At 44.0% G+C, this 1,132,168-nt stretch overlaps 4 protein-coding genes and 1 long non-coding RNA gene across 7 annotated transcripts in view; 3 read left to right on the top strand and 2 right to left on the bottom strand.

Annotated features, from left to right (window-relative positions):
* The window catches only part of ANXA3 (annexin A3), a 111,688-nt gene extending 48,653 nt beyond the window's left edge, over positions 1-63,035 (top strand). For all 3 annotated transcript variants that reach the window (XM_077275488.1, XM_077275483.1, XM_077275496.1), the window contains exons 3-13: positions 6,946-7,033; positions 9,950-10,044; positions 11,598-11,711; positions 16,771-16,861; positions 19,271-19,350; positions 28,417-28,473; positions 46,319-46,412; positions 46,690-46,785; positions 58,205-58,263; positions 58,366-58,488; positions 62,661-63,035. In XM_077275488.1, coding sequence (XP_077131603.1) covers positions 6,946-7,033; positions 9,950-10,044; positions 11,598-11,711; positions 16,771-16,861; positions 19,271-19,350; positions 28,417-28,473; positions 46,319-46,412; positions 46,690-46,785; positions 58,205-58,263; positions 58,366-58,488; positions 62,661-62,720 — 957 coding nt within the window. In that variant the 3' untranslated portion in view covers positions 62,721-63,035. The remainder of the gene's footprint in view (positions 1-6,945; positions 7,034-9,949; positions 10,045-11,597; positions 11,712-16,770; positions 16,862-19,270; positions 19,351-28,416; positions 28,474-46,318; positions 46,413-46,689; positions 46,786-58,204; positions 58,264-58,365; positions 58,489-62,660) is intronic.
* Positions 63,036-86,809: 23,774 nt separating this feature from the next.
* Positions 86,810-151,680, bottom strand: LOC143786263 (tyrosine-protein phosphatase non-receptor type 9-like). Its single transcript, XM_077275541.1, has 13 exons — positions 151,403-151,680; positions 126,004-126,144; positions 123,073-123,162; positions 118,376-118,500; positions 117,403-117,508; positions 115,070-115,180; positions 113,123-113,775; positions 98,160-98,250; positions 93,240-93,309; positions 91,747-91,825; positions 90,970-91,120; positions 90,539-90,746; positions 86,810-88,307 (listed from the first exon to the last, which is right to left on the bottom strand). Exons 1-13 carry the CDS (start codon positions 151,436-151,438, stop codon positions 88,084-88,086), a joined length of 2,085 nt encoding a protein of 694 aa, XP_077131656.1. The 5' UTR covers positions 151,439-151,680; the 3' UTR covers positions 86,810-88,083.
* Positions 130,457-132,363, top strand: LOC143786181 (uncharacterized). Its single transcript, XM_077275473.1, has 3 exons — positions 130,457-130,937; positions 131,019-131,175; positions 131,297-132,363. The coding sequence occupies exons 1-3, from the start codon at positions 130,823-130,825 to the stop codon at positions 132,228-132,230; spliced, it is 1,206 nt and encodes a 401-aa protein (XP_077131588.1). The 5' UTR covers positions 130,457-130,822; the 3' UTR covers positions 132,231-132,363.
* A 40,528-nt stretch (positions 151,681-192,208) lies between the features above and the next one.
* LOC143770690 (uncharacterized) lies at positions 192,209-192,855 on the bottom strand. Its single transcript, XR_013214718.1, has 3 exons — positions 192,758-192,855; positions 192,486-192,614; positions 192,209-192,335 (listed from the first exon to the last, which is right to left on the bottom strand). It is a non-coding gene; the product is annotated as an uncharacterized LOC143770690 (long non-coding RNA).
* A 198,431-nt stretch (positions 192,856-391,286) lies between these two features.
* On the top strand, positions 391,287-1,109,228 carry DNAH6 (dynein axonemal heavy chain 6). Its single transcript, XM_077275462.1, has 77 exons — positions 391,287-391,373; positions 405,318-405,554; positions 427,880-428,056; positions 439,835-440,094; positions 450,465-450,732; positions 452,382-452,516; positions 452,601-452,724; positions 454,582-454,726; positions 472,787-472,955; positions 506,159-506,281; positions 508,444-508,644; positions 522,271-522,391; positions 530,449-530,600; positions 534,413-534,565; positions 535,850-536,101; positions 536,607-536,735; positions 543,959-544,072; positions 544,535-544,678; positions 546,163-546,375; positions 550,079-550,171; positions 555,607-555,726; positions 564,494-564,674; positions 570,407-570,503; positions 571,738-571,933; positions 573,787-573,951; positions 579,651-579,764; positions 583,734-583,859; positions 585,896-586,051; positions 586,945-587,106; positions 588,265-588,402; positions 607,024-607,191; positions 607,287-607,435; positions 607,519-607,626; positions 612,790-613,345; positions 642,337-642,459; positions 644,559-644,741; positions 658,748-658,891; positions 659,695-659,916; positions 671,527-671,674; positions 679,680-679,837; positions 708,462-708,593; positions 743,149-743,320; positions 745,640-745,786; positions 757,035-757,108; positions 763,684-763,838; positions 764,881-765,112; positions 767,058-767,210; positions 772,574-772,714; positions 802,414-802,656; positions 819,801-819,968; positions 832,466-832,701; positions 833,230-833,491; positions 834,188-834,311; positions 840,630-840,826; positions 853,080-853,283; positions 853,800-853,925; positions 856,765-856,929; positions 870,404-870,471; positions 871,211-871,391; positions 875,084-875,263; positions 877,785-878,018; positions 881,025-881,160; positions 896,055-896,197; positions 909,549-909,739; positions 910,264-910,424; positions 912,235-912,323; positions 966,248-966,394; positions 967,844-967,982; positions 971,551-971,670; positions 1,027,081-1,027,202; positions 1,030,674-1,030,803; positions 1,046,414-1,046,541; positions 1,071,481-1,071,666; positions 1,088,284-1,088,356; positions 1,104,333-1,104,484; positions 1,105,899-1,106,121; positions 1,109,038-1,109,228. Exons 2-77 carry the CDS (start codon positions 405,324-405,326, stop codon positions 1,109,139-1,109,141), a joined length of 12,456 nt encoding a protein of 4,151 aa, XP_077131577.1. The 5' UTR covers positions 391,287-391,373; positions 405,318-405,323; the 3' UTR covers positions 1,109,142-1,109,228.
* Positions 1,109,229-1,132,168: the final 22,940 nt, after the last annotated feature.

Genomic DNA, 1,132,168 nt, shown 5'->3' with positions numbered 1-1,132,168 from the left:
TATCTCTCTCTATCCACTCTATCTCTCTCTATCTCTCTCTATCTCTCTCTATCTCTCTCTATCTCTCTCTATCTCTCTCTATCTCTCTCTATCTCTCTCTATCTCTCTCTATCTCTCTCTATCTCTCTCTATCTCTCTCTATCTCTCTCTATCTCTCTCTATCTCTCTCTATCTCTCTCTATCTCTCTCTATCTCTCTCTATCTCTCTCTATCTCTCTCTATCTCTCTCTATCTCTCTCTATCTCTCTCTATCTCTCTCTATCTCTCTCTATCTCTCTCTATCTCTCTCTATCTCTCTCTATCTCTCTCTATCTCTCTCTATCTCTCTCTATCTCTCTCTATCTCTCTCTATCTCTCTCTATCTCTCTCTATCTCTCTCTCTATCTCTCTCTATCTCTCTCTATCTCTCTCTATCTTCTCTCTATCTCTCTCTCTCTCTCTCTATCTCTCTCTATCTCTCTCTATCTCTCTCTATCTCTCTCTATCTCTCTCTATCTCTCTCTATCTCTCTCTATCTCTCTCTATCTCTCTCTATCTCTCTCTATCTCTCTCTATCTCTCTCTATCTCTCTCTATCTCTCTCTATCTCTCTCTATCTCTCTCTATCTCTCTCTATCTCTCTCTATCTCTCTCTATCTCTCTCTATCTCTCTCTATCTCTCTCTATCTCTCTCTATCTCTCTCTATCTCTCTCTATCTCTCTCTATCTCTCTCTATCTCTCTCTATCTCTCTCTATCTCTCTCTATCTCTCTCTATCTCTCTCTATCTCTCTCTATCTCTCTCTATCTCTCTCTATCTCTCTCTATCTCTCTCTATCTCTCTCTATCTCTCTCTATCTCTCTCTATCTCTCTCTATCTCTCTCTATCTCTCTCTATCTCTCTCTATCTCTCTCTATCTCTCTCTATCTCTCTCTATCTCTCTCTATCTCTCTCTATCTCTCTCTATCTCTCTCTATCTCTCTCTATCTCTCTCTATCTCTCTCTATCTCTCTCTCTCTCTCTCTCTCTCTCTCTCTCTCTCTCTCTCTCTCTCTCTCTCTCTCTCTCTCTCTCTCTCTCTCTCTCTCTCTCTCTCTCTCTCTCTCTCTTCTCTCTCTCTATCTCTCTCTCTCTCTCTATCTCTCTCTCTCTCTATCTCTCTCTCTATCTCTCTCTATCTCTCTCCAACCACTAAAATATCACATTCTATATATCACTGAATTTAAATATTTCAGCTGCAAATCTTTATTCATTACATAGTGGAATGTGTTGAGAACAATAAAACATAAAAATGATCAATGTAAATCAAAATTAATAACCCATGGAGGTCTGGATTTGGAATGATTCTCGAAAACAAAGTGGAAAATCAAATTACAGGCTGATCCAACTTCAGTTGAAATGCTTCAAGACAAGGAAATGATGTTCAGTTTTTTGTGTGTGGCCTCCACATACCTGTATGACCTCCCTACAACACCGGGGCATGCTCCTGGTGAGGCGGTGGATGGTCTCCTGAGGGATCTCATCCCAGACAGACCTGGACTAAAGCATCCGCCAACTGCTGGACAGTCTGTGGTGCAACGTGACATTTGTGGATGGTGCGAGACATGATGTCCCAGATGTATTCAATCAGATTCAGGTCTGGGGAACGGGCGGGCCAGTCCATAGCTTCAATGCCTTCATCTTGCAGGAACTGCTGACATACTCCAGCCACATGAGGTCTGGCATTGTCCTGCATTATGAGGAACCCAAGGCCAACCGCACCAGTATATGGTCTCACAAGGGGTCTGAGGATCTTATCTCGGTACCTAATGGCAGTCAGGCTACCTCTGGCGAGCACATGGAGGGCTGTGCGGCCCTCCAAAGAAATGCCACCCCACACCATTACTGACCCACTGCCAAACCGGTCATGCTGAAAGGATGTTGCAGGTAGCAGATCGTTCTCCACGGTGTCTCCAGACTCTGTCACGTCTGTCACATGTATGATGTGCTCAGTGTGAACCTGCTTTCATCTGTGAAGAGCACAGGGTGCCTGTGGCGAATTTGCCAATCCTGGTGTTCTGTGGCAAATGCAAAGCATCCTGCATGGTATTGGGCTGTGAGCACAACCCCCATCTGTGGACGTCGGGCACTCAGACCATCCTCATGGAGTCGGTTTCTAACCGTTTGTGCAGACTCATGCACATTTGTGGCCTCCTGGAGGTCATTTTGCAGGGCTCTGGCAGTACTCCTCCTGTTCCTCCTTGCACAAAGGCTGAGGTAGCGGTCCTGCTGCTGGGTTGTTGCCCTCCCATGGCCCCCTCCACGTCTCCTGGTGTACTGGCCTGTCTCCTGGTAGCGCCTCCAGCCTCTGGACACTACGCTGACAGACACCGCAAACCTTCTTGCCACAGCTCGCATTGATGTGCCATTTTGGATGAGCTGCACTACCTGAGCCACTTGTGTGGGTTGTAGAGTCCGTCTCATGCTACCACGAGTGTGAAAGCACAACCAACATTCAAAAGTGACCAAAACATCAGCCAAAAAGCATTGGTATTGAGATGTGGTCTGTGGTCCCCACCTGCAGAACCACTCCTTTTATTGAGTGTGTCTTTATAATTGCCAATAATTTCCATCTGTTGTCTCATCCATTTGCACAACAGCATGTGAAATTGATTGTCAAACAGTGTTGCTTCCTAAGTGGACAGTTTGATTTCACAGAAGTTTGATTTACTGGGAGTTATATTCTTTTGTTTACTTGTTCCCTTTATTTTTTTGAGTAGTGTATGTATGTATGTATGTATGTATGTATGTATGTATGTATGTATGTATGTATGTATGTATGCATGTATGTGCAGTGCCCCAGAGTCCTGGTCGTTGCAGTAATGTCGCTCTTCCACCAGGGGGAGTGATATTACATCTGATGGTACTAAAGGAGTTCATCTTTCCAGGTATCACAAAACAGACACCATACTTCACACTCCAGTCCACCAGGGGGAGCCTTCTTTCTATCTATTAAGACACTCCTCACATTAGGGTAAAACTGGTGGGTTGGATAGAAAGTTAGAGAGAAGCAGACTGGGCTTTGCCCAGGTAACATCTAGTCAGAGAGAGGCTGCCTGGGTTTGACCCAGAGAGGACCTGTCAGGCAGACAGGGGGAAAGGAGGAACATCTGAGCTGCAGACAGAGGGCCCTTGCCAGGGGTGGGATCCTGACAGAGGCCTAGCACGAGACAGAAAGACACGGAGCTGCGCCTGCCCCACGTGCGGCAGCATCCTAAGAAAGGACAAGAAAGGAATTGTGTTGCAGGGAGTGAGAAATGAAGTCACAGCACAAGGAGACAACACCAGAAGGAGTTCTGTCCTGTAAGAGGCTGCCTCCTTCTGAGGCGCGTAGCCGGTGGCCGGAACACCGAGGAAGTAATTGACTCCACGCTTTACTTCAAAGACCGGCAGGACAGTCAATTCCAAGTTGGCTGCCCGACCTTAAAACCTAAGAAGACACAGTGGCAAATTGTGGGGGTCGGGGCGTCTCTAGGGTCCCTATAAACAAGCCTCAGGCCATCAGTCATACGGGTATGTCCTATCCATACCATCTGGGGGACAGAGAGGAAGAAATAACATCTAGAACATCTACAAAGGTTGTGAGGACTATCCCGTGGTGCTCAGCAGGGAGGTGCTACAACACACAGGCGCTAGTAGGAAGGCTACTGATTTCCACCTGGATAAGGGGACTCTGGATTTTGCCTTCGGACCGGCCGGACTCTGCCTGCCCTGTGATCTGTACTCTGGACTGTGGACTCTGAAGTCTTCAGTAAAAGGTAAAGAGACTGCAACCTTTGTGTCCTCGTTATTCACTGCGCTTTACTTCGTCCACCATCACCACCTACACTTCTGGGAAGCCCTGGGGGTACACTTCCCCTGTGGGAAGGTATACCATCTAGCTGCCATTCCATCACCCCAGCGGACCCCTAAGCAGCGTCGGTCTCCCTGACCGAGTACCACAGGTGGCGTCACGAACATTATACAGACTTCACCTTTAATTGGATGCCCCTCAAAAGGCCACGGACCGGGTGAGGCCACCGTGACATCCCCCGAACCGTAGGACCCGGTGCAGAGTACTCCATTGCCCTACTCTGGGGGCGATCCATATGTATGTATGTATGTATGTATATTTATTTCTGTACTCACTTGGCTGCAATTGATGTAGGCACAGGAATTGGTATTGTTGAAATGTCCAGGCAAGTTTATTTAAAACTGCATAAACTGCTTTGGATAGCCAAAACAAACGAACAGCCTTTTCCGGCACAAAGAGAAAAGCAAAGAGAAAAATAAACAGTCCATCTAGTACTGCAGGTCTGCCCGCTCAGGTCTTCCACACCTCCAGCCACAGGCACCGAATGAGACACTCCCGTTTCCATTTTATTAGCCAAACCACGCCCTCTGGAATTGGGATATGTGAGCAGTCATTCCCACCCATCTCTTATGACCGCTCGTAAAACCTGGCCCTATAATGGCCCAAATAACTCTCAGCACTATACGTTCTGGAGCATGTTTCCGAGCTCACATCACCATAGCCAGTAGCTGCGATGACATATCTCCCCTGGCCACCTTACAGTATAAACTTTGGGGTTTTTTTCTGTTTGCATCATGTGTATATAAAGGTGTGGCTTGCCTTTCTTTTAAAGGGAACACAGGGGTGTGAAAATAGCAGCGATGTCCGTTATTCCATTGGTGATCGGTCGGCGCGGCCATCTTGCTTTGGCCGCGCGTGCGCAGAAGCGGCGCTCTGCTGGCCGCGGCTTCAGGAAAATGGCCGCGGGCATCCGCGTGTGCGCAGATGGCTATCGCGGCAGCCATTTTCGTGAAGCAGAGTTCGCATCTCGGCTTCACGAAAATGGCCGCCGCGATAGCCATCTGCGCACGCGCGGATGCCCGCGGCCATTTTCCTGAAGCCGCGGCCAGCAGAGCGCCGCTTCTGCGCACGCGCGGCCAAAGCAAGATGGCCGCGCCCACCGATCACCAATGGAATAACGGACATCGCTGCTATTTTCACACCCCTGTGCAGGATTCGGGACCTTGGACATGCGCACACCACTACGCCACCAACGGAAAACTACGCAAGATCTGGGGGAAGACACCACGCCCATCCGACCTGACCAGCCTGATTGACAGGCGAAAACGACTACTTTGGTAACGTATTTCGGCAGCATAGGTGGGGAACGGGGGTCCACAAGATACACTATTGTAATGCACAGCTCAGGCCCTATTTAACAGTATTTTTATCTCATACCGAAAAAACGAGGTGACAGGTTCCCTTTAAGCGGGACATTATTGATGTGGTTTCCCATATCTGTGTGTCCACTAGTTGGGCTCAGTCCCTCTCAGCCCTTATCCACATGCATGTCACTTGACAAATGGTAAGGTTTTTAATATTAGATTTAGGACCGTCCCAACTATGGTTGCCATGACAAGGCGGGATTTCTTTCACATTTTTTTTATCAAACGTGTTAACGAAGTATCATATAGTTTCATGTACTATGCTACTTATTTATTTACTCCGGGGTATTTAATCATTGTTTGTCTGTTTTGTTTTTTTTTCTTTTCAGACTGTAAAGGGAGTTAGTGGACAAATTCCGCTCTGCCGACAGAATGGAGATGTATATCCCAGTATGGTAACCAAGTAAGGCGGTGGTTTATTTCAGCTTACCATACTGGGATATACGTCTCCATTTTGTCGACAGCACAGAATTTGTCCACTAAGTCCCTTTACAGTCTGATGCCTGATGGTCGCTTTCTGACCCGTGGATCTGCAGTGGCTGATTTTCTACATTATATGCATTTTTAACAGATTGAACAGGTGAGTTTAATCTGCAAAACTTACTGTATTTCTCGGATAAGACCCTATTTGTGCTGATCTCTCCTACAGTTTCTTGGTTCTTCTTTTTTTTTTTTTTTTTTGTCATCCACATGTATAGCATTACTGTAGAGGGAAACCTGCACTAATAAATTGCAGGGTGCGTTGCTCCAGAAGTAGAAGCGGAGTACAATACATTGGACAGTAAGCTGGTAAAATTGCAATTTATCAGTATCACATTTATGTCTGATGTGCTCAGGCAATTTGTAATCCTTGTGCAGTGAGATCAGTCATCACGTCTGGCATAGGAGCCTGTTCTGGGCACAGCAGACCTCTCTGGATGGGCAGTACCACAGACGTTGACAGTGTTATAAAGGAGAATAGCTGATTGAAGGGTTTGTAATATGGCGCAGCTACACTGTTTAACTGCGCACCTCTCCCCATGCTGACTCATGCAAGAGCACATCAGGGCTCTATTACATCTCACACACTGAGGAACCTGCTCTAAACTGTGGGGTTGTCACTTCCTTTTGATTGTTGCTTCCTGCTTATGTTTGGTCAACATTCATTCATTCATTCATTCATTCATTCATTCATTCATACATACATACATTGAGAAGAACATGCTCCCATTGAAAACTGTCTAACATTCACTTGGACTTGATGAATTAACTCATTATTAGGGGTAAAATGCTTTGATTGCTAATATCGGTCACTGAAACGAAATAAAGGTTTTTTTCATACGGTACATCCAGTTGATCATCAAACATTTGTGGTCCTCTTTAAGTTTGTGAAGTAGTATGACTGTTTTTGTGCATAGTTTTTACCAAATATGCAGCAATGTTCTACTTCAGCACACTGCAGATTATACAGTAATGCTCGGTCTGGCTGCCTTGATGGGGGAGGTAGTCTGGAATGTGACAGCACTGGAAATCTTTTGTGAAAGCAGTGAGTGTATTTCCTGGTACATGATTATGGTGGGGGAAGGATTTTGCATGCTATTGTTTTCATACAGTAAGCAATAAAACACTCAAAGATTACAAGTGGCTCACTTAAAATTGTGAAGATTATATTCCATTGCAAAGTTTCATCTGAAACTTGAAATAATGCAGTTTACATGATATGTTTTTACAGGTTGGCAACAGAGGAACTGTGAAGGACTTTCCAGGATTCAGTGCAGGCAGAGATGCTGATACAGTTAGGAAAGCAATTAAAGGCCTTGGTAAGTATATTTATGGTTTGTGTGTGTTGAAAGACAATGAGGCATGTTTATCAATATTGGCTGATTCTTAGCATTTTTTGCTGGTGACAGGTTCCCCTTTAGGCTACATTCACACTAGCTTCGTGCACTGCACGTCGCTATGCGTTGTTTTGTAGAAAAAACGCATCCTGCAAAAGTGCTTGCAGGATGCGTTTTTTCTCCATAGACTTGTATTAGCGACGCAGTGCGACGGTTGCGTTGTGTTGCGTCGGACCGTCGCCACCAAAAAACGTTACATGTAACGTTTTTTGGTGCGTCGTCTGCAGCATTTCCGACCGCGCATGCGCGGCTGGAACTCCGCCCCCGCCTCCCCGGAGCTCACAATGGGGCAGCGGATGCGTTGGAAAACTGCATCCGCTGCCCCCGTTGTGCGCCGCTTTCACAGCTAGCGTCGGTGCGCCGCAACGTCGCATAGCGACGTGCAGTGCACGACGCTAGTGTGAAAGTAGCCTAAGAGAGTGTAGTCTTTGTTTGCAACATCTATCCAATATCTGCTGATATTGGGTTATTCTGCACGTTAATAACTTTATTAATCTGCCTGGCTCCTGCACATAGCTGAGTGAAGCAGGGAGAAAATTAACTTTATTCTCCTCCGCAGCATTCTGTTTCAGTCATGGGGGCGCACCAGCACTGGTTCAGTCACCACTCGGAGACTACAGAATGGCGGCTGTAACCATGCCCCTCTCATTAACTGACAGCTTACCCCCTTTTAGAGCTAGTGTCAGTCAGGATCGGGGGCATGGTTGGAGCTGCACTCAGCGGTGACTGAACCGGCGCCGCTCCGTGCCTGATACTGAAGCTGTCGGGGAGAGTAAAGCTAATTTTCTCCCCACAGCCCAGCACTGACTGGTGCGATCAGACAATGACGTTGATTGCACAAGAGTGCAGAGATGCGTTCTGACTTCTCTGCACTTCCTTGTTCTAACTTGGGGACATTGCAGAGCCGTCATTGTGCTAATCTGCTGTGCTTTTCTGGGCCTTGTGGTGCCACAGACTTTTTGAAGCCTTTGCCATCACTGCTGGTGGTGTTGCTGCAACTAATGAAAGACAACATTCCTGATCCCTGATTTTTAGTTTTCCCCCTAATCCACCCCCCATTCTGCCGCCAAGCTATGATCAGTATTTGATCACACGTTTTTGGCAGTTTGTCTCTTGTTTGTGCCGCCTGCAGCCGCTAAGCGCTGATCAGTGACACAAATTTCTGATTGGCACCCATGCTCGCCTTTTTCCAGGTCCTTTTTTTTTCCTTTTCAATTTAATTTAATCACAGCAGGACCCTACCTCTCCACAGAGATATAGATTTCAGTCTAAGAGCGGATTCACAATAAGTTCCCATACAGATGAAGACTTTATTCTAAGATAGGATTGGCATTAGGTTAGGTCCTGGAAACAAGAATCACCTTAACATGGCTTCCAGGTACACATGAATTGGCCAGTTTATGCACTAAGCATTCTCAATTTTTCATATTTCTAGTGCAGTAATGCAATTCAATTTTCATATTTGCATGCTATGGCGCTACAGAGTGCTGCTTTATTTGTTTGATTGTATATGAGTTGGTGACTCTAGGTAAGCACCTGTTCAGACCTAGTTTATGTTTAGATGTGATGATCAGTTTTTTAAATTTACCAAACAAGACACTGTCCTGGGGTATAACAAGAACAAGAAAGTTGGTCTTTCTGATCGTCTTCCAGCCGTCCAGTGCCATGAGAAAAGCCACGATGTACAGGACAGAAAGGCACCTTCCTTCAGTTCCAGGAGTGATTAAGGCCCTAATATTTAGCAGTAAAAAAAATGGTTATGTAAATTTTGTTGAAAAAATTGGAAATTGCTGATCAACTTTTAATCCCTCTAACTTACAAAGTTTCAAAAATTGTTTTTTCTTTTGTGACGTAACTCCTGGTTTGAAGGCATAAAACTGAAAACTTTGTAAATGACTAAATTTTTGCCAAATTTCTGATTATTTTTACAAATAAACAAGGAGTTGTATTGAACAAATTTTACCAGTATCATGAAGTAATTATGTCATGAGAAAACATTCTCCGAATCACTAGGAGTCCATTGAAGCTTATCTCATAAAATGACACTGGTCAGAATTGTAAAATTTGGCCTGGTCGTAAAGGTGAAAACAGGCTCTGGAGTGAAGGGATTAAAATGCATACATGGTGATGACAGCACCCCCACCGCTGTATGAGGGTCCTCCTACACAGGTCACCAAACCAGACTGTGTCCTGGAATACAGGAACAAGAAAGTTGATCTTTGTGACCAAGTCTTCCAGCCATCCAGTGCCATAAGAAAAGCCAAGGTGTGGTACAAGGAGCTGGCTGTGCACATCGTACAGATGGCAATGTTGAACTCTTTCACGCCATCACGATGTACAGGCCAGACCGGCGCCTTCCTTCAGTTCCAGGAGTGATTAAGCCCTAATAATTAGCAGTAAGGAGGGCGCAGGCCCCAGTACTAAAATGTACCAGGTTCATCCTTGTGGTTTATACAGCTTCTGTTCACAGGCTTACTTCCTGCCCAAACTGTGGCACACATTTCTATCACAATTTTGACACATTGCTCCAAAGTAAAAGCTGTTTTTTTCCTTCAGACACAGAACACACCACAGAAAGTGCCTTAAAAAAAAAATGTTGCAAAGCATTAAAACCTGTTTGTTTTTTTGGAGGGTCGGCTTGTTAGGGTTGGAGTTGGGTGCAAAATGCTTCAGAATTCATCATGTCTATCTTAATAAATCTCACCCAATGTGTTTCAAAGCAAATGCCAATATTTTGGAGTGGATGGCTTTTGTTCAGAATACTAAGTGGCCATAAGCGGCTTCACTTTACTAGTAGATGACAGTAGTAGATAACTTGTACCTTTTTGTTTTTACTAGGGACTGATGAAGATTCCTTAATCAATATCCTTACACAGAGGTCTAGCTCACAAAGGCAGCTTATTGCAAAAGAATATTTGGCAGCATGTGGAAAGGTAATTTTTTTTTTTTTTTTTTTTTTAAATGTATCCAAGGATAATATACTTTCTTGAGACCGACGTAAATAATCCTGCTTTTATTTAGGGAGACTAGCTGACCATCTAATGTGTGTTCTAATGTGTCACTACTCTTCCCAAAAAGTCATAAGTTAGGTGAGACAAAGGATAAGGCTACTCGATTTCAACTTTTCAAATACGGGCAGTGTCTTATGTCCCTTTTCCTGTTAAGGATAAAAGCATGCATGTGTAGAGGTAATGGAGGGGGTGTGGATCAGGAGGAATAACTGTACATCATTTGTACGGCCGCCTTTAAACAAGCACTCCCATCAAAGTTTTTACCCTCCTAATATATTGCAGTCATCATATTATATAGCACTGTGTACTTACAATTGCTCATTTTGCCTTTCTATCAAGCTAATTATTCCTGTTTCTACATCCCTGTATTTATCATTCCCCTCTTCAACTCCTGACTCAGCTCCTCCCCCCACCATTGACTTTTTTGCAGTGACCTGAGTCATGCAGTGAAAATTGACCTCCTGTTTCTACATAGAGCTTAGAAGGATTTGGCTAGTCTGCTTTTAATCACTTGATGTCATAGACCTAATGGAAAAGAGAAGAATTAAATAGGTTGATGGGCAAAATGAACAATTGTAAGTACACAGTGCTATATAATTCAAGCTATTGAACCCGTTCTATGCCCGGGTGGCAAGCATTTTTATTGGTAAGTTTATACAGTATCTTCAATAAAACGGCAGCCAGATATCGCGGTATGCACCATTTTATTCAAGTAATGTACTACAACGTCAACATAGCAGTGTGCACACGCCAACTATAGGGATTCTGCAATTAAGTACAATTCTTCAGTAAAATTGTGCCGGAGTAGACGCTGGCGCATCCTGCGATATCCTGAGCCATTTTGTTGAAGGCAAAGTTCACACACAGTGTCTTCAATAAAATGGCGCTGTTATGCGCTGACTCCGGCGCCACTTCACAGGTTCCACCCATCCCGGCTTCAGAAAGGACACATCCACTGTTGTATATAAGATGATGATTGCGATATTTTAAGAGAATAAAAATTTTGATGGGAGGAGTGCTTCTTTAATTTAAGAAAAATTACAGTATTTTGTCAATTATGCTGCCCGCAGTGCAAGCAGGTTTTTTCCAACTTTAGTTATATTGTGAAAATCCAATCCTACTATAAAAATGCAGTGTATTGAGAGAAGACTTCACAATGTGCCATAAGAAGGAAGAAAGTCTAGGGCAATACTGAAAGCAGTCATAGCCGTTAAAAGTTTCCACATTTTTGAGGCTTTGACAGCGCAAGCAATGTATTGCAGGTGCAGGTTTTTCAGCTTAAAAAAAAAAAAAAGCGCAGCAAAAGAAATGTGGATTCACAGTGAGTTGCTGACCTTTTTACTGGCAAAACTTTAGCATGTCTGGCCTGTACAAAATATGCAACGGAAAATCCAGGTGGTTATCCAGCCATGTGTATAATTGTATAACTGATCTAAGCTGTGGTTAATAACTCATGGAATTTGTTTCACAATTAGGACCTGAAGGATGACTTGAAAGGTGATCTTTCGGGAAACTTTGAACATCTTATGGTGTCTCTCATATTGCCTCCTGCTGTGTTTGATGCAAAACAGTTAAAGAAGTCAATGAAGGTAGGTACTAGAAAGTTGTATTTTATTGGATAGGTGATTCTTTGTAACGTCATTAGTAAAGATTCCATGTGCTAGTTCCATATTGTAAGATGCAAATCAAGTATGCCATAGACTTAAAGGGAACCTGTTACCAGGAATAATTCTGTTAACCTGCAGATATGGGGTTAAACTGCAGGCTAACAGTGTTATGATGCTGTCCCGTACTTGCACATAACCAAATGCAGCGAGGAGAAAATGATCTTCATTCTCCCCACCAGCATTTGGTATTCGGTGACCGGGGCAGGGGTGATGCTGGTTGTCACCGCTGTCAGTCAGGGCCGGGGGCACTGTTACAGCGGCCGCTCTGTATACTCAGAGCTTTGTATACGCAGTGCGGTGACTGAACCAGCGTCGCCCCACCTCTATGACTGATTACCGAATGCTAGCGGGGAGAATAAATATAATTTTCTCCCCGCTGCATTTGGCTGCGTGCAGGAGCCAGACAGCATCATAATGCTGTTAACCTGCAGATTAACCCCATATCTGCAGGTTAAGAGCCTTCTCTCTGGTGACTGGTTCCCTTTCACATTTTGATAGCTATATGCTCAATCCATGTAAGATGTAAAGTTGTAACCAAATTGACACTACACTACATCTTCAAAATGACATGATGGCAGTGAGTCGTAAGCTCTGTCTATTAGGGCAGAGGTCCCCAACCGCCGGTCCACGGACCAGGACCGGGCCGTTGGGGTTTTTCAGCCGGTCCGCGGCGCCGCTGACAGCTAGCTAATTCATTTCTCTAATCAGCGGTGCCGGTGACTGCTGACAGAGGAAGAGGCTGCGGCACCGAAGACCAGCTGTCCGGGGGAAGGAGCGGGACGCCGGGAGCAGGTAAGTATCGCATATTTACCTGTCCTCGTTCCACCCGCCGGGCGCCGCTCAGTCTTCGCGTCCTCTTGTTCTGACTGTTCAGGTCAGAGGGCGCGATGACGCATATAGTGTGCGCGCCGCCCTTTGCCTGATCAGTCAGTGCGGAGAGACGCCGGGACGGGACGCTGAGGAGCTGCAAGCAAGACAGGTGAGTATGTGTTGTTTTTTTTTTTATTGCAGCAGCAGCAGCAATGGCACAGCTTTATGTGGAGTATCTATGGGGCAACGGTGCAGAGCACTATATATAAGGCACAGCATTATGTGGAGCATCTATGGGGCAACGGTGCAGAGCATTATATATAAGGCACAGCTTTATGTGGAGCATCTATGGGGCAACGGTGCAGAGCATTATATATAAGGCACAGCTTTATGTGGAGCATCTATGGGGCAACGGTGCAGAGCACTATATATAAGGCACAGCTTTATGTGGAGCATCTATGGGGCAACGGTGCAGAGCATTATATATAAGTATATATAAGTTTGAATCACATTGAATCAGTTTGAATCACATTCTCATTATAAATGTCATAGTTATATGATAAGTATGCACTAAGCTCCATCCCTCCATAACCCCACCCCCATATGACCAAAGCCCCGCCCCTGCCCCACCCCCACCGGTGGAAAACTGGTCTTGCTTAAAGCCGGTCCCTGGTGCAAAAAAGGTTGGGGAACTCTTTATTAGGGTATGTGCACAGGTTGCAGATTTTCTGCAGATCTGCAGCTTTTTTTTCCGTGCAGAAATGCTGCAGATCTGCAAGTGATTTATAGTGCAATGTACAGTCATGGCCAAAAGTATTGACACCCCTGCAATTCTGTCAGATAATACTCAGTTTCTTCCTGAAAATGATTGCAAACACAAATTCTTTGGTATTATCTTCATTTAATTTGTCTTAAATGAAAAAACACAAAAGAAAATGAAGCAAAAAGCAAAACATTGATCATTTCACACAAAACTCCAAAAATGGGCCAGACAAAAGTATTGGCACCCTCAGCCTAATACTTGGTTGCACAACCTTTAGCCAAAATAACTGCGACCATCCGCTTCCGGTAACCATCAATGAGTTTCTTACAATGCTCTGCTGGAATTTTAGACCATTCTTCTTTGGCAAACTGCTCCAGGTCCCTGATATTTGAAGGATGCCTTCTCCAAACTGCCATTTTTAGATCTCTCCACATGTGTTCTATGGGATTCAGGTCTGGACTCATTGCTTTCTCTTAAACCATTTTCTACTGCTTTTTGAAGTGTGTTTTGGGTCATTGTCCTGCTGGAAGACCCATGACCTCTGAGGGAGACCCAGCTTTCTCACACTGGGCCCTACATTATGCTGCAAAAGTTGTTGGTAGTCTTCAGACTTCATAATGCCATGCACACAGTCAAGCAGTCCAGTGCCAGAGGCAGCAAAGCAACCCCAAAACATCAGGGAACCTCCGCCATGTTTGACTGTAAGGGACAGTGTTCTTTTCTTTGAATGCCTCTTTTTTTTTTCTCCTGTAAACTCTATGTTGATGCCTTTGCCCAAAAAAACTCTACTTTTGTCTCATCTGACCAGAGAACATTCTTCGAAAACGTTTTAGGCTTTTCAGGTAAGTTTTGGCAAACTCCAGCCTGGCTTTTTTATGTCTCGGGGTAAAAAGTGGGGTCTTCCTGGGTCTCCTACCATACAGTCCCTTTTCATTCAGACGCCGACGGATAGTACGGGTTGACACTGTTGTACCCTCGGACTGCAGGGCAGCTTGAACTTGTTTGGATGTTAGTCGAGGTTCTTTATCCAACATCCGCACAATCTTGCGTTGAAATCTCTTGTCAATTTTTCTTTTCCGTCCACATCTAGGGAGGTTAGCCACAGTGCCATGGGCTTTAATCTTCTTGATGACTCTGTGCACGATAGACACAGGAACATTCAGGTCTTTGGAGATGGACTTGTAGCCTTGACATTGCTCATGCTTCCTCACAATTTGGTTTCTCAAGTCCTCAGACAGTTCTTTGGTCTTCTTTCTTTTCTCCATGCTCAATGTGGTACACACAAGGACACAGGACAGAAGTTGAGTCAACTTTAATCCATGTCAACTGGCTGCAAATGTGATTTAGTTATTGCCAACACCTGTTAGGTGCCACAGGTAAGTTACAGGTGCTGTTAATTACACAAATTAGAGAAGCATCACATGATTTTTCGAACAGTGCCAATACTTTTGTCCACCCCCTTTTTTATGTTTGGTGTGGAATTATATCCAATTTGGCTTTAGGACAATTATTTTTGTGTTTTTTCATTTAAGACAAATTAAATGAAGATAATAATATCAAAGATTATTTGTGTTTGCAATCATTTTCAGGAAGAAACTGAGTATTATCTGACAGAATTGCAGGGGTGTCAATACTTTTGGCCATGACTGTAAATCAATGGAAAAAAAAAATGCTGTGCTAATGGTTCAGAAATATCTGCACGGAAAACGCAACATATTCAAAAAAGGACCATGTCAATTCTTTGTGCAGAACTGCTGCGTTTCTGCACCCACTCCATAATAGAAATCTGCAGGGGTAAAAAAAGGGAAGAGATCAGCACAAAAATCTGCAACGTGTGCACATACCAAAAAAGGCGCAGATTCTGACCTGCGTTTTCTGCCAAGAAATGCAGAATCTGCACAGAAAATTCCACAGTCAAACCTGCAACGTGTGCACATAGCCTTAGAGTTTTGAATCTACTCTACTTGACACTTGAGTAATTGACATTGCTTGGTTTCTTTTTCCAAAGTCAAAATATTATTCCGTGTAAAATAAATTGAAAATGTTCTTTATCTACATTCATTTGTAAGTGCAATTACTTCTTAGAATATAGATGTATCTCTGATTATTTCTCCTACGCCTCATTGGGGGACACAGGACCATGGGGTTATGCTGCTGCCACTAGGAGGACACTAAGTAATACAGAAAGAATAGCTCCTCCCCTGCAATATACACCCTCCTGCTGGCTCTCAGTGAACCAGTTCTTGCTTAGTGTCTGTAGGAGGCACTTGGGTCTGTTTCAGACCCCACCGTTTTTATTTTAATTTTTACTTTTTATTCTATTTTGTCCTTAACGGAGCGAATGGGGGCGACGGTTCCTTTCTAGGTTCTGATCTCCCCCGAATCATCAACAGGCAAGTACGTGGAGCGTTCCTCCCGTATCCTTTCCTGCAACGTTGGATGCCAGTATCTATGATTATATTAGCAACACACTATGTGTTTGTCTAGAGTCCTCTCTCATTGCTTTTTAACTGTGCTCTCTTTAGAGCAGGGGTAGGGAACCTTCTTTCTGCTGGGGGCCATTTGGATATTTATACCATCATTTGTGGGCTGTCAAAAAATTATCAATTTGAAATGTATTCTGTTATATTTGGTCAAACAATTAACTCACCCCCTAATGTGGTGGCTGGAGCTGCTTCTCTTTGGTGTGCCATGTGAGGTTCTGTGTGACGTGATGATGTTGCTGCTCTCAACTGCTTTTCCAGGTTTGCGTTTATATGGAGTCAGCTCTTTGATGAATTTTACAAAGAACTCGCGGCAGTAAGTTCTGAATACAGGAGACACCGGGGGCATACAGACATCGCTGGAGACGCTGAGGGCATATAGACATCACTGGAGAAGCTGGGGGCATATAGACACCGCTGGGGCATATAGACATCACTGGAGAAGCTGGGGGCATATAGACACTGCTGGGGCATATAGCCATCACTGGACGTGCTTGGGCTGCTGCTGTTGTTGGTGGGACTGGAACGCAGACCATGCTGACTCAAATTACACCAGCGTCTTCCGCACACACTCAACATCACTCTGTGCTGAATGTTTTATGCTCACAGCTTCAGGACCAATTAAAGGTCCCACTGTCGGCAAAACGTGGCCACTGGTCAGAGCACTGCTGTCCCAAGAAATCTGCCCATGGCCGTAGAAAAGTACACAGCTGGCCGGATGTTCCCCATCCCTGCTTTAGAGGATGGGGGTATGTCTGTCAATAGACCTGTTTACTGTTTCCAGTGACATCCTGCAGAATGATGCATATAAATCTGAAATATGATCCCGGCTGTGATGCATGTAAACCATGCTTATTGGATTTGAGGGCATGCAGTCATGGTACCATAGTAACTGTTACTTCCTTTTTGTTCTTTTAATCTTAAGGGTATAGGAACATCTGAGAACATCTTAATAGAAATTCTGGCATCACGAACCAGCAAGCAGATGAAAGAAGTGGGGGATGCTTTCTACTCTGGTACGTGACCTATAAAACAGCACTTTCACAGAATGATGTAAATTATTTGGCATTGCACTATTACACAGGTCAACAAAATAAAAAAAATTTTCTGGTGTCCAAAATATTTTAATGAATTTGGGGTATTTTTGGGGTGCTGATTCTGAATATGCTATCAGTTTTGCCAGATTGGCTCAAGTTTTTGAGATTTTTGGTATCTTATTTATAGCACTTGTTGGTAAATGCGACGCATCATCTCATTAATTTCTTTGGATTAGTACTTGAACTGAGCAGTTCTCAATATAGTTTTGTGTTAATTAGTGTTCTAAAAGTTTGTTCATAGCTTGATTTTTGCACTGGGTTCGTAAAAAAAGTGTTTTGCCTATTTTGGGGTTATGCTTGGGGACCAAGACAAGTTTTGGGCACCACACATAGTGTGCAAAGCATGTATCGAATTATTACGAAAATGGAGCAAAGGACAAAGAAAAAGCTTCAAATTTGGTGTTCCAATGGTGTGGAGAGAGCCAAAAAATCATCATGATGACTGTTATTTCTGTGCAGTGCAAGTGCAAGGATTCAATAAGCATAAGAAACGAAAATGGGAGTAACATGGAATCTGCAAGAAGGCCTGTCCCTCATTGTGAAGATGTGCCTGTACTTGTGTTTACCATAAATAACAGTCATCGTGATGATTTTTTGGCTCTCTCCACACCATTGGAACACCAAATTTGAAGCTTTTTCTTTGTCCTTTGCTCCATTTTCGTAATAATTCGATACATGCTTTGCACACTATGTGTGGTGCCCAAAACTTGTCTTGGTCCCCAAGCATAACCCCAAAATAGGCAAAATACACTTTTTTTTACGAAGTCTGTTATGTTTCTTCTATGTTTTGGCAGTGTGTATTCACCACAAATGTACCAGAATGAGTCTGGATCGTTAAGACAACTTCTTCTTGATGAGTTCATGCTTTTCACTGGAAAACAGACAACAACATAAAGTTAGTGCAAAAATCAAGCTATGAACAAACTTTTAGAACACTAATTAACACAAAACTATATTGAGAACTGCTCAGTTCAAGTACTAATCCAAAGAAATTAATGAGATGATGCGTCGCATTTACCAACAAGTGCTATAAATAAGATACCAAAAATCTCAAAAACTTGAGCCAATCTGGCAAAACTGATGACATATTCAGAATCAGCACTCCAAAAATACCCTAAATTCGATGAAATATCTTTGGCACCAAAAATGCTGTTGACCAGTGTTATTCTTTATTATTTTTTTTGCTATAACGTATGTGTATGATTTAATCAAAGATGCAAAATTGTTAGTGCCGTGGTTAGATGTAAATGTCCCTTGATAAGCAGATTACAGGGAAGCTCTCTAAGGTCATGGGTATTGGTGTAGGAAGCAACAGTCTAACATTCTCTGTGGTAGTAACACCTGTAAATTTTAGACCCATTTCTGCATTTTCATGGAACCCAGTACAGCTATGACCATTCTGATTAACTGTATGAGCCCGATTTTGAGACTTGTGATCTGTTCTACCAGAATTAAATTCGGTTTTTGGATTAGGCTAATTTCATGGCAGGTTTTTACATTGGTTGTTCTCAAATGTTTTAAATATGTTAAATAAGGAAAAAAATTAGATAATTCATGAGATCTGTACACTATTTTCAAGCAATCCGGAGTACAGGCTTTCCATATGAATCTCTATGCTTCCCATTCTTGTAGTTTTGAAAGTCTCCTACTGAGTATAGTGTACAGATCTTGCTGAGCAGCAGCTGAAAAGAGGTTCTAAAGGAGCATGAAATGGACATTGAAACAGTACTGCAGCATAGTGTTTGAGAGGAAATAAAGCAAAATAAGGTTAAGTATCAAAAATGAATAATTTGTCAATGTCTGCACTGCAATGAACACTGTCAAGGCCAATGGACTTGGACGAGTGAATAAATTTGAACCAACTGTGATTGTTACCATCCTGATAGCTGTATACAAATCGCTGAAGGAGCACTGTGTATATACAGTTTAGATAGTGATGACGTTGCTTCCTCCTCGGGACCCAGTGTTCATATAAGGGTGCTACTGGGTGCGAACAGAACCACATCAGCTCTGCTATGCACTTAGGAAGCTGAATTAACCTTAGTTACAGAGCAAGTATGCCAGCCTCAGTTACTGAGGAAATCGGATATAAAAGAAATAAAATTATTTAAATATTCAGATGCCTCCCAGAGGTCTTTTATGAGACAAAAATTATATAAATATCTGACAAACACTTTACAGCTCTTAAAACTGTATGTATGAAAAAACTCAAAAATGTGCCTGGTCAGGAGCAGGGGAAAATGGCCTAGTCTCAAACTAGTTAATTATTTACTCTATTTTTACTATACATATACCTATATTTATATTCTCCTTTTGTTTTCTTTGCAGTATATAGTAAAAGTCTTGGAGATAACATTAGTTCGGAGACAACAGGTGACTTCAGGAAAGCATTGTTGTTCTTGGCCAATGTAAGATTGTTACTCAAGACTGTTTAACGTTAAAGGTTTTTCTTTTTTTTTTTGCTAAAAGTAGGTTGAAATTTAACCCTTTTCAAGAAGGAATTGAATATTATGACTTCATTTCTAAAAGGAAATATTAATATTAGGATTTCAGACTTCATCATTATCACTTGCCATGCTATTATCCGTGCGGTGACTCAAATGGTAAAGATGGGTAGAGATACACATAAGATTGTACAGTAAGTGTAGTGCGAAGTATGTCTAGCTTTTTTTTTTTTCATGCTTTAAAGTTGTATTCCAGCCAAAAGCATCTACCATATATACTAGTGTATAAGCTGAGCTTTTCAGCACCTTTCTTTTTGTGTGCTGAAAACGCCCCCTTCGGCTTATACACGAGTCATTTTCCCAGAGGGGGAGAGGCGGATCAGTGGGTCACAGAGGCAGGAGCTCGCTGTCCAGCAGCGGCCTGGCTAGTACGGGTGCCCGCTCATTAAGGTAATGAATATTCATCCCTCTCCAGTCTTATAGGCGTGGAGTGAATATTCATTTCCTTATTGAACGGGGACACATGATCGCTGGGCCGGAAGAGCTGCTGGCTCGGAACAAGATGCAGAGAGGGCGCGCAGGAAAGGTAAGTAGGATGTGTGTTGGTGTTGTGTTTTTTGTTTTATTTATATAGATAGATAGATATATCATCATTGTCTAAGGGGTACTTCCATCTGTCTGTCTTTCTGTCGGCAACTTCGTCATGGAAATCCCGCGTCGCTGACTGGTCTCGCCAGCTGCCTGTCATGGCTGCCGCGACCAATCAGCGACGGGTACAGTCCGATTAGTCCCTCCCTACTCCCCTGCAGTCAGTGCCCGGCGCCCGCTCGCTCCATAATCCTCTCCAGTCACCGCTCACACAGGGTTAATGCCAGCGGTGACGGACCGCGCTATGCCGCGGGTAACTCACTCCGTTACCGCTGCTATTAACCCTGTGTGTCCCCAACGTTTTACTATTGATGCTGCCTATGCCGCATCAATAGTAAAAAAATCTAATGTTAAATAATAATGAAAAAAAAAAAACCTGCTATACTCACCCTCCGTAGTCCGAGGATGCGCTCACGCCTTCCTCCAGTTTCCGGTCCCAGAGACGCATTGCGAAATTACCCAGAAGACTTGGCGTTCTCGCGAGACCACTAAGTCTTCTGGGTAATTTTGCAATGCATCCTGGGAACGGAAGATGGCGTCAGCCGCGCGCACATCGCTAGCGCGCCGTTGGATCCCAGGAGGTGAGTATATAACTATTTTTTATTTTAATAATTTTTTTTTTTTTTTTTAACAGGGATATGATGCCCACACTGCTGTATACTGCTTGGGCTGCGTTATATACTACATGGCTGCTATATACTATGTGGGCAGTACTATATACTACATGGCTGCTATACGTGGGCAGTACTATATACTACATGGCTGCTATATACTACGTGGACAGTACTATATACAGTACTACATGGCTGCTATATACTACGTGGGCAGTACTATATAGTACATGGCTGCTATATACTACGTGGGCAGTACTATATACTACGTGGGCAGTACTATATACTACGTGGGCAGTACTATATACTACGTGGGCAGTACTATATACTACGTGGGCAGTACTATATACTACGTGGGCAGTACTATATACTACGTGGGCAGTACTATATACTACGTGGGCAGTACTATATACTACGTGGGCAGTACTATATACTACGTGGGCAGTACTATATACTACGTGGGCAGTACTATATACTACGTGGGCAGTACTATATACTTCGTGGGCAGTACTATATACTTCGTGGGCAGTACTATATACTTCGTGGGCAGTACTATATACTACGTGGGCAGTACTATATACTACGTGGCTGCTATATACTATGTGGGCAGTACTATATACTATGTGGGCAGTACTATATACTATGTGGGCAGTACTATATACTATGTGGGCAGTACTATATACTATGTGGGCAGTACTATATACTATGTGGGCAGTACTATATACTATGTGGGCAGTACTATATACTATGTGGGCAGTACTATATACTATGTGGGCAGTACTATATACTATGTGGGCAGTACTATATACTATGTGGGCAGTACTATATACTATGTGGGCAGTACTATATACTATGTGGGCAGTACTATATACTATGTGGGCAGTACTATATACTATGTGGGCAGTACTATATACTATGTGGGCAGTACTATATACTATGTGGGCAGTACTATATACTATGTGGGCAGTACTATATACTACGTGGGCAGTACTATATACTATGTGGGCAGTACTATATACTACGTGGGCAGTACTATATACTACGTGGGCAGTACTATATACTACATGGCTGCTATATACTATGTGGGCAGTACTATATACTATGTGGGCAGTACTATATACTATGTGGGCAGTACTATATACTACGTGGGCAGTACTATATACTATGTGGGCAGTACTATATACTACGTGGGCAGTACTATATACTACGTGGGCAGTACTATATACTACATGGCTGCTATATACTATGTGGGCAGTACTATATACTATGTGGGCAGTACTATATACTATGTGGGCAGTACTATATACTACGTGGGCAGTACTATATACTATGTGGGCAGTACTATATACTACGTGGGCAGTACTATATACTACGTGGGCAGTACTATATACTACATGGCTGCTATATACTATGTGGGCAGTACTATATACTATGTGGGCAGTACTATATACTATGTGGGCAGTACTATATACTACGTGGGCAGTACTATATACTATGTGGGCAGTACTATATACTACGTGGGCAGTACTATATACTACGTGGGCAGTACTATATACTACATGGCTGCTATATACTATGTGGGCAGTACTATATACTATGTGGGCAGTACTATATACTATGTGGGCAGTACTATATACTACGTGGGCAGTACTATATACTATGTGGGCAGTACTATATACTACGTGGGCAGTACTATATACTACGTGGGCAGTACTATATACTACATGGCTGCTATATACTATGTGGGCAGTACTATATACTACATGGCTGCTATACGTGGGCAGTACTATATACTACATGGCTGCTATATACTACGTGGACAGTACTATATACAGTACTACATGGCTGCTATATACTACGTGGGCAGTACTATATAGTACATGGCTGCTATATACTACGTGGGCAGTACTATATACTACGTGGGCAGTACTATATACTACGTGGGCAGTACTATATACTACGTGGGCAGTACTATATACTACGTGGGCAGTACTATATACTACGTGGGCAGTACTATATACTACGTGGGCAGTACTATATACTACGTGGGCAGTACTATATACTACGTGGGCAGTACTATATACTACGTGGGCAGTACTATATACTACGTGGGCAGTACTATATACTTCGTGGGCAGTACTATATACTTCGTGGGCAGTACTATATACTTCGTGGGCAGTACTATATACTACGTGGGCAGTACTATATACTACGTGGCTGCTATATACTATGTGGGCAGTACTATATACTATGTGGGCAGTACTATATACTATGTGGGCAGTACTATATACTATGTGGGCAGTACTATATACTATGTGGGCAGTACTATATACTATGTGGGCAGTACTATATACTATGTGGGCAGTACTATATACTATGTGGGCAGTACTATATACTATGTGGGCAGTACTATATACTATGTGGGCAGTACTATATACTATGTGGGCAGTACTATATACTATGTGGGCAGTACTATATACTATGTGGGCAGTACTATATACTATGTGGGCAGTACTATATACTATGTGGGCAGTACTATATACTATGTGGGCAGTACTATATACTATGTGGGCAGTACTATATACTATGTGGGCAGTACTATATACTATGTGGGCAGTACTATATACTACGTGGGCAGTACTATATACTATGTGGGCAGTACTATATACTACGTGGGCAGTACTATATACTACGTGGGCAGTACTATATACTACATGGCTGCTATATACTATGTGGGCAGTACTATATACAACATGGCTGCTATATACTATGTGGGCAGTACTATATACTACATGGCTGCTATATACTATGTGGGCAGTACTATATACTACATGGCTGCTATATACTATGTGGGCAGTACTATATACTACATGGCTGCTATATACTTCGTGGGCAGTGTTAGATACTGCGTGGGCAGTGTTAGATACTGCGTGGGCAGTGTTAGATACTGCGTGGGCAGTGTTAGATACTGCGTGGGCAGTGTTAGATACTGCGTGGGCAGTGTTAGATACTGCGTGGGCAGTGTTAGATACTGCGTGGGCAGTGTTAGATACTGCGTGGGCAGTGTTAGATACTGCGTGGGCAGTGTTAGATACTGCGTGGGCAGTGTTAGATACTGCGTGGGCAGTGTTAGATACTGCGTGGGCAGTGTTAGATACTGCGTGGGCAGTGTTAGATACTGCGTGGGCAGTGTTAGATACTGCGTGGGCAGTGTTAGATACTGCGTGGGCAGTGTTAGATACTGCGTGGGCAGTGTTAGATACTGCGTGGGCAGTGTTAGATACTGCGTGGGCAGTGTTAGATACTGCGTGGGCAGTGTTAGATACTGCGTGGGCAGTGTTAGATACTGCGTGGGCAGTGTTAGATACTGCGTGGGCAGTGTTAGATACTGCGTGGGCAGTGTTAGATACTGCGTGGGCAGTGTTAGATACTGCGTGGGCAGTGTTAGATACTGCGTGGGCAGTGTTAGATACTGCGTGGGCAGTGTTAGATACTGCGTGGGCAGTGTTAGATACTGCGTGGGCAGTGTTAGATACTGCGTGGGCAGTGTTAGATACTGCGTGGGCAGTGTTAGATACTGCGTGGGCAGTGTTAGATACTGCGTGGGCAGTGTTAGATATTGTGTGGCCTGTATTAACGCATCGGGTTTTCTACAATATATATGTATATAGCAGCCACATACTATATAGCACAGGCCACGTACTATTTGTCTGCTATATACTACATGGCTCCTATATACTACGTGGCCTGTGCTATATTCTATGTGGCTGCTATATACATATATATTCTAGAATACCTGATGCATTAGAGTCGGGCCACCATCTAGTATGAGTGTATATGTATGTATGTCGTGACTCGGGAGAAAAAAGAAAAACAATCACCCGCACCACCGCAGAACTTAACCACTTATAGGTCACAGCTGGTCTTCAGATGTCGGGTGCAGAAAGCCTCAGAGACTTCCAATGTAGCATACGAATAAAAGAGAAAACGAGGCTGCACTCACCAATCTTCTTATGCAGGAAATTTATTAGGAGAATCTTCACGGCATCGGGGGTGAGTACATGCAGGGGAATGTGCAAGCGGAATGACGGCCGTTTCGCACCTGTCCGGCGCTTCAACGGGTTCCAGACGGGGACTGGGGAACAATGCATACCTGACTTATACTCGAGTCAATAAGTTTTCACAGTTTTTCGTGACAAAAATCGGTGCCTCTGCTTATACTCGGGTCGACTTATACACAAGTATATGTGGTATTTCCTTTTTTTTGTTTTTCTATAAGGCCAACATGTTATGCGGTGCTGCGGAGAGATTTTCATCGCTTTATAAGTCCCAGTCAAAAATTTGGACACACTGCTTTTTGTAATAGTTTTCTGTCTTCTTATTGGACAATGTACATATTATTAATGTAAACTGAAGGCAGCAAAACCACAAAGTAACACTTAAGGTGAATATTTGCAGCAGAAACTTCTGCACCAAAAACTCATCTCTTGGCAGGAGAAACATGGCTTAAAATACGTCGGTTTTTTCCTTATTCATTTGAAAGGGTGAAAAAAGCTGCAATATGCTGAAAGAATTAACATGCTATAAATCTGAAACTGCTTCAAATCTGTAAGGAAAAAATAAACAAATATGAATTAGATTTCAGAAATCTCATTTTGCTGGTACTCTAAATCGCAGCGTTTTAGTGCAGAAATTTCTGCTGCAAATAATTGTGTGCACATACCCTTATGGAAACAAGCAATAAAGAAACACATGAAAAAACCACACCCCAGAATGTCTCAAACCTCAGATTGGCACCTATAATGTAAGGGTTTAATGCTGAGGGTGTGTAATGCTGTTACTGGAGTCAAAGATGAGTACTTTGAAGAATCTAAGGTCCAAGGTACAAATTCTGGTTTGTTTTTTTTTAACACTTTTTCTTACTCTTGGTGTTCAGAACAAGGAAAACTGTTCCATGAACATATATGCAAACTTTGGACAGGTTAATTTGGAAATTTATAGTACCAATCATCTATGTTTTTTGAAGTGAGGGAGAAAACTTAAAGTAGCATGGGAAGCACATATAAACTCCATACAGATATTTCCATTTTCTGGATTCGAACCCAAGACAGTACTAGAGGGCAGCAGCACTAACCACTTAGAAGATGTCCAGCTACCTATAACTCATTCAAACTCCTAGATTAATATTAATCTCACAACTGCAAGCAGTGAGTGACTGGGGCTTTAGTTTGGGGCTGTAATTCTATTTTGCCATTATCACCAATCTAATGTATAGATAGGTAATGATTGCTTCTGGCTGGTATACCCTGTTTACCCCTTTTAAGACAGAAGAGTTGCAACACAATTTGTTGACAGTGTTGCAATTTTTTTTTTCTGGGAAACTTTTTTTTTTTTTTTAATCCAAAGCGGTTTGAGGTTGCCAGGATTGGAAGTGAATTGTGGAACCTCATACTGTCACTACTTAAGTCGTTAAAGCACATCTCCAGCGTCTTTTTATTGCACCGCAGGAGTGATGCTTTAAATGTAAATTCCCTGCCCTTTATATCGAATACTCGCCTTCTGGCGTTTTCATCCATTTCAGTCAGCGCTCCCATCTGTTTTCGGTGAAAAGTGACCTGCCGGCTGCTCCAGTGTTTCATGGAGCTGCGCGCAGGTCACTTTACAATACAAGTCTATTAGAGTCTCATTCTCGCTCTCTGACTTGCTCTTGTGACGTACTTTCTGACTTCTGGCCAGTCAGAAGCTGTGCTCACAAGATGGTACAGGGGGACCAGAGCGGCACCGAAAAATCTGTTAAGATGTCGGAGGGTGAGTATATGACTGGGGGATTTAAAACGCCAGTCCAGCTATGAAAAGAACAAAAAAACTCTAATGGTGCTTTAACCAACAACCTACCTAATTTCATATGCAAGGCATGTCTCTACAATGTTCAGTATATAGTAGTTCCTTTCCTCCTTAGACCTGTAGTTCTCAAAACATAAAGTTAGATTTCCATTTTATTAATTGAAGTCCCTGGTAGGGATGGGCGAACCCGAACTGTAAACTTCACACGGTCCCGAACAAGGGTTTCCATGGGAAACCTGTATTACAGTTCGGGCTGTAAAAAAAAAACAAAAAAAACAGGACATTAATAATAAACATTATAATTATACTTGCCTGTCCAGCGACGCATCCTCCCGTTCCGCTGTCTCCCGGCCGCATCTGCTGCCGGGCCCGCTCATTACCTTCAGCCGGTATTCAATATATTCGGCAGTCTTCGGCACTTTCCGGCAGTGTTCGTGCGGTGACGTCACCGCACGAACACTGCTGGAAAAAGCCGAAGACTGCCGAGTGTAGTGAACACTGCTGGCATTTAATGAGCGGCCCTGGAAGCAGATGTGGCCAGGAGACAGCGGAACGGGAGGATGCTTCGCTGGACAGGCAACTATAATTATAAGGTTTATTATTAATTTTCTGGGGGTTTTTTTGTTTTTTTTTCATCTCCCCATCCCATATATGTAAAGTCCGAGTTCGGACGCAAGTTTGTGTCATCTCCGGCCCTAAACTCGAACTTTACAAAAAAAAAACTTGGGCGAACCCGCCGATCCCGAACATCAGGGGGTTCGCCCATCACTAGTCCCTGGTATTTGTATGCATAGGAGTCCAGTGGGTGGTTCTATTCACTGAGCCTCTAGTAGGACTTGACTTGTATTATATTAATTAATTGAAATCCTCATGTTTGTAAGCATACCAGTTCTACTGAATCTTTTCCAGCAAACCTATATATTAGCTTCTCCTCTTGACCATGCTGTCTACAGATTGAACTACATGTACAATGTGATTGGTTCTTTTTTTAATATTTTCTTTTTTGAGTGTGGACTTCTGGAACTAGTTAAAGCCCAGCTGTTGCTTTATCCTTGCTTAAAAGGCCATTTTTAAACCAATCTTACAGAAAAAAATAACATGCAAAAAAAAGCAACTGGCAGATGACTTAATTGAGAAAATTATTCCGACCACTGTTTCTATTTTTTCTGTCTTTAGAGCCTCAGCTTGTTGTCAAGTGTAATTCATCTCTAGTATCACTGACCTCGATTGAAGGAAGTAGTGGTGGGCATAGTCTGTCTGTCAGACTCCACACAGAGAGAGGTGGTCTTTCAGTTCAGAATAGAGATGTCTTTGACCAGTGACCAGAGCAATGCTAAGGAAGGCCCAGTTAGTAAAGTAATGGTAGAATGCTGCTGATGATGCACTGCACAATGAAAAGTGAATGCCATGATAAATAGTATGAAATTCAGCATATTTCTTAGACACACTAGGTACTGGTATGTTACCCAAATCAGATGTATCTGACTGTTGCGCTTAGAGCCACAAGACAATGCTTTTGTGTCTGCTTTGTGTGAAAGAATAAGTACTCTTCAGGGATCTATTTATCTGTAAACTCTTATCAATATCAAATTAAATTCCACCATGTTAAAAAAATAAATAAAATAAATAAATTTGCAACCTAAATTCTGGCAACTTTTGCTACATGCAGTAGTTTCGTGTCTGCCTTTTAAATGTATGAATTAAAAAATAAAAAGTAGATATCAATTTAGGATTGTATGGAACGTGTTCTAAATACCTAATGAAGATAGTGATGGGCATTCCCAGTCCATAAAGCCCAAAGCAGATGCTGCTCTAAATTTACCATAGTAGATGAATTGAGGTCTTTAGCTTTGCTTACAAAAACACAATCAATCTCCATATACTTAATCCATCAAATTGATTCTCTTTTCTTTTTTTCCCTCTCCAGGCCAGACGTGATGAAGGTTCAAAAGTGGATGAACATCTTGCTAAAAAGGATGCGGAGGTAAATTAAGCTAGACATGCCTCCCCTGCAGCCCTGAGCTACTGCCATGTGATAGTGATGTATACTGCTTACCGACCTCACTTAGCATACTAATGGCTTGTCATTTCTACTTCTTAAACAGTCCTAGTTATCAAACAGACATATTTCAGTCCATGTCTGATAAGATGAAAGCATATTTTAGTGCTTGATACTAAGAATGGCAGATGGGTAAATGGTTGCTCCACTACTTTTATATTCATAACCTATCTTTGGGATAATTCATCAATATCAGACTGACACCTGGCATCCCCACCGGTGGCAATTGCATAGTTGACAGAGCTATGCTATTCAGCTTTGCGGCTGCGGTCACCAGCAGTGCATAACAGCTTTTAGCCCGTTACATCACACTGAGTGCATGTGTATAGGGCAGACTGGTCTATACAGGACATGTGCTAGCTGACTGTAAAAGCAGCAACTGGAGCTGGCTCCAATTGCTGCTGTGTAACAATAAAAATGCCGCTGATTTACAGCGACATTTAAATGGCACTACTATGGTGCTGATGGGGTGCCAAAACAGTCAGGGACATGTGCAGGTCTCGGTCACTGCCATCTTTTGTACTTTCATGAAGTCTAGCCACATGCTGGGTTTCACATAAGATTGTAATTTATTTTATATACTGCAGCATTTGTAGTATATATTACAAGTGAGCAAACGATTGCAGGTTCATATCCTCTAGAGAGACTAAGAAATAAAATGAATAACAAAGGGGGCATGGTTATGCTCTTTGACTGATAGGAGCTCTGCTCAAACACGTCCAAACCTCCTGAACAGTATCTTGCTGGTATTCCAGTATTTCCATTGCAAACACAAATTCGATTTAGTGAAATTTTGTTTTTAGTGTGTAATATTGTGAAAACTGCAACGTATCGTTCATTGCCTTGAGATCCATATGAAAGATTGTGTTTTTGCAGATCAAAATTGTGAAGCTTTTTTTCTCTGATCGCCCATGACGGCACCACGGAGAGAGGGGATCCGCCCACCAAGGACAGGAAACCTACAGATAAAAAGGCGGTACCACTCTCCTGCATCAGTTGGTTTCCTGTCCTTGATGGGAGACCTACGGACTTACCAGATCGACGTTGGAAATCCGGGGCCAACCAGTCCGACTCAGGCAGCTGGGGTCCCTCTGCCTCGGCTGAGGTGACCCGAAGCGCCACCGCTGGGGGCTAGTGGGCCTCTGGGGTGTGCGGGGGAGGTGACAAGGAGTTCGCGGTCACCTCCCCAGGTAAGATGCAGCAGCGGCAACATCCAGGGGGGTCCCTCTGTGGTTGCGGGAGGCGCGGCGCGGGCCTCCCCAAAACAAGCGTCAGTCTGCACACTGCACCGCCATCAGGCGTGCAGAGCTGCGCGGAAGGGACTGCATAGGACCAGGGGCGCCGGTCAGCAGCGCCATATCTGCACTCCGGGCGCCATCTTGGAAGTTCGGCGCATGCCCGGGATTATGCTGGTCTCGCGAGGCGCCGGCGGGGTTGCCGCTCGGGCGCTGAGATGATCTGCGCAGGCGCCGCAAAGCTCGACTGCGCAGGCGCCGGCGTTCGGCGCTCCTTGCCGTCGGCCGGGTGTTACTGCGCAGGCGCGGAGCACAGCAAGGCGGCGGGAAGCTTTAAATGGGAGAAGTCACTTCCTCCCAGTGGCTCTGCAATATCGGCAGGAGCCTCAAGAGCTACTAGTCACCGGAGCGCTATCAAGGCACGACCGCAGACCAGCAGCAGTATGAGCGACCCGGCATCTCTTGCCAGAATCACCTCCACCTATAGCATCGCCACAGCAGCAGCAGCAGCAGAAAAGGCGACAGCAGAAGGACCAGGATGCCAGCAAAGAACGCCAAAGGTCCCAACACAGTAAGGGGTCCAGTACGGCGTCGGGGAAAAAGCCAGAGACGGAGAATCCCCATCTGGTATTTATGAGTCCTGGAGGTGGTAAGTTGATCTTCGTGAAAGTCAGAGACCGTAAGATTATTATTCGTCTCTTTTAGGGGAGGAAAAGCGTAGGTAAAACAAAGCATAAAATCTGCGCCATCTGTAGAGAAGATCTTCCACCTGCCTGGGAGAAGAGGCTATGTAATACCTGCATACAGCAGACAGTATCTGAAAGCCTGCTTGGGTTCGCAACCGATCTAAAAAATCTGATTAAGGAGCAAGTGGAAGACCCCTTTAAAACCCTAAAAAGAGGAAAAAAAAGGAGAAGGACCAGAGACAGGTCTCCGTCTCCGGTCTCAAAATCTGACAGCAATAGTGCGAGTTCAGTATCCTCCGACTCCTCCTCCTCATCTGCATCATCCACTTCTTCTTCGGGGGGGGCACAACTGTTTCTCTCTAGAGGACACCGATGGCCTCATAAAGGCAGTAAGAAGTACTATGGGGTTAGTAGACTCCCACCCCAAAAAAACGGTACAAGACATCATGTTTGGGGGCTTAGAACAAAAAAAGAGAAGAGCTTTTCCGCTTAATGACGCAATCGCAGCTTTAATTAAAAAGGAATGGAAAAAACCCATGAAAAAATCTCTCTTAACTCCAAAAAGGAAATACCCCTTCGAGGATGAATCCTGCTCCTTTTGGGAGAAAGCCCCCAAATTAGATGTGGCAATTGCTAAAGCATCAAAAAAATTCGCTCTCCCGTTTGAAGACATGGGGGTCCTGAAAGACCCTATGGACAAGAAGGCGGACGCCTTCCTCAAAGGCTCTTGGGAGGCAGCGGGAGGAGGCCTAAAACCCGCAGTAGCGGCGGCATGTACATCTCGCTCCCTAATGATTTGGCTGAATCAGCTAGAGGGTCAATTAAAGGGCAAGACTTCCCGAGACTCGATACTGAATACCTTACCAGTGATGAGGGGGGCTGCGGCTTTCCTGGCTGATGCCTCAGCCGACTCAATCAGACTAGCCGCTAGGTCAGCTGTGCTTTCTAACGCGGCCAGGCGCGCCCTCTGGCTTAAAAACTGGCCAGGCGACCTCCAAACAAAAACAAAACTGTGTACTATCCCCTGCGAAGGAGAATTTTTGTTCGGTTCTACCTTAGACGACATTTTGGAAAAAGCAGGGGACAAGAAAAAGTCCTTTCCTTCTCTGGGTCTCCCCTCTTACCGGAAGCCCTTTCGGAACAAGAGGTTTTTCCGCAAAAACCCAGGGAGAGGCCAAGGGAAATGGGAGGATAAGAGGAACAAAAATAAGGGGTTTATCTTCAATAAAAACCGCAATGATAACAAGAAACCTCCACAATGAAGGTTCGCCCCAGGTGGGAGGGAGATTATCTCTCTTTCTCCCAGCCTGGGAAAGGATTACCTCCAGTCAATGGATACTGAACATCATAGAATCAGGACTGAGGTTAACATTCAAAAGATACCCTCGTCCCTCTTTTACGATGACATCTACAAGATCTTCGGCAGAACAGCAGCTGGCGCTAGAAAGGGAGGTCATCGGGTTAGTAGAAAAGAGAGTACTCCTGGAGGTTCCCCCTCAAGAAAGAGGACAAGGATACTATTCCCCTCTATTTCTGAGGAAAAAACCAGACGGTTCTTTCAGGACCATTATAAATCTGAAAAACCTAAACGATTACCTAGAGGTTCAGGCATTCAAGATGGAAACGATAAAATCATCTATCAAAATGCTGTTTCCTCAATGCTTCATGGTGGTCCTAGACCTAAAGGACGCATATTATCACGTCCCAATACACAAAGATCACCAAAGATTCCTCAGGATGGCGGTTCACATCAGAGGAGTCCTAAGTCACTTCCAGTTCTCAGCTCTGCCTTTTGGTCAAGCCATAGCCCCGAGGATTTTCACAAAACTGATCGCGGAGGTAATGGCTCACCTCAGGGAAGAAAATACCTTGATTGTACCATATCTGGACGATTTCTTGGTGATAGGCTCCTCCCCGCAGCATTGCGAGAATCAACTGGCTACAGTGATTCATTCCCTAAAGGAACTGGGTTGGCTAATAAACATAGAAAAATCCAGACTAATGCCTTCTCAGGTTCAGGAGTACCTAGGTCTCACTCTAGACTCCATAAAAATGGAATGTCGGCTCCCGGAGAACAAAATACAGAAACTAAAAAGTTTAGTATCAAGAGTTCAATCTCTCCCCTCCATAACACTCCGTCAGGGTATGTCCCTCCTAGGCTCCATGACCTCTTGCATCCCCGCGGTCTAGTGGGCCCAATTACATTCAAGAGATCTCCAATGGCAGATATTATCAGAACAAACCCATCTAGGAGGGCATTTAGACGGGCGGTTAACTCTATCTCCTCGTACCAATCACTCTCTGACATGGTGGAAATCGCAGGAAAATCTTTCCCAGGGGGTCCCATGGGGTCCCATGGGTAATTCAGATCTCAAAAGTCCTGACTACGGACGCAAGCCCCTCAGGGTGGGGGGCTCATCTGGGCGATCTGGTAGCCCAGGGCATCTGGTCTCCGTCTCTAGCAAACAAATCCTCCAACATGAAGGAACTTCTTGCGGTCAAATTTGCCCTTCAGGAATTCTTAGGGGTCCTCCACTCTCATCACGTAAGAGTGATGTCGGACAACGGGGTGGTAGTATCTTACCTAAATCACCAGGGGGGCACCCGTTTCAAAAATCTAATGGAAGTGACCAACTCAATCCTACAAATAGCCGAGAGCAACCTCCTATCCCTAACAAGCCTGCACATAAAAGGAGTAGACAATTACAAAGCGGACTTCCTCAGTCGGTCCAGCCTAAAACAGGGAGAATGGGAACTGAATCAGGCAATATTTACCCAGATCACGGAAAAATGGGGGGTTCCCAAAATAGATCTCTTTGCGAGCCATCTAAACAAAAAAGTAGCCTCCTTTTGCTCCCTATCTCCTCTGGGGAACCCAGTAGTTGTGGACGCTTTCCTGATGTCTTGGGGTCACCATCTGGTCTACGCCTTTCCTCCTCTTATTCTGATTCCAGCAGTGCTGAGGAAGATTCGGGAGGACGGGGCGCTGGTCATCTTAATTGCCCCGTTCTGGCCGAAGAGACCTTGGTTCTCATGGATGAGGAAGATGTCAATATCCGACCCTTGGGTATTACCAGACCTCCAGGATCTATTGTCACAGGGCCCAGTCTGTCATCCGCAGGTCAGGAACTTGCACTTGACAGCCTGGCTCTTGAAAGGAAACTATTAGAAAACAGGGGGTTCTCCCCGGGGCTAATTTCAACTTTATTACAAAGTAGGAAGCCGGTTACAACGAAACAGTACGGCAAGATATGGAAAAAGTTTCTGTCTTCATCAGGTGCAAAAATAGGGAAAGAAATTCCCCTTAATTCCATATTAGAGTTCCTACAAAACGGGTTGGAGATGGGGTTAGCCACTAGTACCCTGAAAGTTCACGTGGCGGCATTGGGAGCCCTATTCAATTTTGACTTAGCTTCAAATAGGTGGGTCTCTAGATTCATCAGAGCAGCAGGAAGATCAAGGCCTCTTCCGGTAAAAGTCGTTCCTCAATGGGACTTAAACTTGGTCCTTAAAGCCCTGACTAGTCCACCATTTGAACCATTACACGAAACTTCAATAAAAAACCTATCTCTCAAAACCGCTCTGTTAGTCGCCCTCACTTCTGCCCGTAGGGTCAGCGACTTACAGGCTCTCTCAGCTAACCCTCCTTACACACAATTTCTAGAGGATAGGGTCATTTTAAAAACAGACCCAGCATATCTCCCGAAAGTGGCTTCAAAATTTCACAGGTCTCAAGAGATATCTCTCCCCTCCTTCTGTCCTAACCCTATAAATAAGAAAGAACAAACATTACATACACTAGATGTAAGAAGATGTCTCTTACGTTACCTAGAAGTCACTAGAGAGAGTAGGGAGGATCCCTCTCTGTTTGTGTGTTTCCAGGGTCCCCGAAAGGGGAAAAAAGCATCGAAAGCCACCATAGCAAGATGGATTACGGACGCCATCAGTCTTTCATACTCGGCAAGTGGGATGTCCGTTCCCGGGGAGGTTAAGGCTCACTCGACAAGGGCAGTGGCATCTTCCTGGGCGGAGAAGGCCGGAGCTTCTATCGAACCAGATATGTAGAGCTGCTACCTGGTCCTCACCATCCACATTCTATAAGCACTATAGATTGGACCTAATCTCCTCTTCAGACCTTACCTTCGGTAAAAGGGTTCTGGAAGCGGTGGTCCCTCCCTGAATGTACTATCTATGCAATTCTCTCCGTGGTGCCGTCATGGGCGATCAGAGAAAAATATAGTTCTTACCGATAACGGTATTTCTCTGAGCCCATGACGGCACCCGTACTTTCCCTCCCTTCACTTGTGGGTGCTCACATCAAAATAGTGCCATAGTCTATTCATAGTTTTAAAATCACGCGGTATCTAGTTATGCTAAACAGCTAAAATTAACAAATGTTTTAGTAGTCTCCCATCATTTTCTATGTAAAACAACTGATGCAGGAGAGTGGTACCGCCTTTTTATCTGTAGGTTTCCTGTCCTTGGTGGGCGGATCCCCTCTCTCCGTGGTGCCGTCATGGGCTCAGAGAAATACCGTTATCGGTAAGAACTATATTTTTTATCGTGACTTTTTTATTCATTGGTTTTTAATTTTTTTTACTTTGTCAATATGATGAAAAAACTTGATGTTTAGTGTGTGTATATGCGTGTATGCATGTACATGTGTGTGTATATGTATGTATGTATGTATGTATATATATTATGTATATATTTGTCTATATGTGTGTATATGTATGTGTATATATATATGTATGTATGTATGTGTGTGTGTGTGTGTGTGTGTGTGTGTGTGTGTATATATATATATATATATATATATATATATATATATATATATATATATATATCTATCTTTCGGCAGCTCAAGAAATGTTATTAGTAGTGATGAGCGAGTATACTCGTTGCTCAGGTTATCCTGATTTAGTTTTTGTTGCCGCAGCTGCATGATTTACAGCTGCTAGACAGGCTGAATACATATGGGGGTTGCCTGGTTCTTAGGGAATTCCCACATGTATTCAGGCTGTCCAGCAGCTGTAAATCATGCAGCTGTGGCGACAAAACTAACTCTCCGAGCACTAACAAATACTCGGAGATCACTCGAGCAACGAGTATACTCACTCATCACTAGTTGTGTTTTTTTTTTTTTATGCTGTTCAATTTGCGTTATAAGTAGCAAGACAGCTTTATTCTCTGGGTCACTGCACATTATCATCAATATAAATACATATATTTATTTGTTTTAAGGCCGGACAGTTCCAAGTGTCTCCATCTGCCTCATTATAATAAATGGTTTTGTCTGAATTGCTTTTTGGGAGGGATTTAGGTGGAGAACCCAATGTAAGTGCTCAGCATAGAGCACATGATTACGTTGAACCTACTCATAAAAGCAAATAAAAAAATGTACCTGAAAATGCTACCAAAAAAGTCAGCTTTTATGCAAAAAAATCAAGCTGTGCAGACTCATCCATATGTCAACAGAAAACTAGGGGGTTTCCATGTTGCTGAAAAAATTGATATGGCTCAACCATCCCCTGCCTTCAATAAAATCCAGTGACCTCTGCATTTCAATTTCAAATGGTCCCCTCCTATCTGAACCCAACCATGTTCCTGAACTGCAGTTGGCAATCCTGTTTGGCACTGCTGTGTCTCCAGAGGCACAAGCTGAACAAACTACATGTAAAACATGCTATTAAAAAGAGACCTAGTACAAAAGATCAGTTGCACTTGCTAAATGTAAGCAATGTAATAGGTAACAAGAACCTAGACAACACAAAGAGAAACCTTTTGGTAAAGAAACTCTCCCATAAATTATTTCTTTGTTCTCATTAAATTTGTGTATGTATGCATGTAATGTTTTGGGAGTGTATTAATATACTCGCCACAGTCTTCTCCGGTATCGAGCACTGTTCTGCTCTGCTTCTCTTCTCATTGACGCCACTGCGCTGTGCATCACCTGGAAGTTGATTTTTTTTATTTTTTTTTCAGTGTAAGCCTATGGAATGTCTGAATTAGGCTTGCATTGTAAAAAAGACTTCCGGCCCACACATAGTGATGTCTCAGCTTTTCAGATTATCCGGATCACTGAGAAAAGGAGCAGAACAGCACTGGATATCAGAGAAGATACATACACTATGCTACATACACATATAGATGGATTTAATGGAAAAAAACAAAAACGATACCACTAACGTGCAACCTATATGATCGGAATGATAAACAATGGAGCCAACTATGGATATGTCTGAATTGGTATGAAAAGGTTAATTCAAGGATGGAAGATAAGAGGTATCCAGATATGCAGTTTAGTAGTCAATGCATTTCGAAGTTACAAAGAAACAATGCAGATATAAATGGACATGGCATAAAAAAAAAAAAAGTGCATAGGCCAATGGACCTCAGATGTCATATGATCAGTGTATTTACAGTAACACTATAAACACTATAATATATAAATATAATCACATTAGATATATTGTATATACTTGTGTATAAGCCAAGTTTTTCAGCACATTTTTTTTGTGCTGAAAACACGCCCCTCGGCTTATACACTTTGTCCCAGAAGACAGCAGTAGAGGGGAAGCGGTGGAGCAGGTGGCCGCAGGAGTCGGCGGTTGTAGCTAAAGCCTGTGCCCGCTGCTAAGGAGAAATGAATATTCACTGCACTAGCAATGAATATTAATTTCTCTTAGCACGCACAGTCACAGCCGCAGCTGCCAGCTTCCAGCAGCTGCTGGGCTATTACAGGTGCCCGCTCATTAAGGTAATGAATATTCACCCCTCTCCACATCCATAGGCGTGGAGAGGTGAATATTCATTACCTTAATAAGCGGGGACGTGATCGTTTGGCTACAGGAGCTGCTGGAACTGGAACGAGATGCTGCAAGGGTGTGCAGGGAAGGGAAGTGGGATTTTTTTTTATGCTTTTTTTTTTTTTATGCTTTTCTCATGAGGGCAACGCATGCAAGGATGGGGATAAGGATCCATACAGACAAGAATGGGGATGAGGAGCAATGCAGACAAGAATGGGGATGGAGGGGACATTGCATGCCCGCCTTACACTTGAATCAATAGGTTTTCCCAGTTTTTTGTGTCAAAATTTTAGGTGCCTCTGCGTTTACACAGGTCGGCTTATGCACAAGTATATAAGGTACTATTTATTGTAACCTAATTGTGTGTAATTGTTACACACTAATATTACACTTTTTTATATATATCTATATATTTTTACATTCTTTACCTTTTTATACACTATCGAACAATGATGATTATATTTAGACATTATAGCCTATGTTAATCACTTGACCCCTTTGTACAGCAGAAACATATAATTGTTTTTACATTGTTTCTTGTATGTTTTTCCTTGTTTCTTCTTTTTTTTTTTTCTTTCTTTTTCTACTACTCTACGAGTGGATCATGACATGTTAACAATGAACACTCAGATCCCAGTTCATATCAACTGGGATTTTATTTTTTTCATTTTTTACACATTGCAATTTTTTATTTCAAGAAAAATACATAAGCTTTTTAAATATGTATGTTAATGACTATGCATTCGGGGGGGGAAATGTTTCATACATTTTCTACTTTGCTCTTTCTTGCAAATCGTGTTTCTGATTCATGACATCTGAGGTCCATTGACCTAAGCTCCTTTTTTTTTTTTTTTTTTTTTTTTTTTTATAAATACCTGAATTGTTTCATTGTCTTGCACACTGTGGTTTGTCCTAATGAAGTTTTGAACTTCGAAATGTGTTGCCTAATAAACCGCATATCTGGATACTTCTTTTATCTTACATCCTTGATCTAGTGGCGGCACAGAATTAACACTGTCATTCCAATGCAGTTGTTTTAAGTTGTGGGTCTGCAGCAGCCTTGAGTCTCTTTTATGTATGTGGTCACACAACCACACCCGGCGAGTACCATTGCCTTTGGTCTCTCCACTGTAACTCTGATAAAACCTCATTGGGCTTATTGATCCAGCTTTTTTACCTCAAGTATGGATATGTGAAATGTTTATGAATAGACACTTTCTTTAACGTGATATCAAATAGTATTCAATAATCGAGACTCTACAGAAAGACACCAGCACCACCAAACAGAGTAAAGCAAATGTGAATAGGTGCAAGCTATGACTGCACAGTATATAAACAAAAGAATACAGCAGCAAGCACGAAGATGAATGCAAACCTAGAATACAGTGGCATGTAAAGATTGGGCACCCCTGGTAACAATTACTGTTATTGTGAACCGTTAAGCAAGTTGAAGATGAAATGATCTGTTAAAGGGCTAATGTTAAAGATGACAAATTTCCTTTTGAATTTTAGCCAAAAAAATATATACTCTTTTAGATTTTAAAAGTTAATAAAAGGAAAATGGTCTGATGCAAAAGTTTGGGCACCCTTGGAGATTTTTGTGATCAGATTTGACCAAGGTTTCAGACCTTAATTAGCATATTGAGGTTATGGCTTGTTCACCATCATCATTTGCAAAGGACAGGTGATGGAAAGTTCCCAGCTTTAAAAAACAAACAGCCTCCTCTAACTTTGTGCCAAAAAACAGCAGCCATGAGTTCTTCTAAGCAGCTGCCTAGCACTCTGAAAATGCTGGAGACCCACAAAGCAGGAGAACGCTAAATTAAGATGGCAAAGTGTTTTAAAGTTGCCATTTTCTCAGATCAAAATGTAATTAAGAAATGGCAGTTAAGAAAACAAACAATTTCTGTGAGAGCTACCTGTATGATTGCTAGAGAGGCATATCCCATGTACTTCTCTCCCTCTTTTCTAAGTGGTACGTCTGAACTATCTCCTACTCTGGAATAGCCACTGCACCCCTGAATCCCATGTACTTCTCTCCCTCTGTTCTATGTGGTACGTTGCTTCTTTTTCCCTGACTTTAATTCCTGTATCATTCTGAAAATGTTTCTGACTGCATATTGACATGTCTGTGCTCCTCACACCTAGCCCCATCTTTTGATCTTATCCTGCCTCTGTCTTCATCTTTGGTAGTCAAATGTTGTATTAACTGCAATCTGCTAATTGTCCCCTGCTGTGGACTGTCCTCCACCTCCTTCCTCCCCTCCCTCTCTTGCCTGGCTTCATTTTTTGGACATTTGAATGGTATAAGTTGCATGGAGTGGGTCAGATCTGACTTTAGCCAGATCTGACATAATTTCAAGTGACATATTTTAAGTGTATCATCTGAAATATACCAGAAATAGTCCAGAAATCGGCCAGACGGTAAGACTAATCACTGTTTTTCTAAATGTATTCGCCTTTCTTTTCTCCCCTGCTGTTTAACCATGCTCCCATTTCCCCCACCGTTTTTTGCTCCACTAACCCCATACCCTCGCACCCTCAAACCACATAACTATCTCCCTTCTCTCTTATCTCCCCCGCCTCATTCATCACTAATCCTCACCCTATCCTTCTCACACTATGAGAAACTATCGCAACCCCTCACACTTAAAATCTGTGCCACTGACCCCCCCCCCCCCTTGATTCCTCTCTCTGGGGCACTTTGGAATGCCCGCTCTATATGCAACAAACGATCTCTTTACTTCCCGCAACCTTTCCTTCCTGGCCCTCACTGAGACCTGGCTGGCGCCCTTTGACATGGCCTCGCCTGCAGCACTGAGTTACGGTGGCCTCCAGTTTACCCACACTCCTCGCTCTGGCAACAGACATGGTGGAGGAGTGGGTATCCTTACTAAAAACTGTTCCTTCAACCCTATCCAACCACCACCCTCCCTCATCCTCCCTTCTTTCGAGGGTCACTCTGTCCGTATCTACGCTCCCTCCAATCTCCAAATGGCTGTCATATACCGACCACCGGACTCAGCCACTGCCTTCATCGACCAATTCTCCACCTGGCTCCTTCACTTTCTCTCCGCTGACATCCCCACCATCATCATGGGTGACTTTAATATCCCTACTGACACCCGCCAGCCAGCCCTTCATCCTTTGGACTCACCCAGTGGTCCTCCACAGCCGCCCACACAGACGGACATACATTAGACCTCATCTTCACCCGCCTCTGTTCCTTATCTAATCTCACAACCTCTCCCTTCCCCCCCCCATCTGACCACCATCTACTCACCTTCTCATCCTTATCCTCCTCACCTGCCCCCCATGTCCAGCCATTACCACATCCTCGCAGAAACCTCGCACATCTAGAAATTCACAGACTCTCTCTTACCCCTGTCCTCCATATCTTCACTCCACAACACGGACAGTGCCGCCGCTTTCTATAACTCCACCCTCACATCAGCCATAGACTCAGTCGCCCCTCTCATGCATGGCACAGTGCGACGAACCAATAGGCAACCTTGGCATAACAATCTCACAAAAAAACTTTGACAAGCATCCAGGGTTGCGGAGCGGCGTTGGAAGAAAACACGCCTGCCAAATGACTTCACTGCTTTCAAACAAGCTACATTTGACTTTAAGCCCTCACCTCCGCTAAACAGACCTATTTCACTAACCTTGTATCTTCACTATCCTACAACCCAAAACAACTATTCAGCACATTTAACTCCCTCCTCTGCCCACCACTGCCACCTCCAACTCCCTTCATCTCCTCCGAGGACTTTGCCACCTACTTCAAAAACATAATCGAACAAACAAGGCAAACCCTAACTGTTCCACCACCCCAACCACTCCATATACCAGACCTCTGCCCTTCCCTAATAACCTCCCTCTCCATCATCACTGAAGGAGAGCTTACTCGCCTCTTTTCCAAATCACACCTCACCACCTGTGCACTTAACCCCATCCCCTCCCACTTGCTCCCCAACCTCACTAACATGCTCATTCCAGCCCTAACCCATCTCTTCAACCTATCGCTATCTTCTGGTACCTTCCCCTCTGCCTTCAATCATGCCACCATCACACCCATCCTCAAAAAAACTAACCTTGATCCAACTGCTATGCCCAGCTACCGCCCCATATCACTGCTCCCGTTTGCTTCAAAACTCCTTGAACAGCATGTCCATGCTCAAATTTCCTCCCACCTCTCATCTAACTCTCTCCTTGACAACCTCCAATCTGGCTTCCCCCCCACCACTCCACCGAAACTGCCCTGACAAAAATTACTAGTGACTTACTCACAGCCAAAGCTAACAGACAGTTCTCCATCCTCCTCCTTATTGACCTGTCCTCTGCTTTCGACAGTCGATCACTGCCTTCTGCTACAGATTCTTTCTTCCCTTGGCATCAAAGACCTTGCCCTGTCCTGGATTGCCTCATACATTTCTGACCGCACATTTAGCGTTTCCCACTCCCACACCACCTTCTCATCCCGCCCTCTCTGTTGGAGTCCCTCAAGGCTCTGTCCTAGGGCCCCTACTTTTTTCCATCTATACCCTTGGCCTAGGGCAACTCATAAAGTGCCATGGCTTCCAGTACCACCTGTATGCAGACAACACTCAGATCTACCTCTCTGGCTCAGATGTCGCCTCTCTTCTGTCCAGAAACCCGGAGTGTCTGTCAGCCATATCCTCCTTCTTCACCTCTCGCTTCCTAAAACTCAATGTAGACAAAACCGAACTCATCATCTTTCCCCCATCTCACGTATCCCCCCTACCTGATCTATCTATTATGGTAAACTGCATCACGCTCTCTCTCGCACCTGAAATCCGCTGCCTCGGGGTAACTCTCAACTCTGCCTTGTCCTTCAAACCGCACGTTCAAACTCTTGCCACCTCCTGTCGCCTCCAACTCACAAATATTGCCAGAATCCATCCCTTCCTTACCCCACAATCTACTGAGACTCTTGTGCATGCCCTCATCATTTCCCGCCTCGACTACTGCAACACCCTCCTCTGTGGCCTCCCCGCTAACTCTTGCACCACTCCAGTCTGTCCTCAACTCTGCTGCCCTGCTAATCCACCTCTCTCCTCGCTACTCCCCTGCTTCTCCCCTCTGCAAATCCCTCCACTGGCTCCCAATTCACCAACGAATCCAGTTCAAACTAATAACACTGATCTACAAAGCCATCCACAACCTGTCCCCTCCCTATATCTCTGAACTGATCTCCCAATACCTTCCCTCACGTAATATCCAATCCTCCCAAGACCTCCTACTATCTTCCACACTTATTCACACAACCGCCTCCAAGATTTCTCCCGAATATCCCCCATCCTCTGGAATTCCATGCCTCAACACGTCCGACTATCCACCACCCTCGGATCCTTCAGACGGAACCTGAAAACCCATCTCTTCAAGAAAGCCTACAGCCTGCAATAACCATTCTGCAGCGTCACCATCGCCAGAGCCGCTGCCTCGCCCACTACCTTTGGCCTTTTCCCCACTATCCCATAGAATGGAAGTCCACAAGGACAGGGTCCTCTACCCTCTGTACCAGTCTGTCACTGTAAACTTGTTTACTGTAAACGATATCTATAACTCTGTATGAAACCCCTTTCTCATGTACAGCACCATGGAATTAATGGTGCTATATAAATAATAATAATATCAAAACCCCTGCTTGACTGCAAAAGACTTTCAGAAACAGTTCTGTAAAAAAAAAAAGCTGAGGTTGAAAAGAGAATGGCTTCTGCAAATGGATAATTATAAACACATTTCAAAATCCACAATAGAGTATCTCAAAAGGTGCAAGCTGAAGGTTTTACAATGACCCTCACAGACCCCTTATCTGAACATCATTGAAAATCTGTCGCTAGTAGTGTTGAGCATTCCGATACTGCAAGTATCGGGTATCGGCCGATACTTGCTGTATCGGAATTCCGATACCGAGATCCGATATTTTTGTGGTATCGGGTATCGGTATCGAAACAACATTAATGTAAAAATGTGTAAAAGAAAGAATTAAAACAAAAAATATTGCTATACTCACCTCTCCGACGCAGCCTGCACCTTACCGAGGGAAGCGGCAGCGTTCTTTGTTTAAAATTCGCGCTTTTCTTTCCTTTACTGAAGTCCCGGCTTGTGATTGGTCGCGTGCCGACCATGTGGCCGGGACGCAACCAATCACAGCAAGCCGTGACGTAATTTCAGGTCCTTCAGGATTTTAAAATTACGTTCCGGCGTTGTGATTGGTTGCGTCGCAGTCACATGGGAAACGCAACCAATCACAGCAAGCCGTGACGTAATTTCAGGTCCTTAAGGATTGTAAAATTACGTCCCGGCTTTGTGATTGGTTGCGTCGCAGTCACATGGGAGACGCAACCAATCACAAGCCGTGACGTCACGGGAGGCTGGACACGCGCGCATTTTAAAATGGGCGCGTGTCCAGCCTCCCGTGACGTCCCGGCTTGTGATTGGTTGCGTCGCGGTCAACCAATCACAAGCCGGGAGGCTGGACACGCGCGCATTTTAAAATTTTAAAATACACATTAATATGGTTCCCAGGGCCTGAAGGAGAGTTTCCTCTCCTTCAGACCCTGGGAACCATCAGGAATACCGTCCGATACATGAGTCCCATTGACTTGTATTGGTATCGGGTATCGGTATCGGATTGGATCCGATACTTTGCCGGTATCGGCCGATACTTTCCGATACCGATACTTTCAAGTATCGGACGGTATCGCTCAACACTAGTCGCTAGACCTCAAAATATCAGTGCATGCAAGACATCCCAGGAATCTCACAGAACTGGAAGAATTTTCCAAGGAAAAAAGGCTGAAAATCCCTCAAACAAGAACTGAAAGACTCTTAGCTGGCTACAAAAAGTGTTTACAAGCTGTGATACTTTCAAAAGGGGGTACTAACCATGCAGGGTGCCCAAACTTTTGTATCGGCCCATTTCGTGATTTGTAATTTTTATTATGTAAAAGATAAGATTTTTTTTTTTGCTTTAAAATACAAAGGAAATGTGTCATCTTTAACTTAAGCAAATTGAAGATGAAATGATCTCTAAAAGGGCTAAACTGTTCACAGTTAATCAAAACAGTAATTTTGACCAGGGGTGCCCAAACTTTTACATGCCAGTCTATATGAAACTTGAACTGCATCACTACAATGTAGAATATACTTACAAAAATGAAGGTACTTGGCGCATAAGTTGGCCAAGTCATGTGAGTCCACCAGCCGCAACAAGGCGTGTACCATTCTTTGATGGGACCCTAATCTTATATATTTTTTTTATTTGATAAATATTCGGTTAGGATCCCATCAACATTAGTTTTTGATCACATATGGGGTCATTCTGCATTTGGGAGAAATTGCATAACTAATTATGGGATCCAATTGTGAAAACTACGCATGTTTAGCTAAACAACATTTTACTGGAAAAAAACACATTTTTAGTTTTCGAATGTTCTAAAGTTTTGTGAAGCACCTGAGTGTTAAAATGATCAACACACCCTTAAAGAAATTCCTTGGCATCCATAATTTATTCCAACCAAATTGTCACTCAAAATATGTAGCTATCCTTCCTTTCCAAGCCAGTAGTTTTGGACCATACATGGTAGATCACTGTGTTAAAGAGAAACTTCATAACAAATTATGGGTTTTACTTTCTCCTATTACCCTTTGTTAAAATTACACATTTGGGGCCAGTTCAACATGACACTGGAAAATACTTTATTGCTAAATTTTAACCCTACTATCATATTAACAAACCAAAAGGGCGGTTGAAAAATGACAGACATAGAATAGACATGAGAAATATTGGTTAGTTTGTGTGATATGACTACTTGGGTTAAATATTTATTTCAAGTTTTCTGTATAAAGCGTGTAGGATAATCCAAATCCACTTTATATACTTTAGATTTTAAACCGAACTTTCACCCCCAGAGTCGACCAAGTTACCTTTTGAGGGACTCCTTTACTTGTCTTTCCCTATGGGAGTTCCTTTCCTCAACCTTACCACTTTTCTTTTTATTCTTTTTAAATCTTGCCCAGTTCCCTTTCCCTGTCTAGTTTTGTGTTAAATTTAAAAATGTTAATAAAGTTTGTTTGTAAAAGGTTATATGCATTCCAAGTTTAATTAAAAATGTAGAAACCTTAGCAATTTTCAAGTTTCAAATATTTTAATAAAGGAAAAAAAAACTTTCAACCTGAAATTACTGCTAATATAAAATACAATGTGCCATGCAAAAAAATGTTATTGGGATATGTTGAAGCAAATTATTACCACAGTGATACTGGTAAAATTTGAAAAATAGGCATGGTTTTAAAAGCAAATCTGTCTCCAGGTTTTTGCCACCTAATCTGAGAACAGAATAATGTAGAGATGGAGACCCTGGTTCCAGTGATGTCATTTACTGGGCTCATTGGTATAGTTTTGATAAAATCACTGTTTTAAAAGATTATTACTAGAGGACTAGTAAACCTGCTGCAAGGTAGTCAGGCACATTCATGAGTTCGTATAATCCTGCCCCTGTTGACTGCTTTCTATGTACACTGTAGATGGGCGGAAAGCTGCCAATCAGTGGTGTGGGTGGGGTTATACAGAGCTCGGCATTCAACGATCTGGTAGATCTGCAGCAGATAAAACTATGATATTATCAAAACTACAACTAGCCCATGCATCATACTGCTCTCAAAGGGAATTTGTCACCAGTCATTTGTTACCCCATGTAAGGCCAAAATTGGCTTTGTCACTAATGGATTAAACAATGGGCCTTTTTTTTTTTTTCTCATGATACAATCCAATGGAAATACTGGCTGCAATAACAGCTGTAGAAATATGCGTGTAAGTTTATTTTTTACAATTTGTCATTCTATAGCTGTGTAAAATGAAGCAGAAGATATTGTAGATCATTATCAGAAAAAAATGCCTGTATTGTGAAATATTTTTTTGAACAAAAATAGTGTTTAATAGAAGGCGGTACGGCATGTTATTTCTTTGAAATACAATAGCAACCAAGTGATCTATTTTGTACTATTATAGATTCTGTATAATGCTGGAGAGAAAAAGTGGGGGACAGATGAAGATAAATTTATCGAAGTACTGTGCTTGAGAAGCTTTTCACAGCTTAGGCTAAGTATGTCATTTTACCTAGTCTGTTCTATATAAAGACACTATGCTCACTGTTCACATTTATGTTCAGTTTTCTGTAAATCACTTATGATTTAGCTGTGCAACCCCTTTTTTTTTGTACATGTAAATTTACAATAATTACATTGTGAATAATAAATATATGGCTATTCAAAATGATCTACTTTTACTGTGTGTGTTAGACATCCATCTGTGTGTATACAGTATATAGAGGGATAATAAATGGAAGGGACTAAACTGGACATCTGGTTATCTATCTGCAGCATTTGATGAATATAAGAACATCTGCAATAAAACCATTGAGGAGAGCATCAAGGGTGAGATGTCTGGTCACCTGGAAGATCTGCTGATTGCAATAGGTAGTACACCTAATATGCTGACTGTCCTTTAACTACAATGCATTTCTTCCACCCCCTTTTTCAAGAGCCATAATTTGTTTTTTTGTTTTCCTGCCAATGTATCAATACAAGGTTAATTCATTTTACTATGCGATGTACTGGAAAAAGGGGGAAAAATGTTTTGTGTTTTTTTACTGAAATTGTTTAAAGAAAAAACTCTCAAATCCACAATTGGTTTTTTTTAGAGTTATTGCGCTCATAGTGCAGTTAAAATGACCTGAAAACATGGTCTTTCAAGTCCATAGTGGTTGCTCGACCATGTGATCTTTTCAGTCCCTTCTTCTGGCCATGCCCTAATTCTGTTTGTGCTCATCCATGTCCCCAAACAACTTGTCCACTTTTAGCCAATACACTGAGCTCTATCAGTTTGCTCAATCAGTTAAAGCGCTTGTTCTGTCTAAAATGAAAACTCTGCAGCCAGTCTGTGTGCTGCAGGCTTGTGAATTCTCCGAGTGCATGGACAGTGGGCTGCGAGGATTTGCTTACCCCATGAACGGTGGTTAAGTATTCAATATGCATACTCCTGGAAAGAACCTGTCTAGTGGACGTGGCCTTGCTCAATAGACCAGTATTGAGCAAGGCTGCGACCACTAGACTGGTTCTGTCTGAGAATGTGCTTATCGTATACTTGACCGCCGTTACCGGGGCAGACCACCGTGAATCCTTGCAGTGCGCTGGGAGGAGTCACAAATCTGCAGTCTCAGATTTCTTTTTAGACTGGACAACCCCTTTTTAAAGTTTGCAGTCACTCCATGTGAGTGCAGACTACTGAATCCTTGTAGTGTGCGTATTGTGTACTGTTAGGATTCTCCAGTGTTGATGGTGACTGCGGACTTTAATCAGAAGACCGGACAACCCCTATAATCTGTAACAGCTGCCAGTAACAGTGGATTGCTGCAGTAGTAAACTGCTGAACTGCAGCACTTCAGGCAGTCACTTAAAGGGCCACTGTCACCCCCCCCCCCCCCCCAGGCGTTATAAACTAAAAGAGCCACCTTGTGCAGCAGTAATGCTGCAGTCTAACAAGGTGGCTCTTTTAGTTTTTGATTAAGTTATTACCGCAATAAAACGTTTTAAAAATTGGCCAAACGTACCAGCTATTGTACCGGGAGGCGGTCCGAATCGTTCTCTCTGTATCCCCCAACTGCCGTCACTCTTGTCTTCAGGGCCGATGGTACCCGCCCCCTGCGTGCTGTTTCTTCTTAAATCCGGCGCCTGCGCTGTGCGTGCCTGCCTGGGGCCTGCGCAGTCTTCATTGTGAGTCACAGCTCAGACGCAGGGTGCCTGACTGCGCCTGTGCGGGCAGTGCGGCCACCCTGTGACTGACGCCCCGCCCCGCACTGTGTTATTCATTATGCTCAGTGCGGGGCTGGCATTCCTGGGCATGCGCACTGCGCTGTCCAGGCCCTCTCCCATCTACCCCTGCTCCCCCGCCTTACGGCATTGTTATTTTCGGCTGCCGCATTCCAGACGCTGGTGAGAATTAGTGTCTATTGCGGCAAGCTGCTATGTGTTTGTATGTTTTAATCGGGCGGATTATATGAGGGTCAATCTGTGCGGTAGCCCAGGGCTACCGCACAGATTGACCCTCTGTGACTGTGAATGCCCGCCGACATGTGCCCCCGGACCCGGTGGCCAGAGAGAGGGGGCCCGATTGCTGGACAATGGGGCAATGCTGGAGAGACACTGGGGGCAATGCTGGAGAGACACTGGGGGCAATGCTGGACACACTGGGGGCAATGCTGACACACTGGGGGCAATGCTGACACACTGGGGGCAATGCTGGACACAATGGGGGCAATGCTGGACACAATGGGGGCAATGCTGGACACAATGGGGGCAATGCTGGACACAATGGGGGCAATGCTGGACACAATGGGGGCAATGCTGACACTGGGGGCAATGCTGACACACTGGGGGCAATGCTGACACACTGGGGGCAATGCTGACACACTGGGGGCAATGCTGACACACTGGGGGCAATGCTGACACACTGGGGGCAATGCTGGACACAATGGGGGCAATGCTGGACACAATGGGGGCAATGCTGGACACAATGGGGGCAATGCTGGACACAATGGGGGCAATGCTGGACACAATGGGGGCAATGCTGGACACAATGGGGGCAATGCTGGACACAATGGGGGCAATGCTGGACACAATGGGGGCAATGCTGGACACAATGGGGGCAATGCTGGACACAATGGGGGCAATGCTGGACACAATGGGGGCAATGCTGGACACAATGGGGGCAATGCTGGACACAATGGGGGCAATGCTGGACACAATGGGGGCAATGCTGGACACAATGGGGGCAATGCTGGACACAATGGGGGCAATGCTGGACACAATGGGGGCAATGCTGGACACAATGGGGGCAATGCTGTCACACTGGGGGCAATGCTGTCACACTGGGGGCAATGCTGTCACACTGGGGGCAATGCTGTCACACTGGGGGCAATGCTGTCACACTGGGGGCAATGCTGTCACACTGGGGGCAATGCTGTCACACTGGGGGCAATGCTGAGCACACTGGGGGCAATGCTGACACACTGGGGGCAATGCTGACACACTGGGGGCAATGCTGACACACTGGGGGCAATGCTGGACACACTGGGGTAATATGCTGGACACACTGGGGTAATATGCTGGACACACTGGGGTAATATGCTGGACACACTGGGGTAATATGCTGGACACACTGGGGGCAATGCTGACACACTGGGGGCAATGCTGACACACTGGGGGCAATGCTGACACACTGGGGGCAATGCTGACACACTGGGGGCAATGCTGGACACACTGGGGGCAATGCTGGACACACTGGGGGCAATGCTGGACACACTGGGGGCAATGCTGGACACACTGGGGGCAATGCTGGACACACTGGGGGCAATGCTGGACACACTGGGGGCAATGCTGGACACACTGGGGGCAATGCTGGACACACTGGGGGCAATGCTGGACACACTGGGGGCAATGCTGGACACACTGGGGGCAATGCTGGACACACTGGGGGCAATGCTGGACACACTGGGGGCAATGCTGGACACACTGGGGGCAATGCTGGACACACTGGGGGCAATGCTGGACACACTGGGGGCAATGCTGGTCACACTGGGGGCAATGCTGGTCACACTGGGGGCAATGCTGGACACACTGGGGGCAATGCTGGACACACTGGGGGCAATGCTGGACACACTGGGGGCAATGCTGACACACTGGGGTAATATGCTGGACACACTGGGGGCATTGCTGGACACACTGGGGCAGATTGCTGGACATGCTGGGGTGTGCATTATACTGCATCAAAGAACAATAAACGTTGAGGGGGTGAGCATTATTATACCGCACTATACTATACGTGGCACTTAAATACGTGGCACTGAAATGCGTGATACGTGGCACTGAAATACGTGGCACTGAAATACGTGGCACTGAAATGCGTGATGCGTGGCACTGAAATACTGGAAAAAATATTTCAATGAAATAAAAACACACAATTTTTGACACGTACATTATTTTACGCATTTGAAAACCCTCGACCTGCAAAATAAATAAAAAAACAAACCAAATTAATACTCCCTGGCCCTGTTCGCAGCAATCCAAAGAGGGTCCCACGTGGATCTGCCATGGAGAACAGACACATCCGGAGATGTCTGCTCTCCACGGCTGCAGCAACACACTGACAGGTGCTCCGGCACCTGTTGGAGTGTTACTGCGCATGCGCGAGAGTTTACCGGCGTTCATTTACCCCGGGACTCTCGCTTTACGGCACTACAGCGTGGGAAAGTTGACCCGCACCTGTAGTGCCGTAAATAGAGACGCTGGCGCCATTGAACTCCGGAACAGTACGCGATACACTGCTAGGAGCTTCGCTTCTGGCAGTGTATCGCCGGAGAGCAGGGGATCGGCGTGGGACACTCAATTTTGGATTCTGCGGACACGGAGTATGGATTTGTTTTTTTTGGGGGGGACTTTTTCCCTAGGGCGAGGGATTCGCGTACTTGTATGTGCTGTATGGTGAGTATATACTCTATGTTATATGTACTGTGTGTCATGTATGTTACGTTTCTTGTATATGTATTGTGTACGTTTAAGTTTTGTGTTATTTACAATTGTGCTAAGTTGCCGGACACAGGCACAACTCTCCCATCAAAATACGGTATGGGAGTAGTAGTCCCATACGGCGACTTAGCACAATTTGGCGGCACTATCGTCGCATGGGGACACACACACGAACACAAATGTACACAGACACATAGACAGACACACACACATACATACCAGATTGATCAAGCGCCCGACATCGATCCCCATGCGACGATATGCCTCCATGATGACAGCCACAACACTCCGCCCACGCACTTCCGCCCACGGAATTCCTCCAGTTTCCCCAAAATTCCTGCTGCAGCGGTTTCTCCACCCATAACCGCAATAAAACCCGCAGATATTATTTGATCTGCGGGTTTCACAGCGGGTTTGATCCTCACAACGGAGGTCTGTGGGTGAAGAACCGCTGCAGGTACGCACAAAGAAGTGATATGCTGTTGGTTTTAAACCGCTGCGTTTCTGCGCGGTTTTTCCCGCGGCATGTGCACAGCGGTTTGCGGTTTCCATAAGTTTACATGTTAATGTAAATGTAAACGCTATGGAAACCACAGCGGAAACGCAGCTGCAAAAACAGCAAAGTCTGAACATGGCCTTAGTATGCATTATTTACCTGTCCCGTTCCAACAATGCGCGATGTTCTGTTCACAACATACTCTGCCTGTGACGTTCAGTTCATAGGGCCCCCGCCCTGTGACTGAACAGTCACAGGCCGAGGACACGGAACACGTAGTGGCATGCATCGGTGGAACGTGGCACAGGTTAATATAGCAAGTCCCGGGGCAATTAACTATCAGATCCTACAGCTACTACAGCCCCTGACCCCAACAGTGCGCCGATGTCCCCGCCTGCTCAGGCCACCAGCACTCGGCGCCCATTACAGCCACGCACAGCCGGCCGCACTCATCACAGCCGACCGCACTCAGCAACGCCACCCTCACTCAGCACCGCCGCACTCGGTCAGTAGATCCTGAGAGAGAAATATTTTAACAACATATGGCAGAATGTAAACAGTAACAGTCAGAATGGGTGCATAACATTACCACGGAATGGTGGCGCAGAATGGGAGAAGCACATGGCATGATGGGGACGCAGGATGGAGCAGCATATGACAGGATGGGGCCACAGGATGGAGCAGCACATGACAGGATGGGGCCGCAGGATGGAGCAGCACATGACAGGATGGGGGCGCAGGATGGAGCAGCACATGACAGGATGGGAGAGCAAGATGGGAGCAGCACATACCAGGATGGGAGAGCATATACCAATATAAATGCTCGCCACCCGGTTGTAGAACGGGTTCAATAGCTAGTATGTATATATATATATATATATATATATATATATATATATATATATATATATATATATATATATATATATATATATATATATATATATATATACCCAATCAGCACTCCCAATGTGAACACGTGCACGCTGCAAACTGCAGCACATAGATAAAAAAATCACAGCAGCACATGTACATGAATCGGCCATGTGAAAACACAGACAAATATAAATTTCTCAAAAATATTTTTTCATAAAAAAAGTTTCAAAAAATTTTTTTTTCATAAAACTTACAGTTAAATGGAGATTCTTAGCGCATAAATTGGCCAATTCATGTATGCCCATCAACCACGGCAAGGTGATCTCCCCCTGATGGGTCCTACTCTACTGTAATTTAACTGTAAGTTTTATGAAAAAAAAATTTTTTGAAACATTTTTTATGAAAAAATATTTTTGAGAAATGTATATTTGTCTGTGTTTTCACATGGCCGATTCATGTACATGTGCTGCTGTGATTTTTTTTATATATATATATATATATATATATATATATATATATATATATATATATAGAGATATATATATATAGATATATAGATATATAGATATATATATATAGATATAGATATAGATATATATAGATATTTATATACATATTTTTAATTTTTTCATTTAAAAAAAAAAAATTAATGGAACCTTTATCATTAGCAATACGTCTACAGAGTGGTGTAATGTTCAACCGTCTGCGTATATTGCTCCACAGCGCAGCATAATGTTCCAACATAAACTTACCGTACTTTGTTACATAGTGCGGTATAATGTTCCCCCATCACCGTATGTAGTTGCATGGCACAGTGCGGTATAATTGTCCACCATCTGCGTAAATTGCTCCACAGTGCGGTTACATTTTTACACCTTCACCGTATATCGGTCCACAGTGCGGTATCATAATGCTCACTTCGCACTGTTTATTGATGTGCAGTAAGGTATCCTAATGCTTCCCGCTCGCCTTTTAGTGATCATCCGCGCGGTATAGTAATGCTGAACCCTCACCGTGTAATGTTTTGCAGTATGGTATAATAATGCTCCACCATGACCGTTTATTGATCTGCAGTGCGGTGTAATAATGATCCCCCCTCACCGTTTATTGATCTATAGTGCGGTATAATAATGCTCCAACATGACCGTTTATTGATCTAAGTGCCACGTATCACATATGTAAGTGCAACGTATTTCAGTGCCACGCATCACGCATTTCAGTGCCACGTATTTCAGTGCCACGCATTTCAGTGCCACGTATTTCAGTGCCACGTATCACGCATTTCAGTGCCACGTATTTAACTGCCACGTATAGTATAGTGCGGTATAATAATGCTCACCCCTCAACGTTTATTGTTCTTTGATGCAGTATAATGCACACCCCAGCATATTACCCCAGTGTGTCCAGCAATCTGCCCCAGTGTGTCCAGCAATCTGCCCCAGTGTGTCAGCATTGCCCCCAGTGTGTCAGCATTGCCCCCAGTGTGTCAGCATTGCCCCCAGTGTGTCAGCATTGCCCCCAGTGTGTCAGCATTGCCCCCAGTGTGTCAGCATTGCCCCCAGTGTGTCAGCATTGCCCCCAGTGTGTCAGCATTGCCCCCAGTGTGTCAGCATTGCCCCCAGTGTGTCAGCATTGCCCCCAGTGTGTCAGCATTGCCCCCAGTGTGTCAGCATTGCCCCCAGTGTGTCAGCATTGCCCCCAGTGTGACAGCATTGCCCCCTGTGTGACAGCATTGCCCCCTGTGTGACAGCATTGCCCCCTGTGTGACAGCATTGCCCCCAGTGTGTCAGCATTGCCCCCTGTGTGACAGCATTGCCCCCAGTGTGACAGCATTGCCCCCAGTGTGTCAGCATTGCCCCCAGTGTGTCAGCATTGCCCCCAGTGTGTCAGCATTGCCCCCAGTGTGTCAGCATTGCCCCCAGTGTGTCAGCATTGCCCCCAGTGTGTCAGCATTGCCCCCAGTGTGTCAGCATTGCCCCCAGTGTGTCAGCATTGCCCCCAGTGTGTCAGCATTGCCCCCAGTGTGTCAGCATTGCCCCCAGTGTGTCAGCATTGCCCCCAGTGTGTCAGCATTGCCCCCAGTGTGTCAGCATTGCCCCCAGTGTGTCAGCATTGCCCCCAGTGTGTCAGCATTGCCCCCAGTGTGTCAGCATTGCCCCCAGTGTGTCCAGCATTGCCCCCAGTGTGTCCAGCATTGCCCCCAGTGTGTCCAGCATTGCCCCCAGTGTGTCCAGCATTGCCCCCAGTGTGTCAGCATTGCCCCCAGTGTGTCAGCATTGCCCCCAGTGTGTCAGCATTGCCCCCAGTGTGTCAGCATTGCCCCCAGTGTGTCAGCATTGCCCCCAGTGTGTCAGCATTGCCCCCAGTGTGTCAGCATTGCCCCCAGTGTGTCAGCATTGCCCCCAGTGTGTCAGCATTGCCCCCAGTGTGTGACAGCATTGCCCCCAGTGTGACAGCATTGCCCCCAGTGTGACAGCATTGCCCCCAGTGTGTCAGCATTGCCCCCAGTGTGTCAGCATTGCCCCCAGTGTGTCAGCATTGCCCCCAGTGTGTCAGCATTGCCCCCAGTGTGTCAGCATTGCCCCCAGTGTGTCAGCATTGCCCCCAGTGTGTCAGCATTGCCCCCAGTGTGTCAGCATTGCCCCCAGTGTGTCAGCATTGCCCCCAGTGTGTCCAGCATTGCCCCCAGTGTGTCCAGCATTGCCCCCAGTGTGTCCAGCATTGCCCCCAGTGTGTCCAGCATTGCCCCCAGTGTGTCAGCATTGCCCCCAGTGTGTCAGCATTGCCCCCAGTGTGTCAGCATTGCCCCCAGTGTGTCAGCATTGCCCCCAGTGTGTCAGCATTGCCCCCAGTGTGTCAGCATTGCCCCCAGTGTGTCAGCATTGCCCCCAGTGTGTCAGCATTGCCCCCAGTGTGTCAGCATTGCCCCCAGTGTGTCAGCATTGCCCCCAGTGTGTCAGCATTGCCCCCAGTGTGTCAGCATTGCCCCCAGTGTGTCAGCATTGCCCCCAGTGTGTCAGCATTGCCCCCAGTGTGTCAGCATTGCCCCCAGTGTGTCAGCATTGCCCCCAGTGTGTCAGCATTGCCCCCAGTGTGTCAGCATTGCCCCCAGTGTGTCAGCATTGCCCCCAGTGTGTCAGCATTGCCCCCAGTGTGTCAGCATTGCCCCCAGTGTGTCAGCATTGCCCCCAGTGTGTCAGCATTGCCCCCAGTGTGTCAGCATTGCCCCCAGTGTGTCAGCATTGCCCCCAGTGTGTCAGCATTGCCCCCAGTGTGTCAGCATTGCCCCCAGTGTGTCAGCATTGCCCCCAGTGTGTCAGCATTGCCCCCAGTGTGTCAGCATTGCCCCCAGTGTGTCAGCATTGCCCCCAGTGTGTCAGCATTGCCCCCAGTGTGTCAGCATTGCCCCCAGTGTGTCAGCATTGCCCCCAGTGTGTCAGCATTGCCCCCAGTGTGTCAGCATTGCCCCCAGTGTGTCAGCATTGCCCCCAGTGTGTCAGCATTGCCCCCAGTGTGTCAGCATTGCCCCCAGTGTGTCAGCATTGCCCCCAGTGTGTCAGCATTGCCCCCAGTGTGTCAGCATTGCCCCCAGTGTGTCAGCATTGCCCCCAGTGTGTCAGCATTGCCCCCAGTGTGTCAGCATTGCCCCCAGTGTGTCAGCATTGCCCCCAGTGTGTCAGCATTGCCCCCAGTGTGTCAGCATTGCCCCCAGTGTGTCAGCATTGCCCCCAGTGTGTCAGCATTGCCCCCAGTGTGTCAGCATTGCCCCCAGTGTGTCAGCATTGCCCCCAGTGTGTCAGCATTGCCCCCAGTGTGTCAGCATTGCCCCCAGTGTGTCAGCATTGCCCCCAGTGTGTCAGCATTGCCCCCAGTGTGTCAGCATTGCCCCCAGTGTGTCAGCATTGCCCCCAGTGTGTCAGCATAGCCCCCAGTGTGTCAGCATAGCCCCCAGTGTGTCAGCATTGCCCCCAGTGTGTCAGCATTGCCCCCAGTGTGTCAGCATTGCCCCCAGTGTGTCAGCATTGCCCCCAGTGTGTCAGCATTGCCCCCAGTGTGTCAGCATTGCCCCCAGTGTGTCAGCATTGCCCCCAGTGTGTCAGCATTGCCCCCAGTGTGTCAGCATTGCCCCCAGTGTGTCAGCATTGCCCCCAGTGTCAGCATTGCCCCCAGTGTGTCAGCATTGCCCCCAGTGTGTCAGCATTGCCCCCAGTGTGTCAGCATTGCCCCCAGTGTGTCAGCATTGCCCCCAGTGTGTCAGCATTGCCCCCAGTGTGTCAGCATTGCCCCCAGTGTCAGCATTGCCCCCAGTGTGTCAGCATTGCCCCCAGTGTGTCAGCATTGCCCCCAGTGTGTCAGCATTGCCCCCAGTGTGTCAGCATTGCCCCCAGTGTGTCAGCATTGCCCCCAGTGTGTCAGCATTGCCCCCAGTGTGTCAGCATTGCCCCCAGTGTGTCAGCATTGCCCCCAGTGTGTCAGCATTGCCCCCAGTGTGTCAGCATTGCCCCCAGTGTGTCAGCATTGCCCCAGTGTGTCAGCATTGCCCCCAGTGTGTCAGCATTGCCCCCAGTGTGTCAGCATTGCCCCCAGTGTGTCAGCATTGCCCCCAGTGTGTCAGCATTGCCCCCAGTGTGTCAGCATTGCCCCCAGTGTGTCAGCATTGCCCCCAGTGTGTCAGCATTGCCCCCAGTGTGTCAGCATTGCCCCCAGTGTGTCAGCATTGCCCCCAGTGTGTCAGCATTGCCCCCAGTGTGTCAGCATTGCCCCCAGTGTCAGCATTGCCCCCAGTGTGTCAGCATTGCCCCCAGTGTGTCAGCATTGCCCCCAGTGTGTCAGCATTGCCCCCAGTGTGTCAGCATTGCCCCCAGTGTGTCAGCATTGCCCCCAGTGTGTCAGCATTGCCCCCAGTGTGTCTCCAGCATTGCCCCATTGTCCAGCAATCGGGCCCCCTCTCTCTGGCCACCGGGTCCGGGGGCACATGTCGGCGGGCATTCACAGTCACAGAGGGTCAATCTGTGCGGTAGCCCTGGGCTACCGCACAGATTGACCCTCATATAATCCGCCCCTGATTAAAACATACAAACACGTAGCAGCTTGCCGCAATAGACACTAATTCTCACCAGCGTCTGGAATGCGGCAGCCGAAAATAACAATGCCGTAAGGCGGGGGAGCAGGGGTAGATGGGAGAGGGCCTGGACAGCGCAGTGCGCATGCCCAGGAATGCCAGCCCCGCACTGAGCATAATGAATAACACAGTGCGGGGCGGGGCGTCAGTCACAGGGTGGCCGCACTGCCCGCACAGGCGCAGTCAGGCACCCTGCGTCTGAGCTGTGACTCACAATGAAGACTGCGCAGGCCCCAGGCAGGCACGCACAGCGCAGGCGCCGGATTTAAGAAGAAACAGCGCGCAGGGGGCGGGTACCATCGGCCCTGAAGACAAGAGTGACGGCAGTTGGGGGATACAGAGAGAACGATTCGGACCGCCTCCCGGTACAATAGCTGGTACGTTTGGCCAATTTTTAAAACGTTTTATTGCGGTAATAACTTAATCAAAAACTAAAAGAGCCACCTTGTTAGACTGCAGCATTACTGCTGCACAAGGTGGCTCTTTTAGTTTATAACGCCTGGGGGGGGGTGACAGTGGCCCTTTAAAAATTTGCTATGGGCCCTTGCCTTCTCTAATTCACAAACATCTTGGTTTCGAAAATTTGCAACAAAATTTTGCTCTGCTAACACTCATATTTTGCTTTGGGCTCACTGCGTAACTTACCCCCTTAAACAGAAAGTTTTGATATCAGTAGTGAAAGAGAAATAACCATGATGTGGCTTTTAAAACCTGCACTGCATGTCAATTTTGAGGAAGAAAAATAATGCAGCGTTTATTTATCTATTATCTTTTATCTTGACATCTTTAAACTTTGATTAATCATTTCTTTGTTACAGTGAAATGTGCGAGGAATACTGCTGCTTTCTTTGCAGAAAGGCTTCACAAAGCTATCAAGGTGAATATTTGAACTGAGTGTTCCAGGTTCTAGGAAAATGTTCTAATTTAGGTGTTCGACATTATAACGTATCATTATTTGTGGATATATTTTTTATTACAGGGTGCTGGGACAGATGAATTCACTTTGACAAGAATAATGGTCTCTAGATCAGATATTGATCTTGTAGATATCCGTGCGGAATACAAGAAGCTTACTGGGGAGTCATTATACTCTGCTATTAAGGTATTTGTCCACCAAGTTTGGATTCCTCATATGACCCCAATTCTTCAGGGACATCTGATGTCCAAAGCACCAGATTTCATTCATTCCATCAGATTAATAGAAAAGAATATTAGCAAAACGATATAGCAATATTTCGACCATATGTCTTGAAATAAGACAACAATTGAAAGCAATAGATCTATTTCTACTAATTATATTTTCATCTGCTGGATTGCATAAAATAAGAAGTTTTAATCTAGCTCTGATGCCTTGGACCCTGGGATATTGTTTATGGCAATATTAATAAATTTAGATGGACTTTAATCATTGAGTTCCAAGTAATAGTAAGGCATAACTGAGTGATCGGGTGAGCAGCAGTGAACATAATTGAATGCGTAAAAGGTTAGATTTATCCACCAAAGGATTTCAACATAGATGATAAGTTTGCCCCAAGTCTAAGCAATTTACCCAATACTGTCTAATTGTTAGAGAGTTTAAACGTAGACTAGACACTCTTAAAAAGCTCCAGATTTATCATAGTAGTTTATGCAGTTTGATATATCTAACGTATGGGCTTATACCAACTAGTAGTTGGCTTACGCCACTTCGCTTTTGAGAGAGGTCACACCCCTTGTTGGACAAAGCGCAAAGAGTCTTTCATGACCTGCACCATATTTATAATGGGTAAATCATGCAGCTGAGGCCAAGAAAACTAAATCTCCGAGCACAAACAAATACTCAGAGATCACCCGAGCAACGAGTATACTCGCTCATCACTAGTTTTAGGCCATTATTTTTTGGTCAAGTGACACCAGATTTGTCGCATTTAGCTTGATTTAATCCTACTCATTGTTAATTTATTTCCCAATTTGACAGGGCAAGGGTGAAGTATACTTGAACACTGTAATATAACATTGATTGCAACACAAAATAAAATGTTCTTTCAGATGTATAATGGCATTACATTTCTGCATCCTTAGACTCTGTATGCATACACACTAAGGCTATTATTTTATGTGCAAATATAAAAATCATATAAATTACAGGTATGATTGTTTAGAAACCTCTTGTTCTGCGTGCTCCTGCTAAATACTATGTAGGCCGTTTGAAACTGGTGACAGTTCCTCTTTAAAACATTATTGTAATTAAAGCAGCATCCTCAAGTCAATTATATACTTAAAAACCTGTTCCCAAAATTTAGTTTTCATGTTGGTTTACATGCTCGACATATAGCTAATACCTTCTGTGTCACTCTTGCAACTGCAGTGCGAGAAACTTGCGCGAGTATCTCTCCTCAATACCCTGCACTGCCGCCGGTGGTTTGGACCGGAGCGTTCAGCTGCATGGAAATACCTGCAGCCACACACTCTGGTCCCCCGAGCCGGCGGCAGTGTCGGGTATTGAGGTGAGATACTCGCGTGAGTTTCTCGCATTGTAGTTACAAGTGTGACACCGGCCTAACACAGCAGGCTCCAGCCCTTAATAGTGATCAGAGCCAACTGTTCATTGCTGGTGAACTTCTTAAATACTGCCAGTGATTGACTGCATCATCTAAATGATCTGGGTATGGGGGTGCATTATCTAACCCGCACACTGACTCTCACAATGAAGTTGTGGGGTGCCAATGGTAGTTCTATGGCAGCCAATAGCCTGTTGAAGACCGCTGTTCGCAGTTGGAGTCCTACTGTATATGCAGTGGTCAGTTTGACAATATACTGCAATACTAGAGTAATGCAGCATATTGTATAATATCCACGCTTCAATTTGTTATCTGATAATAGACTGTAATGCATCATATTGTAATAGTGATCAAATGATCGCAAGTTCAAGTCAAGAGGACGAAAAATAAAGTTTAAAAAAGTATGAATTAACTCCAGAATTGTGTATTTTTGGTTACCTTTGGTTTATTTAAAAAACTAATAAAGCTGTGAACCCCAAAATAGTACCAATGAAAACAACCCGAATACTTGCAGAAACTACTAGTTTGCTTTTATTGCATTCTTTGTGTGTGAAGCTGGACTCTGAATTTTACCCTCTTTCTACCATTGGACGTACTATTCTGTCCATTTGGGGTGGATCCTGCTTCCCATGGACTGAATCGGGTAAGGGTTGGGGCTAAGGTTAGGGTTGGGGTTAGGGTTAGGGTTGGGGGCTGGGGCTAGGGTTAGTGCTACAGTTAGGGTTAGGGTTTGGATTACATTTACGGTTGGGATTAGGGTTAGGGGTGTGGTTAGGGTTACCGTTGGGATTAGAGTTAGGGTTGTGTTTGGATTAGGGTTTCAGTTAGAATTGGGGGATTTCCACTGTTTAGGCACATCAGGGGCTCTCCAAACGCGACATGGCGTCCGATCTCAATTCCAGCCAGTTCTGCGTTGAAAAAGTAAAACAGTGCTCCTTCCCTTCCGAGCTCTCCCGTGCGCCCAAGCAGGGGTTTACCCCAACATATGGGGTATCAGCGTACTCAGGACCCATTGGACAACAACTTTTGGGGTCCAATTTCTCCTGCTACCCTTGCGAAAATGCAAAACTGGGGGCTAAAATATAATTTTTGTGGAAAAAAAAAAAAGATTTTTTATTTTCACGGTTCTGCGTTAACTGTAGTGAAACATTTGGGGGTTCAAAGTTCTCAGAACACATCTAGATAAGTTCCTTGGGGGGTCTAGTTTCCAATATGGGATCACTTGGGGAGGGTTTACTGTTTAGGTACATCAGGGGCTCAGCAAATGCAACGTGTCGCCTGCAGACCAATCCATCTAAGTCTGCATTCCAAACAGCGCTCCTTCCCTTCCAAGCTCTGCCATGCACCCAAACGGTGGTTCCCCCCCACATATGGGGTATCAGCGTACTCAGGACAAAATGGACAACAACTTTTGTGGTCCAATTTCTCCTGTTATCCTTGGGAAAATACAAAAGGGGGGGCTAAAATGTAGTTTTTGTGGGGAAAAAAATAATTTTTATTTTCACAGCTCTGCGTTATAAACTTCTGTGAAGCACTTGGTGGGTCAAAGTGCTCATCACACATATAAATAAGTTCCTTAGGGGGTCTACTTTCCAAAATGGTGTCACTTTGTGGGGGGTTTTAATGTTTAGGCACATCAAGGGCTCTCCAAATACGACTTGGCGTCCTATCTCAATTCCAGTCAATTTTGCATTGAAAAGTCAAATGGCGCTCCTTCCCTTCCGAGCTCTGCTGTGCGCCCAAACAGTGGTTTACCCCCGCATATGGGGTATCGGCGTACTCAGGACAAATTGCACAACTTTTGAGGTCCAATTTCTCCTGTTACCCTTGGTAAAATAAAACAAATTGGAGCTGAAGTAAATTTTTTGTGAAAAAAAAAATTAAATGTTCTTTTTTTTTTTTTAAACATTCGTGAAACACCTGAAGAATTAATAATCTTCTTTAATGTGGTTTTGAGCACCTTGAGGGGTACAGTTTTTAGAATGTTGTCACACTTGGGTATTTTCTATCATATAGACCCCTCAAAGTGACTTCAATTGTGATGTGGTCCCTTAAAAAAAAAAAAGTGGTGTTGTAAAAATGAGAAGTTGCTGGTCAACTTTTAACCCTTAACTCCCTAACAAAACAAAAAAAATTTGTTCCAAAATTGTGCTGATGTAAAGTAGACATGTTTTGAAATGTTACTTAAGTATTTTGTGTGACATATCTCTGTGATTTAAGGGCATAAAAATTCAAATTTTGAAAATTGCGACATTTTCAAAATTTTTGCCAAATTTCCGTTTTTTTCACAAATAAACGCAGGTAATATCAAAGAAATTTTACCATTGTCATGAAGTACAATATGTCACGAGAAAACAGTGTCAGAATCATCTGGATCCGTTGAAGCGTTCCAGAGTTATAACCTCATAAAGGGACAGTGGTCAGAATTGTAAAAATTTGGCCTGGTCATTAACGTGCAAACCACCCTTGGGGGTAAAGGGGTTAAGATCAAGAAGGAAACCTTTTTGTTTTGCATGTTTTTTTAAATGGGTTTTTAAATATTTTTTTTTTAAGTAATTATAGTAGTTTCGGCTGCTTTAAGAAAATGTATACAATTGGGATTTAATAGGTTTTTATACATTATTTCACTAAGGAACATATGTAGGGTGGAGAAAATCAACTGGGTGTGTGCTATATAAAACACAATGATGTCTTCTGAGTTCACATGTATGCTATTTTTCCATCTGTTTTGCAGTCTGACACCTCGGGGGATTATGGCGCAGCTCTGCTAAAGCTCTGTGGCGGCGATGACTGAAATGAGACAAAAATGATTACTGTGATGAAGAAATAAGAATTTTTCTACCTCTACCTTTCTACACTCTTAAGTATTGTGTGCCCTCTGCAAGTTGACACCTAACTGCCGAACAGCAGCTGAATAAACTGCAATATTACTATATAAAGCAACACTTTAGCCAGACACTATACTCCTGATTCTCTTCAGTACTCTTTTACTTGTTTGTTACTTTTGACCTTATTTTGCAAAGAAATGAGGAATACAACACAGGTAATAGTATTTGATAACCTGTTATAAATTATACTTCGCCCTATTAAAAGACACGCTTCTCATAAATTTGTACATGCTTGATTTATTTTATTCATTGCTTACAAGTCTTTGGCATTCACCATATTTAGTATAGCAACACTATTGATGCAGTATATTTATTGACCTACTGATCTCTGCCATTTGATGTTATAGTCATGAACCAGAAAGCACAGGTTGAACCTGATGTCTCATTTAGCCTGTGTATGTAAAGATGAGTAGCACAGAAAGATACTACCTACCTAAAATGTTATGAAAAGCAAAAATGCAAATAGAGGGAAAAAAATAGAAATAAAGGAGTTAGGATCAAAAACGCAATAAAAAGTTATGTACAGGAAAGAACAGTTAATTATAAGGCAGCAGTTTCACTAAGGGATGAGCACAAGCAGACAAGTAATTCTAGCAGTACAAAAGTTTTAGGTTAAAATAAGTGGGGGAGGTAAACTTCCTCAGCTAAGTTACCTTACTTGCTACATAAGCCACCTTTGGCATGGAAAAGTGATACGCAATTTGCAGCATGACACAGATTTGAGTTTTCTCTTGTAAGAGACTGTCTCCGTAATATAGGTTTCGTGTAAGGTCTGTGTGTAGCCAGTCGTTGAGGGCTACTTTAACTAAAATACTTTATCCACTTCTATCCTGTAAGTACCTCTTCATGGTTGTTTTTGCTCTCTGTGAGAAACGTTTCCCTACTATTCATACTATGGAAATGTAGAATAAAGTTCCTGTGATTTATTTGTAGCATTTTTTCAGATCACAGAATTAAATAAAAGACTTGCAGACAATGTGTAGCAGCAAAATGGCGGAAATTTTTAATGGCAATTATTTAGGAGGTTGCTTTAACTTTGCATTTAGAAAGCAAATTAGCAAAAAAAATGAAAATATTTTCTGCCAAATAGGAATTTTTAGTTTGGGGGAAGATAGTTTGGAGTACACGCTTCATAATCCGACATGTGCCTTGTAAGGGGAAGGGCTAAATGGTCCAATCTGGTCCTGAACGCATTATCCAAGCTCAATAAAGCTAACTTCCCGTGTAAACAAGAATTTCTCCTGGATTGGTGCAATTACTTAAAGGGATTGTCCTGGTTTTCTGTATAATCTTTGTACCTAGGCTGCAAAATGTTGACCATTTGTAATATACTCCCTGCCAGCATTCTGCATGGTGTCCTAGATAGCACACTTGCGTCTCGTGAGCAGCTGTCTCCTGATTCTGAAGGAGCTGCTCACTCACCGACTACAGTTTTCCTGTCTGGCAGAGACTGGTCATAAGCAGCTCCAGTCTCTGCCGGCCCCTCCTCTGCAGCATACAGTGTGAGGCAGCAGGGGAGTGACTTAGCTGATTGGACGAACCAGGAAGGAAAAGGCTTCTACGTAGGTGAGTATAATGTGCTGTGTGCATCCATGTGTAACTCGCCTGTAAATCCCTTCCCCATCAATTCATCCCTCCATCCATCCCTTCCTCTCTCATCCATCCATCCATCCATCCATAGAGTGATGACAGAGGCCAACGCAGGGGCAGATTACTGACAGCCAATGAGTGTGTGCAGGGCGGGGCTGGACACTGAGGACAGGCGGTGCCAGTTCTGACTGTGAGGTTAGATAGTAAAGCACAGGGAGCTCTCAAGTTTTGGTAGAGTCGCAGGTAAACTAAGTGGGTGCTGGGAATGAAGTGGAATTCAGGAGGAATGAAAGGCAGAAACAAAAAAACAATGTATAGGGGTGTTGTATATCTTAATACAGCACAGATTAGCTGGAAAAAAATTGTGATTTCTGGGTCAGACAACCTCTTTTTAAATTACAATTTCTGTCCTATGTATTGTAGAATATCTGACTGCTGGACTCTACCTGTATACATATACACAACTTGCTATCGACGCATATATTACAAGACCTAATCCAAGTTCTTCCTCTCTAGCAATAAATGATACTGGGCACCGTCACATCTGGTGGAGATGCCTCTTCTGGCATAATTTGTAGTCAACTGTTCTGTTATTCATGAAGTGGGAATACCAAATAAACCAACCCTGGTGCTGCTTTTTAAGTTCAGCATGATATGATACCAGATGAGTTACTCTTCTATGCCACCTTTTTACAAACTGCAATAATTGTCATATGGCAACATAGAAAGTGTGTCCACTCTAGAGAACTTGTCCAGGGATGTAAAGCTAATGCAACGAAAGGAAAAAAATATTGTTGACCCTGGAGAAGTTCATATTATGCCAACACTTGGTTTTGTGGACATCCTTCCAATCCTCCCTGTTAGGCCGGGATCACACACAGCGAGATACAGCCGAGTCTCGCAGGTTAAAACCAAGCTCTGGCACCGGTACTCCAGAGCGGAGCGTGCGGCTCCATGTATTTCTATGCGGCCGCACACTCCGCTCTGGAGTGCCGGTGCCAGAGCTTGGTTTTAACCTGCGAGACTCGGCTGTATCTCGCTGTATGTGATCCCTGCCTTACTGCTTCCATTTCTTTTTTGGATATCTGTACAATCCTCCCTTCTAGGTCTTCCACTCCTCTGGATGGAGGTTTCAGCACTGCCTTTTATTACTGCTGATCTCTAGTTACTTCCACAACTCACAGGATTCCTTGTTGCCTTCTGGATATTCTCCCTGAACTTTTTTCCACCTCTGTTTTCTCTTTATTTTTTTCTCTGATTTGTCATTGTTGCCTCTAATATTTGATTTGCTTTTTCTAAAAGACTCCTTGGATTTATACCACTGTACATAACATGCTCTTAGTTATTTCAGCTTTCCTCTATATGGCCAATTTGCGGTCATTGTATGGATCAGCATTATAAAAGTGGTTGGTCAATATATAACTTTTTTTCTTTTTGGAATTACTTTAAAATAAGTATACGGCCAGACAATACTCACCTGTATAATCCTACAACTCTTCTCTGTAGTTGCCTTGTAAGTGCTGAATAAGGTGAAAAGCATGCTCTGCCTTTAAAAGAATATTTTTATATCCTGGATTTTGCTGCAGCTCTCACAGCTCTGCTGTATTTCAACACTGGCTGCCTGTGAGATGGAAACTGAAGCACTGAGACGACACCTGCAGATGTGTCAGTTATAATAACACAGTTCTGCAGTAAAGTCAGAAGGGCAGAGAGCAGCCATTACATATCACTGTGGTAATTCCCCCTTTTATTTAAAATAAGCTCTGGAGACAGATTCTCATGCAGATCAGTGTCTGGCCCATAGATCTGAACAGCTCACTTACATAAAAGAAAAACCTGGATTTTTCAGGAATACGAGATCGGATCACTGATATCAAGGTATAATTTTATTCAATTTTTTTATTACCTACGGTACATGCCCATATAGACTGCTTAGGAGGGATGATCCTACTGACAGATTCCCTTTAGAATTCAGAAGATTAACAACACTTACAATATACTGTATTTAAACAAGAGTCTGTAATCATGATTGTTGCCCAGCCCTCTTGCTGCTAATTTATACTTTTCTCTTTCTTGTCTGTACTAGTCTTGCTACATATCCTAGAGGTTCTGCAAATGGCAGTTTACAATAAATCATCTAGCATGTTTTCCAATCAGTCCTGAAATTAGGCCCTATTGAGATGTAAAGGAAATTTAAGATCAATGTCGCCGCACGAACACTGCCTGAAAAAGCCGAAGACTGCCGAGTGCAGTGAATACCGCTGGAAGGTAATGAGCGGCCCCGGAAGCAGATGCGGCCGGAGACAGCGGGACAGGAGGATGTGTCGCTGGATAGGGAAGTATAATTATATAATTATGATTAATTTTATGCTTTCTTTTACAGGCCCCCCCGCCTCATCCTATATCTGTAAAGTCCAAGTTCGGGGTTCGGACGCAAGTTCGTGTCATCTCCGGCCCCAAACTCGAACTTTACAGAAAAACTCAGGCGATCCCGAACATCGGGGGGTTCACCCATCATTAAACATAAGCGTTATATAGTGCCATCTGTACGATGTGCATGTCCAGCTTGTTGTGCCACACATTTTTCGTGTGGTACTGTAGTGGTGGAAAATTTGATAAGCGAGATCAACTCCCCCTATGTTCTTATTGTACCCTAGGACACTCTGGTTTGTGCTTTTGTGCTACCTTGCACAGCAGTGGGGGTGCTGCCATTTCTATGTATTGTGGTCAAGATAAGAACATTTCCATAGCTGTCCAATTAGTGACCTAGTGAGGCCTCTTTGGTTTTTGCTCACAGTACCACATGCTGCTGTACCTCAGGCAAGAGAGGTACTTGAAGGGTGGGATACTGATGTAGAAATTATCTACATGGAGGTGATAATTCTGATCCACCAGTGGGTGCAACAATTCCTACCCACACAATTTTTCCACTCTCAGGACACAGGAGCTTTCAGGGGATTAAATTTGTCTGTCCCTCACTTCATAAACCCTAAATCCGTGGGTGTACTCTTGCATAGCTTGCACATTTTAATTCCTTACCTGGCCTTCTTAGCGTGCATGTATTGCTGGAATTTAAGCGTACCCTTGATGTCCCTTTGGGGAATGTAAACCTCAGCAAATTTGTTGTTGAGGTGATCAATGACCAGCCTAACTTTGAAAAGTCAGTCAAAGTTGAGGTAATCTTGGAATTGACGCACTGCATTATCGGTGTAATGCAAAAAATGTGATCATGGGGGGGGAGCTTGGCAAGCTGATGGCATAAGACACACACACACACACACACACACACACACACACACACACACACACACACACACACACACACACACACTGAGCTCTGTGACTGATTCACCTCTAGAATCACTAGAAATCTCTCCAAAACATGGCAAGACCAGAAGACTTACCACAGATGCTGAAGGTGGCCAAAACTGCATGGACCGTTCCCTGGCTTCACACTTCAATACAACTGTGGAACACAAGGACTTGCTGCCGCAGGAATGCCATATATCAAGCAACCCTGATTGCACACTGTCTGATAATTCTGTTGAGGATCCAGAGGATTTTAATCTTAATGACCTAAGCGAGCACTACCTACCAAAGAAGGACTTGTGAAAAGACACATACAAGCATGAACTCCACATGCTCAAATCTGAGTTCATTACCAGGGTGAAGGAGGTCGATGAAACACTGTATTCTGTTCTACAAGAACTCCAATCACACCGAGATGTCATTCTCTACCACGCTATCAAGTTGTAGGAGATCACCTCATGGATTGAAGATCTCGAGAATTGCAAGACCTGGAATAACATCTGTGTTCATGGATTACCTGAGACCATCAACCCATCTGAATTGAACATTACTGCACAGAATCTTTTCCTACAAATCCTGGGAGGCGGTGAGTCGAACCCTATAGAGCTAGATTGTATCCATAGATCCCAGGGTCCCAAACCTACCACTGCAATGCATCCTAGAGATGTAATCTTCAGAGTCCATTTTTTTTTTCTTAAGTTAAAGAATCTATCATGACTGTTGCAAAGCAGTTAGGGATTATTGACTTCCAAGGGTCTCAAGTATCTCTTTTGCCGGACCTCACCAGGCGCACTCTACAGCTGAGGAGAAACTGGGTGACCTCGCCAACGTCTTGCGGAGTTTCAAACTCCAGATAGTAGACTTGCCGAAATGGCTGACACCACGTCATCTCTCAATTGCACCTCCTAGGTGGCAAGATGTCTCGCGTCTGAAGAAACAAGCATGCCGTTATACCAGCTAAAGACACTTGAGGTGTCTTCATATTTGGCATGCTTTCGTTCTCTTTTCCTGGGGTTCTCATATTACATGATACCACTTTATGTAATTACACACTTTTCTGTATCTGCTCCAGAAATGTATTTTCCTTTTGTATCTGACCATGAGGGTAGAGCTACCTCCTCCCTTGATAAAGTGGGAGTTGCTTAAGAGTGTCCTGTGGGGTATCCTTATTTCACATGGTACATGCCTTAAGAAGGACAGTGCTGCAGAGAGAACATCTCTCTTCTCTGAAATCACTCTATTAGAGCACCCAATTTAGTGTCTTCCCTCCCTCTATTTATTTTACTCATTTACATAGAGTTATTAATTCCACAGCGCTTTTCAGACATCATCACTGTCCCCATTGGGGCTCACAATCTAAATTACCTATCAGTATGTCTTTGGAATGTGAGAGAAAACCTGAGTACCTCCATGCAAGCATGAGGAGAGCATACAAACTACTTACAGATGTTGTCCTTGGATGGATTTGAACACAGGACACGAGCGCTGAACGCATTAGAAGTCACTTTCACCATTTAGGTAACACAAGCGGCAAATTACTATCAAAAGCACTGCACCCACAGAATTTAACCACTTACATCTTCTTTAACCCCTTTCCCACCTGAAATGTATCCATATGTTCCTGTGACCTGGGTCTTATTGATCTGAGACATATCTAGCAACTTTGCTAGATCTTTTGTTTCAAAAATTGTGCTGATGTAAAGTAGACATGTGGGAAATATTATTTAACTATTTTGTGTGACCTCTTTCTCTGATTTAAGGGCCTAAGAATTCAAAGTTTGAAAATGGTATAATTTTCCAACTTTTCACCAAATTGCCATTTGTGTTCACAAATTTTACCACTATCATGAAGTACAATATGTCATGAAAAGACAGATGATGATGAGACATCAGACCCCACAATGCAGTTGAGCTGAATGCTGCCATCAAAGCAACCTGGGCTTCCATAACACCTGAGCAGTGCCACAGATTGATCGCCTCCATGCCACACCACATTGATGCAGTAATTGATGCCAAAGGAGCCCCGACCAAGTATTGAGTGCATTTACTGAATATACATTGCAGTAGGCCAACATTTCAGATTTTAAAATCATTTTTTCAAGCTGGTGTTATAAAGTAATCTAATTTACTGAGACAATGACTTTTGGGTTTTCATTGGCTGTAAGCCATAATAATCATGATTTCCTGTCATACGCCTGTACTAGACCCGTACTTTTTTTTCCTAATTCTAATATTCCAGCAGACTCGTGGATTTTATGAAATCTATGTCCACGCATTTTAAAAGGTCACTCATCCCCTTTGAAGGTTTCTCCCTATTGACGAATCTTCCAGACCACACCATCTTTCTACTGTATGGGATTTTTCAGGATGACCAGACTTCAAATGCAGACTTCTTTGCAAAATGGAAGGAAGAGCTTGGAAGACTTCTTTCATTAGAGGGACATTCCAAAATATTTCTCCTCACACATAAATCTTTACTCTATTCAATGTCACAGGGGAGGAACTACAAACTACAAAATCCTATCAAGGTGGTACAGATGCACCTTGGCTATCCACACATTATTTAATTCATCCACGTGTTGGCGATGTCTCAATGCGACCGGTTCTTGTTCCCGCATATGGTAGTCATGTCCCATTATAAGACACTAGCTATTGAACCCGTTCTACGCCCGGGTGGCGAGCATTTATATTGGTATATGGCCTCCATCCTGGTATGTGCTGCTCTCATCTTGCTCTCCCATCTTGTCATGTGCTGCTCCATCCTGCACCCCCATCCTGTCATGTGCTGCTCCATCCTGCATCCCCATCCTGTCGTGCTCCCATCCTGCGCCCCCATCCTGTCATGTGCTGTTCCATCCTGCGCCCCCATCCTATCATGTGCTGCTCCATCCTGAGTCCCCATCCTGTCATGTGCTCCCATCCTGCGCCCCCATCCTGTCATATGCTGCTCCATCCTACACCCCCATCCTGTCATGTGTGTGCCCCCATTCTGTCATGTGCTGCTCCCATCCTGTGCCCCCATTCTGTCATGTGCTGCTCCCATCCTGTGCCCCCATTCTGTCATGTGCTCCCATCCTGCACCCCCATCCTGTCATGTGCTGCTCCCATCGTGCGCAATCATTCTGTCATGTGCTGCTCGCATCCTGTGCCATTCTGTCATATGCTGCTCCCATCCTGTGCCCCCATTCTGTTGTAATGTGCTGCACCCATTCTGCCTGTTCCTGTTTCCATTCTGCCATATGTTGCGCCCATCTTTCTCTGTCCGGCTGTGCTGAGTGCGGGCGGCTGTGCTGAGTGCGGGCGGCGGTGGTGAGTGCGGGCGGCTGTGCGTGGCGGTGGTGAGTGCGGGCGGCTGTGTGTGGCGGTGGTGAGTGCGGGCGGCTGTGCGTGGCGGTGGTGAGTGCGGGCGGCTGTGCGTGGCGGTGGTGAGTGCGGGCGGCTGTGCGGGCAGCTGTGCTGAGTGCGGGCAGCTGTGCTGAGTGCGGGCGGCTGTGCTGAGTGCGGGCGGCTGTGCTGAGTGCGGGCGGCTGTGCTGAGTGCGGGCGGCTGTGCTGAGTGCGGGCGGCGGTGGTGGTGAGTGCGGGCGGCTGTGCGTGGCTGTGCTGAGTGCGGGCGGCTGTGCGTGGCTGTGCTGAGTGCGGGCGGCTGTGCGTGGCTGTGCTGAGTGCGGGCGGCTGTGCGTGGCGGTGGTGAGTGCGGGCGGCTGTGCGTGGCGGTGGTGAGTGCGGGCGGCTGTGCGTGGCGGTGGTGAGTGCGGGCGGCTGTGCGTGGCGGTGGTGAGTGCGGGCGGCTGTGCGTGCGGGTGGCTGTGCGTGGCGGTGGTGAGTGCGGGCGGCTGTGCGTGGCGGTGGTGAGTGCGGGCGGCTGTGCGTGGCGGTGGTGACTGCGGGCGGCTGTGCGTGGTGGTGGTGGGTGCGGGCGGCTGTGCGTGGTGGTGCTGAGAGTGCGGGCGGCTGTGCTGGGGGCCTGAGCAGGCGGGGACACCGGCGCGCTGTGGGGGTCAGGTGCCGGAGTCGCCGCTAGCTCAGGACCCCGGCACTTGCTATATTTACCTGTCCCCCGTTCCACTGCTCCGTATTCGGGTCCTCTGGCTGTGACTGTTCAGTCAGAGGGCGGCGCGCATTAAGCGCGTCATCGCGCCCTCTGAACTGAACGTCACAGGCGTCCGCGCTTTCTGGCGCCATTTTCTTGAAGACACGCAGTGTGTCTTCAAGAAAATGGCGCCGGAAAACGTGGACTGCGCAGGCGCCGATTCCGGGAGCAGGGGGACATTCATGGCCCGGAATCGCGTCGGTGGCAAGGGACAGGTAAGTATAGCATACTCACCCTCCTGGCTCGTCACTGCTTCTCCGTTGGAGATCGCGGTGTGCGTTCAGCTCTTACGCATACCGCGATCTCCTGGGAGCGTCACTCTGTGGGGTCCAGACTGCGCTTGCGCAGTCTATAAAGGCTTCGGACAGAGTGACGCTCCCAGCGTTATAGATTTTTAGGAAGCAGTTTAGCCCTCCTTTCAGTAATATACTGGCAACTGGCTTTAAAAAGGTACTATTTAAACACTTCCTGTCATCAGGAGACTGATCCCTAGACATTGGAAATAAAATTAACCCTCTACTCAGAAGATCTTCCTGGAGAATCTCCAGCATCACTACCGAGGGTGAACCCCAAATTGCCAGGAAAGAGAAAAACAGCTCACTTTGACTGGGAAGAAGTAATGCAAGCGGAGTTCACAGATGAAGAAGTTCATTCACACCATGCCGCTCTGAAGTTTGGGTTTCCAATGTGACTACATCATGACCAGGGAACAGAATTTGAGAACCAGCTCTTTGCCAAGTTAGGAAAATACTGTAGTATCCAGAGATCTCATACTACACCATATTATCCCAAAGACAATGGACACGTGGAACGTTTCAATAGTCTGTTACTGTTGGTGTTGAGAACTTTAACAGCGGACGAAAAGGATTGGAAGAGTTCTGTATCAAAAATGTTGCATGGCTACAATTGTACCAAGAGCGAAACCATGGGTTTTTCACCATTCTTCCTTTTGTTTGCTCAATCTCCAGTACTGCCAATTGATATAATGTTTGATACTCCAGTTTCAGACTTACAAGATGTACCCTGAATATGTTCTGAAATGGAAAGAACGTATGGCAGAAGCATACAGCATGGCATCAAAAGTGTTAATGGAAGGGCAAAACAAGAGCAAAGAATACTATGATCGGAAATGTAATGGAGCGGATCTGATACCTGGAAGTTGTGGGCCAGTCAAAAACGTATGTGAGAAAGTGGTCCAGGAAAACTTTGTTCATACTGGGAAGACAAGGTGTATGTGATCATCAAGAGGATGTCAGACGACATCCCAGTTTATGAATTCAGACTGGAAATGGAAGACAAACAAGTATAGTACATCAGAACTTGCTACTACCCTGTGATTACCTCTCGCCACAAGACATCCCACAAGTGGATCAACGTTGAACAAAACCAACTAAGGCTACTTTCACACTTGCGTCGGTACGGGCCCGTCGCAATGCATCGGGCCGACGTACTGACGGAACCTGTGAAATTACTGCAAGACGTGGGCAGCGGATGCAGTTTTACAACGCATCCGCTGCCCATTCTGCAGTCCGGGGAGGAGGGGGCAGAGTTTCGGCCACGCATGCGCGGTCGAAAATGGCGGACACGACGCACAAAAAAATTACAAGGAACTTTTTTTGTGCCGACAGTCCGCCAAAACACGACGCATCCGTCGCACGACAGATGCATTTGCGACGGATTGCCACACGTCGCAAGTGTATGGAGAAAAAAACGCATCCTGCGGGCAACTTTGCAGGATGCGGTTTTTTTCTCCAAAACGACGCATTGCGACGTGCGTCACACGACGCAAGTGTGAAAGTAGCCTAAGAGACTACCATAGACTGAAGCTTCTGAGGTGAAACAGGTATTGCTGCCTACAGACCAGGTAAGCCAACCTGAGTGGTATCTCCCAGTGATGTACTTTACATAAGACTTTACCTGAGTGAATAGACTTTGCCTGAACTTAAACTAAAAGACTTTGTAATAAAGAATGATAAAAGTACTTGAGACTAGTTAGCCATAGCTGGTTGAAGACAGGCGAAAAGCTCTAGCTGATCGTTTTGCTTGTAGGTCTCCTGCGAGGAGTAAAACAACTTAGATAAGTTTGTTGTTACTGTTTTAAATTGAATGCTAAATGAAGAATGTTTCAATTTTTAACATACTGTACACCGTTTCCCTGACTGCTCACAATCAGTAATTGCTGCGGGTTTGATGCTGTATATTTATGCAGTGTCAAACTTGCAGCGACCAGCTGTGACAGCATAGTGGATGGGATTTCAAGAAATACCATGTCCACTATGCGTGCACAGACGTCTGTAGATCACCCGGGGAGACTGACATGACCGCAGCATGTCGATATCTTTTGCGGAGAAATTTCACCAATAGAATGTCTTGAATGTGTATGGTTCAATAGACGGCAGCACTTTGGACGCTTAAAAATGCGCTGCATCCAAAGCGCTGCTACTTCCAGATCTTGGGCACCTGCCCTCAAGGGAGAATAAATCCTAGGGTTGGTTAGACCAACTAGAAAGAAGATTAATGTTGAGGACGATATTAAATTAGGAGGGAAAATAGTGAAAGATAGAAGTAGCACTGTTGAGTTAGAATGATCCAGCAACTATAGGGGTTAAAATGATTATAGCAGACAGGGAGTAGTTAGCTCAGCCTCAGGGGATTCTGGAAAAGTTATTATTGTGTCCTGTTAATGGGTTGATTGTGACTTGTAGGATCGCTACTTCCAACAGGTGGCGCTATAGAGTTTAAGTCCTCTTTTTCTCAGAAGAGGCAATTTGCATATTGTGTCCTGGACATCCAAGAGTAAGAGGTGAGTTAGAGAGTCTCCTGTCAGACTGAAGTCAGACAAGCTGAATAGGCCAGTTCTTCCTGGGAAGCGATTGCTATAATCATAGAAGCAGAGTCCGCTTCAGCATGAAGAGACTATCATACAGGTTGATAGAGCATTGAATGAAGATAATTGATTTTGCGTGATGAAAATAAGCTTGAATAAAACCCCAGTGATCTGCTTCAGCTCAGAAATATGTCATGTTTGTGTGCCTGTAAACAGTTACCTCCCCTCCACTGTGAAGAATTATAATTAATGGTCGCACTGAGTGAGATTTCCCCAGGATTCCAAAAAGAACTCAAGTTTCCTTTATATCACCTTCATATACTGAGTGGCGTGCATGCAACAGTTGGATTCTCCATAGTTAGGCTGAAAAAAAGAAATCGGTCCATGAAGTTCAACCTTCCTTCATCACTTATACATTTAGCTATCTCTAGAAAAGCAAATAGCTATTTTTTAAATGCTGATATACATTTTGTTGTTGATATCCTTTACGGCAGGGCATTCCAGTCTGACTCTTCTGATGTGAGGTTCCCACCAATGGATTTTTGGCCTGAGTGTTGTCCATAGAAAACCCCTGCAGGATGAAGTTCGCACTACCAAAATAACTGTCTTCAATGTAAGATTTTTGACAGCTAAAGAGACTTAAAGTTCAAACGTGGAGCTGTCTTCGGTACCAAATTCAGGTCCCAAGGTGGTACCTTTGGATGAGAAATGGGTCTTGATCTGCCACATGCTATAATGAACCTTGCATCCATCTGTCACTTGCCAGATCATAATTATATAATGCCCCTAATTGTACTTTAAGAGTGCTAGTGAATAACCAATAACCTAACCCCTTTTGGAGAAACTCTAAGATAGTTCCAATCAAACCTTAATCTCCTAGCCTTGACCCTGATCTGATTAGTAACTTCTCCCAGGGTCTACCATATAGTTTTGTTGTTACCTGTTCTCTACTCCACCTGAAGACATGGTTACCGTCGAAACGCATTATGGAATCATCTAATACACTTGTGTCCTTGAGTTCCTAGCGCTCCTCTGACCGTTTTATTCATTTAACTACTGCCATTTGAGAGTCAGATCTTGTTTCTCCAATTGATGTAAGCTACCGTGGTTTGGATGTCTAAGAGGATATGAACATGCTGGTCATATAAATACTAGAGAAACTTCTCCACCACATACTTAACTGCCAGTAGATCTTTTAGGTTGGAGGGACTTGGTCTAGAGCAAGGTGTTTGGATAAGAGAAGAAAGGCTGTCTCCCGAATATGCTGCCCATCCCTTCGGTCTTGCATCTGTATTTATGTTTAAAACCTGATTTCTCCACATGACTCCTCTTGATAGATTCTCTATGCTTAACCACCAAAAGGAGAAACTTAGCTGAAATAAGAATTAATCTTCCTTCTAAACGCCCTTTTAGCACACTTTCATTTGTCCAAATACCTTGCTGTAACTTCCTGGTATGCAACTGAGCATATAGCGATGCTGGGATACAAGATGTCAGCAACCATAGCAATGATCTGGCCTTCCTGAGAGTCATGATAGGGCTGTTTATCACTTGTGATACCTGACATGATATCTTTCCCTTCTTTTCCTCTGGAGGATAGCAGTTCTGGCATATTGAGTCTAAGAAGAAGCCCAGAAAGATCTGAGCTATCAAGGAAACCAGCCTTAACTTCCTTATTTTCAGAAGCTCGTCCTATTCAGTCAGGTTGGTTCTGGCACCTGATAACTGAGAATTTGTAATGTTTGATCGATCTGGCCACAATCAGAAAATCGTCTACGTATGGTTTAACTAGAGTATTTAGCTCCTGAAGGCGAGCTGTCATTCCGCTATAATTTTCATAAAGGTTCCCCAGGTCATCGACAGACCGAATTGAAAATGTCTCATCTTTTTGTTCATGGGTAGAGCCACTCTTAGGAACTTTTGGTCCTTCATATGAATTAGGACATGATAAATGATGCATACTAGGTCCAGAACGCTATATAATAACACAAAATCAGAAACTTAAAATCAACTATAATAGACTCAATATTGAAACGCCATTTTTTTTTTTAGGCACTTGATTAGCTTTGTCAGATTGAGGATGGTCCTGAAGGTGCATCCGACTTGCTTATCAAGAAAAGGGGATAATAGTAACCTCTTCTGTTTTTCATCTACAGAAACTTTATGAGAGCCTGTTTTTCAAAAAGTTCCAGGACTTCTGATCACATGGCTAACTGGCAACACCCCCCCCCCCTCCACCCCCCATGAAGAGTCGTTACCACAAGGGTCTGCAGAGGATCAGAAATTCTAGACTCAGGCTGAACTCCACCATATTGACAATCCAGCAATTTGGCAAGATTATTTCCCAGGCAGGGAAGAAGAGGGAAAAGTCTTTCCCCGACTTGGGGAACGGAGTCACTTGGATTTCTATTTGCCCTTCAAGGTGGGATCCCCAAACAAGAATCCTGTTTTCTCTTGGCCAGTCTTCCCATTTCTGTTGTTCTCTAAGAGGCCATATCTTCTCAGAAAGGACCTCCTGTACGTAGAGATATATAGAACCCCTTCTTGCCATGTCCGGCTTTGTCCAGGATGTCATCCAGCACAGGGCCAAATACATATTCCTCATCATATTGGATAAAAAAAACCTCAGTTTTTATGTTCAGCTATCACTCGCCAGCATTTACACCATAGGGGTCTGCGAGCTGCATTGGAAAGAATCACTGATCTGGCCATCAAGCTCAGAATCTGCAAATGCATTTTCTAGGAATGCTGCTGCACCCTGCATTAATAGGATGTTTTCACTTGTCACTTTATCCCTTATCTGACTATCCGTTGGTCTAGCCAGATCATCATGGCCCTGGATTTACAGGTGACTTTAGGGCCCCTGCTGAGGATTCCCAGGCATGTCTCAGGTAACCATCTGCCTTTCTATCTAAGGCCATGTGCACACGCGGATTCCATTGCGGAATTTTCCGCCGCGGTTTTGATAAATCCGCAGTGCAAAACCGCTGTGGTTTTTACTGTGGATTTATCGCGGTTTTTGCTGTGGGTTTTCACCTGCAGTTTCCTATTGGAGCAGGTGAAAACCGCTGCGGATTCCGCACAAAGACTTGACATGCTGCGGAAAATAAACCGCTGCGTTTCCGCACGTTTTTTTCCGCAGCATGTGCACTGTGGATTTCATTTCCCATAGCTTTACATGGTACTTTAAATGCATGGGAAACCGCTGCGGATACGCAGCGTAATCCGCAGCGTGTGCACATACCCTAAAAGGGTCCTTAAGAATTCTCATATCTTCAAATGGTAATGTAGATCTTTTCAAAGACTTGACCTCTGCCACATCAATATTGGGTGCTTTATCCAACAAGGCTGTGCATCTTCAAAGGGACACTTCATATTGGATGAGGGTGTGACGCCACATTTAATCTTAATTATCCAGACATCTATTTTCAGATGCCCAGGTGGCATAGGCTATTATCTGAACATTGACTATTGAATTTGTTTTCTTTGGTTGGTCAAAAAACATGGACTATTGTCATGAGTCTGAATGTTGACACTAGAATTGATGTTTGTGAAATTGCTGAATGGCTGCGGTTTACCTCTTCAGCACGCTCCTACAGGTTATGGTCTGCTATCTTTGCAATACAGGGATGCAGGGTCATTGAACTATACATATTTGCTAATATGTTGATTACACAGTGCAGCAGGCCATCTGCAAAACAGTGGAGGAAAAACTATGAAAATTGATTACTCAATGAGAGATGAACCTATGCCACCTTTCTCCAATCCTGTGGAAAAATGCCCGAATAGGAGCTGTGACCTATAAAATGGGAACTGCCCCTGTATCAAGAGTAACTTTACATAACCACAACCAGGACACCATAACTCTATGAAGAGGGACAGATTCAACATTGTACAGGATGCCAGCTTAAGGGACCTCAGCCCTAGCTGGAGGAATACAGATCTGCTCCATTGCCCATCACTGAATCCATGGAGATGTTTGGGGAAATCAGGATTGGGACCCACCTGTCACCTGGCTCCATGGAGATGTTCAGAACAGCCAGTCACCTGGCCACGTGCCTCAACGGACTGTCAGCTTTCTAAGCTTGTCTTTACCTCCTCTCTCTGGGTGCCCACCAAAATCGGGGCTCCATAGGTGGGGGTAGCTGGCTCCAGCAGCCCAAAAATCGCAGCTGTGCTAATCATGGCGAGTCAACACAAGGATGACACTCTAATTTGCACCATCGTGTGTATTTGCTGGGCCTAGTGATAAGCGAGTTTACTCGTTGCTTGGGTGACCTCCGAGTATTTGTTATGGAGATATAGTTTTCATCGCCTCAGTTGCATGATTTACAGCTTCCAGATAGGGAATTCCCACATGTATTCAGCGTATCTGGTAGCCGTAAATCATGCAACTGAGGCGATGAAAACTATATCTCCGAGCAATAACAAATACTCGGAGGTCACCCGAGCAATGAGTACACTCGATCATCACTAGCTGGGACAGTTCTATGTGTTATTGTCAGTTGGTGGTTCAATAAAGTATTGCTACACTTTTACCTTCAACCTGTGTTGTCCGAGAAGTAATCTGCGCCTTGGGAAAAGAGAGTGGGTGTTCAAGCCCAGGTCTACGTGGACTTTCTCAAGACAGCCGAGCCAGCGGCTGAGAGCACCCACTGACCCTCGTGTCTTCAGAGGGCTGTGAATCTTTCTTTTCAAGCATTCTCCACTCTTTCTGAAAGGGACACTGTCACCCCCTCCAGCCGTTATAAACTAAAAGAGCCACCTTGTGCAGCAGTAATGCTGCATTCTAACAAGGTGGCTCTTTTAGTTTTTGGTGCATGTATTCCCAAAATAAAGCGTTTTATAACTTCTCCAAAATACCTGTCTTTAGACCTGGAGGCAGGTCTTAACCCCCCTGCTTGAAACGCCACACTGCCGTCACTCAAATCTGCAGGGGTTCCGGGCGCCGCCCCCCTGCGGTTTTCGCATGAAATCCGGCGCCTGCGCTGTGTAGTAGTGTCTGGAGCAGGCGCAGTGAGCTCAGGCCGTCTGACGTCACTGCCAGGCTTGCAGACTAGCATTGGCATGAAATGATGAAAGTTGCACGCATACAGTGACATGTCTTGCAAATCATGTCATCACGCCCACAACGGCATGGTAACATGTTTGGCGGGACAAGTAGTTTCGGGGCACCAATACCCTGTTGACTAGCCAAACTAATTAGCATATTGGAAACTGATTTGTATCTTTATTTTGTGCCATACACTACAATCACTTATACTGTACAAGGTGGTGTGAAAAAGAATATACACATGGTGGTGGTTTGGTGGCAATGGGGGGGACCTGTCAGCTTACCTTCAAATAAAATTACAGCGTCCGTGAGCCGCGTCCGTGAGCCACTTCCGTTCATAAGTGGCTTTTTTTCTTCTTCCTCTTCTTTTAGGCGTTATTGATTCCATTGTATAGTTGCTTTACTTTATAGTCCATGTTCTAGCCACAATTTCTGGCCTAAACAAGCCGGTTCAAAAGCACAAATGAGACTTCATTCTGGTAAGGAAACCAGCAGTCGGGCCAAAAATTCTGGGCATATCACAGACCATTGTTTCCCAAACTCATTTTAAAAAAACGTTTTTTTAAAAAATGTGATTATGCACAGCTGAGGTATAACAGAGGTTGTCCAGAAGTTGGCAAATACCTTTAAGAAAGGTGTTTTAACCTAAAGATGTCAGCATTTTGTGACCTCAGACAAGGAAATCAGACAGAGAGCAATAAATCAAGCTAAAAAGAGGTGCTAAACAACCTCAGTAGGCAGAGGCTCAAAGTGCTGACACACTCAGTACTTAACACCTCATTTGCAAATTGATTAATCCATCAATTTCAATGCAGCAACATTAAAGAGATATAAAAAGCTGTCTAAAAAGCTGTCTACGGATTTTGTTTTTAAAGGGAACATGTCATGTCAATAATGATATTAACTTCCATATATGGGGTTAATCTGAAGGTTAACAGGATTATGGAAAATCCCAGTGGCTGTACTGAAAGTGCAATACCCCTAAGAAAATTGACTATTTGTCCTGGGAGCCACCGGCTTTCAGTCATGCAAGCATGCCAATGCAGCTTCATACAGTATATCAGTACAGAGCCGTCAGTCAGTGCAAGGGCATCCTGAATAATAACTCCAGGCACAACTGCATGACTGAAAGCTAGCAGCTTCCGGAAGAACTAAGGGTATGTGCCCACGACCATGGAACTGCAGCTGGTTTGACACTGCGTATTTATGCGGCATGTCTACTATGCGAGAATAGCTGTCTGCGGATCACCCGCGGACACTGGCATGCTGCACGTCTTTCAAGACCGCAGCATGTCAACTTCTCTTGCGAACATGCACTGCATCCAAAGCGCTGCTAGTTCCAAATAGTCGGCATCCGGCCTAATTTTCTCCCAGGTACCGCACTTTCAGTACAGTACCCAAACAACTTCCATAATGCTATTAAGATGCAGATTAAAGGGAACCTGTCATGTCCAATAACATTATTAAAGATCAGCATCTTTGGTTTAGGGCATCGGTTCAGGGGAGGGTGGTTTTTACTGATAGTTTCCCTTGTAATTTACTAAGTATAGAATTTTAAGGGGCGTGTCCTGACTGCCTATGTGAGCGGACGCACAGAAGAGCGCTCCCGCTGCTAACCTGCTAAAATCCTGTGAGGACGCTGCTGACCGGATCTTTCTGTCCCATACCGGCTGGCTGAGGGTCTGAGGAGTGCGGTGGTTCTGAACGGTGGTCCTGGTGTGGGAGGAAATGACCAGAAGACGGCAGAAGGACACGGGAGCTGGCTATGCAGGAGCCAGCTAAGATGGCGCCGAGGCCAGAGAGGACGCTGATAAGGTGAATGCCGTCTGTCAGAAGCGCATGGAGGTGGCGGCGAGGCTGCAGCAGTTTGCCAGAGTGGAAGGAGCGGAGGAGGCAGAGAAGGAAACCGGATCTGGAGCTGATATGGAGGAGGATGTGAGCCTGGTTGGACAGCAAGGAGACACAGCGCAGATAAGTGCAGCCCGTGCAGAGGATGGACAGACTGCATGGGGGTGGTGGAGGAGAGGGTGAGCACTGCAGAAGACCACATAATAAAGCTGCAAAAAGCGGAGCAAAAGTTTGCCCAAGCAATATCAGAGTTAACCGCCAAAAATTAGGATCTGGAAAACAGATCCAGAAGGAATAACATACGTATAGTGGGTCTACCGGAAAAAACTGAGGGGAGTAACCCCACTGTGTTTATTGAAAATTGGCTGGTGGAGAAAATTGGTGGCACAGTGCTGACGAAGGTATTTGCTGTGGAGAGAGCTCATAGGGTCCCACCACAGCCCCCTGCCCCAGGAGCAAACCCCCGTACCATGCTCGCCAAAATATTGAATTACAGAGACAGACATTATCCTTAGGAAGGCCAGAGAAACGGAGGATCTGACGGCTGGAGGTCAGAGGATTGCTATTCACCCGGATTATTCTGCTGCGGTCCAGAAACAACAGATGAAGTTCACTGGGGTTAAGAGACGACTGAGGGAGCTGGGGGTGCAATACTCCACGCTGTTCCCTGCAAAGTTAAGAGTGGTGACTTTTGACAAAACCCACTTTTTCCTGACACCTGAGGACGCTACCCAGTGGATTGATGCTAATGCTAAAAAACTTAAAGGGAAAGGCGATTGACTTTTAGGGGAGATCCGGATAGGAGATATCTCTCTGGCGCTGGGGGAGGGATCCGTGTTTAATAGCATAATTGCTGAAGGGATGGGCAGCTGCTGAGGGCCGAGCTGGGCCGTATTGAGGGAAGGGCTGGTGGGGGCAGTAATGGTTAAGAAATATGGGGGAGGAGGGTTATGCGGTACCGCAAGTTTGTAGTTTTTCCACATGTTAATATATGTTGAAATGTTTTGTTGTGTTTTAAAAAAAAAAAAAAAAACTGGGGGAAATTCTCATCTTTATGGCAGCGGGAGGCGAGCGGGGAGGGTAAAGCAAGGGAGAGTGTTCGCAATGGGCGGTGGAGCCCCACTCTTGAGAAGAGGCAGAATGTGTAGCATTGGGAGGGTTAGGGGGGTACGTTGGGTTTGGGTAGGGGGGTGGGAGGGACTAGACAGCTCATACCTGGGAGTGAAGATACTATGAAGGATGATGAGTCACATGATGGGGGGTCGCATTAAGATATTGAGTTGGAATGTGAGAGGCCTTGTGGATAAGAACAGGCGGGCAGCGAGTTTGCAGTATGTTCGAGATCAGAGCGCTTCAATGGATTTGCCTGCTGGAGACGCACTACGTGCGGGAGAGGGTGGATGTATTAACTAGGCGCTGGATACAGAGGGCATACCATTCTACCTTTTCCACGTATTCTAGGGGGGGTGTCTGTGTTGATACCAGTGGGAGTGCATTATGAAGAGGTGAAAGTGCAGGTGGATGTGGATGGTCAGTATGTAGTGGTAAAATGTAAAATAAATAGAGTGTTGATGTGTATAGCGGAAATGTATATTCCGCCCCTGTATTCAAGTAAGAAAATTAGGGAGGTGCTGGAACGTTGGGGCCCGACACCATTTCTGATCATTGGGGATCTCAACAATATTTGTGATGACTTTTGGGACAAAAATAAAAACTCCCAGAATAGGACAGTGGGACACATTACTACGTTTGGGATTTATATTCGTGAAATTGGTATGACTGACCTATGGAGAGTTAGACATGTTGGGGAAAGGGGATATTCATGTTATTCGCCGGCACATAGTACTCTGTCCAGAATTGATCTGGCTCTGGGCAATCGTTTGTTGGATACAATGGTGGGGGAAGTGCGGTACTTGCCTAGGGCCCTCAGACCATAGTCCAAATGAGGTGGAGTTCAGATTGCTGGGGGTGCAGGCTACAAACAGAAGAGAGTGGAAGATTCACCCTAACTGGTTGAATAGTATAGATTTAGAGAAGATAAAACAGGAGGTGAGAGAATTTTTTTTTGCTGAATGATAGGAGTACAGACGTTCTTACTGTGTGGGAGGCCATGAAGGCGTACTTAAGGGGGCTGCTGTTCAGAGATATCAGTAGATGTAAGCGGAAGACGAGAGAGGAGAAGGTAGCGATTGATGGGCTGAGGGAGGCGGAGGATGAGATGGTAACAGAGCACTCCTGAGGCTGAGAATGGATTGAAAAACGCTCAAAATCATCTAGAGGAAATTGTTAAGAAAGGCGCAAAGGAAGCGGGAGTTTCAGAGGCTGTTTTTTTTTCAGGAGGGTGAAACTGTTGGCCATGTGCTGTCACTGGTCGCTTCTGCCCAGAGGAGTGCTTCATTTGTCCATTTCCTGGCCTCCGGGAGTGACAATAGAGTCTCCGAAAATTCCGAGATTGCGAGGGTCTTTGCGGATTTTTACGCGGACCTATATTCCTCTCGGGTTGACGCGTCGGCGGGAGACAGTGGCTTTTTTGGAGGGGCTGGGACTCCCGAAGCTGAGCAATATAGACAGAGAAGGTTTAGAAGCTCCCATCACGGAGGAGGAGCTGAGTAGGGCATTACAATCTATGGCTAATGGGAAGGCGCCTGGAGTAGATGGGTTTCCCGCTGAAATTTATAAAAATATGGGGGAGGTGCTTATTCCCAGATTAAAGGTGGTTTTAGATGAGGCTAAGAGTAGAGGGTGTTTGCCAGCATCCATGAGTGAAGCCATAATAGTGGTAATTCCTAAGGAAGGTAAGGATTTGGGGCAACCTGACTCATACCGGCCAATTTCTCTGCTAACTGTGGATGTCAAGCTCCTGGCCAAGGTGTTGGCTACTCGTTTGACTAGTGCCATTTCCAGTTTGGTACACCCAGATCAGGCTGGTTTTATGCCTGATAGATCCACAGCGGTTAACCTACGAAGGCGGTTTATGAATTTACAGCTACGGTCCGACAACTGTGGCCAGAGAGTTATTGCATCCTTAGATGCCCACAAGGCATTTGATAGTGTGGAATGGGGATACCTCTGGCAAGTGCTGCAATATATGGGGTTTGGCTCACAATTTGTGTCCTGGATTCGGCTGTTGTAATCGCAGCCGGTGGCTAGAGTTAGAGTGAATGGGGAGTTATCTCAGACTATACATCTAGCTAGAGGAACGAGGCAGGGATGTCCGCTCTCCTTTTTTGTTCGCCCTGGCTGTGGAACCATTGGCTGCCAAGATTCGACAGTCTGATGAGGTGTCTGGGTTCAAATTTGGGATGTTTGAGGAAAAGGTAGCGCTCTACGCAGACGATATACTACTGTTTCTGGCTGACCCGGCCAATTCCTTGGGGGGCGCCGTTAGGCTTATTGAAAGATTTGGTTCTCTGTCGGGACTGACGATAAATTGGAGTAGGTCGATTCTGTTTAAGGTCGATGATATGGGGGAGGACGGGAGTGAGCTTCCTGCGGATGGGCGACTTAAGGTGGTTAGTCAATTTAAATACTTGGGGATATGGGTCTCTGTGCCTGTTACAGATTACGTACATAGAAATCTGACTCCGCTTTTGGGCGACCTCAAGGCAAAAGTAGACGCTTGGATAAAGTTGCACCTTATTAAAATGACTGATGCCAAAAATACTATATATTCTCCATAATGCGCCAGTGTGGATATCGCGTGGAAAATTTAGACAGATTAATTCCATATTCAGGAAAATGGTATGGGGGAGATATCCTCCACATATTAGGCTGGAGACGCTTCAGCGACCCAAGGAATATGGGGGTTTGGCTTTGCCCAACCCTGAAGTTTATTTTCTTGCAGCCCAGTGTCAGCACTTAAAGGGCTGGGCGCATGAGGGGTCGTCTGATGCGGTACAGCAATTGATGGAAAGGGTGATGAAACGAAGGCCAGTAGTACAGTGTCTAGAGGATGGATCCCTGGGGGCATTGGGGACATTGTATCCAACTATACTTTTGATAAGTAAGTTGTGGGGTAGATTGAAACAAAACCGTGGCATCACAGGTCTAACCAGGTTCTCCCCGCTATGGCATAATAACCTACCCGAGTTTGTGGCATTAGGGGTATTACCAGAGTGGCAGGCTAAGGGGATTCAATATGTGTATCAAATACTTGAGCAGCGGGAGCTGAAATCCTTTTCCCAACTGCAGGCGGATTTCGATCTTGGGTCTACGGGGGAATATCAGTATCTGCGGATGAGACACGCATTTGGAGCTCAGAATAAGGATGGATGCATTAGAGTCCAAAAAGATATAGTGTTGGAATATGTGTGTGGGGAAGGGACTACTAGGGGGGTTATCTCCACTTTTTATAAAGATTTACTGCATACATACCTTTTGGGATTTCCGATAAATGCGAAAGCTAAATGGGAGAGGGATCTGGGCCCATTGGAAAATGAAACTTGGGAGTCGGTGCTGGAGTGGGTTCCACGACTGTCATTGAGCGAGCCATATAGGCTGTCGCAGCTCTATATAGTGCACAGGGTCTACAAGTCTCCAGAAGTACTATATAAAGCAGGTCTGCGGGCTGACTGATTGTCCAAGGTGTGGGTCTACAGGTGCTGATATCTTTCATATGATGTGGACGTGTCCGAGATTGGCTGCTTTTTGGTTGGTGGTTTTGAGCCGTATGGAAGGAGCGTATAGATGCAAGATACCAAGGGATCCGTTGGTATGTTTGCTGGGATATGTGGATGAGATTGGAGTGGATAACACCATGAAGATAGCGATTGCCAGATTGTTGTATATGGCCCGAAAGGTAATAGCGCGAAACTGGATTGGGGTTGAACCACCTACAAGAAGAGAATTTCTCCAATATGTGAAGCAGGGTCTGACATTGGAAAAAGGGATCTATAAGAAAAGAGGGAAAATAGAAATGTTTGATAGACTGTGGTCTCCGTGGCTAGAAATGGGTTAGGTAGATATGTCGAGTGGGAGAGTTTAGGGCCTAACTTGGAAAGGATAGAATAAGAGGACTGTGGCCTTACATGGGATGCTTATTATTCAGTATTATTGACGATGGCGATATTGGAAGAGGTGGGCTGTCTTCTTGGGAGGGGGTGAGTAAAGTTGGGAATGTTGGGGATGGGTTAGGGGGGGAAAGCTTGTATTGAAAACAAGAATATAATGTGAAATTGTACTGATATTCTTAATAAGAATCTACTTGAGTAAAAAAAAAAAAAAGTATAGAATTTTAATCACAATAATCACATGAGAAAAAGAAAAAACAGAAAACATTGAAGGCTAAAGAAATATTTAATCTGACATACAAGTTCATCCGAGTAGCTTTCCATGTATTTGCCAGTCTAGTACCAACATGTCCTGCAATTTTAAATACGGCAAGGAAATAAATGCATTCTGTTTTTTTTTGCAATCCCAAAGCATATATAAACATTTACAATGATTATGTACTTTTATAAATACAGTAGCTGGGTTCATCTTTTTATGTAGCCACTGCCATGTAGTCGGTCGTACCAAACTGGAGAAATAAAGTAATACTGTTAAAGTATAAAATTATTAAATTAATTGGAGAAAGATATTATTGATATTAAAAATAATATAACTGTTATAGAATTATGTTCTCAAGTACATGGAAGGGACAGTGAGAAGAACAAAAAAAATAAAGAACAATTCCTTTCCCCTAATACACATGGAAATTAGAAAGAGGCCCCTGAGAATATAAATGCAGGCATTTGTCTTTTTAATTTGGATAAATTATGACTTTGTGCTACACATAATACATTAAAAAGGCACATCAATGCAGGCAGTGTAATATTGTACGCAAAACCCTACACTATATGTAGTGTCCGGCAAAAGAACAGAAAAAGAAACAGCCTTTCATAACCATCATTCTTCAGCATCCTAAAAAAAATGCAAACGAACCAAACATAGCTTAAGGCTTTTGTCTTAAATCTTCCACTTGTGAAAGAATTAAGGGAAACGAGTAAGAGTTTGCATAACACTTCTGACCAGTAACTGGTGATTCGTCTTGACAACCTTCAATCAATTGGGAAACTTGTATTTGGATAAGGTTAGCTATATACAACAGAGCCAAAGTGACCAGGTATGTGGACCTCTACTTGGTGACATTGGTTGAATGTTACAGAATTCAAAGAGATTTTTTAGGAGGACAATACAATTGACAAAAAAAAAAAAAATCATAAAAAAGGACAAAATATATCTACAAGATACTACACACTTTACAAAGGGATCCGTGACATTGTACATAACTCTTTCTCCGCAGAACAGAAAAAAAATAAAATGAAAAAAGTACAGTTTAGTTCAAGTCTAGAAAATGATGTGCAAGTTACTCCATTGCATTCATGCTACAATAAATTATGACACTTTCCAGTGCATTAATAGCTCAAACCTAAGGTTTACTGAAGGGACCTGCGCTTCACTGCATGGCAGCAATGGGCAGAGCCTTCCAGCACCACCCAGTTTAGGATGGACCAGCTATGGCCAAGGAAACGCCCAGAAAACATGTTTTAGTACCAAGGAGAGGGAATAATCACTCGCTATCGGTCTCAAATTCAGTGTCGGACCATTCCACAGGGGCAATGAGACCTTTTCTTTGTGCGTATTCAATAATTGCCATGTAACAAAAGTAATATTGATCCCATGTTTGAATACTGAAAGCACGTTGAGTTCTCATTCTCTTCACTGTCTGTAGAACATCCACTGTCCCAATGTTCTCCAGCCTGGATAAACAAATATCCAATGTACAAAAGGTACCTGTTGATAGAAGAAATCACCAGAATTAGCATAAAACAAATCTTCAGTTACTTTATTCTTCCAAATCTATATACCGTACATGTGTACATAGGGGACAACAGGCAGATTACCTATAATGTCATTTTTATATAAAGACTTAACCCTGCATACCTTCAGCACAAAATCTCAACTTCACCTAGTGGTAGAATATAGTGCATGCTTCAATAGCATGCACAGCATGACACCTCACTAGTAATGAGCGAGTGTGCTCGTTACTCGAGTTTTCCCAGCATGCTCGGGTGTTCTCTGAGTATCTTGGGCATGCTCGTAGATTCTGTTTGAGTCCCCGCAGCTGCATGATTTGCAGCTGCTAGACAGCCTGAACACATGTGTGGATTCCCTAACAGGCAATGATACTCCCTATCAAGCTACTCTGCACTATTTATTTTTTCTAAAAGAAAAATCAAGACGTCCCTTACACTGCATCGTCCGCTCCCCCAATGCACCATCTCCCTACCTATAAGGCTACACTGTACTATTTTATATATAAAAAAAAAAAACGTACGTTACTTACACTGCGATATCTGCTACTCTATCTAGATCTAAAAAAGATTAAAAAAGTCCTTTGCGCAGACGCTGATCAGCAGCAATACTGATCAGTGCGCTGCGGCCACTGGAAGAGCACCAGTGCTCAGCGCAGAACACCGCGCACACGGAAAAGGAACAAAACATGTGGACCAAAAATACAATTGGGAGTGGGTAGGTATTGAGGGTGGAGCTGAAACAGGGATCTGGGAACTGCTGCGATAGCAGATTGGTCACACGGCACAAGGGATCGCACCGGCCACCAATTAATTTATCTCAGGTAACACAGAGGGGGGCATACAACCTCTCTGCATGCCAACTGTGAGGAAAAGATGCCATGCAGAGAGGTGATCGCCATTTTAGATGAACCCTTTAGGCATTGACTGGTCAGACTATTGTTCAGCCAGTGCCTAAAGGGTTAAATCAGCCGAGGTGATGTTGTGATCACCCCAATTCATTGTGATTGTTGGTGTCTTTTTTTTTTTTTTTTACAACTTTGTGACATCGCTGTGATTGGCTATTAAGAATGATCAGCCAATCACAGCGATTTTCGACACTGGGGGCAGAGAGGGGGACGTGCAGGGATGGCCTGCTGTCAAGAGACAGCAGCAGTGTTAACTCGGTCACTGCGCGATGACTGGAAATATATATACTTCACTTTGTGGGAGCGCACTTCCCGAATGCCGTACATATATGGAACAGGTCTTGAAGCAGTAAAAAGGTCATCTTCATGTAGTTGGATGGCTATTTGATCAAAAAACACTAAGTACATTACGTTTAACGTTTACAGCAATGTTGGAGTTCATGTATTCATTAGTCGCAGTGTGCTGACGTATCATGTGTATATATTTCAGTATCATCGAGGCTGTGTGCGATTAACATGGAGACAAAGTTTAAATCCACAGAACATCTGTTAGTTTGTGAAGGAACTCCACAGAGGTTGTTCTAAACGTCTTGGAGAACTGTGTGCAAGTATACCTAGAAGAATCGATGCAGTTTTAAAAGCAAGGCGTGGTAACATCAAACCATGATTTGATTTAGATATTTCTGTTTTTCATTCACTTTTTGTTAATTGATAAAAATAAACTTAAAACCCATTTCTAGATCTTTTATTTCTATATACAAACATAAAATACAGAGACCTATACATGTCATCCCTTAGGAAAAACCTCCAGCTGTCAGGATAAGCTATCGGTATATTTTGTCCTAGCCAAAAACACACTGGACCCCTATATGCTTTATAAACGATATGAAAGGCTGTTAAAGTCACTTCCTATTCGTTCCTGGATGTAATCCTATGCATTAATTGCACTTCTAAAAGGAGTGAATTCTGACAATACAAGTATGCTAGATTAATGCTCCAAATCCACGTTTGCACATAAGCATTTTTTCTGGATTTTCCATCAGTATTTGTAAGCCAAAACCAGGAGTGGAACAGAGGAAAAGTATAATAGAAATATAGATACGGATGTGAAATATTTACCAATACTAAACGTGTGCACATAGCCTAAAAAAGCACTGTAAATACTAAATAATGCTGTATACTAAATTAACGCTGTAAAAAACCCATTAACGCCACACTTCAGAGCAGTTTATGCACAGCCACTTTCATACAGTATTTGGTGAGGCACCGCCACAATTATGGTGCACCAACTGCAGTGACTCACCTGTTCTTCCAATGCCTGCACTGCAGTGGATCACTATGGGTGGCCCAGCAGGATGTCCAGGCCACTCTGACCCCAATGCTTGCACAGCCATGGCTTGATGTTGCTTCACTTGAGCTCTAAAGTCCAACATGGCAGAAGCAGATTTAGGCACACCGAAATCAGGCCAACTCATGTATTGGTAATGGGCTACACTTCGACTTTCATTGGTCTGGAAAAAAACAACAACAAAAAAACAGACAGTAGATATTGGAAGGTGGCTGAGAGAAGGAAAGTATAACAAATCTGTAAGCTTTCACTTAATGGAAACCAATTTTTAATTACACTTCTAATTCCACTGGTTTACAATGGTGCTACAAACTATGAGAATGGTGCACAACATGCTCTTGATCAGGGCACCAAGGTCAGGCTAAACTGTTAAGTTCATTATGTACCTGTTTATTGTAGAGATCCAGATGGGTTAACTTGAAGTCTTGGAAGAGGTCTATATGAATGTTCCTGATAACAAAGTGCCCAGAATCCTCACTTCGTCCAGCTTCCAGAGGCCAGTATTGTCCACATTTTATTCGTCCTCTTTCTATTACTCTACAAGGTGAGAAAGACATAGAAAAAGAGCTAACATCCAAGTGAAAAGAAAAACAATGTGCTAGACCAGATTAGCAAAATGATCAATAGAAATGTAACAGTTATTAAGGTTGAAGGAAGACTAAGTCCATCTAGTTCAACCCATAGCCTAACCTAACATGCCCTAACATGTTGATCCAGAGGAAGGCAAAAAAAACCCATGTGGCAAATAAAACAAATGTAACTGACTAAAGGGGTTGCCAGGTAATGCTTCAAACTAACGCAATAAGCATTACATACCCATTGAAGCCCCTGCCATGTCTCCACTGTTGCAGCCCTGTAAATAACCAGTGGGCTCAGCAATAGTCTCATGCGGTGGTCCATGGAATCACTGCTGAGACCAGTGACTGGCTGCAATGGTCTCATGTTCCAGACAGAGTCACTGCTGTGGGGACAACAGAAGCAAGAAGTAATGCTTATTGTGTTATTTGATACTATTGCTTTCATGTTTCCAAACGTTTTCCTGACAATGGACAATCACTTTAAAAACAGTTGAAAATGTTCTCCATGGTGAAACTCACCATCTACTAGTAAAAGTACAAGCCACCCTACAGACATACTGAAATATCCTGTACAAGTATATTTACCTGGTTGTCATAACAATGATTAAAACTCTCTGTTCCCACACCATACGCCAGAAATCGTCAAAGGTTTTTGGCAAAGGACCTGGTTAGAGGGGGGAAAAAAGACTAATGGTGATCCATTAACCTGGTTCATAGCTGTTCCACACACAGGAATCAAAATAGTCTCATACAGTGAGCAACCGATGGAAGTCAACTGTAAAAATCTCCAAAAGGTATTGTAACAAATGACAATGAAGTTGGGTTAATATGTTGATTTTAAATTCTACATAAAAAGTAACTTATAAGCAAAATTACTTATACGGTATCAATATGGAGCTAGTCGTTTTAATCAAGAGCTGCATTTACAATTCTGCAGGTTTTAGAACCAATTTAAAAATCAAGCAAAACCAGGGGAGATGGAGACAAGACACACACAGCAGTGGTTGTTTAATGCAAGTCTAATTTCTTTTCTATGTACCTACCATGCATTTACAAGTTAAATGAAGTTATGGAAGGATTAAAATTATTAGATTAGACTACGGTACTCTAACCAACACCAGGAATTTCTGTGAACTGCTACCAACGTGTGTAAGTGTTTAAAGGTCTCTGCCTAAGGACAGCAGCCTCTGCTTTAATGTTTTTCTATCAAAGTGATTTTGATTAACGTTCGGTTTTAATATTATATATGTTTTTTTTTTTTAATGGGCTAAATAGTACTGCGGCCTATTACAACATCACCTTCTAAAACCATTAAACCTAGGACTCATGCACACTAAAGGATTTTTGGCTCCGTACAGCCTCCAAGTTAAATAGAGAAGCAATGCTGCACTCATAGAAGTCTATGGGACCTTACTGTACCTACCTACTTCATACAGAGATTTGTTCTACTGGATTCTGCAGGGATAGTTTTCTGGTACTACAAGCCATTCTCCCTCTTTTCTACTAAGACGTTGCCTTCCCACTTCCTCCAGGATACATGCATCATTACAGAGGATAAAGGCTTTTCCTAAATTCTCCAAGGTTAACATATCTATACACAGTTGATCATTCCCTGCTACAAACCTAGTTGGCCAGCTGCATCACCATGACCATTGGCAGAGCATGCAATGCTCAGGCCAATGTTTTGGTTGTTTGATGCAACTCTTGCTGCATTTGACCATCTTTCTTTTATATTGAAGAGGTTGTCCAAGATCTAAAAAAAAAAAAATGCTTCTCAAATAATTTACTTTGCTGCAGAGTTCACATGGCATGCGTCCATTTGTCAACAGTAGCCAATCACTAGCCTCAGGTGTCAGGTGCCACATGTACAGGAGTCACTACCGATACGACTGACTGCAGCGGTCGCAGATTTATAGTACAAGTCTACTCTAGCATAGTAAATAGAAAGAGGGAACTAACAAAGGGGCAAGAGAATTTAAAAGAAAGATGTGCTAAAAAACAAAAAAAAAACCCTAAGAGAAAAAAAAAAAAAAGTTATTCTGAACGACTCCTTTAAACGTAAAAAAAAAAATAAATACCTTGAGTAGCAATGTAGGCATATTTTCTTTTGTATCCATCCATAAAACTTGCATTGATGTAGTCAGTTGTCTATAAAAGATTACATAATAGTTTACTACTTGTATAATCTTTCAACCAGCAGTGAATTTAAGAATTTACTGAAACACAACATGAAGTTCCAGCAGTAAATGGAGAAGTTTCTACGAATATACAGACTCTTACATTGCTCTATAAGGCAGATTATATATATATATATATATATATATATATATATATATATATATATATATATATAGTCAGAGGCAGCACACCATTGCAAATGAGTTCAAAAAGTGTTCCAGTTTAATAGCCCATTATGGCAACTTGAACACTTTTTGAACTCATTTGCAATGGTGTGCTGCCTCTGACTTTTTGGACTCCCATTATAAGGTTTGGTTCATGCCTGAGGGGCTTTGCACCAAGAATTTGTTTTTTCTGTGCTGCTCTCACTTTTTGCTATAATATAAATATATTTGATCTTAATACATTACATATGTACAAAATCTAAGTCATTCTTTTACTTTCATCCAAGTAGTTCTCCTCTTGAATGGAGGGGTTCTCCAGGACTGAAACATCCTATGGTGTTTCCCACGCTGACACAGATGACATTGCGAGAAACCCCAATGCGGCGGTTCTGATCAGCGGTAATGTTACCACCGGTAGATTGTTACCCTGTGAGCGCTGCGGGGTCTACTGGAGACTACTACTCCCATCAGCTGGCGCCTGCTGTTACTGATTACAACGGAAGTGGCGACTGATGGGCATAGTCATCAGCTGATGTGACTGCTTTCCCCCGCAGCCATCGACACACTGGCAGGACCGTGTAATCACTCCTGCAGTGTGTGCTCTGATCAAGTCCACCGGAGTTCATCAGCTGATGAGCCCCGGTGACCTCATTTACTGTACCGCTGCGTGAGATAGGTCTCATGCAGCAGAGGTGATCTCCGGGGCTCATCAGCTGATGAATTCCAGTGAACTTTCTCAGCGCCCACACTGCAGGAATGATTACCTCCTGTGTCAGTGTGTAGCCGGCTATCCTTGAGAGCAGTCACCTCTGTGGCTGTTCTCAAAGTTATCAGGATCGTCATGGGACATTATGGATTATCTCTTCAGTTGGACAGGTGAGGAATATTGTTATTTACAGGAGATGTTTGCTTCAGTAGAATGGGCGTTGATGCGAGTATGGTTTAATTTAGATTCAATAAAGAAGTCTGTGTCATTACTTCAATAAAGGGACTTTATTCTGGGTGTGTGTTTTTTGTTATAATATCACTATGGGGGTTAAGTAATGGATGTGTCTTATGGATGTGTCTTATAGAGGCCTCTCCATTACTAACCTCTGGGCTTGATGTCACCTGACAATACAAAGGTGACATCAACCCCCCAGCTATCACCCCCACTTGCTACCACACCAGAACAAGTGGGAAAAGAGAGGTTAAGTGCCAAATTTTTCAAATTTTATGGATGAGCCTTTTCTGAGTCGCGTGGGTGCTGATGTTTCTAGTCTGGAACAGGGCCACTATCCATGACCTCTTCCCAGGCTATTAATATCAGCCTGCAACTGTCTGCCTGGGTGCTGATGTTTCTAGTCTGGGACAGGGCCACTATCCATGGCCTCTTCCCAGGCTATTAATATCAGCCTGCAACTGTCTGCCTAGCCTTTGCTGGTTATTAAATATAAGGGGACCTTATGTCATTTTTTTGAGGGAGTCCCCATTTTAATAACCAGGAAAGGCTAAGTATACAACTGTAAGCTGATATTAATAGCCTGGGAAGCTACAGGGGTATTAACCTCTTCCCAGGCTATAAACATCTCCTCACAGCTGTCCGCTTTCACTCTGCTGGTTAATAAAATGGCAGGGGATCCTAAGCCGTATTTTTGGAAAATAATTTATTGTGGAATAAAATACATGTACAATAAGCTACACACGCAAAGCACTGATTACATACCTCACTCACATATCTATAGCTATCTGTATATCTAATCAATCTCTCGCGCTTTCAATATATAAATTACGCAGGAGACCACACCTTTTTATTAAGAATGTATTAAATACATGTACAGTAAGCGGCACATGAACTGTACTAATTATATAGGTCACTGACATCTATATATCTGTTTTATGTGTACATATCTTCTATTTTGTCAGGTTTTGCTGTTTTTTTCTAAAGTATGTGGCAGATGAATTGTTGGGTTTTCAAGGTGTGTAAAAATCGGATGGCAATCGCACGGTCTGAGTGAAATGCAGATTTTTTTTTTCCCTCACACCCATTGACTTGCATTGGCGAGTCTCATCCGATAAACGAGGACAATAGCAGCATACTGTCTGGCTGATGCCTCTTCATTACTAAACCTAGGACTTTTCAGCGGCAGCTGCTGACACCAACACCTAATCTCAATACTCCAATGCGACTGCATCAGGGCATGGGGAAAAGCCTGCGCTAAATGCCAGAATTGGCGCTTCAAATATGAAGTGCCATTTCTGGGGCAGCTGATGGCTGGTATTTTTAGCCTGGGACCAGATAAGCATGAAAAAGAAGGGGTTGAAAAAGGAAATTCCAGTGCAAATTTTTTTTTCCTTTTTTAAAATAACTATGTAGCTCCAAAAGTATTCATTGCTGTATAAAAAAGGCATGCAAAAACCGCACTATTTTGACACCAAGAGATGCGGAAACCTTGCAGAAATTTCTGCAAGCAAATACCCAATGTGTGCACATACCTTTATGGTCTTTAGCAAAGAGGCGCATAGCTCACAGGATTCCTTAGGATTTTTTTTTTTTTTTTTTTTTTTTTAAATCTGCTATATGATTCCAGAAGAACGAGAATACATAGCAAAAACTGACCACTTTTGACAAAATGACAGGTTGTCTTAAAAAAAACCAAAAAAAACCACATATGCATATTTAAGGTGTGGTACATCAGTGTGCTCGTTACTATACTTCAGCTTTGCGACCTCTGGGCTCTTCGCCATGTTTCTATAGATGGTGATTTTGTGCTGTGCACAGTGATTACTTTTCAGGTACAATGCACACTGTAATTTTATTCACTTTCACAAAACCAGAGGCCGAGACACTAACTGTAAGGCGCTGGGTACCCCTGAAGATACAATATTAGCTCGCCATAGTTTACTGCATTTAGGCCACATTCATACGTTCAGAATTTTACCTCAGTATTTGTCAGCCAAAACCAGGAGTGGAAGAATCAGAGGAAAAGTAGAATAGTAACATATGCACCACTTCTGCATTTATCACCCACTCCTGGTTATGGCTTACAGATACTGAGGTAAAAAACTCACCAAATACTGAATGTGTGAATGTGGCCTACTAAAGCTTAGAACCACAGCTCTGATGTGGCGCCGCAGACAGCAATACATAACACTACCGCTAGCAATAGAGGAGTTGCACACATTTCCAGTCTGGTGGGTTCATCCATCTAGGACACAATAGTGATTATTTAGCTCCCCCTTGTGGTGAACTTGCTTAACACCGCAAATTTCTGAAATGTATCCCCTCTCCCCTCGTCACTGATTTTCAGTTCGGACATGTTTGTGCACTCCTATGTCATTCACCGCCTTATTGCTCTTCAACCAATAAGTGGGTGCAGAAAGCAATATATGATAAAGCGTCCCCTCCCTTCATCTGGTGCGAGTTGGCACCCTAGGTAGGTGTCATCCCTCACCTCGTCCCATCTCTGCTCATAGGCCCCTGTAGCCCTTACGAAGAGGCTTAGTAATCAGTGGGAGGTGCAGTGTGACCCTTGTGTAATGTCTGCCGCCTTCCTCTTCTGTATCATGAGCGCCATCTAGAATAGACACTTCTCTCTTCCTGTAACACGGTATAAAATGGCTTCTAAAGTTGGGCCACGTGGGACGCTCTGCAGTGCGCACGTAATCTATTATAGGTATGCATGTTACTTGGTATAGACACTGCCTTGTGGATAGGGTAGCGAGTGAGTGCTTTATCATATATTGCTTTCTGCACCCACTTATTGGTTGAAGAGCACGCAATAAGGCGGCGAATGTGACATAGGAGTGCACAAACACGTTTGGCATACATTTCAGAAATGTGCAGTGTTAAGCAAGTTCACCACAAGGGGGAGCTAAATTATCACTATTTTGTCATGGGTGGATGAACCCACCAGACTGGAAATGAGTGTGCAACTCCTCTATTGCCAGGGGTAGTGTCTGCGGCGCCACATCAGGGCTCTGCTTCTGAAACTGGTTCTAAGCTTTAGTAGGCCACATTCATACACACAAATGTAAACCATATATAAACATATATACATTTACACACACACATACTTTTATACTACATTTCTGTTTTTTTCAGTCAAGATGGGGTGCAGAGTGTACATTAATGAGAACAAAAATGAACTTTTTTTTGAATTAACCAAATGGCTGCAACGAAACAGAGTGAAAAATTTAAAGGGGTCTGAATACTTTCCGTACCCACTGTAAATCACCACATCGTGTGCACAGTGCCGGGAGCAGGCAGTCGGTCATGTGTGCGATGTGCATACTCGCCGCCACATTCCGACTAGACTATGCGGCCTTGCTCAATACACTTGCATTGATTGAGGTCAGACAATCTAGTCTGCACACATGCGTCACGTGCCATTTGCATACTTGTGGTTACACCTCCTCTCAGTGCACCATGTGAGGATTCACGGGTCTGCAATCAGTAACTTTTAGCGTTAGACAAGGCAACCCCTTTAAGAACGTTTTTCAGGTATGCGGGGTGCAGTTTACCTAGGGCTTCCCAATATGTGGCTCCTGCCCTGTCTATGAGGATGATCCTGCCCTACATTGCAAGTGTGTCTCTACAGGATACTGTGAGGAGGTTACATGCGATACTGCATATTTCTCCATACAATGGGAGGGACACATTCAAGAATAGATTACCTCATCTGTGCCAATAAGCCCCAGTTTAACCCTGGACTGGTCCAAGCACAGAACATCACTGTATCTATTCTTTGCTTGATTGTAAGGCTTCCTGTGAGAAGAAAAAAAGAAATAGATTAAAATGAAAACTAAAACCCCATTATTCACATTTAGGGTTCAGTAATAAGTCTATTTTGCAGAGGCTGGAATCACACACAGTTTTTGTTAAAAGTGTTAAGCCAAACCAAGAGTGTAAGACAATGGTGGGACCCTCAGTGCCCAAGGGACATTAACGGCCTTCAATGGCCTCTTCTCCGGCCCCCGGGAAGATTCCCAGGAATCGCAGTGTTTGGGTTGGCAGCTGCGTTTTGACGGCAGCCATCCCTTGAATTCCTCTTGCTCTAACACAACACTACTGAGCTCTACAGTACGTATAATTAAAGATTATGTCTTGGACAGTGTCAAAACGTACTATGTGGGTGGAGTTAGCGTGATGCGCTCCTGTCCCACGGAAGACCACGGCAGCAGCCTTCGTGTTGCCTCCTGTGATGTATAATCTGAAGCCCCGTCTCCTCCTGTGATGGTCATGCCCCAGCCCCATGTCTACTGTGTTCTATATACCGCAGCCCCTTGTCTCCTATGATCTATATACGGCAGCCCCATGGCTCGTGACGTATATGCCCCAGTCCCATGCCTCCTGTAATGTATATACTGCATCCCCCCCATGTCTCCTGTGATGTATATACTTGAGTCCTATGTGATGCATGTACTCCAGCCAAAGTATCCTACATGATGTATATGCTCCAGTCCCAGTGTGATGTATACTGCGGTCTCAGCGGGTTTTTTTATGTACACCAGTCTCAGTGTCTCCTATGGGATGTATGTACAGAGGTCTCGATGTCTCATGTGCTGTATACAGCAGTCTTGGTGTCTCCTATGTGATGTATACAGCTATCTATATCTCCTAAATGATGTGTATACAGTAATCTGAGTCTCCAATGTGATGTATATATAGCAGTTTGTGTGTCTTGTTTATGATCTATACTGCACATCTCCCATTGCTTGAGTTTTATAAAGATTACGCGAGTAGTGATAAATTTCCCACTGTGAGGAGACCCTGCAGTGTAATATACATTGGTGTTTGGCACAACTAGCTGCTGATTTCTTTAGAAAAAAAGTTGCCGGTGCTCCAGACAGACGCAAATCTGGAAAAACAGTTACGAGGCGCAACATCACCCATACCATCTATCATCACAGTCGAACCAAAGAGCAGCAGTTCAACCCATCACATTATGGAGACGTTAATTAACTTTGACCAAATACAGTAGGTTCATTTTCAAGTTCATCATTTTGTAAGCCACCCGAATGGATGGTATAAATATCCAAATGGCCCTTGGCAGAAAAATGGGTGAGAATGAACGACTGACTGCTTTTTCTATTGACGGTATGTGCGATTCCAGCCTTAGCACTGCTGACCTCCGCTGCAGGAGGGGTGTGGGGTTTCTCCAATGTAAGGCTACTTTCACATTTCCGTTTTTTTTTTTAATCCATCACAATGCGTCGTTTTGGGAAAAAAATGCATCCTGCAAATTTGCCTGCAGGATACGTTTTTATCCCATAGACTTGCATTGCCAACGGATCACGATGTATGGCCACAAGATGCGTCCGTCGTGCACTGGTTGCGTCAGGTTTTGGCGGCCCGTCGTGACAAAAAAACATTCAAGGTAACGTTTTTCTGTATGTCGCATCCAGTGTTTCAGACTGTGCATGCCCAGCAAGAAATATCGCTCTCACGATCTTTCCTCACCCCTGCAGTATGACGGAAATGTGAAAGCACACACTTCTGTTGGTACGTCGCGCCGACGCTTCGTGACGGCCCCGTACCGACGGAAATGTAAAAGTAGCCTTTACTGTTTCAGTCAGACAATGTACACAGAAGTCATCGGTCTCTGTACATTTAAAGTAGCCCTCCTGACAATAGTTTTTATTTATTTTTTTCTAGTGATATTTGGCTGAGTTCACTACCGGGTGCAAAAGAGGACCAAAACAGCATTGAAAAAGCAAATCCGTAAAGTATAATTCAAGCTCTTTGCACATGATAACTATGGGTAAGGGGCTTGAAATCACCAGAGTGCTATTTTAAAGGGATATTCCCATGTAATCAAAACAACATGTACACGACACCTGCGGATTGTGCTCGTGTCCCGTTAGGTAGTCTTCAGCGACCAGAATGGGTCTCAACAAGTCAGATCACAGCTACCCTTTATATTTCACCTGCCGAATATTCATTATGCTTAAAACGGTCAATTTTCTTCTACCTCACTAACTCTTGATGACCAATCAACTTGTTGAATTTACGTAATTTACATAAATTATGCATTTACATACGTAACTTCCAAGTAAAATTTTTTGCCGCATTTTGTGGCAATTTTATTAGTGGTGCTTTCATTCCAGGCTTCGATTGAACAGGTCAAAGATTGATTAGACAGCGGAAGAAAAGGAGGACCAGACAGCAGGTATCACTGCTCTCTGCCTGACATACGGTCCTCTTTCTGCCATCATGGCTCCTGCTTGTTCACTCTTGGTCGGAACCAGACCTCACAGCTCCCTGCTCATCATGTCACGCCCTGCGTTGCACAACAGTAGTGGAGCCTAGGTGGACTATTAATGGAGGTTATTTATAAGCGGGTGCAATGCCAGAGGCAAGCAAAATGGACAACACAGGAAAAAGTACCACTGTAGGGAATGCACACCAGAAATAAATAGCATTGTGGTATGCATTCCCTACAGTGGTACTTTTTCCTGTGTTTGACATGGGATGCACAGTGACCCGTGAGGCCTGGTTGCAGATGGAAGCCCCAGCTTTGAGTGTCACAGAATGTTAGAGTTTTAAGAGACGTCAAGGGTCATCGTGCCCAACCCCATGCTCAATGCAGGATTCACTAAACAAACTCACAGATGTCTGTACAGCCTCTGTTTGAAGACTTCCATTGAAGGAGAACTCGCCACCTCTCGTGGCAGCCTGTTCCACTCATTTATCACCCTGTGAAAAAGTTTTTCTAATATCTAATCTGTATCTTCTGTCTTTCATCTTCATTTAATTGCTTCTCGTGTTTCCATGTGCAAATGAGAAGGATGATCCCTCTACACTGACATCCCCTCAGATATTTGTAGACAGCTATTAAGTCTCCTCTTAGCCTTTTTTGCAAGCTAAACATTCCAAGATCTTTTAACCGTTCCTTATAGGACATACTTTGAAGTCTGCTCATAATCCTGGTAGCTCTTCTCTGAACTTGCTCCAGTTTTTTAATGTAATTTTTAAAATGTGGTGCCCAGAACTGGACACAGTATTCCAGATGAGGCCTGACCAAGGAGGAGTAGAGGGGGATAATTGCTTCAAGTGATTTAGACTCTATGCTTCGCTTAATACATCCTAGAACTAGTTTTGCCTTTTTTGCTGCTGCATCACACTCTTGACACATGTGCAGTCTGTGACCTATTAGTATACCCAAGTCTTTTTCACACATGCTGTTGCTTAGTTCTATTCCTCTCATTCTGTAGATGTAGTTTTCGTTTTTCTTGCCCAGATGTAAAATTTTGCATTTCTCCCTGCTAAATGCAATTTACCGTATTTTTCGGATTATAAGACGAACCATTTTCCCCAAAATTTTTGGGGAAAATGGGGGTGCGTCTTATAATGCGGATATACCTTACTGTTGGCAAGCTGGGGTCTCATTTCCCAGGTTCTTGGTGCTGAGATCTCCATCTGCGCCGGCTGGCAGCCATTTTCCCAGAGTCCAGTCCACCGCATAAGAAACCATGTCACCGTGGGGGCTTTGGGCTTTCACAAGATGTTGGCAGAGCCCCCGCAGCATCAGACACCCGCAGCGGCACGCCACACCACACATCCAAACACCCTCTCATCCCGGCCTGCAGCAACACTCCACTCTTGCCTCCTGCAGCGGCAACCCTGGGACCCCGCTTCACCGCAGCCACCACCCCCGGTAAGCAATAAGACGCATGGATTATAAGAAGCACCACCATTTTATTAAAAAAAAAGTTTTTCTTTCCTATTTTTCTAAATATTTGGGGTGAGTCTTATAATCCGCAAAATAAGGTATATTGGTTGCTGCCCGCTGTTCAAGCTTCTCTAGATCCTTTTGAATTCTGTCTTCTCTAGTGTTAGGGTACCGTCACACATTGAAATTTTCATCGTTGCGACGGCACGATTCGTGACGTCGCAGCGTCGTATAATCATCGCTCCAGCGTCGTAGACTGCGGTCACACGTTGCAATCACGGCGCTGGAGCGATGCCGAAGTCCCCGGGTAACCAGGATAAACATCGGGTAACTAAGCACAGGGCCGCGCTTAGTAACCCGATGTTTACCCTGGTTACCAGCGTAAACGTAAAAAAACAAACAGTACATACTCACCCGTCGGTGTCCTTCAGGTCCCTTGCCGTCTGCTTCCTGCTCTGAGTGCAGCCGTACAGTGAGAGCAGATCGCAGCACCGCTGCGCTCTGCTCTCACTTTCCGGCCGGCACTCAGAGCAGGAAGCAGACGGCAAGGGACCTGAAGGACACCGACGGGTGAGTATGCACGGTTTGTTTTTTTACGTTTACGCTTGTAACCAGGGTAAACATCGGGTTACTAAGAGCGGCCCTGCGCTTAGTTACCCGATGTTTACCCTGGTTACAAGCGAAGACATCGCTGGATCGCTGTCACACACAACGATCCAGCGATGTCAGCGGGTGATCAAGCGACGAAAGAAAGTTCCAAACGATCTGCTACGACGTACGATTCTCAGCAGGGTGTCTGATCGCAGTAGCGTGTCAGACACAGCGATATCGTAACGATATCGCTAGAACGTCACGAATCGTAACGTCGTAGCGATGGAAATTTCAATGTGTGACGGTACCCTTAGCCATCACTCCTAGCTTTGCATCATCTGCAAATTTGATTAGTTTACCTTCAGATTCCTTATCTAGATCATTTACATGATTAGATAATTTGATTATTTAAATGTTGAACAACACTGTGGCAAGGACAAAGCCTTGTGGTACCCCACTTGAAACACTCTCACAATTGGATGTGCAACCATATATCACCACTCTGTGTATGACCACTGAGCCAGTTATGAATCCACCTAACCGTAGCCTTGTCAATCCCATACTTGGTCAGTTTTTCAATAAGGATAGTATGAGATACTTATCAAATGCTTTGCTGAAGTTGAGATATACTGGATCTATCGCATTTCCTTGATCCACCCAGTCAGTGATTCCATCAAAGAAGGAAATTAGCTTAGTCTGGCATGACTTGTTTGCCAGACTAAGGGTACCGTCACACAGTGCAATTTTCATCGCTGCGACGGCACGATCCGTGACGTCGCAGCGTCGTATGATTATCGCTCCAGCGTCGTAGACTGCGGTCACACTTTGCAATCACGGCGCTGGAGCGATGCCGAAGTCCCCGGGTAACAAGGGTAAACATCGGGTTACTAAGCGCAGGGCCGCGCTTAGTAACCCGATGTTTACCCTGGTTACCAGCGTAAACGTAAAAAAAAAACCAAACAGTACATACTTACATTCCGGTGTCTGTCCCCCAGCGTTCTGCTTCTCTGCACTGTGTAAGCACCATAGCCGGAAAGCAGAGCGGTGACGTCAGACGTCACCGCTGTGTTCGCTTTCCGGCCGGCAGGCGCTCACAGTGCAGAGAAGCTGAGACGCCGGAGGACAGACACCGGAATGTGAGTATGTACTGTTTGGTTTTTTTACGTTTACGCTGGTAACCAGGGTAAACATCGGGTTACTAAGCGCGGCCCTGCGCTTAGTTACCAGATGTTTACCCTGGTTACAAGCGAACACATCGCTGTCACACACAACGATCCAGCGATGTCAGCGGGTGATCAAGCGACGAAAGAAAGTTCCAAACGATCTGCTACGACGTACGATTCTCAGCAGGATCCCTGATTGCTGCTGCGTGTCAGACACTGCGATATCGTAACGATATCGCTAGAACGTCACGAATCGTACCGTCGTAGCGATGAAAATGGCACTGTGTGACGGTACCTTAAAAAGGCTGGAACATGCAGCTCGCAACTGAGGAAAGAAGAGGTGGCTTTGAGGGCTTGATGCTGGGCAGCGTAGGGGCCAGGACAGTTGAGCACAGCAGAGTAGGGGCCAGGACAGTTGAGCAGTAAGGAGAGTACAATGGTTTTTTCTAGTTTTTTTTATTTTTTTTTTATAACATCTTACATGTATAGCCTAAGATAAGACCTACAATTTGTCTAAAATTACTTTGATGCAAAATGAATCTCTATCACTTGGATCAACCCTTCTAAGCAGTCTATATGGTCATAGGAAGCTGAAAAAAGTGATACCTTAATATCTGAGATCTAATGTCTTATTCCATAGAAATCCACATTTTTCTTATAAGTAAATTAGATCTTCAGATCTATGGGCTGAACACTGGAGGAAGATTCTCATGCAGATCAAAGATTATTTTAAGTGAAAGCTGAAGTTACCAGTGTGATGTATATAACTAACACGGAACACTAGAACTGAACATGGTTTCAGAACAAACATGTTAGCAGCTGCAGCCCTCAGAGAGCTGCTGCTGTATTGCAATAATATAAGAGGAACCTGCAGATGTGTCAGATATAATCACACACAGCTCTGCAGAGAGATCAGACAGTGGCCATTACACATCACACTGATAACTCTACCTTTAATTTAAAATAATCCCTGAAGGCAGATTCGTATGCAGATCAGTGTCAGCCCAATAGCCTGGAACAGCTCATTTATATAAAAAAATGTGGATTTCTCTGGAATAATTCAGCTTCCTCTGACCCCCATTCAATATAGACACGTTAGGAGGGCTGATCCTACTGACCGCTTCCCTTTAACTGAGAATCTGTTAGTCAGCCTATGACCAAGACCACATCAAAATTAAATGTCCAGAACACCAAAGAGCCTGTAAAAGCCAATCGGAGCAACATTTTTACTAAAACCAAATTTGTGAGATTGATTTTTACCCCTAAATACAATGTACAGGATGGGCCATTTATATGGATACACCTAAATAAAATGAGAATGGTTGGTGATATCTTCCCATTTGTGGCACATTAGTATATGGGAGGGAAAAACTTTTCAAGATGGGTGGTGACCATGGTGGCCATTTTGAAGTCGGCTATTTTGGATCCAACAATTTTTTATTTTTTTCAATGGGAAGAGGGTCATGTGACACGTCAAATTTATTGAGAATTTCACAAGAAAAACAATGGTGTGCTTTGTTTTAACGTAACTTTATTATTTCATGAGTTATTTACAAGTTTATGAAATGTGTTCAAAGTGCTGCCCATTGTGTTGGATTGTCAATGTAACCCTCTTCTCCCACTCTTGACACGCTGATAGCAACACCGCAGAAGAAATGCTAGCACAGGCTTCCAGTATCCGTTGTTTCAGATGCTGCACATCTCGTATCTTCACAGCATAGACAATTGCCTTCAGATGGCCCCGAAGATAAAAGTCTAAGGGGGTCAGATTGGGAGACCTTGGCAGCCATTCAACTGGCCCACGATGACCAATCCACTTTCCAGGAAACTGTTCATGTAGGAATGCTCGGACCTGACACCCGTAATGTGGCGGTGCACCATCTTGGGTGTCAGATCCGAGCATTCCTACATGAACAGCTACGTTAAAACCAAGCACACCATTGTTTTTCTTGTGAAATTCTCACTAAGTTTGATGTGTCACATGACCCTCTTCCTATTGAAAAAAATAAAGTTGGATCCAAAATGGCAGAATTCAAAATGGATGCCAAGGTCACCACCCATCTTGAAAAGTTTTCCCCCCTCCCATATACTAACATGCAGCAAACAGGAAGTTGATATCACCAACCATTCCCATTTTATTTAGGTGTATCCATATAAATTGCCCACCCTGTATATTGTATGGGTGGACAACCCATTTAATTCCAAATCATAGGAATAGTAAGACAATGCTTTTTATGAAAATCAGTAAATGATAGTTTTGTTTAGCCAGTACTGGTAAGAATACATGTGACATGTCATTACATGCATTAGCAGTAGTGTTGAGCATTCCGATGCTGCAAGTATCGGGTATCGGCCGATACTTGCTGTATCGGAATTCCGATACCGGGATTCCGATACTCTTGTGGTATCGGGTATCGGGTATCGCAACAACATTAATGTTAAAATGTGTAAAAGAGAGAATTAAAATAAAAAATATCGCTATACTCACCTCTCCGACGCAGCCGGGACTTCAGCGAGGGAACCGGCAGCGTTGTTTGTTTAAAATTCGCGCTATTACTTGGTTACGTGAATTCCCGGCTTGTGATTGGTCAGGTCGGCCACGTTGCCGGGACGCGGACCAATCACAGCAAGCCGTGACGAAATTACGTCACGGCTTGCTGTGATTGGTCCGCGTCCCGGCAATATGGCCGCCCTGACCAATCACAAGCCGTGACGTCACGGGAGGCTGGACACGCGCCCATTTTAAAATGAGCGCGTCCAGCCTCCCGGCTTGTGATTGGTTGACCGCGGCGCAACCAATCACAAGCCGTGACGTCACGGGAGGCTGGACACGCGCTCATTTTAAAATGGGCGCGTGTCCAGCCTCCCGTGACGTCACGGCTTGTGATTGGTCAGGGCGGCCATATTGCCGGGACGCGGACCAATCACAGCAAGCCGTGACGTAATTTCGTCACGGCTTGCTGTGATTGGTCCGCGTCCCGGCAACATGGCCGACCTGACCAATCACAAGCCGGGAATTCACGTAACCAAGTAATAGCGCGAATTTTAAACAAACAACGCTGCCGGTTCCCTCGCTGAGGTCCCGGCTGCGTCGGACAGGTGAGTATAGCGATATTTTTTATTTTAATTCTTTCTTTTACACATTTATATGGTTCCCAGGGCCTGAAGGAGAGTTTCCTCTCCTTCAGACCCTGGGAACCATCAGGGATACCGTCCGATACATGAGTCCCATTGACTTGTATTGGTATCGGGTATCGGTATCGGATTGGATCCGATATTTTTCCGGTATCGGCCGATACTTTCAAGTATCGGACGGTATCGCTCAACACTAATTAGCAGCTAGTCATCGGACTTAAAACAGTTACTCTATTTCATAAATCAACAGTGCATGTGAAAATAGGAAACTTTGTATTAGATCAAAGAAATCTGCTTTTCTCTCCCGGAGTGATCATTCATCCTCAATTCACAAGGAAAATCTGTATTTAATGAAGACAAATGTTTATATTACTGATACAGGAGATGGCAGTTGGCGTTGATAAGATTCTACATAGAAACTAATCAGCACCAACTGTTGGCTTAGTAATGTAAAAATCTACCTTTACTGAATTCTGATTGTGACTTGGAGGGCTAAACCAATCTCATGTGTGACTCGGCCCTCCTCAAAGCCAATGTCTCTCACATGTGGTTACTAAGGAAAATGTACTGACCCACTTCTGATCCATGTCATTATTGATAATCAGGTGCTGTCAGAAGAACTTTATGGCTAATGAAGGGATGAGTAGTTCATATTCTTATCATAAATCTTTAAATAGGCAGGTGAATCAGTTATACGTCAGCTAACAGCATGTGCGGTCTCTATGAAATGTGGACACATCAAAGAATGTAGGGTGAAGTTCAATTAAAGAGGGTGTCATAAAAACACCTTAGCAGACAGGCCACAATGAAATACAACCACGCCACAGCCTTGGGAGAGAATTTGGCTGCTGGCTAAAAATACACTACTGGGTGTAGAAGAGCTCATTGCCCCCGATTCATCAAGACCAGTGATTTTCTCGCTGGTCCTGAGGGAGTGTGGTGCAGTTTGGCACTTGATCATGAAGAGGTGCACACCTCGCAATGAGTTTGGAGTGTCTGAAGAGTGGCATGCGCATCCGATCGCCAGGACTGGAGTAAGATTTCTGGCGTAAGGTACCGAACAGCTCATGATAAGTTAGATGAGCTGTGGTGCCACACGCCGGTCCAACCCTAGCTCAGCCCATTTTGGCAAAAGCTTGCAGAACCTGGAGTGTGAATGCCAAAAGCTACAACATTTTAATATAACTGGAAGTTGTACAATTTGTTTTTTCAACTTTCCAAAACTATTTACACCAAAATTATGTCTAAATTGCTTTGATGAATTGGGTCTGTGTGTGTGAGAATAAAGCCTTAACCCTTTTACCCCCAAGGGTGGTTTGCACGTTAATGAGCGGGCCAATTATTACAATTCTGACCACTGTCCCTTTATGAGGTTATAACTCTGGAACGCTTCAACGGATCCTGGTGATTCTGACAACGTTTTATCGTGACATTGTACTTCATGATAGTGGTAACATTTCTTTAATATGACGTGCGTTTATTTGTGAAAAAAATGGAAATTTGGCGAAAATTTCACAATTTTCCAACTTTCAATTTTCATGCCCTGAAATCACAGATATATCACAAAATAGTTAATAGAAAACATTTCCCATATATTTACTTTACATCAGCACAAGATTAAAAGTTGACAATCAATTTTTCATTTTTCCAACAAAATCATTTTTTTTTTTTTATTTTTTTTTTTAGGGACCACATCACATTTCGAGTAACATTGAGGGGTCCATATGATAGAAGATACCCAAAAGTGACACCATTCTAAAAACTGCACCCCACCCCTCAAGGTGCTCAAAACCACATTCAAGAAATGTATTAACCCTTCAGGTGCTTCAGAAGAGTTTTTGGAATGTGGACAAAAAAAAATAAAAAATAAACTAAACTTTTTTCACAAAAAATTGACTTTAGTTCCAATTTTTATTTTTTTTTTTAATTTTGACAAGGGTAACGGGAAAAATGGACCCCAAAATTTATTGTGTAGTTTCTCCTGAGCATGCAGATACCCCATATGAGGCAGAAAATCACTGTTTGGGCAAACGGCAGATCTCCTTCGCCATTTGACTTATTGAACGCAAAATTTGCTGGAACAATTGGCAAACGCCATGTCGTGCTTGGAGAGCCTCTGATGTACCTAGACGGTGAAAATCCCCACAAGTGACCCCATTTTGGAAACTAGACCCCTCAAGCAATGTGTTTAGATGAATGGTAAGCACCTTGAACCCCCAAGGTGCTTCACAGAAGTTTATAATGTTGAGCCGTAAAAATAAAAAATCAAATTTTCCCCAAATATATTTTAGCCCAAAATATGGCATTTTAATAACGGTAACAGGAAAAATTACACCATACAATTTGTAGCGCAATTTCTCCCGAGTACGCCAATACCCCATACGAGGGAGAAAACCACTATTTGGGCACGGCAGGGAAGGAGAGTCATTTGACTTTTTGAATGGAAAATTTCCTAGAATCATTAGGGGACGTCATGTCCCATTTGGAGAGCCCTGATGTGCCTAAACAGTGGAAATCCCCCACAAATGACCCATTTTGGAAACTAGACCCCTCCCCTCAAGGAATGTATTTAGATGCACGGTAAGGTCCTTGTACCCCCAGGTGCTTCACAGAAGTTTATAATGTTGAGCCGGGAAAATAATAAAATCACGTTTTCCCCACTAAAATGTTGTTTTAGCCTTATGTTTTTTCATTTTTCTAAGGGCTAATAGGAATTTTTTTTTTTTTTTTACAACAAACTAAAGTCCATTTTTTCCTGAGTGCACCAATACCCTATTGTAATCGGGAAATATTTTTCAGGCACAGTGTAAAGCTCAGAAGACAAGGAGTGCCAAATTTCACCGTTATGGTTTGCAGGTGCCATAGCCATATGGAGATACTTGGTATGTACAGAAAGCCATTTGCCTCCTGCAGCACAGATTTTCCTAGAAGAGTTTGTGGACTCCATATACAGAGCCCCTAATTGCTAGAAGAGCAGAATCCCCCCTTAAGTGACCCCATTCTGCAAATTATACCCCTTTGGGAATTTATCTACAGCTGTAGTGTTCATTTTGACTATGGGTATTTTCCAGAAACAAGCAGCAATGACTGTTGCAGAGTGAAAATTGCTAACTGCCGTAGTGAGCAGTGCGCTGTAGTGACCGGTGCTTTTAGGTTTAGAATGAAGCAGAGTTGAGGAAGTTAACCCCGCCCCCACCAGGTTCTCCATGTACAAAGTCCTTAGATAGTGAGGTGCCTATCACGGGAGGGGGCGTGTCAGACCAGGGCTCAAAAGACCAGCTGGTCACAGCAATGATAACCTACTGGTGCTAAAACATTCACTGTAAACAAACAAAACCTCAGGGCTTGAAAAGAGAGGCATCACTGAAATCTGTGTTTCAACTCCTACAGCATGCGGTCTTCAGCTTACATAGCAAAAACTTGCTGACAGATTCACTTTAACCTCTTACCGACCGCCGATATGCCTTTTAACGACGGTACTTAAGGGTACTTATGCCTCAGCGCCGCTTTTTAACAGTGCTGAGAAATAAGTGGATAACGCCCCCAGAGTCGGAATTTCTCTAGGGCCTTGGCTACTGGGCGTAGTCGAGACTCCAGAGAACATGATTCGGGTCGGTTTTTACCGACCCCAGTGTTGCGATCGCCGTTAATAACGGAATAACGGTGACTGGAAAAAAAAATAAAAAATCCGATTTGTCATTAAATTTCTCTCTCCTCTGATGTGATTGCACATCAGGAGAGAAATGGGGTCCCCCGATCCCCCCGTTACCTCTGCTCCGGTGTCCCTGCTTCCCCCCGGGCCACCCGCATCTTCTTCCAGGAAAAAAAAATGGCCGGTGCATGCGCCCGCTGAGATCTGCCGGCCTGCACCTGGCGACAATAGGAAATTATTCCTATTGGTTCATTTTGATCACTGTGATAGAGTCTATCAAAGTGATAAAAAAAAAGTAAATAAAAACCCCTTTTAATCACCCCCTTAGGGAAAAATAAATAGTTTTTATTTAATTCCATTTTTCCATTAGGGTTAGGTTTGTGGCTATTGTTAGGATTAGGGTTGGAGTTAGAATTGGGGAGTTTCCGCTGTTTAGGTACATCAGGGGGTCTCCAAATGCAACATGGCTCCTGCCACTGATTACAGCCAATCTTGCATTCAAAAAGTGCTCCTTCCCATCTGAGCCCTGCCATGCGTCAGTGGCTTTTCCCCACATACGGAGTATTAGCATACACAGAAGAAATTGCACAACAAATTTTGTGGCCCATTTTCCCCTGATACCCTTGTGAAAATTAAAAAAAAAAGGTTCCAAATTAATTTTTGTGTGTAAAGAAAAATAAAATGTTCATTTTTTCCTTCCACATTACTTTAGTTCTCGTGGAGCACCTGAAGAGTTAATAAACTTCTTGAATGTGGCTTTGAGCACCTTGAGGGGTGGAGTTTTTAGAATGGTGTCACTTTAGGGTATTTTGTGTCATATTGACTCCCCAAACTCACTTAAAATGTGATGTGGCCCCTTAAAGAAAAAAAAAAAAAAATGTGAGAAATTGCTGGTCAACTTTTAACCCTTACAATGTCCTAACAAAAAAAACAAAAATAATGTTTCCAAAATTGTACTGATGTAAAGTAGACGTGTGAAATGTAATTCATTAGTTATTTTGTGTGACACCACTCTCTGATTTAAGGGTGCAAAAATTAAAGTACGAAAATTTAAAAATTTTTGCCAAATTTCTGTTTTTTTCATAAATATACAAAGTCATAAGAAACTTTACCACTAATATGAAGTACCATATGTCACGAAAATGTCTCAATCACCGGGATCCATTGAGGCGTTCCAGAGCTATAGCCTCAAAGCGGCAGTCATAATTGTAAAAATTAGCCTCGTCATTAAGCACCAAATTGGCTCTGTCACTAAGGGGTTAAGCGTGGGCTCCAATCCAACATGTGCAGAATGTTCAAATGGAGTTATTTGACCTCCACAACAAAAAACATTTTTTATGCCGTTTGTGAATGGAGCAGTTTTCGGCTGATAATTGGAGGTTTTTCTAGCAGAAACACACCAAGAATTGACATGTGGCTTTATCCATGTGGAAACAAACTTCAGCACCATGTGAACAATTGCCATATTTTCCCATACAAGACAAAGGAAGCTTTAGTAAGAGTATTTTAAGCTATTTTTCCCCAATGTACATTTTGGACCAGAATCTGCTCCTAAATCCACGTTAAAAATACAAAAAACCTTGTGTGATCATACCCTTAGAGTGCCTCCATATTGCGTTTTGTCACCCGTTTGTTGGTCCTGTCAGGTCCTGCCAAACGGGATTCGGACGTATGCGCGGACAGGGCCATAAACTACAACGTGCATCATTTTCGGGCGTATACGCCTACTGGGGGCGGCCACTCCGACGTAGTAGACTGCTCCTGGGTGTCCGTCTGCAGTGAGCGTATATGACCAAAAACAATGAATGTCAAAGCACACATGCACTCTGTCGGCACCATTTTAGTCTACGGCCCAGTCGGTGCAAACACCAAAATCCCATTTTACAGGGAAAGTGGGGGTGGGGTCTGGACGTAAGCCCTAAGGGGACCAACAACCGGGTGACAAAACACAACGTGAAAGCACCCTTAGGGCTCCTTCTCACTTGCGAGAAATACGTCAGAGTCTCGCAGGTTAAAACCCTGCTCTGGTGCCGGCACTCCAGAGCGGAGCGTGCGGCAGCACAGCAATACATGGAGCTACACGCTCCGCTCTGGAGTGCCGGCGCCACAGAAGGGTTTTAACCTGCGAGACTCGGACGCATTTCTCACAAGTGAGAAGGAGCCCTTACAGTAAATATCTTGAATTGACAAGGAATTTAATTTTATGGGGGGCATTTAACATTCCATTGACACCCCAAATGTTGCATTTTGTTACATTTGCTTTCTGTAAATGTGTGCTCCACAGTTATTAGTAGCTTTACATCATTTAATACACCTTTTTTTAGTACTAAAATGGAAAAAAAATCTGTTCTACAAATGTAAATGGGGTTGTTTCTGTTGCACGTGCATTCGTTTTATTATTCTTACCGGGAGGCTGACACTTACTTTGATACATCGAAAGCACCGACTGGTGGCTCTTTTCTAATTTCTTCATACTCCTGAAAAATGCCTCTCTTTTTCATCCTCTTGACGTGCTGAACCAGACCTAGTACCGTCATGCCTCCTTCTTCAGGCATGTGTAAGGATTGCTCCATGTCTGCAGGCAGTGGTCGAGCTTTCTGGGGCAAAGGCGGGATGGAAGGATTGTCAGTAGGCTGTTTATACAATGGCGTGTCCGGAGGGGTCTCCGATTGAGGAGGTGGTCTCCTACAGTTTGTATTTACGCTGGAGCTCTTATCACAACAATCGTAGTTTCCACCAACGGCAGAACCATTCCAGTGCACACAGCCACCCACTCTGTGCGTCTCGGTGTAATTCTTAGTCCTGTTTTCATGGTAATGATTGTGAATAAGTCTGGTATTGTCAGTCACATTCTGCTGGGTGCAATTAGAGTTCAGTCTATCACTCACAGGATTCTGCTCCGAGGAGTAGATCACAAAGAGATGGTCCATGCAGTCTCCATTTTCTTGGCCTTGTCTAGAATTAACACATGCCTGAATCCAAGCAACATGGCTTATTTTAGATGTTCCTCCCAAATGCTCTGGTAAAGATTCCTTCGGTATGTGGTTCACCAACTCGTGGGCTTTTACTGTTCGCACCTGTGGTGGAAACATTAGGATAGGGTCAGGGTCACTACCGAATGGCCTAGCCGTATGGAGGCCACAGGGAAAGTCGTAGAAAACACTGGACTGAATGGATGTCTCCTGAGTTCAATGGCCACTATGCTTAGTGCATTTGCAACAACTTGGCTTGAAAAACAAGCTTTAAAATAAATAACCGCAGTTCTAAATTTTTATTTTAGAAATTAATAGTATACATGAAAATAGGAAACTTTGTAATATATCTGATGAAAGAAGTCTTCTTATATCTATGGACTGATCATTTTCAATGCATGGGTAAAATCTGTATTCAGTGAAGACCAATTATCACATTAGAGATTGGAGGAGACAGTTGGTGCTTTTAATATTCTATGGAGGAGGAGGTAGTGACACATTAAGCTGCACGCTCTCCTCAGTCATTTACAGTTCTCCATAGAACATTATGAGCATCAACTTTTATCTACCATTTCAGTAATGGGAAAGTCTATATTCACTGAAGACAGATTTTATCCGTGAATTTAAAATTTGGAGAGCTATCAGTCCAGGAGGCGAAGGAAGCAGATTTCTCTAATAAGTTTAAGTAACCAAGTTTCTTATTTTCATGCAAACTATTGATTTACGAAAAAAAAAAAAACGGATACTTTCGGAGAAGCTCTCCCATCAAAGTTTTTATTCTCTTAGCATATTGCATCCATCATACAATATAGCACTGTGTACTTACAATTGCTCATTTTGCTATACTAAAGTACAGTAAATTATTCTTTCTTTGCTGCATGTAGAAACAAGAACTCTTTTCCTGGCAGAAATTATTCCCCTCTTCGCCTCCAGACCTAGCTGCCCCCTCCCTTCGTTAGGGACTTATGCAGTGACTTATGACTCATACAGAGAAAATTGACCTCCTGTTTCTACATCGAGCTTAAAACGATTCAGCTAGTCAGTTTTTAATCACATAATGTCATAGACCTCATGGAAAAGAGTAGAATTAGCTGGGTAGAAAGGCAAAATGAGCAATTCTAAGCACACACTGCTATTATGATAATTGCAATATATTAAGAGGACACAATTTAAAGAGACACTCCCATGAATGTCCAAAGTAACAAGATACATTCAAAGACAATGCTACTTCACAGATAATCCGGACCTGTGGTAGGAAAATATCAACTAATTGAGCTTACAATAATACGTTATTACAGCTTACAGAAAAAAAAAAACAAAATCATAAAATCAACAAGCAAAAGTAAAAAAACAAAACAAACAAAAAAGCAAAACATATACAAAATATATAATACGCTACCCGTTCTCTCAGCTTTTCTCGGACGAAAAGGCGTAAAACAGCAAATGGAGCTCGAAACCAAAGAGGAGAGGATACAATAAAAACACATTTTAACCGCGCAGGAAAAGCACCCTAGAGACAAAAGGAAGGAATTAAAAATTGAACACACAGAAAAAGAAAAAAAAAAAAAGAATCCTACAGAATATTTTCGTATGACTCCACAACAGGGTATAAAATACAGCTGATAAACATTGGCATGATAGCACTCCAGAATGATTTATATTGAACATATAGCTGTATGATTATTTTTCTTATCTCAACTGGATCAATACATTTTAAAAAACGTATTAATAGGCAGCTGATTCCCAGGCTGCAAAACAGTCCAGTACATGCTCTTATGTGTAGACAGGAAGTCAGTCTCTGGACTTCCTGTGTACTACAGGATGGACATCACACATCAATCACTCCGCTCCCCAATCAACTACACCAACTTTGTTCCATCACCACACAACTTTCATTTTATGCTCTGCTGCTGACCAATTAAAGGGAACCTGTCACCCCCCCCCCCCCCCCCAGGCGTTTTTAACTAGAAGAGCCACCTTGTGCAGCACTAATGCTGCATTCTGTCAGATGGCTCTTTTATTTGGGGTCCCTTCCAATGCTGCAATATTCGTTTTTATGATTTGCCCGCCATACCTGTAGTCTGTCTGGGGGGCACGTCTTTTCCCCCCGGACACAAACGCCTCTCAGCCACCACTCGGTCCCTTGGGACGCCGCCTCCTGTGCCTTCATTAACGTCACCGACACCTGTGCTGTAAGTTCCTTTTTTGGGCATGTGCAGTTTGCGCTGCCCTTCGACTCATCACATGATGGGAACTTACAGCACAGGCTCGGGGACGTTAATGAAGGTACAGGAGGCGGCGCCCCAAGGGACCGAGTGATGGCTGGGAGGAGTTTGTGTCTGGGGGGAAAAGACATGCACCCCGGACAGACTACAGGTATGGTGGGCAAATTAAAAAAACCGAATACTGCAGCGTTGGAAGGGACCCCAAATAAAAAAGCCACCTTGACAGAATGCAGCATTAGTGCTGCACAAGGTGGCTCTTTTAGTTCCAAACACCTGAGGGGGGGATGACAGGTTCCCTTTAAGCTGCACTGTCACTGGTTACGTTTTCTGTTGGATAATTTCATTAATCCGCCATTAGATAGGAGCAATGTGATAACACTCTGCCTTTCCCCTGGAAATCCAGAGGCATCATGGGACATGTTGACTGCATTAAGAGATCCAAATAACAGTAAAAGGAGGTATTCAAGATAGCAAACTATCCAGAAATTACACATTACAGGGGTTCTCAATGAATATCATAAAATGTTGACATGGGTGCAATTTTAACTGCAATCCATCCTAGTCACTTGCCAGTAAGGGCTGCTAATTGAAGACATGGCTCCTGAGACCGAAGAGTCGGATAAACACATGAAGAAAAAGCACCTTCTCACTGAGCACAGTTATCCTCAATGTTTATTTGTATTCCGTTGTTCAGCCAGTCTTTTTCTACTGCTATAAAGCTGCCAGACGTAATAAACTGGAGGCAGAAGCTGGAGATAAACTAAACTATGTGCTCAGTGAGAAGGTTATTTTTGATATATATCACAGCCCTGCTCCCGGCTGACTGAGGTATGTGTGATCTGGCTTTTCTGGGACACAGGTCTCAGGAGTTATATGTCTTCAGTCTGTCCTGACATGCAACTAGGATGTAGTTTTAATTAGTTCATTGCTGCCATTTCATTACATTCTTGGTGAACCCCTTTAACTAAAACAGATATAAAATAATGTGAATCATTTTGTGCATATCAATAGCCCATTCTGCACTATACAGGCCAAAAATATTGCTGGACTGCTTTTTTGAACTAAAAAATAAATACATTCAAAGCATCAAGTGTAGTCTCATTTTATTAACTTCCATATGAGCATTTCTGGCCATGTTGAAGGTTTGGAACCATGCCCTCCTCCTTATTGGTCTGTGTCTGGCTGTAGTACAACCTTAATTAAAACCCCCCTCAAAAAAACTAAGCCCTAAGCCCCACTTATTAGCTTCACAGGCCAACAGACAAGGGAGGAGCCGATCAGCAGCAGATTAGCCCATTTTTTTCAGTATTTCTACAAGACTGACATTTTTACCATCATGAAGGAAATGCTGCAGACATGGTGAGGACAATTATATTTCATGTTGAATTTAAACTTTAATTTCTAGGTCCGTTTTTACAAGTAAAATATGTGCCATGACAAAGTATACTGGCCTCGGTTAACTGCGATAACATAAGTAATAAAAACAAAGTAGCACTCAACAACATACCTTTAAAAGGTTCAATATCTTTACACAAAGCTCATAATCAAAATTTCCGTAAGTGGAATTAATCATGTCGTAAATGAAGATGAGCCCATTCCTCTGTGTCTCCACCCTATGATAGAAAAAACATGATTACAAAAAAAAAGAAAAAAAGACTAATGTACTAACCATTCACAAAATCTACACATTGCATTTTTTGTCTTCACTTTAGGGTATGTGCACTTCAGAGTATGCTCCAAACACTGATGTGTTGGCAGGAAGAAACTCCTAAAATTTATGTGGTTTTGTTGTGACTTTCTCCACTCATTAGTATGATGAAATCTGCAAAAACGCTAAAAGAATTGACATGCTGCAGATGTAAATCTGCAAGGAAAAAATAAGCAACGAGTGCGTGAGACTTCAGGAACCTCCTTCACTTTGCTGGGACTAAAATCCTTCAGTTTTGGGGATGAAATTGCATGGGGAAAAAGGTTACAAAAACACAATGTGAACACCCTTACATATTGTACCAGTAACAGCAAAAATCCAGACCAAAGGAAATATTTTAATACTTGTCAACAATGGCCACTTGTTTCAGATGACCAGCAATTTCATCCAATCTGTAATATATAATGGGCTCTGGGGAAATAGTTTGTATCCAAATAATATTTCATTTCCGTGCCTGCCAGCGTCTTATTCATTCATATGGTTATTAATGTACAGGCTTTCTTCCAGAAAGTAATACTGGCACAGAACAGGCAGTAAAGATAAAAATCAATAAGGTAATATAAGGAGATCTGTTTTCGCATGCTGGCAAGTAATGTCATTCACTGAAATACCAATACCATCCCAAATCATATTCTCCATACACCAATAAAGCATTTGCCCAAAACGGATGACTAATTTTTCACTAAAATAGATTATTGCAAAGCTTCCCCTGGTACATTGCTGTGCTCTGATGGGAAGGAAAGAATTAAGTGATCACTCTTCAATAAATTACCTCTCAATGGCTTTATCTAGCTGGTAGATAATTGCCTGGAGAACTGCCTTATGCGTGGTTACATCCGGCCGATGAAGTCTAGCAGTGAACAAGGCTAACGCTGCTCCATTTGCATCTCTTCCGGGCTGTAATTGAGAAGCACAAACACAGTCATTAGGATATGCTAAGGACAGAAATGTATAGCCCGACATCTTAAATCCAACTCACTGAGCAATTGGGGCTCATGTGTGTGAGAATACGTGAAGGAAAAAAAAATCTAATCATATACATACATTCAAATTTTATATACCGTATTTTCCGGCGTATAAGACGACTTTTTAACCCCCGAAAATCTTCTTAAAAGTCGGGGGTCGTCTTATACGCCGGGAATCGTCTTGTACGCCGGTGTATATGGTGGGTGGGGAGGGGGAGTGATCCTGATGACGAGGGGGCGTCTCACAGGAAAGTGAGTAATCCCCATTACCTTATCCTAGCGGTGCAGCGTGGGGGTGTCAGTGCTGGGAGCGGCTGTGTTCTGGTGCGGCGGCTCCTCTTCTGTGTGGGGCCGCTGTGCTGTGGGGTGGCGGCGGCAGCGGCGTATCTTTATCCAGTTGGGGCTCCTCCGGCATCTCCTTAGCCCTGGAGGCCCCGCCGCAACTCCATCGGTGCAATGTGGTGGCCTCCGGGAAAATGGCCGCTGCTCAGATTCAGATCTCGTGTCCCGAGATTTCGGGACGAGATCTGAATCTGAGCAGCGGCCATTTTCCCGGAGGCCACCGCATCGCACCTATTGAGCTGCCTCCGGGAAAATGGCCGCTGCATTGCACCGATGGAGTTGCGGCGGTGCCTCCAGGGCTAAGGAGATGCCGGAGGAGCCCCAACTGGATAAAGATATGCCGCCGCCACCGCCACCCCACAGCACAGAGGCCCCACACAGAAGAGGAGCCGCCGCACCAGAGCACAGCAGCCGCCGCCGCCACTCCCAGCACTGAGACCCCCACGCTGCACCGCTACGATAAGGTAATGGGGGATACTCACTTTCCTGTGAGACGCCCCCTCGTCATCAGGATCACTCCCTCCCCCCCCCAAAAGGCACATATTCACCGGCCCTATAAGACGACATAGGGTGTATAAGAAGACCCCCGACTTTTAAGAAGATTTTATATTTTAACTGGTAAAGTTGGGGGGTCGTCTTATACGCCCAGTCGTCTTATACGCCGGAAAATACGGTGTATGTATATATATATATATATATATATATATATATATATATATATATATATATATATATATATATATATATATATATACACACACACACATATACTGTACATATACAGTACAGACCAAAAGTTTGGACACACCTCATTTAAAGATTTTTCTGCATTTTCATGACTATGAAAATTGTTCGTTCACACTGAAGGCATCAAAACTATGAATTAACACATGTGGAATTATATACTTAGCAAAAAAGTGTGAATCAACTGAAATTCTGTCTTATGGTCTAGGTTCTTCAAAGTAGCCACCTTTTACTTTGATGACTGCTTTGCACACTCTTGGCATTCTCTTGATGAGCTTCAAGAGGGAGTGACCGGGAATGGTCTTCCAACAATCTTGAAGGAGTTCCCAGAGATGATTAGCACTTGTTGGCCCTTTTGCCTTCACTTTGTGGTCCAGCTCAGCCCAAAGCATGTCGATTGGGTTCAGGTCTGGTGACTGTGGAGGCGAGGTCATCTGGCGTAGCACCTCATCACTCTCCTTCGTGGTCAAATAGCCCTTACACAGCCTGGAGGTGTGTTTGGGGTCATTGTCCTGTTGATAAAAAAAATGATGGTCCAACTAAACGCAAACCGGATGGAATAGCATGCCGCTGCAAGATGCTGTGGTAGCCATGCTGGTTCAATATGCCTTCAATTTTGAATAAATCCCCAACAATGTCACCAGCAAAGCACCCTCACACCATCACACCTCCTCTTCCATGCTTCACCTTTTCTGCGTCGCACAAAGACGCGGTGGTTGGAACCAAAGATCTCAAATTTGGACTCATCAGACCAAAGCACAGATTTCCACTGGTCTAATGTCCATTCCTTGTGTTCTTTAGCCCAAACAAGTCTCTTCTGCTTGTTGCCTTGTTGTTGTAGAGATGTGTCTGCTGCTAGAACTCTGTGTGGCATTGACCTGGTCTCTAATCTGAGCTGCTGTTATCCTGCAATTTCTGAGGCTGGTGACTCGGATAAACTTATCCTCAGAAGCAGAGGTGACTCTTGGTCTTCCTTTCCTGGGGCGGTCCTCATGTGAGCCAGTTTCTTTGCAGCGCTTGATGGTTCTTGCCACTGCACTTGGGGACACTTTCAAAGTTTTCCCAATTTTTCGGACTGACTGACCTTCATTTCTTAAAGTAATGATGGCCACTCGGTATTCTTTACTTCGCTGCTTTTTTCTTGCCATAATATAAATTCTAACAGTCTATTCAGTAGGACTATCAGCTGTGTATCCACCAGACTTCTGCTCAACACAACTGATGTTTCCAACCCCATTTATAAGGCAAGAAATCCCACTTATTAAACCTGACAGGGAACACCTGTGAAGTGAAAACCATTCCCGGTGACTACCTCTTGAAGCTCATCAGGAGAATGCCAAGAGTGTGCAAAGCAGTCTTCAAAGCAAAAGGTGGCTACTTTGAAGAGCCTAGAATATAAGACATTTTCAGTTGTTTCACACTTTTTTGTTAAGTACATAATTCCACATGCGTTAATTCATAGTTTTGATGCCTTCAGTGTGAATTTACAATTTTCATAGTCATGAAAATAGAGAAAAATCTTTAAATGAGAAAGTGTGTCCACACTTTTGGTCTGTAATGTAATATATATATATATATATATATATATATATATATATATATATATATATATATATATATATATTCTCTTTTTGCACAATGCACTTTATTATATTTAAATATGGCTTGTTCTTTTGCTGCTATTGCTGTACCTAATTAATCTGCCAAATAAGTGCCTGCTGTGAACCTTCCTTTTGTGTAACCTCCATAATTCCGGCTAATTTCTGTTCCCGAACATTTCTTTAATTGTATTTAATTGACTAAAAACTAATACAGTTTTAAAATAAATCTTGTTGTCACTTCAAAGTTTTCTTTTGCACCTATACCACGAGACTATGGTGCATAAAGAATATGGTCTTCTAATACATATACATATGCACCTCTGTGTAACCTGCGTGGTCCACTGCACATGCCTGAAGCCGTGGTATTCACAAGGAGCAGCGGAATTCTTAAGCTCTGGGCGGATAATACAAGGACAACGGAGGGATCTCAGTAACGCCTCAGTGGGCATACCAAGGGCAGACAGGGCAAGCATGTAGTGCATGCCTTTCAGTATATACGGCGAGAAAATTTTCATAAAGCAAGTATGACACACTGTAAACTTGTCCCACACAATGGCGTTAATGAGAATTCCAAGGAAAGCTCCTTTCACAATAAGTGTGCAGCCTGAGCAGGCTGCTGATCACGTTAGGTGAAAGGATTTTCTTGTTTCCCAAAAAGCTCATTGTTTTAACAGGACCTGCGCTGACGAGAACAACGGCAGCCTATGAGCACTGAACGATCGATAGAGGATCCATGTTGCGGGGCTCAGCCTGTACACAAAAGCCCATTAAAGGACACCTGATCAGTAAATAAGTGGTCTTGCAGTGCTGCCAGTCAGGTAGTGCCGCCGGACCTTGAGGCTATGTGAACACGTTCGGAATTGCTGCGGAAATTTCCGCTGCAATTTCGGAACACCATGCCACGGGAAAAACACATGTGGAATTGGCATGCCTTTTCCCGCTAAACACTAGCGTTTTCCAAGCGATCTGTAGCATCGCTTGGAAAACTGATTGACAGGTTGGTCACACTTGTCATAGTGTGTGACAAGTGTGACCAACTTTTTAATATTGATGCTGCCTATGCAGCATCAATAGTAAAAAAATCTAATGTTAAAAATAAAATAAAAAATCGTGATATTCTCACCGTCCGACGGCCCCCGCAGCCTTCCTGATCCTTGCGATGCTTCCGTTCCCAATAATGCCTCGCGGCGATGACCCCACATGACGTAGCGGTCTCGCGAGACCGCTACGTCATCACAGGTCATTGCTGCAAAGCATCACTGGGAACGGGAGCATCATGAGAAGCAGGAAGACTGCCGGCGGCGCTGGAAGGTGAGAATATCACGTTTTTTTTATTTTAAATTCTTTGTTTGTTTTTTTTAAACAATGATATGGTTCCCAGGGCCTGGAGGAGAGACTCTCCTCTCCTCCACCCTGGGTACCAACCGCACATGATCCGCTTACTTCCTGCATGGTGGGCATAGCCACATGTGGAAAGTAAGCGGATCAATGCATTCCTATGTGTGCAGAATCCCCGCGATTCCGCACAAAGAATGAACATGCTGCATTTTTTTTCCAAAATGCCATTCCGCCGCAGAAAAAAAAATGCAGCATGTGTACAAAAAATGCGGAATGCATTCTAATAGGATGCTTAATGTATTCTTTTTTTCACCGGTTTATCGTATTTTTATAGCGAAAAAACACAAAAATTCCCGAACGTGTGCACACAGCCTTAGACGGTCATATTAATCATGGAGGATTCACTTTTACTAAACTCCTAGTATGGATATAATCTTCTGTAAAGTGACAGAACGTCTTAAACTAATAGGAATACTTACTAAAACCGTAAATTTACCACTCAGTAGCTCAGAGCGTAAAGGTTCTTCATCAGGATTTATGTTGTAGATCCCTTCTTTAAGTCTTGTGTTCTAGTAAGACAAACAATGCAGATGAGCGAGGGATGTGGCTTTTCCTTTATTGCTCAAGCCATCAGAGCTTCTTAGTGCGATAAAGAAAGGGTGCTCTCTCCTCTACACAGATCTATCTGCTTTTACAGTGGTCCACAGTAAAAAGCTGGCGGAGAGGTGTAATTATTAATTAGAAAGCAATGAGAGGCCTGAAATAGCGAGATGTTCCCAGCCAGCTCAGATTCATTGTTCACAGCATTAGTCACTAGATGCCTTTCACACCATAACCACCCAGGATGGCAGCATATCTGGGATGTGTGGAAAGATTAACCATTTACATAAGTGTGACATGCTTGTGCCTTGATGGACAACCCCTTTAAAATGAAATGTGTCACCAGGATTTTGCCACCTGATCTAAGGCTACGTTCACATTTGCGTTGTGCGCCGCAGCGTCGGCGCCGCAGCGCACAACGCAAACAAAAACGCGGCAAAACGCACGCTAAAACGCTGCGTTTTGCGCCGCATGCGTCGTTTTTGCCCGCAAGTTGGACGCAAAAAAAATGCAACTTGAAGCGTTTCTTGCGTCCAACGCTTGCGGCCATGCGGCGCAAAACGCAGCACAACGCATGTCCATGCGCCCCCATGTTAAGTATAGGGGCGCATGACGCATGCGGCGCCGCTGCGGCGCCCGACGCTGCGGCGCTGACCGCAAATGTGAACGTAGCCTAAGAGCAACATGATGTAGAGACCCTGACTTCAGCGATGTGTCACTTACTAGTTTGATTGCTGTAGCTTTGACAAAACAAAAAAAAATTATCAGCAGATCTCTAGAGCAGAGGTCCCCAACCTTTTTTGCACCAGGAACCGACTTTAAGCAAGACAGTTTTCCATGGCCCGGTGGGGGTGGGGCAGGGGCGGGGCTTTGGTCATATGGGGGTGGGGTTATGGAGGGATGGAGCTTAGTGCATACTTATCATATAATTATGACATTTATAATGAGAATGTGATTCAACTTACCATAGGTTCAGAATGAGTGGGAGCACCATGCTTGTTTCCCTGGTGCTCTGCACCATTATTGCCCCATAGCTGTGCCATACAGTGCTCTGCACCGTTTATTATTGCCCCATAGCTGTGCCATATAGTGCTCTGCACCGTCCATAATTGCCCCATAGCTGTGCCATATAGTGCTCTGCACCATTATAGCCCCATAGCTGTGCCATACAGTGCTCTGCACCATTATTGCCCCATAGCTGTGCCATACAGTGCTCTGCACCATTATTGCCCCATAGCTGTGCCATACAGTGCTCTGCACCATTATTGCCCCATTAGCTGTGCCATACAGTGCTCTGCACCATTATTGCCCCATTAGCTGTGCCATACAGTGCTCTGCACCATTATTGCCCCATAGCTGTGCCATACCGTGCTCTGCACCATTATTGCCCCATAGCTGTGCCATACCGTGCTCTGCACCATTATTGCCCCATAGCTGTGCCATATAGTGCTCTGCACCATTATTGCCCCATAGCTGTGCCATATAGTGCTCTGCACCATTATTGCCCCATAGCTGTGCCATATAGTGCTCTGCACCATTATTGCCCCATAGCTGTGCCATATAGTGCTCTGCACCATTATTGCCCCATAGCTGTGCCATATAGTGCTCTGCACCATTATTGCCCCATAGCTGTGCCATATAGTGCTCTGCACCGTCCATTATTGCCCCATAGCTGTGCTGCTGCTGCAATAAAAATAATAAATGACATACTCACCTGTCTTGCTTGCAGCTCCTCGGCGCCATCTTCCCGGCGTCTCTCCGCACTGACTGATCAGGCAGAGGGCGGCGCGCACACTATATGCGTCATCGCGCCCTCTGACCTGCACAGTCAGTGCGGAGAGACGCCGGGAAGATGGAGCGGCGCCCGGCGTGTGGAACGAGGACAGGTGAATATGCGATACTTACCTGCTCCCGGCGTCCCGCTCCTTCCCCCGGACAGCTGGTCTTCGGTGCCGCAGCCTCTTCCTCTCAGCGGTCACCGTTACCCCTGATTAGAGAAATGAATTATGCGGCTCCGCCCCTATGGGAGGTGGAGCAGCCTATTCATTTCTCTAATGAGCGGTCCCACGTGACCGCTGTACAGGGGAAGAGCTGCTGCACCCGGAGACCGTGGGACGGGCAGGGGGAGCGTCAGGATCGCCGGGACTAGGTAAGTATGCCTCAGCGCCCTCTCCCCCTCACCCGCCGACCCCACCGCCGACCGTGACTCGAGTATAAGCCGAGGGGGCACTTTCAGCCCAAAAATTTGGGCTGAAAATTTCGGCTTATACTCGAGTATATACGGTAGCTGTCAGTGGCACCAGGACCGGGCCGTTGGGGTTTTTCAGCCGTTCCGCGGACCGGCGGTTGGGGACCTCTGCTCTAGAGGATTAGTAAACCGGCTGCCATGTAGTCCTCCATATTCATGAGCTCTGTATAACCCCGCCCCCACCTGATTGGGAGCTATCTATACAGAGTGTACACAGAAAGCTGCCAATCAGTGGTGTGGGCGGGGTTAGACAGAGCTCAGCATTAAGAGATCTACTAGATCTGAAGCAGTTATGAAAACTGCAGCTAGCAGCCCAGTAAGTGACATTGCTGAAATCATGCTGCTGTCATATGGGGTTGCAACAATCTAGTGACAGATTCCCTTTAAGCAATTATCCAAATAACCCTCCCTCGGCCAGGTAACCAGAACTTGAAGACTAGCATTTTCAGTCAAGACAAGAATAATGTGAAATAGATATATACTAAATCTTTTCAAATACTATTAGCAGATCATAGACAAACCAAATACGGAAAAGCAAACCTAACTCGAGGCCTGGACTTACCCTGTAAGCTTGAAATAAATCGATTGCTCTCGAAACATCAAACTTCCGAGCCATTAAAAATTTCACAGCAGTGTTGGGAGGCACCGTAACCACTTGTGGCTGCTCGCGATTCTTTAGTTCCGAAATAAATTCCTCAATTGCCTGTAAATTGGGAAGAAATTATTAAAATGATGAACTGATCAAAACATTTTCTAAAAATGCAGCTACCGATCAGCAGTAACAACTTTGACATATAGAGATCAAAAAGAACATGGAAATAGAAACGACACAAATCGATCAGGAGAAAAAAAATAATGTACAGTGATATTTTTCAATAGAGGTACATCTGAGGTGTGAAGTAAATGTCACCGGGTTTTTGCCAGCATAATGCAGGAAAATAGACCCTGACTCCAGTGATGTATCACTTACCGGGCCACTTAGTGTAGCTGACAAAAACAGTTTTTTCATAAGAAGTATATCATTAGAGAACTAGTAAACCTACTGCTAGGAGGTCAAACATATTCATAAGTTTCAGTATAACACCACCCCCACCGCTGATTGGCTGCTTTCTGCCCACGCACAGTGTATACAGAAAGCTACCAATCAGTGGTGTGGGCAGGGCTATACAGAGCTCAGCATTTAGAGATTGTTAGATCTGCAGCAGATATAACAGGGATTTTATCAAAACTACAGCAAGCAGCCTGGTAAGTGATACATCGCTGAAATCAGGGTCTCTGCCCCCTATATTAGTATAATTGAATTGTAAATGTATACATACATCTATATACACATAGTAGAGACCATAAAAATGTCTAGCTCTCTGGAATCATATGGCAAGTTAAAGAATAAAAATACAAACAGAATAATCAGAGGAGCAGTGGGTATAAAATAGAAACTGGCCACTCTTGACTCCACAATAATAATTCCTTTGAAATAAAGAGGATCTCAGTGGAAGAACCTGGGTTGCCAAAAGTCCAGATATTCCAGGCTAGGCTGTATGTATGTATGTATGTATGTATGTATGTATGTATGTATGTATGTATGTATGTATGTATGTATGTATGTATGTATGTATGTATGTATGTATGTATGTATGTATGTATGTATGTATGTATGTATGTATGTATGTATGTATATATATATATATATATATATATATATATATATATATATATATATATATATATATATATATATATATATATATATATATATATATATATATATATCTCCTTAGCCATAAAGGAATTTTAATCTATTATAATGGACATGTATCACTTGTGTACAGTCAAGCTGGTAATCCTGGGCAGAACGCTGATACGACTATAGTAAGATACAGTATTCACATTTTGATAATCTCGGTATAGATTCTGAAGAATTGTCACAACTGTTACAAGGTATAGAAAGGACAATATCAGACGCGATGTCATCCCTAGCGTGCAGAAAACAGTTGCCTTATTCTTATCCTTTCATTGATACTGCCTGTGGAAAGAATCAATGAAAGACCATCAGGAAAAGAGAGGGAAGTCATCTCACAACGCACAGAATAAGAGCCTATTTATCAGGTCATTTAGTTCCCCAAGACAGCGGTCGGAAATATTCCTGTATGTAGACATTGAGAGAGACAGATGAGAGCTGTCAATAGAAAGGGGAAGCCAGTTACAAATGATAAAAGCCTGACTGTAGTTTAAGAAAAAAAATCAATATGGCCGGTCTGGCAGCTCTCATTATATGTGCTGCACAACAGCATGGCAATAAAGGAGCTCTCTGTGACAAACAAATCATCTCGGATGTTCCCTGAAGTCTGCTACATAAGGGGCGGCTGAAAGATTTTTACCCGACAGCCATTCCTTTCCGAAGAGCCCCCCTCCTAGCAAGCATGTGTTATAAATGGGGAGAAGAGAATAAGCCACTGGCAGACATCTTTGGCAGCGCTTTTCTCCAGTGAGCACAAACTATAGGGCATTCCCCCATGCTTTCCCAAAATCTGTTGTATGGGATGAGGCCAGACACTGCAAACAAATACACATCAGCTGAAATGTGTATGGGGTCTTAATCTTTGTGCCCAGATATATGCATTGCCATACAGCAAAACAACAGGTGTGTCCAGTCCGCAGTCAGCATGCAACACAGAATGGCTATTCATGCTGCCTAGGCATAGTGGGTCGTGGCTCCTTTAATTTTTATGGAGAACTCTGCGCACTCTGGCAGCATTCTGTACTGAATGCCACAACGTAAAGACGACTGCGGCGAGTCAGACATTGGCCAGTGCATGAGTCAGGACGTTCTTTGTGGGAAGAGTTAGCACACTCCATCCACCTATCCCACTCCCATCATCGCAGCTCTGGAGCTCCGAAGCTTTACATGTCCAGGGTATGGGTGACTATATATATCCAGCAGTCTCTGCATCTCCTGCGTCATGCCCATCCGGCAGTCTCTGCATCTCCTGCATCATGCCCATCCGGCAGTCTCTGCATCTCCTGCTTCATGCCCATCCGGCATAAAGAAGAAAATGTGTTAGGCCTCTTTCACACTTCAGTCTTTCGGCGTCAGTCAAAAACCGCCATTTTCGTAAAATGGCGGATCCGTTTTTTTTTTTGGGCGGATCCGCTATTTTTCCATTGACTTGCATTAGAGACGGATTGTGGCGGATGGTCGTCCGTTCCATCCGCCTTGCGACGGATCCGTCGATATTTGGCGGACGTTGTCTAGACATTGACGGACTTTGTAACGTTTTTTGTCGCCGGCAAAAAGGCGGAACGCGGCGGATCCGTCGCGTCCGCCTTTTTTTTGAATGGGTGCCTATGGGCGACGGATCCGTCGCGATCCGTTTTTTGGCGGATCCGTCGCCTCAATCCGCTTTTTTTGATTGAGCATGCTCCAAAAAGTTGCAACTTTGCCCAGACAACCCAAAAACTATATAAAGAGGACAGGTCATTCCCAAATGTACCAGCCAGCAAGAGAGACCCTTCCATGCCCGAGAGACCCAGCCAGACCCAGCCAGCAAGACCTCTGCCAGCAAGACTTTGCCAGCCAGGCACTGCCATCCAGCCAGAGAGGCCCTGCAAGCCAGAGACACTCTGCCAGCAAGACTTTGCCAGCCAGGCACTGCCATCCAGCCAGAGAGGCCTTGCAAGCCAGAGACACTCTGCCAGCAAGACTTTGCCAGCCAGGCACTGCCATCCAGCCAGAGAGGCCCTGCAAGCCAGACCCTGCCTGAGACAGCCATGTGAGTACTGCCATCCAGCATGCATGCATGCGTGCGTGCGTGCTTGTGTGCGTGCGTGTTTGTGTGCGTGCTTGTGTGCGTGCATGCTTGTGTGCGTGCGTGCTTGTGTGCGTGCGTGCTTGTGTGCGTGCATGCTTGTGTGCGTGCGTGCTTGTGTGCGTGCATGCTTGTGTGCGTGCGTGCGTGCTTGTGTGCGTGCTTGCATGCTTGTGTGCGTGCGTGCTTGTGTGCGTGCATGCTTGTGTGCGTGCTTGTGTGCGTGCGCCTGCCTGCCCTGTTTATATGTTTTTCATACTATTTAAGCTGTTATTTTTTATAGCTGTGGTGTAAAATGAGTTTTGTGTGTGTGTATAAATGATGTGTGATGTGTTCTGCATTTTTGTTGTTATCCCAAATGTTATAGTATTTCAAATAAAGAGCAGTGTAGCTCCTACTGTACCATTAAAAAAAAAAATTTTTTTTTAAAAAATAGTAATAAAAATTACACAAAACTGTCAGTAGTCTCATTTCAAGATAAATGTAATATTGGGTAAACATGCAGTAAAGGTTATATATATAAATGTGTAATGCAAATCTTGTGTATAGAATATGTTATCCGGTTTTAGAAAATACAAACTGTAGGGTAATCATAATTACCAATTTTTGGAATTGGTATTTTAAGTTCGAATGAGGAACATTTTTGATAAGGTTTGATAGGTGGCTTTTACCAACATGCGCATTGCGCATATCAATTTCAGTTTTGGTGTTGCTTTAAAGGGTTCTTGGGGGGTTTTTTTGGTGGGGAAACAGGGCTAGAGGGTTTGGCAGCTTGTGCATCAAGCATATCTACCATATAAAGTATGACGGTTAGAAAAAAAATTTCATTTTGTGTGGGATGAAATGTAAAAGTTTTTAAAAAAGATGTAACTGTTAAATCCTACAGCTGCATCTATCCTTGTGTATAGTAGCTTAGAACTGTCTGTATACTTACAGATACTTGGGACCAAGAGGTACGCAAAGACCATAATGTCTTCTTCTGAGAGCCCCCCAGCACATCAGCAGCAAACTGAGGTATTGTATTTTTTTTTTTTTGTTCTGTAAAATTTTTTGGTGATACAACTATGGTCATTGTTTTTTAACCCTTTATGTGTTCTGTATTCACAGGAATATGAAGCAGAGGGGCTTACAGAAGGAGACGGACAGGGTGGAGAAAGACAAGGAGCGGGAGCGCATAGTGTAAGTTTTGAACAGACCGATCCTCACATACAATGCACTACACCCAACACAAACATTCATGACAGCACACACAATACATATGCCTCAATCTAAGAACATTATTAATTTTTTTTTTTTTAATTTTTTTTATTAGTCCTCACAATCCGGGGCTCGACATAGAGTTCCTCAAAGCACCTCCCATAGTCGTCGGAATGATAATCGCGGCGGTCGCCGAAGAGTAAGTTCCTTTTTGTTTTGTTGTGTAGTAAAATGTAAAATTCATGTGTTGTAATCTTTCCCTTTTTATTGTTATATTTTTCGTAGGCTTCACAGCGTGCTCCCGAACAAGATGAAGAGGAGGGCATCGATGTGAACACCCTCATCGAAGCAGTACAAAGTAGGGAGCCGCTGTGGAACATGTCGGACCGCCGCCATGCTGACCAGTTAATCACCCGACGGCTATGGGAGGAAGTGTGCAGTGCTGTTATGGATAACTGGGAGGAACTCGATGCTGGGGCCCAGGATCTAGCGCGTAAGTATTCACACTTCATAACCTTATTTTAGCATGATTTAATGTGGTGTATAGTAACCAATTTTTGCTATCTCTTTCCAGGTAACAGGATTATCGTGCGGTGGCGGTCAATCAGGGATCGCTTCAAGAGGGAGTTTAATAAGGAGATGCAGGCCCCGAGTGGATCTAGAGGACGCAGGAGCAGATACAAACATGCCAGAGCCCTGTCGTTCCTACGGTCGACGCTGCTGAGCAGAAGGTAAATATTCAACACCACATATTTTCAGTCAAACTGAAAAAATGTGTAACCTTCAATTTTTTTGCAGTAAGGGCAATTGTAATATAAAGATACTAATATTTTTTTTCTTCTTCTTTAACAGCACTTTCTGCAGCACTCGGGAGCCTGCATCAGAGTTGCAGCCCTCTGGAGCGATCCCTCGAGAGTCCGCCACCGGGGACCACGTCGACCCCTCTGTTTCTGCACCTACCCTTTTGTTTGATCCCTCAGCCTCATCCACCAGCGCTGGAGCAGCAGGGCGGACTTCGTCACTTGAAGCTGCAGGTGATGAGTTAGAGTTCCCTTTACCCCACCCCTCTGCCACTGCCGCAACTTCTAGACCAACTTTGTGGTCAGGACGGCAGCGCCAGAGAGGTCAGGAAAGGAGCTATGCGCCTGACTTTTTGCATCTGAATGCATCCTTTCACAGTGCCATCAAGCTTTTGAGTGAGCAAACGTCTGCTGGGTACAATATGCTTAACAAAAGCATACTTGAACTCAGCAGTCGTCTTGATAGGATGCAATCAGATGCAAACCAGTCACCAAGGCACTGTTTTTTTCAGGCGGTCCTCAGGCACATGGAAAATCTAACTCCTGACCTGCAGATGCATGTGATGCAAGGCTGCCACACTGCTCTAGCGCAGGCGATATCCCATGCCCCTCCACCTACCCTTCATGTGTCAACACCTTTCCCCTCTCAATCCACCGTCTATCCTCCCATCCGTCCTCCTCCTGTACGTCCTCCTCCCGTCCATTCTACTCCTTCGTCATTTGTTCCTTCCCCCCTTAGTCTTTCCCAGTTTTTAACGTCCCCCTTCCATTCTTCCCCTTTAACTTCTCCGTTATCAATCCCAGCAACACCTTCATACCTCACACACACCACATCTGAACCTCAAGTCTCTACACAACCTCATGTTTTCACCACCCATTCCACTTCTGTTCCTCCCCGTGATGTCCTGTCCCCCACTCTCGACGTGGTCCGCCCGCCTGTCAGCCCCTCCGCTACTATCTCCACCCAAAACTATGAGAATCTGTAAAAGTCAATAAATAAACAGTTGTTTGGTTTAAAAAAAATTTTATTGTCTTTCTTTTTTTTTTTCTTTTAATTTTTTAAGTCACCAAGGTTATGGCAATAGTAACATTAACAGTGTTTAAAGGGTACCGTTGCAAAACATACAATGCTGCATTAAAGTAAAAAGATTTTGTATGCAAACAAAAATTGGTATTTTTACAAGTATAAAAATAAATAAATTTTTTACACCATTTCATACTGCCAGTCAACTGATCCTGCAGGAGACATGAAGTAGTCTGCAAAACTGTCCCGCATTCTGCAGACTGCAACTGGACTGCGAAAAGTGGGGTTTTGGTAATCCCGTAAGGTGCTTTCTGAAACATTATCCTCCAGGGAAACTTGTTCTTTTGATAGAACAAAATTATGCAGGACAACGCACGCTTTGACCACATCATCGACAGTTTCAGTCTGCAGTTTAATGGCAGTTAGTAGCACTCTCCATTTGGCAGTTAGGATGCCAAAGGCACATTCCACTACTCTGCGTGCTCTGGTTAAACGGTAATTGAAAATTTTCTTCCTCTGGGTCAGTCCACTACTTCCAAAGGGTTTAAGCAAATGTGGGGAAAGCTGGAAGGCATCATCTCCAACACAAACAAATGGTAACGGTGGACCGGTGGTTCCAGGGAGAGGTCTAGGGGGCGGAAAATCAAATGTCTCTCCATATAAACGGCGCCCCATTGGTGAATTTTTAAAGATTTGTGAATCATTTGCACGTCCATACGCACCTATATCCACAGCGATGAACTTGCATTGTGCGTCAGCTATGGCCATCAACACAATAGAGAAATACTTCTTATAGTTATAAAACTGTGACCCAGAGCCTGAAGGTTTGACGATCCTTATGTGCTTTCCATCAACTGCTCCAACACAATTTGGAAACTGGCAAATCTGATGAAAAATTTGGGCGATCTCCAGCCACCTCTCCTGTGATGGCTCTGGGATGTATTCCACTTGTAGGCACTCCCACAATGCCCGGCAGGTATCTCTGATGATCCCCGAGATGGTGGATATCCCAAGTCGAAATTGAAAATGGAGGGATGAGAAGGACTCTCCAGTTGCAAGGAATCTGTTAACAAAAAGAAAAGACAATACTTTATAAAAAAAATACAAAAAAAACCAACACAGTTATAAGTCTGATGAATGAGAATCATTTAATAAAAAAATGACTTACCGAATAGTCACCATGAGACGCTCTGCTGGTGATATTGAGAATCGCATCTGGGTGTCTCGTCTCCGTATACAGTCTTCCACATAGCCCAATAAAAATGCAAAATTTTCAGCTCTCATCCTCACATAATTGAAGAACTTTTGAGGGTTTTCCCTTAGTTCCATGTAAAGCGTGGAATAAACACCACGGGTCATACGTTGTGCTGTGATGGGATGGATCCACAGCCTTCTCTTACGCCGCTGCCGTAGGATTCGCAGTCTTCGTTCCTCCCTCTCTCGAACGCTGACTGCCAACTGATTTGCCTCAAAAGTAAAATCTGCATAGATCTTTGCAATGTTCGCCAGGACTCCTTCCATTTCTGCCACTTTCTCTACAACCTTTCAAAGATGTGGTGTAAATACACGCTATATATAGTTTTCCAGAAGTTTCCAGTAGCCAATCACATTGAAATCCTCCCCTTTTAAAAAACGGATCCGTCAAAAAACGGTTGCAACGGATGTAAAAACGTTCGCAACGGTTCTAACGGATCCGTTTTTTTAACGGATTAGGGCAGCTGATCCGTTAAAAAAACGGATCCGTTAGAACCGTTTTTGCATGAAATTTGACGGATCCGTCGATCCGCCACGATGTCGGACCCAACTGACGCCACACAACTGAAGTGTGAAAGAAGCCTTAACAGTTGCTAGCTGCTACAATATACAAACAAAAGAATACAGCAACACTAAGTGCCAAGATGTATGCAAGCATTGACTAGCCCACAAACTGGCCAATTCATGAGTCACCCAGCTGCGACAAGGTGTACTTTCTCAGTGTCTACTATGAGATGCATACAAGCCACTGTCTACTATGGGATGTGTGTACACCAGTTTCAGTGTTTCCTACCAATACAACCCCAGTATTGTGTTAATGATTTATATCTGCAAGCCGATGGGCAAATAATTATTCTTGACAACCTGTGGAAACCTGTTTAAAAGGGGTTCTCTGAAGTTTGGAAGTGATCATAGACAAGGGATAACTTCATGCTCACTGAAAGTCTAACCACTGGATTATGTGAGGATTTTTTTTTGCTTATCTGTAGTGGCAGGTATCGCAAAATTATGAACGGACACTTTTTTGCTCATCAGCTTTTGCTACTGTTTGTGTTCGTACTGTGCGGCCCAAGACAGCTCTTCTAATGTGGCCCGGAGACAGAAAACGGTTGGACACCGAAAATGGTTGGATACCCCTGGTTTATGCCGTGACTAGTGACCATAAGAACAGTAGATGGTAAATGGCAGATTAGGGCCCGTTAACATCACTTTTGGAGATCAGAGTATGAAAATCAGAGTAAAGGCCACGGCTATACGTTTCCATCAGTATTTGTAGTCAAAACCAGGAGAGAAACAGTCAGAGGAAAAGTATAAGGCTATGTGCACACGTTCAGGATTTCTTTAGAAATTTCCTGTGCAAAACCGGACATTTTCTGCAAGAAATCCGCATGCGTTTTTTACCGCATTTTGGTGCGTTTTTTTTGGCGGATTTCTCCGGAGGTTCCCAATGCAATAATATAGTGGGAAATCCGCAAAATTAATGAACATGCTGCATTTTTTACCGCGATGCATTTTTTTCGTGGAAAAAAATGCATCATGTGCACAAAAATTGTGGAATGCATAAATGATGGGATGCATAATGCATGCTTTTTTTAGCGTTTTTATAGCGGAAAAAAAAAAAACGCAAAAAATCTGCAACGTGTGCACACAGCCCAACACGTCACCACTTCTGTATTTATCACCCACTCCTGGTTTTGGCTTACACATACTGATGGAAAATACTGACCATGTCCTTAGGTGGAGCAGGATGACAAGGAGTACTATGCACAGGGACAGAAGCAATCACCCCAGAGAAGTTGACACCTGACTCAAACCCAAAAGACACCCACTGCCCCAGCCTCCTAACCTGAACTCCTCAGGGAGCTCCAGTAATTAGCCGTCCACATAAGGAAAGTTACATCACTGGAGCTTTTTAGGGCAGAGCAAAGCTGTGCCACTTCTGCCCCTGTAAATAGTGCTCCTCTTTATCCAGCTCAGATGTTCCTCTCTAAGGCTACGTTCACATTTGCGTTGTGCGCCGCAGCGTCGGCGACGCAACGCACAACGCAAACAAAAACGCAGCAAAACGCATGCACAACGCTGCGTTTTGCGACGCATGCGTCCTTTTTTTGGTTGATTTTGGACGCAGCAAAAATGCAACTTGCTGCGTCCTCTGCGCCCGGACGCGTGCGCCGCAGTGATGCATGCGTCGCAAAACGCAAGTGCAACGCATGTCAATGCGCCCCCATGTTAAATATAGGGGCGCATGACGCATGCGGCGACGACCGCAAATGTGAACGTAGACTTAGCAACTATACAAGACAACGTATGCCTACACCTGGAAGCACACGAATGCATACCTTAAAAAAAAAAAAAAAAACGCAGTAAAACACGCAATGTGTGAACATAGCCTAAGAGTCAGTATCAGTCTTGGCATATTTAAATTCCCAAAGGAGCATCAAATGGCTGATAAGTCTCCTAACACCAGTATGTCACATTGTAACTGAGGAAAGTAGTAAAGAAAGTTAAGAACAGAGTTTCCAAACTAGGGTGTTGCAACACTCCGTTCTAATATACCACTGCACTCGTATCCTTAAAGCACCACTCCAGCATTTTTATTTCTTTTTATCACTGAAGTGGTGTCACTTATCCAAGTTCCCTGCCCCTGGTAACATACATACCAGCCGCCGTCTTCATCTTCTCAGCGCTGCTCTGGTCGGTCTCCAGCAATCTGTGATCTGTCTGATTGCTCCAGTGCTTGCCGGACGAGCCGGAAGTCACAACTCAATGTAAATCTATGAGAGCCAGAACAGCGCTCTCATAGCCCTACACTGAAAGCTTGTGATCATTACACCTATCACTTACGGTCAGTCAGGAGAAGTTGTTACAAAGATGGCAGCACCAGTAACAGCGGAAGGCGACGTCCGTGGAGTCGGAATAAAATGGACCCACTCAGACTTCTAAAATATATAGTAAATTGGGTGTAGTAGTACAATGAAGGACGTGCTGTGTTTTCAGCATAATTTGGGAAAGTTATGAAAAAAAAAAAATATATATATATATATAACGCATCGGGAATTCTAGAATATGCATGTCCACGTAGCATACTGGGCAGCCACGTAGTATATCGCCCAGCCACGTAGCATATCGCCCAGCCACGTAGCATGTTGCCCAGCCACGTAGCATGTTGCCCAGCCACGTAGTACATTGCCCAACCACGTAGTATATTGCACAGCGACGGAGTATACAGCACAGAGCTACGTAGTACACAGACTTAAAATAAACAATTAACATACACTCACCTTCCGAAGGCCTGTTGAAGTCCTGGCCCTGTGTGCGGTGCACGCGGCAGTTTCCGGTCCCAGGGTTGGTATGAGCGCAGGACCTGTGATGACGTCGCGGTCACATGACCGAGACCTTCTCGCATACCATCCTTGGCACCGGAATATATATATATATATATATATATATATATATATATATATATATATATATATATATATATATATATATATATATATATATATATATATATATATATATGTATGTGTATGTGTATGTGTATGTGTATGTATGTATGTATGTATGTATGTATGTATGTATGTATATATATATATTCTAAGGGGTACTTCCGTCTGTCTGTCCTCAACTTCCGTAACGGATATCCCGTGTCGCTGGTTGGTCTCGACAGCTGCTTGTCATGGCTGCCGCGACCAATCAGCGACGGACACAGTCCGATTAGTCCCTCCTCTACCCCCTGCAGTCAGTGCCCGGCGCCCGCTCCATAATCCCCTCCAGTCACCGCTCACACAGGGTTAATGGCAGCGGTAACGGGCCGTTACCGCTGCTATTAACCCTGTGTGTCCCCAACTATTTACTATTGATGCTGCCTATGCAGCATCAATAGTAAAAATAGGTCATATTAAAAATAATAAAAAAAACAAACAAAAAACCTGCTATACTCACCATCCGCCACCTTTCCCGCTCCTCGCAACGCTCCGGTGACCGCTCCATGCAAGCGGCAGGTTCCCGATGGCAAGGATCGTATGCGAGAAGGACCTGCCATGACGTCACGGTCATGTGACCGCGACGTCATCACAGGTCCTGCGATCATACCAACCCTGGGACTGGAAGCTGTCGCGTGCACCGCATACAAGGCCAGGACTTCAAGGGGACTTCGGAAGGTGAGTATATGTTTATTTTTTATGTCTGTATACTCCGTGGCTGGCCAATATACTCCGTGGCTGGCCAATATACTCCGTGGCTGGCCAATATACTACATGGACATTCATATTCTAGAATACCCGATGAGTTAGAATCGGGCCACCATCTAGTGTCCTATAAATGTCTGTTCTGTTCCTGATCTAAGGTTCAGGGCTTTTAGCTGAGGGGAATCTGTGCTGCACTTTATGTACATGCTCAGTAGTGACCAGTGCTGGGGAGTCGGAGGTTTGGCTTACCGAATCCACAGCCCTGCTTACCATGAACCTTACATTAATGGCACCACTCCAATGTTGAAATTAAAAAAACACAAACACTGAAATGGCGCTTTAAAAACGTGGATACAATGTAATCTAGCAAGGATAAGGCAGGAGCCATGATTGGCTTATCTCCATGCCTTAACCCACATCTTCTCTAAGTTGACTCTGGCGGCAGAATAATGTCAATGTATTGCCACAGCATCATTCAGCAGAAAAAAGCATAACGCAACAGAATCAGATAGGAACTGGGTTTTGTTTTAATCCAACGGGCACAGTAGCTTATTGCTCTATTCATACGGGGGCACAACAGCTTCAGTGGCTTCATGCTCTATTCAGTAGGGGTGTGATGGGGCACAGTGGCCTCATGCTCAATTCAGTAGGGGTGTGATGGGGCACAGTGGCCTCATGCTATATTCAGTAGGGGGTGTGATGGGGCACAGTGGCCTCATGCTATATTCAGTAGGGGGGTGATGGGGCACAGTGGCCTCATGCTATATTCAGTAGGGGTGTGATGGGGCACAGTGGCCTCATGCTATATTCAGTAGGGGTGTGATGGGGCACAGTGGCCTGATGCTCTATCCAGTAGGGGGTGTGATGGGGCACACTGGCCTCATGCTCTATTCAGTAGGGTGTGTGATGGGGCACAGTGGCCTCATGCTCTATTCAGTAGGGTGTGTGATGGGGCACAGTGGCCTCATGCTCTATTCAGTAGAGATGTGATGGGGCACAGTGGCCTCATGCTCTATTCAGTAGGGGTGTGATGGGGCACAGTGGCCTCATGCTCTATTCAGTAGGGGTGTGATGGGGCACAGTGGCCTCATGCTCTATTCAGTAGGGATGTGATGGGGCACAGTGGCCTCATGCTCTATTCAGTAGGGGTGTGATGGGGCACAGTGGCCTCATGCTCTATTCAGTAGGGATGTGATGGGGCACAGTGGCCTCATACTATATTCAGTATGGGGTATGTTGGGGCACAGTGGCCTCATGCTATATTCAGTAGAGGGTATGATGGGGCACAGTGGCCTCATGCTATATTCAATAGGAGGGAGAACAGTGGCTTTGAGTTATATTTGGTGTAAAGGAGGTGGTCACAACGCCTTCAGGTTATATTCCGTTGGGTGGGTGGGTGGGCACAATAACTTCATGCTCTATTCAGTTGGTTGTGCTACACAGCGGCTTAATGCTATATTCCATTCAGAAGAAAATCGAGAGAGCTGGAGGGTAAGTAACAGCAACAAATTCACCCATTGGAGCCATAAGATTCAGATGCCAATAGCCTGACATGATTTATAGGTGGTGTATGCATACCATGTATTTAGGGTTTTTTTTGTTATTAGTATGAAATTTATTTGGTATGTGGAGTACCCAGAGGTATTTCCCCAGGGTTGGGAAACACGGATATGGACACATAGCTTTCAAGTATACAAGACTGAATTATCGATATTTATTCTGCACAGTTTGTAAGGTATTTTCAATTAGCCATGGACCTAAATTAAAAAAAATAAAGTTAAAACTGAAACATGAGAAATCCAGCAAAAACACTAGGAGTAGATGAACAAACAGACGTTTTGCTTGCAGCATGTTCCCATAGGGTCAAGTCTGCACCGGAGCTGTAGAAGGACTAGGAAATAACTGAATATTAGGAAAGGTTTTGTTTCTTTAAAGTATTTTAGAGAAGAAAAAAAAATGGTTGCAATCATTTCTGAATCACAAAATTAGGGAACCCCAGAGAGGAAATACTCAAGTGTAATACTAAGAAGACAAACGTCAATGAAGAATGAGGAAGAGCCTACATAAAAGGCAGATGTTAGCCGACCGTGACACATGGTATAGTCGTCTCGTGGAAGTGCAGGAAGTATAGCTTTCAGGTATGTTGTGCCAATGATTTACCTGCTGCTAATAAGCTGGAGAATGACACATTAATGTGCAATGTAAAAATCCTCTGAAGAATGGCATGTTAACTGATCACTGTAATAATATTAAAGTACTAATTAAAATACCGCAACCAAAATTTACAACATGACCATTCCTTTGCTTGTATTCGAGTGTCGCGAAAACAGGAAGGAGTGGATCTCATTCTATCCTACATGTGTTAAAGGGATTCGATCACAAAATTACTTGCTGTTTAAAAAAAACTATGTAGCACAAAAACCTGATTTAACCCCTTCATGACCTTGGGATTTTCCGTTTTTCCGTGTTCGTTTTTCGCTCCACTCTTTCCAGAGCCATAACTTTTTTATTTTTCAGTCAATATGGCCATGTGAGGGCTTATTTTTTGCGGGACAAGTTGTACTTTTGAACGACATCATTGGTTTTACCATGTTGTGTACTAGAAAACGGGAACAACATTCCAAGTGCAGTGAAATTGCAAAAAAAGTGCAATCCCATGCGTGTTTTTTGCTTGGCTTTTTTGCTAGGTTCACTAAATGCGAAAACTGGCCTGCCATTATGATTCTCCAGGTCATTACGAGTTCATAGACACCAAACATGTCATGTTCTTTTTTATTTAAGTGGTAAAAAAAATTCCAAAGTTTAAAAAAATAAAATAAATTGCGCCGTTTTCCGATACCCGTAGCAACTATTTTTCGTGATCTGGGGCCGCGTGAGGGCTTATTTTTTGAACAGCGAGCTGACATTTATTGATACCATTTTGGTGCAGATACGATCTTTCGATTGCCCATTATTGCATTTTAATGCAATGTTACAGCGACCAAAAAAAAGTAATTTGTTTTTTTTTTTCCCTCTCTCATTACGCTGTTTAGCAATCGGGTTAATTTTTTTTTTACATTGATAGATCGGGTGCTTCTGAACGTGGTGATACCAAATATTTGTATATTTGATTTTTTTAATTGTTCTATTTTGAATGGGACGAAAGGGGGGCGACTTGAACTTTTACATTTTTAACTTTTTTTTTTTGCATGCTTCAATAGTCTCCATGGAGTCGGGAAGGAATTTTTTTCCCCAATGTGGAGCTTACTCTTTGCCACATGGTTTTTTTTTGCCTTCCTCTGGATCAACATGTTAGGGCATGTTAGGTTAGGCTATGGGTTGAACTAGATGGACTTAAAGTCTTCCTTCAACCTTAATAACTATGTAACCACTTCGATCACTTCTGCTACAAACAGGCGATAACTTGCTATGAGCGCTCATAGCAATGACAACCATAGAGGTCTGCTTCAGACCTCTGGTTGTCATACCGACCCCTCGGGTGGCTCATGATCCTGTGACGGGGGTCACCAATGGGCATGATTTTATGACGCGCTTCGAGTAAGAGCGAGTTAAATGCTACTGTCAGAGATTGACAGCGGCATTTAACTAGATAACAGCCGTCGGTGGATTGCGATTCCACCCGCGGCTGTTGAGGGCAAATGTCAGCTGTATAGATCAGCTGATGTGCCCAGAAAGGTACGGGCTCAGCGACGGACCAAACAAGGGGAGTCCGACATGGGCGTACTATCTCACCCATCGTCGGAATAGGGTTAATCAATTTTCAAGAAAAGTTTTCAGCAGGTTCCTCAGAGGCAGGATTACAGTAACAGGTAACACCTCTATACACAACTGATAAGTCAGGATACACCATTTACATTAGACACTAATACAAAATATAGGGTTTGAGCATTGTGACTAAGTACACGTGTTGTTTCCTGAAACAAAAGGAAGTTTCTAAAAAAGTTCATGTGGTCAGTGTGAAAATTACAATTTTTTTATTTTTAATATACGGTATGTAATATGATAAAAAAAAAAAAAACTATTTAACACAAAATTATTTAAATCAATAGGATTTTCTGATGAAAGTTTCTCTAATGCTACTTTCACACATCAGGTTTTTTGTTTCAGGCACAATCTGGCAAGTTTTGAAAAAAATGGATCCTTTTTTTTTACGCCAGATCCGGTTTTTTTCTCATAGACTTGCATTAGCGCCGGATTGCGCCTGATGGGCAGACGTTTCATCCGTTTTTTTCTGGATCCGTCCAAATAGTCGTTTCTGGCGGACGGAGAAAACGTCCAGAGGAACATTTCTTTTGTCTGGCGAAAAAGCGCACAGTGACGGAACTGGCCAAAAACGTGTGAAACGGAGAAGTGAAACAATCAATCCGGCGTGCGGATCCGGTTTTCCAAGCATTTTCCATTGAAACCATGCATATTTTCCGTCTCGCTCTCCTTTTTTCCAGAAAGTCACTGCAAACTCCATGTTAAAAATAAAATCCGGATCCGGCAGAAAAACAGATCCGTTGCATCAGTTTTTTCACTATTTGCAACGGATCCTTTTTTTACAACATTAGCCGGATTGTGCCTGAAACAAAAAACCTGATGTGTGAAAGTGGCCTAGGAACGAAGAAACATTGACCTTAAGTTTCCGAAGGTCACCAGTAATTGTTCGCTAAAGAAGATAGCAAAGTGATAATCGCAAGGCTGCCAATCCACACCAAGTGTCAACTGCTTGGGTCCAAATGTTACACGACCGCACAACTTTTCATCCCACCACACTTGGACTCAGTAAGCGGCATTATAATGCAAATCGAGCCTACAAAATCAATTTAATCAGTCAGAAACTGGAAGAGCAAGCAGCAGCTACCATTAGTCATTCAACCCTCAATTACTTTACTTCTGCTCTTCTTGCCAAACACATGGCACATTTAAGATGTAATTACTCTTACTTGTGTTTAAGGCAGAGAAATTCTATCAAGTGAAAGAAAAAATTAAAGTCCATACAAACATCTGCTGCACAGTAAAAAGAAATATCACAGATGGCTATATTAAGCATTTGCCAGTAAGCTGGAATAAACAGTTACTGATCTGAACTCCAGTAGAATTTATCCTCTGATGGGTCATAGGTACATGTGGAGATCACAGATCCCTCAGTGATGTACGGATTTCTGCAAAGAGCCCTTGCTTGGATTGAAATTTGTTTAGCATTCAGAGTAAGATTTCCAGCATCAAATCTCTGAGCAGTGAGGAAAGGGTCTCAAGGTGGTCATCAACATAAGACAAGTGTTTGACAAACTTGCCAAAAATTGACAAGACTAACTGACTGTTTATGAACATGCCAGAGTCATCCTAGGGTAAGCTTTCTGGGAGTAGGAGGGATGGAACAGGGAATAAACCACAACCAGGGGCATCTGGCAAAGGCTAATTGCCCTACCCCTATAGAGAAAACATACATACGTGGCCTGAAAGGGCATGTGTGAAGAGGGGTAAGTAGAGAAAGACCATTAGGAGATTACACCTCTTGGGGGGGCAATAATACCACTAAAACTGCAGTTTCAACCAGAATAGACACACAATTGAAAAGCCAAAGATGAAACAAAAGGCACAGTGTTATTGTGATACGTACAAGTTGTATTATAAGAGATTCAAAAACGAGATAAAGGCAAAATAAAGGGGAAGTGTAATTCCCGGATCATGACAACTATCTGCCTCTACCACTGGATTGCAAAAAACAGTACTGTCTGCTCTACACCGTTATAGAGAAGACCAAGCATGACGGTACATACACACATTACAGAGCAGTGCCCCCAACAGATCATAGTTTCATGATTTCCTAAGGAAACATGGCCTGTTTCTGGCTCGAGGACTGGAATTAGGGAACACGGATATGGAGCACAAATCTGAGCGAGCACACACACACGTCTGAGCTTATATAAACACAATATACAGCACAAGTCTGAGCTTATATACACAAACACACTATACAGCACAAGTCTGAGCACACGCATCATTAAAAGGATCATCTTATAAATAGTGTGGTGCTCATTGTCACGCTCTCCTTATGAGTATAAAGTTGCATAGAAACATTTTTTTCTAGTAACAGCCCAGTTTTTCTTTGTAGCAATCCAATAAATTCCAATAAATCAATAGCATTCCACACTGAATGTAACCACCATGACACAGATCACGTATAATAGGTGATATAGGCAGAGTTTCAATGAGCAATTTTTTTTAGATCAATATTAAAAATCAGGCACTGTTGTCACAAATCAATTTTGCATAGTTGGAATGTGGAAGAGGCATATATGATAACCGAACGAGTTTCGAACACACTGCGTGTTTCACACTAGGTCCGACCAAGAACACACAGTGTGCTCAAAACGTGTTTGAGCATATGCGCCTCTTCCACATTCCAACTATGCAAAACTGATTTGTCACAACAGTGCCTAATTTTTAATATTGGGGTAAAAAAAATTCTCATTTTAGCTGCTGGATCTTTCCTCGAGATCCTGTGCCCCGCTTCATGGAACTCATGAATTCCTCCTTCTCAAGGGTGAGCCGAACAAACTTTGTTTCCAGAGTTTCAATGTACAGTACTAGGAATAAACATTCCCACTGGGAACAGGGGTTGTAATTACCAAAAGAATTCATACTGACAGTCCAAAGAGATGAGTGACATACAAAGCAGTATATGATCATGTGTATGCAGAGGTGCAGTATATAGTGAAGTCACACTGAGTATAAAATAGATTGCATTTTGTTATTCTTTTCAAACAATCACATAAATGCCCATAAGCAATTACCTGGACAGTCAGAATGGTAGAAGTTTCCCAGATTCCCAAGAGCTCTCTCAGTAAATGCAAAGACATGGATAGGACATAGATAAAAAGCAGACTTATACGACCTGTTGGTTTGAGGAAGGTTGCCCAACACACGTTTCGCATTAGCTTCTTCGGGGTAACTGCAAAACGCGCGGTGGGGTAACCTTTAACAAATTGGGGAGAACACCAAATAAACCCTCACTAGAAAGCCTAAAAATTAACTTGTATTTAAAATTTGGTTAGAGTATATAAAAGGTTTCCCTAATCTGCCTAAATTTATTTCCACCATTACTGTTATATTGCTCACTTCTAACTTTTTAAGCAAATTTGGCAGTGCCAACCTGTATTCGGCAGAATAGGACAAAGTTAGCAAACTAGTCCCCCCAACAAGTTTCACAGCGGCAGCATCAGGAGATGGGACAAAGGCTAGAATGATTCAAGATTGCTGTGGGACGGTTTTACCTGCGGATCCCTTTGGCATATTTGATTTGCTAAAAGGTAATAAATGGGTTAAAGAGGGTCAGTGAAGGCTTTGGTTTAAAAAAAAAAAAAAAGGGAAGAAAGGACTGCTCTGTGTATGGTGTTTTTTTTACTTTAAACGTATCGGTTAGTAATGGGGGTGTCTTACAAATGTCTCCATTATTAACCACTGTGCTTGATGTCAGCTGACATTATAAAGCTGACATCAACCCCAAAACCATCACCCCGCTTGACAATGCACCAGGGCAAGTGGTAAGAGCCAAGGCAAAGTGCATTAATTTAGCGCTGCAAATGTATGGGGTTATTAGTCTGGGAGGGGAAATATCCATGGCCCCTTCCAGGCTATTAAAATAAGCCCACAGCTGTCTGCTTAGCCTTTGCTAGTTATTAAAGACAGGGGGATCCATCATTTTAGGGGTCTCACCTTTTTAATAACCAATTAAAGCTAAGTAGACAGCTGTGAGCAGATAATAGCCTGGGAATCTTCCTTTTTATTGCCCCCTTCCCTGCCTATCAAGACCAGCTCTCAGCTTTCCCTCAGGTGGTTAATAAAAATAAGGTGGACCCCACACCATTTTTTAAAAGTTATTTATTAGCTAAATACATGTACAGAAAAACTACACACGTAAAGCACTGATTTAGATATCTCACTGTTTTCTCCTTCTATCATCTCTCTATTTAAAATTGTTTTATTATTTAGAAAACTAGCTTGAAATGACAGAATTCCAGTATGTAAAAGCAAATGTTAAAAAAACAAACAAACCTTGAATTCATGTAATATGGATAATTGTAAAAAAAAAAACATGATACTCGTCAAACTTTTCAGGAACAATTTTATTTACGCTGAGGAGTGTGAGCCCTTATACTGAAGCTCTTCCCAAAAAACTATGTATCAATCTGCTCAGCTCCTCCTGCTCTATAACATGGGGCCTGCAGATTGCACAGCATTTCTGAGCTGACAGTTTCCCTTTAACTAAAGTTTACTAATGGCAGTATTCTGCTAGCTGTCAGTGAAAGGGAACAATCATCTTGTGCATCAGTGCCAATAAAACCTAACAGTTTGGCTCACAGGGGATTGTCTGAGACCGCATTCACACTAGAAATGTATTTTCCAACGTACGCCTCCGACAAATGTCACCCGAAGGCCGATGAGTTAAAGAAACATATACAACGTGGTAACACATTTTTTTACTGGGTTGATGGAGGGATAGTCTTTTGGCCTTCATTGGGTGAATACATCATTACACACTTAAACTGGTAACCAGGATAACGCATTTCAGTAAGGGCACACAAACCTATAATTAAGGGGTTTTTATATCAGTCTGTACTCTGCTACAGTACTGTGAGCACCCGATAACTGACTGATATATATTGTATGATGTGCCAATGACACCTCACTTTATATCTCGGGGGCTCACAAACACTGGGCAAAGTATGGTAGTTACAGGGTCACAGTGGGAAAAAGTGGACACCAGCAATCAGACATATTGTACATAAGGCTACGTTCACATGATAGGATTTTGGTCCGATCGCTGTCCATGAAGGAAAAAAAACTGACCACTCAGACCACTGTTAATCAGGAGGCCCATTCAGATGATTGTTTTCTTCTTAATCACAGACCAAACGGCTGAGTGAAAGAAAAAAATAGAATAAAAATAGCAGCATGCACAAGTGTCCTCCATATTTCATACAAGACTTGTCTATTTAAAGGGAACCTGTCACCCCGTTTTTTCCGTATGAGAAAAATACCGTTAAATAGGGCCTGAGCTGTGCATTACAATAGTGTATTTTGTGGACCCTGATTCCCCACCTATGCTGCCGAAATACGTTACCAAAGTCGCCGTTTTCGCCTGTCAATCAGGCTGGTCTGGTCAAATGGGCGTGGTGACATCGCTGTTCCTTCCCCCAGATCTTGCTTATTTTTCCATTGGTGGCGTAGTGGTTTGCGCATGCCCAAGGCCCGAATCCACTGCATAGGTGTGGAAAAAGAGCGCGATCTGCGCTATTCCCCTGGTGATCGGTGGGGGCGGCCATCTTCCTGTGGCCGCGTGTGCGCAGATGGAGCGCTCTGCTGCCCGGGGCTTCAGGAAAATGGCAGCGGGATGCCGCGAGTGCGCAGATGGAGATCGCGGCGGCCATTTTCCTGAAGCAGAGTTCGCATCTCGGCTATGAAGTGGATTCGGGCCTTGGGCATGCGCAAACCACTACGCCACCAACGGAAAAATAAGCAAGATCTGGGGGAAGGAACAGCGATGTCACCACGCCCATCCGAACAGACCAGCCTGATTGAAAGGCGAAAACGTATTTCGGCAGCATAGGTGGGGAATCAGGGTCCACAAAATACACTATTGTAATGCACAGCTCAGGCCCTATTTAACGGTATTTTTATCTCATACGGAAAAAACGGGGTGACAGGTTCCCTTTAAGTCTATGGATGCGCAAAGAATCAAGAAAACCCGAAAGATCAACTGCAAAGCATCAGATTTCTGTACTTACTAACATAGGAAACTGGAATGGTCCTGTAACCGCTCATGTATAAATACGGATGGCAAACAGAAAGAGAGGCTTTTCTTGCCTGAATATTGAACGACTTCTTATATGCTTCCGGGAACCTATCCCAACCCTTAACGCTATGTGCACACGTTCTGGATTCGTCGCGGTTTTTTTTCGGCGGTTTTCCGCTGCAAAAACATTTACATTAATCATCCCATCAATTTTAATGCATTCCGCAATTTTTGTGCACATGTTGAGTTTTTTCCGCAAAAAAAACACATCGCGGAAAAAAAATGCAGCATGTTCATTAATTTTGCAGATTTTTTGCGGATTTGCCGCTATATTATTGGATTGGGAACCTCCGGAAAAATCGGCAAAAAAAAAAATAAAAAAAATCATGCAAAACCGCAAGCGGATATCTTGCAAAAATAGTCCGCATTTGCTCTGGAAAATTCTGCTAACTTTCCTGAACGTGGGCACGTAGCCTAAAGGGTATATCCGAGACTTTATGAAAAAACTAAAACTGTACCTAAGCACTAACAGGGAGGTAACTGGAACTTACCCGCCTGTTGTGCATGGCGCCGTTCTTCCCCGGCACAAACCACTCCTGCAGGGGATTCAGAAACCTCTGGTGACGCAATGGGGCGCAACTTCCGACGTCATTCTGATTGACAGCCGGCATCTGACATTGGAAGTCCTGCCCCATCAACAGACCGGAGGAAAAAAGAAGCCTCCAATCTGTAGACGTGACATCAGCAGAGGCTTCCGAATCCCCGGCAGGAGCGGCACCACGAACAACAGGCAGGTACTCTGCAATTATCCCGTTAGTGCTTAGGTACAGTTTTTATGAAGTCCCAGATGTCCCCTTTAAAGGGCACCTGTCACCTCGTTTTTTCGGTATGAGATAAAAATACTGTTAAATAGGGCCTGAGCTGTGCATTACAATAGTGTATTTTGTGGACCCCCGTTCCCCACCTATGCTGCCGAAATACGTTACCAAAGTAGTCGTTTTCGCCTGTCAATCAGGCTGGTCAGGTCGGATGGGCGTGGTGTCTTCCCCCAGATCTTGCGTAGTTTTCCGTTGGTGGCGTAGTGGTGTGCGCATGTCCAAGGTCCGAATCCTGCACAGGGGTGTGAAAATAGCAGCGATCTCCGTTATTCCATTGGTGATCGGTGGGCGCGGCCATCTTGCTTTGGCCGCGCGTGCGCAGAAGCAGCGCTCTGCTGGCCGCGGCTTCAGGAAAATGGCTGCGGGCATCCGCGCGTGCGCAGATGGCTATCGCGGCGGCCATTTTCGTGAAGCAGAGTTCGCATCTCGGCTTCACGAAAATGGCCGCCGCGATAGCCATCTGCGCACGCGCGGATGCCCGCGGCCATTTTCCTGAAGCCGCGGCCAGCAGAGCGCCGCTTCTGCGCACGCACGGCCAAAGCAAGATGGCCGCGCCCACCGATCACCAATGGAATAACGGACATCGCTGCTATTTTCACACCCCTGTGCAGGATTCGGGACCTTGGACATTCGCACACCACTACGCCACCAACGGAAAACTACGCAAGATCTGGGGGAAGACACCACGCCCATCCGACCTGACCAGCCTGATTGACAGGCGAAAACGACTACTTTGGTAACGTATTTCGGCAGCATAGGTGGGGAACGGGGGTCCATAAGATACACTATTGTAATGCACAGCTCAGGCCCTATTTAACAGTATTTTTATCTCATACCGAAAAAACGGGGTGACAGGTTCCCTTTAAGGAGGATCTATCACCTGTGGACAGTTTTTGCTCTTATTTTATTCCCAAGTAGTCACATCTTTTTGGAAAGAGCAGTGATAACTGCAAACATGCGTGCACGTTCATTTAGAGCTTATTATAGTCCGTTCAAGGGGGCGGTGCTCAGAGTGCAATAATGCTAAACACCCCAGAGGATCCTGAGAGTCAAGGCCCCTTGGTAAAGATTAGAAAATCAGAGGTAAATAAAAAGACCGGAAGCGTACGGCGGATTTTTTTTTTTTTTTAATGGAATACTCAGGGGAGCAACGGGAATAAAGTAAGGGCAAAAAGTGTCCAAATATGATCAGGTGACAGGGCCACAATACTGAAAGAGGTCAGGCTGAGCCCACCACCAGTAACAGCAGGGTCTGGCTGCACTTGGCCCCTGAAAGATAAAAGTGATTTGGTGTACTTACCAGACAAATATCCAGAGGCTGTCCGGTTCTCAGTCTCTGTAATCTGCCACCCGCCGAGTGGGCGGTTCCTCTCTGCTAGCATTCTACCAGGACTTTGGGTGCTGGAACAACCTCACTTCCCAGTGGCCGGCCCTGAACTGGACAGCACAGAAGCCGAGGCCAATCCTACTCCCTGCAATGTGCCCCTGCTCCCACCGGCGGATTACACCTGACAACAGGAAAGTGGCCGCTACTTTTTATAAACTGACAGTCATTTTGACGATGTGAAGGATTTGGCGGCTTTATAGTCATCCATCAGATCTGCCAGTGTGTTTGGGAAACGACAGTGACCATTCAACAACTGCAGACATTAACCATGTACTCACCACAAGGCTACGGACAACCTGATGGTGACAGTGGCCACGTCTGTAGGGTTAATGATACACGGGAGCCATTGTAATCAAAAGTCTATGAACAATCTGCCAGTGGCCATGTCTATAAGGTCAATCACACTCTTCTGTGAGTGTTTCCACAGTCACCAGGCTGTGGGGAGAAATCACAGACACATAAGCAGTGTGGCCATCACTGTGTGGGACCCCGCGTGAGGCCAGCCGGACCCTACGTGTGGCCGTGAGGCCAGCCGGACCCTACGTGGGGCCGTGAGGCCAGCCGGACCCTACGTGGGGCCGTGAGGCCAGCCGGACCCTACGTGGGGCCGTGAGGCCAGCCGGACCCTACGTGGGGCCGTGAGGCCAGCCGGACCCTACGTGGGGCCGTGAGGCCAGCCGGACCCTACGTGGGGCCGTGAGGCCAGCCGGACCCTACGTGGGGCCGTGAGGCCAGCCGGACCCTACGTGGGGCCGTGAGGCCAGCCGGACCCTACGTGGGGCCGTGAGGCCAGCCGGACCCTACGTGGGGCCGCGAGGCCAGCCGGACCCTACGTGGGGCCGCGAGGCCAGCCGGACCCTACGTGGGGCCGCGAGGCCAGCCGGACCCTACGTGGGGCCGCGAGGCCAGCCGGACCCTACGTGGGGCCGCGAGGCCAGCCGGACCCTACGTGGGGCCGCGAGGCCAGCCGGACCCTACGTGGGGCCGCGAGGCCAGCCGGACCCTACGTGTGGCCGCGAGGCCAGCCGGACCCTACGTGTGGCCGCGAGGCCAGCCGGACCCTACGTGTGGCCGCGAGGCCAGCCGGACCCTACGTGTGGCCGCGAGGCCAGCCGGACCCTACGTGTGGCCGCGAGGCCAGCCGGACCCTACGTGTGGCCGCGAGGCCAGCCGGACCCTACGTGTGGCCGCGAGGCCAGCCGGACCCTACGTGTGGCCGCGAGGCCAGCCGGACCCTACGTGTGGCCGCGAGGCCAGCCGGACCCTACGTGTGGCCGCGAGGCCAGCCGGACCCTACGTGTGGCCGCGAGGCCAGCCGGACCCTACGTGTGGCCGCGAGGCCAGCCGGACCCTACGTGTGGCCGCGAGGCCAGCCGGACCCTACGTGTGGCCGCGAGGCCAGCCGGACCCTACGTGTGGCTGTGAGGCCAGCCGGACCCTACGTGTGGCCGCGAGGCCAGCCGGACCCTACGTGTGGCTGTGAGGCCAGCAGCAGCCAGGGAGCGGTCGGCCAGATCAATCAGCAGCTGGAGGGAGGACGCCCCGCTGCCCGGCCACACACGGCCCCACGCGTGTACACCCGGAGCTAAGGATGGCGGCACACGCCCTGCCTCACACGGAGCTCCCTAGCCCACAGCTCACCCGTTCCTCTTGGGCCGTTAGCTGTTTCTCCGCCATGTTGCTTCGCGGCTCCGGTTCTCCGGCACATCCGGGCACCTCCCGTGGCTCCGAGCTCGGTACAGACACGCCGCGGGCAGAGGATGTGACTCTGCGTCTGTCTCTCCCTCCGGCCCTGTACAGTTACACACCGAGCTCCCAGCACCGACTTCAGAGTGGCCGCCGACAGTCCCGGCCTCTCCTCCTCCCTTTGGACCAGGAGAGAGGCGAGGCTGTGACGAAGCAGGGATGGAGCTGCCCGTGGAGCAAGGGAGGGGTCTCCGCGGCCATCTTTGATTTGGGAAGAGAATTGATTGAATGCAGCACGGCCACTTGTGGGGAGGTTTCTGTCAGAGAGACTGAGAAAACGTTATATGGCAGCGGCCCGGCCTGCTCACTGGTAGCCGAGTAATGGCTGCACTCATTCGTGACTTGTGAACGGAGAAATGGTTGTATATGGTGTAAGCAGCCAGGGGTGAGGTATGGCCTGTGTGCTGGTGCACGGCCCCTATAGCTCCATAGTATCATCCTAGACAGAAGTGGGACTCCCCTCATAAACCATATTACACCGTAAGGCCGGGGTCACACTTGCGAGTGCAATGCGAGAAACTCGCGCATCAATTCCCAGCACTGGACCATGTATTTCTATGCAGCCGCAGGCTCCGGTCCTGAGTGCTGGGTATTGATGCGCAAGTTTCTCGCATTGCACTCACGAGTGTGACCCCGGCCTAGGACTAAGGCTACGTTCACATTTGCGTTGTGCGCCGCAGCGTCGGAGACGCAACGCACAACGCAAACAAAAACGCAGCAAAACGCATGCACAACGCTGCGTTTTGCACCGCATGCTTTCAACGCATGCGGCGCAAAACGCAGCGTTTTTTGCAAACGCAGTTGCGTTTTCAACAAAAACCGCAGCGTTTTGCGCCGCATGCGTTTTTTGTGCAGTGAGTCATTCTTCATCCCACCCACAAAAAAAAGTGTCTACACAATAGATAAGGACCACCAATGGCTAGAAGAGGGTTGGTGTTTATGTAATTGTGTATATATACCATGGCAGACATGAATTCCTCCCATTTTGCTGGTATTCATGATGGAGCGTCCCATGGACAGTATCGTCATGGATATGGAGATGGAATTAGCCTTGGCTCATGCCTATGCTGTCGCCTGTGCTCATCAAAGAGAAAGAGAAAAACGGAGATGGATTCATCGCCGATTTTGGATACACCCTATCTTGGAAGTCCGGGAGAGCCGTGGAGCATACCATAGCTTGTTTGGCGAACTGAATGAGAACCTGGAGAAATATTTCGAGTACACCAGGATGTCTCAGGAGAGCTTCCGGTATCTTCTGCGTCGGGTGGAAGGATCCATTAGCAGGCAGGATACTCAGCTCCGGAGAGCTATATCCGCAGAGGAGCGGCTTCTGGTGACTCTACGGTACGTAGCTGTTTGAATGACTGAGATATGTTCTTTCCTTTTTTTTTTATTTTTTCTTAATTTTTTTTGGGGGTGGTATGGTCAATGTACTTTTATAAATTGCAATGTACTTTAATGTGTACTTTAATGTAATTTCTTTCTCATCTTGGCAGTTTCCTGGCTACTGGAGAGACCTTGAGATCCCTTCAGTTTCAATTCCGGATTGGAGTCTCCACTCTCTCCGGGATTATTGCTGAGACATGCCGCGCTTTGTGGGATAATCTCCGGGAGGAATTTTTACCCGTCCCTACAAGAGAAATCTGGGAGTACAACGCCCAGAAATTTGACCAACTGTGTTCTTTCCCAAACTGTATTGGCGCGGTGGATGGAAAGCATATTCGGATTACCAAGCCTGGGAAAAGTGGATCCATGTTCTACAACTACAAAAAATATTTTTCCACTGTGCTAATGGCAATTGCCGGTGCGGACTGCCGTTTTCTCGCAGTGGACATTGGTGCGTTTGGCCGTGCAAATGACTCGCGCACATTTAAAGAGTCGGATATGGGGCAAAAATTATATACCAACAATTTTAATTTCCCACAGCCACGACCTCTTCCACACACCGAAGACCCTGCGATGCCATTTGTTGTGGTTGGGGATGAGGCATTCCAAATGTCTGCCAACCTATTGAAACCCTACTCCAGTCGGGGCCTGGACCATACAAAAAGGGTTTTCAATTATAGACTGTCCAGGGCCAGAAGGACTGTGGAGTGCGCCTTTGGCATCCTTGTCTCCAAATGGCGGATATTAGGATCCGCCATTAATCTGAAAACTGAGACAGTGGATGAGGTGGTGAAGGCGTGTGTGGTTCTCCACAATTATATTCTGACCAAAGAGAGACTGAACATTGAACTGGATGAACCCATAGCCAACCCATTGCCTGATTACCAGGATCATCCTCTGAGGACAAGTGTGGAAATTGCACACATGAGGGATCGTTTTGCGGCCTATTTTGTGTCAGATGTTGGCCGGGTGTCATGGCAAGATACAATGGTGTAGTGTTTATGTTTTACTGTTGGACTTTATTCTGGATTTAACTACACCAATAAATCCCTATATTGTGATTGTGCTATAAATATAATATGGTAATAAATTAATTCTACATTATGTGCAATAAATCCACTTTGGTTGGTTTGGTTATGTTAAATTTTGCATCTACCTATAGTTCACAAATGTAATGTGCCTTATCTAAAAATTTCTAACCTTTCTTTTTAAAATGTTGTTTAATAAAAAAGTTTTCTACGTTTTATACCCTTTTTCAAAGACCAAATTTATGCCTTAGCATATAACATATGCATTTGTTTTGTCAGATCGCCGTTTATCGTTGTGTGTGCCAGCCAAAGCAACTATACCAGCGATGTTTTACAATGGTAACCAGGGTAAACATCGGGTTACCAAGCACAAGGCCGTGCTTAGTAACCCGATGTTTACCGTGGTTACCAGTGTTAAATGTAAACTAAAAAATAAAAATAAATATACTCATCTTCGCGTCCCCTGGCGTCCGCTTCCTTCACTGACTGAGCGCCGGCCGTAAAGTGAATGCACAGCACAGCGTTGATGTGACCGCTTTGCTGTGAGGGACGTCACTCAGTCAGTGCAGGGAAGCTGACGCCGGGGGATGCGATTGTGAATATGTTTTTTTTTCTTCATTTTACACTGGTAACCAGGGTAAACATCGGAAGTGCGCCCTGCGCTTAGCAACCCGATGTTTACCATGGTTACCCGGGGACCTCGGCATCGTTGGTCGCTGGAGAGCTGTCACACAGACAGCTCTCCAGCTCCCAAATAGCGATGCTGCAGTGAATTGCATCGTTGTCTGTTTTGCTGCAGCATTGTTAAGTGTGAAGGTACCTTTACAGTATGTGTCCACGTTCAGGATTGCATCCGGATTTGCTCAGGTTTTTTCAACAATATTTGTAAGCCAAAACCAGGAGTGGAACAATTAGGAAAAGTAGAATAGAAACATATGCACCACTGCTGTATTTATCACCCACGCCTGGTTTTGGCTACAAATATTGAATTAAAATCCTGACCAAATCCGGATGCAATCCTGAGCGTGGACACATACCCATTTTCTTTGAAAACAACTCATACACTTTAGTGTTTGGAAACACTTGGAAACACCTCATACAGCAATGAGAGACACCCAAAGAAACGGTAAAATTAAAAAATCCAAAAATACTGTCTGACATTGCATATATGAGGTGTTTGAAGCACAAATAAACGGCGCACGGAGTGAATTACCGAGCAGTGTACTTGAAAAGAAGACCAAATATTGTATTCAAAAAAATAACTTTTTATTGGGTGGAAACAGAAAAAAAAGGGAAAAGAAAATTAGGGGGTATCAACAGCCGGGGGGGGGAACAACATCCGCTACCAGCGGTGACCGGTAGCTTCGAGTTCTTGAACGTGGACGGGGAGTGGAATAGGAGGAGGAGGAGCCATAGTCGAGGAGGCTTGACGGCAGGTCCAAACCCCCCGCAGGGTACACTGGGGAGACCGCATCATCAGTAGGGGAGGGAGGAGGCAACACAAGCCGCCTGTATTTTTGGCTTGGTTGGCCCTGGCTGCTCCTGCTGTGGCTAGAGCCACGACGAGATGGTGTCTGTACTGGAGCAGCCAGAACCTGTGCCTCTGTGTGTCTCTCTGTGTGCCTCCTCTTATGTGTTTTTTTTTTTCCGGCCTTCTGTGGCATATCCCCCAGAAGCACTCCTACGGGAGGATGAGGCCCTGGCAGGAGCAGGAGTGGGCCGCACACTAGTATGGTGCCTGTGGTGGCGTCGCCCGGCACTTGGACCAGGGTGGGGTGGCTGGAGTGACTCTGCAGCAGGAGTCGGAGTCATGCTAGCCAGCGACGGCACTACGGGCAGTGTCGCTGACTGCACGACCCGAGCCTGCTGCAGAGCCCTCACGTAGGAATTGTTGCAGTCCTGCATCACCGAAATCTGGAGTTCCGGCGTAAGGTTTTCCACCATGCCCTTAGCAATTGTACTTAAAAAATGTTTTGCCGGATTTGAGAGCTCGGCTTCAATGGTTTCAAGGCGACGTTCGATACTGGACATTTTATCGGTCATCGCCTTGAAACCGTTCTGGAACACCGTGCTCAAGTGCAAAAATTCGGGCATGGCTGGCCTGTCCGAGGCACGCTGGCGCTGTCGGGAATTCCCGAACGAAGGTGCGCCAGAGGCCTCGGGCAGGGGAAAACCTGATGGCCCGGCTGCCGGTTCTCCAGATGATGGTGGTGCAAGCCTGCTGTCGCTGTGGGAGGGCTGTGACGGTCCAGATGGCGATTCATGAAGTTCCGCTTCACAGGGGGGAGCTCGCTGGAGGGTGCTGCTGTGTGTCCTGTGAAAAGAAAAGGAAAAAATTAGTCTTCAATTAGTAACCTATCACATACGCCAACTCCTGTAAAAAAATTTACATTACATGACACATCAAAACATTACAATCCCCTGTCTCTCAGTCTGTGTGGCCTATAATAAATTGCTGATTGTTATCGCCAGCTGACCATTAGGGATCACGATAACAATCATGGACATACCGACGGCAGAAAATGACTGTTCATTCCCGCTGCCAAAGGCAATGCATACCCCTGTCATATTTTTAAAAATTTTTGGGTCAAAAAATAATTTCAAAATGCCTTCTATGTCGCAAACATAATATAAAATTTACGGTCTAGAAAAAAATTTAAAAAAAAAAAAAACCCTGACTTTGCTGATCTGATCGCAGGAATGGCCATGACGTTAGGATCATGTGATCCAGACGTCATCATTATTCCTGCGATCAGAACTACACTGACGACTCAGAATGTAACCTGTAATGGACTACAACAACTCACGCTATAAATTATGGGCTATATACCATTCCACTAAGGAAAAAGGATGGCCAATATGCTACGCTGGCTACATGGATGGCCAATACACTATGTTCCTTGTAAATAAACTATGTGTATACGTGTCTAGAACGTGAAGTATGTGGCTGCAATATAGTAGCCTGGCAATATACTATGTGGATGCACAATGTACGTGGCTGGGCAATGTACTATGTGGCTGTGAAATATGCTATGTGGATTAAATACTTACTGTCGGCGGCCAAGGATGGGTCTCATGAATTGTAGTTGCCGGTTATACTTATATGGCACAGACTTGGCCGCAGCAGCACCGCTCCTCGATTGCTCCTCCTCTGCACGGAGCCCCTTATTGAAACGGTCCTTCATGGATCACCATCTGGTCCTCAACTTTTTAACTGTAAATTAAACAAAAAAATAAGGTTACATATTTAGCATTTTAAAAGGATAAAACAACCGTGTGCGATGCAAAGTTTAGGCGTTGAACGCATCACACACGTTTGTGTTTATCCTGGCAAGATGGGTCATAGCAGCGTCTCAGCAATACTCACTAAAGTTGCCTTTGTCCTTGGCGGAGGCACTGTCAAAGCCATCCCACAGCGACTTTGCCACCTCTACCCACAAACGCCTGATCACCACCTGGTCCATGTGCCGGGGGTCATGGCTGTCCCACAACGGGCCACGCTCCTGTATGCAGGTGATAAGGAGGTCCACATCAATGCCACAATCTCCTTGGTCCCGTTGTGAAACCTAGAAAAATTAAAAACAAAAAGGTTACAAATATGCAAATATTCAGACCCCATAGCGAGACCGCTATCGATATCGCTGCTGAGTCACAAGTTTTGTGACGCAACAGCAACCAAAGAAGCGATATCGCTGTGTGACACGTACCAGCGATCAGGCCCCTGCTGTGAGTTCGCTGCTTGTGTCGGAATGGCCTGGACCTTTTTTTGGACGTTGAGGTCCCGCTGACATCGTTGAATCGGTGTGTTTGACACCAATCCAGCGATGTCTTCACTGGTAAGCAGGGTAAACATCAGGTTACTAAGCGCAGGTTAGTAACCCGATGTTTACCCTGGTTACCAGCGTAAATGTAAAAAAAAAAACAGTACATACTCACCATCTGATGTCTGTCATGTCCCTTGCCGTCTGCTTCCTGCTCTGAGTGCCGCCGTACAGTGAGATCAGAGCGCAGCGGTGACGTCACTGCTGTGCTGTGCTCTCACTGTACGGCGGCACTGTCAGAGCAGGAAGCAGACGGCAATGGACATGACAGACATCAGATGGTGAGTATGTATTTATTTTTTTACATTTACGCTGATAACCAGGGTAAACATCGTGTTAGGCCCTGAGCTTAGTAACCAGATGTTTACCCTGGTTACCCGGGTGCTGCAGGGTGACTTCGGCATCGTTGAAGACAGTTTAAACGATGCCGAAGTCGTTCCCCTGATCGTTGGTCGCTGGAGAGAGTGGTCTGTGTGACAGCTCCCCAGCGACCACACAACGACTTACCAACGATCACGGCCAGGTCGTATCGCTGGTCGTGATCGTTGGTAAGTCGCTATGTGTCACGGGGGCTTTACCTTCCCCCAATACTTGCTGCCCTGAAAAGCTATAATGTAATAAACTTAGTAAACATCCCTAGTGAAAACAGGAAAAGATCCTTATACTCACTCGCCGGCCTGACGCAACATCTTGTCCCCGACCTCGCTGCTCCCGCTGACTGCCTTCCCCCTCCTCACTTGAAGAAGCCTGTAAAAATTGTATTCAAAAATTATTGTCAATGTTACAAATGGCAGCGAATAGTAAGCACCTGGACATAATTACTCACCGCACTCCCCCGCGCCGATTGCCTACACTCTGACTCGCTAGTCATTCTTGGAAATTGGTTCTGCAAAGAAAAAATTTGAAAAAAATCACATCCAAAGCTAACACGTATAATAAAATTGGCATAAAAAATTAAAAAAACATAATTGACTGTTGATTGATAGATAGGACAATGCAAACTGAAAAAGCGACACCACAACGCCATACATTGCAAGAGAATACAATAGAAGAAACAATACAAGAATAGACCAAAAAAAATTTTACCCAAAAAATTCACCAATGTCCAAATTTTTAAATATAAACCGTACAGGGAAAAAAAAGACAAAATGAAATAGCAAACTGCACGCCATACTTTACAATAGCAACAAGACATGATCTAAAACAACACCATCTGGTGACATCTACCACAGAAATACATCTGGAAAAGGCGAAAAATACCATTCTGGATAATAAGCAATAAAAATTACGGGAAAACCGCTGGTAAAAATACAGCAACCCAAAAGATAAACCATAAAATAGAAAAGAAAACACACGAAATTTTACATAGGAAAATGGCCACACTAAAAAAAAAAATATATATATATTCCAAACACTTTGCAATGCAAACAGTCAAGGAAGGAGATTATATATGCCATACGGAAAACGACGTAAAACCATCAGAGATTTAAAAAAAAAAAAGGGAAAATACAATTGAAAATAGCATGGCATATATCAGCACGGAACAATACATGAAACATCATACATGTAGCCCCCCTACCAGCAAGAAAAGACACTCGAGAAAAGTAAAAAAAAGCCTGCCAAGAAAAGAACGCCATACGGTTACCCCCAACAATAGAAACCAAAAGACATGCACAAGAAATTTTACAATAAAAATTCTGCCCCAAAAAATACATTGAACAACCGCATGACACCAGAACAACCAAAAATCCTTTAGAATCCAAAACCAAGCAAGGCCGAAGACAACAGCATATAACGACAGAAGTACATCAAAACCAGATCAAAAAACACAAATTTTTAAATTACAAACCACAGTGCCATAACCGTACAATATTACAGACAAAACATTGCACAAATTAAATCAAAATCCAAAAATAAAACACAAAATATAGAGAAATATATACTTACAGGTTTGGCAAGCAGATTCCTTGTCCTTTCTCCTCAGAGTCTGGTCAGCACTGAATAGCCTTGTGAAAGACAATGCCAACCCCCCTTTTTTATCTATATAGTGCTTTTTTTTGTGTCTAGACAAAAGTCTAGACAATGTTTTGCATTTTTGATTGGAAAACGCATGCGTCGTACAACGCACCACGACGCAAGTACTTGCGTCGTCTGCGTTGTCAATGCAAGTCAATGGGAAAAAAGCCGCATCGACGACGGAAACACGACGCAAACACGACGCAAACACGACGCATGCATTTTTTAAAAAGTCTGCGCCGCCCAAAAAATGCAACATGTTGCGTTTGCCGCGCCCTGACAGGTGCGCCCTAACGCCGCATGCGGCGCACAACGCACCAAAACGCATGACAACGCATGTACATGCGGCGTCATGCGTCCCCAATGTTAAAGATAGGTCCGCACGACGCATGCGTTTTGTTGCGGCGACGCCGCTGCGGCGCACACCGCAAATGTGAACGTAGCCTAAGTTCACACGACTGTAATCCAAAATAGAAAAATAAGGACGATTTTTCATTAGTAGTGTCATCCATATGCAATCCGCCATCGGCAGCTAATTATTATATATATATATATATATATATAAGAGGCATCGTGATTACTCGCTAATCCCGCCCCCTGCACATAACCACACACAATCCCACCACATTACCACACACAATCCAGCCCCCCACCACATTACTACAGATAATCCCGCCCCCTGCACAGCAGCTCCGCCCCCCACCCATCACCACACATAATCCCTCCCCCCACCACATTACCACAGATAATCCCGCCCCCTGCACAGTAGCTCCGCCCCCACCCATCACCACACATAATCCCGCCCCCCACCCCATCACCACACATAACCCCGCCCCCGCACATAATCCCGCCCCCCACCACATAATCCCACCACATTACCACACATAATCCCACCCCCCACCACATTACCACACATAATAATTTACCACACATAATCCCGCCCCCACCACATGACCACACACAATCCCGCCCCCACCACATGACCACACATAATCCCGCCCCCCTACCACATGACCACACACAATCCCGCCCCCCACCACATTACCACACACAATCCCGCCCCCCACATTACCACACGAGGCTCCGTCCTCACACATTACCACACGAGGCTCCGTCCTCACACATTACCACACGAGGCTCCGTCCTCACACATTACCACACGAGGCTCCGTCCTCACACATTACCACACGAGACTCCATCCCCACACATTACCACACGAGGCTCCGTCCCCACACATTACCACACGAAGCTCCGTCCTCACACATTACCACACGAGGCTCCATCCTCACACATTACCACATGAGGCTCCATCCTCACACATTACCACATGAGGCTACGTCCCCACACATTACCACAGGATGCTCTGTCCCCACACATTACCACACAAATCCAGTTTGCTTTTGATTTTACACTGTGAATAAAATGTATTAGTATTATTCTGATTTTTAATTATTATTGTTATTAACTTCATTTTAAGTTAATTTACCACCTGCGTAAGCGCTATTGAATGTTGTCATTATTTACTTTAGTTTAATCACTAGCAGCGTTAATTAGATAGCAATGAGCATGCCGAGCGTTAGCTGGCTGGAAACAGCTAGTTTATTTATATAGCACCATTAATTTCATGGTGCTGTACATGAGAAAGGGGTTACATACAGAGTTATAAATATCGTTTACAGTAAACAAGTTTACAGTGACAGACTGGTACAGAGGGGAGAGGACCCTGTCCTTGTGGACTTACATTCTACGCTAATACATTGTACAAGAGCAGGGGAGGGTATTTATTTTCATGAGGGGCCACATGAGAGACCGTGACTGTTGTGATGGGCCAAACCAATAGGTGGAAATTAATTCTGCATAATGTTTACATATTATAATTATTTATATTGTATCACTTAATATTTAATTACTTATGCTGACATCCCCTATACACTGTGTGCAGAATTATTAGGCAAGTTGTATTTTAGATAATTATTTTTATTATTGATCAACAACTATGTTCTCAATCAACCCAAAAGACTCATAAATATCAAAGCTTAATATTTTTGGAAGTTGGAGTGGGTTTTTTTTAGATTTGGCTATCTGAGGAGGATATCTGTTTGTGCAAACTATTACTGTGCAGAATTATTAGGCAAGTTAATAAAAAACAAATATATTCCCATCTCACTTGTTTATGTTCACCAGGTAAACCAATATAACTGCGCAAAATTTAGAAATAAACACTTCTCACATGCAAAAACAAACCCCCCCAAAATTAGTGACCAATATAGCCACCTTTCTTTATGATGATACTCACCAGCCTTCCATTCATAGATTCTGTCAGTTGCTTGATCTGTTTACGATCAACATTGCGTGCAGCAGCCACCACAGCCTCCCAGACATTGTTCCGATAGGTGTACTGTTTTCCCTCCCTGTAGATCTCACATTTTATGAGGGACCACAGGTTCTCTATGGGGTTCAGATCAGGTGAACAAAGGGGCCATGTCATTATTTTATCTTCTTTGAGACCTTTACTGGCCAGCCACGCTGTGGAGTAGTTGGAGGCATGTGATGGAGAATTGTCCTGCATGAAAATCATGTATTTCTTGAACGATACCGACTTCTTTCTGTACCACTGCTTGAAGAAGTTGTCTTCCAGAAACTGGCAGTAGGTTTGGGAGTTGAGCTTCACTCCATCCTCAACCCGAAAAGGTCCCACAAGTTCATCTTTGATGATATCAGCCCATACCAGTACCCCACCTCCACCTTGCTGGCGTCTGAGTCGGAGTGGAGCTCTCTACCCTTTACTGATCCAGCCTCTGGCCCATCAAGAGTCACTCTCATTTCATCAGTCCATAAAACCTTTGAAAAGTCAGTCTTAAAATATTTCTTGGCCGAGTCTGTTAGGTGTCGAGTTCCCACCTCTGCACAGGGGGAATCTCAAACCACCTCCGCTGTGGTCTCCCATTCTTCTCCAGCTGCAGTGGAGCCTGCTCAGCAGAGACGTCGGTCCCAGCGTCTGGCTCAGGGTAATACTGGGCGACTGGTTACTACTGTTCTTCCAGGCTCTGCCTTTGTAGCCAGTACTGGTCATCGGCGAGCAGACGTCTCTGGGACTAAGTCCTGCTTTTCCCCTTCTGAGCATGCCCAGGGTAAGACCTCTCATTGGAGGTCGGGGGTCACATGCTCAGATACTGCAGTGGTGGGGGGCGGGATTATGTGTGGTAATGTGGTGGGGGGGCGGGATTGTGTGTGGTAATGTGATGGGGGGCGGGATTGTGTGTGGTAATGTGGTGGGGGGGCGGAATTGTGTGTGGTAATGTGGTGGGGGGCGGGATTGTGTGTGGTAATGTGGTGGGGGGGCGGGATTGTGTGTGGTAATGTGGTGGGGGGGCGGGATTGTGTGTGGTAATGTGGTGGGGGGCGGGATTGTGTGTGGTAATGGGGTGGGGGGAGATTATGTGTGGTAATGTGGTGGGGGGTGGGATTATCTGTGGTGATGTGGTGGGGGCCAGGATTGTGTGTGGTAATGTGGTGGGGGGGCGGGATTATCTGTGATGATGTGGTGGGGGGGAGGATTGTATGTGGTAATGTGGTGGGGGGGGCGGGATAATGTGTGGTAATGTGATAGGGGGCGGGATTTTGTGTGGTAATGTGTTGGGGGGGCGAGATAATGTGTGGTAATCTGGTGGGGGGGCGGGATTGTGTGTGGTAATGTGGTGGAGGCGGGATTGTGTATGGTAATGTGATGGGGGCAGGATTGTGTGTAGTAATGTGATGGGGGGCAGGATTGTGTGTGGTAATGTGGTGGGGGGTGGGATTGTGTGTGGTAATGTGGTGGGGGGGCGGGATTGAGTGTGGTAATGGGGTGGGGGGAGATTGTGTGGTGATGTGGTGGGGGGCAGGATTATGTGTGGTAATGTGGTGGGGGGGCGGGATTCTGTGTGGTAATGTGGTGGGGGGCGGGATTGTGTGTGGTAATGTGGTGGGGGGGCAGGATTGTGTGTGGTAATGTGGTGGGGGCGGGATTGTGTGGTAATGGGGTGGGGGGCAGGATTATGTGTGGTGATATGGTGGGGGCAGAGCTACAGTGCAGAGGGCGGGATTAGCGAGTAATCACGATGCCTCTTATATATATATAGATATACTCGGTGCGTTCCGCCAACTCTAGCACAGTCTTGATGTTTTATCTTATGTTTCTTGTTCAAAGGTGGTCGCTTTTCAGCCTTCCTTACCTTGGCCATATCCCTGAGTACTGCACACCTTGTGCTTTTTGTTACTCCAGTAACGTTGCAGCTCTGAAATATGGCAAAACTGGTGGCAAATGGCATCTTGGCAGCTTCACGCTTGATTTTCCTTAATTCATGGGCAGTTATTTTGTGCCGTTTTTACCCAATGCTCTTCTTGCGACCTTGTTGGCTTTTTGCCATGAAACGCTTGATTGTTCGGTGATCACATTTCAAAGGTTTGGCAATTTCAAGACTGCTGCATCCCTCTGCAAGACATCTCACAATTTTGGACTTTTCAGAACCCGTCAAATCTCTCTTCTGACCCATTTTGCCAAAGGAAAGGAAGTTACCTAATAAATAAGCACACCTTATATAGGGTTTTGATGTCATTAGACAACACCCCTCCTCATTACAGAGATGCACATCACCTGATATACTTAATTGGTAGTTGGCTCTCAAGCCTGAACAGCTCGGAGTAGGACAACATGTATAAAAAGTATCATGTGATCAAAATACAACTTGCCTAATAATTCTGCACACAGTGTATACTATAGGTGCCCACACACAACCCCTATATACCTTATGTACCCACAGACAGCCACTATACACCATAAGTCCCCACATACACTGTGAGCCCCCACATAACCTCCTATATATAGTATAAGCCTCAACATAGCCCTAATAGACACAGTGAGCCCCCACATAGCCTCCTATATACAGTATAAGGCTCAACATAGCCCCTATATACACTGTGAGACGCCACATAGCCTCATATACATTATGAGCCCTCACATAGCCCCTCTATATACTGTATGAGCCCCCTGTATACAGAGAATCCCTAAAGTCTTTAACCCCTTCATGACCCAGCCTATTTTGGCCTTAATGACCTTGCCGTTTTTTGCAATTCTGACCAGTGTCCCTTTATGAGGTAATAACTCAGGAACGCTTCAACGGATCCTAGCGATTCTGAGACTGTTTTTTCGTGACATATTGGGCTTCATGATAGTGGTAAATTTAGGTCGATAATTTCTGAGTTTATTTGTGAAAAAAACGGAAATTTGGCGAAAATTTTGAAAATTTCGCAATTTTCACATTTTGAATTGTTATTCTGTTAAACCAGAGAGTTATGTGACACAAAATAGTTAATAAATAACGTTTCCCACATGTCTACTTTACATCAGCACAATTTTGGAAACAATTTTTTTTTTTGCTAGGAAGTTATAAGGGTTAAAATTTGACCAGTGATTTCTCATTTTTACAACAAAATTTACAAAACCATTTTTTTTAGGGACCACCTCACATTTGAAGTCATTTTGAGGGTTCTATATGGCTGAAAATACCCAAAAGTGACACCATTCTAAAAACTGCACCCCTCAAGGTGCTCAAAACCACATTCAAGAAGTTTATTAACCCTTCAGGTGTTTCACAGCAGCAGAAGCAACATGGTAGTAAAAAATGAACATTTAACTTTTTAGTCACAAAAATGATCTTTTAGCAACAATTTTTTTATTTTCCCAAGGGTAAAAGGAGAAACTGGACCACGGACATTGTTGTCCAATTTGTCCTGAGTACGCTGATACCTCATATGTGGGGGTAAACCACTGTTTGGGCGCACGGCAGGGCTCGGAAGGGAAGGAGTGCCATTTGACTTTTAGAATGAAAAATTGGCTCCAATCTTTAGCGGACACCATGTCGCGTTTGGAGAGCCCCCGTGTGCCTAAACATTGGAGCTCCCCCACAAGTGACCCCATTTTGGAAACTAGACCCCCCAAGGAACTTATCTAGAAGCATAGTGAGCACTTTAACCCCTTCATGACCTTGGGATTTTTCGTTTTTCCGTTTTCGTTTTTCACTCCCCTCCTTCACAGAGCCATAACTTTTTTATTTTTCCGTCAATTTGGCCATGTGAGGGCTTAGTTTTTGCGGGACGAGTTGTACTTTTGAACGACATCATTGATTTTACCATGTCGTGTACTAGAAAACGGGAAAAAAATTCCAAGTGCAGTGAAATTGCAAAAAAAGTGCAATCCCACACTTGTTTTTTGCTTGCCTATTTTGCTAGGTTCACTAAATGCTAAAACTGACCTGCCATTATGATTCTCCAGGTCAGTACGAGTTCATAGACACCTCACATGTCTAGGTTATGTTTTACCTAAGTGGTGAAAAAAAATTCCAAACTTTGCAAAAAAAAAAAAAAAAAATTGCGCCATTTTCCGATACTCGTAGCGTCTCCATTTTTCGTGATCTGGGGTCAGGTGAGGGCTTATTTTTTGCGTGCCGAGCTGGCGTTTTTAATTATAGCATTTTGGTGCAGATACGTTCTTTTGATCGCCCGTTATTGCATTTTAATGCAATGTCGCGGCGACCAAAAAAACGTATTTCTGGCGTTTCGATTTTTTTTCTCATTACGCCATTTAGCGATCAGGTTAATGCTTTTTTTTATTGATAGATCGGGCGATTCTGAACGCGGCGATACCAAATATGTGTAGGTTTGATTTTTTTTTTTTATTGATTTATTTTGATTGGGGCGAAAGGGGGGTGATTTAAACTTTTATGTTTTTTTTATTTTTTTCACATTTTTTAAAACTTTTTTTTTTCACTTTTGCCATGCTTCAATAGCCTCCATGGGAGGCTAGAAGCAGGCACAGCCCGATCGGCTCTGCTACATAACAGCGATCATCAGATCGCTGTTATGTAGGAGAATTGCAGGTGTGCTGTGAGCGCCGACCACAGGGTGGCGCTCACAGCCACCGGCGATCAGTAACCATAGAGGTCTCAAGGACCTCTATGGTTACCATTCAGAAGCATCGCCGACCCCCGATCATGTGACGGGGGTCGGCGATGACGTCATATCCGGCCGCCCGGCCGGATGCGGTAGTTAAATGCCGCTGTCTGCGTTTGACAGCGGCATTTAACTAGTTAATAGGCGCGGGCAGATCGTGATTCTGCCCGCGCCTATTGCGGGCACATGTCAGCTGTTCAAAACAGCTGACATGTCCCGGCTTTGATGCGGGCTCACCGCGGAGCCCTGCATCAAAGCAGGGGAGCTGACCTCGGACGGTATAGTACGTCCGAGGTCAGTAAGGGGTTAAACCCCCAGATGCTTCACAAATTGATCCGTAAAAATGAAAAAGTACTTTTTTTTCACAAAAAAATTATTTTAGCCTCAATTTTTTCATTTTCACATGGGCAACAGGATAAAATGGATCCTAAATTTTGTTGGGCAATTTCTCCTGAGTACACCGATACCTCACATGTGGGGGTAAACCACTGTTTGGGTGCACGGCAAGGCTCGGAAGGGGAGGCGTGCCATTTGACTTTTTGAATGGAAAATTAGCTCCAATCGTTAGCGGACACCATGTCGCGTTTGGAGAGCCCCTGTGTGCCTAAACATTGGAGATCCCCTACAAGTGACCCCATTTTGGAAACTAGACCCCCCAAGGAACTTATCTAGATGCATAGTGAGCACTTATAACCCCCAGGTGCTTCACAGAAGTTTATAACGCAGAGCCGTGAAAATAAAAAATAATTTTTCTTTCCTCAAAAATGATTTTTAGCCCAGAATTTTTTATTTTCCCAAGGGTAATAGGAGAAATTGGACCCCAAATGTTGTTGTCCAGTTTGTCCTGAGTACGATGATACCCCATATGTGGGGGTAAACCACTGTTTGGGCGCACGGCAGGGCTCGGAAGGGAAGGCACGCCATTTGGCTTTTTGAATGGAAAATTAGCTCCAATCATTAGCGGACACCATGTCGCGTTTGGAGAGCCCCTGTGTGCCTAAACATTGGAGCTCCTGCACAAGTGACCCCATTTTGGAAACTAGACCTCCCAAGGAACTAATCTAGATGTGTGGTGAGCACTTTGAACCCCCAAGTGCTTCACAGAAGTTTATAACGCAGAGCCATGAAAATAAAAAATAATTTTTCTTTTCTCAAAAATGATTTTTTAGCCCACAATTTTTTATTTTCCCAAGGGTAACAGGAGAAATTGGACCCCAAAAGTTGTTGTCCAGTTTCTTCTGAGTACGCTGATACCCCATATGTGGGGGTAAACCACTGTTTTGGCACACGTCGGGGTTCGGAAGGGAAGTAGTGACGTTTTGAAATGCAGACTTTGATGGAATGCTCTGCGGGCGTCAGGTTGCTTTTGCAGAGCCCCTGATGTGCCTAAACAGTAGGAACTCCCCACAAGTGACTCCATTTTGGAAACTAGACCCCCAAGGGAACTTATCTAGATGTGTGGTGAGCACTTTGAACCCCCAAGTGCTTCACAGAAGTTTATAACGCAGAGCCGTGAAAATAATAAATATGTTTCCTTTCCTCAAAAAAATTTTTTTAGCCCAGAATTTTTTATTTTTGCAAGAGTAACAAGAGAAATTGGACCCAAGTTGTTGTCCAGTTTCTCCTGAGTACGCTGATACCCCATATATGGGGGTAAACCACTGTTTGGGCACATGCCGGGGCTCGGAAGGGAAGTAGTGACGTTTTGGAATGCAGACTTTGATGGAATGGTCTGCGGGCATCATGTTACGTTTGCAGAGCCCCTGATATTCCTAAACAGTAGAAACCCCCCACAAGTGACCCCATTTTGGAAACTAGACCCCCCAAGGAACTTATCTAGATGTGTGGTGAGCACGTTCAACCCCCAAGTGCTTCACAGAAGTTTACAAGCAGAGCCGTGAAAATAAAAAATCATTTTTCTTTCCTCAAAAAAAGATGTTTTAGCAAGCAATTTTTTATTTTCACAAGGGTAACAGGAGAAATTGGACCCCAACAGTTGTTGCCCAGTTTGTCCTGAGAACGCTGGTACCCCAAATGTGGGGGTAAACCACTGTTTGGGCGCACGTCGGGGCTTGGAAGGGAGGGAGCACCATTTGACTTTTTGAACGCAAGATTGGCTGGAATCAATGGTGGCGCCATGTTGTGTTTGGAGACCCCTGATGTGCCTAAACAGTGGAAACCCCTCAATTCTAACTTCAACACTAACCCCAACACACCCCTAATCCTAATCCCAACTGTAGCCATAACCCTAATCACAACCCTAACCCCAACACACCCCTAACCACAACCCTAACCGCAACACACCCGTAACCCTAATTCCAACCCTAATCCTAACCCTAATCCCAACCCTAACCCTAATCCCAACCCTAACCACAACTGTAACCCCAACACACCCCTAACCCTATCCGTAACCCTAACCACAAGCCTAATCTTAACCCTATTTCCAACCCTAGCCCTAATTCCAACCCTAACTCTAATTCCAACCCTAACCCTAAGGCTATGTGCCCACGTTGCGGATTCGTGTGAGATTTTTCCGCACGATTTTTGAAAAATCTGCAGGTAAAAGGCACTGCGTTTTACCTGCGGATTTACAGCAGATTTCCAGTGTTTTTTTGTGCGGATTTCACCTGCGGATTCCTATTGAGGAACAGGTGTAAAACGCTGCGGAATCCGCACAAAGAATTGACATGCTGCGGAAAATACAACGCAGCGTTTCTGCACTGAATTTTCCGCACCATGGGCACAGCGGATTTGGTTTTCCATAGGTGTACATGGTACTGTAAACCTGATGGAAAACTGCTACGAATTCGCAGCGGCCAATCCGCTGCGGATCCGCGGCCAATCCGCTGCGGATCCGCGGCCAATCCGCTGCAGATCCGCGGCCAATCCGCTGCGGATCCGCAGCCAAATCCGCACTGTGTGCACATGCCATAACCCTAACCCTACCCGTAACCCTAACCCTACCCCTAACCCTAACCCTACCCCTAGTTCTAACCCTAGTTCTAACCCTGACCCTAGTGGAAAAAGACAAAAAAAATATTTTCTTTATTTTATTATTGTCCCTACCTATGGGGGTGATAAAGGGGGGGATTTATTTATTATTTTTTTTATTTTGATCGCTGTGATAGAACCTACCACAGCGATCAAAATGTACATTGTAATGAATCTGCCGGCCGGCAGATTTGGCGGGCGCACTGAGCATGCGCCCGCCATTTTGGAAGATGGCGGCGCCCATGGAGGAGGCGGACGGGCACCGGGAGCCTCGGTAAGTATAAGGGGGGGAGATCGGGGCACGGGGGGGCGTCGGAGCACGGGGGGTGACATAAGAGCACGGGGGGAGCGGACAGGAGGACGGGGAGTGGAGCACAGGACGGAGGGGACTACGGGACAGATCGGTGGCTTGGGGGGGCGATCGGTGGGGTGGGGGGGGTCACTTCAGTATTTCCAGCCATGGCCGATGATATTGCAGCATCGGCCATGGCTGGATTGTAATATTTCACCAGTTTTTTAGGTGAAATATTACAAATCGCTCTGATTGGCAGTTTCACTTTCAACAGCCAATCAGAGCGATCGTAGCCACAGGGGGGTGAAGCCACCCCCCCTGGGCTGAAGTACCACTCCCTCTCTCCCTGCAGATCGGGTGAAATCGGAGTTAACCCTTTCACCCGCTCTGCAGGGACGCGATCATTCCATGACGCCACATAGGCGTCATGGGTCGGATTGGCACGGGTTTTCATGACGCCTACGTGGCGTCATGGGTCGGGAAGGGGTTAAACATAGAAATTCTCATTAACTATCATTTTAATAATAATTTAATAATAGAATTTTGCCAAGCTCATCAACCTTTGCATTATAAATTAAAGAAATCATATTGAAGAAGTTATTTAACATTCCAATTGAATAAAATGTTGTTAATAAATTTCATTTCTTGAAAATATGTATTTTTGTCTGTGTCCTATGTGTCCAGACTTTCGGGACACCCTGTACAGTATGATAACCCACATAGCCTCTCTTAAAACAGTATGAGCCCCATATATCCTTCCATATACAGTTGTGCTCAAAATGTTACATATCCCGGCAGAATTTTTGCTTTTTTGGCCTTTTTTTCAGGGAATATGAATGATGACACCAGAACATTTTTCTCCACTCATGGTTAGTGGTTGGGTGAAGCCATTTATTGTCAAACTACTGTGTTTTCTCTTTTTAAATCGTAATGACAACCCAAAACCTCCAAATGACCCTTGTAAACTGTGGTGTCTGTTCACATGGGATGCATCTTATTAGCGCTGGGCAGCCCGCCTGAGCTAATAGAAGGGCGTCACTAATAGGCTGTTAACCTGGATACTGTGCATTCCCATTGTGTGAACAGCGCCACATACAAGTCTCTAATGTGCAGTCATATGCCAAGCAGCCACCCCCTCCATTAATTTGGTAGGCTGTGAGTGGCTGCCTTATTGGTATTTCTGCACCTGTGTAGCCGCCATCTTAACCACATGGGTCCACTGCATCCTGATAATGCACTTGTTCAGAGGCCTAGGCAGGTAAGCATCTCTGCCTTTTTTGTGTCCTATGTGTCCAGACTTTCGGGACACCCTGTACAGTATGATAACCCACATAGGCTCTCTTAAAACAGTATGAGCCCCCATATATCCTTCCATATACAGTTGTGCTCAAAATTTTACATATCCCGGCAGAATTTTTGCTTTTTTGGCCTTTTTTCAGGGAATATGAATGATAACACCAGAACATTGTCTCCACTCATGGTTAGTGGTTGGGTGAAGCCATTTATTGTCAAACTACAGTGTTTTCTCTTTTTAAATCATAATGACAACCCAAAACCTCCAAATGACCCTGATCAAAAGATCACATACCCTGGTGATTTTGACCTGATAACATACACAGAAGCTGACACAAATGGGTTTGAATGGCTACTAAAAGTAACATCCTCACCTGTGACCTGTTTGCTTGTAATCAGTGTGTGTGCATAAAAGCTGAGTGAGTTTCTGGGATCCGGACAGACTCTTGCATCTTTCAGCCAGCCACTGACGGTTCTGGATTGTGAGTCATGTAGAAAGCAAAAGAATTGGATCTACCGGAAAAGGTAGTTGAACTGTATAAAACAGGAATACAAAACAATATCCAAGAAATTGATAATCCCAGTCAGCAGCATTCAAACTGTGATTAAAAATGAAAAATCAGGGGCTCTTTAAAAACAAAACCACGGTCAGGTAGACCAGCAAAAATGTCGTCCACAACTGCCAGGAAAATTATTCGGGATGCTAAGACAAACCCACAAATAACATCAGCTGAAGTACAGGACTCTCTGAAAACTAGCGGTGTGGCAGTTTCAAGATGTACAATAATGCTACTTTCACACTAGCGTTTTTGGCTGCACGTCGCAATGCGTCGTTTATGTGAAAAACCGCATCCTGCAAAGTTGTCTGCAGGATGCGTTTTTTCCCCATAGACTAACATTACCGACGCATTGCGACATATAGCCACACATCGTAACCGTCTTGCGACGGATGTGTTGTTGGCGCATCGCCGCCGCAAAAAAGTTACATGTAACTTTTTTTGGGCATCGGGACCGCCATTTTCGACCGCGCATGCGCGGCCGAAACTTCGCCCCCTCCTCCCCGAACCTTACAATGAAGCAGCGGAAGCGTCTTAAGACTGCTTCCACTGCCAACATCAGGCATTTTCTTCACAGTATGCGTCGGGGCGACACAGCGCTACTGCCCCATACCGACGCTATGGTGAAAGCAGCCTAAGGGGGCACTTGAAGAAAAATGGGCTGCATGGTCGAGTCGCCAGAACAAAGACATTACTGCGCAAATGCCACAATGCCACAAAGTATCTTGCAATACACAAAACAGCACAGAGACAAGCCCCAACCATAAACGTTACATTTGGAGAGAGGTCACCAAGGCCTATGATGAAAGGAGCACCATTCCTACTGTAAAGCACAGAGGTGGATCGCTGATGTTTTGGGATGTGTGAGCTACAAAGGCACAGGAAACTTGGTCAAAGTTGAAGGAAAGATGAATGCAGCACGTTATCAGCAAATACTGAAGGCAACTTTGAACTCATCAGCCCGGAAGCTGCGCATGGGACGTACTTGGACGTTCCAACATGACAACGATCCAAGCCACAAGGCCAAGTCGACCTGTCATTGGCTAGAGCAGAACAAAGTGAAGGTTCTGGAGTGGCCATCTCAGTCTCCTGACCTCAATATCATTGAGGACATCTCAAGCGCGCAGATCATGCTAGATAGCCCAGGAATTTACAAGAACTGGGGGCTTTTTTACCAAGAAAAGTGGGCAGCTTTACCATCTGATAAAATAAAGAACCTCATCCACAACTACCACAAAAGACTTCAAGCTGTCATTGATGTTAGAGGGGGCAATACACGTTATTAAGAAATGGGGTATGTGAACTTTTGATCAGGGTAATTTTGATGTTTTGGGTTGTCATTATGATGTAAAAAGAGAAAACAGGAGTTTGACAATAAATGGCTTCACCCAACCACTAACCGTGAGTGGACTAAAAGTTTTGGTGTTATCATTCATATTCTCTGAAAAAAAGACCAAACTTTTGAGCACAACTGTACAGTGTGAGCCCCCACATATCCTCCTATATACAGTATGTAAACTAGGGGGAAGGTCACTGAGGGAACAGTGACTTGTCAGCAGTCTTCATTATGAATACCTAATCAAAGCACCACAAGAAAAACCCCTGAAGCACGAGTATATCATTAACTACTGACTACTGACAACAGTAGTTTAATATACAATAAAGGTAAAACCTTAATTTATTAGTAATGTTTCAAATGGAGCAATCTATATATATAAGAGGCATCGTGATTACTCGCTAATCCCGCCCCTTGCACAGTAGCTCCACCCCCACACATAATCCCGCCCCCACCACATTACCACACACAATCCCGCCCCCCCACCACATTACCACACACAATCCCGCCCCCCACCACATTACCACACAATCCCCCCACCACATTACCACACAGTCCCGCCCCGCCACCACATTACCACACACAATCCCACCCCCCACCACATTACCACACACAATCCCGCCCCCCAACCACATTACCATAGTCCCGCCCCACCACCACATTACCACACACAATCCCGCCCCCCAACCACATTACCACACACAATCCCGCCCCCCACCACAGTACGACACACAATCCCGCCCCCCCACCAAATTACCACACACAATCCCGCACCCCACCACATTACCACACATAATCCCGCCCCCCGCCACATTACCAAACATAATCCCGCCCCCCACCACATTACCACACATAATCCCGCCCCCCACCACATTACCACACATAATCCCCCACCACATTACCACACATAATCCCGCCCCCCACCACATTACCACACATAATCCCGCCCCTCCACCACATTACCACACATAATCCCACCCCCCACCACATTACCACACATAATCCCGTCCCCACCACATTACCACACATAATTCCACCCCCCACCACATTACCACACATAATCCCGCCCCCCACCACATTACCACACATAATCCCCCCCACCACATTACCACACAATCCCGCCCCCATCACATTACCACACATAATCCCGCCCCCACCACATTACCACACATAATTCCGCCCCCCCACCACATTACCACACATAATCCCGCCCCCCACCACATTACCACACATAATCCCGCCCCCCACCACATTACCACACATAATCCCACCCCCACCACATTACCACACATAATCCCGCCCCCACCACATTACCACACATAATTCCGCCCCCCCACATTACCACACATAACCCCGCCCCCTCCACATTACCACACATAATCCCGCCCCCCCACATTACCACACTTAATCCCGCCCCCCCACATTACCACACTTAATCCCGCCCCCCACCACATTACCACACATAATCCCGGCCCCACCACATTACCACACACAATCCCGCCCCCCACCACATTACCACACATAATCCCGCCCCCCACATTAACACACGAGGCTCCGTCCCCATACATTACCACACGAGGCTCCGTCCTCACACATTACCACACGAGGCTCCGTCCCCCCACATTACCACACGCGGTTCCGTCCTCACACATTACCGCACGAGGCTCCGTCCCCCCACATTACCACACGAGGCTCTGTCCCTCCACATTACCATACGAGGCTCCGTCCCCACGCATTACCACACGAGGCTCTGTCCCCACACATTACCACACGAATCCAGTTTGATTTTACACTGTGAATGAAATGTATTAGTATTAGTCTGATTTTTAATTATTATTATTGTTATTAACTTCATTTTATGTTAATTTACCACCTGCGTAAGCGCTATTGATTGTTTTCATTATTTACTTTAGTTTAATCACTAGCAGCGTTAATTAGATAGCAATGAGCATGCCGAGCGTTAGCTGGCTGGAAACAGCTAAGTTGTATAATAGAGTGAAAAGACACACGAAACATAAAAATGTGCCCAATATCTCTTGTGCAAGTATAAAATTTGTTTGTTCTCACGTGCATTGGGTATGGATAGTGTTCAGACCCCTTTACATTTTTCACTTTTTTTGTTTTGTTGTAGCCATTTGGTAAATTCAAAAAAGTTCATTTTCTCTCTCGCTTCATTGGGGGACACAGGAAACCAAGGCACCGAGAAACAGATTTTACGGTGAGTAAAATTAGGGTTTTTTTACATTAATGTACATTCTGCACCTCACCTTGACTGAAAAAAAAGAAATGTAGAAATTTTTGCACATTTAAAGGGAACCTATCACCCCGTTTTTTAAAGATTAGATAAAAATAGTGTGAAATAGGGGCAGAGCTGGGCTTTACATTAGTGCCTCTTTGGTGCCTTTACACCCCCGTTAGGCTGCCGAAATACCTTAGTGAAGTGTCCGTTTTGTCCTGTCACTCAAGCTGGTCAGGTCGGATGGGCGTGGTCACAGCGCTGTTTGTCCCCCAGGATCCTGCTCATCATTACGTTGGTGGCGTAGTGGTGTGCACATGTCCAGCAGATGAATCCACTGCCCAGGAGATGAATAACGGCGCGGTCTTCGCTATTCAGCCGTTTACCGGTGGGCGCGGCCATCTTTCCTGTGGCCGCGCCTGCGCAGATGGAGCGCTCTGCTGCCCGGGCTTCAGGAAAATGGCCGCGGGATTCCATGCGTGCGCAGATGGAGATCACGGCGGCCATTTTCCTGAAGCCCCGGGCAGCAGAGCGCTCCATCTGCACAGGCGCGGCCACAGGAAAGATGGCCGCGCCCACCGGTAAACGGCTGAATAGCGAAGACCGCGCCATTATTCATCTCCTGGGCAGTGGATTCATCTGCTGGACATGCGCACACCACTACGCCACCAACGTAATGATGAGCAGGATCCTGGGGGACAAACAGCGCTGTGACCACGCCCATCCGACCTGACCAGCTTGAGTGACAGGACAAAACGGACACTTCACTAAGGTATTTCGGCAGCCTAACGGGGGTGTAAAGGCACCGAAAAGGCACTAATGTAAAGCCCAGCTCTGCCCCTATTTCACACTATTTTTATCTAATCTTTAAAAAACGGGGTGATAGGTTCCCTTTAAGAAAAAAGAAATATCACATGAGAAAGAAATTAACTTTTTTGAATTTACCAAATGGCTGCAATGAAACAAAGAGTGAAAAATGTAAAGGGGTCTGAATACTTTCCGTACCCACTGTAAATGGTCAAAGAAGTGCTGTCCAAGGAATCAGGAAAAGGTGATAATAATCCCTTTACCCCTGGGCAAGTTTTCGTTTTTTTCACTCCCCTTCTTCCCAGAGCCATAACTTTTTTATTTTTCCATCAATATGGCCGTGTGATATCTTGTTTTTTGCAGAACAAGTTGTACTTTTAAACAACACCATTTATTTACCATATAATGTACTGGAAAATGTGGAAATTAATTAAAGTGCGGTGAAGTTGCAAAAAAAAGTGCAATTCCACATTTATTTTTTTTACCATGTTCACTAAATGCTAAAATTGATCTGCCATTATGATTTTCCAGGTCATTTACAAGTTTTCAGACAACAAACATGTATAGGTTCTTTTTTATTTAAGTGGTGAAAAAAAATCTAAAGTTTGTTAAAAAAAAAAATAGAAATGGGGCCATTTTCCGAGATGCTTAATGTCTCCATTTTTCAGGATCTGGGTCTGGGTTAGGGCTTATTTTTTGAGTGCCAAGCTGGCATTTTTAGTTTGAACAGTTTTTTATTTTAAAAAAATCATTAAACATTGAAAACATAGATTGCAAAATTCAAGAATCCCCTCGCAGGGGGAAATATATGACAGTTTAAGAAGCAAAAAGATGCAATATCATTGATGGATTGATGGTACTGTCGAAGTTGAATAAATCCAGTATACTACAATTTTAACTCGTTTATATTCAGATTAATAGAAGGGTAGAGGAGAAGGAAAAAAAGGGGGGGTCAAAGAACCTTGAGTGTTAGCAATGGAAGTTAAGTTGACGTGAGTTACTAGATTATATAAACCAAAAATTAAAGTTGTCGTTAAGTATAGATATAGTTGTTTGTTATGTAGCTAGAGACATTATTCTAGAAAGGTCGTTATCATTCTGCGCTTGGATCCAAGGATCCCATATGCTCCGAAAAGCTTCAATAGTGTCGAACTTAGTAGCCTTGATTTTTTCGTATAGCATTGTTAAGTTAATCCGTCTCTTCACCTGGATTATCGACAGCGTGTTAGTTTTCCATTGTCCAGCTACAGTACAGACCAAAAGTTTGGACACACCTTCTCATTCAAAGATTTTTCTGTATTTTCATGACTATGAAAATTGTACATTCACACTGAAGGCATCAAAACTATGATTTCTAAAAAACTATGACTACTGATTTCCACTGGTCTAATGTCCATTCCTTGTGTTCTTTAGCCCAAACAAGTCTCTTCTGCTTGTTGCCTGTCCTTAGCAGTGGTTTCCTAACAGCTATTTTACCATGAAGGCCCTTCTGCACAAAGTCTCCTCTTAACAGTTGTTGTACAGATGTGTCTGCTGCTAGAACTCTGTGTGGTATTGACCTGGTCTCTAATCTGAGCTGCTGTTAACCTGCGATTTCTGAGGCTGGTGACTCAGATAAACATCCTCAGAAGCAGAGGTGACTCTTGGTCTTCTTTTCCTGGGTCGGTCCTCATGTGAGCCAGTTTCTTTGTGGCGCTTGATAGCTTTTGCCACTGCACTTGGGGACACTTTCAAAGTTTTCCCAACTTTTTGGACTGACTGACCTTCATTTCTTAAAGCAATGATGGCCACTCGTTTTTCTTTACTTAGCTGCTTTTTTCTTGCCATAATTCAAATTCTAACAGCCTATTCAGTAGGACTATCAGCTGTGTATCCACCAGACTTCTGCACAACACAACTGATACTCCCAACCCCATTTATAAGGCAATAAATCCCACTTATTAAACCTGACAGGGCACACCTGTGAAGTGAAAACCATTCCCGGTGACTACCTCTTGAAGCTCATCAAGAGAATGCCAAGAGTGTGCAAAGCAGTCATCAAAGCAAAAGGTGGCTACTTTGAAAAACCTAGACTATAAGACATAATTTCAGTTGTTTCACACTTTTTTGTTAAGTATATAATTCCACATGTGTTAATTCATAGTTTTGATGCCTTCAGTGTGAATGTACAATTTTCATAGTCATGAAAATACATAAAATTCTTTAAATGAGGTGTGTCCAAACTTTTGGTCTGTACTGTATGTCTTCCATCCTGGTATATATGTCTCCCACCCTGGTATATATGTCTATCATCCCGGTATGTATGTCTCCCATCCTGGTGTATATGTCCCCCATCCTTGTATATATGTCCCCCATCCTGATATATATGTCCCCCATCCTGATATATATGCCCCCCATCCTGGTATATATGTCTACCATCCTGGTATATATCTACCATCCTTGTATATATGTGCCCCATCCTGGTATATATGTCCCCCATCCTTGTATATATGCCCCCCATCCTGGAATATATGTCTCCCATCCTGGTATATATGTCTCCCACACTGGTATATATGTCCCCCATCCTGGTATATATGTCCCCCATCCTCGTATATATATATATATATATATATATATATATATATATATATATATGTCTCCCATCCTGGTATATATGTCTCCCACCCTGGTATATATGTCTACCATCCTGGTATATATTTCTCCCATCCTGGTGTATATGTCTCCCATCCTGGTATATATGTCTCCCATCCTGGTATGTATATGTCCCCCATCCTGGTATATATGTCCACCATCCTGGTATGTATGTCCCGCATCCTGGTATATATGTCTCCCATCCTGGTATATATGATTCAAGATTCAAAGAAGCTTTATTGGCAGGACCAAATACACATCAGTTTTGCCAAAGCAAGTGTATAAAGGCAATAGGGATAGGGACTGTGGGGATGTTGGGTAGGGGAGGTGGATGGGGGCAGATCCAGGGTGGGGGCTATAGTCCATGGCATAGGGAAGGTGGATGGGGGCAGATCCATTGTGGGGGCTATAGTCCATGGCATCATGGCTGTCTTTCTCGCAGTCTATGACATTCGCTCACATACCGCGCTGCTATCTCCACTGCTCTCTCTTCTTCTCCCAGCAGGATATATGTCTTCTCTTCCTCCTTCATGGTTATGAAGTCCGGGAAGAGATGTGATAGTCTCCTGAAGTGAGTGTCCCTCACTGCTGAGTATTTGGAGCAGTGTAGCAGGAAGTGGGTTTCATCCTCTATGGCCTCCTGATCACAGTGTTGGCACAGTCTTTCCTCCCTGGGCTTGTAGTTCTGCCTGTGTCGGCCACATTCGATGGCCAGACTGTGGGCACTGAGTCTATATCGGCTCAGGATCTTGCGATCCTGAGCCGATCATATATGTCTCCCATCCTGGTATATATGTCTCCCATCCTGGTACATATGTTCCCATCCTGGTATATATGTTCCCATCCTGGTATATATGTCCTCCATCCTGGTATATATGTCCTCCATCCTGGTACACATGTTCCCCATCCTGGTATATATGTCCCCCATCCTGGTATATATGTCTCCCATCCTGGTATACATGTTCCCCATCCTGGTATATATGTCCTCCTTCCTGGTATACATGTTCCCCATCCTGGTATATATGTCCTCCATCCTGGTATACATGTTTCCCATCCTGGTATATATGTCCCCCATCCTGGTACATATGTCTTCCATCCTGGTATACATGTTCCCCATCCTGGTATATATGTCCTCCTTCCTGGTATACATGTTCCCCATTCTGGTATATATGTCCTCCTTCCTGGTATACATGTTCCCCATCCTGGTATATATGTCCTCCATCCTGGTATACATGTTTCCCATCCTGGTATATATGTCCCCCATCCTGGTACATATGTCTTCCATCCTGGTATACATGTTCCCCATCCTGGTATATATGTCTCCCATCCTGGTATACATGCTCCCCATCCTGGTATATATGTCCCCCATCCTGGTATATAGACCTCCCATACTGGGCCCATCCTGCTATATGTCCGCCATTCTGCTGCTGTTCTTTAACGCATAAAAAGAATAAATACTACTACTCGCATTCCTCTGCTCCCATGACATGCGTTGTCCTCTCCTGTAGCAAACGATGGGCAGCGTATGACGTCACTACTGTGTGCCACCAGTAACGTGCATGCTGATGTCAGCTCCCGACCTCTGATTGGCCAGCAGCGAGTATTGTCGCATGGGGCCCCAGGAAATCTCTGCGCCACAATGCATTTACCTGATTGTGGATCTTCGGATGCACATCCAGATGAAATAGCTGCTGGCATTGGTGGGTCCCCTTCATCTCCGGCCCTGGACGCGGTCACACTCTCTGTGACCATGATCATTACACCCCTTGCGGCCGGACAGCTTCCTAACGCTATTATCTTGTAAATTAACCCTGTAGCTGCAGGTTAATAGCGTTTATACCATACACTGGAAAACAAAGCTGCTCTTGAATACAGACCTGCTATAAAGTGGATGTCTATCCCCTGTTTTGGAGGCATTGTTAATAGAGAGAAGTCCTTTACGCATGACCCTGCAGAGAACATTCTCACTCACTCTGGAGGACCGGACACAGACAGCTACTGATTTCACCCATGTAATACCTCGTTTGTCCTGTAGTGGCACTATGGGACAGTTAAACACTTGCCGCCATATTTCTCTGCAGCTGACAGCTCGGGATCCCATAAGTGGAATCTGCTATGATCTGCTATGATCAGCTTATTATCCTGGTACCATTTTCCATAAAGAAATACAAAATAAAGTTAAGAATAAAGAAAAAGTTTTTAAAAATATATTTTTTTTTTAAATATATAAAACTTTGGATCACCCTCTTTTTCCATTTTGAAAATCAAGAAATAGAACTGTAGAAATATTTACTATTGTCACATCTGTAAAAGTCCAATCAAAATACAAAATGAACTACCCAGTATGGTAAATGCCTTTAAAGAGAAAAATAAAGCACAAAACAATAGAACACGTCCTCAAAAAGATGCAAAGAAAAAAAAGCAAAATGCCGCACGTAAACCACAAGCCCTCGCACAGCCCTATTACCGGTAATTGATCTACAGCACGTTATATTGACTACATATCTAAGATGTAGGATATGTGTACATAATTGAGGGGACGTCCCTTGCTTGTGACCCCATTATCCATCAGCGGGGGCTAAGAGCCTATAATGCTCTGGTGGACTTTGTGCAACTGCGTATTATTACATGGCTGCCTGGTCATTGAAAGGGGCACCTTGCAATACCACTTTCTCCCTGTAGTGGCCACTATAGGGAAAACAAGCAGCTGCGCAATGGCGATCAGGTAAGGTGATCATCTGATTTCCAATCTAAAATGATTGTTCAATTAAAAAAAAAAAACAGTAATTGTGTTTGGGAACTTACACAATATTGGAGTGACTTTTATTTTTTCTGCAGAGCACAATCGTGAAGATGAAGTTGCTCAGATCCAGGCGATGATGGATCCTCTTCACGGAGCACTGAGGAGACCTTTGTTGGTGTTAGCTTGTGTGACAAACCCTGGAGACAAGAAAATCCCTTGTGTCTACCTAGCCCATGAGCTGTGTCTCAACAAGCTAAATCGGACATGGATGGTGAGGGTTGTCTTCTGAACAGATAGAAATATTGCTTTGTATCAGGGAAATCCAATTGCAAAAAAAAGGGACGCTCACAATTAGGCCGGCGTCACACTGGCGAGTTTTCCGGACGTATGAGCGCAGAAAATACATTCGTAAAATACGCATAACACACGGCCCAATGATTCTCTATGGCCCAGCTCCTATCAGCCGTATTTTACCGATCCGTATTATACGGTTTTCTACGGCCGTACAAAATCGCAGCATGCTGCGTTTGTCACCGTAATGCGCAAAAAAATCGCCAATGAAAGTCTATGGGGGCGAGAAAAATACGGATTACAGACGGACCAGCAGTGTGACTTGCGAGAAATACGCACCAGTGTTAGAGAAAAGCCGGTAATTCAATTGCCGGCTTTTCATTTCTCCTTCACAAACCCGACAGGATATGAGACATGGTTTACATACAGTAAACCATCTCATATCCCTTTTTTTTTGCATATTCCACACTACTAATGTTAGTAGTGTGTATGTGCAATATTTGGGCGCTGTAGCTTGTAAAATAAAGGGTTAAATCGCGGAAAAAATTGGCGTGTGCTCCCGCGCAATTTTCTCCGCCAGAGTGGTAAAGCCAGTGACTGAGGGCAGATATTAATAGCCTAGAGAGGGTCCATGGTTATAGGACCCCCCCTGGCTAAAAACATCTGCCCCCAGCCACCCCAGAAAAGGCACATCTGGAAGATGCGCCTATTCTGGCACTTGGCCACTCTCTTCCCACTCCCGTGTAGCGGTGGGATATGGGGTAATGAAGGGTTAATGTCACCTTGCTGTTGTAAGGTGACATTAAGCCAGATTAATAATGGAGAGGCGTCAATTATGACACCTATCCATTATTAATCCAATAGTACGAAATGGTTAATAAAACACACACACATTATTTAAAAGTATTTTAATGAAATAAAGACACAGGTTGTTGTAATATTTTATTATACTGGTAATCCACCTGAAGACCCTCGTTCTGTAACAAAGGAAAAATAAAAAAACAACAATATCTCATACCTTCCGATGCTCAGGTCAAGTCCCACGAAGTAAATCCATCTGAAGGGGTTAAATCATTTTACAACCAGGAGCTGTGCTAAAGCAGTGCTCGTGGCTGTAAAACCCCCGGGAATGAATGGATTGCAGGGGAATGACCTGTAGTTACCTTGAGTTGCGGTGATGCGCCCTCTGCTGGATGTCCTCATATGAACTCGAGCGTGGGAACTTTTACCAGGCTCCAGTTCATGAGGACATCCAGCAGAGGGCGCCTCACTGCAAATTTAATAAAAAAGAGAAACTGAAAAAACACATGGTCATAAGTATTCAGACCATTTGCTCAGACATTCATATTTAAGTTACATGCTGTCCATTTCCTTGTGATCCTCCTTGAGATGGTTCTACTCCTTCAGCGGAGGCCAGCTGTGTTTAATTAAACTGATAGGACTTGATTTAGAAAGGCGCATACCTGTCTATATAAGACCTCACAGCTCACAGTGCATATCAGACCATATGAGAATCATGAGGTCAAAGGAACTTGCCAAGGAGCTCAGAGACAGAATTGTGGCAAGGCACAGATCTGGCCAAGGTTACAACAGAATTTCTGCAGTAATCAAGGTTCCTTAGAGCACAGTGGCCTCCATAATCTTTAAATGGAAGAAGTTTGGGACCACCAGAAGTCTTCCTTGACCTGGCCGTCCAGCCAAACTGAGCAATCGTGGGAGAAGAGCCTTGGTGAGAGAGGTAAAGAAGAACCCCAAGATCACTGTGGCTGAGCTCCAGAGGTGCAGTAGGGAGATGGGAGAAAGTTCCACAAAGTCAACTATCACTGCAGCCCTCCACCAGTCAGGCCTTTATGGCAGAGTGGCCCGACGGAAGCCTCTCCTCAGTGCAAGACATATGAAATCATGCATAGAGTTTGCTAAAAAACACATGGACTCCCAGACTATGAACTGGTCCGATGAAATGAAGATAGACCTTTTTGGTGATAATTCTAAGTGGCATGAGTGGAGAAAATCAGGCATTGCTCATCACCTGCCCAATACAATCCCAACAGTGAAACATGGTGGTGGCAGCATCATGCTATGGGGGTGTTTTTCAGCTGCAGGAACAGGACTGTTTGTCACAGAAGGAAACATGAATGTGGCCAAGCACAGAGATATCCTGGATGAAAACCTCTTCCAGAGTGCCCTGGACCTCAGACTTGGCCGAAGGTTGACCTTCCAACAAGACAATGACCCTAAGCACACAGCTAAAATAACAAAGGAGTGGATTCAGAACAACTCTGTGACCATTCTTGACTGGCCAAGCCAGAGTCCTGACCTAACCCCAATTGAGCATCTCTGGAGAGACCTGAAAATGGCTGTCCACCAACGTTCACCATCCAACCTGACGGAACTGGAGAGGATGTGCAAGGAAGAATGGCAGAGGATCCCCAAATCCAGGCGTGAAAAACTTGTTGCATCATTCCCAAGAAGAATCATGGCTGTACTAGCTCAAAAGGTGCTTCTACTCACTACTGAGCAAAGGGTCTGAATACTTATGACCATGTGATATTTCAGTTTTTTTTTTTTTTTATAAATTTGCAAAAATTACTACATTTCAGTTTGTTTTTTCCAGTCAAGATGAGGAGCAGAGTGTACATTAATGAGAAAAAAATAAACTTTTTTGAATTTACCAAATGGCAGCAATAAAACAAAGAGTGAAAAGTTTAAACGGGTCTGAATAGCTGGCTTCAGCGTCCAAGCCACGGAGGCGCATGACATCACTGCCATACGCCCAGTCACGTACACGCTGACGTCAGCTGCTGACCTCTGAGCATACATTGCGGCACACGGACCGGCACGTTCCTGAGCTGCAATACACTTCAGCTGCATGTGCGCCCGATTACACACATTCAGCTGAAGTAGGGTCTGGCGTCGGCGGCTTCAGGAAGTACCGGCCCCCATTATAGTTAAGCTATGATAGTTCCCATGACCATAATTGGGTCTGACGTAAAATATGAGATGTCAGGGCTTAATATCGCTATTTCTCCTCTGTGTATTGTGTAAATTATCCACAAACAATGAATGGTTCAACATAAAACTTTGAAAACCTCACCCCTTTGGTAAACCTCACCCCTAAAAGTACACCACATTTTTTTCACTGTTGCTGGTATTTTTGGTGAAAAAGGAAACAATTTTAGTAAAAGTGGTCGTCAAAGCTTGTTACCTGACTGTTTGGAGGGGGGAGGTGCTGTGTTAGGGGTCCTGTTACCATAGTTTCTGACTCATTCCTTTGCTTGGAGGCACACCATTGGCATCATCTGCCTAAGGCACCTTGTCCTGACCCTGATCATATTACGAAAATACCAAAAAGCAGGTCTGTATATGAGAATAATCTAACCAACAGCAAAATAGATGTTTTATATATATTTATGCATAAAAGTTGCTACTATTATGCAAATATGAAAAAGAAAGTGTGTAAATACAGTGACTTTGTGTAGAAAGGAGCAGATGATGATGATTCCGCTCCGCGGGCCTTTGTTTGCACTTGTGCCGTTTTTGGACATCCAAGTCTGGATCATACATGACAGAGAGGAGAAGAGCAGGAATGTGTGACATGTGATCAGTGTAGTTGGAGTTTTCCTGGATTCTTACAGCATCGCGATCAACCATGTGGCCTTCTGTCTGACCATGGGCAGGAAGGTGAAGGAGCAGCCGCTTCCTTCTCTCTGTCCATGGCCGAGTAGGTGAAGGAGCAGCCGCTTCCTTCTGTATGTACATGGCCACGTAGGAGAAGGAGCATCCGCTTCCTTCTTTCTGTCCAAATCCAGTAGGTGAAGGAGCATCCGCTTCCTTCTCTATGCACATGGCCACGTAGGAGGAGCAGCCGCTTCCTTCTGTATGTACATGGCCAAGTAGGAGAAGGAGCATCCGCTTCCTTCTTTCTGTAAATATCTGGTAGGTGAAGGAGCATCCGCTTCCTTCTTTCTGCCCATTTCCAGTAGGTGAAGGAGCATCCGGTAGGTGAAGGAGCATCCGCTGCCTTCTTTCTGTCCATATTCAGTAGGTCAAGGAGCATCCGCTTCCTTCTTTCTGTAAATATCCGGTAGGTGAAGGAGCATCCGCTGCCTTCTTTCTGTCCATATCCAGTAGGTGAAGGAGCATCCGCTTCCTTCTTTTTGTTTATATCCAGTGGATGAAGCCTTGTGGCCTTCTGTCTGACCATGGGCAGGAAGGTGAAGGAGCAGCCGCTTCCTTCTGTCTGTCCATGGCCGAGTAGGTGAAGGAGCAGCCGCTTCCTTCTTTCTGTTCATACCGGGTAGGTGAAGGAGCATCCGCTGCCTTCTTTCTTTCCATATCCGGTAGGTGAAGGAGCAGCCGCTACCTTCTGTCTGTCCGTATCCGGTAGTCTTTTACTTACCAGCACATTGTAGATGAGTCGTCCAGATGGTGACATAGCAAGTATTGCTGAAAGAAGTCCTTCAATTTCAGCCTTTAATTACTCGCTATTTTGAACCAGAGGAAGGCGAAAAATAACCCTGAGGACTCGTTGTTGGATTATCCTCCTATCAAGGGAAAAAAATTCCTTCCTGACCCCAAATATGGCGGTCGGAATAAATCCCTGGATGTTTGGTGCTCAAATCTACGTGCATGTTATGTGGTGGAAGCTCGGTAGGTTTGTCATAGTCCGGTAAATGAGAAAGTCCAGTTTAGAAGTCACGTCCGATTAATGTAAATCTTCATTCCTGGATGTTACTGGAATGGGGCTGATTGTTATCAGCCTAATAATCCTGCTGTAAGAAGAGAAATATACAGGTCTGAGAATCAGCTCCTCACATTCGGCATATACAGTGTACTGGGCGATATAACAATAAGGGGTATAGTGGGTAAGTGTGTTACTGGGTAGTGACAACATTCTGGATGTCTGTATGTGTTGTACTTACATAGTAATATGGGAATGGTGGCTTGGATCTGCCGCACTCCACATCGCTCCAGTCTATGGAGTGGAAGAACGGGTGGGACCTGATGGATGATTTTATGGCCAATCGGGCAGATGGAGTTTTGCAGAGAAGCTAAAAAATGAAGGAAACCATTAGTCATTAGATTATATATTATTACTGATAAGTTATTACACAATGTCTATGGACTGTCCACATCTTATCTTCTATCTCTTCTTGTAATCCCTCATCATCCTTATCTATCTGATCTTACTCACCCCTTTTATGATAGCCATGGTATTATTGCACATCCCTGGTGGAAAATAAGGTATGTCGTCATTCAGAGACTGGTGGTATTCGTCCAGTGAGCCTTTGCTGTAAAATGGCCAGGCCCCTACACTTATCAGATATAGGATGACTCCAAAGGAAAAGGATTCTGCCAGATGGTTGTATCCTTCATTAGCCATTATCTGTGGGAACATGAGATTGGAGAGAAGCTGAATATACCGGGAAGGGGAATTACACACAGAGACTGTGAAGACCGGTCTGTGATTGGATGTGAGCAAGATACATTGGGATCAGATTATCCCTCGATCTTACTATCGGAACCAATTACAGAGATGTTCCTTACCTCGGGCGCGGTGTAACCCAAAGTGCCAACAATGCACTTCACTAGATAATCCTCAGGCACATTCACGGCTGATAAGCCAAAGTCGGTGATTTTGATGTGTCCGGTGTCTTGGATGAGGATGTTCCCGGGCTTCAGGTCACTGCAGGGAGAAGGAGCAGACACTGATTGTGAGGATAATTCATGAAAAGACCTTTCTACAATAGATATGTAAGTAGACAACGGAGAGTCACAGGTCCGCATGGACATTAGGTAGGGGCACCCGGCAGCCATTCTCAGGACTTCTAGCTCTATATAGATGATGTCCTCACAAGAACTCTTGTCCATGAACTTAATGGCCAGCAGTCCTTCATTGACCGGATCTGATGCCAAGCTGACCTGGAGAAAAATCACAAGAGATCAGACCAAACTCCCATCTATTACTGTGTAATATCTCACTAGTTTATCCCAAGTATCATTACATATGAACATCCTGTAATTAATAAGTACATCCCTCCTGTGTATCTGTGCAGGATACATTGAGGGACACGGATAAATATGAATTGACACTTACTTTTCCATAGCTTCCTTTTCCAAGATCTTTCCAGAACTCGAGACTGTAAAGGTCCATAGGTTCGTCTGTGTGGACCAGTTCTCTTTGTGGAGAAATCTGTACACTGGCATCACCAAGGCCTTGTGCCGGCATGTCTGATGTCTCGTGGGGTGTCTTATCCATTCCATCTGCTGAGATGATGCAAAATTATTAATTCCTTAGTGAACACATAATGGAAATATTTGTCATGTTGTGCAGCAAATGTATGGAGTGGGCTCAGGAGCTGAGCATGCATCCTGTCAGGCATATGCCTGCTGTATTACATAGCTGCTTCCTGCCTATAACTGCAGCGACCGGAGCGTTCTCCGATTACTGCTGTTTAACCATTTCAACAATGGTATTTAAACTAAGTGACTTCCTATTTGTGTCCACACAATTGCTGGACATAACTGCAGGGGATCAATTGTTGGAAATGACTACCTGAGCCTGCTGAAAGCCCCTGTCTTTTATATTCCTCCTTCTGTTCAGACCAGTCTGGCTTCATTTCATATGAGAAAGTTAATTTAGCTATATACAGTTCTATCACAGTATATAGTACAGCGATCAGAAAATCACAGGTTCAAGTCCCCTAAGGAGACTAAAGAAAAAAAAGTAACGGAAAAAATTGTTACAGAAGAAAACAGAAAATAAATTTAAAAAAAATAACTTTCCCATTATTAATAATAATAATAATAATAATAATAATTTGCATATCTAGCATCACCACATCCATAATGGTCCGATACACAAAAATATAATTTTTTTTATTATTAACTCTAACAGTAAACACTGAAATGAGAAAAAAAATTGAAAATTGATTTTTTGAGAGCGCCGTATCCAACTAAACAATTGCAGTGAAAAGATATCAGAATGTCCAGTCTACCCAGGAAAGGTGATATCAGAATGTCCGGTCTACCCAGGAAAGCTATCAATAAAAGTTACAACTCGACATGCAAAGAAAAAAAAAACAAGTCCTCACACAGCTCCATCCAGCTATCAAAATCAAAAAGATCCAATGTCTCACAATACGGGGACACAAACCATTTTTTTTTAAATTCACAATTTTCTTTCACCAACAAGTAAATGGAAAACCCTTATACATATTCATTATTACCATAGTTGTAGCTGACATGGAGAGACATTTTGTGAAGTCGTTTTTACCACTCAATCAACACAGCAAAAAATAAAAATGGAAGAATCCTTTTTTTTCCCACATTTTTACCACACTTTGAATCTTTTTACCTATTTTCCAATATATTGAAAGGTAAAATAAATAGTGTTCAAAACTACAGCTCGGTCCACTAAATAGACAAGTCCACATACGGCTACATTGGCAGAAAAAATAAAAATAAATAGTTATGGGTTTTATAAGGAGTAAGGAAAAAAACGGACGGTTACCAGGTCAAGAAGGGGTTAACAAATATAGCTCCAGAGCATGTAATACAGTTTTAAACAGAATTATGTAAATGAGCAGGAAATGTCTAAGATTTTGACTCTCATTTATCAAAACTGTCCATTAGCAAAACGTCCCTGTTGCCCATAGCAACGAATCACAGCACAGATTCCATTTCTTAACATTCCATGGAACAATGAAAGCCGCATCGTGATCCCACTTATTAAACCTGACAGGGCACACCTGTGAAGTGAAAACCATTCCCGCTGACTACCTCTTGAAGCTCATCAAGAGAATGCCAAGAGTGTGCAAAGCAGTCATCAAAGCAAAAGGTGGCTACTTTGAAGAGCCTAGAATATAAGACATAATTTCAGTTGTTTCACACTTGTTTGTTAAGTATATAATTCCACATGTGTTAATTCATAGCTTTGATGCCTTCAGTGTGAATGTGCAATTTTCATAGTCATGAAAATACAGAAAAATCTTTAAATGAGAAGGTGTGTCCAAACTTTTGGTCTGTACTGTATGTCTCCCATCCTGGTATATATGTCCCCCACCCTGGTATATATGTCTATCATCCTGGTATATATGTCTCCCATCCTGGTGTATATGTCCCCCATCCTGGTATATATGTCCCCCATCCTGATATATATGTCTCCCATCCTGGTATATATGTCTCCAATCCTGGTATATATGTCCCCCATCCTGGTATATATGTCCCCCATCCTGGTATATATACAGTACATTAATGAGAAAAAAATAAAGTTTTTTGAATTTACCAAATGGCAGCAATGAAACAAAGAGTGAAAAGTTTAAACGGGTCTGAATAGCTGGCTTCAGCGTCCAAGCCACGGAGGTGCATGACATCACTGCCATACGCCCAGTCACGTACACGCTGACGTCAGCTGCTGACCTCTGAGCATACATTGCGGCACACGGACCGGCATGTTCCTGAGCTGCAATACACGTCAGCTGCATGTGCGCCCGATTACACACATTCAGCTGAAGTAGGGTCTGCCGTCGGCGGCTTCAGGAAGTACCGGCCCCCATTATAGTTAAGCTATGATAGTTCCCATGACCATAATTGTGTCTGACGTAAAATATGAGATGTCAGGGCTTAATATCGCTATTTCTCCTCTGTGTATTGTGTAAATTATCCACAAACAATGAATGGTTCAACATAAAACTTTGAAAACCTCACCCCTTTGGTAAACCTCACCCCTAAAAGTACACCACATTTTTTTCACTGTTGCTGGTATTTTTGGTGAAAAAGGAAACAATTTTAGTGGAAGTGGTCGTCAAAGCTTGTTACCTGACTGTTTGGAGGGGGAAGGTGCTGTGTTAGGGGTCCTGTTACCATAGTTTCTGACTCATTCCTTTGCTTGGAGGCACACCGTTGGCTTCATCTGCCTAAGGCACCTTGTCCTGACCCTGATCATATTACGAAAATACCAAAAAGCAGGTCTGTATATGAGAATAATCTAACCAACAGCAAAATAGATGTTTTATATATATTTATGCATAAAATTTGCTACTATTATGCAAATATGAAAAAGAAAGTGTGTAAATACAGTGACTTTGTGTAGAAAGGAGCAGATGATGATGATTCCGCTCCTCGGGCCTTGGTTTGCACTTGTGCCGTTTTTGGACATCCAAGTCTGGATCACACATGACAGAGAGGAGAAGAGCAGGAATGTGTGACATGTGATCAGTGTAGTTGGAGTTTTCCTGGATTCTTACAGCATCGCGATCAACCATGTGGCCTTCTGTCTGACCATGGGCAGGAAGGTGAAGGAGCAGCCGCTTCCTTCTCTCTGTCCATGGCCGAGTAGGTGAAGGAGCATCCGCTTCCTTCTGTATGTACATGGCCACGTAGGAGAAGGAGCATCCGCTTCCTTCTTTCTGTCCAAATCCAGTAGGTGAAGGAGCATCCGCTTCCTTCTCTATGCACATGGCCACGTAGGAGGAGCAGCCGCTTCCTTCTGTATGTACATGGCCAAGTAGGAGAAGGAGCATCCGCTTCCTTCTTTCTGTAAATATCTGGTAGGTGAAGGAGCATCCGCTTCCTTCTTTCTGCCCATTTCCAGTAGGTGAAGGAGCATCCGCTTCCTTCTTTCTGTCCATATCCGGTAGGTGAAGGAGCATCCGCTGCCTTCTTTCTCTCCATATTCAGTAGGTCAAGGAGCATCCGCTTCCTTCTTTCTGTAAATATCCGGTAGGTGAAGGAGCATCCGCTGCCTTCTTTCTGTCCATATCCAGTAGGTGAAGGAGCATCCGCTTCCTTCTTTTTGTTTATATCCAGTGGATGAAGCCATGTGCCTTCTGTCTGACCATGGGCAGGAAGGTGAAGGAGCAGCCGCTTCCTTCTGTCTGTCCATGGCCGAGTAGGTGAAGGAGCAGCCGCTTCCTTCTTTCTGTTCATACCGGGTAGGTGAAGGAGCATCCGCTGCCTTCTTTCTTTCCATATCCGGTAGGTGAAGGAGCAGCCGCTACCTTCTGTCTGTCCGTATCCGGTAGTCTTTTACTTACCAGCACATTGTAGATGAGTCGTCCAGATGGTGACATAGCAAGTATGGCTGAAAGAAGTCCTTCAATTTCAGCCTTTAATTACTTGCTATGTTGAACCAGAGGAAGGCGAAAAATAACCCTGAGGACTCGTTGTTGGATTATCCTCCTATCAAGGGAAAAAAATTCCTTCCTGACCCCAAATATGGTGATCGGAATAAATCCCTGGATGTTTGGTGCTCAAATCTATGTGCATGTTATGTGGTGGAAGCTCGGTAGGTTTGTCATAGTCCGGTAAATGAGAAAGTCCAGTTTAGAAGTCACGTCCGATTAATGTAAATCTTCATTCCTGGATGTTACTGGAATGGGGCTGATTGTTATCAGCCTAATAATCCTGCTGTAAGAAGAGAAATATACAGGTCTGAGAATCAGCTCCTCACATTCGGCATATACAGTGTACTGGGCGATATAACAATAAGGGGTATAGTGGGTAAGTGTGTTACTGGGTAGTGACAACATTCTGGATGTCTGTATGTGTTGTACTTACATAGTAATATGGGAATGGTGGCTCGGATCTGCCGCACTCCACATCGCTCCAGTCTATGGAGTGGAAGAACGGGTGGGACCTGATGGATGATTTTATGGCCAATCGGGCAGATGGAGTTTTGCAGAGAAGCTAAAAAATGAAGGAAACCATTAGTCATTAGATTATATATTATTACTGATAAGTTATTACACAATGTCTATGGACTGTCCACATCTTATCTTCCATCTCTTCTTGTAATCCCTCATCATCCTTATCCATCTGATCTTACTCACCCCTTTTATGATAGCCATGGTATTATTGCACATCCCTGGTGGAAAATAAGGTATGTCGTCATTCAGAGACTGGTGGTATTCGTCCAGTGAGCCTTTGCTGTAAAATGGCCAGGCCCCTACACTTATCAGATATAGGATGACTCCAAAGGAAAAGGATTCTGCCAGATGGTTGTATCCTTCATCGGCCATTATCTGTGGGAACATGAGATTGGAGAGAAGCTGAATATACCGGGAAGGGGAATTACACACAGAGACTGTGAAGACCGGTCTGTGATTGGATGTGAGCAAGATACATTGGGATCAGATTATCCCTCGATCTTACTATCGGAACCAATTACAGAGATGTTCCTTACCTCGGGCGCGGTGTAACCCAAAGTGCCAACAATGCACTTCACTAGATAATCCTCAGGCACATTCACGGCTGATAAGCCAAAGTCGGTGATTTTGATGTGTCCGGTGTCTTGGATGAGGATGTTCCCGGGCTTCAGGTCACTGCAGGGAGAAGGAGCAGACACTGATTGTGAGGATAATTCATGAAAAGACCTTTCTACAATAGATATGTAAGTAGACAACGGAGAGTCACAGGTCCGCATGGACATTAGGTAGGGGCACCCGGCAGCCATTCTCAGGACTTCTAGCTCTATATAGATGATGTCCTCACAAGAACTCTTGTCCATGAACTTAATGGCCAGCAGTCCTTCATTGACCGGATCTGATGCCAAGCTGACCTGGAGAAAAATCACAAGAGATCAGACCAAACTCCCATCTATTACTGTGTAATATCTCACTAGTTTATCCCAAGTATCATTACATATGAACATCCTGTAATTAATAAGTACATCCCTCCTGTGTATCTGTGCAGGATACATTGAGGGACACGGATAAATATGAATTGACACTTACTTTTCCATAGCTTCCTTTTCCAAGATCTTTCCAGAACTCGAGACTGTAAAGGTCCATAGGTTCGTCTGTGTGGACCAGTTCTCTTTGTGGAGAAATCTGTACACTGGCATCACCAAGGCCTTGTGCCGGCATGTCTGATGTCTCGTGGGGTGTCTTATCCATTCCATCTGCTGAGATGATGCAAAATTATTAATTCCTTAGTGAACACATAATGGAAATATTTGTCATGTTGTGCAGCAAATGTATGGAGTGGGCTCAGGAGCTGAGCATGCATCCTGTCAGGCATATGCCTGCTGTATTACATAGCTGCTTCCTGCCTATAACTGCAGCGACCGGAGCGTTCTCCGATTACTGCTGTTTAACCATTTCAACAATGGTATTTAAACTAAGTGACTTCCTATTTGTGTCCACACAATTGCTGGACATAACTGCAGGGGATCAATTGTTGGAAATGACTACCTGAGCCTGCTGAAAGCCCCTGTCTTTTATATTCCTCCTTCTGTTCAGACCAGTCTGGCTTCATTTCATATGAGAAAGTTAATTTAGCTATATACAGTTCTATCACAGTATATAGTACAGCGATCAGAAAATCACAGGTTCAAGTCCCCTAAGGAGACTAAAGAAAAAAAAGTAACGGAAAAAATTGTTACAGAAGAAAACAGAAAATAAATTTAAAAAAAATAACTTTCCCATTATTAATAATAATAATAATAATAATAATAATAATAATTTGCATATCTAGCATCACCACATCCATAATGGTCCGATACACAAAAATATAATTTTTTTTATTATTAACTCTAACAGTAAACACTGAAATGAGAAAAAAAATTGAAAATTGATTTTTTGAGAGCGCCGTATCCAACTAAACAATTGCAGTGAAAAGATATCAGAATGTCCAGTCTACCCAGGAAAGGTGATATCAGAATGTCCGGTCTACCCAGGAAAGCTATCAATAAAAGTTACAACTCGACATGCAAAGAAAAAAAAAACAAGTCCTCACACAGCTCCATCCAGCTATCAAAATCAAAAAGATCCAATGTCTCACAATACGGGGACACAAACCATTTTTTTTTAAATTCACAATTTTCTTTCACCAACAAGTAAATGGAAAACCCTTAGGGCTGTCCCACACGTCCAGATAATTCCGGTACCGGAATAAATCGGTACCGGAGTTATCCGTGTCCGTGTGCCTGGGAACTCACGGAGGCCATACGTGCGGCACACGTGTGCCGCCCGTATGGCGAGTGGGTACCACACGGAGCGTGTGGTACCCACTCTGCATGGTGCTGAAGCTGCGATTCATATCATCCCTGCAGCAACGTTTGCTGTAGAGAAAATATGAAGAATAGTGTTTAAAATAAAGATCCATGTGTCCGGCGCCCCCCCCCCCCCCTGTGCGCCCCCCCCCCGCTGGTCAGAAAATACTTACCCGCCTCCCTCGCTGCTTCCTGGTCTGGCCACGGCTTCTCCTGCATGCGGTCACGTGGGCCCGATCATTTACAGTCATGAATATGTGGCTCCACCTCCCATAGGGGCGGAGCCGACTATTCATGATTGTAAATGATCGGCCCCACGTGACCGCATACAGTAGGAGGCGCGGCCAGACCAGGAAGGAGCGAGGGAGCGGGTAAGTATTTTCTGACCAGCGGGGGGGCGCACAGGGGGTGGGGGGGCGGCGGACACCTAAATCTTTATTTTTAACACTATTCTTCATATTTTCTCTATAGCAAACGCTGCTACAGGGAAGATATGAATACCGGCTTCAGCACCATGTGGGGGGGACAGCGCTTACTGTAGCGCTGTCTCCTGCACGCACACGGACCCCAGACGGAGAATGTCCGTGTGAGGTCCGTGTTTTACGCGGACCCATTGACTCTATTGGGTCCGTGTAAAACGTGCGCTCCCACGAACACTGACATGTCTCCGTGTTTGGCACACGGAGACACGGTCCGCAAAAAATCAATGACATCTGCACAGATGCATTGATTTTTATGGGTCTACGTGTGTCAGTGTCTCCGGTACGTGAGGAAACTGTCACCTCACGTACCGGAATCACTGACGTGTGAAACCGGCCTTATACATATTCATTATTACCATAGTTGTAGCTGACATGGAGAGACATTTTGTGAAGTCGTTTTTACCACTCAATCAACACAGCAAAAAATAAAAATGGAAGAATCCTTTTTTTTCCCACATTTTTACCACACTTTGAATCTTTTTACCTATTTTCCAATATATTGAAAGGTAAAATAAATAGTGTTCAAAACTACAGCTCGGTCCACTAAATAGACAAGTCCACATACGGCTACATTGGCAGAAAAAATAAAAATAAATAGTTATGGGTTTTATAAGGAGTAAGGAAAAAAACGGACGGTTACCAGGTCAAGAAGGGGTTAACAAATATAGCTCCAGAGCATGTAATACAGTTTTAAACAGAATTATGTAAATGAGCAGGAAATGTCTAAGATTTTGACTCTCATTTATCAAAACTGTCCATTAGCAAAACGTCCCTGTTGCCCATAGCAACGAATCACAGCACAGATTCCATTTCTTAACATTCCATGGAACAATGAAAGCCGCATCGTGATCCCACTTATTAAACCTGACAGGGCACACCTGTGAAGTGAAAACCATTCCCGCTGACTACCTCTTGAAGCTCATCAAGAGAATGCCAAGAGTGTGCAAAGCAGTCATCAAAGCAAAAGGTGGCTACTTTGAAGAACCTAGAATATAAGACATAATTTCAGTTGTTTCACACTTGTTTGTTAAGTATATAATTCCACATGTGTTAATTCATAGCTTTGATGCCTTCAGTGTGAATTTACAATTTTCATAGTCATGAAAATACAGAAAAATCTTTAAATGAGAAGGTGTGTCCAAACTTTTGGTCTGTACTGTATGTCTCCCATCCTGGTATATATGTCCCCCACCCTGGTATATATGTCTATCATCCTGGTATATATGTCTCCCATCCTGGTGTATATGTCCCCCATCCTGGTATATATGTCCCCCATCCTGATATATATGTCCCCCATCCTGATATATATGTCTCCCATCCTGGTATATATACAGTACAGACCAAAAGTTTGGACACACCTTCTCATTTAAAGATTTTTCTGTATTTTCATGACTATGAAAATTGTACATTCACACTGAAGTCATCAAAACTAGGGTTGAGCGACTTTCATTTTTTTAAGATCGAGTCTGGTTTTGTGAAACCCGATTTAGTCCAGAGTCGAGTCGAGTGAAGTCGGCCGATTATCGCTAAAAGTCGGGGATCGACCGAAACACGAAACCCAATGCAAGTCAATGGGGAAGCATAGCCGGCAGTGAGTGGAGGCCAGGAAAACACCTACAGTGCACATTTTACTGCCAAAAACATCCATTCTTGTTTTCTGAAGCTTGTCAATCTTAATTAACTTTATAATAATAGTTGGGCACTGGAAATTGGGGGTCATTTGGCAAAAGTTGTGGGGGTAGGGCTGGTTCAAGGTTTTAGTGGGCCCAGGAAACATGGACTACGTCATGGCGGTGGAGCAGGGAGAGGTAAGTATTTCAACGTTGCAAGTGCTGTGATCCTGAGCAAGCAGGGGGGGCCCACTCGTTCGCATTGGCACTGGCACAGGGCCCCTCAAAGTACGGCGGTGTGTTTGCATGGCGGGGGCGCCTCCCACCAGCAGCGACACTTTTGCGTACTCTGAGTGGCCCTGTGCCAGTGACGTCGCCAACGAGTATGCCCCCCCACCTGATGAAGGAACCTGCACTTTCATCTGCACCTTCCTCTTTGTCCCTGTGTAAGGTGGTATAATATGCGGGAAGGGGAACCTTACTTTCAGCAGGGTCAGATTCTGGCTGTGTAGAGTACAAGGGGAATGTAGTGGTCTAGGTCAATGTACCAGCAGACTCATCTAGCAGTGTCTGGGCAATGGGCAGGATGATGAGGAAACAGATATAGGGCCAAATAATAAAGTAGGCTAAATGCAGATCAAAATTGGTAACAGGACTAAACAGGCGGCATTGCTTTGTTCAGTGGAGTAGCAAACCCAAGAGCAGCAGACACTGTTTCAAGGGCCTAACCACACTAGTAGGCCAAATGCAGTTTAATATCTGATAGTATAGGCCGAAAGCCAGAATGTGGAAGCTCAGCTTTGTTCAGTTGAGGACAACACCAGGGAGGGGCAGACACCGTTAGTAGGCCCTAACCACCATTTTGTTTTTTAAAAAACACTTAATGAGAGCCAGAAGGTTGAAGCTCAGCTTTATTCAGTTGAGGGCAACACCAGGGAGGGGCAGACACCGTTAGTAGGCCCTAAACACCATTTTGTTTTTTAAAAAACACTTAATGAGAGCCAGAAGGTTGAAGCTCAGCTTTATTCAGTTGAGGGCAACACCAGGCAGGGGCAGACACCGTTAGTAGGCCGGAACCACCATTTTGTTTTTTAAAAAACACTTAATGAGAGCCAGAAGGTTGAAGCTCAGCTTTATTCAGTTGAGGGCAACACCAGGCAGGGGCAGACACCGTTAGTAGGCCGGAACCAGCAATGTGTTTAAAAACAGCAGTTAATCAGAGCCGGAAGGTAGAAGCTCAGCTTTATTCAGTTGAGGGCAACACCAGGGAGGGGCAGAAGCCGTTAGTAGGCCCTAACCACCATTTTGTTTTTTAAAAAACACTTAATGAGAGCCAGAAGGTTGAAGCTCAGCTTTATTCAGTTGAGGGCAACACCAGGCAGGGGCAGACACCGTTAGTAGGCCGGAACCAGCAATGTGTTTAAAAACAGCAGTTAATCAGAGCCGGAAGGTAGAAGCTCAGCTTTATTCAGTTGAGGGCAACACCAGGGAGGGGCAGAAGCCGTTAGTAGGCCGGAACCAGCAATGTGTTTAAAAACAGCAGTTAATCAGAGCCGGAAGGTAGAAGCTCAGCTTTATTCAGTTGAGGGCAACACCAGGGAGGGGCAGAAGCCGTTAGTAGGCCCTAACCACCATTTTGTTTTTTAAAAAACACTTAATGAGAGCCAGAAGGTTGAAGCTCAGCTTTATTCAGTTGAGGGCAACACCAGGCAGGGGCAGACACCGTTAGTAGGCCGGAACCAGCAATGTGTTTAAAAACAGCAGTTAATCAGAGCCGGAAGGTAGAAGCTCAGCTTTATTCAGTTGAGGGCAACACCAGGGAGGGGCAGAAGCCGTTAGTAGGCCCTAACCACCATTTTGTTTTTTAAAAAACACTTAATGAGAGCCAGAAGGTTGAAGCTCAGCTTTATTCAGTTGAGGGCAACACCAGGCAGGGGCAGACACCGTTAGTAGGCCGGAACCAGCAATGTGTTTAAAAACAGCAGTTAATCAGAGCCGGAAGGTAGAAGCTCAGCTTTATTCAGTTGAGGGCAACACCAGGGAGGGGCAGAAGCCGTTAGTAGGCCCTAACCACCATTTTGTTTTTTAAAAAACACTTAATGAGAGCCAGAAGGTTGAAGCTCAGCTTTATTCAGTTGAGGGCAACACCAGGCAGGGGCAGACACCGTTAGTAGGCCGGAACCAGCAATGTGTTTAAAAACAGCAGTTAATCAGAGCCGGAAGGTAGAAGCTCAGCTTTATTCAGTTGAGGGCAACACCAGGGAGGGGCAGACACCGTTAGTAGGCCGGAACCAGCAATGTGTTTAAAAACAGCAGTTAATCAGAGCCGGAAGGTAGAAGCTCAGCTTTATTCAGTTGAGGGCAACACCAGGGAGGGGCAGAAGCCGTTAGTAGGCCCTAACCACCATTTTGTTTTTTAAAAAACACTTAATGAGAGCCAGAAGGTTGAAGCTCAGCTTTATTCAGTTGAGGGCAACACCAGGCAGGGGCAGACACCGTTAGTAGGCCGGAACCAGCAATGTGTTTAAAAACAGCAGTTAATCAGAGCCGGAAGGTAGAAGCTCAGCTTTATTCAGTTGAAGGCAACACCAGGGAGGGGCAGAAGCCGTTAGTAGGCCCTAACCACCATTTTGTTTTTTAAAAAACACTTAATGAGAGCCAGAAGGTTGAAGCTCAGCTTTATTCAGTTGAGGGCAACACCAGGCAGGGGCAGACACCGTTAGTAGGCCGGAACCAGCAATGTGTTTAAAAACAGCAGTTAATCAGAGCCGGAAGGTAGAAGCTCAGCTTTATTCAGTTGAGGGCAACACCAGGGAGGGGCAGAAGCCGTTAGTAGGCCCTAACCACCATTTTGTTTTTTAAAAAACACTTAATGAGAGCCAGAAGGTAGAAGCTCAGCTTTATTCAGTTGAGGACAACTTGAATTAGGGACTGCATACAGACTTAGCAGGCTGTCCCCTGTGTGGACCATGCATCCAATACATTAACCCATTGAGCCACAAAGGACACGTAACCTTCCGTGGCCATGCCTACAGGTCCATGTGTCTGTTGTCAGGTGTACCTTTGTCAGTGTAGGCCTATTGGAAGGAGGGACCGCAGACAGGCTTCGAAGGCCTAACACAATAAAATGGGCTGGCTGTAGGCACTTTAAAATTGGTTCCAGGGGTACACGGGCAGCAGTGGTCTGGTCAGTGGAGGCCTAGTGGAAGGAGGGACCGCAGACAGGCTTCGAAGGCCTAAAATAACAAACAATAGGCTCATGGCAGTTTTACAGCGGTTACATGGATACACGGGCAGGCAGCTTGGTGGTGAGTGGAGGAGTATTTAAAGTAGGGACCGCAGACAGGCTATCAAAGGCCTAAAATAACAAACAATAGGCTCATGGCAGTTTTACAGCGGTTACATGGATACACGGGCAGGCAGCTTGGTGGTGAGTGGAGGAGTATTTAAAGTAGGGACCGCAGACAGGCTATCAAAGGCCTAAAATAACAAACAATAGGCTCATGGCAGTTTTACAGCGGTTACATGGATACACGGGCAGGCAGCTGGTGATGAGTGGAGGAGTATTTAAAGTAGGGACCGCAGACAGGCTATCAAAGGCCTAAAATAACAAACAATAGGCTCATGGCAGTTTTACAGCGGTTACATGGATACACAGGCAGCTTGGTGGTGAGTGGAGGAGTATTTAAAGTAGGGACCGCAGACAGGCTATCAAAGGCCTAAAATAACAAACAATAGGCTCATGGCAGTTTTACAGCGGTTACATGGATACACGGGCAGGCAGCTTGGTGGTGAGTGGAGGAGTATTTAAAGTAGGGACCGCAGACAGGCTATCAAAGGCCTAAAATAACAAACAATAGGCTCATGGCAGTTTTACAGCGGTTACATGGATACACAGGCAGCTTGGTGGTGAGTGGAGGAGTATTTAAAGTAGGGACCGCAGACAGGCTATCAAAGGCCTAAAATAACAAACAATAGGCTCATGGCAGTTTTACAGCGGTTACATGGATACACGGGCAGGCAGCTGGTGATGAGTGGAGGAGTATTTAAAGTAGGGACCGCAGACAGGCTATCAAAGGCCTAAAATAACAAACAATAGGCTCATGGCAGTTTTACAGCGGTTACATGGATACACGGGCAGGCAGCTTGGTGGTGAGTGGAGGAGTATTTAAAGTAGGGACCGCAGACAGGCTATCAAAGGCCTAAAATAACAAACAATAGGCTCATGGCAGTTTTACAGCGGTTACATGGATACACGGGCAGGCAGCTTGGTGGTGAGTGGAGGAGTATTTAAAGTAGGGACCGCAGACAGGCTATCAAAGGCCTAAAATAACAAACAATAGGCTCATGGCAGTTTTACAGCGGTTACATGGATACACAGGCAGCTTGGTGGTGAGTGGAGGAGTATTTAAAGTAGGGACCGCAGACAGGCTATCAAAGGCCTAAAATAACAAACAATAGGCTCATGGCAGTTTTACAGCGGTTACATGGATACACGGGCAGGCAGCTGGTGATGAGTGGAGGAGTATTTAAAGTAGGGACCGCAGACAGGCTATCAAAGGCCTAAAATAACAAACAATAGGCTCATGGCAGTTTTACAGCGGTTACATGGATACACGGGCAGGCAGCTGGTGATGAGTGGAGGAGTATTTAAAGTAGGGACCGCAGACAGGCTATCAAAGGCCTAAAATAACAAACAATAGGCTCATGGCAGCTTTACAGCGGTTACATGGATACACAGGCAGCTTGGTGGTGAGTGGAGGAGTAGTGCAAGGAGTGTCTGTCCCAGTACTCCCAAAATATAAATAGATGTTAATGTCTCGCAAAACAACCAAAACAAAAAAAAAGGTGGCATACTTAGGTACAGGGGTGGGCTCATCTACTGAGTTTCTGACATAGTAATTTGGCAGTAACTATTTAATGGTGCCAATATAGGACACAGACACAGACTACTTTAAGTTGCATCATAGATGTCTACAAATTTGTATTGTCAGTGCCAGACATTGAATGATGTCAGCGAATAGACTAAAGATTGGTGGAGCTGTGCGACATAATTTTGCACGTGGTAGAGCACATTTTGAGCTGGGGTAGGGGGGAACTCTCTTGAGGCCGGCGGGACCGCCCCAGGGCCCCTCATGTTACAACGGTGTGTCTGACGTTGGGTGCGCACCACCACCGCCAGAGACACTACATTGTACCATGAGGGACCCAGTAGCAATGCCGTCAACCAAAAGCGAGCACACCCACCTCTTCAGACAAACAGCAGTCTCACGGGTGCTTGCGCCAAGTCGCGATACCACGGCCCCGTGTGGGGAGTTTTGCCATTTAGAGAGGTGTAAACATGTCGTATGCTGTACAATCAGCTGCAGCAAATTAGACATTAGAAAAGTAATTCACAGGCAAGAGCTTTTCATAGGAAAGCTAGGTGTCGGCCGGGCAAGGTGGGGCAAAAGATTTCGAAATCCAGTTGTGGTTCATTTTAATGAATGTTAGATCGTCAACATTTTGGGTAGCCAGACGAGTCCTTTTTTCGGTTAATATTGAACCTGCAGCACTGAATACTCTTTCTGATAGGACACTTGCTGCCGGGCAAGCAAGCTCCTGCAATGCATATTCTGCCAATTCTGGCCAGGTGTCTAATTTGGAGGCCCAGTAATCAAATGGGAATGACGGTTGAGGGAGAACATCGATAAGGGATGAAAAATAGTTAGTAACCATACTGGACAAATGTTGTCTCCTGTCACTTTCAATTGATGCAGCAGTACCTGTCCGGTCTGCGGTCATAGCAAAATCACTCCACAACCTGGTCAGAAAACCCCTCTGTCCAACGCCACTTCTGATGTGTGCACCCCTAACACTCCTAGTCTGCTGCCCCCTGGAGCTCGTGTGAGAACGATCACGTGCGCTGTGTGCTGGGAATGCCTGAAGCAAACGGTCAACAAGAGTTGATTGTTTGGTTGCTAATATTAGTTCCAAGTTCTCATGTGGCATAATATTTTGCAATTTGCCTTTATAGCGTGGATCAAGGAGGCAGGCCAACCAGTAATCGTCATCGTTCATCATTTTCGTAATGCGTGTGTCCCTTTTTAGGATACGTAAGGCATAATCCGCCATGTGGGCCAAAGTTCCAGTTGTCAAATCTCCGGTTGTGATTGGTTGAGGGGCAGTTGCAGGCAAATCTACGTCACTTGTGTCCCTCAAAAAAACAGAACCCGGCCGTGACACGCAACCAATTTCCTGTGCCCCCGGGAAAGGTTCGGCATTAAAAATATACTCATCCCCATCATCCTCCTCGTCCTCCACCTCCTCTTCGCCCGCTACCTCGTCCTGTACACTGCCCTGACCAGACAATGGCTGACTGTCATCAAGGCTTTCCTCTTCCTCTGGTGCAGACGCCTGCTCCTTTATGTGCGTCAAACTTTGCATCAGCAGACGCATTAGGGGGATGCTCATGCTTATTACGGCGTTGTCTGCACTAACCAGCCGTGTGCATTCCTCAAAACACTGAAGGACTTGACACATGTCTTGTATCTTAGACCACTGCACACCTGACAACTCCATGTCTGCCATCCTACTGCCTGCCCGTGTATCCTCCCACAAATAAATAACAGCACGCCTCTGTTCGCACAGTCTCTGAAGCATGTGCAGTGTTGAGTTCCACCTTGTTGCAACGTCTATGATTAGGCGATGCTGGGGAAGGTTCAAAGACCGCTGATAGGTCTGCATACGGCTGGCGTGTACAGGCGAACGTCGGATATGTGAGCAAAGTGCACGCACTTTGAGGAGCAGGTCGGAGAACCCAGGATAAGTTTTCAATAAGCACTGCACCACCAGGTTTAAGGTGTGAGCCAGGCAAGGAATGTGTTTCAGTTGGGAAAGGGAGATGGCAGCCATGAAATTCCTTCCGTTATCACTCACTACCTTGCCTGCCTCAAGATCTACTGTGCCCAGCCACGACTGCGTTTCTTGTTGCAAGAACTCGGACAGAACTTCCGCGGTGTGTCTGTTGTCGCCCAAACACTTCATAGCCAATACAGCCTGCTGACGCTTGGCAGTAGCTGGCCCATAATGGGACAACTGGTGTGCAACAGTGTCATCTGCCGATGGAGTGGTTGGCAGACTGCGTTCTGTGGAAGAGCTGTAGCTTCTGCAGGAGGACGAGGAGGAGGAGGAGGAGGGGGTGCGAACGCCTACAGCCAACTGTTTCCTAGACCGTGGGCTAGGCACAACTGTCCCTAAATTGATGTCGCCTGTGGACCCTGCATCCACCACATTCACCCAGTGTGCCGTGATGGACACATAACGTCCCTGGCCATGCCTACTGGTCCATGCATCTGTAGTCAGGTGCACCTTTGTACTCACAGATTGCCTGAGTGCATGGACGATGCGCTGTTTAACATGCTGGTGCAGGGCTGGGATGGCTTTTCTGGAAAAAAAGTGTCGACTGGGTAGCTCGTATCGTGGTTCAGCGTACTCCATCAGGGCTTTGAAAGCTTCGCTTTCAACTAACCGGTAGGGCATCATCTCTAACGAGATTAGTCTAGCTATGTGGGCGTTAAAACCCTGTGTACGCGGATGCGAGGATAAGTACTTCCTTTTTCTAACCAGAGTCTCATGTAGGGTGAGCTGGACTGGAGAGCTGGAGATCGTGGAACTTTCGGGTGTGCCGGTGTACATGGCAGACTGAGAGACGGTTGGAGACGGTATTGTTTCCGCCGGTGCCCTAGATGCAATATTTCCTCCTACAAAACTGGTGGTTCCCTGACCCTGACTGCTTTTGGCTCGCAAAGAAACCTGCACAGATACTGCCGGTGGTGCGGAAAATGGTGGCCTTACAGTGACGGAAGGGATGTTGCGTTGCTGACTAGCTTCATTGGCCGAGGGTGCTACAACCTTAAGGGACGTTTGGTAGTTAGTCCAGGCTTGAAAATGCATGGTGGTTAAGTGTCTATGCATGCAACTAGTATTTAGACTTTTCAGATTCTGACCTCTGCTTAAGCTAGTTGAACATTTTTGACAGATGACTTTGCGCTGATCAGTTGGATGTTGTTTAAAAAAATGCCAGACTGCACTCTTCCTAGACTCGGATCCCTTTTCAGGGATTGCAGACTGAGCTTTAACCGGATGGCCACGCTGTCCTCCAACAGGTTTTGGCTTTGACACGCGTTTTGGGCCAGATACGGGCCCGGCAGATGGAACCTGTTGCGATGTTGATGCCTGCTGCGGCCCCTCCTCCACCTCCGCTTCTGAACTACTGCCGCCTGCACCCTGTTCCCCCAATGGCTGCCAATCGGGGTCAATAACTGGGTCATCTATTACCTCCTCTTCGAGCTCGTGTGCAACTTCGTCTGTGTCACTGTGTCGGTCGGTGGTATAGCGTTCGTGGCGGGGCAACATAGTCTCATCAGGGTCTGATTGTGGATCTGTACCCTGAGAGGGCAATGTGGTGGTCTGAGTCAAAGGAGCAGCATAGTACTCTGGCTGTGGCTGTGCATCAGTGCACTCCATGTCAGAATCTACTTGTAATGGGCATGGCCTGTTAAATGTTTCACTTTCTAAGCCAGGGACGGTATGTGTAAAGAGCTCCATGGAGTGACCCGTTGTGTCGCCTGCTGCATCCTTCTCTCTTGTTGTAGTTTTTGCTGAGGAGGACAAGGAAGCGACTTGTCCCTGACCGTGAACATCCACAAGCGACGCGCTGCTTTTACATTTACCAGTTTCGGAAGAGGAGGCAAAAGAGCTAGAGGCTGAGTCTGCAATGTAAGCCAAAACTTGCTGTTGCTGCTCCGCCTTTAAAAGCGGTTTTCCTACTCCCAGAAAAGAGAGCGTTCGAGGCCTTGTGTAGCCTGACGACGAAACTGGCTCCACAGCTCCAGACTTAGGTGGAATATTTTTATCCCCACGACCACCTGATGCTCCACTACCACTACCATCATTACCAGCTGACAATGAACGCCCACGACGACCTCTTGCACCAGACTTCCTCATTGTTTTAAAATCTTAACCAAAGTAACTTTATTTGTTGCTGTCAAACAACTTACACGGTGAGCTATAACTTCAGTATGATTTCAATATCCCTTAACAGGTTGGTGAGACCACAAGGAAAATCAGGCACAATGTTACACACTCTGTTTTCTGTGGCACAAAATCACAGAGATGACACACACGCAGGACTGTCACTCAAGCACTAATGTCAATATTAATCTCCCACCTAATTTTTTTTTTTTTTTTTCTCAGGGAGACTTTAGAAACCAAATAATATTAAAAAACAAACAAACAAAAAAAGGCTTTCTATGGCCCACAATTAGAGAGAGAGAGGTGGCACACCCAGGAGTCAAGACTGGCGCACAAGCTGAAAGGGCAATATTACTCTCCCACTGTTTTTTTAAGTTTTTTTTTTTTTATTTTCAGGGAGACTTTAGAAACCAAATAATATTAAAAAAACCAAAAAAATAAATAGCCTTTCTATGGCCCACTGAATGAGAGAGAGAGGTGGCACACCCAGGAGTCAAGACTGGCACACAAGCTGAAAGGGCAATATTACTCTCCCACTGTTTTTTTATGTTTTTTTTTTTTTTTCAGGGAGACTTTAGAAACCAAATAATATTAAAAAAAACCAAAAAAATAAATAGCCTTTCTATGGCCCACTGAATGAGAGAGAGAGGTGGCACACCCAGGAGTCAAGACTGGCACACAAGCTGAAAGGGCAATATTACTCTCCCACTGTTTTTTTATGTATTTTTTGTTTTTTAAGGGAGACTTTAGAAACCAAATAATATTTAAAAAAAAAACAAAAAAAAAAAGGCTTTCTATGGCCCACAATTAGAGAGAGAGAGGTGGCACACCCAGGAGTCAAGACTGGCGCACAAGCTGAAAGGGCAATATTACTCTCCCACTGTTTTTTTAAGTTTTTTTTATTTTATTTTCAGGGAGACTTTAGAAACCAAATAATATTAAAAAAACCCAAAAAAATAAATAGCCTTTCTATGGCCCACTGAATGAGAGAGAGAGGTGGCACACCCAGGAGTCAAGACTGGCACACAAGCTGAAAGGGCAATATTACTCTCCCACTGTTTTTTTATGTATTTTTTGTTTTTTAAGGGAGACTTTAGAAACCAAATAATATTTAAAAAAAAACAAAATAAATAGGCTTTCTATGGCCCACAATTAGAGAGAGAGAGGTGGCACACCCAGGAGTCAAGACTGGCGCACAAGCTGAAAGGGCAATATTACTCTCCCACTGTTTTTTTAAGTTTTTTTTTTTTTATTTTCAGGGAGACTTTAGAAACCAAATAATATTAAAAAAAACAAAAAAATAAATAGCCTTTCTATGGCCCACTGAATGAGAGAGAGAGGTGGCACACCCAGGAGTCAAGACTGGCACACAAGCTGAAAGGGCAATATTACTCTCCCACTGTTTTTTTATGTTTTTTTTTTTTTTCAGGGAGACTTTAGAAACCAAATAATATTAAAAAAACCAAAAAAATAAATAGCCTTTCTATGGCCCACTGAATGAGAGAGAGAGGTGGCACACCCAGGAGTCAAGACTGGCACACAAGCTGAAAGGGCAATATTACTCTCCCACTGTTTTTTTATGTATTTTTTGTTTTTTAAGGGAGACTTTAGAAACCAAATAATATTAAAAAAAAAACAAACAAAAAAAGGCTTTCTATGGCCCACAATTAGAGAGAGAGAGGTGGCACACCCAGGAGTCAAGACTGGCGCACAAGCTGAAAGGGCAATATTACTCTCCCACTGTTTTTTTAAGTTTTTTTTTTTGTTATTTTCAGGGAGACTTTAGAAACCAAATAATATTAAAAAAACCAAAAAAATAAATAGCCTTTCTATGGCCCACTGAATGAGAGAGAGAGGTGGCACACCCAGGAGTCAAGACTGGCACACAAGCTGAAAGGGCAATATTACTCTCCCACTGTTTTTTTAAGTTGTTTTTTTTGTTATTTTCAGGGAGACTTTAGAAACCAAATAATATTAAAAAAACCAAAAAAATAAATAGCCTTTCTATGGCCCACTGAATGAGAGAGAGAGGTGGCACACCCAGGAGTCAAGACTGGCACACAAGCTGAAAGGGCAATATTACTCTCCCACTGTTTTTTTATGTATTTTTTGTTTTTTAAGGGAGACTTTAGAAACCAAATAATATTAAAAAAAACCAAAAAAATAAATAGCCTTTCTATGGCCCACTGAATGAGAGAGAGAGGTGGCACACCCAGGAGTCAAGACTGGCACACAAGCTGAAAGGGCAATATTACTCTCCCACTGTTTTTTTATGTTTTTTTTTTTTTTCAGGGAGACTTTAGAAACCAAATAATATTAAAAAAACCAAAAAAATAAATAGCCTTTCTATGGCCCACTGAATGAGAGAGAGAGGTGGCACACCCAGGAGTCAAGACTGGCACACAAGCTGAAAGGGCAATATTACTCTCCCACTGTTTTTTTATGTATTTTTTGTTTTTTTAAGGGAGACTTTAGAAACCAAATAATATTTAAAAAAAAACAAAAAAAAAAAGGCTTTCTATGGCCCACAATTAGAGAGAGAGAGGTGGCACACCCAGGAGTCAAGACTGGCGCACAAGCTGAAAGGGCAATATTACTCTCCCACTGTTTTTTTAAGTTTTTTTTTTTTATTTTCAGGGAGACTTTAGAAACCAAATAATATTAAAAAAACCAAAAAAATAAATAGCCTTTCTATGGCCCACTGAATGAGAGAGAGAGGTGGCACACCCAGGAGTCAAGACTGGCACACAAGCTGAAAGGGCAATATTACTCTCCCACTGTTTTTTTATGTTTTTTTTTTTTTCAGGGAGACTTTAGAAACCAAATAATATTAAAAAAACCAAAAAAATAAATAGCCTTTCTATGGCCCACTGAATGAGAGAGAGAGGTGGCACACCCAGGAGTCAAGACTGGCACACAAGCTGAAAGGGCAATATTACTCTCCCACTGTTTTTTTATGTATTTTTTGTTTTTTAAGGGAGACTTTAGAAACCAAATAATATTAAAAAAAAAAAAAAAAAAAAAGGCTTTCTATGGCCCACAATTAGAGAGAGAGAGGTGGCACACCCAGGAGTCAAGACTGGCGCACAAGCTGAAAGGGCAATATTACTCTCCCACTGTTTTTTTAAGTTTTTTTTTTTTTATTTTCAGGGAGACTTTAGAAACCAAATAATATTAAAAAAACCAAAAAAATAAATAGCCTTTCTATGGCCCACTGAATGAGAGAGAGAGGTGGCACACCCAGGAGTCAAGACTGGCACACAAGCTGAAAGGGCAATATTACTCTCCCACTGTTTTTTTATGTATTTTTTGTTTTTTAAGGGAGACTTTAGAAACCCAATAATATTTAAAAAAAAAAAAAAAAAAAAAGGCTTTCTATGGCCCACAATTAGAGAGAGAGGTGGCACACCCAGGAGTCAAGACTGGCACACAAGCTGAAAGGGCAATATTACTCTCCCACTGTTTTTTTATGTATTTTTTGTTTTTTAAGGGAGACTTTAGAAACCCAATAATATTAAAAAAAAAAAAAAAAAAAGGCTTTCTATGGCCCACAATTAGAGAGAGAGGTGGCACACCCAGGAGTCAAGACTGGCACACAAGCTGAAAGGGCAATATTACTCTCCCACTGTTTTTTTATGTATTTTTTGTTTTTTAAGGGAGACTTTAGAAACCCAATAATATTTAAAAAAAAAAAAAAAAAAAGGCTTTCTATGGCCCACAATTAGAGAGAGAGGTGGCACACCCAGGAGTCAAGACTGGCACACAAGCTGAAAGGGCAATATTACTCTCCCACTGTTTTTTTATTTATTTATTTTTTTTCAGGGAGACTTTAGAAACCAAATAATAAGAAAAAAAATAAATAAATAAATAGGCTTTCTATAGCCCACTGAATAAGAGATAGCACACACAGCAGTGGCACACAAGCCCTGACTGAGGCCAATATTTTTCTACCACTGATTGATGTAGTGTTTTTGTGTTGAGGTAGAATTTAGAACACAAATCACGGAAAAAATAAATAGGCTTTCTATGGCCCACTCAGTGAGAGATGGCACACACAGGGATGGCACTGTAGCAGAAATGCCAATCTTAATCTCCCACAAAAAAAAAAAAAAAAAAAACAGGGACTGTCCTACAATTACTATCTCCCTGCAGTAATCTAAGCCAGGTATGGCAGGCAGCAATAGGAGTGGACTGATGCACAAATTAAATAAAAAGTGTGGACAAACAAAAAAGATAGCTGTGCAGAAAGGAACAAGAGGATATGTGCTTTGAAAAAAGCAGTTGGTTTCCACAGTGGCGTACACACAGCAATACAGCTATCACGGAGCCTTCTAGGGCAGCCCAATGAGCTACAGCGCTGAGGAAAAAAAATAGCTTCCACTGTTCCTGCACACCGAAGGTGGTGTTGGACAGTGGAAATCGCTACAGCACAAGCGGTTTGGTGGTTAGTGGACCCTGCCTAACGCTCTCCCTGCTTCTGACGAAGCGGCAGCAACCTCTCCCTAAGCTCAGATCAGCAGCAGTAAGATGGCGGTCGGCGGGAACGCCCCTTTATAGCCCCTGTGACGCCGCAGACAGCAAGCCAATCACTGCAATGCCCTTCTCTAAGATGGTGGGGACCAGGATCTATGTCATCACGCTGCCCACACTCTGCGTTCACCTTCATTGGCTGAGAAATGGCGCTTTTCGCGTCATTGAAACGCGACTTTGGCGCGAAAGTCGCGTACCGCATGGCCGACAAGCACAGGGGTCGGATCGGGTTTCATGAGACGCCGACTTAGCCAAAAGTCGGCGACTTTTGAAAATGATCGACCCGTTTCGCTCGACCCTAATCAAAACTATGAATTAACATGCGTGGAATTATATACTTAACAAAAAAGTGTGAAAAAACTGAAATTATGTCTTATATTCTAGGTTCCTCAAAGTAGCCACCTTTTGCTGTGATGACTGCTTTGCACACTCTTGGTATTCTCTTGATGAGCTTCAAGAGGTAGTCACCGGGAATGGTTTTCACTTCACAGGTATGCCCTGTCAGGTTTAATAAGTGTGATTTATTGCCTTATAAATTGGGTTGGGACCATCAGTTGTTTTGTGCAGAAGTCTGGTGGATACACAGCTGGTAGTCCTACTGAATAGACTGTTAGAATTTGTATTATGGCAAGAAAAAAGCAGCTAAGTTAAGAAAAACGAGTGGCCATCATTACTTTAAGAAATGAAGGTCAGTCAGTCCAAAAAGTTGGGAAAACTTTGAAAGTGTCCCCAAGTGCAGTGGCAAAAGCCATCAAGCGCCACAAAGAAACTGGCTCACATGAGAACCGACCCAGGAAAGGAAGACCAAGAGTCACCTCTGCTTCTGAGGATAAGTTTATCTGAGTCACCAGCCTCAGAAATCGCAGGTTAACAGCAGCTCAGATAAGAGACCAGGTTAATGCCACACAGAGTTCTAGCAGCAGACACATCTCTACAAAAACTATTAAGAGGACACTTTGTGCAGCAGGCCTTCATGGTAAAATAGCTGCTAGGAAACCACTGCTAAGGACAGGCAACAAGCAGAAGAGACTTGTTTGGGCTAAAGAACACAAGGAATGGACATTAGACCAGTGGAAATCTGTGCTTTGGTCTGATGAGTCCAAATTTGAGATCTTTGGTTCCAACCACCGTGTCTTTGTGCAATGCAGAAAAGTTGAACGGATGGACCCTACATGCCTGGTTCCCACCATGAAGCATGGAGGAGGAGGTGTGATGGTGTGGGGGTGCTTTGCTGGTGACATTGTTGGGGATTTATTCAAAATTGATGGCATACTGAACCAGCATGGCTACCACAGCATCCTGCAGCGGCATGCTATTTCATCCGGTTTGCGTTTAGTTGGACCATCATTTATTTTTCAACTGGACAATGACCCCAAACACACCTCCAGGCTGTGTAAGGGCTATTTGACCAACAAGGAGAGTGATGGGGTGCTGCGCCAGATGACCTGGCCTCCACAGTCACCAGACCTGAACCCAATCGACATGGTTTGGGGTGAGCTGGACCGCAGAGTGAAGGCAAAAGGGCCAACAAGTGCTAAGCATCTCTGGGAACTCCTGCAAGATTGTTGGAAGACCATTCCCGGTGACTACCTCTTGAATCTCATCAAGAGAATGCCAAGAGTGTGCAAAGCAGTCATCAAAGCAAAAGGTGGCTACTTTGAAGACCCTATAATATAAGACATAATTTCAGTTGTTTCACACTTTTTTGTTAAGTATATAATTCCACATGTGTTAATTCATAGTTTTGATGCCTTCAGTGTGAATGTACAATTTTCATAGTCATGAAAATACAGAAAAATCTTTAAATGAGAGGGTGTATCCAAACTTTTGGTCTGTACTGTATATGGTTTCTAGTTGCCATAGTGATAAAATCAATAAGGCGGCAAATTTTATTATTAGCATTAATTGGTCTGTCACCCAAAAGTAATACTGTCAATGTTAGAAGCCGTTCCTTTTTTAAAACTGTATTAATTATTTTTATTACATCTTTCCAGAGAGACTTCACTATTTGACATGTCCACCAAATGTGAAGTGTATCTCCCACATCAATGCATCCTCTAAAACATTTGTTAGGAATGGTATGATAAATATTATGTTAAAAAACTGGGAACATAATGTATTCTGTGAAATAGTTTAAGAGATGTCTCAGTTAGTGAGATTTGGTTACTTCCCCTTAGGATATTTTCATAACATTTATACCATCTTTGAGGTGTAAGGGTACCGTCACACAGTGCAATTTTGATCGCTACGACGGCACGATCCGTGACGTCGCAGCGATCGTATGATTATCGCTCCAGCGTCGTAGACTGCGGTCACACGTTGCAATCACGGCGCTGGAGCGATGCCGAAGTCCCCGGGTAACCAGGGTAAACATCGGGTAACTAAGCGCAGGGCCGCGCTTAGTAACCCGATGTTTACCGTGGTTACCAGCGTAAAAGTAAAAAAAAAAAAAACCGTACATGCTCACCATCTGATGTCCGTCCGGTCCCTTGCCGTCTGCTTCCTGCTCTGACAGATCCGGCCGTACAGTGAGAGCAGAGTGCAGCGGTGACGTCACCGCTGTGATCTGCTCTCACTTTCCGGCCGGCAGACAGTCAGAGCGGGAAGCGGACGGCAAGGGACCGGACGGACATCAGATGGTGAGCATGTACGTTTTTTTTTTTTTACTTTTACGCTGGTAATCACGGTAAACATCGGGTTACTAAGCGCGGCCCTGCGCTTAGTTACCCGATGTTTACCCTGGTTACCAGCGAACGCATCGCTGGATCGCTGTCACACACAACGATCCAGCGATGTCAGCGGGTGATCAAGCGACGAAAGAAAGTTCCAAACGATCTGCTACGACGTACGATTCTCAGCAGGATCCCTGATCGCTGCTGCGTGTCAGACACTGCGATATCGTAACGATATCGCTAGAACGTCACGAATCGTACCTTCGTAGCGATCAAAATTGCACTGTGTGACGGTACCCTAAGAGAGATTCGTAGGTCTTCCTCCCATTGCTCCATAGCCTTCAATTTCGAATTATCTCTTGGCTGATTAAATAAAGAATATAGCTGTGATATGAGGCCATTTCCCAATGGGTCATATAAACATTTTAATTCAAAATTTGTAGGTTTTGGATTTGGTGCATTGGTGGTTAAAGTACGTAAGAAATGAAAGATTTGTGCTAATCTGAAATTTTCAGATGTTGGTACATGGTATTTTGTGACGAATTCTTGTTTCGACACTAATTGAAAGTGGGAGGTTAAACGCTGTAACCTAGCTAATTTGTTTTGCTTCCACCATGTGTGATTCTTGGAAGCTACCGCTGGAGGAAACATGGGATTGTCAAACAATTCCAGAAGTGGGGAGGGCTGGGATTGAAGTGTGAATTTAAATATATTTACTCTCCAGATACTAATGAATGGGATGTGTAGGGTGAGTGTGTAGCTAGGTCTTTTGGTAATGGACCAGTGGCCCAAATCAGACTTTCCAATGAGTGTGGCGCTATGTAGGAGCTTTTATCTGTGACCAAATAGGTGCGTGTTCAGCAGTCACTGCTGCTAGTTGAGCAATCTGAGCTGCTTTATAATATAAAGAAAAGTTCGGTAGAAAAACTCCTCCTTGTCGTTTGTGTCTAAATAGGGTTTGCTGGGAAATGCACAATTTTTTATTGTTCCAAATACAATGTAATATTTGTAAATTTATCTTTTTAAAAGTCAATTAGGGTATTGGGATTGGTAAAGAGCGGAACAAATATAAATATTGGGGTAAAGTTACCATTTTTATTGAATTAATTCTACCTAAAAACGAAAGAGATGAGGAAGACCATTTTGATAGAGTTTGTATACATTTTTATAGTAAAATGTTATAGTTATATTTAAATAAAGTAGTTTTAGTAGGTGTAAGATTAATTCCTAAGTAGGTGATGTATTGTTTGGCGTGTCGAAACTGAAAATTATTTAAAATTGAATTTTGGACTGTAGGGGGGTATTCAGAAACATTATCTCTGATTTTTTGACTTTGGCCTAGTCCAGAAATTTCCTCAAAATGTTTAAGGGTGTTTAGAAGATTTGGCAGGGATATATGGGTCTGTTAATGTTAGCAAGAGATCATCAGCAAACAAGCTGACCTTGTATTCATGTTTACCTATGGTTTGGCCCATAATGTCTGGATGCAGGCGTATTTTTTGGGCTAAAGGTTCCATAACCATAGCGAATAGGGCAGGAGATAGTGGGCATCCTTTTCTCGTTCCCCTGTTAATGGTTATTGCTTTTGGAGAGTTCGAGGATAGATTTAGATAAGCCACCGGCTTGTTATAAAGAAGTTTGAGAGAATTAATTAGTTGTTGTGAAATCCCCATTTTACGTAAAATGTTAAACATATATGGCCATCTTACGTAGTCGAAAGCCTTTTCTATATCCAAGGCTATCAAAATTAAAGGAGTTTTACGTTTATTAGCGGTATGGATTATATTAAGGTTTTTGCGAATATTGTCTGGTGCTTGTCTTGTCGGGATAGATCCTACTTGATCTTTATGGATAAGGCTAGGGAGACATTTATTAATTCTATCTGCTATAATAGCCGAGAAAATTTTAAGATCTAAGTTTAATAAAGATATGGGTCTATAATTTTTTGTAAGCAAAGGGTCCCTTTTTGGTTTCGGGATAATTGATATATGGTCTGTATAGAATTCCAGGGGCATTGTCTGACCCTTCAACATATCATTGCAGTATGTCTGAATGTGTTTGGATAAGATATTCAAAATTTTTTTATAATATAAAGCAGTTAAACCATCCGGGCCTGGTGCCTTCCCAATTTTTAGATGTTTGATAGTAGAAATAATTTCTTCATCAGAAATAGGAGAGTGCAGTGTTGCTGCAAAATTCGAGGTCAGGGTAGGTATCAGTATACAATTTTTGACAATGGTTTTGAAATGTTTTGTAGATTTTATTTGGGTTAAAAGTAGTTTGAGATTTTTCATCTTTTATAGAGAAAATGGAGTTCAATCATTTTTTATATTTTTATTTGCGTGCAAGCATTCGATCCATTTTGGTAGAAAACTGATAGAACGTGGCTTGGGTCCATCTATTTGCCCGTTCAGTGTGGGTGGTCAATAAAGTATTTAATTGTAACTTTAAATCATTGATTCGTTTAGTTAGATACATGAAGGAGCCAGATTGATTTGCTAATTCTAACTTATATATTTCATGTTCTAAAGCCGATTGTTCTTGTAATCGATCCCTTTTTTTTTAGAGGCAATCTTAATGAAGACACAATAATAATAATAATAACACCAGTTATATATTTTTTATGGGCCATCCATATATTACCTGATGAGATATCAGGAGTAATATTTGAGAGAAAGAAGGTTTTAAGTTGCTCAACTGATATTCTCACCTGGGGGCCGATATTAATGATTCATTTAGTCTCCACCTGTATAGGCGAGATGTTGCTATCGAGTGTCTTATCTAGGGTTAAATTGAAGTTGTCCCCCCCAAACGATAACATCGTACGAAACAGAATTCAAAGATCTCGCAATTGATTTAATAGTTTTCATTTGCAACGTCGGGGGTGCATACAACTAACGAGGCAAATTCATTTTTCTTGTACAGTTCCCCAGAGTATTATATATCTGCCCTCTTTATCTACAATTGTGTCCTCTTGTATAAATGGGAAAGAATTATGGAGAAAGATAGCAACTCCTCTCGTTTTTTTATCGTGGGTAGCTAAAAAAAATCTTGAGTATGACTTATGAAAGTACTTGGGGGATGAAGTATTAGAGAAGTCGGTTTCCTGCAAAAATATTACATCAGGAGAATTTTTTGAGTAATCAATAAAGGCGCGTTTCCTTTTTACAGAGGAATTAAATCTCCTTACGTTATGTGATAATATCTTATACATTTAACGCTTAAAGAGATCTGGTTAAGTCACCTGATACAACATTGCATGTGATGAATTGATCCACGTCAGCTTCTGATACATTTAAATGTTCTATGCTTGTCAACACTCTGGTAGGGGAGGGTGAGGTAAAAGGGGAAAAAAAAACAAAAGAACATAGACAACAGTTACAACAAACAACCGATATGTGGGCTAAGGTGTGTCGGTTCATTATCATTAGGACCAGTAACAGTAATAGTCCAAAGTGGAGTGGCATTATTACTTCAGGGGCACAGCACTCTCTATAATTGAGAGAAGTATTAATTAGCCCAATTTATAATACGTTATAAAGTATATCATTTAAAAGAACCATTATAACTGAATCTTAACATTTCAACTGCTCTCCAGGCCCAACTTAACATCTTAACATCAGCGGTGTCACGGGAAACCTAGGTGTCACAGGAAACTTAGGTAGGCAAGAGCTAATAACCCGGGCCCCTGCGATTTCCCTCAACTCTGGGAAACCCTGACTGACCCTCTCCCAGAGTTTACAAGGATGGTGTGCATGTCTGGGCCTCCATCCTCACCCTGTCTCCTGTTACAACCACTGGCTGAAACCACCACCCACCACCCAGTGAAGAGACCACTAACCAATACCCACAGTTAGCACAGGCAAGGATAACGGAAAATATACACCACGCCGCAGTCACTCAGGAATACACAATAAGTGCACAGGGCAAAACAAATACAAATATAGGAAGGAGGAAAATATGACAAAGGGAAATATACACCACCAGATACGATACTCCTTCTCCTAGACCACCACTCCAGACCGAGATAACCAAGCACAAGACAGAAGTTGTGTGTTGTTGTGTGTCCTCTATTTTGTTTTTAATTTTCTTATTTATTTCTTCTTATGTAGTATCCATGTATTGTTACCTTTTTTTTTTTCATGGCGCTCCTGATGTGGTTCTCCCATTGGAAAGGATATTGATTGGGCACGGAGTGTTCTGAGTGGCCCCCGCTCCAAGATACGGTCCGCTTGTGGCTTTCCATCTCTTCGAATTTCTGTGGACTATGAGAAAAAAGAAAAAAGCAAGAAAGTTTTTATTCAATATTTGTATATTCCTGCACGTTATATGTTGGCACTAGTTCTTAATAATTGGGGTATTTTTTCAACTATAGGTTTTAATAACCTTTTTACGACTGTATATATATTTTTTTGTATATGCTGTCCACCTGTATCACTAGGAATTTTGGAGCATATTTTGAGAATCTTATGCTCTTTTTATGTTCACTACCTGTAAAAAAAAATTTTTCACGCCTATATATATGTTGGCAATAGTTGCTAACACTGTAGCACTGATAATATTGTTAGTCACCAATTGTTGATTGTATATTTGATGTTTAGAGTATTATATGTACACATTTTTAATGGTGTTTTTGTTTTATTCTAATATATTGTTGTTACCTTCCCCTCTTAATTCTTAGACAACATATCTTGTTGTTAATAATAGTGGGGATTCTCCTTCTGGGAATGTTGCAACTTATTGATGCCCCCCTTTTTTTACCTTTCTTTTTGCTTTTTTGTTTTTTCTTTCACATCATGCGGTTTCCTTCGGGATTCTGTGCGATCGACAATAATGTCCTGTCATGGGAGTCTATCTCAGATGTATCCACTGTGCGCATGCTCGCTGTCACCTAGTCCCGGGGCATTGTGGGCGGCGCCTTATGATGACGCTTGCGGTGCAGTGACGTCATGGCGACGGAGCTGTGGACCACAGCGCCATCTTGGAGGCCGTTTGCCATGCAGTTCCTGGCGTGGTGGCATCAGAACATGCGCCGACACAGGTAGTTTAAGTTCTCCATATCGGGGTCCCTATAAATAATAGCGCCTGACACCCAACAGCACCGCCCCCTGACGAAGCTGACGCGAAATGCGCGTTGGGGCAACGGTGCTGTTCACTTCTGACGCCAGCATCTGGGTAAGAGGATAGGGATGGGTGGACTGGATGATTAATGAATATACGAGCCTGTGTACAGGGCTTACTGCACTTTCTTATACGGCCCCATTGATCTTAGACTCGGTGCCCGCTCCATTGTTTGCATTGCATATGATTTTTTGTATTCATGGCGTCATCTGGTGAACAGCACTGTTTTTTCGGTCTGTACTACCTACCTGTGTGTGAATTCTCATGTACTGTTTTATAAAAGTTTTGTGATACATGTTTTTTCTTATTCGTGTAATTTAATAAAATTTGATATTATTACTTTTTGGACATGCACTCCAATTTTTTCTGGTTTTCTCACAAAACAGAAGCTATAATCGGCGACGCCCAATGTTCAGAAGAACAATTTAAAGGCAGTGGGCATGACCCAGCTTTCAATCCGAGCACCAGCTAAATTAACCCCGGACCAGCTAGATAAAATCTAGCCGACGCCACTGAGCGCATAGTGGACAAAAGCGGAATTACCGCTGTCTGTCGAACGCCCTAGTATGAACAGCGTCCGACATGACAGTACCCCGCCTTCTACGAGGGGCCCCAGGGCCCTCACGACTTATAGGACCCGGCTTGTCCGGATGGCGGTGGTGAAACATACTGACCAGCCGATCCGCATGAATGTCCGAGGCTGGTACCCAAGACCTCTCCTCCGGTCCATAACCACGCCAGTGTACCAAATACTGTAAGGTGCGGCGCACTACACGAGAGTCAACCACCTTGGAGACTTCAAATTCCAAATTACCATCCACCAAGACGGGAAGGCATCGGTGTCACGTCCACAAGACCCACCATCTTTTTTAGCAACGATCTGTGGAACACGTTGTGTATCTTATACACCGTAGGAAGCTCCAATCGGTAAGCTACTGGGTTAATGACAGCGATGACCTTAAAAGGACCAATAAACCTAGGACCCAATTTAAGGGATGGTATTTTGAGTCTTATGTTTTTTGTGGATAACCACACCCAGTCTTCCACACTGAGGTCCGGACCTGGCACACACCTTCTGTCAGCCACATGTTTGTACCTAGCACCCACGCTCAACAAGCGCTGTTTAACTCTCCTCCAGACTGATGACAGTTGTGCTCCTAACTGGTCTTCCTCCGGGAAGCCGGAAGAGCCCCCCTGACTCAAAGTACAAAATTGAGGATGTAGCCCGTAAACACAAAAAAACGGAGACTCCCCAGACGACTCCTGGCGGTGATTATTGATGGCAAACTCAGCCAAAGGAAGGAACGTCGACCACTCCTCCTGGTTATCAGAAACAAAGCAGCGTAAGTACTGCTCCAAATTTTGGTTCATACGCTCGGTCTGACCATTCGACTGAGGATGAAACGCTGAAGAATGAGACAACTTGATCCCCAGCCGTGAGCAAAACGCTTTCCAAAATTTTGCCACAAACTGAGTACCTCTATCGGAAACGATGTCAGACGGAACCCCATGAAGTCTGACCACCTCCTGCACAAATACCTGAGCCAGAGTCTTAGCGTTAGGCAACGAAGGCAAAGACACAAAGTGCGACATTTTTGAGAACCGATCAACAATCACCAAAATGACTGTGTTCCCAGCTGAGGAGGGCAAGTCAGTGATAAAATCCATGGAGATCTCCATCCATGGCTTACTAGGTACCTCGAGAGGAAGTAGTGTGCCAACAGGACGGGACCTGGGCGTCTTAGCCCTAGCGCACGTGGTGCAAGCTGACACGTATGAGACCACGTCCTGTCGGATTTTGGGCCACCAAAACCGACGTGACACCAACTCCAATGTACCCCTGACCCCTGGGTGGCCAGCCAGGACAGCATCATGATGCTCCGCCAAAACCTTTAAGCAGAGATGAAGCGGTACAAACGATTTGTTTATGGGAAGCTCAGATGGTACCTGCTCCTGAGCCTCGGCAATCTCAGCCTCAACCTCGGTTGTGAGAGCCGAAACCACAACACCCTTTTGGAGGATGGGTACCGGATCTTCCCGAGGTTCCCCCCCCCCCCGGAAAACACCTGGACAGAGCATCCGCCTTAGTGTTTTTAGACCCAGGTCTGTAAGTAACAACAAAGTTGAACCACGTGAAAAACAATGCCCAGCGAGCCTGCCTGGGAGATAGACGCTTGGCAGACTCCAAATAAAGCAAATTCTTATGGTCGGTAATTACAGTAACCTGATGAACCGACCCCTCCAAGAAGTGTCGCCATTCCTCAAAGGCCAACTTGATTGCCAACAACTCCCTGTTGCCGATATCGTAGTTACGTTCGGCAGACGACAGTTTCTTGGAGAAATAGGCGCAAGGACGCAAATCGCTCAAGGATGAGCCTTGTGACAACACCGCCCCCACACCAACCTCAGACGCATCGACTTCCACAACAAAAGGTTTCGATACGTCTGGCTGAACAAGAATGGGGGCCGAAACAAAACTGTTCTTAAGAAACTCAAATGCGCGCACAGCGGCCTCAGGCCAAACGGAGAAATTGGTACCCTTTTTAGTCATGTCTGTTAGCGGTTTAGCAATGATAGAAAAATCCTTGATAAACTTCCTATAGTAGTTTGAAAACCCAAGGAACCGCTGAAGTGCTTTTAGGTTATCAGGCCGTTCCCAATGCAACACCGCTTGCACCTTAGCGGCGTCCATTTTAAACCCAGAAGCAGACACAATATAACCCAAGAAAGGCAACTCCTGAACCGAAAATACACATTTCTCAAGTTTTGCATAGAGCTTATTCTCTCTGAGAAGCTGTAACACCTGCCTGACATCATCTAAATGAGTATCACGGTCGCTAGAATATATGAGAATGTCATCCAGGTATACAATAACGAATTTCCCCAAAACATGTGAGAACACATCACTTATGAAATGTTGGAACACTGCTGGTGCGTTTGTCAACCCAAATGGCATCACCAAATTTTCAAAATGACCCTCAGGGGTATTAAAAGCCGTCTTCCACTCATCACCTTGACGGACTCTTATGAGGTTATACGCCCCCCTGAGGTCAAGCTTGGTAAACCACTTAGCACCTGCCACCTGGTTGAACAAATCTGGTATCAGTGGCATAGGGTATGGATCACGAACCGTAATCTGGTTCAACTCCCTGAAATCCAGACACGGGTGTAGTCCACCATCTTTCTTCTTAACGAAGAAGAACCCCGCTGCCACAGGCGAAGATGAAGGCCTGATGTGCCCTTTGCTCAAACTGTCAGCAATGTAATCCTTTAACGCTGGTCTCTCCGGACCGGAGATGTTAAACATCCTTGCTTTAGGCAATTTGGCCCCTGGTTTAAACCTGATAGTACAGTCATAGGAGCGATGTGGTGGCAACTCTGAACAACCCTTCTCAGGGAACACATCCGCAAAATCCAGAAGTGACTCAGGAACGCTTGAAGTCACAGCAGACACACATGTGGCCAGGCAATTCTGGCAGAATTCGCTCCACTGAATTATGTCCTGAGTTTTCCAATCAATAACCGGGTTGTGCATAGTCAACCATGGGAAACCCAAAACCACCTGTGCAGGAAGATTCCTGAGCACCTTACATGTAACCTGCTCGGAATGTAGAACCCCAATGTGGAGTTTTACCTCAGCCACAAACTCAGTAATCTCCCCCTGTGAGAGAGGAGCTGCATTGATGGTGACCACGCGGATAGGATGAGGCACTTTTTCGATCCTAAAACCTGCTGTGCGCGCAAACTCCTCATCAATGAGATTTGTGGCAGAACCGCTATCCACAAAAACAGTGATTGGCAGCTCTCTGCCAGCGATGATAACTTTGGCAGGGAGCATGCATTGAGAAACCACCATAGAGGATATGCATAAGCTCAGATTGGCCTCCTCCACACCCTCTGAGCTTAGAAGTTTTCCGCCGTTGCGTTTTTCTTAGACAGCAGAGGACAAATGTTAACAAAATGACCAGTTTTACCACAGTAAAAACAGGCTCCCTGCTTCTTGAGCACAGGGGCTCGACGCTTAACATGTGACACCCCTGCGATTTGCATAGGCTCCGTGGGCTCACCTGCAGCAACCTCACGTGAACCTACACCTTCTCCCATAGGCGGCGTCTCATGCTCCCCCTGACGCAAACGGCGATCAATGCGGACAACAAGACTCATAGCGGAATCTAGAGAAGCAGGAGTCTCGTACATCAGGAGGGCTTTTTTAACCCTTCCAGAAACCCCATGAATAAACTGACTCCGCAGCGCGAGATCAATCCACTGTGTGTCGACCGCCCAGCGGTGAAATTCAGAACAGTAATCCTCTGCAACACGCTCCCCCTGTCGAATAGCGCGTATCTTAGATTCTGCTAGAGCCATTCTGTCAGGATCATAGTAAATGTGTCCAAGATCAGAGAAAAAACTCTCCACTGAGTTAAATGCAGCAGAATCAGAAGGCAAAGAAAACACCCATGCTTGAGGATCCCCATTTAGTAAAGACAACACTAGGCCCACACGCTGAGCCTCATTACCTGAGATCGGGCGCATACGAAAATAAAGTTTGCAAGCTTCACGAAAAGTAACAAATTTACTGCGTTCCCCAGCAAACCATTCAGGCAAAGGAAACTTAGACTCAGCAACTCTACCTGCTGCTCCAGCTTGCACATTAGATACATCTAGTCCCTGTTGCTGCACTGTCCCCCTCAACTCAGTGACCTGTAGGGACAGCGCCTCCAACTGGCGGGTTATGGAAGTCATGGGATCCATGGAATTCAAATAATGTAGGCCGATTATAATGTCACGGGAAACCTAGGTGTCACGGGAAACTTAGGTAGGCAAGAGCTAATAACCCGGGCCCCTGTGATTTCCCTCAACATTGGGAAACCCTGACTGACCCTCTCCCAGAGTTTACACTGATGGTGTGCATGTCTGGGCCTCCATCCTCACCCTGTCTCCTGTTACAACCACTGGCTGAAACCACCACTCACCACCCAGTGAAGAGACCATTAACCAATACCCACAGTTAGCACAGACAAGGATAACGGAAAATATACACCACGCCGCAGTCACTCAGGAATACACAATAAGTGCACAGGGCAAAACAAATACAAATATAGGAAGGAGGAAAATATGACAAAGGGAAATATACACCACCAGATACGATACTCCTTCTCCTAGACCACCACTCCAGACCGAGATAACCAAGCACAAGACAGAAGCTATAATCGGCGACGCCCAATGTTCAGAAGAACAATTTAAAGGCAGTGGGCATGACCCAGCTTCCAATCCGAGCACCAGCTAAATTAATCCCGGACCAGCTAGATAAAATCTAGCCGACGCCACTGAGCGCATAGTGGACAAAAGCGGAATTACCGCTGTCTGTCGAACGCCCTAGTATGAACAGCGTCCGACATGACAGGCGGGTTCTTCCTCAGGGAACAGTTTGTCTGTAGGATTATGGTTTATTGGGCTTGGTACGTCGACCAAGCTGGCATTTTTATCTATACCATTTTTGGAGTAGCTACAATCTTTGGATCGCCTGTTATTTTATTTTATTGCAATGTTGTAGCAATCAAAAAACATAATTCTGGTGTTTTGAAATTTCTCACTATGCATTTTACCGATCGTATAAAATATTTTTATATTTTGATAAATCGGGCGTTTCTGAACACGGTGATACCAAATATATTTTTTGAGTGCCAAGCTGGCATTTTTATCTATACCATTTTTGGAGTAGCTACAATCTTTTGATCGTCTGTTATTTTATTTTATTGCAATGTTGTGACAATCAAAAAAACATAATTCTGGTGTTTTGAAATTTCTCATTATGCCTTTTACCGATCGGATAAATAATTTTTATATTTTGATAAACTGGGCGTTTCTGAACATGGTGATACCAAATATGTGTATTTTTAATTTTTTTATTGTTTAATTTTGAATGGGGCAAAAGGGGGGGTGATTTGAACTTTTATATATTTTTAATTTTTTTAATATTTTTAAAAAGTTTTTTTACCCTATTTACCTGCTTCAATACTCTCCTTAGGAGAGATTGCTTGTGCTACAACTGCTATGAACGCCGGCCACGGGGAGGCGCTCATAGCAGATCAGCAATGAGAACCACAGGGTTCTCCTGCAGACCCTGGGTTGTTATGCCAGGCCATTGGCTCCTCACGATAATGTGACAGGGGCGCTGATGTGCTGAGTTAGTGACGCGTTTCCGGAGCGATCATGTTAAATTACGGTCAGAGATTGCCAGCAGCATTTAACTTGTTAACAGCTGTGGGTGGATCGCTATTCCACCCTGGGCTGTTAGGGGTACATAACAGCTTATCAACATGCCGGAAAACATGGTGGCTCAGCGCCAGTGCCCGCATCTAAGGGGGAGACACGACATATGATGTATACATTCGTCATATGTTATGAAGGGGATAAGGACACGAGTATTGAGAAACTCCCTGTTATGCTCTATGTGTGGTCTCCCGTCCTGACAAGGACAGTACCAAAGTACAGTCCTGTCTCTCTACATGTGCCTCTAGGTAACCCTGCTGACATATTTCGTCTCAAGTACTGGGGGACTCTTCAGGGGAGTGAACTTATTTGGGGAGTAAAGGAGGAGAAGGGGGCTTGCAGTGACAGGACACCCCAAGACAAAGTGCTGCACGGCCAAAAATTGTGTCTGGGCCAAGCAAGAAAAAATCATGATGTACAGTATTTTATAAGCCGGAAGAGGGCCAAAGAATCACTTACCGTATTTTTCGCTTTAAAAGACGCTCCGGATTATAAGACGCTGTGATGGTGTGATATGCTATATGGGTATCATTTTTGTGTATATTTCTATTTTACTGATTATCATGGTGTTAAGCCCTCGTCACACATAGCGAGATCGCTAGCGAGATCGCTGCTGAGTCACAAGTTTTGTGACGCAACAGCGACCTCAGTAGCGATCTCGCTATGTGTGACACGTACCAGCGACCAGGCCCCTGCTGCGAGATCGCTGGTCGTGTCGGAATGGCCTGGGCCGTTTTTTGGTTGTTGAGGTCCCGCTGACATCGCTGAATCGGTGTGTGTGACACCGATCCAGCGATGTCTTCACTGGTAACCAGGGTAAACATCGGGTTACTAAGCGCAGGGCCGCGCTTAGTAACCCGATGTTTACCCTGGTTACCAGCGTAAATGTAAAAAAAAACAAACAGTACATACTCACCATCTGATGTCCGTCAGGTCCCTTGCCGTCTGCTTCCTGCTCTGACTGAGTGCCGCCGTACAGTGAGAGCACAGCACAGCAGTGACGTCACCGCTGTGCTGTACTTTCACTTTCACTTTGCGGCGCTCAGTCAGTGTGGGAAGCAGACGGCAAGGGACCTGACGGACATCAGATGGTGAGTATGTACTGTTTTTTTTTTTTACATTTACGCTGGTAACCAGGGTAAACATCGGGTTACTAAGCGCGGCCCTGCACTTAGTAACCCGATGTTTACCCTGGTTACCCGGGTGCTGCAGGGGGACTTCGGCATCGTTGAAGACAGTTTCAATGATGCCGAAGTCGTTCCCCTGATCGTTGGTCGCTGGAGAGAGCTGTCTGTGTGACAGCTCCCCAGCGACCATACAACGACTTAACAACGATCACGGCCAGGTCGTATCGCTGGTCGTGATCGTTGGTAAATCGCTATGTGAGACGGGGCCTTTACTGTATCCTGTAGTATGAGTTGTTATTTGCCATCTGATATTCTCCCCACAGTTCTGTATTGTTATCTCTCCACAGGGTCAGTGAATAATGTTGTTTGCTAATATGCTAATGACATGTTGACCTAGCTTGTTGAAACAATGAGCCCCTGAAACCTTCCCCCTCCTGGCCTGTGAATGAGGGGGGAGACTTGTCAATATCAGGGAGGTGAGACATAGAGATCAGTCTTGTGTGGAACCTTGGTGTGAAGAGCATATCATAGAGAAAGAAGGGAATATGGACTGTTATCCTCTGTGCTGGATTGTTGGAGTTTTATTCTGTAACTGAACTGCATTCATGTTCTGGAATATTTAATCCTTTGTGTGATGGATCGTATATATGGACCTTCCGTGTTTTGCCTAAATAAAGGTCTTGGAATTGTTCACTATTCTCTTGCTCTGTTGATCGTGTGATACCGGAGAAGGAACCCGTGACAACTGGTGGCAAGCAGCGGGATCAACAGAGCGTAACCTAATGGAGAACCACACACAGAGTGAGTACAGAAATTGGACTGTATCCAGTTTACAGGAGAGAGACAGAGACTTGGGCCTGAACTACCAGGGACTGACTAAAAAGGCCTTAATCGATCTACTGGTGGGTGCTAGCCAGACCACCTACTCCCATATGTCTGAAGGACGAGCACTGGAGACGAGGACCCCACCCCAAAAAGCCAGTGGGTGGTGTGGTACGAAGAAGAGATGGCGGTTCTGGGCCCAGGCGTCTCTCAGGAGTACAAGGAGGAGGCTGCCCACCGGGCACAGCGGAGAAAGGAAGAAATGGAGCTTGAAAGAGGGAGTAACGCAATGTGGAATGTAAACCCAATGATCCGGGAGCCTGTACGGATCACCCGGACAGAGTTTAAGCCATTTGATAAGGCTTCCGGAGATGTGGAGGGGTTCTTCAAGGACTTTGAGCAGCAGTGTGCTGTGATGGAGGTGCCCCACTCTGGCTGGATGGGTTTGTTTGTGGGACTCCTGAACGGTAGCCTGGCGGAGGCTTACCAAACCATTGACTCACAGCGGAATCGGGATTATAACATTGTAAAGCAGACTATCCTGGATTACCATGCTAACACACCAGACTCATATAGGGCCAAGTTCCGAGACCTCCCATGCACTACGGGGGGGGATCGTTTAGGATGTATGCACATAAGATGTCCCAGGCATGTCGGAGATGGCTGGAAGCAGAAAATGCCTTTACTGTGGAAGATGTTATACAGGCGTTCCTTATAGAAAAATTTCTTGCCAAGTGCCCCGCAGAGGTACCGGAATGGGTCTGGGAGCGCACGCCGTGCACCGTGGATAGAGCTGCTGCCCTGGCCGATGAATCCCTTACTATCCGACCGCAATGGAGGAGGCTTCTGGACAATGAACCACGGCCTTCGACCGCGCCCCGTCCCCCTCCGATTATATCTGCCCCTCCACCCAGCCGCAGGCCGATGACAATCACAGCTCACAATCGTGGGCCCCAACAGTTCCGACCATGACCTGGGGGCATCACAGAGAGGAGATGTTACGGGTGTGGGCAACCTGGACATTTGCAGTCTGGCTGTCCCTCAAGGATTCGGAGGGAGCCCCACGCAGCCCCACCTCGTCCAGTGCATTTTGTGCACTCCATCCCGCCTGAGGAAGAGGAACCACCACCCCCACCAGAGTGGACCACCGACCACGGCACCATAGATACCCCTCCTGGAGTGTACGGACTCCGGCCTTTGTCCATCAGAAATACACAGCAATGGCATTGCCACCTGCAGGATGTTTTAATTGATGGATACAAAGTGTTGGGATTTAGAGACACAGGGGCATTCCTGACTATCGCTGACCCTCGTGTGGTTCAACCCGAGGCAATTCACCAGGGCCCGGGAATTCCCATTGTCCTGGCGGGGGTGTCCGCAAATATATACAGAGAGCTTTGGTACGTTTGGATTTCGGTTTTGGAGAAAAACTGTGTTGGAGTGGCGTTATGGGAGGACTTCCAGCAGATATCCTCCTTGGAAATGACATTGGGGAGTTGCAAAGTCATTTTGTGGGAGCAGAAGGTCCGTGGGCCTCTCCTTCTTCTGAAAGAACAATTGGAGGGAGATATCGCAGATACCGTAATGCCCATCATTCCCTACATTCTAGAGTGCAGAGACTGTCTCGCCCAGCTAGCTACCTTGGCTAATGAACATCAGCGAACGGCCCAGTCCAGGCAAAAAGACTGGTATGACCATAAAGCCAGGACCCGGGAATTTATGGACAAGTGCTCATGATTATTGCAACCCCTGCCACTGTACAAGGATCTATAAACAGTGGAGCAAAGTGGACTAAAGTGAGCAGGCCAGAGGTCTGTGTAGACCTAATGGTGTGCTCACTTATTATGAGGGGGGAGAGGTTGTGATGGTGTGATATGCTATATGGGTATCATTTTTGTGTATATTTCTATTTTACTGATTATCATGGTGTTAGGCTATGTGCACACGTTCAGGTTTTTTCGCGTTTTTTCGCGTTTTTTCACGCTAAAAACGCTATAAAAGCTCATTAAAAACGCATGCATTATGCATTCTATCATTTAGAATGCATTCTGCATGTTTTGTGCACATGGATGCATTTTTTTCCGCGAAAAAAACGCATCGCGGTAAAAAATTAGCATGTTCATTAATTTTGCGGATTTTCTGCGTTTTTTCCCGCAATTCTATGCATCTTGGAAAAAACGCACAAAAAACACATCAAAAACGCATAAAAAACGCATGCGGATTTCTGGCAGAAATTTCCGATTTTTTGTCAGGAAAATTTCTGAAAGAAATCCTGACGTGTGCACATACCCTTCCTGTATCTTGTAGGATGAGTTGTTATTTGCCATCTGATATTCTCCCCACAGTTCTGTATTATCTCTCCACAGGGTCAGTGAATAATGTTGTTTGCTAATATGCTAATGACATGTTGACCTAACTTGTTGAAACAATGAGCCTCTGAAACCTTCCCCCTCCTGGCCTGTGAATGAGGGGGGAGACTTGTCAATATCAGGGAGGTGAGACACAGAGATCAGTCTTGTGTGGAACCTTGGTGTGAAGAGCATATCAGAGAGAAAGAAGGGAATATGGACTGTTATCCTCTGTGCTGGATTGTTGGACTTTTATTCTGTAACTGAACTGCATTCGTGTTCTGGAACATTTAATCCTTTTTGTGATGGATCGTATATATGGACCTTTCGTATTTTGCCTAAATAAAGGTCTTGGAATTGTTCACTATTCTCTTGCTCTGTTGATCGTGTGATACCGGAGAAGGAACCCGTGACAACGCACCCCAAATTTTGAGGAGAAAAATAGGAAAAAAACTTTTTTAATAAAATGTTGGTGCTTTTTATAATCCATGCATCGTATTGCTTACCGGTGGTGGTGGCTGCGGTGAAGGGGGGTCTCAGGGTTGCTGCTCGAGGAGGTGGGTGTTGCCATCGTACTCTGTCCCATGCTACCGGGTGCTGCCGCCATGCTGTGTCCCCGAAGCTTGCCATCGCACTCTGTCCCATGCTGCCGGGTGCTGCCACCATGCTGTGTCCCCGATGCTTGCTGCCACGCTCTTTTACTGGGTGCTGCTGCCGCACTGTATCCCTGATGCTTGCTGCCGCGCTTTTACCGGGTGATGCTGCCGTGCTGTGTCCCTGATGCTTGATGCCATGTTCTGTCCAATGCTGCCGCTGCTCCTATCAGCCTATGCCTTCTGTTAATAACGGCGAGAGCAGGTGGCGGCTGATGGGAGTATTTATCAGTCTGCAGTGCAGTTAGTGTTGAGCATTCTGATACCGCAAGTATCGGTTATCGGCCGATACTTGCGGTATTGGAATTCCGATACCGAGATCCGATACTTTTGTGGTATCGGGAATCGGTATCGGGATTAATATCAATGTGTAAAAGAAAGAATTAAAATAAAAAATAGGGATATACTCACCTCTCCGGCGGCCCCTGGACTTTACCGCCGTAACCGGGAGCCGTTGTACCTAAGAATGCGCGCTTGAAGGGCCTTAGATGACGTCACGGCGCTCTGATTGGTCCGTAGCGGTCGCGTGACCGCTACGTGACCAATCACAAAGCTGTGACGTCACCTAAGGTCTGTCAAGCGCTTGAAAGACCTTAGGTGACGTCACGGCTTTGTGATTGGTCGCGTAGCGGTCACGCGACCGCTACGCGACCAATCAGAAGCTGCGGACGTCTTCTAAGGTATTTCAAGCGCTTGAAAGACCTTAGGTGACGTCACGGCTTTGTGATTGGTCACGTAGCGGTCACGCGACCGCTACGGAACAATCAGAGCGCCGTGACGTCATCTAAGGTCCTTCAAGCGCGCATTCTTAGGTACAACGGCTCCCGGTTACGGCGGTAAAGTCCAGGGCGCGTCAGAGGGTGAGTATATCCCTATTTTTTATTTTAATTCTTTCTTTTACACATTGATATGGATCCCAGGGCCTGAAGGAGAGTTTCCTCTCCTTCAGACCCTGGGAACCATACAGGATACCGTCCGATACTTGGTGTCCCATTGACTTGTATTGGTATCGGGTATCGGTATCGGATTAGATCCGATACTTTGCCGGTATCGGCCGATACTTTCCGATACCGATACTTTCAAGTATCGGACGGTATCGCTCAACACTAGTCTGCACTCTAAATACATAATTTAAAAAAAAATGCATGGATTCCCCTGTATTTTTGATAACCTGCCAGGAAAAACTGACAGCTGGGTGCTGCAACCCTCAGCTGTCAGCATTTAGCAAGGCTGGTTATCAAAAATAGAGGGGTCCCCACGCTGTTTTTAAATAATTTTTAAAAATGGCATGGGGTCTCCCCATTTTTTGACAACCAGCCAAGCTAAAGCAGACAGCTGGGTGCTGCTATTCTCAGGCTGCTACAGGGGCCATGGATATTGCTCCAATCCAGCCTAAAAATAGCAGCTCACAGCCACCCAGAAATGGCACATCTATTAGATGCGCCAATTCTGGCACTTTGCCCAGCTCTTCCCACTTGCCCTGTGTCGGTGGCAAGTGGGGTTCATATTTGTGAGGTTGATGTCTAGTGACATCAAACCCTCGGTTTAGTAATGGAGAGGCGTCTTTATGACACCTATCCATTACCAATTCTATAATTGCATTGCAAATAAACACACAAGTATAAAGTCTTTTATTTGAAATAAAAACAAAACGTTTCCATTTTTATTTAAAAATAACAAACACAGTTATGCTCACCTAGCGCCCATACCACTGAATGTCAGGCGCAGTGTGGGAAAGACTAAGTGAAACACGAAGGGATGAGGGGAAGGAAGCCCTACACTAGGGAAGAGGGGAAACCCCTAGGGCAGATCTAAAGTTACCCTATCTGCCCTAAACGTCCCTATATAGGTTCTGTACCTATCGCCAAGCAGGAGCCTAATCCCTGCCTGACCCTGGCAATAAGCCATGCTTAGGGAAGGACAAGGCGCACAGTAGTCAATCCCCACTACAACTAAAGAAATATGGGATAAACAAACGAGGGGAAAACTTATCTTGAGTTGACTCAGAGAGTAAACACAGGCGTCCTCCAACAGCACCAAAGAGAAAGATAGCCGACTGCTATAGCTCCAAGCCTCAACAGGGGAAAATGGAAATATCACTGGCGATTCCCAGAAGCAGCCAGGAGGTCTATAAGCATCCAGGTCCAGGTGCATCAATTAGAACAGGGGGAAGGTTGCCACTGGGTCCAAGAGTCAGAAGGACTAGGAAGGCAACTGCAAAGCCAACTGCAGGGGTCTTCTGCAGCCAAATGCTGTGCGATTGTCTTCAGCCTCTGACACACCCGTGACATTGTCTCCTGTAATAAAACAAAAATAAAAAAACAGCCATATCCTTCACCTGTCTGTCATTCTGTCCCACGCTGTACTCCATGTCTGCAACCATCCAGGCTTAGAAACACTGGGAGAATGAGTTGCTGCAAATGCAGCATCAGTGACTAGCGATGAAATTACCACCGATCACTGAGGCTTAATGGGATGGATGGATGGATGGAGGGGTGGCTGGAAAAGGGATGGACGGATGGTTGAGGGAGGGATGGATGGAGAAGGGATGGATATAGGGATGTATGGATGGATGAGGGATGGCTGGATGAGGGATGGATGAGGGGTAGCTGGATCGAGGGATGGCTGGAATCCTTAGTGTCCCACGCCATAATGCATCTGTGCAACATGTGCTCTTCAGCATGAGTAGTGGCATCATGCGACCATTCATGCTGAAAAGCAAGGAAGAATGAGCTGCAACGAGCAGGCCCCTGAACTATGGTGATCACCAGTAGCACAATGAAAAAAAGTCTCACGTTGCAGTGGTGAGTTCACAGCAGTTGACCTTGAGAAATTTCTCCCGGTGAACTGCGTTGAACTCACCGTTGCATCATGACACTTTTTCTCACTGTGCTAGAGTTGATCTCACCGAGGTCAATGCAGATCATTGGCCCAGCTGGGAACACAGCCTCAGTGGCCTGTGGTAACCTTGATGACGTCACCGCTAGTCACTGAGGCTGAGCTCACAGTAGCTCATTACCCAGTGGTTCTCAGCCTGGATGGTTGCATCTTGGCATCGTTCAGGTTGAAAACTTTAATCTGGCATGGATTACGGCGTGGGACAGAAAGTCGGAGAGCTGAGGGATATGGTTGTTTTTTATTTTTGTTTTTTTTACAGGAGACATTGGCCAGTGGAATTGGTGAGTATTTTTGGTGTTTATTTTTTATGTTTTTTTACAAGAGATGATAGCTTCTATAGGATGGGTGTTAGATGAGTATACTTGTGTTTTTATTTATTTTTAAATAAAAAGTAAAAGTTTGTTTTTATTTTAATTGAAGAACTTTATACTTGCTGTGTGTTTATTTACAATATAACTATATGATTAATAATGGATAGGTCTCTTATAGATGCCTCTCCATTACTAAGGCTTGATTGCATTACTGGGCTTGATGTCACCAAACAATTCAGGTGACCTCAACCCCCCAAATATAAACCCCAATTGCCACCACCACAGGAAAAGCCTGTACAAGCACCAAAATTGGCGCGTCTGATAGATGCACCTTTTCTGCGTGGCTGGAGGCTGCTATTTATAGGCTGGGGGGGGGGGCAATATGCATGGCCCTTTACCAGCACCCAGCTGCTTGCTTTAGCTTAGCTGGTGTTCAAAAATGTTGGGACCTCATGCCTTTTTTTAACCCCTTCCCGACCTTTGACGCCACGTAGGCGTCATGAAAGTCGGTGCCAATCCGACCTGTGACGCCTATGTGCAGATCGGGTGAAAGGGTTAACTCGAATTTCACCCGATCTGCAGGGACAGGGGGAGTGGTACTTCAGCCCAGGGGGGTGGCTTCACCCCCCCGTGGCTACGATCGCTCTGATTGGCTGTTGAAAGTGAAACAGCCAATCAGAGCGATTTGTAATATTTCACCTATAAAAATGGTGAAATATTACAATCCAGCCATGGCCGATGCTGCAATAGCATCTGCCATGGCTGGAGACCCCGCCCCCCCCCCCCCACTGCCACCGATCGCCTCCCCAGTCGTCCTTTCTGCCCCGTCCTCCTGTCCGCTCCCCTCCATCCTCCTGTCCGCTCCCCCATCCTCCTGTCCGCTCCCCCCGTGCTCCGATCCCCCCGTGCTCCGATCCCCCCCGTGTTCCGATCCCACCCCCCCATACTTACCGAGCTCCGATATCCCTCCCGGTGTCCGTCCGTCTTCTCCATGGGCGCCGCCATCTTGGAAAACGGCGGGCGCATGCGTAATGCGCCCGCCGAATCTGCCGAATCTGTACATTTTGGTCGCTGTGATAGGTTCTATCACAGCGATCAAAATAAAAAAAATAGTAAATAAACCCCCCTTTATCACCCCCATAGGTAGGGACAATAATAAAATACAGAAAATATAATTATTTTTGTTTTTCCATTAGGGTTAGGGGTAGGGTTAGGGGTAGGGTTAGTGTTAGGGTTGCAGTTAGGGTTAGGGTTGCACTTAGGGTTAGGGTTGCACTTTGGGTTAGGGTTGCACTTTGGGTTAGGGTTGCACTTTGGGTTAGGGTTGCACTTAGGGATAGGGTTGCACTTAGGGTTGCACTTGGTGTTGCACTTAGGGTTGCACTTAGGGTTAGGGTTGCACTTAGGGTTAGGGTTGCACTTAGGGTTAGGGTTGCACTTAGGGTTGCACTTAGGGTTAGGGTTGCACTTAGGGTTAGGGTTCCACTTAGGGCTAGGGTTGCACTTAGGGCTAGGGTTAGAATTAGGGTTAGGGTTAGAATTAGGGTTAGAATTAGGGTTAGGGTTGCAATTAGGGTTAGGGTTACAATTAGGGTTAGAATTAGGGCTAGGGTTGGAATTAGGGTTAGAATTAGGCTATGTGCACATGGTGCGGATTTGGCTGCGGATCCGCAGCGGATTGGTCGCTGCGGATTTGTAGCAGTTTTCCATCACGTTTACAGTACCACGTAAACCTATGGAAAACCAAATTCACTGTGCCCATGGTGCAGAAAATACAGCACGCAAACGCTGCGTTGTATTTTCTGCAGCATGTCAATTCTTTGTGCGGATTCCGCAGCGTTTTACACCTGCTCCATAATAGGAATCCGCAGGTGAAATCCACACAAAAAACACTGGAAATCCGCGGTAAATCCGCAGGTAAAGCGCAGTGCATTTTACCTGAAGATTTTTCAAAAACGGTGCGGAAAAATCCACACACAAATCCGCAATGTGAGCACATAGCCTTAGGGTTAGGGTTGGAATTAGAGTTAGGGTTGGAATTAGGGTTAAGACTAGGGTTAGGGGTGTGTTGGGGTTAGGATTGTGGTTAGGGTTGGGATTAGGGTTTGGGGTGTGTTGGGGTTAGTGTTGGAGTTAGAATTGAGGGGTTTCCACTGTTTAGGCACATCAGGGGGTCTCCAAACACGACATGGTGCCACCTGTTATGATCCCAGTGGCTTAGGATCACAAATCTAACCAGCTAAGTCAGAGATAATAGGACAAGCTCTGGGGATGTGGTAACTGGACTGACCGCAAAACCTGATCCTAACCAAACACACTAAAGGTAGCCGTGGAACGTTTCCTGAAATCCTAGACGTCTCTTCACGGCCTGAGAAACTGACTACCCCTAGAGATAAAGTAAGACCTCACTTGCCTCAGAGAAATAACCCCAAAGATATAGAACAGCCCCCCACAAATAATAACGGTGAGTTAAGAGGAAAAGACAAACGCAGAGATGAAACAGGTTAAGCAAATGAGGCCCGCTAACACTAGATAGCAGAAAATAGCAAGGGATCTGTGCGGTCAGTAAAAAACCCTATACAAAAATATCCACGCAGAGAATGCGAGAACCCCCACACCAACTAACGATGTGGGGGGAGCAACTCAGCACCCCAGAGCTACCAGCAAGCAGAGAAATCACATATTAGCAAGCTGGACAAAACTCATAATATTCTAGGAAACATATTGAACATAGATGAGCAAGAATAAGCAAACAGAACTTAGCTTCTAATGGAGAGACTGATAACGGATGTAGACAGGAGCAATCAGAATAGCACTGAATACAACGACAGCAGGCATAGACTGAGAGTCCAAGTGAGCTTAAATAGAAAACCAGCCCACAGATAACGAGACAGCTGATGCCAGTCACAAACCTGCAGAAAGACAGCACTCACACAGTACCACTTGTGACCACAAGAGGGAGCCCAGAAATAGAGTTCACAACAGTACCCCCCCCTTGAGGAGGGGTCACCGAACCCTCATCAAGACCCCCAGGGCGATCAGGATGAGCCGCATGGAAGGCACGAACCAAATCGGACGCATGAACATCAGAGGCGACAACCCAGGAATTATCCTCCTGACCATAGCCCTTCCACTTAACTAAATACTGAAGCCTCCGTCTGGAAATACGAGAATCCAAGATCTTCTCCACCACGTACTCCAATTCGCCCTCAACCAGCACCAGAGCAGGAGGCTCAACAGAAGGAACCACAGGCACCACATACCTCCGCAACAAAGACCTATGGAACACATTATAAATGGCAAACTATGCTGGGAGGTCCAAACGAAAAGACACCAGGTTAAGGATTTCCAAAATCTTATAAGGACCGATGAAGCGAGGCTTGAATTTAGGAGAGGAAACCTTCATAGGAACATACCGAGAAGACAGCCATACCAAATCCTCAACACGAAGTCGGGGACCAACACCGCGACGGCGGTTGGCAAAGCGCTGAGCCTTCTCCTGTGACAACTTCAAATTGTCCACCACATGGTTCCAAATCTGCTGCAACCTATCCACCACAGAATCCACCCCCGGACAGTCAGAAGGCTCAACCTGACCCGTGTAAAAACGAGGATGAAAACCAGAATTGCAGAAAAAAGGCGAAACCAAAGTAGCAGAACTAGCCCGATTATTAAGGGCAAACTCGGCCAATGGCAAAAAAGTCACCCAATCATCCTGATCAGCAGAAACAAAACATCTCAAATAAGTTTCCAACGTCTGATTAGTTCGCTCGGTTTGGCCATTCGTCTGAGGATGGAAGGCCGACGAAAAAGACAAATCAATGCCCATCTTAGCACAAAAAATCCGCCAAAATCTGGACACAAACTGGGATCCTCTGTCAGACACAATATTTTCAGGGATGCCGTGCAAGCGAACCACATTCTGAAAAAATAAAGGAATCAAATCGGAGGAGGAAGGCAACTTAGGCAAGGGCACCAAATGGACCATTTTGGAAAAACGATCACACACCACCCAGATGACAGACATTCTCTGAGATACTGGAAGATCTGAAATAAAATCCATGGAAATGTGCGTCCAAGGCCTCTTCGGGACAGGCAAAGGCAAAAGCAAACCGCTAGCACGAGAACAGCAAGGCTTAGCCCGAGCACAAATCCCACAGGACTGCACAAAGGAACGCACATCCCGTGACAAGGAAGGCCACCAGAAGGACCTAGCCACCAAATCTCTGGTACCAAAAATCCCAGGATGACCTGCCAACACCGAAGAATGAACCTCGGAAATAACTCTGCTGGTCCATCTATCTGGGACAAACAGTCTCTCTGGTGGGCAACGGTCAGGTCTCTCAGCTTGAAATTTCTGCAGCACTCGTCGCAAATCTGGGGAAATGGCAGACAAAATCACTCCCTCTTTGAGGATACCAGCCGGCTCTGAAACTCCCGGAGAGTCAGGCACAAAACTCCTAGAAAGGGCATCAGCCTTCACGTTCTTCGAACCAGGCAGGTACGAGACCACGAAATCGAAACGGGAGAAAAACAACGACCAACGAGCCTGTCTAGGATTCATGCGCTTGGCAGACTCGAGATAAATCAGATTTTTGTGATCAGTCAAGACCACCACACGATGCCTAGCTCCCTCGAGCCAATGTCGCCACTCCTCAAATGCCCACTTCATAGCCAACAATTCCCGATTACCAACATCATAATTCCGCTCGGCAGGCGAAAACTTTCTTGAAAAGAAGGCACAAGGCTTCATCACAGAGCCATCAGAGCTTCTCTGCGACAAAACGGCCCCTGCTCCAATCTCAGAAGCATCCACCTCGACCTGGAAAGGAAGAGAGATATCAGGCTGACATAATACTGGAGCTGAAGAAAACCGGCGCTTCAGCTCCCGAAAGGCTTCCACTGCCACAGGAGACCAATTAGTCACATCAGAACCTTTCTTGGTCAAATCCGTCAAGGGCTTAACCACGCCAGAAAAATTAGCGATGAAGCGACGGTAAAAATTAGCAAAACCCAAGAACTTCTGAAGACTCTTAACAGATGTAGGCTGAGTCCAGTCATGAATAGCCTGGACCTTGACTGGGTCCATCTCAATAGTAGAAGGAGAAAAAATAAAACCCAAAAAGGAAACCTTCTGTACTCCGAAGAGACATTTTGAGCCCTTCACAAATAAGGCATTAGCACGCAGGACCTGAAATACCATCCTGACCTGCTTCACATGGGACTCCCAGTCCTCAGAAAAGACCAAAATGTCATTCAGATACACAATCATATATTTATCCAGATATTCTCGGAAGATGTCATGCATGAAGGACTGGAACACAGAAGGAGCATTAGAGAGTCCAAAAGGCATCACCAAGTACTCAAAATGGCCCTCGGGTGTATTAAATGCTGTTTTCCATTCATCCCCCTGCTTAATACGCACAAGGTTATACGCACCACGAAGATCTATCTTGGTGAACCAACTGGACCCCTTAATCCGAGCAAACAGATCAGATAATAATGGCAAAGGATACTGAAATTTGACCGTGATTTTATTTAGAAGATGATAATCTATACAAGGTCTCAGAGAACCATCCTTCTTTGCCACAAAAAAGAATCCTGCACCAAGAGGGGAGGAGGACGGGCAAATATGTCCCTTCTCTAAAGACTCCTTTATATAACTCCGCATTGCGGCATGTTCTGGTACAGACAAATTAAAAAGTCGTCCCTTAGGGAACTTACTACCAGGAATCAAATTTATAGCACAATCACAATCCCTGTGAGGAGGCAGGGCACCGGATCTGGGCTCATCAAATACATCCTGGTAGTCCGACAAAAACTCAGGGACCTCAGAAGGAGTGGAAGAAGCAATTGACACCAAAGGAGCATCGCCATGAATCCCCTGGCAACCCCAACTTGAAACAGACATAGCTTTCCAATCCAGAACTGGATTATGGGCCTGCAGCCATGGCTGTCATGATTCTCAATGGCGAGAGAACATAGCCCAGCATATATGAGAACTAGCTCTTGGAAGATGGAAACTATACTGACCATGAACTAAACCTGCCGCACAACTAGAAGTGGCCGGGTAGCATGCCTACGTTTTTTTATCCCTAGATGCCCAGCGCCAGCCGGAGAACTACCTAATCCTAGCAGAGGAAAAGACAGTCCTGGCTCACCTCTAGAGAAATTTTCCCAAAAGGCAGACAGAGGCCCCCACATATATTGGCGGTGATTTTAGATGAAATGACAAACGTAGTATGAAAATAGGTTTAGCAAAAATCGAGGTCCGCTTACTAGATAGCAGGAAGACAGAAAGGGCACTTTCATGGTCAGCAGAAAACCCTATCAAAACACCATCCAGAAATTACTTTAAGACTCTAGCATTAACTCATAACACCAGAGTGGCAATTTCCGCTCACAAGAGCTTTCCAGACACAGTAACGAAACAGCAGCTGTGAACAGGAACAAAATGCAAAAACACACAAGGACAAAAGTCCAACTTAGCTGGGAGTTGTCTAGTAGCAGGAACATGCACAGAAAGGCTTCTGATTACATTGTTGACCGGCATGAAACTGACAGAGGAGCAAGGTTATATAGCGACTCCCACATCCTGATAGGAGCAGGTGAACAGAGGGGATGATGCACACAAGTACAATTCCACAAGTGGCCACCGGGGGAGCCCAGAATCCAATTTCACAACAGTACCCCCCCCTCAAGGAGGGGGCACCGAACCCTCACCAGAACCACCAGGGCGATCAGGATGAGCCCTATGAAAGGCACGGACAAGATCGGAGGCATGAACATCAGAGGCAGTGACCCAAGAATTAACCTCCTGTCCGTATCCCTTCCATTTGACCAGATACTGGAGTTTCCGTCTGGAAACACGAGAGTCCAAGATCTTTTCCACAACGTACTCCAACTCACCCTCAACCAACACCGGAGCAGGAGGCTCAACGGAAGGCACAGCCGGTACCTCATACCTGCGCAACAATGACCGATGAAAAACATTATGAATCGAAAAGGATGCAGGGAGGTCCAAACGGAAGGACACAGGGTTAAGAATCTCCAATATCTTGTACGGGCCGATGAACCGAGGCTTAAACTTAGGAGAAGAAACCCTCATAGGGACAAAACGAGAAGACAACCACACCAAGTCCCCAACACAAAGCCGAGGACCAACACGACGACGGCGGTTGGCAAAAAGCTGAGTCTTCTCCTGGGACAACTTCAAATTGTCCACCACCTGCCCCCAAATCTGATGCAACCTCTCCACCACAGCATCCACTCCAGGACAATCCGAAGATTCCACTTGACCGGAGGAAAATCGAGGATGAAACCCCGAATTACAGAAAAACGGGGACACCAAGGTGGCAGAGCTGGCCCGATTATTGAGGGCGAACTCCGCCAAAGGCAAAAAAGCAACCCAATCATCCTGATCCGCAGACACAAAACACCTCAAATATGTCTCCAAGGTCTGATTAGTCCGCTCGGTCTGGCCATTAGTCTGAGGATGGAAAGCAGACGAAAAAGACAAATCTATGCCCATCCTAGCACAGAATGCCCGCCAAAATCTAGACACGAATTGGGTCCCTCTGTCAGAAACGATATTCTCCGGAATACCATGCAAACGAACAACATTTTGAAAAAACAGAGGAACCAACTCGGAAGAAGAAGGCAACTTAGGCAAGGGAACCAGATGGACCATCTTAGAGAAACGGTCACACACCACCCAGATGACAGACATCTTATGAGAAACAGGCAGATCCGAAATAAAATCCATCGAGATGTGCGTCCAAGGCCTCTTCGGGATAGGCAAGGGTAACAACAATCCACTAGCCCGAGAACAACAAGGCTTGGCCCGAGCACAAACGTCACAAGACTGCACAAAGCCTCGCACATCTCGTGACAGGGAAGGCCACCAGAAGGACCTTGCCACCAAATCCCTGGTACCAAAGATTCCAGGATGACCTGCCAACGCAGAAGAATGAACCTCAGAGATGACTCTACTGGTCCAATCATCAGGAACAAACAGTCTACCAGGTGGGCAACGATCAGGTCTATCCGCCTGAAACTCCTGCAAGGCCCGCCGCAGGTCTGGAGAAACGGCAGACAATATCACTCCATCTTTAAGGATACCTGTGGGCTCAGAATTACCAGGGGAGTCAGGCTCAAAACTCCTAGAAAGGGCATCCGCCTTAACATTCTTAGAACCCGGTAGGTAAGACACCACAAAATTAAACCGAGAGAAAAACAACGACCAGCGCGCCTGTCTAGGATTCAGGCGCCTGGCAGACTCAAGGTAAATTAAATTTTTGTGGTCAGTCAATACCACCACCTGATGTCTGGCCCCCTCAAGCCAGTGACGCCACTCCTCAAAAGCCCACTTCATGGCCAAAAGCTCCCGATTCCCAATATCATAATTCCGCTCGGCGGGCGAAAATTTACGGGAAAAAAAAGCACAAGGTCTCATCACGGAGCAGTCGGAACTTCTCTGCGACAACACCGCCCCAGCTCCGATTTCAGAAGCGTCGACCTCAACCTGAAAAGGAAGAGCAACATCAGGCTGACGCAACACTGGGGCGGAAGAAAAGAGGCGCTTGAGCTCCCGAAAGGCCTCCACAGCATCAGGGGACCAATCAGCAACATCAGCACCCTTCTTAGTCAAATCAGTCAATGGTTTTACAACATCAGAAAAACCAGCAATAAATCGACGATAAAAGTTAGCAAAGCCCAAAAATTTCTGAAGACTCTTAAGAGAAGAGGGTTGCGTCCAATCACCAATAGCCTGAACCTTGACAGGATCCATCTCGATGGAAGAGGGGGAAAAAATGTATCCCAAAAAGGAAATCTTTTGAACCCCAAAAACACACTTAGAACCCTTCACACACAAGGAATTAGACCGCAAAACCTGAAAAACCCTCCTGACCTGCTGGACATGAGAGTCCCAGTCATCCGAAAAAATCAGAATATCATCCAGATACACAATCATAAATTTATCCAAATAATCGCGGAAAATGTCATGCATAAAGGACTGGAAGACTGAAGGGGCATTTGAAAGACCAAAAGGCATCACCAAATACTCAAAATGGCCCTCGGGCGTATTAAATGCGGTTTTCCACTCATCCCCCTGCTTGATTCGCACCAAATTATACGCCCCACGGAGATCAATCTTAGAGAACCACTTGGCCCCCTTTATACGAGCAAACAAATCAGTAAGCAGTGGTAACGGATATTGATATTTAACCGTGATTTTATTCAAAAGTCGATAATCAATACACGGCCTCAAAGAGCCGTCTTTCTTAGACACAAAGAAAAAACCGGCTCCTAAGGGAGATGACGAAGGACGAATATGTCCCTTTTCCAAGGACTCCTTTATATATTCTCGCATAGCCGCGTGTTCAGGCACAGACAGATTAAATAAACGACCCTTAGGGTATTTACTACCCGGGATCAAGTCTATGGCACAATCGCACTCCCGGTGCGGAGGTAGTGAACCAACCTTGGGTTCTTCAAAAACGTCACGAAAGTCAGACAAGAATTCAGGAATCTCAGAGGGAATAGATGATGAAATGGAAACCAAAGGTACGTCCCCATGAGTTCCTTTACATCCCCAGCTTAACACAGACATAGCTCTCCAGTCGAGGACTGGGTTATGAGATTGCAGCCATGGCAATCCCAGCACCAAAACATCATGTAGATTATACAGCACCAGAAAGCGAATAACCTCCTGGTGATCCGGATTAACACGCATAGTCACTTGTGTCCAGTATTGTGGTTTATTACTAGCCAATGGGGTGGAGTCAATCCCTTTCAGAGGTATCGGAGCCTCCAATGGCTCCAAATCATACCCACAGCGTTTGGCAAAGGACCAATCCATAAGACTCAAAGCAGCGCCAGAGTCGACATAGGCGTCCGCGGTAATAGATGACAAAGAACAAATCAGGGTCACAGATAGAATAAACTTAGACTGTAAAGTGCTAATTGAAACAGACTTGTCAGGCTTCTTAGTACGCTTAAAGCATGCTGATATAACATGAGTTGAATCACCACAATAGAAGCACAACCCATTTTTTCGTCTAAAATTCTGCCGCTCGCTTCTGGACAGAATTCTATCACATTGCATATTTTCTGGCGTTTTCTCAGTAGACACCGCCAAATGGTGCACAGGTTTGCGCTCCCGCAGACGCCTATCGATCTGAATAGCCATCGTCATGGACTCATTCAGACTCGCAGGCACAGGGAACCCCACCATAACATCCTTAATGGCATCAGAGAGACCTTCTCTGAAAATCGCCGCCAGGGCGCACTCATTCCACTGAGTAAGCACAGACCATTTGCGGAATTTTTGGCAGTATATTTCAGCTTCATCTTGCCCCTGAGACAAGGACATCAAGGCCTTTTCCGCCTGAAGCTCTAAATGAGGTTCCTCATAAAGCAACCCCAAGGCCAGAAAAAACGCATCCACACTGAGCAACGCAGGATCCCCTGGTGCCAATGCAAAAGCCCAGTCTTGAGGGTCGCCCCGGAGCAAGGAAATTACAATCCTGACCTGCTGTGCAGGGTCTCCGGCAGAGCGAGACTTCAGGGACAAAAACAATTTGCAATTATTTTTAAAATTTTGAAAGTGAGATCTATTCCCCGAGAAGAATTCAGGCAAAGGAATTCTAGGCTCAGACATAGGTGCATGAACAACAAAATCTTGCAAATTTTGTACCTTAGTGGCGAGATTATTCAAACCTGTAGCTACACTCTGAAGATCCATTTGAAACAGGTGAACACAGAGCCATTCAAGGATTAGAAGGAGAGAAAGAGAGGAAGGCTGCAGTATAGGCAGACTAGCAAGTGATTCAATTAAGAGCACACTCAGAACTAGAGGAAAAAAAAAAAAAAATTGTAGCAGACTTCTTTTTTCTCTCCTTTCTCAGCCAGTAATTTAACCCTTTTTTTTGGCCGGGTAGCATGCCTATGTTTTTTTATCCCTAGATGCCCAGCGCCAGCCGGAGAACTACCTAATCCTAGCAGAGGAAAAGACAGTCCTGGCTCACCTCTAGAGAAATTTTCCCAAAAGGCAGACAGAGGCCCCCACATATATTGGCGGTGATTTTAGATGAAATGACAAACGTAGTATGAAAATAGGTTTAGCAAAAATCGAGGTCCACTTACTAGATAGCAAGAAGACAGAAAGGGCACTTTCATGGTCAGCAGAAAACCCTATCAAAACACCATCCAGAAATTACTTTAAGACTCTAGCATTAACTCATAACACCAGAGTGGCAATTTCCGCTCACAAGAGCTTTCCAGACACAGTAACGAAACAGCAGCTGTGAACAGGAACAAAATGCAAAAACACACAAGGACAAAAGTCCAACTTAGCTGGGAGTTGTCTAGTAGCAGGAACATGCACAGAAAGGCTTCTGATTACATTGTTGACCGGCATGAAACTGACAGAGGAGCAAGGTTATATAGCGACTCCCACATCCTGATAGGAGCAGGTGAACAGAGGGGATGATGCACACAAGTACAATTCCACAAGTGGCCACCGGGGGAGCCCAGAATCCAATTTCACAACAGTTACCAATGGTTTTCTTGGTAACTGTGGTCCCAGCTGCCTTGAGATCATTAAGTTCCCCCCGTATAGTTTTAGCCGGATCTCTCACCTTCATGATCAAGGATACCCCACGAGGTGAGGTTTTGCATGATGCCCCAGATCGATGTCGACTGACAGTCATTTTTAATTTCTTCCATTTTCTTAATATTGCACTATTGCAGTTGTCCCCTTCTCACCCAGCGTCTTACTTATGGTTTTGTAGCCCATTCCAGCTTTGTGCAGGTCTATGATCTTGTCCCTGACATCCTTATAAAGCTCTCTGCTCCTGCCCATGTTGTAGAGGTTAGAGTCTCACTGATTGAGTCTGTGGACAGAAGTCTTTAATAAAGGTGACTATGTAAGACAGCTGTCTCTAGTGCAGGTAACGAGTTGATTAGGAGCATCTAACTGATCTGTAGGAGCCAGAACTCTTAATGGTTGGTAGGAGATCAAATACTTTTTTTCTCACTGCAAAATGCAAATAAATTTATATAATTTATACAATGTGAATTTCTGGATTTCATTTTTTAAATTCCATGTCTCAATGTTAAAATTAACCTACCCTTAAAATTATAGACTGTCCATGTCTTTGTCAGTGGGCAAACTTACAAAATCAGCAAGGGATCAAATACTTATTTCCCCCACTGAACATCCTGTAATGAGTGTCAGAATATATTTATATGATTAGCAATGGACCTAAAACTTAACTTTTATTATCTCCAAATGAGAAACATACAAAAAAGTGCCAACTAAAAACACCTCAGTGAAAAAACGAACGCAACACTACAAGACACAAAAAAGGGGAAGGGGATAAAAAACATACGCCATTTACCAATTTGAGTCATCTATGTTGTTGTATATGCTGCTAATTCATATGCTGATGTACAATAGTGTGTCATATGTCACTGAGCATGACATTAAGATAGGGTGACCTGTGCTTTTTTGAACACAGCTGGATTAATAATAGACACAATGGGTATGTTTGTGTAATGCCCACTAACTATGCTGTTATATAAGTAAATTAGCACTATCTGTAAACCCTTCAAGCTTGTTTACCTTTGTAGGGCAGTTTTTTGGTGAAGAGCTCAGTGTGGTCTAAAAGCCCCGTCTCACATAGCGAGATCGCTAGCGAGATCGCTGCTGAGTCACAAGTTTTGTGACGCAACAGCGACCTCAGTAGCGATCTCGCTATGTGTGACACGTACCAGCGATCAGGCCCCTGCTGTGAGATCGCTGGTCGTGTCGGAATGGCCTAGACCTTTTTTTGGTCGTTGAGGTCCCGCTGACAGCGCTGAATCGGTGTGTGTGACACCGATCCAGCGATGTCTTCACTGGTAACCAGGGTAAATATCGGGTTACTAAGCGCAGGGCCGCGCTTAGTAACCCGATGTTTACCCTGGTTACCAGCGTAAATGTAAAAAAAAACAAACACTACATACTCAGGTCCCTTGGCGTCTGCTTCCTGCTCTGACTGCCGCCGTAAAGTGAGAGCACAGCAGTGACGTCACCGCTGCGCTCTGCTCTCACTGTACGGCGGCTCAGTCAGAGCAGGAAGCAGACGGCAAGGCACCTGACGGGCAACAGATGGTGAGTATGTAGTGTTTGTTTTTTTTGGTAACCAGGGTAAACATCGGGTTACTAAGCGCGGCCCTGCACTTAGTAACCCGATGTTTACCCTGGTTACCCGGGTGCTGCAGGGGGACTTCGGCATCGTTGAAGACAGTTTCAACGATGCCGAAGTCGTTCCCCTGATCGTTGGTCGCTGGAGAGAGCTGTCTGTGTGACAGCTCCCCAGCGACCACACAGCGACACAACAGCGACGCTGCAGCGATCAGCATCGTTGTCTGTATCGCTGCAGCGTCGCTGTGTGTGACGGGGCCTTTAACACTACGCTGGGACATAACCAAAACAGCACGCTCTGCAAGCTTTGTCTATTTTGCCTTTGGTGGCAGCTCTGTTGACAATAGGCGCAGTGTGGTGACTAATTGGTCTCTTATTGTAAGAAATCCCTGTTTGAGATCTTGTTTGGACAAATTGGTCCTGAGTCACCTTTTGGCACACATTTTGGTACGGGTTCCTATACAGGACCATACCATTTACTGTCATCAGTTTTTTATCCCCTTCCCCTTTTTTGTGTCTTGTAGTGTCGCGTTCGTTTTTTCACTTAGGTGGTTTTAGTTGGCACTTTTTTTGTATGTTTCTCATTTGGAGATAATAAAAGTTAAGTTTTAGGTCCATTGCTAATCATATATTTATTTTTTTGTGGATTATATCCTGCTTTATATATATCAGAATATATTTACAAAATGTTACTGTTGCTTCCTCTATATGACATTTTGGACCAGGTCACAGACGGCTCATCGGGAATCAAGTCGTGCAGTGACATGTGAAAGCAATACTGCAGTTAGGGTATGTGCACACGTCCGGATTTCTTGCAGAAATTTCCTGAAGAAAACCGGAAATTTTCTGCAAGAATTCCTTTTTTTTTTGCGTTTTTATTCTGTTTTTTTCGCGTTTTTTTTAGCATTCTGCAAGCGTAATTAGCTTGCAGAATGCTAAAGTTTACCAAGCGATCTGTAGCATCGCTTGGAAAACTGACTGACAGGTTGGTCACACTTGTCAAACATAACGTTTGACAAGTGTGACCAACTTTTTACTATAGATGCAGCTTTTGCAGCATCTATAGTAAAAGATAGAATGTTTAAAAATAATAAAAAAAATAAAAAAAATGCTTATACTCACCCGCAGACAGCTGATCTCCTCACCGGCGTCCGTTCCGTATAGATGGTGTGTGCGCGCAGGACCTTCCATGACGTCGCGGTCACGTGAGCGGTCACATGACCGGTCTCGACCAATCACAAGATGGCGACGTCATCGGCAGGTCCTTCACCGCACACCAGCTACAGGAACCGAACGGCAGCGTGCAGCACAGAGGTGGGAAGACATCGAAGGTGAGTATAGGACTATTTTTTATTTTAATTCTTTTTTTTTTTACCAATTATATGGTGCCCAGTCCGTGGAGGAGAGTCTCCTCTCCTCCACCCTGGGTACCAACCGCACATAATCTGCTTACTTCCCGCATGGTGTGCACAGCCACGTGCGGGAAGTAAGCAGATCAATGGACTCCTAGGTGTGCGGAATCCCCTGCAATTCCGCATTTTAATGAACATGTTGCTTTTTTTTCCGCGATGCGATTTTTTCACGGAAAAAAAGGCTACATTTGCACAAAAAATGCGGAATACACTGAAAATAATGGGAGGCATATGTAAGCGTTTTTTTCACGTTTTTATCACGTTTTTATAGCGAAAAAACGCGAAAAATACTGAACGTGTGCACATGGCCTCACTGTAGCAGATGCAAACAGCCTGAGACTTCCAGCTGTTTTGGAGCTGTTATCCCTGACTTGGACAAATGATTATTGTTACAGCTGGGAAATTGAAGGTTGTCTGAGACAGACAATCAGCATATGTGAAGGGAACAAACTGGATGTTTTCCTAGTAGTTATAATTCGGCTATTGTGTGAGAATTCACCTGGATCAGTTCGCATAAAGAAGGAAAGCAGAAGCTGGTAATTTAAAGAATAGCTACCGTAAACCTTTATAACTTTTTGTGTGCTATTTTAATGGTAAATGATCAGTGGGGGACTAGATCCTGAAACCTGCACTGATAGTTCGAAAAACTCTCTGAGAGGTGCACAGTAGTCATGAGCTAGCGTGCTCGGATAAGGTGTTATACGATTATACGAGTAAGCTTGAGTGCTAATAGAGTATATTTGGCATGCTTGAAAACTATGCTTGAGTCACCGTGGCTGCATGTCTCAGGGCTGTTCGACAGCCACAACATATGCAGGGATTGCCCAACAAACAGGCTGTGCATGATGACATATCAGTATCACTTTGCAGTCACCAACAAAATCACTCTGTGCTGTGATCCTAAACTTCATCCTTGCTTATTCTTTTGCAAATGTCCAAATGGGGAGTGGAGGAGTGACATCAGACTCGTGAGCAGGTCCCGCCCACATTTACTGCAGCTTTAATGCAAGCTAACAGTACACTAGGTTTTCATGGCAAATTTCAGCAGCTGCTCCTAGCAGCACTGTCTCGGTGAAGCGACAACAGGTTCTGCTGAAACTAATTTGTTTAGGTGACAAACAGCACACTGACAAAGAATTGTTGAAAGGTATAACAGATCAGACAGATCTGTGGCTCTCGCCGCAGAACCTACAAACACTGATGTCTGACACCTATGAGGTTCTACAAAACTTTGAGGAATCAACCCAGATGAGCAGTGAGGATGCTATAATAAGAGTAACCATTTCTCTTCTGCGTCTACTCAAACTTCCGCTGCTCACAATTTAAGAGGAAGCTTTGAATGTGTACTAGATGGAGATGGAGGAAGAAAGTACACAGGGTGATACCACCCAGCCAAGCCTTATCTCATCTCAGCTTAGATTGGGGGATAATGAGGAGGAGGAGATGGTTGCCTGTACTACAGAGGGTACTTCTCACACCAGCTACATCTCTTCTAATCAGCGTTGATGGGCTGAAGAGGAGGAGGAAATGGAAAGTTGTCCTCCTTGTGGGGACAGGGAAGTCCTGCACGTTGGGAATCTGATACACAAGGCTGACTTTATGTCCCGCTGTCTTTCCCCTGACCCTTGCATTATACACATTTTAGCCAACATTGATTACAGGTTGTTCACCATTCTTGACCCACCCACACTACAAAGAGAACTTTCTATCTCTCCTTCCTTCGGCGGTGAGGACTAGTGAAATGGTGCAATACCAGAAGGTCCTAGTAAAAAAATTAGTAAAAAAACTCCCATCTGACAACTCTGGCAGTGGAGGTCATAGATCCTTGTGCAACCAAGGAGGAAAAATTATGGAGACGCACACCAAATCCAACAGAGGCATGAGAACGCTATTAAAGGTCTTGTACAGTGTCACTACTCAGCTGTCGGGTTGACTCTGGACCAGGGGCTCCTTCCCTGTCCCTACCACTAGACTGCCATCGCCAGACTGAGCTGCTGCAGTTGCCTCATCAAAGCAGTAATAGGATCCATAATGGAACAGAAAAAATGGGTCAGAGCTAATGTAAGCTGTCGGGTGACCCAGGACCAGGGGCTCCTTCCCTGTCCTTACCACTAGGGGGTACCCTAGCTTGCCCTATTCCCTGGGATACTTCTGAAGGTGAAGATGCCGGGGCTGCCACCCTTGCCTTATCTCCTGAATCACCCCTCCATCTGTTCTCTTCCCCCACCTAGGGAAGAGGGGCACTACTGTGCACTGCAGTACACCAACCCAACAAACAAGGCAGAACAAGGGTAAACTGAAATACCAAGCATACAAATATTCACTCACAAATAACAGAGAAATGCATCAGGGAGTGGAGGACGGGGGAATAACCAAAGTAAGAATAAGGAAGGGAATTATCACACTTACAAACCACGCAACAGTCATGGATAACTCCTCCAAAACTCCTCATATAAACACCTCTCCACCCAGCCATGCAGCAAAAGCTAGCTCTGACATGGGTTTAAAGGGAACCTGTCACCCCAAAAATCGAAGATGAGCTAAGCCCACCAGCATCAGGGGCTTATCTACAGCATTCTGGAATGATGTAGATAAGCCCCCGATGTATCCAGAAAGATGAGAAAAAGATGTTAGATTATACTCACCTGGGTGGCCGGTCCGATCCAATGGGCGTCGCGGTCAGGTCAGGGACCGCCTATCTTCAGAGGATGACGTCTTCTTGTCTTCACGCTGCAGCTCTGGCGCAGGCATACTTTGTCTGCCTTGTTGAGGGCAGAGCAAAGTACTGCAGTGCACAGGTGCCGGGCCTCTCTAACATTTCCTGGCGCCTGTGCACTGCAGTACTTTGCTCTGCTCTCAACAGGGCAGACAAAGTAAGCCTGCGCCGGAGCCGCAGCATGAATGCAAGAAGAGGATGTCATCGTAAGAAGATGGGAGGCCCCGGACCGGACCGCGACGCCCATTGGACCGGACCGCAGCGGGACCACCCCTGGGTGAGTATAATCTAACCTTGTTCTCATCTTTCAGGATACATCGGGGGCTTATCTACAGCATTCCAGAATGCTGTAGATAAGCCCCTAATGCTGGTGGGCTTAGCTCATCTTCGATTTTGGGGATGACAGGTTCCCTTCAAATCAGGACCCAGATTATAAAGGGGATGGAATTGGCTAACCGAGCTCAGCTGAGAGCTCATACTCCCAGAGTTTCCAACACGGCCAATTAACCCCTGTTCTACCAAAAGAAATAAATACCATGTAAAAAGAAGGAGAAGTGCTTCTTTTCAGTGCAAGAGCAGGAGCAATCAGACGCTGCGGTCTTCTGGCTCCTCTCTGTTGCGGTAACCCTGTGACAGTATTCCCCCCTTCTATGAGGGACCTCCGGAACCTCAGGATAGGGTTTATCGAGGTGATGCATCCTCTTGAGAAAGCCGTGTCTGGAACACATGGAACGTACATTAGGGTCCTGCCATCCGGCTCAGGGTCACCTCTTCATTTCTGGTAAGCTCTGCCCCAATACTATTTACTTATACAAATAGGTTAATTTGCACTTCAGCTTTTACCTCCTCTGCCCATAGTTGGGGACTAACATTACCAGTGTATAGTACCTGATATACACGCACTTTCTATGCATTGTTATTTAGCACAGATATATTCTATTTCTTTTCTATATATGATGGGTGCCCTGTTATATCTGTTTGTCTTTGTATTGCACCACTTTTATCTTACTCGTTCTTATTAGTGCTTTTCTAAAGGTACCGTCACATTAAGCGACGCTGCAGCGATAGCGACAACGATGTCGATCGCTGCAGCGTCGCTGTTTGATCGCTGGAGAGCTGTCACACAGACCGCTCTCCAGCGACCAACGATGCCGAGGTCCCCGGGTAACCAGGGTAAACATCGGGTTGCTAAGCGCAGGGCCGCGCTTAGTAACCCGATGTTTACCCTGGTTACCAGCGTAAAAGTAAAAAAAACAAACAGTACATACTCACCCAGCGTCCCCCAGCTTCTGCTTCCTGACACTGACTGAGCTCCGGCCCTAACAGCACAGCGGCTTTCACTTTCACTTTAGGGCCGGCGCTCAGTCAGTGTCAGGAAGCAGACGCTGGGGGAGGTATGACGCTGGGTGAGTATGTACTGTTTGTTTTTTTAACTTTTACGCTGGTAACCAGGGTAAACATCGGGTTACTAAGCGCGGCCCTGCGCTTGGTAACCCGATGTTTACCCTGGTTACAAGTGTAAAACATCGCTGGTATCGTTGCTTTTGGTGTCAAACACAACGATACACGGCGATCGGACGACCAAATAAAGTTCTGGACTTTATTCAGCGACCAGCGACATCACAGCAGGATCCTGATCGCTGCTGCGTGTCAAACTAAACGATATCGCTAGCGAGGACGCTGCAACGTCACGGATCGCTAGCGATATCGTTTAGTGTGACGGTACCTTAATAAAAATGTATGCTTTTATTGTATTCACCCATTACTTCTTATTCTCCTATTAATCTCATAGTTTTTTGAGTTGGTGTTATCCTCTATAGGGTGGGCCACTATAAGTGTCACCACCCTTGCATTCACTATGCAACTGGGATTTTTGCTCTCATATTAGTGTAGATGTGATATTTGGGTCACCCATTATTGCATTTTATTGCAATGTAGTGGTGACCAAAAAAGCATAATTCTGATATTTTTGAATTTGTTTTCTCGTTACACCATTTACCGATTGGGTTAATAGGATCCATAATGGAACAGAAAAAATGGTTATGGTCAGAGCTAATATAAGCTGTCGGGTGACTCGGGACCAGGGGCTCCTTCCCTGTCCCTACCACTAGGGGTGCCCTAGCTCGCCCTATTCCCTGGGATACTTATGAAGGTGAAGATGCTGGGGCCGCCACCCTTGCCTTATCTCCTGAATCAGCCCTCCATCTCTTCTCTTCCCCCACCTAGGGAAGAGGGCACTACTGTGCACCGCAGTACACCAACCCAACGAACAAGGCAGCACAAGAGTAAACTGAAATACCAAGCATACAAATATTCACTCACATATAACAGAGGAATGCACCAGGGAGTGGAAGACTGGAGAATAGCAAAAGTAAGAGGAGGGAAGGGAATTATTGCACTGATAAACCACGCAACCAGTCATGGATAACTCCTCCAAAACTCCTCAAATAAACAACTCTCCACTCAGCCATGCAGCAACAGCTACTGTAGCTCTGACATGGGTTTGAATCAGGACCCAGATTATAAAGGGGATGACAGCGGCTAACCGCGCTCAGCTTAGAGCTCATACTCCCAGAGATTCTAACATGGCCGATGAACCCCTGTTCTGCCAAAAGAAATAAGCAACATTTAAAAAGAAGAAGTGCTTCTTTTCAGCGCAGGAGTAGGAGCAATCAGACTCTGCCGTCTTCTTGCTCCTCACTGTTGCGGTAACCCCGTGACAGACAGTTTCTCCCAATGCCCAGGTCCTGATGAATGGGGTAGTCTGACAAGGAAGGAAATGTTTTTGAAGATGGTGAAGGAGTACCTAGCCAACTGTCACACCTCCCTACCTGATTCCTCTGTGCCATAGAACTATTAGCCAAGCTGGACTCATGGCATGAATTGTCCCTCTATGGCTTAGAGGTGCTCGCCTTCCCTTCCCCTTGCATTTTGTCAGTGGGCTTTTAGTACTGCTGAGTGCATAATAGCTGATAGGCTCATCCGCCTTTCAAATGAAAATGCTGCAAGGTTGACTCTTATCAAAATGAACAAGGCCTGGATGGGCCCAGACTTTTCAACCCCACTGGATGACAGCAGTGGAACATAAAGCTAAGTCAAATATAGTGTGATCCGGTGGCCCTCACTCAAAATCTTTATAGGGTCATCAGGTGGCCCTCACTCAAAATCTTTAAAGGGTCATCAGGTGGCCCTTACTCAAAATATTGGGGCATCAGGCGGCCCTGACTCTTTATAGGGTCATAAGACGGCCCTCTCTCAATCTTCATAGGGACATCAGGCGGCCCTCACTCAAAATCTTTATAGGGTCATTAGGTAGCCCTCAGTCAAAATCTTTGGTCATCAGGCAGTCCTCTCTCAAAATCTCCACAAAGAGGGTAAGCCACAAAAGGTCATTGCTAAAGAAGCTGGCTGTTCACAGAGTGCTGTATCCAAGCATATTCAGGAAAAGTTGAGTGGAAGGAAAAAGTGTGGTAGAAAAAGGTGCACAAGCAACCGGATAACTACAGCCTTCAAACGATCGTTAAGAAAAGTTCATTCAAAAATTTGGGGGATATTCACAAGGAGTGGACTGCTGCTGGAGTCATTGCTTCAAAAGCCACTACACACAGATGTATCCAAGACATAGGCTACAAGTGTCGCATTCCTTGCGTCATGCCACTCATGACCAATAGACAACGCAGAAGCATCTTACCTAGGCCAAGGAGAAAAAGAACTGGTCTGTTGCTCAGTTGTCCAAGGCATTGTTTTCAGATGAAAGTAAATTTTGCTTTTCATTTGGAAATCAAGGTTCCAGAGTCTGGAGGAAGAGTGGAGAGGTCCACAATCCAAGCTGCTTGAGGTCTAGTGTGAAGTTTCCACAATCACTGATAGTTTGGAGAGCCATATCATCTGATGGTGTGGGTTCACTGTGTTTTAGCAAGACCAAAGTCGGCGCAGCTGTCTACCAGGAAGTTTTAGAGCACTTCATGCTTCCCTCTGCCGACAAGCTTTTTGGAGATGGAAATTTCATTCTCCAGCAGGACTTGGCACCTGTCCACACTACCAAATGTACCAATACCTGGTTTAAAAAGAACAGTATCACTGTGCTTGATTGGCCAGCAAACTCGCCTGACCTTAACCCCATAGAGAATCTGTGGGGTGTTGTCAAGAGGAAGGTGAGAGTCACCAGACCCAACAATGCAGTTGAGCTGCTATCAAAGCAAGCTGGGCTTCCATAACACCTCAGCAGTCAGTGCCACAGGCTGATCACCTCCATGCCACGCCGCATTGATGCAGTAATTGATGCAAAAGGAGCCCCGACCAAGTATTGAGTGCATTTACTGAACATACATTTCCGCAGGCCAACATTTCGGATTTTAAATAATTTTTCAAGTATTCTAATTTACTGAGATAATGACTTTTGGGTTTTCATTGGCTGTAAGCTACAGTCATCAACATTAACAGAAATAAACACTTGAAATAGATGTGAGGCAGTGACCAGTGTTATATGTGAGGTCGCTTTGTGTCCCCCAGGGAGGCACTCAGAAGTGTAATAGATCTGGAGTGCCTTGTGTTCACAGCAGGGTGCCTGTGGGTCACAAGGCAGAATAAAAGTAAGCTGGAACCTGGTCAAGCTATTTGACCAAGGAATTGTTCAAGAAAACCGGTTTGGGCTTTTATTTTTTCAATGAACTGCAGCAAGGTATTGGGGCCGGCCCGTTTCTTCCAGCCCCGATCTTACAAGTGGCCCATGGCCACAGAGTCTGGCAGAGAGTAAAAAAACCCTGCAGGATGGTTTGGGAGTGTCAGTGGTGGTCTTGGAAGCAGACCAAGCAGGAGACTTGTGCAGAGCTCTCTCTGTCTGAAGCAACACAAGGCCAGGCATAGTCTAAAGCCTGACACCCCAGCATACACGGTGGTGTAGTTCGTTGATGGTAACTGGTCACGGACTGTCTTCATTTATTCCCGGCTGCGTACCAGAGGACTCGTTTACTTTCTGTTTGTGAGTACGCTGTACAATAAACAAGATTTTATTTTGTACTTTTCCTGGGTCACTGCCTTTTCACTGCACAGCAAGGACACCAGTGCACTACATAGATCACTATGTTTGTTATGACTCTCTATAATATATGAGTTTCACTTTTTGTATTGAAGAACTGAAATAAATTAACTTTTTGATGATATTCTAATTTTGTGAGAAGCATCTTTATATAGAACGACATATTATCTTGTATATAGCATCCGATGTCTGTACACATAGTATAGGATATAGCAGGGATATAGCATACTATACGTACCGACATCAGATGTTATTATGGAGGTGGTGGGAGAGAACAGTGGTGGAGGTGGTGGTGGAGAACAATGATGGAGGTGGTGGAGAGGGCAATGGAGGTGGAGGAGAGGGCAATGAAGGAGGTGGTGGGGAAGAACAATGATGGAGGTGGTGGGGTAGAACAATAATGGAGGTGGTGTAGAGGGCAATGATGGAGGTGGTGGGGAGAAGAATGATGGAGGTGGTGGAGAGGGCAATGATGAAGGTGGTGGGTGATAATAATGATGGAGGTGGTGGAGAAGGTAATGATGAAGGTGGTGGAGAGGGCAATGATGGGGTAGTGGGGGAGAACTATGAACTGGTGGAGAGGGCAATTATGGAGGTGGTGGAGATGGCAATGATGGGGCAGTGGGGAATGACAATGGTTGGGGTGGTGGACAAGGCAATGTTGGAGATGGTGGAGAAGGCAATGATGGAGGAGGAGGAGAGGATAATGATGGGATGCGGGGGGAGGAGGACAGGTAGGGATGTGGGAATTGGGATGGGAAGAAGGGGGACTTATAATAGACTTATGAACAGGGGAAGGAGGATGTTAGATATGGATGTAAATTGAATTGGGTGGTGGAGGAGGGTGTTAAGCCCCTGATAGTGTCCTCCCATCTCACAATTCATTGTGATGCTATTGGGGACTTAAAATGTATTGGGGAGTAGGAGAGGAGGCGATAAGGTGTATAGGACACTTTGTAATGAACTGAAAGGTGGGAAGAATCTGTCAGGGATTTGTAATGAATTGGGAGGTGGTGGAGGATGCTCAGCACCTGATTACGTCTTCTCCCACCCCCAAAATCATTATGATGCTATCAAGTACTTATAGTGAATGATGGGGACACATGACAGAGACGAAGGTTATGTGCACATGTTCAGGATTTGCAAGAGAACATTCTGCTGCATATCCTAATGTGTTCGCAGAAAGAAAGTTGATCAAAATACATTTATTTTTTCCACATTTTTCCATGCTTTTGCTATGTCCTTTCCCCCATTAACACGGGTGAAATACCCTGCAAGAATTTACCTTATGCAGATTTTAATCTGCTGCAAATCTGCAAGGAAAAAATAAGCAGCATGTTCATGAGACTTCAGGAATCTCATTCACTTTGCTTGTACTGTAAAACCTTGCACATTTTCCATGCGCACATAGCCTTACAGTTAATTGGGGAGGGTCACAGACTGAATAGTTTATATTATTGGGAGTCATAGATTATAGTTAAAGAAGTTGTCCACTACTATAGCTTTTTTTTTTCATAAATCTTGCTATTATGTGCCACTGAAAGCATCCACTGTGTTTATTTTAGCAATATTACCTTTTATCATGCTGTAGCAGCACATCCTCAGTGCTGGATCCAGCTCTCATGGGGTTAATCGACGACTTCCTTTCTCCTGACTTATTGTGCTCCAATACTACAAGTTCCATGATGCATTGCACTGGCCTGTAAGCATGTACCTAGCACACCCACTCCAAAACACACCCAAACCCCTCCCTCCTCTCCCCCCTCTAGCTTCAAAAAGATTTGTGATGTAATTTCTGTCCAACCTCCTCTTTTACATTTGTCCAACCCACACTCCATTACACACAGATAGATATGGGATGGATAGATAGATACATACAGAGATATATCTATATATCTATCTATATGTATTTCCATAGATATGACCATATCCATGTTTCTAAACCCCTTCACCCCTGGAGCTTTTTTCATTTTTTAGTTTTCGTTTTTCGCACCCCTTCTTTCCAGAGCCATAATTTTTCCGTCAATATGGCCATGTGGGGGCTTGTCTTTTGCAGGACAAGTTCTACTTTGGAATGACATCATTGGTTTTACCATGTCGTGTAACAGAAAATGTGAAAAAAATTCAAAGTACAATGAAATTGCAAAAAAAGTGCAATCCTACACTTGTTTTTTTTTTTAATTCGTTTATTAATTCCACAATAAAACAAACAGTGCACACATTTGCATTTGTCATTATCAATTATACCACAGAATACAAATAATTGCAGAGTATCATCATATCCAAAGTTTACAGGGGTAATAAACTGTGCATGTTAAATCATTAGTACCTATAAAATACCTACTGTACAACTTTAACAACTTTAACCGTTAATAGTAATAGTAAGTCGCCAAAAGGAAAAACAGACTTAAATCCTGCTCCGCAATCGATGCCCCAAAACCACAAGCCCACCCTCCTGTGTATGTATCTAATCAGTGTAGACTATAGAGTATGATGAGAGGAATTCCATCTACCCCAAATCTTTTCGAATTTACCTGGGCATCCTCTATTTTGGTACAGTGTTCTTTCATATGGAATAATCGAATTCACCAAATCAATCCAAGCTCTGAGAGACGGGGAAGAACCACCCATCCACCTTAATGCCAGTACCTTCCGTGCCAAAAAGAGCGTCTCTCGAAGAAAGATCCCAGTATGGTGATCCCAGGTCTCTGTATCCCATACCCCGAATAAGCAGGTCAATGGCTCAAGTGGGACAGGGATCGACAATAAGGACGTTAGTAATGTGACCTCTTTCCAATAATGAAAAATTACCGGGCATCTCCATATCATATGGATAAAATCTGCATCATGTGCATGACATCGTAAGCAATCTGACGAGTGGAGGCGACCCATTTTAAAGAGTCGTCTCGGGGTCAAATAAGTCTGATAAATAATATATAGCTGGGTCATCCTGTTATTAACTGAAGGAGAAACTTTAGTTGGAGATTCTAGAATATCTTCCCATTCCTCTCCCAGTACATCGGGAAGAAGTCCCTCCCACTTCCCATTGATAAAGTTAGTAGTAGACCCATCTCCCACGGATAGTAAATAAAGAGGAAATGAGTCCTTGAGGACCCTGTGAGTTGAGAATGCCTATCAGAGGTAAAGATGAGATCGCTCGACCTGTACCCACATTTCGTATGTGCGATTGGAAAGCTGACCTTAGCTGTAAATAACGGAAGAATTGAGATCTTGGGATGTTGTAAGTATTCCGTCGTTGTTCGAAGGATACAAAAACCCCTTGAACATGTACATTGCCCACCGAAAGAACACCACATGAGATCCAGAACTCAGTAGATGGATGATTCAATAGCTCTGGGAAACAACTATTATTCCACAGTGGCATTTCGGCTATTACATCTACAAATTTAATAACTTTTTTAATTTGTCTCCATATTAATCTCGCCAGTCGAAGTAGAGGCAGCAAACGGGGAGCATTGACTTTCTCCATTTCCAAAAATCCCAATGGACAATCAATCCGGGCAGAATGGATTAAATGACTCTCTGAATTAGGTAGGGAGTTATTAGGCATCCACTTGTTTATTGCCTTAGCCTGCCCGGCGAGATAGTACAGATAAAAGTCTGGTAGGGCCGCCCCACCCCCCCTTTTCGGTCTCTCTAGAGTAGATAGCTTAAGTTTGGGTCTGGTCTTCCCTCATATAAAGGATGTGATTAGGGAGTTTAAATTCGCAAAGAAAGACTTGGGTATTGGCACAGCACTATGTTGGAAACAGTAATTAAGTTTGGGAAGCAATATCATTTTAATTAGATTACTACGGCCTGCAACAGAGAGAGGGAGTTTGCTCCAGGTTATAAATTTAGATTTGACCAAATCTAAAGGTACCTTCACATTAAGCGACGCTGCAGCGATAGCGACAAAGATGTAGATCGCTGCAGCGTCGCTGTTTGATCGCTGGAGAGCTGTCACACAGACCGCTCTCCAGCGACCAACGATGACGAGGTCCCCAGGTAACCAGGGTAAACATCGGGTTACTAAGCGCAGGGCCGCGCTTAGTAACCCGATGTTTACCCTGGTTACCAGTGTAAAATGTAAAAAAAACAAACACTACATAATCACCTTCGCGTCCCCCGGCGTCCGCTTCCTGCAATGACTGAGTGCCGGCCCTAACAGCAGAGCGGTGACGTCACCGCTGTGCTGTACTTTCACTTTCACTTTACGGCGCTCAGTCAGTGTGGGAAGCGGATGCCGGGGGACGCGAATGTAAGTATGTAGTGTTTGGTTTTTTTACATTTTACGCTGGTAACCAGGGTAAACATCGGGTTACTAAGCGCGGCCCTGCGCTTAGTAACCCGATGTTTACCCTGGTTACCAGTGTAAAACATCGCTGGTATCGTTGCTTTTGGTGTCAAACACGTCGATACACGCCGGTCTGACGACCAAATAAAGTTCTGAACTTTATTCAACGACCAGCGATATCACAGCAGGATCCTGATCGCTGCTGCGTGTCAAACTAAACGATATCGCTAGCCAGGACGCTTCAACGTCACGGATCGCTAGCGATATCGTTTAGTGTGAAGGTACCTTTATAGTGGATAAATGTTAAGTTGTAGGTCTAGCCGACTATATTGAGACATATGGATACCTAGATATTTGAAATTGGAGACTACAGGTAGTGACGAGAGATTCTCGAGACAGGGCATCGGAGCATGAGACAGAGGCATCAGGGCAGATTTTTCCCAATTTATATAAAGACCGGAGAATTTACAAAATTTATCTATGGTCGTTATTACTTGTGGTAGTGTTTCTTCTATTTTATCCATAAATATTATCATGTCATCGGCATAAAGACCGATGGCATCCACACGATCCGCAATATTTATTCCCTTAATATCCGTGGAGGACCTTATGCGTATTGCTAAAGCCTCTATCGCAAGGGTAAAGAAAGCCGGGGACAGAGGACATCCTTGACGGGTTCCCCTGTGCAAGGTAAAAGAATCAGAGATGGAGTTATTCACAATTACACGCGCCCTGGGATTCCTATATAGTGTGTCTATCCCTCTAATAAATTTATCCCCAAAACTGTATTTCTGTAGACATGCGGAGAGGAAAGGCCACTCGAGAGAGTCGAACGCCTTGGCTGTGTCTAGTGATGCCAGTGCCCAATTATTATCCGACTCTAGAGAACTATATTGAATCACCGATTGGACCCGCCTGATATTGATGGAGGTACTTTTCCCAGGCATAAAGCCGGTTTGATCTGGGTGTATAAGGTCTAGTATGATCGTATTTAATCTAGTAGCCAAGATTTTGGTGAAAATTTTATAATCTACGTTCACCAATGATATGGGGCGATACGATCCACATTCCGAAGGATCCTTCCCCTCCTTTTTAAGTACAATAATATTTGCATCGTAAAATGTTTCAGGCATAGATTATCCTTCCCATATACTCCGGAGTACCTTCAGTAAAAGTGGTGCCAGGTGACTCCGATATTTTTTATAGAACTCAGCGGGAAACCCGTCGGGTCCAGGGGCCTTTCCGGTGGCCATGTCCATTATAGCGTGCTCCACTTCCTCCAGAGTAAACGCGGCCTCCATAAAGGCTTGCTGGGTTGGACTCAGTGAGGGGAACACTATGTCCGATAAATAGTCTACACATTCAGAGATACCAAGACCACTACCAGATTTGTATAATGATTTATAGTAATCACAAAAACACCGAAGAATCTCCTCAGTAGAGGATACCAATGAACCATCAGGTGCCCGGATCTGTAGTACTGTATTAGAGGTATTATGTTGGCGTACTAAAAAAGCTAGAAGTGTACTGGCTTGATTCCCCAATTCAAAATAGGATTGACGGGTAAAGAATAATTTACGTTTCGATTTAGTGTCTATATGCTGAGTATATAACCTTTGGGAAGTGAGCCATTCCACCCTGTTGCCACTGGTTTGATTGGTTACATAGGCGGCCTCTGAATCCCTCAGCCGCAGCTCCGTCTCATCATCCTACCCTGCCGTCATCCTTTTGATATAAGAAATTGTGGATGACAGACATCCCCTTAAATATGCTTTTAGAGTATCCCAAAACAGACTAAGATTCGAGGGGTCTGGATGAGTAGAGATAAAGCAGTCCAGCTGATCAACCGTTCTATCGCTAGAATCTATCAATTTCAACCAGAAGGGATTCAATTTCCAGGGTATGTTATTATTTGACTGGCCGTATTTAAATTTAAGAATAACTGGACTGTGGTCTGATATCCCCCTATTGCCATGTTCAACACTATCCACCCATAATGCCAGGTCACTAGATCCAAATATGTAATCTATACGAGATAGAGACCGCCTAGTTGATGAATGGCAGGTATATTCCCTTGTCTCAGGGTGACGTGTTCTCCACAGATCCAACCATCCGCTACCGCTCATAAATAGTGCCAATTGAGAGGGGGATTGAGGAGGAGGCCCCCCGGATATCTCGCCGTCTAGTCTCAATCTATCCATAAAATTATCCATGACTAAGTTAAAATCTCCCATACAAATAACACTAGCATTAGGATAATTAAGGGAGAAACCCATTGCCATGCGGAGAACCGATATACTAGCCGGGGGTGGGTTATAAACACACAATATCACATATTCCCGCGCGTTAATAAAGGCGTGCACAAAAACAAAGCGACCCTCGGGATCACGTCATGCCTCCCTGGCCTCCCATCTAACACTCCTATGTATCAGCAGAGAGACCCCTCTTGAATAACTAGTATGGAATGCATGAAGGGACCACTGCACCCACGGTTTTGTGTACATTTAGCTGTGTCTCTGGTCAGATGTGTCTCTACAAGTGCTACAACATGGGGATGATACCGTTTAATCTGCGAAAATACCTTGATTTTCTTTCGGGGAGTCTTAATACCCCGTATATTCCATGTCATGCATATAATCTCAGACCCCATATCCACACTTAGGAAAAGGAATAATATACACCATAACTTGAGCAAGGATCAGGGACATCACGCAGAGCATAAAATTACCAATGGCGACTAACAAACTTATCAAACAATCAAAACTGATGTAAAAACCCAAACAAAACAGAGTTTGAACAGTGGAGGAGTATAATCCTATACTCCTACAGTCAGATAGAAAAGGGGATACCCTCACTGGAACCAGCGTCCGGTATTGTTGATAAGCTCAGCACCTATACGGAGAGCTCCAATTTGTGTTGCCATTAGATAAGGAGAATTACTTAGGAGTCCGGCACACTAGACACCTTGTATGACCGCAACCATTCGGCTACCTCCGCCGGATCTGTAAAGAACAAGGAGGAGCCTTCATGGACAATGCGGAGTCGAGCTGGGTAAAGCATGGAGTAAATGATGTTCTTATCCCTGAGCTGCTTTTTAACTTCCATAAATCGGACTCGCTGTTTTTGGAGCTCCATGGAGAAATCCGGGAAAATTTATATAGTAGCGCTATTGAATTTAATAGGGCCCTTCTGCCTCGCCAAGCGAAGAATCGCATCCCTGTCTCTGCAATTGAGGAGACGTGCCAAAAAAGGCCGGGGTGGAGTTCCGGGGGGAAGAGGTCTCGTTGGAACCCTAAGGGCCCTCTCCACAGAAAATGTTGAGGAGAATCCATCTCCCAGGGAGGTTTTAAGCCAGTCCTCCAAAAATTGCTCAGGCTGCTGACCCTCTGCGCGTTCTGGTAGGCCAATAATTCGAATGTTATTACGGCGCAGTCTGTTTTCCAGGTCATCTGCTTTTTGCTTCCAGGCATTCACAGAGCCGGCGGCCTTTGACAGCTTAGTTTTCATAGGGGTAATGGTGTGCTCTATCTGAGACACTCTTGTTTCAACCTCTGAGATACGCCCTCTCATAGCTTGCATATCATGTCGCAGACAACCCACTTCAGTATGTACGTCTTCTATTTTCTCAGTAAGAGAAGATCTAGTGAGGGATATGGCCTGCATCAATTGCTCAGACGCTTGTTTAAGAGTCAGTTCGTCTTGTTCTCCCTCCTCATTACTGTCAGAAAGACGATTTTTGCGTTGGTTCTGCGTGGGATTATTTCTGAGGGTACGTACATTGTCAGGGGCATCTTCTCTGGCATATTTCTTTAACTTGTCAGCAGCCCCCGCTCCTTTAGAATGATGCATGGCGATTAACAGAAGGTCCCCACAAAAGGACCACACTTATAGTTATTTCTAGTCTATTCTCCAACAGCAGACCGGGCAAGGTCAAACACTGGAATATATCCCAGGGAGGCTACCAGCCATGCAAACGGATTGTCAGATATTTATAGGAGCATCAACTGAGGATTTGCCCAGGCACGGTGCCCCAGAGCAGCCCACAGTCTCCACAGACAGAGCAGCAGGGAGGGGGGGTAATCCCTCCAGAGTTATGGCACCGACAGGAGTTTGTCTGATAAGGGGGTGCAGGGCCCAATCTTCCAGGGCACACACTGCACCACCCCTCTATTATTTCAGGCTGTTAGCTCACCTCCTGAGCTGCACCGCAATTGTGCTGTAAATCGCCGCTCTCCTTGCTGCTGGAGTGCACGCTGTGATGATGGCTGCCGTCTCCCCAGGCACCGCCCACCGCTCCAGACCCGGCACCTGTGTTTCCCGTGTTCCACAGCGTCCCCGCTGTAATGTAGGTGTCTGCCGCGTCCCAGGGGAAATACACCCGGCCTCGGCAGCCGCCGGCGCTGTGTTCCGCTTGTTGGAGCCACGCTCAAAGATGGCCGCCGCAGCTCAGGGAGTCTGCCGCCCGTCCAGGCCGCCTCAATTACCGACGTCCCAGGACTCCAAAACTGCTGCTGAAGGAGATCGCCGGTCTCCTGAGGTCCCAAGGGCACCATTCCAGCCGGTGTAGACTGTGAATCAGGGGGATTAATGGCAGGATTAGAACCAGGATGACCGGAGCTCCCACGAGGCGCATCCTCCTTCCTGGGTTACATAGCCACGCCCCCTACACTTGTTTTTTGCTTGGCTTTTTTGCTAGGTTCACTAAATGCTAAGGCTGTGTGCACACGTTGCGGATTTGATTGCAGATCTGCAGTGTTTTTTGCAGCACAGAATTGCATCAAATCCGCAGTGTTGTGCACAACCAATGTAAGTCTATGGGAGCCGCAGACTTGATGTGCACATCACTTCTTTTGTGCGGAACTGCAGCGTTTCTGCATCCTTCGACTTGCATTGAGTCGGGCACATCTGCAGCAAAACCGCAGATATAAAAAGATCTGCAGTTTTGCTGCGGATGTGAGTCTGAGAAATGCTGCAGTTCGGGAAGAGGGAAGTATGTGGGCGGTGACTGTGTGCGTGTATGTGTGTGCGGGCGGGGTCTGTGGGCTGTTCGGGTGTGTGTGGCGCTGTGCGGGACTGTTCGGGTGTGTGCGGGGCTGTTCGGGTGTGTGCGGGACTGTCCGGGGTTATCCGAGTGTGTGCGGGGTTGTCCGGATGTGTGCGGGGCTATCCGTGTGTGTGCGGGGCTCTGCAGGGGGTCTTTGGGTGTGTGCATGTGTGTGCAGGCATCATCCGATGGGACTGCAAGTCCCATCGGGCTATGCCTGCTACAGTGACAGTGATTGACACATTGGCCAATGATAGGACAGTAGTAGTCCCATCATCCGGCTAATGTGTTGAATGTTAAAAAAAAAACAACACATATCATGTACATTACATACAACGTACTAGATGCACCATACAACATGCACCATGCAACATACAACATACACCATGCAACATACAACATGCAATATGCACCATGCAACATACAACATACCACATACAGTACATACATACAATATACATATAGACATACAGTACATACTCACCATCACCTTGTCACCTTGATACCCGAAGCCATTGTCACCTGTAAAAAATATTAAAATAATAAACAAACACTATACTCCCTGATCTGCAGATATCTAATTAAAACGAGTGTCCCACGACGATCTCCCGTGAAGAGCAGCAGCATCAGCTGATGCGACCGCTCTCCAGCGGCTCCAGGAATACAATGACAGAAGGTATCCTTCTGCAATGCATTCCTCCACCCCTGTGAGAAATAGTCCCTAGTTTCACTTGTGGCACTGCTGTGTGGGAAAATTCCCATGCAGCATTTCCATAAAGTGAGACCCTGAACTCAGGTAACCTCTTCAGTGATGCACTGCAGGAGCCATTGTCTCCTGTCAGTGTGTCACTGGAGGCCCTATAGAGTGGTGACATCACCCGATGTCACTGTTCTATAGGGGAGATCGTCGTGGGACACTCATTAATTGGACTACGGCGGAAAGTGAGTATACGGTTTATTATTTTAAATTTTTTGCATGCAATCGAGTATGGTAAGTATGGTTAAATTAAGAATATTAAAATACTTTTTTCTGGCTGTGTCTATTTTTTTAACCCTTTCACTACTATAGGATTAGTAATGGATAGGCATCTTATTGACGCCTCTCAATTATTAACTGGGATTAATGTCACCTTACAAGAGCAAGGTGACATTAACCCCTTATTACCCCATATCCCACCACTACTCGGGAGTGGGAAGAGAGAGACTAAGTGCCGAAACTGGCACTTACAGATGCGCCATTTCTGGAGGGGCTGGTATTTGTAGCTGGGGGGGGGGGGCAATATCCATGGCCCCTCTCTAGGCTATCAATATCAGCCCGCAGCTGTCTACATAGCCTTTCTGGCTATAAAATATAGAGGGACCCCATGTCATTTTTTGGGGGCGGTCCCCCTATTTTAATAGCCAGTAAAGGCTACGCAGAGAGCTGCGGGCTGATATTCATAGCCTGGGAATTGCCATAGGTATTACCCCCTCCCCAGGCTACAAATATTGGCCGTCGGCTTTCCCCCTCTGGCGCAGAAAATTGCGCAGGAGCCCACACCATTTTTTTTCCCGTTTTTTTTTTAAGTTAAACATTCATTAATAAACATCGGCCTTGCTGTTATATATCTATGGATAATCTATCTATAGATATATTTATTGATATATCTATAGATATATCTATCCATATATCTATAGGGTATGTGTCCATGGGCCGGATTGCCGGCACTTTGGACGGAATGGAAAACTCGCTCCGCCCAAAGCGCCACCCCATTCTGTACACTCGGTGATTCCGGATGTGTTCATTGCACACATCCAGAATCTCCGCACCCCATACATAGGGCCCTGTGACTTACCTTGCGGCGACGGAGCATCGCCGCAAGGTAAACAAACATGCTGCATTCTAAAAAGACGCGCCGCATATCCGTAAACGCAGGGCTACCGTGTGCATGTTCGCACGCATAGTGGAGACGGAATTTCATAAAATCCCCTCTATGCGGTAACATCTGGAAGCTGCGGGTTGAACGCTGCGGTTGTACACACCATCCAATCTGCAGCTTATCCGGATGTAATCCAGACAGTGGACACGCACCCTGCACTATCCATACATCTATCAATAGATATATCTATCCATAGATATAGTTACAAAAAAAGGAACAGCACAACAGTTTTCCTTATCTTCGGGTGCAAGGCCCCCAGGCAATCCGTCCAGCGATTAACCAAGTTCATAAAGATTCAAAAAAGAGGCAGCACTCCATTCTTTCAGTGAAAACATGGAAGGTTTAATCAACCCACTTGTCTGGGCGACGTTTCGGCTCCATATGAGCCTTTCTCAGGCTTGAGAAAGGCTCATATAGAGCCGAAACGTCGCCCAGACAAGTGGGTTGATCAAACCTTCCACGTTTTCACTGAAGGAATGGAGTGCTGCCTCTTTTTTGAATCTTTATCCATAGATATATCTATCCAGATATATCTATAGATATATGAATAGATAGATGTATGCATCTATAGATCTATCTATGTGTAGATCTATCTATCCATCTCATCTATCATCTATCTGTCTATCTGTGTGTGTAATGGAGTGTGGGTTGGAAAAATGTAAAAGAGGAGGTTGGGCAATAATGATATTACAAATCTTTGTTTTTTTGTTCAATAATAAATCTTTATTTAGCTTTCAAAAACGCATACAAAAACACATTAAAAACGCACAAAAAACACATAAAACCGTGCAAAAAAACGCACCAAAATCTGCATTAAAAACGCATCAAAACCGTGCAAAAACGCATCAAAACTGCAGCTGCATTTTCTGCCAGCAGAAAATTCTGCACCCAAATCTGCAATGTGTGCGCACAGCCTAAAACATAGACACCAAACATGTCTAGGTTATTTTTTATCTAAGTGGTGAAAAAAAATTCAAAACTTTGCTACAAAAATAAATGAAATAATTGCGCCATTTTCCGATACTCGTAGCGTCTATATTTTCTGAGATCTCGGGTTGGGTGAGGGCTAATTTTTTGAGTGCCGAGCTGACGTTTTTAATGATACCACTTTTGTGCAGATATGTTCTTTTGATCGCCCTTTATTGCGTTTTAATGCAATGTCGCGGCGACCAAAAAAACATAATTTTGGCCTTTGATTTTTTTTCTCGCTACGCCGTTTAGCAATCAGTTTAATTCTTTTTTTTAACTGAAAACAGCTGACATGTTGCAGCTTTGAAGTGGGCTCACTGCCGGAGCCCACCTCAAAGCGGGGGATACTGCCAGCTGACGTACTATTCCATCAGCTGGCAGAAAGGAATTAATGAACAATATGTTTCAGTTAAAAAAAAAAAATTAATAAAAAAATGGCGTGGGCTCCCGTGCAATTTTCTGCACCAGAGGGGGAAAGACGACAGCCGTGGGCCAATATTTGTAGCCTGGAAAGGGGGTAATACCCATGGCCCCTCCCAGGCTATGAATATCAGCCCACAGCTGTCTGCGTAGCCTTTACTGGCTATTAAAATAGGGGGACCCCCCAAAACAATGACGTGGGGTCCTCCTATATTTTATAGCCAGAAAGGCTATGCAGACAGCTGCAGGCTGATATTCATAGCCTAGAGAGAAGCCATGGATATTGGCCCCCCGGCTACAAATACCAACCCGCAGCCGCCCCAGAAATGGCGCATCTGTAAGATGCCCCAATTCTGGCACTTAGCCCCTCTCTTCCCACTCCCGAGTAGCGGTGGGATATGGGGTAATAAGGGGTTAATGTCACCTGGCTAATGTAAGGTGACATTAAGCCCGGTTAATAATGGAGACGCGTCAATAAGACGCCTATCCATTATTAATCTTATAGTAGTGAAAGGGCTAAAAAAAAATAAAGACACAGACAGAAAAAAGTATTTTAATATTCTTAATTTAACCATACTTACGTCTTACTGTAACCATACTTACCATACTCAATCGCTTGCAAAAAAATTAAAATAATAAACCGTATACTCACTTTCCGCCGTAGTCCAATTAATAACAAATGTCCCATGATGATCTCCCCTATAGAACAGTGACATCAGGTGATGTCACTGCTCTATAGACCTTCAGTGACACACTGACAGGAGACAATGGCTCCTGCAGTGCATCACTGAAGAAGTTACCTTAGTTCAGACGCTCTCACTTTATGGCAAAGCTGTGTGAGAATTTTCCCACACAGCAGTGCCACAAGAGAGACTAGGGACTATTTCTCACAGGGGCGGAGGGATACAGTGCGGAAGGATACCTTCCGTCATTGTATTCCTGGAGCCCCTGGAGAGCGGTTGCATCAGCTGATGCTGCTGCTCTCCATGGGAGATCATTGCGGGACACTCGTTTTAATTGGATATCTGCGGATCAGGGCGTATAGTGTTTGTTTATTATTTTAATATTTTTTACAGGTGACAATGGCTTCGGGGATCAAGGTGACAAGGTGATGGTGAGTATGTACTTTGTCATATGTACTGTATGTCTATATGTATGTTGTATGTATGTACTGTATGTTGCATGTTGTATGTTGCATGGTGTATGTTGTATATTGCATGGTGCATGTTGTATGTTGCATGGTGAATGTTGCATGCTGTATGTTGCATGGTGCATGTTATATGTTGCATAGTGCATGTTGTATGTTGCATGGTGCATGGCGTTTGTTGAATGTTGCATGGTGCATGTTGTATGTTGCATGGTGTATGTTGTATGTTGCATGGTGCATGTTGTATGTTGCATGGTGCATGTTGTATGGTGCATGTTGTATGCTGCATGTTGTATGTCGCATGGTGCATATTGTATGCTGCATGGAGCATGTTGCATGGTGCATGTTGTATGTACTGTATGTGTGTAATGTATGTTGTATGTAAGTTGTATGTCTATATGTATGTTGTATGTACTGTATGTATGTTACATGTTGCATATTGCATGGTGCATGTTGCATGGTGCATGTTGTATGTACTGTATGTGTGTAATGTATGTTGTATGTCTATATGTATGTTGTATGTACTATATGTGTGTAATGTATGTTGTATGTATGTACTGTATACAGTACAGACCAAAAGTTTGGACACACCTTCTCATTTAAAGATTTTTCTGTATTTTCATGACTATGAAAATTGTACATTCACACTCAAGGCATCAAAACTATAAATTAACACATGTGGAATTATATACTTAACAAAAAAGTGTGAAACAACTGAAAATATGTCTTATATTCTAGGTTCTTTAAAGTAGCCACCTTTTCCTGTGATGACTACTTTGCACACTCTTGGCATTCTCTTGATGAGTTTCAAGAGGCAGTCACCGAGAATGGTTTTCACTTCACAGGTATGCCCTGTCAGGTTTAATAAGTGGGATTTCTTGCCGCATAAATGGGGTTTAGACCATCAGTTGTGTTGTGCAGAAGTCTGGTGGATACACAGCTGATAGTCCTACTGAATAGACTGTAAGAATTTGTATTAAAAAAGCAGCTAAGTAAAGAAAAACGAGTGGCCATCATTACTTTAAATGAAGGTCAGTCAGTCCAAAAAATTGGGAAAACTTTGAAAGTGTCTTCAAGTGCAGTGGCAAAAACCACCAAGCACTACAAAGAAACTGGCTCACATGAGGACCACCCCAGGAAAGGAAGACCAAGAGTCACCTCTGCTTCTGAGGATAAGTTTTTCCGAGTCACCAGCCTCAGAAATCGCAGGTTAACAGCAGCTCAGATTAGAGACCAGGTCAATGCCACACAGAGTTCTAGCAGCAGACACATCTCTACAACAACTGTTAAGAGGAGACTTTGTGCAGCAGGCCTTCATGGTAAAATAGCTGCAAGGAAACCACTGCTAAGGACACGCAACAAGCAGAAGAGACTTGTTTGGGTTAAAGAACACAAGGAATGGACATTAGACCAGTGGAAATCTGTGCTTTGGTCTGATGAGTCCAAATTTAAGATCTTTGGTTCCAACCACCGTGTCTTTGTGCGACGCAGAAAAAGTGAACGGATGGACTCTACATGTCTGATTCCCACTGTGAAGAATGGAGGAGGAGGTGTGATGGTGTGGGGGTGCTTTGCTGGTGACACTGTTGGGGATTTATTCAAAATTGAAGGCATACTGAACCAGCATGGCTACCACAACATCTTGCAGCGGCATGCTATTGCATCAGGTTTGCGTTTAGTTGGACCATAATTTATTTTTCAACTGGACAATGACCCCAAACACACCTCCAGGCTGTGTAAGGGCTATTTGACCAGGAAGGAGAGTGATAAGGTGCTACGCCAGATGACCTGGCCTCCACAGTCACCAGACCTGAACCCAATCGAGATGGTTTGGGGTGAGCTGGACCGCAGAGTGAAGGCAAAAGGGCCAACAAGTGCTAAGCATCTCTGGGAACTCCTTCAAGATTGTTGGAAGACCATTCCCAGTGACTACCTCTTGAAGCTCATCAAGAGAATGCCAAGAGTGTGCAAAGCAGTCATCAAAGTAAAAGGTGGCTACTTTGAAGAACCTAGAATATAAGACATTTTCAGTTGTTTCCCACTTTTTTGTTAAGTATATAATTCCACATGTGGTAATTCATAGTTTTGATGCCTTCAGTGTGAATTGTACAATTTTCATAGTCATGAAAATACAGAACAATCTTTAAATGAGAAGGTGTGTCCAAACTTTTGGTCTGTACTGTATGTGTTTTTTTTTACATTCAACACATTAGCCGGATGATGGGACTACTACTGTCCCATCATTGGCTAATCTGTCACTCACTGTCACTGTAGCAGGCATAGCCGATGGGACTTGTAGTCCTATCAGACGATGCCTGCACACAGAGAAACACACACCAATGACCCCCCCGCCTGGAGCAGACCCACCGCACAGCCCCGAAGACACCCCCGCCCTGCCCGCACACCCCAGCACCGTCAGCAGATCCCAGCACCACAGATCCCAGCATCACCCGCAGAGCCACCGCGCAGACCCCCACGCACCGCACGCGGATCCCAGCACCGGCCACAGACCCACCGCGCAGACCCCCCTTGCACCGCACGCAGATCCCAGCACCGGCCGCAGACCCACCGTGCAGACTCCCTGTACCGCACGCAAATCCCAGCACCGGCCGCAGACCCACCGCGCAGACCCCCCCACCCCCTGCTCTGCACCCAGATCCCAGCACCGGCCACACATCCCAGCACAGCCAGCAGACTACCCCGCTCCTGTCTCATATCCCAGCACAGCACCGCACGCAGACCCCAGCACCACCCACAGCCCAGTCACTCTTGATGAGTGACCTCTGTCTGTGGAGGCTGGGTCATGCCTGCTGATGACGTCTCGTCAATTTCCAGAGTCTGGAAATTAACGTAAGATTGGCGGACATTAGCGACGGCTGCAGCCTGGGGGTCACGTGACCCGGACTCAGCCGCCGGCATAGCGCCGCTCACAGGCTAAAACGCCAACATAAGGTATTTACAAAATTCATTAGGGAGCCCTGGGGGGATACATTGGGGGCTAATTGAAAGTAGTGGACAACCCCTTTAATGGGGTACACAGTGCTGCTTATCACTTTTTTTATTTTTAATGGTGCATGACTAATGGTATATTAATGGTGTGGTACATGTCTGTATTCGGGGGGAGACAAATCTATGTATACAATGTATGTGACCTTGTTATTTTCAGGGCTGTGAAGATCATCGTGACAAGATGAGTCGTGGCTGGGAGATGTCGATATGAGCCGACCTGAGTATAAGCCAAGACCTCTAATTTTGCCACAAAAAACTGGGAAAACTTATTGACTCGAGTATAAGGGTGGGAAATGCAGCAGCTACTGGCAAATTTAAAAAATAAAAATAGATACCAATAAAAGTGAAATTCACTGAGACATCAGTAGGTTAAAGGTTTTTGAATATCCATATTGATTCAGGAGTCCCATAAGTTGCTCCATACATAATAGGCCCCATATAATGGTCCATAAAGTTCATGATGGGCCCCATAAGATGCTCCATAAAGTTCATGATGGGCCCCATAAGATGCTCCATACAAAATACGCCCCATATATGGCTGAATATAGTTCATGATGGGCCCCATAAGATACTCCATACAAAAATATGCCCCATATAATGCTGTACAAAGGTTAATAATGGCCCCATAAGATGCTCCATATTAAAATATGCCCCATATAATGCTGCACAAAGGTTATTGATGGCCCCATAAGATGCTCCATAGAATAATATGCCTCATATGCTGCTCCATAAAGGTTGATGGCCCTATAAGATGTTGCATAGCATAATATGCCCCACATGCTGCTCCATAAAGGTTGATGTCCCCATAAGATGCTCCATAGCATAATATGCCCCATATGCTGCTCCATAAAGGTTGATGGCCCTATAAGATGCTCCATAGCATAATATGCCCCATATGCTGCTCCATAAAGGTTGATGGCCCCATAAGATGCTCCATAGAATATTATGCCCCACATGCTGCTCCATAAAGGTTGATGGCCCCATAAAATGCTCCATAGAATAATATGCCCCACATGCTGCTCCATAAAGGTTGATGACCCCTATAAGATGCTCCATAGCATAATATGCCCCATATGCTGCTCCATAAAGGTTGATGGCCCCCATAAGATGCTCCATAGCATAATATGCCCCATATGCTGCTCCATAAAGGTTGATGGCCCCATAAGACACTCCATAGCATAATATGCCCCGTTTGCTGCTCCATAAATGTTGAAGGCCCCATAAGACGCTCCATAGCTTATAATGCCCCATATGCTGCTCCATAAAGGTTGATGGCTCCATAAGATGCTCCATGGCATAATATGCCCCGTATGCTGCTCCATAAAGGTTGATGGCCCCATTAGAAGCTCCACAGCATAATATGCCCCATATAATGCTCCATAAAAGTTGATATCCCCATAAGATGCTCCATAGCATATTATGCCCCATATAATGCTCCATAAAAGTTGATGGCCCCATAAGATGCTCCATAGTGGTTGATGGCCCCCATAAGATGTTCCATAGCATAATATACCCTGTATGTGCTGCTACATAAAGGTTGATGGCCCCATAAGATGCTCCATAGCATAACATGCACCGTATGCCGCTGCTGCGATTAAAAAAAATTACATACTCACCTATCATCGCTGGGGGAGAGGTGTCGGGGGCCGAAGCAGGAGGGGACACCGGTGCGCTCTGGGGGTCAGGTGCCAGTGTCACCACTGGCTCTGGCAACGACACTTGCGATATTCACCTGTCCCCGTTCCACCACCGGGTGCCGCTGTGTCTTCCTGGTCCTCTCGCTGTGACTGTTAAGTCAGAGGGCGCGCATTAACCATGTCATCATGCCCTCTAACCTGAACATCACAGCCAGAGGACGCGGAAGACAATGCGGCGGTGGAACGGGGACAGGTGAATATAGCATGGCTCACCCCTGTCATACTCACCCCATCCTGGCACGTCCCTGCTTCTCAGTCTCGTCCCGAGCTGGCAGCACCTTCCAGTGCACATGGTACCGCTCATTAAAGTAATAAATATGCATCCATATTCACTATTTTAATGAGCAGTACCACGTGACCGCTTGTCACGTACCCACTTCTCAGCACGCGACTTGCGGTTGCGCCTGCAAGATATAATCTATTTCCCCTTAGTCCAGCATTCAACCTCTGTACTATGCTGTAATGGGAGCATAAATCACACCCCAACAAAGTCTACACACCCCTCATACACGCTGCCACCACTCACTGAACACACGGGCGATGAGTCCGGAAATATTACTACTACTGTCTGCCAATCATAAGGCTCACACACTTTAAGGCTATGGATTCTTTAGAACATGCAAGGTACAAACTATTAAAGTTTTATGCTTAAATAGAAAAGGTACAGTGCTTACAATAAAAATATGGTAATAAAAAGTGACATACAAATATGCAAAACAGTTATAAAAATAAACGACAGAAAACTTACAGAAATATCTAACTTTGTAGTCTGCTTTCTGCTTCCTGAGGGGAGAGCGAATATGGACTGGAACACATCAGCTTGGCTTCCGCTCAATCTGTGAACTACTTTGTATGCTTACAAGCCTAATTTCTAGAGTTACCATGGAGGTCTGATTTCTAGACCAGCCTCTCAGGTTGATATTGTAATTGCTTGTTTTTGAATGGGCCACGGCCACTCCACCAATGAATATATTATTTTCTCTGAAATTCTTAGTGTAAGTTTTCACAGACAGATAGTAAATAGAATTTGTCAGACTATACTAGGTCCTATTTGGTATCTGCCTTTGAGGCCTCAGAGGTGTTAAATGTTTCCAATTCTGTCTTTCCAAGAAGGCTCCCCTGTGGTCTGAGAACAGGAAAACTGCCTTTTTCTTCAGGATAGCACATATTATCACCTTGGTGAGATCTGCAGCCTTCAGGACATATGTTAAATTACTGCTAGTCACCCATATACTGTATACCTATACATATTTCAATACACCTCCCTCCTTATGAACGTGCATGGGGGTTGACTTACAGGTCAGCTCCCGAGCGCGTATCTGGTTCCGCCCAACCTTGGCGAGTTAAACCATCAGCATTGCCATGATCGATTCCTTTCTTATGCTGAATTGTAAAATCATATTGCTTTAATATCAGACTCCATCTAAGCAATTCCCGTTGTCCCCAACTACTCTGCTGAGCCACCTCAATGGGTTATGATCTGTTATCACAGTGAAGTTGCGCCCATAGAGGTATGGTTGCAGCTTCTGCAGAGCCCACACAATTGACAAACATTCCTTTTCAATGGTGGCATAATCTATTTCTCTGGGCAGGAGTTTCCTGCTTAGGTAGAGAATTGGGTGCTCCTCACCTTGCTGGTTTAGCATCTCCTCTACCTGTTCCCTCATGTGTGCCTTCACCTCTGCTGACACCCGGTATGCAGACTGCCGTACTGGGGGATTAGTCCCAGTGTCCACATGGTGAGATGCTAAGTGCGTCCTCCCAGGCTCCCCTGTGAAGACTTCGGTAAACTCGCTGAGCACCCACATCAGCTCAGACCTCTGACCGTGGGATAGCTCGGGGTTAAACTCTGCCTACTCCAGGTACTCCATGTACACATCTAGTAACAGATCAGCCTCCCCCTCTTCAGGCAGGCTACAGACAGGTAAGACACAGGTCTTCCTGCCATGATGAGCCTTCAACATATTTACATGAAATACTTTCTGATGCTTTGCATGCTCACCTAGGGTCACCACATAATTAATATAATTTAGCCGCTTGTGTACAGTGTATGGTCCCTCCCATGGGGCCTGTGATTTATTCTGTAACATAGGTGCAGCGCCCCAGAGTCCTGGTCATTGCAGTAATGTCGCTCTTCCACCAGGGGGAGTGATGTTACGTCTGATGGTACTAAAGGAGTTCACCTGACCAGGTATCACAGTCACACACTACACTTCACACTCCAGTCCACCAGGGGGAGCAAAGGTTCTATTTACTAGGCCACTCCTCACACACGGGTAAAACTGGTGGGTTGGATAGGAAGTTAGAGAGAAGCTACCTGGGTTTGACCCAGAGAGGACCTGTCAGGCAGACAGGGGGAGAAGGAGGAACATCTGAGCTGCAGACAGAGGGTTCCTGTCAGGGGTGGGATCCTGACAGAGACCAAGCACGAGATAGAACGTTACGGAGCTGCGCCTGCACTCCATTACGGCAGCATCCTAAGAAAGGACACGAAGCGAGGTATATTGTGGAGAGTGAGAAACGAAGTCACAGCACAAGGAGATAATACCGGGAGGAGACCTGCCCCAAGATCGGCAGCCTCCTTCTGAGGCGCGTAGCCGGTGGCTGGAACACCGAGGGAGTAATAGGCTCTACGCATTACTTCAGAAATCGGCAGGACAGTTAATTCCAAGTTGGCTGCCCAACCTTAAAACCTATGAAGACACGGAGGCAAAATTGTGGGAGAGGGGCGTCTCTAGGGTCCCTATAAAATAGCTCCAGGCCTACCCCGTCATACGGGTTGTCCTATCCATATCATCTGGGGGACAGAGAGAGAGAGAATATCAGAAACATCCACAAAAGTTGTGAGGACTATCCCGTTGTGCTCAGCAGGGAAGTACTACAACACACAGGCGCTAGTAGGAAGGCTATTGATTTCCACCTGAGTAAGGGAACTCTGGATGTGCCTTCGGACCGGCCAGATTCAGCCTGCCCTGTGAACAGTACTCTGGACTGTGGACGCCGAAGTCTTCAGTAAAAGGTAAAGAGACTGCAACCTTTGTATCCTTGTTATTCATTGCGCCTTACATCGTCCACCATCACCACCTACACATCTGGGAAGCCCTGGGGATACACTTCACCTGTGTGAAGGTATACTATCTAGCTGCCATTCCATCACCCCAGCGGACCCCTAGCAGCGTCGGTCACCCTGACCGAATACCACAGGTGGCGTCACGAACACCAGAAAAATTACTCCTTTAATTGGACGCCCCTCAAATGCCACGGACCGGGTCAGGCCACCGTGACATCCCCAGAACCGAGAGGGACCCGGCACCGAGTACCCCATTGCCCTTAACGTGGGGGCGCTCCATAGGGACCAACACCCAGACCTTCTGCCCCTCCTCATAGGCCCTCAGTCTGGCATTACGGTTGTACCAGACCTTCTGGTTGATTTGGGCCTGGGTCATGTTCTCATGGGCCAGGCTGCTGAGTTGTTGCATTCATTCGCTGAGCCGAAGTACATATTCAACCACTTTTTGGGGTTGTCCTGCCAACAGTCCTTAATCAAATTAAGTGGCCCCCTTACCCTCCTCTCATAAACCAGTTTAAAGGAGGAGAATCCTGTAGACGCCTGGGGTACCTCTCGGTACGCAAACAACAGATGGGAGAGGTACCGCTCCCAGTCTCTCCCTTAAGTCTCCACCAGCATTTTCAGCATTTGTTTTAAGGTTCTGTTAAAACACTCGTAGAGTTCGTTGGTTTGGAGATAATAGGCGCTGGCAGTGGCGTAACTACCGCGACTGCTGCGACCGGGCCCGGCGGGTCAGGGGCCCGGCAGGTCAGAGGCACCCAACACCATGTTGCAACGCAGGAGATTCCTCCCGCACGGCAACAGTCCAAGGCGTATCTAGGGGGAGAGGGCAGCCGGGGCATGAGAGATAGGAAGCAGCTCCAGTCAGCACGGTGAGACAGCTTCTCCTGCTCTGCCGCCCCGGGACAGAAGGTGAGAGCAGGGGGAGGTGCCGGACAGAGCTGCTGTAAGCAGAAGCTGACAAGCTGCACTTTATATCAGCCTCCCCAGTACCAGAGAGGAGAGTGTGAAATGTGTATATGAGCTGGTGTGTGTGTCTGATATCTGTAGTGTGTGTGTGTTATCTGTAGTATGTGTGTGATATCTGCAGTGTGTGTGTGTGATATCTGTAGTATGTGTGTGTGTGTGATATCTGTAGTGTGTGTGTCTGATATCTGTAGTGTATGTGTGATATCTGTAGTGTGTGTGTGTGTGATATCTGTAGTATGTGTGTGTGATATCTGTAGTGTGTGTGTGTGATATCTGTAGTATGTGTGTGTGATATCTGTAGTGTGTGTGTGATATCTGTAGTATGTGTGTGATATCTGTAGTGTGTGATATCTTTAGTATGTGTGTGTGTGTGTGATAGCTGTAGTGTGTGTGTGATATCTGTAGTGTGTGTGTGATATCTGTAGTGTGTGTGTGTGTGATATCTGTAGTGTGTGTGTGTGTGATTTCTGTAGTGTGTGTGTGTGATATCTGTAGTATGTGTGTGTGTGATATCTGTAGTGTGTGTGATATCTGTAGTGTGTGTGTGATATCTGTAGTATGTGTGTGTGATATCTGTAGTATGTGTGTGTGATATCTGTAGTATGTGTGTGATATCTGTAGTGTGTGTGTGATATCTGTAGTGTGTGTGTGTGTGTGATATCTGTAGTGTGTGTGATATCTGTAGTGTGTGTGATATCTGTAGTGTGTGTGTGATATATGTAGTATGTGTATGTGTGTGTGATATCTGTAGTATGTGTATGTGATATCTGTAGTATGTGTGTGATATCTGTAGTATGTGTGTGATATCTGTAGTGTGTGTGTGATATATGTAGTATGTGTGTGTGTGATATCTGTAGTGTGTGTGATATCTGTAGTACGTGTGTGTGATATCTGTAGTATGTGTGTGTGATATCTGTAGTGTGTGTGTGTGTGTGTGTATGTGATATCTGTAGTGTGTGTGATACCTGTAGTGTGTGTGTGATATCTGTAGTGTGTGTGATATCTGTAGTGTGTGTGTGTGATATCTGTGGTGTGTGTGATATTTGTAGTATGTGTGTGTGTGATACCTGTAGTGTGTGTGATATCTCTAGTATGTGTGTGTGTGTGTGATAGATAGGAAGCAGCTCCAGTCAGCACGGTGAGACAGCTTCTCCTGCTCTGCCGCCCCGGGACAGAAGGTGAGAGCAGGGGGAGGTGCCGGACAGAGCTGCTGTAAGCAGAAGCTGACAAGCTGCACTTTATATCAGCCTCCCCAGTACCAGAGAGGAGAGTGTGAGATGTGTATATGAGCTGGTGTGTGTGTCTGATATCTGTAGTGTGTGTGTGTGTTATCTGTAGTATGTGTGTGATATCTGCAGTGTGTGTGTGATATCTGTAGTATGTGTGTGTGTGTGATATCTGTAGTGTGTGTGTCTGATATCTGTAGTGTATGTGTGATATCTGTAGTGTGTGTGTGTGTGTGTGTGTGATATCTGTAGTATGTGTGTGTGATATCTGTAGTGTGTGTGTGTGATATCTGTAGTATGTGTGTGTGATATCTGTAGTGTGTGTGTGATATCTGTAGTATGTGTGTGATATCTGTAGTGTGTGATATCTTTAGTATGTGTGTGTGTGATAGCTGTAGTGTGTGTGTGATATCTGTAGTGTGTGTGTGATATCTGTAGTGTGTGTGTGTGATATCTGTAGTGTGTGTGTGTGTGTGATATCTGTAGTGTGTGTGTGATTTCTGTAGTGTGTGTGTGTGATATCTGTAGTATGTGTGTGTGTGATATCTGTAGTGTGTGTGATATCTGTAGTGTGTGTGTGATATCTGTAGTATGTGTGTGTGATATCTGTAGTATGTGTGTGTGATATCTGTAGTATGTGTGTGATATCTGTAGTGTGTGTGTGATATCTGTAGTGTGTGTGTGTGTGTGATATCTGTAGTGTGTGTGATATCTGTAGTGTGTGTGATATCTGTAGTACGTGTGTGTGATACCTGTAGGGTGTTTGTGTGATATCTGTAGTATGTGTGATATCTGTAGTGTGTGTGTGATATCTGTAGTGTGTGTGTGATATATGTAGTATGTGTATGTGTGTGTGATATCTGTAGTATGTGTGTGTGATATCTGTAGTATGTGTGTGATATCTGTAGTATGTGTGTGATATCTGTAGTGTGTGTGATATCTGTAGTACGTGTGTGTGATATCTGTAGTATGTGTGTGTGATATCTGTAGTGTGTGTGTGTGTGTGTGTGTGTGTGTATGTGATATCTGTAGTGTGTGTGATACCTGTAGTGTGTGTGTGATATCTGTAGTGTGTGTGATATCTGTAGTGTGTGTGTGTGATATCTGTGGTGTGTGTGTGATATCTGTAGTGTGTGTGATATTTGTAGTATGTGTGTGTGTGATACCTGTAGTGTGTGTGATATCTCTAGTATGTGTGTGTGTGATATCTGTAGTGTGTGTTTGTGTGTGTGATATCTGCAGTGTGTGATATCTGTAGTATGTGTGTGTGTGATACCTGTAGTGTGTGTGTTTGATATCTGTAGTATGTGTGTGTGTGATATCTGTAGTGTGTGTGTGTGTGTGTGTGTGTGATATCTGTAGTATGTGTGTGTGATATCTGTAGTGTGTGTGTCTGTGTGTGATATCTGTAGTATGTGTGTGTGTGATGTCTGTAGTGTGTGTGTGATATCTGTAGTGTGTGTGTGTGATATCTGTAGTGTGTGTGTGTGATATCTGTAGTGTGTGTGTGATATCTGTAGTATGTGTGTGTGTGTGATATCTGTAGTATGTGTGATATCTGTAGTGTGTGTGATATCTGCAGTATGTGTGTGATATCTGTAGTATGTGTGTGTGATATCTGTAGTGTGTGTGATATCTGTAGCATGTGTGTGTGTGATATCTGTAGTGTATGTGTGATATCTGTAGTATGTGTGTGTGTGATATCTGTAGTGTGTGTGTGTGTGTGAGGCAGGGGCGTAACTACCACGGTCGCAGCGGTCGCCGCTGCAACCAGCTCTGGCAGGTCAGGGGCCTGACAGGTCAGAGGCACACGACTCCCCCCGTCGCTGCCACCGCAGTGAACTATACCGGCATCTATGATGACAGTACAGTTCAAAGCAATGATGGAGGAGAAAGCGATAGCTGATGCTCCCTCTCCCATCATTCCCCTCTGCCTCTGACACTGCGGGTGCGTGATGACATCACTTCATCGCACACCCGCTGTGTGCAGGGCCAAGGCAGTGCAGCATCTGCACAGGTGATGGTGGCTGCCATATTGGCAAAGCCTGTGGCAGCTGCTAGGACCGGGAACAAGCGGCTCCGGAGCTGGTGGTGGGCACGTGGACGAGCCGCCCAGGAGGGGGATGCCGCAGTGGCTCAGCCATGTGGAGGATCCGGAGATGAAGATGGAGGTGTACGGGACCGGCGGAAGTGAGGTGTGTCTGCTGCCCGTGTGTCACCGTCCTTGGCCCCCAGTGTCCCCAGCCCCCTGTGACACCAGCCCCGTTTCCTCCCTGCTCTCCCGTGCCCCATGTCCTAGTAGGTCCCCAGGTTCAGGTTATTGTGTTCCTTCGGGCCCCCCGTACACGCCTTATTCCTCCTCCCCTGGTCCCCCAATGCTCCCCATCTCCCATGCCCGGAGTCCTCCTGCACCCCCCATGCATTCCCTGCCCCTTGTCCCCGTGTGACTCATCTGCCCTGCTCTCAAGTCTCCCCTGTCCCCTTTCTCACCGTGTGTTCCCCACCTACCCTGTCCTCGTAATCCCTGTGCCCCCTTCTTCCCTCCTCCCAAGTCTCCCCCCCGTCTTCCCCTGTCCCCTTGCAGCCCTGTCTCCCCGTGCATTCCTATCTACTCTGCCCTCAGATTCCCCTTGTGTCCTCTTGTGCCCTTCTCCCCTTCCTCCTAGTCCCCATGAGTCCCCTTGTGCTTGTGTCCCTTGATCCGTGTGTAGCCTTGTGTCAGCCTCCCTTGCCCACTAGTCCCTGTGTGTCCCCTTGAGCCTGTCTCCCTTGTCCCCTTATGCTTGTGTCCCTTGTCCCCATGTGTCAGTCTCCCTTGCCCATTAGTCCCTGTGTGTCCCCATGTGCCTGTCTCCTTTGTCCCCTTGTGCTTGTGTCAGTCTCCTTTGTCCCCTTGTGCTTGTGTCAGTCTCCTTTGCCCACTAGTCCCGATGTGTCAGTCTCCCTTTCCCACTAGTCCCTGTGTGTCCCCTTGTGCTTGTATCCCTTGTCCCCGTGTGTCCCCTTGTGTCAGTCTCTCTTGCCCACTAGTCCCTGTGTGTCCCCTTGTGTGTTGTGATCCTAATGGCAAAAGGATCTCAGGGTCTTAAAGGGAAGGTGCCATAAAAAAAAAATTTTTTACAGCAATTGTAAAAATGTAAAGAATTAATGTTTAAATTTTCTTAAAAAATATTTTCATTTGTTTATAATTTAGTAAAATATGAAAAATAATTTGAAAAGTTTTGGAATTTCCACTTTTAAACACTAGGGGGAGCAGCTGCTGAAATTTCAGAAAAACCTAGTGTACAACTAGCTCACATTACTGCACTGCAGTAATTATGGGTGGAGTCTGCTGACGTGTGTGATGTCTCCTCCCCTTCTGGGTGTTTGCTAAGGGATAAGAGAGGATGAGATTCAGGAACCCAGTGAGCAGCCATTTTGTTAGTGATTGCAAAGTTATACTGACAAGGAAACCGGCACCGAGGATGGCAGGCAGCAAGGATTCTGGGAGATATGTGGTGCAGGGAGCAGGGTGACAGCAGCACAGAGTATTTCAGGAGAGCAGTGTGCTGGTCTATGGAGGGGGCACCATGTTCAGTGCGCGGAGCAGCCAGGGATTGTACATAGAACGCTGTCTTTTATACACATGGATGGACCGTCTGCTCCACAGAAATCCAGGAAACATTTCTGCGGATTGATGGCCTGTTCTGATCCAGACTTTGCATGCAGACCCCATTCCCCTCCTCAGATCCTGTCTTCTCCATCCTGTCCTGGCGATGTGTGAAAGTGAGACGTCAGGCGAAGTACGGGGTGACGCTGGGAAGGAAATGTAGCCATATAGTAACGATAAAAATGAGACCCCTCTCTTCAGCTGCCTCACCAGCCCTGACTGCACCTAACTGAAGGTCATGCTGCCCCCTCTATTACCCCAGACCCACGTGCAGGTGCTCAGCCAGAACCACCATAGAACGGGTCCGCTTTCTGAAGATAATACTGCCATAGTGTTCTCACATAATGCCACCATATAGATCACACATAATACCGCCATATACATCACACACAATACTATCAAATAGATCACACAATACTGTCATACAGTTCTCACATACCACCATATAGATCACAAATAATACCGCCATATAATTCTCACCTAGTACTTCCACATAGATCACACATAATCCCACAATATAGTTCTCATATACCACCGTCATATAGTTTTTACATCATTCCACAACACTGAGCAAACATAATATTGCCATATAGATCACATATAATACCGTCACATAGATCACACAATACTTGGTGGCATAATGTGTGATATTATATATATATTATAATATCCTGGCATAATGTGTGGTCTTTATGGGAGTATTATGTGAATATATATATATATATATATACAGTATATATATATTTTAGTCATGTGTGATACCGACTGCTGAGCCGTGTATCTAATCCTGTCCTATGTGATACCGACTGCTGAGCCGTGTATCTAATCCTGTCCTGTGTGATACTGACTGCTGAGGACACAGTACACGGGACAGGATTAGCTACCCAGGACAGAGGTAGCAGTGGTAGGTGTATATAGAGGCAGGCAGATAGTGGTATACAGAGGCAGGCAGGCAGTGGTATACAGAGGCAGGCAGGCAGTGGTATACAGAGGCAGGCAGGCAGTGGTATACAGAGGCAGGCAGGCAGTGGTATACAGAGGCAGGCAGACAGTGGTATACAGAGGCAGGCAGGCAGTGGTATACAGAGGCAGGCAGAGAGTGGTATACAGAGGCAGGCAGAGAGTGGTATACAGAGGCAGGCAGAGAGTGGTATACAGAGGCAGGCAGAGAGTGGTATACAGAGGCAGGCAGTGGTATACAGAGGCAGGCAGGCAGTGGTATACAGAGGCAGGCAGGCAGTGGTATACAGAGGCAGGCAGGCAGTGGTATACAGAGGCAGGCAGACAGTGGTATACAGAGGCAGGCAGTGGTATACAGAGGCAGGCAGACAGTGGTATACAGAGGCAGGCAGGCAGTGGTATACAGAGGCAGGCAGAGAGTGGTATACAGAGGCAGGCAGAGAGTGGTATACAGAGGCAGGCAGAGAGTGGTATACAGAGGCAGGCAGAGAGTGGTATACAGAGGCAGGCAGTGGTATACAGAGGCAGGCAGGCAGTGGTATACAGAGGCAGGCAGGCAGTGGTATACAGAGGCAGGCAGACAGTGGTATACAGAGGCAGGCAGACAGTGGTATACAGAGGCAGGCAGACAGTGGTATACAGAGGCAGGCAGTCAGTGGTATACAGAGGCAGGCAGTGGTATACAGAGGCAGGCAGGTAGCAGTGGTATACAGAGGCAGGCAGGCAGTGGTATACAGAGGCAGGCAGACAGTGGTATACAGAGGCAGGCAGTGGTATACAGAGGCAGGCAGACAGTGGTATACAGAGGCAGGCAGGCAGGTAGCAGTGGTATACAGAGGCAGGCAGGCAGTGGTATACAGAGGCAGGCAGTGGTATACAGAGGCAGGCAGTGGTATACAGAGGCAGGCAGGCAGTGCTAGGTGGTATATAGGGGCTGGTAGCAGTGGTAGATGCATAAGAAAATAAAAACGCTGTACTTACCTTCTTTCCTCTACCAGGAAGTGCTGAGTCATGTTCAGGGCAGAGCAGTGTGACGATCTCCCTGCTCTGCTCTGAACAGGTGGGCAGTGATTGCAGCCTGTAATGTAATACTAAGTACAGGCTGCAATCACAGCTCCTCACTGCAGATATGTACCCTGGACCCTCGGCAGCAGCTTCTCCCAGCAGCAGCTTCTGCCATCGCACGCACTGAGCTGTGTGTGCGATGGCAGAGGGAAATAAACAAAATGGCCGCGATCTCCTCTCACAGCTGTGACGCGCCAGCTCAGTGGGCGTGGCCAAGTCACAGCTGAGAGGCAGGAGATGCGGTCGGAGCCCGACCGTTGGCTCCTATGTACATGGCTGCCGTAAGTGAGGTGTGCAAGTGTCGTGCCCAGACACTTACACCCACACTAATGAAAATGGCTGCCTCCAGTGGTGAATGTAAAAGTGAATAAATAAAAAAGTATGAAAGAGGTACATTTACTTTTGTATTAAAAATAATTGATTGTATAATCAATAATTATTAATACAAAAACTAAAATCACGGCACCCTCCCTTTAAGCAAAGTCTGCAAACATAAAAACTAGCTCTTAGGGAGGTGGTAACTGAGCTGACCACATACCTGATCCTAGCCCACAAATAATAGCAGCCGGGGAACGTGCCTACGTTGGTTCTAGACGTCTCGCGCCAGCCGGAGATCTAACTAACCCTTTCAGAGGAAATACAGACCTCGCTTGCCTCCAGAGAAATACCCCAAAGTAGATACAAGCCCCCAACAAATAATAACGGTGAGGTAAGAGGAAAGGACAAACGTAGGTATGAACTAGATTCAGCAAAGAGAGGCCCACTAAATAATAGCAGAAATATAGAAAAGCGGACTTATGTGGTCAGCGAAAAACCCTGCAAAAATATCCACGCTGAATACCCAAGAACCCCCGTACCGACTAACGGTATGGGGGGAGAATATCAGCACCCCAAGAGCTTCCAGCAAAGTCAGGAATCACATTATGAACAAGCTGGACAAAAAACAGAATAATACAAACAAACAAAAAAAAACAAGAAAGCAGGACTTAGCTTATGTTGCAAAATCAGGACCAGCAGACAAGAGCAACAGACTAGGACTGATTACATGGATGCCAGGCACTGGACTAAGATTCCAGGAAGTTTAAATAGAAACACCCAGACACTTAACGAACAGGTGACTACCAAACTGAGGAAAGAGAATCCAAGAGCCATACCGCCACTGACCACAAGAGGGAGCCCAAAAGTATAGTTCATAACACTTGTGCCTGTCTCCCTTGTGCTTGTCCCTTGTCCGCGTGTGTCCCCTTGTGTCAGTTTCCCTTGCCCACTAGTCCCTGTGTGTCCCCTTGTCCCCGTGTCAGTCTCCATTGCCCACTAGTCCCCTTGTAACCTTCTCCCCTGCCTCCTAGCCCCCATGTGTCCCCTTGTGCCTGTCTTCCTTGCTCCCTAGCCCCCCTATGTTACCCTTGTGCCTGTCTCCCCTAGCCCCCTTGTGCCCTCTCCCCTGCCCCCTCATCACCATTTGCTCATGTCTTTCTCACTGCCCCTGTATGGAGGGGCTGCATTATACTATGAGGGGGGCTGCATTATATTCTATGGGGGTTACATTGAATTGTATGGCAGGGCTGCAGTATACTCTGTGGGGTGGCCGCATTATACTCTGTGGGGTGGCTACATTATACTCTGGGCTGGCTGCATTATACTATATGTGGGTTGCATTATACTGAATCGAGGACTATGGGTAATATATTATACTATATGAAGAACTATGGGGTGCATTATACTGTGGGAAGTGAATTGTGCGACATGGATGACGATGGTGGTGCATTATACTACCTTTGCCTGACATTGCCATCTCCGTGTGTGGTTCCACCATTACTCCAAAGCAACATGCCCGCTGCCTTGGGGTTATCCTTGATTCCGAGCTTTCATTCACCCCCCACATTCGATCACTGGCTCGCTCTTCTTATTTGCATCTCAAAAACATTTCTAGAATTCGCCCTTTTCTTACTTTCGACTCTGCAAAAACTCTTACTGTTTCTCTTATTCATTCCCGTCTGGACTATTGTAACTCTCTACTAATCGGCCTCCCTCTTACCAAACTCTCCCCGCTCCAATCTGTCCTGAATGCTGCTGCCAGGATCATATTCCTCACCAACCGTTACACCGATGCCTCTACCTTGTGCCAGTCATTACACTGGCTACCCATCCACTCCAGAATCCAGTACAAAACTACTACCCTCATCCACAAAGCACTCCATGGCTCAGCACCACCCTACATCTCCTCTCTGGTCTCAGTCTACCACCCTACCCGTGCCCTCCGCTCCACTAATGACCTCCGGTTAGCATCCTCAACAATCAGAACCTCCCACTCCCGTCTCCAAGACTTTACACGTGCTGCGCCGATTCTTTGGAATGCACTACCTAGGTTAATACGATTAATCCCCAATCCCCACAGTTTTAAGCGTGCCCTAAAAACGCATTTGTTCAGACTGGCCTACCGCCTCAACGCATTAACCTAACTATCCCTGTGTGGCCTATTAAAAATAGAAAAAAAAAACCAAAACACATAATCAGGTTCCTTGCATCGTGTTCTCATACACTTTATGCAGTTAATAGCACTCTGTGTCTGTACTGCTACATACTTAGGCAGTTAACTGGTTCATGCAGCTTTACATGAACACCCGAGCCTTACACTATGGCTGGTCCAAATAACTAAAGCAATTGTTACCATCCACCTCTCGTGTCTCCCCTTTTCCTCATAGTTTGTAAGCTTGCGAGCAGGGCCCTCATTCCTCCTGGTATCTGTTTTGAACTGTGATTTCTGTTATGCTGTAATGTCTATTGTCTGTACAAGTCCCCTCTATAAGTTGTAAAGCGCTGCGGAATATGTTGGCGCTATATAAATAAAAATTATTATTATTATTATTATTATACTATATGGAGCACTATGAGGAGTGTATTATACTATATGGAGGACTGAGCAGTGTATTTTAATATATGGAGGACTATGTGGAGTGTATAAAACTAAATGGAGGACTGAGGAGTGTATTATACTATATGGAGGATTATGAGGGGTGCATTATACTATATGGAGCACTATGAACAGTGTATTGTACTATATGGAGGACTGAGGAGTGTATTATACTATATGGAGGACTGAGCAGTGTATTATACTATATGGAGGACTGAGCAGTGTATTATACTATATGGAGCACTATGAGGAGTGTATTATGCTATTTGGAGCACTATGAGGAGTGTATTTTAATATATGGAGGACTATGAGGAGTGTATTATACTATATAGAGGACTGAGGAGTGTACAATACTATATGGAGGACTCTGGGGAGTGTATTATACTATAAGGATGACTATGGGGAGTGTATTATACTATAAGCAGGACTATGGGGGTGCATTATACTTCTTATATGGATCCCCATGACTTCTATGTTAGCCCCTGATGAGTATAATGGTTTATTTTCTTTTATACATTACATAACAATGGTAGTACAGGGGACAAATATATCCCAGGATGGGGCACCGGATAGTTATGCAACTGAGGTCACACTATACAACTTTGCAATAAAGCTATAGTGTGTGAAATGAATAGGGAAAATGTGAATTTGGGAGGAAAATTTTTGGCATGGTGGGGGGGGCCCCATTTGAAAGTTCGCACCATGGTCCATAACTTTGTAGTTACGCCACTGGGCGCTGGCCACAAAATGGTGCACTTGTATTTTCTCGCAGAGGCTTTCCATCATACTGGACATGAATTGGGTCCCCTAATCAGTTAAAATTTCCCTGGGGAAACCCACACGAGAGAAAACAGTCAGTAAAGCACCCGCCACTTTGCTCAGATGGAGGACAGTGCCACAGCTTCCGGGTATCGTGTAGCATAGTCCACCACTGGAAGGATGAACTTTTTGCCAGTTCTGCTAGGGATTGCAAGTGGTCCCATGATATCCACAGCCACTCGCTGGAAAGGCTCATCTATCACTGGCAGTGATATCAATGGAGCTTTCTGTATGTTCCCAGACTTTTCAACTCTCTGACAAACTACACATGATCAATCGATAGTAATTAGCAATATCTGTCCCCATCTTGGGCCAAGAGAAGTTATCTGTCAGGCGAGCTTTAGTCTTTTGTATTCCAAGTTGTCTGGCCAGAGGAATTTCATGAGCAATTCTCAAAAATTGTTCCCTAAATAGATAAGGAACGACCAGCCGTTTTTCACAGTCCCAAGGTTCGGTATTATCTGTGGGGGGTGTCTCTTTATACAGTCTGCCCTGGTCCCAGTATACTCTTTCTTTGTCAGAAGCAGCAGGGGGTTGGTCTGAAAGACATCTGAGCTTCTCCAGATTGACATCTGTCTGCATGACCTCCTGGAGGCTTTGACTGTCAGGCTAAGTGCACACGTCGCAGAATTGCGGCGGAAATTTCTGCGGCAATTCTGCAACTCCTTCCGCGGGTATATCGTATGCGGAATTGGTATGCATATTCCTGCTAAAAACTAGCATTTTGCAAGCGTAATTAGCTTGCAGAATGCTAGCATTTTCCAAGCGATCTGTAGCATCGCTTGGAAAACTGATTGACAGGTTGGTCACACTTGTCAAACATAGTGTTTGACAAGTGTGACCGACTTTTTACTATTGATGCTGCCTATGCAGCATCAATAGTAAAAGATATAATGTTAAAAATAATTAAAAAAAAGGTTATTCTCACCTTCCAAAGGCAGCCGATTTCCTCAGCGGCTTCCGTTCCTATAGATGCTTTGTGTGCAGGACCTGCGATGACGTCACGGTCACGTGACCGCAACAGACGTCATCGTGGTCATGTGACCGCGATGTCATCGCAGGTCCTTCACACAAAGCATCCATGGGAACGGAAGCGGCTGCGTGCATCGCTGAGAGGCGGGAAGACTCCGGGGCCATCAGAAGGTGAGTATATCACTATTTTTTATTTTAATTCTTTTTTTTTAACAATTATATGGTGCCCAGTCCATGGAAGAGAGTCTCCTCTCCTCCACCCTGGGTACCAACCGCACATGATCCGCTTATTTCTCGCATGGTGGGCATAGCCCCATGCGGGAAGTAAGCAGATCAATGCATTCCTAGGTGTGCGGAATCCCCGCGATTCCGCAAATTTAATGAACATGCTGCGTTTTTTTCTGGAATGCGATTCCGCTCAGGAAAACAACGCAGCATGTGCACAAAAAATGCGGATTGCTGTCTATTAAGTAGGATGCTTAATGTGAGCGTTTTTTTCGCAGTTTTATGGCGTTTTTATAGCGAAAAACCGTGAAAAAAAGCGAAAAATCTGCTACGTGTGCACACAGCCTTAGTCTGCAGGCCCTGGCCTAATGTGACTGCCAGGCCCTGGTCTGAGTCTTCTGAGTCTTCTGTGTCGGTTATCAGGGACCTTGTTGGGTCTGCCATGTGAGGAGGCTCCGGGGCCACAGTATGGGCCTCCTGTTCTGGCAGATCTGTCTGAGACTCATCTTCTAATCTCTGGGGTTGAGTCTGAGCCGCAGCCTGACTCCGGGTCACAGCTGCCACATACACACATTCCTGTGCATTGGTACATTCTCCCTCCTCGCATGGGATCTCAGGTGGGTCACGTGCTTCCACCTTCTCTGTAGCATTTACTTGTAAGGGAGGGATATAGTGGGACACCATCCTCCCCAGGTCTGTGCCTAGCAACACATTGGTGGGAATAGCCTCTGACACTCCCACTTCTCTCAGTCCTTTCCCTGCTCTCCAGTCCAGGTACACACTGGCCATGGGAACAGAAGGGCTGACCCCTCCAATCCCGGTTAGGCCGGGGTCACACTAGCGTGTTTTACGGACGTATGAGAGGTGCAGAAAATACGCATTGCACGCGGTACAATGATTCTCTATGGGCCAGCTCCTATCTGGCGTATTTTATGCATCCGTATTTTACGGTCATGTACCGCCGTAGACAATCGCAGCATGCTGCGTTTGTCAGCGTATTGCGCAAATAAATCGCCAGTGAAAGTCTATGGGTGCGTATAAATAACGTTTTGCACACGGAACAGCAGTGTGACTTGCGCAAAATACGGCAGAGTTTGGCAGGTGACAGGAAATGTGCCAATCTCTCAATTAGGAAGCTCAGAAATGCTAATTAGCTGAAAAAGCTAGACACATGTAAGAGGGTGGTGCTGTTATGGACAGTAACACGCTGCCACTTTAAGAGACAGCACCCCCTTGTCTGGTGTGATGGAATGTTCTGCTTCCCCCTGCTATAGACTGTGAAGATGAGCTGCCCTAGAATTAGAGGAGGAGTTGAGCCTGAACTGTGTGTGTGAGCTGAAGCTGCTACAGAGAGAACTTTGTGCTGTTTGCTACAAGAAAGGTCCCACAGCCTGGGACGGAGTGTACTTGTGAAATTTGCAAGACTTTTCCGGGTACAGCAAAGGTGGCTGTTCTGTGCTAGTTTGTGAAGCCACGAAGATACTGAGAAAGGGATTTACAGTTTCCAGGAGCATCCCTAGGATCCAGAAGCAAGGAGAAGACCACGCTTCACAGAGCTGACAGAAAGCCATGCGCACCACCATATTAGACTGCTGGGGGCCCCCCTGGGACTGGACCTGAGTCCCCAACATCACCGTGAGTCTGTTCCTGTTTGGTGCACCTGTTAGGGCCTAGTGTAGGCTTCAGTAGTCAGTACACGGGAGCCGTGTAGCCTGCTTAGTAAAGGCCAGGGGGGTTATATGTAGAGTAACATCGTTATTTGTTTATTGTTTAAATTTGCTTGTGAGACATATTTTGAGTCTGTAATAGTTGGAGCACCGTGCTATTTTACGGACAAGATAAAGTTTATAACTCTTGTAAAGTGTCTCTTGCCATTGCATACCCCTGTTTGCATCTTCCTCACCTACTTCATTCCTTGCCTCCCAATAAATCTACCCTTTGTTGTTTGCACCTCATCTTGTGTACAGTAGTCTTCCTGCACCGTGGTGGTCCCCCGGCCATCGCTTCACAGAGATCCCGGAGGTCTGCCGCACGCCTCCACGGAGTCCCAAGCAGCATGGCATCCATTATAAATGTGGATATGCTCCTCATCCTGGTCCAAGAAAGGCATGAAATATGGGACCAGTGGGATCCCAACTATTCTAACAGGGCTAGGAAAGAGGCAGCTTGGAGGACCATCTGTGGGATCCTATTCCCAGATTTTGACCAACACGTGCGGTGCAAACACAACTTTGTAAGTACACTCATGTTTCGACATTAATTAACATAGAAAAATGCTTTACCTTCATGATTTAGATTGCAGATTATTTTTTTGTTTAGTCTGGTATTTTTTGGTTTTGTATTTTTTAAAAAAAAACATGATGGTGGACATGAGAAAGGGGTTATGTACAGAGATAGAGATGTTGCTTCCGGTAATATTTTTTGGAACACCAGATTGGTACAGAGGGGAGTGGACCCTGCCCGTGTGGGGTTCTTTTTTTTTTCTTTTTATATATTTTTGATTTACGAACTTCATTTAAAAAGGCATTTTATTGACCTTATAGAATATTTGATTCTATGTCATTGCAGTGGAAGATGTTATGAGACGATGGCGCAGCATCAGGGACCAGTATCGGAGGGAAAGGCAGCAGCGGGCCAGGAGTGGGTCAGCAGCTCCAAGCAAAAAAAGAAAATATATATACTATGATCGCCTCTACTTTTTGGATCCCAGTATGGATCTAAGACCGTAAGTAAAAACCTCACAACACAATACACATATGTTAGCAATTGTATAAACTATTAATTATGGGTATTAATTTTCATAATTTCATAACAGAACACAGTCCAACCTCACTGAGAGGGAGACCGGGTCAGATTCAGAGGTTGTCATTGATCCGTTTGGTGTACAAGAAGAGGTGGCAGGCCCATCTTTGGCCTCTTCTAGCTCCATCCTTCCTGGACCATCTCCTTCAGCTGTTGTGAATTCTGCTCTTGGACTCCCTCTGGTGGTTGTTGGTGGTAGTGCAGTTGTCTTGGGATTGTAATCTGGGCAGGTGTTTCTGCTGATTGCAGCTCTATTAGGTATTTAGGTGTGCAGGATCCATGAGTCTGTGCCAGTTGTCCATTGTACTTGGAGGGATTGCATCTCTCTCTGGCTCCTCATGCCCTGCTGCTAATTCATCTAAGATAAGTGTCTGTTTTTTTTGTCTCTGTGCACACATGCAGTGTGCTTTGCAATTCAGTGCAATTTATTGTGTTTTTGTCCAGCTTAGACTTTGTTTGGATTTTTCAGTCATGCTGGATTCTCAGGAGATGCAGATATACTTTCTATGTCTTTAGTTAGATGTGGAATATTTGTATTATCTGCTGTGGATATTTTTAGGATTTTAATACTGACAACTAAGAATTCTGTCCTATCCTTTTCTATTTAGCTAGAAGTGCCTCTTTTGCTAAATCCTGTTTTTCTGCCTGCGTGTGTCTTTCCTCTTATACTCACAGTCAATATTTGTGGGGGGCTGCCTATCCTTTGGGGTTCTGCTCTGAGGCAAGATAGAATTCCCAATTCCATCTATAGGGGTATTTAGTCCTCTGGCTTTGTCGAGATGTCTCGGACGTGTTAGGTACATCCCACGGCTACTTTTAGTTGCGGTGTTAGTTTAGGGTTTGCGGTCAGTACAGGTACCACCTACTCCTGAGAAAGTCTCTCGTGTGGCTCCAAGGTTACCAGATCACAACAGTACAACTGGCCAACAATGAGTTAAATGCATCTCAGAAGAAGGGAAGACAGAGCCATTTTTTTTTCTGTAGCCTGCTCTGTCTTTTCTTCCCTCTTTTCCTCTGGGTGACTGAGGAGTCTTGTGCTAGCATGGATGTTCAGGGATTAGTTTATCGTGTAGACCAGCTTGCTGCTAGGGTACAGGGTATTTCTGATTATATTGCTCAGACTCCGCTTTTAGAGCCTAGGATTCCTACTCCTGATTTGTTTTTTGGGGACAGGTCCAAATTTTTGAGTTTTAAAAACAACTGTAAACTGTTTTTTGCTCTGAAGCCTCGTTCCTCTGGTGATCCCATTCAGCAGATTAAAATTGTCATCTCCCTGCTGCGTGGCGACCCTCAGGATTGGGCATTTTCCCTGGAATCTGGGAATCCGGCCTTGCTTAATGTAGATGCCTTTTTTCAGGCTCTAGGATTATTATATGATGAACCAAATTCTGTGGATCAAGCGGAGAAGACCTTGTTGGCCCTGTCTCAGGGTCAAGAAGCGGCAGAATTGTATTGTCAGAAATTTAGAAAATGGTCTGTGCTGACTAAATGGAATGAGGATGCTTTGGCGGCAATTTTCAGAAAGGGTCTTTCTGAATCTGTTAAAGATGTTATGGTGGGGTTTCCCACGCCTGTTGGTCTGAGTGATTCTATGTCTCTGGCCATTCAGATCGATCGGCGCTTGCGGGAGCGCAGAACTGTGCGCGCTGTGGCATTGTCCTCAGAGCAGATGCCTGAGCCTATGCAGTGTGATAGGATTCTGTCTAGAACGGAACAACAAGGATTCAGACGTCAGAATAGGTTGTGTTTTTATTGTGGCGATGCTTCTCATGTCATTTCAGTCTGCCCAAAGCGTACAAAGAGAATCGCTAGTTCGGTTACCATCGGAACTGTACAACCTAAATTTCTGTTATCTGTGACCTTGATCTGCTCATTGTCGTCATTTTCTGTCATGGCGTTTGTGGATTCAGGCGCCGCTTTGAACTTAATGGACTTTGAATTTGCCAGGCGTTGTGGTTTCCCCTTGCAGTCTTTGCAGAACCCTATTCCTTTAAGGGGCATTGATGCTACACCTTTGGCTAAAAATAAACCCCAGTTTTGGACACAAATGACCATGTGCATGGCGCCAGCCCATCAGGAAGATTGTCGTTTTCTGGTGTTGCATAATTTGCATGATGCTATTGTGCTGGGTTTTCCATGGTTACAGATACATAATACTGTGCTGGATTGGAAGTCTATTTCTGTGACTAGTTGGGGTTGTCAGGGGGTTCATAATGACGTTCCTGTGATGTCAATCTCCTCTTCCTCCTCTTCTGAAGTTCCAGAGTTTTTGTCTGATTTTCAGGATGTATTCGATGAGCCCAAGTCCAGTTCCCTTCCACCGCATAGGGACTGTGATTGTGCTATTGACTTGATTCCAGGCTGTAAGTTTCCTAAGGGCCGACTTTTCAACCTGTCTGTGCCGGAACATACCGCCATGCGGAGTTATGTTAAGGAGTCTTTGGAGAAAGGGCATATTCGGCCATCTTCTTCAATGTTGGGAGCGGGATTTTTTTTTGTTGCTAAGAAGGATGGCTCCTTGAGACCCTATATTGATTATCGCCTCTTGAATAAGATCACGGTCAAGTTTCAATACCCTTTACCTTTGCTTTCCGATTTGTTTGCCAGGATTAAGGGGGCTAGTTGGTTTACTAAAATTGACCTTCGGGGGGCATATAATCTTGTTCGTATTAAGCAGGGTGACGAATGGAAAACTGCATTTAATACGCCCGAAGGCCATTTTGAATACCTTGTGATGCCATTCGGGCTCTCTAATGCTCCATCTGTTTTTCAGTCCTTCATGCATGATATCTTCTGGAATTATCTTGATAAATTCATGATTGTATATTTGGATGACATCTTAATTTTTTCCGATGATTGGGAGTCTCATGTGAAACAGGTCAGGATGGTATTCCAGATCCTTCGTGATAATGCTTTGTTTGTGAAGGGGTCTAAGTGTCTCTTTGGAGTGCAGAAGGTTTCTTTTTTGGGCTTCATTTTTTCTCCCTCATCTATAGAGATGGATCCGGTTAAGGTTCAGGCCATTCATGATTGGATTCAGCCCACATCCGTGAAGAGCCTTCAGAAATTTTTGGGCTTTGCTAATTTTTATCGCCGTTTCATTGCTAACTTCTCCAGTGTGGTTAAACCCCTGACCGATTTGACGAAGAAAGGCGCTGTTGTAACGAATTGGTCCTCTGTGGCTGTCTCTGCCTTTCAGGAGCTTAAACGCTGATTTACTTCTGCCCCGGTGTTGCGTCAGCCAGATGTTTCTCTTCCGTTTCAGGTTGAGGTTGACGCTTCTGAGATTGGGGCAGGGGCCGTTTTGTCTCAGAGGAATTCTGATGGTTCCTTGATGAAACCGTGTGCCTTCTTTTCCTGTAAGTTTTCGCCTGCTGAACGCAATTATGATGTCGGCAATCGGGAGTTGTTGGCTATGAAGTGGGCGTTTGAGGAATGGCAACATTGGCTTGAGGGAGCCAAGCACCGTATTGTGGTCTTGACCGATCATAAAAATCTGATTTACCTCAAATCTGCCAAACGGCTGAATCCTAGACAGGCCCGATGGTCCCTGTTTTTCTCCCGTTTTGATTTCGTGGTTTCGTATCTTCCGGGTTCTAAGAATATTAAGGCTGATGCCCTCTCTAGGAGTTTTTTGCCTGATTCTCCTGAGGTACTTGAGCCGGTCGGCATTCTGAAGGAAGGGGTGGTCCTTTCTGCCATTTCCCCTGATTTGCGACGGGTTCTGCAGGAATTTCAGGCTGACAAACCTGACCGCTGTCCAGTGGGGAAACAGTTTGTTCCTGATAGATGGACTAGTAGAGTGATTTCTGAGGTTCATTGTTCTGTATTGGCTGGCCATCCTGGTATTTTTGGTACCAGAGATTTGGTTGGTAGGTCCTTTTGGTGGCCTTCTTTGTCGCGTGATGTGCGTTCTTTTGTGCAGTCCTGTGGGACTTGTGCGCGGGCCAAGCCTTGTTGTTCCCGTGCTAGTGGGTTGCTTTTGCCTTTGCCGGTCCCTGAGAGGCCCTGGACGCATATTTCTATGGATTTTATTTCAGATCTTCCGGTTTCCCAGAGGATGTCGGTTATCTGGGTGGTTTGTGACCGGTTTTCTAAGATGGTTCATTTGGTGCCTTTGCCTAAATTGCCTTCCTCTTCTGATTTGGTTCCGCTGTTTTTTCAGCATGTGGTACGTTTGCATGGTATTCCGGAGAATATTGTGTCTGACAGAGGTTCCCAGTTTGTTTCTAGGTTTTGGCGGGCCTTTTGTGCTAGGCTGGGCATTGATTTGTCTTTTTCTTCCACATTTCATCCTCAGACAAATGGCCAGACCGAGCGAACTAATCAGACTTTGGAAACTTATTTGAGATGCTTTGTGTCTGCTGATCAGGATGATTGGGTGGCTTTCTTGCCATTGGCCGAGTTTGCCCTTAATAATCGGGCTAGTTCGGCTACCTTGGTTTCGCCTTTCTTTTGTAATTTTGGTTTTCATCCTCGTTTTTCTTCGGGGCAAGTTGAACCTTCTGATTGTCCTGGTGTGGATTCTGTGGTTGACAGGTTGCAGCAGATTTGGGCTCATGTGGTGGACAATTTGGTGTTGTCTCAGGAGGAGGCTCAGCGTTTTGCTAACCGTCGTCGGTGTGTTGGTTCCCGGCTTCGGGTTGGGGATTTGGTTTGGTTGTCTTCCCGTCATGTTCCTATGAAGGTTTCTTCCCCTAAGTTTAAGCCTCAGTTTATTGGTCCTTATAGGATTTCTGAGATTATCAATCCGGTGTCTTTTTGTTTGGCCCTTCCGGCCTCTTTTGCCATCCATAATGTTTTCCATAGATCTTTTTTGCGGAAATATGTGGTGCCCGTTGTTCCCTCTGTTGATCCTCCTGCTCCTGTGTTGGTTGATGGGGAGTTGGAGTATGTGGTTGAGAAGATTTTGGATTCTCGCTTTTCGAGGCAGAGGCTTCAGTACCTTGTCAAATGGAAGGGTTATGGCCAGGAGGATAATTCTTGGGTTTTTGCCTCTGATGTCCATGCTGCTGATTTGGTCCGTGCCTTTCATCTGGCTCGTCCTGATCGGCCTGGGGGCTCTGGTGAGGGTTCGGTGACCCCTCTTCAAGGGGGGGGGGTACTGTTGTGAATTCTGCTCTTGGGCTCCCTCCGGTGGTTGTTGGTGGTAGTGCAGTTGTCTTGGGGTTGTAATCTGGGCAGGTGTTTCTGCTGATTGCAGCTCTATTAGGTATTTAGGTGTGCAGGATCCATGAGTCTGTGCCAGTTGTCCATTGTACTTGGAGGGATTGCATCTCTCTCTGGCTCCTCATGCCCTGCTGCTAATTCATCTAAGATAAGTGTCTGGTTTTTTTCTCTGTGCACACATGCAGTGTGCTTTGCAATTCAGTGCAATTTATTGTGTTTTTGTCCAGCTTAGACTTTGTTTGGATTTTTCAGTCATGCTGGATTCTCAGTAGATGCAGATATACTTTCTATGTCTTTAGTTAGATGTGGAATATTTGTATTATCTGCTGTGGATATTTTTAGGATTTTAATACTGACCGCTTAGAATTCTGTCCTATTCTTTTCTATTTAGCTAGAAGTGCCTCTTTTGCTAAATCCTGTTTTTCTGCCTGCGTGTGTCTTTCCTCTTATACTCACAGTCAATATTTGTGGGGGGCTGCCTGTTGTGAATTCCGTTCTGGAGCTCCCTCCTGTGGTTGCTAATGGTATTTTTGTGAGTTCTGCCCTTGGGCTCCCTCTGGTGGTTTCGAGTGGAACTGCTGCTCCTTTAGGTAGCTATGGCAGCTGCCTTCACTAATCGCCTTGCCTGGATTTGTTATTTAAACCTGCTCTGGGCTTTAGTTCATGCCAGCTGTCAATGTTCTTGGTTGGATTTGGTTCTCTCCTTGGATTTCTCATATAACCTGTCCTTGTCTGCAAAAGATAAGTTTTTGCTAAGTTTTTGTTTGTCCATTTGCCTGGACTCTATTGCTCTGCAAATATGTCTCTTTTTGTCCAGCTTGTCACTATGTCATAATCAGGCTAGCTGGAAGCTCTGGGAAAGCAGATTTGTCCTTCCACACCGTGAGTCGGTGTGGAGTTCATTTTTGTAAACTCTGCGTGGATTTTGTAGTTTTTAATACTGACCGCACAGTATCCTTTTCTCTCTGTCTATCAAGTTTAGTATTGGCCTCCTTTGCTGAAATCTGATTTCATTTCTGTGTACGTCATTTCCCTCTTCACTCACAGTCAATATTTGTGGGGGGCTGTCTTTCCTTTTGGGGTTTTCTCTGAGGCAAGATAGCTTTCTATTTCCTTCTTTAGGGGTAGTTAGTTCTTAGGCTGTGAAGAAGTGTCTAGGGAGAGTCAGGAACATCCCACGGCTATTACTAGTGTTGTTGTTAGGATTAGGGACTGCGGTCAGTAGAGATACCACCTTCTCAGAGCTCGTTCCATGTTGCATTTTAGCCACCAGGTCATATCAGTGTGGCCTCTTAACCATCAGGTCATAACAGTACAGCTGGCCCACAATGTGTTAAATGCATCTCAAAAGAGGGAAAAGAAAGTTCTGAGTCATTTTTTTTTCCTTTGTAGCTTGTTTTGTCTTTTTTTTCCCCTTAATCTCTGGGTGGTTCAGGATTTTGGTGCTGATATGGAGGTTCAGGGTCTGTCCTTGCGTGTGGATCAACTCGCTGCAAGGGTACAGAGTATCCAAGATTATGTTGTCCAGACTCCGGTATTAGAGCCTAGAATTCCTATTCCTGATTTATTTTCTGGGGATAGATCTAAATTTTTGAACTTTAAAAATAATTGCAGATTGTTTTTTGCTCTGAGACCCCGTTCCTCTGGTGACCTCATTCAGCAGGTGAAGATTGTTATTTCTTTGCTGCGTGGCGACCCGCAGGACTGGGCATTCTCCCTTGAGCCAGGAAATCCTGCATTGCTCAATATTGATGCATTTTTTCAAGCGCTCGGATTGCTGTATGACGAGCCTAATTCTGTGGATCAGGCAGAAAAAACTTTGCTGGCTCTCTGTCAGGGTCAGGAAGCAGCAGAAGTATACTGCCAGAAATTTAGAAAGTGGTCTGTGCTCACAAAATGGAATGAGTATGCCCTGGTAGCTATTTTCAGAAAGGGTCTTTCTGAAGCCCTGAAAGATGTTATGGTGGGGTTTCCTGTCATGATTTCCCCAATGGCAGGGAAATCAAAATAACGAACGGACTAGCTCTCGGGTGATGGGAACTAAAGTGACCGTGACCTGAACCTGACACAACACTGGAAGTAGCCGGGGAGTGTTTCCTACGATGCCCTAGACACCACGCGCCAGCCGGAGATCTAACTACCCCTATCAGAGGAATATACAGGCCTGCCTTACCTCCAGAGATGAACCCCAAAAGGAGATAGCAGCCCCCCACAAATATTGACGGTGAGTCAAGAGGAAAAGACATACGTAGGATGAACAGCAGATTTAGCACAGTGAGGTCCGCTTTCTAGATAGCAGAAGTACAGGAAAGAGTTACTTATAGACCTGTCTCTAATCTTCCCTTCATCTCTAAACTCCTGGAACGCCTGGTCCACTCCCGTCTTACCCGCTATCTCTCAGATAATTCTCTTCTCGACCCTCTTCAATCTGGTTTCCGCTCTTTACACTCTACTGAAACTGCCCTCACTAAAGTCTCTAATGACCTACTAACAGCTAAATCTAATGGTCACTATTCCATGCTAATTCTCTTGGATCTCTCCGCAGCATTCGACACTGTGGATCATCAGCTCCTCCTCACTATGCTCCGCTCCATCGGCCTCAAGGACACCGTTCTCTCTTGGTTCTCCTCCTATCTCTCTGGCCGATCCTTCACTGTTTGTTTTGCTGGTTCCTCCTCCTCTCACCTTCCCCTTACTGTTGGGGTTCCTCAAGGATCAGTCCTAGGCCCCCTCCTCTTCTCTTTGTATACTGCCCCTATTGGACAAACAATCAGCAGATTTGGTTTCCAGTACCATCTCTATGCTGACGACACCCAATTATATACCTCTTCTCCTGTTATCACGCCGACCTTTTTAGAAAACACCAGTGATTGTCTTACCGCTGTCTCTAACATCATGTCCTCCCTCTATCTGAAACTGAACCTGTCAAAAACTGAACTCCTCGTGTTCTCTCCCTCTACAAACCTACCTTTGCCCGACATTGCCATCTCTGTGTGCGGTTCCACCATTACTCCAAAGCAACATGCCCGCTGCCTTGGAGTCATCCTTGATTCCGAGCTTTCATTCACCCCCCACATCCGATCACTGGCTCGCTCTTCTTATCTGCATCTCAAAAACATTTCCAGAATTCGCCCTTTTCTTACTTTCGACTCTGCAAAAACTCTTACTGTCTCACTTATTCATTCTCGTCTGGACTATTGTAACTCTCTACTAATTGGCCTACCTTTTACCAGACTCTCCCCGCTCCAATCTGTCCTGAATGCTGCTGCCAGGATCATATTCCTCGCCAACCGTTACACCGATGCCTCTACCTTGTGCCAGTCATTACACTGGCTACCCATCCAATCCAGAATCCAGTACAAAACTACTACCCTCATCCACAAAGCACTCCATGGCTCAGCACCACCCTACATCTCCTCTCTGGTCTCAGTCTACCAACCTACCCGTGCCCTCCGCTCTGCTAATGACCTCAGGTTAGCATCCTCAATAATCAGAACCTCCCACTCCCGTCTCCAAGACTTTACACGTGCGGCGCCGATTCTTTGGAATGCACTACCTAGGTTAATACAATTAATCCCCAATCCCCACAGTTTTAAGCGTGCACTAAAAACTCATTTGTTCAGATTGGCCTACCGCCTCAACGCATTAACCTAATTATCCCTGTGTGGCCTATTAATAAAAAACAACAACATAATCACGTTCCTCCATCATGTTCTCATACACTTTATGCAGTTAATAGCCTCTGTGTCTGTACTGCTACATACTTAGGCAGTTAACTGGTTCATGCAGCTTTACATGAACACCCGAGCCTTACACTATGGCTGGTCCAAATAACTAAAGCAATTGTTACCATCCACCTCTTGTGTCTCCCCTTTTCCTCATAGATTGTAAGCTTGCGAGCAGCAGGGCCCTCATTCCTCCTGGTATCTGTTTTGAACTGTGATTTCTGTTATGCTGTAATGTCTGTTGTCTGTATAAGTCCCCTCTATAAGTTGTAAAGCGCTGCGGAATATGTTGGCGCTATATAAATAAAATTATTATTATTATTATTATTACTTCACGGTCAACTTCAAAACACTACTCAAAAACACCATCCTGAAATTACTTTAAAACTCCAGTGACAACTCATGCCACTGGAGTGGCAATTTCAGTCCACGAGAGCTTCCAGCTACATAGAGTCACATTGCAGATAGCTGGACAAAAATAGCATAAACAAGAAACAAAATTCAACTTAGCTGAACAGGAGCTTGAGGCAGGAGAATGCAACAGAATGCTACTGATACATTGTTGGCCGGCATAGGACCAGCAGCCAAGCAGCCTTAAATAGGAAACTCCCCTAATGGGTGGCAACAGGTGATCAAGGATAGAAGAAGGCAAATAAGTGGCACTACCATAAAACAACACCGGGGGAGCCCACAAACAGAATTCACAACAGTACCCCCCCCTTAAGGAGGGGGCACCGAACCCTCACCAGAACCACCAGGGCGATCTGGATGAGCACTATGAAATGCACGAACCAAATCAGGAGCATGAACATCAGATGCTGTCACCCAAGAATTATCCTCCTGACCATAGCCTTTCCACTTAACCAGATACTGAAGTTTCCGTCTGGAAACACGGGAGTCCAAGATCTTTTCCACCACATACTCCAATTCACCCTCAACCAGCACAGGAGCAGGAGGATCAGCAGAAGGAACAACCGGCACCTCATACCTCCGCAATAACGACCGATGAAAAACATTATGAATAGTAAAAGATGCTGGGAGGTCCAAACGAAAGGACACAGGATTGAGAACCTCCAGAATCCTATAAGGGCCGATAAACCGAGGCTTAAACTTAGGAGACGAGACCTTCATAGGAACAAATCGAGAAGACAACCAAACCAGGTCCCCAACACAAAGACGAGGACCGACACGCCGATGACGATTAGTGAACTGTTGAGTCTTCTCCTGGGACAACTTCAGATTGTCCACAACCTGTCCCCAAATCTGATGTATTCTATCAACCACAGCATCTACTCCAGGACAATCCGAAGACTCCAATTGACCGGACGAAAAGCGAGGGTGAAACCCTGAATTACAAAAAAATGGAGAAACCAAAGTGGCAGAACTAGCCCGATTGTTAAGGGCAAACTCTGCCAATGGCAAAAAATCAAGCCAATCGTCCTGATCAGCGGACACAAAACACCTCAAGTAAGTCTCCAAGGTCTGATTAGTACGCTCAGTCTGGCCATTAGTCTGAGGATGGAATGCAGACGAAAAAGACAAGTCGATGCCCATCCTGGCACAGAACGCCCGCCAAAATCTAGACACAAACTGAGTGCCCCTGTCAGACACTATATTCTCAGGAATACCATGCAAACGCACCACATTCTGAAAAAATAGAGGGACCAGCTCAGAGGAGGAGGGCAATTTGGGCAAAGGTACCAAGTGAACCATCTTGGAAAAACGGTCACACACCACCCAGATGACGGACATCCTACGAGAAACAGGAAGGTCAGAAATAAAGTCCATAGAGATGTGCGTCCAAGGCCTCTTAGGAATAGGCAAGGGCAACAACAACCCGCTGGCCCGGGAACAGCAGGGCTTAGCCCGAGCACAAACATCACAAGACTGCACAAAAATACGCACATCTCGAGACAAGGAAGGCCACCAGAAGGACCTAGACACCAGATCCCTGGTGCCAAAAATTCCAGGATGACCTGCCAACGCGGAAGAGTGAACCTCCGAAATAACTCTACTGGTCCAGTCATCAGGGACAAACAGTCTACCAGGCGGACAGCGATCAGGCCTATCCACCTGAAACTCCTGCAAAGAGCGCCGCAGGTCTGGGGAGACAGCTGACAATATCACCCCATCCTTCAGGATGCCAGTAGGTTCGGAATCACCAGGCGAGTCAGGCTCAAAACTCCTAGAGAGGGCATCCGCCCTCACATTCTTAGACCCAGGCAGATATGAAACCACAAAGTTAAATCGAGAGAAAAACAACGACCAGCGCGCCTGTCTAGGATTCAGACGCCTGGCTGACTCAAGATAAATTAGATTCTTGTGGTCAGTCAAGACCACCACCTGGTGTCTAGCACCCTCAAGCCAATGACGCCACTCCTCAAATGCCCACTTCATGGCCAAGAGCTCCCGATTTCCAACATCATAATTTCGCTCAGCGGGCGAAAACTTTCGAGAGAAAAACGCACATGGTCTCATCACTGAGCAGTCAGGACCTTTCTGCGACAAAACTGCACCTGCTCCGATCTCGGAAGCATCTACTTCAACCTGGAACGGGAGCGACACATCAGGCTGGCGCAACACAGGAGCAGAAGAAAAGCGACGCTTAAGCTCCCGAAAGGCCTCCACAGCCGCAGAGGACCAATTAGCAACATCAGCACCCTTCTTGGTCAAATCAGTCAAAGGTTTAGCAATGGCAGAAAAACCCGCTATGAATCGGCGATAGAAATTAGCAAATCCCAAGAATTTCTGAAGACTTTTTAGAGAAGTAGGTTGTATCCAATCACAAATAGCCTGAACCTTAACAGGGTCCATCTCCATAGATGAAGGGGAAAAAATATATCCCAGAAAGGAAATTCTCTGAACCCCAAAAATACACTTTGAGCCCTTCACAAAAAGAGAATTAGCTCGTAAAACCTGAAAAACTCTCCTGACCTGTTGAACATGAGATTCCCAGTCCTCCGAAAAAATCAAAATATCGTCCAAATACACAATCATAAATTTATCCAGATATTCACGGAAAATATCGTGCATAAAGGACTGAAAAACGGAAGGGGCATTTGCGAGACCGAAAGGCATTACCAAATACTCAAAATGGCCTTCAGGCGTATTAAATGTGGTCTTCCACTCATCCCCCTGCTTAATCCGCACCAAATTATACGCACCACGTAGATCGATCTTAGTGAACCATTTCGCCCCCTTTATGCGAGCAAACAGATCAGTCAGTAAAGGTAACGGGTACTGGTATTTAACTGTAATCTTATTCAGAAGTCGATAGTCGATACAAGGTCTCAATGAACCATCCTTTTTGCCCACAAAGAAAAACCCTGCCCCCAATGGAGACAAAGAGGGGCGAATATGACCCTTTTCCAAAGATTCTCTGATATACTCCCGCATAGCAGTATGTTCAGGTACAGACAAATTAAACAAGCGACCCTTAGGAAATTTACTACCGGGAATCAACTCAATAGCGCAGTCACACTCTCTGTGAGGAGGGAGAGAATCAATTTTAGGCTCCTGAAAGACATCATAAAAATCTGACAGAAATGCTGGGATCTCAGAGGGAGTAGATGAAGAAATGGGAACCAAAGGTGCATCCCTGTTGTGAAATTGGATTCTGGGCTCCCCCGGTGGCCACTTGTGGAATTGTACTTGTGTGCATCATCCCCTCTGTTCACCTGCTCCTATCAGGATGTGGGAGTCGCTATATAACCTTGCTCCTCTGTCAGTTTCATGCCGGTCAACAATGTAATCAGAAGCCTTCTGTGCATGTTCCTGCTTCTCGACAACTCCTAGCTAAGTTGGACTTTTGTCCTTGTGTGTTTTTGCATTTTGTTCCTGTTCACAGCTGCTGTTTCGTTACTGTGTCTGGAAAGCTCTTGTGAGCGGAAATTGCCACTCTGGTGTTATGAGTTAATGCTAGAGTCTTAAAGTAATTTCTGGATGGTGTTTTGATAGGGTTTTCTGCTGACCATGAAAGTGCCCTTTCTGTCTTCATGCTATCTAGTAAGCGGACCTCGATTTTGCTAAACCTATTTTCATACTACGTTTGTCATTTCATCTAAAATCACCGCCAATATATGTGGGGGCCTCTGTCTGCCTTTTGGGAAAATTTCTCTAGAGGTGAGCCAGGACTGTCTTTTCCTCTGCTAGGATTAGGTAGTTCTCCGGCTGGCGCTGGGCATCTAGGGATAAAAAATGTAGGCATGCTACCCGGCCACTTCTAGTTGTGCGGCAGGTTTAGTTCATGGTCAGTATAGTTTCCATCTTCCAAGAGCTAGTTCTCATATATGCTGGGCTATGTTCTCTCGCCATTGAGAATCATGACAGTTTGACCGGCCCAAAAGAGGGTTAAATTACTGGCTGAGAAAGGAGAGAAAAAAGAAGTCTGCTACAATTTTTTTTTTTTTTTTCCCTCTAGTTCTGAGTGTGCTCTTAATTGAATCACTTGCTAGTCTGCCCATACTGCAGCCTTCCTCTCTTTCTCTCCTTCTAATCCTTGAATGGCTCTGTGTTCACCTGTTTCAAATGGATCTTCAGAGTGTAGCTACAGGTTTGAATAATCTCGCCACAAAGGTACAAAATTTGCAAGATTTTGTTGTTCATGCACCTATGTCTGAGCCTAGAATTCCTTTGCCTGAATTCTTCTCGGGGAATAGATCTCACTTTCAAAATTTTAAAAATAATTGCAAATTGTTTTTGTCCCTGAAGTCTCGCTCTGCCGGAGACCCTGCACAGCAGGTCAGGATTGTAATTTCCTTGCTCCGGGGCGACCCTCAGGACTGGGCTTTTGCATTGGCACCAGGGGATCCTGCGTTGCTCAATGTGGATGCGTTTTTTCTGGCCTTGGGGTTGCTTTATGAGGAACCTCATTTAGAGCTTCAGGCGGAAAAGGCCTTGATGTCCTTGTCTCAGGGGCAAGATGAAGCTGAAATATACTGCCAAAAATTCCGCAAATGGTCTGTGCTTACTCAGTGGAATGAGTGCGCCCTGGCGGTGATTTTCAGAGAAGGTCTCTCTGATGCCATTAAGGATGTTATGGTGGGGTTCCCTGTGCCTGCGAGTCTGAATGAGTCCATGACGATGGCTATTCAGATCGATAGGCGTCTGCGGGAGCGCAAACCTGTGCACCATTTGGCGGTGTCTACTGAGAAAACGCCAGAAAATATGCAATGTGATAGAATTCTGTCCAGAAGCGAGCGGCAGAATTTTAGACGAAAAAATGGGTTGTGCTTCTATTGTGGTGATTCAACTCATGTTATATCAGCATGCTTTAAGCGTACTAAGAAGCCTGACAAGTCTGTTTCAATTAGCACTTTACAGTCTAAGTTTATTCTATCTGTGACCCTGATTTGTTCTTTGTCATCTATTACCGCGGACGCCTATGTCGACTCTGGCGCTGCTTTGAGTCTTATGGATTGGTCCTTTGCCAAACGCTGTGGGTATGATTTGGAGCCATTGGAGGCTCCGATACCTCTGAAAGGGATTGACTCCACCCCATTGGCTAGTAATAAACCACAATACTGGACACAAGTGACTATGCGTGTTAATCCGGATCACCAGGAGGTTATTCGCTTTCTGGTGCTGTATAATCTACATGATGTTTTGGTGCTGGGATTGCCATGGCTGCAATCTCATAACCCAGTCCTCGACTGGAGAGCTATGTCTGTGTTAAGCTGGGGATGTAAAGGAACTCATGGGGACGTACCTTTGGTTTCCATTTCATCATCTATTCCCTCTGAGATTCCTGAATTCTTGTCTGACTTTCGTGACGTTTTTGAAGAAACCAAGGTTGGTTCACTACCTCCGCACCGGGAGTGCGATTGTGCCATAGACTTGATCCCGGGTAGTAAATTCCCTAAGGGTCGTTTATTTAATCTGTCTGTGCCTGAACACGCGGCTATGCGAGAATATATAAAGGAGTCCTTGGAAAAGGGACATATTCGTCCTTCGTCATCTCCCTTAGGAGCCGGTTTTTTCTTTGTGTCTAAGAAAGACGGCTCTTTGAGGCCGTGTATTGATTATCGACTTTTGAATAAAATCACGGTTAAATATCAATATCCGTTACCACTGCTTACTGATTTGTTTGCTCGTATAAAGGGGGCCAAGTGGTTCTCTAAGATTGATCTCCGTGGGGCGTATAATTTGGTGCGAATCAAGCAGGGGGATGAGTGGAAAACCGCATTTAATACGCCCGAGGGCCATTTTGAGTATTTGGTGATGCCTTTTGGTCTTTCAAATGCCCCTTCAGTCTTCCAGTCCTTTATGCATGACATTTTCCGCGATTATTTGGATAAATTTATGATTGTGTATCTGGATGATATTCTGATTTTTTCGGATGACTGGGACTCTCATGTCCAGCAGGTCAGGAGGGTTTTTCAGGTTTTGCGGTCTAATTCCTTGTGTGTGAAGGGTTCTAAGTGTGTTTTTGGGGTTCAAAAGATTTCCTTCTTGGGATACATTTTTTCCCCCTCTTCCATCGAGATGGATCCTGTCAAGGTTCAGGCTATTGGTGATTGGACGCAACCCTCTTCTCTTAAGAGTCTTCAGAAATTTTTGGGCTTTGCTAACTTTTATCGTCGATTTATTGCTGGTTTTTCTGATGTTGTAAAACCATTGACTGATTTGACTAAGAAGGGTGCTGATGTTGCTGATTGGTCCCCTGATGCTGTGGAGGCCTTTCGGGAGCTCAAGCGCCGCTTTTCTTCCGCCCCAGTGTTGCGTCAGCCTGATGTTGCTCTTCCTTTTCAGGTTGAGGTCGACGCTTCTGAAATCGGAGCTGGGGCGGTGTTGTCGCAGAGAAGTTCCGACTGCACCGTGATGAGACCTTGTGCCTTTTTTTCCCGTAAATTTTCGCCCGCCGAGCGGAATTATGATATTGGGAATCGGGAGCTTTTGGCCATGAAGTGGGCTTTTGAGGAGTGGCGTCACTGGCTTGAGGGGGCCAGACATCAGGTGGTGGTATTGACTGACCACAAAAATTTAATTTACCTTGAGTCTGCCAGGCGCCTGAATCCTAGACAGGCGCGCTGGTCGTTGTTTTTCTCTCGGTTTAATTTTGTGGTGTCTTACCTACCGGGTTCTAAGAATGTTAAGGCGGATGCCCTTTCTAGGAGTTTTGAGCCTGACTCCCCTGGTAATTCTGAGCCCACAGGTATCCTTAAAGATGGAGTGATATTGTCTGCCGTTTCTCCAGACCTGCGGCGGGCCTTGCAGGAGTTTCAGGCGGATAGACCTGATCGTTGCCCACCTGGTAGACTGTTTGTTCCTGATGATTGGACCAGTAGAGTCATCTCTGAGGTTCATTCTTCTGCGTTGGCAGGTCATCCTGGAATCTTTGGTACCAGGGATTTGGTGGCAAGGTCCTTCTGGTGGCCTTCCCTGTCACGAGATGTGCGAGGCTTTGTGCAGTCTTGTGACGTTTGTGCTCGGGCCAAGCCTTGTTGTTCTCGGGCTAGTGGATTGTTGTTACCCTTGCCTATCCCGAAGAGGCCTTGGACGCACATCTCGATGGATTTTATTTCGGATCTGCCTGTTTCTCAGAAGATGTCTGTCATCTGGGTGGTGTGTGACCGTTTCTCTAAGATGGTCCATCTGGTTCCCTTGCCTAAGTTGCCTTCTTCTTCCGAGTTGGTTCCTCTGTTTTTTCAAAATGTTGTTCGTTTGCATGGTATTCCGGAGAATATCGTTTCTGACAGAGGGACCCAATTCGTGTCTAGATTTTGGCGGGCATTCTGTGCTAGGATGGGCATAGATTTGTCTTTTTCGTCTGCTTTCCATCCTCAGACTAATGGCCAGACCGAGCGGACTAATCAGACCTTGGAGACATATTTGAGGTGTTTTGTGTCTGCGGATCAGGATGATTGGGTTGCTTTTTTGCCTTTGGCGGAGTTCGCCCTCAATAATCGGGCCAGCTCTGCCACCTTGATGTCCCCGTTTTTCTGTAATTCGGGGTTTCATCCTCGATTTTCCTCCGGTCAAGTGGAATCTTCGGATTGTCCTGGAGTGGATGCTGTGGTGGAGAGGTTGCATCAGATTTGGGGGCAGGTGGTGGACAATTTGAAGTTGTCCCAGGAGAAGACTCAGCTTTTTGCCAACCGCCGTCGTCGTGTTGGTCCTCGGCTTTGTGTTGGGGACTTGGTGTGGTTGTCTTCTCGTTTTGTCCCTATGAGGGTTTCTTCTCCTAAGTTTAAGCCTCGGTTCATCGGCCCGTACAAGATATTGGAGATTCTTAACCCTGTGTCCTTCCGTTTGGACCTCCCTGCATCCTTTTCGATTCATAATGTTTTTCATCGGTCATTGTTGCGCAGGTATGAGGTACCGGCTGTGCCTTCCGTTGAGCCTCCTGCTCCGGTGTTGGTTGAGGGTGAGTTGGAGTACGTTGTGGAAAAGATCTTAGACTCTCGTGTTTCCAGACGGAAACTCCAGTATCTGGTCAAATGGAAGGGATACGGTCAGGAGGATAATTCTTGGGTCACTGCCTCTGATGTTCATGCCTCCGATCTTGTCCGTGCCTTTCATAGGGCTCATCCTGATCGCCCTGGTGGTTCTGGTGAGGGTTCGGTGCCCCCTCCTTGAGGGGGGGGTACTGTTGTGAAATTGGATTCTGGGCTCCCCCGGTGGCCACTTGTGGAATTGTACTTGTGTGCATCATCCCCTCTGTTCACCTGCTCCTATCAGGATGTGGGAGTCGCTATATAACCTTGCTCCTCTGTCAGTTTCATGCCGGTCAACAATGTAATCAGAAGCCTTCTGTGCATGTTCCTGCTTCTCGACAACTCCTAGCTAAGTTGGACTTTTGTCCTTGTGTGTTTTTGCATTTTGTTCCTGTTCACAGCTGCTGTTTCGTTACTGTGTCTGGAAAGCTCTTGTGAGCGGAAATTGCCACTCTGGTGTTATGAGTTAATGCTAGAGTCTTAAAGTAATTTCTGGATGGTGTTTTGATAGGGTTTTCTGCTGACCATGAAAGTGCCCTTTCTGTCTTCATGCTATCTAGTAAGCGGACCTCGATTTTGCTAAACCTATTTTCATACTACGTTTGTCATTTCATCTAAAATCACCGCCAATATATGTGGGGGCCTCTGTCTGCCTTTTGGGAAAATTTCTCTAGAGGTGAGCCAGGACTGTCTTTTCCTCTGCTAGGATTAGGTAGTTCTCCGGCTGGCGCTGGGCATCTAGGGATAAAAAACGTAGGCATGCTACCCGGCCACTTCTAGTTGTGCGGCAGGTTTAGTTCATGGTCAGTATAGTTTCCATCTTCCAAGAGCTAGTTCTCATATATGCTGGGCTATGTTCTCTCGCCATTGAGAATCATGACACATCCCCATGAATCCCCCGACATCCCCAGCTCAGCACAGACATTGATCTCCAGTCCAAGACTGGATTATGAATTTGTAACCATGGTAATCCAAGTACTAACACGTCATGTAGATTATATAACACAAGGAAACGAATAATTTCCTGATGGTCTGGGGTAAGATGCATAGTCACTTGTGTCCAATATTGTGGTTTATTGCTAGCCAAAGGTGTAGAATCAATACCCTTTAAGGGAATAGAAACCTCCAGAGGCTCTAAATCAAACCCACAACGCTTGGCAAAGGACCAATCCATGAGACTCAGAGCGGCGCCAGAATCCACATAAGCATCCACAGTAACAGATGATAAAGTACAAATCAATGTCACGGACAAAAGAAATTTAGACTGCAAGGTACCCATAGAAAAAGATTTATCAACCTTTTTATCAACCTTCTTTATGCGTTTAGAGCATGCTGATATAACATGAGCTGGATCTCCACAATAGAAGCACAACCCATTTTTGCGCCTGTAATTCTGTCGTTCGCCTCTAGACAAAACACTATCGCATTGCATATGCTCTGGTGCCTTTTCAGAGGTCACCGCCAAATGGTGCACAGGTTTTTGCTCAGAAGATACCGCCATATGGTGCACAGGTTTTTGCTCAGAAGACACCGCCATATGGTGCACAGGCTTTTGCTCAGAAGATACCGCCATATGGTGCACAGATTTTTGCTCAGAAGATACCGCCATATGGTGCACAGCTTTGCGCTCCCGTAAACGCCGATCAATCTGGATAGCCAATTTCATGGCATCATTCAGACCTGTAGGCACAGGGAACCCCACCATGACATCCTTCACGGCATCAGAGAGACCTTCTCTGAAATTAGCTGCTAGTGCGCACTCATTCCATTTAGTAAGCACCGACCATTTACGAAATTTTTGGCAGTATATCTCAGCTTCATCTTGCCCTTGGGAAAGAGCTATCAAGGCTTTCTCAGCCAAAATCTCTAAATTAGGTTCTTCATAAAGCAACCCCAAAGCCAGAAAAAACGCATCTACATTTAATAACGCAGGATCCCCTGGCGACAATGCAAATGCCCAACTTTGTGGGTCACCCCGTAATAGAGAAATAACAATTTTAACCTGTTGTGCAGGATCACCAGCAGAGTGAGATCTCAGAGACAAAAACAATTTACAATTCTCTCTGAAATTCAAAAAACGGGATCTGTCTCCGGTAAAAAATTCAGGCATAGGGATCTTAGGTTCAGACATTGGAGCACATATAACAAAATCTTGTAAGTTCTGGACCTTTGTAGCCAGGTTATTCAAACCTGCAACCAAACTCTGTGGATCCATGATTCAAACAGGTGTAACCAAAGCCATTCAGAGATTAAGAGGAGAGGAAAAAAAAAAGGCTGAAGACTGCAGTTTAAGCAAGGAGTACAAATGAGCACATTCCAAACACAGAAGGAAAAAAAAAAAAACCTTTTCACATCCTTTCCTGCTTTAGTGCATAGTTTTAACACACTGGGCCGGCCAAACTGTCATGATTTCCCCAATGGCAGGGAAATCAAAATAACGAACGGACTAGCTCTCGGGTGATGGGAACTAAAGTGACCGTGACCTGAACCTGACACAACACTGGAAGTAGCCGGGGAGTGTTTCCTACGATGCCCTAGACACCACGCGCCAGCCGGAGATCTAACTACCCCTATCAGAGGAATATACAGGCCTGCCTTACCTCCAGAGATGAACCCCAAAAGGAGATAGCAGCCCCCCACAAATATTGACGGTGAGTCAAGAGGAAAAGACATACGTAGGATGAACAGCAGATTTAGCACAGTGAGGTCCGCTTTCTAGATAGCAGAAGTACAGGAAAGAGTTACTTCACGGTCAACTTCAAAACACTACTCAAAAACACCATCCTGAAATTACTTTAAAACTCCAGTGACAACTCATGCCACTGGAGTGGCAATTTCAGTCCACGAGAGCTTCCAGCTACATAGAGTCACATTGCAGATAGCTGGACAAAAATAGCATAAACAAGAAACAAAATTCAACTTAGCTGAACAGGAGCTTGAGGCAGGAGAATGCAACAGAATGCTACTGATACATTGTTGGCCGGCATAGGACCAGCAGCCAAGCAGCCTTAAATAGGAAACTCCCCTAATGGGTGGCAACAGGTGATCAAGGATAGAAGAAGGCAAATAAGTGGCACTACCATAAAACAACACCGGGGGAGCCCACAAACAGAATTCACAACAGTTTCCTATGCCTGCTGGTCTGAATGAGTCAATGTCTTTGGCCATTCAGATTGATCAGCGCTTGCGTGAGCGCAAGGTGGTGCACCATATGTTAGTGTCCTCTGAGCAGAGTCCTGAGCCTATGCAATGTGATAGGATTTTGACTAGAGCAGAAAGGCAGAAATTCAGACGTCAGAATGGCCTGTGTTTTTACTGTGGTGATTCTGCTCATGCTATTTCTGATTGCCCTAAGCGTACTGAGAGGGTCCCTAGGTCTGTTACCATTAGTACTGTACAGCCTAAATTTCTCTTGTCTGTTACCCTGATTTGCTCATTGTCGTCCTTTTCTGTTATGGCATTTGTGGATTCTGGCGCTGCCCTGAACTTAATGGACTTAGAATTTGCCAAGCGCTGTGGTTTTTCCTTGGAGCCTTTGCAAAGCCCTATTCCCTTAAGGGGGATTGATGCTACGCCATTGGCCAAGAATAAACCTCAGTACTGGACACAGTTAACCATGTACATGGCTCCAGCACATCAGGAAAATATTCGCTTTTTGGTGTTGCATAATTTGCATGATGTTGTTGTGCTGGGTTTTCCATGGTTACAGGTACATAATCCAGTGCTGGATTGGAGATCTATGTCTGTAACTGGTTGGGGTTGTCAGGGGATACATAGTGATATTCCTTTGATGTCTATTTCCTCGTCCCCTTCTTCTGAAGTTCCTGAGTTTTTGTCGGATTTCCAGGATATATTTGATGAGCCCAAGTTCAGTTCCCTGCCTCCTCATAGGAACTGTGATTGTGCCATTAATTTGATTCCTGGCTGTAAGTTCCCTAAGGGCCGACTTTTCAATCTGTCTGTGCCAGAGCATGCCGCTATGTGGAGTTATGTAAAGGAGTCTTTGGAGAAGGGGCATATTCGCCCGTCTTCATCACCGTTGGGAGCGGGATTCTTTTTTGTTGCCAAGAAAGATGGCTCCTTGAGACCCTGTATAGATTATCGCCTTCTCAATAAGATCACTGTCAAATTCCAGTACCTTTTACATTTACTTTCTGATTTGTTTGCTCGGATTAAGGGTGCCAGTTGGTTTACTAAAATCGACCTTCGAGGGGCGTATAATCTCGTGCGTATTAAACAAGGTGATGAATGGAAAACAGCATTTAATATGCCCGAAGGCCATTTTGAATATCTTGTGATGCCATTCGGGCTCTCTAATGCTCCATCGGTATTTCAGTCCTTTATGCATGATATCTTCCTGAATTATCTGGATAAATTCATGATTGTGTATTTGGATGATATTTTGGTTTTCTCCGATGATTGGGAGTCTCATGTGAAGCAGGTTAGGATGGTATTTCAGGTCCTTCGTGCTAATGCGTTGTTTGTGAAGGGGTCTAAGTGCCTCTTTGGAGTTCAGAAGGTTTCTTTTTTGGGTTTCATTTTTTCTCCCTCGGCTATTGAAATGGACTCTGTTAAAGTCCAGGCCATTCATGATTGGACTCAATCTACATCTGTAAAGAGCCTTCAGAAATTTTTGGGCTTTGCCAATTTTTATCGCCGCTTTATTGCTAATTTTTCTAGTGTGGTGAAGCCTCTGACCGATTTGACGAGGAAGGGTGCTGATGTGATGAATTGGTCCTCTGCGGCTGTTGAGGCCTTTCAGGAGCTTAAACGTCGTTTTACTTCTGCCCCTGTGTTGCGTCAGCCAGATGTTTCTCTCCCTTTTCAGGTTGAGGTTGATGCTTCTGAGATTGGGGCAGGGGCCGTTTTGTCTCAGAGAAATTCTGATGGCTCTTTGATGAAACCATGTGCTTTCTTCTCCAGAACGTTTTTGCCTGCTGAGCGTAATTATGATGTCGGCAATCGGGAGTTGTTGGCTATGAAGTGGGCATTTGAGGAGTGGCGACATTGGCTTGAGGGAGCCAAGCATCGCGTGGTGGTCTTGACTGATCATAAGAATCTGATTTACCTCGAGTCTGCTAAGCGGTTGAATCCTAGACAAGCTCGGTGGTCTCTGTTTTTCTCACGTTTTGATTTTGTGGTCTCGTATATTCCGGGATCTAAGAATGTGAAGGCTGATGCCCTTTCTAGGAGTTTTTTGCCTGATTCTCCGGGAGTTCTTGAGCTGGCTGGGATCCTCAAGGAGGGGGTGATTCTTTCTGCCATCTCCCCTGATTTGCGGCGGGTACTTCAGGAGTTTCAGGCTGATAAACCTGACCGCTGTCCTGTGGGGAAACTGTTTGTTCCTGATAGATGGACTAGCAGGGTAATTTCTGAGGTTCATTGTTCGGCGTTGGCTGGTCACCCTGGGATTTTCGGTACCAGAGATTTGGTGGCTAGGTCCTTTTGGTGGCCTTCCTTGTCGCGGGATGTGCGTTCGTTTGTGCAGTTCTGTGGGACCTGTGCTCGGGCTAAGCCTTGCTGTTCCCGTGCCAGTGGGTTGCTTTTGCCTTTGCCTATTCCTGAGAGGCCCTGGACGCATATTTCCATGGATTTTATTTCTGATCTTCCTGTTTCTCAGAAGATGTCTGTCATCTGGGTGGTTTGTGACCGATTTTCTAAGATGGTCCATTTGGTACCGTTGCCTAAGTTGCCTTCCTCCTCTGATTTGGTTCCATTATTTTTTCAGCATGTGGTTCGTTTGCATAGTATTCCGGAGAATATTGTGTCTGACAGAGGTTCCCAGTTCGTTTCTAGGTTTTGGCGGTCCTTTTGTGCTAGAATGGGCATTGATTTGTCTTTTTCTTCAGCATTCCATCCTCAGACAAATGGCCAAACGGAGCAAACCAATCAGACCTTGGAAACCTATTTGAGATGCTTCGTGTCTGCTGATCAGGATGATTGGGTGACCTTTTTGCCTTTGGCCGAGTTTGCCCTTAATAATCGGGCTAGTTCGGCTACCTTGGTTTCGCCTTTCTTTTGTAATTTTGGTTTTCATCCTCGTTTTTCTTCGGGGCAGCTTGAGCCTTCTGACTGTCCTGGTGTGGATTCTGTGGTGGACAGGTTGCAGCAAATTTGGACTCATGTGGTGGACAATTTGACGTTGTCTCAGGAAAAGGCTCAACGTTTTGCTAACCGTCGTCGGTGTGTTGGTCCCCGGCTTCGTGTTGGGGATTTGGTCTGGTTGTCTTCTCGTCATGTTCCTATGAAGGTTTCTTCCCCTAAGTTCAAGCCTCGCTTTATTGGGCCTTATAAGATTTCTGAAATTATCAATCCGATGTCTTTTCGTTTGGCCCTTCCAGCTTCCTTTTCCATTCATAATGTGTTCCATAGATCTTTGTTGCGGAGATATGTGGTACCTATGGTTCCCTCCGTTGATCCTCCTGCTCCGGTGTTGGTTGAGGGGGAATTGGAATATGTGGTGGAGAAGATTTTTGGATTCTCGTTTTTCGAGGCGGAAGCTTCAATATCTGGTCAAGTGGAAGGGTTATGGCCAGGAGGATAATTCTTGGGTTGTTGCCTCCGATGTTCATGCTGCCGATTTGGTTCGTGCTTTCCATTTGTCTCGTCCTGATCGGCCTGGGAGCTCTGGTGAGGGTTCGGTGACCCCTCCTCAAGGGGGGGGGGTACTGTTGTGAATTCCGTTCTGGAGCCCCCTCCTGTGGTTGCTAATGGTATTTTTGTGAGTTCTGCCCTTGGGCTCCCTCTGGTGGTTTCGAGTGGAACTGCTGCTCCTTTAGGTAGCTGTGGCAGCTGCCTTCACTAATCGCCTTGCCTGGGTTTGTTATTTAAACCTGCTCTGGGCTTTAGTTCATGCCAGCTGTCAATGTTCTTGGTTGGATTTGGTTCTTTCCTTGGATTTCTCATATGGCCTGTCCTTGTCTGCAAAAGATAAGTTTTTGCTAAGTTTTTGTTTGTCCATTTGCCTGGACTCTATTGCTCTGCAAATATGTCTCTTTTTGTCCAGCTTGTCACTATGTCATATTCAGGCTAGCTGGAAGCTCTGGGAAAGCAGATTTGCCCCTCCACACCGTGAGTCGGTGTGGAGTTCATTTTTGTAAACTCTGCGTGGATTTTGTAGTTTTTAATACTGACCGCACAGTATCCTTTTCTCTCTGTCTATCAAGTTTAGTATTGGCCTCCTTTGCTGAAATCTGATTTCATTTCTGTGTACGTCATTTCCCTCTTCACTCACAGTCAATATTTGTGGGGGGCTGTCTTTCCTTTTGGGGTTTTCTCTGAGGCAAGATAGCTTTCTATTTCCTTCTTTAGGGGTAGATAGTTCTTAGGCTGTGAAGAGGTGTCTAGGGAGAGTCAGGAACATCACACGGCTATTACTAGTGTTGTTGTTAGGATTAGGGACTGCGGTCAGTAGAGATACCACCTTCTCAGAGCTCGTTCCATGTTGCGTTTTAGCCACCAGGTCATATCAGTGTGGCCTCTTAACCACCAGGTCATAACAGCTGCCTATCCTTTGGGGTTCTGCTCTGAGGCAAGATAGAATTCCCAGTTCCATCTATAGGGGTATTTAGTCCTCCGGCTGTGTCGAGATGTCTAGGACGTGTTAGGTACATCCCACGGCTATTTCTAGTTGCGGTGTTAGTTTAGGGTTTGCGGTCAGTACAGGTACCACCTACTCCTGAGAAAGTCTCTCATGTGGCTCCAAGGTTACCAGATCATAACATTCAGCATCCCAAGATCCAGCAACAACAGGCCAAGATGCAGCACCACCACCCACAGCAGCACCAGATCCTGTAAGCCAGGAAGATCATGGACAGAGCAGCAGCCCTACTGTCCCACTGGTGTCCTCCCCACAGCCTGCTGGGGCTTCATGCAGAGGCCGCAGAAGGAGAGAGCTTCAAGAGAGTAGGAGGAATGTGGACGCTGGGGTCCTTAATTATTTGGCCAGGGCAGCCCAGGATCATGGTGAGGAGGCCTTTGCTCGCAGCCTGGCCCAGTACCTCCTTCCCCTTCCCTGTGAGGTGAGGCTACGTGTGAGAGGGTGTATTCAAATCCTGATTGATTTATGCACCTTCCCAAATGACCCCTATGAGGTGTTAGAATTTATTGCGACAAGGCAGCTGTCACCACATAGCCTCATGCGCCTTCCACGAACTCAACAGGTGCATGGTCAACCAGGATTTGAAGCACCTCCGTCACGTGTGCCTACACCTCAACCCCTTCCCACCCAAAACCCACCAAGGCCAGCACCGTACCATATGGCAGCCTACAACCAACCTTCGCAATATAGCCACTTGTCCAGACCCAGTGCTGGAGGCTGGTCCCAAACTGGGTTTGGACGACTTGGCCATATTGGGGGAGGGTATGAGTCACAGCCCTATTTTCACCATCATGAGGCCCAAACTCACTACCCATATGGGCAATCTGAGCAAGGCCACTATTTTGAGCAGCCCCACACATCAGCCACACAGGGCAAAGGACAATTGGCCCAACAAAGGCCACTTGACCAAGACACCCAGCTGCCGCCTTTACCTCCACCAACTTATCGAAATCTGTGATGGTTTGTTTGTTTTTATCAAATTTTCATTGTTTTTCTGAAAAATATTGTTCTTGTGCTGTGTTTGCACATGTTTGATTATTAGTTTTACCAAAAAAATGATGCCAAGTTTCATTGGCCCAAAAAAACATATGAAACAAATATGTTTTTTTGGATTAAAAAATGGTTTGGCTACTAGTAAAAATTATATTACAAAGCCAAATTTTTTTTGTTTGGACAATCATTATTAAATCAGAGTCAATTACTATGTTCCTAAACATCAGAAAATGAAAAAAACACACACTGTTAAGTTTGTACTGAAAATTTAACATTACGAAACATATATATCAAGAAAAACATTACAACATAGAAACAGCATTATCTTGCCAGGGAGTAGCTCCCTCAGGAGAAACAAAATAATTGGTAAAAATATCACGCACTTTTAATCCAGAAAGGGGACGTCGCTGAGGAGGGCCATGTGGTGTAGGCCTACGAACACTGCTCAACATGCCTTCAACACTATCAGCTGAGGAGCACTCATGAATTCTTGTGAAGTTGTGTAAAGCAACACAAGCTTTGATTACTTCATTAACATTAGCCTCACTCAGCTGAATGGCAGACTGTAGGACCCGCCATTTGGCACACAAAATTCCAAAGGCGCACTCCACCAGTCTCCGCGCCCGTGAAAGCCTCAAATTAAACACCCGGCGTCGGTGGTCCAGGTTGCGATGGGGATAAGGCCTCATGACATGCCTTGTCAACTGGAAGGCCTCATCTGCCACAAGGACATATGGCACTGCTTCAACATTGGAGCCTGGGAGTTGTTGTGGTGGTGGTAGGTCAAACTGGTTTTCACGCAGCCGCCGACCCATAATGGACGAATTGAAGACTCTAGAGTCTCCAGTTCGACCATAGGCCCCAATATCTACAATTATAAACCTGTAGTGACTGTCAACTACAGCTAACAGAACTACAGAGAAAAACTGCTTATAATTGTAGAATTGGGACCCAGAGTTCGGTGGCTTACGCACCCGGATATGTTCCCATCAAGGGCTCCAATACAGTGGGGAAAATCGTAATTGTCCATAAATCCACAGGATATTTTAAGCCAATCCTCCATTTTGGGCTCTGGCATCACAAGTTGTTGTAGTCTGGACAAAATTTCCATACACGTAGCCCGCACTATGCCGGAAATAGTGGACCTCTCAATAAGAAACTCAAGATGGAGTCCGGCATAAGACAAGCCAGTTGACAGGAACCTGAAAGAACAATGAAAATGTAAACAATTAGTAATATTTGTATTTTTATAAGGGTGCTTAACAGTGTACCATTAAAATATACACTGACTACATAAATTTGGATTACCAAATATTGTTTTAATGTTATTTTGCTAGTCTTTACCAATCTATTTTGTGTAACAACAACTAAAGTTGTATTAAACAGCCAAAAAAAGGGCTTTTTTAAAAACATCATCAACATACAGTATGTGAGGATGGTGAATACATACCGTAAAGTAAGAAGAAGACGCTCCTCTGCGGATATAGCTTTACGCATCCTCGTATCCTGGTAGGTAATGCCTGGTCATACTGTCTCCAACAAGATGTCAAAGGTGGGTATGGTCATGCGACAGTAATGGTAGAATTTGGAGGGATGTGTCCGCAGTGATGTATAGAGCCTGTGGAAATGGCCTTTAGTGAGGCGTTGCTGCAAAAGTGGATGCACCCACAATCTTCTCCTCCTTCGCAGATCTACTATCACGGGGTATGGCTGGCCAAACTGACGTGACAACTGTTGTGAATTCCGTTCTCGGACTCCCTCCTGTGGTCATGAATGGTACTTTGGTTAGTTCTGCTCTTGGACTCCCTCTGGTGGCTTTGAGCGGAACTGCTGGTCACTGATGTTGGCTTTGTCAGCTGCTCTCGTTTATTGCTTGCTGGCTTCTCTATTTAACTCCACTCAGATCGTTACTTGATGCCAGCTGTCAATGTTTCAGTATTGGTTCAGATCTCTCTTGGACTTCTCTGAGGACCTGTCTACTCCAGCAGAAGCTAAGTCTTTGCTAGTTCATTTGTTGTTACTGCTTCCTGAATATATTTCTTAGTACTGCTAATTTCTAGTCCAGCTTGCTATCATGATATTCCCTTGCTAGCTGGAAGCTCTGGGGTGCAGAGTGGCACCTCCACACCGTGAGTCGGTGTGGGGAGTCTTTTTGCTTACTCTGCGTGGTTTTTTGTAGTCTTTTGTGCTGACCGCATAGTTCCCTTTTCTATCCTCTGACTATTTTAGTGAAGTCTGGCCTCCTTTGCTAAAACCTGTTTCATTCCTGTGTTTGTGACTTTCCTCTTAACTCACAGTCAATATATGTGGGGGGCTGCCTTTACCTTTGGGGATTTTCCCTGAGGCAAGGTTAGGCTTTTATTTCTATCTTTAGGGGTAGTTAGCTCTTAGGCTGTGAAGAGGCGTCTAGGGAGAGTTAGGTACGCTCCACGGCTATTTCTAGTTTGTGTTATAGGAGTAGGGTTTGCGGTCAGCAGAGTTCCCACTTTCCCAGAGCTTGTTCCGATTACTAGTTTACTCATCAGGTCATTCCAGGTGCTCCTAACCACCAGGTCCATAACAGTACAGCTGGCCATACAAAGTGTTAATGCATCTCAAAAGAGGGATAAGAGAAGTTCTGAACCCATTTTTTTTTCTTTGCAGTGTATTTTGTCTCTCTTTTCCCCTTGATCTCTGGGTGGTTCAGGACTCAGGTGTAGATATGGATATTCAAGGTCTGTCCTCTTGTGTGGATCATCTCACTGCAAGAGTACAAAGCATTCAAGATTATGTAGTTCAGAATCCGATGTTAGAGCCTAGAATTCCAATTGCTGATTTATTTTCTGGGGATAGATCTAAGTTTCTGAATTTCAAAAATAATTGTAAACTGTTTTTTGCTTTGAGTCCCCGCTCCTCTGGTGACCCCATTCAGCAAGTAAAAATTATTATTTCTTTGTTGCGTGGCGACCCTCAAGACTGGGCATTCTCCCTTGTGCCAGGAGATCCTGCATTGCTTAATGTAGATGCGTTTTTTCTGGCGCTTGGATTGCTTTATGACGAACCGAATTCAGTGGATCAGGCAGAGAAAATCTTGCTAGCTTTGTGTCAGGGTCAGGATGAAGCGGAGATATATTGTCAGAAGTTTAGAAAATGGTCTGTGCTTACTCAATGGAATGAGTGTGCTCTGGCGGCAATTTTTAGAACGGGTCTTTCTGAAGCCCTTAAGGATGTTATGGTGGGCTTCCCCACGCCTGCTGGTCTGAATGAATCAATGTCCTTGACCATCCAAATTGATCGGCGTTTGCGTGAGCGCAAAATTGTGCACCATTTGGCGGTGTCCTCTGAGCAGAGGCCGGAGCTTATGCAATGTGATAGAACTTTGACCAGAACTGAACGGCAAGAACACAGACGTCAGAATAGGCTGTGTTTTTACTGTGGTGACCCCACTCATGCTATCTCTGATTGTCCTAAGCGCACTAAGCGGTTAGCTAGGTCTGTCACCATTGGTACTGTACAGCCTAAATTTCTTTTGTCTGTTACTCTGATTTGCTCTTTGTCATCCTACTCGGTTATGGCATTTGTGGATTCAGGCGCTGCCCTGAATTTGATGGACTTGGAGTTTGCCAGGCGCTGTGGTTTTTTCTTGGAGCCTTTGCAGTATCCTATTCCATTAAGGGGAATTGATGCCACGCCGTTGGCCAAGAATAAACCTCAGTACTGGACTCAGTTGACCATGTGCATGGCTCCTGCACATCAGGAAGATTTTCGCTTTTTGGTGTTGCATAATTTGCATGATGTGGTCGTGTTGGGTTTGCCATGGCTACAGGTTCATAATCGAGTATTGGATTGGAAATCAATGTCTGTGTCTAGTTGGGGTTGTCAAGGGGTACATGGCGATGTTCCATTGGTGTCAATTTCTGCTTCCACTCCTTCTGAAGTCCCTGAGTTTCTGTCGGATTACCAGGATGTATTTGATGAGCCCAAATCCAGTGTCCTACCCCCTCATAGGGATTGTGATTGTGCTATAAATTTGATTCCTGGTAGTAAGTTTCCTAAGGGCCGACTTTTCAATTTATCTGTGCCAGAGCACGCCGCTATGCGGAGTTATATAAAGGAGTCCTTGGAGAAAGGGCATATTCGCCCATCTTCATCAATGTTGGGAGCAGGGTTCTTTTTTGTGGCCAAGAATGGTTCTCTGAGACCCTGTATAGATTACCGCCTTCTCAATAAAATCACGGTCAAATTTCAGTACCCTTTGCCTCTGCTGTCTGATTTGTTTGCTCGGATTAAGGGGGCTAGTTGGTTCACCAAGATAGATCTTCGAGGGGCGTATAACCTTGTGCGTATTAAACAGGGCGATGAATGGAAAACAGCATTTAATACGCCCGAGGGCCATTTTGAGTACCTGGTAATGCCATTCGGGCTTTCAAATGCTCCATCTGTGTTTCAGTCCTTTATGCATGACATCTTCCGAAAGTATCTGGATAGATTCATGATTGTGTATTTGGATGATATTTTGGTCTTTTCGGATGATTGAGAGTCTCATGTGAAACAGGTCAGAATGGTATTCCAGGTCCTTCGTGCTAATTCCTTGTTTGTGAAGGGGTCTAAATGTCTCTTCGGAGTTCAGAAGGTTTCCTTTTTGGGCTTCATTTTTTCCCCTTCTACTATCGAGATGGACCCTGTTAAAGTTCAGGCCATTTATGATTGGACTCAACCTACATCTGTGAAGAGCCTCCAGAAATTCCTGGGCTTTGCTAATTTTTATCGTCGCTTCATCGCCAATTTTTCTAGTGTGGTTAAACCTTTAACTGATTTGACAAAGAAAGGTGCTGATGTGGTGAATTGGTCCTCTGCGGCCGTTGAGGCTTTTCAGGAGCTGAAACGCCGTTTTTCTTCGGCCCCTGTGTTGCGTCAGCCAGATATTTCGCTCCCTTTTCAGGTCGAGGTTGATGCTTCTGAGATTGGAGCAGGGGCTGTTTTGTCTCAAAGAAGTTCTGATGGCTCTGTGATGAAGCCATGTGCCTTCTTTTCTAGAAAGTTTTCGCCTGCTGAGCGTAATTATGATGTTGGCAATCGGGAGCTGCTGGCTATGAAGTGGGCATTCGAGGAGTGGCGACATTGGCTTGAGGGAGCCAAGCACCGCGTGGTGGTCTTGACGGATCACAAAAATCTGACTTATCTCGAGTCTGCCAAGCGGTTGAATCCTAGACAGGCTCGATGGTCGCTGTTTTTCTCCCGTTTCGATTTTGTGGTCTCATACCTTCCAGGTTCTAAGAATGTGAAGGCGGATGCCCTTTCTAGGAGTTTTGTGCCTGATTCTCCGGGAGTCCCTGAGCCGGCTGGTATCCTCAAAGAGGGGGTAATTCTGTCTGCCATCTCCCCTGATTTGCGGCGGGTGCTGCAGGAGTTTCAGGCTGATAGACCTGACCGTTGTCCAGCGGAGAAACTGTTTGTCCCTGATAGATGGACTAGCAGAGTTATTTCTGAGGTTCATTGCCCAGTGTTGGCTGGTCATCCTGGGATTTTTGGGACCAGAGATTTGGTGGCTAGGTCCTTTTGGTGGCCTTCCTTGTCACGGGATGTGCATTCTTTTGTGCAGTCGTGTGGGACTTGTGCTCGGGCTAAGCCCTGCTGTTCTCGTGCCAGTGGGTTGCTTTTGCCCTTGCCAGTCCCGAAGAGGCCTTGGACGCATGTTTCCATGGATTTTATTTCAGATCTTCCTGTCTCTCAAAGGATGTCTGTCATCTGGGTGGTTTGTGATCGCTTTTCTAAGATGGTCCATTTGGTACCCTTGCCTAAATTACCTTCCTCCTCTGATTTGGTGCCATTGTTTTTTCAACATGTGGTTCGTTTGCATGGCATTCCGGAGAACATTGTGTCGGACAGAGGTTCCCAGTTTGTCTCTAGGTTTTGGCGGTCCTTTTGTGCTAAGATGGGCATTGATTTGTCTTTTTCTTCGGCTTTCCATCCTCAAACAAATGGCCAAACCGAGCGAACCAACCAGACTTTGGAAACCTATCTGAGATGCTTTGTTTCTGCTGATCAGGATGATTGGGTGACCTTCTTGCCATTGGCTGAGTTCGCCCTTAATAATCGGGCTAGTTCGGCTACTTTGGTTTCGCCTTTTTTCTGCAATTCTGGTTTTCATCCTCGTTTTTCTTCGGGGCAGGTTGAGCCTTCTGACTGTCCTGGTGTGGATTCTGTGGTGGACAGGTTGCAGCAAATTTGGACTCACGTAGTGGACAATCTGACGTTGTCCCAGGAGAAGGCTCAACGTTTCGCTAACCGCCGTCGTTGTGTTGGTCCTCGACTTCGTGTTGGGGATTTGGTTTGGTTGTCTTCTCGTTATGTTCCTATGAAGGTTTCTTCTCCTAAGTTTAAGCCTCGTTTCATTGGTCCTTATAAGATTTCTGAAATTCTCAACCCTGTGTCATTTCGTTTGGTCCTTCCAGCTTCTTTTGCCATCCATAATGTGTTCCATAGGTCGTTGTTGCGGAGGTACGTGGCGCCTATGGTTCCCTCCGTTGATCCTCCTGCTCCGGTGTTGGTTGAGGGGGAGTTGGAGTATGTGGTGGAAAAAATTTTGGATTCTCGTATTTCGAGACGGAACCTTCAGTACCTGGTTAAGTGGAAGGGCTATGGTCAAGAGGATAATTCCTGGGTTGTTGCCTCCGATGTCCACGCTGCCGATTTAGTTCGTGCCTTTCATTTGGCTCGTCCTGATCGGCCTGGGGGCCCTGGTGAGGGCTCAGTGACCCCTCCTCAAGGGGGGGGGTACTGTTGTGAATTCCGTTCTCGGACTCCCTCCTGTGGTCATGAATGGTACTTTGGTTAGTTCTGCTCTTGGACTCCCTCTGGTGGCTTTGAGCGGAACTGCTGGTCACTGATGTTGGCTTTGTCAGCTGCTCTCGTTTATTGCTTGCTGGCTTCTCTATTTAACTCCACTCAGATCGTTACTTGATGCCAGCTGTCAATGTTTCAGTATTGGTTCAGATCTCTCTTGGACTTCTCTGAGGACCTGTCTACTCCAGCAGAAGCTAAGTCTTTGCTAGTTCATTTGTTGTTACTGCTTCCTGAATATATTTCTTAGTACTGCTAATTTCTAGTCCAGCTTGCTATCATGATATTCCCTTGCTAGCTGGAAGCTCTGGGGTGCAGAGTGGCACCTCCACACCGTGAGTCGGTGTGGGGAGTCTTTTTGCTTACGCTGCATGGTTTTTTGTAGTCTTTTGTGCTGACCGCATAGTTCCCTTTTCTATCCTCTGACTATTTTTTTGAAGTCTGGCCTCCTTTGCTAAAACCTGTTTCATTCCTGTGTTTGTGACTTTTCTCTTAACTCACAGTCAATATATGTGGGGGGCTGCCTTTACCTTTGGGGATTTTCCCTGAGGCAAGGTTAGGCTTCTATTTCTATCTTTAGGGGTAGTTAGCGCTTAGGCTGTGAAGAGGCGTCTAGGGAGAGTTAGGTACGCTCCACGGCTATTTCTAGTTTGTGTTATAGGAGTAGGGTTTGCGGTCAGCAGAGTTCCCACTTTCCCAGAGCTTGTTCCGATTACTAGTTTACTCATCAGGTCATTCCGGGTGCTCCTAACCACCAGGTCCATAACAGATAACACCCAGTTAAATAACACCCGTTCAGTTGGTGTGAAATGCAGGAGGTCACACATGTTGCCAAAGTACCACCAACACTACAATAGAAGCACAGCAGCAAAATGGCCAGATGGGGGTGTGCCACCTGTTGTAGAGGCCTTAAATAGGGTCGCTGATGATTATTTAAATGAATTGCAGGCCAGAAAACCGTTAAATGTCCATTTTGTAAGGTTGCGTGAAAAAAACGCATTACGGATGTCATATGGATTACATACGCTGGTTTAGTTGCGCAAAATACGCAGCCCCACCTTAGCAACGGATTGCATACGGAACACTGTTTTGGGAAGATTTCTGCGTATTGCGCATGTAAAAAATGGACCGTATTTTACTATGCTTTGTGTGACCCAGGCTATATAGACATAGTCTTTCCTGGAATGATATTGGTGACTTTATTGCCAACAGTGACAGATTGACAGTTCTCATTAGCCCTCGCATCAGAGCCAGCCACAAAGAGGACAGACGGTGGGGACACAGACGGCTTTGTGGTTGTGGTTGGGCATTTCTCCCTATCAGGGCAGACAGCGCTAACATGTCCCACTTTGTTGCAGGATAAGCACCAGCGTGCATCACCTAAAGAATGTCTAGTACCCGGGACCCCATAGGAGGTGGGCTTGGACAGCACTGGTGATCGGCCGGCAGAGGGAGAAGGGTCTCCGTTTGGCTTACATCCCTTTCCAGCTGAATCCCGATGGCTTCTGCACCTCAGGCATCCTGTTAGCCACATAGCAGTCAGCAATCTTTGCAGCCTGATCTGCAGGTTGTGGCTCCCGATAACACACAAATTGTCGTACATCCGTGGGGCACATGTGAAGAAATTGATCCTTGACCATAAGATCCGTTAAGTCCTCAAAACTGTTAATAGAAAGTCCCCTGATCCATTTAAAATTTTCACTCTTTGTTTCATTGCAGCCATTTGGTAAATTCAAAAAAGTTCATTTTTTAAATATTGACCCAAAAATGTTGCTTTAGCCCCAAATTTTTCATTTTCACAAGGGTAACAGACCATAAAATTTGTTGTGCCACTTCTCATGAGTACACCAATACCCCATATGTGGTGTAAAACTACTGGTTGGGAACACGGCAGGGCTCGGAAGGGAAGGAGCACCCACTGATTTCTGGAGTTCAAAGTTCGCTACAATAGATAGCAGACACCATGTTGTTTTTGCATTGATTCTGAATGTACTTAAACAGTGGAAAACCTTCACAAGTGATCCCATGTTGTGTAAAACTACTGGTTGGGCACACAGCAGGGCTTGGAAGGGAAGGAGCACCAACTGATTTCTGGAGTGCACAGTTTGCTGGAATAGATAGCGGACACCATGTCCAGTGGAACAACAGTGGAAACTCCTCACAAGTGATCCCATTTTGGAATCTACACCCTCAAAGAACTTATCTAGAGGTATGGTGAGCACCTTGAACCCACAGGTGCTTCACGGAATTTTATAACAAGTCGTGCAAATGAAAAAAAACAACAACACATTTTTCCATCAAAAATGTTGTTTTAGCACCACACTTTTCATTTTCACAAGAGTAACAGGAAAAAATGGACCATACAGTTTGTTGTGCAATTTCTCCTGAGTACATTGATATCCCACATCTGGGGCATATGTAGGGGAAAATTACTTTTTTGGGGTGCATGGCAGGACTCTGAAGGGAAGAAGCATAATTTGACTTTTGGAGGGCACAATTTGCTGCAATAGATAGCGAACACCATATCGCATTTGCAGTGCCCCTGATGTACCTAAACAGTGGAAACCCCCACAAGTTACCTCATTTTTTATACTACACCCCTCAAGGAATGTATCTAGAGATGTGGTATGCACCTTGAACCCACAGGTGTTTCACAGAATTTTAGAACATTGATCCATGAAAATGAAAAAAATCTATTTTTTCCGGCAAAAAAGTTGCCTTAGCCCAAAATGTTTCATTTTCACAAGGGTACCAGAGGGAAAAGGACTATTTGTTGTGCAATTTCTCCTGAGTACACTGATATCCCATATGTGGTGGAAAACTACTGTTTGGGCACACGGCAGGGCTTGGAAGGGAAGGATAACCAATTGAAATTTGTCTTGAATAGATTGCAGACACCGTGTCACATTTGAAGACTGCCAAACATGCCAAAATGAGAAACCCCGACAACTGACCCTATTTTGGAAACTACACCTCTCGAGGAATTCATATAGGGGTGTAGTAAACATTTTTAACCCTCAGGGAATCACAGAATTGTATAACATTGGAAAAGGATAATAGGAGAAAATGAATGGTACAATTTGTTAGAAAATTTTTCCTAAGTATGCCAGTGCACCATAAGTGGTTAAAAACTACTACTGAGGCACAGTGCAAAGCTCAGAAGGGAAGGAGCGCCATATTGGGGTTCAGATTTTGCTGGAATGGTATGAGGGTGCCATGTGACATTGGTAGAGCCCCTGAGGTGCCAGTACAGCGGACCTCCGCATAAATTACCCCATTTTGCAAACTACACCCCCAAATGAATTCATCTAGGGGTGCAGTGAGCATGTTGACACTACATGTGCCTCACAGTATTTTATTACCATTTTTACCACTAAAGTGATGTTTTAGGATTTTAGTTTTTATAAATGCTATATACATCTGCCTCAGCTGTAGGCTTTCCCTCTGCTGGTTACGAAAATTACGTGGGAGCCCACATTTTTTTCAGAAAAATAATCTTTTACTAATTAAATACATGTACAGTAAGCTGCACACACTGTACTAATTGTATTAGTCACAGACATCTGTATATCTACCTATTCTCTTTGTATTTACTGTATGTAATCCATCTCTTCTATCCTGTCGACTCCTGCTGTGATCTTACAGTACACGGCAGATAAATTGCCGACATTTCTTATATCTATGTATCCATGTAATAGATACAGTACACACACATATATATATATATATATACTGTATATATATATATATATATATATATATATATATATATATATATATATATACAGTGGGTGAAATAAGTATTTGATCCCTTGCTGATTTTGTAAGTTTGGCCACTGACAAAGACACGCACAGTCTATGATTGATGGTTAAAGAAGTTGTCCACTACTATAACTTTTTTTTTTTTTTATAAATCTTGCTATTGTGTGCCACTGAAAACATCCACTGTGTTTATTTTAGCAATATTACCTTTTATCATGCTGTAGCAGCACATCTTTAGTGCTGGATTCAGCTCTCATGGGGTTAATCGACAACTTCCTTTCTCCTGACTTACTGTGCTCTAATACTACAAGTTCCATGATGCATTGCACTCGCCTGTAACTCTGCACCTGGCACACCCACTCCAAAACACACCCCAACCCCTCCCTCCTCTCCCCCCCTCTATCTTCAAAAAGATTTGTGATGTCATTTCTGTCCAACCTCCTCTTTTACATTTGTCCAACCCACACTCCATTACACACAGATAGATGGCTAGATAGATAGATAGATAGATAGATAACAAATAGATAGATAGATAACAAATAGATAGATAGATAGATAACAAATAGATAGATAGATGAATACAGATATATCTATATATCTATTTCCATAGATATGTCCATATCCATGTTTCTAAACCCCTTCACCCCTGGAGCTTTTTTGTTTTCGTTTATCGCTCCCCTTCTTTCCAGAGCCATAATTTTTCCGTAAATATGGCCATGTGAGGGCTTATTTTTTGCGGGACAAGTTCTACTTTTGAACGACACCATTGGTTTTACCATGTCGTGTAACAGAAAATGTGAAATTGCAAAAAAGTGCAAATCCCACACTTGTTTTTTGCTTGGCTTTTTTGCTAGGTTCATTAAATGCTAAGGCTGTGTGCACACGTTGTGGATTTGATAGCAGCTCCGCAGTGTTTTTTGCCGCACTGAATTGCATCAAATCCGCAGTGTAGCGCACAACCAATGTAAGTCTATGGAAGCCGCAGACTTGTGCACATGCTGCGGAAAAAGCCGCACCGAAACGCAGCTTTTTTTTCTCGCAGCATGTCACTTCTTTTGTGTGTAACTGCAGCGTTTCTGCACCTTTAGACTTTCATTGAGTCGGGCACATCCGCAGCAAAACCGCAGATGTAAAAAAGATCTGCAGTTTAGATGCGGATGTGGGTCCGAGAAACGCTGCAGTTCGGGAGGAGGGAAGTGTGTGGGTGGAATGTGGGCGGTGACGGTGTGCGTGTATGTGTGTGCTGGGTCTGCGGGCTGTTCGGATGTGTGCGGGACTGTTCAGATGTGTGCGGCCCTGTGCAGGACTGTTCGGGTGTGTGCGGCGCTGTGCGGGTGTGTGCGGGACTGTTCAGGTATGTGCGGGGCTGTGCAGGGGGTCTTTTGGGGTGTGTGTGCAGGCATCATCCGATGGGACTACAAGTACGCAGCATCCAATCTGCAGCTCATTCGGATGTAATCCGGACAGTGGACACACACCCTACGCTATCCATACATCTATCAATAGATATATCTATCCAGATATATCTATAGATAGCAGGGCCGGACTGGGACTAAAATTTAGCCCTGGCATTTGAAGTTACACAGGCCCACTTGTCACATGGTGACTTTATAATATCTTTGTACGGGGGCGTGTCCTGGCCATGAGGAAGGAAGGCTGCTAATTCCCTGAGCTCCTGCTTCCCCGGCCGAATAAAGCCCTGCAACAGCCCAGAAACTGACTTTACCAGAGCCTATGCCTGCTAAACGGAAGCCTGCATGCCCCACCACCCCTTCTGGACCCCCTGTGGAGTTCTCTGCAAGTATATCTCGCTTTTTAAGAAGCTCTGGCAAGGGGCCTTGGAGCTGCACTGTTCCTAAGATGGCTGATCCCTCCCCCAAGCCCTGCAGCACTACACATGAGGCAAAAAACAAACAGAGAGAGAAGGAGACACCTCAGGCCTGCATGGAGGTTTCCAGAGCATCTGTCACCAGACTGTTTACTCAGGAGAGGCCCCTGGAGGCCCCCCTGCAGGGGGTCTCAGATGAAGGTACCGCAGGGGAGAGGGAGGATGGTGGGGGCTCGGATCATGAGACTGTACAAACAGAGGGAGAAGTGGTGAGGTCCTGGACACAGAGAGCAGAGCTCTACCCCTCCCAAACTGAATGGCCTGTGCTGCAGGAGACTCAGCTGCCTCTTAGTCTGTCACCTCAGCCACTTACACCTACAGAGGGGATGCTTCAACAACTCTCTATTCAGAAACCGGGCTGTGGGGCAGGTTATCTCTCCCCTCTACTAAACCACCCCACAGAAGCCACAGGGGGTGAGCGACAAGTGGAGCCGACCATCACTGGAGGCCCCAGTGGTTCCCCCATTTTACCAAATATGCGGCCACAAGATAGCCCTGACCCAGACATGTGGGAAGCTTTTAAGGCCCGTATTAGCAACGTCCCAACTAAAGAGGAACTTGAGGGCTTTATCTCCAGGGTGGAGAACTCCTTTAAAGCTCAAACAATGGCCCTGAGAGGGGACGTCTCAGCTCTAGCGGGCAGAGTCACACTTACTGACACTACTGTGGAAAATCTCTCCAGCAAGATTCTAGCCCTTGAGGATAAACTGTCAGCCCAGACGTCCACCTTTGAGGGCTTTCTAGACCATATGGAGGACTTGGAGAATCGGGAGAGAAGGCAAAATCTGAGAGTGAGGGGTCTACCGGAATCAGTCCAAGCCAGTGACCTAACTGCGACTCTTCAAGCTTTGTTCAATTCCGTTAGGAACACTGCCCCGGAGGTGGGTATTGAATTTGACAGAGCTCATAGGTCGCTGGGCCCTCTCCCCGAGGATGGAGGTCTGCCTAGAGACGTGATTTGTCGTTTTCATAGGTACCAAGTGAAGGAAGAAATCCTCAACTGTTCCAGAAAGACCCAGGAGATCCGATTCCAAGATTACCAATTACAGTTCCTCTCGGATCTGTCACGGAGAACCCTCCAAAAGAGGAGAGCTTTGCGACCTCTACTTAACCTCCTTCGCCAGAGCCAGATCCCCTATTCTTGGGGATATCCGTTCCGCCTTCAGGTTCGGCGGGGAACCCAGATGGTGTCCTTATCTCACCCCAGGGAGCATCGTTCATTTCTCTCCCTTCTGAACCTCGAGGATCTGGGCTTACAATTCCCTGACTGGCCTTATCCCGTTGGTCAGGATATGGGCCCTATGCCACAGCGCCGAAAGAGGGCGCGTCGCAACCGTGGAAGAGGCCGCACTAGATCTCGTGGTAGAGGACAGAACTGTAATGATGTATCTGAAGACGGCTGATATGCAAGCGTCCAGTATTTTTGGTTCAGTCGGTTGTAGACCTTTAGGTCTTTGGTCTAGCTTCAGGCAGTAATGGCCGTGTTGATGATATATGCTTTGCTCTTTTCCCTTGGTCATTTTCCCTTCCCTCTCCACTATTCCATTCTCTTCCTTTCCCCTTCATATTCTTCCCCCTCCCTCTCCTCTCCTTTGATTACCCCTCCCCCCCTTTTTTTCTTCTCCCTTTCCCTCCCCCTCTGGTGGTTCGGTTGGTTGTACTGGGTAATTTTGTGTATTTTCTTTGTCTCAGGGTAGTTCGCCGGGGAACATAGTGTGTTATACAGATATATTGTTTATCGAATCCGTCGGTATACGACTTATTTTGTTATATATTGTTTTGACTTTCTTCCTTTTTTCAGTGGAAAGGACACGACTCGTTACGGGGTTATACGGTTGGTCCAAACCGTGATAGTCGTAAAACGACTATACCCCATATCTTAAGTAAGAGTTTTCAATTTTCAGCTCCCCCAGGGGTACAATTTACTGCTACATTCCTTTTTTCTTCTATATTTGCCTACTCTTTTTCTCTTCTTTTTTTTCTAATTTGCTGCGTCTTGTTTTCTGCTCTAATCTCTCAGGTGTCAGGATAACCCCTTTTTGGGGCCTAACGGTTGGGTACTCGACGTTCTATTGAAAAATGGGTTCCTTAAAATTTGGGTCCCTAAATGTACGGGGTTTCAATACTCCCCAAAAACGAAGCCACGTACTTTCAGATATGCACAAGCTAGGGGTTCAGATACTCTTTCTTCAAGAAACTCATTTTAGAACTGACCGGATACCAGTTATCGGGGGTAGACTTTATGATAGATGGTCCCATAGTTCCAACCCCGAATCGAGGACAAAAGGTGTCTCAATAGCCTTTTGTAAGAATTTAAATATCATATTGATAGACACGGTCATAGATGAAGGGGGACGCTATATTTTTATGAAAGTTAAAGTTGCTGAACGGATCCTGACCCTTGTTAACTGGTATCTCCCGAACCGGGAACAGCCTAAGGTCTGCAAGTCTCTATTGTTGAAACTGTCTTCATTTGCGGAGGGCCAGGTTATGATAGGTGGAGATTTTAACTTTGTCTTTGATCCCAAACTAGATACCTCCTCTGGTCGGGGGGCGGTCCCATCGAAAAAGGTGAGAGTCCTACAAAAATTCTTACTTAAACTACATCTGATAGATGTCTGGAGAATCCTCAATCCTAGAGGTAAGGATTATACTTTCTTATTCTACTCCACATAACTCCTACAGCAGAATTGACCTTTTTCTGGTCAGCAGGGGGGTCTTATCTTGGAGGCCTGATGCCAGGATTGGTAATATGGTTCAGTCGGATCATTGCCCTATTTTTTTATCCTTGGAGATACCTGGGCTGGCTATGAAAAAATTCTCATGGAAATTGAATGGCAACCTTTTACGTGACGCAACCTGTTTGAGTGATTTGAAATCTGACATTGCAGCGTTCGCCCATACTCATGCGACAGATCCCACACCTCAGGCAATTAAATGGGAAGCACTGAAGTGCGTCATGAGAGGCACCCTAATCAAACATGGGGCTAGAATCAAAAAACTTCAGACTGAGGAAATAGACGCTTTGTTGTCACAAATTCAGACCCTGGAAAGCAGGCATAAGAATTCGAGGTCCTCTGAGACTTTGGTCGAGCTCACTACAAAAAGGCTTGATCTTAAAGGCCTGCTGGATAGACGGTTTATGGGTGACAAGGAAAGAACTAGAGGGTTTTTCTACAAAAGAGCTAATGTTTGCGGGCGCCCTCTAGCACGACTGCTTCATCCCAGATCGGGTCCCACCCTTATCTCATCACTCAAAAATGATAAGGGCCAACTGGTCCATAGTAATAAGGAGATCCTAGAGGTCTTTCAAAAGTTCTATAAATCTCTATACAACATTAGGGGCAGGTTCGCTGATTTGGATCCCACCACGTTGAAAAATAAAATTAAATCTTATATGAATAGGATCAAGGTCCCGTCCCTCCTTGAGGCGGATTTGGCTGTCCTGGAAAAGGACGTAACCCCTGAAGAGCTGTCAGAAGCTGTTAAATCCACGTCCACCTCTAAATGTCCTGGGCCGGATGGGTTCACTCCCTTATTCTATAAATCCCTTCTATCTGACTTGCTTCCCCAAATGGTCCTCACCTTTAATGCGATTTCTGAGGAGAATAGTTTTACCCCCCAGTCTCTAGAGGCTCATATTTCTGTTCTGCTAAAGCCTAATAAAGATCCCCTACTGGCCGGGAGTTATAGGCCAATCTCCCTGATCAACGTCGATGTAAAATTATTTGCTAAGATATTGGCTGACAGATTGTCGGGACTTCTCCCATCTATTATCGACATTGATCAGGTGGGCTTTGTCAAGGGCCGGGAGGCGCGGGACAGCATTATCAGGTCTCTTCTCCTTATTGAGAGGACCAAGATGCAAAAGTCCCCTCTTTGTCTTCTGTCGATTGACGCGGAAAAGGCCTTTGATAGAGTCCATTGGGATTTTCTACGGGAGACCCTGACCCATATTGGCTTACAATCCAATTTCCTGGGGAAAATTATGTCATTATATTCAAAACCCTCAGCTCATGTTAGAGTCAATGGATCTTTGTCCGATCGTTTTTATATCCAGAACGGTACTAGACAAGGCTGCCCGTTGTCGCCCCTATTATATGTTTTAGTTATTGAGCATTTGGCTAAGGCTATCCGAGTTAATGACAGTATCTCAGGGATTCAGGTTGGAAACTCTAACCATAAAACGGCCCTATTTGCCGACGACATCCTCCTCTTTGTCTCTAACCCAGTCGTCTCTTTTCCAGTGCTTATGAAGGAGTTTGAATCCTTCGGGGATTTAACCCCTTCACCCCCAAGGGTGGTTTGCACGTTAATGACCGGGCCAATTTTTACAATTCTGACCACTGTCCCTTTATGAGGTTATAACTCTGGAACGCTTCAACGGATCTTGGCGATTCTGACATTGTTTTCTCGTGACATATTGTACTTCATGATAGTGGTAAAATTTCTTCGATATAAGTTGCGTTTATTTGTGAAAAAAAACGAATATTTGGCGAAAATTTTGAAAATTTCGCAATTTTCCAACTTTTAATTTTTATGCCCTTAAATCACAGACATATGTCACGCAAAATACTTAATAAGTAACATTTCCCACATGTCTACTTTACATCAGCACAATTTTGGAACCAAAATTTTTTTTTGTGACGGAGTTATAAGGGTTAAAAGTTGACCAGCAATTTCTCATTTTTACAACACCATTTTTTTTTAGGGACCACATCTCATTTGAAGTCATTTTGAGGGGTCTATATGATAGAAAATACCCAAGTGTGACACCATTCTAAAAACTGCACCCCTCAAGGTACTCAAAACCACTTTCAAGAAGTTTATTAACCATTCAGGTGTTTCACAGGAATTTTTGGAATGTTTAAATAAAAATGAACATTTAACTTTTTTTCACACAAAATTTATTTCAGATCCAATTTGTTTTATTTTACCAAGGGTAACAGGAGAACATAGACCCCAAAATTTGTTGTACAATTTGTCCTGAGTACGCTGATACCCCATATGTGGGGGTAATCCACTGTTTGGGCGCATGGCAGAGCTCGGAAGGAAAGGAGCGCCATTTGACTTTTCAATGCAAAATTGAATGGAATTGAGATTGGACGCCATGTTGCATTTGGAGAGCCCCTGATGTGCCTAAACATTGAAACCCCCCACAAGTGACACCATTTTGGAAAGTAGACCCCCTAAGGAACTTATCTAGATGTGTGGTGAGCACTTTGACCCAACAAGTGCTTCACAGAAGTTTATAATGCAGAGCGGTAAAAATAAAAAATCATATTTTTTCACAAAAATGATCTTTTCGCCCCCAATTTTTTATTTTCCCAAGGGTAAGAGAAGAAATTGGACCCCAAAAATTGTTGTGCAATTTGTCCTGAGTACGCTGATACCCCATATGTGGGTGTAAACCATTGTTTGGGCGCAGGGCAGAGCTCGGAAGGGAAGGAGCGCCATTTGACTTTTCAATGCAAAATTGACTGGAATTGAGATGGGACGTCATGTTGCGTTTGGAGAGCCCCTGATGTGCCTAAACATTGAAACCCCCCACAAGTGACACCATTTTGGAATGTAGACCCCCTAAGGGACTTATCTAGATGTGTGGTGAGCACTTTGACCCAACAAGTGCTTCACAGAAGTTTATAATGCAGAGCGGTAAAAATAAAAAATCATATTTTTTCACAAAAATGATCTTTTCGCCCCCAATTTTTTATTTTCCCAAGGGTAAGAGAAGAAATTGGACCCCAAAAATTGTTGTGCAATTTGTCCTGAGTACGCTGATACCCCATATGTGGGTGTAAACCATTGTTTGGGCGCAGGGCAGAGCTCGGAAGGGAAGGAGCGCCATTTGACTTTTCAATGCAAAATTGACTGGAATTGAGATGGGACGTCATGTTGCGTTTGGAGAGCCCCTGATGTGCCTAAACATTGAAACCCCCCACAAGTGACACCATTTTGGAAAGTAGACCCCCTAAGGAACTTATCTAGATGTGTGGTGAGCACTTTGACCCAACAAGTGCTTCACAGAAGTTTATAATGCAGAGCCGTAAAAATAAAAAATCATATTTTTTCACAAAAATGATCTTTTCGCCCCCAATTTTTTATTTCCCCAAGGGTAAGAGAAGAAATTAGAGCACAAAAGTTGTTGTGCAATTTGTCCTGAGTACGACGATACCCCATATGTGGGGGTAAACCACTGTTTGGGCGCATAGCAGAGCTCGGAAGGGAAGGAGCGCTATTTTACTTTTCAATGCAAAATTGACTGGAATTAAGATGGGATGCCATGTTGCGTTTGCAGAGCCCCTGATGTGCCTAAACATTAAAAAACCCCACAAGTGACACCATTTTGGAAAGTAGACCCCCTAATGAACTTATCTAGATGTGTTTTGAGAGCTTTGAACCCCCAAGTGTTTCACTACAGTTTATAACGCAGAGCCGTGAAAATAAAAATTATTTTTTTTTTCACAAAAATGATTTTTTATCCCCCAGTTTTGTATTTTCACAAGGGTATCAGGATAAATTGGACCCAAAAAGTTGTTGTCCAATTTGTCCTGAGTATGCTGATACCCCATATGTGGGGGGGAACCACTGTTTGTGCGCATGACAGAGCTAGGAAGGGAAGGAGCGCCATTTAGAATGCAGACTTAAATGGATTGGTCTGCAGGCGTCACGTTGCATTTGCAGAGCCCCTGATGTACCCAAACAGTACAAACCCCCCACAAGTGACCCCATATTGGAAACTAGACCCCCCAAGGAACTTATCTAGATGTGTTGTGAGAACTTTGAACCCCCAAGTGTTTCACTACAGTTTATAACGCAGAGCCGTGAAAATAAAAAATCTTTTTTTTCCCACAAAACTTATTTTTTGGCCCCCAGTTTTGTATTTTTCCAAGGGTAGCAGGAGAAATTGGACCCAAAAAGTTGTTGTCCAATTTGTCCTGAGTATGCTGATACCCCATATGTGGGGGGGAACCACTGTTTGGGCGCATGACAGAGCTCGGAAGGGAAGGAGCGCCATTTGGAATGCAGACTTAAATGGATTGGTCTGCAGGCGTCACGTTGCATTTGCAGAGCCCCTGATGTACCCAAACAGTACAAACCCCCCACAAGTGACCCCATATTGGAAACTAGACCCCCCAAGGAACTTATCTAGATGTGTTGTGAGAACTTTGAACCCCCAAGTGTTTCACTACAGTTTACAACGCAGAGCCGTGAAAATAAAAAATCTTTTTTTTCCCACAAAACTTATTTTTTGGCCCCCAGTTTTGTATTTTTCCAAGGGTAGCAGGAGAAATTGGACCCAAAAAGTTGTTGTCCAATTTGTCCTGAGTATGCTGATACCCCATATGTGGGGGGGAACCACTGTTTGGGCGCATGACAGAGCTCGGAAGGGAAGGAGCGCCATTTGGAATGCAGACTTAAATGGATTGGTCTGCAGGCGTCACGTTGCATTTGCAGAGCCCCTGATGTACCCAAACAGTACAAACCCCCCACAAGTGACCCCATATTGGAAACTAGACCCCCCAAGGAACTTATCTAGATGTGTTGTGAGAACTTTGAACCCCCAAGTGTTTCACTACAGTTTACAACGCAGAGCCGTGAAAATAAAAAATCTTTTTTTTCCCACAAAACTTATTTTTTGGCCCCCAGTTTTGTATTTTTCCAAGGGTAGCAGGAGAAATTGGACCCAAAAAGTTGTTGTCCAATTTGTCCTGAGTATGCTGATACCCCATATGTGGGGGGGAACCACTGTTTGGGCGCATGACAGAGCTCGGAAGGGAAGGAGCGCCATTTGGAATGCAGACTTAAATGGATTGGTCTGCAGGCGTCACGTTGCATTTGCAGAGCCCCTGATGTACCCAAACAGTACAAACCCCCCACAAGTGACCCCATATAGGAAACTAGACCCCCCAAGAAACTTATCTAGATGTGTTGTGAGAACTTTGAACCCCCAAGTGTTTCACTACAGTTTACAACGCAGAGCCGTGAAAATAAAAAATCTCTTTTTTTCCCACAAAACTTATTTTTTGGCCCCCAGTTTTGTATTTTCCCAAGGGTAGCAGGAGAAATTGGACCCCAAAAGATGATGTCCAATTTGTCCTGAGTACGCTGATACCCCATATGTTGGGGTAAACCCCTGTTTGGGCACACGGGAGAGCTCGGAAGGGAAGGAGCACTGTTTTCCTTTTTCAACGCAGAATTGGCTGGAATTCAGATCGGATGCCATATCCCATTTGGAAAGCCCCTGATGTGCCCGAACAGTGGAAACCCCCCAATTATAACTGAAACCCTAATCCAAACACACCCCTTACCCTAATCCCAACAGTAACCCTAACCACTCCTCTAACCCACACACACCCAACCCTATTCCCAACCGTAAATGTAATCCAAACCCTAACCCTATCTTTAGCCCCAACCCTAACTGTAGCCCCAACCCTAGCCCCAACCCTAGCCCTAACCCTAGCAATAACCCTAGCCCTAACACTAGCCCTAACACTAGCCGTAACACTAGCCGTAACACTAGCCGTAACACTAGCCCTGACCCTAACCCTAGCCCTAACCCTAGCCCTAACCCTAGCCCCAACCCTAGCCCTAACCCCAACCCTAGCCCCAACCCTAGCCCTAACCCTAGCCCTAACCCTAGCCCTAAACCTAGCTCCAACCCTAGCCCCAACCCTAGCCCTAACCCTAGCCCTAACCCTAACCCTTGCCCTAACCCTAACCCTAGCCCTAACTCTAGTCCTAACTCTAGCCCTAACCCTAACCCTAATGGGAAAATGGAAATAAATACATTTTTTAATTTTTTAATTTTTCCCTAACTAAGGGGGTGGTGAAGGGGGGTTTGATTTACTTTTATAGCGGGTTTTTTAGCGGATTTTTATGATTGGCAGCCGTCACACACTGAAAGACGCTTTTCATTGCAAAAAATATTTTTTGCGTTACCACATTTTGAGAGCTGTAATTTTTCCATATTTGAGTCCACAGAGTCATGTGAGATCTTGTTTTTTGCGGGATGCGTTGACGTTTTTATTGGTAACATTTTCGGACACGTGACATTTTTTGATCGCTTTTTATTCCGATTTTTGTGAGGCAGAGTGATCAAAAACCAGCTATTCATGAATTTCTTTTTGGGGAGGCGTTTATACCGTTCCGCGTTTGGTAAAATTGATAAAGCAGTTTTATTCGTCGGGTCAGTACGATTACAGCGATATCTCATTTATATCATTGTTTTATGTTTTGGCGCTTTTATACGATAAAAACTATTTTATAGAAAAAATAATTATTTTGGTATTGCTTTATTCTCAGGACTATAACTTTTTTATTTTGTTGCTGATGATGCTGTATGGCAGCTCGTTTTTTGCGGGACAAGATGACGTTTTCAGCGGTACCATGTTTATTTATATCAGTCTTTTTGATCGCGTGTTATTCCACTTTTTGTTCGGCAGTATGATAATAAAGCGTTGTTTTTTGCCTCGTTTTTTTTTTTTTTCTTACGGTGTTTACTGAAGGGGTTAACTAGTGGGCAAGTTTTATAGGTCGGGTCGTTACGGACGCGGCGATACTAAATATGTGTACTTTTATTGTTTTTTTATTTTATTTAGATAAAGAAATGTATTTATGGGAATAATATATATATTTTTTTTTCATTATTTTGGAATATTTTTTTTTTTACACATTTGGAAATGTTTTTTTTTTACTTTTTTACTTTGCCCCAGGGGGGGACAATACAGATCGGTGATCTGCCAGTTTGCATAGCACTCTGACAGATCACCGATCTGCGAGAAGTGCAGGCTGCTTCACAGTGCCTGCTCTGAGCAGGCTTCTGTGAAGCCACCTCCCTCCCTGCAGGACCCGGATCCGCGGCCATCTTGGATCCGGGTCTGGAGCAGGCAGGGAGGGAGGTAAGACCCTCGCAGCAACGCGATCACATCGCGTTGCTGCGGGGGGCTCAGGGAAGCCCGCAGGGAGCCCCCTCCCTGCGCGATGCTTCCCTGCACCGCCGGCACATCGCGATCATGTTTGATCGCGGTGTGCCGGGGGTTAATGTGCTGGGGGCGGTCCGTGACCGCTCCTGGCACATAGTGCCGGATGTCAGCTGCGATAGGCAGCTGACACCCGGCCGCGATCGGCCGCGCTCCCCCCGTGAGCGCGGCCGATCGCGTATGACGTACTATCCCGTCGGTGGTCATACGGGCCCACCCCACCTCGACGGGATAGTACGTCAGATGTCAGGAAGGGGTTAAGTAACTTCAAGATTAATTACTCCAAAACTGAGGTCCTAAACATTTCTCTATCTTCTTCCGTGGTGGCTTCCTTGAAGCAGGCCTTCCCCTTCAGATGGCAACGGGATCAGATTTCATATCTCGGGGTGAACCTCACCTCGGATCCTCTTCAATTATTTTCTTTGAACCATCAGGTCATTTTGAACAAGGTGGGATCCCTTCTGGAGTCTTACGGCCCATTGAGGCTGTCGTGGCTCGGTAGGATTCAGGTGGTAAAGATGGATATCCTGCCGAGATTTCTTTATATCTTTCAGGCAATTCCCATTTGGCCACATAAATCGTTTTTTATTAAAATACAGTCCTTGATTTCCCGTTTTATCTGGAAGGGGAAAACACCGAGGGTGAGTTACAAGGTTTTATCTAGGCCACGCCAGTTTGGTGGGGTTGGTCTACCCAACCTCCGAAACTATTGCAGGGCGGCCATATTAGTTCGCCTCTTGGACTGGAAATATAAAATTAAATTTAAAAAATGGGTAGAGTTGGAACAAGAATGGTCCGATTTGCCTCTTCAGTATCTTCAGTGGATCCCAAAGCAATATGCTCTTCAACAGGGGAGATTTTCCTTCCTAACCTCAGAGGCTATGAGGGCATGGCACTGCAGTGGGGTGAAGGGGTCCGCTCCTTCTGGGGCCAGCCTTCTTACACCTATTTTTTGCAACCCGGCATTTCCTCCGGGCATTCACAGGAAAGCCTTCATGGGATGGAAATACGAGGATGACATACGGGTTGGTGATATCTTACAGCGTGGCGAGATTCCCACCCTCTGTTCCCTCCAAACCCAATCTCCCTCCACTAAACTTCTATGGTGGGAGTACTTGCAGGTCCGGTCTTTCCTGGCCTCTTTGAATTTGCCTAGGGGTTCGAACTGTAGACTCTCTCCCTTGGAACTGTTGTTTGCCGGTGGTGATGCCCCGAGCAGGGGAATCTCTTCCCTCTACTCAATTTTTTCAACACCTGATTCTGACGCAAGGCTCTATTTCCAGTCTGCTTGGGAGAAGGATTTAGGGCGGACTCTGTCGGATGAGGATTGGGAGCGTTGCTTCCTGATGAACCATAAACTCCCGAGTTCCAGTGAGGCCTCGGAGAAGGGGTATAAACTGCAATATAGGTGGTACCTCACACCTGACAGGTTACACAAATTTTCTCCCTCAATTTCAAACTGCTGCTGGAGGTGTGGAAATGGCATTGGCTCCCTTTTGCATATCTGGTGGGACTGCCCCTTGATTAGAACATTCTGGGACCAAGTGTTCCGAAATTATGGTTTGATCACAGGCAAGCACATCACCGGTACTCCGGAGATAGCATTGCTCTCCATGATTCCCGGTTCGGTGAGATCCCAAAAAAAGGACATCCTTAAATTTTGCCTAGCAGCTGCTAGAACGGTCATCCCCCGCCGATGGCGAGACCCGGTTCCCCCCGATGTTGTGGAGTGGTTTTCAGAATTTGAAACCATCTTTAGGATGGAGGAAATTGAAGCAGACCTTTCACAGACAAGGGTCTCCTTCTTAGGTACCTGGACTGAATGGATTCTATTTAAAGATTCTGCTCATTTCCCTGACCTGTGTACCTGAATACACCTGTCTATTCTACAGTCGATTACTAAGCTACTCTTCCTTTCTTTTCGTGTTCTCATTTTATATATCTTTTCTTGAGCCCCACCTAATTGGGCTCCCCCCTCTATTTTTTCTTCTATCTCCCCCCTGGGTGAGCTGTTCACCTTCCACCAGCTCGGTGTGATAGGTCTGTACCATGATTTACCAGTTACTTTTACAATGATACTATCTGCGTGCATGTCTCGCTTTAGGGGACATGGGCGAACTGATTTTAGGTATGCTTTACTTTATTTACGGTAATGAAAGTCCTCGCCTGTTGCGGGGGCAAGGAGTTATTGCTTATATGTTAAAGATACCGTAGTTATTCTTGAGGGTTTACTCCCTCTATTTTTTTTTTTTTTCTCTCTTTTTTGTAAGATTTATGCAAGGTTTGTGAATGAGTGTTTTTTTGTGTTACTCTTCTCGAATTGTATATTATAAGAAAAAGTACTTTGATCATTGACGTAGTTTTCAACTACTGTTTTTCTTGTAAAATTCTCTTCTCTTTAATAAAAATATATTTAACCATAATATCTTTGTACACTTGTAGGCAGGGCTGGTTTTAGGCAAAGAGGGGCCGTATGCCTAGGCAAAGTTTAAAATGGGGCCCAAAATGCTAACATATTGCACATCACACAAAAGCATTTCGGTTGTATTTACAAGCGCTGAGTTCAGGCCGCTAAATGAGTTTGATCGACAATACTGAAGTTGTTCAACACTTGTTTCCCGGCCTCTTTCCACCGTCTGAGAAAGAATAATGGGACAGAACGATCACTAACAGATCACTAACCGATCCCCATACAGTATCATGTTATCAGCAGCACATCTACAGTTTACAGCGGCGATGTGCTGCTGAGAACAATGATTTTTGTTCCGGCAAAAACAATCTGAATATGCAGCATTTTACTTGTTTAGTAAAATACACCCCATAGTCCTCCATATATTATAATGTGCTCCACAGTCCTCCATATAGTCCTCCATATATTAAAATACACTGCTCAGTCCTCCACATAGTATAATACACTCCTCATAGTGCTCCATATAGTATAATGCACCGCCATAGTCATCCATGTAGTACAATTCACTTCCCATAGTATAATGCACCCCATAGTCCTTCATATAGTATAACGTATTCCCCATAGTCCTCGATACAGTATAATGCAGCCCACATATAGTATAATGTAGCCACTACCCTACAGAATATAATGCGGCAACCACAGAGTATAATGCAGCCACCCCACAGTATAATGCAGCCACCCCACAGAGTATAATGCAGCCACCCCACAGAGTGCAATGTAACCCCATAGAATATAATACAGCCCACCTCCCCATAATATATAATGTAGCCCCCCATAGAATATAATGCAGCCCCCCATAGTATATAACACAACCTCCCCCATAGTATATAACCCAACCTCCCCCATAGAATATAATATACCCCCACAATAGTGTATACCACAGCCACATAGTACATAACATGGCCTCCCCATAGAAGATAATATACTCCCCATAGAATATAGCAAAGCCCGCATAGTATATAGCACAGCCCGCATAGTAGATAACACAGCCCACACAGTAGTATATACAGCACAGCCCACACAGTAGTATATACAGCACAGCCCACACAGTAGTATATACAGCACAGCCCGCACAGTAGTATATACAGCACAGCCCGCACAGTAGTATATACAGCACAGCCCGCACAGTAGTATATACAGCACAGCCCGCACAGTGGTATATACAGCACAGCCCACACAGTAGTATATCCAGCACAGCCCGCACAGTGGTATATCCAGCACAGTGGTATATACAGCACAGCCCGCACAGTGGTATATCCAGCACAGCCCACACAGTGGTATATCCAGCACAGCCCACACAGTGGTATATCCAGCACAGCCCGCATCTCTCCTCCTCCTCCTCCCCCCAAGAATGTCACAACAGTCCAGTAAAAAAAAAAAAAAACCACTCTCCTCACCTTTCCTCTTGCCCGCGTTGCTTCCTGCTCCTGTCTCAGTGGCTGCAGTCTGCCCGGGACACAGCAGGTGCGCGATTATATGACGTCATCGCGCACCCGCAGTGTCAGAGGCAGAGCGGGGAATGATGGGAGAGGGAGCGTCTCTAGACACTCTCTCCTCCATCATTGCATTCAACTGTAACGGCGTCATAGACGGATCCGGCAAAAAACAGATGAAACGTGTGGCCATCAGGCGCAATCCGGCGCTAATACAACTCTAAGAGAAAAAAACGGATCCGACGGAAAAAAATGGATCCGTTTTTTTCAAAACTCACCGGATTGTGCCTCACAGCAAAAACCTCATGTGAAAGAAGCCAAATATATGGATAGAAACATCTATGTATCTATAGATATATCTATCTATAAATATATCTATAGATAGATATATCCATAGATATATAATAGAAAGGCCTATGTTTCTAAGGCTACTTTCACACTAGCGCCGTGCACTGCACATCGCAATGCGTCATTGTGGAGAAAAAACGCATCCTGCAAAGTTGCCCGCAGGTTGCGCCGTGTTTTGGCGCACCGCCGGCACAAAAAAAGTTACATGTAACTTTTTTTGTGCGTCTAGTCCGCCATTTTCGACCGCGCATGCGCGGGCGAAACGCAGCCCCCTCCTCCCCGGACCTTGCAATGGGGCAGCGGAAGCGTCTTAAGACTGGACCAGTATGCGTCGGTACGTCGGGCCGACGCAGCGCGACGGCCCCTTACCGACGCTAATGTGAAAGCAGCCTAAGGCTACTTTCACACTTGCGTTTTTAGCAATCTGTCTTTTTGGGAAAAAAACGGATCCTGCAAATGTGCTCGCAGGATGCGTTTTTTACCCATAGACTTGTATTAGTGACGGATAGCGATGGATGGCCACACGTCGCGTCCGTCGTGCAACGTGTTTTGGCGGACCGTCGGGACGAAATAACGTTCAAGTGAAAGTTTTTTTGTCTGTCGCGTCCGCCATTTTCTACGGCGCATGCGCGGCCAAAACTATGCCCCCTCCTCCCTGGACTTCAGAATGGGCAGCGGATGCGTTGAAAAACTGCATCTGCTGCCCACGACGTGCACAAATTTCACAACGTGCGTCAGTACATAGGCCCGACGCATAGCGATGGGCCCGTACTGACACAAGGGTGAAATAGGCCTTTATGAGCGTTTAATTTAATAAAAAAATGGAAAAAAACGGCGTGGGCTCCCGTGCAATTTTCTGCGCCAGAGGGGGAAAGCCGACGGCCTGTGGCCAATATTTGTAGCCTGCTATGAATATCAGCCCACAGCTGTCTGCGTAGCCTTTACTGGCTATTAAAATAGGGGGACCCCCCCAAAAAAATGACGTGGGGTCCCCCTATATTTTATAGCCAGAAAGGCTACGCAGACAGCTGCGGGCTGATATTCATAGCCTAGAGAGGGGCCATGGATATTGGTCCCCCCCGGCTACAAATACCAGTCCGCAGCCGCCCCCGGAAATGGCGCATCTGTAAGATGCGCCAATTCTGGCACTTAGTCCCTCTCTTCCCACTCTCGTGTAGCGGTGGGATATGGGGTAATAAGGGGTTAATGTCACCTTGCTATTGTAAGGTGACATTAAGCCGGGTTAATAACGGAGAGGCTTCAATAAGACGCCTATCCATTAGTAATCCAATACTAATAAAGGGTTAATAAAACATGCACACATTAGAAAAAAGTATTTTAATATTCTTCATTTCACCATACTTACCATACTTCAGCGCCTGCAAAAAACGTAAAATAATAAACCGTATACTACCTGTCCGCCATAGTCCAATTAATAACGAGTGTCCCACGATGATCTCCCCTATAGAACAGTGACATCAGGTGATGTGACTGCTCTATAGGACCCTCAGTGACACACTGACAGGAGACAATGGCTCCTGCAGTGCATCACTGAAGAGGTTAACCTTAGTTCATAGTCTCACTTTCTGGCAAAGCTGCCTGAACAGCATTGCCAGAAGTGAGGCCAGGGACTATTTTCTCACAGTGGTGTAGGAATACATTGTGAGGAACACATTGTGGAAGGATACCTTCCATCATTGTGTTCCTGGAGCCCCTGGAGAGCAGTCGCATCAGCAGATGCTCCTGCTCTCCACGGGAGATCATCGTGGGACACTCGTTTTAATTGGATTTCTGCGGATCAGGGAGTATATTGGTTGTTTATTATTTTAATATTTTTTACAGATGACAATGGCTTCGGGGATCAAGGTGACAAGTGATGGTGAGTATGTACTCTATGTTATATGTACTGTATGTATGTATGTATGTTGTATGTATGTACTGTATGTATGTACTGTATGTGGCATGTTGCATGTCACATGTTGCATGATGCTGCATGTCATTGCATGTCATCGCATGGTGCATGTCGCAATGCCTCACATGGTGCATGTCGTCTCATTGTGCATGTCATATGTTGCATGTTGCATGTCGTCGCATGTTGCATGTCGTCGCATGTTGCATGTCGTCGCATGTTGCATGTCGTCGCATGTTGCATGTCGTCGCATGGTGCATGTCGCATGTCGTCGCATGGTGCATGTCGTCGCATGGTGCATGTCATCGCATGGTGCATGTCGACGCATGGTGCATGTCGCATGTTGCATGTCGTCGCATGGTGCATGTCGTCGCATGGTGCATGTCGACGCATGGTGCATGTCACATGTCGCATGGTGCATGTCGTCGGTTGTCACATGGTGCATGTTGCATGTCGTATGTTGCATGTTGTCGTATGTCGTCGCATGCTGCATGTCATTGCATGTCGTATGTTGCATGTTGTCACATGTCGCATGTTGTTACATGTCACATGGTGTGTGTTGTATGTATGTATGTATGTATGTACTGTATATGTGTATTTTTTTATTTTATTTTACATTCAACACATTAGCCGGATGATGGGACTACTACTGTCCCATCATTGGCTAATGTGTCACTCACTGTCACTGTAGCAGGCAGAGCACGATGGGACTTGTTGTTCCATCGGACAATGCCTGCACACAGAGAGACACACACACGCACCCACCAAAGACCACCCCACCCACCGCAGCAGACCCAGCACATACCGGCACCGGCAGCAGAGCCCCGGCGCCGGCACGCACATACCGGCGCCGGCCCCCACATACCGTCGCCGGCACGCAGAGCACCGGTGCCGGCACGCACATACAGACCCCAGCGCCCGCACAATCAGATTCCCTGCCTAGCCCCGCCCGCCCCCAGCACAGCCCCGCAGGCAGCCACCAGCTCCGCCCACAGCCCAGTCACTCTTGATGAGTGACTGCTGACTGTGAGGCTGGCTCACGCCTGCTGCTGACATCACGTCAATTTCCAGAGTCTGGAAATTGACGTGACGTCGCCGGAAATAAGCGGCGGCTGCAGCCTGGGGGTCACGTGACCCGGACTCAGCCGCCGGAATAGCGCAGCTCACAGGCAAAAATGGCAACGGAAGGTATTTGCACAATTCATCAGGGGCCCCGGGGGGGGATACATTGGGGGGTTAATTGAAAGTAGTGGACAACCCCTTTAATTTTAACATTGAGAAATAGAATATCAAAAATAAAATCCAGAAAATCACATTGTAGAAATTATATAAATTTATTTGCTTTTTGCAGTGAAAAATAAGTATTTGATTCCCTACCAACCATTAAGACTGCTGGCTCCTACAGACCAGTTAGATGCTCCTAATTAACTCATTTCCTGAATTAAAGACAGCTGTCTTACATAGTCACCTTTATAATAGACTCTGTCAGGACTGAACATTTTTATTACCTTTTGTGCATTACTGCCCTTTTCCAAGATGGCGTCTTTGGTCTCATGTGCACTGTGTCTTCCTGCTATAAAACTCCACCCCAGCCTTCAGTCTGTGCTAGAGTATTCTGCCTTGCATTCAGCTCCTGACTCTGGTGACTCCCTGGCTATATACCTACTCCTGTGAACCTGTGTGGTGATCCTGCTACTCTGCTCTGAGTTCCTGCTGCATACACCAGTTTCCAGTAATCCTCCTTCATCTGCTGCTCGTGTAAGCTGTTACTGCTCTGCAAAAACCTGAGACTATTAACCAGGCCTCCCTGGTTGAGCTAAGATATTATTTGAACTGCCTTATAAGCATATCTATCTGTGTTTGGACTAAGACAAGGACTTATTCGTGTCAAGTATCCTCAAGAATAACTGTGCTTCATAGACTTTCTGCTTGATTGCATTTTCCTCTGAAGTTTCCTATTGACTGTTAAGCTGCGTTTAATATTTACATCAAGTGTCGTGGACTTGAGTTTCTCTCTGCACCTGTTTGAATCACCGTGTGATAATATAGACTTTACCACTTATAAAACTGTGTCCTGTAGTTGTCTTGTTCCATGTAAAGAGTCTCCTGAGTTATCCCCTATAATTATTACAGACTCCTGTCCACAGACTCAATTAATCAGTTAGTGTTGTGAATTCTGTTGTGGGTTCTGCTCTTAGGCTCCCTCCGGTGGTTATAAGTGGTAGTGCTGCTGTTTGTCCTTCACAACAGTCATCAGCTGCTTCCACTTTGGACGGGGCTATTTAGTCTGGCTCCTTCCTTTAGTGAGTGCCAGTTGTCCATTGTTTTCTAGGGATCCACATCTCTGCTTGGTTTCTCCTTCTGGATTGTCCAAATCATCAAAGATAAGTCCTGGCTCTGTTTTTGCAGTCCACATGCGGTGGACTTAATAGTTCTGTGAATTGCTATGTTTTTTCTTGTCCAGCTTTGTCTGTGTTAAGATTTATTCAGCCAAGTTGGAAGCTCTGGAGTCACAGAGTTACCCTCCATGCCTTTAGTTAGGTGTGGAGATTTTTGTATTCTCTGTGGTGGATTTTGTAGTATTTTTTATACTGACTGCACAGTACTCTTTCCTGTCTTTTCTTTCTAGGTAGCGTGGCCTCCTTTGCTAAATTCTGTTTTCAGTCTGCGTTTGTAATTTCCCTCTCCTCTCACAGTCAATATTTGTGGGGGGCTGCCTTTCCTTTGGGAATTTTCTCTGAGGCAAGATAGTATTCCTGTTTCTTTCTTTAGGTGTAATTAGTCCTCCGGCCGTGACGAGGTGTCTAGGGAGTGACAGGAACATCCCACAGCTACTTCTAGTTGATGTGTTAAGTTCAGGGTCTGCGGTCAGTATAGAGGCCACCTACTCCAGAGCTCGTCCATGCTGCTCCTAGGCCACCAGTTCATAACAAGTTAGACTCTAACCTCTACAACATGGGCAAGACCAAAGAGCTTTATAAGGATGTCAGGGACAAGATCATAGACCTGCATAAAGCTGAAATGGGCAACAAAACCATACGTAAGATGCTGGGTGAGAAGGCGACAACTGTTGGTGCAATAGTAAGAAAATGGAAGAAATACAAAATGACTGTCAATCGACATCGATCTGGGGCACCATGTAAAATCTCACCTCGTGGGGTATCCTTGATCATGAGGAAGGTGAGAGATCAGCCTAAAACTACACGGGGGGAACTTGTTAATGATCTCAAGGCAGCTGGGACCACAGTCACCAAGAAAACCATTGGTAACACATTTCGCGGTAAAGGTTTAAAATCCAGCAGTAACCGCAAGGTCCCCCTGCTCAAGAAGGCACATGTGCAGGTTCGTTTGAAGTTTGCCAATGAACACCTGGATGATTCTGTGAGTGACTGGGACAAGGTGCTGTGGTCAGATGAGACAAAAATTGAGCTCATTGGCATTAACTCAACTCGCTGTGTTTGGAGGAAGAGAAATGCTGCTTATGACCCAAAGAACACCATTCCCACTGTCAAGCATGGAGGTGGAAACATTATATTTTGGGGGTGTTTCTTTGCCAAGGGCATATGCTACTTCACCGCATCAATGGGAGAATGGATCAAGCCATGTACCATAAAATTCTGAGTGACAACCTCCTTCCCTCCACCAGGACATTAAAAATGGGTTGTGGCTGGTCTTCCAGCAAGACTATGACCCAAAACATACAGCCAAGGCAACAAAGGAGTTTCTCAAAAAGAAGCACATTAAGGTCATGGAGTGGCCTAGCCAGTCTCCAGACCTTAATCCCATAGAAAACTTATGGAGGGAGTTGAAGCTCCGAGTTGCCAAGCGACAGCCTCAAAATCTTAATGATTTAGAGATGATCTGCAAAAAGGAGTGGACCAAAATTCCTCCTGACATGTGCGCAAACCTCATCATCAACTACAAAAAACATCTGACTGCTGTGCTTGCCAACAAGGGTTGTGCCACCAAGTCTTATTTGCTTGAGGAACTGTGTACTTACCAGGTAATATGTATTGATTAGTTTGGAATTTGTATGATCCAGTAAGCTGTTTATGGCGCACGATCGGTGTTGTTGCGGTGTACTCAGGAATCTAAAGGGTAACCCACACGCATAGTAGAGTTGCTACTCATATGCATGTTTCTGTTAGAAGTGATAAATATCTGCACCCTGGATGTTATGCCATTTTTTTTGCTCTCTATTTTTGCTCCCTAGGACTATGTTTAAATAGTGTGGATGGAAAATAGCATATTGTGGAGTAGTTACTGACAGGATTAAAGATTATTTAACCTGAAGGCAATGCTTATGTATTCACATCCTGGGTAATATATGAATACACTGGTAGTAACTAGGCTGCAATTACGTTAGGAGCAGTTGAATATCTAATAGAGGTGCTCAGGAGCAGTTGCTTTCAGATATACAGACTAATTAAATCAATAAGGAAATACTCCTATGATAATATAGACATATATTATCAGCTACTGGTCTGCAATGACTCTAGGAGCAGTCAACTATTATAGTGTGTCTATTTTCAACTGTTTGTATAGGTAGGCATGTACACATCCTTCAGCTGACCTGTTTAAATATAATTGTCATTGGTTTAGAGGTATTATTTTATTGTTTGTGTGTAATTTTAATAAATGTAAATAGAGTTTAAAAATCATTTTTAATAAAAAAAACATGGCAATTAGTGTTGAGCGATACCGTCCGATACTTGAAAGTATCGGTATTGGAAAGTATCGGCCGATACCGGCAAAGTATCGGATCTAATCCGATACCGATACCCGATACCAATACAAGTCAATGGGACTCAAGTATCGGACGGTATCCCTGATGGTTCCCAGGGTCTGAAGGAGAGGAAACTCTGCATTCAGGACCTGAAATTACGTCACGGCTTGCTGTGATTGGTCGCGTCGCGGTCACATGGGCGGCACGCAACCAATCACAAGCCGTGACGTAATTTTAAAATGCGCGCGTTTCCTGCCTCCCGTGACGTCACGGCTTGTGATTGGTCGCGTCGCCCATGTGACCGCGACGCGACCAATCACAAGCCGGAACGTAATTTTAAAATCCTGAATGCCTAGAATTAGGCATTGAGGACCTGAAAATTACGTCACGGCTTGCTGTGATTGGTCGCGTCGCGGCCACATGGGCGGCACGCGACCAATCACAAGCCGTGACGTCACGGAAGGAAGTAAACGCGCGCATTTTAAGCAAAGAACGCTGCCCGTTCCCTCGGTGAGGTCCAGGCTGCGTCGGAGAGGTGAGTATAGCAATATTTTTTATTTTAATTCTTTATTTTACACATTAATGTTGTTTCGATACCGATACTCGATACCACAAAAGTATCGGATCTCGGTATCGGAATTCCTATACCCGCAAGTATCGGCCGATACCCGATACTTGCGGTATCGGAATGCTCAACACTAAAGGCAATTCTTGATTTAATTTGGTTTAATAACCAAATGGTCAGTATGTTTATACATTTGATGGAGTGTTGCCCACCCTATATGTAGGAGAATGGGCTGGGGTTATATGTTTACCATCTATACAGTACAGACCAAAAGTTTGGACACACCTTCTCATTTAAAGATTTTTCTGTATTTTCATGACTATGAAAATTGTACATTCACACTGAAGGCATCAAAACTATGAATTAACACATGTGGAATTATATACTTAACAAAAAAGTGTGAAACAACTGAAATTATGTCTTATACTCTAGGTTCTTCAAAGTAGCCACCTTTTGCTTTGATGACTGCTTTGCACACTCTTGGCATTCTCTTGATGAGCTTCAAGAGGTAGTCACCGGGAATGTCTTCCAACAATCTTGAAGGAATTCCCAGAGGTGCTTAGCACTTGTTGGCCCTTTTGCCTTCACTCTGCGGTTCAGCTCACCCCAAACCATCTCGACTGGGTTCAGGTCTGGTAACTGTGGTAGCTACTTTGAAGAACCTAGAATATAAGACATAATTTCAGTTGTTTCACACTTTTTTGTTAAGTATATAATTCCACATGTGTTAATTCATAGTTTTGATGCCTTCAGTGTGAATGTACAATTTTCATAGTCATGAAAATACAGAAAAATCTTTAAATGAGGTGTGTCCAAACTTTTGGTCTGTACTGTATATCTATGTATTCTATGTGTATATATCTATTCTATCTATTCTACTCTAACCTGTCAGGCTGTGATTTTACTGTTCACGGCACATAAATTGCCTACTTTTCCAAGGAGATCGGTGTGTAAAAAATTTGTTCTTTCACACATTGACTTCTATTGCGGATGTGGTCCGATTTTTGATTACAATTGTAGCATGCTGCAAGTTTTTTTTACAGTCTGATCCTGATCCGATCCGAGCTGGAAAAAAAAACACAGATGAGCATACAATGATAGAATAACATTAGTCTGAATGCAATCTGATTTTTAATCGGATTGCATTTGTCCGATTTCGTCGTCACAAGTGGGAATAAGACCTTAGAGCGTTAAACTGCCTGGAGCTGTGCAAGAGGCGCCTCAGTCTGTGAAAACTGGGTCTCGTCTATCACTTAAGCCAAGCTTCTGTGCCCGCTCGTTCGCCAGGACTTATCAGTATGTCCAATATTGGCAATTCACTGCAAAATAGGATGTACCGGTACATCCAATATCAATAAGGGGGTTAAATATTAACACTTTTTTGTGTATAAAAAATTATAAATAATTTAAAAAGGATTGATATTTTCCATTTTCATAAAATAGCGAGAACAGCTGATGAAATTTGCCATGAAAACCTAGTATACTGATTGCTCACAGTAGGTCTGCAGCAAAAGTAGGTGGTGTGAAGACATTAGATTATATCTTAATTACCCAGACGACTATGTTTAGCAAACCAAGAACAATTGACTTTTTATCTGTATGTTGGCTTTTGGATTTAAGTGTTGATTTCTGGTTGGGCAAGAAAACAGACTTTTGTTTGTGTAAGTCTGGAATATTGACTTGTAAGCTGATATTTGATATAACATAGTGTGCTCTTATCCTTGATGGAAAGTGAGGTCTACTGATATGCTAATTATGTATTGTCTAGCCCAGATAGTTTGTTGATTTTTAAAACGGAGGAGGAAAATCTATGCAAATAGATTACATGTTCAAAAGGGGCGACTTAAGGTACCTTCACACGAAGCGACGCTGCAGCGATAGCGACAACGATGCCGATCGCTGCAGCGTCGCTGTTTTGTCGCTGGAGAGCTGTCACACAGACCGCTCTCCAGCGACCAATGATGCCGAGGTCCCCGGGTAACCAGGGTAAACATCGGGTTGCTAAGCGCAGGGCCGCGCTTAGTAACCCGATGTTTACCCTGGTTACCAGCGTAAAAGTAAAAATAACAAACAGTACATGCTCACCTGCGCATCCCCCGGCGTCCGCTTCCTGTACTGTGTGAGCGCCGGCCCTAACAGCAGAGCGGTGACGTCACCGCTGTGCTTTTACTTTCACTTTAGGGCCGGCGCTCAGTCAGAGCAGGAAGCGGACGGCAGGGGACGCGCAGGTGAGTATGTACTGTTTGTTTTTTTTACTTTTACGCTGGTAACCAGGGTAAACATCGGGTTACTAAGTGCGGCACTGCGCTTAGTAACCCGATATTTACCCTGGTTACCAGCGTAAAACATCGCTGGTATCGTTGCTTTTGGTGTCAAACCTGACGATACACGCCGGTCTGACGACCAAATAAAGTTCTGAACTTTATTCAACGACCAGCGATATCACAGCAGGATCCAGATCGCTGCTGCGTGTCAAACACAACGATATCGCTAGCCAGGACGCTGCAACGTCATGGATCGTTGTCGTTCTCGTTGTAAAGTCGTTTCGTGTGAAGGTACCTTAAGTCATCACCATTCTTCCCCTTATCTGTGAGGGTGGACTGAAGGACACTGGGTAAATCTAAAAATAAGTTACATGCCACTATATAAAGAGACTTTTTTTTCTGGTCAGTGTGACTCTTCAGGATCTCCGCTTAGGGTACAATGGACCTGGCTGGTAGAACACAGGACTGCTTCAGTGACCATCACTGAAACCCCAGAGACATCTTAAAGAATCCAGGTTGGGACAATCAGTTCACCTGGCCACATACCTCACTGCTCTCTGTTAGCTTCCTAAGCTCGTGGTTACCTCCTCTCTGTGGGGGCCTGCCAAAAGTGAGGAGCCACTGGTGGGGGTGTGCGACACTGGAAGCAGCTCCAATTCTGGTGAGTCAGCGGAAGGGTGAGACTCTGTAATTTCCACCATCTTGCGTGTTTGCTGGGACTGTTCTGCACGCTATTATGTGTTGGTAGTTCAATAAATTATTGCCACATTGTTTTACCATCACCCTGTGTTGCCTGAGTAGTGTTCTGCCCACATTGAAAGGAGTTCTGTGGGACAATCACTGGTCCGCGCGGTCCCGGCTAGCGGATCTGGGTGCCCACCAATCCCCTGTATCTCCACAGGCGGGATCTGCTCGCATGTATCTGATGTAATTCTTCCCTTCTGGATATTTGCAATAGTATAAGGGAGGATGAAGTTTAGAATCAAAGTGTCAACGCATTTTGTTGGAAACTGTAAAGTGATATTGATATGTGGAAAGTGTCACGGAGGACTGCTGACAGCGTCAATTCAGCTAATTGGTGCTGCTCACCGTATCATGCGCTGGGATTAGATATGTGGACTGTATCACAAGATAGGATTACATACGCAGACTGTATCATGCTGGGATTAGTTATACAGCATGTATGACACAGAATGAGAGAGAATCACAGAGGATGGGATTATATACATGGAGCATACCACACAGGATGGGGTTAGATACACAGAGTGCATCATACTGGTTGGGATTAGATACAGGGCTCAGCATAGTGTATTCCACATGATGGGAGTAGATACAGGTCTCAACAGAGTGTATCACATGATGGAATTAAGTATAGGGATCAGCAAAGTGTATCACATAATGGAGTTCAATACAGGGTTCAGAAAACTGAATCACACATGATGACATTAGATGAAAGAGCTCAGCAGACAGCGCCATACATGATGGGATTAGATGCAATGCTCAGCAGACCGTGTCACTCATGATGGGATTAGATGCATGGCTCAGCTCAGTTAATGCAATGCCTCGTTCAGATGTCTGTATGAAAAGATTTGTGAGTCAGACTTTATTTCTGATGCACTTGCAAATGCAGCAGTAATCTTTTTTCAAATGTCCCTGTGCACGCGTTTCGTGGACATCTTGTCCACTTCCTCAGGTACATAGCTTCAGGTACAAGGCTACTGTATGTACCTGAGAAAGTGGACAGGACATCCACGAAACACGTAGTTTTATAGCCCTGAATAAAGTAGGCAATTCTTCTGAACTCTGTGATTCCCTTGCCTGATTTTAGAGAGGAGCTCGGAATTGTCAGCATCTTGAATATCCTATCCAGAATTTCTTAAAGCCCTTTGTGACATTTCTGTTACGGACACATCCTGATTGGGGGAATGCAAAAAATTGTATATCTGTTTAGTGAGCCCCGATGGTGTCACCGGGCCCTCTCTTACTTTGCTGATCTTCTGATACCATATTGTAACAAAATTATTATTTGCATATGCCGATGATACTTCCATAGTCATAGTTGCCCTAGGCTTTTGTAGTCCTTTTTGAGTGTTTGGACCATCATTAAGTTGTTCCCTTTTAAGGCATAACAAAAAAAATATTAAGAGTTTATAAAGTGATTTTTCTGTGATTTTTTTCATTTATTTTTGTGGATATATCTGTCAAACATGTTTCGTTTTTGCTGATTTATCTGCTCCAGATCTAGCAGTTCTCTAAATGCTAAGCTCTATATAAACCGCCCACACCAAATATTGGCAACTTTCTGTGTACACTGTGCATAGGCAGAAAGCTGCCAATCAGTAGTGGGGGTGATTTTATACAGAGCTTACGATAATGGAGGATTAAATTACAGTAGGTTTACAGCAAGGAGCCCAGTAAGTGGAATCCAGGGTCCCTGGAATTAGAGTCTATGTCTCTTGTTCTCAGATTAGGTGGCAAAAACCTGGTGACAAATTCCCTTTAAAAGAAAATCTATACATATACTGTATAATTATCATATATCACTGTTGCCAGTTCCACTATACCAGGAATAAATAATACCTACACACTATACAAAGACCAATATTATCAAAATTACCACTTTACAAGGCCAAAATATACTGTGACATGATGACTACTGCTATTACCACAACATGCTGAATACATCACTACAGAGTTTGCAAATTTGAGTTTTAACATTTCCAGCATCATTCTCACCTATTCACAATCTACACATACTCCCCATCCTGTATGAACCTGTGTCATTACTATAATTACATCCTTCCCCCAAAAAAATGCTACAAAGTGTTCCAAATAAAGAATGCCTCTAAAAATAATATAATCCAATGGAAAGTACGGTAATAATGGCTCCACTATGCTATCTAGAAAGTAGTAAGTTCCCCATTTTCCTTTTTTCCCCAACAGTAATAATGGCCGATGCGCTACTTTGAAGGTTATAATGCCGCAAGTGCTCCCTTCAAGTATTAATGATCTTCGAATGTGTCCTTAAAGTAACAATGCCCCCTAAAAAGTAATCATGTCCAACATGCTGCATTAAAAAGTAATAATTCCCCAGTTGCCCACTTTAAAAGTAGGAATGCCACCCGAGTACCCAAATAAAAACTAATAATGCCCATATTCAAAACAAATAAGGTTGATGGTTCCCTAGAGAATTAGTGCCCCTAAGCAGTGGTGTACATATCACAGGGACTACTAATAAATATATAAAAAAAATAAATAAAACAATATTTGTCAGAGTAGGTGAGGGTCATTAAAGGCATACCCTGCAACTTTTTAAGGCATGGAAAAGGACATGTATTGTATCACACAGTAAATTTGCCTTTATTGAAGCCTCTTATTGTTCTCACCCAATACAATACCACTTTCATGGCCCTAATAGAGTATGATGTTTCTAAAAATGCCTTCCACAAATGGTATAATGCCTCCCACATGCACAATATGTTGGTCTCACAGTGCCCCCAGTATGATGCCCCCATAGTGCCAACACTGTACGATGCTGCAACAGGATGATGTTCATACTGTGCCCCAAATGCATTACATTGCTACCATAGCCCCCCATCACAATATGATGCTGCCACACTGACACTGCAGGCTACAAGACGGAGACTAGTAAGGCAGGGAAATGTGATTCCTTGTTGTATCACAGGATTGAACTATTTTGGCATCATGTTGATGGTAATTTGGTAGTAGGGCGATAAAGAGGGTTCACACCCTCTGTCTGATAAATTACCGTATGTGCTGTGGTTTCTATTGACGGTGTCATTTGAAGAGTTAAACTGGCTCCAATTACAGTTGCCAGGAGCACATCTCAGTATGAAGCTGGCACACATTCAGAGCCTTCTAAATACCACTTTTTTCAACTTCCAACCTACATATTCAGCAGATATCAGAAAGGAGATGAGCGAACATAGTTATAAACCGGTCAGTCATTTTTTATTTACTATATACTGTACACGGACGGTTGGTTTTGGCAATTGCTTCCTTTTTTGTCTAACAGATACTACAAGATGTATTCTTCACAGTTAAGCATATCAAAATATATTTTACACTTGTTAATAAAACATATTCTCTAGAAATCTGTATATTTTATTGCCTATGACTTCAGAGATTTTTGATGTGAATGCTATACATCTTAATTTGTAGCACCCACAGGAAATGTAATTGAAAAATAGCTTTAATGTGTTTTAACTTAGTCTTCATCTTCTATAGTGATGTCATTACCAGGAGCACATGTGGTCATCAAAGACGTACATTCATCTCATACTCTCAAATTCTACAGAAGAAAGAAATATCTGTTAGATTATCTGCAAGGTTACAACACGAGTCTCTTTTCTATGTTTTGTAAGCTGTAGCTACAAAGAAGACCTTGTCTGTATTTAAATACTATGTTTAATACTATTGTAATAAGCTTGGCAGGATATCTGCAACTTGGTTCCTAAGTCAAATTGGATTCCTTTGAAAAAATAATGACTGGAAATGTGATGAAGTTGAGCAGATCGACAATAAATGTAAATAAAATGATGATATTACAAGGGGCTAATTAGGATATCATTTGAAAAAACAACCAGCAGACTGTTAGGGCTAGCGGAACGCACCTAATGAATATATAGATTTTATTATGATAGATGCGTTCGCAGCCCGGGGTCCACCGTGCAGGAGAACCTGCTGCCAGCAAATAGCGGAACTAAATGGCGGTGTTAGCTAACTCTGTTACTTCACAGAGCAGCCGTGAACTCAAAGCACTGCGCCCTGTTAAACTCCACAGAGGCACAGGCTAACTGTCTAAACAAGAACAGTCAGTGGTCATGCATGCACACGAAACTCCTCGCCGGAGGTGCCAGCATTCTAGGGGCTTCTTTCAGCCAGATCCCTGAATACCCAAGCATACAAACTCCTCGCCGGAGGTGCCAGCATTCTAGGGGCTTATTTCAGCCAGGTCCCTGAACACACTCATACAAGACCACACTGGCGCAAAGTACATACAGTAAATAAAGAGCAATACTAGCGCATGGCCGTGCGGCCATGTGAGCCTTAAATAGTTGCAGCACGTACAGGACCTTCCTGGAAGGACCAATGAAAGGCTGCCACAGAGCGTGAGCACCTACAGGACCTTAGCTGCAGTGTCTGATCATGTGACCCTCGATCTCCACTGAGAGATCTTACTCTGGGCATGCTCAGAACGAGAAAAGTAGGACTTAGTCCCAGAAGCGTCTGCTCGCCGCTGCCCAGCACTGACTTCAATGGCAGAAGCAGGAAAAGCAGCAGTAACTCTCTGTACAGAGCCAGACTGAGCGAGACGCTGGGACCGACGTCTCTGTTGAGCAGACTCCACTACGGCAGGAGAAGAATGGGAGACCGCAGCGGAGATGGCCCGAGATTCCCCCTGTGCAGAGATGGGAACTCAACCCCTAACATGGCCCCCCCTCCTTGGACCTCGCTACGCTCGAAGGCAGCAATGAGCTGTGGAGCCCGAATGCGCTCAGCAGGCTCCCAGGACCTATCCTCAGGACCGTAACCCTTCCAGTCCACCAAATAAAATTTTTTGCCACGAACCACCTTGCACCCAAAATAGCGTTCACCTCGTAATCGTCCATAGACGAACCTGATGTCCCGGCAGATGACTCGGAAAACCGGGACATGTATACAGGTTTCAAGAGGGACACATGAAAGGTGTCGGTGATACCCAGGCATGGCGGAAGGGCTAAACGATAGACCACAGGGTTAACCTGTTCGAGGACCTTGAAAGGACCCAAGTAGCGAGGTGCGAACTTAGTGGACTCAACATGCAGCCTGATGTTACGGGCGGAGAGCCACACTAAGTCGCCAGGAGCAAAGGTCGGAGCGGGGCGCCGATGTGCATCGGCAGAGGACCTCATTCTCTCCTTGGAGGCCTGAATGGCATCCTGAGTGTGGTCCCAAATATCCCGTGCTTCCACAGCCCAGTCTGCCACACTGGAGTCGGCAGAAGACACGGGCATAGGCACAGGTACCCACGGATGCTGACCATAGTTGAGGAGGAATGGGGTTTGTCCAGTGGAGTCGGCTACCGCATTGTTCAGCGCAAACTCTGCCCATGGTAGCAAGGATGCCCAGTCATCCTGCCTGGCTGAGACAAAATGTCGCAGATATGTGACCAAGGTCTGATTGGCCCTCTCTTCCAATCCATTAGTCTCGGGATGATATGCGGAAGAGAGATTTAACTCAATGCTGAGAAGACGACAAAGCTCTCTCCAGAACTGAGACGCAAACTGGGGACCCCGGTCACTGACAATTTTGTCTGGCATACCGTGTAGGCGGAAGATGTGCTTTATGAACAACGCTGCCAAAGGCTCGTGCCGAAGGTAACCGTGGAAGCGGCACCAAATGCACCATTTTGGAAAAATGATCAGTGATAACCCAAATGATGGTACAGCCCCGAGACTTGGGCAAACCCACCACAAAGTCCATCCCGACCATCTCCCAGGGCCTGTCTGCCACCGGCAATCGATAGAGTAACCCAGCTGGCCATTGTCGAGGAGACTTATTTTTGGCGCAGGAGACACACGCCTGAATATAATCCCTGACATCACGGACCATATGTGGCCACCAGTACGTCCTTGCCAACAGCTCAGATGTCCTTTTTGTCCCAAAATGTCCACCCACCCTGGACGAATGAGCCCACGAGAGAACCTCCGGTCGCAAACTAACGGGTACAAAAGTCTTGCCCGGAGGCACAGACTCTAGCGAAACCGGAGCTACGGTTCTCAGACTTTCAGTAGGGACAATAAGCCGAGGCTCCTCTTCCTCCTCCACAGATGACACAACGGAGCGAGAGAGAGCGTCGGCACGAATGCTCTTCTCCCCCGAAAGAAAATGGAGGGTGAAATGGAACTGGGAGAAGAACAAGGACCATCTAGCCTGACGAGAATTTAACCGCTGGGCTGTCTGCAGGTACACCAAATTTTTATGGTCTGTGAAGACTTGGAAAGGAAAACGAGCTCCCTCCAAGAGATGTCTCCACTCCGAGAAAGACAACTTCATGGCCAGCAACTCCCTGTCCCCAATGGAATAATTCCTCTCTGCTGGTGAGAAGGTCTTAGAAAAGAAGAAGCAAGGATGCTTCTGACCCTGAGCATCTTTTTGGAAGAGGACTGCTCCAGCAGCAACAGATGAGGCATCCACCTCCATGATAAATGGTTTGTCTACATTGGGGCGATGTAGGATGGGAGCGCTAGCGAAGTGTGACTTTATGGAATTAAAGGCCTTGGAGACCTCCTCAGACCACAATTTGGGATTTGCTCCCTTCTTGGTAAGGGCAACCAAGGGAGCTACCAAAGTTGAGAAGTGTGGAATGAACTGTCGATAGTAGTTAATGAACCCCATAAAGCGCTGCACCGCTTTAAGAGAATGGGGTTCCTGCCAGTCCATCACAGCCTGTAGCTTGGCAGGATCCATAGCCAAACCCTGGGCAGAGATGATATAACCAAGAAATGGCAAGGACTCCTGCTCAAACACACACTTCTCCAACTTGGCGTAGAGGGAGTTTGCCCGTAAGAGGTAAAAGACTTTGCGAACATCTCTCCGATGGGAGTCAATATCTGGAGAGTAGATGAGAATATCATCCAGATAGACTACGACCGATGTGGTGAGCATATCCCGGAAGATATCGTTCACAAAGTCTTGGAAAACGGCTGGGACATTACAGAGCCCGAAGGGCATCACCAGATACTCATAGTGCCCATCCCTGGTGTTAAAAGCCGTCTTCCATTCGTCCCCCTCACGGATAAGAATCAGGTTGTAAGCACCCCGCAGATCTAATTTTGTAAATACCCTTGCTCCCCGTAGCCTATCAAAAAGCTCAGATATCAGGGGTAATGGGTACTTGTTCTTAACGGTGATGGTGTTAAGACCCCTGTAATCTATACATGGACGCAGTTCCCCATTCTTCTTCTGAACAAAGAAGAACCCAGCCCCAGCAGGCGACACTGACTTCCTGATGAACCCTCTTGCCAGATTCTCTTGGATGTACTGGGACATAGCCTCCATCTCCGGGAGAGGTAACGGATAAACTTGACCCCGGGGAGGCTCAGCACCAGGCAAGGTGTCAATAGGACAGTCATAGGGGCGGTGAAGCGGAAGGGTCTCCGCCGCCTTTTTGGAGAACACGTCCGCATGAGACCAGTATTGCTTGGGGAGAGAGGATAGATCTGCGGGTACCTCTGTAGTAGCAACCTGAACGCACTCCCTTTGACACCTACCCTCACAAGACTCAGCCCATCCCAAAATTCTGACTGAGGACCACTCGATATGTGGAGAGTGGTACCGTAACCAAGGTATCCCCAACAGGACCTCATCAATTCCCTCAGGTATGACGATCAGAGATATTGTCTCCTGATGGGATGGCGACATGGACAGAGTAAAAGGAATGGTCTGGTGAGTTATCTGTGAGGGCAGTGTCGACCCATTCACCACTCGTACCGTAACTGGTTGCGCTAGCATAACCAGGGGTATTGCGTGACGCTGGGCAAAGGCGGAAGACATAAAATTGCCCTCCGCCCCAGAATCCACGCAGAGCTCTACTGAGTGGGAAGATGAGCCAAAAGTAATTGTCCCCTTAAAGGACAATTTTGAAGCAAACGTCGCCGTATCTAGTGTACCTCCACCGACTACCACTAGAGGCTGACGTCTCCTCGACCGCTGGGAACATCTGGTGGCAAGATGTCCAGACTGCTGGCAAACATGACAGGTCTTGGGTGCCCAAGCGGTCCGGGACTTAGAACCCGCTCGTGACACCTCCCTGGACTCATGTGACTCAGGAACCAGGACCGGAGATTCCAGAGGTTTGGCGAAGGTGGGAGCCAGCCGAAATCTCTGCTTACACTGGGCTCACTCTAACCTCCGCTCGTTAAAACGGAGGTCAGTACGGGTTGAGACAGCTATTAACTCCTCCAGTGTGGCTGGAATCTCCCTAGTGGCCAGAGCGTCCTCAACGTGATCAGCCAGCCCCCTCCAAAATATGGGGATAAGGGCTTTATCCGACCACTCCAGCTCTGAAGCTAAAGTTCGGAAACGGATGGCAAATTGGCTGACCAAGGACTCACCCTCAGTTAATGCCAGCAGTTGGAGCGCCATATCATGGGTGACTTGGGGTCCTAGGAAGACCTGTTTCAGAGTGCTCAGAAACAACGGAGCACTCTGCACCACACGATCGTCTCGCTTCCACAGCGGCGTAGCCCATTCCAACGCCCTGTCCGACAAGAGGGACACAATAAATCCCACCTTAGCCCGCACTGTGGGAAAACGTGCAGCCAGTAGCTCGAGGTGAATAGAGCACTGACTCATGAATCCCCTACAAGATCTGCTTTCTCCAGAAAATGTTTCTCGCAGCGGGAGGCGCGAAAATGTCGGAACAGGGGTGGCAGTGGACAAGATTGCTGCAGCCACGCTAGCAGCCTGTACAGCAACTGCGGAAATATCCACAGCTGAGGTTGAGCTCTCGAGAGCCGCCAACCTACCTTCCAGCTGCTGGATATACCGCAAAGATTGCTGTATGTCCGCCATTTACTAGCCAGACCCTGGCGCTAGTATTATGTTAGGGCTAGCGGAACGCACCTAATGAATATATAGATTTTATTATGATAGATGCGTTCGCAGCCCGGGGTCCACCGTGCAGGAGAACCTGCTGCTAGCAAATAGCGGAACTAAATGGCGGTGTTAGCTAACTCTGTTACTTCACAGAGCAGCCGTGAACTCAAAGCACTGCACCCTGTTAGACTCCACAGAGGCACAGGCTAACTGCCTAAACAAGAGCAGTCAGTGGTCATGCATGCACACGAAACTCCTCGCCGGAGGTGCCAGTATTCTAAGGGCTTATTTCGGCCAGGTCCCTGAATACCCAAGCATACAAACTCCTCGCCGGAGGTGCCAGCATTCTAGGGGCTTATTTCAGCCAGGTCCCTGAACACACTCATACAAGACCACACTGGCGCAAAGTACATACAGTAAATAAAGAGCAATACTAGCGCATGGCCGTGCGGCCATGCGAGCCTTAAATAGTTGCAGCACGTACAGGACCTTCCTGGAAGGACCAATGAAAGGCTGCCACAGAGCGTGAGCACCTACAGGACCTTAGCTGCAGTGTCTGATCATGTGACCCTCGATCTCCACTGAGAGATCTTACTCTGGGCATGCTCAGAACGAGAAAAGCAGGACTTAGAAGCGTCTACTCGCCGCTGCCCAGCACTGACTTCAATGGCAGAAGCAGGAGAAGCAGCAGTAACTCTCTGTACAGAGCCAGACTGAGCGAGACGCTGGGACCGATGTCTCCGCTGAGCAGACTCCACTGCGGCAGGAGAAGAATGCGAGACCGCAGCGAGGTGGCCCGAGATTCCCCCTGTGCAGAGACGGGAACTCGACCCCTAACACAGACCTTTTACTGTATGTATCTTTATACCTCTATTCTGCAATTAAAAGTAATAGGTTTACTAGGTGGGAAAAATTAACAGTCGTTTCATCCAATTACATAAGTACATAAGGTACTTTCACATGCAAAGCGCCATGGAATAAATGGCACTATAAAAATGTATAATAATAATAATAATAATAAAAATAATAACACTGGAAAAATCCTAAAGTTGCCAGTTCATTTATATAGGGTAGAGAAGGAAATCTAAGGAGAGCAAAAAGTAAATGGAAGAAATATAACCCCCCAGAAACCTAAAGAGATGAAAGTAAAAGGAACTGGTAAGGAAAATAAACAGACTCAATGCAGAAATTCAACTATTGTTTACCATGAAAGGTAAAACCCTTAGAGGAAAGGGAGGGAACTCCTAAGCCCAAGTCTACCTAGAGTTATAGCCAACAAGGAAGTGCAGTGAAGGATGAACATATAAAACCCAACCCAAAATGTGATTCAGCAGTCCAAAACGGGAAGATGGAAATCACCTGGGGAGTAGCACACCAGGAAGGGGAACAAATACAATTGGAACCATCACATCAGCATTTGGACAGAGAAATAAAAGGCAATATCTCAGCAGACAGGGAAACTGACCACGCAGCAACAGGTCAGCGGATCGAATTACCAAACTGAGCCATGACGTGTATGTATGTGAACTGTGTATGCAACATGTCTCTGCATATACAGTGGGGAACATAAGTGTTTGATACACTGCCGATGTTGCAAGTTTTCCCACCTACAAAGAATGGAGAGGTCTATAATTTTTATCGCAGGAACACTTCAACTGTGAGAGACATAGTCTTTCAAAAATAATCCAGAAAATCACATTTAATGATTTATACTTAATTAATTTGCATTTTATTGCATGAAATAAGTGTTTGATACAATAAAAAGAGAGCTTAATGTTTGGTACAGAAACCTTTGCAATTACAGAGGTCACACATTTCCTGTAGTTCTTGGCCAAGTTTGCACACACTGCAGCAGAAATTTTGGTTCACTTCTCCATACTGACCTTCTCCAGATCTCTCAGGTTTCGGGGCTGTCGTTCAGCAACATTGAGTTTCAGCTCCCTCATATTTTCTAATGGGTTCAGGTCTGTAGACTGGCTAGGCCACTCCAGGACCTTGAAATGCTTCTTACGGAGCCACTACTTAGTTGCCCTGGCTGTGTGTTTCAGGTCATTGTTATGCTGAAAGACCCAGCGACGATCCATTTTCAATAGTCTTTCTAAAGGGAAGGAGATTGTTAGCCAAAATCTTGCAATACATGACCTCATCCATCTTCCTTTCAATATGGTGCAGTCATCCTGTCCCCTTTGCAGAAAACCACCCCCTTCCTCCTCCTCCAAACATGGGGAGTGATGTAGATGCCAAAAAGTTCTATTTTGGTATCTGAACATATGCCTCACATGCCTCCACTGAATCATTCAGATGGTTACTGGCGAGCTTTAAATGGGCCTGGACATGTGTTGGCATGAGCAGGGGGACCTTGTGTGCCCTGAAGGACTTTAATCCATCACGGCGCAGAGTGTTACTAACCATAATGTTTGAGACTGTAGTCCTTGCTCTCTTCAGGTCATTGAGCAGATCCTCCCATGTAGTTCTGGGCTGATTCCTGACCTTTGTCAGAATCAGCTTTACTCCACAAAGTGAGTTCTTGCATGGAGCCCCAGACCAAGGAAGATTGACAGTAATCTTGTGTTTCTTCCATTTTCTAATAATTGTGCCAACAATTGCTGCCTTCTCACCAACCTGCTTGCCTATTGTCTTGTAGCCCATCCCAGCATTGTGCAGGTCTACAATTGGAACGCCGGCCAGGGCCGTGGGGCACTCGGTACCGGGTCCGGTATTTAAAGGGTTGTGTCACGGTGGCAGAGACCCAGTCCGTGGCCCTGGGCACCCATGTAAAAGGGAAAGGTCTTTAAAGGGTTTTGTGAATAAAGTTTGTTCGTGACGCCACCTGTGGTATTCGATCAGGGGTGACCGATGCTGCTTAAAGGGGTCCTCTGGGGTGATGTTATGGCAGCTGGGATGGAATAACTTCCCACAAGTAAAGCTGGGTCCCCAGGGCTCCCGGTATGTAAATGAAGATGGTGGGTGGTGCAGTAAGAAACGGAGGACACAGGTTTGCATTCTCTTTACCTGGTTTACTGAAGAATTCAAGCAGCCAAAGTCCAGGGCACCAGATCACAGGTACAGGTAGGGTCCGGCTGGCCTGGAAGCGAGTTGAGAGTCCCCTTTACCAGGTGGAGTTAGAAGCCTTCCCTCTAGCGCTGTGGTGTAGTCCCTTGCTGCCTGTGGCTTCTGTCAAGGTCCTCACTGTTCTCTCTGTACTCCTTGAAGGTAGGACACTAACCCGTATGACAGGTGGCTCGAGCCTTTTTACAGGATCTCTATCATGATCAGGGCTCTATGCGCCACTGTGTCGCCGGGTTTTAGGGCGGACAGGTGACGTGTAGTCCAGCTGTCCTCTCGGTTTCTGCTGTGAGTCTTGGAGTCCCTCACACCTCGGTCTTCCGGCTACCGGTGTCTGCGCTCTGCAGGGAGGTAGCTCATTCACAGCTATTCTCCCCAGTTCTCACTCTCCTGCGCTTCACTTCTCCTACATGCTCTCTACAATCCGTTCGTCTTTTCTCTTTACCTCTTTCTAGGAGCTGCAGTGCTTCTCGTGGCTGCACGGCCCCTCAGCTTCCTTCTCCTCTGTCTCTCTGACAGGAACTGCTAACTTTCCCTCCAGACCAGAATATATATAGGGGAGCCACCCACAAGCTGGATCAGAGCTCCTCCATCTGGCCTGAAGTGTGAACATGTTGTATGCTTGTGTGTACCTAATAGAGAAGATCCTTCCTCTCTTCCAAGTGTAACATCACTCTCCCCGTGAGGAAAGCAATGCCACTGTAACAACCAGAAACCTGGGGTGTCACACAATATTCTCCCTGGTGTCCTTAGACAGCTCTTTTTAATCTTGGCCATGGTGGAGAGGTTGGAGTGTGATTGATTGACTGTGTGGACAGGTGTCTTTTATACAGGTAACGAGTTCAAACCGGTGCAATAATACAGGTAATGAGTGCAGAGTAGGAAGACTTCAAAAAGAAAAACTAATAGGTCTGTGAGAGCCAGTATTCTTGCTGGTTTGCAGGTGATCAAACAATTATCTCATGCAATAAAATGCAATTTAATTATTTAAAAATCATATAATGTGATTTTCTGGTCTCTCACAGTTGAAGTGTATTGTACCTACGATAAAAATGACAGAGCTCTGCATTCTTTGTAGGTATGAAAACTTGTGTATGTAGGTGATTTGTGTATATATGTAACACTGGTGGACACAAACAGAAGAAGGCCCCTATGCAAGGATGATATATGGGCCCTATGAGGTCTAGTAGCTCATCGTAATGCAAAATTCCACCTGTTTTGGAGGTAGAAATGGGCCCCCTTAACTCTTGGATCCCTGTGCGTCTGCACAGATTGCACCAATAACATGTCTGCCCCTTTTATGTGATCTGTGTATTCAGCATTCCTCTGTATGTATGTAATTTGTGTATGTATGGGCTTCATATATGAATATGTCTGTATGTAGGTGCTCCGCATTTGCATGTGTCTTTACGTAGGTGCACGACATATGCATGTGTCTGTATGTAGGTGCTCCGTGTATGCATGTGTCTGATGTAGGTGCTCCGTGTATGCATGTCTGTATGTAGGTGATCCACATGTGCATGTGTCTGTATGTAAGTGCTCCATGTACGCAGGGGCAGACACTGACAGTGTGGGGCCCCTGTGCAAGACATGTGTCTGGGCCCCCTGCCTTTTATAGCGACAAAACTATAGCTATATATATATATCTGTGTGTATATGTATATATATGTATATTCACACACATATACATGTATATATATTACATAGAATGCTTTATTATGTATATTGCCGTCACTTACAGGATCAGTATACAGACGGGTCAGTATACAGGAGGGGAAGTATACAGGAGCGGCAGTATACAGGATGGGCAGTATACAGGAGCAGTATACCGGCGCAGTATGCAGGAGGAGCAGTATACAGGAGGGGCAGTATACAGTACATCATTGCTTTCTCCCCCACCACCCCCATCATCCCCATCATTGCCCTTTCCACCACGGTCATCATTGCTTCCTCCCCCACATCATTGTCCTTTCCACCACCTTCAGCATTGCTTCCTCCCCCACCATTGCCCTTTCCACCATTACCATCATTACCTCCTCTCCATCACCTCCATCATTGCCATCCACACACACACACGTCACTTCTCTGCACGTTCCTGGCAGCCACATACACAGACACACACAGCACCACTCACCTCTCCGCACATTCCTGGGCAGTTGCAGCATTTTCGTTGCTGGCAGCTTTCTCTCTGGCACAGCTGCGAGCTGAATGATGATGTCATCCAGCAGCGCTGCTGTATCCAGGGCTGCCACTAAGAATTTCGGGGCCCCATACTGGCAAAATATTCAGTGCCCCCTTGAGACTCCGCCCAGGCTCCACCCCAGCCCCGCCTCCACCCCTCAAACTGTCCACAGTCCCACCGCTCTCACTTGGAAAAACTCCACTTGTCACCAATCACACATTAAGGGCTCATGCATACATTGAGTATTTGGTGAGTTTTTTATCCCAGTATTTGTAAGCCAAAACCAGAGTGGGTGATAAATGCAGAATTGGTGCAAATGTTTCTATTATGTTTTTCCTCTGACCGCTCCAATCCTGGTTTTGGCTTACAAATACTGGGATAAAAACTTACAAAAAACTGAATGTGTGCATGAGGCCTAATAGTTCCCATCACCAGATCACACACATAGCCAGCAGCTTTTGTTTTGGCCAAAAGATTTTTCTAATCTGCCACCACAGCAAGGTAGACTCTTTTGGCCGGGCTCTACTTTACGCTGAAACCTATATAGAAAAGAAATACCAAAAAATATTTAATGATTAACCAATCAGTAAATCTTACTAATAGATATAAACCTCAAAAAAATATTCACTGATTCAATAAATAATTTAATTAAATCATTTTATTTATTAATATAAGAGGCATATGACACAATATACAATAAAAACAATATTTTATTAAGATAAATTGTTCTTATCATCTATTTATTAGTGTTATATTGTTACAAATATTTTTTGCGTTCATAGATGATAAGTGCATAAAAGAACAATAGTTAATTATATTAATTAAATACTATAAAGTGCAAAGTGCAATGTGCAAAAAGTGATTAAAAAACAGGTGAAATTAAAGTGACATAAAAATTATATATTTATATAACAGAATTACATAATTTGATGTTTCATGTGGTAGACATGCACTGTGTCCATAAAGATTCCCATTGTATTGATCAAAAAGATATATAATAACAGGCAAATAGATCAATGGCTGCACTCAACTGTACTTAAGCAAGGAAATGTGCGATACATGAAATGTGAATAGCATAATGGCTTGTGAAATCTATGAAAAAACACGAGATGCTTATCACAAGATTTGGCCAAAAAATGTGAGCCCATCCACCAAACGTCAAGGTAATCTCAGATCGGATGGGTCCCTGACCTGACTGCTTAGTGTGAACACTTACCTATGGCTAATAACATGGTAAAGCCTGCATTTATAGGAAGGTCAGAACCAACTGTGTTTGGATGTAATTAAAATCACAGCATGGTGAAGGGCGGGGCGTTCAAGTCAGAAAAAGCAATACATAGTAAATATAGAAAAACTGACTGAACAGCCATCTAGTCTGAACTGGTGCATAACCAAAAAAGTCTTACATAGCAAATAGATCAATGGCTGCACTCAACTGTACTTAAGCAAGGAAATGTGCGATACATGAAATGTGAATAGCTTAATGGCTTGTGAAATCTATGAAAAAACACATGAGATGCTTAGCACAAGATTTGGCCAAAAAATGTGAGCCCATCCACCAAACGTCAGACTAGATTGCTGTTCAGTCAGTTTTCCTATATTTACTAATAACAGGCAATGAAGTGAATGAAAAGCAATGATTATAATTACACATATATATAAATATATATTAATGTACCCATATATACATGATTGTAAATATATGTGTGTGCATGACACACACACATACAACAACACATACATGCATGTCATGATTCTCAATGGCGAGAGAACATAGCCCAGCATATATGAGAACTAGCTCTTGGAAGATGGAAACTATACTGACCATGAACTAAACCTGCCGCACAACTAGAAGTGGCCGGGTAGCATGCCTACGTTTTTTTATCCCTAGATGCCCAGCGCCAGCCGGAGAACTACCTAATCCTAGCAGAGGAAAAGACAGTCCTGGCTCACCTCTAGAGAAATTTTCCCAAAAGGCAGACAGAGGCCCCCACATATATTGGCGGTGATTTTAGATGAAATGACAAACGTAGTATGAAAATAGGTTTAGCAAAAATCGAGGTCCGCTTACTAGATAGCAAGAAGACAGAAAGGGCACTTTCATGGTCAGCAGAAAACCCTATCAAAACACCATCCAGAAATTACTTTAAGACTCTAGCATTAACTCATAACACCAGAGTGGCAATTTCCGCTCACAAGAGCTTTCCAGACACAGTAACGAAACAGCAGCTGTGAACAGGAACAAAATGCAAAAACACACAAGGACAAAAGTCCAACTTAGCTGGGAGTTGTCTAGTAGCAGGAACATGCACAGAAAGGCTTCTGATTACATTGTTGACCGGCATGAAACTGACAGAGGAGCAAGGTTATATAGCGACTCCCACATCCTGATAGGAGCAGGTGAACAGAGGGGATGATGCACACAAGTACAATTCCACAAGTGGCCACCGGGGGAGCCCAGAATCCAATTTCACAACAGTACCCCCCCCTCAAGGAGGGGGCACCGAACCCTCACCAGAACCACCAGGGCGATCAGGATGAGCCCTATGAAAGGCACGGACAAGATCGGAGGCATGAACATCAGAGGCAGTGACCCAAGAATTATCCTCCTGACCGTATCCCTTCCATTTGACCAGATACTGGAGTTTCCGTCTGGAAACACGAGAGTCCAAGATCTTTTCCACAACGTACTCCAACTCACCCTCAACCAACACCGGAGCAGGAGGCTCAACGGAAGGCACAGCCGGTACCTCATACCTGCGCAACAATGACCGATGAAAAACATTATGAATCGAAAAGGATGCAGGGAGGTCCAAACGGAAGGACACAGGGTTAAGAATCTCCAATATCTTGTACGGGCCGATGAACCGAGGCTTAAACTTAGGAGAAGAAACCCTCATAGGGACAAAACGAGAAGACAACCACACCAAGTCCCCAACACAAAGCCGAGGACCAACACGACGACGGCGGTTGGCAAAAAGCTGAGTCTTCTCCTGGGACAACTTCAAATTGTCCACCACCTGCCCCCAAATCTGATGCAACCTCTCCACCACAGCATCCACTCCAGGACAATCCGAAGATTCCACTTGACCGGAGGAAAATCGAGGATGAAACCCCGAATTACAGAAAAACGGGGACACCAAGGTGGCAGAGCTGGCCCGATTATTGAGGGCGAACTCCGCCAAAGGCAAAAAAGCAACCCAATCATCCTGATCCGCAGACACAAAACACCTCAAATATGTCTCCAAGGTCTGATTAGTCCGCTCGGTCTGGCCATTAGTCTGAGGATGGAAAGCAGACGAAAAAGACAAATCTATGCCCATCCTAGCACAGAATGCCCGCCAAAATCTAGACACGAATTGGGTCCCTCTGTCAGAAACGATATTCTCCGGAATACCATGCAAACGAACAACATTTTGAAAAAACAGAGGAACCAACTCGGAAGAAGAAGGCAACTTAGGCAAGGGAACCAGATGGACCATCTTAGAGAAACGGTCACACACCACCCAGATGACAGACATCTTATGAGAAACAGGCAGATCCGAAATAAAATCCATCGAGATGTGCGTCCAAGGCCTCTTCGGGATAGGCAAGGGTAACAACAATCCACTAGCCCGAGAACAACAAGGCTTGGCCCGAGCACAAACGTCACAAGACTGCACAAAGCCTCGCACATCTCGTGACAGGGAAGGCCACCAGAAGGACCTTGCCACCAAATCCCTGGTACCAAAGATTCCAGGATGACCTGCCAACGCAGAAGAATGAACCTCAGAGATGACTCTACTGGTCCAATCATCAGGAACAAACAGTCTACCAGGTGGGCAACGATCAGGTCTATCCGCCTGAAACTCCTGCAAGGCCCGCCGCAGGTCTGGAGAAACGGCAGACAATATCACTCCATCTTTAAGGATACCTGTGGGCTCAGAATTACCAGGGGAGTCAGGCTCAAAACTCCTAGAAAGGGCATCCGCCTTAACATTCTTAGAACCCGGTAGGTAAGACACCACAAAATTAAACCGAGAGAAAAACAACGACCAGCGCGCCTGTCTAGGATTCAGGCGCCTGGCAGACTCAAGGTAAATTAAATTTTTGTGGTCAGTCAATACCACCACCTGATGTCTGGCCCCCTCAAGCCAGTGACGCCACTCCTCAAAAGCCCACTTCATGGCCAAAAGCTCCCGATTCCCAATATCATAATTCCGCTCGGCGGGCGAAAATTTACGGGAAAAAAAAGCACAAGGTCTCATCACGGAGCAGTCGGAACTTCTCTGCGACAACACCGCCCCAGCTCCGATTTCAGAAGCGTCGACCTCAACCTGAAAAGGAAGAGCAACATCAGGCTGACGCAACACTGGGGCGGAAGAAAAGCGGCGCTTGAGCTCCCGAAAGGCCTCCACAGCATCAGGGGACCAATCAGCAACATCAGCACCCTTCTTAGTCAAATCAGTCAATGGTTTTACAACATCAGAAAAACCAGCAATAAATCGACGATAAAAGTTAGCAAAGCCCAAAAATTTCTGAAGACTCTTAAGAGAAGAGGGTTGCGTCCAATCACCAATAGCCTGAACCTTGACAGGATCCATCTCGATGGAAGAGGGGGAAAAAATGTATCCCAAGAAGGAAATCTTTTGAACCCCAAAAACACACTTAGAACCCTTCACACACAAGGAATTAGACCGCAAAACCTGAAAAACCCTCCTGACCTGCTGGACATGAGAGTCCCAGTCATCCGAAAAAATCAGAATATCATCCAGATACACAATCATAAATTTGTCCAAATAATCGCGGAAAATGTCATGCATAAAGGACTGGAAGACTGAAGGGGCATTTGAAAGACCAAAAGGCATCACCAAATACTCAAAATGGCCCTCGGGCGTATTAAATGCGGTTTTCCACTCATCCCCCTGCTTGATTCGCACCAAATTATACGCCCCACGGAGATCAATCTTAGAGAACCACTTGGCCCCCTTTATACGAGCAAACAAATCAGTAAGCAGTGGTAACGGATATTGATATTTAACCGTGATTTTATTCAAAAGTCGATAATCAATACACGGCCTCAAAGAGCCGTCTTTCTTAGACACAAAGAAAAAACCGGCTCCTAAGGGAGATGACGAAGGACGAATATGTCCCTTTTCCAAGGACTACTTTATATATTCTCGCATAGCCGCGTGTTCAGGCACAGACAGATTAAATAAACGACCCTTAGGGTATTTACTACCCGGGATCAAGTCTATGGCACAATCGCACTCCCGGTGCGGAGGTAGTGAACCAACCTTGGGTTCTTCAAAAACGTCACGAAAGTCAGACAAGAATTCAGGAATCTCAGAGGGAATAGATGATGAAATGGAAACCAAAGGTACGTCCCCATGAGTTCCTTTACATCCCCAGCTTAACACAGACATAGCTCTCCAGTCGAGGACTGGGTTATGAGATTGCAGCCATGGCAATCCCAGCACCAAAACATCATGTAGATTATACAGCACCAGAAAGCGAATAACCTCCTGGTGATCCGGATTAACACGCATAGTCACTTGTGTCCAGTATTGTGGTTTATTACTAGCCAATGGGGTGGAGTCAATCCCTTTCAGAGGTATCGGAGCCTCCAATGGCTCCAAATCATACCCACAGCGTTTGGCAAAGGACCAATCCATAAGACTCAAAGCAGCGCCAGAGTCGACATAGGCGTCCGCGGTAATAGATGACAAAGAACAAATCAGGGTCACAGATAGAATAAACTTAGACTGTAAAGTGCTAATTGAAACAGACTTGTCAGGCTTCTTAGTACGCTTAAAGCATGCTGATATAACATGAGTTGAATCACCACAATAGAAGCACAACCCATTTTTTCGTCTAAAATTCTGCCGCTCGCTTCTGGACAGAATTCTATCACATTGCATATTTTCTGGCGTTTTCTCAGTAGACACCGCCAAATGGTGCACAGGTTTGCGCTCCCGCAGACGCCTATCGATCTGAATAGCCATCGTCATGGACTCATTCAGACTCGCAGGCACAGGGAACCCCACCATAACATCCTTAATGGCATCAGAGAGACCTTCTCTGAAAATCGCCGCCAGGGCGCACTCATTCCACTGAGTAAGCACAGACCATTTGCGGAATTTTTGGCAGTATATTTCAGCTTCATCTTGCCCCTGAGACAAGGACATCAAGGCCTTTTCCGCCTGAAGCTCTAAATGAGGTTCCTCATAAAGCAACCCCAAGGCCAGAAAAAACGCATCCACATTGAGCAACGCAGGATCCCCTGGTGCCAATGCAAAAGCCCAGTCTTGAGGGTCGCCCCGGAGCAAGGAAATTACAATCCTGACCTGCTGTGCAGGGTCTCCGGCAGAGCGAGACTTCAGGGACAAAAACAATTTGCAATTATTTTTAAAATTTTGAAAGTGAGATCTATTCCCCGAGAAGAATTCAGGCAAAGGAATTCTAGGCTCAGACATAGGTGCATGAACAACAAAATCTTGCAAATTTTGTACCTTTGTGGCGAGATTATTCAAACCTGTAGCTACACTCTGAAGATCCATTTGAAACAGGTGAACACAGAGCCATTCAAGGATAAGAAGGAGAGAAAGAGAGGAAGGCTGCAGTATAGGCAGACTAGCAAGTGATTCAATTAAGAGCACACTCAGAACTAGAGGGAAAAAAAAAAAAAAAAAAATTGTAGCAGACTTCTTTTTTCTCTCCTTTCTCAGCCAGTAATTAAAACCCTTTTTTTTGGCCGGTCAAACTGTCATGATTCTCAATGGCGAGAGAACATAGCCCAGCATATATGAGAACTAGCTCTTGGAAGATGGAAACTATACTGACCATGAACTAAACCTGCCGCACAACTAGAAGTGGCCGGGTAGCATGCCTACGTTTTTTTATCCCTAGATGCCCAGCGCCAGCCGGAGAACTACCTAATCCTAGCAGAGGAAAAGACAGTCCTGGCTCACCTCTAGAGAAATTTTCCCAAAAGGCAGACAGAGGCCCCCACATATATTGGCGGTGATTTTAGATGAAATGACAAACGTAGTATGAAAATAGGTTTAGCAAAAATCGAGGTCCGCTTACTAGATAGCAAGAAGACAGAAAGGGCACTTTCATGGTCAGCAGAAAACCCTATCAAAACACCATCCAGAAATTACTTTAAGACTCTAGCATTAACTCATAACACCAGAGTGGCAATTTCCGCTCACAAGAGCTTTCCAGACACAGTAACGAAACAGCAGCTGTGAACAGGAACAAAATGCAAAAACACACAAGGACAAAAGTCCAACTTAGCTGGGAGTTGTCTAGTAGCAGGAACATGCACAGAAAGGCTTCTGATTACATTGTTGACCGGCATGAAACTGACAGAGGAGCAAGGTTATATAGCGACTCCCACATCCGGATAGGAGCAGGTGAACAGAGGGGATGATGCACACAAGTACAATTCCACAAGTGGCCACCGGGGGAGCCCAGAATCCAATTTCACAACACATGCACTTGCATACCCATATACCTTGCCATTATCTAAAAAAAGGGGATTATTTATAAATTTAAATAAACAAAAAAAACAACAAACACAGCAAAAAGCACCCCAGAACCCACAAAAAGGAAGGAAAAAAACGAGAAATATAAAAAATAAAAAGAAAAAAAGACAAAAAGAGAGAAAGACACCAACCTATTAAAAATTTGTTAAAATATGCAATACAATTTAGGTATATTTTTATGTATTTTTCAATTTATAAAGTGACCAATAATATCACATCCAAAAGAGACAAATACCACTGCACAATGACCAAACACCATATTACCACCACAGATCTATAATACCACATACAAGGAACAAATACTGCCACACCATGTCCAGACCACATATTACCACCACAGTGACTGAATAATAGCACATACAAGGGGCAAATACCGCCACACCAAGGCCGGACAGCAAATTACCACAACATAGTGACCGAATACTACAAAAATGATCATTAGTGATGAGCGAACGTGCTCGTCACTACTTGTGACTCACCCGAGTATCAGTGTACTTGGTGTACTCGCCGAGCACCGAGCATTTCCGGGATTATTCGGCGGCAGCTGGTGTCTCCACCCAGAATTTTTGGCGGACTTTAGAGACCCAGTCACGCTGCAGGGATTGTCTGCCAGGCCATGAAACGCCGCAGCCATCTTTGTTGTGGTTGTGCAGTGATTGACTTGAGAGCACAGCATCATCCCAAGTATAAGAGACCTGGCGCAGCCCTGCTCGCCGCATTCAGCTCCGGATTCAGCGAGAGTAGGGAGAGCTGCTGCCGAGATAGGGTCAGAATTGTGGTTTTTATAGTTAGTGTAGGTCTGCAACTGTTAAATCCACAACTTCTGAGAAACCAACAGTCCTTTTAGGGCTAATTCGTGGGTCCTGATATTGCAGCACTAGTTAGGCAGGGCACAGCATATTCAAATCAGTGCAAGGCCTGCAGGCACTGAATGTGCGCCCATTGCTCCCACTGCATCCCTCCCAAAGCTCCATAACTGTCTGCTGCAGCTTCTTTACTATATACCTAATTGCATTTTTTTTCCAAAAAATTCACCCCCCTCTAAAAAAAATACAGTGTGTTCTGTCAGACTTAGGCCTGTTTAAAAATCATAGTTTGTCAGGCATATGTAAGCATAGTTGTGTGTGTTAGCCTTGTGCCACTGTTTTTTGTGTGTTTTAAATTCACCAAAAAAGGCCTCATATATCTGCGTGCTCCAAGTTTGGGCATTTTAGGCCATTTTGCCACTGTTTTTGCTGTTTGTTACTCTAATTACATCCAGCACTATTTTGCATTTAAAAAAAACAGGCCACATATTTGGCAGTGTGATATTTCCATGACAGGCCTCATATATCTGCGTGCTCCAAGTTTGGGCATTGTAGGCCGGTTTACCACTTTTCTTGCTGTCTGTTACTCTACTTATATACAGCACTATTTTGCATTCAGAAAATACAGGCCACATATTTGGCAGTGTGATATTTCCGTGACAGGCCTCATATATCTGCGTGCTCCAAGTTTGGGCATTGTAGGCCGTGTTGCCACTATTTTTGCTGTCTGTTACTCTACTTATATACAGCACTATTTTGCATAAATTAAATTCACAAAAAAGCCCCAAAAAATAGAATACAGTCTGTTATGTCAGGCTGAGGCCTGCCTGGTGTTTGTGTTTGAAAAATCGTAGATTTGCAGGCATACTGATCAGATATTATTTCGCTCCTAATAAATACATTTGTGTTTAGCTTTTGAAATAGTGCAGTAGTCCATTTAAAATGGGCAAAACAAGGGGCAAGGGACGAGGAAGTGGACGTGATGCTGATGGTGCATGCAGAGGACGAGGCCGTGGCCAAGCTGAAAGTGGGTAACAACAAAGACCCACATCTTCGTGCTCGACCTTCCTGTCCCAGTTTCTAGGGGACCGCAGCACACCACTATTGAAGCCAGAGCAGTGCGAAACAGTTGTTGGTTGGATAGCGGATAATGCTTCTAGTCACTTAGCCACCACCACCATGTCTTCCACATGGTCAAGGCTGAGTAGCCGTGAGTGTGGACCGGATATTCCTCACTCTGATCCTCCTTCCTCCCACCATGACGAGTGCCCTGAGACAACTGATCCCACACTTGGACACTCCGAAGAGCTGTTCAGTTTTCCCTTTCAAGATTCTGGACTCTAGGCAGGTTAACTTGAAGTGGGGCCAGATGAGATCGCATGTAGCGATGCCCAAAGCTTTGAACAGCCACGCTCACACGAAGGCGATGGTGGGAAAGTGTCACAAGAGGTGGACGATGATGAGACACAATTGCCAGAAAGTCAGGAGGAGGAGCCGGGTGCGGATGTGGAAGACGAGGTGGTGGATGACATAGTGACTGACCCAACCTGGCAGGAGGACATGCAGAGCGAAGACAGCAGCACGCATGGGGAAAGAGGCATATCACCCCAACAGGCAGGAAGAAGCAGTGTAGTGGCCACAGACAGAAGGCGCGCATCCATTCCCCATAACACCAACATGAGGGAAGTTGCCATTCCAACTGTTCGATCTTCCCGAGTCTGGTTATTTTTTAAAGACTCTGCCGATAGCTCCAAACAGGCCATTTGCAGCCCCTGCCATGCCTGCATCAGCAGGGGTAGAAAAACCACCCGCCTGACCACCACCAGCATGATCAGGCACATGGCAGCAAAGCACCTGACTTTGTGGGCCGAACCCCCGGCTCCAGGAACACTGTCTGCAGGTGACACCACTGCTTCGTCCACCGTACATATGAACATGCCTCTAGCCCTGCACCTGTTGTTGCCCACAGTCAAGCAGCACTATCATCAATCCTGTCCACGTCCTTGTCCCAGCACAGCCTTCAGTTGTCTATACCCCAGTCATTGGAACGCAAGCAGAAATACCCAGCCGATGCCCCACAAGCCACAGTCCTAAATTCTAACATTTCTCTTCTGCTTGCGCTTGAAATGTTGCCTTTTAGGCTCGTTCAGATGAAAGCTTTCTGCAACCTGATGGCAGCGGCCGTCCCAAGGTACTCGGTCCCCAGTTGCAACTATTTCTCCCGGTGTGCCGTACCGGCATTACGCCAGCATGTGTCCCACAACATTACCCATGTCCTCAACAATGCTGTTACTGGGAAAGTCCACTTAATCATGGACACGTGGACAAGTGCTTGTGGCCAGGGATGGTACATCTCACTGACGGCACACTGGGTTAACATAGTGGAGGCTGGGACCCAGTCAGACCTTGGAATGGAACACATCCTCCCCACGCCAAGGATTGCGGGCCCTACGTCAATCAGGGTTGCCCCCACAGTGTACAGCTCCTGCATCTTCTCCTCCTCCTTTTCAGCCTTCATCTCTGAAATCATGAAATCAACACATCAGTCAGAAGCTGGAAGCACTGCAGCACTGCATCAGCCAAGCGGCAACAGGCTGTGCTGAAGCAAATTTGCATAGGTGAGAAACCCCATAATGCAGAGTTGTGGACAGCGTTGAAAAAGCAGTCAGATATTTGGATGACACCGCTGAACCTACAGTCAGGCATGGTCGTGTGTGACAATGACAGGAACCTGGTGGCGGCTCTTAGGCAAGGTGAACTCACACCTTGCCTGGCCCATGTGCTTAACCTTGTGGTTCAACGTTTTCTGAAAAGCTACCCGGAGCTGCCGGATCTGCTAGTGAAAACACGCTGTCTGTCTGCCCATTTTAGAAAGCTACAGCTTCAGCCGCCCTTGCCGTGCTTCAGCAGCGTTTGCAGCTTCTGGCTCACCAACTGGTGTGTGATGTCCCCACGCGTTGGAAGGATTTGTGAGCAGAAGAGGGCAGTTGTTGACTACCAACATCAACATAGCCGTCGATATTCAGTTCAGACTCCACACATAAGACCTCAGGAGTGGACATGGATGTCAGATATATGTACCATCCTCCAAAACTTTGAGGACTGCACCAAAATGGTGAGCAGCAATGACACCATAACTAGCATCACCATCCCGCTTCTCAGCATTCTGAAAACCTCTCTGCTCACAATTTTAAGAGGATGCATTGCAGGCAGAGCATGAGGACATTGATCAAGGAACCATACAGGGGGATTACACTCAGCCCAGCCTCATGTCTTCCCAATGTGAATTGGTAGGCAATGAGGAGGAGGAGGAAGAACAGGAGCTACTTTCATGCGCTATGGACGGTGCTACAAGCATAGCTGTCATACCGTCTGTTCAGCGGGAATGGCCTGAGGACAGGGAGGAGGATGAGGATGAGGAGGAGGAGGACAGCATGGTCAGTCGTCTTGTTGGTGAGGACACGGAAGTCTTGCCTGTTAGCAGTCTGGCACTCATTGCTGACTTTATGTTGCACTGCGTTTCACGTGACCCTCGCATTATAACATTTTTTGGTGACACTCATTACTGGTGGGTGACACTTCTAGACCCACGCTACAAGAAGAACTTTCAATCTCTTCTGCCAGAGGCAGAGAGGTGTACTAAAATGTTGCAGTACCAGAGGGCCCTTGTAGCGCAATTACTTAGAAAATTCCCATGTGAGAATGCTGGCAGCAGACTTCAGAGTTTGTTGTACAACCAAGGAGTCCAAGCGAGAGAGACAGAAGTACAATCCAGCTCAGGCAGAGGAACAATGGCAAAGTTCTGGGACAGTTTTCTCAGACCCTCCCATCTTTCCGGCACAGAGGCAAGGGGTGCTGTCACAAGAAGTGCAATGTTTGGGAAGATGCTGAGGGAGTACCTTGCAGATCGTACAATCCAAGCTGGACATGTGGCATGAACTGGCTCTCTATGCCTTGGAGGTCCTGGCCTGCCCTGCTGCTAGCGTTCTGTCAGAGCGGGTTTTTAGTGCCGCTGGTGAAATTATAACAGATAAGCTCATCAGCCTGTCAACTGAAAATGCTGACAGGCTGACTCTTATAAAAATGAACAAGGGCTGGATTGGGCAAGGCTTCTGTACACCACCAAGTGTCTGTTTGTTGTTATCCTCCTCCTTATCCTCATCCTCATCATCCACAACCAGTAGAACACCAGGTGAACGGATTCCGTGATGCCAAAGGCACAATTTTTTTTTGTGGAAGGGTGTTTTTATGATGCCCGTTACTAATTGGAACACAAAACAAATGTTACTCCTACAGGGGGAAATGTCATAAAAAAGAGATGTGCGTCTATTATTCCCATTTATTCTTATATTTTCCATTTTCCTTATATCTGGACAGTCCTCTAATGAGGTAGTGTATACCTCTACAATCAAAAATTATTCAAAGACTTTTATACTCTATTTTTATTTATAGCCCTGTCTCTGAGCTGTTGCTAGGGACAAACATATCTCGTTGGACACATTCTGTCTTCAAATCTATGAACCTGTGTTCGCCCCTCCCTTTTCTTATTTACTTTCAGCAGTGGATTCACATTATATTTATTTGATTTCATTATAATTTATCTTTGTCTCCTCATTCTCCGCTACTAGATCACCAGGCTTAACGTCTTCTGTGCCGCTACAGGCAGTCCAAGTTTTGGCAAGGGTGTCTATGATGCCCATAGTATATTTTTAAAAAATGTATCCCCTTGGGGAAATGTTTGTCAGCCCATGCACTGCATGTATGGGCATTACAAGTGTAGGAGACACACTCCTTTACATTGGGCCTAGTTTTTAATGAGGCCTTCAGCAATGTCTCCTCATTCTCCACCACTAGATCACCACGCTGAACGTGTTCTGTGCTGCTATAGGCAGTCCATTTTTTGGCAAGGGTGTCTATGATGCCCATAATATAAAATGTATCCCCCTTGGGGAAATGTTTGTCAGCCCATGCACTGCATGTATGGGCATTACAAGTCTAGGAGACACACTCCTTTACATTGGGCCTAGTTTTTAATGAGGCCTTCAGCAGTGTCTCCTCATTCTCCACCACTAGATTACCACGCTGAACATGTTCTGTGCTGCTATAGGCAGTGCATTTTTTGGCAAGGGTGTCTATGATGCCCATAGTATATTTTTAAAAAATGTACCCCCATGGGGAAATGTTTGTCAGCCCATACACTTAGTGTATGGGCATTACAAGTCTAGGAGACCCGCTCACTCCTTTAAATTGGGCCTAGTTTTCAATAAGGCCTTCCTCCACCTCTCATCATTTTCCACCACTAGATCACCAGGGTTCACGTGTTCCGTGCTGCTACAGACAGTCAATTTATTGGCAAGGGTGTCTTTGATTCCCATAGTATATTTTAAAAAATTTTACCCCCCATGGGGAAATGTTTTTCAGCCCACACTCTTAGTGTATGGGCATTACAAGTCTAGGAGACCCGATCACTCCTTTAAATTGGGCCTAGTTTTTAATGAGGCCTTTCTCCACCTCTCATTATTTTCCACCGCTAGATAACCAGAGTTCGCATGTTCCGTGCTGCTACAGACAGTACATTTTTTGGCAAGGGTGTTCATGATCCCCTTTAAATATTTTTTTAAAATTTACCCCCCATGGGGAAATGTTTGTCAGCCCATGCACTTAGTGTATGGGAATTACGAGTCTAGGAGACCCGCTCCTTTGTAATGGGACAGTTTTTTCTGAGGCTCTCCTCCATGTATCTTCAATGGGGGGATTGGGGTGCATGCAAATTTGGGTCAAGGCGGCCCTTACATTCAATGCATAAGAAAACAGTATGGCAGGATCAACTGAACAATGTGAAGTGGATTTTCATGTGGCCATCCAGTACCTGGGTTCAAAGGCTTATTGGGGTGCATATGACTGAGTAGCAGGGCAGGCCTTGCAGTCAATACATAAGAAAACAGTATGCCAGGACCAACTGAAGAATGTGAAGTGGGTTTTCCTGTGGCCATCCAGTACCTGGGTTCAAAGGCTTATTGGGGTGCATATGACTGGGTAGCAGGGCAAGCCTTGCAATCAAAACATAAGAAAACAGTATGGCAGGACCAACTGAAGAATGTGAAGTGGGTTCTCCTGTGGCCATCCAGTACCTGGGTACAAAGGGCTTATTGTGGTGCATATGACTTGATAGCAGGGCAGGCATTGCAGTCAATACATAAGAAAACAGTATGGCAGGACCAACTGAAGAATGTGAAGTGGGTTTTCCTGTGGCCATCCAGTACCTGGGTTCAAAGGCTTATTGGGGTGACATGACTTGGTAGCAGGGCAGGCTTTGCAGTTAATACATACAGTAAGGAAACAGTATGGCAGGACCAACTGAAGAATGTGAAGTGGGTTTTCCTGTGGCCATCCAGTACCTGGGTTCAAAGGCTTATTGGGGTGCACATGACTTGGTAGCAGGGCAGGCCTTGCAGTTAATGCATAAGAAAACAGTAAGGCAGGACCAACTGAAGAATGTGAAGTGGGTTTTCCTGTGGCCATCCAGTACCTGGGATCAAAACATTCTTGGGGTGCATATAACTTGATAGCAGGGCAGGCCTTGCATTCAAGGCAACGTTTTTTCAGGAAGCCCTCCTGTACCTCTCGTGGAAGGGGTATTGGGGTGCGTCGTAATTCTTGACAGCCCAGCCACTCACTGCATAGGCAATAACAGCATAGGAGACCCACTGTTTAATAATGGCCCTTTAAAAATATTAATGCTGCCTGATGCCCCTCTAAAAATAGGCTTTGTGACTTTAAGAGTCCCTCCTTCATAAATGAAACAAGATGTGTCTGCTTATGTGTCACACACCACATGGCCAGCATAGGGTTAAATGTTACAATGACATTTCCCAGTGAATGCATTTGTATTGGTTGAAAGCAATGTTAAAGTTGAAAAACACATCAAAAACGCTGCGTGTGAACATAGCCCAAGTAGTGGAGGAACATTTTGGTCTGGGGCAAATTATTTTGCCTTATATACAAGTCATTAGCCTGGAAAGGATGTACCTTAACATATTTCCGAGCAAAAAACAATTTGGTTACGTTATTGTATGTTTGTTGGTGCACATGTAAAAATGGTGTGAAACTCTGACAACATTGCTTACAGCTGTGACCTAGGAGTCAGAAATGCTTCCAGGGGCGATCCCCATGATGTTCCTGTGTCATTTGATCAGTGTTTCCATCATTTTCTGACGTTTTTAGACCTTAAAAGGACCCCCTGGGGGGAATCGCGTAACAAATTCTCGGGTTTCCCATAGACTTACATTGGGCTCGTTGCTTGGGTCGAGTACCCGAGAATTCCAATTTGCTCGACCCGAGCAATGAGCACACGAGCATTTTAGTGCTTGCTCATCACTAATCATTAATAAAAAAACCCATAATACTATCACCAAAAGTCCCATTATACACAGGAGATCTGTACTTAGTATGCAGTGTCTGTCTACAGGTAATACACTGAACACCAGTGATATTATACACAGGAGCTCTGTATATAGTGTAAAAGTAACACAGTAATGTCTGGTGGCATTGTACACAGGACCGCTGTATATAGTGTCAGTGTACAGGTAATACAGTGATCATTAGTGACAATATACACAGGTGCTCTGTATATAGTGTAAGTGTAAAGGTAATACAATTATCACCAGTGACAATATACAAAGGAGCTCTGTATATAGTGCCAGTGTACAGGTAATACAGTGATCACTGGTGACATTGTACACAGGAACTCTGTATATAGTGTATAGGTAACACACTGACTCACCAGTGATGTCTCTAGGTGAAGTCCTTCAGCTTCGCTTTTCATCTTAATCCAGCACAGACCGCCATCACGTCTTCCAGCCAGGACTCATCTCAGCAGGAAATAACACAGTTATCAAGAGCTCCGCTTGCAGAACACATTACTTAAATTTTTACGAACTTCTACACTACACCAGATGAAGAAAAAAGGCGACATAGTGTCGCTCTGCACAGTGACAGGACCACCCTCACCATTTAAAACAGTATCCTCAAAAAATACAATAAATACTTCACTGCAGTAATAATATCCCTTATTTAGCCCTTATGGTAATAATATCCCCATCCTGACCCCCCGTGTATCTCATTCCTGGCTCCAGCCATATGTTTTCCCATTCATGAGTATCCATTCTGTCCCAATATGATCTCCCCATCTGTCCCATGATCCTGCCCCATCTGTCCCATTATCCTGCCCCATCTGTCCCATAATCCTGCCCCAACTGTCCCCATGATCTTGACCCATCTGTCCCATGATCCTGCCCCATCTGTCCCCATGATCCTGACTAGTGATGAGCGAGTATACTCGTTGCTCGGGTGGTCTCCGAGTATTTATGACTGCTCGGAGATTTAGTTTTCCTTGCTGCAGCTGGATGATTTACGGCTGCTAGACAGCTTGATTACATGTGGGGGTTGCCTGGTTGCTAGGGAATCCCCACATGTAATCAAGCTGTCTAGTAGCCACAAATCATCCAGCTGCAGGAAGGAGAACTAAATCTCCGAGCAGTCAAAAATACTCGGAGACCACCCGAGCGTGCTCTGGAAAACCCGAGCAACGAGTATACTCACTCATCGCTAATCTTGACCCATCTGTCCCATGATCCTACTGCCCCATCTGTCTCCATCCTGCACCATGATCCTACCCTATCTGTCTCCATCCTGCCCCATCTGTTTCCATTCTGCCCCCTGTCTCACATTCTGCCCCCCCGTGTCTCACATTCTTCCCCCCTGCGTCTCACATCCTGCCCCCTGTGTCTCACATTCTGTCCCTGTGTCTCACATTCTGCCACCCTGTGTCTCACATTCTGCAACCCTGTGTCTCACATTCTGCCACCCTGTCTCACATTCTGCCTCCAGTGTCTCACATCTTGCCCCATGTCTCACATCCTGCCCTGTGTCTCACATCATGCTCCGTGTCTCACATCCTGCCCCGTGTCTCATATTCTGCCCCTGTGTCTCACATTCTGCCCTGTCTCACATTCTGCCCCCTGTCTCACACTCTGCCCCCTGTGTCTCACATCCTGCCCCCGTGTCTCACATTCTGCCCTCTGTGTCTCACATTCTACCCCCAGTGTCTCACATCCTGCCCCTTGTCTCACATCCTGCCCCGTGCCTCACATCCTGCCCCCCTTTGTCTCACATCCTGCCCCCCTTTGTCTCACATCCTGCCCCCTGTATCTCACATTCTGCCCCCCTGTGTCTCACATTCTGCCCCCCTGTGTCTTACATTCTGCCCCGTGTGTCTCACATTCTGCCCCCTGTGTCTCCATCCTAACCTGTGTTGTTTCCATTTCTGCCCCCTGTGTTGTTTCCATTCCTGCTCCGGTGTTTCCATTCCTGCCCCCTGTGTTTCCATTCCTGCCCCCTGTGTTTTCATTCCTGCCCCCCTGTGTTTTTATTCCTGCCCCGTGTTTTAATTCCTTCCCCGTGTTTCCATTCCTGCCCCCGGTGTTTTCATTCCTGCCCGTATGTTTTCATTCCTGCCCCGTGTTTCCATTCCTGCCTCCTGTGTTTCCATTCCTGCCCCGTGTTTCCATTCCTGCCTCCTGTTTCCATTCCTGCCCCGTGTTTCCATTCCTGCCCCTGTTTTCATTCCTGCCCCTTGTTTCCATTCCTGCCCCCTGTGTTTTTATTCCTGCCCCCTGTGCTTCCATTCCTGCCCCCTGTGTTTCCATTCCTGCCCCCTGTGTTTCCATTCCAGTCCCCGTGTCTCCAATCCTGCCCCTGTGTCTCCATTCTGCCCCAGGCTTGCCGCATTCAGTAAAAATAAACAAAAAACACCTTTCTCTTTATCTGGCCGTGCTCCAGCACCGAAGTCCATCCCAGGCATTTGAGCGCGGACTTGCAGGCGAATGACAATGACGTCATACGTTGGCGACGTGTGCACTGACATCAGCTGCCAGCCTACGATTGGCTGGCAGCTTTAGCTACTGCCTTGCGGGCCTGCAAGGCAATAGAGTAACTAAACCGGCATCTCGGACGCAGGTTCAGTACCGTCAGAAGCCTGCCGCTGAGGCCTGGGCCCGATGGGCAGATGAGACGGGGCCCGATGTGGGCCCCCTCTTCCCACCGTGCCCCATACGCCACTCAGGGCAGTAATGCCCTCATGGTGGTCCTGTGTAAGAAGAGAGGAAGCTTTGGATCAAGACCAAAGACAAGCATTGGACCGGACCGTGCATACCAAAATGCTGTAACAGTGGCTTACAGGTGCTGACCGTACTTTATATGGGGAAAACTGGGTGACAGGTTCCCTTTAAAGCCAGTCCCTTGTTTTCATAGTGATTCATTGGTAAGAGTGAGCACAGTCTAACATCAGTTCTTCTGTCTGCACTTGTGCACCCACACTGGAGGAGCACGGCAGCACGCTCTTAGTGTCAGTGCGTGTGTGCACCCTACATGGCTGTGGGTGCGTTTTGATGCCTGGATCCTGTCTATCTGCATCTGCCACTTGGTGCTCCTGGAAGTAGCGAGCAAGCGGCTTCAGTGAGTGGGGGACAAGGCGTTGTGATGTGTTGCCTGCTTACATCCACCCCCTTCCTCCTCATTGAGTCTGCAGCCAAAAGTAGGCTGCATTTTCATTGTGTTCACATTCACACTGACACTCGGAGCGGTGCCATGCTCCTCTAGTGTCATGTTCTCCATACCGTGCTCCCCCTCATGCTCTCCATACAGTGCTTCCCCTCATATTTTCCATACTGTGCTCCCCCTCATGTTCCCCCTACCGTGCTTTCCCCTCATGTTCTCCATACTGTGCTTTCCACCCCCTCATGTTCTCCATACCATGCTTCACCTCATATTTTCCATACCGTGCTCCCCCTCATGTTCTTCATACTGTGCTTCCCCCAGTCATGTTCTCCATACCATGCTTCCTATCCTCCCCATGTTCTCCATACCATGCTTCCCCCTCATGTTCTCTATACCATGCTTCCCCCTCATGTTCTCCATACTGTGTTTCCCCCCTCATGTTCTCCATACTGTGCTCCTTCCCTCATGTTCTCCATATTATACCTCCCCCACTCCCATGTTCTCCATACCATGCTTCTCCCCCTCATGTTCTCCATACCATGCTTCCTATCCTCCCCATGTTCTCCATACCGTGCTTCCCTCTCATGTTCTCTATACCGTGCTTCCCCCTCATGTTCTCCATACTGTGTTTCCCCCCTCATGTTCTCCATACTGTGCTCCTCCCGTCATGTTCTCCATATTATACCTCCCCCACTCCCATGTTTTCCATACCATGCTTCTCCCCCTTATGTTCTCCATACCATGCTTCCTATCCTCCCCATGTTCTCCATACCTTGCTTCCCCCTCATGTTCTCTATACCGTGCTTCCCCCTCATGTTCTCTATACCATGCTTCCCCCTCATGTTCTCCATACTGTGTTTCCCCCCTCATGTTCTCCATACTGTGCTCCTCCCCTCATATTCTCCATATTATACCTCCCCCTACTCCCATGTTCTCCATACCATGCTTCTCCCCCTCATGTTCTCCATACCATGCTTCCTATCCTCCCCATGTTCTCCATACTGTGCTTCCCCCTCATGTTCTCTATACCGTGCTTCCCCTCATGTTCTCCATACTGTGTTTCCCCCCGCATGTTCTCCATACTGTGCTCCTCCCCTCATGTTCTCCATATTATACCTCCCCCACTCCCATGTTCTCCATACCATGCTTCTCTCCCTCATGTTCTCCATACCATGCTTCCTATCCTCCCCATGTTCTCCATACTGTGCTTCCCCCTCATGTTTTCTATTCCATGCTTCCCCCCATGTTCTCCGTACTGTGCTTCCCCCTCATGTTCTCCATACTGTACTCCTACCCTCATGCTCTCCATACTGTACCTCCCCCACTCCCATGTTCTCCATTCCATACCCCCTACATGTTCACCATAGCATGCTCCTCCCATGTTCTCCAAACTGTGCTCCCCCCTCATTTTCTCCATACTGAAGCGAGCAGCGGACACCCCCACCCGCGTGTGATGAGGTCCTTTCATTGCACTGCTGTGACGCTAGCAGCCCATCGCAGGTCGGGTCAGGGAGCTGATTGGAGCTCCACTGACCAAGGAAGTCCCAGCGCGCACAAAGGATCATTTGAATTTGCGTCTTAAAGATTTAAAAAATATATATATTTTTTAAGTCTCGACCCAGGTGCTGACCCCTGCAATCCGCTGCACTAGTCATGAGATTTCCAGTGCCTAGTGGAAAATATGGGCCTGACAAGTGCATCTTTATAAACTCATTACACAATGGTATTCCACAATGGTGGGGGATAAAGGGCCTGAAATGAAGTGACAGGTTAATACATACATGAACACTCACACACATATACACACACAAACGCACACACATGCACACTCACCTCAACACACACACTCAACCACTTTCCGACGTGCCATAATAATACGCACATGTTGGACTACCCCTGTTTGGTGCAGGCTCCGGCGCTGAGCCCCCACCTTTGCAAGCACATGACAGCTGATCTACAGTGGTGTTCAAAAGTCCTGCATAGGCATAGGATAAATTGATTTTTCAGTATAGCTGACATGTGCCCGCCACAGCCGCGGGTGGTCACAAGACCACAGCCGTCACAAGATGGTGGGTCACGGATGGGTCGGCATGACCTTTGTGGTTTTCATCGCCAGATTGTTATGAGTGCTGCCTGTCGGCGCTGATAGCAAGTGAGCATTTCTGTTACACATAGTCTCCCATGGACACTATTGAAGCATACAAAAAGTAAAAAAAAAGTTTTTAAAGACATAAAAAAAATAAAAGTTCAAATCAGCCCCCTTTCCCCCCATTCAAAATAAAACACTAAAAAAATCAAATGTACACATATTTGGCATCGCCACGTTCAAAATTGCCCTTAGGGTACGTGTCTACGGGCCGTATTGTCGGCGCTTTGGATGGAGCGGAAACACCGCTCCGCCCAAAGCGCCCCCCCCTTGTGAACGCACGGTGTTTCCGTATATGTTCATTGAACACATCCGGAATCTCCGCACCCCATACATAGGACTGTGTTATTTACCTTGCGGAGACGGAGCGTCGCCACAAGGTAAACAGACATGCTGCTTTCTAAAAAGATGCGCCGCATGTCCGTAAACGCAGGGCCGCCGGATGCGTGTTCGCACGCATAGTGGAGACGGGATTTCATCAAATCCCCTCCACTATGCTGTAACATCTGGACGCTGCACATTGGACGCTGCAGCTGTACTCAGCGTTCAATCCGCAGCTAATCCGAATGTAATCCGGCCCGTGGAAACATACCCTTATGGCGCTGCACTCCTCAATCACAGGCGGTCCCAATAAAAATGAATGGAGCTGCACTGCCCATGATCTACCACCTCTCCTGTCACACAGGGGCTCCCAGTTTTTGGGATTGGTGTTGTTCCAGCGGTCAGACCCCCAGCAAAGTTATCTCCCATTATCCTATGGATAGGGGATATCTACCACACTTGAGTATACCCCATTAATGGGTTAATGACTCCCTTGTTCACTTTCTGAAGGGGTCTTCTGTATTTTTTTTTTACAAATGCTCCCTACTCTAATATAATAACGCAGTACTGCTGTGTAATGAGTCTGCACACAGAGCTCCCAGTCTCCACAGCACAGGACACGCAGGATATGTGGTTGCCGGCAGAGCCCGCCCGCTTCCTCCTCAGTCCGGCGGCGGCAGGCAGGCCGGTGGTTGCTAGGCGACAGTAAACACGCCGGGACGCTGGAGAAGTTTGCGGTAACTTTCCTGCCGGCGGGTGGTAAGTTATTAAGTAATGTATATACTATATACCACGTATATTCATGTAGTCAGCTGGAGAGTGGAGTTATACATAGTGCTGCCATATACCGTGCACCGATCCGGAGCTGCAGTCATATAATACATGAATATCTACGTGATCAGGGCTGACTCCTCCATACACCGTGATACCAGCTGCTGCCCCTCACTAATGACCAGTCTAGAAACCAGCGCTGGGCATTATTAGTGACTGGCAGTCATTAGGTGGCAGCATTGTGAGCTGTCAGGCAATCACTGCTGCTCACTGCTGCTGTATAGGGAACTAGTGATCATTTTCTTACATCTTTACCTTTATGTTTTGTTATGGGGTATGTGACACCACACAGTGATTCTTTAGATGCCGCATTTATGTTTTTCCTATGTTTTCCACTTGGCAGACAGATGCCTATTTAGAGTAAGGGTTGTCCGGTTTCTATAGGAGAGGGCATCAATGCCTGGTAGGTTTCCGATAACCGCCCTCTCCCCCACTCACACCAATCAGCTGATATTTGCGGCTGCCAGATGTAAACATATAGAACCCGATTCATCAAAGCTTTTATGCCAGTATTATTTTTTGTGCAACTCAAGGTTTTGCTACAATTTTACAACTTTTGGCGTTCTTATGCCATTTTTTCCAGCTCCTACATAGTGGAAGAAACTGGGGCAGGACAGGTGGCATGCTGATCTCCGTTCATCAAATTCATGATGATCGGCTTGTTTGCTACGCCACAAATCTTACTCCAGCGTGGACTGGAGTGGGATTTGGGCCAGGTGTACACAGAGGTGCGCGCCACTCGTCCAGCGCTCTTCACACATGATGAGGCGCATGCCTCTTCATGAATCAAGGGTGTCCAGTTCCAGCACATTTCCTCATTAAGACCAGCATAAACAATGCCAATGATGAATATAGCACATGAAATTGACCTGTAAAACACAGGTCCATTTCATGCATATTGTTCAGTGCCGGACCACATATTACCACCACAAAGTGACGGAATAATATCACATACAAGTAACAAATACTACCACATCTTGACCAGGCCACATCTTACCACCACATAGTGACCGAATAACACCACATACAAGGGACAAATACCGCCACACCATGACCAGACGAGATATTACCATCACATAGTAACTGAATAATGCCACATGCAAGGAACAAATACCGCCACACCATAACCCAACCACATATTACCACCACATAGCGACTGAATAATACCATGTACAAGGAACAAATACCACCGCACCATGACCAGATCGCATTTTACCACCATATAGCGACTGAATGATACCACATTTAAGGAACAAATACTGCCACACCATGACCATACCACATATTACCACCACATAGTGACCAAATACTTAATACTAATCATTAATAAAAAAAAAAAACCCACAATACTAAGTGCCATTTTACAGAGGAGCTCTGTATATGCTGTCAGTGTACAGGTAATACAAAGATCACCAGTGACATTATACACAGAAGCTCTGTACATAGTATACAATGTCAGTGTACAGGTAATACAGTGATCACCAGTGGCATTATACACAGGAGCTCTGTATATAATGTCAGTGTACAGGTAATACAGTGGTCACCAGTGCCATTATACACAGGAGCTCTGTATATAGCATCAGTCTACAGGTAATACAGTGATTATCAGTGACATTATACACAGGAGCTCTGTATATAGTGTTAGTGTACAGGTAATACAGTGATCACCGGTGACATTATACACAGGAGCCCTGTATATAGTGTCAGTGTGCAAGTTATACAGGGATCCCAGTGACATTATAAACAGGAACTCTGTATATAGTATATAGTGTACAGGTAATGCAGTGCCTCACCAGCGACATTATACACAAGAGCTCGAGCTCTGTATGTAGTGTCAGTGTACAGGTAATACAGTGACTCACCAATTACATTATACACAGGAGCTCTGCATGTAGTGTCAGTGTACAAGTAATACAGTGATCACCTGTGACATTATACACAGGAACTCTGTATATAGTGTCAGTGTACAGGTAATACAGTGATCACCAGTAACATTATACACAAGAGCTCTGTATATAGTGTCAGTGTACACGTAATATAGTGATTCATCACTGACTTTATACACAAGGGCTCTGTACAGTATATAGTGTCAGTGTACAGGTAATACAGTGATCACCAGGGACATTATACACAGGATCTCTGCATATAGTGTCAATGTGCAGATAATACAATGATCACCAGTGATATTATACACAGGAGCTCTGTAAATAGTGTCAATGTACCGATAATTCAATGATCACCAGTGACATTATACACAAGAGCTCTGTATATAGTGTCAGTGTACACGTAATATAGTGATTCATCACTGACTTTATACACAGGAGCTCTGTATGTAGTGTCAGTGTACAGGTAATACAGTGACTCACCAACGGCATTATACACAGGAGCTCTACATGTAGTGTCAGTGTACAAGTAATACAGTGATCACCTGTGACATCATACAAAGGAGCTCTGTATATAGTGTCAGTGTACAGGTAATACAGTGATCACTGGCGACTTTATACACAGGCTCTCAGTAATCATTAGTGACGTACACAGGAGCTCTGTATCTAGTGTCAGTGTATAGGTAATATAGTGACTCACCAGTGACGCTATACACAGGAGCTCTGTATTTAGTATACAGTTTATAGTGTCAGTGTGCAGGTAACACACTAACTCACCAGTGACATCTCTAGCTGAAGTCCTTCATCTTTGCTTTTCCTTTTTCTGCAGTGCTTCTTCCAGCCAAGACTCGTCTCATAAAGAATATGGTTACCTAGAGCCCCGCTTCCAGAGCATATTTCCCACTTTTTCCCTTTTTTCTATACTACACTACACAGCTGAATACAGATGTGCACCCAGCATTAATATAGAACTAGTTATTATGCAATCATCATTTCAAATATAAATTGTAATCCACCACTGTGTCTCCACTATAAATAGCCACTTTCCCCACCTGATACTGTATATAAATTAATTAGCACCTGTACACTTCCCCCAATTCAATACCAGTCACTGCATCGTCAATGCCCCCCACTCTGTAGCTCGCCCAATTCATTATATTTACATGTCGCTTCTGCCGCAATTCATTATGTCATATCTTCTCTCTCTCCCACCACCGCCACCCTCAATGAATTATCAACTGCTCTCCCCCACATTCAATACATCATTTAAAATAGATATCAAAACACACTGGCGCTCGCCAACAAACAATACCCTCAGCAGCTGGGATGAAGACAGACCATGTGCAAATTCGGTCACTGGGAAGGACTAGAATTCTCAATGAACGATGCCGCGCTTGAGGGTATATGGTTAAACAAGATAATAAAAGTAGCCTCTCAGTAAGGCCTCTTTCACACGTCAGTGGCTCCGGTATGTGTGGTGACAGTTTCCTCATGTACCAGAGACACTGACTCACGTAGACACATTAAAATCAATGTGTCTCTGCACATGTCAGCGTGTTTTCACGGACCATGTGTCCGTGTGCAAAACACGGAGACATGTCAGTGTTCGTGTGAGCGCACGGATCACACGGACCCATTAAAGTCAATGGGTCCGTGTAAACACGTACCGCACACGGATGCTGTCCGTGTGCCGCCTGTGTGCCAACTGAGTACCACACGGATGTTGCAGGAGACAGCGCTAGAGTTAAGCGCTGTCCCCAGCGTGTGGTGCTGAAGCCAGAATTCATTCCTTCTCCCCAGCAGCGTTCGCTGGAGAGAAGGAATGAAAAATCAATGTTTTTTTTTTTTTTTTTGTGGTTAAAATAAATTTCCTGGTTACATCCCACCTCCCACCCCCTGTGCGCTCGCCCGCTGGCATTAAAATACTCACCCAGCTCCCTCGATGCTACCTCTCAGCGCCGCAGCTTGTCCTGTATGAGCGGTCAAGTGGTGCCGCTCATTACAGTGATGAATATGCGGCTCCACCTCCCTATAGTGACCGCTCATACAGGACAAGCTGCGGAGCTGAGAGGAAGCATCGAGGGAGCTGGGTGAGTATTTTAATGCCAGCGGGCGGACGCACAGGGGGTGGGAGGCGGGATGTAATCAGGAAATTTATTTTAACCACAAAAAAAAAACATTGATTTTTCATTCCTTCTCTCCAGCGAACGCTGCTGGGGAGAAGGAATGAATGGCGGCTTCAGCACCACATGCAGGGGGGACTGCGCTTAACTCTAGCGCTGTCTCCTGCACGGTCCGTGTGGTCCTCAGTCGGCACACGGGCGGCACACGGCTGCCGCACGTGTGCACACTGATGTGCCACGTGAGCACACGGACACACGGACACGGATAACTCCGGTACTGATTTTTCCGGTACCGGAATTATCTGGACGTGTGAGACTGGCCTAATATGGTATGAATAGCAGAGGGGCGTACCATAGGTGTGGCTCCTTTAAATGTAGCTTTGCCACTCGTTGGGGTCACTAAAGTTTGCCAGTTCATCAGGGTTTAAAGGAGCCACACCTATGGTACGCCCCTCTGCTATTCATACCATATTACTAAGAGGCTACTTTTATTATCTTGTTTTTAACATATACCCTCAAGCGTGGCATCGTTCATTGAAATTTCCAATACATCATTTACTCTCCTCCACCCTCAATTTATCATTATTTGCTGCCCAACCACCCAATTCAACATCATTTGTTATCTCCCACTCTCAATTCATCATTTACTGTCCCCCATCCCCCAGTCTCAATACATCATCACTTACTCCCCCACCCTCTAAATTCATCATTATTTGCTCTCCTCCTGGTCATCATTTGCTCATCCCATCCCCACCCTCAGTTCATCATTTGCTGTCCCCACCCCCCAAGTTCATTTCAATTGCTGTCCCCGTCCCCCACCCTCAATTCATCATTTGATCCCCTCACCCCCAACTTCATTTCATCATTTGCTCTCCCTGCCCTCACCTTCAATTCAATTGCTCTCCCTGTCCCTCATGCTCAATTCGTCATTTACTGTCCACCTTCCCGCACCCTCAAGTCATTTGCAGTCCCCACCGTCACTTCATCATTTGCAGTCCCTCTCACTTCATCATTTGCAGTCCCCCCTCATTTCATCATTTGCAGTCCCCCCTCACTTTATTATTTGCAGTGCCCTTCTCCCTCACTTCATCATTTGCAGTCCCCCTCCCCCTTCACTTCATCATTTGCAGTCTCATTTCATCATTTGCAGTCCCCCCATTCACTTCACCATTTGCAGTCCCCCCCCACTTCAACGTTTGCAGTCCCCCTCCCCACTCACTTCATCATTTGCAGTCCCCCTCCCCACTCACTACATTATCTGCAGTCCCCCTCTCCGTCACTTTATCATTTGCAGTTCCCCTTCCCCCTCCATTATTTGCAGTCCCCCTCTCCCCTGAAGTCATCATTTGCTGTCCCATTCCCCCTCACTTCATCATTTGCAGTCCCCCTTCCCCCTCACTTCATCTCCATGGGTGTGGAGAGGGGTGAATATTAATTTCACTTTAATAGCGGGGACAGGCTTTAACCACAACAGCCGGCTTCTGCCTCCTGTCACCTGCTGCTGCTCTGCTGGTACCAGGAGGGGTGAATATTAATTTCACTTTAATAGCGGGGACAGGCTTTAGCCACAACAGCCGGCTTCTTCCTCCAGACACCTGCTGCTGCTCAGGAGCAGTGGGGGCCCTAGGCAGTTGCTGGCCCTGTATGCCAGGAGTTGTCAGTGCCTGAGCCCACCGGAGTGGCTAACACTACCCTCTATCTGGGCCAGTAGACCAGGACCTGTGCTCCCCCAGGGGCCCCCAGCCCAAGCGGCCGCTATGGTGCCATAAGTCAGGGGAGCCCGGCACCAGCGTTGCCTGTTGTGAATTCTGCTCTTGGGCTCCCTCCGGTGGTTGTAAGTGGTAGCGCTGCTGTCTCTGAATCACAGCATTTATCAGGTGTTTTCACTTTTTGCAATTTGGACAGGGCTATTTAGTCTTGCTTCACCCTTTAGTCAGTGCCAGTTGTCCATTGTTCCTGGAGGATTCACATCCCTGCCTGGTCTCTTCTGCTTTGCAGTTCTTTTCAACAAAGATAAGTTCAGGCCTTGATTTTGCTGTCCACATGCTGTGGTCTTATTGTTCAGTTATTTTCCATGTTTTGTCTTGTCCAGCTTGGTCTGTATAAGGATTTGTTTAGCCAAGCTGGTATCTCTGGAGATGCAGATATACCCTCCATGTCTTTAGTTAGCTGTGGAGTTTTTGTATTTTCTGTGGTGGATATTTTCTAGTGTTTTAATACTGACCGCATAGTACTCTGTCCTGTCCTTTCTATTTAGCTAGAAGTGGCCTCCTTTGCTAAATTCTCATTTCAGTCTGTGTATGTTTTTTCCCTCTCCTCTCACAGTCAATATTTGTGGGGGGCTGCCTGTTCTTTGGGAATTTTCTCTGAGGCAAGATAGTTTTTCCTTCTCTGTCTCTAGGGGTAATTAGTCCTCCGGCTGTGTGAGATGTCTAGGGAGCGCTAGGTACATTCCACGGCTACTTCTAGTTGCGGTGTTAGGTTCAGGGTCTGCGGTCAGTACAGGTACCACCTTCTCCAGAGTACGTCCCATGCTGCTCTTAGGCCACCAGATCATAACAGTTGCCCCAGTTAGTGCCACATTCAACTGTATCGGCATCTATGACAGTTGAAAGCAATAATGGAGGAGAGAACGTCAGATGATGCTCCCTCTCCCATCATTCCCCTCTGCCTCTGACACAGTGGGTGCGCAATGACATCACTTGATCATGTACCTTCTGTGTGTTGTGCAGAAGGCGGTGAGTGCAGCTGTGGATATAGGAACAGAGCCGGAATTAGCGTGGGAACAAGGAGGAGAGGTGAGTATTGTGTGTTTTTTATATATATATATATATATATATATATATATATATATATGTATATATATATATATATATATATATATATATATCAATGAGTCCTGGTTACATTATACTATATGAGGGGGTGCATTATACCCTATCGGGGGGCAGCATTATACCCTATGAGGGGGGCAGCCTTATACCGTATAATGGGGGCATCATTATACTCTATGAGGGGGGCAGAATTATACCCTATGAGGGAGCTGCATTTTACCCTATAAGGGGGGCTCCATTTTACCCTATGAGGGGGCTGCATTATACCCTTTGAGGGGGGCTGCTTTATACCATATGAGGGGGCAGCATTATACCCTATGAGGGGGGCTGCATTATACACTGTGAAGGGGGGCAGTATTATACTGTATGAGGGGGGCAGAATTATACCCTATGATCGGGGTAGCATTTTACCGTATGAAGGGGGCTGCATTATAAAAAAATAGCACCTCTCCACACCCAAAGAAGTTAATTTCCTATTTTAAAAAGTGCTCCATAAGCTCAGGGGTATAAAAGTCACAAGCAATGAGGTTTTACTCTCTTTATCTACGATCGGCTGCAGCTGTGAAGTTGTGTCAGCAGTGCTTTAGTGAATCACTGAACTCAGTGTCTGATGTAGACTTCACAAGACTAGAATAGAGCACTGTAGGCATGAAATCACTGCTGCAGCCAATTAACAAAGCTGAGAACAGTGGCAAGAGGCATTGTTGGAGCCTGATAGAGTGAGTAAGGTCGTGTGCACATGCAGCGCCCCAGGGTCCTGGTCGTTGCAGTAATGTTATTCTTCCACTAGGGGGAGTGATGTTACGTCTGGAGGCAATAAAGGAGATCTTCTGTCCAGGTATCACAACCACACACAACACACTTCACACTCCAGGCCGCCAGGGAGAGCTAAGCTTCTATCTATTAGGGCACTCCTCACAGTTAGGTAAAACTGGCAGTTTGGATAGGAAGTTAGTCAGTCAGAACCCGACGGAGTTTGGCAGGGGCTGGCTGGAGTGAGCTCCAGCCAGATCCAGACTTCGGTCTGCGGAGGACGAGGGTCCACGGAGCTGCGCCTGCCCCACGTGCAGCAGCATCCAAAGAAGGCGACATTGAAAGGAAGTGTATTGCAGTGAGTGAGAAACGAAGTCATAGCAAAAGGAGAGGAAATCAGAAGGAGTTCTGTCCTGTGAGAGGCTGCCTCCTTCTGAAGCGCAGGAATCCAGGTGGCCAGAATACCGAGGGAGTAAGGATCTCTAAGCTTTACTTCAGAGACTGGCAGGACAGTTAATTCCACGTTAGCTGCCCGACCTTATACCCAGAAGGCACGGTGGCAACTTGTGGGGGCTGGGGTGTCTCTAGGGTCCCTATAAAAAGCCTCAGGCCATCAGTCATACGGGTTTGTCCTATCCATACCATCTGGGGGACAGAGAGAAAGAGACTTAACATCTACAACAGTAGTGAGGACCTCACCGAGTTGCTCAGCAGAGAGGGACTACAACACACAGGCGCTAGAGGAAGGCTACTGAATTCCACCTGGATAAGGGGACTCTGGATTTGCCTTTAGATCGGCCGGACTCCGCCGAACCTGTAATCTGGTGCTTTGGACTGTGGACACTGAAGCCTTCAGTAAAGGTAAAGAGACTGCAACCTTGTGTCCTCGTTATTCTCTGCGCCTTGCATCATCCACCATCACCATCTACACTCACGAACATGAACACTTCCCCTTTAAAGACCTTTCCCAAAACCATAAAAACTCTTTTCTTTATTGGACATCCCTCAAAGGGCCACGGACCGAGTCGGGCCACCATGACATCCCCTGTACTGAAGGACCCGGTGCCGAGTACCCCATTGCCCTTGTGTGGGGGCGCTCCACCCAGTGTGTCTTTTTCAGGATTATTTTGCTTGGAAAACACCTGAAAAAGTTCCCCCCCAAAAATCAAATGATCAGCAATGTAAAGATGAATAAGATCACTCTTTTTCAGCTTCTTCTAACTACTTTAGGTTTTCAAAGATGAAAAATGGTTAAAAGAATTCAGCAAGAAGCTCACTATTAACACGCACATTATAAAGAAAAAAAAGATGCCTATAAAAAAATCTAAAAAGACCCTTCAGAAAAAAACACCTGTTTTGTTCCTGAAAACTCTTCCTATAGCAAAAACTAAGTGGGTATGTCAGCGTCTAAAAGAAGTGTGCGCACACCCTAGAAGCTCAGTTGTTTTTTGTGTCCTTGAGCCTATTGGTAATAATCTTTTATATGGGACAACCCCTTTAAGTTAACAGATATAGCTAGGATCACATTAGTATTCAGGTTTTTTTGTATTGTTTTAGTAACAGAAAAATTAAACCAAGGCCACGTTCACATGTTCAGTATTTGGTCAGTATTTAACCTCAGTATTTGTAAGCCAAAATCAGGAGTGGAACAATCAAAGGAAAAGTATAATAGAAACACATCACCACTTCTGTATTTAACACACACTCCTGGTTTTGGCGTACAGATACTGATGTAAAATACTGACCAAATACTGAACGTGTGAACGTGGCCTTTAAGAAATGGATCTGTCACATAGATAAAATGACGAAGGACAGAATCAATTGGATATAATTGGGTCTTTATTGTTTCCGTTAGTATCCATCTTTTTAGCAGAAAAAATGTGCAGCATGTGTGGCGCCCCTGAGGGTTCAGTCGCCACAGAGGTACTGCACCTCATCCAGAGGTGTGGTATCCCACTCTCGGATAAGGAGGAGGGCACTACCCAGGACTCTAACACTCGCACCCAACACACACCATTACAGTCAGGTCACTCGGGCGTACCCTTAGGGAGGATGGCCTCATCCCAGGCTGGATAGGACTGGGTGGTGGGAGTGGGTGGGGTAGGTAGAAAAAATGGGAGGCGCTTACAAGGCGGGAGAACAGTGTGCTAGATCAGTTGGTCCTAGGAGACCGAAGGAAGTGGAGTGGAGAACGTAGCTGAGGAGAAAAGTGTGATGGAGAGACAGAAGGAAGCTCACGGAAAGATAGAAGGGGTCCTAGGGGCATGGGAAGTGCAGAAGCCACCCATGGGGCCTGCATTCACGCTGACCGTAGCTGGGTGGAGGGACCAGGTTGCAGTTCAACTAAGAAACCGAAGATGGTGGCATCTGCAAGAGTCATAGTCACATCCATCCATAACTGGCTAAAAAGGCAGCCGTATAGAATCCAGGGGACTCAGAGGACGTCTCCCTACCAGGTTCGTGGATGCTGGCTTGGGACTTTGTGGGTGAGGCGCTGGGCAGGAAAAGTGGAAGCCAGCGTAGTGAGACAACCAGAGAAAGGCATAAGAAAGGAGTCCTGAAAAGGTGCACCCCAATTTACCTTGGAGTTTGCTGGACCACTGACCCGGAGAACACAGCATCCGGCTGGCGTTTGTGGACTGGAGAACTGTGAGTAAAAGTGGAAACTGCACCTTACTGTGTCCTTTGAGTTTTTGCTGTGTCACCTGCCCGGCATAACCACAACCACCATCTTAACACTTAACACTACAACTGCCCTGGAGCTAGCTCTACCCGTGCAGAGCTGCACCATCCTTGCTACACCACCATCACCCCAGAGGATCTGACTGCAGCGTCGGCTAGTAAAGCCGAACACCACGGGTGGCGTCGCAAACATTTTCCCCATATCCTGTTTACCACAAAACAACAATTTACTTATGGACGCCCAGAGCCACGGACCGGGTCACTGCTACCGTGACCTTCCTTTTTAAGAACTGCCGTGTCGGACCCGGTACCGAGTACCCCATGGCCCTATGGGATGCTCAACATGTACCTGTTTTTCTAGTGAATATAATGAAACTTTTGACTGAGCCTCCTAACAAATACAACACAAATGTGTATGCAGCGCCCCAGAGACCTGGTCGTTGCAGTACTGATGCTCCGCCACTAAGGGGAGTGATGGTACGTCTGATGGCACTAAAGGAGTTCACCTGACCAGGTATCACAGTCACACATTACACTTCTCACTCTCGCCACTAGGGGGAGCAAAGGGTTCTATGTATTAGGCCACTCCTCACAATCTGGTAAAACTGGGGGCTGGATGGGAAGTTAGCCAGAAGCTGACTGGGTTGGATCCAGGCAACATCCTGTGGCAGAGGGTGTTGCAGGGGAAGATTCAGGGGGGTCTCTGTCAGGGGTGGGATCCTGACAGTGGCCTAGCGAAAAGGACAGAACGTTACGGAGCCGCGCCTGCACCCATTGCGGTGGCATCCTAAGAAAGGAAACAAAGCGAGGTTTATTGTGGAGAAGTGAGAAATGAGATCGCAGCAAAAAGGAGATAAACCAGTAGGAGTCGTGCCTTAAGATCGTGGCAACATCCTACTGAGGCGCGTAGCCGGTGGCCGGAACGCCAAGGAAGTTTTGGGCTCCAAGCAGTACTTCAAACAGCGGCAGGACAGTTGATTATAGGTTGGCTGTCTCACCTAAATCACCTAAGCAGACATAGGGGGCAATTGTGGGAGAGGGGCGACGCTAGGGTCCCAGAAGAACTCCAGGCCTACCCGTTATACGAGTGCGTCCTAGCCATATCATCTGGGGGACGGAGAAGAACATCAGAACAGATACAAGTTGTGAGAAAGAACATCAGAAACAGACACAACTGTTGTGAGGACTAACCCGTGGTGCTCAGCAGGGAGGTACTACAACACACAGGTGCTAGAAGGTAGGCAATGATTTCCACCTGCAAAGGAAACTCTGGATGTGCCTTCGGACCGGCCGGTCTCAGCCAGCCCTGTTAGCAGTACTCTGGATTGCGGACCCTGAAGCCTTCAGTAAAGAGGTAAAGAGACTGCAACCCTGTGTCCTCGTTATTCATCGCACCTTGCACCACGCACCATCATCACACCTTTCATTGGACGCCCCTTAGCAGGGTCACGGACCGGGTCTAGCCACCGTGACAACCCCAGGACTGAGACTGAGAGGCCCGGGATCGAGAAACCCGTGGCCCTGCGTCTGGGGGCGCTCCATGTACCTAGCCTGTGCATTGAAATTTCGAGTGGGCCCCTGGAGTCAGTTCCACTGGTGGGCCCTAGAGGCAGAATCTAAAAATAAAAGCCAGAAAATCACATTATTTTTACATAATTAATTTGCATTTTATTGCATGAAATAAGTACAATAGCAAAACAGAACTTAATATTTGGTACAGAAACCTTTGTTTGCAATGACAGAGGTCAGACGTTTCCCGTAGTTCTTGAGCAAGTTTCCACATACTGCAGCAAGGATTTTGTTCCACTCCTCCATACAGATCTTCTCCAGATCTTCAGGTTTCGGGGGCTGCCGCTGAGCAACATTGAGTTTTAGCTCGTTCCAAAGATTTTCTATTGGGTTCAGGTGTGGAGACTGGCTGGGCCACTCCTTGAAATGCTTCTTACAGAACCACTACTTAGTTGCCCTGGCTGTGTGTTTTGGGTCATTGTCATTCTGGAAGACCCAGCCACAACCCATCTTCAGTGCTTTTACTGAGGGAAGAAGGTTGTTGGCCAAACTCTTGCGATACATGACCCTATCCATCCTCCCTTTAATACGGTGCAGTCATCTTGTCCCCTTTGCAGAAAAGCACCCCCAAAGTATGATGTTTCCCTCACCATATTTCACAGTTGGGACAGTGTTCTTGGGGTTGTGCTCATCCTTCTTCTTGCTCCAAACACGGCATGTGGAGTTGATACTAAAATGTTCTGTTTTGGTCTCATCTGACCACATGACCTTCTCTCATGCCTCCTCTGGACCATCCAGATGGTAATTGGTAAAATTCAAATGTGCCTGGACATGTGCTGACGTGAGCAGAGGGACCTTGCGTCCCCTGCAGGATTTTAATCCATGACGGCGGAGTGTGTTACTAACAGTAATGTTTAAGACTGTGGTCCCAGCTCTCTTCAAGTCATTGACAAGGTCCTCCTGTGTAGTTCTGGGCTGATTCCTGACCTTTCTCAGACTCATCCTTACCCCATGAGTCAAGATCTTGCACGGAGGCCCAGAACCAGGAAGATTGACAGTCATCTTGTGTTTCTTCCATTTTCTAATAACTGTGCTAACAGTTGTTGCCTTCTCACAAAGCTGCTTACCTATTGTCCTGTAGCCCATCCCAGCCTTGTACAGGTCTACAATTTTCTCACAGATGTCCTTATACAGCTCTTTGGTCTTGGCCATGGTGGAGAAGTTGGAGTTTGATTGAGTGTGTGGACAGGTGTCTTTTATACAGGTCATGAGTTCAAACCGGTGCAATTAATACAGGTAATGAGTGCAGAGTAGGAGGGATTCTTAAATAAAAACTAACAGACCTGTGAGAACCAGAATTCTTGCTGGTTGGTAGGTGATCAAATACTTATTTCATGTAATAATATGCAATTTACAGTAATTATTTAAAAATCATACAATGTGATATTCTGGTTTTAATTTTTAGATTCTGTCCCTCACAATTGAAGTGCACGTACGATACAAATTACAGATTCATTGTTTGTAGTTGGGAAAACTTGCAAAATTGGCAGTGTATCAAATAATCATTTTCAACACTATATACTGTATATATATATATATATATATATATATATATATATATATATATATATATATATATATATATATATATATATATATATATATTGTGGTAGATTGGCTCTCTTGTCTGCTACTGAGGTAGACACATGGGCTTAAAGTCCAAGACTGGTTTATTGCTTCATAAACCAGATTGTATCCGCTGCACTTGCATTGAGTGAGGCTGCACCCATCTAGTCGGCACGTGACCGTATGTGTGCAAATCACATACTTTGTGCTTATGCGCCTGGCACTGGATAATCCTCACAGTGTGCAGTGTGCACAATGTGAGGATTCACAAGTTTGCAGTCTCATATACTGACTGCAGATTTGTAGCTTAAGACCTGACAACCCCTTTAATGTTTATGAAGTGCTTTAGCCGTTGACTACTTTTACAGTTTTTAACTTTTTCTTCTCTATTCAGGTTAATTGCTTATATTTTCCATTTTTTTGTTAAATACAGTTATATTTTCCAATAATTTTATATTGCAGATAGCAATGTCAGCCAACAATACTCAAGGAGTTTCACCACCAGACAGAAGTGGGGCTCTAAGCATGGAGCCAATAGAGTGGATTCAGAGACCGGATTTGAACAGATTAAAAGATAGAATAATCTCAATAGCGCCAAAGCAGATAGTATTAAATCCAGAAGCTCTACTATTTACCCATGACACAAAGGCAAGAGCTAAATCAAGAAAAAGACAGCAGACTGTTAAACTGGAGCCCCTGGTAAGATAACACGCTTTACTTTACTATTCTCAGTTACATAGCTCTTATTACGGAACGGCTGTGACTTACTTTATATGACATTGACAAGCCATGCTGTTTTGTACAAAAAGTATTCACTAACATGTTTAATATGTAATCTATTTAGTAAAATGATTCACAATGATACATATGTCTAATACTGACATGACTTGTATACTCAATTCTGGTTTTGAAGGTGTTGTTTTTTTCTTACAACCACTCTTTATTAATAAGTGTCATGATGAGATCCAGGGTTTAATCCTGTCTGCCCTTTTTCCGGGCGGATCATGTCAAGGGTTAGCTTTGCTCTGCCTCATTCTGGGTTCAGGTGTGCTATTTTTCTCCGAGGTATCCTGCTGGCGGTGTCAGCTATAGTTCTGTCTTCAGCATGTGAACCTGACTCTGGTAGCTCTTGATCTGTCCTGTTGTAATCCCTGACTTGCCCCGTGTCTGTTGACTTCCCTCTGTCTGCCCTTTTCCCAGTGTTTCCCTGTTTTTTGGCTTAATTCTCTGGTTTTGGACTTGGCTCGTATTCAGACTCGCTTCTGCCTTTGGTACTATTGTCTTCTCTGGTTCTGACCTCCTGGCTTGGCTATTGACTCCATTATTGTTTGTCCCTATTGTACAGTATATTGCCCTTTCTGGTTTACTGATCTCTTGCTACGTCCTGACTATCCGTTCTGTCTATTCCTTTTGTACTGTTGCGCTATCTCGTGCTTTGACTCGGCTTGTCTGACCACTCTCTCACCACTTGGTGGCATCTGTGCTGCTGCTCTGTGTGTGCAGTCTCACTTCCCTCTCAAGCTCCCCCGGGTGGAGGTTGCGCCGTACTGCACTGCAGCAGCATGACAATAAGATGATTAGCTGATTGCAAGACCACTGCTTCTGGTGGTCCTCATTTTCCCTATAGGTACGCGAGGGTGAAACATTACATAAAATCATTGATATTAATAAGTGGCACATTTTCTCCAGACAGAGGGGGACCCTGGATAGAGGTTTTCTTAAAAAGTCAACCCTAAGTGTCACTGTGCTGTAACCAGCAATGTGCTAATGTCCCAGCTGGTCTCATTTTTAGGGCTTGCGCACCCGACTGATTTTTATTGTATGAGTGCAATCCATGGTTTTCATGGATAGCAGTCATGCCTATGATATTCTATGGGGCTGTGCACATGCTGGTTTTTTTTTCCTCAAACCAAATTTTCCACAGAAAAAAATTAAAGGAATGTCCAATTTTGATCTGTGTGTGGTCCGATTTTCACAGGCTAATAGAATAGAAAAGGTGGAGAAACTTTTTTTTTCTCTCCACACCCAAGAAAAACTGATGCCACGCAGATCAAAGTCTGATCAGAATAGTCGGACCGTTTTCTCGGATGTGGAGACATCAGTTGTGTGACCCTACCCTTAGGCCACGACAGGGCGGCTACCAGGATTTTCAGGTTCCCATACTGGCAACAATTTTGGGCCCCATTGACACTCTGCCTAGGCTCTACCCTAGCTCTGCCTCCACTCCATGAAGGAGGTGGCCGCCATGGATATCCAGCAGAATGTCGGCATGGCTGTCTGCGCCAAACATCTGCTTGAATATCCATTATGTGAACTTGCCCTAATTATTATCCCATATGTTGTGTATATGGTATAAGTATTAGGTTACTAGAATATCCCCTTTAAGACAGACAACTATACCTTATTGCAGGCAGGTAGCAGTCAGTAGGGTTGAACTTACTAGTACTTAGTAGTTTGCAGGCTGGCAGTAGACAGAGACAGCCACCAATTTCACACTACACGAGCATGGAGGGGGGCACAAGAAGAGTAGCAGGTGGGTGGATGAATGGGAGGTCGGATAGTCGAGTGGGCGGGTGCGCGCATCTCATCACTTTTGGGCCCTCAGCTCCTGCCTAGGGCGCGCTGGAACTTAGGAACACAGGGCATTCCAGCAGCATCTGACGTCACTGATGTCAGATGTGGATGGCCCCCTCTGCTATGGCCATACAATGTAAGTAGCTGTGACTGTGAGTGACTGGGGCCCTGGGGCTTAATAAAGCAAACTAAAGTAATTAACACAGGCCCTAGCATTCTACACAGTCTGCCAGGCTGTTTGTACAGTAGATCGGCTGTGCTGCCTCAGCGCAGGTGGTGCATCTTGTCTCACGCAGTCCGGGCCCATCCCTTTGAGTTGGCTCACCGGGCCCCATACACCAGTAATGGCAGTATTGCCTTGATGGCGGCCCTGGCCCATGTGCACAAGTTCAGTATTTGGCCAGTATTTTACCTCAGTATTTATAAGCCAAAATTAGAAGTGACGCAGCCATAGGAAAAGTATATTAGAAGCACGTCACCACTTCTGTATTTATCACCCACTCCTGGTTCTGTCCTACAAATACAGAGGTAAAATACTGACCAAATACTGAATGCGTAAACATGGCTGTAAAGGGAAAATTATGTGGGGGGTTTTTCCCAGCAGGTGTATACAGGTGTGTCTCACAAAATTTGAATATCATCAAAAAGTTAATTTATTTCAGTTCTTCAATGCAAAAAGTGAAACTTATACATACATTGCCTTGCAAAAGTATTCGGCTCCCTGGAACTTTTCAACCTTTTCCAACATATCATGCTTCAAACATAAAAGATACCAAATGTAAATTTTTGTGAAACACAATTGTGAAGTCAAACAAAATTTATTGGTTATTTTAAATTTTTGTGGAAATTCAAAAACTGAAAAGTGGAGCGTGCAATATTATTCTGCCCCTTTACTTTCAGTGCAGTAAACGCACTCCAGAAGTTCATTGTGGATCTCTGAATGATCCAATGTTGTCCTAAATGCCTAATGATGATAAATATAATCCACCTGTGTTTAATCAAATCTTTGCATAAATGCACCTACTCTGTGATAGTCTCAGGGTTCAGTTTGAAGCACAGAGAGCATCATGAAGACCAAGGAACACAACAGGCAGGTCCATATTGAAGCGATCATATTGAAATGGAAGGAGTATCATACCACTGCAAATCTACCAAGACCCGGCCGTCCCTCTAACTGTCATCTCAAACAAGGAGAAGACTGATCAGAGATGCAGCCAAGAGGCCCATGATCACTCTGGATGAACTGCAAAGATCTACAGCTGAGGTGGGACAGTCTGTCCATAGGACAGCAATCAGTCATACACTGCACAAATCTGGCCTTTATGGAAGAGTGGCAAGAAGAAAGCCATTTCTCAAAGATATCCATAAAAAGTGTTGTTTAAAGTTTGCAACAAGCCACCTGGGCAGGGGCTGACTGGCCCAGGTGGCAAAGAGGCAAATGCCCCCCGGGCCGCTCCTCCAGCTGCTGTTCAGGGCCGGCTGCCTGGTGGTGGCTACAGCCACACAGCAAATTGTGCACAGCCATGTCTGCTGTACTGTGACGCGGCCGGCAGCAGACACAGCCGCATCACAGTCAGCGCACACATCTGCGCTGGGGCCAGGAGCTATGCTTGGCTGTCACCTTGATGGCTGCACAGCTACTGCTCCCTTCATGTTCTCTATACTTCCAGGTTAGGTGTTGGGCATGCGCGATGGCATCCTCACGCACGCGCCGACATGACCCGAATGCTTGAAGCAGAGAGGCACTGCAGGGGAGCGACTGGTGAGGTAAGTATGAAGAACTTTTTTGTTTTCTTTATAAAATAAATTTAATGGTGGGTAACTGCAAGTGATGAAATGGGAGGTGTAAGGAGACTGCACATGATGGAATTTGTGGGTTAATGGAGACTGCACATGATGGAGTGAGGGGGTAAGTGGGGCTGCACATGATGAAGATTGAGTGGGGCTGTACATGATGGAGTGGGGCTGCACATGATAGTTTAGTGGATAAAGGAGACTGCACATGATGAAGTGGGGAGAGTGGGGCTGTATGATGGAATGGGGCTGCACATGATGATGTGGGGGTAAGGGGGATTGTGCATGATGAAGGGGGAGTGGGGCTGCACATGAAGTGGGGGGTAAGGGGGATTGCACATGATGAAGTGGGGGGTAAGGGGGACTGCACATGATGAAGTGGGGGTTAAAGGGGACTGCACATGATGAAGTGGGGGGTAAGGTGATCTGCACATGAAGTGGGGGGTAATGGGGACTGCACATGATAAAGTGTAGTGTAAGATGGACTGCACATGAAGTGGGGGGTAAGGGTGACTGCACATGATGAAGTGGGGGGTAAGGGGACTGCACATGATGAAGTGGGAGAACGGGACTGCAGGACTGCACATGATGAAGTGTGTCTGATGTGGGACTGCTCATGATGAAATGGAAGGGGGATAGGGGGCTGCAAATGATGAAGGGGCACTGCAGATGAAGTGAGGGGGTGATAGGGGACTGCAATGAATGAAGTAAGGGGACTTCAAATTAAAGTGGGGGGACTGCAAAATGATAAATTCAGTGTGAGGTACAGGGGACAGCAATTTAATTGAAGGTGGGGGTGGGGAGAGCAAATGATCAATTGAAGAGGGGGTGGGGAGAGCAAATGATGATCTAGGGGAAGAACAAATAATTAATTTTAAGGGTGGGGAGTAAATGATGTATTGAATGTGGGGTAGAGCAGTTGATAATGAATAGAGGGTGAGAGAGAAAGACATGATAATGAATTGGGGTGGGAGGGGCATGTAACTATAATGAATCGGAGTTAGGGTTAGAATGGTAGGTACATAGTGGGGGGCGTTGAGGATGAAGTGACTGGTAATGAATTGGGGGAAAGAGTACAGGTGCTAATTAATTTATATCTTAAATGGGGAAAGTGGCTATTTATAGTTAGTGGGTGCACAGTGGTGGATTATAATTTATATTTGGAATAGTCGGTTAATAATAATAATTATAATAATTTTATTTCTATAGTGCCAACACTTTACATTTTAGAGGGGACTTGTACAGACAATGGACATTAAGCATAACAATAAACACATAGATCAACAGATACCAAAAGGAATAAGGGTCCTGCTCGCAAGCTTACAATCTATGAGGTTGCATAATAACCAATTATATATTGTTTGTGGGTGCACCTCTGTATTCAGATGTCTAGTGTACACCATGTTCCAAATTATTATGCAAATTGGATTTAAGTGTCATAAAGATTTAATTGTTTTGTTTTTCAAATAAACTTGTGGATGGTATTGTGTCTCAGGGCTCAATGGATCACTAAAATCAATCTTAAACACATGTGATCATTAGTTTTCCAGGTGATTCTAATTAAAGGAAAACTACTTAAAAATGATGTTCCACATTATTAAGCAGACCACAGGTTTCAAGCAATATGGGAAATAAAAAGAATCTCTCTGCTGCTGAAAAGCATTAAATAGTGCAATGCCTTGGTCAAGGTATGAAAACATTAGATATTTCATGAAAACTTAAGAGTGATCATCATACTGTGAAGAGATTTGTGACTGAAACAGAGCACAGACAGAGTTCATGCAGATAAAGGCATAATGAGGAAGGTTTCTGCCAGACAAATTCATTGGATAAAGAGAGCAGCTGCCAAAATACCATTACAAAGCAGCAAACAGTTATTTGAAGCTGCTGGTGCCTCTGGAGTCCCTCGAACCTCAAGGTGTAGGATCCTTCAAAGGCTTGCTGTGGTGCATAAGCCTACTATTCGGCCACCCCTAAACAGTGTTCACAAGCAGAAACGGTTGCAGTGGGCCCAGACACACATGAAGACTGATTTCCAAACAGTCTTGTTTACTGATGAGTGTCGAGCAACCCTGGGTGGTCCAGATGGATGGAGTAGTGGATGGTTGGTGGATGGCCACCATGTCCCAACAAGGCTGCAATGTCAGCAAGGAGATGGAGGAGTCATGTTTTGGGCCAGAATCATGGGGAAACAGCTTGTAGGGCCCTTTAAGGTTCCCGAAGGTGTGAAAATGACCTCGGCAAAGTATATAGAGTTTCTGACTCACAACTTTCTTCCATGGTATAAAAATCATCTTCATGCATGTCAATGCACCATCTCATGCTGCAAAGAATATCTCTGAGTCATTGGCTGCTATGGGCATAAAAGGAGATAAACTCATGGTATTGCCACCATCTTCCCCTGACCTCAACCCTATACAGAACCTTTGGAGTATCATCAAGCAAAAGATCTATGAGGGTGGGAGGCAGTTCACATCAAAACAGCAGCTCTGTGAGGCTATTCTGACTTCATGCAAAGAAATACAAGCAGAAACTCTCCAAATACTCACAAGTTCAATGGAGGCGAGAACTGTGAAGGTGATAACAAAGAAGGGTTCCTATGGTAACATGTGACTTGGCCTGTTAGGATGTTTTGGCGTTAAATAGCTTTTTTGTTCAGTGAATGTGACCTCCTAATGCTGCAAATTCCACAAATGAGCATTTTCAGTTCTTTAAAACAGATCAAATGTTTAGAAATTCTACTGTGCCTAATAATTTGGAACAGTGCATTTTGAGTTTTTATTCATTTTGGAGATTATACTGTTATCATTGGGAGGTTTCTTCAATAAAATTTGATGTATAATCTAACGGGTGATGACTTTTATTAGACTGACTGTCATTTGCACCGACCATTTAGGAAAATCCGAGAAAAATATAATTTGCATAATAATTTGGAACATGGTGTAGAAGAAAGGGAAAAAGTGGGGAATGTGGTCTGGAGGCCTAGGTAACTGTGTTATTTTATGCAGAGATGAGTCCTGGCTGGGAGAAGTGACGGCAGTCTGTGCTGGATGAAAATGAAAAGCAAAGATGAAGGACTTCAGCTAGAGACGTCACTAGTGAGTCAGTGTATTACCTGTACACTGACACTATACACTGTATACTATATACAAAGCTCCTGTGTATAATGTCACTGGCAGTGGTGATCACTAGTGTTGAGCGATACCGTCCGATACTTGAAAGTATCGGTATCGGAAAGTATCGGCCGATATCGGCAAAGTATCGTATCTAATCCGATACCGATACCCGATACCAATACAAGTCAATGGGACTCAAGTATCGGACGGTATCCCTGATGGTTCCCAGGGTCTGAAGGAGAGGAAACTCTCCTTCAGGCCCTGGGAACCATATTAATGTGTAAAATAAAGAATTAAAATAAAAAATATTGATATACTCACCTCTCCGACGCAGCCTGGACTTTACCGCCGTAACCGGGAGCCTTCTGTGCTTAAAATGCGCGCGTTTAATGGTTTCCGTGACGTCACGGCTTCTGATTGGTCGCGTGCCGCCCATGTGACCACGACGCGACCAATCACAACAAGCCGTGACGTAATTTTCAGGTCCTGAATGCCTAGAATTAGGCATCAGGACCTGAAAATTACGTCACGGCTTGTGATTGGTCGCGTCGCGGTCACATGGGCGACGCGACCAATCACAAGCCGAGACGTCACGGGAGGCAGTAAACGCGCGCATTTTAAAATTATGTCACGGCTTCTGATTGGTCGCGTGCCGCCCATGTGACCGCGACGCGACCAATCACAAGCAGTGACGTAATTTTCAAATCCTGAATGCCTAGAATTAGGCATCAGGACCTGAAAATTACGTCACGGCTTGTTGTGATTGGTCGCGTCGCGGTCACATGGATCCAAAATACACCCAGAAGACAGTTAAATTTGGTGGTGGAAAGATCATGGTCTGGGGTTACATTCCGTATAGGGGTGTGCGAAACATTTGCAAGGTGGAAGGCAATATCAATAGCCTAAAATATCAAGAAGTATTAGCTACCTCTTATATTCCAAATCATAAAAGAGGTCATTCTGCAGCAGGATGGTGCTCCATCTCATACATCCATCTCTACAACAAAGTTCCTCCAGGCAAAAAAGATCAAGGTGTTCAAGGACTGGCCAGCCCAGTCACCAGACATGAACATCATTAGGCATGTTTGGGGTAGGATGAAAGAGGAAGCTTGGAAGACAAAACCAAAGAATCTAGAGGAGCACCACAACTTCATTCACCAATGTTATGCAACATATATTTGTATGTTAAGTTAATTATTTGTCTGTGGGCAACAAAAATTTTGTCTTGCCAAAATCTGACCATTCTGTGTCCATTAACTGATCAATATTTCTGCTTTAATAACAATTTATTTTCTTAACCTAAACCACATTTTGGAGGGTTTCAGCTTTCAAAAGAATAACATACAACCAATGGATGAATTTAACGTCAGGTTATAAGCTTTTATTTACATAACATGAATAAGCGACATAACTTGTGTCAGGGAGTGTATGGTGTATGGCATCATTGGTCTTTGTATAGAGTGTAGTTTCATGTAGAGGTAATGGTGATATTATAATATTATGTATTCTCTGTGTAGTGGTGATAGTACTAGGCAGTGTAGCTGTATTGTTGTGTGTAGGTTTGTAAGTAAGCTCCGTTATGGCACCATATCTAAGCAGTAAGCTTGGTTCTGGTACTCTATCAATGTAGTAATCTAGATTATGGTACTGTATGTATGTCGTAATCTCAGTTCTGCTCCAGTTTCTATGTAGCAGACTTGGTTCCATGTAGTAGACATATTAAGCTCGGTTCTGCTCCCTTATCTCTGTAGTAAGCTCGGTTCTGCTCCCATATCTCTGCAGTAAGCTTGGTTCTGCTCCCTTATCTCTGTAGTAAGCTCGGTTCTGCTCCCATATCTCTGCAGTAAGCTCGGTTCTGCTCCCATATCTCTGTAGTAAGCTCGGTTCTGATCCCTTATCTCTCTAGTAAGCTCGGTTCTGCTCACTTATCTCTGTAGTATGCTAGGTTCTGCTCCCATATCTCTGTAGTAAGTTTGGTTCTGCTCCCATATCTCTGTAGTAAGCTCGATTCTGTTCCCATATCTCTGCAGCAAGCTCGGTTCTGCTCCCATTTCTCTGCACTAAGCTCGGTTCTGCTCCCATATCTCTGTAGTAAGCTCGGTTCGGCTCCCATATCTCTGAATCTAGTAAGTTCGGTTCTGCTCCCATATCTCTATAGTAAGCTCTGTTCTGCTCCCATATCTCTGTAGTAAGCTCTGTTCTGCTCACATATCTCTGTAGTAAGCTCTGTTCTGTTCCCATATCTCTGGAGTAAGCTCGATTCTGCTCCTATATCTATGCAGCAAGCTCTGTTCAGTTTCCATATCTGTGTACCAGCTTGTTTTTAAAGCCTGTTATCTCTGCTACTTTAAGGCCATGTGCACAAGTTCAGTATTTTTCACGTTTTTTCTCGTTTTTTCGCTATAAAAACGTGATAAAAATGCGAAAAAAAGGCTAACATATGCCTCCTATTATTTACAGTGTATTCCGCATTTTTTGTGCAAATGTTGCATTTTTTTTCCGCAAAAAAATCGCATTGTGGAAAAAAAAAGCAACATGTTCATTAAAAATGCGGAATTGCGGGGATTCCGCACACCTAGGAGTGCATTGATCTGCTTACTTCCTGCACGGGGCTGTGCACACCATGCAGGAAGTAAGCAGATTATATGCGGTTGGTACCCAGGGTGGAGGAGAGGAGACTCTCCTCCACGGACTGGGCACCATATAATTGGTCAAAAAAAAAAGAATTAAAATAAAAAATAGTCATATACTCACCTTCGATGGCCCCCGGAGTGTTCCCGCCTCTCACCGCTGCATGCTGCCGCTTTGGGTCCTATAGATGGTGTGGTTCAGGACCTGCGATGACGTCGCTGTCTTGTGATTGGTCGCGAGACCGGTCATGTGACCGCTCACGTGACCGCGACGTCATCGAAGGTCCTGAACCACACCATCTAGGAACGGACGCCGCTGAGGATATCGGCTGTCTGCAGAGGGTGAGTATAACCATTTTTTTATTTTTTTTAATTATTTTTAAACATTCTATCTTTTACTATAGATGCTGCATAGGCTGCATCTATAGTAAAAAGTTGGTCACACTTGTGTGACCAACCTGTCAGTCAGTTTTCCAAGCGATGCTACAGATCGCTTGGAAAACTTTGGTATTCTGCAAGCTAATTACGCTTGCAAAATGCTAAAAAAGACGCGAAAAAAACGGGAAAACAACGCAAAAAAAAATGCAGATTTCTTGCAGAAAATTTCCGGTTTTCTTCAGGAAATTTCTGCAAGAAATCCTGACGTGTGCACATACCCTAATGCAGTAGCCAGATATAAGCAGGGAAAAGGAGGGCCACCGCAACTCGAGGGCCACTGCCTTGTGATTGCCCCCCAGGCTGAAAATTGCCAGCCAGCCCCTGCACCTGGGAGACACACCAAACATGTGGAAGAAGGTGCTCTGGTCAGATGAAACCAAAATCGAACTTTTTGGCAACAATGCCAAACGATATGTTTGGCGTAAAGGCAACACAGCTCATCACCCTGAACACACCATCCCCACTATCAAACATGGTGGTGGCAGCATCATGGTTTGGGCCTGTTTTTCTTCAGCAGGGACAGGGAAGATGGTTAAAATTGATGGGAAGATGGATGAAGCCAAATACAGGACCATTTCTGAAGAAAACCTCTTGGAGTCTGCAAAAGACCTGAGTCTGGGACAGAGATTTGTCTTCCAACAAGACAATGATCCCAAACCTAAAGCAAAATCTACAATGAAATGGTTCACAAATAAACGTATCCAGGTGTTAGAATGGCCAAGTCAAACTCCTCAATCCAATCGAGAATCTGTGGAAAGAGCTGAAAACTGCTGTTCACAAACGATCTCCATCAAACCTCACTGAGCTCAAGCTGTTTGCCAAGGAAGAATGGGCAAGAATTTCAGTCTCTCGATGTACAAAACTGATAGAGACATACCCCAAGCGACTTGCAGCTGTAAGCGCAGCAAAAGGTGGCGCAACAAAGTATTAGGTTAAAGGGGCCGAATAATATTGCACGTCCCACTTTTCAGTTTTTGAATTTCCACAAAAATTTAAAATAACCAATAAATTTCGTTCAACTTCACAATTGTGTTCCACTTGTTGTTTATTCTTCACCAAAAATTTACATTTGGTATCTTTATGTTTGAAGCATGATATGTGGGAAAAGGTTGAAAAGTTCCAGGGAGCCGAATACTTTTGCAAGGCACTGTATATTATATAGAGTCATTACAAGCAGAGTGATCTATTTCAAGTGTTATTTCTGTTAATGTTGATGATTATGGCTTACAGCCAATGAAAACCCAAAAGTCATTATCTCAGTAAATTAGAATACTTCATAACACCAGCTTGAAAAATTATTTTAAAATCTGGAATGTTGGCCTACTGAAATGTATGTTCAGTAAATGCAGTTGGAGCGCCCCCACCGCCGCAGGGCCGAGGGGTACCCGGTACCGGGCCTTTCTGTCTCGGTTCTGGGATTGTCACGGTGGCTAGACCCAGTCCGTGACCCTGCTGAGGGGCGTCCAATGAAAGTTGAGAATGATGTGGTGTGGTGCAGGTCGCGGTGAATAACGAGGACACCAGGTTGCAGTCTCTTTACCTCTTTACTGAAGGCTTCAGGATCCTCAATCCAGAGTACGGTTAACAGGGCTGTCTGAGACCGGCCTGTCCGATGGCAGTTCCAGAGTTCCCTTTGCAGGTGGAAATCTGTGCCTACCTTCTAGCGCTTGTGTGTTGTAGTCCTTCCCTGCTTGGCACCACGGGATAGTCCTCACAACTGTTGTGTCTGTTTCTGAAGTTCCCTCACAACTGATTCTGATGTTCTTCTCCGTCCCCCAGATGATATGGCTAGGACGCACCCGTATGATGGGTAGGCCTGGAGTTCTTCCGGGACCCTAGAGTCGCCCCTCTCCAACTGTGGCCCCCTATGTCTGCTTAGGTGATTTGGGTGAGACAGCCAGCCTATAACTGACTGTCCTGCCGTAGGTTTGAAGTAAGGCCTGGAGCTCAATACTTCCTCGGCGTTTCCGGCCACCGGCTACGCGCCTCAGTAGGATGTTGCCTCGATCTTACAGCACGACTCCTACTGGTGTTTTCTCCTTGTTGCGTTGATCTCGTTTCTCACTCTTCACAATAAACCTCGCTTCTTGTCCTTTCTTGGGGTACCGCCGCAATGAAGTGCAGGCGCGGTCCCGTAACGTTCTTTCTGTTTGCTAGGCCTCTGTCAGGATCCCACCCCTGACAGGGACCCCCCTGAATCTTCCCCTGCAACACCCTCTGCCACAGGATGTTGCTTGGTTCCAACCCAGTCAGCTTTCTGTCCCACTTCCTATCTAACCCCCAGTTTTACCAGATTGTGAGGAGTGGCCTAATACATAGCACCCTTTGCTCCCCCTGGAGGCCAGACTGTGAAGTGTATTGGTGTCTGTGATACCTGGTCAGGCGAACTCCTTCAGTGCCATCAGACGTACCAACACCCCCCTTAGCGGCGGAGCATCAGTACTGCAACGACCAGGACTCTGGGGCGCTGCACTCCCCCCCGGTTAACCCCTTCACCCCAAAGCCTGTTTTCACCTAAGTGACACGGCCAATTTTTAGAATTCTGACCACTGTCACTTTATGAGGTCATAACTCTAAAACGCTTCAACGGATCCTGGTGATTCTGACAATGTTTTCTTGTGACATATTGTACTTCATGATAGTGGTAAAACTTCTTCGATATGACTTGCATTTATTTGTGAAAAAAACAAAAATTTGTCGAAAATTATGAAAATTTAGCAATTTTCAAAATTTAGTTTTTATGCCCTTAAATTAGAGAGTTATATCTCCTAATATAGTTAATAAACAACATTTCCCACATGTCTGCTTTACATCAGCACAATTTTGGAAACATAATTTTTTTTTGTTAGGGAGTTATGAGGGTTAAAAGTTGACCAGCGATTTCTCATTTTTGCAAGAAAATTTGCAAAACCATTTTTCTTACGGACCACCTCACACTTGAAGTGACTTTGAGGGGTCTATATGACAGAAAATGCCCAGAAGTGACACCATTCTAAAAACTGCACCCCTCAAGGTACTCAAAACCACATTCAAAAAGTTTATTAACCCTTCAGGTGCTTCACAGGAATTTTTGGAATGTTTAAAAAAAATTGAACATTCAACTTTTTTTTCACAAAATTTTTACTTCAGATCCAATTTGTTTTATTTTACCAAGGGTAACAGGAGAAATTGGATCAAAAAAGTCGTTGTACAATTTGTCCTGAGTACACCGATACCCCACATGTTGGGGTAAACCATTGATTGGGCACATGGCAGAGCTCGGAGGGGAAGGAACGCCATTTGACTTTTCAATGCAAGATTTGATGGAATTGAGATCGGAACCCATGTCGCAATTGGAGAGCCCCTGATGTGCCTAAACAGTGGAAACCCCCACAAGTGACACCATTTTGGAAAGTAGACCCTCTAAGGAACTAATCTAGATATGTGGTGAGCACTTTGAACCTCCAAGTGCTTCACAGAAGTTTATAATGTAGAGCCGTAAAAAAAAATTCATATTAATTTTCACAAAAAATGATCTTTTTGCCCCAAATTTTTTATTTTCCCAAGGATAACAGGATAAATTGGACCCCAAAAGTTGTTGTGCAATTTTTCCTGAGTACGCTGATATTTCATATATGGGGATAAACCACTGTTTTGGGCGCATGGCAGAGCTCGGAAGGGAAGGAGCGCCATTTGACTTTTCAATGCAAAATTGGCTGGAATTGAGATCGGAACCCATGTCGTGTTTGGAGAGCCCCTGACGTGCCTAAACAGTGGAAACCCCCACAAGTGACACCATTTTGGAAAGTAGACCCTCTAAGGAACTAATCTAGATGTGTGGTGAGCACTTTGAACCTCCAAGTGCTTCACAGAAATTTATAATGTAGAGCCGTAAAAAAAAATTCATATTAATTTTCACAAAAAATGATCTTTTTGCCCCAAATTTTTTATTTTCCCAAGGGTAACAGGATAAATTGGACCCCAAAAGTTGTTGTGCAATTTGTCCTGAGTACGCTGATACTTCATATATGGGGATAAACCACTGTTTGGGCGCATGGCAGAGCTCGGAAGGGAAGGAGCGCCATTTGACTTTTCAATGCAAAATTGGCTGGAATTGAGATCGGAACCCATGTCGTGTTTGGAGAGCCCCTGACGTGCCTAAACAGTGGAAACCCCCACAAGTGACACCATTTTGGAAAGAAGACCCCCTATGGAACTTATCTAGATGTGTGGTGAGCACTTTTAACCCCCAATTGTTTCACTAAAGTTTAGAATGTAGCGCTATGAAAATTAAAAAATCATTTTTTCTTTCCACAAAATGATGTTTTAGCCCGCAATTTTTTTTCCCCAAGGGTAACAGGAGAAATTGGACCACAAAAGTTATTGTCCAATTTGTCCTGAGTACGCTGATACCCCATACATTGGGGGGAACCACTGTTTGGGCGCACAGCAGAGCTCGGAAGGGAAGGAGCGCCGTTTGAAATGCAGACTTAGATGGATTGGTCTGCAGGTGTCATGTTGCATTTGCAGAGCCCCTGATGTACCTAAACAGTAGAAACCCCCCACAAATGACCCAATATTGGAAACTAGACCCCCCGAGGAACTTATCTAGATGTGTTGTGAGAACTTTGAACCAACTAGTGTTTCACTACAGTTTATCACGCAGAGCCGCGAAAATAAAAAATATTTTTTTTTCCACAAAAATGATATTTTAGCCCCCACGTTTTTATTTTCCCAAAGGTAATAGGAGAAATTGGACAACAAAAGTTGTTGTCCAATTTGTCCTGAGTACGCTGATACCCCATATATGGGGGGGAACCACTGTTTGGGCGCACGGCAGAGCTCGGAAGGGAAGGAGCGCCTTTTGAATTGCAGACTTAGATGGATTGGTCTGCAGGTGTCATGTTGCATTTGCAAAGCCCCTGATGTACCCAAACAGTAGAAACCCCCCACAAGTGACCCCATATTGGAAACTAGACCCCCCAGGGAACTTATCTAGATGTGTTGTGAGAACTTTGAACCAACTAGTGTTTCACAACAGTTTATCACGCAGAGCCGCGAAAATAAAAAATATTTTTTTTTTCCACGAAAATGATATTTTAGCCCCCACGTTTTTATTTTCCCATGGGTAACAGGACAAATTGGACCCCAAAAGGTGTTGTCCAACTTGTCCTGAGAACGCTGATACCCCATATGTTGGGGGGAACCACTGTTTGGGCGCACAGGAGAACTCGGAAGGGAAGGAGCACTGTTTTAGTTTTTCAAAGCAGAATTGGCTGGAATTGAGATCGGACGCCATGTCGTGTTTGGAGAGCCCCTGATGTGCCTAAACAGTGAAAACTCCCCAATTCTAACTGAAACCCTAACCCCAACCCTAACCCCAGCCCTAACCCTAGCCCTAACCCCAACCCTAGCCCTAACCCTAGTCCTAACCCTAGCGCTACTTTCACACTAGCGTTTTTTTGCATACGTCGCAATGCGTCGTTTTGGCGAAAAAACGCATCCTGCAAAGTCATCTGCAGGATGCGTTTTTTCCCCATAGACTAACATTAGCGACGCATTGCGACGTATTGACACCCGTCGCAACCGTCGTGCGACGGTTGCGTCGTGTTGTGGCGGACCGCAGGCAGCAAAAAACGTTACATGTAACTTTTTTTGTGCCGACGGTCCACCATTTCCGACTGCGCATGCGCGGCTGGAACTCCGCCCCCACCTCCCCGCACCTCACAATGGGGCAGCGGATGCGTGGAAAAACAGCATCTGCTGCCCCCGTTGTGCGGCGCTTGCACAGCATGCGTCGGTACGTCGGGCCGACGCAGTGCGACGGCCCCGTACCGACGCTAGTGTGAAAGTAGCCTAACGGGAAAATGGAAATAAATATATTTTTTAAAATTGTATTATTTTTCCCTAACTAAGGGGGTGATGAAGGGGGATTTGATTTACTTTTATAGCGTTTTTTAGCGGATTTTTATGGTTGGCAGCCATCACACACTAAAAGACGCTTTTTATTGCAAAAAATAGTTTTTGCATCACCACATTTTGAGAGCTATAATTTTTCCATATTTTGGTCCACAGAGTCATGTGAGATCTTGTTTTTTGCGGGACGAGTTGACGTTTTTATTGGTACCATTTTCGGGCACATGACATTTTTTGATCGCTTTTTATTCCGATTTTTGGGAGGCGGAATGAACAAAAACCAGCAATTCCTGAAATTCTTTTAGGGGGGGCGTTTATACCTTTCCGCGTTTGGTAAAAAGGATAAAGCAGTTTTATTCTTCGGGTCAGTACGATTACAGCGATACCTCATTTATGTAATTTTTTTATGTTTTGGCGCTTTTACACAATAAAAACTATTTTATATAAAAAAATATTTGTTTTTGCATCGCTTTATTCTGAGAGCTATAACTTTTTTATTTTTCTGCTGATGATGCTGTATGGCGGCTTTTTTTTTGCGGGACACGATGACGTTTTCAGCGCTACCATGGTTATTTATATCCGTCTTTTTGATCGCGTGTTATTCCACTTTTTGTTTGGCGGTATGAGAATAAAGCGTTGTTTTTTGTATTGTGTGATTTTTTTTAATTTAGATAAAGAAATGTATTTATGGGAATATTTTTCTTTTTTTTCTTTATTTAGGAATTTTTTTTTATTTTTTATTTTACACATGTGGAAATTTTTTTTTTTACTTTTTTACTTTGTCCCAGGGGGGGACATCACAGATCGGTGATCTGACAGTGTGCACAGCACTCTGTCAGATCACCGATGTGACAGGCACATTGCAGAGGCTTGCCGGCGCCTGCTATGAGGAATTCTCAGCAGACGCCGGCAAGCAGGGTCATCTCATGACCCGGAAGGAGTCCCGCGGCCATCTTGGATCCGGGGACTCCTTCCACGTCACCGGAGCAGCACGATCTCATCGCGTTGCTCCGGTGGGAGAGCGCAGGGAGCCCCAGTCCCTGCGCGATCCCCCTCTATGCCGCTGTCACTATTGACAGCGGCATCAGAGGGGTTAAATGCCCGCGATCGGCGATAGCGCCGATCGTGGGCATTGCTGCGGGGTGTCAGCTGTCATATACAGCTGACACCCGCACCCGATCACCGCGGCGCTCAGCGTGAGACCGCGGTGATCGGGGCGCCGTACTAGTACTGCGGCTGGCACTAATGCAGTGCCGGCAGCGCAGTACTAGTACGGCGCATGTCGGGAAGGGGTTAAATCCAGTACTCAGTACTCCTGGACTGTGAAGAAAACAACAATACATGTCAGCAAAAAGACACACAATTTTTGAAATGCAATAACAAGTAATAAGTAATAAGAACAGTGCTTCCCTTTATGGGAGGTGAGGACTCATGAACGTTACAAACATGGTTAAATATTTTAAATAACAGACTATAAATAACTTCTATTACCCAGTCGAGTATTCTACTTAGTGCAATCACTGAACAATAATTTAACATTGCCTTTAAGGACGTATAAGCTGAATCCACTAAAGGCTTACTATAAAACATTACAACGCTAATCAACTTTTTCTTCATTTTTCCAACTTTACATTCGCAGGACCGCCTGTCTATCTGCCCCAGGCCTACTGCCTCTCGCTCTTTTGCAGGACCGCCTCGTTCCTCGTCTGGGCCTACTGCCTTTCTCTTTCTATACACAGTATAGGACTTATCAACCTTCTCTCAGCACAAGATCACTGGGCCATCTCTGTATGGCTCCTAGGAAGACTCACCAATTAACCCCGTACGGGTTCACTTCCTGTCCTCATTCTCTAACACATTATTAAACATTTCCTACAATCAACTAACTGACTACATATAACTTTTACATATAAGCATTATTACTACTTCTTTTAAGGCATCATTATAATTTAAGTGCTATTGGTGAACGTTCCCTTTAAGAGAGAACCAAGTCTCTTGGAGGTAGTGCAACTTCTCAAGCTGCAAGTTCGTGTAAGGCAGGGACTCCTGTACTGTTTCCAGGAACAGTTTCTTCGCAAAGAGTCCGTTTCCTTGTAAAACCAGTAGGGGGCACCTTTAAGAAGGTGCAAACTATTTACAATAAGTTTGTAATCATGCAGTGTTCATGATCCAGCAGTTTTTATAACATGGGGGAACAAGGAGCAAAAGGAAAATAAAAGCAAAAATAAAAAGCAATATGGATCCCGGGTAAACAAAGGGATCCCTTTAAGAATAACCCTAGTCGGGTTTAAAGCAGCAAAAAGCAGGGAAATAAACAGTTAACTATTTACATGTTCAGGTTTCCGAGGTTTAGTTGGACGGCTTCCAGGGCTGCACCTGGCACTTAACCCTTCTTGGCCTGGGAAAAGTGAGGTCCAGGGTTACACCCAGTGCTGGACAAACGCCGTTAATCCGTCTTTCATGTACGGTTAAATCATGCGCAGCGATGGAGGGCTGCGCAGCTTGAGTATGGGCATTTGCTGCAGCAGAGGTAGCGGCTGCTGCAAGATCAGTCACTGGAACGGAGTCAGCAGCTGTGGCACTAGCAGTCACTGGAGTGGTGTCGGTCGTCAGGGCAGGGTCGTCCTTCATACCTGCTTCAGATTCGGTCCCTCCGGTGCCGGTCTGCTCCGTCTCCGCTGGGGTCTGGAACACTGGTTGCGGGGCCTTGTGCTGCGACGTTGTCATCTCTGCTTGCAGCATCTCGCTTTCCGGCAGGGCCTTGCTTTCCAGCTTCGGAGCGCTGGAACTTCTTTCCTGCTCCGGACCAGCCGAGGCTGCCGACAGGCGTCTGGCGAGGCTCCCGATGAAGGTCTTCTTCCACCCGGCCTCAGTGCTCAGCTGCATCCGCAGGAGTTGGTCGCCGAGCTCGTCCACTCCGGCCTGCAGGAAGTCAGGGCCAACAGGTGATGCCTAGCCGCGGTATCTCTCTGGGTAGCTGGGGGAGTCCTCTGCTCCGACCCCATGCTCCAATCCCGGGCGGCTGGCCATGGCGTCTCCCACGTGGCTCACTTCTTCTTCCTCGTCCTTTTCCCGCTCTCTCCTTCGTGGGCGGTTTCGTTTTCGTTGTCTCTGCCCACCATTGAGGATCAGGAGGCGGATCTCGGCTGCTGACGGACACATCCTCAAGGGGCCGAAATATTTAGACTGGGCGGCCATTGTCTTTCGCGCTCTTCTGCTTGTTCACGCCCACTTCCACACCCTTCTTCTTCTCCTGCGCTCCTCGTGGCGCTGTAATGGTGGTGGTTTTGGCGGGAATCGGCAATGCACAGTCTTTGCAATAAGTCACAGTTCAAGCACAATAAATCACAGTTCCAAGGCACACATGACCTGATTCTTCAGGCTTAAGTAGATCCTGTTCGTGACGCCAAGTTGGAGCGCCCCCACCGCCGCAGGGCTGAGGGGTACCCGGTACCGGGCCTTTCTGTCTCGGTTCTGGGATTGTCACGGTGGCTAGACCCGGTCCGTGACCCTGCTGAGGGGCGTCCAATGAAAGTTGAGAATGATGTGGTGTGGTGCAGGTCGCGGTGAATAACAAGGACACCAGGTTGCAGTCTCTTTACCTCTTTACTGAAGGCTTCAGGATCCTCAATCCGGAGTACGGTTAACAGGGCTGTCTGAGACCGGCCGGTCCGATGGCACTTCCAGAGTTCCCTTTGCAGGTGGAAATCTGTGCCTACCTTCTAGCGCTTGTGTGTTGTAGTCCTTCCCTGCTTAGCACCACGGGATAGTCCTCACAACTGTTGTGTCTGTTTCTGAAGTTCCCTCACAACTGATTCTGATGTTCTTCTCTGTCCCCCAGATGATATGGCTAGGACGCACCCGTATGACGGGTAGGCCTGGAGTTCTTCCGGGACCCTAGAGTCGCCCCTCTCCAACTGTTGCCCCCTATGTCTGCTTAGGTGATTTGGGTGAGACAGCCCGCCTATAACTGACTGTCCTGCCATAGGTTTGAAGTAAGGCCTGGAGCTCAATACTTCCTCGGCGTTTCCGGCCACCGGCTACGCGCCTCAGTAGGATGTTGCCTCGATCTTACAGCACGACTCCTACTGGTGTTTTCTCCTTGTTGCGTTGATCTCGTTTCTCACTCTTCACAATAAACCTCGCTTCTTGTCCTTTCTTGGGGTACCACCGCAATGAAGTGCAGGCGCGGTCCCGTAACGTTCTTTCTGTTCGCTAGGCCTCTGTCAGGATCCCACCCCTGACAGGGACCCCCCTGAATCTTCCCCTGCAACACCCTCTGCCACAGGATGTTGCTTGGTTCCAACCCAGTCAGCTTTCTGTCCCACTTCCTATCTAACCCCCAGTTTTACCAGATTGTGAGGAGTGGCCTAATACATAGCACCCTTAGCTCCCCCTGGAGGCCAGACTGTGAAGTGTATTGGTGTCTGTGATACCTGGTCAGGCGAACTCCTTCAGTGCCATCAGACGTACCAACACCCCCTTAGCGGTGGAGCATCAGTACTGCAACGACCAGAACTCTGGGGCGCTGCACACTCAATACTTGGTCGGGGCTCCTTTTGCATCAATTACTGCATCAATGTGACATGGCATGGAGGCAATCAGAATGTGGCACTGCTGAGGTGTTATGGAAGCCCAGGTTGCTTTGATAGCAGCCTTCAGCTCCTCTGCATTGTTGGGTCAGGTGTCTCTTATCTTCCTCCTGACAATACCCCATAGATTATTTATGGGGTTATGGTCAGGCGAGTTTGCTGGCCAATCAAGCACAGTGATGCTGTTGTTTTTAAACCAAGTATTGGTAGTTTTGGCAGTGTGAACAGGTGCCAAGTCCTGCTGGAGAATGAAATTTCCATCTTTAAAAAGCTTGTCGGCAGAGGCAAGCATGAAGTAATCTAAAATTTCCTGGTAGACTGCTGCGCTGACTTTGGTCGTGATAAAACACAGTGGACCTACACCAGCAGATGACATGGCTCCCCAAACCATTACTGATTGTGGAAACTTCACACTAGACCTCAAGCAGCTTGGATTGTGTGCCTCTCCACTCTTCCTCCAGACTCTGGAACCTTGATTTCCAAATGAAATGCAAAATTTACTTTCAACTGAAAACAACACCTTGGACCACTGAGCAGCAGTCCGGTTCTTTTTCTCCTTGACCCAGGTAAGACACTTCTGGCATTGTCTATTGGTCATGAGTGGTTTGGCACAAGGAATGCGACACTTGTCGCCCATGTCCTGGATACAATCTGTGTGTGGTGGCTCTTGAAGCAATGACTCCAGCAGCAGTCCAATCCTTGTGAATCTCCTCCAAATGTTTTAATTACCTTTTTTTTAACAATCCTTTCAAGGCTACGGTTATCCCTGTTGCTTGTGCACCTTTTTCTACAACACTTTTTCCTTCCACTCAACTTTCTATTAATATGCTTGGATACAGCACTCTATGAGCAACCAGCTTCTTTAGCAATTACCTTTTGTGGCTTACCCTCCTTGTGGAGTGTGTCAATGACTGCCTTCTGGACATCTGTCAAGTCAGCAGTCTTCCCATGATTGTGGGTCCTACTGACACAGACTAAGGGACCTTTTTATACACTAAAGGTACCTTCACACGAAGCGACGCTGCAGCGATAGCGACAACGATGCTGATCGCTGCAGCATCGCTGTTTGGTCGCTGGAGAGCTGTCACACAGACGGCTCTCCAGCGACCAACGATGCCGAGGTCCCCGGGTAACCAGGGTAAACATCGGGTTGCTAAGCGCAGGGCCGCGCTTAGTAACCCGATGTTTACCCTGGTTACCAGCGTAAAAGTAAAAATAACAAACAGTACATGCTCACCTGCGCGTCCCCCGGCGTCCGCTTCCTGTGTGGTTACCAGCGTAAAACATCGCTGGTATCGTTGCTTTTGGTGTCAAACCTGACGATACACGCCGGTCTGACGACCAAATAAAGTTCTGAACTTTATTCAACGACCAGCGATATCACAGCAGGATCCAGATCGCTGCTGCGTGTCAAACACAACGATATCGCTATCCAGGACGCTGCAACGTCACGGATCGTTGTCGTTCTCGTTGTAAAGTCGTTTCGTGTGAAGGTACCATTAGGAAGCCTTTGCAGATGTTTTTTTTTCATTATTCCAATTTATTGAGATAATGACTTCTAGGTTTTCATTGGCTGTAAGCCATAATCATCAACATTAACAGAAATAAACTCTTGAAATAGATCACTCTATTTGTGAGGACTCTATATAATATATGAATTTCAGAACTGAAATAAATTAACTTTTTGATGATATTCTAATTTTGTGAGAGACACCTGTATATCTCACTATGTATGGTATCTGCCATTTTTAACGTATCTCATAGAGTCTCCATAAATGTTTGTAGTCGTTAATCTGACCAACTGTATTTCATCTCAATCTTTATTGCCATGAGACCATGAATAACCAATAATGGATTAATGGAACAGGTCATATCTATCTACAGATCTTCATAAAAATATTGCAGTTATGTGCTTTTTATTAGGTGAAAGGAAAACCATGTTGCACGTATCAATTAACACAATATTTTCTTCGCATGCATTAAAGCCTGTATTAAAAACATATCAGGATCAAAATCATCCAGAATATATATACCAAAAGAACAAAGAAGATCTGGTAAATCAAGGTATACTTTTACGTGCATCTCCTGTGGAAAAGAAACTGAGATCCGTCTCATCTACTATAAGGCTTCCTGATCTTCCAGATGATTTAAAAGAAAAACAGGTAAGATACAGAAATATACAATTTTGTGCTGTAATCTGTGGCTACTAAATAGTTCATCTGTTCAAGCCACATCCAAGTTAATGTTAAAGGGAACCTGTCACCCCCCCCCCCCAGTCGTTTCAAACTAAAAGAGCCACCTTGTGCAGCAGTAATGCTGCATTCTGACAAGGTGGCTCTTTTATTTCTGGGTGCTGTAACTAGAGAAATAATCCGTTTTTTAATTTGTCAGAAATACCTTGTCTTCAGTCAAGGAGGCCGGCGTTGCCCCCCTGCTTCAGACGCCACACAGCCGTCACTCAAATCTTCTTGGCGCCGGGCGCCGCCTCCTCAGCGCTGTTTGAAATGAGCCGGCGCATGGGCTCTTTTCTCCTGCCTTGGGCAGGCGCAGTGAGCGCTGGCCGTCCTCTGTCCTCATATGCAGTTTCGGTGACTGCGCCTGTGCGGCCACCCTGCCTGTGATTCCCAGCCCCGTAGTATGAATAAATCATAAGACACTGCGGGGCTGGCATTTACAGGCAGGGCGGCCGCACAGGCGCAGTCACCGAGACTGCATATGAGGAAAGACGGGCAGCGCTCACTGCGCCTGCACCAGGCAGGAAAAAAGAGCGCAGGCGCCGGCTATTTTCAAAACAGCGCTGAGGAGGAGGCGCGGAACCAAGAAGATTTGAGTGACGGCTGTGTGGCTTCTGAAGCAGGATGGGGGAAGGCCTGCCTCCTTGACTGAAGAAAAGGTATTTAGGACAAATTACAAAACGGATTATTTCTCTAGTTACAGCACCTAGAACTAAAAGAGCCACCTTGCCAGAATGCAGCATTACTGCTGCACAAGGTGGCTCTTCTAGTTTGAAACGACTGGGGGGGGGGGGGGGTGACAGGTTCCCTTTAAGTATTACGGCTTCTGCAAATGACCATATTTTCGGTTCGAGTGCGATGAGACTAGACATGAGCGAGTGTACTCGTTACTCGGGTTTCCCCGAGCATGCTTGGGTGGTCTCTGAGAATTTGTGAGTGCTCGGAGGTATAGTTTTTGTCACTGCAGCTGCATGGTTTGCGACTGCTAGCCAGGCTGAATACATGTGGGGGGATTGGATTGCCTGCTTATTAGGCAATCCCCACATGTATTCAGGCTATCTACCTGAGTAATGAGTATACTTGCTCATCACTAGATGCAACAAAACGTCAGATAGCACTCCCACCAATGTTATTCTATGGGGCCGTGCGCATTTCGATTCTTTTTTTCCTCGGGCAGGCTGTCCTAGGAAAAAAACATGCAGCCTGCCCAATTTTACCAAATATTCAGATCACTCTCAGCCATGCAAGTCAATGAGTCAGTGTAAAAAATTGCATTGCACTTGCATGAAATTTGAGTGCAGTTCTATTTTCACTTCCTGACATAATGGAGAGTTCTTTTTCCATTTTCTCCCCATACGAGAAAATCAGAATACATTATGATTAGTGATGAGCGAGTGTACTCGTTGCTCTGGTTTTCCCAAGCACGCTCGGGTGGTCTCCAAGTATTTGTTAGTGCTCGGAGATTTAGTTTTCATCGAGGCAGCTGAATGATTTACAGCTACTAGCCAGCCTCAGTACATGTGGGGGTTGCCTGGTTGCTAGGGAATCACATGTAATCAAGCAGGCTAGTAGCTGTAAATCATTCAGCTGGAGCGAAGAAAACTATATCTCCAAGCAGTTACAAATACTCGGAGGACACCCGAGCAACGAGTACACTCGCTCATGACTAGTTATTATGATCAAACTCGGTTCAGAATGCTGCCTATGTTTTTATCTATATTTAATAAAGTAACTGAAATGTTTTCTGCCCTGGGATTCAAACTCACAACCGATGGCATGGCAGGCATGAGCTTTAGCTTTGAGATACAGGCTGCTCTAAGAATAGGAAATGTTTTCTTTCTGTCTAAGGAGCTAAATGATATTCTTCTTTACAGACATATTGTACTGGTTACTAAAGAGATACATGCGTTTCTATAACCTGTATAGGTATTAAAATAAATGTCAAGAGATTTTTTTTCTAACAAATTATTAAAAAAACAATAACAATAAATTAAAATAACAAAATTGAATACACTTTTTAAAAATAAACATCAAAAAACAGCAAATAACTGGGACTTATTTGATATCCTTGTAATCATAACATCCCATTCAGTACAGTGAACAGATTATTTATGGTTCTTGGTAAGGGTATGTTTCCACGTTCAGGAAACGCTGCTTGTTTGACGCTGCGCAGCGCTGCAGCGTCAAACAAGCAGCGTCCAGATGTTCCAGCATAGTGGAGGGGATTTGATGAAATCCCGTCTCCACTATGCGTGGAAACCCGCACGCGGCGGCCCTGTGACTACGGACATGCTGCGCGTCTTTTCAGATCGCAGCATGCCCGTACACCTTGCGGGGACGCAGCGTCCCCGCAAGGCATATCACAGGGCCCTATGGGACAGAGTGATCATCCCGGATGTGAAGAGTTAACACATCCGGCATGATCGCGTCCCATTAAGGGGGCGGGGCTTAGCGCCGAGCGTCTTCGCCGCTGCGGCGATCCCGCCGCCCATCCGTACCGTGGAGTCATACCTTAGGTGGCGTAAAAAAGGTGTGATTTATTTATTTATTTTAGACATTACAAATTACAAAAATTACAGCTTGTTTTGCAAATAACAAGACCTCGTATAGTGAAACTTACATAAAAATAAAAAAGTATGACTTTAACAGCTATGAATAAATTAACAAAAAAATTACATGATCGCTCAAACAAATGCATCGCAAAAATGTCAGTGTACATGCATCTGTTATGTGTTATGTGTATGTGCATATCTGATAAATGCATAATTTATTATATTGTTCCCAATGTATATATATATGATTTTTTTTATGTCTTTAAATTTAAATATGGGGAGACCCATGCATAAGTCCAAAACAGGGGCCCTTCTCTGTCAATGTTTGTCAATGGACTAGACAGTTTAAAAATGCACCACATTTATCAAATAGCGCATACCACTGTGATAAATTTGGCACATACATTTTAAGACTTTCTCAATCCAGCAGGGTTGTGGCTTAGAAACTGGAGAAATATCAATAGCCAGAAGTGTTGTATTTAAAGATGCGCCAAATATATCCATTGTGCCAAATATATCCATCGTGTGATGCTTTGATAAATTTAGCGCAAATAAAAGTAATGTAGCATCCACCAAAAATTATTTCAAGAATTCGCCTCATATTAAATGTTCCCCCTTGTGTGACACTTTGTTTTATTTGACTCAGCCTCAAGCTAATCTGACTTTAATAACTCCACTCACTATAAATCTCCCCCACACTGAGTAAAAATTAGAGAGTTTTAGTAACTTTGCCCCAGTTCCTAAATCAGTATGAGACATTTACTTGGGAGATGGAGAGATAAGCAAATTGGTTCCATAACGTTTAAGTCCCAAAAAACTAAAAAATCCTATTATTGTGGGCTGGTTCTCCTTCAAGGGAATCTGTCACCAGTTTTTTCCCCACTTAATCTTAGAGCAGTGTATTGTTGAGACAGAGACCCTGATTCCAGCGATGTGTCACTTACAGGACTGATTGCTGTAGTTTTGATTAAATCCCTGTTTTATTAACAAGTGGTTATCACTAGAGGACTAGTAAACTTGCTGCCAGGTAGCAGGGCTGGTTGTAGACAAAGTGGGGCCCTGGGGAAAAGTTTAAAGTGGGGCCCCAAATGCTGACATACTGTATTGCACCTTCACATGAGCCTTTATGTTGCATTTGCATGCGGTGAGTTCGGCCGTTAAGCAAACGTGCTCAACAACATTCAAGTCGTTCGTTGCTTTCCCGATCTTTTTTCACCGGCTGACAAGAATGACGGGCACAGAACGATCACTAATAGATCAGTCTATCCACATACAGTATCATGTATCAGATTTATAAACACAGTCTCTCAATTATATGTAGTTAGAAAATATATTCCCCTAAGTATCAGATATCAACACATTCCCAAATAATTTAATTCAGGGAAAGAGGATCCATTCCACCAAAGGATAATTTAAAATACCAATATTTATTTCAGTAATTTAAAACAATATTAAAAATTCAAGCAGGAATAGCAAAAGTGACAGGTGCAAGTCTATACTCACATTCACAGTTAAATGAATCCATGTAGATAGCAGCTTATAGGCATATCAGATGTATCAAATGTGGTGAAGGCTATCACTAATAGTCCATTTTATATATATAGCATAAATATAGGTAAACCTAATGATCATTGTATAAAGTGCATGTGCCAAATATCACAAAGCTTAATGTAACCAATGTTACTAACAATGTTAGTGGTAAAATTTCTTTGATATGACTTACGTTTATTTGTGAAAAATGGAAATTTGATGAAAATTTAGAAAATTTCACAATTTTCCCATTTTGAATTTTCATGCCCTTAAATCACAGAGACTTGTCACACAAAATACTTAATAAGGTCTGCTTCACACATCAGTGTCTCCAGTACGTGTAGTGACAGTTTTCTCACGTACCGGAGACACTGACACATGTAGACCCATTCAAATGAATGGGTCTATACACATGTCAGCGTGTTTTGACGGACCATGTGTCCATGTGCAAAACACGCAGACATGTCTGTTTTTACCCGGACACAAGGCCTGCCAAACATCCTGCACACATGCACATGGAGAACAGTGTACACTGTCCCCCGAGCACACAGACGGCCGCAGGGGAAGCAGCGCTACTGTAAGCCTCTGTTCCCCTGCGTGTGGTGCTGAAGGTGGCTTTCATCCACTGTCCCCTGCTCTGCCGGTAGCAGCATGAGCCAGCTGATTTTCCCATGCTGAAGAGTTCATTTTAGTTCAGGCTGCCAGGGAGTTCAGCTTCGGTGACGTCACTGAAGATCCGCTCCCATCATTTCATTCATTTCCCAGTAGTTTACAGTCGGGAGCGGACGCATTAGCAACGCTCCCAGTTGTAAACTGTAAATTCCTCTAGATATGTATTACTGCATGGGACTGACTGTATGCCGGACAGGTATGGTATATTGTTGGTTTATTATTTTGACATTTTTTCCAGGAGATCAAGGGCTTTGCTTGGAATGGCAGACTAATAAAGATAGGAAAAATGTGTATATTGTTATATTGTTTTATTTCATTAAAAGACTTTTTCTTACTGTGTGGTGTGTTTGATTAACCCTTTACAACTATAGGATTAGTAATGGATAGGTGTCTTATTGACACCTCTCCATTACTAAGTCAGCTTAATGTCACCTTACAATAGGAAGGTGACATTAACCCCTCATTACCCCACTTGCCACCACTACAGGGCAAGTGGGAAGAACTGGGCAAAGCTCCAGAATTGGCGCATCTAATAGATGCGCCTTTTCTGGGCATCTGCGGGCTGCTGTTTTTAGGCTGGGGGGGCCCATATCCATGTCCCGTTACCAGCCTGAGAATAGCATCTGTGAGTTTTGCCGGGTTGGTTGTAAAATATAGAGAGGAACAGCGCTTACTGTAGTACTGCTTCCTGGTGGCCGTCCATGTGGTCCTGATGCGGCACACAGGTGGCACACGTGTGCCACACGGATGTATCACATGGACACACGGACACAGATATCTCCGGTACCGTGTTTCCCACATGTCTACTTTTCATCAGCACAATTTTGGAACCAAAATTTTTTCTTGTTAGGAAGTTATAAGGGTTAAGAGTTAAACAGAAATTTCTCATTTTTACAACACCATTTTTTTTAGAGACCACCTCACATTTGAAGTCACTTTGAGGGGTCTATATGATAGAAAATACCCAAAAGTGACACCATTCTAAAAACCACCTCTCACGGTGCTCAAAACCACACTCAAGATGTTTATTAACCCTTTAAGTGCTTCACAGGAATTTTTGGAATGTTTAAAAAAATGAGTTTTTTTCACAAAAAATTTAATTTAGACCAAATTTTTTTTATTTTACCAAGGGTAACAGGAGAAATTGGACCCCAAAAGTTGTTGTGCAATTTGTTCTGAGTACGCTGATACCCCATATATGCAGGTAAACAACTGTTTGGGCGCATGACAGAGTTTTGAAGGGAAGGAGCGCCATTTGACGTTTCAATGCAAAATTGGCTGGAATTAAGATCGGACGTCATGTAGCGTTTGGAGAGCGCCTGATGTGCCTAAACAGTTGAAACCCCCCCACAAGTGACACCATTTTGGAAACTAAATCCCCCAACGAACTTATCTAGATGTGTGGTGAGCACTTTTAACCTCCAATTGCTTCATAGAAGTTTATAACGTAGAGCCGTAAAAATAAAAAATCATAGTTTTTCCACAAAAGTTATCTTTTTGCCCCCATTTTTTTTATTTTCACAAGGGTAACAGGAGAAATTGGACCCCAAAAGTTGTTGGGCAATTTGTTCTGAGTATGCTGATACCCCATATGTGGGCCACTGTTTGGGCGCATGGCAGAGCTCAGAAGGGAAGGAGCGCCAGATTTTACTGTTATAGTTTGCAGGTGCCATGACCCACTGGGAGAGCCCATGAGGTTCCAAAACAGCAGAAGCCCCCATAAGTGACCCCATTTTATAAACTACACCTCTCAATGAATTCATCTAGGGGTGCAGTGATCATATTGACACCATGGGTATGTCACAGAATTTTATACCATTGGGCAGTGAGGACAAAATAACTACATTTTTACCACCAAAATTTTGTTTTAGCCAAAAATTTTAAATTTTCTCACAAGAAGTGGGTAAAAATGGCAACAAAATTTGTCCCATAATTTCTATTGAACGTGACAATATCCCATATCTGGCTGTATAGTGCTACTTAGCCATCCGGAGAGACTCGGGAGGAACGGAGCTCTAGTTGCTTATTCAAGTGAATGGGTCTGTGCGCATGTCAGTGTGTTTCCGTGTGTAAGTGGGCAAAACACGCTGACATGTCCATTTTTTAATGTCAGCACAGGCCATAAAACATCCTGCACATGTGCATACACATAACACACATGGATTTCATCCATATGACATGCATCTGCGCCGGGGAAGAAGCGTTGCAGTAAGCGCTTATCTCTGGCGGCGGGTGCTGAACACAGCTCTCCTCATTCTTCCCAGCTCTGCCGGCAATAGGCGCGAGCAAGGGAGAATGATGAGTTACATTTAAGTAATAAAAGAGACAACAGGTGGCACCTGATGGGACTATTACTCCCATCAGCCTACCCCTGCTGCTACTAATAACAGTGACAGCAGGAGCGATGGATGGGAGTATTCATCTGCCGCTCCTGCGCTGTAAATAAATACAGTAATTAAAAAAAAAAAAACGGCGTGGGTTGACCACTATTTTTGATAATCAGCCAGACAAAACTCACAGCTGGGGGCTGTCAGCTGTCAGCTTCAGCAAGGTTGGATATCAAGAATAGAGAGGTCCACACCATATTTTTAAATTATATAAATAATTTAAAAAAACGGCGTGGGGGCCCCCCATTTTTGACAACCAGCCTGGCTAAAGCTCAGATCTGGGGGCTGGTATTCTCAGGCTAGTAAGGGGCCATGGATATTGACCCCCCCAGCCTAGAAATAGCAGCCCGCAGCTGTCCAGAAAAGGCACATCTACTGGATGCACCAATTTTGGCGCTTTCCCTGGCTCTTCCCACTTGTCCTGTAGTGATGGCAAGTGGGGTAATGGTTGTGGGGTTGATGTCACCGGTTTGGTAATGGAGAAGCATCTATAAGACACCTATCCATTACTAATTCTACAGTTGTAATGTTAAATATAGACACAGCCAGAATAAAGTATTTTATTTGAAGAAAAGACTGACACCTTTTATTACTCTTAATTAAACCATACTTACTGCAACGCTCAATCCATGTGAAGTCATCGATCTCCTGTAAAAAAAGTAAAATAATAAAACAATAAACCATGCCTGTCCTTCATTGTGTCCCACATCGTAATCCATGTCTGGGGGGTATACAGTTTTCAACCTGGACGGTGCCAAGATGCAACCGTCCCTGCTGAAAACCACTGGTGAATGAGCTGCTTGGGAATGCAGTGTCAGTGACCGGGGGTGATGTCATAGAGGTAACCTCCGGTCACTGAGCTCCGTTCCCGCCGGGCTGAGCTGCGGTGACTTCTGTGTGATCCCCGCTAGCACCGTAAGCCGTGAGCGCTCACTGTGCTAGCGGGGATCTCACTGGATCTCATCGCAGCTCAGCCCGGCTGGGAACCGAGCTCAGTGACCGGAAGTTACCTCTATGACGTCACCCCTGATCACTGACGCTGCATTCCCAGCAGCTCCTTTACCAGTGGTTTTCAGCCGGGACAGTCGCAACTTGACACCGTCCAGGTTGAAAACTGTATATTAACCAGACATGGATTACTTTGTGGGACACAACGACGGACTGGTATGGGTATATTGTTGCTTTTTTATTTTACTTTTATTACAGGAGATCGAGGGCTTCGCAGGAATTAGGCGTTACAGTAAGTATGGTTTAATTGAGAATAATAAAGGTGTCTGTGTCATTTTTTCAAATAAAGAACTTTATTCTGGCTGTGTCTTTATTTACCATACAACTATAGGATTAGTAATGGATAAGTGTCTATTTTTTTACTTTGTCCCACTATGGGACAATCATTTTTTGCAGGCTGAACACTTCTATAGAATGCAGATGAAGCAGCATCTGCATGCCATATAAGCTGTCAGCGCTGCACTGACAGGGTGACTTGGTGATCATGCACTGTGCAAGTTTCTTAGCTCTGGTGACCCGGATGTTGTCATGATGACATCAGGTCACCATGGCAACATCGGGACCCTGCGTCATGCCGCGGAGTCTCTGTTGCAAAGGCAGAGGTGCTGTCAGGTTCTGCGCCGGCTTCCGGGATCCTGCAATCGTGTTCGATTGCAGTATTTCAGGGGTTAAAGTGCCAGTGCTGCGTGCCAGCTGTCAGGATCAGCGATCGGCCGCGCTTTCCTCGTGATCATGGTCGATCGCTCAGACGTACTATTCCGTCCATGGTCAAATTGGCCCAGGTCACATGGACGGAATAGTATGTCTGATATCAGAAAGGGGTTAAATGAAGGCCATTATTATTAAGGGAAAAATAAATCCAACCTTACAAAGTCTTTTACAAACTCTGGAGGAATTTTGGCCCTTTCATCTTTGTAGAATTGTTGTAATTCAGCTACTGTGGTTCGCTGGAGTCCCAAAGCTTTAGAAATGGCTTTGTAACACTTTTCCAGCTTATAGAGCTCAAGTTATTTTGTTTTTCATTTGTTTGTTAATTTCTTTGGATGGCGGCATGATGCATAGCTTTTAAGGATCTCTTGATGTACTTCATTTTGTCAGGCAGGTCCTATTTAAGCTATTTCTTTATTGAGAATAGGTGTGGCAATAATCAGGTCTGGGTGTGGCTAAGGAAATTTAACTCCGCTTCCCAAAGATGTCATAAACCACAGTTAATTTATGTTTTAAGGGAGAGGGGCAATCACTTTTTCTCACAGGGCCCTGTAGGTTTGGATTTCTTTTTCCCATAATAATATTATAGTATTATCTTTGTCTTATATTTACATTTGTTTAGTGATTTGAAACACTTTAGTGTGACAAATAAAAGAATAAGAAATCAGGAAGGGGGAAAACACTTTTTTACACAGCTGTAGATAGACAGATATACAGATAAACAGACAGATATGAGATAGATGATAAATAGATACTGTAGATACAGTATATCAAACAGCGTTTTAACGGAACAGACAGGTAATCCCTGCATGTGTTGCGGCTGAACGCGAACATATTTTTCAAGCTCGTTGAAGATAATCAGCACATGTGTATGCTCAGATAACAACTTATCTTAGCACGTTTGTTCATCACTAATAGATAGATATACAGATATATATATGAGATAGAGATAGATAGATAGATAGATAGATAGATAGATAGATAGATAGATAGATAAATATTCTTCTGGACTATCTCAGGGTAGAAGATTTGTGGCGACATCAAGGTCACATCACCAATCACTCTGACTGTGATGTCACCACAGGTCCTGAAGCAGGGTGAGGTGACTGCAGTAATGCTGGGGTAGGATTGATGGCTAGATCTCACAGCAAGAGAAGATGCAGAGCTCAGACCAGTAGTTCAAATCTGAATGCTTCTGCTTCTATGCTTCTATGATCAGTGATGGAACTACAGGTGCTTCTCACAAAATTAGAATATCATCAAAAAGTTAATTTATTTCAGTTCTTCAATACAAAAAGTGAAACTCATATATTATATAGTTATTACAAACAGAGAGATCTATTTCAAGTGTTTATTTATGTTAATGTTGATAATTATGGCTTACAGCAAATGAAAACCCAAAAGTCATTATCTCAGTAAATTAGAATAATTAACAAAAAACAGCTGCAAAAGCTTCCTTGGCATTTAAAAAGGTCCCTTAGTTTGTGTTAGTAGACTTGACAGATGTCCAGTAAAGGCAGTCATTGACACACTCCACAAGCAGGGTAAGCCACAGAAGGTCATTACTAAAGAAGCTGGCGGTTCACAGTGTTCTGTATCCAAGCATATTAATGGAAAGTTGAGTGGAATAAAAGTGAGGTAGATAAAGGGTACAAGCAAGTGGGATAACTGCAGCCTTGAATGGATTGCTAAGAAAAAGCCATTCAAAAATTTGGGAGAAATTCACAAGGAGTGAACTGCTGCTGGAGTCATTGCTTCAAGAGCGACCACACACAGATGTATCGAGGACATGACCTTCAAGTGTCACATTCCTTGGTCAAGCCACTCATGACCAATAGACAACGCCAGAAGTGTCTTACCTGGCCCAAGGAGAAAAAGAACTGGACTGTTGCTCAGTGGTCCAAGGTGTTGATTTCAGATGAAAGTAAATTTTGCATTTCATTTGGAAATCAAGGACCCAGAGAATGGAGGGAGAGTGGAGAGGCACATAATCCTAGCTGCTTGAGGTGTAGTGTGAAGTTTCCACAATCAGTGATGGTTTGAGGAGCCATATCATCTGCTGGTGTAGGTCCACTGTGTTTTATCAAGACCAAAGTCAGCGCAGCCATCTACCAGGAAATTTTAGATCACTTCATGCTTGCCTCTGCCGACAAGCTTTTTGAAGATGGAAATTTCATTTTCTAGCAGGACTTGGCACTTGTCCACACTGCCAAAGTACAAATACCTGGTTTAAAAACAACAGTATCACTGTGCTGTATTGGCCAGCAAACTCGCATGACCATAACACCATAGAGAATCTATGGGGTATTGACAAGGGGAAGATGAAACACCAGACACAACAATGCAGACAAACTGAAGGCTGCTATCAAAGCAACCTGGGCTTCCATAACACCTCAGCAGTGCCACAGGCTGATTGCCCCCATGCCATGCCGCATTGATGCAGTAATTGATGCAAAAGGAGCCCCGAACAAGTATTAAGTGCATTTTCTGAACATACATTTCAGTAAGCCAACATTTCGGATTTTAAAATAATTTTTCAAGCTCGTGTTAGTATTCTAATTTACTGAGATAATGACTTTGGGTTTTCATTGGCTGTAAGCATCAACATTAACAGAAATAAACACTTGAAATACTGTAGATCACTCTGTAATGACTCTATATAATATGAGTTTCACTTTTTGTATTGAAGAGCTGAAATAAATTAACTTTTTATGATATTTTAATTTTGTGAGAAGCACCACTAGTTTCTTATTTTACAATTGTTTTCCATTGAGGAGAGATATTTTTAGTTTACTGCAGCGATTGTAATATTTTTAGTCTTCATCACTAATATACTTTTTATCCTTTAGTTACAGATGGACGTGAGTAGAACCATATCTCCAACTCCACCAAAACAGCCAAGGACTTCTTTTTCAAGATCTAGCTCTTATAAAAGAGTATCCTCACCTCCAACTAGTTTGTTTGAGAGTGCAGAAGATGTCATAAATGCAGACATTAATGACCCCCTCCAGATTATCAGCATACTACTGGGAAATAAGAATTTGGGCTTTCTGTATATGACTCCTGCTGTTCCCAAATCTTCAGTTGAATATGATCCATACAACTTGAGGTACATAGAAGAAAGATTTAAAAATACGCTAAGTGGCTTTCATTGTTCAATTTTGTAAATGATTTGTTGCATTCGAAATAACTTTTTTTTACATTGTGCCCCAAAACTTCAAAAATGCATTTGAAGGCTAATTTTTGGGTTAGGTTCTATGGAACTATCTTTGTTCTAGAAATGCTCTACAGTAATATGTCTACCTCAGGCTACTTGTGTGGGTAATTCTATCAATCTAATAATGATTTGGAGATTGGAGATCTGTCTTTGGTAAAGATCTGAATGCTTCAGGGGGCATGGACCAGTGCAGAATGAAGTAGGACGCAGCACTGAAGGCTCCTTTCCATATTTCTGATTTTATCCTGATACCCGCTCTGTTACACTTACTGAATGCCGGGAGAAGGGGTGTGAACATTTCCGGTGGCTGTAGACTTACTTTCCAAAGCTCCCAGCTGACAGAATGACCAGCAGGAGGCAGAAGAGAATCCTGGGCCACGGAAAGCACACATGGTCAAGATGGTGCCGGCATCATAGCAGAGGCAGAGGAAGCTAATGCAGGCAAGGAGGCGGGAAGAGGCTGCGAAATTAGAGCCGTTTGCCCGCATGGAAATCGAGACTGCAAGCACACATTTTATCGATATAATGCCAAAAGACCTTGCGGCTCATAATTTTTCAAGACATAAGGTGGAAGAACAACTGATACCAGAAAAACCTGTGGTATAGGACTTTTTGGGAGCAAACTAATCAGCAGGCTGCTGAGGGTGAGGACTCACCCAAGTCAACAATCAGGGATGTGTTCTCTGTGGTGTCTTTTTGTAAGTCTATATTAACTACTTTGACCCAGCAGATGGGTAGTTTAAAAAAGGACATGTCTAATATCAAGTCTGAGATGAAGGGGATTATTGAGAGAGCTGGTGCTGTGGAGGAGAGAGTGGGCCCTAATGAGAACGATATCCTGAATGTGCAAAGGGTCCAAAAGGACTCTGAACATTTTTTACCTTTTGTGCATTACTGCCCTTTTCCAAGATGGCGTCTTTGGTCTCATGTGCACTGTGTCTTCCTGCTATAAAACTCCACCCCAGCCCTCAGTCTGTGCTAGAGTATTCTGCCTTGCATCCAGCTCCTGACCTCTGATTACTCCCTGGCTATATACCTGTTCCTGTGAACCTGTGTGGTGATCCTGCTACTCTGCTCTGAGTTCCTGCTGCATACACCAGTTCGAGGAATCCTCCTTCATCTGCTGCTCGTGTTTACTTCCATCTGCATTTGCTGGACATGTAAGCTGTTTCTGCTCTGCAAAAACCTGAGACTAATAACCAGGCCTCCCTGGTTGAGCTAAGATATGATTTGAACTGCCTATAAGCTTATCTATCTGTTTTTGGACTAGACAAGGATTTATTTGTGTCAAGTATCCTCAAGAATAACTGTGCTTCATAGACTTTCTGCTTGATTGCATTTTCCTCTGAAGTTTCCTATAGACTGCTAAGCTGCGTTTAATATTTGCACCAAGTGTTGTGGACTTGAGTTTCTCTCTGCACCTGTTTGAATCACCGTGTGATAATGTAGACTTTACCACTTATAAAACTGTGTCCTGTAGTTGTCTTGTTCCACGCAAAGAGTCTCCTGAGTTATCCCCTACAATTATTACACAAACTAGGTCAGTCCAACGTATATCTGAGCTGGTTGCTAAAACAGACTACCTACAAAACCACATGAGAAGTAATAACTTAAGAATAATAGGTGTCCTGGAAAAATGGAATGCTCCTTCTGAATTCATGAAAAACTGGCTTAAAAATAAGTTTGGGATTGATAATCTTACATCTTTAGTTGCTATTGAACGTGCGCACTGGGTTAATTCAAGACCCTTACCCCCTGGGCATCCCTCTCATCCAATGTTAATCAGGATTCTGCACTACAGAGCCCATGATACCATTTTAAGATGTGTGAGAGATATACAGGACCTGGGAGCAAAATATCAATTTTTCTGGATTTCTCCACAGAAGTTCAAAAGCTAAGGATGAAGTTCACTAAAGTAAAAAAATTACTGTCTTATTTTATGTTGTATCCGGAACACTTCAGAGTAATTGGTATGGAGGAATCACACTTCTTTACAGAAGCAGAGGAAATCATGAAGTGGCTTGACCAGCACGAAAGGCAACTACGCATGACAGCCACGTAATTTTGGCAGATCCGGAAAAGAGGACTGCCATAAGAATATATAATGGTCCTGTGGGTGGGCTTTTTCTTTTTCTTCCTACTCCCCTTGAGTGAGGGAGAGGAAGGAGGGGGGGGGGGGAATCTTTCTTCACTTATGAATACAGCTGGAGTCTGAGTTTAATTGTCCAATTGTTCAGCCTATGGTTATATTTAATATATTAGGATCATTAATCATTCTGTTGAACCATATTGTTACTTTGTTTAAAATGTAATGTAAAACTCATTGATAAGAAAAGTAGTAGAGGGGTAATACCATAATGGGATGCATTTGTATACACCTTTGATATATGATGACAGTCCTTTAATCCGCTCTGGGAGTAGATTCTCCCTCTCTCAGTGGGAGAGAGAGATGATGCCTGTTGCACTTTTAAGTGGGGAAGGGCGGGGGAGGCATAAGATGGGAGTTTTTTTTTTATCCCATTCTGTGTTGTCATATTTCGGTACAATATATTGCATAGTCCAATTCAGAATAGGTAATAAAGAAATTAAAGGATAGTTGGATCCTTAGTAAATCTTTTGATGTCAACCAAAATGTCAGGCACAATTGAAATTTAAGTTGGAATGTCAGAGGCCTCCTAGATGGAGTTAAAAGGCTGCAATTTTTCAATATATTTAATCCTTTAACCCTTCTATAATTTGTCTTCAGGAAACGCACCTTACCAAAGAGAGAATATCCATGGTGAATAAGAGATGGATGGAGGCTAGTTATCATTTTGTATTTTCATCTTATTCTAGAGGGGTGTCTATATTGATTCATTCGGAGGCCCTTTTGAATTAATATATGGTAATATAGATGTTGACAGACAGTTTGTATTTGTGACTGGCAGGATATTTGATATGGTGATTTCTGTTGCTTCGGTGTACATCCCATCTCCATACAGCGGTAGGGTACTGCAAAAAATAATTGCTTTATCGGCACGGCATCAGGGGTACCCCTGCTGATCATAGGTGATGTTAACAAGATTATGGATGGTCACTGGGACAAGGGAAGGCATATTAGTAAAGTGGGGGCAATACAACTCCTTTTGGGTCATATATTAAAGAACTGGCGCTGATAGATTTGTGGAGAATCAGGTTTCCTAAAGTTTACCAATATTTCTGCTATTCTACAGTTAATAACTCTCTTTCACTCATTTTCCTAGCTTTGAGTAATTCCTTTTTGGAGGGGCTGGTTCGGCATATTCAGTACTTGCCAAGAGTAACCTCAAACCATAGTCTGCTTCGTGTATCGCTTTTAATGGGCAGAACCTCCCCCAAAAATGTGGAGACTAAATGCTTTCTGGGTGCAAATCATAAATATACAGTGACTTGCGAAAATATTCAGCTCCCTGGAGCTTGTGAACCTTTTCCCACATATCATGCTTCAAACATAAAGATACCAAATGTAAATTTTTGGTGAAGAACCAACAACAAGTGGAACACAATTGTGAAGCTGAATGAAATTTATTGGTTATTTTAAATTTTTGTGGAAAATTGAAAACTGAAAAGTGGGGCGTGCAATATTATTCGGCCCCTTTAACTTAATACTTTGTTGTGCCACCTTCTGCTTCGATTACAGCTGCAAGTTGCTTGGGGTATGTCTCTATCAGTTTTGTACATCGAGAGACTGAAATTCTTGCCCATTCTTCCTTGGCAAACAGCTGGAGCTCAGTGAGGTTTGATGGAGATCGTTTGTGAACAGCAGTTTTCAGCTTTTTCCACAGATTCTAGATTGGATTGAGGTCTGAACTTTGACTTGGCCATTCTAACATCTGGGTACGTTTATTTGTGACCCATTCCATTGTAGATTTTGCTTTATGTTTGGGATCATTGTCTTGTTGGAAGACAAATCTCTGTCCCAGTCTCAGGTCTTTTGCAGACTCCAACATGTTTTCTTCAAGAATGGTCCTGTATTTGGCTCCATCCATCTTCCCATCAATTTTAACCATCTTCCTTGTCCCTGTTGAAGAAAAGCAGGCCCAAACCATGATGCTGCCACCACCATATTTGACAGTGGGGATGGTGTGTTCAGGGTGATGAGCTGTGTTGCCTTTACGCCAAACATAATTTGGCATTGTTGCCAAAAAGTTTGATTTTGGTTTCATTTGACCAGAGCACCTTCTTCCACATGTTTGGTGTGTCTCCCAGGTGGCTTGTTGCAAACTGTAAACGACACTATGGATATCTTTAAGAAATGGCTTTCTTCTTGCCACTCTTCCATAAAGGCCAGATTTGTGCAGTGTACGACCGATTGTTGTCCTATGGACAGACTGTCCCACCTCAGCTATAGATCTCTGCAGTTCATCCAGAGTGATCATGGGCCTCTTGGCTGCATCTCTGATCAGTGTTCTCCTTGTTTGAGATGAAAGTTTAGAGGGTCTTGGTAGATTTGCAGTGGTATGATACTCCTTCCATTTCAATATGATCGCTTGCACAGTGCTCCTTGGGATGTTTAAAGTTTTGGAAATCATTTTATATCCAAATCCGGCTTTAAACTTCTCCACAACAGTATCACTGACCTGCCTGTTGTGTTCCTTGGTCTTCATGATGCTCTCTGTGCTTCAAACAGAACCCTGAGACTATCATAGAGCAGGTGGATTTATACGGAGACTTGGTTACACACAGGTGGATTATATTTATCATCATTAGGCATTTAGGACAACATTGGATCATTCAGAGATCCACAATGAACTTCTGGAGTGAGTTTACTGCACTGAAAGTAAAGGGGCCGAATAATATTGCACGCCCCACTTTTCAGTTTTTGATTTTCCACAAAAATTTTAAATAACCAATAAATGTCGTTCAAATTCACAATTGTGTTCCTGTGTTGTTGATTCTTCACGAAACATTTACATTTGTTACCTTTTATGTTTGATGCATGATATGTGGGAAAAGGTAGAACATTTCCAGGGAGCCGAATACTTTCGCAAGGCACTGTAGATAAAGTATCCTCTAGTTTGTAAGAACTTTAAAGGTACCGTCACACTAGGCGATATCGCCAGCGATCCGTGACGTTGCAGCGACCTGGATAGCGATATCGCTGTATTTGACACGCAGCAGCGATCTGGATCCCGCTGTGAAATTGCTGGTCGCTGCTAGAAGGTCTGCACTTTATTTGGTCGCTAGGTCGCCGTGTATCGCCGTGTTTGACAGCAAAAGCAAGGATACCAGCGATATTTTACACTGGTAACCAGGGTAAACATCGGGTTACTAAGCGCAGGGCCGCGCTTAGTAACCTGATGTTTACCCTGGTTACCAGCGTAAAAGTTAAAAAAACAAACAGCACATACTCACCAGCGCGTCCCCCAGCCTCTGCTTCCTGACACTGACTGAGCGCCGGCCCTAAACTGAAAGTGAAAGCACAGCGGTGACGTCACCGCTGTGCTGTTAGGGCCGGAGCTCAGTCAGTGTCAGGAAGCAGAGGCTGGGGGACGCGCTGGTGAGTATGTGCTGTTTGTTTTTTTAACTTTTACGCTGGTAACCAGGGTAAACATCGGGTTACTAAGCGCGGCCCTGCGCTTAGCAACCCGATGCTTACCCTGGTTACCCGGGGACCTCGGCATCGTTGGTCGCTGGAGAGCGGTCTGTGTGACAGCTCTCCAGCGACCAAACAGCGACGCTGCAGCGATCGGCATCGCTGTCGCTATCGCTGCAGCGTCGCTTAATGTGACGGTACCTTTATATTATCATGGCTGGAAGGCGTCTGCTTTGGTGATATGGGAGACCATGAAAGCCTATTTGATAGGTCTGTTTATTAGGGAATTAGCTGAGAGTAGAATGAAAACCAAAAAAGCAGATCAGGAAATTTTTCAGAAAATTCGAAATGCTGAAATTCATTTAGTAGAAAATCCTTCACCCTCTGCTCAGAATCGGTTAAAAGAAGCTCAAACACTTGCTAACCAAACTCTCTTACAAAAAACAGAACGGAAAAAGGCCTTTCAAAAAGTGACCTTTTTTTGAGGAAGGGTAAAGAGTGAGTCATTTATTATCACTTGCTACATCTGCAAACTGGATCCCTCTCATGTCTATAGTCTGTATTCAGACAGGGGTGACTTGGTAAATTCTACAGGTGAGATTCTGGAAGTTTTATTCTTATTCTATGAATCTTTATATTCCTCCCAAATTCAATCCACAGAAGAAGATATCCGGAAATTCCTGGATATGGCCAAATTGTCCTCATTGACTGTAGATGATAAATATTCACTAGATAGACCTTTACTATTGGAGGAATTAGAGAGAGTCTTGTCAGATATGTCAGGGGACAAGGCTCCTAGCATGGATGGGATTCCAGCTGAAGTCTATAAACCTTATAGTGATATATTGCTCTCTAACTTACTAAAGGTATTCAATTAGTCCTTATCAGAGGGTTCCTTCTTGCCTCTTATGCAAGAGGTGATAATTACCGTACTTCCTAAAAAGGACAAAGACCGTCAATTTTGTGAGTCTTATAGGCCCATTTCATTGTTAACAGTAGACATTAAAATACTAGCTAAAGTTCTAACCAATAGACTCTCCGGAGTTTTATTTTAAAATAATTCACCCGGACCAAATAGGCTCCATGGCTAATAAATCTACTGCAATTATCCTCCCTTGCCTTTTCCTAAATATGCAATTACCAGCTGACAATATGGGGCAAAGGGCAGTGTTGTCTTTGGACGCTGCCAAAGCATTCAACAGTGTAGAATGGAGGTTCCTATGGGTGGTATTTCAAAAAATGGGGTTTGGGCCTGTTTTTATATCCTGGGTATAGTTGTTGTTCTTCTCCTACAGCTAAAATTAAGGCAAATGGTGCATTGTCTCAGAGATTTAAATTGTACAAAGTGTCATGGGTGTATCAGATGCAACAAACAGGCGCTCTACATCTGGCTGCATAAGGTCTCTTAATGTCACGTACAGTGTGGGAAAGACTAAGTGCAACACGAAGGGATGAGGGGAAGGAAATACAAACACTAGGGAATGGGGGGATGGAGACCCCTAGGCAGATCTTATAACACCCTGCCTACCCTATCATCCCTTAATTGGTTCCACACCTCTTATCCTGAGAAACCTGGTCCTGAGTATCCGAAGGCCACTCGTAGAGGGAGGGATACTGTCACGGGTGTGTCAGATGCAACAGACAGTCGCTCTACATCTGGCCCTTGCAGATTATTAAAAAAATAATTTACTCCCCTTAATGGAAAAAATCAAAATAATAAAATGGCAACATGGTGCAAATTGCAACTCTCGGTGGTAGGAACATTTAATCTTACTAAAATGGTACTGGTGCCTCATATTTTAGATATATTTCACAATGCTCCTGTCTGGTTACCCCTTAGTCGTTTCCACAAATTAAATGTACGGTACTTTTTTTGAGACTTGATCTGGCATAAAGCGCACTCCAGAATTAGTTTACAGACTCTCTAGAGACCCAAGGATGAAGGAGGCCTGGCATTACCTAATCCGTGGTTATATTTTTTAGCGGCTCAGTGTCAACACCTAAGGGGATGGAAAGAGATATCACTAAAAGACTCTATATGCAACATTATCCAAAATGTAGTTGATGGGGGTTCATTGGTGAGTAGGCCGGGAAATTGAATAACCTACCGAAATTCCCTACGTTGGGTCTTATCAGTAAAGTTTGTTCTAAGGTTAAACAAATTAGAGAAGTAGAATTCTTCACGATTTATTCACACATATAGAATAATGAATGTCTTCCAGAGTTTGATACGCTATCTGAATTTGGAAATTGTATGTCTATTGGACTTTTATACTTATATCAGATAAGAGATAAACAGTAATGGTGCACTTAAAACATTTGAATGCCTGCAGGAGGAATTAAATCTTCCTGAAAGTACTGTAGTTTATTTCAATACTTCAAAATTCAAGCCAATGAAAACTTAAAAGTCATTATCTCAGTAAATTAGAATAATTAACAAAAAACACATGCAAAGGCTTCCTAAGTGTTTAAAAAGGTCCATCAGTCTGTTTCAGTATGCTCCACAATCATGGGGAAAACTGCTGACTTGACAGATGTCCAGAAGGCAGTCATTGACACACTCCACAAGCAGGATAAGCCACAAAAGGTCATTGCTGAATAAGCTGGCTGTTCACAGAGTGCTGTATCCAAACATACTAATGGAAAGTTAAGTGGAAGGAAAAAGTGTGGAAGAAAAAGGTGCACAAGCAACTGGGATAACCGCAGCCTTGAAAGGATTGTTAAGAAAAGGCCATTCAATAATTTGGGGGAGATTCACAAGGAGTGGACTGTTGCTGGCGTCATTGCTTCAAGAACCACCACACAGACGTATGCAGGACATGGGCTACAAGTGTCGCATTCCTTATGTCAAGCCACTCATGACCAATAGACAATGCCAGAAATGTCTTACCTGGGCCAAGGAGAAAAATAACTGGACTGTTGCTCAGTGGTCCAAAGTGTTGTTTTAAGATGAAAGTAAATTGTGCATTTCATTTGGAAATCAAGGTTTCAGAGTCTGGAGGAAGAGTGGAGAAGCCTACAATCCAAGCTGCTTGAGGTCTAGTGTGAAGGTTTCAAAATCATTGATGGTTTCAGGAGCCATGCCATCTCCTGGTGTAGGTCCACTGTGTTTTATCAAGACCAAAGTCAGCACAGCCGTCTACCAGGAAATTTTAGAGCACTTCATGCTTCCTTCTGCCAACAAGCTTTTTGGAGATGTAAATTTCATTCTCCAGCAGGACTTGGCACCTGTCCACACTGCCAAAAGTACCAATACCTGGTTTAAAAACAACAGTATCACTGTGCTGGATTGGCCAACAAACTTGCCTGACCTTAACCCCATAGAGAATTTATAAGTTATTGTCAAGAGGAAGATGAGAGACACCAGACCCAACAATGCAGATGAGCTGTAGGCTGCTATCAAAGCAACCTGGGCTTCCATGACACCTCAGAAGTGCCACAGGCTGATCGCCTCCATGCCACGCCGCATTGATGCAGTAATTGATGCAAAAGGAGCCCCGACGAAGTATTGAGAGCATTTACTGGACATACATTTCAGTAGGCCAACATTTCAGATTTTAAAATAATTTTTCAAGCTGGTGTTATAAAGTATTCTAATTTACTGAGATAATGACTTTTGTGTTTTCATTAATAATCTTTATTTTTATATAGCGCTAACATATTCCGCAGCGCTTTACAGTTTGCACACATTATCATCACTGTCCCCGATGGGGCTCACAATCAGTATGTCTTTGGAATGTGGGAGGAAACCGGAGTACCCGGAGGAAACCCACGCAAACACGGAGAGAACATACAAACTCTTTGCAGATGTTGTCCTGGGTGGGATTAGAACCCAGGACTCCAGTGCTGCAATGCTAACCACTGCGCCACCGTGCTGCCCTTATTCATTAATTGTCTGTAAGCCATAATCATCAACATTAACAGAAATAAATACTTGAAATAGATCACTCTGTTTGAAATGACTCTATATAATATATGAGTTTCACTTTTTGTATTGAAGAACTGAAATACTGTAAATTAACCTTTTGATTATATTCTAATTTTGTGAGAAGCACCTTTAATTGCTAAAAATTGGATCTTAGAAAAAACTCCATCCCGCAGAGAATATATCAATTATGTGGAATCTCTTATTCTGGTTGAAAAAGGGGTCTACTCCAAAAGGAATAGGAATTCATATTTCAACAAACTGTGGTCTCCTTGGGTTGTTCAAAATTATTAATCACTGTTCCTTAATAACTGTTCCAAAGAGCCTTAATAGATGTTCTTTATATATGGGCTGTGCGCTAGCAGCCGGTCCAGACAATGTATGATAAGACATGTTGTATATGTTTTGGACTTTATATTTACATATGTACTGTAATATGGGTTTAGCTAAGTTAAGACTGGCGTTAGTAAGGGAGGGGGTGGGTAGGTAATCTGGTGGGGGGGAGAGGTGTGATGGAGTTCAAATGTTTCAATTTGGATATTCTGTCATACATTGTAAAATGTTTTAAATTAATAAAAAATTACCTGATTTAAAAAAAAAAGATCTGAATGCTTCAGGCCAATGAAAAATCAATTAAAAAATGTGATCAATACAATAATTAAAATAGTTTTCTCCTACAATATAAAGTTTTCTTTTACTAGTACAAAATTATGAAATGTAATGATAATAATGTTGTTATTTTTTTTTACAAATTTAACTATATTTTTTCTCACCTTTACATAGAATCGTAAGCCATGAAAACATCAACAAACATGACTACTACACCATAAGTGACAGAGGAGTCACCCACATGTGTGATGGAGATGTATTATTCTTGGAGCTGGAGCGCTGGAAACAGGAATATCTTTACCATAAGTCAATGAAACAGATTCCTACATTTGCTCTGTTCAGAAAATGGAAAGCTTTTAGTGTATGGAGAAAAAATGTTCGTGCCAAGAAAATTAGTAAATGTCGCAAAGCCCTGCAGGAGAATTTGTTCATTGTTAATTCAGTACGTATCCCAGACTGGCTAATTATTAAGTCTAGCACATACAGTATATGCACTATTTTTGTAGATTTCAAGGGGTTCTGTCACCATATTGTTGCCACCATATCTGAGAGCAGCATAATAGGGACAGAAACCTTGATTCTGGCGATGTGTCACTTGCTGGGCTGCTTCCTGTAGTTTTGACAAAATATCTATTTTATCAGCAAGGAGATTATAACTAGAGAACTAAAAAATCTGTAGTCCTCCATATTCATCAGCTCTGTAGACCGTGCCCTCACTTTATTAGCAGCTTTCTGCCTATTCACAGTGCAAAAAGAAAGCTGAGGTTTTACGAAAATTCAGAGAACTACCGTAGTAAATCTGCAGGAAAAAAAGCAATACTTATTTTGAAATAACAGCAAACAGCTCTGTAAAAGTGATACATCACTGGAATCAGGGACTCTGCCCCTACATTATGCTGCTTTCAAATGGAATAGCAAAAACCTGGTGACAGATTCCCTTAAATATAGAATTGTTATATAATTATTTTTTTATATATGTATCTATATATATAATTGTCTAAGGGGTATTTCCGTCTTTCTGTCCTCAACTTCCGTAACGGAAATCCCGCGTCGCTGATTGGTCTTTCCAGCTGCCTGTCATGGCTGCCGCGACTAATCAGCAACAGGCACAGTCCGATTAGTCCCTCCCTACTCCCCTGCAGTCAGTGCCCGGCGCCCGCATACTCCCCTCCGGTCACCGCTCACACAGGGTTAATGCCAGCGGTAACGGACCGCGTTATGCCGCAGGTAACGCACTCCGTTATCGCTGCTATTAATCCTGTGTGACCCCAACTTTTTACTATTGATGCTGCCTATGCAGCAACAATAGTAAAAAGATGTAATGTTACAAATAGTAAAAAAACAAAAAACCTGCTATTCTCACCCTCCGTAGTCCGCCAAGGAGCGCGCGGCTCCCGCCATCTTCCATTCCCAGAGATGCATTGCGAAATTACCCAGAAGACTTAGCAGTCTCGCGAGACCGCTAAGTCATATGGGTAATTTCTCAATGCATCCTGGGAACGGAAGATGGCGGCAGCCGCGCACGCATCTCCAGAGCTTCGATGGATCCCGTAGGGTGAGTATATAACTATTTTTTATTTTAATAATTTTTTTAAACAGGGATATGGTGCCCACACTGCTGTATACTACGTGGGCTGTGTTATATACCGTGTGGCTGCTATATACTACATGGGCAGTGTTAGATACTATGTGGGCTGTGTTTTGTACTGCGTGGGCTGTGCTATATATTACGTGGCCTGTGTTATATACTGCGTGGGTGCTATATACTACGTGGGCTGTGTTATATAGTACTTGGGCTGTGTTATATACTGCTTGGCCTGTGTTATATATTGCGTGGCCTGTATTAACGCATCAGCTATTCTACAATATGTATGTATGTATATAGGAGCCACATAGTATATAGCACAGGCCACATACTATTTGTCTGCTATATACTACATGGCTCCTATATACTACGTGGCCTGTGCTATACTATGTGGCTGCTATATACATACATACATACATATTCTAGAATACCCGATGCGTTAGAATCGGGCCACCATCTAGTAGTGAAATAAGACTTTGCTTAATCTTTAACTTTTCTTCCTGCAGTATTTGCGCCCTGCTCTCCTCAATATTCAAGAAATGTGTTACCGAATCAGTGACATGGGTCTGTGTCGCGTTGAGAAGGGGTACACATATGCTTTAAAAGAGTTCACAGACATTCAATTTAAGCAACTAGAAGAGGTATTTCTTAATTTCTTTGGAATCAATGGAAAATATGACTACGTTTTAAGTTCCAACTAAGTGGTGTAATTGTGTAATTCTTAGGTGGCCAACCATCTATCGGAATTCCGCGACCTAGCCAAAGAAGTTGTCAGGAGCGCTAGTAGAACTGCTTTATTGGAAGCCGGCTTTACACCGGATGACTACATGAATGATTCTGACAACTCAGGTGACTTGACATTACCTACGTAAAATACTCTTCTATATTCCTGAATAGGAGGTATGGAGAAATTCCGACTCCTTGGTGTACGCTGTTTCTATATGTGCAGTGGAGAGTATGCTCTATCTCCTTTACGTAGTTGTGGATGGTGATGGATCTTTTGAGCTACTTCTATGCCATGGTTATGGTCAAAAAATCCCATAGTGAAGTGAGATGTCAACCCTCAATCCCTTAGCGTGAATTTGTGATGGTTCAATCATTATTGTCCTGGTGTGAATATCATAAAGGTGTTATCTGGTTTAGAAAACACGTTTTTATATAAAGTATTAGGGTCAAATAGATTTTTTTTATTTTTTTGAACAACTTAAGAAAAAGATCATGGACAGCTAACATTTTATAAAACTATAATAAACCATTAAGATTTAAGTGATGTTTGTCTACAACCTATAATTCACTATGAACTGTAAAAAGATGATGATTACAGTCATAATAATCTGCACAAATTTCTCCAACTTCAAAAAAATCACAGACATATCAATTTTTTTTTTTACGGACAAGGAAAAAGTGCATTTTTATACAAACTATGTAGTATTTTCTGGATGATTGGTATCCCAGAATAGAAGTGTCCTTCTCTTGGAAGCTTCATCAATTAGCCAGAGCAGAATATGACTACAAAAGTGTATCTTGCTCTGGAGGACCAAACACATCTATCATTATATGGACATCCATTTACATATAATAAGAACTGCATGATACTTCATTTTCTTCATAATGGCATTGGAAAGTAATTGAACTTCTGTTGACGGGATTCCTCAAAAAAGGTGTGTGCTACAGTCTCACCTAGTTCACTCCCTATGATTAGTTGATTGGTTTATTTTGAAGATACTCTTTAAATAGTAACTAAACTTTCCTTTTTTAATAATTTCAGTATTGAAAGTTATGAAACTTTGGAAATTACTTTATTACTGAATTTGTCTTCATTCCTTAAAAAAAAATTGCGTATAATTGTCTTCCAAAATCCTGCTATCCTAGTGTATTTGCTTGCCTTTAGCTGAATTGATATCAGAATGTAATCCTTTGGAGTAATGATGATAACAGTGAAATTGTCAGTGCCTGTCTCCTTTGAATGTTGTGCCATCATCTGTACTCCAAATGAGTATAAGAGTCCAGTTCCTCTACAGTTCCCACTATTGGGAAAATTCTGCATTTTTTTCCAATAATGAAGGCAAATTCCCTAAGTGATTTGCAAAGTTTTATAACTTTACGAGGTGGGCAAAATTATTCAATAAATAAATAAATAAAAGTTTAGTTCCTTTTTAATACAAGTAATACAAGACAGAGAGCGTCCATAGCTACCCCATACCTTTTTAAGAAAAGTCTCATAACACAAAAGAGACAAGACAGAATAGAAAATAACTCAGATTAAGATACAATTTTGCTTTTCCTAGTTCAAAAAGCATTGTACAAGCTGTAAACAAGAATAATTAGACAACTCTCCTATTTCTCATAATGTATGGCAATACATGTTTTTACTAGTTGTTCTGTAATTGAAAAATCAAAAGAAAGTTACACAATAGACTCCTTAGGCCGGGGTCACACTTGCGAGTTCAATGCGAGAAACTCGCTTGAGTCTCTCGCATCAAGTCCCGGCACTCGGGACCGGAGTGTGTGGCTGCATGTATTTCTATGCAGCTGAACACTCCGGTCCAGAGTGCCGGTGGCAGTGCCGGGTATTGATATGAGAGACTCGTGCGAGTTTCTCACATCACACTCACAAGTGTGACCCCGGCCTTAGTCACATATACTGAATGTGGAGCCCCACTCTTTCTGCGAGTTATCATATTTTACTGTTTTCTTGTCTTGAAGGCATGATAAATACAATACCAGGACCTGAACCTACAGATATTTTAACTCTCTCTCATTTTGATGGAGACCTTTTCGGAGAATCTTCTGAAAAAATGAGTTACACAGAGCAAGCAAATAAGAGAACACACTGCAGACGACTGACATGGTTAGTACATGCTTTATTAACGACTAAAACCATTGTTGTTGTTTGCACACTTTACACTTGTCCTCATCTGATTAAGGAAACTTGGAAGATGGAAATTATTATTTATTAATTACAAGGTGCTGTACATGTGAAAAGTGTTTACATAACAAATGTGAATATAGATTACAATGAACAAACTAACAATAACAGACTGGTAGAGAAGGGAGAGGACCCTGCCCTTTCTACCTGTCAGTCTACGGGATAATGGGAAAGGAGTTAGTAGGTTGGAGGATTGCAACATCTCTGATGGTGGTGAGGTGGCAATGGGGTCATTGCAGGCTGTAAGCTTTCTTGAAGAGATGGGTTTTCAAGTTCCATCTTAAAGCTTTGATGTGGTTGACCCTGGATACTTGCCGGAGCTTTCTAGTGAGGTTGGGGTGCCAGGGTTCTCTATTGATTTGTTGTACTCTGCCATGCACGAGTCAACAGCTGATGTGGATGTGGCATTGTAGAAGACGGTAGTACTGTCTGTGTTATAGAGTGAAAATATGGTAAATTAATGTACAGTTGCATGTTGTGAATTTGGTTTCTGGGCTCCCCCGGTGGTTTCGGGTGGTACTGCACTTGTGTGCTTCATCTCCTCTGTTCACCTGTTTTCCATCTGGATGTGGGAGTTTTCTATTTAGCCTTGCTCCTCAGTCATTTCTATGCCGGCCGCCAATGTTACCAGAAGTCTTTCTGTTGCATGTTCCTGCTCCTAGACTACTATCAGCTAAGTTGGACTTGTTGTCCTAAGTTTGTTTTGCATTTTTGTTCCAGTTCTCTGTGATTGAATATTTCTGAGGCTGGAAGCTCTTGTGAGCTGAAATTGCCACTCTGGTGTCATGAGTTGATATTAGAGTCTTAAAGTAATTTCAGGATGGTATTTTGAAAGGGTTTTCAGCTGACCGTGAAGTTCCCTTTTCTGTCTTCCTACTATCTAGTAAGCGGACCTCAATTTGCTAAACCTATCTTCATACTTCGTATGTCAATTTCCTCTAAAATCACCGCCAATATATGTGGGGGCTACTGTCTGCCTTTTGGGGAAAATTTCTCTAGAGGTAAGCCAGGTCTGTATTTTCCTCTGCTAGGGTCAGTCAGTTCTCCGGCTGGCGCTGGGCGTCTAGGGATAAAACGTAGGCACGCTACCCGGCCACTGTTAGTTGTGCGGTAGGTTTAGCTCATGGTCAGCTCGAGTTCCCATCTTCCAAGAGCTAGTCCTTTTGTATGCTTAATTACGTTCTCTTGCCATTGAGAACCATGACAGTTTGGCCGTCCAAGGGTTAAAATAATTGGCAGAAGAAAGGAGAGAAAAGAAGTCTGCAGAGAATTTTTTTTTTTTTTCCTGAGTTTGCTCATTAGTTGATTCACTTGCATCTCTGCTTACTGCAGCCTTCGTCTCTCTCTCCTTCTAATCCTTGAATGGTTCTGATTTCACCTGATTAATATGGATCCTCAGAGTTTAGCTACAGGTTTGAATAATCTCGCTATGAAGGTTCAAAGCTTGCAGGATTTCGTTGTTCATGCCCCTACATCTGAACCTAGAGTTCCTTTACCTGAATTTTTCTCTGGGGATAGATCTCGCTTCCAGAATTTCAAACATAATTGTAAATTATTTTTGTCTCTGAGATCTCGCTCCGCTGGAGATCCTGCACAGCAGGTCAGGATTATAATTTCCTTGCTCCGGGGCGACCCTCAGGATTGGGCATTTGCTTTGGCACCAGGGGATCCTGCGTTGCTCAATGTGGATGCGTTTTTCCTGGCTTTGGGGTTGCTTTATGAGGAACCTCATTTAGAAATTCAGGCTGAAAAAGCCTTAATGGCCCTGTCTCAAGGGCAAGATGAGGCTGAAATATACTGCCAAAAATTTCGTAAGTGGTCTGTGCTTACTCAGTGGAATGAGTGCGCCCTGGCGGCGAAATTCAGAGAGGGTCTCTCTGATGCCATTAAAGATGTTATGGTGGGGTTCCCTGTGCCTACAGGTCTGAATGAGTCCATGACAATGGCTATTCAGATTGATCGGCGTTTGCGGGAGCGCAAACCTGTGCACCATTTGGCGGTGTCTACTGAGAAGACGCCAGAGATTATGCAATGTGATAGAATTCTGTCCAGAAGCGAACGACAGAATTTTAGGCGAAAAAATGGGTTATGCTTCTATTGTGGTGATTCAACTCATGTTATATCAGCATGCTCTAAACGTACTAAGAAGGTTGATAAGTCTGTTTCAATTGGCACTTTACAGTCTAAGTTTATTCTATCTGTGACCCTGATTTGCTCTTTATCGTCTATTACCGCGGACGCCTATGTCGACTCTGGCGCCGCTTTGAGTCTTATGGATTGGTCCTTTGCCAAACGCTGTGGGTTTGATTTAGAGCCTCTGGAAGTTCCTATACCTCTGAAGGGTATTGACTCCACGCCATTGGCTAGTAACAAACCACAATACTGGACACAAGTAACTATGCGTATTAATCCGGATCACCAGGAGATTATTCGCTTCCTTGTGTTGTATAATCTACATGATGTGTTGGTGCTTGGATTGTCATGGCTACAATTTCATAACCCAGTCCTCGACTGGAAAGCAATGTCTGTGTTAAGCTGGGGATGTCAGGGGACTCATGGGGACGTACCTTTGGTTTCCATTTCGTCATCTATTCCCTCTGAGATTCCGGAATTTTTATCTGATTATCTGATTACGTTTTTGAGGAGCCTAAACTTGGTTCACTACCTCCGCACAGAGATTGCGATTGTACTATAGATCTGATTCCGGGCAGTAAGTTTCCAAAGGGTCGTTTATTTAATCTATCTGTGCCTGAACATGCTGCTATGCGGGAATATATTAAGGAGTCCTTGGAAAAGGGAAATATTCGTCCTTCGTCATCTCCCTTAGGAGCCGGTTTTTTCTTTGTATCTAAAAAAGATGGCTCTTTGAGGCCGTGTATTGATTATCGGCTTTTGAATAAAATCACGGTTAAATATCAGTATCCTTTGCCACTGCTTACTGATTTGTTTGCTCGAATAAAGGGGGCCAAGTGGTTCTCTAAGATTGATCTTCGTGGGGCGTATAATTTGGTGCGAATTAAGCAGGGAGATGAGTGGAAAACCGCATTTAATACGCCTGAGGGCCATTTTGAGTATTTAGTAATGCCTTTTGGTCTTTCAAATGCCCCTTCAGTCTTTCAGTCCTTTATGCATGACATTTTCCGTGTTTTTTTGGATAAATTTTTGATTGTGTATCTTGATGATATTTTGATTTTTTCGGATGACTGGGACTCTCATGTCCAACAGGTCAGGAGGGTTTTTCAGGTTTTGCGCTCTAATTCCTTGTGTGTAAAGGGTTCTAAGTGCGTTTTTGGGGTTCAAAAGATTTCATTTTTGGGGTACATTTTTTCCCCCATTGAGATGGACCCTGTCAAGGTTCAGGCTATTTGTGATTGGACGCAACCCTCTTCTCTTAAGAGCCTTCAGAAGTTTTTGGGCTTTGCTAATTTTTATCGTCGATTTATAACTGGTTTTTCTGATGTTGCTAAACCGTTGACTGATTTGACTAAGAAGGGTGCTGATGTTGCTGATTGGTCCCCTGCTGCTGTGGAGGCCTTTCGGGAGCTTAAGCGCCGCTTTTCTTCCGCCCCTGTATTGCGTCAGCCTGATGTTACTCTTCCTTTTCAGGTTGAGGTTGACGCTTCAGAAATCGGAGCTGGGGCGGTTTTGTCGCAGAAAAGTTCCGACTGCTCCGTGATGAAACCTTGTGCGTTCTTTTCTCGTAAATTTTCGCCCGCTGAGCGAAATTATGATATTGGTAATCGGGAGCTCTTGGCTATGAAGTGGGCTTTTGAGGAGTGGCGTCATTGGCTTGAGGGGGCTAGACATCAGGTGGTGGTATTGACCGACCACAAGAATTTGATTTATCTTGAGTCTGCCAGGCGCCTGAATCCTAGACAGGCGCGCTGGTCGTTATTTTTCTCTCGGTTTAATTTTGTGGTTTCTTACCTACCAGGTTCTAAAAATGTGAAGGTGGATGCCCTTTCTAGGAGTTTTGAGCCTGATTCTCCTGGTAATTCTGAACCTACAGGTATCCTTAAGGATGGAGTGATATTATCTGCTGTTTCCCCAGACTTGCGACGGGTCTTGCAGGAGTTTCAGGCGAATAGACCTGATCGTTGCCCGCCTGGTAGAATGTTTGTTCCTGATGATTGGACCAGTAGAGTCATCTCGGAGGTCCATTCTTCTGCGTTAGCAGGTCATCCTGGAATCTTTGGTACCAGGGATTTGGTGGCTAGGTCCTTCTGGTGGCCTTCCCTGTCGCGAGATGTGCGAGGTTTTGTGCAGTCTTGTGATGTTTGTGCTCGGGCCAAGCCTTGTTGTTCTCGGGCTAGTGGATTGTTGTTATCCTTGCCTATTCCGAAGAGGCCTTGGACTCACATCTCCATGGATTTTATTTCTGATCTCCCTGTTTCTCAGAAGATGTCTGTCATCTGGGTGGTGTGTGACCGTTTCTCTAAGATGGTCCATTTGGTTCCCTTGCCCAAATTGCCTTCCTCATCCGAGCTGGTTCCTCTGTTTTTTCAAAATGTGGTGCGCTTGCATGGTATTCCGGAGAATATCGTTTCTGACAGGGGAACCCAATTCGTGTCTAGATTTTGGCGAGCGTTCTGTGCTAGGATGGGCATTGATTTGTCTTTTTCGTCTGCTTTCCATCCTCAGACTAATGGCCAGACCGAGCGAACTAATCAGACCTTGGAGACTTATTTGAGGTGTTTTGTGTCTGCGGATCAGGATGATTGGGTTGCCTTTTTGCCCTTGGCGGAGTTTGCCCTCAATAATCGGGCTAGTTCTGCCACCTTGGTTTCTCCTTTCTTCTGTAATTCGGGGTTTCATCCTCGTTTCTCTTCCGGTCAGGTGGAGTCTTCGGATTGTCCTGGAGTGGATGCTGTGGTGGAGAGGTTGCATCAGATTTGGGGGCATGTGGTGGACAATTTGAAGTTGTCCCAGGAGAAGACTCAGCATTTTGCCAACCGCCGTCGTTGTGTTGGTCCTCGTCTTTGTGTTGGGGACTTGGTGTGGTTGTCTTCTCGTTTTGTCCCTATGAAGGTTTCTTCTCCTAAGTTTAAGCCTCGGTTCATCGGCCCGTACAAGATATTGGAGATTCTTAACCCTGTGTCCTTTCGTTTGGACCTCCCTGCATCTTTTTCTATTCATAATGTCTTCCATCGGTCATTGTTGCGCAGGTATGAGGTACCGGTTGTGCCTTCCGTTGAGCCTCCTGCTCCGGTGTTGGTTGAGGGTGAGTTGGAGTACGTTGTCGAGAAGATCTTGGACTCCCGTGTTTCCAGACGGAGACTTCAGTATCTGGTCAAGTGGAAGGGCTACGGTCAGGAGGATAACTCTTGGGTGACAGCCTCTGATGTTCATGCCTCCGATTTGGTCCATGCCTTTCATAGGGCTCATCCTGATCGCCCTGGTGGTTCTGGTGAGGGTTCGGTGCCCCCTCCTTGAGGGGGGGGTACTGTTGTGAATTTGGTTTCTGGGCTCCCCCGGTGGTTTCGGGTGGTACTGCACTTGTGTGCTTCATCTCCTCTGTTCACCTGTTTTCCATCTGGATGTGGGAGTTTTCTATTTAGCCTTGCTCCTCAGTCATTTCTATGCCGGCCGCCAATGTTACCAGAAGTCTTTCTGTTGCATGTTCCTGCTCCTAGACTACTATCAGCTAAGTTGGACTTGTTGTCCTAAGTTTGTTTTGCATTTTTGTTCCAGTTCTCTGTGATTGAATATTTCTGAGGCTGGAAGCTCTTGTGAGCTGAAATTGCCACTCTGGTGTCATGAGTTGATATTAGAGTCTTAAAGTAATTTCAGGATGGTATTTTGAAAGGGTTTTCAGCTGACCGTGAAGTTCCCTTTTCTGTCTTCCTACTATCTAGTAAGCGGACCTCAATTTGCTAAACCTATCTTCATACTTCGTATGTCAATTTCCTCTAAAATCACCGCCAATATATGTGGGGGCTACTGTCTGCCTTTTGGGGAAAATTTCTCTAGAGGTAAGCCAGGTCTGTATTTTCCTCTGCTAGGGTCAGTCAGTTCTCCGGCTGGCGCTGGGCGTCTAGGGATAAAACGTAGGCACGCTACCCGGCCACTGTTAGTTGTGCGGTAGGTTTAGCTCATGGTCAGCTCGAGTTCCCATCTTCCAAGAGCTAGTCCTTTTGTATGCTTAATTACGTTCTCTTGCCATTGAGAACCATGACAGTTGCACAAATACGCTATCATACAAACATATATATATACACTATGCATCAGCACACTGTGATCAATCAATACATGAACTGCAATATTGCTGTAAGCATTTTTAATGTTTTCAGCAATAGTGGAGTTCATGTATTTATTAATCGCAGGGTGCTGACGCATAGCGGTAGAAGAGAGCCACAAGTGTGTGAATCTCTAAGTGTGTGGGGTTTCTACGGGGGCAGGTGAAGAGAAGATGGATGACAAAGTAAGTAGATGGTGGTCAGATGGGGGAGAGGTGAAGTTGAGTTTAGATAGGGAACAGAGGCAGGTGAATATATGATTTAATTTATGCCTGTCTGTGTGAGTGGATGTAGAGGATCATTGAATGAAACTAAAAGATGAAGCAAGTGACAGTAGTTTGGAGGGTGTCTACTGGTGGGTGTCAATAGGGATATTGAAGTCACCCATGATGATGGTGGGAGTGTCAGCAGAGAGAAAATATAGAAGCCAGGTGGAGATGTAGTCATTAACGGTGGTGGTTGGGCCCAGGGTTTGGTATATGACAGCCAATCGAAGGTTGGAGGGAGAGTGGGTATTAACAGAGTGCAATTTAGAAGATGGAAGGATTAGGGAGGGTAGAGGTGGAATTAGGTTGAAGGTGCTGTTATTAGAAAGGATAAGACCAACTTCTCCATTACACAGCGCAAGGCTGTGTTGGAACAGCGCAAGGCTGTGTTGGAACAGCGCAAGGGTAGGCTGTGTTGGAACGTGACAGCCATGTTTCAGTAAAACCCAGGAAGGATAGGTTGCAAGACATAAAGAGGTTGTGGTAGTTTATAGTACGTGGGCAGCGATAGGAGGGAGAAGAAACAAAGAGTAATGGTGGGCAGTGATAATAGTGAGGAGAAGCAAAGAGAGAGCAAACAATTGTGAGATGAAGAGTGCTCCGCTTGTTTTGTGATTTAGAAAGAGGGAAATGAGATTTCGGAGCTGATCTGCAGATGAGGTCAAGTGGGGGTAAAAGTAAAGGAGAAATAAATATTTGATTGGTGGGTTTTGGGGATAAGGAGCGTAAGGGGAGAAGGAGAGTAAGCATGGTGAAATGTAATTGTGGAAAAATGTAGAGGCAGGTGCAGTTATTAAACAGTTGTTACTCTTACCTTCTGGTCACTTCTGGTACATCTCTGGTATATTGCTAATGTGCACTTAAAAGCTACACTTGAAGGAGCTGCACACATTATATATATGGTATGTAAGTAAACACTGTGGGCTCAGGTAAGAATTGAAAAAACATTATACTGTAGAAGCCATTAAATGGATTGTGTAGCCATATATTCTGCTCCAGTTACAAAATAAGAAGTCAATCCCTCTTGTGTTGTACAGCTCTCTAGCATACCTGCCAGTCTCTATTTTTCTTTACATCTGATTATGTGCCATCTACACACTCGATTGATGCAGTTAATCAGTCAGTAACTGGCTAGCGGGTCTCTGCTGTGTCAATATTTGGCTGTAGTGTTAATGTGAGAAGATGTCATATGATTAGGTGCAGGGAAGTACAGAGACAAGATGGAGACAAAGGTCCCAATTCATTAAAGCTGGTATTGTACATGCCCGTCTTAGGCTGTGTTCTCTGTTGTGATTTTGCTTTTTGCTCCCTCTAGTGGTCATTAGTGATTTGACTTTGGAGCGTCTGTCTTTTCCTATATCCTCACCTGGGCCGTTAGTTCAGGGGCGTTGCTATATAAGCTCCCTGGACCTTCAGTTCAATGCCTGGCATCGTTGAAATCAGAGCTAATCTGTTGTGCTCTTGTCCTATGATCCTGGTTCCTGTATTTCTAGCTAAGTCTGCTTCCTTGCTTTTTGCTTTTGTTTTGTTTGGTATTTTTGTCCAGCTTGTTCCAATCTGTATCCTGACCTTTGCTGGAAGCTCTAGGGGGCTGGTGTTCTCCCCCCGGACCGTTAGACGGTTCGGGGGTTCTTGAATCTCCAGCGTGGATTTTTATAGGGTTTTTGTTGACCAGATAAGTTATCTTGCTATATTCTGCTATTAGTAAGCTGGCCTCTCTTTGCTGAACCTGGTTCATTTCTGTGTTTGTCATTTCCTCTTACCTCACCGTTATTATTTGTGGGGGGCTTGTATCTTGCTTTGGGGTCCCTTTCTCTGGAGGCAAGAGAGGTCTTTGTTTTCTTCTCCTAGGGGTAGTTAGATTCTCCGGCTGGCGCGAGTCATCTAGCGATCACCGTAGGCATGATCCCCGGCTACTTCTAGTGTTGGCGTTAGGAGTAGCTATTTGGTCAACCCAGTTACCACAGCCCTATGAGCTGGATTTTTGTATCTTGCAGACTTACACGTTCCTCTGAGACCCTGTCCACTGGGGTCATAACAGTATGCCAGGCCTGTATTAAATGTTTAATGCATTGCAGAAGTGGGATTATAAGAAAGAAAATTTTGAGGTTTTTTTTTCCCTCTCTCATTTTTTTTTTTCTTTTCCCCTTTACCTCAGAGTGGCTTAAGCTTGCTGCTGACATGAATGTCCAGACCTTGATTACAAGTGTGGACCAGCTTGCCGCTCGTGTGCAGGGTATACAAGATTATGTTACCAGAAATCCTAGGTCTGAACCCAAGATTCCGATTCCTGAACTGTTTTCAGGAGACCGATTTAAGTTTAGGAATTTCAGGAATAATTGTAAATTATTTTTGTCCCTGAAACCTTGTTCGTCTGGAGACTCTGCTCAACAAGTAAAAATTGTTATTTCATTCTTACGGGGTGACCCTCAGGATTGGGCTTTTTCGTTGGCGCCAGGAGATCCGGCATTGGCTGATATTGATGCGTTTTTTCTGGCGCTCGGTTTACTTTATGAGGAACCCAATCTTGAGATTCAGGCAGAGAAAGCCTTGCTGGCTATGTCTCAGGGCCAGGACGAGGCTGAGGTGTATTGCCAAAAATTTCGGAAATGGTCCGTGCTGACACATTGGAACGAGTGTGCACTGGCCGCTAATTTTAGAAATGGCCTTTCTGAGGCCATTAAGAATGTTATGGTGGGTTTTCCCATTCCCACAGGTCTGAATGATACCATGTCCCTGGCTATTCAAATTGACCGGCGGTTGCGGGAGCGCAAGACCGCAAATTCCCTCATGTTGTTGTCTGAACAGACACCTGATGTGATGCAATGTGATAGAAAAACCGCAAATTCCCTCATGGTGTTGTCTGAACGGACACCTGATTTGATGCAATGTGATAGAATCCTGACTAGAAATGAGAGGAAAATTCATAGACGCCGGAATGGCTTGTGCTACTACTGTGGTGATTCTACACATGTTATCTCAGCATGCTCTAAACGTATATCTAAGGTTGTTAGTCCTGTCACCGTTGGTAATTTGCATCCTAAGTTTATTCTGTCTGTAACTTTGATTTGCTCACTGTCATCTTATCCTGTCATGGCGTTTGTAGATTCAGGTGCTGCCCTGAGTCTTATGGATCTCTCATTTGCTAAGCGCTGTGGTTTTATTCTTGAACTATTAGAAAATCCTATCCCTCTTAGGGGTATTGATGCTACGCCATTGGCAGAAAATAAGCCGCAGTATTGGACACAGGTTACCATGTGCATGACTCCTGAACACCGCGAGGTGATACGTTTTCTCGTTCTACATAAAATGCATGATTTGGTTGTTTTGGGGCTGCCATGGTTACAGACCCATAATCCAGTCCTTGACTGGAAGGCTATGTCAGTGTCTAGTTGGGGCTGTCGTGGTATTCATGAGGATTCCCTGCCTGTGTCTATTGCTTCTTCTACGCCTTCGGAAGTTCCGGAGTACTTGTCTGATTATCAGGATGTCTTTAGCGAGTCCAGGTCCAGTGCATTGCCTCCTCATAGGGAATGTGACTGTGCAATAGATTTGATTCCAGGCAGTAAATTTCCTAAGGGAAGACTGTTTAATCTGTCGATACCTGAACATACCGCTATGCGTTCATATATCAAGGAGTCTCTGGAGAAAGGACACATCCGTCCGTCTTCTTCCCCTCTTGGTGCGGGATTCTTTTTTGTGGCTAAAAAGGACGGATCTTTGAGGCCTTGTATTGACTATCGGCTTTTAAATAAGATCACTGTCAAATTTCAGTATCCTTTGCCGCTGTTGTCTGACTTGTTTGCCCGGATTAAAGGTGCCAAGTGGTTTACCAAGATAGACCTTCGTGGTGCGTACAACCTTGTGCGCATTAAGCAAGGGGATGAATGGAAAACCGCATTCAATACGCCCGAAGGTCATTTTGAGTACTTGGTGATGCCTTTTGGGCTCTCTAATGCCCCTTCAGTTTTTCAGTCCTTTATGCATGACATTTTCCGGAACTATCTGGATAAATTTCTGATCGTTTATCTGGATGATATTCTGGTTTTTTCTGATAATTGGGACTCGCATGTGGAGCAGGTCAGGATGGTCTTTAAAATTTTGCGTGAAAATTCTTTGTTTGTCAAGGGCTCAAAGTGTCTTTTTGGTGTACAGAAGGTTCCCTTTTTGGGGTTCATTTTTTCCCCTTCTGCTGTGGAGATGGACCCAGTCAAGGTCCGAGCTATTCTTGATTGGACTCAGCCCTCGTCAGTTAAGAGTCTTCAGAAGTTCTTGGGTTTCGCTAACTTCTACCGTCGTTTTATCGCTAACTTTTCTAGCATTGTGAAACCTTTGACGGATATGACCAAGAAGGGCTCCGATGTGGTTAATTGGGCTCCTGCTGCCGTGGAGGCTTTCCAGGAGTTGAAACGTCGGTTTACTTCGGCGCCTGTTTTGTGCCAGCCTGATGTCTCGCTTCCCTTTCAAGTTGAGGTGGATGCTTCAGAGATTGGAGCAGGGGCCGTTTTGTCGCAGAGAGGCCCTGGTTGCTCTGTTATGAGACCTTGCGCCTTTTTCTCTAGGAAGTTTTCGCCTGCGGAGCGAAATTATGATGTGGGCAATCGGGAGTTGTTGGCCATGAAATGGGCATTTGAGGAGTGGCGTCATTGGCTCGAGGGTGCTAAGCATCGTGTGGTGGTCTTGACTGATCACAAAAATCTGATGTATCTCGAGTCTGCTAAACGCCTGAATCCTAGACAGGCCTGCTGGTCATTGTTTTTCTCCCGTTTTGACTTTGTTGTCTCGTATTTACCAGGTTCAAAGAATGTGAAGGCCGATGCTCTTTCCAGGAGCTTTGTGCCTGATGCTCCTGGAGTCGCTGAACCTGTTGGTATTCTTAAGGATGGTATTATCTTGTCAGCTATTTCTCCTGATCTGCGACGTGTGTTGCAGAGATTTCAGGCTGATAGGCCTGATTCTTGTCCACCTGACAGACTGTTTGTGCCTGATAAGTGGACCAGCAGAGTCATTTCCGAGGTTCATTCCTCGGTGTTGGCAGGTCACCCAGGAATTTTTGGCACCAGAGATCTGGTGGCCAGATCCTTTTGGTGGCCTTCCTTGTCTAGGGATGTGCGGTCATTTGTACAGTCCTGTGGGACTTGTGCTCGAGCTAAGCCTTGCTGTTCTCGTGCCAGCGGGTTGCTCTTGCCCTTGCCTGTCCCTAAGAGACCTTGGACACATATCTCCATGGATTTCATTTCTGATCTTCCGGTGTCTCAGGGCATGTCTGTTATCTGGGTGATATGTGATCGCTTCTCCAAGATGGTCCATTTGGTTCCTTTGCCTAAACTGCCTTCCTCTTCCGATCTGGTTCCTGTGTTTTTCCAGAACGTGGTTCGTTTGCACGGCATCCCTGAGAATATTGTGTCAGACAGAGGATCCCAGTTCGTTTCCAGATTCTGGCGATCCTTTTGTAGTAGGATGGGCATTGACTTGTCGTTTTCGTCTGCTTTCCATCCTCAGACTAATGGACAGACGGAGCGAACTAATCAGACTTTGGAGGCTTATTTGAGGTGTTTTGTCTCTGCTGATCAGGACGATTGGGTGACCTTCTTGCCGTTAGCTGAGTTTGCCCTTAATAATCGGGCTAGTTCCGCCACCTTGGTTTCGCCGTTTTTCTGCAACTCTGGTTTCCACCCTCGTTTTTCTTCGGGTCATGTGGAACCTTCTGACTGCCCTGGGGTGGATTCTGTGGTGGATAGGTTGCAGCGGATCTGGAATCTTGTGGTGGACAACTTGAAGTTGTCACAGGAGAGGGCTCAGCGCTTTGCCAACCGCCGCCGCGGTGTGGGTCCCCGACTACGTGTTGGGGATTTGGTGTGGCTTTCTTCCCGCTTTGTTCCTATGAAGGTTTCCTCTCCCAAATTTAAACCTCGTTTTATTGGTCCTTACAAGATATTGGAAATTCTTAATCCTGTATCCTTTTGCCTGGATCTACCTGTGTCGTTTGCTATCCACAACGTGTTTCATAGGTCCTTGTTGCGGCGGTACGTTGTGCCTGTGGTTCCTTCTGCTGAGCCTCCTGCTCCGGTGTTGGTTGAGGGCGAGTTGGAGTACGTGGTGGAGAAGATCTTGGATTCTCATCTCTCCAGGCGGAGGCTTCAGTACCTGGTCAAGTGGAAGGGCTATGGTCAGGAAGATAATTCCTGGGTGGTCGCCTCTGATGTTCATGCGGCCGATTTAGTTCGTGCCTTTCATGCCGCTCATCCTGATCGCCCTGGTGGTCGTGGTGAGGGTTCGGTGACCCCTCACTAAGGGGGGGGTACTGTTGTGATTTTGCTTTTTGCTCCCTCTAGTGGTCATTAGTGATTTGACTTTGGAGCGTCTGTCTTTTCCTATATCCTCACCTGGGCCGTTAGTTCAGGGGCGTTGCTATATAAGCTCCCTGGACCTTCAGTTCAATGCCTGGCATCGTTGAAATCAGAGCTAATCTGTTGTGCTCTTGTCCTATGATCCTGGTTCCTGTATTTCTAGCTAAGTCTGCTTCCTTGCTTTTTGCTTTTGTTTTGTTTGGTATTTTTGTCCAGCTTGTTCCAATCTGTATCCTGACCTTTGCTGGAAGCTCTAGGGGGCTGGTGTTCTCCCCCCGGACCGTTAGACGGTTCGGGGGTTCTTGAATCTCCAGCGTGGATTTTTATAGGGTTTTTGTTGACCAGATAAGTTATCTTGCTATATTCTGCTATTAGTAAGCTGGCCTCTCTTTGCTGAACCTGGTTCATTTCTGTGTTTGTCATTTCCTCTTACCTCACCGTTATTATTTGTGGGGGGCTTGTATCTTGCTTTGGGGTCCCTTTCTCTGGAGGCAAGAGAGGTCTTTGTTTTCTTCTCCTAGGGGTAGTTAGATTCTCCGGCTGGTGCGAGTCATCTAGCGATCACCGTAGGCATGATCCCCGGCTACTTCTAGTGTTGGCGTTAGGAGTAGCTATTTGGTCAACCCAGTTACCACAGCCCTATGAGCTGGATTTTTGTATCTTGCAGACTTACACGTTCCTCTGAGACCCTGTCCACTGGGGTCATAACAGTTCTCGTGTCCAATAATGATCCATTAGAATGGATCCAGCAGCAATCTGTTGGCCCCTTGAGGAAGCGATAGTGACGCAAATCGCGCGTTGGGGAACGTGGTCGCAGTGTTGGCAGGATTCATAAATATAATGAATAATTACTCTGTTTATTGATTATACTCCTTTTATATGTATAGCATGGAACATAAACTTACTGATATTTCACAGTGGACACTACATCATTGCTCCCATATTTGATTACCTTTCCATTACCATTTTGCATAGAGCAATAATTGAACATGAGTACCTATTGATGCTGATGTCTTTTGTGAATTGTGTTGGATAAAACTGTTGAGTTGTCTTGCCACTATATCCTGACCAATTCTCCTGCCTCATTTATCACTTACAGATCAAGTTCTATTGTACCCATATACAGTGGGTACAGAAAGTATTCAGACCCCTTTAAATTTTTCGCTCTTTGTTTCATTGCAGCCATTTGGTAAATTTAAAAAAGTTCCTTTTTTTTCTCATTAATGTACACTCTGCACCCCATCTTGACTGAAAAAAAAACAGAAATGTAGACATTTTTGCAAATTTAAAAAAAAAGAAAAACTGAAATATCACATGGTCATAAGTATTCAGACCCTTTGCTCAGACACTCATATTTAAGTCATATGCTGTCCATTTCCTTGTGATCCTCCTTGAGATGGCTCTAATCCTTCATTGAAGTCCAGATGTGTTTAATTAAACTGATAGGACTTGATTTGGAAAGGCACACACCTATCTATATAAGACCTCACAGCTCACAGTGCATGTCAGACTAAATGAGAATCATGAGGTCAAAGGACAATGGCCTCCATAATCCTTAAATGGAAGAAGTTTGGGACCACCAGAAGTCTTCCTAGACCTGGCCGTCCAGCCAAACTGAGCAATTGTGGGAGAAGAGCCTTGGTGAGAGAGGTAAAGAAGAATCCCAAGATCTCTGTGGCTGAGCTCCAGAGATGCAGTAGGGAGATGGGAGAAAGTTCCACAAAGTCAACTATCACTGCAGCCCTCCACCAGTCGGGCCTTTATGGCAGAGTGGCCCAATGGAAGCCTCTCCTCAATGCAAGACATATGAAAGCCCACATAGAGTTTGCTAAAAAACACATGAAGGACTCCCAGACTATGAGAAATAAGATTCTCTGGTCTGATGAGACGAAGATCTCATTTTGGTAATAATTCTAAGCGGTATGTGTGGAGAAAACCAGGCACTGCTCATTACCTTCTCAATACAAACCCGACAGTGCAACACGGTGGTGACAGCATCATGCTATGGGGGTGTTATTCAGCTGCAGGGACAGGATGACTGGTTGCCATTGAAGGAGATATGAATGCGGCCAAGTACAGAGATATCCTGGATGATAACCTCTTCCAGAGTGCTCTGGACCTCAGACTTGGCCGAAGGTTCACCTTTCAACAAGATAATGACCCCAAGCACACAGCTAAAATAACAAAGGAGTGGCTTCAGAACAACTCTGTGACCATTCTTGACTGGCCCAGCCAGAGCCCTGACCTAAACCCAATTAGGCATCTCTGGAGTAACCTGAAAATGGCTGTCCACCAACGTTCACCATCCAACCTGACGGAACTGGAGAAGATCTGCAAGGAAGAATGGAAGAGGATCCCAAGATCCAGGTGTGCAAAACTTGTTGCATCATTCGCAAGAAGACTCATGGCTGTACTAGCTCAAAAGGTGCTTCTACTCAATACTGAGCAAAGGGTCTGAATACTTATAACCATGTGATATTTCAGGTTTTTTTTTAAATAAATTTGCAAAAAATGTTTTTCCGTCAAGATGGGGTGCAGAGTGTAAATTAATGAGAAAAAAGTGAACTTTTTTCAATTTACCAAATGGCTGCAATGAAACGAGAGTGAAAAATGTAAAGGGGTATGAATACTTTCCGTACTCACTGTAAATTAAACATTGTTAATGTATTCTTTGTAATTTTTTGTAATAATAAAATCCTTTTAATTTTAATATATTTTGACTCTGGTTTTCCTTGTTTTGCATATTATTATGAGTCGATAGCTACTGTACATGGGTACATTGATATTTTGGAACTGGTAATTTTGTTTACTGCTGTTGGCAAAAAATTTGAAGCTATATCCATTTTTTTAGCATTGAAGTCTATGGAAAACAGATTAGTTAGTTAGCCATCTGTTGTTCTCCCATTTGAAACAGATCCAGGTTTTGCTTACCGCTTGTAGAAAAATAAAAAACATATACTGTACTACTGGATGTGAACTTTCAAGTAACATCTATTTGAAACTGATCCAGAAAACAAAACACGGATCCGTTTCCAATGGCCGATCAATGGATAGCTAATTAAAGGATCTGTTTTCAATGTTAAAAAAATGGATCAAGCTGAAATCAGGTTTTTAAAAATGGACAAAAAAGTTCAGTCTGCACAACTTTTTTTTGTCATCCGATTGCTGCTGGATTCGTTCTAACGGATGATTACTCAACATGTGAACATAGCCTTAATGAAGGGGCATGTAGTAGTACTCCACTTAATGATTTAGCTTCATCTTATCACTGGCAAGTGCCTCTATGCATGGTCTAGACCAGGGCTCCCCAACCTGTAGCTCGGGAGCCACATGTGGCTCGCGGCCCCATGAATTGTGGCTCGCGACTTTCTGCCAGCTTGATGCATTAGGTCCAGGTCTAGCAAACAGGTATAAAGAGCACATCTCAAAATGGTGAATTTTGTGAGTAGCCCTGCACAGAATTGCAGATCTGGATGCACATTTACTGGTCTTAGGGGTTTAGAGATGTTTTAGGTATGGTGCGCTGGAGGTTTATACTACCTGATAGAAGAGTGTCATGATTCCCAATGGCAGGGAAACATCAAAACACAAAGATAACGGACGAGCTCTGGGTGATGGAATCTCGAGCTGACCGTGAGCTAAATCTACCACACAACTAATAGTAGCCAGGGAGCATACCTGATTAACCCTAGATGCCACGCGCCAGCCGGAGGACTAACTACCCCTGGTAGAGGAAGGAACAGACCTGGCTTACCTCTAGGGAAATACCCCAAAAGATGATAGCAGCCCCCCACATGTAATGACGGTGAGTTTAGAGGAAAAGACATACACAGTATGAAGGTAGATTTAGCAAAGAGAGGTCCACTTACTAGATAGCAGAAGGATACAAAAGAGGACTTCACGGTCAACTGAAAACCCTATCAAAAAACCATCCTGAAATTACTTTAAGACTCCTGTGTCAACTCATGACACAGGAGTGGCAATTTCAGCCCACAAGAGCTTCCAGCTACAGAGAATAACAAAACTGCAAACTGGACAAAAGATACAAAACAAAAGGACAAAGTCCACTTAGCTGATCAGCAGACTAGTAGCAGGAACATGCAACCGAAGGCTCTGGTTACAATGATGACCGGCAAGGAAATGACTGGAGAGCAAGGCTAAATAGGAAACTCCCAAACACTGATGGGAGCAGGTGAACTGAGACAGCAAAGACACACAAGTCACCAGTACCACCAGCAACCACCAGGGGAGCCCAAAAGCGGATTCACAACAGAAGAGGTGCTCAAAGCTGGATGTGACAGTGTGTTGGGAGAATACCCCTGGATCTCAGTGTACTGCTCTGGAGTGATTTCTGTGGAAGAGCTTTGGTTATCATTATACCTGTAATGGGGGCTTTGGTTGACACTACTTTGATGGAGGTGGGAGCTGGATGTGGCTAGCGACCCTCTCTCAGTGCTGAATTTGGCTCGCGACCCTCTCTCTAAGCTGAATGTGGCTCTCAAGGTCAGAAAGGTTGGGGACCACTGGTCTAGACTAACATTTTCTTCCAGGACAGAGTGATTGTACTAATGATTGTTCTGTCCCCTTCATTTTTCATTGGGCCTGTAAACGAGCACCAAAAAACGTTGTAATATAATTGATTAAAGCTCATAAAGATGGATGAAAGCGACAAATCTAAATGCATTGTTACTGAGTGTACCATAAGGCTTGAATTGTCGGCATCAGCCATCATTTTCCTATGCTGAAGTGTAGGTACAGTATAATATATTGGGTGACGGTTGGTGAAAAAAATCTCTAGATCTTTGGCCTTTAGACAGCTGATGAACGCCAGAAACAGAAGCACAGGAACATTTTAATAATGCTGTTTTCTGGGTAATTTGCATAGATGATAATGAGAAAAAAAGGTATAGACTATAAGTATTAGGATTATGATCCATGTTGGGTGACATTTAAGCCCATTTTGTGGTTTTTTTCCCCTGGGTTTCTGGTTATACATAAAATGATTTAGCTTTTCACAAAAATATTTCGAATTGAGAGTCCTCAGTGGTTGAGTGGTAGCTTTTTACATAATTTTTCAATCAGAATTTGTAATTCATTTACAAAATAATGACTACCTTTTTTCTTACAAAGCTTTATTCGACTGGCTGATTACTTGATAGTGAACACTATGCATGTCTTGGCTGTAAATTCAGTCTCCTACTTGCTGAAGTACCTGCTAGAAAAATTGAAAGGTACACCATCTCATGAGGTGATACAGACCTGGAACACTGAAGTTTCGAAGGAAGCTGCAGGTACACAGGTAAAGCCATTTCAAATAAATTACATGAATAAAGTGATATGAATCAAAGAGTAATTATAAGCAACTATGCACTGAAAAGATCAAATTAAAGGGGTTTATTTCAAATACACCCATCATAGAGCCCAGTTGTCATATTGTTTGGGGTTCCCAGTAATGGAACCTCATCGATCAGTAAGTTGTCACCTATCCAAAGGATAGATGATAAAGATCCTTTAGCATAAATGCAATTTAAGTACTATAGGCTCTTTAACTGAAAGCAATTGCCAATACATTGGCTAGTGATATGGTTCTATTCTTTCCATATACTGTATACTTCTGCTTATATTTAATAGGTGTGATTATAGTATCTTCCATTCACACTTAGGAAATAGTTTACACTTTCTTAGATAAATAATGCACTTTTTAAATAAGAAATTATTATTTTCTTGCCTATTTTCTTGTTGCTAAGGGTGATTGCAGCAATGTATGTTAATGCTATGTATGGTTAGATTTCATGTTATGAATGTGATGATAAAAAAGATCTTTGTCTACCTGCACCTATTTTAAATTGCACTGGATTAAAAAATGTGGCCTTATAATTATTTAAGATTAAAGAAGTATTGGTTATATAAACTGAGAGCTAAAGTCAGAAAGAACAGTTGTATCTCAAGGCAGAGATAACTCTGAATCATCTTATAAATACAACTTTTCACATTGAAAATGGTGTCTGATATGTGGGTAGTATGATACAGAGCAGGAGGAGCTGATCGGAATGATATACAATATACAAGTTTCAGTAAAGCAAATGTAAATAAAAAGCATTTAATTAATTAAAGGGGATAGCCGTGGTTGATGGGGTAGGACCTCAGTGTCATTCTGATTGACAGACGGATTCCCACTGCCTAACTGGAGGAGCTAACTGTCAATCAGAATGATGTAGAAAGCCACGCCCCGTCGACAGAGCATGGCTGAAAAAAAGCTGCCACTCTGTCAATGTGATGTCAGCTGAGTCAGCTGAATCACCGGCAGTAACGGTCGATGACCCCTTTGTGCCGGGGAAGAATGGCGCCGGGCACAACATGCCAGTAGGTAGCAACGACTGTCTGTTAGTGCTTACACACATTTTTGGTTTTTCAAAAAGTCCCCGATATAACCTTTAAAATTTCCACATCTCTACATAACTGTATGTAAGGGTAAAATAAAAAAAAATTCCTATACATTTACTAAAAAATAACTGAAAAAAAAATGATAAAAAATTAGATTTTTTAATACACTTAAAAAAAACTCATTACAAAACAATAAATAACACAGATCTATTTGATATCCCTGTAATCGCAACAACCCGTAAAATACAGTGAACAGATTAATTACAGTGGTTGGTAAGGTAATGCATGCATACAGTATGTGTTTAAAAAAACTACAGCTCAAATCATAAAAAAAGTGAATGATAGAACAAAAAAAGAAAATCATCTCTTCAAGAGAAGAAGTGCAGCACAAAAATATTACTGTGTCAAAGGTGTAGATAGCAATACAGCACAGGGGAGGAAAAATACACTTGAGTGGGCCCGGAACTAATTAACCCTGTTTGCGTACATGTTTACAATCACAGCACAGTTATAGATAATGACTTACAGCTGACGTTCTTTCTGATGGAGCGTTCAATTTCCCTGTCTTTTCCATCTCACCCAGACCACCTTGAGAACTTTTTCCAGTCAGGACTCTTGTGCAGAGTTTACAAAAAAGCACACAACATGTCACATTTTCTACACTGTTTCCATCTATTCCCAACCTGCCCAAATTCCTTATATTACTATCACTCCAATGCTGAGCCTTCTGCTGCCACAGTTGTCCCCGTTACTGGACCTAAAGTGTCCAAAAACAATGCTCCTCTTAGTGCCCTCTGCACATGCTCAATAACAGTGCCCACACTTTACCCCCAGCTCCCTTATACATAGTATGATTTCCCTACAGCTCCCATCTGTACAAAATAATGTCGCCACTGCTCCCATATGCACAATATGATGGACCCTGAGCTCCCCTATGCATAGTATGATGTCCCCATAGCTATCGTACACACAGTATGATAATTCCCCCAAAACCACCTTTTATAGTGTAATCTCCCCCAGACTGAATGATGCCCCTCTACCATGTTAATCCTCACACAGAATTATGCTACCGTAGCTCCCCTATAAATCAGTATAATGTCCCCCACACAATGATACCTTACACAATAGTCTCAACACAGCAAGATGCCCCCCACAGTCCTGCTAGAATTACTATTAAAATGAAAAATAAACATAATATTAGTTACCTAACCCCGGGTCCTGGCAAGTCCACCAGCAAACAGTAGAAAGGGAGGGTAGACTAACATGGTGCATCCCATGGTAGCACGTTTAGGCCACATAGGCTGCTCACCATAGCACATGCAATATGTGGCCTTGTGTTGTACAAAATGGATCAATCATGGAGCAAGTGGCCCAGACATTTCTCCAAAGTGTCCAAGGAGCCATTTTACACACAAACAGGCCACATGTTGCTTGTGCAACTGTGAACGGTCTGCGTGGTCTAAATGTACTACAATGGCCTGTAGCGTTTCCAGACTTCTCATCCATTAAGGACACCTAGTAAATCATTGGTCAGCAATTGCAAAGGTAGCTGTCAGCAGAAGATCTTGATGATTTGTGTAGCCAAATGCATTCAGCATAGCAGAACATTCTCTCCCATCAAGGACACCTAGTAATTCATTGATCAGCAATTTGTAAGATAGCTGCCAGCTGCAGATCTTGATGATTTGTGTTATGATCCGGTGACCTTGGAGCCGCATGAAACTAGGACAGATTACTAGGCGGTCAGTATTAAAACCCTTCCAAAAATATCCACAGCAGATAATACAAAAATTTCCACAATCTAACTAAAACATGGAATGTATATCTGCCACTCCAGAGAATCCAACAAGACTGAGAAAATACTGACACAATCGAAGCTGGACAAGAAAACACAAAGAATAGCACTGAATTGTGAAGCACACTGCATGTGTGCCACAGGAAAAAAAACCCAGACACTTATCTTTGCTGATTTGGCAGAAAGGCAGGAGGAACCAGGCAGAGGTCCATAACCTCCCAAGAACAATTGACAACTGGCAAGGAGAAATGAATCCTGCACGCCTAAATACCCCAGTCAGAACTGCAATCAGCAGATACACCTGACCAGGGCTTCAACTCAGGGGCAACTGCATTACCACCTACAACCACCGGAGAGAGCCCAAAAGCAGAATTCACAACAGTACCCCCCCTTGAGGAGGGGTCACCGAACCCTCACCAGCGCCCCCCGGCCGATCAGGACGAGCCAGATGAAAGGCACGGACCAAATCAGCAGCATGGACATCAGAAGCAAAAACCCAAGAATTATCCTCCTGGCCATAACCCTTCCATTTGACAAGGTACTGAAGCCTCCGCCTCGAAAAACGAGAATCCAAAATCTTCTCAACCACATACTCCAACTCCCCATCAACCAAAACAGGGGCCGGAGGATCAACAGAGGGAACAACGGGCACCACATATTTCCGCAATAAAGATCTATGGAAGACATTATGGATAGCAAAAGAGGCCGGAAGCGCCAATTGAAAAGACACCGGATTAATAATTTCAGAAGTCCTATAAGGACCAATAAACCGAGGCTTAAACTTAGGGGAAGAGACCTTCATAGGAACATGACGGGAAGACAACCAAACCAAATCCCTAACCTGAAGCCGGGAACCAACACACCGACGACGGTTAGCAAAATGTTGAGCCTCCTCCTGAGACAACACCAAATTGTCCACCACATGAGCCCAAATCTGCTGCAACCTGTCAACCACAGAATCCACACCAGGACAGTCGGAAGGCTCAACCTGCCCAGAAGAAAAACGAGGATGAAAACCAAAATTACAAAAAAACGGCGAAACCAAAGTAGCCGAACTAGCCCGATTATTAAGGGCAAACTCTGCCAATGGCAAAAAGGCCACCCAATCATCCTGATCGGCAGACACAAAGCATCTCAAATAAGTCTCCAAAGTCTGATTAGTTCGCTCGGTCTGGCCATTTGTCTGAGGATGAAATGCAGAAGAAAAAGACAAATCAATGCCCAGCCTAGCACAAAAGGCCCGCCAAAACCTAGAAACAAACTGGGAACCTCTGTCAGACGCAATATTCTCCGGAATACCATGCAAACGAACCACATGCTGAAAAAACAACGGAACCAACTCTGAAGAGGAAGGCAATTTAGGCAAAGGCACCAAATGAACCATCTTAGAAAACCGGTCACAAACAACCCAGATAACCGACATCCTCTGGGAAACCGGAAGATCAGAAATAAAATCCATAGAAATATGCGTCCAGGGCCTCTCAGGGACCGGCAATGGCAAAAGTAACCCACTAGCACGGGAACAACAAGGCTTGGCCCGCGCACAAGTCCCACAGGACTGCACAAAAGAACGCACATCACGTGACAACGAAGGCCACCAAAAGGACCTACCAACCAAATCTCTGGTACCAAAAATACCAGGATGACCAGCCAACACAGAACAGTGAACCTCAGAAATCACTCTACTAGTCCATCTGTCAGGAACAAACAATTTCCCCACAGGACAGCGGTCAGGTCTATCAGCCTGAAATTCCTGAAGAACTCACCGTAAATCAGGGGAAATGGCAGAAAGGACCACCCCTTCTTTCAGAATGCCGACCGGTTCAAGGACCTCAGGAGAATCAGGCAAAAAACTCCTAGAAAGGGCATCAGCCTTAATATTCTTAGAACCTGGAAGATACGAAACCACGAAATCAAAACGGGAAAAAAACAAGGACCATCGAGCCTGTCTAGGACTCAGCCGTTTGGCAGACTCGAGGTAAATCAAATTCTTATGATCAGTCAGGACCACAATACGGTGCTTAGCTCCCTCAAGCCAATGTCGCTACTCCTCAAACGCCCACTTCATAGCTAACAACTCCCGATTGCCGACATCATAATTGCATTCAGCAGGCGAAAACTTGCGGGAGAAGAAGGCACACGGTTTCATCAAAGAACCAACAGAATCCCTCTGAGACAAAACGGCCCCTGCCCCAATCTCAGAAGCGTCAACCTCAACCTGAAACGGAAGAGAAACATCTGGTTGGCGCAACACCGGAGCAGAAGTAAATCGGCATTTAAGCTCCTGAAAGGCAGAGACAGCCGCAGAGGACCAATTCCCACAGCAGCGCCTTTTTTCTTCAAATCAGTCAAGGGTTTAACCACGCTGGAGAAGTTAGCAATGAAACGGCGATAAAAATTTGCAAAACCCAAAAATGTCTGAAGGCTCTTCACGGATGTAGGTTGAATCCAATCATGAATGGCCTGAACCTTAACAGGATCCATCTCCATAGATGAGGGAGAAAAAATAAAGTCCAAAAAAGAAACCTTCTGCACCCCAAAGAGACACTTAGACCCCTTCACAAACAAAGCATTGTCACGAAGGATCTGAAATACCATCCTGACCTGTTCCACATGAGACTTCCAATCATCGGAAAAAATCAAAATATCGTCCAAATATACAATCAAGAATTTATCAATATAAGTCCGGAAGATATCATGCATGAAGGATTGAAAAACAGATGGAGCATTAGTTAGCCCGAATGGCATCACAAGGTATTCAAAATGTCCTTCGGGCGTATTAAACGCAGTTTTCCATTAATCACCCTGCTTAATACGAACAAGATTATATGCCCCCTGAAGGTCAATCTTCGTAAACCAACTAGCCCCCTTAATCCTAGCAAACAAATCGGAAAGCAAAGGTAAAGGGTATTGAAACTTGACCGTGATCTTATTCAAGAGGCGATAATCAATACAAGGTCTCAAGGAGCCATCCTTCTTAGCAACAAAGAAAAAACCCGCTCCCAACGGTGAAGAAGATGGCTGAATATGCCCTTTCTCCAAAGACTCCTTAACATAACTCCGCATGGCGGTATGTTCAGGCACAGACAGGTTGAAAAGTCGGCCCTTAGGAAACTTACTGCCTGGAATCAAGTCTATCGCACAATCACAGTCCCTGTGCGGTGGAAGGGAACTGGACTTGGGCTCATCAAATACATCCTGAAAATCAGACAAAAACTCTGGAATTTCAGAAGAGGAAGAAGAGGAGATTGACATCAAAGGAACATCATTATGAACCCCCTGACAACCCCAACTAGTCACAGACATAGATTTCCAATCCAACACAGGATTATGTACCTGCAACCACAGAAAACCCAGCACGATAACATCATGCAAATTATGCAACACCAGAAATCGACCATCTTCCTGATGGGCTGGTGCCATGTGCATGGTTATCTGTGTCCAAAACTGGGGCTTATTTTTAGCCAAAGGTGTAGCATCAATCCCCCTTAAAGGGATAGGGTTCTGCAAAGGCTGCAAGGGAAAACCACAACGCCTGGCAAACTCAAAATCCATTAAGTTCAAGGCGGCGCCTGAATCCACAATTGCCATGACAGAAAATGATGACAATGAGCAGATCAAGGACACCGATAACAGAAATTTAGGTTGTACAGTACTGATAGTAAATGAACTAGCGATCCTTTTTGTCCACTTAGGGCAGACTGAAATGACATGAGAAGCGTCGCCACAATAATAACACAACCTATTCTGACGTCTGAATCCTTGTCGTTCCGTTCTAGACAAAATCCTATCACACTGCATTGGCTCAGGACCTTGCTCTAAGGACGACGCCACAGCGCGCACAGTTTGACGCTCCCGCAAGTGCCGATCAATCTGAATGGCCAGAGACATAGAATCACTCAGACCGGAAGGCGTGGGAAACCCCACCATAACATCTTTAATGGATTCAGAAAGACCTTTTCTGAAAATTGCCGCCAAAGCATCATCATTCCATTTAGTCAACACAGACCATTTTCTAAATTTCTGACAATACAATTCTGCCGCCTCTTGACCCTGAGACAGGGCCAACAAGGTTTTCTCCGCTTGATCCACAGAATTCGGTTCATCATATAATAATCCTAAAGCCTGAAAAAAGGAATCTACATTAAGCAAGGCAGGATTCCCAGATTCCAGGGAAAATGCCCAATCCTGAGGATCGCCACGCAGCAGGGAGATGACAATTTTAACCTGCTGAATAGAATCAACGGAGGATCGCGGTCTCAGAGCAAAAAACAGTTTACAATTGTTTTTAAAACCCAAAAATTTGGACCTATCACCAAAAAACAAATCAGGGGTAGGAATCTTCGGCTCTAAAGCAGGAGTCTGAACAATATAATCAGAAATACCCTGTACCCTAGCAGCAAGCTGATCTACACGAGAAGCTAATTCCTGAACATCCATGCTGGCACAAGACTCCTCAGCCACCCATAGATAAAGAGGGAAAAAAAGACAAAACAGACTGCAGAAAAAAAAATGGCTCAACACCTTTCTTCCCTTCTTCTGAGATGCATTTAACTCATTATTGGCCAGTTGTACTGTTATGATCCGGTGACCTTGGAGCCGCATGAAACTTTCTCTGGAGTCGGTGGAACCTGTACTGACTGCAATCTTGAACTAACACCGCAACTAGAAGTAGCCGTGGGGTGTGCCTAACACGAACCTAGACACCTCGACACAGCCGGAGGACTAAATACCCCTATAGAGGGAAATAGGAATGCTACCTTGCCTCAGAGCAGACACCCAAAGGATAGGCAGCCCCCCACGAATAATGACTGTGAGTAGGAGAAGAATAGACACACGCAGGTAGAAACAAGATTTAGCAAAAGAGGCCACTCTAGCTAAATAGGAAAGGATAGGACAGATTACTAGGCGGTCAGTATTAAAACCCTTCCAAAAATATCCACAGCAGATAATACAAAAAGTTCCACAATCTAACTAAAGACATGGAATGTATATCTGCCACTCCAGAGAATCCAACAAGACTGAGAAAATACTGACACAATCGAAGCTAGACTAGAAAACACAAAGAATATCACTGAATTGTGAAGCACACTGCATGTGTGCCACAGGAAAAAAAACCCAGACACTTTTCTTTGCTGATTTGGCAGAAAGGCAGGAGGAACCAGGCAGAGGTCCATAACCTCCCAAGAACAATTGACAACTGGCAAGGACAAATGAATCCTGCACGCCTAAATACCCCAGTCAGAACTGCAATCAGCAGATACACCTGACCAGGGCTGCAACTCAGGGGCAACTGCATTACCACCTACAACCACCGGAGGGAGCCCAAAAGCAGAATTCACAACAGATTTGTGTGGCAGAACGTTTGTCAGATAGCCATTAATAACCTTATTGATAGCATGCCAAAGCGTGTAAGTGTGTGCATTTCTGTGTTTTTAAAAATTTGGTTCTGTCATTTGCATATCATTAAAGGGAACCTATCACCAGATTTCCCAAAGTAAACCAAAGCCACCACCTTTATCTGCTCTATTACTGCTGTCCGTCAACTTGTATCTAAGCCCCAAACTACCCCTGCACATGCCAAACAATATCTTTTAGGACACGTGCACATGTTGAGTATTTGGTGATTTTTTTTTAGCTCAATATTTGTAAGCCAAAATTACGAGTGGGCGAAAAATGCAGGAGTGGTTCATGTGTTTCTATTATACTTTTCCTCTGACTGTCCCACTCTTGGTTTTGGCTTACAAATACTGACGTAAAAAACTCACCAAATACTCAGTGTGTGCACATGGCATCAAGCTTCTGGCATATGGCGTGGTTCAGTGCGATGGGTATCTTTTTTTTCTTTTACTTGGCTCCACCCCAAACCCTGCAGCTGCCATCCTTCTGCCTTGATTGATATAGATGACGCGTCTTATGTCATCCACAGAGGGTAAATCCAAATTCTGCATGGCATATGCACCGGCATCTATTTAGCTTCTGGGTTAAAAGGTATTGGCGCCAGTGTATTGTAGTACTCTGCTTTGCCTTTAGTGAAAAGCATAAAGCGCTTGTGATTGAGGAGGCGCAGAGAAAAGAAAATAGATGCCCATTGGACTGGGATGAGCTATATGGCATAAAGGGATGAGCGAATAGCTTCGGATAACTCTTTATCCGAATAGCTATAGCGCTTACCGAATAGCTGCATCGGGAACCCGGATACCTGGAGCGCTCCGGAAGCTATTTGCTCATCCCTAATGGTGACTTTTAGTTTATATTGGGAACCAGGTGACAGGCTCCATTTAACATCTTTAACGATCTTGTGATTTTCAGAATTCCATGCCTTTCTTCTCTTGGTGTTCCAATTCCAGTTGCGTTGTTTCTCATTGTACAATAAAATGTCTGTACGTAGACCAATGTAGTTGCTATACACTGGCTCAGTATTCTATAGAGATGCTGTAGAGTGAGCTATTTCATTTATCAGTGCATGTGCCTATGTTCCTAAGGCTATCTCCCTTTACTTTTACAATTTTATAGTCATTAAATATTTTTTCATTTTATTATTCTGGAAGGATGTCGAAACCTAGCAGTTATGGCACCAGTTGCCACTGAAAAATTAATGAGTATCTTGAAGAGAGAATTTATTTTCATTAAAGAGAAAACCCCTAGCTGCATTACTGTATTAAATGCTAAGAACTTGTATCTTGCCAAATTAAGATTGCTGTGATATGAGTGACAAGGTTAAATGCTTCATTGTGTATGGTGAAACGTTTCATTGCCTAGTAATATAATGGGCTACTTCCAAGACGTGTATCAGCAGTTCTTACATTGAAAAGTAAAAACAAAATTCAGATGATTTATGTTTTATGTGTATAAATTTTAGAATGTACTGAAAAAATATAACTTTTCGTCAATTTACAGTTTCTGTGTCTTTGCCTGCCAATTACAATGTATTCATTTACATTTCAGAACATTATATTAGACATCCGATGGTATCTACTGACAGCATATCATTTCCAAAGCTAGGATAAAATGCTATACGAACATCTATCTATAAAATTCATGTATCTTCAGTTTCAAAAAAATAGAATCTCCATTGCATTGTTATGAAATCGACATAAATGATTCAGCTTCATTTATTTACCTTTGCATATATGTAGTCATGTCGTTGGGGGTATACATTCATAGCGATTGCCCAGGGCCCCATCCCCAAAAGGACCCCTAACCTGTCCAAGCCAAGCCTGCACTCATTATTCTAGACCTTCATAAACAGGGCAGTTTCTGAGCTTAAGGCCATGATCACACTTTCAGTATTAGGTCACTTTTTACCTCAGTATCTGTAAGCCAAAACCAGGAGTGGGTGATAAATGCAGAAGTGGTGACGTGTTTCTATTATACTTTTCCTCTGATTGTTCCACTTCTGGTTTTGGCTTACACATACTGAGGTAAAATTCTGACAAATACTGAGCGTGTGAATGTGGCCTAAAAGTGTAGAAGAAGCTTGGTGACATCATGGTCACATCACTTAAATCATAATAGACATTGATAATATAACAGTGCAACAATATATATAGTCCCTGAATTTCCACGAGCCCATAAAGCTAGATAACCCCCAATTTAAGCACATTCAAAGGATGTTACAGAGCCTGACCCAAGATAGCTAATACTTATATAAATAATGGCTCATGGGGCTAATAGTGACATATGCAATGTACAATTACATGAAAAACAAAAGTACACTCCCAGGATTTTTGTGCCGAGAGCCTTAAGTCATGATAAACATTGATAATATAACAATGAAAAACTAAAGAATTAGCCCCTAAAATACCACAAGCCCCAGAGGCTGGTTTACCCCAAGTATAAGCACATGCAGAGAGCAAAATACCTAGGCAGGAAGGTAGGTGGACCAAGGAAGCGCGGCCCCACGCGTATCGCCCTCACCGATAGGGCTTCATCAGAGGAAGTGCTGGTGTGCACCTCAACCTTTGTTTACATACAAACTAAGAGTAATCAAACCTGAAAACACATGTGTGCTTTGGATGCAGGTGCAGCGAGACAAGCAGACATAGAGATGAGCACTGGCAGGTGTAATGGGAGCAGCTGACGTAGAGATGAGAACTGGCAGGTGTATTGGGACTGGCTGATGTAGACGTGAGCACTGGCAGGTGCCATGGGACCGGATGATGTAGAGATGAGCTCTGGCAGCTGCGACAGAACCGGCTGACATGGAGATGAGCAATGACAAGTGCAACGGGACTGTCTGACATGGAGATGACCATGGCAGGTGCAGCGGGACCAGCTGACGTAGAGATAAGCTCTGGCAGGTGCAGCAAACAGGGATATCATGATTGGGACCTGAGAACTCACAAGAGTGTTAGGAAATAAACTCACAACATTGCACAGGCCTCCATGTTGGAGGAGGTGTCTTAAATAGTAAGTGTCCTCCAGCAATTGGCTGGTGACACTTTTGGGGAATGTGCACTGTCTCTTTAAGAAAGTGCGTGCACGCCCTTAACACAGTGCTTGGGGACCTTTGTGCATTGCGCGCACTCCGGGCAGTTGCAGACCCAGTAGGAGACGGAGCAAGATGGGAGCCACAGCGCTAGTATGCCGGCGTCTCTGCAGGGACAGAGGGACCGCAGGCAGAGACGCCGCCTCAACAGTATTCATCCAATGAACAAGCAAAATGTGCATTCATTGGATGATTGAACAGTTTATACCGGAACAAATATCATCGTTCTCTGCAGCAAATTGCCCCTAGTAAACAGAAAAGTTGTTTCCTGTAGAATGATATTTTATTGGGACAGAATGATGTACTGTATTAGTGATCATTCTGCCCCCATCATTTTTCATCAGCAATTTAACAAACACCAAATGACCTAAAGGTAACTTGTCATATCCCAAAAGCTATTAACCTACAATTCTGCCTAGTTCAATATGAATTCCAACAGGATCTGCTTCAAAAAAGTGACATGAATTGGTTTTTCCATCAGTCACTTTTCAAACCCCCTTAAACTATTTTCTCATGTAGTGTAAGCCCTGCAGTTTTTAGCTGCGTTATTTTGTACAGAACATCTGCTACATTTCACAGTTTAAGAAAACTGTGTCTGATTTCATGAAAACTCATGCCCTCTGTGCGTTCGGAGATTAAGTTGAACTGTACATTTATTGGGAGCCTGAAAAAAACTATGTAAAAAACACGGTTGCATTTTTAAGTTGCAAAATCTCAGCATTTCTGCACTAAAAAAGAATACATTAAAAATGTTGCTTCAAATCTGTACCACAAACTTACCAACTAAAAGTGGTAAAAATTTTAACGAATATACATCAGGAGCTCCTCCCAGAGGCGGAGAAGGGCCCCTGCAGGGCAGATAACATTGATGGCAATCTGACCTGTTTCTCCGGCCCCGAGGCTCTTGGGGGCCCCCAGAAAGATTGCCCTCCTGTGCGGCGGTCAAGGAGCGATCCCTGCAGCTTCACTGCCTACAGGTGAAAATGCTAATGGAGCGGAGCTGCAGGTATCCATCCTGCTTCCTGCCCATGCTTCCTGTCTGACACAGGAGTGCGACTAACGTCATTATTCTGCATGCTTCTGTGTCAGACAGAAAGCTGCCGGCTATGACAATACTGCAGCTGCCAGTAGAGGTAAGGGGTCTGTGTATTTAAGTGTGTGTGGTGGTAGAGATGTGTGTGTGTGTGTGTGTGTGTAGGTGGTGGAGAGGGCAATGATGGTGTGGTGGGGGAGAAGGCAATGATGTTGGTCATGAAAAAGACTATGATGGTGGTGGTGGAAAGGGCAATGATGGGGGATGGTGGAGGAGAAGGCAATGATGGAGGTGGTGGAAAGGGCAATGATTGGGGTGATGGGGAGTAGGCACTGTTGGAGGTGGTTGAATGGGCAAGGATGGGAGTGGTAGGGGAGAAAGCAATGATGGGAGTGGTGGGGGATAAATCAATGATAGAGGTGGTGGAAAGGGCAATGATGGGGTGGTGGAAAAGGCACTGATGGAGGTGGTGGGGAGAAGGCAATGATGGAGGTGGTGGCGAGGACAATGATGGGGTAGAGGGGAGAACAATGATGGAGGTGGTGGAGAGTGCAATGATGGGAGTGGTGGGGAGAAAGCAACAATGGGAGTGGTGGGGGAGAAAGCAATTATAGAGTTGGTGGAAAGGGCAATGATGGGGTGGTGGCAAAGGCAATGATGGGGTGGTGGGGACAAGGCAATGATAGGTGTTGGAGAGGACAATGATGGGGTGAGGAGGGGAACAATGATGGAGGTGGTGGATCTGGCAATGATGGGGTGGAGGGGAAAAGAATTATGGAGGTGGTGGAGAGGGTAATTATGGAGAGGGCATTGATGGAGGTGGTGGAGAGTGCAATGATGGAGGTGGTGGCGAGGGCAATGATGGTGGTGGTGGAAAGGGCAATGATTGGGGTGGTTGGGCAGGAGGCAATGATAGAGGTGGTGGAATGTGAAATGTTGGGGGTGGTGGGGGAGAAAGCAATGATAGAAATGATGAAAAAGGCAATGATGGAGGTGTGGAGAGGCCAATAATGGAGGTGGTGGAGAGTGTTGTGAATTCTGTTGTGGGTTCTGCTCTTAGGCTCCCTCCGGTGGTTATAAGTGGTAGTGCTGCTGTTTGTCCTTCACAACAGTCATCAGCTGCTTCCACTTTGGACGGGGCTATTTAGTCTGGCTTCTTCCTTTAGTGAGTGCCAGTTGTCCATTGTTTTCTAGGGATCCACATCTCTGCTTGGTTTCTCCTTCTGGATTGTCCAAATCATCAAATATAAGTCCTGGCTCTGTTTTTGCAGTCCACATGCGGTGGACTTAATAGTTCTGTGGATTGCTATGTTTTTTCTTGTCCAGCTTTGTCTGTGTTAAGATTTACTCAGCCAAGTTGGAAGCTCTGGAGTCACAGAGTTACCCTCCATGCCTTTAGTTAGGTGTGGAGATTTTTGTATTCTCTGTGGTGGATTTTGTAGTATTTTTTATACTGACCGCACAGTACTCTTTCCTGTCTTTTCTTTCTAGGTAGCGTGGCCTCCTTTGCTAAATTCTGTTTTCAGTCTGCGTTTGTAATTTCCCTCTCCTCTCACAGTCAATATTTGTGGGGGGCTGCCTTTCCTTTGGGTATTTTCTCTGAGGCAAGATAGTATTCCTGTTTCTTTCTTAGGTGTAATTAGTCCTCCGGCCGTGACGAGGTGTCTAGGGAGTGACAGGAACATCCCACGGCTACTTCTAGTTGATGTGTTAAGTTCAGGGTCTGCGGTCAGTATAGAGGCCACCTACTCCAGAGCTTGTCCATGCTGCTCCTAGGCCACCAGTTCATAACAGTGCAACTGGCCAACAATGAGTTAAGCGCATCTCAAAAGAAGGGAAAGAAAGTGCTGAGCCATTTTTTTTTCTGTACTCTGTTGTGTTTTTTTTTCCCTGTTCACTTCTGGGTGGCTCAGGAGTTAGGCGTTGACATGGATGTTCAGGGACTTGCTTCTCGGGTGGATCAACTTGCTGCTAGAGTACAGGGTATTTCTTGTTATGACCCCAATGGCGAGGGTCTCAGAGGAACGTGGAAGTCTGCAGAATACAAAAATCCAGCTCATAGGGCAGTGGTAACTGGGTTGACCATATATCTACTCCTAACGCCAACACTAGAAGTAGCCGGGGATCATTCCTACGTTGATTCTAGATGACACGCGCCAGCCGGAGAATCTAGCTACCCCTAGTAGAGGAAAACAAAGACCTTTCTTGCCTCCAGAGAAGGGGACCCCAAAGCTGGATAGAAGCCCCCCACAAATAATGACGGTGAGGTAAGAGGAAATGACAAACACAGAAATGAACCAGGTTTAGCACAGAGAGGCCCGCTTACTGATAGCAGAATAAAGAAAGGTAACTTATATGGTCAACAAAAACCCTATAAAAATCCACACTGGAAATTCAAGAACCCCCGAACCGTCTAACGGTCCGGGGGGAGAACACCAGCCCCTAGAGCTTCCAGCAAAGGTCAGGATATAGATTTGGAACAAGCTGGACAAAAATACAAAACCAAAACAAATAGCAAAAAGCAAAAGGCAGACTTAGCTGATATAACTGGAACCAGGATCAGTAGACAAGAGCACAGCAGACTAGCTCTGATAACTACGTTGCCAGGCATTGAACTGAAGGTCCAGGGAGCTTATATAGCAACACCCCTAACTAACGACCCAGGTGCGGATAAAAGGAATGACAGAAAAACCAGAGTCAAAAAACTAGTAACCACTAGAGGGAGCAAAAAGCAAATTCACAACAGTACCCCCCCCTTAGTGAGGGGTCACCGAACCCTCACCACGACCACCAGGGCGATCAGGATGAGCGGCATGAAAGGCACGAACTAAATCGGCCGCATGAACATCAGAGGCGATCACCCAGGAATTATCCTCCTGACCATAGCCCTTCCACTTGACCAGGTACTGAAGCCTCCGCCTGGAGAGGCGAGAATCCAAGATCTTCTCCACCACGTACTCCAACTCGCCCTCAACCAACACCGGAGCAGGAGGCTCAGCAGAAGGAACTACAGGCACAATGTACCGCCGCAACAAGGACCTATGAAATACATTGTGAATAGCAAACGACACAGGAAGATCCAGACGAAAAGATACAGGATTAAGGATTTCCAATATCTTGTAAGGCCCAATAAAACGAGGTTTAAATTTGGGAGAGGAGACCTTCATAGGAACAAAGCGGGAAGAAAGCCATACCAAATCCCCAACGCGTAGTCGGGGACCCACACCGCGGCGGCGGTTGGCAAAGCGCTGAGCCTTCTCCTGTGACAACTTCAAGTTGTCCACCACATGATTCCAGATCTGCTGCAACCTATCCACCACAGAATCCACCCCAGGACCGTCAGAAGGCTCCACATGACCCGAAGAAAAGCGAGGATGGAAACCAGAGTTGCAGAAAAAAGGCGAAACCAAGGTGGCGGAACTAGCCCGATTATTAAGGGCAAACTCAGCCAACGGCAAGAATGTCACCCAATCGTCCTGATCAGCAGAGACAAAACACCTCAAATAAGCCTCCAAAGTCTGATTGGTTCGCTCCGTCTGTCCATTAGTCTGAGGATGGAAAGCAGACGAAAACGACAAATCAATGCCCATCCTACTACAAAAGGATCGCCAGAACCTGGAAACGAACTGGGATCCTCTGTCTGACACAATATTCTCAGGGATGCCGTGCAAACGAACCACGTTCTGGAAAAACACAGGAACCAGATCGGAAGAGGAAGGCAGCTTAGGCAAAGGAACCAAATGGACCATCTTGGAGAAGCGATCACATATCACCCAGATAACGGACATGCCCTGAGATAGCGGAAGATCAGAAATGAAATCCATGGAGATATGTGTCCAAGGTCTCTTCGGGACAGGCAAGGGCAAGAGCAAACCGCTGGCACGAGAACAGCAAGGCTTAGCTCGAGCACAAGTCCCACAGGACTGCACAAATGACCGCACATCCCTTGACAAGGAAGGCCACCAAAAGGACCTGGCCACCAGATCTCTGGTGCCAAAAATTCCCGGGTGACCTGCCAACACCGAGAAATGAACCTCGGAAATGACTCTGCTGGTCCACTTATCCGGGACAAACAGTCTGTCAGGTGGACAAGACTCAGGCCTATCAGCCTGAAATCTCTGCAACACACGTCGCAGATCCGGAGAAATAGCTGACAAGATAACTCCATCTTTAAGAATACCAACAGGATCAGCGACTCCAGGAGCATCAGGCACAAAGCTCCTAGAAAGAGCATCGGCCTTCACATTCTTTGAACCTGGTAAATACGAGACAACAAAATCAAAGCAGGAGAAAAACAATGACCAGCGGGCCTGTCTCGGATTAAGGCGTTTAGCAGACTCGAGATACATCAGATTTTTGTGATCAGTCAAGACCACCACACGATGCTTAGCACCCTCGAGCCAATGACGCCACTCCTCAAATGCCCATTTCATGGCCAACAACTCCCGATTGCCCACATCATAATTTCGCTCGGCAGGCGAAAACTTCCTAGAGAAAAAGGCACAAGGTTTCATAACAGAGCAACCAGGGCCTCTCTGCGACAAAACGGCCCCTGCCCCAATCTCTGAAGCATCCACCTCAACCTGAAAGGGGAGTGAGACGTCAGGCTGGCACAAAACAGGCGCCGAAGTAAACCGGCGTTTCAACTCCTGGAAAGCCTCCACGGCAGCAGGAGCCCAGTTAGCTACATCGGAGCCCTTCTTGGTCATATCCGTCAAAGGTTTCACAATGCTAGAAAAATTAGCGATAAAACGACGGTAGAAGTTAGCGAAGCCCAAGAACTTCTGAAGACTCTTAACTGACGAGGGCTGAGTCCAATCAAGAATAGCTCGGACCTTGACTGGGTCCATCTCCACAGCAGAAGGGGAAAAAATGAACCCCAAAAAGGGAACCTTCTGTACACCAAAGAGACACTTTGAGCCCTTGACAAACAAAGAATTTTCACGCAAAATTTTAAAGACCAACCTGACCTGCTCCACATGCGAATCCCAATTATCAGAAAAAACCAAAATATCATCCAGATAAACAATCAAAAATGTATCCAGATACTTCCGGAAAATGTCATGCATAAAGGACTGAAAAACTGAAGGCGCATTGGAGAGCCCAAAAGGCATCACCAAGTACTCAAAATGACCTTCGGGCGTATTGAATGCGGTTTTCCATTCATCACCTTGCTTAATGCGCACAAGGTTGTACGCACCACGAAGGTCTATCTTGGTGAACCACTTGGCACCCTTAATCCGGGCAAACAAGTCAGACAACAGCGGTAAAGGATACTGAAATTTGACAGTGATCTTATTTAAAAGCCGATAATCAATACAAGGTCTCAAAGATCCGTCCTTTTTTGCCATGTGTAGAATCACCACAGTAGTAGCAGAAGCCATTCCGGCGTCTATGAATTTTCCGCTCATTTCTAGTCAGGATTCTATCACATTGCATTAAATCAGGTGTCTGTTCAGACAACACCATGAGGGAATTTGCGGTTTTTCTATCACATTGCACCGAATTAGGTGTCTGTTCAGACAACACCATGAGGGAATTTGCGGTTTTGCGCTCCCGCAACCGCCGGTCAATTTGAATAGCCAGTGCCATAGTATCATTCAGACCTGTGGGAATGGGAAAACCCACCATAACATTCTTAATGGCTTCAGAAAGGCCATTTCTAAAATTAGCGGCCAGTGCACACTCGTTCCAATGTGTCAGCACGGACCATTTCCGAAATTTTTGGCAATACACTTCAGCCTCGTCCTGCCCCTGAGACATAGCCAGCAAGGCCTTTTCTGCCTGAATCTCAAGATTGGGTTCCTCATAAAGTAAACCGAGCGCCAGAAAAAACGCATCAAGATCAGCCAATGCCGGATCTCCTGGCGCCAGCGAAAAAGCCCAATCCTGAGGGTCGCCCCGTAAGAACGAAATAACAATTTTTACTTGCTGAGCAGAATCTCCAGATGAACAGGGTCTCAGGGACAAAAACAATTTACAATTATTCACGAAATTCCTAAACTTAAACCTGTCTCCGGAAAACAGTTCAGGAATAGGTATTTTAGGTTCTGACCTAGGATTTCTGATAACATAGTCTTGTATGCCCTGCACACGAGTAGCCAGCTGGTCCACACTTGTAATCAAGGTCTGGACATTCATGTCTGCAGCAAGCATAGCCACTCTGAGGTAAAGGGGAAGAAGAAAAAAAAAACTCAGAATCTTCTTTCTTATAATCCCTCTTCTGCAATGCATTAAACATTTAATACTGGCCTGGCAAACTGTTATGACCCCAATGGCGAGGGTCTCAGAGGAGCGTGGAAGTCTGCAGAATACAAAAATCCAGCTCATAGGGCAGTGGTAACTGGGTTGACCATATATCTACTCCTAACGCCAACACTAGAAGTAGCCGGGGATCATTCCTACGTTGATTCTAGATGACACGCGCCAGCCGGAGAATCTAGCTACCCCTAGTAGAGGAAAACAAAGACCTTTCTTGCCTCCAGAGAAGGGGACCCCAAAGCTGGATAGAAGCCCCCCACAAATAATGACGGTGAGGTAAGAGGAAATGACAAACACAGAAATGAACCAGGTTTAGCACAGAGAGGCCCGCTTACTGATAGCAGAATAAAGAAAGGTAACTTATATGGTCAACAAAAACCCTATAAAAATCCACACTGGAAATTCAAGAACCCCCGAACCGTCTAACGGTCCGGGGGGAGAACACCAGCCCCTAGAGCTTCCAGCAAAGGTCAGGATATAGATTTGGAACAAGCTGGACAAAAATACAAAACCAAAACAAATAGCAAAAAGCAAAAGGCAGACTTAGCTGATATAACTGGAACCAGGATCAGTAGACAAGAGCACAGCAGACTAGCTCTGATAACTACGTTGCAAGGCATTGAACTGAAGGTCCAGGGAGCTTATATAGCAACACCCCTAACTAACGACCCAGGTGCGGACAAAAGGAATGACAGAAAAACCAGAGTCAAAAAACTAGTAACCACTAGAGGGAGCAAAAAGCAAATTCACAACAATTTCTGATTATATCGTGCAGACTCCTGTTTTAGAGCCTAGAATTCCTACCCCCGATCTGTTCTTCGGGGACAGGTCCAAATTTTTGAGCTTTAAAAATAACTGTAAACTGTTTTTTGCTCTTAAGCCCCGTTCCTCTGGTGATCCCATCCAGCAGGTAAAAATTGTCATTTCTCTGTTGCGTGGTGACCCGCAGGATTGGGCATTGTCCCTGGAATCTGGGAATCCGGCCTTGCTTAATGTAGACACCTTTTTTCAGGCGCTTGGGTTATTGTATGATGAACCTAACTCTGTAGAGCATGCTGAGAAAACACTTTTGGCCCTGTGTCAGGGTCAAGAAGCGGCAGAGTCATATTGCCAGAAATTCAGAAAATGGTCTGTGCTTACTAAGTGGAATGAGGATGCTTTGGCGGCAATTTTCAGAAAGGGTCTTTCTGAATCTGTTAAAGATATTATGGTGGGGTTCCCCACGCCTGCAGGTCTGAGTGATTCTATGTCTCTGGCCATTCAAATTGATCGGCGCTTGCGTGAGCGCAGAGTTGTGCACACTATGGCATTGTCTTCCGAGCGGAGTCCTGAGCCTATGCAGTGTGATAGGATTGTGTCTAGAGCGGAACGCCAAGGATTCAGACGTCAGAATAGGTTGTGCTTTTACTGCGGCGATTCTGCTCATGTTATTTCTGATTGCCCTAAGCGTGCCAAGAGAATCGCTAATTCCGTTACTATCAGTACTGTACAACCTAAATTTCTGTTATCTGTGACCCTGATCTGCTCATTATCATCATTTTCTGTCATGGCATTTGTGGATTCAGGCGCCGCTTTAAATTTAATGGACTTAGAATTTGCCAGACGTTGTGGTTTTTCCTTACAGCCTTTGCGGAGTCCTATCCCTTTGAGGGGGATTGATGCTACACCATTGGCTAAAAATAAACCTCAGTTTCGGACACAGTTAACCATGTGCATGGCGCCAGCCCATCAGGAAGATTTTCGCTTCCTGGTGTTACATAATTTGCATGATGCTGTTGTGCTGGGGTTTCCATGGTTACAGGTACATAATCCGGTGTTGGATTGGAAATCTATGTCTGTGACTAGTTGGGGTTGTCAGGGGGTTCACGATGACGTTCCTCTGATGTCAATTTCCTCTTCCCCCTCTTCTGAAATTCCTGAGTTTCTGTCAGATTTCCAGGATGTTTTCGATGAGCCCAAGTCCAGTTCCCTTCCACACATAGGGACTGTGATTGTGCTATTGATTTGATTCCAGGCTGTAAGTTTCCTAAGGGCCGACTTTTCAACCTGTCTGTGCCTGAACATGCCGCCATGCGGAGCTATGTAAGGGAGTCTTTGAAGAAGGGGCATATTCGGCCATCTTCTTCTCCATTAGGAGCAGTTTTTTTTTTGTTGCCAAGAAGGATGGCTCCTTGAGACCCTGTATTGATTATCGCCTCTTGAATAAGATCACGGTCAAATTCCAATACCCTTTGCCTTTGCTTTCTGATTTGTTTGCCAGAATTAAGGGGGCTAGTTGGTTTACTAAGATTGACCTTCGAGGGGCATATAATCTTGTTCGTATTAAGCAGGGTGACGAATGGAAAACTGCGTTTAATACGCCCGAGGGCCATTTTGAGTCTATTGTGATGCCATTCGGACTCTCTAATGCCCCATCTGTGTTTCAGTCCTTCATGCATGATATTTTTCGGAATTATCTTGATAAATTCATGATTGTATATTTGGATGATATTTTGATTTTTTCAGATGATTGGGAGTCTCATGTGAAACAAGTTAGGATGGTATTTCAGGTCCTTCGTGACAATGCCTTGTTTGTGAAGGGGTCTAAGTGCCTCTTTGGAGTACATAAGGTTTCTTTTTTGGGCTTCATTTTTTCTCCATCATCAATAGAAATGGATCCGGCTAAGGTTCAGGCCATTCATGATTGGATCCAGCCCACATCCGTGAAGAGCCTTCAGAAATTTTTGGGCTTTGCTAATTTTTATTGCCGTTTCATTGCCAACTTCTCCAGTGTGGTTAAACCCCTGACCGATTTGACGAGGAAGGGCGCTGATGTAGCTAATTGGTCCTCTGAGGCCGTTTCTGCCTTTCAGGAGCTTAAGTGCCGATTTACTTCTGCCCCTGTGTTGCGTCAGCCGGATGTTTCTCTTCCTTTTCAGGTTGAGGTTGACGCTTCTGAGATTGGGGCAGGGGCCGTTTTGTCTCAGAGGAATTCTGATGGTTCCTTGATGAAACAGTGTGCCTTCTTTTCTCGAAAGTTTTCACCTGCGGAACGCAATTATGATGTCGGCAATCGTGAGTTGTTGGCTATGAAGTGGGCATTTGAGGAGTGGCGACATTGGCTTGAGGGGGCCAAGCACCGTATTGTGGTCTTGACCGATCATAAGAATCTGATTTACCTCGAGTCTGCCAAACGGCTGAATCCTAGACAGGCCCGATGGTCCCTGTTTTTCTCCCGTTTTGATTTTGTTGTCTCATATCTTCCAGGTTCTAAGAATGTTAAGGCTGATGCCCTCTCTAGGAGTTTCTTGCCTGATTCCCCTGGGATTCTTGAGCCGGTTGGTATTCTTAAGGAGGGGGTGATTCTTTCTGCCATCTCCCCTGATTTGCGACGGGCTCTTCAGGAGTTTCAGGCTGATAAACCTGATCACTGTCCAGCGGGGAAACTGTTTGTTCCTGACAGATGGACTAGTAAAGTGATTTCTGAGGTTCACTGTTCTGTGTTGGCTGGCCATCCTGGGATTTTTGGTACCAGAGATTTGGTTAGTAGGTCCTTTTGGTGGCCTTCTTTGTCACGGGATTGCGTTCTTTTGTGCAGTCCTGTGGGACTTGTGCGCGGGCCAAACCTTGCTGCTCCCGCGCCAGTGGGTTGCTTTTGCCTTTGCCTGTCCCTGAGAGGCCTTGGACGCATATTTCTATGGATTTTATTTTGGATCTCCCTGTTTCCCAGAGGATGTCTGTTATCTGGGTGGTCTGTGACCGGTTTTCTAAGATGGTTCATTTGGTACCTTTGCCTAAGTTGCCTTCCTCTTCTGAGTTGGTTCCGTTGTTTTTTCAGCATGTGGTTCGTTTGCATGGCATTCCGGAGAATATTGTGTCCGATAGAGGTTCCCAGTTTGTTTCTAGGTTTTAGCGGTCCTTTTGTGCTAAGCTGGGCATTGATTTGTCTTTTTCTTCCGCATTTCATCCTCAGACAAACGGCCAAACCGAGCGAACTAACCAGACTTTGGAAACTTATTTGAGATGCTTTGTGTCTGCCGATCAGGATGATTGGGTGGCTTTCTTGCCATTGGCCGAGTTTGCCCTTAATAATCGGGCTAGTTCTGCTACCTTGGTGTCACCATTCTTTTGTAATTCTGGGTTTCATCCTCGTTTTTCTTCAGGGCAGGTTGAGTCTTCTGATTGTCCTGGGGTGGACTCTGTGGTTGACAGGTTGCAGCAGATTTGGGCTCATGTTGTGGACAATTTGGTGTTGTCTCAGGAGGAGGCCCAGCGTTTTGCCAACCGTCGTCGGCGTGTGGGTTCCCGGCTTCGGGTTGGGGATTTGGTCTGGTTGTCTTCTCGTCATGGTCCTATGAAGGTTTCTTCCCCGAAGTTCAAGCCTCGGTTTATTGGTCCTTATAGGATTTCTGAGATCATCAATCCAGTGTCTTTTCGTTTGGCCCTTCCAGCCTCTTTTTCCATCCATAATGTTTTTCATAGATCTTTGTTGCGGAAATATGTGGTGCCCGTGGTTCCCTCTGTTGATCCTCCTGCCCCGGTGTTGATTGATGGGGATTTGGAGTATGTTGTGGAGAAGATCTTGGATTCTCATTTTTCTAGGCGGAGGCTTCAGTATCTTGTCAAGTGGAAGGGTTATGGCCAGGAGGATAATTCTTGGGTTGTTGCCTCCGATGTTCATGCTGACGATTTGGTTCGTGCCTTCCATTTGGCTCGTCCGGATCGGCCTGGGGGCTCTGGTGAGGGTTCGGTGACCCCTCCTCAAGGGGGGGTACTGTTGTGAATTCTGTTGTGGGTTCTGCTCTTAGGCTCCCTCCGGTGGTTATAAGTGGTAGTGCTGCTGTTTGTCCTTCACAACAGTCATCAGCTGCTTTCACTTTGGACGGGGCTATTTAGTCTGCCTTCTTCCTTTAGTGAGTGCCAGTTGTCCATTGTTTTCTAGGGATCCACATCTCTGCTTGGTTTCTCCTTCTGGATTGTCCAAATCATCAAAGATAAGTCCTGGCTCTGTTTTTGCAGTCCACATGCGGTGGACTTAATAGTTCTGTGGATTGCTATGTTTTTTCTTGTCCAGCTTTGTCTGTGTTAAGATTTACTCAGCCAAGTTGGAAGCTCTGGAGTCACAGAGTTACCCTCCATGCCTTTAGTTAGGTGTGGAGATTTTTGTATTCTCTGTGGTGGATTTTGTAGTATTTTTTATACTGACCGCACAGTACTCTTTCCTGTCTTTTCTTTCTAGGTAGCGTGGCCTCCTTTGCTAAATTCTGTTTTCAGTCTGCGTTTGTAATTTCCCTCTCCTCTCACAGTCAATATTTGTGGGGGGCTGTCTTTCCTTTGGGTATTTTCTCTGAGGCAAGATAGTATTCCTGTTTCTTTCTTTAGGTGTAATTAGTCCTCCGGCCGTGACGAGGTGTCTAGGGAGTGACAGGAACATCCCACGGCTACTTCTAGTTGATGTGTTAAGTTCAGGGTCTGAGGTCAGTATAGAGGCCACCTACTCCAGAGCTCGTCCATGCTGCTCCTAGGCCACCAGTTCGTAACAGGAGAGGTCAATGATGGAGGTGGTTGGGTAGGGCAATGATGGAAATGGTGGAGAGGGCAATGATGGAGGTTATGGAGAGGGCAATAATGGAAGTGGTGGATAAGGCAATGATAGAAGTGATGGAGAGGGCAATGATGGAGGTGTTGGGGAGAAGGCAATGATGGAGGTAGTGGAGAGGACAATGATGTTGTGGAGGGGGAGAACTATGATGGAGGTGTTGGAGAGGACAATGATGGGGTGGAGAGGGAAAAGAATGATGGAGGTGGTGGAGAGGGTAATGATGGAGAGGACAATGACTGGGGTGGTGGAGACGACAATGATGGAGTTGGTGGAGAGGGCAATGCTGGTGGTGGTGAAAAGGGCAATGATTGGGATGGTGGGGGAGGAGGCAATGATAGAGGTGGTGGAATGGGCAATGATGGGGTGGTGGGGAAAAAGCAATGTTGGGAGTAGTGGGGGAGAAAGCAATGACAGAGGCGGTGGATAGGGCAATGATGGGGGTGGTGGAAAGGGCAATAATGGGGGTGTTGGGGAGAGGGCAGTGATACAGGTGGTGGGGGAGATGGGGGTGGTGAGGGAGAAGGCAATGATGGAGATGGTGGGGGTGAAGGCAATGATGGAGGTTGTGGAAAGGACAATAATGGTGGATGGGGAGAACAATGATGGAGGTGGTGGAGAGGGCAATGATGAGGTGGAGCGGGAGAACAATGATGGAGGTGGTGGAGAGGGTAATGATGGAGAGGCAATGATTGGGGTTGTGGAGAGGGCAATGATGAGGGTGGTGGAAAGGGCAATGATTGGGGTGGTGGGGGAGAGCAATGATAAAGGTGGTGGAATGGGCAATGATGGGGTGGTGGGGGAAAGCATTGATGGGAGTAGTGGGGGAGAAAGCGATGATAGAGGTGGTAGAAAGGGTAATGATGTGGGTAGTGGAAAGGGGGGTCGTGGAGAGGGCAATGATGGTGGTGGTGGAAGGGGCAATGATTGGGATGGTGGGGGAGGAGGCATTGATATAGGTGGTGGAAAGGGCAATGATGGGGGTGGTGGGGGAGAATTCAATGATGGGAGTAGTGGGGGAGAAAACAATAATAAAAGTGGTGGAAAAGGGAATGATGGGGTGGTGGAGAGGCCAATGATGGAGGTGGTGGGCAGGGCAATGATGGGGGTGGTGGGGGAGAAGGCAATGATGGATGTGGTGGAGAGGACAATAATGGGGTGGAAGGGAGAACAATGATGGAGGTGGTGGAGAGGCAATGATGGGGTGGAGGGGTAAAAAATAATGAAGGTGGTAGAGAGGGTAATGATGAAGAGGGCAATGATTGGGGTGGTGGAGAGGGCAATGATGGTGGTGGTGGAAAGGGCAATGATTGGGGTGGTGGGGAAGAGCAATGATAAAGGTGGTGGAATGAGCAATGATGGGGTGGTGGGGAGAAAGCAATGATGGGAGTAGTGGGGAAGAAAGCGATGATACAGGTGGTAGAAAGGGTAATGATGTGGGTAGTGGAAAGGGGGTGGTGGCGGAGAGAGCAATGATGGAGGTGGTAGAAGGGGCAATGATGGGGTGGTGGGGGAGAAGGCAATGATGGAGGTGGTGGAGAGGAGAATAATGGGGGTGGAGGGGGAGAATAATGATGGAGGTGGTGGAGAGGGCAATGATGGGGTGGAGTGGGTGAACAATGATGGAGGTGATGGAGAGTGTAATGATGGAGAGGGCAATGATTGGGGTGGTGGAGAGGGCAATGATGGAGGTGGTGGAGTGGGCAAAGATGGTGGAGGAAAGGGCAATGATTGGTATGGTGGGGGAGTAGGCAATGATAGAGGTGGTGGAATGGGCAATGATGTGGGTGGTAAAGGAGAAAGCAATGATGGGAGTGGTGGAGAGAAAGCAATGATAGAAGTGGTGGAAAGGGTAATGTTGGGGTCATGGAGAGGCCAATGATAGAGGTGGTGGAGAGGGCAATGATGGAGGTGGTTGGGTAGGGCAATTATGGAAGTGGTGGAGAGGGCAATGATGGAGGGTGGTGGATAAGGTAATGTGGAGGTCATGGAGAGGTCAATGATGGAGAGGACAATAATGGGATGCAGGGGGTGACAATGAGGGATGTGGGGGATTCGGATGGGAGTAAGGGGGACTTATAATGGACTTATGAAAAGGGGGAGGGGATGAGGACGTTAGATATGGATGGAAAATTAATTGACTGGTGGAGGAGGATGTTAAGCCCCTGATAGCGCCCTCCCCCATCTCACAATTCATTGTAATGCTATCTGGGACTTAAAGGGACTCTGTCACCTGAATTTGGAGGGAACAATTTTCAGCCATAGGGGCGGGGTTTTCGGATGTTTGATTCACCCTTTCCTTACCCGCTGGCTGCATGCTGGCTGCAATATTGGATTGAAGTTCATTCTCTGTCCTCCGTAGTACATGCCTGCACAAGGCAATCTTGCCATACGCAGGCGTGTACTATGGAGGACAGAGAATGAACTTCAATTCAATATTGCAGCCAGCATGCAGCCAGCGGGTAAGGAAAGGGTGAATCAAACACCCGAAAACCCCACCCCTATGGCTGAAAATTGTTCCCTCCAAATTCAGGTGACAGAGTCCCTTTAACATTTATTGGGGAGTGGGAGAGGAGGGGGTAAGGTGCATAGGACACTTTATAATGAACTGAAAGGTGGAAGAAGATGCTGTTGAGGACTTGTAATGAATTGGGAGGTGGCGGAGGATGCTCAGTATATGATGGCGTCTTCTCCCACCCCCAAATTCATTATGATGCTATCAAGGACTTATGTTGAATGATGGGGACACAGGACTAAGGCTATGTGCGCACGTTCAGTATTTGCAGGAGAAAATTCTGCTGCATATCCTAATGTGTTGGCAGGAAGAAAATTGCGTAAAATACATTTTTTTCCACATTTTTGCCATGCTTTTATTAAGTATTTTTCCCCATTAGTATGGGTGAAATATGCTGCAAGAACTGATATTATGCAGATCTCAATCTGCTGCAAATTTGCAAGGAAAAATTAAGCAGCCTGTGCATGATACATCAGGGATCTCACTCACTTTTACTGTACTGTAAATAGTATATTAATGGTGGGTACATATCTGTATTCGAGGGGAGACACATGTATGACCTTATTTTCAGGGCTGTGGAGATAGAGCGAGAGAGATGCCCTAAAATTTCATGGTAGACGGCTGCGCTGAATTTGGTCTTGATAAAACAAAGTGGGCCTACACCAGCAGGTGACATGTCTCCCCAAACCATCACTGATTGTGGAAACTTTACACTAGACCTCAAGCAGCTTGGATTGTGTGCCTCTCCACTCTTCCTCCAGACTTTGGGACCTTGATTTCCAAATGAAATGCAAAATTTACTTTAATCTGAAAACAACACCTTGGACCACTGAGCAACAGTCCAGTTCTTTTTCTCCTTGGCCCAGGCAAGACACTTCTGGCATTGTCTATTGGTCATGAGTGGCTTGCCACAAGGAATATGACACTTGTAGCCCATGCCCTGGATATGTGTGTGTGTGATCGCTCTTGAAGCAATGACTCCAGCAGCAGTCCACTCCTTGTGAATCTCGCCCAAATTTTTGTATGGCCTTTTCTTAACATTCCTTTCAAGACTGCGGTTAACCCGGTTGCTTGTGCACTTTTTTTACCACACTTTTTCCTTCCACTTAACGTTCCATTATTATGCTTGGATACAGCACTCTGTGAACAGCCAGCTTCTTTAGCAATGACTTTTTGTGGTTTACCTTCATTGTGGAGTGTGTTAATGTCTTCTGGACATCTGTCAAGTCAGAAACAGATCTGAATCTGATCTGAAACAGATTGAATGACCTTTTTAAACACTTAGGAAGCCTTCGCAGGTGTTTTTTGTTAATTATTCTAATTTATTGAGATAATGACTTTTGGGTTTTCATTGGCTGTAAGCCATAATCATCAACATTAACAGAAATAAACACTTGGAATATATTACTCTATTTGTAATGACTCTATATAATATATGAGTTTTACTTTTTGTATTGAACTGAAATAAATTCACTTTTTGATGATATTCTAATTTTGTGAGAAGCACCTGTAGTACACACGTTAACACATTATATATGCACACACGTAGTACATACATGAACACAAGCATATATAAGATACACACATACACATTAGGTATGCATGTACACATGACACACACGTATAGAGTACATAGTGTTCACTTATATACAATACATACTATGCACCAAGGTACACTTTACACATACTGTTTATACAGATTACACAAATGGTATATTATACCACAATGCCAGAAAAGAAAAAAAACCATCATAGATTATCATTAGGGATGAGCGAATAGCTTCGGATAACTCCTTATCCGAATAGCTATAGCGCTTACCGAATCGCTGCCTCGGGAACCCGGATACCTGGAGCGTTCCCGATAATCAGCTGCTCGGTACTGCAGCTGCATGTGTCGAGGCTGTGTGACAGTCACAACACATGCATGGAGAGCCTGTTTGTTGGGCTCTCCATTCATTTGTTGTGGCTGTCAAACAGCCTCAACAAAAGCAACTGAGGAGCCGAACAGCTGATTATCGGGAACGCTCCAGGTATCCGGGTTTCTGATGCAGCTATTCGGTAAGCGCTTTAGCTATTCGGATAAGGAGTTATCCAAAGCTATTTGCTCATCCTTAGTTATCATCAATGTTTGTAATTTAATCTCTTTGCTGGGTTTTGTTCAGGTAACCATAAGAAAAATTTAATTTTCACCCTGCCACATACATTACCACAACAACCATAACTTTTTTTTAATTTTTATGCATAGAATCACTATATGAGGTCTTATTTTTAAACATACAAGAAATAGATGTCTTTAGGTGCCATTTGACCATACACAAATGTAAGTGTCACATTTATATTAAGTTGAGTTAAATGGAGAAAAAAATACATAATTTTCATGTCTTTTACCAAATTACATGAAATTGACTCTATTATTCATATCGTCACGATTACAGGAATATCAAATATATTTTTGTTATTTAGTGGATTGTGATGTTTATTTTTTTTTAAAAAGTGTAAAAAAAAAGTAATACAATTATCAAATTTGTTTTTGTACCACTATGTTTTACTAATTTTATGTCAAAAAAATCTTTTACTTTTCATCTCTTTTTTTCCCCATAACATACAGGTCTATAGAGTTATACTAATTTATAGAGATGTACTGTTATAACGATCTGTATGTACCAGTTCATATTGCCTGTAAAGAAGAAGAATAACATTGATATCTTTAATAAAAAAAAAAAAAATTCACACACACAATAGTGCAGCCATGGCTCACTGTTAATAATTCTGCTTTCCAGGCTAGAGGGCCATGAGTTTGAATCCTTGGTAAGACCTGATTAAATTATATGAAATGTATAGAGGCATCCTATTGAGCACATTCAAATTCAGTGAGGAATCCTGTCCACATAGGGAGATAAAGTCAGTTGCTTGCTACGAGGGCCCCTCTTTCCTATCTATAAAGAGAGATGATGAACACAAAAAGGTTGCACGTACTATGATTGCATTATTCATCCTAAGTGTGGACACATGTCAGCCTTGTTGGGCTCCTCTCCCCCACAGATACTGTTAAGCTGAACAGACTAGTAGTATGTGACATGTCTGAATCTATATATATAATTGTCTAAGGGGTACTTCCGTCTTTCTGTCTGCAACTTCCGTCACGGAAATCCCGCGTCGCTGATTGGTCTCACCAGCTGCCTGTCATGGCTGCCGAGACCAATCAGCGAAGGGCACAGTCCAATTAGTCTCTCCCTACTCCCCTGCAGTCACTGCCCGGCGCCCGCTTACTCCACTCCAGTCACCGCAAACACGGGGTTAATGCCAGCGGTAACGGACCACGTTATGGCACGGGTAATGCACTCTGTTACCGCTGCTATTAACCCTGTGTGTCCCCAACTTTTTACTATTGATGCTCCCTATGCGGCATCAATAGTAAAAAGATGTAATGTTAAAAATAATAAAAAAACAAAAAAATGGCTATTCTCACCCTCCGTCGTCGGACGATGTGCTCGCATCCGCCGCCATCTTCCGTTCCCAGAGATGCATTGCGAAATTACCCAGAAGACTTAGCGGTCTCGCGAGACTGCTAAGTCTTCTGGGTAATTTCGCAATGCATCCTGGGAATGGAAGATGGCGGCGGCCGCGCGCACATTGCCAGGACTTCGCTGGATCCCTGCGGGTGAGTAAATAACTATTTTTTATTTTAATTATTTTTTTTTACAGGGATATGGTGCCCACACTGCTAAATACTGCGTGGGCTGTGTTATATACCGCGTGGCTGCTAGATACTGCGTGGGCTGTGCTATATACTATGTGGGCAATGTTAGATACTACATGGCTGCTGTATACTGCGTGGGCTGCTATATACTGCGTGGGCTGCTATATACTGCGTGGGCTGCGATACTGCATGGGCTGCTATACTGCGTGGGCTGCTATATACTGCGTGGGCTGCTATATACTGCGTGGGCTGCTATACTGAGTGGGCTGCTATATACTTCGTGGGCTGCTATATAGTGCGTGGGCTGCTATATGCTGCGTGGGCTGCTATACTGCGTGGGCTGCTATATACTGCGTGGGCTGCTATATACTGCGTGGGCTGCGTTATACTGCATGGGCTGTGCTACATACTATGTGGGCAATGTTATATACTGTTTGGGCTGTGTTATATACTGCGTGGGCTGTGTTATATACTACGTGCCCTGTGTTATATACTGCGTGGCCTGTGTTATATACTATGTCGCCTGTGCTATATACTGCGTGGCTGCTATATACTGCGTGGGCTGTGGTATATACCGCGTGGGGAGTGTTATATACCGTGTGGGCTGCTATATACTACGTGGGCAGTGTTATATACCGCGTGGCTGCTATATACCACGTGGCCAGTGTTAGATTCTATGTGGGCTGTGTTATATACTGCGTGGCCTGTGTTATATACTATGTCGCCTGTGCTATATACTGCGTGGCTGCTATATACTGCGTGGGCTGTGTTATATACTGTTTGGGCTGTATTAATGCATCGGGTATTCTACAATATGTATGTATGTTTATAGCAGCCACATAGTATATAGCACAGGCCACCTAGTATTTGTCTGCTATATACTACATGGCTCCTATATACTACGTGGCCTGTGCTATATACTGTGTGGCTGCTATATACAGTTAGGTCCATATATATTTGGACAGAGACAACATTTTTCTAATTTTGGTTATAGACATTACCACAATGAATTTTAAACAAAACAATTCAGATGCAGTTGAAGTTCAGACTTTCAGCTTTCATTTGAGGGTATCCACATTAAAATTGGATGAAGGGTTTAGGAGTTTCAACTCCTTAACAGGTGCCACCCTGTTTTTAAAGGGACCAAAAGTAATTGGACAGATTCAATAATTTTTAATGAAATGTTCATTTTTAGTACTTTGTTGAAAACCCTTTGTTGGCAATGACTGCCTGAAGTCTTGAACTCATGGACATCACCAGATGATGTGTTTCCTCCTTTTTCATGGTCTGCCAGGCCTTCACTGCGGTGGTTTTCAGTTGCTGTTTGTTTGTGGGCCTTTCTGTCTGAAGTTTAGTCTTTAACAAGGGAAATGCATGCTCAATTGGGTTGAGATCAAGTGACTGACTTGGCCATTCAAGAATATTCCACTTCTTTGCTTTAATAAACTCCTGGGTTGCTTTAGCTTTATGTTTTGGGTCAGTGTCAATCTGTAGTATGAAACGACGACCAATCAGTTTGGCTGCATTTGGCTGGCTCTGAGCACACAGTATGGCTCTGTAGACCTCAGAATTCATTCGGCTGCTTCTGTCCTGTGTCACATCATCAATAAACACTAGTGACCCAGTGCCACTGGCAGCCATGCATGCCCAAGCCATCACACTGCCTCCGCCGTGTTTTACAGATGAGGTGGTATGCTTTGGATCATGAGCTGTACCACACCTTCACCATACTTTTCTCTTTCCATCATTCTGGTAGAGGTTGATCTTGGATTCATCTGTCCAAAGAGTGTTCTTCCAGAACTGTGCTGGCTTTTTTAGATGTTTTTTAGCAAAGTCCAGTCTAGCCTTTTTATTCTTGATGTTTATGAGTGGCTTGCACCGTGCAGTGAACCCTCTGTATTTACTTTCATGCAGTCTCCTCTTTATGGTAGATTTGGATATTGATACACCTACCTCCTGGAGAGTGTTGTTCACTTGGTTGGCTGTTGTGAAGGGGTTTCTCTTGACCATGGAGATTATTCTGCGATCATCCACCACTGTTGTCTTCTGTGGGTGCCCAGGTCTTTTTGCATTGATGAGTTCACCAGTGCTTTCTTTCTTTCTCAGGATGTACCAAACTGTAGATTTTGCCACTCCTAATAATGTAGCAATTTCTCGGATGGGTTTTTTCTGTTTTCGCAGCTTAAGGATGGCTTGTTTCACCTGCATGGAGAGCTCCTTTGACCACATGTTTACTTAACAGCAAAACCTTTCAAATGCAAGCACCACACCTCAAATCAACTCCAGGCCTTTTATATGCTTAATTGAGAATTACATATTGAAGGGATTGCCCACACCTGTCCATGAAATAGCCTTGGAGTCAATTGTCCAATTACTTTTGGTCCCTTTAAAAACAGGGTGGCACAGGTTAAGGAGCTGAAACTCCTAAACCCTTCATCCAATTTTAATGTGGATACCCTCAAATGAAAGCTGAAAGTCTGAACTTCAACTGCATCTGAATTGTTTTGTTTAAAATTCATTGTGGTAATGCCTATTACCAAAAGTAGAAAAATGTTGTCTTTGTCCAAATATATATGGACCTAACTGTACATACATACATACATATTCTAGAATACCCGATGCGTTAGAATCGGGCCACCATCTAGTGAGTTAATAAGTATGATCATTCTTACTTCATTTTTGTTACTTTTTACTGCATTTGTTCTCATATTTTAAATCTACTGACCATTTTATATGTTTATGTAGCCCGCAGTAGCTGCTCCAATATTCAGTGCTCCTGCTGAAGAAGAAATAGTGCCAATGTTCCTCTCAGAGATAGTTCTTGATACTCAGTCGTTATGGTTTGAGCCTTCTATGGATGATTTTCAGGTTTGTTTCACAGTTAACATGGGGAAAAAGATGGGGTACTGTTCACAGACTAATGCCTCATTCACACATCAGTTTTTTTTCAGGTACAAGTAAAATGACCTAGTTTCATCAGTGATTTTCCTGTGAGTTTCATCAGAGTTTGGTTCGATTGTCATTTTTTCTCATATGTGGAAAAAAATGTTTTTACACCTTCCCCTAGCTAACAGTCCAAGAAAATCGGTCCACACTCAATTGCCATCTGTGTGCTGCCCGATTTTTATTTTTTTCACTGACCCATACACTGGCATTGCTAATTTTGATCAAAATCAGATATGTCTGTGCGATTTAGCGCAGACCGCACATCACGTGCATGTTAATATGTGCACATTTGAAAAATCATCTACATGTGAGCCACTTCCATATGTAACTAACATATGAAGGCTGTTTTAATCACAGCTAGATCATACCTACCCATATAATTGTAGACTATCAGCTCAGGAAAGGTATCATATTAGATTAGGTTCTCAGCAAAGAAGGTCGTCTTGTCGATGGCTGTTGGGCATACATGAACTGGCCAATTTATGCGCTAACTACCTTCATTTTGGCTTTTTTTCTAGGGCAGCAGTGTAATTACAATTTCATATGTTCCGTGTTTGCATACTATAGAGTTACAAAGTGCAGCTTTAATTTATTAGTTACATAAGGAATGTTTGGACATGGATTTTTCTGGTAGAAAAATCCGGATCTAAAAAAACTTTAAACAAAGAGTTTTTTTGACACTGTTTTTAAAAAACATGCTTTTTTGGAAATGTTTTGATGCTTATTTTTTGTACGTTTGTTAGTGTGTTTTGAAATGCATTTTTAACTATAATATGGGATGTACCAACATGGTTGTTTTAACGCATTTTTGCTTCAAAAATTTTGTTAAAAAGGTATCCGAACCCAGACAAAAAAACACTTAATTTTTACATGGAAAATGCACCAAAGAATTGACATGATATTTTTTTGAGCATTAAAAAAAGTGTGGGGATAAAAAAGTAACGTGCACTACAAAAGCATTTTCTTATTCTCAAATGAAGTGGCAGATTTGTTTTGTTTATTAATGTGGAATCTGCACCAAAAACCACATAAAAACCTGTATGAACATTGCCTTATACTCTCCAAGGAATGAGCAGTGATACAATAGTAAAAGGGGTATTTGTTGCACTAGTAAACCTGCCGATATCAGCAAACCAGATTAAATCATTTCTTATACAGAGGTGTAAAATCAGATGGGTGGTCCAGCAATTTTGTGAGTTATTCTGTGATAAGAATAGTCTAAGGAGATGGTGAAGAAAGCTGTAGGAAAGGGAAATAGAGGAATGAGCTTTATTTGTAGAATTAGTTAAGTTGTGTGATGGTTTTTTTTGGAAACCTGTTACCTGATTCATACTGTGCAAACTGCAGGCAGCATGAATCAGAACCTGGCTGCACGCTGGAGCGTTTTAGAGAAAAATACTTTGAAGATCAGGCCGGGGACTATTGTGAGAGACATGACTAGTCCAGCACCACCACTGACCGGCTTCTCCCAGCACCGCTGGAGGTGATTGAGAGGTCTCCCTCTTGAGTACACAGTACTTAGAAAGAGAGAAATGGTTTTAGTGGAACAGTTAGGGCCCATTTAGATGAGTGCACAATTAAACAATGTGTATTTGTAGGAATGCTCATTCCTTATTGTTGGTTTGTCTGATCAGGCCTGCAAAGACCAAGCTTAAAATAATTATCTACAGTACATCATCTTTTGTAACCAGGACAACTGCTGATGAGAGCAATGATTTTCCAGTTGGTCTGCCTAAACAGACCAGTAAACGACTTACGATTGGTTTGTATATAGCTGTATAGAGCTGGTGAATTCAAAGGGAGGCCAATAGATAGATAGATAGATAGAGAGATAGATAGATGCATAGATAGATAAAATAGAAGGCGGATGATTTGGTGAAAGGACCGAAACTTCGCCATATGGGCTAATAAAAGTCCACTTTTTTGCACAATCTACTTGAGTGCTACCCCCTTCTATTTTATTATAATTTAGGGAGCAAATTAGGTACCTGTCCAGAAGGGTTTAGCACTTACTGTTGCATATTTCTGCATACTGTTGCTTATATAATATTCAACTTATTTTTAACACATTTTAATTTTTGTAGGACAGCATTGCTGAAGTGGTCAACCAATTCCAAGAAACTGTTTTGTCATTGGCCAACCTTGTCCCAGACACCTATTTTGATGCCTTTACTCAGCCTACTATTAACAATAAGCTGGAGGAGAAGACTTGTGGAGAGGGGCCAAGTTTAAGCACAATGTTTGAAGATGACAAGCATTTACAGTGTCTAGTTTCTCAAATAAAAGTGAGTTATAAATTAAATCCATCTGCAGATTACTCAGGTATGCAAATCTGCTCTTTATAGTGACACTGGTGAGCATTTTCTGATTTTACAGCAGGACCAATTCAGATGCTTATTCTATGTTGTGAGTAAACCACACTGCCACTAGTATGTGAAGTGTGATGAATCTATGCACAGAATACAAGCTGCTAAAATACAAAGGATATTGCTGTTGCCACGTCCTTCTTTTACAAGGTTGTACAACATGTTTTGATCCAAGGACCACACTTAATCTGAAGGGCCGCAAACAAATTTAAAGTAGTACTTACAGGAATACATCACCAGAAACACGATCGGTACATGAATACACCACCAGGACCACTGTTAGTACATGAATCCAGCACCAGAAACACCATCAGTACACGACTATATCACCAGGAAAACTGTCAATATATGAATACATCATCAGCACACCATCAGTACATGAATGCAGCACCAGAACCACCATTAGTACATAAATACAGTGCCAGAACCACTGTCAGTACATGATTGCGGTGCCAGAACCAACATCACTGCATTAATATAGTGCAGGAACTTCCATCAGTACATAAATACATCACCAGACCCACTGTTAGTACATGAATACATTGCCAGACGCACCGCAAGTACATGAATACAGCACCAGAACCACCATCAGAACGCGAATACATCATTAGAACCATCATCAGTGCATGAATGCATTACAATAACTGCTGTAAGTACATTAATGCAGTGCCAGAACCACCATCAGTACATGAATATGTCACCAGATCCACCATCTGTACATTAATACATCTCCAGAACCACTGTCAGTACATGAATGCAGTGCCAAAACTACCATCAGTACATGAATACATCACCATTACACCATCAGTACATAAATACATCACTGGAACCACTGATAGTACATGAATTCCTCACCAGAACCACTGTCAGTGCATGAATGCAGAACCACCATCAGTAAATGAATATATCACTAGGATCACCATCAATGCATGAATACAGCACCAGAACCACTGTCAGTACACAAATACAGTGCCAGAACCACCATCAGTACATGAATACATCTCCTGAACCACTGTCAATACACAAATGCAGCTTTAGAACCACCATCAGCTTCAGAACCACTACCAGAACCAGCATCAATACATCACGAGAACCACCATCAGTACATGAATATAGCGTTAGAACCACCATCAGTACATGAATACATCACCAGAACATCACTATTGCATGAATACAGGCCAGAACTACCGTCAGTACATGAAAACATCGCCAGAACCACCGTCAGTACATAAATGCAGCCCCAAAACCACCATAGTACATGAATACATCACCAGAACCACTATCAGTACATGAATACATCACCAGACTCATCGCAAGTACATGAATACAGTTCCAGAACCACCATCACCAGAACCACCATCAGTACATGAATGCAGTGCGAGAACCACCATCCGTACAGGAACACATTACCAGAACCACTGTCAGTACATGAATGTATCATCAGAACCAGCCTCAATACATCACGAGAACCACCATCAGTACATGAATATAGCGTTAGAACCACCAACAGTACATTAATACATCACCAGAACCACAGTCAGTACATGATTACAGTGCCAAAACAACCATCAGTGCATTAATGCTTTGCCATAACCACCATCAGTACATAAATACAGCACGAGATCTACCATTAGTACATGAACACATCACTAGGACCACCGTCAATACATAAATATGCAAAGTGGCCAAATTCGGTAGTCATGACCGCACTGCTGGCACGCTGATTATGCTCTAGCACTATATAGGAAAACAGTGTCCCAGTGTGCTGTCAGGTGTAGGGTGCATCACACTCACTTGTAGGCCACAGGCCTCTGCTGTCTCCAGGCCTCCATCCTCCGTAGTCACCATACACAATTCAGGGGACACCAAGTTCTTTATAATGGGCAAACGTTTACTGGTCAGTTCAAGTTCATCAGATTGTAACATGTGGGATAGGGCACAGCATTTCATGTTACTTCCTTCCTTGGAACAAAACCTCTTCAGTCTCATTTGTCCTGGACTATCCCTAAGTCCACTGACTCCTTCCATCTCAGGGATTTCCTGTCCACTTCAGCAGTGCACCCAGAATCCACCTTCCATCTACACGGGTGCCTGTCCATCTTCCACTATACGCAAGAGGGAGCGATGTGTTCGCTAGCCCCTTTGCCAGACCTTGAGCTCCGGATGTGACAGGGGCATCCGCTTGGGAATCAAGTAGGAATTCCCACTGCCTTGAACGATTGGTACAGCCCACTGCACCTGAACTTGACGTTGTCACTGCACGCTCCTAACTATAAAGAAGTGCCAGCCTTTTATTAAGCTAGTCCTCTCCCATTGGGCTTGTTCCATCATTAGCAATATCCTACCCTATAGACTATACCTATTGTCATTATCTAATTTCCTATGTCATTGCTAAGCCATTTAACTATATGAACATTACTTATCTTTTCCCTAGCTTAATCCTGTGCTTACCCTGCACCATGCAGTACTCGCATTATACATTAACACTTTACATTACTTAAATGCTATATATTACCAACACACAATATAAGAGACGCACATTCACATTACATGTAAAACTGCATAAAACTGTACACATAGTGTGATTAATGTCTTCAGGGGTTGGAGCGCAGCGGAACAGTCCATCATTATTGCAAATACATCACCATAAGCACAGTCAGTACAGTAATACATCACCAAGCTAAGTACAATGATGAATTGCAGTTTCAGGTCAGCTCAAGAGTCACTAGTATCACGTGAACCTGCAACTCCCAATGTGTCCTTAACACCTTCACGACATCTGCCGTACATGTACAGTGCAAATTGGAAGCGGGTGTATGGAACTGTCTCATGGGATGAGCCCACCCCATACCCCATTATGGCTGTGTTACAGCCAGGACCTGCCTCTAATAATCGCGGGTGGAGCAGAGCTGAGGGTCTGCTGAAGACCTCCGTACTTATCATTAGGGTCCCTTTCCACTTGCGAGAGAAAAAACGGTCCGTAATCTGGACCGAAAAACGGATGTAACGTATGCGATTGTCATGCGAGTGTCATTCGAGTGCAATGCGATTTTTAGTCGCATCATCCGTTTTTTTGTAATCGCATCATCCGTATTACTGTCCGATTTGTACGCACCGGTGTCCTTTGAAAAGCCGGCAAATCAGCGCTGTGTACAGTAAAATCACACTGACAGGTTAGAATAGAATAGATATATACACAAAGAATGTGTATATATACATATATATATGTCAGTGAGACACCTATATATGTATATTTATATTTAATGCAGCGCTAGATAGCATTAAAGCCGCTAATTCAATTGCCGGCTTTTGCTCTCTCCTTCCCAAACCCGACAGGATATGAGACATGGTGTACATACAGTAAACCATCTCATATCCCTTCTTTTATTACCTATTCCTCTTCACTAATGTAAGAAGTGTCTGTGTGTCAAATTTGGGGGCTCTAGCTATGAAATTATTAATTTGGCTTAATGTCACCTTACAATAGCAAGGTGACATTAACCCTTCATTACCCCATATCCCACCGCTACACGGGAGTGGGAAGAGAGTGGCCAAGTGCCAGAATAGGTGCATCTTCCAGATGTGCCTTTTCTGGGGTGGCTAGGGGCAGATGTTTGTAGCCGGGGGGGCCCAATAACCATGGACCCTCTCTAGGCTATTAATATCTGCCCTCAGTCACTGGCTTTACCACTCTGGTGGAGAAAATTGCATGGGAGCCCACGCCAATTTTTTCTGTGATTTAACCCTTTAATTTCATAGCTAGAGCCCCCAAATTTGACACACAGACACTTCTTACATTAGTGAAGAGGAATATGTAATAAAAGAAGGGATATGAGATGGTTTACTGTATGTAAACCAGGTCTCATATCCTGTCAGGTTTGTGAAAGAGAAAGAAAAAGCCGGCAACTGAATTAGCGGCTTTAACCCCTTAATCCCATATGACGTACTATCCCGTCAAGGTGACCTGGGACTTAATTCCCAGTGACGGGATAGTACGTCATAGCCGATCGGCTGCGCTCACGGGGGGAGCGTGGCCGATCGCGGCCGGGTGTCAGCTGCCTATCGCAGCTGACATCCGGCACTATGTGCCAGGAGCGGTCACGGACCGCCCCCGGCACATTAACCCCCGGCACACCACGATCAAACATGATCGCGGTGTACCGGAGGTACAGGGAAGCATCGCGCAGGGAGGGGGCTCCCTGCGGGCTTCCCTGAGACGATCGGTACAAGGGAATATACTCACCTTGTACCGAGCGTCTCCACATGTGTAAAAAAAAAAAATTCCTAGATAAAGAAGAAAAAAAAAAATATTATTCCCATAAATACATTTCTTTATCTAAAAAAAAAACAAACAATAAAAGTACACATATTTAGTATCGCCGCGTCCGTAACGACCCAACCTATAAAACTGTCCCACTAGTTAACCCCTTCAGTGAACACCGTAAGAAAAAAAAAAAAACGAGCCAAAAAAACAACGCTTTATTATCATACCGCCGAACAAAAAGTGAAATTACACGCGATCAAAAAGACAGATATAAATAATCATGGTACCGCTGAAAACGTCATCTTGTCCCGCAAAAAACGAGCCACCATATAGCATCATAACCAAAAAAATAAAAAAGTTATAGTCCTCAGAATAAAGCGATGCCAAAATAATTATTTTTTCTATAAAATAGCTTTTATTGTATAAAAGCGCCAAAACATAAAAAAGTGATATAAACGAGATATCGCTGTAATCGTACTGACCCGATGAATAAAACTGCTTTATCAATTTTACCAAACGTGGAACGGTATAAACGCCTCCCCCAAAAGAAATTCATGAATAGCTGGTTTTTGGTCATTCTGCCTCACAAAAATCGGAATAAAAAGTGATCAAAAACTGTCACATGTCCGAAAATGTTACCAATAAAAACGTCAACTCGTCCCGCAAAAAACAAGACCTCACATGACTCTGTGGACCAAAATACGGAAAAATTATAGGTCTCAAAATGTGGAGGCGCAAAAACTTTTTTGCTATAAAAAGCGTCTTTTAGTGTGTGACAGCTGCCAATCTTAAAAATCCGATATAAAAACCGCTATAAAAGTAAATCAAACCCCCCTTCATCACCCCCTTAGTTAGGGAAAATAATAAAATTAAAAAAATGTATTTATTTCCATTTTCCCATTAGGGCTAGGGTTAGGGTTAGGGCTAGGGTTAGGGCTAGGGCTAGGGTTAGGGCTAGGGTTAGGGTTAGGGTTAGGGCTAGGGTTAGGGCTAGCGTTAGGGCTAGGGTTAGGGCTAGGGTTAGGGCTAGGGTTAGGGTTAGGGCTAGGGTTAGGGTTAGGGTTGGGGCTAGGGTTGGAGCTAAAGTTAGGGTGGGGCTAAAGTTAGGGATAGGGTTGAGGCTAAAGTTAGGGTTGGGGATAAAGTTAGGGTTGGGGATAAAGTTAGGGTTAGGGTTTGGATTACATTTACGGTTGGGATTAGGGTTGGGATTAGAATTAGGGGTGTGTCAGGGTTAGGGGTGTGGTTAGGGTTACAGTTGGGATTAGGGTTAGGGGTGTGTTTGGATTAGTTTCAGGTAGAATTGGGGAGTTTCCACTGTTTAGGCACATCAGGGGCTCTCCAAACGTGACATGGCGTCCGATCTCAATTCCAGACAATTCTGCGTTGAAAAAGTAAAACAGTGCTCCTTCCCTTCCGAGCTCTCCCGTGCGCCCAAACAGGGGTTTACCCCAACATTTGGGGCATCAGCGTACTCGGGACAAATTGGACAACAACTTTTGGGGTCCAAGTTCTCTTGTTATCTCTGGGAAAATAAAAATTTGGGGGGCTAAAAATCATTTTTGTGGGAAAAAAAGGATTTTTTATTTTCACGGCACTGCGTTGTAAACTGTAGTGAAACACTTGGGGGTTCAAAGTTCTCACAACACATCTAGATAAGTTCCTTGGGAGGTTTAGTTTCCAATATGGGGTCACTTATGGGGGGTTTATACTGTTTGGGTACATCAGGGGCTCTGCAAATGCAACATGACGCCTGCAGACCAATCCATCTAAGTCTGCATTCCAAATGGCGCTCCTTCCCTTCCGAGCTCTGCCATGCGCCCAAACAGTGGTTCCCCCCACATATGGGGTATCAGCATACTCAGGACAAATTGGACAACAACTTTTGGGGTCCACTTTATCCTGTTACCCTTGTGAAAATATAAAACTGGGGGCTAAAAAATCATTTTTCTGAAAAAAAAAAGAATTTTTAGTTTCACGGCTCTGCGTTATAAACTGTAGTGAAACACTTGGGGGCTCAAAGCTCTCAAAACACATCTAGATAAGTTCCTCGGGACGTCTAGTTTCCAATATGGGGTCACTTGTGGGGGGTTGTACTGTTTGGGTACATCAGGGGCTCTGCAAATGCAACGTGACGCCTGCAGACCAATCCATCTAAGTCTGTATTCCAAATGGCGCTCCTTCCCTTCCGAGCTCTGCCATGCGCCCAAACAGTGGTTCCCCCCACATATGGGGTATCAGCGTACTCAGGACAAATTGGACAACAACTTTTGGGGTCCAATTTATCCTGTTACCCTTGTGAAAATATAAAACTGGGGGCTAAAAAATCATTTTGCTGAAAAAAAAAAGAATTTTTAGTTTCACGGCTCTGCGTTATAAACTGTAGTGAAACACTTGGGGGTTCAAAGCTCTCAAAACACATCTAGATAAGTTCCTCAGGAGGTCTAGTTTCCAATATGGGGTCACTTGTGGGGGGGTTGTACTGTTTGGGTACATCAGGGGCTCTGCAAATGCAACGTGACGCCTGCAGACCAATCCATCTAAGTCTGCATTCCAAATGGCGCTCCTTCCCTTCCGAGCTCTGCCATGCGCCCAAACAGTGGTTCCCCCCCCACATTTGGGGTATCAGCGTACTCAGGACAAATTGGACAACAACTTTTGGAGTCCAATTTATCCTGTTACCCTTGTGAAAATACAAAACTGGGGGCTAAAATATCATTTTTCTGAAAGAATTTTTTTTTTATTTTCACGGCTCTGCGTTATAAACTGTAGTGAAACACTTGGGGGTTCAAAGCTCTCAAAACACATCAAGATAAGTTCCTTAAGGGGTCTACTTTCCAAAATGGTGTCACTTGTGAGGGGTTTTAATGTTTAGGCACATCAGGGGCTCTCCAAACGCGACATGGTGTCCCATCTCAATTCCAGTCAATATTGCATTGAAAAGTCAAATGGCGCTCCTTCCCTTCCGAGCTCTGCTATGCGCCCAAACAGTGGTTTACCCCCACATATGGGGTATCGTTGTACTCAGGACAAATTGAAAAACAACTTTTGTGGTCTAATTTCTTCTCTTACCCTTTGGAAAATAAAAAATTGGGGGCGAAAAGATCATTTATGTAAAAAAATATGATTTTTTATTTTTACGGCTCTGCATTATAAACTTCTGTGAAGCACTTGTTGGGTCAAAGTGCTCACCACACATCTAGATAAGTTCCTTAAGGGGTCTACTTTCCAAAATGGTGTCACTTGTGGGGGGTTTCAATGTTTAGGCACATCAGGGGCTCTCCAAATGCAACATGGCGTCCCATCTCAATTCCAGTCAATTTTGCATTGAAAAGTCAAATGGCGCTCCTTCGCTTCCGAGCTCTGTCATGTGCCGAAAAAGTGGTTTACCCCCACATATGGGGTATCGGCGTACTCAGGACAAATTGTACAACATCTTTTGGGGTCCATTTTCTCCTGTTACCCTTGGTAAAATAAAACAAATTGGAGCTGAAGTAAATTTTGTGTGAAAAAAAGTTAAATGTTCATTTTTATTTAAACATTCTAAAAATTCCTGTGAAACACCTGAAGGGTTAATAAACTTCTTGAATGTGGTTTTGAGCACCTTGAGGGGTGCAGTTTTTAGAATGGTGTAACACTTGGTTATTTTCTATCATATAGACCCCTCAAAATGACTTCAAATGAGATGTGGTCCCTAAAAAAAAATGGTGTTGTAAAAATGAGAAATTGCTGGTCAACTTTTAACCCTTATAACTGCCTAACAAAAAAAAATTTTGGTTCCAAAATTGTGCTGATGTAAAGTACACATGTGGCAAATGTTACTTATTAAGTATTTTGCGTGACGTATCTCTGTGATTTAAGGGCATAAAAATTCAAAGTTGGAAAATTGTGAAATTTTCAAAATTTTTGCCAAATTTCCATTTTTTTCACAAATAAACACAAGTTATATCGAATAAATTTTACCACTAACATGAAGTACAATATCTCACGAGAAAACAGTGTCAGAATTGCCAAGATCCGTTGAAGCGTTCCAGAGTTATAACCTCATAAAGGGACAGTGGTCAGAATTGTAAAAATTGGCCCGGTCATTAACGTGCAAACCACCCTCGGGGCTTAAGGGGTTAATGCTATCTAGCGCTGCATTAAATATAAATATACATATACTGTATAGGTGTCTCACTGACATATATATATGTATATATACCTATTCTATGTGTATATATCTACTCTATTCTAACCTGTCAGTGTGATTTTACTGTACACCGCGCTGAATTACCAGCTTTTCAAAGGACACCGGTGCGTAAAAATCGGACAGAACTCGCATGGTGCGAATGCTGTGCGATTCTTTTCTCGCACCCATTGACTTGCATTGGCGAGTCTCGTCCGAGAATCGCAGCAATACGCAGCATGCTGCGATTTTTTTCTCAGCCGACCCAGATTTTTCTCAGTCCGATTTCGGCTGAGAAAAAAATCACAAATGAAAAGACACCTATTGAATAACATTGGTCCGAGTGCAATCCGATTTTTTATCGGATTGCACTCGTCCGTTTTCCTCGCGAGTGGAAAGGGGCCCTTACAGAGCTCCTTTGAAACCCTGCCTGCATCCAGGCTTCAAAGGAGACCATGATTTTCACTATATGCAGCACTGCAGTGGTGTCACTGTATATAGCACAAGTGATCAGACGATCGCATCTTTAAGTCCCCCTAAGGGGACGAATAAGTACAGTGAAAAGTAAAAATAAAATGTTTCAGAAAAAATAAAGTTTAAATCGCCACTCTTTTCCCCCATTAAAATTAAAGATTTTTAAAAATATACCTATTTTGTATTGCCACATTCAGAAAAGTCCAATCTATCAAAATGTTACAATAATTAACCCAATTTATTAAACACAGGAAGCGAAAAAAATCAACACCAAAATTAAGCTTTTTTGGTCTCTGCAATTCCACAAAAAATGCTGTAATTAGCTATCAAAATGTCACATCTATCCCAAAATGGTATCAATTGAAATATCGCCTCTTCCTATAAAAAATAAGCTATTACACAGCTCCAGCGACAGAAAAAGTAAAAAAGTTACCCGTCACAACCCAAAAAATATATTTTTTGAAAACTTCAGATTTTTTTACCACTAAAATAATATAAAACTGGACATATTTCATATCGCCATAATCGTAATGATGAGCAGACTCATATTGCAATGTAATTTTACCACAAAATGTATGCAGTAAAAACAATTCCCAAAACCAATGTCAGAATTGCGTTTTTCGAACAACTTCTCCCCATTCAAAAGTACAACTCATTCAGCAAAAAACGAGCCCTCATATGTTTATATGGACAGGAAAATAAGAGTTATGGCAGAGGAGAAAACTAAAATGCAAAAATGGAAATTGGCTCCCTCCCGAAGAGGTTGACAATGGTAAGTAGATAATGGAAGTTGTTGTTACCAGCCATAACCACAGTACTGATGTGACGTATTCTGTATCACAAATAAAGTTTTATATCCATGTATCTTATCGGTGATATCTTCTCTGAATGAAATCGTTCCCATTTCTTTTATCTCCAACCCTTTGGCCTAGTACAGATACCATGATAGGATTTCACTCCCAGAGCTCATCTCTTCAGACTTCCCATTTCTCCGACCTTTTGCAGTACTTCCCATCATGGTGCCTTTAGAAATAAAAGCATCTTTATAATGCCGTATAAATAAAAATATCTCCCATGCTGTGCCTCCGAAAAAATAACTGCCCCTCACGCTTCCTGGACAAAATATGCCCTTTACACTGCCCTTCTCCATAATATCCATTACACACTGCCCCTCTCTATAATATTCCTCCACACTTTCATAATTTGCCTCCCCATTGCCCCATAAGGGGCTCTCATAGTAACACTAACACCCACTCCTATAATAGGATATTTACTCTTCAGCTACTGCATAGAGTTCTTCCTGTTTCCCATCAAGTCCTCGTCACCTATGCGCTGCAGTGCCAGTGGCAGCAGCAGTGTGATGAGGTCACAGCATGATGACCTTATTACATCTCTGCACATCAGGGTGGAGGCTGCCGAGCATTGCTCTACCCCTGTCCCCGTGCCAAAGTGCAAGTGATACCTACCTATGGGTCTGGCTTTATGAGAACTTCAAAATGCCTATTACACATCATAGATGAGTACTTTATTTATCTTTATCCATCTATCTAGAGATTTATATTCTAAGACTTGTTATGTTGATATTGGTGACATTGTTTTTTGAGAGCGGCATTTGAGATAGTTCTTTGTTCCCTACTGCAGTCCCACAATTTTGAGTACTTTATATGGAACGGGGGTCCGTGACCATATTCGCCCTGTTCTATGGGGTGCCTCCCTGTTCTGATTGTTGGTACAACAAAGCAAGGCAGTACTGGGATCTGATATTTCTAACTTTGGGTAACACTCTGGTTTGGGATTGGACTGCTACATTTGGTTAGGTTATCTTCTCATAATCCTCCTTTTTCTTTTCTTTTTTTATCTCTTTATCTATCTTTGGACATGGTGTCTATATGGTGTCCATACCCTCTGCCTCCATACCCAGTAATTGATTAGTGGCCAACATATCACACTCACCTTCTAGGATGTAGGAAGGGATATTTATTCACCTGCTACCTGATATTTAAATTACACCATTTGTGGGTTGGTCACGTTACTTTTTTTTTTGTGATACTGCAATTTCTTTTTACCACTCATTACTTGGCCGCTCACTTATACATAACCATGTTTGCTGATTATTCTTACTACACACTAGGTTAAGGGTACATTAGGAGTTTTAGGGTTAGCCGCCGACGAGTGGGGGTGCCATACAGTGGGGGAAATAAGTATTTGATCCCTTACTGATTTGTAAGTTTGCCCACTGACAAAGACATGAACAGTTTATAATTTTAAGGGTAGGTTAATCTTAACATGTAGAGATAGAATATCAAAAATATAATCCAGAAAATCACTTTGTATAAATTGTATAAATTTATTTGCATTTTACAGTGAGAAATAAGTATTTGATCCCTCTGGCAAGCAAGACTTAATACTTGGTGGCCACTAGGTGTCTCCCTTCTGGCTAAAGTGCTTGTCAATTGTAAATCGTCTCCAGTAGCAGAGACCCTAATTCGGGTTACAGGAAGTGGGAGACTTTTTGCCTGTTTTCTCCTTTTCTTCTGTTAGAGTGCTTTCACACTGCGTTTTGGCACCCGTTCGTTGGTCACATTGGGACTTACGTCCAAACCCCCGCAAAAATGAGATTCCGCCATATGCGCTGATAAGTCCATAGACTATAATGATGCTGACAGAGTGAATGTGTGCTCTGTCGTGCATAATTTTAAGGCGTGTACACCTAGTGGAGATGAACACACAGATGTAGTAGACTGCTACACTAATTAAACTTATTATCAGCAATACCAAAGGAAAAAAGAAGACAGCACCGCTGTAATGGCTGAATCTGTGTGCCACAGGTGTAATCAACAAATGCAGGCTGTACCTTAGGATTCCGGATGCTAATCCAGAAGAAACATCATGATGAATTCCATTCGGGAAAGAAAATGGATAGCATTCACCGATCCTTAAAAGTTACATGCTTTATTCAAACGTTTAAAACATCATGGCCAGGAGAGTGAGAACAGGAGTGTGCGAATGCAAGTGCTGATGATGGCCGTTTCACGCTGAACAGCGCTTCTACGGGTCAATGGGTCAGAGGATATGACGGAGGAAGAAATACACTGACCCAGGCATGCTCCTCCCTCCGTACTCGCCTCCCACCATATAATGAAATACAAAAAAAATTAAAAATCACATATGACGTACATGAAAGATATTCTTTTTACAAAGACATGAGTGGAAACATTTGTTACAAAAAAGATCTTACAAAAACCTTGCACCCAAGAGCCATGGTAAAAAATGCATGTTTTCAAAAGACTTTCCTCAAAAAAAGTTTTCTGATTTTTAAAGAGATTTTTATTGCAGAGAAATTTATTTCCTACAAAGGATTTTTTCTACAAAAAGATTGACATGTCCACTCTATCATTAAATCCCACAGGACCCATCGCACTAGTTTGCATAATCCACTTCGCTTCCCGTCTTAATAGCAACTTGTGCAGGTTACCCCCTTGTGGGGGCAAAGTGACTCTTTCAACACCTTTTAAACATTTGAATAAAGCATGGAACTTTTTAAGGATCATTGAGTGCTATCCATTTTCTTTCCCGAATGAAACTTATTATCAGCATAACTTCAAAGTTGCAGACAATGCAAAGCTAGGAGGAACAGCTAGCACTAGAGAAGACAGAGAATGGATTCAGAAGGATCTAGATAAGCTTGAACAATGGGCAGCTGCTAATAGAATGGTATTTAACAGGAAGAAATGCAAAATTCTGCATCTGGGCAAAAAGAATGAAAATTATATCTACAGAATGGGAGGAATAGAACTAAGCAACAACACGTGTAAAAAAGACTTGGGTATACTAATAGATCGCAGACTGCACATGAGTCAACAGTGTGATGCAGCAGTAAAAAAGGCAAACACAGTTCTAGGATGTATTTAGCGAAGCCTAGGGTCTAGATCACGTGAAGTAATTATCCCCCTCTACTGCTGTTTGGTCAGGCCTCATCTGGAATACTGTGTCCAGTGCTGGGCACCACATTTAAGAAAAAGACATTGAAATACTGAAGCAAGTTCAGAGAAGAGCGACCAGGATGGTGAACTGAGTTAAAGTATAGAATGATCATCTTTATTCTCATTTGCACATGGAAACACGAGAAGCAATGGAATGAAACTGAAAGGGAGAAGATACAGATTAGATATTAGTAAAAACTTTTTGACAGCGAGGGTGATCAATGAGTGGAACAGGCTGCCACAAGAGGTGGTGAGTTCTCCTTCAATGAAAGTCTACAAACAGAGTCTAGACAGACATCTATCTGAGATGGTTTAGTGAATCCTCATTGAGCAGGGGGTTGGACATGATGAACTTGGAGGTCCCTTCCAACTCTAACATTCTATGATTCTATGAATGCTAGATTCAGGAGAACAGCGGCATTTACACTAGGTATTAAAATGACAAATTCATGGCAAGTGACAGGTCATCTGTAAGCGCATTTAATACTGAAATATGACACATATTACATTAATTGTATTTTCAATGACCAATACCCTAAATGTTATAGCAGTTAACATCTGTACAGGTTTTAATTTGGAAATGATGTGTATCCCTTGTAGGTACAACATTCTTTTCTCTTAGGAAGAATTCCTGTGAACTGTTCTTTCTATTTTAGGAAGCCATCCAGTCTGCATTTAATACAGCCAATGTATATGCTGGGACATTTGAGAAGTTTCGCTTGTTTTTCAAAGAAAATGAGAGTCTGGATTTAGAAGCTTTAAAAGAAGAAGACCATGGTAGGATATGTATTTGATATGCACTGAAACTTTTATCCTATAACAGTTTTTTAGAAAGAATATAACAGTTCAACCAACATCATCACATTCTAATTGTAGAATTGTAAACCTTGTCATTCCTTAGGGTGCTTTCACGTGGCATTCAGTGGCCCTGTTGGGGCTTACAGTAGTGTTCAAAATAATAGCAGTCCAATATGACTAATCACTAATATCACTAATCACTGTTTTTGGTATAAATTATATTACCACATGTCAAACAATTTACCACTTGATGCAGTAGTTTCTAAGAAAACCAACAGACTCAACATTCATGAGCTACAAGTTTTGTTTTTTTTGTTAGAATAATTAATTGAAAGGGGGTGTATTCAAAATATTAGCAGTGTGGAGTTCAATTAGTGAGGTCAATCATTCTGTGAAGAAACAAGTGTGAATCAGGTGGCTGTAATTTAGCGATGAAGCCAGGACATGTTGTGCATGCATTTATCCTTGAAAGCCTAAGAAATATGGGTCATTTGAGACATTGTTCAGAAGAACAGCATACTTTGATTAAAAAGTTGATTGGAGAGGGTAAAACTAATAACGAAGTGCAGACATTGATAGGCTGTTCAGCTAACATGTTCTCCAATGCTTTAAAATGGAAAACCAAACCAGAAAGATGTTGAAGAAAACGGAAGACTACCATTCGAATGAATGGAAGAATAGCCAGACTGGCAATTTCTCAGCCAATGATCGACTCCAGGATGCACAAAAACAGTCTCAAGTTACCTCTGAGTACTGTGACAGAAGATGCCTGTGTGAGGCTAATCTCTTAGCAAGGAGTCCCCGCAAAGTCCCACTTTTAAAAAAAACAAACAAACCATGTACTGATACAATTTGCCAAAGACACAGACACAACCCCCAAACTCTGCATTTAAGCCACAGTATACTCTGAAGACAGTGAAGCACGATAGTGCAAGCATCATGATATGGGCATATTTCTCTTACTATGGCGCCGGACCTATTTTCCGCATATGATGGATTATCGGCCAGTTTGCATTTATTAAAATACTTGAAGAAGTCATATTACCTTACACTGAAGAGGATATGCCCTTGAAATGGGTGTTCCAACAAAACATGGACCCTAAACACACCAGTAAACGAGCAAAATCTTAGTTCCAGTCCAACAAAATTGAGGTTATATCGTGGCCAGACCAATCCCCGGACCTTAATCCGATAGAACACTTCTGGGGTGACATTAAAAATGCTGTTTCTGAGGCAAAGCCAACAAATGCCAAAAAAATTGTGGGATGTAGTCCAAGCTTCCAGGGCTGGAATAACAGTTGACAGATGCCAGAAGTTGGTTGGCTCTATGCAACATAGATGTGAAGCAGTTCTAAAAAACTGTAGGTATACAATTAAATATTGTGTTAATGATTCACAGGAATGCTAAATCCACAAAAAAGTACATAACGTGAGATGGTAAAGATAAATCAGACACTGCTATTTTTTGTAGAACAGCCCAATGTTTATTTTTTATTTTCTGTTAAGTAGTTAAAAATTATATACATTTCACCATGTTTTGAATTAGAAAACAGTGTGCAATGTTCCCAATACATGGAAATAAAAACTGGTATAAAGATTTTGTGATTAGCTCATGTTTTTGAACACACTGCTATTATTTTGAACACTGTTGTACTGAACTCCCCAGCAAATGGGATTCGGGCGTGTAAACCGACAGGGTCATAGACTATAATGGTGCCGCCAAAGCGAACGTGAGCTCTGACATGCATCATTTTTGGTCGTATATGGCTATTTGAGATGGACACTCTGATGTAGTCGACTGCATTTACAATTATGTGTAATGACAGTGGTAAGTATTAACTTTACATGAAGTTTATTTGTGAACTTCGATTTATAAATAATGGAACTTGTGATACTTTCTCAAATACAGCAGTTAAATTTGCATCATTCCTTGTAGATTTTCCACACTCATTGCATGTGTTCTAGTGACATTAGGCAAATATTTAATGTAATACATACAATATGTTTTTTCCGTAGTGCTTTTATTTTGTCTTACTTGCATTTTTGTGTTTTTTTTTTTTTTTTTTTTTATGAGATAGTTGCCTTTCTGTCCCTTAGACCATTATTACTTTTTTTTTCCCTTTGTTAGCAATTTGTGGCAATATGTACTGTGTTTTTCGTGGAATCTTTTGTTGTCTTTTTGACATTGCTAGCTTGAGCCATTGCTTTTTATGACTAAAATGGGCTAGGCTTGGGAAATTTAAAAAAAAGATAAACATAGCGCCTCCTAGTGCAATAACGTCAAAATGGGTTTGTAACCCCATGCTACTACTGACTCACCGAAGAGCCTCTCCTCTTAAGGGGTTCTGCATAGGAACAAGCATGATACTGATGGTCAGCATATAGTGTAGGTCTGAGTACTGGTGGAACCAGATAAGGCAGCCACTCTGAAGAATTTGTGATTTCTGGCCATCCATGCATATAATTTAAGGAGTTACCACTCCTTAGGGTACAAGTATGCAGTCATTCTATGTGACTGTGGACTTGTGAATCCTCACAGTGTGCCCACTGTGTGCTGTGAGGATTCTCAGATGTCAGGAACGGCAGGCACATGTCCGCAAGTGTGGCCTTTCTCAATGCAAGTGTATTGAGCAGCGCTGGAAACGTCTAGTCAGAATGTGGCCAGAAGTATACAAATTGTCACATGGTCACCCGCTCCTGGCACTGGAGAATCCTCAAGGTGCGCACAATGTGACTTCAGACTTGTACACGAAGGCCGGACAACCCCTTTAACATAAAGTCCAAAGAATAAATTGAGCCTGGGGCGCCACTAATTGGCAAAACCCAGATGGAATACAAAAATGGATACAGTGGGCTGTAAATTCACTTAGTATGTTCTTAATAAAATTTTACTTAGAAGTATAAAAATCAAGAAACAGGCATAAAATTATGGTATTAAGGCCATGCAATGCATTTTAACCCCAGACTGTATCTTCATCATCAGTCAAAAGAAAAACCTAGCCATTAGTTGCAATATTTACCCTAAGATGATGGGAAGTGTGCCAAGTGCATTGACCCCTGGCGTCGTGGAAAGTGTAGAACCTAGTCCTGGACTAGTTACTTTGATAACTACAGTGGGTACGGAAAGTATTCACACCCCTTTACATTTTCCACTCTTTCTTGCATTGCAGCCATTTGGTAAATTCTAAAAAGTTTTTTTTTTTTCACATTAATGTACATTCTGCACCCCATCTTGACTGAAAAAGAACAGAAATGTAGAAATTTTTGCTAATTTAATAAAAAAGAAAAACTGAAATATCACATGGTCATAAATATTTAGACCCTTTGCTCAGACACTCATATTTAAGTCACATGCTGTCCATTTCCTTGTGATCCTCCTTGAGATGGTTCTACTTCTTCATTGGAAAGGCACACGCCTGTCTATATACAGTAAGACCTCACAGCTCACAGTGCTTGTCAGGCACCAAATGAGAATCATGAGGTCAAAGGAACTGGCCAAGGAGCTCAGAGACAGAATTCTAGCAAGGTACAGATCTGGCCAAGGTTACAACAGAATTTCTGCAGTACTCAAGGTTTCTAAGAGCACAGTGGCCTCCATAATCCTTAAATGGAAGAAGTTTGGGACCACCAGAAGTCTTCCTAGACCTGGCCTTCCAGCCAAACTGAGCAATCATGGGAGAAGAGCCTTGGTGAGAGAGGTAAAGAAGAACCTCAAGATCACTGTGGCTGAGCTCCAGAGATGCAGTAGGGAGATGGGAGAAAGTTCCACAAATTCAACTATCACTGCAGCCCTCTACCAGTCGGGCCTTTATGGCTGTGTGGCCCGACAGAAGCCTCTCCTCAGTGCAAGACATATGAAAGCCCACATAGAGTTTGCTAAAAAACACATAAAGAACTCCCAGACTATGAGAAATAAGATTCTCTGGTCTGATGAGATGAAGATAGACCTTTTTGGTGATAATTGTAAGAGGTATGTGTGGAGAAAACTAGGCACTGCTCATCACCTGCCCAATACAATCCCAACAGTGAAACATGGTGGTGGCAGCATCATACTATGGGGGTGTTTTTCAGCTGAAGGGACAGGACGACTGGTTGTCATTGAAGAAAACATGAATGCGGCCAAGTACAGAGATATCCTGGATGAAAACCTCTTCCAGAGTGCTCTGGACCTTAGACTTGGCCGATGGTTCACCTTCCAACAAGACAATGACCCTAAGCACACAGCTAAAATAGCAAATGAGTGGCTTCAGAACAACTCTGTGACCCTTTTTGACTGACCCAGCCAGAGCCCTGACCTAAACCCAATTGAGCATCTCTGGGGAGACCTGAAAATGGCTGTCCACCAACGTTCACCATCCAACCTGATGGAACTGGAGAGGATCTGCAAGGAAGAATGGCAGAGGATCCCCAAATCAGGTGTGAAAAACTTGTTGCATCATTCCCAAGAAGACTCATGGCTGTACTAGCTCACAGTTGTGATAATAACACAAGTGAGCATTTGAAACGCGTCTTGCTCCCTTGCTCTGTCTATGCAACCTTTGTAATTTTTGTGAATTTTTAACTATTTTACCAGACTCTGGAACAACAACTTTTTTACCCTTGAGTATAGTATCTGGTGTAGATCCACCTGGTTCCGTGCAAGCTGGACTTCAAGTACTAGGTGAGCTGGCTTTCTCTTTACTAGGGTGAGTAAATACAATTTGTTTTTTAAAACCATGGAACCCCTTTAAATGATTCATAAAAACTATGTGAGGCAGTGACCGATGTCACCTGTGAGGGTCGCTGTGTGTTCCCCCCAGGATGCGCACAGAGGCCACAGGAGTGCATTGCAAGCTATTTGTCCAGGGCAGATTTAAGAAAACCTGCTGGGCTTTTATTTTTTATATGGACTACAGAATAGTAGTGGTGCAGTCCGTTTCCTTCCCGGCTGGATTTTCCATGTGGCCAAAGGCCACAGGTTGCTTGTAAAGACCCTGCAGTAAAGGGTATGGGTGTGTCAGTTTCAGGGTAAGTGTCAGTTTGGAGTTTGCAAGGTGCAGATCGGAAGGCTCTGCAGAGCTCCACCTTTGTGAGGCAACACAGGCAAGCAGACCAAACAGCCAAGGGAGCTGCAAGGCCTAGCACCCTCAGCATACACGCCCATGCAGTGGCCCACAGCTACCGCTCTCGCAGGTAGAATGGCGTGTTTATTGGCTGCAATCTGAAGGATATGTTTCCCCACTGCGATCTGGAGGATATCGTGTGCTGTGTACTTTTGCTGTTTGAGCATTAAAGAGAATTTTGTTTTGGAACTTTTCTGGGTCACTGCCTCATCACTGCACAGTGTGGATACCACTGAACTACAACTAATACCTGTTAAATTAGTGCCAATGCATTCTGGGTGAGCACTAAACCACACTTACCATTAAACCACACTGACTCATAGATCGAGCCACAAAAAATTGTCTTTAATGCATGGCATGCGTGTTAGAAATCTGATGCTGTTTGAGATAGAATTTTGACACCAAAACACAGGAAAAAAATACAGAAAAAAAGTGTATTTTTAGCCAATAAAATATGCAATAAGTATGGACGTATCTCAAGTATGTGAATATTGCTGCCTTTGCCCTGAATGTATTAAAATCTTCAGTGCATTTTCGTTGCTCAACTCTGGTACTGTTTTACACATTGGATTGTTGGACAAAATATCCACGGTATACTCAACCCGTGTGAAGTAACCTGAAGGCTATATATAACTTCGCACATCATTTTACTTATTATTCATTTGCTTCCTAAATGCTAATATTTCAAGCAAATTTCTAAAAAGTGTTCATTAAAAATGTTCTAGTATATTGATACTGCAAAATTTCTTTTAGTCCTTTATCAATCTGAATAAATAGCAAAATCTCTAGGTTCTGATGTTTCACTGCTTTCTTGTTTCTGTTAGAAATAGCAGCCTGGAAGTGGGGGGAGGAAGAGACAGATAAAAAAGCATTTAGGCCATGTGCACACGTTCAGGATTTTTAGCGTTTTTTTCGCGTTTTTTCGCTATAAAAACGTGATAAAAACGCGAAAAAAACGCTAACATATGCCTCCTATTATTTACAAGGTATTCCGCATTTTTTGTGCAAATGTTGCGATTTTTTCCGCGAAAAAATCGCATAGCGGAAAAAAAAGCAACATGTTCATTAAAAATGCGGAATTGCGGGGATTCCGCACACCTAGGGGTCCATTGATCTGCTTACTTCCCGCACGGGGCTGTGCACACCATGCGGGAAGTAAGCAGATTATGTGCGGTTGGTACCCAGGGTGGAGGAGAGGAAACTCTCCTCCACGCACTGGGCACCATATAAGTGGTCAAAAAATAAGAAATAAAATAAAAAACAGTCCTATACTCACCCTCGATGTCCAGCGCAGTGTTCCCGCCTCTGTGCTGCACGCTGGCTGGTTCCTGTAGCTGGTGTGCGGAGAAGGACCTTGCCGAATGACGTCACTGTCCTGTGATTGGTCGAGACCGCTCACGTGACCGTGACGTCATGGAAGGCCCTGCGCGCACACATCAGCTATAGGAATGGACGCCGGTGAGGAGATCTGATGTCTGCGGGTGAGTATAAGCATTTTTTTTGTTTTTTTTATTATTTTTAAACGTTCTATCTTTTACTATAGATGCTGCAAAAGCAGCATCTATAGTAACAAGTTGGTCACACTTGTCAAACGCTATGTTTGACAAGTGTGACCAACTTGTCAGTCAGTTTTCCAAGCGATGCTACAGATCGCTTGGAAAACTTTAGCATTCTGCAAGCTAATTACGCTTGCAGAATGCTAAGAAAACCGCGAAAAAAACGGAAAAAAAACGCAAAAAAAAAAATGCGGATTTCTTGCAGAAAATTTCCGGTTTTCTTCAGGAAATTTCTGCAAGAAATCCTGAACGTGTGCACATACCCTTACAGTCTCCGGGAGGGCAGAGAAAACAGGTTGTAGATAAGTAGGAAAACACACAAAGAGATAACAAGTGTAATAAAAAAGCAATGATGATATATGCATTCACAATGAAGACAAGAGCACTCTGGGTACATAGTTTTCTAGCATCCATCCTGGTATCAAGAGGAGAAGTCAGAAGATCACGACATCTGGCTACACGTGCATCTGCACTGGTTGGATCTGATTTGCCTTCCAGTTAGATTTCCCTTGCTTTGCTGTTGCAAGGATTTCCCTTGCTGTGTTGTTGCAAGGAGTTATCTCAGCTGCTTTCATTTTCTCCTCTCCTCTCTGGTATAAATACTAACCTCTTAGCTTGAGTAGTTGCCAGTGATAGCTTGCTATACCTTGGAGTTGGTTTGGGAGCTGTGAACCGTGGAAATAAAATCCGTTTAGGAGTTGTCTCTGGAGACTGCTGTTTGGAAGCATGTCTGGTGTTTTCCTTCTCCTTATCTCCCTTTTTGGTTTGCCTCACCCTTTCTCTCCCGTTATATACCTTTCCTTAGTCTAGGTACACTGAGAATGATTGCTTTTTTCTTTACCTTTTCTGTCTCCCTTTGCATCTGTATTATAGAGCCGGACTAGCGTTCCTGCTGCCCCACGCACTAGCCAGGGCCATTCTTAGGGCAAGATGAATTAGGAACATGATTACCGCATGGGGTGAAAGAACCCATCTAAGGACAACAGGGAGCTCGGTGAGCAGGATTCAAGGGTGCCCCTTTAATGTTTCCCTAGTTGCAGTGCTCTTGTTCCCATCCATCTCGCCGTGCACAATTTGGTTCCTTCGTGGATTGTGACACCTGGAGACAAACTCCCACTAGAAAAAATTCAAACTTGTATTTGGCTGCAAACTGCATATCAAGGGTCTGAAAATGAATGAAGGGCACAGACTGAAACGTAGTGTTGTTTTATTAGCAAACGGTAACTACTTACTTATATAAAATTATTTTTTCCATGTCAAACGTGTTCATAATCTTCTAGCTTTAGTATTTGGTTAACTATTTATTAAATTAATTAGTATGAAATCTGTCACAATGCTGTTTTTTTTTCTTAACAAATGTTGATCTTATTCTATGTAGGGGTTGACTTCTTTGCTGAACACTTACAAAAATACCACAACGAACACAAGGATGCTATGGCAATCATACAGAACAAAAATCTAGGATTACTGGTAATAGATTCCAAAATATTGAAACAGAAATTAATACCTTCACCAAAAAGATGCTTAGAGGTAAGTAACATATTAAGCTGAGGAATGCTTGGGGAAATATATGCACAATATTAGCTCAAAGTAAGCCAATCAATATATAGTATAGTGTTAGAAAAAAGTGTCTGATATATCTATAAATATGCACCATATTTATCATGATTTGATGCATATTGAGACTGTCTGGTCTATACATACACTGTCTAAATATCAGAATTACAAAATCTGACTCTATGTTTGTCTTATGCCCCCATAAACTTCAGATAACCATTGTTTGACCAATAGTTCATCCGACAGCTATTTCACCTGACTCTCCCATATACAGGAGCCCCATCTCTGATGGTGGCCTATCTCAAGGATCAATAGTCTGAAATCGGACATGCCACATTCTTAACTCTCCCAAAAATCATCTGTCAATGGCCCCCATACACATTAGACTGTCGGCTAAACATCTGCGGGTCCAGCCAATATTAATCTAATATATATAGGGTTTACTTTCAAATTGTTAAAGGGGTATTTCCATCTCCATGATCCTATCCCATTATGTAGTAGATGTAATAATACTAATATACCTCTAATTGCCTCTTACTGGGGGTAGCCGAGACCCTGGAGAACATGAAAAAAATGGTGAGCACATGCACAGTGCGCCCACCACAATCTGTCGGCTGGTACCCGGCAACAATAGGGAATTTTTAGTATCACAGGGATCAAAAAAAAATAAATAAATAAAACCCCCTTTGTCATTCCCTTAGTTTGTTAGGGTTAGGGGTTAGGGTTGTGTTAGGATTGGGGTTAGGTTTAGGGTTGAAGTTTGGGTTGTGTTAGGGTTGGAGTTAGAATTGGGTTTTTTTAAAAGTAAAAAAAAATGATGACGATATGACAACTAGTGTTGAGCCCAAGTTGTCGCTATTTGAGTTTGCATCGGGTGCTCAGGTATGCACCGAGTATCCCGGATCTCCACATGTTTTTTTTGTGTGTCTTAACAGCTGCAAAACATGTGGGGCGAGACTGGAGCATGTCACTCAAGAACCCGCGATATTCACTGCATACCCGAGCACCTGATGCAAAGTAGAGTAGTGAGCACTTGTGCTCAAAACTAATGACAATATATTCAATATGACAACATAATGTTACCAAATTTTGTGTCATACCTGTTGGTTCAAAATGCTCACTATACCCCTGGATAAAATCCTTTGGGGGAGTGGGTTCCAAAATGGTTGTCACTTGTGGGAAGTTTCCACTGTTTAGGCACATCAGGGGATCTCCAAACACGACATGGCATCCGCTCTCAATTGCAGCCAATTTTGCGTTCAAAAAGTCAAACAGCATTCCTTCTCTTCTGAGCTCTGCCGTGCACGCAAACAGTAGATATCCCCCACAAGTGGGGTATCAGCGTACTCAGGAGAAATTGAACAACAAATTTTGGGGTCAATTGTCTCTTGTCACCCTTGTGAAAATAAAAAAGTTTGGGTCTAAATTTTATTTTTTGTGAAAAAAAAGGTAAATCTCTTCCTTTTCTTCAACATTGCTTCAGTTCCTGTGAAGCAACTGAAGGGTTAATAAACGTCTTAAATGTGATTTTGAGCACCCTGAGGGTTGCAGTTTTTATAATGGTGTCAGTTTTGGCTACTTTCTTTCGTATAGGCCCCTCAAAGTCACTTCAAATATAATGTGGTCCCTAAAAAAATGGTTTTGTAAATTTTGTTGGAAAAATGAGCAATCACTGGTTTAACACTTCTAACTTCGTAATAAAAAAAATGTGTTTTCAAAATTGTGCTGATGTAAAGACATGTGGGAAATGTTATTTATGAACTATTTTGTGTGACATAATTCTATGATTTGAGGGCATAAAAAATAAAAGATTTAAAATTGCAAAATTTACTATTTTGTTTCCAAATTTCAATTTTTTTTCAGAAATAAATGTAAGTCATATCTAAGAAATGTTACCACTATAGTAAAGTACAATATGTCATGAAACAAAATGATCAGAATCAGCATTCCAGAATTATTACCACATAAAGTGACAGTGGTCAGAATTGTAAAATTTTGTTTAGTTATTAAGGTCAAAATTGGCTTGGTCATTAAGGGGTTAAATAGAAACTGTTCCTGTGGTACCTCATTTAGCTCCCAAGTGAGCATTATGTTTATGCCATACACAGCAGACTTGTTGCAGAGGTTTCCCACAACTGAAAATCTGTTCCATACATCTGAATGGGTTTGCTTCTGCATCGGGTGCATTAATTTAGGCAAACCTCATTTAAAGTGATATTCTCAAGTTGTCTCTTGAGTAGCTCAGAGCTATACAGTTTGCTTGTTGGTAGAGGGGCAGGTGCTTTTCCTCTAGAGAGAGTTATGGTCAGGAGCTCCATCTTGCTTCAACACCTTAATGATCTGTCAGATGTAGGGAACTGGAATAAAGCAAACAATTAAAGCACTGAAATTGGTAAAATTATAAACTATATTATAATTATAAATTATTATATATACTATTGATCCAGTAATTCAGTATTTATCTAAGATAAGCTCCCAGTATTTCTCGTAGATTTTAAATTCCACAACTGATTTACTATTCACTTTTAGATTGACGTTCTTGAAGAAGATACCTATGTGGTTGCACAGATGTATCAAATAATTGACAGCTATACCATTCCTTCCTTGTTGGTAGAGGGCCAGGTGCTCTTCCTTGAGAGATAGTTATGCTCTGGAGCTCCATTTTGCTTCAACATATTAATAATCTGTCAGTGTTCTGAGTTTACACTGTTATCACTATACTTACACATAGAGATAACAGTACATCTGGAAACTGGTAATTATGGGGACATTGGGGATTGTGATTCTACAAAACTGATAACAGCACCTTGGTCAGGAAGTGAGTGAGAGGAAGTATGAACTTGAACAACTGCTGTATAGAAATCAATGGGCTTGAGAGGCCTAACTAAGATCTTAGGTTTTAACTCTCCTGGAATGTAACTACTAGGCGCACTCAGCCAGGGTCTGATGACTGAGCGCCTTCTAAACAAGCTGTACGTTGTGTAAGATAAAAGCTCTCACAGCACTAGCATGGAATTGAATAGAAAAAAAACAAGTCAATTGCAAACTTGCTTATTTCAATGCTTCCTAATTAACTAAAGCAATTTAATGACATGAGAATACCCCTTTAGACCAATTGGACAGGCACAGAAATTTCTGTCATACTAGAATAGTGCATTTAGCCTGTTAGGATACAATGATTAGAAATGCAATGCAAATTGAATCGGCAAACTTCTCTTCTGTGGTTTCTGTTCCTGTCCCACTAATCCTCTGATCGGCTCTTCTATCTGTTGTCTTCTATTTTTTGTCTTCCTCTTAGCCAGGTTATCCATTTATTAAACCCCACATTGTCGCATGGGTCATATTGCACGTCAATGATGTGCGTCGCACCACTTATAGTCAAATTGAATGCAAATATACATCATCAACAGATATTGCACTCCGTGTGACAACGTGGGGTCTATTGGATGGAAAATCCAACTGGAGGGAAGATAGAAGGATTAAATGGAATACAAGCAACATCAGGACAGGTACAGAGAAGACTGAGGAAAGATGAGTACCTGAGATATTTTTTAAACCACTTATCGTCCCTCTGTAGTTCAGTCCACTGCCATGATGCTGGATTATCCAGAATCATATTGCAAAACATTCGAATACTGATTAATGTGATTTTTGTTGTTGTGAGATTCATGGCAAATTTGATTTGTTTCAAATCAGTTTACTCATCTCTTATAGTTATCCTATACCTTTTTTCCTAATTTTTGAGACACATGGGATGTCATGTTATATTATACTATTCTCTCTAGGCTATAAATGAAATTCTACCAATTCTTGCTAAGAAAAAGATGGATGCTATCATAGCTGAGGCTCAAGATGCTCAGTTTAAGCTTGAATTTTATCCCACCACAACTTTGGACTATGTAAATACTTTAATATTTCTGGATGAGATTCAAGAACGGGTAAGTTATAAACATCATTTTGTAAAAAGGAAACCTTGATGTACATAATGTACAGTGTAATGAAACTTAAACAATTGGTAAAAATAAATAAATGCATATACATCTATGTTTAAAAGCCTGACTCATTCAAGGGTGTATGCAGTCTAATGTTTATTGGGCATGTAAATATTGCATATTCTAGAATTCCTGAATTGCTATAAGGTAGCTTATAAATGTAGCAATACAAGGCAATATATTATGTATACTCCCTCTGGTCTAAAAGAGCTCATTGGCCACATTTGTTATATTTCTATATAGTCGAGTTGATTCAACATTATTGCATTGAAGATAAAAATATAGAGCTTACTAATAAGAACAATGGAAATTCTTCTTTATTCGGAGTTGATTGTAAATAAATTGTATTCATATACTATGCATTTTGACCTTTTAATAAATGCCTATTTTGGTATAATCATGTGATGCTTAAAAAAACCATTATGTAATGTGAAGATCCTATTCACTTTCCATTTAGATAGTGTTCACACATCGTGGTTATATTGTGCAGCTGAAAAGTAGCAGTTTTATTTTTTAAGGTTGAGCCATTCTGTATTAAACATTTTCTGGCTTGTAATAACTAGGCTTCAATTTTATATATTAATGTGTAATAAGTGAACACGTGAAGGAAAAGCCAGCTCACTGTAACTGCCCATTTCTTTCACTGATGAGCAGAAAAGTAGCCATAATTTTCAAAGAAAAGATCCAACTCAATGGATATAAAATCTTCCACTTTATTTGGAAAGTTATAAAAACATTATTACATGAAAAAAAATCCATCAAAGGGTTTCTGGTGCATACGAAACCTTAACTCATAAGCACATGAAACGCGTTGATGTTTCCTCTGATGGACATTTTTCTCTGAAAAGATGGATCACATTCACCATATATGATGTATCACCTAGAAATGTGATCTTAAAATTTTTTGCACTTGATCTCCACTGGATCAGCATATGGTTGCATTGCTAGTTTTTGTTAGATTCTGTTTACTTTGCCATTAGGAACCTCATGGTTTCCACAAATGTCTCATACTAATGAGACTAGCTACTTTGACTTGCACTGCCATTACTGAGTCAACTTGGTGTTAGGCTCTTTTCTTTTGGAGCAGTCCGCTTGGATTCATGCTAAGATCATGGTACTATTCCTGAGAATTTATTTATTTTTATTTATTTTACTCATTTATATAGCGCCATTAATTCCTCAGCGCTCGTAGATTTGAAATTCCACAACTGATTTACTATTCACTTTTAGATTGACGTTCTAGAAGAAGAGTCCAATGTGGTTGCACAAATGTATCAGCTAATTGACAGCTATGCCGTTCCTACACCTCCTGAGGATTTTGCAGTATTTGCTACTCTGAAGCCTTCAATATTGGCTGTTCGAAATGCCATTGACAAATCTGTAGGTGAGAGAGATGGCAGCATAGAGAAATTCTGTCGATCCTTGGACAAAGACATAGCAGAACTGAACATGGAAGTGAAGGGTGTCAAACAGCAATCTCAGGTATAGTTTACAGACCGAGCATATATGCAAATCGTTTTCATCATTTTTAAAGGGCAACTGAATCCAAATCTGCTACATTTGGCTACATTTGGAAAACATTTAATGTCAGACTACATGTAGTGGCTGAGGTTTGGCGGCTTCATTTGGTGTCTATGAGATTCTTCTAGCCAAAACCAAGCATTACCGAACTGCACCTATTTGTGTTCAAACTGATAGGCTCAAGTATAATGACTATTTAAGGTAGTTTATGATATATTTGTGTGTTTACCATTTAGGCTGACTTGAGTTTTGTCCATTTCTCCGTATGTGTATCTCGAGCACATATGTCTGTCATTAAGAAATGATGATATTTCTTTGCTGACTTAGATTATAGTAAAAAACATAAAGAATCATTTATCTGATCAATGACAATGGTGATTACAGATTTTTTTTATTTATAACATTGGATAGTGTACATGCATTAGTGAAGGTTGCATTTGTAACACAGGTTTGAATTGTTTTGCAGGATCCACAAATTTTGGATATCAGTGCTGATCAAACTAAAGTTAGACAAATCCTGGCTGACTTGCAGATCATCATAGATGAGTTACAAAAACGTGCCTTCCAGTACAAAACATATCAGAAGAATTTCAAGGTAAAGCAATAGAAAGGACTGTCTTCTAAATTAATTTGGTGCTTTGTATCCTGGGATTATGCTGGAAATGTTATCAGAAATGCAAAGCATTACTTTAGGCGCCATTTTGCTATTCTTGGGTCCAAATAATTGTTTAAGAAATAACGCTGACTACCAATTCACTATTTTGTCCACATTATTATATTAAACCCAGGGACCTGTCCAGTTAACTACCATTTTTTTTTCACTGTCACGCTATTTTCCTGAGTAAGTCCACCCTCATTTGATTTAGAAGGGATTATCACTTTGAATGTCCTCATACCACATTCCCAATTCCCCCAAAAATGGGATGGGTGTGAATGAAAACAAAAATGCAATGATTTATAATTCTCTTTTAACCATATTTTATTTTTAACAGAACATAGAGCACAGATCAGAAGGTTAACATTAGACGTTATTCGATTTCATTTGAAAAGTTTAACTCAGGGTTACCGCGACAGTGTGGAGGCAGAAGACCACAGCGTCTGATTGCTCCTACTCCAGCACTGAGAAGAAGCACTTCTTCATTTTAAATGTGTTTATTTCTTCTGACAGAACAGGTGTTAATCGGCCATGTTGGAAATCCCAGTACTCACAGCTGAGCTCGATTAGCCACTTCTTTCCCCTTTATAATCTGGGCTCTGTTGCAAATCCTTGACAGAGCTAGCCTTTTCTGCATGGCTGACGAAGAGAGAGGAGTTTGTATGAGAAGGAGAGTTGTAGGAGTTATCTGTGACTGTTGCTTGGTTTGTATGCTTGGTAATTCCCTATCCTTCCCCATTTTGGTTTATTCCCCTACATCCATGCCCGGTGCATTCCTCTGTTATATGCAAGTGAATATTTTGTATTCCTGGAGTTTTCTGTTAACCTTTGTTTGTAAAAAAAATTAGGCACCAGTTGCTGGAATCAAGCAATGTTCTCTGGTTCACACCTCAATACCCCTCTGTCATGATTCTCAATGGCGAGAGAACATAGCCCAGCATATATGAGAACTAGCTCTTGGAAGATGGAAACTATACTGACCATGAACTAAACCTGCCGCACAACTAGAAGTGGCCGGGTAGCATGCCTACGTTTTTTTATCCCTAGATGCCCAGCGCCAGCCGGAGAACTACCTAATCCTAGCAGAGGAAAAGACAGTCCTGGCTCACCTCTAGAGAAATTTTCCCAAAAGGCAGACAGAGGCCCCCACATATATTGGCGGTGATTTAAGATGAAATGACAAACGTAGTATGAAAATAGGTTTAGCAAAATCGAGGTCCGCTTACTAGATAGCATGAAGACAGAAAGGGCACTTTCATGGTCAGCAGAAAACCCTATCAAAACACCATCCAGAAATTACTTTAAGACTCTAGCATTAACTCATAACACCAGAGTGGCAATTTCCGCTCACAAGAGCTTTCCAGACACAGTAACGAAACAGCAGCTGTGAACAGGAACAAAATGCAAAAACACACAAGGACAAAAGTCCAACTTAGCTGGGAGTTGTCTAGTAGCAGGAACATGCACAGAAAGGCTACTGATTACATTGTTGACCGGCATGAAACTGACAGAGGAGCAAGGTTATATAGCGACTCCCACATCCTGATAGGAGCAGGTGAACAGAGGGGATGATGCACACAAGTACAATTCCACAAGTGGCCACCGGGGGAGCCCAGAATCCAATTTCACAACAGTACCCCCCCCTCAAGGAGGGGGCACCGAACCCTCAACAGAACCACCAGGGCGATCAGGATGAGCCCTATGAAAGGCACGGACAAGATCGGAGGCATGAACATCAGAGGCAGTGACCCAAGAATTATCCTCCTGACCGTATCCCTTCCATTTGACCAGATACTGGAGTTTCCGTCTGGAAACACGAGAGTCTAAGATCTTTTCCACAACGTACTCCAACTCACCCTCAACCAACACCGGAGCAGGAGGCTCAACGGAAGGCACAGCCGGTACCTCATACCTGCGCAACAATGACCGATGAAAAACATTATGAATCGAAAAGGATGCAGGGAGGTCCAAAAGGAAGGACACAGGGTTAAGAATCTCCAATATCTTGTACGGGCCGATGAACCGAGGCTTAAACTTAGGAGAAGAAACCCTCATAGGGACAAAATGAGAAGACAACCACACCAAGTCCCCAACACAAAGCCGAGGACCAACACGACGACGGCGGTTGGCAAAAAGCTGAGTCTTCTCCTGGGACAACTTCAAATTGTCCACCACCTGCCCCCAAATCTGATGCAACCTCTCCACCACAGCATCCACTCCAGGACAATCCGAAGATTCCACTTGACCGGAGGAAAATCGAGGATGAAACCCCGAATTACAGAAAAACGGGGACACCAAGGTGGCAGAGCTGGCCCGATTATTGAGGGCGAACTCCGCCAAAGGCAAAAAAGCAACCCAATCATCCTGATCCGCAGACACAAAACACCTCAAATATGTCTCCAAGGTCTGATTAGTCCGCTCGGTCTGGCCATTAGTCTGAGGATGGAAAGCAGACGAAAAAGACAAATCTATGCCCATCCTAGCACAGAATGCCCGCCAAAATCTAGACACGAATTGGGTCCCTCTGTCAGAAACGATATTCTCTGGAATACCATGCAAACGAACAACATTTTGAAAAAACAGAGGAACCAACTCGGAAGAAGAAGGCAACTTAGGCAAGGGAACCAGATGGACCATCTTAGAGAAACGGTCACACACCACCCAGATGACAGACATCTTCTGAGAAACAGGCAGATCCGAAATAAAATCCATCGAGATGTGCGTCCAAGGCCTCTTCGGGATAGGCAAGGGTAACAACAATCCACTAGCCCGAGAACAACAAGGCTTGGCCCGAGCACAAACGTCACAAGACTGCACAAAGCCTCGCACATCTCGTGACAGGGAAGGCCACCAGAAGGACCTTGCCACCAAATCCCTGGTACCAAAGATTCCAGGATGACCTGCCAACGCAGAAGAATGAACCTCAGAGATGACTCTACTGGTCCAATCATCAGGAACAAACAGTCTACCAGGTGGGCAACGATCAGGTCTATCCGCCTGAAACTCCTGCAAGGCCCGCCGCAGGTCTGGAGAAACGGCAGACAATATCACTCCATCTTTAAGGATACCTGTGGGCTCAGAATTACCAGGGGAGTCAGGCTCAAAACTCCTAGAAAGGGCATCCGCCTTAACATTCTTAGAACCCGGTAGGTAAGACACCACAAAATTAAACCGAGAGAAAAACAACGACCAGCGCGCCTGTCTAGGATTCAGGCGCCTGGCAGACTCAAGGTAAATTAAATTTTTGTGGTCAGTCAATACCACCACCTGATGTCTGGCCCCCTCAAGCCAGTGACGCCACTCCTCAAAAGCCCACTTCATGGCCAAAAGCTCCCGATTCCCAATATCATAATTCCGCTCGGCGGGCGAAAATTTACGGGAAAAAAAGGCACAAGGTCTCATCACGGAGCAGTCGGAACTTCTCTGCGACAACACCGCCCCAGCTCCGATTTCAGAAGCGTCGACCTCAACCTGAAAAGGAAGAGCAACATCAGGCTGACGCAACACTGGGGCGGAAGAAAAGCGGCGCTTGAGCTCCCGAAAGGCCTCCACAGCATCAGGGGACCAATCAGCAACATCAGCACCCTTCTTAGTCAAATCAGTCAATGGTTTTACAACATCAGAAAAACCAGCAATAAATCGACGATAAAAGTTAGCAAAGCCCAAAAATTTCTGAAGACTCTTAAGAGAAGAGGGTTGCGTCCAATCACCAATAGCCTGAACCTTGACAGGATCCATCTCGATGGAAGAGGGGGAAAAAATGTATCCCAAGAAGGAAATCTTCTGAACCCCAAAAACACACTTAGAACCCTTCACACACAAGGAATTAGACCGCAAAACCTGAAAAACCCTCCTGACCTGCTGGACATGAGAGTCCCAGTCATCCGAAAAAATCAGAATATCATCCAGATACACAATCATAAATTTATCCAAATAATCGCGGAAAATGTCATGCATAAAGGACTGGAAGACTGAAGGGGCATTTGAAAGACCAAAAGGCATCACCAAATACTCAAAATGGCCCTCGGGCGTATTAAATGCGGTTTTCCACTCATCCCCCTGCTTGATTCGCACCAAATTATACGCCCCACGGAGATCAATCTTAGAGAACCACTTGGCCCCCTTTATACGAGCAAACAAATCAGTAAGCAGTGGTAACGGATATTGATATTTAACCGTGATTTTATTCAAAAGTCGATAATCAATACACGGCCTCAAAGAGCCGTCTTTCTTAGACACAAAGAAAAAACCGGCTCCTAAGGGAGATGACGAAGGACGAATATGTCCCTTTTCCAAGGACTCCTTTATATATTCTCGCATAGCCGCGTGTTCAGGCACAGACAGATTAAATAAACGACCCTTAGGGTATTTACTACCCGGAATCAAGTCTATGGCACAATCGCACTCCCGGTGCGGAGGTAGTGAACCAACCTTGGGTTCTTCAAAAACGTCACGAAAGTCAGACAAGAATTCAGGAATCTCAGAGGGAATAGATGATGAAATGGAAACCAAAGGTACGTCCCCATGAGTTCCTTTACATCCCCAGCTTAACACAGACATAGCTCTCCAGTCGAGGACTGGGTTATGAGATTGCAGCCATGGCAATCCCAGCACCAAAACATCATGTAGATTATACAGCACCAGAAAGCGAATAACCTCCTGGTGATCCGGATTAACACGCATAGTCACTTGTGTCCAGTATTGTGGTTTATTACTAGCCAATGGGGTGGAGTCAATCCCTTTCAGAGGTATCGGAGCCTCCAATGGCTCCAAATCATACCCACAGCGTTTGGCAAAGGACCAATCCATAAGACTCAAAGCAGCGCCAGAGTCGACATAGGCGTCCGCGGTAATAGATGACAAAGAACAAATCAGGGTCACAGATAGAATAAACTTAGACTGTAAAGTGCTAATTGAAACAGATTTGTCAGGCTTCTTAGTACGCTTAAAGCATGCTGATATAACATGAGTTGAATCACCACAATAGAAGCACAACCCATTTTTTCGTCTAAAATTCTGCCGCTCGCTTCTGGACAGAATTCTATCACATTGCATATTTTCTGGCGTTTTCTCAGTAGACACCGCCAAATGGTGCACAGGTTTGCGCTCCCGCAGACGCCTATCGATCTGAATAGCCATCGTCATGGACTCATTCAGACTCGCAGGCACAGGGAACCCCACCATAACATCCTTAATGGCATCAGAGAGACCTTCTCTGAAAATCGCCGCCAGGGCGCACTCATTCCACTGAGTAAGCACAGACCATTTGCGGAATTTTTGGCAGTATATTTCAGCTTCATCTTGCCCCTGAGACAAGGACATCAAGGCCCTTTCCGCCTGAAGCTCTAAATGAGGTTCCTCATAAAGCAACCCCAAGGCCAGAAAAAACGCATCCACATTGAGCAACGCAGGATCCCCTGGTGCCAATGCAAAAGCCCAGTCCTGAGGGTCGCCCCGGAGCAAGGAAATTACAATCCTGACCTGCTGTGCAGGGTCTCCGGCAGAGCGAGACTTCAGGGACAAAAACAATTTGCAATTATTTTTAAAATTTTGAAAGTGAGATCTATTCCCCGAGAAGAATTCAGGCAAAGGAATTCTAGGCTCAGACATAGGTGCATGAACAACAAAATCTTGCAAATTTTGTACCTTTGTGGCGAGATTATTCAAACCTGTAGCTACACTCTGAAGATCCATTTGAAACAGGTGAACACAGAGCCATTCAAAGATTAGAAGGAGAGAAAGAGAGGAAGGCTGCAGCATAGGCAAACTAGCAAGTGATTCAATTAAGAGCACACTCAGAACTAGAGGGAAAAAAAAAAAAAAAAAAAAATTGTAGCAGACTTCTTTTTTCTCTCCTTTCTCAGCCAGTAATTTAACCCTTTTTTGGGCCGGTCAAACTGTCATGATTCTCAATGGCGAGAGAACATAGCCCAGCATATATGAGAACTAGCTCTTGGAAGATGGAAACTATACTGACCATGAACTAAACCTGCCGCACAACTAGAAGTGGCCGGGTAGCATGCCAACGTTTTTTTATCCCTAGATGCCCAGCGCCAGCCGGAGAACTACCTAATCCTAGCAGAGGAAAAGACAGTCCTGGCTCACCTCTAGAGAAATTTTCCCAAAAGGCAGACAGAGGCCCCCACATATATTGGCGGTGATTTAAGATGAAATGACAAACGTAGTATGAAAATAGGTTTAGCAAAATCGAGGTCCGCTTACTAGATAGCATGAAGACAGAAAGGGCACTTTCATGGTCAGCAGAAAACCCTATCAAAACACCATCCAGAAATTACTTTAAGACTCTAGCATTAACTCATAACACCAGAGTGGCAATTTCCGCTCACAAGAGCTTTCCAGACACAGTAACGAAACAGCAGCTGTGAACAGGAACAAAATGCAAAAACACACAAGGACAAAAGTCCAACTTAGCTGGGAGTTGTCTAGTAGCAGGAACATGCACAGAAAGGCTACTGATTACATTGTTGACCGGCATGAAACTGACAGAGGAGCAAGGTTATATAGCGACTCCCACATCCTGATAGGAGCAGGTGAACAGAGGGGATGATGCACACAAGTACAATTCCACAAGTGGCCACCGGGGGAGCCCAGAATCCAATTTCACAACACCCCTCCTTAGGATCTATGTAGGGTGGTGCACTCACATAGGTATCATTAAGATAAAACATAAGAAATTGAAAGAATTGGAGCACTCACCCAGATCCTTATTGATGTGTAATTTTATTCCATGGTGAAACGTGACATCAGATCTTATCAAAGTGCGAAGTGCAGGTAGCAGGGGAGCTATGCAGATAAGAAAGCCTAATGGACTATGCCTGTTTTGCACTTAGCGCTTCTACTGGTCCATGCTGCATTATGAATGAATACCTAAGCAGACCACCACATGAAGACCCCCCACATTCTGCATTCACTTTTTTTCCTTTCCCATATTATGGTTATATACTGGCTTTTACTATGCAGACATGTGAACTAACTTCTGAGGTTATCATTATTCTATGGACTTCTCATAAAATATCCAAACAAGTTTATTATAAGAATTTTGTTGACAATAGTATAGTAGAAAATGATCTGATATATTTAAGATTTCCCCAAACTTGGAGCATCATGGCAAAAGTAAATGGACATGTCCTAATTTTTTGCAGGTTGAAGTGACAAAGTTTGATGAACTGGAAGAAGTAAGTGCAGAACTGAAGCTAAAGCATCTTTTATGGGACTCAATGGCAGAATGGGATGTGCTGCAAACTGAATGGATGCAGGTAAGACATTAAAAAAATTGCCCACTTCTTTAGCATTTATGTCCTGATGTCTGATCCCACCCAGCACCCCTGCTGTTCAGCTGTTCTTGGTATGAGTGGCAGCCGCCGACCAGAAATGTTCACTTGCAGAGCTGGCAATCTTCTGATGGTTGCCAAGGCTGGGTACTGCACATCTGCCTCCTATTCAAATCAATAGCAAGCAAATGTGTAGTACTCAGCCTTGGCCACTATCGGAAGATGGCCATCTCTGCAAGTACGCATTTCTGGCCGGTGATCACAACCACCGACACCATGATTAGCTGATCGTCAGGGGTGTCGGGTGTCAGACTCGGGCCAATCAGACATTGAAGGTCATCATTGCTAAAGTAGTGGATAACCTTTTTAATCTAGACTACACTTTTGTAAATGAATACAAGGGCCGGTAGACCGGAATAATGCTTTATGGTTTTATGTATTTTACAGTCAAAATTTGAAACATTGGATCCAGAACAACTGAATTCCCTAGTTCTTAAATATGCCAAATTTGTAAACCAACTGGAAAAAGGTCTCCCGCCAAATAATGTAGTGCCATGTCTCAAGGCAAAGGTGGAAAAAATGAGAGAAAAGGTAATTTATGTAGTAAACTATAGATCCAACATTATCATTTTACTGACAAAATGGTCCTGTCTGAGATTGTTTCCTTGTTTTCCTGTTTCCTTATGTGTCAGTTTTGGTGGGATGCTTGGGTTTTTTGAACAATGTTTATTACATTTTTTCATTTAGAATCTTTTCCTAGGTAGGACAAGAAAGGTAAACATTATTTTTTTCTGATCTGTTTTTATTTTCTTATTTTAGATTTTTTTTAGTTATATTTTGTGTACATGATTTTTTGGGGCGGCCATCTTGCCTAAGAGGCTGTCAACAGCATTTACAAATATGCTTTTCAGCAGTCACATGGCTCAAAGGAATAAGTAGTCTGGATAAGTTTATTGACTTCTATATGAGAGTTTTCCCTTAATTGGTACTTTCATTGTATTCTTACCTTTGATGATAATGGGATGACTGTTGTAAAGTGGTTTCTAAAGAACAGGAAGTGTCAGCCTAGTATGAGGCTCAGTTGCTAGAGTGAAAACTGCAAGATTTAAAGATTTTAAAAAAAAATATACAATGAAAAAGCACTAACATTCTTTAAAAATATGTTTAATATAAAATATTTAAAGAATAGGGCATTGTCTAAAGACATATTTCCTTGAAAGTAAATGTACAAAGTGCAATGACAATAGGAAAGATATAAAGACAAAATCATTGAAATGATAAAGAATCAGTAGGAAGCTCTGACCAATAAAATTAATTAAAAGTCCTGAAGGATGAAGAAAGAGAGATGGAAGGAAGAAGAAAAAGAGGAGGAGTGATTTAGGGTCAGAAAGCGGGAGGGATAAAGTGAAGAAAGGGAATCCTTTATTTCAGACTAGCCTAAGCCACTTTACATGATGGTAAGTTTTTTTCACTCTTGTCCAGTTTTCAGTTAGGATTTTGAAAGGTTGTCTTGTTTAGAACACTGATTTATATAAACTCTTATATAATCTGAGTAGTGAGAATTCCCCCTTTTACTCTCTTACCCAGAATGGAGAGTGTTGTATTTGTTGTGTTTTATATAGACATAAGTTATACTATTATATAGAGTTTTCTTTGTTTCTAATACCATAGACAGATTGCAGGGACTATACGGAATCCTGTTTTTTATTCTTGTGCATGCATCATTTAATGGGAAACATCTGTGTAATAGCCGGAGTACATTCTGTTATTGTTACAGTACACTAATGAGGATTAATAATAGAAACTGTTATACAACTTGGGACAACATGAAAGATTGAAAAAATGCAAAGACACATTTTTAAGTCCTAAACAGGTCAAAGTGTTCTGTTTTCTCCTAGCTTCCACATCAAAGGTATAAAAATGTAGAGCGTTACTTCCACAGTTCACCCAATAAGAGAAATAGATGTTCTAGTGTCCATGTGCAGGACTGCACTATAGATCTGTATTGTACACACATTATACCTGTCTTCATTTTTATATAATAATTACTATATATTTATACCACATTTTTATAGGTACCTGTGATAACAGATTTAAGAAATCCATTTTTGAAACCAAGGCATTGGGGTATCCTGGAAGAAACGATTAATGCAGCGTTGTTAGACCCAGAGCACCCACTCTCTCTAGAGAAGCTGATAGAGATTCATGTATTTGAATATGCGCAGAATATCCAGGATATATCAGGACAGGCATCGGGAGAAGCTTCACTAGAGACAATACTCAAAAAGGTACTGTTTAAAACCTGACTTACTATATCAAATTTTACTTATTTTTCAGCGAGCATTATTTTAGTGACCTATTATTATCTAAAATACATTGACATAAAGGGGTTGTTATATATACTTTATCTATGGTATAGTGAGAAAAGTATGATTATTGGGGCAGTGCAACAAGAATAGGGGTCCTAAAGTCCCTTGTTTGACTGAAGCATTAGCGAGCATGTGCGACCACTGAATACATACTTTTATATACAGTTAAAGGAGTTGTACCCTTTTGAAAATATTATCCCATAGAAAAGTGTTTGCCAACTCCAGTCCTCAGGAGCCACCAACAGATCCAACAGATCATAGTATTGCACTGATGATGGAATTATCACTTGTTTAATATTAACCACTTCCATAGGCTCAGTTACCATTAAAAAAATAAGAAACCGAAGTGTCAGTTGTTTCACTGCAGCATACGCGACACGTCGACATTGCTCCAGCTAACCATTGAGCTCAGCAGCTCTGCCGGTGCAGATGGCACAATCTGCTGAGTTCAGTGATTGGCTACATCTTTGTTGGCGGAACGCTACAGCTGCAGCCAAACAGAGACTGCAGCAGTGACGGGGACATAGCGCTTAACCCAGGGAAGATATGTGAAACTCTGTTTGTTTTTTAAAAGGTACCTGCACCTGTGGGAGAAAAAAAGGTTTTTGAAAGGGGACAACCTTATTAATGAAGTGTTGGTTGCACATTCTTTCAAATGCGTCATTCACACAGGAAACTATAAAACACCTTTTCTTGTGATCAGAGGGAGTCTCTTTGGTTAGGCCTGAACAATCATGCATTTATTACTTATTTATGACAATTAAGTTATTTGTAGTACAACTCATTTAAAGTACCTTTAGCATTGCTTTTCGAAAGAGAGATACACTTTTCCCAAATACTGAAGCGCACACACAGTTTTTATACATTTCCATTATTGTTTTTTTTTCTTATTGGCAGAATTTGTGTACCATACAATTTGCTCTTTCTGTCTATAATATCAATACCCAGCAGTGACTAATGTCCTCCTCCTTATTAACTAAGTTGAGCATGTATGTCTAAAGTAGAGTCGAGAAAAATAGCTTAAAGGAGTATTCCCTTCTCCAAGATCCTATCCCAATATGTAGTAGATGTAATAATAATATTAGCAAATATCTCCAATTAGAAATGTAGTATAGTTTTTCTGATTCGCTATGTCTGTCTCTTCATGTGCAGGCATTGCAGAACTTTTGGTATCCATGGTTATGACCATTGATATAGTGACAGTTAGTTAACTAGATATTAGTGGTCTTAACTATGGATCTCTAAGATCCGGCAATGCCTGCACATGAAGAGAGAGACGTAGCGAATCAGAAAAAACTTTACTACATTTCTAATTGTAGATATTTGCTAATACAGTTGTGCTCAAAAGTCTACATACACTGGCAACATTTTTGCTTTCTTGGCCTTTTTTCAGAGAATATGAATGATAACACCAAACCTTTTTCTCCACTCATGCATAGTGGTTGGGTGAAGCCATTCATTGTCAAACTACTGTGTTTTCTCTTTTTAAATCATAATGACAACCAAAAACATCCAAATGACCCTGATCAAAAGTTCACATACCCCATTTCTTAATACCGTGTATTGCCCCCTCAATGACATCTTGAAGTCTTTTGTGGTAGTTATGGATGAGGTTTTTTAGTTTCTCAGATGGTATGGTAAAGCTGCCCACTCTTCTTGGCAAAAAGCCTGCAGTTCCTGTAAATTCCTGGGCTGTCTAGCAAGAACTGCACGCTTGAGCTCTCCCCAGAGTGGCTCAATGATATTGAGGTCACGAGACTGAGATGACCACTCCAGATCCTTCACTTTGTTCTGCTGTAGCCAATGACAGGTCGACTTGGCCTTGTGTTTTGGATCGTTGTTATGTTGGAGCATCCAAGTTCGTCCCAAGCACAGCTTCTAGGCTGATGAGTGCAAATTTGCCTCCAGTATTTGAATGTGCTGCATTCATTTTTCCTTCAACTTTGACCAAGTTTCATGTGCCTTTGTAGCTCATACAGCCCCAAAACTTCTGTGATCCACCTCGGTGCTTCACAGTAGGAATGGTGTTCATTTCATCATAGGCCTTGTTGATCTCTCTCTAAATGTAACATTTATGGTTGTGGCCAAAAAGTTCAATTTTGGTCTCATCACTGCAAATTACCTTGTTCCAGATATTTTAAGAATAGACTCTGTGCTGTTTTGCGTATTGTAAGCAAGATACTTTGTGGCATTTGCCCAGTAGTGGCTTTCTTCTGGGGATTCGACCATGCAGCCCATTTTCCTTCAAGTTCCAACTTATTGTGCATCTTGAAACAGCCACACCGCTAGTTTTCAGAGAGTCCTGTATTTCAGCTGATGTTATTTGTGGGGTTTTCTTTGGATCCCAAACAATTTTCCTGGCAGTTGTGGACGACATTTTTGTTGGTCTACCTGACCGTGGTTTAGTTTTTACAGAGCCCTTATTTTCCTTTTGTTAATCACAGTTTGAACGCTGCTGACTGGCATTATCAATTCCTTGGATATCGTTTTGTATCCCTTTCCTCTTTTCTGTTTTATACAGTTCAACTACCTTTTCCCTTAGATCCGTTGACAATTCTTTTGCTTTCCCCATGACTCACAATCCAGAAATGTCAGTGGCTGGATGAAAGACACAAGAGTCTGTCTGGATCCCATAAACTCACTCAGCTTTTATGCACACACATTGATTAAAAGCAAACAGGTCACAGGTGAGAATGTTACCTTTAGTAGCCATTCCAACCCATTTATGTCAACTTCTGTGCATGTTATCAGGCCAAAATCACAGGGTATGTGAAATTTTGATCAGGGACATTTGGATGTTTTGGGTCATTATGATTTAAGAAGAGAAAACACAGTAGTTTGACAATAAATGGCTTCACCCAACCACTAATCGTGAGTGGAGAAAAACTTTTGGTGTTATCATTCATATTCTTTAAAAAAAAAAGGCCAAGAAAGCAAAAATTCTGCCGGGGTATGTAAACTTTTGAGCACAACTGTATTATTAATATTACACCTACTACATATTGGGGTAGGATCTTGGAGATGGGAATACCCCTTTAACAACCCTTTGATCGCTATCAGTTCATAACCTTGGCGTCATTAAAGAGTTCAGCCCTTTATGGTTGTGGAAATACAGAAAGACTAAAATGAAAAATTACCTGTTCATATACGTCCAAAAGGCCTTATGAAAAAATAAGATTGTCTTTATTCACTGAACACAAACCCCAGATATGACACCATAGTCTCTTAAAAATACCTGAGAAGTAACTATTGGAATAGAAAACTTTTATTCAGAGCATTACTTTTGCTGAGATTTTCCACATGTGATATGAAAGCCTTCAAGCTTTTATATACAGTATAAAGAGTTCTTCAAGCTAGAAGCTAAAGGATTTACAGCTAAGAAGCTGAGTATGTACTTTATAATTCTGCTAATTGGCTACTATGTGCCAGATTTATCAATATTTTCTTATACTGTATGTCTTAGAGACAGGTTATAACATAAGGAAAATTAGATTTGTACTTATCATTTGTTACGTGGATTTCAACTCTTGCCTATTATGTGAGTAATGTTTTTCCGAAGTGCAGGTTTTGATTTGACTTTTTTATTTGTTTATTAACTTTGTGACAATATTTTTTTATCAAGGTTGAGGATTCCTGGAAAACTACCGAATTTACTGCTATCCCACACCGAGATTCTAAAGATGTGTTCATTCTTGGTGGAACAGATGATATTCAGGTGGGGTTGACACTACTATCTACATAACTCCCTCTACGTGTTCAGAGTTAGAATAATAAGTACATACTTATGTAATTAACTAAAACTGCAGGTGTGGGTGCCAGGTGTCGATACTTTGCTGATCTGATGTTGATGATATTTAGAAAGGATATCAATATATAAGTCATAGACAACCCCTTAAGTGGAAATGTGTAGATCAGTCAGCATAAATTAAACAGGCAAAACCTAGGATAAAAACAAAATGAGCTTATAACCTGTAGTAAGTAATAGTAATAGTATGTGTATATAACAAGGTATTTAGATAACACGGTTTTGATTAAAAAAAAGCGTAAAAGCCATACCACCACCATAAGGTGTTCCCAATCGGGACGGTCCTCTGTCTAGTTTTAAACTTCTTATTTTGTCAGCAGACCTCAAAATAGATGGGGCAGAGCAGGACCCAAGCCCAACTGTTCAAACACCTGTCCATAGCAAGCTGTATAGATGAAATACCCAGCTCAAAAAGAGGGAGCAACACACTTGTTTGTACAAAGTACAAATAACAAAGGCTGTCTCAGGAGCTCCGGTATGCATCCACTAGACTGCATGTTTGAGACTCCTAAATTAGAAGAGAGCCCAAGTATGTTAAGTGCTTTGGATTGTTTGGGGATTTTTCCTAACTATGTAATAAAACTCTTTTGGTATTTAAATAAAATAAATTAATAAAACAGAACCAGAATTATATGGGACAACACATGCAGTTATCTTGAAGTAAACATTGCTAACACTTGTTTTTAAGCTTAAAGGGAATCAGTCAGTAAGATCAACCCCCCTATGCCATCTATATGTGCATGTAGCTCATGGGAAGCTGAATAAAGTGATACCTTGATATATGCAATCTGAACTTATTCCAGAGAAAACCATGTTTTTTTATATGTAAATGAGCTTCCCAGGCTATGGGCTGGATACTGATCTGTATATGAATCTGCCTCCTGAGATTATTACATATAAAAGGTGGAGTTACCAGTGTGAGACAAGTAACTAACACAGAACAGTAAAGCTCAACTTTGTCTCCTTGCAAACACATTTGCTGTATCTCTCACAACTCTGCTGTATTCTAATAATATTGCAACCTTGTCTCCCTGTGAGATGGAAGCTGAAGTTGAGAGGAACCTGCAGATGTGTCAGTTATAGTCACACACAGTTCTGCAGTGAGATCAGGAGAGCAGAGAGCGGCCATTGCACATCATACTGGTAATGCCCCCTTCATGTAAAATATTCTCTTGATTCTCATGCAGAACAGTGTCCGGCCCATAAACTGGAAAGTTTATTTACTTATAACAGAACGGTGTGTGATTTTATTCAACTTCCTATGACCTGCATGCCCATATAGAATGTTTAGGAGGGACAATCTTACTAACATATTCCTTTTAAGGAACCATTTATTATTATATTTGTGCCTGTTTCTTTGAGTTTTTGATGCCTTGCAGCCTTTTATAGGTTTGTACTTAATCATTCAGTTTGCATCTTTTCTGAAGTCTTGTTTATATCATAGAATAATAGCAACATAGAATCGTAGAGTTGGAAGGGGTCAAGAGTCATCGTGTCCAACCCCCTGGTCAATGCAGGATTCACTAAACCATCCCAGACATATGTCTGTCTAGACTCTGTTTGAAAACTTCCATTGAAGGAGAACTCATCTCCTCTCGTGGCAGCCTGTTCCACTCATTGATCACCCTCACTGACAATTTTTTTTCCTAATATCTAATCTGTGTCTTCTCCCGTTCAATTTCATCCTATTGCTTCTTGTGTTTCCATGTGCAAATGAGAATAAAGCTGATCCCTCTACAATGTGACAGCACTTGAGATATTTGAAGACAGCCATTAAGTCTCCTCTCAGTATTCTCTTTTGCAAGCTAAACATTTTCAAATTCACTAGCTGTTCCACATAGGACAATGTTTGCAGACTAGTCACCATTCTGGTCGCTCTTCTCTGAACTTGCTCCAGTTAGTTCATATCTTTTTTTAAAATGTGGTGCCCAGAACTGGATACAATATTACAGATGAGGCCTGACCAAAGAGAAGTAGAGAGGGATAATTACTTCACGTGATCTAGACTCTCTGCTTCTGTTAATGCCACCCAGAATTGAATTTGCCTTTTTAGCTGCTGCATCACACTGTTGACTCATGTGCAGTCTGTGATTTATTAGTATACCCAAGTCTTATTCGCATGTGCTATTGCTTAGCGCTATTCCTCCTATTCTGTAAAGGCTTTTTTCATTTTTATTGAACAGATGTAGGACTTTACATTTCTCCCTGTTCAAAACCATTATCTTAGTTGCTGTCCAAAGTTTGTTTGTTTAAATCTTTTTGAATCCTTTCTCTCTGCTTTAGATTTAGATATCCCTCCTATCTTTGTGTCTTCAGCAAATTTAATCAGTATACCCTGAATTCCATCATATAAATCATTTATAAAGATGTTGAACAACACAGGGCCCAGGACAGAGCCCTGTGGTACCCCACTTGAGACATTTTGTCAATGTGGGCATTGTTTAGGGTTTTCCAGATATTTTAGAAGTCAGTGGTCACGCATGCACACAAAACTCCTCGCCGGAGGTGCCAGCATTCTAGGGGCTTATTCCAGCCGGGTCCCTGAACACATTCAAACACACACTCCTCGCCGGAGGTGCCAGCATTCTAGGGGCTTATTTCAGCCGGGTCCCTGAACACATACTCTCGTGACCACATTGGCGCAAAGCACTTAACAAAGAACAATACTAGAGCATGGCCGTGCGGTCATGCGAACCTTAAATAGCTGCAGCACATACAGGACCTTCCTAGAAGGACCAATGAGAAGCTACACCAGAGCGTGAGCACCTACAGGACCTTCCTGAAGGAGCCAATGACCTTAGCTGCAGTATCAGATGATGTGATCCTCGATCTCCACTGAGAGATCTTACTCTGGGCATGCTCAGAACGAGCAAAGCAGGACTTAGACCCAGAAGCGTCTGCTCGCCGCTGCCCAGCACCGACTTCAATGGCAGAAGCAGGAAAGGCAGCAGTAACTATTAGCACAGAGTCAGACTGAGCGAGACGCTGGGACCGATGTCTCCGCTGAGCAGGCTCCACTGCGGCAGGAGAAGAATGGGAGACCGCAGCGGAGATGGACCGAGATTCCCCCTGTGCAGAGGAGGGAACTCGACTCCTAACAAACACTAGCTTGAAAAATTATTTTAAAATCCAAAATGTTGGCCTACTGAAATTTATGTTCAGTAAATGCACTCAATACCTGGTCTGGGCTCCTTTTGCATCAATTACTGCATCAATGCGGTGTGGCATTGAGGCGATCAGCCTGTGGTACTGCTGAGGTGTTATGGAAGCCCAGGTTGCTTTGATATCAGCCTTTAGCTTGTCTGCATTGTTGGATCTGGTGTCTCTCATCTTCCTCTTGACAATATCCCATAGATTCTCTATGGGGTTAAGGTCAGGTGAGTTTGCTGGCTAATCAAGCACAGTGATACTGTTGTTTTTAAACCAGGTATTGGTACTTTTGGCAGTGTGGACAAGTGCCAAGTCCTGCTGGAGAATGAAATTTCTCCTAAAAGCTTGTCGGCAGATGGAAGCATGAAGTGCTCTAAAATTTCCTGGTAGACTGTTGCGCTGACTTTGGTTTTGATAAAACACAGTGGACCTACATCAGCAGATGACATGGCTCCCCAAACCATCAGTGATTGTGGAAACTTTACACTACACCTCAAGCAGCTTGGATTGTGTGCCTCTCCACTCTTCCTCCAGAATCTGGGACCTTGATTTCCAAATGAAATGTAAAATTTACTTTCATCTGAAGACAACACCTTGAACCACTGAGCAGCAGTCCAGTTCTTTTTCTCCTTGGCCCATGTAATACAGTGTTCTCTATTGGTCATGAGTGGCTTGACACGAGAAATGCGACACTTGTAGCCCGTGTCCTGTATACGTCTGTGTGTTGTGGTGCTTGAAGTAATGATTCGAGCAGCAGTCCCCTCCTTGTGAATCTCCCCAAATGTTTTAATGGCCTTTTCTTAGCAATCCTTTCAAAGCTGCTGTTATCTCGGTTGCTTGTGCACCTTTTTCTACCACACTTTTTCCTTCCACTCAACTTTCTATTAATATGCTTGGATACAGCACTCTGTGAACAGCCAGCTTCTTTAACAATGACCTTTTGTGGCTTACCCTCTGTGGCTTACCCTCTTTGTGGAGTGTGTCACTGACTGCCTTCTGGACATCTGTCAAGTCAGCAGTATTCCCCATGATTGTGGAGCCTACTGAAATAGATTAAGGGACATTTTTAAATGCTTAGGGAGCCTTTGCAGGTATGTTTTGTTAATTATTCTAATTTACTGAGATAATAACTTTTGAGTTTTCATTGGCTGTAAGCTATAATCATCAACATTAACGGAAATAAACACTTGAAATAGATCACTAGATGTTTGTAATGGCTCTATATAATATGATTTTCACTTTTTGTATTGAAGAACTGAAATAAATTTTGATGATATTCTAATTTTGTGAGAAACACTTATATAGAGAAACTGACATGAGATCCTGTCTGATGTAAAGAACCAGAGTTGCGTGGTATAACATAATATATGACACTGTTAACTTAAGTACATAAGCAACGTAAAGGACACTTTTCTGGGAGTGCTTGTTCAATGTTGGGAATCACTGGTTTAGTGTATGGTTAGATGCATAGGGTAAAGAAACTATTATTATTTATTGTAGTGGAAAACATATAATGTTCTCTACTGGTGTAGGGTCACACATCTGAGAAAAATGGTCTGATTAATTCTGATCAGACTTTAATAAGAGTTTGATGAGAGTGAGATCACTTTTCAGCGGATGTGGAGAGAAAAAAAAAAGTTCTCAACCGTCTCCATTCTGTCAGTCCATGAAAATCATACTGCACTCGGATGTCATTCAAGTACAGTCCAATGTTTTCCACGGAGCCACAGAGTGGCATTGCTGATTTTTATCCAACACATGAATCAATATCAGATATGTCTACAATTTTTTCATGGGCCACTCAGTCCGAGGAAAAAATTTGGACATGTGCTTGCAATGCCCCATAGAATATCAGTGGTTGGAGTGCTATCGTGTAAACCACGGATACCACTTGGATGAGAAAATCGGTTGTATGCATAAGCCCTTACGATCATATATTGGTATGCAGAACAGGCAAATTTTAATTACGGTATTTATCAGACGTAAAATTGTTCTGAATTGTTCTGTTGAATAATATATCTCTGTAGCTATTTACTCTGACAAAGCTGACATTCATTGTTGAAAATAAATAATGCCTTTAGAAAATTATGAGATAATCATATTAATTTAATATGAGACAAATAAAAGATCTTAGATTTTTAATTCAATGTTAAAAATGCTTTGTAACATTACTGATAAGACATGTTTCTTTGCAGGTTCTTCTTGATGACAGCACTATAAATATATCAACCATTGCCTCTTCTCGCTATGTTGGACCCATCAAGTCTCGTGTCGATGAATGGCAGAAGAATCTAGCCTTGTTTAATCAAACTCTTGTGAGTGTTTTCTCTTAATTGTAGTTATATTAACATTAGGGAATGAATCTAAAGCAAATGTTTAGCTGTGAGAGCAAAAGTCATATGTAAATCAGTTTACAGTGGGGAAAATACAGCGGTGTTCACAATAATAGCAGTCCAGTATGACTAACCAGATTAATCATTGTTTTTGGTATAAATTATATCACCACTTGTCAAATAATGTAACAGTTGGTGCAGTGAATTCTAAGAAAACCACCAGACTCACATCCATGATCTGCATGTTTTTAAGTCTGTGCATTAGAATAATTAATTGGAAGGGGGTGTGTTCAATATAATAGCAGTGTGGAGTTCAATTAGTGAGGTCTATCATTCTGTGAAGAAACAGGTGTGAATCAGGTGGCCCTTATTTAAGGGTGACGCCATGACATGTTGTACATGCATTTCTCCTGAAAGCCTGAGAAATATGGGTCGTTTGAGACCTTGTTCAGAAGAACAGCGTACTTTGTTTAAAAAGTTGATTGGAGACAATAATAGTCTGTTCAGCTAAAATGATCTTCAATCTTATAAAATGGAAAGCCAAACCAGAGAAACATGGAGGAAAATGGAAGATTAGTGATGAGCGAGTATACTCTTTACTCGGGTTTCCCTGAGCATGCTTAGGTGGTCTCCGAGTATTTTGGCGGGCTCGGGGAAACCCGAGTAACAAGTATACACGCTCATCACTAAAGACTACTATTTGAATGAATGGAAGAATAGCCAGAATGGCAAAGGCTCAGCCAATGATCTTCTCCAGGATGATCAAAGACAGTCTCAAGTTACCTCTGAGCACTGTGAGAGTTAGAAGACACCTGTGTGAAGCTAATCTCTTAGCAAGAAGTCGCTGCAAAGTCCCACTGTTAAAAAAAAGACATGTACTGAAGCGGATACAATTTGCCAAAGAACAACTGGCCTAAAGAGAAATGGAGAAACATTTTGTGGACTGATGAAAGTAAAATTATTCTTTTTGGGTCCAAGGGCCACAGACAACTCATCTGCGACCCCCAAACTCTGCATTTAACCCACAGTACACTCTGAAGACAGTGGAGCATAATGTTGCAAGCATCATGATATTGGCATTTTTCTCTTACAATGGCGCCGGACCTAGTTACCGCATATGAGGGATCATGGACCAGTTTGCATATATTTAAATACTTGAAGACGTCATGTTGCCTAACGCTGAAGAGGTTATGCCCTTGAAATGGGTGTTGCAACTAAACAATGACCCTAAACACACCAGTAAACGAGCAAAATCTTGGTTCCAGTCCAACAAAATTGAGGTTATGGAATTGCCAGCCCAATCCCCGGACCATAATCGGATAGAACACTTGTGGAGTGACATTATAAATGCTGTTTCTGAGGCAAAGCCAACAATTGTGGGATGTAGTCCAAGAATCCTGGGCTGGAATAACAGTTGACAGGTGCCAGAAGTTGGTTGACTCTATGCAACATAGATGTGAAGCAGTTCTAAAAAACTGTGAGTATAGAATTAAATATTATGTTAGTGATTCACGGGAATGCTAAATCCACAAAAAAGTACATATTGTGAGTTTGTAAGACAAATACAGACACTGCTATTTTTTAGAACAGCCCAATGTTCATTTTTTGTTGTAAAGTACCATATTTTTCGGACTATAAGACACACCGGACCATAAGGCGCACCCCAAATTTGGGGTGAAAATTGCAGAAAAAAAGATTTTTTATAAGATGGGGGTCCGTCTTATTGTCCGAATTTACAGTATCTTACCTGAGGGCTGGCGGTGGCAGAGCAGGGTCACAGGAGGCATGGTGTCGGCAGAGGTGGGGTGATGCGGTACGGCGTGCACCTGAGCAGGGTCCCTTCCTGCTTAGGTGGGTGACGCCACGGCCTGGTGTCCATGGGAGGGTTGCAGCAGTGGTTACCGGCAGAGGTGCTGGGATGAGGAGGTGCTGGGATGAGGAGGTGCTGGGATGAGGAGGTCCTGGGATGAGGAGGTGCTGGGATGAGGAGGTCCTGGGATGAGGAGGTCCTGGGATGAGGAGGTGCTGGGATGAGGAGGTGCTGGGATGAGGAGGCGCAGTGAGAGGTATGGCATCAGAGGGGTCCCTTTCCCCGGTGAGGTGATGCAGCAGCCCGGTAAGCAGCAGAGCCGGGTGAATACTGTTGTTAGCGGTGGTGGCGGCCATCTTCCCGAGGCTGCGGGTGCGCAGATGAAGCGCTCTGCTTCCCGGGGCTTCAGGAAAATGGCCGCGGGATGCCGCGCGTGCGCAGATGGAGATCGCGGTGGCCATTTTCCTGAAGCCATGAACTTCAGGAAAATGGCCGCCGCGATCCCCATCTGCGCACGCACGGCATCCCGCGGCCATTTTCCTGAAGCCCCGGGAAGCAGTGCGCTCCATCTGCGCACGCGCGGCCTCCGGAAGATGGCCGCCACCACCGCTAACAACAGGATTCACCCGCCTCTGCTGATTACCGGGCTGCTGCATCACCTCACCGGGGAAAGGGACCCCGCTCACTGCGCCTCCTCATCCCCGCACGTCTGCCACCGCACCTCTGCCACCACACCTCTGCCACCGGACCTCTGCCGCCACGGTAAGCCTGCATTGCGACTATTAGACGCACCCCCCATTTTCCCCCCTTTTTTTGGGGGGAAAAAGTGCGTCTTGTAGTCCGAAAAATACGGTAGTTAAAATTATATACTTGTCGCTTCATGTTTTGAATTACAAAACAGGGTACAATGTTCCCAATGCATGGAAAAAAAACTAGTATAAAGATTTTGTTATTAACTCATTTTTTGGACACACTGCTATTATTTTGAACACTACTGTAATTATTTGATACACTGCTGACTTTGAAAGTTTTTCCACCTACAATGAATGGAGAGGTGTGTATTTTTATCTTAGGTACACTTCAACTGTGAGAGACATAATGTTTAAAAAAATCCAAAAAATCATATTGTATGATTTTTACATAATTAATTTGCATGAAATAAGTAATTGTTACAATAGAAAAACAGAACATAATATTTGGTACAGTAACCTTTGTTTGCAATTACAGAGGTCAGACGTTACCTGTAGTTCTCAACCAAGTTTGCACCACTGTCGCAGGGATTTTGGCCCACTCCTCCATACAGATCTTCTCCAAATCTTTCAGGTTTCGGGGCTGTTGCTGGGCAACATTGAGTTTCAGCTCCCTCCAAAGATTTTCTATTGGGTTCAGGTCTTGAGACTGGCTAGGCATTTTACAGAGCCACTCCTTAGTTGCCCTGGCTGTGTGTTTCGGGCCATTGTCATTCTGGAAGACCCAGATACGACCCATCTTCAGTGCTCTTACTGAGGGAAAGAGGTTTTCGCCAAAATCTCGTGATACATTACCCCATGCATCATCCATTCAATGCGGTGCAGACGTCCTGTCCCCTTTGCAGAAAAGCACCCCAAAGTATTACGTTTCCCCCACCATGCTTTACGGTTGGGACAGTGTTTTTAGGGTTGTACTCATTCTTCTTCTTCCTACAAACACGGCGAGTGGAGTTGATACCAAAAAATTCTATTTTGGTTTTATCTGACCACATGACCTTCTCCTATGCCTCATCTGGATCATCCAGATAGTCATTGGCAAATTTCAAATGAAAAATTTACCTTTAATAATTCAATAAAAAACACCAACCCAATGAAAAAAGGTATATACCCAAAATATGTGACCTAACGATAAACTGACCTGCAAATACCCTAGGCCTAGATTGCCCCTACCTAACTGTGGAGGTTGGCACCCTAAAGAGCGACTTTGGCACCCCCACTCACCGTGGGCTATCCCTCACTGCTCTATTCTAACCCCTTAGATATAGGTGGGAAAACAATTTATCAATAGTACAGAAATAAAGAGAAATTTCAGACTAATCACTAAAATTTACCAGCGGGTATCTAAACAGGCAGCAAAATATTAAAAAACCATCCAATTTCATGATTAAAACTCCATAATAGCAATAATTTGCGACGTTATCAATTTGACAAATGGGCTCAGATGCATCTCCTTAATGGGTGACCATCACAAGTGATTTAGAGGACAAATAATAGTATTGATTAAACCCCTTCAAAATCAGATTCAAGCAAATATATTTATCATACCAGCAGCATTAGTGCCAAATAGGTAAAACTAGCCCCTAGTGTAGGTTATTTGCAGTTCAGTTTATCGTTAGGTCGCATATTTTTGGTATGTACCTTTTTTTCACTGGGTTGGTGTTTTTTATTGAATTATTAAAGGTTAATTTTTAATGGAAATATATGTTCACACATTAATTTAGATTTCCTTGAATATATTTAATTATTTGGCAAACTTCAAATGAGACTGGACATGTGCTGGCGTGAGCAGGGGGACCTTGTGTGCCCTGCAGGATTTTAGTCTATGATGGCATAGTGTGTTACTAATGGTAACATTTGAGACTGTGGTCCCAGTTCTCTTCAGGTCTTGGCCAGGTCCTCCCATGTAATTTTGGGCTGATTCTTGACCTTCCTCAGAATAATCCTTACCCCACGAAGTGATATCTTGCATGGAGCCCCAGACCGAGGAATATTGACCGTTATCTTGTGTTTCTTCTATTTTATAATAATTGTGCCAACAGTTGTTACTTTCTCCCCAAGCCGCTTGCCTATTGTCCCATAGCCCATCCCAGCCTTGCGCAGGTCTACAGTTTTGTCTCTGGTGTCCTTAAACAGTGCTTTGGTCTTAGCCATGGTGTAGAGGTTGGAATTTGATTGTGTGGACAGGTGACTTTTATACAGATAATGAGTTCAAACAGGTGCTATTAATATAGTTAATGAGTGCGGAGTAGGAGGGCTTCTTAAGAAAAACTAACAGGTCTGTAAGAATCAGAATTCTTTTTGGTTGGTAGGTGATCAAATACTTATTTCATGCAATAAAATGCAATATAATTATTTTAAAATCATGCAATGTGATTTTCTGTTTTTTATTATTAGATTCTGTCTCTCACAGTAGAAGTGTACCTACGATAAAAATTACAGACCTCTCCATTCTTTGTAGGTAGGAAAACTTGCAAAATCAGCAGTGAATCAAATACTTATTTTCCCCACTGTAGATGCTTATCTGCTATTTATTTTTCTTTATTACTTTTCCTTGGTTGCTTTTAGCTGTACACCATTAAACCCTTCACGACCTTGGACTCATCCATACGTCCAGGTCGCTAGGAACTTAACAAACGTGGACGTGTGGATACATCCAGGTGATTTTTGGCTCACAGAAGTTGTGCGCGTGTGATCACCGCCGGGTGTCAGCTGATTCAGACAGCTGACACCCGGCACAGGAGTGTTGCCCACACTGTTTTTGGCACTTTAACCCCCTAAATGCTGCGATTTCAGTATTTAGCAAGCCATGTGGAAGGAAGCCCCTTTGCCTTTGGATCATGTGGGGAGCCTGATCATTGCCATGATGACCTGATGTCATGATGGCATCTGGGTCACCAGGCACTAGGAAGTTAGTTAGATCATGCACAGTGCATGTTGCAGGTAGCTATGAGAGACAGGCGGGTCTAGCTACCCACATACCTCACCTGTGAGTGTGGTTACAGCCTACATAATGGAGGCTGTTTGGCACATGGTCTGTGTGCAGGGAGGGAGAAGCCTTCCTGTGTGTGAGGCTCCAGACTGAGCCTGCATGCTGGACATTGCCCAGCCTGTGTGCCCACAGGTCTGAGGGAGCAGAATCCGGCTAAGGACATTTGTGTTGTTTTGCCTGCTCTAAAGGCCGTGACCCTTTTGTTGGTGCTGCTGGGTTTATGAAGCAAATAAACCCACATTGACTTTTAAGAGAATGTGTCGCCTATTTTCCTCCTGTCGCACCTGAGTGAGTACAAGATCCCACAGCAGACATATGGAAAAATTATAGCTTTCAAAATATGGCGATGCAAATCTAATCACTTATACTGCATGAGGAACGATGTAAAAAATAAATAAAACCAATTCTTCACCTGCTATTGATTTGTTCATTCTGCCTCTCAAAGATTGCAGTAAGGCTTGGCTCACATTTATCCTGCGCTCTACGCTGAATGCTTACACCCCGGCTGAAGATTCCCTATAATGAGGCAGATGGAGGCACTGTGGACCACAGTCTCCATCTTTTTAGTTGTGTATAAAAGTGCCGTCGACCACAGTTTTGTGCACTTCTGAAAAGAAGGACAACACTGAACAGAGGGCAGAGAAGTCTAGAGTAGCTATGCTGCCTCACTATAGTGAATTGATTCCTCAGGGTTTTCATCTGAATCACGTCACTCAGAGATTTAGATGGAAACCCTAAAGTGCTCAGCGTAGAGTGCCGGATAAATGTGATCCAAAACGTTGTATAAAATGTTCCCAATGAAAGCTTCAAACATATCCAGAAAAAAAAAAGCATGTCCCCACTCAGGTCCATCACCTGTCAATTGAAATATAAGGGGCTTCAACATTACTGGTAGTACAAATGTTCTGGAAAAAAATGGCTCATTGCACCCCAAAAGAAATTCAGTGAATGCTGCACTCCCAAATCCAAGTTCCCCCCTCTCTTCTGAGCCCCACAGTGTACCTAAACCACATTTAGCATCTACATGTTTGGCATTTCTGTAGCGATCAGAGCCCAGCTAATTTACGGCATGTCTCTAGAAGCATGAGCTGGGCACAATGTACTGGTCACTACAATGTACTGGTCACTACAATGTACTGGTCACTGCAACAGCAGTTTGCAATTTTCACTCAGCAATATCTACTACTGCTTGTTTCTGTAAAACACCCACGGAGTCAAAATCATCACCATACATGTCGATAAATTCTCAATAGGTATAATTTCCAAGATGGGATCACTTGATGGGGAATTCTGCTCTTATAGCTCTTAGGGGCTCTTACGGAGTCCGCAAACTGCAATTCTGCACTCCAGGCGGCAAATAGTGCTCCATTCCTGCAGAGTCTCGTTGTGTGGCTAAGCAGTACTGTACAGTCACACATGGGGTATTTCCATATTTAGCAGAAATTTTAGGACACATTTTGGTGCCATTTTTTACCCATTTCCCACTGTGAAAATGTGAAATCTTGGGCTAAAACAAAACTTTGGTGGTAAAAATGTAATTATTGTTTTCTTCACAGCCCATGGTATAAAATTCTGTGACCCACCTATAGTGTCAATATGATCACTGCACCCCTAGATGAATTAATTGAGATGTGTACTTTGTAAAATGGGGTTTATTATGGGGGCTTCTGTTGTTCTGGCACCTTAGGGGCTCTGCCAATGTGACATGGCACCCTCAAACCATTTCTGCAAAATCTGAACTCCAATATTGCGCTTCTTCCCGTCTAAGCTTTACACTGTGCCTCAAAAGTAGTATTCCCCCACATATAGGTATCGGTGTAATCAGGAGAGTCCATTTTCTCCTGGTATCCTTGTGAAAATGAAAACATTTGGGGCTAAAACAAAATTTTTTGGTGAAAAATATTTTTTCTTCATTTCCACAGATCAACTTTGTAAAATGTGGTGAAGCATCTTTGGATATAAGGTGCTCACGACACATCTGGATAGATTCCTTGAGGGTTCTAGTTTCTAAAACGGGGTCACTTGTAGGGTTTTCCTCTGTTTAGGTGCATCAGAGGCCCTCCAAACGTGGCCTGATACTGGCAGACCATTCCATCAAAATCTGAGTTCCAAAATATCACTCCTTCCTTTCTGAGCCTTACCGTGCGTAACAGTAGTTTTTCACCACATATGAGGTATCAGGATGCTCAGTAGAAATTGTAGAACAACATTTGGGGTTCATTTTCTGCTGTTACCTTGTGAAAATAAAAAAAATGGAGCTAAAAAACATTTTTGCGGGGAAATTTAGATTTTTTTATTTTTACACCTCAACATTATAAACTTCTGTGAAGTACTTGGGGGTACACATCTAGATAAGTTCCCTGAGGGGTCAAGTTTCCAAAATGATGTCACTTGTAGGAGGTTCCCACGGTTTAGGTACATCAGGGACACAGACCATGTGCCGAACAGCCTCCATTAGGTAGGCTGTAACCACACCCACAGGTGAGGTATGTGGGTAGCCAGACCCACCCATCTCTCACAGCTACCCGCAACCCGGACCCAGGTGCACTAACCAACATCCTAGTGCTTATGTGCACTAAAGAGAAATACTCCAGGCTACATCACAGGGAGCAGCCATCCCTGTGACACATACCTCCCATTGATTATGCGGATATTAGCCTCTTTACAACATGTATTGAGTAATATAATGAACTATTAAATTCAGCACATAGACATCCTACAAAAAAATATTTGTCACACTATATCGTACATTTTTTTCCAATGTAAGTCAATCTGCAACATATATGTCTGTCTTCTGCTTCATGCCATATGTTAGATACTCAAATAAGCAGATATTTTCTGACTTATATTGTAGTGTGAATTAAATCTTGGTTCTGACTTATTGCTTCTTATCATTTGAATATTTTAGTGTCTCCAAAATAAGAAATGATGAAGTCTCCAGAATTGTTTTGGCTATACTCAATTATGGTGATTGCTTCTGGTCACTGTTTCTGATTAATATGTCTCTCATTTCTTTATGTCATACCTTCTTAACTTACAGTATTATGTCTTTGTACACATACAGTATAAGTTTGGAAACTAAAGTCACATTTTTAGATGAGTATATACTTTTAGATGAAATTATGAAACAATTCTGATTTTTAGATTAATGAAGAATGTTCTCATTGATCAGTGTCATCTTCTCTCATCGTTTGGTTGTAGGATGAGTGGCTAACTTGTCAAAGAAACTGGCTGTACTTGGAAAGTATTTTTAGTGCTCCTGATATTTCAAGGCAGTTGCCAGCTGAAGCCAAGATGTTTTTGCAAGTAGACAAATCCTGGAAAGAGATTATGAGAAAAGTAAACCGTCTACCTAATGCACTTAGAGCAGCTACTCAACCTGGTATGGATACTTTTCATTTTTCCTCTGTATGCGTATACTTAAAATGGTTATTCTCACATTAGCAAGTCGCTACCTATTCACTGTATAAGTAATAACTTGCTGATTGCTGGGAGCCGTCTGAAATGCCCTGTTAGAATAGAGTTACCATATATACTCGAGTATAAGATGACCTAAGTATAAGCTGAGGCACCTAAGTTTACCACAAAAAGCTTGGAAATGTTATTGACTCGAGTATAAGCCAGGTATGCATTGTCCCGTCACCCCATGCTGGTATGCATTGTCCCCTCATCCCTATCCTGGTATGCATGTGCATGGCTCCCTCATCCCTAACCTGGTATGCATGGTCCCCTCATCCCTATCCTGGTATGCATGTGCATGGCTCCCTCATCCCTAACCTGGTATGCATGGTCCCCTCATCCTTATCCTGGTCTGCATATATCCCCATCCTTGTATATGCCTCCCATCCTTGTATATGTCCCCCACCCTGGTATATGCCCCACATCCTTGTATATGCACCCCATCCTGGTATATGCACCCCTCATCCTGGTATATGCTTCCCCCACCCTGGCATATGTCCTCCATCCTGGTATATCTCTTCCTATCCTGGTATATGTTCCCCATCCTGGCATATGTCCCCCCATCGTGGCATATGCTCCCCCATCCTGGTATATATCCCTATCCTGGTATATATTCCCCATTCTTGTATATGTTCTCCTGCCTGTGCTGCTGTTGTTCAATACATATAAAAAAACAACAAAAAATAAACGCTCCTACTCACCTTGTCAACGCTCCCCTGCAGCACGTCATCGTCTTCTTCTGAAGCCATCAGCCGACTTCAGCGTCCAAGAGACGAGACGTCACTGTCATGCACCCAGTCACATGCACACTGACGTAAGCTGCTGGCATTTGATTGGCAAGCAGCGTGTATTGCGGCGCACGGACCCAGCAAGTTCGTGTGCTGCAATACACTCCGGCACGTTTTGTTGAAGACACTTTGCCTGTGAATTCGCATACACACAGTGTCTTCAATAAAATGGCTTTGTAGTGTGATGTGCGCATACGCTGACTCCGGCGCAACACTGTGCAGGTGCCAGAGGCTTCGGACAGAAGGACACATCTTCGGTTATATTATAGACTAGATGTTTCCAGCCAGCTAACGCTCGGAATGTTCATTGCTATCTAATTAACACTGCTGGTGATTAAACTAAAGTAAATAATGACAACATTCAATAGCGCTTACGCAGGTGGTAAATTAACTTAAAATGAAGTTAATAACAATAGTGTGATGTGATGGGGGCGGGATTAAGTGTGGTAATGAGGCGGGGGGTGGGATTGTGTGTGGTAATGTGGGGGGCGGGATAATGTGTGGTGATATGTTGGGGGGGTGGGATTATGTGTGGTAATGGGGTGGGAGGGCGTGATTATGTGTGGTAATGGGGTGGGAGGGCGGGATTATGTGTGGTAATGGGGTGGGAGGGCATAATTATGTGTGGTAATGGGGTGGGAGGGCGGGATTATGTGTGGTAATGTGGTGGGGGGCAGGATTATGTGTGGTAATGGGGTGGGAGGGTAGGATTATGTGTGGTAATGTGGTGGGGGCAGGATTATGTGTGATGATGGGGGGCGGGATTATGTGTGGTAATGTGGTGGAGGGCGGGATTGTATGTGGTGATGGGGTGGGGGGCAGGATTATGTGTGGTGATGGCGGGATTATGTGTGGTGATGTGGTGGGGGGGCAGGATTATGTGTGGTGATGGGGTGAGGGGGTGGTATTATGTGTGGTGATGGGGTGGGGGGGTGGTATTATGTGTGGTGTTGGGGTGGGTGTTAGGGGTCAAGTTCCCGCCTCTGCACGGGGGGAATCTCAGGCCATCTCTGCTGTGGTCTCCCATTCTTCTGCCGCAGTGGAGGCTGCTCAGCAGAGACGTCGGTCCCAGCGTCTCGCTCAATCTGACTCTGTGAGGAGGATTACTGCTGCTTTTCCAGCTTCTGCCATTGAAGTCAGTGCTGGGCAGCGGCGAGCAGACGCTTTTGGGGCTAAGTCCTGCTTTTCTCCTTCTGAGCATGCCCAGGGTAAGATCTCTCATTGGAGATCGAGAGTCACATGCTTGGATACTGCAGCAAAGCCCATTGGTCCTCCAGGAAGGTCCTGAAGGTGCTCAGGCTTTGTGGCAGCTTCTCATTGGTCCTTCTAGGAAGGTCTTGTTCTGGCTGCAGCTAAAAAAGGCTCGCATGGCCGCACAGCCATGCGCTAGTATCTTTCTAAGTTATGTGCTTTGCGCCAGTGTGGTCATGTAAGATTGTGTTCAGGGACCCGGCTGAAATAAGCCCCTAGAATGCTGGCACCTCCGGCGAGGAGTTTGTGTGTTTGTGTGTATTCAGGGACCTGGCTGAAATAAGCCCCTAGAATGCTGGCACCTCCGGCGAGGAGTTTTGTGTGCATGCATGACCACTGACTGCTCTCTGTTGGGCAGTTAGCCTGTGCTCCTGTGAAGTCTAACAGGGCGCAGAGCTTTGCTTTCACGGCTGCTCTGTCAGTTAACAGAGCCAGCCAATACCGCCATATAGTGCTGCCATTTGCTAGCAGCAGGTTTTCCTGCACGGTGGACCCCGGGCTGCTAACGCATCTATAACAATAAAAAACTATATTTTCTCGGTGCGTTCCGCTAGCCCTAACAGTGGGGGGCGGGATTATGTGTGGTGATGGGGTGGGCGGGCGGGATTACGTGTGGTGATGGGGTGGGTGGGCGGGATCATGTGTGGTAATGTGGGGGGCGGGATTATGTGTGGTGATGGGGTGGGGGGCGGGATTATGTGTGGTGATGGGGTGGGGGGCGGGGTTATGTGTGGTGATGGGGTGGGGGGCGGGATTATGTGTGGTGATGGGGTGGGGGGCGGGATTATGTGTAGTGATGGGGTGGGGGGCAGGATTATGTGTGGTAATGTGGTGGGGGAGCGGGATTATCTGTAGTAATGTGGTGGGGGGCAGGATTATGTGTGGTAATGTGGTGGGGGGGCGGGATTATGTGTAGTAATGTGGTGGGGTGGCGGGATTATGAGTGGTGATGTGGTGGGGGGCAGGATTATGTGTGGTAATGTGGTGGGGGGACAGGATTATCTGTGCTAATGTGGTGGGGGGCGGGATTATGTGTAGTAATGTGGTGGGGTGGCGGGATCATGTGTGGTAATGTGGTGGGGGGCGGGATTATCTGTGGTAATGTGGTGGCTGGCGGGATTATGTGTGGTGATATCTTAGGGGGTGGGATTATGTGTGGTGATGTGTTGAAGGGGCGGGATTATGTGTGGTGATGTGGTGCGGATTGTGTGTGGTAATGGGGTGGGGGGCAGGATTATGTGTGGTGATGTGGGGGGTGGAGCTACTGTGCAGGGGGCGGGATTAGCACATAATCACGATGCCTCTTATATATATAGATGTACATAAAAACTTGTACAGTATGTACAGCTCTGGAAAAAATTAAGAGACCACTGCAAAATGTTCAGTTTGTCTGATTTTGCTCTTTATAGGTATATTTTTGAGTAAAATGTAAATTGTTCTTCTATTCTATAAACTACTGACAACATTTCTCCGAAGTTCCAAGCAATAAATTTTGTATTTTTTTCCTGAAAATGAGAAATGGTCAAAATATCAAAAAAATGCAGTGTTTGCAGACCTCAAATAATGTTAAGAAATCAAGTTCATAATCATTTAGAAACAACAATACTAATGTTTTAACTCAGGAAGAGTTCAAAAATCAATATTTTGTCGAATAACCATGATTTTTAATCACAGCTTTCATGGGTCTTGGCATGCTTTCCACCAGTCTTTCACGCTGCTTTTGGGTGACTTTATGCCACTCCTGGTACAAAAATGTAAGCAGTTCTTCTTTGTTTGATGGCTTGTGACTATCCATATTCCTCTTGATTACATTTCATAGGTTTTCAATGGAGTTCATGTCTGGAGATTGGGCTGCCCATGACAGGGATTTGATGTGGTGGTCCTTCATCCACACCTTGATTGACCTAGCTGTGTGGCATGGTGCATTGTCCTGCAAGAAAAAACAATCCTCATAGTTGGGGAACATTGCCTGAGCAGAAGGAATCATCTGTTTTACAAGGATAACCTTGTATACGGCTTGATTGATATGTCCTTCGCAAAGAGTAACCTGCCCAATTCCAGCCTTGCTGAAGCATCCCCAGATCATCACTAATCCTCCACCAAATTTCATATTGGGTGCAAGACACTGTGGCTTGTACTCCTCTCCAGGTCTCCATCTAACCATTAGACGACCAGGTGTTGGTTAAAGCTGAAAATTAGACTCATCAGAGAAGATTACACTCCAGTCCTCTATGGTCCACTCCTTATGGTCTTTGGCAAACTTCAGCCTGGCTCTCCTTTGCTTCTCATTAATGAAATTTTTCTAATTTTACATGACTTGAATCCTGCCCTTAGGAGCCTGTTACGAACTGTTCTTGCCGTGCACTTCACGCCAGCTGCCATTTGACATTCCTTTTGTAGGTCACTTGATGTCATCCTGTGGTTGCTGAGTGACATTTGAATAAGATGACGGTCATCCCGGTCAGTGGAGAGTCGTTTTCGCCCTCTGCTGGTTTGTAGCATGACGCTCACTGTGTCCCTCTGATAGTAAAGCCAGAGTTGAGCCCTCCTTTTTCTCACACAAGACTTTTCTTTTCAACTCCTTTGGCATGGTTATTTTTTCATTCCTATTACTTTTGGGATATTACTAGCACTTGTTTTGCCATCCAGCTTGCCTATTGCAAGAGGATTGTGAACACCACAGCAGGGTTTTTTATACTTTCCTTCATTAAATAAGATTTGGTTCAGGTGATCACCTAATCAGAAGCATATTAAGTAGAATGAGGTGTACTATGGTTGGAATTCAACTGACACTGGAATGGAATGGCTATCAGACAAGTAGAGAAGCCGATTTTTATAAAACTGTGCAGTGGTCTCTTAATTTTTGCCAGAGCTACTGTATATATACACACACATATAAAATAAAGCAAGAAACTGTGCTGAGTCCGCCGGCAAATCTCGGCTGTCGGTGTTTGGCATTGGCTGCAGCACTGACATCAGGTCGTAAGTGTAACAGCCAATCAGTGAGCTCAGCGGCTCTGAAAGGGGTGAAATGTCTACACTGGCAGAGTCACTGAGCTCACTGATTGGCTGCAGCGCCAGAGACTCGACAATGGACCAGGGAAAGTTGTTGTTTTTTAACAAAATGCAGCTGGGTACAAACATCGTCTGTCATTCCAGCTTGATTGTCAGCTCCACAGTGTCCCTCCTCCTGCTGAGATCTCACAATGCTCAGTATACTTTATCAAACAAGCTGTTTTTTTCATCTGTTTTTTTTTTTAAACTCAGCATGCTGTGGATTTGGAGCTGTTCTGCCATCTTTGTTTCTTTATGGGGCTTAAAAAAACAGCAACAAAAATGGTATACTACCAATTTAAAACAGCAACTCAAATTACATGTAAAAAGCGCAATGAAAAAATTCTTAAAATTCATGGTGTTTTCAATGACTGCTTGTAAAGACTGAATGTAAAGGAGCCCTAATTAACACTTTCCAAGGAAGTTTGAAGTTCTTTTTCTTTTTTACTTCTTGAAATCTGTGCATCCATTGTGGTTACAGCATCTATTGTATTATTTATTTTCCATCGACTCTGAAGTTAGTAAAAATGTTTTAATTAATGAAATATTCCATCATGTTCAGGTCTTCTGGAGACATTTCAAAATAACAATGCACTCCTTGATCAAATTCAGAAATGCCTCGAGGCTTACTTGGAATCTAAACGCGTTGTGTTTCCAAGGTCAGTAACATATAAGCTACTTTATCAGTGAGGCAGACTGTTCTCCTGGTTTGTATTGATTTTACGTCTTTAAGTTACAACAGTAAACAAGATGGACATAATAAAAGTCAGTAAGTAGATTTTACTATATAGAAGTGCATTGAGCAACGACTTTATAGGTCTCCAGTGACATACTGTGCTACATTGTGCGCTCTATAACAATACTTTTCATAAAACTGGGTATCACTAGTACCCTAGCTAAATGCAATGCAGATGATGCTTTCTTGTTATATTTTTCATTTATGTGATTTTATAATTTTATCTTGAAGGAAATAATTGATATATTAACCCATTTCCAACATGGCCAATTTCCGTTTTTGCGTTTTCATTTTTTCCTCCCCTTTCAAGAGCTATAACTTTTTTTTATTTTTCTGTCCACATAGATATATGAGGAGAGGACTTGATTTTTGTGGGACAAGTTGTATTTTGATTGATACCATCTATTTTACAACATAGTACACTTTTTTAAATGTATTATTCTTCCTTTTTACTGTATTCGTTAGTCCTCTTAGGGTACTTGAACCTGTGATCATCTGTTTGCTTGTCCTATGCACAGCAATACAACAGTATTTTTGTATATAGAAAAAATCATGGTCTCCTTTGAAGCCCATCCACAGCCACAACCAGAAAATCCGCAGCATTCATTCATAGTCATGTTGTGACATCTGATGGGTGCATAGAATGATGGGCTGTTAAAGCCGCTGAAGTGATTGACAGTGGTCTTTAACAGGTTAGCAGTTGTGGGTGGAGCTCTGTTCTACCTGTGGCTATAAGAGGTAGATCCTGGCTATATATCACAGCCATTATCTACCGTGTATGGGGTCGGCTCCATAGACACGCAACAGACCTTCTGCGGTGAATGTCGGGAAGTGGTTCAAAGGATAGTTAAAATTGCTATGATATGCCATCACTTCCTGAGTGGTGTGAGTCTGACCGCAGTCTAAGGGTGCCGGCAGACAGCCCTTTAAATCGGACAAAGATGCACGGACTGGTCGGCGGCTCTCCCGACCCGAGGCTAACAACTTCATATATTTATATGCAGCTCGTTTCAGGAGACCAACTGGCCAGTCCATACATTGCAGTCTGATCTCAGTCCTAGTTATACAGTCGTGTGTCACTGCACACTAACATCCAGTCATCATTTTGATCATTGCACCAGTTTTCTTTATAACACGTGTGTTAATATTCTGAACAGATTTTACTTTCTATCCAACGATGAATTGCTGGAAATACTTGCTCAAACACGCAATCCTCAAGCAGTGCAGCCTCATCTACGGAAATGCTTTGACTCGATTGCTAAACTTGAGTTTGCCACTATAACCTCTGACGGAGAGCAGGAGAAGGTTTTCACTAATGATATTCTTGCTATGCTGTCACCTGAAGAAGAGCGGGTAATGTTAATGATTCTGTTACTGAAAATTCATCTTATATTTTGTGCCAATGTCATAGAGAAAAATTCATAAGACATATCTGGAGAGGGGACAAACCACCCTCACATTGAACATGTGGGATTAATTATAGTTGGGGAAGAGAGGAACTAATTATAGCTAGGGAAGTGAGAGAGAGTTACCACTTCAACAGGCAGGGGCATCCTGCAGTGACCAGGTAATTAAAAAGGATATCTTCACTGACAGCTATGCACCAAAGCTGAGATTGGCTTATTCAAAGGCAGAGAAGTAAAGGAGCTTCCTCTGTTCAAAGGATTTTTCTGAGGTGTTTTGGAGCCAGTAATTAGTGATGAATATTGGGGTTTGCATCGATCCAATATTTATGGAAGATATGTTTGCGGCGAAGGGACGAATATAAAGCATTCAACAAGACCTATGAATTTATAGTTCCAAATATATTAAAACTCCCCAAAACATCAATCGATGTATACACATTTTACCTATCACAACATAGTCCTAGATTTGCCACAACATAATAATGTTGCTTAGTGCATCCCGGGCTATATAGATTGAAAAGGAGGCAAATAATGGTCTATACATATATAACGAAATATAGTAAATTTTATTATATGTATCAAAATAATGCATACAATCACATGGACAAGTCAAATACTGTGAGCAAGTACAAAGAAGGCAATCCAAGACAAAACAACAACATCCACCATAGTGGGACTAGCCGGGGGTGCCATTAAGTCAATGGTACTAGAGATGGAGCACATGAAAAGACCTCAATAAGAGGAAGCATAAATATACCTATGGTAAAGTATATAGATTGCTGATACCAGGGATATCAAATTATATCGAATGTAAAGCATTCACTCACATTACCGTAATGCCGACAGAACCCCTCCAACTTAATATTGGTTCTACGGATGGTGCTATCCATGCCATTTATCATCTCTATAGACAGATAAAATTGTGATAAGAATTATAATGACAATATCTACCGCCTGGGATCTCCAGAAGCGAAGGTATCCTGGAAGTTGGGGGTCTCATGCATTTCTAAAAGACCTAGCACATTCCACAACCAGTTCCCACATTAGCTCACCAAGGGGAAGTATGTGGGCGTGACCTTGATTTAATAAAAGTGAGAGTGTGGGTTGTCTGTCTTTGTTTGTTCTAGAAGACATAGTTTGCTGTGAGAGTGTTTCATTTTCCTAATTGGAGTGCTTTCTGCCATAAAGAGCCATTCCTGCAACATCAAGTTTAGTAATTTTGTTTTATTATTCCTTGTTATCTCATGTATTGTTTGTTTCCATTTTGTAACATCTTCGCATATTTTTTATAAGCACTGCCTACCTTTCCGGATGAAATATATAACATTTAATAGCTCCGTTCCTATTGCTCTGTAAACTGCTCCACTGAAGCCATACATTCCCTGTAACGGGTGTCCAATCTGCCTGTATAAACAATTGGTAGTGGCAGCTAGTAGTTCTTTTTGTTTTATATTTATATTGCATGCGCTGGAATCGGAGATGTATATACCATACACTCACTGTGAGATCCCCAATAACCGGCCTAGTACTGGAAGCAGTCACGGCCTCGTCCATCACTCGTCAGTCAATTGCCTAATTGTCATGATGATTGGAGGCAGCGGAGTTGTATCCCTGACAAACTAGTGACAGCGGTGGGATCTGGGTGAGTCCCCCTGCTGTTATCTGTGACAAACTGGTGACATCAGTGGGCTCTGTGTGATCCACCCGGTGTCCACTCTGGTAGCCATCATTATTTGTGTATATTTGTTTCTACTTAGTGCACAGCTGACGATTAAAATGCCCCCTTGTGCTGTTCTGTAGGTGAGCCTGGGCAAAGGCCTGAAAGCCAGAGGAAATGTGGAGGACTGGCTGGGCAAGGTGGAAGAAGCAATGTATAGTTCTCTGAGACGTCTCAGCAAGGCTGCAATAGCTGATTACCAAAGTAAAAGCAGAGTTGAATGGGTAGTTGCTGGGCATCCTTCTCAGGTAAATAGCTTTAATAATATGTCTTATATTGCACAAAATATAAGAGAAAAATACTCATAAGGTTTTCTATTCTAAGGCTTTGTGCACACAGAGTCTTTTTCCTAAGTTTTCAAAGCTGAAACTGAATGAAAGCTTAAAGTTTTTCAGCAGTTTTGATATTAGGAGGAGGATTCAGAAAGTTTTTGCTAAGTTTCTACTCAGTGGGTATGTGCACAAGGCATCTTTTAGCCAGCGGCTTTTTATTGAAGCTGTTCTACTGGCGGCTTTGCCGTCATGATACTTCTTTTAACTGCTGAATGCTTTCCAAGCCCTGAAGTTGGTAAAAGAAGTAACAAGATCCTTAACTTGTGTACAGCACGGGAACATGTGAAGAGAAAGCCCAGATGGCAAGGAATCAGTGAGTATTGTTTTAGGGTATGTTCACACCTTGCATTTTTGCATTTTTCCACTTGTTTTTCTCGTGAAAGACATAGTACTTTATTGTCCCAGCAAAGTAAAAGAGATTCAGGAAGTCTCATCCGCATGTTACTTATTTTTCCCTTTCAGATTTAGGGTATGTGCACACGTCAGGATTTTGTCAGGATTTTGTCAGGATTTTTCATCAGGATTTGTAGCCAAAACCAGGAGTTGAACAATTAGAGGAAAAGTATAATAGAAACATATGCACCACTTCTGCATTTATCACCCACTCCTGGTTTTGGCTACAAAACCTGATGAAAAATCCTGACAAAATCCTGACAAAATCCTGACAAAATCCTGACGTGTGCACATACCCTTAGATTCAAGTCTTCAACAGATCATTCCTTTCATCATTTTTTCAGTGATGAATGGAAAAAAAAGAATTAAAAAAGGGTTAAACGCTCCTCAAAAGTGTAGCGTTTTTTTATTCAGCGTTTTACCTGCCAAGAGACATGTTTTTATCAGAGGAAATGAAGGAAATTCAGATCACGGGCACTTGGCAATTTCTTTATTCACATGAATACAGTACAGTGGAATAAAATTCAAGGTTTTTATGATGGCATTGACACGTTTCTGGTGACTATGCCGCCTTAATCATGATGCTTTCACATTGGTAAGCTGTTTGCTAAATACTGCTAAATTCTCATTAGCTCACTGGTTCACTAATTAATTAATATGTGTCTTTAAAATATACATGTAAAACAAATGACAAACTGTACCATATTCATGTTAATTAAAAATTGCCAAGGGCGATAAGGGTATGTTATCTGTGAGCAGGACATCTTTTCTCTATATACACATTTTTAATGCAGAAATGTCTGCAGCAAATACTTAACGTGTGCACATCTTCCTCTGACATTTTAAGTTTCTAGTATGAACAGCTAAGGTCTGGACAAACCCTCTTAGCTCTGGGTAGTCTTGACAAACATAAATCTGACAAGCTGATCTAGGTTCCTTAACTTTTAGTATCAGGGCTCATTCCCATTTGCGATGAAATTGGACAAGTGCAATCCGATTAAAAATCGGATTACATATGGACCAATGTTATTCTATCATTGTGTGCTCATCTGTGATTTTTTTTTACCATCACGATCGGACTGGAAAAAAGTCGCAGCATGCTGCGATTGTAATCGGAAATGGAATCACATTTGGCAACAGAAGTCAATGGGTGCGAGAAAAAAATCACACAGCACTCAGACTATGCGAGTGCTGTCCAATTTTTACACACCGATTTCCTTTGAAAAGCCGGCAATTCATCTACTGTGTACAGTAAAATCACAACAAGACCCGACAGATTAGAATAGATAGATATAAAGATTTCAGTCACATATAAAATTAGTACAGTGCTTGTGCAGCTTACTGTACATGTATTTTATTACTAAATAACTTATTCTCTGAAAAAAATAGCATGGGCTTCAGAATAATTTTCATAACCAGGAGAGGTAAAGTGGACTGCTGGGGGCAGATGTTGATAGCCTGAGAAGGGGGTAATACCCATGGAGCTTCCCAGCCTATTAATATTGGCTCACAGCTGTATACTTAGCCTTTACTGGTTATTAAAATGGGAGACCCCCAAAAAGATGTAAGGTCCCCCTATATTTAATAACCAGCAAAGGCTATGCAGACAGCTGCGGGCTGATATTAGTAGCCTAGGAAGGGGCCATGTATATTCGCCCCCTCAGAGACTTAAAACATCAGCTGTGTGCTGTGTCAAGTGGGGTAATAGTTGGGCTGATTGATGTCACATTTTTATTGTCTGGTGACATCAAGCCCACGGGTTATTGTGTTATATGGTAGTGTGACTCTGGCCCTAGAGTATGTGCACAAAGAGGTTTTTGAGGCTTTTTTTGAGTAGGCCCTCTAAACCCCCCACCTGAATGATCACTTAAAGGGTATGTGCGCATGACGTCATTAATTAGCCTGAGTTTTCTTTAACAAAGAAGCCAGTGTCTTTTTTACAGTATCTGCTCCACCGGCAGTTTGTGGAGGTGCTGTCATTGGTGTCTTTTACCTACAACTTCTATTATAGAGATTAGGTGGCTTCCAAACAAAGCTGTGCAAGAAGTGGACATTAGTGATGAGCAAACGTGCTCGGATAAGGCATTATCGAAGCATGCTCCTGTGCTAACACAGTGACTTCAACGTGCACAAAAAATATGTTAATTCCCCGTGGCTGCATGTTGAACGTATATTCAAGCACGCTGAAGTCATTTGGTTAGCACCCGATCATACTTGGATAACACCTTATCCGAGCACGTTAGCTCCTCACTAGTGCACATGTAATATCTTTTAAGCATTTCATGATTATCCCACAGTGAAGTGGTTAAAAGAAGAAACAAAAGACTGAACATGTGCACAGCAATGTCATTTTTATATTGCTGTGCATTATGTTAGGTAATTTATTACATAGATATTTTGGCATTTTTTCTGGGAGATCCGAGATTAAATTCACCTGAAAAAGATGTTGTGTGCACATACCATGAGGAAAGTGTTGTGCGAATATATCTGTGAAGAGTTTTGGAAAACTTACCGTACTATTCCCGAGTGTAGTTTGCAGCCTTTTGATTGGACAATACCTACTTTGGAGAAGTTTCCTTCAGGATCCTCTTCAAAGAAGGGACATATACTTTCTTCAGGTGTTTTTTTTTTCTTTTCAAAACGTCTTCAGAAAAAAAGATAAAAAACTCACATGAACAGCAAAGTGGATTTCTCATAAAAATGATTATGAATATTTTTCCAAGAGGTTGTGAACCAGTTTTAGTGTATGTGTTTTTTAAGTGGATACCTATGCCTGACAAAGCGTTGCAAAAGCGCACCATAAAATGAACATAGTGCAGAATAGTGTCAAAACGACATTGCTGTGCGCATGTTTTGTCTTATGTCACTTTTTAACCACTTCAGGGTTTGGAAAACCTGGAGCGGTTTACATATGTGCTATGTTCATTCTTCCTAGGGAAAGCTGCCCACTGTGTATACTTCACAGTATTGAAAAAAAGAGCTGCTGCAAGAACAACAGCAAAGCCACCTGCTGTGTTGCTTCGGGAAAATGACCACCAGTGTTTCCCTGGGAAAACTTGGCGGCTGCCCCAGCATTTCAAAGACTCTGTGTGCACAAAGCCTTTGAGGTCATTTTCCACTCCAAAAACTCCTGGAAAAATATGTGAACACAGTATTCGTTTACTAACGTAAAGTGTTCTATGGTTAGTTACACAGACATGGAAAATCATTAACCATATTTTCTTGGAAAACTGTTCACGGTAAGATCAGCCATGATAATAAAGTGCACGGATTCCATGTTACCTCGTAAACCCATTATCTACCAATGTCCTTTTTTTGGGACGCCTAATCTTTTGCTTCTAGCAACTAAGATTTTATAACTTTTATAATTAGGTCCAATTTTTTGTGTTGTGTTTGCAAAATGAATGTTTTCAAAATAGGAAATCGTGTCATTGTCATTTTTAATTGAATATTGGGACTCCCTTTTCTGAAAAATCCGTAAAATGAAAATGTCTAATTTGGCAAGTACAATTTCTATTCATTTATTTCACTTGCTTATTAATTAGCTAGATGGAGGCCTGATGCTATCGCATCGGGAGGGCGGTAATATCACGATGGGGGCTGGCTTTGCAGCATTGAGAATCTCTCCCCCCCATGTGCTCACCCACCTATCCACTCTCTCTTTCCCCATGTGCTGACTTTTCCTGTCTGTGCTCTCTTCTTTGACCTGTTTACCTTATGTACTATCCTACCTTGTCTGCTGTCTCTCTCCTTCCTGTGCTGTTTTCTCCCCTCAAACACAATACTGACATTACAGCAGGAGATTGCAGAGGATACATTTTGTGAGGTAAAATATTGTTTAAAAACAGTCAGTGAAATATTTTACTTGACAAAAAAACCCTCTGTGATCCTCTGCTGTAGTGTCAGTATTGTCTTTTGCTTCCTCCCCTGCCCAGGATATGTGATATGCTCCGTACATGGTCTGACACAGACAATTTTTAAAATGAACTTTCGTTCGTGGGAAAACCCCTTTAATGTGACCCTCTGCCTCTGCCTGTAGACACATCGCACATCTGCTGCTGGGATCAGCCAAATGATTCACTGTGCCTGCTTGGAATTTGCGCAGGTGCAGTAAATCAGACCGCCGCCATCTTTGTGCAGACAGATAGCGGTGGTCACATTAAAACTGCACATGCGCTCCTCCTGTACAAAGATGGCGGCGGTCAGTGAATCATTCGGCTGATCCTGGCGGCAGCGTGTTCGCGACGGTGTTCCGCTGGTGGTACCGCACAAGTGGCTGCATACTGCGTATACAGTGTGTGTGTGTGGTGCGTACGGCGTATACAGTGTGTGTGTGTGTGGTGCGTAAGGCGTATACAGTGTGTGTGTGTGGTGCGAACAGCGTATACAGCGTGTGTGTGGTGTGTACGGCATATACAGTTTGTATGTGTGTATGGTGCGTACGGCTTATACAGTGTGTGTGGTGTGTACGGCATATGCAGTTTGTGTGTGCGTGTGTGTATGGTGCGTACGGCATATACAGTGTGTGTGTGTGTGTGTGTGTGTGTGGTGCGATGGTGTTCCGCTAGTGGTACTGCGCAAGAGACTGGTACCACCAGCAGTTTCCATATTGAGACACCCATCACTTGGGTGTCCCAATATGGCGGTTGGTGAACTTCCGCTGCTTGGAATTCTGGGATTCGGACACATCTGGACAGAACAGGATGTAAAGACATTACAAGGTAAGTATATATTAAGATATTTATTTCAAAATTGTAAAAAACATGTTGCAGCCCATAATACACAGAACTATGGTAATTCCCATAGAGAGTTTCAAGACTTCTGAATGCATGTTTTGAGGAGAAGCTGATAGATCATTCGTGGAAACAATGAACACCATTGGTTGCCCATGGATTTTAAGGCATGTTCTATGAAGTTTGATTTTCTATGTACTCGCACTGTAGAGAAAATTACCATTAGCACTACAAGATTCTTATAGTAAACTACTGAATCAAACAGGAGCTTATAATTTACCACAATCAGCTCTAATATATGAGGAGTTCTTCATACCAAATACTACAAGGATGTCAGTCATGAAACAGTCAGTTTGTTCAGGTGTTCTGGAAATGATTATCCAGCTTTATCTTTTATCAAAATTACTGTTTAGGGTTTTTCAAGAAATGTACCACTGTAATACCGTATCTAAGATATCGATAAGTGGATTTTTATTACTTTTCTTCTAGGTGGTGTTGACGATTTCTCAGCTCATGTGGTGCAGAGATCTAACTCATTGTCTTGAAGGAGAAGCAGAAGAAAATAAGAATTCTGTGGCAGAGTTTGAAAAAGTTAATTTTGAGGTATATTAGTTCTACATGGTTCCTAAAAAGAATTACAACTACAAGTTATGAGATACATGGGTATCTCATGGCATTACAGATAGTCAAAAACCTATTTATGCAAATTCTAAATATGTAGAATCCTTGCCTGAGTGAAATTTTGAAAGTACCAAAATAATGGAAGTTTGAGTGTACATTATCCCTAAAGTCAGCCAGACTAACTGACATCAACGGGATTGGCTGATATCAACCCATCTATGTGTCACAGTCTGAGTATGGACCCTCATTACTGATCAACCACGAGTCTTCTGACCCTAACTTGACAGCCAAACATATGCCTAGTTAGCTGTCAAGTTGAGATGAACCGCTGGCAGCCTACGAATTATCATTCATACTCAGAGCATGACATATGGATGTGTGAATGGGGGTCCCGGTGGAGAGATAAGCTGCTGCCTTAGATATCTGGCAGTGGCTCTCTCATAGAGAACCCAGAAGAGCATAGTCGAGCTTAGCATTCCTGTGAATGGAGGAGTCAGGAAACATAGTTCTTGGCCAAACAATTATATATACAGTACAGACCAAGAGTTTGGACACACCTTCTCATTTAAAGATTTTTCTGTATCTTCATGACTATGAAAATTGTACATTCACACTGAAGGCATCAAAACTATGAATTAACACATGTGGAATTATATACTTAACAAAAGTGTGAAACAACTGAAAATATGTCAAATATATATATATATATATATATATATATATATATATATATATATATATATATATATATATATATATATTTTGTTGGTCTTCCAACAATCTTCAGGGAGTTCCCAGAGATGCTTAGCGCTTGTTGACCCTTTTGCCTTCACTCTGCGGTCCAGCTCACCCCAAACCATCTCGATTGGGTTCAGGTCTGGTGACTGTGGAGGCCAGGTCATCTGGTGTAGCACCCCATCACTTTCCTTCTTGGTCAAATAGTTCTTACACAGCCTGGAGGTGTGTTTGGGGTCATTGTCCTGTTGAAAAATAAATGATGGTCCAACTAAACGCAAACCCCATGGAATAGCATGACACTGCAAGAAGGTGTGGTAGCCATGCTAGTTCAGTATGCCTTCAATTTTGAATAAATCCCCAACAGTGTCACCAGCAAAGCACCCCCACACCATCACACCTCCTCCTCCATGCTTCACGGTGGGAACCAGGCATGTAGAGTCCATCCGTTCACCTTTTCTGTGTCGCACAAAGACACTGTGGTTGGAACCAAAGATCTCAAATTTGGACTCAACCGACCAAAGCACAGATTTCCATTGGTCTAATGTCCATTCCTTGTGTTCTTTAGCCCAAACAAGTCTCTTCTGCTTGTTGCCTGTCCTTAGCAGTGGTTTCCTAGCAGCTATTTTACCATGAAGTATAGAAAACATATGAAAAAACCAGAGCTTTTAAATTCCAAAACATAACAAAAATGCTACAAAAAAATATAAATGAACTAGTATAAGGCAAGAAAGAGGTGTATAAAAATGTATAACTTTATTATAGTACAAATATTAAAGCCAAACACACAAGTACAAAACATAAAAACAAAGAAAACAAACAAAACTGGACAGGTCTACAGAATGATGATACAAACTGGCAGGGGCCGGCAATCCAATAGAACAGAGGCGCTCACATATATATGATAAGTCTACATACCAAAAAATGCACAATAAATATAAAGGCAGAATGTCATATCACATGGCATGTATGGAGGACAGTGCAACCTAATGGAAATCCACTAAGATAAATGGGAATAGAGTACGCCACATATCACAGGCAAAAACAGACCAGGATGTAAGTGGGAAGTAACATGTAATAACCCGGCCACATTATAATAAAGCTGACAGTGCAGCGCCAAAAATACATAGGGATGAAATGATAGGCATATCTTACCCGTGGACGCCGTGACCCACCGCACAGATACCCCAACGCGCGTTTCGCTGCTGCTTTTTTGACACTGCCCCTTGAAAAAGCAGCAGCGAAACGCGCGTTGGGGTATCTGTGTGGTGGGTCACGGCGTCCATGGGTAAGATATGCCTATCATTTCATCCCTATGTATTTTTGGCGCTGCACTGTCAGCTTTATTATAATGTGGCCGGGTTATTACATGTTACTTCCCACTTACATCCTGGTCTGTTTTTGCCTGTGATATGTGGCGTACTCTATTCCCATTTATCTTAGTGGATTTCCATTAGGTTGCTCTGTCCTCCATACATGCCATGTGATATGACATTCTGCCTTTATATTTATTGTGCATTTTTTGGTATGTAGACTTATCATATATTTGTGAGCGCCTCTGTTCTATTGGATTGCCGGCCCCTGCCAGTTTGTATCATCATTCTGTAGACCTGTCCAGTTTTGTTTGTTTTCTTTGTTTTTATGTTTTGTACTTGTGTGTTTGACTTTAATATTTGTACTATAATAAAGTTATACATTTTTATACACCTCTTTCTTGCCTTATACTAGTTCATTTATATTTTTTTGTAGCATTTTTGTTATGTTTTGGAATTTAAAAGCTCTGGTTTTTTCATATGTTTTCTATAGTTCTAGTGGAGTTTTCCTCTAAAGATGGTCATACTATATCAGTTCTGGTATGTTATCATATTTTACCATGAAGGCCTGCTGCACAAAGTCTCTGTTGTAGAGATGTGTCTGCTGCTAGAACTCTGTGTGGCATTGACCTGGTCTCTAATCTGAGCTGCTGTTAACCTGCGATTTCCGAGGCTGGTGACTCAGATAAACTTATCCTCAGAAGCAGAGGTGACTCTTGGTCTTCCTTTCCTGGGGCGGTCCTCATGTAAACCAGTTTCTTTGTATCGCTTGATGGTTTTTGCCACTACACTTGGGGACACTTTCAAAGTTTTCCCAATTTTTCGGACTGACTGACCTTAATTTCTTAAAGTAATGTTGGCCACTCGTTTTTCTTTACTTAGCTGCTTTTTTCTTGCCATAATACAAATTCTAACAGTCTATTCAATAGGACTATCAGCTGTGTATCCACCAGACTTCTGCACAACACAACTGATGGTCCCAACCCCATTTATAAGGCAAGAAATCCCACTTATTAAACCTGACAGGGCACACCTGTGAAGTGAAAACCATTCCCGGTGACTACCTCTTGAAGCTCATCAAGAGAATGCCAAGAGTGTGCAAAGCAGTCATCAAAGCAAAAGGTGGCTACTTTGAAGAACCTAGAATATAAGACATAATTTCAGTTGTTTCACACTATTTTGTTAAGTATATAATTCCACATGTGTTAATTCATAGTTTTGATGCCTTCAGTGTGAATGTACAATTTTTAAATTCATGAAAATACAGAAAAATCTTTAAATGAGAAGGTGTGTCCAAACTTTTGGTCTATACTGTATATGTAGGAATAGAGGATCTAGGTGATAGGCACTCTTAAAAAAATGAAATTTCACCAAAATAATGATTCACCGAAAACAATGAAATAAATAAAAATGTATTATAATCAAAACACGTTTCGGCTGCAACCAGCCTTCCACAGGTATCTGGGGAGTAATTCATACAAAAAGCTTATATGCCCATCTCTGTAATGGATGGGCGGAGCTGTTATTACAAAATTAACATAAAATAAAACGCATGCAGTACAATAAGAAAAAAATAACTTATGTAAAAGCTCCGCCCTTCCATTATGGAGGGGGGGGGGGCTTGGAAGCTTTTTCCATCTATTTCTCCACCTGAGGAAGGCTGTACACATTGTGATTTCAATACATTTTTTATTTTCTCATTTTTTTCGGTGAATCTGTACAACCTTATCAGGTCGAAGCCTATCTTTTAATGGTCACTTTGATTTTAAATTTACTTTGCTTAGAAAGTGCTACCTTCTTTGTCTTTTGCCAAGGGAAAATCCATATATTACATACATATGTAGGGACATTTAATTTGAAAGTTTTACTGTTCTTGTAACATCTGCTTACCTCTTTCATTCAGAGGCTGAATGCTTTAGCCGGGCTTGTACGAGGGCATCTTCCTACACTGCATAGAAACATTATTACGGCTTTGATAACAATTGATGTCCATGCGAGGGACATTGTCAGTGACCTTGTAAAGGACCAGGTAATCTTTTCCTTTGCAATTTGCATTTAGTAAAATCAATGAAAGTCTAAACCACTAAAAACTTCACGTTTTTACTGTAGTAAAAAAAATGACATGAATTCTAAAGGAGAGTGAAATGACTGAAAACGTGACTGAAGAAGGTATCCTGTACACATACGTAGTCATGATATGCCACACATAGAAGTTTATTGGGCTCTAATGTACCTCTGTGTTTTTCTAACTTACAACAGTGGCATACTTCAACCCATCCCGAATGCTTCAAGGCCATTATATACTTAAAGGTAAAGGGAATCTGTCACCAGGTTTTTCTACCACTTCTGAGAGTAGCATAATGTAGGGTTAGAGGCCCTGATTCCAGCGATGTATCCCTTACTGGGCTGCTTTCTGCAGTTTTCTGCGTTTCAAGTTCTCTGAATGTTGCGATTTCTATAATCCCGCTCCACCACTGATTGACAGCTGTAAACACTGTGCATAGGCAGAAAGCTAACAAGGTTATATAGAGCTCATGAAAATGGAGGACTGCAGGGCAGCAGTTTTACTAGTCCTCTAATGATAATCTCCTGCTGTTAAAACAGTGATTTAATCAAATCTACAGAAAGCAGCTCAGTAAGTCATACATCCCTGGAATCAAGGTTTCTATCTCTACATTTTCTGCTCTCAGATTAAGTGGCAAAAGCCTGGTGACAGATTCCCTTTAACCTCTTAACGATCTAAACATACATGTATGTCAAAAGTCGTGTCTCTGCCTTGGCGCACACCGAGCTGCAATGTTCACGGCTGATGATGGCTCATTTAATCAGCTATCATGTGCCTTTAACAACGGTGGGTGCAGCACAGCTGTTAACCTGTTAAGTGCCGCTGACAATCTCTGACAGTGGCACTTAGCGCTTTCCAGCAGGGAGCTCCTCATTCCGTGGGCCCATCGGCACTCCCGTGTCATGATCATAGGGTGCTGATGGGTTGCCATGGCAGTCAGAGGTCTGTTGAAGACCTTCATGCATGTCATGACAATCCTGTGAAAGCCAGCCTTTAGGTGGCGTTCATAGGAGACCGTTTCCTCTGTACATCACAGTTGTAATGCACTGCTATGTATAGCACAAGTGATCAGATTGTAACTTTAAAACCCCTAGCAAATACAGTAAAAAGTTTAAAAAAAAGTTTTAAAAAAATATATAAAAGATAGAAATACCCAAAAATAAACCATAAAAAAACATATATTTGGTATCGTTGCGTTAGTAAACGTCTGATATATTAAAATAGAAAATAAATTAATCTGAACGTTAAACGGCATTACGAAAAAAATCATATTGCCAGAATTATGTTTTTTTTGGCTGCTGAAATATTCCAATAAAATACCATAAAAGGCGATCAAAACATTGTGTCTACCCCCAAAATGCTCAGGGTGCAAAAAGTAAGCCATTAAACAGCCACATATCCCGAAAAATGAAAACGTTATGGAACTTGGAAAATGGCGACAAAAGCAACATTTTTTTTCAAACTTTCGCCACTATAAAAAAACCACCTGTACATCTTTGGTATCTGCGTACTCGTACTGACCTGGAGAATCATATTGCAAGGTCAGTTTTACAATTGTGGAATGGAACCTTTTTTGAAATAAGCACTTGGAATTTTTTTTTTTTTTTCCCACTTTCTAGTGCAACACATGATAAAATAAATGGTTTTATTCAAAAGTACAACTCGTCCCACAGAAAAAAACAAGCCCTCATATGGCTATGGGGATGTAAAAATAAAAAATGTATGGCTCTGGGAAGTAGGGGAGGAAAAAGAAACAAAGAAATGGAAAATCGCCCAGGGGTAAAGGGGTTAATACAATGCCATATAGAGGCAACAATCATAGCTCTGGATACATAGTACAAAGCCACAGGGCTTCCACTGAGGCAATTCTCAAGCTGTCTAACAGAAAAGCAGTTTTCATTTCTTATAGGTTTGCTAAAAAATAAAAGCTGCAATTTTATCTCTAACCCTATTTTTAATCCTATGTTTAATTAAAATAATTATATTTTTTTCCGTTCAAGGTTACCAGCATTGACAGTTTTGAGTGGCAGAGACAACTGCGCTATTATTGGGACCTAGATTTTGACAACTGCGTGGCTCGGATGGCTTTGTCTCAGTATACATATGCTTATGAGTATCTTGGTGCTTGTCCTCGACTGGTCATCACTCCTCTGACTGTAAGAATGTTTACTATTTTGTGTAGGGTTGTCATTTACCGAGGTGTAGAACATATTAGGGGACATTTACTAGGACATGTTAGTCAACTTAGGGTCGCTGCCCACGATCGTATTTTCGGTATGGGTGCTATCCGTTAAAACAACGGATCTCATTCGGATCAATGTTATTCAGTGGGGCCTTGCAGATGAGCTATTTTTTTCACTGACCAAATCTGAATGTGAAAAAAACTGCAGCATGCATGATTTTCCTCTGAAAATTAGATGAAACTCACTCATTCAGGTCTATGGGTGTGAGAAAAATCGGATGCCGTACAGAGACACAATTTTTTACAAGCACAATGCAATTCTGTTAGATAGGAAACTGTAAATACTTTTGTAAATTATTATTATTATAAATAGCTGCTGCTGTAAAAAAAATGGATTGTATATGGACTGCACATGGATAACAGGTCAGAAAAAAATCATAACACTTTTCCGGATGAAAATCACACCGATTCATTTATACTGCCCTGTGACCCTAGCCTTATACTGATTTGCGCTGGTGTAAAAAGCACCAAACACATGAAAAGGCACACAGCTCCTATTAAACTTGGTGAACCGCTAGCTGTCCATATGCCAGAAATTGGTATAATCGCGCCTGATTATTATTATTGGGCACTCATTGGAATAGAAGGACCAAAAATCTCACACTCACATTGTGTTCTAACCATAAGTGGCATCAGATGCACGTTCTCGTGCTGACCACACAGTACAATATATTGAATGCATAAATGACATAAACAAAATGAAGATTACGGTGAATATCAATCATAAATGTAACTCTGCAGACTCCAGTTTCTCCATTTTAGAGGGATCAAAATAAAAGAATAAAGTTATTTCTTTATTTTTCCAAGGATCGATGTTATCTTTGTCTCATGGGTGCTCTACAGCTGGATCTTGGAGGAGCACCTGCGGGGCCTGCAGGTACTGGGAAAACTGAGACCACAAAAGACCTCGCCAAAGCACTGGCGATACAGTGTGTCGTGTTCAACTGTTCTGATGGTCTGGACTACAAGGTAGGATATGCCATTCAGTTAGCAAGTATTTCATGAATTATGACAAAGACTTAAAAAAAAATGCATGAAAATCATTGTGGTTTTTTTTACAAGCCCACCCCCTCCTTCCCAAAACTTCCATATTGGTTGTCTGTGAAAGAAGCTTTAAACTAGGGTTACACCTATAGTTTTTGAAGTAAGACTTAAGGTCTCTGTAGCAAGGGCATGCATAAAATTTATGGGGCCCAACAGCAAAAGTTTTATTTGTAATTTTCCAGTCAGTGCAGTGTGGGTATCCATGCTTTGCTCTGCAGGTGCTATGTAGTGACGTCTATGTGCATGCAGTCTCAGACTCATTGGCACAGGCTGAATAGCAGATAACGGAGCCTTTTGGCTCCCTGATCCATCATTCTATGCAATGGATACTGCTAAAATTGTGATGACAGTCAGGGAGAGGGCCAGGTGCCCCCATAGCGGCCACGTGTTCTGCTGCTACGCCCTTGCCCCATACACATTAGATCAAAGTTAGCCTTACCAGATCATTTTGGCGTGACCAGCTGATCATCTGATATGTATTGGTCCTCAAGAGCCTCTCCCAACAGATACTATTAGGGGGGAGAAGGAGTGATCATTTGGAAATTCAGCGCCTGATCCTTTCATTTTCAGGGAAGCTAAGCCTTTGACAAAAATGTCTGGCAGTGGCATTCTCTTTTGTCCCTGTGGAAAACACATGAAAACTCCAAGGAGTTGAGCTCTTATGTGTATGGAAGAGTCAGGAGGGATAGCTGTCTTCTGAGTAAACTGCTCAGCCAAGAGCTTTCTAGTTGGTAAACATTTATAATGAGGTTACCACATGTGGCCAAAACCACACCGGCAGACAGTAGCCAATTTTCAAAGTAATGCCGTCCCTCACACATAGAATTATGTGGCCATTAGCCACCGCATGTGAGCATGGTTTCAGCAGCATGTGGCAATTGTAGTTTTTAAAACTAGATATTTCTTTTTTTTGCATAGTGATAGCTTTCTGAGTTAAGATAATGCAGTGTTTTTATACGCAGAACTACCAAAAACCATTTTCATATCCCGATATCACAGCACATAATGCGGAATGACAAATTCTGCTACACCTGATCATTTGAGAGATATTTTCTTTATACACTTCCTGCTCTTTTTTTGCAGATGATGGGTCGATTCTTCAGTGGTTTGGCCCAGTCTGGAGCCTGGTGTTGTTTTGATGAATTTAATCGAATTGATATTGAAGTGCTGTCTGTAATTGCCCAGCAGCTCATCACAATAAGGAATGCAAAAGCTGCAAAGGTAATTCTTATTTCCTCTGCCAAGTGCAAATTAATTACCCACAAATGTTCCCAATTCACAATGAGGCTCTGATTTGTAATGTAATGTGTAGCCCCTAGATCTCTACATAATACCTGTTATTCAGACTGGAGGTCAAGAGTAACCTACAACAGTGGCCACTTTAAGTGTTGCTTTCACATAGTCTTGTTCTCTCGGTAACTTTAGTTGCACAACATAGAAATTGCATCTGATAATTGATATAGGAAAGATATACAGTATATTTTGGTACCGTGTTAGCCAGTAGATAGAAAAATATTTATAATTGAGAGTCCTCAGTGGTTGATACCTTTTAATGGCTAACTGAAAAGATGGTAACAAATTGCAAGCTTTCCAGACTACTCAGGTCCCTTCTATGCCTGATGGAGAGACCTGAGCAGTCTGGAAAGCTTGCAATTTGTTACCATCTTTTCAGTTAGCCATTAAAAGGTATCAACCACAGAGGACTATCATCTGATAAATGTCAGTTTTGATCGCTCTGTGGCATACAACATAAAGAAACTACTTACACAACAAGCTTGCTGGGATTGTGGTCACGAATCCAAATTCACGCTCAAGTTTGCTATCACGGACCATAGCTTTGGATCAGCATGTAGCAGTGTTTAATGATAAATTATATTGTGGACTAGCAAACATATGACTAGCAAAAAGTGCTATCACTGATTGTACAATTCAACCCTCGACTTTGCAGTAAAGCAATTTATATAACCACTTATAGTATCAGTACGCATGGTATATATATATGACAGTCAATAATGCTTCACCATGGATACGACTATGATACGACCTATCATCATATATAACAAATATCACAAAAAACAGATGATACACAGTCTAAAGAGTTATGTAAGAATCACAAAACTTTATCACAAATATTAAAAACTGACATCAGGTGACTAGAGGGGATAATTAGCACATGGACAAATTCGTGCCATATAACAACATTGACGGGAAGCATGAAGCAGGGGGTTACTACAAATATATGCAGAGTCTAATACCAATAATTGATAGGCAACCCAGAGACAGCGGATTTAAATAACCCAAATCATGGGGAAATAAATATATCCACAACCACTGGCAATGGGTCCCTATCCATAATACAGTCCCAGACTAATAAACATTGCATAGCAGAAAATGGTGGAACTAATAATGACACATGTCCGCAATACCACCGCTATAATACTAAAACAATAACACATGCAGCAAAGAATGGAAATTTTAGCAAGACAAGAATTATACCCACCGCAGTGTAGTCCGACCCTCCTGGAGCACGCCTCCACCCCAGCGCGCGTTTCGGTTAAAAAACCTTCGTCAGGGGGCATTTAGTTCGATTGTGAAATGTGCTTAAGGGTTGCACCCGGAAGTGATCGAGCCGCAATGCCGGAAATAATCCAGCGTCACCATGACGACCTATAACGCCCGTACCTGCCGGAATATACACACCAAGGACACACCACCGGAAGTGATTACCCGCGATACCGGAAGTCACTTAGTGCAGTCATGGCAACCCACGACTCCGGAGCTCGCCGAGAACCTCCAACGGGGGAAGGAGATCACAGGGGCCCCACGTGACCACCAACCACCCGGCAGGGACCCGGACCAGCGCCAGCGCAGAGGATTTAGAATGCTCGGAGGAAATAGATGTAAATATAAATGTGGTGGCCGTACGGCAGCATCCAAATGATAGTGGTCACTGCGGCTATACAAAGTATCAAACGCAGTGACCTGAGGAATGGCATAATACACCCCACCGGTAACCCATAGAATAGTGAACGAACCACCACCAGGGAGATATAATATATATACACACAGAGAGTGCCAAGGTACCTATGTTTAATAGAAATTACACAAACATCACGATACTATATGATCCCATATAAATCACCCATATACATAGCAATAATGCTACAATAATAAGAGATGTCATTACCAAATACATGTATCTCAAAATACAAATAGTTAGTATAATGGCATAATGGTATCAGAGCATGTATATAAATTCATATGGGGCATTAAATGGAGACAGGTACTATGTCCTTTGAATGGAGCACTTCTTTGCCTTCTTCCGAAGGGAAAATCAGAATCTTCCATATAGGTGTCCAATATCCAGCAGCTAACTTCCATCACAACCCACATCCGTAAATAGGACCACAACCGAAACTAGAAAAAACTAAAAAACAAATAATAAGAGAAAAAGAAAGACACAGACAATGAATAAAATGTTAAAAACAATGCAGAGATATAGCACAATTCAGCCGGCGCTAAAAATGCGCTAAGCTCGACCAATGTCTACAAAAATGGGGTATAACTAATATTTTCATTTAATCCTGCTGGGTGGACTGTTTTTAGAACCCAGATCCATCTTCATTCCATTTGGGATAGACGTTGAAAGGTACCGCCTCCCCGAATACCCACTTCTAATAAATCAATACCCCTCACTTTCAAAAGACTTGCGTCACAATCATGGAATTTCTTAAAATGGCGCGGCAGTGTCTTTAATGTCGAGATATCATTGGCCGTAGCTGCCGCTCCAATCCCCAACACATGTTCCCTAACTCTTATCTTAAGATGTCTTGTTGTCATGCCGATGTAAATTTTGTTACATGGACAGACAGCATAATAGATGACATTCTTACTAATACAAGTAATACGCTTTCTGATGGTATATTGACGAGAGCCATCAGAGTTAGAGAACATGCGAGTATGCTCGATATTAGGACACGCAACACAACGGCCGCATGGACTGCATCCTATATCTCCTGTAAAAGTATCCAAAAAGGTTCTACTCGGCATCCCAGTATAGTGGCTGTGCACCAGGATATCTCGCAGATTCCTGGAGCATCTAACTGCAATACCAACATTTTTGGGAAGATAATGGGCCACTATGGGATCAGCCCTCAATACATGCCAAGACCTAGCCAACATATGTCTCATAAGGGGAAACTGTGAATTATAGTTTGTCACAAATCTAACAATATCATGCTCCTTCTGGGTTCTTTTTTCATAAAGTAGAGTATGTCTAGAGGTATATTTCGCCCTATTAAAGGCCTTTTTTACACTCCGTTTGCTATATCCTCTTGACAGTAGTCTCCCCTTAAGATCCTCGGCTTGTAGAGAAAAAGCCCTATCGGTTGAGCATAATCTTCGGAGACGTAAAAACTGCCCCGTTGGAATCGCTTGTATGACATGATCAGGGTGTGAGGAGGAGGCATGCAATACCGAATTTGTGGATGTGGGCTTACGAAAGATATCTGTCTGCAGCTCTCCCCAGTCATCTCTTTTAATCAAAACATCCAAAAATTCCATATTGTCCTTATCCGATCTGTAGGTCAATGTGATGTTCAAATTATTCACATTCAATAACTCCATGAAATCATGGAGGCTTTGCACAGAACCCTGCCAGATCATGAATATGTCGTCGATGTTCCGCGCCCAAAAGAGGACGCGACCCATCGACGACTCACGATCCGGCAGGGGGAGGTCCCTCTCCCACAGCCCCAGGAACAGATTGGCGTAAGCCGGGGCGAAAGGAGCCCCCATAGCTGTTCCCTGGAGCTGCAGGAAGAAGGACCCCTTAAAAATGAAAAAATTATGCGTTAGGGAAAATTCCAATAGCCTATAGATCAGACTAGCCAAGTCCCTGGGTAAATTAGACATACCCAGGAAAAAATCAATAGCACGTAAACCGTCCTGATGTCTAATACTGGTGTACAGCGATTCAACATCAGCTGTCACCAGTATCTCATCCACCTCAATATATATCGTATCTATTCGCCTTAGCAAATCACCAGTATCTCTCAAGAAAGAGGGAAGACTCTCCACTAGTGGTTGTAGTTTGGAATCAATCCATTGATTTACCTTTTCAAGGTAATTACCTTTACCTGAAATTATAGGGCGCCCAGGGGGCGTCTGCATGTCCTTGTGGACTTTGGGCAAAAGATAGAACGTGGGGATCGTGGGTTCAGCAATTACCAAAGCTGAAGCCAGTTCACCAGTAATGAGATGAGATACTGGTAACAGCTGATGTTGAATCGCTGTACACCAGTATTAGACATCAGGACGGTTTACGTGCTATTGATTTTTTCCTGGGTATGTCTAATTTACCCAGGGACTTGGCTAGTCTGATCTATAGGCTATTGGAATTTTCTCTAACGCATAATTTTTTCGTTTTTAAGGGGTCCTTCTTCCTGCAGCTCCATGGAACAGCTATGGGGGCTCCTTTTGCCCCGGCTTACGCCAATCTGTTCCTGGGGCTGTGGGAGAGGGACCTCCCCCTGCCGGATCGTGAGTCGTCGATGGGTCGCGTCCTCTTTTGGGCGCGGTACATCGACGACATATTCATGATCTGGCAGGGTTCTGTGCAAAGCCTCCATGATTTCATGGAGTTATTGAATGCGAATAATTTGAACATCACATTGACCTACAGATCGGATAAGGACAATATGGAATTTTTGGATGTTTTGATTAAAAGAGATGACTGGGGAGAGCTGCAGACAGATATCTTTCGTAAGCCCACATCCACAAATTCGGTATTGCATGCCTCCTCCTCACACCCTGATCATGTCATACAAGCGATTCCAATGGGACAGTTTTTACGTCTCCGAAGATTATGCTCAACCGATAGGGCTTTTTCTCTACAAGCCGTGGATCTTAAGGGGAGACTACTGTCACGAGGATATAGCAAACGGAGTGTAAAAAAGGCCTTTAATAGGGCGAAATATACCTCTAGACATACTCTTATGAAAAAAGAACCCGGAAGGAGCATGATATTGTTAGATTTGTGACAAACTATAATTCACAGTTTCCCCTTATGAGACATATGTTGGCTAGGTCTTGGCATGTATTGAGGGCTGATCCCATAGTGGCCCGTTATCTTCCCAAAAATGTTGGTATTGCAGTTAGATGCTCCAGGAATCTACGAGATATCCTGGTGCACAGCCACTATACTGGGATGCCGAGTAGAACCTTTTTGGATACTTTTACAGGAGATATAGGATGCAGTCCATGCGGCCGTTGTGTTGCGTGTCCTAATATCGAGTGTACTCGCATGTTCTCTAACTCTGATGGCTCTCGTCAATATACCATCAGAAAGCGTATTACTTGTATTAGTAAGAATGTCATCTATTATGCTGTCTGTCCATGTAACAAAATTTACATCGGCATGACAACAAGACATCTTAAGATAAGAGTTAGGGAACATGTGTTGGGGATTGGAGCGGCAGCTACGGCCAATGATATCTCGACATTAAAGACACTGCCGCGCCATTTTAAGAAATTCCATGATTGTGACGCAAGTCTTTTGAAAGTGAGGGGTATTGATTTATTAGAAGTGGGTATTCGGGGAGGCGGTACCTTTCAACGTCTATCCCAAATGGAATGAAGATGGATCTGGGTTCTAAAAACAGTCCACCCAGCAGGATTAAATGAAAATATTAGTTATGCCCCATTTTTGTAGACATTGGTCGAGCTTAGCGCATTTTTAGCGCCGGCTGAATTGTGCTATATCTCTGCATTGTTTTTAACATTTTATTCATTGTCTGTGTCTTTCTTTTTCTCTTATTATTTGTTTTTTAGTTTTTTCTAGTTTCGGTTGTGGTCCTATTTACGGATGTGGGTTGTGATGGAAGTTAGCTGCTGGATATTGGACACCTATATGGAAGATTCTGATTTTCCCTTCGGAAGAAGGCCAAGAAGTGCTCCATTCAAAGGACATAGTACCTGTCTCCATTTAATGCCCCATATGAATTTATATACATGCTCTGATACCATTATGCCATTATACTAACTATTTGTATTTTGAGATACATGTATTTGGTAATGACATCTCTTATTATTGTAGCATTATTGCTATGTATATGGGTGATTTATATGGGATCATAGAGTATCGTGATGTTTGTGTAATTTCTATTAAACATAGGTACCTTGGCACTCTCTGTGTGTATATATATTACGGTATATCTCCCTGGTGGTGGTTCATTCACTATTCTATGGGTTACCGGTGGGGTGTATTATGCCATTCCTCAGGTCACTGCGTTTGATACTTTGTATAGCCGCAGTGACCACTATCATTTGGATGCTGCCGTACGGCCACCACATTTATATTTACATCTATTTCCTCCGAGCATTCTAAATCCTCTGCGCTGGCGCTGGTCCGGGTCCCTGCTGGGTGGTTGGTGGTCACATGGGGCCCCCGTGATCTCCTTCCCCCGTTGGAGGTTCTCGGCGGGCTCCGGCGTCGTGGGTTGCCATGACTGCACTAAGTGACTTCCGGTATCGCGGGTAATCACTTCCGGTGGTGCGTCCTTGGTGTGTATATTCCGGCAGGTACTGGCGTTATAGGTCGTCATGGTGACGCTGGATTATTTCCAGCATTGCGGCTCGATCACTTCCGGGTGCAACCCTTCTTAAGCACATTTCACAATCGAACTAAATGCTCCCTGACGAAGGTTTTTTAATGGAAATGCGCGTTGGGGTGGAGGCGTGCTCCAGGAGGGTCGGACTACACTGCGGTGGGTATAATTCTTGTCTTGCTAAAATTTCCATTCTTTGCTGCATGTGTTATTGTTTTAGTATTATAGCGGTGGTATTGCGGACATGTGTCATTATTAGTTCCACCGTTTTCTGCTATGCAACGTTTATTAGTCTGGGACTGTATTATGGATAGGGACCCATTGCCAGTGGTTGTGGATATATTTATTTCCCCATGATTTGGGTTATTTAAATCCGCTGTCTCTGGGTTGCCTATCAATTATTGGTATTAGACTCTGCATATATTTGTAGTAACCCCCTGCTTCATGCTTCCCGTCAATGTTGTTATATGGCACGAATTTGTCCGTGTGCTAATTATCCCCTCTAGTCACCTGATGTCAGTTTTTAATATTTGTGATAAATAAAGTTTTGTGATTCTTACATAACTCTTTAGACCGTGTATCATCTGTTTTTTGTGATATAAGTATAGCAATTTAGAAGAGCTAGAAACTGGCCTTTTATTCTCCAGAGCAGGGGTGGGTATTTAATTTGACCAAGGGGCCACATGAGACACCCTGAGTGCTGTGGAGGGCCAAACTAACAGGCCAAATTTAATTCTGTTTATTATTGTTATTTTATATTTTTATCACTTAATATTAAACGGAAATATTACTGTTAATACATGTTACGATAATACTTATTGTAACATTTATTCTTACCTGTAGCAGCTAATCAAAACCATATAATTTACTGCTTTTTATAAAGTTTGTAATCATACTGCTCTTGTTATTCAGCCTTCAGTATATACTGTAGATGTACCTTGATCAACAGCTCATTCTACAAAGTATGATGTCCCCACAGTCTCTCACCCAATATGACATCCCCACACCCAGTATGGTGTTCCCAAACACAGTATAGTGTTACCTGAGCCCATCACACAGTATAATGTCATCACACACACAAGAGTGATTTCCTCACAGCCCCTAACCCAGTATTATGTCCGCACAGCACTTCATACAAGTACGATGTCCCCACAAAGATCCCCATTCAGGATAATGGTCCCACAGTCTCTCATAAAGTATTATGTCCCCACAGTAACTCACACAGTATTATTGTCCCACACACAAGTATAAAAGCACACTTTGCACCCCCCTCCCTTACAGGCCTCACAGGCTGTTTACTTACATCCAAGGGTTTCCACAATACCCCTGTCACAGGTGTGTTAGATGCTACAGACAGTCGCTCTGCATATGGCTGCAGAAGGTCTCTGCGTTTGGCACTGCAGATGTCTTCCTAATCCTTCTGACCTTTGGACCCAGTGGCAACATCCCTCCGGCTCTAATTGACATACCTGGACCTGGGTGTTTATAGACTCTTAGTCTGTTTCGGTGAGTCGCCGGTGATATTCACAGTTTTCCTTTGTGAAAGCTTGGAGCTATAGCAGTCGGCTTACTTCTGTTGGTGTTGGAGAATGTTTGGTGTTACCTCACTGAGTGTGCTCAAGATAAGTTTCTTCCCCTTATTTGTTTCCATTTCTTCTCTTTAATGTACAGTGGGGACTGACCAGTGCTTATCCCCACCTTCCCTGTTCAGTGCCTAGCTCTAGGGATATACAGGGCGTAGGTTCCTGCTTGGTGATTGGTGTGGAACCAATATAGGGATGATAGGTGAGGCAGGTTGTTATTAGATCTTCCTAGGGGTCTCCACTCCCCCTTTCCCTAGCGTTTGGGCTTCCTTCCCCTCTTCCCCCTGTGTTGCATTTAGCTTTCCCACACTGTGTATGACATTATCACAGGCTGAACATATTTAGGAAGAAAACTGACATGTGGTTTTATTTGTGTGTGTTTTTTTCTCTTGGGCATGGTTTTATTTTTTCCTTCTCTCCCTTGGTTATGGATCCGGTTGCAGGGCTGGCAGAGCAGCTACACTGTCTATCTCTGAAGGTGAATGACTTCCACTATGAGGTTCAGCTGCAGCAACAGAGGCTGCAGGTTGCTGATGTTGGGGTCTCTGTCATGGTTCTCAATGGCAAGAGACCGTAGTAAAGCATACAAAAGGACTAGCTCTTGGAAGATGGAAACTCGAGCTGACTGTGAGCTAAACCTACCGCACAACTAACAGTGGCCGGGTAGCGTGCCTACGTTTTATCCCTAGACGCCCAGCGCCAGCCGGAGGACTGACTGACCCTAGCAGAGGAAAATACAGACCTGGCTTACCTCTAGAGAAATTTTCCCCAAAAGGCAGACAGTAGCCCCCACATATATTGTCGGTGATTTTAGAGGAAATTGACATACGAAGTATGAAGATAGGTTTAGCAAATTGAGGTCCGCTTACTAGATAGTAGGAAGACAGAAAAGGGAACTTCACAGTCAGCTGAAAACCCTTTCAAAACACCATCCTGAAATTACTTTAAGACTCTAATATCAACTCATGACACCAGAGTGGCAATTTCAGCTCACAAGAGCTTCCAGCCTCAGAAATATTCAAACACAGAGAACTGGAACAAAAATGCAAAAACAATCTTAGGACTACAAGTCCAACTTAGCTGATAGTAGTCTAGGAGCAGGAACATGCAACAGAAAGGCTTCTGGTAACATTGTTGGCCGGCATAGAAATGACTGAGGAGCAAGGCTAAATAGAAACTCCCACATCCTGATGGAAACAGGTGAACAGAGGAGATGAAGCACACAAGTTCAGCACCACCAGCAACCACCGGGGGAGCCCAGAAACCAAACTCACAACAGCACCCCCCCCTCAAGGAGGGGGCACCGAACCCTCACCAGAACCACCAGGGCGACCAGGATGAGCCCCATGAAAGGCACGGACCAAATCGGAGGCATGAACATCAGAGGCTGTCACCCAAGAATTATCCTCCTGACCGTAGCCCTTCCACTTGACCAAATACTGAAGTCTCCGTCTGGAAACACGGGAGTCCAAGATCTTCTCGACAACGTACTCCAACTCACCCTCAACCAACACCGGAGCAGGAGGCTCAACGGAAGGCACAACCGGTACCTCATACCTGCGCAACAATGACCGATGGAAGACATTATGAATAGAAAAAGATGCAGGGAGGTCCAAACGAAAGGACACGGGGTTAAGAATCTCCAATATCTTGTACGGGCCGATGAACCGAGGCTTAAACTTAGGAGAAGAAACCTTCATAGGGACAAAACGAGAAGACAACCACACCAAGTCCCCAACACAAAGACGAGGACCAGCACGATGACGGCGGTTGGCAAACTGCTGAGTCTTCTCCTGGGACAACTTCAAATTGTCCACCACATGCCCCCAAATCTGATGCAACCTCTCCACCACAGCATCCACTCCAGGACAATCCGAAGACTCCACCTGACCGGAAGAGAAACGAGGATGAAACCCCGAATTACAGAAGAAAGGAGAAACCAAGGTGGCAGAACTAGCCCGGTTATTGAGGGCAAACTCCGCCAAGGGCAAAAAGGCAACCCAATCATCCTGATCCGCAGAAACAAAACACCTCAAATAAGTCTCCAAGGTCTGATTAGTTCGCTCGGTCTGGCCATTAGTCTGAGGATGGAAAGCAGACGAAAAAGACAAATCAATGCCCATCCTAGCACAGAACGCTCGCCAAAATCTAGACACGAATTGGGTTCCCCTGTCAGAAACGATATTCTCCGGGATACCATGCAAGCGAACCACATTTTGAAAAAACAGAGGAACCAGCTCGGATGAGGAAGGCAATTTAGGCAAGGGGACCAAATGGACCATCTTAGAGAAACGGTCACACACCACCAAGATGACAGACATCTTCTGAGAAACAGGGAGATCAGAAATAAAATCCATGGAGATGTGAGTCCAAGGCCTCTTCGGAATAGGCAAAGATAACAACAATCCACTAGCCCGAGAACAACAAGGCTTGGCCCGAGCAGAAACATCACAAGACTGCACAAAACCTCGCACATCTCGCGACAGGGAAGGCCACCAGAAGGACCTAGCCACCAAATCCCTGGTACCAAAGATTCCAGGATGACCAGCTAACGCAGAAGAATGGACCTCCGAGATGACTCTACTGGTCCAATCATCCGGAACAAACAGTCTACCAGGCGGGCAACGATCAGGTCTATCCGCCTGAAACTCCTGCAAGACCCGTCGCAAGTCTGGGGAAACAGCAGATAATATCACTCCATCCTTAAGGATACCTGTAGGTTCAAAATCACCAGGGGAATCAGGCTCAAAACTCCTAGAAAGGGCATCCGCCTTCACATTTTTAGAACCCGGTAGGTAAGAAACCACAAAATTAAACCGAGAGAAAAATAACGACCAGCGCGCCTGTCTAGGATTCAGGCGCCTGGCAGACTCAAGATAAATCAAATTCTTGTGGTCGGTCAATACCACCACCTGATGTCTAGCCCCCTCAAGCCAATGACGCCACTCCTCAAAAGCCCACTTCATAGCCAAGAGCTCCCGATTACCAATATCATAATTTCGCTCAGCGGGCGAAAATTTACGAGAAAAGAACGCGCAAGGTCTCATCACGGAGCAGTCGGAACTTTTCTGCGACAAAACCGCCCCAGCTCCGATTTCTGAAGCGTCGACCTCAACCTGAAAAGGAAGAGTAACATCAGGCTGACGCAATACAGGGGCGGAAGAAAAGCGGCGCTTAAGCTCCCGAAAGGCCTCCACAGCAGCAGGGGACCAATCAGCAACATCAGCACCCTTCTTAGTCAAATCAGTCAACGGCTTAGCAACATCAGAAAAACCAGTTATAAATCGACGATAAAAATTAGCAAAGCCCAAAAACTTCTGAAGGCTCGTAAGAGAAGAGGGTTGCGTCCAATCACAAATAGCCTGAACCTTGACAGGGTCCATCTCAATGGAAGAGGGGGAAAAAATGTACCCCAAAAACGAAATCCTTTGAACCCCAAAAACACACTTAGAACCCTTTACACACAAGGAATTAGAGCGCAAAACCTGAAAAACCCTCCTAACCTGTTGGACATGAGAGTCCCAGTCATCCGAAAAAAATCAAAATATCATCCAGATACACAATCATAAATTTATCCAAATATTCACGGAAAATGTCATGCATAAAAGACTGAAAGACTGAAGGGGCATTTGAAAGACCAAAAGGCATTACTAAATACTCAAAATGGCCCTCAGGCGTATTAAATGCGATTTTCCACTCATCCCCCTGCTTAATTCGCACTAAATTATACGCCCCACGAAGATCAATCTTAGAGAACCACTTGGCCCCCTTTATTCGAGCAAACAAATCAGAAAGCAGTGGCAAAGGATACTGATATTTAACCGTGATTTTATTCAAAAGCCGATAATCAATACACGGCCTCAAAGAGCCATCTTTTTTAGATACAAAGAAAAAACCGGCTCCTAAGGGAGATGACGAAGGACGAATATGTCCCTTTTCCAAGGACTCCTTAATATATTCCCGCATAGCAGCATGTTCAGGCACAGATAGATTAAATAAACGACCCTTTGGAAACTTACTGCCCGGAATCAGATCTATAGTACAATCGCAATCTCTGTGCGGAGGTAGTGAACCAAGTTTAGGCTCCTCAAAAACGTCACGATAATCAGATAAAAATTCCGGAATCTCAGAGGGAATAGATGACGAAATGGAAACCAAAGGTACGTCCCCATGAGTCCCCTGACATCCCCAGCTTAACACAGACATTGCTTTCCAGTCGAGGACTGGGTTATGAGATTGCAGCCATGGCAATCCAAGCACCAACACATCATGTAGATTATACAACACAAGGAAGCGAATAATCTCCTGGTGATCCGGATTAATACGCATAGTTACTTGTGTCCAGTATTGTGGTTTATTACTAGCCAATGGCGTGGAGTCAATACCCTTCAGAGGTATAGGAACTTCCAGAGGCTCTAAATTAAACCCACAGCGTTTGGCAAAGGACCAATCCATAAGACTCAAAGCGGCGCCAGAGTCGACATAGGCGTCCGCGGTAATAGACGATAAAGAGCAAATCAGGGTCACAGATAGAATAAACTTAGACTGTAAAGTGCCAATTGAAACAGACTTATCAACCTTCTTAGTACGTTTAGAGCATGCTGATATAACATGAGTTGAATCACCACAATAGAAGCATAACCCATTTTTTCGCCTAAAATTCTGTCGTTCGCTTCTGGACAGAATTCTATCACATTGCATAATCTCTGGCGCCTTCTCAGTAGACACCGCCAAATGGTGCACAGGTTTGCGCTCCCGCAAACGCCGATCAATCTGAATAGCCATTGTCATGGACTCATTCAGACCTGTAGGCACAGGGAACCCCACCATAACATCTTTAATGGCATCAGAGAGACCCTCTCTGAACTTCGCCGCCAGGGCGCACTCATTCCACTGAGTAAGCACAGACCACTTACGAAATTTTTGGCAGTATATTTCAGCCTCATCTTGCTCTTGAGACAGGGCCATCAAGGCTTTTTCAGCCTGAATCTCTAAATGAGGTTCCTCATAAAGCAACCCCAAAGCCAGGAAAAACGCATCCACATTGAGCAACGCAGGATCCCCTGGTGCCAAAGCAAATGCCCAATCCTGAGGGTTGCCCCGGAGCAAGGAAATTACAATCCTGACCTGCTGTGCAGGATCTCCAGCGGAGCGAGATCTCAGAGACAAAAATAATTTACAATTATGTTTGAAATTCTGGAAGCGAGATCTATCCCCGGAGAAAAATTCAGGTAAAGGAATTCTAGGTTCAGATATAGGAGCATGAATTACAAAATCCTGTAAACTTTGAACCTTCATAGCGAGATTATTCAAACCTGTAGCTAAACTCTGCGGATCCATTTTAACCAGGTGAAATCAGAACCATTCAAGGATTAGAAGGAGAGAGAGACGAAGGCTGCAGTAAGCAGAGATGCAAGTGAATCAACTAATGAGCAAACTCAGAAAAAAAAAAAAAAAAATTCTCTGCAGACTTCTTTTCTCTCCTTTCTTCTGCCAATTATTTTAACCCTTGGCCGGCCAAACTGTCATGGTTCTCAATGGCAAGAGACCGTAGTAAAGCATACAAAAGGACTAGCTCTTGGAAGATGGAAACTCGAGCTGACTGTGAGCTAAACCTACCGCACAACTAACAGTGGCCGGGTAGCGTGCCTACGTTTTATCCCTAGACGCCCAGCGCCAGCCGGAGGACTGACTGACCCTAGCAGAGGAAAATACAGACCTGGCTTACCTCTAGAGAAATTTTCCCCAAAAGGCAGACAGTAGCCCCCACATATATTGTCGGTGATTTTAGAGGAAATTGACATACGAAGTATGAAGATAGGTTTAGCAAATTGAGGTCCGCTTACTAGATAGTAGGAAGACAGAAAAGGGAACTTCACAGTCAGCTGAAAACCCTTTCAAAACACCATCCTGAAATTACTTTAAGACTCTAATATCAACTCATGACACCAGAGTGGCAATTTCAGCTCACAAGAGCTTCCAGCCTCAGAAATATTCAAACACAGAGAACTGGAACAAAAATGCAAAAACAATCTTAGGACTACAAGTCCAACTTAGCTGATAGTAGTCTAGGAGCAGGAACATGCAACAGAAAGGCTTCTGGTAACATTGTTGGCCGGCATAGAAATGACTGAGGAGTAAGGCTAAATAGAAACTCCCACATCCTGATGGAAACAGGTGAACAGAGGAGATTAAGCACACAAGTTCAGCACCACCAGCAACCACCGGGGGAGCCCAGAAACCAAACTCACAACAGGTCTCTGCAGGTAGGCCGGTACAGCTGGAACCCAAGGTTGCCCTCCCGCACAGGTTTTACAGAGGTAGAGACAAGTTTTTTGTGTTCAAGGAAGCTTGCAAACTGTAATTTACACTTCATCCTCACTCCTCCGGAAATGAGGAGCAACGAGATGGTATTGTGATCTCTTCTGTATGGAGATCCTCAATCCAGGGCTTCCCCTTTGCCGGAGAGTTCAGTTTGTCTCCATTCTGTGGAGGGATTTTTTTTGGCTCTAACCCTTGTCTATGATGACCCTGACCGAGTCTCCTTGGCTGAATCCAGGTTGCGTCGCCTTCAGTAGGGGAATCAGTCAATGGAGACGTATAGCTCCGAATTCCACAGATGGGCAACTGATACAAAATGAAATGACCCGCTGTCAGAAGCCAATTTCTTCAGGGTCTTCTTGAAAGATTGAAGGAAGCTTTGGCAGGGTATGAAACCCCTGAATCCTTGTAGGCTGCTATGTCGTTGGAGCCTCTTTTTCGGGCTATTGCCCCTTTGCCAGGAGAATGGTTTAGTGGTGAACTACTTCTGGGGAATTTGGAGGAACCCATGCAGTTAGGAGGTGCCTCTGCATCGCACATTTCCCTGGATATTCTCAAAAAGAAGGGAGTGGGTTTTTTTCGTGGAAAAAAGGCATTTTTTAGGGGGCCTGTCCTTTGATGCCTAAGTAAAAGGAGACTTGTTTAACCCTTGGTAGCCGGGGTGTATTTATCGTCAACCTGCAGTTCTCAGTTTGTGATGAAAGCAGAGGTGTGCTGGAGAGCAAAACTGAAGAGATTTCTGTGTTTGTTGACAGTGGAGCTGGAGTCAGCATGATTGATGAAGAGTTTGCTAGAACTCATGGGCTTGCTTGCTGAACTTTAGTTAATCCCATTCCCATCTTCACCATCGACTCAGCCCCACTTGCACAGAAAGCTCTTACTCAAATTGTACATAATATAAGACTGAGGGTGGGGTTGATTCATTGTGAGATAATTCCTTGCTATGTATTGGACCATCTTCCCACCCCAATTGTATTGGGTCTTCCCTGTTGATGAAGCATAATCTGTTGGTGGATTGGCAAGCCAGGGAGATCATTGTGTGGGGAGAATACTGCCATGAGAGCTGTTTAAATAATTCTCTTTCTACAGTCTCTACAGTAAGGCCATGTGCACACGTTCAGTATTTTTCGCGTTTTTTTCGCGTTTTTTCGCTATTAAAACGTGATAAAAACGCGAAAAAAACGCTAACATATGCCTCCCATTATTTTCAGTGTATTCCGCATTTTTTGTGCAAATGTAGCCTTTTTTTCTGCGAAAAAATCGCATCGCGGAAAAAAAAGCAACATGTTCATTAAAATGCGGAATTGCAGGGAATTCCGCACACCTAGGAGTCCATTGATCTGCTTACTTCCCGCACGGGGCTGTGCACACCATGCGGGAAGTAAGCAGATTATGTGCGGTTGGTACCCAGGGTGGAGGAGAGGAGACTCTCCTCCACGCACTGGGCACCATATAATTGGTCAAAAAATAAGAATTAAAATAAAAAATAGTCCTATACTCACCCTCGATGTCTTCCCGCCTCTCCGCTACATGCTGCCGCTTCGGTTTCTGTAGCTGGTGTGCGGTGAAGGACCTGTGATGACGTCACTGTCTTGTGATTGGTCGTGAGCAGTCATGTGACCGCTCACGTGACCGCGACGTCATGGAAGGTCCTGCGCGCACACACCAGCTATAGGAAGAGGAACGGACGTCGCTGAGGAGATCGTCTGGGTGAGTATAAGCATTTTTTTATTTTTTTTATTATTTTTAAACATTCTCTCTTTTACTATAGATGCTGCGTAAGCTGCATCTATAGTAAAAAGATGGTCACACTTGTCAAACGCTATGTTTGACAAGTGTGACCAACCTGTCAGTCAGTTTTCCAAGCGATGCTACAGATCGCTTGGAAAACTTTAGCATTCTGCAAGCTAATTACGCTTGCAGAATGCTAAAAAAAACGAGAAAAAAACGGAAAAAAAATGCAAAAAAAAAAATGCGGATTTCTTGCAGAAAATTTCCGGTTTTCTTCAGGAAATTTCTGCAAGAAATCCGGACGTGTGCACATACCCTAACCGTACCTGCATTTTTGTCGGGTTTTGATGACGTTTTTTCTGAGAGGGGGTATCAGGATTTGCCTCCTCATTGTACATATGACTGTCCTATTAACCTGACCCCCAGAGCTAAACTTCCAAAGTCCAGACTGTATAATGTTTCTGGCCCTGAGAGACAAGCCAAAAAGCATGACCAGATTCTCGTAATGACACTCAGGGGTATTGAATGCCATTTTCCATTCATCCCCTTCTCTGATTCTATCCAGGTTGTATGCCTCCCTTAAATCCAACTTGGAGAACACCTTAGCTCCTATGACCTGGCTGAACAGATCCTGAATCAAAGGAAGAGAGTATGGATCTCGGATGATAGTTTGATATAATTCACGGAAATCTAAACAGGGACTTAGACTGACATCTTTTTTCTTTACAAAGAAGAACCCTGCCTCTATGGGCGAATATGAGGGTTGGATACGTCCCTTCTCCAGACTTTCCGCAAAGAAATCCTTCATGGTCTGACAAATGCACATGCGATTTTCCAACATTTCATTAATTATGTTTTCCATCATTTGGTGGGCAGGTTTGTGGTGGTCTATCTGGACGATATTTTTGTTTACTCACCGGATATTGAGACACATCGGGGGCATGTTAAACAGGTGTTGCAAATATTAAGGGATAAAAAACTACCGTATTTTCCGGCGTATAAGACGACTTTTTAACCCCTGAAAATCTTCTTAAAAGTCGGGGGTCGTCTTATACGCCGGGTATCGCCTTGCCGGGTGTATATGGTGGGTGGGGGGGGAGTGGGCCTGATGACGACGAGGGGGCGTCTCACAGGAAAGTGAGTATCCCCCATTACCTCATTGTATCGCTGCAGCATGGGGTCTCTGCTGGGAGCGGCGGCGGCGGCTGTGCTGTGGGGCGGCGGCTCCTCTTCTTCAGTGTGGGGCCTCTGTGCTGCTGGGCGGCGTGGGCGGCTTATCTTCAGGCAGTCGGGGCTCCTCCGGTATCTCCTTAAAGCCCGGAGGCCCTGCCGGCAACTCCATCGGTGCAATGCAGTGGCCTCCGGGAACATGGCCGCTGCTCAGATTCAGATCTCGTCCCTAGATCTCGGGAGACGAGATCTAAATCTGAGCAGCGGCAATTTTCCCGGAGACAGCTCCATTGCTGCTATGCGGTGACTTCCGGGAAAATGGCCGCTGCTCAGATTTAGATCTCGTCTCCCGAGATCTAGGGACGAGATCTGAATCTGAGCAGCGGCCATGTTCCCGGAGGCCACTGCATTGCACCGATGGAGTTGCCGGCAGGGCCTCCGGGCTTTAAGGAGATACCGGAGGAGCCCCGACTGCCTGAAGATAAGCCGCCCACACCGCCCAGCAGCACAGAGGCCCCACACTGAAGAAGAGGAGCCGCCGCCCCACAGCACAGCCGCCGCCGCCGCTCCCAGCAGAGACCCCACGCTGCAGCGATACAATGAGGTAATGGGGGATACTCACTTTCCTGTGAGACGCCCCCTCGTCATCATCAGGCCCACTCCCCCCCCACAAAAGGCACAAAAGTCACGGCCCTATAAGACGACACGGTTTATAAGAAGACCCCCGACTTTTAAGAAGATTTTACATTTTAACTGGAAAAGTTGGGGGGTCGTCTTATACGCCCAGTCGTCTTATACGCCGGAAAATACGGTATATGCCAAACTAGAAAAATGTGTTTTCGCCATCCAAGGGGTAGTTTTTGGGGTACCTGTTGTCATCTTTGGGTTTTCGGATGGATCCGGAGGAGGTCTGTGCTGTCCCTCTGGAGAACCTGAAGTCGCTATAACATTTTCTGGGTTTTAATAATTTTTACTGGAAATGTATCCAAAATTATTCTGTAGTTGTGAAACCCCTTAATGACTTGACAAGGAAGGGGTCTGATTTTTCCAAATTGTCAGATGCTGCCCTGCAGGCTGTGGACGCATAGTGGGCATGGGATTTCTTGAAATCTCATCCACTATGCTGTAACAGCTGAACGCTGCGTGTTGGACGTGGCACAAGTATGCAGCGTCCAAACTGCAGCATTTACTGATCGTCTGCAAATAACCTCAAAGTCACCATCTAGAAATGTATTACTGGGAGGGATACTTCCACATGAGAAAAATGTGAAGCTAGGAGCAGACTGTAAGCTGAAATATGAAGGAATCTGAACGAAGGAATGATGATTGCACTCTAAAGTTTGTGCAACTTTTGACTTAACTAAGGGTATGTACAAATGCTGTATGTGTATAAAAAATGGTTTATCAACACTATGTAACTTTATCTTTAGCTCTCCAGATTTATGTTTGAAGGTCGAGAGATCAAACTGGTTATGACATGTGCAGCATTTATTACAATGAACCCAGGCTATGCAGGAAGGACTGAGCTACCAGACAACCTGAAGGCACTTTTCAGACCATTCTCTATGATGGTGCCAAATTATGCTTTGATTGCTGAGGTACGAGTACAGTTAAATGATAACAATAATAATAATTATAATAAAATCATCTGTCCATTGTAAAAAAAAAAAAAAAAATTATTTTAAATTTTTAGGTCATTCTGTATTCTGAAGGTTTTGAATCCAGTAAAGTTCTGGCCCGCAAGATGACACAAATGTATAAACTTTGCAGTGAGCAGTTATCCCAACAAGATCACTATGACTTTGGGATGAGAGCTGTCAAATCAGTTTTAGTTATGGCTGGGTAAGAAATGTCTGTGCATTATATTAGACTGTTACCTTACTCTAAAATATACTAAAATATGTTCAACTTTCTATCTTTTTAAGCTCATTGAAGAGAGAGAATCCTGACTTAGATGAAGATGTGGTCCTGATTCGGGCTTTGAGGGACTCAAATCTACCAAAGTTCTTAACAGATGATGCTGAATTATTCAGGTGTGTAAATCTGTATCGTGGCTGCATAACCTTCCTTTTCTAGGAACTCACATATGGCTGATGCAAATATATGTGCTGCAATATGGGAAAAACTCCTGTAGCATATTTCATTCAGAGGGTCACACGACCGTTTTGTCCACATCTGAGAAAATCGTTCCGATTGTGCAAATCACACTCTGACCAGAGTTTTTGTCAGAGTTTGATCAAAGTAGATCAGAGTGTGAATTGATTTTCTCAGATGTGGAAAGAATAAAAATAGAAAAAAAGGTTTCTCCTCTTTCTCTGTAATGTCAGTTATCCGAGTCCGATGTTTTCCACTGTCCCATAGGCATGGATGGGTAAGTGCCATCCGATCGTAGGCAAATCGTGCATACTGTGATTTTTTTTCTTAGACTGTTTTGGTCAAAGGAAAAAATCTGATATGTGCAAAGTCCCATAGAATTACATGGGGATTTGCTCTATCTATCTGCACATGCAGCACGGTGGCTCATTGGTTAGCACTGTTGCTTTACAGCACTGGGGTCCTGGGTTCAAATCTCACTGAAGACAATATGTGCAAGCAGTTTGTATGTTCTTTGTGGGTGTCCTCCGGGTTCTCTGGTTTCCTACCATGCTGCAAAGACATACTGATAGGGAATTTAGATTGTGAGCACCAATGGGGGGACAGTGATTATGATTAGTGATGAGCGAATATACTCATTAGGCCGGTTTCACACGTCAGTGGCTCCGGTACATGAGGTGACAGTTTCCTCACGTACCGGAGACACTGACACACGTAGACCCATAAAAATCAATGCATCTGTTCAGATGTCATTGATTTTTTGCGGACCGTGTCTCCGTGTGCCAAACACGGAGACATGTCAGTGTTCGTGGGAGCGCACGGATTACACGGACCCAATAGAGTCAATGGGTCCGTGTAAAACACGGACCTCACACGGACGTTCTCCGTCTGGGGTCCGTGTGCGTGCAGGAGACAGCGCTACAGTAAGCGCTGTCCCCCCCACATGGTGCTGAAGCCGCAATTCATATGTTCCCTGCAGCAGCGTTTGCTGCAGAGAAAATATGAATGATAGTGTTTAAAATAAAGATCTGTGTGTCCGCCGCCCCCCCACCCCCTGTGCGCCCCCCCGCTGTCCTGAAAATACTCACCCGCTCCCACGTTGGCTGTCACTCCTTCCTCTCTGCCCCGCGCCTCCTACTGTATGCGGTCACGTGGGGCCGCTCATTTACAATCATGAATAGTCGGCTCCGCCCCTATGGGAGATGGAGCCACATATTCATAACTGTAAATGATCGGCCCCACGTGACCGCATACACTAGAAGCCGCGGCCAGAGCAGGAAGCAGCGAGGGAGGCGGGTAAGTATTTTCAGAACAGCGGGGGGGGCGCACAGGGGGTGGGAGGGCGGCGGACACATAGATCTTTATTTTAAACACTATTATTCATATTTTCTCTGCAGCAAACACTGCTGCAGGGAACATATGAATCGCGCTTCAGCACGATGCAGGGTACCACACGCTCCGTGTGGTACCCACTCGCCATACGGGTGGCACACGTGTGCCGCATGTATGGCCTACGTGAGTTCCCAGGCACACGGACACGGATAACTCCGGTACCGATTTATTCCGGTACCGGAATTATCTGGACGTGTGGGACAGCCCTTACTCAAGATTTCTCGAGCATGCTCGGGGGTCCTCCGAGTAGTTTTTAGTACTCGGAGATTTAGTTTTTCTTGCCGCAGCTGAATGATTTACATCTGTTAGCCAGCATAAGTGCATGTGGGGATTCCCTAGTAACTAAAAAATACTTGGAGGATCCCCGAGCATGCTCAAGAAATCTTGAGTAACAAGTATTCTCTCATCACTAAGTACAATACGTAAATAAATATTTATGCAATGAAAAAAATGGTTGTGAAGTTGTATTTAACATTCTTAATTTAAGGCCAAGAACATTTGAATAATAGATCTCACATGCATGTAACATGGTTGCTTTTTTTGTGACAAAATGCCTTCATTTTAGGCATCAGTCACAGATAAATGATGGACATGCTAGTGCTTGGTACAGTTGTGCTCAAAAGTTTACATACCCTGGCAGAATTTTTGCTTTCTTGGCCTTTTTCACAGAATATGAATGATAACACCAAAACTTTTTCTCCACTCATGGATAGTGGTTGGGTGAAACCATTTATTGTCAAACTACTGTGTTTTCTCTTTTTAAATCATAATGACAACCCAAAACATCCAAATGACCCTGATCAAAAGTTCATATACTCCATTTCTTAATACCATGTTTTGCCCCCTCTAGCACCAATGACAGCTTGAAGTCTTTTGTGGTAGTTGTGGATGAGGTTATTTATTTTCTCAGATGGTAAAGCTACCCACTCTTATTGGCAAAAAGACTCCAGTTCCTGTAAATTCCTGGGCTGTCTAGCATGAACTGCGCGCTTGAGATCTCCCCAGAGTGGCTCAATGATACAGAGGTCAGGTGACTGAGCTTGCCACTCCAGAACCTTAACTTTGTTCTGTTGTAGCCAATGACAGGTCCACTTGGCCTTGTGTTTTGGATCATTGTCTTGTTGGAACGTCCAAGTATGTCCCACGTGCAGCTTCCCGGCAAATTTGCCTCCAGTAATTGCTGATAACGTGCTGCATTCATCTTTCCTTTAACTTTGACCAAATTTCCTGTGCTTTTGTAGTTCACACATCCCCAAAACATCACTGATCCACCTCCATGCTTTACAGTAGGAATGGTGTTCCTTTCATCGTAGACTTTGTTAACCTCTCTCCAAATATAACGTTTATGGTTGTGGCCAAAAAGTAAAATTTTGGTCTCATTACTCCAAATTACCTTGTTCCAGAAGTTTTGAAGCTTGTCTCTGTGCTGTTTTACGTATTGAAGGTGAGATACTTTGTGGCATCTGCTCAGTAATGGCTTTCTTCTGGCAACTCGACCATGCAGCCAATTTTTCTTCAAGTGCCTCCTTATTGTGCATCTTGAAACAGCCACACCACTAGTTTTCAGAGAGTCCTGTATTTCAGCTGATGTTATTTGGGGGTTTTTCTTTGCATTCCAAACAATTTTCTAGGCAGTTGTAGATGACATTTTTGTTGGTCTACCTGACTGTGGTTTTGTTTTTACAGAGCCCCTGATTTTCCATTTGTTAGTCACAGTTTGAACACTGTTGACTGGCATTATCAATTCCTTGGATATCTTTTTGCTATACCTTTCCTGGTTTATACAGTTCGACTACCTTTTCCCGTGGATCCATTGATAATTATTTTGCTTTCCCCATGACTCACAATCCAAAAACGTCAGTGGCTGGATGAAAGATGCAAGAGTCTGTCTGGATCCCAGAAACTCACTCAGCTTTTATGCACACACACTGATTACAAGCAAACAGGTCACAGATGAGGATGTTACCTTTTGTAGCCATTCAAACTCATTTGTATCCACTTCCGTGCATGTTATCAGGCCAAAATCACCAGGGTATGTGAACACAGTAGTTTGACAATAAATGGTTTCACTCAACCACTATCCATGAGTGGAAAAAAAAAGTTTTGGTGTTATCATTCATATTCTCTGATGAAAGGCCAAGAAAGCAAAAATTCTGCCAGGGTATGTAAAATTTTGAGCACATCCGTGTATTATAAGACTCAGCTCTGCTAGCTGTACTGTAACCAGCCGTGTACCTGTATGTTCTTCACATTCACCGAGCTACATTTGTATCGACTACAAGTAAACAATTAATTTTCATAGTGATAGACAGAAAGCAGCAGTGTTGATAATTTTTTTTTAGAAAAATAAGGTATTATTAAAGAATAAAATAAATTACTGGGCTGCAAAGGGCCCATGTATTGTTCCTGCGCAGGGACCTAGTCTGTCTGTGTCCGCCAGTGGCTGTATGTATTCCAGAGCAGCTATGTATAGTATTCTCTTGAGTCTCTCTTGAAGCTATATGTACTGTACATCATGTTTTTCACAAGCTTAAGGCCAAACTGATATATTTCAAACATGGCATTGTTTGGCATTATTAAACTGGATGTGTCCTTGACACTTTATGTGGAGCTTAACAAGGACTTTACAACACTTTTATGGTGTGGTGTAAATTACTGTATACTACAGCACATTGTAAAATATCAGACTTTGTAAATCTCCCTTTTTCTTTCTGTTCCAGGTGATTTTTACAGTAGGCAATATGGAAAGAGTCCCACTGGCTGGCTACTAATTGCAGCCATGAGCCTGGAATTAGCAGAGTATTGGCTGCCAATGTCATTTTTGGCAATAGATCATATTTTCTATTACAAACGTTATTAAATTGTTCTAAAAGTGATTTCTAATTCTTAACAAACAAAATTGTTCTAAATTAGACATCTTAACAAAACACAAAGAAAATAGATGTGATAACAGAAGAAGCCACCTAAAGTACAACTGTACAATTGAATGTAATGTGTTAAAACCATTTCAGAAAAAAAAAATGACCTGATTGCCTATTGTAAAAAATAGGAGTGCAATTGTCATAATTTCTGTTCACTGTAGAATGTGAATTCCAACCTTGGTTACTGTGGACAAGATCATCTTCTTCCTGACAAAGATCTGTCATAGGAGCCCTTTAAAAAACAGTCTGACACTCCTTACTCAGAAAATTAGACAGGTTCACTCTATTGCATATGTTCATGCGCATAAGAAAGACAAAAAGTCCCAAAATTCATTGAGGATACTTCAGCACAGAAGAAATAGTAAAATGATGTAGATTCATAAGTGATATTTATTAACTCCCAAACGTATATACAGACATCAACTTCAGACGTTTTGACTAAAATGGTCTTTGTCAAGGTAATCTGAAAGAAGCAGTGTAGCAGGGACTGACATCAGTAGAATCGTAGGGTACAGATCGAAACATCGGAAGTTGATGTCTGTATTCTGTATACTGTACGTTTGGGAGTTAATAAATATCTCTTATGCATCTATATCATTTTACTAATCCTTCAGCACCAAACTATCCATACTGATATCAATAAATGAAGACAGCTCACAGAAACACCGGAAAACAGAGACCTCTTTTTAATCTATTATCCTTAATAATACAACTCATTTTGCATTAGTAGATGTTTTTGAAAACTATTCAATAGTCCTATAATCATCATCTATTTTCACTTTTTTTCAGTGGGATTATATCTGACCTTTTCCCTGGAGTTGACATCCCTGAACACGACTATGGTACTCTACAATCCACCATTATAAAAGTCATACTAGCTCGTGGGCTGCAACCTGTGTCCAGCATGGTGCACAAAGTCATTCAGTTCTTTGAGACCATGATTGTCAGACATGGAGTCATGTTAGTTGGACCCACCGGAGGAGGAAAAACAACTGTCTATCAGGTCCTGGCAGATGCACTGACAGCCTTGCATCAGGCTGGTGAGACACATCATTTCTACCAGCCTGTTAAAACATATGTACTGAATCCAAAATCAATCACAATGGGAGAATTGTATGGAGAAGTGAACAATTTAACCTTGGAATGGAAGGATGGTTTAATGGCACTCAGTGTCCGTGCAGCTGTAAATGACACTTCAAAAGACCACAAATGGATCATCTGTGACGGTCCTGTTGATGCATTATGGATTGAAAACATGAATACTGTTTTGGATGATAATAAGATGCTCTGCCTGGCAAATAGTGAGAGAATCAAATTCACTCCCCAGATTCATATGGTGTTTGAGGTAATTTAGTAGGTTATATCTTATACTTTATATTTTCCATTTGTAATCAAATGAAATCCTAATACAGGTAAGCAGTAGGCTGAAAATGTAATACTACTACCTAACACTACACTTAAAGCTTACAGACTTAAAAGGTAGCTGTACTTGCAAAAAATTTTGCACATATGAATAGTATCATGCAATTAATAGAAAAATTAAATTATATCTTATAGTAGAAATCGGGTTTTTTCTCCTCCTATCTGCCACTTCGTCCTCTCCCCCTGTCTCCTGAATTCATCATCGACTCTAAAAAAAGGTTAAAACCAGCAGAATAAGGTCTAAGATTACACTTCCTATAGTTCTAAATGGAACAGAGTGAGAAAATGAGACAAAGAAAAATCATGCTAAGCTTAATAACAAGGCTTATATCTTAAAGCGGTCTTTTCACAAAATGTTTCAAAAATATTCGCCTCTCCATTGGAGATATTAGCAATAGTGATGAGCGAGCATGCTCGTCACTACTCGTTAATCGCTCGTGCATCAGTGTGCTCGGAATGCTCGTTACTCGACTAGTATTTTTTAAAATGTTTAAGCAGGAGCTTGAGTCCCTGCCGACATGTTGGGTGCTTCTTAGGCAGCCAGTGAACATGTGAAGATTGCCTGCCTGTCACTGTATTGTCATAGCCATCTTTCTTGTGGCACTACTGTGATTGGCTGGACGCATAGCGTCATCAGGTCTATATCAGACCAATTACTCTATGCTCATCACACTGTACCCCGGAAACAAGTAGAGCAGGGTGAGGTGCTGATGAAAGAGGGTTAGAATTGTAGCTGCGTACTATTAGGCCGGGATCACACATACGTGAGATATGGCCGAGTCTCACAGGTGAAAACCCAGCTCTGGCACCGGCACTCCGGAGCGGAGCGTGCGGCCGCACAGCAATACATGGAGCTGCACGCTTCTCCGGAGTGCTGGTGCCAGAGCTGGGTTTTCACCTGCGAGACTCAGCCATATCTCGCGTATGTGTGATCCCAGCCTTAGGAGACGAGTTACCGCTGCTGCACAGGGGGAATCTCGAGCCATGTCTGCTTCAGCCGCAGTGGAGCCTGCTCAGCAGAGACGTCGGTCATAGCGTCTCGCTCAGCCTGATACTGTGCAAAGGGTTACTCCTGCCTTTCTAGGTTCTGCTTTTGTAGCCAGCACTGGTCAGAGGTGTGCAGGCTTTTCTGGGACTAAGTCCTGCTTTGCACACACTGAGCATTCCCACGGGAGGACTTCTCATTGGAGGTCGGGGGTCACACGCTCAGGCCCTGTAGCAGCTCCTATTGGACCACTTGGAAGGTCCTTGTCTGCTACAGCTGTAAAAGGTTTGCATGGCCTCACGGACATGCACTAGTATCAAACCAAAGTCTATGAGCTCAGCGCCAGTGTGGTCATGTCTGGATGTGGTTAGGGTTTGGCTGAAATAAGCCCCTAGAATACCGGCACCTCCGGTGAGGAGTTTGTATGTGTGTATTCAGGGCCTTGGCTGAAATAATCTGCTAGAATACCGGCACCTCCGGTGAGGAGTTGTTTGCCTGTTTCTCTGACTGCATGACCACAGTTTTGCTCTGTTTGGTAGCTGTGTACCTCTGTGAGGTTAACAGGGCACAGCATCTTGTTTCTAGCGAATCTGTGGAGTTAACAGAGTTCGCTTATACCGCCATGTAGCGCCGCCATTTGTCAGCAGCAGGTTCCTCTCTTGCATGGTGGACCCGGGTTGCGAACGCACCTATTAATACATATACAGTGGGGCAAAAAAGTATTTAGTCAGTCAGCAATAGTGCAAGTTCCACCACTTAAAAAGATGAGAGGCGTCTGTAATTTACATCATAGGTAGACCTCAACTATGGGAGACAAACTGAGAAAAAAAAATCCAGAAAATCACATTGTCTGTTTTTTTGATAATTTTATTTGCATATTATGGTGGAAAATAAGTATTTGGTCAGAAACAAACAATCAAGATTTCTGGCTCTCACAGACCTGTAACTTCTTCTTTAAGAGTCTCCTCTTTCCTCCACTCATTGTAGTAATGGCACCTGTTTAAACTTGTTATCAGTATAAAAAGACACCTGTGCACACCCTCAAACAGTCTGACTCCAAACTCCACTATGGTGAAGACCAAAGAGCTGTCAAAGGACACCAGAAACAAAATTGTAGCCCTGCACCAGGCTGGGAAGACTTAATCTGCAATAGCCAACCAGCTTGGAGTGAAGAAATCAACAGTGGGAGCAATAATTAGAAAATGGAAGACATTCAAGACCACTGATAATCTCCCTCGATCTGGGGCTCCAAGCAAAATCCCACCCCGTGGGGTCAGAATGATCACAAGAACGGTGAGCAAAAATCCCAGAACCACGCGGGGGGACCTAGTGAATGAACTGCAGAGAGCTGGGACCAATGTAACAAGGCCTACCATAAGTAACACACTACGCCACCATGGACTCAGATCCTGCAGTGCCAGACGTGTCCCACTGCTTAAGCCAGTACATGTCCAGGCCCGTCTGAAGTTTGCTAGAGAGCATTTGGATGATCCAGAGGAGTTTTGGGAGAATGTCCTATGGTCTGATGAAACCAAACTGGAACTGTTTGGTAGAAACACAACTTGTCATGTTTGGAGGAAAAAGAATACTGAGTTGCATCCATCCAACACCATACCTACTGTAAAGCATGGTGGTGGAAACATCATGCTTTGGGGCTGTTTCTCTGCAAAGGGGCCAGGATGACTGATCCGGGTACATGAAAGAATGAATGGGGCCATGTATCGTGAGATTTTGAGTGCAAACCTCCTTCCATCAGCAAGGGCATTGAAGATGAAACGTGGCTGGGTCTTTCAACATGACAATGATCCAAAGCACACCGCCAGGGCAACGAAGGAGTGGCTTCGTAAGAAGCATTTCAAGGTCCTGGAGTGGCCTAGACAGTCTCCAGATCTCAACCCTATAGAAAACCTTTGGAGGGAGTTGAAAGTCCGTGTTGCCAAGCGAAAAGCCAAAAACATCACTGCTCTAGAGGAGATCTGCATGGAGGAATGGGCCAACATACCAACAACAGTGTGTGGCAACCTTGTGAAGACTTACAGAAAACGTTTGACCTCTGTCATTGCCAACAAAGGATATATTACAAAGTATTGAGATGAAATTTTGTTTCTGACCAAATACTTATTTTCCACCATAATATGCAAATAAAATGATAAAAAAACAGACAATGTGATTTTCTGGATTTTTTTTTCTCAGTTTGTCTCCCATAGTTGAGGTCTACCTATGATGTAAATTACAGACGCCTCTCATCTTTTTAAGTGGTGGAACTTGCACTATTGTTGACTGACTAAATACTTTTTTGCCCCACTGTATATATATACTCGGTGCGTTCTGCCAACCCTATCATAATACTAGCGCCAGGGTCCGGCTAGTAAATGGCGGACAAACAGCAATCCTTGTGGTACATTCAGCAGCTGGAGGGTAGGTTGGCGGCTCTTGAGCGCACAACCTCAGCTGTGGGTGTTACCGCAGTTGCTGTTCAGGCTGCTAGCGTGGCTGCAGCAACCTTCTCCACGGCCACCCCTGTTCCGACTCTATCTCACCTCCCGCTGCCAGACAATTTTTTCTGGTGATAGTAAATATTGTAAGGGTTTCGTGAGCCAGTGCATACACCTCGAGCTCCTGGCCACACGTTTCCCCACAGAGTGGGCAAAGGTGGGACTTATTGTGTCTCTCCTGTCGGACAAGGCGTTGGAGTGGGCTACGCCGCTGTGGGAGTGTGGCGATCATGTGGTGCAGAGTGCTCCGCTGTTCCTGAGCACTCTGAAACAGCTCTTTTTAGGGCCTCGAGGCACCCATGATACAGCGCTCCAACTGTTGGCATTGACTCAGGGCTCGTCCTTGGTCAGCCATTTTGCCGTCCACTTCCGCACCCTAGCATCTGAGCTGGAGTGGTCGGATAAAGCCCTTATCCCTATATTTTGGAGGGGGCTGGTTGACCACGTGAAGGATGGTCTGGCCTCAAGGGAGATTCCCGCCACACTGGAGGAGTTAATAGCTGTGTCTACCCGTATTGACCTCCGTTTTCATGAGCGGAGGTTAGAGCGGGCCCAGTGTAGGCAGAGGTTTTGGCTGGCTCCCGCCTTCGCCAAACGTTTGGAATCTCTGGTCCTGGTCCCTGAGTCACATGAGGCCATGGAAGTGTCACGAGCGGGATCTAAGTCCCGGACCGCTTGTGCACTCAAGGTCTGCCATGTTTGCCAGCAGTCAGGACATCTTGCCAACAGATGTTCACAGCCGTTGAGGAAACGTCAGCGTCTAGTGCTAGTAGGTGGAGATACAATAGACACGGTGATGTTTGCCTCCAAATTGTCCTTTAAGGGGACAATTACAATAGACTCATTCACTCACTCGGTAGAGCTCTGCGTGGATTCTGGGGTGGAGGGCAATTTTATGTCTTCTGCCTTCACCCAATGTCGCGCAATACCCCTGGTAATGCTAGCTCAACCAGTAACTGAACGAGTGGTGAATGGGTTGACACTGCCCTCACAGATAACACACCAGACCATCCCTTTCACTCTGTCCTTGTCGCCATCTCATCAGGAGATTATATCTCTGCTCGTCATTCCTGAGGTAATTGATGAGGTCCTGTTAGGGATGCCTTGGCTACGGTATCACTCTCCTCATATCGAGTGGTCCACAGGCACAATTTTAGGATGGGGTGAATCTTGTGGGAGTAGATGTCAGACGGAAAGCATTCAGGTTGCTACAACTGAGGTACCCGCAGATCTATCCTCTCTCCCCTAGTAATATTGGCCCTATGCGGACGTGTTCTCCAAAAGGGCTGCGAAGACCCTTCCGCCTCACCGCCCCTATGACTGTCCTACTCACCTCTTGCCTGGTGCTGAGCCTCCCCGGGGGTTGAGTCTATCCGTTGTCTCTCCCGGAGACGGAGGCAATGTAACAGTATATCCGAGAGAATCTGGCAAGAGGATTCATTATGAAGTCAGCGTCACCTGCATGGGCTAAGTTCTTCTTCGTACAGAAGAAGAGTGGAGAACTGCATCCATGCATAGACTACAGGGGTCTTAACGCCATCACCATTAAGAATAAGTACCCACTACCGCTGATATCTGAGCTTTTTGATAGGCTATGGGGAGCAAGGGTATTTACTAAATTAGATCTGCGGGGTGCTTACAACTTGATTTGCATCCATGAGGGGTACTAATGGAAGAGGCTTTTAACACCAGGGATGGGCACTATGAATATCTGATGCCCTTTGGACTCTGTAATGCCCCAGCCGTTTTCCAAGACTTTGTAAACGACATCTTCCGGGATATGCTTTCCACCTCGGTCGTAGTTTATCTTGATGATATTCTCATCTAATCTCCAGATATTGACTCCCACCGGAGAGAGGTTTGCAAGGTCTTTGACCTCCTATGGGCTAACTCCCTCTATGCCAAGTTGGAGAAGTGTGTGTTTGAGCAGCAGTCCTTGCCTTTCCTTGGCTATATCATCTCTGCCCAGGGATTGGCTATGGATCCTGCCAAGCTACAGGCCGTGATGGACAGGCAGGAGCCCCATTCTCTCAAAGCGGTGCAGCGCTTTATGTGGTTCATTAATTACTATCGCCAGTTCATTCCCCTCTTCTCAACTTTGGTAGCTTCCTTGGTTGCCCTCACCAAGAAGGGAGCAAATCCCAAGTTGTGGTCAGAGGAGGTCTCCAAAGCCTTTCTCTTGATTAAGTCACACTTCACTAGCGCTCCCATCCTACATCGCCCCGATGTAGATAAGACATTTTTATGGAGGTGGATGCCTCATCCGTTGGTGCTGGAGCAGTCCTCTTCCAAAAGGATGCTCAAGGTCGGAAGCATCCTTGCTTCTTCTTCTCCAAGACCTTTTCACCAGCGGAGAGGAATTATTCCATTGGGGACAGGGAGTTGCTAGCTATGAAGTTGGCTTTCTCAGAGTGGAGACACCTCCTGGAGGGAGCTCGCTTTCCCTTCCAGGTGTTCACAGACCACAAGAACTTGGTGTATTTACAGACAGCCCAGCGGCTAAATTCTCGCCAGGCTAGATGGTCCCTGTTCTTCTCCCGGTTCCATTTCACCCTCCATTTTCTTTCCGGGGAGAAGAACGTTCGTGCCGACGCTCTCTCTCGCTTTGTAGTGTCATCAGAGGAGGAGGAAGAGGAGCCTTGACTTATTGTCCCTTCAAAGAGCCTGAGAAATGTGGCTCCGGGTTCACTGGAGTCTGTGCCCCCAGGCAAGATCTTCGTTCCATCTAATTTGCGACCGGAGGTTCACTCTTGGGCTCACTCGTCCAGGGTGGGTGGATATTTTGGGACCAAGAGGACATCTGAGCTCTTAGCGAGGACGTACTGGTGGCTGCATATGGCCCGTGACATCGGGGACTATATTCAGGCGTGTGTCTCCTGCGCCAATAATCGGTCTCCTCGGCAACGGCCTGCTGGGCAACTTTACCCCCTGCCGGTGGCAGACAGGCCCTGGGAGATGGTCGGGATGGACTTCGTGGTAGGCTTACTCAAGTCTTGAAGCTGTACAGTTATCTGGGTAGTCACCGACCATTTTTCTAAGTTGGTGTACTTGGTTCCGCTTCCACGGTTACCTTCTGCACGGGCTTTAGCGGCGTTGTTCGTCAAACATTTTTTCCGTTTACATGGCATGCCTGGCAAAATTGTCAGTGACCAGGGTCCTCAGTTTGCGTTTCAGTTCTGGAGAGAACTCTGTTGTTTACTCAGCATTGAGCTGAATCTCTCTTCTGCATACCATCCCGAGACGAATGGGTTGGTAGAGAGGGCCAACCAGACTCTGGTCACATACTTACGACATTTTGTCTCCACCAGGCAGGATGACTGGACATCTTTGCTGCCTTGGGCGGAATTTGCTTTGAACAACGCCGTAGCCAACTCTACCGGGCAGACTCCTTTTCTCCTTAATTACAGCCAGCATCCGCGTGTTCCTGTGCCCATGCCCGTGTCATCCACTGATTCTAGGGTGGCAAGCTGGGTGTGGAGGCACCTGACATTTGGGACCGCACACAGGATGCCATCCAAGCCTCCAAGGAGAGAATGAGGGTTTCTGCTGATGCACATCATCGCCCTGCTCCGAGCTTTGCTCCTGGTGACTTATTGTGGCTCTCCGCCTGTAACATCAGGCTGCGAGTTGAGTCCACTAAGTTTGTGCCTCGCTACATAGGCCCTTTCAAGGTTCTGGAAGAGGTCAACCCAGTGGTCTACCATTTGGCTATTCCTCCGCGCTTTGGTATCACCAACATCTTTCACGTTTCCCTTTTAAAGCCCGTCTATTTGTCCCGGTTTTCCGAGTCATCTGCCGGGACATCGGGTTCATCCACGGATGAGCTTGAGGTGAGCGTGCAAGGTGGTACGTGGCAAGAAATATTATCTGGTGGACTGGAAGGGTCACGGCCCAGAGGAGCACATTCGGGCTCCGCTGCTCATTTTAGCATTTGAGCGTAGCGAGGCCCAAGGAGGGGGGCCCTAGGAGGGAGGGGTAATGTTAGGAGTTGAGTTCCCACCGCTGCACAGGGGGAACCTCGAGCCATGTCTGCTGCGGTCTCCCATTCTGCTTCAGCCTCAGTGGAGCCTGCTCAGCGGAGACGTCGGTCCCAGCGTCTCGTCAGCCTGATACTGTGCAAAGAGTTACTGCTGCCTTTCCAGGTTCTGCTTTTGTAGCCCGCACTGGTCAGCGGTGTGCAGGCTTTTCTGGGACTACGTCCTGCTTTGCACACACTGAGCATGCCCATGGGAGGACCTCTAATTGGAGGTCGGGGGTCACACACTCAGGCCCTGTAGCAGCTCCTATTGGACCACTTGGCAGGTCCTTGTCTGCTACAGCTGTAAAAGGTTTGCATGGCCTCACGGACATGCGCTAGTATCAAACCAAAGTCTATGAGCTCAGCGCCAGTGTGGTCATGTCTGGATGTGGTTAGGGTTTGGCTGAAATAAGCCCCTAGAATACCGGCACCTCCGGTGAGGAGTTTGTATGTGTGTATTCAGGGCCTTGGCTGAAGTAAGGCGCTGGAATACCGCCACTTCAGGTGAGGAGTTGTTTGCCTGTTTCTCTGACTGCATGACCACAGTTTTGCTCTGTTTGGTAGCTGTGTACCTCTGTGAGGTTAACAGGGAACAGCATCTTGTTTCTAGTGAATCTGTGGAGTTAACAGAGTTCGCTTTTACCACCATATAGCGCCGCCATTTGCCAGCAGCAGGTTCCTCTCCTGCACGGTGGATCCAGGTTGCGAACGCACCTATTAATACATATATATATATACTCGGTGCGTTCCGCCAACCCTAACATGCACTAGCCAGAGATTCAACCACATTAACATTTCTTTTAAGCACAACAACAGTCCATCTTGGGGCTAATGAAAATCATTAGTAATACTGCTATAAGTGGCACTTGGGGAGAGTGTAGGAGAGGATATAGTGAAGTGAACGGTTTTTATGCTGCAGCCTGCAACTCATACCAAAACCCCTTCTCAGGGCTAATAATATTCTTTTTGCCCTTAATTCTGCAAATTGTTCTGAACAGGGAAATATTATACACCATTTTTACTGCAGAAGTTGTGCGTCAAAAACATACATCCAGACTTGGTTGGATCTCAATAGCAGTGCTAAATTGCTCCTGCAGTGTAGCCTGTCCATCTGAGGTGTGCAAATTTTCCTGCAATAGTAATACTGCAATTTTTTTTCAGCAGTGAAATTTTATACGGCATTTATCATGCTAGGGTCATACCTCAAAACACACACAAAAAATGTTTGGTTACAAATAGCATTGCTATATGGTGAAAATGTGCCTGCCGCAGGAACATACACATCATGTTGATCTGCCTTCCTGTCCCACTTTGCAAGGGGGTGTGGGACACCACTCTTGAAGTCAGACCAGTGTGAAAAGGTTGTTGAATGGATAGCAAATAATGATCCCAGTTATGTTGCCAGGACAACCCTGTCTCCCGCATGGTCCAGTCTCAGTAGCTGTGATTCTGGACCATATTATCCTCACCCTGATCCTCCTTCATCCCACCATGCCGAGTGCCCGAAGGCAAGTGATCCACACATGGAAACTCTGAAGAGCTGTTCACATTTCCATTTATAGATTCTAGCCTCTCGCCCTGCCGGTTTCAAGCGGGACATAAGGAGATCGCATGTAGCGATACCCAAATATTTGAGCAGCCACGCTCACAAGAAGGCGATGGTAGGAAAATGCAATTACTGTCGCAAGAGCTGGATGATGATGAGACACAATTATCAGTTAGTGATGCTGTTATGTCAGCAAGTCAGGGGGAGGACCAGGGTGTGGATATGGAAGATGAGGTGGTGGACGATGAAGTCACTGACCCAACCTGGAAAGGTGAGTGCAGTGATTCTACATTGAACTTGTTTCTATGGGACCAACGATTCCTTTTCACTAGCACCATATGTCAATATTCTTCAGTCGAGTGCTAACCATCTATATTATATACCACCCTGGAAAGGTGACATGCAGAGTGAAGACAGCAGCGCACAGGGGGAGTGATCCACAGCACCACAACAGGCAGGAAGAGGCAGTGGTGTGTCCAGAGACACAAAGTGGGTAATTGTTCCCCAGAGTACCAACCTAGGTGAAGTTGCCCCAAGCTAAAGGTTAGGTGTTTTTTGAGTGTAGCATTTTTTAAAGACAGTCCAGGTAACCCAAAAAGGCCATTTTCAACATCTGCCATACCAGCATCGGCAGGGGCAGCACAACTACGAGCCTGACCCACCACCAGCATGCACAGTCACATGCAAGCAAGGCACCTAACTACTTGGAGTGAACGCCAAGGTCCAGAAGCAGTATCTGCGCATGACACCACTGCCTTTTCCCCTGTTCTACATGCACACCAATCCTCTGTCCATGATGTAGATGAAGATGACTCCCACCCTGCACCTGTCGTTGTACACTTGCAACCACCGTCAGCAACCACGTCCTTTTCCCAGCACTGCGCTCAGTTGTCCCTACCCCAGTCCTTGGAATGTAAGGGTATATACGCAACCACCCACAGGCTACAATACTAAACGGCCACATTTCCAGACTACTTGCCCTGGAAATGTTGCTGATTACACTTGTGGAGACGGAACCTTTCTGAAACCTCATGCAAGTTGAGATGGATCAAAAAACTATACTGGGTGATGATAGATACGAAACCCACCAGGGCCGTGGGGTACTCAGAACTGGGTTGGACAGTTCTTTGGGGAAGTCACGGGGCCGAAACCCGACTCCATGGCTCTGGGCGTGCAATAAAAATGATGCAAAGGGGAAAAGTTTATAGGGGATTGATTTGTGACGCCACCAGTGGTGTTCGGCAAGGGATGGCCGACGCTGCGGTTCAGGTCCACTGGGGCCGATGGTGACGCAGCAAAGATCTTACAGCTCTCCAACTGTCACTCTACCTCCAGGTCTCCTACCCTTATCTGCTTTCTCCACCCACACCCTCTACCTAGTTCCCCCTCCAGCCTGGATGGGGCCCTCCCTAAATAGGGAGTGGTGTTGTGTTAGATGCTAGTGTGTGGGTACCTTCCCAGGTTGTCTCTTTGTGCTGGCTCACACCCTCCTACCCTGCGCCTCACACACAGTGTCCCAAGCCAGCAGCCTTAGGTCCTGTCGGGCGACAACCTCCTGGTCCCCTTGACCCTATGTGGCTGCCTTTTTAGTGATTATGTGTCGATTTGGCTATCACAAATACAGATACTACAGCCTCCGGTTCGCTAGCTGAGTCTTACAGTCTCTCCACTAGTCTGGAGCCGGTTCCCACTACGACTTGCTCCCTCCACCTGACTACGGTCGGCGTGGATTCGGGCGCCATGGGTGGATTCTTCACTTTCCTGGCCCCTAGGATCCCTTCTCTCTGGAGTTCCTCTACAGCTCCTCCATACTCCTCTCTCTCCTCCCGTTTTCATGACAACACTTCACTACCTCACGTCTCCTACCTTTATCTACTTCCTCCACCCACACCCTCTACCTAGTTCCCCCTCCAGCCTGAGATGGGGCCCTCCCTAATAGGGTCCGCCCAGATCCCCTGACCTGGAGTGGATACTAGTGTGTGGGTAACGGGTAGTGCCCCCTCCTTACCCGAGAGTGGGATAGCACACCTCTGGCTGAGGTGCATGCTGGAACAGAGTAAAACAGATGTTAAAACATACAAATATTTTCTGAAATGCATTTCAACAGGTCAGACAGTTAAGCAGGTAGTTCCTTCTTCCCTTTATGGTAGGTACTTTTTACTCGAACGTTGCATAGTATCAAAACATAGCTCAATTAAGTTCAACAGTTTTCAGTGAGATCCCGAACCGGGTGTCCTTCTCACCGTTCTCAGTATCATATGGGAGAACATGTCTAAAACCCCCAATGTTGGCTCTGGGCGTGACTACAGGACATAACTGGTCAACGTCTTGGACCACTTTTCGGCCACGCCAGACGGTTTTTATTCTCTGGTCATTTGTACAGTGTAAAACCAACAAGGAGCACATTAAGTGCAAACTATTTACAAGAAATGTTCTGGCCATTCACTGTCCATCACCGAATTGTCTTTAAATCTTACGAGCAGTTCTTCAGGCTTGAAGTTCTTCCTCAAGTATCACATCGGGTGACACAAACTGAGCAGGTCCTGCAGCCGGGGTCTGAGTTGTCTGTGTCCGCACTGCAACTTTAGTTGAAGCTGCAGGGACTGATGCAGTGTCCAGGGTTGAAGCTGCTGGTCGCCTTTCTGGCACTGCAACCACTGGCATGGGGGCAACACGTCCCCACGTACTCTCTCACATTGAGGATGTACCACCCCCTTTCGCCCACATGCTGGGTGAAGGTTACAAGATCCCCCGGGTACAGGTCACGATCGGGGTGCCCCTCTAGAAAGTGAGTCTCGACAGTTCTGAGGCTACACCGGGCTCCTTGATAAACCTCCAGCCCCTTTTTAAGTCAAAGGAGACCACTGTGCATTGCATCTGCGGACCCTGGTCGGCAGGTCTAGCCTTGCGGGCCTGGGCCTTGGCTTTCATGTTTCTGTCCACCATAGCTCTCCACATGGCTTTGCATTCTTAATCCTCTGCTTCTAATTTGGGTAGCTTCTGCCGGCAATAGTCCTCCCAACTGAGGGCCTCTACCCGGGCTGCTCCTGCTTGGGCCTCCCCAGGGAACCCCATCAGTTCCGTCCCCTTGTGTTCATATTGAAAACCCACCTTTTCACTGTGTACTTCCCAGGGTATGGGTTCAGGCTGTAGTTGAACCGCTAATCTATCCCTGGTGTCTGCTGTCCGGTCCTAGGCTAAATCCCTAAATGCCTGGCCAGGTTTTAGGGCTGTCAGGGGTTTTAAGGGCCCAACTAGGGTTTCTTCGGCCACCGGGGCCTTTGTTAGATCAAGATGCGATGCCCACCAGGGCTGTGGGGTACTCTGAACTGGGTCTTTGGGGAAGTCACGGGGCCGTGACCCGACTCAGTGGCCCTGGGCATGCAATAAAAATGATGCAAGGGGGAAAAGTTTATAGGGGATTGATTTGTGACACCACCTTTGGTGTTCGGCAAGGGATGACCGACGCTGCAGTTCAGGTCCACTGGGGCCGATGGTGACGCAGCAAAGATCTTACAGCCTTCCAACTGTCACTCTTCCTCCAGGTCTTCTACCCTTATCTACTTCCTCCACCCACACCCTCTACCTACTTCCCCCTCCAGCCTGAGATGGGGCCCTGTTGTGAACTCTGTTTTCGGGCTCCCTCTTGTGGTCACTGGTGGTATGGTGTGACTTTTGCTTTGGGCTCCCCCTGGTGGCTTTGTTTGTTATCCTGCTGGTCTCTGGCTATCAGCTGGTTCGTTATCCTCTGGGAGGTTCCTATATAGCTCTGTTTTACTTCCACTTGTGGCCGGCTGGCGATGTAATCAGTGCTACTCAGATTCCTTCTGACTACCTTGCTCCCAGTCCATCCAGGATAAGCTAAGTTTTGTTTGCTCATTTTTTGATCAGCAGTGTTTATCATGTTTTCTGTTCCAGCTTGCTAAAATGTAATTCCCTCGCTTGCTGGTTGCTCTAGTGGGCTGAGTTTCTCCCCACACTCCATTAGTTGGTGTGTGGGTTCTTGAAATCTCAGGATGGATATTTTGTAAGGGTTTTTTATTGATCGCATAGACCCCTGCTCTATTTTCTGCTTTCTAGTACTAGTGGGCCTCTTTTGCTGAATCTGATTTCATCCCTATGTATGTGCCTTCTTCTTACTTCACCGTTAATATTTGTTGGGGGCTTCTATATCTTTGGGGATTATTTCTCTGGAGGCAAGCGAGGTCTTTCTTTCTCTTTAGGGGTAGCTAGTTCCTCAGGCTGGCTCGAGACGTCTAAGAATTTTTTAGGCACGTTCACCGGCTACCTCTAGTTGTTTTGGATAGGTTCAGATTTGCGATCAGTCCAGTTACCATCTCCCTAGAGCTCGTCCTTAGTTTTATCACTTGCTGATCTATTTGTGATCCTCCGCCACTTGGGATCAAAACAGTACAGCCGGCCCGTAAAGTGTTAATTGCATGGCAGAAGCAGGAGAAAAGAAGCCTTGAGAATTTTTTTTTTGCCGTGTGTCTAGCTGCTGTGGCTGCTTCTCTCCTCCACTTAATCTTGGTGTGGCTCTGAGTTCAGCTGCTGACATGGATGTCCAGAGCTTGGCTTCCAGTCTGGATCATCTTGCTGCTAGGGTTCACAGTATTCAGGATTTTGTTGTTCACAGTCCTATGTCAGAGCCTAGAATACCTATTCCGGAGTTGTTTTCTGGAGATAGATCTAGGTTCCTGAATTTTAGGAACAATTGTAAGTTGTTTCTTTCTTTGAAACCTCGTTCCTCTGGTGATGCCGTTCAGCAAGTTAAGATTATCATTTCCTTTTTGCGTGGTGACCCCCAAGATTGGGCCTTCGCATTGGCGCCAGGGATCCTGCATTGCTTAGTGTAGATGCGTTTTTTCTAGCCCTTGGATTGCTCTATGAGGAACCTAATCTTGAGAACCAGGCTGAAAAACATTATTGGCCCTCTCGCAGGGGCAAGATGAAGCAGAGGTGTACTGCCAGAAATTTCGGATATGGTCGGTGCTTACTCAGTGGAATGAGTGTGCCCTGGCTGCAAATTTCAGAGAAGGTCTTTCTGAAGCCATTAAGAATGTCATGGTGGGGTTCCCTACGCCTGCAGGTCTGAATGAGTCAATGACTCTGGCCATTCAGATTGATCGGCGTTTGCGGGAGCGCAAACCTGTGCACCATTTGGCGGTGTCTTCTGAACAGACACCTGAATCTATGCAATGTGACAGAATTCTGACCAGAAGTGAATGGCAAAATTATAGACGGCAAAATGGGTTGTGCTTTTACTGTGGTGACTCAGCTCATGTTATCTCAGCATGCTCTAAGCGCAAAAAAAAGGTTGATAAATCTGTCACCATTGGTACTTTACAGCCTAAGTTCATTTTGTCTGTTACCCTGATTTGTTCCCTGTCATCTTACCCGGTTAATGCTTTTGTAGATTCAGGTGCTGCCCTGAGTCTGATGGATTGGTCATTTGCCAGGCGCTGTGGTTTTGATTTGGAGCCTTTAAAATTCCCTATTCCACTAAGGGGAATTGATTCTACACCATTGGCTACGAATAGACCTCAGTACTGGACACAAGTGACCATGTGCATGACTCCCGTTCATCAGGAGGTGATTCGCTTTCTTGTACTGCATAATTTGCATGATGTCGTTGTGTTGGGTCTACCATGGTTGCAGACTCATAATCCAGTCCTGGATTGGAAAGCTATGTCGGTGTCAAGTTGGGGTTGTCAGGGAATTCATGGTGACGCTCCTGTGGTGTCAATTGCTTCGTCCACTCCTTCTGAAGTCCCTACGTTTTTGTCAGACTACCAGGATGTATTTGAGGAGCCCAAACTCAATTCTCTACCTCCTCATAGGGACTGTGATTGTGCTATAAATTTGATTCCTGGTAGTAAGTTTCCTAAGGGACGGCTTTTCAATTTATCTGTGCCGGAGCATGCTGCCATGCGGAGTTATATAAAGGAGTCTTTAGAGAAGGGACATATTCGCCCGTCCTCATCCCCTCTTGGTGCAGGATTCTTTTTTGTGGCTAAAAAGGATGGTTCCCTGAGACCCTGTATTGATTATCGCCTTTTGAATAAAATCACGGTCAAATTTCAGTATCCTTTGCCATTGTTAACTGATTTGTTTGCTCGCATTAGGGGGTCTAGTTGGTTCACCAAGATAGATCTTCGTGGTGCGTATAACCTTGTGCGTATAAAACAGGGTGATGAATGGAAAACTGCATTTAATATGCCTGAAGGCCATTTTGAGTACTTGGTGATGCCTTTTGGACTTTCTAATGCTCCTTCAGTCTTTCAGTCCTTTATGCATGACATCTTCCGTGAATATCTGGATAAGTTTATGATTGTGTATCTGGATGATATTCTGGTTTTTTCGGATGATTGGGAGTCTCATGTTAAGCAGGTCAGGATGGTCTTTCAGGTCCTACGTGACAATGCTTTATTTGTGAAGGGCTCAAAATGTCTTTTTGGAGTCCAGAAGATTTCTTTTTTGGGTTTCATTTTTTCTCCTTTTACTATTGAGATGGACCCAGTCAAGGTTCAGGCTATTCATGACTGGACGCAGCCTACATCTGTTAAGAGTCTTCAGAAGTTCTTGGGTTTTGCTAATTTTTACCGTCGCTTCATAGCTAATTTTTCTGGCGTTGTTAAGCCTTTGACGGATTTGACCAAGAAGGGTTCTGATGTGACTAATTGGTCTTCTGCGGCTGTGGAGGCCTTTCGGGAGCTGAAGCGTCGGTTTTCTTCGGCTCCGGTCTTATGTCAGCCAGATGTCTCACTTCCCTTCCAGGTGGAGGTTGATGCTTCCGAGATTGGAGCGGGGGCTGTTTTGTCGCAGAGAAGCCCCGATGGCTCTGTGATGAAGCCATGTGCTTTCTTTTCAAGAAAGTTTTCGCCTGCCGAGCGGAATTATGATGTCGGTAATCGGGAGCTGTTGGCTATGAAGTGGGCATTTGAGGAGTGGCGACATTGGCTCGAGGGAGCTAAACATCGTGTGGTGGTCTTGACTGACCACAAGAATTTGATTTATCTCGAGTCGGCCAAGCGGCTGAATCCCAGACAGGCTCGTTGGTCGTTGTTTTTCTCTCATTTTGATTTCATGGTCTCGTACCTGCCGGGTTCGAAGAATGTGAAAGCTGATGCTCTTTCTAGGAGTTTTGTGCCTGACTCTCCTGGAGATTCAGAGCCGGCTGGTATCCTTAGAGAAGGGGTGATTTTGTCTGCCATCTCCCCAGATTTGCGACGTGTGCTGCAAGAGTTTTAGGCGGATAGACCTGACCGCTGTCCACCGGAGAGACTGTTTGTCCCGGATAGATGGACCAACAGAGTCATCTCCGAGGTTCATTCTTCGGTGTTGGCGGGCCATCCTGGAATATTTGGTACCAGAGACTTGGTGGCCAGGTCTTTTTGGTGGCCTTCCTTGTCACGGGATGTGCGTTCCTTTGTGCAGTCTTGTGGAATTTGTGCTCGGGTGAAGCCTTGCTGTTCTTGTGCCAGTGGTTTGCTGTTACCTTTGCCTGTCCCGAAGAGGCCTTGGACGCACATTTCCATGGATTTTATTTCAGATCTCCCTGTCTCTCAGAGAATGTCTGTCATCTGGGTGGTGTGTGATCGTTTTTCTAAGATGGTCCATTTGGTGCCCTTGCCTAAGTTGCCTTCCTCCTCCGAGTTGGTTCCACTGTTTTTTCAAAATGTGGTTCGTTTGCACGGGATTCCTGAGAACATTGTTTCTGACAGAGGATCCCAGTTTGTGTCTAGATTTTGGCGGACCTTTTGTGCTAAGTTGGGCATTGAATTGTCTTTTTCGTCGGCCTTCCATCCTCAGACGAATGGCCAAACCGAGCGAACTAATCAGACCTTGGAGACTTATTTAAGATGTTTTGTTTCTGCTGACCAGGACGACTGGGTTACTTTTTTACCGTTGGCCGAGTTTGCCCTTAATAATCGGGCTAGTTCTGCTACTTTGGTTTCTCCTTTTTTTTGTAATTCGGGGTTTCATCCTCGTTTTTCCTCGGGTCAGGTGGAGCCTTCTGACTGTCCTGGAGTGGATGTTGTGGTGGATAGGTTGCATCAGATTTGGAATCATGTGGTGGACAATTTGAAGTTGTCAAAAGAGAAGGCTCAGCTCTTTGCCAACCGCCGTCGCTGTGTGGGTCCCCGACTTCACGTTGGGGACTTGGTGTGGTTGTCTTCTCGCTTCGTTCCTATGAAGGTCTCCTCTCCTAAGTTCAAGCCTCGGTTTATTGGTCCTTATAAGTTTCTGGAAGTCCTTGGCCCTGTGTCATTCCGTCTGGACCTCCCAGCATCATTTGCTATTCATAATGTGTTCCATCGCTCGTTGTTGCGGAGGTATGTGGTACCTGTGGTTCCTCCGGTTGAGCCTCCTGCCCCGGTGCTGGTTGAGGGAGAATTGGAAAACGTGGTGGAGAAGATCTTGGATTCTCGTGTTTCTAGATGGAGGCTCCAGTATTTGGTCAAGTGGAAGGGCTATGGTCAGGAGGATAATTCTTGGGTTGTCGCCTCTGATGTTCATGCGGCCGATTTGGTTCGTGCCTTCCATGTGGCTCATCCTGATCGCCCTGGGGGTTTTCATGAGGGTTCGGTGACCCCTCCTTAAGGGGGGGGGGTACTGTTGTGAACTCTGTTTTCGGGCTCCCTCTTGTGGTCACTGGTGGTATGGTGTGACTTTTGCTTTGGGCTCCCCCTGGTGGCTTTGTTTGTTATCCTGCTGGTCTTTGGCTATCAGCTGACTTGTTATCCTCTGGTGGTTTGTTATCCTCTGGGAGGTTCCTATATAGCTCTGTTTTACTTCCACTTGTGGCCGGCTGGCGATGTAATCAGTGCTACTCAGATTCCTTCTGACTACCTTGCTCCCAGTCCATCCAGGATAAGCTAAGTTTTGTTTGCTCATTTTTTGATCAGCAGTGTTTATCATGTTTTCTGTTCCAGCTTGCTAAAATGTAATTCCCTCGCTTGCTGGTTGCTCTAGTGGGCTGAGTTTCTTCCCACACACCGTTAGTTGGTGTGTGGGTTCTTGAAATCTCAGGATGGATATTTTGTAAGGGTTTTTTATTGATCGCATAGACCCCTGCTCTATTTTCTGCTTTCTAGTACTAGTGGGCCTCTTTTGCTGAATCTGATTTCATCCCTATGTATGTGCCTTCTTCTTACTTCACCGTTAATATTTGTTGGGGGCTTCTATATCTTTGGGGATTATTTCTCTGGAGGCAAGCGAGGTCTTTCTTTCTTTTTAGGGGTAGCTAGTTCCTCAGGCTGGCTCGAGACGTCTAAGAATTTTTTAGGCACGTTCACCGGCTACCTCTAGTTGTTTTGGATAGGTTCAGATTTGCGATCAGTCCAGTTACCATCTCCCTAGAGCTCGTCCTTAGTTTTATCACTTGCTGATCTATTTGTGATCCTCCGCCACTTGGGATCATAACAGGGCCCTCCCTAAATAGCGTCTGCCCAGATCCCCTGGCCTGGAGTGGTGTGGTGTTTGATTCTAGTGTGTGGGTACCTTCCCAGGTCGTCTCACTGCTCTGGCTCACACCCTCGTGCCCTGCACCTCACACACAGCAGCCTTAGGTCCTGTTGGGCGATGACCTCCTGGTCCCCTTGACCCTATATGACTGCCTTTTTAGTGATTATGTGTCAATTTGGCTGTCACAAATGCAAATACTACAGCCTCCGGTTCTCTAGCTGAGTCTTACAGCCTCTCCACTAGTCTGTGGCCGGCCCCACTGTGACCTGGTCCCTCCACCCGACTATGGTCGGCCTGGATTCGGGCACCACGGGTGGATTCTTCACTTCCTTGGCTCCTAGGACTCCTTCTCTCTGGAGCTCCTCTCAATCTCCTCTGTACTCCTCTCTCCTCTCCTCCCATTTTCATGACAACACTTCACTCCCAACTGTCACTCTACCTCAGGTCTCCTACCCTTATCTACTTCCTCCACCCACACCCTCTACCTAGTTCCCCCTCCAGTCTGAGATGGGGCCCTCCCTAAATAGGGTCCGCCCAGATCCCCTGGCCTGGAGTGGTGTGGTGTTGGATGCTAGTGTGCGGGTACTGAGTAGTACCCCCTCCTTACCCGATAGTGGGATACCACACCTCTAGCTGAGGTGCAGTACCTCTGTGGTGACTGGACCCTAAGGGGGCACCACATACACAGTCTGGCCTCATGTCATCTTCTCAATGCAGATTGGGTGAAAATAAGGAGGAGGAGGAACAGGAGCTGGTTGCCTGCGCTACAGATGGTATTACCCACACCACCTTCATCCTGTCTGTTCAGCATAGATGGCCTTAAAAGTGCAGCGCCCCAGAGTCCTGGTCGTTGCAGTAATGTCGCTCTGCCACTAAGGGAAGTGATGTTACGTCTGATTGCACTAAAGGAGTTCACCTGACCAGGTAACACACACTACACTTCACACTCTGGCCACCAGGGGGAGTGGTTCTATCTAGTAGGCCACTCCTCACACTCTGGTAAAACTGGGGGTTGGACAGGAAGACAGGGAGAAGTAACTGGGAAGAGCTAGAGAGAGGACCTGTCAGGGATGGGATCCTGACAGATTCCTAAGAAAGGACAAAAAAGTGAGAAAACAGGAATACAGCAAAGAGGCGATAGGACCAGAAGGAGTCATGCTGTAAGATTGAGGCAACATCCTTCTGAGGTGCAAACAGTCGGTGGCCGGAACACCGAGAAAGTAAGAGACTTTAAGCATTACTTTAAACCACGGCAGGACAGCCAATTATAGGTTGGCTGTCTCACTTAAACACCTAAGCAGACAACGGAGGCAGCTGTGGGAGAGGGGCGACTCTAGAGTCCCGGAAGAACTCCAGGCCTACCCCGTCATACGGGTGCGTCCTAACCATATCATCTGGGGGACGGAGAGAACGAACATCAGAGACAGACAGAATCAGTTGTGAGGACTATCCTGGAGTGTTCAGCAGGGAAGGACTACAACACACAGGCGCTAGAAGGTAGACACTGATTCCCACCTGCTATGGGAACTCCGGATGTGCTGTTGGACCGGCCGGTCTCAGCTAGCCCTGTTAACAGTGCTCTGGATTGAGTACCTCCAAACCTTCAGTAAAGAGGTAAAGAGACTGCAACCCTGTGTCCTCGTTATTCATCGCACCCTGCACTACACATCATCACTCTCAACTTTCATTGGACGCCCCTCAGCAGGATTACGGACCGGGTCTAGCCACCGTGACAACCCCAGAACTGAGACAGAGAGGCCCGGTACCGGGTACCCCTCGGCCCTGCGACAGTGGGGGCGCTCCAACTTGGCGTCACGAACAGGATCTACTTAAGCCTGAAGAATCAGGTCATGTGTGCCTTGGAACTGTGATTTATTGTACTTGGACTGTGACTTATTGCAAAGACTGTGAATTGCTGATTGCCGCCAAGAGCTCCCGCCACAATTCGCCATTGCCGCGCACGGAGGGAGGAGCCTTAGCTTCGTGGGCGGAATCGGACAAGAAAGCGCGGTAAAGTGCCAACTCCGGAAGAGGAACTCCAACCTCCAGCAGGTTAGTGGGAGGAAGGGACAGCCATGTCCGAGTCGGGAGGAGTGGAGGCAGCGGTCGCAGCCGTGGACGCAGGGGCAGCTCCGGTCCCCGCAGCGGACGAAGCCGCGGCCCTAATACCACCACCGGTTGCTGCAGAACCCGCTGCCCCCCTCAGCCAGTCGGACGCTGCCGCTACCACAAAGGCCATAATGCCCTTCTCTATGCCGTACCTGCCCGGAGCGGCCTGGCTCCCACGATACTCCGGGGAGTCACATACATTCACTGACTTTAAAGAAGGGATCTGCAGCCTGCTCGAGTTCTATCCCCTGACAGAGCCTCAGAAGGTTCATATGATAATCGGCCAACTCTTTGGGGCGGCTCTGAGAGAAGTGAAGTCCTGGCCCGCCGCGGATAAGGGAACGGCACAGCAGGTTTTTGCAAAGCTTAAAGCCACCTTCGATACCCGTACTGCTACAGAAATTAAATTGACTTTCTATGGATGCAAGCAGAGACCGCAGGATAGCTTACGGGACTATGCCCTTAATCTCCAGGAGGCGCTGCGGGCCATTAAGCAGAGTGACCCCGGCAGCATGCAAGATGAGGATAAACTCCTGAAAGAGCGGTTCATTGAGGGGCTCCTGTGCAGTCACCAAAGGGGCCAATTACACTTCCTGGCCATGCAGAATCAAGACTTGACTTTTGCGCAATTCAAGGATAAAGCTATCCAGGTGCTGCAGGAGCGACAACCCAGCCGCACAATACCACCCAGGCGTCCTGCTCTCACATACCACCAGGAGGTGGCGTCGGATGCCCCAGTCGCCGCCCAGGCCGACGCCCAGAGCCTAGAGGACGACTCCCCTGCAGGACTCCGCCTCCAGATGCAGGAGCTGACCAAGAGCGTTGCTGCCCATGGTTCTGGGAGCCTACCACGATGGAGCCGGACACTTCGGATGGAGGAAGCTAGAGAGGCTACTCCGAGGGAGGTTCTATTGGATTGGCATGAAGAGAGCCATTGAGAAGTGGTGTCGGGATTGCGGTCCATGTAGCCTACGCAGGAAGGACCGTGGCAGCCAACGGGCTTCCCTGCGGCCTATCATCACCAAACGGCTGCTTTGATCATGTGAAGCTGACACCTAGCCGGTCAGGCTATATCTACGCTCTTACCATCATAGATCACTACTCCAGATTTTTGGTGGTTGTACCTGTCAAGGATCTAACGGCCAGGACGGCCGCCAAGGCCTTCCAGCAGTACTTTTGTAGGCCCCATGGCTACCCGGAGAAGGTACTGACCGATCAGGGACCAGCATTCGAAGCAGAAGTGTTCCAAGAGTTCTGCCAACTGTACGGGTGTAAGAAGATCAGAACCACACCGTACCATCCTCAAACCAATGGGATGTGCAAAAAGATGAACCAAGTGGTGATCGACTTACTAAAGACCTTGCCCGTAGAGGAACGGAACCTGTGGCCAATAAAGTTGCTTGACTTGGTGGACATATACAATCACATCCCAGTAAATTCCACCAACTGCACTCCAGCGTACCTGATGCGAGGAAGGTCTAGCAAGTTACCCGTTGATCTGGACATGGGGGTCCTAATCCCCAAAGAAACCTCGCCAGATGCCGATTGGGATACAGAGAGGCAGCAAAGGTACCGCAAGGTACAGGAGTGCGTGGAAAGAAGCCTTGCTCAGGCCAGGCAAAAACAGGAAAGGGACTACAACCAGCATGCTCCTGCGATTCCCTTGCCACCTGGTGAGCAAGTACTCAAGCGGAAGAGAAGGCTACACAAGCTTGACAACCAATGGGAAGCGGAACCATATACCATCCTGCCGTCCGATTTTGACAATACTAAGGTCTGTCTCATCAGCAAAGATGGGGGAGAAACCTCAACGGTCATATCCAGAGACCACCTTAAAGTATGCCCTGATAATTTGAGAGAGAGGGAAACAGATCCAAGAACCTCCCCACCTGTAGAAGAGAAGATGATACACACTGTTCTTGGCGATTTTCCCCAGTCCTGGACTCAGATAAATCAGGCCATCGTGGTACCTGTCCTAACGTTCCATCAACCGGATCCACTAGAACTAATGGTGGTGCAAGATCGTCCGGACCCGCAACCTCAGCAGATCCCGCCCGAAGAAGCCATGCCAATCGTTGAACCGGCAAGTCCTCCCTCTGCTATTGGCGAACCTGCCGTACCCACTGTTGGTAACAGCAGCTCTGAGAGCTCCAGCCTGCCAGTGCTACCCAGACTCACTAGAAGCGTAGCTAGAAGACAGTGCACTACACCAGCGGTAGCAAGCATAGCGGGCCCTGTTAGGCCAATAGCAACCCCTGCGCTGCGAAGGTCCACACGCAGCACTCAGAATCAAACTCCCCTCCGCTACAAAACTTGGAGGTATTAATGAGGGCTGCTATTTAGTTGAAAATGTTTGTGTGCATATCTTTTGTTACAGGTTTTAAAATAGACAATGGAGTAATGGACAGTGATTGCTCCAAAAACTTCTAGAAGGGGACCCCTTTGTTTCCCCGGGGTCCCAGCTGTTTCAACCACTGAACTGAGAGTCATAAACTGTGCATGACCTAACTTTCGCAACGTTCAAGAGTTCTCACCTCCCATAAAGGGAAGCACTGTTATGTTTAATTGTTTATGATATTTCAAAATTGTGTGTTTTCTGTTAACATGTATTGTTGTTCTTGTTTTCCCAGTCCGGGGGTACTGGATTTAACCGGGGGGGAGTGCAGCGCCCCAGAGTCCTGGTCATTGCAGTAATGTCGCTCTGCCACTAAGGGGAGTGATGTTACGTCTGATTGCACTAAAGGAGTTCACCTGACCAGGTAACACTCACACTACACTTCACACTCCGGCCACCAGGGGGAGTGGTTCTATCTAGTAGGCCACTCCTCACACTCTGGTAAAACTGGGGGTTGGACAGGAAGACAGGGAGAAGCAACTGGGAAGAGCTAGAGAGAGGACCTGTCAGGGATGGAATCCTGACAGATTCCTAAGAAAGGACAAAAAAGTGAGAAAACGGGAATACAGCAAAGAGGCGATAGGACCAGAAGGAGTCGTGCTGTAAGATCGAGGCAACATCCTTCTGAGGTGCAAACAGTCGGTGGCCGGAACGCCGAGAAAGTAAGAGACTTTAAGCGTTACTTTAAACCACGGAAGGACAGCCAATTATAGGTTGGCTGTCTCACTTAAACACCTAAGCAGACAACGGAGGCAGCTGTGGGAGAGGGGCGACTCTAGAGTCCCGGAAGAACTCCAGGCGTACCCCGTCATACAGGTGCGTCCTAACCATATCATCTGGGGGACGGAGAGAATGAACATCAGAGACAGACAGAATCAGTTGTGAGGGCTATCCTGGGGTGCTCAGCAGGGAAGGACTACAACACACAGGCGCTAGAAGGTAGACACTGATTCCCAACTGCTAAGGGAACTCCGGATGTGCCGTTGGACCGGCCGGTCTCGCCAGCCCTGTTAACAGTGCTCTGGATTGAGTACCTCCAAACCTTCAGTAAAAAGGTAAAGAGACTGCAACCCTGTGTCCTCGTTATTCATCACACCCTGCACTACACATCATCACTCTCAACTTTCATTGGACGCCCCTCAGCAGGGTTACGGACCGGGTCTAGCCACCGTGACAACCCCAGAACTGAGACAGAGAGGCCCGGTACCGGGTACCCCTCGGCCCTGCGACAGTGGGGGCGCTCCAAAACGAGGAGGAGAGGGAGGATGAGGAGAAGGATGAGTAGGACAACATGGACAGTCTCCTCTTGGTGGTGACAGTGAAGTCTTGGCTGTTGGCAGTCTGGCACACATGGTTGAGTTTATGTTCCACTGCCTTTCCCATGAACCTCACATTTACACATTTTGGCCAGCACTAATTACTGGTTGATCACTGTTCTAGACCCATTCTACAAGGAGAACTTCTTTGTCTCCTCCTGTGGTGGAGAGGTCTAATAAAATGTCGCAGTACCAGAAGTTCCTAGTATACTCAAATGCAGTGTTTTTTTGTTTTTTTCTAGTGTATTCCCTTGCACCCCTTCCCACCCAAACATGGGTATATGCCTCACGATTTTTTTTTGTGTCGTCCTCCTCCTCTAGCACCATATCAACATGGTAATCAAGCTACCCTCGCTATGCATGTATACTACCCAGGAGTAAATGTTTTTCAGCCCATCCACTTAGTGCATGGGCAATACCAGTCTAGGATACCCACTCATTAATAATGGGAAAAAATATTTTCTGAGGCTCTCAACTACGTCTTTTCAAAGGGATAGAGGAGTGCCTCCTTCTAATTTTTGGCATCCCTTGCACGTAATGCATATGCCTTACCAGTATAGGAAAAAAATGCTTACCTGAGAATCCATCGTCTAGTTGAGGGAAAATTGTTTGAGACCAAAAGAGTTGGTGGGTTCTATTAGTATATGATCCAGTGCCATTTTGTGGTCTGTCAGGTGGTCGTCTCATAGTTAGTGCTCACATTGCATACAGGATTTTACAGTCGGGGTAGGAGAGTTTATACAGTAAGTACAGAAGATCCTGGTCTCCTCCATATCAGGCTGAGTAGATGCGAAACGCTCCACTATATTCCCCAGCAGGGTTGATGAAATAACAGTCCTTAATGCTGCTACATTAAACTAATCGCTTTTTCAAGAGCTTATTCAAATACATTCTGTTCTTTTATAATAATACTACCCTTATCTGCAATTCGTGTAGGGCGATGTGTGGCAGTAGGTATAGCATATGACAGGCATCTAGTCAGGGATTATTGCCTTACAAATTCTAAGCCTTGCTGTTGCTTTTTTTTATGGACTTATTGACTGATTAATGTTTTTTATGGTGATCTGTACTCAGAAATTCATCAAAGCTGCCAGTGTTACTTGCATTCCTCCAGAGTTTGTTGCTGTCATGTACAAGAAAATATCTTTTCAGAGCCGGTTAAAATCCCTTCTATATTCTACAATAATACTGCTCTTATCTGCAATTCATGTAAGGTGAGGTGTGGAAGTTGGAATTATGTATGACAGGCATCTAGTCAGGGATTATTGCCTTATAAATTCTAAGCCTTGCTTCTGCTTTTTTCAGTGGACTCGTTAACGAATTCATGTTTTTACGGTGTTATGTACTGAGAAATTCATCAAAGCAGGCAAAATTCACTGATTTAATGTGTCCATTCACAGTTTCTCCGTAGCATCTCTATGTAAGAGCTGATGATGGTGCACTTTACGCTACTGGAGCTGGAATTACCACTTCTGAACTCTCAAGTGCTTTGTTTCCATCTGTTTCTGGGTGCTTCTTTAAGTATGTTTGGGTTCATTGTATTGTCCTGCTGGAAGACCAATGACCTAGGATGCAAACCCCAGGCACTACATTGCAACCCAAATCCTTTGGGAATATTCACATTTCATGATGTCTTGAACACGTTCAAGGCACCCAGGGCCAGAGGCTGCAAAATAACCCCAAAATATCTTTGAACCTCCATCATATTTCACTGTAACTATTGTGTTCCTTTATTTGTAGGCATCATTACATTTTCAGTAAACAGTAGAATGATGTGCTTTACCAAAAACCTATCTTGGTCTCATCTATCCACAAGATGCCTGCTGGCCCTCTGAAAATACTGGGGGCCGCCTGCTTTCCCTCTTTAAATTGCAAGGACCACTTGCTGGCCCTCCAAGTTTCAAACTTTACAGTATTAATGCGAAAAAGGGAAATTTGCCCACCTCAGATGAATAAATGAGTAGCAATATACGGCTATGCAAAGCATAGCCATTTGTTGGCCCTCCAAAATTGCTTAGTTAGGGCCAGCTGCTGGCTCTCTAAAATGTGAGTGAGGGCCGACTGATGGCCCTCTGACAGTAGTGAGAGCCACCTGCTGGCCCTTTAACAATAGTAAGGGCTGCCTGATGGTTCTCTATAAATAGTGATGTCCGCCTAATGGCCCTAAAAAAATAATTGTGACTTTCGGAGTCCCTCCTTCATAAATCAAACAGGATTTATAAAGATAAAGCAGGCTGTATAGTTGGGGAATGCAAAACATATGAGTAGGCACTAGTGATGAGCGAGTATACTCGTTGCTCGAGATTTCCCAAGCATGCTCGGGGGGTCTCCGAGTATTTGTAAGTGCTCGGAGATTTAGTTTTTGTTAACGCAGCTGCATGCTTACAGCTACTAGCCAGGCTGAGTACATGTGGGGGTTGCCTGGTTGCTAGGTAATCCCCACATTTAATCAAGCTGGCTAATAGCTGTAAATCATTCAGCTGCGGCGATGAAAACTAAATCTCCGAGCCAAAAAAATACTCGGAGTAACGAGTATACTCACTCATCACTAGTAGGCACCTGACTAGGTAACCCAGATTACAACTGCTGTGGCCCAGGCTAAAAGTGGGCATAGGGAAACCTCAGCACTATACAAAGGTCAACACACTGATATTACCACCATATGGTGATCATGTAGTGGTAGATACCAGTGCTGCAGAATTATATTAGAGATTACAGTACAGTTATAGATGGTAACTTACAAATGACGTTCTTTCTGATGTAGTCGTTCACTTTTCCTGTCTTTTCCATGTGGCTAAGACAGGCACGACATCTTCTCCGGCCACTACTCATCTGCAGACATTACAACAAAGATACATTTGACTTCTCACATTTCCAGCATCATCCCCATCTATTCCCAACATGCACAAACTCCTCATCCTGCTGTCACCCCAATACTGAACCACTGCTGCCCTATGTGTCCCTAGAACTGCTCCTGCTGTGTGGTACAATAACGGCTCCTCTTAGTGCCCCACTTAGTATTGCCTACCACTGTGCCCCTCCTAGATGATAAAATTGCCCCTTGGAAAATATGAATGCCTTGTGCAAGTATCCTAGAAAACAGTGTTCACATTTTGCCCCTAGAATGTAATAATGTCCCATGTGCACCTTTGAAGGTCACAGTACTCTGAGTGCCTCTATAGCAATAATGCTTAAGCCCCTATTTAACATTTAAAGAGGTTTTCCACTACTAATTTAATCACCTTTCATTTGTTCAAACTCTTTCTAGCTAAGACATTTGTAATACACTTTTATCACCTGCCCTGCTCCTGTAAGCTCATCTGAGGGTCATATAGACTTCTGTTTTGATTCTGGCTCTACTACTTCTGATATTGGATGAACAGAGCATGGTACATCACTGGTGGGGGCGGGGTTATGTCTCAATGAGTAGCAGCAGTCTGACCATGCACGCTCAGATCAGACTTCACTCTCCTCTCTTATTGAGAGGATCAGCAGACTCAGTTGGCACCACATATGACCGTGACTCACAAGTGTTGTCCCTTCAGCGGACAAGCCCTGTGATATACTTTCTAATAACCAGCACATCACTGGGCTTGTCAGCTGATCGGATGGAACTTCAAAGCAGCATCCAAGCAGAGGGCGCTTATCTGTAACTAGCGGCGGATACTGCATTCACGGCACTGATCCTACTTCTAGGTTGCATGCAGTTTGTACACTGATGAAGGTCTGATATAGACCCGAAATATCTATATGTACAATTTCGGACTGTAAATTAAAAATTTGTTAAATTTATTCTCAAACTGAGTGCCAAGTTTTTTGCAAGTATTATTAACGGAATTGGACCCTACTTGAGCAGGTTTTTCCAGTAGTTCCTTGGTTTTCCCTATTGCAATGGCTGAGACTCCGGTGCACTGACAGGAGATCAGAGTCCCAACGTGGCATGATGACGTCACTGCTCTGGAACTCTGACCTTCCTGTGCGTGCGTGCATCGGAGCCTTGCCCATTGCATTTTCCTGCTGTGGCTGAGAGCGGTAGTACAGGGATATTGTCCCTCCCTGCTCTATCGCAGAGCTTCACAGTTAAGTGTGGCGTAGCTTCGGGTGGGCCCCTCTGAGCACCGGGCCCAGGACCACCAAACCCTCTTTACCTTCGGTAGCTACGCTATTGCCAATATGGTATTTTAAGGATGGGCGCTCAAAGCCACTTGTCATTGAATTGCTTCATCAAAATTCAAAGAAATTTGAATTCAAAGGAAATTAAGTTTCCAAAGAAAATAGTAGTAAAAATGCTCTGAGATATGTTTACCAGCCAAGCAGCGCTGCAATTTCACTGTATTCACATGACATCTGTGTGAGAGCTATTTTTATTTCTATATACTGGAATGTGTATCTGAGCAGCTTGAATCCAAAGAGCTCAATAATTAAGTAAACCCTCAGCATCCGAGCTACTGTAACAAGCATCTGTTTAATGATCTCAAAGTACATGAAATAGTCTAGCCATGCCAATAAAGGATCTTATGGGCTTTTCAGTAAGTAACAAAACCATCAATTTATCTTGTTAAGCATTTGCTTTATGTTTTAGGTCCAGGATTTGAAAGTTGCATCTCCGGCTACCGTCAGCCGATGTGGAATGGTTTACATTGATCCTGAGGAGCTTAAATGGATGCCCTACGTACAAACCTGGATAGCTGGGCTTCCAGCGAAAGTATGTGACATTTGTTTGAATATATTGTATTACATTAATAAAAACATTTGACAAACTTTATAAATTTGGAACAATTCTGTTTTTCTTATCTTCTAAATTGGTAAATTCTCCACCAGAATTGAAAAATTGAAAAAGCTACCAGATAGCAAGTCAAATAATGAGCTAGTTATTTTACTTCTAATTTATGAAAAATAGAGCTTGTGAAAACAGCAAAATGACGCGCACAAAACCTTCATGGCGGTAATTGTGGTTGTACAACCCCTGGTATAGTGGCTTAAATAAAAGTAAAGTGTCCAAACAGGTGTAGAGAGCCAATTAAATAACCACATCGTAGATACATTGGATCTTTCCAGGTTTCACTACCAGGTTCTGAATAGCAGACACGGAGATTAACTCTTTGGCAATATTTGGATGTAAAATTTCCATGATTGATCTAATGGTTTAGGGAAAGCCAAAGAAGCCTCCGATATTTTTTACTTTCCCCACACCATTGCATACAGTAAGTAGAGATTTTACACCCATACATTACCAAAGATTTAATCTCCGTATCTGCTATTCATGATCCCAACAAGTTATTTACCTGGGGGTATATCTACAATTTGATTAGACCTTGGTACAGTGGATCATGTGAGAATCAGCAACCAGCATCAAACCTTATTAGGCTAGTTTCACACTAGCGTTTGCAGCAGCTGCGGAGGGCTGCGGACTTCCTCCGTGAAGCCCCGCCCTCGGCCGTACCTCCGCCGCTAGCTCCACCTATTTCCGCATGCGGCCGGCATGCGGCCTGTGTACCTACAGTTAACATTAGGTGCACAGGTCGTGCCGCAGTATGCGGGTGCTTCCGCATGCGTCGTTTTGACTATGCGGCGACCAGCGTACAACACAGCTTGTAGCAATTTTTTTTTCCGCATCGTCAAAACGACGCATGCGGAAGCATCCGCATACTGCGGCACGACCTGCGTACCTAATAACGATAGGTACACAGGCCGCATGCCGACCGCATGCGGAAATAGGCGGAGCTAGCAGCGAAGGTGCGGCCGAGGGCGGGGCTTCACGGAGGAAGTCCACAGCCCTCCGCAGCTGCTGCAAACGCTAGTGTGAAACTAGCCTTAGATGGATATTCCAGTTGCAGCAAGCAGGCTACATTCACACGTTGAGTATTTGGTATGGAATTTTTTACAGTTTCTGCAGCTTTTCTCCAGCAGACTATACAGCAGAATAAGCGTGCAGATTTCACCGTTTTACATTGCTCAAAAAGTTGTGGTTTTAAAAAAATAGTAATAAAAAACAGTGGGGCATATTCATCACAGCTTTATGTCAGGAAAAATGAGTAAAAGCTTTGACATTTTGCAACCTTTGCATTTTCACACCAGTATGACTCAGCTCAGCTGAATTGGGTGGAGTTGGGGAGGAACTGTTTTTTATATGCCAGAAATGCTACTCCAATCTCTGAATCAAGTAGCATTTTCTGGCTTTTCGCACGGAGAGGAGGTGCTGAATTAATTAACCGTCATACACCTCTTTATGAATTTCGCTCCTCCTATTCCAGCAATGCCTTAGCAGCACAAGCGTGCGCTACACCAGTCTTGATGAACCGGCTCCATAGTCCATGTGGATTCCACACCAGCAGCATGTGCTAGAGATAAAGTTAAAACTCATCCACTTTGCTTGTGCTGTGTGTGTAAAATCCACTTGTTAAATCCCCACCAAATACGTGATGTGTAAATCTGACCTAGCTTTATAGTTTACCTAGTGCTCATGCTTTATGCTTTAATTCTTTATAGTTTATTTATGCACAAAATATAATAAAACATTGGATAATTTTTATTTCCTTCTCAATAGACTATATTTAACTATAAAGTCATACCGAGATGGTTCTAACCTTGGAAGATAGTAGTGTATTTTTCCATTGCTGGGCTGTTTTACAATTGTCAATTATTTTTAGGAAATCCCAAAGGAGACAGATTATTGTCATTTTATACACTATTTTTCTGTTTGCTTCCTTTATTTCTTGTATTTTTCTGCTAACAGTCACATGCACATATTTTGCATTGTATGTAGAAAGTATTCATGTTTTATTCATATTTTGTCATTTACAGCTGACTGATGAAATGAAGCAGCTTCTTTTGGATTTATTTGGACGCTATGTTGAAGATGGCCTCAAATTTGTCACCAGAAAATGCACTCAAGCCATCTCACATGTGGATATCAGTAAAGTGACTACTCTCTGCTGTCTTCTTGAATCCCTGCTACTTGGAAAAGGAGGACCTGACCTAAAAATGGTACATCTGCTAATGGCTAATCATTGCTATTACATGATATAAGACACAAGAGTCCAGTTTACATATATGTACAGTCTTGGTCGAAAGTGTTGGCACCCTTGAAATTGTTACAGAAAAATAATTTTTTATCACAGAAAATTATTGCAATTACCGTTACACATGTTTTGTTACAGTGGGTACGTAAAGTATTCAGACCTCTTTAAATTTTTCACTCTTTGTTTCATTGCAGCATTTGGTAAATTCAAAAAAGTTCATATTTTCACATTAATGTACACTCTGCACCCCATCTTGACTGAAAAAAAAAACAGAAATGTAGATTTTTTTGTAAATGTAATAAAAAAGAAAAACTGAAATATCACATGGTCATAAGTATTCAGACCCTTTGCTCAGACACTCATATTCAAGTCACATGCTGTCCATTTCCTTGTGATACTCCTTGAGATGGTTCTACTCCTTCATTGGAGTCCAGCTGTGTTTAATTAAAGTGATAGGACTTGATTTGGAAAGGCACACACCTGTCTATATAAAACCTCACAGCTCACAGTGCATGTCCGACCAAATGAGAATCATGGGATCAAAGGAACTGGCCAAGGAAGTCAATAACAGAATTGTGGCAAGGCACAGATCTGTCCAAGGTTACAACAGAATTTGTACAGTACTCAAGGTTACTAAGAGCACAGTGGCCCCCATAATCGTTAAATGGAAGAAGTTTGGGACCACCAGAAGTTTTCCTAGCCCTGGCTGTCTAGCTAAACTGAGCAATCGTGGGAGAAGAGCCTTGGTTAGAGAGGTAAAGAAGAACCCCAAGATCACTGTGGCTGAGCTCCAGAGATGCAGTAGGGAGATGGGAGAAAGTTCCAAAAACTCAACTATCAGTGCAGCCCTCCACCAGCTGGGCCTTTATGGCAGAGTACATTTGAAAAAACTGACCGTCACATCCATACACAGACCAAGTGTGAACAGGTGCTAAACCTAGAGTCGCCAACTCCTATACATTTTATGTTTGCATGTTTCAGCGCTACAGTGTGCTACCTTATTTGCTTGAATGCTTTTATGGCAGAGTGGCCTGACGGAAGTCTCTCCTCAGTGCAAGACATATGAAAGCCCCATAGAGTTTGCTTAAAAACACATGAAGGACTACCAGACTATGAGAAATAAGATTCTCTGGTCTAATGAGATGAAGATAGACCTTTTTGGTGATAATTCTAAGCAGTATGTGTGGAGAAAATTAGGCACTGCTCATCACCTGCCCAATACAATCCCAACAGTGAAACATGGTGGTGGCATCATCATGCTATGGGGGTGTTTTTCAGCTGCAGGGACAGGATGACTGGTTGTCATTGAAGGAAACATGAATGGGGCCAAGTGCAGAGATATCCTGGATGAAAACCTCTTCCAGAGTGCTCTGGACCTCAGACTTGGCTGAAGGTTCACCTTCCAACAAGACAATGACCCTAAGCACACAGCTAAAATAACAAAGGAGTGACTTCAAAACAACTCTGTGACCATTATTGACTGGCCCAGCCAGAACCCTGACCTAAACCCAATTGAGCATCTCTGGAGAAACCTGAAAATGGCTGTCCACAAACGTTCACCATCCTACCTGATGGAACTGGAGAGGATCTGCAAGGAAGAATAGCAGAGGATCCTCAAATCCAGGTGTGAAAAACTTTTTCAGTCAAGATGGGGTGTACATTAATGAGAAAAAAATGAACTTTTTTGAATTTACCAAATTACTTCAATGAAACAAAGAGTGAAAAATGTAAAGGGGTCTGAATACTTTCCGTACCCACTGTATATACAGATGCTTCTCACAAAATTAGAATAACATAAAAAAGTTAGTTTATTTCAGTTCTTCAATACACAAAGTGAAACTCCTATATTATATAGAGTCATTACAAACAGAGTGATCTATTTCAAGTGTTTATTTTTGTTAATGTTGATGATTATGGCTTACAGCCAATGAAAACCCAAAAGTCATTATCTCAGTAAATTAGAATACTTTATAATACCAGCTTGAAAAATGATTTTAAAATTCAAAATGTTGGCCCCTCTAAATGTATGTTCAGTAAATGCACTCAATACTTGTGCATCAATTACTGCATCAATGCAGCGTGCCATGTAGGCGATCAGCCTGTGGCACTGCTGAGATGTTACGGAAGCCCAGGTTGTTTGATAGCAGCCTTCAGCTTGTCTGCATTTTTGGGTTTCGTGTCTTCCCATAAATTCTCTATGGGGCAAAGGTCAGGCGAGTTTTGCTGGCCAGTCAAGCACAGTGATACTATTGTTTTTAAACCAGGTATTGGTACTTTTGGCAGTGTGAACAGGTGCCAAGTCCTGCTGGAGAATGAAATTTCCATTTCCAAAAAGCAGAGAGATGCATGAAGTGCTCTAAAATTTCATGGTAGACGGCTACGCTGAGTTTGGTCTTGATAAAAGACAGTGGACCTACACCAGCAGATGACATGGCTCCCCAAATCATTACTAATTCTGGAAACTTCACACTACACCTCAAGCATCTTGGATTTTGTGCCTTTCCCCTTTTCCTCCAGACTCTGTGACCTTGATTTCCAAATGAAATGCAAACTTTACTTTCATCTGAAAACAACATCTTGGACCACTGAGCAGTAATCCATTTTTTTTCTACTTGACCCAGGTAAGATGCTTCTGGCGTTGTCTGTTGGTCATGAATGGCTTGACTCCAGAAATGCGACACTTGTAGCCCATGTCCTGGATATGTCTGTGTGTGGTGGCTCATGAAGCAATGACTCTTGAAATAGATCACTCTGTTTGTAATGACTCTAATATATGACTTTCACGGTTTGCATTTAAGAACTGAAATATATTAACCTTTTAATGATATTCTAATTTTGTGAGAAGCACCTGTGCATGTTTATTTTTTGTGTGTATTGGAACAACACAAAGAACAGAGGTAAAAAAGGCAAACCGGACTTAAATTTCACACAGAACCTCCAAAAAGGGATGGATATCAGTCGCTCGCCAGGGCCGTGGGGTACTCGGTACCGGGTCCGGCGGTTCACAGGGGGATGTCACGGTGGCTGCGACCCAGTCCGTGGCCCTGGGCGCCCATGTAAAAAGTTTATGTTCGTTACGCCACCTGTGGTGTTCGGTCAGTGGGGACCGACTCTGCTTTAAGGGGTCCTCTGGGGTGATGTTATGGCAGCTAGATGGTTTAACTGCCCACAGGTGAAGTATATCCCCAAGGCTCCCGGTGTGTAGATGGAAGATGGTGAATGGCGCAGTAAAGAACGAGGACGCAGGTTTGCAGTCTCTTTACCTTATTTACTGAAGACTTCGACAGCCACAGTCCAGGGCACCAGATCACAGGGCAGGCAGCATCCGGCCGGCTTGGAAGTGAATCCAGAGTCCCCTTTACCAAGTGGAGTTAAAAGCCTTCCTCTAGCGCGGTGGCGTTGTAGTTCCTTACTGCCTGTGGCTTCAGATAAGGTCCTCACAGATGTTCTCTCTCTGTCCCCCGTATAGGATAGGACACAACCCGTATGACTGGTGACTTGAGGTGGTTTATAGGGACTCTAGCACGTCCCAGCCTTTAAGGAAGTCACCGTGCCTTCAGGTGTATGTGGGGACAGATAACTTGCAATTCAGCTGTCCTGCCGGTCTCTGCTGTAAGTCGTACTCCTTACAACCTCGGTGGTCTGGTTACCGGTTATCTGCGCTTCAGAGGGAGGCAGCCTGATCTTAGCTGGTCTCCCCTGATGTTAATCTCCTGTGCTTCTTCTCCTGCACGCTCACTGCAACATTGTTTGGCTTTCTGTATGTTTCTTCCTCCAGGAGCTGCAGTACTTCAGACTACAGGCCCCTTCTGACACTCTATGTCGGTCTGCTCTCTTCTGTGTCTCTCACTCTCTAAACTGAAACTGAACCCTTTCCCTCCAGATCAGGATGTATTTATAGGGGCGTTCACCTTAAACAGGTTTAGAGCTCCCCCTTCTGGTCTGGAGTGTGAACATGTTGAATGCATTGTGGTTACCTGATAAAAGATCTTCCTTCATCACTTCCAAACGTAACATCACTCTCCCCATGAGGAATGCAATGTCACTGTGACAACCAGGACCCTGGGGCGTCACACTCCCCCCGTTAAATCCAGTACTCCTGGACTGGGAAAAGAAAACAGGTACAGGTTAAATAATGCAAACATTTTGAAAAACATTTTTGAAAAACATTTGAACAATTGTAAAATTTTGGCTTTCCTTTATGGGAGGTTTTGATGCTTAAACGTTGCAAAAACAAGTTTATAAAAGTACATCTGGTGTTGTCTTTGGTCCGTAGAAACAAAGAAAGGCCCTACCCACGCCGGCAAAGTGGGCAGAACCAGGGTGCAGGTTGAGGGTGTCAAACTATTTACAATGAAAGTCTTGTGGGTAATTCACTGTCCATTACCTCAATGTCCATATAACCTGTAACAAATGTAAGCAAGCAATTCAAACAAATAACAGCAATTATTGACATTTTTATTCCCTGTAACGAGCTGGGATTTGACCTTTGGTACTACGAGTAGACCTGTGTAGTTCCTGATTTAACATGTCTGCTGTTACTGTAGTGGACCCACTAGTGTGTGTACTGTTTGTAGGCCTGCATTGTATTGGCAAACTGGGCAAGCGTCTACAAATTCTTAGATTCACCATGGGTCTGACAGATTCACCAATAGCAGAGGGTGGATTCTCTGGTTCCACTGCTGGGGTGACGTTTGCTGCTTGAACCTGTTGGTGCAGAGTCTCTTCAGGTTCAGGATGGTCTGGAATCACATTTTGTTCTGGGGAAAAGTCAAGACAGGTATCACTATGGCCTGATGCACTTGAGTCCAAGACTGGGGAAAATCTCCAAGAACGGTGTGAATTCTCTTTTCTTCTTCTTCCATGGGTGGAGATGTTCCTGGGTCTGTTTCTTTGTTCCTCAGTTTATCAGGGCATACTTTGAGATGGTCTCTGGATACTGCAGTTGACGTTTCTCCTCCATCTTTACTGATAAGGCAGACTTTTGTGTTGTCGAAGTTTGAAGGTAGGATAGTATACGGTTCTGCTTCCCACTGGTCGTCAAGTTTGTGCAGTCTTCTTTTACGTTTTAGCACTTGTTCACCTGGTGACAAGGGAATTGCAGGTGCTCGTAGGTTATAGTCTCTTTCTTGCTTTTGTCTCGCTTGTGATAGGCTTCTTTCAACGCACTCTTGTACTTGGCGGTACCTTTGTTGTCTCTCGGTATCCAAATCTGAATCAGATGAGGTATTTTCTGGGGTTAGGACTCCCATATCTAGATCAACAGGTATTTTGCTAGATCTTCCTCTCATAAGGTATGCTGGAGTGCAGTTGGTGGAATTCACTGGAATGTGGTTGTATAAGTCTACCAAGTCTGGTAACTTCTCTGGCCATTAGTGTCTTTCATGTAAAGGCAATGTCTTTAGTAAAGGTACCGTCACACTAAACGATATCGCTAGCGATCCGTGACGTTGCAGCGTCCTGGCTGGTGATATCGTTTAGTTTGACACGCAGCAGTGATCAGGATCCTGCTGTGATATCGCTGGTCGTTGAACAAAGTTCAGAACTTTATTTGGTCGTCAGACCGGCGTGTATCGTCGTGTTTGACACCAAAAGCAACGATACCAGCGATGTTTTACACTGGTAACCAAGGTAAACATCGGGTTACTAAGCGCAGGGCCGCGCTTAGTAACCCGATGTTTACCCTGGTTACCAGTGTAAAATGTAAAAAAACAAACAGTACATACTCACCTTCGCGTCCCCCGGCGTCCGCTTCTCACACTGACTGAGCGCCGTAAAGTGAAAGTGAAAGTACAGCACAGCGGTGACATCACCGCTCTGCTGTTAGGGCCGGCGCTCAGTCAGTGCAGGAAGCGGACGCCGGGGGACGCGAATGTAAGTATGTACTGTTTGTTTTTTTTACATTTTACGCTGGTAACCAGGGTAAACATCGGGTTACTAAGCGCGGCCCTGCGCTTACTAACCCGATGTTTACCCTGGTTACCCGGGGACCTCGGCATCGTTGGTCGCTGGAGAGCGGTCTGTGTGACAGCTCTCCAGTGATCAAACAGCGACGCTGCAGTGATCAGCATCGTTGTCGCTATCGCTGCAGTGTCGCTTAATGTGAAGGTACCTTAAGTCAATCACTACTTGGTTCATCTTCTCACACATTCCATTGGTTTGTGGGTGGTACGGTGTGGTCCTGATCTTTTTACATCTGTAGAGGTTGCAGAATTCTTGAAACACTTCCGTTTCGAAGGCTGGTCCTTGATCAGTAAGTACCTTCTCAGGATATCCATGTGGTCTACAGAAGTGCTGTTGGAAGGCTTTGGCTGCCGTCTTTGCTGTCAGGTCCTTGACAGGTACGACTACTAGGAATCTGGAGTAGTGATCCACAATAGTCAAAGCGTAGACAAAGCCTGACTGGCTTGGAGTTAGCTTCACATGGTCTAAGGCCTCCAGTTCAAGTGGCTGTTTGGTGACTATGGGCTGTAGGGGAGCCCTCTGGCTGTCACGGTCCTTTCTGCGCAAGCTACATGGGCCACACTCTCGGCACCACTTTTCGATGGTTTTACCTTTAAGCCAAAGTTGGACAGAGCTTTGAACACCTCGGCTTGGTGCTTCAGATGGTCCTCATAAGTCTTGGAGAAGACGATGACATCTATTCCAGGTACAACAAGATGGTTTCGAAGTTCTTGTGCCTGAGACAGCACTCCATCATCCTCTGAAACGTTCCTGGGGCATTGCACAGTCCGAACGGCATGTAGTTGAATTCACAGAGACCCATCGGTGTGGTGAAGGCCATCTTTTCCTTATCCGCCTCTGCTACGGGAACCTGCCAGTTCCCACTGGTGAGATCCAAGGTGGAAAAGTAGTTAGCAGATTTTAAAGCAGCTAATGACTCTTCTATTCTAGGCAATGGGTATGCATCCTTGTGTGTAAGGCGGTTTAGCTGCCTATAATCTACACACATTCTCATTGTGCCATCCTTTTTCCTTTTTTCGAGGACTAATGGAGCTGCCCAGGGGCTACAACTATCTCTGATTACCCCAGACTCCTTCATCTTTCATAACATGTCTTTGGCACACTGATAACGAGCTGGGGGTACAGGCCGGTATCTTTCCTTAATGGGCAGATAATCTCCCATGGGGATATGATGTTGAATCCCTTTTACCGCCCAAAATCTAGTGGGTGTTTGCTGAATACTTGCTCATACTCATGGACCACCCTGTAAGCCCCTTGTTTTTGGTGTGATGGTATAGTGTCAGTGCCAACATGTAATTTCTGACACCAATCTTCCATTTGTCCTGCAGAGCCATTGTCCTCCGCCTGGTTGGACCGGACCAAGGGTTCTGTTGCCTGTATCACATTATTATCAACAGTAAACAGTTTGGCAAGTGTTGCATATTTGGTTAGGTGGACCTCCTTCTCTCCACAGTTAAGGACATGAACTGGCACCCTCCCCTTGCGGATTTCAACCACCCATCTGGCTGTCAGAATTGTGGGCCTACTATCTGAATGCACAGGTTCTACTAGGGTCCGACACCATATTAACATTTCAGTCCTGGGGGGTATTGCAATGGGGATTGAATCACTCACTGTGGCACGGCCAATTTCTCCACCAGATAGTTCAACCTGCTGTCTCTGTACCAGATTTCTTTCTGCAGTACACGTTGTTCACTGGAACCAGCAGTTTCGGCCACCTGTTGCAATAAGACAATAATGTCTGCAAGACAATTTTCTATGACATTAGTACCAATGGTCATCATGGGGTTACGTTCACGTCGGTCAATATCAACAATCACTATTCCTTGGGCCTGCAATTCTACCCGCCCCTGACCTCTTTGTACCCCACCTGCGGCAACGGCTGACCGTTACTGGCTACTGTTATCAAATCATCAGCTGGGCCACGTTTAATGTCTGGGTCAGCCCAATAATGCTTATGAAGAATGTAAGGCATAGTTGTCACCTGAGAACCGGTGTCCAATAAAGCGTTCATTGGGATGCCATCGATCATAACGGGAAGGACAGGTCGTCCTCCAATGTACTTGGCTCGCCAATTTTGTGGGCCTGGTTGTCCTATTCCTTGGGGTTGGTCCTCTGCCCCAGGGGTCGCTTGTTTAAATAACAGTACCTTGCGATGTGTCCTGCCTGGTCACAGCGGCGGCAGATGGGTCGTCCGTCCTGATGATAACGATCATCGTCTCTCCCTCTGGTCAGCGGGATCATTTTCTGTCGTTGCCAGGAAACCAGCTTGATCTTCTCCTTGGGGGCCTCCTGTAGGGACTGCATGGTCCGGGCCGACGCAGCAAAGTTCTTGGTACCAGCTCCTGCATCTGGAGGCGTGTAGTCCTGCCGGAGAATCATCATCGAGGACCTGGGCATCGGCCTCAGCAGGGACCTGAGGATATGACGCCACCTCCTGGTGGTACGTGAGGGCTGGATACTTAGGAGGTACTGCGCGGCTTGGTGGTTGTTTGTGCAACACCTTGATGGCGCTGTCCTTAAATTGCGCAAAGTCTAGGTCACGGTTTTGCAAAGCCAGGATGCGCAGCTGTGTCCTGTGGTTGTAGGACAGGAGACCCTCAATGAACTGTTCCTTTAAGAGTTTGTCTCCATCTTGCACATTGTTAGGGTCAACCTGTCTGACGGCCCACAGTGCCTCCTGGAGATTAAGGGCATAGTCCCGTATGCTATCCTGTGCTCTCTGTTTGCACCCAAAGAACCTCATTTTGATTTCTGCAGCGGTGCGGGTGTCAAAGGTGGTCTTAAATTTAGCAAATATCTGCTGCACAGTTCCTTTTTTCCATATTTGGCCAGGATTTCACTTCTCTTAGGGCTGCGCCTATCAATTGTCCAATTAAGATGCTGACCTTTTCATGCTCGGTCAGGGGATATACCTCAAATAGGCTGCGGAGCCTTTCTTTAAAGTCACTTAATGTATGGGACTCCCGGAATATTGTGGAAGCCAGGCCACTCCAGGAACATAGGGCATGGACAGCGGCATGATGGGCTCTGTAGCTGCAGCGGGGTCCGGCCTGTTGGTAGAAGCTGCGGGGCCTGGGGGTGCCAGGAGTCCGGCGGCTGCATCCACCCCGATGTCTTGGGACATCACAGGGGCTGCGGCTGCGTCCGCTGCCATTCCTTCCCCCTGATCTGACATAGCTTCTCCCCCTTACTAACCTTATAGGGAACTTCTTGAAGTATGTTTTGGGTCAGTGTTCTGCTGGTAAACCCATGACCTAGGACGCAAACCCAGCTTTCTGACACTGGGCACTACATTGCAACCTAAAATTCTTTGTGCAAGGCATTATGAAATCTGAAGACTACCAAAGTCAAGGCACCCAGTGCCAAAGGCAGCTAATCAACCCCGAAACATCTTTGAACTTCCACCATATTTGACTGTAGGTACTGTGTTCTTTTCTTTGTAGGCCTCATTCTGTTTTCGGTAAATAGTAGCATGTTATGCTTTACCAGAAAGCTCTATCTTGGTCTCATCTGTCCACAAGACACAAGAACTGCTATTAACCCAGAGAGTAGTTAAGGAGCGAGCCAGGCGGTGATCCACGAGCCCCTTTGGGTACCATCTGGGGCAGGTGTAGTGTAGCACATGTCCTGAGGAATCCTCACCGATGCCATGGCCTCCTTCCGGAAGTAGGGGGGGGCTGAGTTGTAGCCTACTTCTGATTCACAGCCTTCTGTAACCTGGACCTGTCTAGCGGTGACCCCTGGTGATGTGCCAGCCAGGGGGTTTAATCCGGTATCACGGATAAGAGCGGCCCTTCCCACAGCCACCTGGGGGTGAGATCAGCGAACACATCATACTGCGCAGATGGCAGTGGCCCAGTCAGGATCTTCAGAGCTCCCCTTACTGGAGATTCCTCCCGGCATGCTGCAAAGTGGACTGCGGCGGTCGAGGTCTGGAGTGCAGGGATCGGGAAAGTTAGCAGTAGACACTGTCAGCCGGTCCCTCCTGTAGTTCCCCCTGGGCCTGTCTGCAATTCTAGGACCCCTATAGCGCCAGCAGACAATGGTATGGCTGATCTGAGGACACCTCTTATGCAGCCTCATGAACAGACTATAAATGCATTTGATTTTCCTGTTGTTGGAGTGCCGGTTGTTGGTCAGGAAGGCCCTAGTGTGGAACAGCAAAGGGGAGTCTGCTGGAGTGGTGGCAGGAACAGGTTCTAAGGATAAAGAAGATGAGGTAGTGTGTTTGGATGATCAGGCGAGGAGCAAGGTTTATGTTTGTTTTGAGGGCACCTTTAGGGGTGCATTTGGAGCAGGATGTTAGAGTTAAGATTTGGAAGGGGAAGTATATGGAAATATTTTCACTAGTTCCTTTGGAGAAGTTCAATTTGGATAAAGTGTAGCCTAGCGATTCCAAAAAAAAGAGAAGTAAGAGGAGGAAAAAAAAAAACCACGGGATCGGTTAATTCCATGGACATTTTCTAACTGGTTTCAGGTGTTTGTAATTCTGGCAAGTGGGATAGGGGAAAAAGAGCCTGAGCATTGTTCTGCTCTGTTTGGGAATATGGACGCGAGGTACTGTATAGCCTGATTTTGGTATCATGAGAAAATTAGACAGCATAAGGCTGTGAGGTTGGACATGAGGTGGGATCATAAGGACATATCCTTGTGGATGCGCCTAATGGCAGCTCCCGCCTCACAGCCCTTTGGAGGGGGCTCGGGGTTTCTAACCCAGCAGGTAAATCCTTGGCATCCCAAAGAAGAGTGTTTTTGCTGGCAGTATAATGAGGGTCAATGCAAATTTGAGGCTTTGTGTAAGTTCAAACATGAGTATTCCAGTTGTGGGGGGAGTCACAGCCTGTCAAAGTGTTTTAAGCATGCAAAAGGAAAGTCTGGTGAGGGTGCTGGAAAAAGGGAGGACTCACGACAATGCTTCTCTTTTTTAAAGTAGGTACCTGAATTTAGAAGTTGTGCTTCAGTCTCTTTTTTTGGAAGGTTTTAGGATTCCGTTTGACCGTATGGCGGGTTTAATTTTCAGAACCTCCATGGTCAATTTTGAGGGTGTCTCTGTTGGGCTTGGTCTCAAAACATGAACCTAATAAGTTTAGGCTTATTCATTATTTGTCTTATCCAGCTGGTGCGTCGGTTAATGACAACATTGATCTGAAAATGTCCTCCGTATCATATGTGTTATTTGATAAAGCGGCGAATTTAGTGAGATCAGTGTGGGGCTTTAATGGCTAAGTCAGATTATGAAGCGGTAGTTTTGAATTAAATAAACAATCGGTGTGCATAGCTATGTGGTGCCGGTACAGAGAAATGTGGCAAGTTTTAGGTGTGAGTACGGGAGTCGGTTCCTCGTATAGGGATCGGTTGTTTTTGTATTGGCTTTGGCTGGTCATGATGGAGCTAGATCAGTGTCATTGGTGACGGAATTTTGATTGAGAATTTTTTTCATAGAGTGACGCATAGTCATGATAGGAGGAGACCGGTTTCCTTCAGTTTGTTGGACAGGCTACTGTCTTGTTGAAGAATGGGTTATGTCTAATTATGCGGTGTTACTGTTCATGGCCACTTTTGCTTTAGCGTTTTTATGGGGCTTTTCAGATTGGTGAACTGGTTACTTACTCTAAGCAGGCACAAAGGAGGCCTGCAGGTTGGTGAGATGACTTTGATGGAGGATAGAGTGGAAGGTTTTCAGTCATTCAAAAGACGGGTCAAGTTGGCCGGTGTATGCTGGTAGGCCTGTATGAGGTTCCAAGGCACGGGTGCTACCTAGCTAAAGTGGTTAAGGATTTCTTCGGCAATAGAGGTTGTTATCCTGGTTCCTTGTTGAGACATGTGAATGGTTCAGCATTATTTAACCCTTTAGCTAGAGATATTCTGTGGATGTAGGCTTGCGTTTTATTGCTTCATGAAAACCCAGGCGGATTCAAAGATATTGAGATCAGAGCTCTGTGGGACCACGTCAACACTTCTAGGTTTTTCTTTACACTGAAGATACTTATAAATGTCACTGGCTGTATGTTTCGGTCATTTTCATGCTACAGAATAAATTTGGAGCCAATCCGAGTATTGCCATGTTTTTCAGCATTGAGAACACAAAGAAATGGGCAACATTGGTGTGACGCTAGTCACTACTCAGACTCATGGTCAAAAGAAAATCCAAGGTCGGGCACAAAGAAAACTAAAACTCAAAGCACAGAGTAACACACACCACACACAACTGGCAGAGATCAGAGGCAGAGAGCCAGCTAAATAGCCTGGGAATCATTTAGAATAGGAGACACCTGTAGGAAACCCAGCACGCCCCAGCCATGATTGGGTGACTGGACTGTCACTCACTACACTGACAGCTCAGCACTCCCAAGTCTCAGATTGGATGGCTGAGTTGTCTATTATGATTCTGACAGCTCAGCACACCCCTGCCCCAGATTGGACAGCTAAGTTGCCACTCATCACACTGAGAGGAGGAATCATGACATTACCCACTTTTCTTTGGGGGGCCACCGGACCCCAGGTTTCTGAGGAAACTTAGAATGAAAGGCCCTGACAAGGCGATCTGGGAAGATGTAGAAAACGATCAAAGGAGAGCAAAGAACATAAAGACAAGGTAGTAATTTCTTAAGCCCACAACGCGTTTCGATGGTAAACCGTCTTCATCAAGTGGCAATTTATAAATAAATCATGAGATGACTACTCAAGACAGAATCATGAAATTCCTGCAACAGACGCAATCTTAGGTACACAGGCACAAATAATTTGGATGTCAGGTTCCAACTCCGAGTTTACCACAGAAACCACAATGCCCTTAGGGAGGATGGAGGATGGAGGTTCTGGAGGAGAAACTGAACTAAGACTGCATGGTAATGCGTCAGCCTTCAGATTCTTGGACCCTGGCCTTAATATTGTAGAGAAATTAAACTTAGAGAAACATAAGGTCCACCTGGTCTGTTTTGGAGTTAAATATAATAGCTTAGCTAAATATAAGCTAAATTCTTATGGTCATTGACCACAGTGACTTGATGAACTGCACCCTCCAAAAAATATCTCCATTCTTCAAAGGCTAATTTAACAGCGAGTAACTCACGATTCCCAACATCATGAGTTCTTTCAGCAGACAGACATTTTCTCAAGAAAAAAGAACATGGCCGAAAACTGGCCAGCATTTGGATCCCTGAGATACAACGGCCTCTACCCCGATCTCCAAAGCATCAAACTCCACAATGATTTGTTCTTGGAGATCGGGTTGGATTAGAACAGCAGCAGACATAAAACGTCTTTCAATTTTTCAAAAGTCCTCATAGTATCTGGTGGCAAAACCTTGAGAACCGCCCCTTTTACATGTGAGGTCAGTAAGTGGTTTAGCAATCAGAGAAAAACCCCATAATACATTTCCTATAATAGTTGGAGAATCCTAGAAAACGTTGCAAAGCTTTAAGGTCACAAGGTTGGACCCATTGTAACATGGCTTGCACCTTCCCAGGATCCATCTCAAAGCCATCAGCCGGTAAAATGAACCCCAGGAATGAAGTTTCCCGAGCAGAAAAAATACATTTCTCAATTTTAATGAACAAAGAATTCTCCCTCAACCTTTGTAATACTACACGGACATGTCCCTGGTAAGAATCCAAATCAGGCAAAAAAAAATAAAAATATATATATATCATCAAGATAAATTACAACAAATCTCCCAATGCGATCAGAAAAAATGACCCTTCCTTACACTTTTGTTTACATAATTTTTATGGCCCAGACAAACTGTAAAGGTGAGCTTTAGGTAATTTGGTTCCAGGGACCTGTGCACAGCGCTTAATAATCTTTCCAAGATGGCGCTGGAGACTTCAATTGTGCATTTTCAAAATCACGTTGCACACCTGCCTTTTGTTCTGACATGTGCAGTTGGCTAATAAGGACGTCAAATACGGCAGTTTTGTTATATAGATGTTCCTGTGACCTATAGGGTGAGTCATCTGGAATAAGAAATTTTTTTTTTTGCTTTTTCATTGTTGTCATTTTTAGGAGCACTCAAGACTAAATAGCGTTATCTGTCAGACTTTTGTCTTCTGTTATGTCTGGTCTATTGGTGGAAATCTAACAGAAAATCATTGGGATGCTTTTGATACATTTGTCAGACACCAGTTTGAAGATAACCCTGAAGCCAAGGTAAGCAGCAAAAGATTATCCTTACACCCCCACAATGATAGCAAATAGTAAGCTCAGTCATACTGGGGTTTACACTTTTATCCAGGTATATATTTTAACTTGACGCTAGGTGTCAGTGTTTCATAACCTACAGAATATATCTCTGCTAAACTCGAGCAATGGCACTACCAATTATTTAGAATTGTGCAGAACTCTATTCTCTGTGTATTTTTAGGTAGTTTCAACTATTCAGTTGTGAATTTTCTGAAAAATGCAATTGTATTCAAAGTAAACACCACTTGTCCTTAAATGTAGATATCCAAAATGTGGGTTCATTACTATTATTTTTTAATATTTCAGTATTCTCGTATCTCTATTTCTCTATGTCAATGACAAGAAAGTGATATTGCATATTATTTATAATATTCTGAAGATACATTCATTACTATTGAAAAAGCCGCAATAATTAAATGATATTTTTTTATTAATTTTAAATGATGAATAATATACTCTGCCATATAGTCACAGTAGAAGTGGTCACAGCTAGCCACCTCCCCCTTCCTTCTTGTTTTACAGTTTAGAACATGCAATTATTGATGAGTATCAGAACCTTATTACTCTCTTGATTGTCTTTATTTCACTGCATTCACACATCTGTGTATAACGGTCCGTGATTCACCTCCCGACCAGAAATTAACAGTCCCATAATCATGCATTTTATGAGGGCCGGCTGTTAAGAGAGCCACAGCCAGACTGTACATCACAGTCCGCACTCAGACTGTGACCTACGGCTGTGTGATTCTGGCCTTGCTCTTGTCCTCCAGCTCCCAACCTCTGGTGACCTGTGGAGTGTCTATATGGATTATGACACAAAACGCCTGGATCCGTGGGAGAGAATTATTCCATCCTTCAAGTATAACAGCAATGTGCCATTTTTTGAAATGCTGGTTCCAACGACTGATACAGTGCGCTATGGCTATCTTATGGAAAAACTACTGGCTGTAAAACATTCTGTGTTGTTTACTGGCACCACAGGAGTTGGCAAGGTGGGTAGCAATATGGTTTACAATGGTTTATCAATTTTATAATGGAAATGTTGTATTCAATTACATTTTGACGTTTAGCTGCATTAAATTCTTTACAATGTGTCCGTCTTCTTAGGTTAGAGGGAATATATCACCGTGTTTTTACTCTCCTATCTGAGAGCAACTTGATCTAAGCGCAGAGACCCTGATTCCAGGGATATATTTCTTATAAGGCTGCTTGCCGAAGTTTGGATAGAATCACAGATTTCTCTGCGGCACATCTAGCAGTTCTCTGAACACTGAGCTGTGTATAACCCCACCCACACCACTGATTCGTTGCCTTCTGTGTACACTATGCATAGGCAGAAAGCTTAGCAAATATGTCCACAGTCACATCACAAAAGTCAAATAAATACCATAAATGGATGTGTGGGATTGAGTATTCCACATGGACAGAATAAAGGGTTTAATGCACAAAGTAACATAAATCATATAGAAATAAATGTACAAGAGAACCTGTTATATGAACCAAATATCAAATTTTATTAATGGTTATAATACCACAAATAGTTAAAAACATGTACAAAAATGGGAAACCACAAGGTGGCATCACATTCCCACATATATAGAACACTTCAAGCAAAATAACATAATTTCATCTGAATTAATTGTCAAACCGATAATTATTGCACTACCAACAGTGGTTTATCCATAATATATAAAAAGAATGTAACAAAAATGCATTGACACTAGTCGTGACATCAGATTCACACATACAGTCACTGAATCATTATATAGCAGAGGAAAGACAACTTATGCAAGATAGAAACATGAATAGAAGAGGATATGCTGCAGGAAGGCAGTGGTCAATCCCAAAAAGATCCCGATGTCCTGCCTTCTTCCCCCTGTCCCAGTCCCGGGGGTACTCTTGAAGGTAGAGAGGCCCAAGTCTCCGACCTTACGGTGCATGTATTAACCCCTGATCTCTCCCTTATCCCACTCCGTGAGGTCTGTGACAGAAATATAAGGTAAACAAGATATAAGACAAAACAGGGAACACAGAAAGCAACAAACATACAAAATGTAATGCCTGCTGCATCGCAGTAGCACACAACCTCCACCAGGGGGTGCAGGTGAAGGAAAACAGGTACACTCGCAGAGAAATCACAGATCAGCAGGCAGGAGCCACTGGTGGCAAAAGAATAGTAAGACAAAGCCAGGTCAGCAACAGAGAGGGAACAAAGTACCAGAGGTCACATCAATACACGTGGTCAAAAACAAGCCAAAGAAGTCAGAGACGCAAGACAGTCAAACAGGTCAGAGGACAAACCGAGTCCAACATGAAGTGCCCAATGAAATCCCCCCAAAATTAATGATTTAATGATAATGATTAATGAAATTCTGAAATACCACTGGCGCGTTAGTTTGACTAAAAGGCATAATCAGGTTCTCAAACAAACCCTCGGAGGTGAGGAAAGCTGATTTCCACTCATCCCCCTCCCACATTCGGATGAGATTATATGCTCCCCTGAGGTCTAACTTAGAAAACCACCTGGCCCGAGACAATTGATTGTACAAGTCAGGAATAAGTGGGAGGGGGTAAGTATTCCTCACGGTGATCTTGTTCAATTCTCAAAAATCGAGGCATGGGTGTAAACCACCATCTTTTTTCTTCACAAAAAAGAATCCCACTGCCACAGGAGACACAGAGGGGTGAAGGTGCCCTTTATGACGACTATCAGAGATATACTCCTTCATAGCCGCCTGCTCAGGGCCGGAGAGATTATATAAATGGGCCTTGGCAGTTTAGCAGCAGGGATTAGATTAACAGCAAAATTAAATGGGCTGTGTGGTGGTAGAACCTCAGCCTCCTTTTTGGAGAATACATCCTCAAAATCCTTCAGGTACTCCAGAATACCCTCCAGACTGACGGATGACACAGACACATTAACAATGCAATCTTTAGAACAATTAGGTCCCCAATTAACAATGCCCCGAGATTCCCAATCAATGATCGGGTTATGTAACAGTAACCAGGGAAACCCCAACACCTGTTCCGCAGGTAGATTTCCCATAATAAAACATGTAATACGTTCATGATGGCAGGACCCCACCTTAAGGATAAACACCTCAGAGATAAACTTAGCAACATTCTTAGTAAGGGGTGTTTTAGCAATGGCCACGATATTAATGGGAGTTTCCAACCTAACTGTCCCTATCATACATTTGGCCACCAAATCAGAGTCAGTAAACTTCAGAGATGACCCACAATCCACAAAAACTGAAGTAGAGGTACAACCGTTCTTGACGCAAAGTTTTACTTCCAATAGTAGTTTCAGAGATGAGGACAAAGGTACCTGGGAGTCTGGGCATCCTCCTCGACAGTTACCCAGACTTGGCATTTCCTGGCACATTGGGAGTAGAAGAACTGTCCTTTTTCCAGTGTCCCAGACTATCACAGTAGAAGCAGTCTCCCATCACGTCATCGTCTCCTCTCCCTTTCCTTAATGGTGGTGACCCCCACCTCCATGGGCTCGGACTGAGGCGTAGCATCAGGGTTACTCAGAAGCAAAGGACCTTCTTGCTGCATGACACCACTCTCCCTTAGTCTTCGATCCATCTGGATGGCCTGATTCATAGCCTCCTCCAAAGAACTAGGTGGTGGATGGAGAGCCAGGGCATTCTTCAAATGTTCCGACAGTCCCCGCCGGAAATGGCACTTGAGTGCAGAGTCATTCCATGAGACTTCTTGGGACCATCGTCTAAACTCCAAGCAATACCATTTGGCTGAGAGCTTACCCTGAGCAAGACTCATGATAGTATCCTATGCCACCGTAACATTGTCTGGTTCATCATAGATAAGTCCTAGGGCCTCAAAAAACCTATCTACCGACATTCGTTCAGGGGCAATGGGAGACAACGAGAAAGCCCAAGATTTATGACCTTTTTGGAGTAAGGAAATAATTATTCCCACTCGCTGACTCTCATCCCCAGAGGATCGAGGTCTAAGTGAAAACAACAATTTTCAACCCTCCCTGAATGTACAAAACTTATTCTTCTCACAAGCAAAGGTGTCAGGGAGCTTGACCGAGGTTTTGGGAGAGTGCAAAGTGACATCGACTTAATCGCCAGACCTGCTGACAACATGGGGGGTGGCACCCTGTACAGTTTTAACGATCTCCATCAACTCTTTCTGTAATTGAGTATGGGACGCGGCCAGGGCCCTATGTTCTACCGACAATTCCCGCGTTATCTGCAGTAAACTGGATACCTGGTCAGCCAGATTGTGCAGCAGATCCATTGCCAGGGGAAAAAATGAATAAACCCCTCTAAAAATATGGTCAGTTACAATGTAATTCCTGCTGTAGCGCAGTAGCACAAAACCTCCACCAGGGGGGTGCGGGTGAAGGAAAACAGGTACACAGAGAAATCACAGAGCAGCAGGCAGGAGCCACTAGGTGGCGAAAGAGTAGTCAGACAAAGCCAGGTCAGCAACAGAGAGGGAACAAAGTACCAGAGGTCACATCAATACACGTGGTCAAAAACAAGCCAAAGAAGTCAGCCAATCGGGAGCAGGAAAGCCAGAGACGCAAGACAGTCAAACAGGTCAGAGGACAAGCCAAGTCAAATACCAAGGGGTCACGACACAGAGAGCGAGTACTACAATGGGTGAAGTCACAGGGGAGCACAGGAACGGGACCTAGGTGAACGGGCAGAGAACAAATCGGGGTATAACGGGGTCAGCTGCTCAAGCTAGAGACAGGAACTATAACTGACACAGACAGATCCCAATACGAGGCAGAGATTAACCCCCGCATGACCATCCTGGGGAGAGAATAATCAGAAACACCCCGGACTGGATCATGACACAAACACTCACCAAAGGTAAAGAAGTATATAGGGAAGGATAGGAATGTATCAACCGAATGTGAATAGGACAATGAGGGAAGCACCCAAATACAGCAGGCAACAATCTCCAGTAGCAACAATGAACTCCTATTCAGCATAGCGTCTTCAAGGAGCTAGGAAGCAAAGCTTTCACTGGCCAAACAGAGAAGGTCTGGCCAGGTTTTATAGGGAAAGCGAATGACCAGATCCGAAGCAGATGAAAATGGAGCTGCAAGTTTCTGACCAGCATAGAAAGGGTCTCTTGAGCACCAGCGGAAACCAAATTCATTTAATATGGGACACAAACACACAGGGTAAATGGAAGGTCTGCAGTTCACAATACGTAGTGATCTTCTAACCCCAGATCTCCCAGGAGGACGCGACAAACTCATGACAATTATGCTATTTTGTTTTTAGTGTTCTATATATGTGGGAATGTGATGCTACCTTGTGATTTCCCACTTTTTTACATGTTTTAACTATTTGTGGTATTATAAGCATTAATAAAATTTTATATTTGCTTCATTTAACTGGTTATCTTGTAAATTGTTTTGTATATGATTCACGTAGGCAGAAAGCTGCCAATCAGTGATGGGGGGTGGGGATGGACTACCTGGCAGCAAGTTTACTAATCTTCTAGAGATAAATTCCTCCTGATAAAGCAGCCCAGTTAGGGTACCGTCACACATTGAAATTTTCATCGCTGCGACGGCACGATTCGTGACGTCGCAGCGTCGTATAATCATCGCTCCAGCGTCGTAGACTGCGGTCACACGTTGCAATCACGGCGCTGGAGCGATGCCGAAGTCCCCGGGTAACCAGGGTACACATCGGGTAACTAAGCGCAGGGCCGCGCTTAGTAACCCGATGTTTACCCTGGTTACCAGCGTAAACATAAAAAAACAAACAGTACATACTCACCCGTCGGTGTCCTTCAGGTCCCTTGCCGTCTGCTTCCTGCTCTGAGTGCAGCCGCACAGTGAGAGCAGATCGCAGCACCGCTGCGCTCTGCTCTCACTTTCCGGCCGGCACTCAGAGCAGGAAGCAGACGGCAAGGGACCTGAAGGACACCGACGGGTGAGTATGTACGGTTTGTTTTTTTACGTTTACGCTTGTAACCAGGGTAAACATCGGGTTACTAAGCGCGGCCCTGCGCTTAGTTACCCGATGTTTACCCTGGTTACAAGCGAAGACATCGCTGGATCGCTGTCACACACAACGATCCAGCGATGTCAGCGGGTGATCAAGCGACGAAAGAAAGTTCCAAACGATCTGCTACGACGTACGATTCTCAGCAGGGTCCCTGATCGCAGTAGCGTGTCAGACACAGCGATATCGTAACGATATCGCTAGAACGTCACGAATCGTAACGTCGTAGCGATGGAAATTTCAATGTGTGACGGTACCCTTAGGCTAGTTTCACATTAGCATTTAAATCCGCAGCGTTTAAAACGCATCCGCAAGTGGTGGAATAAACGCGTACAAACGCAGCGTTTTTTAGACGCATGCGGAATCGCATGTGGTTAAAAAAAGGCGCGTTTGTACGCGTTTATATGCGTTTTTTCCTGCGTTTGTTTTTGGTGCGCATGATGAGAAATTTCACAAGAGAAAAATCAAGATAACCAGACACCGCCAATGGGACTACAGAGGGCGTGTATTATGGGATCTCTATATATAGACCCTAGGGCTACTGAAATCTTAACAGTTTGCTACTGTATCCTGTGTCATGATGGATCTTCGCATGGAGAGCTTTTATTTCAACCTGGATTTAAGCATCAAGCTGTTTCTTGCCTGTGCCTTTGCTTGGAAGCAAGACAGAAATCGCGAAAGATGGAGAAGGAGACAACGTAGGCGTTTTTGGAGACACCCCATTATCGAACTACGTGAGAGCCGTGGAGCCTATCACACGCTGTATGCCGAGCTTAATGCCAACCCGGAGAAATTCCAGGAATACACAAGGATGTCACAAGACTCATTCCGGGATTTGCTTGCTCATGTCGAAGGAGCCATATGGCGACAGGACACCCAGCTCCGTAGAGCGATTCCACCGGAGGAATGTCTGCTGGTTACATTAAGGTACGTTCCAAATCTAAACCAATGACAGTCCAAATTTAGTGTTTTCTGACATGTATTTTTGGGGTATTTTCCTTTCTTTCTTTAGCGTAACCACACCATAAATAGAATAGATTGTAATGTTTTTTGGGGTTTGTTTTTCTTACAGATTTCTGGCAACCGGAGAGAGTTTATCATCCCTCCACTTCCAATACCGGCTTGGAATATCCACCCTGTCCAGAATAGTTGCGGACACCTGCCGGGCTTTGTGGAATGTACTCCGGGATGAGTTTATACCCCCTACCCACCTTGGACATGTGGCTTGACATTGCAGAAAAATTCTGGAGTGTGTGTGATTTCCCCAACTGTTTAGGAGCCGTGGATGGAAAGCACATTCGCATTATCAAACCAGCCAGAACAGGATCGGAGTACTTTAATTACAAAAAATATTTTTCTGTTGTGCTCATGGCAATAGCCAATGCGGACTGTCGCTTCATCGCCGTGGACATTGGAGCTTTTGGCCGTGGCAACGATTCCCAGATTTTCTCTGATATGGGACGCCGTGTGTATGGCAAAAATTTCAATTTTCCCCCGCCACAACCTCTCCCCAACACTCAAGGTCCACCGATGCCATTTGTTATGGTTGGGGATGAGGCCTTTCAGATGTGTGAAAACCTACTGAAGCCCTATTCCAGTCGGGACATGAACCACACTAGAAGGATCTTTAACTACAGACTGACCCGGGCCCGAAGAACAGTAGAGTGTACCTTTGGCATTCTGGTCGCTAAATGGCGCATTCTTGCATCAGCCATAAATCTAAAAGTGGAAACAGTCGACGAGGTGGTCAAAGCCTGAGTGGTTCTGCACAATTATTTAATGGCTAAGGAGCAACCCAACATTGAACTGGATGAACCAGTTGCACACCCACTGCCCGATTTCCAGCATCACCTGCTGCGGTCAACTGCAGCAGTTGGTCACATGCGGGACCAATTTGCTGCCTTTTTTGATTCAAATATTGGACGTGTGTCATGGCAGGACAATGTTGTGTAATTGTCCTGTTGTAATTAGATCTGTACCAGTAATTTTCTGATATGAAAATAATATTTCTCATTAATAAACTTTATTTTTGGTTGTGTTGACCGTGTCTCCTATCTTTTTCCTCTACAAACCAAGGCTGTCCTAAAACTGGCAGTATTTGATCTGTATTTAATATCAGTTTTTGTAATCCAAAACCAGGAGTGGGTGATAAAAGCAGAGGTGCTAGTTATTATGTTAATATAATAATTTACCTCTAATTGTTCCACTCCTTGTTTTGGCTTACAAATACTGATATAAAACACTGGCCACATAAAGCTAGTGTTATGGCAGCCATGTTGCTTTATTGGTAAGCTTGTTGACGTCATTGCGTCCTGATTCTGTTCTCCTGTATCCATTGGACACAGACTGAAGAGACAATGACTGTCACACTAAAGAGACCTATACTCATCAAGTCAGGTGTCAGAAATAATGAATTCATGATGCACATATAACAGCCTCATGAATTCACTATTTCTGACACCTGTGCAGGTGAGCATAGATATGCAGTGTGTAAACACCATTGTCCCCTCAATTTGTGTGTAATAGATTATGTATAAAGAAGAGAAAATGGTGGTTATACAAGGCAGTTCTCTACTCACCAGGTCAGGTGTCATAACTAGGGTTGAGCGACTTTTCATTTTTTGAGATCGAGTCGGGTTTCACGAAACCCGACTTTCTCAAAAGTCAGATCGAGTGAAATCGGCTGCTGGTCGGAAACCTCTGCTGGTTGTCCTCAAATGACCTCGAGCGTGGGAACTTTCCTAGAAAGTTCCCAGGCTGCAGTTCATGAGGACATCCAGCAGAGGGCGCATCACCGCGAATGAAGGTAACTACAGGTCATTGACCTACATTACCTTCATTCATTCGCCTGGGTTTACAGGCAGCAGCGAGTGCATTAGCACAGCTCCTGCCTGTAAAATATTTTAACCCCTTCAGAAGGATTTACATCGTGGGACCTGACAGATCCTCGGATGGTATGTATATTGTTGGTTTATTATTTTTAGAGCGAGGGTCTTCAGGTGGATTGAGAGAGCAATAAAATATTACAACAACCTGTGTGTTTATTTCATTAAAATACTTTTTAATAATGTGTGTGTGTTTTTTAACCCTTTCATACAATTGGATTAATAATGGATAGGTGTCATAATTGATGCCTCTCCATTATTAATCTGGCTTAATGTCACCTTACAATAGCAAGGTGGCATTAACCCTTCATTACCCCATATCCCACCGCTACACGGGAGTGGGAAGAGAGTGGCCAAGTGCCAGAATAGGCGCATCTTCCAGATGTGCCTTTTCTGGGGTGGTTGGGGGCAGATGTTTTTAGCCACGGGGGGGCCAATAACCATGGACCCTCTCCTGGCTATTAATATCTGCCCTCAGTCACTGGCTTTACCACTCTGGCGGAGAAAATTGGCGCGGGAGCCCACGCCAATTTTTTCAGCGATTTAACCCTTAAATTTAATAGTTACAGCGCCGAAATTTTGCACATACACACTACTAACATTAGTAGTGTGGAATATGCAAAAAAAGGGGGATATGACATGGTTTACTGTATGTAAACCATGTCTCATGTCATGTCGGGTTTAGGCAGGAGAAATGAAAAGCCGACAATTGAATTACCGGCTTTTCAACATTATCGCGCTGAAGTAAATATAAATATATATATATATATATATATATATATATATATGTGTCTCTATGGTATATATATATATATATATATATATATATATATATATATATATATATATATATATATATATATATATATATATATATATATATATAAAAAACCGAAACCCGACTTTGGATTACAGATCGTGTACCGCCGACCCAATCCCAGAGTGGGATCGGGTCGGGTTTCACGAAACCCGACTTTACTAACAGTTGGCGACTTTTGAAAAGTGCCGATCTGTTTCGCTCAACCCTAGTCATAACTAATGAGTTTTTTGACACCTGACCTGTTCAGTAGAGGTCTGCACTGTATTTCCACCATTTTCTCTTCAGACTGCCACACTAGTCACAGACAAAAAGAGATTATGGAGATAATGCATCTAATATTTTTTGTCCCACCTCATATCTCTATACTAAAGACACACAAAGCTGCAGTCTTTTTTTTTTAACTACTGGAGATATGATGTGGCCCAAAAAGTAAGTGTGTGGCGAAGTTTCTTAGTTGGCGCACGGTGTGTGTTGCCGGCGGCGGAAGACACAAACATAATTGTGGCAAATTAATTTTTTTTTATTTTTTAACAAACAAAAAATGTATTTACTGCACCGGCTTGGGGTAGAGTGATGTAAACGGGGGGTGTGAAGCACTGAGGCCTGGCTAACCGTGGACGACGCAGAGGTGGCAGGAGAAGGGGCAATGAAACTAGAAGGGTCTGGAAGTTCGGGGATGGGGCTTGACACATGAGAGGCTTGAGACGCACTGGAAGGGTGAGACAAACCTGACATTACAGACACATTGGGAGGTGAAGGGGGAGGAATGCTAAGAGCCTTGATTGCTTCGTGTAAAACCGAGCTCAAGTGCAAAAACCCGGGCATGAGTGACCTGTCCGAAGCCCTCTGCCGCTGCCGGGAGGAGCCCCCCCAAAAAAGGGGCAGTGGAAGAGGACTGCGAAAGGGGAAGACCTGATGGACGAGCTCCCTGGTCTCCAGTTAGTGTGGAAGGCCCACTTACTGCTGCGCTGCTGGATGGCTGGGACGGGTCCGTGGCTGTCGGATGAAGGACCGCTCCAGAACCTGGGCCAACAGTAGTGCTGTATGTGCTGTGAAAAAAGGAAAAAGAAAATTAATACCAAAAAATAACCAGACGCAAAATCCTGTGGAATATAAAAAAAACGATTATGGCAATACAATACAACCAAATGCACGTGATAAATACTTACGTTCTCTGGGCAAGGACCAATCTTAAAATGCCAGAACTCGATGGTATTTGTATTTTCTGATCCTTGCTCCTGAACCACTGGGAACACGGCTCTCTTGCCGCAGGTTCTTGTTGAAGCGGTCCTTCATCGAACGCCAATGTGTTCTGACTTTGGCCACTGTTAAAAAAAAAAAACATTTGTGGTCAGAAAAAGGACTTTTGGCCGTGATCACACAACTGTGTGTGATGACAGAAACTCCGGAGAGTTTCTTTCATCACACACAGTCGAGTGAGCACGGCCAAGGTCTCTGCTGCTTCGCACTTCAGTGCAATACTTATAAAATGCATTTCTGACCCGTGTCGGGGCGTTGTCCCAGCCATCCCACATCGCTTGGGCCACCTCATTCCATAAGCGCCGGATCGTGACGTTGTTTGAGTGCAGTGGCTCCCAGGTGTCCCACAACGGGACTCGCTCCTGGACCAGGGAGATGAGGGTCATTCTCAATAAGATCATCCTCCCGTTGTGAAACCTAAAAATTAAATAAAGTCATTAAAGTTTGCTCAATTAACATAAGGAAAAGAAAGAAAAAAGATGCTGAGAAATGGCATGAATAGGAAAGTCAACATACAAAAGGATTACAGAAGAAAAAAGTAAAGAAATACGAATGGAAAGAAAGGAAGATTCAAGAATATTACACTGAGGATTCAGTAAACAGTCAGCCTTGTATACGTACCCGCTGCCGTCTTTCCACCGGACCTTGACTCCGCTGCTCCTGCCCTGTCTCTGCCGCAGTAGAAGAGCTCTAAAAAAAAGAAAAAATCAAATTGTCACATGTGTCGATGTGACAGTGAATACTTACCAATCTGACGAGGCAATTACTCACCTCACTGACATGCTCCACTTCCGACTGTCCTGGACGAAACTCCTCATCAGAAGAAGAAGCAGAAGACATTCTGATGCATGCAGAAAGAAAGAAATGGCAGAAAATAGGACATGTAGAGACAGAAAATAGAAAATAAAGGCATTCGCTAGGATATACTCACATTGTTCAGAGGCTTGTTTGCTCCAAGTTGCTGTGGTCTGTATGCTCTGCTTGGCTGTCCGCTGTGGTCCGTCTGCTCTGCTTGGCTGTCCGCTGTGGTCCGTCTGCTCTCCTTGGCTGTCTGCTGAGAAGTGACCTGCAACTGTCCACACCCTCCCTTTATCACCTTGATGGTGGGGGGTGGCTTATCAGTGTCTAGACATGTTTTTCTTAATTGAAACGCATGCGTTCACGAACACAACCAAACACATGTGCTTGTGAACGCATTCATATAGACAGCAATGCATTTTTTTGTCGCAATCCTTGCGCAATCAACCACATGCGTTTCCAGGCGGCAAATTGACGCCTCTAAAAATTACTACATGTTGCATTTCTGCGCCAAGCCGCAAACGACGAGACGAGACGACGCATGCGTCGTCAAACGTGACAAAACGCGCACAATCAAAAATGCGTCCCTAATGTTAAATATAGGAATACACAACGCATGCGGATATTTGCGGAAGAAACGCTGCTGACACAACCGCAAATGTGAAACCCGCCTAAGTGAAGCATTACTTAAATCAGAGTCTCTGCCTCTACATCATCCTGATCTCAGATTAAGTAACAAAAACTTGGTGACAGATTCTCTTTAAGTGATTCCCTTGTATGTTAAAATGATTTATTATTTGTACATCTGTTTCGGTTTTTCTGTCTATTTAGTCTGTAGTAGCTCGTGGATTGCTGAACAGTATACAAGAAGAAGCGGGCTACGTTTCTGTGTATCTAAATTTCTCAGCCCAGACATCCTCTGCACGAACACAGGAAATAATAGAGTCAAAATTGGAGAAGAAGCGGAAAACCATTTTGGGTATGTAATCTTTCTTGAAACCTTTTACTGCCTGGACAATTTTCACACAAATATAAAATCTTAATTATAATATAAAAATAATCTACCTATATAGATTTGTAAAAATTAAGAGACCACTGTAAAATGTTCAGTGGTCTGATTTTTCTCTTTATAGGTATATTTTTGAGTAAAATGTAAATTGTTCATTTATTCTATAAACTTCTGACATGTCTCTAATTTTCCAAGGAATATATTTTGTATTTTTTTTTTTTGGAAAAGGAGCAATGTTAAAAATTAAAAAAAAAACCCAGTGCTTTCAGACCTCAAATAATGCAAAGAAAACAAGTTCATAATCATTTAGAAACAACAATACTAATGTTTTAATTCAGGAAGAGTTCAGAAAACAATATTTTGTGGAATAACCATGATTTTTAATCACAGCTTTCATGCATCTTGACATGCTTTCAACCAGTCTTTCACACTGCTTCTGTTGCAAAAATTTAAGCAGTTCTTTGATGACTTGTGACTATCCATCATCCTCTTGATTACATTGCAGAGGTTTTCAATAGGGTTCAGGTCTGGAGATTGGGCTGCCCAAGACAGGGTTTTGATGTGGTGGTCTTTTAATTTTTCTCAGAGCTGTATACACCTATACAGTATAGAGTGTGGGAAATAAGCATTTGTTCTCTTTTATGATTTTGTAAGTTTGCCCACTGACAAAGACAGGAACAGTCTATAATTTTAAAGGTAGGTTAATTTTAACATTGAGAGATAGAATATCAAAAGTAAAATCCATAAAATCACATTGTATAAGTTATATAAATGTATTTGCATTTTGCAGTGAGAAATAAGTATTGGATTCCCTACCAACTATTAAGAAAACTGGCTCCTACAGATTATTTAGATGCTCCTAATCAAATCGTTACCTGCATTAAAGACAGCTGTCTTACACAGTCACCTCTGGCAAACGACATAATACTTGGTGGCAAAACCCTTGTTGGCAAGCAAAACAGTCAGACGTTTTTTGTAGTTGATGATGAGGTTTGCACACGTCAGGAGCAATTCTGGTCCACTCCTCTTTGCTGATCATCTCTAAATCATTAAGATTTTGAGGCTGTCGCTTGGCAACTCGGAGCTTCAACTCCCTCCATAAGTTTTCAATGTGATTAAGGTCTGGAGACTAGCTAGGCCACTCCATGACCTTAATGTGCTTATTTTTGAGCCAATCCTTTGTTACCTTGGCTGTATATTTTGGATCATTGTCTTGCTGGAACACCCAGACACGACCCATTTTTAATGTCCTGAAGGAGGAAAAGAGGTTGTCACTCAGGATTTTACGGTACATGGCTCCATCCATTCTCCCATTGATGCGGTGAAGAAGCCCTGTGTCCTTATTAGAGAAACACCCCCAAAACATAATTCTTCCACCTCCATGCTGGACAGTGGGGATGGTGTTCTTTGGGTCACAGGCAGCAATTATCTTCCTCTAAGCACTGCGAGTTGAGTTAATGCCAAATTCCTCAATTTTTGTCTCATCTGACCACAGCACCTTCTCCCAATCACTCACAGAATCATCCAGGTGTTCATTGCAAACTTCAGATGGACCTACACATGTGCATTCTTGAGCAGGGAGACATTACGGGCACTGAAGGATTTTAAACCGTTATGGCGTAATGTGTTAGCAATGGTTTTCTTGGTGACTGTGGTCCCAGCTGACTTGAGATCATTAACAAGTTCCCACCGTGCAATTTTAGGGTGGTCTTTCACCTTCCTCATGATCAAGGACACCCCACGAGGTGAGATTTTGCATGATGCCCCAGATCGATGTCGATTGACAGTCATTTTGTATTTCTTCCATTTTCTTACTATTGCATCAACAGTTGTCTCTTTCTCACCCAGCGTCTTACTTATGGTATTGTAGCCCATTCCAGCTTTGTGCAGGTCTATGATCTTGTCCCTGACATCCTTACAAAGCTCTTTGGTCTTGCCAATGTTGTAGAGGATAGAGTCTGGCTGATTAATTGAGTCTGTGGACAGGAGTCTTTTATAAAGGTGACTATGTAAGACAGCTGTCTTTAATGTAGGGAACGAGTTGATTAGGAGCCACTAACTGGTCTGGAGGAGCCAGAACTCTTGATGGTTGGTACAAGATCAAATACTTTTTTCTCACTGCAAAATGAAAATACATTTATATAATTTATAGAATGTGATTTTCTGGATTGTATTTTTGATATTCTATCTCTCAATGTTAAAATTAACCTACCGTTAAAATGATAGACTGTCAATGGGCAAACTTACAAAATCAGCAAGGGATCAAATACTTATTTCCCCCACTGTATATCCTGACAACAGGCACCTGGCACATATTACAATGCCATGCAGCACTTTACAAATTCTGCTACATTTAGGACACATGACACTTTTTCTCTACAAAGTTGCAAAAATGGTTAAAAACAGTAAAAGACTATTTTTGACTTTGAGCAAAAATCATGAACCACATGTGCGGTTTTGATGAATTTGGCTCCCAACAAATGTCAGTAATTACTGCAAGATAAAACAAGAAAAGTAATTCAAGAAAAGCGCAAATGATGAATCAGGCCTCGAGGCTGCATGGATTCACATGATGAAATGTATAACACTTGTCACTCACACTGAGTTTTATGTGTAGATTTTCCCCATAGAATTGTATTAAATGCAAAAAATCCACAGCTAAAAAATGCATTTGCGTTTTGAATTGGGTTTCCATGGCAGAATCTCAATAAAAACACATTTAATCCACATAAAGTTTTGTCAAGGCCAAATACCAGGAATAATCAAAAACAAAAAAGCATTATTTAAAACATGACATACGAAAAAGAGTAAAAAAAAATGGAGCATGAAAAATCCGATTAAAAACGCACTCAAAAACAAAATAAAAAACACAAGTAACCTAATTTACCAGATGCAATAATGCTGCAGAAAATCTGAAATATCAAAAACTCTCCAAATACTCATCATGGGAATGTAGCCTAAGGGTGTTGGGGGTCTTTTAAAAATATTAAAAAGCACATGCTCATCTACCAATTCGCTGTTGTTTTTTCATACCGCTGGATAAGTCCCCTTGTACTTTCCTCTCCCTCTCTATATGTGTTTTTCGCATTTAAAATAAAACTCACATACATACTGTAAGGTGGTTGTAGGACACCTAGTGGATTGGAGATCAACCTGGAGTATTGCCTTATTATGGTACTAAAAGGGGTTAATCTCCCATGACAGGTTGATTATGAGCAGCTGGAGATTTGGGAGAGACATCTGCTCACCATATCTCCACCCCTGGGTATGGTTCACTTTGTAAAATAATATCTGTTTTTCTCATACATGCCTGTGTGTATGGAGGTGTGCAGATCTCCTGGATTGAGTGCCTTTGCCAAAGGACTAAGAAGCTAGACTCTAAGCCAGGCGGGCTAACCAGCACTATTATATTGACTTATTACTTTGTGTTTCCCTTTGTGCCAGACAAAAACTGTATTTACTTTTTTCTGTGATGTGGTTTATGAGGACTGAAATAAACTAGCCGGACTTTAAATAGAAATGGTTCTTGTAATACCTCAGATTGCTCCCAAATGAGTAGCAATGTTACATTTGGTGTTTAACCCCTTCACCCCCAGAGCTTTTTTCGTTTTTTCGTTTTCTTTTTTCGCTCCCCTCCTTCCCAGAGCCATAACTTTTTTATTTTTCCGTCAATATGGCCATGTGAGGGCTTATTTTTTGCGGGACGAGATGTACTTTTGAATGATAGCATTGGTTTTACCATGCCGTGTAACAGAAAACAGGAAAAAAATTCCAAGTGCGATGAAATTGCAAAAAAAGTGCAATCTCACACTTGTTTTTTGTTTGGCTTTTTTGCTAGGTTCACCAAATGCTAAAACTGACCTGCCATTATGATTCTCCAGGTCATTACGAGTTCATAAACACCAAACATGTCTAGGTTCTCTTTTATCTAAGTGGTAAAAAAAAATTCCAAAGTTTGCTAAAAAAAAAAAAATTGCGCCATTTTCCGATACCCGTAGCGTCTCCATTTTTCGTGGTCTGAGGTCGGGTGATGGCTTATTTTTTGCGTGCTGAGCTGGCGTTTTTAATGATACCATTTTGGTGCAGATATGTTCTTTTGATCGCCCGTTATTGCATTTTAATGCAATGTCATGGCGACCAAAAAAAGTAATTTTGGTGTTTTGATTTTTTTTCTCGCTACGTCATTTAGCGATCAGGTTAATCCTTTGTTTTTTTTGATAGATCGGATGATTCTGAACTCGGCAATAACAAATATGTGTAGGTTTGATTTTTTTTTTTTTATTGTTTTATTTTGATTGGGGCGAAAGGGGGGTGATTTGAACTTTTATATATTTTTTATTTTTTTATATTTTTAAACTTTTTTTTTTATTTTGGCATGCTTCAATAGCCTCCATAAGAGGCTAGAAGCATGCATTACACGATTGGCTATGCTACATAGATGTGAAGCACAGATCACCTGTATGTAGCAGAAATGCAGGGTTGCTTTGAACGCCGACCACAGGGTGGCGCTCAAAGCAGTCGGCCATCAACAACCATAGAGGTCTCAAGGAGACCTCTGGTTGTTATGGCAATGCACCGATGACCCCCGATTATGTGACGGGGGTCAGCGGTGCGAGCACCTCCGGCCGCGCGGCCGGGAGCGCTAGTTAAATGCCGCTGTCAGCGTTTGACGGCGGCATTTAACTAGTTAATGGGCGCGGGCGGATCGCGATTCCGCTAGCGCTCATTGCGCTCACATGTCAGCTGTACAAAACAGCTGACATGTCACGGCTTTGAGGTGGGCTCACCGCCGGAGCCCACCTCAAAGCAAGGGATCTACTATTCCGTCAGCTGGCAGAAAGGGGTTAAACTGCGAGCAGCATTCCCAAGGAACATGTGTAACTGCTACAAAAGTGCTGCATGTTGTGGGTGAAAGCAGCTATAAGGTAGGGAGCAACGTCAAACAGCATGGACGACTGGATTAAACACCAGTTGCAAGCCCAACAGTTACAACAACATCAGCTGGCACAAGAGGAGAAGTAACAAGAACAGTTCAAGTAGAGGTTATGTTGGTCCGAAGGTCACCAGGAAATCCTAAGATATTGCAAGTTCTATCCTACCTACCAGTTAACCAATCCCAACTCTCACTTCTGTAATCTCCTCGTGCCACTACTGTTATGACCCCAATGGCAGAGGGTCTCAGGAATAAATACCAAGTCTGCAAACACAAAAAAACCAGCTCATAGGGCAGTGGTAACTGGGCTGATCATATATCTAATCCTAGCACCACAAATAGCAGTAGCCAGGGAACGTGCCTACGTTGGTTCTAGACGTCTCGCGCCAGCCGGAGAACTAACTAACCCTAGAAGGGAAAAGAAAGACCTTTCTTGCCTCCAGAGAATAGACCCCAAAAGTTGGATACAAGCCCCCAACAAATAATAACGGTGAGGTAAGAGGAAAAGACAAACATAAGAATGAGCTAGGTATTTAGCAAAGAGAGGCCCACTAGCTAATAGCAGAATATAGTAAGATGACTTATATGGTCAGCAAAAACCCTATTAAAATATCCACGCTGGACTAACGGCCGGGGGGAGAACACCAGCCCCCTAGAGCTTCCAGCAAGGTCAGAACTCACATTTAGTACAAGCTGGACAAAAATAGAAGCAAAGCAAATAACCCAAAAAACAAAGAAGCAAGACTTAGCTTAATTTTGCAAGAACCAGGACCAGCAGACAGGAGCAACAGAAGGATCTGATTACAACGATGCCAGGCACTGGACTAAGGATCCAGGAAGTTTATATAGCGACACCCCTGGACTAACGACCCAGGTGAGTGCCAAACTGAAGAAAGACAATCCCAGAGTCATATCACTAGTGACCACAAGAGGGAGCCAAAAAGTCTAATTCACAACACACTACCCATCAAGGCATGGCAAGACAGGAACTCTGTTGAAACTCCATGTATGCTGGTTAAGCCAGAAAGGGGCATTGAAGATGTCACAATAGCCGAGACACTGTTGAAGGCCCCAAAACCGCAATAACCGAATTGCTGTAGCAAAACCAGGACCTGTTCTCAGATTTGTCGGGGTGTACAATTGTCATAGAACCTGAGGTTCTAAGGGAACCCCATATGAGGGTGAATTCGAAGCCCTAACAAATTCCAGAGGCCCGCTGAGAACTGATCTCCTAAGAAGTGAAACATACACCAAATCTTGGTGTCATGATTCAGTTTTGGATTAGTGGCAGCTCTGGTTCTGCTATAATTTAGATGTATCTTTTTTCCTTTTCGGGCCAACAAGGGTAAATGTCAGTTTCCTTGCTGGCAGCTGCTTTGTTGCTGGTCAGCTGATGTGGGTGGTGACCATTACCACCATCCTTTAAATAGCCACATGATCGATCAGCTGACTGTAGTAGAGTAATCTATAATGACCAGCCTGGAGTAAAGAGCTCTCTGGGTACTGTGGTGAATGTGCTGTTTCTGTGGAGTTTGTGGTCCTGGTGCCTTATCCTCTCCTGTGCAGTGTTTTGCAGCAGAGGCAGTAGTTAAGTATAATTTCCCTTTTTTTGTCTGTCTCGTGTTTGTCACTCTCCCTATATTGATACCATCTGCAGTGGCAAGGTTAAAGTCCTTGCCAGTCAGTGCACTAGTCAGGGAATAGTGAGGTGACAATTAGGGACTAGGCACATGACGGCGGGGGAAGGACCTGCATAGGGTATTAGTAGTTGGAGTCAGGAGGTGTCCCATCCCTCGTTCCCTACTGTTAGGGCCTTCCTCTCCCTATTCCATCCTGCTGTTTGTATATGTGGTGTCATCTGCTGAACTATGCCATGTCAATCGTGAAATTTGGGGTCATTTACAATTTTAAGAATGGGTGGTCTAAGACGATTGTCCTTGATCCAAAATCCGATGGAGAATGGAGATTCTGTAATGATCATAGGAAGCTGAGCGAAGTCTCCAAGTTTGATGCCGCGTGTCGATAAGCTGATCAAGAGATTTCGGCCGGCAAGGTACATAACCACCTTGGATCTAACAAATGGATATTGGCAAATCTCCATGTCACAAGAAGCCAAGGAGAAGACTGCTTTCTCTACGCCCAATGATTGCTTCCAATATGTCCGGATGCAGTTCGGACTACAGGGAGCTCCAGCCACTTTCCAGAGGACTATGGACCAGATCCTCGCACCTTATAAGAATTACACTGTGGCATACCTGCACAATATCGTAATCTTCAGTCCAGATTGGGAAAGTCATCTGGGTAAGGTTGAAGCGGTGTTTGATGCTCTCAGTCCTGATTGCCCTTTACTTTAAGAAAGAATTTGTACTCCAAACGGAGTTGAGTCGCTAACTGTTTTCCTCTGTTGTTGGCCCGTGATCACTTTAGCTGCCCCTTTGTACAGAGAAGCAGCAGGGTATTGGTAACTGAGTATGTGTTTTGTATCATTTTTTTAGAGCACAATTAGGCTTTTTGGAAAATAAAAAAAGGGTTTATGAAACCTTTAAGTTTATTTTTTTTGCATGTGAAAATCCATAAAACCTCAAAGTTAAAGTAAATTAAATAAAGTCTGGCATTGCAGCTTTTTTCTTAGGCATATATTATAAAGGTCATTTATATACACCTTTCTGGCCAGTTGAGGGTGCTACAAGCTAGGCTTGCTTTGAGAGATGCACACACTTCCTATATTTGCACGGTTGGTTATTACATTATTTGTTTGCTTATTATAGATGTGATTCAGTTTTTTAACTTATTGATTTAAATTTCAAATGAAAAATGAAAAAAAGATGTATGATAAATGAAAATCCCCAATATCAGCAAAGCCTCATGTAATGCAGGCACCTTATAAAGTGTACCGTATAGTCCAGCTTGAGATAGCAAACTTGACTTTTTGTCTGTTGCATATATGTTTTTTTTCTAGTAGCATTAGAGAGCAGACATTTTTGGAGGGTTAATACCAAGTGTCAATTTGTGCCTAATATTATTTGATCTATATTTACACAGGCGCTCCTGGGAACAAGAGAGTCATCATATTTGTTGATGATTTAAATATGCCAAAGCTAGATCGATATGGATCTCAACCCCCCATTGAATTACTGCGCCAGTTCCAAGATTTCAAAGGATTTTATGACAGAGAGAAAATGTTTTGGAAAGAAATTCAGGTATCCCATTTTATACTTTACAATCTCATCTTCTTAAAAGTGAAATTTAAGGGGGAACGAGATCTTTCATCCCTGGCTATACTAACTATTCTTGTACATCGGCAACTCACTGTATATGGAAATCTATCTACACTGTTGTGAATTTGCTTTTTGCTCCCTCTAGTGGTTACTAGTTTTTTGACTCTGGTTTTTCTGTCATTCCTTTTATCCGCACCTGGGTCGTTAGTTAGGGGTGTTGCTATATAAGCTCCCTGGACCTTCAGTTCAATGCCTGGCAACGTAGTTATCAGAGCTAGTCTGCTGTGCTCTTGTCTACTGATCCTGGTTCCAGTTATATCAGCTAAGTCTGCCTTTTGTTTTTTGCTATTTGTTTTGGTTTTGTATTTTTGTCCAGCTTGTTCCAAATCTACATCCTGACCTTTGCTGAAGCTCTAGGGGGCTGGTGTTCTCCCCCCGGACCGTTAGACGGTTCGGGGGTTCTTGAATTTCCAGTGTGGATTTTGATAGGGTTTTTGTTGACCATATAAGTTACCTTTCTTTATTCTGCTATCAGTAAGCGGGCCTCTCTGTGCTAAACCTGGTTCATTTCTGTGTTTGTCATTTCCTCTTACCTCACCGTCATTATTTGTGGGGGGCTTCTATCCAGCTTTGGGGTCCCCTTCTCTGGAGGCAAGAAAGGTCTTTGTTTTCCTCTACTAGGGGTAGCTAGATTCTCCGGCTGGCGCGTGTCATCTAGAATCAACGTAGGAATGATCCCCGGCTACTTCTAGTGTTGGCGTTAGGAGTAGATATATGGTCAACCCAGTTACCACTGCCCTATGAGCTGGATTTTTGTATTCTGCAGACTTCCACGTTCCTCTGAGACCCTCGCCATTGGGGTCATAACAGTTTGCCAGGCCAGTATTAAATGTTTAATGCATTGCAGAAGAGGGATTATAAGAAAGAAGATTCTGAGTTTTTTTTTTTTTTTTTTTCTTCTTCCCCTTTACCTCAGAGTGGCTATGCTTGCTGCAGACATGAATGTCCAGACCTTGATTACAAGTGTGGACCAGCTGGCTACTCGTGTGCAGGGCATACAAGACTATGTTATCAGAAATCCTATGTCAGAACCTAAAATACCGATTCCTGAACTGTTTTCCGGAGACAGGTTTAAGTTTAGGAATTTCGTGAATAATTGTAAATTGTTTTTGTCCCTGAGACCCTGTTCATCTGGAGATTCTGCTCAGCAAGTAAAAATTGTTATTTCGTTCTTACGGGGCGACCCTCAGGATTGGGCTTTTTCGCTGGCACCAGGAGATCCGGCATTGGCTGATCTTGATGCGTTTTTTCTGGCGCTCGGTTTACTTTATGAGGAACCCAATCTTGAGATTCAGGCAGAAAAGGCCTTGCTGGCTATGTCTCAGGGGCAGGACGAGGCTGAAGTGTATTGCCAAAAATTTCGGAAATGGTCCGTGCTGACACATTGGAACGAGTGTGCACTGGCCGCTAATTTTAGAAATGGCCTTTCTGAAGCCATTAAGAATGTTATGGTGGGTTTTCCCATTCCCACAGGTCTGAATGATACTATGGCACTGGCTATTCAAATTGACCGGCGGTTGCGGGAGCGCAAAACCGCAAATTCCCTCATGGTGTTGTCTGAACAGACACCTAATTCGGTGCAATGTGATAGAAAAAACGCAAATTCCCTCATGGTGTTGTCTGAACTTATCTTATCCTGTCATGGCGTTTGTAGATTCAGGTGCTGCCCTGAGTCTCATGGATCTCTCATTTGCTAAGCGCTGTGGTTTTACTCTTGAACCATTAGAAAATCCTATTCCTCTTAGGGGTATTGATGCTACACCATTGGCAGCGAATAAACCGCAGTATTGGACACAGGTTACCATGTGCATGACTCCTGAACACCGCGAGGTGATACGTTTCCTGGTTTTACATAAAATGCATGATTTGGTTGTTTTAGGGCTGCCATGGTTACAGACCCATAATCCAGTCCTGGACTGGAAGGCTATGTCAGTCTCAAGTTGGGGCTGTCGTGGTATTCATGGGGATTCCCTGCCTGTGTCTATTGCTTCTTCTACGCCTTCGGAAGTTCCGGAGTATTTGTCTGATTATCAGGATGTCTTCAGTGAGTCTGAGTCCAGTGCACTGCCTCCTCATAGGGACTGTGACTGTGCTATAGATTTGATCCCAGGCAGTAAATTTCCTAAGGGAAGACTGTTTAATCTGTCGGTACCTGAACATACCGCTATGCGTTCATATATCAAGGAGTCTCTGGAGAAAGGACATATTCGTCCGTCTTCTTCCCCTCTTGGTGCGGGATTCTTTTTTGTGGCAAAAAAGGACGGATCTTTGAGACCTTGTATTGATTATCGGCTTTTAAATAAGATCACTGTCAAATTTCAGTATCCTTTACCGCTATTGTCTGACTTGTTTGCCCGGATTAAGGGTGCCAAGTGGTTCACCAAGATAGACCTTCGTGGTGCGTACAACCTTGTGCGCATTAAGCAAGGTGATGAATGGAAAACCGCATTCAATACGCCCGAAGGTCATTTTGAGTACTTGGTGATGCCTTTTGGGCTCTCCAATGCGCCTTCAGTTTTTCAGTCCTTTATGCATGACATTTTCCGGAAGTATCTGGATAAATTTTTGATTGTTTATCTGGATGATATTTTGGTTTTTTCTGATAATTGGGATTCGCATGTGGAGCAGGTCAGGTTGGTCTTTAAAATTTTGCGTGAAAATTCTTTGTTTGTCAAGGGCTCAAAGTGTCTCTTTGGTGTACAGAAGGTTCCCTTTTTGGGGTTCATTTTTTCCCCTTCTGCTGTGGAGATGGACCCAGTCAAGGTCCGAGCTATTCTTGATTGGACTCAGCCCTCGTCAGTTAAGAGTCTTCAGAAGTTCTTGGGCTTCGCTAACTTCTACCGTCGTTTTATCGCTAATTTTTCTAGCATTGTGAAACCTTTGACGGATATGACCAAGAAGGGCTCCGATGTAGCTAACTGGGCTCCTGCTGCCGTGGAGGCTTTCCAGGAGTTGAAACGCCGGTTTACTTCGGCGCCTGTTTTGTGCCAGCCTGACGTCTCACTTCCCTTTCAGGTTGAGGTGGATGCTTCGGAGATTGGGGCAGGGGCCGTTTTGTCGCAGAGAGGCCCTGGTTGCTCTGTTATGAAACCTTGTGCCTTTTTCTCTAGGAAGTTTTCGCCTGCCGAGCGAAATTATGATGTGGGCAATCGGGAGTTGTTGGCCATGAAATGGGCATTTGAGGAGTGGCGTCATTGGCTTGAGGGTGCTAAGCATCGTGTGGTGGTCTTGACTGATCACAAAAATCTGATGTATCTCGAGTCTGCTAAACGCCTTAATCCGAGACAGGCCCGCTGGTCATTGTTTTTCTCCCGCTTTGATTTTGTTGTCTCGTATTTACCAGGTTCAAAGAATGTGAAGGCCGATGCTCTTTCTAGGAGCTTTGTGCCTGATGCTCCTGGAGTCGCTGATCCTGTTGGTATTCTTAAAGATGGAGTTATCTTGTCAGCTATTTCTCCGGATCTGCGACGTGTGTTGCAGAGATTTCAGGCTGATAGGCCTGAGTCTTGTCCACCTGACAGACTGTTTGTCCCGGATAAGTGGACCAGCAGAGTCATTTCCGAGGTTCATTCCTCGGTGTTGGCAGGTCACCCGGGAATTTTTGGCACCAGAGATCTGGTGGCCAGGTCCTTTTGGTGGCCTTCCTTGTCAAGGGATGTGCGGTCATTTGTGCAGTCCTGTGGGACTTGTGCTCGAGCTAAGCCTTGCTGTTCTCGTGCCAGCGGTTTGCTCTTGCCCTTGCCTGTCCCGAAGAGACCTTGGACACATATCTCCATGGATTTCATTTCTGATCTTCCGCTATCTCAGGGCATGTCCGTTATCTGGGTGATATGTGATCGCTTCTCCAAGATGGTCCATTTGGTTCCTTTGCCTAAGCTGCCTTCCTCTTCCGATCTGGTTCCTGTGTTTTTCCAGAACGTGGTTCGTTTGCACGGCATCCCTGAGAATATTGTGTCAGACAGAGGATCCCAGTTCGTTTCCAGGTTCTGGCGATCCTTTTGTAGTAGGATGGGCATTGATTTGTCGTTTTCGTCTGCTTTCCATCCTCAGACTAATGGACAGACGGAGCGAACCAATCAGACTTTGGAGGCTTATTTGAGGTGTTTTGTCTCTGCTGATCAGGACGATTGGGTGACATTCTTGCCGTTGGCTGAGTTTGCCCTTAATAATCGGGCTAGTTCCGCCACCTTGGTTTCGCCTTTTTTCTGCAACTCTGGTTTCCATCCTCGCTTTTCTTCGGGTCATGTGGAGCCTTCTGACTGTCCTGGGGTGGATTCTGTGGTGGATAGGTTGCAGCAGATCTGGAATCATGTGGTGGACAACTTGAAGTTGTCACAGGAGAAGGCTCAGCGCTTTGCCAACCGCTGCCGCGGTGTGGGTCCCCGACTACGCGTTGGGGATTTGGTATGGCTTTCTTCCCGCTTTGTTCCTATGAAGGTCTCCTCTCCCAAATTTAAACCTCGTTTTATTGGGCCTTACAAGATATTGGAAATCCTTAATCCTGTATCTTTTCGTCTGGATCTTCCTGTGTCGTTTGCTATTCACAATGTATTTCATAGGTCCTTGTTGCGGCGGTACATTGTGCCTGTAGTTCCTTCTGCTGAGCCTCCTGCTCCGGTGTTGGTTGAGGGCGAGTTGGAGTACGTGGTGGAGAAGATCTTGGATTCTCGCCTCTCCAGGCGGAGGCTTCAGTACCTGGTCAAGTGGAAGGGCTATGGTCAGGAGGATAATTCCTGGGTGGTCGCCTCTGATGTTCATGCGGCCGATTTAGTTCGTGCCTTTCATGCCGCTCATCCTGATCGCCCTGGTGGTCGTGGTGAGGGTTCGGTGACCCCTCACTAAGGGGGGGGTACTGTTGTGAATTTGCTTTTTGCTCCCTCTAGTGGTTACTAGTTTTTTGACTCTGGTTTTTCTGTCATTCCTTTTATCCGCACCTGGGTCGTTAGTTAGGGGTGTTGCTATATAAGCTCCCTGGACCTTCAGTTCAATGCCTGGCAACGTAGTTATCAGAGCTAGTCTGCTGTGCTCTTGTCTACTGATCCTGGTTCCAGTTATATCAGCTAAGTCTGCCTTTTGTTTTTTGCTATTTGTTTTGGTTTTGTATTTTTGTCCAGCTTGTTCCAAATCTACATCCTGACCTTTGCTGAAGCTCTAGGGGGCTGGTGTTCTCCCCCCGGACCGTTAGACGGTTCGGGGGTTCTTGAATTTCCAGTGTGGATTTTGATAGGGTTTTTGTTGACCATATAAGTTACCTTTCTTTATTCTGCTATCAGTAAGCGGGCCTCTCTGTGCTAAACCTGGTTCATTTCTGTGTTTGTCATTTCCTCTTACCTCACCGTCATTATTTGTGGGGGGCTTCTATCCAGCTTTGGGGTCCCCTTCTCTGGAGGCAAGAAAGGTCTTTGTTTTCCTCTACTAGGGGTAGCTAGATTCTCCGGCTGGCGCGTGTCATCTAGAATCAACGTAGGAATGATCCCCGGCTACTTCTAGTGTTGGCGTTAGGAGTAGATATATGGTCAACCCAGTTACCACTGCCCTATGAGCTGGATTTTTGTATTCTGCAGACTTCCACGTTCCTCTGAGACCCTCGCCATTGGGGTCATAACACTACACATCACCATTGGATTCTGTAAAAAGTTGCGGAAGGTCTTAAAAGTTAATTTTCATCTTCATAGATGCACATCGTCAGTGCGTGTAAAAACAGAAGCACTTTTGTAATTTACTGTTTCTTAAAATTGGCAGTCGTTCTTGAGAAATTAACACTTTACACTTCTTTTGTTTTCATCTTGTTGCTTTGGAGACCAACCACTGGTGCTTTCTAGTTATAAGCATTGTGCTGAAGATGGCAAGGTTTCTCCAGCAATCCTGGCCAGCGTCCTAGTCACAAATAAACTTTAAGTAGTAGGTAACCTAACTTATTAATTTAGTTTAATTTCCTGATGCTATGGTAGTCATTCAATCACTGGGCGCAAATCCCATCAGCTTAATTTCCAGTCCATTTCTCAACATTGGACAGTATTTCATACATCAGCACAAGGCCATTGATGTACATAAAGGTAGCTATTGGACTTCTCTAATATATAAGCCAGACCTCTTCTTTGTGCATGCATTTATTGTAAGAAAATTTGATAAGCACAGGTATTGAAATGAGTATTCAGCTAACCCCCTTCATAGAAAGCCTATGTAGGACCAGAAGCAAAGGTATCAGGACCAATAACCAAAGCGGATGCTTGAGGATTGGCCAGCCTAGACTAATTGAATTATATTAGTACATTGGCTATTATATCATTCTTTTTTACTACTTTTATAATTTATAATAATAAGCCAGCCCCCTTAAATTCCCCATTAGAGAGTTGTTGAAGCTTTTTATGTTATTGTATGGTGCTTTCATTCATTTATTTTTATAGCATGCTTTTTTGATGACATAGCCGTGACTAATTCTATATGAATTTGTGAGAGAAAACCTTTGTGCATATCCTCTTAAAGAAGAGCCACAGGTATAGTGTGGACCAATAAATGTCGCTGAATTATGGTCGCTGAATTATAGGTGCATGAGTTTTAACCTTGTAAATGCACTGCATAATTTACCTTGTCTGTATAAAAATTCACAGCTGCATATGCTACAAATTTTTCATCAAGTTGTGTCTTGACCATCACATAGCTTTTAAGGATCTTTCACTTCCTTGTTGCTGTGGGGTGGGCACTTCTTATTGAGTGACACTTCTGGTTCAGTAGCTTCATCCTACTGCTGAGCTTATGCTACTGTGAAATATTCACGACTGTCAGTGCTTGTTGTAAAGTCTACACTGTTATGTTTGCATATAGAGATAACAGTGCCTTTGAACAAGCATATGGCTTTGGAGCAGTGATTTGGAGAACTACACTGGAATCAATGACAGGTGAGGCCACAAGTTCTTGCAGAGGTTTGGGATTTTGTAGGATTAATAACAGCTGCTCAGTCAGGAGCTGGTAGGGAGGGAAAGTTTAGCAGCTAACTGATCTATAGAAATTAATAGGCTGGAGAGATGTCAGGTATTTAAAGGGTTAACTCTTCTTCTGGAATGTAACTACTGCACATACTGGCCAAGCTCTGGTTATCAATCTCGTTGACAACAAGCTGTACCCTATGTAAGATTAAAGCTTTAACAGCAGGAGAGTGACAGCAGATCGTAAAATCAAGTTATTGCAAACTTGCTTATTTTTATGCAGTCTAGCTAATAACTCTACCAATTTCATGAATTATGAAAAATTTCTGTCTTGATAAATCGGAGCTCACGTGTATAAGTATATGGAAAGAAAGTCACCTGTCACTATCTTCTCCCTGTTTCAGCAATACTCCTATCCACTTTGGCACCACGTGACTGCCTCTTTAACCTGCTGGATCACTTCGTGCAGCTGCAGATACTCATTCAATGGAGTGAGACTCAGAGCCAAGATCTCTAGCTTCATTCTGAATCTCATAGACGTGCATTAAGAAAATTCAAAAAGTGACCTCTGCTCCACACAGCAATCTTCATGTGATTCAGCAGGTCACAAATGTAGTCATGTGGTGCCACAACATATCGGAGCATCACTGAAACTGGGAGAAGCTGGACTAACAAAGGAAAAAAAAAAAATAAAAAAAATAATGGAAAGGTCCTTCAATATACACTTACCGATGAAGTCATTAATTTTTTCCTTTCGTCTTCTCTGGCACAGACCACTACGACTTCTTCCAGACAGGTCTTGTCTCTGCAGAAAATAACGCAAATATATCTATGACTAATCACTTCTACAGCACCCTCCACAATTGTTCCCCCAACATCTACACCATGCCAAATGAAGAGGAAAAGTGCAATAGTGCTTCCCTGGTGCCCTGCACAGTAACAGTACCTCCCTTTTCTTCTGCCCATGGTAACAGTATTTGTAGAAATAAAATATAACAGTAGCGATGTCTCCCTTTGTGACACCCTCACTCTAGAAATGTCCACCTCTGTGGCTTCCATGCAGTATTAGTACACATGCCCCCTTTTGTGGTCCCCTTACAGTAGTAAATTTCCTCTTTTCCCCCCCATGCAGTAGTAATATATGTTTTTGTGTTTAAATACATCAGTAATGCTCTCTCGCCAGTGGCAAAAATACAATAGTGACGGACACCATTTCTGCCCCAAACAGGAATAGCGTCCACCTTTTATGCCTCGATACGGTTGGAACATGCCATATTGTGGCTCCATAATTTAATAATGTATGGACCACAATGTGGATTATTATTATTGTCCCACATTGTGGCATAATAGTATCCCCTATTTTCGCCTCCATACAGTAATAATGTCCCCTAATTTGCCCCATACAGTAATAATTTCCCACAATTGGCTCAATTCCTTAATAAGGTCTATTCAGTAATATATACTCCTAATATATCCTCTACTTTCTGCCAAAAACTAATAATGTATGTTCATCATTCTGGTCTTCATACAGTACTTATGTTACTCATCCTGTAATAACGTCCCCCATCCTGTAATAATATTACCTATACTGGCCCTCATCCTCTAATAATTTCCCCAACCTTGCCCCCATCCTGTAATAATGTTCTCCTTGCTTGACCCATCCGGTAATAATGCTTTCCATCATTGCAACTTTCTTTAATAATGTCCTCCATCCTGGCCCTCAACCTTTAACAATATCCCCAATCCTTGTCTCCATCCTGTAATAATTTTACCCAACCTCCATACTTTAACAATGTCCCCCCTCCTGGTCCCTTAATTCCCCAAATCCTGGCACTCGTCTCCAACATATTTAAAATAAAAATAAGAACAAAACCTATTCACCTGTACCCACTCTCACAACGAGCAGTGTCCTCTTCCGCCTTCATAACCAGAGGCAGGAGGGCAGCGCCTAACAGTGACATCATTGATCACCGGCGACGGGAACGCCATTATCAGCTCCGAGCCCTGATAGTCTGGTTGCCCCTATACAGTAGCTATGGCGGTGCAGGGATGTTTCTCTGTGCCACAATACATTTCAAATTAACGTGCGTCTGAAGATGCACACTCAGCTGAAAAAGGTGCTGATGTCGGCGGACATCTCTTCCTCTACAGTGTAGGCATGGTGTAAGAGCTCAATCATCATGACAGTCATACATCTGGCTAACACATTTATGCTACATTATTAGACTGAAAAAGGGGCTGTATTGCTTCCTTTGTTTTCAGGACCTCCTTTCTCCTTTCTCTCTTTTGGACCTTAAAGTTCAGAGCTCAGTGGGTGTTCTTGCCCCATGACTGTGGGACTACAAATACAGTACATTACACAAAGGGTATGCTTGTGGTCTGTAACGAGAGAGCAGTTGCTCCTACTAAAGAGTGTTAGTCAAGGCTGTGTGTAGTATTGTTTGACATTTTGATTTTAGATGTTGTAGAGCTAAAATCTCATTAAAAAGGTGCTTATACTTTAAACTGTTACTAGTCTATTAAAACCACCAATAGATGTTGTGCTATATAGTAATAGGAGCAGCAAGGGTTGTACTGTACATGGGAATTAAGAAGTGTTGGGATAATGTAGTTCCTAAAGACCAGGATGACCAGAAATTGCATTGATTCAGTGGTATATTTGAAGAACTGATGGGAAAAGTCTAGGTGTCAGACAGGAATCATTAAGAGACTTGACAAGCTACAATGATGGCTGACAGATTGATTTGTGATGCTCAGGTGTCATTTGAAATTGAATGATTCTATTAAAATGAACAAGAGGCATGGATGTGGTGTGTACCAATGTCAGGTACTTTTTATATTTGGAAAATTGTGTTGACCCTGGACAGTAACCTTCAGTGACAAATGACTTGTGCAAAGGATTATTATTTTCTTTGAGTGTACCTTTGCTTGGTTTCCTTGTCTGTTTTGCATTAGATTTTAATTCTTTTGTTGCTGTAGTTAAAATTTTTAGACCTTCGACACCTTTGAGGGCATTTATTTCACCAATATGCAGGTATTTTTTTTGCAATACACTCTCTTAAAAGATTTTGGCTCAGTTGACTTTTGCAGCCTCTGTGTCATATATATATAGCAGGAGGAATTAATGATGAATCATTCAGGGAGCTTGTTCCGACTGCAGGGTTGTTGCCCGTAACGTTTTTCTCCTGTATCCTCTTAGCTGACTTATGACCAAATCAATTTTCACCTCTGCTGTGATATTTTTAAATAAAAACTCCTTAGATGTCTTCAGACTTAATGCTTCAGTTAAATGTATAGTGCTTAAAGAACTAATTTTTGGCAGGTTGTTCTATATATTGATATATTGTCGTGGAAATGTGAAGGACTATCCATTTCTGATGTAAAATGTAACCAATCCTTACCTGATCTGTATGGTATAAATGCTGAAGGTAGTTAGCCTAAACCTCATCCTCATAATTCCTGACTTTAACAATAGAAATTATACCAACTAATTTATTCCTTAAATTGTTTTGGTTTGTCCCATCAATATGGTAATTTATTGCTAGTACTATTAATCATCATGACTTGAGTATTTCTGGGATCTGTATGTTCCTAAATCCTAACCAATCAATCTAGCATATCGTATTCTATTTCATATCCTGTAGGTGATAAAATACACATTTATATTAACTCTTTCATGACCAGTTTATTTTTCATTTTTGTGAGCCGTTTTTTTTTAGTTCTCTTCTTGCAGTTTGGTGTGATGGACATGTGTAACAATGGGTAAAATGGTTGTCACATAAACAGAGATCACCTTTACACAGGATACATGATAAATGGATCTGCTGAGACACCTTCTGATCCTGCAGAAGATGGATGTCAAAGTGTTGGAATAATGCTTATTATTGTATATACCGTACACTACCGTTCAAAGGTTTATGGTCACTTAGAAATTTCCTTATTTTGAAAGAAAAGCACAGTTTTTTCCAATGAAGCTAGCATTAAATGATTCAGAAATACACTCTATTTACACTGGTTTGTAATGCAATATCTTCATAGGTGTATAGAGGCCCATTTCCAACAACAATACTCCAGTGTTCTTATGGTACTTTGTGTTTGCTAACTGTGTAAGATGGCTAATGGATGGTTAGAATACCCTTGAAAACCCTTGTGCAAGTACGTTAGCACAGCTGAAAAAAGTTTGGCTGATTAGAGAACCTATAAACCTGACCTTCCTTTGAACTAGTTGAGAATCTGGAGCATTATATTTGTTGGTTCCATTAAACTCTCAAAATGGCCAGAAAAAAAGAACTTTCATGTGAAACTCGACAGTCTATTCTTATTCTTAGAAATGAAGGCTATTCCATGCAAGAAATTGCCAAGAAACTGAAGATTTCGTACAACGGTGTGTACTACTCCCCTCAGAGGAGAGCACAAGCAGGCTCTAACCAGAGTAGAAAGCGAAGTGGGAGGCCCCGCTGCACAACTGAGCAACAAGACAAGTACATTAGAGTCTGTAGTTTGAGAAATCGACGCCTCACAGGTCCTCAACTAGCAGCTTCATTAAGTAGTACACGCAAAACGCCAGTGTCAACGTCTACAGTGAAGAGGCGACTCCGGAATGCTGGCCTTCAGGGCAGAGTGGCAGAGAAAAAGCCATATCCGAGACTGGCTAATAAAAGGAAAAGATTAATATGAGCAAAAGAACACTGACATTGGACAGAGGAAGATTGGAAAAAAGTGTTATGGACAGACAAATCCAAGTTTGAAGTGTTTGGATCACACAGAAGAACATTTGTGAGATGCAGAACAGCTGAAAAGATGCTGGAAGAGTGCCTGATGCCATCTGTCAAGCATGGTGGAGATAATGTGATGGTGTGGGGTTGCTTTGGTGCTGGTAAAGTGGGAGATTTGTACAAGGTAAAAGGGATTTTGAATAAGGAAAGCTATCACTCCATTTTGCAACGCCATGCCATACCCTGTGGACAGCGCTTGATTGGAGCCAATTTCATCCTACAACAGGACAATGACCCAAAGCACACCTCCAAATTATGGAAGAACTATACTGCTCAAAAAATAAAGGGAACACTTAACAGAATATAACTACAAGTAAATGAAACTTCTGTGAAATCAAAGTGTCCACTTAGGAATAGTGTTGAGCGATACCGTTCGATACTTGAAAGTATCGGTATCGGAAAGTATCGGCCGATACCGGCAAAGTATCGGATCCAATCCGATACCGATACCTGATACCAATACAAGTCAATGGGACTCATGTATCGGACGGTATCCCTGATGGTTCCCAGGGTCTGAAGGAGAGGAAACTCTCCTTCAGGCCCTGGGAACCATATTAATGTGTAAAAGAAAGAATTAAAATAAAAAATATTGCTATACTCACCTCTCCGACGCAGCCTGCACCTTACCGAGGGAAGCGGCAGCGTTCTTTGTTTAAAATTCGCGCTTTTCTTTCCTTTACTGAAGTCCCGGCTTGTGATTGCTCGCATGCCGCCCATGTGGCCGGGACGCAACCAATCACAGCAAGCCGTGACGTAATTTCAGGTCCTTCAGGATTTTAAAATTACGTTCCGGTGTTGTGATTGGTTGCGTCACAGTCACATGGGCAACGCAACCAATCACAGCAAGCCGTGACGTAATTTCAGGTCCTTAAGGATTTTAAAATTACGTCCCGGCTTTGTGATTGGTTGCGTCGCAGTCACATGGGAGACGCAACCAATAACAAGCCGTGACGTCACGGGAGGCTGGGCACGCGCGCATTTTAAAATGGGCGCGTGTCCAGCCTCCCGTGACGTCCCGGCTTGTGATTGGTTGCGTCGCGATCAACCAATCACAAGCCGGGAGGCTGGACACGCGCGCATTTTAAAATGAGCGCTTGTCCAACCTCCTGTGACGTCCCGGCTTGTGATTGGTTGCATCGCGGTCAACCAATCACAAGCCGGGAGGCTGGACACGCGCGCATTTTAAAATGGCTTCCCGGCTTGTGATTGGTTGACCGCGCCGCAACCAATCACAAGCCGGGACGTCACGGGAGGCTGGACACGCGCCCATTTTAAAATGCGCGCGTGTCCAGCCTCCCGGCTTGTGATTGGTTGACCGCGCCGCAACCAATCACAAGCCGGGACGTAATTTTAAAATCCTTAAGGACCTGAAATTACGTCACGGCTTGCTGTGATTGGTTGCGTTGCCCATGTGACTGCGTAATTTTAAAATCCTGAAGGACCTGAAATTACGTCACGGCTTGCTGTGATTGGTTGCGTCCCGGCCACATGGTCGGCATGCGACCAATCACAAGCCGGGACTTCAGTAAAGGAAAGAAAAGCGCAAATTTTAAACAAAGAACGCTGCCGCTTCCCTCGGTAAGGTGCAGGCTGCGTCGGAGAGGTGAGTATAGCAATATTTTTTATTTTAATTCTTTCTTTTACACATTTTTACATTAATGTTGTTTCGATACCGATACCCGATACCACAAAAATATCGGATCTCGGTATCGGAATTCCGATACAGCAAGTATCGGCCGATACCCGATACTTGCAGTATCGGAATGCTCAACACTACTTAGGAAGCAACATTTTTTGACAATCAATTTCACATGCTGTTGTGCAAATGGAATAAACAACAGATGGAAATTATTGGCAATTATCATGACACACACAATAAAGGAGTGGTTCTGCAGGTGGGGACCACACACCGCATCTCAGTGCCAATGCTTTCTGGCTGATGTTTTGGTCACTTTTGAATGTTGGTTGTGCTTTCACACTCATGGTAGAATGAGATGGACTCTACAGCCCACACAAGTGGCTCAGGTAGTGCAGCTCATCCGGGTGGCACATCAATGCGAGCTGTGGAAAGAAGGTTTGCTGTGTCTGTCAGTGTAGTGTCCAGAGGCTGGAGGCACTACCAGGATACAGGCCAATACACCAGGGGAGGGGGCCGTAAGAGGGCAACAACCCAGCCGCAGGACCGCTACCTCAGTCTTTGTGCAAGGAGGAAGAGGAGGAGCACTGCCAGAGCCCTGCAAAATTATCTCCAGCAGGCCACAAATGTGCATGTTTCTGCACAAACCGCTAGAAACCGACTCCATGAGGATGGTTTGAGTGTCTGATGTCCACAGATGGGGGTTGTGCTCGCAGCCCAACACCGTGCAGGATGCTTGGCATTTGCCACAAAACACCAGGAATGGCAAATTCGCCACTGGCTCCCTCTGCTCTACCCAGAGGTAGCCTGACTGCCATTAGGTACTGAAATGAGATCCTCAGACCCCTTGTGAGACCATATGCTGATGTGGTTGGCCCTGGGTTCCTCCTAATGCTGGATAATTCCAGACCTCATGTGGCTGGAGTGTGTCAGCAGTTCCTGCAAGATGGAGGCATTGAAGCTATGGACTGGCCCGCCCGTTCTCCAGACCTGAATTCCGATTGAACATATCTGGGACATCATGTCTTGCACCATCCACCAACGTCATGTTGCACCACAGACTGTCCAGGAGTTGTCAGATGCTTTAGACTAGGTCTGGGAGGTGATGCCTCAGGAGACCATCCGCCGCCTCATCAGGAGCATGCCCAGGCATTGTAAGGAGGTCATACAGGCACGTGGAGACCACACACACTACTGAGCATCATTTCCTTGTCTTGAGGCATTTCCACTGAAGTTGGATAAGCTTGTAACTTAATTTTCCACTTTGATTTTGAGAATCTTTCCAACTCCAGACTTCCGTGGTATTTTAGTTGTGATTTACATTGATAATTTTTAGGTTTTATTGTTCTCAACACTTTCCACTATGTAATGAATAATGATTTACAACTGTAATATTTCAATCAGTGATATCTAGGATGTGGGATTTTAGTGTTCCCTTTATTTTTTTGAGCAGTGTATTTAGGGAAGAAGCAGGCAGCTGGTATTCTATCTGTAATGGAGTGGCCAGTGCAGTCACCAGATCTTAACCCCATTTGAGTTGTTGTGGGAGCAGCCTGACCGTACGGTACGCAAAAATTTCCCATCAAGCCAAACCAACTTGTGGGAGGGGCTTCTGGAAGCATGGGGTGAAATTTCTCCAGATTACCTCAGCAAATTAACTGCTAGAATGCCAAAGGTCTGCTATGCTGTAATTGCTGCAAAGGGAGCATTCTCTGACGAAAGCAAAGTTTGAAGGAGAAAATTATTATATCAAATAAAAATCTTTTTTCGAACCTTGTCAATGTCTGGACTAGATTTTCAATTAATTTGGCAACTCATTTGATTAATAAAAGTATGAGTTTTCATGGAAAACACAAAATTGTTTGGGTGACCCTAAACTTTTGAACGGTAGTGTATTGCATCAAATAGTGTTTACTACTGTTTAAAGGGAACCTGCCAGCAGGATTGTGCACAGTAACCTACAGACAGTGTCAGGTCGGCGTTGTTATACTGATTACAATGGAAAGTTTAACAGTGAGTTTAACCGTGTGAGCACTACTAGAGAAGGAATGCTAAGGACAGGTTCCCAAACCATATAGACAAATAGTAAGAGACCTAGCACTCAACTTTAGGTAGGATGCAGCAGGAAAAATTTATTGTAGTTAATACAGGAAAACGTTTCGGTCAATTCATCAGTTACAGGAGGTTATTAAATAAAAGCCGGTAACGGGAATTATACTCGCTGCACGATCATATATCAAAATTAGTTCAGCGTGGTTGTTGTAGGCAAACCTGCTATGAGCAAATAAGAATTCCCGTTACCTGCTTTTATTTAGTAACCTGTAACTGATGAAGGTGACCGAAACATTTTCCTTTATTAACTACAATAATTTTTTCCTGCTGCATCCTACCTAAAGTTGAGTGTTATACTGATTACAGTGATACCTGAGTGATAAAATCCATCTTGTGGTTATTGTTTAATCTTTATTTTCAGTTTTGAGTTAATGATATGCTTGTGCTTTGGAGTGGAGCTGTGGGGGGGCGTCTTCATGTGGTGCTCTGATTAGGTATTCACCAGTATGACTTCTGAAAGGTCACTGATCCCTCAGAGACCTGCCCCCTAGCTTACATAATGAATATTATACTGTATATATATGTCTTGAAAAACAAAATCCCCTTCTGCAGGCATGTGCCAGCGGTGGCGCCTGTGCTGCAGTATGATCGCATATATAATGTGTATGTAATCCTTAAATTCCTAAAAAAAAATCATTTTGGAAATGGCGCCGGCCACGCCTGTGCAGTAGCAGCTATCGACCCATCCCAACACAGTCAGTGCTTGAACATTAATCCCTGGTCCTTGAGTCGCCAAACCCTGACTCAGTATCCTAGACCGGTGTGTCTGAACTAAGTCCTAAATCAGTCCTGGGGTCAGCAGCTGCAGTACGGGGTTCTAACCAGGAGTGGTACCTGGCAGCTACCTGCTGCACAAGCCTGACCTCACCAGTAGAGGATCCTGTGAACACCAAGGTAGCTGCTTAGTTTTGCCCCCTTCTTGGGTAGACCCATCCCTGTGGCACAGTGGGTCCTCAAATCCACATGTGCCACGGTTGGGCGTACCAGTGTTTTAACAGTGTTATATTGCTAATAATACATTGTTGAAGCAAAAAAGGAATCAGGAAGTTCCTGCTCACTGTGTTTGTAGCTGGAGCACACTTTAACTTTCATCTTAACAGGTTATGGGCCTAGAAGCCCAAAGACACAACGAACAGGCAAGAGGAGAGAGAACAACAGTGTACTAAGTAGGATCAAAGATGGCCTCCAGCACCAACTCTGAAGTTCACAATGCCAAATCTGACTAACCAGAACAACAAAATTCAAAACCAAGGTAAAGATGCTGCTGATAAGAGAAGGTACATTGAAATACACACAGGAGTCTAAACCTGTCCCACTACCAGAAGACTGGGTAGACAAGGATCAAAAAGCACAAAGCACCCTCCCTCAGTAGAGATGATGATCAGATTGTGCATGTATTTAAATGTGAAACTGCAAAAGAAATGTGGGAACAACTGCAGAAAGTGCATGAAAGGATAAATCTCAGCAGTAAGCTCTATTTAATGAGAAAGCTGTATCAGTCTAAGCTACAGTAAATAAGAGCCAAGATACACAGGATTATATAAAAAATACTAAGAAATTATGGAGCGCCTGCGGGGCATTGGGAAAGACCTAAACAATTTCCATGTTGCTTCACTACTTCTAAGAGGTCTACCAGAAAGCTAAGACACACGTAACTGCACTAGATGCACATCCAGATTATGAGCTTATATTGGATTATGCCAGTGGAAAGCTTGTAGATGAGTTTAAGCGCAAGACAGAAAGTGTAAGCAGCAGTCAGATATAAACATGAACAGCTCAACAATTGTATCCATGCATGGCACAGGCATCTTGCACATAGAGACCCAGAAGCAGTAGGAAAATTAGTTAAAAAACAACTTGCTGATGGTATTACAGTTGATCTGTGTAATCTGACAATGAAATGTACTAGCTGTCTTAAAGGTAAAATGTCAACAAAATCCTTTCCTAAGAATAGTACAACAAAGTCAGAACAGTTTCTGGACTTAATACACACAGGTGTTTGTAGTGCAATGAGTACTCAAACTCCTGGAAAGAAGAGATATTTTCTCACACTTATCGATGATTATTCAAGGTATACATTTGTTTATCTGCTTCACAACAAAGATGACATTCCAGAGAAACTTGAAACATATCTCGCTGAAGTACAACCACTGGCAAAAATTATGGAATCACCGGTCTTGGAGGATGTTCATTCAGTTGTTTAATTTTGTAGAAGAAAAGCAGGTCACAGACGTGGCACAAAACTAAAGTCATTTCAAATGGCAACTTTCTGGCTTTAAGAAACACTAAAAGAAATCAAGAACAAAAAATGTGGTAGTCAGGAATGGTTACTTTTTTATAAACCAAGCATAGGGGAAAAATTATGGAAATTCTGAGGAAAAAATTATGTAATCACTCTGTGAATTTTCATACCCAAAAATAACACCTGCATCAAATTAGATCTACTCGTTAGTCTGCATCTAAAAAGGAGTGATCACACCTTGGAGAGCTGTTGCACCAAGTGGACTGACATGAATCATGGCTCCAACATGAGAGATGTCAATTGAAACAAAGGCGAGGATTATCAAACTCTTAAAAGAGGGTAAATCATCACGCAATGTTGCTAAGATGTTGGTTGTTCACAGTCAGCTGTGTCTAAAATCTGGACCAAATACAAACAACATGGGAAGGTTGTTAAAGGCAAACATACTGGTAGACCAAGGAAGACATTAAAGCATCAAGACCGGAAACTTCAAGCAATATGTCTCCAAAACAGGAAATGCACAACAAAACAAATGAGGAAAGAATGGGTGGAAACTGGAGTCAATGTCTGTGACCAAACTGTAAGAAACCGCCTAAAGGAAATGGGATTTACATACAGAAAAGCTAAACGAAAGCCATCATTAACACCTAAACAGAAAAAAACAAGGTTACAGTGGGCTAAGGAAAAGCAATCGTGGACTATGGATGGCTGGTTGAAAGTCCTATTCAGTGATGAATCGCGAATCTGCATTGGACAAGGTGATAATGCTGGAACTTTTGTTTTTGTGCCATTTCAATTAAATTTATAAAGATGACTGACTGAAGAGAACATGCAAATTTCCACAGTCATTGATGATATGGGGATGCTTGTCAGGTAAAGGCACTGGGTAGATGGCTGTCATGACATCTTCAATAAATGCACAAGTTTATGTTGATATTTTAGACACTTTTCTTATCCCATCAATTAAAAGGATGTTTGGGGATGATGAAATCATTTTTCAAGATGATAATGCATCGTGCCATAGAGCAAAAATTGTGAAAACACTCCTTGAAAAAAGACACATAAGGTCAATGTCATGGCCTGCAAATAGTCTGCATCTCAATCGAATTGAAAATCTTTGGTGGAAGTTGAAGAAAATGGTCCATGACAAGGCCCCAACCTGCAAAGCTGATCTGACAACAGCAATCAGAGAAAGTTGGAGCCAGATCGATGAAGATTACTGTTTGACACTCATTAAGTCCATGTCTCAGAGACTGCAAGCTGTTATAAAAGCCAGAGGTGGTGCAACAAAATACTTGTGATGTTTTGGAGTATTTCTTTGTTTCTTTGTTTTTCATGATTCCATAATTTTTTCCTCCGAATTGAGTGATTCCATAATTTTTCTCCTATACTTGGTTAGAAAAGGTAACCATTACTGACTACCACATTTTTTGTTCTTGATTTCTTTTAGTGTTTCTTAAAGCCAGAAAGTTGCCATTTGAAATGATTTTAGTTTTGTGCCATGTCTGTGATCTGCTTTTTTTCTACAAAATTAAACAACTGAATGAACATCCTCCAAGGCCGGTGATTCCATAATTTTTGCCAGGGGTTGTATATAACAAATTTGAGAGAATGCCAAAAATTCCGCATGCAGATAATGGAACTGAACATACAATTAATGAGACCCAAAGCATTTTATGGAAAAATGGAATAGTGTTTCAGACCACTGTACCATATAACTCTGAACAAAATGCTGTGGCATAAAGAAGGAACCAGACACTTTGTAAAAGTGGAAAAACATTGCTATTTGACACAGATATACCAACCACATATTGGGGTGAAGCAATCATGACCACTTGCTATCTTCAAAACTGACAACCAGGTAAAAGCTACTGAGAAAACGACATTTGAGCAATGGAACAGCAAGAAGCCTGAACTACAACACATTAGAATATTCAAAATGTGTACATATTCCCAAAAAAAACATACCAAGTGGGAATCTCATGCAAAAAAAGTGGAGTACAGTGAAACCCAGAAAGGATATAGAACGCTGCACCCAGAAATGACCAAGGTCACAGTAAGCAGAGATGATGGATGAGAACTTGGTGTCCCTCAAGTTTCATGACATCATACCAGTTGTCCAGGTGAAGGAACATAAATAGATGAAAAGGATGTAGAAGTTTGGCTAGTTTCTTCAACCACTGAAGACGCAGCAGAAACATCAGGTAAACTTCAGGAGATTGGCGAGATCAAACAAGGGTATACCAGCTAAGCGTCTATCCTACTTTGTCAAAACAATACCTGATTCAGAGCCACAGTCATGGGATGACATGCAACACGTACATGTGCTTGAAAAACTGAAGTGGATTAATGCTGCTAATAAGGAAATGAAGACCCTTCATCAACTTCAAACTTGGAAACTCACCGAACTACCACAAGGCAGGAAAGCAATCAACTGGATTTTTAAGACCAAGTATGACTCCGAAGGCAAGGTTCTCAGATTTAAAGCAAGATTAGTCGCAATAGGATATTTTCAAAAATACGATGAAGATTATGATGCCTCATTTTCTATAGTTGCTATTCAGAACCACTATGGGACTAATATGGTAAGTAGTTGTTGAGTGGGAGTGTTGGAATAATGCTTATTATTGTACATATTTTACTAACTACTACTGTTTAATAGTGCATGAGTTTCTGTCTCCATCAATAGTGTTATATTGCCAATAATACAATGTTAAAACAAACAAAAAAAGAACCAGAAAGTTTCTGCTCGCTGTGTGTAACTGGAGCACATTTCTCTTTCCCTTTGCAAGCTGAAAGACAAGATGCTAAGAACCTAAGCTATACGAAACACCAGTTGTAAGCTGTGTTGTCTTTATTCCTGAAGAAACATATATTTCACTGTTGATTGGCTGGACAATACAGAGATTAATCCACTGCCAACACAAAGGCATCTCAGCTGCTTTTTACAGTGCCAGCAATAGCTATGAGACATCAGAAATCTCATTCACACACTTATTTTTTTCCCAAAAGTAAATTAGAAAGCTGCAGCCTTTTTTTTTTTTTTTAAGTCTGCATGCAGCATGTGACTTCTTTGAGCCTTTTTGCAGCTTTTTCGCAACATTTTTTCACCCATAACAAGCAATGAGAAAATGAAAAAACTCTGGAAAAAATGTAACGTCGTCTTCATGGCGTTTTTGGTGAATAAAACTAACTAGGTTAACCATGTAATCCGCATCCAAAAAATACTGAAAAAAAGCGACAAAAATACAGCAAAAATGCTGAATAATGGGTATTTGAATTCAAAAGAGCAGGTTTTGTTTGCAGAAAAAAGTGTAGCAAAAATGTTGCTTGTCAAAATATCCTTAGTTTATGAACATTTTGTAGAGCAGTGGTTGCATATGCTCACTAATATAACATTCACAAGACTCTGATCATATACTGTATTTATCCCCTATCCTGTGAATAGATAATTAAATGTGTTTATGGAATAACCTCTTTATTATTACACAGAGGAAGGGAAACAGTGGCCAATAGCAATTATTAAAATTAATATATATTTTTGTATAATAATAATAATAATAATAATCTTTATTTATATAGCGCCAACATATTCCTCATCGCTTTACAGTTTAACAGTTTCAAACACAACAGTCATAAGTAACAATGTTAACAATACAATAATTAAAGCAACATAAGACGACCCTGCTCGTGAGAGCTTACAATCTACAATTAGGTGGGAGAGATACAAAGTACAGGTGTGTATTTACAATGATGTATTTACAATGATGGTCCAGCCATCTTCAGGAAGTGGGGGATAGATGGAAGTAGTGAATGGGCTACACACAAACATAAAATGACTTTGATTAAGGAACGTGATAGGCCGCTCTGAACAAATGTGTTTTTAGGGAGCGCCTAAAACTATGCAAATTGTGAATGGTCCTAATATCTTGGGGTAGAGCATTCCAGAGGATTGTCACAGCACGGGAGAAGTCTTGGAGTCAGGAGTGAGAGGTACGGATTAGTGCATAGGTTAGTCGAAAGTGATTTGCAGAACGCAGAGGTCGGTTAGGCCGATAGACAGAAATGAAGGAGGAGATGTAAGGGGGTGCTGCACTGTGAAGAGCTTTGTGGGTGAGAACAAGTACTTTGAATTGGATTCTATAATGAATGGGCAGCCAGTGTAACGACTGGTGAAGAGCAGACGCGTCCAAGTAACGATTAGTTAGATAGACAACCCTGGCTGCTGCATTAAGGATAGACTGGAGAGGGGAAAGTCGAGTAAGGGGGAGGCCAATTAATAGAGCGTTGCAGTAGTCCAGGCGGGAGTGGATCAGAGCGACAGTGAGGGTTTTTGTTGTTTCCATAGTGAGAAAAGGGCGGATTCTAGAGATGTTCTTTAGGTGTAAGCGGTATGAGCGGGCAAAAGATTGTATATGGGATGTGAAGGAGAGATTGGAGTCAAACGTAACAACCAGACAGCGCGCCTGCTCCCGGGGTGTTATTATGGTGCCACCCACGGAGAGGGAAACGTCAGGTTTAGGGAGGTTAGTAGACGGTGGGAGCAGAAGAAGTTCAGTTTTGGAGAGGTTGAGTTTCAGATAGCGAGCGGATATGATGTTGGAGACTGCGGACAGACAGTCACTGGTGTTCTGTAGTACAGCTGGAGTAAGGTCAGGGGATGACGTGTATAGTTGTGTGTCGTCGGCATAAAGATGGTACTGAAAGCCAAATCTGCTGATGGTCTGTCCAATTGGGGCCATGTAGAGAGAGAGGAGAAGGGGGCCAAGGACTGAGTCCTGAGGTACCCAACAGTGAGAGGAAGAGAAGACGAAGTGGAGCCAGAGAACAGAACACTGAAGGAGCAGTCAGAAAGATAGGAGGAGAACCAGGAGAGAGCAGTGTCCTTAATGCCTAGTGACTGGAGCCTAGAGAGTAGGAGAGGGTGGTCAACAGTGTCAAAAGCTGCAGAAAGATCGAGAAGAATGAGCAGAGAGTGGTCACCATTACATTTTGCTGTCGGAAGGTCATTGGTCACTTTGATGAGTGCAGTTTCTGTCGAGTGTAGGGGCGGAAGCTGGACTGTAAAGGGTCTAGGAGGGAGTGAGTGGAGAGGTAACGGGTAAGGCAGGAGTAGACTAGGTGCTCCAAGAGTTTAGAGATGAAGGGGAGGTTGGAGACCGGTCTGTAGTTATTTGTGCAGGATGGGTCGAGGGCGGGTTTCTTTAGTAACGGAGTAATGATAGAGTGTTTGAAGGAGGACGGGAAAATTCCTGAGGAGAGTGAGAGATTAAAGATTGTAGTTAGGTGAGTAGTGACGACTGGAGAGAGAGACTGGAGGAGATGAGAGGGAATGGGGTCGGTAGTGCATGTAGTCAGACGAGAAGAAGAGAGGAGCCTGGAGACTTCTTCTGTGATGGGATAAATGTGGAGAGTGAGCCAAGGCTGTTTTACTTTGTGTTTGGAGGTTCTGATGGTGAGGGTAGCTACTTGGTCCAGGGTGCTTCTAAGAGTGTCATTGTAGTGATGTACAGCCAGATCATTACAGGAAAAAGAGGAGATTGGGGACAGTGATGAGTGGAAGGAGTCTCAAAGTGTATGAGGGTTAATGGCTTGTAGATTTCTGACTGAATGGTAGGTTGGAGTGTGCTGGAGTGAGCGAGGATTTGTGAGCATGAAGGAGAGAATGTTGTGGTCAGAGAGGGGAAGCGGTGAGTTATTTAGGTAGGAGATTGAACACAGCTGGACAAAGACCAGATCAAGGGTGTTACCGTCCTTGTGTGTCTCAGAGGTTGAGAGCTGAAAGAGGCAGAGCGAAGTGGTTAGTGATAGAAGCTGGGATGCAGATGTTGAAGTGGGGCTGTTTATGGGGATGTTGAAGTCTCCCAGGATAAGGGTTGGGAGTTCTGAATGACATGAAATGCAGCAGACAGGCAGAGAAATGGTCCAGGAAGTGGGTGGGTGAGCCTGGGGCCTGTACATGACCGCTACTTTGAGGGAGAGGGGACGGAAGAGCCTGATGGTGTGGACCTCAAAAGAAGGGAATGCGAGTGATGGAGCTGGGGGGTGACCTGGAAGGTGCATTGTGGGGAGAGGAGTATGCCGACTCCACCACCAGGTCTGTTTGTGGGTCTCGGGGAATGGGAGAATTGTAGGCCACCATGGGATATGGCAGCAGGGGAGACAGTATCAGAATCCTGGATCCAGGTTTCAGTGAGGGCTAATTGATTTAGAGAGTTATTCAGAAAGTAGTTGTGCAGGAAAGGAAGCTTGTTACATACAGAACATGGATTCCAAAGGGCACAATTAAAAGAAGGAGATGAGGGAGTGCAAGTAATATTAATAAGGTTAATAAATAAATTAATATTATTAATGTTATTAATAAATTAAGAAATATTATCTACTCTCACTTTATTTTTTACTCTTAGCTTTTCCTTTGGTCAAGGAAGAACCAGGGGAAAATAATCCCACATATATCCTTCATTCTGGCAATTATTTTATGTTTCCAATTATAACAGATAGGGCTCATAATCATCTGCGAGGAAAACGGACGATTGCAATCCGATAAAAAACTTTAACCAATGTTAATCTAAAAATCCCTGCTCATCTGCGATTTTCTCAGCTGAAATCGACAGAGAAAAAAATCACAGCATGCTGCAATCATGCCTCGCATCCGGACGAGACTCGCCAATGCAAGTCAATGGGAGTGATAAGAACTCTCACGGCACTTGGACCATGCAAGTCGCATCTGATTTTAACACACCTATGTCCTTGAAAACCTGACATTTCAGCAACCGCAAGCAGTAAAGTCACAGCGTGACCCTTCAAAATAGAATAGACAGAATAGATAAATACACATAGAATTGATAGATATAAAGATGTCAGTGAAATAAATAATTACTATAGTGCTTGTGTAGCTTACTGTACATGTATTTAATTAATTAATAAATAAATATTTGAAAAAAATGGCATGGGATCCCCCAACATTTTATTAACCAGCAGAGAGAAAGCTGATAGCTAGAGGCAGATATTTATAGCCTGGGAAGGGGGTAATACCCGTGGATCTTCCCAGGCTATTAATATCAGCTCACTGCTGTATAATTAGCTTTTTCTGGATATAAAAATGGGAGACCCCCCAAAAAATTACATAGGGTCCCCATATAATTATAACTCCTTTCACCTCACTGGTGCCACCACGAGCGTGAGAAAGTTCTCGAGCTCTCAGTGCCATCAGAAATGTCATTGGAGTTCAGAGGCAAAGAACTCCATTCAACTCAAGTTTTCACAAGGTGACATCAGTTAGGTGAAAGGAGTTTATTGGATTTGAACCCCACTCAACTTTACCAAGTCACCGCGAGACACTGAGCTGAGCAAACAGTTGAGTGTCTCTGCTGGATGGCAGGCTGTATAGTCAAATCATGCAGCAATGCAGCCTGCCATCTAGATTTTGCAAAGCTAGATGTCTCGTGGGACATTTGTATTATTATCTTCTCGGTAGACAGGTGAGGAATATTGTTGTTTATTATTTTAATTATTTTCCAGGAGACATTGGCTTCACTGGATTGGGTGTTGCTCTCACTATACGTGTTTTTGGTCAATTTAGGTTCATTAAAGGAGTCTGTGTCATTATTTCAAATATAGGACTGTATTCTGGGTGTTATTTTTAAAAAAATTGGACTATGGGGTTAGCAATGGGGGTGACTTATAGATGCCTCTCCATTACTAACCTCTGGGTTTGATGTCACTTGACAATACAAGGGGGACATCAATCCCAATACTATCACTCCAGTTGCCATTGCACCAGGGTAAGTGGGAAGAGCGAGGCTAAGTGCCAGAATTGCTGCATTTTATGGATGCTCCTTTTATGGGGCGGCTGAGAACTGATGTTTTAGTCCAGGAGGGGCTAATAGCCATGGCCTCTTTTTAGTCTATTAATATCAGCCTAGCCTTTGCTGGTTATTTACCCCTTAACCCACGAGCCTGTTTTCACCTTCATGACTATCAAATTTTACAATTCTGTCTGACAAGTGTCACTTTGTGTGGAAAATACTCTGGAACGCTTCAACGGATACCACTGATTCTAAGATTGTTTTTTTTCTTGATATATTGTACTTTATGATAGTGGTAACATTTCTTCAATAAGACTTGCATTTATTTGTGAAAAAGATGGAAATTTGTCAAATTTTTTAAATTCAGCAATTTTCAAACTTTTAATTTTTATGCCCTCAAATCAGAAAGTTATATCACACAAAATAGTTAATAAATAACATTTCCCACATGTCAATTTTACATCAGCACAATATTTGAAACATTTTTTTTTTGTTAGGAAGTTATAATGGTTAAAATTTGACCATCATTTTCCAGCAAAATTTACAAAACCATTTATTAGGGACCACATCACATTTGAATGTGGAAGGAAAAAATGAACATTTAACTTTTTGTTTTATTTTATTTTAGACCCAATTTCTTTTTTTTTGAAGAGTAACAAGAAAAAATGGACCCCAAAATTTCTTGAGCAATTTCTCATGAGCATGCTGATATCCCATATGTGAGGGAAACCACTGTTTGGGCACACAGCAGGGCTTGGAAGATAAGGAGCGCCATTTGACTTTTCTAATGCAAAAATTGCTGGAATAATTAGTGGGCGCCATGTCGAGTTTGGAGAGCCCCTGATGTGCCTAAACAGTGGAAACCCACCGCAAGTGACACCATTTTGGAAACTACACCCCTCAGGAAACTTATCTAGATGTGTAGTGAGCACTATGAACCCTCAGGTGCTTCACAGAAGTTTATAACATTGAGCCGTGAAAGTAAAAAAAAAAACATTTTCCCCACATTTTCAGCCTCGAATTTTGCATTTTTCAAGGGTAATGGGAGATATTGCACCATATAATTTGTTGTGTAATATCTCCTGAGTACAGAGTACAGACACCCCATGTGTGGTGGTAAAATAATGTTTAATCTCACGGCAGGGCTCAGAAAAGTAGGAGTGACGCTTTGGAATGCAGACTTTGATGGAATGGTCTGTCGGTGTCCTATGATGTGCCAAAACAGTGGAAGACAAGTGACACCATTTTCAAAGCTAGACCCCTCAAGGAATGTATCTAGATGTGTGGTGAGCACCCTGAAACCCCCCCCCCCCCAGCTGCTTCACAGAAGTTTATAACGTAGAGCAGTGAAAATAAAAAAAATCAATTTTATCCACAAAAATGTTATTTTATCCCTATTTTTTTTAGTTTCACAATTATAGCAGGAGAAAATGGACCCTAAAATTTGTTGTGCAATTTCTGCTGAGTACACTGATACCCCATATGTGGTTGAAAACTACTTTTGAGGCACAGTGCAAAACTCAGAAGGGAATAAGCGCCATATTGGAGTTCACATTTTCCTGGGCAGGCTTTAGGGTGCCATGTCACATTTGCAGAGCCCATGAGGTGCCAGAACAGCAGAACCCCCCACAAGAGACCACATTTTACAAACTACACCTCTTAATGAATTCATGTATGGCTGCAGTGATCATATTGACACCACAGGTGGGTCACAGAATGTTATACCACTGGGCAATGAAGAAAAAATATTTTTTTTTACCACCAAAATTTTGTTTTGGCCCCAGATTTTACATTTTCACGCTGGGAAATATTTAAAAATGGCACCAAAATTTGTCCCACAATTTCTGCTGAATGTAGAAATACCCCAAATGCGCCTGTACAGTGCTACTTAGCCATACGGAGTACAGTAAACTACACACGCAAAGAACTGATTGTATATCTCACTCACATATTTATATCTTCCTGTATGTATCTCTCTTTATATCTCTCTAATATACTGTATGTATATATATATATATATATATATATATATATATATATATACATACAGTGGGGAAAGAAAGTATTTAGTCAGCCACCAATTGTGCAAGTTCTCCCACTTAACCCATTACTTGCCAAATAAAAATTTTAACAGGTACGAATTTTTCAGAAAAGGGTGTCCCAATATTCAATTAAAAATGACAATGACATGATTTCCTATTTTGAAAACATTCATTTTACAAACACAACACAAAAAATTTGACCTAATTATAAAAATTATAAAATCTTAGTTGCTAGAAGCTAAAGATTTGGCATCCCAAAAAAAGGACATTGGTAGATAATGGGTTAAAAAGATGAGAGAGGAATGTAATTGACATCATAGGTAGACCACAACTATGAGAGTCAAAATGAGAAAACAAATCCAGAAAATCACCTTGTCTGATTTGGCAAGATTTATTGGGGGAGGGGATAGCTTATTTACATAGAATCTTATCAACAGCAACCATCTTCTCCTATCTGAGTAATGGGAAAATCTATCTTTACAGAATACAGATTTCACCAGAAAATTGAGAATATTGAGAGTAAAAGATCAGTCATGGCAGAATAAGAAGCAGATTTCTCAGATAAGATATATTTAATAGTTGCTTATTTTCTTGTGTGCTATTGATTTATGGTATAAAAATTAAAACAACTGCTACTCTTAAGCTGAGCTGCAATACCGGCCACAGCCCATGGAGTAGAGTTGCAATGTTTTTGGTAAGAAGTAAGTAACAGCTTCCTTTTGGTCCAACCATCTTACCTTCTTGTAATTCGTAAAGACTCACTTAATGTTTTAGGCTCTCAAAAGAGAAATGCCTATTTTGCTTTTCTAGTCAATAGATTTCACAGCTGGACACAATGTTACACTGACTGGTCATTTTGTCAGTAAAATAGAGAGCTTCATTGTATTTCCATTTTGTGGCTCTATTCTGATGCGCGTATCATTTCCTAGCTTTGGCTGCTTTCTTCTGTATCTCACTGTCCTCTTTGATTCAAATTGTGCATGATGTTATTTTCTTCTCCCTCAGGATGTAACTATTGCAGCTGCTTGTGCTCCTCCAGGTGGGGGTCGGAATCCAGTAACTCCACGCTTTCTACGACACTTCAGCATGTTGTGCCTGCCAACACCCTCCGAGCACAGCCTTAAACAGATTTTTCAGGTCAGTGATTCCTTCAACACAACCAGGAAAAGTAGTTACGTCAATTTCATGTGCGCTGACAAGCTTCAGTAAGATTGGATTTTTCTTAATCCAGAGGAGAAAACATTTTATCCTAGGCTGAAATTTAGCAACTCTATAATTGGGAGAAAAGTCAAAAAAGGTCACAGGGAATTGCCGAAACGGAGATGCCTGGTGCACATTGGGTAATTCCACTGCACACAGTTTAGGGCAGTTCTATTAGTTAAAACGTATTTTTAGCCTGTCACCTTATGTTTCACTCAGTTACGAATAACTTTAAAGAGAATGTCATCAGAAAATGACCTGTAGTTTAAATCAAGTTTCTTTTTATATTAAAGAATGGCTAAACATTAAACGTTTTGGAGTCACGAGACCCGCTGATCATTCAAACCAAGGGAACAGAATCCCTAAGCTTCTGGCTCTTGGATTAAACGGAGCTATGTTTAGACCTACAGTCTTCCTATTGAGCTCATACGTCTCTCTGTTCGTGCTCATGGATAAATAAGAACACTTTGTCTTACTGTTGTGACAAAGTCACTGGCACAGTGCTGCAGGGGAGATATGTTTCATTGATGCTATAAGCTTCAGTGATTTGAAACCCAGAAGTTTGCTTTAGCACGCTATGTATTGAGAGGGGTTAAACTGGGGCTAGGTTTTATAGACAACCATAGAGTGGGTGGGAGGTTCTCCATCTTATCTTAGCCCCATGGTGTAGATAAGGTGGACAACTTCTTACCCACTCTGAAGTTGTTCACAAAAACCCACCCCTTAATATGGCCTTTTATCCCCTCTCAACACATAGTGTGCTGGAGCAAAGTTCTGGGTTTCATATCACTGAATCTAATAGCCTCAGTGAAACATATCTCCCCTCCAGCACTTTGCCAGTAACTTGGTCACACTGTCAATATACAATAATACATGAGGAAAGTGTGCCTCCAATAAGTTAGGCCTAAGGAAAAATTTTCTTTTTTTTAAAAATAACTACTTTGTGTTTTTTTTTTTTTTAAAGGATCATCCAATTTTCTTATCTATATAATTTTCTAATGAATTGACATATCTCTTTTCTTTCAATTCATTATGTATTCATATTTTTATAGTACTAGTAGACATTGTATATTATATGTTTCTATTCTCTTCTGACCCTTTAATCTGATCAAGATGCCAGGTGTCATATTACTTGAGGTGTGAATGAAAAAACTATAATAACTATAATAAACACATGTAACAAAGTATTCCAGCTTTATCTTGTCTCAGTTACATATATCTATATATATAATTGTCTAAGGGTTTTTCCGTCTGTCTGTCTGTCTGTCTTTCTTTCTGTCTGTCTGTCTGTTTGAAAAAGAACTTATTGTTCGAAACATGTAGCTTGCTGCTATTTCTTCTCCTGTGAACCATGTTTTTGGACTCTGGATTCTATCTTCAATAAATTTTGATATTTTTGGAAGCTGGATTTTCTCCTCTATTTGTTCTCTTGTCTGTCTGTCTGTCTTGGAAATCCAGCCTCTCTGATTGGTCGAGGCCGCCGGGCCTCGACCAATCAGAGACGGGCACAGCATGGCGACGATGATGTCATAATGGAAATCCCGCGTCTCTGATTAGTCGAGGCCGCCAGGCCTCGACCAATCAGCGACGGGCACAGTATCGACGTAGATGTCATAATGGTTGCCATGGCGACGATGATGTCATAAAGGTTGCCTCGACCAATCAGCGACGGGCACAGTCTGCCGCGAATTCTGGAATCATCATTGTCCATTTACTACGGGGACATGCATATTCTAGAATACCCGATGCATTAGAATCGGGCCACAGTCTAGTCTATTATATAATTGTCCAAGGGTCACTTCCGTCTGTCCTTCTGTCTGTCTGTCTTTCTGTCTGTCTGTCACGGATATTCATTGGTTGCGGCCTCTGTCTGTCATTGAAATCCAAGTCGCAAATCACGACCAATCAGCGACGGGCACAGTCCGGCGGCAAATGGCCGCTCCTTCCTCCCCGCAGTCAGTGCCCGCTCCATAATCCCCTCCAGTCAGCGCTCACACAGGGTTAATGGCAGCGGTAACAGACCACGTTATGCCGCGGGTAACCCACTCCGTTACCGCTGCTATTAACCCTGTGTGACCAACTTTTTACTATTGATGCTGCCTATGCGGCATCAATAGTTAAAAGATCTAATGTTAAAAATAATAAAAAAATAAAAAATCGCTATATACTCACCGTCTGTCGGCCCCTCGGATCCAGAACCGGCCTTTCCCGCTCCTCGCAACGCTCCCGTGACCGCTCCATGCATTGCGGTCTCGCGAGATGATGACGTAGTGGTCTCGTGAGACCGCTATGTCATCATCTCGCGAGACCTCAATGCACTCTTGGGACCAGAGCGCGCGAGGAGCGTTGGTAACCGCTTTGCCTGCATCCGGGGACAACGAAAGGTGAGTATATGACTTTTTTATTTTGATTCTTTTTTTTAACAGGGATATGATGCCCACATTGCTATATACTGCATTGGCTGTGCAATATACTACATGGGCTGTGCAATATAATATGTGGGCTGTGCAATATAATATGTGGGCTGTGCAATATACTACATGGGCTGTGCAATATAATACGTGGGATGTGCAATATAATACGTGGGCTGTGCAATATACTACGTGGGCTGTGCAATATAATACATGGGCTGTGCAATATAATACGTGGGCTGTGCAATGTACTACATGGGCTGTGCAATATAATACGTGGGCTGTGCAATATAATACGTGGGCTGTGCAATATACTACGTGGGCTGTGCAATATACTACGTGGGCTGTGCAATATACTACGTGGGCTGTGCAATATAATACGTGGGCTGTGCAATATACTACGTGGGCTGTGCAATGTACTACGTGGGCTGTGCAATGTACTGCATGGGCTGTGCAATATACTACGTGGGCTGTGTTATACACTACGTGGCCTGTGTTGTACACTATGTGGCCTGTGTTATACACTACGTGGGCTGTGTTATACACTACGTGGGCTATGTTATATACAGTTATATGAAAAAGTTTGGGCACCCCTATTAATCTTAAGCTTAATGTTTTATAAAAATAGTTTTTTTTTGCAACAGCTATTTCAGTTTCATATATCTAATAACTGTTGGACACAGTAATGTTTCTGCCTTGAAATGAGGTTTATTGTACTAACAGAAAATGTGACAGGTGCATAAGTATGGGCACCCTTATCATTTTCTTGTTTTAAATACTCCTACCTTCTTTTTACTGACTTACTAAAGCACTTTTTTTGGTTTTGTAACCTCATTGAGCTTTGAACTTCATAGCCAGGTGTATGCAATCATGGGAAAAGCTACTTAACCCCTTCGCGACATGCGCCGTACTAGTACTGCGCTGCCGGCACTGCATTAGTGCCAGCCGCAGTACTAGTACGGCGCCGCCATTTTCCGGTCACCGCGTCGCATCGCGCGGTGATCGGGACCCGATGGCTGCTGTCCCTGACAGCAGCCATCCCTGCACGTAGCTCCGGGGGGTTGCACCGCCCCCCCGCATCAGCGATCGCTGTGATTGGCTGGTCAATTCTGACCAGCCAATCACAGCGAAATAACAATAAAGTTAAGAAAAAAAAAAAAAAAAAAGCATGTGACAGGCTGTGATTGATGCTGTGTGACGTCGCACCAATCACAGCCGTCACAGTAGGTGGGGTGATCGCCACGTCACCTCACCTGATTAACCCCTATGGCGCTGATTGGCTGAACAATAGCTTCTAGCCAATCAGCGCCAAAGGGGTTAATTTAAAATACCGATCACCGCCCTGCACGCCATCTTTCTCTCAGATTTGGCGTGCAGAGCGGTGGTCTAAGCCCCTCTGTGATACCTGAGTCAAAGATTTCATTGGTGGCCAGTGCGATCGTCCCGGCGATCTCCTGCCTCCTGTGCTGTGCTGATCTCCAGCTTGTGCTCCTGTGCCGTGTGCTCTCTGCTGCCACCTGCTGCTGTGTGAGGCCTGTGATCACAGCAGCAGCAGCAGCACCTCCCCCACCCCTTTCCCATCCCCCCATCCCTGTTCCAGTACCCCCTCCCTCCCCCTCCCCCACCCTCCAATTGACTTTTTTTGCGCACTTTTTTGCGCTTTTTTTCCTGTGCGCGGCGTCCCGCGCAGAGCATTCGTGCTCTTCCTGTGTCCACAGCGCTCTGATCAGTATCGCTGCTGATCAGAGACTGCGCCACAGGACTCTTTTTTTTTTAGCTAGTTAGCGTAGCAGACGTTGCAGTCTAAGCGACGTCCGTTTTTTTTTTTTTAGAAAAAAAATAGTAGTTAGTACAGTGTAGTTTTAGACGTAACAAGGTAGCGTAGCCGGCGCCACTGTTTGGTGACGTCCCCCATCCCTGTTCCAGTACCCCCTCCCCCCCCTCCAATTAAATTTTTAGCGCACTTTTTTGCGCTTTTTTTCCTGTGCGCGGCGTCCCGCGCAGAGCATTTTGTGCTCTTCCTGTGTCCGCAGCTCTTTGATCAGTATCGCTGCTGATCAGAGACTGCGCCACAGGACTCTTTTTTTTTTTTTTAGCTAGTTAGTGCAGCGGACGTTGCAGTCTAAGCAACGTCCGATTTTTTTTTTTACAAAAATATAATAATAGTAGTTAGTACAGTGTAGTTTTAGACGTAGATTAGCTGGTGTCACAGAGTTAGTGACAACCGGTCTTTTTTTTTTAGAGAAAAAAAAAATTGTACAGAGTAGTTTAGTGGTAGCGTGTTAGTGTAGCCGGCGTCACAGCGTTAGTGACGACCGATCATCTTTTAGAAAAAAAAAATCGTACAGAGTAGTTTTATAGGTAGGGAGGTAGCGTCTTTTTTGCATAAAAAAATCTGCTATCGCCGGATAATCTCTAGTGCATTAGGGGAGCGTACGTCACACTGTTAGTGGCGTTCGCATTTTTTTGTAAAAAGAATAATTAGTTTTGTCGTCTAATTTTTAGCGCGTTCATTAGGGGAGCGTACGTCACACTGTTAGTGGCGTTCGCTTTTCTTTTGTAAAAAGAATAATTAGTTGCGTCGTCTAATTTTTAGCGCGTTCATTAGGGGAGCGTACGTCACACTGTTAGTGGCGTTCGCTTTTCTTTTGTAAAAAGAATAATTAGTTGCGTCGTCTAATTTTTAGCGCGTTCATTGAGGGAGCGTACGTCACACTGTTAGTGGCGTTCGCTCTTCTTTTGTAAAAAGAATAATTAGTTGCGTCATCTAATTTTTAGCGCGTTCATTAGGGGAGCGTACGTCACACTATTAGTGGCGTTCGTTTTTTCTTTTGCAAAAAAAAGATTTAGTTGCGTACGGTAAATTTATACTTTTTTTTTATACAAACTTATTTTTTTACATCTGTTTTTCCTTTTCATCTTTTTTTCTTGTTTCTTCTACATTTTTTCTCACTACTTGTTTTTTCTCTCTGATTGGTTATAATAAAGAGTACCCTATACAAAAGCCCCACACATTACACGTGTAAAAGCACCACTTACACACACATCCCCAGGGTTTGGGAAAAAAAAATGGCCCATTCGTCAACAAGGCGCTATTCACCAGAGGAGGCTTACGCCATCCTTGCGTCCGACACGGATACAGCCAGTGAGGAAGATCCCACATTCCTCTATTCCTCCTCCTCCTCCTCCTCCTCCTCCTCCTCCTCCTCCTCATCATCATCATCATCAACATCCTCCTCCTCATCTGGTGAGGAAGGACCCCCAACAAGGCGCCGAAGGACCCAGGCAACTCCTGCAGCAATCGATCCCGTATGGATTGCACCCCCTGAAAATTTTCAGCCCGTCATTCCGGATTTCAGCAGCAGCTCAGGAATCCAGTTTGACACGACTGGCCTCACTGAAATTGACTTCTTCAAATTCTTTTTCAGTGATGAAATAATAAATCTTATGGTGGCCCAGACGAACCTTTATGCCCAGCAATTTTTCACCCAAAATCCCACATCATCTCACGCCAGATGGACCCCCGTAAATGCAGCAGAGATTATGACATTTTGGGGAATTGTGCTGCATATGGGCATAATCAAAAAGCCAAAGCTTCGGCAATACTGGAGTACTGAAATTCTCTACAGTACACCGGTATTCCGCATGGCCATGAAAAGGACACGATTTGAAAGGATCCAAAAATTTTTGCATTTCAGTGATAATGCGCAGTGTCCTCCCCGAGACGATCCAAACTTTGATCGTCTATATAAAATTCGGCCAGTGATTGAACATTTCAGCAGAAAATTTGCTGAGGCGTACACACCCCAGAGGGACATCGCTATTGATGAATCTCTGGTTCATTTCAAAGGGAGGCTAAAATTCCGACAGTACCTGCCCAGTAAGAGGTCCAGGTACGGAATAAAGCTGTACAAACTGTGCGAGAGTACCTCAGGGTACACCCACAGATTTAGGGTCTATGAGGGTAAGGACACCCAAATTAACCCCCCTGAATGCCCCCCCATCCTGGGGGTGAGTGGGAAAATTGTGTGGGAATTGCTGCACCCACTGCTGGATAAGGGTTATCACCTCTACATTGATAACTTTTACACCAGCATCCCACTCTTCAAGGCCCTCTCTGCCAGAGGTACAGCTGCATGTGGCACCGTGCGAAAAAATCAGCGAGGCCTCCCTAAGCCGCTAATGGGACAAATGCTGAGAAAAGGGGAAAGCAGAGCCAAATGCAGCGACAACATGCTGGTGGTCAAGTATAAGGACAAAAGGGATGTCCTTATCCTGACCACCATACACCGTGACAACAGCACCCTTGTCACTGTTCGTGGGACCACAACACAAGTCCCAAAGCCAGATTGTATCCTGGATTACAATCGGTACATGGGGGGTGTGGATCTCTCAGATCAGGTCCTCCAACCATACAGTGCCATGCGTAAAGCTTACGTATGGTACAAAAAATTGGCCGTGCACATTGTACAGATGGCAATGTACAATGCATTTGTGCTGTTCCGATCTACAGGCAATACGGGGGGGACCTTCCTTCAGTTTCAGGAGGTAGTCATCAAGGCCCTAATGTTTGGCACACAGGGAGGTGAGGGACCCAGTACTTCTGAATCTGATAGTGCCCGTGTTGTCCCAGGTCAACATTTCCCAGGACAGGTTCCCCAAACAGCGAGGACAGGACGATCACAAAAACGGTGCAGAGTATGTTCCAAGAGGGGAATCCGAAAGGACACAACTTACCATTGTGAAACCTGCCCTGAGAAACCTGGCCTTTGCATTAAGGATTGCTTCAAAGCATACCACACATCCACAAATTAATAAAATTAGTTTATACCCTGTTGACACAACACACTTTTATTATCTGATGTACCGAGCACATCTTACACATAACACCACATTATAAATTCATACACCAGTAAAAGCAAAAGAATTAAAATCAATACTATAAAACTATGCCTCTAGATATATTCCTTCAGGGGTGTAGTTTCCAAAATGGGGTCACTGGTGAGGCACTTGGAGGTTTACGGTGCTCACCACATATCTAAATAAATTCCTTGGGAGGTCCAGTTTCCAAAATGGGGTCACTGGTGAGGCACTTGGAGGTTTACGGTGCTCACCACATATCTAAATAAATTCCTTGGGAGGTCCAGTTTTCAAAATGGGGTTACTTGTGGGAGATTTCCACTGTTGAGGCACATTAGGGGCTCTGCAAACACAACATGACGCCCGCAGACCATTCCATCAAAGTCTGCAATCCAAAACGTCACTTATTCCATTCCAAGCCCCGACGTGTGCCCAAACAGTGGTTTTTCCCCACATATGGGGTATCGGCGTACTCATGAAAAATTGCACAACATCTTTTTCTGTCTATTTTGTCCTATAACCTTTGGGAAAATAAAAAAAATCGTAGCTAAAAGATCATTTTTGTAGAAAAAATGTGTTTACTTTTTTTTACGACTCATCGTTATGATTTTTGGTGAGGCACTTGGAGGTTCACGGTGCTCATCACATAGCTAGATAAGTTCCTTGAAGAGTCTAGTTTCCAAAATGGGGTCACTTGTGGCGGTTTTCCACTGTTTAGGTACATCAGGGGCTCTCCAAACGCGACATGGTGTCCGATCTCAATTCCAGCCAATTTTGGTTTCAAAAAGTCAAATGGCGCTCCTTCCCTTCCGAGCCCTGCAGTGCGCCCAAACAGTGGTTTTCCCCCACATGTAGGGTATCAGTGTATTCAGGAGAAATTGCACAACAACTTTAGTGGTCCATTTTCTCCTTTTATACTTGTGAAGATGAAAAAATTGTTGCTAAAAGATCATTATGTGGAAAAAAAAGTTAACTGTTAATTTTTTCCTTCCACATTCCGTTAATTCCTGTGAAGCACCTGAAGGGTTAATAAACTTCTTGAATGTGGTTTTGAGTACATCAAGGGGTGTAGTTTTCAGAATGGTGTCACTTTTGGGTATTTTAAATCTTATAAGCCCCTCAAAGTGACTTCAAACGTGATGTGGTCCCTAAAAAAAATGGTAGACATGTGGGAAATGTTATTTATTACCTAATTTGTGCGATATGAGTCTCTAATGCAAGGGTATAAAAATTCAAAGTTTGAAAATTGCAAAATTTTCAAAATTTTCACCAAATTTCTGTTTTTTTCACAAATAAACGCAAGTAATATCAAATACATTTTGCCACTATCATGAAGTACAATATGTCACGAGAAAACAATGTCAGAATCACCAGGATCCGTTGAAGCGTTTCAGAGTTATGACCTCATAAAGTGACAGTGGTCAGAATTGTAAAAATTGGCCGTGTCACTTAGGTGAAAACAGGCTTTGGGGTGAAGGGGTTAAAGTGGCCACTTGCAAGTTGTTCTCCTGTTTGAATCTCCTCTGAAGAGTGGCATCATGGGCTCCTCAAAACAACTGTCAAATGATCTGAAAACAAAGATTACTCAACATAGTTGTTTGTTCAGGGGAAGGATACAAAAAGCTGTCTCAGAGATTTAACCTGTCAATTTCCACTGTGAGGAACATAGTACGGAAATGGAAGAACACAGGTACAGTTCTTGTTAAGGCCAGAAGTGGCAGGCCAAGAAAAACATCAGAAAGGTCTTCAAGAAGAATGGTGAGATCAGTCAAGGACAATCCTCAGACCACCTCCAGAGAGCTGCAGCATCAACTTGCTGCAGATGGTGTCACTGTGCACGGTCAACTATACAACGCACTTTGCACAAGGAGAAGCTGTATGGGAGAGTGATGCGAAAGAAGCCGTTTCTGCAAGCACGCCACAAACAGAGTCGGCTGAGGTATGCAAAAGCACATTTGGAGAAGCCAATTTCTTTTTGGAAGAAGGTCCTGTGGACTAATGAAACCAAGATTGAGTTGTTTGGTCATGCAAAAAGGCGTTATGCATGGCAGCAAAAAAACACAGCATTCCAAGAAAAACATTTGCTACCCACAGTAAAATTTGGTGGAGGTTCCATCATGCTTTGGGGCTGTGTGGCAATGCCGGCACCGGGAATCTTGTTAAAGTTGAGGGACGCATGGATTCTTCTCAGTATCAGCAGATTCTTGACAATAATGTTCATGAATCAGTGACAAAGTTAAAGTTACGCAGGGGATGGATCTTTCAGCAAGACAATGATGCAAAACACCACTCCAAATCTACTCAGGCATTCATGCAGAGGAACAATTACACTGTTCTGGAATGGCCATCCCAGTCCCCAGACCTGAATATCATTGAACATCTGTGGAATCATTTGAAGAGGTCTGTCCATGCTCGGCGACCATCAAACTTAACTGAACTGGAATTGTCTTGTAAAGCGGAATGGTCAAAAATACCTTCATCCAGGATCCAGGAACTCATTAAAAGCTACAGGAAGCGACTAGAGGCTGTTATTTTTGAAAAAGGAGGATCTACTAAATATTAATGTCACTTTTCTGGTGAGGTGCCCATTCTTATGCACCTGTCAAATTTTGTTTGAATGCAGATTGCACATTTTCTGTTAGTACAATAAACCTCATTTCAAGGCAGAAACATTACTGTGTCCAACAGTTATTAGATATATGAAACTGAAATAGCTGTTGCAAAAAAACCAATTTTTTATAAAACATTAAGCTTAAGATTAATATGGGTGCCCAAACTTTTTCATATAACTGTACTGCGTGCGTGGGCTGTTATATACTACGTGAGCTGTATTATATGCTACGTGGGCTGTTATAAAATACGTGGCTGTGTTATATGCTATGTGGGCTATTATACACTCCGTGGGCTGTGCTATATACTACGTGGGCTGTGTTATATACTACTTGGCTGTGCTATATTCTCCGTGGGCTGTGCTATATACTCCGTGGGCTGTGCTATATACTACGTGGCTGTGCTATATACTACGTGGCTGTGCAATATACTACGTGGCTGTGCTATTTACTACATGGGCTGTTTTATACTGCATGGCCAGCCGCGAACAATCAGCGACAAGGGCAGTCCTGTGTATTCAATGTATTCTAAAATCTTCATAAATAAACTACATACATATTCTAAAATACCCGATGCGTTAGAATCAGGCTACCATCTAGTCTACTATATAATTGTCTAAGGGTCACTTCCTTCTGTCTGTCTGTCTGTCTGTCTTTCATCTGTCTGTAACGGAAATCCCAAGTCGCTGATTGGTCGCGGCAAAACAGCCACGACCAATCAGCGACGGGCACAGTCTGGCGGCAAAATGGCCGCTCCCTACTCCCCACAGTCAGTTCCCGCTCCATACACCCCTCCAGTCAGCGCTCACACAGGGTTAATGGCAGCGTTAATGGCCCGCGTTATGCCGCGGTGTAACGCACTCCGTTAACGCTGCTATTAACCCTGTGTGACCAACATTTTACTATTGATGCTGCCTATGCTGCATCAATAGTAAAAAGATCTAATGTTAAAAATAATTTAAAAAATACAAAATCATTATATACTCACCTTCCAGATCCAGCCCAGGCCTTTCCCTCTCCTTGCGACGCTCCGGTGACCAGTCCATGCATTGCGGTCTCGCGAGATGATGACGTAGCGTGGGCTGAGCTATATACTACGTGGGCTGTGCTATATACTTCGTGTCTGTGCTATATACTACGTGGCTGTGCTATATACTGTGTGGCTGTGCTATATACTACATGGGCTGTGTTATATACTACGTGGCTGTGCTATATACTACGTGGGCTGTGCTATATAGTACGTGGCTGTGCTATATACTACGTAGCTGTGCTATATACTATGTGGCTGTGCTATATAGTACGTGACTGTGCTATATACTACATGGGCTGTGTTATATACTATGTGGCTGTGCTATATACTATGTGGCTGTGCTATATACTACATGGGCTGTGCTATATACTACGTGCCTGTGCTATATACTACATGGGCTGTGTTATATACTACGTGGGCTGTGCTATATACTATATGGGCTGTGTTATATACTATGTGGCTGTGCTATATACTACTTGGCTGTGCTATATACTACATCGGCTGTGTTATATACTATGTGGCTGTCCTATATACTATGTGGCTGTGGTATATACTACGTGGCTGTGCTATATACTACATGGGCTGTGTTATATACTACGTGGCTGTGCTATACACTACATGGCTGGACAATATACTATGTGGCCTGTGCTATTTACTACGTGGGCTGTGCTATATACTATGTGGCTGGGCAATATGCTACATGGGCTGTGTTATATACTACGTCGGCTGTGTTATACGCTACCTGGCTGTGCTATATTTCTCAGCTGTATCTGTGCATCATGAATTGTGGTATGTGTTAAAGAGGGGGGCCCACTGAGACTCTTTGCCTGAGGCCCTCAAAAACCTGGAGCCGGCCCTGGCTTCACTGATTGGTCACGCCCGGCCGCACAAAATCAGCGACAGTTGCAGTCCAACCGCAAATTAGCGCGGACTTTGAACCACGCTTCTCTAATCCGTTGTGGCAGGCCGAATCCTGTGTATAAATTGCATTATTCTGAAAACTTCATAAATAAACTACATACATATTCTAGAATACCCGATGCATTAGATTCTGGCCACCATCTAGTATATATATATATATATATATATATATATATACACTCACTGGCCACTTTATTAGGTACACCTGTCCAACTCCTTGTTAACACTTAATTTCTAATCAGCCAATCACATGGCGGCAACTCAGTGCATTTAGGCATGTAGACATGGTCAAGACAATCTCCTGCAGTTCAAGCCGAGCATCAGTATGGGGAAGAAAGGTGATTTGAGTGCCTTTGAACGTGGCATGGTTGTTGGTGCCAGAAGGGCTGGTCTGAGTATTTCAGAAACTGCTGATCTACTGGGATTTTCACGCACAACCATCTCTAGGGTTTACAGAGAATGGTCCGAAAAAGAAAAAAAATCCAGTGAGCGGCAGTTCTGTGGGCGGAAATGCCTTGTTGATGCCAGAGGTCAGAGGAGAATGGGCAGACTGGTTCGAGCTGATAGAAAGGCAACAGTGACTCAAATCGCCACCCGTTACAACCAAGGTAGGCCTAAGAGCATCTCTGAACGCACAGTGCGTCGAACTTTGAGGCAGATGGGCTACAGCAGCAGAAGACCACACCGGGTACCACTCCTTTCAGCTAAGAGCAGGAAACTGAGGCTACAATTTGTACAAGCTCATCGAAATTGGACAGTAGAAGATTGGAAAAACGTTGCTTGGTCTGATGAGTCTCGATTTCTGCTGCGACATTCGGATGGTAGGGTCAGAATTTGGCGTAAACAACATGAAAGCATGGATCCATCCTGCCTTGTATGGAGCATCTTTGGGATGTGCAGCCGACAAATCTGCGGCAACTGTGTGATGCCATCATGTCAATATGGACCAAAATCTCTGAGGAATGCTTCCAGCACCTTGTTGAATCTATGCCACGAAGAATTGAGGCAGTTCTGAAGGCAAAAGGGGGTCCAACCCGTTACTAGCATGGTGTACCTAATAAAGTGGCCGGTGAGTGTGTATATATATATATATACAGTATGTTTATATATATACATATATATATATATATATATATATATATATATATAGATATATATATATACACACTTTACTCAGCGTTCTCCTACACTCTTGGGCTAGGACACATTATGACATTTCATACTATCCCTGAAATGTCATGAACTAATGTGAGCACTCAAAAATTCCAATTTGCTGTTTTGTTTTTAATTCACATTTGCACACACCATTGAAATATTGGTTTCTTTATGAAAAATACAAAACAGTGGACATAGACCACCCAATTAATGGACCATCTAAAATAAGACTCCACCCCCCAAACCTCTGTATAACAGTAAATCCGCTCAAAGCAGGCTTTTACGGTCAGGTTTGGCTCCATTAACTCAGTTTAGCAGGTGCTCCCTGGTTTTTAATCTTTATATATTGATCTGATTTTTCTATTGGGGCTGAAATGTAGCATCTGCAGAATAGCTGCTGACTGGTGGAGCAGGTTAAAGGTAAATTTAAACAAGCATGGGTCAGGACCATACAATAAGTATAACAAATAATGGGATTCAAAGACACATTCAAGGATGGCCAGAGTCAAGCAGGCCAAGGTCAAGCATGAATGGGCAAACAGATTATTGATGGAGAATAGTTAAAGGAAAGTTTGGTCAAAACATTACTTTGACAGTGCTAATAAGCACGCGACAGTAGTTTAGGAGCACAATACAAAAGGAATAAGGTATTAAATATATTTAGACTACTGGTAGAAAACATCAATAAATTGTCAGATGTCAAATCTGTATCACCTATCTTCAATTATTATGACATCATTATAAGGGAAAGCGTTTCACGTTGTGCTTTGTATTCCACTACCTCTAGTTTTTTGATAAGAGGGAAAATGTGTCAAATTCCTTTGGATACTGAAATGAACGGCAAAATGATCAGTTGCATAAAATAAGAATTAATTAAGGAATGAGTATTTATTGGATTAAAGGGATCATCAACTGTACAGAACAAATGACATGTTCGGCTTATAGTTGAAGGAAGTCTTCTTAGCTCAGATGGCTCTTTCGACTCTTGTTTACCTGAAACCAGATGGTCAGTCTTGAGTTGCTCATTGTTTGTACTAAATTGTTTTAGCATTAATAGCCAGACAGATGGAGCCCCAAACATCCTGATTCTTGATCTGTAACTGCAGATGTCATATCCAGTCCACCGTATCATCATACATCTAGATGAGACAAAAAAAAACAAAATCTCTTCAAACAATCACTGTTAAGCTAGACTAGATCCTTTTATGTCCTATGTATACTGTCCCTCTTCTGTAAGGCTAGGGTCACATTGCGTTATGTGACCGCGTTTAACGGACTACGTTACACCGCGGCATAACGCGGTGTTAACGTAGTCCGTTAACGCCGCCATAGCCTGTAATGGTGAGCGCATCGCTAGCGCACGCCCACATTGGGCGTGCGCTAGCGATGTCGCGTCATTTGAGTGACGGACCTCGGACGCTGCTTGCAGCGTCCGCGGCGCGCCCGAGGTCCGTTCCTCGCTAGTGCAGATCGGGGATCTGCGCTAGCGGGGACACCGAACGAGGACCCTAGGGAAGCATTGCGTTAGCGCAACCTGCTAGCGCTATGCGCTAAACGGATTGCCCTAACGCAATGTGAACCTAGCCTAAGAGAACCACTCGCAATTTTTGGTTATGTTATACTAAATTAATGTACACTCCTCAAGATTGAAATTGCAAAACCAAGAAGGAAAAAATCATCGGATTATAGAAAGCACAGGATCGATGTAAATGATAATGATAAAAAATTGAAATACATTTAGCAAAATATCTCGCTTTACTCAGCATCCAGTATGAGAGCCACGTGTAGAAATTCACTAACTTACACACCTTAGTATGCTGTCTATAAATTTAATAATAGTTATCTGAATGTTCAAGGTTGAGGAAGGTATATACATTTCTGCTCTGGCAGACACAGACAGAAGACGGCCCCTGAGTAATTACAGTAAATAGGCCCTTTGCAGTCCAGTAGCTCATTATAATGCAGAATTTTACCTGGCTTGGAGGTAGCGGCCCTGCTACCTTTTTGGCTTCTGTGCGACCGCACAGGTTACGCTAATGATATGTGTGCCCCTGCATATTTGTGCATGTATGTATATATATATATACACTCACTGGCCACTTTATTAGGTACACCTGTCCAACTTCTTGTTAACACTTAATTTCTAATCAGCCAATCACATGGCGGCAACTCAGTGCATTTAGGCATGTAGACATGGTCAAGACAATCTCCTGCAGTTCAAACCGAGCATCAGTATGGGGAAGAAAGGTGATTTGAGTGCCTTTGAACGTGGCATGGTTGTTGGTGCCAGAAGGGCTGGTCTGAGTATTTCAGAAACTGCTGATCTACTGGGATTTTCACGCACAACCATCTCTAGGGTTTACAGAGAATGGTCCGAAAAAGAAAAAAAATCCAGTGAGCGGCAGTTCTGTGGGCGGAAATGCCTTGTTGATGCCAGAGGTCAGAGGAGAATGGGCAGACTGGTTCGAGCTGATAGAAAGGCAACAGTGACTCAAATCGCCACCCGTTACAACCAAGGTAGGCCTAAGAGCATCTCTGAACGCACAGTGCGTCGAACTTTGAAGCAGATGGGCTACAGCAGCAGAAGACCACACCGGGTACCACTCCTTTCAGCTAAGAACAGGAAACTGAGGCTACAATTTGTACAAGCTCATCGAAATTGGACAGTAGAAGATTGGAAAAACGTTGCTTGGTCTGATGAGTCTCGATTTCTGCTGCGACATTCGGATGGTAGGGTCAGAATTTGGCGTAAACAACATGAAAGCATGGATCCATCCTGCCTTGTATGGAGCATCTTTGGGATGTGCAGCCGACAAATCTGCGGCAACTGTGTGATGCCATCATGTCAATATGGACCAAAATCTCTGAGGAATGCTTCCAGCACCTTGTTGAATCTATGCCACGAAGAATTGAGGCAGTTCTGAAGGCAAAAGGGGGTCCAACCCGTTACTAGCATGGTGTACCTAATAAAGTGGCCGGTGAGTGTATATATATATATATATATATATATATATATATATATATATATATATATATATATATATATATATATATATATATATATATATATATATATATATATCTGTGGGTGTGTATGTATATATATATATATATATATATATATATATATATACATACATACACTGTATATATATATATATATATATATATATATATATATATATAATATACAGTATATATATAGATATAGATATGTATTGGAGATACTTTGGACTTGACTTTTGGATTTTCATTGGCTGTAAGCCATAATCATCAACATAAACAGAAATAAACATTTGAAATAGATCACTCTGTTTGTAATGACTCTATATAATATACACACTTGGTCAAAATTGTTGGTATTCCTCGTTTAATGACAGAAAAACCCACAATAGTCACAGAAATAACCTGAATCTGACAGTAGTAAATAGTAAAAGTAATAATAAATAAAAAATCTATGAAAATGAACAAATGAAAGTCAGACATTGTTTTTCAAACATGCTTCCACAGAATAAAAAAAAAAAATAAGACTCATGAAAAAGGCCTGGACAGAAATGATGGTACCCTTAACTTAGTATTTTGTTGCACAACCTTTTGAGGCAATCACTGCAATCAAACGATTCCTGTAAGTGTCAATGAGACTTCTGCACCTCTCGACAGGTATTTTGGCCCACTCCTCAAGAACAAACTGCTCCAGTTGTCTCGTGTTTGAAGTTTGCCTTTTCCAAACGGCATGCTTCAGCTCTTTCCAAAGATGCTCAATAGGATTTAGGTCAGGGCTCATAGAAACCCACTTCAGAATAGTCCGATGTTTTCCTCTTAGCCATTCTTGGGTGTTTTTTAGCTGTGTGTTTTGGGCCATTATCCTGTTGCAAGACCCAAGACCTGCGACTGAGATGAATCTTTCTGACACTGGTCAGCAAATTTCCCTCTAGAATCCATTGATAGCCTTGAGATTTCATTGTACCATGCACAGATTCTAGACACCCTGTGCCAGATACAGGTAAGCAGCCCCAGAATATAACAGAGCCCCCTCCATGTTTCACAGTAGGGACAGTGTTCCTTTTTCTTGATAAGGTTCATTTTTCTGTCTGTGAATATAGAGCTGATTTGCCTTGCCAAAAAGTTCCATTTTGTCTCATCTGTCCATAGGACATTCTTCCAGAAAATTTGTGGCTTGTCAACATGTAGTTTGGCAAATTCCAGTCTGGCTTTTTTATGATTTTTTTTCAACAATGGTGTCCTCCTTGGTCGTCTCCCATGAAATCCACTTTGGTTCATACAACAACGGATGGTGCGATCTGACATTGATGTTCCTTGAGCTTGAAGTTCACCTTTAATCTGTTTAGAAGTTTTTCTGGGCTTTTTTGTTATCATTCGTATTATCCATTTCTTTGATTTGCATCTTTTCTTCCTGCGGTCATGTCCAGGGAGGTTGGCTACAGTCCCATGGATCTTAAATTTCTGAATGATATGTGCAACCGTAGTCACAGGAACATGAAGCTGCTTGGAGATGGTCTTATAACTTTTACCTTTAACATGCTTGCCTATAATTTACTTTGTAATCTCCTGAGACAACTCCTCAGGTCCATGTTGAGTGTGATACACACCATGTCACCAAACAGCACAGTGAGTATCTGTAGCCCTATATACAAGCCTCACTGATCACTCACTCACTGATGCCAAGATTGTAGACACCTGTGATGTTAGTTAGTGGACACACCTTGATTTAACATGTCCCTTTTGTCACATTATTTTCAGGGGTACCATCATTTCTGTCCAGGCCTATTTCTTGAGTTTTATTTTTTTTAAATTCTGGGGAGGAATGGTTGAAAAGCAATGTCTAACTTTCATTTGTTCTTTTTCATAGATCTTTTATTTATTACTAGCTGTACTACCCGGCTTCGCCCGGGTTAATGACTGCTGTTAGCAAAATAGAATGTGTTAACAAAAATTTATTCTGCACACAAAAACCACAAAACAAATAGATAGAAATGTAATTATTAAAAGGCAAAAACTAAGCAAATAGAAGCATTTCACAACATATATTAGCTTTGTTATACTGAGAATGTCTTTGTTGCCTATATTAACCAATCAGAGCTCAGGTTAATTAACTGTAGCAAAATAGAAGCTGAGCTGTGATTGGTTGCTATTGGCAGCCTGATAAATCCCCAGCCAACAGGAAGCCCTCCCCCCTGGCAGTATATATTAGCTCACACATACACATAATAGACAGGTCATGTGACTGACAGCTGCCGTATTTCCTATATGGTACATTTGTTGCTCTTGTAGTTTGCTTATTAATCAGATTTTTATTTTTGAAGGACAATACCAGACTTGTGTGTGTTTTAGGGCGAGTTTTATGTGTCAAGTTGTGTGTGTTGAGTTGCGTGTGGCGACATGCATGTAGCGACTTTTGTGAGATGAGTTTTGTGTGGCGACATGCGTGTAGCAACATTTTGTGTGTTGAGTTGCATGTGACAGGTTAGTGTAGCAAGTTGTGTGCAGCAAGATTTGTGCATGGCGAGTTTTGCGCGTGGCGAGTTTTATGTGTGGTGCATTTTGAGTATGTGCAAGTTTTGTGTGAGGCAACTTTTGCATGTGGTGCAACTTTTGTACATGTGGCAATTTTTCTGTGTGTGCAAGTTTTGCATGAGGTGAGTTTTCCATGAGGTGAGTTTTGCACGTGTGGCGAGTTTTGCGTGAGCCTAGTTTTGCATATGGCGAGTTTTGCATGTAGCGAGTTTTGAGTGGTGACTTTTGTGTTTCGACTTTTATGTGGCGAGGTTGGTGTGTGTGTGTGGTGAAATGTGTGCTGAGGGTGGTATATGTGTTCAAGCACGTGGTAGTGTGTGGCGCATTTTGTGTTTGTGTTCATATCCCCGTGTGTGGTGAGTATCCCATGTCGGGGCCCCACCTTAGCAACTGTACGGTATATACTCTTTGTCGCCATCGCTCTCATTCTTTAAGTCCTCATTGTTCACATCTGGCAGCTGTCAATTTTCCTCCAACACTTTTCCCTTCACTTTTTCCCCATTATGTAGATAGGAGCAAAATTGTTTGGTGAATTGGAACGCGCGGGGTTAAAATTTCACCTCACAACATAGCCTATGACGCTCTCGGGGTCCAGACGTGTGACTGTGCAAAATTTTGTGGCTGTAGCTGCGACGGTACAGATGCCAATCCCGGACATACACACATACATACATACACACATTCAGCTTTATATATTAGATATACCTGTATGTAATCTCCTGTATATAGTATATACCTGTGTGTCATCTCACCTATATATAGTATATATCTGTGTGTCATCTCCTGTATATAGTATATACCTGTATGTCATCTCCTCCTATACATAGCATATACCTGTGTCATCTCCTCCTGTATATACTATATACCTGTAGGTAATCTGCTCCTGTATATAGTATATACCTGTGTGTCATCTCCTCCTGTATATAGTATATACCTGTATGTCATCTCCTCCTGTATGTAGTATGTACCTGTATGTCATCTCCTCCTCTATATAGTATATACCTGTGTGTCATCTCTCCTGTATATAGTATATATCTGTGTGTCATCTCCTCCTGTATATAGTATATACCTGTGTGTCATCTCCCCTGTAAATAGTATATACCTGTGTGTCATCTCCTGTATATAGTATATAGCTGTATGCCATCTCCTCCTGTATTAGCCCTCGTTCACACGTTATTTGGTCAGTATTTTTACCTCAGTATTTGTAAGCTAAAATGGCAGCCTGATAAATCCCCAGCCAACAGTAAGCCCACCCCCTGGCAGTATATATTAGCTCACACATACACATAATAGACTGGTCATGTGACTGACAGCTGCCGGATTCCTATATGGTACATTTGTTGCTCTTGTAGTTTGTCTGCTTATTAATCAGATTTTTATTTTTGAAGGATACCAGACTTGTGTGTGTTTTAGGGCGAGTTTCGTGTGTCAAGTTGTGTGTGTTGAGTTGCGTGTGGCGACATGCATGTAGGGACTTTTGTGAGATGAGTTTTGTGTGGCGACATGCGTGTAGCAACTTTTTGTGTGTCGAGTTGCATGTGACAGGTTAGTGTAGCAAGTTGTGTGCAGCAAGTTTTGCGCATGGCGAGTTTTGCGCGTGGCGAGTTTTATGTGTGGTGCCTTTTGAGTATGTGCAAGTTTTGTGTGAGGCAACTTTTGCATGTGTTGCAACTTTTGTGCATGTGGCAATTTTTCTGCGTGTGGCAATTTTTCTGCGTGTGCAAGTTTTGCGTGTGGCGAGTTTTGCACGTGTGGCGAGTTTTGCATGTGGAGAGTTTTGCGCGTGGCGAGTTTTGAGCGGCGACTTTTGTGTTTCTACTTTTATGTGGCGAGGTTGGTGTATGTGTGGTGAAATGTGCACTGAGGGTGGTATATGTGTTCGAGCACGTGGTAGTGTGTGGCGCATTTTGTGTGTGTGTTCATATCCCCGTGGTGGTGTGATTATCCCATGTTGGGGCCCCACCTTAGCAACTGTACAGTATATACTCTTTGGTGCCATCGCTGTCATTCTTTAAGTCCCCCTTGTTCACATCTGGCAGCTGTTAATTTGCCTCCAACACTTTTCCTTTCATTTTTTCCCCATTATGTAGATAGGGGCAAAATTGTTTGGTGACTTGGAAAGCGCGGGGTTAAAATTTCACCTCACAATATAGCTTTGACGCTCTCAGGGTCCAGACGTGTGACTGTGCAAAATTTTGTGCCTGTAGCTGCGACGCCTCCAACACTTTTCCTTTCACTTTTTCCCCATTATGTAGATAGGGGCAAAATTGTTTGGTGAATTGGAAAGCGCGGGGTTAAAATTTCACCTCACAACATAGCCTATGACGCTCTCGGGGTCCAGACGTGTGACTGTGCAAAATTTTGTGGCTGTAGCTGCTACGGTTCAGATGCCAATCCCGGACATACATACATACATACATACACACACACACACATTCAGCTTTATATATTAGATTACTTTTGTCAGAATCTTTAATCTCAGAAGTTATTTCTGTGACCATTGAGGGTTTTTCTGTACCAACAATTTTGACCACATGTGTATGAGTTTCACTTTATGTATTGAAGAACGGAAATAAATTAACTTTTTGATATTCTAATTTAGTGAGAAGCACTTTTACATAAATATATATATATATATATATATATATATATATATATATATATATATATACACTGCTCAAAAAAATAAAGGGAACACTCAAATAACACATCCTAGATCTGAATGAATGAAATATTCTCATTGAATACTTTGTTCCATACAAAGGTGAATGTGCTGACAACAAAATCGTACACAAAAATCACCAATGTAAATCAAATTTATTTACCAATGGAGGCCTGGATTTGGAATGATGCTTAAAATCAAAGTGGAAAATCAAATTACAGGCTGATCCAACTTCAGTGGAAATGCCTCAAAACGAGGAAATGATGCTCAGTAGTGTGTGTGTGGCCTCCACATGCCTGTATGACAGCGGATGGTCTCCTGGGGGATCTCCTCCCAGACCTGGACTAAAGCATCCACCAGCTCCTGGACAGTTTGTAGTGCAACATGATGTTGGTGGATGATGCGAGACATGATGTGCCAGATGTGTTCAATCTGATTCAGGTCTGGGGAATGGGCGGGCCAGTTCATAGCTTCAATGCCTTCATCTTGCAGGAACTGCTGACACACTCCAGCCACATGAGGTCTGGAATTGTCCTGCATTAGGAGGAACCCAGGGCCAACCGCACCAGCATATGGTCTCACAAGTGGTCTGGTGATCTCATCTCGGTACCTAATGGCAGTCAGGCTACCTCTGGCGAGCACATGGAAGTCTGTGGGGCCCTCCAAAGAAAGGCCACCCCACACCATTACTGACCCACTGCCAAACCGGTCATGCTGAAGGATATTGCAGGCAGCAGATCGCTCTCCACAGCGTCTCCAGACTCTGTCACGTCTGTCACATGTGCTCAGTGTGATCCTGCTTTCATCTGTAAAGAGCACAGAGCACCAGTGGTGAATTTGCCAATCCTGGTGTTATGTGGCAAATGCCAAGCATTCTGCATGGTGTTGGGCTGTGAGCACAACACCCATCTGTGGACGTCGGGCACTCAGACCTTCCTTATGGTGTCAGTTTCTAACCATTTGTGCAGACACATGCACATTTGTCTCCTGCTGGAGGTCATTTTGCAGGGCTCTGGCAGTGCTCCTCCTGTTCCTCCTTGCACAAAGGCTGAGGTAGCGGTCCTGCTGCTGGGTTGTTGCCCTCCTACGGCCCCCTCCACGTCTCCTGGTGTACTGGCCTGTCTCCTGGTAGGGCCTCCAGCTTCTGAACACTACGCTGACAGACACAGCAAACCTTCTTGCCACAGCTCGCATTGATGTGGCATCCTGGATGAGTTGCACTACCTGAGCCACTTGTGTGGGTTGTAGAGTCCGTCTCATGCTACCACGAGTGTGAAAGCACAACCAACATTCAAAAGTGACCAAAACATCAGCCAGAAAGCATTGGTACTGTGATGTGGTCTGTGATCCCCACCTGCAGAACCACTCCTTTATTGAGTGTGTCTTGACTATTGCCAGTAATTTCCATCTGTTGTCTATTCCATTTGCACAACAGCATGTGAAATTGATTGTCAAACAGTGTTATTTCCTAAGTGGACAGTTTGATTTCACAGAAGTTTGATTTACTTGGAGTTATATTCTGTTGTTTAAGTGTTCCCTTTATTTTTTTGAGCAGTGTATATACTAGATGGAGGCCCGATGCTATCGCTTCAGGAGGGCGGTAATGTCACGATGGGGCAGGCTTTGCAGCATTGAGAATCTCTCCCCCCATGTGCTCCCCCACCTATCCACTCTCTCTTTCCCCATGTGCTGACTTCTTCCATCTGTGCTCTCTTCTTTGACCTGTCTACCCCATGTACTATCCCTCTTGTCTGCTGTCTCTCTCCTTCCTATGCTGTGATCTCCTCTCAAAACTGTGCATGCGCTCCTCCTGTTCAAAGATGGCGGTCAGTGAATCATTCGGCTGATCCCGGTGGCGTGATTGCGACGTTGTTCCGCTGGTGGTACCACTCAAGAGGCTGCGTGCAGTGTGTGTGTGTGTGTGTGTGTGTGTGTGTGTGTGGTGCATATGGCGTATACAGCACGTGTGTGTGTGTGTGTGGTGCGTACGTTGTATACAGTGTGTGTGTATGTGTGTGGTGTGTACGGTGTATACAGTGTGTGTGTGTGTGGTGCGACTGTGTTCCGCTGGTGGTACAGTGCAAGAGGCTGGTACCACCAGCAGTTTCCATATTGAAACACCCATCATGACCCAATATGGAGGTCCGTGAACTTCCGCCACTTGGAATTCTGGGATCCGGACACATCTGGACGGAACAGGATGTGAAGACATTACAAGGTAAGTATATATTAAGAGATATATATATATACTAGCTGTACTACCCGGCTTCGCCCGGGTTAATGACTGCTGTTAGCAAAATAGAATGTGTTAACAAAAATTTATTCTGCACACAAAAACCACAAAACAAATAGATAGAAATGTAATTATTAAAAGGCAAAAACTAAGCAAATAGAAGCATTTCACAACATATATTAGCTTTGTTATACTGAGAATGTCTTTGTTGCCTATATTAACCAATCAGAGCTCAGGTTAATTAACTGTAGCAAAATAGAAGCTGAGCTGTGATTGGTTGCTATTGGCAGCCTGATAAATCCCCAGCCAACAGGAAGCCCTCCCCCCTGGCAGTATATATTAGCTCACACATACACATAATAGACAGGTCATGTGACTGACAGCTGCCGTATTTCCTATATGGTACATTTGTTGCTCTTGTAGTTTGCTTATTAATCAGATTTTTATTTTTGAAGGACAATACCAGACTTGTGTGTGTTTTAGGGCGAGTTTTATGTGTCAAGTTGTGTGTGTTGAGTTGCGTGTGGCGACATGCATGTAGCGACTTTTGTGAGATGAGTTTTGTGTGGCGACATGCGTGTAGCAACATTTTGTGTGTTGAGTTGCATGTGACAGGTTAGTGTAGCAAGTTGTGTGCAGCAAGATTTGTGCATGGCGAGTTTTGCGCGTGGCGAGTTTTATGTGTGGTGCATTTTGAGTATGTGCAAGTTTTGTGTGAGGCAACTTTTGCATGTGGTGCAACTTTTGTACATGTGGCAATTTTTCTGTGTGTGCAAGTTTTGCATGAGGTGAGTTTTCCATGAGGTGAGTTTTGCACGTGTGGCGAGTTTTGCGTGAGCCTAGTTTTGCATATGGCGAGTTTTGCATGTAGCGAGTTTTGAGTGGTGACTTTTGTGTTTCGACTTTTATGTGGCGAGGTTGGTGTGTGTGTGTGGTGAAATGTGTGCTGAGGGTGGTATATGTGTTCAAGCACGTGGTAGTGTGTGGCGCATTTTGTGTTTGTGTTCATATCCCCGTGTGTGGTGAGTATCCCATGTCGGGGCCCCACCTTAGCAACTGTACGGTATATACTCTTTGTCGCCATCGCTCTCATTCTTTAAGTCCTCATTGTTCACATCTGGCAGCTGTCAATTTTCCTCCAACACTTTTCCCTTCACTTTTTCCCCATTATGTAGATAGGAGCAAAATTGTTTGGTGAATTGGAACGCGCGGGGTTAAAATTTCACCTCACAACATAGCCTATGACGCTCTCGGGGTCCAGACGTGTGACTGTGCAAAATTTTGTGGCTGTAGCTGCGACGGTACAGATGCCAATCCCGGACATACACACATACATACATACACACATTCAGCTTTATATATTAGACTAGCTGTACTACCCGGCTTCGCCCGGGTTAATGACTGCTGTTAGCAAAATAGAATGTGTTAACAAAAATTTATTCTGCACACAAAAACCACAAAACAAATAGATAGAAATGTAATTATTAAAAGGCAAAAACTAAGCAAATAGAAGCATTTCACAACATATATTAGCTTTGTTATACTGAGAATGTCTTTGTTGCCTATATTAACCAATCAGAGCTCAGGTTAATTAACTGTAGCAAAATAGAAGCTGAGCTGTGATTGGTTGCTATTGGCAGCCTGATAAATCCCCAGCCAACAGGAAGCCCTCCCCCCTGGCAGTATATATTAGCTCACACATACACATAATAGACAGGTCATGTGACTGACAGCTGCCGTATTTCCTATATGGTACATTTGTTGCTCTTGTAGTTTGCTTATTAATCAGATTTTTATTTTTGAAGGACAATACCAGACTTGTGTGTGTTTTAGGGCGAGTTTTATGTGTCAAGTTGTGTGTGTTGAGTTGCGTGTGGCGACATGCATGTAGCGACTTTTGTGAGATGAGTTTTGTGTGGCGACATGCGTGTAGCAACATTTTGTGTGTTGAGTTGCATGTGACAGGTTAGTGTAGCAAGTTGTGTGCAGCAAGATTTGTGCATGGCGAGTTTTGCGCGTGGCGAGTTTTATGTGTGGTGCATTTTGAGTATGTGCAAGTTTTGTGTGAGGCAACTTTTGCATGTGGTGCAACTTTTGTACATGTGGCAATTTTTCTGTGTGTGCAAGTTTTGCATGAGGTGAGTTTTCCATGAGGTGAGTTTTGCACGTGTGGCGAGTTTTGCGTGAGCCTAGTTTTGCATATGGCGAGTTTTGCATGTAGCGAGTTTTGAGTGGTGACTTTTGTGTTTCGACTTTTATGTGGCGAGGTTGGTGTGTGTGTGTGGTGAAATGTGTGCTGAGGGTGGTATATGTGTTCAAGCACGTGGTAGTGTGTGGCGCATTTTGTGTTTGTGTTCATATCCCCGTGTGTGGTGAGTATCCCATGTCGGGGCCCCACCTTAGCAACTGTACGGTATATACTCTTTGTCGCCATCGCTCTCATTCTTTAAGTCCTCATTGTTCACATCTGGCAGCTGTCAATTTTCCTCCAACACTTTTCCCTTCACTTTTTCCCCATTATGTAGATAGGAGCAAAATTGTTTGGTGAATTGGAACGCGCGGGGTTAAAATTTCACCTCACAACATAGCCTATGACGCTCTCGGGGTCCAGACGTGTGACTGTGCAAAATTTTGTGGCTGTAGCTGCGACGGTACAGATGCCAATCCCGGACATACACACATACATACATACACACATTCAGCTTTATATATTAGATATACCTGTATGTAATCTCCTGTATATAGTATATACCTGTGTGTCATCTCACCTATATATAGTATATATCTGTGTGTCATCTCCTGTATATAGTATATACCTGTATGTCATCTCCTCCTATACATAGCATATACCTGTGTCATCTCCTCCTGTATATACTATATACCTGTAGGTAATCTGCTCCTGTATATAGTATATACCTGTGTGTCATCTCCTCCTGTATATAGTATATACCTGTATGTCATCTCCTCCTGTATGTAGTATGTACCTGTATGTCATCTCCTCCTCTATATAGTATATACCTGTGTGTCATCTCTCCTGTATATAGTATATATCTGTGTGTCATCTCCTCCTGTATATAGTATATACCTGTGTGTCATCTCCCCTGTAAATAGTATATACCTGTGTGTCATCTCCTGTATATAGTATATAGCTGTATGCCATCTCCTCCTGTATTAGCCCTCGTTCACACGTTATTTGGTCAGTATTTTTACCTCAGTATTTGTAAGCTAAAATGGCAGCCTGATAAATCCCCAGCCAACAGTAAGCCCACCCCCTGGCAGTATATATTAGCTCACACATACACATAATAGACTGGTCATGTGACTGACAGCTGCCGGATTCCTATATGGTACATTTGTTGCTCTTGTAGTTTGTCTGCTTATTAATCAGATTTTTATTTTTGAAGGATACCAGACTTGTGTGTGTTTTAGGGCGAGTTTCGTGTGTCAAGTTGTGTGTGTTGAGTTGCGTGTGGCGACATGCATGTAGGGACTTTTGTGAGATGAGTTTTGTGTGGCGACATGCGTGTAGCAACTTTTTGTGTGTCGAGTTGCATGTGACAGGTTAGTGTAGCAAGTTGTGTGCAGCAAGTTTTGCGCATGGCGAGTTTTGCGCGTGGCGAGTTTTATGTGTGGTGCCTTTTGAGTATGTGCAAGTTTTGTGTGAGGCAACTTTTGCATGTGTTGCAACTTTTGTGCATGTGGCAATTTTTCTGCGTGTGGCAATTTTTCTGCGTGTGCAAGTTTTGCGTGTGGCGAGTTTTGCACGTGTGGCGAGTTTTGCATGTGGAGAGTTTTGCGCGTGGCGAGTTTTGAGCGGCGACTTTTGTGTTTCTACTTTTATGTGGCGAGGTTGGTGTATGTGTGGTGAAATGTGCACTGAGGGTGGTATATGTGTTCGAGCACGTGGTAGTGTGTGGCGCATTTTGTGTGTGTGTTCATATCCCCGTGGTGGTGTGATTATCCCATGTTGGGGCCCCACCTTAGCAACTGTACAGTATATACTCTTTGGTGCCATCGCTGTCATTCTTTAAGTCCCCCTTGTTCACATCTGGCAGCTGTTAATTTGCCTCCAACACTTTTCCTTTCATTTTTTCCCCATTATGTAGATAGGGGCAAAATTGTTTGGTGACTTGGAAAGCGCGGGGTTAAAATTTCACCTCACAATATAGCTTTGACGCTCTCAGGGTCCAGACGTGTGACTGTGCAAAATTTTGTGCCTGTAGCTGCGACGCCTCCAACACTTTTCCTTTCACTTTTTCCCCATTATGTAGATAGGGGCAAAATTGTTTGGTGAATTGGAAAGCGCGGGGTTAAAATTTCACCTCACAACATAGCCTATGACGCTCTCGGGGTCCAGACGTGTGACTGTGCAAAATTTTGTGGCTGTAGCTGCTACGGTTCAGATGCCAATCCCGGACATACATACATACATACATACATACACACACACACACATTCAGCTTTATATATTAGATATACCTGTATGTAATCTCCTGTATATAGTATATACCTGTGTGTCATCTCACCTATATATAGTATATATCTGTGTGTCATCTCCTGTATATAGTATATACCTGTATGTCATCTCCTCCTATACATAGCATATACCTGTGTCATCTCCTCCTGTATATACTATATACCTGTAGGTAATCTGCTCCTGTATATAGTATATACCTGTGTGTCATCTCCTCCTGTATATAGTATATACCTGTATGTCATCTCCTCCTGTATGTAGTATGTACCTGTATGTCATCTCCTCCTCTATATAGTATATACCTGTGTGTCATCTCTCCTGTATATAGTATATATCTGTGTGTCATCTCCTCCTGTATATAGTATATACCTGTGTGTCATCTCCCCTGTAAATAGTATATACCTGTGTGTCATCTCCTGTATATAGTATATAGCTGTATGCCATCTCCTCCTGTATTAGCCCTCGTTCACACGTTATTTGGTCAGTATTTTTACCTCAGTATTTGTAAGCTAAAATGGCAGCCTGATAAATCCCCAGCCAACAGTAAGCCCACCCCCTGGCAGTATATATTAGCTCACACATACACATAATAGACTGGTCATGTGACTGACAGCTGCCGGATTCCTATATGGTACATTTGTTGCTCTTGTAGTTTGTCTGCTTATTAATCAGATTTTTATTTTTGAAGGATACCAGACTTGTGTGTGTTTTAGGGCGAGTTTCGTGTGTCAAGTTGTGTGTGTTGAGTTGCGTGTGGCGACATGCATGTAGGGACTTTTGTGAGATGAGTTTTGTGTGGCGACATGCGTGTAGCAACTTTTTGTGTGTCGAGTTGCATGTGACAGGTTAGTGTAGCAAGTTGTGTGCAGCAAGTTTTGCGCATGGCGAGTTTTGCGCGTGGCGAGTTTTATGTGTGGTGCCTTTTGAGTATGTGCAAGTTTTGTGTGAGGCAACTTTTGCATGTGTTGCAACTTTTGTGCATGTGGCAATTTTTCTGCGTGTGGCAATTTTTCTGCGTGTGCAAGTTTTGCGTGTGGCGAGTTTTGCACGTGTGGCGAGTTTTGCATGTGGAGAGTTTTGCGCGTGGCGAGTTTTGAGCGGCGACTTTTGTGTTTCTACTTTTATGTGGCGAGGTTGGTGTATGTGTGGTGAAATGTGCACTGAGGGTGGTATATGTGTTCGAGCACGTGGTAGTGTGTGGCGCATTTTGTGTGTGTGTTCATATCCCCGTGGTGGTGTGATTATCCCATGTTGGGGCCCCACCTTAGCAACTGTACAGTATATACTCTTTGGTGCCATCGCTGTCATTCTTTAAGTCCCCCTTGTTCACATCTGGCAGCTGTTAATTTGCCTCCAACACTTTTCCTTTCATTTTTTCCCCATTATGTAGATAGGGGCAAAATTGTTTGGTGACTTGGAAAGCGCGGGGTTAAAATTTCACCTCACAATATAGCTTTGACGCTCTCAGGGTCCAGACGTGTGACTGTGCAAAATTTTGTGCCTGTAGCTGCGACGCCTCCAACACTTTTCCTTTCACTTTTTCCCCATTATGTAGATAGGGGCAAAATTGTTTGGTGAATTGGAAAGCGCGGGGTTAAAATTTCACCTCACAACATAGCCTATGACGCTCTCGGGGTCCAGACGTGTGACTGTGCAAAATTTTGTGGCTGTAGCTGCTACGGTTCAGATGCCAATCCCGGACATACATACATACATACATACATACACACACACACACATTCAGCTTTATATATTAGATATATATATATATATATATATATATATATATATATATATATATATATATATATATATATACAGTGGTTGAAATAAGTATTTGATCCCTTTCTGATTTTGTAAGTTTGCTCACTGACAAACACATAAACAGTCTATAATTTTAAGCGTAGGTTAATTTTAACATTGAGAGATAGAGTATCAAAAATAAAATCCAGAAAATCACATTGTATAAATTATATAAATTTATTTGTATTTTGCAGTGAGAAATAAGTATTTGATCCCCTACCAGCCATTAGGTGTTCTGACTCCTACAGACCAGTTAGACCCTCCTAATCAACTCATTACCTGCATTAAAGACAGCTGTCTTACATAGTCACCTTTATAAAAGACTCCAGTCCACAGACTCAATTAATCAGTCAGACTCTAACCTCTGCAACATGGGTAAGACCAAAGAGATTTATAAGGATGTCAGGGACAAGATCATAGACCTGCACAAAGCTGGTATGGGCTACAAAACCATACGTAAGACGCTGGGTGAGAAGGAGACAACGATCTGGGGCACTATGCAAAATCTCACCTCATGGGGTATCCTTGATCATGAGGAAGGTGAGAGATCAGCCTAAAGGCCCCGTCTCACATAGCGATTTACCAACGATCACGACCAGCGATACGACCTGGCCGTGATCGTTGGTAAGTCGTTGTGTGGTCGCTGGGGAGCTGTCACACAGACCGCTCTCTCCAGCGACCAACGATCAGGGGAACGACTTCGGCATCGTTGAAACTGTCTTCAATGATGCCGAAGTCCCCCTGCAGGACCCGGGTAACCAGGGTAAACATCGGGTTACTAAGCGCAGGGCCGCGCTTAGTAACCCGATGTTTACCCTGGTTACCAAAAAAAAACAAACACTACATACTCACCATCTGATGTCCGTCAGGTCCCTTGCCGTCTGCTTCCTGCTCTGACAGTGCCGCCGTACAGTGAGAGCAGAGCGCAGCGGTGACGTCACTGCTGTGCTGTGCTCTCACTGTATGGCCGGATCTCAGTCAGAGCAGGAAACAGACGGCAAGGGACCTGACGGACATCAGATGGTGAGTATGTACTGTTTGTTTTTTTTTTACATTTACGCTGGTAACCAGGGTAAACATCGGGTTACTAAGCGCGGCCCTGCGCTTAGTAACCCGATGTTTACCCTGGTTACCAGTTAAGACATCGCTGGATCGGTGTCACACACACCGATTCAGCGATGTCAGCGGGACCTCAACGACCAAAAAAAGGTCCAGGCCATTCCGACACGACCAGCGATCTCACAGCAGGGGCCTGATCGCTGGTACGTGTCACACATAGCGAGATCGCTACTGAGGTCGCTGTTGCGTCACAAAACTTGTGACTCAGCAGCGATCTCGCTAGCGATCTCGCTATGTGAGACGGGGCCTTAAAACTACAAGGGGGGTGTTAGGTGTCGAGTTCCCGCCGCTGCACAGGGGTAATCTTGAACCATGTCCTCTGTGGTCTCCCATTCGCAGAGGAGCCTGCTAAGCCGAGACGTCGGTCCCATCATCTTGCTCAAGCTGATGCTGTGCGTCTGATTACTGCTGTCACCTCAGCTCCAGCTATTGTAACCAGCATTAGTCAGCGGCGAGCAGACGTTCCTGGGACTAAGTCCTGCTCTTTGCCTACCGAGCATGCCTGTGGGACGACCTCTCATTGGAGGTCGGAGGTCACATGCCCAGGTCATCAAGCGGCTCTGATTGGACCACCGGCAAGGTCATGGAAGGCCGCAACTATAAAAGGTTCACATGGCCGAGCTAGTATAAACAGAAATCATGGTGTGTGGATGCATGTATGTTATCTGGTGAAAGCTAATAATCTTCCCCTTCCCTAGTGTTGTTGTTTGATGTTGGGTGTATGGAGCAAGTACAGCGCCAGTTAGTGCAATCCAGCACTTAGCACGATTTTACTAGCGTAAATACAGCAGCTTTCTATCCCTTGCTAGGGTGGTTAGTGGCATTTACCAGTGCGATGCTGTGCGCACTCTGTGGGCTAAATCATTAGATAGTTTGCGCATTGCTGAAGCAATGCCAAGCGCTAGTGGGTCTAGAGGGACTCTAACCCTGCGTCCTTGGCGCTGAGTTCTGTGACTGTACACTAGCGCTCATTCTGCTGTGCTCTGTAGTTAAACAGGGTACAGCATTCACACTCTGCGGTATTGCAGCTCAGTGAGGGAACCGAGTCCAGCTCTGTACATACCGGGTGACGTTTAACCCGTGTGTGTTACCCACTATACCACCATATAGTGACCCGCCATTACTAAGCAGCAGTTAACATCTCTGCACGGAGGACCCCGGGCTGCAAACGCACCTTATTTCTATTCTGATATTATTAGTTGCGTTCTGCCAGCTCTAACAGGGGGAACTTGTTAATGATATCAAGGCAGCTAGGACCACAGTCACCAAGAAAACAATTGGTAACATATTACGCCATAAAAGTGTAAAATCTTGCAGTGCCCACAAGGTCGCCCTGCTCAAGAAGGCACCCGTGCAGGTCAGTCTGAAGTTTGTCAATGAACACCTGGATGATTCTGTGAGTGATTGGGAGAAGGTGTTGTGATCAGATAAGACAAAATTGAGGTCTTTGGCATTTACTCAACTTCCCGTGTTTGGAGGAAGAGAAATGCTGCCTATGACCCAAAGAATACAGTCCCCAATGTCAAGCATGGAGGTAGACACAATATGTTTTGGGGGTGTTTCTCTGCTAAAGGCACAGGAGTACTTCACTGCAACAATGGGAGAATGGATGGAGCCATGTACCGTAAAATTCTGAGTGACAACCTCCTTCAATCCACCAGGACATTAAAAATGTCATGGCTGGGTCTTCCAGCAAGGCAATGACCCAAAACATACAGCCAAAGCAACAAAGTAGTGGCTCAAAAAGAATCACATTAAGGTAATGGAGTGGCCTAGCCAGTCTCCAGACCTTAATCCCATAGAAAACTTATGGAGGGAGTTGAAGCTCCTAGTTGCCAAGCAACAACTTTAAAATCTTAATGATTTAGAGATGATCTGCAAAATGGAGTGGACCAAAATTGCTCCTGACATGTGCGCAAACCTCATCATCAACTACAAAAAACGTATGTGTTCTGTGCTTGCCAACAAGGGTTTTGCCACCAAGTATTAAGTCTTGTTTGCCAGAGGGATCAAATACTTATTTCTCACTGCAAAATGCAAATACATTTATATAATTTATACAATGTAATTTTCTGGATTTTAGTTTATTGATATTCTATCTCTCAATGTTAGAATTATGCTACACTTAAAATTATAGACTGTTCATGTCTTTGTCAGTGGGCAAACTTACAGAATCACAATCGATCAAATACTTATTTATGTGATTTAGTTAGCAAACATTTTTTTTTTTGGGGGGGGAGGGGAGCAGTTGTACTATAAAATGTCTCTGCTGAAAAAAATTGAGGTATTAGAATGCCAGGAAAATTTGCCCACTTCAGATGGATGTATAAGACTGCAGTATCAATATAGCAATGCTTTGATTATCATTAGCCCTATGAAGGACTGTTGTTCTTAAAATAAATGTTAATGTGGTTGAATCTCTGCATATACGCAGCTACAATTCTGTCTCTCTCTCACCAGCACCTCTCCCTACACTGCCTCTGTCCGGAGTAAATTGTGCTGATCATAGCATCACTGGTCTTATATAGAACAGTGAAGCTATGCTCGGCACAACCAAAGTGGCTATGGCATTACAATGACAAGGCAATTCCCACATGTTTATGGTCTAAAAAGTGCCAAACATGCGGGGCGGAGGCTTGAGCTCCCGCTCGAACATTAAAGGGACTCTGTCACCTGAATTTGGAGGGAACAATTTTCAGTCATAGGGGCGGGGTTTCGGGTGTTTGAGTCACCCTTTCCTTACCCGCTGGCCGCATGCTGGCTGCAATATTGGATTGTTGTTCATTCTCTGTCCTCCGTAGTACATGCCTGCTCAAGGCAATCTTGCCTTACGCAGGCGTGTACTATGGAGGACAGAGAATGAACTTCAATCCAATATTGCAGCCAGCATGCAGCCAGGGGGTAAGGAAAGAATGAATCAAACACCCGAAAACCCCGCCCCTATGGCTGAAAATTGTTCCCTCCAAATTCAGGTGACAGAGTCCCTTTAAATAATACTCACTGAGTAATGAGCATCCTTAGCACACCGATGATCAATCGAGTAACGAGTAGTGATGAGCACGCTTTCTCATTGCTACCGCACAACTGATCTGGCAAAATGAAAGTTGTACTGTGATTTGATGCTGTGCGTAACAAATACAGTTTTCATTTTAGGCATATTGATACATCAGACACTATGTGTATAGTTATTTTTTTATTTTTTATTTTTTTTGCTTTTTTCTGCTTCTTTGTAACTTAAGAAAAATGGGCATTATGTTTTAAATTTGAATATTTCCTTAACTGTTTGATAGCATTATTCTTTAAAGTTAGCATTGTTCACACTACTTTCAAGCTCTATATTTTATTGCTGGGAAAGATCCTTGTGTGTGTCCTTTTGGCCCTTGTTGGGCTGGTGTACATCACTATAAAATTTGTCTTTTTTTTTTTCTTTTACTGTATAGCAAACTGCAGTCTATTTTTGTGGTTTTGTATTTCTTCAATACTGTACCATGCAGAAAACTTTTTTTTCTGAAATGGGAGTCAATGAGCAATGTATGGTAGTGTATACCCACAGAGATATGCAGAAGAGTCTCATGTCAATGGTAACCGGAAACTTCTATATACTTTCTTGTAAAATAACATTTCTAATTTCTGTTTTGATTAGAAGTATTCGTCACTCTGTGTTTTCTTGCTTTAAACAGGCAATTTTAAATGGCTTTTTGATGGATTTTCCTCCAGCTGTAAAGCAGAGTGCAACTAATATAGTGGATGCAGCAGTGGAAATTTACCATAGAATGAGCATTGATCTTCTCCCAACTCCTGCAAAATCCCATTATGTGTTTAACTTACGTGACTTGTCAAAATGTGTTCAAGGTACTGTACAATGATGCTAACATTGAAAGTTGTTTTTTTTTTACTGAAAATGCTAAGAAAGCTGAAATGTATGTTTTAGTTTTTAATTACCGTAAATAGAATTTTCGGATAATGTTCTCTATATAATAGTTAGAATAAAAGTTCCGCATTATGTTTTCTTTGCTATTTTTATTATGTGAACACCTTAAAGTAAATCTCCACATTTCTTTTAACAATGTCAGTTTTATGTAAAATATGTTCTGGTTAATTTCTTTATACTTGTATAACTTTTATAAGATTCAATGCACTGTTTTTCTGATACAGAGCTACAGATCACATGCATAGATGTAGATTTAAATGTTAACATGCTTAATTAGTGTGAAACACCATATTCACACACCCGTATTTAAACACTGTAGGACAGAAGGGAGTCTGACACCTAGTTCTCCCACGATCAGTTGTTACGAGAGAGAGAGAGAGAGAGACCAGAACGGAAAATCTGCATGATTTTGTATGGAAAATGCTATGAAAACCGGATCCGGGCGCCGGATTCATTGTTTCACACGTCAGTTTCATGTGTTTTTGGCCGATTCCGTCACTGTGCGGTTTTTTCTGCCGGACAAAAAAACTTTGCAGTGGATGTTTTCTCTGTCCGCCGGAAACAACTTTTTGGACGTATCCGGAAAAAAAAACGGATGAAACGTCTAGCCATCAGGCACAATCCGGCACTAATACAACTCTATGGGGAAAAAACGGATCCGGCGTAAAAAAAATGGATCAGTTTTTTTCAAAAATTGACAGATTGTGCCTGAAACAAAAAGCCTGATGTGTGAAAGTAGCCTAAGTCAATGTACCAGCTGGCCCATAGTGTGACTCTCTTAACCACTATACTAGCTTGCCCATAATGTGGTTCTCTTAGTCAATGTAGCAGCTTGCCCATAGTGTGACTCTCTTAATCAATGTACCAGCTTGCCCATAGTGTGGCTCTCTTAGTAAATGTACTAGCTTGCCAATAGTGTGACTCTCTTGGGTGCTATACTAGCTTGCCCATAGTGTGGTTCTCTTGGCCACTGTACTAGCTTGCCCATAGTGTGACTCTCTTGGGCACTATACTAGCTTGCCCATAGTGTGACTGTCTTAGCTACTATAATAGCTTGCCCATAGTGTGGTTCTCTTAGCCACTGTACTAGCATGCCCGTAGTGTGACTCTCTTAGCCACTGTACTAGCATGCCCATAGTGTGACTCTTTTAGCCACTGTACGAGCATGCCCGTAGTGTGACTCTCTTAGCCACTGTACTAGCATGCCCATAGTGTGACTCTCTTAGTAAATGTACTAGCTTGCCCATAGTGTGACTCTCTTGGGCACTATACTAGCTTGCCCATAGTGTGACTCTCTTGGGCACTATACTAGCTTGCCCATAGTGTGACTGTCTTAGCTACTATAATAGCTTGCCCATAGTGTGGTTCTCTTAGCCACTGTACTAGCATGCCCATAGTGTGACTCTCTTAGCCACTGTACGAGCATGCCCGTAGTGTGACTCTCTTAGTAAATGTACTAGCTTGCCCATAGTGTGACTCTCTTGGGCACTATACTAGCTTGCCCATAGTGTGACTGTCTTAGCTATTATAATAGCTTGCCCATAGTGTGGTTCTCTTAGCCACTGTACTAGCATGCCCGTAGTGTGACTCTCTTAGCCACTGTACTAGCATGCCTATAGTGTGACTCTCTTAGCCACTGTACGAGCATGCCCGTAGTGTGACTCTCTTAGCCACTGTACTAGCATGCCCATAGTGTGACTCTCTTAGCTACTCTACTAGCTCGTTTGAAGTAGCACATGTAATAAACAGACGGTTTTATCATCTGTCATCTGTAACGTATGGAACATGAGTGGCTGTAGCAGGACAATATTATGGTCTTCTAATTGCTTGGTTGAATTTTAGAATTCTATAATATGTACAGTATACCTAACCATTCCAAGCAATAATGAAATTCATAGCATTTGGTTTATATAGCCAGAAGTATGAAAATGAGCCATATGTTTGCATCTTTGATAAATAGGAAATAGTTAATATGCAATGTTGGTCCACAGCTCCAAGCATAATCTACCATACCATGAACCTTAGCTCTTCCAACAGCTTAATGGAAAAGTTATAAGCATACAGCTGCATGAGATTTACATATGTACTGACTACATTATTGAAAGTAAGCTAAGTATCTGTAACCTGCAGCATCTGAAAGACTTACATTAGAATTATTATTTTGCTATTTATTTATAGTCTTCTTATTTTTTTAATTGGTGCTTGTGTTGTAGTGATTCATGTAACCTCATATTTCACAGGTATTCTTCAGTGTGATCCTGGATCAGTACGTGATCAGTCTCAGATTTTCAGATTGTTTTGTCATGAATGTCAAAGAGTCTTCCATGATCGACTAATCAACAGTGAAGACAAACAGTATTTCCATACAATGCTCTCTGAGATGGCCAGTGAGTTTTTCATCACACTTTCATAGTTTATTAAATCATCACTGTTTGAAAATACTTTACATAACTCAATAGTAAAAGCAAATATAAGAAACTTTGTAATACATCTTGTCAGAGACATCTGCTTCCTTATCCACTTATGAGCCCAATATTCTCTCCCCCTTCCTGAAATTACCATCCACTGATAAAAACATCACAACAGCTCAAATCCATCTTTGTCAAAGAACGACTGCCAGCACCATGAGGTGTTATGATACACCTCCTATTCTACTCAGTGGAGAGGTGAGGGTGAAGGAGGAATGAGGAGCAGAGTGAGAAGTCAAGCAGAGGAAGAAAAGACAGGCAGATTGTGCTGCAGTTAGTAAGAGTGATTTAACTTTTCCCAAAGCTGGATTCACAGCAACATAGCTCAGGTTTGCTGTAATATTTCCTCCATGTTTCTTTTTCTAAATGTGTTAAACTTGGAAGGATGTAGGAATCCCTCTGTTTCTGTGTTCTGTGTATGGGAGACATCGTAGCAGCTAATCTCCACCCACTAATTCATAGAGGACTGAAAAGTATAGATATAGCCTTTCCCTCAGAATAGGGAAACTAGTGAAAATGCAGAATGCAAGTCAGAAATGGACACACCCTGTTAAAATGCCAGGTTTTGTCATGTAAAAAAACCCAAAACCACGAAGACTAATTTCTGAACTTTTTACTCGTTTAATGTCACCCATAATCTGTACAATTCAATTGAAAAATAAACTGAAATCTTTTTGGGTTTAAAAAGAAAAATTAAAAACTATGCACACCTTTAAACTAATACTTTGTTGAAGTATCCTTTGAAATTCTGACAGCATTCTGTCTTTTTGAATCTATCAGCATGGCACATCTAGAATTGGATATCTTTGCCTATTCTTCCTTTCATTTGTGCTCCTAATCTGTCAGATTACAAGGGCATCTCCTGTGTATATCCCTCTTCAGGTAAATCCACAGATTTTCAATTGGATTCAGGTCTGGGATCTGGCTGGGCCATTGCAAAACTTTGACCTTCTTCTGGTGAAACAATTCTTTTGTTGATTTAGAGGTATGCTTAGGGTCATTGATGGTGAAGGTAAAATTCCTCTTCATCTTCAGGTTTTTAGCAGAGACCTGAAGGTTTTGTTGCAAAATGAATATATTTGGAACTGTTCATAATTCCCTCCACCTTCAGTAAAACACTAGTTCAGGCTGTTTTCCAGGATAATGTTGCCTCCAACATGTTTTTCTTCCAAGAAAAGGCTTGCCAGCATACCCCACAGGCCAGACATAAGAAACATAAAGCAGATTTTTTATCACAGGCAGAATACAACCAGTACTTGCCAGAAATTCCTGTGGCGCCTTTAAAATTGATGGAAGCCACTTGGCAGCCTCCCAGACCAGTTTTCTTCTTGTCCTTTCATCAATTTTTGAGAGATGTACAGTTTTATCTAATGTTACTGTTGTGCTAAATTTAAGCTGTCTGTACAGTGCTCTACCCATCTCATGACTAATAACTTTCAACAATGAGGTACCTTTGCTATGTTGTAAGCTGTTTACGGACCATGACTTTTATTGTATAATGCAACTAAGAAAATATTCGGAAAATCCTACTAGAATAGCTAAACTTGATATGGGGGTTCATAAGAATTACTTTGAATGATGGCAGCTGTGTATTGATTATTATCGTGTTTTTGTTGTTTCTTTTTCTTTCACAGCTTAACCCCTTAATCCCATATGACATACTATCCCGTCAAGGTGACCTGGGACTTAATTCCCAGTGATGGGATAGTACGTTATATGCGATCGGCCGCGCTCACTATCGCAGCTGACATCCGGCACTATGTGCCAGGAGCGGTCACGGACTGCCCCCGGCACATTAACCCCCGGCACACTGCGATCAAACATGATCGCAGTGTTCCGGCGGTATAGGGAAGCATCACGCAGGGAGGGGGCTCCCTGCGTGCTTCCCTGAGACCCTCGGAGAAATGGCCGCGGGGCTGCATCCGGGTACTGCAGAGAGGTGGCTTACCAAGCGCCTGCTCAGAGCAGGCGCTGGTAAGCCTGCAGCGCTGGAAGTCAGATCGCTGATCTGACAGAGTGCTGTGCAAACTGTCAGATCAGCGATCTGTGATGTCCCCCTCTGGGACAAAGTAAAAAAGTTTAAAAAAAAAATTTCCACATGTGCAAAAAAAATAAAAAATTCCTAAATAAAGAAAAAAAATATATTATTCCCATAAATACATTTCTTTTTCTAAATAAAAAAAAAACAATAAAAGTACACATATTTAGTATTGCCACGTCCGTAATGACCCGACCTATAAAACTGTCCCACTAGTTAACCCCTTCAGTGAACACCGTAAAAAAAAAAAAAAAAAACGAGGCAAAAAACAATGCTTTATTATCATACTGCTGAACAAAAAGTGGAATAACACGCGATCAAAAAGACGGATATAAATAACCATGGTACCGCTGAAAACTTCATCTTGTCCCGCAAAAAATGAGCCACCATACAGCATCATCAGCGAAAAAATAAAAAAGCTATAGTCCTCGGAATAAAGCGATGCCAAAATAATTATTTTTTCTATAAAATAGTTTTTATCATAAAAGCACCAAAACATAAAAAAATTATATAAATGAGGTATCGCTGTAATTGTACTGACCCGAAGAATAAAACTGCTTTATCAATTTTACCAAACATGGAACGGTATAAACACCCCCCCAAAAGAAATTCATGAATAGCTGGTTTTTGGTCATTCTGCCTCACAAAAATTGGAATAAAAAGCGATCAAAAAATGTCACGTGCAAAATGTTACCAATAAAAACGTCAACTCGACCTCACATGACTCTGTGGACCAAAATATGGAAAAATTATAGGTCTCAAAATGTGGAGACGCAAAAACTTTTTTGCTATAAAAAAAGCGTCTTATAGTGTGTGACAGCTGCCAATCATAAAAATCCGCTATAAAAAACGCTATAAAAGTAAATCAAACCCCCCTTCATCACCTCCTTAGTTAGGGAAAAATTATAGAATTAAAAAATGTATTTAGTTCCATTTTACCGAGAGGGCTAGGTTTAGGGTTAGGGCTAGGGCTAGGGTTAGGGTTAGGGCTAGGGTTAGAGCTAGGGTTAGGGCTAGGGTTAGGGTTAGGGTTAGAGCTAGGGTTAGGGTTAGGGTTGGGGCTAGGGTTAGGGTTAGGGTTGGGGCTAGGGTTGAGGCTAAAGTTAGGGTTAGGGTTGGGGCTAAAGTTAGGGTTAGGGCTAAAGTTAGGGTTAGGGTTGGGGCTAAAGTTAGGGTTATGGTTGAGGCTAAGGATAGGGTTAGGGTTTGGATTACATTTACGGTTGGGATTAGGGTTGGGATTAGAGTTAGGGGTGTGTCAGGGTTAGGGGTGTGGTTAGGGTTACCATTGAGATTAGGGTTAGGGGCATGTTTGAATTAGGGTTTCAGTTAGAATTTGGGAGTTTCCACTGTTTAGGCACATCAGGGGCTCTCCAAATGCGACATGGCGTCCGATCTCAATTCCAGCCAATTCTGCGTTGAAAAAGCAAAACAGTGCTCCTTCCCTTCCGAGCTCTCCCGTGCGCCCAAACAGGGGTTTACCCCAACATATGGGGTATCAGAATACTCGGGACAAATTGGACAACAACTTTTGGGGTCCAAGTTCTCTTGTTACCCTTGGGAAAATAAAAATTTGGGGGGCTAAAAATAATTTTTGTGGGAAGAAAAAAGATTTTTAATTTTCACGGCTCTGCGTTGTAAACTGTAGTGAAACACTTGGGGGTTTAAAGTTCTCACAACACATCTAGATAAGTTCCTTGGGAGGTCTAGTTTCCAATATGGGGTCACTTATGGGGGTTTCTACTGTTTGGGTACATCAGGGGCACTGCAAATGCCACGTGACGCCTGCAGACCAATCCATCTAAGTCTGCATTCCAAATGGCGCTCCTTCCCTTCCAAGCTCTCCCATGCGCCCAAACAGTGGTTCCCCCCCATATATGGGGTATCCGCGTACTCAGCACAGCACAAATTGGACAACAACTTTTGGGGTCCAATTTCAAGTGTTACCCTTGGGAAAATACAAAACTGGGGGCTAAAAAATAATTTTTGTGGAAATTGTTTTTTTTTCATGGCTCTGCGTTATAAACTGTAGTGAAATACTTGGGGGTTCAAAGTTCTCACAACACATCTAGATAAATTCCTTGGGAGGTCTAGTTTCCAATATGGGGTCACTTGTGGGGGTTTCTACTGTTTGGGTACATCAGGGGCTCTGCAAATGCAACGTGACGCCTGCAGACGAATCCATCTAAGTCTGCATTCCAAATGGCGCTCCTTCCCTTCCGAGCTCTGTCATGCGCCCAAACGGTGGTCCCCCCCACATATCGGGTATGAGCGTACTCAGGACAAATTGGACAACACCTTTTGGGGTCTAATTTATCCTGTTACCCTTGTGATAATACAAAACTGGAGGCTAAAAAATCATTTTTGTGAAAAAAAAAAAATAATTTTTATTTTCACGGCTCTGCGTTATAAACTGTAGTGAAACATTTGGGGGTTCAAAGCTCTCAGAACACATCTAGATAAGTTCCTTAGGGGGTCTACTTTCCAAAATGGTGTCACTTGTGGGGAGTTTTAATGTTTAGGCACATCAGGGGCTCTCCAAATGCGACATGGTGTCCCATCTCAATTCCAGTCAATTTTGCATTGAAAAGTCAAAACGGCGCTCCTTCCCTTCCGATCTCTGCCATGCGCCCAAACAGTGGTTTACCCCCCATATGGGGTATCAGCGTACTTAGGACAAATTGTACAACAACTTTTGGGGTCCATTTTCTCCTGTTACCCTTGGTAAAATAAAACAAATTGGAGATTAAATAAATTTTGTGTGATATACCCCATATGGGGTATCAGCGTACTTAGGACAAATTTTACAACAACTTTTGTGGTCCAATTTCTTCTCTTACCCTTGGGAAAATAAAAAATTGGGGCGAAAAGATCATTTTTGGGAAAAAATATGATTTTTTTTATTTTTACGGCTCTGCATTATAAACTTCTGTGAAGCACTTGTTGGGTCAAAGTGCTCACCACACATCTAGATAAGTTCCATAAGGGGTCTACTTTCCAAAATGGTGTCACTTGTGGAGGGTTTCAATGTTTAGGCACATTAGAGGCTTTCCAAACGCAACATGGCGTCCCATCTCAATTCCAGTCAATTTTGCATTGAAAAGTCAAATGGCGCTCCTTCCCTTCCGATCTCTGCCATGCGCCCAAACAGTGGTTTACCCCCCATATGGGGTATCAGCGTACTTAGGACAAATTGTACAACAACTTTTGGGGTCCATTTTCTCCTGTTACCCTTGGTAAAATAAAACAAATTGGAGATTAAATAAATTTTGTGTGAAAAAAAAATATATGTTCATTTTTATTTAAACATTCCAAAAATTCCTGTGAAACACCTGAAGGGTTAATAAACTTATTGAATGTGGTTTTGAGCACCTTGAGGGGTGCAGTTTTTAGAATGGTGTCACACTTTTATATTTTCTATCATATAGACCCCTCAAAATGACTTCAAATGAGATGCGGTCCCTAAAAAAAATAGGGTTGTAAAAATGAGAAATTGCTGGTCAACTTTTAACCCTTATAACTCCCTAACAAAAAAAACTTCTGGTTCCAAAATTGTGCTGATGTAAAGTAGACATGTGGGAAATGTTACTTATTAAGTTTTTTTTGACATATCTTTGTGATTTAAGGGCATAAAAATTTAAAGTTGGAAAATTTTGAAATTTTCAAAATTTTTGCCAATTTTCCATTTTTTCACAAATAAACGCAAGTTATATCGAATAAATTTTGCCACTATCATGAAGTACAATATGTCTCAAGAAAACAATGTCAGAATCGCCAAGATCCGTTAAAGCGTTCCATTGTTATAACCTCATAAAGGGACAGTGGTCAGAATTGTAAAAATTGGCCCGGTCATTAACGTGCAAACCACCCTCAGGGCTTAAGGGGTTAAATTTTTTAAAAAAACCTATACATGTTTGGTATCTATGAAATGATAATGACCTGGAGAATCATAATGGCAGATCAGTTTTAGGGTACGTGTACACGTTGCGGATTTGGCTGCGGATCCGCAGCGGACTGGCTGCTGCGGATTCACAGCAGTTTTCCATGTGGTTTACAGTATCATGTAAACCTATGGAAAACCAAATCCGCAGTGCCCATGGTGTGGAAAATACCGTGCGGAAATGCTGCAGATTATTTTCCGCAGCATGTCAATTCTTTGTGCAGATTCCGTAGCGTTTTACACCTGCTCCTCAATAGGAATCTGCAGGTGTAAAACCGCAGGTGAAATCCGCACAAAAAAGCAGGAAATCCAAGGTAAATCCACGGGCAATCCGCAGGTATAACACAGTGCGTTTTACCAGCGGATTTTTCAAAAAAGGTGCGGAAAAATCCGCACACGAATCCGCAACGTGGGCACATAACCTTAGTGTTTAGTGAGCATGGTAAAAAAACAAAGAAAAAACAATTGTAGAATTGCACTTTTTTGCAATTTCACAGAATTTTTTTTTCCATTTTTCTGTACACTATATGGCAAAAATGGTGTCATTCAAAAGTGCAACTCATCCTCCCAAAAAACAAGCCCTCACATGGCCATATTGATGGAAAAATAAAAACTTTATGACTGTGGGAAGAAGGGGAGCAAAAAACAGAAACTCAAAAACAGAAAAACACAAGGTGGTGAAAGGGTTAAAAGAAAAATTAACTATGGTTTATCGCATCTTTGGGAAGCTGAGTTCAAATTCCCTAGCCATACTAAGGCCTAATTACTGTCAAACCTGTTCTCAATCAAGATATCTCTTAAATAGGACCTGCCTGACAAAGTGAAGTAGACCAAAAGTTCCTGAAAAGCTATACATCATGCCGCAATTAAAAGGAATTCTGGAACAAATGAGAAACAAAGTATTTAAGAAGGTTATAAAGCCATTTCTACAGCTTTGGAGCTAAAATGAACCACACCGAGAGCCATTATCCACAAATGGCAAAAACATGGAACAGTGGTGAACCTTCCCAGTAGTGGCCGGCCTGCCAAAATTACCCCAAGAGTGGAGCAATGACTCATCCAAGAGGTCACAAAAGACTCAACGACAACATTCAAAGAACTACAGGCCTCACTTGCCTCAGTTAAGGTCAGTGTTCATTGTTCCACCATAAGGAAGTGACTGGGCAAAAATGGACTGCATGGCAGAGTTCTAAGATGAAAACCACTGCTGAGCAATAAGAACATAAAAGCTCATCTCAGTTTTGCTAAAAAAAAACATGTTGATGATCCCAAAGACTTTAGGGAGAATACTCTGTGGACGGATAAGACAAAATTTGAGCTTTCTGGAAAGTGTGTGTCTCATTACATCTGGTGTAGAAGTAACACAGCATTTCAGAAAAGGAACATCATACCAACAGTAAAATGTGGTGGTAGTGTGATGGTCTGGGGCTGTAGTGCTACTTCAGGACCTAGAAGACATGCTGTGGTAAATGGAATCATGAATTCTGCTGTCTACCAAAAAATCCTAAAGGAGAATGTCTGACCATCTGTTCGTGACCTCAAACTGAAGCGCGCTTGGGTTATACAGCAGAACAATGATCCAAAACACACCAACAAGTCCACCTCTAAATTGATTAAGGAAAACAAAATTAAAACTTTGGAGTGGCCTAATCAAAGTCCTGACCTTAATCCAGTTGAGATTCTGTGGCATGACCTTAAAAAGGCTGTTCATGCTTGGAAAACCTCTAATGTGGATGAATTACAATTCTGCAAAGATGAGTGGGCCAAAATTCCTCCAGAGCGTTGTAAAAGACTCATTGCCAGTTATCACAAATGCTTGATTGCAATTGTTGCTTCTAAGGCTGCCGTCACACTAGCAGTATTTGGTCAGTATTTTACATCAGTATTTGTAAGCCAAAACCAGGAGTAGGTGATAAATACAGAAGTGGTGCATATGTTTCTATTATACTTTTCCTCTAATTGTTCCACTCCTGGTTTTGGCTTACAAATACTGATTTAAAATACTGACCAAATACTGCTAGTGTGACGGCAGCCTAAGGGTGGCCCAACCATTTAATAGGTTTAGGGGGCAATCATTTTTTCACACAGTGTGCTGAAGGTCTGCATTTCTATTACCCTTAACAATAAAGTCCTTTATTTAAAAACTGCTTTTGTTTTTACTTGTGTTATATTTGTCTAATATTTAAATTTGTTTGGTGATTTGAAACATTTAACTGTATATTACAAAGTTTCTTATCCTTCGCTTGATCAATTCATTCATGGAAAACATTTTTGATATATATATTTACATACAGCAGGTGAAATAGAATATTTGTGACATGTTCAATACTTTAGTAAATGTATTTCTAAAGGTGTGATTGACATGAAATTCTTACAGAATGTTAATAACATCCCATCAAACCGTTGATGTCCATAAATGATGTTATGTGTAATAAAGAGATATGACACAGGGAAAAAGTATTGAACACGCTTACTGAAATGTAATTAATACTTCATACAAAAGCTTTTGTTGGTGATGACATCTTCAAGATGCATCCTGTATAGAGAGAGAAACTAGTCGCATGTATTGCTCAGTTGTGGTTTTGACCAAATCTTGCACACAAACACTCTTCAAATCCTTGTTCATGGGCTCCGTCTATGATCTCCTTTAGTAGTTCAAAGATATACTGCACTCCACAAAATGAAGTTTTATGCTCAATACATAGTGTAATTTTATTTGCAAATAAAATTACACTATTGGGCATACAACTTCATTTTGACGAGAGCAGTATCTCTTTGAACTACTGACTATTGGGATTATCAGTCCCTTCTTACTAGCACCGTCCAACTCCCTCAGTTGAGTGCTAGCCCTCTAGTTCCATATCTATGATCTCCTTTAGTTCCTTCCATACATTTTCTATTGGATTCAGGTCAGGTGATTGGTTGGACCATTCTAGCAGCTTTATTTTCTTTCTCTGAAACCAATTGAGAGTTTCCTTGGCTGAGTGTTTGGGATCATTTTCCTGCTGAAATGTCCACTCTTGTTTCATTTTAATCATCCTGGTAGATGGCAGCAGGTTTTTTTATCAAGAATGTCTCGGCACATTTGTCCATTCATTCTTCCTTTAATTACATGAAGTTTGCCAGTGCTGTATGCTGAAAAATAGCCCCACACCATGAAGTTCCAAACTTTACTGTTGGTATGGTGTTGTTGGGGTGTTATTCACTGTCTTTTGAAATCCAAACATGGTGTGTATTATAGCATCCAAAGAGTTCTTTTTTGGTGTCATCTGACAAGACTATTTTCTCCAAGGATTTCACAAGCTTGTCTAAATGTTGTTGATCAAACTTTAAATGTGCTTGGACATGCTGTTCAGCAATGGAGTTTTGTGTGCCACGTGTGTTTTCTTTGAAAACAATTATACTTGCTGATTCCAGGTCTTTTTGTAGTCCTTTGCTCTTGGGCAACTCCTCTGATAATTATTTTTACTTCTCTGTCTGAAATTTTGCACCTTGTTGTGGCCGATTTGTGGTGAAATTATGTTCTTTCCACTTCCAGATTATGACCCCAACAGTGCTCACTGGAACCTTCAGTCATTTAGAAATTCTTCTGTAACCGATGCCACGAGTATGTTTTGCAACGATAAGTTTGCAAAGATCTAGAGACAGCTCATTGGTTTTACCCATCATGAGATGTTTCTTGTGTGACACCTTAGTAATGAGACACCTTTTTATAGGCCATCAGTTGGACCAGCTGAAATTATTTTTAGTAAGTGGCAGGATTGCTTTCTAATTGCTGATAGATTTCAGCTGGTGTCATGGATTTTCTTGGCTTTTTGCACCTCTTTCTTCATGTGTTCAATACCTTTTCCCTGTGTCATTTCTCATTATCACACATACTTAGAACTGAGAGTCCTCAGTGGTTGATACCACTGGCTAACATGGTACCAAGATATATATTTTTCCTGTATCACACATACTGTAACTTTATCAACATCTTGTGATAACTTCAGGCCAATAGCACCTTTAGAAATATATTTACTTGAAAAATTGGTGAAGTGTTCACTACTTCACCCGCTGTATATATTTGAAGGTATAGCAGACTTAGGGGTGTTAGAGGAAAATCTTTTTTTCTTAGCCTAGCCTTTATCTTTTACTGAAAAGTATATATTCACATTGCTGAAAATCAATGGCATTTTTCTGCAGCATGTGCATGGATTTCTGCAAGTTATGTTCAGGGGAATAGGACAGTCACAAAAATCTGGTTAGATACACAATATCTAATACCTGAAAGTGCTTATACCAGAAAATTATTGTAAAACACTTTGAATAGTTAAAATAAATAAGTGCAAAGTTGTTTGAAGTTTTTCACTCCAGTTTCAAGTAGCTCCACTAAAATGGGCGGAACTGGGGAGGAGCCGAGGAGGGACAGGGCATAATTACACCCATCCATAAAATTCTTAGGGTTTGGCGAGGCACAGAGAAGATATGCCAAATTCGTTAAGTGGGGTACATCTCCATCTCTTAATGAATTCAGAGAATCTGACACTAAAAAGCCTCTTTACTAAAACTGGTGTGTACAATTCTTATTTAATCGTGGACATAGGCTTCAATTCATTCATTTTTTGCCAGATGTTCGGGCATAAAATTGTCTGAAATAACCCATGATTTCTGCGCAACTTGTAGTTGAGAAAAAATTATTTGACTTTTTGAAAACTGGGTGAAGCTTAGGCAGGGTTGCCAACTTGACTTTTTTATTTTTTTCTGCACAGATTATCAAAAAATCACAGACAGACAATATTTGTCCGGATATATTGGAGAACCATAACCAATTATGATCATAGGTGATACAACAGCCCATAATTTTGATATGATGCCTTACCTTTTTTTTTTTTACTGACAAGGCAAAAAAGTGGCCTATTTTTCAGACTGTCCTGGAATTTCTGGACGGTTGGTAACTAGCAGAATTGGGATTGGATACTTAGCTCTGAATCTGGCGCATCTTACTCCAGCGCAATCTTCATCAATCCTGGGGTACAAAACAGCTCTCTTGATTTATTGGGGCCTTTGTATGTAAAATAGGTACATTAAATGAACGAAGTTGAATGGAAAACCTTAAAACTGTGAAAAAAAGTCATTTATGAAGTGCGAGAAAACAGCCTAGCATGAACCAAAGGATTGTTAACTTACTATCATTTTATTTTTTGCAGGTAAACATTTTGGAGTTCAGATTGATCCAGAATACTTTGTCACAAAGCCAATTATTTTTGGTGATTTCATTAAGGTAAAGCATTGTCCTCATGTCGGCAATGATCACGTACATTTTGCGGTGAAATGCACAGTAAGAAAACATCCATCGTCGGCTGTTGTGTAGACGCACTACATATGTTTACACAGAGCCCCTGCAGTGACAGCATGACAGGCCTTTGGGTCGCCTGGCTTGTATACAATCACATAAATGTCAGCTATGGCAAGCTATTAATCACATATGTCTAGCGGAATTGCATCACTCGGTGAAGTGTGCCAAATAAAACATGGAGTTATCGTTCTTTGATTCATAAATGTGAGCTGCAGCTATCTGTCTATGAATCTACATGGTTATATACTGTATCTTATGTGTGTCCAAATGCTAATGTATGTGCAGCCTGTGCAATCATTGGCACCCATCGTTAAATGACTCGTTCTGTTCAAAGTAATATATCATCAGACAATTACAGATCATTTAAAGGGAACCTGTCTCCATAAAAATCGTGTTACAGAGCAAGAGGAGCGGAGTAAATTCATAGGAATGTTTTATAAAAAAAAAATTCTGTTAACTCGGGTGGCTTAATCCCTTAATCCTCTGTACTTTCTGGGATTTCCAGTCCTGTGGGCGGTCCTATCAGTGACTGACAGCTTTCTCTGTGTGCATACTTATTCAAAGAATGCCGTCAGCCAGTCACTGATAGGACCGCCCACTGGACTGGAAATCCCAGACAGAGCTGAGGATTAAATGTATAAAACACAGGCTATACTCAAGCTGTTCTCACAAAACTATGTATAAATCTAGACATGCTTTAGTTTTTCAAACCAATAGAACAGTCTCAGTTATGTCATGTCATCATAACATCTACTGTTCCAGTAATAATTAGTTTATTTTAATGCGGAAGTTGTTTAATAAGGTGGGTAATAAAACTATATGCACAAATAAGACCCTGGATGCATCTCCCCTTCACTCACTGGTCTCTCTCGGGGTATGTGCACAAGATAAATGCTGCTTCACATTGTGTTACAGATATGGTGCAGTTCCCATGCACACCACTTCTACTGGCCTGTGAATTTTCTAAGTGTAAAACCCGAATTGACATTTTGCTAATAGTTTATTACATTTCTCTCCCATTTGTCTTCCATGCTTTTCAGGAAGTGTAGAAATCATTCTGAATTGTTGATATAGGCAAAGCAGGAAAGATAGTAGTGTAACTCCTTTCAATGTCTTTGGGGCAGAAGGAAACAATATAGCACAAGTGTTGTCGGTTTCCGTCAGCCCTGTGGACATTAAATGCTCCATTCCAAAGGTCTCCTTAAAGGGGTTGTCCGGTCTTAAGCTACATTCGCAGACTTGCGAATCTGCACATTGCGTTCACTGCGCAATGTGAGGATTCTCTGGTGCATGTGCCCACTAAATTGTTTCCGGCTTCGTTCAATATAGTTGAATTGACTGAGGTTGCGCCCATATAGTCAGAATATGGCCGAGAGTATGCATATCAGCAAGTCTACAGTCACTTAGAGTATCTGCAGACTTGTAGCCTGTGACCGGACAACCCCTTTAATGGAGTCATGCTGTGAGAAGGAGCAGGGATCTTAGGACTCCACTTTCAGTGATTGTTATTGATTCCAGCGAACTATCCAGTGGATAGATAACCAATGTATGTTTGTATGTTGTGGGAAAGCGCATGTAAATGCAAGAGATCACTGCTTTCTCTGCTGCAGATCTATCAGTTCTCTGAATGCTAAGCTCTGTAAGACCCCCCCACAGACACAACTGATTGGCAACTGATGCGTCACTGGATTCAAGATCTCTGCCTTTAACCCCTTTCTGACATCAGACATAATAATCCATCCATGTGCTCTGGGCTAATTTGACCAGGTACAGATTATTACATAATTTCGATTGCCGGCGCACACGGGTTGTGTGCAGGTGATCGCCGCCTGATTCTGACAGCTGACACACAGCACTAAGTGCCAGGAGCGGTCATGCACCGCTCCTGGCACTTTAACACCCAAAATGCTGCAATCGAATGAGATCACAGCACTACAGGAGATGGCAGAGGACTGACAGCCCCTCTGCGTTTAGATCGGAGACCCCGCGATGTGACGCGGGGTCCCGATCGTTGCCATGGTGACCCGATGTTGCCATGACAACATCCGGGTCACCAGAGCCTGGTCATGCACAGTGCATGATCAGCAACTTTCTCTGTCAGTACAGAGCTGACAATTTACACAGCATGGGGATGCAAAGTAAAAAAAAGTAAACTTTTTTTTAAATAATTGTAAAAATATAAGAAAATAAAAATAAAAAGATATTGTATCTAAATAAATATTTGTGTGAAAAAAAACCCCATTAACAATAAAAGTACACATATTTTGTATCGCTGCATCCGCAGCGACCCGGCCTGTAAATCTGTCCCACTAGTTAACCTCTTCAGTGAGCACCTTAAAAAAATTAAATAGCAAACAAGGCAAAAAACAATGCTTTATCATCATACTGCCGAACAAAAAGTGGAATAAAACGTGATCAAAAAGACGGATATAAATAAACCTGGTACTGCTGAAAACATCTTATCCCGCAAAAAAACAAGTTGCTATACAGTTCCTTTAGTGGAAAAATAAAAAAGTTATAGATCTCACAATAAAGTGATGCAAAAATAATTATTTTGTCTATAGAATAGTTTTGATTTTGTAAACGCCAAAACATAAAAAAAAATAAATGAGGTGTCGCTGTAAATGTAATAACCTTGAAGAATAAAGCTGCCTTATCAATTTTACCACACAAGGAATGGCATAAACCCCCCCAAAAAAATTCCTGAGGTTGCTGGTTATTATTTATTCTGCCTCCCAAAAATCGGATTAGAAAGCGATCAAAATATGTCATGTGCCCGAAAATGGTACCAATAGAAACGTCAACTTGTCCCTCAAAAAACAGGCCTTCACATGACTCTGTGGGTCAAAATATGGAAAAATTATAGCTCTCAAAATGTGGCGATGCAAAAACTATTGTAGTGTGTGACAGCAGCCAAACATAAAAACCCAATATAAATCTGGTATCACTGTAATTGCACCCACCCAAAAAAATAAATAGACTCCACTAGGAATGACATAAAAAATAAATAGAACCAATTCTTCACCTTCTGATGATTTTTTAATTCTGCCTCCCAAAGATTGCAGCAAGGCTCGGCGCAAACTTATCCTGCGCTCTGTGCTGAGCTCTTGCACTGGCGTTTCCATGTAAATCTCTGAAATGCGTGATTCAGACCGAACCTCTGGTGGAAGATTCCCTATAATGAGGCAGATGGAGGCACTGTGGACGCCGTAGGACCTGTGATCTGACAGTGTCCGTCTTTTTAGGATTGCCATCGGCCACAGTTTTGTGCACTTCTGAAAAGAAGGAGGCTGCTGAACAGAGGCCAGACGGAGTCCAGAGTAACTCTGCTGCCTCATTATAGTGAATGGGTCCCTCAGGGTTTTCATCTGAATCATGTCACTCAGAGATTTAGATGGAAACCCCAAAGTAAGTGGTCAGCAAAGAGCGCCAGCTAACTGTGATCCCTAACATTATGTAAAATGTTCCCAATAAAAGCTTCCACTCGATCTACAAAAAAAGCAAGCCCTCACTCAGGTCTGTCGTCTGTTAATGGAAATATAGGGGGCTTCCACGTTACTGGTAGTAAAAAGGCTCTGGAAAATCAAAATCCGCTCTCAAATCCAAATGCCCCTTCCCTTCTGAGCCCCACAGTGTATCTAAACCACATATTGCGTCCACTTTTGGCATTTCTGGATTGATGAGAGGCAGCCTAACTTACGGGTGCTTGCCCCCAGAAGCACGGGCTGGGCATAACGTACTGATAGCTGCAACGTACTGGATACTAGAGCGCACTGCAGTTTGTAATTTTCACTCTGCAATATTCATTGCTGCTCGTTTCTGGAAAATACCCATGGAGTTAAAATTGTCACTACACCTGTAGATAAATTCCCCAAAGGGTATAGTTTCCAACATGGGGTTACTTGAGGGGGGGATTCTGCTCTTGTTGCAATTAGAGGCTCTGTATATGAAGTCCGCAAACTGTTCTAGGAAAATCTGCGCTCCAGGAGGCAAATAACGCTTCGTTCCTCTTGAGTCTCTCCGTATGGCTAAGCAGTACTGTACAGCTACATATGGGGTATTGCCACATTCAGTAGAAATTGTGGGACAAATTTTGGTGCCATTTTTACCCACTTCTTATGTGAAAATGTAAAATCTGGGGCTAAAACAAAATTTTGTTGGTAAAATGTAGTTATTTTTTCTTCACTGCCAAAGGTATAAAATTCTGACACACATGGTGTCAATGTGATCACTACACCCCTAGATGAATTCATTGAGAGGTGTAGTTTGTAAAACGGGGTCACTTTTGGGGAGTTCTTCTATTCTGGCACCTCATGGGCTCTCCCAGTGGGTCATGGCACCTGCAAACATAACAGTAAAATCTGGCACTCCTTGCCTTTTGAACTTTGCTCTTTGCCTGAAAAATGTTTGCCGATTACATGTAGGGTATTGGCTCACACAGGAAAAAATGGACCTCAGTTTGGTGTAAAAAAAACTCCTATTAGCCCTTAGAAAAATTAAAAACTTGGGGCTAAAACATGTTTGTGTTAAAAATGTAATTTGTTCTTTCCTCACTGTTCAGTGGTCTAAAATTCTGTGAGGCACGTGTGGTGTCAATATGATCACTGCACCACTAGATGAATTCATTGGTGAGTGTAGTTTGTAAAACTAGTCCACATATAGGGTGTTCCTATTGTACTGGCACCTCAGAGGCTCTGCCAATGTGACATGGCACCCTCAAACCATTCCAGCAAAATCTGAACTCTAATATGGTGCCTCTTCCCTTCTGAGCTTTGCACTGTGCCTCAAAAGTAGTATTTCCCCATATGGGGTATCGGAGTACTCAGGAGAAATTACATAACAAACTGTATGGTGCAATTTCTCCTGTTACTCTTGTGAAAATACAAAATTTTGGGCCAAAATAACATTTTTGTGAGGAAAATGTGATTTTTTTTTTATTTTCACGGCTCAACGTTATAAACTTCTGAGAAACACCTGGGGGTTCAAGGTGATTACCACACATTTAAATATATTCCATAAGAGGTCAAGTTTCCAAAACGGGGTCACTTGTACGGGGTTTCCACTGTTTAGGCACATCAGGAGCTCTCAAAATGAGACATGACGTCTGCTCATGATTCCAGGAAATTTTACATTCAAAAAGTGAAATGACGCTCCTTCCCTTCTGAGCCCTGCTGTGCACCCAAAAAGTAGTTTTCTCTCTCATATTGGGATCGGCGTACTCAGGAGAAATTGTACTACAAATTGTATGGTGAAATTTCTCCTGTTACCCTTAAGAAAATGCAATATTTTGTGTTAAAAACACATTTGTGTGGAAAACTAGATTTTTTTTTAGTTTTACAGCTCAACGTTATAAACTTCTGTGAAGCACCTGAGGGTTCAATGTGCTCACCACATATCTAGATAAGTTCCCTGAGGGGTCTAGTTTCCAAAATAGTGTCACTTGTGGGGGATTTTCACTCTTTAGGCACATCAGAGGCTCTCCAAACGTGACATGGCATCAGCCAAGTGTTCCAGCAAATTTTGCATTCAAAAAGTCAAAAGGCGCTCCTTCCCTTCCGAGCTCTGCTGTGCGTCCAAACCGTGGTTTTCTGCCTCATATGGGTATTGGCATGCTCAAGAGAAATTACACAATAAATTATAGGGTCCATTTTTTCCTGTTACCCTTGTCAAGATAAAAAAAAATTGGATCTGAAGTAAATTTTTTCTGAAAAAAAGAAAAATGTTAATTTTTTCCCACACATTCCAAAAATTCCTGTGAAGCACCTGAAAGGTTAATAAACTTCTTGAATGTTGTTTTGAGAACCTTGAGTGGTACAGTTTTTAGAATGGTGTCACTTTGGGGTATCTTCCATATATAGGGACTTTAAATGTTATGTGTTCCCTAAAAAAATGGTTTTGTAAATTTTGTTGCAAAAATGAGAAATCGCTGGTCAACTTTTAACCCTTATAACTTTGCAACAAAAAAAAAATTGGCTCCAATATTGTGCTTATTAAGTATTTTGTGTGACATACCTCTGTGATTTAAGGGCATGAAAATTCAAAGTTGGAAAAATGCAAAATTTTCTAAATTTTCGCCAAATTTCCATTTTTTTTTCTCACAAATATACGCAAGTATATCAAATAAATTTTACCACTATCATGAAGTACAATATGTCACGAAAAAACTTTCTCAGAATCACCGGGATCTGTTGAAGCTTGGCAGACTTATTACCTCATAAATTGGCAGTAGTCAGAATTGTAAAAATTGGCCTAGTCATTAATGTACAAACCACTTTCGGGGGTAAAGGGGTAAAATTGTGGTGCTGTCAGATTGTGTCAAAAACCTTGTGACAGATTACCTTTAAATGCACAATAACTATGGAAAAAACATACCTGTATTTATTAATGTTATGAAAATGTATTTATCTGAAACAATTGAACATATTTTATGTGATGATATTTCTCTGATAAATTTTTCCTGTTTTGATCTATAAAGACTGTCATATTATTTGTGATTTTAGGTTGGAGCAGACAAGGCTGACAGGGTTTATGAAGATCTGACGGATATGGAGAAGATTAGATCTGTGTTGCAGGACTATCTTGATGACTATAACATGACTAACACTAAAGATGTCAAGCTGGTATTTTTCCAGGATGCAATAGAGCATGTTTCCAGGTACAGGCTGTACATAGTGCTGTATGGAAATCTTTTGCGGATAAATCAGGAAAAGACAATACATACACACATTAAAAACACTGAGATTTCTTATGCAAATGCGTACATTCATGTTGACCCGAGGAACACATTCATTTGTAAAGTGCATATTGTACTTATACCTACTATATCAATATGAGTTCTGGTCAGTAGCTCAAGTCCAACAGAATGGGAGCTGTTCTCAATAGAGCAGCTTTTCAAAAAACAAAAACTTTTGCTATCGCTATGATTTTTTTAAAATTTTCATACACCGATGGAAAAAAAATTGTGAATTTATTGGTGACACATGAATATAATTTTATAACTGATTTTTAAATTCCCATGTTAAGTACTAAAGTTTCCTATACGTAACTATTATTCTAAAAACATTATCTTGCTAAATAGGTTGATGTTACAGTGGGGAAAAAGTATTTAGTCAGCCACCAATTGTGCAAGTTCTCCCACTAAAAAGATGAGAGAGGCCTGTATGAAGGTCCTGGAGTGGCCTAGCCAGTCTCCAGATCTCAACCCCATAGAAAACCTTTGGAGAGAGTTGAAAGTCCGTGTTGCCCATCGTCAGTCCCAAAAAATCACTGCTCTAGAGGAGATCTGCATGGAGGAATGGTCCAACATACCACCAACAGTGTGTGCCAACCTTGTGAAGACTTACAGAAATCGTTTGACCTCTGTCATTGCCAACAAAGGATATATAACAAAATATTGAGATGAACTTTTGTTAATGACCAAATACTTATTTTCCACCATAATTTGCAAAATAAATCTTGCCAAATCGAACAAGGTGATTTTCTGGATTTGTTTTCCTATTTTGACTCTCATAGTTGTGGTCTACCTATGATGTCAATTACAGGCCTCGCTCATCTTTTTAAGTGGGAGAACTTGCACAATTGCTGACTAAATACTTTTTTTCCCCACTGTATATTCTAAAACTATCTCTTTTCAACATTTCACATATGAACACTTCATATAAGATAGATAAAAAATGTATGTTACATTTTATTCACAGGATTGCTCGAATGATCCGCCAGGAAAGGGGAAATGCTCTATTGGTGGGAGTTGGTGGAACCGGCAAACAGTCTCTTACTAGACTTGCAGCCCATATATGTGGCTATAAGTGCTTCCAAATTGAGCTGAGTCGGGGCTACAATTATGAATCTTTCCATGAAGACCTAAGGAAATTGTACAAAATGGCTGGAGTGGAAGACAAGGACATGGTTTTTCTTTTTACTGACACGCAGGTAAAACAGAGTTCACTAAATTCACCTGTCTTTATTTTACAAACAATCATGACTTGGAAGGATTTCAGTGCTCTGCACACTTGGTCTTGGACAGCAACATGTTATACCATCTAGCACAAACTTCCTGATCATTTTAACATATCATTATCCAGGCTAGGGGCCCTTTCTGAAAGCATTTTCCCCTATTTTCTGTGGCCCCATTGGGTCTTGCTTCGAAACCCCCGGCAAAATGGGATTTGGGTGTATGTGCCGACAGGGCCATTGACTATAATGGTGGAGATGAAGTCACCGTGCACTCTGTCGTGCTTCACTTTTGACCGTGTACGCTTTTTTGGTGGACAGCAAGACATAGTCTACTGCATCTTGCTGTCAGTCTCCATTAGACGAATACGGTAGAAAATTATGCATGACAGAGTACACAGTGACTCCGTCAGCACAATTATGGTCAATGGCCCTCTCGTTGCATAGACCCAAATCCTGTTTTCCGGTGTGTTTGGACATTAGTACCGACGGATCCACTGAATGTAGGAGAAAACTCTGTTTTGAAGGGCCCTAAGAAACAGCCATCAAGCTACACATGAATATGAATGTCCAAATGTTTTATAATATGAATGAAGAGGACCTTACCTGAAGTATCAGATTGTAAATAAGAGTAACAGATTCCAACACAGTCAATAACAGACTCTGTGATTGTTTCTGTTTAAAGTAGCATTCTCCAATTTTTTTTACTTAATACTGACAATCAATGTAATGCAATGTTGGTGCGTTAATATACTTACCGATTGCCATCTTTCCTGGTTTCCAGCGCCACTCTGGTCCTCCTCTAGGTCATGTAAGCAGACATCTACTTTTCTGACTTACACAGGGACTGATTTGTGGGGCTATGCTACTTTCCCAATGTAAGTCTGTAGAGTCTTGTTCTGACGCTTCTTAGAATTAAACGGTTCATCCAGAAATTTGGAATTTAAATTATATGACCTAGAAGAAGTCTGGAGTGGCACCGGAAAACTGGAAAGAGTGACCAGTAAGTACTGTATATTAGTGCACCTGTACTACATTACATAAATAGGTAGAATTAGGAAAAAATCCTTCTTTAAATGTGGCCTTCCAATTTCTTCAAACATTGGGTCAAAGAGATGGAAACTGCATAAAGCAATTAAAGACACTAATTCTGTGATAAATCCATCTATCCTGCTTTGGTGCTCCCCACCGGTCCGTTCTTCCCTTGCCCAAATACCCATGTGACTGCTCAGCCATATGGCCCCCATTACAGTCCCCAAATGGCTTGTTTCTGAGTTTCCCAAGATTCCCCAATAACAATTTGCTTAGTTATGTAGTGAACACAACTTTATTTATATATCTGTTCACCAGTGTCACTGGTTCCTTCTCCGATATCACACAATCAACAGAGCTAGAGTATAGTAAACAATTCCAAGAGCTTTATTTAGGCAAAAATACGAAAGGTCCATATACGATCCACCACACAAAGGATAAAATAGTCCAGAACATGAATGCAGTTCAGTAACAGGATAAAAGTCCAACAATCCAGCAGACAGAGGATAGCATAGTCCATATACTCTTCTTTCTCTCTGATATGCTGTGTCCACATCATCATTCCACACAGGACTCATCCTTGTCTCACCTCCCTGATAAGAGGACTCATCCTTGTCTCACCTCCCTGATAAGTCTCCCTCCTCATTCACAGGTCAGGATGGGGAAGGTCTCAGGGGCTCATTGTTTCAACAAGCTAGGTCAACATGTCATTAGCATGTTAGCAAACAATACAGTGCTGCGGGGCTGATATCAGATGGCAGCCATTCATCAATTAGCAAATAACTCCTTCTACAAGAGAACACCATGAAAATAAGTAAAATAGAAATATACACAAAAATGATACCCACATAGCATATGACACCATCATAACCAGTATTTCTGAATTCTATAGATTGTTGTGGAGGAGTTTCTGGAAGACATCAACAACATGCTGAATTCTGGTGAAGTGCCCAATTTATTTGAAAAGGATGAGCTAGAGTTTGTATTGGCTGCAACGAGACCTAAAGCTAAAGAAGCTGGTATACCTGAAGGAAACAGAGATGAGGTACACCTATGGGATGTATATGCTGTCTTCATAGCACATCAGTAATTGTAATTTTACTGGAACATTCTGAATATAGATCTCTTTCCAACATTTTCTACACACATACTCTGTGGGCCACTGTATGATGTCTACATACAACATCATACCATTATATTCTCCTGTGAAAGCAATAATTTTAGATGGAAAACTCAACAACTTGGTATCCACTATAGAAAGCCACTACTGTCTTGCAGGACAATTTGTACCAAATCTATATATGACTCTGTATGTGATAGGGGTGGAGTAGGACCTAATAGACCTGTAATACCTAATTGAAGAAATGTAGTGGCACGCTGATTAATTACATTAACATATTTACCCTTATTAATACAGTAGTGTTAGAGAGGACCTTTCAGGAGCGCTCACAAAAGGTATATACGGGGTAGTAATAGACAGCTTATAAAAATTAACCCTCTAAAATGTAACCTTTATTAATAGATTTAAAAACCAAAAAAGGAAAATATACACTGCTCAAAAAAATAAAGGGAACACTAAAATACCACATCCTAGATATCTCTGAATGAAATATTCCAGTTACAAATTTTTATTCATTGCATAGTGGAATGTGTTCAGAACAATAAAACATAACAATTATCAATGTAAATCAAAATAAATATCCCATGGAGGTCTGGATTTGGAATCATACTCAAAATCAAAGGGGAAAATCAAATTACAGGCTGATCCAACTTCAGTGGAAATGCCTCATGACAAGGAAAAGATGCTCAGTATTGTGTGTGGCCTCCACGTGCTTGTATGACCTCCCTACTGTACAATGCCTGGACATGCTAATGATGAGGCGGCAGATGGTCTTCTGAGGGATCTCCTCCCAGACCTGGACTAAAGCATCCACCAACTCCTGGACAGTCTGTTGTGCAACGTGACGTTGGTGGATGGAGACATGATGTCCCAGATGTGCTCAATCGGATTCTGGTCTGGGGAACGGGCAGGCCAGTCCATAGCTTCAATGTCTTCATCTTGCAGGAACTGCAGACACACTCCAGCCACATGAGGTCTGGCATTGTCCTGCATTAGGAGGAACCCAGGGCCAACCACACCAGCATATGGTCTCACAAGGGGTCTGAGGATCTCATCTCGGTACCTAATGGCAGTCAGGCTACCTCTGGCGAGCACATGGAGGGCTGTTTCTAACCGTTTGTGCAGACACATGCACATTTGTGGCCTGCTGGAGGTCATTTTGCGGTCTCTGGCAGTGTTCCTCCTGTTTCTCCTTGCACAAAGGCGGAGGTAGCTGTCCTGCTGCTGGGTTGTTGCCCTCCTACGGCCCCCTCCACATCTCCTGTTGTACTGGCCTGTCTCCCGGTAGCGCCTCCAGCCTCTGGACACTATGCTGACAGACACAGCAAACCTTGCCACAGCTCGCATTGATGTGCCATCCTGGATGAGCTGCACCACCTGAGCCACTTGTGTGGGTTGTAGAGTCCGTCTCATGCTACCTCGAGTGTGAAAGCTCAACCAACATTCAAAAGTGACCAAAACATCAGCCAGAAAGCATTGGTACTGAGATGTGGTTTGTGGTCCCCACCTGCAGAACCACTCCTTTAATGAGGTTGTCTTGATAATTGCCAATAATTTCCATCTGTTGTCTATTCCATTTGCACAACAGCATGGGAAATTGATTGTCAATCATTGTTGCTTCCTAAGTGGACAGTTTGATTTCACAGATGTTTCATTTACTTGGAGTTATATTCTGTTGTTTAAGTGTTCTTTTAATTTTTTGGAGCAGTGTATATACCAAACTATGGATACTGCGATATCTTATAATATAATAAATGGCTATTACCATAGAAAAATTATTTTCAAATGTGTATATAACAAAATCATGCCCTGCTAATGTGTGATATACTGTATTGTTCCCTAGATAGCCCCGGAGTAAAGCCCTACCTAACCATGGAGGTTGTCACGCTAAAGTAAACTCAAATGGTGCCCCCACTCAGCGATGGCTGTCTGTATTAGGTCCTATAATTTGCTAGCCGTAATTAATACTAATCAAGCAGGATAATCTAGAAACATAAAAACTCAAACCAGAGCAGTACATATATAAGGGTCTATCAAGTGGGGCTCACACCAGATTATCTAGACCAGTATGCAAGGGCATAAATAAACAGCAGGAAATCTAAATAACAAATTAGTTTGCCTGCATTTCTCGCTGTACAGTACATCATATCGTTCCTCAGGCGGCTCTAGGAAAGTGTGGCATCACCAAAGTGACGTCCATGATGTGCTGTAGCCAAGTTGCAGGAGTCTCATTATTATCACTTATCCTATTTAAATGGAACCTGTCAGCAGGATTGTGCTGAGAAACCTACAGGCAGCACCATTATACTGATTCAAATTATACTTTGGTTGATGAAATGCATCTTGAGGTTGTTGTTTAATCTTTATTTTTAGTTTTGAGTTAATGATATGCTCGGGGCGGCCTTTGGGGGGTCTTCATGTGGTGGTCTGATTACGTATTCATGTGTATGGATTCTGACGATCCCTCAATGACTTACCCCCTAGTTTACATAATGAATATTATATATCTTGAAAAAAATACCCTTCTGCAGGAAGGCACCAGCGGCAGCCTGATCGCATATGAAATTAATTATATACAGATTTGTTGGATGTAATCCTGAAGTTCCAGAAAAAAAAATCCATTTGAAAATGGCACCAGCTGCGCCATCTTGCTAGAGAAAAAAAAAAATCCTCCTCCAAGATGACGTCGCCTGCTTGGAGCAGGAAATTTTTTTCCTCTAGCAAGCGCTGCCTGTGCAATAGCAGCTGTCGGTGATCGCCGACAGCCGTTACTGCTCAGGCACCGGTGTCACCATCTAGGATTAGGACTTTTTTTTTCTCTAGCAAGATGGTGCCGCTGGCACCTGCGCAGTGGTAGCTATCAGATCAGGCAGCACTATTTTCATATGGATTTTTTTTGTAACTTCAGGATTACATCAAACAAATGTGTATATAACTCATTACATATGCAATCAGGCTGCAGCACAGGTGCCGCCACCGCCGCCTGCCTGCAGAAGGTTTTTTATTTTTTCCAAAAGATATATAATATTCATTATGTAAAATAGGAGGCAGTTTACTGATGGATCAGTGACCTGTCAGAAGCCATACATATCAATACCTAAGCAGAACACCACATGAAGACCCCCAGGATGCCCTAAATCACGAGTATATAATTAACTCGAAACTGGAAATATAGATTAAACAACAACCACAACATGGATTTCATCAACCAAAGTATCATTTTAATCAGTATAACGATGCCTACCTGACACTGTCTGTAGGTTACTGTGTACAATCCTGCTGACAGGTTCCCTTCCCTCCCCAATAAAAAATATAGCTAGCAGAAAAACATAGGGAGAAGGAGACTATAATGTTAAAGAGGACCTTTACCATTTTAAACTGACCACATTGTGGAACAGTAGCTGCAGAGCTGAATTAAACATATTGTTTTTCTTTAATTTCTCATATCGGTTTCAGAGATACTAGCTTGTTAAGTTTAGATTATGATTGATGATATGACCAACTGGGCATCATAAAATCTTCTCTGGTGGCATGTGCATGCTCCCTGCATGGAAAAAAAGAACATACCCTGCTCTCTGCAGTACTGTAAAGCAGAGCTGAATGTAATTACAAATACTTCCAGATCTCCTCTCAAAGCAGTCAGTGCAAGAGGAGGGAGAATACAGTAAAGCTGAGTGTGATTACAGAAATGTCTTCAACTGCAGATCTCCTCTCACAGCTCTATCACCTCTGCCCCTCCCCTACTGATTTTCTTATGAGAGGAAATCTATAAGTGTTTGTAATCACACTCAGCTCTGCTGTAGTCTGTGTCACCAACACTGACTGCAGTGAGAGGAGATCAGGAAATGTTTGTAATCACACTCAGCTCTACTTTGTACTCCACTCCTATAGTGACTGCCCTCAGAGGTGATGTGCAAGTATGGGTATGTGCACACGTCAGGATTTCTTGTAGAAATTTCCTGAAGAAAACCAGAAATTTTCTGCAAGAAATCTGCAATTTTTTTTGCGTTTTTTTCCCAGTTTTTTTGCGTCTTTTTTAGCATTTTGCAAGCGTAATTAGCTTGCAGAATGCTAAAGTTTTCCATGCGATCTGTAGCATCGCTTGGAAAACTGACTGACAGGTTGGTCACACTTGTCAAACATAGTGTTTGACAAGTGTGACCAACTTTTTACTATAGATGCTGCTTATGCAGCATCTATAGTAAAAGATAGAATGTTTAAAAATAATAAAAAAAATAAAAAAATGGTTATACTCACCCTCTGCAGACAGCCGATATCCTCAGCGGCGTCCGTTCCTAGATGGTGTGGTTCAGGACCTTCGATGACGTCGCGGTCACGTGAGCGGTCACATGACCGGTCTCGCGACCAATCACAAGACAGCGACGTCATCGCAGGTCCTGAACCACATCATCTATAGGAACCGAAGCGGCAGCATGCAGCGGTGAGAGGCGGGAACACTCCGGGGGCCATCGAAGGTGAGTATATCACTATTTTTTATTTTAATTCTTTTTTTTTGACCAATTATATTGTGCCCAGTCCGTGGAGGAGAGTCTCCTCTCCTCCACCCTGGGGACCAACCGCATATAATCTGCTTACTTCCCGCATGGTGTGCACAGTCCTGTGCGGGAAGTAAGCAGATCAATGCACTCCTAGGTGCGCGGAATCCCCGCAATTCCGCATTTTTAATGAACATGTTGCTTTTTTTTCCGCAATGCGATTTTTTCGCGGAAAAAAATGCAACATTAGCACAAAAAATGCGGAATACACTGTAAATAATAGGAGGCATATGTTAGCGTTTTTTTCGTGTTTTTATCACGTTTTTATAGCGAAAAAATGCGAAAAAAACACGAAAAATACTGAACGTGTGCACATGGCCTCAGAGTAATGAAACTCAGCTCTGATCTATATTGCACAGTAAGTGCAGAGATCGGGGCTAAGACCAGAGGTGCTGTCTTTCATTAGATGTCTCACTGGAGATGACCTTCTGGGGGATGTTTTCTTTTCCCCCTACATGACTGCTTATGATTCCCAAAAGATAACTCCTAACTCTGTCTTATTTAGTTGTATTACTATTATATTTTTATGACTGGATTACATATCACTTTCTCATTATCTACAGCTTGTTCTGATACATCCAGCACTGCAACTCTACTTTTTTTCAGCTCCATAAAACTCTAAAATGTTCCTTTACAACAACTTTCCAACTCATTACATACAGATTGCAGAATAGGACACGTGTCTACTTTCCATTGTGATATGCAGATTCTGTCTCTGGTTTTTCAATCTAGGTATTTCAGTTTTTTATAAATCGAGTGCGTCAAAAGCTGCACATTGTGCTCTGTATGAGTCCAGTTGGAGAATCTTTTAGAGCAAGATGTCGTATGTTTCCATCGCTTGTCAATTGCTGCACTATTGACTGGTTTGTCCAGGTTAGTATCATGAAGAATGTACTAATAACTATCAATTATTTCGTTTCATTGCAATCCTTGTGTTATTTAAGATCAGGAAAACTGTTTTCTTTTTCCCTAGAAACAGCGCTAGTTTTATACATGTTCTGTGTCTTGTAATGCAGCTCAGCCCCAATAAAGCACAGTGGGTACGGAAAGTATTCAGACCCCTTTACATTTTTCACTGTTTGTTTCATTGCAGCCATTTGGTAAATTCAAAAAAGTTCATTTTTTTCTCATTAATGTACACTCTGCACCCAATCTTTACTGAAAAAAGCAGAAATGCAGTAATTTTTGCAAATTTATTAAAAAAGAAAAACTGAAATATCACATGGTCATAAGCATTCAGACCCTTTGCTCAGACACTCATATTTAAGTTACATGCTGTCCATTTCATTGTAAACCTCCTTGATATACTCCTTCATTGGAGTCCAGCTGTGTTTAATTAAACTGATAGGACTTGATTTGGAAAGGCACACACCTGTCTATATAAGACCTCACAGCTCACAGTGCATGTCAGACCAAATGAGAATCATGAGGTCAAAGGAACTGGCCAAGGAGCTGAGAGACAGAATTGTGGCAAGGCACAGATCTGGCCAAGTTTACAACAGAATTTCTGCAGTAGTCAAGGTTCCTAAGAGCACAGTGGCCTTAGGAATCGACCTCCCAGCATCTAAATCATTTGTGCTAATAGTGTGGTGCAGCCAGGAGTCCACATTTCAGAATCTAAATTGTTTGTGCTAATAGTGTGGTGCAGCCAGAATTCCACATTTCAGAATAAAAATAATTTCTGCTAATAGTTTGTTCCAGACACCAGGCCACATTTCCGAGCCTAAATCCTTTCTTCTAATAGTGTGGTCCAGCCAGGAGTCCACATTTCAGAATCTACCGTATATACTCGAGTATAAGCCGACCCGAGTATAAGCCGACCCCCCTAATTTTGCCACAAAAAACTGGGAAAACTTATTGACTCGAGTATAAGCCTAGGGTGGAAAATGCAGCAGCTACCGGTGAATTTCAAAAATAAAAATAGATGCTCCATGCCGTTCATTATGGCCCCATAGCTGTGCCATATAGTGCTCTGCACCGTTCATTATTGCCCCATAGCTGTGCCATATAGTGCTCTGCACCGTTCATTATTGCCCCATAGCTGTACCATAGAAAGCTGTGCCATATAGTGCTCTGCACCGTTCATTATTGCCCCATAGCTGTGCCATATAGTGCTCTGCACCGTTCATTATTGCCCCATAGCTGTGCCATATAGTGCTCTGCACCGTTCATTATTGCCCCATAGCTGTACCATAGAAAGCTGTGCCATATAGTGCTCTGCACCGTTCATTATTGCCCCATAGCTGTGCCATATAGTGCTCTGCACCGTTCATTATTGCCCCATAGCTGTGCCATATAGTGCTCTGCACCGTTGATTATTGCCCCATAGCTGTGCCATATAGTGCTCTGCACCGTTCATTATTGCCCCATAGCTGTACCATAGAAAGCTGTGCCATATAGTGCTCTGCACCGTTCATTATTGCCCCATAGCTGTACCATAGAAAGCTGTGCCATATAGTGCTCTGCACCGTTCATTATTGCCCCATAGCTGTGCCATATAGTGCTCTGCACCGTTCATTATTGCCCCATAGCTGTGCCATATAGTGCTCTGCGCCGTTCATTATTGCCCCATAGCTGTGCCATATAGTGCTCTGCACCGTTCATTATTGCCCCATAGCTGTGCCATATAGTGCTCTGCACCGTTCATTATTGCCCCATAGCTGTGCCATATAGTGCTCTGCACCGTTCATTATTGCCCCATAGCTGTGCCGTCCCGGCGTCTCTCTGCACTGACTGATCAGGCAGAGGGCAGCGCGCACACTATATGCGTCATCGCGCCCTCTGACCTGCACAGTCAGTGCGGAGAGACTCCGGGAAGATGGAGCGGCGCCCGGCGTGATGAACGCGGACAGGTGAATATGTAATACTTACCTGCTCCTGGCGTCCCGCTCCTTCCCCCGGACAGCTGGTCTTCGGTGCCGCAGCCTCTTCCTCTATCAGCGGTCACCGTTACCGCTCATTAGAGAAATGAATATGCGGCTCCACCCCTATGGGAGTGGAGTCCATATTCATTTCTCTAATGAGCGGTCCCATGTGACCGCTGAACAGGGGAAGTGCTGCGGCACCCGGAGACCGTGGGACTGCAGGGATAGCGCCAGGAGCCCCGGAAGCAGGTAAGTATGCCTCAGCACCCTCTCCACTTCACCCGCCGACCCTGCCGCCGACCCTTGACTCGAGTATAAGCCGAGAGGGGCACTTTCAGCCCAAAAATTTGGGCTGAAAATCTCGGCTTATACTCGAGTATATACGGTAAATCATTTGTAGAAATTGTGTGGTCCAGCCAAGACTATACATTTCAGCATCTAAATCCTTTGTGCTGTGTTGTCCATCCAGGAGTCCACATTTCAGCATCTAAATCTTTTGTGTTAATTGTGTGGTCCAGTCATCAGTCCACATTTCAGCATCTAAATCTTTTGTTCTAATTCTGTAGTTCAGCCACACTATCTCAGCAAATAAGTACAGATTGTTAATTTTCTGACAGGTGACTGACAGGTGTGGACCTAGAGATGTAAAATAGCTGGTTACAAGAGGGGAAGGGTACATCCAACATGAGTGGTGAAAAAGCAATATCGTGGTAAAAGGATGGAAAAGGTTTTGTGTTCGAGGTGTATGTGGGGTAGATGTTAATGTTTTGGAAAGCTCTACTGAACAAACACCGACTCGTTCTATCCAAAGACAACTGACAACTTTTGTTACTGGATGGGCTACTCAACTCCCTTTCTTTGGCAGCCACATAGGGGCGTGCCTTGTAGATGAGGGCCAGAAAGGCCATATGCTCCAGTGGATGGCAAGCGTTGCATCAAGTGGCCTCTCCTCCTCTTCCTCCACCTTAACATCACACACAGTACAGTCGTCAGAGGTAGCACTCCAATTTCTCTTCTTTCCCCCCACTTAACAACTCTCCAACTGCCCAACTGACCCAGAGTACAAATAGTATAATTGCGCAGCATGGATTCATGGGACAGGGCCTGGGACAGAGTTTCCCCAGCAGCGCTGAAAACATGTTCTGAGAGAAGGCTGGTTGCCAAGCATGACAAAATCTCCAAGGTGTGACAGGTGAGCTCAGGCCGCTCTTCCATTTTTGAAGACCAAAATGCTAAAGGATCCAAACTTCCCCTGATGACATTGATATTGATCTTGAAATACTCCTGCACTATCCTCTCCAGTTATTCACTATGTGTCAGACTTGTACTCTTCTTCTGGTGCACAGGCTAGTCTAAAAAATATGTGAAACGACTCACGGAAATTGCTTCTGCTACTTACACTGTTGCTGCTGCTAATATTTTTGAATCGATGACTTGACATTCCCAGGGTTGGAGGTCTATAACTGCGATGCACACTGTGTGCCTCACTGCTGTCTTGGGGAAAATCATGCTTAAGATTGTCTACAAGTGTGTTTCGATACTCCAGCATACATACATACATTTCCAGTTGGGGACACATCGGGCAAAATTTACTCTTGTACCATGAATGTAACACAGTGGCCACCCAGTAGTCAGCACTATTTCTAATCCTAAAAATACGGGCATCATGTTGCGAATAGAGCAGCAAGAAGGTGCTCATGTGTCGACTGCTTCCATGAGGTCCAAGTCCATGATGTGTTGGTGGTGGGGTAGTACTCACGCTTGCTTCCACCATCCTCCCCTGCCAACCATGGACAACATAGAGGGGATCCTCATCCTCTTCATTTTCTGACTGTTGTGCGCCCATCACCTCTTCCTCCTTGTCCTTCTCCATTTGTTCCTCGGCTCCTGCACCATCACTAACAGTTTGTCTGGTATCATGAGCCCCACTCGATCGCCGCAATCCACTCTTCTATAGCACCACCTTGTTCGACGACAGTCCGGAGCTTAGAGAGATTGTAGTCCCTTCCGCATCTTCCTCTGCTTCCTCCTCTTCCTTTGGGACCACCATCTCCTCCCAGAGACTATTCAAAGTGTGCTCTAGTATGTAGTTGACCGGAATTGGGATGCTGATGATGGCATCATCAGCACTAACCATCTTAGTAGCCATTTCAAAACTGTACAGAAGGGTGCAGAAGTCCTTCATCTGTGCCCACTCTGCAATCATGATTTGCACTACGTCCGTACTGCTTTGGCCCTGGCTATACAAAATTACTTACTGCACCAGGGTTCGACGCTGCTGCCATAGTCGCTACAACATATGCAGAGTGGAATTAGTTCTCCATCATCTGGTGTGTAGTGATTTAGTTATCCATCCACAAATGCCCTGCAAGCCTTTGGGGACTCCAGGACTTGTGGAACAGACCTTTCCCCTCCTACCTCTGCAGCCACCAGTGTCATCCAGTGCCCAGTCACCAAGATGTAGCGTCCCTGATCATGCTTGCTCGTCCAGGTGTCAGTGGTAAAATGCACCTTGGCAGACATAGATTTTTTCAAGGAATGGGAGATGTTGGCTGTGACATGCTTGTGTAGTACAGGCACATCTTTCTTAGAGAAGTAATGGTGACTGGATAACTGGTACTGGGGACTGCATCGGCCATCAGCTTTTGGAAAGCATCTGTATGCACCAGGCGGAAAGGCAGCATTTCTGTGGCCAACAGATTGGAGATGTTGAATTTTTAGGTCTTAGCTTTCACATAGGAGGAAGCAATCTTTTACATGACCACAACTGCGGGAACGAAGGCTGGCTGCTGTGCTGAGAAATTGTGGAGTAGCGTGTACGTGACAAAGTGCTCGACTGTGAATGAGTGAATGAGGTGCTGATGATGTTATGGTGGATTGAGAAAGATGTGATGTGCTTGGTGTCTGAGATCGGTCAAAAACATCCACTTCTGTAATAGCTGATGGGGCTCTCACTCACCCCGACTGTAGTGGGTAAACAAGTGGAGGTTCTGTAGCCGGAAACTTGTGTGAGAACACTTTGCCATGGTGACGGAGGAGGAAGAAGCCCCAGATGCAGTTGATGGGGCAGCTGGTGGTCGGCTAGGCACGCTAGGCCACATTTTAGTGCAGTGAGATTCCCAAACTATGTTTATCATGCATATTGATCATGCATGTGCCGATTAATGCATGTAGTAGTTAAATTGCGATATTGTAATTTTTGCCTCTACTGAGTCTTTTTGTACAAAGTTGGGTCATACTTTTCAGTCTCAAAAAAGGCCCATGCTAGGCAACCCATGCCGCCCATGAGAACTGCAGACCCGCGACCGCTGTTAGTTACAGCTAGAGTTGTGGCTGAGGATGTAGAGCTTGTCATGGTTGCATCACTCTGTGTATGTGTGGAAAGCCGCAACATGACCTCCTCATATTCCTCCTTTTCCACCTTCTTTGCTGAGCTACACAGCTGCGTGCCTATGGGTTCACACCAAGTGGGATCTACAACCTCATTATCATCCTCTCTGTTCTCCCACTCCTCACCCTGAGAATCCCCTTCCTCCTCTTCCTGCCCTGACAGCACAGTACAGTCCGCATGTGCCTCAGGTTTCTGCGTCTCAACAAGATCACCCCCACCCCTGGAGATTAACTTCTGGTGACGAGAGTCTGGATTTTGCTTGGACACTACTTCATACGGCCCCAGATCCAACTGAAAAAAATATTGGGCATCGGTGCAGATGCTTTCCTCCTCTTGAGCCTGTGAATCTCTGGTGCCCATGGAATAGAATATGTGAACATCTCACAGGGGTGAGTGTTTTTGACTGTGTACAGAGCATACCACATCTCCTGGGCAGGGGAGGAAGCAAAAGACAATACTGACATTACAGCAGGGGATCACAGTGGATTCATTTTGTGAGGTAAAATATTTCACTGACTGTTTTTAAAAAATATTTTACCTCACAAAATGTATCATCTGCAATCTCCTGCTGTAATGTCAGTATTGTCTTTTGCTTCATCCCCTGCCCAGGAGATGTGTTATGTTCGGTACATGGTCAGATACAGACAATATTTAAAATGAACTTTTGTTTGTGGGAAAACCCCTTTAAAAGCAAATATCAATGCCAACATGGCTCCTCCTAAAAAGTACACCAATGACAATGAAAGGAAAGCAGCAAAGGCACAACGTTGAAGACAACAAAGTGCAAATGAGACTCTTGAAGAGCAACAGCATCGCTGGGGCAAAAACAATGCATATAAGTGTAGATGTCAAGCATATGAGTCCCCTGATGTAAAAGTTATTAGAATATCACAGGATGCCGTTAGGCAACAAGAGCGCCGCATGCCTGCCCCCATTGTTACATTACCTCCCCTGCCTCCATCTAGTATACAATATATATACAGTACAGACCAAAAGTTTGGACACACCTTCTCATTTAAAGATTCTTCTGTATTTTCATGACTATGAAAATTGTACATTCACACTAAAGGCATCAAACCTATGAATTAACACATGTGGAATTATATACTTAATAAAAAAGTGTGAAACAACTGAAAATATGTCTTATATTCTAGGTTCTTCAAAGTAGCCACCTTTTGCTTTGATGATTGCTTTGCACACTCTTGGCATTCTCTTGATGAGCTTCAAGAGGTAATCACCGGGAATGGTCTTCCAACAATCTTGAAGGAGTTCCCAGAGATGCTTAGCACTTGTTGGCCTTTTTGCCTTCACTCTGCGGTCTGGCTCACCCCAAACCATCTCGATTGGGTTCAGGTCTGGTAACTGTGGAGGCCAGGTCATCTGGTGTAGCACCTCATCACTCTCCTTCTGGGGTCAAATAGCACTTATACAGCCTGGAGGTGTGTTTGGGGTCATTGTCCTATTGAAAAATAAATGATGGTGCAACTAAACGCAAACCGGATGGAATAGCATGCCGCTGCAAGATGCTGTGGTAGCCATGCTGGTTCAGTATACCTTCAATTTTGAATAAATTGCCAACAGTGTCACCAGCAAAGCACCTCCACACCATCACACCTCCTCCTCCATGCTTCATGGTGGGAACCAGACATGTAGAGTCCATCCGTTCACCTTTTCTGCGTCGCACAAAGACACGGTGGTTGGAGCCAAAGACCTCAAATTTGGACTCTCCAGATCAAAGCACAGATTTCCACTGGTCTAATGTCCATTCCTTGTGTTCTTTAGCCCAAACAAGTCTCTTCTGCTTGTTGCCTGTCCTTAGCAGTGGTTTCCTAGCAGGTCTTTTATCATGAAGGCCTGCTGCACAAAGTCTCCTCTTAACAGTTGTTGTAGAGATGTGTCTGCTGCTAGACCTCTGTGTGGCATTGACCTGGTCTCTAATCTGAGCTGCTGTTAACTTGCGATTTCTGAGGCTGGTGACTCGGATAAACTTATCTTCAGAAGCAGAGGTGACTCTTGGTCTTTCTTTCCTGGGTCAGTCCTCATGTGAGCCAGTTTCTTTGTAGCACTTGATGGTTTTTGCCACTGCACTTGGGGACACTTTCAAAGTTTTCCCAATTTTTCGGACTGACTGACCTTCATTTCTTAAATTAATGATGGCCACTTGTTTTTCTTTACTTAGCTGCTTTTTTCTTGCCATAATACAAATTCTAACAGTCTATTCAGTAGGACTATCAGCTGTGTATCCAACAGACTTCTGCACAACAAAACTGATGGTCCCAACCCCATTTATAAGGCAAGAAATCACACTTATTAAACCTGACATGGCACACCTGTGAAGTAAAAACCATTCCCGGTGACTACCTCTTGAAGCTCATCAAGAGAATGCCAAGAGTGTGAAAAGCAGCCATCAAAGCCAAAGGTGGCTACTTTGAAGAGCCTAGAATATAAGACATATTTTCAGTTGTTTCACACTTCTTTTGTTAAGTATATAATTCCACGTGTTAATTCATAGTTTTGATGCCTTCAGTGTGAATGTACAATTTTCATAGTCATGAAAATATAGAAAAATCAACTTGTCATCCATGCTCAGGATTTATTATTATCCCTCTATTTTTTGATAATTGCATGTTACAATCAGGGTCTAGGGGCCCTTTCTTTATTGCATGTATTGCCTGTGATCATTATATCATGCATGGGAGAACATTGCTTTGGTTTTAGGTATGTTTTAAACTTATTGTTAATAAAGTTTTGCCTTTTTATAAATAGCATTGTGGTGTGTAGGGTTGAGCGAAACGGATCGTTCATATTCATAAGTCGCCGACTTTTGGCAAAGTCGGCGTCTCATGAAACCCGACCCGATCCCTGTGTGGGGTCGGCCATGCGGTACGCGACTTTCGCGCCAAAGTCGCGTTTCAATGATGCTAAAAGCGCCATTTCTCAGCCAATGAAGGTGGATGCAGAGTGTGGGCAGCGTGATGACATAGATCTCAGTCCCCACCATCTTACAGAAGGGCATTGCAGTGATTGGCTTGCTTTCTGCGGCGTCACAGGGGCTATAAAGGGGCATTCCCGCCGACCGCCATCTTACTGCTGCTGATCTGAGCGTAGGGAGAGGTTGCTGCCGCTTTGTCAGAAGCAGGGAGAGCGTTAGGCAGGGTACATTCACCCCCAAACCGCTTGTGCTGTAGCGATTTCCACTGTCCAACACCACCTTTTGTTTGCAGGACAGTGGAAGCTACATTTTTTTTTCCTCTGCGCTGTAGCTCATTGGGCTGCCCTAGAAGGCTCCCTGATAGCTGCGTTGCTGTGTGTGTACGCCGCTGTGCAAACCAACTGCTTTTTTCAAAGCACAAATCCTGTTGTTCCTTCCTTTCTGCACAGCTATCTTGTTTGTTTGTCCACACTTTTGTGTGCAGCAGTCCTTTGTATAGCTGCCTGCCATACTTTTCTGAGATTACTGCAGGGAGATAAAGATTGGCAAGTCTGCCTCTGTGCCAGTGCTGTGTGTGGCATCTGTCTCTCATTGTGTGCCACAGAAAACCTAGTGTGTAATATTGTTTTTTTTTTTTTTTTTTTAATTCTCCCTGAAAAAAATAAATAAATAAATAGTGGGAGATAAAGATTGGCAAGTCTGCCTCTGTGCCAGTGCTGTGTGTGGCATCTGTCTCTCATTGTGTGCCACCGAAAACCAGTGTGTAATATTGGGCCATTTTTTTTGGGGGGGGTAAATTCTCCCTGAAAAAAAAAAAAAAAAAAATAGTGGGAGATAAAGATTGGCAAGTCTGCCTCTGTGCCAGTGCTGTGTGTGGCATCTGTCTCTCATTGTGTGCCACCGAAAACCAGTGTGTAATATTGGGCCATTTTTTTTTTTTTGGTAAATTCTCCCTGTAAAAAGAAAAATAATAGTGGGAGATAAAGATTGGCAAGTCTGCCTCTGTGCCAGTCCTGTGTGTGGCATCTGTCTCTCATTGTGTGCCACCGAAAACCAGTGTGTAATACTGGGCCATTTTTTTTTGGGGGGGGGTAAATTCTCCCTGTTAAAAAAAAAATTAATAGTGGGAGATAAAGATTGGCAAGTCTGCCTCTGTGCCAGTGCTGTGTGTGGCATCTGTCTCTCATTGTGTGCCACTGAAAACCAGTGTGTAATATTGGGCCATTTTTTTGGGGGGGTAAATTCTCCCTGTAAAAAAAAAAATTAATAGTGGGAGATAAAGATTGGCAAATCTGCCTCTGTGCCAGTCCTGTGTGTGGCATCTGTCTCTCATTGTGTGCCACCGAAAACCAGTGTGTAATACTGGGCCATTTTTTTTTTTTGGTAAATTCTCCCTGTTAAAAATAAAATTAATAGTGGGAGATAAAGATTGGCAAGTCTGCCTCTGTGCCAGTGCTGTGTGTGGCATCTGTCTCTCATTGTGTGCCACAGAAAACCTAGTGTGTAATATTGTTTTTTTTTTTTTTTTTTTTTTAATTCTCCCTGAAAAAAATAAATAAATAAATAGTGGGAGATAAAGATTGGCAAGTCTGCCTCTGTGCCAGTGCTGTGTGTGGCATCTGTCTCTCATTGTGTGCCACCGAAAACCAGTGTGTAATATTGGGCCATTTTTTTGGGGGGGGTAAATTCTCCCTGAAAAAAAAAAAAAAAAAAATAGTGGGAGATAAAGATTGGCAAGTCTGCCTCTTTGCCAGTGCTGTGTGTGGCATCTGTCTCTCATTGTGTGCCACCGAAAACCAGTGTGTAATATTGGGCCATTTTTTTTTTTGGGTAAATTCTCCCTGTAAAAAGAAAAATAATAGTGGGAGATAAAGATTGGCAAGTCTGCCTCTGTGCCAGTCCTGTGTGTGGCATCTGTCTCTCATTGTGTGCCACCGAAAACCAGTGTGTAATACTGGGCCATTTTTTTGGGGGGGGGGTAAATTCTCCCTGTTAAAAAAAAATTAATAGTGGGAGATAAAGATTGGCAAGTCTGCCTCTGTGCCAGTGCTGTGTGTGGCATCTGTCTCTCATTGTGTGCCACTGAAAACCAGTGTGTAATATTGGGCCATTTTTTGGGGGGGGTAAATTCTCCCTGTAAAAAAAAAAATTAATAGTGGGAGATAAAGATTGGCAAATCTGCCTCTGTGCCAGTCCTGTGTGTGGCATCTGTCTCTCATTGTGTGCCACCGAAAACCAGTGTGTAATACTGGGCCATTTTTTTTTTTTTGGTAAATTCTCCCTGTTAAAAAAAAAAATAATAGTGGGAGATAAAGATTGGCAAGTCTGCCTCTGTGCCAGTCCTGTGTGTGGCATCTGTCTCTCATTGTGTGCCACCAAAAAACAGTGTGTAATACTGGGCCATTTTTTTTTTTTGGTAAATTCTCCCTGTTAAAAAAAAAATTAATAGTGGGAGATAAAGATTGGCAAGTCTGCCTCTGTGCCAGTCCTGTGTGTGGCATCTGTCTCTCATTGTGTGCCACTGAAAACCAGTGTGTAATATTGGGCCATTTTTTTTGGGGGGGGGTAAATTTTCCCTGTAAAAAAAAAAAATAATAGTGGGAGATAAAGATTGGCAAGTCTGCCTCTGTGCCAGTCCTGTGTGTGGCATCTGTCTCTCATTGTGTGCCACTGAAAACCAGTGTGTAATACTGGCACATTTTTTTTTATTTTTTTTTTAATTCTCCCTGAAAAAAAAAAATAGTGGGAGATTAAGATTGGCATTTCTGCTTGAGTGCCGGTACTGTGTGTGCCATCTGTCTCAAATTATTGGGGCACAGAAAACCTAGTGTGTAACATTGGGCCTGATTTTCCTTTCAGTGTCAGGCACCTATAAAGGTATATATAAATCCAACAGAAGTTTGAGTTCACCTTATAAGTTGTTTTACAGTAAGAAATACCGTTACTTTGGTTACGTTTTGCAAACAATGAGGAAGTCTAGTGGAAGAGGTCGTGGCCGTGGGCGGTCATTGTCAGCTGGTAATGATGGTAGTGGTGGTGGAGCATCAGGTGGTCATGGTAAAAGCAGTACAGCACCTAAGTCTCGAGTTGTTGAGCCAGGTTCGTTGTCTGGCTACACAAGGCCTCGAACGCTCTCTTTTCTGGGAGTAGGAAAACCACTTTTGAAGCCAGAGCAGGAGGAACAAGTATTGGCTTTCATTGCTGACTCTGCCTCTAGCTCTTTCGCCTCCTCCTCGGAAAGTGCCAAATGTCAGAGCAGTGCATCGTCAGTGGATGCTCCCGGTCAGGAACAAGTCGCTTCCTTGTGTCCTTCACCCAGAACAACAGTGAAGGATGCGTCAGTCGACACAACAGGTTACTCCATGGAGCTCTTTACACATACCGTTCCTGGGTTAGACAGTGAAACAGTTAACAGGCCATGCCCATTAGAAGTTGAATCCGACATGGAGTGCACAGATGCACAGCCACAGCCAGATTACTATGCTGTTCCTTTGACTCAGACCAGAACATTGCCCTCGCAGTGTAGTGAGGCAGAATCAAACCCAGCGGAGACTATGGTGCCCCGTCACGAACGCTATACCACCGGCTTACACGGTGACACAGACGAAGTTGCACACGACATAGAAGAGGAGGTCATAGATGACCCAGTTGTTGACCCCGATTGGCAGCCATTGGGGGAACAGGGTGCAGGCGGCAGTAGTTCTGAAGTGGAGGAGGAGGAGCCACAGCAGGCATCAACATCACAACAGGTTCCATCTGCCGGGCTCGTATCTGGCCAAAAACGCTTGGCAAAACCAAAACCAGTTGGAGGACAGCGTGGCCATCCGGTTAAAGAAGCTCAGTCTGCAATGCCTGAAAAGGTATCCGATAGTAGAAAGAGTGCAGTCTGGCATTTTTTTAAACAACATCCAAATGATCAGCGCAAAGTCATCTGTCAAAAATGTTCAACTACCTTAAGCAGAGGTCAGAATCTTAAAAGTCTAAATACAAGTTGCATGCATAGACATTTATCCACCATGCATTTGCAAGCCTGGACTAACTACCAAACGTCCCTAAAGTTTGCAGCACCCTCGGCCAATGAAGCTAGTCAGCAACGCTACATCCCTTCCCTCACTGTAAACCCACCATTTCCCGCACCACCTGCAGTATCTGTGCAGCTTTCGTCGCCAGGCCAAAGCAGTCAGGGAATCACCAGGTTCGCAGTAGGAAACACTGCATGTAGGGCACCGGCAAGAATACCATCTCCAACCCTCTCTCAGTCACCCATGTCCACCGGCACCACCGCTAGTTCCACGATCTCCAGCTCTCCAGTCCAGCTTACCCTACATGAGACTCTTGTTAGGAAAAGGAAGTACTCATCCTCGCATCCGCGTACACAGGGTTTGAACACCCACATTGCTAGACTAATCTCATTAGAGATGATGCCCTACCGGTTAGTTGAAAGCGAAGCTTTCAAAGCGCTGATGCACTACGCTGTACCACGCTACGACCTACCCAGACGACACTTCTTTTCTAGAAAAGCCATCCCAGCCCTCCAACAGCATGTTAAAGACCGCATCGTCCATGCACTCAGGCAGTCTGTGACTACAAAGGTGCACCTGACAACAGATGCATGGACCAGTAGGCATGGCCAGGGACATTACGTGTCCATCACGGCACACTGGGTGAATGTGGTGGATGCAGGGTCCACAGGGGACAGCAATATTGGGACAGTTCTGCCTAGCCCACGGTCAAGGAAAGAGTTGGCTGTAGGCGTTCGCCCCCCCTCCTCCTCTTCCTCCTCCTCCCGCAGAAGCGAGAGCTCGTCCACAGACCGCAGTCGCACATCCACTCCATCCGCAGCTGCCACTGTTGCACACCAGGTGTGCCATTATGGGACAGCTAGTGGCAAGCGTCAGCAGGCTGTATTGGCAATGAAGTGTTTGGGCGACAACAGACACACCGCGGAAGTTCTGTCCGAGTTCTTGCAGAAAGAAACTCAGTCATGGCTGGGCACTGTACATCTTGACGCAGGCAAGGTAGTGAGTGATAACGGAAGGAATTTCATGGCTGCCATAGCCCTTTCCCAACTGAAACACATTCCTTGCCTGACTCACACCTTAAACCTGGTGGTGCAGTGCTTCCTGAAAAGTTATCCGGGGTTACCCGACCTGCTCCTCAAAGTGCGCAGACTTTGCTCGCATATCCGCCGTTCGCCCGTACACTCCAGCCGTATGCAGAACTATCAGCGGTCTTTGAACCTTCCCCAGCATCGCCTAATCATCGACGTTGCAACAAGGTGGAACTCCACACTGCACATGCTTCAGAGACTGTGCGAACAGAGGCGTGCTGTTATGTTTTTGTGGGAGGATACACATACACGGGCAGGCAGTTGGATGGCAGACATGGAGTTGTCAGATGTGCAGTAGTCGAAGCTACAAGACCTGTGTCAAGTCCTTCAGTGTTTTGAGGAATGCACATGGCTGGTTAGTGCAGACAACGCCATAATAAGCATGAGCATCCCCCTAATGCGTCTGCTGATGCAAAGTTTGACGCACATAAAGGAGCAGGCGTCTGCAGCCGAGGAAGAGGAAAGCCTTGATGACAGTCAGCCATTGTCTTGTCAGAGCCGTGTAGAGGACGCGGTAGCGGGCGAAGAGGAGGAGGAGGACGAGGAGGATGATGGGGATGAGTACTTTTTTAATGAGGAAGCTTCTCCTGGGCCAACAGAAATTAGTGGCGTTGCAAGGCCGGGTTCTGTTTTTTTAAGGGAGACAAGTGACGTAGATTTGCCTGTAACTGCCCCTCATACCAGCACAACCGCAGATTTGACAACTGGAACTTTGGCCTACATGGCGCATTATGCCTTACGTATCCTCAAAAGGGACCCACGCATTATTAAAATGATGAGCGATGACGATTACTGGTTGGCCTGCATCCTTGACCCTCGCTATAAAGGCAAATTGCAAAACATTATGCCACATGAGAACCTCGAACAAATATTAGCAACCAAACAAGCTACTCTTGTAGACCGTTTGATTCAGGCATTCCCAGCACACAGCGCCGGTGATGGTTCTCACACGAGCTGCAGGGGGGTACAGGGCAGAGGTGTTAGAGGTGCACAAATCAGAAGTGGCGTTGGACAGAGGGGTTTTCTGACCAGGTTGTGGAGCGATTTCGCAATGACCGCGGACAGGACAGGTACTGCAGCATCTATTCAAAGTGACAGGAGACAACATTTGTCCAGTATGGTTACTAACTATTTTTCATCCCTTATCGATGTTCTCCCTCAACCGTCATTCCCATTTGATTACTGGGCATCCAAATTAGACACCTGGCCTGAATTGGCAGAATATGCATTGCAGGAGCTTGCTTGCCCAGCAGCTAGTGTGCTATCAGAAAGAGTATTCAGTGCTGCTGGTTCAATTTTAACCGAAAAAAGGACTCGTCTGGCTACCCAAAATGTGGATGATCTAACCTTCATTAAAATGAACCACTCCTGGATTTCAAATTATTTTGCCCCACCTTTCCCGGCTGACACCTAGCTTTCCTATAAAAAGGTCTTGCTTGTGGACTGGTCTTACTGAGTGTTCCGATCTCTTAATTTGCAGCAGCTGTTTGTCCAGCATACGACATGTTTACACCTCCCTCAATGGGAAAACTCCCCCCACGGGGCCGTGGTCTCGCCTCTTGGCGCAAGCACCCGTTAGAGTGCCGTTTGTCTGAAGAGGTGGGTGTGCCCGCTTTTGGTCGACGGCACTGCCACTGTGTCCCTCATAGTACAATAAAGTGTCTCTGGCGGTGGTGGCGCGCACCCAACGTCAGACACACCGTTGTAACATGAGGGGCCCTGGGACGGTACCGCCGGCCACAAGAGAGTTCACCCCACCAGCTCAAACTGTGCTCTACCACGTGCAAAATTATCTCTCACAGCTCCACCAATGTTTAGTCTATGCGCTGACATCATTCAATGCCTGGCACTGACAATACCAATTTGTTGACATCTATGATGCTAGTTAAAGTAGTCTGGGTCTGTGTCCTATATTGACACCAGTAAATACTTACTGCCAAATTACTTTGTCAGAAACTCAGCAGATGAGCCCACCCCTGTACCTAAGTATGCCACACTTTTTTTTTTGTTGTTGTTGTTTTGCGAGACATTAACATCTATTTATTTTTTGTGAGTACTAACTGTGTCAGACACTCCTTGCAATCCTCCTCCACTGACCACAATGCTGCCTGTGTATCCATGTAACCTATTTAAAACTGCATAGAGCCTATTTTTAGTTATTTTAGGCCTAGTAAGCCTGTCTGCGGTCCCTCCGTGCAATCCTCCTCCACTGACCACAATGCTGCCTGTGTATCCATATAACCTATTTAAAACTGCATAGAGCCTATTTTTAGTTATTTTAGGCCTAGTAAGCCTGTCTGCGGTCCCTCCTTGCAATCCTCCTCCTCCGCTGACCATAATGCTGCCTGTGTATCCATGTAACCGATGTAAAACTGCCTTGAGCCTATTTTTATTTATTTTAGGCCTAGTAAGCCTGTCTGCGGTCCCTCCTTGCAATCCTCCTCCTCCGCTGACCACAATGCTGCCTGTGTATCCATGTAACCGATGTAAAACTGCCTTGAGCCTATTTTTATTTAGTTTAGGCCTAGTAAGCCTGTCTGCGGTCCCTCCGTGCAATCCTCCTCCACTGACCACAATGCTGCCTGTGTATCCATGTAACCGATTTAAAACTGCCTTGAGCCTATTTTTATTTATTTCAGGCCTAGTAAGCCTGTCTGCGGTCCCTCCTTACAATCCTCCTCCTCCGCTGACCACAATGCTGCCTGTGTATCCATGTAACTGATGTAAAACTGCCTTGAGCCTATTTTTATTTAGTTTAGGCCTAGTAAGCCTGTCTGCGGTCCCTCCTTGCAATCCTCCTCCTCCGCTGACCACAATGCTGCCTGTGTATCCATGTAACCGATTTAAAACTGCCTTGAGCCTATTTTTATTTAGTTTAGGCCTAGTAAGCCTGTCTGCGGTCCCTCCGTGCAATCCTCCTCCACTGACCACAATGCTGCCTGTGTATCCATGTAACCGATTTAAAACTGCCTTGAGCCTATTTTTATTTATTTTAGGCCTAGTAAGCCTGTCTGCGGTCCCTCCTTACAATCCTCCTCCTCCGCTGACCACAATGCTGCCTGTGTATCCATGTAACTGATGTAAAACTGCCTTGAGCCTATTTTTATTTATTTTAGGCCTAGTAAGCCTGTCTGCGGTCCCTCCTTGCAATCCTCCTCCTCCGCTGACCACAATGCTGCCTGTGTATCCATGTAACCGATTTAAAACTGCCTTGAGCCTATTTTTATTTATTTTAGGCCTAGTAAGCCTGTCTGCGGTCCCTCCTTGCAATCCTCCTCCTCCTCCGCTGACCACAATGCTGCCTGTGTATCCATGTAACCAATTTAAAACTGCCTTGAGCCTATTTTTATTTATTTTAGGCCTAGTAAGCCTGTCTGTGGTCCCTCCTTGCAATCCTCCTCCTCCGCTGACCACAATGCTGCCTGTGTATCCATGTAACCGATGTAAAACTGCCTTGAGCCTATTTTTATTTATTTTAGGCCTAGTAAGCCTGTCTGCGGTCCCTCCTTGCAATCCTCCTCCTCCGCTGACCACACCAATGCTGCCTGTGTACCCCTGGAACCTATTTTAAAGTGCATAGAGCCTATTTCTTTATTTTATGTAATATTAAAAAAGCCATGATGGACTACGCTGTCCCACGCTACGAGCTACCCAGTCGACACTTCTTTTGCAAGAAAAGCCAACCCAGCCCTCCACCAGCACCACCTCCATTGTCCATGCACTCTGGCAATCTGTGAGTACAAAGGTGCACCTGACAACAGACGCATGGACCTGTAGGCATGGCCACGGAAGGTTACGTGTCCATTACGGCGCAATGGGTTAATGTGGTGGATGCATGGTCCACAGGGGACAGCCTACTAAGTCTGTCTGCAGTCCCTAATTCAAATTTTCCTCCACTGTCTAAATCTGAGCTTCAACCTTCTGGCTCTCATTAAGTGCTTTTTTAAAAAAAATTGGTGGTTGGGGCCTAATACCTCTGTTTGCCGCTCCCTGGTGTTGTCCTCAATTGAATAAATCTGAGCTTCAACCTTCTGGCTCTCATTAAGTGTTTTTTTTTTTTAAATTGGTGGTTGGGGCCTAATAACTCTGTTTGCCGCTCCCTGGTGTTGTCCTCAACTGAATAAATCTGAGCTTCAACCTTCTGGCTCTCATTAAGTGCTTTTTTAAAAAAAATTGGTGGTTGGGGCCTAATACCTCTGTTTGCCGCTCCCTGGTGTTGTCCTCAACTGAATAAAGCTGAGCTTCAGTCTTTAGGCTTTCGGCCTATAGTATCAGATATTAAACTGCATTTGGCCTTCAACTTTGGTTACAGCCTACTAACGGTGTCTGCCACTCCCTGGTGTTGTCCTCAACTGTATAAAGCTGAGCTTCAACCTTCTGGCTCTCATTAAGTGCTTTTTTAACAAAAAATTGGTGGTTGCGGCCTACTAACGGTGTCTGCCGCTCCATGGTGTTGTCCTCCACTGTATAAAGCTGAGCTTCAGTCTTTAGGCTTTTGGCCTATAGTAGCAGATATTAAACTGCATTTGGCCTACTAGTGTGGTTGGGCCCTTAAAACAGTGTCTGCTGCTCCTGGGTTTGCTACTCCACTGAACAAAGCAATGCTGCCTGTTTAGTCCTGTTACCAATTTTTAACTGCATTTAGCCTACTTTATTCTTTGGCCCTATATCTGTGTTTCCTCCTCATCCTGCCCATTGCCCAGCCACTGCTAGATGAGTCTGCTGGTACATTGACCTAGACCACTACATTCCCCTTGCACTCTACACAGCCAGAATCTGACCCTGCTGAAAGTAAGGTTCCCCTTCCCGCATGTTATACCACCTTACACAGGGACAAAGAGGAAGGTGCAGATGAAAGTGCAGGTTCCTTCATCAGGTGGGGGGGCATACTCGTTGGCGACGTGACTGGCACAGGGCCCCTCAGAGTACGCAAAAGTGTCGCTGCTGGTGGGAGGCGCCCCCACCGTGCAAACACACCGCTGTACTTTGAGGGGCCCTGTGCCAGTGCCAATGCCAACGAGTGGGCCCCCCCTGCTTGCTTAGGATCACAGCACTTGCAAACTTGACATACTTACCTCTCACTGCTCCACCGCCGTGACGTAGTCCACGTTTCCTGGGCCCACTAAAACCTTGAACCAGCCCTACCCCCCACAACTTTTGCCAAATGACCCCCAATTTCCAATGCCCAACTATTATTATAAATTTAATTAAGATTGACAAGCTTCAGAAACAAGAATGGATGTTTTTGGCATTAAAATGGGCACTGTAGGTGTTTTCCTGGCCTCCACTCACTGCCGACTATGCTTCCCCATTGACTTGCATTGGGTTTCGTGTTTCAGTCGATCCCCGACTTTTAGCGATAATCGTCCGACTGCACTCGACTCGACTTTGGACAAAGTCGGGTTTCGCAAAACCCGACTCGATCTTAAAAAAATGAAAGTCTGATACCTCATGCGTGGCCCATGTGACATTATCAAATTTCTACTGTGGGTTAATTGATGCCACTTTTCCTAGTGTCTGCCCCTAATTTTTGGAAATGACTGGACGCTAAGTTGGGTCTCCTTCATGTGTGTTGTCTGAATTTGGCTTGGCTTTCAGAGCATCAGGCCTAAACCTGTCACTCATCCACCAGTTACTGATCAATGTTTAAGCTAGAAATGTTGGTCCAAGCCCTGCTCCATGCATCCAAGCTGCACAATTATGCTAGTTTTACTCTAGGTCAATTGATGGCACTTTTTGGCCCCTTGAAGTTGTTGTCTATGTGTTAGGTTTTGCTTCCTATTGAATTCAATGGGTGTCGGATATGTTTGGCAAACCGTTCAGTGAACATTAGGATGTTCACCAATCCGAACCGAACCTTGAAAGGTGTGTTCATCTCTACTCTTTAATCTACTCATCACACCTCACAAATGTCAAGGTAGTATTAATGTGGGTCAGATCTTCACCCTGATTATATGATACTAGATGGTGGCCCGATTCTAACGCATCGGGTATTCTAGAATATGCATGTCCACATAGTATATTGCCCAGCGACGTAGTATATTGCCCAGTGATGTAGTATATTGCCCAGTGATGTAGTATATTTCCCAGCGACGTAGTATATTGCCCAGCCACGTAGTATATTGCCCAGTGACATAGTATATTGCCCAGCGAGGTAGTATATTGCCCAGCCACGTAGTATATTGCCCAGCCACGTAGTATATTGCCTAGTAACATAGTATATTGCCCAGCCACGTAGTATATTGCCCAGCCACGTAGTATATTGCCCAGGGACGTAGTATATTGCCCAGCCACGTAGTATATTGCCCATCCACATAGTATATTGCCCAGTCATGTAGTATATTGCCCAGCCACGTAGTATATTGCCCAGCCACGTAGTATATTGCCCAGCCACGTAGTATATTGCCCAGCGACGTAGTATATTGCCCAGCTACGTAGTATATTGCCCAGCCACGTAGTATATTGCCCAGCCACGTAGTATATTGCTCAGCCATGTAGTATATTGCCCAGGGACGTAGTATATTGCCCAGCCATGTAGTATATTGCCCATCCACATAGTATATTGCCCAGTCATGTAGTATATTGCCCAGCCACGTAGTATATTGCCCAGAGACATAGTATATTGCCCAGCCACGTAGTATATTGCCCAGCCACGTAGTATATTGCCCAGCCACGTAGTATATTACCCAGCCACGTAGTATATTGCCCAGTAACAGTATATTGCCCAGCTATGTAGTATATTGCCCAGCCACGCAGTATATTGCCCAGCCACGTAGTATATTGTCCAGCTAAGTAGTATATTGCACAGCGATGTAGTATACAGCACAGAGCCACTTAGGATATTGCCCAGCCACGTAGTATATTGCACAGCGACATAGTATACAGCACAGAGCCACGTAGTATACAGACTTAAAATAAAAAATAAACATATACTCACCTTCTGAAGGCCCTTTGAAGTCCTGGCCCTGTGTGCAGTCCGGTCCCAGGGTTGGTATGAGCGCAGGACCTGTGATGATGTCGCGGTCACATGACCGTGACGTCATGGAAGGTCCTTCTCGCATACCATCCTTAGCACCGGAACCTGCCGCTTGCATGGAGCGGTCACCGGAGCGTCGCGAGAAGCGGGAAAGGCGGCGGAAGGTGAGTATATAATGATTTTTTATTTTTTTAATTATTTTTAACATTAGATCTTTTTACTATTGATGCTGCATAGGCAGCATCAATAGTAAAAACTTGGTCACACAGGGTTAATAGCGGCGATAACGGAGTGAGTTACCCGCGGCATAATGCGGTCCGTTACTGCTGGCATTAACCCTGTGTGAGCGGTGACTGCGGGGAGTATGGAGCGGGCGCCGGGCACTGACTGCAGGGGAGTAGGGAGGGACTAATCAGACTGTGGCAGTCGCTGATTGGTCGCGGCAGCCAGGGCCGGACTGGGACTAAAATTCAGCCCTGGCATTTGAAGTTACACAGGCCCACTTGTCACATGGTGACTGTATAATATCTTTGTACACTTGTAGGTAGGGCCGGTTTTAGGCAAAGTGGGGCTCTAGGCAAAGTTTAAAATGTGACCCCAAATGCTAACATATTGCACATCACACAAAAGCATTTCGGTTTACAAGCGCTGAGTTCAGGCCGCTAAATGAGTTTGATCGACAATGCCGAAGTTGTTCAACGCTTTTTTCCCGGCCTCTTTCCACCAGCTGAGGAATAATGATGGGACAGAACGATCACTAAAAATAATAATAATAATAAGAGATCACCATACAGTATCATGTTATCAGCAGCACATCTACAGTTTACACTGGCGATGTGCTGCTGAGAACAATGATTTTTGTTCCAGCAAAAACAATCTGAATATGCAGCATTTTACTTGTTTAGTAAAATACACCCCATAGTCCTCCATATATTATAATGTGCACCACAGTCCTCCATATAGTATAATACACTCCCTATAGTACTCCATATATCAAAATACACTGCTCAGTCTTCCATATAGCATAATACACTCCTCATAGTGCTTCATATAGTATAATGCACCGCCATAGTCATCCGTGTAGTACAATTCACTTCCCATAGTATAATGCACCCCATAGTTCTTCATATAGTATAACATATTCCCCATAGTCCTCAATACAGTATAATGCAGCCCACATATAGTATAATGCAGCCACCACTCTACAGAAAATAATGCAGCCACTCCAGAGTATAATGCAGCCAACCCAGAGTATAATGCAGCCACCCAATAGAATATAATGCAGCCCCCCATAGAGTATGATGCAATCACCCCTCATAGAATAGAAATATAATACAGCCCCCCATAGAATATAATGTAGCCCCAAATAGAATATAATACAGCCCACCTCCCCATAGAATATAATGCAGCCCCATCAAAGAGTATGATGCAATCATCCCTCATAAAATCTAATACAGCCCCCTATAGAATATAATACAGCCCACCTCCCCATAATATATAATGTAGCCCCCCATAGAATATAATGCAGCCCCCCATAGTATATAAGACAGCCTCCCCATAGAATATAATATACCCCCCATAGTATATAACACAGCCTCCCCCATAGAATAGAATATACCCCCGCAAATAGTATATAACACAGCCACATAGTATATAACACGGCCTCCCCCATAGAATATAATGTACCCCCATAGTATATATCAAAGCCCGCATAGTATATAGCACAACTTGCATAGTATATAGCACAGCCTGCATAATATAGCACAGCCCGTGTAGTAGAATACAGCACAGCCCGCATAGTAGTATACAGCACAGCCCACACAGTAGTATATACAGCACAGCTCACACAGTAGTATATACAGCACAGCCCACGCAGTGGTATATACAGCACAGCCCACACAGTGGTATATACAGCACAGCCCACACAGTGGTATATACAGCACAGACCACACAGTGGTATATACAGCACAGCCCACACAGTTGTATATACAGCACAGCCCACACAGTGGTATATACAGCAAAGCCCACACAGTGGTATATACAGCACAGCCCACACAGTGGTATATACAGCAGCACAGCCCACACAGAGGTATATACAGCACAGCCCACACAGTGGTATATACAGCACAGCCCACACAGTGGTATATACAGCACAGCCCACACAGTGGTATATACAGCACAGCCCACACAGTGGTATATACAGCACAGCCAACACAGTGGTATATACAGCACAGCCCACACAGTGGTATATACAGCACAGAACACACAGTGGTATATACAGCACAGCCCACACAGTGGTATATACAGCATAGCCCACACAGTGGTATATACAGCACAGCCAGCACAGTGGTATATACAGCACAGCCCACACAGTGGTATTTACAGCACAGCCCACACAGTGGTATATACAGCACAGCCCACACAGTGGTATATACAGCACAGCCCACATAGTGGTATATACAGCACAGCCAACACAGTGGTATTGGTATATACAGCACAGCCAACACAGTGGTATATACAGCACGGCCAACACAGTGGTATATACAGCACAGCCAACACCGTGGTATTGGTATATACAGCACAGCCAACACAGTGGTATATACAGCACAGCCCACACAGTGGTATATACAGCACAGCCCACACAGTGGTATATACAGCACAGCCCACACAGTAGTATTTACAGCACAGCCCACACAGTGGTATATACAGCACAGCCCACACAGTGGTATATACAGCACAGCCAACACAGTGGTATATACAGCACAGCCCACACAGTGGTATATACAGCACAGCCCACACAGTGGTATATACAGCACAGCCAACACAGTGGTATATACAGCACAGCCAACACAGTGGTATTGGTATATACAGCACAGCCAACACAGTGGTATATACAGCAAAGCCTACACAGTGGTATATACAGCACAGCCCACACAGTGGTATATACAGCACAGCCAACACAGTGGTATATACAGCACAGCCCACAGAGTGGTATATACAGCACAGCCAACACAGTGGTATTTACAGCACAGCCCACACAGTGTTATTCACAGCACAGCCCACACAGTGGTATATACAGCACAGCCCACACAGTGGTATATACAGCACAGCCCACACAGAGGTATATACAGCACAGCCCACACAGTGGTATATACAGCACAGCCCACACAGTGGTATTTACAGCACAGCCCACACAGTGGTATATACAGCACAGCCCACACAGTGGTATATACAGCACAGCCAACACAGTGGTATTGGTATATACAGCACAGCCACCACAGTGGTATATACAGCACAGCCAACACAGTGGTATATACAGCACAGCTCACACAGTGGTATATACAGCACAGCCCACACAGTGGTATATAAAGCACAGCCAACACAGTGGTATATACAGCACAGCCAACACAGTGGTATTGGTATATACAGCACAGCCAACACAGTGGTATATACAGCACAGCCAACACAGTGGTATATACAGCACAGCCAACACAGTGGTATATACAGCACAGCTCACACAGTGGTATATACAGCACAGCCCACACAGTGGTATATACAGCACAGCCAACACAGTGATATATACAGTACAGCACAGCGAACACAGTGGTATTGGTATATACAGCACAGCCAACACAGTGGTATATACAGCACAGCCAACACAGTGGTATTCGTATATACAGCACAGCCAACACAGTGGTATATACAGCACAGCCAACACAGTGGTATATACAGCACAGCCAACACAGTGGTATATACAGCAGCACAGCCCACACAGTGGTATATACAGCACAGCCCACACAGTGGTATATACAGCACAGCCAACGCAGTAGTATTTACAGCACAGACCACACAGTAGTATTTACAGCACAGCCCACACAGTGGTATATACAGCACAGCCAACACAGTGGAATTGGTATATACAGCACAACCAACACAGTGGTATATACAGCACAGCCAACACAGTGGTTTTGGTATATACAGCACAGCCAACACAGTGGTATATACAGCACAGCCAACACAGTGGTATATACAGCACAGCCAACACAGTGGTATATACAGCAGCACAGCCCACACAGTGGTATATACAGCACAGCCCACACAGTGGTATATACAGCACAGCCAACACAGTAGTATTTACAGCACAGCCCACACAGTAGTATTTACAGCACAGCCCACATCTCATCTCTTCCCCCCCCCCCCCCCCGATAATGGTCCCACAGTCCAGTAAAAAAAAAAACACTCTCCTCACCTCTCCTCTTGCCCATGCTGCTCCCTGCTCCTGTCTTGGCGGCTGCAGTCTGTCCGGGACACAGCAGGTGTGCGGTGATATGACGTCATCGCGCACCCGCAGTGTCAGAGGCAGAGCGTCATAGACGCCGATATAGTTGAATACGGCGGCGGCAGCGGCACTGGTGGGGGGAGGAGGGGGAAAGAGTGCAGAGGCCCACTTCTGGCACCGGCCCTTCTGGCATTTGCGAGAAGTGCCCGACGGCCAGTCCGACCCTGGTGGCAGCCATGACAGGCAGCTGGCGAGACCAATCAGCGACTTGGATTCCATGACAGACAGAGGCCGCGACCAATGAATATCCGTGACAGACAGAAAGACAGACAGACAGAAGGACAGAAAGAAAGACGGAAGTGACAATTAGACAATTATATAGTAGCTATGGTGTGCAGCTCTGCAGGTGGAGGTCCCTACGATACTGGATCTATTCAGTGGAAATCTTCTATATTTAGACATTTTTTCTCATTTATTCGTCAAGGATGAATATGGACAACAATAAAATGGCAGAGAGGCTATTGCAACTCACCTCAGAGATCCTCTTCTGGCTTACTGGAGAGGATTACACAGTAGTGAAGAAGACATCTAGTGAGCTCTGTCAGGCCCCTGTGTCTGAGGGATGGTGAAGAACCCCGAGCCAAATCACAGGGCCTCCACCTCATCCCCTTATATATGAAGATGTCAATGACCAGAAGATACTAGAACTCACCTATAAGATGATTGAGCTGTTGAATGGAGTGGTTTCTATAAGATGTCATTGTCTATTTCTCCATGGAGGAGTGGGAGTTTTTAGAAGGACACAAAGATCTGTACAAGGACATCATAATGGAGGTTCCCCAGCCCTTCACATCACCAGTTCTATCCAGTAAGAGGACAATAGAGAGATGTCCCCTTCATCTTCTCCCACAGGACCCACATTAACACTACAGAGATATTTGTGAAGGGTGATGAGTGGAGTAAAGAGGAGATTCCTAGAGATAACTTCCTGGATGATTGTACCAGGAGATCAGGACAGCTGACAGCTTCAATTTTTAAATCAGATGACCTTGAGATCACACAGGATACAATTGAAGTGAATGTCAGTACTCCAAATATCCCATTATCCCTTCACAGCAAAGATCTATCATTCGATCCTTCAAAACAGGTCCTATCTTATGATTCATTACAGACTACTAAGAAAAATAAAAGTCAGAAAAGAGGCATTAAAAAATGAACTGCTCTTAAAGCAAATAAGCCAATTACACATTTAGAATATGGAAATAGTTGTCTCCTTGAAATATCTTTTGTTAAACATTGTTTTTGTTGTGTGTAGCTAATAATATATAGTGGGGCAAAAAAGTATTTAGTCAGTCAGCAATAGTGCAAGTTCCACCACTTAAAAAGATGAGAGGCGTCTGTAATTTACATCATAGGTAGACCTCAACTATGGGAGACAAACTGAGAAAAAAAAATACAGAAAATCACATTGTCTGTTTTTTTATCATTTTATTTGCATATTCTGGTGGAAAATAAGTATTTGGTCAGAAACAAACAATCAAGATTTCTGGCTCTCACAGACCTGTAACTTCTTCTTTAAGAGTCTCCTCTTTCCTCCACTCATTACCTGTAGTAATGGCTCCTGTTTAAACTTGTTATCAGTATAAAAAGACACCTGTGCACACCCTCAAACAGTCTGACTCCAAACTCCACTATGGTGAAGACCAAAGAGCTGTCAAAGGACACCAGAAACAAAATTGTAGCCCTGCACCAGGCTGGGAAGACTGAATCTGCAATAACCAACCAGCTTGGAGTGAAGAAATCAACAGTGGGAGCAATAATTAGAAAATGGAAGACATTCAAGACCACTGATAATCTCCCTCGATCTGGGGCTCCACGCAAAATCCCACCCCGTGGGGTCAGAATGATCACAAGAACGGTGAGCAAAAATCCCAGAACCACGCGGGGGGACCTAGTGAATGAACTGCAGAGAGCTGGGACCAATGTAACAAGGCCTACCATAAGTAACACACTACGCCACCATGGACTCAGACCCTGCAGTGCCAGACGTGTCCCACTGCTTAAGCCAGTACATGTCCGGGCCCGTCTGAAGTTTGCTAGAGAGCATTTGGATGATCCAGAGGAGTTTTGGGAGAATGTCCTATGGTCTGATGAAACCAAACTGGAACTGTTTGGTAGAAACACAACTTGTCGTGTTTGGAGGAAAAAGAATACTGAGTTGCATCCATCAAACACCATACATACTGTAAAGCATGGTGGTGGAAACATCATGCTTTGGGGCTGTTTCTCTGCAAAGGGGCCAGGACGACTGATCCGGGTACATGAAAGAATGAATGGGGCCATGTATCGTGAGATTTTGAGTGCAAACCTCCTTCCATCAGCAAGGGCATTGAAGATGAAACGTGGCTGGGTCTTTCAACATGACAGTGATCCAAAGCACACCGCCAGGGCAACGAAGGAGTGGCTTCGTAAGAAGCATTTCAAGGTCCTGGAGTGGCCTAGCCAGTCTCCAGATCTCAACCCTATAGAAAACCTTTGGAGGGAGTTGAAAGTCCGTGTTGCCAAGCGAAAAGCCAAAAACATCACTGCTCTAGAGGAGATCTGCATGGAGGAATGGGCCAACATACCAACAACAGTGTGTGGCAACCTTGTGAAGACTTACAGAAAACGTTTGACCTCTGTCATTGCCAACAAAGGATGTATTACAAAGTATTGAGATGAAATTTTGTTTCTGACCAAATACTTATTTTCCACCATAATATGCAAATAAAATGATAAAAAAACAGACAATGTGATTTTCTGGATTTTTTTTTCTCAGTTTGTCTCCCATAGTTGAGGTCTACCTATGATGTAAATTACAGACGCCTTTCATCTTTTTAAGTGGTGGAACTTGCACTATTGCTGACTGACTAAATACTTTTTTGCCCCACTGTATTTAGAGGGAATCTGTCAGAAGGTTTTTTTATGTAATCTGACAGGAGCATGAGTTAGGGATAGAGACCCTGATTCCATCAAGATATCACTTAGTTTACTAGATGCAGCAGTTATGAGACACAATTTTCTCTGCTGCAGATCTAGCAGAGCTCAGATCTATGTATAACTCTGCCCACATCACAGCTTTCTGTGTACATTGTATAGTGACATAGAGCAGCTATTCGGTGCTGGGGGTGTAGATGGATTAGGATGCATGAGGCCAGTTGTGCTTTAGTCATAATCTCCTGCTGATAAAACACTGATAGCAGAGGCGGATCCACGTTTTATGACCCACATTGCCAAAAATTCAGTTTGGCTACTAATTTTCTACATAGCTTAAGCGGTTTGAGCAGTTGTCATGTGACTGCTTAGAATTTGCATAATTAAAGTCATGTGCCGACAAGCTACGGTTTTTTATTCTCTCAATGTTCAGAGAAGTACTACAGACCCTGTGTCATTGGAAGAAGCAGGAAGAGAAGACAGTCAGCAAGTAAGAAAACTGCATACGAGTGGTCATGTAATGACCACTGGAACTGGCAGGCATAGCCAAATCCTGGCAGTTAGTATATTACACACTGTTATGATTGGCATGCTGCCGTTCTTACTTTTATAATTGAAGGGGTTGTCCAAGTTTGTGATGAAAGAATCCTTCTTCTGAATCCTCACAGCGCTCACTGTTCACTGTCAGGATGCTCCGGTGACGGCGGCAAGAGTGGACAGACATGTGACCCCAAGTTTGCGATTTACCTTCGTCCCCTACAACTGCTGGCCTTCAATAGGAAGGTGGCTGCCAAAGTCAATGCAGCACCTCTCTGCTCCACAATAGTTTCCAAAGGGATGTGCATCGCAGGACACACATTCAGTTGAAACTAGCACTGGCCCCAGTGAGATACCCTCCTCTACAGGCCCAGTGGTGGTCATACCTCCTGCGACCTCAACTGTTACACCTCTGCGTATAATAATAATTGTATTCTAATGCTTTCACACAATTGGAATTAATGGCTTTAATAAAGTGTTAAGGTACTGTCACATTAAGCGACGCTGCAGCGATATAGACAACGATGCCGATCGCTGCAGCGTCGCTGTTTCGTCGTTGTGTGGTCGCTGGAGAGCTGTCACACAGACAGCTCTCCAGCGACCAACGATGCCGAAGTCCCCGGGTAACCAGGGTAAACATCGGGTTACTAAGCGCAGGGCCGCGCTTAGTAACCCGATGTTTACCCTGGTTACCAGTGTAAATGTAAAAAAACCCAAACACTACATACTTACATTCCGGTGTCTGTCGGGTCCCCCAGCGTCCGCTTCCCTGCACTGTGTAAGCGCCGGCCGTAAAGCAGAGTGGTGACGTCACCGCTGTGCTCTGCTTTACGGCCGGCCGGCGCTGACACAGTGCAGGGAAGCGGACGCCGGGGGACCCGACAGACACCGGAATGTAAGTATGTAGTGTTTGGTTTTTTTTACCTTTACAATGGTAACCAGGGTAAATATCGGGTTACTAAGCGCGGCCCTGCACTTAGTAACCCGATGTTTACCCTGGTTACCAGTGAAGACATCGCTGAATCAGCATCACGCACGCCGACTCAGCGATGTCAGCGGGTGATCCAGCGACGAAATAAGGTGCTGGCCTTCTAGCTCCGACCAACGATGTCACAGCAGGATCCTGATCGCTGCTGCGTGTCAAACACAACGATATCGCTATCCAGGACGCTGCAATGTCACGGATCGCTATCGTTGTTCAGTTGTTCAGTGTGAAGGTACCTTTAGCCCCTTTTAATTTAATTAAATGTGGGTAATCTTTAAATCTACTATACTATAGAGAACAAGACCCATTGTGTTCAGAAAATAATATGTATTTCATTTTTTCAAATGCAAGGAAGAAAAGAGACCTGAAGGAATGTGTTTGATTTTGGTTCCTTTTATATGGATATTTGAAACGGCCATGGGAAACGTTTCTCATTGTGAAGGAACATCATTGATTCTGCTCCAGTTCAGCAAATATTATCACAAAGGACATTTCTGATTTCTGTTCTCTTGATTTTATTTGCAGTGGCCTAGAGAAGCACTGCTCTCAGTTTCCCAAACTTTTTTCACTAACATTGACCTTGGCCGGGATGAGATGAAGGAGAGACTTTCAGAGATGTGTGTGGAGATTCACGTGAGCGTTACGGAAATGGCCGACCGCTACTATGCAGAACTAAGGAGACGATACTATACAACCCCAACCTCATATCTAGAGTTAATTAACCTTTACTTGTCCATGCTTGGTGAGAAAAGGAATCAGCTGGTTTCGGTAAGTGATACTGAGAATGTGCATATTTTTCTATTTCTTACTGCACTATTATTTCTTTAAGTTTTAATCATATATTAAACTTTTTAATATGAGTTAAAAATTCAGTTATGTATTTGAAGTTAAAAGTGGAGTTCTGTCGATGAATCCCTGTGATCGGGATGCAGCAGCAAGTTTTCTCAATATTAGGGAAATAGGATGACCCTTATCCTAGAAAATGCTAACTTCACACCAGGTTTTTTTTGCGTATGAGAGTTGAAAATTTTGGCAATGGGTATTTTGTCACTGGTCATGGCTCTATTCTTAAAGGTTGTCGGGGATTACTGATCTCTGTCTGAGAGATTCACTATGATTATCTAATATATAAAGCTGAATGTGTGTGTGTGTGTATGTATGTATGTATGTATGTATGTCCGGGATTGGCATCTGAACCGTAGCAGCTACAGCCACAAAATTTTGCACAGTCACACGTCTGGACCCCGAGAGCGTCATAGGCTATGTTGTGAGGTGAAATTTTAACCCCGCGCTTTCCAATTCACCAAACAATTTTGCCCCTATCTACATAATGGGGAAAAAGTGAAAGGAAAAGTGTTGGAGGCGTCGCAGCTACAGGCACAAAATTTTGCACAGTCACACGTCTGGACCCTGAGAGCGTCAAAGCTATATTGTGAGGTGAAATTTTAACCCCGCGCTTTCCAAGTCACCAAACAATTTTGCCCCTATCTACATAATGGGGAAAAAATGAAAGGAAAAGTGTTGGAGGCAAATTAACAGCTGCCAGATGTGAACAAGGGGGACTTAAAGAATGACAGCGATGGCACCAAAGAGTATATACTGTACAGTTGCTAAGGTGGGGCCCCAACATGGGATAATCACACCACCACGGGGATATGAACACACACACAAAATGCGCCACACACTACCACGTGCTCGAACACATATACCACCCTCAGTGCACATTTCACCACACATACACCAACCTCGCCACATAAAAGTAGAAACACAAAAGTCGCCGCTCAAAACTCGCCACGCGCAAAACTCTCCACATGCAAAACTCGCCACACGTGCAAAACTCGCCACACGCAAAACTTGCACACGCAGAAAAATTGCCACACGCAGAAAAATTGCCACATGCACAAAAGTTGCAACACATGCAAAAGTTGCCTCACACAAAACTTGCACATACTCAAAAGGCACCACACATAAAACTCGCCACGCGCAAAACTCGCCATGCGCAAAACTTGCTGCACACAACTTGCTACACTAACCTGTCACATGCAACTCGACACACAAAAAGTTGCTACACGCATGTCGCCACACAAAACTCATCTCACAAAAGTCCCTACATGCATGTCGCCACACGCAACTCAACACACACAACTTGACACACGAAACTCGCCCTAAAACACACACAAGTCTGGTATCCTTCAAAAATAAAAATCTGATTAATAAGCAGACAAACTACAAGAGCAACAAATGTACCATATAGGAATCCGGCAGCTGTCAGTCACATGACCAGTCTATTATGTGTATGTGTGAGCTAATATATACTGCCAGGGGGTGGGCTTACTGTTGGCTGGGGATTTATCAGGCTGCCATTTTAGCTTACAAATACTGAGGTAAAAATACTGACCAAATAACGTGTGAACGAGGGCTAATACAGGAGGAGATGGCATACAGCTATATACTATATACAGGAGATGACACACAGGTATATACTATTTACAGGGGAGATGACACACAGGTATATACTATATACAGGAGGAGATGACACACAGATATATACTATATACAGGAGAGATGACACACAGGTATATACTATATAGAGGAGGAGATGACATACAGGTACATACTACATACAGGAGGAGATGACATACAGGTATATACTATATACAGGAGGAGATGACACACAGGTATATACTATATACAGGAGCAGATTACCTACAGGTATATAGTATATACAGGAGGAGATGACACAGGTATATGCTATGTATAGGAGGAGATGACATACAGGTATATACTATATACAGGAGATGACACACAGATATATACTATATATAGGTGAGATGACACACAGGTATATACTATATACAGGAGATTACATACAGGTATATCTAATATATAAAGCTGAATGTGTGTATGTATGTATGTGTGTATGTCCGGGATTGGCATCTGTACCGTCGCAGCTACAGCCACAAAATTTTGCACAGTCACACGTCTGGACCCCGAGAGCGTCATAGGCTATGTTGTGAGGTGAAATTTTAACCCCGCGCGTTCCAATTCACCAAACAATTTTGCTCCTATCTACATAATGGGGAAAAAGTGAAGGGAAAAGTGTTGGAGGAAAATTGACAGCTGCCAGATGTGAACAATGAGGACTTAAAGAATGAGAGCGATGGCGACAAAGAGTATATACCGTACAGTTGCTAAGGTGGGGCCCCGACATGGGATACTCACCACACACGGGGATATGAACACAAACACAAAATGCGCCACACACTACCACGTGCTTGAACACATATACCACCCTCAGCACACATTTCACCACACACACACACCAACCTCGCCACATAAAAGTCGAAACACAAAAGTCACCACTCAAAACTCGCTACATGCAAAACTCGCCATATGCAAAACTAGGCTCACGCAAAACTCGCCACACGTGCAAAACTCACCTCATGGAAAACTCACCTCATGCAAAACTTGCACACACAGAAAAATTGCCACATGTACAAAAGTTGCACCACATGCAAAAGTTGCCTCACACAAAACTTGCACATACTCAAAATGCACCACACATAAAACTCGCCACGCGCAAAACTCGCCATGCACAAATCTTGCTGCACACAACTTGCTACACTAACCTGTCACATGCAACTCAACACACAAAATGTTGCTACACGCATGTCGCCACACAAAACTCATCTCACAAAAGTCGCTACATGCATGTCGCCACACGCAACTCAACACACACAACTTGACACATAAAACTCGCCCTAAAACACACACAAGTCTGGTATTGTCCTTCAAAAATAAAAATCTGATTAATAAGCAAACTACAAGAGCAACAAATGTACCATATAGGAAATACGGCAGCTGTCAGTCACATGACCTGTCTATTATGTGTATGTGTGAGCTAATATATACTGCCAGGGGGGAGGGCTTCCTGTTGGCTGGGGATTTATCAGGCTGCCAATAGCAACCAATCACAGCTCAGCTTCTATTTTGCTACAGTTAATTAACCTGAGCTCTGATTGGTTAATATAGGCAACAAAGACATTCTCAGTATAACAAAGCTAATATATGTTGTGAAATGCTTCTATTTGCTTAGTTTTTGCCTTTTAATAATTACATTTCTATCTATTTGTTTTGTGGTTTTTGTGTGCAGAATAAATTTTTGTTAACACATTCTATTTTGCTAACAGCAGTCATTAACCCGGGCGAAGCCGGGTAGTACAGCTAGTATATTATATTGTGTCATTATAGCAGAATTCTGCTCCAGCTCATAGTAGGCATAGAGAAAATGTCAGTTTCTGATGCATGGACAGGATGAACAAAAGATGCTGCCAAGATGCCACGCTGTCAAAATGTTCATCATGTCCTAGTTCAAGAGGTGTATAGTTCTAAAGATATTTTGCTCATCTCACCCCAAAATTTTTTTCTATTATTTTCTTCCAGACTAATGTAAGAATCACTAGTGTTAAGGAATTGTATACAACATTTCTGAGTAAAATATAAATGCCTGTAATGAGGAAGCTGCTCTCAGATTAAGTGGCAAAAACCTGATGCCACGCAGTCCTACATATTCACAATTCTGTATAACCCTGCCCACACTACTGGTAGATCTGCAGCAGATAAACCAGTGATTTTTTATCAAAACTATAGTCAAGCAGATCAGTAAATGATTCATAACTGGAATCAGGGTCTCTGCCCCTATACCATACTGCTCTCAGATGGGGTGGTAAAAATTTGGTGACAGATTCCCTTTAAATTGATCAATTCATTAACTGCAATTCACAAGGGTATTTACCTCCACTTCAACCTATGGGAAATGTAAGTGATCACTGGACAAAAAATGTTATAAGTGTCTGGCTATTGTTTGAGTATATCTGTATGGTGAACGCTCGCTGTCCTTGGAAATAAATTATTTCATCAGGTCCACTTATGCAAATTAATACTGAAGCAAACTGGCAGCTGACATATGCAGATGTTCTTTCTGTACATAGGGATCCCTAATTGGCCATCCTTTTTACATTACTATGCGAGAGTAGTTCAGTATTTCTACCATTACCTAATTTATCTCATTAAATGCAGCGTCTCTACAGTATAGTTATACATCTGACTGTATAGATATATTTTACTACAAACATTTCCATTTCTATTGTTTCTATCGTTTCCACTTTGACAAGTAAAGTCATTAGCCACGTTTTTAGCTTTTCAGTGTTTCCCTTATTTATCCAGCTTGCATCTCTTATTTATAGGAAGTATATAAAACGCCTTTTTTACAGCTGACTTACCACATACCCAGGAGTAATTCTGCCCCATCTGTTTTCCCTTCCCCAAGCTGTGTATTTGTAATTGAAACAAGGGCTAAAATCTGAATAATCAGGCCAAGAATGCAGGCAATTTTGCGAAGATTTCAGCTTTATAATAGAGTTCATTTGTATTACATTAAAACAGTGTTAATTAATTTCCCTATGATGGGCGCCCGACTATCAAACCTTCTGGATTATTTCTTAGGCTAAAGGCTCATATACATGGCTGTATTTTTGGCCCAAATGTAATCAGACATAACATTGGATCACACACGGACCAGTGGTATTCTATGGGGCCTTGTACATCTTTTTCTGAGAGTGAGCCGGTCCAAGGAACAAATTGATGCATTACCGAGTTTAAGCCGATATTCGGATCGCACTCGGCCATACAAGTCAGTAAGTCCGGGAAACCATCGGACTACACTCCGATGACATCGGAGTGCAGTCTGATTTGCACACACTGACAGAATGGAGAAGATAGAGAATGATTTTTTCTCCATCTTCTCATCATCCTAGAAAATCGGATCAAACTGTGATCACACTCTGATCAGAGCTTGATCAGAGTGTGATTTAATTGACCCCATTCTCTCAGATGAGATAATACACGGTCGTCTGTGAAGCGCCCCCACTGCCGCAGGGCCGAGGGGTACCCGGTACCGGGCCTCTGAGTCTCTGCTCTGGGGTGGTCACGGTGGCTAGACCCGGTCCGTGACCCTGCTGAGGGGCGCACAATGATAGATGCGATGGTAATGTTGCGGTGCAGTGTAGGTCGTAGTAAATAACGAGGACACCAGGTTGCAGTCTCTTTACCTCTTTACTGAAGGTTTTAGAGTCCTCAGTCCAGAGTGCTGTCAACAGGGCTGTCAGAGACCGGCCGGTCCAAAGGCACATCAGGAGTTCCCTTTGCAGGTGGGAATCAGTGTCTACCTCCTAGCGCTGTGTGTTGTAGTCCTTCCCTGCTGAGCTCCCGGGATAGTCCTCACAACTGATTCTGCCTGTCTCTGATGTTCGTTCTCTCCGTCCCCCAGGTGATATGGTAGGACACACCCGTATGACGGGGTAGGCCTGGAGTTCTTCCGGGACCCTAGAGTCGCCCCTCTGCCACAGCTGCCTCCGTTGTCTGCTTAGGTGATTTTGTGTGAGACAGCCAACCTATAATTGGCTGCCCTGCCGTGGTTTGCAATAGTACTTAGAGTCTCTTACTTGCTCGGCGTTCCGGCCACCGACTGTTTGTGCCTCAGAAGGATGTTGCCTCGGTCTAACAGCACAACTCCTTCTGGTCCTAATTCCTCTTTACTGTATTCCCGTTGTTCACTGGTTAGTTCTGCTCTTAGGAGTCTGCCAGGATCCCATCCCTGACAGATCCTCTCACTAGCTCTTCCCAGTTACTTCTCACCCTGTCTTCCTGTCCAACCCCCAGTTTTACCAGAGTGTGAGGAGTGGCCTACTAGATAGAACCACCCCCCCTGGTGGCCGGAGTGTGAAGTGTAGTGTGAGTGTTACCTGGTCAGAGAAACTCCTTTAGTGCAATCAGACGTACCATAGCTCCCCTTAGTGGCGGAGCCACAGTACTGCAACAACCAGGACTCTGGGGCGCTGCACTCCCCCCGGTTAAATCCAGTACTCCCGGACTGGGAAAACAAGAACAATAATACATGTTAACAGAAAAGACACAAAATTTCGAAATAGCATAAACAAGTAAACATAACAGTGCTTCCCTTTATGGGAGGTGAGGACTCTTGAACGTTGCGAAAGTTAGGTCATGCACACTTTATGACTCTCAGTCCAGTGGTTGAAACGGCGGGGACCCCGGGTAAACAAAGGGGTCCCACCTTTGGAAAGTTTTTGAGCAATTCACCGTCCATTACTCTATTGTCCATTTTACAACCTGTAACAAAAGATATGTACACAAACATTTTCAACTAGATAGCAGCCCTTATCAATACCTCCAAGTTTTGTAGCGGAGGGGAGTTTGATTTTGAGTGCTGCGTGTGGACCTTCGCAGCGCAGGGGTTGCTATTGGCCTAACAGGGCCCACTATGCTTGCTACCACTGGTGTAGTGCACTGACTTCTAGCTACACTTCTAGTGAGTCTGGGTAGCACTGGCAGGCTGGAGTTCTCAGAGCTGCTGCTATCAACAGTGGGTACAGCAGATTCACCGCTAGCAGAGGGAGGATTTGCCGGTTCAACAGTTGGCATGGCATCTTCAGGTAAGGCTTGTTGAGGTTGCGGGGCCGGATTATCTGGTACCACCATTGTTTCTGGTGGGTCCGGCTGCTGAAACATTAGAACAGGTACCACGATGGCCTGATTTATCTGAGTCCAGGACTGGGGAAAGTCACCAAGGACGGTATGGATCATCTTCTCCTTTTCCACCGGCGGGGAGATTCCTGGGGCCGTGTCCCTCTCTCTCAACTTATCGGGACAGACCTTAAGGTGATCCCTGGATACCGCTGTCGAGGTCTCCCCTCTGTCCTTGCTGATGAGACAGACCTTCGTGTTGTCGAAATCGGATGGCAGGATGGTATACGGTTCCGCTTCCCATTGGTCATCGAGCTTGTGTAGTCTCCTCTTTCGTTTAAGTACTTGCTCACCAGGTGACAGGGGAATCGCAGGAGCGTGCTGGTTGTAGTCCCTTTCTTGTTTTTGCCTAGCCTGAGCGAGACTTCTTTCCACGCACTCCTGTACTTTGCGGTACCTTCGCTGCCTTTCTGCATCCCAATCCGCATCCGGTGAGGTATCTTCGGGGACTAGGACCCCCATGTCCAGATTAACGGGTAACTGGCTAGGCCTTCCCCTCATTAGGTACGCTGGAGTACAGTTGGTGGAATTTACTGGGATGTGATTGTAGATATCCACCAAATCAGGCAACTTCGTCGGCCACAGGTTCCGTTCCTCTACGGGCAAGGTCTTCAATAAGTCGATCACCACCTGGTTCATCTTTTCGCACATCCCATTGGTTTGAGGATGGTACGGCGTGGTTCGGATCTTCTTACACCCGTACAGTTGGCAGAACTCTTGGAACACTTCGGCTTCGAATGCTGGTCCCTGATCGGTCAGTAACTTCTCCGGGTAGCCATGGGGCCTACAAAAGTACTGCTGGAAGGCCTTGGCGGCAGTCCTGGCCGTTAGATCCTTGACAGGTACAACCACCAAAAATCTGGAGTAGTGATCTACGATGGTAAGAGCGTAGATATAGCCTGACCGGCTAGGTGTCAACTTCACATGATCCAGCGCGACCAGTTCGAGCGGCCGTTTGGTGATGATAGGCTGCAGGGGAGCCCGTTGGCTGCCTCGGTCCTTCCTGCGTAGGCTACATGGACCGCACTCCCGGCACCACTTCTCAATGGCTCTCTTCATGCCAATCCAATAGAACCTCCCTCGGAGTAGCCTCTCTAGCTTCCTCCATCCGAAGTGTCCGGCTCCATCATGGTAGGCTCCCAGAACCATGGGCGCATCTCGCCTTGGCACCACTATCTGCCACACCAATTCATGAGTACGTGGGTCGATGCTCCTCCTGCACAGCTTGCCATCATGGATAAACAGTTTGCTTCTCCCCTTCCACAGCTGTTGGGTTTCCTGTGGATCATCTGGGCCGGGATGCAACCCTGCCTGCGTCAAGAGCTCTTTCACCCGACGGACCGCGGGGTCACCATCCTGGGTCTCCGCCCACCCGTGATGGGGCAGGGGATTCAGCGTGGCATCCGGTTGGTTCCTGTGCCTGTTCTTTACATGATGAGAGTTCTGAGTGGCTTTGGGGCGATGGAACACAGGCAGCTCCACCTCTTCAAGTGCCTCCGGGTCTTCTCCCGTTTCTGGCAAATTGGGCATTCGGGACAAGGCATCGGCATTGGCATTCTTGTGTCCTGCCCGGTACTTGATGGTGAAATCGTAGTTGGACAGCCGGGCCATCCACCGCTGTTCCAAGGCCCCGAGTTTGGCAGTATCCAGATGCGTTAGCGGATTGTTATCCGTGAAGACGGTGAATTTCGCGGAGGCCAGGTAGTGTTTGAACCTCTCTGTCACTGCCCAGACGATGGCAAGGAATTCCAGCTTAAAGGAACTGTAGTTGTCAGGGTTCCTTTCCGTGGGACGGAGTTTCCTGCTGGCGTAAGCGATCACCCTTTCTTTGCCTTTCTGGACCTGGGACAGCACGGCTCCTAATCCCACATTGCTAGCATCTGTGTACAGCACAAATGGTTGGTCGTATTCGGGGTAAGCCAGTACCTCTTCTCCCATCAGTGCCGACTTCAAACAAGTGGAGGATCCCTCCAGCTCCTCGTTCCAATCAAAGGGGGTGTTCTTCCCCTTGGTCTTCTTTGGTTGGCCTACCAACAGGTTTTGCAAGGGTGCGGCCTTCCTGGTGAAGTCCTTAATGAACCTCCGGTAATAGCCTACCAGCCCGAGGAACTGCCGGACTTCGTGGAGGTCACTGGGCTTTGGCCAGTCCTTGATCACCGTGACCTTGTCGGGGTCTGGGGCCACTCCTTCAGCGCTCACCACATGGCCCAGGTATTGCACTTTAGGTTTCAGCAGATGACACTTGGACGGTTTCACCTTTAAGCCAAAGTTGGTCAGGGCTTCAAACACCTCGGCCAGGTGCTTCAGATGATCTTCGTAGGTCTTAGAGAAGACAATGACATCATCCAAATACAGCAGCACGGTTTCGAAGTTCATGTGCCCCAGGCAGCACTCCATCATCCTCTGGAACGTCCCGGGAGCATTGCACAATCCGAATGGCATGTAATTGAATTCGCAGAGACCCATTGGCGTCGTGAAGGCCGTCTTCTCTTTGTCCGCCTCCGCTACAGGAACCTGCCAGTACCCACTGGTGAGATCTAAGGTAGAGAAGTAGTTAGCAGATTTTAAGGCAGCCAGAGACTCCTCTATCCTGGGCAGTGGGTATGCGTCCTTATGTGTAATGCGATTCAACTGCCTGTAATCAACACACATCCTCATTGTACCATCTTTCTTTTTAACAAGGACTAACGGAGCTGCCCAGGGGTTACAGCTGTCTCTCACCACCCCAGCCTCCTTCATTTCCCGCAACATGTCCTTGGCACACTGGTAATGAGCTGGGGGTACAGGGCGATATCTCTCTTTTATGGGTCGGTGATCTCCCGTGGGGATATGATGTTGGATCCCTTTCACCTGCCCAAAATCTAAGGGGTGTTTGCTGAATACCTGCTCGTACTCGTGTACCACCCTGTAGGCCCCCTGTTTTTGATGGGATGGGGTAGAGTCAGTGCCCACATGCAATTCCCGACACCAGTCTTTCGAGTGCTCTGCAGAACCGTTGTCCTCCGCCACGTTTGACGGGACCAAGGATTCAGGTGTCTGTATCACACTATTATTAACAGTGAACAATTTGGCGAGCGTGGCATACTTGGTGAGGTGAACCTCTTCCTCCCCACAATTGAGGACACGTACGGGCACTCTCCCCTGGCGAACGTCGACCACCCCCCGGGCTGTCAGAATAGTAGGCCTATTGTCTGAATATACGGGTTCTACCAAGGCCTGGTAGTCCTTTCCCCTGAGGCCCATGGCTGCCCGACACCATATTAACATTTCACTCCTGGGGGGTATCGCGATGGGGTTTGAATCACTCACAGTGACACGACCAATCTCACCACCAGTCAGCTCTACCTGCTGTCTCTGCATCAGAGCTCTGATTTCCTTCTGCAGGGCACGTTGCTCACTGTGGCCAGCGGTTTCTGCCACCTGTTGCAACAAAACAATAACTTCTGCAAGACGATTTTCTATAACATTAGTACCAAGAGTCATCATGGGATTACATTCTCGACGATCAATATCAACAATCACAATCCCTTGGGCTTTCAATTCCACCCGCCCCACCTTGATGGTGACCTCCTTATACCCCACTTGTGGCAACGGCTGACCATTACTGGCTATTATGGTGAAATCATCGTCAGGGCCACGAGTAATATCAGTGTCCTCCCAATACCGTTTATAAAGCATGTAAGGTATAGTCGTCACCTGAGAACCGGTGTCCAGCAAAGCGTTCAAGGGGATTCCATCAACCACTACAGGGAGAACTGGTCGTCCTCCAATATACTTGGTTCTCCAATGCTGCGGGCCTGACTGTCCTACTCCTGGGGGTTGGCCCTTTGCCCCCGGGGTTGCTCGTTTAAAGGACAGTACCTTGCAAGGTGGCCCACCTGGTGACAGCGGCGGCAGATGGGTCGTCCGTCCTGATGGAAGCGATCGCTGTCCCGGCCTCTGGTCGGTGGGGTCCTCTTCTGTCGCGTCCAGGGGACATCTTCTGGTCTGGAGGCTAGCCGGATCTTTTCCTTGGGGGCCTCCTGTAGGGACTGCACCATCCGGGCTAGGGCAGCAACGCTCTTGGTCAGCTCCTGCATCTGAAGACGGAGTCCTGCAGGGGAGTCATCCTCGAAGCTCTGGGCGTCGGCCTCCGCGGCAACTGGGGTATCCGATGCCACCTCCTGGTGGTATGTGAGAGCGGGGCGCCTGGGTGGTATTGCGCGGCTGGGCTGTCGCTCCTGCAATGCCTGGATAGCTTTATCTTTGAATTGCGCAAAAGTCAAGTCTGGATTTTGCATGGCCAGGAAGTGCAATTGGCCCTGCTGGTGACTGCACAGGAGCCCCTCAATGAACCGCTCCTTCAGGAGTTTATCCTCATCCTGCATGCTGCCGGGGTCACTCTGCTTAATGGCCCGCATCGCCTCCTGGAGATTAAGGGCATAGTCCCGTAAGCTATCCTGCGGTCTCTGTTTGCATCCATAGAAAGTCAGTTTAATTTCTGTAGCAGTGCGAGTATCAAAGGTGGCTTTAAGCTTTGCAAAAATCTGCTGTGCAGTTCCCTTATCCTCGGCGGGCCAGGACTTCAATTCTCTCAGAGCCGCCCCAAAGAGTTGGCCGGTTATCATATGAACCTTCTGAGGCTCTGTCAGGGGATAGAACTCGAGCAGGCTGCAGAGCCCTTCCTTAAAGTCAGTGAATGTATGCGACTCCTCAGAGTATCGTGGGAGCCAGGCCGCTCCGGGCAGGTACGGCATAGAGAAGGGCATTATGGCTTTTGTGTTAGCGGCAGTGTCCGAGTGGCTGAGGGGAACAGCGGGTTCTGCGGCAACCGGTGGTGGTATTAGGGCCGCGGCTTCGCCCGCTGCGGGGACCGGAGCTGCCCCTGCGTCCGCGGCTGCGGCCGCCACCTCCTCTCCTCCCGACTCGGACATGGCTGTCCCTTCCTCCCACTAACCTGCTGGAGGTCGGAGTTCCTCTTCCGGGATTGGCGCCTTACCGCGCTTTCCGTTCCGCGCTTCTTTTGGCCGGTTCCGCCCACGAAGCTAAGGCTCCTCCCTCCGTGCGCGGCAATGGCGAATTTTGGCGGTAAATGGCAATACACAGTCCAAGCACAATAAATCACAGTTCCAAGGCACACATGACCTGATTTTTCAGGCTTAAGTAGATCCTGTTCGTGACGCCAACTTGAAGCGCCCCCACTGCCGCAGGGCCGAGGGGTACCCGGTACCGGGCCTCTGAGTCTCTGCTCTGGGGTGGTCACGGTGGCTAGACCCGGTCCGTGACCCTGCTGAGGGGCGCACAATGATAGATGCGATGGTAATGTTGCGGTGCAGTGTAGGTCGTAGTAAATAACGAGGACGCCAGGTTGCAGTCTCTTTACCTCTTTACTGAAGGTTTTAGAGTCCTCAGTCCAGAGTGCTGTCAACAGGGCTGTCAGAGACCGGCCGGTCCAAAGGCACATCAGGAGTTCCCTTTGCAGGTGGGAATCAGTGTCTACCTCCTAGCGCTGTGTGTTGTAGTCCTTCCCTGCTGAGCTCCCGGGATAGTCCTCACAACTGATTCTGCCTGTCTCTGATGTTCGTTCTCTCCATCCCCCAGGTGATATGGTAGGACGCACCCGTATGACGGGGTAGGCCTGGAGTTCTTCCGGGACCCTAGAGTCGCCCCTCTGCCACAGCTGCCTCCGTTGTCTGCTTAGGTGATTTTGTGTGAGACAGCCAACCTATAATTGGCTGCCCTGCCGTGGTTTGCAATAGTACTTAGAGTCTCTTACTTGCTCGGCGTTCCGGCCACCGACTGTTTGCGCCTCAGAAGGATGTTGCCTTGGTCTAACAGCACGACTCCTTCTGGTCCTAATTCCTCTTTACTGTATTCCCGTTGTTCACTGGTTAGTTCTGCTCTTAGGAGTCTGCCAGGATCCCATCCCTGACAGATCCTCTCACTAGCTCTTCCCAGTTACTTCTCACCCTGTCTTCCTGTCCAACCCCCAGTTTTACCAGAGTGTGAGGAGTGGCCTACTAGATAGAACCCCCCCCCCCTGGTGGCCGGAGTGTGAAGTGTAGTGTGAGTGTTACCTGGTCAGAGAAACTCCTTTAGTGCAATCAGACGTACCATAGCTCCCCTTAGTGGCGGAGCCACAGTACTGCAACGACCAGGACTCTGGGGCGCTGCATCTGCACTTAGCCAAAGGATTTGCAGTTTATGGCTCTACAGGCAATGTGAAGCTACAGCTCCAAATACAGTGGGGGAAATAAGTATTTGATCCCTTGCTGATTTTGTAAGTTTGCCCACTGACAAAGACATGAACAGTCTATAATTTTAAGGGTAGGTTAATTTTAACATTGAGAGATAGAATATCAAAAATAAAATCCAGAAAATCACATTGTATAAATTGTATAAATTTATTTGCATTTTGCAGTGAGAAAAAAGTATTTAATCCTTCTGGCAAACAAGACTTAATACTTGGTGGCAAAACCCTTGTTGGCAAGCACAGCAGTCAAACGTTTTTTGTAGTTGATGAGGTTTGCGCACATGTCAGGAGGAATTTTGATTTTTAGGCTGTCGCTTGGCAACTCGGAGCTTCAACTCCCTCCATAAGTTTTGTATGGGATTAAGGTCTGAAACTGGCTAGGCCACTCCATGACCTTATTGTGCTTCTTTTGGAGCCACTCCTTTGTTAACTTGGCTGTATGTTTTGGGTCATTTTGTTGCTGGAAGACCCAGCCATGACCCATTATTTATGTCCTGACCGAGAGAAGAAGGTTGTCACTCAGGATTTTACAGTAAATGGCTCCATCCATTCTTCCATTGATGTGGTGAAGTAGTCCTGTGACCTCAGCAGAGAAACACCCCCAAAACATAATGTTTCACTTTGTACCTCCATGCTTGACAGTGGGGACGCTGTTCTTTGGGTCATAGGCAGAATTTCTCTTCCTCCAAACACGGCGAATTTAGTAAATGCCAAGACCTCAATTTTTTTCTCATCTGACCACAGCACCTTCACCCAATCACTCTCAGAATCATCCAGGTGTTCATTGGCAAATTTCAGACGGGCCTGCACATGTACCTTCTTGAGCAGGGGACCTTGCGGGCACTGCAGGATTTTACACCTTCACGGCGTAATGTGTTACCAATGGTTTTCTTGGTGACTGTGGTCCCTGCTGCCTTGAGATCACTAACAAGTTCCCCCCTGTAGTTTTAGGCTGATCTCTCACCTTCCTCATGATCAAGTATATCTCATGAGGGGAGATTTTACATGGTGCCCCAGATCTATGTCGATCGACAGTCATTTTGTATTTCTTCCATTTTTTACTATTGCACCAACAGTTGTTTCCTTCTCACCCAGCGTCTTACTTACGATTTTGTAGCCCATTCCAGACTTTGTACAGGTCTATGATCTTGTCCCTGACATCATTAGAAAGCTCTTTGGTCTTGCCCATGTTGTAGAGGTTAGAATCTGACTGATTGAGTCTGTGGACAGGAATCTTTTATAAAGGTGACTATGTAAGACAGCTGTCTCTAGTGCAGGTAACGAGTTGGTTAGGAGTGTCTAACTCAGTGTTCCCCAACTCCAGTCCTCAAGAGCCACCAACAGGTCATGTTTTCAGGATTTCCTTAGTATCGCCCAGGTGATGGAATTGTTGCCTGTCTAGATGATGGAATTCTCACCTGGGCAGTACTAAGGAAATCCTGAAAACATGACCCGTTGGTGGCGCTTGAGGACCGAACTTTGGGAACACTGGTCTAACTGGTCTGTGGGAGCCAGAACTCTTAATGGCTGGTAGGGGATCAAATACTTATTTCTCAATGCAAAATGCAAATAAATTTATATAATTTATACATTGTGATTTTCTGTAATTTATTTTAGATATTCTATCTCTCAACGTTAAAATTAACCTACCCTTAAAATTATAGACTGTTCGTGTCTGTCAGTTGGCAAACTTATCAAATCAGCAAGGGATCAAATACTTATTTCCCCAGCTGTATGTCTTGACAGCTGCATGACTGCCTAGTAATGCTGGGAATTGTAGTTTCATAGCAGCTGAAAGTTGCTGACCCCTGATTTTGACCAAGTTAATGGTATTACAGTGGACTGAAAATCTGCCTTTAGGTCAGTCACAGAGACATGTGAAGTCTGAGCAAAGTGACTAAAGAGTGGACGGCATTATAGCAATTGAGTGCTATCCATTTTTTCTAATGGACTCATTCACTTGAATGAGCCACTTTGATCTGAAAATTGAATGAAAATAGGATATGACTGGAATGTTTTTTTGTTTGTTTGTGTTCTGCAAAAAAAGGGCATGTGAATATACCAATTGAAATTAATATGCCAGTGCACTGTCTGTAAAAAAAAAGTCCTGAGACTGCATAACAATAAATGAGCTCTTATTGTGATTACTTAGTTGAGTCTGCAATTTTTGTAACTCTCATAGAAATGAATGGGAGTTATAGAAACAGCATGTCGGAACTGAACTTGGCTGTTTTTATAACACCACATCTTGTAGGCGCCACCTGAACACTTATATCCGTGTCATACAAGGCTAAGATGGGAGTATCCTTCAAATGCTATGGATGCCTTTGTACCACTTTATTAAGAGCCTACTCTTTCTACTTGGTAGTTTGTCTCTCTCTATCCCCCTTTTCTTTTGGTATGTTCCCACGTTGGTAATGTTCCTATGGCAAATCTGATCAGATTTCTCATGTAAATGTTCCAGCAGATCCTTCCCCCGAGGATCAACTCTACTGTCATTTAATAGAATCAGCTCATAGCTTTTTTGTGAGGTATAGGAAAAGATTTGAGACTGCCCAATTGAGGCTCGGTCCACACTGCAATTATGGCTACGGTCAGGCGCATACACACAGGAGGTAGGCGCCCGTCAGGTGGGGGTCACGTTTGATGCCTCCCACCATAGGGACCCATTGTAAGGAAATGTATATTGCATGGGAAATGTTTGTTTGCATTTGTCCTCTATATAGAAAAGTGCAGCCTCCTGTACTTTCCTATACAGTTAAATAAATGGTATGAAAGAGAATACCAGCAGGCTGACTACATTGGATGCGGAATGTTGATAAAATGTGGTACAGAATCAGCAACCTAATCTTTATAAAATCCCGAAAGTGTGATCAGGGTCTCCGGGAGATAGGAGCAGGGATGGGAGAGCAGGGGAGAGTAAAGGGTAGTATAGGACTATCTATTTACAAAAAAAAAAATCAGCAACCAGCTCAGCATGTCCAATTCGGTGTGTGAGAGAGGTCTCGTACTTTCTAAAATCGTATAAATTGAAACTCATAGCAAGTTTATTTTTCAAATAGAAATATTTTTATCTAATATAGTGCAAAAAATACAATCCAGTGAGGATATATACAGAAAATCGTTCACTTTTAGTGCATGTTACTACCTTAATAGGCATTGCTGTGGGTGCACAGGAGAAACTCTCATATGCTGAGAGACGGCAGAGAGGAACAGGACGCCTGTAAAAATATAGGATTGTGCCCAGGAAATGTACAAGAAAAGTGTAAAAAAAATCCCACAGAAAGCAGTCTACCGTGCTAAAGAGAAGCGGGCAGAAAACATGATGGGGGATCAAACATATTAGCAGTATCTGTGCCTCTAGAGGGAAGATGTGGTCCCTCAGAGGCCGCATTAGTGTCTGCAGTATTGTTCACAGGAATTACATCCAGCATGAAGCCTGGAGCATATTGCAAACCTACTTAGTGCAACTTTTTATTTTTAACTCAAAATACCACTATCATATGTAATTTTTTTAATTATGTGATACATACAGTAGCCTTTTAGTATAGAACTTTCAGTATGACAGCTAAAAAAAGTCTATAATCATACTATACATGCAAGAAATAAAACTATTTCTAGACATTATATGATTTGTATCCTGCAATTTTCACCAGTTCATCCCTCTGCTGACTTTGCATCTAATTTACAGTTATCTCTGAGCTAGTGGGTGGAAACAAGCAGCTATGATGTTTCTCATGCACAAAGATTTATTCATGTTCTTCTTTCCTTATGTAACACACAATCATAAAGTGCAGCAGTGAAGCCATTGTCCAGCAGTACTGAGCTTTGTGGCTGTGAATCCTGCACTGAAGCGAAATAACTTTGCTGAAAGTTGCAGCTCAGTCTGCATGTGACTGCCTGGTCTCATACCATGCCAAATGCTCCTCACTCTTCCCCTCCATATCTTTTACACACTTATGGCAATACATATTTATTTTGCTTCAGTTATTTACTACTATGTTTTGCAACCCGATATCTTATTCTATGGCTTATGTGTTACGGTATGTTACTTAGTACTTTTTTTGCTGCATGTTAGGCTCGAGACCGTGTAAAGAATGGACTAAGCAAACTATTGGAGACTAACCAGCTGGTTGATAAAATGAAGATTGAACTATCTGCATTAGAGCCAGTGCTGAAACAGAAGTCTATTGATGTAGATGCCTTAATGGAGAAATTGTCAGTCGATCAGGAAAATGCAGATCAGGTAAGTGATTCTTGATAACATGGTAGCACAAGGTTCCCATGTCATATTTCCAAGTGAAAGTTCTGAAAATATGGACTAATGTCCTAGTATTTGAACATACTGTACTGTTTTATTCTAGCTTTTCGTGTCATTTAAAGGTAACCTGTGAAATGTTTTTCTCCCTAAAACCAGATAAATAAGTTCATTTTATTATCTTATTTATTACTGCATGTGCCAAAAAACAATTTTAGAACTACATTGGAAATATGCTAATTATTCAGGTCTATCATAGCCATTTACATATCAATTTTATTACTGATTTTCCAGGAATGGAGGAATGTGAAAGTATTTCAGGACTTGTGTACATAAAATCAGGAATCACAGCAAAAACACATGCAGCTTTTCTGATGTGGTGCTGAGGTAACTTTGAAGGGAATCTGTCAGCAGGATTTCATCCCTCAAACTAATTCTATGCGTGTATAGCTCTTTCAAAAAGTCCAGCAATACCTTTATATGGCCAGTCTGTTCCTCCATTACTGAGAAATTAGTGTTTGAATTTGTAAGTAGTAATGGGGTGACCCGTGGGTGTTCAGGTCCTTCGGGTTCAGCCAAACATTTAAAAAAAAGTTCAACCCGGTCCCCATTCAAATGAACGAAGGGCCCGAACCTTCGGCGTTTCACACACTGTCATCTGTATGACAGCGCGAGAAACAGAGACTCTGATCGGCGGTAAGTTCATTACCGTTGGTCAGAGCGCTGCGGTTTCCACTCTATCAAGCAGATTACAGCATGTGAGCCAACAGATGTGACCGGCTCTAAAAAGGTTATCACTGGTCACAGTAGTCGGCTGATGAGAGTACTACTCTCAGCAACTAGCAGCCAGGAGCCGCCCCAGAAAAAACGCATCTTTTTGTTGTGCCAATTATGGCGCTTTGCCCAGCTCTTCCCACTTGCCCTGGTTCAGTGGTAAGTGGTGTAATAGTTGTGGGGTTGATATCAGCTGTTTTATGGCTGCTGACATCAAGCCCACAGGTTAGTAATGGAGAGGCTATAACAACCTCAAAATGAAGTATAATAACTCACAAGCTCATAAAAATGAACATAACCATGCGGGCCCCCAGACGAAGCAGTGGGCGAAACGCGCGTAGGGGCGTGTGTTGGCACTATGGAGAAGGAGAAGGGTAAAATTTTACCATGGGACCAATAGTCCTTACTGCACGTGCGAAACTTTGGGTCACTGGACCGTTGAATTGTCTGTTTGGTAGTATAGTGCAGTAGTGGATCCCTGCAACGATATGGGTAGTCAGATGAGCTAAAATTAGTGACTACTGGGATTCAGTTTGTATGTGACTATGCCCTCCTACTTCTTCATTATGTGACATTTAGTGTGTTTCTTTGGTGCACCTTTACCCAATATTTAAAGAACTCTGCAGTTTAATAATATTATTCGTATATGGATTTTGTTTTGTATGTTTAAGTGTTTAATAAATTATTTCATTTTTATGAGCTTGTGAGTTATTATACTTCATTTTGAGGTTGTTATAGTGAATAGGAAGTATCTCAGGGTACTATCCCAATTGGTTCTGGGTAATGCTGGCAGGACCAATTTGTGATTATGGTTTCTGGACCTGAGTTGTTGTTTCTAGTAATGGAGAGGCGTCTATCAGACGCCCCCATTACTAACCCCATAGTAACGGTGACATCATTAAAGTTACTGACAGTCACAGGAATCGCTTCTCACGCTCTGCTCAGTGCTAGTGTGGAGAGCAGTCACATCACTGATCGTCGTGGGACATGGCCATTAATGGATTATCCACAGAAAGGTGAGTATAACTTTGCTTTTTTATTTTTATTTTTGGTAAATAAAAGGGTAAAAGAGGGTTGGGGATTTTTTATTTCAAATATTGGAGTCTGTGTGTTTATTTTAATTAAATGACTTTTTCCTGTGTCTGTGTCTTTATTACTTTTGACTGTAGGGTTAGTAGTTGGTGCGTCTGATAGACGCCTCTCCATTAGTAACAGATTTGCCTTTTCTGGGGCGGTTGCGGGCTGCTATTTTTAGGCTGGGGAGGACCAGTATAAATGGAACCTTCCCAGACTGAGAATACCAGCCCCCAGATGTCCGCTTTAGCTTGGCTGGTTATCAAAAAAGAAGGGCTTAGGGACCACTCCATTTTTGATAGCCAGCCAAGATAAAGTTCACCGCATGCCTTTTTTTTTTTTCTTTTTTTACAAAGTGTGTGCCGGCCAATCACAGCCATGTTAAATCTTGACACGGCTGTGATTGAGCCGGATGTGCCCACACATGAAAGCTTGTTGACTGCCTGCAGCCTTTCAACAAGCTTTGTCCAGACTGCCGAATCCAAACAGTAACACGGACTTCATGAAGAACTCAGTGTTCGGGGCCCATGCATAGACACTAGGTGTTCGATATGGACCCCAAACTTTATTGTTCGGATTCGCCCATTTCTATTAATAAGCAAATACAGTACAGACCAAAAGTTTGGACACACCTTCTTATATAAAGATTTTTCTGTATTTTCATGACTATGAAAATTGTACATTCACACTGAAGGCATCAAAACTATGAATTAACACATGTGGAATTATATACTTAACAAAAAAGTGTTAAACAACTGAAATGCAAACTGGATGAATAGCATGCCGCTGGAAGATGCTGTGGTAGCCATGCTGTTTCAGTATGCCTTCAATTTTTAATAAATCCCCAACAGTGTCACCAGCAAAGCATCCCCACACCATCACAACTCCTCCTCCATGCTTCACGGTGGGAACCAGGCATGTAGAGTCCATCCGTTCACCTTTTCTGCATCGCACAAAGACACGGTGGTTGGAACCAAAGATCAACACCTTCAATTCTCTCCTCCATCCCCCAGCACCTCCTCCTTCCCCACTTATCTCAGCTGAAGACTTTGCCTCATTTTTCAAGCAGAAGATTGATAACATCAGAGACAGTTTTGGTCAACAACCCCCAGAGCCCTTCCTCCCGACTTCCCAGCCCTCCACCTCCAAAACCAACTTCTCCACCATTACAGAAGATCTACTCTCAAGATCACATCTCACCACCTGTGCAATTGACCCGCTCCCATCCCACTTCATCATAAACCTCACCACAGTCTTCATCCCAACCCTAACCCATCTCTTCAACCTATCACTAACAACTGGTGTTTTCCCCTCAAGCTTTAAACATGCCTCCATCACACCTATCCTCAAAAAGCCTTCTCTTGACCCATCCTCTGTATCTAGCTATCGCCCTGTATCACTTCATACTTAGGCAGTTAACTGGTTCATGCAGCTTTACATGAACACCCGAGCCTTACACTATGGCTGGTCCAAATAACTAAAGCAATTGTTACCATCCACCTCTTGTGTCTCCCCTTTTCCACATAGATTGTAAGCTTGCGAGCAGCAGGGCCCTCATTCCTCCTGGTATCTGTTTTGAACTGTGATTTCTGTTATGCTGTAATGTCTGTTGTCTGTATAAGTCCCCTCTATAAGTTGTAAAGCGCTGCGGAATATGTTGGCGCTATATAAATAAAATTATTATTATTATTATATTATTACTTCTCCCCTATGCCTCCAAACTACTGGAACAACACGTCTACCTTGAACTGTCCTCCCTCTTCTTGCTCCCTCTTTGACCGCTTACAATCTGGCTTCCGGTCACACCATTCCACTGAAACTGCCCTAACTAAGGTCACCAATGACCTCTTAACCACCAAGAGCAAGCGACACTACTCTGTTCTCCTCCTCCTCGATCTGTCGGCTGCCTTTGACACAGTGGACCATTCCCTATTATTACAGACCCTCTCATCCCTTGGCATCACAGACTTGACCCTATCCTGGATCTTATCATACCTAACAGACCGGACATTCAGCGTCTCCCACTCACACACCACCTCCTCACCTCGCCCCCTATCTGTCGGAGTCCCACAAGGTTCAGTCCTAGGGCTCCTGCTCTTCTCCATTTACACCTTTGGCCTGGGGCAGCTCATAGAATCTCATGGCTTTCAGTATCACCTCTATGCTGATGACACACAGATCTACATCTCTGGACCAGATATCACCTCCCTACTAACCAGAGTCCCTCAATTTCTAACTGCTATTTCATCCTTCTTCTCTGCTAGATTTCTGAAACTTAACATGGACAAAACAGAATTCATCATCTTTCCCCCATCTCACGTGACCCCCCAAACGAACCAATCCATTACAGTAAATGGCTGCCCACTCTCCCCAGTCCCACAAGCTCGCTGCCTCGGGGTAATCCTTGACGCTGATCTTTCCTTCAAACCACATATCCAAGCCCTTTCCACTTCCTGCCGACTTCAACTCAAAAATATTTCACGAATCTGTACATTCCTCAACCAAGAATCTGCAAAAACCCTAGTCCATGCCTTCATCATCTCTCGCCTTGACTACTGCAACCTCCTGCTCTGTGGCCTCCCCTCTAACACTCTCGCACCCCTCCAATCTATTCTAAACTCTGCTGCCCGACTAATCCACCTGTCCCCCCGCTATTCCCCGGCCTCTCCCCTCTGTCAATCCCTTCACTGGCTCCCCATTGCCCAGAGACTCCAGTACAAAACCCTAACTATGACGTACAAAGCCATCCACAACCTGTCTCCTCCATACATCTGTGACCTCGTCTCCCGGTACTTACCTACACGCAACCTCCGATCCTCACAAGATCTCCTTCTCTACTCCCCTCTTATGTCCTCTTCCCACAATCGTATACAAGATTTCTCTCGCGTATCACCCCTACTCTGGCACCCTCTACCACAACACATCAGACTCTCGCCTACCATCGAAACCTTCAAAAAGAGCCTGAAGACCCACCTCTTCCGACAAGCCTACAACCTGCAGTAACCACCGATCGACCAAACCGCTGCATGACCAGCTCTTTCCTCACCTACTGTATTCCTGCATTACTGCATCCCTTGTAGATTGTGAGCCCTCGCGGGCAGGGTCCTCTCTCCTCCTGTACCAGTTATGACTTGTATTGTTTAAGATTATTGTACTTGTTTTTATTATGTATACCCCTCCTTACATGTAAAGCGCCATGGAATAAATGTAATAATAATAATAATAATACTCTCAAATTTGGACTCATCAGACCAAAGCACAGATTTCCACTGGTCTAATGTCCATTCCTTGTGTTCTTTAGCCCAAACAAGTCTCTTCTGCTTGTTGCCTGTCCTTATCAGTGGTTTCCTAGCAGCTATTTTACCATGAAGGCCTGCTGAACAAAGTCTCCTCTTAACAGTTGTTGTAGAGATGTGTCTGCTGCTAGAACTCTGTGTGGCATTGACCTGGTCTCTAATCTGAGCTGTTGTTAACGTGCGATTTCTGTGGCTGGTGACTCGGATAAACTTATCCTCAGAAGCCGAGGTGACCCTTGGTCTTCCTTTCCTGGGGTGGTCCTCATGTGAGCCAGTTTCTTTGTAGCGCCTGATGGTTTTTGCCTGTGCACTTGGGGACACTTTCAAAGTTTTCCCAATTTTTCGGACTGACTGACCTTCATTTCTTAAAGTAATGACGGCCACTCGTTTTTCTTTACTTAGCTCCTTTTTTCTTGCCAAAATACAAATTCTAACGGTCTATTCAGTAGGACTATCAGCTGTGTATCCACCAGACTTCTGCACAACACAACTGATGGTCCCAACCCCATTTATAAGGCAAGAAATCCCACTTATTAAACCTGACAGGGCACACCTGTGAAGTGAAAACCAATCCCGATGACTACATCTTGAAGCTCATCAAGAGAATGCCAAGAATGTGCAAAGCAGTCATCAAAGCAAAAGGTGGCTACTTTGAAGAACCTAGAATATAAGACATAATTTCAGTTGTTTCATACTTTTTTGTTAAGCATATAATTCCATATGTGTTAATTCATAGTTTTGATGCCTTCAGTGTGAATGTACAATTTTCATAGTCATGAAAATACAGAAAAATCTTTAAATGAGGTGTGTCCCAACTTTTGGTCTGTACTGTAGGTCTGAAGAGCTATTTGTAGATCTGATGCCCCTGTCACTTCAGCTCTATTCCCCACCCAGGGCCACCTCCTCCTTGCTTGACTGAAATCTTCTATCCTGTGTAGCTTCAGGCAAATGAGTCATCTGTCAAGCAGGAAGAGGGAGCGCTGGACAAGAAGTAGAGCTGGAGTGACAGAGGCTCCACATCTTTAAATAGCTCTTCACTCTCATTTGCATATCGATTGAAATGCTTATTTCTCCTACGCCTCATTGGGGGACACAGGACCATGGGTGTTATGCTGCTGCCACTAGGAGGACACTAAGTAAACAGAAAGATTAACTCCTCCTCTGCAGTATACATCCCTTCACTGGCTACAATTCAACCAGTTCTTGCTTAGTGTCTGTAGGAGGCACTTGGGTCTATTTTCAGACCCCATCTTTCTTATTTTAATTTTATTTTAATTTTTATTTTTCTGTAAATTTTTATTTTTTATTCAACGGAGTGAAGGGGGCGACGGATCCCTTTTATAGGACCCGCTCTCCCCCAAACCAGCAACAGGCGAGCACGGCGAGTATACCTCCCTGTCCCTCTCCTGCGACGCTGGAGCACGCCAATTTTTACTGGGGCGACGGTTTCCATCTTTGGTCCCGATCTCCCTTTCCCCCTGCAAGACGGCGAGTACATAGAGCCTGCTCTAATGTACCTCTCCGGGGGCCCGACAGACAAGGCCCACACTGCATGGCGTTGCACAAAAGGATGTCAGAAGAGGATGGAAGCTCTATGGAGACAGGCGCCGGCCGTACTTGCGGCAGAGTCCCTGGGGAGAGGCGCCGGCCGTTGGGGGTCTGCGGTGGTTAGCGACTCTCCGTTGCAGCTGCCACAGGCACAGGACCGTGGGTAAGCTGCTTCAAGAAAGCTTAACCCTTTCCCTGCATATACTGCCTCGCTCTGTCTCTAAAGACACTATGTCTCAATCCAAGGAGACTAAAAATGGTAACAAGAAGCACACAGTATTTTTCACTGTATGTGCCACTTGCAATACGGCCCTGCCCCGAGCTCACAGTAACCCGTTGTGTGCGGATTGTGTCCCGGCCTCTGTGCAGCCGCCTCCCGCCGCTGCTGATGCTGCCGCCGACGCCGTCGCCTTCGACCCTGTAGAGCCTAGCCCCCCTGAGTGGGCAGCTTCTCTGTCACGATCTATGGCTTCCCTAGTCAGGGCAATTGACTCCCTCCGGGCCCCCCTTCAAGTCAGACCGCGGAGCATTCGGGCGACGGTACGGATCCGTCCACCAGCAGGGGGCGTACTCTGTCACTTTCTACTCGGGGTTCCAGAAAACGTACCCATGTTCCATCCCCTGACCACGGGCCAGTTGGTTTTTCAGCGTCGGCGAGCTCCGGTTCCCGGTCCCCTTCTCCAGACAACCCAAACGACTCTGAATATGAGTCCGACGATTCCTACGTTCAGGATTCCTCCACTTCCCAAGAGACACTCGATTCTCTCATCGAAGCAGTCAACCAGACCCTGAAGGTGGCCGAGGAATCCGTATCTACGCCTGAACATGTGGTGTCGTTCAAAAAGACTAAACGTGTCCAAAAGGTTTTTGTCACTCATCCTGAGTTCAAGGAGATTGTACAAAAACACAGGGACCATCCCGATAAATGCTTCATGGGTCAAAAGCCCATCGAGGCCAAATATCCTTTTCCTCAGGAACTAATCAAGGACTGGTTGCAGTCCCCCTCAGTGCCTCAGTGGACCCTGCTGTGTCACATCTCACTTCCAAAACCATCCTGTCCCTGTCAGACGGCTCCTCGGTTAAGAACCCCTCTGACCGTCAGATTGATTATCTGGCTCGCTCCGTCTTCGAGGCCACAGGAGCCTCTCTCTTCCCATCTTTCGCTGCCTTTTGGGTGGCTAAGGCTATGGTCGCTTGGGCCGAGACGCTTTCCTCAACCATCCCAGTTAGTGACCTACCTCCAGATGCGATCAACCTGGCTAACCAGATAGCCCAGGCTGGGGATTTCGTAGTCAACGCCTCAATAGACGCAGCCAATTGCGCTGCACAGGCAGCCGCGAATGCAATCTCCATTAGAAGAGCCCTGTGGCTCAGGGATTGGTGAGCAGATTCGGCTTCCAAGCGCTCTTTGACATCTCTGCCCTACCAGGCTGGTCGTTTATTTGGAGAAAAATTAGACCAAATAATCTCGGATGCCACCGGGGGAAAAAGTAAATTTCTCCCCCAACAAAAGCCTACCCGGCTGTTTCGGTATCAACAACAATCCCGATTTCGGCCCTTTTGTAACAATACCAACTGGTCATCTACATCCTCTGCCTCCGCATCAGGACGAGGCTCGCCCGGTGACCGAGGTCTCTTACAGACCTAACTGTAACTGGAAACCCAGACCGAGACCACCCGAGTCTAAGGGATCCAGATCCCTTAGATCCTCCACTCAATGACTCCTTGCAACATCCGGGGGGCACCAACAAAGCAGGAGGGCGCCTACTTTTGTTCCATCAAGCCTGGCTCTCGGTCGTTTCCGACGAGTGGGTCAGGGAACTGGTGTCCACCGGATACAAAATAGAATTTTCCTCCCCCCCACATGCTTCTTCCAGTCTTGCCCTCCCAAATCAAAGACAACAGCCTTTCTCCAGGCCATACGGGCACTACAAAGGGACGGAGTCATCATTCCGGTTCACCTAGACCAAAGGTTCAAAGGGTTCTATTCGAACCTATTCGTGGTCCCAAAGCAGGACGGATCGCTGCGTCCGATTCTGGACCTGAAACTTCTAAACAAATTTGTCAAAATTCGACATTTCAGAATGGAATCCCTCTGTTCTGTGATCGCGTCCATGGAAAAAGGAGAATTCCTGGCGTCCATAGACATCAAGGATGCTTACCTCCACATCCCAATCTTTCCTCCGAATCAGCAGTTTCTCCGCTTTACATTTCGCGGAGAACACTTCCAGTTTGTGGCCTTGCCTTTCGGTCTCGCCACCGCTCCCAGAGTCTTTACAAAGGTCATGGTGGCTGCCATGGCCATTCTTCATTCCAGGGGAGTGGTGGTACTTCCGTACCTGGACGACCTACTGATAAAAGGTCCATCTTACCCAGCCTGCGAAGAGTCCGTCGTTCTCACGGTGGATACTCTTTCTCGCCTGGGTTGGAAGATAAACTTCTAAAAATCCTCTCCAATTCCGGCCCAACGGATCTCCTTTCTTGGGATGACACTGGACACTTCTCGCGGTCAAGTCATTCTCCCTCAAGACAAGGCCTTGGCCTTGCAGCAGGGAGCTCAGAGTCTTTCCCGTCCAGTCTCTCACTCCATCCGTTTCAGCATGCACATTCTCGGGCAGATGGTAGCAGCCATGGAAGCGGTTCCATTCGCACAATTTCACCTCCGTCCTCTACAGCATGCGCTACTGTCGGCGTGGGACGGCAACCCGTCCTCCCTCGACCGCCGCTTCACTCTGTCCCCACGGGTCAGGAAGACCCTCAGGTGGTGGACGCTGAAGTCCTCCCTAATCCAGGGAAGGTCTTTTCTCCCAGTGCGGTGGCTGGTGGTGACCACCGATGGCAGCCTCATGGGCTGGGGGGCAGTTTTCAACCATCACACAGAACAAGGGCGGTGGTCCACTCGAGAGTCTCGCCTGTCCATCAATCTCCTGGAAATACAAGCTATCAGGCTAGCGTTGTTCCAGTTTCACCATCTTCTGGCGGGTCACCCCGTCAGAATCCAGTCCGACAATGCCACGGCCGTGGCATACATCAACCGTCAAGGGGGAACCCGCAGCAAGACGGCTATGCTCGAGGTGTCCCACATCCTGTGTTGGGCCGAATCCAACCATTCGCCCATCTCGGCGATCCACATACCAGGTGTGGAGAATTGGGCGGCGGACTTCCTCAGCCGCCAGGGTCTCGCCTCGGGCGAGTGGTCCCTTCACCCGGAGGTTTCCCAGCAGATTTGTCATCGCTGGGGGACCCCAGATGTGGATCTCATGGCATCCAGGTTGAACAACAAGGTTCCACAGTTCTTTGCACGGTCACTCGATCCACGGGCCATTGGAGTAGACGCCCTGGTCCTGCCGTGGCGTCAATACCGCCTCCCGTACATTTTTCCCCCTCTTCCCCTGCTACCGAGGGTCATCAAGAAGATCAGGGCAGAGGGGGTACCAGTGATCCTCATCGCGCCGGACTGGCCGCGCCGAGCATGGTACGCGGAACTGGTTCAGCTGGTCGCCGACATCCCCTGGCGTCTTCCAGATCGCGTGGATCTTCTCTCACAGGGCCCGATTTACCACCAGAACTCAGGGGCCCTGTCTTTGACAGCCTGGCCTTGAATCCTGGATTCTAGGCCAAGCGGGTTTCACTCCCAAGGTGTCTTCCACCATGATCAGGGCTAGGAAACCTGTATCCATGTGCAGTTACCACCGTACCTGGCGAATTTTCTTCTCATGGTGCGACGCACAAGGGCGATCTCCTCTGCTATTTTCTATCCCTGCCATATTGGATTTTCTCCAATCTGGACTAGAGTCGGGACTTGCACTTAGCTCTCTAAAGGGTCAGGTTTCGGCATTGTCAGTCCTTTTCCAACGAAAGATTGCCAATAGATTGCCGGTGAAGACTTTTTTCCAGGGAGTTTCCCGTGTGGCGCCTCCCTACAAAATGCCTTTGGATCCGTGGGATCTTAATTTAGTCCTCGGAGCTCTTCAGGAGACTCCCTTTGAACCGCTACAGGACGTTTCCCTGACCTTCCTCTCCTGGAAGGTAGTTTTCCTAGTGGCTATTACGTCCATCAGACGGGTTTTGGAGCTGGCTGCACTCTCCTGCCGCCCTCCGTTTCTAATTTTTCATCCGGACAAGGCAGTATTGAGGACCTCTCCCGCTTTTCTGCCCAAGGTCGTTTCTTCTTTCCACCTCAACGAGTTGATTGTTCTGCCTTTGTTCTGTCCGGCACCAGTCCATCGCATTGAAAAGGCTCTGCACACTCTTGATGTGGTAAGGGCTCTTCGACGGTACGTCTCGCGGACGGCTCCCTTCCGCACGTCGGATGTCCTGTTTGTACTTCCAGAGGGACCAAGGAGGGGTTCTCCCGCTTCCAAAGCTACTCTAGCAAAATGGATTCGGTCTGCTATTCAAGAATCCTATCGTGTCAAAGGTGTTCCTATCCCAGCAGGGATCAAGGCCCATTCTACTCGGTCGGTGGGCACCTCGTGGGCCATTCAGCACCAGGCATCAGCACAGCAGGTCTGCAAGGCTGCGACATGGTCCAGTTTGCACACTTTTACCAAACATTACCACATTCATTCTCTCTCTTCTGCAGACGCCACCCTTGGCAGGCGCATTCTGCAATCGGCAGTACCTTAGCCGTAAGCCAGTGGTACATGGGGTATTAGCATATGTTGCTCCCCACCCAGGGACTGCGTTGGGACGTCCCATGGTCCTGTGTCCCCCAATGAGGCATAGGAGAAAAGCAGATTTTTGTGTACTCACCGTAAAATCTTTTTCTCTGAGCCAATCATTGGGGGACACAGCACCCACACTGTTAGCCTGTTTGGCTTGTTGTTACTTCCTTGGTTTTGACATAGTTTGTCATTTGTTCATGCTCCTACTGCTTTACTACCGAACTGGTTGAATTGTAGCCAGTGAAGGGGTGTATACTGCAGAGGAGGAGTTAATCTTTCTGTTTACTTAGTGTCCTCCTAGTGGCAACAGCATAACACCCATGGTCCTGTGTCCCGCAATGATTGGCTCGGAGAAAAAGATTTTACTGTGAGTACACAAAAATCTCCTTTTCTCAGTTATGGAGGAATGAACTGGCCATGTAAAGGTATTGCTGGACTTGTTTTTGCAAGAGCTCCATACAAATATAAATAGATTGGAGTGTGAAATCCTGTTGATAGATTTTCTTTAATGGCACATGGCCACACTCTCTAGATACACCCTTATTATTCCACAATCATGAAACAGTTGCTTTCATTTGTGCAGCTGCCTAATTACTAGACACCCAAGTCATGTTATGGGGGCTGTCAGTACCATACGTAAAGTCTAAATTTCCATTAAATGCTCTGCACATTCACCTCACTCAATATTGATTGGTATTTGCATAATATCATCTTTGCTTTGGAAGCTTTCACATTTTATTATCTTCAAAAAGAAAATGCAAATTGTTTTCAGGACATAAGTCTTGCTGCCTTTTGTTAAATAAATTAATTCATGGGTTTTCTGGTAGACTCATTCCCTTTGCATTCTGCATGTATGTCACATATAGCCTTCATGTGCCCCTTTCCTTCTGTCAACAAAATAAAGATTTTTTTGTGCATCGTCTTTATATCAGAGGTGAGAAACCAGCAAATCTTATTGGCATCACAAACATCCGAGAGTAGAGATCTGGTAGAATAATAAAACTGTAAATATGTTTTTTTTTTTCATTGAACTGGATTTCTTTGGATGGATTATTTTAGATCCATTGGTTATAATAACATTTTTGTAGTATTTTACCTAGAATAACCATGCTGTCTCTTGTGGCAGGTGCGGCGCATTGTGAAAGAGGATGAAGCCATTGCAAAAGTTAAAGCGGAGGAAACTCAGGCAATCGCTGATGATGCCCAAAGGGATCTTGACGAGGCAATGCCTGCTTTAGAAGCTGCGAATAAAGCACTGGATTCCCTGGATAAAGCAGACATATCTGAAATTAGAGTATTCACTAGCCCACCAGATATGGTCATGACTGTTATGGAAGCCATATGTATTCTATTAAATTCAAAGTAAGTATTGTGTAATGTTGTCTTGGATATAGTATGTGAGAGGACTCAAGAATGTATCGAAAATGCTGTACATGATTAGAAAAACAATTTTCAAATATACTTTTAGGGAATTTTTAAGTTATTACATTAGGTTTCCTCCAACAATTAGAAGAGCATCTAGCATATCTGTGCATTATATTACACAGCCCTCCATTTATGTCACTGAGAGTGGATCCCCCTTTTAATCTAAAGTTGAGTAGTTCTACGTTTAATAGATTTTGTATTTAATTAAAAAAACATGGGATCCATAACTAAATGTATGAATAACATAGCAGTGTTATATATCCCATTATTACCTACATAGTCATTATGGTCAGTGACCTTCAGATATTGGCTGACCCATCAGGATATCATGGTATCCTGTTCTTGAGAATTAATGAATTTCAAATATTTCACCACAACTTAAAACTTGAGCAATTGTATTTTTCCTAATCAATCCATAGCCATATGTCAAATGTTGTTTTTCAAAATATATGTCTCGTCATTTAGGCCAGATTGGATGACTGCAAAACAACTGCTGGGAGACTCCAATTTCTTAAGAAGACTTATGGAGTATGATAAGGAAAACATAAAGCCTCAAATTTTGTTGAAACTGCAGAAATATATTTCTAATCCTAATTTTATACCGGAGAAGGTGGAAAAAGTGTCTAAAGCGTGTCGGTCCATGTGTATGTGGGTTAGAGCCATGGATCTGTATTCCAGAGTACTAAAAGAAGTTGAACCGAAGAAACAGAAACTGGCAGCTGCCCAGGTAGTATCGGTCATACGTGGTCTATAGTACTATGGAAATTTGATGTGTGATTTTCTTTATATAATATATTAGGACTCCCTGAAATATTGTATAACGATTTCTGCCACTGCCCAAACCTATTTAAACACATAGAGATTGCGATTGTCGTCTAGTCATGCTGATCTCAGTAAGACCAAGCGACAATGATGAGAGCTGACTTCAGAAGATGGCCCCTGGGGACAGCGCAAACTGTACCGCTTCTTTCCAGACGCCGGTATGTATCACACTGATGACACACAGATGTCATCCATGTGTCATCAGTGTACACGTGTGCTGCATGCATTGTTCGTGTTGCTACTAATAAACTGACATGTCTGCGGGTTTTTCACACGGACACATGGTTCATGTAAAAAACCTGACATGTGCGCACCACCATTGAATACAAGGGGTGTGTGTACGTCCATATTTGCAGCCCTTAAAAAATGGACTGCAAAACCGATGTGTGATTGGGGTCTTATAGTTGGTGCCTGTCGTGTGTGGAAAAAACTCAGCTACTGAGCCTCCTCCACAGCCTGCGCAATGACGTACATGTATGCCAATTTGCATTTTATGATAAACTTTCTGTGTCGTGATTTCTTTCTTTTGTGTTAAAAAAGTCACATCTGTACAACATTGTGAGTTCCCATTTCTTATAAGATGGTTTTTCCATTTCTTTAGACTGAGCTTGATGCTACTATGGCCACTCTTCGAGAAAAGCAGAGAAAATTGAAAGACGTAGAAGAGCAAATTAAGCAGCTGCAGGATCAATATGATAAAAGCCTTGGAGAAAAGGAAACTCTTGGTAAGCAATGAAATTTGCATTTTGTTCTTGAGCATTACTGCACCACTGAGGAAACACCATTAACAACAATACACTGACACATAGCACATTTACATTTTTCTTGAAAATGCCAATGTCCAGACACTCTGAAGAACCACTTTCATGTTCACATACCATTGCAAAATCCAATCCATATAGCCCATTTGTTTTGTTTCTGTAGGAAGTGCTTGGATATCTTCATTCAATAGATGGAATAGTCCCAGAAATTAAAATGCCCCAATATACAACTAATTGCAACTATTAGGTTATGTGCCCACATTGTGGATTTGCGTGCGGATTTTTCTGCACTATTTTTGAAAAATCAGCAGGTAAAACGCACTGCGTTTTACTTGCGGATTTACCGTGGATTTCCTGCAGTTTTTGTGTGGAATTCACCTGCGGTTTTACACCTGCGGATTCCAATTAAGGAGCAGGTGTAAAACGCTGCGGAATCCGCACAAAGAATTGACATGCTGCGGAAAATACAATGCAGCGTTTCCGTGCGGTATTTAACGCATCATGGGCACAGCGGATTTTGTTTTCCATAGGTTTGCATGGTACAGTAAGCCTGATGGAAAACTGCTGTGGATCCGCAGCGGCCAATCCGCTGCGGATCCGCAGGAAAATCCGCACCGTGTGCACATAGCCTTAGGCTATGTTCACACTTTGCGGTTTTTGCTGCGGATCCGCAGCGGATTTGCAGCTGCGGATCCGCAGCAGTTTTCCATGCAGGGTACAGTACAATGTTACCCTATGGAAAACAAAAACCGCTGTGCCCACTTTGCGTTTTTCCGCTTGAAAATCCGCGCTGATTTTCTGCGGAAAAAAAGAAGTAGCATGTCAATTCTTTCTGCGGAATCCGCAGCGATTTTCCACCTGCACCAATAGGAAAGTGCAGTTGGAAACCCGCAGTGGAATCCGCAGTAGAAACCGCACAAAAAACCGCAGGGAAAACCACCGCCATTTTGCACTGCGGGTTTTACTAATCCGCAGCTGAAAAATCCGCAGCAAAAAAAGCACAGTGTGAACAAGCCCTTACAGTGCATTGCGAAAGTATTTGGCTCCCTGGAACTTTTCAACCTTTTCCCACATACCATGCTTCAAACATAAAGATACCAAATGTAAATTTTGGGTGAAGAATCAACAACAAGTGCAACACAATTGTGAAGTTGAACGAAATGTATTGATTATTTTAAATTTTTGTGGAAATTAAAAAACTGAAAAGTGGGACGTGCAATATTTTTTGGCCTTGGTATCCTAGTTTAAACGGTGCACAATGTTATCAAGAAGTTTGCCAAGAATGTAACCATCAAGAACCTCCCTGGACGTGAGGAAAGGGGAAAATTGACAAGAGATGTCTTTGAAGGTTGGTGCGAAAGGTGGAAAAAACACCATGTCAAACATCCAAAGACCTGAAGGCCAACCTGGAACAGTCTGGGGTCATGGTTTCAACAAGTACCATATTCTGCACACTAAACCAAGCAGAGCTTTATGGGCTAAGGCCAAAGAAGAAACCATTGCTGAAGAAAAGACAAAAAGGAACGACTAATCTTTGCGAAAAATTTCCTTGACAAACCACAATACTTCTGGGAAAATGTTGACAGATGAAACAAAAATGCATCTTTTTGGCAATGTAAAGCATATTATTATTATTATTATTATTATAATGCTGTGAGGTAGCTTTGCTGCGTGTGGTACTGGAGTCCTTGACCATATCACAGGAATCATTAAATCAGAGAATTATCAAGAGGTTTTGGCGAAAAATAACCTACCCAGTGTAAGAAAATTTGGTTTGAGTCAAAGATCATGGGCAAGACAATGACCCAAAGCACACATCCAAAAGTACACAGGAATGGTTGAAAACAAAAAAATAACTACCGTATATACTCGAGTATAAGCCGAGAATTTCAGCCCATTTTTTTAGGCTGAAATTGCCCCTCTTGACTTATACTCAAGTCATACCAAGGGGTCGGCAAGGGAGGGGGAGCAGCAGCTGTGTAATCATACTCACCTGCTCTGGCACAGTCCCTGGTTCCCCGACGCCGGCAGTTTCATCCTATAGTGAGCGGTCACATGGTACCGCTCATTACAGTAATGAATATGGACCCCACTCCACTCCCATAGGGGTGAAGCTGCATATTCATTACTGTAATGAGCGGCACCATGTGACCGCTCAATATAGGAAGAAGCTGCCAGTGCCGGGGAACCAGGGACCGCGCCAGGAGCAGGTGAGTATAACGCAGTGTGCGATATTCACCTGCTCCTCACTCCACCGCCTCCGGCCGCGCTCCGTCTTCCCTGTCCTCTGCACTGACGCTCAGGTCAGAGGGCGCGATGACGTGATTAGTGTGCACGCCGCCCTCTGCCTGAACAGTCAGTGCAGAGGATGGGGAAAGCACAGTGGCGGACGGTGGCGGTGGAGCAGGGAGCAGGTGAATATAGCAAGTGCTGGGGGCCTGAGCGACGAGAGATGAGTATGTGATTTATTTTTTTTTTCGCAGCAACAGCATATGGGGCAAATGTCTACATGGAGCATCTTATGGGGCATAATCAATATTTGTGCAGCTTTACATGGGGCAAATGTCTACATGGAGCATCTTATGGGGCATAATCAATGTTTGTGCAGCATTATATGGGGCAAATGTCTGTATGGAGTATCTTATGGGGCCATAATCCGCATTTGTGCAGCATTATATAGGGTATATTTTAATATGGAGCATCTTATGGGGCCCATCATAAACTTTATGGAGCATTATATGGGGCTCCTGGTTCAATATGGATATTCAAAAACACTTAACCTACTGATGTCTCAATTAATTTTACTTTTATTGGTATCTATTTGTATTTTTGACATTTACCAGTAGCTGCTGCATTTTCCACCCTAGGCTTATACTCGAGTCATTAAGCTTTCCCAGTTTTTTGTGGGAGGTCGGCTTATACTCGGGTTGGCTTATACTCGAGTATATACAGTATTTTAAAATGGCCAGCAAGGAGTCCTGTCCTCAATCCCATTGAAAATCTTTGGGGTGACCTGAAATCTGCCATTGGGAAATAGAACTCTGCAAACATTCAAGAGCTTGAACAAACTGCAAAGGAGGAGTGGGAGAAAATACCAGATGATAAGTGCAAGAAGCTTATTGATGGCAACTTTTTTAAAAAGTAAAAGATGAAAATATATATACATTTTTTTTTTTGCCTAAAATGCAAAGGAAATGTGTCATCTTTAACTTTAGCCTTTTTAGAGATCATTTCATCTTCATCTAGCTTAGCTGTGCCAAAACTTTTAGATGCCACCCTAGATGTATTTGTAATAACGCTCCATATGAGAAAATCCACAGAGAGGGAAATATATGTTTGAGAGTGTCCAAAAAGAGTCCCCAAATGAAGAGTAAAAGTCCGATAATAATTGATTTAAATGCAAGTAAATGTGCTCTCCGTCAGGACCCGAGGTAAACTGCTTTTCCTCTGCGACGAGCTGCCTCACCTGTGCGCGAGACCGCTGCAAAATGTTCAGTTTGTCTGATTTTTCTCTTTATAGGTATATTTTTGAGTAAAATGTAAATTGATCTTTTATTCTATAAACCTATGACATGTCTCTAAATTTCCAAATAATAACTTTTGTATTTTTTTTCTGACAAAGAAAAGTGGTCAATTTAAAAAAAAACAAAACAGTGCTTTCAGATCTCAAGTAATGCAAAGAAAACAAGTTCATAATCATTTAGAAGCAGCAATACTAATGTTTAACTCAGGAAGAGTTCAGAAATCAATATTTTGTGGAATAACCATGATTTTTAATCACATCTTTCATTCTTCTTGGCATGCTTTCCACCAGTCTTTCACACTGCTTCTGGAGCAAAAACGTAAGCAGTTCTCCTTTGTTTGATGGCTTGTGACTATCCATCATCCTCTTGATTACATTCCAGAGGCTTTCAATGGGGTTCAAGTCTGGAGATTGGGCGGCCCATGACAGGGTTTTGATGTGGTGGTCTCTTAATTTTTGCCAGAGCTGTATATATATATATATATATATATATATATATATATATATATATATATATATATATATATACATATATATATATATATCTGTGATGGGGTGATCACACAGCATCTTTAGTATGCAAGTCTTCCTAGGTGAAGCTGCTTCAGGAAAAATCAGGGAGGTTCCAAGAAACTATTTCTCTCCCACCAAAAAAAACTCTACCTCCATTCATGTAAATATGTAAACACATGTAATATAATGACATAATAGCTAGCCATGAAATAGCTGTGATGGCTGTACCATATATACAGCTCTGGCAAAAATTAAGAGATCACCACATCAAAACCCTGTCATGGGCAGCCCAATCTCGAGACCTGAACCCCATTGAAAACCTCTGGAATGTAATCAAGAGGATGATGGATAGTCACAAGCCATCAAACAAAGAAGAACTGCTTACATTTTTGCGCCAGAAGCAGTGTGAAAGACTGGTGGAAAACATGCCAAGGCGCATGAAAGCTGTGATTAAAAATCATGATTATTCCACAAAATATTGATTTCTGAACTCTTTCTGAGTTAAAACATTAGTATTGTTGTTTCTAAATGAATCTGAACTTGTTTTCTTTGCATTATTTGAGATCTGAAAGCACTGCTTTTTTATTTTGACCATTTTTCCTTGTCAGAAAAAAAATACAAAATTTATTGCTTGGAAATTCAGAGACCTGTTGTCAGAAGTTTATAGACTAAATGAACAATTTACATTTTAATCAAAAATATACCTATAAAGAGAAAAATCAGACAAACTGAACATTTTGCAGTGGTCTCTTAATTTTTGGCGGAATGGAAGAAAAATGCTTAATTTAATAACTGATAGAAATTAGTTAACAATCCCATCCAGAAAACAATAATAGATGTTATCCACCTACACTACCTTTAAAAAGTCATCTGCTATCACTAAATTATGATTAATGTGTGTAAAACAGAAAGATATACAATTCACTCCTGTGTCGGCATATGAATAGTGATGTGAAGGGGGACAGGCTCTTTGGCTCATTTCAATATCTAAACCAGGTCCTATCTGCGTTAAGTATAATCCATAAATAGAGAAAGGGTTTAGCTTTAGCCGTTTAAATGAGCCAATCATGCAGGTTCTTCTCACTACTCAGTACTGGTGTACTCAGTACTAGTGACTTATTTGGCACAAGAAGCTTTCTTTTGTATTATACACAAGCCGGATGTGTAGCTGTCTTGGCCTAAGGCCAATGCTGAAATCTGGAGACAGTAACCTTTTTATTAATTAGTATTAATACATCTGAGTGAGTTGTAGTTGTAGTTCCAGCCTTCCTGATCCTCGCGATGCTCCCGGCAGCTCCCGTTCCCAGTGATGCCTTGTGACAATGACCTGTGAGCGGTCTCGCGTGATGCTACATCATCTGGGGTCATTGTCGCGAGGCATCACTGGGAACAGGAGCTGCCGGGAGCATCACGAGGAACGGGAAGGCTGCAGGGGTCGCCGGAAGGTGAGAATATCACGATTTTTAATTTTTTAAATTATTTTTAACATTATATCTTTTTACTGTTGATGCTGCATAGGCAGCATCAATAGTAAAAAGTTGGTCACACTATGCTTGACAAGTGTGACCAACCTGTCAATAATTTTTCCAAGCGATGCTACAGATGGCTTGGAAAATGCTAGCATTCTGCAAGCTAATTACGCTTGCAAAACGATAGAGTTTAGCGGTTATACGCATGCCAATTCCGCTTGTGTTTTACCCGCGGCAGGGAATTGTAGAATTGCTGCTGAAATTTCCGCAACAATTTAGCAACGTGTGCACATAGCCTTAGCGTTCTTAATCCATTTTTTCAGTGTGGAGAAAAAAAACAATTTTCCATTAATAGCAAAAGGAATGAGTTGTATGGTATTATTCACATAATGTGTAATTACTTGGATTTTTTTTACCTGTTTTTAAAAATTGGTTTCAGTGTATTTAAGATTTTCCACATTAAAATCAAAATGGCTCAGCACAAAAAACACATAAAAACACACTGAAAACACATAAAAAATGCATAAAACCCCCCACTTCGTAATTTCTGCTGTGGTTTTCTGTCTTGAGGCTTAATTTTTCATGCAGAAAAAAACACATTGAAATGCTACACATGAACATACTTTTACTATTGCCTGATACTTTTTCTAAGATAATAGTTATTTATAAAATTAAGAAATTATTTTCATTATATTTAAGAATTCATTTTCATTATTTATGTATTTCTATTTTCTAAATAATTTGTGTTAATTTAAAGGCTTATATTCTTTGTTTCAGCAAAAACCATGGCCCTCACACAAGCACGACTTAACCGGGCAGGAAAGCTGACAGCAGCACTAAGTGATGAACAGGTTCGGTGGAAAGAAAGCATTGAGAGTTTTCAAGAAGAGATCTCAAATGTTATCGGAAATGTTTTCATTGCTGCTGCATGTGTTGCCTATTTTGGTGCTTTTACTGCTGTGTATAGACAACTGGTAAGCATATTTTGTTGCCTCATTTCCCATAGGTTCAAGAAAGTTATTGTACTTTATGAAACAATTACTGTATTTTTCAGACTATAAGACGCACCAGACCATAAGATGCACCCCATGTTTTCAGAAGGAAACTAGGGAAAAAAAATGTGTTAAATGGGGGTCCGTCTTACAGTACAAATTCAGCTTACCGGGGGGGTTTCGGCACAGATGGAGGCGTGGTCACAGCAGGGGTTGTTCGGTGGTCCATGCTTGTGTGGTGGTCTTCAGGAAATCCCATCCCATGCTGGTGCGATGGTGATGCTCTGTGGTGCTGCACTGTGGAGTGGCGGGGCTCTGCCGGCATTTTCCAACAGGTGCTCTATGGGGTGGTGGTGCTCTGTGGGGCTGGGGTGCACTGTGGGGCTGGGGTGACCTGTGGGGCTGTGGTGGCCTGTGGGGTTGCGGTGGCCTGTGGGGCTGCGGTGGCCTGTGGAGTGGGGGCGGCGGTGACCTGTGAGGCGGCGGTGGTGCTCTATGGAATGGGGCAGTGGTGGTCTGTGGGGTGGTGGGGCTCCACCGGCATTTCGTGAATGCCCAGAGGCCCGCACAGATCTATTTCTGCGATGCAGTGGCATCAGGGGGGACGAGATCTCCGAGATCTGAATCTGAGCGTGCGCCACCCTCGGCGGCTATTTTCCCGGAGGAATGGATCTGTACGGGCCTCCGTGCATTCCCAAAATGCCAGCGGAACCCCGCCATGCCACAGGCCACCGCCGCCCTGTCCCACAGAGCACCACTACCGTCCCACAGAGTACTGCCACCCAACAGGCCACCGCTGCAACAGAGAGCCAGTCTGGGAATGGAGGCTGCAGCATCAGACCTGGACTGCCGACAGGCTATTTGTAAGTATATTCTAACTATAAAACACACCCCATTTTCCCCAAAAATGTTTGGGGAAAAAAGTGCATCTTATAGTCTGAAGAATATGGTATATATCCTTTAGATTTCCATTTAAATGATGTAGGAATGCAAATATCAACACAAATATATTTGTACTAGATGGTAGCCCGATTCTAACGCATCGAGTATTCTAGAATATGTATGTAGTTTATTTATGAAGATTTTAGAATAATGCTATTTATACACAGGATTCGGCTGGCCGCGACCAATTAGCGAAGCGTGGTTAAAATCCCGCGCCAATTTGCGGCCGGACTGCGCCTGTCACTGATTGTTCGTGGCAGGCCACGTAGTATATAGTACAGCCATGTAGTATATAACATCCCACGTAGTAAATAGCACAGCCACATAGTACATAACACAGCCATGTAGTATATAACGCAGCCACGTAGTATATTGCACAGCCACGTAGTATATAGCACAGCCACGTAGTATACAGTATAGCACAGCCCACGGAGTATATAGCACAGCCCACGGAGTATATAGCACAGCCCATGGAGTATATAGCACAGCCACGTAGTATATAGCACAGCCCACGGAGTGTATAATAGCCCACATTGCATATAACACAGCCACTTAGTTTATAACAGCCCACGTAGCATATAACACAGCTCATGTAGTATATAACAGCCCACGCACGCAGTATATAACACAGCCCACGTAGTGTATAACACAGCCCACGTAGTGTATAACACAGCCCACGTAGTGTATAACACAGCCCATGTAGCATATAACACAGCTCACGTAGTATATAACAGCCCACGCACTCAGTATATAACACAGCCCACATAGTGCATAACACAGGCCACGTAGTATATAACAGCCCACGTAGTATATAGCACAGCCCACGTAGTATATTGCCCAGCCACGTAGTATATTGCACAGCCACATAGCATATAGCACAGCCTACGTAGTACGTAGTACATTGCACAGCCCACGATGTACATTGCCCAACCCACGTAGTACATTGCACAGCACACGTAGTACATTGCACAGCCCACATAGTATATTGCACAGCCCACGTAGTTCATTGCACAGCTCACGTAGTACATTGCACAGCCCACGTAGTATATTGCACAGCCCATGTAGTACATTGCACAGCCCACGTAGTATATTGCACAGCCCATGTAGTATATTGCCCAGCCCACGTAGTACATTGCACAGCCCACGTAGTATATTGCACAGCCCACATAGTACATTGCACAGCCCATGTAGTACATTGCACAGCCCATGTAGTACATTGCACAGTCCATGTAGTACATTGCACAGCCCATGTAGTACATTGCACAGCCCACGTAGTATATAGCACAGCCTATTATGGACCTGGTGGTTAGGAGCACCCGGAATGACCTGATGAGTAAACTCAAAATCGGAACTAGCTCTGGGAAGTGGGAACTCTGCTGACCGCAAACCCTACTCCTATCACACACACTAGAAATAGCCGTGGAGCGTACCTAACTCTCCCTAGACGCCTCTTCACAGCCTAAGAGCTAACTACCCCTAAAGATAGAAATAGAAGCCTAACCTTGCCTCAGAGAAATTCCCCAAAGGTAAAGGCAGCCCCCCACATATATTGACTGTGAGTTAAGAGGAAAGTCACAAACACAGGAATGAAACAGGTTTTAGCAAAGGAGGCCAGACTTCACTAAATAGTCAGAGGATAGAAAAGGGAACTATGCGGTCAGCACAAAAGACTACAAAAAACCACACAGAGTAAGCAAAAAGACTCCCCACACCGACTCACGGTGTGGAGGTGCCACTCTGCACCCCCAGAGCTTCCAGCTAGCAAGGGAATATCATGATAGCAAGCTGGACTAGAAATTAGCAGTACTAAGAAATATATTCAGGAAGCAGTAACAACAAATGAACTAGCAAAGACTTAGCTTCTGCTGGAGTAGACAGGTCCTCAGAGAAGTCCAAGAGAGATCTGAACCAATACTGAAACATTGACAGCTGGCATGAAGTAACGATCTGAGTGGAGTTAAATAGGGAAGCCAGCATAGCAATAAACGAGAGCAGCTGACAAAGCCAACCTCAGTGACCAGCAGTTCCGCTCAAAGCCACCAGAGGGAGTCCAAGAGCAGAACTAACCAAAGTACCATTCATGACCACAGGAGGGAGTCCGAGAACGGAATTCACAACAACAGCCCACGTAGCACATTGCACAGCCCACGTAGTACATTGCACAGCCCACGTAGTATATTGCACAGCCCACGTAGTATATTGCATAGCCCACGTAGTATATAGCAATGTGGGCATCATATCCCTGTTGAAAAAAAAGTATTAAAATAAAAAATAGTTATATACTCACCTTCCGTTGGCCCCCGGAAGCAGGCAAAGTGTTTACCGATGCTTCTTGCACGCTCCGGTCCCAAGACTGCATTGCGGTCTCACGAGATGATGACGTAGCGGGCTCGCGAGACCGCTATGTCATCATCTCGCGAGATCGCAATGCATGGAGCGGTCACCGGAGCGTCGCGAGGAGCGGGAAAGGCCTGTTCCTTATCCGGGGGGCCAATGGACGGTGAGCATATAACTATTTTTTATTTTTTTTATTTTTTTAACATTAGATCTTTTTACTATTGATGCTGCATAGGCAGCATCAATAGTAAAAAGTTGGTCACACAGGGTTAATAGCAGCGTTAACGTAGTGCGTTACACTGCGGCATAACGCGGTCCACTAACTCTGCCATTAACCCTGTGTGAGCGCTGACTGGAGGGGATTATGGAGCAGGCACTGACTGCGGGGAGTAAGGAGCGGCCATTTTGCCTGTGCCCATCGCTGATTGGTCGTGGCTGTTTTGCCGCGACCAATCAGCGACTTGGGATTTCCGTTACAGACAGACAGAAGGACAGAAAGACGGAAGTGACCCTTAGACAATTATATAGTAGATGTATAGTAAATATAATTAGAGTTATATATAGAAATAATCATAATCCAAAATAAAAAATATGCCTAAGGCCTGGGTCACACTTGCGAGTGTGATGCGAGAAACTCGCACGAGTCTCTCGCATCAATACCCGGCACTGCCGCCAGCACTCGGGACTCTAGCATGCGGCTGCATAGAAATACATGCAGTCGCAAACTCCAGTCCGAGTGCTGGCGTCAGTGGTGGGTATTGATGCAAGAGACTCGTGCGAGTTTCTCGCATCAATCTCGCATGTGTGACCCCAGCCTAACAGACAGGGTCACAGCAGACAGGCAAGTATTAGAGATAATACACTGGACGAGCGGTGGATACCGCGTCCATCTTATCTTCCACTTGTGCCAGAATTGGCCGGTTCTTAATTGACTCTCTACTAGGAGTTGGGCTTAACCCTTTTGTGACCCATAAGCTTGAAATGCTCTAAGAGAGGTACATTGATGAAGGTCTAATATTGACCGAAACGTCTATTGTATGTACTCTCCTTTATTGATTAAATCTTCATTGCATCTCACCACGTGTGTGCCAAGTTATCTCTAATATTATATGGTTTGGGCACCTACTTGAGCACCACAACCAATAGTTGTGCCTACGGTTGTATTTATAAGCAGACAGGCTAGGTCACAAAATGCTCCCCCTCACAATATGATCTCCCCACAGTATTATGCCCACACACAGTATGATGGCATCATAAATGCACCTACACAGTATTTTAGCTCCCACAGCCCCCACACACACTATAATGCCCCTAGAACCTCAGTCAGTATTCTGTTGTCTTTTTGCAGATTGACCATTAGTGTCTGCTATTATTCACCTTTATAAATTGTTTTGCCTTTACACTTCCTACCACTGGATGTTGCTATTATGTTTCTGCAATCGCCGGCCAATGTTGAATATGTGGAAACCATCTTGTTTCCTGTTTGGGCCCACATACGGCCACATGGAGCGCTCATTCATTACTTGAATATTGTGTCTAGTTTTTTGTCTAGTTCCAGTCTCTAGCTCTTGAAAACTGACTTACCTAGACTGTGTCTACTCCTTTCTGGATTGTTCCCGCAACTCCTTTTATTGCTTCCCAGAACTTTTACTAGCACATGCTTTTCTCTGTTCATGCTTCTCCAGTCATTTTCCATCCGTATCGTAACACTCCCACAAACAGTATAATGCCCATGTAATCCCTCCGCACACACTCACACAGGATGATAGCCGCAACATGCCCACGCACAGTATGATGACCCCCACAGTTCCCACCACATAGTTTAATGCCCCCACAGCCCTCCCCCTTCACACACACACACACACACACACACACACAAACACACACACACACACACACACACACACACTATATGATGGCACCCCACGTGTCTCACATACTATGTTGGCCCCCTCAGTCCTCCTACACAGTAAGAGGGCCCCAACATCCCCTTACACACTGAGGTGGCGCACACACATTATAATGCCCTAACAATCCCCACCAAACAGTCTGATGACCTTGCAGTTCACTTACCACAGTATAATACCCCAACAGCCCCACACACAGTATCATGCCCCTACAGTACCACACATTATGTGATGGGCCCCAAAAACTACATACACAGTTTGATGGCCCAGACAGTATGATCCTTTACACAGCTGCCCACACAGTATGATGGCCCCCTTAGGCCTCTTACTTTGTGTGGGGACTATACCTTGTATGTCGGCCATCCATAGTCCACACACAGTATGACAGTCCTCAACACAGTATGATGCCCTAAAGGCCACCCAAACAGTACAATAGCCCCGTTTTACACCCCCACAGTATAATGATCCCAGAGCCCCCAACACAATATAGTGACACCCACAGCTTCTTCACACATTGATTCCCCTAAAGTGTCCAACACATAGTATAATTCCCCCACAGATATGCCACATGGTATGATGCCCCTATAGTCACCACCACACAGTATGATGCTGAGTGACACATCCCTCTCCTAGTACTGACTAATAAAATAAAAAATAGAAAATATTCACCTGGCCCCATCCTACCTAATAAGCTGCTCCAGTCCCTGCAGGATGTGGAATGAGGTTTCATGCAGCCGTCATTATCTAAGGATGTAATTGTGCCTGCTATATGGTGTCTCAGACACACACGTTCAGTATAGGAAGAGGGAACAAACGGTTTCCAGCTTCACCAATGCTTTCAACTGTATCTGTTTCCCAAGACTGCAGATATTGTTGAAATTTTCAGGTGGGGGTAAACATTGATGCAATTGGGGCCCCATAGCACTCGCGTGGTCTGCTGCTATTAGTGTTGCACCACTGAAAGTAATATAGCATGTATGAACACACATGTAAATTAACCCCATGACTTACAATGCTTCTTCTATCACTGCAAGCTTTTTAGATTTTATGCTATATTCAATATTTTCCAGTAAGATATCCCCTGTCTATATGTTCCTTTAGGGCATAAGGACATTAGAGAGAAAGGGTGTGGGGGGTTATCATCCACTCTGGACTGTTGATTGCTTTTAATAGGCAATAAGAACAGTTTTTCATTAGACACTTTTCATTATTTTCATGGTTAATTAGGCCCTCAGTGATGGAAGCGCCTAAGCTTGCAGTCCATTTAGCAAGTCAATAGATGCTGAGATTTGAATCCCAATTCCTAAATTGCTGGATGTTTTATGTCCCACCCTTTTCCACCCCCAAATTGCTCAGAAAAATCTGTTTAATGTAAGTTGACACCAACCCTAAGATTGTGCAGATCGATTTGTTGTAGTGTTACATGGAGTTATATTTTCAAGTGTTTCATGGGTTGTTTCTACTGAAATCTCTCCTTCAGCAATGATCACCATCTTCATATTTAATCCTATAAGATGCATTCATCTTTTATTAAATGTTTGAATATATTCCCTGGTATTTCAGCCACTCTGGGATGAGTTATACATTGCGGTTCTGCTCCCTTTGGTTAGTGAGGCATGTAGTGAGGCTGAGATCCATCCCAGTCACATTGGAATCTCCCTAGGCTAGGTTTGATGTCCTACTCTTGGGCTGAGCTCATGAAGCGTTAAACATCACTACAGGACCTGAGAATATGGATCCTACCCACAGCAGCCACACTGTGACTTATTACTTCAATGATATTTTGAAGATTACTCTTTCAAATATGTCAGCTTTCTGCTCGTTTAATAATTTATGTGACACCATCAATAAAGCCTAAAAAACCATAAATGAGATTCTTTGTTTGACTACACCCAAGATTTTACAGTGAGGATACTATATCTTTTAATAGGAATAGCATTTAATAACACAACATGAAGTGTCACAATGGTAAATTTACAGAATTTTGGATGCCATAAAAGTCTTGCGTTTCTGTTGATTTACTTATACATTTATATATCTAAAACTAAAATATCAAACATCAGAGCCCTCTACCCTCAGAGTCTCTGTAGGAGGAGCTCCCGCTGTGGCAGCCTTGTACTGCCCTTGTTTTCCACGGACGGCCATTCATGTGAGTCTCTATGTAAAATTACATGGCGGCTGTAGCTTTCCTTTACAAAACTATCTGTTAGCTGGAGGTGCCAGGGTGAACTACTGATCAAAGGTGCATTTACCACATAACATATGATGTTTTATATTTAAGCATAAGAGTTGTACTGTGACTCTCCAAAAAAGACTCTTAATAGTTCATCTTTGAGACACTGTGATAAATTACCACATAACAATGGATTCAAGAAGTATTGTTTCTCCTTGCGGAGAGTGACATGTTAAGCATGTGGAGATGTTAAGCAAGGTTAGGATTGCTGCTTCCAATAGGTGGCACTAGAGTGCGAGTCCTCTTCCTCTCTGAAGAGACGATTTGCACATAACATACCGTAATCCTCAATAATAACCTGATATCATGCTGGATCAAAGGGACTTTCATTCCTAAAACAAAAGTGGACAAAATAGAATTGTTTCTCCAAGTCAAACATGTCTCACTTTTCCTCCATGCTTTACAGCACGGTACTGCTCTCTACCTATGCACTGTACTGATTTCTACCAGTGCTACATGTGTTGTACTGCTCTCTACCTGTGCACTGTACTGATTTCTTCCTGTGCTACATGTATTGTACTGCTCTCTACCTGTGCACTGTACTGATTTCTTCCTGTGCTACATGTGTTGTACTGCTCTCTACCTGTGCGCTGTACTGATTTCTACCAGTGCTACATGTGTTGTACTGCTCTCTACCTGTGCACTGTACTGATTTCTTCCTGTGCTACATGTGTTGTACTGCTCTCTACCTGTGCACTGTACTGATTTCTACCAGTGCTACATGTGTTGTACTGCTCTCTACCTGTGCACTGTACTGATTTCTTCCTGTGCTACATGTATTGTACTGCTCTCTACCTGTGCACTGTACTGAAGTCTACCAGTGCTACATGTGTTGTACTGCTCTCTACCTGTGCACTGTACTGATTTCTTCCTGTGCTACATGTATTGTACTGCTCTCTACCTGTGCACTGTACTGATTTCTTCCTGTGCTACATGTATTGTACTCCTCTCTACCTGTGCACTGTACTGATTTCTTCCTGTGCTACATGTATTGTACTCCTCTCTACCTGTGCACTGTACTGATTTCTTCCTGTGCTACATGTATTGTACTGCTCTCTACCTGTGCACTGTACTGATTTCTTCCTGTGCTACATGTGTTGTACTGCTCTCTACCTGTGCGCTGTACTGATTTCTACCAGTGCTACATGTGTTGTACTCCTCTCTACCTGTGCACTGTACTGATTTCTTCCTGTGCTACATGTGTTGTACTGCTCTCTACCTGTGCACTGTACTGATTTCTACCAGTGCTACATGTGTTGTACTGCTCTCTACCTGTGCACTGTACTGATTTCTTCCTGTGCTACATGTATTGTACTGCTCTCTACCTGTGCACTGTACTGAAGTCTACCAGTGCTACATGTGTTGTACTGCTCTCTACCTGTGCACTGTACTGATTTCTTCCTGTGCTACATGTATTGTACTGCTCTCTACCTGTGCACTGTACTGATTTCTTCCTGTGCTACATGTATTGTACTCCTCTCTACCTGTGCACTGTACTGATTTCTTCCTGTGCTACATGTATTGTACTCCTCTCTACCTGTGCACTGTACTGATTTCTTCCTGTGCTACATGTATTGTACTGCTCTCTACCTGTGCACTGTACTGATTTCTACCAGTGCTACATGTGTTGTACTGCTCTCTACCTGTGCACTGTACTGATTTCTTCCTGTGCTACATGTGTTGTACTGCTCTCTACCTGTGCACTGTACTGATTTCTACCAGTGCTACATGTGTTGTACTGCTCTCTACCTGTGCACTGTACTGATTTCTTCCTGTGCTACATGTGTTGTACTGCTCTCTACCTGTGCACTGTACTGATTTCTTCCTGTGCTACATGTGTTGTACTGCTCTCTACCTGTGCACTGTACTGATTTCTACCAGTGCTACATGTGTTGTACTGCTCTCTACCTGTGCACTGTACTGATTTCTTCCTGTGCTACATGTGTTGTACTGCTCTCTACCTGTGCACTGTACTGATTTCTTCCTGTGCTACATGTATTGTACTGCTCTCTACCTGTGCACTGTACTTATTTCCACCAGTGCTACGTGTATTGTACTGCTCTCTACCTGTGCACTGTACTGATTTCTTCCTGTGCTACATGTATTGTACTGCTCTCTACCTGTGCACTGTACTGATTTCTACCAGTGCTACATGTATTGTACTGCTCTCTACCTGTGCACTGTACTGATTTATTCCTGTGCTACATCTATTGTACTGCTCTCTACCTGTGCACTGTACTGATTTCTTCCTGTGCTACATGTATTGTACTGCTCTCTACCTGTGCACTGTACTGATTTCTACCAGTGCTATGTGTACTGTACTTTTCTCCACCTGTACAGTGCATTGATTTCTGCTAGTGCTAAGTGTACTATGATGATACTGTATATGACCGGTTAGTCATTTTTAGCATTTTTTTCTAAACTGGCTTTAAATGGGTTGTCCAGCCAGAAAAATTGTGTATAAAATGCAAATTTAACTAATTTATTTTTTTTGTTATAATTTCAACCCCACTCTTCTACCAAAAAATTCTGGGTTCAAAGCAACCACCTTTTCACTTGCTGCATTGGCACATGACTTGTGATGTGGCTGAATGGTACTGGCTGTTAGTATCAGTTCATTAGCTAAGACAGTCCCCTTCTCGGTCATTTTGTTAGCTGTCTCAGAGAATGGAGTTGGCTTAGTTAGTTGAAAGGAGCCAATCAGCAAGCCTCCTTCATTACCAGTAACGTACTGACACAGTGAATAGGACAAAGCTTTCCTTCTGTAGCAGAACAAATTGGAAGTGCAGTGGGATCAGCTCTAGAATCAGGACAATAGGGCTTGAATTAAAATAATATTAATAACGTTAAATAAATTGTAATTTTGAGCATATTTGAAGAAGATTTTTCCATCTATTCAACCCCTTTAAGCCACAGCGAGTGCTTCTATGCTGTTACTTGTTCTTATTTAGGGGATGTTATAGCGATGTCCATAGGACTAAGGTTTCAGACATTACTTGTTTTTCATTCCACGCTTCACTTCTGCAGCTTTCTTCTCAACTCCCCAAGGCTCTAACAGACTTCACATAATTTATAACTACCTTTATGGGTTTCCCTTTGGCTATCATGCTTTTCTTCTGTTGTCATATCTAAAGAAATAGCATCAGACTTTATTAATAATGTACACTCTTTTATGAAGGTAGAATCTGGTTTGCTGAGTCCTTTATCTTAAATAATCCAAATAATGTAAAACATATAAAATTCATATGGCTGTAGTATATTATTGATGCTGATATAGACTTGATGGTTTGACAACAAACTTAAATAAGTCTGCTCTCTCCCCTCAGGAAGGTTCAGCAGTATTGGTATTATAAGTAGGGGTGAGCAGACCCATGGAAATTCAGGTTTGTCAAGTTCGGCCAAACTTGATTCCAAAGTTTGTCTTAGGTACTCCCACTTGACCCCGGGCCTGAACGCCATATAAGTCAATGGGGACCAGAACTTTGGTGCTGTATAATGGTTGTAAAATGGTCGTAGTAAGGGCTAGGAAGCTGCAGAAGGAAGCAAATTGTGAGTAAAAGCAGGACAATTGCCCTGCAAACAAATATGAATAGGAAAATGACTAAAAATACCATAGAATAAAAAAAAATCTTGAAGCAGGAGATGGAGGTCCAAGTGGAGGAGCCTTTCAGGTCAGGATCCTCTTCCACTCTGTACTAGTCTGTCACTCTTTGTTTATTGTACTTGATAGTATTTTATATATTGTATTACATGTATGTATAACCTCGTCAAATGAACAGCACAAAAATGAGTAATACACATCGTAAAAACCCAGATTCTGCAATTCTTTTCCATTTTGTGTTGCATCGCTCCATTGCAGAGATATTAATGTTGGTTTTGTTTAAGATCGCAGTATGTGAAATCTCTGCTTGAAGTTCAGCTGGGCATTGGCTCAGCGTCTTCTCTGGGTGCATGGTTTTTCACTTCTCCCTCACAGATGCTGCTAATCACCCCTCCCTTCTAGACCCTTTGATTGTCAGTGTCTAGAATTCGTGCATGTCCCCAGAGAAGGCTGTGGAGAAACACCCAAATGAACTACAAGCAGAGATTTCACATACAGTATTGTGTTACTAAAGCCACAAATGTGAATATCTCTGCAATGGAGTGGCACAACACAAAATGGAAAAGAGCATCAAAATTAGGAGAGCTCAGAGATTTTTACAAGATACTTCACTTGGTTTATTAGCAAGTGACAGGTCCTCATTAAAAATAATAGTAAGGCTAAGTTCACACTAGGCATTTTTGTTGCTTTTTTATTCTAATTTTCAGCTGCATTTGACAGTACCAGCTATGTCTATGAGTTTCAGAAATCTCATGCACACAGCTTGGTTTTATTGTCATCAGGACTTTGTGCTTTGCTGTGTTTTTGGACATAGAGCATGTCACTTCTTTCAGCATTTTTAACCCACTGAATTGAATGTGAAAAAAAACGCATGAAAAAAACACACCAAAAACGCTGCAAAAAACACAGCAAAACCCTGCATTTTTGCTGCAGCTTCTTTCCTGCCAAGCACTCAGGTTTTGTTGCAGAAAAAAATGCAGAAAAAAATGCAGCAAAAAATGCTCAGTGTGAACTAAGCCTTAATGTTAATATTTCGGTGATTTCCTCCACAGCCTCATGCCTCCACCTTGCAATCCTGAAAATAAATGTAATTATACAATCGTTCATAATATTATAACTTATAACAGTATTGTTGATGTTTATAATGTCAAATACAGCATTATTATTGGTACTGTATATACAGTATGCCTTATCTTATTTGCTTCTTTCATCAAGCTTATAGAGTGTTGGATTAAAAAATGTCAAGAACTTGAAATTCCTATAAGTCCAAATTTCAGCCTGATAAATATTTTGGGTGATGCCTATGAAATTCGACAATGGAATACAGATGGCTTACCTCGAGATCTTGTCTCAACTGAAAATGGCATCCTTGTGACTCGTGGAAGACGTTGGCCCTTAATGATCGATCCACAAGATCAGGTATTATACATAAACTTTATTCCCCCCCCCGGAAAAAAAATGTGTATTGCAGCAATCTATTCTAAGTACCCTGTAAATGGCTATATATGAGACTCATGTCACTAGGATCCCGAATACAATGGTCATAGAAATCATTACGTCCAGGCTGTACCTGTAGGCACTTTGAGGATATTATGGGAATCCATGGGGAAAATAGTTACGTATGCTCCATCACCTATAGGTTTTCAGAACCAGCAGCATGTAACATATAAGAAATTATGAGTAATTACGGAGGCCGACATTTTTCTTGTGTTTTTGATGGTGCCCCCATGACACTACAGTCAGATACTCCCAAGCCTGACACTGCTGGTGAGGGAACACATTAGCGAGATCTAAGGTTTATTCTTTCCTCTTATAGTAAAAAATCAAATGTTGCACTTTCTACTATATTCCTATTGAGATGGGAATAGCAGGTATAGCAAAAAGCTCATCGAGACTATTAACTAGAACATAATCAAAGTCTAATCTTGACATTAGGCCAATCGTTGGATCAGAAACAAAGAAACCAAGAATGGCTTGAAGATAATTAAGCTGACTGATGCTGGTTTCCTTCGGACTTTGGAGAATGCTATTAGGCTTGGTCTGCCTGTGCTGTTAGAAGAGGTAAGTACGTATATCTTATGTTCTTTTATGTGACTTTATCTATAGTTGTCCATTGTTAAAGTGGTTGTCCAGAATTTAAAGAAACAAAAACGGTTGTCTATCCATGGGCTATTTTGATTGAAAAACCTTTCTAATTTATATTATTAAAGGAGTTGACGCTTTTCTTTATTTTCACTAATGTGTTGGCGACAAGACATTACTTGTAAGCCTTGTTGCCCACAACGTGCTTGAGGTGTACTTGGTTGAATCCATTTATTCAGTTAAAAGTTGTATTAAACAGATTTGCTTGTAATTACATGCAACATAAAGGGAGAAAGATATGTCAAATCGGCATCTTTAATATATGTTTGTTCACTTATCCATTTCAGTTAGTTTTTTTTCCCAGTCTGATACTCTTTTTCATCATTTAAAAAAAAAAAAAAAAAAAACAGACGTAAAACATTTTTTTAGAACATTGCAGTTTATGGAACTATTGTTATATGTTTGCATCTATTTTTTCTACATTTTTTTACTTAGAAAAAAATACTCCTCTTTCTTGTCTTTTAAAAAAAATTACTCTTTAAAAAGAAATTCTAATTAGTGCAATGTATAAGTTAAAAAACAACAACAGATATGCTTGTTTTAATTTGCATCTTTTTGCATCAGTTTTACAAAGGATTCATTTGGGTCAGTTGATGGAGGGTCATTTGACCTGTTCATAAGCATCCTCCAACTGAAAGCAGGAGAGCTGTCCGTTATATAGGAAAGGTTGTACTAACAGGTACAGGAGGAGATCCCGTACAACTTATATATATGAATAAGTGCCACAAATCACACATCTGTGAAAATAGAGATAAAATGGCCAACCCCTTAGGTTTTGAAGATATAGAAGTTTTGCCTATAATTAATGCAGATAGATTATGCTGGTGTGTATGTCATTCATGATGTTGGTTCGTCTCTTTTTTTCATTGTAAACCTCTGAAGTTGAACGCAATAAGCCAAAGCTTGTTTCTGGAGCAATTCAGTGTAATTGAAATGAATAGCACCGAGCCTTTTAATTGAATGTACTGTATTTGTTACTTACCTGCATCTAGTAAAATCCCTTGATAAGCATACCTTACAGGACAGAATTAGCTGTAGGGGCCAATCTCCAAGGGTCATCTTAATTTCAATTAGTATGCTGTGCCTTGCCTTTGCATAATTTGTAGTTAACTAGCCTTTATTCTTGACATTGTATTGTTAACTTTTATAAATTGCCTCATTTTGTATTATTGATTTACCAAAATAAATCATGTCTTTGATCTTTGCTATAGTAAATGTTCTTTACATTTAAACTGTTATTTCTAGTGTATTTGTGTGCTTTAACTTAAAGTATATTTTCGGATAAAGTTTGTAGCCTAGAAGATGAGGTTTCTGAGTCAGAGAATGCCATTCTTATAGGATTCATTATTTTGAAGGTATTGTCCCCTTTCAGGATATTCAACCCCCAAACATTGTAAAAGTAAATAACACAATAAGTACTCATCCTTCCCGCCACTGCCCTACTTTTGGTGTTTTGGATGCTTTGATGTCACAACAACAGCGCGCATCACAGCTACAACTTTGCTGTGCCGAGGTAGACCGCACGAGCCGCTAAGCTCAATGATTGGCCAATGCTGCACACTGTTGGCGTGACATCATCACTACCGCCAAAACACTGAGACCGGAGCAGCTGAGGGGAGCTGGCCCTGAACCCGTGAAGGGTCAGGACCTGCTGTGCTTGTTATTTTAAGTATTTCACAGCTTCACGTGAACAACCCCTTTCATTGGCAGTGTGGAATCTAGAGTGGGTGATTTAAAAATTGTATGGCAATCCAGGCAAATTGGTTTAATTATATTTGATTGCTGCTCCAGCTTCTATTTGAAAGTATGGAAACCCCTTTGATGACAATACCACAGCTTAATTTAAAAAAAGGAAATTCCCTGATATAGCGAAAATATACTTAAATAAACCAGCAAGCCATGGAACCATTTAGATTTGGGCAATTTTACAATTTATAATGAGTGGTTAGCAAATTTTGACAGTTCTCCAATAAGAGGCATCCTTTTTATTATTTGTTGTATGAATATTTAAGTATAAATAAAAGTATTGATTATCATAGACATTGCTCTCCCTTCCTTGTGGAGGGCTTGTTTATGCACTGCGATATTGGAGTGTGACCTTAGTTGTGAAGCTTTCTATGGACTAACATGTATAGTTCTCTAGAACAGAGGTGTCAAACTGCATTCCTCGAGGGCCGCCAACAGGTCATGTTTTCAGGATTTCCTTGTATTGCACAGGTGATAATTTAATCACCTGCACAGAATGATTCCAGCACCTTGTGGAATGCTAAGGAAATCCTGAAAACATGACCTGTTGGCGGCCCTCGAGGAATGCAGTTTGACACCTCTGCTCTAGAATGTTTCCTTTCCAGACACTGAACAACTACTGCCTCTGGAAGCCAGTTACTTAAGCCCCAGACCACACCCTAGGGTGGGGACATCCTCCCACCCGCTCTATGGATGTTCACATAAAATTAAGCCCATTATAAAAATTAGCTGTTAACCCCTCACCGCACTTAGTGTGACGGAGGAAAATCTTGGGGTTTTATATCACTGATGCTATTAAGCACAGTGAAACATATCTCCCCTCCAGCACTCTAGCAGTGACTTTGTCACAGTACATTTACACAGTATATATATATATATATATATATATATATATATATATATATATATATATATATATATATTATATACATATAATTAATATAGCTATTACGTATAGGCTAAGATACATGTTTGGTTATATGATGTTAACATTGTAACATTTTCATTAAAGTTGAAAGAAACCTTGGATCCTGCTTTGGAGCCAATTCTTCTAAAGCAGACATTTGTGTCAGGCGGGAGAACACTAATTCGTCTTGGAGACTCTGACATTGATTATGATAAAAATTTTAAGTTCTATATGACAACTAAAATGCCAAATCCACACTATCTTCCCGAGGTAAGTAAAATAGCCAGTATGCATTTATCTAGTGGATGATTATTAAGAGTGAATTAATTTGTAGCAATATTTCCTACAGGCTAAGTTTTGCATTCTGATAACTAAAGTAATACTTAGTAAAGGTCATAATAGAGAAAAGGTATAATAGATATGCATTGAATAGACAGAAAATGCCAAATTGTAAAAGTTACAATGTTGCCTTATTTGACACCATATTCTTCCATAGAAGCTATGCGAAGAATACTTCTGTAATAAGGCATATGTGTCAAGTTGTTATGTACGTGGTAGCCTAGCACAGGGCCGGGACAAGGTATTTTAGAGCCCTAGGCAGATAAAATAGATGCTGTGTCCCTCATATGAAACCCTAGCCCCATGTGAAGGAATGGGTCGGAAACTAAGGTAACAGGACCTCTAACGTAACCCCCTCCTTCCGATGGGTCAGGTAGCATTCTCTGTATACCACTTCTACTAGAATCGTTACTTGTTTCACCCAACCATACCAGCAAAAGTTTAAAAATAAATGGTGTACTATAGAGGTGAGGCTCAAAATGGAGTGTTTTTTTCATAGGTATAGATATGGAATCAGTCATTGCTGGCAGACCATTTACATGATACCAGGGAAAAATAGCGATATTTATCTCTGACATTCTAGACATTCTATATTTTAAATTGTAAACCCAAAAACAGTCATGGGAACTAATTTTGCTTAACTATAATGGGGGCCGTTTGGTTTGAATTAAGGTGTGCAGCATGTGGCAGATACCCCAATGGAAGCTAAACAGATCCCATTATAAAGGGATACATATAATGATTTTTATATTTGTCATTCAACAAATACAATTCGTAACAAAACTGATAGTGGTTCTGATTACATATTTCCTTATGGATATTGGATCTGGTTATATATTCGTGTCCTGTTGATGGCTCTGGTGATGTATTCACATAGTTATGATGGTTCTAGCTCTGTATTCATCACCAGAACCATCATCAGTACATGAATATAAAGCCAAAATCATTATAAGTACCTGAACACATCACCAGAGCTATCAGCAGTATATAAAAATGGCACCAGAACCATCATAAGTAAATTATTCTGTACTGATGGTGGTTGTGGTGATATCTTCAGTAGGTGATGGTTGTTCTGGTGCTATATTTGTGTACTATTGATGGCTCTGGTGATGTATTCATGTTGTGATGATGGTTCTAGTGTAGTGATGAGCGAGTATACTCGTTGCTCGGGTTTTCCCGAGCACGCCCGAGTGGTCTCCGAGTATTTGTTAGTGCTCGGAGATTTAGTTTTCGTCACCTCAGCTGCATGATTTATGGCTGCTGGACAGCCTGAATAAATGTGGGGGTTGCCAGGTTGCGAGGGAATCCTCACATGTATTAAGCCTGTCTAGCAGTCGTAAATCATGCAGCTGCATGAACAAAAACTAAATCTCCGAGCACTAACAAATACTCGGAGAACACCCGAGCATGCTTGGGAACACCCGAGCAACGAGTATACTCGCTCATCACTATTCTAGTGCTGTATTCCTCTCCAGAACCATCATCAGTACATGAATATGAGGCCAAAATCATCATAAGGATATGAATACATCACCAGCACCATCAATATTACATAAAAATGGCACCAGAACCATCATCAGTAAATTAATAGGTCACAAGAACCTCCATCAGTGCATGAATACGTCACCAGGACCACTATCAACAGATAAATGCATTACCAGAAACACTATCAGTACATTAATGCATCACAAGAATGTCCATCAGTATATGAATATATTATAAAAACCACTGTCAGTAATAAATACAACACCAATTGCATCAAAAGTAAATGAATATGTCACCAGAACCACCATCCGTATAGGAATACATCATCAAGCCTAGTAAGCAATCAATTGTAATGTCAAGTCAGGCCCATATACACAGCCTAATTTATGGCTGTGCCCTCTCCACAATTTACCTTACACACTCTATACCCCCTCCACACACACAGTCCTCCTACACAGTATGATGTTCACCCCAGCAGCCCATACAGTATAATATCCACAGCAGTCCCCAATATACACTATGATGCCCATAACAGCCCCCCATGTAGTATGATGTCCACCACAATCCCCAATTATATAGTATGATGGCCCCTCAGCACTCTATACAGTAATATGGCCTTTAGTCACCAATACTGTATAATGGTTCCACAGCCCCTTAAATACAGTAAAGTGTCCCCCACCACACAGAATGATACCAACCACACCAATACACTATGGTTACCCTCTTGTAATGCCCCCATAGCCAGCCCCTTATGTCCCTATAGCCAGCCCCTCTAGTAATGTCTCCATAGCCAGCCTCTTATGTCCCCTTAGCCAGCTTCTCTTGTAATGTTCCCATAGCCAGCCCCTTATGTCCCCATAGGCAGCCCTTCTTGTAATATCCCCATAGCCAGCTCCCCATGTCCACATAGCCAGCCCTGTCTTGCATTGTCCCCTTATATGCCCATAACCAACACCTCTTGTAATTTCCCCATAGCCAGTTCCTTATGTCCACATAACCATCACTTTATGTTCACATAGTCAGGCCCTATTGTAATGTCCCTATAGTCAGCTCCTTATGTCCACATAGCCAGCTCCCACTTGTAATGTCCCCAGGGCCAACTTCTTATGTCCTCATAGCCAGCCCCTCTTGGAAAATTCCCATAGGTATCGCCTCTTGGAATGTCCCCACAGGCCCTAGGTATAATAGCCTCCACTCATTAGGAAAAAAAATAGAGTAAAAATAGCTGTGTCAGAACAAAATGATAAGTGTCAAAAATGTCAGGCAGAAGAATAGTTGCTGAAATGTAGGAAAAAAGACATGGACCCCACATTTAAAAATCATACGTTGATCTAATGCCGCCAGGAAAAATTTACAAAAACCAAACATGAGGTTCTTATTTTAACATTTTGATTAGACTGTATGAAGCCCACTGCCACATCACGGCGAATCTCTCAGTGGGTCCCTAACTTATTAAAGTCTTAAAGGTGGGGCGCCGTGTGTCAACCACCATCACAGCAACAGTGTTCCAGCAGGGTGAGCGACCTCGTGCCTCACAGCACCCATGCTACAAGACTGAGCGCCCATGACTCCAGGCCACAAAGGTCCACAAGCACTAAACCCCCGCAACAATAGCTGCAACACAGCCCCAACACCAAGAGAAAGGAACAAAACTCTCCTTCCACAAACTCTCAGACTGTGAACCGAGAGCAAAAATAGGCGGAAACCTTCTTGCAGTCTCCTACTAATTAAAAACTCCTGTGTCAAATGGGAGGAGTGCTGAACTAAGTAAAAAAAGAAGCGACAGACCATGCAATATGCTAAACTGTAGAAAAAAGACATGGACCGCACATCCTAAAATCATATGTTAATCTAATGACACCTGGCAAAAATTTACAAAACTGAACGTGAAGTTCTTAATTTAACATTCTGGTTAGATTGTATGAAGCCCACTGCTAGGTGATGGCAGTGGCCCTGGGCTGAGTCCATGATGTAGCTGCTGGCCGGTTGAGCAGTCTAGCAGTGATTGTCAAATAGCTGGGTCAGAATCAAGAGATAAGGGGCAAAATATCTGGCAAAAGAATAATTGCAAATGAGCTGAGGTCTGAAACAATTCATCACTAACAGAAGAGGATTTGAGAACAGGGGTGTAAACCAGGTAAGCAGTACTCATAACTGCCAGTGGGAGACAGAGATTCAGGAGCTAATATAGTTATAGACGCCCCCCGAGGAAGCATTGTAGCGAAACGCACGTTGGGGTTGTTTTCCACGTCTATCTTTCAAGGTTGGTCTACTACGGGTATTTTGATTTCTTTATTTTCTGCATGCACTTTCAGGGACTCTGATTACAATCTATTTCCTTACTATTAGGTTGGCCATGGTTTGACATGTCTGCATGATCTTTGTTTGGGTGTCCATACATACCTATGCACTTGCAGGTTCATATTGCCATATTAGATAGGAGGCCCTTATTAATTTCTTGTAGTCAGTAACTTTGCGCATGTTATGTCATTATTTGCCTTTTGTTTGCACATATATGTTGTTCGTAGCTTATGGCCTGTTCAATATTGATATTATTTAATATCATCATCAACTTTGTTGTCCATTTTGCTATTTTGCACATATCTTTATGCATGTAGTTTTAGTATGCCCTTTGACTAATTTGACCACCTTTTGGACGTGACACTTGGTGTCACTTGAACCCTGTTTTCTTGTTTTTTATGTATTTTTATGTATCTATTTATTGAAATGATGATAAAATTGTTCTTTTAATATAATCATCAATAAAATTTCTATTTTTATTGCTCTGAGATCCATTTTGTTTTTTTTGGGGGGTTATAGCTAATATAGTTAGCAGCCCCACTTGAGGCTCAAAGCAGTGAGTGAATATTAAACCAAACATATGAATTTAGCACAAGTCCAAGAGAATTAAGCATGACTGCCACATTGCAGTATTGGATGTTACAATATGATGTAAAATGCCACAATTTTTAGAAAACCTTGGCATGCCTCCATATGACTTTAGGGGCATATGGAGGTACAGTATGGACTGAAAGATGGCAGTCATATTGCCCATTTTTTTCACTGGAAATTTATAACCAAAAGTGGTCATATGCCCAGTAATAACTGACAGATATTGTGTGTTCTGTCTGATTACTATTTGGCCCATTATGTGTTATGTTTGTATTTTTATTTTATTTCATTTTTACTTATCACATCATGGGGCGCTTTATTGCACACAAGCAATAGGTGCATTTAGAGTTTATTGTAAACTAGCTGAAGAGCCCGGCGTTGCCCAGGCATAGTAACTAACTGTTGGTTATAGCACCTCACTTCTCTCATTTTCCCATCACGCCTCTCATTTTCCCCCTCACATCTCTCATTTTCCCCCTCACGTCTCTCATTTTCCCCTCACTCCTCTCATTTTCCCCCACACCTCATTTTCCCCCTCACACCTCTCATTTTCTCCCCTCACTTCTCTCATTCCCCCAACACCTGTCATTTTGACCTCACACCTGTCTTTTTCCAATCACTCCACTATTTTCCCCTCACTCCTCTCCTTTTGCACTCACACCTCTTCATTTTCACCTCACACCTCTTATTTTCCCCTCAGTATATACCTGTATGTCATCTGCTCCTGTATATAGTATATACCTGTGTGTCATCTCCTCCTGTATATACCTGTATGTCATTTCCCCTGTATATAGTATATAACTATGTCATCTCCTCCTGTATAGAGTATATACCTGTAAGTCATCTCCTCCTGTATATAGTATATACCTGTATGTCATCCCCCTGTATATAGTATATACCTGTATGTCACCTCCTGTATATAGTATATAAATGCAGGTCACCTCCTGTATATAGTATATACCTGTATGTCATCTATCCTGTATATAGTATATACCTGTATGTCATCCCCTGTATATAGTATATACCTGTATGTCACCTCCTGCATATAGTATATACCTGTATGTGATTTCCCCTGTATATAGTATATACCTGTATGTCATCTCCCCTGTATATAGTATATACCTGTATGTCATCCCCCTGTATATAGTATATACCTGTATGTCACCTCCTGTATATAGTATATATCTATGTCATCTATCATGTATATAGGATATACCTGTATGTCATCTCCTGTATATACCTGTACGTCATCTCCCCTGTATATAGTATATACCTGTATGTCATCTCCTGTATATGGTATATACCTGTATGTCATCTCCCGTATATAGTATATACCTGTATGTCATCTCTTGTATATAGTATATACCTGTATGCATCTTCCCTGTATATAGTATATACCTGTATGTCATCTCCTGTATATAGTATATACCTGTATGTCATCTGTATATAGTATATACCTGTATGTCATCTCCCCTGTATAAAGTATATACCTGTATGTCATCTCCCCTGTATATAGTATATACCTGTATGTCATCTCCTCCCGTATATAATATATAGCTGTATGTCATCTCCTCCTGTATATAATATATACGTGTATGTCATTTCCCCTGTATATATTATATACCTGTATGTCATCTCCTGTATATAGTATATACCTGTATGTCATCTATCCTGTATATAGCATATACCTGTATGTCATCTCCTGTATATACCTGTACGTCACCTCCCCTGTATATAGTATATACCTGTATGTCATCTCCTGTATATAGTATATACCTGTATGTCACCTCCTGTATATAGTATATACCTGTATGTCATCTATCCTGTATATAGCATATGCCTGTATGTCATCTCCTGTATATACCTGTACATCATCTCCCCTGTATATAGTATATACCTGTATGTCATCTCCTGTATATAGTATATACCTGTATGTCATCTCCTGTATATAGTATATACCTGTAAGTCATCTCCCCTGTATATAGTATATACCTGTATGTCATCTCCTCCTGTATATAATATATAGCTGTATGTCATCTCCTCCTGTATATAGTATATGCGTGGATGTCATCTCCCCTGTATATAGTATATACCTGTATGTCATGTCATCTCCTCCTGTATATAGTATATACGTATGTGTCATCTCCCCTGTATATAGTATATACCTGTGTGTCATCTCCCCTGTATATAGTATATACCTGTATGTCATCTCCCCTGTATATAGTATATACCTGTATGTCATCTCCTCTGTATATAGTATATACCTGTATGTCATCTCCCCTGTATATAGTATATACCTGTATGTCATCTCCTCCTGTATACAATATATACCTGTATGTCATCTCCTGTATATAGTATATACGTGTATGTCATCTCCTGTATATAGTATATACCTGTATGTTATCTCCTCCTGTATATAGTATATACATGTATATCATCTCCCCTGTATATTATATATACCTGTATGCCATCTCCTCCTGGCTGTCAATTTGCCTCCAACACTTTTCCTTTCACTTTTTCCCCATTATATAGATAGGGGCAATATTGTTTGGTGAATTGGAACGCACGGGGTTAAAATTTTGCCTCACAACATAGCCTATGACGCTCTCGGGGTCCATACGTGTGACGGTGCAAAATTTTGTGGATGTAGCTGCGACGGTGCAGATGCCAATCCCGGACATACACACATACACACATACACACACATTCAGCTTTATATATTAGATATATAAACTCAAACTGGCCATTGTAATTGCAATTTAAAAGTTTTAACATTGGCCTGAATTTACTCTGTTACATTGAATAGGAAGTGATGGCACAACTCTAATTTCTAGACAAGCCCTTCCCAACATCTATTATTAAATGTTCTTAGATCATCTTCCCAAACAAAATGTTGCTGTCATATTAATGCTAATAGTTTTAACAAGACGTGCATAACATTTCTGAAAATAAACATACAAAGACAGTGAAAGGAAAATCAAATGACTCTTGTCCCAAGCCTGTAAAGTCATTGCTGCTTTCTGCCCATAATAATCCCGTCACTGTGTTATTAAAGATAATTGATTTGAAAGATTATAGGTATTTACTGCTGCCCGCAGCATTCGTTGCTCCACTGAGCTGTCAAATTGTTATATTTGTGAGCAAATATTATTTTCTGAATAGATGTGCTGACCTTTTTAATGTTTTACATGCTGGTAGACAAATGTTCACAACTGCCTAATGTAGCTAAAAAGTTTATAAAAATAAATTAACTATTATATTTACTTCAGTTTTATTAGAATTGGCATACATCAAAAGATTTTAAAGTAATTATGACTTTAGCTATTCAGAGCTTTTTAGCACAATAGCACTCATCCATACAATGCAAACCATATAGTGCCTTGCGAAAGTATTTGGCCCGCTTGAACTTTTAAACCTTTTCCCACATATCATGCTTCAAACATAAAGATACCAAATGTAAATTTTTGGTGAAGAATCAACAATAAGTGGACCACAATTGTGAAGTTGAACGAAATTTATTGGTTATTTTAATTTTTTGTGGAAATTCAAAAACTGAAAAGTGGGGCGTGCAATATTATTCGGCCCCTTTACTTTCAGTGCAGCAAACTCACTCCAGAAGTTCATTGTGGATCTCTGAATGATCCAATGTTGTCCTAAATGCCTAATGATGATAAATATAATCCACCTGTGTGTAATCAAGTCTCCGTATAAATGCACCTGCTCTGTGATAGTCTCAGGGTTCTGTTTGAAGCACAGAGAGCATCATGAAGACCAAGGAACACAACAGGCAGGTCTGTGATACTGTTGTGGAGAAGTTTAAAGCCAGATTTGGATACAAAATGATTTCCAAAACTTTAAACATCCCAAGGAGCACTGTGCAAGCGATCATATTGAAATGGAAGGAGTATCATATCAATTCAAATCTACCAAGACTTGGCCGTCCCTCTAAACTTTCATCTCAAACAAGGAGAAGACTGATCAGAGATGCAGCCAAGAGGCCCATGATGACTCTGGATGAACTGCAGAGATCTACAGCTGAGGTGGGACAGTCTGTCCATAGGACAACAGTCAGTCATACACTGCACAAATCTGGCCTTTATGGAAGAGTGGCAAGAAGAAAGCCATTTCTCAAAGATATCCATAAAACGTGTTGTTTAACGTTTGCAACAAGCCACCTGGGAGACACACCAAACATGTGGAAGAAGGTGCTCTGGTCAGATGAAACCAAAATCGAACTTTTTGGCAACAATGCCAAAAGATCTGTTTGGTGTAAAGGCAACACAGCTCATCAGCCTGAACACACCATCCCCACTGTCAAACATGGTGGTGGCAGCATCATGGTTTGGGTCTGCTTTTCTTCAGCAGGGACAGGGAAGATGATTAAAATTGATGGGAAGGTGGATGGAGCAAAATACAGGACCATTCTTGAAGAAAACATATTGAAGTCTGCAAAAGCCCTGAGACTGGGACGGAGATTTGGCTTCCAACAAGACAATGATCCCAAACATAAAGCAAAATCTACAATGGAATGGTTCACAAATAAACATATCCAAGTGTTAGAATGGCCAAGTCAAAGTCCAGACCTCAATCCAATCGAGAATCTGTGGAAAGAGATGAAAATTGCTGTTCACAAACGATCTCCATCAAACCTCACTGAGCTCAAGCTGTTTGCCAAGGAAGAGTGGGAAAAAGTTCAGTCTCTTGATGTACAAAACTGATAGAGACATACACCAAGCGACTTGCAGCTGTAATCACAGCAAAAGTTGGCGCAACAAAGTATTAAGTTAAAGGGGCCAAATAATATTGCACGCCCCACTTTACAGTTTTTGAATTTCCACAAAAATTTAAAATAACCAATACGTTTCATTCAACTTCACAATTATGTTCCACTTGTTGTTGATTCTTCACCAAAAATTTACATTTGGTATCTTTATGTTTGAAGCATGATATGTGGGAAAAGGTTGAAAAGTTCAAGCGGGCTGAATACTTTCACAAGGCACTGTAAGTCTCTGCAGTGACGTGTTGATCATCACTATCATGGTAGCATCACTACTAGTGATGAGAACACCTGAACATCTAAAATAAAGTTTGGTTTGGGTACCCAAACTCGGACCCCATTCAGATAAATGGGGGGGCCCAAACATCTGTTGTTTGCCACCCTGTCATCTGCATGACAGCTTGGCAAGCACAGGCTCTCATTGGTGGTAAGATTATTGCAGCCAGTCAGAGCGCTGCGGTTCCCATACTGTCAGATGACTGCGTGAGCCAGCAGCTGTGACCGACAGTAAAAAGGTTACCTCCGGTCACAGGCTGAAAACAGCAAGAGCAGGAGCCACTGATGGGAGTATTCATCAGCCAGCAACTATGCTATAAATAAATCAATAAAGCAAAAAAATGATGTGGGGTCTCTTCTATCTTTAATAACCATCTCAGGCAAAACTGACAGCTGTGGGCTTATCAAGAATAGAGGGGTCCCCATGCCATTTATATAAATTATTTAGATAAATCATTTTAAAAAATGTTGTGGGGTCTCACACATTTTTGACAACCAGCAAAGCTAAAGCAGACAGCTGGGGGCTTCTATTCTCAGGTTGGAAAAGGGCCATGGATATTGGCCGCCTCCCAGCCTAAAAATAGCCCTGGATGCGCCAAAACTGGATTTTTGCCTGGCTCTTCCCACTTGCACTGGTGCGGTGGCAAGTGGGATATTATTTGTGGGATTAATGTCAGCTGTTTCATAGCCACTGACATCAAGCACACAGTTTAGTAATGGAGAGGCATCTAAAAGACGCCTCTCCATTACTAACCCCATAGTTAGATTGTAAAATAGAAACAGCCAGAATAAAATCCTTTATTTGAAAGAAAGACACTGACTCCTTTATTTGAAATAAAAATAGAAAGGCACAGTTATTCTCATCTTACCCCCATTCCATTGGGGCCCTTGTCCCCTGTAAAAAAAAAAAAAATAATAAACAACTTTACTGTTTGGGTTCACCCATCTCTAGTCACTACTGACTGGTCTGCTGACTTGATGTGTTGTTCCTATTGATGTGTCCATACAGACAGGAAAACAGAGATATGACTGGGTGGGGGACCAGATTAGAAGTAGTGAAGGACTAATTAGAAATACTAAAGATAGATATGTGGTATTGTTTAAAGCACAGGGGTGGGGAACCACAGGCCCCAGGGCCATTTACGGCTCTCAATGACCTTTTATCAGGCCCCTGAGCAGATTCTCAGGGACCGCATTCTCGGGCAGGGAAGTGTATTTTGATTACAACCAGCTCATTAATTTCTTCTTGCTCTGTTAGTACACACACGCACACACACACACGCAGTGTTCACTACAGAAAACTGAAGGGCATGCAATGAAAGATTACATCTTTGACACCAGTGTCAGTCAGGATGTACTTTGTGGGTGGAGTTTGTACGGCCCTCGAAGGATGGTATAAATATCCAAATGGCCCTTGGCAGAAAAAAGGCTCCCCATGCCTGGTTTAAATCTTTTGTTTTAACTCTTTAAATGTTTTTTAAAGAGCTGTGTCCTCAATAGATGTTTAAACGGGTGGTGTCAGTAGAGTTTTAGTCTTTTTCCAATTAGAATTCGTCAACACCTGAATTTGTAAGATAATTTGTTATTTATTGATTATGCCAGCATGGAGAGAGAATGACGGTTGATGGTGATGTCAGCACAATCTCCTATTTGCCCCAAAACAACTTGTTTGAGTTTAAATAGCAAGATAGAAAAAAGCTTGTAAAGTACAGAGTTGCAACAATATCATATATGACGGTCATATAGCTTGACTGTAAGCATTCTGTTATCTACGATACAAGAAAAAGCAAGCAATGATACCTTGGTTTTTAGCTGGATAAGGGAAACTAGCTAAAACCCCCCCACAAAAGTTAACACACATATCTAGTTTGCACGATTCTTTAACTGAATATTGTTCTAAGTTTCTGGGGTTAAATCTCATGCAATATTATGTATAAGAGAAAGGATTTCATAGCAATTATTATGATAGGTGGTCTAAAGCTAAAATTTAATTTTAATTGTAAATGTCTATTTGATGTCAGAATCTTATCTCTTTTCAAATACACTTTAATTAAAAATTCCCTATCAATCCTTCAGTATGCTATCTAACTCCTTTATTTTCTTTTTACTACTCCCTGTTAAGGCCCCGTCTCACATAGCGAGATCGCTAGCGAGATCGCTGCTGAGTCACAAGTTTTGTGACGTAACAGCGACCTCAGTAGCGATCTCACTATGTGTGACACGTACCAGCGATCAGGCCCCTGCTGTGAGATCGCTGGTCGTGTCGGAATGGCCTGGACCTTTTTTTGGTCGTTGAGGCCCCGCTGACATCGCTGAATCGGTGTGTGTGACACCGATCCAGCGATGTCTTCACTGGTAACCAGGGTAAACATCGGGTTACTAAGCGCAGGGCCGCGCTTAGTAACCCGATGTTTACCCTGGTTACCAGCGTAAATGTAAAAAAAACCAAACAGTACATACTCACCATCTGATGTCCGTCAGGTCCCTTGCCGTCTGCTTCCTGCTCTCACTGACTGCCGGCCGTACAGTGAGAAGTGAGAGCAGATCACAGCAGTGACGTCACCGCTGCGCTCTGCTCTCACTGTACGGCCGGATCTCAGCCAGAGCAGGAAGCAGACGGCAAGGGACCTGGACACCGAAAGGCGAGTATGTACTGTTTGTTTTTTTTGGTAACCAGGGTAAACATCGGGTTACTAAGCGCGGCCCTGCGCTTAGTAACCCGATGTTTACCCTGGTTACCAAGGTGCTGCAGGGGGACTTCGGCATCGTTGAAGACAGTTTCAACGATGCCGAAGTCGTTCCCCTGATCGTTGGTCGCTGGAGAGAGCTGTCTGTGTGACAGCTCCCCAGCGACCACACAGCGACTTACCAATGATCACGGCCAGGTCGTATCGCTGGTCGTGATCGTTGGTAAATCGCTTAGTGAGACGGGGCCTTTAGATGACACTTTATTTCAGAATCTCAATGCATGCTGTGATACACAAACAAGTCATAATCAGGGAGTGCAGGCTGAGGTCACTGCTGCAGCCTGTTCACATACCCTGAAACGAAGCGTCATCAGTCCCTACTGAGCACGTTATCTGTTGTCAATTTCCGACAAATGATCAGTAGGATCTTGTTACTGTGCAATATTCTTCTAAGTGCACTCTCTGCTCATTCGTTCTCGCCTTACAAGGCACACTGACAGTGCCCTCTCTTGCTTGCTCATCACTTCTCATCAGAGCCAGCGAGGGAGTGCACTGTTACTGTGCACTGAGAATAATAGTGCACAATGACCATAACCTAATGAGAATCTGTCGGAATTGACAACCGACGCATGCTCAGTAGAGCAGAGACTAGCCCAGCTCCTGAAATGGTCGTAGCTGATTTTAGGGTGGGGGCAGATACTGCAGAAGTGACCAAAGACTCTGCCCCCTGATGGCAACTCATTTGAGTGTCCAAGCATGCACTGGGATTCTCAAAGTGTCATCTCACAGAAAGTAAAAAATAAAAATAAAACAGTTTGATAGCGTAGTAAATGAATGGTATGGACTTTTGTAGTTAAAGAATTTAATAAAATAGATTATATTATGGAATTTAATAGACAAACATACAGGGTTAAAAATAAATTTACGTTTCAGACCACCCCTTTAACCCAACCCCAAGCTGGGACCCCCATGATCACTTCACCTAAAGCCCAAATGTCCATTCCTATTCTTTGCAGAGAAACTGATCAAAGCAACCTAGCACTGTACTCTACTATCTCGGTTATTTCCATTGATTGTGCTACTTCTCAATGTGGTCCTGCAGTGAGAGGGCTCAGTACCCCCATTCTAGTGATGTGGGGATCCCAGCAGTAGAACTTCATCGTTCAGACATCTATCATGTACCTCTGAGAATATCCCCTTTAAAAGATGTTAAATGCACAAAAGATTGGTTTCTGACTACTGTACCATATTTGTTGTTTGCCTTCTCTTATCTGTCTTTGTTGTCTAGGTGTGCATCAAAGTTACGATAATTAATTTTACTGTGACCAGATCTGGCCTGGAGGATCAACTGCTCAGGTTAGATTTGTCTATTTATCCTCTAAATGTAAAGAACAAGGGCAGTTTATCTCTAGAAACCCAAGATATTTGCTAAAAAAAGACAAAACGCTGTGTAGCTGTGTACAAAGTGATATTGAAAGTTCCCTGGAAATTATATTAAATGATAATATTTTGTAAAACCCTGTCCAGAAACTAAATTTAAATATATATATATATATATATATATATATATATATATATATATATATATATATATATATATATATATATATATATATATATATATATATATTACATATATATAATGTACAGGCCAGTTTTTTTTTTTTTCAGTTAGCCAACTGCTCTTTATGGAAAACTTAGGTGGCTATTTTGAAAATGCCAGTGTATTATTGTTGCCTGCTGTAATAGCATCTCTAAGTCCCACTTGGAAGTTTTTGAGATTTAGTCAATAGCTGGCGAGAAAAGAGAAATATATAGCTTTTTGATTTCTAAAAGTCTCCAAACTTTAAAGGAGTGTTTGTTTCATTTATAATTTTCATGACTATAGGCATTTCTAATGTTATGAAATAGCAGAATACATATCTGCATAATAAGTAAAACACACTCCCTGTGTCCACACGGCTTAGTTTGTCAGTCTCTGTTCTGAGTAGTTTTCGTGCGATCTACTTAATCCTATAAGATATGGCAGAGCTGAAGACATTACCCCCTTCCTTACACCAACACTATCCATAAATTTTGGTTTTGTATTTTTCAGTGATGTAGTGAGAATTGAGAGACCAGATCTAGAGGAACAAAGAAATCAGCTTATAATCAGAATCAATTCTGACAAAAATCAGCTGAAAGCAATAGAAGAGCGAATCCTCAAGTTACTCTTCACATCTGAAGGAAATATCCTGGATAATGAAGAACTTATCAATACATTGCAGGAATCCAAGGTCACCCATTTATTCATCTTTTACCTTCTAGTATTTTTCCTTTTGTGTATTTTGTCCCTCTAGTCTAGTTCGAAGAATGCATGTAAAGTGTAGAATGTATCTTTCTTTCAAGGCTTGCAAACCGTAATTCCCAGAGGTAACCTAATTATCAATGCAACATTAGTCAGAGTAAAAAGCGTAATGTTATTGTGAACTACTGAAATGATAGATTTGGCTTCTGGCATAACTTCTAGTACAGTCCCTGGGTTTTAGTTGAAGGTTCTTACTAACTGTCAAATCATTCTGGGATTATGGATGCTACATATACACATGCACATACAGATGCGTACAAACTTACCTTTCTGTAAATTTTAGTAAGGACTCCATGTGTTATGATAAGATTGTAGTAAAACCCTTGACAGGCTGCAATTCAAAACCACTGGGTGTCCTCATACACTGGGTGTCCTTTTTTATAAGCTGTTCATTTTGTGCTACTCAGCTCAGTATATAAAGAGATGCTGAATCCAACGATGTATCACTTAGTTTACTGGGCGCAACAGTCCTGACTCAATCAGAGTTTTTAGATTTAGCATGCAGCAGAGCTGAGAAAGCAAACCCCACCCACACCAGGCTCTCTAAGTACATTGTCTATAGACAGTGAGCTACTTATTAGAGGAGGGGGTGGAGTCGGACTAACAGTCATGTGCTCATCAGACCTGGCTATGATAATCTAGTGATAAAACCTTCAGTGTAAGTAAACAGCACACAGAATGATAAGTGATACATTGTTGAATTCTGTGTTTTAACCGCTACCTCTCGTGTCTCCCCTTTTTTCTAATAGTTTGTAAGCTTGTGAGCAGGGCCCTCATTCCTTCTGGTATCTGTTTTGATCTGTGTTTATTGTTATGCTGTAATGTCTATTGTCTGTACAAATCCCCTCTATAATTGTAAAGCGCTGCGGAATATGTTGGCGCTATAGAAATAAAATTATTATTATTATTATCTCTTGCTGATTACATAACAAAAACCTGCTGACAGATTTCCTTTAACATCAAATATCATTCTGTGAAGCACAATAGCACTAATATTTTTATTTACATAGGTAGTTCCGGCAAAGATTCATATTTTGTTACGGTATATATGGTATGCCATAACTTTCCAACACAGAATTTGTTTTTGACAATTTATATATCATGTTAGTGGATTCATGAATCTCTTTCTCCTTACAAAATGTTGTGTATGTGAAAATGACTACATAGCCAATATTAATTTATTGAAAGTGTGCCTGCTGTTTCAAGGTACTTTTCAGAATAAGGTGCAATGTATAAGAAATAAATCCTCTTCTGGAAATTATATGACTTGTATTGTATACCCGATGTTCAAGCAGCCGAACCTGAACAGTAACATGGACTTCCTAATGAAGTCTGTATTTGGTGTCCATGCCCTAACAGCAGATGTTCGGTACAGACGCCGAACTTTACTGTTCGGTTTCTCCTATCTCTACACATGTGTAGTCTGAATAGAATTTGATCCTGTGCTGTCAGTTACCAAGTCATGTTTGTGTCTACGATCCTGACCCCTGGGGTCAGCAGCTGCAGTATCGGGGACTGCCAAGGAGTAGTACCTGGTGGCTACCTGCAGCTCAAGTCTAACTCCAGAAAGTAGCCAATTTGAATTTAGCCAATAAATCAAAACAAAGGGTAATGAATGATCCAACAAAACAATGTAATAGTATAAGCAAAGGTAGGGATAATAAAACTAAACATTTAATATATCATTAAAATATGAAGACATAACAAGACACTTAATTAGGAACCCAGACAGGCTTGCTCTTCCAATATAGGCCAGCTGAAGCACCAAGAAAGGAAACCTGAATGGGTATCATACCAAATGTAGCTCAATAACCATGGAAAAACATTGGAATGATCTCACCTAGTGTAGGTAAATAATGTACCTCTGGCATCTGTTTTCCAGTGTTCATGTGGGACTGCAAGCATACAGGTGCTATTTAGCTTTCCATAGCATAGACTGGGACCATGATGTGATTATAAAAAATCACCACCTCCCAATGCGTTTTATCCTTCCTGGGACTCATCAGGGGATATGGCAGCCAGGATGGAGGTCTCAGCTGTATCAGGCAATATAAAGAGCCTCTGTTGGGTACATGTCCCTAAAGTAGATCCATTTAAATAGAAGTAACACTCTCTTGCAATACCTCTATATCCTGTCTCCTGATCAATAGACCTCCTATGGGTGCTATGGGTGCGATGCAAGCATTTTCACATCTGCTGCATCACTAGTCAATGGAACACTAAGTGTGGTGACCCGCATGCATTATATCCGGCACAAAAGCAATGTGAAACAGCGGTAGTGATGTCTATAGATCGCAAGGCGTGGTGAACCACATGCGCCACATCCGGTGCGCGAGCACTGCGAGACACCGCTGATAGCCATTGACCGCATACGTCACTTCCAGTGTGCAGTCACCGTGTAAAAGCAGAAGGTGTTGTCATGGTGACCGGGAGTAAGTAGACAAAACAAAAACAGACATCATTGTATCTATAACTGTCCAATGTTACTATGTGCAATTTAAAAAATGCAGCACAAAGAGCCTGGACCAACCTACTAAGGGCCTTACTCCTCTCAAGGGCAGACCCATTGTGTCTGGAGTGAATGGCCTCACTCAAAACCTGGGTGTCTTCCTTGATAAAATTCTCATTCCCTTTGTTACAGAGTTCATATACCCGAGATACAACGGACCTTTTGAACAAAATTGAGGGTATTGACATAGAAGCATTGTACTCATCCATTCCCCTTTAAAAGGGACTTGAAGCGGTCAACTATTATCTTAGAAGTAGGAGTTGTCAATTCAAGAAACATATTGATTTTGTGCTGGAATGTTTGGACTTCCCCCTGACTAAAAATGCCTTTATGTTCAATGGAAAGTACTTCCACCAGCTCAGGGGCACTGCGATGGGGAGCCCCTATGCCCCCTCGTATGCTAATCTGCTCTTGGGCTGGTGGGAGGAAACAATAGTTTTTGGTGAGATTGGTATCATGAGCAATTAAATTATACTATTATGGCTTAGATACATTGATGATGTTTTCGTCATCTGGAGGGGCACAAACAGTACTTTTGCCAATGCAGCTGCTGAACTTAACTGGCAGGACAGGATGCAAACTCTGTTCAGCATTTTTTTTTTTAATTATTACACTTTCAAATGCATCTGTTCAGATTGGTGAACCTCTGACCGTCCTTGCTTTTGGGAGACTCTGCTTCTCTAACTTGCTCTTTTTATACAGTCATGTATCTTAGTTGAAAATTAACCCTTCAGCTGTTTTTCATCAGTACTACTTACTTTATGAGCCTTTTGTTACCTCGGTCCAAAACTTCTTTGCAATGTTTTGATGTCACCAATTTCTAAATGAGTTAATTTTTTTTCTATCAAAATGGAAAAATGTCTAACTTTTATCTTCTGATCTATATACTGTTATGAATAAAATAAAGCTATCAGAGATTTCCAAATTATTTTGTTCTTGTTTGCTCTACACTCTACAAGTGTCCCGGTTTTTGGGAATTGGGGTCATATAAACAGCAATATAAAAGTTCTATTTCCAGAATTATCAGTTATTTGTTGGCATTATTAGACATTGTGGTTTTGTCATATTTGCAAATAATTATTTTCAAGTAACTGTTCTTGATATGATTTCAGATAACCTCAGGTGCTATTAAAACTAGACTAGAAGAAGCCGAAGCCACAGAACAAAAGATAAACACAGCTCGGGAGAAGTACAGGACGGTTGCCACTCAGGGATCCATCATTTACTTTGTCATTGCAAGTCTTTCAGAAATAGATCCAATGTATCAATTCTCATTGAAGTACTTCAAACAAGTATGTTAAATATTCATTCCAGTTTTCTGCATATAGCATTCTTCATTGAGCCTGGCTTTTATCAGTCACAGTATGAAACGGTATTCCACACCTATCGGTTTTTACCCTAGCGATAGAAATGTTATGCATCAAAAACAGAAGACACAGATTGTCTGTCTTTTCAGATTCCTAAATAGGTGAAAGGGTTCTCTGTGGTCATATTAATACATACAGTGCTTCATTTATTAGTATTATTCCGTTTTACTTCTAGGACTGGAGGAAACATTTCTGTACTTGTATTGACATTACAGGTCATAGTAGGATGCAGCTAATTGGCTTCATATCACAATTTCTAATCCTAAAATGACTGATATTCTAAAATAATCCTGTCTAAACTAATTATATGAAAAAAGAACAAAAAGTGGAAACGCACTTACCCCAGTGGAGTTGAACATCACTTTATTAGGACATTTAAAAGCGAAAAGCAGGGAGGGATGATGTCAGCTGCGGACAACGGCTGTTTCGTGCTCAGCGGCACTTCAACGGGTCCTGCCTATAACTAATTATATAATTACTGAGCTTTAAAGAAAGTGAATTCTAAAACTGTCAAATATTGGCTTGTTCAGTTGGCTTTCTTCCAGCCAAAGTAACCAAGTAGAGTAAATTAATGAACTACAGTGGGATATCTTAATAAGATATATCTTCTAAATCTTTTTCACATTTTTATCCTAAAAAAGATATTGCCATTAAAATTCCTGACTTGTCCATTTAGGCCTTATTCAGACACTCGAAATTTTTCACATATGTAAAAACACGGACTGTTCTTCATCCATGTTTTGGATCTGAGTTTCATCAGTGTAACAGTTTTTTCCATTAGTGTTTCATCAATGATTTTTCATGAAAAAAATAAACTGAAAAGATTCTCCTATCCATTATGTTGTGAGCTCCTTATCTACAGTACATCTGGGGTTAGCATGTCATATACCTGGCAGGCTGAGTTCCGCTTGCAACTGTTAACTTGTTAAATGCTGCTGTCAAACTCTGACAGTGACATTACGCATCATTCTATGTGCCCATCGGTGGCACGATTGCTGGGCGTCGATGGGTTGACAAAATACTATGTGACTCACGGACGTCTGAATGAGACCTAAAGACCTGTTTTTCGTTATCTTAGTGTGCGAAGAGCAACAAAAATCACATGAAATCACATATGTACATTTTGCCACCTAATTTATAAAGCAATAAATGTAATAATATGAATATATAGTCTACAAGAAGAAAACAAACCCATGGAAAGGTGCACTTGAGAATATTCCTGGCCAGCACTAGGGAAGAGGTGAGGTTGTGCTGCACTGATGCCACTGAATGACAGTGGTCCAGTACCTGCACTGATATGGGGATCCTGTAGTAGCTTATTTAAAGATGCTATCTACAACTTGTAGATACTTTGCTTTTGTTCACTTGTACCATTTTTGAGTCTCTATTCTTTACATTCATGGGTAAAACATATTTCAGACTAATGACAATATTTTGTATTAAGAGAAGAAAACAGAATACAGTGTAAGAAGAGTTAACAAAGAGATACTTTGGAACAGAAAAAGTCAAGGAAAATATTTTTAAAATTACTCAACTTTCCTTGCAATTTTAAGCGGTTATCCAGAATTATTTATTTTTTTACTATGGGCCTAAGAACTAACAGGCAGGTAATTACTAATTACCTGCCTGTTGTGCCCGGTTCTGATATCTATCGGTACAGATCAGTGATAGACTGCTCCTGCCGGTGATTCAGCGCCTTCTGTTGATGCCACATGGTTTCACTGCTAATGTCTTACTGATTGACAGCCGTCTCCCCACCGCTTAACTGCTGACAATCATTTTTACATCAGCAGTCAGACCCTATGGACAGAACAGCTGGAAGAAGAGCTGCTCTATTAACGTGGAGCAACTGAATTGCCGACAGGAGCGGTCAGTGACGGCTCTGGACTCAGATCGGGTAGAAGAAGCTGTTGGCAACTACCTGCCTTATAGTTTTTAGACTGATAGTAGAAAACCTGTTTAAGCTGTGAAGGACAGAATTTTATCACAAGTTTTGCTGTATAAAATACATTATTTCATTTTTTTTAAGCCAACATATAATACTTATGGTCAAAAACTGGGAATACTTGTTATTATATTATATGCAATCCAAGTGAGTAAAAATCTGATTGTAAATGTTTTATGATGTTACATTGAGCATTGTGTTGCTAGTGCTACCTGAAAGTATAATAGCTTTTAGTTAGGGAATAGCTGGTTTAGTTGGGAGCTTCCAACGTGTCCCAGACTTTGTCATTGACTTTAGAAGAGAGTGTTACTGTATAGGACTACTGCTTCTTCCTGCTCACACTTATATTGGGAGAATAAAACTTAAAGCAATAGAGTTGATTCCTTGAATAACCAGAGTTGAACTTTATCCTGCATTAGATCCATTTGGAATTGTCTGATGTCAATAGAGATTTGATTTTTTTTGTTCTCTTTTGTATTTCATGTTATACTTTCTTTGCAGCTATTTAACACAACAATTGAGACTGCTGAGAAGAGTAACAATCTCGATATTCGCCTGGCAACCTTGCTCGCCCAAACTCTTTTCTCATCTTACACCAATGTTTCACGAGGTCTCTTTGAACAGCACAAGCTTATCTACAGTTTTATGCTCTGTATAGAAATCATGCGACAAAAAGAAGAAATCACTGAAACAGAATGGAATTTTTTCCTCCGGGGGGCTGCAAGCTTAGATAAGGTGGGATCTCAATGCTTTTAGTGCAGATAAATCTAGATGTAATTTTATCTTAATAGCTAGAATCAAGAACTATAGCCTCAAGGCTGAAAGGGTTCATGTAAATACCATGATAAGCTTAATCTTGCACATCAAACCATTAACCCATAAAGAGACCATTTACAATTTGGTCTTAAATATTGTGGCTGTGTATGATCACATAAAATATCAACTTTATTTTAAGTATACACTGTATATATAATTTTGACTTTTTATGGAAAACCATGATAGATTGCAACAGATTATTGTTTTGTTAGAAGAAATTTAGGATTGACATTAGGACTTCTGCAGCTTTTTCACTGGTCATAGTCTAGTATTGCCTTTTGTAACAACACTGATATTTGACACACTACAATCAGATGGCCTGACACTTTGGATTAATGTTGGCCAAACTGGGCAAATTCGGCAAGACCAGATGTCCACTAAATAGGTATTTAGGTGTCTTGACTTTCCCCCAACAGCAGACACTGAGGGAAGGAAGGTCAGGCATGTTAAGTGTGTTTGTGCACATGGAAGACGTCACTTCCAAAGATGACAGGTAGCGATTTATTCCAATTTTTTTCCATTAATTATACATGTATGCTTGATCAAGCCAAGTGTGTATATACTCAGAAGGTTGGGAGGAATGGCTATTTGCCAAATGTATGTTTGGCCAACATCTATCTAAGGTGTATAGCCATCAATTGCCTATTCATAGGGACACTGAAACCGATTGAATAAGAAGAAATTCTCCTTAAACAATTTTGCAAAAATCTGCCAGAGAATAGGACTCTTCTTCTCTTGGTCTTTCCAATGGTAATCTGGGGTGCGGAAATAGATTTCTCAAATTGGAGATGACTTGGTTTTTCCTTACCTCCATTAGAGACAGGTGAGGTAGATTTTTGCTGAAGCAGAGCTGCCTCTTTGTTAGGCTGCATACGACCGTTTTATCTCCATTTGAGAAAAATGGTCCAACTACGCTGATCAGATCCTGATCAGAGGTTGATTTGAGATTGATCAGAATGAAATCAGTTTTTCTCAGACACAGAGAGAAAAACAAAAGTTTTGTCATCTCAATTATGTCAGTCCTTGAAAATCGAACCACATTTAGTTGTCATCTGAGTGGGGTCCGATATTTTCCATTGACCCATAGACTTGCATTGCCGATTTTGATCCGACACTCTGATCAAAACCAGGACATGTCACCAATTTTTTCCCTTGGACCACCACGGGCCCATAGAAAAATACGTGTATGAGTGCTATCTGTGAAAACCATGGATAGCACTCATGCGATATATTCGGTTGTGTGCACAAGCTCTAAGAGACAAAGCTGTGTAAATCCTTCACTGAGAAAACAAGTGAGGTAGAAGCAAAATTAATGCCTCTAGGAAAAATGTCTTTACTAATATTTTTATACTTTTTACATGTGTATTTTTGTCTTCATAACTGTGTATACCATTTCAAAAGGTAATGATTTTTACATGTCCATAGTGGAGCTAAAAATGTGTCAATTTTATTAAACAAGTTAAAACCGATCTACCGTATTTTTTGGACTATAAGACGCACTTTTTTCCTCCCAAAATGTGGAGGAAAATGGGGGGTGCGTCTTATAGTCCGGATGTATGGGGGTCTGACTGTGGTGGGGAGGTGGGGGAGCGGTATTGGAGGAGCAGCGGGTCGCAGAGGCAGGAGCCGGCGGCTCTGGCTAACTCCTGTGCCCGCTGCTAAAGAGAAATGAATATGCACTGCATTCCACACCCATGGGTGTGGAGGGCAATGCATATTCATTTTTCTGGCATCCTGGTATAAATGGCCCCATCCTGTTCCTGGTATTATTGGTCTCATCCTTTTTCTTTTATAATTGGCCCCATCCCGTTCCTGGTATCCATGGTGCCAGCAGCTGCTTAATGCTTGCCATCAGCGCATGGCAGACACAGCCGCCGGAATACTCACTGGGACCATTCATCGCAGAGAGCGGTGAGTATCAATTCCTCTTCAGTAGGGCGCACTCTCAGCCAGCGGTAGGACCATTCATCCATTTAGTCCGAAAAATGGATGAATGGTCCCAGTGAGTACAATATTCCGGCAGCTGTGCTCTGCTTGTGAGCAGTGCATGATGTCCCTGCCATGCGCTGCTTACAAGCATTAAGCAGCTGCTGGCACTGGAGCAGTACGCTGTGAGGGAGCACCGTGTAGGTGAGTGTAATGTTTTTTTAAAAACTTTCCCTGATGGGGCCATGCATACCAGGAATGGGATGGGGCCAATTATAAAAGAAATAAGGATGGGGCCAATCATACCAGGAACAGGATGAGGCCAATTATAAAAGATAAAGGATATGACCAATCATACCAGGAACGGGATGGGGCCAATCATACCGGGAACAGGATGGGTCAAATCATACCAGGAACAGGATGGGGCCAATCATACCAGAAACAGGATGGGGCCATGGATACTAGGAACAAGATGATGCCAATTATAAAAGAAAAAGGATGGGACCAACCAATCATACCAGGAACAGAATGGGGCCAATCATACCAGGACTGGGATGGGGTCATGCATACCACGACCGGGATGGTGCCAATCATACCAGGATAAGGATGGGGCCATGCACACCAGGCTAGGGATGAGGGGCCAAGCATACCAGGATAGGGATGAGGGGCCATATGTATCAGAATGGGGATTTGCTTCACTTTTTTTTCCCTAATTTCTTCCTCTAAAACCTAGGTGCGTCTTATGGTCTGGTGTGTCTTATAGTCCAAAAAATACGGTCATTACCAGATTTGACGTTTTGATTTGAAGTATATTCTTTCTAGGATATTGAAAATGATATTGAGTAGCTGGAAAAAAAAATTCTGGGTTTGAAGTGATGACATCATTATATATATGCGTCCTAAATTGTACACTGTGTACCAAGTTTTCAGTTTCTTTCTTGTTAATAAATTCATGTGTTTGTAACTATAAATGACAATGCCTTTTTTTCTTTTTGTTAGGAGCGAACATCTAAGCCAGATGTTCCCTGGCTTCATGATGTTCTTTGGAATAGTTGTTGTGACCTAGAAGAGATACTTCCATGTTTCAAAGGATTGAAAGATGATATACTATCAGCTCCTATTCTAATCCATTTAGGTCAGTGTAAATATACTTATATTATGATAGCTTTATATAATACATTTTTTTAAAAAGAAACTCTACCAGGAAACAGTTAAAGGCGCAGGTTTTTGCTTTTCATTCTGAGAACAGGATGATGTAGGGGCAGAGACCCTGATTCTAGCGTTGTATCACTTGCTGTAGTTTTGATAAAATTGTAAGGAGATGGATATACCACCCAGATTCCCCTTTGAAGACATGAGGATTGTAGTGATGTATAGTGTAAATTGAGATTATAGTGTAAATTGAGATATGCATTATTGGGGTTGACAGTAGTTAGAGTTAGCATTAATGTTTGGGACTAGTTAAGAGTAGGAGGGAATAAGGTGAAGGGACAGAGACCGTTTCTAGTCAGGACATTAGATAGGGCCCAGTGTGAGACAGAAGGAAGCAGACCAAAGGTCTGGACAGTAATCAGTGCCGCATGATATGGGTGTCCTGAAGTGAGAGGAGACCAAGACAGTGGTTAGTGAGAACCGGAGTAATGAGGAACGAAAACTGACAGAAGTACAGAATGGTCAACCAGAGACGGGTTCTGGGAGAGGACGCATAGCAGTGTGCACCATCTGTGTGACATGTACTGAAATGGAATGCAGAATAGAAATGACAGATGTTTAGGTCTTAAAGATATGCAACGACCTAGATAGATATGGTGTAGATAGATAGACAGACAGATAGATATGGGGTAGATAGATAGCTAGATAGATATGGGGTAGATAGATAGCTAGATAGATATCCGTCAGATATATACTGTATTTTGCAGACTATAAGATGCACTTTTTTCCCCAAAACTTTTGGAGGGATGTGTGGGGGGTGTCTTATAGTCCGGATGTACCTACAGTCAGGCTGTGGCTGTGTGGAAGAGCGGGTCACAGGAGTCGGCGGCTGCAGCTAACACGTGTGCCCAAGATAAAATAAAATCTCCACCTCTATGCATTGAAGATGGCACTGAGAGGTGGGCAGGACTATTGTCGTGTGGAGCAGTGAATATTTATTTTCTTTAATATAAGTTACATTCATTAGCTGCAGCCACTGGCTTCCTGGAGCGGCTGGGCGATCACGTGTGTCCGCTATTAAGGAAAATTATATTCACTGCTCCCCACGCCCATTGTCTCTCCCACCTCTATGCACTGAAGCCGGAATGCCGAGAGTTGGGCGGGACTACAGGAGTGGGGAGCCGTGAATATTCATTCTGTTTAATAGTGGGCATGCATGTTAGTCACAGCCGACAGCTTCCTGCAGCTGCTAGGCAATCACATGTGTCTGCTCTTAAGGAAAGTTAAAGTGAACCTGTCACCCCGTTTTTTCCGTATGAGATAAAAAATACTGTTAACCCCTTCGTGCCATGCGCCGTACTAGTACAGCGCCGCCGGCACTGCATTAGTGCCAGCCGCAGTACTAGTACGGCGCATTGATCACCGCGGTCTCGCGCTGAGCGCCGCGGTGATCGGGTGCGGGTGTCAGCTGTATATGACAGCTGACATGCCGCAGCAATGCCCACGATCGGCGCTATCGCCGATCGCGGGCATTTACCCCCTCTGATGCCGCTGTCAATAGTGACAGCGGCATAGAGGGGGATCGCGCAGGGACGGGGGCTCCCTGCGCTCTCCCACCGGAGCAGCGCGATGAGATCGCGCTGCTCCGGTGACCTGGAAGGAGTCCCCGGATCCAAGATGGCCACGGGACTCCTTCCGGGTCATGAGGTGACCCTGCTTGCCGGCGCCTGCTGAGAATTGCTCATAGCAGGCGCCGGCAAGCCTCTGCAAAGTGCCTGTCAGATCGGTGATCTGACAGAGTGCTGTGCACACTATCAGATCACCGATCTGTGATGTCCCCCCCTGGGACAAAGTAAAAAAGTAAAAAAAAAAAATTTCCACATGTGTAAAAAAAAAGAAAAAAAAAATCCTAAATAAAGAAAAAAAAAAAAAAATATTCCCATAAATACATTTCTTTATCTAAATAAAAAAAAATCACACAATAAAAGTACACATATTTAGTATCGCCGCGTCCGTAACGACCCCACCTATAAAACTATATCACAAGTTAACCCCTTCAGTGAACACCGTAAAAAAAAAAACGAGGCAAAAAACAACGCTTTATTCTCATACCGCCAAACAAAAAGTGGAATAACACGCGATCAAAAAGACGGATATAAATAACCATGGTACCACTGAAAACGTCATCTTGTCCCGCAAAAAAAAAGCCGCCATACAGCATCATCAGCAGAAAAATAAAAAAGTTATAGCTCTCAGAATAAAGCGATGCAAAAACAAATATTTTTTATATAAAATAGTTTTTATTGTGTAAAAGCGGCAAAACATAAAAAAATTACATAAATGAGGTATTGCTGTAATCGTACTGACCCGAAGAATAAAACTGCTTTATCCTTTTTACCAAACGCGGAACGGTATAAACGCCCCCCCTAAAAGAATTTCAGGAATTGCTGGTTTTTGTTCATTCCGCCTCCCAAAAATCGGAATAAAAAGCGATCAAAAAATGTCATGTGCCCGAAAATGGTACCAATAAAAACGTCAACTCGTCCTGCAAAAACAAGATCTCACATGACTCTGTGGACCAAAATATGGAAAAATTATAGCTCTCAAAATGTGGTGATGCAAAAACTATTTTTTGCAATAAAAAGCGTCTTTTAGTGTGTGATGGCTGCCAACCATAAAAATCCGCCCAAAAAACGCTAGAAAAGTAAATCAAATCCCCCTTCATCACCCCCTTAGTTAGGGAAAAATAATAAAATTTTAAAAAATATATTTATTTCCATTTTCCCGTTAGGCTACTTTCACACTAGCGTCAATACGGGGCCGTCCCGCTGCGTCGGGCCGACATACCGACGCATACTGTGCAAGCGCCGCACAACGGGGGCAGCGGATGCTGTTTTTCCACGCATCCGCTGCCCCATTGTGAGGTGCGGGGAGGTGGGGGCGGAGTTCCAGCCGCGCATGCGTGGTCGGAAATGGTGGACCGTCGGCACAAAAAAAGTTACATGTAACGTTTTTTGCTGCCGGCGGTCCGCCACAACACGACGCAACCGTCGCACGACGGTTGCGACGTGTGTCAATACGTCGCTAATGTTAGTCTATGGGGAAAAAACTCATCCTGCAGATGACTTTGCAGGATGCGTTTTTTCGCCAAAACGACGCATTGCGACGTATGCAAAAAAACGCTAGTGTGAAAGTAGCGCTAGGGTTAGGGTTGGGGTTAGGGCTAGGGTTAGGGCTGGGGTTAGGGCTGGGGTTAGGGCTAGGGTTAGGGCTAGGGTTAGGGTTGGGGTTAGGGTTTCAGTTAGAATTGGGGAGTTTCCACTGTTTAGGCACATCAGGGGCTCTCCAAACGCAACATGGCGTCCGATCTCAATTCAGCCAATTCTGCTTTGAAAAACGAAAACAGTGCTCCTTCCCTTCCGAGTTCTCCTGTGCGCCCAAACAGTGGTTCCCCCCAACATATGAGGTATCAGCGTTCTCAGGACAAGTTGGACAACAACTTTTGGGGTCCAATTTGTCCTGTTACCCTTGGGAAAATAAAAACGTGGGGGCTAAAATATAATTTTCGTGGAAAAAAATATATTTTTTATTTTCGCGGCTCTGCGTTATAAGCTGTAGTGAAACACTTGGGGGTTCAAAGTTCTCACAACACATCTAGATAAGTTCCCTGGGGGGTCTAGTTTCCAATACGGGGTCACTTGTGGGGGGTTTCTACTGTTTAGGTACATCAGGGGCTCTGCAAATGCAACATAACACCTGCAGACCAATCCATCTAAGTCTGCATTTCAAACGGCGCTCCTTCCCTTCCGAGCTCTGCCGTGCGCCCAAACAGTGGTTCCCCCCCATATATGGGGTATCAGCATACTCAGGACAAATTGGACAACAACTTTTGTTGTCCAATTTCTCCTGTTACCCTTGGGAAAATAAAAACGTGGGGGCTAAAATATAATTTTCGTGGAAAAAAAATTATTTTTTATTTTCACGGCTCTGCGTGATAAACTGTAGTGAAACACTTGTTGGTTCAAAGTTCTCACAACACATCTAGGTCAGTTCCGTGGGGGGTCTAGTTTCCAATATGGGGTCACTTGTGGGGGGTTTCTACTGTTTAGGTACATTAGGGGCTCAGCAAATGCAACATGACACCTGCAGACCAATCCATCGAAGTCTGCATTTCAAACGGCGCTCCTTCCCTTCCGAGCTCTGCCGTGCGCCCAAACAGTGGTTCAGCCCCATATATGGGGTATCAGCGTACTCAGGACAAATTGGACAACAACTTTTGTTGTCCAATTTCTCCTGTTACCCTTGGGAAAATAAAAACGTGGGGGCTAAAATATAATTGTCGTGGAAAAAAAATATTTTTTATTTTCACGGCTCTGCGTGATAAACTGTAGTGAAACACTTGTTGGTTCAAAGTTCTCACAACCCATCTAGATAAGTTCCGTGGGTGGTCTAGTTTCCAATATGGGGTCACTTGTGGGGGGTTTCTACTGTTTAGGTACATCAGGGGCTCTGCAAATGTAACATGACACCTGCAGACCAATCCATCTAAGTCTGCATTTCAAACGGCGCTCCTTCCCTTCCGAGCTCTGCCGTGCGCCCAAACAGTGGTTCCCCCCAATGTATGGGGTATCAACGTACTCAGAACAAATTGGACAATAACTTTTATGGTCCAATTTCTCCTGTTACCCTTGGGAAAAAAAAAATTGCGGGCTAAAACATCATTTTGTGGAAAGAAAAAATGATTTTTTAATTTTCACAGCACTACATTCTAAACTTTAGTGAAACAATTGGGGGTTAAAAGTGCTCACCACACATCTAGATAAGTTCCTTAGGGGGTCTTCTTTCCAAAATGGTGTCACTTGTGGGGGTTTCCACTGTTTAGGCAAGTCAGGGGCTCTCCAAACACGACATGGGTTCCGATCTCAATTCCAGCCAATTTTGCATTGAAAAGTCAAATGGCACTCCTTCCCTTCCGAGCTCTGCCATGCGCCCAAACAGTGGTTTATCCCCATATATGAAGTATCAGCGTACTCAGGACAAATTGCACAACAACTTTTGGGGTCCAATTTATCCTGTTACCCTTGGGAAAATAAAAAATTTGGGGCAAAAAGATCATTTTTTGTGAAAATTAATATGAATTTTTTTTTACGGCTCTACATTATAAACTTCTGTGAAGCACTTGGAGGTTCAAAGTGCTCACCACACATCTAGATTAGTTCCTTAGAGGGTCTACTTTCCAAAATGGTGTCACTTGTGGGGGTTTCCACTGTTTTAGGCACATCAGGGGCTCTCCAATCGCGACATGGGTTCCGATCTCAATTCCAGCAAATCTTGCATTGAAAAGTCAAATGGCGCTCCTTCCCTTCCGAGCTCTGCCATGTGCCCAATCAATGGTTTACCCCAACATGTGGGGTATCGGCGTACTCAGGACAAATTGTACAACGACTTTTTTAGTCCAATTTCTCCTGTTACCCTTGGTAAAATAAAACAAATTGGATCTGAAGTAAAAATTTTGTGAAAAAAAAGTTAAATGTTCAATTTTTTTTAAACATTCCAAAAATTCCTGTGAAGCACCTGAAGGGTTAATAAACTTTTTGAATGTGGTTTTGAGTACCTTGAGGGGTGCAGTTTTTAGAATGGTGTCACTTTTGGGCATTTTCTGTCATATAGACCCCTCAAAGTCACTTCAAGTGTGAGGTGGTCCGTAAAAAAAATGGTTTTGCAAATTTTGTTGCAAAAATGAGAAATCTCTGGTCAACTTTTAACCCTTATAACTCCCTAACAAAAAAAAATTATGTTTCCAAAATTGTGCTGGTGTAAAGCAGACATGTGGGAAATGTTGCTTATTAACTATATTATGAGATATAACTCTCTAATTTAAGGGCATAAAAACTAAAAGTTTGAAAATTGCTAAATTTTCATAATTTTCAACAAATTTTTGTTTTTTTCACAAATAAATGCAAGTCATATCGAAGAAGTTTTACCACTATCATGAAGTACAATATGTCACGAGAAAACATTCTCAGAATCAGCAGGATCCGTTTAAGCGTTTTAGAGTTATGACCTCATAAAGTGACAGTGGTCAGAATTGTAAAAATTGGCCCTGTCACTTAGGTGAAAACAGGCTTTGGGGTGAAGGGGTTAAATAGAGCCTGAGCTGTGCATTGCAATAGTGTATTTTGTGGACCCCGATTCCCCACCTATGCTGCCGAAATACGTTACCAAAGTAGTTGTTTTCGCCTGTCAATCAGGCTGGTCTGGTCAGATGGGCGTGATGTCTTCCCCCAGATCTTGCTTAGTTTTCCGTTGGTGGCGTAGTGGTGTGCGCATGTCCAAGGTCCCGAATCCACTGCACAGGGGAGTGAAAAGAGCGCGATGTGCGCTATTTCATTGGTGATCGGTGGGGGCGGCCATCTTCCTTTGGCCGCGCGTGCGCAGAAGCGGCGCTCTGCTGGCCGCGGCTTCAGGAAGATGGCCGCGGGATGCCGCGCGTGCGCAGATGGAGATCGCGGTGGCCATTTTCCTGAAGCCGAGATGCTACCCCAAGCGGGAGTTCCCACTCTAAACTGCCTGCGTAGACACTCAATCGCTGTTATAGTAGTGGCACACATGCACACAGAGTGGTAGCGTGTCCACTCACACGCATAACACAAATGACATTAGCATGTCTGCGTGCGCCTCTGAGACCCTTGTATAGGTTTCAGCTCATGTCCAGTCAGACCTTGCTTTTTGGCGAATCCGGAGCTGCCAACTCACCAGACCAGCTGACGACCAACCACCAATGAGACATCCCCACATCACGGGCATGCTCAGTAGTATGATTTCTGGACTTAGTCCCCAGAGCTTCCTTTCATTGCTGCCTACCGCTGGTTACCATAGGCTTGACTGAAGAGCCAGCAGTAACCAGACAAACAGCGCGAGCCTGAGCAAGACGCTGGGACAGAGGTCTATGCTCAGCAGCTCAGCAGCACCCACAGCGGCCGAAGCCGAATGGAACACCACAGATTCAGACAAAGCTTGGGATCTACCCTGTTCAGCGGGAGAATCCCGGCACCTAACACTCTGCTCAGCAAAGAGAAGTTGAGTATAATCGTTTATTTTTGTGCAGATGGGGAACCATGTATAGCTGGATGGTGGGAATATACACCTGGATGTGGGGCCAGGTGTACCAGGATGGATGGCCATGTATACCTGGATGGGGATCATGTATACCTGGATGGGGAGCCATGTTTACCTGGATGGGGAGTCATGTATACCTGGATGGGGAGTCATATATACCTGGATGGGGACCTACCTCTTCCGGCAAGCCTACAACCTGCAGTAACCACCGATCGACCAAACCACTGCACGACCAGCTCTATCCTCACCTACTGTATCCTCACCCATCCCTTGTAGATTGTGAGCCCTCGCGGACGGGGTCCTCTCTCCTCCTGTACCAGTTATGACTTGTATTGTTCAAGATTATTGTGCCTGTTTTTATTATGTATACCCCTCCTCACATGTAAAGCACCATGGAATAAATGGCGCTATAGTAATAAATACAGTAATAATAATAATAATATATACCAGGATGTGGATCACATATACCTTGATGGGGACATATAGCTCACAGTTCATCAAGACATCCAGATGCAAAGCTGACATCAACCCCAACCCTATTTCCTCATTTGCCACCGCACCAGTTCAAGTGGGAAGAGAGTGGCTAAGTGCCAGGTTTGGCGCATCTTATGGATGCACCATTTCTGATACGGCTGTGGGCTGATGTTGGTAGTTTGGGAGAGGGGGGGGGGGGCAATATCCCTGGCCCTTTCCCAGGGCTATTAATATCAGCCAACAGCTTTCTGTTTAGCCTTTGCTGGTTTTAATTTATAGAGGGACCCTACCTAATCTTTTTTCTGTGGCCCTCATAAACCAGTAAAGGCTAAGCAAACAGCTGTGAGCTGACATTAATAGCCTGGGAAACTTTTATGATATTGTCCTCTTACCCAGATTATTCAAATCACCCCTTAGCAGTGGGATTTCCCTCTGCTGGTTATCAAAATTGTGCAAGAACCCACCCCATTTTTTAACCCCTTAACGACCAGAGGTATTTTTGTTTTTGCGTTTTTGTTTTTTCTTGCTCCTCTTCTTCCCAGAGCCATAACTTTTTTTCAGTCAAAATGGCCACGTGAGCGCTTGTTTTTTGAGGGACAAGTTGTACTTTTGAACAGCACCATTGGTTTTAATATATCGTGTACTGGAAAACAGGAAAAAATTCCCAGTGTAGTGAAATTGCAAACAAAAATTGCAATTCCACACTTGTTTTGTTTTTTTTACCATGTTCACTAAATACTATAACTGACCTGCCATTATGATTCCCCAGGTTATTACAAGTTTATAGACACCAAAGATGTCTAGGTTCTTTTTTATGTAAGTTGTGAAAAAAATCCAAACATTGGAAAAAAAAAAAAATGGCACCATTTTCCGAGACCTGTAGCTTGTCCATTTTTTGTGATCTTGGGCTCGGTGAGGACTTATTTTTTGCGCGCCCAGCTGACATTTTTATTTATTCCATTTTGGTGTAGATACGATCTTTTGATCGCCCATTATTGCATTTTATTGCAATGTATCAGCAACCAAAAAAAACGTAATTCTGAGGTTTTGAATTTTTTTCTCATTATGCTGTTTAGCAATTGCGTTAATTCATTTTTTATTTTGATATATCAGGTGATTCTGAATGCGGCGATACCAAATATGTGTATATTTTGAATGGGGCAAAAGGGGGGTGATTTGAACTTTTATTTTTTAAATTTTTTAAATATTTTTAAAAACATTTTTTTTTACTTTTGGCATGCTTCAATAGTCTCCATATTCATCATCGGCTCTGCTACATACAGAAGATGATCAGATTGCCTGTATGTAGCAGAAATGCTCACTTGCAATCCAGCAGTGACAACCATAGACGTCTGCTGGAGACCTCTGGTTGTCATGCTAACCCACTGGTGACCCGCGATCATGTGACAGGGTCACCAATGGGCAGGATTTCTGCCACGCTTCCGGAAAGTGCAAGTTAAATCCTGTTGTTGGAGATTGACAGCGGCATTCAACTAGTTAGCAGCCGTGGGTGGATTGCGATTCCACCCGCAGCTGATAGAGGCACATGTCAGCTGTTCAAAATAGCGTCGGAGCCCACATCAAAGGGAGGGATTCCGACGTGGGCGTACTATTACGCCCAACGTCGGAAAGTGGTTAAATTTATTTCTTAATTTTACACATGATGTGCACAGCAGATGCTGAATACAACTCCCATCATTGTTGTCTGGTTGCACTAATCTCAGGGACACCAGGCGACAATGATGAGGGATGGTGCCTGGGATCAGCATGAATTGTACCACTTTTTCCCTGGCGCCTTTACTTGTCAAACAGTTGACACATGGATATTATCTGTGTGTCATCCGTATGCCGCGAACATTTTATATCTGCTGCGCAAAAAAAAAGGATATGTCTGTGGGATTTTCACACGGTCCACGTGAAAAACCTGACATGTGTGCACCACTATTGAACACAATTGGTTTGTGTTAAAAAATGGACTGCGTACGGACACAAAACCGGACATGTGAATGGGGCCTAAATCTGTGTAGAAAAGAGCATTTTATTTAGTAAAATATCACACATTTACAGTTTCTATTAGTGACACCACACATGTTGCTTTCATGGCCTCCACTGTTAGTAGACGTGCGCACCCCCATTGTATTTATTATACTTGTATATCTCTGGAGGGAAAATACAGCTATTTCACTTCCAATCAGTTTAATTGGATTTTGTACTCCTGAAAATGGAAACAAAGGGTTGGAGGTAGTCAAGGAACGCAATTGTCTTGAGAGTGAAGGTATTTTGATTTAGTATTTTCTTAATGCTAGTGATATGCTGAAATCTATATATCTTCCACAGAACTAAGTAATTACAAGAGATTTTCATAACTATTTCTGTCTTCCTGTGGGAAGCAAAAAATTTTTTTATCAAAAACAATGTAGAAAAATGTCATTGTGTTGTGTTCAAAGATGGAGGATTCAGGCAGACTACTTTAATTTGCATGTAATAGAGCATTGAGTTGTCAACATTTTAGGTCTTAAAGGCGTTGGACACTATATCCTTATTTTAACAGATGTATTGACTGTTGAGGACATGATTTTGTGGTACTTAGTAATGTATAAGCATGTCAGCTTTTAACCCGGTCAATAAACTGCATAACGAGAAAAAAACAAAAAACGTCAGAATTATGTTTTTTAGGCCACTGTAACATCGTATCTAACCCAAAATGGTATCAATAAAAACGCTATCCTGGGGCGCAAAAAATAAGCCATCACGCAGCCCCATATCCTAAAAAATGAAAATGTTACGGGATTCGGAAAATGGCGACACATGCAAATTTTTTTTACAAAATTCAGAATTTTTTTTTCACCACTTAAATAAAAAAAATATTTCCATATTTGGCATCTGCATAATCGTACTAACCTGGAGAATCATATTCTACAGTATAGTGAACAAGGTAAATAAAACAACAAAAATTGTGGAATTGCACTTCTTTTGCAATTTCAACAAACTTGGAATTTTTTTCCTTCTTTCCAGTGCATCACATGATAAAATGAATGGTGTTATTCAAAAGTACAGCTCCTCCTGCAAATATCAAGCCATCTATAGGGATGGAAAAATAAAGAATTATGGCTCTTGGAAGAAGGGGAGGAAAAAATGAAAATGAAAACACAGAATATCACACGGTCATGAAGGGGTTAAGACATGTTTTTGTCTGAAACGCCCTACCGTTTCAAAGTCTGATACATGCTGCTAATGATGCCAGCAGCACAACACTCCAGTTCAACCCCTTTAAATTGAGAAAACATTGCCGATTCAAGCAACTTTTGAACCTTTTACATTAACAGTTTTCATATAAAACACCTTTTGACAGCCAATTAATCAAAATTAAGACAGGCTGGACTGGAGTAACATTTCTGGCATAAGAAACCCAGCCACTTTCTTGAATTTGACAGGCTGGTGTAGTCATACTTGTCCCGTCCAAGCTTTGCCCATTGTGGTAGTAAAGCTGCTCAAAACTGTTCAAAGTGTTTTACTCCAGTTTTCTTGCATAAACACTGATGAATCGTGGTTCTCCTATATACTGTTTTCTAATTTAACTTATCTTAAGTGAGACAAAACAAAGCTGATATTAAAGTCATGGGTATCATGGGTTAAGCTGAATTTACTCTTGGCAACCGCGGCCATTCAATAATCGTCAATCAGCTACTGTATATACAAGCCGATCAGGAGTCGTGTAATGACCAGTTGATACAGTCATGGCCGAAAGTGATGGCATCCTTGAATTTGTTCCAAAAAATGAAGTATTATTCCCAGAAAATTATTGAAATTACACATGTTTCTATATACACATGTTTATTTCTTTTGTGTGTATTGGACCAACACAAAAAAACTGAGAAAACAAGGCAAATTGGACATAATTTCACATAAAACACAAAAATTTGCAGAGCAAAATTGTTCCAATACACACTAAGGAAATAAACGTGTGTATAACAAAACATGTGTAATTGCAATAATTTTCTGGTAGAGATGTTTCATTTTCTGGAACATTTTCAAGGGTCCCAGCACTTTCAGCCATGACCAGGGGTGGATTAAGGGTAGCCAGGGCCCCGGGCTGTTCAGACACTGTGGGCCCCCCCGGTCATGTGACGGGGGGTCATGTGACGGGGGGGTCATGTGACAGGGGGGTCATGTGACGGGGGGGTCATGTGACGGGGGGGGGGTCATGTGACGGGGGGGTCATGTGACGGGGGGGGGGGTCATGTGACGGGGGGGGGGGTCATATTATACCCGAACCAGATTATTCCAGAAAAATGGCCGGGCCCTACTCTACTGTAACCTATTAAATATTTGTTAAAATCTGCAATATAATTTAGGTATATTTTGACCAATAATATCACATACAAGGAACAAATACCACCGCGCCATGACCAGACCACAAATTACAAACACAGTGATCGAATAATATCACATACAAGGAACAAATACCACTGCACCATGTCAAGACCACATATTACCACCACTTGGTGACCAAATAGCACATTCAAGGGACAAATACCACAACACCATTTCCAGACCACATATTACCACCACATAGTGACTGAATACTACAATACTGATCAGTAATAATAATAAAAAAAACAACAAAATACTATCACCATAAGTGCCAGTATTCACAGGAGATCTATACTTAGTATGCAGTGTCTGTGTAGAGGTAATACAGAGATCACTGGTGACATTATACACAGGAGCTCTGTATATAGTATAGTGTATAGTGTCAATGTATAGGTAACACTGACTCACCAATGACGTCTCTAGGTGAAGTCCTTCATCTTTCATCCAGCACAGACCGCCATCATTTCTTCCAGCCAGGACTCGTTTCTGCAGGAAATAACACAGTCATCTCGAGCTCTGCTTGCAGAACACATTACTTAATTTTTCACAACTTCTACATTACACATGGAGAAAAAAAGGCGATATAGAGTCACTCTGCACAGTAACAGGACCCCCCCCCCCATTTAAAACAGTATACTCAAAAAATAAAATAAATACATCACTGCAGTAATAATATCCCTTAATTAGCCCCTATGGTAATAATATTCCCCACCCTGGCCCCGTGTGTCTCATTCCTGGCTCCTGCCATATGTTCTCCCATCCTGCACTCATGAGTATCCATTCTACACCATATGATCTCCCCATCCAGCCCCATCTGTCTCCATCGTATTCTCCTGTCCCATGATCCAATCCTGCCCCATGTCTTTCATTCTGCCCCGTCTCTACATTCTGCCCATGCCTCCAGTCCTGCCCCCAGTGTGTCCAGCAATCTGCTGCAGTGTGTCCAGCATATTACCCCCAGTGTGTCCAGCAATCTGCCCCAGTATGTCCAGCATATTGCCCCAGTAACCAGTCCAGCAATCTGCCCCAGTGTGTCCAGCATTGCCCCAGACAGTGTCTCCAACAATCTGCCCCAGTGTCTGACTCCAGCATATTGCCCCCAGACAGTGTGTTCAACAATCTGCCCCAGTATGTCCAGCATATTGCCCCAGTGTGTCCAGTCCAGCATATTACCACCAGTGTGTCCTGCAATCTGCCCCAGTATGTCCAATTGTCCAGCATTGCCCCCAGTGTGTCCAGCAATCTGCCCCATTGTCTCCAGCATATTACCCCCAGTGTGTCCAGCAATCTGCCCCAGTATGTCCAGCAATCTGCCCCAGTGTCTCTAGCATTGCCCCAGTGTCTCCAGCAATCTGCCCCAGTGTCTACAGCAATCTGCCCCAGTGTCTACAGCAATCTGCCCCAGTGTCTACAGCAATCTGCCCCAGTGTCTACAGCATTGCCCCAGTGTCTACAGCAATCTGCCCCAGTGTCTACAGCAATCTGCCCCAGTGTCTACAGCATTGCCCCAGTGTCTACAGCAATCTGCCCCAGTGTCTCCAGCAATCTGCCCCAGTGTCTCCAGCAATCTGCCCCAGTGTCTCCAGCAATCTGCCCCAGTGTCTCCAGCATTGCCCCCAGTGTGTCCAGCAATCTGCCCCAGTGTCTCCAGCATTGCCCCAGTGTCTACAGCAATCTGCCCCAGTGTCTCCAGCATTGCCCCAGTGTCTACAGCAATCTGCCCCAGTGTCTACAGCAATCTGTCCCAGTGTGTCCTCCAGCATTGCCCCAGTGTCTCCAGCAATCTGCCCCAGTGTCTCCAGCAATCTGCCCCAGTGTCTCCAGCAATCTGCCCCAGTGTCTCCAGCAATCTGCCCCAGTGTCTCCAGCAATCTGCCCCAGTGTCTCCAGCATTGCCCCCAGTGTGTCCAGCAATCTGCCCCAGTGTCTCCAGCATTGCCCCAGTGTCTACAGCAATCTGCCCCAGTGTCTCCAGCATTGCCCCAGTGTCTACAGCAATCTGCCCCAGTGTCTACAGCAATCTGTCCCAGTGTGTCCTCCAGCATTGCCCCAGTGTCTCCAGCAATCTGCCCCAGTGTCTCCAGCAATCTGCCCCAGTGTCTCCAGCAATCTGCCCCAGTGTCTCCAGCATTGCCCCCAATGTGTCCACAGTCCACCATTAGCTTATAAAAAAAAAAACGAAAAAAAACAAACAAACAGTCTCCTCACCTTACCAGAGCTCCATGCGGCGAGCTCCCTCCAGCCGCGCACACTCGCCGGCGACTAACAATGTCGTCAGACGCCGGCGACTTGTGCGCTGTGGCCGACTTCAGCTGCCAGCCTCCAATTGGCTGGCTGGCGGCTGTTGTTAACTATTGAGGTGCGGGCGAGCGCCCGCACCTCAATAGGAAAGCGCCGCAGCGCCGGAAGGGGCCCGGTGAGCAGATGAGAAGGGGCCCGATGCGGACCCCCTCTCTCTGCCCACCGGGTCCGGGGGTCGGGGCACAGAAATGCCGGCGGGCCGGGCATTCAGTCACACTCCGGCGGATTATCAGAGGGTCAATCTGCGGTGGCCCAGGGCCCCCCCAAGCCACTGGGCCCTGGGCTACCGCCCATATTGACCCTCTGATAATCCGCCCCTGGCCATGACTGTACATATTATTAGTAGCACATCACCTGGTTACACAGGGCGATGTGTGCCGACCTTAGTGTCGACCTTAACAATCCTATCACCTGCGGAAAGAATGTTCTGCTCATTGTTTGGGATGAATGGTGGCGTATTTAAACAAAGCAACAACCGTCGAACAAACATTCTAACAAATGCCCATTTCAGATTATTGGCTTGTCTAACTGTTCTCTTTCTGGCTCCGTTGATGTTGTGGTCTATTAATAAATAGTTTTTATTTTTATTTTTTGCTCTTGATTTCACAGGGACACTTGAAGTTCAGATTAACCCCAGTACTTGGAATGGCTATAAATTACAAGCATCTACTAATGAAACGCGAGAGACATGGGATGAGAAGCTCAATTTATTTCTGAAGTTAATTCTTGTTAAAAGTGTAATGGAAGAGAAGGTAAGTGTGTATTGATTGTAGACTAAAATGAGAAAATCAGACCTAAAGGAAAAAAAGTTTTTCTGTAATGATTGTGGCAGTCAGTGGGAAAGCCTAATAATGGTCAGTAGTATATGTGACCCTATAGCGCATAGACTGATCTCAGTTATTGCCAGAATTGTGACATTTTTAAACTCTGTATAAACAGAAAAAAACTCTATATGCCACCATATGCAATCAGATGTTTGCTGTGCTATGTTATGACTCTGTAGATATAATTGGCCACTGTATTTTGGCTTTGGAGCCTTCGCTTAGCAGCAATACAGCTATGTGCATGATATGTGACTTTCATAGGTTGATGCATTGTTCTTCTTTATGGTTATGCTGAGTCCTTGCTGCCATCCATTATACTTTATTGGTTAAGAAACTAATCTGCTTTCTCAACTGAAATAAGCACGTTGTTTGCACTGCTGTAATGAAATAAATTCTACTTCTGCACTTCAAGCCATTTGTTTGTGTAACAACAATCCTTACTTTAATTACCAGTTAATTGCCAGGCTCAGGATTAAAGAATTGGAAACATTTTTTTTACAGAAGCAAACAAATGAAGGAACATTTTAGCATATTTCATATCCAGACTAGAAAGCTTAAGTTGTACAAACAATGTTTAATATTTATACAATAGTGAACTATTTCATTTTCTTAATTGCAATTGTGCTTTTCTACAATCAGTTTTTATGTAGAGATAGAAATATGGATTCCAACTGAAGTAAATTCTAACAGCTTCAACAACTTTATATTTTAACAAGTTTGTGTTAAAAAAAAAAAAAAAAAGGCCCGATTTTATCAAAGCTTTTACCCAGTATTCTGGCAAAAAAAGCTTTGATGAATAGTTGCTACATTTTGACACAACTCGTTGCTACTTTTGGCATGCTCATGCCATTGTCACCCAACTCTGACAAAGTGGATGGAGCTGAGGTGGGACATGGGGATGGCATTCACTGCACCACAAACCTTACTCCAGCAGGGACTGGAGTAGGAATTGTGACAAGGCGCATAAAGAGGCACACACCACTTGTCCAACTCTTCTGATTAATAAGGAGGCATGCACCTCATAATAAATCATGGGCATCTGACTCCAGTACACCTTCTATTCAAGATTGGCACGAATCTGGGCCATAATCTGTTAACTTTGCACATATTGTGTGATGCTAAGTCACTATTCACTGACAAGCCATGAGTTGGGATAGTCAAGAAGTCCGAGGTAAAATGCCAGGAGGGTACGTCATAAACAGAGGGAAGAGTCAAAGGCGTAGTCAGGTTGTGGTCTGATGTAAAAATACAAGGAAGATAGTGTATCAGAACAAAGGGGTTAAACAGACTGATGTTCAGAACCAGGTCCAAAGCAACAAAATATTGTAGCGCCCCCACTGCCGCAGGGCCGAGGGGGTACCCGGTACCGGGCCTCTGAGTCTCTGCTCTGGGGTTGTCACGGTGGCTAGGCCTGGTCCGTGACCCTGCTGAGGGGCGTACAGTAAATGAGATGATGAATGTGGATGTGGTGGTGCGGTGCAGTAAATAACGAGGACACCAGGTTGCAGTCTCTTTACCTCTTTACTGAAGATCTCTGGGTCCTCAGTCCGGAGTCCGGATAACCAGGCTTCGCAAGTCCGGCCGGTCCAATGGCACCTCCAGAGTTCTCTTAACAGGTGGAAATCTGTGCCTTCCTTCTTGCGCTATGTGTTGCGGTCCTTCCCTGCTGTGCTTACAGAAAGTCCCCACAACTGTTGTGTCTGTTTCTTAAGTTCCCTCACAACTCGATTAGATGATGTTCTGCTAATCCTCCGTCCCTCCCTGATGTTACGATTAGGACGGCACCCATATGACGGGTAGGCTCGGAGCTCTTCCGGGACCCTAGAGTCGCCCCTCTCCACAAGTTGCCCCCCAAGACTGCATAGGTGATTTAGATGAGACAGCCCGCCTTTGACTGACTGTCCTGCCGTTGATTTAGAGTATTGCTTGAAGCTGAATATTGTAATACTCCCTCGGCGTTCCGGCCGCCGGTTATGCGCCTCAGTAGGATGTTGCCTCGGTCTTACAGCGCGACTCCTACTGGTATTCTCCTTCTTGCTTTGATCTCGTTTCTCACTCAGCACAATCTATCTCGCTTCCAATCCCTCCTTGGGCACCGCCGCTATGCTGAGCAGGCACGGCCCCGTTACGTTCGCTCAAGTTGCCAAGTCTCTGTCAGGATCCCACCCCTGACAGGGACCCTACCGAATCTTCCCCTGCAACACCCTCTGCCACAAGGTGTTGCCTGGTTCCCATCCAGTCGGCTTTCTCTCTAACTTCCTGCCTGACCCCCAGTTTTACCAGTATGTGAGGAGTGGCCTAGTGAATAGAACCCTTAGCTCCCCCTGGTGGCCCGACGGTGAAATATATTGGTGTCTGTGATACCTGGTCAGATGAACTCCTTCAGTGCCATCAGACGTACCATAGCTCCCCTTAGCGGCGGAGCCACAGTACTGCAACGACCAGGACTCTGGGGTGCTGCACTATCATCAAGCAAAACACTAGGCACAGAGAAAACCAACCACACTTAGCTTAAGCTAAACCTATCAGAGGTCTGGGAGTAACAGCCCACCTAAGTAGCCAGGCAATCACCTGGAACAATGAACACCTGGAGATAGCCATCACCTCCCAGTCTGATATTGGACAGCCAACCTGTCAATCAAAATATGAACAGCGCAGCACAACCCTGCACTGGACTGGACACTGAGTTGTCAATTGAAGTACTGACAGCTTTGGCATGCCCCTGTACCAGATAGAATGGCTGAGCCATCAGTAACTGCATCCCAGACACACTGATTTTTAGATGGAAGGACCTTACTAACCACACGACCTTCACATTTCTCCTCTGTTCCTTATCCCCTTTAGTGGATGAGGTAATGGAGGGAATTTCAGACTCTACAAGAATCCACAACCCTCTGAACCTCATACCCCAGGCCACTGTCAACAGAAACCAGAGGAGAAACTGAACCAATACTATGAGATAATACATCAGCTTTCACATTCTCAGTCCTCAGTCTGAATGTGATAGAAAAATTAAACCTAGAGAAAAACAAGGGCCATCTGGCCTTTCTAGGAGTTAGCCATTTAGCTGATTCAGTTAGCTAGATTCTTCTGATCAGTGACCACAGTATGTGGACGAACCACGTCCTCCAAAAAATACCACCATTCCTCAAAAGCCAATTTAACAGCAAGTAAATCATGATTCCCAACATAATAAGTTTTTCTGCAGACGAGAATTTTTTTTTTTTTTAGAAAAAATAGCACATGGGCGCAGGTTAGTCAGAGTTTTGGGCCCCTGTGATAAAACTGCCCCTACTCCAACCGCCAAAGCATCCACCTCCACAATGAATGGTTCTTGGAAATCTGGTTGGATTAGAATGGGAGCAGACATAAAATACTCTTTTAATTTTTCAAAAACCCTGATAGCAACTAGCGACCAAACCTTGAAATTCTCCCTTATGTGTAAAGTTGTTAAAAGGTTTAGAAATCTGAGAAAAACCCTTGATAAATTTCTTATAATAGTTGGCGAATCAGAGAAAACGTTGCAAAACTTTTAGATCACAAGATTAAATTCAATCACTTATGGCCTGCACCTTCCCAGGGTCCATCTTAAACCCTTCTGCTGGCAAGAAAAACCCCAAGAATGAAGTTTCCTGAACAGAAAAAACACATTTAACTAATTTAGCAAACAGAGAGTTCTCCCTCAATCTCTGTAATACAACACGGACTTGTTCCTTTTGAGAGTCCTAATCAGGGAAGAAAATTAGAACTTCATCCAGGTAAATCACAACATATTTTCTAATGTAATCAAAGAAAATATAATTCATAACATTTTGAAAAACAGCAGGTGCATTGGAACCCTAATGGCATAACAAGCTTTTCAAATAGACCCTCGGACGTTAAGAACGCTGTTGTCCACTCATCACCCTTCTGGATACATATCAAATTGTAAGCCCCTTTAAGATCAAGTTTAGAAAAACCACTCGCCACCAGAAACTGATTATATACAGGTCCTTCTCAAAAAATTAGCATATAGTGTTAAATTTCATTATTTACCATAATGTAATGATTACAATTAAACTTTCATATATTATAGATTCATTATCCACCAACTGAAATTTGTCAGGTCTTTTATTGTTTTAATACTGATGATTTTGGCCTACAACTCCTGATAACCCAAAAAACCTGTCTCAATAAATTAGCATATCAAGAAAAGGTTCTCTAAACGACCTATTACCCTAATCTTCTGAATCAACTAATTAACTCTAAACACATGCAAAAGATACCTGAGGCTTTTAAAAACTCCCTGCCTGGTTCATTACTCAAAACCCCCATCATGGGTAAGACTAGCGACCTGACAGATGTCAAGAAGGCCATCATTGACACCCTCAAGCAAGAGGGTAAGACCCAGAAAGAAATTTCTCAACGAATAGGCTGTTCCCAGAGTGCTGTATCAAGGCACCTCAATGGTAAGTCTGTTGGAAGGAAACAATGTGGCAGAAAACGCTGTACAACGAGAAGAGGTGACCGGACCCTGAGGAAGATTGTGGAGAAGGACCGATTCCAGACCTTGGGGAACCTGAGGAAGCAGTGGACTGAGTCTGGTGTGGAAACATCCAGAGCCACCGTGCACAGGCGTGTGCAGGAAATGGGCTCCAGGTGCCGCATTCCCCAGGTAAAGCCACTTTTGAACCAGAAACAGCGGCAGAAGCGCCTGACCTGGGCTACAGAGAAGCAGCACTGGACTGTTGCTAAGTGGTCCCAAGTACTTTTTTCTGATGAAAGCAAATTTTGCATGTCATTCGGAAATCAAGGTGCCAGAGTCTGGAGGAAGACTGGGGAGAAGGAAATGCCAAAATGCCTGAAGTCCAGTGTCAAGTACCCACAGTCAGTGATGGTGTGGGGTGCCATGTCAGCTGCTGGTGTTGGTCCACTGTGTTTCATCAAGGGCAGGGTCAATGCAGCTAGCTATCAGGAGATTTTGGAGCACTTCATGCTTCCATCGGCTGAAATGCTTTATGGAGATGAAGATTTCATTTTTCAGCACGACCTGGCACCTGCTCACAGTGCCAAAACCACTGGTAAATGGTTTACTGACCATGGTATTACTGTGCTCAATTGGCCTGCCAACTCTCCTGACCTGAACCACATAGAGAATCTGTGGGATATTGTGAAGAGAAAGTTGAGAGACGCAAGACCCAACACTCTGGATGAGCTTAAGGCCGCTATTGAAGCATCCTGGGCCTCCATAACATCTCAGCAGTGTCACAGGCTGATTGCCTCCATGCCACGCCGCATTGAAGCAGTCATTTCTGCCAAAGGATTCCCGACCAAGTATTGAGTGCATAACTGAACATTATTATTTGATGGTTTTTTTGTTTGTTATTAAAAAACACTTTTATTTGATTGGACGGGTGAAATATGCTAATTTATTGAGACAGGTTTTTTGGGTTATCAGGAGTTGTAGGCCAAAATCATCAGTATTAAAACAATAAAAGACCTGACAAATTTCAGTTGGTGGATAATGAATCTATAATATATGAAAGTTTAATTGTAATCATTACATTATGGTAAATAATGAAATTTAACACTATATGCTAATTTTTTGAGAAGGACCTGTAGGTTGGGGATGAGTGCAAGTGGGTAAGTATTATTAACCGTGATTTTGTTTAGTTATCAGAAGTCGAGGCAAGGATGGAGACCCCATCTTTCTTTTTTACAAAGAAAAATCCGGCAGCTACAGGGGAGGAGGAAGGACAAATATGACGCTTCCATAAACTTCCTTTAACATATTCTTTCATGTCGGTCTGTTCAGGCCCAGACAAATTGTAAATGCGAGCTTTAGGTAATTTGGCATTGGGGACAAGATTACCTCTTCATGACCAGAGGTATTTTCATTTTTGCGTTTTCGTTTTTTGCTCCCTTCTTCCCAGAGCCATAACGGTTTTTAATTTTTCTGCCAAAATGGCCATGTGAGGGCTTGTTTTTTTTTGCGGGACAAGTTGTACTTTTTGACGACATGATTGGTTTTAACATATTGTGTAGTCGAAAACGGGAAAAAGATTCCAAGTGCGGTGAAATAAAAAAAAGTGCACTTCCAGTTTTTTTTTTACCATGTTCACTAAATGCTAAAACTGACCTGATATTATGATTTTACAGGTCATTTTGAATTTATAGACACCAAACATGTCTAGGTTCTTTTTTTAATTTAAGTGTTGAAAAAAATTTCCAAACTTTGGTAAAAAAAATAAAATAAAATTACACCCTTTTCCGAGACATGTAGCGTCTCCATTTTTCTTGATCTTTGGTTGGGTGAGGGCTTATTTTTTGCATGTTGAGCTGAGGTTCTTATTCATACTATTTTGGTGTAGATGCAGTCTTTTGATCGCCCATTATTACATTTTATTGCAATGTAGCATCAACCCAAAAAATGTAATTCTGGCGGGTTGAATTTTTTTCTCATTACGTCATTTAGCAATTGGTTTAATTCTTTTTTTATATTGATAGATCTGGCGATTCTGAACGCAATTATACTAAATAGGTGTATATTTTATTGTTTTATTGTTTTCTTTTGAATGGGGCGAATGAGGAGTGATTTGAACTTTTACTTATTTTTTATTTTTTTTAAATATTTTTAAAAACTTTTTACTTTTTGCATGCTTCAATAGTCTCCATGGAAGACTAGAAGCTGCAGTTGTCTGATCGCCTCTGCTACACACAGGTGATGATCAGATATCCTGTGTGTAGCAGAAATGCTCACTTGCTATGAGCGCTGACCTACGGGCAGCGCTCATAGCATTACGGCTATGACAACCATAGATGTCTGCTGGAGACCTCTGGTTGTCATGCCAAATCATCAGTGACCTGCGTTGTGACAGGGTCCCTGATGGGTGGGATTTCCAGTGCGCTTCTGGTAAGCACAAGTTAAATGCCGCTGTCAGAGATTGAAGCGGCATTTAACAGATTAACAGCTGCGGATGGATCGCGATTCCATCCGCGGCTGTTAGAGGCACATGTCAGCTGTTCAGCACCAGAGCACCCGTCAAAGGAGGGATTCTGACGTGGGCGTATTATTACGCCCAACTTCAGAATGGGGTTAATAGCACAATCATAAGGACGATGGGGTGGTAGTACCTCCACCTTTTTTTCCGAGAAACACATCTTCAAAGTCCTTCAGGTACCCCAGCAAACCCTGTAGACTAGCAGAGCATATTTGTACAGATTTTAAACATTTCTTGTATTTATTGAGGCTCCATTTAACAATCTCCTTCTGACACCAATCAATAACAGGATTTTGAATATGCAACCATGGACAACCCAATATCAACCCATCAGGTAAAGTATCCAAAACAAAACAAGAGATGGATTCAGAGTGGAGTGTTCCCACTTGGAGCTTCAAAACCACCGTTAGCCCAGAATTTGGTCAAGGGGTTAACAATGTCTTTTCAAGGGCGAATTTTTGATTGAGTCCTTCTAAACTACCGTATTTTCCAGCATATAAGATGACTTTTTAACCCCTGAAAATCATATCAAAAGTCAGGGGTCGTCTTATACGTCGGGTACGGCGTGTGCAGGGAGCGGTCCTGTATTGTTCCCAGGGTCTGAAGGAGAGGAGACTCTCCTTTAGACCCTGGGATCCATATTCATGTAAAAAAAAGAATAAAAATAAAAAATATGGATTATACTTACCCTCCAATGGCCCCCAGCTCTCAGCGGTGCAAGCGGCGGCTTCCGTTCCTAAGGATGCATTGAGCGAAGGACCTTCGATGACGTCGCGGTCGCGTCACCGGTCTTACATTGGAGGGTAAATATATCCCATATTTTTTATTTTTATTCTTTTTTTTTACATGAATATGGATCCCAGGGCCTGAAGGAGAGTCTCCTCTCCTCCAGACCCTGGGAACCATCCGCACCGCACACGCCGTATAAGATGACTGGGCATATAAGATGACCCCCGTCTTATACGGCGAGTATATCCCAAACTCCATATTTTATATGGAAAAGTTGAGGGTCGTCTTATACGCCCAGTTGTCTTATACACCAGAAAATACGGTAACTGTCCCTAATCCTAACTTCAGAGCCAGTCCTAAATCAGTAAAGTTAGCAGCAGAGCCACAGTCAGTGAACGCCAATGTTGATAACACTTGGTTATTGAAGGATAACACCATATATATAAGACCTTTATTAGAGGAAGAAAAAGGTACTTTAGAGTCTTTCTCCCGACGGTTTGCTTGCCTGAGGGCGAGTTGGGAAATTCTTGAGACCACAGTACAGATTCCAGGATATTATTTAATCAAAGAAATGGCTGGCAGCCCTCACTGTGTGGAACGCACAGCCAAATTCATCAAGGAAACCACTTGGAGATATCACAGCAATAAGAAAAATGCAAGCAGCATCGAATCCAGGGTGTTAGATTAAAAGAATTACATTTATTTTGCCATAATCAGCACAATGTTTCGACCTATTACAGGTATTTTTCAAGTACTTGGACTGTACTTGTACTTGAAGTACACCCAGGAGTGGGTGCTGTCTACATTTTTCTAATTGCTGAGTCCAAGAGCTTGTCTACATTTTTTCTCCGCAACACGAAGACTGGCAACTCTAACATTCAATGGCTCCACCTCCGGTAAATGGACCTGCTCTGAGGAAGCATAACGGGCAGCCTGCTGTTCACATCTCTCACAAATTCTGTGGTCCATACATATGGCCTGGGTAATGACCTCCACCAGAGAACAAGTGGCATCATGAAGGACCAGAGCATCCTTAAAAGTTTTGGAAAGGCCTTTGGGAAACTGGCACCTGAGAGCTGCATCATCCCACGGAACTTCAGTGGACCACTGCAAGTGGATCGCCCCTAGGTTAGGGCAATGGGATACTCGGTACCGGGTCCTATGGTTCGGGGGATGTCACGGTGGCTGACCCGGTACGTGGCCCTCGGGGGTGTCCAGTGAAGGAGTTTATATAATGTTCGTGACGCCACCTGTGGTATTCGGTCAGGGTGACTGACGCTGCTTAGGGGTCCGCTGGGGTGATGTTATGGCAGCAAGATGGTATACCTTCCCACAGGAGAAGTGTATCACCAGGGCTTCCCAGAAGTGTAGGTGGTGATGATGGATGAAGTAAGGCGCAGTGAATAACGAGGACACAAGGTTGCAGTCTCTTTACCTTTTACTGAAGACTTCAGCATCCACAGTCCAGGGTACAGACCACAGGGTAGGCAGAGTCTGGCCGGTGTGAAGGCAAATCCAGAGTCCCCTTATCCAGGTGGAAATCAGTAGCCTTCCACTAGCGCCTGTGTGTTGTAGTACCTCCCTGCTGAGCTTCTCAGTAAGGTCCTTACAACTGTTGTAGATGTTTCTAGATGTTGTTTCTTCCTCTGTGTCCCCCAGATGGTATGGATAGGACAAACCCGTATGACTGATGGCCTGAGGCTTGTTTATAGGGACCCTAGAGACGCCCCGACCCCCACAAGTTGCCACTGTGTATTCCTAGGTATTAAGGTCGGGCAGCCAACTTGGAATTGACTGTCCTACCGGTCTCTGAAGTAAAGCGTAGAGACTATTACTCCCTCGGTGTTCCGGCTACTGGCTTCGCGCCTCAGAAGGAGGCAGCCTTTACAGGGCAGAACTCCTTCTGGTATTATCTCCTTGTGCTATGACTTCGTTTCTCACCCTCTACAACACAGTTCTGTTCGTGTCCGTTCTTAGGATGCTGCCGCACGTGGGGCAGGCGCAGCTTCGTAGCCTTCTGTCTAGCTAGGCCTCTGACAGGATCCCACCCGTTAGGGACCCTCTGTCTGCAGCTCCGATGTTCCTCCTTTCCCCATGTCTGCCTGACAGGTGTTGCCTGGGCAAAGCCCATTCAGCTTCTCTCTAACTTTCTATCCAGCCCACCAGTTTTACCCTTCTGTGAGGAGTGCCCTAGTAGATAGGAGCAAGGCTCCCCCTGGTGGTCTGGAGTGTGAAGTGTGGTGTATGGTTTGTGATACCTGGTAGGAAGATCTCCTTTATTGCCATCAGACGTAATATCACTCCCCCTGGTGGAAGAATGACATCACTGCAACGACCAGGACTCTGGAGCACTGCACAAGAACTCAGTGCAGTAGTCCTAAGGTGTGTGACCCCCCCCCCCCTGTAGCAGGTTCATGATCTTAGCCTCAGCGACCTGGATTCAGTTTCATCTTCAATCAGACCTGAACCGTCAAAAAAGTGTCAACAGATGTCTGCTCTGGGGCTTGTAAGGACAAAGAAAATTCTCACATATGAGGACTCCCTCACAGTAGGGACATGAATATTCCCACCTGCTGGAACCCTGATGACTGGGGACACAGAGTAAAAATAACCTACAGCTCTCCCTGAACACCCTAAACTAATCTTTCTATCCCGAAAATTTATCAGGGAGGGCCATTACAGGTTCTTTAGAGACCAACTGTACATCAGTGGGGACTGACATCACAAGTCTTCATAAAATTAATTACCTGTCCCTGCAACTGATATTGTGATGACTCCAGACTCTGGCATTCCTTAGCCTGATCCTGAGTTATTGGCATCTAATTCGCCACAGGGTCACTAAGTGTATGAATAGGATTCATACTGGAAAAAAAGAAAAACGTATAGGCCTGACATTATGTGACACTAGGTCACTGCTCATTGACAAGCTGTGAGTCGGGATAGTCAAGGAGTCTGAGGTCAAAAGCCAGGAGGGTCCGTCATAAGCAGAGGGAAGAGGCATAGGTGTAGTCAAGTAACGCACCAAGGTCAAAATAGCAGGAAGATAGCGGATCAGAACAATGATGTTAAACAGGCAGATGGTCAGAATGAAGTTCAAGGTCAGGCAAAGAAAGATCATCAAGCAAAGCACTAGGCACAGATAAAACCAACCACACTTAGCTTGAGCTACATCTGGCAGATGTTTGGGACTAACAGCCCAGCATAGTAGCCAGCAAACACCTGGAGACAGCCAGCACCTCCCATTCAGCGTCTCCCATTCTCAGATTGGACGGCTGAGCTGTCAATTAAAGCACTGACAGCTCAGCACACCTCTGCATCGGATTGAATACTGAGCTGCCAATTAAAGTACTGACAGGTTCTGTACCAGATTGGATGGCTGAGCCATCAATCACTGCATCCTAGACACACTAAGGGGAGGAATTGTGACATATTGCTCTCAGATATGTAATTTATTAAACCGAGAATATATATTTCTTTTAAATCAACACTCCAGCGTTTTTGTTTTCTTTCAGTGCCGGAGTTGTGCTTCATATCTAAGATCCCTTTCCCTACTCTCATGCTTTCCCACTGGCATCTTTACCTTTTATCAGTGCCGCTTCGAACCCTTTGAACACGTTGTGACCTTAGCTTCTGACTGGTCGGAAGTCAGAGGTAACTGTAACAAGCTCTCAATACAATTCTATGAGAGCGAGAACAAGTCAGAGCACAAACTGCTGGAGATGGACGGGAGTGGCGATGATAGAAGGCGAAGACATCGGCGGGTAAGTATGAGAGTGGGGGTAGTGAACTCGGATTTGAAGCACCATGCCAGCACTGAAAAAAAAGCAAGAAAACGCTTAATTTTCTTAATAACCTGCATGTAATTGTTGATTTTGCCAAAATACGTGCATTCAACTGATTTTGCTATAATATGTATGGTGGGTTTTAGCAAATAGAATTGGTGAATGCCCCTAGGACTTTTGGTTCAAAACCATTGGAAAAGGATAGCTACGTTCAAGCCAACTTATTTCTCCTATTGGGAAAAAGGGAAAACGTGCATCTTCCCCTGTCCTTCATTCAACAGCACAGGCTCTATCTTACACCCTGTTTATACTGATATTGAGCTATAACATCTGTTTATTACCATTCCAATTCAGAGCTGCATACAAACTTTTGTTGCACCCAGTTAGAGCCAGTGAATTTTGTACTGCTAGACACAACTGTAACACCTTAGTTGTGCTAACATTATACTATTGGGGCATTAGTTCTCTGCAGATTACTCTGTACTTTCCCTTACTGTATGCATACTTATAAACGTTGATAGCCAGACTTCAAGGAGTAATATGGTTAGGGAGTGCAAAGTGAGACGTTAAAAAAATTAACAAGTAATATTGTCCCCTTCTTTCCCTACCACCAGAATTGTGCAGTTGGATTTCGATGTTCTGTGTAATAATACAGCCTTCAGCGTTATACACAAGTCTTTCAAAAGCTCTGAGTTTTCGGGAGGTTTCAAGGGGCTCAGGATATTTGCCAATTCTTTTGATTACAGGAGGTTTCATCTATTTCTTGGAGCGTCTCGGATACTCCAAGAGAGAGAACAAGTATGGTGCAAAAACTCCAATTTCCAGAAGATAAATCTGCAATGTGTTTACAGTTTTTAAATGGGTGTCCAAACTATCACCACATTTGATAACTTGCTGATCACTGGGGGTTCAAATGTTGCAACCCACATCAGCCCTGTGAATGAGCTTCTGAAGTGCCCTCTTTGAATGACATAGGACACTTGGCTATCTCCAGTAGAGCCATAGACAATGAACAGAGCAGCAGAGTTCCAGTGTGAATTTTGCTCAATGGAAACAAGGTACTTAGTGGGAATCTGTCACCAGGTTTTTGCCACCTAATCTGAGAGCAGTATAATGTACAGATAGAGACCCTGATTCCAGTAATGTGTCACTTAGTGGGCTGCTTGCTGTAATTTTGATAAAATCACTGTTTTATCTGCAGGAGATTATCACCAGAGGACTATTAAACATGCTGCCATATAGTCTTCCAAATTCATAAGTTCTGCATAACCCTGGCCCATCACTGATGGCAGCTTTCTGCTTCTTCAGTGTACTCAGAAAGCTGTCAGTGATGTAGGCGAGTTATACAGACCTCAGCTTTCAGAGAACTGATAGATCTACAGCAGATAAACAAGTACATTTATAAAAAATGCAACATGCAGCACAGTAAGTGTTATATTGCTGAAATTGGGGTCTCTGCCACTACATCATGCTGCTGTCAGATGGGGTAGTATAAACGTGGGAAAAGATTCCCTTTATGAGTCCTGTTTTGGAATTGTTTTGAGTCCCAGAAATTAGGACCCATAGCGATGAGCTGATTGTGACTTTTCCTGCGAATAGCTAATAACTTGCTCAGTTGGAACAATCCATGTAACTTGAACGAACAACATTTTCTATGGCAATATATTTACTGATCTCCATATCATATATCAGCATTGAGTATATTGATTTTCTATGTATCATTGCTAAGTACTCCATTAAATTGCTATGGGTTTTCTTTAATTTTGTTTAATTAAATCTACATTTTAGGTCGTCTTTGCTATCACAGAGTTTGTGATTAATAATTTGGGGAAGAAATTCATCGAGAATCCTCCTGTGGATCTTGCTACCCTTTACCAGGACATGTCGCCATCTACTCCATTAATCTTTATATTAAGCACTGGATCAGATCCAATGGGGGCATTTCAAAGATTTGCAAAAGAAAAGGGATACTTGGAACGGTAAACCACATAATGTCCTAATGTTGCATGACTGCTTACTAAATGCTAGTAATACCTATAAATTATTTATAAGGAGCCTGTTGTCCGAGTTGTCCAAGTTTGTCACAAAAGTCTACAGTCACTAGCACTAGATGTGTGCAGTCTGGATCAGTTTACTTGTATTGAACGAGACTGCGCACGTCTAGTCGGACTGTGGCTGGGAATATGCAGATCGCATACTTGCAGCCACATGACTGTCTCACATAGAGTGACTGTAGACTTTCGCAACAAACCTGGACAACTCCTTGAGTGAGCGAGTTCAATGGTATGCACTAGGTGACCTTTTCCCTAAAAGTGCCTGTGACTCTTTAGAAATAGGAAGAGTCTGTGTTTTTTTCACACAATTGTATTTTACATTAGCATGCCATATTTTAGGTGTATAATACACAGCTAATGTTAATGTCCTAATACTATTCCTATGGGTTGAATAGAGTACTCTAAAACATACCAGTGTCAATGATTTGTGGTTTTTTAATTGTTTCTAGGGTGCAGTCGATTTCTCTTGGACAAGGACAGGGACCAATTGCAGAAAGAATGATAAAAGATGCTATGAAGAGTGGAAACTGGGTGTTTCTACAAAATTGCCACCTAGCTGTGTCATGGATGTTGCCCATGGAAGAACTTATAAAAACCTTTACAGAACCAAGTATGTTATATTGAAGTCATCACAAGTTTCATTGCAATTAAAGAAGTAGTAGATGTGACTGGTTGACTAAAATTGCCAATATTTGGAGACATTTTTATTATTTACGCAGAAACAGAGGGACTCCTATCAGGAGATGGCATTTTTACTTTATGCAATATTTAATTTACCACTTTTTCAATTTACACTCCTCAACATTGAAATTGCAACACCAAGAAAGAAAAGTTGTGAAATTATCCTAGTGTGATAGTGTCAATTGCCACATTACAACTCCCCTTTTGCCGCACACTTCTGTAGAGGTGATCACGTAAACTCACAGTGATAATTCATCACCTATTGCACTATTTCCAAAGAAAACACCATATCACAAATTCAAAACTTGGAAAATAAAATGCTTATCTGTCATTCATTGAAGTTGTCACAACAGCCTCGACACATTTCCCTCCCATGGTATGAGTTCATCAGGAGGCAAATGGAAACATTTATATTTCATGACATCAAAGACAACAGCCTGGTTAGGCTTCTTTCACACTTCAGTTGTTTGGCGTCAGTCACTTCCGACATAGTGATGGATCGACGGATCCGTCACAATTGTTGAGAAAACGGTTCCAACGGATCTGTTTTTTTGACGGATCCGTTACTTGGGGGTTGTCTGGGAAAAGTATCTACTTTTTGGAGCATGCGCAATTGAAAAAGCGGATTGGGGTGACGGATCCGCGGAAATGACGGTCGCGACGGATCCGTCGCCCATAGGCGGCCATTCTATGGAATGACGGATCCGCCGCGAACCGTCATTTCGGCGTTGACAAAAAACGTTTCAATGTCCGTCTATGTCTAGACAACGTCCGCCAAATTTCGACGGATCCGTCGCATGACGGATGGAACGGACGACCATCCGTCACAATCCGTCGCCAATGCAAGTCTATGTGAAAATAATGGATCTGCCCCCAAAAAATGACGGATCCGTTATTTGAGGAAACTGGCGGTTTTAGACTGACGCCAAACAACTGAAGTGTGAAAGAGGCCTTACCCAGGGGTTTCCAGCAGAACCACAGTCAAACAATATGTCATATTTCAAAATAGGCAAAGTTGCCACAATTACAGAAATATCCAAAGTTTAGAATAACAACCCCAGTTCTATGCATGTAGCACCGCCAGAAATCCCAAGAGCACATGCCCATTTAATAAAGCCAACATAAAGGAGAGCAAAATAACCATCAAACACTTAAGTAGTTACCTTAACAGTTGTCCTGGGGACCCACCACACTGGACGCACGTTTCGCACTGAAATGCCTGGACCTGCTCGATTCGAGTACCGAGCACTCAAGCATTTCAGTGCTCACTCATCACTAATAGTTAGCAATTAGTTGTGTGACTTTTCTCACTTTCATTTCACTGGCTCTCTAGCTGTCATTCATTTTCTGAATGAGATCAGCAACCTGACAGGGAGTTGAGATGTGGAGATATTGAAGTGACAGGTGCCTGGTTCTGCTTAGCTTGTGGAAATCAATCTAATTTTTTTTTGCCTAAAAAAGGCCAAGCGTAACTGCCCTTATTCTTCTATTCTTCATGGGGAAAATGATACTGACGCTGAACCCTGCTGTGAAATAAAGATCAAGGGCGATCTCCTGTCATTTTGTTTTTAATAAAGAAGCTTGAAAAAAATCTGATCAGAATGAAACCCTTTCGTTTAAATTAGAAAATCTTTATTTTGACTTCATGAAAGGACTGATTCTACATTGTTTCCCATAATGCTACAATTTAATAAACTTCAACCACCAAAAATAATATTTCTTATTTCTATTTGTTACAGATGTCTCCATAAACGAAAACTTTAGATTGTTTCTAAGCTCCATGCCAAGCAGAACATTCCCTGTTACAGTTCTCCAGAATTCTGTAAAGGTGAGTTAGCCCTAACATTTTAATTTCATGTCACTTTTCCATTTTCAAAATATTGTTAAAAACAACCACATGATAAGATGACAAATGGTTGATCACTGGAGGACTGACCAATGGAATCCCCAATGATCGTGAGAATGAGGGTCCCACAGTTCCCTGCCTGAATAGAGAGATAGTGAACAAGTGTAATTCCAATTCACGTCTATGGCATGGTACAGGCATAGGTCATACTGCTAATAGGAGTGGTCACTGCTTCATTCACACAGGGGTCTTTGGCCCTTGTTCTCAGGATCGGTGGAGTTTTCAGCAGCCAGACCCCAGTGAGCATGCTTTTATCATATATCATCTATCCTGTGGTTAGTGGATAAATGTTGTCTATGGAGCAACCACTTTAAGTAAAAAATTCAAAATGAATGAATTTGAGCCTGTTTCTATCAGATCAAATACATCAACTCAGAAGGATCTGGCACATTTGTGTCTTGCATGGAAAATCCAACTAATTTTAATCTGTATACTATATAAATATTTGTCACAAGTCAGAGGCGTATGTATGGAATGTATGGAGCACCTGTCTCCCGAAGTAGTCATCGGAGGTAGCTCCGATTTGCTGCCTTTTAACCAATTGGATGTAGCTTTCATTCATTGATAGTGGCATTTAAATGGTTGCAAAATGGTGGGATGCCTGTTTCTACGTTCTAGTTCTTTTAGAGGAGCTAAAAATATACAGTAAATCAAATATAATTAACAAATAAAAAACTAAAAAAAACACATAAAACCTCAAATCACCTCTAAAAATAACGAATATTGAAAAAAATTATTGCTTTTACAATGCCTTATGAAAGATCTTTGAAACTATAATGTAAATGTAACTATAAGGTAAACAGCGTAAACAGAAAAAAATAAATCAAAACTTCAGAATTATCATTTTTTAATCATCGCACCTTCTCCAAAAACTGCAATAAAAAGCAAGCACACTATCCTGTGTTCTCCAAAATGGTACCAATAAAACAAAGCCTCGAAACGCCAAACCAATTATTTTTTATTTGTAAAGCTCTAAAAAAAAAATTAACCGCAAAAAAATATAATTTTTTAATTAAGGTTAGTATCTCTAAATTCTTAATCACTTGGAGAATTATGCTGTGGTCATGTTTAATACACAATGAACAATGTAAAAACTAAACCGACAAAAACACGTTTTTTTCAGCATTGCACCCCATTCGGAATTTTTGCCTAGTTTTTTTAGTTCATTACATTGTAAATTGAATTGTGTGAATAAAAGCTAAAATTCATCCTACAAAAAACAAGCCGTTATCTTAAAGGGACTCTGTCACCTGAATTTGGAGGGAACAATTTTCAGCCATAGGGGTGGGGTTTTCGGGTGTTTGATTCACCCTTTCCTTACCCGCTGGCTGCATGCTGGCTGCAATATTGGATTGAAGTTCATTCTCTGTCCTCCGTAGTACATGCCTGCACAAGGCAACCTTGCCTTACGCAGGCGTGTACTATGGAGGACAGAGAATGAACTTCAATCCAATATTGCAGCCAGCATGCAGCCAGCGGGTAAGGAAAGGGTGAATCAAACACCTGAAAACCCCGCCCCTATGGCTGAAAATTGTTCCCTCCAAATTCAGGTGACAGAGTCCCTTTAAAATGTTATGGCTCTTAGAAGAAGGGGATAAAAAAAAGATTGTGCAAAAAAGTAAAAATGTCCGGGTCCTTAAAGGGGTACTCTGTGGAGATAAATGTTGGCGCTATATAAATAAAGATTATTATTACTAGATGGTGGCCCGGAGTATATAACACAGCCCACGGAGTATATAACACAGCCCACGCAGTATATAGCAGCCACGCAGTATATAACCCAGGCCACGCAGTATATAACACAGGCCAAGCGGTATATCACACAGCCCACGGAGTATATAACACAGCCCACGTACTATATAACACAGCCCACGCAGTATATAGCAGCCACGCAGTATATAACACAGCCCACGTAGTATATAGCACAGCCCACGCAGTATATAACACAGCCCACGTACTATATAACACAGCCCATGCAGTATATAACACAGCCCATGCAGTATATAACACAGCCCACGTACTATATAACACAGCCCACGCAGTATATAGCAGCCACGCAGTATATAACACAGGCGACATAGTATATAACACAGGCCACGCAGTATATAACACAGGACACGTAGTATATAGCACAGCCCACGCAGTATATCACACAGCCCACGGAGTATATAACACTGCCCATGTAGTATATAGCAGCCACGCAGTGTATAACACAGCCCACACAGTATTTAGCAGTGTGGGCACCATATCCCTGTTAAAAAAGAAAATTAAAATAACAAATAGTTATATACTCACCCCCTGAGATCCAGCGAAGCTGTGCCGAGAAGCACGGCTGCCGCCATCTTCCATTCCCAGGATACATTACGAAACTACCCAGATGACTTAGCGGTCTCGCGAGACCGCTAAGTCTTCTGGGTAATTTCGCAATGCATCTCTGGGAACAGCAGATGGCGGCTGGCGCGAGCGCATCGTCGGACTACGGAAGGTGAGAATAGCAGGTTTTTTTATTATTATTTTTAACATTACATCTGTTTACTGTTGATGCTGCATAGGCAGCCTCAATAGTAAAAAGTTCCGCGGCAATGTCGCTGATTGGTCGCGCCGGCTGGGCGCGAGCAATCAGCGAAGCGAGATTTAAATCCCGCCCCAATGTCGCTGATTGGTCGCGCGCGCCGGCTGGGCGCTACCAATCGTGGGATTTAAATCCCGTGGCAATGTCCCTGTTTGGTCGCGCGGTGTATTGCGGTCTTGCGAGATGATGACGTAGTGGTCTCGTGAGACCGCCACGTCATAATCTCGTGAGACCGCAATGCATGGACCGGTCACCGGAGCGTCGCGAGGAGCGGTAAAGGCCGGTTCTGGATGCGGGGCCAACAGACGGTGAGTATATAACGATTTTTTATTTTTTTAATTATTTTTAACATTAGATCTTTTTACTATTGAAGCTGCATAGGCAGCCTCAATAGTAAAAAGTTGGTCACACAGGGTTAATAGCAGCATTAAGGGAGTGCGTTACACCGTGGCATAACGCGGTGTAACGCAGCCATTAACCCTGTGTGAGCGTTGACTAGAGGGGAGTATGGAGCGGGCACTGACTGCGGGGAAGGAGCGGCCATTTTTCCGCCGGACTGGGCCCGTCGCTGATTGGTCGTGGCTGTTTTGCCGCGACCAATCAGCGACTTGGATTTCCATGACAGACAGAGGCCACGACCAATAAATATCCATGACAGACAGACAGAAGGACAGTGTTATGACCCCAATGGCGAGGGTCTCAGAGGAACGTGGAAGTCTGCAGAATACAAAAATCCAGCTCATAGGGCAGTGGTAACTGGGTTGACCATATATCTACTCCTAACGCCAACACTAGAAGTAGCCGGGGATCATTCCTACGTTGATTCTAGATGACACGCGCCAGCCGGAGAATCTAGCTACCCCTAGTAGAGGAAAACAAAGACCTTTCTTGCCTCCAGAGAAGGGGACCCCAAAGCTGGATAGAAGCCCCCCACAAATAATGACGGTGAGGTAAGAGGAAATGACAAACACAGAAATGAACCAGGTTTAGCACAGAGAGGCCCGCTTACTGATAGCAGAATAAAGAAAGGTAACTTATATGGTCAACAAAAACCCTATCAAAATCCACACTGGAAATTCAAGAACCCCCGAACCGTCTAACGGTCCGGGGGGAGAACACCAGCCCCATAGAGCTTCCAGCAAAGATCAGGATATAGATTTGGAACAAGCTGGACAAAAATACAAAACCAAAACAAATAGCAAAAAGCAAAAGGCAGACTTAGCTGATATAACTGGAACCAGGATCAGTAGACAAGAGCACAGCAGACTAGCTCTGATAACTACGTTGCCAGGCATTGAACTGAAGGTCCAGGGAGCTTAAATAGCAACACCCCTAACTAATGACCCAGGTGCGGATAAAAGGAATGACAGAAAAACCAGAGTCAAAAAACTAGTAACCACTAGAGGGAGCAAAAAGCAAATTCACAACAGTCCCCCCCCCTTAGTGAGGGGTCACCGAACCCTCACCACGACCACCAGGGCGATCAGGATGAGCGGCATGAAAGGCACGAACTAAATCGGCCGCATGAACATCAGAGGCGACCACCCAGGAATTATCCTCCTGACCATAGCCCTTCCACTTGACCAGGTACTGAAGCCTCCGCCTGGAGAGGCGAGAATCCAAGATTTTCTCCACCACGTACTCCAACTCGCCCTCAACCAACACCGGAGCAGGAGGCTCAGCAGAAGGAACTACAGGCACAATGTACCGCCGCAACAAGGACCTATGAAATACATTGTGAATAGCAAACGACACAGGAAGATCCAGACGAAAAGATACAGGATTAAGGATTTCCAATATCTTGTAAGGCCCAATAAAACGAGGTTTAAATTTGGGAGAGGAGACCTTCATAGGAACAAAGCGGGAAGAAAGCCACACCAAATCCCCAACGCGTAGTCGGGGACCCACACCGCGGCGGCGGTTGGCAAAGCGCTGAGCCTTCTCCTGTGACAACTTCAAGTTGTCCACCACATGATTCCAGATCTGCTGCAACCTATCCACCACAGAATCCACCCCAGGACAGTCAGAAGGCTCCACATGACCCGAAGAAAAGTGAGGATGGAAACCAGAGTTGCAGAAAAAAGGCGAAACCAAGGTGGCGGAACTAGCCCGATTATTAAGGGCAAACTCAGCCAACGGCAAGAATGTCACCCAATCGTCCTGATCAGCAGAGACAAAACACCTCAAATAAGCCTCCAAAGTCTGATTGGTTCGCTCCGTCTGTCCATTAGTCTGAGGATGGAAAGCAGACGAAAACGACAAATCAATGCCCATCCTACTACAAAAGGATCGCCAGAACCTGGAAACGAACTGGGATCCTCTGTCTGACACAATATTCTCAGGGATGCCGTGCAAACGAACCACGTTCTGGAAAAACACAGGAACCAGATCGGAAGAGGAAGGCAGCTTAGGCAAAGGAACCAAATGGACCATCTTGGAGAAGCGATCACATATCACCCAGATAACGGACATGCCCTGAGATAGCGGAAGATCAGAAATGAAATCCATGGAGATATGTGTCCAAGGTCTCTTCGGGACAGGCAAGGGCAAGAGCAAACCGCTGGCACGAGAACAGCAAGGCTTAGCTCGAGCACAAGTCCCACAGGACTGCACAAATGACCGCACATCCCTTGACAAGGAAGGCCACCAAAAGGACCTGGCCACCAGATCTCTGGTGCCAAAAATTCCCGGGTGACCTGCCAACACCGAGGAATGAACCTCGGAAATGACTCTGCTGGTCCACTTATCCGGGACAAACAGTCTGTCAGGTGGACAAGACTCAGGCCTATCAGCCTGAAATCTCTGCAACACACGTCGCAGATCCGGAGAAATAGCTGACAAGATAACTCCATCTTTAAGAATACCAACAGGATCAGCGACTCCAGGAGCATCAGGCACAAAGCTCCTAGAAAGAGCATCGGCCTTCACATTCTTTGAACCTGGTAAATACGAGACAACAAAATCAAAGCGGGAGAAAAACAATGACCAGCGGGCCTGTCTCGGATTAAGGCGTTTAGCAGACTCGAGATACATCAGATTTTTGTGATCAGTCAAGACCACCACACGATGCTTAGCACCCTCGAGCCAATGACGCCACTCCTCAAATGCCCATTTCATGGCCAACAACTACCGATTGCCCACATCATAATTTCGCTCGGCAGGCGAAAACTTCCTAGAGAAAAAGGCACAAGGTTTCATAACAGAGCAACCAGGGCCTCTCTGCGACAAAACGGCCCCTGCCCCAATCTCCGAAGCATCCACCTCAACCTGAAAGGGAAGTGAGACGTCAGGCTGGCACAAAACAGGCGCCGAAGTAAACCGGCGTTTCAACTCCTGGAAAGCCTCCACGGCAGCAGGAGCCCAGTTAGCTACATCGGAGCCCTTCTTGGTCATATCCGTCAAAGGTTTCACAATGCTAGAAAAATTAGCGATAAAACGACGGTAGAAGTTAGCGAAGCCCAAGAACTTCTGAAGACTCTTAACTGACGAGGGCTGAGTCCAATCAAGAATAGCTCGGACCTTGACTGGGTCCATCTCCACAGCAGAAGGGGAAAAAATGAACCCCAAAAAGGGAACCTTCTGTACACCAAAGAGACACTTTGAGCCCTTGACAAACAAAGAATTTTCACGCAAAATTTTAAAGACCAACCTGACCTGCTCCACATGCGAATCCCAATTATCAGAAAAAACCAAAATATCATCCAGATAAACAATCAAAAATTTATCCAGATACTTCCGGAAAATGTCATGCATAAAGGACTGAAAAACTGAAGGCGCATTGGAGAGCCCAAAAGGCATCACCAAGTACTCAAAATGACCTTCGGGCGTATTGAATGCGGTTTTCCATTCATCACCTTGCTTAATGCGCACAAGGTTGTACGCACCACGAAGGTCTATCTTGGTGAACCACTTGGCACCCTTAATCCGGGCAAACAAGTCAGACAACAGCGGTAAAGGATACTGAAATTTGACAGTGATCTTATTTAAAAGCCGATAATCAATACAAGGTCTCAAAGATCCGTCCTTTTTTGCCACAAAAAAGAATCCCGCACCAAGAGGGGAAGAAGACGGACGAATATGTCCTTTTTCCAGAGACTCCTTGATATATGAACGCATAGCGGTATGTTCAGGTACCGACAGATTAAACAGTCTTCCCTTAGGAAATTTACTGCCTGGGATCAAATCTATAGCACAGTCACAGTCCCTATGAGGAGGCAGTGCACTGGACTCAGACTCACTGAAGACATCCCGATAATCAGACAAATACTCCGGAACTTCCGAAGGCGTAGAAGAAGCAATAGACACAGGCAGAGAATCCTCATGAATACCACGACAGCCCCAACTTGAGACTGACATAGCCTTCCAGTCCAGGACTGGATTATGGGTCTGTAACCATGGCAGCCCTAAAACGACCAAATCATGCATTTTATGTAAAACCAGGAAACGTATCACCTCGCGGTGTTCAGGAGTCATGCACATGGTAACCTGAGTCCAATACTGCGGTTTATTTGCTGCCAATGGTGTAGCATCAATACCCCTAAGAGGAATAGGATTTTCTAATGGTTCAAGAGTAAATCCACAGCGCTTAGCAAATGAGAGATCCATGAGACTCAGGGCAGCACCTGAATCTACAAACGCCATGACAGGATAAGATGACAGTGAGCAAATCAAAGTTACAGACAGAATAAATTTAGGTTGCAAATTACCAACGGTGACATGACTAACAACCTTAGCTATACGTTTAGAGCATGCTGAGATAACATGTGTAGAATCACCACAGTAGTAGCACAAGCCATTCCGGCGTCTATGAATTTTCCGCTCATTTCTAGTCAGGATTCTATCACATTGCATTAAATCAGGTGTCTGTTCAGACAACACCATGAGGGAATTAGCGGTTTTTCTATCACATTGCACCGAATTAGGTGTCTGTTCAGACAACACCATGAGGGAATTTGCGGTTTTGCGCTCCCGCAACCGCCGGTCAATTTGAATAGCCAGTGCCATAGTATCATTCAGACCTGTGGGAATGGGAAAACCCACCATAACATTCTTAATGGCTTCAGAAAGGCCATTTCTAAAATTAGCGGCCAGTGCACACTCGTTCCAATGTGTCAGCACGGACCATTTCCGAAATTTTTGGCAATACACTTCAGCCTCGTCCTGCCCCTGAGACATAGACAGCAAGGCCTTTTCTGCCTGAATCTCAAGATTGGGTTCCTCATAAAGTAAACCGAGCGCCAGAAAAAACGCATCAAGATCAGCCAATGCCGGATCTCCTGGCGCCAGCGAAAAAGCCCAATCCTGAGGGTCGCCCCGTAAGAACGAAATAACAATTTTTACTTGCTGAGCAGAATCTCCTGATGAACAGGGTCTCAGGGACAAAAACAATTTACAATTATTCACGAAATTCCTAAACTTAAACCTGTCTCCGGAAAACAGTTCAGGAATCGGTATTTTAGGTTCTGACCTAGGATTTCTGATAACATAGTCTTGTATGCCCTGCACACAAGTAGCCAGCTGGTCCACACTTGTAATCAAGGTCTGGACATTCATGTCTGCAGCAAGCATAGCCACTCTGAGGTAAAGGGGAAGGAGAAAAAAAAAAAAAAAAAACTCAGAATCTTCTTTCTTATAATCCCTCTTCTGCAATGCATTAAACATTTAATACTGGCCTGGCAAACTGTTATGACCCCAATGGCGAGGGTCTCAGAGGAACGTGGAAGTCTGCAGAATACAAAAATCCAGCTCATAGGGCAGTGGTAACTGGGTTGACCATATATCTACTCCTAACGCCAACACTAGAAGTAGCCGGGGATCATTCCTACGTTGATTCTAGATGACACGCGCCAGCCGGAGAATCTAGCTACCCCTAGTAGAGGAAAACAAAGACCTTTCTTGCCTCCAGAGAAGGGGACCCCAAAGCTGGATAGAAGCCCCCCACAAATAATGACGGTGAGGTAAGAGGAAATGACAAACACAGAAATGAACCAGGTTTAGCACAGAGAGGCCCGCTTACTGATAGCAGAATAAAGAAAGGTAACTTATATGGTCAACAAAAACCCTATCAAAATCCACACTGGAAATTCAAGAACCCCCGAACCGTCTAACGGTCCGGGGGGAGAACACCAGCCCCATAGAGCTTCCAGCAAAGATCAGGATATAGATTTGGAACAAGCTGGACAAAAATACAAAACCAAAACAAATAGCAAAAAGCAAAAGGCAGACTTAGCTGATATAACTGGAACCAGGATCAGTAGACAAGAGCACAGCAGACTAGCTCTGATAACTACGTTGCCAGGCATTGAACTGAAGGTCCAGGGAGCTTAAATAGCAACACCCCTAACTAATGACCCAGGTGCGGATAAAAGGAATGACAGAAAAACCAGAGTCAAAAAACTAGTAACCACTAGAGGGAGCAAAAAGCAAATTCACAACAGGACAGACAGACAAACGGAAGTGACCCTTAGACAATTATATAGTAGACTAGATGGTGGCCCGATTCTAACGCATCGGGTATTCTAGAATATGTATGTCCACGTAGTATATTGCACAGCCCACGTAGTATATTGCCCAGCCACGTAGTATATTGCCCAGTGACGTAGTATAATGCTCAGAGCCACATAGTATATTGCCCAGTTACGTAGTATATTGGCCAGTTACATAGTATATTGCCCAGTGACGTAGTATATTGCCCAGTGATGTAGTATACATCACAGAGCCACGTAGTATATTGCACAGCCCACGTAGTATATTGCCCAGCCATGTAGTATATTGCCCAGTGACGTAGTATATTGGCCAGTTACGTAGTATATTGCCCAGTGACGTAGTATACAGCACAGAGCCACGTAGTTTATTGCCCAGCTACGTAGTATATTGCCCAGCCATGTATGACACAGGTTAAAAAAATAAAAAATAAACATATACTCACCTTCCGCAGGCGTGTTGTAGCTCTGTCGCCTGTGTGGGGTGCAGGCGGCAGCTTCCCGTCCCAGGGTGTGATGACGTCGCGGTCACGTGACGTCACGGCAGGTCCTTTCCGCGCAGGACTTGTGATGACGCATTCCTTTCATTAACTACTCAAACAGATCTGAGTAGTGAGGTCTCGGTAGCATAACTTTTCCTTTTTGGCAGCATTGAGTAAACTGATTGTCAGATGGTTTTTCATCAATGAAATTCAGAGAGTCGCATTTAGAGCAAACTGCATTCATATTCCCACAGTAGTGTTCATGAATTGTACTTTCATTGTCTGTTACGTAATGTGCAAGTTGTTGAATATTGTCCTGGTCGTGCCTTAGTTGGTAGAGCATTCGTTTTTTATGAATTTGGCGATCATGTTGTAGATGGTGGCCCGATTCTAACGCATCAGGTATTCTAGAATATGTATGCGTAGTATATTGCACAGCCCATGCAGTATATTGCACAGCCACGCAGTACATTGCGCAGCCCACGTAGTACATTGCGCAGCCACGCAGTACATTGCGCAGCCCACACAGTACATTGCGCAGCCACGCAGTACATTGCGCAGCCCATGCAGTACATTGCGCAGCCCACGCAGTACATTGCATGTCCACGTAGTATATTGCCCAGTCGCGTAGTATTTTGCCCAGTCACGTAGTATAATGCTTCATGCAGTTATGGCCCCATAGATGCCCCATATAATGCTCCATGCAGTTCTTTATGGCCCCATAGATGCCCCATATAATGCGCCATGAAGTTATGGCCCCATAGATGCCCCATATAATGCTCCATGCAGTTCTTTATGGCCCCATAGATGCCCCATATAATGCCCCATATATTGCTCCATGCAGTTATGGCCCCATAGATGCTCTATATAATGCTCCATGCAGTTATGGCCCCAAAGATGGCCCATATAATGCTCATGCAGTTATGGCCCCATAGATGGCCCATATAATGCTCCATGCAGTTATGGCCCCATAGATGCCCCATGTAATGCTCCATGCAGTTCTTTATGGCCCCATAGACGCTCCATACAGCATTGTGCCACATGTAATGCTGCTGCTGAGGCAATAAAAACAAAATATCACATACTCACCTCTCGTCGCTGCTCCTCAGCGTCCCGTCTCTCCGCACTGACTCAGGCAGAGGGCGGCGCAGTTATATACTGCGTGGGCTGTGCTATATACTATGTGCCCTGTGTTATATACTGCGTGGCCTGTGTTATATACTGCGTGGCTGCTATATACTGCGTGGGCTGTGTTATATAGTAAGTGGGCTGTGTTATATATAGTGCGTGGCCTGTATTAACGCATCTGGTATTCTAGAATATGTATGTATGTATATAGCAGCCACATAGTATATAGCACAGGCCATGTACTATTTGTCTGGCCTATTTGTCTGGCAGTATATCACACAGCCCACGCAGTATTTAGCAGTGTGGGCACCATATCCCTGTCACCTGTCGCTGATTGTTTCTCGACCGGCCACGTAGTATATAGCGTAGTATTCTAGAATATGTATGTAGTTTATTTATGAAGATTGAAGAATAATGCAATAATGGGTAAAATATATTTATTATCATTAAATTTTATTAGTCATAGTACAATTGAATGAAATTATGAAACAGATCATCAAAATATATAAACCACATTACATGAACTGTAACTGTATTTAAATAAATCATCGGACAAAAGAAGGACATTGACACTATAATATATTTATTAACAATATCAAGCCAAAATATTTTTGTACACCACATTTCTTGTGAATACCTTTTAACTACCTATAAGCAACTTTCCTTGTAAAGGGGTAGGAAGAACTTGCACCTTGACGTTGGATCTCATTTTAACTCTTGAAAATGCAACGTAGAGTTGTCCATGACAAAAAACGGGCTGCGGTAGATATATGCCAACACGGTGTAGAGTTTGACCTTGTGACTTGTTTATTGTCATGGCAAAAGCTGGTTTTATTGGAAACTGTCGACGCCGAAGCCTAAATGGAAGACCCGTGTCTGAAGGACATAAATCAATGCGTGGAATGAACACTTCATCTCCTTTTGCTGATCCAGTGATCACTCTTGCTTGAATGATGTGAGAATGGAGTCCAGTAACAATAAGGCGAGTTCCATTACATAGACCATTTTTTGTATTTAGATTCCGCAGCAACATTATGATTGTTCCAACTTTCAGTTGAAGTCTGTGGGATGGCATTCCTGATGGCGTAAGACTATTTAAAAATTCAACTGGATAATGCTCTCGTTCATCTTCATTGTCTACATCCACTGAATCATCACTTTTATACAACTTATACTCACCAGGCATTCTATCCATCACCTGGGAATTTAGCAGAGCCACGTCATCATTCTTGGGACAGAGAATTGCATGAGAAGAGGCCCTCTCAACACTGCTTTGGTCGTTCACATCAATTTCAATGCATTGTCCAAAAACATCAGTTATGATGCAGTCAGTGCACAACATGTCTTCTGGTATTTCAATAATATCTTCTCCAAGTTTGTATTCGTTGCTAAGTTCACCGTTGCCAAATTTAAGAAGCCAGTTGCTATACTCTGGGTCCGAAGATCGCATATTGTTAATTAGTTGGAGTTTATTGAACTGTTTCCAAAGGTCAGCCATTTTTAAGCTGGACTCGATAACATCTGTTCTTGTTCCATTTGGTATGACTGGAAGGCATTGCCTAAAATCTCTGCCAATGACAAAAAATTTACCTCCAAACGGAATTTTATTTTTTTCAGCAACATTTGTAGTCATTACTTCACGCAGAAGTCTGTCAATTAAGCTCAAAGCATATTTGGGTGCCATGGTGCACTCGTCAAGTATGAAAACATGTGCATTTTTTAACAGTCTTCCTGCAAATGTGTCTTGTTTTACTCTGGAAATAGAGATTTCATTGACTGGAACTGGTATCCCAAAGAGTGAATGGATAGTGCGACCTCCTCGTAAAAGGTTTGCTGCAATCCCTGTTGTAGCCGACGGCAATACGACTTTTCCCAACCCTCCAACGTGATGCATTATAACTTCATAGAGGTATGTTTTACCGCTCCCTCCAGACCGTCAATAAAGAAACATTTTGGCCTTGCATCTGCTTGGTTTTCTATAGCACTCACAATAGTGTCATATGCAATCCGTTGTTGTTCATTTAAGGAGTTTGTCTTCTCTGTTGCCAACAATAATTCGTAAGCTTCGTCATACTCTGGAACTTGTGGAACTTGAATGGCAGGCTGGGGCAAATTAAAGTCTGAAAACGTTTTTCCATGTAGTAGTAAGATATTTTGGACATCTTGCATGGCATAAGATTCGCAATTTTGACAACTTCCACTTCTGTTGTGAAGACGTAAGCAGTAGTCCTCGATTAGATGTTCTTTAAAATTTGTCCAAAGTTGAGCTGGATTTGTAGGCGGTCCAAATACACAGATGTAGGCAAACAATTCACGAAGTTGCTTAGGCATATGTAGGGTAACTGCGTCTTCTAAAGTAAGTTTCCACACAGTATCATCCAATAGAAGTCCTAAAGCCAAAGCTGCAGCTTTAAATGTATCGTGCAATACTCCGTTAACTGTTTTCAAATTGTCATAAGTTTTAGCTCCTTTGATATGTAGTAGTAACAGCCGAAGGCATTATCTTTCTTGATCCTTGACACTAACAGTATACAGTGCCTACAAGTAGTATTCAACCCCCTGCAGATTTAGCAGGTTTAATAAGATGCAAATAAGTTAGAGCCTTCAAACTTCAAACAAGAGCAGGATTTATTAACAGATGCATAAATCTTACAAACCAAAAAGTTTTGTTGCTCAGTTAAATTTTTATAAATTTTAAACATAAAAGTGTGGGTCAATTATTATTCAACCCCTAGGTTTAATATTTTGTGGAATAACCTTTGTTTGCAATTACAGCTAATAATCGTCTTTTATAAGACCTGATCAGGCCGGCACAGGTCTCTGGAGTTATCTTGGCCCACTCCTCCATGCAGATCTTCTCCAAGTTATCTAGGTTCTTTGGGTGTCTCATGTGGACTTTAATCTTGAGCTCCTTCCACAAGTTTTCAATTGGGTTAAGGTCAGGAGACTGACTAGGCCACTGCAACACCTTGATTTTTTGCCTCTTGAACCAGGCCTTGGTTTTATTGGCTTTGTGCTTTGGGTCGTTGTCTTGTTGGAAGATGAAATGACGACCCATCTTAAGATCCTTGATGGAGGAGCAGAGGTTCTTGGCCAAAATCTCCAGGTAGGCCGTGCTATCCATCTTCCCATGGATGCGGACCAGATGGCCAGGCCCCTTGGCTGAGAAACAGCCCCACAGCATGATGCTGCCACCACCATGCTTGACTGTAGGGATGGTATTCTTGGGGTCGTATGCAGTGCCATCCAGTCTCCAAACGTCACGTGTGTGGTTGGCACCAAAGATCTCGATCTTGGTCTCATCAGACCAGAGAACCTTGAACCAGTCAGTCTCAGAGTCCTCCAAGTGATCATGAGCAAACTGTAGACGAGCCTTGACATGACGCTTTGAAAGTAATGGTACCTTACGGGCTTGTCTGGAACGGAGACCATTGCGGTGGAGTACGTTACTTATGGTATTGACTGAAACCAATGTCCCCACTGCCATGAGATCTTCCCGGAGCTCCTTCCTTGTTGTCCTTGTGTTAGTCTTGACTCTTCGGACAAGCCTGGCCTCGGCACGGGAGGAAACTTTCAAAGGCTGTCCAGGCCGTGGAAGGCTAACAGTAGTTCTATAAGCCTTCCACTTCCGGGTGATGCTCCCAACAGTGGAGACAGGTAGGCCCAACTCCTTGGAAAGGGTTTTGTACCCCTTGCCAGCCTTGTGACCCTCCACGATCTTGTCTCTGATGGCCTTGGAATGCTCCTTTGTCTTTCCCATGTTGACCATGTTTGAGTGCTGTTCACAAGTTTGGGGAGGGTCTTAAATAGTCAGAAAAGGCTGGAAAAAGAGATAATTAATCCAAACATGTGAAGCTCATTGTTCTTTGTGCCTGAACTACTTCTTAATACTTTAGGGGAACCAAACAGAATTCTGGTGGGTTGAGGGGTTGAATAATAAATGACCCTCTGAAAAAACTTTTCCCAATTTAAAAAAAAAATAAACAAAGAAATAACATTCTTTTTTGCTGCAGTGCATTTCACACTTCCAGGCTGATCTACAGTCCAAATGTCACAATGCCAAGTTAATTCCAAATGTGTAAACCTGCTAAATCTGCAGGGGGTTGAATACTACTTGTAGGCACTGTACATGCGTCCAATTATTCTGCTAACTCCTCATTGTCTTGGATTCCAAGTTTTATTCCAAATGTAATGCTCTGGAATCTCTCGGTACAAATAGTGCCTTGCGTTTTCGTCACGTTGGTTCAGCAAAAACCATTCCATTAATGTTGATGTCGTGCTTAAAGGGACTCTGTCACCTGAATTTGGAGGGAACAATTTTCAGCCATAGAGGCGGGGTTTTCGGGTGTTTGATTCACCCTTTCCTTACCCGCTGGCTGCATGCTGGCTGCCATATTGGATTGAAGTTCATTCTCTGTCCTCCATAGTACACGCCTGCGCAAGGCAAGATTGCCTTGTGCAGGCATGTACTACGGAGGACAGAGAATGAACTTCAATCCAATATTGCAGCTAGCATGCAGCCAGCGGGTAAGGAAAGGGTGAATCAAACACCCGAAAACCCCGCCTCTATGGCTGAAAATTGTTCCCTCCAAATTCAGGTGACAGAGTCCCTTTAAAGTTTTGAGACATCTTTGACTTCAGCATCTTCAAAGAAATAAAGCTGCTGTTGATTTGGTAAATGAATAGCTAAACGTATAATGGCATGGGACTGTGAATGCATTGGAAACGCAAATATCCTCCAAGCAGCTTCTGGAGCACTGACATCTTGAGTCAACAAAAGTTGATGATTCATCGTGATTGACTGTTTTCTGTTGTATTTTGATGTTAGCTTTGTCATGCCCCTTGTAGATGTACTTGAAGAGATATTTTACACTTTTTATTGAAGCACAGATTTCTACGTTGATGTGACAGTTGTAGCATTTTGATAAGTACGGGTTGTATGGGACTATCCATGAGTTATTTATAATTTTTTTGTTGCAAGCAATGTTATAATTGTGTTGTCGCCGGTAGGATGGGTAGCCATCCAAGTTTTTAACAGTGTGCTGTTTCAACTCCTTTGGAATCCCTTTTGTACACTTTCCGTATGCCATGCATGGACTTTTTGGATTTGCTACACTGCATGGGCTATGAACCATATGAGAGACTACAATATTATACAGTTCAGGATACTTTTCTTGGTTAGGAATTTCAGCCCACACTATATTGTCGATTTCTTCCTCCGTACGAATCTTGGAATCCGTGTCTAAGATAATTAGTATATACGCATGTGGGAGACCTCATTTCTGAAACTTTATGACGTGTACCATTGCTACGACTGTTCCAAAAAGCCCATTTTTGATGTCTTTCAAAAGGCTGATGAGTTTCAGTCAAAATACGCGTGCGACTAAGTCCGGCCTGTGTTCAACTTTTTGCCAGGGTTCTAGATTTTCTGTAATTTCCAGCCATTTAGGATTACAGGTCATTGTCACAAAAATGTCAGGTCTTCCAATCTTTGTTACTATTGCCATTGCATCTTGATAACGCTGTTGCATGTTGCGGGGGCTACCTTCAAACGACGACGGGAGGATTACTGTTTTTCCAATTGGAATTCCCTTTTCAATTGATTGTTTTTGCAAATGTTCTTGAAGAACGCAGTAGTCTTCAACTTTAAGTTGTTTTTGGTTCATTCTTATGAAATTTAGACGATTAGCTTCAATTTTAACATATGCGTCAACTAAGTACTGTTGTGTCAGTTTCCCACCGTTTAAAATAGGATTGAAGTAATTTCGGACAGACAGAAGAAAACTGTAGTATTGCAGCTGTGTAATTCTTCTTGAAGTTCCTTGTTGGTTTAGGTTTTCATGCCACCCTTGTTCACCTCTTGGAAAGAATAGCGGATACAGAAGAGCATCAAGGTTGCTGTGCAAAATGCTAATTCGTTGTGTCTTAGGAACCAAAGGGTTGTTTTGGTCTGGCTTAAGATGGACTAATATATCCCTTTGAAAAGGAGGTTCTCCATCATCGTTTAGAAAAACAACTGTGACCTCACTTACACGTGGTTTGTTGTAAAGTCGAGGATTCTGTTTACGTTCTTGTTTAATGGCCATGACAATAGAAGGCATTTCAGTACCATTTTGTATAGCCCTCTGTTCCTCCTCAGCTTGAACGTCTTTTAGCATGCGATATGCGGCAGCAAATGGGCTTATTTTTTGTAAATGTACAGCAATTTGGTTCATCAGTTCAGCATCACACTTTTTGTTTTCTTTTAGGTTCATCCTTTGTTCTGTAGCCTCATTTGTATCAATGATGTATAATTGTGCAAATTTTGGTGGTTGTCCTATTTCTGGGTGAAGTGTTCCACTGCGGTGGTAGATCTGGCCGAGAATTTTAAAACAATACGGTCCGAATCCAGGGGGCGGTGCAATGTTGGCACCGAATGAAGTGAACGCATGAGAACTGTTGATGCTTCTGATATTTTCCATGAAATTTCTACTGTGTTGATGCATTCCTTTCATTAACTGCTCAAACAGATCTGAGTAGTGAGGTCTCGGTAGCATAACTTTTCCTTTTTAACAGCATTGAGTAAACTGATTGTCAGATGGTTTTTCATCAATGAAATTCAGAGAGTCACATTTAGAGCAAACTGCATTCATATTCCCACAGTAGTGTTCATGAATTGTACTTTTATTGTCTGTTACGTAATGTGCAAGTTGTTGAATATTGTCCTGGTCGTGCCTTAGTTGGTAGAGCATTCGTTTTTTATGAATTTGGCGATCATGTTGTTCCTGTTGTACAACAGTTTGTTGTGGTGTCTCCGGTTGGCGACGGTGTCTGTGAGATTCCGCATCCTGGGCTTGTCTAGCAGCAGTTTGTTGTGGTGTCTCCTGTTGGCGACGTTGTCTGTGAGATTCCACATCCTGGGCTTGTCTGGCGGCAGTTTGTTGTGGTGTCCCGTTCCCGATGTTGTCGTTTTCTTGCTGCTGCTTTTCTGTCATCCTCATTGGCGTATTTTCGTTTACGAACCATTCTAAGATAGAAACACAGGGAGATGCCGCCCATACAGGGAGACGCAGGCACACACCCTACACAATGGCGGCACTTGACAGCAGTGGAGGACAATGATGATTCCAAAATTCGTGGCACACTGTGCCCGTCGCTGATTGGTCGAGGCCGGCTGACAGACAATTAGACCCTTAGACAACACAATGGCGGCACTTGACAGCAGTGGAGGACAATGCCCGTTGCTGATTGGTCGAGGCTGGCTGGCCTTGACAAATCAGAGACTGTGCCCATCGCTGATTGGTCGAGGCCTGGCGGCCTCGACCAATCAGCGACGCGGGATTTCCAGGACAGACAGACAATTAAACCCTTAGACAATTATATACTGTATTTTCCGCTTTGTAAGACGCACTTTTATTTCCCCCAAATTGGGGGGGAAATGGGGGTGCGTCTTACAATTGGAATAGTGAATAAAATAGGGGAAAAGTAGAAAATATTTCTTACTGAGGGGCTGGCGGTGGCTGCGGAGCGGCTGGCGGTGGCTGTGGAGCGGGCTGGTAGTAAGCAGGGTCACCGGTGGGGCAATGGAGCAGGCCTGGAGCTGGGGGATGGCGGCGCTGTCATCTCCGGTGTGCGGTGGTGTGCGGGCGGCATAATGCTGGCCGGCGCCATTGCACTTCCGGAATTCTGAATCCGGAGTTTCCGGTTTCTAGATTGCGAGCCATTGCCTGTGTCTACCACACAGGACTTCAAGAAAATGGCCACCGAACCAGCTCATGCGCAGATAAAGCTCGCTATTACTGAGCTCTCGATCTGCGCATGCGCTGCAGTAGACAGGAAAATACCGGTAGCTGGCAGCAGGGAAAGTTCTGGGCTCCACTGCACACGGAGCCCTAAAGCAGAGGAGGGAGAGAGGCATGATTCTCCTCCTCCTTTGCAGGGAGAGATATTGATTGGTGGAGGGAACTGTTGCTGAGCTGTCTCCACCAATCAGTTATCTTATCCCTGCAATGTATAGTGTAACACTTATTATTTACACTAGTCCGAGATCCGTGGGAGAGGTGAGCACACATTGAAGTTTATAAATCACAACCCCCATCATACCTCAGAATATACTGTACCAATGGGTGTATTTTGATGGATGATGGGGGTTGCAGCCATATGTAGTGTAACAGATCCCCCATAACTGCATCATCAGCAGATTCCCATAACAGTGCGTCACCACAGATCCCCCAAAAGTGTGTCATCCGCAGATCCCCATAACAGTGCGTCATCCACAGATCCCCCATAAGTGTGTCATCCGCAGATCCCCATAACAGTGCGTCACCACAGATCCCCATAAGTGTCATCTGCAGATCCCCATAACAGTGTGTCATCCACAGATCCCCCATAACAGTGCGTCATCGGCAGATCCCCATAACAGTGTGTCACCACAGATCCCCATAATAGTGTGTCATCTGCAGATCCCCCATAACAGTGTGTCACCACAGATCCCCCATAACAGTGCGTCATCCACAGATCCCCATAACAATGCGTCATTCACAGATCCCCATAAAAGTGTCATCCGCAGATCCCCCATAACAGTGTGTCATCTGCAGATCCCCAAAACAGTGTGTCACCACAGACCCCCCATAAGTGTGTCATCCGCAGATCCCCATAACAGTGCATCATCCACAGATCCCCATAACAATGTGTCATCCGCAGATCCCCATAACAGTGCATCACCACAGATCCCCATAACAGTGAGTCATCCGCAGATCTCTCAATAAGTGTGTACTGTTATGACCCCAATGGCAGGGTGTCTCAAAGACAAATAGCGAAGTCTGCAAACATAAAACCCAGCTCATAGGGCAGTGGTAACTGGGCTGACCATATACCTGAACCTAGCACACAAATAACAGCAGCCGGGGAACGTACCTACGTTGATTCTAGACGTCTCGCGCCAGCCGGAGAACTAACTAACCCTAGCAGGGAAAAGAAAGACCTTTCTTGCCTCCAGAGGAAATACCCCAAAAAGTTGGATACAAGCCCCCAACAAATAATAACGGTGAGGTAAGAAGAAAAGACAAACGCAAGAAATGAACTAGGTTTTTAGCAAAGAGAGGCCCACTAACTAATAGCAGAATATAGGAAGATGACTTATATGGTCAGCAAAAACCCTCACAAAAACTCCACGTGGAATATTCAAGAACCCCCGAACCGTCTAACGGCACGGGGGGAGAACATCCGTCCCCTAGAGCTTCCAGCAGTATCAGGAATCACATTTAGTACAAGCTGGACAAAAATAAGAGCACAGTAAATAACCAAAAACAAGAAAGCAGGACTTAGTTTAATTTTGCAAAGAACCAGGACCAGCAGAAAGGAGCAAACAGAAGGATCTGATTACAACGATGACAGGCACCAGACTGAAAATCCAGGAAGTTCAAATAGCGACACCCCTGGACTAATGAGGCCAGGTGGGTACCAAGCAAGGGAAGGAATATCAAAGTGTCATATCACTAGTGACCACAAGAGGGAGCCAAAAAGTCTAATTCACAACAGTACCCCCCCCTTAAGGAGGGGTCACCGAACCCTCACCAAGACCACCAGGGCGATCAGGATGAGCAGCGTGAAAGGCACGAACCAAATCGGCCGCATGCACATCAGAGGCGACCACCCAGGAATTATCCTCCTGACCATAGCCCTTCCACTTGACCAGATACTGAAGCCTCCGCCTGGAGAGACGAGAATCCAAGATCTTTTCCACCACGTACTCCAACTCGCCCCCAACCAACACCGGAGCAGGAGGCTCAACAGAAGGAACCACAGGCACAACGTACCGTGTTGTGAAATTGGATTTTGGGCTCCCCCGGTGGCCACTGGTGGAATTGAACTGGTGTGCATCATCCTCTCTGTTCACCTGTTTCCATCAGGATGTGGGAGTCGCTATTTAGCCTTGCTCCTCTGTCACTTCCATGCCGGTCAACATTGTAATCAGAAGCCTTTCTGTGCATGTTCCTGCTGCTAGACAACTCCCAGCTAAGTTGGACTTAGTCCTTGTTTGTTTTTGCATTTTGTTCCAGTTCACAGCTGTAGTTTCGTTTCTGTGTCTGGAAAGCTCTTGTGATCTGAAATTGCCACTCTGATGTTATGAGTTAATACTAGAGTCTTAAAGTAATTTCAGGATGGTATTTTGATAGGGTTTTCAGCTGACCATGAAAGTGCCCTTTCTGTCTTCCTGCTATCTAGTAAGCGGACCTCAATTTTGCTAAACCTATTTTCATACTACGTTTGTCATTTCATCTAATATCACCGCCAATATTTGTGGGGGCCTCTGTCTGCCTTTCGGGGAAATTTCTCTAGAGGTGAGCCAGGACTATATTTTCCTCTGCCAGGATTAGTTAGTCCTCCGGCCGGCGCTGGGCGTCTAGGGATAAAACGCAGGCTACGCTACCCGGCTACTGTTAGTTGTGCGGCAGGTTTAGTTCATGGTCAGTTTAGTTTCCATCCTTCCAAGAGCTAGTTCGTATGTTTGCTGGGCTATGTTCTCTTGCCATTGAGAACCATAACAGTTTGACTGGCCATAAAAAGGGTTAAATTAATTGACAGAGAAAGGAGAGAAAAGAGAAGTCTGCTGAAGATTTTTTTTTTTTTTTCTCAGTTCTGAGTGTGCTTGTAATTGAATCTCTTGCAAGTCTGCCTATATTGCAGCCTTTCTCTCTCTCTCTCCTTCTAATCCTGGAATGGCTCTGTGTTCACCTGTTCAAAATGGATATTCAGAGTTTAGCTGCAGGTTTGAATAATCTCACCACGAAAGTTCAAAACTTACAAGATTTTGTTGTTCATGTTCCTATATCTGAACCTAGAATTCCTTTGCCTGAATTTTTCTCGGGGAATAGATCTTGCTTTCAAAATTTCAAAAATAATTGCAAGTTGTTTTTGTCCCTGAAATCTCGCTCTGCTGGAGATCCTGCTCAGCAGGTCAGGATTGTGATTTCCTTGCTCCGGGGCGACCCTCAGGATTGGGCTTTTGCATTGGCTCCAGGGGATCCTGCGTTGCTCAATGTGGATGCGTTTTTTCTGGCCTTGGGGTTGCTTTATGAGGAACCTCAGTTAGAACTTCAGGTGGAAAAGGCCTTGATGTCCCTATCTCAGGGGCAAGACGAAGCTGAAATATACTGCCAGAAATTCCGTAAATGGGCTGTGCTTACTCAGTGGAATGAGTGCGCCCTGGCAGCGAATTTCAGAGAGGGTCTCTCTGATGCCATTAAGGATGTTATGGTGGGGTTCCCTGTGCCTGCGGGTCTGAATGAGTCCATGACAATGGCTATCCAGATCGATAGGCGTCTGCGGGAGCGCAAACCTGTGCACCATTTGGCGGTGTCTACTGAGAAGACGCCAGAGAATATGCAATGTGATAGAATTCTGTCCAGAAGTGAACGGCAGAATTTTAGACGAAAAAATGGGTTGTGCTTCTATTGCGGTGATTCAACTCATGTTATATCAGCATGCTCTAAGCGTACTAAGAAGCTTGATAAGTCTGTTTCAATTGGCACTTTACAGTCTAAGTTTATTCTATCTGTGACCCTGATTTGTTCTTTATCATCTATTACCGCGGATGCCTATGTCGACTCTGGCGCCGCTTTGAGTCTTATGGATTGGTCCTTTGTCAAACGCTGTGGGTATGATTTGGAGCCTCTTGAAACTCCTATACCCCTGAAGGGGATTGACTCCACCCCATTGGCTAGCAATAAACCACAATACTGGACACAAGTAACTATGCGGATTAATCCGGATCACCAGGAGATTATTCGCTTTCTTGTGCTGTATAACCTACATGATGTGTTGGTGCTTGGATTGCCATGGCTGCAATCTCATAACCCAGTCCTTGACTGGAAAGCTATGTCTGTGTTAAGCTGGGGATGTAAGGGGACGCATGGGGACGTACCTGTGGTTTCCATTTCATCATCTATTCCCTCTGAGATTCCTGAATTCTTGACTGAATATCGTGACGTTTTTGAAGAACCTAAGCTTGGTTCATTACCTCCGCACCGGGAGTGCGATTGTGCCATAGATTTGATTCCGGGTAGTAAATACCCTAAGGGTCATTTATTTAATCTGTCTGTGCCTGAACATGCTGCTATGCGAGAATATATAAAGGAGTCCTTGGAAAAGGGACATATTCGTCCTTCGTCATCTCCCTTAGGAGCCGGTTTTTTCTTTGTGGCTAAGAAAGATGGCTCTTTGAGGCCGTGCATTGATTATCGGCTTTTGAATAAAATCACGGTTAAATATCAATATCCGTTGCCACTGCTGACTGATTTGTTTGCTCGCATAAAGGGGGCCAAGTGGTTCTCTAAGATAGATCTTCGTGGGGCGTATAATTTGGTGCGAATTAAGCAGGGGGATGAGTGGAAAACCGCATTTAATACGCCCGAGGGCCACTTTGAGTATTTGGTGATGCCTTTTGGTCTTTCAAATGCCCCTTCAGTCTTTCAGTCCTTTATGCATGACATTTTCTGTGATTATTTGGATAAGTTTATGATTGTGTATCTGGATGATATTTTGATTTTTTCGGATGACTGGGACTCTCATGTCCAGCAGGTCAGGAGGGTTTTTCAGGTTTTGCGGTCTAATTCCTTGTGTGTGAAGGGTTCTAAGTGCGTTTTTGGGGTTCAAAAGATTTCCTTTTTGGGATATATTTTTTCCCCCTCTTCCATCGAGATGGATCCTGTCAAGGTTCAGGCTATTTGTGATTGGACGCAACCCTCTTCTCTTAAGAGTCTTCAGAAATTTTTGGGCTTTGCTAACTTTTATCGTCGATTTATTGCTGGTTTTTCTGATGTTGTTAAACCATTGACTGATTTGACTAAGAAGGGTGCTGATGTTGCTGATTGGTCCCCTGCTGCTGTGGAGGCCTTTCGGGAGCTTAAGCGCCGCTTTTCTTCCGCCCCTGTGTTGCGTCAGCCTGATGTTGCTCTTCCTTTTCAGGTTGAGGTCGACGCTTCTGAAATCGGAGCTGGGGCGGTTTTGTCGCAGAGAAGTTCCGATTGCTCCGTGATGAGACCTTGTGCTTTTTTCTCGCGTAAATTTTCGCCCGCCGAGCGGAATTATGATGTTGGGAATCGGGAGCTTTTGGCCATGAAGTGGGCTTTTGAGGAGTGGCGTCATTGGCTTGAGGGGGCTAGACATCAGGTGGTGGTATTGACTGACCACAAAAATCTAATTTATCTTGAGTCCGCCAGACGCCTGACTCCTAGACAGGCGCGCTGGTCGTTGTTTTTCTCTCGGTTTAATTTTGTGGTGTCCTACCTGCCGGGTTCTAAGAATGTTAAGGCGGATGCCCTTTCTAGGAGTTTTGAGCCTGACTCCCCTGGTAATTCTGAACCTACAGGTATCCTTAAGGATGGAGTGATATTGTCTGCCGTTTCTCCAGACCTGCGGCGGGCCTTGCAGGAGTTTCAGGCGGATAGACCTGATCGTTGCCCACCTGGTAGACTGTTTGTTCCTGATGATTGGACCAGTAAAGTCATTTCTGAGGTTCATTCTTCTGCGTTGGCAGGTCATCCTGGAATCTTTGGTACCAGGGATTTGGTGGCAAGGTCCTTCTGGTGGCCTTCCCTGTCTCGAGATGTGCGAGGCTTCGTGCAGTCTTGTGACGTTTGTGCTCGGGCCAAGCCTTGTTGTTCTCGGGCTAGTGGATTGTTGTTGCCCTTGCCTATCCCGAAGAGGCCCTGGACGCACATCTCGATGGATTTTATTTCGGATCTTCCTGTTTCTCAGAAGATGTCTGTCATCTGGGTGGTGTGTGATCGTTTCTCTAAGATGGTCCATTTGGTTCCCCTGCCTAAGTTGCCTTCTTCTTCCGAGTTGGTTCCTCTGTTTTTTCAAAATGTGGTCCGTTTGCATGGTATTCCGGAGAATATCGTTTCTGACAGAGGTACCCAATTCGTGTCTAGATTTTGGCGAGCATTCTGTGCTAGGATGGGCATAGATTTGTCTTTCTCGTCTGCTTTCCATCCTCAGACTAATGGCCAGACCGAGCGGACGAATCAGACCTTGGAGACATATTTGAGGTGTTTTGTGTCTGCAGATCAGGATGATTGGGTTGCTTTTTTGCCTTTAGCGGAGTTTGCCCTCAATAATCGGGCCAGTTCTGCCACCTTGGTGTCTCCCTTTTTCTGTAATTCGGGGTTTCATCCTCGATTTTCTTCTGGTCAGGTGGAATCTTCGGATTGTCCTGGAGTGGATGCTGTGGTGGAGAGGTTGCATCAGATTTGGGGGCAGGTAGTGGACAATTTGAAGTTGTCCCAGGAGAAGACTCAGCTTTTTGCCAACCACCGGCGTCGGGTTGGTCCTCGGCTTTGTGTTGGGGACTTGGTGTGGTTGTCTTCTCGTTTTGTCCCTATGAGGGTTTCTTCCCCCAAGTTTAAGCCTCGGTTCATCGGCCCGTACAAGATATTGGAGATTCTTAACCCTGTGTCCTTCCGTTTGGACCTCCCTGCATCTTTTTCTATTCATAATGTTTTTCATCGGTCATTATTGCGCAGGTATGAGGTACCGGTTGTGCCTTCCGTTGAGCCTCCTGCTCCGGTGTTGGTTGAGGGCGAGTTGGAGTACGTTGTGGAAAAAATCTTGGACTCCCGTGTTTCCAGACGGAAACTCCAGTATCTGGTCAAATGGAAGGGATACGGTCAGGAGGATAATTCTTGGGTGACTGCCTCTGATGTTCATGCCTCCGATTTGGTCCGTGCCTTTCATAGGGCTCATCCTGATCGCCCTGGTGGTTCTGGTGAGGGTTCGGTGCCCCCTCCTTGAGGGGGGGGTACTGTTGTGAAATTGGATTTTGGGCTCCCCCGGTGGCCACTGGTGGAATTGAACTGGTGTGCATCATCCTCTCTGTTCACCTGTTTCCATCAGGATGTGGGAGTCGCTATTTAGCCTTGCTCCTCTGTCACTTCCATGCCGGTCAACATTGTAATCAGAAGCCTTTCTGTGCATGTTCCTGCTGCTAGACAACTCCCAGCTAAGTTGGACTTAGTCCTTGTTTGTTTTTGCATTTTGTTCCAGTTCACAGCTGTAGTTTCGTTTCTGTGTCTGGAAAGCTCTTGTGATCTGAAATTGCCACTCTGATGTTATGAGTTAATACTAGAGTCTTAAAGTAATTTCAGGATGGTATTTTGATAGGGTTTTCAGCTGACCATGAAAGTGCCCTTTCTGTCTTCCTGCTATCTAGTAAGCGGACCTCAATTTTGCTAAACCTATTTTCATACTACGTTTGTCATTTCATCTAATATCACCGCCAATATTTGTGGGGGCCTCTGTCTGCCTTTCGGGGAAATTTCTCTAGAGGTGAGCCAGGACTATATTTTCCTCTGCCAGGATTAGTTAGTCCTCCGGCCGGCGCTGGGCGTCTAGGGATAAAACGCAGGCTACGCTACCCGGCTACTGTTAGTTGTGCGGCAGGTTTAGTTCATGGCCAGTTTAGTTTCCATCCTTCCAAGAGCTAGTTCGTATGTTTGCTGGGCTATGTTCTCTTGCCATTGAGAACCATAACAGTACCGCCGCAAAAAAGACCTATGGAACACGTTGTGAATGGCAAACGACACAGGAAGTTCCAAGCGAAAGGACACTGGATTAAGAATTTCCAAAATCTTATAAGGACCGATGAAGCGAGGCTTAAATTTAGGAGAGGAGACCTTCATAGGAACAAACCGAGAAGACAGCCACACCAAATCCCCAACACGAAGTCGGGGACCCACACCGCGGCGGCGGTTGGCAAAACGCTGAGCCTTCTCCTGTGACAACTTCAAGTTGTCCACCACATGATCCCAAATCCGCTGCAACCTATCCACCACAGAATCCACCCCAGGACAGTCAGACGGCTCCACATGTCCCAAGGAAAAACGAGGATGGAAACCAGAGTTGCAGAAAAATGGCGAAACCAAGGTAGCGGAACTAGCCCGATTATTAAGGGCAAACACAGCCAACGGCAAGAAGGTCACCCAATCATCCTGATCTGCAGAAACAAAACATCTCAAATAAGCCTCTAGAGTCTGATTTGTTCGCTCAGTTTGGCCATTAGTCTGAGGATGAAAGGCAGATGAAAACGACAAATCAATGCCCATCTTAGCACAAAAGGATCGCCAGAACCTGGAAACAAACTGGGATCCTCTGTCAGACACGATATTCTCAGGAATGCCGGGCAAAGGAACCACATTCTGAAAGAATAACGGAACCAGATCAGAAGAGGAAGGCAGCTTAGGCAAGGGCACCAAATGGACCATCTTGGAAAAGCGATCACATACCACCCAGATGACAGACATGCCCCGAGACACTGGAAGATCCGAAATGAAATCCATGGAAATGTGTGTCCAAGGCCTCTTCGGGACAGGCAAGGGCAAAAGCAACCCGCTGGCACGAGAACAGCAAGGCTTAGCCCGAGCACAAGTCCCACAGGACTGCACAAATGACCGCACATCCCGTGACAAGGAAGGCCACCAAAAGGACCTAGCCACCAAATCTCTGGTGCCAAAAATTCCCGGATGCCCTGACAACACCGAGGAGTGAACCTCGGAAATGACTCTACTGGTCCATTTATCAGGAACAAACAGTCTGTCAGGTGGACAAGAGTCAGGTCTACCAGCCTGAAATCTCTGCAACACACGTCGCAAATCCGGAGAAATGGCCGACAAGATTACTCCCTCTTTAAGAATACCAACTGGCTCTGAGGCTCCAAGAGAGTCAGGCACAAAGCTCCTAGAAAGAGCATCAGCCTTAACATTCTTTGAACCAGGCAGGTACGAGACCACGAAGTCAAAACGGGAGAAAAACAATGACCAACGGGCCTGTCTAGGATTCAGGCGTTTAGCAGACTCGAGATACATCAGATTTTTGTGATCAGTCAAAACCACCACACGATGCTTAGCACCCTCGAGCCAATGACGCCACTCCTCAAATGCCCACTTCATGGCCAACAACTCCCGATTGCCAACATCATAATTCCGCTCAGCAGGCGAAAATTTCCTAGAAAAAAAAGCACATGGTCTCATTACTGAGCAACCAGGGCTTCTCTGCGACAAAACGGCCCCTGCACCGATCTCAGAAGCATCCACTTCAACCTGAAAGGGAAGCGAGACATCAGGCTGACACAAAACAGGCGCCGAAGTAAACCGGCGCTTCAGCTCCTGAAAAGCCTCCACGGCTGCAGGAGCCCAGTTAGCAACATCAGAACCTTTCTTGGTCATATCCGTCAAAGGTTTAACAACGCTAGAAAAATTAGCGATAAAACGACGGTAGAAGTTAGCAAAACCCAAGAACTTCTGAAGACTCTTAACCGACGTGGGCTGAGTCCAATCATGAATAGCTCGGACCTTGACTGGGTCCATCTCCACAGCAGAAGGGGAGAAGATAAAACCCAAAAAGGGAACCTTCTGCACACTAAAGAGACACTTTGAGCCCTTAATAAACAAAGCATTCTCACGCAAAACCTGAAACACCATCCTGACCTGCCTTACATGGGAGTCCCAATCATCAGAAAAAAACAGAATATCATCCAGATAAACAATCATAAATTTATCCAGATACTTCCGGAAGATGTCATGCATAAAGGACTGAAACACTGAAGGAGCATTAGAGAGCCCAAAAGGCATCACCAAGTACTCAAAATGACCTTCGGGCGTATTAAATGCAGTTTTCCATTCATCTCCCTGCTTAATGCGCACAAGGTTGTACGCACCACGAAGGTCTATCTTGGTGAACCACTTGGCACCCTTAATCCGGGCAAACAAGTCCGACAACAGAGGCAAAGGATACTGAAATTTAACAGTGATTTTATTCAGAAGTCGATAGTCTATACAAGGTCTCAAAGATCCGTCCTTCTTGGCCACAAAGAAAAATCCCGCACCAAGAGGGGAAGAGGATGGACGAATATGTCCCTTCTCCAGAGACTCCTTAATATACGAACGCATTGCGGTATGCTCAGGTACAGACAGATTAAATAATCTTCCCTTAGGAAACTTACTACCTGGAATCAAATCTATAGCGCAGTCACAGTCCCTATGAGGAGGAAGAGCACTGGACCTGGACTCGCTGAATACATCCTGATAATCAGACAAATACTCAGGAACATCCGAAGGAGTAGAGGAAGCAATAGACACCGGCGGGGAATCGCAATGAATTCCCTGACAGCCCCAACTTGACACAGACATAGCCTTCCAATCCAAAACTGGATTGTGAGTTTGTAACCATGGCAGACCCAAAACGACCAAATCATGCATTTTATGCAAAACAAGAAAACGAATCACCTCTCGATGTTCAGGAGACATGCACATGGTCACCTGTGTCCAAAACTGCGGCTTATTTTCCGCCAATGGCGTAGCATCAATACCTCTCAGAGGAATAGGATTAACCAAAGGCTCCAGAACAAAACCACAGCGCTTGGCAAACGACAGATCCATAAGACTCAGGGCAGCACCTGAATCCACAAACGCCATAACAGGATAGGAAGACAATGAGCAAATTAAAGTCACAGACAAAATAAATTTAGGTTGCAAATTACCAATGGCGACCGGACTAACCACCTTTGTTAAGCGTTTAGAGCATGCTGATATAACATGTGTAGAATCACCACAGTAGAAACACAACCCATTCTGACGTCTATGATTTTTCCGTTCAATTCTAGTCTGAACTCTATCACATTGCATTAACTCAGGTGTCTGTTCAGACAACACCACCAAAGGATTAGCGACTTTGCGCTCCCGTAAACGCCGGTCAATTTGAATAGCCAACGCCATGGAATCATTCAGACTTGTAGGAACGGAGAAACCCACCATCACATTCTTAATGGCTTCAGAAAGGCCATTTCTGAAATTTGCGGCCAGAGCACACTCATTCCACTGAGTAAGCACGGACCATTTCCGAAATTTTTGGCAATAAACTTCAGCTTCATCCTGGCCCTGAGAGATAGCCAGCAAGGCCTTTTCTGCCTGAATTTCAAGATTGGGCTCCTCGTATAGCAACCCAAGCGCCAGAAAAAACGCATCAACATCTGCCAAAGCCGGATCGCCTGACGCTAACGAGAAGGCCCAATCCTGAGGGTCGCCCCGTAAGAAAGAGATAACAATTTTTACTTGCTGAGCTGAGTCTCCAGACGAACGAGGTCTCAGAGATAGAAACAATTTACAATTATTCCTGAAATTTCTAAATTTAAATCGGTCTCCAGAGAACAATTCCGGAATAGGTATTTTAGGTTCTGACATAGGACTGCTAGTAACAAAATCTTGAATACTCTGCACACGAGCAGCAAGCTGATCCAGCCACTCTGAGATAAAGGGGAGGAAAGAAAGAAAAAAAAAAAAAAAAAAAAACATAATTTCCAGGTCACCACCTGACAGCACCATGGAGGACGTCCTTCTTATCCGCAGTGGGACAGGAAACCACGAGAGTTCAAAAGGACCCTCCCCCTTCCACCCTTCAGTGTTTTTCCTGTCCCACTGTGGATGGGAACGACGAGAGTCCCGTCAGTTCCGTGCAGACAGCGTGGATCGGGGGGGCTCGGCCTCTTCCTTCCCGCTGGAAGAGTCTGTCAGGCTGATACCCGTACTATAGGGTCACTCAGCTTTAACCGGTGTAGCGCTGCTCCTGGTTTATGGGTCGCTTCCCCCCTAGGGGGGCTCTCGACCCTGGACGCAAGACCCACGATGTACCTGCAGGAAGGCGCCTCTGCGGGATGGAGTCCTGATCAAGCGCTTCGGGGGTATGACAGGTCATCCTGGAGAGCGGGAATCGACGTGACGGTAGGGGAGCGCAGCGCTTCGGTCGCGCTCCTGCACGAGTCACTTCCGGTTCACGGCTGCTGCGCGCGTCACTTCCGGGTCGCGGCCGGCAGCATGGGTTCGGCGTCTTTCATCTCCTTCTATCCTGAAGCGAGGGAGGTCCGGAACTTGGCGGCGGCGGTATAAAGGTATGTGTGGGCTGGGGTGGCTGGTCGAGCGATAATGGAGGATAATCCAAAGCTTGATACGCAGCAGGAGCCCCAGGCGCATGTAAGTCCCAGGCCCTGCTCCCCATAAAGGAAGCCATATAGGAACTACCCCTTTTATACATATTATATATTATATATTATAGGCCTCTGCGGTTAGGAGATCTGGGAAAGGCAAGAAATGTCCCCTCTGTGCCGTAAAACTGAAAGACTCCTGGCAGAAATCCTTATGCGAGTCGTGCACCAGTCGTATCTTGGGGGAAGAGCAGGCCGCTCTGATGACGAATATGAGGACCATAATCAGAGAAGAAGTGCAGGCTTCGATATCCGGCCTTTCACTTCCCCAGCCCATGCAGTCTGACCCCCAGGATTCCCAGAGATCCAGGAAAAGGCAGAGAGAGTCTGATCTGTCGTCCGTGGACAGCTCTTTCGATTCCGACCTAGAGGAGGAAGAATTGAGCAGAGATCCCCCAGAGAAGGGGAAAAGATATCTTTTTTCATCTAATGACATTGAGGAACTGTTGGGTGCTGTTAGACAGACTATGCAGATTGAAGAACCCACATCTACCCGTTCAGTGCAGGACGAGATGTTCGGGGGGCTGCGCTCTCATACCTCGAAGGTCTTTCCTGTCAATGCTCACATTCGCTCTATGATTATAGAGGAATGGGAGGAGGCAGAAAAGAAATTGTCAATTCCGAAAGACTTCAGACTCCGCCTCCCTTTCAATCATGAAGATGTCAAGGACTGGGAGGATATCCCAAAGATTGACATTCCTCTGGCAAAGGTTTCCAAGAGAACCGCCATTCCATTCGAGGACTCCTCTAATTTAAAGGAGCCGATGGATCGAAAAGCGGATGGACTCTTAAAAAGGTCCTGGGAGAGTTCGGCAGCAGTAATCCGCACGAACATAGCGGCCACGTCGGTAGCACGGGCAATGCATTTGTGGGTGGACGACTTGAAGGATCAGTTATCGTCCAAAACCCCTAGAGAAACCATTATTAATGCAATTCCTCTGTTAAAGCTTGCAACCGGTTTTTTAGCGGATGCTACAGCAGAATCGGTTAGGTTTACAGCCAGGGGTCAGTCTTTGTCGAATGCTGCTAGACGTGCTATTTGGTTGAAAAATTGGTCAGGCGACGTTCATTCTAAGAACAAGCTGTGTGCCATCCCGTTCTTAGGGGGAAGGGTCTTCGGACCTATCCTTGACGACATCCTGGAAAAAGCCTCTGACGAAAAAAAGGGGTTTCCAGAGGAAAAAAAGAGAAAATACCAGCCCTTTCGCAGACCCTATTACGGTCAGAGGTCAGACTACAGGGGTAAAGGCAAGCAGGGGAGGTGGAGCTACCAAAAAGGGGGAGACAGAGACAGGAACAGGAACAGAGATTCAGGTCCCTCGACTTCCAGAACAGAATTTCGGAAGAAATGACGCCATCAGGATAGGAGGGCGACTATTGGGCTTTCGGGTACCTTGGGAGGAGATTACCAAAAGTCCTTGGGTCCGCCAGATCATTTCTCGGGGATACAAGATAGAGTTCAGCTCTCTTCCCCCAGAAAAATACTTCGTGTCCAACGTACATCTCTCTTCCGTCTCCCCTATGTGGTCGGACATTCAGGATCTTCTGCAGATGGCAGCAATATCCCCAGTCCCTCAGGGAGAAATAGGAAGGGGTCATTATTCAGGCCTCTTCTCTATAAAAAAGCCCTCCGGAGAATCCAGAACCATAATAAACCTCAAACCCCTAAACAAGTTTTTGGTGTACAAGAGGTTCAAAATGGAATCCATTCGTTCCACAATTCCCCTTTTAGGCAAAGACATGGTAATGTGCACCTTAGACCTAAAGAGTGCATATTACCATGTTCCAATTTACAGAGATCACCAAAGATATCTCAGATTTGCGGTAGAGAAAGACGGAAGGATCTATCATTATCAGTTTTGCTGCCTTCCCTTTGGGTTAGCAACAGCACCCAGGGTCTTTACAAAAATCATTGTAGAGATAGTGGCTTATCTGAGAAATCAGAATGTCACGATAGTACCCTATATAGACGATTTCCTTCTGGCAGCAGATTCTGTGGGGCAGCTCAAGATCGACTGTCAGTTGGTGATCTCCACTCTGCAGAATTTAGGCTGGGTGGTAAACTGGTCAAAATCCCACCTAACCCCCAGGTCGAGAATAAAATTTCTAGGTGTTATCCTAGACTCAAAAGCCAGAGTGTCTTTTCTTCCAGACAAGAAGCGGGTCGACATTATAAGAAAAATTCTCCATTTTTCAAAAAGCCGAGTGTCCATCAGAGACGCAATGAAGATCCTTGGAATGATGACGGCCTGCATTCCTTGCGTCAATTGGAGCCAATTTCATTCTCGTCACCTACAGAGAGCAGTCCTCACTTCCTGGGACAGAAGACAGACGTCTCTGGACAGGGAGTTTCGTCTTTCCCAGCAGGTCAGAAGATCTCTCCGATGGTGGACGGTCCCCGAAAACCTACAGGTGGGGGTACCATGGATCCTCTCCCCAGCTATCACTGTGACCACAGACGCAAGTCAACAGGGATGGGGTGGTCATGTCCTAGGAAGATTTTATCAAGGACAGTGGAGCCCAGAGGAAAGGATGAATTCCTCAAACCACAGAGAACTCCACGCGGTCTGGAAGGTCCTCCATTCAGCCCAACATCTGCTAGAGAACAAACACCTGAAGATCTTCTCGGACAATACAACGACGGTAGCCTTCCTACGTCATCAGGGAGGTCCGAGGCATCTAAGATTACAGCATCTTGCAGATCGAATATTCAGGTGGGCGGAGGGAAGTGTCCTCTCGATCTCAGCAGTTCACCTAGAAGGATCAAGGAACGAAGTGGCGGATTTTTTGAGCAGAAGAAAGCTTTCAGCCATAGAATGGGAACTGAACAACGAGGTTTTCATCGATTTATGCCAGCGATGGGGAACCCCAGAGGTGGATTTATTCGCCACCAGGGAGAACGCAAAGGTCAGAACCTTCTACTCTCTAAACCCTCGAGAAGATCCGACAGGAGTGGATGCACTCTCCCAGTCATGGAGCAGGGGTCTCCTTTACGCCTTTCCCCCTCTTGCACTTATCCCAAGAATCTTGAGGAAGATATGCGAAGACAGAGCTCAGGTCATCCTGGTGGTTCCGTTTTGGCCCAAGAGGAGCTGGTTTCCCCTGTTAAAAAAACTAGCAGTGGAAGAACCTCTACTCCTTCCAAAAAGGAAAGATCTGCTTCTCCAAGGCCCGGTTCTTCATCAGGACCCAGACAGCCTCCAGTTAGCGGCTTGGATCCTGAGCGCCAGATCTTGAAAGCAAGAGGCCTATCGGAAGAAGTCATCTCCGTTCTCCAAGCAAGTAGAAAACCGGTGACCTCTGCAATTTATTTAAAAATTTGGAAGAGGTTCTGCAGTTTTTGTGGAGATACGATAGTTGATCTTGATTGCCCCAACATTCCCAAGATCCTTGATTTCTTGCAGGAAGGATTTAGGAAGGGTCTAAAACCAAGTACTCTGAGGGTCCAGGTGGCAGCCCTCAGTGTATTTTATGACTCCTCTCTAGCCTCCCATCCCTGGATTGCTCGTTTTTCCAGGGCAGTATTAAGACTGAGACCCCGGATCAGGAAAACCATCCCTCCTTGGGATCTTAACCTGGTCCTTAATGAGTTATGCAAAGATCCCTTTGACTTAGCTGAGGACATAAACATCTCTAATCTTTCTCTCAAAACGGCGTTCCTAGTAGCCATCACGTCAGCTAAGAGACTAGGGGAACTCCAGGCTCTTTCTGTTCAAAACCCCTATCTGCAGATTTTTGAGGATAGGCTAGTTCTAAAGCTGGATCCAGGCTTCCTTCCGAAAGTCGTCTCAGACTTAAACATAAATCAGGAGGTAGTACTTCCATCTTTCTGTCAGTTTCCCAAAAACCAGAAGGAAAGGTTTTATCATAACTTGGATGTTAGGGAAACTGTCCTTAAGTATTTAGAGGCGACTAGGGCTTGGAGACAAGATACTAATTTATTCATTCTATTTGGAGGCCCAAATAAGGGTAAAAAAGCCTCAAAATCTACCATCGCTAGATGGATAAGGTCCACTATTAGCCTAGCCTATAAAGCACAGGGTAAGAATCCCCCAGACAACTTAAAAGCTCATTCATCTAGGGCAATGGCCACCTCATGGGCAGAGAAAGGGGGCGCTTCGGCAGATCAGATCTGCAGAGCTGCCTCTTGGTCCAGTCTCAGTACCTTTTCTAGGCATTACAAGCTAGACGTTGTGTCATCTCAGCTAGCCTTTGGCAGGAAGGTGCTTCACGCAGTAGTCCCGCCCTAGAACCAAAAAGTCTTCTTTGGTACTTCTCCATGGTGCTGTCAGGTGGTGACCTGGAAAACGGTAATTAGACATACCGGTAATTATATTTCCAGGAATCCATCCTGACAGCACTGGTAGTTCCCTCCCTATATTACATGTAATACATACTTATGTGATGTAACATTTGTATACATGTTTGTTGTGTTCAAATAAATTCTTTTTGCATCCATCCAGAAGTATTACTTGGAAAATCACTGAAGGGTGGAAGGGGGAGGGTCCTTTTGAACTCTCGTGGTTTCCTGTCCCACTGCGGATAAGAAGGACGTCCTCCATGGTGCTGTCAGGATGGATTCCTGGAAATATAATTACCGGTATGTCTAATTACCGTTTTCCTTTCTTATAATCCCACTTCTGCAATGCATTAAATATTCACTTAAGGCCTGGCATACTGTTATGACCCCAATGGCAGGGGGTCTCAAAGACAAATAGCGAAGTCTGCAAACATAAAACCCAGCTCATAGGGCAGTGGTAACTGGGCTGACCATATACCTGAACCTAGCACACAAATAACAGCAGCCGGGGAACGTACCTACGTTGATTCTAGACGTCTCGCGCCAGCCGGAGAACTAACTAACCCTAGCAGGGAAAAGAAAGACCTTTCTTGCCTCCAGAGGAAATACCCCAAAAAGTTGGATACAAGCCCCCAACAAATAATAACGGTGAGGTAAGAAGAAAAGACAAACGCAAGAAATGAACTAGGTTTTTAGCAAAGAGAGGCCCACTAACTAATAGCAGAATATAGGAAGATGACTTATATGGTCAGCAAAAACCCTCACAAAAACTCCACGTGGAATATTCAAGAACCCCCGAACCGTCTAACGGCACGGGGGGAGAACATCCGCCCCCTAGAGCTTCCAGCAGTATCAGGAATCACATTTAGTACAAGCTGGACAAAAATAAGAGCACAGTAAATAACCAAAAACAAGAAAGCAGGACTTAGCTTAATTTTGCAAAGAACCAGGACCAGCAGAAAGGAGCAAACAGAAGGATCTGATTACAACGATGCCAGGCACCAGACTGAAAATCCAGGAAGTTCAAATAGCGACACCCCTGGACTAACGAGGCCAGGTGGGTACCAAGCAAGGGAAGGAATATCAAAGTGTCATATCACTAGTGACCACAAGAGGGAGCCAAAAAGTCTAATTCACAACAGTGTACCCTGCGGATTCCCCATACCAGTGCGTCACCACAGATCCCCCATAATAGTGTCATCCGCAGATCCCCCATAACAGTGCATCACCACAGATCCCCCATAACAATGTTTTTCATTCATCATAGGTGTAGAAAAAGACATGGGCTACACATCTAAAATCATAAGTTGATCTAGGCAAAATGAAACTGAACATGAGGTTCTTAGTTTAACAATCTGATTAGACTACCGTATATGAAGCCGCTAGCACATGACGGCAAACCTTAGTGAGCAAAAATATGCGGAACCCCTCTTACAGTCTCCAGCCTTGCAGCATGGGTGCTGTGGGGCACCAGGTACCCACCCTGCTGGTTCATTGTCGCTGTGGTTGGCACATTACTCCACACATTTAAGGCTACGGTATGGTATTTAACGTTATTGGCACACTGAGATTTGCCGTGACTTGGCAGTAGGCTTTATAAGTCTGATTATAATGTTAAAGTAAAAACTTCTTGTTCAGCTGAATACAGTATATTTTTGCCTAACACCACTAGATCAACTTGTGATTTTTGGATGTGCAGCCCATGTCTTTTATACAGCAATAATACCGTATTCATTCATGCTCTCAATCGCAATGCCCCCATAACTATGAAGGACAGAGCTGACAGTTGTTTCACTACTGTATTTTGTTGCAGAAAAATACCGTACAGTTGGCTGCTGCATATTGCACATTTTTGAAGAATGTCAAAGCAGAAAAGGCATGCATATAAAATTCCCTTTAAACTGGAGGTTATAAAATACGCTGAAGAGCATGGGAACAGAGCAGCAGAGAGACATTTCGGACCGCCTCCAACTGAAAAAATGATAAGAGAGTGGAGGAAACAGGAGGATGAGCTGCAAAAAGCGGTAAAAAGCAGATCTGGCCTTCGTAGGCGTGGTGCAAAGTGGCCAGAGCTAGATGTGGACGTAAAAGAGTGGATCATAGGCCACAGAAATAATGGCCTTTCAGTCTCAACGAAAATGATCATATGCGAAGCCAAGCGGATTGCTGCTGAGAAAGGCATCAATGAATTCACTGGATCACCATCATGGTGCTTCAGATTTATGAAGAGATGTGGCCTTGCTATGCGTACCAAAACAAGAATTGCGCAAAAAATGCCACAAGAATATGAAGCTAAGATTCTGTCTTTCCACAAGTTTGTAATTGACAGCAGAAAGAAAAATGGATATGAATTAGGCCAGATTGGGAATATGGATGAAATCCCTCTAACATTTGACGTGCCATCCAACAGAACTGTTGAGGCAAAGGGTTCAAAAACCGTAACGGTAAAAACTGCAGGACATGAAAAAAACCACTACACAGTTGTGTTGTCCTGCTGTGCCGATGGCACGAAACTGCCACCAATGTTAATTTTTAAAAGAAAGAACATGCCCAAAGAAGCTATCCCATGAGGAGTTGTTGTGCACGTTCACGAGAAAGGATGGATGGACGAGAATGGAATGAGATTGTGGGTTGATAAAGTGTGGTCCAAACGTCCTGGAGGACTTCTGAAAAAAACAGCCCTGTTAGTGCTAGACCAGTTCAGGGCACATATTAGTGAAAACACAAAAAAAGTGTTTAAAGAACAGAAAACCCATCTTGCGGTAATTCCAGGGGGGCTTACCAGCCAGCTGCAACCTCTCGATGTTTCTATAAACAAGCCGTTTAAAGTCTACATGCGAGAAGAGTGGAATAAATGGATGGCTGCTGGCAATCATGACCTGACACCAACTGGACGCATGAAGAGGCCCACTATCACTCAAGTTTGTGAGTGGGTGAAGACATCATGGCAATCAGTAAAGGATGAAACGGTTATACGTTCATTCAAAAAATGTGGGATTAGCAATGCCTTAGATGGCACCGAAGATGGTATGCTATATGAGGACAGTGAAGAAAGTGACACTAATGACTGTGTGGACCTGAGCTTCCTAAACTCTGACAGCAGTGATGAGGAATTCCTGGGATTCACTGACTAGAACATTATGGTGCCTGAGGATTAAAGTTTCTCCTCACTTGTTAGCCAGAACATGGCTTTTGTCGTTACTTACGGTACATGGGACTGTTCTTACATGTTACCCACAATGCTGCTGTTGACTGCTGTTGAGTCTACTATGTTAAAATAATATTTTGCTATTTAATTAAAGTTTTTTGCACACTATTTGGCTCAAAATATTTTTTTTCTTATTTTTCTCCTCTAAAACCTAGGTGCGTCTTATAATCAGGTGCGTCTTATAAAGCGAAAAATACGGTATATAGATTATTATTATTTGTACTGCCAATGCCCTCATAAACTATAAAGAGGAAAGACCCAGTGCACTTCTGTTATCCTTAGAACACTTGTAATTCAGTGTGACAGGCACTGGTCCTCACTGCTGCCCCCCCCCCCCAATCTGGGACAATATATCACACACCAGTGTTCAGCTCCCCGCTGTGAGAAACACCCAGTCCCAGAAGAAGGGGCATGGCCACATCCCCTGTTCTCTGCAGACAAAGCTATTATCAGGAGACTGGCTGATGGTAAAGGCATTGAGTTGCATACTACTGTAATGTCCCAGCAGTGGGTGAAGAGCAACTCCTATCACACCAGCCCCCTGATAATGTCTCCTTTTCTGCAGTCTGAGATGATGAGGTATCTGCAATAGTAGCCCTGCAGTGAAGGAGATATTATCAGGGGTCTGGCTGTTACTAGAAGATGGGGGGCAGGCCATGCTCTGTGATGCCCCCCTCATCTTGTGCTGCAGTGAAGGAGACATCAGGGGGCTGGCTGCTGCTATTAAAAGCCAGGAGCAGGGCTACACTCCCCACCACACCAGGTAACTTGCTGTTACTCACAGCAGGAAGCTGCACACTGCTGTGTGATGTATTGTTCCAGATGAGATGGGGGCACAGTGAGGAGCAGCTCCTGTCACACTCAATTGCAAGTGTTCTAAAGATAATAGAAGTGCACTGGGCATCTCATCTTTATATTTTGAGGGCACGGACATTTCAAAATGTTTCACCTCCCCAGAGTACCCCTTTATGATGTTAAGGGTCAATATAAAATTGAACACCTGCTGCCAGGTTTCCTTCCTGCCAGGTTTCCTTGCAGACTACAGATGATTGCTGAGTTCCTGAACGTGAATTCTAACATGTAGCTGCTTTTTTCTGACACCCTTTTATTGAAAAAGAAATTGTCAAAAACTGTAATAAGTTTTGGGGTAACACAGAGAAAAATATAGTCAACAATTACATACCTGAATATTAATTTTATGTCCTGTGGTCACAATGGTCTTTATAACATAAGTAACGTCTTCATATCACCTTGACCAGTTGGGGCACATCAGGCAGTATTAATCTTGGTCTACATAACCTTTTATGTTTTATGTTTCACCTAGCTGAAGTTTTACCTTAGAGCAGAGACAAAGCATATGTACAGACATTCTACGGTTAGTCTCAAAAGTTTTTGTCAGGTCTCAGTGGAAAAATAAAATCGATGGCTGCAGACTTGGGAGCCAGAAATGTTAATTGAATTTGTGTTAATGAACCTTACAAAAATAGTCTCTGTTAAAGCTTGCTCCATGGAATACCTTTATTTGTATCACTCCCAGGGGGCACACAGTTATTAGGATGTGCACTTACTAAGGGTTAAAAACTCTTTGTGTTAAGGTGCAGGACTGCATATGTTACAAAGTCATGTTATTCAACAGCTACTTTTACAACATTACATTGTACACTGCCACTTTATTATAGACACCATCCAGTACTTAATTAGACATTCTTTGGCCTTCAGAATTGCAGGAATTCATGGAAGCATAGGTTCTAGTGGGTAGGAATATTGGCCCTTGTGCACAGAATCGCTTCTCTTAGATACCCCATCCTAGAGATGCTGTGTATGATTAAGATTTGAGGACTGCAAAGGCCAGAAAAGCACAGAAAACTCGTTCTTTGAATCAATCCATGACTATATGACCCTTGTCAAGGTCCACTGTCCTGCTGAAAGTGTCCTGGTACAGGGTAAACCATGAGGGAAAGCACTCGGTCAAGCAGAATATTTAATTGAGTACTACTGTCCAATGGTCCATCCACAGTTATCAAAAGACCCATGACTCTGTTATCATAACCCATCTATGCTAAGGAACGACAACAGACACATTAATCAGATACATAATTTCAAGCATGATTGTGGAATTCGAATACAGTTTACTTGACTGTCCATCAACTATTTGTCAGAATGATTCTTGACATCCTAATCTGACTCTTTATGTAGATGAATTATTTAACCTGGAGCCAAGTCTAACCTCACCATCAGGGGCTCTAGCGAAGAGTCAGGTGCACACTGAATTACGTCCCTCCAGGCTCTCCCTGGACTTTGGCAAAGTGTCTCCACAACCACACACGTAACAGTTTGCTCAGGTGATGGACTTTGCTGATCCCCAAACCCCATCCCTGGAGAAATTTTATCTGGAGATGAACATCCATCTAGACAGCCTGACGTCGGTTGCTTTTTCTCTCCAGTGCAAGTAGCTGCAACCTCATCAGTGACTACTTGGTCTGCAACTCACAAGCTAAGAGCTGGCCGTTGTCCATGTGCACTGCCACGCTTCGATGGAAATCCTAAGCATTGCCATGAATTTATTGTAGCCGCCTTCTGGGAGTGTTTACCCGGACAAATTAGAGATGAACTTGTTGGTCATGAAATATCCGTTTCCCTGGCCATCTGGATTGATCTTCGATTTCAGTATTGTTCCAGTGAGGAGATGTGAGAGAAGAATCTGATGTGTCTAATCCCTTCCTTTCAGGAGCCGCTCTTTCCTCAGCCACCTGCGGCAACTGTCCTTGCAGAACTATGCAGGTCGACCGCATTAAGTTGACTGAGAAATGGTTGGAATGTTGTCGTGTCGTGGGATTGTGCTACTATTGTGGTAGCCCTGAACATGTAATCCGCACTTGTGCTATAAAGTTGGAAAAGCTCCCTAGCTTAGGGTCTGTAGGAGAGACTGCTCTGGGCAGGAGAAACTCATCTCCACTGTTGATTCTGGCTGTATCTGTGTCTCATGGAGCTACCCACTTCACTGAGGCAGCCTATCTTGATTTCAGTATGGTGGGAAATTTCTTGCAGCAAACCGTGGTTGATCGGTATCAGATTCTCATCTGACGCCTCCAAAGTCCCTTGTCAGTGTCCTCTGTTGACAGAAGTGTCCTGTCCAAGGCAGTGTTTGTTGTCACTGAACAGGTGGAGCTCCAGGTAGCAGTGCTGCATACGGAGAAGATTGCCTTCTATGTATTGCCTAGTCTGTCACATCCACTTTTACTGAGCCTTTCATTGCTTCATACAGAAAAAGAAGTCTCGCACTCAACTTAAGTATATTTGTGGATTTATTTGGTGCTGAGGTAGCACTGGAGAAACGTTTCAGCCTCAATTAGGCTTTCATCAGTCACTACAACATGCAAGATGAGAATAAAATATAATACAGTGTACAAATGAACAGCAATACAAAAGCAGTAAAAAAACAATAAAAAAACAAAGTATATACATTTTATCAAGAGAGCCATATTTGAAAAATAGTATAGATTTTATATCAGAGTAATACCGCACATAATATCATCGCTCAATGTAATGGTTGTAGATAAACACAATACATTTTGGAAAAAATAGCACACATACCGTGCTGTGTCTTTAGCGCTGCTTGAACATTAGTGATGGTCAGGACACAAGTCGTGTGTGATGCCTATAAGTGGCGTGGTAAAAGAAGGGCATATATATATGACCATGTGAACGGACAAGATATGTGTAGTACTGTGCTGAGCAAGATGGTGGTACTTACACTAGGTGGTCACTTTGTGGACACGTACACAAATAATAAGGATCGGGTACTGAGTAGATAGAGGTCACTGATAGTAGAAAACAAGGAAAGAAAAGATAAAAGTATAGGTCGGTGGCATATAACTACGTATGCTGTGCGGACAGAACTTCCTGTGTAATTACCTCAAATGGGCTGGCCCGGGTATATGGTGGTCCGTACAAAGGTGGCCAAATAAGGTATCCTGTGGCTAAATGAAATATAAAGTGGGGGCTGAACATCACCAGAGGTAAGCATTTAAATGATGCATCCTGTCATATGGTGTATATCCAACATACCTGGAGTGGAGCCGTTGTGGAGTGGATGTGATCCTACCAGACGCGGTGTCCACCGCATGTCTGGGAACCATGTGGGAGCGTCGTTATTTGTATCACTAAGTGTGCGTCAAACCGGAAGTGACGAATCCCCGTCAGACCGGAAGTACATGGCTGAGCTTGTATGAGGAGGTGTATGCGCTCCACAGTGTGGGCGGTACTGCGTTTCACAATGTCTGTGCTGCTATAGTAAAGAAACAGCATAACGCTGCCTCCAGGGCCCATTGTATGTAAGGGTAAAAAGGATATAGTATTTGTATAAGGACACAATTTGATAAGGTGGTGATGAGTGGGCGGATCAGTAAATAAGAGGGCAGTGGAAAACAATGGCTATTGATAAATGCAAATGAACTGGGCGTGACCAGCCACCAGAGAGCCAGGAGGAGCTAGGACTATGTGAATCTGGTCAATCTGACTCATATACGAGAAAGACCACCGTGTCTGTATAGTTTGGCATATGCAATACAGCTGGGTATATTATCCAAGAGAAAAGGAAAAGAAAAAAAGGAAAAGAAAAAAGAAAAAGAGAGATCCAGATGATTGTATGATGGACCGTGGTGTATAGTGATGATAAATCCGGGTGAATGTGATTACATTTACGTTACAGGAGTGCCAATACGCAGGATTGATCTCAGCGTGGTCCGAGGTGAAAAGTGGCACAGTGAATAGTGATTGATCCGGTGAAGATTCGTGACATCATTAATATAGTCGATTCTATAAAACGAGAAAAAGTATATCAGTTACACAGATCATATCACATGTGCAGTATAGCATAGTACCAACAAGAGTTCCTCAGATAAATGCCGATAGCTCATATTCCCTGTTGAGTCCCTTAGGGGATAATGTGTCTAAGGAGTGAATCCAATAAGCCTCACGTTTCTTAAGCATAAGTACCCTATTGCCCCCTCTGCGCTGTATGGGGACATGTTCTAACACCTGGAATTTCAACTGTGAAATGCTGTGTCCTGATGTGTGAAAATGATGGGGTAGGGGTAACAGAAGATTATTGCAGCGTATAGTGGATTTGTGCTTCGACACTCGATCTCTAATGGGTTGCGTCGTTTCACCTACGTACAGAAGCCCACAGGGGCACTTAATCACATAAATTACATAGGCCGAACTGCATGTAAAATATCCCCGAATTTTGAACTCCTTACCGGAGTAGGGATGTCTGACAACATTTCCTTTCAGTACGTTGTTGCACTGGACACAGTTCAAACAAGGGAAGGTCCCTTCCCTTGGAGTGCCCAGGAAGCTCTGTCTCGTAATGGTTTTCGTGCCAACATCAGCTCTGACTAAATTGTCTCGTAGACTGGGGGCCCTTTTGAAGCATGGGAGAAATGGTTGTTGGAATTCCTTCACTTTAGGAAAGGCATTAGAGAGGATAAACCAGTTGTTCCGTATCGCCCTATGTAATTTGTACATGTAGGGGTGGAACGAATGTACAAAGGGGATTCGTAGGGAGGTAATCTTCTGTTACCCCTACCCCATCATTTTCACACATCAGGACACAGCATTTCACAGTTGAAATTCCAGGTGTTAGAACATGTCCCCATACAGCGTAGAGGGGGCAATAGGGTACTTATGCTTAAGAAACGTGAGGCTTATTGGATTCACTCCTTAGACACATTATCCCCTAAGGGACTCAACAGGGAATATGAGCTATCGGCATTTATCTGAGGAACTCTTGTTGGTACTATGCTATACTGCACATGTGATATGATCTGTGTAACTGATATACTTTTTCTCGTTTTATAGAATCGACTATATTAATGATGTCACGAATCTTCACCGGATCAATCACTATTCACTGTGCCACTTTTCACCTCGGACCACGCTGAGATCAATCCTGCGTATTGGCACTCCTGTAACGTAAATGTAATCACGTTCACCCGGATTTATCATCACTATACACCACGGTCCATCATACAATCATCTGGATCTCTCTTTTTCTTTTTTCTTTTCCTTTTTTTCTTTTCCTTTTCTCTTGGATAATATACCCAGCTGTATTGCATATGCCAAACTATACAGACACGGTGGTCTTTCTCGTATAAGAGTCAGATTGACCAGATTCACATAGTCCTAGCTCCTCCTGGCTCTCTGGTGGCTGGTCACGCCCAGTTCATTTGCATTTATCAATAGCCATTGTTTTCCACTGCCCTCTTATTTACTGATCCGCCCACTCATCACCACCTTATCAAATTGTGTCCTTATACAAATACTATATCCTTTTTACCCTTAGGGTACCGTCACATTAAGCGACGCTGCAGCGATAGCGACAACGATGTCGATCGCTGCAGCGTTGCTGTTTGATCGCTGGAGAGCTGTCACACAGACCGCTCTCCAGCGACCAACGATGCCGAGGTCCCCAGGTAACCAGGGTAAACATCGGGTTGCTAAGCGCAGGGCCGCGCTTAGTAACCCGATGTTTACCCTGGTTACCAGCGTAAAAGTAAAAAAAACAAACAGTACATGCTCACCTGCGCGTCTCCCAGCGTCTGCTTCCTGACACTGACTGAGCTCCGGCCCTAACAGCACAGCGGTGACGTCACCGCTGTGCTTTCACTTTCACTTTAGGGCCGGATCTCAGTCAGAGCAGGAAGCAGACGCTGGGAGACGCGCAGGTGAGCATGTACTGTTTTTTTTTTTTTACTTTTACGCTGGTAACCAGGGTAAACATCGGGTTACTAAGCGCGGCCCTGCGCTTAGTAACCCGATGTTTACCCTGGTTACCAGTGTAAAACATCGCTGGTATCGTTGCTTTTGGTGTCAAACACAACGATACACAGCGATCGGACGACCAAATAAAGTTCTGGACTTTATTCAGCGACCAGCGACATCACAGCAGGATCCTGATCACTGCTGCGTGTCAAACACAACGATATCGCTAGCGAGGACGCTGCAACGTCACGGATCGCTAGCGATATCGTTTAGTGTGACGGTACCATTACACTGTACTTCATTACATACAATGGGCCCTGGAGGCAGCGTTATGCTGTTTCTTTACTATAGCAGCACAGACATTGTGAAATGCAGTACCGCCCACACTGTGGAGCGCATACACCTCCTCATACAAGCTCAGCCATGTACTTCCGGTCTGACGGGGATTCGTCACTTCCGGTTTGACGCACACTTAGTGATACAAATAACGACGCTCCCACATGGTTCCCAGACATGCGGTGGACACCGCGTCTGGTAGGATCACATCCACTCCACAACGGCTCCACTCCAGGTATGTTGGATATACACCATATGACAGGACGCATCATTTAAATGCTTACCTCTGGTGATGTTCAGCCCCCACTTTATATTTCATTTAGCCACAGGATACCTTATTTGGCCACCTTTGTACGGACCACCATATACCCGGGCCAGCCCATTTGAGGTAATTACACAGGAAGTTCTGTCCGCACAGCATACGTAGTTATATGCCACCGACCTATACTTTTATCTTTTCTTTCCTTGTTTTCTACTATCAGTGACCTCTATCTACTCAGTACCCGATCCTTATTATTTGTGTACGTGTCCACAAAGTGACCACCTAGTGTAAGTACCACCATCTTGCTCAGCACAGTACTACACATATCTTGTCCGTTCACATGGTCATATATATATGCCCTTCTTTTACCACGCCACTTATAGGCATCACACACGACTTGTGTCCTGACCATCACTAATGTTCAAGCAGCGCTAAAGACACAGCACGGTATGTGTGCTATTTTTTCCAAAATGTATTGTGTTTATCTACAACCATTACATTGAGCGATGATATTATGTGCGGTATTACTCTGATATAAAATCTATACTATTTTTCAAATATGGCTCTCTTGATAAAATGTATATACTTTGTTTTTTTATTGTTTTTTTACTGCTTTTGTATTGCTGTTCATTTGTACACTGTATTATATTTTATTCTCATCTTGCATGTTGTAGTGACTGATGAAAGCCTAATTGAGGCTGAAACGTTTCTCCAGTGCTACCTCAGCACCAAATAAATCCACAAATATACTTAAGTTGAGTGCGAGACTTCTTTTTCTGTTCATAGAAGGATTTGGGTACCTAGTCTCTGCACCAATAATAGCAGTGCACACGGTGTTTTCTTTATATTTCATTGCTTCATAGTCATGAGCCTGTCATAGACTGGGGAATCCAGTAAGGTGCTTCATTGGGGACAGTCTTGCCATGAAGGCTGCATTATTCCTCCCCATCCAGTCTTGCCAGCTGACAGTAATGACAGGATGGATGCGCTTTCTAAGTCCTTCCCTTTCTCTGGTCATAGTGATGAGTCCCAATTTATCGTCAACCCTTCCAAGATGGTGACTGTGGCTCCAGTGGTCTTGACTTTGAATCTGTCAGGGAGGCTATTTGTGCCCAAATTTGATACAAGACAAGTTCTATTGTGTGGTCACTCTTTAACATTGGTTGGTCATGCTGGGCAGAAAAAGACTTTGCAACTTATCTTGCTTGATGATTGGTTGCCAACAATGTCAAGAGATATTGTGGAGTTCATTTCAGGCTCTTCCTCCTGTGCCCCTAACAAGACCCCAAGGCAACTTCCCTCTGAATGTATGAAGAGGTATGCCGTTAAGTGATGCCTGGATCCACCAACCGTTCAGCCAGGAGATAAGCCACTCGTCTTAAGCCCCTTCTTCAATGATTCGGGTACCATTCCTGCACCAGTCTGCTTGGAGGATGTCTTCAAGGTAGAGCGCATCTTGGCAACTAAGAGGGTAAGAAGATAAACCTTTTCTAGTGGATTTTAAGGTTTTCAGTCCCATGGAGAGATCATCAAGGAAAATATTCATACCCCTTTTCTGCTGGTAAAATTCCTTTTGGCTTGAAGAAGAGGGGGTGTAAAGGGGTGAGTACTGTAGCACCAGTGTTCTTACATGCTTCTTCTCCTCCTCCCTGGCAAAGATGCCGACTTACTGCCCTGGCAGCTCATCCATGCCTCCTGCCTCAGCTCCCGCTCCACAGGGTCTGTGCACGGTTGGCAGAGCTTCTGGCAATGCGCTTAGGGCATGCACATGCGTCCATCTTGTCTTTTAAAGAGAGAGTGCGAATTCTCCTACAGTGTTCCCATTCAATTGCTGAGAGACAGTTACTACATAAGGCACCTCCACCTCCTGGGAGGTACTATAGCAATGTTTGTTCTTAGATGGTTCTAGTGTTTTCTGCTACTCAGTTGTAAGATACCCGTGCTCCTGATCCGATTAACCCTATTCGGTTCTGTTCTAGTCTGCCCTACTATTCCCATAACTGAGTCTGCCCTGCCTGTGCCTAGTTCTGATCTGACTGTCCTGTCCCATTCTGTTTGTCTACCCTGTCTGAACTTGCACCTGAGAATCTGCATCTGTGATCCCGTATTGTGGCCATCCCGTGTTCCTGCCTTGTTTGTGCCGTACCAACCCTCTAACCAGTTACTGGCCATTCCTGCTTCCCCGGTCCCACGTGGGGGTTAGCTGCCATGCGCGGGTTTGTCCTGTAGTAGCACCTGGCGTGCACCTAGAGCCAAGTCTAATCCCACCATCAGGGGCTATAGTAAAGAGTCAGGTGTGCTTAGTTACACCACTCCAGGTTCTCCCTGGACCATGGCACAGTGGTTCCGCAACCATGTGCGCTACATATACCTTGAAGCTGAGGTGGGAAGAGCCGGCCGGGGACGGAGTCAGACAAATTACATCTACATCTTTAATCCCAGATTAGCTCTTCCCAGTGTTTGTGCAGATGATTGACAGCTCTCTTCCACTTCTTCTACATAGGAAGAGACCATTCAATCACTTGCAGTGGTCCTGCAATTTATATTTTCTCTGAAACGCTGGATCATTTCAGAGAATAATATGCCTATATGCAATCTTGTAGCCAGGCTGCGATTCATACAGTTTTGGCAGCATGAATCACCTGATTGTTATTTCCCACCCAAAACTGTCTACAGTCCCTGGTTACAATATTATTGCTAAATCTGGCAATGCATACATTTCTGAAGCAAAGTCCTATTTTTGGCCTTCTCCATATCAGGCATGTGTTGCTTGTTTACATCACAGAGCAGTCATTGATGGAGATGTGTTTGTAGTTCTAGCTTTCCACAGTGCCAAGCGCACCTCTTCTCAGCACTATCCATGTCATCTCGCATACAGTACAGAACAGGTACTGCACTCTGATTTCAACCATGCATGTAAAATCCATGAACTCTGTTATGGGATGGTGCACGCACACACCTGAGATGACTACAGCCACCAAGAGCAGGAACATTTGTTTTGGGGTCCTATCTTTGTGCTTTGGTGGCACTGCACTCCATGACCTGTAGAGAAGACATCAGCAGGAATTGATTGACAGCCAAGGTCAGTGCTGATTTGGAACCACAGCTTTAATCATGATACAGTATATTAGAAGGTTTTTCCTACTAACATTCGGGACACTTTGCAGGAGAATAGTTAGAAACAAGACAACACCCAAAGGACTATATTCTTTGGAGTGGCACAGCACCAGCTGATCGATTCATTACTGAATTGACTGACATATTCCTCTGTGGTGTTTAATTCTTCCTGCTGTAAGTGTGCACATATTATCAATTCAGATTGTCATATCATTCAAGCATTCAAGGCTTTATTTTTGATTAAAGTGAACACAAGGAAACCTAACATGAGTTCAATCTGAAATCATCGCTGGATCCTGTTTACCACTGACACTCATCTTGACAATAATACTAAAGCTTTTAAGTCGCCTTTTGTAAGAAAGCATCGTGATCTCAATTTAGTTTCAGCAGAGAAATGTTTTCGCAAGAGTGATTTTTGAAAGGTTTGCCATCGCTTATGCATCTGCATAATGCCGCCGAGTGAGGCTCGAAATGTTATCTGCAGCTCAGCTAAAGACCCTTTCAGCAGCCCAGGCAAAGTCGTAATAATCCTTTCAATCCTAAATGCGTCAGCTTTGGAATGTGATTACATCTTTGTCTTTACAGAATAGTGTTTTCTGTCTGATTACATCTAGTTCACACAAACATGTGCATGTAACAATTTCCTCTCTGAATAGTTGTAATTTCATGATTTGATAAAGACTTTACAATTTGATGTTTGCCATTTATCTCACAAAGTATGTGTAAAATAAAAAGAATGGGTAAGTGTAGAGTTCATTATGTCATACAGCTGAAAATGGAATGTAAATAGAAATTACGTTATTACTTTAGAAGGAATTTTACTTATGTATCTAGTACCTCAGAACCAATCCATTGCTATCATTCTCAAAAACCTATCAAGACTACATTCAAATCTCACAAATATCCAATTGCCCAGCACCATCTGCACTTTCTGCACATTTACCTTTAAAAAATCTAATATCCTATCTACAGTTTTATATCAGTTATAACTCATCTAAAGGAAACAACTTTATAAAGTAAGTACACCCAGTATATAAGTAACTGCTCCATTGATTATCCCTCTATGAAAACTGGCACTTAGGGTACATGTCTTACCCTATATAACTACACCTGTTTATCATTTGCCAATAAAATTCAATTGGTTGACATATATACAAGATGTGAAATTTTACAATTTTTTTTGTGTTTTTATGCAAAGTAAAACTCTGGTTTTCAAAACTAAAGTTTTGAAAACTTGTTTTTTTTACATTTATTTTCTAAAATTAAAAATTTTATTTCCATATAAAGTGCAAACATTTCATCCATCCTACATATTGAGCAGGGTTTAGAAGCGGTGGAATTGTATCACAATTGTAGTGTGCATTCTGCAGCACAAATCCATGTCAATTTACAGAATAATGCTCGCGTTTTCAAAACTTTGCATATAACAAATTAATTTCCATGGGTTTCAAGCACAGAGCCAAATCAGCATGCCCTCATGTGTAGCAGAAATACAGCAGCGAAACATTATCTGACACATCTGGACTCGCAAGTCACAAGAAATTAGGATCTGATGGGAGCATTCTACAGACCGCTCTTGTGACTGCAATTAGGCCTGTAGTAATAGGGATAGTTAAAGTGGTTCTCTTGGCATGTGATATTGACCCTTGAGATAGATCATCAATATCAGATTGGTGGGAGTCCGACACTTGGCTCCTCAACGATCAGTCACTAGCATCTCTGACAGTAGCCAGATATAAACAATGGAGCTGCACTGTAACGACCAAAAGAATAGCAAGTAATGTGCAGTAATCAGCATGGGCAGCTACATATTGAATGGAAATACGCACAGCAGCCACATAAAGTGTTTCCATTTGGATGCCATTGGAGCTAATAACAACTGATGCATGTGACAATTGTCGGACTCCCACCAATTGGATATCTTAAAAGGTTTGTCCAGTACTTGGACAACCCTTTCTGAATCTCTGTTTCCCACAGTAAAATAATAACACCTATACTCCTCTTTGGGGCTGTTGCAACAGTGTTAGCACTGGCTCTTCCGAGGACCGTGTGACATTGTTATATCATGCAATCCCTGCTGCCAATCAGCGCTGGTTTCACTCTCCCCTCCTTCAGACAAATAAAGACATCCAGAGGAAGTGAGAGCTGCCTCAGCTGTCACTTTTTCCAGATGTCTATTAAGTCCATAGGAGAGGAGATTGAAGCCAGCATCAATTGGCAGCATGACTGTCACGTGGGCCTTGGGAGAGCCAGCACCGACACTTGAGGTGAATATAGGAATTCATAAGGGGTAGTCAGAGTAGTGGACAACCCCTTTAAGCATAGGTCATCCTCAGTATGCACAGAGAATCGTTTAAGGTGGGTGCCATAACATTTACCTTTGAACAAACTCTTCTAATATTTCTAAAAGAATCTGGCTCCTTATTTTTACATTTAATCATTCAATATATAGTCATGTTCGAAAGTGTATGCAACCTTGACATTGTTCCAATAAAGTAAGTATTTCTTCCAGAAAATTATTGCAATTGCACCTGTTTTGTTATACACATGTTATTTTCTTTGTGTATATTGGAACAGCATAAAAAAAAACGGAGCAAAAAAAAAAGCAAATTGAACATAATTTCACACAAAACCCCAAAAATGGGCAGGACATAATTGTTGGCACCTTTACAAAAATATGGGTAACAACTTTGTTTCAAGCCTGAGATGCTCGTTCAAACTCACATGTGGTAAGTAACAGGTGTGGGCAATATGAAAATTACACCTAAAACCAGAAAAAAAGGGTAGAAGTTGATTCATTCTTTGCATTGCGTGTTTGTGAGTGACATGCTAAGCATGGAGAACAGAAAGAGGAGAAGTAAACTGTCTTAAGGACTTGAGAACCAAAGTTGTTAAAAAATTGTTGAAAAATGCCAATAATCTCATAGAATCATAGAATGGTAGAGTTGGAAGGGACCTCCTGGATCATCTGGTCCAACCTCCTGCTTAAAGCAGGATTCACTAAATCATCCCAGACAGATGTCTGTCCAGCCTGTTTGAAGACTTCCATGGAAGGAGAACTCGCCACCTCTCGTGGCAGCCTGTTCCACTCATTGATCACCCTAACTATCAAAAAGTTTTTTCTAATATCTAATCTGTGTCTCCTCCCATTGAGTTTCATCCCATTGCTTCTAGTCTTTCCTTGTGCAAATGATAATAAAGATGATCCTTCTACAATGTGACAGCCCTTGAGATATTTGTAGACAGCTATTAAGTTTCCTCTCAGTCTTCTTTTTTGCAAGTTAAACATTTCTAGGTTACAAGTCCATCTCCAGAGATCTGAATGTTCCTTTGTTGACGATGCACAACATAATCAAGAAGTTTACAACCCATGGCACTGTAGCTAATCTCTGGATGTGGACGGAAGAGAAAAAATGATGAAAAGTTGCAATGTAGTATTGTTCAGATGGTGGATAAGCAGCCCCAATCAAGTTCCAAAGAAATTCAAACATTGACATTAGAATTAAATGAAACGCTATAGCAGGAGAACTAAGAAGACCCCACTGCTGACAAAAAGACATCAAAAGCTAGACTGCAGTTTGCAAATATGTACGTGAGTAAGCCAAAATCCTTCTGGGAAATCCTCTTGTGGACAGATAAAACCAAAATAGAGCTTTTTGTAAAGCACATCATTCTACCGTTTACCGAAAACGGAATGAGATCTACAATGAAAGAACACCATGCCTACAGTCAAGTATGGTGAAGGTTCAAAAAATTTTTGGAGTTGTTTTTCTGTCTCTGGCACAGAGGGCCTTGGCTGTGTGCAAGGCATCAAGAAATGTGAAGATTACCAAAGAAAAATGTGCCAGGTGTCAGAAAGCTGGGTTAGCGTCCTAGGTCATGGGTCTTCCAGCAGAACAATAGGGGTTTTGTTTGCAATTATATCCAATTTGTCTTTTTTCAGGTTTTTTTGCTATTCCAATACACACACAGGAAATAAATACAGTATGTGTATAAGAAAGGCATGTGTAATTGCAATAATTTCCTGGGGGAAATATTTCATTTCCTGGAACAATTTTGAGGATGCCAAAACTTTCAGCCATGACTGTATGTATGTGGACATAGAATGTTAATATGACCAGCAAACTATGATTTTCATATGTTCATAGGGTAACACTGCTATGGATAAGGTTACACATTGTCTCTTTTTTGTGTAATTCCTTATAGATATTGATATGCATAAAATATAGATTATCTGATTTTTGCACTGCCTACTAATGCTACAGCCAGCCTTACCCAAAACGAGTGTATAAGGAAGTGAAGTATCAAATTCCTGCTATTTTTTCTACAGGGCTTACAATAACATGACAATCTTATTGGTAGATTTTACAAATTGCCTTAAATCATCTTCCATCCTGTCTTTAAGCTTCTTAAACACTCACCTGGCTGAACCCACTTACAGTATGTTATCAATAAGAGAGTAAGAAAGCTGCTGCCTGAATACTGTGGCAGAGACTTGTGTCCCCGCAGAAAAAATGGATAGGCCATTGGAAATTCAACTTGGTGGATCCTTTTCTTCCCAGACATCATCTGTCAAGGAAGAAATTGGAGTCCGCTATACACTTGAGATGTGTATGGGGGCATCTAGGCTTTGTTCATATTAGCGCCATGACCTCTGTTTTTGAACTGATCACAAATCTTAAAGAACCCCATTGACTAAGAGTTGGATCGGAAATTTTTTTGTGGGGGATTTTAGTATTTTTGGTTGCAAGAATAGTTCTACAGACTGTGCTATTCTTACAATCAAAAATTCCAGAAACCGTGAAAGACTTAGAGTAACAACAACGTAACCAGAGTCAAGCACATAACTGCTTTTTAATTGTTTAGTTCTGAGAAAATGTTAGTATGCAAATAGACTTTGTTGGAAAAAAATGAAACTAATGAAAAACAAAAGCAATATCCACGGGTAATTTTTTTTGCTACTGATGCAATTTAGAACACACCGTTGCACTGAAATTAGAAAGTCCACATTTGATTGACTTCAATTAGTCATTTTTTCGCCATTGCCTCGGAAACACTCTGAAATGCTGCAATATGGAATCCAGATAATTGAGTCAGACAAGAGGACAATGAGATGTTAAAATGTAATATTCAAGAAAGGGGTCATTATTACATTTTCAACAAATGACTTTTTGTTGCAGGTTACTAATGAGCCTCCGAAAGGTCTCCGTGCTAATATCCGTCGCGCATTTACAGAAATTACTCCTACGTTCTTTGAAGAACATCTACTTGGCAGGAAATGGAGGAAGGTTATTTTTGGAATTTGCTTTTTCCATGCCATCATTCAGGTGAGTCTCCAGCTTTGCTCACTACTCTAGCGGAACAATCATTGGATAATGATACATTAAGGTCTTGAGATGAAGATTAATTTTTTCCAATATGAGTAGGACTAATATTATACCGTAATACCGTGTAAATATGTGTAGAGCATTGCATAACTGTGATCACATAGAGTTTATGGAAATATTTTCTTTTAATTTGCACTTCTACAGTGACAGCTGCAGCAGCTGTATCTAAAATCTGCGGAATAATTGCTTTTATTATGCCCTTAGCTCTACGATTGCAATGTCAAACACTCTTTAAAACGACATACACTTGTTTATATTACACATAATGTATGTATGGGAACAGCGCTTCCAATATTGAATAATAATTAATTCATGATAGTTTTCTATATCACGTCGTTCGTTGTGGTATTGTTATTTTTCTTTTAGATCTCATTATTATAATTACAGATAAGTGCGTTTCATTAAATTGTGTCCATAATATATGGACCTCGCATGGTTTTTCTTGTGATCTAAGTTTACTGGGGTCCTAAGCAGCTATGAGGACAAATGCTTTTATCCATGATGCTAAATGGAATATCATCAGGTGTGTCTTGGGTATCCTGTAACTGTTAAAACTCACACGTATGACAGTGTTACAAGGCTCAAAGACCTGACTGGTTGCATTGGCTCACCTATCACATGGGCCAATGCAAACTGTATAAGAATGATTGCCTGGGCCCCATACAGTTTGCATATTGCTGGCAGCACTAGCCCATCCCCTATTTACACGGGGGGATGACCTACTATAAATAATTATATTTAGGCTCATATAAAAGATGCAGTCAGATGGATAATTGGTTGATAACTGACCAGAGGAAAAGGGCCGTAAAGAGACTCTGTCATCACAGAATGACTGTTCAAACCAAGTATAGGCGTTCGGCGCTTCATGGTAGGGCCAATCATTTATATACACCTTCCCACCTGCTTGGTTTCCATCTAGCTCCTCCATCTTTGGCTGAATGAAGTCAGAGCTGTCAATCAAAGAGGGTGGAGTTATAGGAAAACAAGTAGGTGGGAAGGTGTATTTAAATGTGTGTCCACGCCATGATGCACCGAACGTCAGTCATTGAACAGCCATTCAGTGCTGACAGAGTCCCTTTAAGACATTATAAGCTATCATATAGAGGAAGCTAAAAGACAATAAATGATTGCACATTCAAAACTTAAGCCATGTTAAATGGTAACTTGGAAAAATTAAAGTAAAGAATATTTAAAGGATATTTAACATACACAGAATTAGTCCTTCGTTGTATATGAGAAACTATAGTTGCAATAACTGTTGTATGTCTTAGGCAAAATTAGTTACCTCTTGGAACAATATGCAAAAATAAAATATCCATGAAACTGAACTGAAAATCTACACTGCTATACTACTATGCTTATAAAAAGGTGTCTGTAATTTAATCATAGGAGAGGAAGAAGTTTGGACCATTAGGATGGAACATCTGCTATGAATTTACTGACAGTGACAGAGAGTGCGCTTTACTCAATCTAAACCTATACTGTCAAGAAGGAAAAATACCATGGGATGCCCTGACCTACATAACAGGTAAATGTACAGTAGGTTTGACTTGCACCTTCTCAACTTTTGCCAAATTATGCTTTCTTATACTTAATCATCATTAAATTGCATCCATCATCAAGATCAACCGTCCAAAACTGCATACATGGGCGTGCAGGTCTTTGAAACGTAAATCCATCAATACTTTGGTCGTGATTCATCAAATCGATTACTCCACATTTCTGACGTAAATCGCTTTGAAAAGTCGCCAAACTTCTGCGCAACTGTGAGTTGCACTAAAATTTTGTGTCTTTTGACATTTTTACACCGGTTTATTCAGCTCCATCAAAATGGGCCGAGTTGGGGTGGAATGGGAGTGAAAACCACAGCTCGTCTAATTCATGATGAGCTGTGGTGTTTGCTCTAGAAATCTTACTTTAGTCAAGGAGATTTGTGGTGAGGCTCATGCTTCTTAATGAATAACGAGCATCTGATGAGTGGTATGTGCTTCCATTGTTCATGCCAGTCTTGATGAATTGGGGCCAATATTTCTTCTATCTGATGCTGCATTCCCAATACATAAACATTGTAATTCATATGCAAATTAGGCTTTAAGTGCTCTGAGTATGATGGAGCACTTAAGAAGCCACTGCCTCCAGATGATTTTTCCCAACCCAGCACATCTTCTTTAGATTCATTGATAGCTGCCAGTGTGAGGTCAGGTGCTAGGGAAGGAGAGCTATCAGGCTAAAGACTCAGGTGTTGGGTTTGGAAAGTTCCTTGAGAGGCAGTGGCTTATTAGGTGCTTTGCACTTAATTCTTCAGTTGCATTTAATGCAAATTCTGAATTCTCAGGAATGCAGTTATAGACAACAGATATAAACATGTTAAAGGAGTTATACTTCAAAAAGCTGTATGCCCATATATGCTGTTTGAGAGGGTTGATCTTACTAACCAATTCCCTTTAATGTATTTGTAGCTATACTACAGTTCACATTGCCATTCCAAGAAGCTGGTCCCCTAACTATAATTACTGCTATGTGCCTGCTGTGTCATTTCTAACATGTATGAAGACAATCAAAGAGTATCTATAGTTCTGGTGGTCCTAACTGTCCATGTAGCACATGATTAGATGTACATTTGAATGTAGTACAAAATATTGCCATGTTATGGTGTTCAGATATTCATTGGCGGCTTCTCTTTCTCAGATTTCACTAAAAAATGTTGGATAAAATAGCTCTCTGTGTGACAGCTTTCTGTGTGACAAAATATGCTGTAAATACAACTGTCCCTATTATGGTCAGTGAGGTCCAATGGCCACAGTTGGTGTCCATGTACGGGTTCCATTATTGCCATTATTTCTATTTATTTTTATGTTCATTTAATGTAATAAAGATACAGAAATAATAGTGCAAATTTTGATCAAGACATAACACATAGGGATTGTATCGATATATAGTGTCCCCTGTCAATTGATTTCCAACAATTTCTAAAGCTGTCCCACTGGTCATCAGATGATCCAGGATCTTTTCATCATCACAAGATTGAGGAGGTGAATACAGTTTGCTGATATTATTCCAGGTGCAAACAACTAGTCATCTTCATTTGGTTACCTGTAGGCCTTCTGTATAATGGGCATAAAATAGGATATCATGGCTATGACAATATTCATACAGTGCTGCTGCTGAAACAACATCAAGATTCAAATGGGTCTTTCCCATACTTAGAGAGTGAACATCATTTTAATTTTTATTTAAGAAATCCATAGTATACTTGAAAACAAGCAGCTTTGTAATATATCTTATCAGAGAGATTTGTTTCATTTTCATCCTGGACTGATCTTACACTCTCAATTTACGGGTAAAATCTTTATTCAGTGTAAACTAGTGTGATGGAAGATGGCACTTGGTGCTCATAAGATTTTTGAGAGGAGGAGAAAGTAGGAGGGAGGAGCTAGAGTCAGACATAGACATTCTGCTGCAAGTTCTTCTAAAATGTTCATTCTCCTTAGAACTTTATGAGCACCAATTGTCATCTCTGTTCTCAGTAATAGGAAAATCTGTAAGCACTGAAGACATTTTATCTGTGAATTGGGAATTATGAGGATGAATGATCAGTACAAGAGGAGAAAGAAGCAGATTTCTCTAATCAGATATGTTACAAAGTGTTAGGGAACAGCCGGGGAATCCCACAGAGAGCCCACCGCTGTCACCACCAATCTTGAGAGATATTAATACCATATTTCCTATCATTTTAGCTTTCATTAGATACAAGGCTTAAATATCTTTATCCATCTGGCCGATATTAATTTGGGACTGATGTGCAGAACACACATTCATAAAAGTAAATGCGCTACATTCAACACTTCTTCACGATGCTGAAAATATGTCTCACATAACTATACGACCGATGCCTGTCACCAAAAAAAAACAATATACATTCATATTCATTCTCTAATCTGTCTCCAAAGAGTCTGCTTGTAGTTCTTTTGAAGACAGGAAGAGTTATCTGCGGAGGCAATAAATTTGTCGCCTCTCAGCCTCGGAATTTGTGTCTGCTCTCCATCAGATAACCCACTTCTATTACCTGTTCACAGAGGGGGGTCATAGCTGAACAGGGGTTGGAATGAAGTAGTAGCTCTTTTTCTCTTCAAGCTATGATGAAGCCATGCTTCAATGCTTAAGATGAGTGACATGTCCCCTCTTAAGAGATGGTTTGAAAATTGGTCCCATTTTACCATTACATTACTATTATTATTATTATTATTTATATAGCACCATTAATTCCATGGTGCTGTACATGAGAAAGGGATTATAGATATCGTTTACAGTAAACAGGTTTACAGTGACAGACTGGTACAGAGGGGAGAGGACCCTGTCCTTGCGGACTTACATTCCATTATCGTCCATCTATGATACAGTGTTTTTTGTTTTCATGTCTACTATTCATTTATGAAATAAAAATTTAAATTATGTGTATTCTTTCACATTTATGGCATATACACATGATATGGAATACATGCATTTGTGGGGTCCCACTTCCACAGGGGGAACAGAGGTTCTGTGATCTCCTCTCCCCAGTTTTCACTGGATCATCATCTTCTGCATTAAAATATATATTCGATTCTCCATTCTCTTGTATTTGGAAAGTGATCAGTATGAATTTAGGAATGTTTGTCAGGACCCTGTTCTTCCAATAGTTGAACATCCCACAAGTAAATTTGCCATAAATATTGAAAATAGGAATACATGCAGCACATCTTGAACTGTCTTGATTAAAATAAAAAAAATGCATTATATATCTTGAAATTCAGTTGTTTCATTGTTTAGGATGGATGAGTCTTTGTTCCAAGTCAATCACCCAAAATGATCTACGGTTATATAAAAGGTTATTTTAGAAATATGTTATTTTGTTTGGTTAGTAGCACATAGAATGAAGGTAGAAATGTGTGCATGCTGTGTACTTGCCACTCTCTGCCAGTACGTGTTACCACGCAGGTCCTATGGGCATAAATGTGAATAGTGCATCTGTCGAGTTTCAAGAAATTACTATTGAAAGACTAAACAAAGAAATTCACACATAGCATTTAACTGAGGCATAATGCGTTCTTTTCTAGGAGAAATAACATATGGGGGAAGAGTAACTGATGCATGGGACCAAAGATGTTTGAGAACAATTCTAAGAAGGTTCTTTTCTCCTGAGACTCTTGAAGACAATTATGTTTATTCTAGCTCCGGTAAGTCAAATATATCTATTTCTCATATACTGTATATCAAACAATACTTTTTATTTTTTGAAAAATCTGATAGCGGTAAAGTGACAAAACAAATTTTCTATCTCATCTTTCAATTGAGAGTTCCCAGAGGCATTGTTAATATGTACTTCCTAAGCTAGTAATTATACGCTACACATAATGGTTTTCTAGTTATTATCTCAAGAAATATCTTGTCCGAAGAAGATGCAGTTCTAAAATTCAGATAAAAAAATAAAATCAAGTGATTTTAATGTTTGTGTGCAAATAATTTTTAGCTGAAAAGTATTTAGACTAAGGAGATTTTATTATTTTTTCAAATGCATCTGTAATCCTTATATCCTTTAATGTAACAGTGACTCATCACATACTTGTGACCATTAAGACCCCTATACTCAAAAGATAAAAGTCAACCTAATGGCTATTACTGATCGTAATGATTAAACATCAGCTGACTTGGTGAACTTAATGATTGTTTGTATGGACCGATGCCTGACCAATGAATGACCTTTACTGTCCAAAACACTAATTGGACATGTTGGATTTTTTCGGTTAATAAAAAGATTTAGCTGCATCATTGGCTGAAAAAATCTAACATGGCCAATATGGCCTGAGATGTTTTTTTTTATTGCTGATAAACAACCATTCATCCTACTGGAGAGCGATGATTCGTCGGTCCACCTTTGTCTTATGTATATGGGGAGCATTCAGGCTAGTGTTTTGACCACCTTTAGCTGATTCCATAAACAGATATTGCCACTTATAAGTAATGATATGCAGGGAGTGCATTTCTAGGAATCAAGTTAACTACTTGTGGACGCCGATAGACTTTAACATAGTAACATAGTTAGCAAGGCCAAAAAAAGACATTTGTCCATCCAGTTCAGCCTATATTTCGTCAGAATGAATCCCCAGATCTAAGTCCTTCTAAAGAACCTAATAACTGTAAGATACAATATTGTTACACTCCAGGAAGACATCCAGGCCTCTCTTGAACCCCTTGACTGAGTTCGCCATCACCACCACTTCAAACGTTGAGGTGGTCTGGATTCAGCTTTGCAGTGATGTTTTAAAACATCACTGCTTAGTAGAGTAGCTGCACTAAGGGTACTGTCACAATAAACGATTTACCAACGATCACGACCAGCGATACGACCTGGCCGTGATCATTGGTAAGTGGTTGTGTGGTCACTGGGAAGCTGTCACACAGTCAGCTCTCCAGCGACCAACGATGCCGAAGTCCCCGGGTAACCAGGGTAAACATCGGGTTACTAAGTGCAGGGCCGCGCTTAGTAACCCGATGTTTACCGTGGTTACCAGCGTAAACATAAAAAAAAAAAAACAGTACATACTCACATTCCGGTGTCTGTCCCCCGGCGTTCTGCTTCTCTGCACTGTGTCTGCCAGCCGGAAAGCACAGCGGTGACGTCACCACTGTGCTCGCTTTCCGGCCGGCGCTCACAGTGCAGAGAAGCAGAACGCCGGGGGACAGACACCGGAATGTGAGTATGTACTGTTTGGTTTTTTTTACGTTTACGCTGGTAACCACGGTAAACATCGGGTTACTAAGCGCGGCCCTGCGCTTAGTAACCCGATGTTTACCCTGGTTACAAGCGAACGCATCGCTGGATCGCTGTCACACACAACGATCCAGCGATGACAGCGGGAGATCCAGCGACGAAAGAAAGTTCCAAACGATCTGCTACGACGTACGATTCTCAGCAGGATCCCTGATCGCTGCTGCGTGTCAGACACAGCGATATCGTATGGATATCGCTGGAACGTCACGGATCGTACCGTCGTAGCGATCAAAGTGCCAATGTGTGACAGTACCCTAAGACTTCTAGATACAAGACCGGGGAACCAGCTGACAAACACAGCTGGATTCCCCACTGGGAAAGCAGAAAAGGTTCTTTACTGTCTCTGCCTTCCTGATTGCTGTACACATGGTGCTGAACAAGCCCTTCATAAGTAGTATAATTAACACTTCCTGTTTGAGATCTACTGATCATGTGATCGCTGGGTGTGGAGAAGAGAGCAAGAGCTGCTGTGTCCTAAAAGATCCTGATCAGTTCTGCAATGCAGGCAAGAGGCTGAGTTTCCCATGTAATTGGGAATAATATACTAGTCCAGTTACAAGGGAAATCAAATAATAAAAAAGTATTTAAATGTTGATGTGTGAAATAAATTAAATATCTTCTATATGATTGTCTAAGGGTCACTTCTGTCTGTCTGTCTGTCTGTCTTTCTGTCTGTAATGGAAATCCCAAGTCGCTGATTGGTCGCTGCAAAATGGCCATGACCAATCAGCGATGGGCACAGTCTGGCGGCAAAATGGCCGCTCCCTACTCCCCTGCCGTCAGTGCCCGCTCCATACTCCCCTCCAGTCAGCGCTCACACAGGGTTAATGGCAATGTTAACGGACCGCGTTATGCCGCGGTGTAACGCACTCCGTTAACGCTGCTATTAACCATGTGTGACCAACTTTTTACTATTGATGCTGCCTATGCAGCATCAATAGTAAAAAGATCTAATGTTAAAAATAATTAAAAAAATAAAAAATCATTATATACTCACCCTCCGTCGGCCCCCTGGATCCAGCCGAGGCCTTTCCCGCTCCTCACGACGCTCCAGTGACCGGTCCATGCATTGCGGACCGCTACGTCATCATCTCGCGTGACCACAATGCACTCTTGGGACCGTAGCTTCGTGAGGAGCATCAGTAAATGCCTCGGCTGGATCCGGGGACCGATGGAGGGTGAGTATATAACTATTTTTTATTTTAATTCTTTTTTTAACAGGGATATGGTGCCCACATTGCTATATACTACGTGGGCTGTGTTAGATACTGCGTGGGCAGTGTTATAAACTACATCTCTGTGCTATATATTATATAAGCTGTGCTATATACTATGTAGCTGTGGTATATATTACATGGCTGAGCAATATGCTACATCGCTGTGCTCTATACTACGTGGCCTGTGTTACATACTGCATGGGCAGTGTTATATACTACGTCTCTGTGCTATATACTACGTGGCTGTGCTATATACTACGTGGCTGTGCAATATATTACGTGACTGGGCAATATACTTCGTGTCTGTGCTATATACTTCGTGTCTGTGCTATATACTACATGTCTGTGCTATATACTACGTGGCTGGGCAATATACTACGTGGCTGGGCAATATACTACGTGGCTGTGCAATATACTATGTGGCTGGGCAATATACTACGTGGCTGTGCTATATACTACGTGGCTGTGTTATATACTATGTGAATGTGCTATATACTACGTGGGCTGTGTTATATACTACGTGGGCTGTGTTATATACTACGTGGGCTGTGTTATATACTATGTGGGCTGTGTTATATGCTACTTGGCTGAGCTATATTTCTCTGCTGTATCTGTGCAACATGAATCGTGGTATGTGTGTGTTAAAGAGGAGGGCCCACTGAGACTCTTTCGCCCGGGGCCCTCAAAAACCTGAAGCCGGCCCTGGCTTCACTGATTGTTCGCGGCCGGGCGTGACCAATCAGCGACAGGTGCAGTCTGCCCGCGAATTGGCGCAGAATATGAACCACGCTTCGCTAATTGGTCGCGGCCTGCCGGCTGAATCCTGTGTATAAATTGCATTATTCTGAAAACTTCATAAATAAACTACATACATATTCTAGTATACCCGATACGTTAGAATCGGGCCACCATCTAGTAAATAAATAAAAAGGCACAAAATCAGTACAGAAAGAAAAGCTTCTGCCTATGCAAATCACTATTACTAGCCCTACCCCTCATTAAAAAAAACATGTGTCTATTATATAAAAATAATTGTCACAGAAAGGAGAAGAGACTTTCAGATATATTTACTGGTCCATTGTGGTTCTAAAAATTCAAAAACATGAAAGATATGTGAAAAACAAACACGCATTTTCTTTTTTTTTTTGGTATTTGCAAGGAAAAAAAAGAGAATTAATACAACATAAAAATTAAGCCCAACTTATCACATTAACCCCTTCACCCCCGGAGCTTTTTCCGTTTTTCCGTTTTCGTTTTTCGCTCCCCTCCTTCCCAGAGCCATAACTTTTTTATTTTTCCGTCAATTTGGCCATGTGAGGGCTTATTTTTTGCGGGACGAGTTGTACTTTTGAACGACATCATTGGTTTTAGCATGTCGTGTACTAGAAAACGGGAAAAAAATTCCAAGTGCAGTGAAATTGCAAAAAAAGTGCAATCCCACACTTGTTTTTTGCTTGCCTATTTTGCTAGTTGCTAAAACTGACCTGCCATTATGATTCTCCAGGTCACTACGAGTTCATAGACACCTAACATGACTAGGTTATTTTTCACCTAAGTGGTGAAAAAAAATTCCAAACTTTGCAAAAAACAAAACAAAACAAAATTGCGCCATTTTCTGATACTCGTAGCGTCTCTATTTTTCGTGATCTGGGGTCGGTTTAGGGCTTATTTTTTGCGTGCTGAGCTGGCGTTTTTAATGATAGCATTTTGGTGTAGATACGTTCTTTTGATCGCCCGTTATTGCATTTTAATGCAATGTCGTGGCGACCAAAAAAACGTAAATCTGGCGTTTCGAATTTTTTTCTCATTACGCCATTTAGCGATCAGGTTAATGCTTTTTTTTTATTGATAAATCGGGCAATTCTGAACGCGGCGATACCAAATATGTGTAGGTTGGGTTTTTTTTTTATTGATTTATTTTGATTGGGGCGAAAGGGGGGTGATTTAAACTTTTATATTTTTTTTATTTTTTTCACATTTTTAAAAACTTTTTTTTTTTACTTTTGCCATGCTTCTATAGCCTCCATGGGAGGCTAGAAGCAGGCACAGCCCGATCGGCTCTGTTACATAACAGCGATCATCAGATCGCTGTTATGTAGCTAAAATGCAGGTGTGCTGTGAGCGCCGACCACAGGGGGGCGCTCACAGCCACCGGCAATCAGTAACCATAGAGGTCTCAAGGACCTCTATGGTTACAATGGAGGAGCATCGCCGACCCCCGATCATGTGACGGGGGTCGGCGATGCGCTCATATCCGGCCGCACGGCCGGATGCGGTAGTTAAATGCCGCTGTCTGCGTTTGACAGCGGCATTTAACTAGTTAATAGCGGCGGGTGATCGCGATTTCACCCGCCGCTATTGCACGCACATGTCAGCTGTAAAAAACAGCTGACATGTCGCGACTTTGATGTGCGCTCACCGCCGGAGCGCACATCAAAGCGGGGGTCCCGACATGTGACGTACTATTCCGTCACATGTCGGGAAAGGGTTAAAAATATGCTAATTGTTTTGTAGATCTAAGGCTGGTTTCACATTAGCGTATCTGTGCGCAGCATATGATCCGCATCGATCCACATGCGTCATGCGTACATATCTTTAACATGGTGTATGTCGGACATGCGTTTGCATATGTTCACATGCGGATACGTACGCATGTGTCATTTCGCGGTGTGCGGCGGTGTCCGGCGAACGCAACATGTTGCATTTTTGAGATGTCAAATATTGCGCAATCATGTGGATGAGTGCGTCAAAGCAACGCATTACTGTCTATGGGAACGCATTGGTACACAAGGACATACGTACACATGCGTTCAATACGCATGCCTACTTCAGAATGAGCAGCTGCAAAAGACGATGATTTCATCAGTGCAGTGTGTCTTTATATAGAAAGCACATGAGACACGCCCATTGGGTGTCTGGTGTCAAGAAAATTCTACTCTAAAAACATTGGAAATATCGAAGGCATGCTCATAAACAACGCAAGCGCAGCGTTTTTTTGGCGTCATGCGTAAGATGATGCAGATAGAAAACGCTGCGTAAACATGCATTTGTATGCATTTTTGCATGCGTTTGCGCATGCAGATGATATGCTGCGCACAGAAACGCTATTGTGAACCTAGACTAAGCGAGAATTTTTTTTACGGCTCTTTAAACTGAAGGTATGAAGAAAACTAGAAATGTGCCTGGTCAGAAACAAGGGAAAATGACAGAGTCCTGAACTGGTAAATTAGCATAGTTATGCTTCACTTGGCTGGGTGTCCCCCAAAGACAACCAGGGGCAGGCCATGTTCCAATATAGCGCGAATACTGAATTTTAGGGCTATGTTTTTGGTGCAGAAAATCTGCTGCATTTATCTGTCTAAGCAAAGTGGATGTAATGTAATGAAAACTCCAGATCACTGTGTATTTAAGGCCGGGTGTCATGATCTCAATGGCAAGAGAACATAGCATAAGCATATATAGGAACTAGCTCTTGGAAGATGGGAACTGAGCTGACCATGAACTAAACCTAACGCACAACTAGCAGTGGCCGGGTAGCATGCCTACGTTGATTCTAGATGCCCAGCACCAGCCGGAGGACTAAATAATGCTAGCAGAGGAAAATATCAGACCTAGCTCACCTCTAGAGAAATACCCCGAAAGGAGACAGAGGCCCCCCACATGTATTGGCGGTGAATTAAGATGAAATAACAAACGTAGTATGAAAATAGGTTTAGCAAATTTGAGGTCCACTTACTACATAGCAGAAGACAGAAAGGACACTTTCATGGTCAGCTGAAAACCCTATCAAAACACCATCCAGAAATTACTTTAATACTCTGGCATTAACTCATAACACCAGAGTGGCAATTCCTGTTCACAAGAGCTTTCCAGACACAGTAACGAAACTACAGCTGTGAACTGGAACAAAAATGCAAAAACAAACATGGACAAGAGTCCAACTTATCTAGTAGTTGTCTAGGAGCAGGAACAAGCACAGAGAGGCTTCTGATAACATTGTTGACCGGCAAGCAACTAACAGAGCAGCAAGGTTATATAGCGACTCCCACATCTTGATGGGAACAGGTGAACAGAGAAGATGAAAACACCAGCTCAATTCCACCAGTAGCCACCGGGGGAGCCCAGAATCCAAATTCACAACAGTACCCCCCCCTCAAGGAGGGGGCACCGAACCCTCACCAGAACCACCAGGGCGATCAGGATGGGCCCTATGAAAGGCACGAACCAGATCAGAGGCATGAACATCAGATGCATTCACCCAAGAATTATCCTCCTGGCCGTATCCCTTCCACTTGACCAGATACTGGAGTCTCCGTCTGGAAACACGAGAGTCTAAGATTTTCTCCACAACGTACTCCAACTCACCCTCAACCAACACCGGAGCAGGAGGCTCAACGGAAGGCACAACCGGTACCTCATACCTGCGCAATAATGACCGATGAAAAACGTTATGAATAGAAAAGGATGCAGGGAGGTCCAAACGGAAGGAAACAGGGTTAAGAATCTCCAATATCTTATACGGACCGATGAACCGAGGCTTAAACTTAGGAGAAGAGACCCTCATAGGGACAAAACGAGAAGACAACCACACCAAATCCCCAACACAAAGCCGAGGACCAACACGACGGTGGCGGTTGGCAAAAAGCTGAGTCTTCTCCTGGGACAACCTCAAATTGTCCACCACCTGCCCCCAGATCTGATGCAATCTCTCCACCACAGCATCCACTCCAGGACAATCCGAAGATTCCACCTGACCAGAGGAAAATCGAGGATGAAACCCCGAATTACAGAAAAACGGGGACACCAAAGTGGCAGAGCTGGCCCGATTATTGAGAGCGAACTCTGCCAATGGCAAAAAAGCAACCCAATCATCCTGGTCAGCAGACACAAAACACCTCAGATATGTCTCCAGGGTCTGATTAGTCCGCTCGGTCTGGCCATTCGTCTGAGGATGGAAAGCGGACGAAAAAGATAAATCTATGCCCATCCTAGCACAGAATGCCCGCCAAAATCTAGACACGAATTGGGTCCCTCTGTCAGAAATGATATTCTCAGGAATACCATGCAAACGAACAACATTTTGAAAAAACAGAGGAACCAACTCGGAAGAAGAAGGCAACTTGGGCAGAGGAACCAAATGGACCATCTTAGAGAAACGGTCACACACCACCCAGATGACAGACATCTTCTGAGAAACAGGCAGATCTGAAATAAAATCCATCGAGATGTGCGTCCAAGGCCTCTTAGGAATAGGCAAGGGCAACAATAATCCACTAGCCCGAGAGCAACAAGGCTTGGCCCGAGCACAAACGTCACAAGACTGCACAAAGCCTCGCACATCTCGTGACAGGGAAGGCCACCAGAAGGACCTTGCCACCAAATCCCTGGTACCAAAAATGCCAGGATGACCTGCCAACGCAGAAGAATGAACCTCAGAGATGACTCTACTGGTCCAATCATCAGGAACAAACAGTTTATCAGGTGGGCAACGATCCGGTCTATCTGCCTGAAACTCCTGCAAGGCCCGCCGCAGGTCTGGAGAAACGGCTGACAATACCACTCCATCCTTAAGGATACCTGTGGGCTCAGAGTTACCAGGCGAGTCAGGCTCAAAACTCCTAGAAAGGGCATCCGCCTTAACATTCTTAGAACCCGGTAGGTATGACACCACAAAATTAAACCGAGAGAAAAATAATGACCAGCGCGCCTGTCTAGGATTCAGGCGCCTGGCGGTCTCAAGATAAATCAAGTTTTTGTGGTCAGTCAATACCACCACCTGATGTCTGGCCCCCTCAAGCCAATGGCGCCACTCCTCAAAAGCCCACTTCATGGCCAAAAGCTCCCGATTCCCAACATCATAATTCCGCTCAGCGGGCGAAAATTTACGGGAAAAGAAGGCACAAGGCCTCATCACGGAGTAGTCAGAACTTTTCTGCGACAACACTGCCCCAGCTCCGATCTCAGAAGCGTCGACCTCAACCTGAAAAGGTAGAGCAACATCAGGCTGACGCAACACAGGGGCAGAGGAAAAACGGCGCTTAAGCTCCCGAAAGGCCTCCACAGCGTCAGGGGACCAATCAGCAACATCAGCACCCTTCTTAGTCAAATCGGTCAATGGCTTAGCAATATCCGAAAAACCAGCAATAAATCGACGATAAAAGTTAGCAAAGCCCAAAAATTTCTGAAGACTCTTAAGAGAAGAGGGCTGCGTCCAATCACAAATAGCTTGAACCTTGACAGGATCCATTTCAATGGAAGAGGGAGAAAAAATATATCCCAAAAAGGAAATCCTCTGTACCCCAAAAACACACTTAGAACCCTTCACACACAAAGAATTAGACCGCAAAACCTGGAAAACCCTCCTGACTTGCTGGACATGAGAGTCCCAGTCATCCGAAAAAATCAGAATATCATCCAGATACACAATCATAAATTTGTCCAAATAATCGCGAAAAATATCATGCATAAAGGACTGGAAAACTGACGGAGCATTTGAAAGACCAAAAGGCATCACTAGATACTCAAAGTGGCCCTCGGGCGTATTAAATGCGGTTTTCCACTCATCCCCCTGCCTGATTCGCACCAAATTATACGCCCCACGAAGGTCAATCTTAGAGAACCACTTGGCCCCCTTTATGCGAGCAAACAAATCAGTCAGCAACGGCAATGGGTATTGATATTTTACAGTGATTTTATTCAAAAGCCGATAATCGATACATGGTCTCAAAGAGCCGTCTTTTTTTGACACAAAGAAAAAACCGGCTCCTAAGGGAGATGACGATGGACGAATATGTCCCTTTTCCAAGGACTCCTTTATATATTCTCGCATAGCAGCATGTTCAGGCACAGACAGATTAAATAAACGACCCTTTGGGTATTTACTACCCGGGATTAAATCTATGGCACAATCGCACTCTCGGTGCGGAGGTAATGAACCAAGCTTAGATTCTTCAAAGACGTCACGATAGTCAGACAGGAACTCAGGAATTTCAGAGGGAATAGATGATGAAATGGAAACCACAGGTACATCCCCATGAGCCCCCTTACATCCCCAGCTCAACACAGACATAGCTCTCCAGTCGAGGACTGGGTTGTGAGATTGCAGCCAAGGCAATCCTAGCACCAAATCATCATGTAGATTATACAGCACCAGAAAGCGAATAATCTCCTGGTGATCCGGATTAATACGCATAGTTACTTGTGTCCAGTATTGTGGTTTATTATTAGCCAATGGGGTGGAGTCAATCCCCTTCAGAGGAATAAGAGTCTCCAAAGGCTCTAAATCATACCCACAGCGTTTGGCAAAGGACCAATCCATAAGACTCAAAGCGGCGCCAGAGTCGACATAGGCGTCCGTGGTAATAGATGACAAAGAGCAAATCAGGGTCACAGATAGAATAAACTTAGATGGTAAGGTGCAAATAGAAACAGATTTATCAAGCTTTTTAGTGCGCTTAGAGCATGCTGATATAACATGAGTAGAATCACCACAATAGAAACACAACCCATTTTTCCGTCTAAAATTCTGCCGCTCGCTTCGGGACAGAATTCTATCACACTGCATACTCTCTGGCGACTTCTCAGTGGACACCGCCAGATGGTGCACTGGTTTGCGCTCCCGCAAACGCCTATCGATCTGAATAGCCATTATCATGGACTCATTCAGACCCGCAGGCACAGGGAACCCCACCATAACATCCTTAATGGCATCAGAGAGACCCTCTCTGAAAGTCGCCGCCAGGGCGCACTCATTCCACTGAGTAAGCACAGACCATTTACGGAATCTTTGGCAGTAAATTTCCGCTTCATCTTGCCCCTGAGATAGGGACATCAAAGTTTTTTCTGCCTGAAGCTCCAAATGAGGTTCGTCATAAAGCAACCCCAAGGCCAGAAAAAATGCATCCACATTGAGCAACGCAGGATCCCCTGGTGTCAATGAAAAGGCCCAGTCTTGAGGGTCGCCCCGGAGCACGGAAATCACAATCCTAACCTGCTGTGCAGGGTCTCCGGCAGAGCGAGATTTCAGGGACAAAAATAATTTGCAATTATTTCGAAAATTCTGAAACCCAGATCTATTCCCCGAGAAAAATTCCGGCAAAGGAATTCTCGGCTCAGATACAGGTGCATGACAAACAAAATCTTGCAAATTTTGTACCTTCGTGGCGAGATTATTCAAACCTGCAGTTACACTCTGAAGATCCATTACAAACAGGTGGACACAGAGCCATTCAAAGATTAGAAGGAGAGAAAAAAAAAAAAAAATTTCAGCAGACTACTTATTTCTCTCCTTTCTCAGCCAAGGATTTTAACCCTTTAGTGGGCCGGTCAAACTGTCATGATCTCAATGGCAAGAGAACATAGCATAAGCATATATAGGAACTAGCTCTTGGAAGATGGGAACTGAGCTGACCATGAACTAAACCTAACGCACAACTAGCAGTGGCCGGGTAGCATGCCTACGTTGATTCTAGATGCCCAGCACCAGCCGGAGGACTAAATAATGCTAGCAGAGGAAAATATCAGACCTAGCTCACCTCTAGAGAAATACCCCGAAAGGAGACAGAGGCCCCCCACATGTATTGGCGGTGAATTAAGATGAAATAACAAACGTAGTATGAAAATAGGTTTAGCAAATTTGAGGTCCACTTACTACATAGCAGAAGACAGAAAGGACACTTTCATGGTCAGCTGAAAACCCTATCAAAACACCATCCAGAAATTACTTTAATACTCTGGCATTAACTCATAACACCAGAGTGGCAATTCCGGTTCACAAGAGCTTTCCAGACACAGTAACGAAACTACAGCTGTGAACTGGAACAAAAATGCAAAAACAAACATGGACAAGAGTCCAACTTATCTAGTAGTTGTCTAGGAGCAGGAACAAGCACAGAGAGGCTTCTGATAACATTGTTGACCGGCAAGCAACTAACAGAGCAGCAAGGTTATATAGCGACTCCCACATCTTGATGGGAACAGGTGAACAGAGAAGATGAAAACACCAGCTCAATTCCACCAGTAGCCACCGGGGGAGCCCAGAATCCAAATTCACAACAGCCGGGGTCACACTTGCGAGTTCAATGCTAGAAACTCGTGTGAGTCTCTCGCATTAAGTCCCGGCACTACTGCAGGTACTCGGGAGCGGAGCATTCAGCTGCATAGAAATACATGCAGCAGCACACTCTGGTTCCGAGTGACGAGACTTGATGAGAGAGACTCGCACGAGTTTCTCGCATTGAACTCACAAGTGTGACTCCGGCCTCAAGATGATGCTGAATTGTGCAGCGCGTGTGCTGCATCCAAAAATGCTGCCATTCCTGATCGTGGGCACATACCTTAAAAATGCAGATGCCATTTGTGTGCTGACTGTCTGATAGGAAAAGCTGAAGAAACTTTTTTCCCATTTGAGAAAAACTGATAAAACTCTGACCAAACTCTGATAGTAAAAACTGACACACTGACTGAATTCTGATGACATTCTTATAAAAAACGTTGATGAAATTTGGATCATATTTTGTGTATAAGAAAATTCACCTATGCCTGAATGAGTTCCTAAGCTGCGAGATTTTATCTGTTCTAAAGTGGTGGATTTTTCTATATATCCATGAACATTATTTGTAAAAAATGCGGCAAGTATTCTTCTCCACGATACCAATAACTTTTCAAAGGAAAATGTACCGTGTACTTTTCACAATTGTGGCGCTCACTAATAATGGCCTTTCAAGCCCAAATGTTATATTTCAAGATTGAGCAGATTTCCTTGGGTTGGATCTAATATTTTTTAGCATCATACATGTAAGAATTATCATTTATAACCATAAAATTGCTATGATTGGTAACAATTATTGTTATGTCGATGGCCAACCTAAAGGGCAGGAATCATGGAATGGTACAAAAATGAGGATATAACAGCTGATCAGCGTTTAAAGGTCACCTCTTAAGACAATGCTTTACATTTTCTTGATGTCTGGAAAAAAAGTTTTATCCCATATTTAGGAATTATAATTACCAGTTTTTTACATAAGGTACTAGATGAAAATCTGAATCTCCTACAAAAACAGATTTAAAAAAATATTGAGAATGTTGATACAACAAATACCTTATGGCTTGGTAGGATTGGCTTCTATAAAATGATAATCCTACTAAAACTTCACTATATCTTTAGAACTGTTCCAATTCCAGATATATGGATTAAGAATTTCCATCAGCAAATGTCAAAATGTATTTGGAATAAAAAATCACCAAGTGTAGCCAAATCGTTACTGTATAATAACAAAAGAAATGGGGGCATTGATCTCCCAAATTTAAAGGCCTACTCCGAGGCTAATATCATAATGAAGAGCAGGAAGTTGCTTATAGATGAAGCCAAACCAGCTGGGCAGAAATGGAAAAGTCTTACAATGGGAATTCTCCCTTAGACGCTCTTATTGTTGCGAATTTACTAGACCAATCCTACCCTCTACCAGAGAATATGCTAATAAAATCTACAATTATGGCCCGGAGGAAATTGTGTAACATTCCTTACAACAACCAAATTAGTTACCTATTAGAAAAACTTTTATTATTTATACTCCGCCCTGCCCCTCCAGACTTCCTTATCGATAAATGGAGAAAGAATGGTATAACAAACTGTTCGGCCTTTTTTACCGCACCTAAAAAAGATTCAATCATAAATTTTCTATCCTTAACGCTGTCGTACATCCTTCCAAAAGAGGAAATATATAACTTTTTAAAACTAAGGAAATATATTAGGGGGGAATTCTCTCTCCCCATATCTATTCCAAGAGTTATAATATCGCTTCTGGAAAATCCCTTAATAAATACTATTTGGAACACTAAAAATCTGTATACACTCTTCAATAGTGACGTAACTATTGAAAAGTCAAAACACATGGTTAAGTGGGAAGAAGATATTGATAAATGTTTTTCGCCTGAGTCATGGAGAGAAGCAATTGAAATAACATACAAATGAAATGTAAATGCTAATATTCATGAGAATTCTTTTAAAATCTTATCTCGTTGGTTCTATACACCTGTCAGATTAAAGAAGATTTTTGAGGATGGATCGGACTTATGCTGGAGGAACTGTACTCAAAAAGCTAACATATTACATATTTTCTGGTCATGTCCTAAAATAATTGATCTTTGGAAGGAAGTAGCTAATTTATTGAGCAATATTAACAACTCTGTAGTTGAATTGTCTCTTCAACTGGTTTAGTTCTCGCTTGATTCAAATTGCCTCCCCCAATATTAAATATCTCACAATCCATCTATTTGCTGTAACAAAAATACTTATCGCATCACAGTGGAATAGATGTTCTCTCCATTTCAGAAATAATGATAAGAGTGTCTACCCATGTTCTTTTGAACATTCTTATGCTCTAAGAAATAATTATTTAAAAAAAAACAGTTCCACATGGTCATCTTGGGACTTATTTCTTTCCTCAAGTCGGAATGCCCCTTTTAGGTTAAAAGCTTTATTATATGCCAAGAAGTACAAGTACAATTACATATTTAATTAAGCAAATTAAAAATTGTTTTATTATAGATAATGCTTCAATAAAGATGATCTTTTCCCCTGTCCATACTCTCCACGTTTATCTGATCCAACCCGACCCTCTACCTTTACTAACTTTACCTTCCACATTCTTTTCCTCTTGCATTAACCTTTTTTCTCTGATTCTTCTTTGAATATATCTTCTTACTTACTTGTTTAATTAAACAAGTTTTAGATCACTCCGTTATGTTTTATTACCCACCTTATTGACTATAATTATAATCCCCTTCCCAAAAATTGTTGAAAAATCCCCCAAATAAAAAGAATATTGTTGAAAAAAGTTTTAATATCCAGACAAAATGTATTCTTTGCTGCAAGTGTATCTGTGAAGCGGCTTTGCAGTGTTGGATCATAAGAATATTTTTTCTCTTCTGGGTCAAACTGACTCGAGCACTATTTATGGGTTTCATTAGATTAGCAAAATTAGACAAGCCCAGATGTAGGTCTTTTCTAGCCATGCTGACTACATAACTAGTGGAAGTTGCCAAGGACAAAAGATTTCTGTATAATGTATTATTATTGTTTTTTACTATTAACCAGTTGCCTTGTGATAAGTTTAAAGAGGTGGTCCGAATCTAACAGTTATTTTAATCCTAAATGTATATTTAATTTCATTATGTACCGGTAATCTCTTTTCTAATATGCTTTAATTACAAATTCCTTATTGTTCCCTCACTACGCTATCTAATTGCTTTGTTTATTTTATTACCTACTTCCTGTTTGATGACACTTTGCTTGATAGCCCCCAGTGCATGCTGGGATACTCAAACGAGTCGTCATTAGGTGGTAGAGGTTGCGTTTACTGTCGCAGCCTCTCCCCCCCCAAAAAAAAATTAAGCATCATCAGTGACGTCTGTTTCAGTGACTGGGCTAGTCCCTGTGCTACTGATCATGTGTTGGCTGCATTCTCAGGGTACAGTGAGAGTGCACTCCCTCGCTGGGTCTCTCGAGATCTCAATCTGTGCATGCGTCACCTCTGGCAGCCAGTTTTCAGAAGCCCATTGCAGGGAAATTAGTGGGAAGGGGATTCCGCTCACCCCAACATCTTACGAGAGCCCACGGCCTTCATCCTCACACCACTGGGACATCCCCTGCTTTTAGCCGAGGGCCTGCAGAATTGCCCCATTCCTGCCACTGCCGCCGCTGATCTCCTGAAGCAGCAACCCGGCCTCCTATGATCCCGCTCTACCGCTGCTGCTCCCCAGTAAGCTACCTTAAAATTGGAATATAAGATGCACCACAATTTTATATAAAAAAAATTTCCTATTTTCCTCCCCCAAATTTGGGGTGTGTCTTATTGTCCGTTGCGTCTTATAGTTCACAAAATATGGTAATCACACCTATATGAGTAATTTATATTCAGCAGTCCATGAGTGTAGAGGACTTGGTATGTCATCTAGGCTTATTTAACATACCCACTAACATTGGGATCCCAGTATTACCTTAATGAGTCAGTCTTCTTGTTTCCAGCCTGGTTTTCTGGATTTGACATGTCCTTCAATCTGTTAAGTACAAAATGAGAAATTCCCATTCTTGTCTTAAACTTATCAACAATTCACTTATCATCTGCTGGCATTACTTCTGCCTCTGCTTGCTAGAGGACTGTCAGTTAAATATAACAATTGGATCCTAATGTATTGCTATTTCAGGCAAAAAAATAGAATGATGTACAGCAAAAGATAATGTGGGGAAATTCAATTTTTAAATTTAATCCTCAAACAGCATCAATACTCCTTTAAGGGTTCTAGGTAATGGTGATCTTCAACTCTAGAGGATAGTCAGGTGCTTCATTTCATGACCAAGGTTGGACAAAAAGAATATTTGCCATACGAATATGCCATTATTTTTTTCCATTTTGCTCATGTTCCTGCAAAATTAAACTTTATTTTTTTTATTAATAATTTTTTTTTTTTTACCATGGAAAGTTCTGAAGTTTGTAAAAACAAAATGCATGTAGGTGACTTCCAAACCCAAGAATTCCAGTCTATATGCCAGCCTCTTGCTACATTGATATCAATTGGAGTACAGATGATGGCAGTGAAAAAGTCAGCTCAGCACCTGTATCTCACAAATATTGGGGAAAAGCTGCTGCAGGAGATTGTTTTGATAAACACAACTCTCAGAGGAGGAGACAGGTGCACACTCTTTCAATGCCATTATCTGTACTCCAAATGAATATGTTCTGATAACAAAGCAGCTGAAGGCAAGCAAAAAGAATGGGAAAAGCAGGGGTCTGGAAGTCACCTACATACATTTTTGTACACGAATGAAGAATAAACCCCTAACAAAGTGACTAGCAACATTTCATAACTTCCAAGCTTGACAAAACTCTAAAACAGAATGAAAGTGTAGCTAATCTTTAACCTTTTGTTTTTCAATATTGTTGAGGCATAACATAAGTGAGTTACAATGTTGCCATTGTTGTATATGTCTTTTTCTTTTAATAGTGACATCCCTGTGTCATCAGTGTTAGACGTACCGGCGCCTGGGAATCAGTGATACTGTTCACCCTGTTCTCCGGCGCCAGGTTATTAAGTGAATACAGCTCACATCACTGTCCTCTGCTCACGCTGAAATCAGCACTAGCAGGGAACAATGTTGAGAGTTGTATTAAATTGTTAGCAGCGAGAGCAGGCAGCGGCTGATGGGAGTATTCATCAGCAGCTGCCTGAGCTATAAATAAAAAAAAGGTGGGTTTCCCTGTATTTTTGATAACCAGCCAGGCAAAACTGACAGCTGCAGGCTGGTCAGCTTCAACAAGGCTGGTTATCAAGAATAGAGGGGTCCCCACGCCATATTTTTTAATTATTTACTGTAAATAAATAATTTTAAAAAACGGTGTGGGGTCCCCCCATTTTTGACAACTAGCCAAGCTAAAGCAGACAGCTGGGGGCTGATATTCTCAGGCTGGTAAGGGGATATGGATATAGCCCTCCCCCATCTATTAGATATGCCTATTCTGGTGCTTTGCCCTGCTCTTCCCACTTGCCCTGTGGCGGTGGTAAGCGGAGTTCCCTTTCCCATTAAGTTCTCTATGGTGAGTTTAGGGAAAATGGCTGCAGGAGGCGCAGACTGAAATCTCAAGAAAGAGATCTTAATTTGCGCATGCGCTGCCACCGGTGCCCATTTTTCCAAAGCCCAATGTAGGAAACTTAATGTGAAAAGTGACTACGCATACTGGATCTAATGAGCGCCCAGGCCTCGCAGCATCGCCATACTCCTGCCCCTGTCCTCCTGAAGCAGTGACCCTGCCTCCAATGACACTGCTTCGTCGCCTCCGACCCCACGGAAAACCCACTTCCCGACCCATGACGCCTATGCGGCGTCATGGAATGATCGCATCCCTGCAGATCGGGTGAAAGGGTTAATTCCTATTTTACCCGATCTGCAGGGAGAGGGGGAGTTGTACTTCAGCCTAGGGGGGGTGGCTTTGCCCCCACGTGGCTACGATCGCTCTGATTGGCTGTTGAAAGTGCAACAGCCAATCAGAGCAATTTGCAATATTTCACCTATGAAAATGGTGAAATATTGCAATCCAGCCATGGCCGATGCTGCAATAGCATCTGCCATGGCTGGAAATCATGTTCTGGCCCCCCCCACCGCCCCCGATCTCCTCCCCAGTCCTCCGTTCTGTCCGGTACCCCCCTCCGTCCCCCTGTTCGCTCCCCCGTGCTCCTGTCCGCTCCCCCGTGCTCCTGTCCGCTCCCCCCGTCCTCCGATCCCCCCCCTGTGCTCCGATCCAACCCCCCCACCACCCCCTCATACTTACCGATCCTCCCGAAGTCGGTCCGTCTTCTCCCTGGGCGCCGCCATCTTCCAAGGTGGCGGGCGCATGCTCAGTGCGCCCGCCGAATCTGCCGGCTGGCAGATTCGTTACAAGTACATTTTGATCGCTGTGGTAGGTTCTACCACAGCGATCAAAATAAAAAAATAATAAATAAACCCCCCCTTTATCACCCCCATAGGTAGGGACAATAATAAAATAAAGAAAATATATTTTTTTCTTTTTCCACTAGGGTTAGGGTTAGAACTAGGGTTAGAACTAGGGGTAGGGTTAGGGGTAGGGTTAGGGTTACGGGTAGGGTTAGGGTTAGGGGTAGGGTTATGGCATGTGCACACAGAGCGGATCGGCCGCGGATCCGCAGCGGATCGGCCGCGGATCCGCAGCGGATCGGCCGCGGATCGGCAGCGGATCGGCAGCGGATCGGCAGCGGTTCCGCAGCGGATTGGCCGCGGATCTGCAGCGGATTGGCCGCGGATCCGCAGCGGATTGGCAGCGGATTGGCCGCGGATCCGCAGTGGATTGGCCGCTGCGAATTCGAAGCAGTTTTCCATCAGGTTTACAGTACCATGTACACCTAAGGAAAACCAAATCCGCTGTGCCCATGGTGCGGAAAATTCCGTGCAGAAACGCTGCATTGTATTTTCCGCAGCATGTCAATTCTTTGTGCGGATTCCGCAGCGTTTTACACCTGTTCCTCAATAGGAATCCGCAGGTGAAATCCGCACAAAAAAACACTGGAAATCTGCTGTAAATCCGCAGGCAAAACGCAGTGCCTTTTACCTGCAGATTTTTCAAAAATCGTGCGGAAAAATCTCACACGAATTCGCAACGTGGGCACATAGCCTTAGGGTTAGGGTTGGAATTAGAGTTAGGGTTGGAATTAGGGCTAGGGTTTGAAATAGGGTTAAGATTAGGCTTGTGGTTAGGGTTACGGATAGGGTTAGGGGTGTGTTGGGGTTACAGTTGTGGTTAGGGTTGGGATTAGGGTTACGGTTGGGATTAGGGTTAGGATTAGGGTTGGAATTAGGGTTACGGTTGTGTTGCGGTTAGGGTTGTGGTTAGGGGTGTGTTGGGGTTAGGGTTGTGATTAGGGTTATGGCTACAGTTGGGATTAGGATTAGGGGTGTGTTTTGGGTTAGTGTTAAAGTTAGAATTGAGGGGTTTCCACTGTTTAGGCACATCAGGGGTCTCCAAACGCAACATGGCGCCACCATTGATTCCAGCCAATCTTGCGTTCAAAAAGTCAAATGGTGCTCCCGCCCTTCCAAGCCCCGACGTGCGCCCAAACAGTGGTTTACCCCCACATTTGGGGTACCAGCGTACTCAGGACAAACTGGGCAACAACTGTTGGGGTCCAATTTCTCCTGTTACCCTTGCAAAAATAAAAAATTACTTGCTAAAACATAATTTTTGAGGAAAGAACAATTATTTTTTATTTTCACGGCTCTGCGTTATAAACTTCTGTGAAGCACTTGGGGGTTGAAAGTGCTCACCACACATCTAGATAAGTTCCTTCGGGGGTCTAGTTTCCAAAATGGGGTCACTTGTGGGGTGTTTCTACTGTTTAGGCACATCAGGGGCTCTGCAAATGCAATGTGACGCCCGCAGACCATTCCATCAAAGTCTGCATTTCAAATGTCACTACTTCCCTTCCGAGCCCTGACGTGTGCCCAAACAGTGGTTTACCCCCACATATGGGGTATCAGCGTACTCACAACAAACTGGGCAACAAATATTGGGGTCCAAATTCTCCTGTTACCCTTGTGAAAATAAAATATTGCTTGCTAAAACATCTTTTTTGAGGAAAGAAAAATGATTTTTTATTTTCACGGCTCTGCGTTGTAAACGTCTGTGAAGCACTTGGGGGTTGAACGTGCTCACCACACATCTAGATAAGTTCCTTGGGGGTCTAGTTTCCAAAATGGGGTCACTTGTGGGGTGTTTCTACTGTTTAGGCACATCAGGGGCTCTGCAAATGCAACGTGATGCCCGCAGACCATTCCATCAAAGTCTGCATTTCAAATGTCACTACTTCCCTTCCGAGCCCTGACATGCGCCCAAACAGTGGTTTACCCCCACATATGGGGTACCAGTACACTCACAACAAACTGGGCAACAACTATTGGGGCCCAATTTTTCCTGTTACCCTTGTGAAAATAAAAAATTGCTTGCTAAAACATCTTTTTTGAGGAAAGAAAAATGATTTTTTATTTTCACGGCTCTGCGTTGTAAACTTCTGTGAAGCACTTGGGGGTTGAACGTGCTCATCACACATCTAAATAAGTTCCTTGGGGGGTCTAGTTTCCAAAATGGGGTCACTTGTGGGGTGTTTCTACTGTTTAGGCACATCAGGGGCTCTGCAAATGCAATGTGACGCCCGCAGACCATTCCATCAAAGTCTGCATTTCAAATGTCACTACTTCCCTTCCGAGCCCTGACGTGTGCCCAAACAGTGGTTTACCCCCACATATGGGGTATCAGCGTACTCACAACAAACTGGGCAACAAATATTGGGGTCCAAATTCTCCTGTTACCCTTGTGAAAATAAAATATTGCTTGCTAAAACATCTTTTTTGAGGAAAGAAAAATGATTTTTTATTTTCACGGCTCTGCGTTGTAAACGTCTGTGAAGCACTTGGGGGTTGAACGTGCTCACCACACATCTAGATAAGTTCCTTGGGGGTCTAGTTTCCAAAATGGGGTCACTTGTGGGGTGTTTCTACTGTTTAGGCACATCAGGGGCTCTGCAAATGCAATGTGACGCCCGCAGACCATTCCATCAAAGTCTGCATTTCAAATGTCACTACTTCCCTTCCGAGCCCTGACGTGTGCCCAAACAGTGGTTTACCCCCACATATGGGGTATCAGCGTACTCACAACAAACTGGGCAACAAATATTGGGGTCCAAATTCTCCTGTTACCCTTGTGAAAATAAAAAATTGCTGGCTAAAACATCTTTTTTGAGGAAAGAAAAATGATTTTTTATTTTCACGGCTCTGCGTTGTAAACTTCTGTGAAGCACTTGGGGGTTGAACGTGCTCACCACACATCTAGATAAGTTCCTTGGGGGGTCTAGTTTCCAAAATGGGGTCACTTGTGGGGGGTTTCTACTGTTTAGGCATATCAAGGGCTCTGCAAACGTAACATGATGCCCGCAGACCATTCCATCAAAGTCTGCATTCCAAAACGTCAGTACTTCCCTTCCGAGCCCCGGCATGTGCCCAAACAGTGGTTTACCCCCACATATGGGGTATCAGCGTACTCAGGAGAAACTGGATAACAACTTTTGGGGTCCAATTTCTCCTGTTACTCTTGCAAAAATAAAAAATTCTGGGCTAAAAAAATATTTTTGAGGAAAGGAAACACATTTATTATTTTCACGGCTCTGCGTTATAAACTTCTGTGAAGCACTTGGGGGTTCAAAGTGCTCACCACATATCTAGATAAGTTCCCTTGGGGGTCTAGTTTCCAAAATGGAGTCACTTGTGGGGAGTTCCTACTGTTTAGGCACATCAGGGACTCTACAAACGCAACCTGATGCCCGCAGAGCATTCCATCAAAGTCTGCATTTCAAAACGTCACTACTTCCCTTCCGAACCCCGACGTGTGCCAAAACAGTGGTTTACCCCCACATATGGGGTATCAGCGTACTCAGGAGAAACTGGACAACAAATTTTGGGGTCCAATTTCTCCTGTTACTCTTGCAAAAATAAAAAAATTCTGGGCTAAAAAAATATTTTTGAGGAAAAGAAACACATTTTCTATTTTCACGGCTCTGCGTTATAAACTTCTGTGAAGCACTTGGGGGTTCAAAGTGCTCACTACACATCTAGATAAGTTCCCTTGGGGGTCTAGTTTCCAAAATGGAGTCACTTGTGGGGAGTTCCTACTGTTTAGGCACATCAGGGGCTCTGCAAACGCAACCTGACGCCGGAAGAGCATTCCATCAAAGTCTGCATTTCAAAACGTCACTACTTCCCTTCCGAACCCCGACGTGTGCCAAAACAGTGGTTTACCCCCACATATGGGGTATCATCGTACTCAGGAGAAACTGGACAACAACTTTTGGGGTCCAATTTCTCCTATTACCCTTGGGAAAATAAAAAATTGTGGGCTAAATATCATTTTTGAGAAAAGAAAAATTATTTTTTATTTTCATGGCTCTGCGTTATAAACTTCTGTGAAGCACTTGGGGGTTCAAAGTGCTCACCACACATCTAGATTAGTTCCTTGGGAGGTCTAGTTTCCAAAATGGGGTCACTTGTGCGGGAGCTCCAATGTTTAGGCACACAGGGGCTCTCCAAACGCGACATGGTGTCCGCTAATGATTGGAGCTAATTTTCCATTCAAAAAGCCAAATGGCGTGCCTTCCCTTCCGAGCCCTGCCGTGCGCCCAAACAGTGGTTTACCCCCACATATGGGGTATCATCGTACTCAGGACAAACTGGACAACAACATTTGGGGTCCAATTTCTCCTATTACCCTTGGGAAAATAAAAAATTCTGGGCTAAAAATCATTTTTGAGGAAAGAAAAATTATTTTTTTATTTTCACGGCTCTGCGTTATAAACTTCTGTGAAGCACCTGGGGGTTATAAGTGCTCACTATGCATCTAGATAAGTTCCTTGGGGGGTCTAGTTTCCAAAATGGGGTCACTTGTAGGGGAGCTCCAATGTTTAGGCACACAGGGGCTCTCCAAACGCGACATGGTGTCCGCTAACGATTGGAGCTAATTTTCCATTCAAAAAGTCAAATGGCACGCCTCCCCTTCCGAGCCTTGCCGTGCACCCAAACAGTGGTTTACCACCACATATGAGGTATCGGCATACTCAGGAGAAATTGCCCAACAAATTTTAGGATCCATTTTATCCTGTTGCCCATGTGAAAATGAAAGAATTGAGGCTAAAAGAAATTTTGTGTGAAAAAAAAGTACTTTTTCATTTTTGCGGATCAATTTGTGAAGCACCTGGGGGTTTAAAGTGCTCACTATGCCTCTAGATGAGTTCCTTGGGGGGTCTAGTTTCCAAAATGGGGTCACTTGTGGAGGAGCTCCAATGTTTAGGCACACAGGGGCTTTCCAAACGCGACATGGTGTCTGCTAACGATGGAGATAATTTTTCAATCAAAAATTCAAATGGCGCTCCTTCCCTTCCGAGCCTTACCATGTGCCCAAACAGTGGTTTACCCCCACATGTGAGGTATTGGTGTACTCAGGAGAAATTGCCCAACAAAATTTAGGATCCATTTTATCCTGTTGCCCATGTGAAAATGAAAAAATTGAGGCTAAAATAATTTTTTTGTGAAAAAAAAGTACTTTTTCATTTTTACGGATCAATTTGTGAAGCACCTGGGGGTTTAAAGTGCTCACTATGCTTCTAGATAAGTTCCTTGGGGGGTCTAGTTTCCAAAATGTGGTCACTTGTGGGGGAGCTCCAATGTTTAGGCACACGGGGGCTCTCCAAACGCGACATGGTGTCCGCTAAAGATTGGAGCCAATTTTTCATTCAAAAAGTCAAATGGCGCTCCTTCCCTTCCGAGCCCTGCCGTGCACCCAAACAGTGGTTTACCCCCACATATGAGGTATCAGCGTACTCAGGACAAATTGGACAACAACGTTCGTGGTCCAGTTTCTCCTTTTACCCTTGGGAAAATAAAAAATTGTTGCTAAAAGATCATTTTTGTGACTAAAAAGTTAAATGTTCATTTTTTACTTCCATGTTGCTTCTGCTGCTGTGAAACACCTGAAGGGTTAATAAACTTCTTGAATGTGGTTTTGAGCACCTTGAGGGGTGCAGTTTTTAGAATGGTGTCACTTTTGGGTATTTTCAGCCATATAGAACCCTCAAACTGACTTCAAATGTGAGGTGGTCCCTAAAAAAAATGGTTTTGTAAATTTTGTTGTAAAAATGAGAAATCACTGGTCAAATTTTAACCCTTATAACTTCCTAGCAAAAAAAAAATTTGTTTCCAAAATTGTGCTGATGTAAAGTAGACATGTGGGAAATGTTATTTATTAACTATTTTGTGTCACATAACTCTCTGGTTTAACAGAATAAAAATTCAAAATGTGAAAATTGCGAAATTTTCAAACTTTTTGCCAAATTTCCGTTTTTTTCACAAATAAACTCAGAAATTATCGACCTAAATTTACCACTAACATGAAGCCCAATATGTCACGAAAAAACAATCTCAGAATCGCTAGGATCCGTTGAAGCGTTCCTGAGTTATTACCTCATAAAGGGACACTGGTCAGAATTGCAAAAAACGGCAAGGTCATGAAGGGGTTAAGATGCACACGCAATTTCCCCCCAAATTTGGAGGAAAAAAGTGTGTCTTATAATTTGAAAAATGCAGTATATTGTTAAACTTTCATGTCAAGTGTTCTATGAAACTCAGTCTAGTTCCTTATTTCAGGGGCTCAAAAGTAATTGGGTAAATTAACTTTGTCATAAATAAAATGTTCATTTTTAATACTTTTTATACAGAGAATCCTTTTCAGGCAATGTTTTCCTGACTAGAAGCGATGGACATCACCAAACGCTGGGATTATTCCTCTGTGATGGTTTGCCAGGCCTTTACTGCAGCTAACTTCAGTTTTTGCTTGTTTGTGGGTCTTTCTGCCTTAAGTTTTGTCTTAAGCATGTGAAATGCATGCTCAATGGGTTTTGAGATTTGGTGATTGACTTGGCCATTGTAGAATATTCCACGTCATTGCCTTGAACTCTGCTTTTGCAGTATGTTTTGGGTTATAATCCAATCAGCCATGCTGCATTTGGTTGAATCTGAGTAGAAAGCTGCCCTGTACATTTCTAAACTCATCTGGCTACTTCTGTCTTCAGTCACATCATCAGTAAACACTAGTGGCCCAGTGTCATTGGAAGCTATACATGCCCATACCATCACACTGCCTCCACCATCTTTTACAGAGAATGTGTGTGCTTTGGATCGTGATCATGGATTCCAAGCATTTTTCATACCTTCTTCTTCCCATCATTCTTGTAAAAGGTTGATCTTAATTTCATCTGCCCAAGGAATGTTTTTCCAGAACTGGCCTGACTTCTTTAGATGTTTTTGGCATAGTCTAATCTGGCTTTTCTATTTTTAAGGCTTATTAATGTTTTGCACCTTACGGTCAACCCTCTGTATTTCTGTATCCACCACTGTTGTCTTCAATGGACATCCAGGCGGCCTTTTTGAGGTCCCAAGCTCACCAGTGCACTCTTTTTTTTTCTGTATAATATACCGTATTTTTTTGGACTATAAGATGCACCAAACTATAAGACGCACCTAGGTTTTAGAGGAGGAAAATAGGAAAATAAATTGAAATAAAACATGTGGTCAATTCTGTACTAATAACCCCTATCCTGGTATATATATGACCCCAATCAAGGTATACATGGTCCCCTCATTCCTATCCTGCTATGCATGACACCCTCATCCCTATCCTAGTATGCATGGACCGCTCATTCACATCCTGTTATGCATGGCCCCCATCCTGGTATGCATGGAACCCTTATCCCTATCCTGGTATGCATAGCCCCCTCATCCCTATCCTGGTATGCATGCCACCTCTTCCCTATCCTGGTATGCATGGCCCCCATCAGAAAAACGCAAAAATAATTAAACCATTTTACTTACCTTCCCTGCTCTCCCTCACAGCGTCCTGTTGTGATGCCAGCAGCTGATTTATGCTTGTAAGCAACGCATGGCAGTGACATGATGCACTGCTTACAAGCAGAGGACAGCTGCCGGAATACTCACTGATGCTCATGCCGGGACTATGGGCATGTGAAGCAGTGAATATTTATTGATCTTTAATAGCAGGCACAGTGTTCGCCTCATCCGCCTGCTTCCTGCAGCTGATGGGCGATCACGTGTGCCCGCTACTAAAGGGAAGGAATATTCACTGCTCTCCACTCCCATGCGCATGGAGAGCAGTGAATATTCATTCTCTTTAATAGCGTGCACATGTGATCTCCCGGCAACTGCAGGAAGTCTGCTGCTGTGACTACTGTGCCTGCTATTAAAGATCAATGAATATTCACTCCTCACCAAGCCTATGGGAGTGGAGAGCAGTGGATAGTCATTCCTTTAAGTAGTCGGCACACTTCTGTCTAGAAGCTGCAGTAAGCCAGCGTCTGTGGCTAATAGGACTTCCACTCATAAAGGGAAATTAATATTCACTGCTCTCCACTCCCATGGGCATGGAGAGCAGTGAATATTCATTTATTTTAGCAGGGGCACAGATGTTAGCCAGAGCCACCCTCTTACTGCATCTGCTGGTGGGATCTGAAGTGCTTCCCGTGACCATTGGTCTGCCTCTGCCGCTCCCCCATCTCCCCATCCACAGCAGGTACATTTGGACTTTAAGATGCCCCACCCATTTTTTTCTCCAAATTTTTGGAGGAAAAAGTGTCTTATATTCTGAAAAATACCATATCAAACTTGATTTAGCCACTCATAACATTTCAGCTATCTCTCTGATGGATGTCTTCTTTTTTTTGCAGCCTAATAATGGTCTGTTTCTCTTACATTGAGAGCTCCTGTGACCGCAACAGCTTCCAAAAGCAAATGCCACACCTGGAATCAGCTTCAGACCTTGTAGCTGCTTAATTGATTATGGAGTAGTGAGGGAATAGCTCTTGCAGACCATTAAAAAGCTTCATTCAAAATATAGTGCTTTCCCGATAGTCATAAATACTGAGGTCAACAATCAATAATATTTTTTGTGTTTTTTTTATTTTTTTTTAATCTATTTCCAGGCATGTACAGTGTAGATAAAGCCTCTTTTACACTAGACTTTGTAACAAATACAATGGAAAGGACTTTTTACACAATCACTCCCAGGAGATTTTTAATGTTTACACTTTTCTTTTCACCAACAAAGCCATTTGCAGGCTTGTTTTTTGCAGGATTCATTATAGGTTTAAATTATGCCATGATATTTACCTTGCAACGTACTGAAAATGGGAAAAAATATGAATGTGTGCTGAAATAGGAAATGGTGAAAGCAAGTATTCTTTTTGTTCTATTTTTTTTATTACTAAAGGGTGGCGATTAGAATTTTTAAAAACACTTTTTTATTTTACTTTTTAGTTTTCCTAGGGGGCTTGAACCTTGTTCTATATAATGCAGTTACTTTTTTGCTATCTAAGTGGATTGTTTTATGGATGATCTGCAAATACAATGGGCCCAATTCATATTTGTATGCGTGTCTGTTTTTTGTTGCGTTTTGCACTTTTATTTATTTTTTTGCTCTTTCCGTTTGCACCTTTTTTAAAGTCACTTTTTTATTTGTTCATTGGGTGTTTTTTTTCAGTTCGGCACTCTGGGCAATAGTTTAGGGTTTCCAGATATATAGTGGGTACGGAAAATATTCAGACCCCTTTAAATTTGTCACTCTTTGTTTCATTGCAGCCGTTTGGTAAATTCAAAAAATATCATTTTTTCACATTAATGTGCACTCTGCACCCTATCTTGACTGAAAAAAATAGAAATGTAGACATTTTTGCAAATTTAATAAAAAAGAAAAACTGAAATATCACATGGTCATAAGTAGTGTTCAGCATTCCGATACTGCAAATATCGGGTATTGGCCGATATTCGCTGTATCGGAATTCCGATACCGAGTTCCGATATTTCTGCGATATCGGAAATCGGAATCGGAAGTCCCCACAGTGCAAAAATCACTATAATGGAGTGTGGGCGGTGCGTGGGTGAAGACTGCGTGTCTCTGTGTGGGCGGGGTCTGTGCGAGTGTGCGTGCCTGCCGGGGGGTCTGTGCGGCCTCTCCGGGGTCTGTACGGCCTGCCGGGGGTCTGTGCGGCCTCTCCGGGGTCTGTACAGCCTGCCGGGGGGTCTATGCGGCCTCTCCGGGGTCTGTACGGCCTGCCGGGGGGTCTGTGCGGCCTCTCCGGGGTCTGTACGGCCTGCCGGGGGGTCAGTGCGGCCTCTCCGGGGTCTGTACGGCCTGCCGGGGGGTCTGTGCAGCCTCTCCGGGGTCTGTACGGCCCGCCGGGGGGTCTGTGCGGCCTCTCCGGGGTCTGTACGAACTGCCGGGGTGTCTGTGCGGCCTCTCCGGGGTCTGTACGGCCTGCCGGGGGTCTGTGCGGCCTCTCCGGGGTCTGTACGGCCTGCCGGGGGGTCTGTGCGGCCTCTCTGGGGTCTGTACGGCCTGCCGGGGGTCTGTGCGGCCTCTCCGGGGTCTGTACAGCCTGCCGGGGGGTCTGTGCGGCCTCTCCGGGGTCTTTACGACCTGCCGGGGGGTCTGTGCGGCCTCTCCGGGGTCTGTACGGCCTGCCGGGGGGTCTGTGCGGCCTCTCCGGGGTCTGTACAGCCTGCCCGGGGGGTCTGTGCGGACTGCCGGGGGTCTTTGTGTCTGTGCAGGCATCGTCCGATGGGACTACATGTCCCATCGGATGATGCCTGCTACACTGACAGTGATTGACACATTAGCCAATGATGGGACAGTAGTAGTCCCATCATCCGGCTAATGTGTTGAATGTAAAAAAAAAAAATACTCCATACATGCTACATACATGCTACATAATAATAATAATAATAATAATAATCTTTATTTATATAGCGCCAACATATTCCGCAGCGCTTTACAGTTTAACAGTTTCAAACACAACAGTCATAGGTAACAATGTTAACCATACAGCAATAAAGCAAAATAAGACGACCCTGCTCGTGAGAGCTTACAATCTACAATGAGGTGGGGAGATACAAAGTACAGGTGTGTATTTACAATGATGTATTTACAATGATGGTCCAGCCATCTTCAGGGAGTGGCTGGTAGGTGAGATAGTGAATGGGCTACATACACACACAAACATAAAATGACTGATTAGGGAACGTGATAGGCCGCTCTGAACAAATGAGTTTTGAGTGAGCGCCTAAAGCTATGCAAGTTGTGGATGGTCCTAATATCTTGGGGTAGAGCATTCCAGAGGATTGGCGCAGCACGGGAGAAGTCTTGGAGTCGGGAGTGGGAGGTACGGATTAGTGCAGAGGTTAGTCGAAAGTTGTTTGCAGAGCGCAGCGGTCGGCTAGGCCGATAGACAGAAATGAGGGAGGAGATGTAAGGGGGTGCCGCACTGTGGAGAGCTTTGTGGGTGAGAACAAGTACTTTGAATTGTATCCTGTAATGAATCGGCAGCCAGTGTAATGACTGGCGAAGAGCGGACACGTCCGAGTAACGATTAGCCAGATGGACGACCCTGGCTGCTGCATTAAGGATAGACTGGAGAGGGGAAAGTCACGTGAGGGGGAGGCCAATTAAAAGAGAGTTACAGTAGTCCAGGCGGGAGTGGATTAGGGCGACAGTGAGAGTTTTTGTTGTCTCCATGGTGAGAAAAGGGCGGATTCTAGAGATGTTCTTTAGGTGTAAGCGGCACGAGCGGGCAAGAGATTGTATGTGGGAGGTGAAGGAGAGATCGGAGTCAAACATGACACCCAGACAGCGTGCCTGCTGCCTAGGTGTTATTATGGTGCCACCCACGGAGAGGGAAATGTCAGATTTAGGGAGGTTAGTAGAAGGCGGGAGCAGAAGAAGTTCAGTTTTGGAGAGGTTGAGCTTCAGATAGAGAGCGGACATGATGTTAGAGACTGCAGACAGACAGTCAGTGGCGTTCTGTAGTACAGCGGGGGTAAGGTCAGGGGCTGACGTGTATAGTTGTGTGTCATCAGCGTAAAGATGGTACTGAAAGCCAAATCTGCTGATGGTCTGTCCAATTGGGGCCGTGTAGAGGGAGAAGAGAAGGGGGCCAAGGACTGAGCCCTGAGGTACCCCGACAGTGAGAGGAAGAGGAGATGAAGTGGAGCCGGAGAACGGAACACTGAAGGAGCGGTCAGAAAGATAGGAAGAGAACCAGGAGAGAGCAGTGTCCTTAATGCCTAGTGACTGGAGCCTAGAGAGTAGGAGAGGGTGGTCAACAGTGTCGAAAGCTGCAGAAAGATCGAGGAGAATGAGCAGAGAGTGGTCACCGTTACATTTTGCTGTCAGAAGGTCATTGGTCACCTTGATGAGTGCAGTTTCTGTTGAATGTAGGGGGCGGAACCCGGACTGTGAAGGGTCTAGGAGGGAATGAGTGGAGAGGTAATGGGTAAGGCGGGAGTAGACTAGGCGCTCCAGGAGTTTTGAGATGAAGGGTAGATTGGAGACCGGTCTGTAGTTGTTTGCACATGATGGGTCAAGGGTGAGTTTTTTTAGTAATGGAGTAATGATAGAGTGTTTGAAGGAGGAGGGGAAAATGCCAGAGGAGAGGGAGAGATTAAAGATTGCAGTTAGGTGAGTTGTGACGACTGGAGAGAGAGACTGGAGGAGGTGTGAGGGAATGGGGTCGGTGGTGCATGTAGTCGGACGAGAAGAGGAGAGGAGCTTGGAGACTTCTTCTTCTGTGATGGGATCGAATGTGGAGAGTGAGCCAGGGGAGATGCAGGGAGGAATGGGAGTCATTGCACTTGGTGTCTGGGAGCGGATTTCCTGACGGATGTTATCTATTTTCTCTATAAAGTGGGAGGCCAGGTCATCAGCACAAATGTCTGTGATAGGGTCTTGTGCTTTTGGCCTGAGGAGGGAGTGAAACGTGTCAAAAAGTTTCTTGGGGCTGTTGGATAGTGAGGAGATCAGGGTGGTGAAGTAGGTCTGTTTGGCAAGGTGAAGGGCAGAGTTATAGGTCCTTAACATAAATTTGAAGTGCAAGAAGTCTTCTGGGGTGCGAGTTTTCCTCCATAAGCGTTCAGCACACCTGGAGCATCGCTGGAGAAATCGGGTTTGCGATGTGAGCCAGGGCTGTTTCACTCTGTGTTTGGAGGTTCTGAAGGTGAGGGGAGCTACTTGGTCTAGGGTGCTTCTAAGAGTGTCATTGAAGTAATGTACAGCCAGATCAGGACAGGAACAAGAGGAGACTGGGGACAGTGATGAGTGTAAGGAGTCTGAAAGTGTGTGAGGATTAATAGCATGTAGATTTCTGAATGTGTGGTAGGTAGGAGAGTGCTGGGGTGGGCGAGGAATTGTGAGTGTGAAGGAGAGAATGTTGTGGTCAGAGAGGGGAAGTGGTGAGTTATCTAGGTGGGGAATTGAACAGAGCCGGACAAAGACCAGGTCCAGGGTGTTACCGTCTTTGTGTGTTTCAGAGGTTGAGAGCTGTGAGAGGCCGAGAGAAGTGGTTAGTGATAGAAGCTGGGATGCAGATGTGGACGTGGGGCTGTTAATGGGAATGTTGAAGTCTCCCAGGATAAGGGTTGGTAATTCTGAGGACATGAAGTGCGGCAGCCAGGCTGAGAAGTCGTCCAGGAAGTGGGTAGGTGAGCCTGGGGGCTGGTATATGACCGCTACTCTGAGGGAGAGGGGACGGAAGAGCCTGATGGTGTGGACCTCAAAAGAAGGGAATGAAAGTGAAGAAACTGGGGGTATAACCTGGAACGTGCATTGGGGGGACAAGAGTATGCCGACTCCACCACCAGGTCTGTTAGTGGGTCTTGGGGAATGGGAGAATTGTAAGCCACCATGGGAAATGGCAGCAGGGGAGACAGTGTCAGAGTCTTGGATCCAGGTTTCAGTGAGGGCCAACAGATTGAGAGAGTTGTTCAGAAAGTAGTTGTGCAGGAAAGGGAGCTTGTTACATACAGACCGTGGATTCCAAAGGGCACAATTGAAAGGGAGAGGTGAGGGAGTGCAAGTAATATTAATAAGGTTAGTATGGTTTTGATATGAGATAGGGTAGCAGTTGAGGTTGGGGGATGGGGGACCGGGGTTGGGGGATATGTCCCCCGAAATCAGTAGGAGTAACAAGATAAAAAGCAAGTAGTTTTTTGAAATGTTTGAAGTTTTTTTGTGCAGTGTGTTTGGGTAAGATGGGCTGAGGTTTTTCAGGAAGGTGAGAAGTGCATGGGAGCTGTACATGGGAGAGGGAAGCAGTGAGGAGCTGATGTGTATGAGTCGTGGTGGAGGGGGGATTGGGCGGTGAATGTGGATTGCAAGGGAGCATAGGAGGATAGGAATAAAGCACATGGTGAGAAGGGAAAACAGAGTGTGGGTTACCTGACTCCTGCCCTGACTAACTGCCATGGAATAACTGCGGTATCACGACGCTTATCTTCAGTGACGCTTTGCTTATGTGACGCGTGCACCCCCACTAGCATGCCCCCCTAAGGATGGTTCTACATTTATAGTCCAGTGATGGGTCAGAAGAGATGGATTATGGGACCAGGGTGGGGATAATTTGGCAGCTGGGGCCAGCACACCAGGGGGTGGTTAAATGATCAAAGGCATTGTAGCTGGCAACATGCTATAACACCTTCACCTGATTGTATCTAGAGTGGCCACAGTAATTGATATACATCAAACAGTGAGTACATCCTACAATACATACATACATGCTACATACATGCTACATACATACATACATACATACATGCTACATACTACATACATACATGCTACATACATACATTCTACATACATACATACATGCTACATACATGCTACATACATACTACATACGTGCTACATACATACTATATACACACATACATGCTACATACATGCTACATACATACATACATACATGCTGCATACTACATACATACATGCTACATACATACATACATACCACATACATACTACATACATACATACTACATACATGCTACATACATACTACATACATGCTACATACATACTACATACATGCTACATACTACATACATACATGCTACATACATGCTACATGCTACATACATGCTACATACTACAAACATACATACTACATACATACATACATGCTATATACATGCTACATGCATACATACATACTACATGCTACATACATGCTACATACTACGTACATACTACATACATGCTACATGCATGCTACATACATGCTACATACATACATACTACATACATGCTACATACATACTGCATACATACATCCATACATACTACATACATGCTACATACATACTACATACATGCTACATACTACATACATCCATACATACTACATACATGCTACATACATACATTCTACATACATACATACATGCTACATACATACTACATACGTGCTACATACATACTATATACATACATACATGCTACATACATGCTACATACATACATACATACTACATACATACATGCTGCATACTACATACATGCTGCATACTACATACATACATGCTACATACATACATACCACATACATACTACATACATACATACTACATACATGCTACATACATACTACATACATGCTACATACTACATACATACATGCTACATACATACTACATGCTACATACATGCTACATACTACAAACATACATACTACATACATACATACATGCTATATACATGCTACATGCATACATACATACTACATGCTACATACATGCTACATACTACGTACATACTACATACATGCTACATGCATGCTACATACATGCTACATACATACATACTACATACATGCTACATACATACTGCATACATACATCCATACATACTACATACATGCTACATACATACTACATACATGCTACATACATACATACTACATACATCCATACATACTACATACATGCTACATACATACATACTACATACATGCTACATACATACTGCATACATACATCCATACATACTACATACATGCTACATACATACTACATACATGCTACATACATACATACTACATACATCCATACATACTACATACATGCTACATACATACATGCTACATACATACTGCATACATACATCCATACATACTACATACATGCTACATACATACTTACATACTACATACATCCATACATACTACATACATGCTACATACATACTACATGCATACATACTGCATACATACATACATACAATACAAACATATAGACATACAGTACATTAAACATAGATTACATACTCACCATTACTTGTCATTTTGATCCCCGAAGCCAGTGTCATCTGTAAAAAATATGAAAAAAACAAACAACCAATATACTCCCTGTCCGCAGAAATCCACGAGTGTCCCACGACGATCTCCCGTGGAGAGCAGCAGCAACAGCTGTTGCAACTGCTCTCCAGGGGCCCCAGGAACACAATGATGGGAGGAAGGTATCCTTCCGCCACTGTATTCCTCTGCCGCTTTAAAAGAAAAAGTCCCTAGTCTCACTTTATGGCATTGCTGGCTGACAAATTTTCCCAGGCAGCAATTGCCATAAAGTGACACTTTGAACTCAGGTAACCTCAGTGATGCACTGCAGGAGCCATTGTCTCCTGTCAGTGTGTCACTGAGGGTCCTATAGAGCAGTGACATCACCCGATGTCACTGTTCTATAGGGGAGATCATCATGGGACACTCGTTATTAATTGGACTACGGCGGACAGGTAGTATACGGTTTATTATTTTACGTTTTTTGCAGGCGCTGAAGTATGGTAAGTATGGTGAAATGAAGAATATTAAAATACTTTTTCCTAATGTGTGTGTGTTTTATTAACCCTTTTATTACTATTGGATTAACCCCTTCCCGACCTTTGACGCCACTTAGGCGTCATGAAAACCCGTGCCAATCCGACCCATGACGCCTATGTGGCGTCATGGAATGATCGCGTCCCTGCAGATCGGGTGAAAGGGTTAACTCCAATTTCACCTGATCTGCAGGGACAGGGGGAGTGGTACTTCAGCCCAGGGGGGGTGGCTTCACCCCCCCGTGGCTACGATCGCTCTGATTGGCTGTTGAAAGTGAAACTGCCAATCAGAGCGATTTGTAATATTTCACCTAAAAAACTGGTGAAATATTACAATCCAGCCATGGCCGATGCTGCAATATCATCGGCCATGGCTGGAAACACTGATGTGAGCCCCCCCACCCCACCGATCGCCCCCCCCAAGCCACCGATCTGTCCCGTAGTCCCCTCCGTCCTGTGCTCCGCTCCCCTGTCCTCCTGTCCGCTCCCCCCCTGCTCCTATGCCACCCCCCGTGCTCCGACGCCCCCCCGTGCCCCGATCCCCCCCCCCTTATACTTACCGAGGCTCCCGGTGTCGGTCCGTCTTCTCAATGGGCACCGCCATCTTCCAAAATGGCGGGCGCATGCTCAGTGCGCCCGCTGAATCTGCCGGCCGGCAGATTCGTTACAAGTACAAGTAGGTTCTATCACAGCGATCAAAATAAAAAAAATAATAAATAACCCCCCCCCTTTATCACCCTCATAGGTAGGGACAATAATAAAATAAAGAAAATATATTTTTTTTCTTTTTCCACTAGGGTTAGGGTTAGAACTAGGGTTAGAACTAGGGGTAGGGTTAGGGTTAGGGGTAGGGTTAGGGGTAGGGGTAGGGTTAGGGTTATGGCATGTGCACACAGTGCGGATTTGGCTGCGGATTGGCCGCGGATCCGCAGCGGATTGGCCGCGGATCCGCAGCGGATTGGCCGCTGCGAATTCGTAGCAGTTTTCCATCAGGTTTACAGTACCATGTACACCTATGGAAAACCAAATCCGCTGTGCCCATGGTGTGGAAAATTCCGTGCAGAAACGCTGCGTTGTATTTTCCGCAGCATGTCAATTCTTTGTGCGGATTCCACAGTGTTTTACACCTGTTCCTCAATAGGAATCCGCAGGTGAAATCCGCACAAAAAAACACTGGAAATCTGCTGTAAATCCGCAGGTAAAACGCAGTGCCTTTTACCTGCAGATTTTTCAAAAATCGTGCGGAAAAATCTCACATGAATCTGCAACGTGGGCACATAGCCTTAGAGTTAGGGTTGCAATTAGGGCTAGGGTTGGAAATAGGGTTAAGATTAGGCTTGTGGTTAGGGTTACGGATAGGGTTAGGGGTGTGTTGGGGTTACAGTTTGGTTAGGGTTGGGATTAGGGTTAGGGTTGGGATTAGAGTTAGGATTAGGGTTGGAATTAGGGTTACGGGTGTGTTGGGGTTAGGGTTGTGGTTAGGGGTGTGTTGGGGTTAGGGTTGTGATTAGGGTTATGGCTACAGTTGGGATTACGATTAGGGGTGTGTTGGGGTTAGTGTTAAAGTTAGAATTGAGGGGTTTCCACTGTTTAGGCACATCAGGGGTCTCCAAACGCAACATGGCGCCACCATTGATTCCAGCCAATCTTGCGTTCAAAAAGTCAAATGGTGCTCCCTCCCTTCCAAGCCCCGACGTGCGCCCAAACAGTGGTTTACCCCCACATTTGGGGTACCAGCATACTCAGGACAAACTGGGCAACAACTGTTGGGGTCCAATTTCTCCTGTTACCCTTGCAAAAATAAAAAATTACTTGCTAAAACATAATTTTTGAAGAAAGAACAATTATTTTTTATTTTCACGGCTCTGTTTTATAAACTTCTGTGAAGCACTTGGGGTTTGAAAGTGCTCACCACACATCTAGATAAGTTCCATGGGGGGTCTAGTTTCCAAAATGGGGTCACTTGTGGGGTGTTTCTACTGTTTAGGCACATCAGGGGCTCTGCAAATGCAACGTGATGCCCGCAGACCATTCCATCAAAGTCTGCATTTCAAATGTCACTACTTCCCTTCCGAGCCCTGACATGCGCCCAAACAGTGGTTTACCCCCACATATGGGGTACCAGTACACTCACAACAAACTGGGCAACAACTATTGGGGCCCAATTTTTCTTGTTACCCTTGTGAAAATAAAAAATTGCTTGCTAAAACATCTTTTTTGAGGAAAGAAAAATGATTTTTTATTTTCACGGCTCTGCGTTGTAAACTTCTGTGAAGCATTTGGGGGTTGAACGTGCTCATCACACATCTAAATAAGTTCCTTGGGGGGTCTAGTTTCCAAAATGGGGTCACTTGTGGGGTGTTTCTACTGTTTAGGCACATCAGGGGCTCTGCAAATGCAATGTGACGCCCGCAGACCATTCCATCAAAGTTTGCATTTCAAATGTCACTACTTCCCTTCCGAGCCCTGACGTGTGCCCAAACAGTGGTTTACCCCCACATATGGGGTATCAGCATACTCACAACAAACTGGGCAACAAATATTGGGGTCCAATTTCTCCTGTTACCCTTGTGAAAATAAAAAATTGCTGGCTAAAACATCTTTTTTGAGGAAAGAAAAATGATTTTTTATTTTCACGACTCTGCGTTGTAAACTTCTGTGAAGCACTTGGGGGTTGAATGTGCTCACCACACATCTAGATAAATTCCTTGGGGGGTCTAGTTTCCAAAATGGGGTCACTTGTGAGGGGTTTCTACTGTTTAGGCATATCAGGGGCTCTGCAAACGTAACATGATGCCCGCAGACCATTCCATCAAAGTCTGCATTCCAAAACGTCACTACTTCCCTTCCGAGCCCCGGCATGTGCCCAAACCGTGGTTTACCCCCACATATGGGGTATCAGCGTACTCAGGAGAAACTGGACAACAACGTTTGGGGTCAAATTTCTCCTGTTACCCTTGCAAAAATAAAAAATTCTGGGCTAAAAAAATATTTTTGAGGAAAGGAAACACATTTATTATTTTCACGGCTCTGCGTTATAAACTTCTGTGAAGCACTTGGGGGTTCAAAGTGCTCACCACACATCTAGATAAGTTCCCTTGGGGGTCTAGTTTCCAAAATGGAGTCACTTGTGGGGAGTTCCTACTGTTTAGGCACATCAGGGGCTCTGCAAACGCAACCTGACGCCCGCAGAGCATTCCATCAAAGTCTGCATTTCAAAACGTCACTACTTCCCTTCCGAACCCCGACGTGTGCCAAAACAGTGGTTTACCCCCACATATGGGGAATCATCATACTCAGGAGAAACTGGACAACAACTTTTGGGGTCCAATTTCTCCTGTTACCCTTGGGAAAATAAAAAATTGTGGGCTAAAAAATCATTTTTGAGAAAAGAAAAATTATTTTTTATTTTCATGGCTCTGCGTTATAAACTTCTGTGAAACACTTGGGGGTTCAAAGTGCTCACCACACATCTAGATTAGTTCCTTGGGAGGTCTAGTTTCCAAAATGGGGTCACTTGTGCGGGAGCTCCAATGTTTAGGCACACAGGGGATCTCCAAACGCGACATGGTGTCCGCTAATGATTGGAGCTAATTTTCCATTCAAAAAGCCAAATGGCGTGCCTTCCCTTCCGAGCCCTGCCGTGCGCCCAAACAGTGGTTTACCCCCACATATGGGGTATCATCGTACTCAGGACAAACTGGACAACAACATTTGGGGTCCAATTTCTCCTATTACCCTTGGGAAAATAAAAAATGCTGGGCTAAAAACCATTTTTGAGGAAAGAAAAATTATTTTTTATTTTCACGGCTCTGCGTTATAAACTTCTGTGAAGCACCTGGGGGTTATAAGTGCTCACTATGCATCTAGATAAGTTCCTTGGGGGGTCTAGTTTCCAAAATGGGGTCACTTGTAGGGGAGCTCCAATGTTTAGGCACACAGGGGCTCTCCAAACACGACATGGTGTCCGCTAACGATTGGAGCTAATTTTCCATTCAAAATACAAATGGCACGCCTCCCCTTCCGAGCCTTGCCGCGCACCCAAACAGTGGTTTACCCCCACATATGAGGTATCGGCGTACTCAGGAGAAATTGGCCAACAAATTTTAGGATCCATTTTATCCTGTTGCCCATGTGAAAATGAAAAAATTGAGGCTAAAAGAAATTTTGTGTGAAAAAAAAGTACTTTTTCATTTTTATGGATCAATTTGTGAAGCACCTGAGGGTTTAAAGTGCTCACTATGCTTCTAGATCAGTTCCTTGGGGGGGTCTAGTTTCCAAAATAGGGTCACTTGTGGGGGAGCTCCAATGTTTAGGCACACAGGGGCTCTCCAAACGTGACATGGTGTCTGCTAGCGATGGAGATAATTTTTCATTCAAAAAGTCAAATGGCGCTCCTTCCCTTCCGAGCCTTACCATGTGCCCAAACAGTGGTTTACCCCCACATGTGAGGTATTGGTGTACTCAGGAGAAATTGTCCAACAAATTTTAGGATCCATTTTATCCTGTTGCCCATGTGAAAATGAAAAAATTGAGGCTAAAATAATTTTTTTGTGAAAAAAAAGTACCGTTTCATTTTTACGAATCAATTTGTGAAGCACCTGGGGGTTTAAAGTGCTCACTATGCTTCTAGGTAAGTTCCTTTGGGGGGTCTAGTTTCCAAAATGGGGTCAATTGTGGGGGAGCTCCAATGTTTAGGCACACGGGGGCTCTCCAAACGCGACATGGTGTCCGCTAAAGATTGGAGCCAATTTTTCATTGAAAAAGTCAAATGGCGCTCCTTCCCTTCCGAGCCCTGCCGTGCGCCCAAACAGTGGTTTACCCCCACATATGAGGTATCAGCGTACTCAGGACAAATTGGACAACAACGTTCGTGGTCCAGTTTCTCCTTTTACCCTTGGGAAAATAAAAAATTTTTTGCTAAAAGATCATTTTTGTGACTAAAAAGTTAAATGTTCATTTTTTACTTCCATGTTGCTTCTGCTGCTGTGAAACACCTGAAGGGTTAATAAACTTCTTGAATGTGGTTTTGAGCACCTTGAGGGGTGCAGTTTTTAGAATGGTGTCACTTTTGGGTATTTTCAGCCATATAGAACCCTGAAACTGACTTCAAATGTGAGGTGGTCCCTAAAAAAAATGGTTTTTAAATTTTGTTGTAAAAATGAGAAATCACTGGTCAAATTTTAACCCTTATAACTTCCTAGCAAAAAAAAAATTTGTTTCCAAAATTGTGCTGATGTAAAGTAGACATGTGGGAAATGTTATTTATTAACTATTTTGTGTCACATAACTCTCTGGTTTAACAGAATAAAAATTCAAAATGTGAAAATTGCGAAATTTTCAAAATTTTTGCCAAATTTCCGTTTTTTTCACAAATAAACTCAGAAATTATCGACCTAAATTTACCACTAACATGAAGCCCAATATGTCACGAAAAAACAATCTCAGAATCGCTAGGATCCGTTGAAGCGTTCCTGAGTTATTACCTCATAAAAGGACACTGGTCAGAATTGCAAAAAACGGCAAGGTCATTAAGGCCAAAATAGGCTGGGTCATGAAGGGGTTAATAACGGATAGGCGTCTTATTGACGCCTCTCCGTTATTAACCCGGCTTAATGTCACCTTACGATAGCAAGGTGACATTAACTCCTTATTACCCCATATCCCACCGCTACACAGGAGTGGGAAGAGAGGGGCTAAGTGCCAGTATTGGCGCATCTTACAGATGCGCCATTTCCGGGGTGGCTGCGGACTGGTATTTGTAGCCGGGGGGGGGGGGGGCAATATCCATGGCCCCTCTCTAGGCTATGAAAATCAGCCTGCAGCTGTCTGCGTAGCCTTTCTGGCTATAAAATATAGGGGGACCCCACGTCATTTTTTTGGGTGGTCCCCCTATTTTAATAGCCAGTAAAGGCTACGCAGACAGCTGCAGGCTGATATTCATAGCAGGCTACAAATATTGGCCCCCGGCCGTCGGCTTTCCCCCTCTGGCTCAGAAAATTGCGCGGGAGCCCACGCCGTTTTCTTTTTTACATTTTTTTTTTTTAAATTCAACGCTCATGAAGGCCTCTTTCACACTTGCGTCGGTACGGGTCCGTCGCTATGCGTCGGGCCGACGTACCGACGCACGTTGTGAAATTTGTACACGACACATGCGCGGTAGAAAATGGCAGATGCGACAGACAAAAAAACGTTCACTTGAACGTTTTTTCGCGCCAACGGTCCGACAAAACACGACGGATCCTGTTGTGAATTTGCTTTTTGCTCCCTCTAGTGGTTACTAGTTTTTTGACTCTGGTTTTTCTGTCATTCCTTTTATCCGCACCTGGGTCGTTAGTTAGGGGTGTTGCTATATAAGCTCCCTGGACCTTCAGTTCAATGCCTGGCAACGTAGTTATCAGAGCTAGTCTGCTGTGCTCTTGTCTACTGATCCTGGTTCCAGTTATATCAGCTAAGTCTGCCTTTTGCTTTTTGCTATTTGTTTTGGTTTTGTATTTTTGTCCAGCTTGTTCCAAATCTATATCCTGACCTTTGCTGGAAGCTCTAGGGGGGCTGGTGTTCTCCCCCCGGACCGTTAGACGGTTCGGGGGTTCTTGAATTTCCAGTGTGGATTTTGATAGGGTTTTTGTTGACCATATAAGTTACCTTTCTTTATTCTGCTATCAGTAAGCGGGCCTCTCTGTGCTAAACCTGGTTCATTTCTGTGTTTGTCATTTCCTCTTACCTCACCGTCATTATTTGTGGGGGGCTTCTATCCAGCTTTGGGGTTCCCTTCTCTGGAGGCAAGAAAGGTCTTTGCTTTCCTCTACTAGGGGTAGCTAGATTCTCCGGCTGGCGCGTGTCATCTAGAATCAACGTAGGAATGATCCCCGGCTACTTCTAGTGTTGGCGTTAGGAGTAGATATATGGTCAAACCAGTTACCACTGCCCTATGAGCTGGATTTTTGTATTCTGCAGACTTCCACGTTCCTCTGAGACCCTCGCCATTGGGGTCATAACAGTTTGCCAGGCCAGTATTAAATGTTTAATGCATTGCAGAAGAGGGATTATAAGAAAGAAGATTCTGAGTTTTTTTTTTTTTTCTTCTTCCCCTTTACCTCAGAGTGGCTATGCTTGCTGCAGACATGAATGTCCAGACCTTGATTACAAGTGTGGACCAGCTGGCTACTCGTGTGCAGGGCATACAAGACTATGTTATCAGAAATCCTAGGTCAGAACCTAAAATACCGATTGCTGAACTGTTTTCCGGAGACAGGTTTAAGTTTAGGAATTTCGTGAATAATTGTAAATTGTTTTTGTCCCTGAGACCCTGTTCATCTGGAGATTCTGCTCAGCAAGTAAAAATTGTGATTTCGTTCTTACGGGGCGACCCTCAGGATTGGGCTTTTTCGCTGGCGCCAGGAGATCCGGCATTGGCTGATCTTGATGCGTTTTTTCTGGCGCTCGGTTTACTTTATGAGGAACCCAATCTTGAGATTCAGGCAGAAAAGGCCTTGCTGGCTATGTCTCAGGGGCAGGACGAGGCTGAAGTGTATTGCCAAAAATTTCGGAAATGGTCCGTGCTGACACATTGGAACGAGTGTGCACTGGCCGCTAATTTTAGAAATGGCCTTTCTGAAGCCATTAAGAATGTTATGGTGGGTTTTCCCATTCCCACAGGTCTGAATGATACTATGGCACTGGCTATTCAAATTGACCGGCGGTTGCGGGAGCGCAAAACCGCAAATTCCCTCATGGTGTTGTCTGAACAGACACCTAATTCGGTGCAATGTGATAGAAAAACCGCAAATTCCCTCATGGTGTTGTCTGAACAGACACCTGATTTAATGCAATGTGATAGAATCCTGACTAGAAATGAGCGGAAAATTCATAGACGCCGGAATGGCTTGTGCTACTACTGTGGTGATTCTACACATGTTATCTCAGCATGCTCTAAACGTATAGCTAAGGTTGTTAGTCCTGTCACCGTTGGTAATTTGCAACCTAAATTTATTCTGTCTGTAACTTTGATTTGCTCACTGTCATCTTATCCTGTCATGGCGTTTGTAGATTCAGGTGCTGCCCTGAGTCTCATGGATCTCTCATTTGCTAAGCGCTGCGGTTTTACTCTTGAACCATTAGAAAATCCTATTCCTCTTAGGGGTATTGATGCTACACCATTGGCAGCAAATAAACCGCAGTATTGGACACAGGTTACCATGTGCATGACTCCTGAACACCGCGAGGTGATACGTTTCCTGGTTTTACATAAAATGCATGATTTGGTTGTTTTAGGGCTGCCATGGTTACAGACCCATAATCCAGTCCTGGACTGGAAGGCTATGTCAGTCTCAAGTTGGGGCTGTCGTGGTATTCATGGGGATTCCCTGCCTGTGTCTATTGCTTCTTCTACGCCTTCGGAAGTTCCGGAGTATTTGTCTGATTATCAGGATGTCTTCAGTGAGTCTGAGTCCAGTGCACTGCCTCCTCATAGGGAATGTGACTGTGCAATAGATTTGATCCCAGGCAGTAAATTTCCTAAGGGAAGACTGTTTAATCTGTCGGTACCTGAACATACCGCTATGCGTTCATATATCAAGGAGTCTCTGGAGAAAGGACATATTCGTCCGTCTTCTTCCCCTCTTGGTGCGGGATTCTTTTTTGTGGCAAAAAAGGACGGATCTTTGAGACCTCGTATTGATTATCGGCTTTTAAATAAGATCACTGTCAAATTTCAGTATCCTTTACCGCTGTTGTCTGACTTGTTTGCCCGGATTAAGGGTGCCAAGTGGTTCACCAAGATAGACCTTCATGGTGCGTACAACCTTGTGCGCATTAAGCAAGGTGATGAATGGAAAACCGCATTCAATACGCCCGAAGGTCATTTTGAGTACTTGGTGATGCCTTTTGGGCTCTCCAATGCGCCTTCAGTTTTTCAGTCCTTTATGCATGACATTTTCCGGAAATATCTGGATAAATTTTTGATTGTTTATCTGGATGATATTTTGGTTTTTTCTGATAATTGGGATTCGCATGTGGAGCAGGTCAGGTTGGTCTTTAAAATTTTGCGTGAAAATTCTTTGTTTGTCAAGGGCTCAAAGTGTCTCTTTGGTGTACAGAAGGTTCCCTTTTTGGGGTTCATTTTTTCCCCTTCTGCTGTGGAGATGGACCCAGTCAAGGTCCGAGCTATTCTTGATTGGACTCAGCCCTCGTCAGTTAAGAGTCTTCAGAAGTTCTTGGGCTTCGCTAACTTCTACCGTCGTTTTATCGCTAATTTTTCTAGCATTGTGAAACCTTTGACGGATATGACCAAGAAGGGCTCCGATGTAGCTAACTGGGCTCCTGCTGCCGTGGAGGCTTTCCAGGAGTTGAAACGCCGGTTTACTTCGGCGCCTGTTTTGTGCCAGCCTGACGTCTCACTTCCCTTTCAGGTTGAGGTGGATGCTTCGGAGATTGGGGCAGGGGCTGTTTTGTCGCAGAGAGGCCCTGGTTGCTCTGTTATGAAACCTTGTGCCTTTTTCTCTAGGAAGTTTTCGCCTGCCGAGCGAAATTATGATGTGGGCAATCGGGAGTTGTTGGCCATGAAATGGGCATTTGAGGAGTGGCGTCATTGGCTCGAGGGTGCTAAGCATCGTGTGGTGGTCTTGACTGATCACAAAAATCTGATGTATCTCGAGTCTGCTAAACGCCTTAATCCGAGACAGGCCCGCTGGTCATTGTTTTTCTCCCGCTTTGATTTTGTTGTCTCGTATTTACCAGGTTCAAAGAATGTGAAGGCCGATGCTCTTTCTAGGAGCTTTGTGCCTGATGCTCCTGGAGTCGCTGATCCTGTTGGTATTCTTAAAGATGGAGTTATCTTGTCAGCTATTTCTCCGGATCTGCGACGTGTGTTGCAGAGATTTCAGGCTGATAGGCCTGAGTCTTGTCCACCTGACAGACTGTTTGTCCCGGATAAGTGGACCAGCAGAGTCATTTCCGAGGTTCATTCCTCGGTGTTGGCAGGTCACCCGGGAATTTTTGGCACCAGAGATCTGGTGGCCAGGTCCTTTTGGTGGCCTTCCTTGTCAAGGGATGTGCGGTCATTTGTGCAGTCCTGTGGGACTTGTGCTCGAGCTAAGCCTTGCTGTTCTCGTGCCAGCGGTTTGCTCTTGCCCTTGCCTGTCCCGAAGAGACCTTGGACACATATCTCCATGGATTTCATTTCTGATCTTCCGCTATCTCAGGGCATGTCCGTTATCTGGGTGATATGTGATCGCTTCTCCAAGATGGTCCATTTGGTTCCTTTGCCTAAGCTGCCTTCCTCTTCCGATCTGGTTCCTGTGTTTTTCCAGAACGTGGTTCGTTTGCACGGCATCCCTGAGAATATTGTGTCAGACAGAGGATCCCAGTTCGTTTCCAGGTTCTGGCGATCCTTTTGTAGTAGGATGGGCATTGATTTGTCGTTTTCGTCTGCTTTCCATCCTCAGACTAATGGACAGACGGAGCGAACCAATCAGACTTTGGAGGCTTATTTGAGGTGTTTTGTCTCTGCTGATCAGGACGATTGGGTGACATTCTTGCCGTTGGCTGAGTTTGCCCTTAATAATCGGGCTAGTTCCGCCACCTTGGTTTCGCCTTTTTTCTGCAACTCTGGTTTCCATCCTCGCTTTTCTTCGGGTCATGTGGAGCCTTCTGACTGTCCTGGGGTGGATTCTGTGGTGGATAGGTTGCAGCAGATCTGGAATCATGTGGTGGACAACTTGAAGTTGTCACAGGAGAAGGCTCAGCGCTTTGCCAACCGCCGCCGCGGTGTGGGTCCCCGACTACGCGTTGGGGATTTGGTGTGGCTTTCTTCCCGCTTTGTTCCTATGAAGGTCTCCTCTCCCAAATTTAAACCTCGTTTTATTGGGCCTTACAAGATATTGGAAATCCTTAATCCTGTATCTTTTCGTCTGGATCTTCCTGTGTCGTTTGCTATTCACAATGTATTTCATAGGTCCTTGTTGCGGCGGTACATTGTGCCTGTAGTTCCTTCTGCTGAGCCTCCTGCTCCGGTGTTGGTGGAGGGCGAGTTGGAGTACGTGGTGGAGAAGATCTTGGATTCTCGCCTCTCCAGGCGGAGGCTTCAGTACCTGGTCAAGTGGAAGGGCTATGGTCAGGAGGATAATTCCTGGGTGGTCGCCTCTGATGTTCATGCGGCCGATTTGGTTCGTGCCTTTCATACCGCTCATCCTGATCGCCCTGGTGGTCGTGGTGAGGGTTCGGTGACCCCTCACTAAGGGGGGGGTACTGTTGTGAATTTGCTTTTTGCTCCCTCTAGTGGTTACTAGTTTTTTGACTCTGGTTTTTCTGTCATTCCTTTTATCCGCACCTGGGTCGTTAGTTAGGGGTGTTGCTATATAAGCTCCCTGGACCTTCAGTTCAATGCCTGGCAACGTAGTTATCAGAGCTAGTCTGCTGTGCTCTTGTCTACTGATCCTGGTTCCAGTTATATCAGCTAAGTCTGCCTTTTGCTTTTTGCTATTTGTTTTGGTTTTGTATTTTTGTCCAGCTTGTTCCAAATCTATATCCTGACCTTTGCTGGAAGCTCTAGGGGGGCTGGTGTTCTCCCCCCGGACCGTTAGACGGTTCGGGGGTTCTTGAATTTCCAGTGTGGATTTTGATAGGGTTTTTGTTGACCATATAAGTTACCTTTCTTTATTCTGCTATCAGTAAGCGGGCCTCTCTGTGCTAAACCTGGTTCATTTCTGTGTTTGTCATTTCCTCTTACCTCACCGTCATTATTTGTGGGGGGCTTCTATCCAGCTTTGGGGTTCCCTTCTCTGGAGGCAAGAAAGGTCTTTGCTTTCCTCTACTAGGGGTAGCTAGATTCTCCGGCTGGCGCGTGTCATCTAGAATCAACGTAGGAATGATCCCCGGCTACTTCTAGTGTTGGCATTAGGAGTAGATATATGGTCAAACCAGTTACCACTGCCCTATGAGCTGGATTTTTGTATTCTGCAGACTTCCACGTTCCTCTGAGACCCTCGCCATTGGGGTCATAACAGGATCCATTGCACGACGGACGTGACTTGTGGCCTTCCGTCGCGATCCGTCGCTAATACAAGTCTATAGGTAAAAAACGCATCTTGCGAGCACATTTGCAGGATCCATTTTGTTCCACCAGATCCATGTTTTACCGCCGGATCCGTTTTTTTCCACCGGATCTGTTTTTTCTCGTTGTATTAGAGCCGGATTGCGCCTGATGGCCACACGTTTCATCTGTTTTTTTGCCGGATCCATCAAAAAAGCTGTTTCTGCCTGACGGATAACACATACAGAGGAACGTTTTTTCTGTCCGGTGAAAACACGCACAGCGACGGATCCGGCAAAAAACGTATGAAACAGATGTGAAATGATGAATCCGGCCTCTGAATCTGTTTTTTCATGCATGTTTCCATTCAAATCATGCACATTTTCCGTTTATTTTTTTCCAGAAACCGCATCAAAACTGCTCCAAAAACTGCATCAAAACTGCACCAAAAACTGCATCAAAAACCGCACCAAAAACCTGCATCAAAAAAGCACCAAAAAGCTACATCAAAAACAGCATCAAAAACCGCACCACAAACCTGCACCAAAAACTGCAACAAAAACCGCACCAAAAACCTGCACCAAAAACTGCATCAAAACTGCACCAAAAACTGCATCGAAAACTGCATAAAAAACCGCACCAAAAACCTGCATAAAAAAAGCACCAAAAACTGCACCAAAAACACACATCAAAAACAGCACCAAAAACAGCACCAAAAACTGCATTAAAAACCGCACCAAAAACCTGCACCAAAAACTGCATCAAAACTGCACCAGTTTTTTATGCAGGTTTTGATGCACTTTTTGGTGCAGGTTTTTGGTGCGGTTTTTAATGCAGTTTTTGGTGCTGTTTTTGGTGCTGTTTTTGATGTATGTTTTTGGTGCAGTTTTTGGTGCAGGTTTTTGGTGCTGTTTTGATGTAGGTTTTTGGTGCTGTTTTTGATGCAGTTTTTGGTGCTGTTTTTGATGTAGGTTTTTGGTGCAGTTTTTGATGCAGTTTTTGGTGCTGTTTTTGATGTAGGTTTTGGTGCGGTTTTTGATGCTGATTTTGATGCAGTTTTTGGTGCGGTTTTTGATGCGGTTTTTGATGCAGTTTTTGGTACAGTTTTTGGTGCAGGTTTTTGGTGCAGTGTTTGGTGCACGTTTTTTATGCCGTTTTTGGTGCAGTTTTTGATGCAGTTTTTGGTGCTGTTTTTGATGTAGGTTTTTGGTGCGGTTTTTGATGCTGATTTTGATGCAGTTTTTGGTGCTTTTTTGATGCAGGTTTTTGGTGCGGTTTTTGATGCTGATTTTGATGCAGTTTTTGGTGCGGTTTTTGATGCAGTTTTTGGTGTGGTTTTTGATGCAGTTTTTGGTGCAGGTTTTTGGTGCGGTTTTTGATGCAGTTTTTAGTGCTGTTTTTGATGTAGCTTTTTGGTGCAGTTTTTGATGCTGTTTTTGATGCAGTTTTTGGTGGTTTTTTTGATGCAGGTTTTTGGTGCGGTTTTTGATGCAGTTTTTGGTGCAGTTTTGATGCAGGTTTTGATGAGGTTTTTGGAAAATAAATAAATGGAAAATGTGCATGATTTGAATGGAAAAATGCATGAAAAAAACGGACAAAAACCGTTCCTATGTGTTTTCCGTCCGGCGGAAACAGCTTTTTTGACGGATCCTGCAAAAAACGGTTGAAACGTGTGGCCATCAGGCGCAATCCGGCGCTAATACAACTCTATGAGAAAAAACCGGATCTGGCGGAAAAAAACGGATCCGGTGGAAAAAAACAGATCTGGCTGAAAAAAACAGATCCAGCGGAAAAAACGGATCCTGCAAATGTGCTCGCAGGATGCGTTTTTTTTCTCATAGACTTGTATTAGCGACGGATCGCGACGAATGGCCACACGTCGCGTCCGTTGTGCAACGGATCCGTTGTGTTTTGGCGGACCGTCGGCATGAAAAAACGTTCAAGTTTTTTTGTCCGTCGCGTCCGCCATTTTCTACCGCGCATGCGCAGCAGAAACTCTGCCCCCTCCTCCCCGCACTTCAGAATGGGCAGCAGATGCGTTGAAAAACTGCATTCGCTGCCCACGTCGTGTACAAATTTCACAACGTGCGTCGGTACGTCGGCCCGACGCATAGCGACGGACCCGTACCGACGCAAGTGTGAAAGAGGCCTTTATGAGCGTTGAATTTAAAAAAAAAACGGAAAAAAACGGCGTGGGCTCCCGCGCAATTTTCTGCGCCAGAGGGGGAAAGATGACGGCCGGGGGCCAATATTTGTAGCCTGCTATGAATATCAGCCCGCAGCTGTCTGCGTAGCCTTTACTGGCTATTAAAATAGGGGGACCCCCCAAAAAAATGACGTGGGGTCCTCCTATATTTTATAGCCAGAAAGGCTACGCAGGCAGCTGCGGGCTGATTTTCATAGCCTAGAGAGGGGCCATGGTATTGCCCCCCCCCCCCCCCCCGGCTGCAAATACCAGTCCGCAGCCACCCCGGAAATGGCGCTATCGTAAGGTGACATTAAGCCGAGTTAATAATGGAGAGGCGTCAATAAGACGCCTATCCGTTATTAATCCAATAGTAAGAAAAGGGTTAATAAAACACGCACACATTAGTAAAAAGTATTTTAATATTCTTCATTTCACCATACTTACCATACTTCAGCGCTTGCAAAAAACGTAAAATAGTAAACCGTATACTACCTGTCCGCCGTAGTCCAATTAATAACAAGTGTCCCACGACGATCTCCCCTATAGAACAGTGACATCGGGTGATGTCACTGCTCTATAGGACCCTCAGTGACACACTGACAGGAGACAATGGCTCCTGCAGTGCATCACTGAGGTTACCTGAGTTCAAAGTGTCACTTTATGGCAATTGCTGCCTGGGAAAATTTGTCAGCCAGCAATGCCATAAAGTGAGACTAGGGACTTTGTAGCATGTATGTAGTATGTATGTATGTAGCATGTATGTATGTAGCATGTATGTAGCATGTATGTATGTATGTAGCATGTATGTATGTAGCAGGTAGCATGTATGTAGCATGTATGTATGTATGTGTGTAGCATGTATGTATGTATGTAGCATGTATGTATGTAGTATATCGCATGTATGTATGTATGTAGAATGTATGTAGAATGTATGTATGTAGCATGTATGTATGTATGTAGCATGTATGTATGTAGCATGTATGTATGTAGCAGGTAGCATGTATGTAGCATGTATGTATGTATGTGTGTAGCATGTATGTATGTAGCATGTATGTATGTAGTATATAGCATGTATGTATGTATGTAGAATGTATGTATGTAGCATGTATGTATGTAGCATGTATGTATGTATGTAGCATGTATGTATGTATGTAGCATGTATGGAGTATTTTTTTTTTCATTCAACACATTAGCTGGATGATGGGACTACTACTGTCCCATCATTGGCTAATGTGTCAATCACTGTCAGTGTAGCAGGCATAGCCTGATGGGACTTGTAGTCCCATTGGACGATGCCCGCACTGAGACCCCCGCACGCCGCACTGATACCCCCCCACGCCGCAGAGACACCCCCCACGCCGCAGAGACCCCACCCCACGCCGCAGAGACCCCCCCACGCCACAGAGACCCCCACACTGCAGAGACCCCCCCACGCCGCAGAGACACCCCCTTGCCTCACAGAGACCCCCCACGCCACAGAGATCCCCCCATGCCGCAGAGACCCCCCACGCCGCATAGAGCATGGGCAGCCCGGATACAGAGCTGCATAGAATTAGATCCCTGGCAGGCCAGCACAGACCCCGCCCGCACACACAGACACTCACAGTGTCTGCCCACGCACCGCCCACACTCTTCCCCCCTCCAGAACAGCATATAGAAGGACAGAAAGGGCTGATTTACTTTCCGATATTTGTGTCCCATTCACTTGTATTGGTATCGGGTATCGGCGATATCCGGTATTTTTTGGATATCGGCCGATCCAATCCGATACCGATACTTTTGAATATCGGAAGGTATCGCTCAACACTAGTCATAAGTATTCAGACCCTTTGCTCATACACTCATATTTAAGTCACATGCTGTCCATTTCCTTGTGATCCTCCTTGAGCTGGTACTACTCCTTCAGTCCAGCTGTGTTTAATTAATCTGATAGGACTTGACAAGGCACACACCTGTCTATATAAGACCTCACAGCTCACAGTGCATGTCAGACCAAATAAGAATTATGAGGTCAAAGGAACTGGCCAAGGAGATCAGAGACAAAATTGTGGCAAGGCACAGATCTGGCCCAGTTTACAACAGCATTTCTGCAGTACTCAAGGTTCCTAAGAGCACAGTGGCCTCCATAATCCTTAAATGGAAGAAGTTTGGGACCACCAGAAGTCTTCCTAGACCTGGCCGTCCAGCCAAAGGGAGCAATCGTGGGAGAAGAGCCTTGGTGAGAGAGGTAAATAAGAACCCCAAGATCACTGTGGCTGAGCTCCAGAAATGCAGTAGGTAGATGGGAGAAAGTTCCACAAAGTCAATTCATTGCAGCCCTCCACCAGTCGGGTCTTTATGGCAGAGTGGCCCAACTGAAACCTCTCCTCAGTGTAAGACATATGAAAGCCCACATAGAGTTTGCTAAAAAACACGTGAAGAACTCCCAGACTATGGTAGATAAGATTCTCTGGTCTGATGAGACGAAGATAGACCTTTTTGGTGATAATTCTAAGCGGTATGTGTGGAGAAAACCAGGCACTGCTCATTACCAGCCCAATACAATCCCAATAGTGAAACATGGTGGGCATGCATCATGCTATGAGGGTGTTTTTCTGCTACAGGGACAGGACGACTAGTTTTCATTGAAGGAAACATGAATGCAGCCAAGTACAGAGATATCCTGGATGAAAACCTCTCTCAGAGTGCTCTGGACCTCAGACTTGGCCAAAGTTTCACCTTCCAACAAGACAATGACCCTAAGCACACAGCTAACATAACAAAGGAGAGGCTTCAGAACAACTCTGTGACCATTCTTGACTGGCCCAGCCAGAGCCCTGACCTAAACCGAATTGAGCATCTCTGGAGAGACCTGAAAATGGCTGTCCACCAACGTTCACCATCCAACCTGATGGAACTGGAGAGGATCTGCAAGGAAGAATGGCAAATGATCCCCAAATCCAGGTGTGAAAAACTTGTTGCATAATTCCCAAGAAGACTCATAGCTGTACTTGCTCAAAAGGGTGCTTCTACTCAATTGTGAGCAAAGGGTCTTGAATACTTATGACCATGTGATATTTCAGTTTTTCTTTTTTATTAAATTAGCAAATAATTCTACATATCCGTTTTTTTTTCAGTCAAGATGGGGTGCAGAGTGTACATTAATGTGAAAAAAATGAGCTTTTTGAAATTACCAAATGTCTTCAATGAAACAAAGAGTGAAAAATGTAAAGGGGTCTGAATACTTTACATACCCACTGTATACACCTGATTAATCATTTGCTACTTTTCAAAATATGCAAAAATGTGTCACAAAAGTACTTTTGTGCCCCCTTTAGTGATTCTATGTATGCCAAATGATTTGGTGCACTTTTTGTGCCATTTTCAAAAACTTGTGACTTTTTACTCCAAAAGGTTGCAATAATTGTTAAATACATAAATTTAGACCATTTTTTTTTACTTTGCATGATATTCATGAACTGCGTGTGAGATTTGAATTTTTTAATATTAGAGACTGATCACCTCACCTCACCCATTTCAGCACACTTTCATTCGACTGGCAACAGATTCAGCAATGCATGAGGTTAAGTAGGACTGGCTCATTCGGGTACAAGTATCTGTAGCATAAGTGAGGTACTCCAGGACTTCGAAATCAGTAAAAAAAAACTTCTGCTCTTTTGGTATGAACAGACATAGAATACAAAAATTTTCCACTTTACTGTTGGTCTTAATGATGGCATAGCGTGATAGACAAGGCCACCAGAACTTTTATCCAAAAGGGGGAAAGGGCTGGACAATACTGCAAGTATAGCTACTGTACATACAAATTAAATCCAATAGATACCCGAAAGGTACAAACTTGTCAAATAATTATTTAAATTGAGCCTTTTTGGGTGCCGTGTATCAACATTAATATGGAGAAATGAAAGGCATTCTTATTTTATTTAAGGCCATGATCAACATCTTTGAGAGACAAAAACATTGGCTGTCCTTACTTTTCCCATATGCTGACTTATCAATAATACTCAAACTTTAAAGCTACAACATCCATTGATTAACATGACAATCCATCATTCCGCCATGATTGCCTTGTGAGGGACAATGGAAGCCTGCGCCCACATCCATCGGTGATCGCTCTATTTAAATGCGGCTGTTAGTGACTTACAGCTCTGTAATGAGATCAGTAGAGCAGGGAACATCCATTACACATCACAATGGTAATTTCCCCTTAATTTATAATGATCCCTGGAGGCAAAGACTCATGCCCATAGATCATAGTACGGTATGTTGATTTCTCTGGAATAAGACACCAGAATGCAGACATGAAGGTATAATTTTATACAGCTTCCTATCACCTACATTCCCTTGTAAATGACCTGGAAGGGTTGCTCCTACTGACAAATTCCCTATAACAATTGTTTTTCAGTCTTATTCTGATTGGTCCTTTCAAAATTTATTTACTGCAACATTTTCTAAAGCTGACAGTGCCAATATTGGAGATATGCTGCCAAGTAATAAAACAGCATACGTGATGGAAATACAGTATATAAGTGGCCAGAACTACAATCAGTTTTAACATTGATAATTATAGTTTTTGTGCAATGTTGCCCGTTTCAGTACTTATTCTGAACAATTATTGTTACGATAGTTTTGAAAAAATCTTAAGAATAATGTTAGCAAGTGTAATTGGAAATGTCAAAAAATGTAGGTGACATGCCATGTGGTAGCCGTAGAAATTAGATCACCCACCTAGGAGACATAGAGAATGCAAAAATGGTAGATTAGTATCTGTCAGTAAATTAGAACTGAAGCTGACTAGTATCAGGAGCGATCCCAGTCAGACTTTTGTGTTTATAAGCAACATTCCCATGCAATGACTAGTAAATAATAGTGATGAGCGAACGTGCTCGATGAATGTCTTATCTGACCATGCTCGGGTGTTATCCGAGTATCTTGGACGTGCTTGAGTCCCTGTGGCTGCATGATTTTCCGCTGTCTGATAGCCTCAGAGAGGAACTATGGCGCTTCCAGTAAGGATCAGGTGCCCGGATAGGATCCCAATCCGTAATATAGAGGCTCTAAGAAGAATCCAGCACTCTGAGGTGAGTATAGTGAAAAAAATGAGACTTTTTTTACATTGGTCATTATAGATATTGTGTATCATACATGATGTTTCAGTCAGTAAAGACCTTTATCAAGCATACACATGCGTGTCAGGCCGCAAACTATGGAAGAAGAAATAAAAAAGGCAGCGCTGTGTGTATGGGCAACGCTAGAGTTCTCTCAGTACTCTCCTCATTAAAATGCATCAGCTAGACCGAGTTTGCATGTGTATGTAGGAGCTGTCAGCTGAGCAAGCAATTTATCAACACTTGTGGGCTCCTTAATAATTTGACAGATCTGTAAGAATTAGCAGATTATAGTGGAATATAGGCATACCTTCATTACAGATTATTACCAAGCCGTGCTGTTGTCATTGTTTTAAAGGCTCAGTCCCCTAAACAAGTTATCCCTTATCCATAGGATAGGACCTAACTTGTTGATTACTAGGGGTCAAACCCTTTTAATCTGCCATTTTGCTTATGCTTGACGTTGTCAAAACGTTGCTTTGATGATGCATTTTGGATGAATAAAGGGATGAAATTACTACTCTGGTGCCTTGGAAACAATTTGTCGAACCTCTGGGAGATCCAGTGATCCCAAGGCCAGAGTTTTGGAACCCCCAAAACGAGTACCTTGGTCTCGAATGGAACGAAGGTGTGAATACTTGGCTTCTGCTCCTGCTCCATTCATTGTCTGTGGGACTGTTGGAAATAGTTGAGCATTGTTTTTAGTAGTTCCAGCGATGATGAATGGAGCGGAGGCTGGGCATGTGCGTTCAAGATGGGGCTGCAGAGCCCCATTCTTTAGGTTTCAAAGCTGTGATTCCTAGTGATCAGACCCCCAGCGATCATCAAATTATGCACTACACTGGGGATAGGGGATAAATTGTTTTTTTGTAACAATCTTTTAAAAGAAGATTTCACCTTGTTAAATCTTAAATAACTTCTTTAGGCAAAATTAGCTTTTGTGGTAGTAACACACGTTATACATTAAATTATTAAGTACCTGAAAGGGTTACAAACTCCAAATGACGTCTGTGGTGCACGTGACTAAAATGCCTTCCTGAGTACAATGAAATGCCTCATTCCTTAAATGCATTATTTATATTGGTCAAGTAACCACATTAAATTTGTAGTGGTACAGTTGAGCGGTACCGTATGACATTTGGTAATGCAACGCAGGCATTGGTGAATGACCAGAATAATACCATTACTATCCTTCACTGTCCTAGGCAATATGGAGGAAATTGAAATGTTTGTAATGTAAAAAAGCCATATACTTCTTGAAATGCTTGTAAGGTAGATAATATTATATCTAATTGGTATGTGCATTCTAGTAAATCTTTCTTCCTCAAGCTTTGGCACATTTAATTTCAAAGCACATAGACTATTCGACAGCCTTGGTTTCTTACTCATATGCTTATTCATACTTAAAACATTGAGCTGACAAACTAATGAGCTGTGTTTTATACACTCTTTAGGTATATATTTCAGCCCAGATGCTGACAGTCTGCAGTATTACAAGGACTACATAGAAAATCTGCCCTTAACTGATGATCCAGAAATTTTTGGAATGCATGAAAATGCCAATTTAGCTTTCCAGGTTTGTGTGCTTATGGGTACTTGCTCTAATTTAATTGTGGGAAGCATGGATTCCGCTATCGCTCAAAGGAAAATAATGATTTAATCATAATACTCTGTTAAACACAAATAATAGGCAGTAGCTGCTATTGTATGTCAATCTGCCAGTAATATTATTCCTCATGGAAGAAAAAAAAACGGCAATAGAAATCACAACTGTTACTCTGGCAGCTCTAAGGATATGTTCACACTGAGGGGTTTTTTTTAACAGTTTTTGAAGTAGCAACTGGGCGGAGACTATCCAAAGTGTCCTCAAAAACTCAAAACTCCTTAAGTCTACGTTCACATTTGCGGTCTGCGCCGCAGCGTCGGGCGCCGCAGCGTCGCCGCATGCGTCATGCGCCCCTATATTTAACATGGGGGCGCATGGACATGCGTCGCACTTGCGTTTTGCGCCACATGCGTCACTGCGGCGCACACGTCCGGGCGCAGAGGACGCAGCAAGTTGCATTTTTGCTGCGTCCAAAATCAATCAAAAAAAGGACGCATGCGGCGCAAAACGCAGCGTTGTGCATGCGTTTTGCTGCATATTTGTTTGCGTTGTGCGCTGCGGCGCCGACGCTGCGGTGCACAACGCAAATGTGAACGTAGCCTAATAACGTCCTCCCCAAAACTCAACAAAACACCTTAGTGTGCAAATACCCTTATGATATGGTCCTATGACGAGCTTTGGTGTGTTTTTGATGTTGTAGATTTTCATTACCATTTCTGCACCTATTAAGTAAATAAAGTTATTTGCATTTTGCATGCATTTATCATTTTATCATTTGTTTCTGGACGCTAAGTTTTTTGTCTCTTGTTGGTATGTCATGTCTTAAACAAAGCTGCTTTGTTTTTAATACCTCCTGGTAGTTGGCTTATAATGCACATACTGATGTATGTATGTTACAGTTGAAACCAAAAGTTTACATACACTATATATAAAGACACATATGCATGTTTTTCTCAATATCTGATATGAAATCAGAATAAACCTTTCCCGTTTTAGGTCAATTAGGACTACTATAATTATTAGTATTTGACAAATGCCAGAATAATGAGAGAGAGAGGGAGTGTTTTAATACAGGAAAGATATATATCTTGGCACCATGTTAGCCAGTAGATAGAAAAATATTTAGAATTGAGAGTCCTCAGTGGTTGATACCTTTTAATGGCTAACTGAAAAGATGGTAACAAATTGCAAGCTTTCGAGACTACTCAGGTCTCTTCATCAGACATAGACTAAAAGAAATTCTGGAGAATCACATATTTATGCACAACACAGCACAGAAAAATGCCATAGATAAGACAGGTGACATGAAGCAGAATTACCATGAGTGATAAACAGTTATGTCCATAAATATTGGACCAGTTTTTTGATAAGGAGTGTTTAATTGTCCTCTGATTGGGTTCAGGTTCTGTTGTGATGACCTCACATGGTCTGAGGGGAAAATTCCTAAGTTCCTTAGTTGATGTGAAAAGACATAAATCGATGCGACACATTCATTCCTGCCAAAAGACTGTCAAAGATTATCATCAGCTTATATTCCCAAACTCTTTTGTCTCTGTGAGAATTGAAGTTACCTTTTAATACAAGTAATTCATGTCCATAATGTTATGATTGGGGAGACAAAAATGTATTGCCACAGGTAGATCCATTCTTTTTTCTCCTATTGTATGGCGATGGTTGATTAAAAGGTATCAACCACTGAGGACCCTTAATTTGGAATGTTTTAAGGCATTTTTATTACTTACTGCAAAGTCAAAAGTTTACACACATTTCATTAGTATTTGGTACCATTGTCCTTAAACTGAATGACTTGGGTCAAATGTTTGGATATTCTTCCAAAAGCTTCTCACAATAGTTGGTCGGAATTTGGGCCCATTCCTCCTGACTAGTGTTGAGCGATACCTTCCGATACTTGAAAGTATCGGTATCGGATAGTATCGGCCGACCAATACAAGTCAATGGGACACAAGTGTCGGAAGCTATCCTGGATGGTTCCCAGGGTCTGGAGGAGAGGAAACTCTCCTTCAGGCCCTGGGATCCATATTCATGTAAAAAATAAAGAATTAAAATAAAAAATATGGATATACTCACCCCTCCGGCGGCCCCTGGACCTTACCGATGTAACCGGCAGCCTCCGTTCCTAAGAATGAGGAGTTTAGGACCTTCGATGATGTCGCGGCTTGTGATTGGTCGCGTGACCGCTCATGTGACCGCTCATGCGACCAATCACAAGCCGCGACGTCATCGCAGGTCCTAAACTCCTCATTCTTAGGGACGGAGGCTGCCGGTTACATCGGTAAGGTCCAGGGGCCTCCGGAGGGGTGAGTATATCCATATTTTTTATTTTAATTCTTTATTTTTTACATGAATATGGATCCCAGGGCCTGAAGGAGAGTCTCCTCTCCTCCAGACCCTGGGAACCATACACTGGGAACTTCCGATTCCGATTTCCGATATCACAAAAATATCGGAACTCGGTATCGGAATTCCGATACAGCAAATATCGGCCGATACCCGATACTTGCGGTATCGGAATGCTCAACACTACTCCTGACAAAACTGGTGTAACTGATCTGGTTTGTAGGTCGCCTTGCTCGCACCTGCGTTTTCAGCTTTGCCCATACATTTTCAATAGCATTAAGATGAGGGCTTTGTGATGGCCACTCAAAAACATTGACTTTGATATGATTTTGACAGTATGCTTCTGGTTATTGTCCATTTGGAAGACCCATTTCCGCCCAAGCTTTTCACTTTATAATTCTTTGAATATATTCAATTACTACTCATTTAACATTCTGAAATCAGCTTGTTAAAATGCACCTCAAATGTTTGTGTAATGGTGCAATATGTTAGCATTTGGGGCCCCACTTTTAATTTTTGCCCTGGACCACACTTTGTCTAAAACCAGCCCTGGGAAAGAGGCATCAAATCTTCATTTTGATCTTATCTGTCGAAACACTGGTGGTTTGTTTAGATATAACTTTGCAAAGTTTATCCTGGCTGCCGTGTTCTTTATGAAAAGAAGAGGCTTTTTGTTAAGAATGTGTTCACACTCACACATGAGAAATGCCGCACCTGCACCCAACTGGTTTCCTCCTTGGCATTGTGTTAATATGCACCTAAATGCTCCAGACCAGAAAATTGCCCAAACTTCTGTTTTTATAGTCACACTTGCTGATGAACAAGGGTATTTTATTAGCAGCATCTGTCTATTACTTACCTTCTCAACTCCAGTGGAAGCAGTAATAAAACACACTCTGCACTATGGCCTCATTTTTGTTAAAGAAATGGTAGTTACGTTATTGTTTCTAAAAACTGATTTGTAGTGCTTGAACCTTCAGTATACTAAATGTTATGTTTTAATATTTAGAATGAGGAGGGACAATATTTTCTAGATAAAAAATAGAAATCCTCTTGATTACCTATATATCCATCTTTCTATAGCGCAAGGAAACCAGTACTCTAATTAATACAATATTGGATGTACAACCAAGATCTACATCACAAGGAGCAGGAAAAAGTAATGATGAAATTGTTAGTGAACTCGCTGCTTCAATCCTGTCAAAGTTACCAGGTAATATTTGGATGATATCTTCAACGCAATATATTCATACTGATATTATTTGAATCCAACATCAGTGGGACCTGATAGGTGCCAGATTATATTCTGGATAATTGGATCATCATAAAAAATGTAGAATGAATTAAAGAAAGGAAGCCTGCCATTTACCTAGTCTTTCAAACTGTAATAGGTACAACACATACTTTATGTGTTCTCCAAAACTGTATTAACTGTAAACTCCAAAAGGTGTTCTCCAAAAACTGTGTCATAATGACCGTCGTAATATAATCCACATGACTGCCTGGCTTTGTCACTTGTCAGAACAGACTGCAGTCTGAAGAAATACCGATCGCAACTCACACATGACAAATAAATCTTTTCCTCTGGTGACTGAGCACAACGGATATTTTGTTAAGCCTTAGTCCACCTGAGCAGTCAGTGAGATTTATTTCTTCTCATGTCGCCCTTCTCTGACTAAAGTATATGTATTTACAATACAGTTCCTTTGTCAGTTGAGTCACAGATCTCAGGAGCTGTGTTTCTTAGTTTCTTCAGACTGTGGTCCCTCCTGACATGTCTAGGATGGGCTGTCATTTCATTTCGTGAAAGAAGATATCTTACTATGTTCCTGAAGAACCCATTTAATGTAATAATAGGTATGAATTCTATTATTTTGAAAACTGTTGTGGTGATAATAATATATATTACATGGCAGATGTTCATTATGTTCACAATATCATCTCTCAATCAAGTCACCGTGCTTGTTGAACCATCCAGGAACAAAACATTTGGCATTTTTCTGGCAGAATATCGCTCTGAGATGCTTATGTCCTTATATTCATGTTTCTAACAAAATTACATAAAGCAGGGTCAACACATTATTTGTACTAGTTCATATTCCTGCTTAATATTACTTAGCATTCAAAAGGTATGGTCAATTTTCTGTAAATTCCATTAACGTGTTCTAATTACTGAACTTGATATTGGATTCATGAACCGACACTCTCTTTAAAGGTACACTCTTTTGACTATTGAATCATTTTAATTTGACCAGAGCAATTTACAATAATTGTATATACCTGTATACAGTATATTATATTATGTATTATAATGCTCCAAATGTTTGCTGCAAGAGATCCAATATCTCTATCTATCTATCTATCTATCTATCTATCTATCTATCTATCTATCTATCTATCTATCTATCTATCTATCTATCTATCTAGAAAAGACAAATAGCAGCATAATATGGCAGCATCTATGTATCTATCTAGTACCATATGCAATACTTTTAGGTAGGTGTTGAAAAAATGGTGCAAAGTAGAATGCTTTAAAAAATAGAAGTGTTAATAGTTTTATCAGTTAACAAAAGCCAAAGTGAACGAGAGGAGAAATTTAAATCAAATCAATATTTGGCATGACCACCTTTAGCCTTCAAAAAAACAATTCTTCCAAGTACACTTTATTATTATTATTATTATTATTATTATTATTATACATTTTTATAGCTCCATTTATTCCATGGCGCTTTACATGTGAAAAGGGGCAAGCATAGGCAAATACAACAAACATGAGCAAAAAACAAGGCACTAAAAGGTACAGAAGGAGGGAGGACCCTGCCTGCGAGGGCTCACAGTCTGCAGGGGATGTGGGAGGATACACTAGGAGAGGGTAGAGCTGGTTGTGCGGCAGTTCAGTAGGCTGAGGATCACTGCAGGCTGTAGGCTTGTCAGAAGAGGTGAGTCTTCGGGTTCTTTTTGAAGGTTTCTATGGTAGGTGAGTGTCTGATGTGTTGAGGTAGAGAGTTCCAGAGTATGGGGGAAGCACGGGAGAAGTCTTGGATGCGGTTGGGGGAAGAAGAGATAAGAGGGGAGTAGAGAAGGAGATCTTGTGAGGATCGAAGGTTGCGTGTAGGTAATGTCATTTCGGACGCTGTTCACACTAGGGCATCTGACAGACAGCGATAATTCCTCATTCGTCCACTATATGCTCAGTGGTGCCGGTTAGATTTGATCCAGATTATCCGGGGTTAATCTCGCTGGTACTTGGGTTGAAGGCTGAGTCACGCCCACTGCCTTTAAATAGTTTTGCTGGGCTTTGGGCGTCGCCGATTATAGCTTGTGTCTTGTGCCTGGTGATCTCGGTTCGGAGTGGTGTACTTGGAGAGGAAATATTGTATCTGGTGGTGTATTATCCTTTGTCATATTTCTCCTTCCTATATTTGTGTCTTGTTTTGCCCTGTGCACATTATAGTGTTTTCCTGTGTGTATGCGGCGTGTTGCGTTTTTAGTTTTCCCTGTCTGTGCTTTCTGTAGGGGTTTGGTGTGAGGTCTTATCACTGGGTGGTGGGTGGAGGTTTCAGCTTAGTTCTGAAGCAGGATTCAGGGAGACGCTGGCGGCCCAGACATGCACACCATCAGTGTAAACTCTGGGAGAGGGACAGACAGGGCTTCCCTAGCATGAGGGATATTGCAGGGGCCGGGGTAATCAGTTGTAGTCTACCCAGTATCCCCGTGACAGGTAAGTACTGGGAGACCAAGTCACAGATGTATGGAGGTGACTGGTTGTGGATGGCTTTGTGTCATGATCTCAATGGCAAGAGATCATAGCATCAGCATATAAAGGAACTAGCTCTTGGAAGATGGGAACTGAGCTGACCATGAACTAAACCTAACGCACAACTAGCAGTGGCCGGGTAGCATGCCTACGTTGATTCTAGATGCCCAGCACCAGCCGGAGGACTAAATAATGCTAGCAGAGGAAAATATTAGTCCTAGCTCACCTCTAGAGAAATACCCCGAAAGGAGACAGAGGCCCCCCACATGTATTGGCGGTGAATTAAGATGAAATAACAAACGTAGTATGAAAATAGGTTTAGCAAATTTGAGGTCCACTTACTACATAGCAGAAGACAGAAAGGACACTTTCATGGTCAGCTGAAAACCCTATCAAAACACCATCCAGAAATTACTTTAAAACTCTGGCATTAACTCATAACACCAGAGTGGCAATTCCTGTTCACAAGAGCTTTCCAGACACAGTAACGAAACTACAGCTGTGAACTGGAACAAAAATGCAAAAACAAACATGGACAAGAGTCCAACTTATCTAGTAGTTGTCTAGGAGCAGGAACAAGCACAGAGAGGCTTCTGATAACATTGTTGACCGGCAAGCAACTAACAGAGCAGCAAGGTTATATAGCGACTCCCACATCTTGATGGGAACAGGTGAACAGAGAAGATGAAGACACCAGTTCAATTCCACCAGTAGCCACCGGGGGAGCCCAGAATCCAAATTCACAACAGCTTTGTATGTCATAGTAAGGGTTTTGAACTGGAGTCTCTGGACGATAGGAAGCCAGTGAGGGCTTGGCATAGGGGAGAGGCTGGGGAGTAGCGGGGAGACAGGTAGATTAATTGGGCAGCAGAGTGTAGGATGGATTGGAGTGGGGCCAGAATGCTAGAGGCAGTTTGTGAAGAAACTCGGCAGAAAGGTTGTTCCAGATATCTTGGAGAACTAACCAAAGAATTTCTCTGGATGTGGGCTCTTGCAAATTTGTCTGTCGCTCCATGTAATCTGACAGACTTGATGTTGTTGGTGTTAGGGCTCTGTGGGGACCATATTATCACTTCCAGAACTCCTTGTTCTTCTTTACATTGAAGATAACTAAAAATTACATTGGTTGTATGCTTGGTGTCGTTGTCCTGCTGCAGAATGAATTTGGAGCCAATTAGATGCCTCCCTGATGTTACTGCATGATGGATGAGAGTATCCCTGTATTTTCCAACATTGAGGACACCAAGAAATGGGCAGTGTTGAGGACTGTAGACATGCTGGTTGGCCATTGAAGCAGATGAAAGACAAATCATGCTTACTTCCCTTCTAAACTGGAAGATGTTCAGCAGTGCCATCAGCTCATAACTGGCAAAAAAAAACAGCGGGACCAGCTACACTCAGCTACTGCTCCAATAAGTTTGGCTAAAAGTAGTCTTTATAGAAGACATGTGGCCAAAAAGTTTTACCTTTCGGAGTTGAGGGTTTGGTCAAGATTAATGGTGGCTCAGATAATTATCAATCATGCAATACCATTATCGAGGCTTCTGATTGGCTCTACATTTATTCTGCTGTTGGGAAATAACCCCCAAGAAAACAGCCAATGCCATAAAACTATTTTCATTGTAAAGAAGAACAAGGAGCACTGGAAGTGATTATAGACCTATACAGAGCCTTGATCGCAACATCCTTGAGTCTGTCTTGGGTTACATGAAGAGACAGAAGGATTTTGCACAAGCCTACTTCCACAGAAGGTCTGTGCAGAAGTGTAGCTAGGGGTTCAGCTTCAGGAGGACACATCAGAATGGGCCCCTAACTAGATAACTCTGATTACAACTACCGTTGTGAACCCTAATAGTCGGTATAGTGAAACCTCAGCAGATGTCCGCGACATGACTGAAAATAAATTTCTATACAAAGGCCAACACCGATATTACCAATATATGATAACCATATAGCGCTATAGTGGTAGATTCCAGTTCTACAGAACATATAAGAGATTACATTACAGTTAGGATAGTGTCTTACAGCTGATGTTCTTTCTTATGGAGTCATCCACGTTTCCTGTCTTTTCCAGGCTGGCATGATGACTTTTCCAGCGACAACTCATGCAGAGATTACAACAAAGACACATTTGACTTCTCACATTTCCAGCACGATCCCCATCTATTCTCAACCTGACAAACTCCTTATCCTGCTGATACCCTAATACTGAGACGCTATTGCCGTATGTGTCCCTTTCACTCTACATGATGTATGACACAAAACAGTGCTCCTCTTACTGCCCCACATAGTAGATTAGGGAGACAAAAAGTGCATATAGGGTCTTATCCTCAGATTAAGTGCAGTTTTTTAACAGGGAGCTGCTCATCTGATGGTGTAAGGCAAAAAGCATGTGCGTATCGGCTGCTGCAGATCCACGAGCCGCCCACGCGACCTTCTCAGACACGTTGTGCAGGACAGATGTCTTTGTGGTATTTTCCTGATGAGGTCAGATAGACCTTGAAACGCGTTGAATAAACCACCAGAGCTTTTCATTACATTTGAATCTGTATTATTGTGGCAGCACAAACTTAATCCACAAACTATCCTGTACTGCCCCACATAGTAATATCCACCTCTGCGCTCCTTACAAAGTATAATGCCTCAATGCTCCTTTGTGCCTTCTGTATGGTAAAATTTTCCTCTAGAAAATATTAATGCCATGTGCATGTGCCCTAGAAAAGAGCCCACATTTTGCCCCTAGAAAGTAATAATGGCCCATGTTCAACTTTGACGGTTTCAATACTATAAATGGCCCTATAACAGTAATGGTTCTTAAGTGTCCACTAAATATTTAATATCCTCCGACTCCCCCCATGAACAGCTCCCCCATATACAGTATTATGGGCCCACAGCTTCCTATGCACAGTATAATGGGCACACAGCTACCCTATACATAGTATGATGTCTTTACTGCTCTCCTATACACAGTATGATATGATAGGCTCACAGTTCCTCTATACACAGTATTAGGGGCACACACCTACTATATACAAATTATGATGTGCTCCCTGCTCACCGAAAACACAGTATAATGCCCCTCACAGTAGCCCTCAAACTATATAAGGGTCCACACATTAGCTCCCATACTATATGAGGGCCCCCACAATAATCCCCTCACTACATGATGGCCCCCAATTTATCCCCCATACTGTATTATAGCCCCTACAGTTTGATGGCCTCCCACAGTAGCCCCCACAATGTATGGGAGCCGCCTTCCTTCCTCACTGTAAGAGGGTCCCCCACACTGTATGATGCCCCCACAGCAAAAGTTTTAAGTAAAATAAAAAACATTGTATACTCGCTTAATGCAGGAGCTTAACGAGTCCACGAGGTAAGACCAACGTGTTGATGTACCTGTGCTACTTCTCTAATCCACTGCAGGATGATGCAGTGACCGAGTCGGCCTCACACATACAGTACGCCAGAGTCCTAACACAGTCGCCCTGTATACTCCAAGTGTTTCCCACAGCAGGTAACATGGTGTTTCCAGGAGCTGTGCACTGTTCTCAGCAATGCTGACCCCCTGATCTTCCCTGTCTGTACTGACTCAGGCTTCCAGAATACATTTTAATTTCATTGCTTCCGTCTCATCTCCAATTTGTGTGAAGTCCAAACATATTAATGCTTTGCCCAACATTGAGTCCTACTTATCTAAATTATAGAAGACCAGAAAAAAATGAATGTATCCAATATCTTCCCAAAAGAAGTAGAATATTCAGATCCCATATGATAAGAAAGTGAACAGGAAGTGTTGTCATAGGGACACAAGTGCACAAGCTCACTTGACAAGGCTAACACTATGGGCAACAGTAGAATCCCTTTTCTATCTGCTATTTCACGGTGGGATGGGTGCTGGGTATTCACCATGTCACTTCCAGCCTCACACAGGGGAGAGGATATAATCATCTCTTTTTGGATGCTCCAATGGCCGTGGCACCAGTGATCACACAGTACATCAGAGTCCTGACGAAGGGCGATGACTTCGCTGCCCTATGACTCTGACATCCTCTGTGTGCACTGGCACCTCAGTTACTGCATTATCCTGCTATGGCCAAGAGCGGTAGTGCAGAGAGATTGTGTTTCCGCACAGCTTAGCTGTGTATCCGCAGAGTTTATCTGTATCAACGCACTGTGCATGCCTATAGAGTTAAGGGTAGCGTAGCTCCAGGTGGGCCCCTCGGAGCGTGGAGCCGTGGGTGCCCCCTCTGCCCCCCGGTCTGTGGCTAGTCAGCTAGAATTGCTCATGTAGTGTGTATGTGTATATATATATATATATATATATATATATATATATATATATATATATATATATATATATACTGTATATATACAGCTCTTGCAAAAAATGAGAGACTACTGCACAGTTTTACTAAAATCAGCTTCTCTACATATCTAGCAGCCATTCCATTCCAGTGTCAGTGGAATTCCGACCAGTGTACACCTCATTAATGTGCTTCTGATTAGGTGATCACCTGAACCAAATCTTATTTAATGAAGCAAAGTCTTAAAAACACTGCTGTCCTGTGGTGTTCACAATCCTCGTGTAATAGGACAGGCTGGATGGCAAGACAAGTGCTAGTAATATCCCAATAGTAATAGGAATGAAAAAATAACTTTTAACCATGCAAAAGGAGTTGAAAAGAAAAGTCTTGAGTGAGGAAAAGAAGGGCTCAACTCTGGCTTTACTAGCAGAGGGACACAGTGAGCGTAATGATGCCTTCATCCTTAAAATTTCTAAGATGGCAGACCATTACAACAAGGTCAAGCAGCAGACATTGGAGAAGACAAAGCTACAGACCGGCAGAGGAAAAAAATGACTCTCCACTGACTGGGATGACCGTCATCTTATTCGAATGTCACTCAGCAACCACAGGATGTCATCAAGTGACCTACAAAAGGAATGGCAAATGGCAACTGAGGTGAAGTGCATGGCAAGAACAGTTCGTAACAGGCTCCTAGAGGCAGGACTCAAGTCATGTAAAGCTAGAAAAAAGCCTTTCATCAATGAGAAGCAAAGGAGAGCCAGGCTGAAGTTTGCCAAAGACTATAAGGATTGGACCATAGAGGACTGGAGTAAGGTAATCTTCTCTGATGAGTCTAATTTTCAGCTTTGCCCAACACCTCGTCATCTAATGGTTAGACGGAGACCTGGAGAGGCGTACAAGCCTGTGTCTTGCACCCACTGTGAAATTTGGTGGAGGATCGGTGATGATCTGGGGATGCTTCAGCAAGACTGAACTCGTGGATGATTGTGTGAGTGATTGGGAGAAGGTGCTGTGGTCAGATAAGACAAAAATTGAGGTCTTTGGCATTAACTCAACTCGCTGTGTTTGGAGGAACCGAAATGCTGCCTATGACCCAAAGAACACTGTCCCCACTGTCAAGCATGGAGGTGGAAACGTTATGTTTTGGTGGTGTTTCTCTACTAAGGGCATAGAACTAATTCACCGCATCAATGGGAGAATAGATGGAGCCATGTACCGTAAAATCCTAAGTGACAACCTCCTTCCCTCCGCCAGAACATTACAAATGGGTCATGGCTGGTTCTTCCAGCAAGACAATGACCCAAAACATGCAGCCAAGGCAAAAAAGGAGTGGCTCAAAAAGAAGCACATTAAAGTCATGGAGTGGCCTAGCTAGTCTCCACACCTTAATCCCATAGAAAACTTATGGAGGGAGTTGAAGCTCCGAGTTGCCAAGCAACAGCCTCAAAATGTTAATGATTCAGAGATTATCTGCAAAGAGGAGTGGATCAAAATTTCTCCTGTCATGTGCGCAAACCTCATCATCAACTACAAAAAAGTCTGACTGCTGTGCTTGCGAACAAGGGTTTTGCCACCAAGTATTAAGTCTTGTTTAACCAACATTCATGAAGAAATAATAGGACGGCACAAGCAAAATACGAGCTCCATTGAATAGGGCTGATTAATGGACAACCAGCATGCAGGTTTCACGACAGCTGTGGGCATGTGGTGCTCTGCATGAAAAAACCAACAACGAAGATCCACAATGCAGTAAAAGACTGAAAGATGCAGCACTCACCCAATTGATGCTGTGTAATTCGTGAATTTTATTGAAGACAAGCTTTAAACATCCAAATTACGAATTACACAGCATCAATTGGGTGAGTGCCGCATCTTTCAGTCTTTTACTGCATTAAGTCTTGTTTGCCAGAGGGATCAAATACTTATTTCTCACTGCGAAATGCAAATAGATTTATATAATATGTACAAATGTGATTTTCTGGATTTTATTTTTGATATTCTATCTTTCAATGTTAAAATTAACCTACCCTTAAAATTGTAGACTGATCATGTCCTTCTCAGTGGGCAAACTTACAAAATCAGCAAGGAATCACATACTGATTTCCCCCACTGTGTATATACACTCACCGGCCACTTTATTAGGTACACCATGCTAGTAACGGGTTGGACCCCCTTTTGCCTTCAGAACTGCCTCAATTCTTCGTGGCATAGATTCAACAAGGTGCTGGAAGCATTCCTCAGAGATTTTGGTCCATATTGACATGATGGCATCACACAGTTGCCGCAGATTTGTCGGCTGCACATCCCAAAGATGCTCCATACAAGGCAGGATGGATCCATGCTTTCATGTTGTTTACGCCAAATTCTGACCCTACCATCCGAATGTCGCAGCAGAAATCAAGACTCATCAGACCAAGCAACGTTTTTCCAATCTTCTACTGTCCAATTTCGATGAGCTTGTGCAAATTGTAGCCTCAGTTTCCTGTTCTTAGCTGAAAGGAGTGGTACCCGGTGTGGTCTTCTGCTGCTGTAGCCCATCTGCCTCAAAGTTCGACGCACTGTGCGTTCAGAGATGCTCTTAGGCCTACCTTGGTTGTAACGGGTGGCGATTTGAGTCACTGTTGCCTTTCTATCAGCTCGAACCAGTCTGCCCATTCTCCTCTGACCTCTGGCATCAACAAGGCATTTCCGCCCACAGAACTGCCGCTCACTGGATTTTTTTTCTTTTTCGGACCATTCTCTGTAAACCCTAGAGATGGTTGTGCGTGAAAATCCCAGTAGATCAGCAGTTTCTGAAATACTCAGACCAGCCCTTCTGGCACCAACAACCATGCCACGTTCAAAGGCACTCAAATCACCTTTCTTCCCCATACTGATGCTCGGTTTGAACTGCAGGAGATTGTCTTGACCATGTCTACATGCCTAAATGCACTGAGTTGCCGCCATGTGATTGGCTGATTAGAAATTAAGTGTTAACAAGAAGTTGGACAGGTGTACCTAATAAAGTGGCCAGTGAGTGTATATTGTGATGCTGTGGTAGCACCGTACACAGTGAAAAGGCAGTGACCCACAAAGTTCAAGCACAAAAGTCTCTTTAATGTGTTACTTCACACATAAAGGTGCATAGCATTTTATAGTACACAACATCATAGTTCAATACACACAGTTGCATCTCGTCTTAGTGCCCGTTTCATAGCACTACACATCATACGGCTTTAGATTGCAGTCCCTAAACAGGCTGGACTTCCCTTTGTCCAGTTTCTCTGGGCAACCGCATGCCATACTAAAGTCTCCAAACACAGCTTCACATGTTGCAGACACTACACACGCCAGTCCTCCTCTGACTAGTTCCCGTGGGTGTCCTACATCGCTGTATCACAGTCTCTTTACTCACACAGCCCAGGATATCCTCCGGATAGCAGCATGGCACCATATCCACCTGTTTGCAATCGTTACCCATGCCAGTCCTCTTTCGGGCACAGGACATCCACCTCTGGGCACAGGACTGTCCACATCCGACTCTTTTAGGCACAGGACATCCATCTCCGGGCACAGGGCTGTCCACATCCAAGACCAGTACCATGGACGACTTACATCGCTGTGTACGCTGCGGGTGCCAGGCTATTCAGCTGCCCTGCGTGCTGGCTCTGCCGGTCTGTGCCTCCATGCACTCAGCCAGCGCTCTGCAAGCCTCTGCTCCGACTCTGCTCTGACACCAGACTGACATTGACGTTGCACCTGACACACCTATACCCCTTACTGCAGGGTTTTTAACACACAAACCTGTGGCCTTCAGCCACATGGAAAACCCGAACCGGAAATCTGTGACTCCCATGCACACCTATGGACTTCATCCATCTCCATGCACAACCTTGGGAGAACACACAGCCACCCCTACCTGTGACACGAGTCACTGACACCTGTCACTGCCATGCACACTTATAGCCTTCATATGCCTCTGTGCACATTCTGGGGAGCACAAACAGCACCCCCCTAGCTGTAACAGGGGTCACTGCCTCACAATGTATATATATATATATATATATATATATCTATAATATAACGCTGGGAGCGTCACTCTGTCCGAAGCCTTTATAGACTGCGCAAGTGCCGGCGCAGTCTGGACCCCACAGAGTGACGCAGCCCAGGAGATCGCGATATGCGTAAGCACTGAACGCATACCGCGATCTCCAACAGAGAAGCAGGGACGTGCCAGGAGGGTGAGTATGCTATATTCACTTGTCCCGTTCCAGTGATGCGTGCTGCTCCGTCCTCCACATCCTCTGCCTGTGACGTTCAGTTCAGAGGGCGCGATGACGCGCTTAATGCGCGCCGCCCTCTGACTGAACAGTCACAGCCAGAGGACCCGGAAGACGGAGCGGCACGCAGCACTGGATCAGGGCCAGGTGACTATAGCAAGTGTCGGGGGCCTGAGCTAGTGGCGACTCCGACACCCGACCCCCACAGCGCGCCGGTGTCTCCGCCTGCTCAGGCCCCCCAGCACTCGGCGCCCAGCGACGATAGGTGAGTATGTTATTTTTTTTTATTATTGCAGCAGCATACAGGGCATATAATACTATGGAGCATCTTATGGGGGCCATCAACCTTTATGGATCAGCATACAGGGCATATACTATGGAGCATCTTATGGGGGCCATCAACCATAATGGAGCAGCATATGAGGCATAAACTATGGAGCATCTTATGGGGGCCATCAACCATAATGGAGCAGCATATGAGGCATATACTATGGAGCATCTTATGGGGGCCATCAACCATAATGGAGCAGCATATGAGGCATATACTATGGAGCATCTTATGGGGGCCATCAACCATAATGGAGCAGCATATGAGGCATATACTATGGAGCGTCTTATGGGGGCCATCGACCATAATGGAGCAGCATATGAGGCATATACTATGGAGCATCTTATGGGGGCCATCAACCATAATGGAGCAGCATATGAAGCATATACTATGGAGCATCTTATGGGGGCCATCAACCTTTATGGAGCTGTATGGGGCATTTGGATGGGAGCAGCAAATTACAGAACGGTGGCGCAGGTTGGGAGCAGCACATTACAGAATAGAGCAGCACATGACAGAACGAGGGTGCAGGATGGCAGCAGCACATGACAGAACGGGGGCGCAGGATAGGAGCAGCACATGACAGGATGGGGGCAGCAAATGACAGAATGGAGGCGCAGGATGGGTGCAGCACATGTCAGAATGGGGGCGCAGGATGGGAGCAGCACATGACAGAATGGGGCCGCAGGATGGTAGCAGCACATGACAGAACTGGGGTGTAGGATGGGAGCAGTACATGACAGAATGGGGGCTCAAGATGGGAGCAGCGCATGACAGCATGGGGGCACAGGATGGGAGCAGCACATGACAGAATGGGGGCGCATGATGGCAGCAGCACATGACAGAATGGGGGAGCAGGATGGCAGCAGCACATGACAGGATGGGAGCAGCACATGACAGGATGGGGGCACAAGATAGGAGCAGCACATGGCAGTATAAGGGCACAGGATGGGAGCAGCACGTGACAGGATGGGGGCGCAGGATGAGAGCAGCACATGAAAGGATGGGGCACAGGATGGGAGCAGCACATAACCAAAATGGAGGCACAGGATGGGAGCAGCACATGACAGCATGTGGGTGCAGGATGCAAGCACTACATGACAGGATGAGGGCGCAGGATGGGAGCAGCACATGTCAGCATGGGGGTGCAGGATGGGAGCACCACATGACAGCATGGGGGCGCAGGATGGGAGCACATGACAGGATGAGGGCTCAGGAAGAGAGTAGCACATGATAGGATGGGGGCGCATGATGGTAGCAGCACATGACAGGATTGGGGTGGAGTATGGGAGCACCACATGACAGGATTGGGGTACAGGATGAGTGCTCAGGAAGACAGTAGCACATCACAAGATGGAGGCACACAAAACAGGATGGGGGCTGCACATGACAGGATGGGGGCGCAAGATGGTAGCAGCACATGACAAGATTAGGGCGCAGGATGGAAGCAACACATACCAGGATGGAGACCATATACCAATATAAATGCTCGCCACCCGGGCGTAGAACGGGTTCAATAGCTAGTATATATATATATACAAAAACACAGACTGCAGGGGGATCGCAGGGGGAGCCCAGTATCACACAGGATAGGATTACATACACGGCTCAGCAGACTGTATCACACAGGATAGGATTAGATACTCAGCCCAGTATCACTAAGGATAGGATTAGATACACAGCTCAGCAGACAGTATCATACAGGATAGGATTAGATACACAGCTCAGCAGTCAGTAACACAGGATAGGATTAGATACACAGCTCAGCAGAATGTGTCACACATGATAGGATTAGATACACGACTCAGCAGACAGTAACAGACAGGATAGGATTAGATACATGGCTCAGCAGACAGTATCACACAGGATATGTTTAGATACATGGCTAAGCAGACAGTATCACACAGTATAGGATTAGATACACAGGTCAGCAGACAGTATCACACAGAATAGGATTAGATACACAGCTCAGCAGTCAGTATCACACAGGATAGGATTAGATACACAGCTCAGCAGACAGTAACACACAGGATAGGATTAGACACACAGCTCAGGAAACAGTATCACACAGGACAGAATTAGATACACAGCTCAGCAGATGGTATCACACAGGATGTGCAATGTCCATAAACAAGGCCCAGGGACAGTCCTTGAAAGTAGTAGGGATCGATTTGCAATCTCCATGCTTTTCTCATGGTCAAATTTATGTGGCCTGTTCAAGAGTTGGAACTGCCAAAAATCTGCTCATCTTTGCACCCGAAGGAAAAACCAAAAATGTTGCGTATCAAAAAGGCTCTTGAATGAGTTGACAATAAAGTACTTTCAATACTTGGGTAATCATTAAGTTAATTTTTGTTGCAAATCTGTAGTGTTGAGTATATGATGTGAAATGTTTTTATGTGCAATATAATCATTGTAATTTGTTATAACTAACCACAGTTAGTTACTACGCCCAGGCAACGCCAGGCTCTTCAGCTAGTACATACACCATGTTCAAAATTATTATGCAAATTATATTTTTCTCAGATTTTCCTAAATGGTCGGTGAAAATGACAGTCAGTCTAATAAAAGTCATCACCCGTTAGAGTATACATCAAATTGTATTGAAAAAACCTCCCAATGATAATAGTATAATCTCCAAAATGAATAAAAACTCAAAATGCACTGTTCCAAATTATTAGGCACAGTAGAATTTCTAAACATTTGATATGTTTTAAAGAACTGAAAATGCTAATTTGTTGAATTTGCAGCATTAGGAGGTCACATTCACTGAACAAAAAAGCTATTTAACTCCAAAATATCCTAACAGGCCAAGTGACATGGTAACATAGGAACTCTACTTTGATATCACCTTCACAATTCTTGCATCCATTGAACTTGAGAGTTTTTGGAGAGTTTCTGCTTGTATTTCTTTGCATTAAGTCAGAATAGCCTCCCAGAATTGCTGTTTTGATGTGAACTGCCTCCCACCCTCATAGATCTTTTGCTTGATGATGTTCCAAAGGTTCACTATAGGGTTGAGATCAGGGGAAGATGGTGGCCACACCATGAGTTTATTTCCGCTTATGCCCATAGCAGACAATGACTCAGAGGTATTCATTGCAGCATTAGATGGTGCATTGTCATGCAAGAAGATGATTTTGCTCCTGAAGGCACGTTTCTGCTTTTTATACCATGGAAGAAAGTTGTCAGTCAGAAACTCTATCTACTTTGCAGAGGTCATTTTCACACCTTCAGGAACCTTAAAGGGCCCTACCAGCTGTTTCCCCATGACTCCGGACCAAAACATGGCTCCTCCACCTCCTTGCTGACGTCACAGCCTTGTTGGGACATGGTGGCCATCCACCAACCATCCACTACTCCATCCATCTGGACCATCCAGGGTTGCTCGACACTCATCAGTAAACAAGACTGTTTTATAATTGGTTTTCATATACGTCTGGGACCACTGCAACCGTTTCTGCTTGTGAACACTGTTTAGGGGTGGAGAAATAGTTGGTTTATGCACCACAGCAAGCCTTTGAAGGATCCTACACCTTGAGGCTTGAGGGACTCCAGAGGCACTAGCAGCTTCAAATATCTGTTTGCTTGTTTGTAATGGCCTTTTAGCAGCTGCTCTCTTAATCCAATGTACTTGCCTGGCAGAAACCTTCCTCATTCTGCCTTTATCAGCACGAACACATCTGTGTTCAGAATCAGCCACAAATCTCTTAACAATATGATGATCACACTTAAGTTTTCGGGAAATATCTAATGTTTTCATCCCTTGACCAAGGTATTGCACTATTTGATGCTTTTCGGCAGCAGAGAGATCCTTTTTCTTTCCCATGTTACTTGAAAACTGTGGCCTGCTTAATAATGTGGAACATAATTTTTAAGTACGGTAGTTTTCCTTTAATTAGACTCACCTGGAAAACTAATTATCACGTGTTTAAGATTGATTTCAGTGATCCATTGAGCCCTGAGACACAATACCATCCATGAGTTTACTTGAAAAACAAAACAATTAAATCTTTATGACACTTAAATCCAATTTGCCTACTAATTTGGCACATTATATATATATATATATATATATATATATATATATATATATATTTTTTTTTTTTTTTTCTTCCAAACCCTATCTACTCAGCTTAATCTATACCTCTTTACCTAATATTTTTCTGCAGACAAGTTAGACATGGAGGTTGCTTCGGAGATGCTGTTTGCTAAAGACTCTAAAGGTCGAGTAAGTTCATTGACTACAGTACTTGGGCAAGAAGTGGACAGATTTAATAATCTTCTCAGAGTTCTTAAGGTGAGTCACTTGATAAAGTATAAGCTAAATTTCTGATCGAATTATTTATGAATATCTAAACAAATGAATGATTAGCCTTTGCATAGTTATGAATTTTTGAAATATACTTCATTACTTTATTTACTTCCTTCTCTTCCAAACACTATGTTGTAATGCCACTATGACTAATTCAAGCTTCTTAACCCCTTAGTGACAGAGCCAATTTGGTACTTAATGACCAGGCCAATTTTTACAATTCTGTCCACTGTCAATTTATGAGGTTATAACTCTGGAACGCTTCAACGGATCCTGCTGATTCTGAGACTGTTTTTTCGTGACATATTGTACTTCATGTCAGTGGTAACATTTCTTCGATATTACTCGCGATTATTTATGAAAAAAACAGAAATATGGCAAAAAAAATTAGCAATTTTGTAATTTTGCAATTTTCAAACTTTGTATTTTTATGCCCTTAAATCAGAGAGATATGTCACAAAAAATAGTTAATAAATAACATTTCCCACATGTCTACTTTACATCAGCACAATTTTGGAAACAACATTTTTTTTTGTTAGAGAGTTATAAGGGTTAAAAGTTGACCAGCAATTTCTAATTTTTACAACACCATTTTTTTTTAGGGACCACATCACATTTGAAGTCATTTTGAGGGGTCTATATGATAGAAAATAACCAAGGGTGACACCATTCTAAAAACTGCACCCCTCAAGGTGCTCTAAACCACATTCAAGAAGTTTATTAACCCTTTACATGCTTCACAGGAACTGAAACAATGTGGAAGGCAAAAATGAACATTTAACTTTTTTTTTTGCAAACATTTTAATTCAGAACCATTTTTTTTTTATTTTCACAAGTGTAAAAACAGAAATTTAACCATAAATGTTGTTGTGCAATTTCTCCTGAATATGCCGATACCCCATATGTGGGGGTAAACCACTGTTTGGGCGCACCGCAGAGCTTGGAGGAGAAGGAGCGCCGTTTGACTTTTTCAATGCAGAATTGGCTGGAATTGAGATCGGATGCCATGTCACGTTTAGAGAGCCCCTGATGTGCCTAAACAGTGGAAACCCCCAAGTGACCCCATTTTGAAAACTAGACCCCTTAAGGAACTTAACTAGATGTGTGGTGAGCACTTTAGACCCACAGGGGCTTCTCAGAAGTTTATAACGTAGAGCCGTGAAAATAAAAAAAATCGCATTTTTTCTACAAAAATGATCTTTTTGCCCCAAAATTTTTATTTTCACAAGTGTAACAGGAGAAATTAGACCACAAAAGTTGTTGTGCAATTTCTCCTGAGTACATCGATACCCCATATGTGGGGGTAAACCACTGTTTGGGCGCACCGCAGAGCTTGGAAGAGAAGGAGTGCCGTTTTACTTTTTCAATGTAGAATTGGCTGGAATTGAGATCGGACACCATGTTGCGTTTGGAGAGCCCCTGATGTGCCTAAACAGTAGAAACCCCCCACAAGTGACCCCATTTTGGAAACTAGACCACTTAAGGAACTTATCTAGATGTGTGGTGAGCACTTTAAACCCCCAAGTGCTTCACAGAAATTTATAAAGTAGAGCCGTGAAAATAAAAAATCCTTTTTTTTTCCTCAAAAATAATTTTTTAGCCTGCAATTTTTTATTTTCTCAAGGGTAACAGGAGAAATTGGACCCCAAAATTTATTGTGCAATTTATGCTGAGTAGGCTGATACCCCATATGATGGGGTAAACCACTGTTTGGGCGCATGGCAGAGCTCGGAAGGGAAGGAGTGCCGTTTTGGAATGCAGACTTTGATAGAATGGTCTGCGGGCGTTCTGTTGCGTTTGCAGAGCCCCCGATGTACCTAAACAGTAGAAACCCCCCACAAGTGACCCCATTTTGGAAACTAGACCCCCCAAGGAACTTATCTAGATGTGTGGTGAGAACTTTGAATGCCCAAGTGCTTCACAGAAGTTTATAATGCAGAGTCGTGAAAATAAAAATAACATTTTTTTTACCACAAAAAAGATTTTTAAGCCCCCAAATTTTTATTTTGACAATGGTAACAAGAGAAATTGGACCCCAAAAGTTGTTGTCCAATTTGTCCTGAGTACACTGATACCCCATGTGTGGGGGGGGACCACTGTTTGGGTGCACGGCAGTGCTCGGAAGGGAAGGAGCGCCGTTTTGGAATGCAGACTTTGATAGAATGGTCTGCAGGCGTTATGTTGCGTTTGCAGAGCCCCCGATGTACCTAAACAGTAGAAACCCCCCACAAGTGACCCCATTTTGGAAACTAGACCCCCCAAGGAACTTATCTAGATGTGTGGTGAGAACTTTGAATGCCCAAGTGCTTCACAGAAGTTTATAATGCAGAGTTGTGAAAATAAAAAATATTTTTTTTCCCACAAAAAGGATTTTTTAGCCCCCAAGTTTTTATTTTCACAAGGGTAACAGGAGAAATTGGACCCCAAAAGTTGTTGTCCAATTTATCCCGAGTACGCTGATGCCCCATATGTGGGGGTAAACCACTGTTTGGGAGCACGGCAGAGCTCGGAAGGGAAAGAGCACCATTTGACTTTTTGAGCGCAAAATTGGCTGTGGCGTTTAGAGACCCCCTGATGTACCTAAACAGTGGAAACCCCCCAAATCTAACTCCAACCCTAACCCCAACACACCCCTAACCCTAATGCCAACCCAATCCATAATCCTAATCACAACCCTAAGGATAATCGCAACCCTAACCCCAAAACAACCAAAACCCTAATCAGAACCCTAAATCTAACACACCCCTAATCCTAATCTCAACCCTAACCTCAAACCTAACCCTAATCCCAATACACCCCTAATCCCAACCCTAACCTTAACCCTAATCCCAAACCTAACCCTAATCCCAAACGTAACCCTAATGCCAACCCTAATCCAAACCCTAATCCCAACTCTAACCCTAACTTTAGCCGCAACCCTAGTCCTAACTTTAGCCCCAACCCTAGCCCTAACTTTAGCCCCAACCCTAACCCTAACTTTAGCCCCAACCCTAACCCTAAATTTAGCCCCAACTCTAACTCTAGCCCTAACTTTAGCCCCAAACCTAACCCTAGCCCTAACCCTAAATTTAGCCCCAGCCCTAACCCTAAATTTAGCCCCAACCCTAACCCTAAATTTAGCCCCAACCCTAGCCCTAACCCTAGCCCTAACCCTAGCCCTAACCCTAGCCCTAACCCTAGCCCTAACCCTAGCCCTAACCCTAACCCTAGCCCTAAATTTAGCCCCAACTCCTCTATCTGCCAGCCGGCAGATCATGGCGGGCGCACTTCGCATGCGCTCGCCATTTTCTTACAGAAGGAAGAAGCCGGCGGCCAGAAGAGGACACAGGAGGACCCAGGGACACCGGTAAGTATGATAGGGTCCCCGAATCCCCCTATTTCTCTGTCCTCTGATATGCGATCACATCAGAGGACAGAGAATTACACATCGCTTTTTTTTTGCGGTCGTCGGTAAACAGTTAATTACCGGCGATCGCAAAACAGGGGTTGGTAAAAACCGATACCGATCATGTTCTTTGGGGTCTCAGCTACCCCCGGCAGCCGAGACCCCAAAGATCTCCCGGGTGCCGGCCGGCCCGCCATTTTTTTGCCGAAAGAAGATGGCGGCGCCCATTGGGAGCCACGAGGAGCACCGGGGGAGACAGGTGAGTATCGGGGGGTGATCGGGGACCCCATTTCTCTGTCCTCTGATGTGCGATCACATCGGAGGACAGAGAAATTAAATGGCACATCGCGTTTTTGTTTTTTTTGCGATCGCCGGTAAACGGTTAATTACCGGCGATCGCAACTCGGGGGTCGGTAAAAAAACCCCGAATCATGTTCTCTGGGGTCTCGGCTACCCCCGGTAACCGAGACCCCAGAGAAAATCCGACTCTGGGGGGCGCTATTCACTTTTTCCACAGCGCCGTTAATTAACGGCGCTGTGGTTTAAGTACCCTTAGCGGCCGCCGTTAAAAGGCGTATCGGCGGTCGTTAAGGGGCTAAGAAGCTGCTTTGAAATGCTGCTCAATGAGATATGTACCTTATATTTAAACAGTTTACATGAATTTCCCTCTCTATCTCTAAGTACCTATCCCCCATACTGAAATATTTTGTTCCCTGCAATGGGGACAACAATCATCCATATTTAGGCCCATTCTATACAATACCTATAAACTGTATGAACTTGAAACAGTTGAGACCTTCTCTGCATCGTGTTTATTCAAAGCAACCCTTAAACTTCCAGCTCCTCTTCCCATTTCTCTGTAAAAATGTTACCCATATCCTGCTCCCACTTACTCTGAACCTGAGCCATTGGGTCACTCAAAATCTTTAGCAACAATGAGTTGTAAACCTGAGAGATGAATCCCTTCATTGCTTTTGCCTGTACTATGAAGTTTTACAGCCCGTTTGAAGAAATAGGAAGATCAGAAATGGCTTCCTGAGCCCATATTGCATGTCTTATTTGCAAGTATTTACGCAAATTAAACTCCTGTTTCAGCTCTTCGAACAACTTGAGATGGTTATCATAGTATAACTGATGCACATATTTCAACCCAAGATTTTTCCATTCTCCAAACCCCCCCAATCTCTGCAACTCTAGACTAAAGTTCTTCCAGATAGGCGTGTACTTTGAGCAGTCTGTCATCCCTAGCAGTCTTTTAAATGTCCACCAAATTTTATGGACCAGTGACCAGGTAGGGTATATACTCGGACTACCTACAAATTTGTGATTCCAATATCTCCAGTAAATTCCCTTTCACCCAAGTATTTTAATACTACTGATTCTACTTCCTGGGCCTCCTTCAATGCCCAGCCTCGGGAGTGCTGAAACTGGGAAGGTATGTAGTACTCCCATAGGCAAAGCTAACCTCGCTGATTTTTTGGTAATTGCAGTTTTTCCAGTATTATTCTGGGGGTTCTCTTTTCCACACCAAATCTCTAAATATGTTGTGCATTTTCCAAAACCAGTATATAGGAATCCAGAGAGGTGAACTATGCATAACATACAGAATGCATGGCACTAGCACATCTTATTGAGGTTTACTCTACCCAAGGCTTCCCATATACACACTTTATTCCTCATTTTATAACCAGTGGACTTACATTTAATGGAATAAACTACTATAATTTCATGGTAACGTAAATCCCCAGATACTTAAATTTCAGAAGTACTGGAATGTTGGACAGACTCTTCCAAATAGCAGTACTCCTGGAGTCCAAAGTTAGAAGAGCGTATTTATACCAATTTATTGTCAGACCTGAAAAGGTCCCAAATCTCTCAATTGTGTTCATTATGTTTGGAATAGAGTTATTAGCGTTATTAATGACTAATTGGTCATCAGCATATTGAGCAATTTTTTCTTCTATGTTCCCATACTTAAAACCCTCTATCCCTGGGTGTTTTCTATTAATATAAGCTAACGGTTCTACTGCAAGTGTAAAGAGAAATGATGATAGCGGGCAGCCTTGTCTAGTCCCCCTGAAAAGCTCAAATCGCTCTGACATTCCCTGTTTAGCCCTTACTTTAGCCTTTGGGGATACATATAGTATCTTAATCCATTTCATGAAATCAGGACCAAATCCCATCTTCCCTAGCACCGCCCTTTAAAGTAGCTATGAAAGAAACTTAAATTGGGCATTGAAACAGAACTGAAGCATAGTGCTTGAAAGAGAAGGAAGCAAGTTACAATAAAGAAGTATAATTACCAAATATTATTTTTCTTTTCTTATTTAAAATTTATATACCTGAAGACCCTCACATACAAGCCCATATCTATCTATATAATTGTCTAAGGGGTACTTCCATCTGTTTGTCTGTTTGTCTGTCACGGAAATCCCACGTCACTGATTGGTCACGACCGGCCAGAACCAATCAGCGACGGGCACAGTCCGGCCACGAATTCGCCCTTCCCTACTCCCCTCCAGTCAGTGCCCCCTCCCTACTCCTCTCCAGTCAGTGCCAGTGTGTCGCCCCATCCCGGACGAACTTTTTACTATTGATGCTGCCTATGCAGCATCAATAGTAAAAAGATATAATGATAAAAATAATAATAGAAAAAAAAATCGTGCTATTCTCACCTTCTGGCGTCCACCGAAGCTGTCCCACTCTTCACGATGTGGCCGGCAGCTTCTGTTCCCAGTGATGCATTGCGAAATTACCCAGATGACCGCTACCTAGATGACCGATAGTATGTAACTATTTTTTATTTTTATTTTTTTTAACAATGATATGGTGTCCACACTGCTATATACTATGTTTGCTGTGATATATACTGCGTGGGCTGTGCTATATACTTCGTGGGCTGTGTTATATACTTCGTGGCTGCCATATACTACATGGCTGCTATATACTACATGGCTGTGCTATATACTACGTGGCTGTCTGTGCTATATACTACGTGGCTGTGCTATATACTACGTGGCTGCTATATACTACGTGGTTGTGCTATATACTACGTGGGTTGTGTTATATACTATGTGGCTGTGCTATATACTACGTGGGCTGTGTTATATACTATGTGGCTGTGCTATATACTACGTGGGCTGTGTTATATACTATGTAGCTGTGCTACATACTATGTGGGCTGTGTTATATACTACGTGGCTGTGCTATATACTATGTGGGCTGTTTTATATACTACATAGCTGTGATATATACTATGTGGGCTGAGTTATATACTTCGTGGGCTGTGCTATATACTTCATGGGCTGTGTTATATACTATGTGGGCTGTGCTATATACTATGTGGCTGTGTTATATACAACGTGGGCTGTGCTATATACTACGTGGGCTGTTATATACTGCGTGGCTGCTATATACTACTTGGATGTGCTATATACAACATGGCTGCTATATACTACGTGGCTGTGCTATATACTACGTGGTTGTGTTATATACTATGTGGGCTGTGCTATATACTACGTGGCTGCTATATACTACGTGGCTGTGCTATATACTACGTGGCTATGTTATATGCTGCGTGGCTGTGTTATATACTAGGTGGCTGTGCTATATATTACGTGGCTGTGCTATATACTATGTGGCTGTGCTATATAATACGTGGCTGTGCTATATACTACGTGCCTGTACTATATACTATGTGGCTGTGCTACATACTACGTGGCTGCTATATACTATGTGGCTGTGCTATATACTACATGGCTGTCTCTGTTATATACTACGTGGCTGTACTGTATACATATATATAGTAGTAGTTTTGACCTTTTTTAACTTTTATATTTTAATATTTTTAAAAACATTTTTTTTTTACTATTGGCATGCTTCAATGTTCTCCATAGGAGACTAGAAGCTGCCACAACCCGATCGGCTCCGCTACATAGAGGCGATGTTCCAATCGCCTCTATATAGCAGAATTGCTCACTTGCTATGAGCGCCGACCACTGGGTGGTGCTCAAAGCAAGCCGACACTGACAACCATAGAGGTCTACAGGAGACCTCAGGTTGTCATGCCAACACACCGGTTGTCACCGGGGGTCACCGTTGTGCGTATTTCTGGCCCGATGGCCGGAAGCGCGATTTAAATGCTGCTGTCAGAGTTTGACAGCGGCATTTAACTGGTTAATGGCTGTGGGTGGATCGCGATTCCACCCGCGTCTATTGCAGGCACATGTCAGCTATTCAAAACAGCTGACATGTCCCCGGAAAGATGTGGGCTCACCGCCAGAGCCAACATCAAAGGGAGGGAGTCCGCCATAAATGTACGTGCGATGTCGGTAAGGGGTTAACCACTAACTTTTAGGCTTTGTGCCCACGTTGCGTTTTTTATGCGTTTCTGCCACGTTTTTTGCTGCAGTGGAAACGCATAAAATGCTTAAAAACCACATTCCCATGCAATCCTACGGGATTCCGCTGTTGCTGTGCCCATGCTGCGTTTTTTCCCCCTGCAGAGTCGCATAGCGGTAAAATCCGCAGCATGTTCATTATTTCTGCGGAAACGCGGCGATTCCGCAGCCATAGGATTCCATTGAAATGCTCACTTTACGCATGTGGCTATGCCCACTATGCGTAAAGTGAGCACTTCATGAGCGGATGGTACCCGGGTCTGGAGGAGAGAAGACTCTCCTCCAGGTTCTAGGGAACCATATTTCTGTAAAAAAGAAAGAATTAAAATAAAAAATAGGGACATACTTACCATTTGATGGCCCCCGGAGTAGTCCCAGCTCTCAGCGGTGCATGCGGCAACTTCTGTTCTCAGGGATGCATTGCGCGAATCACCTGGGATGATGTCACGCGACCTGTTATGGTTTCCAATGGCAAGGAAACATCAGAAGCATAGAATAAACGGACAAGCTCTCGGGTGATGGAAACTAGAGCTGACCGCGATGCTAAACCTACACACCACACTAGAAGTAGCCAGGGGGCATTCCTGCGTTGTCTCTAGATGCCGTGCGCCAGCCGGAGAACTAACTACCCCTGGTAGAAGAAAACACAGTCCTGGCTTGCCTCCAGAGAATGTCCCCACAGGAGATAGCAGCCCCCCACATATAATAACGGTGAGAGCAGATGAAAAGACACACGTAGTATGAAAGCAGATTTAGCACAGAGAGGCCCGCTAACTAAATAGCAGAAAGATACAACAGAGGACTTCGCGGTCAGCTGCAAAACCCTTCAAAACACCATCCTGAAATTACCTTAACTCATGTGACAACTCATGCCACTGGAGTGGTAATTTCAGCCCAACAAGAGCTTCCAGCTGCAGAGATTCACATAAGTGCAAACTGGACAAAACATACAAAAATAGGCTTAAGGACTAAAGTGTCCAACTTAGCTGAGCAGAAAACTGGGAGCAGGAACATGCAACAGAATCACTCTGGATACATTGATGGTCAGCATTAGAATGACTGAGGAGCAAGGTTAAATAGGATACTCCCACATCCTGATAGGAACAGGTGAACTGAGAAGGCAAAGCTTGCAGGACACCAGTACCACAAGAGACCACCGGGGGAGCCCACGAACCGAATCACAACAGTACCCCCCCTTAAGGAGGGGGCACCGAACCCTCACAAGAACCACCAGGGCGATCTGGATGAGCCCTATGAAAGGCACGGACCAAATCAGAAGCATGAACATCAGATGCTGTAACCCAAGAATTATCCTCTTGACCGTAGCCCTTCCATTTCACCAGATATTGAAGTCTCCGTCTGGAAACACGGGAGTCCAAGATTTTCTCCACCACGTACTCCAATTCACCCTCAACCAGCACAGGAGCAGGAGGCTCAACAGAAGGCACAATTGGTACCTCATACCTCCGCAATAATGACCGATGGAAGACATTATGGATAGCAAAGGATGCTGGGAGGTCCAAACGAAAAGACACAGGGTTAAGAATTTCCAAAATCTTATAAGGACCGATGAACCGAGGCTTAAACTTAGGAGAAGAGACCCTCATAGGGACAAAACGGGAGGACAACCACACCAAGTCCCCAACATGAAGACGAGGACCAACACGACGATGGCGATTAGCAAAACGTTGAGTCCTCTCCTGGGACAACTCCAAATTGTCCACCACCTGCCCCCAAATACGATGCAACCTATCCACCATGGTATCCACTCCAGGACAATCCGAAGACTCCACCTGACCAGATGAAAAACGAGGATGGAACCCTGAATTGCAAAAGAAAGGGGAGACCAAAGTGGCAGAACTGGCCCGATTATTAAGGGCAAACTCAGCCAACGGCAAAAAGGAGACCCAGTCATCCTGATCAGCAGACACGAAACACCTCAAATAAGTCTCCAAGGTCTGATTAGTACGTTCCGTCTGGCCATTTGTCTGGGGATGAAATGCAGACGAAAAAGACAAATCAATGCCCATCCTGGCACAAAACGCCCGCCAAAATCTGGACACAAACTGGGATCCCCTGTCGGAAACGATATTCTCCGGAATACCATGCAGCCGAACCACATTCTGAAAAAACAGGGGCACCAACTCAGATGAGGAAGGCAGCTTGGGCAAGGGCACCAAATGAACCATCTTAGAAAAGCGGTCACACACCACCCAAATGACGGACATCTTCTGAGAAACAGGGAGATCAGAAATAAAATCCATAGAGATGTGTGTCCAAGGCCTCTTAGGAACAGGCAAGGGCAACAACAACCCACTAGCCCGAGAACAACAAGGCTTGGCCCGAGCACAAACATCGCAAGACTGCACAAAAGTACGCACGTCCCGAGACAGGGAAGGCCACCAGAAGGACCTAGCCACCAAATCTCTGGTACCAAAAATTCCCGGATGACCTGCCAACGCAGAAGAATGAACCTCCGAGATGACTCTATTGGTCCACTCATCCGGCACAAACAATCTACCAGGCGGACAACGATCAGGCCGATCCGCCTGAAACTCTTGTAAAGCACGTCGCAGGTCTGGGAAGACAGCAGACAATATCACCCCATCCTTAAGTATACCCGTAGGTTTAGAATCACCAGGGGAATCAGGTTCAAAACTCCTAGAAAGGGCATCCGCCTTCACATTCTTAGTACCCGGCAGATACGAAACCACAAAATTAAACCGGGAGAAAAACAACGACCAGCGCGCCTGTCTAGGATTCAGACGTCTGGCCGACTCAAGATAAATCAAATTTTTGTGATCAGTCAAGACCACCACCTGATGTTTAGCACCCTCAAGCCAATGACGCCACTCCTCGAATGCCCACTTCATCGCCAAAAGCTCCCGATTACCGACGTCATAATTTCGCTCGGCGGGCGAAAATTTTCGAGAAAAGAACGCACAAGGTCTCATCACTGAACAATCTGAACTTTTCTGCGACAAAACCGCCCCCGCTCCGATCTCGGAAGCATCATCTTCCACCTGAAAAGGAAGAGAAACATCAGGCTGGCACAACACCGGAGCAGAAGAAAAACGGCGCTTAAGCTCCCGAAAGGCCTCCACAGCAGCAGGAGACCAATCTGCAACATCAGCACCCTTTTTAGTCAAATCAGTCAAAGGCCTGACAACGCTAGAAAAACCAGTTATGAATCGACGATAAAAGTTAGCAAAGCCCAAAAATTTCTGAAGGCCCTTAAGAGAAGTCGGTTGCGTCCAGTCACAAATAGCCCGAACCTTCACAGGATCCATCTCAATAGAAGAGGGGGAAAAAATGTACCCCAAAAAAGAAATCTTCTGAACCCCAAAAACACACTTTGAACCTTTAACAAACAAAGAATTGGTCCGCAAAACCTGAAAAACCCTCCTAACTTGTTGAACATGAGATTCCCAGTCATCCGAAAAAATCAAGATATCGTCCAAATACACAATCATAAATTTATCCAGATATTCACGGAAAATATTGTGCATAAAAGACTGAAAGACCGAAGGGGCATTTGACAGACCAAAAGGCATCACCAAATACTCAAAATGGCCCTCGGGCGTATTAAATGCGGTTTTCCACTCATCCCCCTGCTTAATTCGCACCAAATTATACGCACCGCGAAGATCAATCTTAGAGAACCACTTCGCCCCCTCAATGCGAGCAAATAAATCTGTCAGCAATGGCAAAGGATACTGATACTTGACTGTGATCTTATTCAAGAGTCTATAATCAATACAAGGTCTCAAAGAACCATCGCTTTTAGCTACGAAAAAGAACTCCGCTCCAAGAGGAGACGAAGAAGAACGAATATGTCCCTTTTCCAAGGACTCCCTAATATACTCTCGCATGGCAGCATGTTCAGGTACAGACAGATTGAATAGACGACCCTTAGGAAATTTACTGCCAGGGATCAAATCTATGGCGCAATCGCAATCTCTGTGAGGAGGAAGAGAATTAAGAGTAGATTCCTCAAAAACCTCACGATAATCAGACAAAAACTCAGGAATTTCAGAGGGAATAGATGAAGCAATGGAGACCAAAGATGTGTCCCCATGATTTCCCTGACATCCCCAGCTTAGTACAGACATTGTTTTCCAGTCAAGGACTGGGTTATGAGTTTGCAACCATGGCAATCCCAGCACCAACACATCATGTAGATTATACAGTACAAGGAAGCGAATCACCTCTTGATGGTCTGGAGTCATACGCATAGTCACTTGTGTCCAGTATTGTGGTTTATTACTAGCCAGTGGTGTAGAATCAATACCCTTTAAAGGTATAGGAACTTCCAGAGGCTCTAGATCAAACCCACAGCGCCTGGCAAAGGACCAATCCATAAGACTCAAAGCGGCGCCAGAATCCACATACGCATCCGCAACAATAGAAGATAACGAACAAATTAGAGTTACAGACAAAATAAACTTGGACTGCAAAGTGCCAATAGCAGAGGATTTATCAACTTTCTTTGTTCGTTTAGAGCATGCTGATATAACATGAGTAGAATTTCCACAATAGAAGCACAAATGATTTTTGCGCCTATAAATCTGTCGTTCGCTTCTGGACAGAAAGCTATCACATTGCATACTCTGTGGTGCCTCTTCAGAAGACACCGCCAACTGGTGCACAGGTTTGCGTTCCCGTAAACGCCGATCAATCTGAATTGCCATTGTCATGGACTCATTCAGACCAGTAGGCGCAGGAAACCCCACCATGACGTCTTTTACAGCATCAGAGAGACCTTCTCTGAAAATTGCCGCCAGAGCGCACTCATTCCACTGAGTAAGCACAGACCATTTTCGAAATTTTTGGCAATATATTTCGGCTTCATCTTGCCCCTGAGAGAGGGCTATTAGGGCTTTCTCAGCCTGAATCTCCAAATTTGGTTCCTCATAAAGCAACCCCAAAGCCAGAAAAAACGCATCCACATTGAGCAACGCAGGATCCCCTGGTGCCAATGAAAATGCTCAATTTTGGGGGTCACCCCGCAGTAAAGAAATAACAATTTTTACTTGCTGGGCAGGATCTCCAGCAGAATGAGATCTCAGCGAAAGAAACAATTTACAATTGTATTTAAAATTTAGAAAACAAGATCGATCTCCAGAAAAAAACTCCGGTATAGGAATTTTAGGTTCAGACCGAGGAGCATGTAACAAAAAATCTTGTATATTCTGAACTTTAGAGGCAAGATTATACAAATTGGTAGCCAGACTCTGGGAATCCATATTTCAACAGATAAAGTCTGAGCCATTCAGGGGTTAAGAGGAGAGGAAAACAGGAGACTGCAATTAGAGCTGGAGTGCAACTTCAGAGGAAAAAAAAAAAAAAAGTTTCACACAGTTCCTTTTCTCTCCTGCTTCAGCCTATAGATTAAACATTCGGGCTGGCCATACTGTTTTGGTTTCCAATGGCAAGGAAACATCAGAAGCATAGAATAAACGGACAAGCTCTCGGGTGATGGAAACTAGAGCTGACCGCGATGCTAAACCTACACACCACACTAGAAGTAGCCAGGGGGCATTCCTGCGTTGTCTCTAGATGCCGCGCGCCAGCCGGAGAACTAACTACCCCTGGTAGAAGAAAACACAGTCCTGGCTTGCCTCCAGAGAATGTCCCCACAGGAGATAGCAGCCCCCCACATATAATAACGGTGAGAGCAGATGAAAAGACACACGTAGTATGAAAGCAGATTTAGCACAGAGAGGCCCGCTAACTAAATAGCAGAAAGATACAACAGAGGACTTCGCGGTCAGCTGCAAAACCCTTCAAAACACCATCCTGAAATTACCTTAACTCATGTGACAACTCATGCCACTGGAGTGGTAATTTCAGCCCAACAAGAGCTTCCAGCTGCAGACATTCACATAAGTGCAAACTGGACAAAACATACAAAAATAGGCTTAAGGACTAAAGTGTCCAACTTAGCTGAGCAGAAAACTGGGAGCAGGAACATGCAACAGAATCACTCTGGATACATTGATGGCCAGCATTAGAATGACTGAGGAGCAAGGTTAAATAGGATACTCCCACATCCTGATAGGAACAGGTGAACTGAGAAGGCAAAGCTTGCAGGACACCAGTACCACAAGAGACCACCGGGGGAGCCCACGAACCGAATCACAACAGCGACCGTGATGTCACAAAGGTCCTTCACGCAAAGCATCCCTGGGAACAGAAAGTACCAGGAGTGCCGCTGAGGAGATCGGGGGCTGTTGGAAGGTAAGAATAACCATATATTTTTTTTTAAATTATTTTTAACATTTTATCTTTAACTATTGATGCTGCATAGGTGTCATGCAAGGACAAAAGACATCCTGTTTCTACATAGAGCTTAGAAGGATTCAGCTAGTCTGTTTGTAACTAGGTGAAGTCTTAGACCTATTGGAAAAGAGAAGAATTAGCTGGGTAGAAAGGTAACATGAGCAATTGTAAGTACATAGTTCTGTATAATGTGATGATTGCAATATATTAAGAAGATAAAAACTTTGATGGGATGATGCTTCTTTAAGTGTACACAAATACAGTAAAGACCAAAAGTTTGGACACACCTCATTTAAAGATTTTTCAGTATTTTCATGACTATGAAAATTGTACATTCACACTGAAGGCATCAAAGCTATGAATTAACACATGTGGAATTATCTACTTAACAAAAAAGTCTGAAACAACTGAAATTATGTCTTATATTCCAGGTTCTTCAAAGTAGCCACCTATTGCTTTGATGACTGCTTTGCACACTCTTGGCATTCTCTTGATGAGCTTCAAGAGGTCACCTGGAATGGTCTTCCAACAATCTTGAAGGAGTTCCCAGAGATGCTTAGCACTTGTTGGCCCTTTTGCCTTCACTCTGTGATCCAGCTCACCCCAAACCATCTCAACAGAGTTCAGGTCTGGTGACTGTGGAGGCCAGGTCCTTAGCAGTGGTTTTCTAGCAGCTATTTTACCATGAAGGCCTGCTGCACAAAGTCTCCTCCTAACAGTTGTTGTACAGATGTGTCTGCTGCTAGAACTCTGTGTGGCATTGACTGTTATGATCCTTAGCGGTTGAGGATCACAAACTACTCCAGCCAAGTAACATACACAGGACAAGCTCTAGGGAGGTGGCAAACTGGACTGACCGCAAATCTGAACCTATCCAAACACACTAGAAGTAGCCGGTGAACGTGCCTAAAAATCCTAGACGTCTCGAGCCAGCCTGAGGAACTAACTACCCCTAGAGAGAAAGAAAGACCTCTCTTGCCTCCAGAGAAATAATCCCCAAAGAAATAGAAGCCCCCAACATATAATAACGGTGAGGTAAGAGGAAGGCACATACACAGGGGTGAAAACAGATTTAGCAAATGAGGCCCACTAATACTAGATAGCAGAAAATAGTAAAGGGGTCTGTGCGGTCAGTAAAAAACCCTTACAAAATATCCACACTGAGATTTCAAGAACCCCCGCACCAACTAACGGTGTGGGGGGAAGAAACTCAGTCCCCTAGAGCAACCACCAAGCGAGGAAATCACATTTTAGCGAGCTGGACTAAAAACATAATAAATGCTGATAATCAAAAAATGATCAAACAAAAACTTAGCTTGTCTTGGAGAGACTGGGAGCAAGGTAGTCACAAGGAATCTGAAGAGCACTGAATACATTGAGAGCAGGCAAGGAACTGAGTATCCAGGTGAACTAAATAGGAAACCAACAAAGGATAACGAACCAGCTGATGCTGCCAACCTGCAGAAAGACAACACTACACAGTACCGCTTGTGACCACTAGAGGGAGCCCAAAAACAGAGTTCACAACAGTACCCCCCCCTTGAGGAGGGGTCACCGAACCCTCATCAAGACCCCCAGGGCGATCAGGACGAGCCGCGTGGAAGGCACGAACCAAATCGGCCGCATGAACATCAGAGGCGACAACCCAGGAATTATCCTCCTGACCATAGCCCTTCCACTTCACCAAATACTGAAGCCTCCGTCTAGAGATATGAGAATCCAAAATCTTCTCCACCACGTACTCCAATTCGCCCTCGACCAGCACCGGAGCAGGAGGCTCAACAGAAGGAACCACAGGTACCACATACCTCCGCAACAAAGACCTATGGAACACATTATGAATGGCAAACGATGCTGGGAGATCCAAACGAAAAGACACCGGGTTAAGGATTTCCAAGATCTTATAAGGACCGATGAAGCGAGGCTTGAATTTAGGAGAGGAGACCTTCATAGGAACATACCGAGAAGACAGCCACACCAAATCCCCAACACGAAGTCGGGGACCCACACCGCGGCGGCGGTTGGCAAAGCGCTGTGCCTTCTCTTGTGACAACCTCAAATTGTCCACCACATGGTTCCAAATCTGCTGCAACCTATCCACCACAGAATCCACCCCAGGACAGTCAGAAGGCTCAACCTGACCCGAGGAAAAATGAGGATGGAAACCAGAATTGCAGAAAAAAGGCGAAACCAAAGTACTCAAAATGGCCTTCAGGCGTATTAAATGCTGTTTTCCATTCATATCCCTGCTTAATGCGCACAAGGTTATACGCACCACGGAGATTTATCTTGGTGAACCAACTGGCACCCTTAATCCGAGCAAACAAATCAGACAATAGTGGTAAAGGATACTGAAATTTGACTGTGATTTTATTCAGAAGACGATAATCTATACAAGGTCTCAAAGAACCGTCCTTCTTGACCACAAAAAAAAATCCTGCACCAAGAGGGGAAGAGGATGGACGAATATGTCCCTTCTCCAAAGACTCTTTTATATAACTCTGCATCGCGGCATGCTCTGGTATAGACAGATTAAAAAGTCGTCCCTTAGGGAATTTACTACCAGGAATTAAATTTATAGCACAGTCACAATCCCTATGAGGGGGCAGGGCACTGGACCTGGGTTCATCAAATACATCCTGGTAGTCAGACAAAAACTCAGGGACCTCAGAAGGAGTGGAAGAAGCAATAGACACCAACGGAACATCGCCATGAATTCCCTGACAACCCCAACTTGACACAGACATAGCTTTCCAATCTAAAACTGGATTATGAGCCTGCAGCCATGGCAGACCCAAAACGACAACATCATGCAAATTATGCAGAAGAAAGCGAATCACCTCCTGATGTACGGGAGTCATGCACATGGTCATTTGCGTCCAATACTGAGGCTTATTCTCAGCCAATGGCGTAGCATCAATTCCCCTCAGAGGAATAGGAATTTCCAAAGGCTCCAGGACAAAACCACAGCGACTGGCAAACGACAAATCCATCAGATTCAGGGCAGCACCCGAATCCACAAAAGCCATAACCGGGTAGGATGACAAAGAACAAATCAAAGTAACAGACAAAATAAACTTAGGCTGCATAGTACCAATGGTGACAGGTTTAGCGATTTTTTTTAAGCGTTTAGAGCATGCTGAGATAACATGAGTAGAATCACCACAGTAAAAGCACAACCCATTTTGACGTCTATGACTTTGTCGCTCAATTCTGGTCAGAGTTCGGTCACATTGCATAGACTCAGGTCTCTGTTCAGAAAATACCGCCAAAGGATGAGCAGATTTGCGCTCCCGCAAACGCCGATCAACCTGAATGGCTAAAGCCATAGAATCACTCAGACTTGTAGGGGTGGGAAACCCCACCATAACATTCTTAACGGCCTCAGAAAGACCTTCTCTGAAATTTGCAGCCAAGGCACACTCATTCCATTGAGTAAGCACCGACCATTTCCGAAATTTTTGACAATACACCTCTGCTTCATCCTGACCTTGAGAGATAGCCAGCAACGCTTTTTCTGCCTGATTCTCAAGATTAGGCTCCTCATAAAGCAGTCCAAGAGCCAGAAAAAATGCATCTACATTAAGCAATGCAGGATCTCCTGGCGCCAGAGAGAAAGCCCAATCTTGAGGGTCGCCACGCAACAAGGAGATAACAATTTTAACTTGCTGAGCGGAATCACCAGAGGAACGAGGTTTCAGAGATAGAAATAACTTACAATTATTCTTAAAGTTTAGAAACCTAGATCTATCACCAGAAAACAACTCAGGAATGGGTATCTTTGGTTCTGACATAGGGCTATGAATAACAAAATCCTGAATACTTTGCACCCGTGCAGTCAGATGATCCACACTAGAAGTTAGAGTCTGAAAATTTATGTCTGCAGCTGAGCTCAAAACCACCCAGAGTTCAAGGGGATGAAAGAAGCTAAACAGACTGCAGCAAAGGAAAAGCGGGAGGAAAAAAAAAAATGTACTCAGGTCTTCTTTTTATCCCACTTCTGCGATGCATTAAACACTTTTGAGGCCTGCTCTACTGTTATGATCCTTAGTGGTTGAGGATCACAAACTACTCCAGCCAAGTAACATACACAGGACAAGCTCTAGGGAGGTGGCAAACTGGACTGACCGCAAATCTGAACCTATCCAAACACACTAGAAGTAGCCGGTGAACGTGCCTAAAAATCCTAGACGTCTCGAGCCAGCCTGAGGAACTAACTACCCCTAGAGAGAAAGAAAGACCTCTCTTGCCTCCAGAGAAATAATCCCCAAAGAAATAGAAGCCCCCAACATATAATATAATAACGGTGAGGTAAGAGGAAGGCACATACACAGGGGTGAAAAGAGATTTAGCAAATGAGGCCCACTAATACTAGATAGCAGAAAATAGTAAAGGGGTCTGTGCGGTCAGTAAAAAACCCTTACAAAATATCCACACTGAGATTTCAAGAACCCCCGCACCAACTAACGGTGTGGGGGGAAGAAACTCAGTCCCCTAGAGCAACCACCAAGCGAGGAAATCACATTTTAGCGAGCTGGACTAAAAACATAATAAATGCTGATAATCAAAAAATGATCAAACAAAAACTTAGCTTGTCTTGGAGAGACTGGGAGCAAGGTAGTCACAAGGAATCTGAAGAGCACTGAATACATTGAGAGCAGGCAAGGAACTGAGTATCCAGGTGAACTAAATAGGAAACCAACCAAGGATAATGAACCAGCTGATGCTGCCAACCTGCAGAGAGACAACACTACACAGTACCGCTTGTGACCACTAGAGGGAGCCCAAAAACAGAGTTCACAACAATTGACCTGGTCTCTGCTTCTGAGGATAAGTTAACAGAAATCCCAGGTTAACAGCAGCTCAGATTAGAGGTGACTCTTGGTCTTCCTTTCCTGGGGCGGTCCTCATGTGAGCCAGTTTCTTTGTAGCGCTTGATGGTTTTTGCCACTGCACTTGGGGACACTTTCAAAGTTTTCCCAATTTTTCGGACTGACTGACCTTCATTTCTTAAAATAATGATGGCCACTCCTTTTTCTTTAATTAGCCGCTATTTTCTTCCTATAATACAAATTCTAACAGTCTATTCAGTAGGACTATCAGCTGTGTATCCACCAGACTTCTGCACAACACAACTGATGGTCCCAACCCCATTTAAAAGGCAAGAAATTCCACTTATTAAACCTGAAGCTCATCAAGAGAATGCCAAGAGTGTGCAAAGCAGTCATCAAAGCAAAAGGTGGCTACTTTGAAGAACCTAGAATATAAGACATAATTTCAGTTGTTTCACACTTTTTTGTTAAATATATAATTCCACATGTGTTAATTCATAGTTTTAATGCCTTCAGTGTGAATGTACAATTTTCATAGTTATGAAAATACAGAAAAATCTTTAAATGAGAAGGTGTGTCCAAACTTCTGGTCTGTACTGTATATGTCCTAAGGCCTCATTCAGATGTTTTTTCACATATGCAAAAAAATGGTGCAAGCATCATAAGTTTTTTGGATTTGAGTTTCATCCGTGTTTGGTCAGTGTGTTAGCTTTTATCATCCAATTTTCACGTATTCATAAATAAATCAATGAATTACAAAGCTTCTCCTCTAAGGACGGCGCCACACTAGGCGTAAGTAAATACGATCCGTTTTTTACGGCCGTAATATGCAGTAATTGTCCCAAAACACTGTTCCGTATCAATGCGAGGATGCGATTTTTATGCACAAATTTATCCGTATGTCATCCGTATGGCATCCGTATGGCTTCCGTAATGCGATTTTTTTCTCGCAGGCTTGCAAAATGGGCATATCATGGACCCATCGGCTCAAATATTCTTAAAAACATACATACAGTCTATATATATATATATATATATATATATATATATATATATATATATATATATATGTCAGTGAGACACACATATATATATATATATATATATATTTATATTTAATTCAGCGCTAGATAGCAGAAAAGCCGGTAATTCAATTGCCGGCTTTTCCTATCTACTTCACTAACCCGACAGGATATGAGACATGGTTTACGTACAGTAAACCATCGCATGTCCCTTATTTTATTACATATTCCTCTTTACTAATGTAAGAAGTGTCTTTGTGTAAAATTTTGGGGCTCTAGCTATTAAATTAAAGGGTTAAATCCTGGAAAAAATTGGCGTGGGCTCCCGCGCAATTTTCTCCGCCAGAGTGGGAAAGCCAGTGACTGAGGGCAGCTATTAATAGCCTAGAGAGGGTCCATGGTTATTGCCCCCCCTGGCTAAAAACACCTGCCCCCAGTCACCCCAGAAAAGGCACATCTGTAAGATGCGCCTATTCTGGCACTTAGCCTCTCTCTTCCCACTCCCCTGTAGCGGTGGGATATGTGGTAATGAAGGGTTAATGTCTCCTTGCTATTGTGACATTAAGCCAGGTTAATAATGGAGAGGCATCAATTATGACATCTATCCATTATTAGTCCAATAGTATGAAATGGTTAATAAAACACACACATTATTAAAAAGTATTTTAATGAAATAAAGACACATGGTGTTGTAATATTTCATTATACTCTTAATCCACCTGAAGACCCTTGTCACCTGAAATAAAGTAAAAAAACCAAACAACAATATTCCATACCTTCCGTCGTTACAGTCTTGTCCCACGCTGTAAATCCATCTAAAGGGGTTAAATCATTTTACACCCAGGAGCTCTGCTAATGCAGCTGTGCTCCTGATTGTAAAACTTGGTGAATGAATGGAATGCAGGGGAATGTACTGTAGTTACCTCGAGTCTCGGTGATGCGCCCTCTGCTGGATGAACTCATATGAACTCGAGCCTGGGAAAATATTCTGAAAAGTTCCCACACTTTCATGAACCTATTGACTTGCATTGGTACATATCATCCGATACGCTGATACAAAAAAAAATGTCCGTCTCCATGATCTTTTCACAAACACAGTCTGCAAAGAAGCTCAGACATGTGAAGAATCCCATAGATTATAATGATTACATGTTCTATCCATAAAAATCACAGACAGAACACGTACGTGAAATACGGACTTCTGAATGAGGCCTAAGCAGTGTAGGTATTCTGATAACTGGACAGCTGAGAAACAGAAGCCTTGGATAATTTTACTAACCAATAATTACAATAATGTAAAGCTCTATTGGATTGTTGAATAACGGGGCCGGATATGAATAGACTACTATGTAGATCCTGGTGGAAAGTGGAAGTGGACCTGAACCATAAACCTATCATCATTTCAACATGCACTGCTACCAAGAAAACAACTAATTGTAAGGGACCCAATTGATCAACTTTATCTTATGTTTATTTGTTTCACTTGAGTACAGATGAGTCCAGTCCTTCCACATACAGTAGGCACCCTTTAAAAAGTATTGCATCATTACATCTACTGTATATAATTGAATGTAATCCTATTTACGTATCAGTCTGCTATTTTTGTATTGTTTTATTGTTCTATACAGGCTGGCAACTCAGTAGTCAAAAACGTATAGATGTGATTAAGGACTCATTTTAAAACTTAGATTCTTGGCTTTAAAATAAGACCAGAATTGCTGTTAAGGTCATGAACCAGCCCCAGATATTTAAACTAAAAGTTGAGTATGCGATTTTTCAAACCCTGTAAACACCATAAAAAAAACTGAAAAAAAAACAACGCTAGATTTACATTTTTTTTTATCATATAATTTAAAGAAATTGGATACAATACTATCAAGTCTTATGAACTCCATAAGAAGACCAATAAATAGTACAATTTATCACACAAAAAATAAGCCCTCAGTTATGGCTCCTACAATATGACAACACATATAAGCAATATTTTTTAATGAATTTTATTGTAAAAAAAAGTAATAAAAGCTAAGTAAACAATACATATTTGGTATCAGCCTATTAGTAACAATCAAAGCTATAAAATGAAGACACTTTTTATGCTGCCCAGTGAGCACCATTAGAAAAAACAATAACAGAATCGCTATTTTGTATGTCACCATGTCTCACAAAAGATGGAAAGAAAGTGACCAACAGACTCATCTGCCTTAAAGTGTTCAAATTAAAGCTAAGACTCAGCCTGCAAAAATAAGCTCTCATAGAGATTCATTAACTGGACAGTAAGTAGATTATGTCTCCCAGAATTTGGCGACCCAAAAATACATATATTTTTTTACAAACTATTTTAAATGTAGAAACATAGGAAAATAAATAAAACTATACCAGTTCAAGTTCCTTTTATTATCAACTTATCCCAAGTTATAAAGTTAATATCGGACTCATACCACATCAACATAGAAAATTTTTTTGCCATGTGCTACACATTAATTTCTTGGAGACACTTTTGGGGTCAAAATAGCCACTATTCCACTTCATAAGTTCCTTAAGGGTTTTAGATTCTAAAAATTGTTTCACTTATTGGGAGTTTTCTCTACACCAATACCTCAGGGGCTCTGTAAATGCATTATGGCAATAGGAAAGCATTCTTAAGCTATGCCGTGTGCCCAAACCGTAGTGTACAAGCACATGAAAGGTATTTCTATAATCAAAACAAATTTCAAAGAAAATTGTGGGCTATATTTTTCGACTTTTACTTTTTTGAAAATTAAAAAATTTAGCTAAAAGTACATTTTTAATGGAAACATTTTTTTAAATATATTAATTCCACTTTGTTTTATATCATATGAAGCTCCTGAGGCGCTAACAAACTTATACAACAATTTTTTTAAATACTATAGGCAGTGCATTTTTTTTTTTTACATAGTGAAATTTGTGTGTGTAGGGGGCCGAGAAGGTGGCAGGGTAGGTCAGGGGCAGGGACATAACATGAATGTAATACAGAGGCCAAAAAGTAAGTGGGCCCACTAGTACCTCCAAAGATGGTAGAATTGTGCATTATGGTGAGCTATTGGACTGAAAAGGCTGTATATTGTTACAGTGGTGGGTGTGGACCCAGTGCATAACAGACCGAGAAAACCTGGAGGGGTGTAACTAAGCAACCACCTGGTTCCTTGCTAGAACCCCTGATGGCATGGTTAGACTTGAGCTGCAGGTGGTCACCAACTACCACTCCAGAACAGACCTCGGAACCACAGCAGCTGAACTCAAAGGGACAGGGATGAATGTATACACTCGGACTAGCTGGTAGGGCTGAAACAAGATCATGGCCACAACGGATATTGGAGCTAGTTCAGACGAAGCGGATTCAGGAACGGAGGACAAGCTCAGAGTTTGGGCAGAACCAATTGGCAGGTTCAGACAAGGCGGACTCGGGTACAGGTACAAATTCAGACAGGACGGACTCAGGAACGGGAAACTGATATCCCAAAACAAATAAATGAAGGTATAGAAAATTAAAGTAAAATAAAGTACACATATGATAAATGTCAGTGATTAACAATTTTGTGTGGCATGGCTGTGTTTTCAGGGTAGACACAGGAAAAGTGCAGTTTTTATTCACTTTGAAAAAAGTTACTATTATGTAAAGTACAGTGTGTCATGGAAAAAACATTCTGAGAATCAAGGGGATACATAAAGGTATTCCACAGTTATTAGTATATAAAGTGACGCATGCCAGATTTGAATTTTCCAGCTTAAAACCAGATGTTTGGTCTTTCTGATCATTTAGTAAAGAAGATATATCAAATGTGGCAGAGGAGTCAAATGTAAAAAAAGCAACCTGATTTAAGGGATTTTTAGTGATAGATAATGAAGTATATAACAAAAATTCATAATTTTGCAAAGGTTCATGAATGGGGCAGCAAGGTGGCTCAGTGGTTAGCACTGCAGCGCTGGAGTCCTGGGTTCAAATCCCACCAAGGACAACATCTGCAAGGAGTTTGTATGTTCTCCCCGTGTTTGCGTGGGTTTCCTCCGGGTACTCCGGTTTCCTCCCACATTCCAAAGGCATATTCTGCTTTCACACATTATTTTTTTGTCGTCAGGCACAATCCGGCGAATATTGAAGAAAACTCTGAAATTGTGAAAAACTGATGCGATGGATCCGTTTTTTTCGCCGGATCCGTCTCTGTGCGTTTTTTCGACAGACACAAGAAACGTTCCTACGTCCATTTTCTCCGGCTGCTGGAAAACGAATTTTTGACGGATCCGGCAAAAAACGGATGAAACGTGAGGCCATCCAGCGCAATCCAGCGCTAATACAAGTCTATGAGAAAAAAATCCGGCGGCAACTTTTACCGGATCCTTTTTTTTTCAAAATTTGCCTGATGTGTGAAAGCAGCCATACTGATAGAGAATTTAGATTGTGAGTGATGATAATGTGTGTAAAGCGCTGCGGAATATGTTAGCACTATATAAAAATAAATAATAATTAATTAATAATTCTGACAAAAATTAGTTACTTCTTAAGACTGGGTTCATCATTTAATGGACATGTAAAACTCTGGGTGCAGGAGATACCTGCTAGTTTTTATTTTGGTTTATAAAATGGACCTAAATTATACGTATTGCTATTTTTTTATAATCTGTGTGGAAAATCTAGTTTTTTGGCCAACAGATTTCTAACAGCCACTGTATCTCTACTGACTCCCTCCACCCATATATACAGGCACATTTAGCTTAGCTGAGAATGTATATTTTTGATGGGGTTAAAATTCAACATGCACATTCTTTCTGTCTCCTGACATCACCCTTTTTTTCCTTCTGACATAACTTGTTTGGTAAGAGGAGTAGTGATAATCAGGATTTAGGTATCTGAATGTGTTACACATTTAACAACTGAAATGCCTAAAAGGACCCTCATGCTTGAATCTCAAACATATGATTAATATAATGTGTTTTTAACTTACCAAGGAATCCATGTTAATATTCCTATTTATTTCATCCTGCAGAATTCTCTAGAGACCCTTAATAAAGCTATCGCTGGATTTGTGGTTATGTCAGAGGAAATGGAGAGAATATACAAAAGCTTCCTGAATAATCAGGTTCCTACACTGTGGGCTGATGCTGCTTATCCATCCCTGAAACCCTTAGGATCGTGGGTCAAAGATCTGCTTCTGAGGACATCATTTATTGATGTGAGTACCAGAAATTTTTACACAGTTGTTCTCAACACTTTTTGTTTATTTCCTAGGTGATCTATAGGAACCCAAAACTGAATAATACAAGAAAACTTGTGTTTAGGATGTTCTGCATAATTCTGAAATCAGATAGTATTTTTAATCAGGACTAGAGATTGGCAGTCCCCTGGATGTTTGGGTCCGGCGGGTTCGGCCGACCAGTTAAAAAAAAGTTTGGGTCCTATACCCGAAGCCGGACCCCATTCACTTGAATGAGGAGCCCGAGCATCCAGTGTTTGCCACGCTGTAAGGTGCATGACAGCGCGATAAACACTGCTTCTGATTGCCGGTAAAATCATTATCGCCGGTCAGAAACCCGCGGTTCCCACACTGTCAAATTTCAGCAGGAGCCCGCAGCTGTGATCGAAGGTATAAAATTTACCTCCGGTCACTGTTGTCAGCCGATGGGACTACTGCTCCTATCAGCTGAAGCCTGCTGCCGCTAATAACAGTGAGAGAAGGCAGTGGCTGATGGGAGTATTCATCAGCCGGAGCCTGCATTCTAAATAAATATTTAAAAAAAAAAAACAGCGTGGGTTCACCTGTATTTTTGATAACCAGCCAGGCAAAATGTCTCATGAGAAAGTCTCACAGTGCAGAGACGAGTTCACCGCAGTTCAAATTAACTCCAGCGAAAGTTTCCCGGTGAACTGCGGTGAACTAACCTCTGCACCATGATACTTTTTCTCACTGTGCTAGGTTTGATCTCACTGCAGGTAGGTCACCGCAGTTCATTGGCCTAGCTGGGAACTCAGCGTCAGTGACTTGCGGTAACCTTGATGAGGTCACCGCTGCTCACTGATACTGCACTCGCAGCAGCTCATTCATCAGTGATTCTCAGCCTGGATGGTCGCATCTTGGCACTGTCCGGGTTGAAAACTACACTGCTCAAAAAAATTAAGGGAACACTAAAATCCCACATACTAGATATCACTGAATGAAATATTCCAGTTGTAAATCTTTATTCATTACATAGTGGAATGTGTTGAGAACAATAAAACCTAAAAATTATCAACGTAAATCACAACTAATATCCCACGGAGGTCTGGAGTTGGAATCATGCTCAAAATCAAAGTGGAAAATGAAGTTACAGGCTGACCCAACTTCAGTGGAAATGCCTCAAGACAAGGAAATGATGCTCAGTAGTGTGTGTGGCCTCCACGTGCCTGTATGACCTCCCTACAACACCTGGGCATGCTTCTGATGAGGCGGCGGATGGTCTCCTGAGGGATCTCCTCCCAGACCTGGACTAAAGCATCATCAGCCAACTCCTGGACAGTCTCTGGTGCAACGTGACGGTGCATGGTGTGAGACATGATGTCCCAGATGTGTTCAATCGGATTCAGGTGTGGGGAACGGGAAGGCCAATCCATAGCTTCAATGCCTTCATCTTGCAGGACCTGCTGACACACTCCAGCCACATGAGGTCTGGCATTGTCCTGCATTAGGAGGAACCCAGGGCTAACCGCACCAGCATATGGTCTCACAAGGGGTCTGAGGATCTCATCTCGGTACCTAATGGCAGTCAGGCTACCTCTGGTGAGCACATGGGGGGCTGTGCGGCCCTCCAAAGAAATGCCACCCCACACCATTACTGACCTACTGCCAAACCGGTCATGTTGAAGGATGTTGCAGGCAGCAGATTGCTCTCCATGGCATCGACAGACTCTGTCACGTCTGTCACATGTGCTCAGTGCGAACCTGCTTTCATCTGTGAAGAGCACAGGGTGCCAGTGGTGAAATTGCCAATCCTTGTGTTCTGTGGCAAATGCCATGCGTCCTGCAAGGTGTTGGGCTGTGAGCACAACCCCCATCTGTGAACGTCGGGCACTCAGACCATCAGCATGGAGGCGGTTTCTAACCGTTTGTGCAGATACATGCACATTTGTGGCCTGCTGGAGGTCATTTTGCAGGGTTCTGGCAGTGCTCCTCCTGTTCCTCCTTGCACAAAGGCTGAGGTAGCGGTCCTGCTGCTGGGTTGTGGCACTCCTACGGCCCCCTCCACATCTGGTGTACTGGCCTGTCTCCTGGTAGCGCCTCCAGCCTCTGGACACTACGCTGACAGACACAGCAAACCTTCTTGCCACAGCTTGCATTGATGTGCCATCCCGGATGAGCTGCACTACCTGAGCCACTTGTGTGGGTTGTAGAGTCAGTCTCATGCTACCACGAGTGTGAAAGCACAGCTAACATTCAAAAGTGACCAAAACATCAGCCAGAAAGCACTGGTACTGAGATATGGTCTGTGGTCCCCACCTGCAGAACCACTCTTTTATTTAGTGTGTCTTGATAATTGCCAATAATTTCCATCTGTTTTCTATTCCATTTGCACAACAGCATGCGAAATTGATTGTCAAACAGTGTTGCTTCCTAAGTGGACAGTTTTATTTCACAGAAGTTTGATTTACTTGGAGTTATATTCTTTGTTTAACCCCTTTACCCCAAGGGTGGCTTGCACGTTAATGACCGGGCCAATTTTTACAATTCTGACCACTGTCCTTTTATGAGGTTATAACTCTGGAATGCTTCAATGAATCCCGGTGATTCTGACACTGTTTTCTCATGACATAATGGGCTTCATGATAGTGGTAAAATTTCTTTGATATTACCTGCGTTTATTTGTGAAAAAAAAAGGAAATTTGACAAAAATTTTGAAAATTTCGCAATTTTCCAACTTTGAATTTGTATGCTCTTAAATCACAGAGATATGTCACACAAAATACTTAATAAGTAACATTTCCCACATGTCTACTTTACATCAGCACAATTTTGGAACCAAATTTTTTTTTTGTTAGGGAGTTATAAGGGTTAAAAGTTGACCAGCAATTTCTCATTTTTACAACACCATTTTTTTTTAGGGACCACATCACATTTGAAGTCATTTTGATGGGTCTATATGATAAAAAATAACCAAGTGTGACACCATTCTAAAAACTGCACCACTCAAGGTGCTCAAAACCACATTCAAGAAGTTTATTAACCCTTCAGGTGTTTCACAGGAATTTTTGGAATGTTTAAAAAAAAAAAGAACATTTAACTTTTTTTCACAAAAAATTTACTTAAGCTCCAATTTGTTTTATTTTACCAAGGGTAACAGGAGAAAATGGACCCCAAAAGTTGTTGTACAATTTGTACTGAGTATGCCGATACCCCACATGTGGGGGTAAACCACTGTTTGGGTGCATGGCAGAGCTCGAAAGGGAAGGAGCGCCATTTGACTTTTCAATGCAATATTGACTGGAATTGAGATGGGACGCCATGTTGCGTTTGGAGAGCCCCTGATGTGCCTAAAAATTGAAACCCCCCACAAGTGACACCATTTTGGAAAGTAGACCCCCTAAGGAACGTATCTAGATGTGTGGTGAGCACTTTGACCAACCAAGTGCTTCACAGAAGTTTATAATGCAGAGCCGTAAAAATAAAAAATAATATTTTTCACAAAAATGATTTTTTCGCCCCCAATATTTTATTTTCCCAAGGGTAAGAGAAGAAATTGGACCACAAAAGTTGTTGTACAATTTGTCCTGAGTACGCTGATACCCCATATGTGGGGGTAAACCACGGTTTGGGCGCAAGGGAGAGCTAGGAAGGGAAGGAGCGCCATTTGACTTTTCAATGCAATATTGACTGGAATTGAGATGGGATGCCATGTTGCGTTTGGAGAGCCCCTGATGTGCCTAAAAATTGAAACCCCCCACAAGTGACACCATTTTGGAAAGTAGACCCCCTAAGGAACTTATCTAGATGTGTAGTGAGCACTTTGACCCACCAAGTGCTTCACAGAAGTTTATAATGTAGAGCCGTAAAAATAAAGAAAAAAAATTCCCACAAAAATTATTTTTTAGCCCCCAGTTTTGTATTTTCCTAAAGGGTAACAGGAGAAATTGGACCCCAAAAGTTGTTGTCCAATTTGTCCTGAGTAAGTTGATACCCCATATGTGGGGAGAACCACCGTTTGGGCGCATGGGAGAGCTAGGAAGGGAAGGAGCGCCATTTTGAATGCAGACTTAGATGGAATGGTCTGCAGGCATCACAGTGCGTTTGCAGAGCCCCTAATGTACCTAAACAGTAGAAATCCCTCACAAGTGACCCCATATTGGAAACTAGACCCCTCTCGGAACTTATCTAGATGTGTTGTGAGAACTTTGAACCCCCAAGAGTTTCACTACAGTTTATAACGCAGAACCGTGAAAATAAAAAATCCTTTTTTTTCCTCAAAAATTATTTTTTAGCCCCCAGTTTTGTATTTTTCCAAGGGTAACAGTTGAAATTGAACCCCAAAAGTTGTTGTTCAATTTGTCCTGAGTACGCTGATACCCAATATGTGGGGGAGAACCACCGTTTGGGTGCATGGCAGAGCTCGGAAGGGAAGGAGCGCCATTTGGAATGCAGACTTAGATGGATTGGTCTGTAGGCGTGAGGTTGCATTCACAGAGCCCCTGGTGTAACTAAACAGTTGAAACCCCCCACAAGTGATCCCCATATTGGAAACTAGACCCCCCAAGGAACTTATCTAGATGTGTTGTGAGAACTTTGAACCCCCAGGTGTTTCACTGCAGTTTATAACGCAGAGCCGTGAAAATAAAATAAAAAATATTTTCCACAAAAATTATTTTTTAGCCCCCAGTTTTGTATTTTTCCAAGGGTAACAGGAGAAATTGGACCCCAAAAGTTGTTGTCCAATGTGTCCTAAGTATGCTGATACCCCATATGTTGGGGTAAACCCCTGTTTGGGCACACGGGAGAGCTCAGAAGGGAAGGACCACTGTTTTACTTTTTCAACGCAGAATTGGCTGGAATTGAGCTCGGACGCCGTGTCGCGTTTGGAGAGCCCCTGATGTGCCTAAACAGTGGAAACCCCCCAATTATAACTGAAACCTTAATCCAAACACACCCCTAACCCTAATCTCAACGGTAACCCTAACCACACCCCTAACCCTGTCACACCCCTAACCCTATTCCCAACATAAAAATGTAATCCTAACCCTAACTTTAGCCCCAACCCTAACTTTAGCCCCAACCCTAACTGTAGCCCTAACCCTAGCCCCAACCCTAACCCTAGCCCTAACCCTAGCCCTAACCCTAACCCTAGCCCTAACCCTAATGGGAAAATGGAAATAAATGCATTATTTTTATTTTTCCCTAACTAAGGGGTGATGAAGGGGGTTTGATTTAGTTTTATTGTGGGTTTTTTAGCGGATTTTTATGATTGGCAGCCGTCACACACTAAAAGACGTTTTTTATTGCAAAAAATATTTTTTTGCGTTACCACATTTTGAAAGCTATAATTTTTCCATATTTTGGTCCACAGAGTCATGTGAGGTCTTGTTTTTTGCGGGACGAGTTGACGTTATTATTGGTAACATTTTCGGGCACGTGACATTTTTTGATCGCTTTTTTTTCCGATTTTTGTGAGGCAGAATGACCAAAAACCAGCTATTTATGAATTTCTTTTGGGGGGGGCGTTTATACCGTTCCGCGTTTGGTAAAATGGATGAAGCAGTTTTTATTCTTCGCATCAGTACGATTACAGCGATACCTCATTTATATATTTTTTATGTTTTGGCGCTTTTATACTATAAAAACTATTTTATAGAAAAAATAATTATTTTTGCATCGCTTTATTCTGAGGACTATAACTTTTATATTTTTTCTCTGATGATGCTGTATGGTGGCTCATTATTTGCGGGACAAGATGTCGTTTTCAGCGGTACCATGGTTATTTATATCCGTCTTTTTGATCGTGTGTTATTCCACTTTTTGTTCAGCAATATGATAATAAAGCGTTGTTTTTTGCCTTGTTTTTTTTTTTTTTTTAACGGTGTTCACTGAAGGGGTTTACTAGTGGGACAGTTTTATAGGTCGGGTCGTTACAGACGCGGCGATACTAAATATGTGTACTTTTATTGTTTGTTTTCTTTTATTTAGATAAAGGAATGTATTTATTGGAACAATATATATATTTTTTTTTATTTATTTAGGATTTATTTTTTTTCCACACATGTAAAATTTTTTTTTTTACTTTTTTACTTTGCCCCAGGAGGGGACATCACAGTAAAGTGACAGATCGCTGATCTGACACTTTGCTGTGCACTGTGTCAGATCAGCGATCTGACATGCACAGCAAGGAGGCTTCCCGGCGCCTGCTCTGAGCAGGCACTGTGAAGCCACCTCCCTGCAGGACCCGGATGTAGCCCTGTGGCCATTTTGGATCCGGGCCTGCAGTGAGGAGGAGGTCAGAGACCCTCGCAGCAACGCGATCACATCGCGTTCCTCTGGGGGTCTCAGGGAAGCATGCAGGGAGCCCCCTCCCTGCTCGATGCTTCCCTGTACCGCCGGAACACTGCGATCATGTTTGGTCGCAGTGTGCTGGGGGTTAATGTGCCGGGGGCGGTCCGTGACCGCTCCTGGCACATAGTGCCGGATGTCAGCTGCAATAGTCAGCTGACACCCGGCCGCGATCGGCCGCGCTCCCCCCGTGAGCGCGACTGATCGCTCTAGACGTACTATTCCGTCTTTGGGAAGTAAGGCCCACCCCACATGGACGGAATAGTACATCCAATGGCAGAAAGGGGTTAAGTGTTCCCTTTATTTTTTGAGAAGTGTATTTATAACCAGACATGGATTATAGTGTAGGACAGAATGACGGACAAGTGAGGGATATTATTGCTTTTTATTTTTGCTCTATTACAGGAGACAAGGGATTCAATGGAATGGGTGTTAGATGAGTATAACTGTGTTATTTTTAAATAAAAAAAAGGAAAAGTGTGTTTTGTTTTTATTTCAAATATAAGACTTTATTCTTGCTGTGTGTTTATTTAAAATATAACTATAGGATTAGTAATGGATGGGTAACTTATAGGCACCTCTCCATTACTAAGCTGTGGGCTTGATTTCACCAGACAATACAAATTTGATATCCACCCTACAAATATGAACCCTACTTGCCACCGCTACAGGGCAAGTGGAAAGAGCCTGGCAAAATACCAAAATTGGTGCATCTAATAGATGTGCCTTTTCTGGGCAGCTGCAGGCCGCTCTTTTTAGGCTGTGGCAGGCCAATATACATGGCCCCTTACCTGCCTGGGAATACCAGCCCCCAGCTGTTTTCTTTGCCAAGACTGGTTGTCAAAAATGAGGGGGACCCTACGACATTTTAAAATTATTTGTTTAAATAATTAAAAAAACAGCGTGGGGACCCCTCTATTCTTGATAACCAGCCTTGCTAACGCTGACAGCTGAGGGTTGCAGCCCGCAGCTGTCAGTTTTGCTTGGCTGGTTATCAAAAATTCAGGGGAACCCACACCGTTTTTTTCTATAATTAGTTATTTAGCGCACAGGCGCCCTCTGATGAATGCTCCCATCAGCCGCTCCTGCTCTCACTGTTAGCTTAGCGGTAGCAGATGTAGACTGATAGGAGCAGTAGTTCCATCAGCCCATGCCAGTGACTGGAGGTAAACTTTATACCTCTGATCACAGCTGCGGGCTCATGCTGTCATTTTACAGCGTGGAAACTGCCGCTGTCTGACCGGCGGTAATGATTTTACTGCTGATCAGAACCAGTGTTTGCCGTGCTGTCATGCACATGACAGCGCAACAACCATGCAGTGTTCAGAGAGCTGACTCCGAACAGTAACACAGACAAACTTTACTGTTCGGGTTCGCCAATCTCTAATCAGGGCTGAATTTTATTAATCATTCTAAAATACAAGCGCACTAAATATGTTGTCACTTACTCATAAATGTTAGATTAATGGGGATCTGACCACTGGTACTCCTACATATCGTTAGAGGTCCTACCTTGGTCACTTGTTCCCTCGAGCTAGAAGACTGCAGCAAAGAGAAGTTTGAGTGGAGCAGTGATCGAGCATGTGTACTGCTCAATTCAAAATCTATCAGACTGATAGAGACATTGCTGAACCCTCTCCACAGTCAACCCCTACTAATTTAAAAGTTGTAATACCCCTTTGAAGTTTCTTAAGCACATATTCCTTATATTTATTCCAGGAACAAGCTTGTACCATCAGAATGTAGGTAGACAAATGTTCAACCCAGGCTGCCTTCCTGCAGATATTGTTGACAAGGTCAACACTCAGAAACATTATTTTAATAGATTCCCAAATATTGTTATTTTAGTGAGATTTATGAAATCCCCAAACACCATTTTAAGCTGCTTAGAATAATATTCTCTGTCAAATTGCAATATGGTTACATAGATTTCTCTTGTGTCTAAATATTTGGAAACAAAATGCAGCATTGTGCAGCAATTTTAAAGTGGATCTGCCATCAGACAAACCTATGTAAGGGGAGGTTCAGATCTGCTCTCCTGTTAGCCAAAGTGGTCGATTAAAAAATGTGCCTTTTGGCAATTAGGAGCAATCATAGAATACCCTTAACATATAGGGCTTGACTCCTTAAGACTTGTGTTTTGACTCTTTCCACTTAATAAATTAGATGTACCTTACAACTGGTGGGCGTCATTACCAGACATGTTAAATTTGTGGCAAAATGTATGCCGATAAAATTGAGTAAATTATGATGAATTATATGGGCGGGTTTAGCCATGGCAACTTCTGAGCTGTGTAAAAATGTTGCAACATTAGGAAGTCTTTTATACCAGAAAACTGGTGGAAAAAACCTTCATAAATCAGGGCCATGATTTATAAGGGGAGTTCCCCCCTCATCTACTCTCACTGCTTGACAACTGGCTGCTTTATATCTACAAGAACAGCGGCCCACCAATCACTGTGAGGGGGTTCAGAACAGATATGCATAGCAGAAACCTCTGGATTCAGTTGTAGAAGCAGGACTGCTGCAGATAATCTGCAACATCAAAAACTCAGGAGAAACTAATTGTAGGAACATAGCCTTAAAGATGTATTCTCATGTTATTAAATTTATTTTGTCAGACAGTATGAAAGTAAGTAATTTTGCAATTGCCTGGTATTTTCTATTAGTTGCCATTCTCTTTCATTGAGAGCTTTTATATTTCATGGTGCACATCTGGTTTCCATGAAGCTCAGCCATTAGTGCCTACTAGTAATGAGCGAGTATACTTGTTACTCGAGATTTCTCGAGCATGCCGGGGTGGTCTCCGAGTATTTCAGCGTGCTCGGAGATTTAGTTTTTACAGACACAGCTGCATGATTTGCGGCTGCTAGACAGCTTGAATACACGTGGGAATTGCCTAACAAACAGGCAATCCCCACATGTATTTAAGCTCTCTAGCAGCCGCAAACCATGCAGCTGTGTCTGTAAAAACTAAATCTCCGAGCACGCCGAAATACTCGGAGACCACCCGAGCATGCTCGGGAAATCTCGAGTAATGAGTATACTCGCTCATCACTAGTGCCTACCCAAACCCAAACCAAGAGTGTGCATTAGTTATATTCTAGGAGAGGTGTTAACTCATAACATACCAGTGAGTTCTCTCCAGCCTATTGATTTCTACAATGCAGTTAGCTGTTCACCTCTCAGCTTCTGCCTACTGTTATAAATCTTGCAAAATCACCAGCCCCCACTTTTGGCAACTTTCAGAGCAGGTCTCCTAATGAGGGCTATAACATTTCCTGTGTGCTTGTTCAAATGCCTTTTTATCTCTATATGGGGTAACGTTTCTCATTATGGAGAGTGACATACCAGCTGGCTTGTCAAGGTAAGGAGGCTTATTCGCCGTACAATGCTCCTCTGGGAAAATTAATATGCAAATTGTCTCTTCTGAGAAAAAGAGGACTTAACTCTATAGCGCCACCTGTTGGAAGTAGCGATCCTACAAGTCACAATCAACCCTTTAACGAGTCGTGCAGTATGACTTAGGATAAAAGCCAAATCAGTATCTCAATTCGCAGACACGGTGTTTCGGGCTGCTGGCCCTCGTCAGTGCCTTAGACCCCAGTCCAGAGCCTCTCACCTAGCCAAATCAGTTCTCATGCTTCGCACTGACGAGGGCCAACAGCCCGAAACACCGTGTCTGCGAATTGAGATACTGATTTGGCTTTTATCCTAAGTCATTTTGCACGACTCGTTAAAGGGTTGATTGTGACTTGTAGGATCGCTACTTCCAACAGGTGGCGCTATAGAGTTAACTCCTCTTTTTCTCAGAAGAGGCAATTTGCATATCTCTATATGTAAATTCAGTAATACCAGTGTAGACAAACCACTGATATCTGAATGTGTTATAGCAGAACTTGTGCTTTATAGTTCTACTAAGGCTGGAGTTACACTAAATGTATGGAAAATCGGTCCGAGTCTCCCTGCCGAGAGTTGCACGAATGTAATGCGAGTGTCATGCCAGTACAATCCGATTTTTCACATGTACGTGTAGCATCCGATTTACATCCAAATGCAGTGTGATTGCTATCTGACTGCAATGCGATTTTAACATGAGCTTTTACATACAGCAATTCTCTGTCAATCATTGTCAAAGGAAATATTTGTCAAAACATACACACACATATATTGAATATACTCGAGTATAAGCCGACCCGAGTATAAGCCGAGGCACCTAATTTTGCCACAAAAAACTGGGTAAGCTTAAGTCCAGTATAAGCCGGGTCTGCATTGTCCCTTCATCCATGTCCTGGTATGCATGGCTCCCCCGTCCTGTCCTGGTATGCATGACTCCCCCGCAGAGGCGTAGCTAGGGGTTTAGCTCGGGTGGGGGGGGGGGGGAAATATCTGTGTGGGCCCCTAGCCAAGTAACCCTGATTACAACTATAGTGGCACACACTAATTGTTGGCATAGGGGAACCTCTGCCGACGACCATGGTATTACTGAGAATAAATCTCTATAAAAAAAAATCACTGTTATTACCGCCATATGGTTCTAGATACCACTACTGCAGAACATATAGATTACAGTACAGTCAAGCTCAAACTGTCCCATAGGGGAACCCCTGTGTAGATATAGGCCCCCAAACCCACTGTATGGGCAGTACTTGGCATAATTCACTTGATTTACTGGGTACAGAAAAAACAGCATACCTACAGCTGCCATATACATAGCAGGGTGGCTCCACAGCTGTCCTATACACTATGAGGGGGCCGTAGCTGTCCTATATACAGTATGATGGGCCCACTGCTCCCTCAAACACAATATAATGACCCCCACAGTAACACCCACGCTATATAATGGCCTCCACACTGTCTAATTGCTCCACAGTAGCCCCAATACTATATAATGGAATTCACACTTTATATTAACCTCTATAGTAGTCTCCATTCTGTATGATGACTCTTAATCTGAAGAATGGCACTCATATTAACTCTGACCCTGTATAATGGCCCCACAGTAGTCCCCACACTTTATATTGGCTCCCACACTGTATGAGGGCCTCTCACAGTAGTCCCCATATTAGCCCCCAAGCTGTATAATGGCCCCTGCATTAGCTCCCTAATTGTATAATGGCCCCAACAGTAGTTTTCACAATGTATAATGGCCCCCACATTAGCTCACATGCTGTATAATGGCCTCCACACTATATGAGGGCCCCCTGAAATTTTATTCACATTGGACTAATTTGATTGTGAATATAATGTAATTCTTGTTGCATACCTCTCGAATGCTGAGTTCTACTCATATTAACATTTAATAATGTCCCTCCATGTACAGTAATAATGGCAAATGAGTCTCCCCATGTACAGTAATTATGGCCCCAGTATTGATGATGTGAACAGGCGGTCATGTGACTGCAGGTATACAACTTGCAGTCATGTGTCGATTACACTCTTTTTTTATTGAAAGATGCCAAACGTATCTGGTCGGAGCGTGCAAATAGCAAACATGCACTTGCATGACCGCCTGATCGCACCTGATCAGACTCATGGCAGCAGGCGCACTGCACTTTGTCATGATATGGCAGTCTGCAGTCACATAGATGACCGCAGACTTTTATCCCAAGCCTGGACTACCCCTTTAAAAGGTAACGTGACAGGTGATACAGGCTGCTCAAACTATGTGCAACACGTATCAGGCCCCAGTTGTAGTGTTTCACCAGGTATGTTTGGCTCTATAAAGCTGCTGAGTTACAGAGAAAAACATACTTTTAATAGGTGCTGGGGAGCAAGCGGCGCTGTGCAGTAGTCCTACAGACAGGTCCCTGGTTGCACCGCACTGTCAGCGGGCAGGGAGAAGCCGCCAGGCACCTGTCTGTAGGACTAGTGCACAGCACCGCACTGACAGCAGGTGGGGAGAAGCCACCGGGGACCTGTCTGTAGGACTAGTGCACAGCACCACACTGTCAGTGGGTGGGGAGAAGCCACCAGGGACCTGTCTGTAGGACTAGTGCACAGCACCGCACTGTCAGCGAGTGGGGAGAAGCCACCAGGGACCTGTCTGTAGGACTATTGCACAGCACCGCTCACTCCCTAGTGGCTATTATTATGTTTTTCTATGAAACACTGCAGCTTTAGGGTATGTGCAGACGTTACAGTAATTGGCAGCGCTTTGGACGCAGCACATGTACGTTGTGTCCAAAGTGCTGCCGCTATTGAACACAGGTGATTCCGCATGTGTTCACTGAACTGTGCCGATTCATCGCATCCAATACATTGTACGGGTGACATTTATCTTGGACATATCTGTCTCCACAGGTAAACCGTGGGCGTTGCAGGCGTCTATGGACGCATAGTGGACATGGAATTTCTTGAAATCCCATCCACCATGCTGTAACATCTGCACGAGGCACAAATACACAGCGTCCAACCGCAGCGTTTACTAATCGTATGCACCTACCCTTATAGAGACAAACATGTCTGCCTGGTACACTATAGACGGTGCTGATAGATACTGAACAAACCATGAGCGGCCAGTAACACCGCTCAGGCTCCCTTTAATAACTTTATAACAATAACAAGTCACTTACTATGACAGCATTACATATAATGCAGCTCACAACATGGTAACTGTATGGGGGCTTGTCAGGGTTGAACCTAGCCACACTGCTGCCTGAGGCGAACTTCAAAACGGCGCCCCCCCCCAAACACATATACAGTACAGCCCTCTCTATAGGGCTCCCATCTCATATACAGTCCCCCCATACATTACATGAGTGATAACTATTGTACATTCTACAATAGGTCATAAATCAGACAGTATAGTCCTCCATACAGTATTCTGGGCACCACAGTGCTCCATACAGAATAATGAGCCCCATATATTGCTCCATACAGTATAATGAGCCCCATATATTGCTCCCTACAGTATTGTGGGCACCGCACAGCGCCCCATACAGAATAACATGCCCTATATATTACTCCATACAGTGTAATGAGCCCCATATATTGCTCCATACAGTATAATGAGCCCCACATGATGCTCCATACTGTATAATGGCCACACAGTGCTCCATACTGTATAATGGCCACACATGATGCTCCATACTGTATAATGGCCACACAGTGCTCCATACTGTATAATGGGCACACATAATGCTCCATACTGTATAATGGGCACACATGATGCTCCATACTGTATAATGGCCTCACATGATGCTCCATACTGTATAATGGGCCCACATGATGCTCCATACTGTATAATGGCCACACATAGTTACTGCTACACACGTGGCAGTGCTCCGTACACCTTGCACACACGGCTCCACTCCATACACCTCGCACACACCCGGCTCTGCTCCATACACTTCATATATACCTGGCTCCACTCCATACACCTCATACACACCCGGCTCTGCTCCATACACCTCATACACACACGGCTCCGCTCCATACACCTCATACACACACGGCTCCGCTCCATACACCTCATACACACACTTACCATGGCAACCAGCACAGCAGAGTCCTGCAATCCATGGAGGTCCGATCATGTGACCCGACTCCTCCCCTCATGTGACCTCATCACAGGTCCTGTTAGCACAGAGCTGCCAATATGTGGTGTGCTGCTCTGCGGGTGCAGGGATGACCGGCTGATATTGCACACCGTGGGTTGTGAGCAGGGGCGCGCTCACCGCACTAGTGACAGCAAATGTCAGGGATTATGGAGAGTCGGCACCAAGTGTTCTGACCGCCGCTCTGCCGCCCCCTGTCTTTCAGTGACGCCTGCCGCCTGAAGCAAAGGGCTCAACTTGCCCCATGATAGCGGCGCCCCTGGGGCTTGTTATACTAGCAGGCTGGGGCTTATAAGACCTCGGCTATAAGAATAATAAACCCGCTATTGCCCCATCAGCCCCCCAAACAGCACTTATTTCATGTGATGTGGTGCAGAGCACTAAACACTATTATAGTAAATATAATAATAAGGCCCCTGCCCTGTCCTCCCTCCACCACCCCTTCAGTGCCCACCCTGCCCCATCCGCTCACATTCACCCCACTGTGACCTTTACCTGAATTTAATTAGCCTACATTCTGGCAGCCCTCAGATGGAGTTTGCAGGCACTGCAGGTAGTTCATGGATGGCACTGCAATGTTTCACCAAGTGCTGCAGGCAGAGAGCGTGAGGTGAGGTTAGACATGGCCAGGCAGTGTCTGAGGTAAATCAGCAGTGAGCACTAGGACCCAGGGGAGCTCCAGCGTGCATGAAGGAGAGCACACAGGAGTGGAGCAGACCCTGTCAGAATCTTATTAGGTGAGCTCCTGCCGCACAGTACACTGTTCTAAGGACTCTGCCACTGTGCCAGCCAGCGTGCAGCGTTTCAGGAAGATAGGGAAGCAGGCAATTTGCCGTGCTCTCCCTCAGTGCTGCCTGATAACAGAAGTGGGTGTGGGTGGGCCCCTTCATGAAACTGGGCCCAGGTCGACAACCCCATCTGCCCCCCAGTAGCTACGCTACTGCTCCCCCATCCTGTCCTGGTATGCATGGCTCCCCCTTCCTGTCCTGGTATGCATGATTCCCCCATCCTGTCCTGGTATGCATGGCTCTTCCATCCTGTCCTGGTATGCATGGCTCCCCCATCCTGTCCTGATATGGATGGCTCCCCCATCCTATCCTGGTATGCATGGATCCCACATTCTGTCCTGGTATGCATGGCTCTCCTGTCCTGTCCAGGTATGCATGGCTCCCCCATCCTGTCCTGGTATGCATGGATCCCCCGTCCTGTCCTCGTATGCATGGCTCCTCCGTCCTGTCCTGGTATGCTTGGATCCCCCATCCTGTCCTGGTATGCATGGCTCCCCCGTCCTGTCCTGGTATGCTTGGATCCCCCGTCCTGTCCTGGTATGCATGGCTCCTCCGTCCTGTCCTGGTATGCTTGGATCCCCCATCCTGTCCTGGTATGCATGGCTCCCCCGTCCTGTCCTGGTATGCTTGGATCCCCCGTCCTGTCCTGGTATGCATGGCTCCTCCGTCCTGTCCTGGTATGCTTGGATCCCCCATCCTGTCCTGGTATGCATGGCTCCCCCGTCCTGTCCTGGTATGCTTGGATCCCCCATCCTGTCCTGGTATGCATGGCTTCCCCATCGCTGTCCTTATATGCATGGCTCCTTATCCCTTATCCTTGTATGAATGATTCCTATAAAAAAACAAACATCCTACTTACCTTCCACGCACCCTTGCAGCATCTCATTGGGTCCAGCGCCCACGCAGCATCTCGTTGGTCACGGTGCTGGCAGCTCTTCCTGTGCCGAGCGATCACGTGGCCCCGCAGCTGTCTGCAAAGCCTTTGCTGGTTATTAATTATAGAGGTACCCCACGTCATTTTTTTAGGGTCCCCCCCATTTTATTAGCCAGTAAAGGCTATTTATACAGCTGTGAGCCTGGGAAGCTCCATGGGTATTACTCCCTTCCCAGGCCATTAAACATCTTTCCCCAGCTGTCGGCTTTCCCTCTGCTGATTATGAAAATTGCACTGGAGCCCACTCCATTTTTTTTTTTTTAAAGTAATCTTTTATTAATTAAATACATGTACAGTAAGCTGCACACACACTGTACTAATTGTATTTGACATCTATTTATGTAGCTATTCTATTTGTATTTACTGTATGTAATCCATCTCTTCTATCCTGTCGGCTCCTGCTGTGATTTTACAGTACAGGGCACATGAATTGCCAGCTTTTCTTCTGTCTATTTATCTATGTAATATAAATACATATGTCTGTGCCACTGACATCTATAAATCTATGTTTTCTATGTGTATATGTATATTAGATCTATTCAATTCTATCCTGTCAGTGTGATTTTACTGTACACGACACATGAATTGCTGGCTTTTCTTCTGTCTATCTATCTATGTTCCGAATCCGCACAAAAACAAAAACCGCGGTAAATCTGCGGTAAAACCGCGATAAATCCGCAGGAAAAACGCAGTGTTTTTGCCCTGCGGATTTATCAAAATCAGTGCGGAAAAATCCGCAGACCAGTCCGCAGCGTGTGCACATAGCCTAAGGAGTCATCATAGCTATGAGCTGCTCAAGAGACAACTTGAGAATTACCCTCTTACTGTCTTCTATGTTTCTTTTTAAAAAGGTTTTCAAAAAATACTCAAGTTCTTTAATAATTCCCTGTTACAGAAGAAACAAATAAATGCAAATTATACAGTGATTTAAAATTTGTAGGCAAAAAAATTTCTGTTAAAGAACATGTATACTGTATTTGTTTAGAACTTTTTTTTTTTGTCATAGGCATGGATTCGCCAAGGTCAGCCAAAGTCATTCTGGATTTCAGGATTCTTCTTCCCTCAAGGTTTCCTGACAGGTAAAACATATGTATATGGCATAGTTTAAGTAAAACCTTTTTGTACATTTGTGAAAAACAGAGTAAAAGATTAGGGATGAGCGAACCCGAACTGTAAAGTTCGGGGTTCGTACCAGACACCTAGTGTCCAGTGCTGAATTCCGAACATGAACTTTTTTGTGGAAGTCCATCTTACTGTTCGGCTTTGCTGAAAGGCTGCAGCGCAGCCAATCAACAAGCTTTTGGGCTGTGGGTACTTCTGGAGCCATCACATCTATACCAAGTATAAACGCCGGATCATGGATTGTGCCTCCATTTTTATTCTCAGCCTGGGGCAGCATGTCCTAACAACATGGTGCAGCATGCTCTAACAGTCTTGTGCAGCGTGCCTTAACAGCCTGGTGAACAGTGCCATAGCAGTCTGGAGCAGATTGCCCCAACATCCTGGTGCACAGTGCCCTAACAACTTGGTGTAAAGTGCCCTAACAGCCTGGTGCTGAGTGCCATATTAGGCTGGTACAGAATGCCATAACAGCCTGGTGCAGAACATGTAAAGGCGGTTTTACAGTGGATGTCTGAGAGTGCAATCAGTTCTTTTGCATTATCTTCTACATAGACCTGCTGAAAGCGCAGAGTTGGTACCTGCGGACCATGGTCCTCTGGCTTCAACCTCACCCCTTGCAAATCAGCCAAGCAGTCTGAATCCCAAGTCATGCAGTAGATTTTTCTGCTTTTTGCTCTGCGGGCTGGGGTTCTGTGGGCCATCCACCTGGCTTTACCCCACAATTAGAAGAGATTGAGTTCACTGGCGCACATGAGCCAATAAATGCTTCTGTCTCTGTGCAACGATCGCCGAGCTGCCCATATTGTTACTATTGATGATTACTGGGTGGCTACCCTGTTGGATTCCTCCTCCAAGGACAACATACCATCCTTACTTCCGTCATTGGAGCAAGATCAGAAAATGCGGGAATACAAGCGCACTCTGATAGACTCACTACTGACAGCATTCAGTGGGGGCTCAGTCTTTAGAAATACCCTGGTTTAGGGAAAAAGGGAAAAAAAGAGACAAGTGCGGCGCTTCCTCTGAGCGTAATACGTTTTTACCAACAGTTAAAAAAAATTATTTTAGTTGCGGTTATGCTCACCTTCCATCGGTAAGAAATGCACGTTGAGATTCTCAAGGAATCAATTCTTTAGGCAACTCTTCTCCGTATGTTGTATAATCCAATAAGGTGTGCAGCTCACTTTGGAGAATTATGTGTTGATCCTGCTTCGGATCCACATAGGTGGCGAATTCAAAGGGAAAATAAACTCCAAGCAAATGTGGCGCTAAGCACCTACGGATTTTTTGAATGCATCCACTTCCAGTGAAAAATGTTAATAAAAATTCATAAATTTATAAATGAATTTTTATTAACATTTTTCACTGGAAGTGGATGCATTCAAAAAATCCGTAGGTGCGTAGCGCCACATTTGCTTGGAGTTTATTTTCCCTTTGAGTGGGGGCTCAGTGGAAGAACAAGGCAGAGAGGAGGTGGAAGTCCTCAGCACGCCACAATATTCGCACCACCTTCTAATATGATAATTATTAGGAGGAGGCAGCGTTTCAACAACATGGTGGTAGATGGATTAAGAGAATAATAAAATATTACAACAACCTGTGTCTTTATTTCATTAAAGGACTTTGTAATAATGTGTGTGTGTTTTATTAACCATTTCGTACTATTGGATTAATAATGGATAGGTGTCATAATTGACGCCTCTCCATTATTAATCTGGCTTAATGTCACCTTACAATAGCAAGGTGACATTTTACCCTTCATTACCCCATATCCCACCGCTACACGGGAGTGGGAAGAGAGTGGCCAAGTGCCAGAATAGCCGCATCTTCCATATATGCCTTTTCTGGGGTGGCTGGGGGCAGATGTTTGTAGCCAGGGGGGGCCAATAACCATGGACCCTCTCTAGGCTATTACTATCTGCCCTCAGTCACTGGCTTTACCACTCTGGCGGAGAAAATTGCGCGGGAGCCCATGCCAATTTTTTCCGCCATTTAACCCTTTATTTTAGCAGCTACAGTGCCAAAATTTTGCACATACACACTACTAACATTAGTAGTGTGGAATATGCAAAAAAAAAAGGGATATGAGATGGATTACTGTATGTAAACCATGTCTCATATCCTGTCGGGTTTGGGAAGGAGAAATGAAAAGCCGGCAATTGTATTACCGGCTTTTCTCTCTAACACCGGTGCGTATTTCTCGCAGATCACACTGCTGGTCCGTGTGTAATCCGTATTTTTCTCACCCCCATAGACTTTCATTGGTGATTTTTTTGTGCAACACGGTGACAAACGCAGCATGCTGCGATTTTGTACGGCCGTAGAAGACCGTATAATACGGATCAGTAAAATACGGCTGATAGGAGCTGGGACATAGGGAATCATTGGGCCGCGTGTTATGCGTATTTTACGGACGTAGTTTATGCGCTCATATGTCCGTAAAACTCGCTAGTGTGAGGCCGGCCTAACAGTGTTGGCTACCTCCTCCTCTGTCTCTTCCACCTACATTGCCATGTTAACATCCACCTTCTCATCAACCTCCCCCTCCACTTGGACCTCCGCCTCCTAGTTCAATATTGTTATTTTTATTTTTATTTTATTCTTTGTTATTTTAAGTCGTTTCCTTAAAAAATATAACTCTTACCCCCCAAAGAAAACAAAAAACCCACAAAAAACACAAAAACAGTGTTGGCTACCTCGGCCTTCTCCACCTACACTGCAACGTCCACTTCCACCTCCTCCTCCTACTCCACTTGGATCTCTGCTTCCTGGTTCAAGATTGTTATTTTATTTTTTTTTATTGTTATCTTATTTTAAGTCATTTCCATAAAAAATACAAAAAACACCCCCAAAAAGCATAACAGTGCTTGCTCCCCCTCTTCCACCTACACTGCAACAGCCACCTCCTCCTCCACTTGGACCTCCTTGTCTTGGTTCAGGATTGTTATTTTTTATTTTTTTTTAGTTCTATGTTATTTTGAGTAATTTTCCCACTTCCTTCCTTGCATCTTCCACCTACACCGCTCTGCCAACATTCACCTCCTCCTCCACTTGGACCTCTGCCTTCTAGATCAAGATTATTTTTGTTATTCTATATTATTTTGTTATTTTAAGTCATTGTCGTATCCATATTTGTTTGCAGGCAATTGTCATTCTCTTACCCACATTTTGCTTCCTTCTTCAGCCCCCTAGCTCTTACTGCGACCATTTTACAGTCATTTTACAATACTAAAATTTGAGTCTCCATTGGCTTCTATGCAGTTTCGAAAGGTTTGGGCTCAAGTATGGGTCAAATTCTGGTGCCCAAACCAAACTTTGGATTAGTTTGGCTGAACCTGACGAACCTGAACATCCACTGGTCCGCTCATCCCTATAAAATATTTGAATTTTTCAATCTCTACCTACTAAAATCATGTTTAGTATTATGTTTATTAACTTATATTTTCCATTCCCTGCAAGGTCATTAAATCATATCAGCTAGAACATGCATGCAATAGATAGAAATCTATTTATTTGAAAGACCAGCATGTAATGCTGCATATGCCCTGGTGTTTTTTGCACCAAGGGGGAATATGCAGCTTACTGTGTTTTCCTCCCATAATATTTTATAAGCTAATTGCTAGGGGAAAAGAAGCTGGCTTCCATTATCAAAAGCTTTGTAGCTTATTTAATGACCAGGATGGGGCCCAGCATAAGTGATATATATATATATATCAGGATGCGTCCCAGGATAAGCAACATACATACCAGGATCCACAGGATAAGGGACATATATACCAGAATGGGCAGGATGGGGGATATACAGGTGCTTCTCACAAAATTAAAATATCATCAAAAAATTAATTTATTTCAGTTCTTCAATACAAAAAGTGAAACTCATATATTATATAGAGTCATTACAAACAGAGCGACCTATTTCAAGTGTTTATTTCTGTTAATGTTGATGATTCTGGCTCATAGCCAATGAAAACCCAAACGTCATTATCTCAGTAAATAAGAATACTTTATAACACCAGTTTGAAAAATGATTTTAAAATCTGAAATGTTGGCCTACTGAAATGTATGTTCAGTAAATGCACTCAATGCTTGGTCAGGGCTCATTTTGCGTCAATTACTGCATCAACGTGGCATGGCATGGAGGTGATCAGCCTGTGGCACTGCTGAAGTGTTATGGAAGCCCCGGTTACTGTGATAGCAGCGTTCAGCTCATCTGAATTATTGGGTCTGGTGTCTCTCATCTTCCTCTTGACAATACCCCATAAATTCTCTATGGGGTTAAGGTCAGGCGAGTTTGCTGGCCAATCAAGCACAGTGATACTGTTATTTTTAAACCAGGTATTGATACTTTTGGCAGTGTGGACAGGTGCCAAGTCCTGCTGGATAATGAAATTTCCATCTCCAAAAAGCTTGTCGGCAGAGAGAAGCATGAAGTGCTCTAAAATTTCCTGGTTGATGGCTGAGCTGACTTTTATCTTGATAAAACACAGTGGACCTACACCAGCAGATGACATGGTTCCCCAAACCATCACTGATTGTGGAAACTTCACACTAGACCTCAAGCAGCTTGGATTGTGTGCCTCTCCACTCTTCCTCCAGACTCCGGTACCTTGAGTTACAAATGAAATGCTAAATTTACTTTCATCTGAAAACAACACCTTGGACCACTGAGCAACTGTCCAGTTCTTTTTCTCCTTGGCCCAGGTAAGACGCTTCTGGCGTTGTCTATTGATCATGAGTGGCTTGACACAAGGAATGCAACACTTATAGCCCATGTTCTGGGTACATCTGTGTGTGGTGGCTTTGGAAGCAATGACTCCAACAGCAGTCCACTCCTTTTTAATCTCCACCAAATTTTTGAATGGCCTTTTCTTAACAATCCTTTTTATGGCTGCGCTTATCCTGGTTGCTTGTGCACCTTTTCATGCCACACTTTTTCCTTCCACTCAAACTTTCCATTAATATGCTTGGATACAGTGTAACAAGGTATGGGGTGGTAGTAGTAGGCAAGTTCACTAAGTAACAGTCAGTGAGCACCCCAACACCTGTACATGAAAAGATAAAGTCCCTTGTACTGCATGTGCAGCATATACCATAGCACACTCACAGGCTCTGTCAGATTCCCCTCAGCTGCTGCCATGTTGCCTTCCGCATTCATGAGCTCCGCAAATCACTTCAGAGACGAGGTCTTTTTCCAACAGTTTAACTTTACTAGACGACAGCAGTGTCACAGCACAGTTCAAACACAGAGACAAACACAGAGACATCGTCTTATCTGCATTCTTCACACAGACAGCACAAGTTAAACACAGAAGTATCCTTACAGCCTCTATCCAACCTTGCAGCCTCTGTCTCACTCTTGGTCAATCTCTGACCCATTATTGGACAATCCCTGTCCCTCTTCTGGACAACGTCTGTCCCACTCGTGATCCAGGCCCACCAGCTTTCTACCATTTACCTGATCCGGCTGCGAGTTATAGGGCAACTGGCTTGACAACTCAGCTGCATCCTAGTCCCAGCCGCTAGCTTCGGATCCTTCCTTGGAACAGTACTGTATAAGCTGGTGACCACCTGTACTATTCTCAGCCTGGGGGCCCTTTCTGCCATCTGCAGACTTATCCCACACGGCCTATAATACTCTGCTCACACATCCTGTCCTTGGGCAAGGTGCCCGGGCATCTGACAGAACCAGGAAGTATCTGTCCTATACCCCCGTGCTCTGTGCTGCTCTGCTCTGTGACTTCTCCCATCTCCTTAACCTCTAAGGGTACCGTCACACAGTCACACTTTGATCGCTACGACGGCACGATCCGTGTCGTCGCAGCGATCGTATGAGTATCGCTCCAGCGTCGTAGACTGCAGTCACACATTGCAATCACGGCGCTGGAGCGATGCCGAAGTCCCCGGGTAACCAGGGTAAACATCGGGTAACTAAGCGCAGGGCCGCGCTTAGTAACCCGATGTTTACCCTGGTTACCAGCGTAAAAGTAAAAAAAAAACAAACAGTACATACTCACATTCTGGTGTCTGTCCTCCGGCGTCTCAGCTTCTCTGCACTGTGTAAGCACAGCGGCCGGAAAGCACAGCGGTGACGTCTGACGTCAGACGTCACCGCTGTGCTCGCTTTCTGGCTGGCCGCCGCTCACAGTGCAGAGAAGCTGAGACGCCGGAGGACAGACACCGGAATGTGAGTATGTACTGTTTGTTTTTTACGTTTACGCTGGTAACCACGGCAAACATCGGGTTACTAAGCGCGGCCCTGCGCTTAGTTACCCGATGTTTACCCTGGTTACAAGCGAACACATCGCTGGATCGCTGTCACACACAACGATCCAGCGATGTCAGCGGGAGATCCAGCGATGAAAGAAAGTTCCATACGATCTGCTACGACGTACGATTCTCAGCAGGATCCCTGATCGCTGCTGCGTGTCAGACACAGCGATATCGTATGGATATCGCTGGAACGTCACGGATCGTATGGTCGTAGCGATCAAAGTGTGACTGTGTGACGGTACCCTAAGGTGCCTGTATCTAACTAACACTCTTATCTATCCTATTCTCTATCTCTAATGTGCCCCCTCTATTCTAATCACCTTATGGTCCTGCACTACTTACTAATCTATCCATAGGCTAAAGCATAATACATCACATTAAAGTACATGACAAATACATTACAGTGCACCAATAGCAAAACATTAACAAAACATCAGGGTGCCGCTTGTGACACAGTTGAACAGCATTAATGAGAGACAAGGTACATGAGGGTCCCTGCCACCTCCTTACACTAGCACTCTGTGAACAGCCAGCTTCTTTAGCAATGACCTTTTTAGGCTTACCCTCCTTGTGGAGTGTGTCAATGACTACCTTCTGGCCATCTGTCAAGTCAGCAGTCTTTCCCATGATTTTGGAGCCTACTGAATCAGACTAAGGGACCTTTTTAAAAGTTTAGGAAGCCTTTGCAGGTGTTTTTTGTTTATTATTCTAATTTGCTGAAAAAATGACTTTTGGGTTTTCATGAGCTATAAATCATAGTCATCGACATAAACAGAAATAAATACTTGAAATAGATCACTCTGTTTGTAATGACTATGTAATATATCAGTTTCACTTTTTGTATTGAAGAACTGAAATAAAATACAATTTTGATGATATTATAATTTTGTGCGAAACACCTGTATATACCAGGATGGGGTCTAGAATAAGGGATATATACCCCAGGATGGGGCCCAAGATAAGGGACATATATGCCAAGATGGAGGACATATGTATACCAGGATGGGGCCAGGATGAGGGACATATATATACAGTGGGGAAAATACGTGTTTGATACAGTACAGATTTTGCAAGTTTTCCCACCTTCTGTGAGAGACAAAATCTAAATTAAAAACCAAAAAATCACATTAAATAATTTTTAAATAATTAAATTGCATTTTATTGCATGAAATAATTATTTTATCACCTACCAACCAGCAAGAATTTTGGCTCTCGCAGACCTTTTAGTTTTTCTTTAAGAAGCCCTCCTACTCTGCACTGATTACCTGTATTAATTGCACCTGTTTGAACTGGTTACCTGTATAAAAGACACCTGTCCACACACTCAGTCAATCACATTCCAACCTCTCCACCATGGCCAAGACCAAAGAGCTGTCTAAGGACACCAGAGACAGAACAATAGTCAAACAGATTGGTTAGAAGTAGTGTTGAGCGATACCGTCCGATACTTGAAAGTATCGGTATCGGAAAGTATCGGCCGATACCGTCACAGTATCGGAATCCAATCCGATACCGATACCCGATACCAATACAAGTCAATGGGACTCATGTATCGGACGGTATCCCTGATGGTTCCCAGGGTCTGAAGGAGAGGAAACTCTCCTTCAGGCCCTGGGAACCATATAAATGTGTAAAAGAAAGAATTAAAATAAAAAATATCGCTATACTCACCTGTCCGACGCAGCCGGGACTTCAGCGAGGGAACCGGCAGCGTTGTTTGTTTAAAAATCGCGCTATTACTTGGTTACGTGAATTCCCGGCTTGTGATTGGTCAGGTCGGCCATGTTGCCGGGACGCGGACCAATCACAGCAAGCCGTGACGAAATTACGTCACGGCTTGCTGTGATTGGTCCGCGTCCCGGCAATATGGCCGCCCTGACCAATCACAAGCCGGGACGTCACGGGAGGCTGGACACGCGCTCATTTTAAAATGGGCGCGTGTCCAGCCTCCCGTGACGTCACGGCTTGTGATTGGTTGCGCCGCGATCAACCAATCACAAGCCGGGAGGCTGGACGCGCTCATTTTGAAATGGGCGCGTGTCCAGCCTCCCGTGACGTCACGGCTTGTGATTGGTTGCGCCGCGATCAACCAATCACAAGCCGGGAGGCTGGACGCGCTCATTTTGAAATGGGCGCGTGTCCAGCCTCCCGTGACGTCACGGCTTGTGATTGGTTGCGCCGCGATCAACCAATCACAAGCCGGGAGGCTGGACGCGCTCATTTTGAAATGGGCGCGTGTCCAGCCTCCCGTGACGTCACGGCTTGTGATTGGTTGCGCCGCGATCAACCAATCACAAGCCGGGAGGCTGGACGCGCTCATTTTGAAATGGGCGCGTGTCCAGCCTCCCGTGACGTCACGGCTTGTGATTGGTTGCGCCGCGATCAACCAATCACAAGCCGGGAGGCTGGACGCGCTCATTTTGAAATGGGCGCGTGTCCAGCCTCCCGGCTTGTGATTGGTTGACCGCGACGCAACCAATCACAAGCCGTGACGTCACGGGAGGCTGGACACGCGCCCTTTTTAAAATGAGCGCGTTTCCAGCCTCCCGTGACGTCACGGCTTGTGATTGGTTAATGGCGGCCATGTTGCCGGGACGCGGACCAATCACAGCAAGCCGTGACGTATTTTCGTCACGGCTTGCTGTGATTGGTCCGCGGCCCGGCAACATGGCCGCCCTGACCAATCACAAGCCGGGACTTCGCGTAACCATGTAAAAGCGGGAATTTTAAACAAACAACGCTGCCGGTTCCTGCGCTGAGGTCCCGGCTGCGTCGGACAGGTGAGTATAGCGATATTTTTTATTTTAATTCTCTATTTTACACATTTTAACATTAATGTTGTTCCGATACCCGATACCCGATACCACAAGAGTATCGGAATCCCGGTATCGGAATTCCGATACAGCAAGTATCGGCCGATACCCGATACTTGCAGCATCGGAATGCTCAACACTAGTTAGAAGGCAACAACTGTTGGCACAATTATTAGAAAATGGAAGAAACATAAGATGACTGTCAATCTCCCTCAGTTTGGGGCTCCATGTGAGCTCTCGCCTCGTGGTGTAAGGATGATTCTGAGAAAGGTAAGGAATCAGCTCAGACCTACATGGAAGGACCCGGTCAATAACCTGAAGAGAGCTAGGACCACAGTCTTATTAACACACTATGCCATCATGGATTAAAATCCTGCAGGGCACGCAAGGTCTCCCTGGTCACGCCAGCACATGTCCATCTGGATGATCCAGAGCAAGCATGGGAGAAGATCAATCGCCGTGATTGGAGGAAGCAGAAGGATGAGTACAACCCCATGAACACCATCCTAGCGACGAAGCATGGTGGGGGAAACATCATACTTGCTTTTCTGCAAAGGGGACAGTACAACTGTACCGTATTGAAGGGAGGATGGATGGGGTCATATATCACAAGATTTTGGCCAATAGCCTCCTCCCCGCAGTAAGAGCATTGAAGATGGGTCGTGTCTGGGTCTACCAGCATGACAATAACCTGAAACAAACAGCCAGGGCAACTAAAGAGTGGCTCCGTAACAAGCATTTCAAGGTCCTGGAGTGGCCTAGCCAGTCTCCAGACCTGAATCCAATAGAAAATCTTTGGGGGGAACTGAAACTCAATATTACCCAGCAACAGCCCTGAAACATGAAATTAAATAAATACGTTTAAAAAAAACTTGTTGGGTCTCCTCCATTTTTGACAAGCAACCAAGCTAAAGCAGACCGCTGTGGGCTGATAAGGGGCCATGGATATTGGCTCCTCCCAGCCTAAAAATAGCAGTCCACAGCTGCCCAGAAAAAATGCATCTATTAGATGTGCTATTTCTGGCAATTTGCCCAGAAAAAGTCTCACAGTGCAGCATTGAGTTCACCGCAGTTTATTGTGAGAACTAACCGCTGCACCTTGAGACTTTTTCTCACTGTAATAGTGGTAATCTCACCGAGGTCAATGCAGTTCAGAAGCCCAGCTGGGACCTGCTTCAGTGACCTGCAATAATCTCAATGCAGTCACTGCTAGTCACTGAGGCTGAGCTCAAAGCAGCTCATTCTTCAGTGGTTTTCAGCCTCAATGGTCACATCTTGGCACCGTCCAAGTTGAAAACTGTTTATCCCAGACATGGATTACGGCATGGGACAGAAGGACGGACAGGTGGGTGATGTGGTTGTTTTTTATTTTTGCTTTGTTTTTTTTACAGGAGACCATGGCTTCAATGGAATCGGCGTTAGGTGAGTATAACTGTGTTTGTTATTTTTAAATAAAAAAGTTGTGTTTTTTTATTTCAAATAAAGGACTTTACACTGGATGTGTGTTTATTTGCAATATAACTATAGGATTACAGAGGCCTCTCCATTAATAAGCCATGGGCTTAATTTCACTAACATACAAAGGTTACATTGTGACATCAACCCCACAAATATGAACCCCACTTGCCACCGCCACAGGGCAAGTGGTAGAATTGTCACATCTAATTGATAGGCCTTTTCTGGGCCAAAGCAGTCTGCTCTTTTTAGGCTGGGGGTGGGTTATATCCATGGCCCCTTACCAGCCTCAGAATACCAGTCCCCAGCTGTCTGCTTTAGCTTCGCTGGTTGTAAAAAATGGGGCGTCCGCATGCCATTTTTTAGAATTATGTAAATAATTGGATAAAACAGCATGAGGATGCCTCTATTTTTGATAACCAACCTTGCTAAAGCTGACAGCTGAGGGTTGCAGCCTGCAGCTGTCAGTTTGTCAGTTTTGCCTGGCTGGTTATCAAAAATACAGGGGAACCCATGCTGTTTTTTTTTTTTACATTATTTATTTAGAGTGCAGGCAGCGGTTGATGAATACTCCCATCAGCTGCTGCCTGCTCTCACTGTATTTAGCGGCAGCAGACGTAGGTTGATCGGAGTAGTAGTCCCATCAGCCTACACCAGTGACCGGAGGTAAACTTTTTATCTCCGGTCATAGCTGCAGGCTCATGCTGTTATCTGACTTCATGAGAACCGTAGCTCTCTGACTGGTGGTATTAATCTTACCTTCGATCAGAGCCACCAGTGTTTCTCGCGCTGTCATGCAGATGACAGCACGAGAAAGACCCGGTGGTTCGGGGGTCTGAACCCAAACTGTAAAACAAACTTCCTGGTGAAGTCTGTGTTTCAGGGTTTGTGCCCAAATGGTAGGTGTTTGGTATGAACCCCAAACTTTACTGTTCGGGTTCATCCATCTCTATTTCCTAATTATCCTATTAGCCTGAGACTGCGACATTATAAATGTGTATAAAGCTACTTTATTATTTATTTTTCTGAGGCAGCCATCTCCTGTCCTTTCTATTGTTGATTTGATAGCTTTCTATGTGATCATCATTCTCTTGCTCGGGTGTTATATAATATAAGAAAATTTTGAACAAATCGGTATAACTTTAATTTTAAACATCATCTTACAGTTAAAATAGTAAATAATTTTGTTATTTCCTTATTTGAAAACTATTGATCTTGAGTTACATTAGGTTATGAAATACATCCAAAATTTGCAGGCTTCATGTCAGCAGCCCAGCTACAGGATCTCTGATCTCTGCGCCACTTGCAGGCTCAGTGTCCATGCTCTGCTATGGTGGTGTATTGTGGGCATTGTATTTTATTCCTTATAAGTCTTTTGTATGCTCTCAGATATCAGTAATACTTCTCAAGAATTGTTCTGCAGTGTAATCTATTACAGGAGTTCAACAAGCCACTGCTGATGTTTCATCAAAATTACAACCTACAACCCTGGCTGCCCATTTATACTCCTCTTCTGACATCAATCCTGTAAAGCTTCATTCGTAAATGAACAATATCTTGTTTTCTTCATTTCTAGTCTCACGTCACCTCCTGCCCTCTTAATCCTATTCTATCTCATTCCCGACCTGTTCTTTTTTTCAACCCAGTCTGTTTTTCCTCTTCTGTACCAGCAGATTGCCTTCATTGGTTATATATATTGCTGTAATACCAAAAAAATGAACAAAAAAGCTTTAGGCCATGTTCACACGTTCCTGATTTCCCTGCTGTTTTTCTGCACTAAAAACCGCAGCTCTTGGCAGAAAACGCAGGTGCGGTTTTTGGTGCGGTTTTTGGTGCAGTTTTTGGTGCGTTTTTTGATGCGGTTTTTAGTGCAGTTTTTTATGCAGTTTTCTCTGCAGATTGTCTGTGTTTGACACAAATAAAGCTTTAACTGCAGTGGGGAAAAAAAAAAAAGAAATGATGTCCTTTCCTTGTCCAACCCTTTTCTTCTTCCATCCTCCATTTTGGGACTAAACACCAAAATGAGTGGACGTGTTTTGAATGACAGCGCTCCGCAGAGTGCTAAGCGTAGGCCAGATAACAGCCCGCGGATCCAGCTCTATCCAGCTATTTAAGTGCCACGTATTTAAGGCTATGTTCACATTTGCGTTGTGCGCCGCAGCGTCGGCGACGCAACGCACAACGCAAACAAAAACGCAGCAAAACGCATGCACAACGCTGCGTTTTGCGACGCATGCGTCCTTTTTTTGGTTGATTTTGGACGCAGCAAAAATGAAACTTGCTGCGTCCTCTGCGCCCGGACGCGTGCGCCGCAGTGACGCATGCGTCGCAAAACACAAGTGCAACGCATGTCCATGCGCCCCCATGTTAAATATAGGGGCGCATGACGCATGCGGCGACGCTGCGGCGCCCGACGCTGCGGCGCAGACCGCAAATGTGAACGTAGACTTAGTGCCACGTATCACGTATTTCAGTGACACGTATTTAAGTGCAACGTATTTAAGTGCCACGTATCACGTATTTCAGTGCCACGTATTTCAGTGCCACGTATTTCAGTGCCACGTATTTCAGTGCCACGTATTTCAGTGCCACGTATCACGTATTTCAGTGCCACGTATTTAAGTGCCACGTATCACGTATTTAAGTGCCACGTATCACGTAGTTAAGTGCCACGTATCACGTATTTCAGTGCCACATATTTCAGTGCCACGTATTTCAGTGCCACGTATTTCAGTGCCACGTATCACGTATTTCAGTGCCACGTATCACGTATTTAAGTGCCACGTATCACGTATTTCAGTGCCACGTATCACGTATTTCAGTGCCACGTATTTAAGTGCCACGTATCACGTATTTCAGTGCCACGTATTTCAGTGCCACGTATTTCAGTGCCACGTATCACGTATTTAAGTGCCACGTATCACGTATTTATGTATTTATGTATTTACGTATTTATGTATCACGTATCACGATCTTCCATGGAGAACAGACACATCCAGAGATATGTCTGCTCTCCACGGCTGCAGCAACACACTGACAGGAGCCATAGTTCCTGTCGGTGTGTCACTGCACATGCGCGAGCGAGTTTACCGGCGGTCATTGACCCCGGCACTCTCGCTTAACGGCAGTGCTGCGTGGGAAAGTTCAACGCAGCTGTACTGCCGTTAACCGAGACGCCGGAGCCATTGAACTCCGGAACAGTACGCGATACACTGCTAGGAGCTTCGCTCCTGGCAGTGTATCGCCGGAGAGCAGCCGATCGGCGTGGGACACTCGTTTTATGGATTCTGCGGACAGGGAGTATGGATTTGATTTTTTATTTTGGGATTTTTTCTAGGGGATCGAGGGCTTCGCCTACCAGTGTGCTGTTGGTGAGTATATACTCTGTGTTATATGTTGTATGTACTGTGTGTCATGTATGTGTATTGTGTGTGTTTTGTGTAACTTTACAACTGTGCTAAGTCGCCGGACACAGGGACAACTCTCCCATCCTAATACCGGATGGGAGTAGTAGTCCCATACGGCGACTTAGCACAGTGGTGGCACTAGCGTCGCATGGGGACACACACGCATACACACACACGCATACACACGCATACACACACACACACATACCAAATCTATCAAACAGCCGACATCGATCCCCATGCGACGGTATGCCTCCGTCACTTCGGAACACACTCCGCCCACGCACTTCCGCCGACGCACTTCCGCCCACTTCCCCGCACTTCCTGCTGCAGCGGTTTCTCCACCCATAACCGCAATAAAACCCGCAGATATATTTTTGATCTGCGGGTTTTACTGCGGGTTTGACCTCACAATGGAGGTCTATGGGTGCAGAACCGCTGCAGTTCCGCACAAAGAAGTGACATGGTCCTTCTTTTTTATCGCAGCTATTCAGCGCGGCTTTTTTAGTGAATTTCTGCATCATGTGCACAGCGTTTCCTGTTTTCCATAGGGTTACATTGTACTGTACCCTGCATGGAAAACAGCTGCGGACCCGCAGCGACAAAATCGCTGCGGTTCCGCGGTAAAAAACGCATTGTGTGAACATGGCCTTAGTCCTTTTAATCTAATGATGTTGGTTGCTTCTACAATAACTGAAACATGAACTGTTTTTCAGTCTCTCTTCTAATTTGGCTGTGATCAAACTATTTTAACTTTAACTACAAAAATTTTACCTCCACTAAGATTGCTAAATATCTCCTAGCTTCTAGCCTCTGCTCGAATCTGATGCTCTTCTTTATTTCTCCACATACGAGTTTGATGATTTTGTCCAACTCATCAATTTATTTAGAATGTCTTCTAATAAGAATGTATTATTTTATTCTGAAGAGAATAATATCTATCATAACTTTAGTTTTCTACTCTTTTTTTTTACCATATATTTAATCTGTTCCCCAAATCTAACATCAAAAATTAATTCCCTGGTAACCATCTTTGTCATATGGCATCACGACACTAACCTTTTCCATCATTCTGACTTGTCTTAGAGTGGCATTTCTTAGAGTAGACAATTTTGAAATAGAAATCACTTCCACGTTTTTATCCCACTAAATTCTTCTGGATTCCACCATAAACAAGCAGACTTGGCTTAATATGTATGGTTTTTTTTTCATATGGGAGATAGAATTAAGTTATTGTCATACACCTCCAGCACCTGTATACTGTATATCCTTGGGGAGAAATATTTACTGTTTTACTCCTCCAAACTATAACTATGATTAACTTGGATCAGACTTTTAAAGAAACTTTCACTAGAGATGAGCAGATTGTTTTACACTGTCCTGATTACTATTATTATTATTTATTGTTACAGCGCCATTTATTCCATGGCGCTTTACATGTGAGGAGGGGTAAACATAATAAAAACAGGTACAATAATCTTAAACAATACAAGTCATAACTGGTACAGGAGGAGAGAGGACCCTGCCCGCGAAGGCTCACAATCTACAAGGGATGGGTGAGGATACAGTAGGTGAGAGACTCCTGATCAGTAGTCTCTGGTCATGGACAGGCTCAACTTATTATTGTGGGCTTGTAAAACGTCACCAGTGTTTCTACACAATTCAGATGATGTCTGCCAGCCCGGCTAATATGAGCTGAGCCTGGGATCCTAGAGGGTAAGTAAATTGCCCATGGCCAGAGACTAATTACCTGGACCATAGACTGGGGTCGCGCAAAGCGATTCGCTCATCTCTAACTTTATTACATGGTGTTCTGATGCAGTTTTTGATACCAAAACAAGAACAGTTGACTCTTTACTAAATGCTTCCCTTCTCATTACCATGCACTCTAGACATTAACTTGAAAAACTGTATCAAAATGGCACTTGTAAAACATTCAAACTGTTAATGTCAAGATGGAGAGTTTAAACATAATTTCTACATTTTAGGGATCCTTCAAAATCATGCAAGGAAATATAACTTGCCGATAGATGAACTTAGTTTTCATTACAATGTCCTCCCATGTTATCGAGACCAAGCAGCTGTCATTGAAGCAATAAAAACTATGAAGTTCGGAGAGGAGTTGCCCATGGATAAAGAGGTAAAGTCTATTACTATTTCTTAAGATTTTGTACAACAGCTAAAACCCTCCAAACGTGAGTTGATGATACAAGGGGATGGGAAATTAGATGACAGATGGTCTGTTCTGAAAAGCACATTTCTATCAGACATGGTATACAACAGATTGCAGCCTGTCTACAATTCTAAGCTCATCATCAAGGGCAAGTAATGATTTTCTTTTTCTTTTGGTTTAAATAATTACTGACATTTTCTATATGATTCACCACAATTTACCTTTTGTAATAGGTTCATAGATGCGGCTGTTGACACAGAAGGTCCTCTATTTAGGATCTTGTTATCTTTTATACATCGTTGAGGAGTTACAGTCTATCAGAATAAATTAGAATTGTTTATTTTAAAGTTGTAATTTTCAAAATTAAATACAAATTGTCTATATAAATTCAATCTTTTTATCCCCCGAAATATTGTAATTGCTATTCCTAACTGTATGTAATTTGTTAAAGAGAATCTGTCAGAAGATTTTTGGTATTTAATCTGAGAGTAGGATAATATAGGGCAAGTGATCATGATTCCAGGGATGTGTCACTTATTAAGCTGTTTGCTGTAATTTCAATATAAACAGTGTTTTATCAGCAGGAGATTAACACTGCTGGAGTACATCACACCTGCAAAGAAGGCCAACTAATCACAGTAACCCCAACACCACCACTGATTGGCAGCCTGCTGACAATTCACAGTATACTCAGGAAGCTGCCAGTCAGGGGTGTGGGCAGGATTATACACAGCCCAGAAGACTTAGTTTTGCTCTACCTACATCAGACAAAACAGGGATTCTATGAAAACTGCACCATTCAGCCCAGTAAGTGATACATCCCTGGAATCAGGCTTTCTTGCCCCATGTTATGCAACTCACAGATTAAAACCTATTGAACGATTCCTTTTAAATGATAATAGAACTACGGTAAGTAAATTCATTATCATTTCTTTAGAATGTGGAGACAGATGTGTCTTTTTCCTTCATACATTTAACTTTTTTCTTGGATCCAAACGTGGCATTGGTTTAAACATGTAGTTTTTCATCTTCAATTTTAAGTGCATTTTTCAAAACACTATATGCTGGTCAAAAAACTCAGGGGCCAGAAATTATTTTATGGTATTTTGCGCAGATTATTCATTTTTAATCTCCTATTTCCTTTGAAATTCAGAGAAACAAAGACTTCACAAGTTCAAAGCCCTAATCTCATAGGAATTTCATAATCATATTCAGTTTTAGAATTTGACATTATTCCATGAAATTCACTAATAACGTAAATGATTATATATTTTTGTAACACGTTATGCTAATACCTCCAATAATAATAATACTTCCATAAATCATGTTCCTATAGTACTTATCAGTCAGTAACAAATTGATAATCATATATCTTTTTCAGTTACCTACTCCTGAAGATGGTGTTTTGGTTCATGGGATGTTTATGGATGCCAGTCGCTGGGATGATGAAAATATGATAATAGAGGATGCATTGCCAAGGCAGATGAACCCAATGCTGCCTGTGGTCCACTTTGAGCCTCAACAGAATTATTATCCCAGTCCTGCATTATATCAAGCACCTCTATATAAAACTGGATCCAGAGCTGGCACACTATCCACCACAGGTAATTCCTAATGGCAACCTAGCGTACCTAGCTCAGTTTCTTTGTGCATGTAATTGCCTAGCTTTAAAGGTATCATGGGAGGAGTTGTAAGTGATACTCACCAATGCAATCTCCCAGGAAGATGGGTCCCAGAGAGAGCCTCAGGCTCCTGGGAACGCGGGACAAGCGAGACTGGAGAGAGACTGCTTCAGGCCTGACAGGACCTGAAACACCTGACTGCTGGGGGGCAAGGCCTAAGCTCCAGAGAGCTAGGAGCTGAAGGAAGACTGCTAGAAAGGTAACTAAAGGACAGGGCTACCAAGGGGCACAGACAGGGACGTAAACCAGATCAGGCCGGGGTCAGAGCACGGGATAGTGGGACGGTACCAATGGACTAGACAGAACGGATAGTAGGGGCCAAGCAGAGGTCAATACCAAATGGACAGAGAAAGTATAGAGATAGAATCCAGCAAACAGTATCCAGAGAACAGACCAAGTCAAAAACCAAAGAATCAGGCGAACCAGCACGCGGCACAAAACACACTCAGGGTTCAACACACTCAGCCAAGGGCGAAAGTATCACTGACAAAGGAAATTGACATATGGAGGCTATAAAAAGTCCACCCAGGGTCAGAGTAAGGCTACAGGAATTAACGCTAGAAGAACAGACCCAGACAAACCATGACAGTACCCCCCTCTCAACGGGGTCCACTGGACCCCCAGGCTTACCAGGATACTTAGAATGAAATGCACGAACCAAGCGATCTGCATGCACCAAACGGGTCGGAACTCAGAACCTGTCCTCTGGCCTACACGCCTTCCAATGAACCAGGTACTGTACCGACTGCCACACCAACCTGGAATCCACGATATGATCAATCTCATATTCCATGTGTCCCTTAACCAAAACAGGAGGAGCAGCGGACTTGGACTCCCCCCGAACTGCCTCAAAAGGTTTCAGAAGGGATTTATGGAAGATGTTAGGGATCTTGAATGAGACTGGAAGACACAACCTGTATGCCACTGGATTGATCTTTTCCACAATCTGGTATGGGCCAATGAACTTGGGGCCCAACTTGGCTGACGGAACCTTTAACTTAATGTTTCAAGTGGAGAGCCAAACTTTCTCCCGAACCCGAAATACAGGACTGGGGTTCTGTACTTGTACCTCCCTTGAGACCTGGAGATATTCCGCTGGACCTCCGCCCACGTATTCTTTAATCTCTGAACAGAGCCCTCAGTCCCAGGACACCCAGAATCCAAACGAGAAAACTCACCGAAATGTGTAATAAGTCCATAATTGATCATGAAAGGAGACATACCGGTAGCTTGGCTCACCCGACTATTGAAGGCGAACTCTGCCAACAGCAGTACATAACACCAGCCATTCTGTCTTGCAGAAGTCAGACACCTGAGGATCTGAGGACTGATTAGTGCGTTCCGTCTGACCATTGCTCTCCGGATGGTATGCAGACGAAAAGGATGGAGAAATCCCCAATTTATTACAGAAAGCAGGCCAAAACTTTGCCACAAACTGCACCCCATGATCAGACACCACATTCAGGGGTACCCCATGCAACCGGATCACATGCTGCACAAACAATCTGGACAAAGTCTCAGCTGAGGGTAGTGTGTTAAGGGTCCAAAATGAGCCTGCTTCGAGAACCTTTCCACCACTACTCATACCACTGTATTGCCCCTAGACAGTGGAAGACTGGTAATAAAGTCCATGGACAAGTGAGTCCATGGCCTTTAGGGAACTGCCAAGGGCATCAGTTCCCCAGCTGGCCGGCTATGTTAGTTTTTAGAATGAGCGCAGACCCCACAACCAGAAATGAATCTTTTAACATCAGAACTTAGAGTAGGCCACCAAAAGATCTTCGCCACCGCCAGGCGCGTGGCCGAGGTACAAGGGTGAGCCCTAAGCTTGGATTCATGAAACTCCTGCAGGAGTTTAAGCCAAAGCTGCTCCGGGACAAACAACTTACCCCCCCGGCTTGCCAGTAGGAGCCAGAGACTGGGCCCCCTCAATCTCCCGTTCCAACTCAGACGAAACCCCTGCCAACACAACCCCTGGGCGAAGAATGGAGGACAGTGGCTCAGGGGAAGACATCAGATGAAAACTGCAAGATAAAGCAGCCACCTTGATATTCTTTGACCCCGGACGAAATGTAATAGTAAAATGAAAACGGGAGAAAAAAGCGACCAACGGGCCTGTCTGGGTGTTAGTCGTTTAGCAGACTCGATATACGATAAATTTTTGTGGTTGGTAATCACAGTGACCGGGTGACTGGCCCCCTCCAAAAAGTGCCTCCATTCTTATTTTAGATGAGAGGGGGCTTTATCAGTGTGATATTTAATGGCCTCTCTCCTGATCTCCCTGCAGAGCTGTGTGTGATTATAACTGACACAACTGCAGGTTCCTCTCAATGATTCAGCTCCCATCTCACAGGCAGTGCAATATTATTGCTATACAGCAGAACGGAGAGCTGCAGAAAATGTGTTTGGAAGAAGACAAGGTTCAGTTCTACTGTTCTGTGTTAGTTACTTGTCTCACACTGGTAACACCTACTTTTATTTCAAATAATCTCTGGAGGCAGATTCTCATGCAGATCAGTGTGCGGCCCATAACCTGGAACAGCTCATTTACACTTTTTTCCACAAGAAAAATGTGGATATCTCTGGAATAAAACATCAGACTTCAACTATCATGGTATCATTTATCTTGCTTCCTATGACCTATATGCCTAGATGACTTAAGGATGTTGATCCCACTGACAGATTCCTTTTAACTTTATTATAACTGCTATACTAAATATCAGAAAAGCTCATTTTATTGCTATTTTTGAACTTGTGACTTTAGCAAAGTACCCCTGAGTCTTTTTCATAGAGTTGCGAAAGTGTTTATTCTTACTTATTCCTATTTTCTTTCATCAGGTCACTCCACTAATTTTGTGGTTACTGTGCTTCTACCTTCAAAAAGACACAGCGATTACTGGATATCAAAGGGCTCAGCGCTGCTCTGCCAGCTAAATGAATAACTTCAAAATTAAAAATGTTCGCCCTTTCAATGAAATGTGCCAAATAAAAATGTTTGTTCATAAAGTATGTTAATAAAATATCTGTATTCTGAAGAGCTTTCCTTATTATTTTAGGCACTTGATCTTGGATGCTGAATTTTTTTTCTCTTAAAATTCCTATTCTAAATTTTTTCTCTTTTAAAATTCCTCTAATTTACATAAGCTAAAATCTAATACAGATTTTGTTATTTCTAACTTAAATCTGTTGCTTAGAATAGTAAAGCCCCTTCATATAAATGTTCGGCTGACAGCTATCACTTCCTAGTCCCCTATATACAGGAATTTGGCTTGACTGTCCCCTCCTGTGTTCTCTATGATAAACCTGATGCCAGAGTCCTCTGGCATCAACTTACCGGTATCTCCTGGAGAAATAAAGGCTGTCAGAATCAGCTGTCAGAAATTCAACGTGCCTTCTCTCCAGCGACATCATCAAAGACTGTCAGCTGATCCTACTGATATTGGTGGCTTCGACCGAGTTTAGTCTGTGTATGGAGACCTTAAAAGGTTGTTCAGAGTGTACTGAAAATCCACATTCACAGGAATTCTATCAAACCACCAAAGCCCATAGACCAAAGACAAGAGTTTTACTTGGGATTTTAACTCCTAACCGACATCGGGAGTTATAGTACACCAATGTCAGTATCCCTCCCTTTGATGGGAGTATCCTGCCCTTTGGGCGGTGAGCCCACATCTTTCCGGGGACATGTCAGCTGTCTCTGACAGAGGCATTTAAATGGCTCTTCTGGCAATTGCACCGGAAATACGCACACCGGTGACCTGTGTCACGTGATCGCGGGTCACCGGTGTGTCGGCATGATAACCCGAGGTCTCATGGAGACCTCTATGGTTGTCAGTGCCAGATTGCTGTGAGCACCACCCAGTGGTCACCACTCATAGCAAGTCAACAATTCTACTACATAGAGGTGATCTGAGAGGAAATAATGCACCGGAGCCTCAACCTAAGCAGACGGGCTAAGCACTTACCCATATGAATGGGACCTGTCAGAGGGGGATACACCCTGGCATGCGGTGAGAGCGTTCCAATTGATTATACTGGCAAGCATATCAACTCTTTCTAGTATTGAGAGGAGACAGTCTGATTTTCTGCCAATACTGATTATTACTGTCAGTCTTTGAGGGATTGCATGTATTGATAGAAGGATAAGCAAGAGTTATACCTAAGTGACCGCACAGAGTAGTCTGATTTTTTGTGTCTGCATGTTTTTTATATTTCTAATTACAGCCCACATGGGCTTTAAGTCTTTGGTCTCACTTGATTTTAAAAAGATTAATTAAAAGTTAATTAATTCATATTCATACATATTCATCACTATTTTGGTTTCAATTTGACCTCTGTCAATTAAGCTGAGGCTAATACTGAGAGCGGTGACCATTTATCACACACCCTTGCTATATTATTTTTACATAGAGGCGATCTGACCATCGCCTCTATGTAGCAGAGCCGATAGAGTTGTGCCATCTTCTAGCCTCCCATGGAGGCTATTGAAGCATGGGAAAAGTAAAAAGAAAATGTTTTTAAAAATATAAAAAAATAAAAGTTTAAATCACCCCCTTTTGCCCCATTTAAAATAAAACAATAAAAAAATCAAACCTACACATATTTGGTATCGGAGCATTCAGAATTGCCCGAACTATCAATAAAAATAAGATTAACCTGCTTGCTAAGCGATGTAGCGAGAAAAAAAGTCAAAACATCAAAATTATGTTTTTTCAGTTGCCATGAAACTGCATTAAAATAATATAATTAAAAATGTCATCTCGGCGCGCAAAAAATAAGCCCTCACCCAACCCGAGATCACAAAAAATACAAACGCTACGGGTATTGGAAAATGGCACAATTTTTTTTTAAACAAATTTTGGAATTTTTTTCACCACTTAGATAAAAAAGAACATAGACATGTTTGGTGTTTATGAACTCATAATCACCTGGAGAATCACAAAGCCAGGTCAGATTTAGCATTTATTGAACATGGTAAAGAGGTTTAAATTTGGTTTAAAGAGGACCTTTCACCAAATGTTTCATGTTGATCAAGACACAGAATATAATAAGCATGCAGAGCAGATTAAAACATTTTTTTTATTTTGCCTCTGTGGTGGAGATATAAGCAATCAATTATTTGGTACCTAAAATTAAATTTTCAAGCTCAAGTGGGAATTACCAGAGAGATTTAACAGAGGGTGTGTATTTCTTCCTCTTTCTGATGCTGACCAATGATAAGTAGGGAGCAACAGACTGGGGAAAGAACACGCCCCCACAATTGCTTAGAACAGGCTCAGTGTGACACATAGTAGTCACATATTAACAAGCAGTCTGCTCGCTTCACTGCAGAGTGATGATGTGCTGTAGCACAGCAGACCTGAATGTGATTAACTGATAGCTTTCAGATTATATCTCTGCAGTCAGTGTGGAGGGAGGACCAGTGCTACAGATTGAGAATCATTGCAAACATTTTCAATACTGATCCCATATATACCATCGCCCCTTTTCTTGGCTTTATACTAATTGTAGCTGTAATGCAAAATCTATTTATTTACAGATAACAGACTGTTATGACCCCAATGGCGAGGGTCTCAGAGGAACGTGGAAGTCTGCAGAATACAAAAATCCAGCTCATAGGGCAGTGGTAACTGGGTTGACCATATATCTACTCCTAACGCCAACACTAGAAGTAGCCGGGGATCATTCCTACGTTGATTCTAGATGACACGCGCCAGCCGGAGAATCTAGCTACCCCTAGTAGAGGAAAACAAAGACCTTTCTTGCCTCCAGAGAAGGGGACCCCAAAGCTGGATAGAAGCCCCCCACAAATAATGACGGTGAGGTAAGAGGAAATGACAAACACAGAAATGAACCAGGTTTAGCACAGAGAGGCCCGCTTACTGATAGCAGAATAAAGAAAGGTAACTTATATGGTCAACAAAAACCCTATCAAAATCCACACTGGAAATTCAAGAACCCCCGAACCGTCTAACGGTCCGGGGGGAGAACACCAGCCCCCCTAGAGCTTCCAGCAAGGGTCAGGATATAGATTTGGAACAAGCTGGACAAAAATACAAAACCAAAACAAATAGCAAAAAGCAAAAGGCAGACTTAGCTGATATAACTGGAACCAGGATCAGAAGACAAGAGCACAGCAGACTAGCTCTGATAACTACGTTGCCAGGCATTGAACTGAAGGTCCAGGGAGCTTATATAGCAACACCCCTAACTAACGACCCAGGTGCGGATAAAAGGAATGACAGAAAAACCAGAGTCAAAAAACTAGTAACCACTAGAGGGAGCAAAAAGCAAATTCACAACAGTACCCCCCCCTTAGTGAGGGGTCACCGAACCCTCACCACGACCACCAGGGCGATCAGGATGAGCGGCATGAAAGGCACGAACTAAATCGGCCGCATGAACATCAGAGGCGACCACCCAGGAATTATCCTCCTGACCATAGCCCTTCCACTTGACCAGGTACTGAAGCCTCCGCCTGGAGAGGCGAGAATCCAAGATCTTCTCCACCACGTACTCCAACTCGCCCTCAACCAACACCGGAGCAGGAGGCTCAGCAGAAGGAACTACAGGCACAATGTACCGCCGCAACAAGGACCTATGAAATACATTGTGAATAGCAAACGACACAGGAAGATCCAGACGAAAAGATACAGGATTAAGGATTTCCAATATCTTGTAAGGCCCAATAAAACGAGGTTTAAATTTGGGAGAGGAGACCTTCATAGGAACATAGCGGGAAGAAAGCCATACCAAATCCCCAACGCGTAGTCGGGGACCCACACCGCGGCGGCGGTTGGCAAAGCGCTGAGCCTTCTCCTGTGACAACTTCAAGTTGTCCACCACATGATTCCAGATCTGCTGCAACCTATCCACCACAGAATCCACCCCAGGACAGTCAGAAGGCTCCACATGACCCGAAGAAAAGCGAGGATGGAAACCAGAGTTGCAGAAAAAAGGTGAAACCAAGGTGGCGGAACTAGCCCGATTATTAAGGGCAAACTCAGCCAACGGCAAGAATGTCACCCAATCGTCCTGATCAGCAGAGACAAAACACCTCAAATAAGCCTCCAAAGTCTGATTGGTTCGCTCCGTCTGTCCATTAGTCTGAGGATGGAAAGCAGACGAAAACGACAAATCAATGCCCATCCTACTACAAAAGGATCGCCAGAACCTGGAAACGAACTGGGATCCTCTGTCTGACACAATATTCTCAGGGATGCCGTGCAAACGAACCACGTTCTGGAAAAACACAGGAACCAGATCGGAAGAGGAAGGCAGCTTAGGCAAAGGAACCAAATGGACCATCTTGGAGAAGCGATCACATATCACCCAGATAACGGACATGCCCTGAGATAGCGGAAGATCAGAAATGAAATCCATGGAGATATGTGTCCAAGGTCTCTTCGGGACAGGCAAGGGCAAGAGCAAACCGCTGGCACGAGAACAGCAAGGCTTAGCTCGAGCACAAGTCCCACAGGACTGCACAAATGACCGCACATCCCTTGACAAGGAAGGCCACCAAAAGGACCTGGCCACCAGATCTCTGGTGCCAAAAATTCCCGGGTGACCTGCCAACACCGAGGAATGAACCTCGGAAATGACTCTGCTGGTCCACTTATCCGGGACAAACAGTCTGTCAGGTGGACAAGACTCAGGCCTATCAGCCTGAAATCTCTGCAACACACGTCGCAGATCCGGAGAAATAGCTGACAAGATAACTCCATCTTTAAGAATACCAACAGGATCAGCGACTCCAGGAGCCTCAGGCACAAAGCTCCTAGAAAGAGCATCGGCCTTCACATTCTTTGAACCAGGTAAATACGAGACAACAAAATCAAAGCGGGAGAAAAACAATGACCAGCGGGCCTGTCTCGGATTAAGGCGTTTAGCAGACTTGAGATACATCAGATTTTTGTGATCAGTCAAGACCACCACACGATGCTTAGCACCCTCGAGCCAATGACGCCACTCCTCAAATGCCCATTTCATGGCCAACAACTCCCGATTGCCCACATCATAATTTCGCTCGGCAGGCGAAAACTTCCTAGAGAAAAAGGCACAAGGTTTCATAACAGAGCAACCAGGGCCTCTCTGCGACAAAACGGCCCCTGCCCCAATCTCCGAAGCATCCACCTCAACCTGAAAGGGAAGTGAGACGTCAGGCTGGCACAAAACAGGCGCCGAAGTAAACCGGCGTTTCAACTCCTGGAAAGCCTCCACGGCAGCAGGAGCCCAGTTAGCTACATCGGAGCCCTTCTTGGTCATATCCGTCAAAGGTTTCACAATGCTAGAAAAATTAGCGATAAAACGACGGTAGAAGTTAGCGAAGCCCAAGAACTTCTGAAGACTCTTAACTGACGAGGGCTGAGTCCAATCAAGAATAGCTCGGACCTTGACTGGGTCCATCTCCACAGCAGAAGGGGAAAAAATGAACCCCAAAAAGGGAACCTTCTGTACACCAAAGAGACACTTTGAGCCCTTGACAAACAAAGAATTTTCACGCAAAATTTTAAAGACCAACCTGACCTGCTCCACATGCGAATCCCAATCATCAGAAAAAAACAAAATATCATCCAGATAAACAATCAAAAATTTATCCAGATACTTCCGGAAAATGTCATGCATAAAGGACTGAAAAACTGAAGGCGCATTGGAGAGCCCAAAAGGCATCACCAAGTACTCAAAATGACCTTCGGGCGTATTGAATGCGGTTTTCCATTCATCACCTTGCTTAATGCGCACAAGGTTGTACGCACCACGAAGGTCTATCTTGGTGAACCACTTGGCACCCTTAATCCGGGCAAACAAGTCAGACAACAGCGGTAAAGGATACTGAAATTTGACAGTGATCTTATTTAAAAGCCGATAATCAATACAAGGTCTCAAAGATCCGTCCTTTTTTGCCACAAAAAAGAATCCCGCACCAAGAGGGGAAGAAGACGGACGAATATGTCCTTTCTCCAGAGACTCCTTGATATATGAACGCATAGCGGTATGTTCAGGTACCGACAGATTAAACAGTCTTCCCTTAGGAAATTTACTGCCTGGGATCAAATCTATAGCACAGTCACAGTCCCTATGAGGAGGCAGTGCACTGGACTCAGACTCACTGAAGACATCCTGATAATCAGACAAATACTCCGGAACTTCCGAAGGCGTAGAAGAAGCAATAGACACAGGCAGGGAATCCCCATGAATACCACGACAGCCCCAACTTGAGACTGACATAGCCTTCCAGTCCAGGACTGGATTATGGGTCTGTAACCATGGCAGCCCCAAAACAACCAAATCATGCATTTTATGTAAAACCAGGAAACGTATCACCTCGCGGTGTTCAGGAGTCATGCACATGGTAACCTGTGTCCAATACTGCGGTTTATTTGCTGCCAATGGTGTAGCATCAATACCCCTAAGAGGAATAGGATTTTCTAATGGTTCAAGAGTAAAACCACAGCGCTTAGCAAATGAGAGATCCATGAGACTCAGGGCAGCACCTGAATCCACAAACGCCATGACAGGATAAGATGACAATGAGCAAATCAAAGTTACAGACAGAATAAATTTAGGTTGCAAATTACCAACGGTGACAGGACTAACAACCTTAGCTATACGTTTAGAGCATGCTGAGATAACATGTGTAGAATCACCACAGTAGTAGCACAAGCCATTCCGGCGTCTATGAATTTTCCGCTCATTTCTAGTCAGGATTCTATCACATTGCATTAAATCAGGTGTCTGTTCAGACAACACCATGAGGGAATTTGCGGTTTTTCTATCACATTGCACCGAATTAGGTGTCTGTTCAGACAACACCATGAGGGAATTTGCGGTTTTGCGCTCCCGCAACCGCCGGTCAATTTGAATAGCCAGTGCCATAGTATCATTCAGACCTGTGGGAATGGGAAAACCCACCATAACATTCTTAATGGCTTCAGAAAGGCCATTTCTAAAATTAGCGGCCAGTGCACACTCGTTCCAATGTGTCAGCACGGACCATTTCCGAAATTTTTGGCAATACACTTCAGCCTCGTCCTGCCCCTGAGACATAGCCAGCAAGGCCTTTTCTGCCTGAATCTCAAGATTGGGTTCCTCATAAAGTAAACCGAGCGCCAGAAAAAACGCATCAAGATCAGCCAATGCCGGATCTCCTGGCGCCAGCGAAAAAGCCCAATCCTGAGGGTCGCCCCGTAAGAACGAAATAACAATTTTTACTTGCTGAGCAGAATCTCCAGATGAACAGGGTCTCAGGGACAAAAACAATTTACAATTATTCACGAAATTCCTAAACTTAAACCTGTCTCCGGAAAACAGTTCAGGAATCGGTATTTTAGGTTCTGACCTAGGATTTCTGATAACATAGTCTTGTATGCCCTGCACACGAGTAGCCAGCTGGTCCACACTTGTAATCAAGGTCTGGACATTCATGTCTGCAGCAAGCATAGCCACTCTGAGGTAAAGGGGAAGAAGAAAAAAAAAAAACAACTCAGAATCTTCTTTCTTATAATCCCTCTTCTGCAATGCATTAAACATTTAATATTGGCCTGGCAAACTGTTATGACCCCAATGGCGAGGGTCTCAGAGGAACGTGGAAGTCTGCAGAATACAAAAATCCAGCTCATAGGGCAGTGGTAACTGGGTTGACCATATATCTACTCCTAACGCCAACACTAGAAGTAGCCGGGGATCATTCCTACGTTGATTCTAGATGACACGTGCCAGCCGGAGAATCTAGCTACCCCTAGTAGAGGAAAACAAAGACCTTTCTTGCCTCCAGAGAAGGGGACCCCAAAGCTGGATAGAAGCCCCCCACAAATAATGACGGTGAGGTAAGAGGAAATGACAAACACAGAAATGAACCAGGTTTAGCACAGAGAGGCCCGCTTACTGATAGCAGAATAAAGAAAGGTAACTTATATGGTCAACAAAAACCCTATCAAAATCCACACTGGAAATTCAAGAACCCCCGAACCGTCTAACGGTCCGGGGGGAGAACACCAGCCCCCCTAGAGCTTCCAGCAAGGGTCAGGATATAGATTTGGAACAAGCTGGACAAAAATACAAAACCAAAACAAATAGCAAAAAGCAAAAGGCAGACTTAGCTGATATAACTGGAACCAGGATCAGTAGACAAGAGCACAGCAGACTAGCTCTGATAACTACGTTGCCAGGCATTGAACTGAAGGTCCAGGGAGCTTATATAGCAACACCCCTAACTAACGACCCAGGTGCGGATAAAAGGAATGACAGAAAAACCAGAGTCAAAAAACTAGTAACCACTAGAGGGAGCAAAAAGCAAATTCACAACAGTACCCCCCCCTTAGTGAGGGGTCACCGAACCCTCACCACGACCACCAGGGCGATCAGGATGAGCGGCATGAAAGGCACGAACTAAATCGGCCGCATGAACATCAGAGGCGACCACCCAGGAATTATCCTCCTGACCATAGCCCTTCCACTTGACCAGGTACTGAAGCCTCCGCCTGGAGAGGCGAGAATCCAAGATCTTCTCCACCACGTACTCCAACTCGCCCTCAACCAACACCGGAGCAGGAGGCTCAGCAGAAGGAACTACAGGCACAATGTACCGCCGCAACAAGGACCTATGAAATACATTGTGAATAGCAAACGACACAGGAAGATCCAGACGAAAAGATACAGGATTAAGGATTTCCAATATCTTGTAAGGCCCAATAAAACGAGGTTTAAATTTGGGAGAGGAGACCTTCATAGGAACAAAGCGGGAAGAAAGCCATACCAAATCCCCAACGCGTAGTCGGGGACCCACACCGCGGCGGCGGTTGGCAAAGCGCTGAGCCTTCTCCTGTGACAACTTCAAGTTGTCCACCACATGATTCCAGATCTGCTGCAACCTATCCACCACAGAATCCACCCCAGGACAGTCAGAAGGCTCCACATGACCCGAAGAAAAGCGAGGATGGAAACCAGAGTTGCAGAAAAAAGGTGAAACCAAGGTGGCGGAACTAGCCCGATTATTAAGGGCAAACTCAGCCAACGGCAAGAATGTCACCCAATCGTCCTGATCAGCAGAGACAAAACACCTCAAATAAGCCTCCAAAGTCTGATTGGTTCGCTCCGTCTGTCCATTAGTCTGAGGATGGAAAGCAGACGAAAACGACAAATCAATGCCCATCCTACTACAAAAGGATCGCCAGAACCTGGAAACGAACTGGGATCCTCTGTCTGACACAATATTCTCAGGGATGCCGTGCAAACGAACCACGTTCTGGAAAAACACAGGAACCAGATCGGAAGAGGAAGGCAGCTTAGGCAAAGGAACCAAATGGACCATCTTGGAGAAGCGATCACATATCACCCAGATAACGGACATGCCCTGAGATAGCGGAAGATCAGAAATGAAATCCATGGAGATATGTGTCCAAGGTCTCTTCGGGACAGGCAAGGGCAAGAGCAAACCGCTGGCACGAGAACAGCAAGGCTTAGCTCGAGCACAAGTCCCACAGGACTGCACAAATGACCGCACATCCCTTGACAAGGAAGGCCACCAAAAGGACCTGGCCACCAGATCTCTGGTGCCAAAAATTCCCGGGTGACCTGCCAACACCGAGGAATGAACCTCGGAAATGACTCTGCTGGTCCACTTATCCGGGACAAACAGTCTGTCAGGTGGACAAGACTCAGGCCTATCAGCCTGAAATCTCTGCAACACACGTCGCAGATCCGGAGAAATAGCTGACAAGATAACTCCATCTTTAAGAATACCAACAGGATCAGCGACTCCAGGAGCCTCAGGCACAAAGCTCCTAGAAAGAGCATCGGCCTTCACATTCTTTGAACCAGGTAAATACGAGACAACAAAATCAAAGCGGGAGAAAAACAATGACCAGCGGGCCTGTCTCGGATTAAGGCGTTTAGCAGACTCGAGATACATCAGATTTTTGTGATCAGTCAAGACCACCACACGATGCTTAGCACCCTCGAGCCAATGACGCCACTCCTCAAATGCCCATTTCATGGCCAACAACTCCCGATTGCCCACATCATAATTTCGCTCGGCAGGCGAAAACTTCCTAGAGAAAAAGGCACAAGGTTTCATAACAGAGCAACCAGGGCCTCTCTGCGACAAAACGGCCCCTGCCCCAATCTCCGAAGCATCCACCTCAACCTGAAAGGGAAGTGAGACGTCAGGCTGGCACAAAACAGGCGCCGAAGTAAACCGGCGTTTCAACTCCTGGAAAGCCTCCACGGCAGCAGGAGCCCAGTTAGCTACATCGGAGCCCTTCTTGGTCATATCCGTCAAAGGTTTCACAATGCTAGAAAAATTAGCGATAAAACGACGGTAGAAGTTAGCGAAGCCCAAGAACTTCTGAAGACTCTTAACTGACGAGGGCTGAGTCCAATCAAGAATAGCTCGGACCTTGACTGGGTCCATCTCCACAGCAGAAGGGGAAAAAATGAACCCCAAAAAGGGAACCTTCTGTACACCAAAGAGACACTTTGAGCCCTTGACAAACAAAGAATTTTCACGCAAAATTTTAAAGACCAACCTGACCTGCTCCACATGCGAATCCCAATCATCAGAAAAAAACAAAATATCATCCAGATAAACAATCAAAAATTTATCCAGATACTTCCGGAAAATGTCATGCATAAAGGACTGAAAAACTGAAGGCGCATTGGAGAGCCCAAAAGGCATCACCAAGTACTCAAAATGACCTTCGGGCGTATTGAATGCGGTTTTCCATTCATCACCTTGCTTAATGCGCACAAGGTTGTACGCACCACGAAGGTCTATCTTGGTGAACCACTTGGCACCCTTAATCCGGGCAAACAAGTCAGACAACAGCGGTAAAGGATACTGAAATTTGACAGTGATCTTATTTAAAAGCCGATAATCAATACAAGGTCTCAAAGATCCGTCCTTTTTTGCCACAAAAAAGAATCCCGCACCAAGAGGGGAAGAAGACGGACGAATATGTCCTTTCTCCAGAGACTCCTTGATATATGAACGCATAGCGGTATGTTCAGGTACCGACAGATTAAACAGTCTTCCCTTAGGAAATTTACTGCCTGGGATCAAATCTATAGCACAGTCACAGTCCCTATGAGGAGGCAGTGCACTGGACTCAGACTCACTGAAGACATCCTGATAATCAGACAAATACTCCGGAACTTCCGAAGGCGTAGAAGAAGCAATAGACACAGGCAGGGAATCCCCATGAATACCACGACAGCCCCAACTTGAGACTGACATAGCCTTCCAGTCCAGGACTGGATTATGGGTCTGTAACCATGGCAGCCCCAAAACAACCAAATCATGCATTTTATGTAAAACCAGGAAACGTATCACCTCGCGGTGTTCAGGAGTCATGCACATGGTAACCTGTGTCCAATACTGCGGTTTATTTGCTGCCAATGGTGTAGCATCAATACCCCTAAGAGGAATAGGATTTTCTAATGGTTCAAGAGTAAAACCACAGCGCTTAGCAAATGAGAGATCCATGAGACTCAGGGCAGCACCTGAATCCACAAACGCCATGACAGGATAAGATGACAATGAGCAAATCAAAGTTACAGACAGAATAAATTTAGGTTGCAAATTACCAACGGTGACAGGACTAACAACCTTAGCTATACGTTTAGAGCATGCTGAGATAACATGTGTAGAATCACCACAGTAGTAGCACAAGCCATTCCGGCGTCTATGAATTTTCCGCTCATTTCTAGTCAGGATTCTATCACATTGCATTAAATCAGGTGTCTGTTCAGACAACACCATGAGGGAATTTGCGGTTTTTCTATCACATTGCACCGAATTAGGTGTCTGTTCAGACAACACCATGAGGGAATTTGCGGTTTTGCGCTCCCGCAACCGCCGGTCAATTTGAATAGCCAGTGCCATAGTATCATTCAGACCTGTGGGAATGGGAAAACCCACCATAACATTCTTAATGGCTTCAGAAAGGCCATTTCTAAAATTAGCGGCCAGTGCACACTCGTTCCAATGTGTCAGCACGGACCATTTCCGAAATTTTTGGCAATACACTTCAGCCTCGTCCTGCCCCTGAGACATAGCCAGCAAGGCCTTTTCTGCCTGAATCTCAAGATTGGGTTCCTCATAAAGTAAACCGAGCGCCAGAAAAAACGCATCAAGATCAGCCAATGCCGGATCTCCTGGCGCCAGCGAAAAAGCCCAATCCTGAGGGTCGCCCCGTAAGAACGAAATAACAATTTTTACTTGCTGAGCAGAATCTCCAGATGAACAGGGTCTCAGGGACAAAAACAATTTACAATTATTCACGAAATTCCTAAACTTAAACCTGTCTCCGGAAAACAGTTCAGGAATCGGTATTTTAGGTTCTGACCTAGGATTTCTGATAACATAGTCTTGTATGCCCTGCACACGAGTAGCCAGCTGGTCCACACTTGTAATCAAGGTCTGGACATTCATGTCTGCAGCAAGCATAGCCACTCTGAGGTAAAGGGGAAGAAGAAAAAAAAAAAACAACTCAGAATCTTCTTTCTTATAATCCCTCTTCTGCAATGCATTAAACATTTAATATTGGCCTGGCAAACTGTTATGACCCCAATGGCGAGGGTCTCAGAGGAACGTGGAAGTCTGCAGAATACAAAAATCCAGCTCATAGGGCAGTGGTAACTGGGTTGACCATATATCTACTCCTAACGCCAACACTAGAAGTAGCCGGGGATCATTCCTACGTTGATTCTAGATGACACGCGCCAGCCGGAGAATCTAGCTACCCCTAGTAGAGGAAAACAAAGACCTTTCTTGCCTCCAGAGAAGGGGACCCCAAAGCTGGATAGAAGCCCCCCACAAATAATGACGGTGAGGTAAGAGGAAATGACAAACACAGAAATGAACCAGGTTTAGCACAGAGAGGCCCGCTTACTGATAGCAGAATAAAGAAAGGTAACTTATATGGTCAACAAAAACCCTATCAAAATCCACACTGGAAATTCAAGAACCCCCGAACCGTCTAACGGTCCGGGGGGAGAACACCAGCCCCCCTAGAGCTTCCAGCAAGGGTCAGGATATAGATTTGGAACAAGCTGGACAAAAATACAAAACCAAAACAAATAGCAAAAAGCAAAAGGCAGACTTAGCTGATATAACTGGAACCAGGATCAGTAGACAAGAGCACAGCAGACTAGCTCTGATAACTACGTTGCCAGGCATTGAACTGAAGGTCCAGGGAGCTTATATAGCAACACCCCTAACTAACGACCCAGGTGCGGATAAAAGGAATGACAGAAAAACCAGAGTCAAAAAACTAGTAACCACTAGAGGGAGCAAAAAGCAAATTCACAACAACAGACCATAGACCACAAGTTAGACAGAAGGTAGTCAGTACTGGAGTACTTTTCAGGGGTAAAGCAGATCGACCAAAAAAACTTAATTCTGGAATTTTGACTTTTTTTCTCGTTCCTTATTCCTACCGTGGACGTATTTAGATGTAACTATCATTTGTTTGCCCTCTCTAGTGCCCACAAAATGGCATCTGATTTATGCGTATGACATCTAGAGGATGTCTTCCTCCATGGAGGATAATGAACACAGAATCCAACTTGTGCACACCGGAGAATCACTAACGGCACCTGTTTATGACGCGTGCGGGTCAATGACGTCATTGGGGAGTTCCCTGTGACCCACATCATCAGCAAGGCTGCTGGATATTGTTTCATATTACAGGTGCTGCTCACAAAATTAGAATATCATCAAAAAGTTATTTTATTTCAGTTCTTCAATACAAAAAGTGAAACTCATATTATATACAGTCATTACAGACAGAGTGATCTATTTCAAGTGTTTATTTCTGTTAATGTTGATGATTATAGCTTACAGCCAATGAAAGCCCAAAAGTCTTTATCTCAGTAAATTAGAATAATTAACAAAAAACACCTGCAAAGGCTTCATAAGCATTTAAAAAGGTCCATTAATCTGTTTCAGTAGGCTCCACAATCATGGGGAAGACTGCTGACTTGACAGATATCCAGAAGGCAGTCATTGACACACTCCACAAGGAGGGTAAGCCATAAAAGCCCATTGCTAAAGAAGCTGGCTGTTCACTGAGTGTTGTATCCAAGCATGTTCATGGAAAGTTGAGTGGAAAGGAAAAGTGTGGAAAAAAAAAGGTGCTCAAGCAACCGGGATAACAGCGGCATTGAAAAGATTAAGAATAGGCCATTCAAAAATTTGGGGGGAGATTCACAAGGAGTGGACTGCTGCTGGAGTCATTGCTTCAAGAGCCACCACCACACAGATGTATCCAGGACATGAGTGTCGCATTCCTTCTGTCAAGCTAGTCATGACCAATAGACAAAGCCAGAAGCGTCTTACCTGATCCCAGGTCCCAGAGTTTGAAGGAAGAGGAGAGGCACACAATCCAAGCTGCTTGAGGTCTAGTGTGGAGTTTCCACAATCAGTGATGGATTGGGGAGCCATGTCATCTGCTGGTGTAGGTCCACTGTATTTTATCAAGACCAAAGTCAGCGCAGCTGTCTACCAGGAAATTTTAGAGCACTTCATGCTTCCCTCTGCCTACAAGCTTTTTGGAGATGCAAATTTCATTCTCTAGCAGGACTTGGCACTTGTCCACACTGCCATAAGTACCAATACCTGATTTAAAAACAACAGTATCACCATGCATGTTCATGAGCAAGACTGCCTAGTGCAGTCGAAATGCGTCGACTGGGTCATGTCAGCCATGGAAATTTTTCTTTTGTATGGACCATATTTTCTTTTGATAAATAAAAAGAAAAGGAAAATCCAGTCCTGTTGAGCCAGACTCCAATTTTTTCTATTATCCTTGATGTCAGGCCAGGGCGAGGCTGGTGTCTGAGCCCTTGGTTGATGAGCATAGAGCAACTGGGTGAGCTGGAATCAAGTTCCCATAGAGAGTCTATGGGGTCTTTTCAAGAAGAAGATGAGCGACACCAGACTCAACAAAGCAGACAAGCTGAAGGCTACTATCAAAGCAACCTGGGCTTCCATAACACCTCAGCAGTGCCGCAGGCTGATTACCTCCATGCCACACCACATTGATGCAATAATTGATGCAAAAGGAGCCCCGACCAGGAATTGAGTGCATTTACTGAACATTTCAGTAGGCCAACATTTCGGATTTTGAAATAATTTTTCAAGCTGGTGCTATAAAGTATTCTAATTTACTGAGATAATGACTTTTGGGTTTTCATTGGCTGTAAGCCATAATTATCAACATTGACATAAATAATCACTTGAAATAGATCACTCTGTTTGTAATGACTCTATATAATATATGAGTTTTACTTTTTGAATTGTAGAACTGAAATAAATTAACTTTTTGGTTATATTCTAATTATGTGAGAAGCACCTGTATACTCTATGGGGCTGCATTATACAGGGTGGGCCATTTATATGGATACACCTAAATAAAATGGAAATGGTTAGTGATATCAACTACCTGTTTGTGGCACATTAGTATATGGAGGGGGAAAACTTTTCAAGATGGTTGGTGACCATGGCGGCCATTTTGAAGTTGGCAATTTTGGATCCAACTTTATTTTTTCCAATGGGAAGAGGGTCATGTGTCACATCAAACTCATTGAGAATTTCACAAGAAAAACAATGGTGTGCTTGGTTTTAACGTAACTTTAATTTTTCATGAGCTATTTTAAGTTTATGACCACTTATAAAATGTTTTCAAAGTGCTGCCCATTTTGTTGGATTGTCAATGCAACCCTCTTCTCTCACTCTTGACACACTGATAGCAACACCACAGAAAAAATGCTAGCACAGGCTTCCAGTATCTGTTGTTTCAGATGCTGCACATCTCATATCTTCACAGCATAGACAATTGCCTTCAGATAAACCCAAAGATAAAAGTCTAAGGGAGTCAGATCAGGAGACCTTGGTGGCCATTCAACTGGCCAATGATGACCAATCCGCTTTCCAGGAAACTGTTCATATAGGAATGCTCAGACCTGACACCCATATTGTGGTGGTGCACCACCTTACTGGAAAAACTCAAGGAACGTGCCATCTTCAGTGCATAAAGAGGGCAACACATCATGATGGTCGTCGTGATAGTCGTCGCTTTATCACACCTATGGATTTTTTCACTTATTTGTGTATATGAAACCCATGTAATTAGTATTTGTCACATATGTTATTTATTTCTAATAAAACTTTATTCTTTGGTATTTTTGACTCCATTTCCTCCTTATTATGTATTGATCTATAAGTCACCATTCACATGGGTATATGTTACTATTTTTTACTGGTACCCTTTTAGATGTACTATATGGAGGCTGCATTATACTATATGATGCTGCAGTATACTATATCAAGGATTATGGGAGTGCATTATACTGTATGGAGTACTATTTGGTGCATTATACTGTATAGTGTACTATGGGAAATGCATTGTACTGTATGGAGGACTATGGGAAATGCATTGTACTATATGAAGGACTATGGGGTGCATTTTACTATGGGGAGTGCATTGTATTATATAGCGGACCATGGGGGTGCGTTATACAATTTGGAGGCATTATACTATATGGAGGACTATGGGGAGTGCATTATACTGTATGGAGGACTATGGGGTGTGCATCATAGCATATGGAGAACTATGAGGAGTGGATTATACTATAAATAGGGCTATGGGGAGTGTATTATACTATATGGAGGACTATGGAGAGTGTATTATACTATATGGAGGACTATGGTGGGTGAATTATACTATATGGAGGACTATGGTGAGTGTATTATGCTATATGGAAGACTATGCGGTGTGGATTATACTATATGGAGGACTATAGGGTGCATTATACTAAACTAGCAAAATGCTGCCTGTTCATCTGTTGATTGGCTTGTATATGTCGAAACAAAAATCATTGTTCTTAGCAGCACATCACCCGATGTATACTGTAAATGTGCTGCTGTTAACATGATATGTATGAGGACCAACAAGTGATCATTCTGTGCCCATCATTCTTCCTGTAAAGAGGCTGGGAAACAAGTGTCAAACGACTTCAGTATTGTCGATCGAACTCATTTAAAGGCCTCAACTCAGCTCATGTAAATACAACCGAATTGTTTCTGTGTGATGGTGCAATATATTAGCTTTTGGGGCCCCACTTTATCTAAAACCACCCCTAGATACATGTATGGTAAAAATGGGCACTCAGACTAAAAATGGATGTAAATCGATTTCAATAGATATAAAACCTAATAGGTTTAGAGATCAAGGAGTTTATATGAAGTTGGAGACTGAACACAATATGAAATATATTTATTAACATAATTTCTATCTTAATGTTATTAAGTTTACATATTTTGCCATACTGTGAGAAACTTGAGATATTTTTGATGGATGGGCTATTTTTCATACAGTCCATTTAATGCATTTTTGCAGAACTTATTTGTAGGAAAGTAGCTTTAATACCTAAAGATAAACATCTCTTTTAGGATGTAACATATCAGACCTTATTCTTCCTCTGCCATGGGAATTGAGTGGAGTTTTAAAAGCTTTAGAACACAATGCGTTTTGAATTCATTTAAACATAAAAAATTAAATATTTATGTAGGAAAATTGCCTTTTTACTAGCGATTATGATTTGGAAAAGGACTAAGAGGTTTCAGCATTGCCTATCAAGGAAATGTCTAATCCTTCATGCAGCAGCCTTACACACTTTGTATGGTCTTTTAACTTATTTTGCTGGACTGCTTGTTTGCAATATACAGTATGTACAGTATGTGTACAGTATATATACTGTATTTGATACCTATCAGATAATCTCACAGCTCTTACTTTATCCATACCTATGTTCCTCATGGCACACCAACACTGGGCTTCATTTCTCAATTTCTCAGGCCAGTGTTCATATTAGCACTCTTTGGTAGGAGCCATTTCTCTACACAACTGACACTGTTTGTGTGTAGTGTGTGTAACATATAATATGCAGTATACATTTCATGGCAACCCTGCCTGTGATAATAATCAGTCTCTTATGAAGCTCAGTGGTCATAGTGAAAATTGCAAGATTTCAGTATATTTTTTTTAACTCTACAGTATTGTGGAAACGTTTTAGGCAAATGGGGACATATTCTCCATTTCAGAATGCTTTTACAAACAGAAGTGTTAATAGTTTATTTTTATCAATTAACAAAATGTAAAGTGAATGAACAAAAGAGAAATCTAAATCACATCAATATTTGGTGTGACTGCACTTTGTCTTCAAAACAGTATCAATTCTTCTAGGTACACCTGCACACCGTTTTTTTTTAAAGAACTGAGAGGTTTTTCCAAACATCTTGGAGAACTAACCACAGATCTTCTGTAGTAGATGTAAGCTTATGCAAATACATCTCTTTTCCTGTAATCCCAGATAGACTCGATGATATTGAGATCTGGCATCGGTGTATGCCATAAAATCACTTCCATCACTTCTTCTTTTCACTGAAATAGAGGTGAGGTGAAACATACCTCTCTCCCAGTATCCCAGGAAGAGATTAGCATATGAGGGTGCACATGCTCCCATGGCAGTCCCCCATCGCTGTAAAAAAAATTGTGAGTCAAAATGAATCGCAACAAGTCCAACATTAGGTCACAAATATCTGTCTCAATGTTGTTTGACTGAAGAAAGAATTGGACTTGGACTTACTCAGTGGTCCTCCTCAGCCACCCACACAGATGGACATACATTAGACCTGATCTTCACCTGTCTCTGCTCTCTATCTAACTTCACAACCTCCCCTCTCCCTCTATCTGACCACCATCTGTTATGACCCCAATGGCGAGGGTCTCAGAGAAATAGGTAAGTCTGCGAAGTACAAAAATCCAGCTCATAGGGCAGTGGTAACTGGGTTGACCATATATCTACTCCTAACGCCAACACTAGAAGTAGCCGGGGAACATGCCTACGTTGGTCGCTAGATGTCTCGCGCCAGCCGGAGAACTAACTACCCCTAGAAGAGGAAAACAAAGACCTCTCTTGCCTCCAGAGAAAGGACCCCAAAAGTAGGATACAAGCCCCCCACAAATAATAACGGTGAGGTAAGAGGAAATGACAAACATAGAAATGAACCAGGTTTAGCAAAGAGACGCCCGCTTACTAATAGCAGAATGTAGTAAGATAACTTATATGGTCAACAAAAACCCTATCAAACATCCACGCTGGAAATTCAAGAACCCCCGAACCGTCTAACGGCCCGGGGGGAGAACACCAGCTCCCTAGAGCTTCCAGCAAGGACAGGATACAGATTAAGTACAAGCTGGACAAAAATGCAAACAAAAACAAATAACAAAAAGCAAGAAAGCAGACTTAGCTTAATCTAGCAGAAACCAGGATCAGTAGACAAGAGCACAACAGATTAGCTCTGATTACAACGTTGCCAGGCATTGAACTGAAGGTCCAGGGAGCTTATATAGCAACACCCCTGAACTAACGGCCAAGGTGAGCATACAAGGGATGACTGACATATCCAGAGTCAAATCACTAGTAACCACTAGAGGGAGCCAAAAAGCAAATTCACAACAGTACCCCCTCCTTAGTGAGGGGTCACCGAACCCTCACCAAGACCACCAGGGCGATCAGGATGAGCGGCGTGAAAGGCCCGAACTAAATCGGCCGCATGCACATCAGAGGCGACCACCCAGGAATTATCCTCCTGACCATAGCCCTTCCACTTGACCAGGTACTGAAGCCTCCGCCTGGAGAGACGAGAATCTAAGATCTTCTCCACCACGTACTCCAACTCGCCCTCAACCAACACCGGAGCAGGAGGCTCAGCAGAAGGAACCACAGGCACAACGTACCGCCGCAACAAGGACCTATGAAATACGTTGTGAATGGCAAACGACACCGGAAGATCCAGGCGAAAGGACACAGGATTAAGGATTTCCAATATCTTGTACGGACCAATGAAGCGAGGCTTAAATTTGGGAGAGGAGACCTTCATAGGAACAAATCGAGAAGACAGCCATACCAAATCCCCAACACGAAGTCGGGGACCCACACCGCGGCGGCGGTTGGCAAAACGCTGAGCCTTCTCCTGTGACAACTTCAAGTTGTCCACCACATGATTCCAGATCTGCTGCAACCTATCTACCACAGAATCCACCCCAGGACAGTCAGAAGGCTCCACATGTCCCGAGGAAAAACGAGGATGGAAACCAGAGTTGCAGAAAAATGGCGAAACCAAGGTGGCGGAACTAGCCCGATTATTAAGGGCAAATTCAGCCAACGGCAAGAAGGTCACCCAATCATCCTGATCAGAAGAGACAAAACACCTCAAATAAGCCTCTAGTTCGCTCCGTTTGTCCATTAGTCTGTGGATGAAAAGTGGACGAAAACGACAAATCAATGCCCATCCTACCACAAAAGGATCGCCAGAACCTGGAAACAAACTGGGATCCTCTGTCCGACACAATATTCTCAGGAATGCCGTGTAAACGGACCACGTTCTGGAAGAACACAGGAACCTGATCGGAAGAGGAAGGCAGCTTAGGCAAAGGAACCAAATGGACCATCTTGGAGAAACGATCACATATCACCCAGATGACAGACATGCCCCGAGACACCGGAAGATCAGAAATGAAATCCATAGAGATGTGTGTCCAAGGTCTCTTCGGGACAGGCAAGGGCAAGAGCAACCCGCTGGCACGAGAACAGCAAGGCTTAGCTCGAGCACAAGTCCCACAGGACTGCACAAAAGACCGCACATCCCTAGACAAGGACGGCCACCAAAAGGACCTGGCCACCAGATCCCTGGTGCCAAAAATTCCCGGGTGCCCTGCCAACACCGAGGAATGAACCTCGGAAATGACTCTACTGGTCCACCTAGCAGGCACAAACAATCTGTCAGGTGGACAAGAGTCAGGCCTACCAGCCTGAAATCTCTGCAACACACGTCGCAGATCCGGAGAAATAGCTGACAAGATAACTCCTTCCTTAAGAATACCCACAGGTTCAGCGACTCCAGGAGCATCAGGCACAAAGCTCCTAGACAGAGCATCGGCCTTCACATTCTTCGAACCTGGTAAATACGAGACCACAAAGTCAAAACAGGAGAAAAACAATGACCAGCGGGCCTGTCTAGGATTCAGGCGTTTAGCAGACTCGAGATACATCAGATTTTTGTGATCAGTCAAAACCACCACACGATGCTTAGCACCCTCGAGCCAATGACGCCACTCCTCAAATGCCCACTTCATGGCCAACAACTCCCGATTGCCCACATCATAATTTCGCTCAGCAGGCGAAAACTTCCTAGAGAAAAAGGCACAAGGTCTCATAGTAGAGCAACCAGGACCTCTCTGAGACAAAACGGCCCCTGCCCCAATCTCCGAAGCATCCACCTCAACCTGAAAGGGCAGTGAGACATCAGGCTGGCACAAAACAGGCGCCGAAGTAAACCGGCGTTTCAACTCCTGGAAAGCCTCCACGGCAGCAGGAGCCCAGTTAGCTACATCAGAGCCTTTCTTGGTCATATCCGTCAAAGGTTTAACAACGCTAGAAAAATTAGCGATAAAACGACGGTAAAAGTTAGCAAAACCCAAGAACTTCTGAAGACTCTTAACTGACGAGGGCTGAGTCCAATCATGAATAGCTCGGACCTTGACTGGGTCCATCTCCACAGCAGAAGGGGAAAAAATGAACCCTAAAAAGGGAACCTTCTGTACACCAAAGAGACACTTTGAGCCTTTAACAAACAAAGAATTTTCACGCAAAATCTTGAAAACCATCCTGACCTGTTCTACATGCGAGTCCCAATCATCAGAAAAAAACAGAATATCGTCCAGATAAACGATCAAAAATTTATCCAGATACTTCCGGAAAATGTCATGCATAAAGGACTGAAAAACTGAAGGCGCATTAGAGAGCCCAAAAGGCATCACCAAGTACTCAAAATGACCTTCGGGCGTATTGAATGCGGTTTTCCATTCATCTCCTTGCTTAATGCGCACAAGGTTGTACGCACCACGAAGATCTATCTTGGTGAACCACTTGGCACCTTTAATCCGGGCAAACAAGTCTGACAACAGCGGCAAAGGATACTGAAATTTGACAGTGATCTTATTTAAGAGCCGATAGTCAATACAAGGCCTCAAAGATCCGTCCTTTTTGGCCACAAAAAAGAATCCCGCACCAAGAGGGGAAGAAGAAGGACGGATATGCCCCTTCTCCAGAGACTCTCTAATATATGAACGCATAGCGGTATGTTCAGGTACCGACAGGTTAAATAATCTTCCCTTAGGAAACTTACTGCCTGGAATCAACTCTATTGCGCAGTCACACTCCCTATGAGGAGGCAGTGCACTGGACCTGGACTCGCTGAAAACATCCTGATAATCAGACAAATACTCCGGAACTTCCGAAGGCGTAGAAGAAGCAATAGACACGGGCAGGGAATCCCCATGATTTCCACGGCATCCCCAACTTGACACAGACATGGCCTTCCAATCCAAGACTGGATTATGGGTCTGCAACCATGGCAACCCCAAAACAACCAAATCATGCATTTTATGCAAAACAAGAAAACGTATAACCTCCCGATGTTCAGGAGTCATACACATGGTAACCTGTGTCCAAAACTGCGGTTTATTTTCTGCCAACGGCGTAGCATCAATACCCCTAAGAGGGATTGGATTTTCTAATGGCTCAAGAACAAAACCACAGCGCTTGGCAAATGACAGATCCATAAGACTCAGGGCAGCACCTGAATCTACAAACGCCATGGCAGGATAAGATGACAGTGAACAAATCAAAGTTACAGATAGAATAAATTTAGGTTGCAAATTACCAACGGTGACAGGACTAACAACCTTAGTTAGACGTTTAGAGCATGCTGAGATAACATGTGTAGAATCACCACAGTAGTAACACAAGCCTTTCTGGCGTCTATGAATTTTCCGCTCATTTCTAGTCAGGATTCTATCACATTGCATTAAATCAGGTGTTTGTTCAGACAGCACCATAG

The sequence above is a fragment of the Ranitomeya variabilis genome, chromosome 1, assembly GCF_051348905.1.
Source record: "Ranitomeya variabilis isolate aRanVar5 chromosome 1, aRanVar5.hap1, whole genome shotgun sequence".
Lineage (NCBI taxonomy): Eukaryota > Metazoa > Chordata > Amphibia > Anura > Dendrobatidae > Ranitomeya > Ranitomeya variabilis.
This window is presented reverse-complemented; position numbering and strand designations above follow the sequence as displayed.

Bases quoted from the DNA above. Each gene is read 5' to 3' on its own strand.
- LOC143786181 (XM_077275473.1), top strand. From the start codon at position 130,823: ATGTCGGACCGCCGCCATGCTGACCAGTTAATCACCCGACGGCTATGG. The intron at 130,938-131,018 runs GTAAGTATTCAC...ATCTCTTTCCAG, and splicing joins TGGGGCCCAGGATCTAGCGC to GTAACAGGATTATCGTGCGG. The intron at 131,176-131,296 runs GTAAATATTCAA...CTTCTTTAACAG, and splicing joins TCGACGCTGCTGAGCAGAAG to CACTTTCTGCAGCACTCGGG.
- LOC143786263 (XM_077275541.1), bottom strand. From the start codon at position 151,438: ATGGCGGAGAAACAGCTAACGGCCCAAGAGGAACGG. The intron at 115,181-117,402 runs GTATGTTGTTGA...TTTTGTCTCTAG, and splicing joins AGATATTGAACCTTTTAAAG to GGTGCTTTTCCTGCGCGGTT. The intron at 88,308-90,538 runs GTGAGTCACTGC...TTCTATCAACAG, and splicing joins TGCAGGCATTGGAAGAACAG to GTACCTTTTGTACATTGGAT.
- DNAH6 (XM_077275462.1), top strand. From the start codon at position 405,324: ATGTCAGCCAACAATACTCAAGGAGTTTCACCACCAGACAGAAGTGGG. The intron at 555,727-564,493 runs GTGAGTGTTTTC...GTTTGGTTGTAG, and splicing joins CCTTGTTTAATCAAACTCTT to GATGAGTGGCTAACTTGTCA. The intron at 966,395-967,843 runs GTGAGTCTCCAG...ATTTAATCATAG, and splicing joins TTTTCCATGCCATCATTCAG to GAGAGGAAGAAGTTTGGACC.